The 1,153,433-nt window shown below is 44.6% G+C and overlaps 2 protein-coding genes and 1 pseudogene across 6 annotated transcripts in view; 2 read left to right on the forward strand and 1 right to left on the reverse strand.

The window, feature by feature from the left end:
• The first annotated feature begins 383,587 nt into the window (after positions 1-383,587).
• Positions 383,588-860,389, forward strand: CHRM3 (cholinergic receptor muscarinic 3). Of its 4 annotated transcripts, XM_084832244.1 has the most exons (7): positions 383,597-384,042; positions 488,731-488,935; positions 644,195-644,294; positions 730,187-730,452; positions 764,748-764,847; positions 816,927-817,018; positions 855,068-860,389. In XM_084832244.1, exon 7 carries the CDS (start codon positions 855,087-855,089, stop codon positions 856,854-856,856), a length of 1,770 nt encoding a protein of 589 aa, XP_084688370.1. In that variant the 5' UTR covers positions 383,597-384,042; positions 488,731-488,935; positions 644,195-644,294; positions 730,187-730,452; positions 764,748-764,847; positions 816,927-817,018; positions 855,068-855,086; the 3' UTR covers positions 856,857-860,389. The 4 variants fall into 4 exon arrangements, with proteins under 4 accessions (XP_084688362.1, XP_084688370.1, XP_084688386.1 ...); XM_084832236.1 differs by lacking the exon at positions 764,748-764,847 and having other exon boundaries at positions 383,588-384,042; XM_084832260.1 differs by lacking the exon at positions 488,731-488,935 and having other exon boundaries at positions 383,604-384,042.
• On the reverse strand, positions 578,906-579,419 carry LOC146359837 (NADH dehydrogenase [ubiquinone] 1 alpha subcomplex subunit 13 pseudogene; annotated as a pseudogene). Its single transcript, XR_014787388.1, has one exon. The product of XR_014787388.1 is annotated as an NADH dehydrogenase [ubiquinone] 1 alpha subcomplex subunit 13 pseudogene (transcript).
• A 48,440-nt stretch (positions 860,390-908,829) lies between the features above and the next one.
• FMN2 (formin 2) overlaps positions 908,830-1,153,433 on the forward strand; it is a 248,940-nt gene continuing 4,336 nt past the window's right edge. Inside the window, exons 1-15 of the mRNA XM_084819532.1 lie at positions 908,830-910,378; positions 915,444-915,602; positions 945,137-945,303; positions 989,892-991,498; positions 994,663-994,807; positions 1,019,289-1,019,376; positions 1,050,204-1,050,265; positions 1,063,345-1,063,436; positions 1,065,150-1,065,279; positions 1,068,431-1,068,577; positions 1,074,379-1,074,438; positions 1,076,422-1,076,542; positions 1,088,220-1,088,312; positions 1,106,986-1,107,037; positions 1,132,109-1,132,258. Of these exons, the coding sequence (XP_084675658.1) occupies positions 908,830-910,378; positions 915,444-915,602; positions 945,137-945,303; positions 989,892-991,498; positions 994,663-994,807; positions 1,019,289-1,019,376; positions 1,050,204-1,050,265; positions 1,063,345-1,063,436; positions 1,065,150-1,065,279; positions 1,068,431-1,068,577; positions 1,074,379-1,074,438; positions 1,076,422-1,076,542; positions 1,088,220-1,088,312; positions 1,106,986-1,107,037; positions 1,132,109-1,132,258 (4,622 nt within the window). The remainder of the gene's footprint in view (positions 910,379-915,443; positions 915,603-945,136; positions 945,304-989,891; positions 991,499-994,662; positions 994,808-1,019,288; positions 1,019,377-1,050,203; positions 1,050,266-1,063,344; positions 1,063,437-1,065,149; positions 1,065,280-1,068,430; positions 1,068,578-1,074,378; positions 1,074,439-1,076,421; positions 1,076,543-1,088,219; positions 1,088,313-1,106,985; positions 1,107,038-1,132,108; positions 1,132,259-1,153,433) is intronic.

Raw genomic sequence — 1,153,433 nt, forward strand, 5'->3', positions numbered from 1 at the left:
CTGGAAGTAGATATAGCGGATTAACAGCTTCATGTAGAAAAGCCCTCAATGATGATTATATGGATACAGATACAGGAATAGTGCTTAACAAGGATTTGAAAGGATAAACAAAAGGAATGTATGCCTGGACATCTTATTACCACTTAATCTGGGTTTTTCTTGGTTACAACTGGTGCTCAAAGTGGGATATGATGGTATGGGATGCCTACCTACATTTTTTCAGGCAGACCTATAACTGTCTCACTTTTTTCAGGCCTAACCATCCCTTAGGGAGGAGCCATGGCTCAGTGGTGGATAGGGATGTCGGAGACATCTGCAAAGGAGCCAGATGAGTTTGGATTTTCATGAATCTGACCCAAGGATTCTGCAGCAGACTGGCTTCCCCGCTGTTGGGTGGATTCCACAGACTTGCGGACCATTTTTCTAACTTTCTTGAATTTTGTGCATATTTTGTCATTGGGAAATACACAAAATGTAAAAACTCTGGCCAAAAATGTGCATTTCCCCCATAGGCTAAAGCATGAAAATGCACACTTCAGGCAAATTTGTGCATTTTTCACATGTGTAAATTTGCGCAAGTGTGAATTTGCACAAATTTGGGAACAGAAAGATCTGATTCCGCCGATGAGTAGAATGAAATGTGCCTGACATTCCGCAAAACACAGATGGAATGGATTGTACACAACCTGTACATGCCTTGTGGTAGAGCACCAGCATTGCATGCAGAGGGTCCCAGGTTCAATCCCCGCCATCTCCATGTAGGGCTGGAGCCCTGGGGGAATGCTGCCAGCCAGTGTCAACAGCACTGGGCTAGGTGGACCCAGGGCCTAGCTCGGTATAAGGCAGCTTCCTGTATTCCTCCCCCACTTTCCCTTTTCCCCACCCTTAAACCATCTTCAAAACCAGCCAAACTTCCTTTTGCCTCCCAGTTCAGTTACAGCTTGCCAGTTCTTTCTCTGAAAACTGTACTACCCTTCCAAACTTTGGGAAAGTATGAGCAATATCCAGATCTTGTTGGTGCCAGAGGGTGACTGAGCCATGCCCATGCCTTAATTCAGAATTTTGATTCAAGGAAAATAAATTGATATGGAAATTAAGTACAGGTGAAATGGAGTGTAACTGTTAATCTGCACAGTATTTCAATCATTAGTTAAAACATATCCCTATGTTTGATGGGGCTTTTTAAATGTTAAATAATTTAAATGTTATTAAAAACCATCTGTGATCATTGTTAAACTTTACCAGGCAAGAAAACATCTATGACCTTTTGGGGGGTCCCATTTCTTTGCAATTAAGTGTTAAGTATTCTGTTTTTAATAGATGTCACTTGCCATCAGTTTTGTGTTGCTATAAAAGAGCCATTTAACAAAACGGCTGAAAAAGTACTGGCATGGCATTCATCAGAAAGACTAAGCAGGCACGTTTTGTTATTTATTTTTAATAACATTCCCAAAGCACCTACAAAGGGCTTGGAGAATTATGTGAATGTCTGGCGTACACAGAGGAGGGATCCTCAAGGGTAGTGCTACGATCTATATTAATTAAAAGCAGGATTTGGAGGTAGAATGCTGCATTCCTTGTTATAAAACTGAACTCCAGATGAAATCACTTGTATTTTTATCTAGGACATTTCTACTGTCTTCACACTTTACATCAGGGGTCTCCAGTGTGGTGACCATGGGTACTGCTGTGCCTGCAAGCCAGGCTGAGACCTGCCAAGCTGTTTTCGCTACTTATACAAGCCTATGAAGCAAATCGTCATGGGGAGTGAACAAGCCCCCTCCCCCCAACAGGGTCCTTGGTGGGGGTGGACTTAACCCCCCTCCAGCGAATTTTCAGCAGAGGGCCTTTTTCTCACCCCCATGCAAATGAATGGAGAAATTGTTCCATTCAGTTGCATTGGGATGGGGAGAGAGAGAGAGAGAAAGAGGAACCAGAGAGAGGGAGAGGAACCAGAAGGGAGGGAGGGAGGGAGGGAGGGAAGAAAGAAGGAAAGAAAGAAAGAAAGAAAGAAAGAAAGAAAGAAAGAAAGAAAGAGAAGCCAGAGAGAGGGAGAGGAGCTGGAAGGAAGGAAAGAAGGAAGGAGGACCTAAAGAGAAAAAGGAAAGAAGGGAGAGCCAGAGAATGAGAGAGGAGCCAGAGAGCAAGAGAAAGGAAGGAAGGAAGGAAGGAAGGAAGGAAGGAGAGACAGAGAGATAAAAGGAAGGAAGAAAGGAAGGAAGGAAGGAAGGAAGGAAGGAAGGAAGGAGAGGAGTCAGAGAGAGAGAAGAAAAGGAAGAGGAGATAGAGAGAGAGAAAAGAGGAGCCAGATTGAGGAAGGAAGAAAAGGGAGTCAGACAGAAGGAAGGAGAAAGAAAGAAAGAAAGAAAGAAAGAAAGAAAGAAAGAAAGAGTAGGCAGAGAGAGAAAGAGAAGCCAGAGTGGGTAACACACACTAAGGATACACAGTCAAGCACACACGGGGGGTGGGGTAGTGCTAACATTTTTTGTGATTGAGAGTTATCATATTAGAAACAAGCTAATGAAGAGAATGCTGAATGGGCAAGTTAAACGAAACACCTCACTTTGCTTGGCTAATCAGAACCCTGTTAGGCCTGTATACAGCTATTTATACATCAGAAGAACCATGCTGGATTAGACCACCTAGTCCCACATTCTGTTCTGACAGCAGCTCACCAGATGTCTGTAGGAAGTCTACAAGCATGAGTGCAATTGCACCCCCTGCTCATGCTCCCCAGCAACTGGTATTCAGCTGCCTCTTATACTGGATATATATCGCGATCATGACAAGTAGCAATTGGTGGCTTTATTCTCCTTTATCTCATCGCCTTTGGGAGGCATGCAAGTTGGCAGCCATCACTCCCTCTTGTGGTAGTGAATTCCGTAGTTTAACTATGTGCTGTGTGAAGAAGTACTTCCTTTTGTCTGTCCTGAATCTCCCACCAATCAGCTTCATGGGATGACCTCAGGTTCTAGTATTATGGGAGAGAGAGAAAAATATTTCCCTATCCCCTTTCCACAACCTTGTGCAAGCAGAGGACTACCATCAGTGCAACAATCCTTGGTGGTATTGTCAGACAGCGTGTGGGTGGGGGTGATGGGGAAACTACTTGAAGTTCTGATGGGGCAAAGGTTGCTATGGGAGGGGGAGCAGATGGCCACTTATATTGCCCCAAAGGTGGAAACACATCACCCCCAAAAGAGGACAAAAGAGGACACCAATGTGAATAACATTTGTATAATTTAGTTTAGATGTCTAGAAATAGTTACAATTTAAACAGAAATACAAAACATCTCACCCTAGTGGGGAAGACTGACCAGGTGACCTGTGTCTCAGTCTGTTGTCCAGATATGATGGACAACCTCAAGGCCTCTGCTGCTCTCTTTTCTTGTGATTATTTATCTTTAAACCAGTCTTGTATTGGGCAATCCATCAAATAGATTCTCTATTTAATAGAGAATGCCTTCTAATAGAGGACTGCCCTCTGTACAGAAGGAGGCATGGCTACCCTGGAGGTGGGGGTTGAATGAACAACTGAAGGCACAAACACAGATTTCATCAGATGCCAACAAATAATAAGAAATCAAAAAGCAATGCAGCTACCCAGCACTCAGCATGAGCAGGTTTCCATATCTGTGAAATTCAGTATTCAAAACATACATTTTGACAAACGTGTGTGTGTGTATAAAATTGATGTGATATTTGCTCTCTTTAGCACACTCTCCTATATTTCCACAGCTTACTACCAAATCTATTAAAAAATCTACTACCAGTTGGAGCAGATTTGTAGACTTCCTTCTAGTCCATGTTTTAGCACCTTTCCGGTACTCCACAAATGACCAGGGCATCAATTTGGCTCCAACTGTGCGCATTCAATTTGTTCCTTGTTTGTGGTGATAATTATATCGCAGTTCAAGTTGAACATCGCCTCATCTTCTTGAGTGATGCCCATTCTCTTTATTTCAATAGCATCACTGCAGTTGCAAGCGCCTGGCTCATTTCCATCTTGGAAAACAAGAATAAAAGTGCCACACACAGCTAACCATATAATCCGAAATGAGAGAGGTAAAAACCTTTAGCAAAATGGACATGATGGAGCCATGTTCAGTACATGTTCAGCATCAATTCATAGCTATGCCTAGAGAAATCAAGTTTCAAACAGATGTTTCTTCTTGTGATAAGGATATTCTAGAAATAGTTGGCAAAGACGAATGGATTGGAATGGTCAGTCTAAAAAGGCAGCATCTATTGGTTTTCATGCTTCAAGTTTTAAGGGTGCATATAAGTTGCTCTGCAAACATATTGACTTCTTCAGGTGGACAGAACTTTTCCCCAGACATGTGCAAAGAACATGATCCCGGGATGGATGGCATGGATGCTCAACTGGGTCAGAGAGTCTGTCAGGCTCTCTACTCCCTGCACTCCTGGACCATGCCCACCGAGCCTCTGGCCTTGCTTGCCCCTGCTCGCACCCTCCCGGATGTTCCCCACACACACCAGGACCCGTCCCCGAGCACCCACCATTTTGCTGAGCGTATTTTTACAGGGAAAAGGAGGTAATTAAAAATGTGCATATTTAAATATGTGCAAAGTTGGGCTGGGAAAGGCTGATCTATGCAATATTAGAGGCCTAAATGGCCCATTTATGCCTCTAATATTGCATATATCAAGCTTTCCCAGCCTGAATTTTTCATGACCTCCTTTTTATCTGTAAAAATAACCTTGGGAAAATGGCAGGTGTTTGCGGATGGGATCCAGGGTGAGTGAGGGCAGCTTAGCAAGCTCATGGGGGCTCCAGCATGGGTCCAGTGGACCTCGAGTGGGGGCAGCGCTTCAGCGGGCACCTGCCGATACTGGACGGGGGTGGGTTTGTCTATTCCTACACCCCGGAAAGAAGTATGAATTCTGGCTACTTCTGTAGACAGGAGTTTCTTTTTTCCCAAAGAGATCCTAGAAGTTAGTCTCTAGGGCACTAGCCTATTAGACTCGGAGTGCTGAAACAGATGCTAATTTCAGCCCGAACCAATTAAAGCAAAAGTGCATAACCTATGGCCCATGGGCCACATGCAGACTGCAGATAAGGGTTGTGCAACCCCTGTCCTGCCCCACGCTGCCATTGCTGCTGAATCCCCCCCCCCCACCGCCAGCCCATCAGCTTCACTGTTTCTGCACTGCTAGTGGCACTGTGGAAGCAGCGATACCACTTGGGTTTGCTGGGAGGGGGATGAAGCTAAAGCCCCCTCCTCCCCTGGTGACCCCACAGCAACCAGCATCGCTGGTTCTGTGCTGCTCATAGTGGCACAAAAGCGGCAATGGTGGTCTGGGTCTTCAAGAGGAGGAGGCAGCTAAAACCCAGCAACCCCACAGTTCCTAGCATAGCTGCTTCTGCTCCACTAATGCAGGCACAAAAGCAGCAAAGGCCATAGGGCTTTCGCTTCCCTGTCCTCCATGATCCTTTCAGCAGCACCCCTCTCCCCCCAACCAATCATGTGTGCAAGTGCATACATGTGCATGTGTGCACGCCCCCCTGACCCCCTGCCAACACCTGATGCGCCCCTCGGGCCCAAAAGGTTTGTGCACCACTGAAGTAAGTGTTCACAAAGGTCCCATGGTTAGGTTAGGTGGAATGGGAATATTTTATTTGAAACTAACCATTGCTGAATATGCTGAAGTGGTTTCCATACAAAGGGACATGTAATTACTGGGAAACATTTCCATGGGCTTACAAACACTCTGTACATGCTCCTAGCAGCAGATATTCATGGAGGCAGCTTCATTTTACATAGGACTTGTGTTTTGTTTTATTTTGTTTTGTTTAAGAGGGGGGAAATGGATCAACAAAGGTCTGTCCGAACCATCATACCATCTTTTCAGGCTTTGTCAGTCTGTTGAAACAGCCGATTAGTATGTCTTCAAGTGCAATAGCTAAAGACAGGCAATAAAAAGCACTGCACCCAGTCTGACTGCTGTACCTCCACAACTGTCAGAAGAGATGTCAAGCCTGATACATGCAATTTAAAACATGCAAAAGGTAAGAGCTGCAGGTTTTTTTCGTAATGACCAAAGTTGATTTAAATGGCTTAAGGCCTAACTATACATAGCATTAATTGCATTGCTTGTAATTATGCCATTGGTCTGTGTGTCTGTCTGTCTGTCTTATTTATTCAGGGCACAATCCTTCGGCTGCTAGTCAGCAGCTAGATGGCCATAGTAGGTCAGTTCCTGGGAACTGACCTCGGAGCCAGCATTCCAAGGTCGGTTCAAGGAGAACCGGACTCCACCCCTTCCTGTGCCTCCTCGTAGGCAGCACAGATCGGCCCCACACTTGGAAGAACAGCACAGAGCGAGGGAAATGGGGCATTCCCAGGGGTAGGGCAGAGAGGTCTGAAGTACTGGTCTGACACATCCTATGTGTTGTCTGGCTGCGGCTTTCTGCGCTCCAGGGTCCTGCAGCTAGACAGCCAAAATTGTAGGGGTGCACGAAAGTCACTTACCTGGTCTCGCAGCTTGCTTCGCGGTGGGGGGGACGTGCTTCGCTGCTCCCCCCGAAGTTCAGGCCGGGGGGGGAGGCTTCCCTCCTCGCCCGGCCGAAATTCAGGCCGGGGGGGAGGCTTCCCGCCTCGCCTGGCCGAAATTCAGGCTGGGGAGGAGGCGCCTTGCCCAGCTGCGAAATAAAAAGTAAAAAAAAAAAAAGCCCCCATGATAGGCTACATGACGATTTACGTAGCCTATCACGGCTAGATCTGCAAAGTCAGCCGTGATAGGCTACGTTAATCGTCACGTAGCCTATCACGGGGGCGTGTGTTTTTTTTTTACTTTTATTGGAATGGCGGCAGCAGCAGCCGGTCGAAAGACCAGCTGCCGCCTCTGCCCCTGTCGAAGACCTGACGAACCGCCGCCGGGACCCGCCGCCGGGAGGGACATTTGTGAAAGGTAAGTCCCATCCCGGGGGGGGTGCAGGGTGTGGGGGGGTGCTGAGAATTTCTCCCCGAAACTACTTCGGGGGCCCGAATACGTTGGCACTCGGCCCCCCGAAGTTTCAGGGAGAAATTCTCCCCCATCCCTACAAAATTGGCTGTCTAGCCACGAAAGTGGGGCAGTGGGAACAGGGAGGAAATCCACTCCTCCTGCCCTGCACTGGATAGGTGGTCCCCACTCCCCCCCAGGCTTGGAGGTGACCATCGATCAGTGTAGGATTGCTCCCTTATTTATTATATTTTTAATCTGCCTCATAACAGAAGTTCTCTAGGCAGATTACATAAAGCTAAAAGAATAAAATACAATGCAAAAAACAAACAACAGCAGAGGAAAAGCAATCTAAAATATATAAACACAGCCATAAAATATTAAATATTTGAGAGAAACAAAAGGTCTTTGCCTGCTGCTGAAAATATAATCATGTTGGTTGCCGGCGGGTGAGCCCCTTTGGAGAGGGCACTCCATAAACAGGATACCACAACTGAGGAGGCCCTTTCTCTTGTATTCCCCCACTTAACTTCCTTTGGCAGAGCTACTGAGAGGAGAGCTTCTGAAGATGACCTTTAATTTCGGGCATCAAGGTGGGGCAATTTTATTGAACCTTCCCTCCCCCACCATGATCATGACAAAAGGTGCCCCTGCCCCCAGAATGGGAGCTTTTTTCCTTTGCTTAACTACAGCAAAGGGGAGGCAATTTTTATGATGATCATGGTAGAGAAGAGAAGGGCTAAACCTCAACTCCCCACATATTGCAGTCCTAATAAAACAATCTAGACCTTCCACACCTGTAATTAAATAACAAAAGTGATGCAATTGTGTGTTGTGATCTTTATGGGAAGTGCATTGAGGATAAAATCACTTGTTTTCACAGCGAACCTGATGCTAACATTATAGCAGATCAGGTTGAGGTACCTGACACCTGCCCGGTCCCGTGTGATCTATTTCCCTTACTATAGTACACTCTGATGAAGCCTGACAAGGATTTGCAGCTATGTGCCTGACCATCCTTGCCCTTCATGGCTAATTAAAGCTAGCCCAGGTGTGTGGGGGGGAGGATGACTGGGGAGGTTTAGAGTGTAGTAAACACATCCTTATGTTAGGGGGTGGTACCTGCTGCTCTTAAGGAAGGAGTAGTGTGACCAGTCCTTAAGAACCCCCCTTTGGACCCTATGGTTTTCGATAACTATGCCGAGTTGCTAATACTTCCTTTTGGGCTAAGGCTCTTGAGAAGGTGGCAGCAAGTCAGTTGCAGGCACTGTTGGAGGATACTAATTATCTAGACCCATTTCAATCTGAGCCTGGTTATGATACTGAATTGGCCTTGCTCACCCTGATGGATGACTGTTATTGATAGGGAGCCAGGGGAAGTGTGAGCCTAGTGAGCCCACTCAATCTCTCACCAGTATCTGAGACCATTGACCATGGGATCCTCCTGGGCCAGCTCGGCAGGTTGGGTGCTGGGGCACTCTAATTCAGCGGTTCCCCTACCTGCAGGGTCAATTTCAGAACATAATACCAGATGACTATTCTTTGACCCCTTGGCTTTTGAGCTGTGGGGTCCCGTAGGTACTATCTTGTCCCCAGTGTTATTTAACATCTATATGAAGTCTTTGGGAGTGGTCATTAGGGGTTTTTGGAGAGAGGTTTCATAGGTATGCTTATGACATGCAGCTCTGTCTCCCTGTATTGCATGGGTGCTGCTGTTGGTAACATCAAGACTGGATTACGGCAATGTGCTCTATGTGGGGCTGCCCTTAAAGCTGGTCCAGAAACTATAGCTAGTAGTGCAGAATGCTGCTCCATGCCAACACGTAACTCCTCTGCTGAAGGCTCTGCATTGTTGCTCATTTGCTACCAGGCCAGCTTTAATGCTCTGGTATTCGTCTACAAAGCCCTGAAAAACTTAGAACCAGGATACCTGAGGTCGTGCCTGCCTGAGGTCTTATCATCCTGCCTGATCACTGAGGTCTTCTGAAGAGGTGTGCCTGGTGGTCCCACATGGGTCAGAAATCTGCTTGAAAACCACCAGGAGTAGGGCTGGGCTGGCTGGCTGGCTCCCTCCCTATGGAATGCCCTTCCAACAGAGTTCAGGCATGCAATTACATTGTATTGTTCTTTTCAGACAAGCGCTTCCTCACTGATGATTAAATTACAGCCACTCTTTTATTGATGCATTTGTTTTTATTGTAATTTTTTGTATTTAACATGTACACCACTCTAAAATCTTTTGATGTGGAGTAGTTTATAAATAAAGACATGTCACATGTAGTTAGGCCCCTAGTAACATTACTGCCATGGGTGTGCTTCCTGCTTTGAGATATACAGTAGACTGACACAAAGATGGAGGTGTTTGTTTTTTAAACAAATTGCATGTACCGCACAGGGGAAAAAAAAACTGCTTTTGTTTGGGGCAAGAAGAAACAATCAGATGCTATTTTATTAGTTTTATTATGATGGGTACAGATAAAAACTCTGGAGTAGATCTATTTTCTATATATTTTAGGCCACTGCAATCTTACATACACTTACCTGGGGAAAAGTCTAATTGAACTCAATGGAGTCTACTTCTGAATAGATCACATGGAATTGCACTGTTATCTGTATAATGAGTAATTATTAATGCGTCATTCTCCATCATTCATTACAACAATGGGTAAGTGACAGTGCTTGTTTGGAGGATTGTTGTTTAACTTGTTCCTGTGATAATAGCTGCCTAATTTCATCCTGAGTGCCGGGAAATGGCATTTTCAGTTAAATGCATGCTGTGAATTGAGAAAAGAAATCACTTTGACAGAATAACATATATCACACTCGGAGTATATAGGAATAGCAGCCAAAGGGTAACAGCAATTAGGAAGAATGAAAATGTGTTTTTGCAGAATAAATGCTGTCACCCTTAACTTAACTTCCATGCATCCCACAGTCTTCATAGGTCCCCCAGTTCCTCTCTTTGCACTGTTCAGACTTCAGAGGATGACTTTTGGTGGCCTCCAAGCTACACTCATAGGATGGCATGGTCTATTCTATATTCTTAGTTTCTTGCCACTTTAGAGTAGAAAGATTTAGCACCTTCAGATCTGCTGCATAGAGCTTGTGCTTCGGTGCTGTTGGATTGATATGTATTTATTTGACTTTCTAGTGTGCCTGTCACATATGCTCAAAGGGGTGCCAACTTGGATTTGCAACATCATGAATCATGGTGTTACCCTAACACAGAATCACAGAACCTTCACTTCTGCCAAATTAGGAGGCTGTGCAAGGAAGGAAAGAGGGTCTGGTAGCTCCTGTAGATTGCAGTGTCCTATGAAGATGCTTCTTAAGGGAGAAGGTTCTGCCACCCATGAAAGAGGGGCACTGGAGTTGCTCTTATATCCTCTTACATAGCCCCAGGTACTGCAGTGTCCAATCACATCATCAATCTTCACAAGGGGCAGAGCTACATATGAAGTATGGTGTTGCATGCACAAGGATTCTATTGACTGAACACAAAGTAAAAAGCAGACTCGTTATGATGCAACTCTTCTGTTTTGTATGTTTGAGAAGGGAAACATGACAGCGAGGCTGCATCGTTTTATGATTTCTTGGGATACGAATTATCCCAACATCAGTTGCTGTATTTTAAGCTGTTAGAACTCCTCCAACACTTCCTATTTTTTATATTCCTTCACCAGGAGAGATTTCCTGCCAGTTCTGCCAGCTACCTGTCATGTTTCTTGAGGTCTTGAGACCCCTGCTTTAGTTTAGGCATTGAGTAGACATTGAGTGGGATCTGCAACAGAATGTTGCAGTGTAGAGTGCTCCTGTTCAGGGCTCCAGCTGCAGACTGGCCATGTGCCCTACTTTACAGCCCCTCCCTTTGAAGGGCTGTCCAGTCCAAGTACAGTTTAAAGATTAAGAACCATAAGAAGAGCGAGCAGGGAGGCCTTGAAGTTGCCCATCAGCAGCTAGCACCTGCTAGGGAAGCAGACACAGCAGGTACACAGGGCAGAGTCTTGCCCACTATGGTGAGATGCACTGTATTTCTATTGAAATAACAGTGTTGGTTAGTTAAATGTTGTACTTCCTAATAGCCAAAGGTGTCTGGGTAGTTCACAAAAATTAAAACTCAAAATACAATACTTTAATGATTACTGCAATAATAATTATTTCTAAACGTGTATCTGTACATATAAATTAGCTTATGCAAATTGTATGCAAATCACTGTCCTCTTTTGTACTGTCTTTTGGATGAAGCCTAGGTGGCCACCCTCTCCAGCCATACCCTTTCCCAGGATACTCCATCCCCCCTTCACACACAAATACACACTGTTTTCCATTTTTGTCCTGCACAGTCAGTCATCATTCTGTGTCCACTGAGCATGCTCAGTCATCATTGGGCTGTTTTGAGACCCCCCCCCACGTGCACCACTTTAAAAAAAAAATCCTTCTTCAAACCATTAGGTTCTCCTAAGCCTGCTGATACCTCCCGCATTTTTGGCTACATAAAGATACTTGGTTCACTCTTTGTATGTGTGTATGTGTGTGTGTGTGTGTGTAGACAGACAGACAGACTCTTCTATTCTGAGGTCCCTTAAGAGAATGGGAAGTTATTTCTCTTTACTGTGGCAAGCCTTTCTTTCTTGACATGGACTATAATCACTGGAACAGAATAAGTTTGATCAGCAAACTGAATAACAAAGGCCCTGAAAAATGCTCGTGATGAGCCATCTTTGCATTTGCTTATTTATGATCTTGGAAGGATGATCATTCAACTGTGGAATTGTAAAGGACTTTAACCAGGAATCTACATCCATTTAAAATTCTTAGATGGAGGCAGCACATCAGTCAAACTGCTTCACCACCAGCCTCTTTCTTCTGCCTCCCACTTATCCACCTTGATGGGGAAACATTTGAAAAAGCACCGAAGGGCACTGAAAAATCTTCATATGCTTGGGGGAGACACACAGAGATAAGTCAGGTGAAGTATGGATAAAAAGCATCAGCCAGTTTTGTCACTTTGCTGGACCCCAAAGAATAGGACTGGCATTTCAATAGCTCAGTCACTGACATAATATTCTTATCATTTCTGTGCCACTGTAAAAGTTGTCAATGAAATGTGGGAAGTTGCATGGGAAGACAGTCAAAACAGGCTGTTAGGATTGCTGACAGGAGATGTAGCAACCTCTGGCCCCTGGATCCTGAACCCATTAACCTGCAAAGCAAGTTGCACTGATATCCATGTGTTGTCAGTTCAATTAACTTATATCCAAGTAAACACATTTAGGATTGTAATGGTAACTTGATTTAGTCAGATTATCTAGTCTTAGGGCCTGTCCAAAGGGTTCAAATCAAGGATATCAGAGGTACTTATTGGTTTTGAAAAAGTGAAGCAGCTGACTGGCATGGGTCCAGGAAAAGGGGGTTAACAGAAGCCACTTAGATCAGGGACCTCCAGTCACTAGTACAGTGAAGAAGTTATTTGTTGGCAGAACAACTAATGCCAAGCTCTGTATTTTTCTAATACTGTGATTTCTGCTGCCTGTTTTGCTATATCGAGGAATTTGATTCTGCCACACTCAACTCTGGGTCCTAGAGAAAAAGTCTTGAAAAGGAGTGGGGAAAATGTGTATCATCAACAACATCTTGTTGCCTAGGCCAATACAAGGGTTGTCAGTTAATTTCCACATCCTGGTCACATCCTGTTCGATGTTTTAAGTGTTCACTGCAACTAGGAAGAGGGGAAATCTTTCTTTTGCTGCCCCTTATCTTTTCCCACACTGTGAAGGAAGCAGCTGGTCAGGAAGAATTTTGAGCAAGCAAACTGTAGAAAGTGAGAGTTGGTCAGACCCCTTCCTACTACTCTTCTGTTCCTGATAGAATCACCCAAGGTAGCTCAGTTAAAAAAAAAAAAAAAGCTAGGGAAAAGAAACAGAAAAGAAACTACATGCAATGTGTAGTCTGGCTCTATGAAGCTGGATTCTTGCATCCCTATCTAATGCTGCATACTTGGATAGGAAGGATGTGGTATTGTAATCCATGGCCTTGGAACAGGAGATGCAAAACATGTTAGTCTACACACTGCTTCTGGACTTCTAAACCTCCAGAATCCCAAAGCTGGTCAGGAGGTTTCAACACTAAATGGAACCCCAGTGTATACCACACATGCTCAGAAGCACTTCTTGAGTGCCAGGTCATGGATTTACATACTCCCCTTGATGTAACCCCCACCCAAAGGCTAACAAGGTAGAGTTGCCATGATTGACCAGTAATTCAGTCTGTTGGAGTGCAGATGACTACTGAACAGAGCAACGATTCGCTAAATTAAATTATTTGTTACACAGGTGACAAGAGTAAATATATGTGCATAGCAGCTCTGGATCAGCAATCTGAATGGAGAAAATAGCAAGAGGGGAAGAGTTAAATCTCCCATTCCCTAGGACCATGGGCCCTGATCCAAATCGGGGACTTGTGGCTACAGTTAGGGATGCTGGAGAAATTTGAGATGGACTAAAATGAGCTTGGATTTCCAAGAATCCGACTTGCAGAATCCACTGCGGAGTGACTCCCTCAAGCCGTGTGGAGTCTGTGGACTTCCGGATGTTTTTTTACTTTCCCCAAATTTACGCATATTTATTTGTGGGGGAAAATGCAAGTTTCTGCTGAGGACAAGTTGAATGGAATGGGGGACAACACGCTAAATGTTACGTGCTAAGGTAAATTATGTACATTGTTACATTGTTATGTACATTCTTACGTAATTATTTGCGTATTTTTCACATGACGAAAAAATTTGCATCTGTCTGTGAGCAGACGACAGAACAAAAGGCACCTGACAATCTGCAAAACACAGATGGAGCAGATTTTACACAGCCTGTACATCTCTAGCTGCAGGCACCTTTAAAATAAACAACCATGGGTGATTCAAGAATGGGTTGGCCACCGTCTCATCTAGTTACATCATGTTAGTCAACTGGCATCTTCAGCTACATTCTACTTTCTTTGCCATGCATAGAGAAAAAAGAACAAGGCAACCTGTCTGAACCTTCAGATGACTGTATCTAGTATGGGTACTTCAGTGCTGTCCCTGGAGTGCACACTTCTCACACACTTGCAGTGCACACTTCTCACATGCCTGCACTTTTAGCCCTCCTGATTTCCCTGGGAAAGATGAGCATGTGCTGAAGTGTCTCCCATTGGTTTGTATCCAATGTTACTCTGCCTTAAGTCCCATTCATTTAACGAATCTACCCTAAGTAGGACTAACATTGGATATAATCCAATGAAATCAATGGGTCTTTAATGTGTTTCATTTTGTACAGACCATGCCTCAGATGTGTTCTAGATGCAATGTTGTTATGTTCTTTAGAACAACTTTCATGGTCCAGCTATAGAAACTTATTACATCTGTTTTTAATTTATATATTTTAGGACTGTTTAAATCTTATAGAGAGAAAATGACTTTTTAGTGCAAAGAATAGCCGTGGGTATTTCCGTGGCCTCATTGTACTTGAAGTATCTGCAGTAATAAAGGAAATGACGGGAAAGCCATTGAAAATGTGCTTATCAGCTTCCTAATCCAAAATCCCTCATTTATCACATTACAAAGAGAATTAAACAGGCGGTTATAGCATTCATAAGACATCTGTTATGAGAAATCTGAACAATTTCCTTCTGCAGCTGACTTGGTTTAGCTGCCCAAACTATAATAATTACTAGAGATAGGCTTTTGAGAGAAAACTTTATATCTTCTCTTTCCCTGCACCCTCTCCAGCAGCGTTTACAGGCAGTTCTGATTACTATTTTGCTCATGACACAAACAGGGCTTTGCTTTGCTTTTGTCAGGTTGGATCCAGCAAAAGTCTCCCACCAGTGGAAGGTTATTTCAATCAGTGGAAGGCTTTTGACTCAGTGGAGATTCTCCACTGACTGAATGTGGGAGGAAGCTATCTTTGCTGATTCCCCCTTCCACAATACTCCCCCATGACCCCCCCAAACCTGCTCAGGAGGGCAGGGGGACCCTCTGGAACAGTGGAAGAGGTGGTGCTGGGGGGGGGGGCTACAGAGGCAGGAGGACTTGGCAAAATTCACCTCTCCCCCCCGCCACTTTCCATCAGCAGGAATATTCTGAGCAGAACTCTGCTCAGGGATGCTCCTGCCAGGAGAATAAAAACTCTGGATCCAAACCCAATATTTCTGTAGGTCAACTGAGATTTGATACCATTTCAATCATCTATTAAAGCTTGAATTTAAAAAATGTATGAAAATGTTTCTACGCTGTGATAAGTAATAAGGATTAGAACTGAGCTGAATTTTAGGCAAGACATGGTAGGGGAGATTAAAAGTGTGATCGTGTGCATGTCTGCCTATTGTACATGTACATCCTATTGCTCTCAAGGAGTCTTACTTCTGAGTAGACATGAATAAGATTGCACTTTAATGTCCTGCTTGTTGGTGTCCTGTCCCATAGGCATCTGGATGGCCACTGTGGGAACAGAATGCTGAACTGGTCTGATCCCGCTCAGCTCTTCTTCTGCTCTTACATCCCTAAGAGAGCCATCTGATGCATGTCTACTGAGACATGAGACCCATTGGTTTCACTGCTGTGTGCATAGGATTGCAGCTATGACTCTTACTAGGTGGTATGTCCCATTGAACACAATGGGGCTTCTTTCCAGGTAAACCTGAATAGGATTGCCCTGTAAAAAGCCAACCCTAAGAGATTCCCACTCAGTAGACAGAGGGATCTGATATCAGAGCCCTCTGTCTATCCTATGGCCTGCTGACAGGAGCCAGGGAGAGCAGGAAGAGGATGAAGGCAAAAATGCCTCTCCCATTCCTCCTTTCCTTTCCTTTCCTTTCCTTTCCTTTCCTTTCCTTTCCTTTCCTTTCCTTTTATAGCTAGACAAGTGTCTAGGCTCATCTAGCTCTTACATCATGGTGGACAGGATGAGGAATGGAGAGGCTTTAGGATTCTCTAGATCCTGGCCTGTCCTCCTCCCTCCCCTCCCCACCCACCAGGATGCCCCTATCTCTCTCTCTCTCTCTCTCTCTCTCTCTCTCTTTCTCTCTCTCTGACTTCTCTTAGGAGGTCTCAGTTGCAACCCCCTCTAAGAAGCTTTCTGCAGAGGCTGGAAGAGGGTGGAGGTGTGAAGATCCACGATCAGATCTCCTCCTCCACACTCATAGCTCTGTCTAGATCTGCACCACCCTATGGCTCCCCAAATGCTATCTGGGAAGCTATAGGATTGTTCTGTAAGGGCATAATCCTATGCATGTTTAGAGAGAAAAAAGTCCTACAACTTTTTTATACATCTGAGGCTGAAATCCTATGCACACTTACCTGGGAATAAGCTCCATTTAACAGAGTGGGGCTTGCTTCTCAATAAACATGTATAGGGACTGCACTATAAATGTCTATTTATGGGATTTTTTTCCATGTCTGATCCTGTATTCTATATTATATTGGGTGTTCTTCGTTCTGTTTTTTAAAGTGATGGTATTGTAATTAAAAATATATTTTTCAAGAGGTACTGCAAAACCATCTTGAATGTTTGAATTTCTGCATTTAGTGTCATGCTAGAGTTTGATTATGTGCCTGCCTGTCGCTGCAGGCTGAATTACTTGGTTTACTGAATTAGTGTAAGTTTCAGTTCTATTTTCTTAGACAAGGCAAATTAGATCAAGGCAAATCAAACCCCAGGCAAATGAAAGGCAGAGCCAATTAAGCCCAATTAAAAGAGCTCAAATGGTACAAATATGCATCTGAATATTCATAAAGACAATTGAATTATATTTATAGGGTAGTATCCATTGGCGGCATTTCCTTAGCAGAAAGGGCTTCATGTCGCCTAAGGTGAAGCCCACAATAGTTGACACACGCACGCCCCAACTGCAGCCCTGTGTGCTATATCACATTCTGTTCTGGGGGGCCTTCCAACAGCCCTCAGGAGCAGCTTTGGGGGCCATGGGCTACAGTGGGAATGGGGGGGATTGACAAAAACTGAGTGCCTTGCCTTGCACGACTGGAAGTGCTTTGCATTTTCAAAAACTGGAGCCATAGATTGCAAAGGGCATATTTATTTCAGGTCAGTCCTGCACATATACAAATATCGCTACATTGTGACTAGGATACTAGTCACTACTTCTGAATCTCCAAAAAGGAGAAGAAACCAGGACACCAATGTCCATAACATTTGCATATGCTAATTTGTATGTATAGATATAAATTTAGAAATAATTACTATAATTTAAATAGAAATGCAGTACATCTCACCACAGTGTGGAAGATTGGTGCCACGTGACCTGTGTGCCTTGCTCAGTCTGCTGTCCAGGTGCTGTTGATGGACAATTTCAGGTCCCACCTCTTCCTTCTGTTGGCTCTTTATCGTTAAACCAGACTTGAACGGAACAGCAGCCCTTCAAACAGAGGATGCCTCCAAAACAGAGGAGAGTCCTGTGACAGCCTGGCAAGGTCTGAATAGAGTTCTACTCACATTCACATGAACATGAGCAGAACTCTCACTGGGATCAGGCACCTCGCTTTATTGGGGGATGTAGGGGAGTGGAGACGTAGCGGGCAGGGCAAGCATGAGCGGCCCCATCCTAGTAAGCATGTTGTCTCAAATGCCTGGTGAGGGCTCATGCCATCTGGTCATATCACCTTGGAAAATGAAGCTCTTAAAGCCAGTTATGCCAGCCTGTACCCAGTTGCAGAAATCACCTATTTCCTTTGCTCATTGGAACCTTGCCCCATTTATTCCTGGAGCTAAAGCTGAGGTATCTAGCATTAGAATTGCTCTATACTTATCCCATATCTGTACTATTATCTCTCTAGTTTCATTACATTGCATTCTTTTTCTTTCCTGCATATTGGCACATATCCTTTCTGATAAGGGAATATCAACCCCTATCAGTTCGACTATCCAAGGTGGTGGGTATGGAAAACCACTGTATAATGCCTCCACTACTGATGTGTGATAGTTAGGGATGTAAGAAAAAATCATTTCAGTTCTTTTATTACTAGAATGTGTCCTGTTTACACCTCCAGAGTGCAAATGCAAGTGGAATCTGTGGTCAAAACTCAAACATGCCTGTGCTTGCAATGCTGCTCATTGGAGGGTGGGCAGTGGGGAATGTGTTTGAAAAATGCGTACATTAGGAAAATATGCATGAAAAAATGCATACTTTTTTAAAAGTGTGCACAAACAAACTTTAGCTAATGGGAGAAGTTTGTGGACTTTTGTGGACATCCGCATATGTACCCAGGTACACACACGAAAATACTTTGCCATGCTTACAAGGAAAAAAAAATGCCACTTGCAATCTGATGTGGACATGAGCTGGACTGAGCTTTGAGGTGGAACTTGGAGGACCTCATCAAGCTCAAGTTTTGCTGATTTCCACATCTCTAGGACAGGAACACATGACTTTTGGTGTTTGTAACCCATCTCTGGATGTCTGCTGCGGTGGAATCTTCCCTTTAAGTCAGGGTGTAGTGGATAACTACGTTCCAGGCTTCACATTAGTCTGAGAGGTACAGATCAGCTCAGTTCATATCTGAATCCACAAAAATATAATTGTTATCTTCCATAAATGGCATACTGAAGGGTTCTGTGATTAATTATGGCCACTACATTTACATGGTAGCAGGGGAGGCTGGAGGACCTGATTTCAGTGGGTTGGAGATTCTATTCTGGGTTTTACTTACAACCAGCCAGAGGTCTAAAAAACCTGTCTGAGGTGCCAGACTCTATACCCAAAATGGTCCAGCACTTTGGATAGCTCCTTTAGACTTCTGGCTGGTTGTAACTAAAACCCAGAATGGAAGTTCTGCCCCACCAAAATAGGATCCCCAGCCTCCCCTGCATGGTAGGCATACTTCTCTATGTCATTGAACTCACTCACAACCGAACAGAGGCCCTGCAGCCTGATGCAATGCAGATTCACTCCAAAGCAATTTCCAATGAATGTATTCCCAAGTAGGAAGCTGTCTTTTATCAAACAAACCATTCCTGTCTTGCTTATCATGGTCTAAACTGACTGTCAGCAACTTTCCAAAGTTTCAGACATGAGTCTTCCCCAGCCCTAACTGGAGATGCCAGGAACTGAACTCGGGACGGTCTACATGCAAAGCACGTTCTCCACCACTGAGCGGCAGCCCTTCCCCAAGATGTGCAGACAAGTGTACAGAATTGCAGCCATTGCCTACCATGGTCACTTAACCTTCCAGGCCAATCCTCATCTTGTAAAGGCTCATTTTTGCCATTTCAAAATTCACTAAAGGAATAAGTGCTCTCACTTCAAGGCTCCTTATTAATCATTGTAGTGTTTTCTTACTAAAATGGATAAATTTTTCCAGAAATTAATCCAAGGCTTTGTTAGCAAAGACCCAACTAGGGATGGATGGACTCACCTGTGCCTGGCTTTATCTGGTGCTCACCGAACTGCCAGCACTGCCTACCCCTGTCCGCAGTGTTGCCCGAGCTTCTAGGTGGCCCAGCAAGCACTTGATGAAACCGTGGGGCCATCTGCCCTCATAAGCAAGCTGCCATTTTGCGCAACAATGGCAGCTCAGACTCTTCTGGGAAGGTAATGTTCCATTCATGCCTGTAATGTTGTGTAAATGGCCCCTTTACGGCTGCCATTTCTGCAATGTTACCTTCCTGGAAGAGCCCGAGCCGCCAGAATGGTGGCTTGTTACAAGGGTGGTGTAGTGGCAAGAGTGTTGGACTGGGAGCCAGGAGATCCTAGTCCTCACTCGGCCATGGAAGCTCACTAGGTGACTTTGGGCCAGTCACAGACTCTCAGCCTAACCTACCTCACAGGGTTGTTGTTGTGAGGATAACATGGAGAGGAGGAGGGGGATAATGTAAGCCTCCTTGGGTTCCTTGCAAGAGGGGAAAAGGCAGGATATAAAATGCAATAAATAAATAAAAATAAAAGAGGGCCGATGGCTGCCGGGTGCTCACCGAGGTGCTGGGCTCTCAACAAGTGGGTACGTGAGTGCTCCATGGCTTGGTGAGTGGGGTCCAGGAGGGGGAGTGAGGGGGAGTCTGTCAGACTCCACACACACACACACACACACACACACACCGCAGGACTCGCACGACATCCCTAGATCCAATCTAAGGCCTCTAGTGAAAGATTACCGAAGTCTGCTCTGTAGCCATCTCTCAAATTGGAACCTTTTATTTCAAATGAGGTTGTTAGCTGAAAAACAGTAATTTACAGTTGTATTCATTAATGTTTAATACAGAGTAAGGCAGGAAAGACAGAATACTTAGTGTGATTTTGCTCCATTTTTGAATCCATGACTTCTAACAAGGAATTGACTATTATATTGTAATGGCTCAATTTTAGGAGCTAATTCCTGACATCATTTATGTGCGCAAAGATGCGAGCTGGTCTAAGATGTGATCTTGGCTATAGACCTAGCAAAACAGATTAGGTGCAGACTCTCGTCCAAAACAAATATTATTTTAAATCTGTATTTGGCAGCGGTTTCCCCCCATTTTTACTCTAGAGTAGGTGTAGGAACCCCCACTATTGATCAGGACCCTAGCATGGGACGGGGGGGGGGGGGTTCTTTTAAGATATGTATAAGCCTTCTCTAGGCCTACCCCAGAATAAAAATGCAAAAGGAGAAGGAGAAGAAGAAGAAGAGATGTAGCTCCTAGATAAAGCTTAAAGTAATGTCTGTTTGGGCTTTCACAGGGTTTCTGCAGAGGCAGAGTTTCTTGGACAGTAGGGGATTGCATTGCATTGCATTGCATTGCGGAAACAATTAGATGTACCATTTAGTTTTCACCACTTTGGTCTTTATATATAGCTGCAGCAGGTGGCTGGTGGCTATTCCTTTTGTTTGGGAGATGAATGGTCAGTGGGTGTCTCTTTATAGGGCTAAATGTTAGGTGGAGAGATAGTTTCTTGACACAGAGATCTCCTTTGAGTGTCTTGAATAGGGGATCCATCAAAGCTTGGGGAAGATAACCTTCCCCACCTCAGCTAAGCAGAGTGGATAGGTGTATGTCTATGTGTGTTTGTGTGTGGAAAAAAACAACAACCCACAGTTGTTTGGTAATAGAAAGAGAGGAGTGTGAGTGAGCTGAAGGCTGGAAGCATCTGGGGATGAAGGTATTTTTCTCTAGGAATTGGTTGGATGTGATGTAGCACAGTGGTGGGCAGAAGGTAAAACAGGACCTACTGGTAGACCTGTGAGTGATTTGTAGTAGATAAACAAGGGTTTCCAACTCCCGATGGTTTAGCAATAGTGCTAGGGATGTACAGCGGATTCCGGCGAATTCTAAAGCCCTAGCCAAAGCAGGGTGCTTTGGACTGTTTCTGGTGCTTCCTGATGCAAGTGGGCTTCCTTCTGCAGCGACAGGAACTGAAACAGGAGCTTACATGAGCCTTTGTTAGTTATTCATTTTCAGAAAGGCAGACAATAAAAAAAATATTTTTTTGATAACATATCAAAATAACATATTTTGATTTCTATCTCTAAATGCTGATGGGGGCAGGGGAGGAAAGGAGTTGGTTTGAGTGACTGACAGGTCCAGTTTCTAATAATAGGGCACATTTTACTAGGGGCTCTCCAACAACTGCTTTGGGGGAGGGCTAGAATGGGACTATAAGATGGCCATACTTCTAATGCCACTAGATTTCACTGTGAAAAGAGCCTTAAACTGGTTATCAATCATTACAACGCCCTACCCCCTGCACCTTATCCAATGTAACTTTGCCATTTTAATACAAATTGCCCCAAAATACATGTGTGTGTGGGGGGGAGAGGAAATGAATAACTAATCCCCCACACCCAAATCTGAGGACTCCTCTTCCACAAAAACCTTCTGAAACTTTGCAGTATTTAAAAAAAATATAAAAATCTTAGGGCCACTTCTATACTGTTTTCAGAAAAATGGACCAATATGGAGGGACAAGTGTGTCCTTTTTTAGATACTCTCAAAAAGTCAAGGCTGTTCTTGCATACAGATCTCTGCACCTATTCATCTGAAACCTGGCAGGCTTAATCCCCTCAGATCAAGGACAACTATCTGTGCAAATTTCATCCAATTCTGCCAAGAATTTTTTTAAAAAATGTTATCAGCAGTTCCTTTAAAAGAAAATCAAAATATAAAGATGTGTAGCACAAAAATGACTGCACCTATTTTTCTAACGTTTGGCAGACATAATCTGTTCTGAAGGAGCTTCTACATCTCCACACTTCATCCACTTCTTACAAATAAAAAAAGAAGTTACAGTCATTTTTGATTGCCCATGATAGGCAATGGAAGGCATGGAGCCATGGATTTCTGAATCTCAGCTCATGAGAAATGAGTACCCAAGTAGAAATGGACAGCGTCCAAACTGGTCCAAACAGAACTGGGCCATTTTCCAGAGCACCAAATTGTGGTCACTGTGCAGTGATGGGGATGGCCGTCACGGGGAAATCCTGTTCGCTTTTGGCTCGATGGATCCCCGTGGTCCCCCCAACTCAGTGACCATTTGCAAGCCGAGCAGTGGCCCAGTTCCTGAAACTTGGAAACTTCCCTGCTTCCCCCCCCCCATGAGTTGCAATCTGCACAAAACCGCGGGTATAAATATTTATGGAAATCACAATTTGCTGAAAATGATGGCTGTAAATAGCACAATTTGTGCAAAAGTGTGCTATTTATAGCCTCCATTTTGAACAAATCACAATTTCCATAAATATTTATACCCGCGGTTTTGTGCAAATCATGATTTGAACAAAAAAAATTAAAAGTGGAAAACTGTGAGCATGCCTGACTCGGCACGCGTTGAGTCAGACAAGCCCGAGGAGTTGCAAGCTGGATTCCAGGGGGCTGAGCAGGTGAAAACACGCCACAGTCTGCCCCCCAACCCTCCAACTGGATTCCTCTGACATCGCTAGTGCGCACTTCCTGTGACAACAAAAAGCCTTCTCCCCTCCTAAATTAGGCTGTTTAAATCAAGACAGCTCAAAAATAGATGTGTGCGTGAACTAGAGCTTTTTTGTACCACTACTGCAAGTGGCAACAGCATCAGCTGCGTGGGCAGCCCAGCCCCATACCTGGCATTGTTTCTGGACATTGCTCGGGCGGGGGGAGGGGGAAGGAGAGGGAAGCAAATCCCACCCAAAAATGGGGAAGAAAATTAGGAGAAAATTCTGCAAAGTGTTGTTTTTTTCTAGGGGGGTAAGAAAAGAAAAATCTCAGGAGCTTTCTGAGAAAAATGTCTTCTCAGAAATGTTGGCTCAGTTCTTCTAACTGCCATTCTTCAGGATTCCACATCTTCCCCAGGATCTTTCATCTGTTAAATTTCAGAGGGGTGATTGTGGATACATCCAGTGCCAGTGCTGATAATACCGCTTCATCCCTGCAAGCCCTGTAGTGGGTGTTGGGGGAGGGCAGTGTTGCACACAGGTCCAGGGAAGAGGTGGAGCTCGTGCTTTGCCAAAATCTGACCTCCAGATTCCTGAACGTTTTCTTCCCACATGAAAGAGGCTTCCATTTTTCCTGCCTCATTCTCAGGGCATTTTGTAATTTATTTTGAATATCTTTGGGAAGTGTTTCGGATATTACCTAATCACTGTGAGATGGCCGAGGGTATTGTGTGTATGTTTTTATATCCTGTGCACATATCTCCATTGCTCTGCAGGCTCCCTGCTCTTTCTGATCGAAAACCCCCTATGGATGGAATGACCTAATGATGTCTTCCCCTGGGCTTGAAGTGCAGGAAGCTGAGGAGGCTACAGGCTGCGAGAGAGTGCATTGTACCACGAAAGACAGAACACTCGTGCACACTCTTCAGTCACCTCGTAAACAAGGAAAGCACAAGAACCCTGAACCCGACCCATGAGAATTCCTCCAAAATTTATTTTCCTTTGAATTTCTTTTTGAAAGCAATTTATTTTCTACCAATTGAATGAGAATGGTAAAAAAAATGTGGAATAAATTTTCATCACAGCCCTAGTGTGAACAGATCTGTGTGCAAACTCCAGCTCTGGTACGTAAAATGAATTCCTGAGCGAAGAATGTGTTCAGAGCCACCTTGTTACATAACTATTGCCTGCCTTCTTGAGTCACTGCTGGCTCCTGTTGGTGGACCTTGGAGTTGTAGTGAAAAAACAAAATAGATCCTGTAAACCTAGTGTCTTCCCACTCCTGGTGTAGCAGATTTGTTGGTAGGTGTCCGCTATGCTGCTTGCCTATGTTTGAGTTGTACAGTTGTAAATCAAGCAAATATTGCAAAAATGCTAAGGGCGGTATCCAGCAGTGATATTCCACAAATTCAAATAGTGCTAGTGGAGCTCCACTTTCTCTTTCTGTTTCACAAGCAATTGCCCATTGCGCTTGTGCAATGGGTTGCACAAGCAGTCACGCAAGTGGTTGTACAACAGATTGCACAACAGATTGCTCAACTGGCTGCACAATGGGTTCAAGCAGTTGCATAACCAGTTGCACAATGGGAATGCACAACACGTTGTTCGACACAAATGTACAACACATTACACAATGGGAATGCACAACATGTTGCATAACACATTGCACAATGGGAATGTGCAACACATTGCACAGTGTGTTCCACAATGGGAATGCACAAAAGTTATGCAAAACCACTTGTGCAACCAAGCTTGTGCAAATGTAACTTTAGCTGGATTTTTCTCTTGCTCATAGTTCAGAACCTACTTTCCGCTAGCCCAACATCTTTTGCACTAACAGAATGACACAGTTGACTACTGTCCACAGTCTTCAGTGTTCTCTCCTCCAAAAGAACCCCAAACCAAGTTGCCCTGTCAAACCAAGTTGCCCTGGACCTTCTCACTGCTCATGGAAGTGGGGAGCATACAGCAATATATTATGTCAATTCCACCTTTCAGAAAATGTGTACTGGAGAGAGCATATGCATAGAGGACTTTTCTAAATAGAGGCAGTAACCATGGATCAAAATGCAAATGATCAGTATGATTGGCCATTGGAAATAATAAGCATCAACTTCCTTTAGAGCTAATTTTCAGACCACATGAGACATATCTTGTTAAGATGAAGTTTAGTTCTGATTTATACATTCTCTTTGGAGTTCCTTATTAAACTGTCACTCAGAGAGTACAGGAGTGGAAAACCCATTACTGATTTAATTAGGTCTGTGGTACATTCAGTCTAATAGTGGCAGTTGCCTGCATGTGGTCTAGCATATATATTGCAAGTGTAAAAATACTTGCTGAGTTGAATTGCAAGGATGTACGTAGAAGATGACAGAGAGACGTGGGGAGGGGAATGACTTTGTTCCTGATTCTGCAAGAGTTCTTTTGAAAATACAAGCAAAGCTCCAGGGGTCAGATTTGTGGGAAACAACAGAAAAGATTAACTTTTAAAGAGCTAGTTATTTCCCACCCCCCTTTCCCTCCAGTTTCTCTATTTGACTTGTTCAACAGAATTGTAAAGCACCAAATATAGCTATTCATTCTTGATGTGCATGTAATTCTTTTAATCTGCAAACTAGTTTACAATTTTTTTTGTGATCACAATAACTCTGTAAAAGAGGGTGTTGTCATTTCCATCCCACAGGTGGCAATCTGACTAATAAACAACAGAGGATAGATGTTCACCGTTATACCTCTGATATTCCTGAAGCACTGGGGTAGAGTAGACAGAATGCTAAACAAAATAAAACCCCATCATGAGTAAGGATATTAGAGAAATTGGAGAGGGCTAAAATGAGATCGAATTTCTAAGAATCCAACCTGCGGAATCTGCTGCGGAGTGACCCCCTCAGGCCACGCGGAGTCCATGGACTTTTGGATGATTTTTTTGCTTTCCCAAAATTTACACATACACACATATACATTCGTAGGAAAATATGTACGTTTCTGCTGAGGAAACATTGAACGGAATGGGGGACAATAAACTAAATCTTATGTACTAAGGTAAATTAGGTATATACTTACGTAAATACTTGCGTAATTATTTACGTATTTTTCTGCATGACAAAAAAAAGGTTCACAGCTGTCTGAGGGTGGATGATGGAACAAAAGGCACCTGAGTATCCGTGAAATACAGACAGAGCAGATTTTACATAGTCTGTACATTCCTAATCATGGGTTTCTTGTGTAATGTTTTGTAATGATATTTCAGTCACAGCTAGGGATGTACGAAAGGCACTTACCTTTCGCAGATTATGTTTATGGTTGGGGGGGAGGCGTTCCGTCCCTCCCCCCGGAATCCTTGCTGGGGGGGGGAAGAGCTCCGTTCCTCCCCCCCCTGGAATCCTGGCCGGCCGGCTGTGCTCCGCAGGGATTATGTGGAGCCGCCGGATGGCTCCGCCAGCAGCCGGACATCCGGCCGCTGGCTAGCAGGAATGCAAATAGCGGCGGCTGTAGCCGCTGCCGTTTGCATCCCTGCAGTCAGCCGTGATAGGCTACGTAAATGTTTACGTAGCCTATCACAGCTGACTTAAAAACAACAACAACAACGTGCGTACGCAAATGGCGGCGGCCATGGCCACCGCCATTTGCGTTCCTTATTTTGGCACGTCTTAGTCTACGTAAACATTTACGTAGACTAAGACGGCGAAAAGAAGGGGAACGCAAATAATGTAGCGGACGCTACTCTATTTGCATTCCCCTTATTTTCGCCATCTTAATCTACGTAAATGTTTACGTAGATTAAGACGTGCCAAAATAAGGAACGCAAATGGCAGCGGCCGTGGCCACCACCATTTGTGTAAGCGCGTGTTTGTTTGTTTTTTAAGTCAGACATGATAGGCTACGTAAACATTTTTTTTAAAAAAAAAAAACCTAGCCGTGATAGGCTACGTAAATCTATATGTAGCCTATCCCGTTGGTTTTTTTTAAAACTGGAAATGGCGGCAGTGGCAGCCGGTCGGAAGACCGACCGCCGCAGCCGCCACCGCCAGGAAGATCTGCCCAAGGTAAGTCTCGTCCCTGGGGGGGGTGGCGGGCCGTTCCACCACTGATTTCGGGGGGCCAAATGCGCTGGCATTCGGCCTCCCTGAGATCCGTGGTGGAATTTTCGTACATCCCTCGTCACAGCCCTTGAGGAAGGGAAGTCCATTCTGAAACACATTGGGCATAATGAAGAGTTTTTGAGGGCACCTGAGGATATCTTCTCTTCTGTTTTGGGACACTTAAGTGCCTTCCCATCTTGCTGTTTACTTGTGTACTGGACCATCATGTTAGTACAGAGGCTATGCGGTTGCGCCACTGCCTCCAGTAATAGGCAGCTCTCCCCAGCCCCAGCCCTGCCTTCACTATTCATTCTTCCTGTATAGGTGTCCCTGGAGTGGTCTCACAGAGTTCCTAGGATGCAGGGAGGTCTACACACTTATATTTCCCTGCCTCAGACATCTAGGCTAATGTGTGGATAGCATGGACAGGGATGGGGGAGCAGTGTGTCATTGATGTAGGGCCACAGGGATGGGAGTGGGAGCAGGTATATCTTCTCCATCTGGTGAAAGCCTTCTTTGTTAGGGTTCCCCACCCCCCAAGAATAACTGAGAGGCTGCCACCAATCAGGCGACATAGCCCAGTCTATCCAGCAGCTTGGGGAGTTTCTGAGTCCTGTTGCCAAGGTCCCCTCCCTTCAGCCCAGCCCTAGGGAAAAATAACTGTGCTTCGGACTTCCTTGCCCAAAGCTCCAAAACACAGGACCCAACCCTGTGAAAATCCTAAAAACACAAATAGTCATTTTGTAACTGAGCTGTCCTTTGTGTGGGGAAATGGATTAGTGAGTATTTCTTTTTAAAACAATGCAGCCAAATATATAAAAAGCAGTTTATTTGTGCGGAGGGGCAACAAACGGGGGGAGGGGGAAACAAGGGAAGGCAACAATTGCACTGTGAGGGGCCATGCGGGGGGGGGGCTACTGTACAATCCCCAGGTGTTCCTGGTTGTCCAGCAACAGGAGCCAGCCACTGTGAGGGCCTGTTACACAGAAGGAATGGGAGTCAGGGAAGTTAAAGCTCTTTAAACGGCTCAAGGACTCTGCAGGAGAAGGAGGAGGCAGGGCAGAAGCACAGGATAAAAGCCTGGATGCTAGAAGCTCAGGGCAGGGAGGAGAAAGACAAAGACCCAGGAGGAGTGGTTGGAAAAAGCAATGGAAAAGGAATAAATGTATAAAGGGAGGTAGTAGGAAGGGGGAAGGAGCAGCTGGCTCCTTAGAAGGACAAAGACTGGCTGCTAGGAAACATAGGAGAGACCTCCCAGTACAGTCAGGAACACCCAAGAACTAGCGGACAAGAAAAGACTTGCTCAAGTCCAGATCATCCTGACTACTTGTCTCTGTCTAGCATCATTGTGTAGACTTTCTCTCTAATCCTGCAGCTACTTACCTGTATTGCTCTATGGACATTCGCTTTAGCAATGCAGCTACTTACCTGCACTCTGGACCTTCATCGTGATCCTGTCAATACTAGAGATGTAAAATTTCTGGAAATCCTGAGGCTGAGGAAAATAGGTTTTGTTTTTCTGGGTTGTTTTTTTTTAAGAAAAAATGGGAATTCTGGAAAAAATAGAAAAATAACATGACTCATTAGCAATAAAAAATACTTTTAATACTTTAAAAAAAGATTTAAAGTCACTTTGTTGCTTTAGAACATCCTTCCCCAACCTGGTGCTCTCCAGATATTTTGGAGTTAAGTGCCCTCAGCCTCAGACAGCATGGCCAATGGTCTGGAATGCTGGGCATTGTAGTCCAAAACACCAGGTTGGGGAAGGCTGCTTTAGGAACATAAAGCAACCTTTCTGTTCCTGAGGTTATTTTATATCTGACTTAGTTTGCTCATAAAATTATAATTTAATTTTAAAACTTTTAAAAGTACACTTTGTAAATTTGTAATTATTGTCTGAATAATAATTTGTAATTATTGTCTGAAATGACTGCTATAGCATCAGAAACACAGGACTCTATAGAACAAAACCCAAGCTGACAAGAATGCACAATGGTGACTCTACTCGCATGTTGGGAAACGGAGCATAAATGTCTATCAGTAAAATATACTTTAGATCAATAATTTTAATAAGGAATGAAAGAACTAGCTAAACTGGGAATCTTACAGAGAGAATTTAAAAATATTTTCCCCCATTGCTTCATTATTTCCAGACACTTTACATATCTGTTCTTTCTATAAAAGCATTCTTATTGCGTAGTTTTTAGAAATCATTTTGGGTAGAGTAAAGGGTGGGAAGAATATATAAATACTTTGTCTTAAATTCTAAAAGAAAATATGTCATAATCCCAAGCTGGTCCGGGGGGGGGGGGGGGCTCAGTTTTCCCTCTAATTTTTCCAGTTTTTTTCCCAGGACTTCACATCTCTAGTCAATACTTATCTGTATTGCAGCATAGACATCCAGCCTGATCCTGCAAATACTTACGTCACTCTGAGGGTATTTATCCTGATCTTGCAGATGCTTACCTCACCCTAAGATCTTTCATCCTGGGTCCTGCAGCAACTTGCCAGTATTGCTGAAGATACTTTTTGCCTTATCCTGTGGCTATTTACTACAGTTCCAAGAAGTGAGGCTGACCCTGTAGCTGCTAACTTGAATGATCCTTGTGCTGTAACAAGGATTAATTAAGTCTATAGTTGCTGCATTTATGTGGTCATGTTGCTCATTTGAGATGAGAATAGGAGAAAATTATATGTTCCCCTTGGTGGGGTAGCACACCTTGTGACATACACCAACTTGGAATTCCAGATCAAATTGTCAACATAACTTAGATAGTTACATGCTACCTACTTGTCGGGATGGCGGAGAATTCCGCCACGGATTCCAGTGAGGCCGAATGCACTGGCATTTGGCCCCCCGGAATCCGTGGCGGAACGGCTTCCTGCCCCCCCACCCGCCCCACGGAACTCCCCAGGACGGCACTTACCAGGGGCGGATGTGGCGGATGCAGCAGCGACTTCGGCAGCGGGTGCGGCGGCACGGCGGCGGTGGTGGCAGAAGGTTAGTTCAACTCAGTTAAAGCTGGCCCTTTGGCAGAGACTGATTGTTGTTTTGTCCAATAATGTGAGAGCCTCCATGGCTGACGTCAGTGGTCTAGCCAGCAAATCATACAATTACTTAGTGGTGGGACCCCCCTTCCTAATGTCTCTAAACTTACATCTCAAAAGACCAAGTCAATTTGAACCAGTTAGCCCATTCCATACAACATCAAACAAATATTGTAATTTGCTGAATAATAAACTCCTTCCACTTTGCCCAGATGTACCAGCTTTAGACTGAAGACAGGCAGACAATATCTAATACTGCCCCCGTGCTAATGAGGCTTACCACTAGTAACCTAGTGGTTCTTGAAGCAATTGGAAATGAGCAGAAATGTTCATTCCTGGAAGGGCGCAGATCAATGGACTTCACAGAAAAGAGCTCTGCTGACCAGTCCCATCCCAGAAACAAGCAGCTTAAAACTGCCAATTTCCCATTGTGCAAGCACTGCGTCCTGTGAGAACAAAAGAACAGCAGAAGCTTAGTGGAATTAGTAGATACTGCTGGCCAAGGTATCTTAGAGTACTTAACAGCAGAAAGCAAAGATGTTTGTCTGCTTATGTTTTACACAGCAATTTGGGGTCTGTGAACATTTCTAAGGACATAAAGGCTTTAGAGCAGGGGTGGGAAACGTCTCTCAACCCAAGGGCCAAATTCCATTTCAAAGAAGCTCTCGGGGGGGGGGGGGATTCCAGTGGTGGGTGGAGCCAAAGGCAAAAGAGCGACGCCCAAACCAGCAGAAATACCAGCATATCTTAGATAATTCTCTTACTGCCAGTAAATAAGCCTTAGGAGAGGCATTTCAACCTCATAGAGTGGTGGGAAGTACTGTGCAAAAGCCAGGAAATTACCAGACAATCAGTGGACAGTCAGCAGTCAGGAGAAAGGGGATGGGGCCGGGGGAAAGGGAGTGTGGTCATCTGGGGAATCCCAGACCAGATTGGGACCCCAGGAAAGCTGGTCTGGATTTGTTCCCCACCCTGCTTTGGAGAAGAATCCTCTGGGAAATGGTAATCTGCAAGTTCCATTGACATGAATGGGAACTGTACTAGATCACAGCTGTGCTCTTGCACAGCTCCATTCATTTCAATGAGGGTTGCACAAAATGTCACACTGGATTATGCCCTTATCAAATACTTACCTTTTGCTGGGGGTACATAAAACAGCACTATTGCGCTTTAAAAAAAAATATGAGAACTATTCCCACTGAAGTTTAGCAACTAAGTATTACATTCAGAAAAAGAAGAAATATACTTCCCGAAGTCATTAACAAGTGTGAATTTCAACCCTTTACATTATCGTAGCTGCAGTATATTCTAATTCAGAATTTTCTGATGGCCTTCTGCCATAGTGGTAAGAACTTTGGCTTCCTGGGTTGCTAATTTTAATCTCCCCAGTTTGATGGTTTCTCCCTTTGGAGCTGTGACTGTTTAGCAGTGTTGTATTTTTATTGCGAGTGGAGAGGGGTAATAAAGAGACAGACGCAAGTGCTTGGATTGAAATTGGGCCACATTTATTGAAATATCTGCAAAGGGGAAAACCTAGGACAGGCACTGGACTGTGCCAGCTGCTAGCTGGCACTATAATGGGCGAAAACATACCCAGCCTGAGGAGTGGCGTGACAGCATCGCTGCCCCTCAGGACGACCCCTTATGGGGGAGGTAGACCTTCCCCTGCCCCCCCCTCCTGGGCCGCAAAGCTCCTGGGTGAGTGAGGTGAGTCGGTCTCACAGGCAACCCTTATCCCCCCGCCTAGCCGCAAAACCCGTTCCGGAGGCCTCAGGCATCACCTGTCACCATAACAGTGCTTCTGAATGTTCACCATCCCTAAGCTCATTCCCCCTTGCCTGTCCTAGCCACCACTGGGAGTGACAAGCCTATTGCTTGTCAAACTCCCCCCACCTGCGCTGAAGAACTTCCTGCAAGCCTCTTTGCAGATCCAACAAAAATATGTCGATCTGACAGATGCACACCATCCTGTCTATAAAGCTCCTTCTGTGTCCAGATGATGTCCTGGTGAGTGATGATCCCTTCACCATGCTTGCATAGCCCCAAGGTTACTTCCCAGTCCACTTTCTGATGGGCCCATTCCATGGCCTTCTGAGTCCAAACATTCCACACTTCATTCTTGTGAACACACAAGACCAAATTATAGTTATCCCCAGCTCACAGTGCTGGATAACTCAGAATTGGCCAAGGCCTGCAGAATGAGGTCCTTGCCTTCACACAGCCAGGTCATTCCCCCCTAGATGCAGCACCAAAACCTGCGGGGGGACGTGCACCTCATGTTGATGGAATAGAGTGGGGAGGGCACTCTCACTGCATACCACGTCTGCCAAGCCCCCGAACACGGGCACACTGGGACAGTTCAAACTGGGATCCACAGCTTGACCTAAGACCTCCAACCATCCCTGAACACCATGCTGTGACCACAAGAGCACACGCACAGCTTCACATCCATTCCATCTAAAGGAGATAAAGGAGAACAGTAAGTAACAGAAAAGGAGAGGCAATTCCCTGGCACCAAGGAAAAGCCCACACATAAGTCCTGAAAGCCTTGGAGCACTACCTGCCCACTGCCTTCACTTCATCCAGTGAAAAACCCAAAGACGCGGCTGTAGCAGCAGTAGGGATGGCGGAGAATTTCTCCACGAATCTTCAGGAGACCGAGCGCCGAGGCATTCGGCCCCCCGAAAGTGTTGGGGAAATTCTCCGCCGGCCCCCTGCCCCCCCCCAGGATGGGACTTACCTTCAGCGAATGTCCCTCTCGGCGGCGGGTCCCAGCGGTGGTTCAGCGGTGTTTCGGCGGGGGCAGGGGCAGTGGCCGGTCTCCCGACCGGCTGCCACTGCCACCATTACAAAATAAAAAAGTAAAAAAAACACAAAAAGCACATACCTGTGATAGGCTACGTGACGATTTACGTAGCCTATCATGGCTAGATTTCCCAAGTCAGCCGTGATAGGCTACGTAAATCATCACGTAGCCTATCACGGGTGACTTTGGAAAAAAAAAAAAGTGCATACGCAAATGGCAGCGGCCCATGGGCGCCGCCATTTACGTTCCTTATTTTGGCACGTCTAGTCTACGTAAAGATTTATGTAGACTACGGCGAAAATAAGGGCAACGCAAATAGCGTTCCCTTATTTTCGCCGTAGTCTACGTAAATCGTTACGTAGACTAGACGTGCCAAAATAAGGAACGCAAATGGCGGCGCCCATGGGCCACCGCCATTTGCGTACACGCTTTTTTTTTCCCCCAAAGTCACCCGTGATAGGCTACGTGACAATTAACGTAGCCTATCACGGCTGACTTTGGAAATCTAGCCGTGATAGGCTACATTAATCGTTATGTAGCCTATCATGTTTTTTTTTTATTTTTTCTTTCGCGGGCGGGGAGACGGGTTACTTCTCCCCAGCCTGAATTTCAGCTGGGCGAGGCGGGGCGCCTCCCCCCCCAGCCTGAATTTTGGCCGGGCGAGGCGGGACGCCTCCCCCCCTTGCCTGAACTTCGGGGGGAGAAGTGAAGTGCCTCCCCCCCACCGCGAAAAAAGCTGCGGGACAAGGTAAGTCCCTTTCGTACATCCCTAAGCAGCAGCCCCAATGCTGAAACAATGTGTCCTAAATCGGATTTCCTAGACTGAGAGTACTCAATGCCAGCTTTGTAACAGTCCAAAATTGATATAGTTAAATGGGGGGGGGACCCATCTGAGGAAAAGACTGGGCTATCTACTGTCCCCTATAGATGCAGAAAAGACTGGGCTATCTACCGTTAGGGGTGCACGAAAGTCACTTACCTGGTCTCGCAGCTTGCTTCGCGGTGGGGGGGAGGCGCTTCGCTGCTCCCCCCGAAGTTCAGGCCGAGGGGGGAGGCTTCCCTCCTCGCCTGGCCGAAATTCAGGCCAGGGAGGAGGCGCCTCGCCTCGCCCGGCCGCGAAATAAAAAGTTAAAAAAAAAACCCGCCCCCGTGATAGGCTACGTGACGATTTACGTAGCCTATCACGGCTAGATCTGCAAAGTCAGCCGTGATTGGCTATGTTAATCGTCACATAGCCTATCACGGGTGACTTAAAAAAAAAAAAAGCGCGTACGCAAATGGCGGCCCCCATAGGGAGCCGCCATTCGCGTTCCTTATTTGGTCGCTGTAGTCTACGTAAAGATTTACGTAGACTACAGCGAAAATAAGGGCAACGCAAATAGCGTTGCCCTTATTTTCGCCGTAGTCTACGTAATCTACGTAGTCTACGTTTAAGTCACCCGTGATAGGCTACGTGATGATTTACGTAGCCTATCACGGCTGACTTTGCAAATCTAGCCATGATAGGCTACGTAAATCGTCACGTAGCCTATCACGGGGGCGATTTTTTTTTTTACTTTTATTGGAATGGCGGCAGCGGGTTGAAAGACCGGCTGCCGCCCCCGCCCCTGTCGAAGACCTGCCGAACCGCCGCTGGGACCCGCCGCCGGGAGGGACATTCGTGAAAGGTAAGTCCCATCCGGGGGGGGGGCTGGGGGCAGGGGGGTGCAGAGAATTTCTCCCCGAAACTACTTCGGGGGGCCGAATATGTTGGCACTTGGCCCCCCGAAGTTTTGGGGAGAAATTCTCCCCCATCCCTACCGTCCCCTATAGATGCAGGAAAGCAGCTAACGCCCTGACGGGGCATAATTCCTCTATTAGCGTAGGGAGAAGAAACACCTCTGCCCCCCTAGCTAATTAGTCAGTTTTAAGTTTCCTGAACCAAATCCACACAATATTATATTGTGCTTGGGCGCCAAATATCTCAGGGCCCAATCAGTTGCATCATATGTGGATGCCCAGACCAGCTTGGAGATTCTGAGGGTCCCAAAGGAAACCATTAAGGCGGCCACATACAACAATGACGCCTCGGAAGTAGAGTTGCAAATTAATGGCCACAATCTCAGGAGTCATAAAGGATATGTGGGGAAAGGGGATGCCTGGAGTCAGTTGCAGGTGATGTCCCGGGCCCTGCCCTGGATGGCATGTCGCGCACAGAAGCCTGTATCCTAGAGGCCACCGGGAGTGACAAGCCTAATGCTTAGCCACACTCCCCCCTCCTGTGCTGAAGGACTTCTCGCAGGCCCTTAGCTGATCCAACACAGTTTGTCGTTGCCAAATCGGACAGGTCCTGACTATAAGGCTCCCCTCGCACCCTAATAATTTCCAGATGTGAGATGATCCCATCGCTATTCTGATATAGCCCAATGCCATCTCCTGGTTCACTTTCCGACAGGCTCTTTCCATGGCCCTCAAATTCCAAACATTCCTCCAATTAATTTGAGGAAGCAAGCAGAACTAATGATGGTTATCCCTGGCCAACTGTGCCGTATGACCTGGGAATTGGCCAAGGTACACAGGATGAGGTCCTGGCCTTTCACCAACAGGTCGTCCCTCCTAGATGCAGCTCCAGAACCTGCAGGGGGAACACACACCAAACCATGATGGAATGGCGTGGGAAGGAGGCGCTCTCACTGCATGCTGTGTCTGTCAAACCACTAACACCTGCACCCTGGAACAGCCTGCTCTGGGATCTGCAGCCTGACCTATAAGGCCCTCCAGGACCAGCCCAACACCATGCTGTGTCCAGACATGAGGACGCACACACACGTGGGTTCATGTCCATTCCATTAATCTAAAGGAAAAATAACAGTGAGGGAAGAAACAGTGAAGTCCCACACCCTAGGAAAGGAGACAAGACCATAACGATAAATTACTGAGAAGACTACAACTGCTGCAGCTAAATGTGAGAGCAAAAGCCCAGGGCTCCCTATCAACCTGGGTATGGGAGGCCCTTGTCCTGTGAGCTGTGAAGTGCATCATGGCTTACCCAATACTAAATACATGACACTCAACGAGAACCCCTTAGCACGGTCTCTAGAAGTGCCAGCAGTCTGGTATTAGACAAAACATTGGCACTGGCATTCTACCTGTCATTTATATGCCTCATGAGAAAAAAGATATTATGTGGGAGGCGGTGCAAATTCACTGCTACTACCCGATCCATAATGTTTGGATTGCAGGAGGACTGTGTTTTAATGACATGAACAGAGGCCTGCCCTTCATACACAAGGAAGTTAAGAATGGACATTAAGCCTTGAATCGGCCTGCATGGGCAATGCCACATATAAGAGAAGTTCAGATAACGGGATCTTGAGAGATCAGAGGGCCAACCCTTGGGCGTGGCACTACACACCCAATGATCCTATAAATCAACTAGGGATATATGAAAGTGCCCTTACCTGGCTCCGCCGGGTTCCGCTGGGGGGGGGAGGCACTCCTTCCCTCCCCCCAGAATCCTGGCCGGCCGGCTCCGCTCTGCGGGGATTCCACGGAGCTGCCGGCCGGCTCCACCAGCAGCCGGACATCCGGCCACTGGCTAGCAGGGACGCAAATGGTGGAGGTTGTAGCCGCCGCCGTTTGCGTCCCTGTAGTCAGCCATGATAGGCTACGTAAATCTTTACATAGCCTATCACCTCTGACTTAAAAAAAAAGAAAGCGCGTACGCAAATGGCGGCGGCTACGGCTGCCCCCATTTGCGTTCCTTATTTTGGGTCGTCTTAGTCTACGTAAATATTTACGTAGACTAAGATGGCGAAAATAAGGGGAACGCAAATAGTGTAGCGGACGCTATTTGCGTTCCCCCTTATTTTCGCCGTCTTAGTCTACGTAAATATTTACGTAGAATAAGACTGCCCAAAATAAGGAATGCAAATGGCAGCGGCCGTAGCTGCCACTATTTGCATACGCGCGTTGTTGTTGTTGTTTTTTAAGTCAGACGTGATAGGCTATGTAAAGATTTACGTAGCCTATCATGTCATTTTTTTTTTTTAAAACCTAGCCATGATAGGCTATGTAAATCTTTACGTAGCTTATCACGTCTTTTTTTTTTACAACACTGGAAATGGCGGCGGCGGCAGCCGGTCGGAAGACCAGCTGTCGCAGCCGCCGCCACCTGGAAGATCCGCCCCAGGTAAGTCTCATCCCAGGGGGGATCCGCGGGGGGGTGGCAGGCCGTTCCGCCACGGAGTTCGGGGGGCCGAATGCACTGGCATTCGGCCTCACTGAGATCCGTGGCGGAATTTTCTAGCATCCCTAAAATCAACCCCCAAACCCAGCCCACTAGAGGCATCACAGTACATCTGCAGCTTTACCTTGAAGATGAACTCGTGTTCCCAAAAAGGAAACTCTGGTAATCTTCTGAAAATTAAAACCCAACCAAAATCCTCTTCCGGCTGGGAGGGAGTGGCTAACTCTATGGTGTGGGAGCCTAACCCCACTTTCAGTATGACACAGCCTCCACCAAAGGCCAGCATGGGACAGAAGCTATAACGGTGAAATAAGGATTCATCCACTCCCTGAAGGGCACGAAGTGTGACATCAAGAGAGCCTCTGTATAGGTCAACCTGCCTTGCCCCCCAAGCATCCTGTAGGCATTATCACTCTGAAGGTGCCAACAGAGTAGGGATGTACGAATGCCTTACCTGGCTCCATTCAGGGGCATCTGCGGTGGGGAGGAGGTGCTCCGTTCCTCCCCCTGGAATCCTCCCAGGCTGGCTCCACTCCATAGCGACTTCATGGAGCCGCCGGCCGGGGCTGGCCGCAGACAGATTCTGGTTGCTGCTGGGCTGCTGCAGCTGCAAATGGTGGCCACTACGCTGGCCACCATTTGCGTCCCTGCCAAGCCATGATAGGCTACTTAAGTATTTATGTACCCTATCAAGGCAAAAGGCAGCCACGCAAATGGCAGCCGCTACGACGGCCGCCATTTGTGGCTGCAGCAGCCCGGCAGCGGCCAGAATAGGAGTTGGAGCCGCCGCCGCTGCATCCACCACCGCATCCACTGCCGCTGCTGTCGCCGCCTCCACCCCCAGGTAGGCTCCGTCCCAGGGGGATTACGCAGGGTGGTGAGGGGGATTGCCCCATTCCACCACGGACTTCGGGGGGAATTCTTCAACATCCCTACAACAGAGTAAGGACAAACAAGTCCACATACAGACTGAACAACAAGCATGCTGTATCCTTAAATATAATTTAACAATGTACCTACTGCAGATACATCTCTGATTTCAGAGAAAAGTGGGCCTGACACTAGCCCTGGAATGAAACCCAGAACCTTTCTAAAATGCGAGTTACAAAACACCATATCCTCCTACCATGGAACAACTACAAGGGTATATGAGGGGCTCGGTTCCAACTGGGAAGGGCCCTTTTGGGCAGGGCCATTACTCTGTTCCAGCCTTCCTGACCCTGTTATCAATACTAAGGCCTTGTTCCATTACTTTCCACTCACTGGATGGGGGAAGAGAACATCTACCCACTCCCCCCTTCGAAACCCCTTTGGTAGGTGGCAGTAGACAGCATCAGAGGATGGCGAGGGCCTGATCGGAGGGTTGCATGGGACCTGCTGCTCATTTTGCATGCCACAGGCAGCTTCAGGGCCAACCTTTTAAGGGTGGCTCCATTTTTCTTCTAGGGCCCTTTGGCCCAAGGTTTGCGTACAAGGGCCCCTAGGGGAGTGGGAGCAATATAGGGTCACAGTCATTTTGAGGCCCTTCTGACTCCTTTAGGGTGGCTGGGTGTGGACAGCTAGCCTGGAGGCTTGGTTTGCAGTCCCCCTGGGAGTGTCCACCCTTTTCGGGCCCTGTATCCCCAGCCGTTTTGAGGACTCTTCTGACTCCTTTGGGGTGGCTGGGGGCGGACAGCCACCCCAGAGGCTTGGGAAACCAACTCTTTCCCCCTGGCATTCCTTCGAAAGGAGGATCCCTTGCCAAATCTGGGGCTTCTAAGCCCAACTATGGGCTAGTTCCTTGCTCCAGCCTGGTTTGTTGGGGCTCTGGGGTCATATCCCAGGTAGTCCTCTGGTGAAGCCCCACTTTTCCTGGGGCTTGCAGACTTATTTGTGTATTTGTTAGTACACCATAGGTGTACGCTAATCTGATTGCCACTTGGGTTGCGGTGTGGATATTGAGTATCTGGCCTCTCTCGGGTGGTCTCTGGGATCCTTCTCCTTTTAGCTCTTTGCTAATTATAATTGACAACATGCCTCCTAAAAAGGGACAGGGGGGGCAGGAAAGGAAAGAGTAGTGCCCCCCGCAAAGAAGCCACAGGGTAAGTTTGATTCTTCTTCAGAGGACAAGGCAGGCCTGGATTTGGCTTCAATCCTAGCTTGCCTAGAGGCCATGGAAAAGGACAATGATGGAGCTTTGGATCCTGTGGAGCCAAGCCTGCCCAATCCGGCACCCCATTTTGGCCTTCTGGTGTCAGCAAAACATCACTGGAGGGTCATCTCCTCTGGCAGAACTTTTCACTGGCATATCTGAGGGTCCTCTGGAGCAGCATTTACGCTACTTCCTATGGCTTCTTCAGGTTCCCGATTTCAACCTTAATAATTATAGTCAATATATGCATCCGAAGCACTAAGGAAAAGGCCTTTACAAGTAGGGAAAAAATTCTCACTTTGACATTTATATAATCACCTGGGTGCCAAAGGTATGGTAGATTGCTAGCTTTAAGCTAGCAATGCTAGATTGTTAGCATTGCTAGCTAACTTACAAAGCTGACACACAGAGATACATGAGAAATATTGTGAAATTGAGCTGTATCCAATTTTAGTCTAAGTTAAGTCCCACTCATTTCAATGGATCTACTCTAAGCAGGATTAACATTTGTTACAACCAATTATTATGGTTTTAAAAGCTGTTTCAAACTATCTGAGCATTCATAAGTTTCCAACAGTGGTTAGAAAGGAGGCAGTAGAACTCAAATCTTGTTCATCAGTTACCTGTCTGCTTCCAGATTCAATTCAAAGTGCTGGTCTTGGGATCTGTGCAGGTTAGATAGTTTAAAGGCTTAGGTTTGTTTTTGTTTTATATATCCTCTGTTCCTCCTTTTGTCTCTGTAAAGCTCTTTTGATAATAAATAGGGATGTATGAAAGTCACTTACCTTTCCGCAGATTATGTTTATGGGGGGGGGAGGCGTTCCGTCCCTCCCCCCGGAATCCTCGATGGGGGGGAGGCGCTCTGTTCCTCCCCCCCCCGGAATCCTCGACCGGCCGGCTGTGCTCCATGGTGGCTCTGCGGAGCAGCTGGCCAGGCCCAGGCCAGAGCTGTCCGTAGCCAGATTTCCGGCCGCGGAGGGCTCTGGGTAAAAAACCCCAAAAACCCGCGTATGCAAATGGCGGTGGTTACGGCTGCCGCCATTTGCGTTCTTTATTTTTGGCCATCTTAGTCTACGTAAATATTTATGTAGACTATAATGGCGAAAATAAAGGGGAACACAAATAGCGCCCGCTACGTTATTTGCGTTCCTCTTTATTTTTGCCGTAATAGTCTACATAAATATTTACGTAGACTAAGACAGCCAAAAATAAGGAACAGAAATGGCGGCGTCCGTAGCCGCTGCCATTTGCGTATGCATTTTTTTTTTTTTAGCCTGCCGTGATAGGCTGACCAAGGCTGGATCTACACTTACCACCTTTTTTCGCTTCCAATGAGGTTTCACCACCCGCCTTTCACACTACGCAGTAGCCGCCTCGAATTGCAACTGGAATTTCCCACTTCCGTGCTCCCGCTTTCAATACCCTAATATCCTGGTATTTCCCCTTAATGTGCTTTAATTTTCCGCCTTCACTACCATATCTGGTCATAGTCCCCTCCCCCGCCTATCCGTATGCAGTGGTGTTTGTATTTCCCTCCTGTCTAATCACAGCTCTCAACGGCCCCATGTCTTCTTCTGGCTACTGATCACATAGCTTCCTCAGCAGCCCCCATTTCCTCAGGAACAAGCAAAGGGCTGGATGTGTGCATGCTTGTCTGATCTAGGAAGCTAAGCGGGGTCAGTGCTTGGATGGGAGACTGCCTGGGAATCAGGCTTCTTGCACTGAGCAGGGGGTTGTTGTATCCCTTCAAATGAGATTAAGTTTTACCCCCTCCTATCCCCTGCTCTGGATGTTTGTTTGTTTTTTTAAATTAAGGCGTTATCCTTGCAGAATTGGGGCTTCTCAGCAATGTTTTTTTTCCTAATTGAGGCATGATCTTTGAAGCTTCGAAGATCATCCCTCAATTAGAAAAAAAAAACATCGCGGAGAAGCCCGATTCTGTGAGGATAACGCCTTATTTTTTTTAAAAAAAACATCCTGAGTGGGATATAGGAGGGGGTAAAACTTAGTCTCATTTGAAGGGATACAACAACACCCAGCTTGGTGCAGGAAGCCTGATTCCCAGGCAGTCGCCCATCCAACTACTGACCGGGGCCGACCCCGCTTAGCATCCGAGATCAGACAAGCGCGCGCAGGAAAACAGCAGGAAAACAGCACAGCACTCAAGTGTGAACTGAGCTTTCACATTCGATGAAGCACTGCAATGGGGAAAATGGGTGAGTGTGAATAATCACGTTTTAATGTGAGAGCGTTTAACCTGAACCTGAATTCATTGCGATGGTGAGTGCAATGTAGATCGGCCCCAAGACTCCCTGGGAGAGGGTTTTCTTTCCCCACATGACTTAACCACTCCGCAATATGACCAGGCAATATGATTTGGGCCCTGGAAGGGGGGAGTTGCTGCACAAGAGAGCTCAAGTAGGATCCTGCTCCACCACAGCAGGGTACAACTGTAGTATAGTAGCAGTAGTGCATCTTCACAACTAAACGAGTCTTAAAAGGTAGGTATAGGTATGCACAAGTCAGTTGTCTCCTGCATTCCTGCTTCCCCTTGAAATATGCACAGCAAGCCACCGCCCACTAAATTAACTGATACAAAAGGGTGCAATCCTGTGCATGTTTAGGCAGGCTGGCCAGAGAATGCTGGAGTTATAGGAGTCTTTCTCTGTCTAAGCACGCATAGGATTGTGCGGTGCCCTAAGATAATTTACTGGGGAGAGTTAATATTTTGCTCTGATACCATTTCTGTCACCTTCAGGAATGCATGGCTGCATCAGTAAATGTCAGGCAGCACTAGCTAGAATGCAAAGGAGAAAATAATTTTCCTCTTGACTAACTATTCACATTTCATTTGCCAAATTCCTGAGTGAGTATACGACCAAGCTGTTCTCCCCACAGTTCATCATGCTGCCTCATATACTGTACTTGTTGAAATGGTCATTGTGAGAAAATTCCCATTTTCATTATTACATGTGATGTCAGAGAGGATAAACTGCCCATTGTGCATCTACAGACATGCAGCTCCCCTTCTTTGCATTTTCTTTGTAAAGTGTAGATTGGTCAAGCCCTCCTTCAGAGTTGCCTAAGTAACTTCCAGTGTTTTCTACAGAATCATCTGCCTAAATACTTTGCTGAGTGCAAAACAGAACATCTCTATTGTCATTACATTTTCTTTGTCCTACTGCGGCTTATCATAACCAGCTTTAGCACAATCCTTATCTTCTGCATGCACAGGATAGGATCACACTTCAATTGCACAGTGCCCTAGTGCAATACAGATAATCCAGTCTAGTCCAGTGTTTCCCATCTAGCTGGGGGCTGGTGCCTGCATCTTTCCGGGTAAATGTTGGAGTCACAACACTGTGTAGATACCCTCTTTGTAACAGTGGCATGACCCAGTTAATATCTCTTTCTGGCATCCCATCCTTCCCTTTGCCCAGTCAGCTAAGCATAGGTGCAACTGTATTTTCTGGGTAGCAGGGATTCTCCTGGGACTCTGTTCTATCAACAGAAGCACAGGCTATGGCCTAGTTAGCACAATTCTACAGTGGCTTGTTAACCACGCTATGTGTGCTGGCTACGTGGTGGGGGTATTAGTGTAATTACCCTCAGCAGCATGGCTTGTTATGTTGTTTAAACCCAACTGTGGGTAACAAGCCACCCAGAACTCTACAACAGTCCATAGTTTCTGGGTGGCTTCTTACCCAGGGCAACAAACTACCCTGGCCTGGTTCATACAACATGCAAGCCACGCTACCAAGGCTAATTATGCTAATCCGCCTGGCACATGTTGCAGGGAAAATGAGCCACCATGGCTTATTTCCCCAGGCACGATTGTGCAAACCAGGTGTCTGTCAGGAAATCCTTGTCCATCGCTACCTCCTTAGGATGGTGTCATAGTTAGGGATGTCAGAGAATTCCACCACGGATTCCAGTGAGGCCGGATTCTTTAGAATCCGGCCCTCCGGAATCCATGGCGGAATGGCCTCCCACCCCCCGCCCCCCTGCGAAATCCCCCTGCGACGGAACTTACCTGGGGCGGATGCGGCTCTGGCGGCGGCTCTGGTACTGGCTCTGGCAGCGGCTGGCCTCGCGGCCGGCCGCAGCTGGGCTGCTGCGGCCGCCATTTGCGTCCTTGCAGCCATGATAGGCTACGTAAGTATTTATGTAACCTATCACGGCAAAGAGCAGGGACACAAATAGCGGCCACTACGCCATTTGCATGGCTGCCTTTACCGTGATAGGTTATGTAAATACTTACGTAGCCTATCACGGCAAAGAGCAGGGGCGCAAATGGCATAGCGGCCGCCATTTGCGTCCCTGCTCTTTGCCGTGATAGGCTACTTACGTAGCCTGTCACGGCTGCTTGCAAGGACACAAATGGCTGCTGCTACGACAGCTGCCATTTGCAGCTGCAGCAGCCCGGCCGGGGCCGGAACTCTGGCTGCGGATGGCCCCAGATGGCGGCTCAGTGGAGCCGCTGCGGAGCAGAGCTGGCCAGGGAGGATTCCGCAGGGAGGGACGGAGCGCCTCCCCCCACCTCGGATGCCCCTATGCAGAGCCAAGTAAGGGATTCGTCCATTCCTAGTCATGGCCCATCTGCTGACAAAGAGAATGGGGATTATGGATGACAGAGCATTCCAATGCCTGCAGCTTTTTGTGAGATGAGCACAGCCCTCCTAGAACTGCAAATATGAGTGCTTGCCATTGCCACTTAGAAGAACAGTGGGACTTCACCCAGGCATTAATTGATAGGAATAGCATCAATTTCCGACTGGGGAAGCTGGGATTTGTAGTCCTGGTCCCCTCCCCAGTGGGAAAGGATGACCCACCACCACCATTGCTGTTTGTCTCTTCATCTGGTGCAGGTAAGATTGGTGGGCCTCTTGGGAAAGGGGAAAAGGATGCAGGCACTTGGAGCCCTTGTAGACATTTCGTGAGCACACTCTCGTGGGCCATGCACAAAAGATCCAACCCCTTTGGGGTGGGGATACTTGTGTGTCCCTAGTGGAGGCTGATGCTGCATGGGACATCCATTGTATCTGCTTAATTTTTAAAGGCACACGTCAGCCATCCTCATGCACGTGGGTTACTCCAGCGCCCAGTTTGGGAATTGCTGTGTTTGCCACTGGGCCCATCTGTGCAGTTAACAGTAAACAGTATGATGCACCAGCAGAACACTTGCACTGATGTAGTGTAGTGCTGCACACATAAAACATGACTGTTCCCTCAAAATTATGCTACTATGTCAAAAGGTGCAGCCCACAGACCACGTACAGAGATGATGAGGCACATTGGACTGCTAGCCCAGTAGCTAATCACAGTACAGCACTATGTATAGATAAGATACAACAGTAGAGCAGAGGTCCTTTTTGGCCCCAGGACCACATCCAGTGTCTCCTGGGGGAGTATGGATAAAACATGCACACCCATCCTTCCCCTCACAAATCTGTCCTCCCTGTCTGCTGAGGTCTAGGGAACTGTGAGGCAGTGGAGGTAAAAGCCTCACCCATACCACAGTGATCATCACCAAGATGGCTGTTTCTCTGCCACTACCGGCAGCAAGAAAACAGTGATATCTAGGGGTGAACGAAAGTCACTTACCTTTTCTCGCAGCTTTTTCGCGGTGGGGGGGAGCGCTTCGCTGCTCCCCCCGCGAAGTTCAGGCCGGGGGGGGAGGCTTCCCGCCTCGCCCGGCCGAAATTCAGGCCGGGGGGGAGGCTTCCCGCCTCGCCCGGCCGCGAACACGAAAGTAAAAAAAAAAAAAAAAAAAACCTCCCCTGATAGGCTACGTGACGATTCACGTAGCCTATCACGGCTAGATCTGCAAAGTCAGCCGTGATAGGCTACGTCAATCGTCACGTAGCCTATCACGGGTGACTTTAAAAAAAAAAAAGCGCGTACGCGAATGGCGGCCCCCATAGGGAGCCGCCATTCGCGTTCCTTATTTAGTTGCTGTAGTCTACGTCAATGTTTACATAGACTACGGCGAAAATAAGGGCAACGCAAATAGCGTTGCCCTTATTTTCGCCGTAGTCTATGTAAACATTGACGTAGACTACAGCGACCAAATAAGGAACGCGAATGGCGGCTCCCTATGGGGGCCGCCATTATCCGTACACACTTTTTTTTTTTTTAAAGTCACCCGTGATAGGCTACGTGACGATTCACGTAGCCTATCACAGCTGACTTTGCAAATCTTGCCGTGATAGGCTACGTGAATCGTCACGTAGCCTATCAGGGGACGTTTTTTTTTTTTCTTTCATTGCAATGGCGGGGGCGGCAGCCGGTCGAAAGACCGGCTGCCGCTCCCGCCCCGCTCGAACACCGGACAAACCGCCAGCCGGACCCGCCGCCGGAAGGGACATTCAGGGAAGGTAAGTCCCGTCCCGGGGGGGTGCGGGGGGGCGGAGGATTTCTCCCCGAAACTTGTTCGGGGGGCTGAACACGTTGGCGCTCGGCCCCCCGAAGTTTCGGGGAGAAATTCTCCGCCATCCCTAGTGATATCAGAAACCAGGAAACAGTGTTTTCCCCCACAGCTCTGCTGATAATCTGGGTGTGACGTAATAAAACTTGTTCATATCCTGATGCTACTGCACTACTTCTGACATTCCCGCCCGAGGTTCCACCTTTCCTCACCCCCCTCCTCAGAAACTGAGAACCAAATCCCTCAGGAAATGCCTGCTTTCTAGGGATGTTGGAGAAATCCGCTGCGGATTCAAATGAGGCTGGATGCTTTGGAATCCGGCCTCTGGAATCTGCACGGATCGGCCCCACTTACCTCCGCTCCAGGAGGATTCCACATGGAACAGCTCCGGCTGCTTGCTCCTGGACCCATCCCGTTCATCTCCGTGCCGATCACCATAAAAAAAAAAATGGCGATCAGCAGGATGTGCCCATAGACATATATGCAAACTAGAGCCTTGAATCTTGGGTATAAGTCTATGGACACATAGACTTATACGCAAGATTCATGGCTCTAGTTTGCATATAAGTTTATGGGCACATTCTGCCAATTGCCTTTTTTTTTTTTTTAAGGCAATCAGCGTGGGGGAGAATAGGACGGGTCCAGCAGGTAAGCAGCCGGGCAGCTCTGCAGAATCCTTGTGGAATGGAGCAGAGCTGCTCTGGAGGATTCCAGGGGAGGGGAAGAATGGATCTGCTCTCCCACCTGCGGGCAGATTCCCCACCGGAACGGATGGTGGGGAATCCTTACAGCCCTACTGCTTTCACATTGGGACAGCTGTACCCACTGTCCCACAAGCTTCAGACCTTACTGTCTCTGGGTTCCACAGAAACTCAATATACTCAATTGGTTCTCTTAACCCACTACAGGAGAAGTAAAAAGGAAATAGATATAATAAAGGTAGGGGTGTTGGAGAATTCCACCACGGACTACAGTGAGGTCAGATTCTTTAGAATCCGGCCCCCCAGAGTCCATGGCGGAACAGGGCAATCCCCACCACCACCCCACAGAATGCCCCCGAGACGGAGCCTACCTGGCTCCAGCGGTGGTGGCTCCAGCGGCGGCAGCGGCGGCAGTTCCGGGCCATCTTCCCTCCACTGCCGGGCTGCCGCCGCAAATGGCGGCCGCTACGCCAGCCACCATTTGCATCCCTGCCAAGCTGTGGTAGGCTACATAAGTATCTACGTAGCCTATCATGGTAAAAGGCAGGGACGCAAATGGCGTAGCGGCAAATGGCAGCCCGGCAGCGGCTGCCATTTGGCTGGGCAGGATTCTGGGGGGAGGGACGGATCACCTCCCCCCCACCGCAGATGCCTCTGAATGGAGCAAGGTAAGGGATTCATACATCCCTAAATAAAGGTAGCACAGGAGTTTCATTATGACAGGGCCTACCTGGGCATGGCCCCCAGATCTTTTGAGTTGTCCTAATTGCCTTTTAAAAATATTTTCCCATTGACTTGCATTGGAAAACAGAAACGGCCATAACTTTTTTAGTTTTTATGATAAATACATTAAATTTGGGGACCTGGCAGCCCCTATGGAGCTGACTGAAAATGCCACATTTCAGACAGTTAGATCCAGTGGAGTTTGTGCTAGCCGTGCATAAAATTTCCTTTTCTCAAAGACTAAAACAAAAAGTAAAGAACTGTCAAGCCATACAGGGGATTAGAGATCCTAATCAAAAGGTGTTTAATGTGACCATTAGGAGGTCACTATCCCTAATCAATGGTGTAGGGTTATTTTGAGGTGCAAAAAAACCTCTCTCCCCCTACTTTTCTGCTCTTCCATGCCCACTGTTGGGAGCTTGCTTGCAATGAAATTTTGAAGAGGGAGAAGAAAGGGAAGAAAGAGCTCCATGTGAAATACTGTTATTTCACAGTGATTTTACTACCCCAAATTGGAAACTTTGGCTTCTGCAGAAGTTTAGTAGCTTCAGTACAGCAAAGGATCCAATCAGCCTCCACAAACTTCTTTCTCCCCCTCCACTTTGATTTCTCCTAAATAGCTGTAGGACTCAAATTATTCCAAAAGGAGGGTTAGGGCTATGTGGTGTTATCATGATCAAAGAACTGCTCAGGCTTTTAAATAGGTTCTACAGTTTTAAAAAAGCTAGAAAAAACCCTCAGCCACCTCACCTCATGAAATTAATTTAAGTACATGTAATCCTTACAAATTCTCCACAGCCTCCCAAATTCCTTTGAAGTACTACCTCTCTGAAAGGAGCCACTTGGCTCTTTTTTCTCTACCCCCCGCCCCAACGCATTTTCAATCACCATTCTTCTTTTCTTCTTCCTCCGTCTATCCTGTTCTTTCTTTCTCTTCTTTATTCCTCCCAGGGCATATCTTGGGGAATTCTTAAAGAGAATTCTCTTTGGTGGGCAAGAGAAGTTCTGAACTGTATTGGACTTTATACAAACAGACAAGAGGGTTAGTTTTTCTCCTTCTCACTCAAGTCTTTGAGAAAAGTGGGTGAATTGTAAATAAATTCTAGAATTTCTAAATTTGCATGCATGTATATCCTTCATGCAGGTTTCTTGCCTGGGGAACACCTCTAATGACCTGTGCATTTTCATACAAACTTACCCAAAAACTATTTGGGAAGGGCTGAAGGGAAGGGAAAGCAAATCACTTCCTCCCCCAAATTGGAGAACTCCCCTTCCACATGAACTGCTGCACCTATATAGGGATGGGGGAGAAATCCTCCACAGACCCCAGTGAGGCCAGATTCAAAAGAATCTGCCCTCCCCCCGGAGTCCATGAAGGATCAGAAGACTTACCTCCACCTCTTGGAGGAATCCTCACTGGCCGGATCCTCCCGGCCGGCCGGCTCCGGAGCACCAGTGATACGGCTGCCATTGCCGTATCGCTGGCTGGGCGGATTGATTGTGGATGCAAATGGCATCCACTACACCATTTGAGGCTGTAAAGGTCTTAGTTTAAGACCTTAGTTAAACTAAGACCTTTATGGCTGCAAATGGAGTAGTGAACACCATTTGCATCTGCAGTCAATCTGCTCAGCCAACGATACGGCAATCAATGGAGGCTGTATCACTGGTGATCCAGAGCCAGCCAGCAGCTTTCAGGAATTGCAGAGCAGAGTTGGCCAGCTAGGATTCGGGGGGGGAGGGACGGATCACCTCCCCCCCTGAGGACACCCCCCCGAAACCTGGAGGTAAGCATTCCACCCATCCCTACACCTATCCTTCTGAAACTTTGCTGGTTTCTTACCTAGGGACAACTCTAGGCTGTCTGTAATTTTCAGAACAATGGTCCACAAGGAAAATAGAGAGCTAAGTATGTCCTCTTTTGGTGACCTCAAAATGTCAAGGCCACCCTTGCACAAAAATCCCTGTAGCTATCATTCTGAAATTTGGCAGACATGATCTCCTCTGATGGGGCAATAAATCCTGAAAATTTTATCCAATTCTTCCAAGTAATAAAGATGTTATTGGCAGTTCCCTTTGAAAGAAAATAAAAATATAAACCCTGCACCTATTTTTCTGACATTGGGCATGTATAATCCCCTCTTAGGGGGCTACTATGCCTGAAATTATCATCCATTTCTGACCAAGAGAAAAAAGTTACAGTTTTTCTCTAATTTCCCATGGTAGTCAGCAGGAAACATAAAGACTCGTTTTTCCAAACCTTGTGTCAAGGGCTCCTTGGAGGGCTCTCTCAGTCTAATCCAGTAGCCAAGTCCAGACGCAGACAAAGGGATTCTTTTCAAAGCTTTATTCTTCTTTTACAACTTACAACTCTACAGGTAGCAACTAGATCTGAGCAGCAGCATCCTGTCCCTAAGTTGGAACAGTTGGTCTCTGTTTGAAAAGCAATTACTGGCAGACCCCTGAATATAAGGACTAGGGAGAATCCCTCCCCTTTTCCCTTGGATCCTCTGGGCGCAACCGTTCTTTGAGCGCCAACCAGGCGCTACGCCTCCTTTCCGCGCTCTCCATTTGGCGCCGCTCTCTGCGTCTGCGCCGCGCATCCAACCAGTCTGCTATCGGTGCTGGGTCACTCCCTGGACTGCTTTCTAATCTAGGAATGTGGGTGGGAGGAAACTCTGTCAGCTGCGGTCCCTGGGAAAAAGGGGTGCGCTCCTCTCCCAGGAGTGACTGCTCTTCCTCCGAATCAGGACTACTCTGGGATTCTATGGGCTCAGTGTCCACCCTGACACCTTGACTCAGGTTTGGTGCTGAGCTGAAATGGTCCGACTATAAACTGGCCAGAGCAGAAGCAGGATGTTTTCCAAAACGCTGAATTGGGGTGTGAGTTGAAGTGGGATGTGGGGGTCAGTGCACACTTCGTATGTATGTATGTATGTATGTAATCTATTGGGAATTAGCGAATAAACACACAACTGTAAGTGGGTCAGGTTATACTAATACGATATTGTAACAATACGGAAAAACACCCACAATAACGTAGTGAGTGTTGGTAATCTATTTAGAATAGGGCTGTTGTTAGAACATTTTAATTATGCATATGAATACAATTGCACATATACTAGTAGATAACAGAAGCATCTGTATCACAGGTATATACAAATTATTATTATTATACAAATTATAACTATCACCGTTTCTACAACTGTGGCCCTTTTTTGTACATGTACTTGTAGATTACTTGTACGTAATCTATACTCACATGCAAGCACACCACATGCCCCCCACCGCACCCCCCCCACATATATATATATATATATATATATGTATATGTGTGTGTGTATGTGTGTGTGTGTGTGTGTGTGTATATATATATATGTATATATATATATATATATATATATATATGAGGTGCACTTAGACTCGGATATTTATATATATATATATATATATATATATATATGCAAATTTGTGTTATGGGCCTGTGCCCCAGATCTTTTAAGAACCTAGCAATGCCCCTGAGGTAGCGTAAGATAAAACAACACTTGGGAATTTCGATTTTTAAAAACAAACAAATAAAAATTTATTTAACACAAGAAGAGTTCTAAGTTATTATTAATCAGTGCTTGTTCCTAACTTCCCTACCTACTCTACCCTGCTAAAATCCCACACACAAACCCCACTTTGAAGAAGACATTGCTTCTTCAATCCATAAACCCTGTCTCACTGCCAATCGTCAGGTCATTCCTTATATAACCTCAGAATCCTCACACACATACAGGCCCCTCTCATTCAGTCTCTGGCGTACTATTAACCCTATCTTACCTGGGTTAAATTTAACAATATAAAAAACATACATAACAACATAACAAAACTGGCAGATGTTACACTGGGCTGCAGGTAAAAAGTGTGTGTGTGGAAGGGGGAGCTGCTGGCTTCATGGGCCACCCAGGGAGTGGACAAGTGTCACTCAGGTTTTGCACCCCTGCACTAGAGAATACACTTAATAGATTAAGGCGTGAGAGTAGAAGACCACACATCACTTCACACTAAGGGTGCTGGAGAAATCTGCTGCAGACTCAAATAAAGCCAGGTTCCCAAGAATCCCACCTGCAGGGTCCTCAGTGGACCAGCTCCCCTTACCTCTGCAGCTGCCAGAGTCTGAACAGGACAGTTTCCGGATTTAAAAGACAAGGTCCATTACTGGTGGCTGCCATTCATGGACCTTGGGAAAATCACAGCTCTAAATTGCATATTGTATGCCATTTGTGGCCGTAAAGCACTTACACCTATGTAACTTGCAGCCGTAACTTGCAGCCATAAAAGCAGCCACCACTCACACAGACCCTGCCTTTTTAAAACTAGAAAGGCAGCCCATGAAATCGGGCGCATGCATGCAGGACTCTGGGGGAATGTGGTGAGCCCAAGAAGCCCAGATTTCCCTGCGGGGGGGGGGGGGGCGCCCATCTCTACTTCAGTCTTCCCATTCTGGAATTGTGACTATAGAAGGGAGAAAAAAAAGGAAAACTGGTGATGGGGAATAATGATAAAGCAATTGTTCCAAGTACAAAGAGGATTTTCCTTTCATTTAATGTTATTTCAAGCTGGATATATTTAGGCCGCACTCCTGCACACACTTACCTGGGAATAAGCTCCAAATGAAGGGGAATTTACTTCTGAGTTGACCTATAGAGATTGTGCTGTTAATCTCTTCTCTCCTCCTTTTTGGAAGTGAGAAGAAACACACCCAGAGACTGCATGACATGCTCTTTTACTTTGAACAGAAATTTGATACGCAGAAATCAACAGGTGAAACTTTTCACATCATGGATAAACATTAGCTCTCTTCACACTTTTTCCTGAACCGATGAAGGCTAAAACTGGGCACATGGCGATGCATGCAAGCCCCACTCCTAATGTCCCCATGTGCATCAGCCCTGCCCCTTCTACATCATCTGCGCCAGACTCCCACATGCACCAGACTCAACATGGTCCATAGGGGAGCTCTATGCATGTTCACTTGAACAAGAGTAGAGGCTCCATGTGAGCAGGGTCCCTTCTTTATCAGGGTGCCCACGTGCATGGAGGGTTCTATTCACACTCAAGTGAAAATGGGTAGAGCTGCCCTACAGGCCTTGCTGCTCAACATGGCAAAATCAGGGATCCACATGGGGGTGGGGCAGTACACATAGGGACATTAGGGGTAGGGCCAGTGTGTATGGCTCTGTCCCTAGTTAGCCCTCACATGTTCAAGGGAAGACATGAAGAGGGCTATTGTCAGATTCTAATGTCTGTAGATCAAGCCACTCCTAAAGGCTTGATGTACAGAAACTAGAGCTGTGCACAAATGGCCTCTTAAAATTCTCCAGCCTATCTGAGGGCAGAGAAATTGGGGAGACAATTTCACTGAATTTCTCCTAGAGGAGAAGTTTGTCACAGATAGGGCTTACTACTGGCAGGGGTTGTAGCACAGGTTCTTTCTTTTTTCCTAACGGTTGGTTTATTGCACTGCTTCTGTAGGTGGCAACAGCATCAACTGCGTTGAGGATTCCATTTTTTTGAGGCAGAATTTTGAATTTCTTTTGGTGACATTTTTGAGCTGACCTAATTACCACAAGGTGGCTGAGGGTGCTGTGTGTGTTTTCTCTCTCTATTACACATGGTTCCATTGCTCTGCAGCCTCCTAGGTAGGTAGGGATGTCAGAGAAGTCCGCCACGGATCTCAGTGAGGCCGAATGCCAGTGCATTCGGCCCCCCAAACTCCGTGACGGAATGGCCTGCCACCCCCCCGCCCCCCGCGATCCCCCCGGGATGAGACTTACCTGGGGCAGATGTTCCGGACGGCGGCGGCTCCAGTGGCGGCTTCGGTGGAGGAGGCGGCAGCTGGCCTTCCGATTGGGTGCCGCTGCCACTGCCGCTGCCGCCATTTGCAGTCTTCCCCCCCCCTTCGTGATAGGCTACATAAAGACTTACGTAGCCTATCACGTCTGGGTTAAAAAAACAAAGGCGTACGCTATTTGCGTTCCCCCTTATTTTCGCCGTCGTAGTCTACGTAAATATTTACGTAGACTAAGACAACCAAAAATAGGGAATGCAGATGGCGACGGGCATAGCTGCCGCCATTTGCGTACGTGTTTTTTTTTTTAACCCAGACGTGATAGGCTACGTAAGTCTTTATGTAGCCTATCACGGCTGAATACAGGGACGCAAACAGTGGCAGCTACGGCTGCCGCCATTTGCGTCCCTGCTAGCCAGTGGCTGGATGTCCGGCTGCTGGCGGAGCCGGCTGGCCGACGGCTCCGCGGAATCCCTGCAGAGCGGAGCCGGCTGGCCAGGATTCCAGGGCGGAGGCGCAGAGTGCCTCCCCCCCCCAGCAAGGATTCCGGGGGGAGGGACGGAGCGCCTCCCCCCCCCAGCGGAACCTGGCAGAGCCAGGTAAGGGGGCTTTCGTACATCTCTACTCCTAGGCCACCTGTACTTTCTGAACTGAAAAAGCCCCATGGGAGGAATTGCCTCATGAGTCTCCCGCATCATGGCTTTAACTGAAGTGCAGGAAGCCGAGAAGGCTACAGGCTGCCACAGAGATTACTGTACAATGATGGACAGAACACTCATGTACACTCCTCAGCCACCTCACAAGTACGGTAAGAACCCTAAACCCAACCCATGACAATTTCTCCAAAATTTCTCCTCTGATTTTCTTTTTGAAAGCAATTCATTTTCTATCAAATTGAATGAGAATGGCCGGGAAAAAACGTGGGAGAAATCTTTGGCACAGCACTAACTGAAAGTAGTTGAAAAGTTGGCAACTCTCACCTTGGGCAGAAGATTAAAAGGCAGGAAAATGTCAGTTATTTAGCATATTATATATTTTCCTTCCATGGGAGGTTGCATTTGGATTTTCTGAAATTCTCAGCTACCAAAATGACTTAGGTCGTTTCTGTCACAATTCATTTTAGTGCGTGACAAGTATTCATATCAGCTGTAGTGTCTGATAGCCAACCGTTGTCCTCAGCTACACCCATGCAGTTACACTGAAATTAAAAGTCATTCTTTCTGAAAAAAGAAATATACTCACAATGTTCAACGTGAACAAATAGACTTTCTGTTCAACAGGAGTCAATAAGGCTCAATTTATACAACGAGTTGATAAGATAGTTGCCAAGTGATAGGCTTATCACAGTATAAGCTTACTTCCATTGAGAAATATTGTGTTCATTTGATAAGGAGGTGATAGCCGATCTGTTTCACATATCAAGCTAACAGATGATAATACAATAAATATCATAATACACCTAGACACATCAGAGGCACATCTATAGCTTTATCATCTAAGCTTACTAATATGTACAGGATGGAAAACCTATATAGGATATGACATCATTACAGTGGGGAAAGATGTCAAAGCCAGGGAGAATTTAAAACAACAACAACAAAAAACTTGGGTTCAGAAGACAGGCAAAAAGTGTTTGAATGTTCCAGATTAAAGAATGAGAAATCATCATTTAAAATTACATACTCAATACATTTATACTAATGATGGATCAATCTGTCAGTTTTGGTTTCTTTCTGTTTCTGTTTTTTCCAATCTTAATTTTGGCTCATCCTGAACACTGAGATTTTTTTTTAATTGCATGACAATTTGTACTCATTTTTGTGTGCATTGTTCTTAATACACTTTTAGATGCAATTTTGCCTAATGTACATATTACATGCAAGTAATTTTCCTAATATAATGCATTTTGATGTTATTTTCACAATATATGTATTTTTCTGTGCATTTCCCCCTAATATACACATATTTGTATGCCATTTTTGATTGGAGAACTCCAATGCAAAATTCAGAGAAGTGTGTGAATTTTGAAGAATGACTGAGTTTTGGTTCATGTATTGGTTCTAAAGTGTGAAATTAGGTAAGTTTGCATTGAAATGTAAACTGATCTGCTTTTGCTCCTATCCCTAATTTATATCCCACCTTTCTTCCATCATGGAACTGAAACAGCACACACATTGTTCCCTGCTGTCTCATCCAGGCATTGATTGGACTCAGACCTATATCATCTGCCTTCAGACCATTCCCATCTTCAAATCTGTTGTGCCTCTCATCTGGTTTTACTGTTTTATGATTATAGATTTTAATGCTGTTCAACCATTGTGCTGCTGTACTTTTGTCTTATTATAAGGTGCTGTTCTTGTTTAAATATTATAACTGTTCAATTTTTACTATTTTAGATATGTTGCTTTAAATACCTCAGCAGATATGTAACTGCCATAAATAAATAAAATATGGTCAGTTTACTAAGGACACAGTCCTATGCAGATAGACAGCCACCTCCAAACTTGGAGGCAACTGCCTATCCAATGCACAATGGGAAGAGTGCGGAGGGGATTGTCTCCTCCGTGCTCCAGCAGTCCTGCATTTGCAGCTAGATGGCCTATTTCGGCTGTCTAGCTGCAGGACATCGGAGTGTGGGGTGGGGAGGCCGGATGACACATAGAAAGCATCATACCAGCACTTATGAACTCCCCACCCCGCCCTCGGGAATGCCCCCTTTCCCCCTGCTCCGCGCTGCTCTTATGAACACGGAGTGGGGGGCAATCCGCACCACCTAGGAGATGGCAGGGGAGGGGTGGGGAGGCAGCTCTCCAGGAACCAACCTTGGAGCATGGGCTCCAAAGTCGGTTCCCAGGCACCGACCAATAATATGGCCGTCTAGCTGCTGTCTAGAGGCCATAGGTTTGTGCCCTAACATATCTATTAAAGAGAGACACGAGTGCAGGACAGCTGTTACACAGTAAGATAAAGCTGTAATCCTCCTATACATTTGAATGCCATTTTCTTGGTAGAAAGGTAGCGTACAAATCAAATAAATTAATAAATGTATACCTACCTCAGATTAAGTCCCATGGAACCCGGTGGGGTTTACTGCTCTGCAGACATGTGCTATAAAAAATGTGGAATGTGGAGAACAGCCTGACATTCAGCAACATGGTGGGCTACACTCAGGCAGTGATGAGAATCAGAGTATAGAATATGTGGGGCACTGATATTTGTCTTGTTAATACTGTAAGCCGCTCTGTGCTCCTTTTGGATGAAGAGTGGGGTACAAGAAGTGGAAGTAAAGAAAGAAGTAAATAAATAAGAGGGTTTATATCTCCATGTGTGAATGTTGGAGTATATGCTTAGGTGGACTGTGATGACGATCTCACCTGTCCTACTCCTTTTTAATTAAGATCCTCAATAAATGCAATTACAAAGTTCTTTACTTTTGATATGATATGGATATCTGCAGATCAGTACTGTTTGGGGAATGTGACCAGAATGTTACAGCAATTCTTAATTAGCACAAAGGGGAAACTGATGACCCTCACTTGAATGAAAAATACCTACACTTTAGAAGCCATGTCATTATTTCATGAAGTGTTGTTTCGTTATATCTGATCTCCTGTCTATTCATTTATTTAGTATGAACAGCTTTTCCAAATTGCCCCTGTAGACCTCACATTTTCCCCCTAATGGCAAACAATCCTATTTCTGTTACTTCTCATTATTTTGTTCCTTGCTTTTCATTTGCTTTAGTGCTGAATTTCCAAACTGTATTTCCTTATATGGTGTATAATACCATTAGTACTAAAATTAAACAATATGGGCGTTCAACAGAGAACTATACTGATCTGTTTAAGATAGGGGTGTGCAATGTGGTGCCCGTGGGTACCAAAGCACTTCTGTACACCTTTCTTGGTGCCCACCAAGGTGCCTTACTGCTCCCACCTTAAAAAAGAATTAACACATTTTCTTACTGGCAGCTGGGATTGCAGTAAAATAGTTTTCTGTTGGTGCTGAAAACTGTGCATTCAAAGGAGTTGTTTAGTGTGTCGAGGCTCATACCCCACCTCTGCCTTGTATGCAGCCCTTTGAGCAGGTTACTTGTCTGAGCAGGGGATTGGACTTGATGGTTTGCTCAGCAGGGACTTGATGGTCTTGTAAGCTCCTTCCAACCCTACTATTCTATGATTCTATGATCTCCCATAGCAGCCATTTTGTGGTGGTGCCCAGGATAGTTTATCAAATTGGCAAATGTGCCCATGGCCGAAATAGGTTGCCTACCCCTGGTTTAAGGTCTATAAAAATCAATTTTTCATTATTTGCATTGATTATTAAAAAAACAACAACAACACTAGCATTTTCTGACCTGTAATGGAGGTGGAAACAACAAAGCCTTTATAGGATAGCTGTTTCAGAGTAATCAGAACATGGTACTTATGTATCTCTTCTACAGCAGTCCTAGAATAATTCATTTGGGATACAGATTAGATTTTCTCGGCCTGGCATACCATATGGTAATTGGGTCCTCCTGAGTCTGCCTGCCAATTTTCAGACTTGGGGTGGGGTGGGGGGTCAGAGGGGTTCTGCTATACACTTTTTTTAAATAGGTGAAGGGTTGGTTGTCCTATGCACTTTTACATTTTGATTTTTTTAACAAAGGTAACTGCCAATAACCTTTTTATTTCTTGGCAGAAATTGATGAAATTTGCAGATACCATTCCCTTCAGAGGGAATCAAAACTGTCAAGTTTCAAATGAATAGATGCAGGGAGATTCAAGATGGCTCTAGTTAAGAAACCTCAAAAATATCTGAAGGATAGTTGCAGCATTTTTTTGTGGAAGGGGTGTGTTCAATTTGGGAGGTGGGGGGTGGGGAGGTAAGTTATTCACTTCCCCTTACTCTCTTTCATGAGCTTTATGGCATGTGGTATGAAAATGCCACATTTCATAGAGGTGTCCCTAGGCAAGAAATCTGGAAAATATCAGAAGGATAGGCTCAGGGGCTAAGGAGTTATGATGAATGAAAAACAGTTTAAGATGCTCTTTTTCTTTTTCTTTTGTCTTAAAGTATTTTGGCGCCAAAGTCACATAAAGTGCAATAGGACTGGGGTACATGATGGATGTGCAGCACAGAGTGCAGAGCCATAAGGACTTGAACATCCAGCTGTTTCCAAGCAAGCACCCAATCCTACACCCTCCCTGGTCCGACAGGTGCCACCAAACCTCTTTTAACTTTCCTGTTCCTGGGAGAGAGAACTAGCAAAAAGCACTGAACCCTGGATCAGTCCTGTGATATATTACTTCAACATCCCTCCCCAAAAGACCTCAACCCCAAATCTCACTGTCCCTTTCTATTGAAGCCTGAAACAGAGCCTCTGGGTGAACATTTTTCTTGCAAGAAGGCAAGGTCACCTGTTGCATTTCCACAAGTTAGACAACATTAAAGCAAAATACTCCGACTTAAAAAAGAAAAGGAAAGGAAAAAGGAAAGGAAAAGGAAAAGGGAAGTAAACAGTTCTGTTTACTGCAGACAGAAGCTCCATAAATAGTTTTTCACCTAACAAACAGAAATCAGAACATTTTGCCTAAGCTCTCCAGGGAGTGAAGTACTTCAAACATTTTTCTACCAACAGTATGGTTTAATATTCCACTTTGTTTCCACTAACTTTCCCCTAACTTACAAAGCAAGATACAGCTTTGTTTGAAGGAAACCATCAGTGACCCTCACATTTAGTACTTCAGCCAGCTCTAGTACTCAGGTAGATTATGTATTAGCAGTTATGTCACTATGATTTCAACTTCTCAATAGGAGGGGTGGAGAAAAGAGTCTTCATTTGGCTTTAAGGTTGCTGGTAAAAATCTTACCCCCTTTCCCCAAAAAACTTCTGTTATCAGTTCACAGACTTTATTTTAACCAAACCCCACTACAACACATCTTCCTCTGCTATTCTTGGTTTCTTAATCAACTTCACATTGCTCTTCCATTCATAAGAAAGCAGAATTTTCTGACAGATTTTTTTAAAGAGCTTTGTGAGGGCTGCAGAGTCTCACAGCCACAACCTCCAAATGGCTTAACACAGTTGCGTAAGCAAACTCACCTATTTCTAATAACAAAGGTACCTTTTAATAAGACATGAATCAGTCTCCTGTATAATAATCCTTTTTGCGTCGTATAAAGTGGCAATTTCATAATCAGTCTTTGATTTATTTACAATTCCCAGGAAAGAGCAACTTAATCCCTACATGAAAAAGGTCATTCTTAAAAGAACAGACCTTTTGAAACATCCCCTTTCTAGATTCACTCTTTGACCTCAAACTTTGGTGTTTGTGATCTAAGATTTCTGTTGACATTTTTAAAAACAAAACAAAACACCATTCTGTGAGCTTGAAATTGCCCCCCCCCCAGCATATCACATAAAAATTTTTTTACATCTGCTGTGGAATAAAATATCTAATTAATTCTTAAACCTGGGCTGTATGCATTTATGAAACATATTATTTGATTAGTATAAATCTGATGCCTCAGGTAGGGTTTGGCCTTACCCTTAGGATTTTGGAAACAGTTTTCATTCTCTGAGGGACATTTCACAGAAGACATTTTTTCTACAATTGTGTATAGAGTATAGAAAGATGTGTATCAATGTACACTCCCATCTGTGAAGAACGTGATTAATATGTTTTAATCCCAACACATATTAGGAATGCACTGCCAGTCACAACTGTCCTAAATGTGAACACATAGTAAAATAAATATGCATGCAGTCTTCGTTCATGCTTGTGTGCAAGGAAGCACTTGAGTGTCATCCCCCCCAACAGCACTCATTGTATATACACCAGTGTAGGTGAACTATGTGTGAAGCAGCCTGGAGGCATCAGAAGAGACAAAAGGGCACAGGAAGTTAACTTGCTGCTGAACAAAACAAAACCCAAAGCATCCTCAACAGTGCTGAATCTACACTTAGCATTTATACCGTTATCATACTGTTATCATAACTATTGGTACACATGACACCAATGGGCACCAATAGTTATGAAAACGGTATGATAACAGTATAACTGCTACGTGTAGATTCAGCCCAGGAGGTTTTCACATTGATCCTCAAGGTCCAATATGGTCAATCAAACATGGTTGGTGGCAACAAAGTAGCACAGGTAAGATTCCCCCCTTCTGCCCACTTTGCTTACACACATGCTTCCAGCAAAATAATTGAGGGGAATTGTAATTCTCTGTGACATATCGTAGAAAGATTGATACAGATTACCCATTTTTTTAAAAGAAGTATCACAGATAATGATCAGAAGACCTTGTTGTTGGCTTGCTCCTTTACGAGTGACTAGGAGAGCCGGTATACACCAGTTATAGATCAATGTTGTATATGGCACTGTTCCCTTCTACTGGTTTAACAACCTCCCATGAAGTGCAGCAGTTCCAGTTAGTAGCAAAAGCAATGGTAGCTCTTGACTGTGTACACACTCCTGAGAGGAGTTAACAATGCACAGTTGTTATAATTCCTGTCAAACATTTTTTTCTAATGAAAACACACTGTAACATCGTTTTTAAAACATATTTGCTGTTCTTCCCTGAAGAAGAGGCTCCAGGAGTACCAGAGAGACTATTACTACCTGAAGGCACATGAGGTCACCAAGGACTGCCGCACAATGGAGCATTATGCCTTTGCTGCTTATCCTGGCAATTCTGATGGCACAACTTGTTACGTCAGCGTACGACAGATAACGACAATGAAAAAAAAATGTAAAGAGAATCTGGAAACAAAAAGGCGTTTTCAAGTCTAAAACCAATCTCCTGAAAGGTTCTCTCTTTGTATTTATCTAATCCATAAGAAAATAAAGACAAGGAAATTTAAACCAGCTAGTGAAAGCTGCTCCCCATCCAGGTTTCCTGGTCAACTCTTGTAAACATGTCATTGTGTGCAGCACGCCCTGTGAGCTGAAGTGGTGATGAACATGCATCTTGAAAACAGGGCAACATGGACCATATTCAGAACCTGGGAGAGGCCTGGGACAGGTAGACACAGCTCTTAGGGCAAGAAAGAAAAGGCAAAGACCATGGTGCTGACAAATAGTTGGGCTGGCAGGGGGTGTCCAATGAACATTTGGTGTGTGTGCCTGATCAGGATGTGCACTTAATTTTCCCCCTTTGTTTACATTTTCTTATCATTTCATTTCTGGCAGCCTTGCTCATTTCAATTTCCATTTGTTATTCCTCAGTCATTTTGTTTCTTTTTCATTCCTGTTTCACTTGCTCTTTTTCTTTCTTTCTCATTGGTTTCATTGCACTGATAACACCCAGCCTGTTTTCTGATGCCTGTCCCTTTGGGGTTTTCCATACAAATGCAATGTAATTTTCAGGTTTTGTTGTACCACTCACCTAAGGCATCAGACCTGCCACGTTTCAGACAGATTGGACAAGGGGTCCCCATTTTACGAGCCATTGAAAAGGGGGCCGCATCCTCTAAACTTCCCATTGCTTTATGATTCAAATTGAATCCCTCATCCATGGGCATCCGCAGGAAGGGTCAAGGGGAGCAGTTGCACACCACCACCCTGGATGAGCCATACCCCCAGCTTTTTTTTTTTTTAAGCAGGTCTCTAGCCCTTGTAGAACCAGAAATATGAGGCAAGCTGCACAGCCGCTACTCTGCTTGTTTGTTTTGTAAGCACAAATAGCTTTCTCCTGCCTTTCAGAGTGCTTAGCCAATGAATGAAGCCATAACAACATTTGACACAGCCACTGTCTGGAGAAGGCATTTCCTGGTTCACTGTAAAGCCTTTGGAGGGGAAAGTGATTGCTGCCCAAAAAAACGAATTCATAAATCCAAGATTTTAGTGTAGCTTGGATTGGACAGTAGTGCACCTGCCCAAAAGGAGAATGTAGGAGCAAAGACAGGAATTCATGATATTTCTAGCTCAGGTCTTAATGTTATTTTTTTTTCTGAGTGCATAAGCATTTAAACAATTAACCTGATGATGCATGTGGATAAAATTAGGGCTGTGCACCGCCTCGTTATGAAGTCCGAATAACAAGGCGAAGTGGGCTGTTTCAGAGCGAAAGCCTTGTGATGTGAAGTGGTTCAGAGCAGTACCGAGGCACCCAGGGGCAAAGCGCCCCCACCCACAAAGCACCTCGTCTGCCTCCTATATTCAGAGCTCTACTGAATGCCTCAGCAATCCAGACAGACTGTCTCCAAAATGCATCAACTTCTCAATGCTCACATGGAGGGGCATGAGGAGGAGGAGGAGGAGGAAGGGGGAGGGCGAGCGGACATGGGAAGGTGGGGGAGGCAGGGAGGCGAGCGCAGAAGGAGGACAGAGTGTGCTTTGGCGAATAGGAACCCTCAGCCAGAACTGATGCTAGCAGTCTCCAGTCAGAGAGAGCATTGGAGGAAGGGGGTATATACTTTGGCGAAAGGCTGCGCTCAGACATTGCACAAGCTGTGTCTTTGGGAGAGAGGGCTGGTGTGGGTAGATGATAATTTGTGTATGTGGGCGCGTGTGCATTCTTGGGGTTGTTCCTTCAATTTATTCTGTTTTGATCACCATTAGGCTTTCCTCAGAATTTAAATTAAAAGGAAACAGCTTGGTTGTACTGGGAGCGTTCCCTTCTCTCGCTCCTTGATCATCCATCCCCATTGGGACAGTGTCTTTTGCAGCACCTTGTCCAGCCGCTTTCTCCTATATCTTTGTACCTCCAACTCTCTTGTTATTTGTATTCGATTAGATTCATCTCTTCTTTCCATATTTTTTCAAACTAACATAGCTTTTCCTTGCAAGTTGCTGCCACGCTCCCCCTCCCCCACCATTCCTGTGTTTGTTTGTTTATCTCGATTTTGGACTCCAGAAAAGGCTGCGTTTGTTGTGTAACGTCAAGCCTTGCTTCTGCTTTCTCCATTCTATTTTCTTGTTGTTTTTGTCAGCCAACTGTGTCTCTGTTAGATTTTTACAAACCCACTCTTATTTAGAATTTTAAAAACAAACATTGACATCTGGGCATCGACCCCCCCCCCCTTTAAGTCATATTCAAGCATTTAGTTTTTTCTTTCTTTCTAAATCCTTACAGAAAGACATATTATAGCAGCCTATGTGTATAGTGTTTGTCGCCCCACCCCCATGCTGAAGTGAACCATCTATGTCTTCCCTGTGTTGATCCTCCCAAAACGGAAATTAAAGGGTGTTCTTTTAAAAAAGGATTTGATTTGGCTGTTATCTAATCATCTGCGCTAACTCCCTGTATTTCCTGAAGTTATCCTGCCTTCTTTAAAAGAACATGAAATATAAAACAATAAATTAAAGACACCCGTCATTTGCTTAGGTAGTTCTGCTTTTCTTTAGCTCTTGTGTGTCTGTGTCTGTGTCTGTGTGCATTCCAGGTTGTAGTTCCACCAACACTATATATCCAAATTTCAAGGCAGTGTTGAAAAAGCATGAGACACATAGTATTTATATTAATTACCTTCTTATTCCAATAACAATCCACTGTGTGGCAAAGCAATTCAGCAGAATATGAGGCATCTTCAGGGTGTTGACAGGGGCAGAGGTGGTGAGAAGTTACAGCTCTTTGCTTTGGGAGTTTTCCTGGAAAAAATCAAATTTCACCCACGCCTTGCACACAAGCCAGTGGGCCGAAGTGCCTGGAATTTTGCAAATGGGATGCCCCCAAGCGGGGCTGGGAGGGGCCCAGGTTTCACACACATCAGTGGAAACAGGGAGAAGTTACAGCTCTTTGCTTTCTGAGTTTCTTTGGAAAACCTCAGATTTCACTAGAGCTTTGGGGGGTGCAATTAGGGATGGCGGAGAATTTCACCCCGAAACTTCGGGGGGCCGAGCGCCAACATGTTTGGCCCCCCCGAACAAGTTTCGGGGAGAAATCCTCCGCCCCCCCCTGGCCCCCGACCCCCCCCGGGACAGGACTTACCTTCCTTGAATGTCCCTCCCGGCGGCGGGTCCGGCTGGCGGTTTGTCCGGTGTTCGAGCGGGGCGGGAACGGCAGCCGGTCTTTCGACTGGCTGCCGCCCCCGCCATTGCAATCAAAGAAAAAAAAAAAAGTCCCCTGATAGGCTACGTGACGATTCACGTAGCCTATCACGGCTAGATTTGCAAAGTCAGCCGTGGTAGGCTACGTGAATCGTCACGTAGCCTATCACGGGTGACTTAAAAAAAAAAAAAGTGTGTACGGATAATGGCGGCCCCCATAGGGAGCCGCCATTCCCGTTCCTTATTTGGTGGCTGTAGTCTACGTAAATGTTTACGTAGACTACGGTGAAAATAAGGGCAATGCTATTTGCGTTGCCCTTATTTTCGCCGTAGTCTACGTAAACATTGACGTAGACTACAGCAACTAAATAAGGAACGCGAATGGCGGCTCCCTATGGGGGCCGCCATTATCCGTACACACTTTTTTTTTTTTTTAAAGTCACCCGTAATAGGCTATGTGACGATTCACATAGCCTATCACGGCTGACTTTCCAGATCTAGCCATGATAGGCTACGTGAATCGTCACGTAGCCTATCAGGGGACGTTTTTTTTGTTTTGTTTTTACTTTTGTGTTCGCGGCCGGGCGAGGCGGGAAGCCTCCTCCCCGGCCTGAATTTCGGCCGGGCGAGGCGGGAAGCCTCCCCCCCGGCCTGAATTTCGGCCGGGCGAGGCGGGAAGCCTCCCCCCCCCGGCCTGAACTTCACAGGGGGAGCAGCGAAGCGCTCCCCCCCACCGCGAACAAGCTGTGAGAAAAGGTAAGTGACTTTCATCCACCCCTAGGTGCAATGCCCCGGAGGTGGGCTGGGAGAGACCAAGGTGTCACGCACATGTGTGGAATCAGGGAGAAGTTACAGCTCTTTGCTTGGAGAGTTTCTTTGGAAAACCTCAGATTTTAACTCTGCCTAGCACAAAAACCACTGAGCCAAAGTGTCTGACATTTTGCAGGTGGCCTCCTCTCCAAGGGGGTGGAGAGGTCCCCAATTTTCATGCCTGTATCCTAAAAACTGGAAAAGTTATGACCATTTGTGTTTTCCCATGCAAGTCAATGGGAAAACGCCAAAACAACATGATCCAGATATCCAAATCTCGCTTCGGATTTGGATCCGAGTAGGATCAGAGGGGGTCCGAATCGGTCCAAGGAAGATCAGGATCACTTCGGATGATCCAAAGCGGCATCCACAGTGGATCAGGGGGTCTGTGCACAGTCCTAGATAAAATATATTTATATCCCACCTTTTCCCCAATGTTTTATTGTTGGCCTTGATGTTATTAGTGATGTGCTCCTAAAAACCATTTTTTGTGTCTCCCTCCTATTGTCAGCTTCCATCTCCTTTGCCCAAGTTTGTGCTCCCATTTGCCCTCCTCATTTGGGCAAGATTTCCATTTTCTGAAAGAAGCCTTCTTTTCTCTAATAGCTCCCTTGACAGTACTTGTTAACCATGCTAGTGACCTCTTGGACTTGGTGCTGCCTTTCCTAACCTGTGGTTAGTGGTGTACAGCTTGTACACCGACCGTTCCAGTGCGGAATCCGTGGGGGGGAGGCAATCTGTTCCTCCCCCCGGAATCCTCCGGAGCGGCTCCGCCCTGCTCGGATTCGGGGTGGGTGGGGCTTGCTTGGGGGTCACTTACCTTCCCTCCTGCCAGCCAGAGCCATTCACCTCCTCCCTGTCCCTGCCGATTGCCATGTCTTAAAAAAAAAAAAATGGTGATTGGGAGGATGTGCCCATAGACTTAGACGCAAATAGAGCCATGAATTTTCCCTCTAAGTCTATGTGTCCATAGGCTTATACGCAAGATTCATGGCTCTATTTTGCGTCTAAGTCTATGGGCACATCCTGCCGATCACCTTTTGTTTTTTTAAGACATGGTGATTGGAAGGGAGGAGGTGAACGAATCTGGCTGGCAAGAAGCAGCCGAGTGCTGTTTCGCCTCCAGTCCTCCTGGTAGGGATGTATGAAAAACCTACCTGGTTTCGCGCTGGGGCATCCACGGTGCGGGGGAGGCGCTCCATCCCTCCCCCTGGAATCCTCCCCAGCCAGCTCCGCTTTGTGGCAGGTCTGCAGAGCCGCCGGCCAGGGCCAGCTGCAACCAGAGTTCCGGCCACGGCTGGGCTGCTGCGGCCGCAAATGGCGGCCATCGTAGCGGCCATCATTTGTGTCCTTCCAGGCTGCCGTGATAGGCTACATAAGTATTTACGTAGCCTATCATGGTAAAGGCAGCCACGCATATGGCGTTGTGGCCACCATTTGCGTGGCTGCCTTCTGCGTTCCTGCTCTTTGCTGGAGTTCCGGCCACAGCTGGGCTGCTGTGGCTGCAAATGGCTGCCATCGTAGCAGCCACCATTTGCGTCCTTCCAGGCTGCCGTGATAAGCTACATAAGTATTTACGTAGCTGATCACGGTAAAGGCAGCCACGCATGTGGCATAGTGGCCACCATTTGCGTGGCTGCCTTTTGCGTCCCTGCTCTTTGCCGTGATAGGCTACGTAACCTACATCCCTGCTCTTTGCCATGATAAGCTAGGTAACCATGGACCTGCCGCAGAGCAGAGCCAGCTGGGGACGATTCCGGGGGGAGGGACGGAGCACCTCCCCCCCACTGTGGATGCCCCAGCCAGCATGATCAGCCTCCGCCGCCGCCGCCACCGCCACCTCCGCCTCTGCCCCAGGTAAGCTTTGTCCCGGGGGGATTCCGCGTGGTGGCGGGGGGTGGGAGGCCATTCCGCCACGGGTTTCGGGGGGCTGAATGCCAGTGCATTTGGCCTCACTGAAATTCGTGGTGGAATTCTCTGCCATCCCTACCTCCTGGAGTTGAGGTAAGTGGTCCCAATCCACTGTAGATTCCTGAGGCCAGATTCTTTTGAATTCTTTTGAGGCTCATTTGAATCCACAGCAGATTTCTCTAACATCCATACCTGTGGTATACATTCTAGCTGAGCTTCTAGTATTGTGATTCTGAGTAACCTCCAAGCATTTTGAAAGGATTTAACCTTCTTGACTTCCTATTTCAACTTCCTTTTTACCATTTCCCTTATTTTAGAGAATTTTCCACTTTTGATGTCAAATGTGACTGTGTTGGACACCATTCGCAATTCTCCACTTAAATATATATTAAATCTTATAGCACTGTGGTCACTATTTACAATTGATTCAATGACATTAGGTCCTGGCTCATACTAGGTCCTGGGTGGCACCACTTAGGATTAAATCCAGGGTCACCTTCCCTCTGGTTGGTTCCATGACCAACTGTTCTAGGCCAATTTTTTAAAGCATCAAGAAATTTAACCTCTTTGTCATGACTGGAACATGCATTTATCCAGTCAATGTGGGAGTAATCGAAGTCACCCATTACTACAACACTTCCTTGTTTGGATGCCTTCCTGATTTAATTTTCCATCTCCAGATCATCCTGCACATTCTTGTCTGGGGGACAACAGCAAGTTCCTAGTACTAAATTACTTTTGGAGCTCAGTATTGTCACCCACAGTGCTTTTGTGGAGGAGTCTGCCCCTTTTAAGTTTTCTAGCCTGCTTGACACCATGCCTTCTCTGGTGTACACTGTGATACTACCTCCAATTAGGGGTGTATGAAACATACTCACCGGTCCACTGGAGGCATCCGCGCGGGGGGGGAGGCAATCCGTCCCTCCCCCCGGAATCCTCCCCAGCCAGCTCTGCTCTGCGGCGAGTCTGCGGAGTCGCCGGCCAGGCCCATCCGCAGCTGGACTTGTGTCCGCTGCAGGGCTGCAGACGCAAATGGCGTCCAGCATTAACGACGCCATTTGCATCCCTGCGCTCTTCGGTGATAGACTACGTAAATATTTACGTAGCCTATCACGGCAAAGAGCAGGGATGCAAATGGCATCGGCTACGCCATTTGCGTCCCTGCACTTTGCTGTGATAGGCTACGTAAATATTTACGCAGCCTATCACCGAAAAGCGCAGGGACGCAAATGACGTCAGCTACGCCAGATGCCATTTGCATCCGCAGTCCGGGCAGCGGATGGACAGCAGTGGCCGGACCCAGCCGGACCAGCCAGCAGCAAGTAGGGTCCATCCTGGGGGGATTTCGGGGGGCTGGTGGGGGGGTAGTCTGTTCCGCCATGGACTCCTGGGGGCAGATTCTAAAGAATCCAGCCTCACTGGAGTCCGTGGAGGATTTCTCCGCCATCCCTACCTCTAATATGCCCTTTCCTGTCCTTCCTTTCATATCCAGAAATGACAATTTCCCACTGGTAATCTCCATTCCATCGAGTTTCCATTATGCCTGCTATATCTAAATTCTCCTTTAAAACCAGGCACTCCAACTCTCATGCTGATGTATGACTTGTGTGTGATGCTTAACTAGAATACTCTTCTGCATTAGTGCTGTCAAATATCCAGGGTTTTCTGCCACTCTGTGTAGGCTTCTAAATTTCATGGAATATGACTCTAAGCAAAAGGCATGTGCAGATCCACAAGGAAAATGCATAGGTGTGTTGTGGCAGGGCATGTTATGTATGTGAATTACAATCACACACCACTGTGCAGCTTTGCCCCCACCCTACCCCGGAAAAATTCCTGCCGACTCCCATGCCCCCATCCCTGGATGCATCAGTTTGCTAAGCGATGCAATAGAATGCAATGTCTCTTGTCAGTGTCACAAAACCCTCCTGTGAAAAAGTGCTTGAAAATATAAACAAGGAGTTTTCCATTTCTTCCTCATGTCTATATGTTCATTTGTTTCTTGTAGAAACCCAGTAGAGATGAATGCAGTACACTTGTTTGGTTTTCCGTTCATTTTAGAAATGAATGTGCACCTCACCTCTAAAGCTTGATTTATTTGAAATGAAATTTCTCTTCCTCAGATGAGGTAGCTGAGGATGGAAGAATTTTGTATATTGGAAATGCATACCAAAGCTCTGAATTAATTGCTCAGCAGGAAGGTTGTTTAGGTTACACACAGCATGCTCTGAATAAGCCATATCTGAGCACCAGCCCCTGTGTGTTGCCAAACAACCTAAACAGCTCAAAATTGCACACATGATCCATGGGAAGCTGTGGTAATGATACCACTGCTTTACATCCATTGAGCATGGTGATGTTACATTGTTGCACTGTACATGTTCTTCCTTCTTTTATATCCATAGGAAAATTTGCTTAGTTCCTTCTGAGGCTACCCTAGAAGATAATTCCCTGCTTTATAAATGGGTCGCCCGCTGAGAATTATCACTAGTGAGCTGGCTTGCATGACTGCCGATGTCTTTTCCGTTTGGGTATTTTCTTAATGCGGCATTTTTTAAAAATGCCTTTATCAGCATATCACCGATAATCCTTTTCATCCTATTCTTCCATCCATAATCCCTTGGAGGAGGGGAAGCAAGTAACCAGTTTCTCTGCCCTTTCAGGACATTTATTAATAGAGTCATGGTGGGCCTGGATAAGTTTTGCTTCTTAATCTATATCTAATCAATTTTTTTAAAAAAAAATGTGAAAGCCCAGTTGCATAACTCTAAAATGTCTTTCCCCTTAAATGTTATAATTGTTATTTATTTATTTATTTATTTATTGCATTTATATCCCGCCTTTTTTTCCCTCTTGCAAGGAGCCCAAGGCGGCTTACATCCTCCTCCTCTCCATTTTATCCTCACAACAACAACCCTGTGAGGTAGGTTGGGCTGAGAGTCTGTGACAGGCCCAAAGTCACCCAGTGAGCTTCCATGGCCGAGTGGGGACTAGAACCCAGATCTCCCGGCTCCCAGTCCAGTACTCTCACCACTGCACCACGCTAGCTCTCATTCTTATTCCCTTCTAAAAGAACTGGAGAAGGAACCTTCTGTAAAGATTCATTTTTAAAAATCATGGAGGTCTGTGAACATATTGCCATAACATTTTTTACATGACAATTATCCCACTTACATGGCACAAAGCCCCATTGAACTCAGTGAGACTTACTTCTGAGTCTATGGTTGTGCAGTAAAAGATGCTTGGGTAATGGATCCTGTTAAACAGAAAATTCTGAGCAGACCCTCCTTTTTAAAGTACACTGGCTTTCAATATTTATTATATTAGCTATATCTGAGCAGAAGGGTTCCAGCACTAGGTTTTGGTTTCCTCTAGTTATCTGGTTAGTGCTCCATCTGCAGTAACACCTTAAATCAACTGGTAAACTGGCACCAAAGCAGAGTGTAAAGGCCCTTTCATTAAACTGAGCTTTTAATTTGTCTTCAGCTGCGTGTTTTGGGTGCAATCCAAGATACAGTGGGATTTAAGCTCACTTATCTGTGAACTGGATACACTTCCTTTGATGTTACATTCAATTTATAATCCTGTGATCCAAAAGCTAGGATGTTTGTTTGAAAATCCACCTCCAAATCTCTGCTCTGCTATGAAGTTCAACAATGTATCTTTGCTCAGTGGGTATCTGCAGACAAATCAGTGACTTCCAACTTAACTTCTGCCACATCTTTCTGGAAATTGAGGAGGCAAGTTAAAACTTCTTTATTCTGCCAGGCATTTGGTGACATTTGCTGCTGGTTTTAGTGTGATCGTTCTGTTTTCCCTTTTGATTTTATTAGCTTTACTGGGATTTATGTGGGGTTGTGTTTCAGTTGCTGTGGATTGTTATCTTATTTGTCTGTTTAGCTGCTGACTAGTGGCCATAGGATTGCTCCTCTGAAGCTATGAAATCACTAGGGATGTATGAAATCACTTACCTGTTTCATAAGTGGTATCCACGGTGGGGGGGGAGGTGCTCCATCCCTCCCTCTGAAATCCTCCCCAGCCAGCTCTGTTCCACGGCAACTCTGCGGAGCAACTGGCCGTGTGCATCTGCAGCCGGGCATCTGGCTGCAGCAGGTCTGCAGCTGCAAATGGCAGCTGGTGTAGGGGCCGCCATTTGCATCCCTTTGCTGAGCCGTGATAGGCTACGTAAATATTTACATAGCCTATCACGGCAAAAGCGGGGACGCAAACGGCGGCCGCTACGCCATTTGCATCCCTGTCTTTTGCCGTGATAGGCTACATAAATATAGACGTAGCCTATCACAGCAAAAGAAAAGGCAGGGACACAAATGGCGTAGCAGCTGCCATTTGCGTTCCTGCCTTTTACCGTGATAGGCTATGTAAGTATTTACATAGCCTATCACGGCCTCCGCAGGGACACAAATGGCATCCCTGCATTAGCCGTGATAGGCTATCGTATTCATAAATACTTATGTAGCCTATCACGGCCACTCGAAGGAAGATGAATGGCGGCCACAGATGCGGCTGCCATTCACGGAGCACCAGACAGCCGACACCAGGTAGGCTCTGTTCTGGGCCCATTTCACGGGGTGGCAGGGGCGGTTGCTTCGTTCCGCCATGGATTCCGGGGGGCCAAATTCACTGGAATCCGTGGCTGAATTCTCCAACATCCCTAGAAATCACTGTGTGTATCTCAGGCATCCAGAATGTCTGGCTATAAAGAAAAGTTCTGGTGGGGGTGGAGATATCAGGGTCTAACTTCCAGGCTTAATACATGTAGTCACTGTTTATGGCCTTGATAACACAGAACATTTACAGTTGACTTACAAAATATGAAGAGCAAGAATTTCGGGGTGCTTTCACAGTTGTGCGTCCTACCACATGAATTGTAGCCGGATACATAAATCTAAGAATTCATAACTTCCAACAGTCACTTAAGCATGTTTTAGGACTTTTTAAACGCAGTGTTTTGGTTTGTTTGTTTGTTTGTTTGATTCATACCCCGACTTTCTACAAAGAAAATGGTGCTCAAGGCGGCTAACAGTCAAAGGAACCAAAGTTTTAAAATAAATTTGATTAAAACAATAATAAAACATATTCATTAAAAACACAGTTGCACAAGAAAAAAAAAATAAAAACAGCACCTAACCCAACAGACAAGTTTATGTGCCAAAGGCCTGCTTGAATAAACATGTCTTTGCCTGCAGGTGGAAGGACAGCAGAGGGGGAGCCAGCCTAGCCTTTCTCAGCAGGGAATGTATGTATACATTCTGGAACACTAAGCTAAATGCCTCTTAACACATGCGGAGCTCCTTTCCAAGAAAAGAGAACCAAGTTTGGTGTGTGTTTTTTAAAAGAACCTTGGTGCTTATGTGCTTTTGGCAGCAGGCTGAGAAAATACTAGGGATGTACGAAAGTTCCGCCACGGATCCCGGGGAGGCCAAATGCCAGCGCATTCGGCCTCCCCGAAATCGGTGGTGGAAAGGCCCCCCGCCCCCCATGCCGGGACGGGACTTACCTTAGGCGGATCTTCCTGGCAGCAGCGGCTCCGGCGGCGGCTCCGGTGGCAGCTCCGGCGGTGGTGGCTGCAGCGGCCGGTCTTCCGACCGGCTGCCGCCGCCATTTCCAGGTTAAAAAAAAAACAAAACGTGATAGGCTACGTAAAGATTTACATAGCCCATCACGGCTAGATTTAAAAAATAGCCCATGGGTGCCGCCATTTGCGTTCCTTATTTTGTCACGTCTTAGTCTACATAAACATTTATGTAGACTAAGATGGCGAAAATAAGGGGAATGCAAATAGCGTAGACGCTACGCTATTTGCGTTCCCCTTATTTTCGCTGTCTTAGTCTACATAAATGTTTACGTAGACTAAGACGTGCCAAAATAAGGAACGCAAATGGCGGCGCCCATGGGCGCCGCCATTTGCATACGCGCGTTTTTTGTTTTAAATCAGCCATGATAGGCTACGTAAATGTTTACGTAGCCTATCACGGCTGATTGCAGGGATGCAAATGGCAGCGGCTATGGCCGCTGCCATTTGCGTCCCTGCTAGCCAGCGGCCGGATGTCCGGCTGCTGGCGGAGCCGGCCGGCGGCTCCGCAGAATCCCTGCAGAGCGGAGCCGGCCGGCCAGGATTCCGGGGGGGAAGGAATGGAACGCCTCCCCCCCAGCATCAGCATAATCCGCGGAAAGGTAAGTACCTTTCGTACATCCCTAGAAAATACTTTAGTAGCTTATTAAAATATTATTTAGAAAATATTATTTAGTAGCTTTAGTAGACGGCCATGCTACGTTACTGTTAAGATAGAAAATTTGGTCATTTTTGTGTGTGTTTCATTATACATCTTTCTACAAAAGGAGTCTAAACAAATCCAATTGAGATGTTATACTTATTCTGGAGAATTCATTGTGCTGGATTGGGGAACATTATTTATTATCCCAGTGCAATGGATTTTCTATGAATCACATTTTCAATAGCTTCTAGGCCTTCACAGATGTGTGTTAGGTACAAACTAATTCACAACAAGAGGAAAGCAAATGCAACAGCTTAAAGATTTTGCTAGGTCTGAGGTTTAAATAATTTGTGTTGACATTCCCAGTGTACTCATACAGAATTTATTGGAATTGTTGGAGTACAATGCAGTTTTGACAAGGCTACTTATACTTTATAGAAAAGAAAGTTACACATATGTATTTAGAATACAGGAACTAAGGCTGCAATCATATACTCATTTACCTGGGAGTATATCCTACCTGTATCAGTTCAATCTAGGCATGTTTATTCAGTAATAAGATCTACTATGATCAATAAGGCTTACTCCCAGTTAAATATGCATAGGATTGCAGCCTTATAGTGGCTTCAGATGATGTACTGGGAGGGGCTTGTGCGGGGGGGGGGATCCTATTAAAAAGGGGGGAAGGGAGGGGACCCATGGGGGGCCTTACTAACCCTTTTATTTTTTGCTCCCCCCCACAAGCCCCCTCCCAGACCCTTCTTCACAGTCTCTTAAAGGAACAGGCATCTCATTTGGAACTAAGCCATTCACTTGCATTGACTTCCAGGGGTAATCAGGGGGCAGGGCATGCAGAAGTGTTGCAATCTGATTGGCCACTTCTGAGAGGGAATTTGTTGTGGATTCAAAGTAGAGTAGGCTGGGTGATAGGCTACGTGATACGTGACGATTAATGTGATACGTGACGATTAACGTAGACTTTGCAAATCTAGCCGTGATAGGCGACGTTAATCGTTATGTAGCCTATCACAGGGGCGTTTTTGTTTTTGTTTTACTTTTCTTGTAATGGCGGTGGCGGCAGCTGGTCGAAAGACCGGCTGCCGCCCCCGCCCCTGGCGAAGACCTGCTGAACCGCCGCCGGGACCCGCCGCCAGGAGGGACATTCGTGAAAGGTAAGTCCCATCCCGGGGGGGGGGGCGGGGGGGCAGAGAATTTCTCCCCGAACAACCTTCAGAGGACCGAATGCGTTGGCACTCGGCCCCCCGAAGTTTCGGGGAGAAATTCTCCCCCATCCCTACTTGGGAGTTGTTATTCAGTCGTTCAGTCATGTCTGACTCTTCGTGACCCCATGGACCATAGCATGCCAGGCCTTCCTGTCCTGCGCTCTCTCCCGGAGAGTGCTTAAGTTCATATTCATTGCATCGGTGATGCTATCTAGCCATCTCATCCTCTGCCGTCCCCTTCTCCTTTTGCCTTCAGTCTACTTGGGAGTAAGTACCATTTAAATTAGAGCTGGAAAATAATTTCTGGAAGGGCGGGGGTCAGAAACATCCAACATGAAATCTGGGAAGTGTCTTATTCATTCATTTCTCCTCCCAAACACATTGACCAAAGTCAATGTAGTGATGGATGAATTTGTCAGTTTTGGTTTATGTCAGTTTCTCATTTTTCCAATGTAAATTTCAGTTCACCAGGAACTTTGAAGGTTTTCTTAAGTTTGCATAAAAATTCCTAGGCAGTTTTGTGCACATGTCTCAGAATACATGCATCTTTGTAAGCAATTTTATTTATTTATTTACTTATTTATTGATTGATTTATTTATTACATTTATGTCCCGCCTTTCATCCTCCTTAAGGAATCCAAGGCGGTGTACATAATCCCCCTCTTCCTCCATTTTATCTTCACAACAACAACCCTGTGAGGTGGGTTGGGCTGAGAGTCTGTGACTGGCCCAAAGTCACCCAGTCAGTTTCCATGGCCAAGTGGGGACTAGAACCGGGATCTCCCAACTCCCAGTCCAACACTCTAGCCACTACACCCCACTGGCTCTCAATTTTACTAATATACACATTTCATGAAAGCAATTTTCCTAATATAACACATTTTTAATGTTATTTTCACAAATATATGCCTGTTATGCATTTTTTTAATGGGAGAACACTGAAAAATGTGGAGAAATGTAAAAGTCAAAGGATAACTGAGTTTCAGGTTGTGTACTGGTTCAAAACAGTGAAATTAGGTTAGACTGCATTAAAATATGAACCAAATTAATTTCTCTCCCATCCCTACCAGGAGGAATTTCATTTATTTATTAAGTACTTAGTGGATACTTTAAACTCCCTACAATTCCCATTGACAATTAGGGATATATGAAAGTTCTACCTGGCTCCGTGCCGGGCAATCTGTGTGGGGGGGGAGGCGCTCCGTCCCTCCCCCCGTAATCCTCCCCAACCTGCTCCACTCCGTGGCAGCTCTGCGCCATAGCCAGCTGGGGCCAGCCACAGCCGGAGCTGCCGGCCAGGGCCGGCCGCAGCCAGAGTTCCAGCTCCGGCTGGGCTGCTGCGTCCGCAAATGGTGGCTCTCATAGCGGCCGCCATTTGCGTCTTTGCAGTCAGCCGTGATAGGCTACATAAGTATTTATGTAGCCTATCACGGCAAAAGACAGCCACACAAATGGCGGCCGCTACACCATTTGCATGGCTGCCTTTACCATGATAGGCTACGTAAATACTTAATAAATACTTAAATACTTATGTAGCCTACCACGGCAAACAGCAGGGGTACAAATGGCTCAGTGGCCACCATTTGCGTCCCTGCTCTTTGCCGTAATAGGCTACATAAATACTTAGGTAGCCTATCACGGCTGACTGCAAGGACACAAATGGCAGCCACTACGATGGCCGCCATTTGCAGCCGCAGCAGCCGCAGCAGCCTGGCAGCGGCCGGCTGGGAGACCAGCTGCCGCCGCTGCCACATCCGCCACCAGGTAAGCTACGTCCCAGGGGGATTCCGTGGGGTGGCAGGGGGGAGCCATTCTGCCATGGATTCCAGGGGGCCAGATTCTAAAGAATCCGGCCTCACTGGAGTCCGTGGCGGAATTCTCTGACATCCCTATTGATAATGAAATGTTTTAGCAGAGGTGGAAAACTTAAAGAGATCAGTTTTTGCAAGCTGGCTTGGCTGCTTCATCCTTGGATCAGTCCTGCAACTTGTAAGTCTGGAAAAGCATGGGGAATGAGAACTTGGCATACGAGAGCTGGTGACAGCAGCAGAGGAGCTCACCTAGGGTGGGTCTCCCTGAGTTTTGGGGTGTTCTTTGAAAGTTCCTGTGCTTGTTCTGAGAATTCTCCAGAAACACTTGGAAAAATCCCCCCCCCCGTTACAAATGAAGAGCAACATGTTCCCCCATCGCTAACTGAAGTTAGCATAATGTACTCCTAAGAAATGATGCAATCAGGTCAGGCTGTATTAAACATTTCTCTTAGAGAATCTTGCACAATTACATATATATGTATATATTTATGTATGTATGTATGTATGTATATGTCTACTCAGAAGCAAGTCCCTCTGAGATCAATGAGACTTAGTCCCAAGTATATGTGTATAAAATTGCATCCTTAGGGAACAGAAGATTATTTTGCAATCATTGCCGTTCATAAATTAATTCACAAATACTCTCAAACATTCTGCCCAATGTCACACTATAATATGCTTTTTGTTGATGTTTTTTAAATGGTTTTAGGATCTCAGTATTAAAAATCTCAAAATGGTTCCCATTGCCATTTGTTCTCCAGAACCTCAGAACTGAGAGAGTTGGGAGTGTGGTGCGCTATTGGAGGAAGTGGAAGAGGAGGAAGAGGAAAAGGTGGTTTTTATTTTCAGTATGCCTCAGGTTTCTGTGGAGGGAGTCATGAAATATTTTTTGTACTCATTATGCTGAAAGGTTAGTGCAATGTCTTTCAAAGTTACTTCCCCCAAATAGGCAGCCATGCCCTTCGTTTGAAACTAAACTGTTCCTCATTAGCTTTGCCATGTTCATATTTTTCACAGCGAGCTCCTATACTGGGTTCTGTTGCAATCATTTTCTAATGGTTGCTATAAACCATTGTGCTAGCTGCCACATTAAGACCTAGAAGTTTTTAAGCTACCCTATCATTTTTATGATAGTGTATGATAGTAGGAAACATATCTTACTTCAATACAGTTCTTTCACGTTTTAAAAAAGACATCTCAGTATCAAAAGTCCAACAGAATAGACATTTTAGTTTCAAGTTCTTCCAAAAATAACTCTCTTCTTCTGCAAGGGATCACACCTCGTCATAAATTACCATGTAATATTTTATACACACATTTTCCCATGGATATTAGAGTTGGGTTGCCACCATTTTTATGGAAGTGCCTTTAGTATGTAACAAGATGCCAGTCAATGGATGAAGCTTTTCCCAACATGGAGAAATGGACAAATATCTGTTAAGCATCTACCTAGCATTAGGGATGGTGCGGGCACCCAATTCAATCTGGGAATCTGGCAGAACTGCCCCTGCCCCCACCTCCAAGCCCCGCTTGCTCAGCCCCTGCCCCTGCTCGCTCCTTGCCCATGCTCTGTGAATAGCCTGCACTCACTCCGGTGGCCTGATTGAGCTTCGTGGTCACCATTTTTGAGAAAACATGCACATTTGTGCTATCTCCATTTTATTTTTCAAAAAAAAAATGGTGACCACAGAGCTCAATGAGGCTGCTGGGGTGAGTGCAGGCTGCTCACCGACCATGGGAAGAGCTTGAGTGTGGTCCAGGGACCAGCGAGCAGGGGCAGGGGCTGGGTGGGCATCTGGAGAACCCGGACAAGGGTGAGTTCGCACATCCATACCTAGCATGCAACTGTTTCAGTTTGGTTTTGATAAGAATTTATCGAAATTCACAAAGTTCAGGACAAGAAGAATTTAAGATTTTTTTTTAAATGAAGAAGAAACAGAAAGTCAGGTTGCTTACCTGTAACTGGAGTTCTTCGAGTGGTCATCTGTGCATTTACACATATGGGCTCTGTGCCTGCATGGAGCCTCAATTCGGGAAACTTCTATGGCTGAGGAATTTTGGTGGGAAGCATTCCCACACCATCCCACTGCACATATTCACTAGGGGTGGACGAAAGTCACTTACCTGTCCTCGAAGCTTGTTCGCGGTGGGGGGGAGGCGCTTCGCTGCTCCCCCCGCGAAGTTCAGGCCGGGGGGGGGAGGCTTCCCGTCTCGCCCGGCTGAAATTCAGGCCGGGGAGGAGGCGCCTCGCCTCACCCGGCCGCGAACTCCAAAGTTTAAAAAAAAAAAACGCCCCCGTGATAGGCTACGTGACGATTAACGTAGCCTATCACGGCTAGATCTGCAAAGTCAGCCGTGATAGGCTACGTTAATCGTCACATAGCCTATCACAGGTGACTTAAAAAAAAAAAAAAGCGCGTACGCAAATGGCGGCCCCCATAGGGAGCCGCCATTCGTGTTCCTTATTTGGTCGCTGTAGTCTACGTAAATCTTTACGTAGACTACAGCGACCAAATAAGGAACGGGAATGGTGGCCCCCTATGGGGGCCACCATTGTCCGTACGCGCTTTTTTTTTTAAGTCACCCATGATAGGCTACGTGACGATTTACGTAGCCTATCACGGCTGACTTTGCAGATCTAGCCGTGATAGGCTACATTAATCATCACGTAGCCTATCACGGGGGCGTTTTTTTTTTGTTTTATTGGAATGGCGGGGGCAGCAGCTGGTCGAAAGACCAGCTGCTGCTCCCGCCCCGGACGAACACCCGCTGAACCGCCGGCCGGACACGCCGCCGGGAGGGACATTCGGCAAAGGTAAGTCCCGTCCCGGGGGGGGTGGGGGCAGGGGGGGGCGGAGAATTTCTCCCCAAAACTTGTTCGGGGGGCCGAACACGTTGGCGCTCGGCCCCCCGAAGTTTCAGGGAGAAATTCTCCGCCATCCCTAATATTCATCGGGTTCCTGCTCAAACCCTCAGTTCCAAGGAGACCACCAATTGTGGCCCCCCTGAGACCAAAAAACCCTGGTACCAACACCAAAAATGACATTTTTGATGCCGAAGCAGGGATGGTGGGTGGGTTGTGTGAATGCACAGAGGACCACTTGAAGAATGCCTGTTACAGGTAGGTAAGCAACCTGACTTTCTTCTTTGTGGTCTCTGTACATCACACATATGGGTGAATAACAAGCTTTCATACCAGGAGGTGGGTTGGTGTCATCACTGAAGAACCTTGGACAACATCATCTGGCCAAATGAGCAGTCTCTCCTGGCTCGAACATCTAGATGATAATGCTTAACAAAGGTGCAAGGGGTCAACCAGGTTGCAGCCTGACAGACATCTGCTATCGACAACTCTCTTTTGAACACCACCTGTCAAGGGTTCCTTGGCAGCCTCTCTCAGTCTAATCCAGTAGCCATGTCCAGACACAAAGGGATTCTTTTCAAAGCTTTATTCCTCTTTTACAACTTAACAACTTTCCTGTTAGCAACTAGATATGAGTAGCAGAGTACCTATGCCCTAAGTTGGACCCCATGGACCATAGCACGCCAGGCCTTCCTGTCCTCCGCTCTCTCCCGGAGCATGCTCAAGTTCATATTCATTGCATCGGTGATGCTATCTAGCCATCTCATCCTCTGCCGTCCCCTTCTCCTTTTGCCTTCAATCTTTCCCAGCATCAGGGTCTTTTCCAGGGAGTTTTCTCATCGCATTAGGTGGCCAAAATATTTGAGTTTCAGCTTCAGTATCTGTCCTTCCAATGAGCAGTCAGGGGTGATTTCCTTTAGGATGGACTGATTTGACCTCCTTGCAGTCCAGGGGACTCGTAAGAGTCTTCATAGGGATGTACGAAAGTCACTTACCTGTTCGCAGATTATGCTGATGCTGGGGGGGAGGCGCTCCATCCCTCCCCCCACCCCGAATCCTGGCCGGCCACCTCCGCTCCGCAGGGATTCTTGGCCGGCTCCGCAGGGATCTGGCCGCTGGCTAGCAGGGACACAAATTGCATCCCTGCAGTCAGCCATGATAGGCTACGTAAAGGTTTACGTAGCCTATCACGGTGAAAATAAGGGGAACACAAATAGCGTAGATGCTACGCTATTTGCATTCCCCTTATTTTAGCCATAGTCTACGTAAATGTTTATGTAGACTAAGATGTGCCAAAATAAGGAACGCAAATGGCGGCGCCCATGGGTGCCGACATTTGCGTACGCGCGTTTTTGTATTTTTGTTTTAATCAGCCGTGATAGGCTATGTAAACATTTACGTAGCCTATCACGGTGTTTTTTAAAATTTAGCCGTGATAGGCTACGTAAATCTTTATGTAGCCTATCACTTTTTTTGTTTTGGTTTTTTAAAAAAACTTGGAAATGGCAGCAGTGGCAGCCTCCAGAGCCGCCAGGAAGATTCGCCTAAGGTAAGTCCCGTCCTGGGGTGGGGTGGGGGGGTGGCAGACCATTTCGCCACCGATTTCAGGGGGCCGAATGCGCTGGCATTCAGTCTCCCCGAGATTCGTGGCGAAATTCTCTGACATCCCTACTTCTCCAGCACCACGGTTCGAAGGCATCAATTTTTCGGTGCTCAGCCTTCCTTATAGTCCAGCTCTCACAGCCATACATTACTACTGGGAAAACCATAGCTTTGATTAGACAGACCTTTGTCGGCAAGGTGATGTCTCTGCTTCTTACTATGCTGTCTAGGTTTGCCATAGCTTTCCTGCCAAGGAGCAAGCGTCTTTTAATTTCATGGCTACAGTCACTGTCTGCGGTGATCTTGGAGCCCAAGAAAGTAAAATCTGTCACTGCTTCCATTTCTCCCCCTTCTATATGCCAGGAAATGATGGAGCCAGATGCCATGATCTTCGTTTTTTTAATGTTGAGTTTCAAACCAGCTTTTGCACTCTCCTCTTTCACCCTCAACAAGAGGCTCTTTAGATCCTCTTCGCTTTCTGCCATTAGGGCAGTATGGTCCGCGTATCTGAGGTTGTTGATAATTCTCCCAGCAATCTTAATTCTGACCTCTGATTCATCCAACCCGGCATTTCTCATGATGTACTCTGCATATAAGTTAAATAAGCAGGGCAACAATATGCAGCCTTGTCGTACTCCTTTCCCAATTTTGAACCAATCGGTTGTTCCATGTCCGGTTCTTGCTGTTGCTTCTTGACCCTCATACAGGTTTCTCAGGAGACAGGTAAGGTGGTCTGGTACTCCCATCTCTTTAAGAATTTGCCACAGTTTGTTGTGATCCATACAATCAAAGGCTTTAGCGTAGTCAATGAAGCAGAAATAGACATTTTTCTGGAATTCTCTTGCTTTCTCCATGATCCAGTGAATGTTGGCGATTTGATCTCTAGTTCCTCTGCCTCTTCGAAACCCAGCTTGTACTTCCGGTAGTTCTCGGTTCACATACTGCTGAAGCTAGCTTGTTGGATTTTGAGCATCACCTTGCTGGCATGTGAAATGAGCGCAATTGTATGGTAGTTTGAACACTCTTTCGCATTGCCCTTCTTTCGAATTGGAATGTAAACTGATCTTTCCAGTCTTGTGGCCACTGTTGAGTGTTCCAAATTTGTTGGCATATTGAGTGCAGCACTTTAACAGCAGCATCTTTTAGGATTTTAAATAGCTCAGCTGGAATGCTGTCATCTCCGCTAGCTTTGTTGTTAGTAATGCTTCCTAAGGCCCACTTGACCTCACTCTCGAGGATGTCCGGCTTAAGTTCAGTGACTGCACTATCATGGATATCAGGGGCATTCAGATCTTTCCTGTATAGTTCTTCTGTGTATTCCTTCCATCTCTTCTTAATCTCATCTGCTTCTGTTAGGTCCCTCCCTTCTTTGTCTTTTATCATGCCCGTCTTTGCACAAAACATTCCCTTGATATCTCCAATTTTCTTGAAGCGATCTCTAGACTTTTCCATTCTATTGTTTTCCTTGATTTCTTTGCATTGTTCATTTAAGAAGGCCTTCTTGTCTCTCCTTGCTATTCTCTGGAACTCTGCATTTAGTTGGGTATATCTTCCCCTTTCTCCCTTGCTTTTCGCTTCCTTCTTTCCTCAGCTACTTGTAAAGCCTCCTCAGACAGCCACTTTGCTTTCTTGCATTTTTTTTTCCTTTGGGATGGATTGAGTTGCTGCCTCCTGAACAATGTTACGGACCTCCGTCCATAGTTCCTCAGGCACTCTGTCTATTAGGTCTAATCCCTTAAATCTATTCCTCACCTCCACTGTATATTCATAAGGGATATGATTTAGGTCATACCTGAATGGTTTAGTGGTTTTCCCTACGTTCTTCCAATTTCAGCCAAAATTTTGCAACAAGAAGCTCATGATCTGAGCCACAGTCAGCTCCAGGTCTTGTCTTTACTGACTGTATAGAGCTTCTCCATCTTTGGCTGCAAAGTACATAAGCAATCTGATTTCGATATTGGCCATAGGGATGTCAGAGAATTCTGCCACGGATCTCAGTGAGGCCGAATGCCAGTGCATTCGGCCCCCCAAAATCTGTGGCTGAATGGCCTGCCCCCCCGCCCCCCCCCCGCGGATCCCCCCGGGACGAGACTTACCTGGGGCGGATCTTCTGGGTGGTGGTGGCTCCGGCGGCGGCTCTGCCGCCGCCATTTCCAGGCTTGTGAAAAGAAAAAAATAAGACGTGATTGGCTACATAAAGATTTACGTAGCCTATGATGGCTAGGTTTTAAAAAGAAAGACGTGATAGGCTACGTAAAACTTTACGTAGCCTATCATGGTTGGGGGTGGTGTTTTTTGTTTTTTTAAAAAATGCGTACACAAATTGCGGCGGCGATGGCCGCTGCCATTTGTGTTCCTTCTTTTTACCGTCTTAATCTACGTAAATATTTACGTAGACTATGATGGTGAAAATCAAGGGGAATGCAAATAGCGTAGCGGGTGCTATTTGCATCCCCTTTTGATTCACCGTTTTAGCCTATGTAAAGATTTACGTAGGCTAAAACGGTGAATGAAAAGGTGATGCAAATAGCGCCCACTACGCTATTTGCATTCCCCTTTATTTTTGCCGTCATAGTCTATGTAAATATTTACGTAGATTAAGACGGCCAAAAATAAGGAACGCAAATGGTGGCAGCCGTAGCCTCCGCCATTTGCATACGCGGTGTTTTGTTTTTGTTTGTTTTTTACCCAGAGCCCTCCACGGCCGGAAATCCGGCTGCGGACGGCTCTGGCCTGGCTGGGCTGGGCCTGGCCAGTTGCTCCACGGAGCTGCCGCAGAGCACAGCCAGCTGTTCGAGGATTCCGGGGGGAGGAACGGAATGCCTCCCCCCCACACCATCAACATAATCCACGAAAGGTAAGTCACTTTCGTACATCCCTAATTGACCATCTGGTGATGTCCATATGTAGAGTCGCCTCTTGTGCTGTTGGAAAAGAGTGTTTGCTATGATCAGCATGTTCTCTTGGCAAAACTCTATTAGCCTATTCTCTATCAGCCTATATTTTTAACGCTATTTGCGTTGTCCTTATTTTCGCCGTAGTCTACATAAATCTTTACGTAGACTACAGTGACCAAATAAGGAACGCGCATGGCGGCTCCCTATGGGGGCCGCCATTAGCCGTATGCGCTTTTTTTTTTTTTTTTAAGTCACCCGTGATAGGCTACGTGACGATTAATGTAGCCTATCACGGCTGACTTTGCAAATCTAGCCATGATAGGCTACGTTAATCATTACGTAGCCTATCACAGGGGCGTTGTGTTTTTTTTACTTTGCTTGTAATGGCGGCGGCGGCAGCCGGTCGAAAGACCGGCTGCCGCCCCTGCCCCTGACGAAGACCCAACGAACCGCCGCCGGGACCCGCTGCCAGGAGGGACATTCGTGAAAGGTAAGTCCCATCCCGGGGGGGGGGCGGGGGGCGGGGGGGTGGAGAATTTCTCCCCGAACACCCTTCGGAGGACCGAATGCATTGGCGCTCGGCCCCCTGAAGTTTCAGGGAGAAATTCTCCCTCATCCCTAATTCCATGGGGTTTTCCTGGCAAGAATACTGGAGTGGGTTGCCATTTCCTTCTCCAGTGGACCACATTTTGTCAGAATTCTCTGCCATGATCTGTCCGTCTTGGGTGGCCCTGCACGGCATAGCTTATGGCTTCACTGAGTTACGCAAGCCCCTTCGCCACAACAAGGCAGTGATCCATGAAGGGGAAGGAATCTTTAGACATTGGCAATAGAGTATCTATGGCTAAGAAGGCGATTCCCACCCAAAGAGATTCACACTCAAGACACTGTTGGAGAGGATAATGCCACAATGGCACATTTATTGGGGTTTACAAAGATTCAAATTCACAAGCTAGTTTTGGGGGAATTAGCTGAACAACTGGACTTAACACTTAAGACTGACTGGGGATGCTTCAGCCTTCAACAAGTTATGCTTTGGTGGGGAAATTAGCTGCATTCTTGGTGAAGCTGAGCTCCAGGCCTAAAAGCAGTTTTCAAGACTGTGGGTTATGCGTCTTCCCAAGCCTTGAAGAACACACACACACATACACATACACACACACACACACACACAGAGAAAGAGAGAGAGAGAGAGAGAGAGAGAGAAAGGAAAGAGGGGGTGGAGGCTACAATTTCTACAAAGAACCTCTACGAGCAATATACCTTTCCTTGGGCTGCAGCCCTTTCTTGCAGACAGGAACTAGTGCACGTTGCAATCCCTGGTCTCAAGTGAAGAGTAGGGATGTCAGAGAATTCCGTGACGGATCTCGGTGAGGCCAGTGCATTCGGCCCCCCAAAATCCATCGCGGAACGAAGCCCCCGCCTCCCCCAACCCACAAAAGGCGAACGGAATGGAGCACTTACCTGCTCTCTTCCGCGCTGCTTTGCGAATGGCGGCCACCCTGCGGCCGCCATTCGCTTCCTCCTCTTCATAGCCATGATAGGCTACATAAATACTTACGTAGCCTATCACGGCTAACACAGGGACGCCATTTGCGGTAGTGGGATGTATGGGGGGGGAAACCCAGCATACGCAAATGGTGGCAGCTACCACCATTTGCGTATGCTGGGATTTTCCCCCCTGCCGTGATAGGCTACGTAAATATTTATGTAGCTTATCACAGCTCAATACAGGGACGCAAATGGCGGCGGCTACGACAGCCACCATTTGCATCCCTGCAGGGCTGCCCAGCGGCCGGATGTCTGGCTGTGGGCGGCCGGAGCCGGCTGGCAGCTCCATGGCTTGGCCGTGGAGCAGAGCTGGCCGGGCAGGATTCCTGGGGGGAGGACTGGATCATCTCCCCCCCGTTGAGGATTCCGGGGGGAGGGACGGAGCACCTCCCCCCCCCACGGATTGCCCAGCGCGGAGCCAGGTAGGTGTTTCGTATATCCCTAGTGAAGAGGAAGGAAAGCAGAGAGCCTTGACTAGGGGAGGCAAAGCACCCACTGTTGGCACCTTGCTCTGGCAAGCAAGGAGCTTAGTGATTTCAGTGATTTCAGCATGGAGCCTTTCGCCTGGGAGGAGAGACTCTGAGTGATTGCAGGGGCAGTGTGGCACCATGCCCCTGCAGGGCTGAGGCACCTAATGATTTCAGCAGCATGCCCCCCCCCCTCTGGGAAGAGGGGGACTCAGACTGCCCCAACCTGAGGCTTCTTATACAGTTCAGAGAAAGGCAGTGACATCACAACTCTGATGAGCCAGACACTGCTCCTAGGCACTGGTAATGGTGCTGCTTGCTATGGGAAAAAGACTGAGTTGGCCTCCCGTCTTGTATAACAAAAGAGGGTGCTTGAGGATGATGGCTGTACTTGCCAAAAACAGAAGTCTTACTTGCTATCTCTTATTCGCTTAACAAAAGATGACCTTGCATCTTAATGACTGTCTTAAAGACAGGTGTCAAGGCTGGAGTTCAACAATAGCATATTGCAGGTAGTGGACTGGGTAACTTACCAGATATCACTCTTGCTATTCAGCACGTTCATGTTTTGCTGAATTTTGACCCCCACCTTTGCCTTTGGGGAATGCATTTTAAGAAGTCCATTAGAAACTGAATTGCTTGATCTAGTCTTGCATGTTGCTCTCAACCCCATTCCTGTGCCTTTCTTCTACCTTTGCTGAGGCTGGGGGTGAAGACGCCTAGCTCTGTGGCTGTGTCTCAAAATGGAGTCAGTACTGTTCACTCAAAAGAGAGCTACTTCATAACATGGTCTACCACTGGATTCTCCATGCTGTGAGTCATAAGGTAAGTAAGTCTGGATGTCTCACTTTGCCTCTGTCCATGGACAGCATTGCTGGTGTTGACGGGAGTTGAAGATAATCAAGCCGAGCGCCAACGTGTTTGGCCCCCCGAACAAGTTTCGGGGAGAAATTCTCTGCATCCCCCCCGCCCCCCGCACCCCCCCCCCAGGACGGGACTTACCTTTGGCGAATGTCCCTCCCGGCGGCGGTCTGGCCGGCGGTTCGTCGGGTCTTTGTCAGGGGCGGGGGCGGCAGCCGATCTTTCGACCGGCTGCTGCCGCCGCCATTACAATAAAAGAAAAAAAAAATGCCCCCGTGATAGGCTACGTGACGATTAACGTAGCCTATCACGGCTAGATTTGCAAAGTCAGCCGTGATAGGCTACGTAAATCATCACTTAGCCTATCACGGGTGACTTAAAAAAAAAAAAAAAGCGCGTACACAAATGGTAGCCCCCATAGGGAGCCGCCATTCCCGTTCCTTATTTGGTCACTGTAGTCTACGTAAATGTTTACGTAGACTACAGCAACCAAATAAGGAACGTGAATGGCGGCTCCCTATGGGGGCCACCATTTGCTTACGCGCTTTTTTTTTTTTTTAAGTCACCCGTGATAGTCTACGTGGCGATTTACGTAGCCTATCACGGCTGACTTTGCAGATCTAGCCGTGATAGGCTACATTAATCATCACGTAGCCTATCACGGGGGCGTTTTTTTTTTTAAACTGTTTAGTTCGCGGCCGGGCGAGGTGAAGCGCCTCCTCCCCGGCCTGAATTTCGGCCGGGCGAGGCGGGAAGCCTCCCCCCCCGGCCTGAACTTCGCGGGGGGAGCAGCGAAGCGCCTCCCCCCCACCGCAGGAAATCTTCGAGGACAGGTAAGTGACTTTCGTCCACCCCTACAATGAACTCACTTCCAAAAAGGGGCCTTAACAGCCATACGTCCTCAGGTACCACATGATCACGCGATCACCTATAACTGAGACAAAGAAGAATAAAATAAAATGGATAACTGTAAAGACAGAGGTAGCTAGAAAAGAAAGAAGGGAAGGTAGGAAAAAACCAGAAATTTTGGAAATCCTCTCAGCACAGTCCAAAGACCAAGAAGCCCCTTCAGTCGAGTACTACCGCAATGGTGGCCAACGAAGAACTGAGGGTGTGAGTGGGAACCCGCTGAATATGCACAGGGGGGGGAAGGGTAGGGAAGTCAGAGAATTCCGCCACGGATCTTGGGGAGGCCGAATGCCAGTGCATTCGGCCCCCCGAAATCGGTGGTGGAACGGCCTGCCCCCCCGCCCCCCCCGGGATGAGACTTACCTGAGGCGGATCTTCCAGGCAGTGGCGGCTGTGGCGGCAGCTGCGGCGGCCGGTCTTCCGACCAGCTGCCGCCGCCGCCATTTCCAGTTTAAAAAAAAAAAAAAGACGTGATAAGCTACGTAAAGATTTACGTAGCCTATCACAGCTAGGTTTAAAAAAAAAAACGTGATAGGCTACGTAAATGTTTATGTAGCCTATCATGTCTGACTTTTTTTTAAAAAAAAATAACGCACGTACGCAAATGGCGGCAGCTATGGCCGCCGCCATTTGTGATCCTTATTTTCGCCGTCTTAGTCTACATAAATCTTGACGTAGACTAAGACGTGCCAAAATAAGGAATGCAAATGCAATTTGTGTACGCGCGTTGTTGTTGTTGTTGTTTTTTAAGTCAGACGTGATAGGCTATGTAAACATTTACGTAGCCTATCACGGCTGACTGCAGGGACGCAAACGGTGGCGGCCATGGCCGCAGCCATTTGCGTCCCTGCTAGCCAGCGGCCGGATGTCCGGCTGCTGGCGGAGCCGGCCAGCGGCTCCACAGAATCCCTGCGGAGCAGAACCGGCCGGCCAGGATCCCGGGGGGAGGGACGGAACACCTCTCCCCCACCATTAACATAATCCGCAAACAGGTAAGTGACTTTCGTACATCCCTAGAAGGGTTCCTGCCAGCTGTAGAAATTTCCCAAATCGAGGCTCTGCATAGGTGCTGAGCCTGAGCCCATATGTGTGATGCACGGAGACGACAAAGAAGAAACCTACAGATTTGTCCATCTAGGCCCAGGGCTTTGAATGCTTTGCTCCTACAAGTCTAGATTCAAATCCCTGTGTATTAGAATTGCCACATCTTTTTTCTGACATACTTCTCATCTTTAACAGCTGTATGGCAGGCAGTTACTTCATGGTCCTTTCCATGCTGGGAACAGCTGAATCAATTGAATTTTGCTGGTGGGGCAGTGTGAGAATTTCACTTCAGTTCATTTTTTATTTTAAAAAATTATCAAAATTCTCCAATATTCATTTCATTTAATTTATTATATTTCTATACTGCCCCCACAGCCAAAGCTCTCTGAGTGGTTCACAAAAATTAAAATACATTAAAATACATTATACGAAGTACAAAAATCATTTACATAAAAACAGGCAGATAGCGCACACACACACACACAGATAGCATATATCTAAAAACAATTTTTAAACAATCAGCCAAAGACAATTCAGGTTAAAAAAAACTCATTATATGCTGCCAAATGCCTGAGAGGGTAGTTTTAACCGGGCACTGAAAAGATAACAAGGTTGGAGCCAGGCAGGCCTTGTCAGGGAGCTCATTCCATAATTGGGGGACCACTACCAAGAAGGCCCTCTCCTTTGTTGCCACCCTCTGAGCCTCCCTCAGCTGAGGCACCTGGAGGAGGGCCTTAGATGCTGAATGTAATGTACAGGGCAGTATTTGGGGGAGAAAGACCTTGAGATTTTAAAAAAGTCAAATGTGCATAAAAGTGAAACTTATAGCTTCACCCAATCCTATTAAGAAGTAAGGTCACAATTAGGGTGCCAGGTCTGGAACACCCAAGGTCATTTCAGGGCCCAAGCCTGAGACCTAGGGATGGTCCCTGGTGATGTCACAGGGGTGGGCCCTGGTGATGTCATTAAGCATGATACATTGAGCATCACCCACAGTTGCTCAGAGCATGTAATTCCAATAGAAGTCCCATTGAATTTAATGGGCTCACTCCCATTAAAGTGTGTGTAGGACTGCAGTCTTCATCTGACTATTCATCCCTGGTATGTATAAAATAATAATGCAGAACCATCTGTCTCCAGCAGTGCCAACCACATGCCTGGATATTTCCTCCCCATTGTTTATTTATTATTTAATTTATATTCCACCTTTCCACCAAAAATGGTGCTCAAAATGGCCAATAATAAAATGCAGATTAAAAACAGAACACGAAATTGAAACAGAACATAAAAACAAATATATTAAAAACAATAAAAACACAGCAATAAAAAAATAAACAGCAACCAACCAATTAAAAACCCCTTCAGCAACAGACCAGCTTATATGCCAAACAACTGAATAAACATATTTGAGTGCCAGACGACATTCCTATTTCTCAAGTTCTATTGATGCGGGGCCTAACTAAACATCACATGCAAAGGTGTATGATGAAAAGCCCCTTTTTATTATGTTATCTAGTTTTTACAAGCTTGCAAAAGGAAATGGTATCTATCAAAAGACTATTGTCTCATATTATTCTGTATTTTAAAGGAGCTAGAGAACGATGGCATTTAAGCGGCAATCTTATCCACACTTACCTCGGAGTAAGTCCCGGTGACTCATTGGGGCTTAATTCTGAATACATATGTAAAGCGCAGCTTAGAAATCAGGCAAAAAAATTCTAGCACCTCCTCTTAGTCTGCCACTTAATTCTACCCAATAGCTCCACATAAGGAGTTTTTAAATTATTATTATTATTATTATTATTATTATTATTTGAGGCGGTGCTGCCCTGCCCATGAAGAAAGGGCTGTACCATGTGCTCCCCTGTCCTTCTCCCCAAAGTGATCTTGCCCACGCTTCCTGCTTCTTAGCTCACTTTACCTCACCTTCCCCTCCTCCACCTCCGCCTCCCACCAAGCAGCTCTCCCGGCTGGGCTGCAGCTGCTACCTCTCCTGCTTGCCCCAGAAGCTGATTCTGGAGGTCATCCATCATCTTTTCTTCGGCAGGGAAGCTGCACTCCACGCGCTCATGCAGCCACAGCTGCCGCTGCCCAGCATGTCATGGGATGAGCTCAGCTGATTTGATCAGTGACTGGGCAAGCAGGAGTAAGCTCCCTGAGCAAGTGAGGGAGTGGCTGGGTGGGCAGGTGCAATGGGCAGGCGGGTGGGCAGGTGGGTGGCAGTGGAGGCTCCAAGGGGGCAGAACAAAAGCAGGGCCAACAGCTGGCACACTCACTCCCTTCCTGGCTTACCGTCAGCCACTCAGAAAACAGTGTAAAAAAAGGAGAGGGGGAAAACGCAGCCAGCGGAGAGCTCTCGCTTGGAGATTCCCCCACCCCCTTGCTCCTGCCCACAGACTCAGAGTGAGGCCCAGAGACATCAGGTGAGGCCCAGAGACCTGGAAATCCTAGTCAAAATCCATCTCTCATCGGTGCAGCTGTGTATGTGGAAGGAGGTCATAATAGTGTTCAACGTTCCTCTTCTCTTTCTCCCTCCATCTTCCCTCTGCCAGCTGTCACAGTGCATGTGCATTGGGAATTATCTTCAGTGGAGACCTGTGCATGCCTTCCATTCATACATTGAGCCATGTTACTCCCCCACATGCCCCAAACTCATTGTCCAAGTAAGATACATACTGGGACACTGGGGGCATGGGGGAAAATGGAGGCTAGATACATGTAGGAGGCCAAGGGCCAGTACAGAAAGGGGAAGGAGGGATGAGGCCTCCATTGAAAGCTATGCTAATCCACATGCAGAACTACACCCATGTTGGGTGGACCACACCCTAACACAGGGGTGGGCAACTGTGGCCATCCAGATGTTTTGTCCTACAACTCCTTCTGCCCCAGCCAGCAGAGCCAAGGGTCAAATGCCCTCCCCTGGTCTAAAACGTTAGAAGTTTTCACTTTCTGAAATCTGTCCTCTCAGCATCTTGTATTGGTGGAGCTGAGGGAATATAGGACACAGACTATGGAATCAATCTCACATAAGAAAAAGCAGGAAAAGTGGTTATCTTAAGAGTTTGTTTCTTCCTTTATATTTTATGACACAATGAAATGTGAAGATAGATTTCAGTAATTCACTTGGACAATTGGTAATTATATTCCATGCTGTTTTATTGATTTGCCCAGACACTGACAGTTCAATATAGTGGAGGTATTCAACTGGCAGTCCATGAGTTAATGCCATTCACTGGCACAAAATTTCATCCATATTACTTATGTAATCTAAAAACAAATATGATAATTTCCACACTTGTTTCCGGGGGGGGGGGGGTTAATTACATGATTAGTTTGTTTTCCTGGAGGCTTTAATTTACATAAGAATTCTCCCTTCCTAAATTCAGTTTAGCTCTTTTTAGAAAATCATACTGAAAACTGCTAGCACACCGTTTATTCTTCATCAAACAGAACATCTCAAAATTATATGCAGGTACATCCAAAGAATACATAGTGATAATTGATTTTGGGTTTTGGAGTTTGATATTTGAATTTGTTTTTTAAAAAATCCTTCTTTGTTCAAATGTTGAATTTAAATGATTAAGATTTAGATTTGTAAGTTAGACTTTTATGAGTATTTTACCTTTTTTCTTTCTTTTCTTGCCCTGCAACCAAACCCCTCAAATATCCCTTTGTGGTTATTCCCTTTCTTCTGTATTCTGTTGCACTCATTTCTTTAAACCAGGGAGGACTATAACTCCCATAAGCCTCAGCCAGCATAGGCAATGGTCAGGGATGATGGGGTTTGTAGTTCAAGAACATCTGGGAGGGCACAGGATCTCCAGTTCTACTCTATACCCCCTTCTAGACTGCCTCAAATAAAGGGCACTGTTGTTCACACATTTTCCCCTGACCTGGAAGTAGGGATGGCAGAGAATTCCGCCACGGATCTCGGGGAGGCCGAATGCCAGTGCATTCGGCCCCCCGAAATCTGTGGTGGAACGGCCTGCTCCCCCTGCCCCCACCCCGCAGCTCCCCCCGGGACGAGACTTACCTGGGGCGGATCTCCTGGGTGGCAGTGACTCCGGCGGCAGCTTCCGCGGTGGCGGCTGGTCTTCCGACCAGCTGCCACCACCATTTGCAGTTGTTGTTTTTTTTACACACACGTGATAGGCTACGTAAGTTTTTATGTAGCCTAAAACGTCTGGGTAAAAAAAAAAAAAAAAGGCGTACGCAAATGGCGGCGGCTATGGCCGCCACCATTTGTGTTCCTTATTTTGGGTCGTCTTAGTCTACATAAATAATTATGTAGACTAAGATGGCGAAAACAAGGGGTATGCAAATAGCGTCCACTACGCTATTTGCATTCCCCTTATTTTCGGCGTCTTAGTCTAAGTAAATATTTACATAGATTAAGATGTCAAAAATAAGGAACGCAAATGGCGGCAGCCATAGCCGCCACCATTTGCGTACGCATTCCACCCTCCCCAGAGCCCTCTGCAGCCGGAAATCCGGCTGCGGACAGCTCTGGCCTGGCTGGGCCTGGCCGGCTGCTCCGCAGAGCTGCTGTGGAGCACAGCCGGCCATGGAGGATTCCAGGGGGGGGGAGGAATGGAGCGCCTCCCCCCATCCAGGATTCCGGGGGGAGGGACGGAACGCCTCCCCCCCCACCATAAACATAATTGGAACATAGGCCATATTCCTTTACCCCAGGCATATGGAGGCTGGTTGTGGCCATTTAGTTGTGGCCATTGAGAAAAGGAGCCCCATCCTCTGCATATTTATCCACTATAGTGGCACATCTTGTCTTTCCTCAACAAGCTCACATACAGTCAGGGACAGAAATATTGGAACAAGGATAACTGTTTTGGCAGTTGGCCTCTGTACACCACCACATTGAAGTTGAAAGGAAACACACCCAGATGGGAGCAAAGTCAGGACTTTCAGCTGTAATTCAAGGGGTTTGACAAAGTGGAGCACTAACCATTCAGGACAGCCAGTGGCAATCTCCCCCCCCCCCCAACATTGGTGGCTCATAAGTAATGGAACAAACCAACATCATTTCAAACTTAAGGATCACCTTGAATACCTGGATGAAAATCCTTTGCAGTCAATGACTGCCTGAAGTCTGGAACCCATGGACATGACCAAATGCTAAGTGTCCTCCCTCGAGATACTTTGCCAGGCCTTTACTGCAGCTGCCTTCAGCTGCTGCTTGTTTGTGGGTATTTCTGCCTTCAATCTTGTCTGCAGTAAGTGAAAAGCATGCTCTATCGGGTTGAGATCAGGTGACTGACTTGGCCATTGAAGAACATCCCACTTCTTTGCCTTCAGAAACTCTTGGGTAGCTTTTGCTGTATGTTTTGGGCCATGATCCATCTGCAATATGAAATGGCGTCCTATCAGTTTGGCAGCATTAGGCTGAATCTGAGCAGAAAGTATAGCCCTATACACTTCAGAATTCATCCTGCTGCTTTTCTCAGCAGTCAGGTCATCAAGAAACACCAGTGACCCGGTTCCATTGGCAGCCATACATGCCTATATCATAACACTGCCTCCACCATGTTTGACAGATGATGTGGTATGCTTTGGATCATGAGCTGTTCCTTTCCTTCTCCATACTTTTCCCTTCCCATCATTGTGGTAGAAGTTAATCTTGGTTTCATCAGTCCAAAGAATCTTATTCCAGAACTGGGCAGGCTTTTCCAGATGTTTGCTGGCAAAGGCTAATCTGGCCTTTCGGTTCTTGAGCATTACCAGTGGTTTGCACCTTTTTGTGAAGCCTCTGTATTTACATTCATAAAGCTATCTCTTGACTGTAGATGTTGACAATGACATGCCTACCTCCGTAAGAGCATTCTTGACCTGGCTAGATGTTGTGAAAGGGTTCCTCTTCACCATGAGCAGAATTCTGCGGTCATCCACTTTATTTGTCTTCTGTGGTCTTCCAGGCCTTTTGCTGTTGCTGAGCTTGCCAGTTAATTCCTTCTTTTTCAGGATGTTCCAAACTGTTGAACTGGCCACTCCCACTGCTTTTGCTATCTCTCTGATGGGTTTATTTTGTTTCCTCAGCCTAATGATGGCCTCCTTCATGGACACCTATTTGGACCTCATGTTGGGAGTTCCAGTGAACAGCTACCAAATGCAAATGTAACACTCAGAACCACCTCCAGGCCTTTTATCTGCTTGATTGGTCATGGGGTGCCCAGGAAACAGGTCACACCTGGCCATGCAGCTGCTTGTCAGCCATTCGTTCCATTACTTATGAGCCACCAATGATGGGTATGTGTGTATGCCACTGGCTGTACTTCCTGAATGGTTAGTGCCCCACTTTTGTCACACTCCTTGAATTACAGCTGAAAGTCCTGACTTGGCTCCCATCTGGGTGTGTTTCCTTTCAACTTCAATGTGGTGGTGTACAGAGGCCAACTGCCAAAACAGTTATCCTTGTTCCAATATTTCTGGCCCTGACTTGTGTTTCCAGCCTCATCACTAATTTGTGGGAGATGCTGAGGGATAGCAACTTGCCCAAGGCTACCCATTATTTAGCAGAGAGATACAGGAGAAATAACGAACTGCCACTCAACAGGCTTTCAGGTACATACATGACAAAGAAGAATATTTTATCATTTCTCTTAATTATGAGCTTCTCCATCACCTCTTCCACCTGGTATTTTTTTTATCTCTCATTCACTGTTTTTAATGTTATTCTAGTTGTCTAAGTTACAACCCCACCCCACTCCCAAACCCCAAATCAATGGGATTATATTGCTTGCTTCCTCCATAAATTTCTTAAAAGAGTACAGGAATTATCTATGAGATAGTATAGCATTATTGTGCACATCAGAAATGCCCACATGCATTCAATATTGTAACCTTTGAAATTATCCCTCATGTCTTAGCTGACAAAACATTTTCTCTGTTTTATTACAAGGGAAAAAACTCTTTTTATAGTTGACTACATAGTTTATGTTCAACAATACTCTGTCAATATTATTAGCACACAATTTATTTATTTTTTTAATCAAGAAATAAATATCTATAAATGGAACAAACTAGCTATGGCTGTGTCCTACCACCCCCCACCCCTGCACACGCATGCACACGCACACGCAGCTACAATATATGCTGATTACAGAGATGGGCAATATCAGATTGTACATGACATTTGCCTGAAAGAGCAATGTCTTTTTCATTTACTTATAACTGATACTTGTGAGGGTTGAGGAGAAACCACTGAAGTCTGCTTCTTGTGAACAATTTCAGCAGTGTTGAAAAAAAAACCCTCCTTTTTATCATATTTAAAGAATTCTTGTGAAAACGTTCACGTACAGAGCAATCCTATGGCATAATGTTGGAGCACTCTGGAAATCCAGAGCCCTGCCGGCCAGAGGAGGAATGACAGAGCTAGACAAGCCTCTGAGCCTAGCTAGCTTGCTTACCTGGCAATGGGTGGGGATGGGAATGGAGAGGCTTGTGGATCAAGCAAATCCATAAGCCTCTCCTCTCCGCTCCCTGGCACACCCCCATTCTACCCTCTCCATCTTCATCTGATGTTGCAACAGTCAGCAACCTCAGAAAAGGAGTAGCTGTGGAGCTTTTTGCAGTGGCGGCGGGGGGGGGGGATGACCCTGCTCGGATCGCCCCCCAAGGTTATAGCTTTTGCTGTGTCTTCAGGGATCCTATGGTCCCTGGAACAAGGGGTCATGGGATTGCTCTGCTATTCATTGAAATTGCCCTTGCTTGTCCAAAGTGACTTCACAATGCAGCTAAATTCAGCTGGCTATGTAGCATCACGATATCACCCCCATTAACTATATGATCCCTATTTGGATACAATCACCTTCACCTATGTGACTAATCCAGGAAGAAAAATAGAAACAGTAGCCAGGAGAAATCGTGCCAAAGTAGCTGCCAGGATGAAAAAAAAAAATGCTTAAAATGCATTTCAAATATGTACAAAAGCTTATTTCAACCCTATAAGGATGAAGAATGGTTTAAATTATTTTTTAAAAGTTGTCCTAAACATTCCATTCACAGATTAAGGTTTCACTATGTTAATTTGAAGAGCAGTTTACTGAATATTTTGCTAACAAGCATTTATGCCATTCACAGTAAAGCCACCATAAAGTATAACATTCATGGGATGAAATATATACCTTTTGACAATTTCAGTGGATGACATCTTCAGTGGATGAAATATAGCAGATCTTGCTTTAAAAAAAAATAATTGGTGGAACCAGGCACCTTAATACTGATGTTGCCAGTTAGTTTTAGGTGAATTTAAGTGCCTGTTCTCATGTCTTTCTATACGCAAAACTATTCTTAAGTATCCCCCCTTCTTTTGTATTCCAAATTTGACATCCAGTCTGTATGACTGACATACTTGTTAAATTGCTTCTGCCATTTTTACACATAGCCACCCAGTGTTGTATGAACGTGGGGGTGGGGGATGAGCATTAAAGCAGTAGCAGTCCTTTGAAACTGACTGTACCATGGCAGATAACCATCTTTTATTTGACTGTTAAGCAGGATTTTCTAGCTTTTGAAACCAAAAATGCAGGCTGTCTAAAGAGAGAATGCAACTAGAGTGGGCCAGGGAATGGAACCTGGTGGTTCATGGATACAGCATGAGTGAAATCTGGAGGGATATGGGCAGACCCTGGCAGGTCATGGGTAAAAACTAGCTGGACCTAGCAAGGAATGGGTGGAGACTAGTATGGATGGGTGTAAATTCCAAAAGATCTTTGATAAGCCACCTCTGATGTTTTACTGCCTTTTCAGACCCTGACACTGGTTACCCGCAAATACATGGTTCTGCTGATAAGTGGAGATGTCCATTTGGGAAATCAAAGGGGAAAAAAAATACGAAAGAGCCCTACTCATATTTATCTCAGAATTAAAATGAATCCAAATTTCCTTCCTTTTAGGTTTCTCTTTCATATTGATGTTAATTCAGATTTATTTTGCTTGACTTCTCATGGTTTGCCCTTTGCACTGCAAAGCTGACAGGTGGGAAATGGTGAATCATTATTTCAGAAGTTCACTGGGGGTGGGGGACACTCAGCTAGCTAGCTCTGAAAGTGATAACAAAGTCCCGGTGCGGGGATATGGGCTAGCAGGTTGGGGGCCGTTGAACACAAGGGGGCAGGGGTGGGGAAGTGCAATCAAATGCCCCTATGACACACTGAGTAAAAAAAAACACCCCACCACCCACCAAGCACCCTTGGTGCAACAGGGTCCTTGATCGGGGAGGGGGGAATGAACCTCCTCCATCCATTTTCCTGCATGCCCCCCTTCTTTCCTCAGTGCAAACCAATTGGGGAGAAAGTGCTGCATGCAGGAAAATGATGGAGGAGGGGAATTACCACCCCCACCAAGGACCCTTGGGGTAACAGGGGCTGTATTACAGCTAGGAATGTCTCCCTCCAGCTGTTCTGTGATGTTTAGCTCTTCTTTACCCCAGTGCGAACCATCTCCATTGACCTGCACAACACTAAGGAGAGACTGCAGCCCTGAATTGTCTGGTGAGGGAGAAAAGCCCAGTGCTGATAAGGACCCTTGGGGCAACAGTATCATTGGTGAGGGTGGGCTTCCCTCCCCCTCCCCCTCCCCCTCCCCCCAGCTGATTTTAGGACAACAACCTTTCTTTCTTCCCGTGAAAATCTATGTTGAAAGGTTTACTGAAACACAAACTCAAATCTGAAACACAGAAGAATTAACTAAATATGAATGAAAGCTTTACAGAAGAAAGTAAAGATAGAATCAGTTTTAGATCTGGACCCCGCTCCCCCAAACCTTTTTTTCATTGCACACCCCTACTGCTCAGATCATTAAAATAATTGATATTTGTCAAAAGTGTTCTTAAGTATCCCATTCATTATCAGCTCCTGACAGAGAATGCCTTCACATCACATCACAGCACTCTTCTTACAATGCATTTTATCCTTGACTCTGCAAGCCTGAATATAAACAATCATGTTGCTTAGGATATGTATAACTGCAGCTTTTCCTTCCAAGTATATGCAAGCAGGGTGCAGTAGCCTTTCCAAATATTCATCTGCATATGAAGAGTAAAAGGAGAGATTTATACACACCATGCTCTTTTCAGAGGGATGAGAGAGAGCGAGAGAGAGAGAGACTGTGGTATGGGAATGCTGGTGCAAATTGTAGTGTAAGAAATAGCTTCACAAATAATACAGCTCTATGCTTTACTATATTCCACACCATATGATTCTGAATACAATTTGAGGTACCTTTTTATATTATAGTCTCACTTCTTTGCAAAGTATCTCAGTCTGTCAGCTTGCAAATGGCACACACTCACTTCCACTCTGTTGTGGCTTGCCATGCCAAGTACATATTGCTTTCAGCTTGCTAATTTGGCTGCATTCTCGTGCCACTTCTCTGTGCTTAAGGGCATTTTGGGATAGAACCAACAAGTAGAAGAAAACTTCTTGGAATATAAAACATCTTTTGTCTTCCTTTATCCATTTCATCCTGGTATAGGTAAGAACAGCAATAATAAAGAGCAATCACCAGTATGACTTTGTACAAGTGGCCTGTTTTATCCACAATATTATTATGATATTCTGGGGATGCCAGCACAGTTTGCTGAGCATGGACTGTGGCAGCTTGCAAAGGCCAACCTTAAAAGAAAGGAAAACTTTACAAGCCACAGAATTATTACCCAGCTTGGATTGAAATCCAAATGGAGATGAAATCCTAGCTTCACTCCTGCCCATCCCCAACAGCTCTCACAATCCCCCAAAGCGCTCCTCCCCAGTCTCCCAAATACATGCCCCCCTCCATTTGTCTTGCAAGTGGTGGTGCCAACAGTAGCAGCAGTAGTGCATGGGGAGAGGAGAAGAGGTGATTTTCTCCTAGGGATGGGAGAACCACCCTGCACTCGCCCCATGTGCCAGACCCCGCCCCTTACCCACCCCTGTTTGGCTCCCTGGTTGAGCTGGGAGGTGGTCCGTGGGCACCTGGTGAGTGGCATACAACTGCCTGACTCCTCAGTGAGCTGCCATTTTGCATAAAAATGGTGGCTCATTGTTTTACATAAAAGATGTTTTACGTAAATGGCTTTATGGCTGCCATTTACGTAAAACACCTTTTACATAAAACAATGAGCTGCCACCTTTATTCAAAATGGCAGCTCACTGAGGAGTCAGGTGGCTGCACGCTGGGCACCTGAAGACTGCCCAACAGCTTGACCAGGGAGCCAAAGGTGCTGGGTAAGTAGCGGATGTCTGGGGACGGGCAGCTGAGCGGAGAGGGGGGAGTTTGCTGGACTCCACCTCCCACCTGGACTCCCTCAACATTCCTATTTTCTTCTCCTCTTTGTCACCCTGACATCTGTATAATAGTGTGTCAGGACACAAGCCCAGAGAACTATGGGAGATGTAGTTCTTTTGAGGGCTTCTGCAATTGCAGGATGTGAAAGAAAGGGGGACGTGTGCTTGGGAAGGTGGACGCTAGGGGAGAGGACTTTGGGGCACTGTGGGAATAGTGGCAGGGGGTGATGAGAGCATATTTCTTACCCCTTGAATTGGCTCAGAAAATGATCCAGGATTTTCTATTTCCCACCAGAAAATCTCAGATCATTTCTGTGTTAATCCAAGGCAAATGTGGCTGAAATCTCCCAGCTCTAATATTAATAATTTTGCACAGCCATAGGCTCTCACTTGCCAGAACTGGGCTTTCAGTCCATTATTCTGAATACCAATGTACAGAGTGGCCCAAAAGTAGGTATACAGTATAGTTTATTTGCATTTTATTACATTGTTTATTACATTTACATTTGTTTAACACTGTTTAATCTCGTAAGTGCTCAAAATGTATTCCGTCAAAGTTGCAACATTCCTCGAACCTGTCCAGAACACTGTGACACACAGTACGACACAAATTCCAGTCCGCATCAATGTCCATAAATGCTTCCAAGATGAACTCTTTTAATTCGTCCACTGTCCAGGAATTCCTCTCAAAAACCTCATTCTTTACTACGCCCCCCAAAAAGAAGTCCATTGGTGTTAAGTCAGGTGAACGTGGCGGCCATTCAATGCTGCCACATCGTCTGATCCAATGCTGTGGGAAGGTGTTGTCAAGATAGTCCCTTACTGCAAAAGCATAATGAGGAGGCTAGGGATGTCAGAGAAATTCTCTCGAAAGTGAAATGGGCCCGAAATCAACCACATTCGGTTCGCCGAACCCTATTCTGGGACGGGGCGCCCCAGTCTACCCGAACCTGAGCTCACGCAGCACTTTATTTTTTTTTATCTGCCGAAAGTTTTACAAAGGTATTTACGAAGGCAACTTCCCAAATTTGGACGAAAGATGGCGAAAGGGATTTCACGAAACTATTTAATAAACATGCAGTTTCCTTTCCTGCTACGATGCGGCTTTCTTTCGCTGGGAGGGATGGGGTCACGAAGTGCACGTAGCCTGCCTGCCCTGAGGCTGAGCTGCATAGCCTCATCTTTTGTTTTATTGTCTGTGTGAGGTCAGGTTCAGGTCAGGTGAGGTCAGGTGAGCGAGATCCCTCCAGGCCACCCCCCCACCCCACCAGGAAGATAACGTCATTCAGGGGAGGGAACTCATCGACCATTTATCCCGTGGATTCCCACCTTCAGTTCACATAGAACGGTGGTCGTGCAGCCTCACTTGCTCCAAGTTAGACTCCAGAGTCCAGAGACAGACTAGAACAGGCGCCGCTGCTGCTCCGTCCCAGCTGCTGCAAGGAGGGTGTTTCTTTCTCTGCATCCCCGCGTTCTACGGCACTGCAGTTCAACCTTCTTTCTTTTTTCTTTATTACAGTGAAGGTATGTTTACTTTACCTGAATGTGCCCCTATGCTTAGTGATTTTGGGGTGAGATGGAGGATCAGGGGGAACTGGGTGGGAAGGCATCCTTCAAGGACGCCATCCCCCATCCTCCTGGGCTTTCCAGGATTAATCCATGTGCCTGCCTATGTATTTCTGAGTGGGTTGGGGCAGGGGGGGACTGGCCTGGGGGGGGGGAAGCCATGCTCCAGGCGCTATTGCTATTGCTAGTCTGCAACAAGGCAAGGATTCCATCCCCCATCCTCCTGGGCTTTCCAGGATTAACCCATGTGCCTGCCTATGTATTTCTTTTAGGGATGGCGGAGAATTTCTCCCTGAAACTTTGGGGGGCCGAGTGCCAACGTGTTCGGCCCCCCGAACAAGTTTCGGGGAGAAATCCTCCGCAAACCCCCGCACCCCGCACCCCCCTCGGGACGGGACTTACCTTCGCTGAATGTCCCTCCCGGCGGCGGGTCCGGCCGGCGGTTCGGCGGGTGTTCGAGCGGGGCGGGAGCAGCAGCCGGTCTTTTGACCGGCTGCTGCCGCCGCCATTGCAATAAAAGAAAAAAAAAACGCCCCCTGATAGGCTACGTGATGATTAACGTAGCCTATCACGGCTAGATTTGCAAAGTCAGCCGTGATAGGCTACGTCAATCGTCACGTAGCCTATCACGGGTGACTTTAAAAAAAAAAAAAAAGCCCGTACGGATAATGGCAGCCCCCATAGGGAGCCGCCATTCCCGTTCCTTATTTGGTCACTGTAGTCTACATAAAGATTTACGTAGAATACAGCAACCAAATAAGGAACGCGAATGGCGGCTCCCTATGGGGGCCACCATTAGCGTACGCGCTTTTTTTTTTTTTTAAGTCACCCGTGATAGGCTACGTGACGATTGACGTAGCCTATCATGGCTGACTTTGCAGATCTAGCCGTGATAGGCTACGTTAATCATCACGTAGCCTATCAGGGGGCTTTTATTTTTTTTAAAACTTTCGTGTTCGCGGCCGGGCGAGGCGGGAAGCCTCCCCCCCCGGCCTGAATTTCGGCCGGGGCGAGGCGGGAAGCCTCCCCCCCGGCCTGAACTTTGCGGGGGGAGCAACAAAGCGCCTCCTCCCCACCGCGAACGTCCTTCGAGGACAGGTAAGGGACTTTCGTCCACCCCTAATTTCTTTCTGGGGTGGGGGGAGGGGGGGACTGGCCTGGGGGGGGGAAGCCATGCTCCAGGCGCCATTGCTATTGCTAGTCTGCAACAAGGCAAGGATTCCGTCCCCCATCCTCCTGTGCTTTCCAGGATTAACCCATGTGCCTGCCTATGTATTTCTTTCTGGGGCGGGGGGAGGGGGGGAGCTGGAAGGATTCCATCCCCCATCCTCCTGGGCTTTCCAGGATTAACCCATGTGGGGGGGAAGCCATGCTCCAGGCAGCAGCCATTGCCAGGGTGCAAGGCAAGGATTCCATCCCCCATCCTCCTGGGCTTTCCAGGATTAACCCATGTGCCTGCCTATGTATTTCTTTCTGGGGTGGGGGGAGGGGGGGACTGGCCTGGGGGGGGGAAGCCATGCTCCAGTCGCCATTGCTATTGCTAGTCTGCAACAAGGCAAGGATTCCATCCCGCATCCTCCTGGGCTTTCCAGGATTAACCCATGTGCCTGCCTATGTATTTCTTTCTGGGGCGGGGGGAGGGGGGGAGCTGGAAGGATTCCATCCCCCATCCTTCTGGGCATGGATGGACCACATCCTCCATCCTGGGCTTTTCAGCCTAGTCTGCTATACAATATGCCCCTATTTAGTTAGCATTGAATGGCTGGATTGGAGGGTAACTACTTCTACACTGTACTATATCTGCGATTGTAGGCTGTTCACATGATTTCAGCTTTGCCACATGCATTTATGTCTCCTCCTGCCTAGAGACATGAACATGGAGAAAAGAGGAACCCGTGGTCAATCTGGCACTCAAAAGAGGCGTGGACACCCGGCAAGAACATACACCACTGAGGTTGCATTTCAGCGGTATTTTAATAATGAGATGGAAGTGGAGGAAGCCCAAGGTGTGACCAGCAGTGACAGTGGCCCCAGCCCCAGTCCACCCCGCACCCATAAGCAGCGCACACCACCAATTTCCGCTACAGAAAGTGACACAAGCACAACCAGCCACAACTCCAGAGGAAGAGGAAGAAAGTTCTTGGATGGTGAGCGGAAGGGCAGTGTCTCCAAACCCAAAGCGGATGAAAATGTTCCCAAGGAGACTCTGCAGTGGCGGGATGAAAGTCAAAATATCTACCTCATTCCAAAGGATGAATCTGGTAAGACTCTGTCATCACAGAGTGCTTGTGAATATCTGGATACAAATAAATATCTTTGAATATTTGAATAGTCCCTACATTAGCCTTCTGCAACCTGCAGCCTTCCAGATGTTTTGGGCTACAACTCCCAGCATTATTGACCATTGGTCATGCCAGCTGGGCCTGATGGGAGTTGAAGTCCAAAACCTTTGGAGGGGACCATTTGGGGAAGGGATCTTCTTCTTCAACACAACAAAACATACACGACTGTTTTACATTCATTCATATTCATTGCTGTGAACATATTTCATATTAATTAAATGTTACATGGTGCTCTAGTACTAATGAAAACCCCAAGTCTTTAAAAGAACTGCAATACTTTCTCAAACGATACACCTTTTCGGTGGGAAAACACTTCAGTGTTTTGTGCTTGCTTTGTTTCCAAAGCCATTCATCATAGTTTGCTGTCTTGTTTGGGCTTGAGCTCTTTTAACTAGAGCTGCAATGTGAATTGATTAAGCAATTACATTTCTGAGGATGGTTTTTAAAATGTTGCAGAAATCTGAATCAGACACTTATTTAGTCTCTTTAGTCTGACCCCTGATATGGCTACTACAAAAAGAGGGCCTGACTAATCAGGCACTGCTCCCGGGGGACCACAAATGCACCCTGCACCCTGGAAAAAGGCAGTGGGATTTGCCAAGTATGTGCTCAGGTCAGGACCAGCCCTATCGTTAGGTAGCAGTGAGGTGTTGTGGCACAGAACTGGGGGTGCTCCTCAGACTGCCTTGTAGCTCCTCAGCCAGCTTGTTGTCCTCTGGTGTGGTGGAAGAGGCTCTCCAATTGTCACTGTTCAAGTAAGATTCAGCTATTGCCCTATGTAGGATGGAGGGGTGCCATTTTACCCTTTGCCTCAGGAAGCAAAACGCTTCGGGCCAGCCCTGTGGGTGATGAGTCCTACATAATGGTATAATAGAGCTGATGAAAGGAGTGGACCTTGCAAGGGAGCCAGATATCTCCTCCCCCATGCTTTTCAGACTTTCACCTGTGAGGACACGTTTAGATAACTCTCGTTGAGTTTCCAAGTCTGTACAGTACATTGTTTTTGCACCTCATGTGTTTTCTCAGTGGTCGCTAGTGCAGGAGTAGCTTACATCTGCACCTTGTGTCATGTTGATCGATTGCTATTCCTCCAAGCTATGTTTCATTGGTTGCTACAACTACACAGTTTTATTCTCTTGGCTATTACTCATGTGTAAAAGTCACATTTCTCATGAAACTCTGCCTCTATCTATTTTGAATCTTTACAGAGACGCCCACAACCGTCCTCCCTGCATCAGACAGCGGAAGTGGGACAGGTGAACCAGGTCCACAGCTGCCTGCTGATAATCACTTCGTGGGCAGCGGCTCATGTGATTTTGAAAAAAAGGCCGGAGGACTTAACGTCATCAGTGATCCGGACAGCGAAGATGATGAGGAGCTCTTCTGTATCAATGATGTCCCTGCTGAGACTGGCTCTGACTCTGTTCTCCACTTCCAGCCTTCTGGGTTCTGTGGGAGCAAACCCAAACCTCAGGAACAAACATCCCCTGCTAAGCACTGGTCAGCGCCATCAACAACACCGACAACAACACCATCCATGGATGAGCGGAAACGTGCAGCTCCTGATGCCACCTCATCTGGAACCGAAACCCCCATTCCCCAAAGAAGAAATGGTGGTGGCAGGGTGAGCTCCTATGTGTGGCGCTTCTTCAAATATGCAGAGAACAACCGCTATGTCGTGATGTGCGATATTTGTAGAAGCCGTGTGCAGCTAGGAAAAGAAGGGGGCTGTCCACGAGTGGGCACGTCTGCCATGAGGCGACACATGGAGGTGCATCATCTGCTTCTTGTGCCCAAAGATGGCAACAGGAAGCCACAACCATCCAAAAAGAACAGTACCACCTTTGCCTCATCTTCCAAAGACCTCACACAAAGTGGTCTGGGTGGGAAGGGCACCGAAGGCAGCTTCACTAAGAGGCAGATCTCACTGGAGAAATGCCTTGTGCTGACACAGAAATTACCCTCTGACAGCGCCCAGGCACGACTGTGGACCCACCTCCTGACAGTGGCCATTGCAGCACGTATGCTTCCCTTCTCCCTGGTGGAAGATGAAGAATTTTTGACCTTCATTAAGAGCATCTGCCCTTGGTGGGATGTCCCCTCTCGTCACTACATTAGTGGCGTAGCCATTCCAGCCCTGGTGTCTGCAATCAGACGGGTGCTCCAACAGGATTTGAAATGTGCATTTGGAGGAAGTGTACATTTAACGAGTGACACATGGACAAGTAACCAAACAAAGTCTTATCTGTGTGTCACCGCGCAATGGGTATCCATCAGTGCGAGCAGCCGACTGAGTCATAGAACAGCGACATTGTCCCCCACAATGCTCTCAGGGACACACACAGCGGAAAACATCAGCAGCAGCATCAGTGGTGTTGTTCAGTCCTGGTTGGCCCCCTTAAATCTAACAGTGGGCTGTGTAGCAACAGACAATGCCTCAAACTACCTAAAAGCAGCCCGCATTGCAAGGCTAAACCACGTTCCGTGTGTTGCGCACTGCTTGAACCTTGTGGTGCGTTCTGGATTGAGCAACGCCTCTCCTAAAATTGGCAAGCTACTTAAGGTGGCCCGATCCATTTGCACCCACTTCCGGCAGTCCTGCTCAGCAATGGAGGCAATCGGCACCATCCAACGTAGCCATGGCCTTCCAGAACACAAATTCATTTTGGATGTGTCCACACGCTGGAACAGCACATTGCATATGCTTCAGAGACTCTGTGAGCAGAGACCAGCTATAAATGACTACATCACTGAGAAACAATACCACTCCAAATTTTTTGTCACACCACATCAGTGGCTCTGGATGCAAGAACTGGTGGACATTTTAAAAATTTTCGATGAATGCACAGCGGTACTGAGTGCAGACTATGCCACACTGGGCCAAGTGCTACCTGTGCTGAGGATCATAGAGGGGGTGCTGAGAAAATGCCATTCTGAGATTTGTGAGCGCACCAGTGCTGGAGGCAGTCAATTATTCCCCAATCCTGCAGTTAGGCTTGCAGAATTCCTTCTGCAGAAGCTGGGCACCAACAAACACATCACTTCAATCAGGGGGGACATGAAATACGTTGCTGCTGCATTCCTTGAACCACGGTTCAGGGATAGCACAACAAGTGCGGAGCCTCCAAACGACAACCCTGACTTCCAAAGTGTAAAAAAATATTTGACTGAGAAAGTCATGGAGTGCTTCCAGAGAGATGGGCTGGATGAGAAGGAGCTGGGTGAGGCTAGTAGGACTACTACCTCCCCTGAAGACAATATCTGCAGCAGTAGCACCATCACCAGCAGGAGGGGCAATGATGATGCCACAGCAGCTGCACCACCAACACAACAAACAGAGTCAGACACAGGGGCATCTTGTCTCAAATTCAGCTTTTACTCCTCAATGGCAGTGGAGCTTGGTGTAAGTGGGAGCAGGCAGGGGGAATGTGCCAAAGCAGCCAGGAAAGCATCAGCCTATGATGTGGCTGTCCAGGAACTTGAAGGTTATTCAAGAGAGAGTTTCTCGGGAACACAGATCAGCCCAGAGAGTGATCCTCTCCTATACTGGGATACAAAACGTGGCATTTGGCCACATCTGACCAAAGTCGCCATTTGGCATCTATCTTGCCCTCCCTCGAGTGTGGCCTCTGAAAGGCTTTTCTCCACCACTGGCAACATTGTCACCGCCCACCGAAGCAGACTCATGCCACAACATGTCTCCACCCTCACCTTCATATGCTCCAACAGGGGATGGATTCCCAAGGAGCACCTCCCCCCCCCCACCAGCTGTCAGCAGCAGAGTAGAGCAGTCATCAAGTGACGAGGAGGACCCCTGGGATGATGACACTGCTGCTAATGTGAGCCAGAGTTCTGAGGGACAATGAGGCAGAATGATACAATTTGTGAGTGGTCACACTGAGGTGTCGCTCAGAACTTTGTCCAAACCTGCAGTCCCTGTCTGGCCTGGGCAGAGCCCAAAGCACTGGCGATATGTGGCGGAGCTTTATAATACCTCACATGCAGAATCCAGTTGCGCTACCCGACTGTGTGTGGCGGATTATGCAACAGCGTACATCCCTACTACACACACACACACACACACACACACACACAGTGATCTCTATGCATCCCAGTGTACTCCGCTATAGACTGTATATGTGTATCTTTACCCCTCTGAATGTTAGTATGATTCTGATTCCCCAAATGTATCTATAGTTCTATTTCTCTTGATGTTGATGTGTGCTTTTAATTCATTTAAAATTCTTTCATAAATCACGGAATTGCTTTCAAAGACCTTGTTGTGGTCTCTCCCTGGACTCCCTCAGCTTTTGGGTTTTGCTAAGCACCGAGAGCTCTATGTGAAAAGATCCCTCTGGTATGTGTCCAGTTTACATGTATGTGATATGCACCTACACGTAAAACAAAGCATACTTCATAGAATCGTAGAGCCACAGAATCATATGGTTGGAAGGGGCCTACAAAGCCATCGAGTCCAACCCCCTGCTCAATGCAGGTATCCAAGTCAGAGCATCCCTGGCAGATGGCTGTCCAGCCTCGTCTTGAATACATTCATTCATAACATCAGGGATGCGGACTGGCCATCTCCCTATGAGGGAAGCTTACAGCAGCTGTTCTGGTTTGGCTGGGATTCTGGGGAGGCATTCTTGTTGCGGTTAACAGTAAGCAAACACAGAGATCATTGTGTACAATGATCTAGATTTAAGAAATTATATCTGTGGACTTGAACCAAGGAATTGTTACCTATTTTTTAGAAAGAACTTTATATACAAACAGAACAGATCAAAACAAAACACAGAAACAATTCAACAATTCAACAATTCAAAAACAACGTTGGGCTGGCTGGCTGTGGCTGCAGGCCTCGGCTTGTAGTAGGAGGATGTCTTTCCCGCTCCAGGGCCTCCACCCTTCTTTGAAGGTCGTCACCTGTGTGTAGAAAGAAAGAGAAGAATAAAGCACAATGGTAATATGCATCTTGCAGGCAGAGTTGTTAGCTCAGGTCAGGTGCCATTCTGTAGTACTACTTACAGGTCCTCCTGAGCATCTGGACGTCTCTTATCAGACGCGTCAGGATCACAAGAGGAGGGGCTTCATCTGTGGAAGAAGGGTGGCCTTCCTCCACAGATGCTGCTCCTCTCGCTGCAGGCTCTTCCTCCTCCTCCTCTTCCTCCTCCTCCTCTTCCTCCTCCTCCTCCTCTGTCCTCTCCCTCTCCGCGGCCCTCAGTGCCTCCTCCACCAGCAAGGCACGATGCGCAGCTGTGGGATGTCACAGTAACAGAATGAATGCATTTATATATGTGGTGAGTGAACAAAACCACAGTCACTGATTGATCTGTCTATCACCATCCCCACTACCATAAGAACCACTGATTCTGTCCTCCCACCACAAGGTCTAATGATGAGGGGATAATTAGGGAGGCAGATTATACAGTACTGACAGTTTTGGTGTGATGGGGACTGTTGGACTTCTGTAAACATGCACAGGATTGCACTTCTAGTCACCCCACTTCTACATTTGCAATGCCATGTTATCTGTTCATTCTATTGATGCATTGCATAAATGCCACCTTTTTTCCTAGCGCAAGGAACCCAAGGCGGCTCACATTAGCCTCTTCCTCTCCATTAACGCTGACAACAACAACACTGAGGTAGTAGGCTGGGGCTTTCTGACTGGGCCAAAGTCACCCAGTGAGCTTCCATGGCTGAGTGGACTATACCCAGATCTCCAAGGTCTCAGATGAACACTTGCTCATGAGTTGACTTGAGTGCCAATGTCTTGGTAGAAAGGTGGGGTGGGTGGGGTGCAAAAATTCAGCAATCACTACATGAAGAAGGAAGACGACACTGAGAGGCTGGCCCTGTTGCTGCTGGGCTGGTGCCAGTCCCCCTGTGTGCACTGCAGAGACCGGCAGCAGCAGCATTTCCCTGGAAATGGACAGCATGTCAGTGTGTAATATGAGTTGTAGTAGCCAGGCCCGCATAATCCTATGCATGTGGTTGTACAGGGAAAAACAATGCAGTTCCCAGAATCCCTTCTTCAACCAGCCAAAGTGGCTGGAAGATGATGGGAGCTTTTTCTGTCCAAGTTCAGCAAGCATAGGATTGCAGGCTAAATGTCAGGATTTGTTTGTTTCTGCATGAGACCACAAAGAGATAGCTTTATTTTCGGTACACATCCTTGTCTTCATATTTAGTTGAGCTTGATGACGGGATGGGATAACTATAACTTACCAGGCATATACCTCTGCAAAAATGGGGGCCGGCCTGCTTGGACCCACACTCTGCAGATGTGCCAGTAGTAGGCGGGGGGGTTGGACACTGGTGCCCTCCGCTCGGCAGCAGCAATCCCCTCTCTGACGAAGGACTGCTTGAGTGCCTTCCATTTGGACCTCAGTTGTCCAACTGTGCGATGGTGGCCTGCTCGCTCCATCCTCCTCTTTATCTGGGCCCAATAAAGTTCATTGCGGCAGGAGGAGCTGCCAAACAGCACTGCCACTGCCTCGCTGTGCTTAATGTTGATGAGGAGGGCCTTGGTCTCCTCATGGTCCCACCTTCTGCCACGCACTGGTGCAGCCATTTTGCAATTTGCACACAAACACACACACCAAGACAGCCATGCGCACAACCACCACTTAACTACACACACACACAGATCAAACTGGACAAAAACACCACAATGCACAACTACACACACACACACAGACCAGACAAAACCACAACAATGAACAAACAACAGGGAATCCAATAATAAGCAAGAACCACCACTAACACACCACCAGCACCACACCACAGAACTCCACCCACAAATCCCCACGCAGACGCAAGCGCAAATGCAGACGACATTCAGAAGTTAGCAGGAAGTGGACGACAGATTTTGCGGAAGCGGAGCTGCAGCCCCGTTTTTTTTTTATTGTGAGGAGGTTAGGTTAACAAGACCAGTAAACGCGAGGATCATCAAGCACAAATACACAGAAATTAATAAAATCACAGTCCCAGAAATTAATAAAATCACAGTCCCTGTCCCTGTCCGAGAAAACAAGACAGCGGGGGAGCGCACAGAAGGCGGGAAACATATTTCGGGCAGCAACGACAAAAAATACGTAAATAATTACGAAAATAGTGGAAAAGTTCTGGCCAAGGCAATCCACAATGGCGAGAGTTCGGCGGAAGCAACGTGGGGATTCCCCCCTACAGAGGAAATCCATAAGCAATCACAACGTAATATTTACAATTACGTTGTAATTGTTAATCTTTACGTAGACTACAGTGAAAATAAGGGCAATGCAAATAGCGTTGTCCTTATTTTCGCCGTAGTCTACGTAAATCTTTACGTAGACTACAGGGGTCAAATGAGGAATGCAAATGGCGGCGCCCCATGGGCGCCGCCATTTGCGTACGCGTTTTTTTTTCCCAAAGTCACCCGTGATAGGCTACATCTACGATTTACATAGCCTTTCACGGCCACGGGATCTTTTTTTTATTTTTTCAAAGTCAGCCGTGATAGGCTACGTAACGATTTACGTAGCCTATCACGGCCACGTGGTCTTTTCTTTCTTTCTTTCTTTCTTTCTTTCTTTCTTTCTTTCTTTCTTTCTGTCGTAGTTCGCGGCAGGGGAGACGGGGCGCTTCTCCCCGGCCTGAATTTCAGCCGGGCGAGGCAGAAAGCCTCCTCCCTGGCCTGAATTTCGGCCAGGTGAGGCGGGAAGCCTCCCCCCCTCGCATGAACTTCAGGGGGAGAAGTGAAGCACCTCCCCCCCACTGCGAAAAAAGCTGCGAGACCAGGTAAGTGACTTTCGTACATCCCTGGAGGTGCCCCATCTTGTTGGAAGAGCAGTTCAGTGAAGTTAGCCCTGGTTCTGAGTTGTGGCACTACCACATCACGTAACTTGCTTAGGTAATTGTTACTATCCACAGCTGTATCAAAGAAAACCGGTCCTATAATACCCTCACTGGACAGTGCACCCCACACTGTGACGTCTGGCTGGTTCAGCTAAGATGTGATAGTGAAATGAGGATTTTCATCTGCCCAATACACACAGTTATGCCTGTTCACGTGGCCTGACAACTTGAAAGAAGCCTCATCTGACCAGATGATCTTATCAAGAAGGTCTGGTTCGTTAGAGATTTGGTTATGCATCATCTCACAGAATTGCAACCGACAGTCTGGGTTGTCCTCCAGAAGACCATGTAACAGTCTTGGACAGTATGGCTTCAATTTCAATTTACGCATTAAGCGTTGCAAGTAGGGATGTACAAAAGTCACTTACCATTTCATGGATCTGCTTCGCAGTGGGGGGGGAGGTGCTCTGTCCCTCCTCCCGGAGTCCTGCCCGGCCGGCTCTGCTTCGCAGGGATTCTGCAGAACCACCGGCCAGCTCTGCCAGTAGCCGGACATCCGGCTGCTGGGCAGCAGGGATGCAAATGGCGGCTGCCATAGCCGCCACCATTTGTGTCCCTGTATTTAACCGTGATAGGCTACATAAATATTTACGTAGTCTATCAAGTCTGGGTAGGGATGGCGGAGAATTTCTCCACGAATCTCCAGGAGGCCGAATGCCAACGCATTCGGCCCCCCGAAATTGGCGGTGAAATTCTCCGCCGGCCCCCTGCCCCCCCCGGGATGGAATTTACCTCGTGCGAATGTCCCTCTCGGCGGTTGGTCCCAGCGGCGGTTTGGCGGGGGCAGCGGTGGCGGCCGCTCTTCTGACCGGCTGCTGCCGCCGCCATTGCAAAATAAAAAAGGAAAGTAAAAAACAAACAAACACACACCCTCGATAGGCTATGTAACGACTTACGTAGCCTATCATGGCTAGATCTGCAAAGTCAGCTGTGATAGGCTACGTTAATCGTCACGTAGCCTATCACGGGTGACTTAAAAAAAAAAAAGCGCGTACGCAAATGTAGGGGTGCACGAAAGCCACTTACCTGGTCTCGCAGCTTGTTCGCGGGGGGGGGAGGTGCTTCGCTGCTCCCCCCGAAGTTCAAGCCGGGGGGGGAGGCTTCCCGCCTCGCCCGGCCGAAATTCAGGCCGGGGAGGAGGTGCCTCACCTCGCCCGGCCGCAAAATAAAAATTAAAAAAAAATGCCCCCGTGATAGGCTACGTGACGATTAACGTAGCCTATCACGGCTAGATCTGCAAAGTCAGCCATGATAGGCTACGTTAATCATCACATAGCCTATCACGGGTGACTTAAAAAAAAAAAAAAGCACGTACGTAAAAGGCGGCCCCCATAGGGAGCCGCCATTCGTGTTCCTTATTTGGTTGCTATAGTCTACATAAATCTTTACGTAGACTACGGCGAAAATAAGGGAAACGCAAATAGCGTTGCCCTTATTTTCGCCGTAGTCCACGTAAATCTTTTTACGTGAACAGCCGCCATTTGCGTATGCGGTTTTTTTTTTCAAAGTCACCCGTGATAAGCTACGTGACGATTTACGTAGCCTATCACGGCTGACTTTGGAAGTCTAGCCATGATAGGCTACGTAAATCGTTACGTAGCCTATCACGGGTGTGTGTGTGTTTTACTTTACTTTTTTTTTCACGGCCGGGTAGACGGGGCGCTCCTCCCCGGCCTGAATTTCGGCGGCGAGGGATGGGACGCCTCCCCCCCGGCCAGAATTTCGGGGGGAGGGACGGGGCGCCTCCCCCCCAAGGCAAAGCAAGCTACAAGACCAGGTAAGTCCCTTTTGTCCATCCCTACGTCTCGGTAAAAAAAAAAAACATACACAAATGGCGGCAGCTATGGCGGCTAGGGATGTCAGAGAATTTCGCCACGAATCTCGGGGAGGCCAAATGCCCGCGCATTCGGCCCCCCGAAATCAGTGGCAAAACGGTCTGCCACCCCCCCGCCCCCCTGCGGATCCCCCCCGGGACAGGACTTACCTTTGGCGAATCTCTCTGGCAGCGGCGGCAGCTCTGGCGGCGGTTCGGCAGCAGTTCGGTGGCGGCAGCAGCCGGTCTTCCAACCGGCTGCCGCCGCCGCCATTTCCAGTAAAAAAAAAACAAAACTGATAGGCTACGTAAAGATTTATGTAGCCTATCACGGCTAGATTTTCAAAAAATTCCGTGATAGGCTATGTAAATGTTTACGTAGCCTATCACGGCTGAGTGGGAAAAAAAAAACCACGCGTACGCAAATGGCAGCCCCCATGGGCGCTGCCATTTGCATTCCTTATTTTGTCACATGTAGTCAACGTAAACATTTACGTAGACTATGGTGAAAATAAGGGGAACGCAAATAGTGTAGCGTCTACGCTATTTGCGTTCCCCTTATTTTTGCCGTAGTGTACGTAAATGTTTATGTAGACTACACATGCCAAAATAAGGAACACAAATGGTGGCGCTAGGGCTGGACGAAAGTCACTTACCTTTTCTCGCAGCTTGTTCGCGGTGGGGGGGAGCGCTTCGCTGCTCCCCCCGCGAAGTTCAGGCCGGGGGGGGAGGCTTCCCGCCTCGCCCGGCCAAAATTCAGGCCGGGGGGGGAGGCTTCCTGCCTCGCCCGGCCGAAATTCAGGCCGGGGAGGAGGCTTCCCGCCTCGCCCGGCCGCGAACACGAAAGTAAAAAAAAAAAAACAACAACGTCCCCTGATAGGCTACGTGACGATTCATGTAGCCTATCACGGCTAGATCTGGAAAGTCAGCCATGATAGGCTACGTGAATCATCACGTAGCCTATCACGGGTGACTTTAAAAAAAAAGAGCGCGTACGCGAATGGCGGCCCCCATAGGGAGCCGCCATTCGCGGTCCTTATTTAGTTGCTGTAGTCTACGTCATTGTTTACGTAGACTACGGCGAAAATAAGGGCAACGTAGACTACAGCGACCAAATAAGGAAGGGGAATGGCGGCTCCCTATGGGGGCCGCCATTATCCGTACACACTTTTTTTTTTTTTAAGTCACCCGTGATAGGCTACGTGACGATTCACGTAGCCTATCATGGCTGACTTTGCAAATCTAGCCGTGATAGGCTACGTGAATCGTCACGTAGCCTATCAGGGGACTTTTTTTTTTTTTCTTTCATTGCAATGGTAGGGGTGGCAGCCGGTCGAAAGACCGGCTGCCGCTCCCGTCCCGCTCGAACACCGGACGAACCGCCAGCCGGACCCGCCGCCGGGAGGGACATTCAGCGAAGGTAAGTCCCGTCCCGGGGGGGCGGGGGGCGGGGGGGGTGGAGGATTTCTCCCCGAAACTTGTTCGAGGGGCCGAACACGTTGGCGCTCGCCCCCCCGAAGTTTCGGGGAGAAATTCTCCGCCATCCCTAGGTGGCGCCCATGGGCGCCGCCATTTGTGTACGCACGTTGTTGTTTTTTTTTCACTCAGCCCTGATAGGCTACGTAAACATTTATGTAGCCTATCACGGCTGACTGCAGCGACGCAAATGGTGGTGGCTACGGCCGCCGCCATTTGCATTCCCGGCCAGCTGGGATTCGTGGCGGGATGGACAGGGCGCCTTCCCCCCGGCCAGAATTTCGGGGGGAGGGAAATTTCGTCAAAAGCAAATTTCATCAAAGGTAAGTGACTTTCGTACATCCCTAAGTGGCCGCCATTGATGTTCCTTATTTTTCGCTGTTTTAGTCTGCATAAATATTTACGTAGAAATATTACGGCGAAAATAAAAGGGAACGCAAATAGCGTAGTGGGTGCTATTTGCGTTCCTTTTTGATTCGACATTGTAGCCTACGTAAATATTTACGTAGACTAAAATGGCGAAAAATAAGGTACACAAATGGCGGCCGCCGTAGCTGCCGCCATTTGCGTACGCCTTTTTTTTTTTAACCCAGACGTGATAGGCTATGTAAGTAGCCTATCACGTCTGGGTAAAAAGAAAAAAGAAAAAAAAAAAGACCAGACTGCAAATGGCGGTGGCAGCAGCCAGTCAGAAGACCAGCTGCCGCCTCCGCCGCCACTGAAGCCGCCGCTGGAACTGCTGCCATCCAGAACATCTGCCCCACGTAAATTTCGTCCCAGGGGGGATCTGCAGGGTGGCGGGGGTTGGCAGGCCATTCCGCCACGGATTTCAGGGTGGCCGAATGCCAGTGCAGCAGCCCGGCAGCAGCCGGAAGACGACCCAGAGCCGCCACCACAGCCAGAGCTGCCACCGGAGCCATCAGGTAGGCTCCGTCCCAGGGGGATTCAGCAGGATGGTGGGGGGGATTGCCATGTTCCACCACAGACTCCGGGGGGGGCAGATTCTAAAGAATCCAGCCTCACTGAAATCCGTGGCGGAATTCTCTGCCATCCCTAGTTGCAAGGAAGTTCTAGGTATGGATAGCTGCTTAGACGCACGTCGTGTGGACTTTTTCGGAGTATTCACGAATGTCAGAGTGACTCTCATCTCATTTTCCTCTGTCATAGATGTCCTAGAACGTCCAGATTTCAATGCATTAGCCACTGCACCTGTTGCTTCAAATTTATCTCTAAGATGATAAATTGTCAGATGTGTTGGTGGAGGAGTGTCAGATGCTTCTTGCCATGCTGTGCGCACCCGCTCGGCATTTTCAGTCTTCCAGTACTGCTTTAGAATCCACTTTCTTTGTTCCTGACTCAAGTTCGCTGCCTAGGGATGTACGAAAGTCACTTACCTCTTCGACGGGGTGATTCACGGTGGGGGGGAGGCGCTCCGTCCCTCTCCCCGAAATTCTGGCTGGGGGGGGAGGTGCACTGTCCCTCCCCCCCGAAATTCTGGCCGGCTCCACTCCACAGGGATTCTGGCTAGCAGGGACGCAAATGGCAGTCAGCCATGATAGGCTACGTAAATGTTTACGTAGCCTATCACGGCTGATTTAAAAAAAAAACACACGTGTACGCAAATGGCGGCGCTCATGGGCGCCGCATTTTTGTTCCTTATTTTGGCACGTCTTAGTCTATGTAAGCATTTACATAGACTAAGACGGTGAAAATAAGGGGAACGCAAATATCGTAGACGCTATGCTATTTGCGTTCCCCTTATTTTCGCCATCTTAGTCTACGTAAATGTTTATGTAGACTAAGACGTGCCAAAATAAGGAATGCAAATGGCGGCGCCCATGGGCATCGCCATTTGCGTATGCGCGTTTTTGTTTTTGTTTTCTTTTAAATCAGCCATGATAGGCTATGTAAACATTTATGTAGCCTATCACGGTGTTTTTTAAAAATCTAGCCGTGATAGGCTACGTAAATCTTTTTTTTTTAACTGGAAATGTTTTTTTTTTTTAACTGGAAATGGCGGCGGTGGCAGCCGGTCAGAAGACCGGCTGCCACAGCCACCGCTGCCGAACCACCGCCGAATCGCCACCGGAGCCGCTGCCGCCAGGAAGATCCACCCTAGGTCAGTCCCGGGGGGGGGCAGACCGTTCCACCACCGATTTTGGGGGGCCGAATGCGCTGGCATTCGGCCTCCCTGAGATTCGTGGCAGAATTCTCTGACATCCCTATCGCTGCCATCATTCACGATATCAGTAAAAAAAATAACTAAACAACTGTATACCTACTTACGGGCCTCACTCCCCTCACTGTCTACACTTAACTGATTTAACTGTCACTCCCTGTCACTCACGCTTCCCAACTGTCATTCTGACTCCACCCACACATCTTCTACTCACACATTCTCTCCCTCTCCCATCAACATACTAAACAACTATATACCTACTTTTGGGCCACCTAGTATGTTCTAATGCCTCTGGGAATGGAGGGGCAGAGTAAGGGCCAGCCTAAGACATTTGTCTGCCTCAGTCAGAGCAGCAAATGGTGCCCCTCCCTCCCTCAAGTCAAGGTGCATATTACCCAAGGCTGGCTGAATTATTTTGGCACATGAAACAGAAAATCCCACAAGCAGTTTTCCCCATCCCTAGCAGTAAAAATACAACAGCAACACATTAAACAACCATTTGCAGCCCTTTCATGACACCCCAAATCTGCTGCCTGAGGCAGCCGCTTCACTCTGCTTTAAGGTAGGGCTGGCCCTGGGCAGGGTGGTTTCCAGTGCAGATGTAGGAATGTTATTTCTTGTCCCTTCAAATGGAGCTCAGTTCCAAGTAGGGATGTACGAATCCCTTAGCTCGTTCTGGGTGGGGGCATCCACGGTGGGGCGGCGGCGCTCCGTCCCTCCCCCTGAAATCCTTCCCAGCTGGCTCCACTCCGCTCTGCTCCGCAGCAACCATTTGCGTCCTTGCAGAGGCCGTGATAGGCTACGTATATATTTATGTAGCCTATCACGGCAAAAGGCAGGAATGCAAATGGTAGCCGCTACGCCATTTGTGTCCCTGCCTTTTGCTGTGATAGGCTACGTCAATACTTACATAGCCTATCATGGCCTCCGCAAGGACGCAAATGACAGCCAGCATAGCGGCCGCCATTTGCGGCTGCAGCCCGGCAGCAGCCGGAAGACTACCCAGAGCCGCCACCACCGCCACAGCCAGAGCTGCCACCGGAGCCATCACCACCGCCAGGTAGGCTCCGTCCCGGGGGGATTCCGCAGGGTGGCAGGGGGGATTGCCATGTTCCACCACCGACTCTGGCGGGGGGGAGATTCTAAAGAATCCAGCCTCACTGGAGTCCGTGGCGGAATTCTCCAACATCTCTAGTTCCAAGTGCTCTGCCAATACCCTCCAATATCCCATGAACTTCTGGAATGAGTAGCAAAAGGTCAAATGAAATTAATAATACCACATTCCACCATTAAGGATTCTGAGATTATTAGGCATAACACAATTTTCTCCTTATGTATTCAGTACAACTTCACCCACAAGTCAGTCAGTGTCATGTTCAGCCAATCACTTCTTCTGTGGGTGACAGAAATGATGCTGATCAAATGATTTACAGAACTGTCAAGACTATAAAAAGACTGCAATGAATATGACACTAATATACAGTGCACTAACCTAGCCATGGATTTTTTGCCAAACTATAAAACAGTAAATTCACAACACAAGGACATAGAGACAAGCATGGGACCTTGTTTGATACTTAATGATGCAGTGAACACAATACTAATGATACTGCATGGACCATGACCAAAAAAAATGAATGGAAAAAAGACAGAGTTTATTGCTACAGATAAAGCTCCCCTGCTTCTTTTGCAAAGGCTCTAATTCTGCATTCTCCAGTGTAGCCCCTACTCATGATGATGATGATGATGATGATGATGATGATGATGATGATCAGTCAGCTGGGCATGCTGTAAAGCAAAGTGCTGGCCTCCAGAACTGCCTCTTCAGTTCCCCAGAGTTTCTGGTCTCTGTGTGGGCCTGTAATATGGAGGATTTCCTCTCCCCAGCACTGCCACCACCTATAGGGGAACTGCTCCTTCACTGGGCAATCCCACGTATGGGGTTTCTTATTTATTGTTGTTTATTCAGTCAGTCGCTTCCGACTCTTCGTGACTTCATGGACCAGCCCGCGCCAGAGCTTCCTGTCGGCCGTCGCCACCCCCAGCTCCCCCAAGGTCAAGTCCGTCACCTCCAGAATATAATCCATCCATTTGCCTTTGGTCAGCCCCTCTTCCTTTTGCCTTCCACTTTCCCTGGCATCAACATCTTCTCCAGGGTATCCTGTGTTCTCATTATGTAGCCAGAGTACTTCAGTTTTGTCTTTAATATAATTTCCTCAAGTGAGCAGTCTGGCTTTATTTCCTGGAGTATGGACTGGTTTGATCTTCTTGCAGTCCAAGGCACTCTCAGAATTTTCCTCCAGCACCACAGTTCAAAAGCATCTATCTTCCTTCGCTCAGCCTTCCGTATGGTCCAGATCTCACAGCCATAGGTTACTACGGGGAATACCATTGCTTTCACTATGCGGACCTTTGTTGTCAGTGTGATGTCTCTGCTCTTCACTATTTTGTCAAGATTTGTCATTGCTGTCCTCCCAAGAAGTAAACGTGTTCTGATTTCCTGGCTGCAGTCAGCGTCTGCAGTAATCTTTTCGCCTAGAAATACGAAGTCTGTCACTGCCTCCACGTCTTCTCCCTCTATTTGCCACAGTTATCAATCAAGCTGGTTGCACATGCTTATGTTTCAGGACCTAAGGAACTCTCTGCCACTGTAACTCAGAGTTCCACAAGCTGACCCTTTTCCGTTGCCACCACTTCTTTTAAAATACTTTAAAGCCTCCTAGTAGCTGGTATAAGAGGCTTAGGCATGAGATGGGCATCAACACTAGAGACAAGATGGATTATTAAGCAAGTAATTTATTAAAGGGCTATTTTGTACATAAGGGATTACTGATATTTACTTAGGGGTTTTCAAAAGACTGCTTAGTGACAATACCTTAGGACTCAAGAGACGTTGTTGCTGTTACAAGCCTCAAAGGACTTCTTTTACCCCAGACCAAATTCCCTAAACCTCCACCACAGCCAAATACCCTTACAACCATAGCCAGCTTCTGGGTAGTCTTCCAATGATACCAAAGCTCCTTCTGTTGCATCTTTGGTTACTGGGCAGGGATGTTGGAGAAATCCTCCACGGACCCCAATGGCCCCCCAAAGTCCGTGAAGGATCGGATACCCTATCTTGTCCTGCAGGGCGACGTCCTCGCCGGTGGATCCTCCCTGCTGCCGGCTCCGAAGCCCCAGCGATACGGCCGCCATGGCGGTATCGCTGGTTGCGCGGATTGACTGGGGATACCATTTGCAGCCGTAACGGCCTTAGTTTAAGGTAAATGCAGCTGTAAATGGCTGCATTTGCCTTAAACTAAGGTCTTTACGGCCGCAAATGGCGTCCTGGACGCCATTTGCGTCCGTGGTTTTCATTAACATGATAGGCTATGCAAATATTTGCGTAGCCTAACACGTAAAAGCAGGGATGTCACGGAGACTCACCCTGCCTACCCCAGCGATACTGCCATGGTGGCCATATCGCTGGGGCTTCGGAGCCGGCTGGCGGCTGCGCAGAATCACTGCGGAGCGGAGCCAGCCGACGAGGATTCTGGGGGGAGGAACAGATCGCCTCCCCCCCTGCGGACCCCCCCCTGCCCCAGAACGACAGGTAAGCATTCTGGCCATCCCTACTGCTTGGACAATTTATCTAGGGATGTCCACCATCAGGAAGTCTGGTCCTTTTGGGGCTCACTGTACTTCTGCAGTGGTCCCATCTTGGCTTGCATTTGTGAGTCAAGCCACACATTTTCTCCCAATTCTGGGGACTTTATATATATATATATATATATATATTTGCAGAAATAGACATTTGCACAAATTTGCAATTTACACAAATGTCTATTTCCACAAATAAAAAAAATATGGGAAATCCACCAGCTGGCCCAACTCACTGTGGACCTAGTCAGACCAGCTGGCAGAAGACAGAACAGAGTCCAGGGGGCAAGCTGACAAAAGCTTGTTGAGCTCTACCCTCACCCCCACGCCCACCTGGATTCCTCTTACATCCCTAAGTTTATCTGGGTTTTACTGCCTGCTTGTATAACCTTTAATGAGCTTCCGCCATGCACTGAAAACATGGTTGTTCAGGCAGGCATTTGGGTGGGTTAGGGTATTTTTTAGAAATGTGTTGTTTTTAATGTAGTATTTTATTCTTTTAAATTGACCTTGTTATACATCGCCCAGAGTGGCTGGGTGACCAGCCAGATGGGCGATTAATAAATTTAATAAATAAAATAAATAACCTTCCTCTGCCAAGATCTTAGGGCATCCTCTTGCCATAACAGCCACCTGTACCCTGTTCCTGATTTTCTCCAACCATGTAAGGTTATCCCACAGACAAACAATAGCTTAACATCCAGGCCTTAGCTATTCACTTTCTCCTCAACTTTCTCTTAGTCCTTCTAAAACACCACACAACAACCCATAGACTTTCTCCCTCCCTCAGGGATACGTCAACTGTCATAGCTTAACTGCCCTTTCCCAACTGCTCTTTTCTACCTAGCTCGAATCCCCAGCCAATCAGAATTCAATTTTCCTGCTCCAGGCCCCATCTAACAATACTCAAAGTGATTCTCTCTCCCGCTTCAGATTGTTGCTAAGCAACTACTACACAGGCCTTTGAAACAAGGCCTCAGGCCTACACAGACATACCTCATAGAGGCCACACACCAAGTAAACATTACATGACACCAACAGTTACATACAGGCATTTCTTCATACATGCTTAGTAAATAAAGGTGCTGGTAGGTCTGGAGGCCAGCTCTGCAGCAGGCCCAGCCATCTGTTAAAATGGAAAAGGAAAAGGGACCCTGCTCCCACCTCACTACCTGGTTAGCTGGGGAGTGGGTGGACTCTTTTCTTTTTTTTACCCCTTGTGGGGTGTGTAGGGGATTTCAGGATGAAAAGGGGTGAGGTAAAGGTTTTGCCTCCTCTCCCCAGAGTGCCATGGTCCAGATCCAAATTGGGGCACTTGTGATTACACTGGAGTAAACAAACCTATCATGCATAGCTTCCCTATGCATAATTAGAAGAACATTTAGTTTGGCCTTAAGTAATAGTGTTGTATCCAAGCCTGGCGCCACCCAGTTCTAAGAGTTCTAGACTCCAGTCATAGCCTAGTCTCACTCCTCTATGTTATCCCACCCGCAGTGTATGGGAGGCCACCCTTCTATTCCATAAGGGCCAGTGGTGTAGTGGACCCAGGGCTCACAGGGGCACTGATGTCATCTGCCACCCCCCTCAGACTTCCCTGTTCCCTCTGAGGTTAGCTGCATCTTCACATTACATCGTTCCTTGTTGTGATGCAAAGTATTTTGGGGGTCACTTGATCTTGAATGGGCAATTAAGACTAGGGATGGACGAACTCATTAGAGTCCGTGCTTGGTGGGCACTCCAGCAGCCGCTGCTGCCACCCTCTCGCACAAGCCAGGCTGCGTGAGCCCTGGAGGGCTCAGCAAGCTGTCCAGAAGCATACCGCAGCTGCGTGTTCCTCTATGCCAGCCACCGTCTTTTACAAAAGATGGGGCTCTTATTTTCATAGTTTTATTGTTGTGCACAACGGTGGCCAGAAAGGGCAATTTCCACAACATTTAAGAGGCCTCTAATGTTGTAGAACTGGATCTTTCTGGCCATCGTTGCTCACCACAATAAATATATGAAAATATAGAGCCCCATCTTGTGTAAAAGGGACTCTATATTTGTACTATATTTGCTCCCTAGTGAGGTTTGCCTGGTGCCTACATTGTATTCCTTTCGGGGCCAGGTGAAGACCTTTTTATTTTCCCAGGCATTTTAGCATTTTAGCTTTCTAAATTTTTATCTTTGCTGTTTTAAATCTGTATTTTAAACTCTTGCACTACTGCTAGGTTTTATTGTGGTTGTATTGTTATATTGTGGTTTTAATGTTCTATATATTTTAAATTGTTTTATTGTGTGTTGTTTGGTTTTAATTTTTGTGAACCGCCCAGAGAGCTTCGGCTATTGGGCGGTATAGAAATGAAATGAAATAAATAAAAATAAATAAATACTGGGAAGGGGGAGATTGTTCCTTTCTCCCCCCTATCCTGGGCCAGCTACATGGAAGCAGCAGCTTGATGAGAGGAGGAAGGTGAGAGGGGCTTCCCTCTTGCCTTCCTTCTCCCATCAAGCTGCTGCCTTTGCATAGCTGGGGGGGGGGCGGGGAGATTGGAATGATCCTTCCCCCCACTCCATTCCAGGTCCCATGAAGGCAGCAGCTTGACAGGAGGAGGAAGACAAGACGGGCTTTCCTCTCATCTCCCTCCTTCTGCCAAGCTGCTGCCTTTATGGGGACTGGGATGGGGGGGGTAGTTCCTGTGTCCCCCTCCCATCCCGGGCCAGCTACATGGGTGCAGCGGCTTGACAACAGGAGGGCAGCGAGAAGAGCTTCCCTCTTGTCTCCCTCCTCCCATCAAGCTACTACCTTTGCGTAGCTGGGATGAGGAGAGCTGGCCATCCTGGGTCAGCTACATGGGGCAGCAGCTGGATGACAGGAGGAAGGTTTCCCTCTTGTCTCCCTCCTGTCGTCAAGCTGCTGCCTTCACGGGAGCTGGGATGGAGGTGGGGGGAAGGATCATTCCAATCTCCCCCCCCCCCACACCGCCATCCCAGCTATGCAAAGGCAGCAGCTTGATGAGAGAGGAAGGCGAGAGGGAAGCCCCTCTCGCCTTCCTCCTCTCATCAAGCCGCTGCTCCCATGTAGCTGGCCCAGGATAGCGGGGAGAAAGGAACAATCTCTCAGGGAAGCACAGCAACTCCTTTTTCAAAAATTAAATCTTGTGCACAATGGCCAGCCGGAAAGTGCTGGCCATTGCACCCAAGATTTAATTTACAAAAATAGCAAGTCACCATTTGCGATTTGGCTATGGGAGCTTGCAGACGGGACTGGTAAGCCCCGGCAGCTCACGCAGCTCGACAGGCGGGGGTGGGGGTTCAGTGAGCGGAGTTGGGGGGGCCAAGCAGTCCATTGGACTCCACTCCCTGCACAGACACTTGCAATATCCCTAATTAAGACTCATTAGCTTTAGAAAAGACTTGCACTACCACAATGAATGCATGCATTTCAAAATTTACCACTAGACTACTGATAAAGGCCAACATGTTCCCTGGAGGATTCTTTAAAAGGCCATGACTTCCCAGTATTTACCTTTATTTCCCCAATGGTCATGGGTAAAGCTGCTGCACCATACACACACAGTGGCAGAACAGGGAACAGAATTTGGGCTCTTTGGTAATTTCATGCTTTATTTTAACACTGCTGTTTCATACTTAAAACACACACACACACACATCTTTATTCTGTCTCTCTCTTTTTCTCTCTTCCTTCTCTGATTTCTACCTGGAACAAAACCAGAATATAGCATACATCAAAGAGAAGATTTGAAAAGCCCTTGCTTGAAATGTTAATTACTTGCCCACTTAACATTGTGAGTTGTAAGGAGGAGAAAACAGACTCAGGGTTTGAATGGAAATATTGTTACATATGGTATTAGAAAGAAAATACTCTGTTCCACCATTTATGATGTTTACCCCCACCCTGGCTACTGATAAACCAAATTAGACAAGGATTTGGTTATTCTAGCACTATTGCCAACACATAACACTACACTTTGCACATAAACCATTAGCAGCTGTCACCTACAGTATTTACAGAGCCATGGGATTTTGAACTAACTACAAAGGAGCAATTGGCCCATAGCTGTGATCTTGCCAAGCTTACTGACCTCTTTCTCTCACAGTTTCTTGAGGAGTCAGGACCATGTTTTGTAGAACTTTCCTTTTCAGTTCTTACTTCTTAACATGTTGCCCTAATTCTCCTCTAATGTACCTTAACTACCACCTTCGAAGTTTATGTTGTAAAACAGGCTGTTGTCTAACAAGATCATGCCACAACAGCCTAGTTTGTCTCTAAGTTGCTACTAGGGTTGCAAAGCCCTTGCCAGGGACAGTCTACCATATTCTCAGTGGATACCAAGTGAGGCTATGGCAAGGCCCACCAATCCCTTTCCTCCACCAGTCCTTTCATTCACATTTAGATGGATGAATCTATCAATTTTGGTTTTGTTTAGTTTCTCATTTTTTCAATGTTGAGTTTGTTTCATCTCATTTCTGTTTTGTGGTGTTCATTTTAAAATCCCAATGACATTTTTATGCATTTTTGTGCACATTTATCCTAATATATGATTTTTTTGCAAGCAATTGTCCCTTATAAGATTAAGATATGGTTTTACACATTATTTCCAGTAATATACACATTTTTCTGTGCACTTTCCCCTAATATATGCATTTGTGGCATTTTTAATTTGAAAACTGCATCTCAAAATTTGGAAAACTGTAAATAGTGAAAAATAACTATATTTTTATTGGTTCAGGGAATGTGAATCTCATTAAAATGCAAACCAAATTAATTTCTCCCCCATCTCTACACTTATATGATGTGCTCTTGGGGGTGGCAATATCCAACTGTGTCATTCTACTATTGCAAATGCGATTGCGCAAGCAGAACTAGGTTTCGAACTATGCACAAGGGGAGAATCCAACTGGAATTATGTTTGTGCAAGCATGGTTGCACAACGGGTTGTGCAACTAGTTGTAACACTAATTGTGCAAGTGGTTGTTTAAGCAGTTGCAGCTGTGCAACCGCTTGCCCAACCGCTTGCACGAGCAGTTGCACGAGCAGTTGCACCAGCATAATGTACAAGTGCTTGCACAACAGAAAGGTTTGGTGGAGCTCCACTAGCACTATTTGAGTTCGTAGAATGACACTGTTGGATAAAATCCTGGGCAGGAAATGTTTTATCCGCAGTGCCTATGGGAATGAGGTGAGCAGGATGACTGATGGGCAAATATGGAAAGAGGAGCAGAGTTTGCAGCCCTTCGTTTTTTCTTGGTGAACTCAGAACTGGAACATTTAGAGTGCAATCCTATGTCCACTAGTCAGCAGCTAGACGGCCATAGGATAGGTCATTTCCCGGGAATCGACCTGGAAGCCCACACTCCAAGGTCTGTTCCCTGAGAACTGACCTCCACCCCCTCCCATGCTGCCTCATAGGGAGCGTGGATCAGCCCCGCACTCCACGCTCATAAGAGAAGCATGGAGCAGCAAAAACGGGGTGTTCCTGGGGGCAGGGCAGGGCACGGAGGGTGGACATGCCTTTCCAATGCTTCCTATGTGTCGTCCGGCATCCACCACCACCCCACTCTGACTTCCCACAGCTAGACAGCCAAAATTGGCTGTCTAGCCATGAATGTAGGTTGGCTGAAGTGTGGAGGGGAAGATCCCCTCTGTGCTGCTCTTGCCCTACATTGGATAGGCGGTTGCTTCCGAGTTCGGAGGCGGCCACCTATCCCGATAGGATTGCACCCTTAATGGTGTACACCTGACTGATCCAAATGTTCTGATATTATGGAATTACTTCTGGCTTTTTTTTAGTGATCCCTTGCTGAAAAGCATTCTTCCACAGCAATCTCAGCATTGGTTCAGTGACTGATCATTGTACATGAAGCTTGTTGTACAATAAAAGCTTTCTTACCTTCAGTGCTTCAGTGCAGTAAGATATATATATATATATATATATATATATATATAGTAAGGGGAAAGAATGTAGAGAACTTCACTAAATTACATCTAGTGAAGTGTAGGTCAATAAGTCTGAGAATCTTGTCAATAGTTTATAAGATATTATAAGTAAAAATGAGAATGCTAGAAGTTGCTAAATCATATTCTGGGTTGTTCTAAAGGTCAGTATTCTCTAGTATAGTGCACATGAAACACACTTTATAATCCCAGAGACATGAAGGTCCTTGTTTTTTAAGTCCTTTATTTGACTCTGTTTTAGGGGTTGATGGAAAATCCTCCTGGGTTGATGTTAACCATTATAATGTGGCCAACATAGGTATGTGAATTAACACCAAAGAAAGATATTTTTTCCCTAGTGTACCATACTTAATCAGAAAAAACATTCATCCTGAGCAGAGCAATCCTAGATTGTGTGTGTGTGTGAAGCAGTGGAAGCCCTGCCGGGTCATGTGGGCCAAGGCAGGTGTGTGTGTGTTGGGGGGGGATCCCACAAAGAGGCCCATAGGATCTCCATTTTACCCCCCCCCTTGAAATAAATGGGGAGGGATTAATTATGGCAGCTCCAGGCTGGCATGACTGATAGGGAACCAAAGGGCTTTGATCTAGTGGATCCAAGGCCACCTCCAACCTGCTCCAATTTGGGGCTCACCAGATCTATGCCCATGAATCTTCTGTGGTGCTACCAGGGGGCTTCTGCAATGGATGCCCCCCTCCCCACTGATGGAACTCTTTGCTGGCAGAGGGGCAGTCCTGGCCTGTCCCAACCACACTCAAACAGCTGTCAGAAGCAGTTAGGATTGTGCCTTCCCCTAAGCCAGAGTTCTGTATTTGCTTGCTTTCCAGCCCTCTCTGTCTTAAGAGAGAATGATAATATTACTCCATGATACAGCCATGGAATATAAATCTTCACCCACGGGAGCAATTCTCAAAGGGTGATGATGGGACATGGGAGGAGGGGTCCCTAGAGTTGCCACAGTTCAAATTCCCAAAATATATTTATATGCACACTGTGCAAATGTTATTTGACTATATTAGCATGGCACCAATGTAACATTTGTTGAAGCTGGATTATATGAACTAAATACTTCTATCTTTTCAAGCACAGGAAGCTCATTCATGCATTCTTAGACCCGCTACAAGTTGTCTTCTTGATTTTCAAATCAGGTGAAAGGAGTGTTCGCACTCTAACCACCCAACCTGAATCACTACTTGAGTTTTGTGTCATGTCGCTGATATTTCATTTTATATTTAAAGATACAATAGCTCCTTTTTCTCACTCTTTTTCTGCGGCATAGGGCAAGACAGGGCAAGTCATAAATACAGATAAAAAGATGTATTTTCAATTGGTGATGACATCAAACTTATCTTCCTTCCCGTTCCCCTCCTCCTAGACTAGTACTGGGCTCAGCAGGTGGGAGAGATAACAACTCTAGCAGATAATTAGCTGTAGGCTTTTGTAGTTTTTAGTCACAGATGGAATGGGGCTTTATCACCTTTTTGGTTTTGAAGTCCTGTTCCCACACTCACAACAGAACTCTATTCACACAACCATTTGTCCTGCTGTCCTTCCCCCATCCTGCTCACTTAATTTGCATAAACTCGAATTATGAGCATAAACTTGTCTTCTGCATAGATCAGCACAGGTTCAGAACAAAGATTATCCTACAGTGGATCAGTTCACTTTTGTGAACTCTTGACCAAAACACTGGTGTACATATCTGGCGAACACAGGGATGCCAGTGAAACTGACATAGTGAGGTCCTAAAAAAAACAGGTGAAAGGAGAATTTTTCCTTCATCATACATGTTCTTACCTTATGGTGATGTATGAAAAAAAATGTAGATTGTGCCACCCTTAATTCAGTCAATGGCAGCCACTGCTGAGAGTGGGATACTTATAACATGATAATAATATACAGTGTGCTAAGACCTCATAAGGAGTGAAGAGTTTGCTATGGGGAGGCCATTTTCAGCAGTATCCTTGAAGCAACCACAATATGTAGATGAGTTTCTATATTCAGAAATTCTGGGTTGATTTATTCCACCAAGCCACTTGTAGAATAAACCACAGTAACCATACGTATCTAAATAATCCAGGCATAGGCTTGTGGAATGATCTGGACCTAATTATATAAAATGACTCTTTCAAAATGTCACAGTTTTGCAGAAAAAGCTATGAAGAGGTTAATTCTAAATATAAATGATGATTGCAACTGCAGTAATTTAGTAGAGATTATTGAATCAGGGCTGAAATTGAAGATGGGTGAGGAAAAACACAGTTTGCCTGGTTAAAATTTAATTAAATTTAATACGAATGAAGAAGAGAGAGTGAGATTCCCCTTGTTAAATGTTTACCATCCAAGTCCAATCTATGTGCAGTCATAAATCCTTTGAAATTGATATACTGTTAATCAAGCCAGATAACTCATCCATCATTAATATGTTGTTTCCCTTCAACAGTGAAATATCGCTTATTTTCTGCTAGGGGGGAAATGAAATATATGTTTCTATCCAGTAGGAATCACCATGTGGTACAGAATCCAATAATTAAGAGTCTAACAGTAAGTATGTCAGGAAAATAAATATTTTTTTACTCTAAGACTTACTGACAATGTCAAGGAACAACCCTCAAATCACACCTGTCAAGCCACATATATTTAGAATATCTTACACTCCAATATATAACCCATGAGATAGGTAGCATCCCAGTCTTAAATATTTGTGGCAATGTGACACCCAGTGATGCTGTCATTACTTTTTTGTAACACTGCACTACTACAGCTGCCTTGAATTACTCCTCAAAGGACTTATGTGATAGTGTGGCACCATGTTGGCACTAAGCTGTTAGTCTTGCATGGATTTAAAGGAAGCAATGAGACTATTCTGAGGAATATTCCCCATGTGCACCATGTAATTCTGGAGTTTTCCTGATCCCAATCAAGTGGAGAACTTACACATGGTATTCTTCTGGACAAGCTATCCAAGGTGGTTGTGGGTGCTACTGCTCTTCAGAGGTTGATGCCGAGGGATTTCTGTTTGACTCCATGACATTTATGGTTTGGGGTCTCACAGGGTTCTTTCTGCTGTCCTCCATGCTGTTTAACATATTCATGAAACTGGTGAGTGAGTTCATCCAGGGATTTATAGTGCGGTGCCATCAGTATGCAGATGACACCTGACTCTACTCCCCGTTTTCATCCACCCAGGTATGACAGTGGAAGTGCTAAATCAGTGCGTGGTCGTGGTCATGGACTAGAGGAGAGTCAATAAGCTGATGCTCAGTCCAGACAAGATGACAATACTGTGAGTAGGTAGCTTCTCTGCCCAAGTGGGTCATGTTCAACCTGTTCGGGAGAGGGGTTGCACTTTCCCCAAAGAAGCAGGTTTGTAATTTGGGGTGCTCATCATAGATCCATCCCTGTCACTAGATGCAGAAGTGGCCTCTGTGGCTCCGCTCAGAGCATCTTATACCAGCTATGACTCTACATATTCAGGAATGACTGTCTTCAGTGATCCTTGTAACTTTGTACATTACTGTAAGAGCGCTAACTGGGAGTGGACATTACAAAAATATTTTTTTCCAATACTCTCATCTTCACTGGCTTCCAGTCCCTTTCCAGGCTTAATTCTAAGTGCTGGCTTTCACGTTTGAATCCCTTCATAGTCTGAGATAGGGATGTTAGAGAGTTCCGCCACGGATTTCAGTGGGGCCGAATGCATGGCCTCAGAATGAGGCCTGAGGATGTGGACAAGGTGTTTGGCCAAGTCCGATCGACCACTTGTGTGCTTGACCCTTGCCCTTCATGGCTTATTAAATCAAACAAGGAGGGGTTGTCCGGCTGGGTCCAGGAGGTTGTAAATTCCTCCTTGAGAGAGGGAGTGGTGCCTGCCGCTTTAAAAGAGGCGGTAATTAGACCACTCATGAAAAAGCCTAACCTGGACCCAGAGGATGTTAACAATTATAGGCCAGTGGCCAACATCCCCTTCCTGGGCAAGGTGCTTGAGCAGGTGGTTGTAGGACAGCTCCAGGCACTGTTGAATGAAACGGATTATCTAGATCCATTTCAATCGGGCTTCAGGCCTGGTTTTGGAACGGAAACTGCCTTGGTCGCCCTGTGGGATGACCTCTGCCGGGAGAGGGACAGGGGGAGTGTGACCCTGTTGATTCTCCTGGACCTCTCAGCGGCTTTCGATACCATCGACCATGGTATCCTTCTGGATAGGTTGTCTGGGTTAGGAGTTGGAGGCACTGCATTACAGTGGTTCCGCTCCTGCTTGGATGGCCGAATCCAGAAAGTGGTGCTGGGGGATTATTGCTCTGTGCCATGGCAATTGTGCCATGGGGTTCCACAGGGCTCTATTTTATCCCCCATGCTGTTTAACATCTACATGAAACCACTGGGGGAGGTTATCCGAAGGTGTGGGCTGAGGTGCCATCAATATGCAGATGACACCCAGCTCTACCTCTCTTTTTCATCAAAACCAGGTGAGGCAGTGGCTGTTCTGAATCAGTGCCTGAGCATGGTAATGGACTGGATGAGGGCCAATAAACTGAAACTCAATCCAGACAAGGCGGAGGTACTGTTAGTGGGTGGTTCGTCTGCCCAGCTAGGTGATATTCAACCTGTTCTGGAGGGGGTTGCACTCCCCCTAAAGGATCAGGTTCATAGTTTGGGGGTGCTCTTGGATCCAGAACTGTCACTTGAGGCACAGGTGAACTCAGTGGCATGGAGCACTTTTTATCAGCTTAGGCTGGTATACCAACTACGCCCTTATCTGGACAGAGATAACCTTGCTACAGTTATCCATGCTCTGATAACTTCTCGTCTGGATTACTGCAATGCGTTATACGTGGCGCTGCCTTTGAAAACGGTCCGGAAACTTCAGCTGGTCCAAAAAAGGGCAGCAAGATTGTTAACAGGGACTGGCCTGCGAGCTCATATTACGCCAGTACTTTTCCAGCTGCACTGGCTGCCAGTCCATTTCTGGGCCTGATTCAAAGTGCTGGTGTTAACATTCAAAGCTCTTAACGGCTTGGGGCCAGGTTACCTGAAGGATCACCTCCTCCCATATGTGCCTGCCTGGACCTTAAGATCATCATCAGCGGCCCTTCTCCGTGAGCCCCTGCCAAAGGAAGTGAGGCGGGTGGCTACTCGGAGGAGGGCTTTTTCTGTTGTGGCACCCCGGCTCTGGAATGAGCTCCCTAGTGAGGTTTGCCTGGCGTCTACATTGTATTCCTTTCGGCGCCAGGTGAAGACCTTTTTATTTTCCCAGGCATTTTAGCTTTCTAAAGTTTTATCTTTGCTGTTTTAAATCTGTATTTTAAACTCCTGCACTGCTGCTAGATTTTATTGTGGTTGTATTGTTATATTGTGGTTTTAATGTTCTATATATTTTAAATTGTTTTATTGTGTGTTTGGTTTTAATTTTTGTGAACCGCCCAGAGAACTTCGGCTATTGGGCAGTATAGAAATGAAATAAATAAATAAATAAATAAATTCGCCCCCCTGAAACCCATGGTGGAATGGCCTCCCACCCACCCTGCCACCCCACGGAATCCCCCTGGGATGAAGCTTACCTGGGGCGGATGTTCTGGTGGCAACGGCTCCAGTGGCAGCTCCAACGGTGGCAGCTGCAGCAGCTGGTCTCTCAGCTGGCTGCTGCGGCCACCATTTGCGTCCTGCCAGGCTGCCGTGATAGGCTACGTAAGTATTTACGTAGCCTATCATGGTAAAGGCAGCCAAGCAAATGTCACTTACCTTTTCGCAGCTTTGATCCGCGGTGGGGGGGAGGTGCTCCGTCCCTCCCCCTGGAATCCTCCCTGGCCGGCTCTGCGGATCCGCCAGCCAGGGCCGTCTGCAGCCGGAGTTCTGGCCATGGCCAGCTGCTGCAGCCGCCATTTGCGTCCTGCCAGGCTGCTGTGACAGGCTACGTAAGTTTTTACATAGCCTATCACGGCAAAGAGCAGGGGTGCAAACAGCGGCCGCTACGCCGTTTGCGCCACTGCTCTTTCCGTGATAGGCTACATAAGTATTTACGTAGCCTATCACGGTAAAGGCAGCTACGCAAATGGTGTAGCGGCCACCGTTTACGCCCGTGCTCTTTGCCGTGATAGGCTACGTAAAAACTTACGTAGCCTATCATGGCAGCCTGGCAGGACGCAAATGGCTGCTGCTACAGCAGCCGCCATTTGTGGCCGCAGCAGCTGGCCATGGCCAGAACTCTGGCTGCGGATGGCCCTGGCCGGCGGCACCACGGAGTCACCGCTGAGCAGAGCAGAGCCGGCCAGGGAGGATTCCAGGGGGAGGAACGGAGCGCCCCCCCCCACCGCAGATCAAAGATGCGAAAAGGTAAGTGACTTTCGTACATCCCTAGTCTGAGACCTCAGTACATGAATGATCGCCTCTTCCCACAGGTATCTACACGTACATTGAGATTATCATCTGTGGCCTTTCAAGTGTTCCCACCAAGTGAGGTACAGCAGGTGGCTATGAATGAAAGGGCCTTTTCAGTAGTGGCTCCATGTTTGTGAGATGCCCTCCCCAGAAAGGACCACCTGGTAACTCCCCCCCCCAAATCGTCTTATTTTTCCAGGCTATTTAAATTAAGCCATGGTTCTTAATAACATTTAGCTGTGTGGTTTCTATTCCTCTGCATCTGGCTTTTATTGATCTGTTTTAATCTTAATCCGTGTGTTTTATTTGCTGCATTTTATTGTATATTTAAAATTGTATTACTTTATTTTGCAAGCCACCCAGATTTTTTAAACAGGATTTCTAAGACGTCTCTTCACAGGAGTATAACATGAAAAGTTATGTAGATAAGTATGGGGTGGCAGAGGATCTCCAACAGCACCACACCAGAACCACTTGGGGGCAAGCCAAATGGGATGGCCCCACAAAAGCTCAGAAGCACGGGAAAGCCAGTGGGAAAGGGACATGGCTTCCCTGAAGATATAAGGCATTGCAGAAACAGCAAAAGCACATCTCTTCACATGTGCAAGCACCTCTAATGGTTTTTGAAAGCTGGTAAATGGAATAGACAATCACTTAGTCTTATGTATTATAGCACTATTCTCTTCCAATATAGATCCAGTGGTGCTGTGGCATTTGTGACCTCAATACAGATCAAAGGCTGCTGTGAACTACACAAATAGGGCAGGGAGGAGACAAGAAGAACAGAGAAGGAAGAGTCTACCACTCTGTCTTATACAGAATTCTATGAGGCCACCTCTTCTTATGGGACTACCTATTTCATGACTGTGATAATTTTGTTTTGGTTTCATATGGATTTTAATACTGTTGTAAGCTGCCTCAAAAACAGAGGCCAAGAGGCATCTTTTACTACCATTGGCTTGTCCACTAGCTGTCCACTAACTTTCCTCCCCTAGTCATCTGCAGGTTAGATTACTGCAATGTGCTCTTCTACATGGGCTGCCACTGAAGACAGTTCCAACACTAAATAATGCTCCAAAATGTAGCAGCTGGGATTTTAAGCTGAGCTAGTAGATTGCATCCCTCCAATTTTATGCCATCTACATTAATTACAAATTTGTTTCTGGACTCACATCATGGTGCTGATCTTGACCTTTGCTGCCCTAATGGCCTGGGACCAGAGTAAACTCAAGAACCTGCCCCAGCCCAGCAACCGATATCTGATGCCCTTCTTCAAGTCCACCCACCCTAACCCCTGGCCAACATCAGATGTCCTGTCTGATAAGGAATGAGTAAAAGGGCCTTCCCCTTCATGGATCACTGCCTTGTTGTGGCGAAGGGGCTTGCGTAACTCAGTGAAGCCATAAGCTATGCCGTGCAGGGCCACCCAAGATGGACAGGTCATGGCAGAGAGTTCTGACAAAATGTGGTCCACTGGAGAAGGAAATGGCAACCCACTCCAGTATTCTCGCCAAGAAAACCCCATGGAACGTATCACAAGGCTAAAAGAGATGATGCCGGAAGATGAGCCCCTCAGGTCGGAATGGGTCCAATATACTACTGGGGAAGAGCAGAGGGAATTTCCAAGTAGCGCCAGAAAGAGTGAAGCGGCTGGGCCAAAGCCAAAAGGACACTCAGCTGTGGATGTGTCTGGTGGTGAAAAGAAAGTCTGATGCTGTAAAGAACAATATTGTTTAGGAACCTGGAATGTAAGATCAATGAATGAAGGTAAGCTGGAGGTGGTCAAACATGAGATGGCAAGATTGAACATCGACATCTTGGGAATCAGCAAACTAAAATGGACAGGCATGGGTGAATTTAATTCAGCTGACCATCATATCTACTACTGTGGGCAAGAATCCCTTAGAAGAAATGGAGTAGCACTCGTAGTCAATAAAAGGGTGGGGAAAGCAGTACTGGGGTACAATCTTAAAAACGATAGAAGGATCTCAGTATGAATCCAAGTCAAACCATTCAACATCACAGTAATTCAAGTCTACGCCCCAACCACTGATGCTGAAGAAGCTGAGGTTGATTGGTTCTATGAAGACCTACAACACCTTCTAGAACTAACACCAAAACAAGATGTCCTCTTCATCATAGGGGATTGGAATGCTAAAGTAGGAAGTCAAGAGAAATCACCGGGATAACAGGCAAGCATGGCCTTGGTGTACAAAATGAAGCAGGACAAAAGCTAATAGAGTTTTGCCAAGAGAACACACTGATCATAGCAAACACTCTTTTCCAACAGCACAAGAGGCGACTCTACACATGGACATCACCAGATGGTCAATATCGAAATCAGATTGATTATGTAATTTGCAGCCAAAGATGGAGAAGCTCTATACAGTTTATTTATTTATTTTTATTATTAAATTTATTAATCGCCCATCTGGCTGGTCACCCAGCCACTCTGGGCGATGTACAGCGTATAATAAAACAGTTTAAAACAATAAAATTCTACAATAAAAACGTTTTCTAAAATACCCTAACCCACCCCAAATGCCTGCCTGAACAACGATGTTTTTAATGCACGACGGAAGCTCATTAAAGAGGGGGCATGGTGGAGTTCCCTAGGGAGGGAGTTCCACAGAGTGGGGGCCACCACAGAAAAGGCCCTCTCCCTCGTCCCCACCAGTCTAGCTGTCCTGGCTGATGGGACAGAGAGAAGGCCATCCGAGGGCCCGAGTCTGATCTTGTTAAGCAGCCTGTCTGATGTTGCTGGAGGCGCTCCTTAAGATAGGCTGGGCCGGAACCATATAGGGTTTTAAAGGTCAAAACCAACACCTTGAATTTGGCCCGGAAAACAACTGGTAACCAGTGCAACTCCTTCAGCACTGGAGTGATGTGATCTCGCCAGCGGCTGCCTTTAATCAGGCGAGCCGCCGCGTTCTGTACCAGCTGCAGCTTCCGAACTGTCTTCAGGGGTAACCCCACGTAGAGCGCATTACAGTAGTCTAAACGAGAGGAGACCAGGGCATGTACTACCGATGGGAGCAGATGGTCGGGAAGGAAGGGGCGCAGCCGCCGTATCAGATGGAGTTGATACAGCACTGTCCAGCTCACAGCTGACACCTGAGCCTCCATGGACAGCTGGGAGTCTAAAATGACCCCCAGGCTGCCGACCTAGTCTTTCAAGGGTAGCTGTACCCCATTCAACACCAGGTCAACATCCCCCAGCCTCCTCTTGTCTCCCACCAAAAGTACCTCGGTCTTGTCAGGGTTCAGCTTCAGCTTATTCCTCCCCATCCAGCCACTCACCGTCTCCAGACATTTGGACAGGGATTCTATGGCCAACCTTGCTGAAGATTTGAATGAGAGGTAGAGCTGCATGTCATCCGCATATCGATGACACCGCACCCCAAACCTCCTGATGATAGCCCCCAGCGGCTTCACATAGATGTTAAATAGCATCGGGGAGAGGATGGAACCCTGTGGCGCCCCACAAGTTAGTGGCCACAGGTCCGAAACCTCCTCTCCCAGTGCTACTCTGGTACCTGCCGGAGAGGAAGGACCGGAACCACTGCAATACAGTGTTTCCAATGCCCAACCCCTCCAGGCGGTCCAGGAGGATACCGTGGTCAACGGCATCAAAAGCCAATGAGAGGTCAAGGAGAACAAGGAAGGAGCATTCACCCCTATCCAGAGCCCTCCTCATATCTTCTACCAAGGCCGTTTCTGTCCCATGCCCAAGCCTGAAGCCCGACTGAAATGGTCTAGATAATCAGTTTCTTCCAAGTGTGCCTTCAACTGCATCGCCACCACCCGCTCAATCACCTTGCCCAAAAAAGGCAGATTTGAGACTGGGCGAAAGTTGTTCAGAACTTGAGGATCCAAGGAGGGCTTCTTTAAGAGCAGTCTTATCACTGCCTCCTTGAGGGCTGATGGCATCACTCCCTCCTCAAGGGAGGCATTCACCACCGCCCTGATCCCCTCACCCAGTCTCTCTCTGCAGCCCATAATGAGCCAAGATGGGCAAGGATCAAGTAAGCAGGTGGTCGGCCTTACAGATGAAAGCACCTTGTCCACTTCATCAGGAGGATGAAACTGGAACCGATCCCACAAAACCAGTTTGCCACAGGCCACCTCTTGCTCACTTACTGTATCCACAGCACACGGAGTAACACTCCTAATCTGATCAATTTTATCTGCAAAGTGCCTTGCCAAGGCCTCACAGGAGGCCTTAGAATGCTCCAGTGGTTCAGGAGCCACAGGACCGACCAGGCTCTGGACCACTTGGAACAGCCTCCTGGGACAGCACTCTGCAGACGCGATAGAGGCAGCATAATATTCCTTTTTTGCTGCCTTCACCGCCAAGTGATGAGCTAGAGATGTATCTTCAGCCTGTGTCTGATCATCCTTGGAGCGAGACTTCCGCCACCGGCGCTCTAGCCATCTCACCTCCTGTTTCAGAGCTCGTAACCGTGGATTGAACCATGGCGCAGTCCGAGCCCTGTTCAGGGGGAGGGGGCGTTTCAGAGCCACCCGATCTAATGCCCCAGTGATTGTGGCATTCCAGCCACCCACCAGGGTCTCGACTGAGTGGCCACTGGCGTGCCCCAGAGAATCCCCAAGTGCTTTCAGGAATCCATTTGGATCCATAGGACGCCTGGGGCAGACCATTTTAATGGGTCCTCCACCCCTGTGGAGGGGTTGTGGAACCGAGAAGTCCAACACCACCAGATAGTGATCTGACCATGACAAGGGGGTGGTGGATATACCTCCAACTTCCAGATCACTCCCTGCTTCACCAGAAACAAACACAAGGTCTAATACATGGCCGGCTACATGGGTGGGCCCAGTTAGAATATGATGCAGCTCCCAGGAAGCCATGGTCTCCATGAAGTCCCGAGGTGCTCCTGTGAGGATGGCCTCCGAATGTACATTGAAGTCCCCCAACACCAATAAGTTAGGGGACTGTACATGCACCTCAGTCAGGAAGTCAGTTGTGCAGCGGGGTGGACGGTACACAAGCAGAATCCCCAGACTGCCCTTCGGGCCCAACCTCCAGTACATGCACTCAGCAACCTTGGTCTCCCGGAGAGGGGGTCTGGTGAAGACCAAGGACTCTCGGTAGATAACAGCCACTCCCCCTCCCCGATCCCCAGCCCTCGGCTGCTGTGCATACGAAAATCTGGCTGGACACATGGCTGCAAGGGTTGGAGCAGTGGCCTCGGCCAGCCAGGTCTCCGTAATACATGCCAGGTCTGCACCCTCCAGGATCATGTCATGGATGAGGGAAGTTTTCTGGGTAACAGACCTGGCATTGCAGAGCAGCAAACAAAGGCCAGAAGATGGGGTCACGCCTCCCCCAGCCATCCTTTAGCTCTGGACAGGCCCGGAGCAGGAAACAGATACTACACATCTCTCCCTTGTTCCCCTTACCTGGCGTGGCCTGCCCCTAGCACTCCACCAGCACCTGCTGCCCAGCCTCGGTATGTTCTGGCCCCCAACAGTCCCCCCACTGCCTCCATCAGGTGGACATGCCCCCTCACTCCCGCCTATCAGGCAGGCTACCCACCCCTAAAAACACAACAAAATCTCCCATAAATTAAAAATACAAAACAAAGAAACAAAACAATTAAAAATCCCCTTAAAAATAATGCCAGGCAGGAGTCCACAGGGAAGGCCTGGTGTTGGTGGTGGCAGTGGCGGCAGCAGGCACACCTCTTCCCAATGGTGGCAGCTTCTCCTGCAGGCCCTGGCTCTCCCAGGCCACCTCAGCCAGCCAGCTTATGTAGCTTATGTAGCCCCTCCAGGAAGGGGCAGGTGGAAGCAGCACAGCTGGCTTGGTACCTGGGGGCCTGGTCCTGCAGGGACTGGCAGTCTGCCAGGCAGAAGTCCCCAGGGAAGGCCTGGTGTTGGTGGCAGCAGCAGCGGCGGCAGCAGGCCCGGTGGCAGCAGGCACACCTCTTCCCAGTGGTGGCAGCTTCTCCTCCAGGTCTTGGCTCTCCCAGGCCACCTCAGCCAGCCAGCTTATGTAGCCCCTACAGGAAGGGGCAGGTGGAAGCAGCACAGCTGGCTTGGTAGCTGGGGGGCTGATCCTGCAGGGACTGGTAGTCTGCCAGGCAGAAGTCCGCAGGGAAGGCCTGGTGTTGGTGGTGACGGCGGCGGCAGCAGCAGCAGGCCCAGCAGCAGCAGGCATGCCTCTTCCCCAATGGTGGCAGCTTCTCCTGCAGGCTCTATACAGGCCCTGGCTCTATACAGTCAGTAAAAACAAGACCTGGAGCTGACTGTGGCTCAGATCATGAGCTGCTTCTTGCAATATTTCAGCTTAAATTGAAGAACGTAGGGAAAACCACTAAACCATTCAGGTATGACCTAAATCATATCCCTTATGAATATACAGTGGAGGTGAGGAATAGATTTCAGGGATTAGACCTGATAGACAGAGTGCCTGAGGAACTATGGACGGAGGTCCATAACATTGTTCAGGAGACAGCAACTCAATCCATCCCAAAGAAAAAGAAATGCAAGAAAGCCAAGTGGCTGTCTGAGGAGGCTTTACAAGTAGCTGTGGAAAGAAGGGAAGCGAAAAGCAAAGGAGAAAGGGGAAGATATATCCAACTGAATGCAGAGTTCCAGAGAATAGCAAGGAGAGACAAGAAGGCCTTCTTAAATGAACAATGCAAAGAAATTGAGGAAAACAACAGAATGGGAAAGACTAGAGATCTTTTCAAGAAAATCGGAGATCTCAAGGGAACGTTTTGTGCAAAGACGGGCATGATAAAAGACAAAGAAGGCAGGGACCTAACAGAAGCAGATGAGATTAAGAAGAGGTGGAAAGAATACACAGAAGAACTATACAGGAAAGATCTGAATGTCCCTGATAGCCATGATAGTGTGGTCACTGAACTTGAGCTGGACATCCTCGAGAGTGAAGTCAAGTGGGCCTTAGGAAGCATTACTAACAACAAAGCTAGCGGAGATGACAGTATTCCAGCTGAGCTATTTAAAATCCTAAAAGATGATGCTGTTAAAGTGCTGCACTCAATATGCCAACAAATTTGAAACACTCAACAGTGGCCACAAGACTGGAAAAGGTCAGTTTACATTCCAATTCCAAAGAAGGGCAATGCCAAAGAGTGTTCAAACTACCATACAATTGCGCTCATTTCACATGCCAGCAAGGTGATGCTCAAAATCCTACAAGCTAGGCTTCAGCAGTATGTGAACCGAGAACTACTGGAAGTACAAGCTGGGTTCCGAAGAGGCAGAGGAACTAGAGATCAAATCGCCAACATTCGCTGGATCATGGAGAAAGCAAGAGAATTCCAGAAAAACGTCTATTTGTGCTTCATTGACTACGCTAAAGCCTTTGATTCTGTGGATCACAACAAACTGTGGCAAATTCTTAAGGAGATGGGAGTACCAGACCACCTTACCTGTCTCCTGAGAAACCTGTACGAGGGAGGGCCAAGAAGCAACAGTAAGAACCAGACATGGAACAACCGATTGGTTCAAAATTGGGAAAGGAGTACGACAAGGCTGCATATTGTCGCCCTGCTTATTTAACTTATATGCAGAGTACATCATGAGAAACGCCGGGTTGGATGAATCACAGGTCGGAATTAAGATTGCCGGGAGAATTATCAACAACCTCAGATACTCAGACGATACCACCCTAATGGCAGAAAGCGAAGAGGATCTAAAGAGCCTCTTGTTGAGGGTGAAAGTGGAGAGTGCAAAAGCTGGTTTGAAACTCAACATTAATAAAACTAAGACCATGGCATCTGGCCCCATCACTTCCTGGCATATAGAAGGGGAAGAAATAGAAGTAATGACAGATTTTATTTTCTTGGGCTCCAAGAACACCGCAGATGGTGACTGTAGCCATGAAATTAAAAGACGCTTGCTCCTTGGAGGAAAGCTATGGCAAACCTAGACAGAATAGTAAGAAGCAGAGACATCACCTTGCCGACAAAGTTTCGTATAATCAAAGCTATGATTTTCCCAGTAGTAATGTACGGCTGTGAGAGCTGGACTATAAGGAAGGCTGAGCACCGAAGAATTGATGCTTTTGAACTTTGGTGCTGGAGAAGACTCTTACGAGTCCCTTGGACTGCAAGGAGGTCAAATCAGTCCATCCTAAAGGAAATCAACCCTGAGTGCTCATTGGAAGGACAGATACTGAAGCTGAAGCTCCAATATTTTGGCCACCTAATGCGAAGAGAAAACTCCCTGGAAAAGACCCTGATGCTGGGAAGGACTGAAGGCAAAAGGAGAAGGGGACAGCAGAGGATGAGATGGCTAGATGCCGATGCAATGAATATGAACTTGAGCATAGTCGGGGAGAGAGCGGAGGACAGGAAGGCCTGGTGTGCTATGGTCCATGGGGTCACGAAGAGTCAGACATGACTTAACGACTGAACAAAAGGGGCCTTCTTTGCTGTGGCACCAAAAATCTGGAATCACCACACAAGAGAGGCCTGATAGATCCCACTGCTAGTTTGCCTTTGATAGGCAACAAAGACACATTTATTACAGTGGTCTTTTCAGATCTTGCCTTAACATAATACTTGCTGCTGTTTTATTTGTCTGCTAAAAGTTTTTACTTGAATTGTGTTGGGGATTTTTAAGATGAATTTGAATTTACATATGGTGCTTTATTGTTTTACTGTCACTGTTATTACTGTGAACCATCTTTGTTTTATAGAAAGATGCTTATGCCTGTCAGAAATAAATGTATAAATACAAGAAAAATTAAACAGTTGAATAAATAATACCTCAATCTTGTGTCAGATTCAAGTGAGAAGAAAAGTGTAGGGAAAGGATTTCCCTGTATTGTGATACACTTAATAATGTCTGTTACAATTAGTTGTGGCAGTCAAAGCCTCTACTTGTTTTATCACAATAGTCCTGGACAGTGGAGGCTGATTGCTCTGATTTCGGTGGGGTTGTGCATCTATTCTGAGTTTTAGTCAGAACCATCCAGACCTCTAAAGGAGCTATCCAAGGTGCTGATCCGATTTAGGGGGATGGGGCCCAGCACCTTGGATAGCTCCTTTAGAGGTCTGCCTGGTTCTGACAAAAACCCAGAATGAAATTACAGCCCCACTGAAATAGGATCCACCAGCCTCCACTGGTCCTAGATCAACAAGGAATCTGGGTAGGTCCATAGCTCAGTTTCTGTGAGTGAAATCTAATGTCATACCAGCAGACTTCCACTTGTGGAATGGGAATTTACCCTTCTCTCCATCCCATTGCAGCCCCTTCTAACTTTGGAAGCTTCTACACTTAATTCCTATATACTCAGATATCTGTGCCATCATATTTGATGTTCATTACCCCTCCAGTAAGCGTTGCTGTTTATGACTTAATTAGCCAGAAGTTTTCATAATAATTTTTGCTTTCTTTTCATAGAACTAAAATAACAAGATCTGGAACAAAACATCCCATAAATATGAATGCAAGTAAAGCACACCCACCTTGTTCTAAAGCAACAGAACAGAGCAAGAGAAAGAAAGCTACTTCTATCTAACTCACAGGAGGTTAAAAAAAATCTCTCCTCAGTACACTGCTCTTCTTTACAACCAAATCTATATTTGCACTCAGTAACAGCAGGATAAAAAGGAATGTATATAAATCAGATGCAGTTTTATATGTATCATGCACATAATATTTACTGATACTGTCTTCATCTCAGAATTTTTATCTCTGATGAAAATAATTTAGCTAAGGACTTGTGATAAATGGCTTTGCTGAGTACCATTTGTTTCAATTATATTTTTGAAAAAATAGGTCAAGCATTGATATATCCTACTGGAAAACCTGGGCTTATCACGTTCACGTTTGCAGAATTTCCTTCTCCAATACAAGAGCTCAGCTTAGTACTAAAAATGACCTTTGTTTTTGTTTTCCTTTCCTATCTCTACATCTAAATCCATACCCCTATTCGTGTATTCTTAAACACATGAGTGGGGGGCAGGGCTACCCCTAGTAGCCCCACCCCAATGTTGTATATGTCACATAATCCCTCCCCCTGATGTCTGCACATACAACATGAGCAACTTTAGGGTGGGGGCTTTGTACAGACAGCTGTACCTAAATCAGCTGCAAATACATGCACCCTGGATCAAATAATCAGCTATAGAACTGTTTAGCTGTTTGGCAGCAGGGGTGTTGAGAAAGAAGTAAATCCAGTAGGGATTAAATTTAACTCTCTGCACATCATTCTGCAACGCCCTCTGCATTATTGTCAATTTTCTTATTGGGGATATATCAGTATGTGTTATATCAATGTTATATATGTATAGATATGTAATCTTGTTAGATATGCTTATATCTGATACTGTATATGTTAACTTAAACAAACCACACACACACAACCCTTGTCATAGGACTGGCATGTCAGCACAATGTTTTTTCCCTCCAGGGTTTTGATGCACTGAATCAGCCACATGTAAACCTTGAACCTTTGAAGACTGATCCCCTGGAAGGTATCACAGCAAACGTGGTGTAAAACCCCAAACCAGAAATACGATCATGTCCTATGCAGGCATAACCTTGTTTTCAATATTTCTTTTACAAGAAAGAAAGAAAGAAAGAAAGAAAGAAAGAAAGAAAGAAAGAAAGGCCATTGGAGTTTCCAATATTCCAGGTAGACATTTGAAATAAATGTATATTCTAAAAAAAAATCCTCGAAAGCTTGCCAAAAGCACTTTTGTAGACTAATCTGTATGATGTTTCTCACATTGGCCTTTCATTAGAAAGTAAATATTATGATTCCAATAAGCTCCAGAATAGGGGACCTGAACGCTGTAGTCTGTTCTGTGTCTTCAGCCTGGGTGGGTGAAATGTACATCTCCACAGAAACCTTGTCATAAACGCCTTCATAGGAACCACCTGCAGAATGCGAAGCTAGGTTGGCTTCAGCGTTTCAGGAGGATCACATTTTTCAAAATATGAAGCACGTGTGGCCAGTGACTTGAGCCTAATATTATTGATACCATTTTGCAATGTAAAGGCTGTCGCTTGTTTCTAATCAGTAATAACTAATCACATGCACTAGGAAAGCAGTGTTTGGGAGGCCTCACTTCCTCCTGGCCCTCAGGTGCAAGAGTCAAGCTTGAAAATGAAATGTAGACTTGTGTCCCAAACATGTACACCAACATTCACTCCAATATCTCGGTCCCCAAGGCATATCACATTATAACATGTTTTGCACTTTCCCCCCATCCTTTGAAAAGAGGTTCATGGTTCAAGCAGGCATTTGAACATCAAAGGATTACAGGGTTTGTATCCCCAGAGAAGGAACCCTACACGCCTATGCCCTTCTTCAGACTGATGTCAATTGCATTTTAATCTGGCTGTGGCTGGTGTACACATCTACATCTAGGTGGCAGTATTAGCTAGATGTGTTCTCAGAAGCCCCTTCAAATGTTTGTCACCTACCGCTCCAAAAGTCTGAACAGGGTTGAGGTTAGAAGTCAGTGAGTGAAAGAGCAGAGTGATGAGAATACAGTATTTTTGTATATCACTCTGCTCTGTGATGATCCCGTGTAACCGTCTGCCGGCTCCACATCACCAGTGATACAGCTGGCTGCCATTGCCGTGCCGTATCGCTGGCTGAGTGAGTGAGGGCTAACTCCAGACGCAAATGGCATAGTGGACGCCTTTTGCGGCCGTAAAGCTGTTAGATTAACCTAAATGCAGCCATTTATGGCTGCCTTGGTTGGTTTTGGAATCTTCCCATCTGGATCTTCTCTCCAAATGGATGGCAGTAGGTTCTCGGCACATTAAAATGGAGTTCAGTAAAAATAGCAAAAGTTCTTGGGGGCAGGGGGATGTTTGCACATCCCTAGTAGTGAAGCAGTTTTCCGAGTTTAGATCCTAATTAATTGTGGCACCAAAAATGCTCCCTAAATTTCATTAATGATGGTACATCAGAATCTGTTCTCATGGCAGAGAAAAGACATTGAGAGCACAATCCTATACATGTCTACTCAAAAGTAAGTCCAGATGAGTTCAGTGGAGCTTATTCCCAGATAAGTGGGTAAAGCTTAATTAAAACTGTAGCTTAAATAGCTTCTTGCTTCAGAATATGAATATACATATCCATTCCAAGCTGACACACACAGCCTGGCATGGTTTAAAAAGAAGCCAGCTGTGTAGACCTGATTCATGTACGCGTTGCTACCTAGGAAGGAAGACTCAGCTAAGTCTCTAATCTTAAAGGATGACACTCATTAGCATATATCCCACCGCAAAATGCTGTGACAATGTGCCATGTAAGTAGCTTTTTTTTGCAGCACATGTTGGAGGCAATGTCAGTATTATAATAAATTCACAATGCTCATTGGGGGTTCTGAAGAACATGATTTGAGAGTTGTGCATGTATCATAATACTTAGGTTTGCTCCAACATGTGCTGCAAAATGAAGTATATAGGGATGGTTATTAAGCTGAATTGTGTTTATTCCATTGTATAGCTTTGAAAGTGTGTTTGCACATGCAGCCATTTCTGGTTGGGACTTTCTGTCCTCAAGCTCATCAGTAAACATTCAGCAAGAACAACTACCATAAATATGTTTATACAGCTTATCCTATATTATGTCTTTGGCACCTCCATTAATGATAATTTGAATGATGTACAAGTGAATGTGTTAAATGAATTGGACATTGTACTATGTTGTGTGGCAGCAGCATTTAAATGACTGCTTTGAAAGAAATCCCTGGGCTATCTCAGCTGACAGGTAGCTAATGCATCATTTTAGACAAGAGCCATGTTTGTATTAGCATATTAGACAAGATTCTGCACTACCAATGTGACCATTTTGTTTGCTTATGCTATAATAAATTTCTAGTTTGCCAGGGAGTGCACTGAATATCAGAATCACTTTAGGAGTCCATCTATTTGTCAGTGCAAAACAACCCTCAAATGGCTGTCCAATATCTCGGAAAGAGGAAGATCAGTGATCCAGATATTCATGGTTCAGAAACTTGAGTCAATATTTCCCAACCTACACTGACATTAAGTGTAAGAAAGGCATGGCACTGGTACCCACTTCAACTAATATACTGTTGCTGGTGTGAGAATAGAAATAGTGAAATAGGAAGACATACACAACACTTATTTCATTACCCTAAATCAAATTGTACGCTGATATGAACAATATTTTCATAGAATCATAGAGTCATAGAATAGTAGGGTTGGAAGGGGCCTACATGGCCATCGAGTCCAACCCCCTGCTCAATGCAGGAATCCAAGTCAGGATTCTCACTTTTAAAAAGTGAGAAATGATTGAGTAAATAGTATATACTCGCATCGATGAATACCATTATTGGGGGTGGAGGGATTGCCAATAGCCAGAGATCCACTTAACACTCATTGCTCAATTTCTTCCACACATTTTTGAATTTGTAACAAATCAATGTCCTTCTTTATTAGTCTATGCATAATTAAAAAAAATGTATCGCCTTCTTATGAAGGTGCCATATCGAAGTCTGTATGGCAACTCTTTGGGCAAAATCACTGAATCCTCCCCTCCTGTGCAAGCTGCTCCCACATGCAGAGTGTCCTCCCTACCTGCCAGCCTCCATCTTGAGTGCAGAAACCTGCAAACACTCAGTAAAGCTGCCTGCTTCCAAATGCACATTAGAACATGAAATAGACTGTGACCTTTGTCTTCTGTGTAAAAAGATCTTTGCTAACTAAGTACCAAAAAGAACAACAACAAAAGGCCCACCATGTTATGAAAGCACTAATATTGAGGGCATAATCTTTCACCAGGTTCAAATATCAAAATCAAAAATTTCTTTTCAATATAACACTCACATTTTAGGTTGTCACTTTACAGATGACTGCCTGAAGGAGTGAAGGGTCTTAAAACCCTGTTGTTTCCCCTTTGCTACTAAATGGAAAAGCAGTAATAGAGTAAAAGACTACTTGGTGCTGTAAAAGCCTTACACACATCTACCCGAAGCATCCTCTAAGCACCATAACATCTCCCTTTTCTGCATTCAGCTTCAATTTATTATCCCTCATCCAGCCCATAAATAACGGATTTATCTTGTGGACAACAATAGTCCTCAAGGGCAACCAAAGTAGATCCTGTACCAAAACCAGGTCTGAAATTAAACTGATTGATATGGATCCAGATATGCTGCATCATCCAAGGCTGCCTAGGGCTACTCCTCCACAGCCTGCTCAGTCTCTCTCTGCTCAAAAACAAGATGATGGGAAATGTGCCTGAAATTGTTCAAATCAGAGGTGAGCACCGACCACAGGATTCCACTCAAACCCCTATTGATAGCATAAACTAAACAGGCACATTGGCAGAGATAGTGTGGGAGGGTTAGTTACACAAAGAAGTCCCCATCCTTTTCAGTAGTAGGCCCCCAGTTATGGAATCGCATCCCCAAAGAGGTCCACCTGGCACCTACTTTTTAATATTTGCAGCACCTTTTTATTTTCTCACACCTTTTTATTCTTTAATACCTTTTTATTATCTCAGGCCTTTTAATCCTTTTAGACAGCAATCCTACGCCCATGAGACTGTGTCCTCCCCATTCCCCCCATAGCTGGTGCAGACAGAAAATGGAGAATGGAGTGCTGAGATGGGGAAAGGGGGGCATTTTCAGGGGTGGGGAGAGGAGGAGACCAGGGTGGCTGCCTTACACAGTTTCCTATGGCCACCCCAGCCTCCTTTTCTTCCTCTCTGAGGCAATGCTGCTGGATGGGCAAAATTGCCCATCTAGCAGAAATGCAGGGCGGCTGGCGTGCGCAGCAGTCGCAGCCACAATTTCCCTCCTGCCCTGCATTGGATACTCGGCAGCTTCTGAGTTTGGAGACTGCCAACTATCTGGATAGGATTGCACCCTCAATCCTCTATCTCGGCTGTTTTGCTGTGTTTAAGCAGATTTGTCTTTATACTTTTAGTTCCTCTCATGCATGTTTCTAGCCTCTGCTACTTTTCATTGGTTGTTTATTGTGCTGTTTCAGCTTTAAACATGGATTTTGGATGTCGTCCTTATTCTTATTGTATTTCGTCCTGAGAGCTTTTAGCTACTGGGCAACTAATACATTTTAGTAATGTATAAACTAACTAAAAATGGTATATTAATCCCCAAGTCTAAGATCCACTTATTGGTAGCTTTAGAACATCTTCAGTTCCTTCATCTGCCTGATCTTTTTGATGCTGAAGTCAGCTGGCACTTGTGGCCTGCACTCCATAACTTTATCATTATGGGAAGAAATATAAAATCCAGTGCTTTGAACTCTGACTTGGTTGAGATGGACTTCTGAAGGTTTCTCAAATGCAGCTGACCTGTTCTCTGGCTGAAAGCAAGATTGGCATGAAGCTACCCAGAGGATTCTGAGAAATTTGAACATGGATTTAAAAGGTTATCAGTGCCAGGATGATGACAATACATCATCCAGCAGTGGACAGTGTTGTCAAGGTCATTTCCCTAACACTGCTATTTCTCTAGGTCTTGGGAAAACTATATATTACATAGCTATCATATCAAACACCTTAGCACCTTCATTGTTAATGGGACATTTGGTCCAGTGTGCATTTGTGTCTTCAAAACGAAAGTGAGGTAAAGTTTGCTGCATTATTCTCATCACAGATCTATATGTTGTTCAGAATGCCTAGAAGAAGAAAAAAGGGGTAGAAAGCGTATTTAGCTTAAAAGAACTTGAAGGCTGTCAGCAAAATGGAAATACAGTGAATGCAGTAACAGCCACTGTAAATTATTAAAGAAAGCATGTGGTTAAAGCGCAGAGAGTAGAAGTAATGAGGCCAAAAAATGTGCAGCCAAGTTATTTTCTTGGGTTAACCACTAATCATGAAGAGCATGATATAGATAAGGAAGGTTCCACAACTATCTTCAGTTAAGGGCCACATCCTGTGAGGTCCATACATTTGCAAGACTAAGTATTCTTTCAGAGGTTAAGGATGTTAGGGCTGGTCAAAGGTCCCACTCCCCTTGATCAGACTTTTCTCCTGGATGCAGGTATGGGAGAAATGAGGTGACATCTCTGAGCATCCCCCCTAAAATGTCATTTGACTTTCAGGATGGTCTGTGTGTAATACTTACTGTTATTTATAAGGTGGCCTGCCATTTGTTTTCCTTTTTTAAGTGTGAAGCTGAATGCTTGGCTGTAGCCTGACTGCTGCACACTTTGAAATAGGGCCACTAATGTCCCTGGGAAGGATGCTATGTGTTGACTTAGCATCATTGCCAGGGGCATCATATGCAGGGACTGGGGAGAAATGCCCATGTGGCTTGACAGGGCAGCCATCTTTTTTTCCATACAAAGTCCCTGGCAAGAACATCACATCATCATGTAGTACTATTCCCAGAGACATTAGCATCCTTATTTCAAAATGCACAGCACCTGGGCTACTGTCCATCCCACTTTTTGCCTTTTTAAACTTAAAAATGTTGGGGGGAGGCCTCAGACTACCTCATAAATAATACTACACACATCTGAGTGACTACCTTGAGCACTTGCATCCAAGACGGGGCTTGGTTTGACATTGGTCCAAATCAATGAGAGTCCAAACCAGAGAGTCCACCCTCTCCTCTTGAACATCCCCCTCCCCCTCCTGATTATCAGGATAGTTTTCCCCCAACCCATAACCACTGATATTCAGCTGGGTGGAACGTTCATCTCATCCCTATGGAATGTAACAGAACTTTGTGAAATATCCTTAAACACAAGGGGTAGCATAACATCTGTGTGATCTGGCACATGCTGAAGATTTTGTGTGTGAAATTCCAGAGAAATACCCTTTTAAAACCAATTAAGCCAACCATTCATCTATATAAAGAAAGTATAGGGAAAGGCATTTTGACACAGAAGAAAAAAAGGAAGAAAAGGGAAGGCAACAAAATCACACAGAGACTTTTCAAATAAAAGCAAATAGTTAATCTAAGTAAATTAGCTATTTAAGTTTACTTGCTTGTGCAAAGTCTTGGGTTTCAGAGCATGTGCAGAGTTCTTTGCAGAAAATATGGTCTGTGACCTGAGATGGACATCTGATTCACATAGTCCAAAGGAGACAAGGAAGTCAAGATATACCCCATATATTGATAAGAATTAGATTCTGGCCTATCTGAGACAGAGCATGGTTTGGATCAATGTTAAACGAAGCTCTGTTTCTAATGTAAATGGTCAAGATACCCAGTCAAAAGTACTTAGAAGGATGGTTCCACCTTCCTAATGGATTTAGACTTCCATGGCAAAAGAGCTGGCCAGCTCAGGGCACTTGGCTATTGTAAAAAAGGGGCAAAGTGGATTGAATCTAAAAGTGGTAAAGGGGATTGGATCTAAAACCATTAAACCAAAGATATTGGTCCACAGAGGGGGCACCCAGCAGGGATCTGGAGTACCAGACACTCTAGATGGCACCGCTGGTCTCTATATTGAATTACAGGGGCTCATCAGAGCTGTATGCAGATATCTGGAAGAACAGTAAAGCAGGGATTAAAAATTGGTAGGTTTTAGTGGAGATAAAGGTGTATTGCGTAGTTTATTCGTTCATCTTGCCAAACTATTCTCAAGAGATTTGATCAGACTTGAGAAGAGGTATGTGTGTGCAGAATGTGTCTGTGATTTGCCCTGGTTTAACAAATACTGAATCAACATTTACGTTGCCCCCCCCCCCCAAATGCAGAAGTCAGACTGAACCTTCCTGGCAAAGATGCCTGCAGTTCCAGAAAATGTTTTGATTTTATTGGAATCTGATTATTACCTGCTTTATCCATACTAATTTCCTGATGTATCCATCATGGAATCTGGTTATTTCCTGATTTTGCTGACATCCCCAAAACTGAATCACATGCTTGACTTCAAGGGTCTGAGGGTTTGTATGAAGACTGTGTTGCTAAAAATGAACCACAACTCTGTGATGAGCAATACGGAGAACAGCTGGCTCATTTGCAGAGGATAACTGTGGGTGGGTAATATAAGAAATAAAAGACAAAGTGGGAAACACAAAGTAGGGTTCGAACTTATTTGATTTTGGAGCTTTTCCTAATATATCAGATTCCACATCCTAGAGATCTCCCACTGAACTGTCACTGGTGGTTAATAGCCCAAGTTACTGTCACAAAGCAATTGTGTTCAGGTCAGTACACAGGTGTATCACATAAATATGAGCTTTACTAGAATGCTAATCCTGCTGTCTGATATTTTGGAAGATTATAAAGATTAGATTACCAAAGGCTGCTTTTTTCACTGGCAAGATGTTCTTAGAAGGCTTTTTTTTTTTACAAGAAAAAGAAAACAAACAAGACCAGATTCTATTCTTATATTACACTAAAAAAGAAACACAAAGCAGATGTTTTAGGCCCTGAAAATATTAAAAACTAACATTCAATGTTCACATTATTCTCAGGTGTTCTCAATATAAAGTAAAAATCGATTATAATATTTGCTCAGGCTGGTGGCAACCTCTCGCTTCTGTTGCTCTTTAGAACAAAGGAGAAGGGGACTAGAAAACAATATGGGGTTCACTTCAGCTCCCTCACCTATTAAAAGAAAACATGAGGGAGTCCTGGTGGCCTGCCCCATGCTGCCAAAGCATGTACTGGCCATGCCTTCCATCAGCCACATGTTCAGCAGTTGTTGGTGGGGCCCTACGTGTGTGCCAGGATCCCCCATTGCATGAAAGAGCTCTACCCATGAACAGGAGCAGGGCTATACATCATGACCCCATGCTCCTCTCACTCATTCTTTCAATACATGACCAGCTTCGAGTACATGACCACCATCGCCACCACTACCGCACACCAAGAGTTTATTTAGATTACAAATATAGTTCTCTCAGTCGGGGAACTGGCTGAAGATTCAGCTTGTACAACCTTTTAGAGACAAAGTAGTGGAAGTGTTGAGTTCCCTCCAATGCCCACTTCTTCAATGAAGGTGTTTCTGAACTGCTCTTTCCTCATTATCTGCTCTGCTGCCAACTGACAGCGAATCAACTCAAGCAGCTCACATGGTGCAGTATTTCCTGGACTATACCAATCAGACTAGGGGGTGGGGGGAGTTGCATGTTTCAATGTTTCTTTGTAGAAAATGCTCCTGAGCATAGAAAGCAAGCATATCAGGGCAGGAGACTGTTGGCTACTATGCTCCATGGCACACTAGCTTTCTCTGCAGGCCTTTTTTTTTTTATGGGAGAGCAATAAAACATGTGATTTCCCAAAGACTGATGAGGTACTGTCCAGTATATATGACCCTACTGTATGTGTTTGTATGTCTTAACATCCACAAGCAATGGTCCCATAGATGTAGTCATGTGAGGAAAGTTAAGGCTGGGTGAGAGTTTTGTTCAGTTTGGTTTTGATAGGAATTTACAACAATTTGCCAAATTCGGGGGGAAATAACTTCAGATTTTTAAAAGAATGAATGTGAGAGAAACCAAAACTGATGGATCCATTCAGGTTCAGGGCTTTGCATGCTTAGCTCTTAAAAGTCTAGGTTTGAATCTCTGTGTCTTCAACCATGTTTTTGTGCTGAACTAGAGTTGCTGCTTGTTTTTTTCTGCCATGTGCATCTTTAAGAAACACATGGCAGGCAGGTACAACATGGTATTTTCCATGCTGGGAACAGCTGTACGTATTGGATTTGGTTGGTGCAGATGGGTGAGATTTTTGTTACAGTTTGTTTGTGATAATTTACCAGCATTTGCTGCAACTTTCTTCATATTTAGGAGACAAAGAGCTCGATGGCCTTGTAGGCCCCTTCCAACCCTACTATTCTATGATTCTATGATTTGAAAAGTGCGAACACCTGAGAAGGCGAAACTGACAGATATACCATCCCCAAGAAAGCAAGGTCCCAATTGGAGTGTCCACAAATACGGGTTCCACTTTCCAGCGACCAGTGATGCTTAAAAGTGAGACGGCCAAATGGGGGATTTCCTCCCAATACAAGTATGAGTATTAGAGGAGGGGTTTTGCCCAGGAAAGCAGCATGGCAAGAAAGGATGAAAGTCCTTCTCTCTGCCTACTGCAATCCTGATAATTATCAAACCCCACCACACCCTACCCCAACCCTAGTGATATGGTTTGCCTTGAGGGGGGCAGGTGGGGGGGGCCTCTGCATGTTAAATGCATTTAATGTCATGTCTACTGTGGCCCTGAGACAGCTGAAAAATGGGCCATGGCTGTAAGGGCTCCAGACAGCAGCCCAGACACTATTCTGACCTCTGGGGACCCATCAGATTTCACAGGGGAGAGGTTCCATCCTCCCTTTGTGATCCTTACGGAAGTTCTAAAACTGAGGGTGGAGAATCAGAGGGTGCATGTCCTCCACAGAGCCCAATTCCCTCTCCCCTGGAAATCAGAGCCCAATTCCTTCTCCCAGTTCCCTCTCCCCTTCAATCAGGGGGTGCACCTCTGCAATTAGGGTGCACAGAAGGTGCAATTTCTTCTCCCAATTCCCTCTCCCTTGTGATCAGAGCATGCACCCCTGCAATCAGGGTACACAGAGCCCAGTTCCCTCTCCCCTGCAGTCAGAGAGTGCACCTCCACAGAGCCAAATTCCTGCTCCCAGTTCCCTCTCCCCTGCAATCAGAGCCCAGTTCCTTCTCCCAATTTGCTCTCCCCTGTAGAGCGCGTGCCCCCACAGAGCCCAGTTCCCCCTCCCCTGGAAATCACTTCCCTGCCCCAGCAGTGAGGGTTAATGGCTTCTTGCGAAATAGTCTCTAGCAGCAGAAGAGAAATATGTGAATGAGCAGCCTGTACCTGCAGCCAGCTAGGCTCATGGACAGGGGAAGCGGCAGGAGGTCATCCTGTAATAATGGCACAGATAACCTGTGTAAGAAGGCCAGAACAAGGCCTCTCCTGGCTCCTACCTGGGCAACTGTAAAAACCTCCAGCCTCAAGAAAGGACAGAAAAGTTGGACAAAAGCAGCTCCTCCATTCCCCCTTAAGGACCATCTCAGAATTCACACAGACTTCAACAGGGGAACATTGCCAAATTCCCAAGTGCAAACAATGGATACTGCCCCCAAACAGATCCAATCTGTTTGGATCAGACAGCGAAGGGCTGGCTAGCAACTCCCCAATTTGCAACCCTCGGTGTCCACACACGAAGTGGGAATTTGCAAATAGCTACATGCTAAACTTCAAACTGAAGAGACCTGTGAAATGCAATGTCAGTGGAAAACTAGAGATTACAAATGCTTAAAGAGTTATGAGACTTGACATCCAACATTTGGCAAGCATTCCAGAGCAGCTCCAAATGCTTGTGAAGATAACAGGATTTGTTATGGTTATTATAAACAAATCAATAAGCTTAGGGTACAAATGAATGAAAAAAAAAATTAGCATTTTAATAGGCAGCTTAAAAGGAAACCCTTAATAGTAGAAGGCAATCCATCTATTGCTTTTTTAAAGAGTACTTGGATTCAAGTTATCTTGATTATTTACTTAAATGTAGTAATTTCTTTTAACAGAGTGCAAATAATAGGTCAGACCCGATCTTTCCTATATAAATTATGAACATTTGTGCTCTCATGGTATTATTATTATTATTATTATTATTATTATTATTATTATTATTACTACTACTACTATTATTACTATTACTATTATTTACATTTCTATACTGCCCCATAGCTGCTCTCTGGGCAGTTTACAGAAGTTAAAACAGCCTAGAGTTTCCATTCCTAATCAGCAACATAAAGATGTACTAGCTTCACTCTGTTGAAAGGGCAGTACTTTTGAAAAATCAGGCTATTAAAAGGTAGGCTTCTAACAAAATGAGGTGCTTTGAACATGAAGACCCACGGGATTTTTGGATATGCTAGGAGGGAAACGACAGAATACTTTTTTCTTTTTCTTATTCTCCATTTTGGTTCTAGGCACATTCTAGCAATTCAGCTTTCACCTGTCCACATTGTGTTTTCTAGCCTGTTAACTACAAAGATATGGGATGCCTTATACGTTGATTTTCTGCTCTATATAATGTATTTTAACTGATGTGTTTTAATTGATGTGGTTATGTTTTAATTGAGTTGCATTTTATCTGTATTTTATTATTGCGAGCCTCCTTGAGCACCATTTTTAGTGGGAAGGTGACATATAAAACAAACAAATACATAAATGCACCTGTGCAATACACACATGGTACCAGGGATCTGCTAGGGAATCTTTCCCCAATTTGATACCCTCTAGATGTGTTGGATTATAACTTCCATCATCCCCAGCCAGCCTATCCATTGCCTACGCACATCTGAAAGGCAACAGTTTGGGGGAAGGCTGTGCTAGGGACTCAAGGAGAGGGACAAAGCACTTCAGTCTTTGCCTCACTGTGGCAGCTAAATATGTTGGAAGACACATCTGTTGGCCTTCTCTCTGCTGTGCCATAGTAGCTTCAGAAGACCAGAAGGTGGTTTTGCAACTACTACCACCTCATCATGGAACAGGTGACACAAGGGACCAGTAGGTTTCCTGATCTTGTATAACCACTGATTCTGGCCTGGTTCTTCAGCTTGAGCAACTATTTGCTTAGGTGTAGACTGAACAGCTTTCAGACTGCCCATTCCTGCTTGACTGCCTGCAGATCTGAAATCCTGAGACGTACGTAATAAAATGCATGGTGTGTGTTTTTCTGACATGGAGATAAAGCTCCATGTCAGAAAAAATCAATTCCTCGCATGCTCTGATCTGCATTCATGATGTTTTCTGATCGGTTCAAAAGGAATAGAAATAGTGATGATAGAAATGGAGCTGTTGTGTAATTGTCTTCCACTTTTAGATTGCACTTAATCCTTCTTACAGGATAGTGAATCCATGAAAAATTCTCAGAGGGGCAGGGGCTGCGTGCATCAGTATTCAAATAATGCAAACAATCTCTGGTACAAGTATATCTTTTTGGAATCTTAAAGGTAAGACACCCTTGAAAACAATCTACAAGGATAAAAGCCTTATTTGCCAGAACTATATTACAGCAGTTTTTATCCAAACGAAAGCCACTTATTCAGGCAGCCTCAGCAAAATGCATTTCTTAACTAAAACAGGGATAAATTGACCTTGAAAGAATGTGGTGGGTGACACATGAAGAACAGATCAAGCAAATATTTGCTGAATGTTACACAGATATTTACACTCAAGCTCCATTTAAGCAATTACTTGAGAAGCTCTTCTGCTAAACAGGCAATTTATATGTGTCAGATGTAGCTGCCTCACCATCTTAAGAGCAATCCAATGTATGGTTTCTTTTTAAAAAAAGGGGGGGGGAGAGAGAGAGAGAGAGAGAGAGAGAGAGAGGAAATAGGTCTCCGGCTTATGTATTGTCATCCCATGGAGGAGGCTTCAATAGGTGTTGACATGGAATTTTATTGCTTGGACTCATTCGCTTTTGAGCTGTGTTGAGGAAAAGATAGTCCTTGGTCTGTAAGGATGTGCTGAATGTTTGTGACAAGCATGTATAATAGCAATGTGATCCCATGGTGAAAGCTTGTGAAACTGTAACTGGCAGATCCATTTTCAAATAAAATGAAGGAGCAGTTCTTGCAAACATCAGATGAACTTGTGTGTGGACCGTACTATGTTAGATTTTAAGTAGAGGCTTACATGACAGCATGCTCATCACTGGGGGCAGGGGGATACATTCCCAAAAATAGAAAACTAGCATGTCAGTAAGAAGGACAACCTAAGTCATAAAAACATAGATCCATACTGGATCAGACCAAAGGTCCACCTAGTCCACCATCTTGTTTTCCATGGTAGCCTAGCAGATGATTCTGGGAAGTCCACAAGTAGGGTGTGAGGACAATAGCCTCTCGCAAGATTGTGCTCCATGCTGCCTCTGATTCTAGAGGTAACATGTAGCCATTGGTAGCCTTCTCCTCCATGCATTTTCCAATCCCCTTTCAAAGTTGTCCAAATTGGTGGCCATCACTATGTCTTGTGGTAGTGAATTCCATAATTTAACTATGTGCTGTGTGAAGAAATCCTTCCTTTTATCTGTTTTGCAGCTTTATTGGGCAATCAATTGTAGTATTATAAGAGGGGGAGAAAAAGTTCTGTCTGTCCACTTTCTCTACACAATGCATAATTGTATATACCACTATCACTTCTTGCTGTGTGTTTTTTCAAAACTAAAAACTGCCCCCGCCGCCATTTGCAGTCTGTCTTTTTTTCTTTCTTTTTTCCCCATAGACGTGATAGGCTATGCAAAGACTTATGTAGCCTATCACGTCTGGGTAAAAAAACAACAACAACAACGCGTACGCAAATGGCAGTGGCTACGGCCACTGCCATTTGCTTTACTTATTTTTCACCATCTTAGTCTACGTAAATATTTACGTAGACTAAGACGAAGACAAGAAAGGGGAATGCAAATAGTGCCCAGTACACTATTTGCGTTCCCCTTTCTTGTCTTCGTCTTAGTCTACATAAATATTTACGTAGACTAAGACAGCGAAAAATAAGGAAAGCAAATGGCTGTAGTTGCCGCCATTTGCATATGCGTCTTTTTTTTTTTTTACCCAGAGCCCTCCGTGGCTGGAAATCCGGCTGCGGATGGCCCTGGCCTGGGCCTGGCCGGCTGCTACGTGGAGCCGCCGCAGAGCACAGCCAGCCATCAAGGATTCTGTAGGGGTGGACGAAAGTCACTTACCTTTTCTCGCAGCTTGTTCGCGGTGGGGGGGAGCGCTTCGCTGCTCCCCCCGCGAAGTTCAGGCCAGGGGGGGAGGCTTCCCGCCTCGCCCGGCCGAAATTCAGGCCGGGGGGGAGGCTTCCCGCCTCGCCCGGCCGAAATTCAGGCCGGGGAGGAGGCTTCCCGCCTCGTCCGGCCGTGAACACGAAAGTAAAAAAAACAACAAAAAACGTCCCCTGATAGGCTACGTGACGATTCACGTAGCCTATCATGGCTAGATCTGGAAAGTCAGCCGTGATAGGCTACGTGAATCGTCATGTAGCCTATCACGGGTGACTTTAAAAAAAAAAAAAGTGCGTACGCGAATGGCGGCCCCCATAGGGAGCCGCCATTCGCGTTCCTTATTTAGTTGCTGTAGTCTACGTAAATGTTTACGTAGACTACGGCGAAAATAAGGGCAACGCAAATAGTGTTGCCCTTATTTTCGCCGTAGTCTACGTAAACATTTACATAGACTACAGCGACCAAATAAGGAACGGGAATGGCGGCTCCCTATGGGGGCCGCCATTATCCGTACACACTTTTTTTTTTTAAAGCCACCCGTGATAGGCTACGTGACGATTCACGTAGCCTATCACGGCTGACTTTCCAGATCTAGCCATGATAGGCTACGTGAATCGTCACGTAGCCTATCAGGGGACGGTTTTTTTTTTTTCTTTGATTGCAATGGCGGGGGCGGCAGCCGGTTGAAAGACCGGCTGCCGCTCTCGCCCCGCTCGAACACCGGACGAACCGCCAGCCGGACCCGCCGCCGGGAGGGACATTCAGGGAAGGTAAGTCCCGTCCCGGGGGGGTGCGGGGGGCGGGGGGGTGCGGAGGATTTCTCCCTGAAACTTGTTCGGGGTGCCGAACACGTTGGCGCTCGGCCCCCCGAAGTTTCGGGGAGAAATTCTCCGCCATCCCTAGGATTCTGGCGGGGAGGACTGGATCACCTCCCCCCTGTCGAGGATTCTGGGGGGAGGGATGGAATGCCTCCCCCCCACCATGAACAGAATCCGCGGAAAGGTAAGTGACTTTCGTACATCCCCACCGAGGGCCCACTGCCGCTTCCATTCCATGAACGGCCAGCCCTGCCCGTTCCATTGCACAAGTGGAGCCCACTGCTCATGCAACGGAGATTGAGCACTTCCTGGGGCAAGCATAATGCCTCTAATATTGCATAGATCAAGCTTTCCCAGCCCGAATGTGCGCAGATTTAAATATGCACATTTTTAATTAGGTCCTTTTCTACATAAGAAAAACCAAAAATGGCAGGCATTCACAGATGGGACCCAGGGTGAGTGTGGATGGCTTGCCAAGTTCATGGGGGCACAAACATGGGTCCGGGCTCCAGCAGGGACAGCCCTTCAGTAGGCAGCCACTGATACCAGGTGGGGGTGAGTTCACCCATCCCTATGTACATATGTACATAAAAATTAGCACATGCAAATTTTATGCAAATAGGTGACCTCTTTTGGCCACTTTTTGGGTGATGTATGCCTACTGAAATAGGGTGTGGCCACCATGTGTTAGTATCTCATGTGATAAATGCTTACTTGGCCTAAGGATGTTTGTTGCTGTGTAATCCAGTTCTTTTTTTGTTCGACCAAGTTCCATGGCATGTATGACACAATTTGTGTTTGTGAGGTGAGTTGCGGGCTTTTCCCCAAACTTCAGGAACTTTTTTGGCACATTTTATTTGCAGCATCCATATTTGCACAAATTTGGCCATAATTTGCACAAATTGCTCAGAAATATGTGCGAATTGCTTGTGCAAAATTCAGAATCTGCCAAAAAAAAAAAGCACAAATGCCTGGAACTTCGATGAACTGGCCCAGCTTGCTGCAGACTGAGCCGGGTGCCGCAGCAGGAACTGGAATGAAGCGTGGCCCAGGAGGCCAAACCTAGGGAAACTCATCAAAGTCCACCCCACAAACAGATTTCTCCAACATCCCTAACTTGGCCATGCAGGACTGACGTTAATAAGATTGCCCCCATCTCTTGAAACAATGTGCACTGGATGTGATGATTTAAGATGGGATCCCTCACGTGCACAGTACCTCTTGCAAATGCAGTTCCCAGTCCTGCAAGAGACCTGCCTGCAGTCCTAAATGTGCATCACCCTTGGATTGGGGTAGCTGTGTCAGCCATGGGCTATGGGTAACCAAGGCAGAGACGAGTGACTGCAGGATCAGAGGTGGCACTGTTAGAGAGCCTTTTTAAATTGTCCATGTGCTTCTATGTAAATGGCTTCTAAACTTTGTATATTGTATTTTAATGTTTTCACTTCTGTACTGCCCCAGACAGCTTCAGCTATGGGGCAGTACAGATATGTTAATAATAATAATTAACGACAACAACAACAACAACAACAACAACAACAACAACAACAACAATAAAGACCCTGAGAGGTCCAGGGGATGACATCATGGGGAACCCCATTCTGCAGAGAAACGGTGCGTGATCCCTGCATGCCTTGTTTTGCTACAGAAATAGGGATGTCAGAGAATTCCGCATGAATTTTTAATGGGATCGAATTCTGACAAATCCAGTCCGCGGAATCCTTCTCGGAACTGGGTGGCCCAGTCAACCTTGACCAGAGCTCGCGCGGACCCCCTTTTTTTTGTCCGCCGAATGGCAGATTTTACAAAAATAATCACAAAAAGAAATCCATAAATCAGAAATGCAAGAAGAATGTGAATGGCTTTTTACAATATAGGCATTTTCCCTGTGACCCGAGCCTTTCTTTTGCTGGGGCTGAGTCACGAAGTCCACGGAAATCCTCCATCTTTTCTGTTTATTGTCTGTGGAGGTCCGGTCCGGTCCGGTCCAGTGAGGTCAGGTGAGATGAGGTCAGGACAGATCCGGTGAGGTCAGGTGAGGTCATGTGACCAGAAGTTATGTGGGGAATCCCCGCAAAGGGCTTTACCCTTTTTACGAAAATAAATAGGCATTTTCCCAATGACCCGAGGCGTACAGAGACCGATGGCGGGCGCGCGAAAAGCATTTTTCAGTGGTACTTATGGAATTATTTATGTAAGTTCGGGAAGCCAGAAAAAAATGGGGGAATCTGGGGCATGCAGATGGTGGAATGGGGCAGCCCTCGGCTCTGCGGAATCCTCGCAGAGCGGAGCCGCTCTGCGAGGATTCAAGGGGGGAGGAACGGATTGCCTCCCCCCGCCGGGAATTCCCCACTGGAATGGACAGTGGGGGATCCATACATCCCTATACAGAAACAGTGATTCTGCCAAGAAACAAGATGCCAGGAGCACATCCTTTGCTTCCCAGCAGAATCAGGCTGCACTGTCCGCACAGCCTGCCAAACAGGTGTTCCGCAGAATGTGGAGAGCCAGATTCTGCTGGGAACTAGGTACATGATCTCTGCACACCTTGTTTCCCAGCAGAATCAGAGCAATTCCAACAATGCAGCCATCTCTAGCAGTGGCAAGGTGCTCCCAGGCAGTCCAGAGTGGCCCAGACACCCCACCCCAAAGTTGCCCATCTCCTGCACGAATGTAACTCATTACAGCTCTGCATTTCATGTCCTAGAAATGAGTTATGTTTCAAAGGAGAGTCATTCATCCAGTTTGAGATGCAACGTTCTCACAGCCCTGTTCTTCAGCTTGGTCACAAAGAAGGTGTAAATTGTACCTCAGTAAGCTTTCTTTCGTCCTCCATTATTGACCACTCTTGAACAGAATAGAATTACTTTTTCAAAAGGATGTTTTATAAAATAAGTTGTCAGCTTCTGTATTCTTGAGATTTATGTATATATATAAAAAGTGGAACTATCCTTTCATACAGTGTGGCAGTCATTCGCACGCACATGTGTGCACGCATGCACGCACACACAGCTGTACAACTGTTGGATCCCCAAGTCATAGAATACTGAGTGATTATTATAACAGAATTTTCCAGCTCATTGATGATGACTCTTCATTGTTTTCCTTTTATCTTTAAGAAGAAAAATGGATATGCTATAAAGCTTTACTGGTGGAAGCATGGTAACCCAATGCCAAATGATTATTTTGAAAGCTGTAATGGTGATATGGTGACAATGCAGAAGCTGCAAATTGCAAGTAGCACCTTTATATTTTACTACTATGGTAGTTTTTATAACACGTAACAGCTGTCGCAGTGAATTGCCGGAAGGTCTGAGTTATGTAGTGAAGAACCACAAGCCACTAAAACATCAGATTTATTTTTTAATTATTCACAAGCAATATACACAATTCCCTGTGTGAATGCGTTGGTCACAAATGCAGAAGAAACCTTCTGGGTACACCGTAATTTTCCTCATGGGAGATTCTTGTACATGCCACTTCTGTGAGGAAAACAGCTACTTTGTATGAGGAAGTATGAATATTTTTGCATATGAAGGAGGATCTCTGGATCCCAGCCAGTGTTTAAAAATATGTGTAATTACAATTTTAGCTACAAAGGCTTTTTAAGATGACTTTCTGGAACTATTACGAAACACTGACAAAACTTTCAAGTTTATTTTCAAACTAGCCTTACGTTACTTAATCCTCTGCTCTCTACTACTCCATCCTCACTACTCAGTGGACTCCTCTGCTTTACGCATCTTCTCTGACCACTGACTTTGATGATGTACTCCTAAATGCATTGCAAGTGTTGTCTGGACAAATATCTATCAAATGTGCTTTAACTAGATACAGTGGAGGTTGAGTTTGATAGCCCTCAGTGTCCTTTACATTTATATTATCATCATCATCGTCACCATCACCATCACCATCACCATCACCATGATCATAAGAGGATCCATAAAAATCTTATTTTTCCAGGAAGCTTTGCTTCATTCTGAAGATTCATAGTCAGCCCTTAGCAGGCTCCAAGATAATTGTTTTCTCCTTTCCCCATTGTCATGACCCCTATCCTGGACAGCATCTCCAATTCTGAAGAGACTAGACAGATCAGAAGGACCACGAGGAAAGGTTAGGGAAGAGCTAGATCCAGACACAGGCCCTAACACCAGGTCTCAGCCAGAGCCTGTCAGCCAAGAGAACCCTAAACACAGCTCCCCAAAGACAGCAACTCCTGTGCCTGAGATTGCCAAGGAACTGACGGCACCTCCAGCACCCTTTCATGTGAACTGCTTTGTGCTGAGCTATTGCATTTTATCTGATGATGGCAGAGACATATTGTGGAACCACCTTGTTATGCTAGTGAAACATCCTGAGCTGGTTCATCATGATAGTGCAAAGCCATACGTTTGGATATTGCTCTAGTGAAAAAGCATTGTGGCAACTTATGGTAGAGGAGGTATAGCTCAGTGATATATGGTCCCGGCTTCAGTGCTTGACATATCCAGTTAAATCTCAGGAAGGTCCTGGGGAGTCTTTGCTGATCAGATGGCAGTACTCAGTAGATGGACCATTGGTCTGAAGCTTCATATGTTCCAAAGCATTGGGCCTAAAGAGAGATACATTTTTGATTCAGAAGATCAACACTGTATTCATAGAATAGTAGGATTGGAAGGGGCCTGTAAGAGTATCGAGTCCAACCCCCTCCTTCCACCTCCTTTTGAAAGGTTTTGGAAGGAGGATTTTCCACCTCTTTCCTGGATTGCACCCTTAGAGACTATATTGTTGATCAAAGTGGGGTCCTGTTGGCTTTTCTTAAGAACATTTTTAAAAAACTGAAGAAGGGCATGCACCTTGAATCTGTTATATCTGTTTCTCTGATTAAAGGTGCACTCTCCAGGGCCATTTTCAATCATCCATAATATAGTGGACAAGTTCACACCTTGTTCTGGCTTACAGCTTGTTGTTACTTCATTTTTCTGAAGGGTTATTATTCTGCCAACTTTGACTGAATCACATGTGTTTGACTTTTGCTGCTGCAATCAGCACATCTTTGCATCTTTTAAGATGCAAAGCTCCCAGAAGCAATGAAAATTCATTTGAGATAACGATCTGAGTTTTTAACCATAACTAAAACACACTTTTCTGTTTTAAACAGATCGTATCATCTACTGTAATGTAGTGCAGCTTTTAAACATATGTGCAACGTATCAGAAAGTTGCTAGCTCAGTCCCAGCTGACCCATGAATTCACTGCATTGCCTTAAGTTTGCCACAGTCCCTCAGCCTGAACCCTTAACCCCATCTGCAATATCTGGGCAATACTACTGGCCTATTTTACAGGGTTCTTTTAAATATTTGTTTCCTTTAAAATGACTTCTTTCTTCCTCGTACTGGCCATTCAAAAGTTACATTCTATTAATAATGAACAGAAACAAAAGTACTGATGCTAACTGTTATTAAATGACTTGCTACAACAAATGCAAATGCAGTATTCTGTCGCTGAATAAAAGCACTTGGTCCAGTTTTGTTCACTTGTTGCCCTTAGTTAGCTGATGGGATTTTATAAGGGAGGGGCAACCATTAACGTTTTCTCCTGCTTCAGTTTGACTGGTTTGGTCCAGATTAATGTGTTCCACTTAAATGAGGAAGGAAAATGAAAACAGTGCTGAATGACCATGTGCAATTTGCCAAGATGATGAACTGAACACTTGAGGATGTTCCCACTTGTCACCTTAAGCCAGACTGGGCACACACTGAAAAATATGGATGTACAGATATAGAGCTTTGCACTAATTGCACATGCAGTGGTCATGGCTGTCAGGTATGTTCAGTCAGTTCAGACAGACAACAAGAGGGTAGTCAGATCAGAAACAGGAACTGCCTGAAAAAGCTGGTATTGCATGTGATAATTTTATACAGATCTGTGTTGAATAAAGATAACTTGCTCTTAGAGGAGATTTACTGCCCAGGCTGTACAGTATCAATCCACCATAACTGGAAATCATTAACCCCAGAGAGCAATTAGTACTACTAGCTGATTCTCACTAGACACAACACAATTATATTGTAGTCCAGAAATGAGTGCACGTGTCACAACTACATTTCTGGTTCAATGCCTTGCTAGACACTTTGGATAATTTAGCATTTTAATTCTTTGCACACATACACGCACGCACACGTACCGTCACCAAACCAAACTTGTCAGATAAATATTCAGATAGCAAAAAATGATGCGATGACATAGAAGATGCTTGTTGAAATGACTAGCTGATGAACGCACATAATGTAAGTAGTAGAGGAAGGTTATTTGTGCCTTATGATTCCGATAGATTCTGTATTTAGATAATGGTGGAAAGATAATGGTCTGTGTCACTTAAATGCCTGCCTGCAGCAATGACATTTTTTCCCATCCTTTATAAGTTCACTAGAATATACCCTGCAGGGTGGGAAATGCCCTGGAGGGCCAGAAGATGAAGATGCTATGGACAACATGCATTATGCATATTCTATGGTGTTGCTTTTATAATCTTTACAATATAGTCAACCACAATACATTCGCTATTGGGCACTTAGTTTCAAGGCAATATTTTAGTGAGTAGTAGCTTTTCCACTAGAAATCAGCATTAAAACATCAAAGGAGAAAATTCTGATGACAATCTGGGGAGATGTGGTGAATAAGCAAAATGAAATGAATGCTCAAAGTTATAGTTGTCCCGCTGTTGCTTACACGTGTGCACGGGCACGTGTGCACACAGGCGCTCACACACACAATTTTGTGCCAAGATCATGCATTTTATTTATTAATTAGACATTTCACCCCATTTTTCTTTATAAATACATTCGAAGCTGCTTCTAAGAATACTCAAACATATTAAAAGAGTAAATACAACACTAAAGGGAATGAAATAATAAGACCAGGTTAAAACAAGATTAAAAGTAGGGACATCAAAACATTTACAGTGCATCTCTATCTGTGTCTAATCAGAAGTAAGCTCTGATTCAGGTATAGGATTGCAGTCTTAACCACATTAAAAGGTCAGCAAATTAAAAAGGTCTTAGCAGCAGGCCTGATACTTAAGAGAGAGGGTGGCAAAGGCATCTCTCTAGGGAGGGAGCTCAATAATCTGGACATGGATGTGTAGGGATGTACAGATGGTGTAAAATATGTTCCATCTGTGTGGCACAGGTTGTCAGGCACCTTTCATTCCATTGTCTGCCTATCAACGGAATTGGATTTTTAAAGTTTCAAATCAATGCAAATTCACATGCACACAAATGTGCAAATCCCCCCAAATGTGCAAATCCCCCCAAATGCGCATTTTCACACGTTAGCCTATGGGGGAAATACGCATTATTGGCTGGGTTTTTTATTTCTGTGTATTTTTCTAGGACAAAGTTTGCACAAAATTTCCAAAGGTTAGGAAACCAGTCCACAAGTCTGTGGAATCCTCCCAACAGGGGAAAAGCCATTCTGCTGTGGAATCTGTGGGGCAGATTCATAAAAAATCCAAACTTATTTGGTTCTGTTGCAGATTTCTCCGACATCCCTATGCTAATGTCTTGTGTCACAAACAACCATATCTCTGAAAGTGGTGGGAGGCATAGCAGGGCCTCCAGCAATGAATGTCATGAGTGGGCAGGGTCATATTTCTATGTTAAGAAACCCAGAGGCTTTGGTCAGGTCATATTTGTTGTAAATGTGCATCTATTTACTTGCTTGAATTATTTGTTCTGTTTCCAGTCTTCAAGCTGGAAACAAAGAACCTGGATTAAAAAACAAACCACTATTTATTTAAAAGATATTAACAACAGCTTTCCAAAAGCACAATGAAGCTCCTAATGGAGTATTAAAGCCAGTGTTCAGATTGGGGTTTGCAGGTTGGTGGGGGACCCTTAATGAATTCCACAAGCCCTAGTTCCTAACTCTTTGTTAGCCAAATCATGGCCCTACTATAGCCTTATAAAAAGAATAGCTAAGGTGGGGGTGGGGGCGCTTGGGTCATTATGTCTCCCTGTGGTTTGATCCCTGCTTAAATTCAGAATAGAAACAGCCAAAGGGCTAGTTTTCCTTGGCCATAAAAGTCACTTTAAATAGCTTCATCTGGTGACTCTTACCACAAGGCGAATCTTTGACCGCTGCAAACCCTGGCTTAGACTTTCAGCTTGTGAGTTCATCAGATACCAACTTTTCTCCATAGCAATGAATAAACACTTGAAATCTTACTCTTTTAAAACAATCCACTGCTCTGATTCTCAAGTTACTAAGGCCCAGATTGGGGGCATAGTGTGTGTGTGTGTGTGTGTGTGTGTGTGTGCACGCGGGGGGGGGGAGGAGTTCTCTTTTGCCCCCACTGCAGTCCCAATTGGAACTGGAATCCACCCACACCTGAGATTCACAATGGAAAAATGGTCCCACTGGCATCAATAGAAGTTTTTCTCCCATTGTGAATAGCAGTTGTGTGTGCAGAGGGTGTGGTGGCAGTGATTCCCATTGGAACCATGGCGGGGGCAATCTTACCTCCCTCACAGTATGGTCCTGATCTAGCGTTCTCGCTCGCTCTCGCTCTTGCTCTCTCTCTCTCTCTCACACACACACACAGTGTATTAAAGAAAAATCAAGGACACAAGGACAAACTATGTGTGATTTGTCATGTATTTGTCCTTGTGTCATCGATTTTTCTTTAATAAATATTTGCAATGGGAGGAAAATTTATATTGATGTCAATGGGACCATTCTTTCCATTGTGAATCTCAGGTGTGGGCCAATTCCAATTCCAATTGGGACCGCAATGGGGGTAGAGGAGAACACACATGCACATACAGTATGGTCCCAATCCAGGTCAGAGGGACCTGTGCCAGCTATTTATTAAAGAAAAAACAACTACACAAGGACAAACTAAACTATGCGACAAACCTCACGTCTAATTTGGCCCTGAATTCTGTGCCAGATAACTACATTTCTCTTTAGCAAGTGGTAATGCAGGAGACTCAAGGCCAAATCACTCGACTGTATGCTCATTATATCTGATGAGCAAGCAGTTCTTTCTCCTTCTTTCCATGCATCCATGGTAGATCCCCAATTGGGAAAGCAGGCAGTGTGACCCCAGCCCATTCATCTGTTTTTTGAGGTATTCAGATAGCTCCCGCAGGCATTTTTTTAATGAGGGTTTTGTTTTGATTACATGGCTCTTTTTTAATCAAACTCTCCTCTGCTGTTTTTATCTTAGATGTAATGTCTGTTTTAACTTTGGTGATTGTGTTTTTATAATGATGATATTGCTGCTTTCATTTTTGCTCCAAGCCAGCTTGAGAACAGTGCTTGAGAGCGGAGAGGGTACAACTACTTTAAATAGATAAATAACTGCAAGCAAAAGCAAAAATAACTGCATACCACCCTTAAACCCTTCCCCAGGTTACTTACGGTGCTGTGCATAACTGAGTCCTGTTTCCATTGTTGCCATTCTTCTACAATCTCACTGTCTCTTCCTGAGTGGCATCACTACGGATGTCAGAGAATTCCACCACAGATCTCAGTGAGGCCGAATGTCAGTGCATTCGGCCCCCCGAAATCGGTGGCGGAATGAAGCCCCCTGCCCCACCACCCCGCAAAAGGCGCGCGAAACAGAGCACTTACCTGGTGCTATTCAGTCACGCTGCTTTGCGAATGGCGGCCGCGTCTGTGGCTGCCATTCAGTTCCCCATTTAGGCCGTGATAGGCTACATAAATACTTACGTAGCCTATCACGGCTAATGCAGGGATGCCATTTGCGTCCCTGCAGAGGCCGTGATAGGCTAAGTAAATATTTACGTAGCCTATCACAGCAAAAAAAGGGAACACAAATGGCGGCCGTTGTAGCTGCCGCCATTTGCATTCCTGTATTTACGTATATATTTACGTAGCTTATCATGGTAAAAAAACAGGGACACAAATGGCATAGCGGCTGCCATTTGTGCCCCTGTCCTTTGCTGTGATAGGCTACATAAATATTTACGTAGCCTATCACGTCCAAAAACAGGAATGCAAATGGCGGCCGCCGTAGCCACCGCCATTTGCATCCACAGGCTCCACATGCCTGCGAATGCCCCCAGCCGGCGGCTCCGTGGAGTTGCCGTGGAGCGGAACTGGCCGGGTTAGGATTTCGGGGGGAGGTGCGGAGCGCCCCCCCCCCACGAATCACCCCTGCGAAAAGGTAAGTGACTTTCATACATCCCTAGGTATCACCCTCACTGGATACATTAGAGGAGCAGTTAGCACACTGAAACTGTAACATGGGGCACTTCCAGGCAGCTGGCTCCTAGCGCCAACAATCAAAAGGCACCTATTCTGTATTTTCTGGTAAGAAAGAAAAATGGAAGAAGCACTGGGGAAACAGAGGATGGTTACAAATGGAAGACGATGTCATCTGGACCCCTGAAAGTTCCGTAAATGAAGCATGGTGACTGCCTGCACACTAAAATCCTCATCTGGAAGCAGCCATGACCGTTGGAACTGAAATTAAGGAGAACAGGTTCCCAGGGTGGAGGTGTGGATTGTTTCAAGGTGAACGATTCCCATCTCACTCTAGACTCATCTTTCATTTTCAATAAAGTTTTTGTTGTAAGCCCAGTATGTGCTGCATCTTTTTATTTACAGCCTCACCCACTCTTTTATTTACCTTGAGGATGACTGAAACAAATCAATCTCACTACTTCCTCTTATTGCAACTAGGACAACTCTACCTTCCTTTTCCTTCAGTCTTTGAAATACCAGGTCCATCAGACCAGTTTTGGAATTAGCCTTGAGTACTGCATCTTCAAGAACCGTCGCCATAAGGACTAGGTTGGTCTTTATCTTGCTTGGAGCCAGAGATACTGGGGATGGAACTTACATGCATGCCCATGTCCCCCTCCCCACTTTATCCCTACACATGAGCAGGAGAATGCCTGCATAGGATTATAATGTGTAGGGGTGTCTCTAGAAAGTTTTGCACCCATCTTACAGTAGTAATATCTATCTACCCACTAACATATATTCCCTTTATTATTACAAATTAATTTGGAAGACATATTGCTTCAGCTAATTGGTCCCTGCAGCTCTACTCCAGTACTCCACAGAGATCACCAGAGAAGTCATGGAATCCACATGCCTTGCGCAGCCTACACAGGAATGGCCAACCCCTTTTAAAATATAGAATCTCCAGATGAAGGATCCTTTCCACATTTCTAGGTTAGTACAGAGCCCAAAGAGGCTTGACCATGGGATGTAGTGATGCTGGAGCTGAAAATGTAGGGCACTGGACAGTGTGTGAGTGCTGGGGGAACATTTATAAAGCATTTTCACCCTACATCAAGACATCTCAAAACTGTGTTCTCCTAGGTTTCTTTTAATAAGCTAGTAAAAACATTCATCTTATTAGCAAGTTTCCACACTTGCCCTCTCAAGCTTGCACTATCTACTTTTAATTCCAGAACCCGATCTACTTCTAAGAATCAAAGGTGGTTTTTGTTCCCTTTAAACTCAGTGAATGATATTTTAATGTTTTTTTAAAACTACAAAGTCTTTCATAAGAAATGCCTGTGTCCCTTCAACATAGTGTGACGATGCATAAGGGGACTAAAGCTGCAATTTGATGCCCACTTCTGTGGGAGTAAGCCCCACTGAATTCAATGAGGCTTACTTCTAAGCAGCTATGTGTTGCAAGTCATTTGAGGCTTAGGGACAACTGGATCCCTACTGCATTTGACAATGTGCAAAAACAGGAGTGGGAGTTTGGAAATAATAACCCTCCGTGATTGTCTATCCTTTTTTTAAAAAAAAAATCCCCTCTATTCTTGACACTGTTTATTAAATACTTGACTGTTCTAACCTATCCTTCCCTCACTCTTTTTTTTTTTACCTCTGCTTCTCTGATTCCCTCAGTGTTGTTTCTGATGTGCCTTCTTTAGTTCTCTCCAGCATTTACATCTCTTCTCATTTCTTGATAGTTAATTCTCCTTTCTTCCTGAGGCAGATAAAATACCTGGGCTTGAAGACAGAAATAGCTGTCTTCTACATAGGATGGCCTGTTATGCATAGCAAAAAAGAAGGAAACATCACACACACCCCAAAAAAGAGGACAAAGGAGGGCCCAGATTTGCATAAAATGTGCATAGACTAATGTATATGTATAGATGCAAATGTTGAAATAATTACTATAATTTAAATAGAAATACCATATTGTCAGGGTGGAAACTGAGCCCAGAGAGCCTCAGAGCAGTTCAGATTCTGAGGAGGAACAGCAATCCGTGGGAGAGGGGCCAGCTCATCCCTCACAGCCTCAGCACCTGGCAGAGATTCCTCCTGCCAGCATTCCTGAGATAGATAGTGACCCTGGTAGTGAGGGAGTGCAGGAGAGGGGCTTCTTAGATGCTCAATGCAGACGCAAAAAGCGACGAGCGATGGAGGGTGCGGAAAGGAGGCGTAGTGCCCATTTGGCGCGCAAGCAATGGTCGCCTCCCATGGACCCAAGGGAAAGAGGGAGGATCTCTCCCTAGCCCATAAGTTCTGGGTCTTCAAGTGACGCTTTTTCAAATGGGGATCAACTGCCTACTTGAAGCTTAGGCCACTCTGCTGTTCCTTGCTTTAGTCGCTGGTGATTAGCATCTGAAAGAGTCATTAAGTTGTAAAAGGATTAAAGCTTTGAAAAGAAATCTTTTCGTCTGTGTCTTGAGTTGGCTATTGGAATTTACTGGGAGAGGCCGCCAAGGCGCTCCTGACACGTATAGCTTATCATAATGGGAAGACTATGTGACATGTGTGCCTGCTCAGTCTGCTGTCCAGACTGTTGATCGGCAACTCCAAGGCCCCTGCTGTCTTGTCTTACAGTTCTTTATTTTGAAATGGGAATTGGATTGGACAGCCTTTCAAGTAGAGGACACCTTCAAAGAGAGGACTGCCTGCTGATACTTCTTCAAATAAAGGACTCTCCTCTGTAAAGTGGGAGACAGGGCTTCCCTATTTCAACTGAGTCAGACCAATGGTTCATCTAGCCCAGCACTGTTTACAGAAACTCTCTGTGCTTTCTAGTGGGGACCTTGTTGTTGTTGTTCAGTCGTTCAGTCGTGTCCGACTCTTCGTGACCCCATGGACCATAGCACGCCAGGCCTTCCTGTCCTGCGCTCTCTCCCGGAGCGTGCTCAAGTTCATATTCATTGCATCCGTGATGCTATCTAACCATCTCATCCTCTGCCGTCCCCTTCTCCTTTTGCCTTCAGTCTTTCCCAGCATCAGGGTCTTTTCCAGGGAGTTTTCTCTTCGCATTAGGTGGCCAAAATATTGGAGCTTCAGCTTCAGTATCTGTCCTTCCAATGAGCACTCAGGGTTAATTTCCTTTAGGATGGACTGATTTGACCTCCTTGCAGTCTCACTACAGCTCAGCCTCAGAAGATGTTCTTAGTCCAGGACTCATTATACCTGGAGAATGCCTATGAGCATTTACAAAGTGCCTTTCTCTTATTAATGTGTAACTATCTAAACAAGTCCAATACATCTGCTATCAGAGGAAAGTCTTCCAGGCCAGATGATCTCAGTTGTTGCTGGCTTCAACCTTGCATGTCACTTTTGACATTTTGATCAAATGTCAGCCTTAGGCTCAGACATGAAATCTGAATGCCGCCACTTCAGACTTCTGGCAGACCCACAGAATGCTTTTGGTGATATGTTGTCCAATCTGAGGCATATGGGCAAAGAAAGTAGCCACAAGACATGAACAGAGAGGTTATGTTTACATGCATTGTGTATATGTCACCAGTGTTAACATGGTGTGGTGGTTAGAGTGGACCAGAGAGAGATTAATTCAAATCCCCACTCAGCCACAAAGCTTATTGGGTGTCATTGGACTAGTTATAGTCTCTCTGTCTCTCAGCCTAGCCAACCTCACAGAACTCTTGTGGGGACAAAACTGGTGAAAGGAAGGCCATTTATGCTGCCCTAAAGTCCATGGAGAATAAGAAAGAATGTGATAAATAAAATATTTGTCACCCAATGTTTCAGGGTCCTTTCACTATTTCAATAATACTTTATAAAATGTGGCCCATGTTGACTGAGTAACCATCATATATAAAAGTGCATGAGGAAAGAAATAGACAAGAGGGAATATTCAGTGTTTATTGGCTGAAATTCATCTTCAAAACATAAAATCATTTGCCAATGAGAGCAATAAAGGTAGTAATTGACCTTGTGATAATGAATTACTTGCAGAGACTAATTGCTCTTAAAATCTATGAACTAGTAATCATCACTTCTGAAAACCTTTGAAAATGCAGCAGTTCTCTCAGGAAATAAAATAAAACTTATCTTTCTTACATCCAAACCCTGGGGAAATTGCCTGAAGTTGAACGTAATAATCACTTCAGCTTAAAGCAACCTGCTAAAAACATCCTGAGATATCTGTCAGTTTGCAAATAGTATACAGGTTAATCTTTTTATTTGCAACAGAACAATAACAACATCAAAAAAGCAAACATAGGGGGAAATCATATCATAAAACATATCAGTATACAGTAATTATTAACATCAGTCTCAATACAGAAAAAGGAAAAAAGAGAGGCTGTAACAAATGGGCCTCTGTGGGTAATGGCCCCCTCGAAAGGCCCTCTCTGCAGATCCTAATTAACAGGTTCCTGGCCAGAGAGGCATTCCCTTAGATAGCCAGGTCCTAAGCTGTTCAGGGCTTTGAAGATTCAAACAAGAGCTCCATGTAAACAGCCTCCTGAAATTCCCCACCCTCTGTGGGCAGAGAAATTGGGTGTACAATTTCACCAAATTTCTTCAGGGGGAGAAGAAATTCTCCCAAAACTATTTCTCCCAGGTAGGGCTCACCATTGGCAAGGGCTGTAGCACAGCTTCTTTCCGTTTTCCTAAGGGTTTTTATGTTTTTGCACCACCACTGCAAGTGGCAACAGCATCAGCTGTGTTGGCAGCCTGGCCCCATACCTGGCATCGTTCTGGGGCATTGTGGAGTGGGGGGGGGAGGCAAGCCCCACCCAAAAATTGGGGAAGAATATTTGGCGAAAATTATTCAAGGTGGCATTTTATTTCTAAGGGGGTGAGAAAAGAAAAATGTCAGGAGTTTTCTAAGAAAAATGTCTTCTCAGAAATGTTGGCTCAGCTCTAGGTGCCATTCTTCAGGATTCAGCATCTTCCCCAGGATCCGCCAAATGTTAAATTTCTGAGGGGTGCTAGTGGATACACCTCATCCCCAGTGCAAATGCTGATAATACTGCTCCTTCCCTGTAAGCCCTGTAGTGTGTGTGTGTGGGGGGGGGCAGTGTTGCACCCAGCTCCAGGGAAGAGAGGGAGTTAGTGTTGTGTCCAAATATGACCTCTAATTTCCTGAAAATTTTCTTCCCACATGAAAGAGGCTTCCATTTTCCCTGCCTTATTCTCAGGGCATGTTATTATTTATCTTGAATTTCTCTTGGAGGTGTTCTTGAAATTGCCTAATCACTGTGAGGTGGCCAAGGGTACTGTGAGTGTGGTTTTATTTCTAGTACACATTTGTCCATTGCTCTGCAGTCTCCCAGGCTCCCTGCTCTTTCTGATCTGAAAAAGCCCTACGGATGGAATTACCTCATGATGTCTTCCCCAGGGCTTTAATTGCAGTACAGGAAACTGAGGAGGCTACAGGCTGCCAAAAAGAGGATTGTACCATGAAAGACAGAACACTTGTGCACACCTTTCAGTCACCTCATAAACAAGGTAGGCACAAGAACCTTGAACTCAGTCCATGAGAATTTCTCTGACATTTCTTCTCCTTTGAATTTCTTTTCAAAAGCAATTTATTTTCTATCAGATTGATTGAGAATGGTATGTTCTGCAGAAATGTGGAAGAAATGTTCAGCACAGCACTCATTAAAACCAACACCTTGAATTGAACCTAGAAAGCAACTGGCAACCAGTGTAGGTCTTTCAGAGCAGATGTAATCTGCTCTCAATACCATGTACTGGTTAGCAAGCCAGCTGCCACATTTTTCAGCCACTGAAGCTTCCAGACACTCTTTAGGAATAGCCCCACATAAAGTGCATCGCAATAATCTGAACATGATGTTACCAGAGAATGGTAACTGTTGCCAAGTCAGACCTATTCAAGAAGGGCCACAGCTGGTGCACCAAGCATAATTGTGCTAACACACTCCTTGCAACCAATTCCACCTAAAGGGGCAGTGTGGGATAAGGAGCTACATACGTGCCTTAGGGGGGAGCACAACGTTTCCAGAACAGGATGACTGTCAGAAAATAACTTGTGTAGGCTTGGCAAGTCACATACTAACTATTAATAGATCTTCTCTCGTTTGCATATTTGGGTTTTTTTTACACAAAAATAAATAAAGAGAACAATGTGTGTGTGTGTGTGTGTGTAAGATATGGAAAAATACATTTTATTCTACCTTTCTCATAGAATGAAAACAGACAAGGTAATGTGGAGAGTCTGTAGCACATGGCCATATATGCTTAGCAGAAAGAATAATTTTATATCTTCCTGTCCAGTTAAACAATAGCCATCACTTAAAGAAAATCTCATAGTCCTAGACCTTTTTGCATTGATTACCCTTCGATTATTCATCCATGTGCCTCCAGCAGCAAAGTAGCTCTCAGTGTGCACTTATCAATGCATATCATATTGCAGCACTGTTCCATAACTAAATGCAATGCCAAAGGCTCATCATTTGGCATGGAAGATGGTTTGTATACTCTGCAAGGAGCTTCTGCTTTTTCTTCCTCCGAGGGCAGAACCAAATAAGTATTTGGTTGGTTGCTGAGTAGGCGAGCAACTTTGACATTCAATATTGCTTTCATTTATCTAGAAATAGGGATAAATAAATGTGACAATTAAGGTTTCTCACAGATTCTCAATTTCCAATTTTAAATTTGTTTCATTCCCTTTCTGCATCAGTTTATGATTTCCTTTTTTAAAGTCAGCACAAAAAGTCAAATGTATATCCATGTGCACTTCTCCTAATATACTCATTAATAACACACCACATTTTCTGCCTCCTGAACTGCATGGTGCTGGTGTGTGTGTGTGTGGGGGGGAGTGTTTCAAAGGGGAGATCCCACTAATAAGAAGGTCCTGCTTTCTAGATATCACATAGTGACATTCTGTTGATTGTGGAATGACCAGCAAAACCTCCTTTGGGGGCTTTAATGGGTGGGTGGGTGGGTGTATATAGGGGAAGACGTTCTGCTAAGCCCCCTAGTCCTGAGTTGTTTAGGGCTTTTCATGTTAATGATAGAACCCTGAACACGGCTCGGTAACTAATAGACAGCCAACGCAGTTCTTTTAACAAATGTATATGTTAAACAATATACATTTTTGCAATTGGTCATCCCTAATACAATGTATTTCTTGTACACATTTCCCTAATATACAAAGTTTTGTATGCATTTTTAATTGGAGAAGTGGATTGCAAAAAAGAGAAATCCTAATACTGAAGGATAACTACGTTTTGGTTTGCTTACTGGTTCAGGAAATGTGAATTAAGTAGGTGAAGCAAACAAATTTCTCCCCAATCTAGGAAAGAGAATAAATTAATTTCTGCTAGTAGTATCCAGTATAATTAATAATAATATGCAAAAGAAAAGAAAAAAAAAACCCAATGCCAGCTATTTATTAAAAAAGAAGAAAAGAATGACTGTGGGCAAACTTCATGAGAAGGCTGTCTAGGCTGGCCCAGGGAGAATCTAGATTCATTTTTTCCCCCCAGACATGAAATTCACTTGCTGATCTCAGGGTAGCTGCTATCACTCAGCCTCACTGACCTCACACAAGGTTTTGCGAGGATTAAAAAAAAAAAAAAGGCATACATGTCCTCCATGTTTCCCTGAGCTTATCTGAGGAAGAGTCTGTCACAAAGGTGATACATCAAACAATGGCTAAATGGAGAAGATGTGATTCGTCCCCTCTGACAAGTTTTAGGTCTAAGGTCAGGTGACTCATATGAAAGATCTGCCAGCAGAAATAAATCTGTGGTAGCATTTTGGGTATGCACATCAATATTTGATGTTGAATGGTAAATAAGCATGTGTGAATGTATGCAGCTAACAACACTGAAATGAAATCTATGTTATTGGAAATCATGAAAAAATAATAATTCCTTAGAAAATATTGTAGAATTTGTATTCAAAGAGGAATAAGAAATCCGCTTGTAAAAATGAACTAGGGAGGTGGATCCTTGTCTTCAGGAACTATAACCCAGGTTCTCTTTATCAGCATAAAAACAAAACTGAAGAGCACAGCAAAACAAATTATCTTGCCATGTTAAATGGCAATGCCATTTTACTTTAAATGGCTTTCTGGGGAGCTTTAGATATACAGAGATTCCGCAGATGGCTGGTTCAGAGGGAAAAGGAAATTTGCATATACCAGTTGGGTGAATGATATATCTGCCTTAAGAGTTCCTAATGGTGTGCTCCATTTATTTGTAAACATGCTATCAGGTAAAAAAAAAAAATGTATATTTTACCTTCATTATCTACAGGCTGGACTTTAACAAGGACATACCATTTACATTTCAAAACCAGAGACTGTGTCTAGGGGATGTTTTTAAAACAGTGCTAGGCAGTCCTCCTTGGATAAGAATGTATAAATCTTCCTGCAATTTAAATACCCAGCTATAAGAATTACCCCCAAATTTCTGCCATTTACAATTCAGATCTTTGACACAGTTATATATACAGTTAAATAGCGCCCGCTACACTATTCGCATTCCCCTTTATTTTTGCCATAATAGTCTACGTAAATAAAGTCTGCGAAAAATAAGGAATGCAAATGGTGGCGGCCGTAGCCGCCATTTGTGTACACGGGTTTTTTGTTGTTGTCCGCAGCTGGAAATCCGGCTGCAGAGCACAGCCAGCTGTCGAGGATTCCAGGGGGGGAGGAACGGATTGCCTCCCCCCCATCAAGACGGAACGCCTCCCCCCCCCATAAACATAATCCACGGAAAGGTAAGTGACTTTCGTACATCTGTACTCCAAGGATGGAGTTAGTGTTCTGCCAAAATTTGTCCTCCAGTTTCCTGAAAGTAGGGATGTACAAAAGGCACTTACCTTTCGCGGATTATGTTGATGGTGGGGGGGGGAGGCGCTCCCTTCCTCCCCCCCTGGAATCCTGGCTGGCCAGCTGTGCTCCACAGGGATTCTGCGGAGCTGCCGGCCGGCTCCACCAGCAGCCGGACATCCAGATACTGGCTAGCAGGGACACAAATGGCGGCGGCCATAGCCACTGCCGTTTGCGTCCCTGCAGTCAGCCGTGATAGGCTACATAAAAGTTTACGTAGCCTATCACGGCTGACTTAAAAACAACAACAAAAACAACGCGCGTACGCAAATGGCGGCGGCCATGGCCGCCGCCATTTGCGTTCCTTATTTTGGCACGTCTTAGTCTACGTCAAGATTTACGTAGACTAAGACAGCGAAAATAAGGGGAACGCAAATAGCGTAGCAAATAGCGTCCGCTACGCTATTTGCGTTAACCTTATTTTCGCTGTCTTACTCTACGTAAATCTTGACGTAGACTAAGACGTGTCAAAATAAGGAATGCAAATGGCGGCGGCCATGGCCGCCGCCATTTACGTACGTGTGTTGTTGCTGTTGTTTTTTAAGTCAGTCGTGATAGGCTACGTAAACATTTACGTAGCCTATCACAGTTTTTTTTTAAAAACTTAGCCGTGATAGGTTATGTAAATCTGTAAAATGTAAATCACATTTTGTTTTGTTTTGTTTTAACTGGAAATGGCGGCGGCGGCAGCTGAACTGCCGCCGAAACGCCACCAGAGCTGCCGCTGGAGCCGCTGCTGCCAGGCAGATCCGCCCCAGGTAAGTCTCGTCCCGGGGGGGCGGGGGGGCAGACCGTTCCACCACCAATTTCGGGGGGGCCGAATGCGCTGGCATTCGGCCTCCCTGAGATCCGTGGTGGAATTCTCTGACATCCCTACCTGAAAGTAGGGGTGCACAAAACCCACTTACCTGGTCTCGCAGCTTTTCGCGGTGGGGGGGAGGCGCTTCGCTGCTCTCCCCCCAAAGTTCAGGCCGGGGGGGAGGCTTCCCGCCTCGCCCGGCCGTAATTCAGGCCGGGGGGGGAGGCTTCCCGCCTCGCCCGGCCGAAATTCAGGCCAGGGAGGAGGCGCCTCGCCTCGCCCGGCCACGAAATTAAAAGTTAAAAAAAAAATGCCCCCGTGATAGGCTACATGACGATTAACGTAGCCTATCATGGCTAGATCTGCAAAGTCGATTAACGTAGCCTATCACGGCTAGATCTGCTAGATCTGCAAAGCGTTGCCCTTATTTTCGCCGTAGTCTACGTAATCTTTACGTAGACTACAGCGACCAAATAAGGAATGGGAATGGCAGCTCCCTATGGGGGCCGCCATTATCCGTACGAGCTTTTTTTTTTTTTTTTAAGTCACCCGTGATAGGCTACGTGACGATTTACGTAGCCTATCACAGCTGACTTTGCAAATCTAGCCATGATAGGCTACGTTAATCGTCACGTAGCCTATCACGGGGGCGTTTTTTTTTTTTTAGTTTTATTGGAATGGCGGCGGCGGCAGCCGGTTGAAAGATCGGCTGCCGCCCCCGCCCCTGACGAAGACCCGATGAACCACCGCCGGGACCCGCCACCGGGAGGGACATTTGGGAAAGGTAAGTCCCGTCCCGGGGGGGGGGGCGGGGGCGTGTGGAGAATTTCTCCCCGAAACTTGTTCGGGGGGCCGAACACGTTGGCGCTCGGCCCCCCGAAGTTTCGGGGAGAAATTCTCCGCCAACCCTACCTGAAAGTTTTCTCCCCCCATGAAAGAGGCTTCCATTGTTCTGCCTCCTTCAAGGATGTGTTATAATGTATTTTTGTGGTGTTTTTGAGTGTGCCTAATCACAGCTCGCCTCCCAGGCTGCCTGCACATCCTGGTCTGGAAAAGTCCTATGGGAGGAATTACCTCATGGTGCCTTAAACTGGGCTTTGATTGAAGTGTAGGAAGCTGAGGAAGCTACAGGCTGCCAGAGAGATGATTGTACAATGAAAAACAGGACCTTTGTGCTCACTCCTCGGCCACCTCCTGAGTAAGGTAAGCCCAAGAAACCCAAACCCAACCTATGAGAATTTCTCCAAAATTTCTTCACCAGTGAATTTCTTTTCAAAAGCAATTTCTCTTTTATCAAATTAAATGAGAATGGTCAAACAATGTGGGACAAGTTTTCAGCACAGCACTATCAAGGAATGGATGGAACTCTCTATGCCCGCTGGGAAGGAAACCGCACTATTGTGGGTCTTATTCACACACACTATGGTGAAAGGTAGAGAGAGGTCTAGTGTTTCACTCAGAGAGGGAGTGGTAACCTGTGGGTGTCCAGACATTGTTGGACTCCAACACCCATCAGCCCAAGCCAACAAAGCTAATGGTGAGGGATGTTGGCTGCTGCAGTCCAGCAACAGCAGGAGGGCTGCAAGTTGCCCACCACTGGTGCAGAAGAACAGAATGATTTGCACATAGGTACAGCCAAATGTTTGCTAGTTCTTAATTAGTCTTCCCATACTTTAAAAGTTACACCTTATTTATTTACATAGCTCGGTTATTCATAAGGACTTTACTTTCACTGCCTAAAGAGCATGTGGGTATCAGGATATCTTCCCAAATGCGAACTATTAATGACTACAGCTTTGTATATGCATGTCCAATAAGTTGTTTACCTGTATTGTGATGGATTGAGATTTTGTTTGTAAAGATACTGTAACCCTCAGCCTCAGGATAGGATATGCTAAGGGCAAACTAGATGTCAGCTTCTCTGCACCTGCTATTTGCATCAGAAGTAAAGCTCCCATTGATGTTATTTACGCTTTAACACACAATGACGAATTGCAAGAAAGGTATCATTACTTGTCTGATCCTAAAAATCTAGTAAGAAATAGCAGTGTGTGTGGGGGTTCCTATTCCAAATTTCATCTGCTTTCTTAGAATTAGGTAAAACAATTACAGATTTTGTATTTGTTTTACCAAAGTAGCTGAAATTTTCCTTTTCCTCCTTCCCTACTGTATCAAAAAGGGGGAAAGGGAAATCAACAACACTGTGCTGGTAATTACTTTATTTTCCTCAGGGTGCTTTCAGATTAATGATTTTATTATTTGCACTGATCTCCAGGAATGGAAATCAGGCCCTTGCCTTTCTGCTACAGTCTTCGGTTGGGGTGTACGAAAGTCACTTACCTTGCCCGAAATTTGATTTGCGGTGGGGGGGAGGCACCCCGTCCCTCCCCCCTGAAATTCTGTCCGTCTACACTATTTGCATTCCCCTTATTTATATAAATGTTTACGTAGACTAGACGTGCAAAAATAAGGAACGCAAATGGCGGCGCCATTTGCGTATGTGTGGTTTTTGTTTTGTTTTTTACTCAGCCGTGATAGGCTACGTAAATGTTTATGTAGGCTATGACTTTTTTTAGTTTTTTTTTTTCTACTGGAAATGGCGGCGGCGGCAGCCGGTCGGAAGACCAGCCGCCGCAGCCACCGCCACCAAACCACTGCCGGAGCCGCTGCCGCCAGGGACATTTGCACAAGGTAAGTCCCATTCTGGGAGGGCGGGGGGGGGCAGACCATTTAGCCACCGATTTCGGGGGGCCGAATGCCCTGGCATTCGGCCTCCCCGAGATTCGTGGCGAAATTCTCTGACATCCCTAGTCTTCGGGGGCTCTGCCAATTTCCTCATGAATTCTCACACATGACATCCAAATCCAATAGTGCTAAGATTTACAGATCTGAGGCACATTTGCCTGGGAATAAGCCCCATTGAACACAGTAGGAGTTGCTTCTGAGTAAACATGCATAGGATTGCATTGCACAGCCATCAGGATTAGTAATGGACCAGAATTTTGTTTCATTTCCTTTTTGGCTCAGATTTGTCTTGCTTGCACCTCCGAACACATATGCAAGCATATTTTTTCAGGAAAAGCTCACATGTTTCTAAATTTGCATTTATGCTTTTAAAAATGCACACACACACCCCCAAGCATTTTCTCACTTTAGTCCATGGGGAAAGTGAACATTTGGTTGGATGCTTTAAAAAAAATGCACATTTGTCCCATTCGAACTGCTCATTTTTCCTGTTCAAATGAAAAGAAAAACAGATTGCATTCAAACATGGGAGTGAATTAATCTGAGCTTCAAGGTGGAGTTCAGAAAATGTCAGTGATCTCAAACATCTCTGATTCTTCCATCCCTGTTCAGAATTCCTTGGAAATGTCACAAGGATTGTGAAGATTGTGACAGCATTCTTGAACCTGCTCCTTTGTTCTCTGGTTTGTCTCCTTCTCCATTTTGATTCCTTGCCAACTCTGCTATATGTCCCACCAGAATATTCTTCTTCGTAAAGAGTTATGCAAAGGATAATCCCTACATAGTTCAGCCTTCTATTTATCATCTGTCAGTATAGCACAGTCTGAACTGGGAACCAGATGTAATAAGTCTTTGGTTTTACCTTTCTCCCCACATTCTTCTAAAATGCTTTTGCATTATTTCTGACATATTCTGATATTTATTATTGCTTTACTTGTCTCACTCCTTCTGTTTGGAAACTTGCCAGTGGACAGCAATCATATGTTTGGCTGAAAATTTCATTATATGCAGGTAGAGAACACTAAAACATCCTTAACCAAGTAGCACTGTATAACTGTTGGTATAACAATCTCTCTCTTTTAAACATCAGTAATAGTGTACATTGGAAATACAGAGAGGAAAACATCCAAATGACCAACATTAAGTAAATAGAAAGAGCCTTCCTATATGTTGCCAGACGAACCAGCTAAATATCTTTTGCACCTGTGTGCTGCCTGAAGCTAGAAAAGAAAAGAGGAAACATATCCATTGCCTAGTTAACACTTGTGACAAGTTGACAGCTTTCTTTTAGATTTCACTTTGGGATCTCCATATTTCAGTGGTGTTTTTTTGCAGCAGCAGTACATTTCACCAGAGAGCTGACTTATGTATGCCCACAGATACACTCCAGAATTGCCTTCTGCCAGTGAAAATTTTCCTGTTAGACTATTAGGGGTGAACGAAAGTCACTTACCTTTTCTCGCAGCTTTTTCGCGGTGGGGGGGAGCGCTTCGCTGCTCCCCCCGCGAAGTTCAGGCCGGGGGGGGAGGCTTCCCGCCTCGCCCGGCCGAAATTCAGGCCAGGAGGGGAGGCTTCCCACCTCGCCCGGCCGAAATTCAGGCCGGGGAGGAGGCTTCCCGCCTCGCCCGGCCGCGAACACGAAAGTAAAAAAAAAAAAGTCCCCTGATAGGCTACGTGACGATTCACGTAGCCTATCACGGCTAGATCTGGAAAGTCAGCCGTGATAGGCTACGTGAATCGTCACGTAGCCTATCACGGGTGACTTTAAAAAAAAAAAAAGCGCATACGCGAATGGCGGCCCCCATAGGGAGCCGCCATTCGCGTTCCTTATTTAGTTGCTGTAGTCTACATCAATGTTTACGTAGACTACGGCGAAAATAAGGGCAACGCAAATAGCGTTGCCCTTATTTTCGCCGTAGTCTACGTAAACATTGACGTAGACTACAGCAACTAAATAAGGAATGCGAATGGCGGCTCCCTATGGGGGCCGCCATTATCCATACACACTTTTTTTTTTTTTTTAAAGTCACCCGTGATAGGCTACGTGACAATTCACGTAGCCTATCATGGCTGACTTTGCAAATCTTGCCGTGATAGGCTACGTGAATCGTCACGTAGCCTATCAGGGGACGTGTGTTTTTTTTTTCTTTCATTGCAATGGCGGGGGTGGCAGCCGGTCGAAAGACCGGCTGCCGCTCCCGCCCCGCTCGAACACCAGACGAACCGCCAGCCGGACCCGCCGCCGGGAGGGACATTCAGGGAAGGTAAGTCCCGTCCCGGGGGGGGGGCGGGGGGCGGGGGGGCGGAGGATTTCTCCCCGAAACCTGTTTGGGGGGCCGAACACATTGGCGCTCGGCCCCCCGAAGTTTCGGGAAGAAATTCTCCGCCATCCCTATAGACTATATAGTGGTTCTCAGACGTTTTCTGTCTATATATTATTTCTGAGCTTCAAAATGCTAGATGACACCTATACAATGAAATGTGTCATCTACATCTCAGCCATGCTTCCAAAATCATGAAATGCACTTTTAAAGAGAAAGTGATTTCAAATTGCCTTCCTGTGTCCAACAAAGCACACATGACACAATGCAGTGAAAAGTACACATAACAACCCCCCCGCCCCCGCCTTTCTTTTCTTTTTTACAAAAATCCAAATACTTCAGTTTGCTGAAAGGACTGTTGTATTTCTATGTCCCCTGAAACTCCAGTGCATCTTGTCAAGTTGTGGTTGATATCAGCTAGATATTGGTTTCAGAGGATACTTACATGGGATGAGATACAGACTAGCGCAATGGAGGTCTAGACAGAAAAAAGTCCTACAACTCCCAGCTTGGCTGGCTGGGGAATGCTGGGAGTTGTAGGACTTTTTTCTGTCTAAACCTGCATAGGATTGCACACTAATGCACTTCCACAAGAGATACTTCAATTGGTTTTGTATTTCCTACATCTTGCCAGTACAGCAATCCACTTTATACATGTCCAGAAGTTAGTATTTTTTTTTTGTAACTGTAGACATAACTTACCCACCATCCTATAGTGAAGGACAGACCATATCTCTATGAAGACCCCCCAAGCTATATTTCTCAATGACCAAAAAAAAAAAAAAGACGATTGGGAATCAATGATCTAGACTTATATAGTGCTGAAATTTTTGCCACACCTTTTGACTTAAAGAAGCACCTGATTCAGCTTACAAAAACAATGCATATGAAACACAAAATGCCGTATAAAAATAGGATCATCAATAAATGCCATACAAATAAAAACAGCGGTTAAATATAAAATAAAGGATGCCAACTGCAATTAAAATAAGAGAATAGGATGGACTTTGCCTGGCACCTAAAAGATAGCTGTGAAGGCACAAAGTAAACCTAAGAAGAGCATTCCAGAGTTTGAGTACTACCACAGAAAAGCCCTGTCTCCAGTAGCGGGGTGTATGGAGAAGGTCTTTGCATATGGTTTCAAAGTGTGGGCAGGTTCAAATGGTTCACATCGTTAAGATAACTTTTGCTGAATCCAATACACATAGGCCAAGTTCACATGGTCAATTTCCCAGATACAATCTGAATCTAGATGCACTGGATTGTGAGCATGTAGGCCCCATCTGAATGCTCCACACCTGAGAATGGTTTGGGGCCAACCTGGGAACGTGCCCCAGACATTTTTGAGCTGTGTGCCCTGGATCTTTTGAGCTGCCCTAATTGCCTCTTCTTTTTTTTACATTTTCCCATTTATTTGCATTGGAAAACAGAAATGGACATAACTTTTTTAGTTTGTATGATAAACACATGAAATTTGGCGACCTGGTAGCCCCCATAGTGTTGATTGAACACACCCAATTTCAGGCACTTAGGTAAAGTAGCTTTTGTGCTAGTGACAGCTAAATTTTGCTATTTTCAAGAAAATCTGTCAAAACAAAGAGCTATATTTTTGTGTGCTTCCACATACGTGCATGGAATTTGGGGATCTGGCAGCTCCTATGGAGCTGGCTGTACCTGCCAAATGTCAGGCAGTTAGGTCCAGTGGCTTTTGTGCTAGCCATGTGTAAAGTTTCCTTTTCTCAAAGACTAAAACAAAAAGTAAAAACTGTCAAGCCACACAGGGGATTAGAGATCCTAATCAGAAGGTATTTAAGGTGATCATTTGGAGGTCACTATCCCTAATCTCTGGTGTAGATTTTTTTTTTTTTGAGGTGCAAACCCCCCCCTCTCCCCTGACTTTTCTGCTCTTCCATGACCACTGTTGGGATCTTGCTTGCAATGAAATTTTGAAGCGGGAGAAGGAGAAGAAAGAGCTCTGTGTGAAATACTGCTTTTTTACACAGCATCCATCTGATTTTACTGCACCAAACTGGAACCTTTGGATTCTGCAGAAGTTTAGTAGCTTCAGTACAGCAAAGGATACAATCAGCCTCCACAAACTTCTTTCTCCTCTTCCACTTTAATTTCTCCTAAATAGCTATAGGACTCAAATTATTCCAAAGGGAGGGTTAGGACTATGTGGTGTCATGATTAAGAAACTGCTGGGACTTTCAAATAGGTTCTACAGTTTTAAAAAAGGGAGAAAAAAAACCCAGACACCTCACTTCATAAAGTTAATTTAAGTACATGCAATCCTTACAAGCCTCCTACATTCCTCTGAAGCACTGCTCTCTGAAAGGAGCCACTTGGCTTAGGGAATTCTCTCTACACCCCCCCACACACACACTTCCAATCTCCATTCTTATTTTCTTCTTCCATCCCCTATCCTGTCCTTTCTTTCTCTTCTTTATTCCCCCCTAGTAGGGGTGGACGAAAGTCACTTACCTGTCCTCGAAGCTTGTTCGCGGTGGGGGGGAGGTGCTTCGCTGCTCCCCCCGTGAAGTTCAGGCAGGGGGGGGAGGCTTCCCGCCTCGCCCGGCCAAAATTCAGGCCGGGGAGGAGGCTTCCCGCCTCGCCCGGCCGAAATTCAGGCCGGGGAGGAGGCACCTCGCCTCGCCCGGCCGTGAACTCAAAAGTTTTTCTTTAAAAAAAAAATGCCCCCGTGATAGGCTACGTGACGATTAACGTAGCCTATCACGGCTAGATCTGCAAAGTAAGCCATGATAGGCTACGTGACGATTTACGTAGCCTATCACGGCTGACTTTGCAGATCTAGCCGTGATAGGCTACGTTAATCGTCACGTAGCCTATCACGGGGGCATTCTTGTTTTTTTTTCTTTTATTGCAATGGCGGCGGCAGCAGCCAGTCGAAAGACCGGCTGCCGCTCCTGCCCCGGACGAACACCCCCCGAACCACCGGCCGGACCCGCCGCCCAGAGGGACATTCAGCAAAGGTAAGTCCTGTCCCGGGGTGTGTGTGGGGGGCGGGGGGAGGTGCGGAGAATTTCTCCCCGAAACTTGTTTGGGGGGCCGAACACATTGGCGCTCGGCCCCCCGAAGTTTCGGGGAGAAATTCTCCGCCATCCCTACACCCTAGGGATGTACGAAAGTGACTTACCTTTCACAGATTATTTTGATGGTGGTGGGGGGAGGCGTTCCATCCCTCCCCCCGGAATCCTGGCCAGGGGGGAGGCACTCCGTTCCTTCCCCCGGAATCCTCGAACGGCTGGCTGTGCTTCGCGGCAGCTCCGTGGAGCAGCTGGCCAGGCCCGGCCCGGCCAGAGCCGTCCGCAGCCGGATTTCTGGCCGCGGAGGGCTCTGGGTAAAAAAAAACCCCGCATACGCAAATGGCGGTGGCTATGGCCACCACCATTTGCATTCCTTCTTTTTGGCCATCTTAATCTATGTAAATATTTACGTAGACTATGATGGCGAAAATAAAGGGGAACGCAAATAGCGTAGCGGGCGCTATTTGCGTCCCTTTTTGATTCCCCCTTTTAGCCTACGTAAATCTTTTTACGTAAATCACTACATTGTTTGGCCATTTAGCACAGTGGGAGTCCAACATCACACGAGTGGACTTCTGCTCATGCAGTGGAACTTCCACTGGTGCAGCCGGACTTCCCCATACCCCCTGCAGCCCCTGCATTTGTCCCAAAGCTGGTGCAGAAGGTTCCCCAACTCTCTAGAGCAGATTTGGGGGACAAATAGGTGGCTCCAGGGGAGAAGGGAAACCCATTTCACTAGTAGTTTCCATCCCACTAGTGGATGACCACCACTGGATCCAACCTTGAGTTTCTATACAGTTCAGCATGGAAGTATTTCTAGTAGCTTCCCACAAGGATGTCGTGACATGGAAATCAACCTCTGGTGCAAAGAACCACATTTTGTAGAACTTAAGGTACTCACCGTACAGGAGGAAAATAACCCATTCAGGTTAATGAATGTCAAGTTGTTATTTCTCTGACTGGAAATAAACAGTGCTGACATGTTTAAGCAAAATGTCCTCAGCATTTGTCACTAAATCAGCATAGTGACAAAAGATAACTCTTCCCCCATATTTATAATACAGTGCTGTGACAGAGCTATTATTCCTCCTTACAGCTGAATGTTAGGAAATGTGTTGTGTTTATGGCCTAATTCTGTCATTGCATGTTGGTACGTTATTGGTCCCCTTCATGGATCACTGCCTTGTTGTGGCGAAGGGGCTTGCGTAACTCAGTGAAGCCATAAGCTATGCCGTGCAGAGCCACCCAAGACGGACAGGTCATGGCGGAGAGTTCTGACAAAATGTGGTCCACTGGAGAAGGAAATGGCAACCCACTCCAGTATTCTTGCCAAGAAAACGCCATGGAACGTATCACAAGGCTAAAAGAGATGATGCCGGAAGATGAGCCCCTCAGGTCGGAAGGTGTCCAATATACTACTGGGGAAGAGCAGAGGGAATTTCCAAGTAGCGCCAGAAAGAGTGAAGCGGCTGGGCCAAAGCCGAAAGGACACTCAGCTGTGGATGTGTCTGGTGGTGAAAAGAAAATCCAATGCTGTAAAGAACAATATTGTTTAGGAACCTGGAATGTAAGACCAATGAATCAAGGTAAGTTGGAGGTGGTCAAACATGAGATGGCAAGATTGAACATCAACATCTTGGGAATTAGCAAACTAAAATGGACAACCATGGGCAAATTTAATTCAGGTGATCATTATATCTACTACTGTGGGCAAGAATCCCTTAGAAGAAATGGAGTAGCACTCATAGTCAACAAAAGGGTGGGAAAAACAGTACTGGGGTACAATCTCAAAAATGATAGAATGATCTCAGTACGAATCCAAGGCAAACGATTCAACATCACAGTAATTCAAGTCTATGCCCCAGCCACTGATGCCGAAGAAGCTGAGGTTGATCGGTTCTATGAAGACCTACAACACCTTCTAGAACTAACACCAAAACAAGATGTCCTCTTCATCATAGGGGATTGGAATGCTAAAGTAGGAAGTCAAGAAATCACCGGGATAACAGGCAAGCATGGCCTTGGTGTACAAAATGAAGCAGGACAAAGGCTAATAGAGTTTTGCCAAGAGAACACGCTGATCATAGCAAACACTCTTTTCCAACAGCACAAGAGGCGACTCTGCACATCGACATCACCAGATGGTCAATATCGAAATCAGATTGATTATAGACATTGCAGCCGAAGATGGAGAAGCTCTTTACAGTCAGTAAAAACAAGAACTGGAGCTGACTGTGGCTCAGATCATGAGCTTCTTATTGCATAATTTCGGCTTAAATTGAAGAATATAGGGAAAACCACTAAACCATTCATGTATGACCTAAATCATATCCCTTATGAATATACAGTGGAGGTGACGAATAGATTTCAGGGATTATACCTGATAGACAGAGTCCCTGAGGAACTATGGACGGAGGTCCATAACATTGTTCAGGAGACAGCAACTCAATCCATCCCAAAGAAAAAGAAATGCAAGAAAGCCAAGTGGCTGTCTGATGAGGCTTTAGAAGTAGCTGAGGAAAGAAGGGAAGCAAAAAGTAGGGGTGCCAGATAATTCCGCTACGGATCTCAGTGAGGCTGAATGCCAGTGCATTCGGCCCCCCGAAATCTGTTGCGGAACGAAGCCCCTGCCCCCCCAACCCACGAAAGGTTGACGGGACAAAGTCCCCGCCGCCCCCAACCCACAAGGGGTGCGCGAAACGGAGCACTTACCTGCTCCCGTCTGCGCTGCTTTGCAAATGGCGGCCATCCTGCGGCCGCCATTCACTTCCTCCTCTTCATAGCCGTGATAGGCTACGTAAATACTTACATAGCCTATCACGGCTAACGCAGGGATGCCATTTGCATCCCTGCGGAGGCTGTGATAGGCTACGTAAGTATTTATGTAGCCTATCATGGCAGGGGGGGGAACCCAGTGTACGCAAATGGCGGTGGCTACCGCCATTTCCATATGCTGGGTTTTTCCCCCCCTGCCATGATAGGCTACGTAAGTATTTAAATATTAAATATTTACATAGCCTATCACAGCTCAATACAGGGACAGCAGCAGCTACGACAGCCACCATTTGCGTCCCTGCAGGGCTGCCCAGCGGCCGGATGTCCAGCTGCGGGTGGCCGGAGCCTAGCCGTGGAGCGGATCCAGCCAGGTAGGATTCCGGGGGGGGGGGACCGGATCACCTCTGCCCCCGTCGAGGATTCTGGGGGGAGGGACGGAGCACCTCCCCCGCACTGCAAATTGCCCGGCATGGAGCCAGGTAGGTGTTTCGTATATCCCTAGTGAAAAGCAAGGGAGAAAGGGGAAGATATATCCAACTGAATGCAGAGTTCCAGAGAATAGCAGGGAGAGACAAGAAGGCCTTCTTAAATGAACAATGCAAAGAAATTGAGGAAAACAACAATAGAAAGGGAAAGACTAGAGATCTCTTCAAGAAAATCAGAGATATCAAGGGAATGTTTGTGCAAATACATGCATGATAAAGGACAAAGAAGGCAGGGACCTAACAGAAGCAGATGAGATTAAGAAGAGATGGAAGGAATACACAGAAGAATTATACAGGAAAGATCTGAATGTCCCTGATAGCCATGATAGTGCGGTCACTGAACTTGAGCCGGACATCCTAGAGAGTGAAGTCAAGTGGGCCTTAGGAAGCATTACTAACAACAAAGCTAGCGGAGATGACAGTATTCCAGCTGAGCTATTTACAATCCTAAAAGATGATGCTGTTAAAGTGCTGCACTCAATATGCCAACAAATTTGGAACACTCAACAATGGCCACAAGACTGGAAAAAGTCCATTTACATTCCAATTCGAAAGAAGGGCAATGCCAAAGACTGTTCAAACTACCGTACAATTGTGCTCATTTCACATGCCAGCAAGGTGATGCTCAAAATGCTACAAGCTAGGCTTCAGCAGTATGTGAACCGAGAACTACCGGAAGTACAAGCTGGGTTTCGAAGAGGCAAAGGAACTAGAGGTCAAATCGCCAACATTCGCTGGATCATGGAGAAAGCAAGAGAATTCCAGAAAAACGTCTATTTTTGCTTCATTGACTACGCTAAAGCCTTTGATTCCGTGGATCACAACAAACTGTGGCAAATTCTTAAAGAGATGGGAGTACCACACCACCTTACCTGTCTCCTGAGAAACCTGTACAAGGGTCAAGAAGCAACAGTAAGAACCAGCCATGGAACAACCAATTGGTTCAAACTTGGGAGAGGAGTACGACAAGGCTGTATATTGTCGCCCTGCTTATTTAACTTATATGCAGAGTACATCATGAGAAACGCCGGGTTGGATGACTCACAGGTCGGAATTAAGATTGCTGGGAGAATTATCAACAACCTCATATACGCAGACGATACCACCCTAATGACAGAAAGCAAAGAGGATCTAAAGAGCCTCTTGTTGAGGGTGAAAGTGGAGAGTGCAAAGGTGGTTTGAAAGTCAACATAAAAAAACTAAGATCATGGCATCTGACCCCATCACGTCCTGGCATATAGAAGGGGAAGAAATGGAAGCAGTGACAGATTTTATTTTCTTGGGCTCCAAGATCACTGCAGACGGTGACTGTAGCCATGAAATTAAAAGACGCTTGCTCCTTGGCAGGAAAGCTATGGCAAACCTAGACAGCATAGTAAGAAGCAGAGATATTACCTTGCCAACAAAGGTTCATATAATCAAAGCTATGGTTTTCCCAGTAGCAACGTATGGCTGTGAGAGCTGGACTATAAGGAAGGCTGAGCGCCGAAGAATTGATGCTTTCGAACTGTGGTGCTGGAGAAGACTCTTATGAGTCCCCTGGACTGCAAGGAGGTCAGATCAGTCCATCCTAAAGGAAATCAACCCTGAGTGCTCATTGGAAGGACAGATACTGAAGCTGAAGCTCAAATATTTTGGCCACCTAATGCGAAGAGAAAACTCCCTAGAAAAGACCCTGATGCTGGGAAAGAAGGCAAAAGGAGAAGGGGACAGCAGAGGATGAGATGGCTAGATAGCATCACCGATGCAACGAATATGGACTTGAGCACACTCTGGGAGAAAGTGCAGGACAGGAAGGCCTGGCGTGCTATGGTCCATGGGGTCATGAAGAGTCGGACACGACTGAACAACTAAACAACAACAACAACAACAACAACATTATTGGTAATGGCATCAACAGAATGCTAATATACATGCAAAAAGCTGCTGCTCTGAGCATCCAAGGAATAGTGGAGGCAACTGAAAAATAGTGCAGCACATCTTGCCACAGCAATTGATGTGATTGTCTCCTCTAGGCAAAACAATTACAATTAGGTGATGTGAGAAATCCGCTCAGATGTTTCAGCAATTGCAGAGTGTATCTGACTGTTTCCCAAGCAAATGGAGAGCTGGCTGGCAGGAACAAATAACACCCATCTTGATACTCAGCATTGCTTGTAATCAGTTATCTAATGGTTAAAATGAAGGTCCCAGCTACTACAAAGGCCTAAATGATTGAGCACCCAGTTATTTCAGAGACCTAAAATCTTTCTCAAGGAAGCTGAGGCAGATTGTTTTGTAGGATGACATTCCATCCTCTTAAATCGGGGGAGAAAATGTTTAGTTTTCTGGAAGCCTGAAATTCAGTAGAGATGTTTGTGGATTAGACTAGAGATTGTCAGAAGTAATGTTCAAGCATAAAACCATTTCTCCAGAGCTGTCTAGACTGGGGCAGTGTCACACATTACAGAATAAGAAATCCGGTCTGCTACACAGTAAATACTCAACAGGCCACAGTTAATCTGGCTTTCTGGTGAGCGCTGCACCAAAATGCCACACCCCGAGTCCAGCTTGCTTGGCCTCGGGGTGGGCCGTTGTGGGCGGGTGGGGTGAGACGATGTGTGCAGCCATGATTAGCAGCCTGCGATGGTGCCACCAGAGGTGGGAGGGGGCGAAGAGCCATCTTAAGCTCTCTGCGCCCTCCCTAACACCTCTCTGACTCGTGGCTGTACAGCAGGTGCCATGCATTTCTGCAGCCGGAGGAACGTGGGCAGTGGCAACGGTGGCTTTTGAGAGGCGATCGATGATGGCCTTCCCTCCATTGCGCAGCAGTGGCTGCATCTGACAGGCAGCGGCGGTGGCCTCTCCTCGCCCAGACACTGCATGGTTGAGGGGTTTTGCCACCACCATGGCAGAAGGCAGCACACTTTCTCCTCCTCGGGCACTGGGCAGCCTGGATCGCAGGCCTCATGGCCCAGCCAGCCCTAGCGTCAGGCCCAGGCTTTCCCTCTAGGGGAGGCCATGGGGCCGCAGGGTCTCTGGTGTGGTAGTGATTCTGGGTGTCTAGGCCTGGGCTTCAGGGGCCAGCTGGCCCAAGGTTTGGAGGTGCCCTTGGTGCGGGTGGAGGCTTCTAAGGGGTTTCTCCCAGCCTGAGGGAAAGTTCCCTGCAGTAGCTCAGGGTGCAGGAGGCTATTGCCTTTTCTTGACTGAGCAGTCTTGAGTCCTGGGGCCCTGAGAGGGGTGACCAATTGTGATGTCTGTACTATATGTATGGGTGTGTGTGTGTGTGTGTGTGTGTGTATATATATATATATATATATATATATATATATATATATGTTTTGTTTTGCGGGGGGGGGGGTTATTCCCTAGCACTTAATACCTTGCCAGAGGGCACTCCTTAGCCCCCCAGGCACCAACTCCGGTGGCCCGAGCGTCCAGCCAAGATACCCCTCCCCAAAAGTACAGGGGGGCAAGAAGGGAAAGGGCAAAGCCCCTCGCCCTCCAGCAAAATGGCCTCAATGGAGACATGAGTCTTCATCAGAGGGGGAGGAGGACCCCGATTTGGCACTGATTCTGGCACGCGTGGAGGCCATGAAAAAAGACAAAGGGATTGCACCACCTATACCTAGGCCAACCACATCGGGTGGGTCTCAGCCTGAACAGACTAGATGGCAGACCCAGGGCACACTGCTGTTCTTCAGAGTGTTTAGATGCTCTTGAGGCACCTTCCAGCCCTGTCTCTGCACAGAGCCCTGCACCGGCGCCTCCTGCAGGTGAAGGACCAACACCGGCGTCTGGGCCAGCGACAGCCTTGCCTGCTGCGCCCCCGGAGGACCCCGCTGCATCTGTCCCAGTTTCAGGTCAGACAACTTTCTCTAACACCTTCCACTGGCCGGGGTGGGGCCCGATGGGGCCTTGGGGTGGCTCCCATGGACTCCGGCCCCACGATGGCCCTTTTCTCTGCCTGCCAGAGATCAAGCTGACAAGGGATGTTAGAGAATTCCGCCATGGATCTTGGTGAGGCCAAATGCCAGTGCATTCGGCCCCCCGAAATCCATGGCGGAACGAAGCCTCCCACCCCCCCCCATGAAAGGCACGCGAAATGGAGCACTTACCTGCTGCTGTCTGTGCTGACTTGCACATGGCGGCCGGATTAGTATTTCTCCGCAGAGCCGCCGTGGCGGAATTCTCCACCATCTCTAGCACAGGCCGTCATACAGGATCTGTGGCTTCAGTTCATGACTCCAGCTAGGCCAGGATTTGGCAACAGATCAGACAGTGGTCATATTTTGGCCAAACAGCAACCACTTCAACCATTCAGCCGAATGTGGGGCAGGCAGTTCAACACCGCTTGCTTTTCTGGGAGTACAGTTCTAGAGGCTCCTGTTCCCGAAACCTGTGCCACTTCCACCACGAATCTTCCATTTTTGGTGGACAGCACCCATGCACCACCTGTCCCAGAATCAATGGTTGGTGGGGTCACATGCGAGACAGACAAGGGGGTAGGAAATCCGGGGGTGGGCAACAACTTCCTCCCAAAGGGACCTAGCCCAGTTAGGATCGAGCCCCTTCCTTGCCTCCTGGGGCGATATCCACGGAGGGAAGATGCAGTTTACCTAGACCAAGGTTTTATGCATGGTTTTAGAATCTCTTTTAAGGGTGAGAGTAAAGCACTATTTTCTAAGAATCAGAACTCTGTTCTCAGTATGACCCAGCTAGTAAAAGCCAAAATTGACAAGGAAGTTGCCTCGGGGTGGGTTCTTAGCCCATTTACAGTGCCACCTATCCCTAACTTGCGGGTTTCTCCCTTGGGCATTGTTCCCAAAAAGGCAATGGGGGAATACAGGTTGATTGACAACCTCTCCTTCCCAAAAGGTGGTTCTGTAAATGACGAGATCCCAGAGCATTTGTGTTCAGTGCATATACTCCCTTTGATTCTGCAATATCTATGGTCTGGAATCTCAGGCATGGGGCACTGATGGGCAAGTGCGATATAAAGTCTGTGTTTCACATCTTGCTTGTCAATCCTTTGGATTAGGCCTTTTGGGGTTCTGTTCCAGGGAATGTTTGACCTGGACAGGGCCCTCCCCATGGGATGCTCCATCTGCTGCGCCATGTTTGAGAAGTTTAGCAACTTTTTGGAATGGGCAGTGACAGATAATATGGGGACCCCGAGTGTGGTCCAGTATCTGGATGATTTTTTGTTTGCTGGCCCTCACGATTCTACACAGTGTGCCGACTTAACGCTGGGTTTCGCCTCCATGGCAAATGAGCTAGGTGTCCCGCTGGCTCACGAGAAAACAGAGGGTCCATCTTCAGTTTTAATGTTTTGGGGGGATGGAGTTAGATACTATCAACCAATGTTGCAGGCTCCCAAATGACAAACTCTTGGTCCTAGGGGAAAAGATACACATAATAATGTGTTCCCACAAGGTCACAATGCGTGTAACATGCATGTTACACGCAATTTTGCATGTCGGGTAGTTGCCCCAGGTTGGGCGTTCCTAAGATGGCTCTGCTGTAGGGGTGGACGAAAGGCACTTACCTTTCGTCGAAGCTTGTTCGCGGTGGGGGGGAGGTGCTTCGCTGCTCCCCCCGCGAAGTTCAGGCTGGGGGGGGAGGCTTCCCGCCTCGCCCGGCCGAAATTCAGGCCGGGGAGGAGGCACCTCGCCTCGCCCGGCCGCGAACTCAAAAGTTTTTTTTTTAAAAAAAAATGCCCCCGTGATAGGCTACGTGACGATTAACGTAGTCTATCACGGCTAGATCTGCAAAGTCAGCCGTGATAGGCTATGTTAATCGTCACGTAGCCTATCACGGGTAACTTTAAAAAAAAAAAAAAAAGCGCGTACGCAAATGGCGGCCCCCATAGGGAGCCGCCATTCGCGTTCCTTATTTGGTCGCTGTAGTCTACGTAAATCTTTACGTAGACTACGGCGAAAATAAGGGCAATGCAAATAGCGTTGCCCTTATTTTCGCCGTAGTCTACGTAAATCTTTGATCTGCCTTTGACCGAGATAGGCCACGTAAAGATTTATGTGGCCTATCACAGCAAAGAGCAGGGATGCAAATGGCGTCCACTATGCCATTTGTGCCCCTGTTCTTTGCAGTAATAGGCTACGTAAATCTTTACGTAGCCTATCATGGGTGTGGCTGATATAGGGATGTCAGAGAATTCTGCCACAGATCTCGGTGAGGCAGAATGCCAGTGCCCAAAATCTGTGCTGGAATGGCCTGCCCCCCCGCCCCCCCCGCGGATCCCCCCCAGGACAAGACTTACCTTGTCCTGGGGCTGCTGCCACCACCCTTTGCAGTCTTGTCTTTTTTTTTTTTTACAGAGACATGATAGGCTATGTAAAGATTTACGTAGCCTATCATGGCTGGGTTAAAAAAAACGTGTATGCAAATGGCGGCGGCTACGGCCGCCGCCATTTGCGTTCCTTATTTTTGGCCATCTTAGTCTACGTAAATATTTACATAGACTATTACGGCGAAAATAAAGGGGAGCGCAAATAGTGTAGCGGGTGCTATTTGCGTCCCTTTTTGATTCGCCGTTTTAGCCTATGTAAATATTTACGTAGACTATTATGGCGAAAATAAAGGGGAACGCAAATAGCGTAGTGGGCGCTATTTGCGTCCCTTTTTCATTCACCGTTTTAGCCTACGTAAATATTTACGTAGGCTAAAACGCCGAATCAAAAAGGGATGCAAATAGCGCCCGCTACGCTATTTGCGTTCCCCTTTATTTTCACCGTAATAGTCTACGTAAATAATAGTTTACGTAGGCTAAGATGGCCAAAAATAAGGAATGCAAATGGTGCCGGCTGTAGCCGCCACCATTTGCGTATGCAGGGTTTTTTTGTTTTTGTTTTTACCCAGAGCCCTCCGCGTCCGGAAATCCAGCCACGGATGGCTCTGGCCTGGGCCTGGCCGGCTGCTCTGCGGAGCCACCGTGGAGCACAGCCGTCCGTCAAGGATTCCGGGAGGGAGGAACAGATTGCCTCCCCCTCCTGTCGAGGATCCCGGTGGGAGGGACAGAATGCCTCCCCCCCCACACCATGAACATAATCCACAGAAAGGTAAGTGACTTTCGTACATCCCTAGGCTGATAACACTCTTGATTTCAGGGTACGGCGAGCCATTCAGGGTTGGGCCAGGATGTCACCCCCAGTCGCAGATTCCAGGAGCGCCCTTTCTCCAGACATCCTCTTAGGACTCTGGGGATTGTAGCCATCCATATGCACTTCGCATTTTGAATCATCATTGTTTCATGCAGCCACCTTAATGGCTTTCTTTGGAGCTCTATGGATTTCCAAGCTGATCATGACATTGAAAAGTGATGTATCTGGCAGAGTTCTGCAATATTCTGACATCCGGGTCCACCACGATGTTGTTAGGATTTTGCTCCAGAAATCCAAAACTTATCAGGCAAGTAGGGGTGCCATGGTGTCACTTCTGCCAGCACGGGCTGAGGAACTGTGCCCCATCAGGGCAATGGCTGTTTTTCTGGATTTGAGGGGGCCATCGGAAGGTCCACTGTTTTGCCACTCTGATGGTTCTCCACTGACGAAATATCAATTTGGGGCTGTTACTAAGTCTGCACTGAGTACCCTTGTCTGGGTAAATTTCACTTTGGGACACATTCTTTCCAAACATGGGCCGCTTTAGGGATGGACGAAAGTCCCTTACCTGGTCCCGCAGCTTGCTTTGCGGTGGGGGAGAGGCGCTCCGTTCCTCCCCACCGAAATTCTGGCTGGGGGGCAGGCACCCCGTCCCTCCAGCCGAAATTCTGGCCGGGGGGGAGGCGCCCTGTCCCTCCGGCCGTGAATCCTTCTGGCCGGCCGGGACGCAAATGGCGGCGGCCATAGCCGCTGCCGTTTGCGTCCCTTCAGTCAGCCGTGTGATAGGCTATGTAAATCCTTACATAGCCTATCACAGCTGACTTTGGAAGAAAAAAAAAGCGTGTATGCAAATGGCGGCGCCCATGGGCACCGCCATTTGTGTTCCTTATTTGGGCACATGTAGTCTACATAAACATTTACGTAGACTACGGCGAAAATAAGGGCAACGCTATTTGCGTTGCCCTTATTTTCGCCGTAGTCTACATAAATATTTATGTAGACTATACGTGCCCAAATAAGGAACGCAAATGGCGGAGCCCATGTGCGCCGCCATTTGAGTACACGCTTTTTTTTTTCCCTCCAAAGTCAGCCGTGATAGGCTACGTAAGGATTTACGTAAAGTATCACAGTGTTTTTTGAAAATTTAGCCGTGATAGGCTACGTAAATCTTTACATAGCCTATCACGTTTGTTGTTGTTGTTGTTGTTTTACTGGGAAATGGCGGCGGTGGCAGCCGGTCGGAAGACCGGCCGCTGCCGAACCGCCGCCAAACTGCCGCCGGGAGCTGCCAGCACCAGGGACATTCGCCAAAGGTAAGTCCCATTCCGGGAGGGTGGCGGGGGGGTGGCAGAAAATTTCTCCACCAATTTCAGGGGGCCGAATGCATTGGCATTCAGCCTCCCAGAGATTCGTGGAGATATTCTCTGCCATCCCTACGGGCGTGGCTCCCCCCTGCCATCCCTTATACATGGCAGTGTGGGATTGGTCTGGTCATCCATTTGGGGGCCAAGTAGGAATTTTTGGTTACAGTAGGGATGGCGGAGAATTTCTCCACGAATCTTCGGGAGGCCGAGTGCTGAGGCATTCGGCCCCCCGAAAGTGTTGGGGAAATTCTCCGCCGGCCCCCCGCCCTCCCCGGGATGGGACTTACCTTCAGCGAATGTGCCTCTCGGCGGTGGGTCCCGGCGGCGTTTCGGCAGCGTTTCGGCGGGGGCGGTGGTGGCGGCCAGTCTCCCGACCAGCTGCCGCCGCCGCCATTACAAAATTAAACAGTAAACAAAAAACAAAAAACACACACCCATGATAGGCTACGTGATGATTTACGTAGCCTATCACGGCTAGATTTCCAAAGTCAGCCGCGATAGGCTACGTAAATCGTCACGCAGCCTATCATGGGTGACTTGGGGGGAAAAAAGCGCGTACGCAAATGGCGGTGGCCCATGGGCGCTGCCATTTGCGTTCCTTATTTTGGCACGTCTAGTCTACGTAAAGATTTACGTAGACTATGGCGAAAATAAGGGCAATGCAAATAGCGTTCCCTGATTTTCGCCGTAGTTTACGTAAATCTTTAGACGTGCCAAAATAAGGAACGCAAATGGTGGCACCCATGGGCCGCCGCCATTTGCGTACGCGCTTTTTTTTTCCCCAAAAGTCACCCGTGATAGGCTACGTGATGATTAACGTAGCCTATCACGGCTGACTTTGGAAATCTAGCCGTGATAGGCTACGTTAATCGTTACGTAGCCTATCACTTTTTTAAAAACTTTTTCTTTCACGGCCGGGGAGACGGGGCGCTTCTCCCCGGCCTGAATTTCTGCCGGGCGAGGCAGGACGCCTCCCCCCCCCTCACCTGAACTTCGGGGGGAGAAGCGAAGTGCCTCTCCCCCACAGCGAAAAAAGCTGCGGGACAAGGTAAGTCCCTTTCGTACATCCCTAGCTTACAGTCTTATTGGCCTGGGCTGTGTGTCTTTTCACCTACTTCATACTGTAAATGGGGTCGGTATGTCCTTAGGCAAATCTATTGTTTTAGGTTTAATTTACGGTCATATTTTGGTGCTGTTAGGATGGGCATTAGAGATGAGAATAGGGATGGTGAGCATTCAGAGGCATGGTTATTGTGACAGGTGACACCTGAGGCTTCCCACTCTGGGTTTCACAACCCATCGGGGGGATAAGGGTTACCTGGGAGGCCAACTCACCTCACCCACCCAGTGTTGTGCAGCCCCAGTGGGGGTAACAGGGGAAGGCCTACCTCCCCAAAAGGGGTAGCCCTGTGGGGTGGTGAGATGACATGCCACCACACAGGCTTTGAATGTTTTCACCCATTTCAGGGACAGCTAGTTGCTGCCCCAGTTTAGTTGCCCGTCCTATTTTTTCCTCTTTGCAGATTTATCAATAAATGTGGTCCAGTTTGAACCCAAGATCCTGGGTCTCTTTATTTCCCCATCTCAGCTCACAATGCTTACCCATTCAATTTTGGAACCAAAAGCCCGTGAAGGTAAATATTTTGCCCTAAATATTAACCCAGATTTGTGGCATTTTTTCTCCTATTGATGCTGCAGTGCCATTTTTTTCCTGGTTAGATCTTCTTTCTCCTTCCTTGAGTGATCTCAGCCAATCAGTAATCATGTAACAAATGTGATGTTGTCATAACACATCTCTAATGGCAAATTAAGCCAATTTAGGGTGGGGGCAATGCTTCCTGGACTGGGTGAATGGATAATCCTAGAAAATCAAGAATCATGTAGCGAACATAATGATGCCACTGATGATAAACAAAACCTGTTCAAGAAAATGCATCCTGAATAGCCAAACATCTTCATCTCCTTTTGTAACAATTCATGAGAAACTGCAGAAAGGGTGGAAATCTTTTGATTCTGTTAACATGTTTCCTCAAATTGCACCCCCTTTCAGCTCAGCTCTATACCTATATGATAGCTACTTTTGCTAACACCTGTTTTTTTATATTCATATAAAACATTGTTAAGCTCATTCCTTAAAAAAATGTTTTAAACATTCAGTACTAAAAGTTCAGAAATGAGAGCTTGTGCCTAATCTCTGAAATGAGAGAGTAGCTCCATAAAGGTCATCTCATAGTGAAAAAAGTCCATTAATATTTTCGTTCCAGGTTTGCCTTCCCTTTTTCAGGCTGATCTGTAGTTGATAAAGCCATCTTCTATTTGTGTCGAAGCTTCAGTTTTAGTACAGCTCATTTACTTTTCTATCACAGTTTTAGATGGTGCCCATTAACGAAGACATGTGTTGGTGCTTCCCTAGTAGCTTATCTGAGATAAGACAATCGTTTGACTACATTCAAAAGGTCAGCCATTAAAGGAGCACAGGATCTAGAACACTTGTATTTACTTTCAGATATGGTTAACGCTTGCGCCTTTGTGTTTGCATTGTTTGCTTCTCTGTCCTCTGAGTTCCATGTTTGGGAGAATTCCGGAAGCATCATCAGCTATTGTTCACCTAGACAGGAAGGGACTCTGCTTCTTATTATGAAAAGGCTGTTGCCTCTTCACAGTTGCATTTAGTAACACAGCCTTTAACTGTGGCTCATGTACTTTCACTGCATGATGCAAAATCAAGTGTATGTTGTTGATCTACTCTGAAATGTTGCCATCTGTTTTCCTTATGATAGAAAATGCCAGTATGTCTGCAAAGACTGAATAGGGAAAGGATATCAGTTTCCTTTTCTGAGGCTTTGCATGACAAGCATCGGCAGACTGAGCCAGAAGAAAGAGACAAGACACAATTGCTGGATTAAAGAAGGACCACATTTGTTGATCTGAATCAAAGGATCTGCAGGGGGTATGAATGTCTGGGATTTAACCAAACCCAGGGTCCTACAGGTGACTAGCCCAATGTCTCTTGCTTCACCCTGCCCAGTGAGAGGTGAGGGGCTGAAATTCCCACCCAGCCTCTAAGGCTGATCTCTGCAGGTGTGGAGAATGTCCTTTTGGCATCGTTCCCTCTTGATACCTCACACCTCCGAGTGAATTAGGCAGATTAGCCCAAAGGCCATCCGTACCCTTCCCCTCCACCACCCCCAGGTCCCACAGCCCTAGAGCAGCAAGCTTCAGGCATGGCCAGTCACCTTAAAGTGCCTCAGGGTGCTCACCTAATCATATCCCTATCCTGACCCAACCCAACATCCCAGCCAAATGTGACCAAACCAACTTGCCTAACCAGAAATTCCACTAACAACTTCCAAACAAGAAATAACTCCCCAAGATGTCCATGAAAAGCAGGTAAAACAACAACAACCCGCAATCCAGGGCAGTCAGTTGGTGAGCAAAACAATTCCTACTCGACTCAGCTCCTAAATAGGCAACCAGCAAATCCTACATAGAAACTGGGGTGGGTGGGAAACCGCTGAACGGAAAGAGGGCTGGCAAGGGGGCAGACCCACCTTAAATAAGGTGAGACCCCATCCACACCCTAAACATCAGTGTAATGTTCGTCCTGACTCTCTGTGTGACGTGGCCCCACCTCCCCCTCCTGCCAGTCATCAAAGATGGCCCTGCCCAGAGGGAATAAACATGTTTCCACCAAGGCATTCCTGAGACATGAAATGTTTACACCTGAAAATCAATTTCCACACTTACAGTTATTAAAGCAGAGAAACTGGTGGCAACCCTACTTCTTCCTAAAAGCCAAACAAGGTGGATAATTAAAATCAAACTTATCCAAATACTATTCTGATAACTGTGTGTGCATCTGCACAACTATAAGCTTGATTTTAAAACAGTTAAGTTGCTATGGTTTCCCTCAAGTAACCCAGAAAATTGTAGATTTGTAAGGTTGTTAAAGATTCTTGGCTGGAAGTTCTTAGTCCCATCGTAGAACTACAAGGTCCCTTGAAGGGAACCAGTGACAATTAAATTAGTTTAGATTTGAATTCAGTGGACGTCTGATGATCCTGAAAGGCCTACTAGATGCCACACCACATGTCCTGCAGTGACACTTTGGGATCTGAAAGAAACGGCGTGCAGATAGGCATCGTGGCTGCTGCTGTTTCATTAGTTTGGGGCTGGGCTCCAATTTCTGCTGCCCTGTCCCATTATTAGCTTTACTAAGAGAGCAATTGATTGGATCAGACAGTTGGACACTTTAATCCACTACAGACTTTAGTCAGTTGGTTAATTAACATAACTTTGGCAGTTCACTGCTGTGCTAGCACAGAAAATTAGAATCAAGCCAGCAGATTCTACTGCATTAATTGGAAACCTCTCATTTCACATATGATGATGAGGAACTTTGTTTATCAAACTGTCCTGCAACTCAGATCGTTTTGACTGTCTACGTTTATGGATGAAAGGCAATATAAAAATATCTAAATAAATAAATTGATGGGGGAAGGAAACAAAGAGGACCTAAGACAGTTTTGGAGGGGCATAGTAATTGCTGGACACTGAAACAAGCCTAGAGGATTTATGTGACCCTGAACCCACAGGAGTAAGAATTGGAATGACACGGGGGTGGGATGTCTCAGCCCTTTGATGTTCTAAGGATTTATGCAAGTTGGTGATGTCTTATCCAATTTGTGATTAATCTAGGAAAAAAATAATTTTTAGACTGTCCCATGGTAATCTGGTTTTCCCAGCTGAATTGCAAATTAGTTATCACTACATTCCGCACATCCATAGGTTGCTACTGAACTCCATCCAAAGCACATTCAAGGTGTATTTGAAGGTTCCTGCTCAAACAAAACATTTGAGAAATCTGAACGGATGCTGAAAGGAGTTTTGATAAGACTAGCAAAATTTCTTAGAAGTGTTTTGCACATCTCTAAAACAGATCTGTCTTTTTTTCAAAGCACTTTCAAAAAACTGAAATTCTGGGCAAGTGTGTCCTCTAGACAGCTGCTGACTCAGGTGTACTGTAAAGAAAGAAGCATCAACAAAACTGGAAATATCTTAAACAGGAAAATATATTTGGTTAAATTTTGACATTTGATTTTTGTGCAAGGCAGCAGTAATTTTAACTGAGCATTTTACTTCCTTCTACACTGTCTGTTTCAGGTCTTACAAGTGCTCAACATTTTGACTAATGCAAATATCTTCTTGGCAGATACATATTTGACACATGCAGCTGAAATCAAACATACCTATTTCTGGCTGTACCTGTCAACAACAACAATAAAGACTGGGCTGCTGCTGCAATGCTAAACACACTGTCTAGGGAGCCCTGCTGAACCCAATAGGGCTTCTCTCTGAGTAAAACATGCATTGGACTTTACCACATGAACAAGGGATTACTTGTAGTATGCAGTCTAGTGACAAAGAATTACATGAGAGATAGGTAGTTCTCAGCTGATTATATGTCAGGTGTATAAATTATATATATTTGCAAATATACATTCATGCACAATATAACTATACAGCACCATACAATAAATTCAGCTTTTCATTAGGTTATATGCAATGGAACTGCATAATGGTAAATACAGGGGTTCCTATGTTGATTTTACTCATCCCCTGTGTTGCTTGCATTGCCTCTGCTGAACCCATCTTCCCTCCTTGACCCACATGAGCAGGATCACAAAAAGGCTATCTGATTTTGACATAAGCATCTCTAGTGTTGCAGCAAGTGAGGGAGTTCAGTACAGTCATTCCAGCACACAACAGATCATTCATGGCACATGGCATGCCAAATGCCACACATCCAGGATCTGGCAATGGACATCGCAATGCATATAAATTCAAATGGCTTAAGTCAGCAGTTCTCAACCTGTGGGTCGCGACCCCTTTGGGGGTCGAACGACCCTTTCACAGGGGTCGCCTAAGACCATCGGAAAACACATATTTCCGATGGTCTTAGGAACCTAAGACCTAGAGTCTAGGTGGAGAAACGAAGCGCGAGAATGGCTGTGGATGTGGTCCTGAAGACCGTGCCGCCCGTGACGCGGCGCAAGAATGAGCAAACCGCACGCGCACGGAGACCTCGGGGTGGGGTGTTCATCGGGCCCGGGGCCTGGCGATGTTGAAGGTGCGGCAGACGCCCAAAGCAGAGCCGTCTGGCGCTCCAGCGGGCAGGCGGGCCTCTCCCAGGGAACCCATGGAGCCCCGTTCACTGGGAAGGGGCCTCGCAGAAGCCCCATCGAAAAGAATGGGAACACGACTCCCAAGCAGAAAGGCAATCAAGCCCACCCGAAAAGCACCGCAATGCACAGATGGGGCCGGGGAGGCTTATTCGAGGACCGCAGGAGGCGTGGGGATGTGTAGCGGTTGCTCAGCGGTGTGGGAAAGGCACTCTGCGCATGCTTGCTTCCCGTGGCCCAGTGTCGAATCCTGCCACAGCCACCCGCAGGGCTGTGTGGTGGCTCCTTAAAACCCTAAAGAAGCCTTCCCCATCCCAGGAGCTGCAGCCCAAGGGGGCAGGTTGGGGGAGGCGGCCAAAGCATGCCGGTGTGGTGGGTTTTCGACAGGATGCGGAGGTGGCGCTCTCTCCGCCAGGTCATGGTGTGCGGGAGTGCCCCCGCACATTGTAATGCAGGCCCCCACCACCAGGACTCAGCCACCCAGGGAGCGAATTAAGCCAAGGGCTGTAATGCTCGATAAGGCCCATTGCGGGGCGCACATCAACGCAGCGCTTTGTCGATCCGTCAAACGCGCCGTGGGGGGTGTATCAGCCCTGGCCCTGAGCGGGGCCCTCCCCGCGGTTGCAGTCATGGGGGTCCACCAAGCAAATGGACCTTCCTGCCTGACAGAGCAGCGGCGCCGCAGGAACAAGCGTCGGGCTCGGGGCCGTCGTGGTCCTTGCAGAAGGACTGTTTTCCCCCAGCTCACCCCTACGCCTGAACACCCGCCTGCCAAGCAGAAATGAACGGGGCCGCTTCCTCCCCATCCCTCCAAAGCATCCTTGCGTGGTTCATTTTGCCACCGGTTGAACATCTTGGCTTCAACATGGGGGGGGACCTTTCCTGGCCTGTGTGCCTGGCGGGGGATGCGAGGTATGCCTGGCAGACGCCACCCCCCATGACTGGCCAGACAAAAGGTTATGTTGTTTTTATTCTTCATTTAAAATTATCTTTAGGTTGCCTTTCAGGGTGGAACCCTCTCAAGGCAGCATACAAGATTTGTTTAAAAAGACATGCAAAACAGGTGCAATAAAAACCAATCAGAACATATTCAATAAAAAAAAATGGGAGTTTTTAAAAAAGGGAATTCTAAAGGCACAATTACAAATAATTCCAACAAGAAAAAATGGTGGAAGACAACAGAAGAAGCCAATGTGGCTTCACAAAAGCTTAGAGATGACCTGAGAACAACAACGGACACATACAGGAAGTGGAAGGAAGGCCAAGCTACAGAGGAAGAGTACAGGCAGGTGGCACAGAATTGCAGGGATGGGATCAGGAAGGCTGAAGCTGAGAACAAGCTGAGGTTAGTGGGGGATGCTAAAAGCAACAAAAAGGCTTTCATAGAGTCATAGGGTTGGAAAGGGCCTACAAGACTATCGAGTCCAACCCCCTGCTCAATGCAGGAAGCCTGATTCCCAGGCAGAATTCCATTTAAGTACTAACCAGGGCTGACCCTGTTCAGCTTACAAGATCAGACAAGATCAGGCACATCCAGTCCATGTTAAGAGCAGAGATGTGCATAGTAAAAGACAGAGGAAAGAAATGGTGGTTCAGCTATTAAATAAGGATGGCAAAATGATGACAGATGACAAAGAAAAGGCAGAAGTGCTCAATTCCTACTTTGGCTCATTCTTCTCACAAAAGAGGGTCTATGAGCCCCCTGGCAAAGGCGAAGTACAGGCTGAAGGGGCAGGATTGCAGCTTGAGATCGATAGGCATATGGTCAAGGATCATCTAACTACTTTGAATGAGTTCAAATCTCCAGGGCCAGATGAACTGCATCCTAGAGTCATAAAGGAACTGGCAGAAGAGCTCTCAGAACCGCTGTCTATTCTCTTTGCGAAATCATGGCAGACGGGGGAAGTGCCAGATGACTGGAGGAGGGCTAATGTTGTCCCTATCTTCAAAAAGGGCAAAAAGGAGGAACCTGGGAACTACAGACCAGTCAGTCTGACATCAGTCCCTGGGAAAATTCTGGAGCAGATTATTAAGCAATCAATCCGTAAGCACCTTGAAAACAACACAGTGATTACTTGACGCCAACATGGATTTGTCAAGAACAAATCCTGCCAGACTAATCTGATCTCTTCTTTTGATCAGGTAACCTCCCTTGTGGACTGTGGGAATGCTGTGGACATAATATACCTTGACTTCAGCAAAGCTTTCAACAAAGTGCCCCATGATATCCTGATTAGCAAACTTGCTAAAAGTGGGCTAGATGAAACAACGATCAGGTGGATCCACCGTTGCCTACAGTGAAAAAAGACACAAAGAGTGCTTAGAATCATAGAATAGTAGGGTTGGAAGGGGCCTATAAGACCATCAAGTCCAATCTCCTGCTCAATGCAGGAATCTAAGTCAAAGCTTATCAATGGGATCTTCTCAAACTGGGGAGAGGTAATGAGTGGGGTACTGCAGGGCTCAGTCCTGGGCCCAGTGCTCTTCAACATTTTTACTAATGACTTGGAAGAAGAGGTGCAGGGAATGCTGATCAAAGTTTGCAGATGACACAACATTGGGCGGGATAGCTAATGCCCTGGAAGACAGAAACAGAATTCAAAGTGATCTTGATAGGCTGGAGCGCTGGGCAGAAAACAACAGAATGACATTTAGATTTAATAGGGATAAATGTCCAGTTCTGCACCTCGGAAAATGAAACCAAATGCACAGGTACAGGGTGGGGGATACTTGGCTCAACAAGACTACAAGCGAGAAGGATCTTGGAATTGCTGTAGATCACAAGCTGAATATGAGCCAACAATGTGATGTGGCTGCAAAAAAGGCAAATGCTGTTTTGGGCTGCATTAATAGATGCATAGCTTCCAAATCAAGATTGCTGGGAGAATTATCAACAACCTCAGATACGCAGATACCACCCTAATGGCAGAAAGCGAAGAGGATCTAAAGAGCCTTTTGTTGAGGGTGAAAGAGGAGAGTTTGTAATTAGAAATTATTTGTAATTAGAAATAAATATTTCACAATATATAATTACATATTGTTTTTGTGATTAATCACTATGCTTTAATTATGTTCAATTTGTAACAATGAAAATACATCCTGCATATCAGATATTTACATTACGATTCATAACAGTAGCAAATTTAGTTATGAAGTAGCAACGAAAATAATTTTATGGTTGGGGGTCACCACAACATGAGGAACTGTATTAAAGGGTCGCGGCATTAGGAAGGTTGAGAACCACTGGCTTAAGTGTTTGCCTCTCCTTCCGTAACCCTGTAAGTCAATATATTAGCAAAACAGGCCAGCATTGAATCCAAGAGTTGGGCTCTGAGGACAATTATGTCAGAAGACTAAAGATGTGAATAGCCATAGATTGGGGTTTCTGTGTTGCTGTTGCCCTTTGCAAATACAGCTCTTCCTTTTGCTAGATGCTGGGCCAGAGTATCTGCGAAAACTAGTGGGAGTTCAAGCTTGAGAAAGACTTCTCTCCATAAAAAAGCAAGCACTTAGTAGCTGTAGTTTTACCATCAGCAGCTCAAAACATATCACATAGACCCCTGGATCTGTCAAGAAGGAAAAGGCTTGGAGAAGTTGACAACATCATCAAGTATGTTCTCTATACTTTTGTTTGACATTAGAGCTACTTGCAGTGAATTAGAATTAATTTAAGGTCTGTGGGCTACAACAGCAGCTCATTTGTATAAGTACGTGCGTATGTGTGTACTTCTGGCAAAATCAGATGTCAAGGGCAGATGATTGATTGCTTCATATCCCATTCATGCCCCCCCCCCAGCTGTTCAAATTTGGCTGCTACTGAGGTAACGTAAGCATGACTCTTCCTTTAGCAATATGTCTAGCGCTGTGGAATTCTACGCACTGGGTTCTCTTGCAAAACCACTGGGAATGAAGGATGTCTAGTAATTCTTGACAGCTGTGAGGTTTGCTGTTTGTTTGCTTTGGTGGCAGTTGCTGTGATTTAAATGGAAGACAACAGTCAATGGGACCAAGGAGAGTGATTTCTGTTAGGATTATGACAAAAAAAAAAACTTTGCCAAGTTCTCAATCTAAAGAGATTGAACATAAGACGCATGTAAGGCATTGCTCCCTGATTTGAATGTTGTATGTCAACACATTGTTTGAAGGAGGAAATTGAAGCATTCTCTTCAGTGTTCATAAATCCAAATTGGTTACTCATTCACCAATGTCACCCTTTTTTGTAATTTTACTGATGATTTTATTGGTTGTAAAAACTGCTCACCTGTTAAGAGAATCAGCACAGTGTGGACTGGAGCAGTACATGCTACCACAAAAGAGCCCATTAGTCTCAGTGTTTCATGCAAAAATGGGGAAGGGTTGGTGGACAAAATGTCACTTGTACATTTTCCTTGCTTGTTCATTTTTGTTAAAATAGCCAACAGGTAAGTGTGTGTGTGTTTGCAGGGAGGGTGTATTAATGTTTTGTTCTTGTGAGCTACCTTGGGAACCTGATTTTGTGGCTGAAAGGCAGTGTAAAATATTTCAAAAACTAAAAGTCCATAATAAAATTCTCATGAGACATGTCGTACTTAGGGACAAATTCCCTGCGAAGTACAGAATGTGCCATGTCAGTTGTAAAGGGTACACACATATATAATTTGCCACTTGCTCTTTTAGAATGCACAGAAGTGGTGACTAGGGGAGAATCGTCCCCATCCTTGTATTTGAAAGGGACAATTGGGGACCATGGACTTCTCACAGAGCAGTGGTTACCTACACTGTGACCAGAATGAAGAGGTCATCAAGCAATACAAGATGACTCAGAATATTTCAAGGACAGTTTTGTTTCTACTTTAGAAATCCTATTACAGAATTTTGCTCCTTGGATTGTTGATTTCAGAGCTCAGGATGGAAACACTGGAGGTACATCATGGAATGTCTTCCCCGCCCCCACCCCAAAGCTATACAGCCTGGGACATGTAGAAGCATGGGGTAGAAGAAACGGCTGTGAGCCCTAGAGGGCCACAATCATGTCCATTAAGTGGAAGGTTCACACCTAGAAAATGGTAGGGATAAACTAGACGTTCACTTGGGTTTCGCTTACCTCTCCATCCATACAGACTGAAGAAATCTCCTTGCCTAGTTTATTTTATTGTAAAGCTACAGGTTAAGGGCATGGAGTTTTTAAAATATTTGGCATGTCATACAATTATTTTCTCTTTATAAAGTGCTGTGTATGTGTGTGAATACACCTGTGCAATCATGAAGATCATTGGAGGAGGCCTTGCTGGTTGTACTGCAACCTTCAGATTGCCAACTTGCAGCAACACAGAAGTGGGCCTTCTTGGTGGTGGCACCCACCCTATGGACTGCTTTCCACCCTGGTACTCAGGAGGTGCCAACTCTGGTGTGCTTTAGGCACTAATTAAAGACCCATCTCTTTACCCAAACTTTCCCTGATTGATTCTGCTGCCCAATTTGCTTGCTAATTATGGCACTGTAATCACGTCATTTTAATGATTTTATAAATGTCCTATTTTAATGTATTTAATGCATTTTTGTGTAAGGCACTTAGAGACATTTCTTAAATATTGTAAGGGGTATATAAATCTATTAAATTGTGTGTGTGTGTGTGTGTGTGTGTCTTGTACATTCCCTGCTAAAATGGGAAAATCAGATCATTATCTGATTTTCTGAGCTGCATGTATGTATATAGGGTGCTTTCTAGTGATATATTATCAGCAGCTCTCAACATACACTGACACACACAACAGGATCACATGAGTAGTGTATATGTTGTGACACGCAGAGCAGAATAAATAATGCCACATAGCAACTGCATACACTTACTGGCCACCACATCTTATACTAACTCTTACTCTTGGAGGTGATGCACATATGCTATTCATGGTTCCCATTCAGGTAACTATGTGGATGGGAGTTGGTTAGTTTTCAAACAGGAACAAAATAGGCCTGCTCAAAACCATAACCCCTGAAAGTTTTGCAGTTAGTTTATGCATAAACACTTGATTCACATCTACCTCTCCTTCACTGCTGTTTCACAGATCAGCCCTGAAGATGTTTGGTGAAGTAAAAAGGACAAATAAGCCGGATATCTAGGATATCGGAACAGAGAGCACTATGCTTATCACTGTGAACAGAGTTACTTGACTGGAGACAATATAATGCTGAAGAGACTCAGATACTTCCAGACTTGTTATTACTTTAATGATGCTGGGATTTGTTTATTTTCTGGTTATACTTTTATCAGTTCACTTTTCTAATTTGGAGGCAAACAGATATAAAAGTCAGTTGCACCTTATAAATTTTATCTGTATTTCAGTGGTACATGAAAAGAGCTCTCATATTGCCTTTTAATTGTGTGCATGATATTAATATAAAAGATCCCATCATTTGTAACTGAAAGCACAGTGAAATTCAGCTCAAATGAGAAAAGCCACGCAGAAAGCACCTGACTAACACCTGATAAATTAGAAAATCAATGCTGAACTGTGCAGATTCTGGAAACACATTAGAAGTACAGGAAGATAAGCACAGCACTTACTTCCTGAGATGATGCACGTTGGGGCTGCCTGTGGCAGATGTGACTGTTGCTGTGTGTGTGTGTGTGTTCTTATATTGAAGGTCTGTTGAGCAGATGGCCCGTCTTATCTCCATACCCTTCTTTAATTGGACATTCTTGACTACGTAGTCAGATTCTAGAAATGAAGTTTAGAACTTGAATGCTGCAACAGGAAGTGAGTTCTATTAGTGTGATAATCTCTGGATTATTTTCTGAAAAATACAGTGGAAGCAAAGGTTTAATTAAAGATAAAGACATGTACTTACTTGTTAACTTATATTAAACATCTCCATCCTACCTTTCTATTACAAGAATATTCAAGGTGGCTATCAAACCTATAAAATCCAGGAATGAAACATGTCACACAATTAAAACACAGTGACTTTGACCAAAGACACTCAGGGCGCAATCTTATGGGATGTGCCCTTGGTAAGCATATGCCTCCGAACTCATAGCCTTGTGCCTCCCACTCTGCATTTTAGCTAGACTGGCAATTTCACCTGTCTAGCAGAGGCTTCAGAGAGGAAGATGAGGGAAGGATGCTGGGGTGGCCATAGGGTGTCTCATATGGTTGCTGCCCTAATCTCCTCCCCTCCCTGCCCCTGGGAACTCCCCCTTTTCCCTGTATTCACACTCTGTTTTCCAAGCACAGAGAGGTAGCTGGTGTGGTTCTCTCTGGGCCAGCTACAAGGGGGTGGGGTAAGGAGGGAATGCTGTTCCCTGGCTCCAAGGTTGGAGCCCTATTTCCAACCTCATAGCCAGGAAACAAAACAATCTTATGTCACCCAGATGCTGTCGAGGTAGCATAGGAGTGTTTTCCCCATTTTTAAGAAGTCACAGAACAGCATCAAAAACAAGCAGATGCGGAATAATAGCAGACTGAGAAAGTTAGTACTTCTCCAAAAGCCTGCTTAAATACAAAGTTTTTACCACAAAAGAGAGGGAGTCAAGTGAATTTCTTTTCTCTCTCCCCTGCCCGACCCCCATCTCTCTCTCCTCTGGACAGGTCCACCTGAATGCTATGCTAATCCTTCTGCAAAACCAGAAAGACATAGCCATTTATGAGATCAAGGAAACCAGCACAGCAGTACCTATACTGCAATTTAACATAGAATGTGCATTGCTGTCTAAAAATGAACTAGACCTACATAGATATATAAATCAATAATTTTGAATGGAGTAAGTGAGTTTAATATTTAATTTCCTGAACTCAGTTTCAAGTTATTATTTTACTTATGTATTTATTTAAAACATTTATATCCCACCCTATATCATTAAGATCTCAGAGCGGCATACAGATAAAATCAATGTAAACAGTATAAAACAATAAATAATGTAAACACCTAAAAACATATTAAACTATTAAACACGCTAAAACCAGTTAAAATCTAAAACAGTTAGATTGTGCAAACAGTGTGCTAGGGAATGCATTTAGCCCTCAAATGCTTTGGTAAAAAGCCACATTTTTACTTGGCACCGAAACGAGACCAATGTCTGTGCCAATCGGGCCTCCAAGTGGAGGACATTCCACAACCGGGGTGCCACAGCAGAGAAGGCTCTCTCCACATCCCACCATAGCGTATGTCTCGTACTGGTGGGATGCAGAGGACGGCCCCTCCAACTAGAGGTGTACGAAACCCCACTTATCTGGCTCCGCCGGGTTCCGCTGTGGGGGGAGGCACTCCATCCCTCCCCCCGGAATCCTGGCTGGCCGGCTCCGCTCTGCAGCCAAGCTGCAGAGCTGCCAGCCGGCTCCGGCCGCCCACAGCCGGACATCCGGCTGCTGGGCAGCCCTGCAGGGACGCAAATGGCGGCTGTCGTAGCCGCCGTCATTTGCATCCCTTTCTTTCACCGTGATAGGCTACGTAAAAATTTACATAGCCTATCATGGCTGGGGGGGGGAAAAACCAGCATACGCAAATGGCGGTAGCCATTTGCATATGCTGGGTTCCCCCCCCCCGCCGTGATAGGCTACATAAATACTTACGTAGCCTATCATGGCCTCCATATATGGTGTCCCTGCATTAGCCGTGATAGGCTTCGTAAGTATTTATGTAGCCTATCACAGCTGAAGAGGAGCAAGCGAATGGCGGCCACAGGACGGCTGCCATTTGCACAGCAGCGCGGACGGGAGCAGGTAAGTGCTCCATTTCGCGAGCCTTTCATGGGGTGGGGGCAGCAGGCACTTCGTCCCACGCGCCTTTCATATGTTGGGGGGGCGGGGGCATCGTTCCACGATGGTTTTCAGGGGGCTGAATGCACTGGCATTCGGCCTCACCGAGATCTGTTGCGGAATTCTCTGACATCCCTACCTCCAACAGATCTCAGTTCTCAGGCAGGCATATGTATATATAGAGAGAGGCGCTCCCTCAAATATCAAGGCCCCAAGCCACTTAGGGCTTTAAATGTCATCACCAAAACCTTGAACTCCAGCTGGAAGCGTATTGACAGACAGTGCAATTCCTTTAAAACCAGTGTTATATGGTTTTTATGGGGTGTTCCGGTCAGCAGTCTAGCTGCTGCATTTTGCACTAGCTGCAACTTCCAAGTCGTCTTCAAGGGCAGCCCCACATAAAATGCATTGCAGTAGTCTAATCGGGAAGTTACCAGTGCATGCACTACTGTGGCTAGGTTATCCCTATCCAGGAAAGGCCATAGCTGGCGGATCAGCCAAAACTGGCCCCAAGTACTCCGGGCTACGGAGTCCACCTGGGGCTCCAGTGACAGGGATGGATCTAGGAGTACTCCCAAGCTACGCACCTGCTCCTTCAGGGGGAGTGCAACCCCATCCAGGACAAGCTGTCTTGTCAGGATTCAGCTTCAATTTATTGGCCCTCATCTAGCCCATTACAGCCTTCAGGCACTGGTCCAGCACCTTCACCACCCCAGCTGACTCCGACGACAAGGAGAAATAGAGCTGAGTATCATCAGCGTACTGGTGACACCCCACCCCAGAACTCCTAATGACCTCTCCCAACGGCTTCATATAGATGTTGAACAGCATGCGGGATAGAATAGAACCCTGTGGCACCCCACAACTTAAAAGCCATGGGGTAGAACAGGAATCCCCCAATATCACTCTCTGGAATCGGCCCTGCAGGTAGAAGCAAAACCACTGTAGCACAGTACCCCAACTCCCATCCTGCAGAGCCGATCCAGTAAGACACCATGATCAATGGTGTCAAAAGCCGCTGAGAGATCCTGGAAGATCAACAGGGTGGCACTTCCCCTGTCTTTCTCCTGGAGTAGGTCATCAGCAAGAGCAACCAAGGCCATTTCAGTGCCGTACGCTGGCCTGAAACCAGACTGAAATGGGTCCAAATAATCTGTGTCCTCCAAGAACACCTGAAGCTGCCCAGCCACCACACGCTCAAGCACCTTGCCCCAAAAGGGGATACTGGCAATAGGGCGATAGTTCTCACACACTTCTGGGTCCAGGGAGGGTCTCTTCAGGAGACTGCACATTACAGCCTCTTTCAAGGCAGCAGGAACCACCCCCTGCCCTGACAGAGCGAAGCACTTACCACTCCCTGGACCCACCCAGCCAATCCACCCCTGTTAGATCATATAAACCAAGATGGGCAAGGGTCAAGCTTACAGGTGGTGGGCCAGACTGATTCAAGTGTCTTGTCCACATCATCAGGCTGCAAAAACTGAAACTGATCCCAGGAAACACAACCAGATGGAACACTGGACACCTCCCCAGAGTCTGCAATAACGGTGCTGTCAAGTTCTGAGCAAATATGAGTGACTTTCTCCTCGAAGTGCCTAGCAAACTTATCACAGCAGATGGCTGAGGGTTCCAATCCCAGTTTCTCTGAGCCTGAGCAAGATCCCAACAGGCCCTTCGCTACTCGGAACAATTCTGCTGGGTGACATTTCGAGGATGAAATAATAGATGCATAGTAAGATTTTTTTTTTGCCATCTTCACTGCCGCATAACAGGCACAACCAAGAGTCTTTGCTAATCATCGCTCATTCGCTCCAAGACCTGCGCCACCTGCACTCTAGCCATCATCCGGCCTGTTTCATTGCCCGTAGATTTTCTGTAAACCGAGGTAAATTACAGGCTCCACCGCACCAGAGAGGGCGCTTGGGAGTAACTGTATCAATGGTCCTTCCCATCTCACCATTCCATAGTGAGAACAGAGCCTTGCCCGAATCACCAGCCCTATCAGCCGGAAAATCCCCCAGAGCATTCAGGAATCCATAGGATTCCATAAGTCTCTGGGGGCAGACCATCTTAATTGGTCCCCCACCCCTGCAGGGAGGATCTGCTACTGCCAATCCAAACTTCACAAGGAAATTATCTGACCATGACAACGGGGTTGTTGAAACACCCCCCAAAACCAGATCATCCCTCATCCACCCAACAGCAAAAACCAGGTCTAAGGCATGTCCTGCCACATGTGTTGGGTCAGTGATGCACTGAGACAGCCCCATAGTTGTCATGGTTGCCATGAAGTCCTGAGCAGGCCCTGTCAGGATAGCCTCAGCGTGGATGTTGAAGTCCCCCAGAACCACCGTCCTAGGGTTCTCCAACACCACCTCCAAGACCATCTCAGCCAGCTCAGGCAGGGAGACTGCTGGGCAGCAGTGTGGGCGGTACACCGGCAGCATACATGTTCTGCCTCTTTTGACCAACACAACGTACAGGCCCTCAAAACTGGTGCTAGAATGGATGGGTTTCCTCGTGAGGGAGATTGAATCCTTATGGATGACAGCAATTCCTCCCCCCCCCCCAACCCTCCAATCTAGGTTGGTGCTGCACTAAGTACCCTGGTGGACAAAGCTGAGACAGCATCTGGATCAAAATAAATGGAGCAAAGAATAAAAGGAATCTGGTGGTCGGAGTCTACTACCGGCCACCCAATCAAGGAGAAGATGAGGATGAAACTTTCCAAAAGCAAATAGTCAATGTTTCAAGGAACCATGATATAGTAGTTATGGGGACTTCAATTTCCCCGATATTTGTTGGGAGACAAATTCTGCAAAACATGGCCCCTCCAGGAAATTCCTGACTTGTGTGTCAGATAACTTCCTCCTACAGAAAGTAGAGGAAGGAACTAGAGGATTGGCTATCCTTGACATGATCCTAACCAACAGAGATGACTTAGTGGATAAAGTAGCAGTTACAGGAACTCTGGGGGAAAGCGACCATGTTGTACTTGAGTTCTTGGTTCTAAGGGAAGCAAAAGCCGAGTGTAGTCAAACGCGTACCCTGGGTTTTAGGAAAGCTGATTTTAATAAACTCAGAACAATGATCAGTAAGGTCCCATGGCAAGCGACTAGGGGTGCACGAAAGTCACTTACCTGGTCTCGCAGCTTGCTTCGCGGTGGGGGGAGGAGCTTTGCTGCTCCCCCCGAAGTTCAGGCCGGGGCGGGAGGCTTCCCTCCTCGCCCAGCCGAAATTCAGGCTGGGGGGGAGGCTTCCTGCCTCGTCCGGCCGAAATTCAGGCCGGGGAGGAGGCGCCTCGCCTCGCCCAGCCGCGAAATAAGTTAAAAAAAAAAACGACCCCATGATAGGCTACGTGACGATTTACGTAGCCTATCACGGCTAGATCTGCAAAGTCAGCCGTGATAGGCTACGTTAATCGTCACATAGCCTATCACGGGTGACTTAAAAAAAAAAAAGCGCGTACGGCTAATGGCGGCCCCCATAGGGAGCCGCCATTCGCGTTCCTTATTTGGTCGCTGTAGTCTACGTAAATCTTTACGTAGACTACGGCGAAAATAAGGGCAACGCAAATAGCGTTGCCCTTATTTTCGCCGTAGTCTACGTAATCTTTACGTAGACTACAGCGACCAAATAAGGAACGCGAATGGCGGCTCCCTATGGGGGCCGCCATTAGCCGTATGCGCTTTTTTTTTTTTTAAGTCACCCGTGATAGGCTACGTGACGATTAACGTAGCCTATCACGGCTGACTTTGCAGATCTACCCGTGATAGGCTACGTTAATCGTCATGTAGCCTATCACGGGGGCGTTTTTTTTTTTTTTTCCTTTTCTTGGAATGGCGGCGGCGGCAGCCGGTCGAAAGACCGGCTGCCGCCCCTGCCCCTGTCGAAGCCCTGCCGAACCGCCGCTGTGACCCACCACCGAGAGTGACATTCAGGAAAGGTAAGTCCCATCCCGGGGGGGGGTGGGGGGTGGAGAATTTCTCCCCGAAACTACTTCGGGGGGCCAAATACATTGGCACTCGGCCCCTGAAGTTTTGGCGAGAAATTCTCCCCCATCCCTACAAGTGACTCTAACGAGAAAAGGAGTCCAAGATGGGTGGGAGCTTTTAAAAAAAGAAATTCTCAAGGCACAATTACAAAAAATTCCAACAAGAAGAAAAGGTGGAAGATAACAGAAGAAGCCAATGTGGCTTCACAAAAAGCTTGGAGATGACCTGAAAACAAAAAAGCATACATATAGGAAGTGGAAAGAAGGCCAAACAACAAAGGAAGAGTACAGGCAGGTTGCACAGAATTGCAGGGATGGCATCAGGAAGGCTAAAGCTGAGAACGAGCTGAGGTTAGCGAGGGATGCTAAAAGCAACAAAAAGGCTTTCTTCAGCTACGTGCAAAGTAAAAGACAGAGGAAAGAAATGGTGGTTCAGCTATTAAATAAGGATGGCAAAATGATAACAGAGGACAAAGAAAAGGCAGAGGTGCTCAATTCCTACTTTGGCTCAGTCTTCTCCCAAAAGAGGGTCTATGACCCCCCTGGCAAAGGCGAAGTACAGGCTGAAGGGGCAGGATTGCAGCTTGAGATCGATAAGCATATGGTCAAGGACAGAACACCTAATTACTTTGAATGAGTTCAAATCTCCAGGGCCAGATGAACTGCATCCTAGAGTAATAAAGGAACTGGTAGAAGAACCCTCAGAACACTGTCTATTCCCTTTGAGAAATCATGGAGGACAGGTGAAGTGCCAGATGACTGGAGGAGGCCTAATGTTGTCCCTATCTTCAAAAAGGGTAAAAAGTAGGGATGTCAGAGAATTTCTCTACGAATCTTGGGGAGGCCGAATGCCAACGCATTCAGCCCCCGAAATTGTTGGTGAAATTCTCCGCCCCCCACCCCACCCGGGATGGGACTTACCTCCCTCGAATGTCCCTCTCGGCGGCGGGTCCCGGTGGGAGTTTGGCAGCGGTTCGTCGGGGGTGGGGGCGGCGGCTGGTCTTCCGACCGGCTGCCGCCGCCGCCACCATTACAAAATAAAGTAAAAAAAACAAAACAAAACACCTGTGATAGGCTACGTAACGATTTACGTAGCCTATCACGGCTAGATTCCTAAAGTCAGCTGTGATAGGCTACGTAAATCGTTACGTACCCTATCACGGGTGACTTTGGAAAAAAAAAAAAGCGCGTACGCAAATAGCGTTGCCCTTATTTTCGCTGTAGTCTACGTAAATCTTTACGTAGACTACCGGGACCAAATAAGGAACACAAATGGCGGCACCCATGGGCACCGCCATTTGCGTACGTGCTTTTTTTTTTTTTCAAAGTCACCCGTGATAGGCTACGTAATGATTTACGTAGCCTATCACGGCTGACTTTGGGAATCTAGCCATGATAGGCTACGTAAATCGTTACGTAGCCTATCACGGGTGGTTTTTTTTTTCACTTTTGTATTTCGCAGCCGGGGAGACGGGGCGCTTCTCCCCGGCCTGAATTTCGGCCGGGCGAGGTGGGGCGCCTCCCCCCCCAGCCTGAACTTCGGGGGGAGAACCGAAGCGCCACCCCCCCCACCCGCGAAGCAAGCTGCGGGACCAGGTGAGTGCCTTTCGTACATCCCTAGTAAAAAGGAGGAACCTGGGAACTACAGACCAGTCAGTCTGACATCAATCCCTGGGAAAATTCTGCAGCAGATGATAAAGCAATCCATCTGGAAGCACCTTGAAAACAATGCAGTGATTACCTGAAGCCAACATGGATTTGTGAAGAACAAATCCTGACAGATGAATCTGATCTCATTTTTTGATCAAGCAACCTCCCTTGAGGACTGTGGGAATGCTGTGGACATAATATACCTCAACTTCAGCAAAGTTTCGACAAAGTGCCCCATGATATCCTGATATTAGCTCAAAGTGGGCTAGATAAAACAACGATCCAGTGATCCACAGGTAGCTACAGAATCGGACTCAAAGAGTGCTTATCAATGGGATTTTCTCAAACTGGGGAGAGGTAACCAGCATGGTACCGCAGGGCTCAGTCCTGGGCCCAGTGCTCTTCAACATTTTTATTAATGACTTGGAGGAGGAGGTGCAGGGAATGCTGATCACATTTGCAGATGACACAACATTGGGCGGGATAGCTAATACTTTGGAAGACAGAAACAAAATTCAAAGTGATCTTGATAGACTAGAGCGCTGGGCAGAAAACAACAGAATGACATTTAATAGGGATAAATGCCAAGTTCTGCACCTAGGAAAAAGAAACCAAATGCCCAGTTACACAATGCAAGATACGTGGCTCAACAACACTACAAACGAGGAGGATGCTGGAATTGTTGTAGATCACAAGCTGAATATGAACCAACAATAAGATGTGGCTGCAAAAAAAGGCAAATGCTATTTTGGGCTGCATTAATAGTAGGGGTGTATGAAACCCTGCTTACCTGGCTCCGCCAGGTTCCACAGGTGGGGGGGGTGATCTGTTCCTCCCCCCGGAATCATCGACGGCGGGGGAGGCGATCCATCCCCCGCCCCGGAATCCTGCCTGGCCAGCTCCGCTCTGCAGCCAGGCCACGGAGCCGCTGGCCAGGCCAACCCGCAGCGGGGCCTCCAGCCGCTGCTGGGCTGCTGCGGATGCAAATGGCGTCCTGAGTAGGGGACGCCATTTGTGTCCCTATGGTAGCCTGTGATAGGCTATGTAAATATTTACAAAGCCTATCACGGCTAAAGCGAATTCACTGGAATTAGGGCCCCCCTGGGATCCATGGCGGAATTCTGTAACATCCCTAATTAATAGAAGCATAGCTTCCAAATCCTGGGAAGTACTAGTTCCCCTGTACTCAGCACTGGTTAAGCCTCATCTGGAGTACTGTGTCCAGTTCTGGGCACCACACTTTAAGAAGGATGCAGACAAAAGAGGGTTCAGAGGCAGGCAACAAAGATGATCAGGGGACTGGAAACAAAGCCCTATGAAGAGAGACTGAAAGAACTGGGCATGTTTAGCTTTGAGAAGAGGAGACTAGGGGTGTGCAAAATACCCCATTCCGGCCAGCAGTCTGCAGTGGGGGGGAGGCAATCCGTCCCTCCCTCCCAGAATCCTCTCCGGCTGCAGAGCTGCTGGCTGGGGCCAGCTGCAGCCGGATTTCCGGCTGCTGCTGGGCTGCAGCTGCAAATGTGGCCGCCATTTGTGTCCCTGACTTTTGCCATGATAGGCTATGTAGATACTTACATAGCCTACCACAGCTTGGCAGGGATGCAAATGGTGGCTGCTACAACAGCTGCCATTTGTGGCTGTAGCAGCCCAGCAGCGGCCAGAAGACGTCCCAGACCTGCTGCCGGAGCCATCGCTGCCGCTGCCAGGTAGGTCCATTCCAGGAGGGATTTCGGGGGGTGGCGGGGGGGTAGTCCATTCCTCCACGGACTCCGGGGGGTGGGATTCTTTAGAATCCGGCCCCCCAGAATCCGTGGCGGAACGGCCTCCTGCCCCCCGCTCCCTGCGGAATCCCCTTGGGATGGCACTTACCTGGGGCGGATTCGGCGGCGGATTCGGCGGCAGCGGCTGGTCTCCTGGCCGGCCACAGCAGGGCTGCTGTCGCCACCATTGCTGTCCTTGACCATGACAGGCTACGTAAAAATTTATGTAGCCTATCACGGCTAACATAAAAACAACAACAACAACACACAGTGTACGCAAATGGCAGCGGCTACGGCGGCCGCCATTTGCTTGGCCTATTTTATTTATTTATTTATTTATTTATTTATTTATTTATTTATTTATTTCTATACCGCCCAATAGCCGAAGCTCTCTATTTTTCGCTGACTTATCTTACGTAAATATTTACGTAAGATAAAATGGCAAAAAAAAGGGGAATGCAAATAGCGTAGTGGATGCTATTTGCGTTCCTTTATTTTTCGCCATTCTAGCCTACGTAAATATTTACGTAGGCCAGAACGGCGAAAAATAAAGGAACGCAAATAGCGTCCACTACGCTATTTGGGTTCCCCTTTTTTTTCTCTGTTTTGCCTTACGTAAATATTTATATAAGATAAGTAAGCGAAAAATAGGCCACGCAAATGGTGGCCACTGTAGCTGCCACCTTTTGCGTATGCTGCGTTGTTTTGCTCTTTTGACGTTAGCCGTGATAGGCTACGTAAATTCTTACGTAGCCTATCACGGCTGTCTAGGTGGAAGCAAATGTCGGCCGCTACTGCGGCTGCCACTTGCATCCGCACCAGGCCATCCGCTGCCAGAAATCCAGCTGCGGACAGCCCTGGCCGGCTGCTCAGTGGCCTGGCCGTAGAGCGGAGCTGGCCGTCGAGGATTCCGGGGGGGAGGATCAGATCGCCTCCCCCCCGTTGAGGATTCCATGAGGAGGGACAGAACAAAGGCAAACCCTCCCCCCTCAAGCACACCAAACTTATACAATTGCATCAGGCTGTCATCCAGGCTGTGGCTAGCCTCTCACCCTAGCCAATTGCCCCTACCCCTCAGCTCTCACCTAAGAGTTGGTTGGCATTCAGCCTCTCCAACTATCCCATTCTCTCACCCTCCGATAGCCCACTCACCCAAAACATGCACACTCACACAGTTGCTCGAGAAAGGAAGTGGTGCCCTCGCCACTCGCCGAAGGAGCAACCCAAAGGAGCGTGCCCCCTTTGGTGGCAACCCCACCGGTGGCAGGCCTGCCACCTCAGCCAGCCAGCTTATATAGCTCCTTCCAAGAAGGGACAGTGGAGGTGGTCAGCTACAGCTGGTTCAATACCCAGGGGCCTGGTCCTGGAGGGAATGGGTGTCTGCCCGGCAGAAGTCCACATTAGGTCTTCCTGGGCAGAAGTCCACAGACGAGAGCAGTGCTGACAATAATGGTGGCGGTGGTGGCCTTGTAATTAAAATCATTACAGTCACAGACAAAAGAATCAATGTAACTGTGCCCAGTTAATTAAAACTGAACCATCCACAATTTAAAAAGAAGCACAGAGCAAGTGACACAATACACTGTCTTATTTTTTATTGGAACACACTAGTGTTTAAAACTTCATCTTGCAGGATACAGGAAGCTTTCACCAATATGGCTTGCACCCAGCAGTATTTGCAGACTTTTTGTTGCCAGACAGAAAGAATGAGTCAAAGCAGACAATTAAACCATGATTGTAAGATTTCAAGTTATACAGTAGCTCAAAAATATATGTGTATGCTTAGAAATATGAAAACTAGTAGTAAGGCATGTCTCTGTCTCCAGTACCAGTCAGGCCTCACAGGGTCTTTGGAAGTCAAAAAAGGAAGAAAATCAGAGAACAATCATTATTATACTGGCAGACCATTTAATTTTACTAGAAACGATTTCAATGTTTTAACTCAGATTTCTCAGTGGTAGCTGCTGGGTGTGCTTTGTGCCCATTAGAACCAAATTGTAGCCCGCAAAGTTGGGGAGAGTTTTGAAGATATTTATTTGATGTCACCCACATATTCAGTCTCCATCATCATTGTTTTTATTATAACCCATCACCCCTTAGAGAGCAATATTATTCTCTCAATGGAGCGTCCAAAGATTGGCTCTTGCCAACAGGGTGGGAGTCAACAGGTGTGGCTTACAGTATTTTTCCTTTGTGCATGTGGACACACACAAAAATGCAATGTTTACACACACACTTGAAAAGGTTACACACCCACTTGAGCGCAGCTAAATGTTTTCTAAGGATAGGTGTGTGAGGTCAAGAGCCAGAAGGGCTTAGGATCCCTCAGAGCCTCAACCACTCCTTCCCTGTCCACTGACAGCCCCAGAGGGAGCCACTGTGAAAACCTCAGCAGTGGGTGGGTGGGGACAAAATGAGGGCTCCAGTGTCAGGAATGGTTTTCCAACACAATCCTACAGACCCCAGGACACGGTGCCCAATTCAGTATTCAGTGTAAATCTAGAGATGTACGAAAGTCACTTACCTTTTGGAATGGTGACATTCGCGATGGGGAGGAGGCGCTCTGTCCCTCTCCCTGAAATTCTGGCTGGGGGGGGAGGCGCTCCGTCCCTCCCCCCTGAAATTCTGGCCGGCCGGCTGGCTCCGCTCCACAGGAATTCTGCAGAGATGCCGGCCAGCTCCGCCAGCAGCCGGACATCCGGCCGCTGGCTAGCAGGGACACAAATGGCCATAGCCACCGCCGTTTGCATCCCTGCAGTCAGCTGTGATAGGCTACATAAATGTTTACGTAGCCTATCATGGCTGATTTAAAAGAAAACAAATGTGCGTATGCAAATGGCGGCGCCCATGGGCGCCGCCATTTGCGTTCCTTATTTTGGCACATCTTGGTAGACTAAGACAGCGAAAATAAGGGGAATACCATCTTAGTCTACGTAAATGTTTACATAGACTAAGACGTGCCAAAATAAGGAACGCAAATGGCGGCGCCCATGGGCACCGCCATTTGCATATGCGCGGGGTTTTTTTTCTTTTAAATCAGCCGTGATAGGCTACGTAAACATTTATGTAGCCTATCACGGTGTTTTTTAAAAACCTAGCCGTGATAGGCTACATAAATCTTTACGTAGCCTATCACTTTTTTTGTTTTGTTTTTAACTGGAAATGGCGGCGGCGGCAGCCGGTCAGAAGACCGGCCGCCGAACCGCCGCCGAACCGCCGCCGGAGCCGCCGCCGCCGCCAGGAAGATCTGCCCAAGGTAAGTCCCATCCCGGGGGGGGCAGACTGTTCCGCCACTGATTTCGGGGGGCCGAATACGCTGGCATTCAGCCTCCCTGAGATTCGTGGCAAAATTCTCTGACATCCCTATGTAAATCAAACCCTTAATAGCAACACTTGTCCTACAGCACAGGACACCTGGATCAAGGAGGACAAGAGCTCCCTTTCAATATGTAAAACTCTTCCTTAGACTAGATGTTTACAGGTGCAGGGAGGGAGAAAGGGAGAGGGTCAAATCCAGCATTGTGCTTGCAAACACCCACTAGTACAATGGGACTTTCTCCTCCCCGCTGCAGCCCTGCAGCCCACCTGAAAATCTGCTCCAGAGGATTTTTCAGCCCTCCAGTGCAGATTTTGAGGGGGTGACGGGGGAAGGAGAATCATACCCCTCCTGCTTCCACGTACAGAACTGCTTCTGGAACAACGCCACTGGATACAACCCAGAGACTGAATGGGGAAGAGTGGTCTCCCCTGTAAGGAGCAGCCAGAGCCTTCAGCTAAAAAGAGCTCCGTTAAAACTATCAACAGTGTGGTTCTTGGTGTTCTTCTCTATTTCTTACACCTAGGGATGTACAAGAATTTCATTTCAGATTGCAGATAATTTGCACTTGCCCGATTCACAATCCCGAACATTAATTAATCTTTTCGGGGAGAAAGTTTACAAATTCTTGAAGTTGTGATCATCCTTGAAAAATGTGTATTTTGAGAAATATGCACTTTAAAATACACATTAAAAAAAAGAAATTACACATTTCACACTTCAGTCAATGAGGGAAAAGTGCACACTTTTTAAAAAATGCACACATAAATGTGCACTTCTCCTGTCAAACTGAAAAGAAAATCAGGTTGTGAATAAAAAGGGAGTGAAATGAACCAAGCTATGAAGTGGAGTTCGGAGAATCTCAGCAAACTGGAGCAGCCCTGATTCTCCCATCACTACCTGTGCCTAAGAGACAACATCTGTGCCTGTGTGTATATATATATATATATATATATATATATATATATATATATATATATAACTGGATGTGCTACTGGTGGCCATTTATTTGTTCTGGAGTGCTATATCATCCGCATCACATTGCCTACATATTGGTTGATCATAACTAGGAATGTTGGAGAATTCCGCCATGGACCCCCCAGAGACCGTGGTGGAATGGACTACCCCCCCGCCACCCCCCGAAATCCCCAGAACGGACCTACCTGGCGGCGGCTCCAGCAGCAGCGGCTCCGGCAGCAACTCCAGCGGAGGATCCAGATTGTCTTCCGGGCTGCTGCAGCCGCAAATGGCTGCCGTCATAGCGGCCGCCATTTGCGTCCCCATTTTAGCCGTGATAGGCTACGTAAATATTTACGTAGCCTATCACGGCTAAACACAGGGAGGGACGCAAATGGCATAGCGGCCACCATTTGTGTCCCTGCTTTAGCTGTGATAGGCTACGTAAATATTTATGTAGCCTATCACGGCCTAGTGTAGGGACACAAATGGCGTCCCCTACTCAGGACGCCATTTGCGTCCGCAGCAGCCCGGCAGCAGATGGAGGCCCCACTGCGGATTGGCCCAGCTGGTGGCTCCGCAGACTGGCCGCGGAGCGGAGCCGGCCAGGCAGGTTTCCGGGGGGGAGGACTGGATCCCCCCCGCAGAACCCAGCAGAGCCAGGTAAGTGGGGTTTCATACGCCCCTAATCATAACCATATGTAATTTTATTATCTGATTATTTTCTTTAATTCACTTCTTCATGTTGGTAATGAAAAGTCTGGAGACATAGCTGCTAAGTCAAGATCAACTAAGGATTAGAGGTTTTAACTGAACATGAATAGTACTTCATTCTATTGTTCTATTGTACTTCAGTAGATTGTATTGTACTTCATTCTATTTGACTGTGCAAGTTGATACCTGTCTCCTCAAAAGTAAGCCCCATTGAGTTGAATGGGACTTACTCCCAGGAAAGTGTACATAAGATTGCAACCTAAGGCAGCTACCCTTAGCTGCTTGAGATGGCAGACCCACAGATGTTGTCATGCTGTGTGTGTGTGTGTGCGTGTGTGTTGTCGTGTGTATACACACACACATGCACACACATACATATATATGCATACACACACAGAGAGAGATTTTAACATGTGAAACGTTGCCATGTAAAACACCAGCTTCAGCCACAAATGAGAGTATGGTACAATACCACTTATAAGCTGAGCCAGAACCAATCAGGAACAGGTGAAACCTCAGTGGGGGATCATGGATTACCAGCCAGCACCTGTGTTCAGCAGCCAACCAAGCTGCATTAAGAAACATCATGACTAGTTTCATCATCTCATCCTTTACAGTGGTATCAGGCTTCAGCTCATCAATAAACATTGCCTCTTTAATCTTTCTCCTTTGGAGGCTCTGTTCAACTGCTAGCACAGAGATCTCCACTAGAGCTGCTCTGCCAGCATGTTTCTCCCTCATGTGAAGGGACCAAGGTCTAGCACATTTTTCACTATGCTGAATATCTGCCAAGTGCTCCTTATATCTTTTTAGAAGAGGCCTTCCAGTTTCACCAATGTAAAAGGAATCACATTCCAAACTCTCCACTGCATACAGTACACTCCCCCTTACTGTACACACAGAGAGGGTATTCCCATTTCTTGTCACACAGCCGAGACTTCACAAGATGTTGTTTCAGTATTATCAGGCCAGTACAAACAACATTACGGCCATCAAGGATGTTATGGCATTCAAGGATCTTTTGGGCTTCCCATACAAATCTGTCAGTCACAAATGGGATTTTCAAAATAGGCTGTCCTCTGGTATGCCTCATGCTCCTAACAGCTGGAACTGGTAACCTATAGCCATTATCCTCAGCCAGTTTTACTGCCTTTTGTTTTGATTCCTCAGCATAAGTAATTGTGGACACTAGGGATGTACGGACTGTGTAAAATCCGCTCTGTCTGTGTTTCATGGATTAATGTCAGGTGCCTTTTGTTCCATCGTCCACCCACAGATGGATGAGAATAATCTTTTTCATCATGCAGAAAAATACACAAATAATTATGTAAGTATTTATGTAAGTATTTACATAATTTACCTTAATACGTAATATTTAGCATATTGTCCCCCATTCCATTCAACGTTTCTTCAGCAGAAACTTGCATATTTACTACGAATTTATATCTGTAAATTTTGGGAAATTAAAAAAATCATCCAAAAGTGCACAGACTCCATGCAGCCTGAGGGGGTCGCGCCACAGTGGATTCCACAGGTTGGATTCTTAGAAATCCAAGCTCATTTTAGTCCATTTCAAATTTCTCCAGCATCCCTACTAGACACCCCAACAGCTTTCTGAACCACATTCTTTCTGAACTACCTGCCTTCCCAGTAGCACAGGGTGTGTGGAGTTGCAATTCAATAATATATCCCTTTTCACAGGTTTCCTATACCACCTTGTTTCAAAGTGCCCATTACAGATCTTTAATTCAACATCCAAGAACCAAAGCCAACCATCTACAGTTGTCTGCTCCAGTGTTAATTTTATACTATCCACCCCATTCATTGCATCAAGCTCTTTATCCACTGCTATCGCTGTACATGTTATCTTTATAATATCATATGTATCAGTGATACAGGAGGATGTCACGATTAATACAGCATCTTTCAACTGAATTTATATATGAAATGGCCAATAATGGTACCAATCAATTTCCCATTGCTAAGCCAAATTTCTGTGAAAAATATTCACTAGTAGAGATGTCACGAGTGTCTGTGCAGGACATGGAGTCTGACAGACACCCCCTGCTTGGCCCCCCAGACTCAGCTGGCTGAGCCCCCGCCTGCCAAGCTGCACAAGCTGCACAACTGTCCCTCCTGCCAGCAACGTCAGCCAAGTTGCAAATGGCAACTTGGTATTTTTCGTAAATGAATTCTTGCACACAATGCCTGGCACTTTCCAGCTGGCCATTGTGCACAAGATTTAATTATTTAAAAAACTGTTGCTGTGGGCATATGGCTCAGCAGGGGGGAGCAATCCTTTCTCCCCCTCCCACCTACCTCCCGTGAAGGCAGCGTCTGACAGAAGGAGGGAGGTGAGAGGGAAGCTCTTGCCACCCTCCTCCCATCAAGCCACTGCCTCCACATAGCTGGCTCAGGATGGGAAGGAGAGAAAGGAACGATCCTTCCCCCACTCTCAGCTAACCATAGACAAAAAGATAGAGCCCCTTTTATGCAAAATAGGGCTCTAGTTGTGCACAGTGGTGGCTGGAAAGTGCCAGTTCTACAACATTAGAGGCTCTTAATGTTGTGGAAATGGCCCTTTCTGGCCACCATTGTGCTCAATAATAAATCTACAAAAAAATAGAGCCTCATCTTGCATAAAAGACGGTGGCTCGCATAAGTAGTGGGCAGCTGCGGCTCGCTCTTGGATAGCTCTCTAAGCCCTCCAGGGGTTTGCACAGCCTGGCTCATGCAGGCAGCAGCAGTGGCTACTCAAGCACCCACCAAGCATGGACTCTAATGAGTTCGTCCATCCTTATTCACCAGTAAAGTGAAAGATACTACATGCAGCTACCAGTCCATCAATGTCCTCAGTACTGAAGCCCTAACAATTAATCAAACAGTATTTTTCTTTTAAAAGTTTTATCAAAGTGGACCTTGTGCCTTCATTATCCACATTGGTGTACAGTGCTTCAACATCAAGGGTCTCCATATGCATTGTGTCCACAAACTTCATCCAATGTAACTCATCTAATAGTTGCTTAGCTTTTTGCAAATGAGCTGAGACACAATTTAACAGAGGGGTTAACACAGTTGTAATCAGCCAACTAACTCAGTCAGCTGTCCCATTGCAGCCAGAGATAATAAGTCTTACTTTAAATGTCTTCACATCTGTGCTGTTTATCATGCATTCCTCAGTCTTATGTGTTTTTTTAACGGGAAGTAGAAAACCTGGCAACAAGGATTGTTATTGTTCAACAATTGCTGTAAATTGTTATTAACCTTCCACCTTTCATAAGTGCTTTTCCAAACCATCCTTAGATTTCTCTCACTCCCTTCAGTCACCAGTGCAAGAGTATATGTCCTGCAGACAGATAGATGTAACAAAGCTTTTTCTTTGGGGCTGTTCACATGTCACGCTAACCCATGGTAGGTAGCAAGCTATGCTGGGTATGTGGTTATGCAAACCACCTACTGTGCTCCCATCAGACAATCAGGCAAACAAGATACACAAGGGTTGTTTATTTCACCTCCCTCACACCTCCCCCTCCTGTAGTCCTCCCACGCAGCCGGGCAGGTATCCCAACTTCCTTTGCAGCAGGAATAGAGATCGCTTGAGAGGAGCAGAGTGATGGCAGCATTTTTGGCCGCTCTTGCTGAGCAGCTCCATAGGTGATCTCCGTAACCCACACTGGCGTGACAGACAACACATTAACCCACCATAGGTAAAATAACCCTTACTGCAGAGCATGGGTTCTGAGGGTGGCTTAATCATGGTTGGGAAAAATGCCCCCCACATGACATGCTAGGCCATCATGGGCAGCTCAGGATACTTACCCACCATGGCTTAGCCTTTTGTCTGAACCCAGCCTTGCTCTAGCTCTTGACTCATTCTAACAAAATCTCCTCCATTATCACTCACAGATATTCTTAAGGTGGCCTTGTCTTAGACTGCTTTTAATTGCCTCAGTGCAATTCTTTGTTCTTTTAACAAATTATCTCTCTGTCTCTGACACATTTTCTCAACATCAAATAATGTGTTCATTTCGTCAGCTACCACAATCATGAGATGATCAATATCTTGAGAGACTCAGGCTGTCATAGTTTGCACTTTCTGAAAAGGACAGCACTTTTCCAGGTGTTTTTGAGAACAGTCCTCCTCAAGAGGCACAACCTCCCTCCATTTCAGCTGATTAGCCAGGCAACATATCCCCACGTGCAGCTCCATTCAGGTGGGCTCATTCGTTTTTAATCTTGGAGCAAATGATTGTCTTAAATCAAGTAAGTGCCTGATATTATCTTTCACCACTGCATCTCCAATTACTGTACACTTTGCTTCCCCCACCTTTTTCTTCCCGTTGTACATTACAGCCTGTTCCAAAGATTTGCTCAGTCTTATGACTCATTGTCCTGTGGGTCAATGCAAGCCAGGTCTTCAAGTGGTTCATGATCTTATTCCACACTCTTTTCCGCACCTGCTGCCTGAAGGTGATCTTTGGGTTCCTTAATAGCATCTATCCTCTTACTTCGAAGACAAGTACCCATATCGCTTTTTCTTATTAAGCTCACAGTTCAACAGGCTACGCGGCACGGTATGAACCTGGTGGTTAATCTATTTGTTCTTATTGAACAAATGCTTGGTCTGCTGATCAATAAACTGTGGTATAATCCTTTCTTGATGATACTGTAACAGGAACTTGTACAAACATTCCATCTTTGCAAGTTGTTCAAAGTTGTTCAAACACAAAACTCTGAATCAACCGATACGTCGGTGATGTGATGCACATGATACAGCTCTCCAAAACAAAGTGAATGACCACCAGGAGCGCATCCAGTTTATACAGATTTTAAATTTATAGATTTTAACATTTTTTAATTTTAAAACTTACATATTGTGTGTGTGTGTGTGCGCGTAAACAGATTTTAACACATGCAACGTTTTGGAATAAAATGCCAGCTTCAGTCACAGAGAAGAGTATGCTACAATACCATTCAAGCTGAGCCAGATCCAGTCAGGAACAGGTGAAGCCTCAGTGAGGGAACATGGATTAACAATCAGTAGGGATTAACAATCAGTAGGGATGGCGCAGGTGCCCAATTGGGTCCGGGTAGGGATGGTGCAGGCGCCCGTTTCAGTCTGCAAAATCACTGGACCACTGGTGCCCACACTCCCCGAGCTGTGCCCCTGAGCCCTCCCTCCCTGCTCGCTGGTCCCCAGGCTGCCCCCGGACCACCCTCCCACACTCAGGATCTAGCCCACTACTTACCCTGACCTGTCCACCTCCATGCCAATCGCCATGTTTTTTGAAAAAAAAATGGTGATCGGCAGTATGTGCTCACAGACATATACGCAAAATAGTGCAGTGAATCTTGCATATAAGTCGATGTGCCCATAGATCATTCCAGTCTCCCCCTCCCAATCCAGGTCAGCTATGTGGCGGCAGGAGTTTGACAAGAGGAGGAAGGCAAGAGGAGCTTCCCTCTCGCCTTCCTCATCCTGTCAAGCTGCTGCCCCTGTGTAGCTGCCCTGGGATGGGAGGGGGAGACTGGAATGATCCGCTCTGCTCCTCTCATCCCAGCTACGCAAAAGCAGTGGCTTGACAGGAGGAGGAAGGCGAGAGGGAAGTTCTTCTCACCTTCCTCATTCTGTCAAGCCACTTCCCAGGGATGGGAGAGGGAGACAGGAGCAATGCTTCCCCCACCCCAGTACAAATATAAGCTCCTTTTACACAACATGGAGCTCTATATTTTTGTAGATTTAATGTTGTGCAAAACATGGACAGAAAGGGCCAGTTCTACAACATTAGAAGCTTCTTAATGTTGTGGAAATGGCCCTTTCCAGCCACCATTGTGTGCAACAATAAATCTATGAAAATAGAGCCCCATCTTGAATAAAAGATGGTGGCGCATTTAGAGGAGTGGACAGCTGCGGCACACTCCTGGGCAGGTCGCAGAGCTCTTCAGAGGCTTATGCAGCTTGGCTCATGCGGGTGGGCAGCAGCAATGGCTGCTCGAGTGACCACCGAGCTCGGACTGCAATGAGTTCATCCGTCCCTAGGTCCAGGAGTCTGGCAGATTCCCCCCCCCCATGTCCCTGAGCTGCGCCCACCAAACCCCTGCTGCCACTAGAGTCCCCCTGTGCTTGCCGAGCCGCCTGCACTCACTCTGGACCCCGCCATGAGTGCCATTTTGCAAAAGAGAATGGCAATCGCAAATATGCGTCTGTCTAATCTTACAGAAAATTGCACCATGAATGGCTGATACACATGGGATTACAGGCGTAAATAGCCCACCAGAGCTAAAGAAATAACTGGAAGATTTATTCTCGTTAGAAATGTACTAAGATTTTGGTTCTCCGGTGCCATCTGGGCCTCTCAGTGCTCATGAGAAGCACAGAATGGAGTTGGGGGAACTGACATAAACGTTTGAGTCCCCAGAACCTCAGTCTTGTGACAAAGATACTAGTTGAAGAGCCTCTCTCCCTGACATCTTTAAATGTTGAGTTTTAAAACCTAATTTCAAGTTTTAGTTGGCATCTGATTCAGATTGGTACCATTGTGCTCGGGGGGGATCTTCTCCTCACCAATTTTTATCCCAAAATTCCACACACACCCATGGAAGGTTAAAGGGGGGGGGAATCCTCCATTGGAGTTAATGGAGATTTTTTTAAAAAAAAAACCATAGGGGGTGGAATTTTGAGACAAAAGTGAATGAGGTAGGTTTAACCCACCCGCCCAGAGTGCCATGGTCCCTATCTGAATTGGGGCCACACATGCTTACATGAAGGTAAATTGAACTTCCATGCATAGTTCCACTATGCCTGATTAGACAAATATTTAGTTTGGCCCTTAGATGATGGTGCTCAGTTCCTTTATTTTGAACACTGTACATGTAGAGGGATCTTTGTGATAACCATGAACAACCCATGAAGAGAACCCATAGTTTGTTGCTGAGTTGTGAATTATGGGTTCTTTGTGGTTAACAAATCACGATTTATTTTCACGGCTAGGTTCGGATAACACAACAACCCACATTTCAACAACAACCCATGGCTCAATGACAACCCACACTCAAGCCACTGCCATACTCAACCTTTAGTGTGGGTTATCGTGTTGTGTGTACCCAGTCAATGACTTACCCAACGCATCCCAAGTGACCAGAATTGAGCCAGCATTTGAAATCACATTTTTCCACATCCATGTCCAACTCCCCAACCACATTGTGACCTGCTGGAAAATACTGATGACATTCATTAGCGTCGGAACAAAGGCAGAAAAATCAACTAGTATTAACACCCCCCAAAAAGAACCTGTTTCCTAATAATCCCATACACACTCCGTGCAAAAATGATATCTATTAATGTAATCAAGAGAAGAAAGAGTGCTCAAAAGATAGGCTTTCCTCACTCTCCTATACAAATCACAGAAGTGTGAAGTTTTAACTCAAATTTGTGTTCTTACCAAAGTTTGTAATTATCTGCTTCAGAATACAAAGTTGTTCAGCTCATAATGCACCGACTTTATGAGTAGGGTGAGAACTCTTGGAAAACAGGTTAACTTTTTCTGAACACTCACTGAGAAAGCTTGTAAAAACTGATCCAATTTAAAAATGAGCTGAGGATATCTGTCGCATCACAAACTCAGGTGAAGTTTTGATGAGCCCGCCTATGTAAAATGGACTCACACTAATGAAAACCTTCTATGCAATTGTTGCAGTTCAGATAAAATGTATCATCAGTTTTACTAGAGAAAATTTACTAGGGGAAGTTATATTATTTGAGACAAACATTAGCCTCTGTTTGGTCAAACAAACAAGTGTGAGTTAGCTAACTGGCTGATCCTTAGGCAAGGAAATTGAATTGAATAATCGTCATTAACAATTGCTACGCAATTAGATAAATATTTATTCATTGGGAAGCACATTCTGTGTTTGTAGACGTGAATAATTTTTGTGTGCATAATAAAGGTCATGCAATTGCATTAATTCTGGGTTTTTCACTAAAGTATATCTTGAAGGGGTTACTGTACATTGTTATGATGCATACAGTCTGTCACTTAAAGATTTAAGACTTTATTCAAGAAGCTAAAATTTTCCTCTATGGTGTCTTGGGGAGGGTATCTTACATTTTTAATAGGATGTAGCATTTTGCAACTTTAGTAAACTGTCTGCCCCATGAACCCATTTTGGGGCTAAAAGGCAGCATCTTAAATAAATAAATATTTGTGCATTGCAACTAAATAAATAAACTTTCCCCACATAATTCTTGAATTCCATTTTCACTTCCACTGCCCTGTTTTCTTTACATGCTTAAATGGCATTGTTGTTGTTTTTAGAAGTGGCTTTTATTTTTATTTTGGAGATGGTATCTACATGGCTGATTGTCCTGGTGTAGCATAGGGAATAACTAGTTGCATGGGGGAGAACTGTGATCCATATCACCCACAGTTCTTTAAAAAATTAACAGCAACTATGGGAGTTGGCACTGAATCGGACTGGAATCATGGCATGGTGGGAGGAGTTTTAACCCTTTCCACCTTCCATTTTGATGTTTCCCACCATGCCATGCCATTCCAATTAAAATCTCCTCTCCCCACACTCCCGACCCCATCCCACCACCACCCCACACACTCTAAGCAGCTATTTGTCATTCATGCAAGTTTGCAAGGGCAGTTTTGGGGGTTATTTTAACTGGGAAAATGATGGGATACAGGGTTAAAAAAAAAAAAACCTCCTCCCCCAGTGCCATGGTCCTAATCCAGTTTAGGGCACTTTGGGCTGCAATTTATCCTTTTAAAATATGTGGAAGATCCTAATCATGGATATTCCTCATCCCATATAATTTAGCCCATAGAAACCATAACTTGTCTGCCTGAATTCCGATGAAACATGACCTTTATGGGGATACATTGTAATCTTACTATTTGTCTGTGAAAGTCAAAGCTTTCACACAACCAGTCACCATAATACAAATAGAATTACCTTAGATGTGTCTCACAGACAGTACAGCTTTCTTAAACTCAGATATACTCATGGCATACAGAAATGCCAATTATGGAGTTCCTACGCAACAAACAAGGGAAGGGAATTATATAGAGTCAAATGTCCCTAGAAACTAGATTAATAGCCTCTGAGTTTGGGATCACTTCATTCTCAGGCACCAGTGATGGATAACTGCCTCCTATAGCAGTTCCGGTTTTCTTATACTTCAGTGGTCTTATGAAAGACTAGCTAGAAATCTTGACTAGACCTGTCTTGAACCAAGGCCCTTATTAAGCCTGCTTGTTGCTGCCCTTCCTTTGGATTCCATCTACCTGCCTATTTTACCCCCCTAGACTTGCTTGCTACTTTGCTTGCCTTGCCATAGGCTACATAACGATTTACGTAGCCTATCACGGCTAGATTTCCAAAGTCAGTCGTGATAGGCTATGTAAATCGTCACGTAGCCTATCACAGGTGACTTTGAAAAAAAAAAAAAAAAGGTCGTATGCAAATGGCGGCTCCCATGGGGACCGCCATTTGCGTTCCTTATTTTGGCACGTCTAGTCTACATAAAGATTTACGTAGACTACGGCAAAAATAAGGGCAACGCAAATAGCGTTCCCTTATTTTCGCCGTAGTCTACGTAAATCTTTACGTAGACTACAGGGACCAAATAAGGAACGCAAATGGCGGTGCCCATGGGCCGCCGCCATTTGCGTACGCGCTTTTTTTTTTCCCAAAGTCACCCATGATAGGCTACGTGACGATTTACGTAGCCTATCATGGCTGACTTTGGAAATCTAGCGTGATAGGCTACGTAAATCGTTACGTAGCCTATCAGGGGTGTGTTGTTGTTTTTTTACTAAACTTTTTTTTTTTGCAATGGCGGTGGCGGCAGCCGGTCAGGAGACCGGCCGCCGCCCCCGCCCCCAATGAAACGCTGCCGAACCGCCGCTGGGACCCGCCGCCAAGAGGGACATTCGCCGAAGGTAGGTCCCATCCCGGGGGGGGCGGGGGCCAGCAGAGAATTTCCCCAACACTTTCGGGGGGCCGAATGCGTTAGCACTCGGCCTCCCGAAGATTCGTGGAGAAATTCTCCACCAACCCTACCTCCGGAATCCTCGACAGGGGGGAGGCGCTCCTGTCAACCCCCCCGGAATCCTGCACGGCCAGCTCCACTCTGCAGCAATTCCGCGGAGCCACCAGCCGGCTCCGCCCGCGGCCGGACATCCGGCTGCTGGGCAGCAGGGATGCAAATGTAGTGAGCCGTGATAGGCTACTTAAGTATTTACGTAGCCTATAACAGCAGGCTTTTAAAAAAAAAGCTTACAGAAATGGCGGCAGCTACGGCGGCCACCATTTGCATTCTGTATTTTCCGCCGTTTTATTTCGCCGTTCTATTACGGCGAAATAAAGGGGAATGCAAATGACGTAGTGGGTGCCATTTGCGTTCCCCTCTTTTTGGCCGTAATTGCCTACGTAAATATTTATTTAGGCTAAAACGGCGAAAAATACAGAACGCAAATGGCGGCCTGCCATGATAGGCTACGTAAATACTTATGTAGCCTATCACAGCCTCCTCAGGGACGCAAAAGGCATCCCTGCGTTAGCCGTGATAGTTTACGTATGTATTTATGTAGCCTACCATGGCCGTGAAGAAGAAGCGAATGGCAGCCGCAGGGCGGCTGCCATTCGCAAGTCGACGCCGACGGGAAAAGGTAAGTGCTCTGTTTCGCGCGACTTTCATGTGTTGGGGGGGCAGGGGCTTCATCCCGCCCGACTTTTGTGGGTTGGGGGAGGCGGGGGCTTTGTTCCACAATGGATTTCGGGGGGCCTCACCGAGATCCATCGCGGAATTCTCTGACATCCCTACCTTGCTGTTGCTTTGGTTGCTGGGCCCAAGTGACCATCTTTGACCTCAACTTCAGTCAGTGTTATATAATTTAGAAGGTATCTCAGAGGTATAGTTAGCTCTTTCCTCCATCCACCCACATTGGCTCTCCCGCCTAGGGTTGGCAGAGAATTTCTCCCCGAAACTTCGGGGGGCCGAGCGCCAACGTGTTCGGCCCCCCGAAGAAGTTTCGGGGAGAAATTCTCCGCACTCCCCCCACCCCCTGCACACACCCCTGGGACGGGACTTACCTTTCCCGAATGTCCCTCCCGGCGGCGGGTCCTGGCGGCGGTTCGTCGGGTCTTCGTCAGGGGCGGGGGCGGGAGCCAATCTTTCGACCGGCTGCCGCCGCCGCCATTCCAATAAAACTAAAAAAAAAAACCACCCCCGTGATAGGCTACGTGACGATTAACGTAGCCTATCATGGCTAGATCTGCAAAGTCAGCCATGATAGGCTACGTAAATCGTCACGTAGCCTATCACGGGTGACTGTGGGGAAAAAAAAAAGCGCGTACGGCTAAATGCAGCCCCCATAGGGAGCCGCCATTCCCGTTCCTTATTTGGTCGCTGTAGTCTACGTAAAGATTACGTAGACTACAGCGACCAAATAAGGAATGCGAATGGCGGCTCCCTATGGGGGCTGCCATTTGCGTACGCGCTTTTTTTTTTTTAAGTCACCCGTGATAGGCTACGTGATGAATTACGTAGCCTATCATGGCTGACTTTGCAGATCTAGCCGTGATAGGCTACGTTAATCGTCACGTAGCCTATCACGGGGGTGTTTGTTTTTTTTTACATTTTATTTTGCGGCCGGGCGAGGCGGGAAGCCTCCCCCCTGGCCTGAATTTCAGCCGGGCGAGGCGGGAAGCCTCCCCCCCAGCCTGAACTTCGGGGGGAGAGCAGCGAAGCGCCTCCCCCCCACCGCGAAAAGCTGCGAGACCAGGTAAGTGGCTTTCGTGCACCCCTACTCCCGCCTGTCCACTCCACCCCTTTTTTTTCCTTCCTCCACCTTCCTCCCACTCTGTCCATCTCCATGCTCATCTCTCCATCTCCCCCTGCTAGACTTATTTCTCTTTCCCTCACCTTGCCTCCTGCCAGCTGATCAGTGTCATCTGGAAGCTTGTGTTGTGAAGAGCATCCTTTCTAAAGCCCTCAGAACTTCAGAAAAGCCCCTTTCCAGCTTGCAGCACTGGAAACTCCAGCTTGCAGTATTTCCTCCCCCAGCAGCAGCAGCCATCTCTGCAGGGAGAGAAGGACCTTTGCACTTGCAGGGGCCCCGGCTGACAACCAGCATGCCCTGCTCTTGCAAAGCACTCTCCCTGCTCAGGAAGCAAAGTGGCAGCAGCCACAACATTGGGGGGGGGGACACACCAGTGGGGTGTTTGGAAGCCACCAGTGGCCCACAGGCCTTGCAGTAAAGAACACTGACCTAATGGGAAAACCATAACTAGTAGTTCTGAATCTTGGGCAGCCCTCAGCTGCAGCACCCAAGAGATTATTCTCCAGTGTTTTCTGTGGCAGCCAGCATGCTACATCCATCTTATCTGTAGCACACGATTATACTCTGGAAACTTTTTAAAGGAAAACAATGCATTAAACCAGGGGTCTCCATTCTTTGGGGGTCAGTGGGCACATCTGGAATTTGAGAAAGTGTCATGGTTGCTGTCACAAATGGCTGACATGGGGAATGCCCATTCACAAAAAAACAATTCTATGAAACTGAAACAACAAAGAGTCTTGTGGCACCTTAAAGACTGACAAATTTATCCTGGTATAAGCTTTTGTGGACTATAGTCCAGTTCATTGGATACATGGGGTAATATGGAGAGCGTCAGCTTTTTATACAGTACATATAGGCGTGTGCACGCACGTGTGTGTGTTTGTATGTATGTATGTGTGTTGGGGAGAATAGTAAACAGTGACACCAGAAGGAAATTAAATGCAGAATGTGCTGGTGGTGACAATCACATTATCAACAGTGGTCATTTATGGTTCAGTTGTTGCTGATAACAAACATCCCAGCACTAGGTAAGCCAGTTCGCACATGTAGTATGATAAAAATCCATTATCCTCAGTCTCTGGCTCTAATCTCCCTTTGAAGTTCCTTTGCTCCATAATGACTACTTTAAGGTTGGTGACAGATTGTCCTGGGAGGCCAAAGTGTTCTCCCACTGGTTTCTGAATATTGCCATTTCTGATGTCGGATTTGTGTCCATTTCTTCTTTTCTTTAGGAGGCGCTCCGTCCCTCCCCCCCCGGATCCTGCCCAGCCGGCTCCGCTCCACGGGGATTCTGCAGAGCCGCCGGCCGGCTCCACCCGCAGCTGGACATCTGGCCGCTGGGCAGCAGGGATGCAAATGGCGGCGGCCGTAGCTGCTGCCGTTTGCGTCCCTGTACTTAACTGTGATAGGCTACGTAAATATTTACGTAGCCTATCATGGCAAAGTAAAAAAAAAAAACTCGTACGCAAATGGCGGCGGCTATGGCCGCCGCCATTTGCATTCACTATTTTTAGCCGTTCTAGCCTATGTAAATATTTACGTAGGCTAGAATGGCTAAAAATAGCAAACGCAAATGGCAGCTGCCGTAGCCATCGCCATTTGCGTTCACTGCGCCCAGCAGCAGCCGCCCCTGCCGCCGCCCCTACCGCACCTGCCACCCCCGCCCCCGGCGCCGGAGCCACCCCTGTCGCCCCTGGCACTGCACCTGCCGTCGCTGCCCGTTCCGCCGCACCTTCCGCCACCGCCTGCTGCCGCCACACCTCCTGCCTCCACCCCCGCTGCCCCCCCACCACCCCCGCTGCCACCCCCACTGCTGCACCTGCCACCCCCGCTGCTGCCTCTTCTGCCGCTGCCGCCCCTTCCACCACCCCGCCCCCGCCCCACCTGCCGCCCCCACCGTCGCCGCCCCCGCTGCCACACCTTCTGCCGCTGCACCTTCCGCCAGCGCCGCGCCGCCAACGTGCCACCGCCGAAACCGTCACATCCGCCACAGGTAAGCTTCGTCCCGGGGGTTCCGCGGGATGGGCGGGGGGGGGCAGGAGGCCATTCCGCCATGGATTCTGGGGGGCTGAATGCCAGTGCATTAGGCCTCACTGGAATCTGGCGGAATTCTCCGCCATCCCTAGCTGTGTGTTTGCTACTGAGTAGCTATTTTAGATGGGAGCTATCTATATTATAGGGTGGCCATGTGTCCTCTTTTATAGAAGGCAGTTATCTATTTGACAAGGTGTCCTGTCTAATTTGGGCTTAAAGGTTAACCACAAGAAAACAGGCAGGATTTAAATGTAATCATAAATAAATAAATAAAATAAACTGTTTCCCATTAACAGCACCTGGGTGGCAGGCAGCCACGCAGACCATCTGGTCACAGCCTTCCACACTATGGTGAGATGTAATGTATTCCAATTATAATAATTATTTCTAAATGTGTATCTATACATATACATTAGCATATGAAAATTTTATGCAAATCTGTGCCCTGTTTTGTTCTCTTTTTTGTGAGTGATTCATTTCTTCTTTTTTGGTGATTCATAAATGGCCACAGTAAAGCAAATACAGGCCTACACCCAAGGCCTTTGAGAGAGAACTGTCAATTAGGGATGGTGTGGGAGTCTAAGCAGGGGGTGGCATCCAACAGGATCCCCCCACCCCCAGCCACCTGGACCCTGCTTGCTGGGCTGTGGGGGGCTCACTTGCCAGCTCAGCAACCGGCAGGAAGCGCTTTATGCCTGTAATCTTACGCCTGTAAACTTGAGTCATTGTCCCTTTAAGGCAGCCATAGATGCAACTTTAGATATGCGGAAGTAATCAAGACCTGCAGTTGTGCACACAACTGCAGCTTGGTAAGGGGACGGACAGCCTCTCAGCACTTCTCGGGCAGCCACCAAGCTGTCCTTTAGCTCCTGCAGCACAGCTCATGTGAGCGGGCAGTGACAGCGGCTTGGCGATCACCTAAAGGGACCGGATGGAGGTGAGTCCGCCCATCCCTAATGTCAATGTTCAGGATGCATGGCTGTTTTCTCTCAATCAATCCTGAATCTACATGGTAAAGAGAAACTTTACCGGCTGAATATCTCTACTCTTATTCAGCAATGTAGCTCCCACGTACTGAAGGGTAGGTAGACTCATTATGAGAACAGAATCAGGAAAAAAGGGACATTACAGCTAAGCACTTTCCCCCTCTTCCTCATGCTACTTTCCTCTTATTTCCTTTTCATTTATGCCCCTTTTTCTGCTAATATAGTTATACAATTAATAGCCAGAGGGGATTATTTAGTTTGAATGGCTCTATCCATACCTATCTCCTTAGTATAAAATATTTGACTTTCATATAGATCATTGATCTGTAAATTTTGATGTAGCTCCAAAACTGAAAATAACATCTACTTATTCATTGTGTAAGTGGTAGCCAAAGGACAGTTTCACAAATGGCAGCAAGAATGGTATTTTATGTTTGACACAGCTGCAATATGAGAATTATTTAAAATTGAGGTGATAGCCTTATTTCTCAGGGCTATGTGTTCAAATGATTTATTGGATGAACATTCTCCTGCTCCTGTGAACAGATGGGACTTAAAATATTTACAAAGTGCATCCTAGGCCCCAATCACTATTTTAGCCATAAAGAAACACAGAATTCTAACGGAGTTGTCAGCAAATTCTAAATCAGAGTAGGGACTCCAGATAACGTATGGGGGGTGGGGGCAGCTTCCCATAAATACATAGGATCTCAGATTGTCCAGACCACAATGAATCCCGACGATGCCCCTGATAGGCCTGCATGACCTCATATCATTGCTACATCTTCACCACCTATGCTGGTTCACCACAGTGTTGCATGACTCATTAGAAGGGGCAGTCCTCCCATGGAGGGCCAATAAGCTGAGGGTGACACCTGACAAGATGGATACATTGTGGACATCTGTTCAATCTGCATTTCATGGATTGTCGGGTGCCATTCATTCCATCATCTGCTTAATGATGGAACTGGATTTTTTCCAGTTTCCTGAATTCGCACAAATCCCCTCCCCCAAATGAGTAAATCCCCCCCAGTGCATAATTTTATGCTTTAGACTAGGGGGAAAATGCACAGTTTCAACCAGTGGTTTTTATTTTAATATATTTTTACGACTAAATTTGTGTAAAATTCCAGAAAGTTTTTTTTAAAAAAACAGTCCACATGTCCAGGAAATCCATGCAACTCGGAAAAAAACAGTGCACTGCAAAATCGGGGACGGGGGTCAGATTCATAGAAATCCAAACTCATTTCATTCCATTGTGTATTCCTCTGACATCCCTAACTGTGGATAGGTGGTTCCCAAGTATGGAATTAGGGAAGTTGCCTGTTCTCCCTGTTTGAATATTTTTTTTAGTCAATGCTCTATTATTTTACAGGGTTTTATAGTTTGTACCCCACTTTGAGAGTATTTTATAATAAAAAATGGGCAAGAAATTCCTTAAATAAATAAATGTGTAAATTACCACACAATAGGGTCTATGGGCTTGAACTGGTCCAGGTATTTTTGGGTAGCCAGAGGACATCTGGGGGAATTAAAGTGGCTTCCCACAGATTATTTCCAGAGTAGATTAGGGACACCTCATCTGCCCACACCTATGAAATAACCAGGTTTGGTGGTCACCCCCATGCCAGAAAATGATGATGAATGTATTTCAAAGTGTGTGAAAACGGTAACTGTCCATGGAGGCACAAATGGCCTGCACAGCAAAGGGAGCTTTTCCCCAGCTTCGGTAGATATACCAGCTATAGCATGAGCAGTCTGGGATAGCCTGGCCACAGTGATCCATGCACTGGTAACTCCAAGATTGAACTACTGTCTGCAATACACTTCACATGAGGTGCCTAAATTTGGCCTGGAAGCTTCAGCTACCGCAAAACACCATGGCTACACTGCAGTGTGGGACAGCCCACCAGGAACATATTACACCAGTTCCGAAAGAATTGCACTGCCTGCCGATAAGCTACCAAGCCAAATTCAAGGTGCTTATGCTGACATGTGAAGCCCTAAATGGCTTAGAACCCAATTACCTGATGGAGCGCCTTCACCCTTATGTGCCTGCCCAGATATTAAGACCGAGTGGGAATGTCCTCTTGATGGTGCCTGGAGTTGGATGAGCATCCCCCAAGCTACGCACGTGCAACCACATCCGGATGTTAACATATGAATGTTCATATGCTGATTTGACGTATGCTGTTTTTTGACATCATAATGCAGATACCCAAAATACGAACCCAGATTTAACAGTCTCTTGTAAAGGCAGTCACAGTACCTTTAGGAATAGAAACCTTGATCCATAATATTTAATGCATTGTGAAATGCAACTGGATGCTTATTTTCTACTTCAGAAGAGACTGAATAAGGGTGCAATCCTATGCATGTTTAGACAGAGAAAAGGCCTACAACTCCCAGCATTCCCCAGCCAACCAATCCCCAGGTTGCCCCTTTAGGGTGCAATCCTATGCATGTTTAGACAGAGAAAAGGCCTACAGCCCCCAGCATTCCCCTGGCTAGGGAATGCTGGGAATTGTAGGCCTTTTCTCTGTCTAAACATGCATAGGATTGCGCCCTTAGTAACTTTTTATTCAAGTGATTAGCGGAGCAAATCTATTGCCATGAAATCAACATAAACATTCAACCCTGACATTGTGAGACTTTATTCTTGCAATTTATTCTCACAATTATTCTTTATTCTCACAGTTATTCATTGTGAGACAATTTTGTAATTCTTAATGTGCATATCTTTATACTTGTTTTCAAGGTTGTCATTTTTAATCTTGATTTGATATATTTTTCCCACTTTTCCAAGTAAATGTCCAAGGCAGCTAACATTAAAATACAATCATAAAAACCCCATAAAGATAAAAACTACAGTCAAGTACAAGACAACTACAGAATAGTTATAAAAACAGTAGCAAGAAAACTCAATTAAGAAAGGAAAAGGAAAATAAAGTATTTTTACCTGGCATCTACAGGAGACCAGCAGCATAGGCACTAGGCACACCTTCTTGGGGACGATTGTTCTGAGCTCACATTGCCCCATCTGAGAAGGCTTTGTCTCCATTAAACCTCAGAAGATGGGGGTACCCAGAGCAGAGCCTCTGATGAAGATGTTACAGTGAAATGTGATGAATATTGACTTGCCTGGTGACACCCCTGGTGTTCAATGGGGCGTGCTCTCAGATCAGTGTGTGTAGTAGCCTCCCCAAAGCTGGTGCTCTCCATATGTTTTCAACTATAAGTCCCATCATCCCTGACCATTGGGTATGCTGGCTGGGACTGACAGGGGCTATACTCAAAAACTTATAGAGGGCACCACATTTGGGAAGGCTAGTGCAGATGAATGCAGCCTTGGTAAAAGGGCAGGTTCTTCTGGGATAAGGCAGTCATTCAGATACCTTTATCCCTGGCTCCTTACAGATGTACCTTATAAATTGTGTTTGTGGCCATGAAGCCTCCCATAAACACCATATGCGGGAGGCGAAAGAACCATAGAGAGTGTGTGTGAGACTACTTGGTTACAATCCAATTCTAGTAAGTTCCACTGTGTTCTGTGGTGCTTCCTCCTGTGTAACTGTGCACAGGATTGTGACCTTCGCCCACCTTCCCCTTTCTCCAGGAAGGAAAACAAGGATAAGCTATCCACCACCCCACATTCATCAGAAAGTCATTACCACTTGCAACTATCTTTGCAAAGAAGCCATTTCTTGTTTGCTCTGGCAGGAGTCATCTTGAAAGCAGCAGTGGTTGCAGCTAGAGCTGCCCCTCATTACAAATGGGGAGTGGCATTTGTTGGGTGCATGAAATTAAACTACCCCCTCCAAAAAGACCGGGAAGATATTTCTCTGAAATTTCAATGATGGTGGAGATAGCAGCTGTTTACCTTATTTAACCTAATGGGTTAAAAAGCCTGTCAGCAACATGCGTCTCTCTCTGCAGCTCGCTGCTGGCTGCATAAATGCCATGGGAGTGATGCCATATCATGTTGCATCATGTTGCTTGCAAGTCATTCTGGGAAGTGTGGCCAGTGGTGAGCAGTGCAGGGCTTTTTGTTTTCAGTTAAAAAAAAAAAAAAAAGCAAGGAAAACATGGAAAACCCTCAGCCACCTCATAAGGTTAAGCTGCAGTTCCTCCTCTTTTCCTTCCCAGAGTGCACAGCAATCCTAGTGAGTGGCCCCAGTTCATCCACCGCAGAATGAACGAGGGAGCCATTCCGCAAATTGTCTTGAGCCGGCCCTATTGCTAGTCCTTTGGTCTGATTCCACAGGGCTCTTCATATTTATTTATTTATTTATTTATTTATTGCATTTATACCCCGCCTTTCTCCCTCTCGCAAGGAACTCAAGGCGGCTTACATTATCCTCCTCCTCACCGTTGTATCCTCACAACAACAACCCTGTGAGGTAGGTTGGGCTGAGAGTCTGTGACTGGCCCAAAGTCACCCAGTGAGCTTCCATGGCCAAGTGGGGACTAGAACCCGGATCTCCCGGCTCCCAGTCCGTCACTCTCACCACTACACTACACTGGCTCTCTTGTTCTAACTGTTCTAACTTCCAAGTAAACATGCACAGCATGAGGCTGTGAGCATTCCTTGCAGAGTGGAAAAGGTATCTAACAGCCAAAATACTGGCTGTAGTACTCTAGAAAGATATATATTATATGCATGCAAAAAAAGAATGTTTGCATATGCATTAAAAAGAGCTAAGTAATCATAACTTGCTAGCTACAGAAACTCCTCCTCAGCATTTAATAACTATTTAGCTGCTTATAGACCTGGAGTTATCTCAAAGAGTGTCCTTCACCTTAAGTACCTTCTTTATTCACTTACAGAGTATCCGCACCTCTCACAATTGCTGCTTCATTGTGACAGGAACCAAGAAAAGGGAATACAATGAACTTAAACTGGCCTTGGCAAGCCAGTGCTCCTGGCTTCCCCAGGAATGTTGCCAAGATTCTTAGTTGCCAGAGTCCTCTTTCACTCCCACATCTTAACACTGCCTGAAGTGTCTCGATATACTAGGGAAGGTGAGGCTCACATTATATGGTTTTCTGTGAGGCTTTGCATCTGAGCAGAAGAAAGTGGCAACTTTTTCCCTTCTGGTCATTTTTTAGTTTGAAATTGCCCACCCCAAGCTGACTTTTCACCCACAGGATGAAAAGTAGGGAGGGGTGAATCTGTCAATTTTGATTTCTCTCAGTTTCTCATTTTCCCAGTCTTTAACTTTGAACTTGGAGAATTTATCCAGTCTTCAGTTCAGTTCATCCAAAACTTTGAGGTTTTTAAAAAAATGCATGCACAAGCATTTTTGTGCACATTTCTCCAAATATACGTATTTTTGTATACATTTTTGCCTAACATACACATATTAGCAAGCAGTTTTCCTAATATAATGCAGAACTTGTTTGTTTTTAAAATGTTCTAATTGTTTTAACATGGTGTTGTATTCTTTTATCTTTGCTGTTCACCATACTGAAATCTTTTGATGTGGAGCAGCATATAAATATTGTAAATAAATAAATTTTGAATGTTATTCCCCCCAATATATATATAGACTTTTGTATGAATTTTATTGCAAAGTTCAGAGAAGTGGAAATTTCAAAGGATAATTGAGTTTCAGTTCACATATTGGTTTGAAAATGTTAAATTAAATTTGCATTAAAGTGTGAACTGGACAATTTTATCCCCCGGCCATAGTGAAAAGACTGGAGAATCTCATACCTTTTCTCTCCAAGAGCAAAAAAGCAGGGTAATGTTAAGCTGGAAAAAGACTGAATGAAAAAGGTTAAGCAGCCTCTCTGCACATTTCCTCATCTCAGAGAGTCACAGCTACTTGACCGTACAAGTAAAACAGTCAAGGAAAAAATAACAGAATTTCATATATGTCACTTAAGCCACAGGTCAGTTCACACATTTTTTAAAAAGTTCTTCAACAAAACACACCCAATTATTTCCGGGTATGCAGTCATATAGATAAAATAATGGGGAAATACCACACATGCAGTTTCCTGGTGGTGACTTCTGGGATGGCAGCAGCATATTTTTCATCCAATAGAATCATGGGAGTGTTCTCTGGAAAGCTTTGACTACACTAGGACACATACTACATTCTCCATATAAAAACAGCTTATGTGGAGAGAAGCTTTTTGAAATGTCTGAAGTGTCTGGCCCTGAGAAAGGAGTGCCCCAATTAGGGATGGGTGAACTCACCATGGACAAGGTCACGTGCCACTCGCCACCCCCACCCACCACCCCTGCTCCGCACGTGGGGTGAGGCACTGTGTGGTCCATGAGTGCCCAGCAAGTGATATGCGGCTGCCTGATCCCCCACCGAGTTTCCATTTTGCATAAAAATGGTGGTTCAATCTTTTTTGTAAAAGCCAATTTTATGCAAATGGTGGCTGTAAAGTGGCCATTAATGTGAGCTTACAGACATAAATGGCCATTTATGCCTGTAATCTTCCATAAATGGGCACTTTGCAGCCACAATTTGTATAAAATCAGCCTTTAAGAAAACAGTCAAGCTGCCATTTTGCTGACCAGTGGGGGATCAGGGATCCCTGCACTTGCCCGACATGGTGCGTACCCAGTTGGGCAAGCATGGGGAATTGCAGACTGGCATCCAGTGGGCTGAGCCAGTCACCAAGCCTCGATCCTCAGCCAGACACCTGTGACATCCCTAGCCCCAATGAGTAGAAAGTCTTCACTCCTTCTTTCATATTCACTCATTTCTTTCTTCTCTCCAATCTTCCCACAGGCCATTTTTGGAACTAGCCCAAAATTCCCAGAACAGCTTGAATTTAGGATAAGGAGGGAGGGAAAGCTTGAGGCAGGAACATGTGGGGCAAGATGAACACAGAAGCCTCCATCCTCTCCTTTGTACGGGACTCAACCTCACTGTCCTCTCTGTCCGTCTATCTCCTTCCCATAGACTGGAATATTTAAGCATAAACAGTGAGAGGTGGTGGGGTCAGAGCGGGAGCAGTGATGTCTCCCAATGGGACAGCTTTGGAATGCTTGGTTCACACAAAGCTGCAGCTCATTGACAGAGCACCTGCTTTGCATGTAGAAGGTCCCAGGTTTGATCCCCAGAATCTCCAGGTAGGGCAGGAAAACCTTCTGCCTGAAACCCTGGAGAGCTGCTGCCAGTCAGTGTCGATGATACTGGGCTAGATGGACCAATGGTCTGACCCAGTAGAAGTTGCTATGTTCCTATGGTGCTATGTTCCTAATGTTACCTTGACATAGTTTGCCAGAAAAAAGGACTTCCAACTTGTTGTTGTTGTTGTTCAGTCGTTCAGTCGTGTCCGACTCTTCGTGACCCCATGGACCATAGCACGCCAGGCCTTCCTGTCCTGCGCTCTCTCCCGGAGCGTGCTCAAGTTCATATTCATTGCATCGGTGATGCTATCTAGCCATCTCATCCTCTGCCGTCCCCTTCTCCTTTTGCCTTCAGTCTTTCCCAGCATCAGGGTCTTTTCCAGGGAGTTTTCTCTTCGCATTAGGTGGCCACTTCCAACTAGTGGCTTACAAAGAAAAATTAATTGGTGTGGCACAGTATGACCTCTGCCAATAGTATTTTGCACCACCCATCTCTAGTGTATGTATACAGAGAGAAGCGAAGCTAAAAATCCAATAAGACATTGCATCAGGCTGGATGGTTTAGGAATGTATGATAAATTTGTTTCAGTTCCGTTCTGATCAGGATTTACTCCAGTTCACACCTACTGAACTGAACACAGACAGACTCAAACGTAATCTGTGTTCAAAGTTCGTACATTTCTGAGCTTGCTGTGTGAAATGCGGACCAAAAAATATGTGTTTGACAACATGTGTATTTTTTAAAAATGCACATGAAAAACACATACTTTCGAAAAATGCTTACAAACAAGCCTTAATTAATGGAAGAAGAATGCATATATTCCAGAGATGCACACAATTGATGCGTACATTTAGAAAAATACACATGAAAATACACATGACTTTTCATACAAAAACCCCCACAAAACAAAGATCACAATATGGTACAGACACGAGATGGAACGACCTTCAAGGTGGAATTTGGAGAACTTGGATATGTTCGAGTTTTGCTTGTATGCACATCCCTTAGTCTGGCTACCCAGTATGGAATGGGCCTCAAGGACAAGGTGGTGTATATATGTTCATTCTTCCTCCCAGCCAAATTTTTCCTCACAACAACCCTGTGAGGTAGAGTAGGCTTGGGAACAGTGCCTGGCCCAAGGTCATCCAGTGAGCTTCATGGCTGCATGGGGATTTGAACTTGGGTCTTCTCAGTCCTACTCCCACGAAACCACACGGGCTCTCTAGGAAGTACCTTTAACACCAGCAGTTTCCCACATTTCCTTAATGTGGAAGATTGCCTGTAATTATAACAGATATGGGTAGAGATCTGCTCCTGAATGTTTTTGAATGAGGCCAGCTTTTTTCTGCCAACAATAATCCTTCCTGATGACTATATGTTATCTAAAACCAATCAGACTATAAACTTCCACAACAAAACCAGCTGGCTTGGCAGCACTTATTCTTGTTCCAGGCACGGTCTTGTTCCTGAAATAGGAAATTGCTCCAGTGACCTGAGGCATGAACATTGCATGTAATAAACAGGGTAGGATATAGGAGAGGCTCCTTGACTCAACCAGAATATTCCTGAAATCTGGAGACATGTGTGGCTCTGCTCCTTTTTACCGCCTGAGACTCCTTGGAAAGGGCATAGCTCAGTGGCAGAGCACCTGTATTGCATGCAGAATGTCCCAGGTTCAACTCCTTCCACTGCAGGGAGGGTTGGGAAGACTCCTGACCCAGGAGAGACTCTGACAGTCAGTGCAGACAAGACTGATCTAGATGGGCCAAAGGTTGCACTCGGTATAAGGCAGTTTCCAATCTTTCTAAGTAGCAATGAAATCAGTTGAGTTCTGTGAATGAAGAGCCTGGGGCCTGAGAAGCTTTGAGAATATGCCTGCTCATATCAGTCTGTGAGATTCCTTTCATTGCTCGGGAAGTCCTATTATATTCCATCTGATGCCAAGAATACACAAAGGCATGCTCAGAAGTGGCTCCTTGTCTGGGTCAGATCAGGCAGGCAATAGAGGTGACATGAGAATTTGAAGACAGCACAGTTTGACCAGGCCGTCACCTTGATTCTGGTCACATCCCAAGACTCCTCTGGTTTCCACCTTGTCCCCTCCCTCAAGGGAAAAAAACCTCACACTTATGGGGAAGAGAAACTGGGTAGAAGCTGGAATAGGGTTCCAAAGAAGAAAGGAGAAGCCCAGTGGGTTCCCCTCCTTCAAACAAGTGATTTTGTCACCAGGGACCACAAACTTATACTATAAACCCCATAATCCCTAGTAGGAAATTATGCTGGCAGCATTATTTACAGCAAATGAAGGTCTGTTGGATTGTATATATTAATGTGAAATGCTGTTTCATATGTCTCGATGATTCCCTCCCCCCCACCTCCCGCCACCCCAATCCTTTCTTTTTCTAATCCTTTGAAATGAAAGTTTATATCCTGGATACAGAAATCAATACAAATCTGACTTTGAAAACCACCTCTCCTTTGAACTAACCATTCAAACTAATGAATTGGTAAAGTGAATCAATAGGAATTGCATATTCCCATTCTGTCGCAGTCCCAGGCAGGGGGCTATAATATTCAGACAGTTCAAAAATACTCACAAGTGATATGCTCAGCTCTGGAATGGATGATTTAATGGGTCTGAATCCTCTGCCCAGAGATTGATGGCTCGCATTGACATGCACTCCCAAACATGGTGGATTGCCCTTGGTAATCAACCCCCCCATGTGAAGCACCAGTGTGGACTTGACTTCCTAATGAAGAAAAGGACTTCTTGCAACTCTGAGGAAGGTTTTTAACTAGACTTGTGGCTGAATTTACTTCACCTCATGGCATTGGAGACAAATCTGGAGGATCCTACTCAGGTGAAAAGCATCTTTAGGTCTTTTGAGGGAAGTTGGAAGACTGTCAGTAATATTATGTAAGTTTCTTAGGTGGGATTCACATGGCTCTAGAAATGTTACACAAATTTGCCTCATATAAATCTGGAGGAGACTGCTCAAGAAAAACAAACTCATTTTAAAAACATCAAGAACTAGGAGATTTGGAGCATTTCTACACAAGGCTTTTATTGCATACTCATGATTGGTCACGCCCTTTACATGACCTTGTCAACCTCCAGGGTACATCCAGCAGGTTTTGAACTTTTTCCCACATTTAAAAAGATCAGAGATAATGCACCAGTTAAATGTAAATCCACTTTAATCGTTGTGTGTAATTGTGCAGTTTCACTATAAGCACAGCCTGGGAAGAAGCTAAATGTAGTGAATGCAGAGGAACAGGAAAACTCCCCCCCCCCCAGCATGTCTGCCTGTTGACCTGGACTGGCAGGAGTGTTTTATTGGCCAAGCTAGGAGAGGCTCAAAGTGACCATGGAGATGGTGGGGGGAGGAAGAAGAACACGCCCCTCCCATGTAAAGAGATGACAGCAACTTTCGGAAGCACTGCACCACTTCACACACACTCTCACACATAGAGATACATACTTGGATCTGTTGGAAGACCCACTGATTCATGGCTTGCTTTCTTGCTCTCCACCCCACAGGCTATGGAGAACTCCATGTAAGGAGCCAATCTTTAATCCCACATAGAATTCAGAAGCAGAAGCCCTGGTAAATTGCAGAATGAAAAGCCTGGTGTGGGGAAGCCCTCACTCTTATGTGGACCTACCTCATGTACCTTATGTGGATCTACCCCTTCATGGATCACTGCCTTGTTGTGGCGAAGGGGCTTGCGTAACTCAGTGAAGCCATAAGCTATGCCATGCAGGGCCACCCAAGACGGACAGGTCATGGCAGAGAGTTCTGACAAAATGTGGTCCACTGGAGAAGGAAATGGCAACCCACTCCAGTATTCTTGCCAAGAAAACCCCATGGAATGTATCACAAGGCTAAAAGATATGATGCCGGAAGATGAGCCCCTCAGGTCGGAAGGTGTCCAATATACTACTGGGGAAGAGCAGAGGGCATTTCCAAGTAGCCCCAGAAAGAGTGAAGTGGCTGGGCCAAAGCCGAAAGGACACTCAGCTGTGGATGTGTCTGGTGGTGAAAAGAACATCTGAAGCTGTAAAGAACAATATTGTTTAGGAACCTGGAATGTAAGATCAATGAATCAAGGTAAGCTGGAGGTGGTCAAACATGAGATGGCAAGATTGAACATCGACATCTTGGGAATCAGCGAACTAAAATGGACAAGCATGGGTGAATTTAATTCAGGTGACCATCATAACTACTACTGTGGGCAAGAATCCCTTAGAAGAAATGGAGTAGCACTCATAGTCAACAAAAGGGTGGGAAAAGCAGTACTGGGGTACAATCTCAAAAACGATAGAATGATCTCAGTACAAATCCAAGGCAAACCATTCAACATCACAGTAATTCAAGTCTATGCCCCAACCACTGATGCTGAAGAAGCTGAGGTTGATCGGTTCTATGAAGACCTACAACACCTTCTAGAACTAACACCAAAAAAAGACGTCCTCTTCATCATAGGGGATTGGAATGCTAAAGTAGGAAGTCAAGAAATCACTGGGATAACAGGCAGGCATGGCCTTGGTGTACAAAATGAAGCAGGACAAAAGCTAATAGAGTTTTGCCAAGAGAACACGCTGATCATAGCAAACACTCTTTTCCAACAGCACAAGAGACGACTCTACACATGGAAATCACCAGATGGTCAATATCGAAATCAGATTGATTATGTCCTTTGCAGCCAGAGATGGAGAAGCTCCATACAGTCAGTCAAAACAAGACCTGGAGCTGACTGTGGCTCAGATCATGAGCTTCTTGTTGCAAAATTTCGGCTTAAATTGAAGAACGTAGGGAAAACCACTAAACCATTCAGGTATGACCTAAATCATATCCCTTATGAATATACAGTGGAGGTGAGGAATAGATTTCAGGGATTAGACCTGATAGACAGAGTGCCTGAGGAACTATGGACGGAGGTCCATAACATTGTTCAGGAGGCAGCAACGAAATCCATCCCAAAGAAAAAGAAATGCAAGAAAGCCAAGTGGCTGTCTGATGAGGCTTTACAAGTAGCTGAGGAAAGAAGGGAAGTGAAAAGCAAGGGAGAAAGGGGAAGATATATCCAACTGAATGCAGAGTTCCAGAGAATAGCAAGGAGAGACAAGAAGGCCTTCTTAAATGAACAATGCAAAGAAATGGAGGAAAACAACAGAATGGGAAAGACTGGAGATCTCTTCAAGAAAATTTGGGATCTCAAGGGAACGTTTTGTGCAAAGACGGGCATGATAAAGGACAAAGAAGGCGTCCCTAACAGAAGCAGATGAGATTAAGAAGAGGTGGCAAGAATACACAGAAGAACTATACAGGAAAGATCTGAATGTCCTTGATAGCCATGATAGTGCGGTCACTGAACTTGAGCCGGACATCCTTGAGAGTGAAGTCAAGTGGGCCTTAGGAAGCATTAGTAACAACAAAGCTAGCGGAGATGACAGTATTCCAGCTGAGCTATTTAAAATCCTAAAAGATGATGCTGTTAAAGTGCTGCATTCAATATGCCAACAAATTTGGAACACTCAACAATGGCCGCAAGACTGGAAAAGGTCAGTTTACATTCCAATTCCAAAGAAGGGCAACGCCAAAGAGTGTTCAAACTACCGCACAATTGCGCTTATTTCACATGCCAGCAAGGTGGTGCTCAAAATCCTACAAGCTAGGCTTCAGCAGTATGCGAATCGAGAACTACCGGAAGTACAAGCTGGGTTTCGCAGAGGCAGAGGAACTAGAGATCAAATCGCCAACATTCGCTGCATCATGGAGAAAGCAAGAGAATTCCAGAAAAACGTCTATTTCTGCTTCATTGACTACACTAAAGCCTTTGATTGTGTGGATCACAACAAACTGTGGCAAATTCTTAAAGTGATGGGAGTACCAGACCACCTTACCTGTCTCCTGAGAAACCTGTACGAGGGTCAAGAAGCAACAGTAAGAACCAGACATGGAACAACCAAGTGGTTCAAAATTGGGAAAGAGTACGACAAGGCTGCATATTGTCACCCTGCTTATTTAACTTATATGCAGAGTACATCATGAGAAATGCCGGGTTGGATGAATAAGAGATCGGAATTAAGATTGCCGGGAGAATTATCAACAACCTCCGATATGCAGACGATACCACCCTCATGGCAGAAAGCGAAGAGGATCTCAAGAGCCTCTTGTTGAGTGTGAAAGAGGAGAGTGCAAAAGCTGGTTTGAAACTCAACATTAAAAAAACTCAGATCATGGCATCTGGCCCTATCACTTCCTGGCATATAGAAGGGGAAGAAATGGAAGCAGTGACAGATTTTACTTTCTTGGGCTCCAAGATCACCGCAGACGGTGACCGTAGCCATGAAATTAAAAGACGCTTGCTCCTTGGGAGGAAAGCTATGGCAAACCTAGACAGCATAGTAAGAAGCAGAGACATCACCTTGCCAACAAAGGTCCGTCTAATCAAAGCTATGGTTTTCCCAGTAGTAATGTATGGCTGTGAGAGCTGGACTATAAGGAAGGCTGAGCGCCGAAGAATTGATGCTTTCGAACTGTGGTGCTGGAGAAGACTCTTACGAGTGCCCTGGACTGCAAGGAGGTCAAATCAGTCCATCCTAAAGGAAATCAACCCTGAGTGTTCATTGGAAGGACAGATACTGAAGTTGAAGCTCAAATATTTTGGCCACCTAATGTGAAGAGAAAACTCTCTGGAAAAGACCCTGATGCTGGGAAAGATTGAAGGCAAAAGGAGAAGGGGATGGCAGAGGATGAGACGGCTCGATAGCATCACTGATGCAATGAATATGAGCTTGAGCACACTTGGAGAGGGTGGAGGACAGGAAGGCCTGGCGTGCTATGGTCCATGGGGTTTCAAAGAGTCGGACACGACTTAATGACTGAACAACAACAAGTTTCCTTTCGAAAGCCTTGGCAAACATGATGGTGCCAAATGGAATTTTCTTCATGCATTCTTCCATCTTCCTTTTCTGGCATTACTGACTTTTATCTAGTACCAATGAAAATGGAGAGCTAGAGCACAGATTTTTCTGTCCATGGAGATGCCACCAACAGCATTCCGTGGCATGTTCTTCCCAGGACTTTTTTCTTTGAAGATCGTATTCTGCTGTTACATGGAAAGTCTTTACTCCCCCGTCTGTGGCTGCACTGAATTGGAGCAGAAGTGTGGACGCACAACAAGATGGCAGCCATCCACAGAGTAAGGCTCTCTATGCATGTTGGCAGGATAAGTCAACATGGTTATGCCATTTTCAGTCATATTCCTGTGGACAACATAATGCATCAGAAGAAGAACTGATGGGTAAGTATCTTACCAGAAATCTTACTGTTGTACTTTTATTTTTTCAGTGCTATTTCTTTTTTGTCAGACAGAAAAATTAAGTAGATACCTAACACAGATATTTTAGTACGCTGAGAAAGGTTATTGTACATGAGTTCTATTACCAAGTAGAATGCTCCTTTCAATCTTCTTCTCTCCAATACTATTTTCTTTTAGTTTCAGTAGTTCTGTTATAAAGCTTGCCCTCACATGTGCTGTTATATTTGGGAGTCTGACAAATTTACAGTCTCTGATTATTTTTTATTTTATTTCCAGAGGGTATAACTTCATCATAAAGTCCCAAGTTGATAGTTGTGTGTGTGTGTTTACCTCTAAGTGTTCAAGCAAACTCTCCATTAAATTTAGTAGAGTTAAAAACAAGCACTCTCTAGAAACTTGGTATAAGTTGCTTTAAATGACTACTCCAGGGAGCAACAAAACCAGTCACCCCACAAGATGTCAGTCCCAGAAATAAAGTAATTTGAGGCATATGTTTTAGAGAGGCAGTTTCCTTTTTGCTTTGGGGGAACATTGTTTAAAATTGATTTTTAATAGATTCTTAATTAAACAGGGTGTGTGTTTTTTAAGACAACAGGATACTATGTTTTTCTCATTGAACCATCTATATAGGTGAGCTTGTGGGGTGTTGTGGGTGGGACATTATAGCTGTAAAACATGAAAATTGCAGGTTAAATCACACACACACACACCAGATATAGATATAGACATAATAGCAACAAAATATCCTGGAGAGATTCCCCAATTTAAAGTAACATGGGACTCAAAGACAACTGGATAGGATTCCCAAGAAGAGAGATGTATCTTGACTAGGCCTAGTATACCTCTTACGTCAGTTCAATCCTGAAAAGTTGAATATGTGTGCAACTAGACGATTCTTTGGAAGTGTCTCCCTCAGCTTCATACAGGACTAAGTAGGCTGTGAAATTTGTACTTTCGGGTTGAAGGGGTTTTCCCCGTGCCCCTGATGCTTTTAATTTAAAATACATTGACAAGATCACAGCAAAACTAAAGTTTAATCAAAACCAATTTGGTTAAAACCAATTGAAAACTCTGTATCAGCACCGTTTATTAGTATATTAATGATCTGGATTTTCCTATTTTTAGTAAATACTTGGGAAAACCTCAGGGGAAATGGCATTCTATCCAAAATTAAATTTCCCTTCCCCATGCCCCCAGAGATTATCTACTGACCAAGGAAGATACTGCATCAGGCCATTGGTACCCCATCATTTCTTTTGTTAAAATAGCTCTAATTTGCTTCACATCATTTTTGACACAACTCCCAAGAATTAAGGCTGTAATGGGACTTACATCTACACAGACACCCACTGTAGGCCTGTGGTGTAAATGAGCCACAAAGGCTGTGGTTGCTACAGTATTATATAGTTCAAATTAAGTAGTAAGAACATGATGATTTGAAAATTTTATTGCAATTGCCACATGCTCAAATTCAGTACAGTGCTAATAACATAGAGAGAGAGAGTGGAAAGAGTCAATCTCATTCACAGTCATTTTCAAATGTTTTTGACTAGTCACTTACAGTCTTACAGATTTTATTAACTACTTCAAGGTAACCTCAATGTGACCCTAGCCTGGTGGGTGCTTTTTTTTTCTTTTCACTGCCGCTTTGCCATGGTTCTGAAAATAGCTGGCACGCTTTCACACACTGTGGTTTTTGGCAATTGCAACACTGTGGCATATAGGGATTTTAGCCATAGCAAAAAATATCTGTCCCATCTGAACATTTCCAGAAGGCTTCATGGAGCATTAATGATACTGGAACATGGAACCCTGGGATAAAAAGAACTTTGCTTATTCATCTGGACAGATTAAACGCTTTTTCTACACATACATTTCAGCAGAGCTGTGTCTGAGTCCCTGTGTTAACATTCATTTTGAGATGTGCTAATTATTCTCTCTTGCTTTGAAAATATCTGCATTCAGCCAGTTTTGTTGCTCACATGTCTGCTCCATTCACATATAAAGCAGAGACTGGTAGTCTAATTTCGACATCAAGAGTAGCATATAGTTGAGGAGGGAAACTGAATTCTCCCCTCCCCACGCTTATTCTTCATGGTCCATCACTCCAGGCATGACACTTCCATGGTCTATCACTCCAGCCCTCCCTCCCTCCCTCCCTTCCTTCCTTCCTTCCTTCCTCATTCATTCATTCATTCATTGGAAATATTTTCATACTGTCCTTCAGCTGATAGGCCCTCAAGGTAGTGTACAATACAAAGTTTAAAACAATTTAACAGCAACCTTTTTTTTAAGCAACAATACATAAGAATGGAGCCAATCATTATGATACCAGAAGACAGCCAAACTGGGAAAAATGTGTCTGGGCCCATGGACTACTGGGAGGGAAGCCAGGAGAGTGGGAAGAGGTTGTCTCCCCTCATCTGTGAATTCCTTTCAATGTTAAAATTAGGGATGTGTGAGAAATCCACTACCTCCTTTTATTTATCCTGAATCTCTCTCCATTCTGTTTCATGGGATGACCCTGCATTCTAATATTACAAGTCAGAGAGAAATGTCTCCCTATCCACATTCTCCACACCATACATAATTTAGTACATCTTTAATTTGACCTTTAAAGCTTCAAAATCTAGGAAATGCTTCATCTATGCCCATCTGACACCGTTTTATTTGTGCACATATTTAGTTATTTATTATTAAAAATCCTTATATACTATTTAATATAATAAAATCTCTAAGCAGTTTACATATAAATATCAAAAATCATTTTAAATGCATTAATAAAACAATTTCAAGTTCATTAACAATAAAAGCAATATCAGGAACAGCAAGACAGAGCAGCATATGATTAATTACAATTAAGTAATTATAAGCCAGAGAAAACCTGGGTGAGCAAGTGTGTTTTTAGGAAGGGTTTAAAACATACCATATTTTATGCCTCCCAAACTGCACAATGGATGGTTTTCCAGAGGGTGGGTGACACCACCGAGAATGCCTACCTTCGAGATATTTCGTGGTGACATTAGGGATGTATGAAAGTCCCTTACCTGAACCCGAAAGTTGATTCGCAGTGGGGGGGAGGCGCCCCGTCCCTCCCCCCTGAAATTCTGGCTGGGGGGGAGGCGCCCCGTCCCTCCCCCCGAAATTCTGGCCGGGGGGGAGGCGCCCCGTCCATACCGCCGCGAATCCTGTCCTGCCAGGATGCAAATGGCGGTGGCCGTAGCCGCCGCTGTTTGCGTCCCTGCAGTCAGCCGTGATAGGCTATGTAAATGTTTACGTAGCCTATCACGGCTGAGTGAAAAAAAAAAACCCCGCGTACGCAAATGGCGGTGCCCATGGGCGCCGCCATTTGCGTTCCTTATTTTGGCACGTGTAGTCTATGTAAACATTTACGTAGACTACGGTGAAAATAAGGGGAATGCTACATGTGTAAACTACACGTGCCAAAATAAGGAACGCAAATGGCGGCGCCCATGGGTGCCGCCATTTGCGTACACATGTGTGTGTTGTTGTTTTTTTCACTCAGCCGTGATAGGCTACGTAAACATTTACGTAGCCTATCACGGTGTTTTTTAAAAATCTAGCCGTTGATAGGCTACGTAAATCTTTACGTAGCCTATCACTTTTTTTTTTAACTTGGAAATGGCGGCTGTGGCAGCCGGTCGGAAGACCGGCCGCCAAACCGCCGCCGAACCGCCACTGGAGCCACCGCCTCCAGGGACATTCGCACAAGGTAAGTCCCGTCCCGGGGGTGGGGGGGCAGACCGTTTCTCCACCAATTTCGGGGGGCCGAATGTGCTGGCATTCGGCTTCCCCGAGATTCGTGGAGAAATTCTCTGACATCCCTACATTCTATTCATCACAGAACAATCAGCAAGGCCTCCTCTGAAGCTCTGAATGGTTGGCTAGGTATATATAGGGGAAGGCAGTCTATTAGGTATTCATTTATTTGAAGATAAAACTGGAATATACTGGTTAACTCCTATCCCATCCTTTAAAGGAATCAAACATGTATTTCAGCATCATTATTTGGGAAGCCCTAAATTGAATTCCTAGACCCATGATAGTGTATATAGGGCATTCTGATGTAATGAAAATGGCCACAAATATAAATGGCTACATGGCCGCCAAGAGGTGAAGTCTGTTGCTGCTGCTGCCACTGTCAAATATGAGGCAAAATAAAATAAAAAATGTTAAAAAGAAAAGAAGACCCACAGTTACACGTCAAGATTTTGCTCCCCACACCCCATCCTCATCTGAGTCCTATGCCATGACAACTGTAACCGTATTCAGGCATTCAGAGAAGGTTAAAATCAACATGTGAGGTGAAGGAACACTCCAGCCCTGGTTAGGACAAATGCATGAGGAGAAGGAGTGCCCCAGCCCTGCCCCTCTCCCTTTTTGTGTTTGTCACCCTCAACTCATGGAAGGTGACAGTCAGAAGAGCAAAGTCTCCTGTATCCATAGAGGCTCTCCACCTGAGAGAGAATGCAAATTTTCCAGCATTCTGGCTCACATGGAAAGCCTCTATGGATACAGGAGTCTCTCCTCTTCAGACACTTTCCATGAATTGAGGGCAACAGACACAATGAGGGACAGGGGCAGGGTTGGAGCACTCCTTCTTCTCATGTGTTTGCCCTAACCAGGTTCAGAACGCCTGAATAGGGTCTGTATCTGCTGAAATTCTACTTTCTAGCGAACTATTAAGGTACAGGAGCTTAGTTCTGTATTATATATGGTCACCCCATTCATCAGCTTAGGAATAAGGGAAGATATACAACAGCATTCCCTAACCTGATTCCCTCCAGATGTTTTGGACTACAGCTCCCAGAATTCATGACCCTTGGCTTCGCTGGCTGGGGCTGCTAGGAGTTGAAGTCCAAAACGCCTGGTGGGTAGCAGGTTGGGGATGGCTGACCTATGACATATTCTCTGTCAGGTGGCTAAAGCATAACTGTGAGAGAACTGGGCATATGCAAAGACATTTTTTAGACTTATATGCTATTGCATGTGCCCAGTTTCCCCCTTCAAGTTAAGGGCAGAATTTCAGAGGGTGGGGGATTTCTACAGATATATGTTGCCCCTATCGCAGCACTTTGGTATGCCCCCAGAATACTTCCATGGGCTTTTTACTTTTCGTTCCTCTCTAGTCAAGCATAATCTCTAATGTCAGACAGTCTGCTGGCAATTTATACACCTATTTTCTGAATCATACATGCAGTGAGGATTAATTTCCTCAAAAATGTGAAGATATAATTCTGCTCTTGAGGCAACTGTATATTCAAATCACACAGAAGGAGCTGGCATATTCTTAAGCAATATCGAAGAGGGATTGTTATATAAAAAGAGCTAAAATGTCTTCAAAGCTTCTTCACAGCTGGGAAGCTCAACAGAGTAATCCTGAAGGTTCTCCCAACCTAATGAAATATGGGGAAAAGAAATTGTTTGAAAGAAGAACTGCGGCGGTGATGGCTGCTCTAAACAGAAGAGCAGCTGAGTTTAAGTTAAGGCTAGGCCAAAATGTCAAGACTTTTGGAGTGGGCAAATTCTTGCAATTTTCAGCTGGGCTACAGGCATATTTTTAAAGAGAAAGGTGACCAAGGGGTTTAGTTTTTCCTTTTTATGGTGTTGAAGCTTATGCAAAGCTTCGACACCAGTTCAAGTGGCAATGCCATTCCCTTGGGGCATTCTGTCCTAAATGAAGAAGGGAACACCACCAGGCTGCTGCGAGGAGACTACTATCATCTGAAGCGGGAGCACAGCTTTTGTTGCTGTGAAAGCAAAACAAAAACAAAATGGGCTGCTATTTGGCACTATAAAAGGCAGGCATGTGTGTGGGGGAATGTGGGAAGGGGGGGTGACATAGACTGCAGCAGGAGAAAAAGTGTTAAAGCCCCCCTGTCTCCCATGCTAGCAGATCAGGTCCCCTGCAGTTACATTCAGGTAAAAAGGACCAGAAGTTCTTCCTACAACTTTTAAGTAATGTCTGCTTTGGCATTTTTCATTTTTCCATTAATTTCATTCCATCCGATTTCTGCAACAGTTTGTGTTGTGTGTGTTTTTAAGGCGCACGCAAAAATCTCCTAACATTTCTCCCAGTATATGCATTTTTGTATGCAATTTTGCCTACTATACGCATTTTGTCATTTTATGCAACTTACCTGAATATACTGCATTTTTGTACATTATTTTCACTAAATACATTCATTTTTGTGCACAGCTTTCGCTAATATAAGCATTTCTGTACACATTCCTTTGATCAGAAAAATGCTGATGTCACAGTCTATCTCAGCCTGTCAGCCATTATCTTCCATGTTGTGAGTTTCATGGCAGCGATTTACTTATATTTAGTGGGGTGGGGGGGGGGATAGAGCAGGCTAGTCTTTAGTTTATGGATGAAGACTGTAATGTGGAAATTCAATAACCTAAGTGAAACTCTCTGTAACATGTGTTGTTGTTTTTCCTTCTACATTATGGATGAGAATGTCAGCAGTAATCCTGAGAAAGGTCAAATAATATTGTATTGGGTAGGATCTTTTTCAATAAATGAGCAAATAACAGCAACTACAATTTCTACAAGGCCATTAATAGTTCATCACAAGCCAATGCCAGAGCCTCCCTTTTTACAAAGTATCCAATTTGTGTGTGTGTTTCAAAGAAATGTGTGTGTTTCAAAATGTCTCAGAATCCCAGTCTATAACCTATTATTATCTTATGGCTTACATGCAACTGACTCAGAAAACATCAGTGACAATTTTTATTATTTTAAGATATACGGTATTGGCTAATAGAGGAGAACTAGCATGAATCTATCTAAAAGGAAAAGGAAAAGAATAGCAGGGTGCCATTACATTGTTTCCCATTTATGGACTTCTGTGAGACATTGCCCTTATTTTCGCCGTAGTCTACGTAAACATTGACGTAGACTACAGCAACTAAATAAGGAACGCGAATGGCGGCTCCCTATGGGGGCCGCCATTCGCGTACGCACTTTTTTTTTTTTTTTTAAAGTCACCCATGATAGGCTACGTGACGATTCACGTAGCCTATCACGGCTGACTTTCCAGATCTAGCCGTGATAGGCTACGTGAATCGTCACGTAGCCTATCAGGGGACTTTTTTTGTTTTTTGTTTTACTTTCGTGTTCGCGGCCGGGCGAGGCGGGAAGCCTCCTCCCCGGCCTGAATTTCGGCCGGGCGAGGCGGGAAGCCTCCCCCCCCGGCCTGAATTTCGGCCGGGCGAGGCGGGAAGCCTCCCCCCCCCGGCCTGAACTTCGCGGGGGGAGCAGCGAAGCGCTCCCCCCCACCGCGAAAAAGCTGCGAGAAAAGGTAAGTGACTTTCGTTCACCCCTAAGCCTATCACACAAAGGAACAGGGACACAAATACACCATTTACATCCCTATTCCTTCGCGTGATAGACTACATAAAGATTTACATAGCCTATCATGTCAAAGAGCAGGGACACAAATGACATATTTGCGTCCCTATTCCTTCACGTGATAGGCTACATAAAGGTTTACGTAGCCTATCATGTCAAAGAGTAGGGATGCAAATGGCGTATTTGAGTCCCTGTTCCTTCGCACGATAGGGTACGTAAAGATTTACGTAGCCTATCATGTCAAAGAGCAGGAATGCAAATGGTGTCCACTATGCCAGACGCCATTTGCATCCACAGTTTGTCTGTCCAGCCAGCAATACAGCTATGGCAGCCGTATCTCTGGGGCTTCGGAGAGGGCAGCAGGCTGGATCTGCCGATGAGGACTTCGCAAGGGAGGCGGAGGGAGGCGATCCGATCCTCCACGGACTTCAGGGGGCCAGATTCAATGGAATCCAGCCTCATTGGGGTCAGTGGAGGATTTCTCCAACATCCCTAGCTCTGGAGAAGACTTAATGAGGTGACTTGTTCCATGGGGCTTTGTCAGAACAGGAAAATACAGGTAGTTGGGAAGGCTGTGGAATGATGGAGAGAGATGTAATAGAAATAATTAGGGATGTATGAAAGCCACTTACCTTTTTGACGAGGCGATTCGCAGTGGGGGGGAAGTGCTCCTCACCTCCCCCTGAAATCCCTCTCCGGCTGGCTCTGCTCCATGGAGATTCCGTGGAGCCGCCAACTGGGGCCACCTGCAGCTGGAAATCTGGCTGCTGGGCAACTTCCTTCTGGAAGAAAAAAAAAAACAGCGTACGCAAATGGCGGCAGCTACGGCAGCCACCATTTGTGTTCCCTATTTTTTGCCGATTTATCTTACGTAAATATTTACATAGGCTAGAACAGCAAAAAAATAAAGGAACGCAAATACTGTCCACTACGCTATTTGTTTTCCCCTTTTTTTCGCCGTTTTATCTTACGTAAATATTTACATAAGATAAATCAGCAAGAAATAAGGAACGCAAATGGCGGCCGCCGTAGCTGCCACCATTTGCGTACGCCGTTGTTGTTTTTTTATTGGCTTGCCATGATAGGCGACATAAATACTTACATAGCCTATCACGGCAAAGACCAAGATGACAATGGCGGCCGCGGCAGCTGGTCAAAAGACCAGCTGCCACCACCGCCACCGCCGGACCTGCCGCCGGACCCGCCGCCATCTGGAACATCCGCCCCAGGTAAGCCTCGTCCCGGAGGGAATCCGCGGGGGGGCAGGCCATTCCGCCACGGATTTTGGGGGGCCGAATGCCAGTGCATTTGGCCTCACTGAAATCTGTGGTGGAATTCTCCGCCATGCCTAGAAATAATTTAAAATAATAATAATAATAGAACCCTTGGCCACCACTCAACGATAAGGTAAGTTCAAAATACAACCTAAAAAACTTCTGAAGTGCCCTGAAAATCAGGCAGAAAAACAGACACTTCTTTCATGGGGGAACAGTTCTGGAGGACACTCTTTGGTGCAGCACTAAGTGCAGTGATGAATGCAGGTGAAAAGCCCTGCTGAAATTCTATGAAGCCATATACTAGAGCTCTACCCCGCATTTTCACCATTGTTCCTCTCTCTGCCTCTAGTCTAAGGATCACGTAGGGCCAAAGCGCCCATTATTATTATTATTATTCTAGACTAAGTGCAGAGGCCCTGATCTGGATCAGGGCCTTAGCATGGGGGCTAGGGGTTCCCTAAACCTTCCCCCACCCCACTGTGATTCACTGTGGATTAGGCCCACTGTGTCTGCAATATATATTGCTAAATAGTGATCCATTTGCCTCTTTGGCAATATAAATTACACATGCAGGCTCCTGGATTGAGACCACAGCATGGGGAAAAGGATTAAAGAGCTCCAGCCTAGGGTCCAGATCTGGATCATGGCCCAGGTGCATACTCTTCAGTAAAAAAAAGAGTAACGTGTGCTTTGAGTAGAAGCAGCAGGGTGTTTTGTTAGCCCCGGTTTTATGGTGTTCCCTCCTTGGTTAAGACTACAAATATGCTGGTCTTTAGAAAAGTGGTCAAATCCTTTCTATTTAGGAGTTTGAAGACTGAGAATGTGTTCTCTGAGTTTTGATGAATAATGCATTTTTAAAGGTTTCGGAATAATCTGAAATGCTGATATTTTACAGTAGCAATTGTAAATGACTTGAGTCTTATATAAAATTGTATATAATGAAATTATATGTGTATACACACACATGCATACATATATATGTGTGTGTGTACATGTGTATATGTATGTACACACACACACACACACACACCATCCCTTATGAACAAATGTGACCTGGAATCATGAATGAAGAACTTTTCATGCAGCAATGTGGAGCCCTCCAGGACCTACATATAAAATAAAACCTTCTGAATTTCTATTTCTACTCCAGAATTCATGTTTTCATTTGCATGGGATTTTTTACTATTTGGCTTACAGCTGCGCTTAAGTGATGGGTGGTGGTGGTGGTGGTTTTCAGAGAAGAATAAAAAGAGGGAAGTTGTGACAAGTTGGTCAAGATGAGAGATGGACAGAGGGCCCTCTAAGCCCTGGAAAATTGCCACATGCAAACACATCAATTCTTTACTTGCCTTGTGACAACCACAGCATGCACATACACAAAAGGGAAGATTGTGAAATAAAGACAAGGGAAAGAGTAATAAATCTATTAAAAAACAACAACATGAATACATGTCGTCTAGTAAATAGACAGCAAACATGGAGACTCACAAAATTACAGATGCTTCTTCTTTGAGTCAAATCCCATATGGAAAGCTTGCTTATCCAAGGTACATATGCTCACTTGTTAAAGTAATGCAAGGAAAATACATGTTAGAAAATCAGCATGGTTAGTTCTAGGCACGTTATTGTTTCCTGCTTAAAAATGCATTTCTCCTGTTTGTGCTGGAACAACAATAGGAGCTGAAGAACCTAGTGCTGGGTGGCAAGTCTGCTAGTTTCCCCTGGGACATTGTTGGCTGCTGCTATATAGCAAGGAATAGACTGATGAAGTCTGTCTTCTTTTGGTTTCTTTCCTGTAATTTGGATCACATGTAACTTCAGGTACACATAGGTAATCTAAGCCCAGTATGATCTAATCAAGTGAAACTAGCATGAAGATTCTGACTTTGTTATCAATGGCAAATGCTTGACTCCTAATGTGTATAAACATTGTTTTTGGTGGTAGCATCCCTTTGTTATTTTGTAAAGCTGTGACATCACTGGCATAGTTGCCCAATGCACTATGAATCACCCACTGCTTGAGAAGAAGGCCAGCTCTCTGGTGAGAAACAAGATGCCATTTTTCCACCTGAGCACATCAGAATCTGGCCTAACCACACACACACACAAAAAGTCAAATGCAGGTAGAATAAACTAGCCATTTACTCAAGAAGTCTGTGAATTGGTCGTTGTTCTTTTTTAATCTAGAGAAAGTAAAAAATGCAGGTTATAGATACTATGCCCACTGGAGCTAAAAGAGGTCTTGCCCTCAATGTCAACAACAAAGGTATTACATATGTATGGCATCTATCTCCTGACAGTAGTCCTCAAATATGGTGCTCAAAAACATCAAGTTCTCATGCCATTCAATTAGCCTCTCTAAATGATATGTGGATCTCCTTTTTTCTTGTCAAAGGAAAAGTACACAATCAGGGTGGTGTCATTTCCTATTCTGAGATTATTTTATTTCCATAAATCAGCGGTGGGGAACCTTTTTACCATTGAGGGCCATATTTCCTTGGAGGTAATTGGTTAGGAGGACCCACATGCTGGCAGTGGATGGGGCCAGAACCACCCCACACACGCTTTCTTTCCCTCATTCTCTCTTAAGATCATCGCCACCCCCACATACACTGAGGAACTGTAAGTTTCACAGTAAGTCAAGGTGGTGATGGTCTTAACTCTCTTTCACATATGCCATATATACACATACACCAGTGGAGGCTGGTGGCTCTGACATCAGTGGAGCAGTGAATCCGCTCTAGCTTTCAGTCAGAACCAGTCAGAACTCTAAAGGAGTTATCCAAGGTGTGGAGTACCCCACTGACATCAGAGCCTCCACCCTCCACTGACATACATAGGCATCCATCCATTCACACACACACCTCAACTGACTTGAAGAGGGGGCTCCCAATGCTTTCCTCCCATGCCTTTCTTGCCAGACAAGGGCATGGGGAGCTTCAGGGGCCACGGCTTCAAGGTGCCATTAAGCAGTGGCTCCGAATTGTGCACAGTTTCCCCGCCTTTCACCCTTCCACTGGGAAAAGCAAGGGAGAAGCTTCAGGAACTGGCACTTCAAGACATAAGCACCTTGTGGCAGCAACTCTGAATGGAGCATGTGTCCCCAACCCATTGCCTTCCATCCCAGAAAAGCCAGAGGGAGGAGTTTTGAGATCCTGGAGGGGCCTTGAGGCAGCAGCTTCTGACAGAGCTCACTTACCCTGCCTCTAGTCCCTCAGGAACAGTGAGGGGGGAGCATTGGAGGTCACCAGAGGCAGCAGTGGGTGGCCAGCCAGGGGAAGCAAGGAGAAGAGCAGAAAGCAAGGAGGGGCCATGGCCAAGGAGGAGTTGGCTGGGTCAAGGAAAAGAGGCTTCAGGCTGGATGGGGATGAGTGTACTGTGGGCAGTATCCAGCCTAGGGATCAGTGGTTGCCTGCCATAAAACCACACCCATTTCACTTCTACACAATGTTTTGTATTGGAATATTATACCGAGTCAGCTGCTCCCATAACAGTTTTGCTTTTACATGTCCTCCTTTATGTTGCCTTTGGGAGAACCAGCAGAAGAATGTTTCAGCAGAGAGAGGTAATTTATTCCAGGAATTCTGGTGAATAGGTGCTTATGATAAAAAATATGATTATCATAATTATAGTTTTGTACTAGCAATGCCATACAATGCTGCCAGTTATTTAGTCTGGCCATATATATTTTCTTAGCTGTAAGCACTGTGTTTACATTCACCCTGTGCCACACCTTTCAATCAATGTGCCAGTTTTTACATTATTCTTTCTCTCCTTCTTTTTCCACTTGAAGGAAGATACAATAACGGATGCCCTTGCACAGGATGATCACATGCCAGAGGAGGCTTGGAATCACAAATGTTTAGCAGCAAACAGATTTGCTGATCCCTTCAAGTGCCTGGAGATTCATCTGCTGGATTTCAGAGCTTCTTGCCATGGGAGGCTAGTATGAAAAATGAGATAATAAACCCTGGAAACAGCTAACCTGCATGTTGCAACAAAGCAATGAAAATGAAATAACCAATGAAATATGCAGCACATAAGCTCTCTAAAGTGAAATACATCACTTCCGGGAATTCATAAGCAATGTTTGAATTATTGTTCATGAGCAAAATACTTCTACTAGTCTGGAATTTGCTAGGCAGTGTGATGATGTAAAAACACAGTAAATTGGCCTCTTTATAGATAGCCATTGTCAGCAACTATGTCATCACTTAGCAAAAGCTTTCTCACCTTGTTCACATCCTTCTAGATGCAGTCAGTAGCACTTTTTCTTAAGTATCTACCTCTTTCCTTATTTATTTGAATTCTGTCCTACCTTTTGATCAGGAAGAATCCACAAGGCAGTTGACATGAAATAATACAAAACCATAACTGTGGGGCTGCTTCTGCCCCCTCTGACACATGGCATTACTTTCAGATAGGACTGCAGGGATTTCTACTATGTAAGGGGGGAAAGAGAGGGAGAGGCCAGGTGCAGCTTACTGGATCTCAAGTGAGCTGTTGAATAATCTACCAACAATTCCTTGAAGTTGACAAACTTTCATAGCCTTTTGGCATCTTCCCCCTCAACTTGTGGAAGTCCCTCATGACATTTTCCCCATGGTTATTAACACCTTGACATGGCTGGCCATACCTTTTGTCAAACAAATTGCACATTAATGGCCCAGAATGATGGGTAGATGTTTCTTTAATGGGTGTTAATGGTTGGGAGACCTGCCGAGATTATCTCTGGAATGTTTGGAATGTGGAAGCCATGAGAGCCTAGGGAAGGTAACAGATCCCCACCTCCCATTAGCTAAGGGGAGGGGCTAAGCTATGTGTGGGCAAAGAAACCGCAGTTTTTGAATGAAAGACACAGAATGAAGGTAGAGAGCGGAGAGAGCTCTGAGCTAAAGGTTGGAGCACCTTGGGGGGGCAGGGTGCCTCTCTGTGGGGGTTTGATTTGAGGCAGTGGGTCTGCCCCCTAGCCAGCATTAGGGATGTACAGATTGTGTAAAACCCGTCCCATCAGTGTTTCACAGATTGTCAGGCACCTTCCATTGTTTTCCACCTGTCAATGGAATCAGATTTTGTTTTAGTTTCCAAATTTGCACAGATGCGAATTTGTGCAAATTTCCATGTGCAAAAATGCACAAATTACCCCCAAATGTGTATTTTCACTGTATAGCCTGTGGGGAAAATGCACTTTCTGGCTTTTTAAAAAATGTATTTTTCTATGATGAAATTTGCGCAAAATTCCCAATGGTTAGAAAAACGGTCCACAAGTCTGTGGAATCTGCCCAACAGGTCGGTTGCTGGTCTGCTGCAGAATCTGCAGGTCGAATTCATAAAAATCCTAGCGCATTATTCATCTCTGTTGTGGGTTTCTCCGACATTCCTAGCCAGCATGCTCTTGCTACTTGCATCCACCTAGGCTCTACTTATTTGTAACTATAACCAAAACATTACAAAACATGCAATAAGTCTTCAATAAGATCCTTCCAACATAGTAAGCCAAATCCCAATTAGTCCTACTGTTGGGATTTCTCACTGTTTGTGGAAGCACCTAACAACCTCATTCCTGAGGTTTCCTCATTCCTCGTTTCCTCATTCACAAGACCGTTTAAATGTTTCGGTGGGGGGGGGGTAAATGTCTGGGAAGGGGATGTCTTACTATTAGAGATGGTTACCAGGTGGTCTGTCTGTCTGTCTGTCTTTCTTTCTTTCTTTCTTTCTTTCTTTCAATGAAGGTCCTGTAACAGCGTTGAGAAGACATTTGGCCCAGCACTACTTTTCATATGTTCAAAATATGTAGAGCACATGTGTGTAGGGTAGAGGGCAAGATTGTGGCAGAAGACCCTTCCCCCTACCTTGATTCATTCAGTAGACTGTGGGTACAGTACCTACCTACATGCATGTGGAGATGGCATACAGTATCTTGAAAGCATCTAGGCTGGGGATGGCTCTTCCCATCCTGATCACATTTATCACCTTATGCATGTTCTTTCTACACCCTTGGTGTGAAATGAGAAAATGTCACTGAAGTTAGGTTAACTTTTCATCATGGTTATATGGATTGCTCTTTGTTACATTTTTAACCTACACCTGCTCCTCCAAGTAATTCAGGGTAGCATACATAGGGTGCCTTATTTTATCATGTGAGGTAGGTTAGGCAGAGAGGTAGTTACTTGCCCAAGGTCATCCAGTAAGCTTCATAGCTATGAAAGGATTTCAGTTTTCTCCGTGTAGCAAATAGGGCCAGCCCTACCATTAGGGAGTATGAAGTCACTGCCTCAGGTGGTAGATCTGGGGGGAGGGGAGCAGCAGTGGAGGCCTTGTCTGTTCCTCCTGAGACCCCCAGCAGTCCCACTCCAGTGAAGGACAGAGCTGTATGTGCTATATAACTTATATTTTTCTCTCATGGACCAACTGTGACAAATATTCTTCATTGCCACTTCCAATACTTTTGTCCACCCAAGTAGGGATGTTGTGGAACTCCGGGAAGAGGGTGGGGTCTGGTGGAAATCCTCCTGCTCAGTCCCCTGGACACCAGTCTGTGGACCCCTGTGCTTGCCCGATTTGGCATGCACTGAGTCGGGCAAGCCCGGGGATCCCCGCTTACCCGTGAGCTGCCTTTTTGCAGAAAACCACAGGTAAGCTTTTATGTAAATGGTCTTTTTGTGCAAAATGGCAGCTGTAAAGAGTGCCATTTTTGTAAAATTGCAGGTGCCAATGGTCTAAATGAACCTCCAAACAACCAAACTAGAATAAATTTATTTTTTTCTGGATATGAAGTTAAATATAGAGCACAAATTTTAAGTCCCACCAATTTCAACAAGAAAATTGGGGACATGCTTAACTCTCCAACCATTGAAATCAATGAGATTTAGAAGTGCTTCACTTTGATATAACAACAACAACAACAACAACAACATAATAATAATAATAATAATAATAATAATAATAATATAGGAATGAATGGTAAATTCTCCCAATGGATGGATGCAAACAGTGGGGTCCCACAGGGATCTGTAATAGGACCAGTGCTTTTCAACTTGTTCATAAATGATCTGGAAGTAGGAGTGCACAGTGAGGTGAGCAAGTTTGCTGATAACACCAAATTATTTTAGAGATGTCAGAGAATTCCGCCACGTATCTCGGTAAGGCTGAATGCCAGTGCATCCGGCCCCCTGAAATCCATGGCGGAATGAAGCCCCTGCCCCTCCGCCCCACGAAAGGTGCGTGAAACGGAGCACATACCTGCTCCCGTCCACGCTGACTTGCGAATGGTGGCCGCAGTGCAGCCGCCATTCGCTTCCTCATCATAGCTGTGATAGGCTACGTAAATAATTACTTAGCCTATCATGGCTAATGCAGGGATGCCATTTGTGTCCCTGTGGAGGGCGTGATTAGGGATGGCGGAGAATTTCTCCCCGAAACTTCGGGGGGCCGAGCGCCAACGTGTTCGGCCCCCCGAACAAGTTTCGGGGAGAAATCCTCCGAACCCCCCCGCCCCCCGCCCCCCCCCCAGGACGGGACTTACCTTCACCGAATGTCCCTCCCGGTGGCGGGTCCGGCCGGAGGTTCGGCGGGTGTTCAAGCAGGGCGGGAGCGGCAGCCGGTCTTTCGACCGGCTGCCGCCGCCGCCATTGCAATCAAAGAAAAAAAAAACACCCCCTGATAGGCTACGTGACGATTCACGTAGCCTATCACGGCTAGATTTGCAAAGTCAGCCGTGATAGGCTACGTCAATCGTCACGTAGCCTATCACAGGTGACTTTAAAAAAAAAAAAAAAGCGCGTACGGATAATGGCGGCCCCCATAGGGAGCCACCATTCCCATTCCTTATTTAATCGCTGTAGTCTACGTAAATGTTTACGTTGACTACAGCGATTAAATAAGAAACGCGAATGACGGCTCCCTATGGGGGCCGCCATTAGCGTACGCGCTTTTTCTTTTTTTTAAAGTCACCTGTGATAGGCTACGTGACGATTGACGTAGCCTATCACGGCTGACTTTGCAGATCTAGCTGTGATAGGCTACGTGAATCGTCACGTAGCCTATCAGGGGGCGTTTGTTTTTTTTTAAACTTTCGCGTTCGCGGCCGGGCAAGGCGGGAAGCCTCCTCCCCGGCCTGAATTTCGGCCGGGGTGAGGCGGGAAGCCTCCCACCCAGCCTGAATTTTGGCCGGGGCGAGGCGGGAAGCCTCCCCCCCCCGGCCTGAACTTTGCAGGGGGACCAGCGAAGCGCCTCCCCCCCACCGCGAACGTCCTTCGATGACAGGTAAGGGACTTTCGTCCACCCCTAGCCGTGATAGGCTACATAAGTATTTATGTAGCCTATCACGGCAAGCTAAAAAAAAAAAACAGCATACGCAAATGGCGGCGGCTATGGCGTCCCCCATTTGTGTTCCCTTTTTGTTGTTGTTTTAGCCTACGTAAATATTTATGTAATCTATTACGGCAAAAAAAAGGGGAACGCAAATGCTGTAGTGGGCGCTATTTGCATTCCTTTTTTTTCATCGTAATAGCTTACATAAATATTTGCATAGGCTAAAAGAGCGAAAAAATGGGAACACAAATGGCGGCCGCTGTAGCCCGTAGCTGCCGACATTTGAGTACACTGTGCTTTTTTTCCTGCAGGCTGCCCAGCAGCTGGATGTCCAGCTGCGGGCGGCCCCAGCCAACAGCTCTGCAGAATCTCTGCAGAGCAGAGCTGGCCAGATTAGGATTTTGGGGGGAGGTGCGGTGGAGCGCCTCCCCCCTACCGCGAATCACCCCATTGAAAAGGTAAGTGACTTTCGTACATCCCTAAATTATTTAGGGTGGTTAAAACAAAAAGAGACCGTGAAGTAGGGATGTACGAAAGTGACTTACCTTTCTACGAAATTGATTCGTAGATCAGGCGCCCATGGGGCCCATGGGCGCCGCCATTTGCATATGCGCGTTTGTTTGTTTTTTTACTCAGTCGTGATAGGCTACGTAAACATTTACATAGCCTATCATGGTGTTTTTTAAAATTTAGCTGTGATAGGCTACGTAAATCTTTACGTAGCCTATCACGTTTTGTGTGTGTGTGTGTGTGTGTGTTTTTAAACTTGGTAATAGTGGCAGCCAGTCGGAAGACCGGCCGCCGCAGCCGCCGCCGGAGCCTCCGCCACCAGGAAGATTCACCGAAGGTAAATCCCATCCCGGGGGGTGCGGGGGGGCAGACCGTTTCGCCACCGATTTCAGGGGGCCGAATGCGCTGGCATTCGGCCTCCCCGAGATTCGTGGCAAAATTCTCTGACATCCCTACTGTGAAGAGCTACAAGAGGATCACTGCAAACCAGGTGAATGGGCATCAAAACAACAAAGGCAATGTAAGCAAATATACATGTTGATACATGGTGATACAAAGTGAAACACGTTGGGGCAAAAATCCCAACTTCACATATATGCTGTTGGGACCTGAGCTAGTGGTGAATGAAGAAGAAAGAGATCTTGAGTTTGTGGCTGCTGTGAAAAAGGCAAATTCAATGTTAGGCAAATTCAATGTAATTAGAAAGGGAACTGAAAATAAAACTACCAATATCATCCTCTGCTGGTACAAATCTATGGCGCGACCACACTTGGAATACTGTGTGCAGTTCTGGTCACCACACCTAAAAGAGGATATTGTAAAACTGGAAAAAGTGCAGAAAAGGGCAACTAAAATGATCAAGTTGCTGAAGCAACTCCCCTATGAGGAGAGGTTACAACATCTCTGGGACTGTTTAACTTAGAGAAAAAGCCAGAGAGGGGAGACATGATCGAGGTGTACAAAATTATGTATGGTGTGGTGAGAAAGAGGATAGGGAGACATTTTCCCCCATCTCTCATAATATGAATACAAGGTTCTCCCAGGAAGCTGATTTGTGGGCGATTCAAGACAGATAAAAGGAAGTACTTCTTCATACAACTCGTAGTCAAACTATGGAATTCGCTCCCACAAGATGTTGTAATGGTCACCAACTGAATGGCTTTAAAAAGAGATTAGACAAATTCATGGCAGATAAGGCTATCAATAGCTACTAGTCCTGATGGCTATATGGCATGCTACTTCCAGTATCAGAGGAATTATGCCTTTGTAGGACACCACTTGCTGGGGAAGATGAGCAGGACGGTGCTATTGCATCCATGTGCTACTTGTGGATTTTCCACAGGCAGCTGTTTGACCACTGTGTGAAGAGAATGCTGGACTAGATGGACCTTTGATCTGATGCAGCATAGCTCTCCTTATGTTCTTAGGTTTGGAAAATCTGCTATATTTTTTAACAAACAACTTGTTGTGCTTGAAAACATCTGGTGTGTGCTGTTGTTTCCTATATACAACAGTCTTTCACTCCCCAGTTATAGTCCTGGAAATTCCTTCCCATCTCTTCTTATGGCTGCAACACAACAACCTGTCTTTGTACATATGGATGATGATGTACATATTGTCCAATGTCTGTCTATTCCCCATTTCCCAGTGGAAGCCTGGCTGATCTCTAGACTTCGGACTGAAAATCGACAGGTTTCACACAGCCACCTGAACACACATTTTCTCAACTGATTTTTGTGTTTTAATAAGCTCCATTTACGAAAAGTGACAACTGGCCTGACCAAGGCTGTTCTGTCAAATAAAACTAGCAAAGGATTAAGCTGAAAATATATTGAAAATGCATAACTCATGGTCTTCTGAGTTAGCAGCCTGAAAAGTTCAAATTGGTTTTTGCCTGGGTTTTGAACTGTAACAATGACGCCTTCGGGGATCCACATTCACTTTTTCCCCTTGAAGATTGGGGCAATAGGGTCACATCACTTTAGAAGATGCTTTAAACTTTATTTATGTCTACTTTGTGGGTCTTTTGTCACTGAAGCACTTTGGCTGTACTATTTAATTCTTCAATGCTGCTGTTAGATTTTACAGTCTTGCCACAGGGTAATGTAAGTTCAGTTTTCAAATTACTCCTATCTTGCATTTTTTTGTGGGGAAATACTTTCATGTTGGAAGAGAACATTTCATATGACCAATCTACACAGTGTTTCGATCATCCAGTTTCTGGAATATGTGGGTGGAGAGGAACCCCATATGCATAGTTTAGTCCTTATTGATGAATAATGTATTAAAACATATGCTTCATAAAGTTTACATAGCTAGATGATCATTGTAAATAGTATATTCAGTCCAGTGAATATTTTAAAGACTAATTAAAGCAGAGAAGAAATATAAAAGGAAAATAACATTGCAAAGTTGCTCAAGTTTAATTACAAAAAGGATTGCAGGCCTAATTCAAAATGATCCCAACTCAAGTAAGTAAAGCTGGATTGGATTCAAACTGAGCCCAAATTAACTTGCTTAAACATGAGAATGAGGCTCCACCACCTCCCCACTGTCTACGGTTTCCAGTGCCCCAAGCAATCCCTGCCACCACCTCTCCTTTCTCAAATGTATCCTTGTAAAGCAGGACAGTGGTGGGGTACGTGGCAGAAGTCTAGTAGCAATGTTAAGGACTGGATAGGGATGTTGAAGAAATCCTCCACAGACCCCAATGAGGTCCATGGAGGATCGGATCTCCTACCTTGTCTTCCAGCACGAAGTCCTTGCTGGCAGATCCTCCCTGCCACCGGCTCTGAAGACCCGGTGATACGGCCACCATGGTTGTATCACTGGACTGCAGACGCAAATGGTGTCCGCAACGCCATTTGAGTCCCTGCTCTTTAAGGTGATAGGCTATGTAAAGATTTACGTAGCCTATCACAGTAAAGTGCAGGACACAAATGGTGTCCGCTACACCAGGCAACATTTGCGGACGAAGACCGGCCATGGCTGGAGCGGAGCCAGCCAGGGTGGATTCCAGGGGGAGGACCGGATTGCCTCCCACCCTGCAGACCCCCCAGCAGACCCAGGTAAGTGGGGTTCATAGACCTCTAGGTCTGGATGATCCCGTCAGCATGCGCATGGGAACTTACATTTGACACCAGGAAGCATGGAAAATGTATTTCTAGATAATTCCCAGCCTCCATGGTTGCTCCTGTGCATGCTAACCAAACTCTCAGCCTTAAACCAGAGGCTTCTGATATTATGAGGCTTTGCCATTACTGTTCCTCTTCAGTAGGGTAAGTTTGGGGAAGGGGGAGGACTAGAAATGACAAAGGGGGGTCAGTGTCACGTTCCCTTGGCCCCCTCCTTCCTCATGTACACACAAGAAGAGAGGCAGAGTCTCATGTCTTTAATTCACTGTCAGCAGGTTCATTACAGATGCAAATCTTCGAAGACTCTCCAGCTACAAAGGAATGGCAACAGAGGATCCAAATGGGAGCTACGATGTTGCCAGCAGTTTGAAACAAGACTTGCTGGGTAGAATAACTTAGGGAGGGATGCCCCTCCCTTCCAGTGATTAGGGGTGCACGAAAGTCACTTACCTGGTCTCGCAGCTTGCTTCGCGGTAGGGGGGGAAGCGCTTCGCTGCTCCCCCTGAAGTTCAGGCCAGGGGGGGAGGCTTCCTGCCTCGCCCGGCCGAAATTCAGGCCGGGGAGGAGGCGCCTCACCTCGCCTGGCCGCGAAATAAAAAGTTAAAAAAAAAAACGCCCCCGTGATAAGCTACGTGACGATTTACGTGGCCTATCACGGCTAGATCTGCAAAGTCAGCCGTGATAGGCTACGTTAATCATCACGTAGCCTATCACGGGTGACTTAAAAAAAAAAAAAGCGCGTACGCAAATGGCGGCCCCCATAGGGAGCCGCCATTCGCGTTCCTTATTTGGTTGCTGTAGTCTACGTAAACGTTACATAGACTACAGCAACCAAATAAGGAACGCGAATGGCGGCTCCCCATGGGGGCCGCCATTAGCCGTACACGCTTTTTTTTTTAAGTCACCCATGATAGGCTACGTGACGATTTACGTAGCCTATCACGGCTGACTTTGCAGATCTAGCCGTGATAGGCTACGTAAATTGTCACGTAGCCTATCACGGGGGCGTTTTGTTTGTTTTTACTTTTCTTGGAATGGTGGCGGCGGCAACCGGTTGAAAGACCAGCTGCCGCCCCTGCCCCTGTCGAAGCCCTGCCGAACCGCCGCTGTGACCCGCCACCGGGAGCGACATTCGGGAAAGGTAAGTCCCATCCCGGGGGGGGGCAGGGGGCGGAGAATTTCTCCCTGAAACTACTTCGGGAGGCTGAATACGTTGGCACTCGGCCCCCCGAAGTTTCGGGGAGAAATTCTCCCCTATCCCTACCAGTGATGCTCCCTACGTTGACCGTCTCACATCGCCAACTGGGTCAACCATCTCAGCTCCGCCTCTAACTTTTCCTTCTTAGCTCTGTGCCACAGTCTAGCATCCCTGAGGTCACACCCCGCACTCTCCTCCTCCTCCTCCTCCTCCTGGGTTCTCAAGGAGGAGAGAAAGGGGGGAGCTTCAGGCCCAGCCATCTGGGTGCTAGCATCCTGAGAAGCATGCCTATCCATATCTGAACTCGCTCGGAAAGATGCCTCCCCCAGTTCTGGGTCTTCCCCTTCTGAATCTGAACTGCTATCTCCATACGCTCAGAATCAGTCCTGACAGTCAGAGGTAGTTGCTGAATAGAGCCCCAGCACCAGAATGGCCTAGTTTTCTGGACTAAGAATTTTGTATGGTCAACTGTCAGAATTATAAAGACTTTAAGAGCTGGCTGAGTGTGGTAGCCATTAAGACCCTTGTCATTGCCCCCTGGCCCAGAAGCTCCATTAGTAGAGGAATTCATGTTCATTATTGTGGACCTGGATTAGAGACAACAGACTATTCCTCCTCACTGCTGCTGTCACTATGATTCTGCCGAGGAGTAATTATAAGGATGAGGTGGGTGTAATGATTAGGCTGGTAAGATCTAGCTAAATTGAATCATGGAAATCGGGCCTATGCCACAGGCTATGGGGCAAATAGCACAAGCCTAAATTATAAAGCATGACATCTGCTAAGTGTTACAGTGATACTTCCATAATTTGTACAGCTGGATAACTCTAATGGAAAAAATATTTAGTGGACATATGTGACTCTTTAAGTTGAATCTTCAAAGAGAAAATTTTGAATGTATTATGACTGTGCATTACACTTTCCCAGTATTTCTATTAACAAAGTTGCACCAGGTTTGTTGTTCAGTCATTAAGTCGTGTCTGACTCTTCGTGATCCCATGGACCATAGCACACCAGGCCTTCCTTTCCTCTGCTCTCTCCTGGAGTGTGCTCAAGTTCATATTCATTGCATCGGTGATGCTATCTAGCCATCTCATCCTCTGCTGTACCCTCCTCCTTTTGCCTTCACTCTTTCCCAGCATCAGGATCTTTTCCAAGGAGTTTTCTCTTCGCGTTAGGTGGCCAAAATATTTCAGCTTCACCTTCAGTATCTGTCCTTCCAATGAGCACTCAGGGTTGATTTCCTTTAGGATGGACTGATTTGACCTCCTTGCAGTCCAGGGGTCTCATAAGAGTCTTCTCCAGCACCACAATTCGAAAGCATCAATTCTTCGGCGCTCAGCCTTCCTTATAGTCCAGCTCTCACAGCCATACGTTACTACTGGGAAAACCATAGCTTTGATTAGACGGACCTTTGTCGACAAGGTGATGTCTCTGCTTCTTACTATGCTGTCTAGGTTTGCCATAGCTTTCCTCCCAAGGAGCAAGTGTCTTTTAATTTCATGGCTACAGTCACCGTCTGCGGTAGGGATGTACGAACGTCACTTACCTGTTCGCAGATTATGTTGATGGTGGGGGGGAGGCGTTCCGTCCCTCCCCCCGGAATCCTGGCTGGCCGGCTCCGCTCCGCAGGGATTCTGCAGAGCCGCCGGCCAGCTCCGCCAGCAGCCGGACATCCGGCCGCTGGCTAGCAGGAACGCAAATGGCAGCAGCCGTAGCCACCGCCGTTTGTGTCCCTGCAGTCAGCCGTGATAGGCTATGTAAATGTTTATGTAGCCTATCATGTCTGACTTAAAAAAAAACAACAACGCGCGTACACAAATGGCGGCGGCCACGGCCGCCGCCATTTGCGTTCCTTATTTTGGCATGTCTTAGTCTATGTCAAGATTTACGTAGACTAAGACGGAGAAAATAAGGGGAACGCAAATAGCGTGGCAGACTTAAAATGGACAATTAAATTTGCCCATGCTTGTCCATTTTAGTTCGCTGATTCCCAAGATGTCAATGTTCAATCATGCCATCTCATGTTTGACCACCTCCAGCTTACCTTGATTCATTGATCTTACATTCCAGGTTCCTAAACAATATTGTTCTTTACAGCATCGGATTTTCTTTTCACCACCAGACACATCCACAGCTGAGTGTCCTTGGGCATAAATCCCATTGAATGTAAATGGCCTATATATTTTCTTCAAGCAGGATTTGCTGCACTGGACACCCTGGAAATACATCAAGAGCTAGTGGTTTTTATATTTAATTTCCATCTAGTTAGCATATTATTGTCCAAAGCCTGGGTGTTGACGATTCTATTACCCCAGTGCAGCTTCCAGGGCTATCTCGCATAACGTTCAGGAGGGTCCCCAATCCACCAGAGCATAGGGCAGAAAAGGCTACAAGGGTAGGGATGGCGGAGAATTTCTCCACGAATCTTCGGGAGGCCGAGCGCTGAGGTATTCGGCCCCCCGAAAGTGTTGGGGAAATTCTCCGCCGGCCCCCCGCCCCCCCCAGGATGGGACTTAACGTAGCTGAATGTCCCTCTCGGCGGCGGGTCCCGGTGGCGGTTCAGCGGCGGTCGGCGGCAGTTCGACGGGGGCGGGGGCCGGTCTCCCGACCGGCTGCCGCCGCCACCATTACAAAATAAAAAAGTAAAAAAACACACACACACACCCATGATAGGCTACGTGACGATTTACGTAGCCTATCACGGCTAGATTTCCAAAGTCAGCCGTGATAGGCTACGTAAATCGTCACGTAGCCTATCACGGGTGACTTTGGGGGAAAAAAAAAAAGCACGTACGCAAATGGCGGTGACCCATGGGCGCCGCCATTTGCATTCCTTATTTTGGCACGTTTAGTCTACGTAAAGATTTACACAGACTACGGTGAAAATAAGGGCAACGCAAATAGCATTCCCTTATTTTCGCCGTAGTCTACGTAAATCTTTACGTAGACTAGACGTGCCAAAATAAGGAACGCAAATGGTGGCACCCATGGGCCGCCGCCATTTGAGTACGCGCTTTTTTTTTTCCCCAAAGCCACCCGTGATAGGCTACGTGATGATTAACGTAGCCTATCATGGCTGACTTTGGAAATCTAGCCGTGATAGGCTACGTTAATTGTTACGTAGCCTATCATGGGGTTTTGTTTTGTTTTTCACTTTTTCTTTCACGGCCGGGGAGACGGGGTGCTTCTCCCCGGCCTGAATTTCGGCCGGGCGAAGCAGGGCGCCTCCCCCCCCTCGCCTGAACTTCGGGGGGAGAAGCGAAGCACCTCCCCCCCACCGCGAAGCAAGCTGCGGGACAAGGTAAGTCCCTTTCGTACATCCCTATACAGGGGGAAGGGAGAATCAGCAAAATTAATAAATTCTACCCCCTTCCACCAACAGAAGATGCAAGCCAGTTGAAACAATCGTTACTCTCAAATGTAGTCAGCCTGTGATATATTATTATACATTAAATCATTCATGTATAAGAGCTAATGTTTTTATGCTTCTTTTTACTTATTGTTTCTGGTGCTTTCACATTTTATTCTTCCTATTATATTTGCAGACATACCTCTGCAATCAGAAGGGCTAGCAAGTTGCTTTAAAAATGAAAGCTGAGTTTCCTGGAACTCTAACCCTATGGGGCCAGCCCTCCCCTTTGCCATGCTTACCCTTGCAAGAAAGGAAGATGGTGGGGCAACCTCTTAGCAGGTGAAGCCTCACATCTAAGGCCTTGAGTAGAAAGTCCTGGAGACTTATTAGGCATGTTTGAATACTGAAATATCTGTTTTAGGGCAGAGAGTTGAAAGAAAAAGACCCATATGGTTTCTTCAATTCTATGGTTTAAAAGTACTTCAAATGTTGAATGCAGCCAACTCTATGGCATAGATTGAGTTTTTCAAATAGTTGCCCTATCTTATGTGTACATAATTAAGCATCATATCCATTACTCACAAGTGAAAGTTGAGCCTGTTCTGGGCATGTAACTGACTTACACTTCAGGCAGCTCTTGCGTAACTAACTACTGATGGAGCACAAAGACTGCAATGGGAATGCAATTGTTTTTTTTACAAATGTCACTGTCCATACCTGAATTATTTTGAGGGAATGCAATAATCCCTTAGTTTAAGTTTAACCCTGAGCTGAAGTCACGTAGTATAAATCAGTAAAGGGTTCCCCCACCCCATTTGAATCTAAATTATCTCAGTGTTTGCTCTGCTTTTTGGTGCAAGGCCAATTCTAGTTTCCTGACTCTAAAGTCCAGGAAGGTAGGAAGAGGAATCGTACTCATCAGTGTGACCTTGATGCTTTGGAGGGATCCACTGAGATTAGGGATGGACGAATGTCCCTTACCTGGTCCCGCAGCTTGCTTCGCAGTTGGGGGGGAGGCACTCTGTCCCTCCCCGCTGAAATTCTGGCTGGGGGGGAGGTGCCCCGTCCCTCCAGCTGAAATTCTGGCCAGGGGGGAGGCGCCCTGTCCCTCCGGCCGCGAATCTCGTCTCCTGCTGGGACGCAAATGGCGGCGGCCGTAGCCACCGCTGTTTGCGTCCCTTCAGTCAGCCGTGATAGGCTACGTAAATCCTTACGTAGCCTATCACGGCTGACTTTGGGGGGGGGGGGAAAGCGCGTGCACAAATGGCGGCACCCATGGGCGCCGCCATTTGCATTCCTTATTTGGGCACGTGTAGTCTACGTAAACATTTACGTTGCCCTTATTTTCTATTTGCTATTTGCATTGCCCTTATTTTCGCCGTAGTCTATGTAAATGTTTACGTAGACTACTACGTAAATGTTTATGTAGACTACTCATGCCCAAATAAGGAACGCAAATGGTGGCGCCCATGGGCGCCGCCATTTGCATATGCGCTTTTTTCCCCCCCCCAAAGTCAGCCGTGATAGGCTACGTAAGGATTTACGTAGCCTATCACGGTGTTTTTTGGAAATCTAGCCGTGAAACATACAACACGTTTGTTGTTGTTGTTTTTTACTTGGAAATGGCGGTGGTGGCAGCCGGTCAGAAGACTGGCTGCCGCCGCCAAACCGCCGCCGAACTGCCGCCGGGAGCTGCCAGTGCCAGGGACATTCGACAAAGGTAAGTCCCATCCCGGGGGGTCGGGGGGGCGGACTGTTTTTCCACCAATTTCGGGGGGCCGAATGCGTTGGCATTCGGCCTCCCAGAGATTCATGGAGAAATTCTCCAACATCCCTATGAGGAATTTGATCACCCTTCTGGATGCTTTTGTCTTCTGGATTTTCTAATTGTAGGAGCTAACTGTGTGAATCAGACTCTGTTGGATTCATCAGGATTCTTCATTAATAAACTTTGATTTACTGTAAACAATTTTGTGTAAATATTTTTTTAAACTTCTTCATATTATATGTGACCTCATTTCAGGTATGTATACATGCATGTTACTGGAGTTTTTGCATTTTCTTAAGATTGTAAAACTTCTAACATTTTCTGGCGTTCTCTCACTCTAGCATTTGGGTAAGCAGCTGCCTTCTAAGCTTGACTTTACTTTCAAAGGGAATCAATATTTCAGATTTACTTATCTAATTGGCTAGTTTGCAGTACAACAAAGCTTCTATTTCAAAACTTTACATTCCTTGATAACTTATTCAAATGAGCAAGATGCCAGCTGCAGCAAGTATTAGCAAACTCTTTTTTTCCCCTTCAGGATTTAGCAGTTTGTGTGACAAATTTACATTTCTGTACAGGAAAAAGGTCAATTATTTTGCTTTCTGAATTTCTGTATAAGCTTTTTAAGGATTCAGTGAACTGAAGAAACACCAGTATGGCTTAAAGAAGCAGAAGCAATTGCAAAATGTCTTGCCATCTCAGAATAGGCTACTAAAGAAGAGAATCTGAAAACATGCTTGAGGTTCACACCTCAAACTGGAAATATTTTTTTTTAAATGCACTAAATTGAATGCAATTGTAAGAGGTGCCCATTACTAAAACAAATTGTATCTGAATTAAAATTAGATAAGCCAATTTAAAAATGAGTTTGGATTAGGATAATATTGAACATCATTCCACCTGATTCTGAATAGCTGAACAAGATTTACAGCATAACCCTATACATGACTACTCAAAAGTACAACCCACGTAGTTCAATGGGGTTTACTCCCAGGTAAATGAATAGAGGATTGCAGCCATAAAATGTTTTATCATACCTAAAAAAGTCTGTCATAAAAAGTCCACTAATTAACTTAATCTCTTCCTTTTTGAACAAGTTTCTAATCAATGGGACTTTTGCTTTGTATCAAGATTAATCTAATCTTGTTGAGTTAAAGAAATCACAATTTTCATTTACAGAAAAAAATGAAGAGGGTTTTACATTTTTATTTAATTTTTACCTTTTTATCTTAAAGTTATTTAAAATTTCCTCCATTTAGTTATTTTTAAACTCCTTTTTCAAACACACATTTATGGAAGAATAAGGACCATTTACAAAGATAGTTTCTCCTACACATGAGTAGCTATGGCTGGCTGGACTGGCAGCTGAATTTCTTTTCAACACTGGTGATTGGACATTTCCACTGCACCTGAGGGCAGCAGGCTATGTTAGGGCAGGTGGCGGGGGGTGGGGGCAGACAGGCTATATGGAATAGCCAGCTCTGTCCTCCAGCATCTTGCCCCCAGATCTGCCACCTGAGGCATCTCCTGCATTCGGCCAAATGGCGTGGCCAGTCCTGATGCTGCTCACATGTAGATGGAGCTGGCTGGGTGAGCTGCACACTTTATTTATTGATGGCCTGTTATTAACCTCACCTTTATCAGTGGAATGAATTACTTCCAAGTGGGGGTCACTTCAAAAGTTATGAGAAGTTACGGGCAACACATATTCAGAAGACGTCATGGTGACTTCCACAAGCCAGGCACACTTGGGATTCTGTTTGTTCACATATGCATTGTGTCTCCTGTGAGTACATTTCTTCCCATTATACTGTTCAGACACATTACAGGTCTTTCATGAGCTGTAATATACACCAGAAGTGGACATTTCAGATCGTGAATTGGCTCCAAGTATGTTTAGGGTCGCATTATAAAAGTCAATTCAGACATGCTACACTGAGTTGGTACCAGCGGAGGATGGTGGCTCTGATGTCATTGGGATGGTGAATTCACTCCAGGTTTTAGTCAGAACCAGGCAGAACTCTAAAGGAGCTATCCAAGGTGCAACAGTTTTCACAGGGGCGCGCACGCTGCTGTTTGGAACCAAGGGCTTATGGTGGGGCAGTTCTTGCATGAGGGATGCATCACCTTATTTGCGTACATTTTAATTGTCCTTGCTGTATTTCTAGGAGACTCATGTCCCCATGAGGATGTGGGACTGTAAGTGAACCCTGCCTAGAGAAGCCCCTAGCCTAGGACTGGTTTGAACCAATGTGGACAGTGCCTTCCCACTTACTTCCATGTGGGAACAGCAGGAAAGCCGACGTATAGGCCAGAGCCTGAATCCTTATACATGTGAGGTCTTGTTCAGGACCATGTTCAGGACCAGCTATGTTGTTAGTTACCTTTATTTGGAGGGGGGTCATGGCAATTAGATCCAGCTAAATCCTGTCTACTTTGGCCTGAGCTTCCCAGAAGTCCTATTTAAAGAAGCAGATAAAGGTTGCTGGCGGGCTGCTAAACAGCTGCTTTACCACTTTGTTCCTTGTTTTCTCACTTCAGACTGTTTAGATGCTGACACGTGCAGTTTGACTTTTATTTTAAATCTCATTTTATTCTCCTGAGGAGAGATCGTCACCTGGTCTATTCTGAGCTGTTGTGGACTCCATGCAGATGTACAGCCTGTCGTCGGCACTTCAGTCCAGCGAAGAGGGCTAGATCTGGTCTTCTATATAGTACTCATGATAGTAGCGCAGGATCACACAGTGTGCAGCACGTGATACCGATTATGCAGCACATATTCCGCCTTCTCTTTTGTGGAGGCAGGGATGGTGCAAATACCATTTCTCAGGCTTGTAGTGCAGGCTTTGGTGCCGGCCTGGCTAGAAAGGCCTGTGAAACCTGCCCGAATTCTTGTAAGTAATTCAGAACTTCTGCTTCCAAATCAGCAGGGGGAGAATCTGGGATACATGCAGATAGCGTGCTTCCAGACAGAGGGCTCCCCTAGCACAACCAATCCAAAGTCATTGTGCAGCTATTCCATCTTTTGTTCCTTAATTGATTTTTTGTGGAAAGCAAAAAAAGAAAAATGGAAGAAACGAGAAAGCATTGGAGGACTACAAATAGAAGGCAGCATTGTCTGGACCACCGTGAAATTCTATGAATGATTGCATGATAAAACATCTTATCTGGAAGCACCTATCATTCCATATACCATGGTTACTGGAAAAAAATCTGATGCCAAACCACAAGTGACATTAACATTAAAAAACATTCAAATAGAAGCCCAAATACCAATGACTGACCATTATCAGGGTTACGGTCCTCTGTTGTGGTCCCAATGAAAATCGCTTCCCATCAATAAATAAAGTGTGCAGCTCAGCCAGCTTCTCTGAAGCTGCTCTATGCATTGGGAGAAGTCAATGGAGGGTTTTCTCCCAATATAAAATTATTGTTATTGTTAACTTTTCTATATTGCCTTATCTGCTAAAAAGCCAGCAAGGTGGTGTACACCAAGGCAGTGTTCTTTTACAATGTTTTAATTTTTTTAATTATGGGCTTTTATTCTTTTATCTTGTTGTTCACTGCTCTGAAATCTTTGATGTGGAGTGGTAAAGAAATATTGTAAATAAATTTAAAAAACAGTAAACCCTGGTAACAATAAAAACCAGAACATTAAAATGGTAAAAACATTGAAAACATTTAAGAATATTAAAAACTTCCCCCACCCCACCAACTGTGAACCTGATAATTATCATCCCACCCCAGGGGCTGCTGTCGCATTTACAAACAAACATGCACTTTATATGTTGAATATCTAGGGATGGACAGATTCCCTACCTTCCAGGTGATCCGTTCTTCCCCCGCCGGCCAGCTCCAAAGTGCCAGAGATACAGCTGCCATGCCGTATCACTGGCTGAAGGGGACTTGACTTGACTGACTGCGGATGCAAATGGCATCCAGGATGCCATTTGCATCTGCAGTCAGTCCCCTTCAGCCAGCAATACGGCATGGCGGCCGTATCTCTGGCAAACCAGAGCCGGAGGAGCCGGCTGAAGAGTATTCTGCAGGGAGGCGGAGTGTTCCATTCCACCATGGACTCCGGGGGGGGGCGTATTCTTTAGAATCCAGCCTCATTGGAGTTAGGGATGTCAGAGAATTTCACCACGAATCTCGGGGAGGCCGAATGCCAGCGCATTCGGCCCCCCGAAATTGGTGGCGAAACGGTCTGCCACTCCCCCCCCCCAGGGCAGGACTTACTTTGTGTGAATGTCCCTGGCGGCGGCTATGGCCATTTACGTAGCCTATCACAGCTGACTGCAGGGATGCAAACGGTGGCGGCTATGGCCGCCGCCATTTGCAGTCCCGGCAGAACAGGATTCGCAGCGGGAGGGACGGGGCGCCTCCCTCCTGGCCAGAATTTTGTGGGGGACAGGGCGCCTCCCTCCCGGCCAGAATTCCGGGGGGGAGGGATGGGGTGCCTCCCCCCCAGCCAGAATTTTGGGGGGAGGGACGGAGCGCCTCCCCCCCACCGCAAATTAACTTTCGTCAAAGGTAAGGGACTTTCGTACATCCCTAATTGGAGTCCGTGGTGGAATTCTCTATGAATATCACACATCTAGTTTGGCTCTAGAAACTAACATTTTAACCTCTCTTTCCTTCAAAGCATCAGACATAACTATGTCTCATAATGTCAGTCAGCACACCACCATGGAGCAAGAAAAGACTCAGTTCCAGTTCTTCAGACGTTCAACATGCAGTAATATTTTGCAGGTGGAGCCCAAGACCAGATTTTGAAAGTGTGTGCCCCTGAAATAATGTGAACAATGTCTTGTGTGAGTAAGTGAATCATGCACATATTCATCCATGGCTCACACCATCCACAAGGTGTTAGGGAGAGATGGAGTAAACATTCAAAGCAGGGCTGCCCAAATGGCCATGACCACCACGGCTAGGGATGGGGGAGAAATGTGTTAAGTTCACATTTTAATGTGAACACATTTTAATGTGACTTAAACTAATCTCACACTTATTAACCAATACGGGAACCAAAACTCACTTATACTTCAAAAGGTGCGCTTCTCTTAATTTTGCCATGCCGTTTTCCAGTCAAATAATGTGTACCATAATGTGTATATGTTGGGGGAGATGCACACAAAAATGCATGTATTAGTGAAAATAATGTTCAAAGGTGCATTATGTTAGGAAAATTGCTTGCAAAAAATGTGTATATTAGACAAAATTGCATTAAATGCATGCATTAGGGGGAAATATGCACAAAAATATGTATGAATTTTATGCTTTTTTATTTTTAAACTTTAGACATACTGATTTTAAGCCTGGAAAAATTAGAAACTGAAGAAATCAAAATGTGTTACTAAGGAGGTTGGAATGGCTGAAGAGACATAACAAGTAAGCAATAAAACATTAAACATGGACTGATCACTTTGCACCTTGACGATGCCAGGATTGGGGGTGGGGATACTATTTAGTAGATGGATGATACCCTCCTTATTTTAGCAAAACTAACAAATTTATTCCTGTCCTATATTTCATGCTACTCTCACCCTGCATTTTGCAATCAAAGTCTTGGCAAATTCCCAATTTCCCATGGTATAATAGGAAGTTCTTTCTAAAAATGACTAAACCCTGGGATGGTGCCAAAATGAATAAGAGATTAATTTTATTGAGGCCTCTAATGAAGATTTGGGCCAGTGCATGTGACAAGTAAATGATGGCATGAGAAAAATACAGTCATTTGCAAAAGGTTATATAACTTCCCATTCAGCATGACACATGGTGCCAGCAAACTGACAGCCAGGATATTTTTTCAGTGATATTGGCAGATGATATGCATCTAATTACACAAAAGCATTGAGACCCATTTATTGATTTGGCACCAAAAATGTTTGCCTACTTGCAAGATGAATTAAAGCCAAGATGTACGAAATGGCCAGTGAGCGTTGACGGAAGTTCTTAGAGCCTGAAAAGCTCTGGTTACTTACAAACATTTCACAGTTGATGTTAGAATTACTTCTTGATCTTGCCTCAGTCAATTCTGCCAATGTCTAGAACACAGCCAACAATGGGAATAAGTGTTTACCCTGCCAGGATTCAGCTATGACTCTCTGAAGTGCCTTAAAAAACACAAAGTGGATGAATGGTGCAGTGAATTTGCAGGTGAAATAAGCATTAAAAATGCTTGTACTGTTAATATGAGCTGGTTATTTTGAATACATGTAGTAAAGGGCTGCAAGCAGCAAACTGACCTTTTAATGGCATCAGAACTATCCACTTGGCTCTTGACTGGTTAATGAGAAACACGTGTGTGATTTTACTGGCTATCCTGACTTCAAACCCTGATTTGGCTGGCGAAGTACCTAGAATGCTGCAGGCTTTCTGGGAAGTCAAATATAGGGGCTGCAGAAGTAAACCTCGGGGGAATGTTGGTAGCCAGCAGGAGATGGCAGCCTTATCACTTGGCTCCTGCTCTGCAAGCTACCATACTAATCTAGCCCCTCTTTTCAACCCCAGCCATCCAAATACTGCAGCCAGTGCAGAATTTGGTAGTTAGGATTCTGGTGGGGTGACAGCATGCTGCACCTTTGCTCAGATGATGGGACTGGCTGCCAATATAGTACCGGGCCAGGTTCAGAGTGATGTTATTGACATATAGAGCCCTAAACAACTTGGGACCAGGCTATGTAAGGGAACGCCTTCTCCCAAATCAACCTGCTCGTTCACTGATATCTTCAGATCAGGGCCTCCTGGTTCTCCCCTTGCCTGAACAGGTACATTGGGTGGCGACGAGAGGGAAGGCCTTTTCAGTTGTGGCACCCCCTTTTGGAATTTTCTCCCCACCACACTGCAATGTGACAATGTTCCATCCTTGACAGCATTTAGGCAGTGGTTGAAAACTTATCTGTATACCCAGGCATTTGCTGATTTTAATACATAGTCGCGAAGTTTTCTTTTTCTTTTTAATCTGTCTGTTTTTGTTTAATTGTGGTTTCAATGCATTTTGTACACCACCCTGTGATTTGATAATGAAGGGTGACATCTAAACATTTTAAATAATAGACAAACCCTGGCATGAACCTACTTCAACATCCAAGGATTTCATCACTGCTCAGAGACCCAGTTTGCATAATCAAAGGCGGTTAGACAAGCCACCATGGCTTGTTTAATCCCCAGTAAGTGTGGAGCATGATTAGCATAATTACCCACCTGGGCATGGCTTGGCATGTCATCTGAACCTGGGCAGCATGGCTTGTTTGGGGGGCATAGCAGCAGTTCTCAAATAACCCAACAATAGGCCATGGGTTATTTGAGGGCTGTTGCGCCCTCAAAACTAGGGATGATGGAGGCGTCTGCCCGGGGGTGGAACTCACCAAGCTTTCATCAGCTTGGCCCCACAGACTTTGGCTCATTTCCCCACGAGCTGGCCCAACTCAGTCTGCATCAAGCTGACACAGCTCGTGGATTTTTCCAGTTTTTTAAAAAAGTACGTAAATAGAAATGTGTGCAAATTGCAGCTGTAATTTGCCTAATTTGCACAAATTGCAGCCATGATTTGCACAAATTCTGTAACTTGTGGTCAAACTTTGTGTAAATTACACAAATAGCAGCCACCCTGCAATTTGCACACATTTCTCTTTACATAATTTTTTTTAGGGATGGACGAAAGTCCCTTACCTGTTCTCGAAGCTTGCTTCGCGGTGGGGGGGAGGCGCTTCGGTTCTCCCCCCGAAGCTCAGGCGAGGGGGTGGGGAAGCGCCCCGCCTTGCCCGGCCAAAATTCAGGCTGGGGGGGAGGCGCCCCATCCCTCGCCGGCGAAATTCAGGCCGGGTAGAAGCGCCCCGTCTACCCGGCCACGAAAAAAAAAGTAAAACACACACACACCCGTGATAGGCTACGTAACGATTTACGTAGCCTATCACGGCTAGATTTCCAAAATCAGCTGTGATAGGCTATGTAAATTGTCACATAGCCTATCACGGGTGACTTTGGGGAAAAAAAAAAAGCACATACGCAAATGGCGGCTCCCATGGGGACTGCCATTTGCGTTCCTTATTTTGACACATCTAGTCTACGTAAAGATTTACGTAGACTACGGCGAAAATAAGGGCAACGCAAATAGCGTTCCCTTATTTTCACCATAGTCTATGTAAATCTTTACGTAGACTTGTTGTTGTTCAGTCGTTCAGTCGTGTCCGACTCTTTGTGACCCCATGGACCATAGCACGCCAGGCCTTCCTGTCCTGCGCTCTCTCCCGGAGCGTGCTCAAGTTCATATTCATTGCATCGGTGATGCTATCTAGCCATCTCATCCTCTGCCGTCCCCTTCTCCTTTTGCCTTCAGTCTTTCCCAGCATCAGGGTCTTTTCCAGAGAGTTTTCTCTTCGCATTAGGTGGAAAAAATATTGGAGCTTCAGCTTCAGTATCTGTCCTTCCAATGAGCACTCAGGGTTGATTTCCTTTAGGATGGACTGATCTGACCTCCTTGCAGTCCAGGGGACTCGTAAGAGTCTTCTCCAGCACCACAGTTCGAAAGCATCAATTCTTCAGCGCTCAGCCTTCCTTATAGTCCAGCTCTCACAGCCATACATTACTACTGGGAAAACCATAGCTTTGATTAGACGGACCTTTGTCGGCAAGGCGATGTCTCTGCTTCTTACTATGCTGTCTTGGTTTGCCATAGCTTTCCTCCCAAGGAGCAAGCATCTTTTAATTTCATGGCTACAGTCATCGTCTGTGGTGATCTTGGAGCCCAAAAAAGTAAAATCTGTCACTGCTTCCATTTCTTCCCCTTCTATATGCCAGGAAGTGATAGGGCCAGATGCCATGAGCTTCATTTTTTTAATGTTGAGTTTCAAACCAGCTTTTGCACTCTCCACTTTCACCCTCAACAAGAGGCTCTTTAGATCCTCTTCACTTTCTGCCATTAGGGTGGTATCATCTGCATATCGGAGGTTATTGATAATTCTCCCAGCAATCTTAATTCTGACCTCTGATTCATCCAACCCGGCATTTCTCATGATGTACTCTGCATATAAGTTAAATAAGCAGGGTGACAATATGCAGCCTTGTCGTACTCCTTTCCCAATTTTGAACCACTCGATTGTTGCATGTCTGGTTCTTACTGTTGCTTCTTGACCCTCGTACAGGTTTCTCAGGAGACAGGTAAGGTGGTCTGGTACTCCCATCACTTTCAGAATTTGCCACAGTTTGTTGTGATCCACACAATCAAAGGCTTTAGCGTAGTCAATGAAGCAGAAATAGACGTTTTTCTGGAATTCTCTTGCTTTCCCCATGATGCAGCGAATGTTGGCGATTTGATCTCTAGTTCCTCTGCCTCTTTGAAACCCAGCTTGTACTTCTGGTAGTTCTCGATTCGCATACTGCTGAAGCCTAGCTTGTAGGATTTTGAGCATCACCTTGCTGGCATGTGAAATGAGCGCAATTGTGCGGTAGTTTGAACACTCTTTGGCATTGCCCTTCTTTGGAATTGGAATGTAAACTGACCTTTTCCAGTCTTGCAGCCATTAGTGAGTGTTCCAAATTTGTTGGCATATTGAGTGCAGCACTTTAACAGCATCATCTTTTAGGATTTTGAATAGCTCAGCTGGAATACTGTCATCTCCACTAGCTTTGTTGTTACTAATGCTTCCTAAGGCCCACTTGACTTTACTCTCTAGGATGTCCGGCTCAAGTTCAGTGACCGCACTCTCATGGCTATCAGGGACATTCAGATCTTTCCTGTATAGTTCTTCTGTGTATTCTTTCCACCTCTTCTTAATCTCATCTGCATCTGTGAGGTCCCTGCCTTCTTTGTCCTTTATCATGCCCGTCTTTGCACAAAACGTTCCCTTGAGATCTCCGATTTTCTTGAAGAGATCTTTAGTCTTTCCCATTCTGTTGTTTTCCTCGATTTCTTTGCATTGTTCATTTAAGAAGGCTTTCTTGTCTCTCCTTGCTATTCTCTGGAACTCTGCATTCAGTTGGCTATATCTTCCCCTTTCTCCCTTGCTTTTCGCTGCCCTTCTTTCCTCAGCTACTTGTAAAGCCTCATCAGACAGCCACTTGGCTTTCTTGCATTTCTTTTTCTTTGGGATGGATTTTGTTGCTGCCTCCTGAACAATGTTACGGACCTCCGTCCATAGTTCCTCAGGCACTCTGTCTATCAGGTCTAATCCCTGAAATCTATTCCTCACCTCCACTGTATATTCATCAGGAATATGATTTAGGTCATACCTGAATGGTTTAGTGGTTTTCCCTACGTTCTTCAATTTAAGCCGAAATTTTGCAACAAGAAGCTCATGATCTGAGCCATAGTCAGCTCCAGGTCTTGTTTTGACTGACTGTATAGAGCTTCTCCATCTTTGGCTGCAAAGGACATAATCAATCTGATTTCGATATTGACCATCTGGTGATGTCCATGTGTAGAGTCATCTCTTGTGCTGTTGGAAAAGTGTGTTTGCTATGATCAGCGTGTTCTCTTGGCAAAACTCCATTAGCTTTTGTCCTGCTTCATTTTGTACACCAAGGCCATGCCTGCCTGTTATCCCGGTGATTTCTTGACTTCCTACTTTAGCATTCCAATCCCCTATGATGAAGAGGACATCTTTTTTTGGTGTTAGTTCTAGAAGGTGTTGTAGGTCTTCATAGAACCGATCAACCTCAGCTTCTTCGGCCTCAGTGGTTGGGGCATAGACTTGAATTACTGTGATGTTGAATGGTTTGCCTTGGATTTGTACTGAGATCATGCTATCGTTTTTGAGATTGTACCCCACTACTGCTTTTCCCACCCTTTTGTTGACTATGAGTGCTACTCCATTTCTTCTAAGGGATTCTTGCCCACAATAGTAGATATGATGGTCACCTGAATTAAATTCGCCCATGCCTGTCCATTTTAGTTCACTGATTCCCAAGATGTCGATGTTCAATCTTGCCATCTCATGTTTGACCACCTCCAGCTTACCTTGATTCATTGATCTCACATTCCAGGTTCCTAAACAATATTGTTCTTTACAGCATCAGATTTTCTTTTCACCACCAGACACATCCACAGCTGAGTGTCCTTTCAGCTTTGGCCCAGCCGCTTCACTCTTTCTGGCGCTACTTGGAAATACCCTCTGCTCTTCCCCAGTAGTATATTGGACACCTTCCGACCTGAGGGGCTCATCTTCCGGCATCATATCTTTTAGCCTTGTGATACGTTCCATGGGGTTTTCTTGGCAGGAATACTGGAGTGGGTTGCCATTTCCTTCTCCAGTGGACCACATTTTGTCAGAACTCTGCCATGACCTGTCCGTCTTGGGTGGCCCTGCACGGCATAGCTTATGGCTTCACTGAGTTACGCAAGCCCCTTCGCCACAACAAGGCAGTAATCCATGAAGGGGTTATGTAGACTAGACGTGCCAAAATAAGGAATGCAAATGGCGGCGCCCATGGGCCGCCGCCATTTGCGTACGTGCTTTTTTTTCAAAGTCACCCATGATAGGCTACGTTTACGTAGCCTATCATGGCTGACTTTGGAAATCTAGCTGTGGTAGGCTACATAAATCGTTACGTAGCCTATCACAGGTGTGTGTGTTTTTTTACTTTACTTTTTTTTTTTGCAATGGCGGCGGCGGCAGCAGCCGGTTGGGAGACCATCCGCTGCCCCTGCCCCCGACGAAACGCCGACGAAACACCGCCAGGACCCGGGGGGGCGCGGGGCCAGCGGAGAATTTCCCCACCAATTTCGGGGGGCCGAATGCATTGGCATTCGGCCTCCCGAAGATTCGGGGATAAATTCTCCACCATCCCTAATTTTTTAAAAAATCAGAAAAAGTTCCCAGGTTTCTGGAAAAGCCCTGCGGCTCAACCCACAAATGCAAGCTGGGTTGGGTGCTCACTGGGAGTCCATCCAGCCCCAAAACATCCAGCTATGGACATTCCTACCTCAAGTAAGCCATGCTGCCCAGGTTTGGATGACACAACATGCCACACCCAAGAGAGTAAACAGGCTAAACGCACTCCACCTGTACCTAGGGCTGCACGAAACCCACTTACCTGGTCTCGCAGCTTTTTGCGGTGGGGGGGAGGCACTTCGCTGCTCTCCCCCCGAAGTTCAGGCCGGGGGGAGGAGGCTTCCTGCCTCGCCCGGCTGAAATTCAGGCCGGGGAGGAGGCGCCTCGCCTCGCCCGGCCGCGAAATTAAAAGTTAAAAAAAACCCCGCCCCCGTGATAGGCTACGTGACGATTAAAGTAGCCTATCACGGCTAGATCTGCAAAGTCAGCCGTGATAGGCTACGTAAATCGTCACGTAGCCTATCACGGGTGACTTAAAAAAAAAAAAAGCGCGTACGCAAATGGCGGCCCCCATAGGGAGCCGCCATTCACGTTCCTTATTTGGTCCCTGTAGTCTACGTAAATCTTTACGTAGACTACGGCGAAATTAAGGGCAACGCAAATAGCGTTGCCCTTATTTTCGCCGTAGTCTATGTAAATCTTTACGTAGACTACAGTGACCAAATAAGGAATGCGAATGGCGGCTCCCTATGGGGGCCGCCATTATCCGTACGTGCTTTTTTTTTTTTTAACATCACCGGTGATAGGCTACGTGACAATTTACGTAGCCTATCACGGCTGACTTTGCAAATCTAGCCGTGATAGGCTACGTTAATCGTCACGTAGCCCATCACGGGGGTGTGGGGTTTTTTTACTTTTATTGGAATGGCAGCGGCGGCAGCTGGTCGAAAGATCGGCTGCCGCCCCCGCCCCTGACGAAGACCCGACGAACTGCCGCCGGGACCCGCCGCCGGGAGGGACATTCAGGAAAGGTAAGTCCTGTCCCGGGGGTGCGGAGAATTTCTCTCCAAAACTTGTTCGGGGGGCCGAACACGTTGGCGCTCGGCCCCCCGAAGTTTCGGGGAGAAATTCTCCGCCAACCCTACCTGTACCGAGGATTAAAGAAGCCATGGTGGTTTGTTTAACACCTGCTGATCATGAGAACTGGCCCTTAGTGTTGAAGCACTCATGGTACAGTACAGACACCCCTGTCTGCAATGTCCTTGTCAATGTGGTAGACCCACTAACTCACCTGAGCCCCAGAAGGCCCTGCAGGTGGATGTTCCACGGCTCCCTTGTAATTGGATTGGACGTTTCTTGGATACATGTCCATGTCTTATTGGAGCAGCCATATATAGCAGCAACCCCCCCCCATCTTTTATGAGTGCCCAGCAATGATGCCTGGCCGGCCCTTGAAGAGGCACCAGCAGTTCATTCTGCTGCTCCTGAAGACTGACATTCACAAATTCTCACGGTACTTTGGCAAGGTCAATTCTGTCCATGCTGACATCTAATGATCCCCTCACCTTTCCTTCACAATCTGTAAATACACTGATGGAATTTAATGCTGTGTCCTCCAAAAGGAAACTGACCCCCCAAAGGCAGCTCTGAACATCTCCCTGTCCAGGTAAGGCAGGATGACAGATACAGCACCTGGGGTCCTCCTCCCCATGGCACTGAAGTAAGAAAAAGGAATAAATGGATGATTCCCATACATGGAGAGAAAGCTGCTCACATCTTATAACTTTTCTCCCTGGACATCAGTAATTTCATGATGGATGTAACTTCATCCAGTGATTCACAATATCAGCTCTCTATGCAAATTCCTATTCCTGAAAGAACTTAACAATCAAAAGCTTGTAGGGGGGCAAGCTATTTGGGTTCTGAGCAAATGAGGAGAAAAGTAGCAACTACCAGCCTTGCAAAAATATGTGCTCATCCCTTTGAAGATTAAGTGGAATGTAAATTACTGAGTAGCACTTAAGGAAACTTTCTACTCATTAAAGTGCTTCTTGACTCGTCTTCTAAGGCAATTGCAAGAAACTAAGAGTGCAATCCCTGGTGGTGTGTGCATGTTGGGGGAGAGCAAAGTGGAAGGTCCTTTGCCACTTCCAAACTCCCACCGGTTCATGCCAGCCAGGGCAGGAGGTAGAGAGGGTTAATTTACCTTGGCTGGGTGGTGGGTCTTTAGTTTTAATTGCCCTCTCCACTGAAACTAAGACAGTGAGTAACTTTACCAGCTTCGGGTTGGCATGGCTGAGGGGCCAGATCCTGCAACCTGTAAGGAGATTGCAGGGATTTGGATCCAGCGAATCCAAAGATGCTTCTGGCCCACCCCAGAATGCCCATTTGCAGATCTATGGCCAGCAAGAGCACTGCCAAAGGTCAATCTGTGTGGCAGATTTTTCTGCAGGCATCTGGAGTGGGCACTCCCCCCTCCTCTGTGCCAGTTAGGGATGGGCGAAAGTCACTTACCTGGTCCTGCAGCTTGCTTCGTGGTGGGGGGGAGGCGCTCTGTTCCTCCCCCCGAAATTCTGGGCAGGCGGGAGGCGCCCCGTCCTTCCCTGCCGAAATTCTGGCCGGGGGGGAGGCACCTCGTCCCTCTGGCCGTGAATCCTCTTCTCCTGCCAGGTCGCAAATGGTGGCGGCCATAGCCACCACCGTTTGCGTCCCTGCAGTCAGCAGTGATAGGCTACGTAAATGTTTACGTAGCCTATCACGGCTGACTTTGGAAAAAAAAAAAGCCCATGGGCACCGCCATTTGCATTCGTTATTTGGGCACATGTAGTCTACGTAGACATTTACGTAGACTACGGTGAAAATAAGGGCAACGCAAATAGCGTTGCCCTTATTTTCACCGTAGTCTACGTAAATGTTTACATAGACTACACGTGCCCAAATAAGGAATGCAAATGGTGGCGCTCATGAGCGCCGCCATTTGCATACACGATTTTTCCCCCCCCCCAAAGTCAGCCGTGATAGGCTACGTAAAGATTTACGTAGCCTATCACGGTGTTTTTTGAAAATCTAGCTGTGATAGGCTATGTAAATCTTTACGTAGCTTATCACGTTTGTTGTTTTTTGGGGGGGGTTACACTTGGAAATGGCGGCGGCGGTGGCCGGTCAGAAGACCGGCCGCCGCCACCGCGCCGCTGCTGCACCGCCACTGGGAGCCGCCGCCACCAGGGACATTTGACCAAGGTAAGTCCCATCCTGGGGGGTGGCGGGGGGGAGTGGTGGACCGTTTCTCCACCAATTTCGGGGGGCTGAATGCATTGGCATTCAGATGCAGCACTGCACTGCAGACAACCCTTACACTGGCACTAGGGATGTTGGAGAATTTCTCCACGAATCTCCGGGGGGCTGAATGCATTGGCATTCAGCCTCCCGGAGATTCGTGGAGAAATTCTCCAACATCCCTAGTGCCAGTGTAAGGGTTGTCTGCAGTGCAGTGCACCATCTGAATCCCCACAACCCAGTCGATCTGAGGGTTAGGATTGCTCTGACCACAGTGAAAACTCATGACAGTACCAGGCCTGCTTTCCTTTCCTGAATCCTATTGGCTAACAGCTGGCTTTTATCCTGAACTAATTGTCTGTGTTTATTTGAAGGTTGTACCTACACTATCAATTGAAATGTGGCTTAACAGGCATTCCTTCTCCCTGGGAAACCCCAGGAAATTGAAGGGGGAGCAGAAAAAGGAGTGTAGGGATCTCCGACTCCAACAGAAACTTTTTAGCACTCTTGCAAAACTACAATTCCCAGGATTGTTTGAGGAAGCCATAAAATTTACAATTAGTATAAAACAGATGTAAGATTGTGGTGCAGACATACCCTAAGTAAAGTACGCCACCTTTACTAAAGGGCTGCTTCAGACATGGACAATGAAAACTACCTGTATGAGAAAATATAACCTGTGTGGAGAGGCATCAATACTTTAAAACAAACAAACAAAAACCCAAGTGGAATACAGCTTACAGTGACCTCTACAGTGTTTTTAATAGGGCTTCTATCAGAATATAATATATATTATGTCAGAAGATGGACTACATGGTAGGTTGCATATCTGCCAACACTAATGCTTTCCTAGTTCCATTATGGTAACTTACAAGAGTCATATTGATCCATTGTTGGTTCCAGGTCTGAAGAACTTGCTTCCATTTCTGTTACAGGTTTAGTGGATGGGAGAGTGGATTAATCTGATTTACCAGTAGCTATATCTGCTAGCAATAACTCAGCACTGTCTAGTTGACAGGTATGTTAGTGTGAGTGAATGAATGTTATTAAGTAGCTCCTAGGAAATGTAGTTTTCCCAAGAGCTACTGCAATCTCAGAAGCTCTTGGGGAAACTGCATTTCCCAGAGCTATTTGTGGCCTTGCGGCAGTGTGTCAGCTGCCAGAGAAGGGAGAGAGAGAGGCCTCCCTAAGTGGTGTTAGAGGGAAAGAGCAATTGTGGGAGGAAGTATCTCAGCTTATTTCTGATTCATTCTGATATAAGCTAACTGCTTCTTTTTGTTGAAATAAAAGCTCAAGAGCTTTTACATGTGAAAAGTACTGTAAAGAAGTGGCATACATATAAAACTTGTTGTTGTTCTGTAATGTTTACTTTGTGTGGTCTCTGAGAGGCTATAATGTATCTGGGTAGGCCTGAGGCCTTACTTTGCTACTGTCATAGGTCTGTGTAGATTTGCATGGTGATGTTCTAAACAGGAAGAGAGAGAATCGCCTGAAATATTTATAGATGGGGCCTGGATTAGGTAAATTCGATTTTGATTGGCTGGGGATTCTAGCAAGGTGAAAGAGAGGATGAAAATGACAGTTAAAGGGTTGACAGCTGACAGTTAAGGAATCAGTCTGTTGGTAGTCAGAGAGGGAAACAGTCTGCTGGTTGGTGGCTGGTGTTATAGAAGGTCTAAGAGAAAGCTGAGGAGAAAATGAATAGTTAATGCCTGAATATTAAGCTATTCCTTCCCTGTGGGGTAACCATACATGGCTGGTGAAGATCAGGAGTAGGGAGCAAATGGCTGTATTTTGCCAGTACAGCCTCTTGTGCCAGGAGGCTGCCATAAGATCTTGCCAGAAGAAGGTTATATAAACAGGCATTAAAAACCCAGATAAACAGTCCAAGCATCCAGAAATAAAACAGGAGGAGCTTTGGGAGTCAGAAGAAGACTATACCCAAGAGCTGGACCTGGTTGTGAGTGTAATTGGATGTGGTGGAGGTTTAGGGAATTTGGCCTAAGGTAGGAGATATCATTAAGAGGCTTGTAGCAGCAACAGTGTCTCATGAGTCCTTAAGTAAGGAGTTTTTTTTAAACCCCAAAGTAAATATTAGTATTCCCTTATGTACAAAATATCCCTTTAATAAATTAACTTTTTGAATAGTTCATCTCGTCTCTAGTGTTGGTGCCCATCTCACACCTAAAACTAGGAGGTCTTAAAGTATTCTCACAGAACTGTTGGCAGCAGAAAAGGGTCAGCTTGTGGGACTCTGAGTTATATTGGCAGAGAGTTCCCTAAGCATTTATAAAATACAGTCATAGAATCATAGAATCATAGAATCATAGAATAGTAGGGTTGGAAGGGGCCTACAAGGCCATCGAGTCCAACCCCCTGCTCAATGCAGGAATCCAAGTCAGAGCATCCCTGACAAATGGCTGTCCAGCCTCGTCTTGAAGGCCTCCAGTGTGGGAGAGCCCACCACCTCCCCAGGTAATTGGTTCCATTGTCGCATTGCTCTTACAGTCAGGAAGTTTTTCCTGATGTTCAGCCGGAATCTGGCTTCCTAGAAACCCCATAGGTGAGATTGCCCAGTGAAAGAGCAGTTTCCTCATAGGTGGTGGTAGTGCTGGAGAGAAAATCCACTATATCTATTTATGTGTCGATGCAGCTAAGTGGAAGGGGCTCACTATCTTTTGTGCCAACAGCTGAGTTGTTGGATGCTGATGGTTTCTTCTCTGGGAAGGGAGGAGCTGAGGAATACCAGCAGATCAAAGGTAATGACCTCATTGCTGCTCTCTCTGCCTGCTGCACTGGTCAACCTGAGAGGGGAGCAGCACCCTTGAAAAAGAAGGAACAATGCTATGGCATCCCACTTTGTAGCACATGAGCAGTAGATGAGTGGAAGAAACTGCAAAGCCCATGAAATCTACCAGGACATACCCAAATGCAGATTACATCTTGCAGGGATAGGCACTGCAGAGCATAGCAACATTCTGCTCTCTATTGGTATGTCGGATATTCCACTTTTTTTCCATTCTTTCAGCAAGGAAAAAGCAATTAAGTTATGTGGGTGGTAATCAAACCAAGTTTCTTTGTTTATTCAAACATGTGCTGCTACTCTATGTTCATACTTAATTACCTAGCAGTTAGATTTGCTAATGGTTTGTGTATTTGTGTCTGTATGGGTTAATTGTGTCACACACACACACACACACACACACACGTGCGCACACACAATTTTCATAAAATATCATTTCATAATTTGGAGGAGCTGGAGGGAATGAATATATACATCTGGACAAAAAGGAAGAAAATGTAATGGATACTAGGCTGTGGCACCTGTTAAATTAAATCAGTATCAGGTGTGCTGCAAAAGAATTGTAAGATTCAAATTATGTCGAAATCCTTCTTTGTAAGCTTCATATTAGTGATGGAGTGGGGGTTGTGAACATTGTAACACACTAATGAACATGCAGGCAGTTTTTTCTTTATGTACAAGTGTACCAACATATATAATTTCATACCTTTTAACCAAGCGAATCAAGAATCTAACTGCAGAGGGTTACCTAACCAGACTAATCCACATGCTGGTGGCCAACACAGCATTATGACGAGTGAATTCAAATGCCAGTGAAAGCCCTTCTGGTTCACCTGAACTGGCTCTAGGACATGACCTAGCATTCTGGACTATATGCCTATCATCCTGGACTATATGCCTGTTCACAATGTGACATTATTTGCTTGATATCAAGCTCCTCCATGGTTTTCCAGATACATGGTGTATCGGCCCCAGGCCTGTAACCAAGTCACCTGTGGTTTTAGATGAGCCTAGAGTTCCATAATGCTTTGCTTATGTTCATTATTGGTTGCTTTTTCCTTGCTAGTGGGCCTCTGAGCATGTGAGATGATCCAAAGGTCAATAGTGTGGCCTCAGCACATTCCATGCTAACGAAGGCTAGTATCCTATCACGGCCTAGGATGTGCCTGAGAAGTGAGGCTATGTTTATGCTGAGTTACCGGTGGCTGTGCTGGGAAAGTTCTGATTGTTTTCCTTCTGAACAAGCACTGTTAGTTAGGGATGGCGGAGAAATCCGCCATGGACTCCAATGAGGCTGGATTCTTTAAAATCTGGCCCCCCGGAGTCCGTGGCAGAATGGACTGCTCTTCCCACCACCCCGCGAAGTCTGGTAGGGATGGACCTACCTGGCGCTGGCCAGCCAGGTCCATCCGCTGCCGGCCGGGTCCATTCGCTGCTGGCCGCAGCCATCCACTGCTGGGCTGCGGATGCAAATGGCGTCCGGCATAGCAGACGCCATTTGCGTCCCTGCCCTTGGCTGTGATAGACTATGTAAATATTTACATAGCCTATCGCAGCAAAGAGCAGGAATGCAAATGGCATAGCGGACGCCATTTGCATCCCTGCTCTTTTCGTTATTGGCTATGTATATACATAGCCTATCACGGCCAAGGGCAGGGACGCAAATGGCGTCCACTACGCCGATCACCATTTGCATGGCAGCGGCCGGAAGTCTGGCTTCGGACAGGCCCGGCCAGCAGCTCCATGGACTCGCCGCAGAATGGAGCCAGCCAAGAAGGATTCCAGGGGGAGGGAGGGATCGCCTCCCCCCCAGCAGATGCCCCGGACCAGACGGGTGAGGGGGGTTCGTACACCCCTATTGTTAGTCTATGCTGGGAATAAACACTAACGCTTGCTTCTGTCATGCTGCCTCACTGCTGACATGTATGGTATAAGACCCATTTTACCCCATGGCTCTGGGTTCAGAGAAGCTGTCTGATCCAACCATTGGGTGCGCCTGTGTGCTGATTGTACTCAATAAAGTACTCCTTGTAAGTAAACCTAGATCTGATTTATCATTATCTTGGCACCTCTAAATTAAGAGTTTGAAGCCCACTGCAGGAGCAATACACATGGAAAGTTATCCAACTTGCTGTTGTTTGTTCCTTTATACAGTAACTGCCCAGAGAGCTTCAGCTGTGGGGTGGTATAGAAATTTAATACATACATACATACATACATAAGGTTCCAAATAGCTCTCAAATCTGTACTCATACCATCCCTGCTAAAAATGGAATCTTACTATACACATTTTCTTACTTTTACCAAAAAAAAAAAACTTATTGAGAAGGTTATTCTGAAACTTCAGGCTTATCTGAGAGCCATGAACATTTAGAACCCTTGCCAGTTTGAGTTTTGCCTTTGGCATGGTGCTGATTAGGGATGGACAGACTCACCTCTGTCCACTTGACCAGGCGCTTGCCGAGCCACCGACATCCATCCTCCCTGGTTCGGCTCCCTGGACAAGCCGCTGCATGGCTTGCAAAAAAATGGCAGCCTCAATTTTTCTATAAATGTAATGTTGAATAAACGGTGCTGTGAAGGGGCCATTTATGTAACATTACAGATGTAAATAGGCCATTTATGCCTGTAATGTTGTGTAAATAGCCCCTTTATGACTGCCATTTATGTAACAAAATATTCATGAATATTCCATGAATGCCATTCATGGAATTACATTTACATAAAAACCGGAGCCTTCATTTTTTTTCAAAATGGCAGCTTGCTGAGGGATCGGGTGGCTGCTGGGTGCTCGTGGACCACACAGCAGCTTGGCAAGTAGGGTCCGGTAAACATGGCACCTTGGCAAACAGGGTCCAGGATGCTGGGGGGGGGGAGTCTGCCGGACTTCACTCCCCTTTTGGACTCCTGCAACATCCCTAGTGCTAATATTCTGCCATAATTCCGATTCAGGGCAAGGAGCGATGTTGATCCTCCTAGATGTTTTGGAAAAAAATCAGTAAATCATGTGCTAATGATGATAAGGCTGAGAAAGCTGTTGGGTCTGTGGTACCACTGTGGAATGGTAATGAGGTCCAGAATTATGAGGTAATGAGGTCCCAAAGTGGGCAATTGTTCATCACTGCAGCTGGACTTCCTCTATGGAGTCTCTACAGATTCCATTCTGTACCCCTCCTAATCAAAGTGTAGATGAGGTTTTGGCCAAGACGTTCCAGGGATTTGGAATTAGTGACAGCAGAAATATGATAGCATCCAACTGTATCTTTCCTCCTTTCCATCCAACCCATATTAAATAGTTAATACGAATAATAGTTTATATGAAACATTGTGATGAAGCAGACTAAAAGCTGTGCTCGTCCTCCCAAATTGAGTTACATCCTAGGCAATTTAAAGACCTATGCCAGATAAACTGAGAAAAACAGATTGCACTGTTTGTAGCCACAGGGAAAAAAATAATAGTTGTGCTCTCAAAACTTTGCAGCCATAAATGCAAGAGAACAGATCTCTCTTCTGAATGACTCAGTGAGGTTTTAGACTTTAAATATAGACATTTTGAATGTCCAGCTTGATAGGCATAATATCAAATGAAGTATCTCTTGCAAAAATAGGGCAGAAGAGCTACATTTTGTTCTTACCGGTTATCCTATTACTTATCTAATGAGCCCTCAGCTGTTCAGGTCTCTCTAGTCCTCTGTAGGAATAGATGAGCCACCCCACGTGTACACCATGTGCCAGACCACTGCCGCTTACCTGCCCCTGTTCGCAGGGGTGTAGTGGGGGTGGGGTCTCACAAAGACGAAGACTCAGGACTTTTTTCAGAGCCAAGTCTCAGCCAGATCTGTCCCACTCCCAGCCTACCGCTGTGGGCCAAGCTCTTCCAGCTGTCTCCTCCCCTTCCCTGCCGCCGAGTGCTCAGTGCCCTTTCAGGGATGGGACTGGGAGGTGACTTGCACCACCGCTGGCTCTCCCTTCTTCCTTCCCTCCCTTCTTGCTGCCGAGCAGCCCTGCCAGGAGGGCCCCGCTCTTCATGCCATGCAGCGCTGCCTTTTGCTCTTCACATCGCTGGGTTTTAGGGGCCATCGCTGCACCTCAGAAGGGAAGAGAAATGCCTGTGCAGCAGGTAAGGGGCGCTTTTATTTTTTGGCACCAACAAGCCCTGTCCTGGACCTGAGGTAGTTCTTCACCTCAGGGCTTTGCGTGTGTTGGGCAGGAAATCCTCGGAGGAGGCTTATCGCCTGTCATAATTTCTGCCTCTTTTCCCTCAGACCTCTTTCTCTCCCTGCTAGAAGCGGCGCTTTGCCTGTGACAGAGACATCCAAGGCTAACCCTCACACATAAGAGAGGATAACGCTAGTCTTTCAAAGCCAGGCTCAATGAATCTAGGGGTGCACGAAAGTCACTTACCTGTCCTCGAAGCTGTTCGCGGTGGGGGGGAGGTGCTTCGCTGCTCCCCCCGCGAAGTTCAGGCTGGGGGGGAGGCTTCCCACCTCGCCTGGCCGAAATTCAGGCCGGGGGGGAGGCTTCCCGCCTCGCCCGGCCGAAATTCAGGCCGGAGAGGAGGCGCCTCGCCTCGCCCGGCCGCGAACTAAAAAGTTAAAAAAAAAAACGTGCCCTTGATAGGCTACGTTACGATTAACGTAGCCTATCACGGCTAGATCTGCAAAGTCAGCCGTGATAGGCTACGTAAATCGTCATGTAGCCTATCACGGGCAGGTTTTTTTTTTTCTTTTATTGGAATGGCGGCGGCGGCAGCCGGTCGAAAGACTGGCTGCTGCTCCCGCCCCGGACGAAGACCCAATGAACCGCCGGCTGGACCCACCGCCGGGAGGGACATTCGCCAAAGGTAAGTCCCGTCCCGGGGGGGAGCGGGGGGCGGGGGGGCGGAGAATTTCTCCCTGAAACTTATTCGGGGGGCCGAACACGTTGGCGCTCGGCCCCCCAAAGTTTCGGGGAGAAATTCTCTGCCATCCCTAAATGAATCCCAAATTGAGAGGGGGAAACGTTTTATTGGCAGAGGAGCAAGCCCACCCTCCCTTAAAAATGGTTTTGTACAGACCTTCTCTGGAGGCATGAGGTGATGTCAGGAAGAAAAACAAGTTTGGGGGAGCAATGTAAGAGAGAAAAGCTTTAACCCCTCCTACATGGAATATTAATATAGGCGACTGAATGCTGAGGGAGTGAATGGGGTAGTGGGAAATATTGTGCGTGGGGGGAGCACCCACTACCCCTTGCTGCCCCTTGTATGAATTATCTTGTCACCTTCTCCCTAAAGATAATGCTTGCAGAGCTGACCTCACAGGGTAGTGAGGGGTAGCCGCTCCCTCAAATATTTCCCATTACCCCATTCACTCTTTCAGCTTCCAGTCACCTATATGAAAATTCATTATAGAAGGGATTAAAGCCTAATAACGGTCTTTGCCACCCCTTTAAACTGTTTATTCACCAATAATATACATCATGTCCCTTTTCCTCGACTACAGGGAGTGCAAGCGGCATCAGTTTTTGCTGCATTGTCTAGTGATGAGGCTTAATTAGAACCAGAGCTCAGTTGGCACCTCTTTCTAATACCAGCAGTTGGTTTTGGAACGTATGAAATAAGAACAGATGGAAGTGTAGGGATGTACGAAAGTCACCTTTTCGAAGGATGACATTCGTGGGGGGGGAGGCGCTCCATCCCTCCCCCCAAAATTCTCTCCAGCCTGCTCCACTCCATGGAGATTCCATGGAGCCTCCAGCCGGGGCCACCCGCAGCCGGACATCTGGCTGCTGGGCAGCCTGCAGGGATGCAAATGGCAGCTGCCATAGCCACCGCCATTTGCGTCCCTGTATTTTGCCTAGGGATGTACGAAAGTCACTTACCTTGTCCCGCAGCTTTTTTCGCGGTGGGGGGGAGGCGCTTCGCTTCTCCCCCCGAAGTTCATGCGAGGGGGGGGTGTCTTCCCGCCTCGCCCGGCCGAAATTCAGGCCGGGGAGAAGCGCCCTGTCTCCCCGGCCGCGAACTTCAAAAGAAAAGTAAAAAAAAAAAAAAAAGCCCCATGATAGGCTACGTAACGATTTATGTAGCCTATCACGGCTAGATCTGCAACGTCAGCCATGATAGGCTACGTTATTCGTCACGTAGCCTATCACAGGTGACTTAAAAAAAAAAAAAAGCACGTACGCTAATGGCGGCCCCCATAGGGAGCCGCCATTCGCATTCCTTATTTGGTCCCTGTAGTCTACGTAAAGATTTACATAGACTACGGTGAAAATAAGGGCAACGCAAATAGCGTTCCCTTATTTTCGCCGTAGTCTACGTAAATCTTTACGTAGACTACAGCGACCAAATAAGGAACGCGAATGGCGGCTCCCTATGGGGGCCGCCATTTGCGTACGCGCTTTTTTTTTTCTTCAAAGTCACCCGTGATAGGCTACGTGACGATTAATGTAGCCTATCACGGCTGACTTTGCAAATCTAGCCGTGATAGGCTACGTTAATCGTTACGTAGCCTATCACAGGGGCGGTTGTTTTTTTTACTTTTCTTGTAATGGCGGCGGCGGCAGCCGGTCAAAAGACTGGCTGCCGCCCCCGCCCCTGACGAAGACCTGCCGAACCTCCGCCAGGACCCGCCGCCGGGAGCAACATTCGTAAAAGGTAAGTCCCATCCTGGGGGGGGGGACGGGGGGGCGGCGGGGGAGAATTTCTCCCCAAACCTTCGGAGGACCGAATGCGTTGGCACTCGGCCCCCCAAAGTTTCGGGGAGAAATTCTCCCCCATCCCTAATTTTGCCGTAAATATTTACGTAGCCTATCACGGCAAAAAGAGGGGAAAAAACAGCGGACGCAAATGGCGGCGGCTACAGCGGCTGCCATTTGTGTTCCCTTTTTTTGCTGTTTTAGCCTATGTAAATGTTTACGTAGGCAAAAACGGCGAAAAAAAGGGAATGCAAATGGTGGTCGCCGAAGCAGCCGCCATTTGCGTTCCCTTAGTTTTGCCGTGATAGGCTACGTAAATACTTACGTAGCCTATCGCAGCTTCCGCAGGGACACAAATGGCATCCCTGCATTAGCCGTGATAGGCTACGTAAGCATTTACATAGCCTATCATGGCTATATGGAAGAAGCGAATGGCGGCCACAGACACGGCCGCCATTTGCAAGTCAGCGCGGACGGCAGCAGGTAGGTGCTCCATTCCGGGCCCATTTCACGGGGTGGGGGGCTTCGTTCCGCCATGGATTTCAGGGGGCCAAATGCACTGGCATTCGGCCTCACCAAGATCCGTGGCGGAATTCTCTGACATTCCTATGAAAGTGGCCCTGAGGAGACAAAGCTGAATTTCTTGTGTGCTCATGAGGTGCCATTTCCAAAGTAATACTCAAAGCTCATGACTGAATCTCTTAATAGGATCATGTGGGCATACATGTGGAAATGTTGCATTGGAGTTTAATAATCCATACAGCTTTATCCCTGAATTGTACACAACAGAAATCTATGATTCTGTTCACAGATATATGTAGGGATGGCAGAGAATTCCGCCACAGATTCCAGTGAGGCCGGATTCTTTAGAATCCTGCCCCCTGGAATCTGTGGTGGAATGGCCTCCTGCCCCCCCACCCCCCCACGGAATCCCCCCAGGACGGAACTTACCTGGGGCGGATGCGGCAGATTCGGTGGCGGCTCTGGCGGCTGGTCTCCTGGCCATTGGCGTCCTTGCAGCTGTGATAGGCTACGTAAGTATTTACGTAGCCTATCACAGCTAACCCCCCCAAAAAAACCAGCGTACGCAAATGGTGGCGGCTATGGCAGCTGCCATTTGCGTTCCCTATTTTTCTCCATTCTAACCTACGTAAATATTTATGTAGGTTATTCTGGCAAAAAAAAGGGGAACTCAAATAGCGTAGTGGGCACTATTTCCATTCCTTTTTTTCCCGCCGTAATAGCGTACGTAAATATTTACATAGGCTAGAATGGTGGGAAAAAAAGGAACGCAAATAGCGCCGACTACGCTATTTGCGTTCCCCTTTTTTTCACCGTAAGAGCCTACGTAAATATTTACATAAGCTAGAAAGGCAAAAAATAGGGAATGCAAATGGCGGCCGCCGTAGCCATCACCATTTGCGTACACCTTTTGGGGCGTAGCCCCCCCCCCACTGTGAAAAATTCCGCGAAAAGGTAAGTGGCTTTCGTACATCCCTAGATATATGTGGGAAATGGGAGATTACATTCCACATGTAATGTTTCCACATGGGTGTGCTTTAAAAAGTTTGTCTATGAGCTTCAATTCTGACACTTTGCAGTCAATGAAAGCCAGCAGTCTCAGTCCCATGAGCTCCAAATGTTCAGAAATTAAATTTATTGTACCACATGAAACACATAACCTGACTCTGCCATATTTTATGGAAACTCTGATGCCCATCACAGATTCAACTCAAAGAGATTAGATGAATCTGTCCCAAAAGAATCTTTTATGAAAAGTTATTTTGTCTGTGGAGCAGCTGAATATAACTTGCTAACAGGGTGGTTAATGTTCTCATTGCAAAACTCTTCCACAGTAAATCCAGCTTTCCCACATCCAGTGGAAATTATGCAAAATTGACCAAACTATGGGATTACTGTTTCAATTATCGCTATATGCCTTTCATGGTTCCCTTTAGTATGCTGGCGAGAGATATAATGACAGAGCTTAGGGGAGGCTAATGGGTAATGTTGGGGGGCTAAGGGAGTGTGCAAAGGGGCTGTTTAAATGAGAAGGGATCTGTCCATGAGGCTGAGTTGAGAGGATGAAGCTTCCATAGAGTATCACATTTTGAAAACCGAAAATGTTTGTGAGTGGGTGAAAAAGATTTTAACACCCCTGCATTTTTTCTCAGATGTCCAATTGAAATGCCACTGGCTTACTCTCAGCTGCACTGTTTTTGGATCCCAGTTGAAGGCTGTATATCTTACAAGGTTGTGTAATCTTAGAAGGGGCGTGGCTGTGACTGTCATAAAGGGACCCTGCACTTCTGAATTTGCCACTACACTACTGCCTGTTCGGCTCCCTGGACAAGCCACTGAGCAGTCTGTGGGCTCCCAGCAAGTGGAACGTGGCCACCTGACCCCTCAGCGAGCCTCCATTTTGAGTAAAAAATGGTGGTTTGCTGTTTTACCTAAAAGGCCTTTTACACAAATGGCAGCCGTAAAGCGGCCATTTACGCACGATTATAGGTGTGAATAGGTGCGACCAGGCTGCATCAAGATGCATTTGCATCACAGTGCAGACAATGGGAGGCAGAGCCACTGGGATATATAAGGGCTGGTCTACCCCTTCATTGGGGTGACCAATGGTGACCATTGAACCTCTGCTCTGCGCCCACCCACCCTGTTGGGCCAGTGTAGGCTTCAGCTGGTCACTTCAGAGCCAGGTAGAAATTTTTTACCTGCCCTCTGACCAGCTTTTGGGGACAGGTGTTGTTGTTGTTGTTTTGCCTTCCCTGCACTGATCCTGTTCGGGGAGATACAAGGAATTGGCTGTCATGGCACTGGTGTTAATTAGGCTGGTTACAATGGTAAGGTAGTGTGAAAGACAGATCTGCAGGAAATATTTGGTGAACACCTTTGTGATGAAAGGGGGCTCTTCTAGGGGTGTACAAACCTCACTTACCATTCTGCTCCAGGATCCACTGGGGAGGCAATCCGTCCCTCCCCCTGGAATCCTCCCCAGCTGGTTCCACTCTACGGCGAGTCCACGGAGCCACCGGCCAGGGCCGCCCGCAGCCGGACTTGCGTCCACTGCCGGGCTACGGCCGCAAATGGCATCTGGCATAGGAGAAGCCATTTGCGTCCCTGCCCTTTGCCATGATTGGCTACATAAATATTTACGTAGCCTATCATGGCAAAAAGCAGGGACGCAAACGGTGTCCGCTACACCATTTGCATCCCTGCTCTTTGCCGTGATAGGCTATGTAAATATTTATGTAGCCATAGCCAATCATGGCCAAGGGCAGGGATGCAAATGGTGTCCGCTACGCCAGACACCATTTTGTTCCTCAGCCCAGCAGCAGTTGGCTGTGGAATGAAGATGACAGACCCAGACCAGCCGCCACCAGGTAGGGTCTGTCCCGGGGGGAATTTGGGGGGTGGCGGGGGGTAGTCCGTTCCACCACGGGCTCTGGGGAGATGGATTCTAAAGAATCTGGCCTCACTGGAGTCTGTGGCAGATTTCTCCACTATCCCTAGGTTCCTCAGACTTATCCTCTTGTTTGTGGGGCCCAGGGATGAAGAAAAGGACAACCTTTAAGACCTGCCCAGAGCATGCACTTAAAGGGTGCAATATTTGTGTGTTTCTGAATTTTGTGATGCAATTCACAAATAAAAAATGTCTATAATAGGGAAGTGCACACAAAAATGTGTATATTAGGAGAAACATGCACGGAAATATACACCAAATGTTTTGCAGGCTTTAAATTTTTTTTGCAAAGTGATGTGGAACTGGGACAGAACAAGCTGAATGTTAGAATAATGAGAAGCTGAATGGGATTCAGTCTGATGGATTCGTCCATCCCTACTACTGTCTGTGTCTCTTGCCCATGTGACCATCCCCATATCCACCCAGAGCCAGTGTGGCGTAGTGGCTAGAGTGTTGGACTGGGAGCTGGGAGATCTGGGTTCTAGTCCCCACTTGGCCATGGAAGTTCACTGGGTGACTTTGAGCCAGTCACAGACCCTCAGCCCAACTTACCTCACAGGGTTGTTGTTGTGATGATAAAATGGAGAGGAGGAGGATTATGTATGCTGCCTTGGGTTCCTTAAGGAAGAAAAAAGGCAGGATATAAATATTATAAATATAATAAATAAATAAACATCCATGTCAGATCCAGACTTCTAGGCAGCCTGTCACAACCTAAGCCCAGGATGCAGTCCACATGATTTGCTGTTCTTCAAATACTGGTGACAATAATGTGGTAGGAGACATGTCATGGGAGCTCTCTTACAGATGGCATGTGCAGCGGGCTGGGCCTAATTAAAGTAAACAAACAAACAAACAAGATTCCAGAGACCTAGTATGAAGTCTTCTGAGAATGATTCAGATCTAGTGTGGTAGAAACACTGGCCCGTATTTAAAAGCTCAGGATGGCTGCATAGCGAAGCTATCACAGAACCAGTTTACCATATGCCCCAAATAGAAGATCTATCTTCCATTTTGAATAGAGCCATTAACTAGCATTTCTGTGAGTCAAAACTGGTCTATAAGAAGTTACTGAAGCTAAGCCACAAGAATCGACCAAAATGATCACCCAAAACTGGTGACCACTCCACCAGGTACACTGTGACCCGGTTTGCACAACATGCCGGGCTCATCAGGGTTGTTTAACCCCTGATGAGCCATGGTGCACGCCAGGCAACATTTTGAATATACAACCCCCAATCAAGGTTATGTGAAGGTTCTTTAGCTCTCAAATAACTCATGGTGGCCAGGCTTGTATGACACAGCAACCTCCTGACATGGCAACCTTCTGAAAATTCTAAATGTCACCTGACACACACCATGGCTCATCAAGGGTTAAACAACCCCCACTGAGCCTAGCATGTCATGCAAATCTGGCCAGTGTCTCTGAGCATAGAGTACAAAGATATGCATCCTCCAAGGAGAGTCCCTTCAGTACAAACCTATAATGATTCACCTGGTAGAGCTTCTTAAATAGGGGTGAGGAACATATGATCTCCAGATATTGCTGGACTATAACTCCCATCAGCCCTAGCCATCATGTCCCTTCCTTGTTCTTAAAGAAAGGATACTGGCCCCAATGTAACTGAAGTTAGGTTTCCTGTGAGTAAGGTCCATTGAATACAATAAAATGTACTCCTGAATAAACATACATCAGATTGAAAGTGATGGAACTTGTGCTAGTTGGTTAGTCATATAATCATAGAATCATAAAATAGTAGGGTTGGAAGGGGCCTACAAGACCATCGAGTCCAACCCCCTGCTCAATGCAGGAATCCAAGTCAGAGCATCCCCGACAGATGGCTGTCCAGCCTCGTTTGGAATGCCTCCAGTGTCGGAGAGCCCACCACTTCCCTAGGTCATTGGTTCCATTGTCGTATTGCTCTAACAGTCAGGAAGTTTTTCCTGATGTTTAGCTGGAATCTGGCTTCCTGTAACTTAAGCCCATTATTCCATGTCCTGCATTCTGGGATGATTGAGATACTGGCTTTCCTCTCTGTGACAACCTTTCAAGTACATGTAGAGCACTATCTTATCTCCCCTCAGTCTTCTCTTCTCAAGGCTAAACATGCACAGTTCTTTCAGTCTCTCTTCATAGGGCTTTGTTTCCAGTCCCCTGATCATCTTTGTTGCCCTCCTCTCAACCCTCTCCAGCTTGTCTGCATCTTTCTTGAAGTGTGGTGCCCAGAACTGGACACAGTACTCCAGATGAGGCCCAACCAGTGCTGAGTAGAGGGGGACTAGTACTTCCCAGGATTTGGAAGCTATGCTTCTATTGTTGTTGTTGTTCAGTCGTTCAGTGACCCTTCAGTGACCCAACCATTCAGTGGTTGGCAGACGCGGCATGCGTTTGGAGCACCTCCTAGAAGGTAATGGGCTGCTAACCCAACTTATATCATTGCCAGCTTCGGAGGGTGTGGTTAGCAGAATTTGCCTCACCGGTTGCAGACCGGGGGCAATGGGTTGGAACAATCACAGGCCCCTCAGTCCACCTTCATGGTGGACAGGCCAGGAGAAGCTCAGAACACCAACTTGGTGTGCCAGTGTTTGAAGCCAGGGTGGCGTCACCTCGAGGGTGGCAAAAGCTGAAGTCTTCCAGTTTTAGCTGTACCCAGCAGCTAATTCCTGTTGTTAATTTTCTCCCCTGACCTTAGAATTGGATATTTATAAGCCCGTGTGTTACTCAGAAAATAAAAGTCAATCAGCTTCTTTTAAAAAACTTAGAGGTTTGCTGCGCTATGCTTCAGCATTAAGTAGCAGAATGGTTAACAAACATTTAGAGTGCTACACGCAGGTCCTAATATTCATTTTGTGTTTCATTGTGCGGCTTCTAACTTACCTCGTGTTGCTCCTTCTGGTGACTTTTGAATGGACACTAGGGATGTACGAAAGTCACTTACCTTTTCGCAGCTTGGATTCACGGTGGGAGGGAGGCGCTCCGTCCCTCCCCCCGGAATCCTCCCTGGGCTGGCTCTGCTCCGTGGTGGCTCCACAGAGCCACCGGCCAGGGCTGTCCACAGCCGGACATACGGCTGCTGGGCAGCCTTCCAGAAAAAAAAAACCCACGTACACAAAAAACCACATATTTGCATTCCCTTTTTTTCACTGTTTTAGCCTACATAAATATTTCCGTAAGCTATTACGGTGAAAAAAAGGGGAACGCAAATAGCGTAGTGGGCGCCATTTGCGTTCCTTTTTTTCCCGCCGTTTTAGCCTACGTAAATATTTACATAGGCTAAAACAGTGAAAAAAAGGGAATGCAAATGGCGGCCATTTGAGTACGTGGGGTTTTTTTTCCAGAAGGCTGCCCAGCAGCTGAATGTCATTGTCAAGGGCTCCTTGGAGGGCTCTCAGTCTAATCCAGTAGCCAAGTCCAGACACAGGCAAAGGGATTCTTTTCAAAGCTTTATTCTTCTTTTACAACTTAACAGCTCTACAGGTAGCAACTAGATCTGAGCAGCAGCATCCCTATGCCCTAAGTTAGAACAGTTGGTCCCCGTCTGAAAAGCAATTACTGGCAGACCCCTGAATATAAGGACTAGGGAGAATCCCTCCCCTTTTCCCTTGGATCCTCTGGGCGCAACCGTTGTTTGAGCGCCAACCGGGCGCTACGCCTCCTTTCCACGCTCTCCATTTGGCGCCGCTCTCTGCGTCTGCGCTACGCATCCAACTAGTCTGCTATCGGTGCTGGGTCACTCCCTGGACTGCTTTCTAATCTAGGAATGTGGGTGGGAGGAAACTCTGTCAGCTGCGGGCCCTGGGAAAAAGGGGCGCGCTCCTCTCCCAGGAGCGACTGCTCTTCCTCCGAATCAGAACTACTCTCGGATTCTATGGGCTCAGTGTCCACCCTGACATCATCCCCGCTCCCATGAGGCCCCCCCTCCTGCTCCTCCCCTGGGGCCACGGGCTTGTGGGGGTACAGCTGGTGGAAGCGCCGCAGCAGCAACAGAGCATGCACATTTTCTGCGGGTTCCCAGGATCTCTCATCAGGCCTGTACCCCTTCCAGTCAACCAGATATTGCAAGCGGCCACGAGAAAGGCGGGAGTCCAGAATCTCCGCGATCTCAAACTCCTCCCCCCCCTCCACCAGCACTGGCGGTGGGGGGGAGCCGACTGAGCGATGAGGATCACCAGAAACCAGGGGGGACAGCAAGGACCGGTGAAAAACAGGATGGATCTTCATGGAGGGGGGGAGAGCCAGGCAAAAAGCAACAGGGTTAATCTGGGCCGTAACCTGGAAAGGCCCCATGTGGCGAGGTGCAAGCTTCCGTGCGGGCGAGTGAGAGGGGAGTTATTGGGCGGACAACCAAACCCAGTCCCCCTGTTGCAGAGACGGACCCGGCTAGCGCCGCCGGTCTGCCGAGGCCTTGTAGGCTGTCTTGGCTTGCTCGAGGGAGTCCCGTAAGAGGTGGTGTACCACTCGCAACTCCTCTAAAAAGTCCTGGGCTGCTGGCACCGAAGAGGGAGCTAGGGTGGACGGGAAGGCCTTGGGGTGGTAACCAAAATTGGCAAAAAATGGAGTTTGGCGGGTGGAAGCATGGCAGGCATTGTTATAAGCAAATTCTGCAAGAGGCAGCAAGGAAACCCAGTCATCTTGCTGGTAATTGACATAACAGCGCAGATATTGTTCCAGAGTAGCATTGGTGCGCTCGGTCTGACCGTCTGTCTGTGGATGGTGGGCGAAGGAAAGACGGAGTGTCACATGGAGCAACGCCAGTAGCTCCCTCCAGAAATGGGCAGTGATTTGGGGCCCCTATCAGAAATGAGGCCCTCGGGCCATCCGTGGAGGCAGAAAACATGCGTCACGAACAGCTCCGCCGTCTCCCTGGCTGTGGGGAACTCCGAGCAGGGGATGAAATGGGCCATCTTAGAAAACAAATCCACCACCACCAGAATAGTGGTCTTACCGTGTGAGCGAGGCAAGTCAGTGATGAAGTCAAGGGAGAGCAGCTTCCAAGGTCCTGAGGGGGTAGGCAGTGGGTGAAGCAAGCCTGTGGGCTTGCCTGAGGGGGCCTTCGCTCGCTGGCAGGTTGGGCAGGAGGCGACATAGGACTTGACATCCTGACACACACGAGGCCACCAAAAATCCCTAGTCACTCCATGCAGGGTCTTGGCAACGCCAAAATGCCCCGCTGTGGGGGAGTCGTGGCACTGATGGAGGACCCTCTCGCGGAGGGGTCTAAAAGGCACATAGACCCAGCCGGAATGGTAAAGCAGGCCACCTCACAAGGAAAAGGGGGTAGAGTGGGGGGGGCAGAGGCTAGCCCCAATTCCTGCACCTTTGTGCGAACAAAATCATCCTGAGCCTGTGCAGAGTGAAGGAGCTCTTCCCAAGAGTGAGGCACCGCAGCTGCCGCCAGGCCTTGGGGGGGAAGCCGGTCGGTCTCCTTCTTGTCAAACACATGCCGAAAAGCTGCATACTTCTCTGGGAAGATGACGGTAGCTGAAGGACTGCCAGAAGCAGAGAAGGAGGGGGGGGAAAGGGTGAAAGCCTGGGCAGGGACTGGTGCCTCCTCCATGAGGCAATGCTCCCGGCAGTAGGGAGATGCAAACTCCATTTGCCGAAAACCCCAAGAAATCTGAGGGTTGTGCTTAGAGAGCCAGGAAAAACCTAGCACATTTGGGTATAAGGGAACCTTGGCTAAGTGAAATTGAATCTGCTCAACATGTGACTGGGCGCATAGAGTGATTGGAACTGTAATACGGGTCACCTCGCCCGAAGAGAGAGGACGCCCATCAATGGTCTGCACTGCGAAGGGGGCAGGAAGGGGCAGGGTAGGAATCCCGTGTAAGAGGGCGAAAGTCTCATCCATGAAACTGGTCGTAGCCCCCGAGTCCACTAAAGCTAGTGCCTCCACCCCACCCCGCTGTGGGGAGAGGAGGTGAACATGCAACCAAAGATGGGAGGGTGGGGGGGTTGGGGAAGGCACCCAGCCGGTGGGGAGCTGACCCCCACACTGGAGGCCCCCAACAAGCTTGGGGGGCAGTCTAGTCAAGCCTGGGGACAAGGAGGAAGAGGAGGAGGAGGCAGCAGAGCCGTGGATTGAACTGGGCAGGTCTTGGCGAAATGTCCCAGACTTCCACATCGAAAACATCGGCGCTCAACTCGCCGGCGCTGAAGCTCCTCTGGCGGCAGTGAGGCTCGGGTAGCCCCCAGCTGCATCGGGGTCTCCTCCACCCCCAGCACCGGAGCGGGGGGTGGGGAAGGAGGCAGGAAACATGGGGGAATGGGAGGAGGGAAATCCCGGTTCCCGGTGCCCTGCTGGGTCTGGAGGCACACCTCCAGTCGACTATCTATCTGAAGGCAGGTCTGGATGAGCTCCTCCAAAGTAGGCGGGCAGGGCGTGCGTGCCAACTCATCTATAGCGATAGCGGAGAATTTCTCCCCGAAACTTCGGGGGGCCGAGCGCCAACGTGTTCGGCCCCCTGAACAGGTTTTGGGGAGAAATTCTCCGCACCCCCCCGCCCCCTGCACCCCCCCCCCGGGACGGGACTTACCTTTGGCGAATGTCCCTCCCAGCGGTGGGTCCGGCCGGCGGTTCGTCGGGTCTTCGTCCGGGGCGGGAGCGGCAACCGGTCTTTCGACCGGCTGCCGACACCGCCATTCCAATAAAAGAAAAAAAAACGCCCCCGTGATAGGCTACGTGACGATTAACGTAGCCTATCACGGCTAGATTTGCAAAGTCAGCCGTGATAGGCTACGTAAATCGTCACGTAGCCTATCACGGGTGACTTAAATAAAAAAAAAAGCGCGTACGGATAATGGCGGACCCCATAGGGAGCCGCCATTCCCGTTCCTTATTTGGTCACTGTAGTCTACATAAAGATTACGTAGACTACGGCGAAAATAAGGGCAACGCTATTTGCGTTGCCCTTATTTTCGCCGTAGTCTACGTAAAGATTTACGTAGACTACAGCGACCAAATAAGGAACGCGAATGGCGGCTCCCTATGGGGGCCGCCATTTGTGTACGCGCTTTTTTTTTTTTTAAGTCACCCGTGATAGGCTACATGACGATTTACGTAGCCTATCATGGCTGACTTTGCAGATCTAGCCATGATAGGCTACGTTAATTGTCACGTAGCCTATCACAGGGGCGTTTTTCTTTTTAACTTTTAATTCTGCGGCCGGGCGAGGTGAGGCGCCTCCTCCCCGGCCTGAATTTCGGCCGGGCGAGGCGGGAAGCCTCCCCCCCAGCCTGAATTTCGGCCGGGCGAGGCAGGAAGCCTCCCCCCCCAGCCTGAACTACGTGGGGGGAGCAGCGAAGCGCCTCCCCCCCACCGTGAAAAGCTGCGAGACCAGGTAAGTGACTTTCGTACACCTCTACTCATCTAAGATCTCGTCGTTCAAACCATCCAAAAACTGAGCCACTAGCGCGGCATCATTCCATTGTAAATCCTGCATCAGCAAGCGAAAGGTTGTCACGCAGCTGGAAACTGAGTCCTTGCCCTGCCGGAGGCAGCGAATCTCCCGAGAAGCCGTCTGCGTGCGCAGGGGGTCACCGAAAAAACGTGCCATGGCTGTCATGAAACCTTGATAGTCCCCGAGCAGGGGGTCATTAGAGAGAAGAAGTCCCGAAGCCCATTTAGCGGCCATGCCCGACAGTAGATTAACAACAAAACCCACACGAACCTGTTCCGTCTGGAAATCCCCAGGTCTAAGACGCATGTACAGCTCTGACTGGGCCCTGAAAATCTGAAAAAGTTCTCTGTCACCAGAAAACGTCTCTGGCAACGCCACCGGGCACTTGCGGCGGGAGGGAATCGGAGGTGGGGGGGGGGTTGAAACGTTGCCTGTAGATTCTGCACGGCAGCCGTCAGTTGAGCCATCTGATCACGGAGCATCTGGTTTTCTTGCGCTAGAGCTTGCACCGTTGGGTTCCCAGCACCCTCCATAAGGCAGTAGGAGAAAAGAGGGAGAGAGGAGAGAAAACAAAAAGAGGAACGGGGCCCAAGCTGTCAAGGGCTCCTTGGAGGGCTCTCAGTCTAATCCAGTAGCCAAGTCCAGACACAGGCAAAGGGATTCTTTTCAAAGCTTTATTCTTCTTTTACAACTTAACAGCTCTACAGGTAGCAACTAGATCTGAGCAGCAGCATCCCTATGCCCTAAGTTAGAACAGTTGGTCCCCGTCTGAAAAGCAATTACTGGCAGACCCCTGAATATAAGGACTAGGGAGAATCCCTCCCCTTTTCCCTTGGATCCTCTGGGCGCAACCGTTGTTTGAGCGCCAACCGGGCGCTATGCCTCCTTTCCATGCTCTCCATTTGGCGCCGCTCTCTGCGTCTGCGCTACGCATCCAACTAGTCTGCTATCGGTGCTGGGTCACTCCCTGGACTGCTTTCTAATCTAGGAATGTGGGTGGGAGGAAACTCTGTCAGCTGCGGGCCCTGGGAAAAAGGGGCGCGCTCCTCTCCCAGGAGCGACTGCTCTTCCTCCGAATCAGAACTACTCTGGGATTCTATGGGCTCAGTGTCCACCCTGACAGTCGTCATTTCTCCCCCCTATGCACCCACAATCCAAATCTCTCTCGTCAGCACCACCTTCGTAGCCAGTCATTCCCCCGGAGCATTTTTCTTTCCCTTTCTATCCCTTTTCTAACTACTGGAAGGATGGGTGAGAAATCTGGGCCCCAAAGTTCTTGAGTTTCCTTCTCAAAGCTTCAAAGTCTGATGGGATTTCTTTGTAGCTCCTCTTGGCGGTATCATTTGTTCCCACATGGATGAGAAGAAAGGGATACCTGTCCGTGGGTTTTATGAGTGCAGGCAACCCTTCAGTCAAGTCTCTAATCCATCCTCCCGGGAGACAGCATACCTGGCGAGTCCACAGATCTTCATGACATACTTGGGTTTCGATCCCACTCCCACTACTACTACTTTTCTCTTCTTGTAGCTGTAGGCCTTGGTTTCATCGCCTCTGCTTGGCTGACCTTCAGCCTCTTGCTTGCTCTCATGCAGGTTCCCCTGTAATTTTTCCTCTGCAGGCTGTCCTACATTCTCATCCTCAAGTACCTGGAAACGGTTCCCTGGTTCCACTGCCTCCACTGGTGCCGAGTGTCTTCTGGTTCTTCTGCTCCTAACTGTCACCCTTTTCCAATGAGTATCCTCTACTTTATTTTTCCTCACCTCTTCTGCCTCAGCTTGCTGTTGCTCTTCTAGCTTCTGTTCTTCACTTTGCTGCTGTAGTTCCACTGTTCTGTCCAAGAACTCTTCATGTTCTCTTATTCCCTTGAGGGTTGACACTCGCCGCTCCAGTCCTCTTACTTTTTCTTCCAGCAGTGTGATCAACTTGCACTTGTTGCACGTGTTCTCAGGCAAGAAAACAAATATGGCACACACCTTGCAGGTCACCACCACTGGAGAGTCTTGTCCTTCCATAGTCTCTTCTCCCTTTTGTGTCTAGCTTCCTGGTTGTTCTAGAGTAGCCTGTGTCTGGTCCTCTACTCACTGTGAGTCATTCCCAATATAACCTGGATCAGGGCCAGAATATGTAAATATTTCAAGAGAGAACATTCAGGACATAATTGAGAGAACCAATATAGTGTTGTGGTTAGTGCTGGACTGGGATCTGGGAGATCTGGGTTCTAGTCCCCACTCAGCCATAAACCTGAGTTAGTGACTTTGGGCCAGTCACTAACTGTCATCCTAACTTATCTCATATGGCTGTTCTGAGGATAAAATGAAGAGGAGGAGAACTATGTAAGCTACCTTGGGTTCCTTGCAAGAGGAAAAGGGTGGGATAGACATGTGATAATGATAATGATAACGGCATCTAAATACACTAATGAAATTAGATCTTAGCATACTCAAAAATTACCCATATGGAAGTTAGCTCAAGTCAACAGATAAAGTGGCAGGAAAATTTTAGGCAGCCTATGAACCAAGAATCTAATGCCTTCAAATACTGAACCTCTCTCTCTCTCTCTCTCTCTCTCTCTCTCTCTCTCTCTCAAAATCAGTATTTGCTCATTTGAGTGGAGTTGCAGTTCCAAAAAGGTGAGGCACAATATAAACCCAGCGAGGCTGTGTTTGTAGTATCAGCTCCACTCCCTACAGACTGTTTATCTCCCATAGCTTTACTTTCACACCACATCATTTGTATGCTTTTGGAAGGGAAAATATTTTTCTCTCTCTTACCCTAGTTAATTCTCTTCTGTGAATCAGCACATCACTCACTGTGAGACCCAGGTTTCTTTTCCTCAGAGGTAATAAAGAGATGTCACCAAAACAATAATTTCTATCTGTGAGGTTTGGCACTGAATTCAGCATGTGGAATTATTTACCAATGATTTTATTCAATATATTTTCCATTAAAGCTATATAAAAGAGCATGATACAAAAAGCAGGCATGGGGGCAAATCTTTTAAAGTTTTCACAGATGATTGCAGGCTGTGCCCTCATGGCACTGCTGTCCGGTAATCTGGGCAGTTACCTGCAGAGATACAACTTAATAGAAAGTATATGTCAGAGTTAGTTGTACCAGTAGTATTCTATACCTAGTTGTTGCTTTTACCTTCCTAGGGGGTATCTACACAAGGCTTTTACTTTGGTTCTACTCCACCCCCAAGTCGATTGTGTCAGATGATGCATGTAGTTAGCATGGCATTTCTTGCCCTAAGTTTGGTGTTTGTCATACACTTTTTGTGACTTTTTTCCATCACAGTGGCTTCAGTGCAATTTCGCACTGTGTGTGACCTCAGCTGGCTTCGCTGCAGGCTTGTGGAAGAAGGGATGGACGAAAGTCCCTTACCTGGTCCCACAACTTTTTTCGGGGGGGGGGGAGGTGCTCCGGTTCTCCCCCCGAAATTCTTGGCGGGTGGGGAGGCGCCCCCTATCACGGCTAGATTTTCGAAGTCAGCCGTGATAGGCTACGTAAATCTTTACGTAGCCTATCACGGCTGACTTGGAAAAAAAAAAAGCACGTACGCAAATGGCGGCGCCCATGGGCGCCGCCATTTGTGTTCCTTATTTGGACACGGGTAGTCTATGTAAAGATTTACGTAGACTACAGCGAAAATAAGGGCAACACTACCCGTGCCCAAATAAGGAACGCAAATGGTGGCGCCCATGGGCGCCGCCGTTTGCATACGTGCTTTTTTTTTTTTTTTTCAAAGTCAGCTGTGATAGGCTAATTTACGTAGCCTATCACGGCTGACTTTGAAAATCTAGCCGTGATAGGCTACGTAAATCTTTACATAGCCTATAGGGATGGCGGAGAATTTCTCCACGAATCTTCGGGAGGCCGAGCGCCAAGGCATTCGGCCCCCCGAAAGTGTTGGGGAAATTCTCCACCAGCCCCCCGCCCCCCCTGGATGGGACTTACCATGGCCAAATGTCCCTCTTGGGGGCGGATCCCGGCGGCGGTGGTTTGGTGGTGGTTCGGCAGGGGCGGGGGCGGCGGCGGGTCTCCCGACCGGCTGCTGCCACTGCCATTACAAAATAAAAAAGTAAAAAAACAAAACAAAACACACACCCATGATAGGCTATGTGACAATTTACATAGCCTATCACGGCTAGATTTCCAAAGTCAGCCGTGATAGGCTACGTAAATCGTCATGTAGCCTATCACGTTTTTTTTTTCACTTCTTCTTTCGCGGCCGGGGAGATGGGGCGCTTCTCCCTGGCCTGAATTTCGGCCAGGTGAGGTGGGGCGCCTCCCCCCCTCGCCTGAACTTCGGGGGGAGAAGCGAAGTGCCTCCCCCCCACCGCAAATCACTCCTGCGAAAAGGTAAGTGACTTTCGTACATCCCTAGTAGCCTATCACATTTGTTTTTTTTTACACTTTACTTTGAAATGGCGGCGGCGGCAGCCGGTCGGAAGACCGGCCACCGCAGCCGCTGCAACGCCGCCAAACTGCCGCTGGGACCCGCCGCCGCGAGGGACATTCGCGCGAGGTAAGTCCCATCCCGGGGGAGCGGGGGGGTGTTGGAGAATTTCCCCACCAATTTCGGGGGGCCAAATGCGTTGGCAATCGGCCTCCCAGAGATTCGTGGAGAAATTCTCCGACATCCCTATGTGGAAGTGGCACTGACTGGCAGAAGGGAAAGTTCCATGGGGTGAGCACATGGGGAGAGCAGAGGGCTAAATGTCTACCCAGAAGTAACTCATTGCCCTCAATTCCACTTTGCCTACAGGAGCAGAGGGGTCGAGAGAATTTGTCAGCCCGTTTTCTTAAGACTGCTCAATCGCTTTCTCTCCCTTTAAATATTCATTAATTGGGTGATGGGTAATCATGCTTATTCAGAAGTAGGGATGGGCAAATTGAGTCTTACTTCTCCTGGGCTCAGGGGCACTGCCACAGCAGTGTCTGTCGTTATTATCATTATTAGTACTGCTGCCGCTGCCACCTCTGCTTCCCCTGCCCCCTACTCCTGTTTCTGCTGGAAAGGCCCCTCCTCCTCACCCGGCCCCCGCACACAATCAGGAAAATCACACACACAACAGGGGAAACTGGCTAGTATGTCTGGATAAAGAAGGTTATTGCACTCTGTTGAAGGGTGAAACACCATGGTTGTGAATGAAGGAACCAGGGACGCTAGTAGTTCTGAATGAAGAAGGTTAATGTGGTCTGTTAAAGAGGCAAAATGCTGCCATTGAGAGGTTGTAAATGAAGGAACCGGGGATGTGATTGTGAATGACTTAATCAGAGGCTAGTATTTATGAATGAAAAAGGCTAACTAATGCAGTCAGGTGAAGGGGAACAAAAAGTGGGAAAGGAAGCCTACCTCCAAAAGTGCCCTGGGCATGTTTACTTGAAAGTAAATTTCACTCCCCCTGTAAGCAGTTAGTCTTCAAGAGTCTCTGTGAAGCTCCTGTGCAGTCTCAAGAAGGGGATTTATAAGGTTTGGCTGGATCCCCCATCTTTCCCAGCTTCCCTGAGCAGGGAAACGTTGACAGGGATAGGGAACAGCTCTCTCATTTGCTGAACAGTAAGGTAAGGTAAGATGTCCCCAACCAGTCGTGTCTGACTCTAGGGTGCGGTGCTCATCCCCGTTTCTAAGCCGAAGAACCAGCGCTGTCCGAAGACACTTCCGTGGTCATGTGGCCGGCATGACTGAACACCAAGGTGCACGGAACACTGTTACCTTTCCCACTGAGGTGGTACCTATTTATCTACTTGCAATTTCTTGCTTTCGAATTGCTAGGTTGGCAGGAGCTGGGACTGAAGACGGGAGCTCACTCCGTCACGCGGCACTCGGGTCTCGAACTGCTGTCCTGCCGACCTTCCGGTCTGCAGTTCAGCATCTTAACCACACAGGGTTGATGCCATTTTTCACAATGAAATCAGCATTAGCCCGTGAGTGGCACATGAAGCAAGAAAAGCCGGGGTTTAGGTAGTGCGTACTCAGCTTTTCTTGTTTGTGTGCCACTGGCAGACCAAAGCCAGTTTCAGGGAAAAGCAGGGAAAAGCTGAAAATGCTTCTCTGTGCGTTTCCTCCGTGAAGATTGGCTCCAGGTTCCTCTTTGATTACTTTTTCTAGAATAAGCATTCTATGCTTCCCTTAGAGCATTATTCTAGACTGTATTTTCCACGGAAAATATAAACTAAATATGGCATAGGAATCTCAGTTCTAAAAGTGACCTCTATCTCTTTTCAAGATCTCCAAATCTTTTATTTCAAGGAGATTTGTGCTACAATCCCCTGATGGAAAGGCATCAAGAATGAATCTGTAATTAATGTTACACTCATCTTCAAGAGAGAAGAGTCACCAATTCTGCAAATGCCAGAATAGAGGAAAGTATAACAGTGAATTGTAGCTAAGATTATAATTAAACAAAAGTAATAACATGCAGGAAAGTTTAAAACAATCTAACCATTTTAAAGCACTTTAGAACTGCTTATTATAACATATTTCAAACTAATGAGACAGCTCCCTTTCCTTCATAAGTTTTATTAAAAGACTTCAGTAAACAACAATGGAAATGCTCTTAGACACATCACTGGAAAACTTTGAGGAGTGTAACTAGATGTTTCCTTATAGCAATGGAAAAGCTAAACACAAGATCAATCATTTCTAGGAATGGACAAAATCAGTCAACCTTAATTTCACCCTGGTTCCCATTTTTTTCACTTTTAAGATCATTCCATCTCACTTCCACATCAGATTTATTTTTTTTAATTCATCTGCATGAAAATTTGTACACATTTTTGTGAACATTTTAAACAATACTGAATTTTTGTACACGTTGTTAAAATATTTCTGTATGCACTTTTGCACATTTAAAGCATTTTTTCAACAAATAAAGCATTTTTATGCACACATTTAAAATGTATACATTTTTGTGTGCATTTTTGGAGGCAAGTGCGCATTTGGTAAGTTCACACTAAAATGAGAACGCAATGAATTTCTCACATATCCCTAATCATTTTCCTCTAGGAAGATTACATGATTGTTTTAATTGTTCTGGTCTGGAGTCTTACTCTTTTTCAGCAACTGTTTCCTTAAAAATAATTGCAATTGCAGTGCAGTGCAGTTAGAAATTTCATGGAAGCTTGGTATAATTAACATTATTTTCCTTGCTTGCCAATTCTTTCCTCCTAGTACCTGCATGGCCAGCAAATCCTGCTCATGACCCATCATCCCTACAGGAAGCCAATCAGGAGATGTGGCTAAAAACACAAAGCACTAGGGACCAATTGCTTCAGTAGGAGAAGTACCGGATTCACCTGTCAAGGAAGGAATCATCTAACTAGTGATTGGGCTTCATCCACATTGCAGTAGGTTCTGTCTACAACAGCATGTTGGATAACAGAAGCACATGGATCAATACAATTAGGAAGAAAGATAGAAAAGCACCAACAGATTTCTGAGGTTCCATTTACAAAAGCAGGTTGTAAGAGAGCATAATAAGAATATAAGAATGTAAGAATAATAGAATATAAAATAAAGAGATAACAGTCGATGTAAAAACTTTTGAGGAAGGATATATGAAAGATCCAAAGAGCAGTACTGAGAATAATGCACTACTAGATTTAAAGATGTGTTGTCCTCTTAGCTCTTCCCAGAGATGGCAATAAAATATTTTCTGTACAATGAGATATGTACTCTAATCCTGCATGTAGTTAAGTGTCCTGAACAAGCAACAGTTTGCAAAATTACCATTTGGTCCATTAGAAAACACTAAACATTAGAAAACACCAGTATGATTCACAGTCACTAGCCATATCTGTGTCTTGAACAGAGAACTGATGAGCCATAGCCCAGCATGATGTATGTTAGCTAGCTAGACTGTATTTTTAATGGGGAACTGACAAACAACAGTCCTACACAATGAGAGATAGCTAATGGAATCTCTCCTTTGAATGGGAAACTGATGACCCATAGCAAATATTGAAGTTTGTTGTTCTGAACATGCAGTTTGACAATGCGGAAATATACCTGGGGAGAAATTAGAAGACTGTATCAAGACGCTGAACTGCAGACTGGAAGGTCGGCAGGTCAGCAGTTCGAGACCTGAGTGCTGCATGACGGAGTGAGCTCCCGTCTTCAGTCCCAGCTTCTGCCAACCTAGCAGTTCGAAAGCAAGAAATTGCAAGTAGATAAATAGGTACTGCCTCAGCGGGAAAGGTAACAGCGTTCCGTGCACCTCGGAGTTCAGTCATGCCGGCCACATGACCACGGAAGCGTCTTCGGACAGCGCTGGTTCTTCGGCTTAGAAACGGGGATGAGCACCGCACCATAGAGTCGGACACGACTGGTTGGGGACACCCTTACCTTTACTTTTTACTTTTTTATTATTGCCAGTGATGCAGTGGAGCCAGGGCTCACAGGGTTGCATCACTGGCACTTTGTATTATTATTATTAGCAGGGGAACTGACTTCATCTGCTATCCCGCTCAGGCTGCTGATGAAGATGAAAACTGCTAGAACTGGTTTGTTGATATGGATCAACACAGCAGCTTGAATTTTTAGACTCTCCTGGGGGTTTGGCTAAGGAGACTGTCATGATCAGTGCCTGCACTTCACAATTTGGTATTAGTACCCCACTAAGTATTACTTTAAATGCTCCAAGGCTGAGTCCTTAAACTAAAAAAAGAAAAGAAAATGGTTCTGAGCCCAAACCCTGGCAAAAAAATGACCCTGGTTGGGTTCTTTTAACCCAGCCAGGACCATCACAAGTAACTCAAGAGATCAATTGGGATAGCAATACTTTTAGGGAAACCAGGAAGCAGTGAAGAACCCAAGAGAGCACCTTCACATACAGTTTGCCATTGCTAAAGATCCTGGGTGCACCTCTCCAGTTAGGCGGTGCACTTGCTCGGGGAGGCCAATATCTTGGGTCAGCCCCATATAGTTTTTCTGTCTTGCATTTGGTAAGTCCAGTATTAACAGGCTAGTATAAATATTACCCCAACTAACTGACTGAGTCTTCAATAAGTGTAACATTTTACATTGCTGGCTATAAATTACTCAGTCCTACTGTCCTTGAATTCTGTGATCAGTAACAGTTTCATTGTTGCTACCACTGCAATCAGGTTTGAGCTCAAATCATGCAAATAAAACTAAGTTATTTTACTTGGCGGTGGTGGTCTTTTTTCTCCACTTTCAATTCAGTTTGTTTTCTGCATCAGATTAGGTTGTATTTGCAGATACTCCTTGAAGAAGATCAGAACAAATTCATTTTCCTTTATGGCCCTAAATAAGATTGTTGAATTTCCTTCTTTTAAGAAAGAAAGAAAGAAAGAAAGAAAGAAAGAAAGCGTGGGTAGTGGTGGTGAATTATAAAGATCTTGGATTATAAAGATCAAATAATCCCACCCAGAAACATAGTACAAGCACAACAATTCTACAGATTTTTTTTTAATGAATTTGGAATGACAATGATATATGATGCAGGGTCATAACACATGCATCCCTTTGTTAGAGGTTGTTTTTTTTTTCTGATTTTAGCATGCAAATCCTCTTGATACCAAACAAGACAATGCCATTTACTATGACTTGACACCTGCAACAATATTAGTCATGGGAGCCAATCAAAGCTTCTCTGGCTCTCAAAAGGCTGTGCAAATGATCATCCAACTAAACCTACAGTCTTGTTAAGAGAAGCCAATTTTAAAAGGTATTTGTCTTATCAAGTGATATTGTCTTCAGGTCATCTTGGGTGAAATTACTTATACACAAAATAAAAAATAAAAACTCACCTTATACCAAGGCGAACAGATCAATTAGTTAAATATTTATTGTATGTGACTAACAGCTTTTACAAACAAAGCTAAAACATAAAGCATTAAACATAAGTCATATTAACATATTGCCTGCACGAGATAGCTTTCAAAGTGACTGAATGATTGTGTTTTGCTGCCTTCACAAACAAAGCTGATATGTAATACAAGGATCACAGCCTGACAGTAACCAGTAAAACTTCAGATAAATACTCTTAAGCTGCAAAGATGCCAAAATCTGCCCTGAGAACCCCTCCCTAGGGTTTCAGTAGAGAGGACAACACAATAAATAATGTGAGATATTCTCTACCTCTCCTGGGCCACACAAACACAGCTGTAGGCTTATGTCTGCATCTTCTTATCTACTATATCTTCTCTCCAATAACCATGGTTTGACAGTGTAATTCTGTAAATACATTTTCAATGAAGCAAAAGTAAGAGTTTGTAGGTTCTGGGCTGTTTCATGATCTCTTTCATAAACACAGTACCAGTGAGAAAAAATTAAAATGTAATGAACTTTTAAGTCCTGATTATTGTCCAGTCCATATATCCACTCTCTTAGCTTAATTCTGCCTCTGGGTGTAATAAAGATATCAGATGGTAAGTCTTTAAAGATCAGCAGCTCTTGCCATAGCTTGGCCCAACTTCCCTTCTTCATTTCTTGTCTCAAACAATGTTTGGGGAGTTGATCCTCAGGCATATCCAGAACTCCCTTATAATTCAAACAGGCTGCTGTCTGAGATCTAGCTTCTTGAGACAACAAACGTGTCTGTGCCTTAAGGAGGGGAGCTGGAGTTCCTGGGGTGAGTCAGGAAGATCATTTATCATGTACCAGTATTTTCTGTCTCCCCAGAAAAACAGATCATAGGCACGGCCACTGGTTGCAGTCCTGCCCAGGCTTCCAATCACCAAGCCTATGTAAACTCTCCAGCTCCAGCATAGACGTCATACTAGGGATGATTGTAAAATCCTCCCCTTCCCTTGAGGAACTTTGCTAGTTTTACTGAAGCTCATTTGGCTTCCTTCAAAATGCTTCCTACCTCATCCCCTACTGTTGTCTGGAGTGTCTGTTCTACATGACTCAAGCACTTTGCTCCACCATGCTCCGTCATTGAAGACTTTTAAGGAGGCCTTGAAAACATATTATTTTACCTTTGCATTCTTGTGGTATGACTATTATTGTTGCTGTTGCCGTTGCTGCTGTTGATATCACTGTTGCTACTTTTAACATCGTTGTTGGTTTTATTGTTGGCTTTTACTGTTAGAATCATAGAATCATAGGGTTGGAAGGGGCCTACAAGGCCACTGAATCCAACCTCCTGCTCAATGCAGGAAGCCTGATTGTTTTTATTGTTTTTATATTTTAATCACTTTTAATATTTTAATTGTTTTAATGTATTTTATTGTTGTAAGCTGCCTTGGGAGGGCTTTTGCCCTGAAAGGCGGCCAAGCAATATTTTAAATAAATAAATAAATTTATTCCCACCTCAGTCTGACACATGTGGATCCAAACTCAGATGTTTCCCCTGGAAAGGAACCCCCAAATTCTGTTTGAATAGGGATTGATTAATTTATCTATTTCTGACCCATGTCAGTTTTCCATGTATTCAGTTTTATGTCTGGTCCATCTGATTTCCACATTACTCTGTGAATCATTTAAAAAAGCACACACAAACATTTTCATTTATTTTTTGACACAATTATCCCTAAGATATGCATTTTTGTATGCTACTTTCCCTAGCATATCTACTTTCGGATGCAACTTTCCCTAATACACACGTTTTTGTTAACAACTTTCCTTCATATACAACATCTGTATGAAGCCACTGGGGGTAGGGAATTTGGAGCACAGCTCTGTCTCCCTATAACATCTGAATCAGGTGAGACTGTGCAAGCCCTGGATCAGTGCCTAGACTCAGTGATGGGCTGGATGAGGGCCAATAAACTGAAGCTGAATCCTGGCAAGAAGGAAACCCTGTAGGTGAATAGTTCCCAAATCCAGGAGATAGACTTATCGCCTGTTCTGGATGGGGTTACACTCCCTTTGAAAGATCAGGTTTATAGTCTTGGGATACTCCTAGATCCATCACTGTCATTGGAGGTCCAAGTAACTATGGTGGCTCAGAGTGCCTTTTACCACCTACAGCCTCACCTGGACAGGAGCAGCTTGGCCGCCCACAATGCTAGTAACCTCAAGACTGAATTACTGCAACGTGCTCTGTGTGGGGCTGCCCTTAAGGCTGGTCTGACAGCTGGAGCTAGTGCAGAATGCAGCAGCTGAACTGTTGTCAGGAGCTGTCCCTTTTCAGCATGTAACTCCATTGCTGAGGGAACTGCACTGAGTGACTGCCTATTCACCATGTTTAAGGTTTTGTTGTGAGTATATAAAGCCCTAAACAACTTGGGACCAGGATACCTGAGAGAGCTTTCTGCTTTATTTTATTTATTTATTTATTTATTTATTCCTTCCTTCCTTCCTTCCTTCCTTCATTACATTTCTATACCACCCAGTCACCAAACTCTCTGGGTGGTTTACAAGAATTAAAACCATAAAATACAAGATGATAAAATACAATATAAAAGTGTAAAACTCCAGTATAAAATAAAAATAACCTGCGCAGTCCCTGAGGTCATCAGTTTATGCACTTCTGGTTCTGCATGGACCTATGGCCCAGTTGGAATCCACCTGGAGTAGAGCCTTCAGTGTGGTGGCTCCCTCTCTATAGAACTCCCTAGATGTCAGACAGGCACCAACATTGTTTTGTTTCTGGTGCCTGCTGAAGATTTTTCATTTCAACAAGCCTTCCTCGACTGACCAGCCACAGTTTTGATTAGTACTCTGTTTTTATAACTGTTAGTTTTTGTTTATTTTGTTAATATTGTGCTTTATTCCTTTCATCTTTTATTGTTCTCCACTCTGGAATCTGTTTAGATGTGGAGTGGTATATAAATGAAATACATAAATACATATTTTTTTGTGCACAGTTATTGAACTGAGAACTGCATCTCAAAATTCAGAGAAGTGCGCAATCTGAAAGATAAATATGTTCCAATCAGCATTGCATTTTATTTATTTATTTATTTTAAAAATTTTAATACCACTCCTCAGCTAAAAGAACTTTAAAATCAAGAAATAAAAACAAAACAATCCCTGACCACAAGCTTACGATCTAAAAAGGCATGACACAGAAGGAAAGAGGGATGGGGGGGGGACAAGTGGTCTTTCAGGAGGTGAAATGGCCCTGCTTCCCATTTCATCTCCCTCTGCTGCAGCCTGCTGGAATGGCTGCTGGTGGTGACAGCTGAGTCCAGGGTATGCAAATTAAGTTGGTTCACTTAAAAATGTGGACAAAACAAAATTATCCCCCATCCCTAAGTTTGAATTGTACTTTATTTGTTTATTCTTTATTATTAACATTTATATACCACCTTATTTACTAAAAAGCTATCAAGGCAGTGTGCAATCTAAAACAATACAACCTTAAAACAATAAAAACAAGAACAGTAAAAACATTCCAATAACCCATTTTAAAAGGCTAAATTGAAGAGGTGTGTCTTCATGTCCTTTCTAAAGGCCAAGAGAGTGGGGGCGAATTGCAGTTCTTGAGGGAGCATATTCCATGGTTTGGGGGTAATGCAGGAGAAAGCCCTTTCACACGTGCCCAATAAACAGGACTCTGTGGGTAACAGTGCTCTCAAAAGGGTCTCTCCTGCAGATCCTAATACCTGGGCTGGTTCATAACAGGACAGGTTTTGGTTCAAGCTATATATTATCAGAAGATAAGCAGGTACCACCAACACATGTCTCCCCCACCCCCCAACACACATCTCTCTGGTAATGTAGCTGGAAAAAGTGTGATGTTATAAGTGTAATAATATTTCTTCATACACACTCATACACACACACCAAGCTACAGCTAATGAAGTGAACACAATGATATACATCTGGATTTTTCTCGATTACATGTTAAGGGAGAAAAACAGGTTGTTGGTTGTCATGGATCTCCTTGTAAAGTGTAGTTTGGGCCTGAAGCGAAGACGTAGTGGCAATCTGAGTTCTTACTGGGTGATAAAAACAATGTTGACGCTTGTTAAAAACAGTGTTAATGTCAAAGCAATAGACTAGCACCTTGTCCAGCTACAGCTAAAGAGGTTTCGTATTCTAGGCAATAGAAGTGCTACTAGTAAGCGATTTTACCACCACCACTACCACCACCATCCACACTGCCCTTGTACAAAACAGAAAACAAGATATTTATTCTAATGCATTCACATTGCATTTAAATTCTGTAGTTTCATTTTTTCTAGAATTTAGCATTCACTGTTACACCAAGCAGATACACAATCAAGCATTCAAAATACATTCCATTCCCAAAATAAACAATCACAACACCCAATACTGTCAGCTGGTAAAATAAAATAAAACCAGAACATCCCACCATATGGTACTCCATCTTGTTGTACACCTGGGGGCCTGGGCTTACAACTGTCTCAACATGCTTTTCTATTATCCTAACACAATGAGCTAATTAAGGGTTCATGGCTCAGATGCTGTGAACAGAGTTCTGCGAGTGCTAATACTTTGCCAGTAGATCTTTGTAAACAGAGCCCACTGACCAACTGAACCTAAGGGCACGTCTGCCCAGAGCTTTTGAAAGGGGTCCGAAATGCACTAAACATCCTTCCAGATACTTCGGCACAAGCAACAAGCTGCCATTACTGCAACAGATGTCTACATTTTCCTAGCAATTCACAATATAGAAGGGGGCCAGGCAAGTATCCATACTAGACATTCAGTCTGCATGACAGCTTTGCACTACTATGTCATGAGGAACGCATTGTTTTATGCATTTTTAAAATGAAATTTATTACCCGCTTCAGGCTTCATCTCTGCCGTACTCTTGCTCACGAGCACATCTGCAACCTGCCCATGTACATATGTTTATATATGTGTAGGTAGCACTTCACATAATTGGGAACCCTAACCAAGCAGGCTTCCCAACCATGTCCTACATGCTTCCATTTGAACACACATAGGTACATAAAAGTGCCTACAAATGTGTGTGCAGCATGGAGAGGACCTTGCCACCATCCTCTGAACAGGAAGGTGTTGTTCACACAGAGGCCAAGGCTAAAAAGTGCCACCAAAGGAAAAGTGAGGTCTGATAAACTTACAGACTCCCATGTTTCAGAGCCCTTTTTATTGAGAATTGGAGCACACACGTTTGTTGCCCAAGGATGTTCCATGATCCTTCTTTCCAGTGTAGCAATGGTAAGATTGCACAACATAGATCAATGACAAGGCAGTGTTGGCCTCCATGCCTTTCTCCATGTACATGGCTGCTGTGGAGGAGGATGTGACAATTCACAACTTGAGGCACCCATTCCAGACATTGGGTATTTTCTGCAGGAAGAAGAATCTGTCATTGTGGGGAGGCCATTTTGGTGGCATCCTTATTACAGCTGTAACGTGTGCTCCAGCCTTTCAAGCTCCTCTCAAATGGCAAAACAGAGCAGATGTGCCTCTTTCTCCTACCTCTCTACAAATAGCTGGACTAATGCCACTGCTGAAAATCTGAAGAGTGACTGAGAACATTTATTATTTAGCCACCAACTTAGAAACCTATTGAGCCAGAGCTGGAAAACAAACTCCTTTCCCGTATATTCTGTCAACTTGGTTTCTCATCACTGAATAGCCAAAAGGAAAATCTATCTAAATGAGAAAGAGAAATGGATTTTTACCCCTCTTGCTGCCTATATTATGAGAACTGTTTTGGGTTCTCAAGGCACATTCTCAGGGAAGTTATATTTAGACATAAATTACCCTCTCTTCAGGTTCCTAAGTGAATTTATTCTCTCTGGAAGTCCTCTTCATTTAATTTGTTCTTCTTGATTATCTTCATTAATCCGCAGGAAAACTGTTACATGACTCTTTCAAGCCTTTTAGTTTTGTACTTGAAGTAACTATGCTGATGCTTTGAGAAGGCAGAGTTTCTCAATTAATTTATCTACTACTACACATTCCCATTCAAAAGATTTACAGACCACCTTACCTGTCTCCTGAGAAACCTGTACGAGGGTCAAGAAGCAACAGTAAGAACCAGACATGGAACAACCGAGTGGTTCAAAATTGGGAAAGGAGTACGACAAGGCTGCATATTGTCACCCTGCTTATTTAACTTATATGCAGAGTACATCATGAGAAATGCCGGGTTGGATGAATCAGAGGTCGGAATTAAGATTGCCGGGAGAATTATCAACAACCTCCAATATGCAGACGATACCACCCTAATGGCAGAAAGCAAAGAGGATCTCAAGAGCCTCTTGTTGAGGGTGAAAGAGGAGAGTGCAAAAGCTGGTTTGAAACTCAACATTAAAAAAACTCAGATCATGGCATCTGGCCCCATCACTTCCTGGCATATAGAAGGGGAAGAAATGGAAGCAGTGACAGATTTTATTTTCTTGGGCTCCAAGATCACCGCAGACGGTGACTGTAGCCATGAAATTAAAAGACGCTTGCTCCTTGGGAGGAAAGCTATGGCAAACTTAGACAGCATAGTAAGAAGCAGAGACATCACCTTGTCGACAAAGGTCCGTCTAATCAAAGCTATGGTTTTCCCAGTAGTAATGTATGGCTGTGAGAGCTGGACTATAAGGAAGGCTGAGCGCTGAAGAATTGATGCTTTCGAACTGTGGTGCTGGAGAAGACTCTTACGAGTCCCCTGGACTGCAAGGAGGTCCAATCAGTCCATCCTAAAGGAAATCAACCCTGAGTGCTCATTGGAAGGACAGATACTGAAGGTGAAGCTCCAATATTTTGGCCACCGAATGCGAAGAGAAAACTCTCTGGAAAAGACCCTGATGCTGGGAAAGACTGAAGGCAAAAGGAGAAGGGGACAGCAGAGGATGAGAAGGCTAGATAGCATCACGGATGCAATGAATATGAACTTGAGCACACTCCGGGAGAGAGCGCAGGACAGGAAGACCTGGCGTGCTATGGTCCATGGGGTCACGAAGAGTCGGACACGACTGAACGACTGAACAACAACAAACACATTCCCATTCAAAAGATTTACCATCAGAGATGATAACGTAACAACTTTGCACATGTCCCCCCATTTTATCATGTGAATTCAGAATGCAAATGTTTGACTTTGGAATTACCATTCTGAGTCTGGATTTTTATCCCAGAATTTAAGTGCTATATATTGCAATCCTATACATATCTACTCAAATGTAAGCCCCATTGAACTCAATGGGCCTTACAAAACACATAGGATTGCACTCTCATTGTTATCTTCTGATCATTTTAATTTTGGCTGATGTTAAATATGAAATATCATAAGCTGTCAACTGTCAAATACTGTTAAAAACTATATACTACTGCATGTCATCTATCACACATCCAATATTAAATAGCATCTTAAGCTTTTTATGTAAGCTGCTGCTGCTGTTCTGTATGTCCTTCTTGCTGCTTTTGTTGTTTTTATTGTTCTTACTGATTTTTTGTTTTTGCTGTTGCTTTTGTCTATTTCTTGGTTGTGTTTTGAAATTGTCTTCTTGTAAGCTGTCTCAGAAACTATGGCTGAGAACTACAGTATAAATATTTTAAATAAATATTAGATACTATTGCATGCCAGCATCAGCAAATATTCAGAGAACCTCCAGTGAATACTTGATATCAAAATCTGCAGATGAGAACTTTCAGGATAAATAATGGAAGCATTTTTTTTCAAGGATGCTGTGAATACCCATGATTTTCTACTTCCAGTTCCAATGTGAAAACCACATATGCTGTTGCAGATAAGAATATCAAACAGGGGCACCTATAGGGTCAGGCAATACTGAGATTATTATTGTTGGATACATGAAAAAGTGACAACCGGATGTGCAAGTTGTTGATGCACTTAAGACAATTGCACATGCAGTATGCAAACATTGATTCAGTTCTGCATGATACTGCTTAGATAGGTTCTGTGCTTGTGAATGGAAAGGAGCGGGTGCAATTAAGTCAATTGTGAATTGTATCCATGCAACATAAATACAGGGTGGAAAGGATAGATTTCACACAAAAATATTTTGCACCAATAAGAGGAACATTCTATATCTATTTGCACTCAGATTTATACATATAAATCTGAGTGTTAATGTATATACAGAGAGAGACCAAGAGACAGCAGATATATGCACACACACACACAGAGAGAGAGAGAGAGAGAGAGAGAGAGAGAGCAATCCTATGCCCCCTAGACAGTGTCTGGTGGGCAGGATATTTTGGTTTCCTGGCTCTGAGCTCAGAGACAAGGTGTCAAGCTCAGAGTCAGGAAACTGCACTCCCCGCCGCTCCTCCTCCGCCTCGTAGCCAGCGCAGAGAGAACCGCGCCAGCTACCTCTCTGCAAACAGAAAACGGAGCATGGAGATGGGGTAAAGGAGCGTTCCCAGGGGCAAAGATGGGAGGAGATCAGGGCAGCAGCCATATGACAAATCCTATGGCCAGCCCAGCCTCCTTCCCTCCCTCTCTCTGAAGCCTCCGCTAGACAGGCGAAAATGCCCACAGCTGAAATGCAGAGTGGGAGGCCCAACACACCTATCGCTTTGCCGAGGATACTTGTAAGCCTCCGAGTTCGGAGGCTCACAAGTAGCCAGAGTGGATCATATAGGACTGCACCCTTACTGTGTTAAAAACTACTGCTCCTTTCCTACAAACACTCAGTTCTTTAGAATCAGATACACATAACAGAGCTGGTCTGAACTTAAAGGTCATTTCATTTATTATCTCCTCCTTACCCAGCACTCCAAGTGGATGAGCCCTTATCAAAAGAATCAAGTAATCTTTAACTCAAGATTCTTTCTAGAAGAGATGTTATCAACAATGTTGTGGGAGAATCACATCTTAATCAGCAAGTCTAATTCATAAATCTCACATTTGGGTTTGGATGAAGACTTAGGAGTAATTATAGATATCAAACTGAACACATGAACAATGTGATGGTGTGACACAAAAGGGCAAAGGTATTTTAGGTTGCATCAAATGAAATCATTTTGAAGACTTAGACGTAATAGAAGCATTCTGCCCAGCAATAATAAGATCTTATTGAGACTATAGTAATCAGAGTTCAAAGATGTTGACAGGATGGATAGGATGTCAAGAAGAGATCCAAGGAGCAAAAACTTTTCAGAAAGACTGTCATGGTCCCACTGGAGGGATCTTCCTCCTCTTCTGAGGAGCTAAAACTCCCTGAGACAGATGAAGACATGGAGCCACCTCTTTCAGGAAACATGGGGGGAGAAGACCACAGCTCTGACCCTGCCAGTGAGGAGCTCTGCTTCAGAGGCAGAGGCTGCGTGTCCACCCAGTCATCTTAAGAGGTGGATCAGTAAGGCTCCTTCAAGATGTAGAACCCAACCCAACAAAGAACTCTTCAGGAATAAGGATTGCAATATACAGCAGCTGAACTGTGGGTGGGGCTCAGGAGGACCTAGGAATATAACCCTGCATTTTCTGTCTGGACTTTGCTGAAAACAACACTGGTTTTCAGCTCCTTGTTGTATCCTGGCCTTAACTCATGTTTGGACTTCCATAGTATTCACCTTGCACTTGTGCCTTATGCTGTCTCTGGATTCTGATCATACTTGCCTGCTATCCTCTCTGGTTGGCCTTGGATACACCCTTGACTGATCTCTGGAAATTCCTTGTTTGATGGTGAAAACTCTGCTTCCCTCTTGGCCTGCTTTATTGACTCCTCCACTGCAATTAACTCTGTGTGTGTGTGTGTGTGTGTGTGTGTTTTCATAGAAAGGAGGTGAACAGGACAAAGACTAAAAGCAATTAAGTTTAGAGGAGCTGAAGCTGAAGTTAAATTTCTTGAAGCTGAAGCTGAAGCTGAAATTAAGAGCTGAAGTACAATTTCAGAAGTATTGCAAGCTATGGCCTTTCCAGGACTGTATCACTTCAGAAAATAAGTAGAACACTCTGGCATAGTATCCAAGCTGCTCTGCCTCCGCTAGTTCTGTTGTGCTCGCAGGACCCACTACTTGTGCAACAGGGCTTTGGTGCATCTAAAAATAACCCTGGAAATGCTTGTTTCCGGATTGGGACAGGTTAGCTGAGCTCCCTTCTGTGAGCTCTGCTGACCTGCTCCATCGCAGAAACAAGTGTCACTGTTTCCATTCATTTTGGGGTTATTTTTGGAAGTGCCAAAGCCTCATTGTGGGAGCGAAGGATCCCACGAGTGTACAAGAACCATGTTTGTATGTCTGTAATATTTTGTTTACAGCCTACTTATATAAACTAGGGTCTTCCCATCAAAAATGTGCTGAAAAGCTAGCTCATGCTTTTCTAGCCGAGCCTTCTCTTTGACATACTTTTCCACTCCAGGGAACACTTCAGCAGGAAATCCTCTTCCCGGTCCTGGACAACAGTACCAGGAGAGTTGTACAGTTCTGAATATGTAGCTTGGATTGAAAGGAAAGTATGCTGATATTTTTCAATTAAAATAATAATATGATGAAACAAGAATTGATTTTCACTGTACCTGCCAAAACCATGGGTAAAAGCAATGACTTAAATTCTAGGAACATAGAATCAGGTTAAACTTCGGAAAGAACTTCCTAAATAGGAGCAGTTGAACCAGGGCCGGCCTTCCCATTATGGAGAGAGAGGCAGCTACCTCAAGCAGCAGATGCTAGGAAGCAGCAGTGTGTAATGGCCCCAGGCCTGTAACCAGTAGTTTTAGAGGGACCTAGAGATCCATAATGCTTGGCTTAGGTTCATTATAAGTGCAATTTCCTTGCTAGTGGGTAGGGATGTTGGAGAATTCCGCCATGGACCCCAGTGAGGCTGGATTCCAATAATCCAGCCCCATTGGGGTCCGTGGCGGAACAGAGCACTCACCTCCGTGCCTCTCCAGAATCTGTCCAGGCCGGCTCCTCCATGTGGTGATCCTGCGGGGCTGGCCGCCAGCTCCACAGCGCTGGTGATACGGCCAGCCGCCATTGCTATGCCATGTCACTGTGCTAAGTCCGGACGCAAATATTGTCCACTACACCATTTGTGTCCCTGTTTTTTCACGTGATAGGCTACACAAATATCTATGTAAATATAATTTGCATAGCCTATCACGTGAAAACAGGGACGCAAATGGCATAGTGGACACCATTTGTGTCCGGACTTACACAGCGATACGGCATGGCAATGGCGGCCGGCTGTATCACCAGCAATGCAGAGGCTGCAGCTGGCTCCGCAGGATCACAGCGGAGCAGAGCCAGCCCGGATGGATTCCGGAGGGAGGGACAGATCGCCTCCCCCCCTGCAGACCCCCTCACCCACAATGGGGTAAGTGATCCGCCCACCCCTACTAGTGGGCCTCTGAGCATGTGAGATGAGTCAAAGGTCGATAGCACAGCCTCAGCACATTCCATGCTAATGAAAGCTAGTGTCCTATCAGGGCCTAGGATGTGCCTGAGAAGTGAGGCTATGTTTATGCCAAGTTACAGGTGCCTGTGCTGGGAAAGTCCTGATCGTTTTCCTTCTGAACAAGCACTGTTAGTCTATGCTGGGAATGAACGCTAATTAACACTTGCTTCTGTCATGCTGCCTCACCGCTGACATGTATGGTATAAAACCCATTTTACTCTGTGGCGCTGGGTTCAGAGAAGCTGTCTGATCCAATCATTGGGTGCGCCTGTGTGCTGTAAGTACTCAATAAAGTTTCCTTGTAAGCAAACCTGGATCTGGCTTATCATTATCTCAGCACCTCCAAACCTTATATAATAGCAACCCACGGCCGGGCATACACAGTGGCTGCCCCCTTTGCCATTCCTCCTGAGGAGAAGGCTATCAATGGCTGCTGCTCCTGATGGCTATATGCTTCCTATATATGCTATATGCTCACTGCTATCAGAGGCAGTGAGCCTATGTACACCAGTTGCTGCGGAACGTGGGTGGGAGGCTGTTGTTGTTGCACTCATGTCCTGCTTGTGGGTTTCCCACAGGCAGCTGGTTGGCCACTGCGTGAACAGAATGCTGGACTAGGTGGACCCTTGGCCTGATCCAGCATGGCTTCTCTTATGTTCTTATGGAACCTCCTGGGTATTTTCCCTCTGCTGGAGGACAATGCTGTTTGTGCCATGGGGCCTGCCTTGTATACCCTAAGCTAGCCTGCTGCTGTCAGGTGCACTGCAGGACACTGTTCCATTGCCAATGTGGAAGGAAGATTCAACTTCTAGTCCTGTTAGCTTCCCTTGATGGAATGGGAGGTGATGCCATCTTGTCCTTCACCTCAGGCAGCAAAATGTCTTGGGCTGGTCCTGAGTTGAGCATAGAATAATCTGCATAGTAGAATTCCCTTCCTTGGAAATGTTCATGGGAAGGTTGGTGGATCCAATTTTGGTGGGGCAGAGCCTCAGTTCTGGATTTTAGTTACAACCAGCCAAAAGTCTAAAAAAAGCTATCCAAGGTGCTGAACCCTATCCCCAAAATTGGATCCACCCGCCTCCCCTGGAAATGTTAAAGACAAGATTGGTCAAGCAGCAGTCAAGTTCACCTTAAGCACCCAATATTCTTTCTTAGAAGAGGAGCTTGGACTTTATGCTCACAAGGGATGGCAGAATCAGTGTGGCTCAAGCTCATCGAGGTTCTCTGAGGTCTGCCTCAACCCCATTCCCAAAGGCAAGCTTTTCATTGTTGTTCAGATGGTGAAAGTGCTCGTGTAGGTGCATGTTTTCCAAATGTGCACCTAAATGTGTACCCCCCCCCGCATTGACTAAAGCATAAATATGTGTATTTTTCAAAATGTGCCATTTTTAAAGTGCATATTTTTCTAACAAACAATGCATTTTGCAAATGCAATCTCAAACTCAGGAACATGCAGGCTTTGCCCAAACAATGCTGTTCATGTTTGGGGGTTCCTGCAGAATCTGGTGGCCATTATGTTTTATAGAATCATAGAACAGTAGGGTTGGAATGGGCCTATAAAACCATTGAATCCAACCCCCTGCTCAATGCAGGAATCCAAGTCAAAGCTTCCCTGACAGATGGCTGTCCAGCTTCATCTTGAAGGCCTGCAATGTGGGAGAGCCCACTACCTCCCTAGGTCATTGGTTCCATTGTCATATTGCTCTAACAGTCAGGAAGTTTTTCCTGATGTTCAGCTGGAATCTGGCTTCCTGTAACTTGAGCCCAGGATTCCGTGTCCTGCACTCTGGGATGATCGAGAGAAGAGATCCTGGCCTTCCTCTCTCTGACAACCTTTCAAGTACTTGAAGAGTGCTCATATCTCCCCTCAGTCTTCTCTTCTCAAGGCTAAACATGCACAGTTCTTTCAGTCTCTCTTCATAGGGCTTTGTTTCCAGTCCCCTGATCATCTTTGTTGCCCTCCTCTGAACCCTCTCCAGCTTGTCTGCATCCTTCTTCAAGTGTGGTGCCCAGAACTGGACACAGTACTCCAGATGAGGCCTAACCAGTGGTGAGTAGAGGGGAACTAGTACTTCCTGGGATTTGGAAACTATACTTCTATTAATGCAGCCCAAAATAGCATTTGCCTTTTTGCAGTCACATCACATTGTTGGCTCATATTCAGCTTGTGATCTACAACAATTCCAAAATTCTTCTCGCTTGTAGTATTTTTGAGTCAGGTATCCCCCATCCTATAACTGTGCATTTGCTTTCTTTTTCCTAGGTGCAGAACTTGGCATTTATCCCTATTAAATGTTTTCTGCCCAGCACTCCAGCCTATCAAGATCACTTTGAATTTTGTTTCTGTCTTCCAAGGTGTTAGCTATCCCACCGAATTTTGTGTAATCTGCAAATTTGATAAGTTTCATCCTGCATCTTGAAGCTACGCATCAGTACACTAGACAAGACTTTTACTGCTCTCACGCAGTCACACTTTATCTCCCCCTCCAACCACTAACCAGACACATATAGCTATTCCTTTGGTGTATATTCTTCCCTTGTGTTTTTCATAGAAATGTTGAGTATGACTGGATAGTAGGATTGTGCTAATAATAATAATATGCTGAGCTTACCTAGTTTCCTTAGATAGTTGGCTGCCTCAGACTAACCTGATCCATTGCCTCGGATCTGAAGCAGAACCTCACCTTGCCTCATTTCTGAAGATTCAGATGACTTCCCTATTGAATATAATGGAGAAATCAACAAATGCCTATAACATGTTTATGTCTTGGCAGAGCTGGATGAAATTTGCAGGCAGATCTGTATGTAGCCCCTTCTGAGGAGATGAAACCTGCAACATTTCAGAAAGAAATAGGTGCAGGGGGTTTGTGCTAGGTGCCTTTAAAGTTTGTGGGATATATCAACAAGGGCTTGATGTGCCCTTTGTTATGGTTTTGTGGGCAATTTGCATGCATGTTCACTGTAAAGGTACCCCAAGGTAAGAAAGGGAGATGCCAGAAGTATAGGGAGTTATGAACCCACAGTATTTCAGTCTGAAAAATACATTTTGTTTTCAGCTCCATTTGCATCAAGGTCACAAAGTTTCTGATATGGTCCTTCTGTGTCCCTCCCTGTGTACTATGATTGGAAGTAAAAAGGAGAGTCTTGTTAAAGTCACTCCCTGAGTTGAAACTAGCAAGCAACTGTCACAAAATGGCACCCTTATCCTCCATCTTCCCCCCTCCCCGGTGGTCATTTTCCATTTATGGAGAGCTTGGAGGCAGTTGTGGGAAGTTGAATGTATCCATTTGGCCAGAAGAAAAAGTAAAAACACCTTTCCAGATCTCCAGGGCTGTTCTGAAGCCTTGGGAACAGTCTTCTTCATTTCAGACAACTTCTGACCCAAGGGAATTTGCATTTCAAAGTGGACCAAATACCTGTAAAGAAGGACCATTTGCCTCAGATTCGTGTGTTATCTGAGGCTTTCCCACAGCCCTATGAGATACACAGTAACTTCAGTAACTTCCCTTAGGTTAACGATATGGACTAAAATATCCATTGTATCTTTTTAATATTTATAATGGTATGATTGTGGCATTTGTGATGCTGAGTTACTAACAGTGGGTTTGGGGCAAGCAGCTGTGCAGATTTAAGTCCCATTGATTTCAAAAGAATAGTTGCGTATATCCTTAATTCTTTCTCCCAGAGAATTCTATAGGATATACAAACATTTCATATTGGCTGGATCATGCCCTTTACTTTGAAAAGGTGGCTGATATTCTGGAACAGAAGAGTTATCTGAAACAGACATACTGACTTATTAAGCTACCTTTAAGAAACACAGCAAGCCTATTTGAACTAGGGGCCTACCTAGTTCAGTATTGCCCACACACTGACTGGCAGCTGCTCTCCCAAGATTTTATGCAGGAGTTTTTCTAGCCCTTCCGGGAGATGCCAGAAACTGGACCTGCACCCTTCTATATGCAAAGCAGGTGCTCTACCAGTGATCTGTTTCCGCTCCCTCAATGTAGGACCTAGGAAGTCTGTCATAGACTAACCCAATACAACTTTGCATAATTTCTATTTATCATCTAAGTAAGGTGGCAAGGCTCCACCAAAGCAAAACACCTGTTGCAGACAGCAGGCATAATCTCCTTAATGACAGATGGATGGGTTGCTTTTTATTGCAATTATCAAAATAGAGCATTTGAAACAAGGACTATTCATTTCTTTGTATAGGAGAGAAAGACAAACTTATTTTACATGCTATTCATAATAAGGTTCAATGAAGACGATGTGATTCACGAACATCTATCATTAAGACTTTTTAAATGACTATTTAAATATGATTTTGTATATAGCTTTGAATATTTATGAGTATATTTTATGGACTGTTTATGAGTTTTAATGTCATATGAATGGATTTTAATGATTATATTTATACTTAATATGTAAGTATATACATATTACTGTATTCATTCAATTCAATCATTCAATTACTTTGAATGAGTTCAAATCTCCAGGGCCAGATGAACTGCATCCTAGAGTAATAAAGGAACTGGCAGAAGAACTCTCAGAACCGCTGTCTATTCTCTTTGAGAAATCATGGAGGAACGGGTGAAGTGCCAGATGACTGGAGGAGGGCTAATGTTGTCCCTATCTTCAAAAAGGGTAAAAAGGAGGAACCTGGGAACTACAGACCAGTCAGTCTGACATCAATCCCTGGGAAAATTCTGGAGCAGATGATAAAGCAATCTATCTGTAAGCACCTTGAAAACAATGCAGTGATTACTCGAAGCTAGGGCTGTACGAAAATCACTTACCTGTTCGCAGATTATGCTGATGGGGGGGGGCATTCCGTCCCTCCCCCCGGAATCCTGGATGGGGGGGAGGTGCTCTGTCCCTCCCCCTGGAATCCTGGATGGGGGGGAGGCGCTCCGTTCCCCCCCCCCGGAATCCTCCTTGGCCGGCTGTGCTCTGTGGCGGCTCCGCAGAGCAGCCGGCCAGGCCCAGCCAGGCCAGAGCCGTCCGCAGCCGGATTTCCGGCCGCGGAGGGCTCTGGGAAAACAAAAACAAAAACAGCCTACACAAATGGCGGCAGCTACAGCTGCCTCCATTTGCATTCCTTATTTTTGACGTCTTAATCTACGTAAATATTTACGTAGAGTAAGATGGCGAAAATAAGGGGAACGCAAATAGCGTAGTGGACGCTATTTGCGTTCCCCTTATTTTTGCCGTCTTAGTTGACATAATTATTTATGTAAAGTAAGATGGCCCAAAATAAGGAATGCAAATGGCGGCGGCTGTAGCCGCCGCCATTTGCGTACGCCTTTTTTTTTTTTACCCAGACGTTTTAGGCTATGTAAAAACTTATGTAGCCTATCACGTGGGTGTAAAAAAAAACAAACGTGCAAATGGCGGCGGCGGCAGCCGGTCGGAAGACCACCCACCGCCGCCGCCGAAGCCTCTGCCGAAGCCACCGCCACCTGGATGATCCGCCCCAGGTAAGTCTCATCCCGGGGGGATCCGTGGGGGGGTGGCGGGGGGTGGCAGGCCATTCCGCCACAGATTTTGGGGGGCCAAATGCACTGGCATTCGGCTTCCCCGAGATCCGTGGCAGAATTCCCTGCCATCCCTACTCGAAGCCAACACGGATTTGTGAAGAACAAGTCCTGCCAGACTAATCTGATCTCATTTTTTGATCAAGTAACCTCCCTTGTGGACCGTGGGAATGCTGTAGACATCATATACCTCGACTTCAGCAAAGCTCTCAACAAAGTGCCCCATGATATCCTGATGAGCAAACTAGCTCAAAGAGGGCTACATGAAACAACGATCAGGTGGATCCACAGTTGGCTACAGAATCGGACTCAAAGAGTGCTTATCAATGGGACCTTCTCAAGCTGGGGAGAGGTAACAAGTGGGGTACCGCAGGGCTCAATCCTGGGCCCAGTGCTCTTTTTTATTTTTAAAAACATTTTTATTAATGACTTGGAGGAGGAGGTGCAGGGAATGCTGATCAAATTTGCAGATGACACAGAATTGGGCAGGATAGCTAATACTTTGGAAGACAGAAACAAAATTCAAAGTGATCTGGATAGACTGGAGCGCTGGGCAGAAAACAACCGAATGACATTTAACAGGGATAAATGCCAAGTTCTGCACCTAGGAAAAAGAAACCAAATGCATATTTACAAGATGGGGGATACGTGGCTCAACAGCACTACAAACAAGAAGGATCTTGGAATTGTTGTCGATTACAAGCTGAATATTAGCCAACAGTGTGATGTGGCTGCAAAAAAGGCAAATGCTATTTTGGGCTGCATTAATAGAAGCATAGCTTCAAAATCCCAGGAAGTACTAGTTCCCCTCTACTCACCACTGGTTAGGCCTCATCTGGAGTACTGTGTCCAGTTCTGGGCACCACACTTTAAGAAGGATGCAGACAAACTGGAGAGGGTTCAGAGGAGGGCAACAAAGATGATCAGGGGACTGGAAACAAAGCCCTATGAAGAGAGACTGAAAGAACTGTGCATGTTTAGCCTTGAGAAGAGAAGACTGAGGGGAGTTATGATAGCGCTCTTCAAGTACTTGAAAGGGTGTCACAGAGGGGAAGGCCAGGATCTCTTCTCGATCATCCCTAGGGATGTCAGAGAATTCTGCCACAGATCCGAAATCTGTGGCGGAACGAAGCCCTCCCGCCCCCCACCCCACGAAAGGTGCGCGAAACGGGACACCAACCTGCTGCCATTTGCGCTGACTTGGGAATGGTGGCCGCGCTGCGGCTGCCATTCGTTTCCTCATCGTAGCTGTGATAGGCTACATAAATAATTACGTAACCTATCACAGCTAATGCAGGGACGCTATGATGGCCACCATTTGCGTTCCCTTTTTTTCCCTGCTGTAATAGGCTATGTAAATATTTGTGTAGTATTTATGTAGCCTATCACGGCAAGCTAAAAAAAAAAACAGCGTACGCAAATGGCGGTGGCTACGGCGGCCGCCATTTGCGTTCCCTTTTTTTCGCTGTTTTAGCCTACGTAAATATTTATGTAAGCTATTACGGCGAAAAAAAGGGGAACGCAAGTAGCGTAGTGGGCGCTATTTGCGTTCCTTTTTTCTCACTGTAATAGCTTATGTAAATATTTACATAGGCTAAAACGGCGGGGGGGGGGGAAGGAACGCAAATGGTGCCCACTACGCTATTTGCTTTCCCCTTTTTTTCCCAGCCATAATAGCTTACATAAATATTTATGTAGGCTAAAACGGCGGGGGGGAAAAGGAACAGAAATAGCACCCACTACACTATTTGCATTCCCCTTTTTTTCGCCGTAATAGCTTACGTAAATATTTACGTAGGCTAAAACTAGGGATGTAAGAAAGTCACTTACCTGAACCCGAAAGTTGATTCGCGGTGGGGGGGAGGCGCTCTGTCCCTCCCCCCGAAATTCTGGCCGGGGGGGAGGCGCCCCGTCATTCCCACCACGAATCCTGTCGTGCCGGGGATGCAAATGGTGGCGGCCATAGCCACCACCATTTGCGTCCCTGCAGTCAGCCGTGATAGACTACGTAAATGTTTACGTAGCCTATCACGGCTGAGTGAAAAAAAAATGCGCGTACGCAAATGGCGGCGCTCATGGGCGCCGCCATTTGCGTTCCTTATTTTGGCATGTGTAGTCTACGTAAACATTTACATAGACTACGGCGAAAATAAGGGGAACGCTATTTGCGTTCCCCTTATTTTCGCCGTAGTCTACGTAAATGTTTACGTAGACTACACGTGCCAAAATAAGGAATGCAAATGGCAGCGCCCATGGGCGCCGCCATTTCCGTACGCACGGGTTGTTTGTTTTTTTCACTCAGCTGTGATAGGCTACGTAAACATTTATGTAGCCTATCACGGTGTTTTTTTAAAAATCTAGCCGTGATAGGCTACATAAATCTTTACGTAGCCTATCACGGCAAAAAAAAAAAAGGAACGCAAATGGCGGCGGCTACAGCAGCCGCCATTTGCGTCCCTGCAGGCTGCCCAGCGGCCGGATGTCCGGCTGTGGGTGGCCCCAGCTGGCGGCTCTGCGGAATCTCTGTGGAGCGGAGCCAGCCGGAGAGAATTTGGGGGGGAGGGACGGAGCACCTCCCCCCCACCGCAAATGTCACCCTTCTAAAAGGTAAGTGACTTTCGTACATCCCTAATCATCCCAGAGTGCAGGACATGGAATAATGGGCTCAAGTTACAGGAAGCCAGATTCCAGCTGAACATCAGGAAAACCTTCCTGACTGTTAGAGCAATACGACAATGGAACCAATTACCTAGGGAGGTGGTGGGCTCTCCCACACTGGAGGCTTTCAAGACGAGGCTGGACAGCCATCTGCCACGGATGGTCTGATTTGAATTCCTGCATGGAGCAGGGGGTTGGACTTGATGGCCTTGTAGGCCCCTTCCAACCCTACTATTCTATGATTCTATGTGTTAACAAACAAATTGATATGTGTATCTACTGATGGTGTTTTAACTTTTACTAGGAATAGAGGGGATACTGTAAAATAAATTAAGGGCACAATCCTATGCATGTTTAGACAGAAAAAAGTCCTACAGTTCCCTGTACAACCCAGCCAGCCATGCTGATTGGGGCATACTAGTTGTAGGACTGTTTTCTGTCTAAAGATACATAGGATTGTGCCCTAAGACTGGTATTTGTAGGGTAGATAGGGGTGTGGTATAGGTTGGACATATAGATATGTTGGTTGCTGCCTGCGTGGGAAGGTAATAAATATGAATTAGATTGCTATGTAGTTCTCCTGTTAATATTTGTGTGCAATGCTATATTTGTATATATAACACATATTTGATGTGGGCTGGTGATATGCATAATACATTTTTAAAAGATAAAATAGACCCATTGGTACTCAGTGCTAGTGCTAATGATGAGGCATACTGGTGTAGAGATCTGACAAATACAGGAATCTTTTTTCCCCTGAAGTCATATTGACTGGAATATTTTGGTCAATAATTAATTATATTCGATTTCAGAGCTATGATTGAAAAAAAAATGGATTCCCCTTACTCCAAAGGTTGAAAACATCAGCTGGAAAAAATCTATAAAGCATGGGAGAAAGAATCCTTAATATGCACTCTATTACAAAAATCTGCAAAACCGCATTGTGTGTGTGTTAAAATAAGAACGTGATTGCTCCAGTGCCTTGTGGTCTAAGTCTTTTGCTTGTTTGGTTTCAGGCAAAGTCCTGTCCAAACTAACCATGGGATTCTGTAGTACATTGCCACATAACCCCCTGCCCCAGCTGGCATCACTATCCATGGTTCTAAAATAATGTGCTCTGTTGATGACAGTCCTATGCCCAGTCCTTAAATGCTGCAACACCCCTTACAGGGATCCATTCTATGATGTCAAATAACTGATAACAGACCAACATTTGACAGATACTGCCTTTCTAAATGCAAATGGAAAATGTCTCTTTGCTTGGAAGGGGGGAACTGAACCTGGAGAGAGAGATGTGTAGGATTTTGATTCTGTTGTTCTAGGCAGCAGGTTCAGATTGTTTCTTTTGGTCATAAATCAGCACATGTAAAATATAAAGTACTAAAAATCCAATATACAAGGAATCAAAACCAAATAACTACAAAACAGTGTCATATGAACATAAAAATCCCAATGTAAAACTTGATAAAATGTTAAAATAATATTATTTAGGTATGGATGGACCCATCTCCACCTGGGGCATTGGGGAGCCTTCCTGCTTCCCCTGCTTGCTCACTGAGCAAGCTGCCCCTCCTCTGTGCACAAAGGACTCCAGCAGTCAAGCCCTTGTGGTTTATGCACACAAGGGCTTGACTGCCAGAGTCCTAGGTGCAGCGCACCAACCAGCATTCTGGGATGATTGAGAAGAGATCCTGGCCTTCCTCTCTGTGACAACCTTTCAAGTACTTGAAGAGAGCTATCATATTTCCCCTCAGTCTTCTCTTCTCAAGGCTAAACATGCCCAGTTCTTTCAGTCTCTCTTCACAGGGCTTTGTTTCCAGTCCCCTGATCATCTTTGCTTCCTGCATTGTTGAGCCATGCTGCAATAGGGATGTCAGAGAATTCCGCCACGGATCTTGGTGAGGCCAAATGCACTGGCATACCGAAATCCGTGAAATCCCCGAAATCCATGGTGGAACAAAGCCCCCCGCCCCCCCACCCCACGAAATGGGCCTGGAATGGAGCACCTACATGCTGCCGTCTGCACTGACTTGCGAATGGTGGCTGTGTCTGTCTATGTAAATATTTACATAGGCTAAAACTACGTAATATTTATGTAGGCTAAAACAGCGAAAAAATGGGAACGCAAATGGCAGCCGTTGTACCTGCCGCCATTTGCTTCCACTGTTTTTTTTGGGGGGTTGCCGTGATAGGCTACGTAAATATTTACGTAGCCTATCATGGCAAAGTACAGGGATGCAAATGGCAGCAGCTACGGCAGCTGCCATTTGCGTCCCTGCAGGCTGCCCAGCGGCTGGATGTCCGGCTGCGGGCAGCCCCGGCCGGTGGCTCTGCAGAATCTCCGCAGAGCGGAGCTGGCCAGAGAGAATTTCAGGGGGGGGGAGGGACGGAGCGCCTCCCGCCCACCATGAATGTCACCCTTCGAAAAGGTAAGTGACTTTCGTACATCCCTATGCTGCAATAATAATACAAGTCACCAGTGCACAGAAAGATAGTCCTGATTTGGATTCTGGCCAACCATGATAATTAATGTTCAGATTTTCATTTCATTCCTTACATTTCTATACTTCCCAATCTCTTCAGGTGGTTTACAAAGATTTAAAACCTTAAAAATACAATATTATGCATAATATAAAAACAGTTTAGCAACAAACATATAAACAGAACAGACATACATATCCAACAATACCCCATGACCTGCTGCTAGATACCTGGGAGTAGAGGAAAGTCTTAACCTGGAGCCAAAAAGGTAATATTGTTTGTTTGTTTATTATATTTCTATATTGCCCAATAGCAGAAGCTCTGGGGGCGGTTCATAACAATTAAAACCAAAAAATAGATCATAAAATACAATATAAAATGTCAAAGTCTAAAACCACAATAAAAAGTACAAACCAAAATAGTGGCAAATGCTGGTGCCAGGTGGATCTCGCTAGGGAGTTTATTCCCTCATTGGGGGGGGGGGAACCACAAAAAAGATGATTCATCTGGCTCCTGCTGCCTCAACTTTCACCCCCTCCTGACTTTTCTTTTTGACTCCCCCCACCTGAAGCTTCTCTGCAGCCCCCACAGTCAGTATCTTCCACACTTTTCTAAGAGCAAGCCAGAGGTGTGTTGATACCTTCATTCATTGGTCCTACCACATTACTTTCACCAGAGACATTGTTCTGTAGAGGTGTTGGTGATTCCCCAGCTGTGTAACTCCAAGGAACAGAAATCCTCCTCCAGGTTGACTGGGAACGCGAGCCTGCTGTGCTTGACCATGCCAGAAGCAAGCAGGGCAAAGCAAGACCTGAAGTGAACTGGGACACTCTGCAGGGAAGGCCACCTGTTTTCCTTACTATGTGCCAGGACCTCACCCTGCACTGTTTGCCTGCTGTGTGGTGGACTGTTTCTCCTGCTGCCTGGGGGTGGCTGGCTTAGCTGGCGAGAATCTCCCCTTGGTGGATTGAGAATGGGAGGCAGCTGTGCTTGACTCTGGGGGCAGGCCTTTCACTGTCAGGCCAGAAGCAGGGTGGCTATGCCCTGGCAGCAATGATGCCAAAAGGGGTCACCCCCCCCCCTTTGGGGAGCCCCTTGGAGGGACACAAGGGACACTCCCTAACATCTTGGCCAATTTGGTTGCTCAGAGTCTTTGGTGGGGGATTGGTTCCCTTCTTAGGGCCTGGGAGGGAGAATATGGGGCCAAGTGGGGAGACAATCAGCACAGTAGGGATGTCACGGGAGTCTGGTTGGAGCTTGAGCTTGGCCATTTCTTGCTGGCTCAACCCCCTGGATGCCAGTCTGCGGATGCCCACGCTTGCCCGACTTGACATGGACTGAGTCGGGCAAGCTCACAGTTGTCCGCTGCCTGCCAACCCCTTGCACTCTCGTTCCTTGCAAGGACAGAACCAGAGGTTGGCCGGTGGTGACGGGGACTCCTGCCGCTGCCACCTGCCAACCCCTCGTGTTCTCCTTCCTTGCAAGGAATTGCTTGCTGCCTGTCATTGTGTGTAAAAGTTTCCCTTCTCCCTGCTAGAGCACTGACTGAGAAGAAGGGAGACTTGTGCACAATGACCAACAGTGGGCAATTTCAGCGCCTGGTCACTTTGTGGGAAAGTCTCCTTTCTTCTCCCTGCTGGGGCGCCAACAGGGAAGAAGGGGGACTTTTCTGCACGATGACAAGCAGCAGCAGGAAGGGCAGCACCACGGCTCCTTCCTTCCCTCCCTTTGGTGCTGCCACTACTATCCTGCACTGGTCCTTGTATGGCCTCCATTTACGCAACATTAGATTTCCGGAAGTCCCAAGCTGCCATTCTTTTAAGCAAAATGGCAGCTCGCTAAGGGAATGGGTGGCTGCTGGGTGCTTGTGGACCCAGTGAGTGCCTGTGAGTGGAGGCGGCTTGGTGAGCAGAGTCCAGGAAGCCAAGCAGAGGGGAGTCCTCTGGACTCCACCCCCTTCTCAGACTCCCACAATGTTCCTATTCCTGCAAGGTGCTTGAACGTGTTGTGGGCAGCTAGCTCCAGCCACTCTTGGATGAGAGAGATTATCTGGACCATTCAGTCAGGGTTCAGGCCTGGTTTTGGCATGGAAATAGCCTTGGTTGCCCTGTATGATGACCTACATCAGGAGAGAGACAGGGGGAGTGTGGCCCTGTTGATCTTCCTGGATCTTTCAGCAGCTTTCAATGCCATCAGCCATGGTATCCTTCTGGGGTGACTGTCTGAGCTGGGAGGGGGGGCACTGCATTGCAGTGGTTCCACTCCTACTTGGATGGCCAACTCCAGGAGGTGGTGCTTGGGAGCATTGCTTGGCCCTGTGGATTCTTCAGCATGGGGTTCCTCAGGGTCCATTTTGCCCCCCATGCTATTCAACATGTACATGAAACCGCTGAATGGGGTCATCTGGAGTTTTGGACTGCATTGCCATAGTATGCTGATGACATGTGGCCCTACTTCTCCTTTTTGTCTTCATCAGGTGAGGCTGTGGATGTGCTAAATCAGTGCCTGGCTGTGACAATGAACTGGATGAGAGGGCTAATAAACAGAATCTCCTCCTCGCTGTCAGGGTTGCCTCTGAGCACATAGAGTGGCAGAGCAGCTCCGATTCTGAGGAAGAGCTGCTAAATGTGGGGGAGGAACTTTCCCAGCCTTCAGAGGCACAGCTGGATGCGGAGGGGGCCCCTTCACACATCCCTGTGGGTGATAGCGAAGAGGGGCAGATAGGGGCAGGAGACCCTGAACTCTTAGACACAAGGCGCAGACACAGACAAAAAAGGGAGTTGGCAGGGGCAGAGATTAGGTGATCTGCCCGATTAGCTCGGCGTCAACAGCTGCATCTAGAGGTGTCATGGGAGAGACGGAGATCTTCCCCTCTCACCCGTTAAGTTAAGATAGTTTGCCGCCTTTTTCTCCAGACGGTGGCCAACTTTCGTAGCCTCCCTTTAAACTCCTTGAAGGCTATTCCTTTGTAGTCTGTGAGTCACTAGCAATTTGCATCTGTATAACTCATTCAGATAAGTGGATTAAAGCCTTGGAAATAGAGCATCTTGTCTCTGTGTATTGATTTGGCTTTTGGAGTTCTCAGCTGAGCAAAAAGGGAATCCTGACACTCACTCCCCCAGCCCGGCTTTTGTGGCTAGACTAGCCGCAGGACCTCAGAGTGCAGGAAGTGGCAGCCAGACGACACATAGGATGTGTCGTAGCAGCATTTCCGACCTCCCCACCCCAGCCCGTCCCCGGGAAAACCCCATTTTCGTCGTTCCACACTGCTCTTACGAGTGCAGAGTATGGGGCCAATCCATACTGCCTATGAGGTGGTGCGGGGGGGGGGGAGGGGATCAATTCCTAGAAACAGACCTATCCTAGTCAGCCTAGCCACTGACTAGCGGCCATAGGATTGCACCCTCAATTGTTTTAAGTTTTGTATGTTAAACATTTTATACTATGTTTTATTATCTTGTATTTTACAGTTTGTCATTTTTGTGAACCACCCAGAGAGTTTCGACTATCAGGTGGTATAGAAATTAAATATAATAATAATAATAATAATAATAATAATAATAATAGATATTATTGTTATTATGTGAAAACCACAAATGATTAGTAGTTTCTACACACACCTAATCAGATCAGCTAATGAACTATCTAATCCCTAAAACTAGCAAAGATAGGGGATGGTGCAGTCTCACAAATAATGGTAATACAGATTTTATAGTAAAAATGAAATCAAAAGCTTTAAAAATATTTAAATATTTTTTAAGAATTGCAGACAGTTTGCTCTTATGCTGTATTCTAATGCCTTGTTGAAATGTCTTTTAAAATCAGTTAGGCATTGTACGTTTATAGATTATCCGATCACAGAAAAGCTTAATACAGCCCAAAGAACTGGACTCAAAAATCTCAATAACACCTTTAAATCAGTAAAGGCTGCAGTACTGGGTCATAAACATTGGCCAAATTGTTATTGCTCTCTGTTTGTCCATAACAAAGCACTCTAAGGAGTACCTACTAGACCAAATTCAATTTTGATCTAAACCTCTAATTCTCTATTGACCTCACACTCCCAGATTCAACGGAGAGCTTCTTTATGATTTCCTAAGAATGTATGTGACCCATTTTTAATTGTAATTTATAATTTTCTATTGTATTTTAATAAAGGTTTAGAGCAGAGAGTTTTAATCTAGTTCCATGTGTGATTTTCAGTGAGGTCTGATGGACGTTTTTTACTTTGTCACAATAGAAACATACTGAGATTGGAGAAGTAAGTTAGATAGCAACCCTATGCTCCCCAGTATCTGGAGAGGCCATCGAATTGTTCAGTTTCCTGACTCTGAGCTCAGAGCCAGGAAACTGTGCTCCCTGCCTTCTCCCTCGTAGCCAGTGCAGAGAGAACCATGCTTGCTGCTGCTACAAGCTTGCATGCACATAGGGGGTGAAAGGGGGCATTCCTGGGGGTGGGGAGGAGAATGGGGACATATCCTCAGCTGTCCCCAGCCTCCTTCCCTCCCCATCTCTGAAGCTTCTGCTAGACAGGCAAAATCACCTGTCTAGGTAAAATGCAGAGCAGTTCATAGGCCTCCGAGTTTGGGGGCTTACAAGTATCCAGGGTGGATCCAGTAGGATTGCATCCTTACACTGACGACGACAACAACAACAACAACTTATAGAGACCACTGTGTAGTAGTGGTCATAGTGCTTATTGGACTTAGACTGCGGAAATCTGCATCACAAATGTTGCAGAAGTACACAGTCTAAAGGATTATTGTATTCTGATCTGTACATTAGCCCAGGCAGATGTTTAATACTGAGTTAACAAATTTTTCCCCCCTCCCTACTTGGATGAGGATCAGAAGGAGGTGAAGGTATGGAGGTGTCCTGAGAGGGATTTCCCTGCACAGTAAAAGAAAATGAATGCATAGAACTGACAGAGTAGTTTGGCTGTAGCACAGCTCTCCATTTCTGCAGGCTGAAAATCTTTTCTATTCTGCTTTCGGGCAAGCGCAACTTTTTTTTAACATGACCATTCTTTTCAGATTAACAAATTGTTCCTGTGCTAGCAATGTTAGGTGAGTAATGCTGTCAGGCTCCTTTGAGATCATGACAACAATATCCACTATTTGGTGTACCGGTTTGGAGAACAGAGTTTTAACGTCCTTGGCAACTGAAATTCTTAGACCAATGGGAGTTCCTTTGCATTAGTTAGATTTATGGAGATTTGTGGTGGGTGGGGGGAAGAGTAGCACATTTTGATCAAGAAACATTGGGAACACAGTTTAAAAGGCTGCAAACATGTAGTGCAAACAAAGGGAAGTTCTCACTGAAATCTGCTTTACTCATTTTTGAATAAATACAGCAAGGGTTGGGTTGTAAGTGTCTTTAAGAATATATAAATTACCATGTAAGCAAAGAGAATTCATAATATTTAAAATGAATGGCATTTTTCCATAACAGCACTAGCAGAAAGAGGTTTGTTTTGCTGAGTACTTAAAAAAAAACTTCAATGATTGCATCACTCTTCAAGTACTTGAAAGGTTGTCACAGAGAAGAAGGCCAGGATCTCTTCTTGATCATCCCAGAGTGCAGGACACGGAATAATGGACTCAAGTTACAGGAAGCCAGATTCCGGCTGAACATCAGGAAAAACTTCCTGACTGTAAGAGCAATACGGCAATGGAACCAATTACCTGGGGAGGTGGTGGGCTCTCCCACACTGGAGGCCTTCAAGACGAGGCTGGACAGCCATTTGTCAGGGATGCTCTGACTTGGATTCCTGCATTGAGCAGAGGGTCGGACTCGATGGCCTTGTAGGCCCCTTCCAACCCTACTATTCTATGATTCTATGATTCTATTCTTTGTTTCTGACACTAAGAGTTTATGTATGTTTCATTGGTGAAGCAGCATTCTGAAGATTCTGAAGAATGGGTTAAAATTCCTGTGACCCACAAGTATTGATTGATTTGTATAGATCACCCCACCTGTCTACCAAAAATGGCACTCAAGGTATGTTACAATCACTAATAAACCTTGATTAAAATGTAGAATGATAGTTTTTTGAATTGCCTGGGAAATGAAGTACAGCATGTAACTAGTGACTGAAAATAACCCATCCCAGAATGACAAATGTTGTAGAGATCATCATCACAGATAAAGCATAATGCTTTGTTCAGACTGCCTGCCATCTGTCTTTCTGGTTTGACTACTAACTTGCCTTTTGACTGCCAGCACCCAACAGTAAGCCATCACCTCCTTACAACTGTGATTATCTTTCATTCCTTTTCTTTTTCTGACAAAAATGACTGCATTAAAAGGCTTTGGAGCAATCGATTTCAGGAAGCAAATTTAACTGCATTGTATGAGGTACACGGTGGCCTTATTCAGACTATCTTTACCAATCACACTTTGTTATATGTAGCTTCATGAGATTGCTTTGTTGATTGCGTTTAGAACTTCAGCAGCCAGGAAGTCTTCAGAAACCCATTTCTCTGTTGCACCCTATACCAAGCAGAGGAACTCAATCACATAGCCTTTGTCAAGCAGCTTCATTGCCATAGTTCATGGTCCATCAGCATTCCTTATTATAAAATCTTATTTTGAGTTATTTATTACTTGGCAATCCCTATCAGCTCAGAGTCTGAGCTTGACATAGGCCAGACATCTTTTCACTGTTTTGGTGGATGGTGGTTGCATAACAATTTTGATTTAGCCATTTTATTCATTATCAGAAGAGTAATAAAGAACATAAGTGCTTTTTCTTTTGAAGGTGTGAGGAAATTGTCAGGGGGGGAGGAATCGTTCTAAATCCTCAAACTACATTTTAAGATGCACTTGATAAAAAGAGAAGCTCTCATCTCAATATGTTCCACTTGGAAGAGAAATTATCTAAATCTCACATGCAACTCTTGGTCACTTTCCAAGTATATGGAATCACTCCTTGGCAGTTGTGCCCCTCCTCTGCTTCAATTACCCTACAGTTGATCTTACTTGAAGGCCTTTTTATTCTGGACTAATGCATTCCAAAGACGTCTAAACAATGATTTCCGTAAACTCACCGGTTCTGCCATTCATCTTGTATAAGATCTTTATTCTTTCTGTCTTTTCAGAGCTTCAAGGCCTACTGTAACACAACTGCAGTGCTTAACCTCATAGACTCAGAGATAAAACACATCAAAAGGCCATAAAGTCCAATCTTCTGCCACAGGCCATGCAAACATCAGTATTATCAGATCAACCCATACTACCAGACTTACAGCATGCAACAGGACACACGCTGATTAGGAAGGCAGTCCCCACCAAAATCAAAACTCACAAACAAACCACAAAAGGCAAACTTCACACGGTGCTGAAAAAACACTATATTTTATTTACAGATGTGTTCCAGTTTTCTATTTTTGCACCTAGTATGTTTTGAATATTCAACAGCCAATTTCAATTATGATTAATTAGATTAAATGCTTGCCAGAAACTAGTAAATGCATTCTCTGCAACTGTCCCTATTTATGGAGGACAGTCCCTATTTTCTGGTACCTGGGTAAGTGGCTGTTCATATTTTGCGGGGAAAACAGAGATAAATATTCTCCATTTACAGGCAGTATAACTGCATTGTTGGGGGCTGGATTGTGGCAGCAGACTCTGCCCCTCAGTTAGGGTCAGAACTGCCATTAGGCAGCCTAAGGCAGCTATCCCAGGACGCAGGTGTTGGGTATCAGGAAAGAGCAAACTGTGTTAGTTATTTACTTTGTTGTTTTTGTGTTTTACTGTCAGGAATAGGGAGAAGGGTCACCCACAGTCCTGGGCAATCTATGGGGCAAATCCATACAGCCAGCTCAAAAGGCAGTCCGAGGTCAGAAATATAGTGTTACCAGTCAAGCAGAGGAGGGGCAGTCCAGAAGCAAGGTTTAAGGCAAAGCCGAGATCAACCGTAGGTGAGCAGCCCATAACCAGAGCAGTCTAAGGTGCAACAGAGGTCAGCAGCACTCAGAAGATCAGTCAGAAGATGCAAGGCCAGGAAAACTAGATTACAAGAGACCTAGGAGCTGGAAGGAAGGTAGGTGCTATTCCAGCAATCCTCAACTGAGAGCTTATGCAGCCTAATCTCTCAGATCACACCCAGGTTCCAGCTGCAGGCAGTTAGTTCTGTCTCTGGAGCCTCCTACTCTTGGGGAGTCCCTTACTCTTGAGTAGTCCTTCACTCACAAGGAACCTGGTTGCTTTGGACCTTGAGGTGTGCACTTCACCTCCAGGTGGCTGCCTGCCCCTGCGCCTTCTAGCATAGCCGCTCTCTGGGGCTGGGATGTGGATCAACCTCCTCTTCCGACTCCACAGGAGATCCATCATCCAGGGGGGAGTTGGGTTCCCTATCTATATGTCCTGTTCCGCAGACTGGTCCGACATGGCTTCTTTCAAGATGCTGGATTGGCCAGAATAGTGCTGGTATCAGGGGTGGGGTGGGGGAGCTCTGACAAGTGTTAACACAACTATTTTCTGCAGCAAATGCAAAAGTGTGGAAATAAAATATGCACGTACACAGGCGCTTTAAGATATAAATACATACATATTTTATTTCAACACTTTACACATTTGCTGCAGAAAATGCTGGTGTTGCAGAGCAGTCATATAGAAGAGCTAAGTTGTGACTACAGTTTGGGCAGTAACAAATGCAGCAGAATGTGTTGCAAAGTGTGTTTTAAAAATTCAAGGGAAGGGTAGCTTTGGTATTTAGTAGCCATTGAACCTATATTGCTGTATATCTTAATACGAATGAACATACACACCTTAACCTTCACACAGAAGTTTTATATCCTGTAAATTTATATTCTGGAAATTAGTTGCACTCATGTTATAAATGACTCATCCCCCGCCCCCCCATTACGCATCCTGGTGTGCTATAGCATCCCACCACGCTTATAATAAAACTGGCTGGTTGTACTCAGAATAGATTTATGTTGTTTCATTACCTGTGCTCATTCCTTTCTCTCAAAATGCAACAAAAGTGTGCCAAAGGCATTGATACGATGTACTGCTTAATTGAATTAACTTCCTTGCACCTATATTGTCTGACTGCTGCATCTAACGTTCATTTTCAGTCAGGCAAGCTCTATATGTACAGGCCTCACAGTGCTGTTTTCCTAATGTCATCACAGCAGGGCTACCCAGAATGCTGTTATGCCAGCCGCATGATGCCAGCGATGTTGGACTGTTGGATGTTGGGGGTTGGACTCAATGGCCTTGTAGGCCCCTTCCAACCCTACTATTCTATGATTCTATGTGGGCTCACACACAACAGTTTGGCAGCAGGTGACCAGGGAAAGAAGGGAGAGATAACACAATGTAGCAGGCTAAAGAGACAACTGCATTTCCTTGCTTTTTGGTGTGTAACTTAGGGATCATGACTGAGTTTGGTAGTCAAAGCAATGTGGAAAGAATGCAACACAAAAAAAATCCTGAAACTGTACTTACTTTGAAATAATCATTTCTGAAAATGCATAAAAGCCTTTCAATTGTTTCAGTGTAATGATTGTTAAGAAACCATTGCTTCTCCTAAATCATATTATAAACAGAAGGGGGGGTATTAATTAATTAACTGGGATATTTTTGAGGTTGTTTTTCAGAACTAAAAAATTCTGTCAGAGTGACTTATAATAAAAAAGATCAGTAATAATACAATAAAACTTCTGATTATTAAAACCTCAAACAATTCAACAACAAACCATAATGGCTAAAAATATATGTCAAACATAAAACATCAAGTCACCAGTCCAAATTCCTTCAAAACAAGAAAAACAGTTAGACCAACCTCACATCAAAGGCAGATTGAAACAAAAATGTCTTTAGTGCCCACCTGAAGGAAAATGTAGAGGAGGCCAAACATATCTCTTTAGGAAAGGAGTTCCATAAATTCGGGTAGGGGGACTACTAAAAGACCCTGCTTCATCCTAGCCAACCTAATTGTTCCTACTGGAGGACCTTTGACCTGGGCCTCCATGGACAATCTCAAGGCCCAGTTGAGTTTGTATGGGTGCAAGTGGGCTCTCAAGTAAACCTGGTCCAATCCATCTAGGGATTTAAAGATCAAAACCAGCTGCAAATTGGACTCAGAAGTGAATAGGCACTGCAACTGATGCAACTGATATAATATTGGAGTGACATGCTCCCTGCATCTAGCCCCCTACAAGCAATTGAGCAGCTGCATTTTGCACCAGCTAAAGCTTCTAAACTATCTCCAAAGCCTGCCCCACATAGAGTGCATTTACAGTAGCCAAATCTGGATGTTACCTGGGCCTAACTGAGAGTTAGTCTGTCATCCTCAGATAGAGACACAGGTGGTGTATCAGCCTAAGCTGATAAAAAGCACTTCTAGTCACCACTGCCACTTGTGCTTCCACAGTCAGCATCAAGCCCACCCCCATCCAGCTGAGAACATGGTCCTCCAGAGGGAGAGCAGCCCCATCTAGAACATTATAATTGATGATAGGAGCCCAAGGCAATGTATGGGGGGGGGGACTCCCCTGTGTCTTAGTGCACTTTGCTGCCTCCTTTTCAGTCCCTGACCTTGCTGAGTTGAGCAACAAGGTCTGGAGAGGGGTTCTACTCACATTTTCTGGATGCAGGTAGATCTCTCCACATGATAGGAGAGCCCTTTATCAAGACCCCATCACAAGTTTATGTGCCCTGCTTGGGCTTAACATCTGAAGAGGGCTTCTACCTCTGCTTGTCTGGATTAGGTTTCACTTTGTTTGCCCTCCCAAAACTGCTTCCAGTCTAGACACGTGTTCAGATGTTCCACAACCCCCCTCAGAACAGTAGATTGAAATCAGAGGTAGCACTGTGTGTCATCATCTGTGTACAGGTGGCACCTCAGCCCAAACTTCTGGATGACTCCCACACAGGACTGGCACAAGCTCTCCCGTAGGCTGAGATGGGAGAACACAACTGTGCCGCCGCCACGGCATCACGCGCACACCCCTTGCCATCACCGCCACATTGCACAGGCCATCTCCTGGGACACCCGTCCCGCAGTGCCTGGCCCTGAGGAAGGACCGCCTTCTTTTGGCCTGGCCAGCTCTCAGAAGAGCCACACCAGCCCTTTTTTCTGGCCGATGCAGCTCTTCAGAGAGCCCACCCATCCTGTGTCTTGCCCTGCTCCAAGGTGCCCGGTGGCCTCTCTCTCCCGCTGCAGCAAATGCCACAGCAGGAGAGCAGCCAGCAGGGTTTTCCAGAGGATCCACTGTGTTGCTAGCCTTTGGAGCGAAGCAGCAGCTGGGGGGGGGCTTCTTGGGAGGGAGAGGCAAGCATGCAATTAACTGCTGCTCATGCTTTACTGCCTGAGGCAGTGGATTCACCCCACTTTAGGGGAAGGCCAGCCCTGCTCCCCCAAGCAGCTTCATGTAGATTTTGAACAGCACAGCCTGCTGTTTGTGCCTTCTCTCTTATGGAGACGGCGGGGTCATGTAAAGCGAACTTATCTCATATTGTGTCAAGCTATATTAATTAATTGTGTTTGCATTGATTTGCTTTAATAACAGAATATAAACAAGAGAAGCCGCACAGGAGAATATGTCAGCTCCACCTCTCCACTCTCACTAGTGATGTTAGTTTTATCTTTGGTTTTTTACAGATAGAAGGTGTACGGATAGAAGGTTTACAGTGCAGAAAGCAAAAAGTGCAAACTGTATAACTATAACATGCTTAAAACATAAAGTGGGTTATTTTGTAATATGAGCCGTTCTTATGCACCATCTACCACACGTGCAGTAATAATATAACTTGGGTTAGCATGACATGGCTGAGTAGAACAACGACTTTGAAATACTGTCATATTGAACCTACCTAGGATAAGGGTAACAAACATTAATATTCCTCCCCCTCCTCCCTCTTCTCTCTTCCTCTTCCTGCCCCCCCCCCCACTCAAGTATCTGCGTCTCCTTAGAAAGGCTCTTCTCACACTTCAAGAACAATGTGATGCCATGCTATGGTCCTGAGTTTTCCTGGGAAACAGGATGCCATGCCAGGCTTTTGGTTTTGTGTTCGTGTGAATTTTCCAGCCATGTGGAATATCATGAAAAGACCGATGTTTTACTAGGGAATGGTTAAAATATCACATAAACTTATGTACTTTGGCACTAAAGGGGTAAAATATCTTGAGAATACGACAATTATACAAAAATGCATGGTGCTCCTTTGTATCAGTGTGATTTGTAAATGGATTAGCTGAACGCCTTGTGACTTTTGGAACGATTGGCGACATTTTCAGATTAGATTCTGAATCTGAAGTGACAGAAGAACAGCGTTCATAGAATCTAGGAACATAGGAAGCTGCCTTATACCGAGTCAGACCATTGGCCTATCTAGCCCAGTATTTTCAACACTGAATGGCAGCGGCTCTTCAGGAGGGTGTTTATCCCCTCGCCCTACCTGGTGGTGCCCCAGATAGAACCTGGGACCTTCCACATACAAAACTTGTGCTCTACCACTGAGCTACAGCCCCTTTATATAAGCCTGACTGAAAACATGGTGAGGCATTAGTATGTTACTGAGTCTTATCCACTGAGCATGCTACACAAAAGCATGCTAGGGGGGTACTATAATGAAATAGTTTGCTGAACTTTGTAATGTTATTTGGCCCCAATGTCCTTTTAAACCTTCCAGCAAATGATTTTCCAGTTCCCAGATGTAGAGAACAAACATACTCTTGTCCATACCATGTCAACACTACAGTCTAATTTAGTCTCCAAGAAAACAGAAGGACACTTCTGATAAAATACCACTTGATTAACTCTGAAAGTAACAATACTTAGGTCTTTCTGTCAGGATCCTTAGCACTGATTAATTCTCACAGGAACCCCATGGGATGATAGCCTTGCTAGTGTTTCACTGTACAATAACAGCACAGGCAGAACTTTGGCAGTGGAAGTCAGAATCTGATTTTAAAGAGATTTGCCCAAGGCATGGGTCATTCAATATGGGTTTGGTTGTGTCTCTTGAGACCTGGGGCTCCTTCACACAGAGCTTTTATCCTGCTATTGAGATTACTCACTCACAGAAGTCTGCGGGTCCTTTTCATGATGTTGTTAACTCACAGGGCACATCCAGAGGTATTTCCTGTTTATTCCATCTCAAAAAGATCCAGAACTAATGAACTATCTTTTTAAATCGGAATGTTGCATGATTAAAACAGCCACTAGATGGTGCTGTTTCATTGAGTTCTATGGAATCTTGAAAATTTAAAGCTTCCCCCCCCCTCAGCAATCATGCAGTCACCATCTGGGAGCCCACTGTAAATATGGAAAGGCTCCACAATGGGACGACTGTGGGTTTTTTCTTTAATGTAAAGGCAGCCCTGGTTAGATGTCACCTGCTTTTCTTAAGCAATATCCAGGATCTTCCCTGGAAAATGTACTAGACATCTTTGGGGGACATGTGGAAATATCCCATCCATTTTGGAATGCCTAAGGTGAATCAAGCCAAAAAGATTATGGATTTTGTTCAAGTGCATTGAGGACACTGAAGGACGCTGAATCTGACCTTTCTTTCTAGGAATGGTTCCAGTGAAAATAAACTTGTCTGGCAGCCTCACACACTTTGAGTTGGCTCAGCTGAGTGGCTTGCAATGCTGTCAGGTAGGCACACCTGAGGATCAAGCATCCTCTAAACATCTATAACAACATTAGCAACACAGGTCAGTCACAGTCACAGTCACATACATACACGCTTTTACTTTTTAACTAGGGGTGTATGAAACCATGCTTACCTGGCTCCGGCGAGTTCCACTGGGGGGGGGAGGTGCTCTGCACCTCCCCCGGAATCCTGGCCAGCCGGCTGCGCTCCGCGGGGATTCTGCAGAGCCAGCAGCCGGCTCCGCCAGCAGCCGGACATCCAGCTGCTGGCTAGCAGAGACGCAAATGGTGGCGGCCATAGCCGCCACCGTTTGCATCCCTGAATTCAGCCATGATAGGCTACATAAAGACTTACGTAGCCTATCACATCTGGGTTAAAAAAAAAAATGTGTAGGCAAATGGCGGCGGCTATGGCTGCCGCCATTTGCGTTCCTTATTTTTGGCTGTCTTATTCTACGTAAATATTTACGTAGACTATTACGGTGAAAATAAAGGGGAATGCAAATAGCGTAGCGGGCGCTATTTGCGTTCCCCTTTATTTTCGCCGTAATAGTCTACGTAAATATTTACGTAGACTAAGACAGCCAAAAATAAGGAACGCAAATGGTGGCGGCTGTAGCCGCCGCCATTTGCGTATGTGGTTATTTTGTTTTTATTTTACCCAGAGTCCTCCGCGGCCGGAAATCCGGCTGCAGACGGCTCTGGCCTGGGCCTGGCCAGCTGCTCCACGGAGCCGCCGCGGAGCACAGCCGGCCATTCGAGGATTCCGGGGGGGAGGAATGGAACGCCTCCCCCCCACCATAAACATAATCCGGAGAAAGGCTTCGTACATCCCTAGGAGTTTGTGTGTGTAGTTCTAGCACTATTTAATTTTTTTTTTTATAAAAGTCATTCAGGGTGTCGAATCAATGAGCTGGCAAAAGTTATTTTGAAACACAACAGGGTTTCACCATCAGGAGGGCTAATTTTCACATTACCCCTGCCATGTCCTAAAAATATGAGAAATTTGTTTCAGTTTGGTTTTGATCAGGGTTTTTACCCAGTTTGCATCTCATGAACCAAACACAGAGTCAAATGCAATCTGCAGTCAACGTCTGTACATTTCCAAGCTTGCCATGTGATTTTCATACCAAAACAATTGTATTTGACAGCACATGTACATTTGAAAAATGCACATGAAATATGTGTACTTTTGAGAAATGCACCCAAGCATGCTTTAATCAATGGAAGAACAATGTGTACATTTAGAAGATGCACACATTGTGCAAATATTTAGAAAAATATGCACAAATGTTTGTGTGAAAATAAAATAACACAAAGTTCACAATCTGATTAGGGATGTACGGATTGTGTACCTTCCATGCCGCTTGACTTCCACGGTTTGCGGCCAGTGCTCCGTTCCACCATTCACAAGCCCCCGGAATTCTCCTCTTTTTTTTTCTGCTATGAAAATTACGAAGATAAATCCATACCAACAGCCGTAATTCCAGTCTGCATAACTTCCATTAGAATTGCTATTTTTCGTAAATATTTACATTTTTTTAATTGAAATCCTCCGTCTCAGTTTACTTTGAGCCAAAACACTTCCTCTTCCTAGGGGCTTACCAAAAGAAGGCTGTCTTAGGTGTGCCTGAGCGATAAACTCTTTGTTTAAAGCAACGCTGTTTTAAAGAAAGAAAAAGCCTTTTAAAATGACCATGCCAGTCCTGGAGCAGCATGGTCATTTTAAAAGGTTTTCTCTTTCTTTGGGTGGCAGAGCCCACCACTAGCAGAACTGCGTGCCCCACCTGGCACTCCAGAAACCCATATTTCCCACTTTCCTGCTGTGGCAAGAGTGCCTGGCACAGTTCCCTGGAGCACCACCCACCTGATGCCTCACTTTGAGGACACGTCAGAGCATGGCAATGGATAGCTAGACTCCCTGGGAAGCCCCACTGGCCACTCAGAAGAGAGAGCAACCAGCGCGGCTCTGCAGAGAGCCCAGCCCAAATGCCTCGCTGTAAGGGGTCCTTCCTCAGAACAAGGAATTGGCAGGGGGATGGCCCTGGAAATCGCTGGTGCTGCCACAGTATAGGTAATCTCCAGGGCCACCTCCCAATCAATGCCTCACTTTCAGGAAGGAACCTTCAGAGCGAGGCAGTCAGGGAGAGGCCTGTGGCATGTTGCAACCACCACTGCTGCTGCCCGGAGAAGAAGAAAGGGGGCAGTGGCGGTGGTAGCCAAGGAGGTGATCAAGGAGGTGATGGGAAGAGAGCAGGGCAGGGCAGGGACCAGCAACTGCTGCCACCACTGTCCTCAGGAAAAGGAGGAGGAGAAGAGGGGAGGGCCATCGCTGGCATGGCTGAGGGGGGCAGAATCAAGGGGAAGCGGGGAGGTGGTTGGCTGACTGCAGCCACTGCCATCAGGATGGCAGGTGCAGGGAGAGATAAGAGGGCAGCAGTGGGGAGAAAGGAGGAGGGTTGCCGGTTGCCACTGCCATCATCATCGTCGTCATTGTCATCATGGGGAAGGGGGTGGGCGGGTGGCCTGGTTGGGGAGAGGAGAGAAGAGAGGGCAACAGAGGAAGGAGGGAGGGAGCATGGCTGATGGCGATCACTGTTGCCATGGCTGGGGACTGGGGAGAGAAGAGAGGGCAGCAGCACAGCCTCCTACATCTGGTGGCACAAGGTCTTGTGCCAGGCTTAGGCAGGACATAATGGGGGGAAAATATTATGTTGTAGTCCCAAATTACACAAAAGCACAACCCCATTCCTAACTCTGATGCAAATCACCTACTTCATCAGGCATGCACTCTACACTAGAAACAGAGCCCTTCCTCTCCAGAAACACTTAGTGAGATAGATTGCTATGTTAACACACACACTGGCTGCAAAAATACCAAACATTTTTCTGGACTTTACAGAACCTTTATTTTTCCAGTGAAATTTAGAATGGATTAGGAACCTTAGGATTTCAGGATGTGAATTTTTTTCATGAACACACGTGCACGTTTACCCAAGCAGGGGTGGTGAAAGACCTCCTGCTGCCTGAGGTGGGAGAACATGCTGCTGCCCTATCCCCCCTCCTCAGCAACCACTGCAGCCACCATCACAACCACTGCCATCTTCCTATCCCCACTCCATGGCCACCACCACTATCCTCCTATTTTTTCCTCTCACAGGGGCAGCTCCTGTTGCCATCCTCCTTCCTTTCCCTTCCCCACTGCTGACATCCTCCTCTTCAATGCATCATTGTGAGGGGTCCTTCCTTATAGTGAGGCATCAGCAGGGAGGTGGCTCTGGAGATCACCTGGGCTGCCTCACAGGCCATCTTCAGGGCCACCTCCCCGCCAATGCCTCGCTACAAGGAAGAGCCCTTCACAGTGACGTGTTTTGGCTGGGCGGGTTCACTGGAGAGCCACACTGACTGTTTTTGGGGAAGCAGCTGCGGGGCTTCCCAGAGAGCCCACCTGCCCATGCCTAGCTCTCCAAGGAGTCTTCAGAGAGCTAGGCACTGGGAAGGTGGTGCTCCAAAGAGCTGTGCCAGGCACTCTCAGAGAGCAGCCATGCTTACTCCAGGCGTTACCTTGACACTCTGGAGAGCCATGCCAGCCCTCACCCTTGCTGTAGCAGGAGAGCAGTTTGGTTCAGCTTTCCAGAGCAGCCACCCACCCGCCTTTTGCTGTGCTCTGTGGTCCTCAGAGTAAGGCACAGGATGGGAGGCAGCAGTTGCTCCGGAAAGCCACATCAGCTTCTCTCCTGCTGCAACTGCCGCTCTGAGAAGTCTCCAGAGTAACATTGCCTCAGAATGAGACACAGGGCAGGGGAGCATGCAGCCCTCCAGCAGCTGCAGCAGTGGCAGGGTGGTGGTGGTGATCCACTGCCCTCCTGGATCTGCTGCCTTAAGCAGGGAATTCACCTGCTTCTTGGTGGGCTGGCCCTGCACCACAAATGGTGCACTTGAGGTATTTGCTAACAAACCGAACGGAACTGGTAACATAAATAGCTAAATCTATCTTTCTTAGGTCTAAAGTAACCAGCCATAAAATCAAGCTGTTACACATCGATTTCCAGTCCGAATTAGGAATGGAAAGACCTATCTCTATCCAGGGGGTGGGGGAGCTCAATGAGCTGCCTCCCCATCAGCTCATGCAGCCTGGATCTGCTCAGCGAGCCTCCCTGCTAGCCTCACCTGCCAAACCACCCCTCCTCTCCATGCCAAGGACATTTATACACACAAGGGCTTGACTGCTGAGTCCTTGCCATGGCCAGCCCCCAGTGCTCTTGCCCTGGCCTCCTCAGAAGCAGGCCAGGGTGAGAGTGCTGGGGTGCCATGGAGGCCCTTCCTCCCCACACAGGCTGTTGGAAGGAGGGAAGCCCTTGGCAGCCAGTGGAGGCAGGCCAGCCTCTGGCATGGCCAGCCCCCAGCGTTGTTGCCCTGGCCTCCTAGAGAGGAGGCCAGGGCGAGAGCACTGGGGTGCCGCAGCATTCCCAGCCACTTACCAAGCTCCAGGACGCTCAGCAGCTGGGTCCATCAGCACCCCAGGGCTCAGCGAATGGAGTCCAGGAGTGGGGGGAGTCCATTGGCCTGCACCCTGTTTTTGGACTCCTGCACCAGCCCTAGTCAGAATACATGAATCAGAACACATCAGTGGGTTATGAGAATCCTTTGGGTGGATTGCCCATTTGGCAAGTATACAGGGAGGTAAAGAGATTTAATACCAATCAGAAATGGAAAGCAACACATTACTGAAGAAAAGGCAGGCAGGTAGGCAGGCAGAGGCAGTAAGCTTATGTACAACAGTTGCTGGGGAACATGGGCGGGAAGGTGCTCTTGCACTCATGTCCGGATTGTGGATTCCTGGTTGACAGCTGGTTGGCCATTGTATGAACAGAATGCTGGACTAGATGGTAGGGATGGCGGAGAATTCCGCCACAGATCTCAGTGAGGCCAAATGCCAGTGCATTCGGCCCCCTGAAATCCATGGCGGAACGAAGCCCCCCCGCCCCACCACCTTGCGAAAGGCGCGCGAAATGGAGCACCTACCTGGTGCCGTTCACGCTGCTTTGCGAATGGCGGCCGCATCTGCGGCTCCCATTCACTTCACGATTTTTCCTGTGATAGGCTACATAAATATTTACGTAGCCTATCACGGCTAATGCAGGGACGTCATTTGCATCCCTGCGGAGGCCGTGATAGGCTACGTAAATATTTACGTAGCCTATCACGGGAAAAAAAAGGGAACGCAAATGGCCATTTGCGTCCCTGCGCAGCCCAGCAGCAGCCAGATGTCGCTGCGGGCAGCCCCGGCTGGCGGCTCTGCAGAGTTGCCGCAGAGCAGAGCTGGCCGGTGAGGATTTCAGGGGGAGGGATAGAGTGCCTCCCCCGCACTGCGGATATCACGAAACGAAACAGGTGAATCGTTTCATACATCCCTACTAGATGGACCCTTGGTCTGATCCAGCATGGCTCTTCTTATGTTCTTAAGGAAGGAAAATGTTGTGTTGGTAACCCTTCATCATAGGAATTTCTATGTACAGATGCTCAGTGTGATCCAGATATAATGGTTACACAAGTGATAGTAAAAGGTAATAATTTTACAGTGCAGTCCTATATATGTCTACACAGAGGGAAGCCCCACTGATGGAATTTACTCCTAGGTAGGTGTGTACAGGATTTTTGCTTTCATCGTTAAGATGGATAATACATAGTGGTGGGGGATTCTTTAATGCAGCAGTGGTTTCTTCATGGTATTATTGGAATAGGAGGCCTTGCAGTTTTCTCTGGTTATAGCAAGGTCTGGATTTTTTTTTTTAAGGACTCCATGTCCCATATTTACTATACGAATGGAGATTTACCTAAGGCAGCCTTCTCCAACCTGGTGTTTTCCAGAAATTTTGGACTTCAACTCTCATCAGCCCAAACCAGCAATAGTAGGGATTGTTGTCCAAAACATCTGGAGGGCACCAGGTTGGGGAAAGCTGATCTACAGTACTGTGATCTTTGGAATTCTAGATAATGAACACTACTTATTTTCTGGGAATGTGGAGGTGGGGAGAGACAATTAAAGCATTAAGGTTACTATTCAGCTCAGAGCTGAGCCTGCTTAAACTCATTAAATCAATGGGCTTAAATGAGTCTGAGTTGGATTGTAGCCTATCACTTAACTTCTGGACCAGAAGATAGGAATAATCTATTATGAGTTTTAAATGTTTTGGCCTTCGTAAGCTCTTGGACATTATGCAGAGGAGCATGATTTGCCTCAGGAGTATACCTGTACATGACACCTTATTTATCATTGTTAACTTCACTGATAGTTGCTTGGCTTCCTTACATTCTTTTAAACTATTAAAATTAATGACCAGACCAGACTACTGGGCAAGAACATTCTCACTCATGTGCTTTGGAGAAAAGTTTTGTAGCTTACATTCTGGAAAGTGAAAGGCGAAGGGGAAATATTATTTTGTGTCCTGTCTTTGTAACTGCTGAAAGGCAATTTCTGTGTGAGCCAAACAATTAAAAATGTTTTATTGTACCTGCCTCACTGTGATCACTCCCCTCCCCCCCCTATTGCAGGGCTCTTCTGTATTTTCAACTCTTGCTAGAAAGCCTTTGTCGTACTACACGATAAACTACATTAGGCATCCATTCTGCAGTTCCCAGACATTTTACGGCACATTGGACTTGCATAATGATGCATTAAGTCTATGTCTCTTGCAGGGTGACTAATGCAGAAGCATCCTGATGGGACAGAACATGCAGCAATCCCTTTCACATCATGCTCATATTACATGCTGATAAGGAAGCGCTCTACAGATTATTACTGCCTTGTGGTCACCAGGTGAATATAACATCTATTGTCTGCAGATTGTGTGTGTATGAAGAGACACACATTGCAAGAGGGAATGACTAAGAATGTTCATCCCATTTATATATTTATTTTTTCATTAATGCATGTGCTGGCACCAAAACCTTCATAGTTCATTGGCATTGTTTGCTTAGTTTTGCATGCTCCATTGCATGTTTTGCCCTGTATTTGGGTTTCTCCGGCACGCTTCATATCCTGTTACAAGCTGTCTGCAAGTTAGCCTAGCTGAGCTTAGATATAAGATGCATAATAGTCTCATCAAAATATTTAATTAATACTGAAATCCTAGGCATGTCTACTCTTAAGTAAGCTCCATTGAATTCAATGGGGCTTACTCCCAGATAAATGGCTATGCGATTGCAGCTTTATTTAGATGTCTAGACTTTCTAAAGTAAAACTTTGTCTAGTTTTTAAAATCACATACATATATGCCTTTTAATTGCCATTTGTAAACTACACAATCATCACTAAAATCTTGGACCTGATCCCAAGCATAGTTCTGGGATTTTAAGACACACGACACACGACTCACAAACCAAGCCTAAAGCCGTTGTGTCTGCTGCTGGCTGTGCTGCTCTGAGCAGATGCCACGTGAGCACCTATAGAGCCAAGGTTGGACCACTCGCAGAGCATCACTAGGTACATTGGCAAAGCCCCTTCCCCCTTCCTCTACTACTTTAGCGGCGTCCTGGGAACTGCTGCACACGGGACATCACATCACTGTGCAAGGATGACTCTGGAAAAGATTATTTGGCAACTGTGAACAACACATTTATTTTTTTTAAGAAAGTTTAGGTATTCAAGCATTCTGAAAGTGGTTGAAGTAAACACGTGAGGAGAGGGAGGACATTGATTTTCTACCATTTTCAATTGTGTGTAGAGCTTCCATGGTTGCAGGAGGCTCTCCTCTTCAAAAATCTGCCCTTTCACAGGACAATGGAAATGGGTGAGGATGGAGCAAGGCCGGGGTAGCATGTTCCCACTCCTCATGCATTTACTTTAACCACTTTCAGAATGCCTGATGTTGAACCGAAATCGTTGCAGTGGGAGAAAAAAACAAACACCTTTGAAACATTTGGCTTCTGTTGTCTTAATTTTCAACAACTTGACTGAAGCTTTCAGCACCCTGAGGAACCCCCTCTCATTTCACAACTACCTTAGTCCTTCCTCCTGGTTGATTATTTGTCCTATCCACATTTTTTCTTTCTTCCATGAAACAGCAGCATCTTCCTTCTCTTCAGCACAGCAGCCACCTGGAATCATGCTGATGCTGCTTAAGCACAGCAGTGTTGAAGTGTTGAGCAACAGTATAGAAAGATGTTCCTAGTGTCCCAAAGCCCTCAACGTTATGCATGCGGTGGAGAGAGTAAAGAAAGAGGCATTTTTCTTCTCATAATACTAGAACTGGGGTCATCCCATGAAGCTGATTGGTGGGAGATTCTGGACAGATAAAAAGAAATACTTCTTCACACAACATGTAGTTAAACTATGGGATTCGCAACTAGGGGTGGACGAAAGGCACTTACCTTTCGTCGAAGCTTGTTCGCGGTGGGGGGGAGGTGCTTCGTGGCTCCCCCCGCGAAGTTCAGGCCGAGGGGGAGACTTCCTGCCTCGCCTGGCCGAAATTCAGGCCGGGGAGGAGGCTTCCCGCCTCGGCCGGCCACGAACTCCATTGTTTTTTTTTTAAAAAAAACCCCACCCCCGTGATAGGCTACGTGATGATTAACGTAGCCTATCACGGCTAGATCTGCAAAGTCAGCCGTGATAAGCTACATTAATCGTCACGTAGCCTATCATGGGTGACTTTAAAAAAAAAAAGCGCGTACGCTAATGGCGGCCCCCATAGGGAGCCGCCATTCGCATTCTTTATTTAGTCGCTGTAGTCTACGTAAATGTTTATGTAGACTACGGCAAAAATAAGGGCAACGCAAATAGCGTTGCCCTTATTTTCGCCGTAGTCTACGTAAATCTTTATGTAGACTACAGCGACCAAATAAGGAACGGGAATGGCGGCTCCCTATGGGGGCCGCCATTAACCGTACGCGCTTTTTTTTTTTAAAGTCACCCGTGATAGGCTACGTGACGATTAACGTAGCCTATCACGGCTGACTTTGCAAATCTAGCCGTGATAGGCTACGTTAATCGTCACGTAGCCTATCACGGGGCGGTTTTTTTTTTCTTTTATTGGAATGGCGGCGGCGGCAGCTAGTCGAAAGACCGGCTGCCGCTCCCGCCCCGCTCGAACACCCGCCGAACCGCCGGCCGGACCCGCCGCTGGGAGGGACATTCGCCAAAGGTAAGTCCCGTCCCGGGGGGGGGGGTGCGGGAGGCGGGGGGTGCGGAGGATTTCTCCCCGAAACTTGTTCAGGGGGCCGAACACGTTGGCGCTCGGCCCCCCGAAGTTTCGGGGAGAAATTCTCCGCTATCCCTATTCGCAACCACAAGATGTAGTGATGGTCACCAGTTTGGAGAGCTTTAAAAGAGGGTTAGATACATTCATGGAGGATAAGGCTGTCAATGTCTACTAGTCATGATGGCTACATACCAGGGGGTGGGCAGACTTTAGGTGTGCTAAACATACTATGCATGTTTTTGTTTACTAGAACTGTGAGGTCCACAAGGAGCAAAATAGTGGCTTGGGTGGCAGTAAAGACATACATGTAGAATTTAGGAATAGGGTATCTCTGACCAAATGCTCAGCTCAGGAATTCATTTTAATACCAGAAATGAGCCTCTAGTCTTTTCACACACAATTCCACTCCCCATTTTCTTCTAAAAATGTCTCCATTTCAGCAGCCTAATCTAGCAACCCACCTTTTTGTTACTGCAGTTGTTAGCAATAGGGAGTCAAAGCCCCTGCCAATCTCCTGCAAATCACCTAGAGATCTACCATTACAACTTGCTCTACCGTCCGCCTGCCCTTGCAACTATGGCACCCACCTTTGGAATTCTGACTCCCCCTGCAGTGTGACAGGTGCCATCTCTGATAGTGTTTCAGCAGCTGTTAAAGCATAGAGGAAAACCAGGAATGGAATTGTGTGTGAAAGGGCTACAAGCTCATTTCTGGTACCAAAATGAATTCACTGGCAGTTAAAAACCTGTTCAACCAGGCCTTTTCTGTTTTTAATGCCTGAAGGTATATTCAGTGATGTTGTTCTGCTGATGGAAGCAGCTCCATCAGTTGAACTGGGAACAGGTGATTTCTCCTCCTCCTTGCACTCCCCATGCACCTCCAAAATCTACTCTGAAGTAGGGATGTCAGAGAATTCTGCCACGGATCTTGGTGAGGCTGAATGCCAGTGCATTTGCCCCCCCGAACTCCGTGGCAGAACGGCCTGCCCCCCTGCCCCCCCACGGATCCCCCCCAGGACAAGACTTACCTGGGGCGGATGTTCCGGACGGCGGTGGCTCCAGCGGTGGCTCCAGTGGCGGCGGCAGCGGCTGGTCTTCTGACTGGCTGCCGCCACCATTTGCATTCTGCCCCCCCCCATTCATGATAGGCTACGTAAAGACCTACGTAACCTATCACGTCTGGGTTTTTTAAAAAAAGTGTATGCAAATGGTGGCGGCTACGGTCGTCGCCATTTGCGTTCCTTATTTTTGGCCGTCTTAGTCTATGTAAATATTTACGTGGACTAAGACGGCGAAAATAAGGGGGAACACAAATAGCATAGTGGATGCTATTTGATTTCCCCCTTATTTTCGCCGTCTTAGTCTACGTAAATATTTACGTAGAGTAAGATGGTGAAAATAAAGGGGAACGCAAATAGCGTCTGCTACGCTATTTGCGTTCCCCTTTCTTGTCTTCGTCTTAGTCTACGTAAATATTTACGTAGACTAAGACGGCCAAAAATAAGGAACACAAATAGTGGCGGCCGTAGCCGCCGCCATTTGCGTACGCGTTTTTTTTTTTAACCCAGACGTGATAGGCTATGTAAGTCTTTACGTAGCCTATCACGGCTGAATTCAGGGATGCAAATGGTGGCGGCTATGGCCGCCGCCATTTGCATCCCTGCTAGCCAGCGGCCAGATGTCCGGCTGCTGGCAGAGCCAGCCGGCGGCTCTGCGGAATCCCTGCGGAGCGGAGCCCGCCGGCCAGGATTCCAGGGGGAGGTGCAGAGCGCCTCCCCCCCGGTGAGGATTCCAGGGGGAGGGACAGAGCGCCTCCCCCCCCCAGCGGAACCCGGCGGAGCCAGGTAAGCAGGGTTTCGTACATCCCTACTCTGAAGGACTGGAAAACCCTCTGGAACAGATTTTCAGGTGGCACAGAGGGCTGAAGGAGAAGAGATGGAAAAAGTATCATTGACTAGTGGATGCCCACTAGTGCAACGTTAGATTTAACTCCTAGCTTAGTAGGTTTTCTGAGACCTATGCTATGTGAGAGCTGGGAAGAAGGCTGCCACAGATGAAAGGAGTGGCTGCCAATGATTGTAGATTAATTGTGGAGAACCCCATGTGGAATGGAGATTTATTTATCCTTCTAGGGAGTGTTCCTTATATTGCTGTGTTATGCTTTATTCTCACCCCTGTTTAGTGCTCAGCTGTTGTCAGAGCCTGACTTTCTGATACACCTTTGGCAACCTGACATGGACAAAGATCTCCATGAAGCTCTTTATTGCAGCAGATCAAGTTAACACATATCACCACTTTAGAGATCATGGTTCTTAGCTTTACCCATTTCTAATCCCACTATAAAACATTTACAATCCCACCATAAAGCTACCAGCACATTGCTTTGTTCAAGAGAGAGTTCCAAGGCCAGGACTCACTCAGAGTCACAGGCAAGGTACAAGTCCAGTATTATAGTACAAATCAGGAAACTCACAGTATAGAATTCAAACAGATAAGAATCCAAGGTTCATGATTTATCCAGGCAAGAAAGCCCTATGGGCATTTAAAACAATGTTCCCACCTTGGATAGCTCCTTTAGCTAGATGGCTTTGTACCTTTGATAGTTCCTTTAGAGTTCTGACTGGTTCTAACTGAAACCCAGAGCAGATTCACTGCCCCACTGACATCGGAGCCACCAGCCTCCACTGCATATCCTGCTTGTGGGCTCCCCAAAGGCAACTTGTTGACCACTGTGGGAAACAGGATACTGGACTTGATAGGCCCTTGGTCTTTTCCTGCAGGACTTCTTATGTTAGCTTTAATGTGGCCTGGACATGGGCTAGAAACATCAGAAATATCAATGCCTAAGAGAGGCTGTCTGATGTATTTTATATCATCTTACTGATGTGTGAGAACTTGAATGGGATTTTCCCTCTTTTTACACTGATGACAGCAAGAACAATTCATTCCTGCAGATCCATTATATTTTCTTTGCCAAAGAATTCACAAAAACCAACAACATTCTTTCCTCCCAGTTCAAAAGCTGCCTTCCAATAGATTTGCATGTGCACACTCACACTCCACATAAATCTCTACTCTATCAGGCCACCTTAAGGAAGCAAAATCACTTTTTAGAGGGCAGCTTTCCAGGAAGTGAAGTGATGGTGGCTCATCTTACACCAGCTTACATTTTACATGAACAGTGCAATCCTATACATGTCTATTCAGAAGTAAGTCCCACTGAATTTAACAAGGCTTACTCAAAGATAAGCGGAGGTATAGGACTGCCATCTAAATAACTTTTGCAGGGAGTGGGATTTATTCTTACTCAGATTCCTGGGCAAGTTGATGAACGGGCAACTAGAACACAAACCATTTCAGTCTTAAGTATTTAGATTTCCACCGATTAACAGCTCTATTGCTAAAATACTAAGGTTGTGTGAATCAGCAGATGCCAAGGTTCTCCGAATTTCACCTTGAAGCTCATTCTGATTCTGCTTGCATGGGAATGACTACTGGTTTTCAGTCCCACAGAGACCAAGCTCATAAAGGCAATGATGGGGCACCCATGGAAGGCTGAGATGTTAGTGGGAAGTAGGAACCCCTGAGTCCTGCACAGTGGAATGCAGTTCAAAAACAGAATTTGGAATGGAGGGCACTGAAGCAATGTCTCCCTGAATAACCCAGGGAAAATAAGAAACAAAGATAGAGGCAACGGAACTGAGAGGAAGGAGGAAAGTTAGCTAAGTGTTGGACGCACCTGGTTCAAGATCCCACAAAACCTAGCACAATGCCCTTGGCTCTTTTCTTGGCCACTGGGAGGATAAACCACTGAGCTTAAAAACAAAACCTTTACAGTTACACTACTTGCTTTGCACTGAGAGGCACAGGCCCCTTGGGTCCTGACACCCAAGTAATACATAATGTCAGTGGCCCCAATGTTGTGGTCATGTGTACACTGCAAAGGTCTCCAGGGAGTCTCAGAAAGCTGGCAGCATTCCAGCAAGGTTCAGCAGCACCACTAAGATGGCTGTTGCCTAAAACCAACAAAGGAATACATAATGATGTTGTCTGATCTCAGAAGCTAAACAGGGTCAGCCCTGGTTAGTAGTTGGATGGGAGGCCACGTGGGAATCAGGCTTCCTGCACTGAGCAGGGGGTTGGACTCGATGGTCTTGTAGGCCCCTTCCAACCCTATGATTTTGTGATCATTGTTGCTTTCAGGATGTGAAACTCTATCTCAGTATACAAAGCAGCAGACCTGAGCATACAAGGCAGCAAGGTGATGTACGCAAAGAGAGCAAAACTCTGGTCCTGGAAACATAAATTTGGCCCAGAGCATATGAACTAAATGTCACAATTTAGTAGGTTTGGAGTTTTCTAATTTAAAACGATGCATTCTTTTAAAATAGCTTGAGCATCACCTATTATTAAACAATGCACCAGCCAGAAAGGCAATACATGATAAGGTTGCTTCAGGAATTATTGCAGAGCTCTTTTTTTTTTCTGAGACACATAGTAGAGGTTCATAATGGGTTATGATGAGCCTATTCTTTCTCCTGGTACCACAATTTAGAAAGGACCTGATCATGAACACAGGTAATCCCAGACATCACAGGACTTTTCCAGCTCATCTCTACCCATGTAGTCTTCAAACAAAATGGACAAAGTGTGATGCTGAATTTGTTGGTAGTAAATAATAACTATCCGAATACTTGCAGTGCAACATTTAACAAAAACAACATTCAAAGTAACATTACTTGGACAGTTCCTTAGCATACCACACTCTTTGCAGAACACATCCATAAGTAACTATATGGATATATTACCTTATAATTTATAACTATATACCTTATAACTATATTACCTTATAATTTGACTTTTATTATTAATTCTACAGCCACGAATAACCACTCATACTAGCCACTTTGATTTTGTTTTAGGTATAGAAGTGCCAACGCCAAAGAGTGTTCAAACTACCGCACAATTGCGCTCATTTCACATGCAAGCAAGGTGATGCTCAAAATCCTACAAGCTAGGCTTCAGCAGTATGCGAACCGAGAACTACTGGAAGTACAAGCTGGGTTTCGAAGAGGCAGAGGAACTAGAGATCAAATCGCCAACATTCGCTGCATCATGGAGAAAGCAAGAGAATTCCAGAAAAACGTCTATTTCTGCTTCATTGACTACGCTAAAGCCTTTGATTGTGTGGACCACAACAAACTGTGGCAAATTCTTAAAGAGATGGGAGTACCACACCACCTTACCTGTCTCCTGAGAAACCTGTACGAGGGTCAAGAAGCAACAGTAAGAACCAGACACGGAACAACCGACTGGTTCAAAATTGGGAAAGGAGTACGACAAGGCTGCATATTGTCACCCTGCTTATTTAACTTATATGCAGAGCTCATCATGAGAAATGCTGGGTTGGATGAATCAGAGGTCGGAATTAAGAATGCCGGGAGAATTATCAACAACCTCCGATATGCAGACGATACCACCCTAATGGCAGAAAGCGAAGAGGATCTAAAGAGCCTCTTGTTGAGGGTGAAAGAGGAGAGTGCAAAAGCTGGTTTGAAACTCAACATTAAAAAAACGAAGATCATGGCATCTGGCCCTATCACTTCCTGGCATATAGAAGGGGAAGAAATGGAAGCAGTGACAGATTTTACTTTCTTGGGCTCCAAGATCACTGCAGACGGTGACTGTAGCCATGAAATTAAAAGACGCTTGCTCCTTGGGAGGAAAGCTATGGCAAACCTAGACAGCATAGTAAGAAGCAGAGACATCACCTTGCCGACAAAGGTCCGTCTAATCAAAGCTATGGTTTTCCCAGTAGTAATGTATGGCTGTGAGAGCTGGACCATAAGGAAGGCTGAGCGCCGAAGAATTGATGCTTTTGAACTGTGGTGCTGGAGAAGACTCTTACGAGTCCCCTGGACTGCAAGGAGGTCCAATCAGTCAATCCTAAAGGAAATCAACCCTGAGTGCTCATTGGAAGGACAGATACTGAAGCTGAAGCTCAAATATTTTGGCCACCTAATGCGAAGAGAAAACTCTCTGGAAAAGACCCTGATGCTGGGAAAGACTGAAGGCAAAAGGAGAAGGGGACGGCAGAGGATAAGATGGCTAGATAGCATCACCGATGCAATGAATATGAACTTGAGCACGGTCCGGGAGAGAGTGCAGGACAGGAAGGCCTGGCGTGCTATGGTCCATGGGGTCACAAAGAGTCGGACACGACTGAACGACTGAACAACAACAATGTTTTTTTTTTCTTTAATCTCTTACTTATGAGTAGTTTGATAGTGCAATCATCTGCACATCTACTGGGAAGTAGTCCTATAGAGCTCAATGGGACTTACTCCCAGGTAAGTGTTTATAAAATTACAGCCTAACTTGCATTATTAAAACTACCTTTGTGAGTAACAGTTGCAGGAGGAGATCTCAAGTTTGTAAACTTCATCAGCAGATAAACTCTTTGGATAACAACACCATATGAATGCCAATGTTATGTGTTAAAACATTCAAGGTGATCTTTTATTGTCTATTAGCATATTCCTTTTGTAGATCAATACTGTGGCCTGATGCACCCGAATTGTGCACTGATGGACAAATAAATCTCATGCTGTTACATCTTAATGCTACAGCAGCTACAGAGTAAATGAAATAGAGTGTAGAATAAGAGAATAATCAGATTATCATCCCTAAATTGTTATGCATAATTGTTTTGTATTTTACAGCAGTTGACTTTCATTTACTTGTGTTACACAAATAATATACTATCCAGTTTATGGATAAAAACATTAGTCAGTTGATTGCTTAAAAGATAACTTATAATGAATCCATGTTGTTTTATTCCACAGAAAACTGTAGGATGTTAAAGAAAATGGTGTCATTCTTTCCTATAAATAGGGCTATTCTACCTGCAGTGAAAAAATAAGCCGTTCTTTATAAATATTCACCTCAGATGCCTATTTAATGTGAAAATAAATGTTGTAAAAAAACCCAAACATATATAAAAATAAGAACATAAAAAACATAAAACAGGAAAATGGTTTTTAAAGCAACTAAATATAACCACCCAAGGTAGGAGGGCGGAGCCCCAGGACACCCAGTTCCCAAGCGCTGTCTACTCAGTATGGTGGCATATCCCATTATACTTTTAAAAGGTGTCATAAGATGCATGAAAGCTGAAATTATAACAGCATAATACTTATTTCTGGGGTAGGGGGACATGTAGGGCAAATCTCTATCAGAGGAGCTCACTTGTCTTCTTTTCAATAAGATACTCTTAACATTTTTTTCCCATGCCTGCACTGCACAAGTTATTCCTTACTAGTTATGCCCCCCCCCCGCCCCGGGTAAATTTGACTTGGCAATGGCAACAGTTCTGCATGCCTTGGCTAGATCACGTTTAGACTATTGCAATACATTCTGCATGGGGCTACCCCTGAGGAGTGTCCGGATACTTCAATTGGAGTACAATGAGGCAGCTTGGCTGCTAACTGAACCTGCCCAAGTATTAAGTTCTGTAGGAGAAGCCTTTTTGAGGGCACCATTACCCACAGAGGCCTGTTTGTTGGGCACGGGTGAAAAGGCTTTTTCCCGACGTTGCCCCCCCATGGAATGTGCTCCCTCAAGGACTATGATAGGACACTCTCTTGGCCTTTAGAAAGGGTGTAAAGACTCATCTCATCAATTTGACCTTTCAAAACACATAGTTTTAAATTTGCAATATTGTTACTGTTTTCACGCTCTTATTTTACTTCTCTTAAGGTTTTATTGTTTTAAATTGTTGTACTGTGCCTTCATGGCTTTTTAGCAGATACCGCAGTATACAAATGTCAATAACTAATAATACCAACAGATGACCTTCCCAGGGCTCAGTTCAGAACTGGCTTGCCTAAAAAGGGGTTGTTTGGGGCTACATTGAGACTGGGCCTGAATAAGCTCATTTTGAGCTTTGGCTCATTCCAAACTTCAGGTCTTGTCAAACTCTTGCTATCTATCAGGCACAGGATGAGGCCTGGAGGCTTCCCCCCCCCCAACATCTTTGTGAGCCCCCACCTCCCTTGGGGGACATGTTGCAAGGTGTGAAGATATCTAGACTCACAACCCACAACACTACCTCCTTTCCTTTTCTGCAAAGACATACCTGGTAGTGACGATGTTACGTCATGACAAACTGCAGCCATGGCCTTAATTAGATCTTTGAATGCTGCAGCAACAGCATCCTGGGCATCAGGATCCTTAGAAATTGTAGGTTCTAAGGTTTTTGGATACCAGGATTCTTGGGAATGGTAGTTTCTCAAGACTCTTCAGCCCTTACTACAAACCTCAAAGCCCTCAGAACCCACAGTGGTGCTGCGGCTAACTACAAGCTAAGCCTGAACTTCAGAAAAGTTTGAGTTTAATCATATGTAGCACAATATTTTGTACTCGGGACTTCCCATTCCATTTTTAGGCTACATTGTTTGCTCCATCAGCCTGGATACAGCCCATCAACCATGTATTTGGCCTGCCAGGTGCTTGTCTACACTGCAGTCCTCGATGGACTACAAAAGCCCCCAGAAACAGGAAGCTTATTGAGTCTCTGTTGGGTCACAAGTTGTGCAGACGTCTGTTAGGATGTGAGAGTGCACACTTATTTATTATAACAATATTGGGAGTAGCAATTGGACTCTCTGGATATATGTCTGGGCATACAAAGTAATTTAGGACTTCAACACTCCCTGCCCCTGCATACTTACTTGGAAACAGATCTCAGTGAACACAGTGGGATTTGCTTCTGAGTAAACATGCACAGAACTGAGCTGCACACTGATTTGTCTCTTATATTTACACTCAGCTCCATTTGCAATATGCCATTTTATAGTTGATTATTACTGCATATTATCATCACATGTTATTTGGATTAAGGAAATCCTTTTACTGGTGCACAATCTGTAGCACAATGTGAAATTAAAAAACAGGTAAGGTGGTTTTAATATATAAACATCTTCTAGGACACCCTGCTACTGGCATGAAAGTCATCATTCTGCACCTACTACTTCAAAGGGAGACTCTACTGGGAAACTGATGAACTGGGATTTGTCATTTAGATTTTATTTGATTAGGACTCCATTGAGCTCAAGGTACTCCGGGACTTTATCAACCCAAGTGCTGATAACTTACTGCAAACAGCAGAACGTTAGCTGGGTGGATGGCAGAGTTCAAAACAGGGCTTGCTAAAGGAAAATATACAGAGAAATCCTATGCATACTTACTCAGAAGTAAGTTGCACTGAGGTACCCAACCTTACTCTCAGATAAGCATCTGTGGGGTTTCAGCCTAAAAAGAGCAAATAAATGTCTTCCATGAGATACCATGTCTTCCCTCCTTGGTGGATGCGACACCTGCCTTGCAGCAATCTCCTATAGCAATATGATTATGATCTCAGTTCTCTGAATACCTGAATCACCACACCTGTCCCACTCTATTAACAGTTGGTCTATAAGAAGCAGCTCATGTCTGCACACGAACTTTCACCTTATTTCTCCAGTTGGCTGGATGTTTAGTGGAGGCTTCCTGTTGTAGGGATGTCAGAGAATTCCGCCACGGATCTCGGTGAGGCTGAATGCCAGTGCATTTGGCCCCCCGAACTCCGTGGCGTAATGGCCTTCCACCCCCCCGTCACCCCGCGGATCCCCCCTGGGACAAGACTTACCTGTGGCGGATCTTCTGGGTGGCGGCGGCAGCGGCGGCTCCAGCGGCGGCGGCGGCACCTGGTCTTCCGACCGGCCGCCGCCACCACCATTTGCAGTCTTGTAAAAAAAAAAAAAAGATGTGATAGGCTACGTAAAGATTTACGTAGCCTATCATGGTTGGGTGGGTTTAAAAAAAAACCCCGCGTACGCAAATGGCGGCGGCCAGGGCCGCCACCATTTGCGTTCCTTATTTTTGCCGTCTTAATCTACGTAAATATTTACGTAGATTATGATGGTGAAAATAAAGGGGAACGTAAATAGCGTAGCAGGCGCTATTTGTGTCCATTTTTGATTCGCGGTTTTAGCCTACATAAATATTTACGTAGGCTAAAACAGTGAATCAAAAAGGGATGCAAATAGTGCCCGCTACGCTATTTGCATTCCCCTTTATTTTCGCCATCATAGTCTACGTAAATATTTACGTAGATTAAGACGGCAAAAATAAGGAATGGAAATGGCGGCGGCCGTAGCCGCCGCCATTTGCATACGCGGTTTTTTGTTTTTACCCAGAGCCCTCCACGGCCGGAAATCCGGCTGCAGACGGCTCTGGCCTGGCTGGGCCTGTCCGGCTGCTCCGCAGAGCTGCCGCGGAGCACAGCTGGCCGTGGAGGATTCCAGGGGGAGGAACGGAGCACCTCCCCGCCGGCGAGGATTCCGGGGGGAGGGGCGGAACGCCTCCCCCCCCATCAACATAATCCGCGAAAGGTAAGTGACTTTCATACATCCCTATCCTGTTTTCTTTCATATCTCAATTTAAAACCTGTCTCTTCTCCATGAAGCTTTTGATTTAATCTCATCTCACACAACTCCACCTTCAACGAAGGCTAAGTGATGAGCCTCCTGCACTTGCTTACATCCAGAAGCAGCAGGACCACCCAGAGTCCAGGGGAAGAGACTATACATCACCCCCGGCCCCAATTGTCTCTGCTGGAGCTCTAAGAACTGCACCAAAATAGAGGAGCGAGGGCATAGGAGAGATCAGTGGCTGCAGGTTGTAAGAAACGTCCTGGCTATTTTCTGTATCTGACTCTTTGGGGGGAAGTGGTTATTAGATGTTTGTTTGTTAATGCCTCAGTGCATTGGAAAGGTCTTTGGTTTATGCATTACTGCTTAATATAAATTGATAATTGATGCCTATTTTGTAATTCAGAATGTTAGCATTAATGAAATGAAGTAAGGCGTATGCATTACTGATTAATGTCAATTGATAATTTATACCTATTTTGTATTTCAAAATGTTGTGTTGGCATTAATGAAATGAATTGTTTGGGTTGTTGTTGTAATTATGCATGATTCCACTGGATGTATTGATATGCATTGTTGTTTCTGTATTGCTGTTCTTGTGTTCTGAGCCACTTTGGGCCCATTGTGTGGGAAAGTGGCATGTAAATTAAAAGTGGAGGTGGTGTTGCTGCTGCTACTGCTGATGCCCTGTCATTCTGCTTCTCCCTTCTCTGCCCTTTCTCTTCTTTGCCATCAGAGCAAGCCTGGCACCCTGCCTCTCTATCCAAACCCCTATCCAGTCTACCGGGAAGGATGCAGGAGGTAAGTTGCTAGTTCTCTGCTGCCTCATCCCTAATGACCAGAAATAAGATGCACAGCAAACGTGTAATCATCATGCTGCTGGAATCATCTGTCCATGTGCTTTCCTTTGCTCAGGTTCAATGCTGGCTCCAGGCTTCTGAGGGCCCTTGGGCAAGACACCCTCAATGGGCCCCCTCCCTCACCGAGTCTACCTTCTCACTGCTGTTGGCACCACCTGCTATTGTTCCTTGGCCTCTTTGTCATCACTTGCTTGCTTGACTGGCAGAGAGCCAGTGTGCAGGTAGGCAGTGGCATCCTCCTTCTCACCACCGCCGTTGTCTGGGCCAGAGCCAAGTGAACAAGCAGGTTACAATGGCGAAGAGGAGGAGCAGGTCCAGGGGCCCATTGTCAGTGGGCCCCTGCTAGAGTGTTGGGCCGACTGTGCCTGCCCTTGATGTCATCCCTGCCCAGACTCTGGCCCCAACAACCCCTCAAGTTGCATCAGGCTGCACGTTCACAGAAGCAACAGGTGCTAAAGTAAAGGGATCTTCATGGACTTTGTTTGGTTCCTCGGTCTCTCCAGTCACCAGCCCCCAGCCCTGATGATGTCTGCAGCTGCCTCTTCTGTGTCACCCGCTCCTGCAGTACTTTGCGATGGTGATTAGCTACCAGCTGTCTCCTGTAATGTTTTTATTATTATTTATTGTGCTGTGCATCCATCTAAGAATTGGCTACTGACGACAGCGAGGAGAAGCCTGGGCGCGGGAGAGGGCGCTGGGCAGCGCGGCGGGGCCGCCGGCCGGGGCCCCAAGGCACGCCTGGCCCGGGGCGGGGGGAGCCCCGCAGGCGGGGGCGCGCTGGGCAGCGCTAGCGGGCGCCCCTAGAATAAAGCCAGCCTAGGAAATCCACCAGGTGGGCGTGAGCGGCTCGCGTGAGGTCAGCGGCGGGCGGGCCAATGACTGGCGCGCTCGGGAGCTGCCTGCTCTTGGCGTGGAGCTGGTGGGGGCGGGGGAGCCCGAGCTGGATGCTGCTCGTCGAGCGGCGGCAGCGGCGGCTCGGACATTCCGGTAGTAGGCACGGAGCGAAGGCGGGAGTCGCCGGGCGGCCGCGGGTGCTGTGGGGACGTGACCGGGGGAGAGGCCGGTGGAAGGAGAGAGGAGGAGGACTGGGGTCTCTCGCGCGTTCCCTCCCTGGAGAAGGAGGCAAAGGGCGCGAGCAGGCGGCGCGGGAGCGAGGAGGAGCGTTTGCCTCCGGCGGCGCACAGGTGCAAACGGAGCCCGGCTGCGGGAGTCGCTCGGAGCCCGCTCGGGAAGCGAAGGACCCCCTGCCTGGAGCTGGCGCTCGCCTGAGGGGGATATAGGGGCTGCCTGGACCCTGCCGTCTGTGGGGAGCGTCGCCCTGCCTGCCTGGACGCGAGTGCGCGGAGCGTCCCGCCTCAGCCAGCCAGGTAAGGAAGAAGAGTCCCCTTCGGAGTCTTCCTCAGGGAGGCGCTCCGGGAGACCTCGCCGCGCGCGCCGCGCCCGCCTGCCCGCCTGCTCCTCGCGCTCCTGTTGGGCTGCCAAAGTTTCTGGCAAGAGTCACGCGAGGCGAGCGAGCGAGAGCGACGGTGCCAGAGGCGGCGGCCGCGGCAGTCGAAATCCAGGCTGGGATGGAGGGCCCCCCCCCCCCCGCGCGCCTCCTCAGAGATCGGAAAGCCGGGGGTGGCGGGACGCCCACTGAGCCGGGATGCCTGGTCAGAAAAGACGGTCCTCTTGAAAGGCTGGAAGCGGCGGAGGGAACGAGAGAGCCGCTTTACTCGGGCACCCCAGTCCGCTTGTAGTCCCCCCCCCCAACACACATAACTCCCCGCTTCCCTAGTGACATTTGAACTACCGGAGAGAGCAAGAAGCCCAACGGAGGGCGTCGTGTGTGTGTGTTTCACCCCCCACCCAGCGTATCTTGCTGGAGTAGGTGTGGTGGGGATCTCGAGAGCTCAGGGAAATCGGCGATCTGGGTAGAATATGGCTCGACTTCTTTGGTGTAGTGCTTTGTGGTTGGGGCGGGGGGGGAGCGCGCAGGGTGTCCGAGGTTATCTGTGCACTCCTTCTGTTAACGCTGGTGCTAAGGCTACAGCGGAAACGGCAATCCCCGCACAGTCACTTCTTCTAGAGCAGTCTCCTGGGTGTGCTCCAGAGGCTGTGCTAATACTGAGTAGCGCCTCTCTAGATTGCAGCCTTTGTATCATTCCGAGGGCTACTGGCTTCCCAAGGAACGCAAATCCAATATGTGCCCCAATTATTTTGGCAGGAACAACATTTTATTAGTTCAGTTCTTACTTAACCATTGTTCTCCCTGGGACAGAGTGAAACAATTTAGAATAACTACCACCTTTATATTTCATGCTCATAGTTGCTAATACTGATTAGAATCCACCATTTATTCCATAAGCATTGCTTCCCCCACTCCCCCAATTGTGACCGACAAGATGATGTTAAGGGGCGACTAATCTGCCAAAAGTGATGGCTGTGTGCTTGGGAAAGTAGGAAACTCTCTTTCAAATCCACCTGGTGTGATTTTAATGTATTTCAGGGATCAGATAATCTGTGTGGCACATTTGTACAAACAAAAGTGTCTTACCTGAGCAGTACCCTCCCTGTATCTTTATATGTAGTAGGTAGTGATTACTGAAACATCTGGAAGGAAAGGAGAGAATAGTTCTCTATTTACTGTGAATGACAAACAGAGGCAGAATGGATTTGTTTGTGGACTTGAATAGATTATGTACGTTTTCAGACTTGCACTATGTACAGTGTAAATTTAAATTGCAAGCTGGATGGCAAAGTGCCTAAGAGACTTAACAATGAATAGGGAAGTCCCTAGTTGAAATCTCTCCTTTGCTATTCTCCCTCTCAGCCTCTGCCCATATATATATATATATTACCTTTCAGGGTTGCTGTAAAGATTATGTATGAGAAGAACTCTGAATATATGGAATATCATTTTAGATATTCATATGTTTGTATCAGTACTTAGCATTAAGAAAGTGCTTTCACATGGTGCTTTTGTATGTGGCTCACATACATGATCTTCTTGTAAACCTTAGAAGAACCCTGTAAGGTAATCAGTGTTATTGCGGAAGTCCAGTACTGGTGGTAGCAATTATGACGGCTAGCAGACTTGTCTTTCTGTTTGCCATTTGCACCTTCCTAAACTCATACTGCTTCACCTTTCCTAGTTGCTTGCCCAATATGATTTAATGCAAAAGTCCTTCTCCTGTTAACAGACTCCCACCCCAAGTGTCACAATGTATGTCCATGCAGATTCACACTAAAAGATTTTTGTGAACAGTGTGTAGTACACAAACTGTACTTTTCTGCTGCAAATAGCCTTTTTCAAGACACTGAGTAAGTTACTTCTAAAAATCTGTACTTACAGCATTTAGTTCTGATTACATAAATCTGCATCAAAAATCTCCAAATAAGTTCATATATACAGGGATCTTGCCATGTTAACTTGTTTATCCATCCAAATATTCCTTGTGGGCAAGAATTACTTTGATCTCATTTTCAGTTTCCCCCTTCCTCTCACCATTAAAAGACATCCGAACTATCCAAGGATAAAGAATTCTCAGACACAACACTTAGCAAAAATTGTCTGTGTGAGTGTGTTTAAATAAACAGCTTGGCTGCTGCAGTCTATGGGTACTTTAGTTGTGTGTGTGTGTGTGTGTTACATAGCATTGCTTATGACCCAAAGTGGCACTTCACAGTGTTCATCAGCTTGAAACATCAAAGTGACTGAATAATGTGCTGCAGTTTGATTTTGTTTGCATCTGGATATTTAATTGAACAGTGTGTTTGGTTTCCTTAAAATCTTTTGGAATAAAACTGGAGCATGAGATGTTATTGATACTTATGGCCAGCTCTGTTACTTTGAAAAAAAATGTGTCCTAAGCGCTTAGGCATACTAGCTATTCATGGTAGCAAGTCATAGTGTCTAAGTGATACCTCTGGATTTTCGTATGCCTTGCCTGACCCTCTCCTATGTTTTATCCCCTTAAAAAGGATAAGAGTAATTACAAATTGTGTAATGGAAGGGTTCATTGCTTCAGGGTTCTGTTCATATGTTGTGCATGTGGAAATATTCTTTTGGTCTACTGATTTGAATTAATAATCATTCCAAATACTTGTCTTGTCCAGTTGGGATAGCTTTATATCCATGTCAATTGCAATACTCCTTGAATTTTGAGAGATTTTAACATTTATTTACCTGTGCCAGTCTCTAAAAACTGTAGTTCTGTATTAATTTATCACATAAGATATATCTCTAGGAGACCTTACTTCTATTTCTTTGTTTTATGTTTTTCGTATTTATGACTTGAGTTTATCTTTTGGCACAGTAACTATGTGGGGAAAAAAGTGTGACAGCTAACGGAGTTCAGAATTGTATTCTTTCATTTGGCATTGGTTTGCTATTCCAGTCTAATTCTTTATTAATGAGACTAGGAAGGATATCAATCTTATTAGATCTTGTAAGGGTGTGCAACTAGAGACCCTTACAAGGAGGATAAAAACAAGCAAGATATATGTGTTTTTTAAGGTCTTGTTGAATGACAATACTTTCATTCATAATTACTGTGTTGTTTCAAAGCACAATATTTTTTTATTTTCCTAAATTTTAATAATACTAAACAAGTTAAATGTCCCTCTTTCATCCTTTTGTAAATGAATACATTTTGAAGACTGTTTCCAAATGCTATTGATGCAAAGAAAACAACATTTTGCCACTAATCCTGTTACTTTAATCCCATTTTTTGAAAAAAAAAAAAAGCAATCAATAGAGATATCCAAACCAGAGTTTCTAAAACATATATTGAATTGTTGCACCTGAATTTCTTGTGATCAATACAGTTTGCATATAGATGGCTTATATCATAGCATTCTCCTATATTTCCCCCCAGTTGTATGATTCAGACTAGCACGTTGGCTAGCTGATGGGAAGATTTCTTCCAATATAGCGTGTATCCCACCACTGGATCCCATGCAAGCTCAGTATTTTCATGGAACTCATGAAAAGGGATCTCAAAACAAGTCTGAGAATGTGAGCAGCCCTAGGTCAAATTAAGTGGAATTCATGGGGATAGGGAGCAAAGGAAAAATATATATTGTGAATTGTGGCTAACAAGCAGTCTGCTTCCACAAATGTGGATGATATAAGCAAAGCTCCCTAGTAGGAGTCAATAGATCAGTCTATTTTCAGTCCCCAGTCACTTTTGCATGTGGTCACTCATAAGTGCATTCTGCCCTGTTTTCACATGAATCTGTGATTTAAAAAAAAATACAAGAAAATTTTCATTTAAAAACATCTTTAAATACATATTTTAACACATTTTATCTCAAAATACATGTTTTAATACTTATTTTGAGCTGAGAACTGTGTCGTAACATTCAGAGAAGTGAAAAATCCAAAGGATAGCAAAGTTTTAATCTGCACATTAGTCCAGGAAACACAGACTGGGTTAGTTTGTATTGCAATTCATAAAGATAGAACTCCTCAACCATCCTTACTCCGTAGTACTTGCTGCTCAAGGCATCCAAGTCTGCCCAAGCATTGAAAAGCAGTAATATGTATAGACTGACCTAGTTTGCACTGTAATGTTGCATAATTATGACTTCAGTTCTGTGCACGTATGTAAGGGACTCAGTGAACTCAGTGGAACTTAACTTCTGAGTCAACAAGTACAGGATTGTGCTGTACAGAAGTAATCCGGAAGTTCTGAACTACAGTGCAATATGTTTACAAGATTCCTTCTCAATCCTACAAAATGACATGCATGCCCATGTTCTTGTTGAGTACCCATGTAGGCATTTCACATTGACTTTATTTCCCACCCATGTGCAAAGTCAAGGTGGAAGTAGTGAGGTTGGTATATTGCATGTGAAACAAACTGAGCATCGTTACTGGTAAAAACATCCTTTCTGATGTTACATGGTACATTGCATGCCCTCATGTAACTTTTATAAGAAAGTATAGGATACTGAGGAATGTAGAGTAAGGTGTACATAATTACATCTGATCAGCATGATATGTCTCAGATCTTGTAATCATGATAATAAAATTGATAGTACTCTGTGTTCCAATGCTAGTATTTCTATACTGTTTCTTAAAGCATTTGATTCCTGATCTGTTTAATTCTAGCTAATCTTGTTCAATAAATAATGATAACAAATGTATTAACACTGTTCCACAAGATAAAATATAAATAAGTCATCAAACTGATTAATATTACCATTTCTGGTTTTGCTTTGATGCAGTGAACAACTTTTAAACATTTTAACAACAGTGGTTCAACATCTTTTAATTTTGCCCAAGTATAGAAGAGTTGCCAGGATGTACTGATTTCTGATTTGGAGGTGAAAGGAGGAAAATTACTTGACCATAGAGCAGAACAAAACTGACTTTTTTCCATGTCAAAGCTAGAGATATATGAAACTTCCCTGTGACCTTCACTAGTCTTAACTGAGACTTCTTCACCTTTCCTAGAAATTCTTCAGAAATTTTGCCTGGGGTGAAAACACTACAAATTTAAGGCACAATCCTATGCGTTGTGAGACAGAAAAACATCCTACAACTCCCAGCATTCCCCAACCAACATAGCTGACCAGGGAATGCTGGGAATTGTAGGACATGCATAGGGTTGCACCTTAATTTCATTTTTACTTGAAATTACAGTGGCAGTGGCTGTCCAAACTGACCCAAAAATGGTTGTATGAATAAGTCTGCACTTGGCTTCTAAAGAGAATTAGAAATGCCAGTATTTGCATATGTAAATATACTGGTCACATCAGTCCCAGATATTTTGTTTATTTAAATTTATATTCTGCCTTTTGGTGACATTTTCAAAGTGGTGAACCAAATCAGTATTGCATAAAGCAATTTCACCAAATCAGATTATAATAAACATTTTTTTATGAAAAATCATAATGATCTGATAGAAAATGGAAGACTGAGGCTGAATCTACACATAGCAGTTATACCATTATCATAACTATTGGTACACAACACCTGTGGGCACCAGTAGTTATGATAACGGTATGACAATAGTATAACTGCTATGTGTAGATTCAGCCTGGCTTCTCCCTCTACCGATGGACATTGATATTGTCATGTGACCATAGCAGGAGTGTCAAACATTGCTATCAGCATACCTAATTACATTAACACATGAATGTACTTGCAGCATTGGTGTGGCATCCATACTGATATTGTACTGTAACATCAGTTTATATCCTACATACCTGTAATAACAAAGGTTCTGGCTGCAAGGTTAATCTTCTGCATATAGAGAGACTTTGTTTTTTTTAAAGAGATTGTGGGTGTAACTACTGTACCAATAGAGTGTGTGTGTGTGGTAATAAATTCCTGTGCATTCTAGCCTAGTGTTCATATTGCCACCACTATGCCACTAATGCAGTGAACTGCCTGAGCCCTACCAAAAGGAGTTTTTATGTCTAAGTGCTTATGGCTGTGTCTGTCCTTGGTATGAAGTTATACAAAGCAGTCAGTTTCCACAGCAGATTGCAGAGAGAGAAAGCACATTCTGTTTGGCTCTAACTCTACTTCCTTAAAATGAATGGGCAAGAAGATTTATTTTGCATCAGGTGCAAAATGCCCAAGGCAGGCAAGACTTAAGGCTGTTCAATGTGTTCTTTAACACACTACTATGCATATAGTCAGTTCAGGAAAAACAGTAAAATTATATATTTTTTCTGCTCTTGCTTTTCTTAGATGTTCCTACTAAACATTTTGAGGATGCTAATATTAGCTCTTGCAAGTAATGGAGAGAAACAATGTCTGAAAAACTGGTTGCAAGGTAATTTAATCAACATAGCTGAGTAGGGTTCACTTGCAAGAGTGGCTCTAGAGATTCAGGAGATGAAGGGACAGTCCAATAACCTTTAAAAGCAAATGGTTGTTAGGTTTTTATTTCCATTGTTAGAGGAAGAGAGGCAAGTGCTTCTGTAACTAGGAGAAGGAAAGGTAATATGTTTAAACCGAGCTCATCTTTCTACTTGGAGCTGCCATTTTAAATTTCCCACAGTGACCTGGACATTATGGGCTAATTTGCACTACATAATGCTACATTAGGGGCATTTTGGGAAATTTAAAATGGCAACTTCAAATCATCTGGCACTAGCGGTCACAGTGCTACTGCCGGATACTTCTGCCAGGTAAGACTTGCACAAGTTTCCTAGCCTGATTTCAGGTCATTTTCACTTCCTACTGCAGTCCCATACAACATAACCCACACTGGGGGGGGGGGACCCACTGGAGATGCTTTTCAGATGGTGCAGGAGGGTGAGGGGGAAGAAAAAGATCAGTTATGTGAGCTGCCTTTCACTTGTTCAACCATTGCATATGATTGGGTTTGGACTGTTAGAGGGGGGAAACAACGCAGTATGGATTGTTTCCCCCACTGCTGCATGTGCTGGTTGTGTAACCGGCATTTCCCTAATTATCCATGCTGTGTTGTGGGTTGCCTTGCCTCGTCATCTGAATCTAGCACATCGCATGGCAGGGTTGACTTCTTACTCACCACCCATGGCTTGCAGTAGGGGTTGTGAGGTGAGTGAGAAGCCACCCTTCAGTGCTGCATACCAGGTTTGGATGACACAGCCCACAACATGGCATGGATAATTAGGGAAATGCTGGTTGTGCCACCAGCATCCTCAGGGGTGGGGAAAACAGTCCATACTGCATTGTTTCCCCTGCTGATTGTCCAAACTCAGCCTATGACTCTTTAAATCAGTGTAGATTTACCGGAGAGCCAGTGTAGTGTAGTGGTGAGAGTGACGGACTGGGAGCCGGGAGATCAGGGTTCTAGTCCCCACTTGGCCATGGAAGCTCACTGGGTGACTTTGGGCCAGTCACAGACTCTCAGCCCAACCTACCTCACAGGGTTGTTGTTGTGAGGATACAACGGTGAGGAGGAGGATAATGTAAGCCGCCTTGAGTTCCTTGCGAGAGGGAGAAAGGCGGGGTATAAATGCAAAAATAAATAAATAAATAAAATAAAGTAGTGCTATCAGGTCCCCTGATAGCGTACGGCTAATGGCGGCCCCCATAGGGAGCCGCCATTTGCGTTCCTTATTTGGTCGCTGTAGTCTATGTAAAGATTACGTAGACTACGGCGAAAATAAGGGCAACGCTATTTGCGTTGCCCTTATTTTCGCCGTAGTCTACGTAGAGATTTACGTAGACTACAGCGACCAAATAAGGAACGCGAATGGCAGCTCCCTATGGGGGCCGCCATTTGCGTATGTACGCGCTTTTCTTTTTTTTTGGAAATAGCCCACTACGCTATTTGCGTTCCCCTTGTTTTCGCCGTAATAGCCTACATACATATTTACGTAGGCTAAAACGGCTAAAAATAGGGAAAGCAAATGGTGGCTGCCATAGCCGCCGCCATTTGCATAAGCCTTTTTTGGGGGGGGGTTGCCGTGATAGGCTACGTAAATACTTACATAGCCTATCACGGCCTCTGCAGGGACGCAAAAGGCGTCCCTGCATTAGCCGTGATAGGCTATGTAAGTATTTACGTAGCTTATCATGGCTGTGATGAAGAAGCGAATGGCGGCCGCAGGGTGGCCGCCATTCGCAAGTCAGTGTGGACGGCAGCAGGTAAGTGCTCTGTTTCGCGCACCTTTCATGGGGCGGGGGGGCAGGGGGGATTCGTTCTGCCATGGATTTCGTTCCACCATGGAATGCACTGGCATTCGGCCTCACCGAGATCCGTGGCAGAATTCTCTGACATCCCTACTTAGGATATGCGGCCCTGGTGAAAGGAAGGTCTTTTTCTATTGTGGGAGGGTGGGCTGCCTGAAGTGCCTTGTGGTTAGGTATATACCGAAATTGTGTTTCAGTTTGCAAATAATCTGAACTTGCCCTCTTCGCAATCCCATTGAAAACAGGAGCACATTTTTTAGAAAATGTTTGCACATTCCTGAATACGTGATTGCATTTGAAAATTTGAAAATGGGTTGTTTTTAATGCACGCTTTGAAATACCTTTAAAAAAATATTTTCACATTTTATGCAGGGGGGGAAGTGTGCACCTTTAAAAAATGTGCAAAGAAATACGCACATTTCCCATTCAAAAATGTGCACTTTTCCAATTTGAACAAACCAAAAAACACATTGCAAATGAAAATGAGAGTCAAGGCCAATCTACATTACAACTTCAAACTGGTTTCAAACCTGTTTTTAGCAATTACAGCTACCAAATACAGGAATTCTGGGAATTGTAGCTCTAGGAAGAGGGGCCGCTTGGGCAGGGGACAGGGGTCTCTAGCAAAGAATTCTCAGTACCCTCATGAAACTGCAGGATCCTTTTAGATAAACTGGTTTGAAACCAGTTTAAAGTTGTAATGTAGATTGCCCCTGTCAAAATGAGCTTCAGAGTGAAGTTTGGAGAATTTTGGCAAGCTCGAACATTCCTTGTTCTCCCATCCCTGCTTGTGGTTGTCCTACCTTTTCTTTGTGGGATAGATTTGGGATTAGAGATAGGTAAGAAGTTCATTTGAGTTTGTTTTTTTTAGAAGAACTTAACCAAAATCTGCATTTTTTTCATAAATATTAGTTTCATAAATTTCATGAATTTGAGATTTTAAAAAAGCAATCCAGAAGAAAATGAAACAAATTTGTCTATCTAGACAGAGGGCTTTGAGTTTTTAGCTTTTAGCTCTGAGTTTGAATTCCTGTGTATTCGGTCATGTTTGTGGTGAATTAGGGTTGCCACCTCTTTTTTTCTGTCAAACTCCTCATCTTTAAGAATGACATGGCAGGCAAGTACAACATGGCTCTCCATGCTGGAAATACATGTTGAATTTGGCTGCTGAAGATAGGTGAGAATTTTGTTCGGTTTGTTTTTTAGAAGAACCTACCAACGTTTGCAAATTTCTTCATAAATGGGATGGAAAGTTGAGATTTAAAAAATTGAAACATGGAAGGAAATGAAACTGACAAATTTGCCCACCCCTAATTCATATCCCAGTTATTCCATCTGGAAAAAGTGGGACTCTGTTTGAGTAGTGATACAGTATGCTTGGTTGGAGGCTTCTGCTAAAGGTTGTTCAATTTTGTTAGTCATCTTCCCTCTTTTGCTGGTAGTTTGATGTAGGTAGGGATGTCAGAGAATTTTGACACGGACTGCAGTGAGGCCCCCTCGGATTCTGTGGCGGAACGGCCTCCCCCACCTCACGGAATCCCCCTGGGACAGAACGTCCTGAGGCTCTGGTGGCGGTGCTGGCTCCGGATGGTGTCCTGGCTGCTTACGAGCTGCTGCAGCCGCAAATGGCAGCCATCGTAGCAGCTGCCATTTGCGTCCTTGTACTAAGCCATGATTGGTTACGTAAATACTTACGTAGCCTATCACGGCAAAGAGCAGGGATGCAAATGGCGGCCGCTATGCCATTTGCATCCTTGGAGTAAGCCATGATACTATGTAAGTATTTACGTAGGCTGTCACGGCAAAAGGCAGCCACGCAAATGGCATAGCGGCCGCCATTTGCATGGCTGCCTTTTGCCGTGATAGGCTACGTCAATACTTACGTAGCCTATCATGGCTTACTGCAAGGATGCAAATGGCGGCCACTACAACGGCCACCATTGGCGGCCACAGCAGCCCAGCAGCGGCCGGCAGCTCCGCAGAGCCGCCGCGGAGCAGAGCCAGCCAGGGAGGATTCTGGGGGGAGGGACGGAGTGCCTCCCCCCCACCGCAGATTGACCAGCATGGAGCCAGGTAGGGATTTCGTACATCTCTAGATATAGGTGAGGCATCTTGTTTTTAGGTTTGTTAATATGAATGTCATAATGTGGGTATAATGTTGATATTATTGGTGTTGGATGTTTTTAACTGACTTATTGTTAGTTTTATGATCATTAACATTTTTGATAAATTTTGAATGAACTATAATTGTTGAACTGTCAATGTTGTATTGTAGTGTATTATAATTTGTATTATGGCTATTGCATTTAAATTGTCTGTTCTACAAACTGCTTTGAGCACAATGTATTTGTGGAAATCTAGTGTATAAATGAAAAGACTATGACAGCATAGCATGCAGCAGAGGGCTCCAAAGAAGACCTTCTCCTTCAGGCAAATGATGCTGGCAGCATAATTTCCCTCCAGGAATCTTGGGGCTGAACTACAGATTCCACAATTCCCAGTGGGAAATGATACTCCCATCTTCTTTGAAGTCCTCCATCACCTGCTATCCTGTTCCCCTTTCCCATGGTGAGGTTTCCCTCTTGGGATTGGAGGAAGGGGCTAGGTTTTCCTCTTTGGGGGTAGCAGCTGACAGAGGGCTTGAGGGGTGTGATAGAACTGAGTTGGTGGGCTGTTCTTGCCTCAGTTCTACTTGCAAGAATTCAGTTCTGCTTGCAAGAATTCAAGCTGCTCATGGTAGGCTGTTACTGCCTCAATTCTACTTGCAAGAATTCAAGCAAGAGTGGACCATAGAAATCTACCTTATACCTGGGCCCTTATATCTACATGGGGCTTTTACTCCAGGGCGGGTGCGAGTCGAGGTCCCTCGTAATAGATGACACAGTCGCGACTTCACAGCCATCCATGGTTTTCCCTTGGAAAAAGTGGAGTTCCAAGGAGTCATTTTACCGCAATTTTGGGGGGTTGCTGGAGATTCCCCCGTGGTTGTGGGCTGTCTGTTCCTTCCCCGAACTGACTTCGCATCTTACAGTGGTCGTGTTGTAGATGTGTGTGGTGCCTGTGTCACTCTGTGATGTCCCTTTGCTCCCCCATCCCTTTGCAGCTGTACATTTACAGAGGCACAGAGGAGCGTTTTCATTTATTTAATCACACTTTCGCACATTTTTGCAGCTTCATATCTTGGACTCAGTACCCAAGGGCTGGGGAGGGTCTTGGGAGAGGAACAACATCGCTCCGGGCACCATTTCGGAGTGATGGCTAGGCACGTAGCACTCACGTTTGTGAGTGTGAACCATTGCGAGAGCCTCAGGCTGGGGAACTGACAAACTGATGGTGCGGAAATGAAGGAGCACTGCACAATACACCCAATTTTTACCTAAAACAGGGTCAGAAAGACACAGCAGAGCCCCTCAAATATAAAACAGCCTCTGAAGTGTCGCACCCCCACACTCAAGGGACTGCACAGCTGAGCATTTCAGTATAATGGCAAAAAAAGAGGACACAGCAAGTCTCTTAGGAAAGCACGCAGTACATCGTGAGTGTATTGCAGGGCATGGTGATTCGAAGCTGCATTGTTGCGCATTGCGACGGGGGTGGGTCAGAGAGGTGCCATATAGATGGGGCCCTGGTCAGAGTATTTGTCCCTCTAGTCTGGTATTGTGTTCCCTGCCGGGCAACAGCTCACTAGGGTCTCAGGTAGAGGTCTTTCCCATTTGCTTACTACCTGATCTTTTTAAACTGCTGATGCTACAGATTTTGAGCTAGGACCCTCTGCATACAAACCATGTGTGTTACTATTAAGCTGTGGTCCCTCTCATATGAAGTGCTTACATAGTTGAGTACCCCTGCTTTGAATTCTTGCCTTGCGCCTAAGGGCAAAAATGTATGAAAAAGCCTACTACATGGTAGTGCAATATGGAGTAATCCCACTGCCAGCTTACTGAAGTAGTATACACCTTTAGAAAGTGCTGTTAGGGTTTTTTTGTTTTTGTTTTTTGGGGGTCTAGATTTTGATGACTGAAGTGCTCCATGTGGAGTAAAGGAATGGAGATGCATGCTATGTAGGATTTTCATTTTATTGAATAATTTGTTTTAGAGTTTGTTATATGAAAATATGTTCTGTTTTTATGTTTTAATTCTTTTTAATTAATAAAATCTTCCCTTTATGAGGAAGTACATAGCATATTTGCAGTTTTTAAGAACTCTGTGCATTTGCAAACATGCCCTTGGGGACAGGCTGAAAGGTTTAGTCATGGTTTTGGATGTGTAATGTTCTCTGGCTGTTCTAGAAGCACACACAATTGTGGACATCTTTCTGCTGTTGCATGCCATTTCTTGGCCTCCTTAATAAGCATGTGGTGTATTGTGATTAGCAGCAAAGGCATTGTAGCACATCCTGGATTTGTCAGTAGCAAACTTCCAAGATTGACCTCGTGTAACAAGATCTCCAGTAATGTTTTTCATTTACACCTACTTCCAGTCTTAAAGCACAATTCTGTGTATATTTAGTCATATATGCTCTAGTGGGGCTTACTCCTACATAAGCATGCTTTGGATTACAGTTACCTTAGAGATTACAGAAGTCTCATTTAATTTTTCTTGGTGTTCTTAGAAATTTTTCTGATTTTCAGGTGAAACACCTGAATCCCCATTTCCCCTTAGTTGAAATTTTGATGGCAACTCTAGAAGTATTAAACTCCCCACCACCACCACCAAGGTGGGGGGGAAGGGGATTGGGAAGAGGAAGAACGGGGGGATTGCCAGAAATGTGAAGTTCAGCTGCCCAAGTGCCCTGGCTATTCCCATATTGCAGATATCCCTGTGGTATATTTGCATTCTTGGATGTGGATTGGGCTTGCTATTAAAAGCGGTTGTTTTTCAGTAGGAATGTCTACAAATAGAGGTCTTAAATGCACCCTTTGAGTCTCCCTTGCTGTCTGTGGTATGTGTGAATATTAGCATAGGAGATGATGCAGAAAAGAAGTCAAATTCATGTTGTCACCAGTGTAAATTTTACGTTCATGTTGTGCATCTGCTTAAGCCCCTGTGAAGATGGACTAAAAAATATGGAGACTGTCTAAAGCTATTCCACTGTCACTGGTCCCCATGAACTAGAATCTCTATTCCATAGTTTCCTTCCTGTCATGCATCAAACATTCATCCCATACATAGGTTGAAGTACTCCCCAGCCCCTTAGTAAGCCTCCCTGCCAGGATCCAAGAGGAAATCTTCCTTATTCACAGATACTGTCCTACCTGTCTAGGCTGTGGGAAGTTGTTGATCATATATTTAACATATTTAATACTGTCAAAAGTGCTATGCAAGCCCATCAGGGAGAGCTATCTTCACATGACTGGCAGATTCTCTTCTTCCCCCATCAGTTGCCCTCCCTGATCCCAGTGGATAATATGAAACCCATTCACTTATTATTTTGTTTTCCATCATCAACTTGGGGGAGAACCCTTGTGTTCTATATATAAGTTTGCTTTTGTCTCCGTAAGCTTGTCTAGCATCAGGTTATTTAGCTGGAAGCCTGCTTTATTTCTTGTGATGCCTTGCGATGCCACAAAGTAACAACCCATAGGTTTGGGGGCTCCCTTCACCCAAGGCAGAATTTAAGAAAGAACAAGTGTGACAAGCAGACTACCTTACAAGGCTGGCAGATGCCTTCCCTCCCAGTCTCTTTTACACTCAGCATCTCCTTTTGTGACAAAGGCACCTGTTGGTTATTGTCTGTGATATAATTAGTGATGCGTAACTAAATGGTTCCCTACTCCCCAGTGTTGCCTCATTTTGTGATCCTGTTATTTACATCTCATATTTTTTAGACAGCTGGTTATTGAAATCTATGGTTATTTTTGTGCTGGGCTGGGTAATGTTTTGAATGGTTCTATTAACTGTACTTTTGGCTCTAGCTCTCTGATTATTTTGCTGTTATAATTGGTATATTATGTTGTAATTTAATGTATTGTAGTATGTTTATACATGCCTAGAGAAGGCAGTGCCCTGTAAGGTAGCATAACAATTCCTTAATAGTAATAATAATATTTATTGCTACTGGTGGCTGTGTAAATTCTTCCACTGTGCCTCATGCGGCAATTCCAGGCCCAGATTCTTATCTAGTGCTATACTGCTGTTTTAAAACAGTTCATCTGTGTATTACTTCTCCTTTCTAGGAAGTCTAGATTCCCTCATTTGTAAAGGATGTTTCCTATAAATAGAATACAATATTTCACAATTGGTTCTGGATCAGGATTTGTGGAAGTATCGCACAAAGTGTAAAGTAAGTCTGTATGTGTGGGCCTCATTGTCCTTCACATCTCTTATTTATGGAAGACTTCTTCTTTTCCTTTCTTTTTCTATAAACTAAAAAAACTGACCTTCGTGTTTACTAATTTACTATTTCTGTCTGGGTGGACAGAACTAGTTAGTCCATCCCAGAACCATTTGCATTGATGATTTACCATGGGTGGGTGTTCTGGAACGTATAGAACTGATGCAGGATCTTCCCACAGTAACAGCCTTAACATATAATTACCACTACTGTGAATATGGAAAGCCTTTTGTGACAGAAAAATATCCTCATGATAGATAGATAGAATAATTAAAAAAAGAACTTTGCTTCAATAACTGTTCAGCATCTTGAAATAAGATCTGAATTTTTTCATAGCTTTTTCCTGAATAAAGTAACGTGTGTTTTTTGTCACTTCACCCTGCCCTATCCTTGAGCCGTGTAATTCCCTTAAAGCCATTTACACATATTAGACCCCTTTCCTGCTGCTAAAGGGTGGTATTCAGTTAAGATTTCAAAATCTACTTAGTCTTTTTTGTTACAGCACGAACTAAGAATTCCTGTTTGGGTGCATATGTCATACTGTTTGTACAATTCTCTGTTAGTAGCAGTAGCCTATCTTAATCATTATTATAGTCTGCCCTACCCTATCCTAAAAGCTGATGCCAAGAATACTATTGGAAATAAGTGTCTGCGGCATTTATATAGGACATAGAACAAGTAGAAGTTGCCAAATAGCACTCAGGCTGTTTAGATTTTTTTATTACAAGTAAAAGAAGAAAAAGCAGTGTTATAGTATGAAGTTAGTTATTTGGAAATATTTCCCACTCCCTGGGTGCAGAGGGTTTTTCTTTTTGCCAATCTTTGGGGTCACAGTAGATAGCTTAATGAAAATGTAAACTCAGTGTGCAGTCACAGTGAAAAAAAAAGAAACTTCCATTTTAGGGATTATTTGGGAAAGGGATAGTAAATAAGATGACTAGTATCATAATGCTTTTATATAATTCTGTGGTGTGCCTGCATTTGGATACTTCATATAGTTTTCTTTTTTCCACCTCAAAAAATACCATAGCAGTGGGAAAGATGCAGAGAAGAGCAACTATGAGAAAAGGCTAAAGAGTCTGGGGCTTTTTAAGTCATGGGCAGTGAGGAGGGAGCAACACAAGAATTTATCCGATGTATTTCTATCCTGACTTTCCACCAAAAATACTTGATGTGACTTACAACAATAATGGCATTGGTATATGAATATATAATTTAATGACAAAACAGTAAGAGATAAAAAAGCAGGCAACCATAAGTTTAGATAAAATATAGGGGAATTAAAATTTAGCCAAGCTATTATTTGCTTGGGGTTAACAAGACCTGACTCTACACATGGACATCACCAGATGGTCAATATCGAAATCAGATTGATTATGTCCTTTGCAGCCAAAGATGGAGAGGCTCTATACAGTCAGTAAAAACAAGACCTAGAGCTGACTCTGGCTCAGATCATGAACTGCTTCTTGCAAACTTTCGGCTTAAATTGATTGAAGAACGTAGGGAAAACCACTAAACCATTCAGGTATGACCTAAATCATATCCCTTATGAATATACAGTGGAGGTGAGGAATAGATTTAAGGGATTAGACCTCATAGAGTGCCTGAGGAACTATGGATGGAGGTTCATAACATGGTTCAGGAGGCAGCAACTCAATCCATCCCAAAGAAAAAGAAATGCAAGAAAGCCAAGTGGCTGTCGGATGAGGCTTTACAAGTAGCTGAGGAAAGAAGGGAGTTGGAAGGTTGGGAGTTGGAGGCACTGCACTACAGTGGTTCCGCTCCTACTTGGATGGCCGATTCCAGAAGGTGGTGCTGGGGGATTATTGCTCTGTGCCATGGCAATTGTGCCATGGGGTTCCACAGGGCTCTATTTTATCCCCCATGCTGTTTAACATCTACATGAAACTGCTGGGGGAGGTTATCTGGAGGTGTGGGCTGAGGTGCCATCAATATGCGGATGACACCCAGCTCTAACTCTCTTTCTCATCAAAACCAGGTGAGGCAGTGGCTGTTCTGAACCAGTGCCTGGGCACGGTAATGGACTGGATGAGGGCTAATAAACTGAAACTCAATCCAGACAAGATGGCGGTACTGTTAGTGGGTGGTTCGTCTGCCCGGCTAGGTGATATTCAACCTGTTCTGGAGGGGGTTGCACTCCCCCTAAAGGATCAGGTTCGTAGTTTGGGGGTGCTCTTGGATCCAGAACTGTCACTTGAGGCACAGGTGAACTCAGTGGCACGGAGCACTTTTTATCAGCTTAGGCTGGTATACCAACTGCGCCCTTATCTGGATAGAGATAGCCTAGCTACAGTTATCCATGCTCTGATAACTTCTCGTCTGGATTACTGCAATGCGTTATTCGTGGGACTGCCTTTGAAAACGGTCCGGAAACTTCAGCTGGTCCAAAATAGGGCAGCAAGATTGTTAACAGGGACTGGCCTGCGAGCTCATATTACACCAGTACTTTTCCAGCTGCACTGGCTGCCAGTCCATTTCCGGGCCCGATTCAAAGTGCTGGTGTTAACATTCAAAGCCCTTAACGGCTTGGGGCCAGGTTACCTGAAGGATCGCCTCCTCCCATATGTGCCTGCCCGGACCTTAAGATCATCATCAGCGGCCCTTCTCCGTGAGCCCCTGCCAAAGGAAGTGAGGCGGGTGGCTACTAGGAGGAGGGCTTTTTCTGTTGTGGCACCCCGGCTGTGGAATGAGCTCCCTAGTGAGGTTCGCCTGGCGCCTACATTGTACTCCTTTCAGTGCCAGGTGAAGACCTTTTTATTTTCCCAGGCATTTTAGCTTTCTAAATTTTTATCTTTGCTGTTTTAAATCTGTATTTTAAACTCCTGTACTGCTGCTAGGTTTTATTGTGGTTGTATTGTTATATTGTGGTTTTAATGTTCTATATATTTTAAATTGTTTTATTGTGTGTTGTTTGGTTTTAATTTTTGTGAACCGCCCAGAGAGCTTCGGCTATTGGGCGGTATAGAAATGAAATAAATAATAATAATAATAAAATAATAATAAAGAAGGGAAGCGAAAAGCAAGGGAGAAAGGGGAAGATCTATCCAACTGAATGCAGAGTTCCAGAGAATAGCAAGGAGAGACAAGAAGGCCTTCTTAAATGAACAATGCAAAGTAATTGAGGAAAACAATAGAATGGGAAAGACTAGAGATCTTTTCAAGAACATTGGAGATATCAAGGGAATGTTTTGTGCAAAGACGGGCATGATAAAGGACCAAGAAGGCAGGGACCTAACAGAAGCAGATGAGATTAAGAAGAGGTGGAAAGAATACACAGAAGAACTATACAGGAAAGATCCTAATGTCCCTGATAGCCATGATAGTGTGGTCACTGAACTTGAGCCAGACGTCCTAGAGAATGAAGTGAAGTGGACCTTAGGAAGCATTATTAACAACAGAGCTAGCGGAGATGACAGTATTCCAGCTGAGCTATTTAAAATCCTAAAAGATGATGCTGTGAAAGTGCTGCACTCAATATGCCAACAAATTTGGAACACTCAACAGTGGCCACAAGACTGGAAAGATCAGTTTACATTCCAATTCCAAAGAAGGGCAATGCCAAAGAGTGTTCAAACTACCGTACAATTGCGCTCATTTCACATGCCAGCAAGGTTATGCTAGGGGTGGACGAAAGTCACTTACCTGTCCTCGAAGGACATTTGCGGTGGGGGGGAGGCGCTTCGCTGGTCCCCCCGCGAAGTTCAGGCCGGGGGGGGAGGCTTCCCGCCTCGGCCCGGCCGAAATTCAGGCCAGGGGATAGGCTTCCCGCCTCGGCCCGGCCGAAATTCAGGCCGGGGAGGAGGCTTCCCACCTCGCCCGGCCGCGAATGCGAAAGTTTAAAAAAAAACAAAAAACGCCCCCTGATAGGCTACGTGACGATTCATGTAGCCTATCACGGCTAGATCTGCAAAGTCAGCCGTGATAGGCTACATCAATCGTCACGTAGCCTATCACGGGTGACTTAAAAAAAAAAAAAAGCGCGTATGCTAATGGCGGCCCCCATAAGGAGCCGCCATTTGCATTCCTTATTTAGTTGCTGTAGTCTACGTAAATGTTTACGTAGACTACAGCGACCAAATAAGGAACGGGAATGGTGGCTCCCTATGGGGGCCGCCATTATCCGTACACACTTTTTTTTTTTTTAAGTCACCCGTGATAGGCTACGTGACGATTGACGTAGCGTATCACGGCTGACTTTGCAAATCTAGCCGTGATAGGCTACGTGAATCGTCATATAGCCTATCAGGGGGCGTTTTTTTTTTTTCTTTCATTGCAATGGCGGCGGCAGCAGCCGGTCGAAAGACCGGCTGCCGCTCCCGCCCCGCTTGAACACCCGCCGAACCGCCGGCCGGACCCGCCACCGGGAGGGACATTCGGTGAAGGTAAGTCCCGTCCCGGGGGAGGGTGCGGGGTGCGGGGGGGTTCGGAGGATTTCTCCCCGAAACTTGTTCGGGGGGCCGAACACGTTGGCGCTCGGCCCCCCGAAGTTTCGGGGAGAAATTCTCCGCCAACCCTAGGTTATGCTCAAAATCCTACAAGCTAGGCTTCAGCAACATGTGAACCGAGAACTACCGGAAGTACAAGCTGGGTTTCGAAGAGGCAGAGGAACTAGAGATCAAATCGCCAGCATTCGCTGGATCATGGAGAAAGCAAGAGAATTCCAGAAAATATGTATATTTCTGTTCATTGACTACGCTAAAGCCTTTGATTGTGTGGACCACAAAAACTGTGGCAAATTCTTAAAGAGATGGGAGTACCAGACCACCTTACCTGTCTCCTGAGAAACCTGTACGAGGGTCAAGAAGCAACAATAAGAACCAGACATGGAACAACCGATTGGTTCAAAATTGGGAGAGGAGTACGACAAGGCTGCATATTGTCGTCCTGCTTATTTAATTTATATGCAGAGTACATCATGAGAAATGCCAGGTTGGATGAATCACAGGTCGGAATTAAGATTGCCGGGAGAATTATCAACAACCTCAGATATGCAGACGATACCACCCTAATGGCAGAAAGTGAAGAGGATCTAAAGAGCCTCTTGTTGAGGGTGGAAGAGGAGAGTGCAAAAGCTGGTTTGAAACTCAACATTAAAAAAACAAAGATCATGGCATCTGGCCCCACCACTTCCTGGCATATAGAAGGGGAAGAAATGGAAGCAGTGACAGATTTTATTTTCTTGGGCTCCAAGATTACCGCAGACGGTGACTGTAGCCATGAAATTAAAAGACGCTTGCTTCTTGGGGGGGAAAGCTATGGCATAGTAAGAAGCAGAGACATCACCTTGCTGACAAAGGTTCATATAATCAAAGCTATGGTTTTTCCAGTAGCAACGTATGGCTGTGTGAGCTGGACTATAAGGAAGGCTGAGCGCCGAAGAATTGATGCTTTCGAACTGTGGTGCTGGAGAAGACTCTTACGAGTCCCCTGGACTGCAAGGAGGTCAAATCAGTCAATCCTAAAGGAAATCAACCCTGACTGCTTATTGGAAGGACAGATATTGAAGCTGAAGCTCAAATATTTTGGCCACCTAATGCGAAGAGAAAACTCCCTGGAAGAGACCCTGATGATGGGAAAGATTGAAGACAACAGGAGAAGGGGGCGGCAGTGGATGAGATGGCTAGATAGCATCACCGATGCAATTAATATGAACTTGAGCACACTCTGGGAGAGAGAGAGTGGAGGACAGGAAGGCCTGGTGTGCTATGGTCCATGGGGTCACGAAGAGTCGGACACGACTTAACGACTGAACAACAATACTTTTAAGAATGGAGAACAGGACAATGTACAGTTCTGGCACTCACTGGATAAAGTTATATTGACTGAGACGTAAACTGATGTCCAAGAAAACAAAAACAAAAAAATCAACTGACCTTAATTAGTATTTTGTAGAACACCACATTTTTAAAACAATTAGGAAATGTTCAGTTTATTTATTGATCCAGGCAATAGTGGCCACAATATATTACATCAGTTAATATATACAGGAATACAATTAAAAAAGATCAATTAACTTACAGGAGTAAAATCCAAAAACATAGATTAAGTATCTCTATTAATGCACAAAAATCAAATTCCTCTACATTTCTCTGATTAGGTAATATTTTAAATTAGAAAATATGATTCATGTATTCTAATTAATACTTCTTTGAAAACATATCCATGGGTTTTAAGTATTTCTAAATTAGTTACCTAAACATGGACATCTCTATTAGGTCCTTTTGTACTGAATTTTTAAAATGTTTTTCTTCTGTTATCTTTTAGCCTTTTTGTCCTATAATCCTATTCCTGATTCAATTTGCATATTAGGGATGGATCCAGACCTAGTCATACTTGGAGTAAGCCAAAGTAAGCATGCCTCAACCTCTTATTGTAGAGTATTTGGAATATGCTTTACTTCAGAAATGTACATCATGATTATACAGATGTATTTTTACTTTCTCAGTATCCATTTTCTGTCATCACCTAGTAGTTGTTCTTTCATCACAGTTCCAAGATGACAGAAACTAATTTGAGTTGTCAGTTAATCTCACTTGTATGTGTGTGGCTCAAAATGCTGTATTAGAAAGGAAATATAAATAACTTTGTTCCATATGACACAAGTAGATTCAGGTTTAGTGTCCAGACATAAATTTTTACTTATTATCTGCCAAAGTTACTTTACATCTAGGTGTTCTGTCCTGGTGATCTGCATATCATGATTTTATATCTGACAACAACAAAAATGACTCTTCTATTTTAGACATTTAGCTTCACTTTTAAATTCATAGGGCTTAATTCATCTTACTGTGTATACAATGTCCATGTCCAATGGAGTCCCAGTCCCACAGGGCTAATACATCTCTCTTTTTCCCCATTTCCACCACCATGAGTAAGAGTACAAGAATGGCATGACAGCTGAATGAGGATATGGGAGGCATACATGGACCTCCCATTGGTTGCAGTATTCCCTTTCACTGTGTGTATGTGCGCTATGCACCCGCGTTGGTGGTGGGGTTGGGGAAAATAGAATTCAAATTCTTCCTAGTCAAACATCTCCACAAGTGCTGTGCCCACAACTCAATTAGTTTGAGTCCATCGTCTTCAGAGTATTTTCCAGAATACTATTTGCGGGGGGGAGGGGTGGGGATATCCACCAGAAAGGTAACTAAAATGGGATGCAGACTGGAATATATAACTGCTCCAGTACTGTGGTAAGCCTGTCTCCTAAATTAGTGCTGTCTGTCCCAGCTGAGCCTCTCACTTTTAAATATTTATATCCCAACTAGATAAAACTTGCATGCATGTTTTCAGATCTGTATGGCACTTTGTTAAAAAAAAATAAATACAAAATAATTCTAAGCTTTTCACCGAATGCATCATTGGATCTAAATATTTGGTAGCTTCCGTTTCTGCATCCTTCCTGTGTTTGTTTCTGTCATTCCAATTTCAGTTTGTTATGATTTATAATTTGCCCTGTTCATAAGCATTCTTGTCAAGTAAAGCCCTTTATTAAAAATGCAACTATTATAAACATTATCAACCGGTAGATGATAAATTTACTAGAACCAGCCCTTAAAAATATTTTGCTAAAATGAATCCCTGCTGCCTGGTTTACAGCTGGTAAATGTTTGCTCAAATAAGGATATATTGCATCAGGTACTCAAACTTCAGTGAAGTTCAAGAGATGAACCAAGAAGTTAATTTAATAATATGGCAACTTAATATTTTTATACAACACAACTGGAGAGCCTATGTTTTGGAGTACAGAAAGTGATTTCTGCTAATCCGAACTGGTGTGTTTCTTTCAATGACAGGATGCCTTTACTGAAACTCAAGTTTAAAATTAGTTACTATAATGAAATAACTTTTATTTTCTTGACTCTGCAGTGACTTTTTACATACTCAGCTTTCTGCACACATTTAAATAAATAAGTCTGACTAGATTTTAATGACTAGAGAAAATACAGGTTGGAACTTGGCTCAAAGTGCCAGGCTGTTCAGTCTACCTTGTACAATGATAAATAGCAAAACTACTCATTCCAGTTCAACATATTTGTTCTTGAAATTACTTTGTTTTGGTCAATGCAGTTCTGGTTTCCTGTAATTATAAAGGGAAGCTTGTGTAAATAAATACTCAGAGTTGCAGATGGATAAGATAGCCTGTGCCTTCTCAGCTTTGATTTGTAGCTACTTTTTTCTAATGTGCAATTTTAGCATACATTGGCCTTTTAAAATGGACTGTCTGCAGTATCATGCTTGAGAACTTTATAGATCCTATGAAAGCATAATTTGACATAAGAAACAATATAAATAAAGAAGACTAGACATATTTGTTTAGGAAATGGTTTAAAGCAATCCTTTGGCAAATATTGGACCTAGTGATGTGTGAAATGTGTCCATATATTTAACTTCTCTGCTTGCTCGCATCATATATTTGAAACACTTTTCTATTTAAGTAGATATGATTTTTCAAAAAGCAGATCTGAATCATGGTTGCATGTTGCATATATACAGCTGACTTAGTTGTGCAACAGCCTGCATAAAATTGAGCTCCCCCTCTCTCCCAGATCTTATGAGAATATTTACAAAATGCTTCTTGTTCCAAACACTTGTGTGCAACTTTAGGAGTGGGAAACTGCTAAATATTTGTGGCATCCCTAATTGGGGAGAGTAAGAAAACCGTTTTCCTTCCTCTAAGAGGTAAGGAAGTATGTTTCCCCAGTTCTTTACTGCTTCAGAGAATTAAGGAGACATCTTCTAATTTATGACTCGACATCAACATAACCCTTCCAGCCAGAGCTTCTAGTTCTAGAATAAGCAACTTTATTTTTAAACAAGGGTACTTTGTATAAGGGGTCATATATGGCCTTAAAGGGAAACTTTGTTACATGTTTTAAACATCATTACTCTTTATATATAATTACAATTTGAAAAAGCAACCCATGGAAAAGTAGCAATGAGTTAATCCCATGTAACATTTCCCCCTCCCCACATGCAAAAGAGAACTTGAGAATAAAGAAAATGTGAACAGCCAAATCCTGTCCTGCTGATTACAGGAAGTGCTGTAAATGCCAGAGCCTTATGGGCACAGAATTATCTGCTCAGAAGTCCATGCTTAACATATGGCTTTCATGGGAGGGGCAGGGGGCAGAGAGTCATACAATGTCAGGGTCGGGGTTCATGGTGTAGTTCCAATGCCTGTTGTATGCATGGCCCCTACGTCCCCTTCATATGTATAAATGCATGAAGGGAGCTTAGTTTATTCTGATAATGCTGAAATTAACTGCCATGATGCCTGTTGAGGTATTTTCTTTCTCTAATCCATTAAGGCTCTCAGTCAGCCTTGCACAAAACAGCCTAGCCCTGGCTCCTAGATAACTTGAAGACAGCTTTTGCCAATCTTCTGCTTCCTTCCAAATATGACACCTCAGGTGAACATAAAGCCCAGGGCAAATGGGCTTGTGTGCATAGCAGTGCTTGTGACAATGACTTATTTGTCTCAGTGCTCAACAACTGTGCATCTAGTCAGAAAAATATAGCAACATAACATGGATTCCCCCTTCTTCTGTATTTGTAGCCTTCCAGAACGTGTTGCCCTACAGATGTTTTGAACTACGAGTCCCATATTTTCTGGTCATTGGCTAAGCTGGTTGGGGCTAGGGATGGACGAAAGGGACTTACCTCATCCCGCAGCTTGCTTCGCTGTGGGGGGGAGGCGCTTCGCTTCTCCCCCCGAAGTTCAGGCGAGGGGGGGAGGTGCCCCATCCCTCACCGCCGAAATTCAGGCTGGGTAGGAGTGCCCCATCTACCCGGCTGCGAAAAAAAGTAAAAAACAAAAACAAAACACACACACCCGTGATAGGCTACGTAACGATTTACGTAGCCTATCACGGCTAGTTTTCCAAAGTCAGCTGTATAGGCTATGTAAATCGTCACGTAGCCTATCACAGGTGACTTTGAAAAAAAAAAAGCGCGTACGCAAATGGCGGCTCCCATGGGGACCGCCATTTGCGTTCCTTATTTTGGCACGTCTAGTCTACGTAAGGATTTACGTAGACTACAGTGAAAATAAGGGCAACGCAAATAGCGTTCCCTTATTTTCGCCATAGTCTACGTAAATCTTTATGTAGACTAGACGTGCCAAAATAAGGAACGCAAATGGCGGCGCCCCATGGGCGCCACCATTTGCATATGCCCTTTTTTTTTTTCCTCACAGTCAGCCGTGATAGGCTACGTGACGATTTACGTAGCCTATCATGGCTGACTTTGGAAATCTAGCCGTGATAGGCTACGTAAATCGTTACGTAGCCTATCACGGGTGTGTGGTGTTTTTTTTTTTACTTTACTTTTTTTTTTTTGCAATGGTGGCGGTGGCAGCCGGTCGGGAGACCGGCCGCCGCCCCTGCAGAAACGCCGCCGAACCACCGCCGGGACCCACCGCCGAGAGGGACATTCGCCGAAGGTAAGTCCCATCCCGGGGGGGGGCGGGGGCCGGCGGAGAATTTCCCCAACACTTTCGGGAGGCCGAATGCGTCGGCACTCGGCCTCCCGAAGATTCATGGAGGAATTCTCCGCCAACCCTACCTGGGGCTGATTGAAGTCAAAAACATCTGGAGGACACCAGGCTGGGGAAGGCTGGCCAAAAGGTTAATGTGCTGCTCTGCTGGGTGATGTAGCTGGCTGTTGGGGGTGCAGTTGTTCAATATTAAATGTGAGCTCCTAGCACAAACCTGTATCTGTACATACTGCAGTGCCTGATGGTGATACTCCTTTCCCCTGGGTTAAGGCTCTCTGATAAAGCCTCCATTCTGAGGGTTGGTTTGACTTTGGCATCCTGGTTTGTGATCTTTTGCTTCTTTGTCTGAAGATTCCATTGGAAAGGCAGTTTCCAAAGCCATTTCTAAATTGAACTCTGCCATGGCTAAGAGACAGGGTTGAATAGCTAGATCCCACACCAGTTGGTCTCGCAGCAATTCCTCTAGCACAGTCCCAAATGAAGAAGTGGATGCAAGGTGCTATTCCCTGTTTTCTCTAAAGGGGGAACACAACCACTCTAGCAATCTGCTTGGCAGATTTAGAGTCAAGCTCTGGCTGCCCTGAATGACGGAGCAGAAAACAAAGTTGCACCGCTCTTTATTACTGACACTTCCCCCTCTCCCTGTCTCTCCCTACTTGTCTCTTCCTTCCTGGGTCTCAGTGCTTGCGATGGCTACCCAGAATGGGCAGGGCAGAAGGTGCTGAATGCCAACAGCTGAATTGTTGCAGAGTTCCCAGACTGTAAGAGGCACAACTGGACTGTGCTAGCTGTCCAGTAATGGCTGCAGGAGTTTGACTGGACTCCTCACAGAGTGCACTGACCCAGCGATGCTGTGACTTAAGAAAAAGAAATATTTATCTTGGTTGCCAGATATTGTGCTCTGAATATTTGGTTGCCAAATATTGTACACCTAGCTTACAAAGAAGATGCAAAGCACAAACCAGACACAGACTTCTGCTAGGAATTCATATTTAATGTTGAACAATGCCTGCTGCATCTCTTGCTGAGCAGGAGATTTAACTCTTGACCTACACTAGATGTGTAACAAGCTGTTGCTGTATATGAGTTCGTGAGGATACTACCCTGCAACTATGAAGCCAGAGACAGTACTACAGGTATTCTAGAGTTCTCTGCCGTTTTCTTGTTTATAGTACATGGCAGCTGTATAAATCTTTCTCTTATGTTCCCTTAAGGGTTTTCCTCTTCTGGACTTCTTTAATATAGAGAACATTTGTTAAAAAGAAGCAAAGCTTGAACAACAGGTTAGTTTTCTGTATGAGCAGGTATTCCAGCATCTCTTCAGTCAGCCTTAATTACTTATATATATATCTGATACATAGTATCCTACATATATATATATTGGGTAGGTTGTCTGGGTTAGGAGTTGGAGGCACTGCACTACAGTGGTTTCGCTCCTACTTGGATGGCCGATTCCAAAAGGTGGTGCTGGGGGATTATTGCTCTGTGCCATGGCAATTGTGCCATGGGGTTCCACAGGGCTCTATTTTATCCCCCATGCTGTTTAACATCTACATAAAACCGCTGGCAGAGGTTATCCGGTGATGTGGGCTGAGGTGCCATCAATATGCAGATGACACCCAGCTCTACGTCTCTTTCTCATCAAAACCAGGTGAGGCAGTGGCTGTTCTGAATCAGTGCCTGAGCATGGTAATGGACTGGATGAGGGCTAATAAACTGAAACTCAATCCAGACAAGACGGAGGTACTGTTAGTGGGTGGTTCGTCTGCCCGGCTAGGTGATATTCAACCTGTTCTGGAGGGGGTTGCACTCCCCCTAAAGGATCAGGTTCGTAGTTTGGGGGTGCTCTTGGATCCAGAACTGTCACTTGAGGCACAGGTGAACTCAGTGGCACGGAGCACTTTTTATCAGCTTAGGCTGGTATACCAACTACACCCTTATCTGGACAGAGATAGCCTAGCTACAGTTATCCATGCTCTGATAACTTCTCATCTGGATTACTGCAATGCGTTATACGTGGGACTGCCTTTGAAAACGGTCCAGAAACTTCAGCTGGTCCAAAATAGGGCAGCAAGATTGTTAACAGGGACTGGCCTGCGAGCTCATATTACGCCAGTACTTTTCCAGCTGCACTGGCTGCCAGTCCATTTCCGGGCCTGATTCAAAGTGCTGGTGTTAACATTCAAAGCCCTTAACGGCTTGGGGCCAGGTTACCTGAAGGATCGCCTCCTCCCATATGTGCCTGCCCGGACCTTAAGATCATCATCAGCGGCCCTTCTCCGTGAGCCCCTGCCAAAGGAAGTGAGGCGGGTGGCTACTAGGAGGAGGGCTTTTTCTGTTGTGGCACCCCGGCTGTGGAATGAGCTCCCTAGTGAGGTTCGCCTGGCGCCTACATTGTATTCCTTTCGGCGCCAGGTGAAGACCTTTTTATTTTCCCAGGCATTTTAGCATTTTAGCTTTCTAAATTTTTATCTTTGCTGTTTTAAATCTGTATTTTAAACTCCTGCACTGCTGCTAGGTTTTATTGTGGTTGTATTGTTATATTGTGGTTTTAATGTTCTATATATTTTAAATTGTTTTATTGTGTGTTGTTTGGTTTTAATTTTTGTGAACCGCCCAGAGAGCTTCGGCTATTGGGCGGTATAGAAATGAAATGAATGAATGAATAAATAAATAAATAAATATATCCTGCCTATATATTCCTATATATCTACTCAGAAGTAAGTTCCATTGATGTCAGTGAAGCTTTATACACATTTTGGTCCCCTGAACGCTCTCATGTCCAAATGGCAAACTCCTTCACCGCAATTCAATAATATATGTCTATACTGATATACATTCTTAGATTCAAGAGATAAATAACTGTACTTAGACTGCAATCCTTTAACCACTTACTTGGAACTAAGCTTCACTGATGTCTATGGAACTTCTGTTTTGAAGATAAAGAACCATGAGAAGTGAATGTGGGGGCACCTTGAGGTTGTCGGTCAACTGTTAGCACCTGAACAGCAGACTGAGCAGGCACACACAGCTACCTGGTCACAGTGTTCCCCACCATCATGAGAATATTGCATTTCTATTTATGTTATGGTAATTATTTTTAAATCTGCAAATATATAAATTAGCGTGCACAAACATATGGTAGTCTGTATTCTCTTCAGTCTTCTATTTTGGCAATCCATAAGTGGCTATCTTAGAAAGTAGTGGGGTGTGTCTCCGGAGATCTGATGGGGGGCAGTGTAGGAGTGCTGTGCTCTTTGCCTCCACTTACATTTGATGTTTGCCTCCCCCAACTTGTATACTTATAAATAAACCCAAATATCACACAAGTGCCATAGGTCTCCAGTGATTCCTTCTTTCAAAAGAAGCCAAGCTTAGGATAGCACTGGGCCGAGAACTGTTTGCTACTCAGGGAAGTGGGGAGCGTGTAATAGGCATTGCCTTTTCCCTTGAAAGGCAGGCCATGACCTCTGGGGTCCTGAATGGATTGAGATTCTGCTCTCTGCAGGTTTTAGTAACTGCATTTATAATATTATAAGCACTGTAATTAGGGATGTGTGAATTCATCACTATCTGGGTTCTCTGGGTGCTCACCCAGCTCCTGCCCCCGCTTGCCTGTCTCTGGACCACAGTTGAGCCCCTCCCATGCTCAGCAAGCAGCTTGTACTCACCTTGGCAGCCTTGTTGAACTCCGCAGTCGCCATTTTTTTAAAAAATAAAATGGTGATCGCAAAAATGTGCATATTTGCATATACACTAAAATGCGCATTTTATTTATTTATTTCATTTCTATACCACCCGATAGGTGAAGCTCTCTGGGCAGTTAACAAAAATTAACACCAAAGAGCACACAATAAAACAATAAAAAATATATAAAACATTAAAACCACAGTAAACAATACAACCAGAATAAAACCAGAATAAAACCTAGCAGCAGCGCAGTAATTTAAAATACAGATTTAAAACAGCAAAGCTAAGAGTCTAAAGAGCTAAAATGCTAAAATGCCTGGGAAAATAAAAAGGTCTTCACCTGGCACCAGAAAGAATACAATGTAGGTGCCAGGTGAACCTCACTAGGGTAGGGAGCTCATTCCACAGCCAGGGTGCCACAGCAGAAAAAGCCCCCCTCCTAGTAGCCACCTGCCTCACTTCCTTTGACAGGGGCTCACGGAGATGCTCTTAAGATCCAGGCAGGCACATATGGAAGGAGGCGATCCTTCAGATAATCGAGCCCCAAGCTGTTATGGGCTTTGAATGTTAATACTAGCACTTTGAATCGGGCCTGGAAATGGACTGGCAGCCAGTGCAGCTAGAAAAGTACTGCATAATATGAGCTTACTGGCCAGTCCCTGTTAACAGTCTTGCTGCCCTATTTTGGACCAGCTGAAGTTTCTGGACTGTTTTCAAAGGCAGCCCCATGTATAACGCATTGCAGTAATCCAGACGAGAAGTTATCAGAGCATGGATAACTGTAGCTAGGCTATCTCTGTCCAGGTAAGGGTGTAGTTGGTATACCAGCCTAAGCTGATAAAAAGTGCTCCATGCCACTGAGTTCACCTGTGCCTCAAGGGGCAGTTCTGGATCCAAGAGCACCCCCAAACTACGAACCTGATCCTTTAGGGGGAGTGCAACCCCCTCCAGAACAGGTTGAATATCACCTAGCCGGGCAGATGAACCACCCACTAACAGTACCTCCGTCTTGTCTGGATTGAGTTTCAGTTTATTGGCCCTCATCCAGTCCATTACCGTGCCCAGGCCCTGATTCAGAACAGCCACTGCCTCACCTGGTTTTGATGAGAAAGAGAAGCAGAGCTGGGTGTCATCTGCATATTGATGGCACCTCAGCCCACACCTCCAGATAACCTCCCTCAGTGGTTTCATGTAGAAGTTAAACAGCATGGGGGATAAAATAGAGCCCTGTGGAACCCCATGGCACAATTGCCATGGCACAGAGCAATAATCCCCCAGCACCACCTTCTGGAGTCGGCCATCCAAGTAGGAGCGGAACCACTGCAGTGCAGTGCCTCCAAGTCCCAATGCAGACAACCTATCTAGAAGGATACCATGGTTGATAGAATCGAAAGCCACTGAGTGGTCCAGGAGAAACAGGGTCGCACTCCCCCTGACCCTATTCCTCAGCTCAACAATTTTTGTTGCACTGAGCATGGGCAGGGGACGAGTGGGGGCAGGGGTTCGGCAAGCGGGGCTCGGGGTTGCGGGCAAAGGGGTTTCTGCCAGATTCCTGGATGTAATTGGGCACCCACACCATCCCCAACTGTAGTATTTTGAGACTAAATTGCTATGCAATTTTAAAATGCAAGTGCAATCTAGGAATCTTGCTATTTGAAGTAATACCCCAAGCAGTGGACATGAACAACTAGTAACAATGGTAGGAAAGTTTGTTAGCAAAGGTATGATCCTACAGTGATGTGGGACGGGTTAAAATAGAATAAAGGATCTAATCTTTGTACAGCACTTTAAAAAACTAAGCACTTCACGCCTTGCCCACAGGCTCAGAATTTTTTAAAAGACCTTCTCTCCACTATGCACATTCCATGTTCTAACACTGGTCAGTAAATTACACTGAACTAGCGCTGAAGCAATGTCTACTTTGGATAGTAAAACGAGTCTGCTTATTGATGCCAACTAATCCTTTGCTTCTGCTTATTGGCAATTCTGATGCTTTCACAATATGTATGGCAGCAAGAAGGAACGTATTCCATGTTCCTTTTTGCATAGGTAAAATGTCATTCCGTCTCTATGCTCAATGCCTTTTGTGCTTAAATTTTACAAAAAGTCAGGTTGTGCTTAAAGTATGAACAATTCCTCTGTATTTAAAATTACTTCTGAGTTGATTGGTATGAATGAAAGGCTTTTGTTAAAACATCCCCATAGCATAATAGGATTAATTATGTGATGACATACACATCTACTTCAAACCTTTCAGTCAGCCTCTGTTTGGAAATTTTTAACTTTTTCTCAAAGCGCTAAGTGGATGTTCTGCAGAAGTGTGTTATGGTATTAAGAGTATAAAACATCCCAAAAGGATCCTACCCCACCCCACAAATCAAGGGATAGTTGACCATTGTTCTAAATAAAAATAAAACATTGGAAGTAGTGTGGCTGAGCAGTTAAAAGCATTGAAGGGAGAGGTGTTTTTTTTTTTTTTCTAATTTTCCCTTTTTCATAGGCAGAATTGTAGCATGTGGGATGAATGGCAGACCTTTATGCTACCTCTGAGTTTGGAAAAGGAATCTGTACAGTCAGATTCTACGAATGCTGTAATGTTTGAATGGTCCTGATTATAGGTCCACTGGCACCATCAAGTTTTTCTGAGTTGCTGGATAGCAGGGTAGTTGCAGGAATACCTACGGTTTTTTTATTGAAATGTTTTCCTGTTCAATAAAGATACTAGCTTTGTGCAGATGACTAAAAGTAAATTAAAAATGTTGCAAGGTTTATTCAGCAACCTAAATATAGGGAATTGGTGGCCAGCTAGCTAATAGAAAATTGTTGCCTGAGGCTTGCAATGCCAGTATGCTATTGGGCAGTATAGAAATGAAAAAATAAATAAAATGATGTGGTTGCATGACTTGATCAGTAGGTTCAGAGACAAAAATGGTCCAATCAAATATTCTGTAACCATGTAAAATTGAACTCATTTCTTAAGGGCGTGATCCTATGCATGTTTAGACAGAAAAAGACTCATACAACTCCCAGCATGGCTGGTTGGGGAATGCTGGGAGTAGTAGAACTTTTTTCCTGTCTAAACATGCATAGGATTTGCACACTACAGTTAGCTAGCTTTCCTACTGGAGGTAGGAATCGTTTGTCCCCGGTGCTATGGAAAGGGTGCCTGGGAGGAGTTCAGGGGTTCCCATCAGTGAAGGTAGGTGTTTGATAACATGGTAGCTTTTTGTAGGCAAAGTTCATTGGGTTCTGTTTTTTTCTTTAATTGTGGAATTTCAAGGCATATATCACACTGTCGAAGTTTTCCTCCTCCCCCTGCCAGTATGTAATGTGATCTCCTGTACACATACCTACCTTTTGTACCTCCCCCCTGCGACTTCTTCTCCACCTGTCCACTACCATTTTCCTCCCCCACTTCTGTCTCCCTTGGGCATGTGTGCAGGTGATTCAATTTACCTGTGCAGACACCTTTTTTAAAAAAAATAAGGAAGAAGAATTGTGCAAGACTGTTACAGTGGACATTTGCAAATGTTCATTTTCAAGAGGAGGTAACTCCAGAAGTGCGCAACTATTGTGCCAGCAAAATTAAAATAAGAGAACAACACCCATATTTGTGCTAGGCCAATGGGAAATGAAATGACACAAAGTGGAGTGAAATTGTGCTACACGGACATGCCCATTCAGAAACATCACAGTAAATGTCACAACCACACCCCCACAGAAAGCTGCTATCTTTGAAAACAAGCTAGCTTTGAAAACAGGGATCACTCCAGTGGTTCTTTGCATACCCAAAAAAATGAATGGATTTTTTTCACTGTAAAAAAATACAGGTGAAGCAGGGGGAAATCACAGTGTGGCTGGAGGACCATCACAACATCACATGGGCAGCTTGCAAAATTGTGCAAGTGCAGCAAGGAGATAGCACATTAAAATCCTCATCCGATCAAGTCCTACACCAGTTAAAAAATATCAGTAAATAAGAGTGTAGCTGAGTCTAGTAGGAATGAAGAAATAGAAGATGAGAAGGTGACACAGAGCTGGACCTATCCAGGATAACACATACTGGGTAGAGCTGCTCCTTTTTACTTTTTTGGTGCTGCAGCGCTGTCAAGTATATAATGGCAACAAACAAACTGAAGAAGAAAATATCCAGCAGGTGTATGGTCCATTATTTCTAGGTCAAGCCCTGTTAAAGAGACTTCTCTTTTCTTACAGTGATTAAAGGCTATTGTGACCAGTCACGTATCGTACCAGGGTATTTGCACAGTAACAAAAGGTGCAAGCGCATCGAGTCCTTATGATTTTGTGGTTAAGGAGGTTAAAGTCTATGACTCTTTTCCTTTTTTGTATCCATGGAACCTACTCCCTGAGATGAAATGCAAAACAAGTAATACACTTGGCACGGCTGAGAAGAAAATCAAGAGAAAGTGAACTGCTAAGAGCAAAGTTAGTTGATCTGTATAAAGATAACCAGCCTTCCTGGCTGTTATCCAATTTAGAGACAAGGTACCCAGCTAAGAGTTAAACTTGGTTGACTGGCTCCCCCACTGACTTTTGTTTTTATTGCAACACCAGGTGCATTGGAAACAAAAGAGACCAGTACTCAAAATTTGTTCATACCTTATTTATAGAAGAAACGATATTGGGACAGAAATTAGACATCAGAGGGCATATAATAAACATTAACTGGGCCATTTTTATTAGAAAAGTGCTGTAGAAGGTGTCACTTTGGAATCTTAGGGATGGACGAAGGTCCCTTACCTTATCCCGCAGCTTGCTTCGCTAGCGCTCCGTCCCTTCCCCCGAAATTCTGGGCGGGGTGGGAGGCGCCGCATCCCTCCCCGCCGAAATTCTGGCCAGGGGGGGAGGCACCCCGTCCCTCCGGCCGAAATTCTGGCTGGGGGGGAGGCGCCCTGTCCCTCCGGCCGCGAATCTCGTCTTCTGCTGGGACGCAAATGGCGGCGGCCGTAGCCGCCACCGTTTGCATCCCTGCAGTCAGCCATGATAGGCTACGTAAATCCTTACGTAGCCTATCACGGCTGACTTTGGGGGGGGGAAGCGCGTACGCAAATGGCGGCGCCCGTGGGCGCCGCAATTTGCGTTCCTTATTTGGGCACGTGTAGTCTACGTAAACATTTACGTAGACTACGGCGAAAATAAGGGCAACGCTATTTGCGTTGCCCTTATTTTCGCCGTAGTCTACGTAAATGTTTACGTAGACTACACGTGCCCAAATAAGGAACGCAAATGGCGGCGCCCATGGGCGCCGCCATTTGCGTACGCGCTTCCCCCCCCCCAAAGTCAGCTGTGATAGGCTACGTAAGGATTTACGTAGCCTATCACGGTGTTTTTTGAAAATCTAGCCGTGATAGGCTACGTAAATCTTTACGTAGCCTATCATGTTTGTTGTTGTTGTTTTACTGGGAAATGGTGGCGGCGGCAGCTGCCGGTCGGAAGACCGGCCGCCGCCGCTGCCACACCGCCGCTGGGAGCCGCCAGTGCCAGGGACATTCGCGCAAGGTAAGTCCCATCCCGGGGGGGTGGCGGGGGGGTGGCAGACTGTTTCTCCACCAATTTCAGGGGGCCAAATGCGTTGGTGTTCGGCCTCCTGGAGATTCGTGGAGAAATTCTCCGACATCCCTACTTTGGATACTAGAAATTCTGACAGCATTGATTTTTTGTGGAGCACTTTACTCTCGGAGGGGTGTGATGTATTTTTTATATGTAGACATGCTTATGAGTAGAAGTTGGCAACCATTAAGTACAGCTTTACTGTTCGGTTGCTACGTATGAATGAAGCATAACAGAAAGTGTTTTATAGTTTGAGCTTTGCCTAACAAGCTTAAAATGAAGTAAATGTAACCAGTTTAATTTAGTTTTTGGAAACTCTTCAGGTCTCCTTTGCTGAAGCTATTCCCTGTTTTTTGGTCATATTTATATTAGACCTGCTGTTCCTGTGGCAAATTCATTTACACTTTTTGTGAATCATTGTTCTCCTCTCAACAATTATAAACTTTGGGGGTCATTTTGCCTCTCTTATTAGCCCCATTTCAGATACAACTTCGGGACAGAGTGAAAATGCATGGAAAAGGGTGGCATTGTGCTGGCAGGCTCAACCCTGAATGTACTGAAATGAACACCTTTAGTAAACCTCTATGCATACAACTGAGCTTGCACAGTGTACCTGATGGTGCAGAGAGGTTCCTCAGAAACAAGGCAACCCTGGAGCTCAGACAGTATTATCAGCCCCCAGAAAAAAACCACTGAACAGGTGACAGTGGGTGAATAAACTCAATGGAGGTAGGTTTGCTAATCCTCCAGTAACACACTGCAAGACCAAAGGGATGAGGACTCCTTCACAACCTTACTGCAGTATGACTACATTGTTACTGATAGTGTCAAGCTGGAATGGGGAACTCACAGCCCAAGCAGGGGGAACAGAACACTTTGAACACATGGATCTGGCTGGATTTGTGCTTTCATAGTGTGCATTGCTGCAGAGCATGGTGTCCCCCTTCCAATCCCAGCAGGGAGAGCATAACCCTTTGAAAGCATGGGTCAGTGGGATCTGCTCTTTAAAAAAATGTTCCTCTCCAGCAGGGTGGCGGTAGCCCCTCTATGCCCTCGCAGAGAGTGCAGAGAGCTTTACAGGGTGTCTCCACAAGTGATTGACTGCAAGTTTGCTGCATTTGGAGGTCATTCGGGGCACATGATGTTGTGGCCATCTTGCAGCCACTCTGGAGTTTCGCGCCAAAAAACTGGTTCTTCTGAGACTACTTTTTTAGTCCAATTGTTTTCCTTAATTCAGCTTGTCTGCACTTTTGTTGTAGTGTGCACCACCCTCTGCATTTACTGTGGCATGATAGCCCTGCCCAGGGGTGTGACTTTCACCTCACTGACCAGGTCAAGAGGTGTTTCCCAATGTTTTCCTTGCCTATGTTGCCCCACTGTTTCCACTATTTCAGGGCTGGCCATCAGAGTTCTGCACTACCTCATGGCATTTATTTCACCTTGCCTACCACTAAACTCTGGTGGCCATCCCTGCAACCCAATCCCCACCCCCATCTCACTATGTCACTATCATGCATTTGTCCAGCAATACCTATACTCCCATCTCACTATGTCACTATGCCACTATTGAGATAGGGGGTATAGGTATTGCTCGACAAATGCATGATAGTGACGCAGTGACATTCAAAACCCCTTTGTAGGTGTGATTTGTTTAACTCCTTCCTTTCAGGATGGATGATTTCTCCCATCTCACTATGCCTCTATCACAGAATTGCTCTATCATGCAATTGCTCTGTTATGAAATTGCACAATAGAGCAATTGCGCGATAGTGGCATACTGAGATGGAAGAAATTACCCATCCTGAAAGGAAGGAGTTAAACAAATCACACTTACTAAGGGGGTTTGAATGTCATTGGGTCGCTATCACACATTTGTCCAGCAATACCTATATCCCCTATCGCACTGTCTGTGCCACTGTCATGCATTAGCGCTAATACGCGGTAGTGGCATATCGAGATAGCGAGATAGGGGCTGTAGGTGTTGCTTGACGAATGCATGATAGTGACAGAGTGAGAGCGGTTTTAGAGGGGAAGACATTTTTAAAAATTGGTGGAATCAGGCATAGCTTAGGGAAGGAGGGGTCTCCTCAGAAGTAATGCCCATTGTGGTCAATGGGGCTTGTTCCCTAAATATTTATGCTGCATGTCTTTACTGTTTGCTTTGTTGAAAGGAAGTAATTAATGGGGGGGGGAGAAAGAGAATGGTTTTTGGCAAAACCATAGCACAGGAGGAGACCTCCCAGGATTTTATTATTTTTAACAAAGGATCTGCAGCTGTGTTTCTTTACTGTTTGCTTGTTGGTATAAGGAAGTAATGCTAAGCTTCGATCCATCGCATTACAGGAGTATCAGGGGAAGGAGAAAGGAGAGCCTGAATGGTGGGGGCGGCTGTCTTATTGGTTGAGCAGCCCCTGCCTGTTTGATGATGCTTACTCCAATCCCCCCACCCCACCCGGAAGTATGTTCTGTGAAGTGACTTATACTGGTGCGGTGTACTCACTTGTGGACCAAAGTGAACCAAAGCCAATTCCTTGAAAAAATCCAGGTAATTCTCTATTTGCTTCTCCTTCTGTTGTCATGGATAAACCCCCAGGGCACATCTGCGCTCTCAAAGCCTGTTCTTGCACAAGTGATGGAGGAGGAGAGAGAAAAGGGGATTGCAGAAAGGGAGAAAGGGACTGGCTCTGCCTACGTTTGGGTCTGGCACCACCCACCACCATATGCGGCTTCCAACTGACTTTTCCCATGGCTAACCAGCATTTCATAAAGTAAAGGATCTCCACCTCTGCTCTTAAGGGACTCCCTGCCATAAATGGAGGCAAGAAAATGGATCCAGTGTAGGGGTAATCATCTTGTAGAGACTGAATAGCATGACAGCGAGGTTCTTTTACTTACTGGCTGGGTGAAGTGGTTCTATGCCTCTTGATTTTGCTGTGCTGATGTTCAGATTTCAGGTCATTTTTTATTGTATTGAACAGTTGGCTTTTATGTGCACCACCCTGCACAAACCTCTTGGGATGAAAGTACAGTTTATATTTGTTTAAATAAAAACTCAACCCCAGATTTTCTTGGATGAAGCTGATTATTTGAATCCTTTCCAATTTGGGTACCAGCCCAGCTTTGGGACAGAAACAGCCTTGGAGTGCATCCTTGTTGGTTCTTCTGGACCTCTCAGCAGTATTCAATACCTTGGTGTCCTTCTGGGATGTTTTGCTATCATGGAACTTGAGGGCACTGTTTTAGACTGGTCCTGGTCCTGTCTGGCTCCCAGAAGATGGTGCTGGGGGACTATTGCTTGGCCTTGTGGCCGATGGTATTCCTCAGGACTATATTTTGTCCCCTGTGCTTTTTAGCATCTACATGAAGCCACTGAGGGAGTTCATCTAGTCTTGGGTTTGTTGATTATTCTGATGATACCCAGCCCTCTCTCTCTTTTTCAACTGATGCCGAAGAGGCTGTTGAAGTCCTGAACCATTGTCTGAATGCAGTGATGGATTTTATTTGGGCTAACAAGTCGAGGTTCATGCCAGACAAGGCAGAAGTACTATTGGTCATTACACAAGCTACTCTGGGATTGGGGGTACAACCTTTTCTAGATGTGGTTGTGCTTCCTCTGAAGGATCATGTACACAGTTTGGGGATGTTTCTTGACCAGACATTGCTCCTGGAAAGTCTGGTGGTTGCTATGGCCAAGAGTGCCTAAGCCCAGCTTTGGCTGGTGTGCCAGTTGCATCCATTCCTGAAGAAGGCAGATCTGGCCACTGGGATTCATGCCTTAATCACCTCCTGTTTAGACTACTGCAATGTGGTCTACATGGGGCTGCCCTTGAAGAATGTTCAGAAACTGCAGCTAGTATAAAATGTGGAGGCCAGATTGCTTTCTGGTGTGCAGTTTGCTGACCATATTACACAAGTCCTGAACTAATTGCACTGCATTCCAATTTGTTTCCAGGAACAATTCAAGGTGCTGGACTTACCTACAAAAGTTTGGGGGCAGGATATCTAAAAGACTGCCCCATCCCATATGAACCTACTTGTAGTTTTAAGATTTGTTTTGCAGCCCATCTTACATGTCCCATCATCAACAGAAATCATTGGTAGAAACAAGGGATGGGTGAAAATTTTGTTTCATCCAATTTTTATGTGCATTCACAAAATGTATACCTGCCAAACCAAAGAGCAAGCTAGAACAGAGGTGCACATCAAAATGTACACCAAAGTTCCTGCAAAGTTCCCACATGAAAGTTCTTCAGTCAGGTCATTGTTGACTATTTTCTCATAGTCTTTTGCTTACCAGATTGAAAGTGCAATCCTATTCATGTTTAGACAGAAAAAAAGTCCTACAACTCCCAGCTGGCTAGGGAATGCTACTAGTTGTAGGATGTTTTTCTGTTTAAATATGCATAGCATTGCATCCTAAATTATTTAAGTCTGTAGTAAATCCCATTGGATACAGTTGGACTTACTTTTGAGCACACATGCACACGCGCACATGCACACACACACATACACACACATAATATAAATATACTTTGAAATACTACCGAATTACTTCTAACTTCAGTCGTAATTCCAATGAAATGCTGCGTTCTTGGAAACATGCTTGACTAATGTTGTTATGAAAAATACTGTTTCCTAGACTGAAAGTTGAAATTATAGTAATAATTTGTACTTCTCATTTGAGCCATTCACTGGATGGTAAAAGAAAAATATCTTATTTGATTTATACTGAAATAATTACTTTGCCTGATATTCCTAGTTTTATGCCCATCCAATATATGAAAGAATTAAAAACTGGGTACAAATGGGCCAAGTTCTGAAATTTGGAATTTATTGCATTGCAAGTTCAGAACATTTTGTTTTATGGCCTTTTGTTTTATGGACTTTTCTACCTATGTTTTTTCCTGGGTGAGTTATTAATTTGGTTAAAAAGGTCACCCCTCTTTATGCTCTCTGCCAGAACTAGGTACTCAGTTGAGTTTTTTAAAATGGATTTACCCAGTTTGCGCCTCCTGAGCCTTTCAGCAAGTCAAGACAGAGTTGAATTCTTAAATCTGTGTTTTTGCAATCTTTCCACCTTGAGAAACTGCACACATGGGGAAATGTGTCCATTAATGCATACATTATGACAAATATGCACAAAAAATATAAATATCCATATGCATTTTAGAAAGATACATTGTGAGCTTGTTCAGAAATGGGACAGAATGCACTTGACCTCAAAAGACTGACAATCTTGGCAAGACTGAGATTGACAGACGTGTCCATTCCTAGTAGGGGTGTACGAAATACTCACCCCGTTTTGTTTTGTGGCGTCCGCTGGGGGGGAGGTGATCCATCCTTCCACCCAGAATCCTGGCCAGCCGGCTCCGAAGCCCCAGCAATACGGCCACCATGGCCATATCGCTGGCTGGACTGATGTACTGCGGATGCAAATGGCGTCTGGTTTAGCAGATGCCATTTGCGTCCCCGCTCTTTAACATGATAGGCTACGTAAATCTTTATGTAGCCTATTGTGCGAAGGAACAGGGATGCAAATACACCATTTGCGTCCCTGTTTTTTCATGCAATAAGCTACATAAAGATTTATGTAGCCTATCACGTCAAAGAGCAGGGACGCAAATGGCGTAGCGGACACCATCTGCGTCTGCAGCACGTCAATCCAGCCAGCGATACAGCAATGGCGGCCGTATCTCTGGGGCTTCGGAGCCGGCAGCAGGCAGGATCCAGCTGGCGAGGACTTCACGAGGAGGTGGAGGTAGGAGATCCAATCCTCCACGGACTTCGGGGGGCCAGATTCAATAGAATCCGGCCTCATTGGGGTCCATGGAGGATTTCTCTGACATCCCTAATTCCTAGCCAGGACATAATGCTCATTAGACCAAAGAATGGCAAAGATGAAGACTGGAAGGGCAAGCAGTTTTGATACATACAGTAGTACTAATAACCTTACTGAACATGAATACTGAACGACTGAACAACAACAACAACAATGGCAATTCTAGCTAACAAATCTGTCTCTGGCAGTCTAAAAGTTTGTCTGTTGTAAATACAAAAATTGGTAGATTTATTCCAGGGTTCATTCATACCTTATCATTTTAGAGCACGTTTTATCTCTTATATTCAACAATACTATGTATGATGACATAAATTATATTCCTGATTTACATGTAAGATAAATGGTTACTTTACATAGTACAGAGATAAATAGGTATGCTGCAGTTATATTTTTGGTAATATGAAATCCATAAATATCTGTCCTTTGCTGCAGTTAATAGTAATGAAAAGGACAAAGTGGCTCTTGCATGTTACACTGTGGGGACACATACTATACAGGTATGTTTCCACTACATCTGAAATGTGTGAAGTGTTCCAAATTTGCCCGCAGCAGATATGGGACACAAATCCAGTTTTCTATGTGTATTGTTAGTAGAGCTGTACATAAATGGCCTCTACCCTATTTGTGAACAGAGAAAAGGGGGAGGGGTCATTTCACTAAAATTCTCTAGGGGGAGGAGAAATTCTCCAATTTCAAAGTGTTGGGGCTCACTATTAGCAGTGTGGCAGTTGTACAACTTTTCTTTTTTTCCTAAATTGCCCCCTCTTTTTGTTTTTTGCCACTGCAAGTGGTAGCAGCATCAACTGTATTGGCAGCCTGGCCTCCATTTTGCATCTTCCACAAAGCCCCAGACCTAGCGCTGTTCCAAGGTATTGTGTGTGTGTGTGTGTGTGTGTCGGGAGGGGGGGATGGCAAATTCAACAAAAAGTGGTGGAGAATATTTAGAGACAATTTTGTGGTGGCCTTTTTCTAGGGAAGTGAGAAAAAGAAAATCTCAGAAAAGTCTCAGAAAAAGGTTTTTGGAGAAATTTTGGCTTGGTCCTAATTTAGCTACACTCAATTCAAGCCTGAATTCAGGGGTGCCAACTTTTCAATCTTGAGGCTCTTCTACCTTGAATAATGGTGTAAATAAGGAAGTTTGGGCAGGTGGACATTTTCTAGCCTTTGAAAACTGTGATATCACAAGTCCCATGTGTCAAATTTCCTACATCTGTACAATGTATAAAAACCAACCTGCTCCCTTTGTACACAAATGTCTTGTGTTATGTGGGGCTGGTGCTTGGTAACACACATCCAAGGTGGGGCTATTTCTCTACAGCCACTGCAGGTCTGGAAAAACAGCAACAAGTTTGGTAAGGCGCAAACTTCTTGCATTGCTGTTCCACTAGTAGTAACTGCTGATACCATCTGCCTAATGAACCTTCCAAGAATCAAAGAACATCCTGTTCAAGGAAAGAGTACAAATGAGACTACAGTGAAAACTTTAGAATTAAGATGTTTTAATTGTGGCCCAATTTTACTATGTTAACCACTTTGAGAACATTTTGAAAGATGATATATAAATATTCTAAATAAAAATTATTAGCGCTACTGAAATCTTAATGATGAAACTCCAGTGATCCCTGAATTAAGTTGACTTCATGAGAATTGTGGTTATGGAGTTGTCTACTACTCTTAAGGTACCATTTCTGCAAATGATGGCAGTGAAACTGAATGTCAGAATCTTGGTTATGGTGTCATGTCCTAGATCTCGGAGGCCTCAGGCTGTGCTGGCAACTTGTATGACAGAATTGGTATAAGGCTAATCAATGGTCCAACATTTTTGCCTGGTATTGGTAGCCAAGCCAAACATTGTCATCACCCTAACCCTCCACTGGCCTCTGAGAGTGGTGTTCCTGATCTGACGGGACTGTGTGCCTTTACTCTAGAGTAAAAAAAAAAAAAAGATGATGAAGAAGAAAAAAGACAAGTTTTAGCTATGTGCCACACAATTAGCGTAATGTGTAGTTTGGCTCAAGGTCTGACGGGACTGATCTTGTTTGAGTAAATGTAGCTATTAGTTTACTTTTCAGAAATGATAAAATATTACTTTTCCCTAAAGATCATGTAATAAAGCATAAGTATTGTGTTAAGTACATGCAGTACAGTTGTTGAAGTGTAGAACAAATAATTTCCCCTTAACTTGCCCAGCATATTATTACTGAGTCCATTATAATAAGGAACTATGAATTATCTCTGGAAAGTCTGATCATACTAATTAAGGTTAGGCAAGTCATTAGGTTAATAAATCAGTTGCTTGGCACCCCACCTATAAAATAGTATTTGTAGGCACCCTTTTTATGGCATAACATTTCAGAGTAAAGCCTCCCATGTGTAGACTAGCAGGATGGTCAATGTAGTATCATTTGCCTCTTCCCTTTCTGCCTTTATCCACTCTGCCTGGAATGCCCTGGCTTCCTGGAATGTCCAGTCCAGATTGGCAGTCCCAGAGGCATGTTCAGACTACTGGCTGATCCAGCATCAATATATAAGCTCCATCTTGTGTTTAAACAAATTCCATTATTCAGTGTAAATACTTACAAAAAGAAAAGGGAAAGTTGTCAGTGGGAAAGTTAAGCAACCGAGTTTTAATAAAAGTAGCTAGATATACCAACTATTTCCATAAAGCTAAGTTATTTAAAGGACATGAGCTGTTCTGAAAGTGGGCAGCTATTGGGAACAATGTTGTACTTCTAAACTCCCACCCTGTAGGATAGCCTCCTCTTGTCAGACTGCAACTCCCATCATTCCCAGCCAGCCTGACCAGTTAAATTCCAACACATCTGGAAGGCAGGGGACAGGCTGCCTTCATGTTTCTGTGTCCCTTACTGTGAGAAAAACAATTAATTAGAAAAACAATGTTGCTCAATTTACAACATCTTATTTTAACACATTAATTGTTGAATAAACCTTCATAAATTTGCATACGGATATAAATCAATACTTCTGATGAAAAAGGAATATTTATCTTTTAGAATATGCCTTTTGAGACATGCATGCTTAATCTTAGAGGTGTGTGTGTGCGCGCATGAGAGAGAGAAGCAGAAATGCCTCTTCTAAGGTGGTACCTGCAACCTTCAGCTTTTGTAAGCTCTTGCAAAAAAAAGTATGACTTTTTAAAAACTTTTGTTGTTGTTGTTCAGTCATTAAGTCATGTCCAACTCTTCGTGACCCCATGGACCATAGCATGCCAGGCCTTCCTGTCCTCCGCTCTCTCCTGGAGTGTGCTCAAGACTTAGGGATGTTGGAGAATTTCTCCACGAATCTCTGGGAGGCTGAATGTCAACGCATTCGGCCCCCCGAAATTGGTGGGGAAATTCTCCACCCCCTCCACCCCCCCCAGGATGGGACTTACCTCGTGCGAATGTCCCTCTCGGCGGCGGGCCCCGGCGGCGGTGGCGGCCGGTCTTCTGACCAGCTGCTGCCGCCGCCATTTCAAAGTAAAAAAAAAACAAAAACGTGATAGGCTACGTAAAGATTTACGTAGCCTATCACGGCTACATTTTCAAAGTCAGCCGTGATAGGCTACGTAAATCTTTACATAGCCTATCACGGCTGACTTTGGGAAAAAAAAAAAGCGCGTATGCAAATGGCGGCGCCCATGGGCGCCGCCATTTGCTTGCCTTATTTGGGAACATTTATTCCTTATTTGAGAGTGTTGCCCTTGTTTTCGCCGTAGTCTACGTAAATCTTTACGTAGACTACCCGTGCCGAAATAAGGAATGCAAATGCCGGCGCCCATGGGCGCTGCCATTTGCGTACGCGCTTTTTTTTTTTCAAAGTCAGCCGTGATAGGCTACGTAAAGATTTACGTAGCCTATCATGGCTGACTTTGAAAATCTAGCCGTGATAGGCTATGTAAATCTTTACGTAGCCTATCACTTTTTTTTTTTTTTAACTTTACCTTTTTCTTTCGTGGCCGGAGAGGTGGGGCGCTCCCCTCCGGCCAGAATTTCGGCGGGGAGGGATGGGGCGCCTCCCCCCCGGCCAGAATTTCGCCGAGGAGGGATGGGGCGCCTTCCCACCCGCCAAGAATTTCGGGGGGAGACACGGAGCACCTCCCCCCCACCGAAAAAAGCTGCGGGACCAGGTAAGGGACTTTCGTCCATCCCTAGCTCAACTTCATTTTTAAAAACTGCTGCCTGGTTAATTGAGGGCACCTTTTTTTTTAGTCAATTAAGGGCGCAATGCTATTCAGATACTCCGAACTCGGAGGTGACCGCCTATCCAATGCAGGGCAGGAGAAACACTGAGGGGATCGTTTCCTCCGTGCTTCTCCTGCCCTGTATTTTCGGCTACAGAGCCGATTGTGGCTGTCTAGCCATGGGAGGGCTAAGCGGGGGAGGTGGCTGCTGTGTGATACATTGGATGTGTCGTACAGACATTTCCGCCCTCCCCGCCCCATAACACCCCCCGGAACACCCTTTTCCGGCCGCTCCGTGCTCCTCTTGAAAGTGTGGAGGATGGGGCTGTTCTGCACTGCCTCCAAGGCAACGCAGAAGTGGGGGGAGGTTAGTTACCCGGAAACTGACCTCAGAGTGTGGGCTCCGAGGTCTGTTCTTGGAAAACCAGATATCCTATGGCCATCAAGCCACTGTCTAGAAGCAATAGGATTGCTCCTAAAAGACTTCTAGGCTGCAATTGTATTCCAATTGAATTCAATGGGACTTACATTTCAGTATACTGTGTGCTTTCTGGTACCAGGTGAAGACCTTTTTATTCTCCCAGGAATTATTATCTTTTTGCTCTGTTGTTTTAAATCTGTTGTTGTATGTTAAATCTCTGCATTGCTGCTAGGTTTTATTGTGGTTTGTATTTTTGTATTGTAATGTTAAGCTTCTACATTTTATATTGTATTTTATTATTTTAATTGTTGTGAACTGCCCAGAGAGCATCGGCTATTGGGTGGTATAGAAATGTAATGAATAAATGTTAATGTATTAAACAGTAAACATGCATCCCAAGTTACAGAGCTTAATCCACTCACTTCAGTACTCGACTCCAACATGGATTTGTTAAGAACAAATCCTGCCAGATGAATCTGATCTAATTTTTTTCATCAGGTAACCTCCCCTGTGGCCTGTGGGAATGCTGTGGACATAATATACCTCGACTTCAGCAAAGCTTTCGACAAATTGCCCCATGATATCCTGATTAGCAAACTAGCTAAAAATGGGCTAGATGAAACAACTATCAGGTGGATCCACAGTTGGCTACAGAATCGGACTCAAAGAGTGCTTATCAATGGGATCTTCTCAAACTGGGGAGAGGTAATGAATGGGGTACCGCAGGGCTCAGTCCTGGGCCCAGTGCTCTTCAACATTTTTATTAATGATGACTTGGAGGAGGAGGTGCAGGGAATGCTGATCAAATTTGCAGATGGCACAACATTGGGTGGGATAGCTAATACCTTGGAAGATAGGAACAAAATTCAAAGTGATCTTGATAGGCTAGAGTGCTGGGCAGAAACACAGAATGGCATTTAGTAGGGATAAATGTTCTGCACCTAGGAAAAAGAAACCAAATGCACAGTTACAAGATGGGGAATACTTAGCTCAAATATACTACAAGCGAGAAGGATCTTGGAATTGTTGTAGATCACAAGCTGAATATGAGCCAACAATGTGATGTGGCTGCAAAAAAGGCAAATGCTATTTTGGGCTGGATTAACAGAAGCATAGCTTCCAAATCCTGGGAAGTACTAATCCCCCTCTACTCAGCACTGGTTAGGCCTCATCTGGAGTACTGTGTCCAGTTCTGGGCACCACACTTTAAGAAGGATGTAGACAAGCTGGAGAGGGTTCAGAGGAGGGCAACAAAGATGATCAGGGGACTGGAAACAAAGCCCTGTGAAGAGAGACTGAAAGAACTGGGGATGTTTAGCTTTGAGAAGAGAAGACGGAGGGGAGATACAATAGCGCTCTTCAAGTACTTGAAAGGCTGTTACAGAGAGGAAGGCCAGGATCTCTTCTCAGTCATCCCAGAATGCAGGACATGGAATAATGGGCTCAAGTTACAGGAAGTCAGATTCTGGCTGAACATCAGGAAAAACCTCCTGACTGTTAGAGCAATACGACAATGGAAGCAATTACCTAGGGACATAGTGGGTTCTCCCACACTGGGGGGCATTCAAAATGAAGCTGGACAGCCATCTGTCAGGGATGCTTTGACTTAGATTCCTGCATTGAGCAGGGGGTTGGACTTGACTGTCTTATAGGCCCCTTCCAACCCCACTAGTCTATGATTCTATGATTGTTGTTGTTGTTCAGTTGTTAAGTCGTGTCTGACTCTTCGTGACCCCATGGACCATAGCACGCCAGGCCTTCCTGTCCTCCACTCTCTCCCGGAGTGTGCTCAAGTTCATATTAATTGCATCGGTGATGCTATCTAGCCATTTCATCCTCTGCCGTCCTCTTCTCCTTTTGCCTTCAATCTTTCCCAGCATCAGGGTCTTTTCCGGTGAGTTTTCTCTTAGCGCTTGTTGTTGTTTATTCGGTCAGTTGCTTCCGACTCTTCGTGACTTCATGGACCAGACCATGCCAGAGCTTCCTGTCGGCTGTCGCCACCCCCAGCTCCCCCAAGGTCGAGTCCATCAACTCCAGAATATCATCCAACCATCTTGCCCTTGCTCGACCCCTCTTCCTTTTGTCTTCCACTTTCCCTAGCATTAGGATCTTCTCCAGGGTATCCTGTCTTCTCATTATGTGGCCAAAGTACTTCAGTTTTGCCTTTAATATCATTCCCTCAAGTGAGCAGTCTGGCTTTATTTCCTGGAGTATGGACTGGTTTGATCTTCTTGAAGTCTAAGGCACTCTCAGAATTTTCCTCCAGCACCACAGTTCAAAAGCATCTATCTTCCTTCACTCAGCCTTCCTTATGGTCCAGCTCTCACAGCCATAGGTTACTATGGGGAAGACCATTGCTTTAACTATGCGGACCTTTGTTGTCAGTGTGATGTCTCTGCTTTTCACTATTTTATCAAGATTTGTCATTGCTCTCCTCCCAAGAAGTAAATGTCTTCTGATTTCCTGGCTGCAGTCAGCGTCTGCAGTAATCTTTGCGCCTAGAAAGACAAAGTCTGTCACTGCCTCCATGTTTTCTCCCTCTATTTGCCAGTTATCAATCAAGCTAGTTGCCATAATCTTGGCTTTTTTGAGGTTTAACTGCAACCCAGCTTTTTCCCTTTCTTCTTTCACCTTCGTCATGAGGTTCCTCAGCTCCTCCTCGCTTTCAGCCATCAAAGTGGTATCATCTGCATATCTCTTCGCATTAGGTAGCCAAAATATTTGAGCTTCAGTTTCAGTATCTGTCCTTCCAATGAGCAGTCAGGGTTGATTTCCTTTAGGATTGACTGATTTGACCTCCTTGTAGTCTAGGGGACTCATAAGAGTCTTCTCCAGCACCACAGTTCAAAAGCATCAATTCTTCGGCGCTCAGCCTTTTTTATAGTCCAGCTCTCACAGCCATACATTACTACTGGGAAAACCATAGCTTTGATTAGACGGACCTTTGTCGGCAAGGTGATGTCTCTGCTTCTTACTATGCTGTCTAGGTTTGCCATAGCTTTCCTCCCAAGGAGCAAGTGTCTTTTAATTTCATGGCTACAGTCACCGTCTGCGGTGATCTTGGAGCCCAAGAAAATAAAATGTGTCACTGCTTCCATTTCTTCCCCTTCTATATGCCAGGAAGTGGTGGGGCCAGATGCCATGATCTTCGTTTTTTTAATGTTGAGTTTCAAACCAGCTTTTGCACTCTCCACTTTCACCATCAACAAGAACCTCTTTAGATCCTCTTCCCTTTCTGCCATTAGGGTGGTATCGTCTGCATATCTGAGGTTGTTGATAATTCTCCCGGCAATCTCAATTCCGACCTGTGATTCATCCAACCCGGCATTCCTCATGATGTACTCTGCATATAAGTTAAATAAGCAGGGCAACAATATGCAGCCTTGTCGTACTCCTTTCCCAATTTTGAACCAATCGGTTGTTCCATGTCTGGTTCTTACTGTTGCTTCTTGACCCTCGTACAGGTTTCTCAGGAGACAGGTAAGGTGGTCTGGTACTCCCATCACTTTCAGAATTTGCCACAGTTTGTTGTGATCGACACAATCAAAGGCTTTAGCGTAGTCAATGAAGCAGAAATAGACGTTTTTCTGGAATTCTCTTGCTTTCTCCATGATGCAGCGAATGTTGGCGATTTGATCTCTAGTTCCTCTGCCATGATTCTATGATACCCTAAATCTAAATTTTAAATGGTAGAGCTTACATAGGATCGCTTTGTTTTCCTAAGTACCTATACACTAATGTCTCAACATTAGTGCTGTGCCTAATTTTTGTGAGGTTCAAGTTGTGCTGCAAAGGTTGCCACTTCATAGATGAGAAGATCTTTATGAAAAACCTCTCAGTCTTCTGCATTCTTGATCATGTCTTTTTGCAGTTATTATTCCCCTGATTTGCTGGTGGTGACTGGGATGGGGCATGCAAATATGCATTGCATTGAAACTAATGCAGCCAAAGGAATAACATTTGAATGTGGATGTAGTTCTTGCGCACCACATTTAGGGATATTGGAGAATTCTGCCACGGACCCCAATGAGGCCAGATTCCAAGAATCCGGCCCTCTGGGGCCCATGGTGGAATGGAGCACTTGCCTCTGCCTCCCCCGGAATCCAGCCGGGTCGGCTCCCTCCACGTGTCAATCCTGCGGAACCGGCTGCTGGGTCTGCAACGCTGGCGATACGGCCGGCTGCCAGTGCCATGCCATATCGCTTCACTGGGCTAACTCTGGATGCAAATGGCATCCACTACACCATTTGTGGCCATAAAGCTGTTAGGTTAGCTTTTACAGCTAACCATTTACAGCTGCATTTAGGTTAATCTACCAGCTTTACGGCTGCAAATGGCGCAATGGACTCCATTTGTGTCTGGAGTTAGTTAGCCCAGCGAAGCGATACGGCACGGCAATGGCGGCTGGCCATATCACCAGTGATGCGGACCCAGCGGCTGGCTCCGCAGGATCACCGCAGAGTGGAGCCGGCCTGGATGGATTCGGTGGCTAGCCGTATCACCTCCCCCCTGTAGATCCCCCCTGGACCAGAAAGGTGGGAGATCCATACACCCCTAACCACATTACGTTTAATGAGGCTTTGAATGTATGAGGGAGGATTGGTCTGGTTATCTCAGCAACGGAGATGCATTAGCTCTTCCCCTGAAACTTGCTGCATTATGAACATGTTTGCACCCTTCCATTGAGGAGTGCTTAGCTTACACTATTGCCACTGCAGTAGAGGTTGTTCGTTAGCACTATATCAATTGCATAAGCGGAGCAGTCCCATTAGATGCTGCCCCTAATCAGTACCTTAGATATTGAAACAGACTCAATTATGTTTTTGAAACAAAACACTGAGATAGATCCAAAGAATGACAGGCAGAGTTCTGCTAACACAACAGGGCTTTCCTGTCTTCTTCCTACTACTGTCCTTGTACCTATTGAGAAGCCACTCCTAAGTCTAGGGAGCATACACAGGATATAGTTAAACTATGGAATTCACTTCCACAAGATGTAGTGATGGCTACTGATTTGGATGGCTTTAAAAGGGGGATAGACAAATTCCTGGAGGAGAAGGCTATCAGTGGCTACTAGTCCTGATGGCTATATGCTAGCCTACCTCCAGTATCAGAGGCAATATGCCTTTGTGCACTAGTTGCTAGGGAACATGGATGGGAGGGTGCTGTTCCACTCAGTGGGTTTCCTGTCGACAGCTGGTTGGCCACTGTGTGAAGAGAATGCTGGATTAGATGGACCCTTGGCTGATCCAGCATGGCTCTTGTGTTCTTATGACCTTCCAGAACAGTGTGTAGCACAGGCCAGGGGACTATTATGTGTGCATGAGGGTGAGGGGGCAGGGCGGGGCAGAATCTTGAATAGCCTTCTGCTTGTACAAGCAGCGCTTCGGAGTCAAGCCATAATTTGTGTAGTGTCTTTTTGTGTAAATTGCACCATTAGCACATATGGCCATCACAAACCAAAGGTTAAAATAGAAATGTAATTTAAAGATGGGGGAATGTCTTGGGGCTTATCCAAAATATACATGCCCCAAAGCTGTCAAAGTATTTGTTTTTTGGAGTGCTCTAGCACTGCTCATACAGTGTCTTTTGCATGGTACCTAGGACAGACTAATCCAATCAAGTCTGAAGCCTCTTCCTACAATCCCATCTTAAGATAGTGATCAAGGCAGCTTCCTCCACCCCACTTGCTTAACATATAGATTGATGAAGAGTTCTGGAAAACTCTAAAGCTTGCTCGCTGTTTTGGTTGGTCGTAAGAAAAGTATTGCCCTACTATAGATTTTGGAATTTTTCTTCTGGACCAACATGACCGTGTCTTGTTTTTGCAGTCTTCACAAGAGATTTCAAACTTGTTGCTTCCAGCAGCTGCCAGTAACAAGGTGCTCAGTACCCTGCCCTCCACACAAGCCTTCTGATTGTTTCCCTTCTCCTAATTAAAAGCTAACAAAAGAAGCTGGAAAACGAAGCTGACAGTGAACAGCAGCTGCCAGTTACAGTAGGTTTTAAAAGGCACAAAAACCTCCAAACCATAAGGCATGTGCAGGGATCTAAACATTTTAGTACATGGGTAATGTTAACTACTGTAACATACTCTGAGGGGCTGCCCTTGAAGGCAGTTGAGAAACTTACAAATAAGTTAAAAAAAAATCCAGACGCTTGGCCCTTTTAAATGAGCTGTTAAGACCTTTTGTTTTCAGACAAGCAGAGGCCTTTTATGATTTGATATTGTTTATTTCTAGGTTGTTGTTTTAATCTGGCCCTGTTTATAATGTTTTATTGTTACTTTTGTGATTGTATGGGCTTTTTATTTTAATTTTCAACCCACTTTGAGAACAATTGTTGAAAAGCAGGCTATAAATTCCCAAATAAACTTGGGGCTCAGCAGCTTTTTGGAGATAGAGAAAAAGGCTGATTCTTCCCTAACAGTATTACGTCATAACCCAACTTGTGGGATAATGGGAAGCATTATTTTTCCATCAATAGCAAGTAACCAAGTGACTGCAGGAAAAACATAACTATGTCTGTATCTTCCTATAGTGGCTCGCTGGACTACAGGGCCAATTCCCACCCCTGCCCCCTGCAAACAAGCTAGCACAAACCCAGTTATCTGGAAAGGCCCTGAGACTTCAGTGTTTCACAGAATGGTTTGACCTTTTTTCCTTCATCTCTGGTTAACTTGATTATATGATGATAACTTTAAGAGTTAAATAAAACATTGCATCTTTCCAAGTATACAAATACTACATTAACTTTTATTTTTCATCTCCAAAAATCTTAACCTCAGTGGTTTAGGCTGTATTTAATTTGACAATCTGATTGTATAAGTGGGACACTATCCTCCTGTAGCTATGGCAGGAGCAGAAGTCAAGTTAGATTTGGGCTGCTGGCCCATTGCTGAAAATGATGTATGGTAAACAGTTGCACAGTCTAACACCCTTTCTGGTGCAGGATGGGATGTCATTGCTTGTTGATCCATAATCCTGATCTATATTCCCATCCTCCTAATCTAATGATTTGTAGGCTAGATGTTGTGAGAATCCATTTAAGTGAACTACATTTGCATAAACATTTGTTTTTAAGGTTGTAATCCTAAATTTACTTGCTCCATTGAATATGGTGGGACTTACTTCTGAATAAACATGGATAGTATTGCACTGTAAATATCACTTCAAGGAAAAGTGTAATTTAAAATAGTTTAGATAAGTAATGTGGAAATAATATTGAATTGTTTTTAGTAGAAACAAAACCACATAACTGGGTGTCTGCTAGTTCCTATTGGATTTTAACGCAAGGGTTCTGTTTGTTATAACAGTTCGTTACCATAGTAGTACAAACTGAAAGGTAGCAATGATGAGTTGGGGCAATATATTACATTAAATAAACTTGTCTTGTTAGCACTGCATGCAAGGCTTTGTTTACATTATGGTAAGCTGTTTTCTGCTGTATTATAATTCTGCTATACAAATAAATTAAGAGAACTTGTGACAGCTTGATTTACTTTCTCCTCAAAAACTGAAAGGCATGCGTGCATGTGTGTGTGTGTGTGTGTGTGTGTGTGTGTGTATATATATATATATATATGCATCTTTGCTTGTAGGTAGGTGGATTTTTTTTTTGCTTTTTAAAATTTGTTGTGTGGGCATCATTAGTCCTATCATCTGAAAAAGAAAACAGATGAAAGGCTGTCTTATCTGTTCTTTGCCATACTGAAAGGAAGAACAAATATCAAGAATTATATTTAGAATCCAAAGGTATAGCAAACAGTGCTGAATCACCTTTGGAAAAAAAAGGAGGATGTATTCATAGGAGATATGTTTCCATTGCATCAAATCTTTCTTTTTTTGAAGCTTATGCCCTGTTATGGTATCCCATAACTGGACTGTATTGGTAAGGAATTTGCCTCAGTTGAAGGGGTATGGTATTAGATGAATTCAATTCATCCCTTCCAGACCTATATCTATTGAAGAAATTGGTCATTTAAATAAAATAATCTTTAAAATGTAGCCAGTTTCTTAACTTCTAAAAATGTGATCCCCAAATGCTTCAGCCTGATGTCGAAAGGAAAGTGCTCCAACCCCTGACAGTGCAACCCTATGCACGCATAATCAGAAGCAAATCCCACTGAATCTCCAGGCAAGTGTATATGGGACTCCAGCCTTAAACCTTTTAGGTAGCAATCCTATAGAGATTTACCTGAAATACATTCCATTGAACTTAATTGGACTTAACTTCTGAGCAGACATGTATAGTATGATTTCCACCAATTTCTCTGCAAGAGATATTAGGCTAACATGTATGTAAATTCCTGGACTGCCATATATCTCATTAAAATCGGTATTACATTAACAACCTTTAAACCTGCAGGTTTGAAGGAGGCTGATTCACACTTGAGTTCTTCCAGAATAGGGTGGGGGAGCGGGGGTGCCATGCAGTCCTGGTAACTTGTAATTTTTTTAATTTGTCAAGTACCTATAGAACATCAGCCATTGTTGCCTCAGTTTGATATGTGTCCAATATCTGATGGAAGGAATTATTCTAGCTTGTCTGCAGATTTCCCTATCGTCCTTCAGTAATCCATTCACTTTGTTGTCTAAAGGTCCAACAATCTCCCTGGTTTGCTTCTTGCTTCCAATTGGTGCTGGAAGCTGGATGTTTCGAGAGCTCCCAGGCAAAGGACCCTTTGGTAGGCCCCTCTTACATCAATGGCTCCATCAGGTTTACCTGATGGTGGTGATGGTGGTGGCGGCCGCATTCCAAAGGCAGCTGGGTGCTCCCATTTTAATTTTCCACAGTGCCCCAGAACGCTTTACCTAGTGTTGCTCCAGAGCACTGAGGGAAATAAAATGGTGGCTCTCAGACCCAGTCATCAGGCTTGGGACAAATATTGGTGCTGGCGGCCCATGCTGTGGCACTGGCTTCCCTAGGGTGCCAGGTACCAAGAACTGGTCTGCTTCTGATGCGTTCCAAAGAATGTGTTTACATTGTTTTGTGTTTTAATGTTTTTAGCAATATGCTCCAAAAAAGGTCTTCTTTTTGATTGACTTATCATTAACTCACATTTGTTTTGCCCCTAGGAAGTAGGGTAAAGTTTGTTGGATGCTAAAACCTTTTAATCAGAAATGTTTCTTTTCCAAAAACAAGCTCTAATTCTTTAAATGGAAGTTGTAATATCACAAATTAAAGCTGTTCCTCGTTTTTGTTTTTGTTTTAAATCTTAGGTGTGGTGAACCAGTTTTCTAGGTAGGGCAACACTCCCCCTGGCCACACCTTGGCTACAGCACTGATCTCATATCATGTCCTAGGCGCCACTCAAGATTAAGTCTAGGGTTGCCTTTCATTAAGCTCCATGACTAACTCTTCCAAGGCCAGTAATTCATTACGTTTAGAAACTGTCTCTTTGCTGCTCTACCCAAATGTGCATTTATCCAGAGGCATGCTTTTACTCTTATGTTTTACTTATTATGTAAGAGTCAAGTATGCCGCCAATTCTAACGTGTTTGATTTAAAATACCTACTGCAGCTTTCAACAACAAGGACCCCAAGGCAGATTACAACCATTTTAAAAGGCAATATACAACGAAACCAACATACAATAAAATATAGTTACTAACAGAGCTAAAAGAAACGGGTTAATTTAATTTAGTTAATTTAAATAAAATTATTGAATTAGATAAATTTGCACAGTACAAATGTCAATGTAACCTTGCTGAAGCTGCTTCCATGTCAACATCTGCAAGGGTGGGGGGAATACTTCTCTCAGTCCAGGCAGCAGCAGAAGAAACTCCACACAAAGAAGGAGGCCTATGGTCTGGGATGTAGTGTTTTGACAGGGTTACATAAAGTAAAGCTTTGAATTTGTGTGAATACAAACAATATCTGATCAATCCCCATGCCCCATATTTCAGTTCAGCAACTTCTGGGTACTGGGGGGGAAATACTTCTCAGATATTTATGCAGCACATAAAATTTACATGGCATACTTTGTTTTATTTACTCAATGTAAGTCAAACATGTTAAATCAGATGTTCATTGATCTAGGGCAGTGATTTTTTCTCAGAAAACCAGTATCATAGGTTCTAAGCCACGGTAATGTGCCCCACCAAATAGTTTGGGAAGGGCCATTATAACATCTTCAGTAAAGGCCAGTAGTACAGTTTTATGTCTGGGCAGCAGGTAGGTGGCTCCATCCATTCCCCTTAGAATGGAGTAGTAAACAGCAACAATTTACATTCCCTTCTTACCAGGTTTACAGTCCAACTTTATACATGTCTACTCAAAAGTAAGTCCCACTGAGTTCAATAGGGTTTACTACTCAGGCATTAGAGAATAGGATTTCAGCCTTTGGTGGAATGCAGCCCAATTTCCTTCACAAGGCTGCAATCTTATGCAGTATTCCATTCACTTGGAAGTCAGCCCCACTGAGTCACGTGGAGCTTATTTCTGAGTAGACATGTCTAGGATTGCACTAAGACTGCAATTGTATGCACATTCACTTGGGATTAAGTCCCACTATTCTTAGCATAGGATCAGATTGCACTGGATTTAGCCATTACATTCATTGCTGCATGGACAGCATTTTAGTTGCTGGTTTATTTAGAAGATAGAGCAGAAGGGATATCATCAAGATCTGCAACCGGTTACCAAATCTAAGGAAAGCTAGATTCTTCTAGTGTTTCCTTAGCAGTTAAAGTTTCCATCATGTGAATCTTGGACCAAGGAAGATGAGAAGTAGAACAGGGGTTCTTGCATTTTTACAAGTAGAGTTGATGTGTATCTCTTCTTGATGTGTGTCTCTCTTCCATACCCTCCCGCTGCTCCAACCCATCTTTGAGCGGTGGGAGCTGGCAGAGACAGGTGCACCCAGTCTGACCAGGGACTGGGATTGGGGCTATAAATCCCAGAATCCCTAGCAGGAAGCTGATGCAACCCATATCTCCCCAGTGGAAATCACATCCCCAGTTTCCTGCTAGGGATTCTGTAATTTATAATCCCAGTCGCTGGTGGAAAGACAGGATCTGGGAGTGCCATCTGCCTGTCCCATTTTCAGGCTCTTGAGGCTGTGGAAGCAGAGGGAGGGGCTTTTCAAATGTTCAGCTGGAATTGAAATGCCATGACATCTTCTGGGGTAAACATGAGGGTGATCACCCATGCCTACAATGAAGACACCTGTAATGTGGTGTAGTGTGCTAGTGTGGTGTAGTGGCTAGAGTGCTGGACTGGGAGTCGGGAGATCCGGGTTCTAGTCCCCACTCAGCCATGGAAGCTCACTGGGTGGCTTTGGGCCAGTCACAGACTCTCAGCCCCACCTACCTCACAGGGTTGTTGTTGTGAGGATAAAATGGAGGAGGAGGAGGATTATGTATGCCACGTTGAGTTCCTTGGAGGAAAAAAGGCGGGATATAAATGTAATAAATAAATAAATAAATAAATAAAATGTTTTTCAGCCTAAAATCCTCTTGCCGTAGTGTGAATAAATAACCCCACAAACACACTTGCCTTTAAATGTCTCCCATTCTCTGTTTTCTTTTGTCAGGAATATACAAGCCACAATCCCCATAAATTAAGGCCAGAGCAGAAGCATGTAGACCATACAAAATATGATGGCTTGGAAGATGTAGTAATTGTGAATGTAGATGATTTAGATAGTGAAGTACACTTTTCAAAGCATCATCTGGTCTTGTATGGATTTCTCAAAACAATTGCTTTACATCAGACCTAATGTGGAATAATCCATTCTTTCATAAGTTAGTTTGACACATTTCATAACAGACTTATGAATTATGAAGGTGTTGTATTGTAAAAATTCCAAAACACAGAGACAACAAATACTTGAAGCTTCTTTATTAAAGGCACTCACTAACCTGAAATTATAACCAGCCCAGTCACTCTGCAGTCACCTTAACTCTTTCCTCCACTTTCTCTTCCTCCCAAGTCCTTTTCTTGCTGCTAACTACAACTCCCAACATGCAATTCACCTACTAAAATACCATATATCCCCCTTGTCTAAAACCAGTATCTTTACCCCACCCACCCAACTAACTAATATATAAAAGGCTAAATATCTCTCTGTACACAGCATACTACAAGTTATTCAATTAACAATGTTGTTAACCCCAGCTGATAATGAGAACATTACATAACATTGTCTTTATCCCATGCAAGTGGTTGTGTGCTCCATTGAGAACACTGATCAGGGAGGAGTCCTGGTTGGCTGTTTTGTGCAAGTCGCCAGGTGCCTGGCATTCCATATCTGGCCATGTGGAGCTGAGTCATAATGAGTAAAAGCCATCTGACAATTTATAGTATACTGTCCTACCCTGTCAAGTACCTTCAGGGATAACTTTTCAGAGGGGTAGCCATGTTAGTCTGTTACAGCAAAAAGTCTTGTGGCACCTTAAAGACTAATAAATTTATTCTGGCATAAGCTGTCATGGACACTGCATCTGATGAAGTGGACGGTGTCCATGGAAGCTTATGCCAGAATAGATTTGTTAGTCTTTAAGGTGCCCCAAGTAGGAATGGACGGACTCACCTCTGTGCGTCCTCGCTGGGCACTTGCCAAACCACCACTGATGCCTGCCACATGAGCCACTGGACAGTCTGGTGAGCGCCTTGCAGCAGCCTGTCATATAATGTTGTGTAAATGGCCCCTTTATGGCTGCCATTTATGCAACATTACATTTCCGGAAACCCCTAAGCCACCATTTTTATGCAAAATGGCAACTCGCTAAGGGGATGGGCAGCCACCGGGCACTTGTGGACTGTGTGGTACTGGTGCTTAGTGAATAGGCCTGGTAAGTGCATGGTGACTCGGTGAGCAGGGTCCAGAAGGCTGAGTGGGGGGAACTCCGCTGGACTCCACCCCACTTTCAGACTCCCACAACATCCCTAGCCACAAGACACTTGGTTGTTTTTGAGGAATAGTTTTCCTTTTCGAAGGATGCCTGGTTTCCTCACCTGTACAAGTGAACCATATTGTATTTATGGTTCCTTGGCTCCATAATAGTGATCCGTATGCCTCTTAAACTTTTGTTGCTTCTGTTGTATTGTTTGTCTCACATCTGATATGGGTGAACCCCTTCGCATGTGTGCCACTCGCTGCTTACCTGACCCTGTTCAGAGTGCTAGGTGTGCTGCCGGGCAGTCCATGGATGCCCAGTGAGCAGCACGCAGCGCCTCTTCTCCCTGCAAGCCACCATTTTGCATAAAAATCGCAGGTAAACTACTCACATAAATCATGATTTTCACAAAATGGCATCTGTAAATAGTGCCATTTTTGTAAAATTACAGGTGTAATGGTCTAATTTAGACCATTTACGCCTGTAATTTTGTGTAACTGGTGCTATTTATGGCTGCCATTTTGTAGAAATTGCAATTTACATAAGTAGTTTACCTGTGATTTTTACACAAAATGGTGCTCACGGGCAAGCGCGGGGATCTGTGGACTGGCATCCAGGGGGCCAAGCTGCTGAGAAATTGCCAAGCTCAAGCCCCAGCCAGATATCTTCTGACATCGCTACATCTGACTGTAGAAAAGTATCCAGTATAGGCATTTGTTGTTCAGCACTATTTAGCTCTGTGTAGGGGTGTACGAAACCCCACTTACCTGGCTCTGCCGGGTTCCACAGGTGGGGGGAGGCGATCCGTTCCTCCCCCCGGAATCCTCGACGGGGAGGCAATCTGTTCCTCCCCCCCCCCAGAATGCTGCACTGCTAGCTCTGCACCACAGCCAGGCCAACCTGCAGCAGGGCCTCCAGCCGCTGCCGGGCTGCTGTGGACGCAAATGGCGTCCTGTGTAGGGGACGCCATTTGTGTCCCTACGCCGGCCTGTGATCGGCTATGTAAATATTTACGTAGCCTATTATGGCTAAAGCAGGGACGTAAATGGCATCCCCTACACCATTTGCATTCCCGCTTTAGCCATGATAGGCTACGTAAATATTTACGTAGCCTATCTCGGCAAAAAAAAAAAAAAAGGACACAAATGGCAGCGGCTACGGCGGCCGCCATTTGCGTTCCCTTTTTTTCCCGTGATAGGCTACGTAAATATTTACGTAGCCTATCACAGCTAAAGCGGGGATGCAAATGGCGTCCCTTATGCCATTTGCATTCCCGCTTTAGCTGTGATAGGTTACGTAAATATTTACGTAGCCTATCATGGCAAAAAAAAAAAAGGAATGCAATTGGCAACGGCTACAGCAGCCGCCATTTGCGTTCCCGTTTTTAGCTGTGATAGGCTACGTAAATATTTACGTAGCCTATCACAGCCTCCGCAGGGATGCATATGGTGTCCCTGTGTTAGCCATGATAGGCTACGTAAGTATTTACATAGCCTATCACGGCCATTTGAAAGACACAAATGGCAGCTGCAGACGCGGCTGCCATTCGAGGAGCACCGGAACAGCTGACAAAGTTAGGCTCCGTTCCGGGCCCATTTTGCAGGGGGGGGGCCTTCGTTCCACCATGGATTTTTGGGGGCCGAATGTGCTGGCATTTGGCCTCACCGAGATCCGTGGCGGAATTCTCCGATATGCCTAGCTTTGTGCGCATCTCTTCCATGTAATAATTCAGTTGGTGACCTTTGTGTATGGCACGCTGTGTAAACTTGTAAAAAATCTCTGATGATGGTCTTCCATGTCAGCTATTTGAAGACTTTCCTTTACACTCCTGTTAAAATGCACTCTCTCTCCATTTACTTGCACATAGTAAACTAATGAGCATCTTTGTTTGATGGTAGCTTCAACCTGTGTATCCATTCCAGCCGTGGCCACTTGTACAAATCATGTAGGCATTCTTTGGTTCGTACAATCCCTTGATATGCATTATGGGCCTATTGTATCAATTGTGCTTGTATCTCTGGCAGGACAAGATCATATAGGGACAATTTCTTGCATGTCTTAAAGAAAGGCAACAGGGTTTGATCCACATTATGCATGTTGTATAGTCATTTCACCGTGAAGTAATCCCACATCTTGAATTGTATGAGAGGACAAGCAAGCGGGTTTAAATTGCTCTTTGTAAATGGCTGTCAGAGCAGATGTGATGGAAGCAATCATGTCTGTGTCCTCATCTTGCTCTCTTTCTGGGGGTGGTAAAGGTAGCCGGGATAAACAGTCTGCAGTAACATACCACCTCATCCTCATTCCTGCCCTCCCCAAACCTTTTATTGTAAGCAAAGTTGTCAGTGGGTTGTTATCCGTTTATAAGGTGAATGTAAAACCCCATAGGTACATGTGCCATTTCTCCATAGCCCATACATGTGCAAGTGTTTCCTTTTCATTGAATATGATCTTTCTTGTAATGATCTGCTCCTTGTAATGTTCTGGATGAAGATACAACCATCCTCTCAGACTTGTCCCATGGATGTAAGTACAGCCCCATGGCCATTATCAGAGGCATCAGTAGTCAAAATGGTAGGTAATGTAATGGTAGGTTAAATTAGGTAGGCTAAATAATGGTAGGTTAAATAAGGACAGTGCTGGCTATGTACAGTCAATCATTTCATTGTCTCAAACCCGGTTTTAGTGCAGATGTCCACATCCAGGTTGTCGATCCAAAAAGCCACAGATATAGTAGTTCTTCTTAGGGATGGACTGACTCACTCAAGCCTGGTTTCACCAGGCGCTTGCTACACCACTTCCGCTCACTGTGCAAGCGAGCTCCTGGACAGTTTGGTGAGCACTGTGGGGCCACCCGTCCTCAGCGAGCCACCATTTTGTGCAAAATGGTGTCTTGGGGTTTTATGGAAAAGTAATATTGTGTAAATGGTGCCTTTATGGCCGCCATTTCCGTAATATTACTTTTCCATAAAACCCCACCTGCCAACAAGCGGTTGGCGCCACAGGTGGCACAAGACTCCTGTCCCTACTGCCTCTCAACCCCTCACAGTCACCTTCCTTAGAGGCAGACCGTGAGGGATTGAGAGGTGGTTGAGGCAGGAGTCACCCACCAACCATTCATTTTCTCCTCGCAAGGAGGAGACAACGAGCGGTTGGCGGGAGGCACAGGACTCCTGCCTCTGCCACTTCTCAACCCCTCATGGTCTCCTTGTGAGGAAGGAGACCACGAGGGGTTGACAGGCAGCAGGGGCAGGAGTCCCGTCAGTGCCCGCCAATCGCTTGTACTCTTCTTGCAAGGAGGAGAGAACGAGGGGTTGGCGGGTGCAGATGGGGACTCCAGCAGCTACCATTTTGAGAAAAATGGCAGTTTGGGGTTTGATGGAAAAGTAATGTTGCATAAATGGCCATTTTATGCAACATTACATTTCTGTAAAAGCCCGAGCTGCCGGGATGGGCGGCTGCTGAGTGCTCATGGAGTGCGCGAGCACTCAGCAAATAGATCTGATAAGTGGCATCAGCTCAGCGAGTGGGGTCTGGGGTGGGGGGAGAGTCCACCAGACTTCACCCCCCTCTCAGACTCCTGAAATATTCCTAGTTCTACTACAGATGCATGATCTAGTGCAAACTTTGCAAACAAAGATGTACGCCTAAGAAGGAGCACAGTATTTATATATCTTTAGGTGATGGGACTTCAGTAGCTGGTGCCCTGACATGGTCTCAGTCAGGTTTCATGCCATCCAAAGTTATTCCCAAGGAAAGGTAACTTTGTCTGAACACATATTTGGAAAGGTTCAACTTTAGTCCTGCATCTGTTATGCTCTCTAAAACAGCATACAGGCATTTGTCATTCGCTGCTTGGGTCTGTCCAAACACAATGATGTCATCCAGATAGCACCGAACTCCTGACTGATTCTTAAGAATCACAGACATCCTTTGAAAGGCACTGGTGGCTGATGCTAAAGCTAAACCATATGGGATACACTTAAAGCAAAATAAGCCATCATGGGTGATGAATGCCATGAGGTCTCTACTGTCCTCATGTAATAAGTCTTGATGATAAGCACTTCGTAAGTCAAGGGTGGAGAATAATGTGGTTCCCTGCAGTTCAGTAAAGACATATTCTATGCGAGAGGGTAGATGGCTGTTGACTACTACTTGGTTCCCTGAAGTCCACACAAAAATTGATATTTTTTGTCTTCATCTGTATCACAACAATTGGGACTCAGAAGAATCGATAGCCCCAGTGATTTCATTCTGCACTATTTTTTAGGTGCCTGTGTTACAGCCCCTCTCAACAAATGGGAACCAGCGTAATTTCTGTTGTACTGGCCTCATGTTGTGTCTAAGTTTAACTCTGTGAATTAATCCCTTTGCACAACCTAATGCTCCATCTGTGTTGTGAGTAATTATAGCTGCAAGTGATGCATGCACTGTAGTATTGCGGGGTGGTATTGAGGTGATATAGCCCCAATATGCAATGCAACAAAAACAGCAGTCTACCTCTGATACAACATAAAATTCAGCTGACACATAGTTTCAAATGCTCCACTTGCCATTACACAATAAGAACTGGAACTGGATTTCTTGAATAACTTATGAGACACAGTTTGGGCTCTGTAAGCAGTGAGCTATTATAGTACTGCATGCAAATATACCCAGGCAGTATGGAGACTACAGAGCCTATATTGAACATCAGTTCAATGTCCTTGGAATTCCTTTCTGCACAGACACTGTAAGAAAAATAGGCATGTCATTCTATCCACTATAAAAACCTCATCAAGGTCTTCCACAGTAACTTCTGGTACAGCAACCTCATTTATAGTTTGTTGAAACTGGGCACTAGCAAAATATCCTTTCTGCACTGAGCCACCTTTGTGGGGCATTTAGCATAATATACTGTATGTTGTGTTGATCTAAAATGGTAGCATAGTATCAGTTCATATTTGGGGGGTTCCAGACAACTCCCAGTACTGCTGGCTCCAGGTTTTTGAGGGCCCTGGGGCAACACACCCTCAATGGGCCCTCTCCCTCAGCAAGTCTACCTTCTCCCTGTCATTGTCACCAGCTGCTATTGCTCCTCATTCTCTTTCTCATAATTACTACCACTTGCTTGCTTGATATGTGGAAAGCAGGTAGGCAGTGGTATCAGCTGCTGTTCCTTCTTAAGTTGTCCACTGTTTGAGCCTGAGTGAGAGGCAGGTGAACTAGCAGGTTGCAGTGTTGAAGAGGAGAAACTCCAGAGGGATCTTGTCAGTAGGCCCCTGCTGGGGTGTGGACCTTGGCAGGTGTGCAACTATGCCTGCCTTTGACACTGAACCTGACTCACAGCATGCAATTCACCTACTAAAATTTATTTATGTATTAAATTTATTAATCGCCCATCTAGCTGGTCACCCAGCCACTCTGGGAGATGTAAAACAAAACAGTTAAAACAATAAAATTCTACATTAAAAACATATTTATTTTATTTTATTTATTTCATTTCTATACAGCCCAATAGCTGAAGCTCTCTGGGCGGTTCACAAAAATTAAAACCAAACAACACACAATAAAACAATTTAAAATATATAGAACATTAAAACCACAATATAACAATACAACCACAATAAAACCTAGCAGCAGTGCAGGAGTTTAAAATACAGATTTAAAACAGCAAAGCTAAAAATTTAGAAAGCTAAAATGCTAAAATGCTAAAAACATCATAAAAAATACCCTAACCCACCCCGAATGCCTGCCTGAACAACCACGTTTTTAATGTGCAGTGGAAGCTCATTAAAGAGGGGGCATGGTGGAGTTCCCTAGGGAGGGAGTTCCACAGAGTGGGGGCCACCACAGAGAAGGCACTCTCCCTCGTCCCCACCAGTCTAGCTGTCCTGGCTGATGGGACAGAGAGAAGGCCATCCGAGGTTGATCTTGTTAAGCAGCCTGTCTGGTGTTGCTGGAGATGCTCCTTAAGATAGGCTGGGCCGGAACCATATAGGGTTTTAAAGGTCAAAACCAACACCTTGAATTTGGCCTGGAAAACAACTGGTAACCAGTGGAACTCCTTCAGCACTGGAGTGATGTGATCTCGCAGGCGGCTGCCTGTAATTAGGCGAGCCGCCGCATACTGTACCAACTGCACCTTCCGAACTGTCTTCAAGGGTAACCCCATGTAGAGCGTATTACAGTAGTCTAAACGAGAGGAGACCAGGGCATGTACTACCGATGGGAGCAGATGGTCGGGAAGGTAGGGGTGCAGCCGCCGTATCAGATGGAGTTGGTACAGCACTGTCCAGCTCACAGTTGACACCTGACCCTCCATGGACAGCTGGGAGTCTAAAATGACCCCCAGGCTGCAGACCTGGTCTTTCAAGGGTAGCCGTATCCCATTCAACATCAGGTCAACATCTCCCAACCTCCTCTTGCCTCCCACCAAAAGTACCTCGGTCTTGTCAGGGTTCAGCTTATTCCTCCCCACCCAGCCACTCACCGTCTCCAGACATTTGGACAGGGATTCTATGGCCAACCTTGGTGAAGATTTGAACGAGAGGTAGAGCTGTGTGTCATCCGCATATTGGTGACACCGCATCCCAAACCTCCTTATGATAGCCCCCAGCGGCTTCACATAGATGTTAAATAGCATCGGGGAGAGGATGGAACCCTGTGGCACCCCACAATTGAGTGACCACGGGTCCGAAACCTCTTCTCCCAGTGCTACCCTCTGGTACCTGCTGGAGAGGAAGGACCGGAACCACCGCAGTATGATGTCTCTAATGCCCAACCCCTCCAGGCGGTCCAAAATACCACAGATGGCATATTCTCATTTTTTTTTAAAGAGCTGTTTGTTACCAAAATAACACAGGAGTACAGATTTGCAATACTATTCTGTTGTTGTTCAAAGAAGACTTGACGCTAAAATCACTGATGAAATGTGGTGTGTGAACTCACTCTGAACTCAAACTCGCTCAGCATAGATTTTCAACCTTCATATTTAATCGTGGAGTATTTTGTAGGTTCTTAATGTTTCCCATCTCCAGCAAAGGAGATCGTTAGTTTGTCGTGGTGCTGGAGCCTGAGCACCTCAGTGACGTCATGAACTAAACCGTGAAGGGACACTCAAGACAGGAAGGTCATGGCAGAGAGGTCAGACTAAATACGATCCCTGGGGAAGGAAATGGCAACCCACCCCAGTATTCTTGCCATGGAAACTAAATGGATCATATAGGGATGTATGAAAGTTCCGCCACGGATCTCGGGGAGGCCGAATGCCAGTGCATTCGGCTCCCCGAAATCGGTGGCGGAACGGCCCGCCACCCCCCTGGGACGGGACTTACCTGGGGCGGATCTTCCTGGCGGTGGCAGCTCCGGCAGCGGCTCCGGCGGCAGTGCAGCAGCGGCGGCCGGTCTTCCAACTGGCTGCCGCCGCCGCCATTTCCAGGTTTTAAAAAAAGCAAAAACAAAAAAACGTGATAGGCTACGTAAAGATTTACGTAGCCTATCATGGTGTTGTTTAAAAATCTAGCTGTGATAGGCTACGTAAATCTTTACGTAGGCTATCACGTTTTTTTTTTGTTTGTTTTTTACTGGAAATGGCGGCGGCGGCAGATGGTCGGAAGACCGGCCGCCGCAGCCGCCGCCACTGCACTTCCGCCGCACTGCCGCTGCACCGCCGCCGATGGACTCGACCTTGAGGGACCTTGGCGATGGCTGACAGGAAGCTCTGGCGTGGGCTGGTCCATGAAGTCACGAAGAGTCGGAAGTGACTGGCCGAATAAACAACAACAAATGTTTCCCATATCACTATTGAAATTACCATTTGCTATGGCAAAGGAGACACAGACAGAGGCTGTGCCATTGAAAGGAGACGTGAATAGAGGAGTACAGGATTTTTTTAAAAGGAATCAGCTTTGCTGCACTTTGGTCCATGCAGGGCTCCACAAGCAGCTTCTCTGAACCTGTAAAAATCGCTTCACAGAACATACTTCCTCGTATGGGTTGGGGTTGGAGTGAACAGTATCTGACTGGCAGGGGCTACTCAATAAGAGAAGCTTCCCCCCTCTCCCCCCTTTCTCCTTTCCCCTGAAACTCCAGATGCACCTGCACTTCAGGAGCAAGCCTGATTGAGCACAATGGGAGTTACTTCTGAGTAGACACACATATGCTTGTGCCGGGAAAAGAGGGGGTGACACAGGGATGGGAACCCCCCCCCCCTTTCTAACTGCAGGATCTCTATAACAAAGGTGTGAAGTAGTTACTTCCTAATGCAATAAACCAAGCCATGGAGAATTGCAGCTTGGGTAAAGCTCTTTACAGACTTCAGGGAATCAGTGCTTTAAAGTCTGTATTCAATTCAGGGGGATCTCTGTAAATTCTGATGTGGGCATTCAGAGGGCAAGCCTCATTCAGCACAATAGGAGTTACTTCTGAGGAGACACTACTGGGTTTATTATGGGAAAGAGAGCAGTAAACACAAAGATGGGAAACTAGCTCCCACAAAGCTGCGCAAGATCTCTATAACAAAGGGTTGACGTAGTTACAGTACTTCATAAGACAATAAACCAAAGAATTCGAGCCTTGAGATTGCGCATTGCAGGGAATTGGGCTTTAAACGGTGCCATTTCAACTGAGGGGAATCTCTGTAAGTTCTGATGTGGACATTCAGGGAAGAAGCCTCATTGGCCACAATGGGAGTTACTTCTGAGTAGACACTAGTTGGTTTGTGCAGGGACCAGAAACACACAGGAAACATCCCTTGACTGGGGTCACAGTGAAAAGCACATCCCTGGGCAGGACTAGGATACCCGAGGTAAATTTGGGGGTTGGGGCACACAGCAATTATACTGGGCAGAATCCAACTTAAGGAATCAGATTCTAACTAAAGAATCAGACTTTAAGCAGTCTCAGGAAATCCAGTTCTTCCCTGATGAGCTCTGAGGTGGCTGCTGGATGGCCACGCCGTCATCTATCCCAAACGACCTCAACACGTAGCCAGCTCGGAGTAAATCGCTGATGGAAACACCCCCAGACATAGACTGCCATGTAAAAATTATGATTTTGCTTAGGTTTGTTGTTGTTTATTTGGTCAGTCGCTTCTGACTCTAGGTGACTTCATGGACAAGCCCATGCCAGAGCTTCCTGTCGGCCGTCACCACCCCCAGCTCCCCCAACAAGGTCGAGTCCGTCACCTACAGAATATCATCCATCCACCTTGCCCTTGGTCGGCCCCTCTTCCTTTTGCCTTCCACTTTCCCTAGCAGCAGCATCTTCTCTAGGGATGGACGAAAGTCCCTTACCTGTCCTCGAAGGTTGCTTCGCAGTGGGGGGGAGGCGCTTCGCTTCTCCCCCCGAAGTTCATGCGAGGGGGGGGAGGCGCCCCATCCCTCGCCGGCGAAATTCAGGCTGGGTAGAAGCGCCCCGTCTACCCGGCCGTGAAAACAAACAAACAAACAAACCACCCCCGTGATAGGCTACGTGACGATTTACGTAGCCTATCATGGCTGATTTTGGAGATCTAGCCGTGATAGGCTACGTTAATCGTTACCTAGCCTATCACGGGGTTTTGGTGTTTTTTTTTACTTTCCTTGTAATGGCGGCTGCCGCCCCCACCCCTGACGAAGACCCGACGAACCGCCGCTGGGACCCGCCGCCGGGAGGGACATTCGTGAAAGGTAAGTCCCATCCCAGGGGGGGGCGGGGGGGCGGAGAATTTCACCGCCGATTTCGGGGGGCCGAATGCGTTGGCACTTGGCCCCCCGAAGTTTCGGGGAGAAATTCTCCCCCATCCCTAATTCTCCAGGGTATCCTGTCTTCTCATTATGTGGCCAAAGTACTTCAGTTTTGCCTTTGATATCATTCCCTCAAGTGAGCAGTCTGGCTTTATTTCCTGGACTATGGACTGGTTTGATCTTCTTGCAGTCCAAGGCACTCTCAGAATTTTCCTCCAGCATCACAGTTCAAAAGCATCTATCTTCCTTCACTCAGCCTTCCTTATGGTCCAGCTCTCGCAGCCATAGGTTACTATGGGGAAGACCATTGCTTTAACTATGCGGACCTTTGTTGTCAGTGTGATGTCTCTGCTCTTCACTATTTTATCAAGATTTGTCATTGCTCTCCTCCCAAGAAGTAAACGTTTTCTGATTTCCTGGCTGCAGTCAGCATCTGCAGTAATCTTTGCACCTAGAAAGACAAAGTCTGTCACTGCCTCCACATTTTCTCCCTCTATTTGCCAGTTATCAATCAAGCTGGTTGCCATAATCTTGGCTTTTTTGAGGTTTAACTGCAACCCAGCTTTTGCCCTTTATTCTTTCACCTTCGTCATGAGGTTCCTCAGCTCCTCCTTGCTTTCAGACATCAAAGTGGTCTCATCTGCATATCTGAGATTGTTAATGTTTCTTCCAGCAATTTTAACTCCAGCCTTGGCTTCATCAAGCCCAGCACGTCACATGATGTGTTCTGCGTACAGGTTGAATAGGTAGAGTGAGAGTATACAACCCTGCCGTACTCCTTTCCCAATCTTAAACCAGTCCGTTGTTTCGTGGTCTGTTCTTACCGTTGCTACTTGGTCGTTATACAGATTCCTCAGGAGGCAGACAAGATGACTTGGTATCCCCATACCACCAAGAACTTGCCACAATTTGTTATGATCCACACAGTCAAAGGCTTTAGAATAGACAATAAAACAGAAATAGATGTTTTTTCTGAAACTCCCTGGCTTTCTCTATTATCCAGAGGATATTGGCAATTTGGTCTCTAGTTCCTCTGCCTTTTCTAAACCCAGCTTGTACATCTGGCAATTCTCATTCCATGATTGCTGTAGTCTACCTTGAAAGATCTTGAGCATTATTACCTTACTGGCATGTGAAATCAGTACCACTGTTCGACAGTTTGAACATTCTTTGGTGCTCCCTGTTTTTGGTATGGGGATCTAGGTTGATTTTTTTCCAATCTGGTGGCCATTCTTGTGTTTTCCAAATTTGCTGGCATATGGCATGCATCACCTTGACTGACATCATCATCTTTCAAGATTTTAAACAGTTCTGCTGGGATACCGTCATCTCCTGCTGTGTTGTTATTAGCAATGCTTCTTAAGGCCCATTCAACCTCACTGTTCAGGATGTCTGGCTCTAGCTCTCTGACCACACTGTCAAATCTATCCCCGATATTATTATCCTTCCTATACAGATCTTCTGTATATTCTTGCCACCTTTTCTTGATCTCTTCTGCTTCTGTTAGGTCCTTGCCATCTTTGTTTTTGATCATACCCATTTTTGCCTGGAATTTACCTCCAATGTTTCTAATTTTCTGGAAGAGGTCTCTTGTCCTTCCTATTCTATTATCTTCTTCCGCTTCCGCGCATTGCTTGTTTAAAAATAATTCCTTATCTCTTCTGGCCAACCTCTGGAATTTTGCATTTAATTGGGCATATCTCCCCCTTTCACTGTTGCCTTTTGCTTTCCTTCTTTCTTGGACTACTTCCAGTGTCTCAGCAGACAGCCATCTTGCCTTCTTGGTTTTCTTTTTCTTTGGAACGTTTTTTGTTGCCACCTCCTGAACAATGTTGCGAACTTCTGTCCATAGTTCTTCCAGGACCCTATCTACTAAATCTAGTCCCTTAAATCTATTCTTCACCTCCACTGCATATTCATGAGGAATATTCATGAGCTCATACCTAACTGATCTGTGGGTCTTCCCTATTCTCTTTAGTCTGATTCTAAATTGTGAAATAAGAAGTTCGTGATCTGAAGTACAATCAGCTCCAGGTCTTGTTTTTACCGACTGCATAGATGTCCGCCACCTTTGGCTACAAAGGATGTAGTCAATCTTATTTTGGTGTCGACGGTCTGGTGAAGTCCATGTATAAAGTCGTCTCTTAGGTTGTCGGAAGAGAGTGTTTTGCATGCACAGTGAGTTGTCTTGGCAAAATTCTATCAGCCTATGTCCTGCTTCATTTTGTTCTCCCAGACCATGCTTGCCTGTAATTCCAGGTCTCATTTGACTATCCACCTTAGCATTCCAGACTCCTGTAATGAAAATAACATCTTTTTTTGGCATACTATCCAGTAGGTGCTGCAGATCCTCATAGAACTGATCTACTTCTGCTTCTTCAGCATCTGTGGTTGGGGCGTATATTTGGATCACTGTGATGTGAAATGGCTTACCCTGAATTCCAATTGAGATAATTCTGTCATTTTTTGGATTGTATCCAAGCACTGCTTTAGCCACTTTATTATTCATTATGAAGGCTACTCCATTTCTTCTGTGGTCCTCTTGTCCACAGTAGTAGATGTGGTGGTCATTTGATGTGAAGTGGCCCATTCCAGTCCATTTCAGTTCACTGACACCCAAAATGTCTATATTTAATCTTGACATCTCCCCAATAACCACATCCAATTTGCCTGGCTCATAGATCTTACATTCCAGGTTCCTATGGTGTGTTGATCTTTAGAACATCGGATTCGCCATTCACCACGAACACCATCGGCCGCTAGCCGTCCTTTACGACTTTGAGCTAGCTGCGTCATCACATCTGGGGCTAGTTGAACTTCTCCTCTGTTCCTCCCCAGTAGCATTTTGACCATCTTCCGACCTGGGAGTCCCATCTTCCGATGGTATACCAACATATCTCTGGTTGTACTGATCCATTTAGTTTCCATGGGAAGAATACTGGGGTGGGTTGCCGTTTCCTTCCCGAGGGATTGTATTTAGTGTGACCTCTCTGCCATGACCTTCCCGTCTTGGGTGTCTCTTCACGGTTTAGCTCATGACGTTATTGAGGCTCCAGCACCACGACAAGGTAACGATCTCCTTTGCTGAATTTTGCTTAGGAGTGTGGTGGAACTACACTTAGCAATGGGAAATTCAGCCACCACCACAATTCTAACTAAAAGGAAAAGGTTAAAACCAACATGTGTGGGCTCAGAAACCATTGCAGTTAACACACTGGTAATGAGTGCCACTGGTGCAGTATAGGTCTTGCATGATCTGCCCACTTCACCTACATCATCACTTGGGTGGCCACATTCTGCTGTATTCTTGGGCGGTTGTATTCAGAATAGAGGCAGAGCATTTTAGAGAAGCTCAACTGAAACTATTACACACAATCACTGCTTTCTGGCACTTTTAAGCCAATATTTAAGGCAATATTTCCAAGCATTGGAGGCGGGGGGGGGGGGGTCAGGTTTTGCTCAAACCTCTAGCACTACAGTGAATATATGGATGTACTCCCTTTGCATTCTTTCAGTCAGACTTTCTATAAATATTTAAATGCTGGTCATATGAAGCAACTGTGCAGTATATCTTGTAGAGTTTCGTGGCTCATTGCTTTTAAGAACCTCATTACACAAGCTAATTTTGTCTCAGCTGATTAAGCCATGGAGTTTTAAAAATCTCTATAGATTTTTTTAAAGTACTGAGAAAACAAAACCATGCTAAATCTGAAGGTAATAGGCACAGCTCCCCAAGACAAAGGATAATTTAACAAGACTATAATAGCAATTCTTATTTTGTCCTTGCTCTAGAGTTAGTACTTGATTCTACATCAGACAAGCATCAGCCATTGGCTGTATATTACCAGGGCTAGAGACATTCCCTTATGCAGAGCAGGGGTGCTGCCCAAACTTTTTTTTGTATCAAATCTAGGATGTAGATGGTGGGGCAAGGCATTGCTAGGAGTCCAGGCTTCCTCTCTTACCCATTCCTTTCTCTTTTGTAGGTAGAGCAGTGCTAGTGCAGAGTTGTGGTAAGGACCAAGGCAAACCTACTTTCAAGTTCTCAACTAAAACTATCTTGCACCCACCCTCCCTCCCCCAACACTTATCAACTATCACTTAACAAACACACACCCCAACTTAACCCACACACCAATGAAAGGATTATTTATGTTGGAGCTTGGCACTTATGTCTGCCTAAGCTATTTTACAACACAGTATCAAATGGATGTATGAAGTACAGCAACCTTCCATAACCTGGTGTCCTCCAGATGTTTTTGATTACAACTCCCAAGCCTGCTCACAAACCATTTCAATTTGGGGCTGATAAACCAGGATCTGAAATCACAGTCTGATGATGGCTTGGAAACCACAGTTTGAATTTACTGTGGTTTGCTGCTACGTCTGATTTTTTTTTTCATAGAACATTAACAATCCACAATTGGGGCAATTGCTCCACGTCAAGAAGTTGCTACATCATGGAAATAGGAGTGAATCTATGCAACTTAGCCCTCAGCAGATGGGAAACAAAAACAGATAAGTTATTTTTAATAATTACCAATTCAACCAATTTACCTGGAACAGATGTTAAGCTAACAGGCCTGTAATTTCCTGGATCCCCTGCATCCCTTTTTTTGAAAATTGGTGTTACATTGGCCATCCTCCAGTCCTCTGGTATAGAGGCTGCTCTTAGGGATATACCGCATATTTTCGTTGGAAGATCAGCGATTTCATATTTGAGTTGAGAATTCTAGAATGGATACCATCTGGGCCCAGTGATTTATTTGCTTTCAGTTTATCAATAAGGTTAATTATTTATTAAGGATGAAATAAATATCATCTTTGGTCACCAATATTTGCCTCAGTTCCTCAGACCCCCTTCCTGAAAACATCAGTTCAGGCACAGGTATCTGTCCTCTATCTTCTGCATGGATGGATGAAAGGAATTCATTCAGCTTCTCTGCAGTCTCCTTGTCCTCCTTCAGTACTCCTCAAACTCCATTGTCATCCAATGGTCCAACTGCCTCTCTAGCTGGTTTTCTGTGTCTGATATATTTTAAAAACTTTATTGGTAGCCTTGATGTTGTTAGCAATATGCTTTTCAAAATTATTTTTTTGCATCTCTTACTGTCTGCTTGCATCACCTTCGTGCAAGCTTGTGCTGGCTTTTGTTAATGGCCATTACCACGTTCAGTAGTTCAGAGTTCTGTCTTGCACAAGAGTTTTGCTGAGGCCTGGAAGTTGGGATTTAGATGTTCCTGATTATCAAAGATGTTCCTGATTATCTAAAGTAAACTTTTACACCGATGAATCACAGGTCGGAATTAGGATTGCTGGGAGAATTATCAACAACCTCAGATACGCAGATGATACCACCCTAATGGCAGAAAGTGAAGAGGATCTAAAGAGCCTCTTGTTGAGGGTGGAAGAGGAGAATACAAAAGCTGGTTTGAAACTCAACATTAAAAAAACTAAGATCATGGCATCTGGCCCCATCACTTCCTGGCATATAGAAGGGGAAGAAATGGAAGCAGTGACAGATTTTATTTTCTTGGGCTCCAAGATCACCGCAGATGGTGACTGTAGCCATGAAATTAAAAGACGCTTGCTCCTTGGGAGGAAAGCTATGGCACACCTAGACAGCATAGTAAGAAGCCGAGACATCACCTTGCCGGCAAAGGTCCATCTAATCAAAGCTATGGTTTTCCCAGTAGTAATGTATGGCTGTGAGAGCTGGACTATAATTTATTTATTTATTATTAAATTTATTAATCGCCCATCTGGCTGGTTACCCAGCCACTCTGGGCGATGTACAACATACCATAAAACAATTTAAAACAATAAAATTCTACCATAAAAAGGACTATAAGGAAGGCTGAGCGCCGAAGAATTGATGCTTTCGAACTGTGGTGCTGGAGAAGACTCTTACGAGTCCCCTGGACTGCAAGGAGGTCAAATCAGTCAATCCTAAAGGAAATCAACCCTGAGTGCTCAGAAGGACAGATACTGAAGCTGAAGCTCAAATATTTTGGCCACCTAATGCGAAGAGAAAACTCTCTGGAAAAGACCCTGATGCTGGGAAGGACTGAAGGCAAAAGGAGAAGGGAACGGCAGAGGATGAGATGGCTAGATAGCATCACCCATGCAATGAATATGAACTTGAGTACACTCCGGGAGAGAGCGGAGGACAGGAAGGCCTTGCGTGCTATAGTCCATGGGGTCCCGAAGAGTCGGACACGACTGAACGACTGAACAACAACAACAACAAAACTTTTACACCACCACCACCACCCCGATTGTTTTGGTCTACAACTTCTATCATACCTCACCATTGGCTATGTTGGCTAGGGCTGATTGGAGTTGTAGGACAAAACATTGGAGGGCCACATGTTGCCTGCACCTGCCATGGAAACAACTCATATACACCAAATTTATCAGGTATTTATTTTATTTTATTTATAAATTTTGCTTTGTGTTAAAAAAAGGTAATGAAGGAATCAGGTCCAAATTAAAGTTATGAAGGCTTAATAGGAGGGAAGGGCCTAAGTAGTATGCTCTACGTCCCCCCCCCCCAAGTATAAAGCCATCAAACAAATTATCTAAATTTAATCAATATATTCAAATCACAGAAGTCTTGCCTTGACAGTACAAGCCTCTTGAGGATAAGTTTGTTGCAGCCCTTATTTTGGTAGGGCATTGGGGGAGCACTGAGGAACTATATTGTCTCCCCATCTCTTCGTGGGAGAATGCTCCAACCTGCATCTTCTACAGTGTGATATCCAAGGTCCTGACATGCCCTGCCTTGTCCTGACATGGTCCCCCTGCCCTGCTTTGCTTTACTTGATGTGACATTGTTACCTAATCTGATTTGGGCCAACAAATCTGCTTCTGCTGCAGTCTGCTTCCTCTGAATCTTGAGCTAGGACAAGACAATACAGGACATACATGTCTAATTAAAAAAGCTATCAAATTTTCCACAAAGGCAAGGAGGTGAATAAAGTTGTTTCACTTAATTAACTTAGGGCACAATCCTATGCTTGTTAAACAGAAAAAAGTCCTACAATTCCCAACCATCCCCAGCCAGCATGTCTGGCTGGGGTATGCTGAGAGTTGTAGGACTTTTTTTCTGTCTAAACATGAGTAGGATTCATCCTTAGTTAGTAATTGATCCCACAATTCCAAAGGATAATAATTTGGAATGTTTATCACAAATTTTTATTAGTCAGGAAAACAAATGCAGAATGACTTTCTAATATAGAAAGGAAAAGGTGTTGACAGTTACCTTGAAAAAAATAAAAAAAAGAGCTTGAAGGGGGATTCAGATTGGAGAACATGACCATGCAGGCAGAAGAAGCTACAGTGGATCCAGTGTTTCAGATGGGATTGCATTAGGCTGGTTCAGAAATACATAAGAAGAGCCATACTGGATCAGACCAAGGGTCTGTCTAGTCCAGCATTCTGATCACATAGTGGCCAACCAGCCGCTGACTGGGAACCCACAAGCAGGACACGAGTACTTCAGCACCCTCCTGCTTATGTTCCCCAGTAACTGTTGCACATAGACATACCACCTCTGGTTCTGGAAGTAGCATATAGCCATCAAGACTTGTAGGCATTGATAGCCCGCTCCTCCATGAACATCCCAGAGACATCCTTATGAAGCAATTTGACAATGGTTTAAGGAATAAAATTTAACAGAAGGCACTGTAAACCTAATTTGATTATTGGTCAATCCTTAATTCAGATTGTCTCAGTTATCACTTGAAACTTTTAAGGAAATAGCATGTTAAGGGAGGATAGCAACAACAACAAAAATATTATTGATGGGGTTTCCTTTTTTAAGTTGATTTTCCACCCCAAAGATGGAAGTAATCTATGAATTTGTGATGAAGGATATTTATTTTGGAAACAAATTAATGTTGTGAAAGAGAATAGTTAAATCAGACACTATTTAAAGTTCACACTTGCCTACTTCGAATGTATACTTAGTTCTAATTTTGTATGATATATGTGCTCTGGGTTTCATGCCTGTTATCAGCATCTGACAAGTTGGGGCAAAAACTGTAAAGAGAATGCTGGGCCAGGTGACCACAACCCCCACTTCTTTATCCCCAGTGCCTCTGGGCCCTGCCCATCCCTCATGTATAAAGCAGGGCAGGGCCTAGAGGCACTGGGGATATGGAACAGGATGGTGGTAGCGGCTGTAGCTGCATCATCCAGCAGTTCCTCTTTACAGTGCTGGGCTGAAAGATTATCAAGTGACTGGAGATGCGCTGCTTTCAGCACTTTTGCCTGTCTCTCTTCTGCTGGCCGCCACCATCACCACCACCACCATCCTTATCCTCCCCGCTGTAATATTTGGTGGGGAGCATCAGGGAGGATCTTTGGGGCCGCCCCACCATGGGCACCTTGCCCAGGGCCCTTTCGAATCTGGTGTCAGCCCTGCTGGGTCTGTACGTCTGCGTATATGAACATTCTGGCGTGGATAAGCTTAAATACGATACAACCTACCTGTTCTGTTTTGTTTTGCTTTATTAATAAAGGGAAAGTGGTGTTTCTCATGTCAGCTTTATTCATTTTGACATTTAAAAGCTAAATACTTTTGTAAAAAAAAGCATGTCTTTTGCATTGCAACTGAAGTCTGAAGACATCCTCTTCAGTTGTAAAGAAATCACACTTCTGACCTTTTTTCTTTTCTTTTTTCTTTGTTCTTGCTGTAGCAGTATGGGAAGACCTCCTTAGGCTGAACAATTCACCCCTTTTACTGTGCACGCACAAATGCCCTTTGTGTTCAGCCCTTTGTTTATGTTGCCTTTTCCACAGCAACAGAGCAAAGAACTTTCCAAATAGTAGAAAAATACAATTGAAAAACCACAGATTATGTTAGCAGATGTTTCCGAAGGCGGATGTAATACCTTTTAATAATACCTTTTGCATATGCACCACAATAAGAAGCATTAAATCTTTAGTTAAAGCTTAAGTAATTTTGGAAAACAATGGATTTTAAGTGGGGAATGCCTTTAACAGGTAACCTTGATTAAAAAGAAGAGCCAGAAAGGTTTCAGGAGCACAGTCCTTTTTTTAAGTGTATACACAATACTTAAGTATGACATTTTCAAGCTAGAAGAATGTGTATTGATTAGCTCTGATTCTTGTGTTACATGTGGTTGTTCTCTTTTTTACACAGTAGAGCAACCTTCCCCAACCTGGTGCCCTCCAGATGTGTTGAACTACTACTGCCAGCATGCCCCAGCCAGGTTGGGAAGACTGTAGTGGAGGTTTAGGCAACCGTCCCCCTTTACCATACAGAAAATATAATGGATGACTGGGCTTTCCAAGCTAGGGTCTGCTTTTAGGATTCTGCCACCACCAGTGTGTGCGTGTGTGCGTAACAAGACTCATTATCTTCACGGGGGATGCGCTCTGTGTGTGTGTGTGTACAACAAGACTCATTATCTTATGTGTGTGTGTGTACAACAAGACTTATTATCTCAGTGTGTGTGTGTGTGTGTACAACAAGACTCATTATCTTCATGGGCGATGCAATCGCCTTTCTGCTGCTACCAAACCAGTGATCTTCACTATTTTGAATTTACAAGCCTAAGTCACTTTTACAAGCAGGAGCTATTGAGGCCTCTTGGGGAATGTGCCCGGCCATAGGGGATGTCGTTGGGGTGGAGAATCAAGAGACAGGTCCCCTGACTCCCCACCTCGAAAGCTCTTCTGGTAGCCTGGATCACACCAGCCAGCCTACCACTAAAGCAAAGAAGGCAAAGCTAGAGAGCCCCTGCTGAGACTGAGCAGCTACTGCAGAGAACGAGAGAGAGAGAGAGAGAGAGAGAGAGAGAGAGAATTAATGAATGAGACATTTGGAGAGTCCCACTTGAAGGGACTGAGAGCCACCACTTGACCTCAGGCCTTGCAGCAAAAGAACACTGTACTAAACCATTACTAGAACAAGTGTTCTTTTTGCTTTGAAGGGCTGCTTCCCATATTACTTTTTCAAACACATGTTGTGCCTTTAAATGGTATGCGTGTCTTAAAACAATGGCCTTAAAATGAACATCTGTTCTGAAGAAATGATAGTCGGAAGTGCCAAGAAGACCAGTATCCAGGGAGTCAAACCAAACCTGAACCCCCCAAAACAGAATGAACCGTTATTTTTTCCTGAATGGAACAGAACCTGAACCATTATCTGAAAGTCTCTGGTGAACCTGAATCAGAACAGAACTGGGGGTGGAGGGGTGGACATTCAGGTTGCCAGTTCAGAATAGGGGTTCAGTCAAACAACAAAACACCTGACATACATATACCTATACATAATCAGCTCCACCAGAACCAGAATGACATTATCTGCGTGAATTTATATATTTTGGATGTTACAGGTCTCTATAGTTTGCCCTCTGTAAGGGCGGGGCCTGTGAAGCATTAGATGGGGATTGGAATGTAGGCCTATTTCCCCATTGTGCCATACAAGTTACGACACGGAAGGCATAAGCATACAACATGTGAGCATCTATCTATACAGGAGATAGAAGAGAGGTGGCATATGACATAGTTGGTGTTTAGCAGATGGTCTTTACATGTGAAGTACAATGAGAACAAATATGTAAATACAAAATGAAGTAGGAATATGTTTGAAATAGGGATTGATCTCGAATCCAAAATTGGGTGACAAAACAGGAAATAATAAGATTACAGAAAGACAGGAAAAGCAGAGAGAAGGATCAAACAGGGCCCATTCAAACAAATAGGTAAATTTTGATGGGGGTGGGGTGACAAACCTAAGGCTTTGCAGTGAACCTACTAGAGGAAGGAAAGTAGGAGGACACCATTACTGTGCACTTCAGAGTACCTGCTGCAATATGTCTATCTGTATATATCTTTAAGAAAGCAATCCTATGGCCCCTAGACAGAGTCTAAAGGGCCATAGGATATTTTGGATTCCTGGATCTGAGGTTGAAGACACTGCTCCGACCTGGGACCCAGGTGTCCAAGCTCTCTGCCCCCCCCCCCCACAGCTGGCATGGAGAGAACTCTCTGAGGTCGCAAAGGTGACCTTGCAGGGAAGGGAAAGGGAGCATGTCAATGGGCAGGGAAGGGAGAGGATGGCTTACACTGTATCTCCAGCCTCCTTCCTTCCCCCTCCCCTATGCCTCGGCTAGATGGGCAAAAACACCTGTCTTACTAAATGCAGAGTGGGGGACCGCAGAGGTGAAGATCACTTCTACCACTTCTCCTGCTTTGTATTGGATGGCCATAAGCCACTGCGTTCGGAGGCTTACCCCCATCCCCATAGGATTGCACCCTAAGAAGCCTGCAAGTGTTCATTTCTCTTTTCTTTCTGGAGGCCTGGGCAGGGTTTCTCTTCTGTTCTCTTTGTGTAGGCCTTGGAGCTGAGGCAGTCTGGTGTGTGGCTCCTTAAGAGTGAATCTCCCCTCATCTATATAACAATAAAAATGTTCTTGGTTCTGGGTCTGAAGTGTATTGCCTGGAGAGCATGGGTGGACTGCAAGTTGAGCAGGTAAGCTCACCCCTACATTAACCACGCCTAAGGGCTATTATACCTCCCACATGCTCTATTGCTAAACCAGCCTCTGTAAGAGGAAGGTGTACTGTTAATGCATGTTTGGGAATAAAATAAGCATTCTTTTAAGTACAACAAATTATTTTTTGTTTTTTCCATGTTTCACAATACTTTTGCTGACTCTTAGTTACAAGAGTTTTAGAACTATTAGCTTGTTCTACCACATGGTTCAAATGATAACTATAAATCATGTATCTTGTATTTATTTTTTAAGGTGAACTGGAACTGAACCAATTACTGAACATTTATTGGCCTGAGCCATAACCAAATTGGAATAACTTCAGTTGCAGCTGAAACTGAGCCAGAACTGAACCAAAAGTTTTAATGGTTTGGGTCCTGTTTAACATTGGCCTCTTCTTCATCTGCCTTCTTTCTCTATTGGCTCTGTAGTCTCTGTTGGCTTCTTTGAACTTCTGACACTCTTCACTCCTTGGGACTTCATCACACGGAGCTTTTATACTGTGATTGAGATTGCTTGACCCTCCTGCACTAAATGCCCTTTGTTCCGTTTTTAAATAGATAGCAGATAATGGGCTATCAAATTACCCCGTTGTGTTCTGCTTGAGTTTCCTCTGTGAAAAGAGTTAAAATGGCAAGAAGAAGAGCGAGATCAATGAAAGATAATGGAAGACTCAGCTACGGGGAGAAGGGGAGGGGGAAGGAAGCACATGTAAAGGGAGTCAGTGGTGATTCTGCATTTAAAACGGAAGCAGAAAGCCCCATTTTAAATGCAGGATTTTAGGTTGGTGTAGAAATGCCCTTGTTGTAGTTATCATTTTCTTTGCTTCTTCTTCCACCCCTGTGTGAATCTTTCTCTCTTCTCCCCCAAACCTGTTATTTAGTACCCTTATCCATTCTCGGTTTCAGCTACCACTAGAGATATAACATTTCCAGAAATTTTGAAGCCATGGTGTGTGTGTGTGTGTGTGTGTTCTGGTGGGGTTCAGGGGGAAAAAAAGGAAATTGGGGAGAAAACTGGAAAAAGAAGCAATATGTATGTTTTTAGTGTTCTTTACAGATTTAAAGTCGTTTTGTTGCTTTAGGATAGCCTTCCCCAAACTGGTACCTCCCAGATGTTTTGGACTTCAGCTCTCATCAGCCCCAGGCAGCATGGCCAATGGTCAGGAGTGTTAGATGTTGTAGTCTAAAACATCAGGTTGGGGAAGGCTGCTTTAGGAACATAAATTATATTGTGTATAGCTTGCTTTGCTCATAAAATTGTCATTAAAATTAAACACTTTTTAAAAGTAAACTCAGTAAATTTGTAATTTTTATTTGAATGAACTATAATTTTAAATTTGATATATCAAACATGATAATGTTATGAGCAAAACAAGCTATACATAATACATTTTAGATTCCTATTTTACGTCTGACCAGGGGGAACTTCAGCAAGTAGTCCCTGGAAACATCTGAATCATCCTAGAAGCCAGAAGAAGCAGGAAGAACTGGAGGCAGAGGAAGACTGATGTACAGCATCTGTTCCTGTTTGAAATGAAGTTTTGGGAAATTCCTAAACTTGTTCTGGTTTCTGGGGTGGAGTTTAGGGAAATCTGGTCTGAAGGAAGAGCTATGGAGATATTATTTAGCTGGGGGAAACTCTTTCACCTATTCAGAATGGTAAGCAATTATATTTAATTTAAGAAGCAATCTCTACCTATTATTTGAAGAGGCACATTTTATTCACTTTTGTAAATAATTTCTGTTAATGAACATCTTATTTTTTGTTCATTCTTAGTGTTTGTCTCGAGTGGTGGTGTCAATGCTAGTTCTTTTAAGATGTGTTTTAAGATATCTTTTATTGTTGGATTTAAAAAAATGTTTTTAATTCAAAGTTGTTTTTAGTTATATGTTTGTATATATTGTCCATATGTTTTATGTAAATGTTTTTTAAACTTTGTATATTGTATTTTAATGTTTTCACTTTTGTAAACTGGGCAGAGAGCTTCAGCTATGGGGCAGTATAGAAATATTAATGATGATGATGATGATGCAATCGCTATGCCATAGGAATTAGGCTATTGAGTACCTTTTAGATAGAGAGGGTTTGTTCTTGTGGCAGCTGAGGCAGCATTCCCTAGTGGTGGGATCTAATTGAGAACTTTATTAAAAACTGTGGCAGTGAGTTCTGTACACCCAAGCCTCAAAGTTCATTTTAAAGAAAAGAAATGTAGGTGAGATAAAACAAATGCTGCTCAATTGCATCTGGTGGCAGTGGCAAGAAAACCTACAGTGTTTGTCTCATATGTGGGTTTTTAGATTAGAACTAAACTGACTGACTGCTACAGCGTCTAACCAGAGCAAGCCCAGAATGACAGGACACTACAGAACAAAACCCAAACTGTCAATAATGCACATTTTCTTCCATATTATGTTATGCTGACTCTATTCACATGTTGGGAAACTAAGCATGACTTGGAGCATCCCTAAATGTCTTTCAGTAAAAGATACATTAGGTCAATAATTTTAATAAGTAAGGTCAATAATTTTAATAAGTAATGGAATAAATAACTATGCTGCGAATCTTACAGAGAGGTTAAAAAACATTTGCCCCCATGGCTTCATTATTTCCAGATATTTTACAACTGTAGTCATTCTATAAAAGTTTCTTATTACAAAGATTTAAAAAATCATTTATGGGGAGTAAAGACTGGGTAACAATATATAAAAACTTTGTCCTAAATATTTTATTCATCATTCTAGAAGAAAATATTTCACAATCCAAAAGTGTTCAATTTTTCCAACTTTTCAGAAAACCAAAAACGGTCCTTGGAAAAAAAACAGGAAAAAAACGTACTTTTAAAATGAATTTTCCAGGGTTTTTCTGGCCCTTCACATCTTTAATTACCACTATTTAGGTTAAGTCCCAAATCTCTTTTTTGATCCCTGACTGCTCACCCTCTGCCTAATCCTGCTTCTGTAGCAGCCTCGCTGATGTTTCCTTCTGGATCACCTGTTTTTGCAAATAAATATGTTATACTTTGCTTTTTATTATTTATTTATTTATTGCATTTCTGTCCCGCCTTTTTTCCTCCAAGGAACTCAAGGCAGCGTACATAATCCACCTCGTCTCCATTTTATCCTCACAACAACAACCCTGTGAGGTGGGTTGGGCTGAGAGTCTGTGACTGGCCCAAAGTCACCCAGTGAGCTTCCATGGCCAAGTGGGGACTAGAACCCAGATCTCCCAGCTCCCAGTCCAACACTCTCACCACTATACCACACTGGCTCTCTTTTTCAATATGGTAATGGTCTGCAAGAAACAGATTTGGAACTGGATCTCCTCTTGACATCTCAAATGGAACATGTGGTTATTTGCCTCCAAAACTCCTATTGCTGTTACTGATCGTGTAGTTTACCACCTTAAAGGCATGTGATTGTGGGGCAATCTTTAACTTCTTCTTTTCTCCCACCAAATTCAGACTTCATTTTCTGACTACTTTTCATAATTTCCTGTCTACTTTTCATAACTTCTACTACCCACTCCTTGTTGCTTCCTCTGCTAAGGGCTGGGGAATGCTTTTTCTTTCTGTCTAAGGATCCCCTTCATGGATCACTGCCTTGTTGTGGCGAAGGGGCTTGCGTAACTCAGTGAAGCCATAAGCTATGCCGTGCAGGGCCACCCAAGACGGACAGGTCATAGCAGAGAGTTCTGACAAAATGTGGTGCACTGGAGAAGGAAATGGCAACCCACTCCAGTATTCTTGCCAAGAAAACCCCATGGAACGTATCACAAGGCTAAAAGATATGACACCGGAAGATGAGCCCCTCAGGTCAGAAGGTGTCCAATATACTACTGGGGAAGAGCAGAGGGTATTTCCAAGTAGCACCAGAAAGAGTGAAGCGGCTGGGCCAAAGCCGAAAGGACACTCAGCTGTGGATGTGTCTGGTGGTGAAAAGAAAATCCGATGCTGTAAAGAACAATATTGTTTAGGAACCTGGAATGTAAGATCAATGAATCAAGGTAAGCTGGAGGTGGTCAAACATGAGATGGCAAGATTGAACATCGACATCTTGGGAATCAGCGAACTAAAATGGACAGGCATGGGCGAATTTAATTCAGGTGACCATCATATCTACAATTGTGGCCAAGAATCCCTTAGAAGAAATGGAGCAGCACTCATAGTCAACAAAAGGGTGGGAAAAGCAGTACTGGGGTACAATCTTAAAAATGATAGAATGATCTCAGAACGAATCCAAGGCAAACCATTCAACATCACAGTAATTCAAGTCTATGCCCCAACCACTGATGCTGAAGAAGCTGAGGTTGATCGGTTCTATGAAGACCTACAACACCTTCTAGAACTAACACCAAAAAAAGATGTCCTCTTCATCATAGGGGACTGGAATGCTAAAGTAGGAAGTCAAGAAATCACCGGGATAACAGGCAGGCATGGCCTTGGTGTACAAAATGAAGCAGGACAAAAGCTAATAGAGTTTTGCCAAGAGAACACACTGATCATAGCAAACACTCTTTTCCAACAGCACAAGAGACGACTCTACACATGGACATCACCAGATGGTCAATATCGAAATCAGATTGATTATGTCCTTTGCAGCCAAAGATGGAGAAGCTCCATACAGTCAGTAAAAACAAGACCTGGAGCTGACTGTGGCTCAGATCATGAGCTGCTTCTTGCAAAATTATGGCTTAAATTGAAGAACGTAGGGAAAACCACTAAACCATTCAGGTATGACCTAAATCATATCCCTGATGAATATACAGTGGAGGTGAGGAATAGATTTCAGGGATTAGACCTGATAGACAGAGTGCCTGAGGAACTATGGACAGAGGTCCGTAACATTGTTCAGGAGGCAGCAACGAAATCCATCCCAAAGAAAAAGAAATGCAAGAAAGCCAAGTGGCTGTCTGAGGAGGCTTTACAAGTAGCTGAGGAAAGAAGGGAAGCAAAAAGCAAGGGAGAACGGGGAAGATATATCCAACTGAATGCAGAGTTCCAGAGAATAGCAAGGAGAGACAAGAAGGCCTTCTTAAATGAACAATGCAAAGAAATTGAGGAAAACAACAGAATGGGAAAGACTAGAGATCTCTTCAATAAAATTGGAGATCTCAAGGGAACGTTTTGTGCAAAGACAGGCATGATAAAAGACGGGCATGTGTAAAGACGGGCATGATAAAGGACCAAGAAGGCAGGGACCTCACAGAAGCAGATGAGATTAAGAAGAGGTGGAAAGAATACACAGAAGAACTATACAGGAAAGATCTGAATGTCCTTGATAGCCATGATAGTAATGTCCTTGATAGCTATGATAGTGCGGTCACTGAACTTGAGCCGGACATCCTCAAGACTGAAGTCAAGTGGGCCTTAGGAAGCATTAGTAACAACAAAGCTAGCGGAGATGACAGTATTCCAGCTGAGCTATTTAAAATCCTAAAAGATGATGCTGTTAAAGTGCTGCATTCAATATGCCAACAAATTTGGAACACTCAACAATGGCCGCAAGACTGGAAAAGGTCAGTTTACATTCCAGTTCCAAAGAAGGGCAACACCAAGGAGTGTTCAAACTACCGCACAATTGTGCTCATTTCACATGCCAGCAAGGTGATGCTCAAAATCTTACCAGCTAGGCTTCAGCAATATGCGAACCGAGAACTACCGGAAATACAAGCTGGGTTTCGAAGAGGCAGAGGAACTAGAGATCAAATCGCCAACATTCGCTGGATGGAGAAAGCAAGAGAATTCCAGAAAAATGTCTATTTCTGCTTCATTGACTACGCTAAAGCCTTTGATTGTGTGGATCACAACAAACTGTGGCAAATTCTTAAAGTGATGGGAGTACCAGACCACCCTACCTGTCTCCTGAGAAACCTGTATGAGGGTCAAGAAGCAACAGTAAGAACCAGACGTGGAACAACCGAGTGGTTCAAAATTGGGAAAGGAGTACGACAAGGCTGCATATTGTCACCCTGCTTATTTAACTTATATGCAGAGTACATCATGAGAAATGCCGGGTTGAATGAATCAGAGGTCGGAATTAAGATTGCTGGGAGAATTATCAACAACCTCCGATATGCAGACGATACCACCCTAATGGCAGAAAGCGAAGAGGATCTAAATCATCTAAAGAGCCTCTTGTTGAGGGTGAAAGAGGAGAGTGCAAAAGCTGGTTTGAAACTCAACATTAAAAAAACGAAGATCATGGCATCTGGCCCTATCACTTCCTGGCATATAGAAGGGGAAGAAATGGAAGCAGTGACAGAGTTTACTTTCTTGGGCTCCAAGATCACCGCAGACGGTGACTGTAGCCATGAAATTAAAAGACGCTTGCTCCTTGGGAGGAAAGCTATGGCAAACCTAGACAGCATAGTAAGAAGCAGAGACATCACCTTGCCGACCAAGGTCCGTCTAATCAAAGCTATGGTTTTCCCAGTAGTAATGTATGGCTGTGAGAGCTGGACTATAAGGAAGGCTGAGCGCCGAAGAATTGATGCTTTCGAATTGTGGTGCTGGAGAAGACTCTTACGAGTCCCCTGGACTGCAAGGAGGTCAAATCAGTCAATCCTAAAGGAAATCAACCCTGACTGCTTGTTGGAAGGACAGATACTGAAGCTGAAGCTCAAATATTTTGGCCACCTAATGCGAAGAGAAAACTCTCTGGAAAAGACCCTGATGGTGGGAAAGGCTGAAGGCAAAAGGAGAAGGGGACGGCAGAGGATGAGATGTCTAGATAGCATCACTGATGCAATGAATATGAACTTGAGCACGCTCCGGGAGAGTGCGCAGGACAGGAAGGCCTGGCGTGCTATGGTCCATGGGGTCACGAAGAGTCGGACATGACTGAACGACAACAACAAGGATGCATAGAATTATACTCTAAATTTCTTGTACAGTCTACTCAGAAATCCCCCTTGCAAGGCTTACCTCTTGAAATATTTCTCCTGTTTTGTCATTTAACTTATATCAAATCTTGCATTGGTTCTATATTGTCTGCAGCATTGTTCACATCTTTTCTTATTTTCCCTTATTCACTTTGTTGTGATTTCATACTTAAAATACTTTGCTAAGTCAGGTTTTCTGTTCTTGTCTTCGTGCAGTCGTGTCCAATCTTTTATCATTCTTTTCTTTATTCAGTTAAAAATTGTAAGCACTCTGTTCAAGATCTCTCCTCTTTGAAATAAAGCATTACTACTGATGCTAGTAGTAATTTCTGGTTATAGTCATGTCGTAGATAAAGATGGACTTGAGATACAGTTTTGTCCATGAGTGGAGAATATGCACCCCATGCAGCTGTGTTCATTGTTTCCATATCACTTCTTGGCTTTAAAACCCATTGGTTGGATCTTCTTCAACAGTTATTTTCCAAAGAGAAGAAGCAGAGTGTTTGGCATGTGCATGTTGCCTTGATATGTCTTCTCTCCTCCCTAAGGAATGTGCCTCTGGTCTCTTGTTTCTCAAAGTAATCCTAGTTTCTAGTCATCAAAGGAATAGAGCTTTCCTCTGGGCAGAAGGTATGGCCATGGGCATATGTAATGTCTTTCTCCCTGTCCTGGGACTTGAAATCAATCCTGTATACATCTCTCTACCAGAGAGAATTTTTCAAGACAGACTGAATATATTGGCAAGAAGTTAATCTGGTTATATAATTACTGTGTTTACTAGAATAGTTACATAATGTTTAGGTTGCATAAAAGTAAGATCTGATTCATTTTATTGATTAAAATGCCTCTAGCAAGTTTCAGACTAAAAGTAGATTGTCACATGTGTATAGTCTTGATTTGGGATGGAGTCTTGAGCAGGTGTTAGAAGGAGCTTGTATTTACATATACTTGACAAATTATGTTCAGTATCTTGCAAAGCTTTTAAAATAAACACGTCGAGGACTTACATTTCATCTATAACGTTTTACACCACTAGTCACTCATATACATTTTAAATCAACCTGTTGCTCAGTCTTTCTGTCAGTACTGGTACAGCAGTGCCTGGTGATTGTTTATATTTTTATATTCTCCACTTTAATAAGTTCGACATTTTACTATAGGAATAACGTGCTCAGTTTTTTAAATGCAGCTTGATTTTAGAGTTGCAAAAAGTCACTTAAAATTGTACTATTTTTTCATGTATTTTTACCCTACTGTTTAGATCTTACAGTGTGATCGCACAATAAAATCAAAAGTTACTTTACAATCCAATGATCGCATTACAAAAGATACAATAACATTTCAAAATTACATTTAAAACTGAGAAATAGACAGAGAAATGGAGAAATTTAATGATAACCTATAGTCCCCAAACTGTCTTCTATCTGAGAAAGAAAGGCTAAGAACAGAGTGTTCAAAAATATATATTTTAAGTTAAATGTTTTGGCTTCTGCCCTCATCACTAGCACACTAATGAGGGTGGAAGCGGAAACATTTAGCTTAAAAAATATTTTTGAATACTCTGTTGTTAGTCTTTCTATCTTTCTTATACATTGTACCTTAAGACTGACTGCATCCACAGTGGATCCAGATCCTTCCTAGGGGGATCTCCACGACAACAGGATGAGCAGTGAATGGAGGATTACTGAATTTGTCAGGGAATCTGCTTTGGTCCACTCAGGGCTCCACAAACGGGTGCATGGAACCATTCTAAGTTGCTTCACAGGAACATACTTCCAGGGGGGTGGGGGATTTGGAGTGAACATCATCAGACTAGCAGGGGTTGCGAGAGGCTTCCCCCACATCCAATGCGAAAGGCTCCCTCCCCATCCTTCCAGCTGACAAAGCAAATATTGAATGCCTTCTCCCTCCCCTGAAGCTCCTGTTATGCAAATGATTGAAGCTTCGCAATAACTACTTCCCTACAGCTGACAAACATTTTAAAAATGCAGCTTCTCCCCACCCCCCCACCCCCAGGCTCCTGTTGCAAAGAATAGAAGCTGTGAATTAATTACTTCCGGAAAGCAAGGAAGCAAACGTCAAAGACACACAGGTTCGACATCGCTTTAAGGGCATTTTGGGAACAAGCCTCATTGACCACAGTGGGAATTACTTCTGAGTAGACACACATAAGTTTGTGCTGGGAAAGACAGGGATGGGAAACACCCTTGACCGGCTAGCATACCCAAAGTAAATGCAGGGTTGAGGCACACAACAACTATAGCGTGGAGAACCTGACTTAAGGAAAAGAATCAGACTTTATGTAATTTCAGGAAACCTGTTTTTTCCATGAAAAGCTCCAGGCTGTGGGATGGCCACAACATCATGTGCCCTGAATGGCCTCCAAATGTAGCCACCTCGCAGCAAATCACCCATGGACACACGCACACACACCTTGTTGGTTTGCTGTTGTGCTGCTTTACCCCAGCCTCTCTGTCTCCCCCCCGCCCCCCACACCTCTCTATGTATATATGACTCCCCTTCAGGGGAAGGGGAGAGAGAGAGATTTGAAAAATGCACCTGAATTCCCAAAAAATCGATTTCAGTGAAGTATGCATAAAATTATACATAAAATACCAACCATCAGTACAATATTTAAACTGCAGTAAAAATAAACATCATCATTGCAACACAATTTGAGAGGCATAAACAGAACTATTCAACCAACCAAAATACAATCATTCTAATGCCTGGACAAATAGAAACATTTTAATCTGGTGCCAAAATGAGTACAATGTCAGTGCCACTCTCCCTACCCCTGGATGGGAACTGTAGAGCCAGGACATTACCACAGAAAAACACCTCTCTTTTGTAGATGTATGCACCTCTCCTAAAGATGTAACCTGGAGAAAGGCCTCATCTGATAATCACAGGCAGGCTGCTGTGGAAAAGACACTCCTTCGGGTATTTGAATCCCAAGACATTTAGGGCTTCACTGGTCAGTCCCATACCTTGAATTACACTCAGTAGCAAATAGGCAGCCAGTATAATTATTTCAGAATTAGTGTCACCTGGCTCTACCTAGATCAGGGTTGAGCAACTTGTGGGCCTCCAGATGTTAGACTGCAACTCCCATCATCTCTCACCATTGGCTGTGCTTGCTAGGGCTTATGGAACTTGCAGTCCCTTGTTCTCCCATCCCTAATAATGGGCACTTTTCAAAATCTAAAAACTATTGTTAGCATGACCACAAAATGGCTGCTGTGGGAGCTAAGGACTAGTAATTTGACGGAGAATCTGAGTACAAGGCAAAGGTTAGGTTTGAGCCCCTAATACCAAACCACCCATTTGACCCCATAAAGCACAACAAAGTACTTATTTCACTGAAAGAAGACTGAGAATGCCAAACCACATATTTGGCCCCACAAAGCACAATAAACAACTACTTCATGGAAAGAAAGCTGGTGGTGCTCACAGAAACCCACAGAAACCCAACCTCTCTTAAAAAAGAAAAATGCACGCCCCCTCAAAAAACTCCATAAGCAGCATACCAACCCAAAAAATCCACAGATAAAACATACAAAACAGGTGTTTTTATTATTTATTTATTTATTTATTTATTTATTTCATTTCTATACCGCCCAATAGCCGAAGCTCTCTGGGCGGTTCACAAAAATTAAAACCAAACAACACACAATAAAACAATTTAAAATATATAGAACATTAAAACCACAATATAACAATACAACCACAATAAAACCTAGCAGCAGTACAGGAGTTTAAAATACAGATTTAAAACAGAAAAGATAAAAATTTAGAAAGCTAAAATGCCTGGGAAAATAAAAAGGTCTTCACCTGGCGCCTAAAGGAGTACAATGTAGGCGCCAGGCAAACCTCACTAGGGAGCTCATTCCAGAGCCGGGGTGCCACAACAGAAAAAGCCCTCCTCCTAGTAGCCACCCGCCTCACTTCCTTTGGCAGGGGCTCACGGAGAAGGGCCGCTGATGATGATCTTAAGGTCCGGGCAGGCACATATGGGAGGAGGCGATCCTTCAGGTAACCTGGCCCCAAGCCGTTAAGGGCTTTGAATGTTAACACCAGCACTTTGAATCAGGCCCAGAAATGGACTGGCAGCCAGTGCAGCTGGAAAAGTACTGGCGTAATATGAGCTCGCAGGCCAGTCCCTGTTAACAATCTTGCTGCCCTATTTTGGACCAGCTGAAGTTTCCGGACCGTTTTCAAAGGCAGTCCCATGTATAACGCATTGCAGTAATCCAGACGAGAAGTTATCAGAGCATGGATAACTGTAGCTAGGCTATCTCTATCCAGATAAGGGCGTAGTTGGTATACCAGCCTAAGCTGATAAAAAGTGCTCCGTGCCACTGAGTTCACCTGTGCCTCAAGTGACAGTTCTGGATCCAAGAGCACCCCCAAACTACGAACCTGATCCTTTAGGGGGAGTGCAACCCCCTCCAGAACAGGTTGAATATCACCTAGCCGGGCAGACGAACCACCCACTAACAGTACCTCCGTCTTGTCTGGATTGAGTTTCAGTTTATTAGCCCTCATCCAGTCCATTACCATGCCCAGGCACTGGTTCAGAACAGCCACTGCCTCACCTGGTTTTGATGAGAAAGAGAGGTAGAGCTGGGTGTCATCCGCATATTGATGGCACCTCAGCCCACACCTCCGGATAACCTCCCCCAGCGGTTTCATGTAGATGTTAAACAGCATGGGGGATAAAATAGAGCCCTGTGGAACCCCATGGCACAATTGCCATGGCACAGAGCAATAATCCCCCAGCACCACCTTCTGGAATCGGCCATCCAAGTAGGAGCGGAACCACTGTAGTGCAGTGCCTCCAACTCCCAACCCAGACAACCTATCCAGAAGGATACCATGGTCGATGGTATCGAAAGCCGCTGAGAGGTCCAGGAGAATCAACAAGGTCGCACTCCCCCTGTCCCTCTCCCGGCAGAGGTCATCCCACAGGGCGACCAAGGCAGTTTCCGTTCCAAAACCAGGCCTGAAGCCCGATTGAAATGGATCTAGATAATCTGTTTCATTCAAGAGTGCCGGGAGCTGTCCTACAACCACCCGTTCAAGCACCTTGCCCAGGAAGGGGATGTTGGCCACTGGCCTATAATTGTTAACATCCTCTGGGTCCAGGTTAGGCTTTTTCAGGAGTGGTCTAATTACTGCCTCTTTTAAAGCAGCAGGCACCACTCCCTCTCTCAAGGAGGAATTTACAACCTCCTGGACCCAGCCGGACAACCCCTCCTTGTTTGATTTAATAAGCCATGAAGGGCAAGGGTCAAGCACACAAGTGGTCAATTGGACTTGGCCAAGCACCTTGTCCGCATCCTCAGGCCTCAGTAACTGAAACTCATCCAATAAAACTGGACCAGACGGTGCTCTGAACACCTCTACCAATGGAACTGCATTAATGATGGTGTCCAATTCATGACGAATCTGAGCGACTTTATCCTCAAAGTGCCGCACAAACTTGTCACAGCGTGCTACCGAGGGTTCCACCATCTCTCTCCCTGGCCCAGAATGTAACAGGCCGCGAACCACTCGGAAAAGCTCCGCTGGACGACACTGAGAAGATGCAATGCTGGTAGAAAAGAACTGCCTCTTTGCCACCCTCACCACCACAGAGTAGGCTCGATAGTGGGCTCTTACCTGTGTTCGATCAGACTCAGCACAAGTTTTCCTCCACCTGTGTTCTAGCCGTCTCCCCTCTTGCTTCATTGCCCTCAGCTCAGGTGTATACCAAGGAGCTGGCCGGGCTCTGCTCAGAGGGAGAGGGCGCTTGGGCGCGATCGTGTCAACTGCCCGAGTCATCTCTGCATTCCACAGAGCGACCTGGGCTTCGACAGGAGCACCAGCCATACCAGCAGGAAAATCCCCCAGAGCCCTCTGGAATCCATTGGAATCCATTAATCTCCGGGGGCGGACCATTTTAATGGGTCCCCCACCCTTGCAGAGGGGGAAGGCCTCCAGAAGTCTAAACCTCAGCAGGAAGTGATCTGACCATGACAAAGGGACAGATGTTAATTCCTCCACTTTCAGATCACCATCCACCTGCCCAGTCGAGAAAACCAGATCAAGCGTGTGTCCTTTTATATGCGTTGGGCCAATGACATGTTGGGACAGCCCCATGGTTGTCATGGTGACCATGAAGTCCTGAGCCACCCCGGATACAGCGGCCTCGGCATGGAAGTTGAGATCCCCCAGGACCATCATCCTGGGGGTCCTCAACACCAAGTCCAAGACCACCTCCGTCAGCTCAGGCAGGGAGTCTGATGAGCAGCGGGGTGGGCGGTACACCAACAGAATCCCTCATCTGTCCCGGGTACCCAACACAAGGTACAAACACTCAAGATCTGCACTCGAATGAGCAGGAAGCCTGGAGAGGGAGATTGAATTCCTATAGACCACGGCAACCCCCCTCCCCGACCCTCAAGTCGGTGTTGGTGCTGCACCGAGTACCCAGGAGGGCACAGCTGGGAGAGAGTGACCCCTCCCAGTTCCCCCACCCAGGTCTCAGTAATACATGCCAGGTCAGCCCCCTCATCCACAATCAAATCATGGATGAGGGAGGTCTTATGTTGGGCCGACCTGGCATTCAGCAGCAGCAGCACCACCAGACCTGAGGGCAGACTGGTAAGGCTGCCAGGAACCATCAGGTTGGGGGAAGAACCAGAAGAGGGGACAGCTGTAAGGTGTCTAGCCCCTCTTCTCCTTTAAAACACACACAACAACACAGGCAACGCACCCAACACAAAACACAGGAAAAACACCATACCCCACCTCCCCCCCCAAACAGGCAAACATACACACCACATGCACCAACTCCTAGGGATGTCAGAGAATTCCGCCACGGATCTCGGTGAGGCCAAATGCCAGTATATTAGGCCCCCCGAACTCCGTGGCGGAACGGCCTGCCACCCCCCTACCCCCCTGTGGATCCTCCCCGGGACGAGAATCACCTGGGGCGGATCTTCCAGGCGGCTCCGGCGGCAGCAGCGGCCGGTCTTCCGACCGGCTGCCGCTGCCATTTACAGGCTTGTGTAAAAAAAAAAAAAAAAAAAAAAAAGATGTGATAGGCTACATAAAGATTTACGTAGCTTATCATGGGTGGGTGGGTTTAAAAAAAAACAAACCCGCGTACGCAAATGGCGGCAGCTATGGCCGCCACCATTTGCGTTCCTTTTTACCGTCTTAATCTACGTAAATATTTATGTAGACTATGACGGTGAAAATAAAGGGGAACCCAAATCGCGTAGCAGGTGCTATTTGCGTCCCCTTTTGATTCGCTGTTTTAGCTTACGTAAAGATTTACGTAGGCTAAAACAGTGAATCAAAAAGGGACGCAAATAACAGTTCTTGGGTGGCTTGCTTTCCAGCTACCCAAGAACCCCCCCCACACACACACACACACAGCAGACAATTTTTTTCTTCTTCTTTCAAAATCAGTAGAGAAACAGTACTCGTTGGATGTCAAGGAGTCACCACATTGGGAACCCCAAGTTTAAAACAATACATACTTCTAATAGAGTAAAAACCATCTAGCCAGGGTATCAATTAGAAACTATATTTTCCATTCCTTATGTCTTCCAGTGAAAATGGACTTGATTATACCTTCACCCTGCTGCCTAGGGATGTCAAAGAATTTTGCCACGAATCTCAGGGAGGCCGAATGCCAGCGCATTCGGCCCCCCAAAATTGGTGGCGAAACGGTCTGCCCCCCCCCCGGGACAGGACTTACCTTGTGCTTACCTTGTCCCTGGCGGCGGCTCCGGCGGTGGCTCGGTGGTGGCAGCCGGTCTTCCAACCGGCTGCCGCCGTTGCCATTTGCAAGTTAAAAAAAAAAGAACGTGATAGGCTACGTAAAGATTTACGTAGCCTATCACGGCTAGATTTAAAAAAAAACACCGTGATAGGCTACGTAAATGTTTATGTAGCCTATCATGGCTGAGTGAAAAAAACAAACAAACCACGCATACGCAAATGGCGCCCATGGGCGCCGCCATTTGCGTACGCGCGGTTGTTGTTTTTTTCCCACTCAGCCGTGCTAGGCTACGTAAACATTTACGTAGCCTATCACGGCTGACTGCAGGGACACAAACGGCGGTGGCTACAGCCGCCGTCATTTGTGTCCTGGCAGGACAGGATTCGCGGCGGGAGGGACGGGGCGCCTCCCCCCCGGCCAGAATTTCAGGGGGGAGGGACGGGGCGCCTCCCCCCCACTGTGGATCAAGTTTTGGTTCAGGTAAGGGACTTTCGTACATCCCTACTGTTGCCACACCCCCGTACGTTGCATGGACGACAGCATGAACGCGCTTGTTGTCCCTGCACACCTGGCATGCTGGCTCCACTTTCAACCCTTCCATGCGAGGACAACTCATCCAAATATGCAAATCTGCATAAAATACAATCTGCGTAGGCCCAAATCATGAGGTCAACCCCAAAACAAAAGGTAAATAGGCACACAATTTTAGACTACATGTATTGGATTCTACACACATACATCATATTCATTTGTGATGATCGTGCAGGCAGCTAGCTCACGTTAGGTGAGGGGGAAGGGCAGGAATGCTTGCATTCTGGTTTGTGAGACTGGACAGATCAGGAGAAAGCATCCTCCATTATGGCCCGGTGTCACTCTCTCAAATTGTGTAATTATTTGTTTTTATGAAGCTTAAAATTCTAACAAACACACATTTGGAAACCTTTTTGGGGTGGGTATTTTGCACTCAGAGGATGCTTTTTAACTTTATTTCTGGAAATACACTGGCAGTTCACTTAGGGCACGTAATCTGGGAATTTGAATTATTGAGCTAGGACATTGTATCCTTTTGCCTTATTTTATAATATGAGTGTTTGCTACTGAGTCTTACTGCTCCTTGAATTACCATAACTTTTGAAAATATGAGAAACTTATAATTACCCTGGTTTTCTAATCCAATTACTTTGAATCATAAAAGATCTTAAAGTTACTTTTAAAAAATTGACAGGCAAAAGAACAAAAAGGGGAGTGTAATTAGCTGTGCTACTTAGAAATTATCTCCATATCCTGGAAAGAGTTATTTTTCTATAAAATCCATCGCAAATTGTCCAAAAAAAGTTGACAGTTCTTTTATAAAATGTAACAGAAAACATGTGGGTTTTAAAGAAGCTAAATGTAAAGATCTTAACTTAGGTAAAACAAGAAAACCTTGTGAAAAGGGAAGTATGGCTGAGGTTTTTGGGAGAAGCCTAAGAATTGTAGAAACAACAACAACAATACAATAAAATGTAAAACACAACAAGAATTTGACTTTTTATAAAAATAATCAGTAATTTTCACAATATAGTCCTGGATTCTGCATGGACACAACTCTCCCTGCCCTTTTGGAGAGACAAAATTAGTGATGAGATAACTGAGACTGAATCAGGCCACTGAATTTGGATGGGGGATTCCGTATTTTCTCCCCCATATTTTAAAAAACAATGAAGACAGACAGACACAATCCAAAATTGGGCTGATGTGAAGGTCTCTAAGCCCCATCACATTCCTGATGATATAATCAGAAGCATGCTGGAACCTTAGATACCTTGCTGACTCCAGAATGACTATTTTGTTTTGTTTTGTTTTGTTTAAAATATTAATGTTGGACATCTAGTGGAATTCTCTCTCTTTTTTTCTTTTTTCTTTTTTTTAAGGATTGCGTCTGAATTGGATGCGAGGTAGGAAGATCTGCTCATTTCCTAAAAAGAACAAATGTATATTTATATAGAATATTTAAGCTGAAGCTAATAACTTGGGCACTGTGTAGCCTTTAAACATCAAAACATGTGAATGTGAAATTCAGAAGATGTTATTGTTCTATGGGAAGGCAGATAACAGGACTTCTGTTTCTTTGTCTCAGCTCATAGAGATACATTGCAACAACCTTGCTAAAAGTAAGTAGGCTGATTCTAACCAATGCATAGAAAGGAAACCACCTGGGGACTCCATGTAAGCCACTTTGAAATCCACATGAAAAAAGCAGGATGCAAATGTAAGAAATAGCACGGATACAATTATTTATTAATACATGTGTTTTCCAAGGGTGTGCTCAAACTTGGGGAGTGCTGTCAGTTTGGACAAATCCCAAAGCAAAGAGGGCTACTTTGGATTGATTTTGGGCTTGTCTAAGGTGAACCAGGTGTCCTCCCAGGGAAGTAGCCCAAACCAAAGTGGCCCCTTCCAAAAGCATTGGGATTGGGAACCATTCAGAGGGACACAAAGAGTTGGTTTGCATGATCACTGGAGGCCACCATGGCTTATGTAAGCCAGGGTGGGTTGCAGTACATGCTGGGGGCCATTGTGAATATTCAAGTTGCAGCACATATTCAAGCTGTCACCGCAGCTTAGCATGACATGCGAACCCAGCAGAGTGTGTTGTTGCCATGGTTAACAAACCACTCACAACCCCAAAATAGCCCATGGATTGTGAGTGGTTTGTTAACCACAGCGACAACCCACCCTCCCCGCCAGCATGTGCTACAATTCACCATGGCTTATTTAAGCCACAGTGGGCTGCGGTGATGGTGCGAATCAGGGCCACTGGCACAAATAATGGCCTAGTTCTCCCAATCGCAGGGTGGTTAACAAGCCATTTGCATGTGCTGCTTTGCATAATTATACTTGTTGATGTGACTTCTCATATCACCGTCGAACATGGCAAGGGTGGCTTGTTGGGGTAGGTAACAAATCACCCAGCACACCCATGGGCTGTTGTAGGATTGTGGAAATTGATAAGTTTCCCGCATAGTTTTCCATAGGAGGAATACACCAGGGAGGGAGAGGATAAGAGTGTGGCCAAATATGCCTGTCCAAGAATTTGCATACATGCAATAGCAAAATTAGCTGGAGAATGGATGGGCATTCAGGGACACGCCTGACCCTATCTTGCTGTTCTCTGCTCACCCAATCATTAAATACTGTTAAGAATTGTTCTGTGAAATGTACGCAGTGGGAGGAGAAGGGGTCAACAGAGTTCCTCAGGAAAACAGCAGCAGATAAGCACAGCTAAGAATGTTCACAGTCCAGTTCCATACATGTTAGTGAGAAGTAAGTCTCACTGAGTTCACTGGGGCTTACTCCCAGGTCAGTGGGTGTAGGATTGCTGCCTCAGCCACACAAACCTTGCCCATGGCATTATGCCCCAAATAATGGAAATGTTATTATCCAGTGAAATTTAATTTTTAGACATTTGTATTTTAAGTCACCTTTTAAATCCAGTGTGCAAAAGAATATAAATGTGTTCAGTTTTTATTTGTTTAGATAATTTTAAAAGGTTAAGCCAAAGAACAGCATTTTTGTATCTACAATTCTCCAAATATTATATTTATTTTTTATTACTCTTTTGCTGAAGAGCTCAGTGTATTGTAAATAGGAATTTCTACTTCGTGTCCTCACAGCAGGTAGATTAGGCTAACAGATTGAGATAAGCGATGTATATATATAACTCCATGGAGATTTTACAGTTATGATCAGCTCCTTTCAGTCCCTTCTTCTCCCTTCCTTGTAACAATTCACAACAGCAGTAATTGTGTAGTGAAAAATTGTCTGCCACCATTACTGATAATGAATTATGTTATCCTCCAATATTTCACAGATGAAAATAGAGATATGCTTGTAATACCCCTGTTCTCATACTAAAGATGTGCCTGGTTTTCAAATCCTCCACCCCAGCCCCCGACACCCCATTCACATGGCTGAAGGCTCAAATGCAGTGTTGTGATCCTCCAGGTGTTTTGGCCTGCAACTCCCATCATCCCTCACCATTAGCTATGCTGGTTAGGACTGATCTGGATGGAGGGGCACATGTTTCCACATTGCATCTCCTTTATTAATTTACTTCTAAGTAAAAAGGCACAAGACTGGGATGTGAAAGTAAGCGGTAGGAAAATAACCCAATGGTGATAGTAGACAGAGTGTTTGACAAGGGGCTTTTCTACACCAGCCTAAAATCCTGCATTTAAAATGGCGCTTTCTGCTTCCAATGCAAGATCACAACTGACTCCCTTTACACATGCTCCCTTTCTCCCCTCCTTCTCCCCGTATCTCAGTCTTCCATTATCTTTCATTGATCTCGCTCCTCTTCTTCCCGCTTTAACTCTTTTGATGGAGGAAACTAAAGCAGAACACAACGGGGTAATTCGATAGCTCACTATGTGCGATCTATTTAAAACCGGAACAAAGGGCATTTAGTGCAGGCGGGTCACGGCAGGGTGACTGCGTCATGTAAAGAGCCCGCAAACTTCCATGAAGGAGCAATCTCAATCACAGGATAAAAGTCCGGTGTGGAGGAGCCCAAGGACTTGCAGGCCAGGCTCTTAAAAGAGATCACTACTCAGTCTGACTCAGGTCATCTCTGCTCATCCTCAGCACTTGTTTAGGGGCCTATGGACCCAGAATCTCTTAAGTACCTACCTAGCAATGTCCCTGGGGAGAAGGACATTCCTTTCCGCAAAAAACCTTAAAGACAACACTTGCACAAAAATTCATGCACCTCTCTGTCTCAAATTTGTCAGGCTTTATCCTGCCAGAAGGGCCAACTATACCTGCAAATTTAGGTGTACATTCTGCCAATAATAATGATAATGATAATAATGGTTCTGGGCAGTTCCTTTTATTAAAAACTCAGAATGTAAAGGTTCTTTGCACAAAAATATCTGGACATATTTGTCTGCAGCTTGGCAGGCTTCATCCATCCATGAAGGGCTACTATACCAACAAATGTCATCCAATTCTGTAAAAAAAAAAAGTTTTTTTTAAGCCATTTGTTCATTTCCCCATGTAAGTTAATGGGGAGATATACAAAGCCTCAGATTTTGTGAAACAAGAGCCACAGTATATTTTCCCCCAGCCAACTGAATCCAGGTTCTTTGCTCATTCATTTGTAATGCCAAAGGCTAAACAGCAAACTGAATGCTGATTCATTGAATTGTCTTATCTCTCCCTCCATGGTTCAAGCAGGAAGCACTTTACAAAAGCACTGTGTATATACATTTATTAAATATACATTCACCCATATTTCTTAAAATAATAAATTTTACAAGACAGTTGGCCATAGCTTCTTGGGCACCCAAAGCAACTAAAATGTAAAGCTGCTGCACACCTGGTCCTCTGACCTGGTGATTTGGAAGAGATGCACCTCTCAGGTGTATCTTGCATGTATCATTCATACATCTGAAGAGTGGTTGCACTAGAATGTGTATGCAAAATGTGCATGCAATTCCATCTTAAAGGCCTCCCTCCTGCCACAAAAATAGAGGGGAGCCATTGGTCTAATGAATCTTTCATAGCCCCTCTTCACTATTTTATCTTCCTTTACTTTAGACAGGTATATTTTCCTCTACCTTCCTTTTGTAGAGTAGAAAGAATACATTTCAGTTCCCATTAAGGAATCACTTGCTTAAGATTCTACCTAGGATGAGAATGGGAGTGGGGTTGGGGCTTTTATGTTCCTTCCCCTGCTCCACATACCACAAGGACAATCTAGTTAGTATACTTGGAAAACCTACCTTCATTCGAATAAAGGTCTAGCTTCTCTTTTGTGGTCTCAGGGTGATCCTGCATTCAACTAAATGTACACCCTCCATAGTGGGTGGAGTAGAGATGGCAGACGTCGCACAACTCCTGATGTGTCCGAGCAGGTTCTCAAAAGATGGATAATAATAGACAGAATTTGGGCCCTCGTTGCACAGGATTTATTGGAAAGGTGTGGCATCCAAACATTCTAAGACATGCACAAGATTATTCTTGCTTCAAAAAGTTGGTATTTTGGCATTTGAAAGGGTTTGAAAAAGAACTTTTAAATTTTTAATAGATATTTTGAAGGCCAGTGCTAGGTTTTTCACTATTAATCCTGTTTGGAAATCAAGAGCAATAAAATGTGAATGAATTATCTGCTCATTGTGGGAGATAAGGGCAATATTCATCATACAAGATTCTATTTTAATTCCCTCTTTAGGGCGCATAAGGGAATTCTAAGTAGTCGAATGATCTTCCCACAGCCATCTGTGATCAGCAAACATAGTCATTTCATGAGAACAATAAACATGCGGAAAGACTGCTGAAATCAAAAAAGGGAAAATAGGTTTTTGCATGATCTTTGGATCACATTTGTCAGACAGGCTTTTTAATGTGAATTAATAATAATAATAAAAATAGGTAATGGGTGTTTACAATTTCCTGCTCTTTCAGACTCCCAAATGGCACAGTCTAGATTTCTCTCAAAATAACTGTACAAGTATGCAGATATCATTTTAAAACATTGGAATCTAAGTAGAATAATTTTAATACTGTGGAAGTTGCATTCCATAATAATAGTAACTGAAAGTTCAAGGAAACTGCAGTACTTCTAGCTTCTAAACTAGGGTGGGCAACACGTGGCCCTCTAGATGTTTTGACCTACAACTCCCAGCTCTAGCCAGCAAAGTCAGTGGTGAAGGGTGATGGGAGCTGTAGGCCAAAACAAAGTAGTGTATTAATTGTTACAGCCACTTACAGTGCTGCAAAATTTGTAGTTCCAAGATTCAAATATATTGATGATAGTATTGGTACTGCATTTGTCTGGATTGCTAAACCATACCTGCAAACATTCCACAGATGAAGATAGAAACATATTCTTGTAGCATCTTAATTCAGGGGTGCTGAACCTCAGGCCTGAAAGTACACTCTAGTCCTCCAGAGGTCCCAATCTGCCTTCCACAGTTCTCCAGAAGGCCACACCCTCTTTCCATGGCCCCACCCCCTTTCCCCCACCACCGGTCATTTGGTGGTTCCCAGCTTTTGTGCAGTTTTTTCCCCATTCTAAAAGGTTGGAATGCCTCTCCTAAGAGTTGGAATGCCTCTCCTAAGAGTTGGAATGCCTCCCCATTCTAAAAGGTTGGAATGCCTCTCCTAAGGTTTAGTCACTGGCAGTAAGAGCTTTAGGGCGCAGTCCTGTGGGATGCACCCTGACTACTTGTAAGACTCTGAACTTGGAGGCTTATGAGTATCCTATGCAAAGTGAGAGGCATCTCACGGCTCCCACTCTGCATTTTAGCTAGATGGGCAATTTCACCTGACCAGTGGAAGCTTTGGGGAGAGGAAGGCAAGGAGGCTGAGAATACTTTGTATTCCCATGTTCCCAGTCTCCTCCCCTCCCCGGCCCCAGGAACACCCCCTTTCCCCTCCTATGAACTCACGTTTGCAAGCTCATAACAGCAGCCAGTGCAGTTCTCTCCGCACTAGCTGTGAGGCGGTGGGGGAGGGGGGGCTGGAGGGTTGGTTTCCTGGTTCTGAGCTCAGAGCCCTGGCTGTCTCTGAGCTTGTATCCAGGAAACCAAAATAACCTACTTCCCCCAGATGCTGTCTAGGGGACGTAGCATTGCTCCCTTGAGCTAAAATATGCTGATATTGGGGTGGGGGTGGGGTGGAGGTGGCCCTGCCCATTGCCTTCAGCTCTGCCCTCCACTGGAATGCAGCTCCTGAAAGCTTCTCTGGAATGGAATTCAGCTCTTGGGCTGAAAGAGGTTCTGCACTCCTGCCCTAATTCCAATACCTGGAATCATGGTCCCAGCCTCTCCTCCATGTGTGTGTGTGATAGAAGCACACAAGGCTAAAATCCTAAACATACTTACTAGGAACTAAGTCCCACTGACCACAGGAGTACTTACTTATGAGTGAACATTTATAGGATTGTGCCGTAAGGCACTGTGCAGTGTCCAGCACTGCTCTGTTTGCTTATTTTGTATGCAATGTACACAAAAATGCATACATTAGGAGAAATATGCATATATTTTAGTACACATTTCGCCAGATGCATGGAGTTTTGTATGCATGTCTCCTAATGTGTGCATTTTGTGTGATATTTTCCCTAATGTACCTAGTTTGGTATGCATTTTTAATTGCAGATCTGCATCGCAACATTTGGAGGAGTGAGGGATAATTGGTTTCAGTTGGTATAGTACTTTGAGAAGTGTGAATTAGTTTGGGTCATATTAAAAAGCAAACCAAAGTATTTCTCTGTTGTCTCTACTAACATGTAATGTATGTAGATCATTAGGCCTTCACTCAGTCATGCTCATTGCAATCTGACATCATTACTCAGATTTGCAAATTCTAAAATAATTTCATTCATTTAGGCTGTAATACAGTGGCACCTGGGAGGATGTTTCAGGGGCCATAGGATTGTTTGGAATACCCATCTGACAAGTATGCCTTCAGAAGGGGAGATCTGACTGCTGAACCCCACTCCTGGCCCCATGGAAATGTCTGCATCACTTAGTTCCCCAGTGTCAGAGCTCCAACAATTGCAGGGGTGAAAAGGGACTGGATTAGGGGCATGGCATGGGCAGATCACAGAGGCTTTGGATCCACAGAATCCAAAGCGCTCCCTGAAACATGGGGGAAAATGTACATCAGCCCTGAAGGAAGGAAGGGAAGAGAAGAGAACACTGCTATTCCCTTATTTCCATCCTGCCAGCATGAACCCAGCAGAGGTTTGGATGCTGTGGCGACTCCAGTGTCAGAGAGTTAGGGATGTCAGAGAATTCCACCACGGATCTCGGTGAGGCCAAATGCCAGTGTATTCAGCCCCCCAAACTCCGTGGCGGAACGGCCTGCCACCCCCCCACCCCCACCCCCGCAGATCCCCCCCGGGACAAGACTTACCTGGGGCGGATCTTCCAGGCAGTGGCGGCTCCGCCGGCGGCTTCGGCGGTGGCGGCGGCTGGTCTTCTGACCAGCTGCCGCCGCCGCCATTTCCAGGCTTGTTAAAAAAAAAAAAATGACGTGATAGGCTACATAAAGATTTACGTAGCCTATCATGGCTGGGTTAAAAAACACACACACACACAACATGATAGGCTACGTAAATCTTTACGTAGCCTATCATGGCTGGGTGGGTTTAAAAAAAAATGCATACGCAAATGGCAGCTACGGCCGCTGCCATTTGCGTTCCTTATTTTTGACCGTCTTAGTCTACGTAAATATTTACGTAGACTATGACAACAAAAAAAAAGGGGAACGTCAATAGCGCTTTACATAGATTCAAAAAGATTTACATAGGCTAAAACGGTGAATCAAAAAGGGACGCAAATAGTGCCCGCTACGCTATTTGCGTTCCCCTTTATTTTCACCGTCATAGTCTACGTAAATATTTACATAGACTAAGACGGCCAAAAATAAGGAATGCAATTGGCGGCAGCCGTAGCCACCGCCATTTGCGTACGCGTTTCCCCCCCATCCAAGCTAGGGATGTACGAAAATGACTTACCTTTCGCAGATTATGTTGATGGTGGGGGGGAGGTGTTCTGTTCCTCCCCCCAGAATCCTCGAACGGCCGGCTGTGCTCCGCAGCAGCTCTGTGGAGCAGCCAGCCAGGCCTGGCCAGGCCAGAGCCATCCGCAGCCGGATTTCCGGCTGCGGAGGGCTCTGGGTAAAAACAAAAACCGCGTACGCAAATGGTGGCGGCTACGGCCGCCTCCATTTGCGTTTGCATCCCTTCTTGATTCCCCGTTTTAAACCTAAAATGGTGAATCAAAAGGGGACGCAAATAGCGCCCGCTAAACTATTTGCGTTCCCCTTTCTTTTCGCCGTCATAGTCTACATAAATATTTACATCGATTAAGATGGTAAAAAGAAGGAACGCAAATGGCGGTGGCCGTAGCCGCCGCCATTTGCGTACGTAGTGGTGTTTTTTTTTTAACCCACCCAACAATGCTACGTAAAGATTTACGTAGCTTATCACGTCTTTTTTTTTTTTTTAACCTAGCCATGATAGGCTACGTAAATCTTTATGTAGCCTATCACGTCTTTTTTTTTTTTTTTACACAAGCCTGGAAATGGCGGCGGCGGCGGCCGGTCAGAAGACCGGCCGCCGCCACCGCCCGGAAGATCCGCCCCAGGTGAGTCCCGTCCTGGGGGGATCCGCGGGGGGACGGGGGTGGCAGGCCATTCCGCCACAGATTTCGGGGGGCCGAATGCACTGGCATTCGGCCTCACTGAGATCCGTGGCGGAATTCTCTGACATCCCTACCCAGAGCCCTCCGCGGCCGGAAATCCAGCTGTGGACGGCTCTGGGCTGGGCTGGGCCTGGCTGGCTGCTCCGCAGAGCTGCCGCAGAGCACAGCCGGCCATCGAGGATTCTGGGGGTGAGGAATGGATCATCTCCCCCCCGTCCAGGATTCCGAGGGGAGGGACGGAACGCCTCCCCCCCACCATCAACATAATCCGTGAAAGGTAAGTCACTTTCGTACATCTCTAGTCAGAGAGCTCTACATAGGGTGCCACAGTTAGTCGGTCCAAAAATGACATTTGGTTTGCTGGAACAGTCTGATGTTAAGAAAATGTTTGGTTCTCTGTATATCTGCTAGACAGTAATATGGAGAGAGAAAAGAATATGAGGTGGAGTGCGGGGGGTAGATATTACACTGGCAGGTTTCAATCTTTTCTTTCATGTCAATAAGAGCATCTCTAAGTGTAGGGATGAGACATGAACATCTTCAGTTTTTGTAGGACATCACATTTTAGCATGAAGTAAATTTTAGGGTATCATCTGAAGAATGATGTCCTAATCCTAATCCAATTTGATGAAGATGCTTCCCACTTTGCATTCAGGGACCCATATACATATTCCACAGAACTGCTACTCAGAATTATCAGATAAGATGGCAATAGTTAAAGCTAAATTGTATACCAGAAGAATACTTCAAAATGTGGGATCAGGTTGATAATGGGAAATACTGAGTAGACTTCAGATAGATATGGGTTTGTTTAACCAATATCCCCCAATAATCATGGTTACTAATAAAGACAGTAAAAACTGGCCAACATTGACATTTATTGCTATGAAACAGAAATTCATATATGGTACCCAGTCCAAATGTCTTTGTTTCCTTTTTTGTAGGTGTACCAGTAACAAAAGCAATGATTAAAAGAAAACATCCTCTTCTATGGCCCCAATAAGTCCGTTGTTTGTTTCTTCATCACCAATTTTAAACATTTGGAGGGTCTCTTGCAAAATCTGTATTCCTGACTTTCTTGGTGACATTCTGCAGTTCTTCAGCAAGAAATGGTCATTCCACATTTATTTGGCTTTTTTGTCTATGATGGTAAGTTGTTTTATTAAACTATTGGTGATGTGGGGCCAGGTTTTCTGTCTTAGTATACAGTTTCTGTGAATGTTGCAGAGGAAACCAAAGAGGTTGCTGTCTCTTCTGTTTGAGCATAAGAAACCAAAACATTGTTTTGACACAACTAGGCTATCTGTTAAGCAAACTTTCTCAACTTACTCCAAAATACAAGTATAATAGGATTTATTAAGACAAAGTCCACTGATTTGGATACCTTAGGACAAGTAAAAGATTATACTGGGCTTGCTCATTTATGTAGGGTTGAATGACATATAGATATCTTTTTCATAAGCACATTTTTGGACATGTATATCTGGCAAGCATGTTGCCTAAGAAAATATGACCGGAATGAGAATGCCTATGGTTGCAAAGATGAGTGAGAACTTTTTCTGGATGGCAAAGTAATGCAGTATCTTTATGGTGACAAATTCAGTAGCTGCTAGGGTGCTAGGGCCCTCCTATCCATCCCACCAGTGTAAGACCAGGGATGTAAGAAACTCACTTACCTTTGCTCCATCCCTCCTCGCAGAATCCTCAATGGTGGGGGGGAGGCGATCCAGTCCTCCCCCCCAGAATCATCGACGGCTGGCTCTGCTCTGTGGCCAGACTGCGGAGCAGCCAGCCAGGGCCATCCGCAGCTGGATTTCTGGCTGCGGACGGCCTGGTGAGGACACAAAGGGCAGCCGCTGTAGCGGCCGCCATTTGCATCCAGCTAGACAGCCGTGATAAGCTACATAAGAATTTACGTAGCATATCATGGCTAACGTAAAAAACAACAACAACAACATGCAACATATGCAAATGGCAGCGGCTACAGCGGCTGCCATTTGCGTGGCCTATTTTTCGCCAACTTATCTTATAATGTAAGATAAAACGGTGAAAAAAAAGGGGAACGCAAATAGCGTAGTGGACACTATTTGCGTTCCTTTATTTTTCGCCATTTTATCTTACGTAAATATTTATGTAAGATAAGTCAGCGAAAAATAGGCCATGTAAATGGCGGCCGCCGTAGCCGCCGCCATTTGCGTATGCTGCGTGTGTTTTGTTTTTGTTTTTTTATGTTAGCCATGATAGGCTATGTAAATTCTTACATAGTCTATCATGGTGCGAGGATGGCAATGGCGGTGGCAGGAGGATGGCAATGGCACCAGCCAGGAGACCAGCTGCTGCCGCAGCCGCCAAATCCGCCACCACCACCACCGCTGAATCCGCCCCAGGTAAGTGCTGTCCCGGGGGGATTTCGTGGGGGGCAGGAGGCCGTGGCGGAATCACTGGAATCCGTGGCGGAATTGTCCACCATCCCTATGTGAGACATACACTATGGTGGGACGTGGGAGAGGGCCTTCTCTGTTGTGGCACCCCAGTTGTGGAATTCCCTCCCCTTGGAGGCCCGATTGGCATGTACATTGGTTTCATTTCAGCACCAAGTAAAACATGCTTTTTACTAAAACCTTTGAGGGCTAAGTGCATTCTCTAAAGCATCACACTGTTTTAACTGTTTTATTATTTTAGTTTTTAATTGGTATTAGCTTGTTTAATGGTTTAATCTGTTTTTAGATGTTTAAATTATTTATTATTTTATACTGTTTAAACTGATTTTATCTGTATGCCGCTCTGAGATCTTAATGATATAGGGCGGGATACAAATGTTTTGAATAATAAATAAATAAATTCACATATTACATTAAGCTTACACTTACTGGAAAAATATTGTTAATTTATGAGAAGACATTTCAGCTGTACTTTCCTGGAAAGTGAGCAGTCACTTTTCATATGTGACATAGGCTCTCTTCACACCTGAGTTTTTTAGCAGGATCGTTCTTCTTTCATCACTGGTTTTCATGGGAGCTTTAAATGACCCCGCTGTTCTCCTGCTGCTAACTCACAACATTCCTGCCCTCTTCCCATGTTATCTGAGAACAGGGACAACCCAGCATTTTCTGTGCTTGTGATTAAAATCGTCATTTCCCCTTGGTGTATTTTCCCTTTAGTAGTTTGTCCCACTTTGTGTGGGCATGTGCTAGGGGGTGTTGCTGGGTGGTGTTGAATAACATTGTCATGACAACAAATTGGTGGGGGGGGCAGGTCACTGACTGGGCTTCCAGTGACCATTTCTGCCTCTCTCCTATTGCATTACGGGCTCCGAGATCCCCTTGAACACAGCAATGCTTACTTCTGAGTAAATCCATTGGCTGTAAGGCTTTCCTTTCCTGGGAGTAAGTGCAATTGAAATCTGCATGGCTTGCTTCTGAGTAGGCATGCATAGGAATGCATTGTAAGTCTACTTAGAGTAGCAGTCTTAAGGTCTCCCATCCCCTTCAATGCATTTACTTTGAACCTCCCCCCCCCATTGACTCTACTGACTGCTTCTTCTCCCTTTTGCTCACCAGATTGATGGCCTTTTGTCCTCCCAGGGTGGATTGGGGAGTCTCCCTTCTCAGCCACACAGGAGAAAGGCTTGACAGTTAGGAGTTCAATGGGCATTAAAAGTGCCTTTTATCCTCCCCTGAATAAATTCGTCATGCAGACCTTGGAATTGTCATTTTTAATAGTTTCCTTTTGGGATGTGGAGTTGTTTTAGATAAGACAGTAATGCTGAGGTGGTTTTCCATAGTACTCCCCCCCACCTAGCCAGCCACTATCTCTTCTCCTAGCCTACCTTGCAGCGTTATTGGGAAGCCAGAATAAGGGGGAAGAACAACAACTGCATGGGGTGGGGGATGCAAGCCAGGTCTAATGAAGAAGGGGTCCCCCAAGAAGCGTTCGCCGGGGCAGGGGGTGACTGCTAGGGATGGCTTGGTGTATTGACTGTATAGAAGTCCGTTCGTGGATTTCTTACTTCTGTAGCTGGGAATCCAGACATCAGTATACCCTTCAAACTCAGTAGTGCAAGCAATATACTGCATTTAATTCCATCACACACAGGCATATCTAGCAGAGAAGGACTAGCAGCTAGGGATGTACGAATTGTGTACCTTCGGTGCCGCTTGACTTCTGCAGTTTGCGACCAGTGCTCCGTTCCGCCATTCACAAGCCCCCGGAATTCTCCTCTTTTTTTTCCGCTCTGAAAATTACGAAGATAAATCCGTACCAACAACCTTCATTCGGCCCAGCCATCTCCGTGAGTCTGCATAACTTCCATAAGAATCACTATTTTTCGTAAATATTCATGTATTGTTTCCCCTGCCCTGACATGCAGTAATTACTTTCAGCCAAAACACTTCCTTTTCCTTGTAGAGGCTTCCCAAAAGAAGGCTGTGTTAAGTGTGCCTGAGCGAGAAACTCTTTGTCTAAAGCAACACTGTTTTAAAGAAAGAAAAAGCCTTTTAAAATGACCATGCCAGTCCTGGAGCCCTGCATGAGGTATTATTCTCCCTGCTAAGCTTTATATTTCCACATCTAGCATTGTTGTTGATGTTGTGAGGCTAAAATGGAGATGAGAACCAACTCTGTGTATGTCTACTCAGAAGTAAGTCTTATTGAGTTCAATGCGACTTACTCCTACACATGTCAGCACCCCACTTGCCTCCAGCTCAGTTTTGTATTTCCACATCCAGCTCATTATCAAACCTCCTGTTAGTTATCTCAGAAGACCCGTGGGTGAATGGGGGGGAGGGGGTTTCCAGGGAAACAGCTGGATTGGGGGAGAAGCTCTCCCCAACACACACACACACACACACATATAATGGAAGAATATAGTTTTTCATATTTCCTGGTATGTTTATTCCTCATTTTGTCCATTCCCTGAGCATGTGCAGAATGTGCTTTTTATTCAAAGAAAGAGAAGCTTGCTAATCTTTCCCCTCATGCTGCATTTGTACAAGTGTAACTGCTTCAGAAAGAACTTTCCATTATACTGTCTCTTTTTCATGAGTTTCATAACAACAGTGTGGTATAGTGGTTAGACAACCAGTGTAGCCTAGCAGTTGGACTGGGACTTGGGAGACGGGGGGTTCTAGTCCCCACTTGGCTATGGAAGCTCACTGGTTGATTTTGGGCCGGTCTGAACCACACACATTGTTTATGTGTTCTTTCTGAAAATAGAAGGTGTGGTGATGGTGCAAGTGTGTGTTGCTTCTTGTTATTTATTCATTCATTTTTTATTTAGCTCTTCTTGTATCCCGCCCTTCATAAAAAAAAATCCCAGGGTGGGTAACAACAATATTTAAAATAGCCAACAATAAAATAGAAAAAACATTCCCTAATAAAACCAATAAATAAGCAGCAGGAAAATAATCACGATGTCAGCCCAAACTGAAAAACTTAAACTTGATCATATGGTGAAACAATTGCACGGAAGCCAAATATTTCTCTCCTATTTGTTTGCTTGTTTATAATACTTTTGTACTACTTATTTTTTAATCCCTAAGTGGTTCACATTAAAATATTTATCTAATAGAAACAGCATACCTTACAGCCATCCCCATGGATACGTGAAATCATGTGTACAATGGCCATTTGAGATGGTGTCATCTTCAGGCAGTTGCACAATTTAAGCTATCAGATTACCTTCACAATCTCACAAAGAAGCAGAGGAGAAACTTCACGTATGATAGTATCATTCCTGTCACCACACATCATTGTTCAAACACATAGGTGAACTTGCATGTGTAAATGTGTCACATGGACATGGGAATGAAGAGACCTTTTCCAGAGGTATACAATGCGCATAGCAGATTTATGCACTGAAGTTCAACTAAGTGGGAAGAAGTTATTTAAAGTGGGAAGAAATAGCTGAGAAAACCATTGAAGTCAAATGATACAGAATTTATTTTTAACCCACCCTCACACACACTACAAAAGAGAAAAACAGCTTGGTTTGTATACCTACTAGGCATGGTGGAGAAATTCATTCAGTTTGCATTTTTAAATGGACTTAACAAATTTGCACTACTTGAACCCATACATGAATGGGCATGCCGTTAAGTCTTGATATCTGCACTTTTTGGAAGTTTGCAATCAAAGTTCACACATCAAAAATGCATACATAAATTAGGGATGTATGAAAGTCACTTACCTTTTCGCGGATTCTGTTCATGGGGGGGGAGGCGTTCCATCCCTCCCCCCGGAATCTTCGGTGGGGGGGAGGCAATCCGGTCCTCCCCCCCGGAATCCTCGATGGCCGGTTGTGCTCTGCGGCGGCTCCGCGGAGCAGCCAGCGAGGCCCAGGCCAGGGCCGTCCGCAGCCGGATTTTTGGCCGCAGAGGGCTCTGGGTAAAAAAAAACAACAACCGCGTACGCAAATGTCGGCAGCTATGGCCACCGCCATTTGCGTTCCTTATTTTTTGCCATCTTAGTGTACGTCAATATTTACGTAGACTAAGACGAAGAAAAGAAAGGGGGATGCAAATAGCGTAGTGGGCGCTATTTGCGTTCTCCTTTCTTTTCTTCGTCCTAGTCGATGTAAATGTTGACATAGACTAAGACGGCGAAAAATAAGGAACGCAAATGGCGGTGGCCATAGCCGCCGCCATTTGAGTACACTTTTTTTTTTTTTAACCCAGATGTGATAGGCTATGTAAGTCTTTATGTAGCCTATCATGTCTATGGGAAAAAGAAAAAAAAAAGACCAGACTGCAAATGGCGGCGGCGGCAGCCGGTCGGAAGACCAGCCGCCGCCGCCGAAGCCACTGCTGGATCCGCCGCCATCCGGAACATCCGCCCCAGGTAAGTCTCGTCCCGGGGGGGATCTGCAGGGGGGTGGCAGGCCGTTCCGCAATGGATTTCGGGGGGCTGAATACTCTGGCATTCGGCCTCACCGAGATCCATCGCGGAATTCTCTGACATCCCTAACATAAATGTGTATAGTACAGAAAAGTTTGCACAAAATGTAAATATAGAGAAATATACAAAATAATGCTTCATATTAGGAAAAATCATCTGCATAAATGCATACAAAATGCATATCATTTTGAAAATGCATACAAATGTTCATATGGACTTTAAAAATGCAGACTGATGCAGAAAAAGGATGGAACAAACTGTAGGAGTTAATTTTTAATGGCGGTTTTATTTCACAGCCAGGATGCTTTACTCAGGCCCTACTTTAGATGAGTCCCTACAAACCTCACCCTACAGGATAAGCCCTTATTTCTGGTTTTCTGCCCACCTTCTTGAATTGAACAGCACAGTCACTTTATAAATAAAGTCCACAAAGACTTGGTTTGCACTTAAAAACAATTCCTGGTTGGTTAACCCAGGAATTCTCAGAGCCAAGCGGAAGCAAGTGAGTGCACTGCCCCCTGCATGCTTCTCACTTCCACTTTCAATCAGCAACCCAGGGACTCCTCATTCCTTGGTTGTTATCGTGATGTGGGAACCCAGAACCCCGGGTTGTTTAGAGGTTAAATAACGCAGAGTTAACCTCAACAGTCTCCCATGGTTTGTTGCTGGGTTCACTTTGTGTTGTTTAACCCCTAAACAACCTGGTATTCCATGTTTGGATAGCATAGTAACTACCCAGGCAGGAATGCTGTTCTTAGGTTGTTGATTGAAAGCAGAAGCAATAAGCACGCAGGAGGCGGCTCGCTTGCTCACTGCCATTCAGCCTCAACAATTCCTGGGTTAAAAAAAATTACCCGTTACAGCCTTCAGCTAGCACAGGTGATTCCCTGCTGGCCTGGGAGTGACCCCTCTCCTTCATATTTTGCATTGCTTTAAATATCCCATTCAATGTATCAAGCTTGATAATGGTGTACCCTGAAATCTGATTGGCTTCTGTACTTGTGATATTTCAGCCTCTTTCTGTCTACCCATGCCTCCCACCTATAGGGATGTACGAAAATCACTTACTTGTTCGCGGATTATGCTGATGGTGGGGGGGAGGCGCTCTGTCCCTCCCCCCAGAATCCTGGACGGGGGGGAGGCGCTCCGTTCCTCCCCCCCTGAATCCTCCCCCCCCCGGAATCCTCCTTGGCCGGCTGTGCTCCGCGGCAGCTCCGCGGAGCAGCCAGCCAGGCCCAGCCAGGCCAGAGCCGTCCGCAGCTGGATTTCCGGCCGCGGAGGGCTCTGGGAAAAACAACAACAACCGCGTACGCAAATGGCGGCAGCTACAGGCGCCGCCATTTGCGTTCCTTATTTTTGACATCTTAATCTACGTAAATATTTACGTAGATTAAGACGGCAAAAATAAGTGGAACGCAAATAGCGTAGTGGACGCTATTTGCGTTCCCCTTATTTTCACCGTCTTAGTCTATGTAATTATTTACGTAGACTAAGACGGCCCAAAATAAGGAATGCAAATGGCGGTGGCCATAGCCGCCGCCATTTGCATACGCCTTTTTTTTTTTTACTAGGAGTGCTCGAAAGTCACTTACCTCGTCTCGCAGCTTGCTTCGCGGTGGGGGGGAGGCACTTCGCTTCTCCCCCCGAAATTCAGGGCGGGGGGGAGGTGCGTCACCTCGCCCGGCCGAAATTCAGGCCGGGGGGGAGGCACCTCGCCTCGCCCGGCCGAAATTCAGGCCGGGGAGGAGGTGCATCGCCTCACCCGGCCGCGAAATAAAAAGTTAAAAAAAAAACGCCCCCGTGATAGGCTACGTGACGATTAACATAGCCTATCACGGCTGACTTTGCAGATCTAGCCGTGATAGGCTACGTTAATCATCACATAGCCTATCACGGGGGCATTTTTTTTTTAACTTTTTATTTCGCAGCCAGGCGAGGCGAGGCGCCTCCTCCCCAGCCTGAATTTCGGCCGGGCGAGGCAGGAAGCCTCCCCCCCGGCCTGAATTTCGGCCGGGCGAGGCGGGAAGCCTCCCCCCCCGGCCTGAACTTCGGGGGGAGCAGTGAAGCGCCTCCCCCCCACCACGAACAAGCTGCGAGACCAGATAAGTGGCTTTTGTGCACCCCTAGTTCTCCTTTTTTTTCACCGTAATAGCCTACATAAATATTTATGTAGGATAAAATGGCAAAAAATAGGGAACGCAAATGGCGGCTGCAGTAGCCGCCGCCATTTGCGTACACGGGGGGGGTTGGCTTGCCGTGATAGGCTACGTAAATACGTAGCCTATCATGGCAAAGAGCAGGATGACAATGGCGGCTGCGGCAGCCGGTCGAAAGACCAGCCACCGCTGCCCCCGGAGCTGGAGCCACTGCTGGAGCCGCCACCACCGGAAAATCCGCCCCAGGTAAGCTTCGTCCTGGGGCTATTCCGCGAGGTGGCAGGGGGGTGGGAGGCCATTCCGCCATGGGTTTCAGGGGGCCAAATGCCAGTGCATTTGGCCTCACTGAAATCTGTGGTGGAATTCTCCGCCATCCCTAATAGGAGGGGATCACAAGGAACAGTCTTGGAAACCAAGTGAACCCCAATGAATCCCAGGTTGATCTTACAGCTGCACTCAGAACATGCAGGGTGCCCAAAAAAAGAAAGCACAAGCTGTCAGCATTTCCTTTTGCCCTGCTGAGAACTCCAATAGCCAAATCAACACTCAGACAAGAGGCTGCATTTCCAAGGCTTTAGTTCCGTTACCCTAATGAGATATACAGATCCAGATTGCTAGAGACTCACAGACTACAAAGGAAAAGCCTTCAAGGAGTTCAAAGGGGAGTTACGAAAGTTGGTCTCCGTTTGGGAAAAAAGCAGCAAACTATCTTAACTTAAGGGGTGGGAGGGGAAGATCTCCCCCTCTCCCGTCACACCTCTAGGCGCAGCTGTTGATGCCGAGCCAATTGGGCAGAGCGCCTAAGCTCAGCCCCTGCAATTTCCCGCTTGTGCCTGTGTCTGCGCCTTGTGTCTAAGAGTTCAGGTTGTCCTTCCCTCACCTCCCCCTGTTTGCTATCACAGGGATGTGTGAAGGGAGGGCCTCTCCATCCACCTGTGCCTCTGAAGCCTGGGAAAGTTCCTCCCCCCATGTGTTGCAGCTCTTCCTCAGAATCTGAACTGTTCTGACGCTCTATATGCTCAGAGGCAACCCTGACACAAGATCAGATTGCCCATCCTTAATTCAGGTAATGTGCTAGTATGGACTAGGCACTGATAATGAAATATAATATTAAAAAGTCCTCAACCACTTATCCCATTCTTGATATGATGGTTGCATCTCTGCCAACTAGAAGTAACATGCAACTCCAAGTATCTTTCCCCCAACTTTTCTTTTAATGTAAAGCAGCCTCTGGAGACTGCAAGTTTGAATGGTGAAATGGTGTTTTGGTGGGTAAAAAGAGATTTCTTAATAGTTTTCCCTCCAGCTAATTTATGCTCAATACTTTACTGTTGCCTCTAGCCCCAAAGCTGCATATCATGTCTTGTTTGGCCTCTTGCATAATGTACTGGATTTTTTTTCTCAATAAAACAAAACGGGCTTTAAAAAAACAGGGTGTTGATGCAAACTGAAAAAATAAAGTTGGAAGTTGTTTTTAGGATCATATTTATAGTTTATTACTATGTTTTAAAATAGTATGAACTAACATTTTACTATAAGATAGTATCTGTACTGCAAGATAACTATCTTGAATAATAAATAGATGGAAGATGAAGTTCTAACTACACAAAGCATAATGTTTCAACTGAATTGTCTTTCATTTTTGTTGCAGGGTTTAGTAATCACTGTTGTTCTATTAGAGGATTTAAAACTAGGGTTTCAACAAATGGAGAATGTTTGTTTATTTGTTTATTTATATACTGCCCAAGAGCCATTTGCATTCATCGGATTCTTAGTTGGGATAGCTATATGCTACCTCCAGTTTCAGAGACAGTATACCTCTGCATATCAGTTGCTGGGGAACATGAGTGGGAAGATGCTATTGCCTTCTTGTCTTGCTTTTGGGCTTCCCACAGGCAGCTGTTTGGGCACTGTGTGAACAGAATGCTGGACTAGATGGAACCTTGGTCTGATCCAGCGTGGCTCTTTTCACATTCTTATGTTCTTAGGTGAGGAAAGTTAATCAGTGATCGTGTTGCCAACTTTTATTGCACATTCATAGAATCATAGAATAGTAGGGTTGGAAGGGGCCTACAAGGCCATCGAGTCCAACCCCCTGCTCAATGCAGGAATCCAAGTAAGAGCATCCCTGACGGATGGCTGTCCAGCCTCATCTTGAATGCCTCCAGTGTGGAAGAGCCCATCACCTCCCTAGGTAATTGGTTCCATTGTCGTATTGCTCTAACAGTCAGGAAGTTTTTGACTTGCTGTTAGGATACCATAAGACTAATCCTCAATCTTAAACCCCTTTTTTCCTTGTTATCTTGTTATTGGAAAGTTGTCACTGCTTGGTGCTTTTCTAAATGGTCAATTCCTTTGCTGCAACATTTCTGGCACTACTCTTTTGATGTAAACTTGAAAAATCTAACATTGTAAATGCTCCCATAACAGGAAAATTCATTTCATTTTGGGAAGTATCTTTGTTGTAATTGAGGTTTTTAATTTCTGGGGAGCTGAAAAGGAAACATGGAGATCACTGACCTCTGGGCTTTAAAATTTCTTGCTAGTGTAAATGATAATATTTGAAGTTGTCTGACTTTTCAAAAAAATCTTGAAATACGAAAGGTGTTCCAAAATAATGCAGCAAAGTTGCTATATGTCTGAAATGTGTGTGTGTGTGTGTTGTGTATACACACACACACACACATAGCCAGATGTCCTTCTGTGACAGCTGAAATGTTTTGTAAGGCTTGTTTTCAAGTATCCATTTCCTCATGGGCTAGTAATCATAACCGTATTCAAGATAAGCATCCATCAAGTCAAGTAGCCATATTCTGCTAAGGCAGTCTTACACTTAATTAATCTTGTTTGTATTGTGAGTTCCATGCCATATATAGTATACAATTTTTCATTGTTTGGAAGCTTCTGTCATTTAACTGCCCAGCATTGAGGTCACAGCTTTTATGAGTTTTAATCCCCATCTTAATTGTGTAAATGTAATTATTCTCATAATTATTACAGATTAAAATTGCTTCTTGGCAGTACATCCCACAGTATCAAATTTTATTTATCTTTTCTTCGTGGAGAAATTGAGTGCCATGTCTAGCTGCTCCCTGAACCAGGGCTCTTCCAGTACCTGAAAACAAGGAATGGGTAGCCTTGCTATTTCCCAGTTCATTTTTTTTTATTTTTTTGCACATTTTAAATCTGATAAGTCTGCACTGCAGTTGGTACAACAAATAGTGTTCAGCCTCTATACATAGGGAGAAAAAAGTTTGTAAAATTTTCAAAATAGTATGGACACTGAAGAGAAGAACATGTTGCATGTAACCATTCATGTCATGGGCACAAGCCAGCAAGTATCAAATACTCCTTCATTTACTCTTAAGGATTGCAGTGGAAGCGCTAGTAAGAAAATGTGTGTTATATTTTTCTATAATGTGATTTGAGTGCTAGAAAAATGAAAATTTCCGAGGAAATTCCACACTTCCCAACATAACTAGCACACTAACTGGGAGAAAATAGTTTGCTTCCCTAGCAAAAACTGGGTATACCTGCTCAGCTATGAAGCTCATGAAATGGCCTTGGTCCAGCTTCTGTCTCTCATCATAATCTTACTCACAGAGTTATGAGGATAAAATGAGGGTGGAAGAATTCATTTACGCCCACCTAAAACAACGGGGGGGCTGAACATGTAATATATAAAATAATGCACTAGTTTCTGTGTATTTCCTGTGCAATAAGCAACTATTTGGAAAAACAGTTACACCAAGTATATTCCTAAGAAAATGGGTCTTGTTTATTTTTTTTTTAAGTATACCATTCTGTTTTCTCCTTATTTTGCATTGTAGTCCAGGATGCTGCCTCTAATACTTATTTGGGCAGCCAAACAGAAATAAGTTGCTGAGTTTCACAGCCAGTATTCCCTTCGATGTCCCAAATAGCACTGGTGATAACTTATATGTGGGCCAGCTGGCTCCTTTTCCCAAGCAGTTTCTCTCTTTCCTGTGTGCCATGACATGAATCCTTAAATTTCTTTTCCCAGACTATTTTTTCCAAATTGGCAACCATGTAAATCACTTAGCTTTCATATGTAGCATTGTTCATTTTTTAAAAAAAAAATTACATGCCACCTTTTATCAGTTATTTCAAAGCCATTTACAAGAATTAAAATAAGAAGTAAGATGACAAATATTATGAAACTTCTAGCTTCTTCAGTCGCTACATTATCCTGTAAATGGGATAGAATTCACTATATGGTTAAACTTGCAAGTATGAGGTAGAAATAAGAAGAAGCTAGTGTGAGTATTACTGCTGTATATACTGTACATCCAAGTCTGACTCAGCACTCCTATTAGAATGTGTTATATGCTCAATTTACAGACACCCTGAGCATGGCCAGTACAGTTCTGGCTGAGAAAGTTCATCAGTACTGTTAATTAATCAGCTGATTGACCAGTTTAGTGAAGTGTGGCACTCCAGTGCCCACAGGAAGAGATAATGCTGTACCACCTTTCTTTACTGGCGAGCAGAGCAGGGTATAAGTCCAGGAAACACATTTCATTCCTCTGTTGGGAAGCAAGAGAATGAATAGCACGGAAGTTCGCCTTGCCAGGATCTATTTTGTGCTGCTCTTAATTGCGTTATCAGATTTGTATGTAAACCTGATACCTTTTTGTAAAACCAGTTTTCTCTTGTTGTGCAGGTTATACAATATTTTTAAACTTTTTATTTTGAATATGATAGGTAAATGGACCAATTGACCTTCCCCTGCACAAACTGCGTAACTTACACACAAGCCAGACACTCTCCTTTGTGCCCATTTCAATGAAATGATTTCAGATACTGTCTTCTCCACTGAAGCTTTAAGCACAGTTGTTTACATGTTTACAATATTTTCTTTTTGCAGTAACAAGCGGTGTTAACAGATAACAAAAGGAAAGTTTAGCTCATAAAAGTAGCCAAAAGGATCAGAACTGAAAGCATGATTTACATCTGAGACTTCAGATAGATTGAGTGTAAACTAGAGACTGATCAAGCCATGTAAAACTAAAGACATTGAATAATTTCAGTTCATTGAGGTACAAAACATAATGCTTAGTTTACCTTTTATGGTGATAATTCAGCAAGTAACACAGATATTGCTTAACTAAGCTGCTACTTTTTCTTCCTCTTCCTCCTTTCAAGTTTCCAGCTTCTTTCCAGGTTCCTAACCCCAAGCAATGTATGCAGTGGGCATTTTTTGCACAGATTTGGGTGTCCTACATAGTCAAGAGGAGGAGGGGGTGGCTAAAGTAAGGGTTTAAAACAGAAGCTGAGTCATTCTTGCACTTTTAAATCCAAATGCTCTTAGATAAATCCAACATGCATTAGCAAGAAGTTGCCAGGAGCAACTTGGTCATTTGTGAAATATTTCTTGAGGACAGATTCTGTCACAATATAATTTAGTGCTGAAGCATTGTTGTTGTTGTTCAGTCATTCAGTCGTGTCCGACTCTTCGTGACCCCATGGACCATAGCAAGCCAGGCCTTCCTGTCCTGCGCTCTCTCCCGGAGCGTGTTCAAGTCCATATTCATTGCATCGGTGAAGCCATCAAGCCATCTCATCCTCTGTCGTCCCCTTCTCCTTTTGCCTTCAGTCTTTCCCATCATCAGGGTCTTTTCCAGAGAGTTTTCTCTTTGCATTAGGTGGCCAAAATATTTGAGCTTCAGCTTCAGTATCTGTCCTTCCAATGAGCACTCAGGGTTGATTTCCTTTAGGATTGACTGATTTGACCTCCTTGCAGTCCAGGGGACTCGTAAGAGTCTTCTCCAGCACCACAGTTCGAAAGCATCAATTCTTCGGCGCTCAGCCTTCCTTATAGTCCAGCTCTCATAGCCAGACGTTACTACTGAGAAAACCATAGCTTTGATTAGACGGACCTTTGTTGGCAAGGTGATGTCTCTGCTTCTTACTATGCGGTCTAGGTTTGCTGTAGCTTTCCTCCCAAGGAGCAAGCGTCTTTTAATTTCATGGCTACACTCACTGTCTGCAGTGATCTTGGAGCCCAAGAAAATAAAATCTGTCACTGCTTCCATTTCTTCCCCTTCTATATGCCAGGAAGTGATGGGGCCAGATGCCATGATCTTCGTTTTTTTTATGTTGAGTTTCAAACCAGCTTTTGCACTCTCCTCTTTCACCCTCAACAAGAGGCTCTTGAGATCCTCTTCACTTTCTGCCATTAGGGTGGTATCGTCTGCATATCGGAGGTTGTTGATAATTCTCCCGGCAATCTTAATTCCGACCTGTGATTCATCCAACCCGACATTTCTCATGATGTACTCTGCATATAAGTTAAATAAGCAGGGTGACAATATGCAGCCTTGTCGTACTCCTTTCCCAATTTTGAACAACTCGGTTGTTCCATGTCTGGTTCTTACTGTTGCTTCTTGACCCTCATACAGGTTTCTCAGGAGACAGGTAAGGTGGTCTGGTACTCCCATCACTTTAAGAATTTGCCAGAGTTTGTTGTGATCCACACAATCAAAGGCTTTAGCGTAGTCAGTGAAGCAGAAATAGACATTTTTCTGGAATTCTCTTGCTTTCTCCATCCAGCGAATGTTGGCAATTTGATCTCTAGTTTCTCTGCCTCTTCGAAACCCAGCTTGTACTTCCGGTAGTTCTCGGTTCGTATACTGCTGAAGCCTAGCTTGTAGGATTTTGAGCACCACCTTGCTGGCATTTGAAATGAGCGCAATTGTGCGGTAGTTTGAACACTGTTTGGCGTTGCCCTTCTTTGGAGTTGGAATGTAAACTGACCTTTTCCAGTCTTGTGGCCACTGTTGAGTGTTCCAAATTTGTTGGCATATTGCGTGCAGCACTTTAACAGCATCATCTTTTAGGATTTTAAATAGCTCAGCTGGAATACTGTCATCTCCGCTAGCTTTGTTGTTAGTAATGCTTCCTAAGGCCCACTTGACTTCACTCTCGAGTATGTCCGGCTCAAGTTCAGTGACCGCACTATCATGGCTATCAGGGACATTCAGATCTTTCCTGTATAGTTCTTCTGTGTATTTTCCACCTCTTCTTAATCTCATCTGCTTCTGTGAGGTCCCTGCCTTCTTTGTCCTTTAGCATGCCTGTCTTTGCACAAAACGTTCCCTTGAGATCTCCGATTTTCTTGAAGAGATCTCTAGTCTTTCCCATTCTGTTGTTTTCCTCGATTTCTTTGCATTGTTCATTTAAGAAGGCCTTCTTGTCTCTCCTTGCTATTCTCTGGAACTCTGCATTCAGTTGGCTATATCTTCCCCGTTCTCCCTTGCTTTTCGCTTCCCTTCTTTCGTGAGCTACTTGTAAAGCCTCCTCAGACAGCCACTTGGCTTTCTTGCATTTCTTTTTCTTTGGGATGGATTTCGTTGCTGCCTCCTGAACAATGTTACGGACCTCCGTCCATAGTTCCTCAGGCACTCTGTCTATCAGGTCTAATGCCTGAAATCTATTCCTCACCTCCACTGTGTATTCATAAGGGATATGATTTAGGTCATACCTGAATGTTTTAGTGGTTTTCCCTACATTCTTCAATTTAAGCCATAATTTTGCAACAAGAAGCTCATGATCTGAGTCACAGTCAGCTCCAGGTCTTGTTTTTACTGACTGTATGGAGCTTCTCCATCTTTGGCTGCAAAGGACATAATCAATCTGATTTCGATATTGACCATCTGGTGATGTCCATGTGTAGAGTCGTCTCTTGTGCTGTTGGAAAAGAGTGTTTGCTATGATCAGTGTGTTCTCTTGGCAAAACTCTATTAGCCTTTGTCCTGCTTCATTTTGTACACCAAGGCCATGCTTGCCTGTTATCCTGGTGATTTCTTGACTTCCTACTTTAGCATTCCAATCCCCTATGATGAAGAGGACATCTTGTTTTGGTGTTAGTTCTAGAAGGTGTTGTAGGTCTTCATAGAACCAATCAACCGCAGCTTCTTGGGCCTCAGTGGTTGGGACATAGACTTGAATTACTGTGATGTTGAATGGTTTGCCTTGGATTCGTACTGAGATCATTCTATCATTTTTGAGATTGTACCCCACTACTACTTTTCCCACCCTTTTGTTGACTATGAGTGCTACTCCATTTCTTCTAAGGGATTCTTGCCCACAGTAGTAGATATGATGGTCACCTGAATTAAATTCACCCATGCCTGTCCATTTTAGTTCGCTGATTCCCAAGATGTCGATGTTCAATCTTGCCATCTCATGTTTGACCACCTCCAGCTTACCTTGATTCATTGATCTGACATTCCAGGTTCCTAAACAATATTGTTCTTTACAGCATCGGATTTTCTTTTCACCACCAGACACATCCACAGCTGAGTGTCCCTTCAGCTTTGGCCCAGCCACTTCACTCTTTCTGGCGCTACTTGGAAATACCCTCTGCTATTCCCCAGTAGTATAACAGTCTCCATTCACCAAGAAAATATCCTTTTCTGCTCTGGCAGATGTATTGTGGAAATTAATACCTCCTCAGCTAGGTAGTAGGAGACATTGATATGTTTTTATCTTGCATGTAGAGATGTAGTGATTAGAGTTTTGGACTAGGGGTCCCATCTATATGAGCCTTTTACTCCAGGGCAGCTGCAAGTCAAGGTCCCTCGGGACTAGGGATGGACGAAAGGTACTTACCTTGTCCCGCAGCTTGCTTCGCGGTGGGGGGAGGCGTTTCGGTTCTCCCCCCGAAGTTCAGGCGAGGGGAGGAGGCGCCCCGCCTCGCCCAGCCGAAATTCAGGCTGGGGGGGGAGGCATCCCATCCCTCGCCAGCGAAATTCAGGCCTGGGAGGAGCGCCCCGTCTCCCCGGCCGCGAAAAAAAAAGTAAAACACACACACGTGATAGGCTACGTAACGATTTGCGTAGCCTATCATGGCTAGATTTCCAAAGTCAGCCATGATACGCTACATAAATCGTCACGTAGCCTATCACGGGTGACTTTGGGGGAAAAAAAAAAAGCGCGTACGCGTGCCCTTATTTTCGCCGTAGTCTACGTAAATCTTTACGTAGACTACCCCTGTCCAAATAAGGAACGCATTTGTCCAAATAATGTGTAGACTACCCCTGTCCAAAGAAGGAACGCAAATGGCGGTGCCCATGGGGCGCCGCCATTTGCATACGCGCTTTTTTTCCCCCCAAAGTCACCCGTGATAGGCTACGTGACGATTTACGTAGACTATCATGGCTGACTTTGGAAATCTAGCCGTGATAGGCTACGTAAATTGTCACGTAGCCTATCACGGGTGTGTGTTGTTGTTTTTTACTGTACTTTTTTATTTTGTAATGGTGGTGGTGGCAGCCGGTCGGGAGACCGGCCGCCGCCCCCGCCAAAAAGCTGCCGAAACGCCGCTGGGACCTGCCACCGAGAGGGACATTTGCCAAAGGTAAGTCCCATCCCGGGGGGACGGGGGGCCGGCGGAGAATTTCCCCAACACTTTCGGGGGGCTGAATGCGTCGGCACTCGGCCTCCCAAAGATTCGTGGAGAAATTCTCCGCCATCCCTGCTCGGTAGAGATGACGCAGTCACCACTTCACAGCCATCTGTGGTTTTCTCCCGGAAAATGCGGATTTCCAAGGAGGCCTTTTGCTGCAATGTTTTTCGTTTGCTGTGGGTTTCCCCGCAGTTGCGAGCCATCTGTACTTTCCCCAAACCAACTTCTCATTTTGCAGTGGGCGTGTTGTGGGTGTGCGCAGTGCTTGTGTCACTCTGTGATGCCCCTTTACTCCCCCCATCCCTTCGCAGCTGTGCAGTTACAGAGGCACAGAGAGGTGTTTTCGCTTATTTAATCACACTTTCGCACATTTTTCCAGCTTCGTATCTTCGCAGTAGTTGCTTTTGGACTCAGTGCCCAAGGGCTGGGGGGAGCGTCTTGGGGAAGGACAAACTTTGTTCTGGCCACCACTTTGGAGCAATGGGTAGGCACGTACCTCTCATGCCTTGGGTGAGTGTGAACCATCACAAGAGTCTCAGGCTGGGGAACTGCCAAACAGATGGCATGGAATGAAGGAGCACAGAACACCCACTTCTAACCTAATGAGGGATGGAATACCACAACAGAACCCCTAAAAGCAAAGCAGCCACTGAAGTGTCACACTGCCATGCTCACGGGACTGCACAGCTGCACATTAAAGTATAATGGCAAAAAAAGAGGGCACAGCAGCAGAGTCTATTAGGGAAGCCTGCAGTAAATCGCGAGTGTATCGCAGCGGAAGCTAATTTGAAGCTGAAATGCTGCATAGTTGCGATGGAGTGAAGGGTGAAAGTGGTGCTATGTAGATGGGGCCTAGGAATGGGGAAGTCCAAGTTCAAATCCTTAGCCATGAAGCTCTCTGGGTGACCTCTGAGCCTAATCTAACTCACAGGTTTATTGTTGTTGTTGTTCAGTCGTTCAGTCGTGTCCGACTCTTCGTGACCCCATGGACCATAGCACGCCAGGCCTTCCTGTCCTGCGCTCTTTCCCGGAGCGTGCTCAAGTTCATATTCATTGCATCCGTGATGCTATCTAGCCATCTCATCCTCTGCCGTCCCCTTCTCCTTTTGCCTTCAGTCTTTCCCAGCATCAGGGTCTTTTCCAGGGAGTTTTCTCTTCGCATCAGGTGGCCAAAATATTGGAGCTTCAGCTTCATTATCTGTCCTTCCATTGAGCACTCAGGGTTGATTTCCTTTAGGATGGACTGATTTGACCTCCTTGCAGTCCAGGGCACTCGTAAGAGTCTTCTCCAGCACCACAGTTCGAAAGCATCAATTCTTCGGCGCTCAGCCTTCCTTATAGTCCAGCTCTCACAGCCATACATTACTACTGGGAAAACCATAGCTTTGATTAGACGGACCTTTGTCGGCAAGGTGATGTCTCTGCTTCTTACTATGCTGTCTAGGTTTGCCATAGCTTTCCTCCCAAGGAGCAAGCGTCTTTTAATTTCATGGCTACAGTCACCATCTGCGGTGATCTTGGAGCCCAAGAAAGTAAAATCTGTCACTGCTTCCATTTCTTCCCCTTCTATATGCCAGGAAGTGATAGGGCCAGATGACATGATCTTAGTTTTTTTAATGTTGAGTTTCAAACCAGCTTTTGCACTCTCCTCTTTCACCCTCAACAAGAGGCTCTTGAGATCCTCTTCGCTTTCTGCCATTAGGGTGGTATCGTCTGCATATCGGAGGTTGTTGATAATTCTCCCGGCAATCTTAATTCCGACCTCTGATTCATCCAACCCGGCATTTCTCATGATGTACTCTGCATATAAGTTAAATAAGCAGGGCGACAATATACAGCCTTGTCGTACTCCTTTCCCAATTTTGAACCAATCGGTTGTTCCATCTCTGGTTCTTACTGTTGCTTCTTGACCCTCGTACAGGTTTCTCAGGAGACAGGTAAGGTGGTCTGGTACTCCCATCACTTTAAGAATTTGCCAGAGTTTGTTGTGATCCACACAATCAAAGGCTTTAGCATAGTCAATGAAGCAGAAATAGACGTTTTTCTGGAATTCTCTTGCTTTCTCCATGATGCAGCGAATGTTGGCGATTTGATCTCTAGTTCCTCTGCCTCTTCGAAACCCAGCTTGTACTTCCGGTAGTTCTCGGTTCGCATACTGCTGAAGCCTAGCTTGTAGGATTTTGAGCATCACCTTGCTGGCATGTGAAATGAGTGCAATTGTGCGGTAGTTTGAACACTCTTTGGCGTTGCCCTTCTTTGGAATTGGAATGTAAACTGACCTTTTCCAGTCTTGTGGCCACTGTTGAGTGTTCCAAATTTGTTGGCATATTGAATGCAGCACTTTAACAGCATCATCTTTTAGGATTTTAAATAGCTCGGCTGGAATACTGTCATCTCCGCTAGCTTTGTTGTTAGTAATGCTTCCTAAGGCCCACTTGACTTCACTCTCTAGGATGTCCGGCTCAAGTTCAGTGACCGCACTATCATGGCTATCAGGGACATTCAGATCTTTCCTGTATAGTTCTTCTGTGTATTCTTGCCACCTCTTCTTAATCTCATCTGCTTCTGTTAGGTCCCTGCCTTCTTTGTCTTTTATCATGCCCGTCTTTGCACAAAACGTTCCCTTGAGATCTCCGATTTTCTTGAAGAGATCTCTAGTCTTTCCCATTCTGTTGTTTTCCTCGATTTCTTTGCATTGTTCATTTAAGAAGGCCTTCTTGTCTCTCCTTGCTATTCTCTGGAACTCTGCATTCAGTTGGGTATATCTTCCCCTTTCTCCCTTGCTTTTCGCTTCCCTTCTTTCGTGAGCTACTTGTAAAGCCTCATCAGACAGCCACTTGGCTTTCTTGCATTTCTTTTTCTTTGGGACGGATTTCGTTGCTGCCTCCTGAACAATGTTACGGACCTCCATCCATAGTTCCTCAGGCACTCTGTCTATCAGGTCTAATCCCTGAAATCTATTCCTCACCTCCACTGTATATTCATCAGGGATATGATTTAGGTCATACCTGAACGGTTTAGTGGTTTTCCCGACGTTCTTCAATTTAAGCCGAAATTTTGCAAGAAGCAGCTCATGATCTGAGCCACAGTCAGCTCCAGGTCTTGTTTTTACTGACTGTATGGAGCTTCTCCATCTTTGGCTGCAAAGGACATAATCAATCTGATTTCGATATTGACCATCTGGTGACGTCCATGTGTAGAGTCGCCTCTTGTGCTGTTGGAAAAGAGTGTTTGCTATGATCAGCATGTTCTCTTGGCAAAACTCTATTAGCCTTTGTCCTGCTTCATTTTGTACACCAAGGCCATGCTTGCCTGTTATCCCGGTGATTTCTTGACTTCCTACTTTAGCATTCCAATCCCCTATGATGAAGAGGACATCTTTTTTTGGTGTTAGTTCTAGAAGGTGTTGTAGGTCTTCATAGAACCGATCAACCTCAGCTTCTTCGGCCTCAGTGGTTGGGGCATAGACTTGAATTACTGTGATGTTGAATGGTTTGCCTTGGATTCGTACTGAGATCATTCTATCATTTTTGAGATTGTACCCCAGTACTGCTTTTCCCACCCTTTTGTTGACTATGAGTGCTACTCCATTTCTTCTAAGGGATTCTTGCCCACAATAGTAGATATGATGGTCACCTGAATTAAATTCGCCCATGCCTGTCCATTTTAGTTCGCTGATTCCCAAGATGTCGATGTTCAATCTTGCCATCTCATGTTTGACCACCTCCAGCTTACCTTGATTCATTGATCTGACATTCCAGGTTCCTAAACAATATTGTTCTTTACAGCATTGGATTTTCTTTTCACCGCCAGACACATCCACAGCTGAGTGTCCTTTCGGGTTTGGCCCAGCCGCTTCACTCTTTCTGGCGCTACTTGGAAATACCCTCTGCTCTTCCCCAGTAGCATATTGGACACCTTCCGACCTGAGGGGCTCATCTTCCGGCGTCATATCTTTTAGCCTTGTGATATGTTCCATGGGGTTTTCTTGGCAAGAATACTGGAGTGGGTTGCCATTTCCTTCTCCAGTGGACCACATTTTGTCAGAACTCTCTGCCATGACCTGTCCATCTTGGGTGGCCCTGCACGGCATAGCTTATGGCTTCACTGAGTTACTCAAGCCCCTTCGCCACAACAAGGCAGTGATCCATGAAGGGGCACAGGTTTATAGTATGGATAAAAATAGGGGAGAACCATATGCACCACCTTGAGCTCCTTAAAGGAAAGGCGACATATACATGTAATCAGTAATATAGTTTCATTCAGAAAGACTTCAGAAAGTATTGTTTCATTTTCTTTGACTTTTTCATATGATTCTCTGGAATTTTATTTACAAAATAGTATCATTTTATAAATCTTGCTCTAGCTTTCTGCATTGCTGTTCTTTCTCTTTATACCCTTATCTTCCCTACTGCCCAGGTAGAATTCTGGTGTCGGAGTCATGACTTGTTCCATATCTGTAGCTTCAGAGTATCATAGATGAGATCTTGCCTCTTAGATTCGGTAGCAATAGCAATGAGGCCATAGGTAGACTATCCTCTTCATTATTGCAAGAGTCCTAAAACTGATGTATCTTTGAAAATATAACGTTCTCTGTTCTCAGCTGCACACAGAGTTGTTGCAGATGTTATAGGTAAGCCAGGTTGGTTCTTTGGAAGTTTTGGGATTGTTGTTTTTTTTGCAGAAGAAAAACAAAAAAATATGAAGAGCAGATGAATACCCCTAAACATACAATAGACTTTGGCAAGCTTCATTTACTCACAGCTCCCTAGCTTGGGCCTCTTGAGTGTTTAGGGAAATGTGTCTGCCTTTCACACTTTGTATGTGTAATGAGAAACTGCGGTTGAACACCTGTGTAACCAGGCTGCTACATAAACTGCAAAGCAGCTGTCAGAAGAAGGTGTGTGGTTAAAATTCTTGTTCAAAAATCTCTAGTCTTCTCCAAAGAGGTGAGAGAATCTGCAGATGAATATTGAATTGTTTAGAGAGAAAGCCATTTGGTGTCTATTTTTATACCCAGAATGAAGTAAAGTATTTGTCACTTTGGTGATTTTCTATATAAGTATTTTAACATTGGGCATAAAACACAGCATAATGTCTTTGGAAGGTGTGCCTGCTCTGAATAAACCCCTGTGGAAATTGAAATTGCTAAAGTCAGTTCCATGGCATTTTACTTTCCCCTGCTTCAGTCAGAAAGATTATTTACCGCAGGGGATTGTGAATATGGCTCTAGCTTTTATGTTTAACTAGGGATGTCAGAGAATTCCGCCACAGATCTCGGTGAGGCCAAATGCCAGTGCATTCGGCCCCCCAAAATCTGTGGCGGAATGGCCTGCCACCCCCCCGCCACCCCCGCGGATCCCCCCCGGGACGAGACTTACCTGGGGTGGATCTTCCGGGCGGCTGCCGCCGCCGCCGCCATTTCCAGGCTTGCGAAAAAAAAAAAAAAGACATGATAGGGTACATAAAGATTTACGTAGCCTATCATGGCTAGTTTAAAAAAAAAGGAAAAAAAAAGACGTGATAGGCTATGTAAATCTTTACATAGCCTATCATGGTTGGGGGTGGGTTTAAAAAAAACAACAACCACGTATGCAAATGGCGGCGGCTATGGCCGCCGCCATTTGCGTTCCTTCTTTTTACCATCTTAATCTACGTAAATATTTACATAGACTATGACGGTGAAAATCAAGGGGAACGCAAATAGTGAAACAGGCGCTATTTGCGTCCGCTTTTAATTCGCCGTTTTAGCCTACGTAAAGATTTACGTAGGCTAAAACGGTGAATGAAAAAGGGACGCAAATAGCGCTCACTACGCTATTTGCATTCCCCTTGATTTTCGCCATCATAGTCTACGTAAATATTTACGTAGATTAAGACAGCCAAAAAGAAGGAACGCAAATGGCGGCGGCCGTAGCCGCTGCCGTTTGCGTACGCGGTTGTTTTTGTTGTTGTTGTTGTTTTACCCAGAGCCCTCCATGGCTGGAAATCCGGCTGCAGATGGCTCTGGCATGGCCTGGCCTGGCCGGGTCAGGCCTGGCCGGCTGCTCCGCGGAGCTGCCGTGGATAGGGATGGTGGAGAATTTCTCCACAAATCTTCAGGAGGCCGAATGCCAACGCATTCGGCCCCCCGAAATTGGTGGGGAAATTCTCCGCCGGCCCCCCGCCCCCCCTGGGATGGGACTTACCGTGGCTGAATGTCCCTCTGGGCGGCGGGTCCCAGCGGCGGTTCGGTGGCGTTTCATCGGGGGCAGGGGCGGCGGCCGGTCTCCCGACCGGCTGCCGCTGCTGCCATTGCAAAAAAAAAAAGTTAAGTAAAAAACAACAACACACACCCGTGATAGGCTACGTAACGATTTACATAGCCTATCACGGCTAGATTTCCAAAGTCAGCCGTGATAGGCTACGTAAATCGTCACGTAGCCTATCATGGGTGACTTTGAAAAAAAAAAGCGCGTACGCAAATAGCGGCGGCCCATGGGTGCTGCTATTTGCATTCCTTATTTTGGCACGTCTAGTCTACGGAAACATGTACGTAGACTACGGCAAAAATAAGGGAATGCTATTAGCGTTGCCCTTATTTTCGCTGTAGTCTACGTAAATCCTTACGTAGACTAGACGTGTCAAAATAAGGAACGCAAATGGCGGTCCCCATGGGAGCCGCCATTTGCGTACGCGTTTTTTTTTTCAAAGTCACCCGTGATAGGCTACATGACGATTTACATATTCTATCATGGCTGACTTTGGAAATCTAGCCGTGATAGGCTATGTAAATCGTCACGTAGCCTATCACGGGTGTGTGTGTCTGTAGGTTTTTTTTTTACTTTTTTTTTCGCAGCCGGGTAGACGGGGCGCTCCTACCCAGCCTGAATTTTGCCGGCGAGGGATGGGGCGCCTCCCCCCCGGCCTGAATTTTGGGGGGAGAACCGAAGCGCCTCCCCCCCCACCACAAAGCAAGCTTCGAGAACAGGTAAAGGACTTTCATCCATCCCTAGCCGTGGAGCACAGCCGGCCATTTGAGGATTCCGGGGGGAGGAACGGAGCGCCTCCCCCCAGGCCAGGATTCTGGGGGGAGGGATGGAACACCTCCCCCCCCACCATCAACATAATCCACAAAAGGTAAGTCACTTTCGTACAGCCCTATGTTTAACCAGAGGTCCACACATTTTATATTTTATTTTAATAAAATAGCCAACCATTATTTGTGGTAGCTACCAAACCTTTCCTTTCCCAAGACTTGTCGGTAGGGATGTCAGAGAATTTCTCCACGAATCTCGGGGAGGCTGAATGCCAGCGCATTCGGCCCCCCGAAATTGGTGGAGAAATGGTCTGCCCCCCCGCCCCCCCTCGGGATGGGACTTACCTTGCTCGAATGTCCCTGGCGGCGGCGGCTCCGGCGGCGGTTCGGCGGCAGTGGCGGCCGGTCTTCCAACCGGCTGCCGCCGCTGCCATTTCCAAGTAAAACAAACAAACAAACAAACGTGATAGGCTACGTAAAGATTTATCACAGCTAGATTTTTAAAAAAACACCGTGATAGGTTACGTAAACATTTACGTAGCCTATCACGGCTGACTGCAGGGACGCAAACGGCGGCGGCTACGGCCACCGCCATTTGCGTCCCAGCAGGGGACGAGGTTTTGCGGCCGGAGGGACGGGGCGCCTCCCCCCCGGCCAGAATTTCGGCGGGGAGGGACAGGGCGCCTCCCCCCTGGCCAGAATTTTGGGGGGAGGGACAGAGCGCCTCCCCCCCACCACGAAGCAAGCGTCGGGATCAGGTAAGGGACTTTCGTCCATCCCTACTTGTCGGTAGCCAGAAGAACTGGGGGAGGGAGAGGGTCATCCCCTGAAGGGTGCTGAGAAGGCAAAAAGTTTATCTTGCCTCTTCTCCCTTCCCTGGTGCCTATGGGGAAGCTAGAGAACAGGGAAATTGCAAGAGGGATTTGCACCAGGGTTTGCCCTCCCTATAGCCCTACAATAGGTTAAGACTGTATTTGCTGTGCATAGACCTCACATTGCTTTTTCTCTCTGCAAAGCTAATGCACAGGGACCCATCTTTCCCCGCACATTCTCTGAAATTCACAGACAACTTGGGGGAGGACTACTTGCCATTGGTAAACTGACAAGGGGATTTGTGGAGCCCAGCTATAAATCATTTTATGCTTCAGAAAAAGGCTTTTACCAGTTCATGCTGATTCTACTGTAGTTGATTTCATTGTAGCATTTAATTCCTCATACTGATTAGGCAGCTATCAATTAAGCCTGCTTTCATGTGCAGTCTACATTTTCACACAGATAGTATATTTACATTTGCATAAGGTTTGCACTGTTGCTGTTTTCTCCTTTCTGTTCTCCTTTCCATTCCCCCTCGGGTATGGAAAGATGAATGAGATATTTAAGGCAATTATACCCAGAATCAACGTAATAGTTATATGCTCTTATATTCAGATTTGGATTACAAAGTTAATGGTTTCACTCATGAAGCTGACTGACACAGTCTCCTTAGGCAACAAATTGTTGAGAAGACACCTTCCTGTAATCTCTGTTTCTGCCATGAAAAATAATGAACTTGATTTAACTTCCTTGTTTCATATATGAAAATACCTAATGATGACACTGTGCCATTATGCGGTTTTCAAATTTGGACAGAATTTTTTTTAAAAAAAACACACAGTGTCCATCTGTACAAGCTCTGATACTGTAAGGCAGTGTTTCTTAGACTTTTTACCTTGAGCCCAATCCAAACACTTTAGGTAGGATCCAACTGTGCCCCAGAGCTAGCATGAAAGATGTTGTGCTAGCATAAACCACTGCTTGTGCAAAGTAACTAGCGCATGCTAGGACAATGGGAAAATGTGATTTGCTGCTGCATTTCAGTGGCACAACTGCATTTCAGTTTATGCAAGCACATCATTACCGCTGGGGAACAGTTTTATCCTTTACTTTCTGGATCTACACATCACCGACAACCAATGCCAGCCAACTAGTTTTCATTGTGCAGAGGAGTGTGGGGGGGGGGCAGGGTTAAGCTTGTTGATATCTTCATAGACAACTGTGTTCACGCTGCTGCTCTGCATTAGAATCTGTGGATAAGGGCATTGATTACTTAAATACAGGTGCTGCCCCTTCACTTCACCACAATTATCTTCATGCTTGAACCTGGCACTAATCTTGTACAGGGTTTTGGTCCCCAGGTCCCTTCCACACTTATGAGTCTATTAAATGATACCTTGGTTTTGAGGGAGAACTGAATTTGCAGCTAGCTTTTGTAATTTATGATTTGCCCACTTTCTAAATATCTTGCCTACTCTCACAAAATAAAACTTCTACCTTCAAATGCTGTAGCTGAATTCATAAAGTAATTAATGAAGAACTAATTCTATGCAATTTCTGTGATAGTAGAATAAACAGTTGGATTTAACAATTGAATTGCAAGAAGAATTATATTAATACTCTAGAAATCAGCTGAAAATCTAAGAATAGGATAATGTTTAGAAGCTGTTTTCAGAGTTAGCATTTTTTATTATAGGAGAGACCAGCTGACTATATTTTATCAATATGGTCAGTATATATGGTTACATATTTTATTGTATTTATGCTAATATATTTTACACAGTGCTTTGTACTGAACATTTTCCCTGTGTCTTTTCTACTATAATTTCTGGTAACTTCCTTTCTTTCCTTAAGATTTTAGAAATGTTTCTTTAGTCTATGAAATTATGTAATGTTATGTATTATGTAATCTGAATGTATCAAGATATGCTTGATAAACATTTAGGGCTTGATCTAATCAAGCAGTTGTGTGACGTTTCTGCACATGGAAGAATCACATACAGTTCTCCCGTTTTTTTCATCCCCTACCAACTAGGGATGGAAGAAAGTCCCTTACCTGTTCTCGAAGCTTGCTTCGCGGTGGGGGGGAGGCGCTTCGGAGGCCCATGGGGCGCCGCCATTTGCGTTCCTTAGTTTGGCACATCTAGTCTACGTAAAGATTTACGTAGACTATGGCGAAAATAAGGGTAACGCAAATAGCATAGGCGCTACGCTCTTTGCGTTCCCCTTATTTTCGCCATCTTAGTCTTAGTCTTTTTCTTCAAGAAAATCAGAGATCTGAAGGGAACATTTTCTGCAAAGACGGGCATGATAAAGGACCAAGAAGGCAGGGACCTAACAGATGCAGATGAGATTAAGAAGAGGTGGAAAGAATACACAGAAGAACTATACAGGAAAGATCTGAATGTCCCTGATAGCCATGATAGTGCGGTCACTGAACTTGAGCCGGACATCCTCGAGAGTGAAGTCAAGTGGGCCTTAGGAAGCATTACTAACAACAAAGCTAGCGGAGATGACAGTATTCCAGCTGAGCTATTTAAAATCCTAAAAGATGATGCCGTTAAAGTGCTGCACTCAATATGCCAACAAATTTGGAACACTCAACAGTGGCCACAAGACTGGAAAAGGTCAGTTTACATTCCAATTCCAAAGAAGGGCAATGCCAAAGAGTGTTCAAACTACTGCACAATTGCGCTCATTTCACATGCCAGCAAGGCGATGCGCAAAATCCTACAAGCTAGGCTTCAGCAGTATGCGAACCGAGAACTACCGGAAGTACAAGCTGGGTTTCGAAGAGGCTTCGAACTTGAGATCAAATCGCCAACATTCGCTGCATCATGGAGAAAGCAAGAGAATTCCAGAAAAGCATCTATTTCTGCTTCATTGACTATGCTAAAGCCTTTGATTGCATGGATCACAACAAACTGTGGCAAATTCTTAAAGTGATGGGAGTACCAGACCACCTTACCTGTCTCCTAAGAAACCTGTACGAGGGTCAAGAAGCAACAGTAAGAACCAGACATGGAACAACCGATTGGTTCAAAATTGGGAAAGGAGTACGACAAGGCTGCATATTGTCGCCGTGCTTATTTAACTTATATGCAGAGTACATCATGAGAAACGCCAGGTTGGATGAATCAGAGGTCGGAATTAAGATTGCCTGGAGAATTATCAACAACCTCCGATATGCAGACAATACCACCCTAATGGCAGAAAGCGAAGAGGATCTCAAGAGCCTCTTGTTGAGGGTGAAAGTGGAGAGTGCAAAAGCTGGTTTGAAAGTCAACATTAAAAAAAAGAAGATCATGGCATCTGGCCCCATCACTTCCTGGCATATAGAAAGGGAAGAAATGGAAGCAGTGACAGATTTTATTTTCTTGGGTTCCAAGATCACCGCAGATAGTGACTGTAGCCATGAAATTAAAAGACGCTTGCTCCTTGGGAGGAAAGCTATGGCAAACCTAGTCAGATAGTAAGAAGCAGAGACATCACCTTGCCGACAAAGGTCCATCTAATCCAAGCTATGGTTTTCCCAGTAGTAATGTATGGCTGTGAGAGCTGGACTATAAGGAAGGCTGAGCGCCGAAGAATTGATGCTTTCGAACTGTGGTGCTGGAGAAGATTCTTATGAGTCCTCTGGACTGCAAGGAGGTGAAATCAGTCACTCCTAAAGGAAATCAACCCTGAGTGCTCATTGGAAGGACAGATACTGAAACTGAAGCTCAAATATTTTGGCTACCTAATGTGAAGAGAAAACTCTCTGGAAACGACCCTGATGCTGGGAAAGACTGAAGGCAAAAGGAGAAGGGGACAGCAGAGGATGAGATGGCTAGATAGCATCACCGATGCAATGAATATGGACTTGAGCATGCTCCGGGAGAGAGTGCAGGACAGGAAGGCCTGGCATGCTATGGTCCAAGGGGGTCACAAAGAGTCGGACACGACTGATCGACTGAGCAACAACAAGACCATTCCCACCATTCAATTTCAAGATTGTGATCATTTAGACACCATGGCTTCAACATCTAGTAAGATTCCCACCCCACACCCCCAGTCCTGCTTTTGTATCATTTTGTCTGATTATAAGATCTGGAGAACTTTTGATTTAACTAATAAAGATATGACACTAATATGGATTTTGGAAATCCTTAAATTCTTGATGGCAGTTGCAATAGGAGAAACCTATTTCATATTGAGAGTATTATGCTTTGGGGCTGGATAATCATGTTTCAAGCTGTCCCTCCACAAGCAAAATGGCTCATGATTTGTGTGTGATTTAAGTGTTTTTACTGTATCCTTTAAAAAAATATAAAAAGTTAAGTTGCTCTCAAAATTCAAGAATCCTGTGAAGAAAGGGCTTTAAGTACCCCATATGTTATAAAATTACAGGAGTTGGGAATACTTTTTTCATGCCTGTTTCAGATGTCCTGGTAGGTGCAAAATCCACACTCTTACCAGCCTAGAGAAAAACAAAATCAAAGATGAATGTCTTACAGCAGGGGTCTCCAACCCTTTTGGGCCAGTGGCCACATTTGAAATTGTGGGTGATCTTACAAAAAGGTTACCATGAAGTGTTGTTCATTCACAAAAAGGCTCTATGGTAGGCATGGCTAATGACAAAACACCCATTTCCCAGAAGGCAAACTGGTGATGCTAAAATAAAAGTAACTTTCCCAAGAGCCTTAAGTACAAGGCAGAGCAGGGCTCTAAGCTCCAAAATACAAAACCACTCTTTTGAACCCACAGGTCTCTTTTTTGTTGTTATTGCTCCACAACCCATTTCACAGAGGCAAACTGATAAGACTTAAGAGTCAAGGCAGAGGTGGGGTCTGAGCCCAAATACAAAATCACATATTTGCCTCCACAAAGCACAACAAAATGCCAGTTTCACAGAAGGCAAACTGGTGAGAAACGCGTAGAGACACAGGCATACAGGCAAAATACCCACCCACACCAGAGATGCCAGGCAAAGCACAAGCACCACACACACGCACACATGCATGTACATGCGCGCACACACGCACACACCCCAGGCAAAACACAACACACCTCACTAACCCCCCCCAAACCTAAGCAAAATGCATATCATACGCACACTCAGGCACAAACAAACCAGCTAACACACACACATAGAACCACAGACACCCCCGCCTTGCTCACCCCAGCTTTTCTTTCAAAATGAAGCACTGGGGTGAAGCCACCCACCATTTTTCTTTTCCAAGAATGCTTCTGGGATGGTGTTGGGACCAGAGGGATTCTTGAAAATAAAGATGGTACTGGAGTCTAGAGCTTTGCTTTATAGCATGCCCCCCAACTTCTTAACAAAATTAATTTTAAAAATCTTTCAAAAAATATATCAGGAGGGTCAAGGAGCCTGGTGGGTGCCAAAGGAGGTGTCTGCCAAAACCATCATGGGGATCCCAGACTTACATACTGAGGGTGCTTCTAGTGAGCCTTTTGTTCTGCAATCTTCCTGCCTAATTCATGGAATTTTATCAGAGATGCAGATGATGTTGTCTTCGGTTTGTATTTTGAAGGTGACACACTCCTGCATTTTTCCTCCATTTTTTCTAGGGATGGCGGAGAATTTCTCCCCGAAACTTCGGGGGGCCGAGCGCCAACGTGTTCGGCCCCCCGAACAAGTTTCGGGGAGAAATCCTCCCCCGCCCCCCGCCCCCCCCAGGACGGGACTTACCTTCCCTGAATGTCCCTCCCGGCGGCGGGTCCGGCTGGCGGTTTGTCCGGTGTTCGAGCGGGGCGGGAGCGGCAGCCGGTCTTTCGACCGGCTGCCGCCCCCGCCATTGCAATGAAAGAAAAAAAAAACAAACGTCCCCTGATAGGCTACGTGACGATTCACGTAGCCTATCACGGCAAGATTTGCAAAGTCAGCCGTGATAGGCTACGTGAATCGTCACGTAGCCTATCACGGGTGACTTTAAAAAAAAAAAGCGCGTACGCGAATGGCGGCCCCCGTAGGGAGCCGCCATTCCTCTTCCTTATTTGGTCGCTGTAGTCTACGTAAAGATTTACGTAGACTACTGCGAAAATAAGGGCAATGCTATTTGCGTTGCCCTTATTTTCGCCGTAGTCTACGTAAACATTGACGTAGACTACAGCAACTAAATAAGGAACGCGAATGGCGGCTCCCTATGGGGGCCGCCATTCGCGTACACGCTTTTTTTTTTTTTTTAAGTCACCCGTGATAGGCTACGTGATGATTCATGTAGCCTATCATGGCTGACTTTCCAGATCTAGCCGTGATAGGCTACGTGAATCGTCATGTAGCCTATCAGGGGACGTTTTTTTTTTTTTTTTTACTTTCGTGTTCGCAGCCGGGCGAGGCGGGAAGCCTCCTCCCCGGCCTGAATTTCGGCCGGGTGAGGCGGGAAGCTTACCCCCCGGCCTGAACTTCCCGGGGGGAGCAGCGAAGCGCTCCCCCCCACCGCGAAAAAGCTGCGAGAAAAGGTAAGTGACTTTCGTTCACCCCTAATTTTTTCCATCTTTTTCTCTTACCAGAAAAGAATCTGTTAAGGTGAAAAACATGTAATAGGTGCACAATGCTTTTAGTAACACTAGGTAGCACGAGGAGCCTGCCTTCTGGAGATATCCTGACTAGGGATGTACAAAAGCCACTTACCATTTCACGGATCTGCTTCGCAGTGGGGGGGGAGGTGCTCCATCCCTCCCCTCGGAATCCTCGACGGGCGGGGAGGCGTTCCGTCCCTCCCACCGGAATCCTGCCCGGCCGGCTCCACTCCGCGGGGATTCCGTGGAGCCACTGGCCGGCTCTGCCCGCAGCTGGACATCCAGCTGCTGGGCAGCAGGGACGCAAATGGCGGCAGCCATAGCCGCCTCCGTTTGCATCCCTGTACTTAACCATGATAGGCTACGTAAATACGTAGCCTATGACGGCAAAGTAAAAAAAACCGCGTATGCAAATGGTGGCAGCTACGGCGGCCACCATTTCCGTTTGCTATTTTTAGCCGTTCTAGCCTATGTAAATATTTACATAGCTAAAAAATAGCGAAAGCATTTGTGTATGCTGCGCCCAGCCAGGAGACCAGCTGCCGCCACCTTCCGCTGCCGCAACTGCCACCCCCGCCGCCGCACCTTCTGCTGCCACACCTGCCGCCTCCGCCGCCACCCCCGCCGCCACTGCACCCACCGCTGCCGCACCTGCCGCCGCCGCCCCCGCCGCCCCCGCCGCCCCCGCCATAATAATAGCGTTGCCCTTATTTTCGCCGTAGTCTACGTAAATCTTTACGTAGACTACCCACGCCCAAATAAGGAACGCAAATGGCGGCGCCCATGGGCGCCGCCATTTGCATACACGCTTTTTTTTCTTTTTTTTTAAAGTCAGCCGTGATAGGCTACGTAAAGATTTACGTAGCCTATCACGGCTGACTTTGAAAATCTAGCCGTGATAGGCTATGTAAATCTTTACGTAGCCTATCACTTTTTTTTTTTTTTACTTTACTTTTTTCTTTCATGGCCGGAGAGGCGGGGCGCTCCCCCCCGGCCAGAATTTCGGTAGCGAGGGATGGGGCGCCTCCCCCCCGGCCTGAATTTTGGCGGGGAGGGACAGGGCGCCTCCCCACCCACCAAGAATTTCGGGGGGAGAAACGGAGTGCCTCCCCCACCACCGAAAAAAGCTGTGGGACCAGGTAAGGGACTTTCGTCCATCCCTAGCAGAAATAGACTTTTTCTGGAATTCTCTTGCTTTCTCCATGATGCAGCGAATGTTGGCGATTTGATATCTAGTTCCTCTGCCTCTTCAAAACCCAGCTTGTACTTCCGGTAGTTCTCGGTTCACATACTGCTGAAGCCTAGCTTGTAGGATATAGGGGTATACGAAACCCCGCTTACCTGGCTCCGCCGAGTTCCACAGGTGGGGGAAGGCGATCTGTTCCTCCCCCCGGAATCCTTGACGGTGGGGGAGGCGATCTGTTCCTCCCCCCCGGAATCCTGCCCAGCTGGCAGCAGGTTGGTGCTCCATTCTGGGCCCATTTCGCAGGGTGTGGGGGCTTTATTCCGCCACGGATTTCAGGAATTCTCTGCGATGCCTAGTGGGATATCTTTTTGCATTCATCAATCATCACAGATGACAGATTACAAGTAAGGTAAAATAACACAATAGTTTTTTTATAGGTTAGTGCAGCCTAAATCATCCAAGGTTACTGAGGTTATCAGTAGTTTATAGGAAGTGCATGATGGTTGATAATTGCTGATACTTTATAGTCATAAATGAAGTTATCCTGGCATTTATTATGATATACCGTGCCAGGAACAAAATGTTTCTGTTATGCAATTACTTGGCTTAAATCCTTTCTTCTTCCTTTTTTCCCCTTTTGCTTCTGAACATTTGCACATCTTGATAGGTGATTTTGAGCACTAACCTGTGTGGTCAATTACAAAATAATTAAATAAATAAAAATAAACATTACATCATTAGCCAGCTGCTAATTGCTCTGGCATGTAAAGGAAACAAGAAATTTATGTCAGACATTTCTGCCATTTCTTGCCTCCTTCTCTAGGATTGCCTGGTTCTTTCTGCAGAAAGAACTGATCAGTTGTTGCTGTTTATTAGTTCATCAGGCTTTTTGGTACATTCCATCCTCGGCAAACACTGCAAAGAAATTGCTTCTTTATTAATAAGCACATCCCATCTGATTCTCAGGATTTCATGCAAGTTATAATACAGATACATACATTTTTAATTAAAATTTAATTTAATTAAAAAGCCATTTTAAAAAATAAAAGGTGGCATCTCTGTCAATAAACTATTATAGTCTCTTCATTCCCTTATTCAAAGAAATTAATGTGATGAATATTGTCTATAGCAACTGTAATAATATTCATTTAACTGCCAGAATGTCCTTGTTGTTGTTCAAAGTTGTAACAAGTCAAAATTGCCGCTATGTTTTAGTGGTTGCAGTAAACTATAGCAACATATGACATTGTCTGAAGACATATTGTATAGCAGCTAGGGTTGGCGGAGAATTTCTCCCCGAAACTTCGGGGGGCCGAGCGCCAACGTGTTCGGCCCCCCCGAACAAGTTTCGCGGAGAAATCCTCCAAACCCCCCCCGCCCCGCGCACCCCCCCCCCGGGATGGGACTTACCTTCACTGAATGTCCCTCCCGGTGGCTGGTCCGGCCGGCGGTTCGGCGGGTGTTCGAGCGAGGCGGGAGCGGCAGCCGGTCTTTCGACCGGCTGCCGCCGCCGCCATTGCAATAAAATTAAAAAAAAAACTGCCCCCTGATAGGCTACGTGACGATTCACGTAGCCTATCACGGCTAGATTTGCAAAGTCAGCCATGATAGGCTACGTGAATCGTCACGTAGCCTATCACGGGTGACTTAAAAAAAAAAACACGTACGCTAATGGCGGCCCCCATAGGGAGCCACCATTCGCGTTCCTTATTTAGTCGCTGTAGTCTACGTAAATGTTTACGTAGACTACAGCGAAAATAAGGGCAACGCAAATAGCGTTGCCCTTATTTTTGCAGTAGTCTACGTAAATCTTTACGTAGACTACAGCGACCAAATAAGGAAGGGGAATGGCGGCTCCCTATGGGGGCCGCCATTATCCGTACACACTTTTTTTTTTTTTTAAAGTCACCCGTGATAGGCTACGTGACGATTCACGTAGCCTATCACGGCTGACTTTGCAAATCTAGCCGTGATAGGCTACGTGAATCGTCACGTAGCCTATCAGGGGGCGGTTTTTGTTTTTTTTTTAACTTTCGCGTTCGCGGCCGGGCGAGGCGGGAAGCCTCCCCCCCGGCCTGAATTTCGGCCGGGGTGAGGCGGGAAGCCTCCCCCCCCGGCCTGAACTTCACGGGGGGACCAGCGAAGCACCTCCCCCCCACCGCGAACGTCCTTCGAGGACAGGTAAGTGACTTTCGTCCACCCCTAATAGCAGCAGCTTTGCTGAATATAAGCAATTCTGGGTCTGCCCAATGCCTAGATGGGAGAGCTATCTATATTGCCTTGAGCTCCATGGAAAAAAGTTTGAATATAAATGTAATACACAAACATATTATTGTGGGCCTTCATGCTGAGGGCCTTCATGCTAAGCCCTGATGCCCATAATACCAAACTTAGTGCTCTCCACTGGTCTGTCTGTGAGCCAGATAACGGAAGTAGGCATGGATACCAGTGGATGTCATCACCCAGCTTTGGGTTTTTATTATTAAAGATAGGTTTTAGCAAGAAGGAAGGAAGATTAAGCCTTTGCTTGTTTTTCTTCATTTTCTGACCTCCTTTATGATACTCTTTCACAAATATAAGTCATTATCACCTCATTCACAATTTTTGTGAACTGCCCAGAGAGCTTCGGCTATTGGGCGGTATAGAAATGAAATAAAAATAAATAAATAAATAAATAAATTCAGCTCCTAGAACAAGGACAATTGACCTGGCACTTTGGCAGATGATGACATCAGTCCTGCTCTGAAAAAGTCCCAAAGCTGTGCTCCCCTGTGTTCCCCCCCCCCACACACACACACTTCGCCACTGAGTTTGGCCCAGATGGGACAGTTCCTGTCTTACCATGGAACTGCATATTGTGGAGGTGCCAGGAGGGGAGGAGAATCCATCCAGTTGCCACTGCCACCACTGCGGCATTTCCTGTGGCCAGCTTGAGGCGAGAACAATGAACCAGTCTGGGCTGCTATTGGCCAACTGCAGGAAAAGAAGTGAGGGGCAGACTGGTGGGAAGATTCTCTTCCTCTGGGCCCACTCAGGCACATAAAAACCAGCCTGAGCTGCAGCACCAGCATTACTGTTGCAGACTTCCTCATCCACCTACACTAAAGTGAATGGATTGTTTCTTACATCTAGGGATGTATGTCACTCACTAGTTAACAGGGCTGGGAAGGAATTTACCTGCACATACAATTGGCTCTGGTATGCAGGGTTTTCTTCTCTGTAGCAAGACTACATTGTGTATATGTTAATGCAGCTATAGCCAAGGTAAAATGTTTATTATATTTCTTTTGCCACAGCTTTGAGGCATAGAGGGCATTGGGTTGGCTCCATTTGTTGGGGGGAGTGGGATTGAGCTTCCCAGTCCTAGGGATGTACGAAAGTCCCTTACCTGAACCCGAAAGTTGATTCGCGGTGGGGGGGAGGCACCCCATCCCTCCCCCCCGAAATTCTGGCCGGGGGGAGGCACCCCGTCCCTCCCACCACGAATCCCGGCCGGCCGGGATACAAATGGCAGCGGCCGTAGCCGCTGCCGTTTGTGTCCCTGCATTCAGCCGTGATAGGCTACGTAAATGTTTACGTAGCCTATCACGGCTGAGTGAAAAAAAAAACCCGCACGTACACAAATGGCGGCGCCCATGGGCGCCGCCATTTGCGTTCCTTATTTTGGCACGTGTAGTCTACATAAACATTTATGTAGACTACGGCGAAAATAAGGGGAACGCTATTTGCGTTCCCCTTATTTTCGTTGTAGTCTACGTAAATGTTTACGTAGACTACACATGCCAAAATAAGGAACACAAATGGCGGCGCTCATGGGCGCTGCCATTTGCATACGCGTGGTTTGTTTGTTTTTTTTCACTCAGCTGTGATAGGCTACGTAAACATTTACGTAGCTTGTCATTGTGTTTTTTAAAAATCTAGCCGTGGTAGGCTACGTAAATCTTTACGTAGCTTAACATGTTTTTTGTTTTTGTTTTTTTTACTTGGAAATGGCGGCGGCAGCAGCCGGTCGGAAGACCGGCCGCCGCAGCCGCCACAGCCGAACCGCCGCCGAACCGCCGACAAACCGCTGCCGGAGCCGCTGCCTCCGCCAGGGACATTTGCACAAGGTAAGTCCCATCCTGGGGGGGGGGCGGGGGGACAGACCATTTCGCCACCAATTTCGGGGGGCCGAATGCGCTGGCATTCGGCCTCCCCAAGATTCGTGGCAAAATTCTTGACATCCCTACCCAGTCCCCCCAGTGTGAATCTCTTTAAGCATTGCGAGAAGTGTGGCTTCAATGCCCTGCCCATTATGGCAGGCTACTTGGCTTGCCACACCTGGGACACAGAAGGGGCTCTCATAAGCGGTTTGCACTACTGGGAGCTCTGACATCTGAACTCCCCTCCACGCACCTGGCACATGGGCTGGGATGAGGTCATCAGCCATCAGACGGGCTGCCCAGTGGTTGGCTCCATGCCCTGTGCCCCCACGAGAAAAAATCCTATTCACGCTGTAACCAATAAAGCTATTGTCAGTTTGTTGTCCCACATCAGCATCTGTGGGTTTTTGACACCTTCCTCCCCGCTTTCTGCCATGTCCTGCTAGGTGCTGCCAAAACAAATGTATATACACATGCACATATAGCAAAGAGTCCCTGCTTACTGCCAACATACTTATGATGTTATAATTATGGGTGGCGGATGAGTGAAGTTTGTGAACGTTCAATGTCTACAACCCTCAAAGGGTTGGTAAGTTGTGGCAGCTCACTATGAAGAGGTCAGTTTGTCATCTTCATACTACTCTTTGATGTAGACATGATGAACAAAATGGAGCCCCATTAGTGTGGTCCTGTGCTCCATGTCTCAGCTCAGATTATTGTGTCACATGGCAGTATGGGTGGGCTATACATTTTTAAACACATTATCCCACTTTGCAAACAATCCTTGAACAATTTGCATAATCCAGTGACAATGCAGTGCAATGGGGGCAGTGCTGTGGCTTCCCTGGCACAGTTCAGCTTTGGTTGAAGAAGTCCCCAGCAAGTTGGTCTGAGGGAACATGTATGGAGGGAATATGCCATTTGTGGTCTGAATTTATTTATTTATAAATAAAAATCCTGGGGTGTTGTATTTCATATTTATGTTTAATGCAATGCCAGTTTTGTGTGAAAAAGTATTTTGTGTATCTCGACAGCTGAGGAAAAAATAATTTCAAAGTTATAGAGGTAGTAATACACCAGCATCCCCTAACCGTGTGCCATCTGACTACAATGCCTATCATCCCCAGCCAGCATGCCGACTCAATGGGGATGGTGGAAGTGGTAGTCCACCACATCTGGAGGATGCCAGGTTGGGGAAGGCTGTTGTATGCCATTAACCCTACACTTTAAGTTCGTTACATTTTATTCTGTGTGAGAGACGTGCTGGGTTTAATTGCAGAACAAAGTCTAGTACTCAAGCCACTGGGTCACACTGGATCTCAATCTTATATTACTCTTTGAATAAATTGTTTTCAAATGGCTAAATTTGTATCCAAAGAAGCTTTTCCCCCTCTCTCAGAACCTGATATCATGCAATGCACCTGAGTGGTGGGAGATTCAGGGTGGACGAGAAGAAGCACTTCTTTACACATAGTTACTATGCAGTTCGCTTCTGCAAGAAGTAATGATGGCCATCCACTTGGATGGCTTTAAAAGTGGATTAAACAAATTAATGGAGGATGAGGCTATCTATGTCTAGCAGTCATGGTGACTGTATGCAACCTCCAGGTTTAGAGACAGTGTGCCTCTGAATACCAGTTGCTGGAGAACAACAGCTATTGCCCTTACGGCCTTGTTGTGAGCTTGCCAGAGTCATCTGATTGGCCAGTGTGAGAAACAGGATGCTGGTTTGATCCAGAGAAACAGACAAGGCTTTGGTCTGATCCAGCAGGGCTCTTCTAAATGCTGATTAATCCAGTATCTTCTATTAAGTATCTTCTCAGGTGGATTAATCAGCATAGCTATACGTGTGCAGAAGGATTGGTACCTCTTGATTCACTTGTGCAGTCCCTTCGTTGAATTATGTGCTGTTCTTTAGTTTGGCTTTTTATTGACTGCATTAGCCTTTGCCTCCTACTTTCGTTTCTTCTTTTCCTTATCAGCATATGTGCATTGCATTTTAGAATCTCTTTTTGCATACTGAATGTATTTTGGCTTATCAAAAAGTGGAGAGCCATATGCCCCAAGACATCGAATGGTTGGTAAAATGTCCTTAAATGTAAAAAAGCTTATCCTGGAAGACTCATATTGAAGGTTATCAATTCATTAAAGGACTTTTTAACCTGTTTTAGCTGTCGTGGTTTTTAACAACTGAATTAGGTAAAAATAAGTATTGCAATGTCTCTTAATTAACTGGAAGAAATTATTTATTCTTCAATTTATTACCTTAATTCAAACATGTATTTAGCCCATTTGCACCAGTGCAGTGTTCTTTAAAACAAAAACATACATTTCTTTCAGTGAAAATGTTATTGTTTCACAAGTTGCATGGATGTGATACACATTTTAATGAAAGTTTTAAAAATATGTCTGCATAAGTGACTTCTCTAGCCCTGGGTGAGCGTGGTGATATGTATTAAAAATGCAAAAGCTTGATCTAGCCGGAACAGGGCTTCATAATCAGCATGTGGAAAAGGGGATGATCTATGCATGGAAACCAGTAGCACCTGCAGCACTGATTTAGCTCTGCAGAGAAGTATAGTATAAGGCTGCACATGTCCTATGCTTCCAGAGCCCCTCCTTGGTTTAGATATCATCTTCCCCTCCCACAACATGTGATTAGGGTTAAGGAAGGTGGAGTTCTGCAGTTGCACCATCTAATAAGCAGCTCTCTACTCAAGATTCTTCGGGTGTTTTGTTCAAAAGGAATTCTCCTACTCAAGGGGACAGCTATCTTATCTCAATAAATGTTTAGCGGTATAGATCACAGTCCCACTGAAAATACAGCAGCAGTTCCTAGGGGCCAAAAATGAAAACTCATTCAGTATTATCTTTTAAGAAAGCTCAAATTTCGCTGAGTTTCACAATTCTAACACTATCAAAATCGTAAGTAGAACTAAAAAGAGTGTGTGTGTGTGTGTGTGTGAGAGAGAGAGAGAGAGAGAGAGAGAGAGCGCCTGCATTCAGGTTGGAAAAGAAGGGATGGAGAAATCTGCCTGAAGCACAATTCATGGGAATGGAAAATACCGTTTTCTTTTCCTGATGGGATGCAAATGATTTCTTTCTCAGTCTGTATTGTTTATATGCTGGGTGATTCCTATTTGCCTCTGTCCACACTTCAGTTGTTCCTGCTTATTGCCCCTACATTCAGTTCCTCAAAACAAGCCAGTAGCTTCCCTTTATCTTCTTCTTACATGGGGAAAACACAAGGAAGGAAAGGTATTCTAGCTCTACCTTATGTTCACATTGAGAGAGAGAAATGTTTACTGTCCCCTTACTCTCCCCGTTGTAAGATAAGTGTTAGATATAAATAAGGATTGGTGAGGAATTCATTCCGTCAAGGTTTTTCTATAAATTTACCAAATTTGTACCTCCTGAGTCAATATGCAAGCTAAGACAGATTTTTATGCCAAAGGGTAGTATCCAATGGTGGCGTAAGCCTAGCACTAATGACATTATGCTAGTGTAAACCACAGGTAGTAGAATATCATTAGCTCTTGCTAATACAAAGGGGAAAAGTGGTGATTTGCCCCTAAAATTTAGTGCCAGCACCAAATTTCAACAGCAAATTGTTGCTTTTTCCCTTTCCAAGTTTCCACTAGAAAGTGCTAATGACATTGCACTAGCATTCATTTGTGCTAGTGCAATAGATGTTTAGTACTAGCACTGCGCCACCACTGGATACCACACAACCTCTGCACTTTTCTGAGCTTGCAGTTTGTTGGGGTGGTGGTGGCAAAAATGCACATTAGTGGAAAGTACACACAAAATGCATGCACTAGAGAAAAGTGTACACAAAACTATGTTACTTCAATGGAAAAATGCTTATATTTGAAAAAATGTGCATATAAACGTGCATGTTTGTGGAAAATGTGCCCCGAAATATCCATCCCTAAATTTTAAAAAGTGCAATTATCAATATAGCAGCATGTTAGTATGTTATTGAATACAATTTCATGCTCCTTCAGTTTAACAGGAATTCTGAGGAGGTTTTGTGCCTCTTGAGAACTTCACGTGGCTGTAAGGAAAAGAGACATACATATTGATCACATATAATTCATGGAGGCAGCAATCCTATGGCTGCTAGTCAGCAGCTAGACGGCCATAGGATACGTTGGTTTGCATGAACCAACCTTCCCCCCATCCTGCACTGCCTTGCAGGCAGCTCGGAACGGCCCCATGTGCCACGGTCAGAAGAGGAGCTCAGAATGGTGAAAATGGGGTGTTCTGGGTGGCATTCGGGGGCGGGGAAGGCAGAAATGCCAGTATGACACATCATATGTGTCGTCCAGCAGCTGCTTCCCCTCCCCTGCTCCACCTTTCCACGGCTAAACATCTGAAATCGGCTGTCTAGCCACAAGTGCAAGGTGGCTGAAGTGCGAAGGGGACAATCCCCTCCGTGCTTCTCCTGCCCTGTAGTGGATAGGTGGTCGCCTAATAGTTCAGAGACGGCTGCCTATCCCCATAGGATTGCGCCCTTAATTACTTTAGAACATATTTTATTTTAGAGCAGGTTGTTAAGTAGCAAATATACTAAAGCTGTAAGCATTAATGAATCAAAAGCTATAAGGAGCAGATGACACATGCTCTTCAGGTGATACTTAAGATAATTTTTAAAAGGAATATATAAAACAGTTAAAAGGCCAGGCAGTCTGCAAACAAGATAAATTTGTTAAGACCATATGTTAAAATGGGAAGAGGTAAGAATAAACTAAGGATCTTCATGGATTAGTTCAAAAACACCTTGACAACAAATAGACCTGATATAATTAGGTGAACACATCCTCTGTAAAAGCTCTAACTGTTCTTGCTTAGGGGCAATGAATATGAGCGAACAATGTGATGTGGCTGCAAAAAAGGCAAATGCTATTTTGGGCTGCATCAAGACCTGGAGCTGACTGTGGCTCAGATCATGAGCTTTTTGTTGCAAAATTTCGGCTTAAATTGAAGAACGTAGGGAAAACCACTAAACCATTCAGGTATGACCTAAATCATATCCCTTATGAATATACAGTGGAGGTGAAGAATAGATTTCAGGGATTAGACCTGATAGACAGAGTGCCTGAGGAACTATGGACGGAGGTCCGTAACATTGTTCAGGAGGCAGCAACGAAATCCATCCCAAAGAAAAAGAAATGCAAGAAAGCCAAGTGGCTGTCTGATGAGGCTTTACAAGTAGCTCACGAAAGAAGGGAAGCGAAAAGCAAGGGAGAAAGGGGAAGATATATCCAACTGAATGTAGAGTTCCAGAGAATAGCAAGGAGAGACAAGAAGGCCTTCTTAAATGAACAATGCAAAGAAATCAAGGAAAACAACAGAATGGGAAAGACTAGAGATCTCTTCAAGAAAATCGGAGATCTCAAGGGAACGTTTTGTGTAAAGACGGGCATGATAAAGGACAAAGAAGGCAGGGACCTAACAGATGCAGATGAGATTAAGAAGAGGTGGAAAGAATACACAGAAGAACTATACAGGAAAGATCTGAATGTCCCTGATAGCCATGATAGTGTGGTCACTGAACTTGAGCCGGACATCCTAGAGAGTGAAGTCAAGTGGGCGTTAGGAAGCATTACTAACAACAAAGCTAGCGGAGCTGACAGTATTCCAGCTGAGCTATTTAAAATCCTAAAAGATGATGCTGTTAAAGTGCTGCATTCAATATGCCAACAAATTTGGAACACTCAACAATGGCCGCAAGACTGGAAAAGGTCAGTTTACATTCCAATTCCAAAGAAGGGCAACGCCAAACAGTGTTCAAACTACAGCACAATTGCGCTCATTTCACATGCCAGCAAGGTGATGCTCAAAATCCTACAAGCCTTGCTTCAGCAGTATGCGAACCGAGAACTACCGGAAGTACAAGCTGGGTTTCGAAGAGGCAGAGGAACTAGAGATCAAATCGCCAACATTCGCTGGATCATGGCGAAAGTAAGAGAATTCCAGAAAAACGTCTATTTCTGCTTCATTGACTATGCTAAAGCCTTTGATTGTGTGGATCACAACAAACTGTAGCAAATTCTTAAAGTGATGGGAGTACCAGACCACCTTACCTGTCTCCTGAGAAACCTATACGAGGGTCAAGAAGCAACAGTAAGAACCAGACATGGAACAACCAAGTGGTTCAGAATTGGGAAAGGAGTACGACAAGGCTGCATATTGTCACCCTGCTTATTTAACTTATATGCAGAGTACATCATGAGAAATGCCTGGTTGGATGAATCAGAGGTCGGAATTAAGATTGCCTGGAGAATTATCAACAACCTCCGATATGCAGACGATACCACCCTAATGGCAGAAAGCGAAGAGGATCTAAAGAGCCTCTTGTTGAGGGTGAAAGAGGAGAGTGCAAAAGCTGGTTTGAAACTCAACATTAAAAAAACGAAGATCATGGCATCTGGCCCTATCACTTCCTGGCATATAGAAGGGGAAGAAATGGAAGCAGTGACAGATTTTACTTTCTTGGGCTCCAAGATCACTGCAGACGGTGACTGTAGCCATGAAATTAAAAGACACTTGCTCCTTGGGAGGAAAGCTATGGCAAACCTAGACAGCATAGTAAGAAGCAGAGACATCACCTTGCCGACAAAGGTCCGTCTAATCAAAGCTATGGTTTTCCCAGTAGTAATGTATGGCTGTGAGAGCTGGACTATAAGGAAGGCTGAGCGCCGAAGAATTGATGCTTTTGAACTGTGGTGCTGGAGAAGACTCTTACGAGTCCCCTGGACTGCAAGGAGGTCAAATCAGTCCATCCTAAAGGAAATCAACCCTGAGTGCTCATTGGAAGGACAGATACTGAAGCTGAAGCTCAAATATTTTGGCCACCTAATGCGAAGAGAAAACTCCCTGGAAAAGACCCTGATGCTGGGAAGGACTGAATGCAAAAGGAGGAGGGGACGGCAGAGGATGAGATGGCTAGATAGCATCACCGATGCAATGAATATGAACTTGAGCACACTCCGGGAGAGAGCGCAGGACAGAAAGGCCTGGTGTGCTATGGTCCATGGGGTCACAAAGAGTCGGACACGACTGAACGACTGAACAAAAACTACAACAAGTTTCCAAATCCTGTGAAGTACTAGTTCCCCTCTACTCAGCACTGGTTAGGCCTCATCTGGAGTACTGTGTCCAGTTCTGGGCACCACACTTTAAGAAGGATGCAGACAAGGTGGAGAGGGTTCAGAGGAGGGCAACAAAGATGATCAGGGGACTGGAAACAAAGCCCTGTGAGTAGAGGCTGAAAGAACTGGGCATGTTTAGCCTTGAGAAGAGAAGACTGAGGGGAGATATGATAGTGCTCTTCAAGTACTTGAAAGGCTGTTACAGAGAGGAAGGCCAAGAGCTCTTCTCAATCATCCCAAAATGCAGGACACGGAATAATGGGCTCAAGTTACAGGAAGCCAGATTCTGTCTGAATATCAGAAAGAACTTCCTGGCTGTTAGAGCAATACGACAATGGAACCAATTACCTAGGGAGGTAGTGGGCTCTCCCACACTGGAGGCATTCAAGACGAGGCTGGACAGCCATCTGTCAGGGATGCTCTGACCTGGATTCCTGAATTGAGCAGGGGGTTGGACTCGATGGTCTTGTAGTCCCCTTCCAACCCTACTATTCTATGATCCTATGAAGCGGAAATAACATTGTTTCACTGGGCAGCCTTCATTGGCAGTCAGAGGAAGGTCTTACTTCCCAGCCTCCTCCCATCGTTTAATAGCTTTAACAAGATGATATTATTAGATTCTGAGTGTTTTAAAACACTATTGTATTTAAATAAAATATGAAACCCAATATGGCTTTTGGTTCTTGATACTTTGAAGTCAATGGGTTAAACTTTCTGTTTTGTCCTAATACAAGGTAAATCACCTAGAAATCACTTTTAATTGATTTTCATGTATTGTTTTGATTGCTTCTATTTTAAGCTATTAGGAAAGGATTTTATTTTGAAAGTGGGGAATAAATGAATAAGATAAATAAATATAGCACATTAAATTAGAAATCGTTATAAATCTTTTATAAAATGAAATCCTGAGCTCTGTTCTCTTTTGTATGCTAGTTAAGTTCATGTATTTGGACCTTATGGTCATTTTTTGTTTTTTGTTTTGTTTCTTTTTGGCTTCCAGCAGCTAGATAATGACTTGCTTTGATGATCTAGTCCTGGGTTGGCAGAGAGTCTTTATGTGTTGTGTTGGCATGGGACGGATGAATGATACCTATTCTGTTTCACTACAGCTGCAGGACTGGCAAACATATGGAAGGCAGTAGTAAGCCTAATGAAGCTCTTCAAACGACCCATGCTTTGCCAGTGTTCTGCTGTAGAACTTGTCTGTGTGCCAGCAAGATGAAAAATTATGCAGATTTGCAGAAGGCATTCCAAGAATTAAATGTGTTATATCATGCAGATTTGTGGTCGGATTGAAAACTCACTGGAACCAAACGTATCTCCTCTAATGCTGATGGTCATTACTCGAGACCTGGGAGAGGCCTTAGCTCAGTGGTACAGCACATCCTTTGAGAAGGTTCCTGGTTTATTCCCCAGCATCCACAGGTACACCTAGGAAAGAATCCTGCCTAGACAGCTGCTCCAGTCAGTGTTGGCAATACTGGGCTAGATGGACCAATGGCCTGACTCAGCATAAGGCTCAGGATAAGCAGTATAAGGCGGCTTCCTATGCTCCTGTGTACTTGAGCAACTACCAAAGCCTAGTTTCCATGTCTTTGTTTTCCCCAAGATCATCCTGTGCCACAGGATCCACATCATCCACATCATCCTGTGCCTCACTGTTCCTCATTCCAGAGGAATTCCAGGGGAATATGGTCTGCTGAAAGGGCTGCATGTTGAGCATTACACTTCATATGGGATTTCTGAGGCTTTCCCTTCAAACACAGAGCTCTATATTACTCAACAAACTTTTCTACTGAAGAAATTCAATAGAACTTGAGCAGTGTCTGACACAGTATAAGATGTTATCGCCCAAGTGCAACAACTGCAAGAAGCCCTGTTGTGCTTAGGCCTAATGTTAACCTTTCAACAACCTGAAGCAAAAAAAGAGAGGTTAAATTGCTATGAAAAAATTATCCTAGAAGTAATCCAGTCCTTCAGACAAAAACAAACATCCGTTTCAGATCTTTGGTGTTCTGTCTTGATTATTTGATCCTCTGCTTCAGTGATCTCTTTTACTTAAAAAAACAGTAATCTTCTGGAATAACTATCTGCTGAAAATTTAGTAGGATTTTTGAGTAGGAAACTCTAGTGTTGCTTTGTAATTGTTCCTGAAGCGTAGACACCTAATAGAACAGTGCTAATCAATGGAATGAAGTTATTTCTGGATATAAAATTCTACAGAAATGTCAGAGAAGTTTTACATATGCTGACAGCTCAATCATTGGAGAATTCTGAATTTGAGTCCTTCAAAAAAAAAAGATAGTAGTCAGAATTATCATGGAGTGTAAGGATTCAAGATGCAGACAGTGTCCCCCCCCCCCCGACCCTGTAAGGCTATCCAAGTGTGAGAATCTATTGATGCTCTTGTCTTGGTTGTTATAGTAGGATGTAACTGTTGGTGCATTTGTATTGTAGATTCTATGTATTTTTTGGCAGTAGCATTCAGAAGCACCATGGATTTCAGTCTTATTGTCCTAGGAACCCACATGTTCAAATGTTTGCAAACAAAAATATAAAAGGAGAGCATACTTGTAGGTATAGTGTGGCAAAATATCAAATAGATCTAGCATGAAAATAAAACAATGTGTTTGGAAAATGTTTCTCTGTATACCTTGTTATATTTTCCCATTTACAAAAGTGAAACTGGGCAGAATGAAGACATAGGGACTGACCTTTTAAAAGTAGAAATTTGCTCTCTGTAAATTAAAAAAACTGTTGAAGCAGAAACTTGAGAAGCACTGTAAAAACAGGGGGAATAGGAAGTCAGTCTGTTCTGTGATCTGTGAAAGGTATTTCTTTATGTTTCATAATGTGGATTAGAATAAAGAGTTTAAGGTGGTAAATCAATTCCAGTAGGTGGAGCTAGCAATCAGGGGAAAATAATTTTATATCTCTGCAGAATATTTGGAAAAAAACAAGCTGTAGTGTAAGTACTAAGGTATTTGCTATAATGCCAAGGTTGGGTTTTGTTTTGAAGGATTCAATTTAGTATTTATTTAAAAGTTAAGATAATGTTTTAGAAATGTGAGCATTATAATATACTCAAAGCCTGTACTAAGAATATGAAAAGCAGAACATGGAGCCACAGTAGAATTTCTCTCTCATTCTCTGACTGTATATAATAATAGACACAACTGATAGATCTTCCTACCCTTTTATAGATGTATTTGCAAGAAAATGTAATATGACTGTTTAGTGGTATGCTGTCTGGAACTAGACAGTATATTGATGTTGGGTGCTGGTTGGCCATTTCTTTAATATCCCAGAATGGGTGGTTAATATCGCTCCATGGAAACTAATTGCCAGGTGATAGTCTCCTGATACTTGAAGTGTTTTCAAGGAGATGACATCTCTACCAGGCTAAGAAGAGGGGGAAGGCAGAGATGTGTATGTGAAAGAGAGAGAGGGACAGCATAAAGAAATTGTAGTCTGAAAGAGGCAAAAGACCCAGAGAGAATGAGCTGTGAGTGATTGAAGTCAACTTGGAGGTGGACAGCCTCTCTTTGATCTTTTAAAGGGGTGCCTGCTGTTTGCCACCACTTATGCTTTACTTATATATTTGTAAAATAAATTAATTTAAAAAATGCCATATGGTTCCAAAGGAAGCAAAACCCAAGTAGAACAACCCCTGGAATTTATCCCTGCTTGGGGACATACGAAGGGTGCAACAATATAATCCCTACAACGATCAGTACATAAATCTGAATAATTGGGGCTTCTCAAGAAGACTGGTAGTAGGACTAGGGATGGGTGAGAATTTAATTTGATTTGTTTTTTGATAAGAATTTAACAGAATTTGCAAAATTCTCCATATTCAGGACAAAAAGAACTTGAGATTAAAATAATTCAAATTCGGGAGAAACTGAAACTGACAGATTCATCCATTCTGGCAGAGGGCTTTGTGCGTGTTTCTCTTAAAAGTCTGGGTTTCAATCTTTGTGTATTCAGCCATTTTAGTGCTTAATGTTAGTTGCTACCTCATTTTTTTCTGACAGGCTCATCTTTAAGAGCTATAAGGCAGGCAGGTTGGTGCAGATAGGTGAGAATTTCATTTCAGTTTGTTTCAGTTACCAAAATTTGCAAAGTTCTTCATATTTGAGAGAGAAGGAATTTGAGATTTAAAAAATTCAAATGTGGGATAAAGTGAAATTGTCATACCTTAGCTATGACTTAGGGCCGATCTAAATGTTTGGGTAACTAGGCACAGTGGAGCTATGCATCATGATTTTCTTTATCTTTGTGTAAGCATGCACAGCCCTTATTCAGATTGGACCTAGGCGCTCCAGGAGAGGGGTACTAAACCTTCCCCCATCTGTTTTTCCTCTCAAATTCCCTTCCCCCTCTTTTTTCGTGATGCATTTCCTCTGTTTGGCAGTGGATATGAGGCCACCCAAGTTGTTGCCTAATTTAATTTGATGGTTAGTTTTGGATCTTTGTATTTTTGTCTTGATGCTCCTTTTAGTCTGATAATTGTGTTCAAGTGATTGCTATTGTTTTTATGTCTGTTTTTATACTTCGCAAGCAATCCACTTTGAGTAACTCCTTTTTTGGAGGCGAAAAGTGGAGTATGATTTATATATGTATGTGTGTGTGTATCTATATCTATCTATCTATCTACACATACATACACACACACACACACACACACACATATATATATATATATATATATACATATACACACACACACACACAAACAAGCAAACAAACCATTCACAATAAACATTGAGCACTAGATACCTGAACAAAGCTTGTTTACTCAATGTGCCTTAGTACAGTTTTCTCCAAACTTTTGCTACCTGAGGGTCAAGTTATTTTTTCTTAAACTGTATTTGATCAGCTCCCAGAAAAAAATAGGCAAGTATCCTTCTTGCAGCTTTGAAGTATCCAGCTAATATTACCTCATGTCATGCTATGCTCCTCTTTTTTCAGTCAGTCGGGGTTCAGGGAGGAGACTGCTTTCTTGGGAACAGTGATGTTTCTAAGAATCCCTATGCCTATCAGCAGTACCCCAGTGCATTCTTACTTCCATCCTCAGGATAATGCCGCTACTACCCATATATTGGGAGCGTGGGGTCCATTTTGTACTGGATTTCCCCCTCATGAGAGGCACAGCATTGTGGATCCATCCAACATAGTGGCTTGATTTTTTAAAGGCTTATTCTGGCCCTTCTCATAGCATTCTAGTGTGTACTGATATACAGTTTGGGAATCACTGCATTACTTATGCTTCTGCAAAAGTTTAGAATCAGGATGCAAATAATGCGATTTTTATAAGTAAGAGCATTTCATACTAGTGACGGTATTTTAGTGGGAAAAAGATAGGAGGAAAGTATTTAGAATTTATCCTACTTTGTAGCTTTATCCTACTTTTGGGGTGTGAATGTTTTCATGTACAGTTTACAAAATGTGTTCCAAAGTTTATAAAAAGAATAATTCCAATGAAGGTGTGATGGGAACGTTGGTAGAAGGAACACTTTCAGGTGGGGTACGAGTACATTCAGGGGTTTATTTATATACCTGTGTGCAAAATACCATTTTTCTTTCAGGAAAAGGTGACCTGGATATAGGTGAAATGTGGAAGAGTCCATGGTGACATCATCCACTTGACAACTGACTATTTACCCTCCAGTTTAAATTATATCTCTCCAACATATATAGCAATTGGAGGACAGAAGGAGCATTGCCAGTTGAATAATTTTCAAAAGCAATTTTACATCTCGGCTAAGGGAGACAAGATCTATATTGTTAAAAGGTTTGATTAAGCATTTTGGAAGGAGAGGAATTGGATTTATAATTAGGCTTTGCAATTGCAACATTGTAATATCCACCTGAAGCTAAGTACATTATTTCTATTATAGCACATTAAATGGAAAAATGAGTACATTTATTCAAAGATTATAGATAAGACATGGTTTATTCTTTTATTGTTTTTAATAATGTTATCTGGATATGGGAAACTGTTTATTTAGGGCTACATGTGAAGCCTGCAAAATGCAGCTGATGTTTATAACTGCACCAAATTCTCTATTGCTTTTGGAGTATTATTAGCTCTTAAAGATCTGAGCGGGCAGTCTTCCGTTTTGCTAATCTGCATTCTTCCTCGAACCATCCCCTGCACATTTTTTTAACTACCTTTGGGGGCTTTGATTGTATAAGAAAAGGTCTTAGGGCAAAGACAAGCCCCTCATAGGAAGTTATTGTGTCACTTTGAGGAGCAATCAACTCCTCTGTGCTAGCTATAAGGACTGGAGTTGAAAGGACTGTTAACATTTTGTCCTACAAACATGCATTCCATCTGAGATGTTTGTACCTTGAATGACAGGTTGCTGAGATTTGCAAAAGAAAACTGGTGTGTGTGAGAGTGTGTGTTCGAGGGGTCTTGATCGTTTCTCTCCAGTAGTTTCTCCCCCCCACACACACACACCCCAAATTGCAAATATGTGCATGTTTATCTTTTATTATTTAAGATCATCGAGATACAATATGTCCTCTTGTCTTTGCTGGAGATCTCACAATCAAGCAATTAATAATTACAGAATTACGTCTAACAGTGTAAGCTGTTCAGTAGTGGAGCATATTGCCTCAGGAGATGGTGGGTTCTCCTTCGCTGGAGGTATTTAAGGAGAGGCTGGATTTAAGCAGAGTCTGCACTGAGCACAGCATTGGACTAGATGATCTCCGAGGTCCCTTCTAACTCCATGATTTCGTATTATTCTAAGAGCCTTTTTGGTCTGTACCAAAGTGTATGCCAGGCCAGGATGGGCAGAGTCAAAATGGTACTTCACTGAGAAGCTGCCACCTGTAGTTCAAAGGTACATCACACAGGGGAGCTGTACACAGATCCAGCAGTTCTTGACTCCCACCATGCTTTATAACATAAGCAAAGTTCATAAAATATATAATACACAGTAAAAACATTTCACATTACTAAACATAATTTCATACAATAAGTTATTGTATGATAACTTATTCAGAGCAGGATAAAAAATTCAGAATAAAACAAGTACATAGAACTTTAACTCGGTCTAAAAGCTTTGCAAAATAAAAAGGTCTTAGTTAGCACCTCACCTGAAACTTAAGCAACAAGGAGCCAACTGAGCCTCTCTCAAAACCATGATCAGTAATCATGGTGTGCAATGTCACAAATTGTGCTTGCTTACAAGCAGTGAACACACATGGGTCAACGCACAGGAGGAAATCTCTAGGAATATAGTAAGGAATAGGATCAGCAGCTTCATAAAGCAAGGGATAGGACAACATGAGGCATCTTTGCTAGTCCCAGGTACTCCATCCTCCCCATCCAGATTTGGGCTAGCAACAGAGTGGTACATGGAGGGTAAGTTGTAAACAAGTACAATTTGCGGAATTGCACAACATAATTACTGATCACAGCACATGTCTGTTAAGGCATCAGCCAAAGCTTCCAATTTCCTGGTTTTGTGGAGCTTGATCCAATATGAGATAACCTTAACTCCAGTTTTAAACCAGCATGCTTTTCTGTCATTGAATAGAGAGGAATTTAATTATTTAATTATTTATGTATTGCATTTATATCCTGCCTTTTTTCCTCTTGCAAGGAATGCAAGGCGGCTTACATTATCCCCCTCCTCTCCGTTTTATCCTCACAACAACAACCCTGTGAGGTAGGTTGGGCTGAGAGTCTGTGACTGGCCCAAAGTCACCTAGTGAGCTTCCATGGCCAAGTGGGGACTAGAACCTGGATCTCTGGCTCCCAGTCCGTCACTCTCACCACTACACTACATTTAAGTAAAGAAAACAAATTTTAGCAAAGTTCAACCATAGTAGCGTTAGTTAAAACAGCTCCATCCATTGTGCAGTGAATCAAACTCAATAGAATTAGGGCAGAGCTACATGTTACATCTCCTTCATTATACTTTTTTGATTTTTTAAAAATATAAAGTCAGTCTTGGGCTGCAATTCAGAGCAGAAGATTGACAGCGGAACTGGGGGAGGACTTAATCCTTTCCGTTCACAGGGTTGGATCTGCCTTCCGTAAGAGGAAGAGCTCCACCTCATGCAGAAGGTGGAGCTCTTGCAGAAGGTTCCTCCACCTCATTCTGTGGGATCCCCCTCCAACCACACCACAGCTTGCTCCATTCAGCAGGATCTGCTGACTCTCTGTGAAGCATTTTCAGGGAGCTGGAGGGGCTACTGTGGGAAGGGAGGGACAAGGAAATTCACTTTTGTCAGTGCAGTTGATTCAATGTAAATCCAGCCCCATGCTGTTTAAATTGATCCTGAAGGTGCTTCTGCAGCTGTGATGGAAAAGATATGGGTAAAAGTAGCTAAGGCAGGATTTTCAGTGTGAAATGGCATCAGGGAAAGGTTTAAGAAATCTCTCTTGTCCCATGTCAGTCTTCTGCTTCAAACTGCAGCGTCAGAAGCTGCATTGTGCAAAGCATGTAGTTCTGCCTATTCCACAGGTGTACCCCCATCTCTCCCTTTCTGAACTCTGTCTGTCAGAGAATTCTCATCTTGTGTAGTGCTGTGGAAGCAAGCTGTAGCCTGATTTTGTCATCCTTCCACACAGGTTATGACACTTGCATGTAGGGTGTGTGGAGGGAGGTAGAGATTCCAGTGAAACTTGTACTAAGTAGGTGGCCTCGGGTATGTATTTTGGATGCTCATAACGCTTGCCTCAAACAAAGGGGGACTTCTCTGGCTTGGATTAAAATTTGAGCCAATGAAGAATTCCCATCTAGCCCACTCCCACACCCTGCAATGTCAGTAGCTCTTTGGGAAAACTACACTTCCAGGTCGGGTAAGGCCAGACCAAATTTAGGTTGGTTTTTGGAACCAAGCCAGTTCCCTGATTAATTGGGAAATGACTTCACTAATGCAAGCCATAAAAGCTTATCCGCCTCTGTTAGGGGCAAAGTTTTGGATTCCTGATGGATTGTATATTGGTTTGTTTTGAATATTTGTCAGTTCCTTTTCCACTAAAAGTATCTCAAACAACAGACAATTAAACTAAAAAATAACAATAGTAAATTAAAAAAGTGAAAAATCAGCAACTAAAACCACAAGCAAAAGACTAAAACAGCAAGACAGTAGACAGCAGCATTGACATATTCATGTAGAGCAGCTGGAGCAAAATTCAGTTAAAGGCTTTGGTTAATAAAAGAAGAGAACTTACTCTGACACGTAAATGATAATAATAAATTCAGTGTTATGTAAGCAGATCTCTGCTCGCACAATGGGTGTTTCCCTTTCCCCTCCTTCACCCTGGAGCCCCCCCCCACACCCCAAATATGATGTGGAGGGTCTCCCTACCCTCCAGAGCAGATCGGGGAGGGGGGCCATGCCTGGGGCTGCAGGCAGGAGGAGGAATTTGATCTGCTGATGGAAGAACACAGTCAGATACAACCCAACATAGGCACCTCCCAAATACGTCTGGGTCATATTCCTCTGTGACAAACCCAGACTGGAAGCTGATGATACCCAACCTCATTTCCTTTTAACATTCAAGCCAGGAGAGGTGCTGAACAGGTGCCTGGAATTGATTATGGGTCTAGATATGGGTCTATAATATAAGCAAAGTTCATAAAATATATAATGCACAGTAAAAACAGTTCACATTACTAAACTCAATTCATAAAATTAAAAACTGTTCTTGTATTTCTTATTACAAGAAATTGTTGTGAATCACTCAGAGCTTTGACTATGGGGCGATACAGAAATGAAATCATCATCATCAGTATAAGCCAGTAGTGTCTGGAATTGTGCATCCAACATACTCAAGTACCTCTACAGATTTAGCACACACACACACACACACACACACACACTTGGGTTTTAGAAGGGGAGAATTATTATTAGGAGGAGGAATCTGATGCTCCATGGGAGCAAACAAGCCATCCCCTCTGCTAATCTGGTACCCTGGGGTGACAACATGCTTTCAAAGCAATAGCAATTGATAAAGCATAAGTAGGGTTTTGATGGGACATCAAGGCTGGGTGTATCATCTGCTTGTACAAGTTTATTATTTCACTTAAGTAAATTATTACATAGAAATGCATTTTCTCCTATTCTTATTCTTTCCCCTCTGCCATTTCAGAGTAATGCAAGCTTTGCTATACCAGCAGTGCCTTTATCAGTTAGCCTTATAACTGATAAAGACAAATAGAAAATCCAATGAGCAGTGATGGACAAGTAATCTAGTGTCTGATAGCTTCTACATGTGACCCTAGTAAAATAATCTTCCTTGTTCTCTTGTCTGAGTGCAAAGCCAACCTTTGTAAATCAGTGTATACTTAGAGAATTTTAGAAGATGGAAAAGGATATCAAGGAATGATGGGTGGTATAGCGCAGTTCTGACAGCTTAGGGTCAAAGCACACCTTAGTTCAATGATGTAGCTAGCAGCAATGTCTTTTTTTCTAAGTGTAGGGGTCCTGATCCAGATCAGGACCCTAGTATGTTTGGGGGGGGGCTTTAGCCCTTCTTCCCAGTACTGCAGTCTTGATCCAGATTGGGGGACCTGTGTCTGCAGTATATGTTGCCAGGTAATGATCCATTTCTTGTAATGAATCACTGTTTCACAATATGAATTGCAGGTGTGCACACACGTGCGCACGCACACACTCTGGATCTAGATTAGGAATGCAGCAGGGGAAAGGGTTAAAGCCCCCTAGCGTGGGCTAGGGTCCCAATCCAAGTCAGGGCCCTACACTTGCATAGAGTCTCTACGTCTTTAATGTAACATGTGCTTTAGGTCTTACAGTATGCACAAAAGGACAGGTGACAAGAACTGATTCTTAATTGGAGAGGGATTGTCTTTGAATTGAATAATTTTATTTCTATACATGGATTGTGTTAACTGACTACAGTTGCCACAAATATTCGGGATTTGCAGTTTCCAAATTGCTTGAACCTGCCACACATTGAGGACACTGACAAAAAACAGAAAAGTGAATAGTGCATTTCTGCTCTTTGTCAAAGCATCTTGGATATCTAGACGTTTCAAGAATTCCAATATATTTATACTGTTTATATTGTTTAGAGGTGTGTTTTAAACAGGCAACATGATCCAGCTTTAAACTAGTGGGCATTTGTGAAAATGCTTTTGTATCTGAACATGTACACACTAATAATTATGTTCTGCACAGAAATTGAAACTATTGCACAAAGATATGTGTATATTAGCATGCTGGGAGACAGAAAGAGAGAGGTTTTGCACATTTCTGTTGCTGTTTCTCTTCCTTACTGAGGTTTGTTTACAGACTGATTAGACTGAATTCCTGTACTTAATACACGGTTAAACTGAAAGTCAGCTTCAGAAGTTCCTGCTGATTGAAAACATCCAGATGTATATATTTTACCATTAAAAAGTTGTTACAATATAGTTTATGCATTTGTAGATTCCCTGGTACCCAGTAAACAAACAATATACTAATTCTACTAAATCTTTCAGAATCTGCACTATTTAAAATAAATGTAGCTGAGGCTCTGTTTTTCACTGTTGCTAATGGCTTGTGTGTTGTGTTGCAGGAAACTACTATTGATTCAGACCACAATACCATAGTAATCTCTGTGATATGAAGGTTAAATTCATGGTGAATCAAGAAGTCAAAGGGTGTTCTTACATTACATGAGGCTCAAATCAACTTTCAGTGTCTCTTACTATATATAAAATAAGTCTGCTTGTTGTTTATGAAGAAGGGGATCTAATCTGGGTAGGCATTGGTAGATGGAAAGCACATCATTGTTTTAGCGACCCCCAGATGTGCTTCCTGTTGCTTGGGGTTAATCAAAAATGAAAAAGGAATATGTTCTTCACTCCTTAAGCAATCACCAGGTCCACAAAACCTAGAACCAGTAGGGAAAGGAGTTGGATCTCTCATTGTCATAATAATTCTGGGACCCTACAGTTGCTAAATTGGTATCTCGCCTATTTTCTAAGAGAAAGCACTGTTAAGTCCTTGAGTAGGTAGGGAAGATAACAGAGAATTTGAAGGCTGGTTTGTCCTTTATCACTTTTCTGGCTTGGTGACTGGGTTATGAATGAAGGTAAGGATGGGTTATTTTTTCCCCTTGCTCAGAAAGACCCTCAAAACAGGAAGTTCTGTAATGCACTGGATGTCTTGCTGGATAGAATGCACTATACCATTGGGGAAAACACCATGATAACTTCATTCCTCAGTACCTCACACTTCATTCCTCATTACTTCATCAAGGAATTCACATAATATATGCATCTATTTTCTTATTTTGTAATTTCAATTAATCTTGGTCACTGCTAATTTTACAGATGTGAGTACTGATCCAGAATGATAACTATTTTTATCTAGCTCTTCATTCTGACAAACAGCTACAGAGAATCTATACGTAAAAATCTGTGGTCCAGAAAATTTGTGCTCTTATGAGGTTTGAAAAGAGATGCTTGGGCTAAATTGTATTTAAACAGTGTTCATGCCTTAAAACTTCCTTCCCCGTGGAAAACATTTGACTCAGTTCCCAATCCTTTATGGGCACAATCCTATGCATGTTTAGACAGAAAAAGTTCCTACAACTCCCAGCATTCCCCAGTCAACATGGCTGATGGGTGAATGCTGGGAATTGTAGAACTTTTTCTGTGTAAACATGCATAGGATTGAGCCCTAGGTTACTTTCCTTAGAACAAAGTTTAGTTAGCATCACAATGTCAGTTTTTAAGATTTATATCAATTCTTTGGATTTATATTCTGTCTATTCAAAAAGTTTTGACTGAATTACAGAATATTGGTACCCATTATTTGATACCTTACCTATACCTACACAATCCATTTCCATGCATGGATGCATGGGAACAAGATCCAAGATGGGGAAGCTCAGTAGTCCCATACCAGACTTTGATTGGATGCATAGAATGCCAGGCATGCTGCCTCCCATAGTGAGATCCAGTAGTCCCATTTCTCAGATAACCTGTCTGTACTGTACAGTATTGTGTGCTTTGCAGAGTTTCAGTTCTTATTTTAATTACCCTTTAGTGTTGTTGGATAAGAGTTTAGCTTTTTATATACATACTATAACCCTGAAAGGCTTTCTCTGTTCTGGGCTTTTAAAAATGGGTGCCATTTAACTATGCTATGAGAGGGGTCCCTAAACTTTTTAGGTTGGTGGGCACATTTGAAATGTTGAGTGTGTATTGTGGGCACTCTCACAAAAAGGCAATGGGGGGGGCTTGCTCATTCATAAAACGGCTGCCATGGTGAGCATGATAGTCACAAAATACTCTTTTTCCAGAAGAAATGTAACTTTTCCAAGTACAAGACGGAGGTGGGGTCTGAGCTCCAAAATACAAAGCTACTCTTTTGAACTTTTGAATTTTTAAATATGGAGGGCAGCACTTTGCTTTGCAACATGGCAACCTCCCTGTAAAAAAAAAAAAAAATTATACTCAGGAGAAGCAGGGAGACAAGTCTGCAGGTACACTGGTGTCAGTGGGCACCACATTGGGGACCCCAGGGATAGAACTATATTCCAATATGAGAATTGTCATCATTCTTACATCAGATCCACACTTAAAGGTTAAAGTTGATTGTCATCTGCTTTACTTGGGTTTTAGTACAGAGCATTAGGAGATTAAGTATTCATATAAATTTTTGTGAGCTTTTTCAACAGTGATAAAAATGACAATTAAGTTATGGTTTCAAATTCTAAATTGAACCTAGATTTATTTTAAAATAAATTTGGTGAAATAATTTTGGGGGTGGAATTAGAGTGGAAATTTTATGCTGACATCTATTACATTATCTAAAATTTAGACCAGATAAGTAGGCCTTGAACCACTCTACTGTGAAGCCTTGTATGGAGGGAGATACCTAAGGAATGGCAGAACTTAGTTTTCCCTCATCTCTTTTCAGTGTGCACCTCCTATTCTTCATAACAACCTTGGACACCTAATGTCCATTTACACATGCCAATGGGAACCTGCCTGTATGATGGAATATTCCTAGAGGAATAATGGACACTGCACCCTTAGAATCATAGAATCATAGAATAGTAGGGTTGGAAGGGGCCTACAAGGCCAGGGAGTCCAACCCCCTGCTTAATGCAGGAATCCAAGTCAGAGCATCCGTGACAGATGGCTGTTCGGCCTCATCTTGAATGCTTCCCATCTGGGAGAGCCCACTACCTCCCTAGGTAATTGGTTCCATTGTCGTATTGCTCTAACAGTCAGGAAGTTTCTCCTGATGTTCAGCCGAAATCTGGCTTCCTGTAACTTGAGCCCATTATTCCGTGGCCTGCACTCTGGGATGATCGAAATGAGATCCTGGCTTTCCTCTCTGTGACAACCTTTTAAGTACTTGAAGAGCGCTATCCTATCTCCCCTCAGTGTTCTTTTCTCAAGGCTAAACATGCCCAGTTCTTTCAGTCTCTCTTCATAGGGCTTTGTTTCCAGTCCCCTGATCATCTTTGTTGCCCTCCTCTGAACCCTCTCCAGTTTGTCTGCATCCTTCTTAAAGTGTGGTGCCCAGAACTGGACACAGTACTCCAGATGAGGCCTAACCAGTGCTGAGTAGAGGGGAACTAGTACTTCCTGGGATTTGGAAGTTATGCTTCTATTAATGCAGCCCAAAATAGCATTGGCATTTTTTGCAGCCACATCACATTGTTGGCTCATATTCAGCTTGTGATTGACAACAATTCCAAGATCTTTCTCACTTGTAGTGTCGTTGAGTCACGTATCCCCCATCTTGTAACTGTGCATTTGGTTCTTTTTCCTATGTGCAGAACTTGGTATTTATCCCTATTAAATGTCATTCTGTTGTTTTCTGCCCAGCGCTCCAGTCTATCACTATCACTTTGAATTTTGTTTCTGTCTTCCAAAGTATTAGCTATCCTGCCCAATTTTGTGTCATCTGCAAATTTGATCAGCATTCCCTGCACCTCATCCTCCAAGTCATTAATAAAAATGTTGAAGAGCACTGGGCCCAGGACTGAGCCCTGTGGTACCCCACTCGTTACCTCTCCCCAGTTTGAGAAGGTCCCATTGATAAGCACTCTTTGAGTCCGATTCTGTAGACAACTGTGGATCCACCGGATCGTTGTTTCATGTAGCCCACTTTGAGCTACTTTGCTCATCAGGATATCATGGGGCACTTTATCAAAAGCTTTGCTGAAGTCGAGGTATATGATGTCTACAGCATTGCCACGGTCCACAAGGGAGGTTACCTGATCAAAAAATGAGATCAAATTCATCTGGCAGGCTTTGTTCTTGACAAATACATGTTGGCTTCGAGTAATCACTGCATTGTTTTCAAGGTGCTTCCAGATGGATTGCTTTATCGTCTGCTCCAGAATTTTCCCAGGGATTGATGTCAGACTGACTGGTCTGTAGTTTCCAGGTTCCTCCTTTTTACCCTTTTTGAAGATGGGGACAACATTAGCCCTCCTCCAGTCATCTGGCGCTTCACCCATCCTCCATGATTGCTCAAAGAGAATAGACAGTGGTTCTGAGAGTTCTTCTGCCAGTTCCTTTATTACTCTAGGATGTAGTTCATCTGGCCCTGGAGATTTGAACTCATTCAAAGTAATTAGATGTTTCTTGACTATATGCCTATCAATCTCAAGCTGAAATCCTGCCCCTTCAGCCTGTACTTCGCCTTTGCCGGGAGGGGGGTGTCATAAACCCTCTTTCAGGAGAAGACTGAGCCAAAGTAGGAATTGAGCACTTCTGCCTTTTCTTTGTCATCTGTTATCATTTTGCCATCCTGATTTAATAGTTGAACCACCATTTCTTTCCTCTGTCTTTTACTATGTACGTATCTGAAGAAAGCCTTTTTGTTGCTTTTAGCATCACTCGCTAACCTCAACTCGTTCTCAGCTTTAGCCTTCCTGATGCCATCCCTACAATTCTGTGCTACCTGCCTTTACTCTTCCTTTGTAGTTTGGCCTTCCTTGAACTTCCTATATGTGTCCTTTTTTGTTTTCAGGTCATCTCTAAGCTTTTTGTGAAGCCACATTGGCTTCTTCTGTTGTCTACCGCCTTTTTTCTCTTGTCAGAATTATTTGTAATTGTACCTTGAGAATTCCCTTTTTTAAAAACTCCCACCCATCTTGGACTCCTTTTCTCATTAGAGTCGCTTGCCATGGGACCTTACTTATGATTGTTCTGAGTTTATTCAAATTGGCTTTCCTCAAATCCAGGGAACGGGTTTGACTACACTCGGCTTTTGCTTCCTTTAGAACCAAGAACTCAAGTATAACATGCTCACTTTCCCCCAGAGTTCCTGTAACTGCTACTTTATCCACTAAGTCATAGGGATGTTAGAGAATTCCGCCACGGATCCCAGCGAGGCCGAATTCCAGTGAATATGGCCCCCTGGAATCCGTGGTGGAACGGAGCAACCTGCCCCACCACCCCATGAAAGCCCCGCAAAACGGAGCCTACCTGGCGGCGGTAGCTCCGGCGGCGGCAGCTCCAGCTGCGGCTCCAGCTGCTGTCGGGCTGTGGCCGCAAATGGCGGCCACTACGCCAGCCACCATTTGCATCCCTGGCAAGCCGTGATAGGCTATGTAAGTATCTACATAGCCTATCGCGGCTCAGGGCAGGGACGCAAATGGCGTAGCCGCCACCATTTGCATCCATGTCTTTAGCCGTGGTAGGCTACGTATATATTTATGTAGCCTATCACGGCAAAAGACGGTTGCAAATGGTGTAGCATCTGCCATTTGCGCCCCTGTCTTTTGCCGTGATAGGCTACGTAAATATATACATAGCCTATCACAGCAATAGGAAGGAACACAAATGGCGGCTGCCGTAGCCACCGCTGTCATAGGCTACGTATATATTTACGTAGCCTATCACAGCTAAAGACACGGACACAAATGGCGGCAGCTACGGTGGCCACCATTTGCATCCCTGTGTAGCCCAGCGGCCGAATGTTTGGCTGTGGGCGGCTCCAGCCAGCAGCTCCGCGGAGTCACTGCGGAGCGGAGCTGGCCAGGGAGGATTCCGGGGGGAGGGACAGAGCAGCTCCCCCCCTCCAGCAGACACCGCCACCGGAACAAGGTAAGGGATTCCTACATCCCTACTATGTCATCTCTGTTGGTTAGGATCAGGTCAAGGATAGCCGATCCTCTAGTTCCTTCTTCCACTTTCTATAGGAGGAAGTTATCAGCAATACAAGTCAGGAATTTCTTGGAGGGACCATGTTTTGCAGAATTTGTCTCCCAACAAATATCAGGGAAATTGAAGTCCCCCATTACTACTACATCATGCTTCCTTGAAACATTGGCAATTTGTTTTTCAAAAGTTTCATCCTCATCTTCTCCTTCATTGGGTGGCCGGTAGTAGACTCCGACCACCAGATTCCTTTTATTCTTTGCTCCATTTATTTTAACCCAGATGCTCTCGATGGGGCTACCAAGTTCATCCTCCTGTATGAGGATGAGCTTGGTGCATAGATATGAGGGTGCAGAGATATGTTGTTTTAACATATAGTGCAATTCCACCTCCCTTTCTGTTCCTCCTGTTCTTTTTGAGCAAGTTATATCCTTCAATTGCTGTACCAGTCATGGGAGTCATCCCACCAGGTTTCAGTTACACCTATCAAGTCATAATTTCCCTCTTGGATTAAGAGTTCAAGTTCGTTCTGTTTGATTCCCGTACTCTGGGCATTAGTATATAGACATCGAAAACCATGTTCTTTTTACTCTGGCTTTCTTTCTACATATTTTTGAAGCCTATTATTCGTCGCCTTTAGAGCTGTTCTCTCCATTGTGGTGCATGAGCCTTCATCTGTTGTTACCCCTAACTTTACATCTCCCTCCCCTGTAGGATTCAGTTTAAAGCCCTCCTGATGAAGTTCTTCATGCTGTGGCCAAACAGATACTGCCTAGCCCTTGTGAGGTGCAACCTATCCCTTGTCAACAGTCCATCTTCCAGGAAGTATAGCCCGTGGTCCCAGAATCCATATCTCTCGTGTCGGCACCACCTTCATAGCCAGTCATTCACCCGGAGTATTTTTCTTTCCCTTTCTATCCCTATTCTAACTACTAGAAGGATGGATGAGAAAACTGTCTGGGCCCCAAAGTTCTTGAGTTTCCTTCCCAAAGCTTCAAAGTCTGACATGATTTCTTCATAGCTCTGCTTGGCGGTATCATTTGCTCCCACATGGATGAGAAAAAGGGGTACCTGTCAGTGGGCTTTATGGGTGTAGGCAACCCTTCAATCACATCTGTAATCCATCCTCCTGGGAGACGGCATACCTGGTGAGTCCACGGGTCTTCATGACATACTTGGGTTTCAATCCCACGCAACAAAGAGTCTCCCACTACTACTACTCTTCTCTTCTTCTTCTTGAAGGCCTGGGTTTCATCGCCTGTGCTTGACTGACCTTCAGCCTCTTGCTCACTCTCATGCAGGGTCCCCTGTAATTCTTCCTCTGCAGGCTGTCCTCCAGTCTCATCCTCAAGTACCTGGAATCGGTTCCATAGCTCCACTGCTTCCAGTGGTGCAGAGTGTCTTCTAGTTCTTCTGCTCCTAACTGTCACTCTTTTCCAAGGAGTCTCCTCTACTTCATTTTCTGTCGCCTCAGCATTGTCCTCTTCTTCCTCAGCTTGCTGCTGCTCTTCTGGCTTCTGTACTTCATTTTGCTGCTGTCGTTTCACTGTTCTAAGAACTCTTTGTCTTCTCTTATTCCCCAGAGGGTCGACACTCACTGCTCCAGTCCTCTTACTTTTTCTTCCAACAGTGTCATCAACTTGCACTTATTGCACATGTAGGCCATGGTGATCTCAGGCAAGAAAGCAAACATTGCACAGACCTTGCAGGGCACCACCACTAGAGAGTAGGAGTGTACGAAACCCCTCTTACCTGGCTCTGCTGCGGTCTGCAGGTGGGGGGTGGTGATCCGTTCTTCCCCCCTGGAATCCTGCCCAGCCGGCTCTGCTCCGCAGCCAGTCCGCGGAGCCGCCAGCCAGTCCAATCCACAGCAGGGCCTCCACCTGCTGCTGGGCTGCTGTGGACACAAATGGCGTCCTGCGTAGGGAATGCCATTTGCGTCCCTACGCTAGCCCGTGATAGGCTACATAAATATCACCATAAATATACGCTTGCCCGTGATAGGCTGCGTATATATTTAAGTAGGCTATCACGGCTAAAGCAGGGACGCAAATGGCATAGGGGGCGCCATTTGTGTCCCTGCTTTAGCCGTGATAGGCTACATAAATATATACGTAGACTATCATGGGCAAGCGTAGGGACGCAAATGGCACCATAAATATACGCTTGCCCGTGATAGGCTACGTATATATTTACGTAGCCTATCACATCTAAAGCAGGGACACAAATGGCGTCCCCTACACCATTTGCGTCCCTGCTTTAGATGTGATAGGCTATGTAAATATATACGTAGCCTATCACGGGCAAGTGTAGGGATGCAAATGGCGGCCGCTACGACGGCTGCCATTTGCGGCCACAGCAGCCTGGCAGCAGCCGGAGCCACCGCTTCATCCACCGCCGCCAGATCCACCGCCGCATCCGCCACCAGGTAGGTCTGTCCTAGGGGGATTCTGCAGTGTGGCGGGGGCGGGGCGGGGGGGATTCTAATTTCTTTAGAATCCGGCCTCACTGGAGTCCATGGCGGAATTCTCTGACATCCCTACTAGAGAGACTTTTTCTTCCATAGTTTCTATTTCATTTATGTTTCTAGCTTTCTGATTGTACTGTGATTAGGGAAGTTAGGGAAATCCATTGCGAATTCAGATGAGGCCAGATTCTTTGGAATCTGGCCTCAGGAATCTGCAGCGGATTGGCACCACTTACCTCTGCTCCAGGAGGATTTGCGGTGGAACGGCACTCAGGTGCTTCTTCCACTGGAGCCGTTCGTCTCCTCCGTGCCAATCACTATTTCTTAAAAAAAAAATGGCGATCAGCAGGATGTGCCCATGGACTTATACACAAAATAGAGCCATGAATCTTGCATATAAGCCTATGGACACATAGACTTATATGCAAGATTCATGGATGTATTTGCATATAAGTCCATGGGCACATCCTGCCTATCGCCATGTTTTTTTTGTTTTTTTTAAGAAATGGCAATCAGCACAGAGGAGGCGAATGGCCCTGGCCAGCAAAGTAAGCGGCCACTCCGAAGAATTCCGGGGGGGGGGGAGGAATGGATCACCTCCTCCCCCCATGGATTCCTCATCAGAACGGACGTTGGGGAATCCGTACACCCCTAACTGTGATAGCTAGGGATGTACGGACTGTGTAAAACCCACCCGTCTGTGTTTTGCAGATTGTCAGGTGCCTTTCGTTCCATCATCCACCCACAGATGGATGCGAATTTTTTTTTTTGTCATGCGGAAAAATACAGAAATAATTATGTAAATATTTACTTAAGTATTTACATAATTTACCCCAGTACATAACATTTAGTGTATTGTCCCCTATTCCATTCTACATTTCCTCAGCAGAAACTTGCAGCAGCCCACTCACTGTTTTGCTTTTGTCTCCTTTTCCACTGCAACTCCCCTGCCAAACTCCTGTTTGCTCTCCCTGTTTGCTTGCTCTGATCGCTCACTCTCTGGGAGCTTGCTTGCTTGCTTTTATAGACCCTAGACCATCTGGAGCAGTTTCCTCTGCTCTGCTCTGCTCTGCTCAGCTAGGAGACAGGAAACCGGTCTGCAGATAGTGGGTTCAGGCTGTAGATAGAGGGTTGCATGGTTAAATGTCCCTCACCTAAAAAAAAAAAAAACACACCTTCCTGTCCATGGATAATCAGCATGGCTCAGAGAAGCATTCTAGTCCAGGCTTGTATTTGATGTGCTAGCATTCAACATGCAGAGTGTTGCTATTTTGTTTTAAACATGAGTGAGCATTCAGAAATATACTCCCCTGTCCAAGATTCTCTACTAGTACACTACACTGAGGAATGTACCACATGCATTATTGAATTGTATTTTTTGTAATTGAATCATTGTTAATGTTTTATTATCTGTCCAAGTAACTATAACAGGGGGCAGGTTTTTGGATCTTCAGTATAAAGCCTCATCCACACAACAGCTGTGTACACTATGTTGTAATAGCCATCTAGGGCAGTGGGAAGGAAGCCAGATGTGCTGATTGGCAAACTAGTAGGGTTAGAGCAAAGGGGCAAACATAAACTGAAGCAGCCTCCTCATATGTAGGAAACAGGACCTCCAACTCAGATACGCTTCTTGCCTTTACCCTTTTAGAGCAGAGTATCCACCCGTCAGGACATATGGCAATTCTAAATAGGGATTGGACAAACATTTGATGGAGAGTGGTTTCACAGTGCAGCCATACCCTGTTTGATTGACAGCATCCATCTTGAGGATCCCATCCATCTTGATTCTGCTTGCACCTACCCTGCGCTTCTCTTCTTGCTAAGCTGTCTCCCAAGGAGAAAAAAAGCTCACCTGAGAAAATGGGTAGCAGACAGAAGAAGGTTCTGGCACTTATAGGAGAAAACCATTGGGACCAGCCCTATCATCTCCAGTGGAAAGCCCAATTTCCCACTATAGGAGACAGCCATTGTGCCTAGGGATGGTGGAGAATTCCGCCATGGATCTCAGTGAGGCCGAATGCACTGCCATGCGGCCCCCCGAAATCCATGGCGGAACGAAGCCCCCACCCTGCAAAAGGCGCGCGAAACAGAGCACCTACCTGGTGCCGTTTGTGGTGCTTTGTGAATGGCGGCCGCATCTGTGGCTGCCGTTCGCTTCACGATTTTTCCTGTGATAGGCTACGTAAATACTTACGTAGCCTATCACGGGGGAAAAAAGGGAACGCAAATGGTGGCTGCCGTAGCCGCCATTTGTGTTCCCTTTTTTTCGCCGTGATAGGCTATGTAAATATTTACGTAGCCTATCACAGCAAAAAAAGGGAATGCAAATGGCCATTTGCGTCCCTGCACAGCCCAGCAGCAGCTGGATGTCGCTGCGGGCAGCCCCGGCCAGTGGCTCCGCAGAGTTGCCGCGGAGCGGAGCTGGCCGGCGAGGATTTCAGGAGGGACAGAGCGCCTCCCCCCCACTGCGGATGTCATGAAATGAAACAGGTGAGTCATTTCGTACATCCCTAATTGTGCCTCTCCCATTATCATTGCTGGAGCCCTTCTAAATGTGCACCTAGGGCTATTTGGACAAAGAGTCACAAATGGCCATTTCCCATGTTTCTCCTTACTGTTGGGGATAGAACCAAGTAATGACTATATTCTCAAAAGTGAACACACCCACGCACCAGCCATTATTGCTCCTTTGTCCCAGCTGTATCATGAAATTTGCCTTGCACTTACTAAGAATAATCTAATTACATCTTCATACCTCCTGCCCTCCATCTTAAGACTGTTATAAACTGAAAATTTCAGTGCAAAAACATCATGTCTAATTGCCACCCCCTGCCCTTTCTTAGATGTTGTTTTGTTCCTCATCCAGCTTGATGATGAGTTCTGGAGAACTGAAAAGCATCTTCACAACTTTGTGACATGTTGGTTCCAATAAAGGAAAAGCTGCTTTTCCACTCTGGAATGCTTTTGGAGGGGAGGTAAACAGAAACATATATTCAAGCCAGGGTAAAAGAAATGTCATGGTCATTGAGAACCTTGTTTGCGAACTTCTTTCTGAAATGTTTGTTTTCTAAAATTATGTTTAGGGCTTGTAAATATATGCTGACCCCTGCGTTATATGTTAAATAGATAAACATAATGGTCATTGTATACACAACACTGACACAAACAGCTGAACTGTTAAAACAATAAGCATGGAATTTTCAGGTCACTATTTGTTTTATGAATATATTTTCTTCTGTTTCCCAAAGAACATGGTTGAGCAAGTCATGGAGTAGTGATTTTAGAAGAGTTATGTTTATACTTGGCTTATTTCTGTTGCTTTTGTTTCTGTGCTTAATTTCTTAGAAAATACTGTTGAATGTTCCAGTTATGGTATTTTGTTCTTTTAAAATATACATCTAAGTCAGTTTCTGCCATTAAAGCCCAAGGAACATTTGGCTAACGCATTTCCTTTCTGTATCAAGTCCCAAGAGAGTATAATAAAGTTGCTCCATGTGACTGGCAGTGGCACTACATCCCAGATCTTGCCCAGTAGCTTCATTGTTCAGTTTCACAAGCCAACAAATATTTAAAGCATACTATAGTATCAGTTTCCTGCTGGGGATTCTGGTACTGGTAGCCCCATTTCCATCCTGATGCTCCGTGATGCAGCTGCCACTGTCTCCCCAGTGCTTCTCCAAGAACCCTTCAGACAGGGAATGAGAGAAGTGATGGTGGATGCTTTGTAAGTGCCTTCCAAGCTTTTTATGAACATTCAAACTGAACACCTGCAAAAAGCTTGAGCCTTAGTTTGAATGCTTATAAAGGCCCACCCAAACTATTTCGAGGTGAGCAACAGGCTTAACTAGTGCCCAGTTAAGCCATATCCTAGGAGAGTTGCTATGACCATGGTAACATATTGCATTGAAGAATGAAAATGCCACTGAAGGTGATTGGCCATTGAAAATATATGGAATTATATGGAATTCACTGTCACGTGATGTAGTGCTGGCTATCACCTTGGATAGATTTAAAAGGGAATTCAACCAATTCATGCGAGATAAGGCTATCCATGGCTACTAGTCATGCTATCTCCAGTATCAGAGGCAATATGCCTCTGTATAGCAATTGCTGGTATATACGAGCAGAAGTATGTTATTGCACTGCTGGTTGACTTCCTGTAGGCAAATGATTTGCCACTATGAGAAGAGAATGCTGGACTAGAAAGGGCTTTGGTCTGATCCAGCATGGCTCTTCTTATGTTTTTAATAGGCATGTTCTTAAATGTGTTAGTTTTCTTTCCTTTGTGGGGGATGTTAAGATGTCTTACATTTATGTCTGCACATCCAACAGAGAGTGGAGGGAATGTCCCCACCCCATCTTACTCTTGTTCCCAGGTTCAGGAATGGCTCCTCACCTCACCAGTCTATAGGACTGTGGCTTAGCCTCTGTAGCACTACAAGATGTGGGTTTGGGCTGGCAGTACAACATGGGAAGCAAGGTTTTTAATCCCCTCACTAAACTGTACTGCTCAAGTAGGAAACTGCTCCCACAAGAATCTAAGAAGAGCTCTACTTGATCAGACTTAGAGTCAAACTACACATTACACTAATTGTGTTGTGTGTTGCTCAGGGTTATCTTTTTATTTACTCTAGTGTAAGTGTGCAGAGCCCAGATTCAGATGAGGACCACCACACATTGGGAGAAGAGGATTAGACTTTCCCCCCTTACCTCCATTCCCCCCTTAAATTTCCCCCTCCCACCATCGGGGTAGGGGCATTAATAAAAAAAGTCTCGATTTATGTCAAAGGCGCCTTTTTTTTCTTTTGTTAACCCCTCCACGGCAGTGGGATGGGGGGAAGGTTTAATCCTCTCCTAAAATGTGATGGTACTGATCCAAATTGGGGCCACATGTGCTTCTACTACAGTAATAGTGTACTATTTAGTCGTGTAAATAGGAGGTCAGGCAGGCACCAGCATTGTGTTGCTTTCAGCACCTCCTGAAGACCTTGTTATTTTGAGAGGCCTTCCTTCAGCGACCAGCTGCGATTTATTAAATTCAGAATTTGTTTCTTTTAAATTATTGTAATTCTTTTAACATGGTGTTTTATTATTTTATCTTGTTGTTCAGCACTCTGAAATCTTTTGATGTGGAGCGGTATATAAATATCATAAAAAAATAAAAAAATAAAAAGATAATCCTGAGTTACACACTACATGATTAGTTTAATGTGTAGTTTGACTCTTAAAGGTTTGGCTTGTTCAACCCTCCATTTCTCACAGTGTCAGCCAGATGTTTCTGGCAAGCCCACAAGCAGGGTATGAAACCCATCTCAGCAAACAGTATTCAGTACCATACTGCTCCTGAATCTGGGGGTCCCTTGTAGACTCCATGATAACTAATAGCCATTGAAAGATCCATCCTCCATGAATCTGTCCAGTCTCCTTTTGGAATAATCTAATCTAGTGGCCAGTATTACATCTTGGGGCACAGAATTCCATTATTTATTTATTTGTTACATTTATACCCCACCTTTCCATTAAAAATGTCTAAGATTGCTATTATGTGTTTTGTGAAGAAGTGCTTTCTTTTATCTCTCCTAAAGCTAATAGTGCTCATCAGTTTCTTTGGATAACCATGTCTTCCCAACACCACCACAACTTTCTTTCCAACACTTGCTTTAGGGGAGAAATGAGGCTGTGAGTCCCAGATGAGCCCTTCTGGGTGCCCAACATACTTATGTGTTGATGGCATGGGCTGTAGCTTGCACCCTCAGAGGGAGTGAAGGTGAGCAAATCAGGTAACCCAGCCCCTCCTTCTTGGTCCTCACCCCCTGCCACCAAGTGGATATCTTTATTTCCTGGCTGCCTCTACTAAACAGCCCTTTAACATCTGGAGCTTAATTACTGGCCCAGCCAACTCTCTGTACTGGATAGTGTGGCATGGCAGTTAGGCATGGGGTAAACAAACTTTGCTTTTACTTAAATATTTAGTAAGGCAACATTAAACAGCTTTTGATAAAATACTTTTAGAGAAAAAAAAAACCAGTTTGAATAGTTAACCATAAGAGGAAGTAAAAACTAAGTAGAGATAAACACATCCTCTAAACCTATTCTAAAATGTTTCTCTAACCTAGCCAATACCTCTCAATCCTCCAGGATGGCAGCCCTCCATCCTGGCTTCTTACTGCAAATGCTAACTTCAGTTCTGGCATACTCTAAACCCTGTTCAGGGGTTCATGATAGGGCTAAAGTAAACACGTTATCGTAATGTTACAATAATATTACGCCAGTACTTTTTCAGCTGCACTGGCTGCCAGTCCATTTCTGGGCCCGGGTCAAAGTGCTGGTATTAACATTTAAAGCCCTTTAACGGCTTGGGGCCAGGTTATCTGAAGGATCACCTCCTCCCATATGTGCCTGCCCAGACCTTAAGATCATCCTCAGCGGCCTTTCTCCATGAGCCCCTGCCAAAGGAAGTGAGGCGGGTGGCTACTAGGAGGGGGGCTTTCTCTGCTGTGCACCCCAGCTGTGGAATGAGCTCCCTAGTGAGGTTTGCCTGGCACCTACATTGTATTCCTTTCAGCGCCGGGTGAAGACCTTTTTATTTTCCCAGGCATTTTAGCTTTCTAGACTTTTAGCTTTGCTGTTTTAAATCTGTATTTTAGATTCCTGCACTGCTGCTAGGTTTTATTGTGGTTGTATTGTTATATTGTGGTTTTAATGTTCTATATATTTTAAATTGTTTTATTGTGTGCCGTTTGGTTTTAATTTTTGTGAACCACCCAGAGAGCTTCGGCTATTGGATGGTATAGAAATGAAAATAAATAAATAAATAAATAAAGCCTATTATTACCCCCCCCCAGGTATTTACACATACAGTGTAAATGTCTGGAGGGAGGAGGCTTATGTGCATGTAGCTGTACACATGTAGGCATCTACATGAGCCAGAACCCCATGTTATCATGATTTCCCTCACAAAAAGTGCCCCCCCACAAAAGTGGTAGTAACCAAAGCTCTACCCCAGTTTTCCATTATGCGCTACCCACTCCAATTCTTCCCACCGTGGAACACCAGCCACCTAACCCTGTCCTGCATCCTGCTCACCTTAACATACTGAGAGTACATAACTTGTCCTAGAGCACTTACTAAGGCTGCAAATCCTACGCACACCTATCTAGGGTTATGCTCCATTGTAAACATACATAGAATGCTGCTACAAATCTTCAACTGTGACATGACAATGAGCTACCAGTAATAAAACCTAGTAGTAAATAAAATCAGTCATAAAACCAGTAGTAAAATCTAGGGATGGGGAGAAAATTGTTTGGGTTGCATATTAATAAGAAGCCACACGACTAAATGACTGAACAACAACAACCTAATTCATACTTCGTGAACTAATACATGAATTGGCTCACAATTATCCTTTAGTCTTTGCACTTCTCAAAATTTTGTTATGCAGTTCCAATCAGAAAATGTATACAAAAATGCATACATCAGGGAAAATTGCATACAAAAAGGCACACATGAGGGAAAATTGCTTGCAACAATGCATATATTAGGGGAAACTGCATAATTTTGGAGAAATTCATATAAAAATGTTTATGGACTTCCTTGTGGAAATTTTATCAAAGAATTTGCAAACTGATATGGAAACAGGATTGAACAAATTTATACTTCAAAAAATTTCAAAGTTGTAGAAAGTAGAATGGATAGATTCATCCATCCTAAGTAAATTTCCTCCTTTATTAAATTGCATTTTACTTTTTATAACAACATTAGAAGATTCCAAGTACCCCTCTCCAAATTTGACAGTGCAATTCCAAACATGTCTACTCAGAAGTAAATCTGAGCCGGACAGCGCTGTACCAACTCCATCTGATGGGGCAGCTGCGCCCCTACCTTCCCGACCATCTGATCCCATCAGTAGTACATTTTTTATTTATTTATTATTAAATTTATTAATCACCCATCTGGCTGGTCACCCAGCCACTCTGGGCGATGTACAACATACAATAAAAACAGTTTAAAACAATAAAATTCTACAATAAAAACATTTTCTAAAATACCCTAACCCACCCCAAATGCCTGCCTGAACAACAGCGTTTTTAATACACGACGGAAGCTCATTAAAGAGGGGGCATGGCGGAGTTCCCTAGGGAGGGAGTTCCACAGAGTGGGGGTCACCACAGAAAAGGCCCTCTCCCTCTTCCCCACCAGTCTAGCTGTCCTGGCTGATGGGACAGAGAGAAGGCCATCCGAGGCTGATCTTGTTAAGCGGCCTGTCTGGTGCTGCTGGAGGCGCTCCTTAAGATAGGCTGGGCCGGAACCATATAGGGTTTTAAAGGTCAAAACCAACACCTTGAATTTGGCCCGGAAAACAACTGGTAACCAGTGCAACTCCTTCAGCACTGGAGTGATGTGATCTCGCCGGCGGCTGCCTTTAATCAGGCGAGCCGCTGCGTTCTGTACCAGCTGCAGTTTCCGAACCGTCTTCAAGGGTAACCCCACGTAGAGCGCATTACAGTAGTCTAAACGAGAGGAGACCAGGGCATGTACTACCGATGGGAGCAGATGGTCGGGAAGGAAGGGGCGCAGCCGCCGTATCAGATGGAGTTGATACAGTGCTGTCTGGCTCACAGCTGACACCTGAGCCTCCATGGACAGCTGGGAGTCCAAAATGACCCTAGGGATGGGGGAGAATTTCTCCCCGAAACTTCGGGGGGCCGAGCGCCAATGCATTCGGTCCTCCGAAGGTTGTTCGGGGAGAACCTCTCTGCCTCCCCGCCCCCCGCCCCTCCCGGGATGGGACTTAGCTTCCACGAATGTCCCTCCTGGCGGCGGGTCCTGGCGGCGGTTCGGCAGGTCTTCGTCAGGGGCGGGGGCGGCAGCCAGTCTTTCAACCGGCTGCCGCCGCCGCCATTACTAGCAAAGTAAAAAAAAAAAAAAAACACCCCTGTGATAGGCTACGTAACGATTAATGTAGCCTATCACGGCTAGATTTGCAAAGTCAGCCGTGATAGGCTATGTTAATCGTCATGTAGCCTATCACGGGGGTGTTTTTTTAAAAACTTTTTATTTCGCGGCCAGGCGAGGCGCCTCCTCCCCGCCTGAATTTCGGCCGGGTGAGGCAGGAAGCCTCCCCCCCAGCCTGAATTTCGGCTGGGCGAGGAGTAGGGGTGGACGAAAGTCCCTTACCTGTCCTCGAAGGATGTTCGCGTGGGGGGGAGGCGCTTTGTTGCACCCCCCGCGAAATTCAGGCCGGGGGGGAGGCTTCCCGCCTCGCCCCAGCCGAAATTCAGGCCGGGGGGGAGGCTTCCCGCCTCGCCCGGCCGAAATTCAGGCCGGGGAGGAGGCTTCCCTCCTCGCCCGGCCGCGAACGTGAAAGTTTTTTTTAAAAAAAGAACGCCCCCTGATAGGCTACATGACGATTAACGTAGCCTATCATGGCTAGATCTGCAAAGTCAGCCGTGATAGGCTACGTCAATCGTCACGTAGCCTATCACGGGCGACTTAAAAAAAAAAAAAGTGTTTACGCTAATGGCGGCCCCCATAGGGAGCTGCCATTCCCGTTCCTTATTTGGTCGCTGTAGTCTACGTAAATCTTTACGTAGACTACAGCGACCAAATAAGGAACGGGAATGGCGGCTCCCTATGGGGGCCGCCATTATCCGTACACACTTTTTTTTTTTTTTTAAAGTCGCCCGTGATAGGCTACGTGACGATTGACGTAGCCTATCATGGCTGACTTTGCAGATCTAGCCATGATAGGCTACGTTAATCGTCACGTAGCCTATCAGGGGGCGTTTTTTTTTTCTTTTATTGCAATGGCGGCAGCGGCAGCCGGTCGAAAGACCAGCTGCCGCTCCTGCCTCGCTCGAACACCCACCGAACCACCGGCCGGACCCGCCGCCGGGAGGGACATTCGGGAAAGGTAAGTCCCGTCCCGGGGGGGGTGCGGGGGCGGGGGGGTGTGGAGGATTTCTCCCCGAAACTTGTTCGGGGGGCCGAACACATTGGCGCTTGGCCCCCCGAAGTTTCAGGGAGAAAATCTTTGCCATCCCTAGCGAGGAGGGAAGCCTCCCCCCCCGGCCTGAACTTCGGGGGGAGCAGCGAAGCGCCTCCCCACCACCACGAAGCAAGCTGCGAGACCAGGTAAGTGACTTTCGTGCACCCCTAAATGACCCCCAGGCTGCGGACCTGGTCTTTCAAGGGTAGCCGTACCCCATTCATACATGCCCTGGTCTCCTCTCATTTAGACTACTGTAATGTGCTCTACGTGGGGTTACCCTTGAAGATGGTTCAGAAGCTGCAGCTGGTACAGAACGCAGTGGCTCACCTGATTAAAGGCAGCTGCCATTGAGATCACATCACTCCACTGCTGAAGGAGTTGCACTGGTTACCAGTTGTTTTCCGGGCCAAATTCAAGGTGTTGGTTTTGACCTTTAAAACCCTATATGGTTCCAGCCCAGCCTATCTTAAGGAGTGTTTCCAGCAACACCAGACAGGCCACTTAACAAGATCAGCCTTGGATAGCCTTCTCTCTGTCCCATTAGCCAATACAGCTAGACTGGTGGGGACAAGGGAGAGGGCCTTCTCTGTGGTGGCCCCCACTCTGCAGAACTCCCTCCCTAGGGAACTCCGCCATGCCCCTTCTTTAATGAGCTTCTGGCACGCATTAAAAACATGGTTGATCAGGCAGGCATTTGGGGTGGGTTAGGGTATTTTTAGAAATATGTTTTTACTTTAGAATTTTATTGTTATAAACTGTTTTATTATACACTTTGTACATTGCCCAGAGTGGCTGGGTGACCAGCCAGATGGGCGATTAATAAATTCAATAAATAAATAAATAAATAAATAAATCCCACTGAGTTCATTGGGACTTACCCAGGTTAGTAGATACAGGATTGCAGCCCGAATTTATGTTGGAGTGAAGTGTTTCAAAGTGATTTGTAATAGGGCCAACCTTTTATGTATGCTTTTCTGTGGAAAATATTTAAGAAAAGCTGTTTCCCTATGCTGGAATGCTTTTGAGAGAAGATGATAGTAAAGTCTTACTTATTCAAGCAACTATAATAAAAATTGCTTTCTTAGATGTTTGTCCTTTTAAAATGCTTATCATTTATACAATTCCAGATAGTAAGCGTGTAACAGAAAATCTTTAAACATATACATTCCATGAGTTTCTGTTCGTTCCTTGATACAGACTGAAAGCTGAGAGAAAAGGCCAGACAATGAATCTGATGCAATGCCAAAAAGGGGTCCTAGACCCTATGCATTTGTGTGGAATCCAGGCTTTTGGTGGGAGCAACTTCACTCATCATATTGGCTGAGGCCTGTGCTCTAGGGGTGTATGAACCCCACTCATCATTCCGCCTGGGGGTCCGCAGGGGGGGAGGCAATCCGCTCCTCCCCCCAGAATCCTCCCTGGCCGGCTCCGCTCCACAGTGAGTCCGCAGAGCCGCCAGCCGGGCCCGTCTGCAGCCAGACTTCCATCCGCTGCCAGTCTGCGTCCACAAATGGCGTCTGGCGTAGCGGACGCTATTTGCATCCCTGCTCTGTTGGTGATAGGCTACATAAATATTTATGTAGCCTGTCACAGCAAAGAGCAGGGATGCTCTTTGCCATCAGTAGGGATGGCAGAGAAATCTGCCACGGACTCCAGTGAGTCAAGAGTAGTTGTACATGGCCTGAATTTGGATCAGGACCAGTGTGTTCCAAGAAGGGAGAACTAAATCTTCTCCCCACCATCTTTGCTTCTCAAAAGTCCACTCCTCACCTGCATGGGCATCAAAAAAGAGAAAAAGCTCCCATAGGTTTCAAAGAGTAAAAGAGTTTTTTAAAAGGCTTAGCTACACACAATGGATTTAACATACCATGTGGTGAAGTATCTTCACCACTGAATAATCACAATGAACATGCATTTAGCTGACGTTATGAAGGACAGGTATCCAGACTGATAAATGTAGTTTCCTCTCTGAAGAGAGCCTTGGTACCTCTTATTTACAGGGTCAAACCACATGGTATGTTAATCCATTGTGTGTAGCTAAGCCTTTTTTAAAACGCTTTTACTCTTTGGAACCAATGGGAGCTTTTTCTCTTTTTTGCCCATGCCCATGCAGGTGAGGAGTGGACTTTTGAGAAGCAAAGAGGGTGGGGAGAAGATTTAATCCTCCCTTCTTGGTACACACTGGTCCTGATCCAAATTCGGGCCATGTACAACTACTCTTGAGTAAAAGAAAATAAAAGATGTAACATGTAGCTTGACCCTTGGATATGGGTCTCTGGGGGCCAACTGAAAATCCAGGAAGGTAGATGGAAAGGATCAGGAGTGAGGTCTGGTTTTGAGAAGGAAGGGAGGAACATGACAGGAGAATGTTATGGCTAAAATGTGCGTTTAAGCAAATTGAGGAGATGGAGTAGAGAACAGTGCTCATAGTTATGCATGGAACTTCAGTGGGGGTGGATTTTTTTGGAAGGGATTATGGAGGAGAGGAGATTCAACTTGTTGGATTGTGATGCAGCAAACTGGGGCTTTGGGGAAAGAGATGGAGTTAAGGAAGCCTAGAGAATACCCAGCTCTATACCAGGGGGAAGCCATCTCCACAATTAGTCAACTTTGAAGCACCCTCTCATTTAATTTTGGGGCAGAAGTTCTTTGCATGTGTGCAATACGAAGGAGATTCTTTGCAGGCATACACCATGAGGATGTGAAGTTCTTATGATGTATGTTTGCAAAGGATGATTATGTCCTACTTCTTTGTCAAAGCAGCAGGCAGGGATTCAGTGAGGAGCTCAGTGAATGGTAGGAGGCTAAACTGATAATGGGTGTAAAAAGATTATAACATTACAAACAGACTTTTCTCAGATCCCGCCTGAATGGATCTTCACAAGGAGCTTAGATTCACTGTTCTGTCTGTGTTCAGCAGTATCTCATTTAATGAGTTTTTGTGCTTTTAGATTTTGTACCTATTCAAAAATCTTCAGCTTGAGAAGAAAAAATGGGTAGAACCCTTTAATGATGTTGTCCCTGTAGGAGTATTGCTCTAGTTTCAGAGAACATAAGGAAAGCAGTTTTTAGATATATCTTATGCCTTTAATTTGGAGATCACAAGATGCTTTCAAGTAATATTATTCTTTAAATTTCTTTCACCTTTCTTTTGAGTCTCCCATCTTGTTTTAGTCACAGTTGATTCTTCATTGTGTCCCATTTATTGTAGCAGCTTCCTTTTTATTATGCATACGAACATATAATAGAAGCTGTCTATTATCTCTCATTACGTGAGACTTTTTACATGCGATCGTTTCTTTCTACCAATGTAAATGACTCCATAGTAGCTGAAATGCCTTCTTTCAAACTCCCATTCCCAATTCATGACTGTAACCTTATTTGGTACCCTTTTATTCTTGTGTGAATCAGTGTGACTATATTCATTAAACAGTATTCTAATAGTAGCTCTAGAACAGTCTGTCCCCAGTCCCCCATTTAAAAGGAACAAACTTGCAAAAAAGAAATGCAAGCAGACAATACAGTTGTAAAATTTCGAAGTGGGGGGAGGAGAAATGTTAATTGTGTGCTTCATGAGTTAAGTAATACATGTGGCCATCTAAAGCCTCCCCCACAAGAAGACCAATAGGTCCAGGGTCTAAAATTACATAGCTGCAACACTGAGATTGTATATGTTGCTTTGGAATTACTGTGAACTTCACTGGCATAGCCAACATTGGCCCGGTTTGCATGACACGAGGGTGGGTAATAAGCCACAGTGGCTTGTTAACCATCCCCACATTTGCCAGTCACACATTGGCTCATTTCCCTAATTACCCTTGCTGGTTGTCATGACATGCAAACCTGGCAAGGGTGGGTGGCTGGGATAGTTAACAAACCAGCCAGCAACCCTACAACAGAGCATGGCTTATAAACCACCCTTGCATCATGTGAACCTAGTCACTGTGTCCTTCCCCCACCTCCCTGGCTCTTGCTGGCAGGGCATAGCATAGCTGGTTGGCTCCAATCTCATAAGTACATAAAAGAGCCATGCTGGATCAGACAAAGGGTCCATCTTGTCTAGCATTCTGTTCACACAATGGCCAAACAGCTGCCTGTGGGAAACTCACAAGTACTATATGAGTGCAATAGCACTAGTGATGTGTGACACTACCCAGAGTGAGTTCGTAATTTTCTTGGAAAATAACGAACTCACCCATGTAGGTTGAACAAGAGTTCTCCCTCAAAGTGAACTCTTGTTCTGTATAAACGAGCTTTCTCACATGTCAAAGTGCATCTTGGGAGCTGTAGTTTGGAATCATGTCATGCTTTCTCGGAGACAGAATTGTGGTATCTGCAGTGATGATGGGGGAAGCTGCTATGGAGATGGCAAGATGACTAAAAATAGATGGGGAGGGGAGGATTCCTGCTGAATTCTCTTCCTTCTCATGGAGCCAGAGAGGTGGTGTTGGCAAAAAAGGAAGTAGCACCACATTAGGGTTAATCCAGTTAATTTAGTGGATGCCCAGAAATGGCCCTCTGGTTGTTGGGACACTCTGCATAAGATTGTGCTCTAAAGCTTGTATTTTTCTTTTTGTTATTTTTTTTTCTTTTTGTGACCTGCTGTACTAAAGCTGAATGAAATTTAGTGTTCACCGTGCAATATTTATTCAGTGTCGCAAAGTGATCCAGTGACTGGCCGGTTCTTCCTCCGTTTTCATTGAGAAAGTATTTTGTGTTAAGGAATATATTTTCAGTATATTGCAGGAAGGATCCGCAGGTGACTAAATTATAGCTGATGTTTTGTAAACAAATACACGTATTAGACAAACTGTATATGACACAGTGCCAAATGTAACAACTGAGACATATCAGCCTTGGCAAGACTGTCATTTGGAGGAGCCAGCAGAATATCAATGCTTGCAGAGTGAAACTTTTACCAAATAAAAGCCAGGGTCTGCAGGAACTGTCAGGCTGTTTTACTTTGTAATTAGGACTTGTTTGAAAGATTTTGGTAAACCTTTTAAAAATGATTCATTAACATGCTGATCGGCCCAGTGAATGTAAGGCAGATGCTTAACAAAAACTGCACACATTTACAGCCAAATAATATTAGCAGAGACAGGAAAGAAAGGAATGGTAACACAGAACTAAATAGAGTATGGTTGGAGAGTGATATACATGTATTCAGTGAGGAGGCTATTGCCATGAAGTCATTTTACCTCTGGGTAGTAAGTTTAGGTGGCTGCCATGAGTGCCATTGAATCCATATACTCAGAAAAGTACTGGCTGCTTCAAATAAATCTGTGTGTAGATTGCATATGTGTGGCAAGCTTTTAATCAAAGTGTCCTGCCATGAAGAGAACCTCTAGTGAAGATGGATGTGACATTAGTATTTTGATTGATTGATTGATTGATTGATTGATTGCATTTCTATCCCGCCTTTTTTCCCTTGCAAGGAACCCAAGGCAGCTTACATTATCCCCCTCCTCTCCATTTTATTCTCACAACAACAACCCTGTGAGGTGGGTTGGGCTGAGAGTCTGTGACTGGCCCAAAGTCACCCAGTGAGCTTCCATGGCCGAGTGGGGACTAGAACCCGGATCTCCCGGCTCCTCGTCCAACACTCTTGCCACTACACCACACTGGCTCTCATTTTGAACGTGCATCCCCTCACTTGTTTTCAGGACAGTAGAAACTACTTCCACCAAACTCCCCTAGTATTACAACACTACCACAAACCTCACTATCAACACTACCACAAATTACCTAAATGTAGTTTTTGCAGTGGCATGGTTAGCTTATCTGCATTAGTGAGCACTCCAGCCTGCAAAAAATTCAGAGGATATAAATATTTCCTTAGAATAAAGTATACATTCAGATTAATTAATCTGACATAATGCTAATATCCATTAAAGAAAAGCCTAGGCTACCATCCTATGCCTAGTTACTGAGGAGTAAGCCCTTTTGAACTCAGTAGAATTTACTTCTGAGTAGTCTTGCCTATGATCGTACTGTTATTGTGCTGGACCATGGTTGCAGGGATTTATATTCATACGGATCCATCTCTGTCAGAACAGCCCCTTACAGATAATACACCAACTCTTGGAATAGCATTAAAATAGGATTTTTGAATGAAATGAAAATAATTTTTATTAGAAAAACAAAAATTCTGAAGTGTGGGGGTTCTACAATAAGCACAATATGGGAAAGTTTCCCCATCCTAATATAATGGAGGGCCCAGTTGACAAAATGAAATTCACTCAAAGCAATAGTGGCATCATCACGAAACACTTGATTTTTAATTCATAATTTTAAAAAAACCTTTGAGAATCCATTTAAGGCCCTGCAGAAATCCCACACATCATTTATTCACGCAAGGCTTCATAACATTTAAATAGGCCTAAAATTACACTTGGTGTTCCATGGACTTGCCACCTAATGTAAAATGTGTTTTCTGCCTATTCTGTCTATTTGCATCAGTGCCATTTGCTTTGCTTGTAACATTCACTTGAATAGCTGAATGTCTGTGATGACAATTCAAATGTTTATTGCTGCTAGATGAACAAAAGAGGCCACTATTTAAGGGGCTTACAAGGCTCCTTCATTTAGTTTTTTTTTTTATTGAAGCTGAAACTATTTGTACCTTAGCTTGGCTGATCCATGCATATCAGATGTCTCCACTTGAAACAGATGTAATGTTCTCTCCATCACAGAGATGTTGCAAGTATAAAGTGATGCAGTTGAAACTTGAAATAAACATGTTAATGAGAAATGAATATGAATTGGATACAATCTTGCATATTCTTATGGAATTACACAGACTATTCGTATCAATGAGATGTGCATGTGTGGTCTTTGGAACAATGAGAAAATGTCCTTTATATAGTTAAGGCCTTATCAGTACAATAGCTGTAAGTAGTGTTGTATCTGCCTTTTGATGGTCCTATATCTCCTTTTTCCATCCTCATTCTTTCAGTGGTCTGGTTTGAATGATCGAACAGCCCACTGTGGCGCCACGTGTGGTGTGTGCCAGTGTGTGCTGATGGCCATTTTGAATATTCAACACCTGGGCGTGGCTTGTCATGTCGTGTGAACCTGGGCAGCAGGGTTGTGTGAAGGTTAAACAACTCTTGCATAACCCAACCACAGACCATGGGTTATGCGATGGTTGTTTAACCCTCACACAACCCCCGCCGCCCAGCTTTGCATAACTTGACAAGCTGTGGCTGGGTGTTGAATAGTCAGTAGCTCCTGGCATGCGCTGTAGCCCACCATGTCTAGTGAGTTGTTTTGATCATGCAAACCAGGTCATTGTCCTTTTGAATTTTGTATCTTTGTGTGTGCCTTGCCTTAATTGACTAATTTGATTTGATATAACAGTGGATCTGTTGTATCAAATTGCATTGGAGACCCCACCTTCTTGCAAGTGAGTCCCCAATGTAGCTGGGTGTAGGCTTTCTGTCCCCTCTGTGACATCACTTGGCCTGAAGCAAGTGTTATGTCCCCTCTGGCTACAATTGGCTTAGCTGCTCTGATGCCATGGAGAGGGCTTTCAAGGCAGCTGACTGCTTTTTGGTAAATGAGGGAGCTGTTGAATTCCGAGAATGATGGCCAGCAGCCCATAATATTTAAAGGCAGGATTAAAAATTAAAATGTAATATTTTAAAGAAATAACTTATATTCTGTTTAGCACTTTAAATGCAAGAATGTGGAATTATGGGAAATTGACAGAATTTGTACAGCTCAGGCAAAGTATTATCAGCCTTGAGGGAGCAAGGAATCGGGTGCTTTTGCAATTTAACATGCCTTTTGATCTATGTGCGTGCATGCGTGCATCTCTTTTTGAAAATTAATTCTCACTAATATGCTACAGTCTAGGCTATAAAAAGTTTAATTAGAAACATGTTACATGGTTTAACCACACCATGTTAAAGCATACCTGCTGAAATGTATAAGTGGTTTATGCAGAGAGCAAAATTATTATAATTTTTGTATATATCTTTCCAGAGACAAACTGGGTACAGAGAAGCATTTCTGCAATTGTACTTGATTTTGTGTTACTGAACAAAACAGCAGCATATAGCTTAAACTGAGTGGTTGATGTGTACTTTCGGTACAAGTACAAGAGAGCATTCGTATATCCCGGTCATGACATAGGTAATATAGGGACTGCATTGAAAAATAATGACAAGCCATAGTTTGGTGTTATGTGAAGGGTCAGCTTCAGGCTTGTGCATTCCCATTTCCTTTCACACACTGTGATTTCTTAAATGACTTCTGGTTTCTCAGAAAACTGTGGTTTGCCATTGCGTACAAACACAGGAAATTATGGTTTGCTCAAACCATAGCTTGCCTGAAAACCAGGACCCAAAACAGAATGTTTTCTTGTAGCTGGGCCAATAATACATATCTGTCCTTGGATAAGTAATGTCATTTTGATTAGTAGAGAGTAACTTTAATTTAGGGTTGGTGCAAAGTTCTGCTTCAGGGGACTCTGGGATTGAGCCCCATATTATGATTTTATAGCCAGTGCTGTATGTTTCACTAGATCCATGGTGGGCTCATCATGAAAGCCCCCGTAGCCATAACCCTAAGGAAAATCTATAGTCACTACCCACATTATTCAAGTAAGTAGCACTTGGTGTTTTTTTTCTCCCCATCCCAAGTTTTTCTACACTGGGGTTTCCAAATGAATTGTAATAAAAATAGTCAAATTTTTGGAAGACATCTGGTGTGTGCATGCTGTTCTCACATATACAGTAAGTTCAGTCCCTGTCAGGCTCGGAAAGACTTTTGTCTTAAACCTTGAGAGCCACTGTAGTCAATACTGAGCTGGATTGACTTGGTATAAGGCAGCTGCCTATGTTCCTGTGTTTTATGTGGAAAATTGACTTGCCTGTTGTTGTTGTTTTTTATTTATTTATTTATTTATTTATTTATTAAATTTCTTAATCGCCCATCTGGCCAGTCACCTGGCCACTCTGGGCAGTGTACAATGTTACAATTTAAAACAGTAAAATTATACATTAAAACATTATTTAAAAATACCCTAAACCACCCCAAATGCCTGCCCGAATAACAATGTTTTCAGTGCATGGTGGAAGCTCATTAAAGAGGGGGCATGGCGGAGTTCCCCAGGGAAGGAGTTCCACTGAGTGGGGGCCGCCACAGAGAAGGCCCTCAGATCAGCTGCTTAAAAACTTTCAAAACAGAACTGGCTGCATTCAACATGTACCTCATTCACACATTGGCTAAGATAGCATCCTTAGAGACAATACAGGCATTAATGATGTAGGAAGCAGCTATGGCTTTTGTTTTTGTTTTTTGTTTGTTTTTTAACTCCTTTGAACCTGCAGTTCACCCCCCCCCGCCTCCTTCGACACTAGGGTCCTGATCTGGATTGGGGCCCTGCACTTACACTAAAGTAGCTTCTAGCTATGACTTTAAAAATCTGCTTTGGTTCTTACAGTGCAATCCTATATGTGTCTCCTCCGAAGAGACTCTCATTGAGTTCAATGGGACTTACTCCCAGTTAAGTGAGTAAAGGACTGCACCCTCAGTAAGTAAAATTAATATTACCATCTGGCTGTTTAGCCTATTCCTTCTAACATGAAGCATGCACACTGTTGTTGTTTTTTTTATCTACGGAAGAGTCATTATCTGAGTCTTTGGAATGATATATCTCATAATTCTCATGCTAACTAGGGCAATCCAAAATTTGACTAACAGGGAAGGATTTGGTTCTAATAATTCTAGTGTCTCATTCCTGTTCACTCTGAAATTAATTTTGTTGGCTACAGGGAGGATCTCTGAATATGTACTTCCACTTATTAAGAATATTTTAACAAGATCCCATATAAAAATCCTAATTTGGTAACTTGGGCTTGTCCTTGTATAGAACATATCAATGCTTGAAGGCCAAGTCATTTAGCTGATGATCTTGCCAAATATGACTGTTTGAATTATTCTAGGAATTTTACTTGGCCCATTTATAAGTAAGCTAGTATGAATAGGCAACTTTGTACATTTATAATCTGAAATTTGAACAGGGTTTAAAATATCTTCACACTTCAGCTATGCAAGTCTTTACTGAAAACTTTTCTGGTCTCTATGAATATTGGCCATATTCATAGCACAAATGAAAGCAAACTACATCAGTCTATTTTGTTGTTTACTTTTTTGTTAATAGCATAATAAAACTTCCTTTTATTGAGCATTTGAGCCAATCATATTATAGAAAGCCATCAGTTGCAATTAATAACTTTGATATTCTACTTGGGCAATAATTGAATAACTGGGTTGCAAATTTGATTAGAATCAGCCTTCCAGGGACTGTAGAATGAACGTGATTTACTCAGCAGGCCTCATGGTGTTCCGGAAGGTGAGATTAAATTAAGCCAATAATGACCTTGCTTGTCACCATACATCGTTTATGTTTCTTGGCCACATGCACATGGGGAAGAACCACATGTGGATTCGCTCACATTCCACCATATTTGCTCACGAGACGAGACCAATTTTAAAGCAACTTGCCTTTCAGCAGTGGAACTTCAGAGAAACCTTTAAATGTGAAATGTGGATTTTCCCCCATGTGTGGATATAGATTTGTTAGATCATTTGCATTGTTAATTAAAGTTATGTACATATTTTCTGTTATACATATTGGTGCCTGAAGTAGAAGTACATTGGAAAGATGGAGATATGGGATTGGGTGGAGGGGATATGTCAGGTAAAGGGAAGACAGGTTAAAACACTGAAGGCTGTCCCACCTTCCAGACCATGTTCCTGATGAGGCAACCTGGAAGTAGTGTTGGCTGCCTAGTGAGCCTGCAAGCTGCAACTACTCTGTGTTTTGCTCAGTCTGCGAGAGCAACAATAACAATAAAAACATGAAACTATGGATAAGGATGCAGTCCTGCAATGAATTACTGAGACCTGGTTGGGAAGGGCAGGTTTATGATATGGCCAGCTTGGTTGTCTGTACAGTACCAGGGTAGGGCAATTAGGGAAGGGATGGTTTGCAGTGATTCATTAAAATGGGCTCTCTGTTACTAGGTGTCCAGTTAGGGAGATAACCTCACTGAATGCTTTTATTGTAATGCTGGACTCTAGAAACAGAATTCTGCTAGTGTGTGAATCACCATGCTGCCTGTGATGCAGGTTTCCTGAAATGTTTTGAACTGAAACATTTTCTAGATGTTTTTCCACAGCACTAAATCATTTCAGATTTAATTCAGCATTTTTATTTGGTTTACATTTAGTAAACAAAACTAAAACAGGTATCCCATGTTAAAAAAAAAAAAAATGCTGTAAAAATATCTCAGACATTTTTTCCAGTAGTTGAACTAAAATTGTTGATTGAGACAAAATGTATATAAATACACCACAATTAGCATGATTTTAAATATTATATTCAGACAAAATCAAAACATTACTTGAAGGTTATTTGTATTGGAATGCTTGGAAATATATCAAGACATGACAGCTCAACAGCATAAATTTCCCTTACATTATTTACATTTTAAGAAGAAAAGTGAAGGCATTGAACACTGTTAACATACTAACATTAGTATGCTCAAAGAACCTTAATAATATATGTGCTCTGTGGGGATAACTTGGTCACCTGGTGATGATGGTGGGGGAACAGTACAGCGTTAACTGGTGTTCTGTCCATTCTAATTCCTCTATTTGACTGGTATGGCATCTATTCATTATGTCACTCATTAATTTTATGAAACAAAATCTTTTTAAATCTGGGGAAGGGGAAAATGGCCATGGAATATTTAGCAATAGAAACATTTTCAGAAACATTTCATATCCCTATTTGTGAAGTAACTCCTTTTCTTATCTGACATAGGTGCTCTCAAATTTAGTTTTGAGGGCTTCCAGTCTCTTCGGTGTTGCTGTATTTCAACATCTATGCTGAGTGTTACAACCTCCTTTTAACTGTCAGATCACTATCAGCAGAAAGTGGATATCAGTGTGACGTCTGTTTCCTGCAGGATTGGTTCAGTTAGAAGGCTGATATTTCTCCAGACTCACTTGGGGGGAATTCTTAGCCAATATCACTGATGCCTTAGTTATGCCAGAGAGCTTTGGCTATTGGGCGGTATGTAATAAATTAAATGAAATGGACAGGGAATTGACTCAGGCACGTGACACAATATCCCAAACACTGCAGAGCTCATACATCACCCTACTGTTCCATGGGACTGTAGAAAATTAAGAAGCCAGGATAATGTCTTGAGTGGAAGTAGCAGATGACCTGAGATGAGACAAGCTGAACTCTTAGAGTCCATTTGAAGGCCTATACTATAGTCCTGGTGGTAGTGAAGAATTACATCTTAGCCTCAATTGCAGTCCAATCCATTGGAGATTTTCTGAGTGGATAGAGGCTGACTGTGTTAAGGACAACTGCATGATAAAATCAAAGACCTGAGTTCTTGTGACATGTTTCCTGTATCTGCTCTGAGTCAAAATACATCTTATGTTTACTATGTAGTGTGCAGATCCCCCTCTATTTTTATTTACTCCAAAGTAAGTGTGTGGGCGCCTGATCTGGGCTAGAATAATTGCACATGGAGATGGGAGATTTAATCCTTCCTTCCCCAGCCACTGCTCCCCTGTCCCAAACAGTTGAAAAAGAGAAAAACATCCATTGGTGATAGGCAAATCTGCCAATTTCAGTTTCTCTCAGTTCCTCATTTTTCCAATATGAAATTTGATTTGTTTCAAACATTAGAACTGGCCCAATCTTGAAAACTCACAAGAAAATTTTGTATGAAAATGTGTACACATTTTTATGTGCATTTCTCCTAATACATGCATTTGCTATGCAATTTTTTTTACAAGCAGCTTTCCTTATACAATGCATGTGTATGTTATTTTCACTAATGCACTCAGTTTTGTATGCACTTTCCCCTAATATACACATTTTTGTGTGCATTTTCAATTGGAAAGCGTCACTGCCAAATTCAGAGAAGTGTGAATTTCAAAGAATAACCAAGTTTCAGTTTGCATATTGATTCAGAAGTGCAAAATTTTGTACATTTAAATTAAGAACTGAATAAATTTATCCCCCATCCCTAGTGAACATAGCTTTGTGGAGATCAACTGGATAAAAACAAAACATAGAAAAATAAAAACAGCTATGTTTGGAGTGGAGTCTACTATGGACAGCCATGCCAAAGAGAGGATGTGGATTATGCTTTCCTGAAACTAGCAGGGCTTCCTGATAAATTCCTCTTTCAGATGGTAGATGAAGGAACAAGGAGATCTGCTCTCGTTGGCTTGATCCTAACCAGTAGGGAAGAGTTTATTAATGAGGTTTACGTAGTGGGAACTTTGAGGGAAAGTGGTGATGTAATGCTGGTATTCTTGATCTGGGGTATATTTAGCCTGGAGCAAAGAAGACTGAGAAGAGAAGATGAGATATCATGGGCTTAAGTTACAGAAGGGTAGGTTTTGGTTGAACATTAACATAAACATCTTAATGATAAGACCAGCTCGACAATGGAACCAATTACTTGGTGGTAGGGGTGGGTGGCAGGTTCTCAAGCAAAGGCAGGACAGCCATCTGTTGGGGATGCTTTAATTCTGGATCCCCAACATGAAGCAAAGTGTTAGACTAGATGGCCTCTTTTATACCAGAAGGCCATTGGAAAGTAATTGTAATCTAGGCCTTTTCTGATTTTACTGGGGAAGTAAATGGCTGCTATAGATTTTATCATCATGATAATACTGCTTCTGTTTTTAATATATGACACTTTATTGATTTGACTTATGTAATATGTTTTGTAAGTGGCTGTGTGGGCTTTTAAAGCCATGTTTGGAGGGATATTCATTTCAAAAAGAAATAAATCTAAACTCCTTAAAAAATGTCTCCATGTTCCTGTGAGAAATGCGTCTGAGAACACTGTATTATAGTGGTAGAAGGAGAGCTTTTGCTTATCTAGAACTGGTATATAAAATAACAGATAAATGATAAGGGTGCAGAAAGAAAAGTCATACAATGTTTCATTTCAGAAGAGGTGACTGAAAACTTGGGATAGCATTAATCTGTGTCAAATTAAACATATTGACTTGCTTATGACTAATTAAAAGGATGCCCTTTTTAGGCATTAAACTTACTTAATTTCATTTGTTTGGATCCTGAGAAACATATATGGAAGTAAGTTCACATAAGGGGACTTTCCCATCCCCCTCCTCACATCCATACCCTCAAGGTGACCTTCCTGAATGACATGGAATGGGGTGATGAGGGGAGAATTGTCCATTGTTGGGTGGAAGGACCCTCTGTGTACACTGTTTTGGGGACACAGAGGGTTGCAAAGTGAGTAGGGGACAGGAAAGCCATCTTCCATGAGCTTACTTCTGCTTGTGGTCTTAGGATCCAAGCCATAGACTTTATATTATCCCTCATGATGGGAACAACATAGGGACAACCAGTTCAAAGAAACTGGTAAATTATAAAGACTGGAGTTGCCACCACATTTTGCCGGAAGCATCCTAGTCAAATGTACCATCTGTGGTAATAGTGAGACAGCGTCTATATTTGAATTTTTCAGAAAAGAGGGTTACATAACTCCAGAACTTTTTGCTATTTATTCTAGGTACCTTTAAGGAGCTGATGATTGTTTGTTCTTTCCTACAGAATAATACTGCCATGTATTATTCATTTTCTCTCTTAGAATTCTTACAAAACAAAAGGAAACAAAGCAAAGTAAAGGAGTTAATGGAATGTAAATCTTATTGTTAAGTTTCTCTTTGTTTTCTTCCTGCTTACTCAGGATTTATGGAAAAATGAATGTTGCTAGTACCAAAATATATTTTTCTTCATATTTTGGTTCAGTTTAGTTGGCTATAATTGCTTTGATATTAATTTTCATTGTTTCTGAAATATGCAAATTAAAGTCTATTTTATCCTTGTGCTCATTAGTAACTTCTGTATGCAATGCTCATTGTTCCTTTGTTCATCTAATGATTATTTCGGTTGAGAAGCTATCCATACAAAGGATAGATTTTATATAGCACATAGAATATACTTCCATGGCATATTTTTAGGAGGGGGGGGAAAGGTTACAGATCTTAGACTATAATCCACAAATCATTTTAGTTTAAAGACAGAATTTAGGAAAGAAAACTAATTCTCACAAACTGAGAATTAATTTGTGAGAAAACTAATTCTCACAAATTATTCATCTGACACATTTATTGACCCACACTAAATTTCTGCCTCCATTATCTGCTTCATTCTTGAAGGTATGCTTATCAGTACCTAGTTTTAGCACAGTCTTGACAGATATGCTTAGTATACAAACCCCAGGCTAAGAGAATATTGTATATAGGGGATGAATGAATCAGTCTGTTTCTGGTCCATGTCTTTTTCACATGTATTCAATTATAAGTCCATTCTGTCCATTTTCTGCAGCATTCTGCAACTTTCCTTTAAAAGGAAACACACACAAATTCACATTTATTTTTTCTACATAATTACCCCTAATATACACATTTTTATATGCAATGTTCTCTAATATATACATTGTATATGCAATATTTGAGCCAAAAACTCCATCACAAATTGGGAAGTGCATAATCCAATGAGTAATTGTGTTCCAATCTGCATATTAGTGAGACTTTTTTACAATGTGATAATTAGGTTAGTTTGCTTTAAAATATGGGGACCAAATGAAATTCTCCCACATCCCTAGTGGTATGCTGTGGGATTTCATTTCATAGAAACATAGAATAGTAGGGTTGGAAGGGGCCTATAAGACCATCGAGTCCAATCCCCAAAGGCTCCATGAGATCAGAAAAACAACTATAAGGTCAAATATAAGGATTTCCCAAATCAATTAGCTTTATGAAATATGTGGATAATAGTTTAATTTACTTAAATTCAGGGGCTTGTAATGCTTGCCTCTCGTTTTGAATTCTTGGAAATTCAATGAGAATTCTTGGAAAACACACTCACTGAGAGAGCTTGGAAATACTTAGCTAATTCTAAATTGAGCTTAGGGGATGCCTTGAATCCCTATGGCAAAACTCAAAAATATGCTTTTTAGAAAGTGTATTGAGGGAAACTAAAACAAATTTTGGGATTTAAAAAGAAGAATAAGGAAATTTCATTCTCTCACTAATACACTATTCCAGCTTTGAAGACGAAGGCCAAAAAGTCAAGCCACATGTGTTGGGGGCTCCATCCTTATAAGGGAAAGGGATTCTTTGAGTCAATTCATTTCATTTCATTTCATTTCTATACCGCCCAATAGCCGAAGCTCTCTGGGCGGTTCACACAAACCCTGCTGCCGCTCACACGTAAAACTGGCAACCAAATTTAGCGTTGTCGAGCACGCTGTGCGGGTGCAGGTAAAAGAGCTTGTCGAGCGTGGGGGGCACCCAGCGTGTGGTGTGGAACAGAGACTCACCGACCTGCCAGCCGGGGATGTCCTTCATGATCTTGGCCTCCTCGTCGAGATTTTGACGCAAGATGCATAGCATCCTGCGGTCATCCTCAGCCATAAGAAGGGGAAAGATGGCCACTCGCGTCTCCAGGTCCTCGATGTTCAGGCGCCGCCTCTCTCGGTTCCATGTCACAAGGGAATAATAGCCATAGACGAGGGTCCCAATTCCAATGGCGAACAGGCTATAGCCCAAGAGCCCCCGCCGGGGCAAGTTCCTCTTGTAGTCAATGGGCCCGTATCCGCCCGGCGGCGGCATGTCCTGCTTCACCTTCCCGGCTCCGGCCGCCATCTTGGCAATGCATCAATGCAGCCAGTCAAGCATTTAGTTTTCCCTAGGGATGGGGAAACATGTCATTCAGTTCACATTTCAATAAGAACTTAATAACTTTGCACTTCCCAAATCAATATACAAGCTGGAACGCAATTATCTTTCAGCATTTGCACTTCTCAAAATGTTGTGATGCTTTTCTCTGAATAAAAATGCTTACAAAAGTACATATTGTAGGGAAAGGTCCCTACAAACATGCATATTAGTGGGAAAATGTACAAACCAAATCAAAAAAGGAAATTGCTTGAGAAATTGCAGACAAAAATGTGCATATTAGGACAAATGTACACAAAAATGCATGGGATTTTTTTTAAGTCACAAGCTAATGCAGAAACAGGACAGAATGAATTTAAGATGAAAAAATTAGAGACTGAGAGAAACTGAAATTGACAGATTGGTCCATCCTACTTTCCCAATCCACAGGAGTTTAAATTAAAATGTAGATAACCCAACAGCAAGCCTCTACAAGATAGTTGGATAATCACAATCTGTTCTTGTCTCCAAGAGATGCTTTCATACTTGATAGTCAGGATCAACTGAGTCTGATCAAAGAAAAAGTGACAGATTCAAACCATCTAACAACCATTCTATCTCCAGCTAGTTGTCTAGATGCCATCATCTCTAAGCTTAGTGCAAATACAAGAGACAATGTGAAAAATCATTACCAATGGTCACAGTTTGGCTAACACAAGAGAAATCAAGCAGGTTTATGTGTCAAATGCAGGTATATTTCTCGTAAGGTATAAACCTTACAAGAATGCATAATTGCCAGGAGTTGCTCATGCAGGACAGTGAGTTTGTCCTTAGGAAGCTGGCAACATTGCTTAAGGGTATCCAACTCAATCCCTCATCCGATAGGGAAGCAAAGGCCTGCATCAAATTGGTGCATTAAGTGGAGTCTTTGGGCCCAGCAAACAAGAAGTAATAATAACTATATAATGGACCACACTCTGCACACCTGACTTGTCTCTCACAGTCCATTCCAGAAACGTGCAGAACCTCTCAAACATGGCGCAAGAGATGGAACACCCCCTAGGGAGGGCCCTGTCCAAGTACAACCTGCCTTGGAAACAGAACCCCAAAAGGTTGAAATCCAGTGGGCTGATGGGCAAAATATTGCATTTCCCCATCAGGGCACCTTGACCGAAAGCCTGGACCATAGAAACAGCTGCATCAAAAGAGGTGTAGCGCACTGAGCACAGATGATTGGGGATTTCGTCATTAACCAACACACCTTTGGGGAAGGAGAGGTTATGAATTAACCTGAACTCCCCAGAGGATTTCTTCGGTACGATACCCAGGGGGGAAACCCGCAAGTTGGGTATCAGGGCGGTGGTGGAAAAAGGGTCAATAACCCTGCCCGCTAGCACTTCCCTGTCAATTTTGTCCTGTACCAACCGTTGCATGGCAAGGACGGATTTCTGGTTTCTAAGGAATTGCGACTTACCCTGACTCTGGAAAGGAATCCTAAAACTGTGCATGAAGCCCCGCTCGAGGTAGATGGCATCCTCCTTGTGTGGGTAGCACCACAACACAACAGCCCTCGAAGGGGCCCAATCTTAACTGGGCTGGTTCTCTTTTGGGAGGGGGCTGTTGCCCGCCACCAGATTTCCTACTTCCCTGTCCATCCCATGTGGGGCCCCACCAGCCCCTGGCTCTAGGGCAAGAGGTACAGGGGTGCCGCCCACCACAGACAGAACACTCATGGCGGAACCGATACAGATTCCGAGAACAGGAACCCTTGGAGCTGTATTCCCAGCACAGCCAGTGGTGTTGAGCCACTGGCCCCGCAAGTGGCCGGGAGGCCGATGCAGGTGTTTGTTTGGCCAAGATGTGACCAGTGTCAGATCTGTCACCAAAACCTGGCCTAGAAGGAGTCATAAATTGGAGCCAGAGGTCCTGCTCCTTCAGATCCCATCACATGGATGGGTCAGTGGTGGCCCTTTGGCGGAAGGCCTCGTCATAGGCCAGCCAAGCCCCGCCCTCATACTCAGTGTATGCCCTATAAATGATATCAGTGTATTTGGTGAGGATCCACCCCTGTTCCGGGAACCTTTGCTGCACGATTCCAGCGTAAATAAAAAAATCTGGCAGCCAGTTTGCCCAGGTGCATGCCACCTTTCCCCCCCTGCTTTGCTCTGGCTATTTATCCCTAGATTTTTTCCTTGTCAGTGTATTCTGGTTCACGAAATAACAAGGAAAAAATGTCAATAAATTCCCCCCAGATAATCTTCTCCCTAGTGGCCAGAGTCAGGTGGAAGCCTGTTGGTGAAGAAGTAGCCCCAGTGGGCATTGCGCCCCTCTCCAAATTAGCATAAGCATCCGCCGTTAATAGCTGAGGCGAGGGCAATGGATCCTGGGTAGGTCCTGCAGGTCTCTGCCACACGTGTGCGCAAGTGACAGTAGGTATCGGGAGTTGCTGACAGGTTGCCCCCAATGGAGCTGCGGATGGCACAGGTGCTGGGCTAGAAAGGGGGGAAAGGTATTCCCTGATCCAACCTGAGGTGAGGTGGGGGGGGGACACGCACTCACGGCTGTAGGGGGACCCACAGCAGGAGGTGTTGCTGCGGCTGGTGCCAAGGACACAGCCACATCGGGCAGGGTAGGTGTAGGAGTCTCCTGAAGAGGCCCTGGGTCCCCTGTGTTCGTGATGTGCTGCCCTGCAGGAGGTAGGGGGAAAGGCCAACCCTAGGCAGTGAGCCAAGGAAGCCATCCCCAAGGCCCTAAAGGTCCCCAGCCTGGCCAGGTGCGGCAGTTGTCTCACCTGTGGGATGAGGTGCAGCAGTTGTCTCACCTGTGTCTAGGGATGGCGGAGAATTCTGCCACGCATTTCAGTGAGGCCGAATGCACTGGCATTCAGCCCCCCAAAACCTGTGGCGGAATGGCCTCCCACCCCGGAATCCCCCCTGGAACGAAACTTACCTGGCGTGGTGGAGGCTCCGGCAGCAGCAGCTGGTCTTTCTGCAAATGGCGGCCACTACAGCCATGGCCGGGCTGCTGCGGACGCAAATGGCAGCTGTGATAGGCTACGTAAGTATTTACATAGCCTATCATGGTAAAGGCAGCCACGCAAATGGCGGCCACTACTTACTTACATAAATACTTACATAGCCTATCATGAAAAGAGCAGCGGTGCAAACGACATAGTGGCTGCCGTTTGCATCCCTGCTCTTTGTCATGATAGGCTACATAACTACTTATGTAGCCTATCACGGCAGCCTGGCGGGACGCAAATGGCGTCCGCAGCAGCCCAGCCGCGGCGAGAACTCCGGCTGCGGACGGCCATGGAGCGGAGCCAGCCAGGGAGGATTCCGGGGGGAGGGACAGAGCGCCTCCCCCCCACACTGTGAATCACACCTGCGAAAAGGTAAGTGACTATCGTACATCCCTACCTGTGTCCGGGGCAGCAGAACCATGTTTCCTCCACTGCCGCTGCCTGTGATGCTGCCGAAGTTTGTACTTCTTCAGGCCAATGATCCACACCAGGGTGGGCTAAAGCAGGGGTGGAAGACACTCAGTGGCATCTAAACGTGCTGAAATGGAGAGTAACAGTAAGCGCTGGGTCTGTTTCCTTCTTCTTTTGGGCTTCAAAGCACAGGTCTTGCTTGGACCAGCAGGGGTGGGAGGAACAATCCCAGTGCCTGTTCTATGGCCTCTAGGCGTGCCAGGATCATAGGCAAATCTGGGCCCGCCTCTTCTTCGGAAGAAGAATCGAACGTATGCTGTGTCCTCTTTGCAGGGGGCCGTGGGGCCCTACCCTTTCCCTTCTTGCCACCTTGTCCTTTTTTTGGAGGCATGGTGCCAATCGATAAGGAAAGCCTAAAGGAAAGGCCGGGGGGGGCGCTGGGGCAAGGACAAATACACAAAAATGCTAGCCAGCTGTGCCTGAACAAATTAGTGAACATTTGCGGTGAAATAACTGACTGGGCCAGACCACCAATAGTTTCAGCAAAGCAGCCACTGCATATGCCAGAGCTGTTGGGCCTAGATGCCAGTGATGGAGGGGGGAATGGTGTCAAAGGTCCCAACCCAGTAGCCCACCCCCACCCTAAAGGAGCCCCCTGGCTGGGGGAGACAGGGCCCAGGAACCTTACGGCCCCCAAAGGGACCACCCCCAGGGTTGTGTCCCTTTCACCAAACCTTGGGCCAATGGCCCTGAAGAATGCTGCCTGTGCTGGCCACAACAAAATGCCTAGAAGGATTGGGGCCGCCAGAAGAAACACGTGATTGGCCCCGAGGCTGCTGGTGGCACAGGAAGGAGCAGCCACCCCGTATAGGAGCAGCGACTCCACTGCAGCACCAGCCAGAGCCTGCTGCCACGTCCGCCATGACTGCATGGGCCGCACAGGCCATCAAACAAAGTGGGCCTAGCTGCGTCCCCACAGCTGCTGCCACCACCTCTGTCGCTCCTCCTCACGGGGGATGAGGCATGCTATTGCTGCCGCTGCAGAAAAGGAGAACGCGCAGCCGATCGGCCCCCTGGCGAGCTCACTGTCGCCGCCTCACCTCACCTCGTCGGGCCGGTGGAGCGCATGCCAACCATTCCTTAGCCGTGTGAGCGAGAGACTGCTTTGGGAGGGGCACGGGGCATAAAGAGGCTTCGCTGGCCCCTCCCCTTTAGAGTGGCACCATGGGGAATGCCCAATGGCAACTCATGACATCTCCTCACCCCCCGCCTGCAACAGTGCCCCCACGGCCAGGCAAGCCGGACGTGGGGGTAGGGCATTTCTGGAACTGCTTCATTCTAGGGAGAAAAAGTTAGCTTTAACGTTCTGTTGTTTATTTCCATTTTCCTTTGTGTTGATTTATCAAAACATAAAGTGGAAGTTATTGCTGTGACCAGGGAGTTGGAGAGGGCTTTCCCTATGGGAAAGATGTTTTCAAATAAAAATGGATATGTCAAAGTGCATCAAAGAAGCTTAAAAAAAAGTTTTAGAAGTGGTATGGTGCTTTCTCAAAATACTCTTATGTTTTTAGATACACATCATAACTGTGGTCCTGCTGTTTTCCTGCAATTGCATTGGAACAGAAAATACTACTGAGGAAGAATATACAGTCAGGGCCAGAAATATTGGAACAAGGATAACTGTTTTGGCAGTTGGCCTCTGTACAACCACCACATTGAAGTTGAAAGGAAACACATCCAGATGGGAGCGAAGTCAGGACTTTCAGCTGTAATTCAAGGGGTTTGACAAAAGTGGAGCACTAACCATTCAGGAAGTATAGCTAGTGGCATACATACACACACACCCATTGTTGGTGGCTCATAAGTAACGGAACAAACCAACATCATTTCAAACTGAAGGATCTCCTTGAATACCTGGATGAAAATCCTTTGCAGTCAATGACTGCCTGAAGTCTGGAACCCATGGATGTGACCAAATGCTGAATTTCCTCCCTTGAGATGCTTTGCCAGGCCTTTACAGCAGCTGCCTTCAGCTGCTGCTTGTTTGTGGGTCTTTCTGCCTTCAGTCTTGCCTTCAGTAAGTGAAAAGCATGCTCTATTGGGTTGAGATCAGGTGACTGACTTGGCCATTGAAGAACATCCCACTTCTTTGCCTGGAGAAACTCTTGGGTAGCTTTTGCTGTATGTTTTGGGTCTTATCCATCTGCAATATGAAGCGGCGTCCTATCAGTGTGGCAGCATTCGGCTGAATCTGAGCAGAACGTATAGCCCTATACACTTCAGAATTCATCCTGCTGCTTTTCTCAGCAGTCAGGTCATCAATAAACACCAGTGACCCGGTTCCATTGGCCGCCATACATGCCGATGCCATAACACTGCCTCCACCATGTTTGACAGATGATGTGGTATGCTTTGGAACATCAGCTGTTCCTTTCCTTCTCCATACTTTTCTCTTCCATCATTCTGGTACAAGTTAATCTTGGTTTCATCAGTCCAAAGAATCTTATTCCAGAACTGGGCAGGCTTTTTTAGGTGTTTGCTGGCAAAGGCTCATCTGGCCTTTCGGTTCTTGAGTGTTACCAGTGGTTTGCGCCTTGTTGTGAAGCCTCTGTATTTACATTCATAAAGCCATCTCTTCACTGTAGATGTTGACAATGACATGCCTACCTCCTCAACAGCATTCTTGACCTGGCTAGATGTTGTGTTCCTCTTCCCCATGAGCAGCATTCTGCGGTCATCCACTTTAGTTGTCTTCCGTGGTCTTTCAAGCTTTTTGCTGTTGCTGAGCTTGCCAGTTAATTCCTTCTTTTTCAGGATGTTCCACACTGTTGTGTTGGCCACTCCCACTGTTTTTGCTATCTCTCTGATGGGTTTATGTTGTTTCCTCAGCCTAATGATGGCCTCCTTCACTCGCATGGACACCTCTTTGGACCTCATGTTGGGAGTTCCAGTGAACAGCTACCAAATGCAAATGTAACACTCAGAACCAGCTCCAGGCCTTTTCTCTGTTTGATTGGTCATGGGGTATCCAGGAAACAGGCCACACCTGGCCATGCAGCTGCTTGTCAGCCATTCATTCCATTAGTTACGAGCCACCAACGATGGGGGGGGGTGTATGCTACTGGCTGTACTTCCTGAATGGTTCGTGCCCCACTTTTGTCAAACCCCTTGAATTACAGCTGGAAGTCCTGCCTTCTCTCCCATCTGGTTGTGTTTCCTTTCAACTTCGATGTGGTGGTGTACAGAGGCCAACTGCCAAAACAGTTATCCTTGTTCCAATATTTCTGGCCCTGACTGTATGTATTGTTTTGCAAAAAGAAAATCCGATAGCATATGTGTACAATAATGCAACTACTTTGTGAGCTGAAAAGGAATTGTATTAATTGGCTGTCCTTCACTCCCATAAAAGGACCACACTGCGAGAAGTGGCCTCGTGTCTTTGGGACAAGCAACTCAATTTGCTTTAATTTATTTAACATAATATAGTTATCTCTGAAGAACATGCTTACCACATGTTGAAGTGTAATATCTTTCAAAGAAGTCCTATTTGCAAGGGAATGCAAAATTACGTTCTGCTCACTGAAAGTTCATAATTATGTGAAACTCAGATTCATTTACAATATATAACTTGCCTTTATTAATGACTTTTTATGTGGGTGCAAGTGTAGAATTCATTATTTCCCAACTGCATTCTCCAGAGGGCACTCCTGTAGCTACCACACTGCAGGATCTTCTTGTGAATGGCACCCCTATAATGTATCAACACTGCTAATCATTAATGTATTGCATATGTTTGAATATATTGTACCTGTGGTAAATGAGAATGATTCAAACAATTTGTGAAGAAATGAACATTGTGTTCACATAGGTTTAGTGTGTGTTTTGTATAGGGTTCTAAAGGCATAGAGATAGATTTATAGATTTTGCCACAGTTGAGTCGTGAGTTCCAAAACCTGTATTAATAACAGAAGAAGCAAGGAAAAAAGTGTGAGTCGCTTGCATGTCATTTCTTTCTAATGTATGAACCAGTTCAAAGGCTCAGAGAAACATTTGAATCTGTTCCAGTACACACCCTTGGTTTGAATAAGTGTTTGCTAAGTAAAGGTTGACATTTTTAAGCAAGTTGCCTTGAGAAAGCTAAGGAAGGGGTGAGTGCTGTATGAAACCTAAGTGAGTGAAAATATTCAATATATGTTGTGATGAAAGAAACCTTGAAAGGAATGTAAAGTGTGTCTGCTGATGACTATTGTGACACGCAACTTAACAATGCAAGTTTTGTTGCAATATTAAATCTAAAGCATATTATCATTGGAATGGCATGAGAAACCAGATGGGAGTAGACTCTTTTGATAGACTTTGCTCCTCTTTCATTAATAAAATATTGAGTCTTGGGGCCAAACTACATGTTCTGCTAATCACCTAGGTGTGGCTGGGTCTGTTATTTACTTTATTCCAGTGTCACTGCATGCAGTCCAGCTTCAGATTGAGACCAACATGCTTCTGGGAAATCTAAGGTTTGATTCTCAGGGAGGAAGGATTAAATCTTCTTGACCACCATCCATTTCCCCCCTGATATTACACTCACACACACACCCGAGGGGATGGAGAGGAAAAAAAATTCTAAAAGTCTTTAGACTCTTCCGCACACCCCATGGGGGGGGGGGATGGGGCGGGAGGATAGGTGGGGGGTGCTTTAATCCTTCCCTCCTCAGGCCTATTCTATATTGGCAGAGCCATCTGCCTAAGTGCAGCCAATTCAAGGTGCTAGTGTTGCTTACTTATAAAGCCTTAAATGACCTGGATGTACTGCACATAGGGATGTACAAAACACTACCTGGTTCCACACTGGGGCATCCCCGGAATCCACTCCGGCCATTTCCGCTCCGCGGCAGGTCCACGGAGCTGCCCGCCGGGACCAGCCGCAGCTGGAGTTCCAGCCACGGCTGGGCTGCTGCAGCTGCAAATGGCAGCCGCCATTTGCGTCCTTCCAGGCTGCTGTGATAGGCTACGTAACTATTTACGTAGCCTATCACGGTAAAGGTAGGGGTGGACAAAAGTCACTTACCTGTCCTTGAAGCTTGTTCGCGGTGGGGGGGAGGCGCTTCGCTGCTTCCCCCGCGAAGTTCAGGCCGGGGGGGGAGGCTTCCCGCCTCGCCCGGCCGAAATTAAGGCCGGGGGGGAGGCTTCCCGCCTCGCCTGGCCGAAATTCAGGCCGGGGAGGAGGCGCCTCGCCTCGCCCGGCCACGAACTCAAAAGTTTTTTTAAAAAAACAAAAACGCCCCCGTGACTTTAAAAAAAAAAAAAAAGCGCGTACGGATAATGGCGGCCCCCATAGGGAGCCGCCATTCCCGTTCCTTATTTGGTCGCTGTAGTCTACGTAAAGATTTACGTAGACTACAGTGACCAAATAAGGAACACGAATGGCGGCTCCCTATGGGGGCCGCCATTTGCGTACGCGCTTTTTTTAAAAAAAGTCACCCGTGATAGGCTACATGACAATTAACGTAGCCTATCACGGCTGACTTTGCAGATCTAGCCATGATAGGCTACGTTAATTGTCACGTAGCCTATCACGGGGGCGTTTTTGTTTTTTTTCCTTTTATTGCAATGGCAGCGGCAGCAGCCTGTCGAAAGACCAGCTGCCACTCCCGCCCCGGACGAGCACCCGCCGAACCGCCGGCCGGACCCGCCGCCGGGAGGGACATTCGGCAAAGGTAAGTCCCGTCCCGGGGGCGGTGTGGGGGGCGGGGGGGCGGAGAATTTCTCCCCGAAACGTGTTCGGGGGGCTGAACACGTTGGCACTCGGCCCCCCAAAGTTTCGGGGAGAAATTCTCTGCCATCCCTAGGTAAAGGCAGCTATGTAAACAGCGGCCGCTAGGCCATTTGCGTGGCTACCTTTACCGTGATAGGCTACGTAAATACTTACGTAGCCTATCACAGCAGCCTGGAAGGACGCAAATGGCAGCCGCTATGACGGCCGCCATTTGTGGCCGCAGCAGCCAGCCGAGACACCAGCGGCCGCCGGAGCCGCCGCTGGAGCTGTTGCCACCAGAACATCCGCCCCAGGTAAGCTTCGTCCCGGGGGGATTCCGCGGGGTGGCGGGGGGTGGGAGGCCATTCCACCATGGGTTTCGGGGGGCCGAATGCCCGTGCATTCAGCCTCACTGAAATCTGTGGTGGAATTCTCCGCAATCCCTAACTGCACATCTCTTCCTGTATGATCTCTCCTTCTCATTAAGACCGTAGGAGGTGGCCTTGATTGACAGTTGGTTTCTACCAGACAAATGAACTTGAAGCTGACTTATGGTGCAAGGCCATCCTTATTGCAAATAGTTTTTCTCCCCTTTGGAAACCTGCCAAAATCTGTCTTTATTCATTGTTAGGAGACAATGTGATTTAATTTTTTTCACACAGTTTTGAAGAGTTAATTAAAACTTAATTGCAGCATTTTCTTCAAATAATGCCTTGAAATTGCGGTTTAACTGTTATGGATGAATATAGCTTTTGAGTTTATAAATACAGAAAAGGCGATTTTTTTTCCTAATGTGAAATAGCTCTCTTCTGATTTATTGCACAGGTGTAGGTGACTCCATGTCCTCCAGATGTTTTAGGCTACAATCCCCATAATCCCTGGCCATTGGCCATTCTTTCTGGTGCAGATGTGAATTGTAGTCCAAAACATCTGGAGAGCACCAGCTTGCCTACCCCCAATATAATAGAGTATGAGATCTCTGTCTACTTCAAGAACATAAAATGTGAGGGTGAAGAAAGAATCAAACCTTAGATTTCCCAGAAGCTAGAAACAGGTTTACATCTCAACACTCTAGGTAGGCAGCAGGGTTGATAAAAATCAATTATTATTATTATTTAATCAGATATTTAAAATTTAAATTGGATTTTTTAATTTATTATTATTATTATTATATTTATATCCCACCTTTTCCCCAATACTGGGACTCAAGGCGGCCTTACAACGTTAAAACTGCTACAATTAAAACCTATCAATAGAAATATAAATACAACTGTATAAAAGTTAAAAATATAATTAAATCATCAATATTAAAATTGTAAAGATATTAAAACATCAAAAGACAACCAGAACAACAAAAATGGTATCCATACGTCACATTTTCCTAGGTCCAGTCTAGTTATCCCCAAAGGCCTGCTGGAACAAAAAAGTTTTTGCATGCCTGCGAAAACTTATCAAGGAGGGTGCCACTCTCGCCTCCCTGGGAAGGGAGTTCCAGAGCCTTGGGGCAGCCACCGAGAAGGCCCTCTCCCGCGTTCCCACCAGGTGTGCCTGTGATGATGGCAGGATGGCGAGAAGGGTTTCCCCTGAAGATCTCAGGGCACGAGTAGGCTCATAAGGGAGAATATGGTCTTTCAGATTTAAATCAGATTTTGACATTTTCTTTAAAAAAATAGTAAAAAAAAAAGAGAGCCTAGGTCAAAGATATCATCCCGCATACTAATTATACAACTTTTAATTATATTCTATGAATGTGTTAACAGCAGTTTATGGAGATGGGAGATAACCTGATCAGTCCTATTCTGCACTGCGGGTGGTGTACAGAACTGCATGCGTTCTCTCTCGCCCTCTCACTCTCGCCCTCTCTCTCTCTCTCTCTCTTGGCCTTGCCTCTCTAGCTGCAAAGACAGAGAAGGTCAATGAATAGAGAATTTGGGGAGATAAAGTAGATCTGAACAAGGAGGAGGAGTCTGGATATAAATGCAAATTATAGGGGAGGGGAATAGAAAGAGAAACCATTATAGGGATGGCGGAGAATTTCTCCACGAATCTCTGGGAGGCCGAATGCCAACGCATTCGGCCTCCCAAAATTGGTGGTGAAATTCTCCGCCAGCCCCCCGCCCCCCCCCCCGGGATGGGACTTACCTCGTGCAAATGTCCCTCTCGGCGGCGTTTCGGCGGGGGGGGGGGGCGGCAGCGGCCGGTCTTCTGACCGGCTGCTGCCGCCGCCATTGCAAAATAAAAAAGGAAAGTTAAAAAAAAACAACCACACCCGTGATAGGCTACGTAACAATTTACGTAGCCTATCACAGCTAGATTTCCAAAGTCAGCCGTGATAGGCTATGTAAATCGTCACGTAGCCTATCACGGGTGACGTTGAAGAAAAAAAAAAGTGCGTACGCAAATGGCGGCGCCCATGGGGCGCCACCATTTGCGTTCCTTAGTTTGCGTTCCTTAGTTTGGCATGTCTAGTCTACCTAAAGATTTACGTAGACTACGGTGAAAATAAGGGCAACGCAAATAGCATACATTTGCGTACATGCTTTTTTTTTTTTTCAAAGTCACCCGTGATAGGCTAACGTAAATCGTTACGTAGCCTATCACGGGTGTGTGTGTGTGTGTTTTTACTTTCCTTTTTTTTCGCGGCCGGGTAGACGGGGCGCTCCTCCCCGGCCTGAATTTCGGCGGCGAGGGATGGGGCGCCTCCCCCCCAGCCTGAATTTTGGCCGGGCGAGGCGGGGCGCCTCCCCCCCTTCGCCTGAACTTCGGGGGGAGAAGCGAAGCGCCTCCCCCCCCACCGCGAAGCAAGCTGCGGGACCAGGTAAGTCCCTTTCTTCCATCCCTAGAAACCAAAAGTGAACAGAAAAATTTCATGCAGGCTTGACCCCTGAGGAAACTTATGCATGTATCCCCTATGAGTGACTATCTTCAAATGATACCTACATCTCTAAATATGTATTAAAGTTATATTAAACAGTAATGTACTTCTACTAAAAATGATGATTAAATAGACTCTTCCTCACTGGTGATTTAAACTGTGATTTAAGTAATTAAAATTGAGTCCTTCAGAGAAGTGATTTAAATCAATTTGATTAAAATCAAATCAACTCTGGTAGGCAGGTACACATGTAGAGTTCTTCAGATATAGTAAATGCAGCAGGAGAGAGGAGCTAGTGCTATGGTTAGGGAGAGGAACCCTGAGAATGTGAGAGAAGGATGGAGTGAATGTAGGGCTGAATGAAAAGGCATGCTTGGTTAAGAAAAAATATGGGGAAATGTTTGGCAAGGCACACAGAGAAATTAAAGAACATGGCTCCTGACTGGGGAAAGAGTGAAGGGGACCAAGGAGACAGATGTTTTAGAAAGAAAAGATTGTCTGAACTATAAAGAAAGGTAGCAAAACATGCAAGAATAATAGTGCATAAAATAAATGGAATGGGAAGTTCGGAGGTTGCAATATGTTGCCGTGGATGGGTGTTTTTTTTTCCATAGCTTTTCACATTTAACATAGTGGGGTTGTTCAAATGATCACATTGGGAAAAGAAGCCATCATGGTTTCTCCCTCCACCCCCACATGTACTATGCATGCGACTGTCATTTGCCTAAATACCCGCAATGCAGCATGGGTTGGCATGTCATCTGAACTTGGTGCACGGTGGAGGTGACTTCATACCCACCCTACAACCCACGACTTGCAGTAGGGGTTGTAGGGTGTGTATGAAGCCACAGACACACACACTGTGCCAGGTTCAGACAACACACCAACCCGCGCCACATTGTAGGGAACTCTGCAAATGATGGTTGCATGCATGGGTGCAAGGGGAGAAGCCATGATGGCTTCTTTTACAGACATCATCATTCGAACCTAGTCACTGTGCGTAATGTAAAGCTTTTATATTTTAATAGCAGAGGGATCTAATGCAATGATCAATGCAGGTATGCGATCTTCCCACCTGTTACATTCCCATTATATTCTTGGTCTGGTAGGAGCACCACTGTTTCTGAATGGAACCGGGATTGCTCCTAACTCTCAGATCTCAGTGTCAGTCCCATAATTGCTTCAGTTACATACACAATAGGCAGAGGAACAAGAACTGTTGTTATACTACAATTTTCAAGAATATGTAATTTAAAGTTTGCCTGGAAACATCAGAGATTAACACCACCACCATGACTGAAAGGATTATGACATCATCATTCAGCTCCTCTAGTTAGGGATGTACGAGAGTCACTTACCTTTTCAATGAGGTGATTCGCGGTGGAGGGGACGTGCTTCGCATCTCCCCCTGAAATCCTTCTCCGGCTGGCTCCGCTCCGCAGAGCTTCCGCAGAGTCCCCAGCTGGGGCCACCCACAGCCGGAAATCCAGCCTCTGGGCAGCCTTCCTTCCGGAAGAAAAAAAACAAACCCACATACGCAAATGGCGGCAGCTATGGTGGCCGCCATTTGCTTTCCCTTTTTTCGCAGTTTTAGCCTACGTAAATATTTATGTAAGGTATTACGGTGAGAAAAAAAAGGAACGCAAATAGCGCCCACTATGCTATTTGCGTTGCCCTTTTTTTCGCAGTAATAGCTTATGTAAATATTTACGTAGGCTAAAACTGTGAAAAAAAGGGAATGCAAATGGCGGCTGTAGCCGCCGCCATTTGCGTGCGCGGGTTTTGTTTTGTTTTTTTCCTTGGCTTGCTGTGATAGGCTACGTAAATACTTACGTAGCCTATCATGGCAAAGGGCAGATGGCAATGGCGGCTGCAGCAGCCGGTCGAAAGACCAGCCACCGCCGCTGCCTGGAACATTTGCCCCAGGTAAGCCTCATCCCGGGGGGAATCCGGGGGCGGGGGGCAGGCCGTTCCACCACAGATTTTGGGGGGCTGAATGCCAGTGCATTTGGCCTCACTGAAATCCGTGGGGGAATTCTCTGTCATCCCTACCTCTAGTTATTGCTGAACACAAGATTTGGCTTGGACCCCAATTTGGTGCTTCAGAAAATGGCCTCATTTGGCTTGGACCAATTCAGAGGCTGTTCACTCTGACATGGGTACTGAACCGGAGTTGAGATTTTGAAATCTGAAGCTTAGTGCCTCCCGAAGACTATCACAAGAAATCAAAAAACAACTATGACTTCTTTCTTTTCATCAGACTTAGATGACATTTGCAGGCGTAGTAAAGGCATTATGTTTGCCACATTTCAGACAAATTTGTGCTGTGTGCCTGTATCTTTTGATTTTATTTTTTTTAAGGGAACTGCCAGTGATGTTTTTATTTCTTGGCAGAATTGGATGAAATTTGCGGAGATAGTTGCCCATTCTGAAGGAAACAAGCCTTCCATGTTTCAGATGAATAGGAGCAAAGAGTTGTGGAGCCTTTACATTTTGAGGGTAATGTAACACTTATACCCCTATGTTCTTTGAAGACCAGTGTTCTGAAAATGACAGACAGAGGCAGCACTAAGAAAGAAACCTGAAAAGTTTCAGAAGGATAGGTGCAATGGCTTAAATTGAAGGAGAGTCCTCAAATTTGGGGGGGAGGTGAGTGATTTGGTTTCGTTTCCCCTTCCCTCCCCCCATGGCTTTTTGGCAATTTGTATGAAAATGGCACACGTCATAGAGGTGTCTCCAGGCAAGAAACATGCAAAGTTTCAGAAGGAGAGGTGTAGGGGCTAGTAGTTATGATGATTGAAAACCTATTTGATGCTTAAAAAAAAAAAAGTGAAGTGTGGTGGCATTGGAAAGGGAGATTTTTCACCGCAGGAAAAAGCCTGAGAGGATGATTGATTTCATAATTAAGCAGGAAAGGAAAGAAGTTTGAAATCATGAACAGACAGAACTTGAAACCACACCACCCCCAAGTGCAGTCCCCCCACCTCCATCATCAGTGTTTACAGAGAAACAAAATCAAAATATGCTGTTTTTAGAGACAGACTGGTTTGCCTTTCTGCAGCCCAAATTGTGCAGGGTCCAGCTTCGGTTCTGCTTGCTTTGGAGGGAAGGTGATGACAATAATAAAGACAATAGTCCTTAATAATACATACAGTTGAAAAAAAGTAAAGTTAATGTACAAAAATAAACACAATTAAAATGATTTAATGTTAAAAAGTGCAAATACTAAACACATTGATTCCAAAAGTTGTGTCACAATATATAAAATAAAAAACACAACTGCAAAATGAATATAAAAGGATACATATGACAATTTATGTCCTTTTTATTTATAATTGCTAATTGCCAGCACACCTAGAATGTGTGTGTATATCCATATACAGTATCTGCCAAAGATACTGTATATGGATATACATTCATCCCTCCAATGAAAGAATTTGTAATTAGAGCTCAGGCCACAGTAGTGGTGAGTACAGGTAGCCTTTTTAAAACACAATTATTTTGTTGAGACTCTGGGAGTGCAATTTTTGATTTCTTATGTTTTTGCTTTGTAATTTTGCATAGGCCACTGACGAAGACAAAAAGTTGAAATGCATTTGGCCCATTTGTAGTTTTTAAAGGTTTTTATTATATTTTTACATATTATGTGTAATTTTTAGGGCTGTGCACCACTTCAGCCCGACGAGGCCTGAGTCGAAGCAGGCTGCTTCAGGTCACTTTGTGCCCTGTCCGAGGTAAAGCAGAGGGGGCATGAAGCGACCCGGAGCGGGTCAGGGGATCTTCAAAGCACTCAGTGTACTTCGAGCTTTGGCCCCCTGGCCCAGCCCCCCCGGCATGTCCAGGTCCTTACCTGAGCCGCGTTCTCCGCCGCTGTGGCCACTGCCACCTTCTCCATGCTGTTGCTGCCTTCTCCACCGCAGTGCCGCCGCCACCCTCGCCACTGCCACTGCCCTCACCGCTGCTGCCTCCATCCTCACTGTCACCACCGCCGCTATCGCCTCCTCCAGGAAGTTCCAGGAGGTCGCCATTTTAAAAATGGTGACTCCCTGCTGTAAGAGTCACCACATGCTTCTAGGCCTCAGCAGGAAGTGCCAGTGAGGACAGCGGTGGAGAAGGCGGCAAGGACAGCGGCGGAGGTGGCGGCAAGGATGGCGGCAGTGACAGATGGCGATGGTGGCAGCGAGGACAGCAATGGCGGTGGAGAAGGCAGTGTTGGAGGTGGTGAGGACGATGACAGCAGAGGTGGTGGCGGTGGTGGCAAGGTAAGGAGGTTTGCATGGGGGTGTTGGGGCCCCCCCGAAAAGAGGTTCGACATCCGAATCCTGCTTCGGGTTCGGGGCCAAGTCTGGTTGGGGGGGATCTAATCTGCCCGAGCCAAATTGGGCCCGTCTCGGAAGCCACAAACCAGCTTCCAAGTCGGATCGGGGAGTCCCCGCACAGCCCTAGTAATTTTATATTAGTATAACATTTTAACATCACAGTTTTTATGTTTTTATTTTAGATAATGTGACACATGTGTTTTGGATGCTTTCGAGGGAAGCCTGCTTCACCTCATAGTCCAAAGGGGCCCAATTTTGGCTAAATCTGATGCACATCCCTATTGAAAACATCTACAACTATTAAACTGGGTTTTCACTCTCTCTTCTCTCTCTCTCTCTCTCCTGGCCTTTTTGATAGCTCTGTCATTATCTGTTGGGTCACAAATTCCTATCAAGAGGCCTTTAACTTAAGATGAGAAAATTGCAGTCTTTTAGGTAGCAAAAAGATGGGATTCCTCCAACTAGACTTATTGAGCTGGACCCTCCCTGTATATCTCATGCTTTTTTTGATCAATCTCTTTGTAGGCCACAAAATTCTTGTTTTGACACTGCAGGCTTTTTTGAGGACAGGAAGCTAGCAGTTCTTATTTGGATGGAAAATGGGGACCACTGAGGAACCCTCCCTTTCCCCATTCCCATGTCTAGTGACCCTGTGGGTGGACTGGTAGAGAACAGAAGGCATGGAACAACATCTAGAGATTGCTGGATCTGAGTAAAAGGAGAGGCAATGAATGGTGTGTAGTCTGATGTTGCTTTGGCGATCTTGATAGTGCCCCTTCTGGTAGACACAAGGAAACCCCCTGGGTGAAAAGGTGAAAAGGAGTCAAGCAGGTGGGCTGTATATGAACTGTGGGGAGAGGATGAGTGCACTGACAGTCCTTTTACCTGCTGGCTCAATCCTGGCAGTGGGGTGGGGTGCAATCCTGATTTTAGATTACTTCAGTAGGGGCCAGTGGAAGTTCTGATTTTCTGTCTGACTGTGGATTGGGTTAAGGCTAATAAATTGAAACTCAATCTAGACAAGCCAAGTGCTTAGTGTAGGTAGCTCACAGGTTCAGAATACTGGAGTTTCCCCTGTTTTAGACAGGGTTGCCTGCCTCCTGAAGGGAGGGACATGTGCACAGTTTGGGGATGCTCCTTGATCTATAATTATTATTAGAGGTGCAAGTAACTCTTGTGAATAGGAGCACCTTTTACTAGTTTTGGCTGATTTGCCAAGTACATCCTTATTTGGACCATGAGAACTGGCTTCAGCTATCCATGCTCTAGCAAACTCAAGACTAGATTACTGCTATGCACTCTGTGTTGGGCTACCTTTGAAAATGGTTCAGAAGCTTCAGTTAGTACAAAATGTGGTTGCAAGTGTGCTGACTGGAATAGGTAGGTAAGCACGTATTATACCAGTATTAAAGCAATTAGAAGCTTCACAACTTTGAAACTTCGAAGATCATGCCTGAATTAGAAAAAAAAACCATGGTGAAGAAGCCCCGATTCTGCGAGGATAATGCCTTAATTTTTTAAAAAAACATCCGGAGTGGGGGATAGGAGGGGGTAAAACTTAATCTCATTTGAAGGAATAGAACAACCCCCTGCTCAGTGCAGGAAGCCTGATTCCCAGGTGGTCGCCCATCCAACTACTGACTGGAGCTGACCCCACTTAGCTTCCGAGATCAGACAAGCACGTGCACATCCAGCCCTTTGCTTGTTGCTGAGGAAATGGGGGCTGCTGAGGAAGCTATGCGATCAGTAGCCAGAAGAAGACATGGGGCTGTCGAGAGCTGTGATTGGACAGGAGGGAAATACAAACACCCCTGTATATGGACAGGCGGGGGAGGGGACTACAACCGGATACAGTAACGAAGGTGGAAAATCAGAGCACATTAAGGGGAAATATTGGGATATTAGGGTATTGAAAGCAGGAGCACGGAAGTGGGAAATTCCGGTTCCAGTTTGAGGCGGGTACTGCATAGGGATGTACGAAAGTCACTTACCTGTTCGCGGATTATGCTGATGCTGGGGGGGAGGTGCTCCGTCCCTCCCCCTCAAATTCTGGCCGGGGGGGAGGCACTCCGTCCTTCCCCCCCGGAATCCTGGCCGGCCAGCTCCGCTCCACAGGGATTCTGCGGAGCTGCCGGCCAGCTCCGCCAGCGGCCGGACATCCAGCCGCTGGCTAGCAGGGACACAAATGGCGGCGGCCGTAGCCACCACCATTTGCGTCCCTGCTGTCAGCCGTGATAGGCTACGTAAACGTTTATGTAGCCTATCACGGCTGAGTAAAAAAAAACACGCGCATACGCAAATGGTGGCGCCCATGGGCGCCGCCATTTGCGTTCCTTATTTTGGCACGTCTTAGTCTATGTAAACATTTACGTAGATTACGGAGAAAATAAGGGGAACGCAAATAGCGTAGTGCCAAAATAAGGAATAAAGACATGCCAAAATAAGGAACGCAAATGGCGGCGCCCATGGGCGCCGCCATTTGCGTACACGCGTGGGTTTTTTTTTTTTTAATTAGCCGTGATGGGCTACGTAAACATTAACATAGCCTATCACAGTGTTTTTCAAAATTTAGCTGTGATAGGCTACGTAAATCTTTATGTAGCCTATCACTTTTTTTTTTTTTTAAACTTGGAAATGGCGGCGGCAGCAGCCGGTCGGAAGACTGGCCGCCGCCACCGCGCCGCCGCCAGAGCTGCCGCCGCCGCCAGGAAGATCTGCCCCAGGTAAGTCCCGTCCCGGGGGGTGGCGGGGTGGCGGCGTGCCGTTCCGCCACCGATTTCGGGGGGCCGAATGTGCTGGCATTCGGCCTCCCCGAGATCCGTGGCGGAACTTTTGTACATCCCTAGTACTGCATACTGTGAAAGGCGGGCGGTGAAACCTCATTGGAAGCGAAAAAAGGCGATAAGTGTAGATCCAGCCACTATCATTTAGATGCCAGGCAAAGACCTTTTTATTCCCCAACACCTTTTAAAGTCAGTTTTATTAGTGTTTTTACTGCTAGAAGCTCTGTGCTTATATTTAATGTGGGTTACATGAATGTTTATTGTATTTGCGTGTTATAATTTGTAAGGCCTAGCAGATAGGGCAGTTCCTGGTCTGAATCTGCATTGAAGAATTGTGCCTTTACTGGGTGAAGCATATTCCTAGCCATCACGATTAGTTTGACAGTGATGTTATAGGAGAAGCCCAAAGCTAGAAAATCAGAAATTCTGAACCAGTGAGTTATAGTTAACCCCCCTCTAAGTCAAAATGCCTGCCAAGAGCCTCATCTATCTTGCCTGGATTCAGCTTTAACTAGCTCATCTGTATCAAGTTCCTAACCATAGCGAGACAGTAAAGTGCAAAGCAGCTATGCAAGCTGCTCTGGGAACCTGTTGGTTGAAGAACAGGATGAATAGGTAGATAGTTAGGTAGATGGGTAGATACTGAGACACAGAAATAAAGGACTGATTCACCTTTAATGGGATGTTTTCAGTGTGCTGATCCTGGACTTTCTGAAAAATAAGAAATAAAAATGTATTTCTGTCTATAGCCAATCACGCTATAATAATAATAAGGAAAGTATCAAATGAGCTATTTCTGTTTACATATGCTTTGAACCAGATCTGGAGACCTTAAAGGAGTCAGAAATGTGTATCCAAAGACTGAAATAATCAGTTCTAATGAACTCCAGTTCATACACACTTAATTTATAATAGAATAAAGACAGTGCTGGGCTGGGAGCCAGAGTTCCCATTTTCAAAACTAGTGTTTGGCTGTTATACTCAAGCAGCAGCAGTATTAGTCCAGTTCAATAGAGGCTCTGTAAAGTTTAGCTCACACCTTCTTAAAATGCTACAACTTTTGCATCCTCATCCTATGCAGAGCTAGGCATGCCTACACCTATTGAATTCAGTATGTTTTAACTGCACCAAAATTTACATGTGGGTTTGACTAAACTAACAAGCGTCTTCTAAATATAAATGGATACTGCTGTTTCTTCAGATGAACATGTGCTACTTAAAATTAAAAAGTAAGTGAAGAAGTGATGAGAGAGAAATTCTGAACCAACTACTTTGGAATAATCCTCCACCCCCACAAAGATCACTCAGTGAAGCCAAAAATGTAAAAAGGCAGACTGTTCTATTGCCAGTCCAGTAACATGTCATTTTAAAGTATCACAGAAGACCCTTCACCTTTCCGAAGATTCTTAACCCTGATTCTTGTTTCTCAACCAAATGTCAGATTGGACCAGTGTGATTCAATTAATTGCCAGGAGAACTATGTTTTGAGGTCCATTAGATCGCATAATGCTAATGGCAATGCTGTATAGTGCTACGTTCTCAGGTATTTTAAATTTGTTTTTGAATATGAAACTAATTAGCAACAGGGATAGGGAGGGCATTCACAAATTCTTGCATCTTGATTCTGGTTGCTCGAACCTCTGCCTTCCACCATCTGCTGCTCTGTCCCCATACGACAAGAAACAAGCCCACCTTTGGGGGAGGCAAGAGCAGGGTAGCAGGTAGCAAAGGCCTACATCAAAGAATTCCTCCAGCTCTTTAATATGTGAAGCTACTGTCAACATCCCCATGATTACTGCCAGAAAATGACACTGTCTTGGATTTTTTTGGCTTAGATTATGGAGACCTTCGCTCTAAATCCATCTCCAGCTATGAAGCTCACAGTGTGACCTTATGCAAGTTATTGTTTCTTAGTCTGTCCTAGCTTGCAGGCTGCGATGGTGTTCTGAGTTCTGTGGATGTAAAGTGGTTTGGAAACAAATGCTATTAATGTAGAAATAATGTCAGTTTGCAGGCAAGAGTTTGGTTTTCTTGTGCTAAGGTGATTGCAGGTCTCATTGGAATGCCCTGTTTCAGGAAAATGAAGCTCTTGTTAACATAACAGTAAGATCTTACCCTTCAGGATCGTACTGTTATGTTAACAAACCCTGTAGGAAGATGTATCACAAAAGCATAATCTACCAAAGTTGCTTGTAGACCTCAATTTATACAGTATATACTTTTCAGCATATAAAACCCCAGCAGCAACAGATCTTGGTCTTGCAACAACAGCATCAAGGTACTGCAGCCTGCTCCCCATCCCAGTCTCACAACACAAGCACCAAAAAAGTGGGGAAAACATTCTAGGAACATACTCTGGTTCCTAGAGCAGGAACTTCATCCCCAGAGCATCCCATGAAATAGGCAGGAACTTTCAATCACTGCCTCTTGGGAAACTCAAAGAATAAGGTTCATCCTGTATGGCCAGAACCATTTTCTCCCATCTCCTCCCTATTTTTCAGAGGTGGCAGATGCTGGGTGTGGGAAACCAGACAGAGCTTTAGGGTCTGCCAACAGCTTTTGGGTTGCACTTTTTGCACCCCTGCTTTATGGTGATGCTGTTGACCCTAACTGTTGATCACCGAGGGAAGCATAGTTGTTGTTGTTCAGTCGTTCAGTCGTGTCCGACTCTTCGTGACCCCATGGACCATAGCACGCCAGGCCTTCCTGTCCTGCGCTCTCTCCCGGAGTGTGCTCAGGTTCATATTCATTGCATCGGTGATGCTATCTAGCCATCTCATCCTCTGCCATCCCCTTCTCCTTTTGCCTTCAGTCTTTCCCAGCATCAGGGTCTTTTCCAGAGAGTTTTCTCTTCACATTAAATGCAAAGCTTCACAAAAGCTTCAACACTAAATGCAATTTAGGTACATATGTTATTGGCTAGTTCTTATTGCTTCTCCCAGCTGATTGAACCTGGGGGGAAATGGAGGACAGACAATGAAGGAGAATGACTGACCAAATGTTAAGGGAACATAAACCCTGTATGATATGCAGCTGAACTTTGCAAGTGCAGTTTTGGCAAGGGAAGTGCTTGCAGCTCCACCCTCTCCATAAATTTATTACAAAATGAAAGGATTAACATTACGAAATGAAAAATAACATAAGAAAAGCCCTAGCAAATCAGGCCAGGGGTCCAGATCCATCTAGTCAAGCATCCAATTTTTCAGAATGGCCTGCTAGATGCTTCTGGGAAGCCCAGAAGTGGGGCTTGAGGGTAGTAACCCTCCTCACCCCCACCCCCACCGCTGTTGTCCCTCAGCAAGTGGTATTCAGAGGCAGTTCCAGGTAGTGATTGTGGCCAATTTGTCCACATGAATTTGTCTAATACACTTTTAAAACCATCTATGCCGTTGGCTATTGCTGCAGTTTATGGCAGTAAAAGACATACATTATGTGTTTTCTGAAGAAGTAGTTTCTTTTGTCTGTCCTGATTACTGCTGGCCTCATACAGTACCATTTTGCTGAGTGACTGCAGATTCTAGTAGGGAAAAATATTTATGCTTATTTTTTGGAACCTTTATAATTTCCCCACTAAGTAATTTTACTTGTAATCTATACAGCCTTTCCTCATAGAGAAGGGGAGTTACTGCACCTTAATAATTTTGGTTGCACTTTTCTGCATCTTTTCTAGCTCTGTGATATCTTATTCAGATAGGCCTCAGTGATCAGAATTGTATACAGAATTCATAACACAATGAGTGAATTACAAATTTTGACAGGGTCAGTTTGCCCCCAGTGCTCGCTATGTTCCATCCTGTTTCCACATTAATCTATGAATTTTAAAAACAGACAAAAATCACATTTAAATACTTATTTACATACTATTTTAAAATATTTTCTCTCAAAATCCACATCTCTGAATGTATTTTCTCTTAAAATATGCATATTTACACATCCTTTTATTTTTTGAGCTGAGAACTCTATCAGAGTATTCAGGAAATGCAAAAGGATAAGTCAGGGAAAGTTTCTGTCGTCTGTCAGTGTATCTTTACTAAGAGTGATGTGTGTGTTTTTCCTTTCTAGAGAAAAAACTACAAGGAAATTAACAGGGCATCAGATTATTCATCTGGCAGAAATTAAGCAATGAAGAGAAATTACAGGATAGCCTAGTGCAACAAATACACGTTAAAAGACTTTAACAATTGAAACATCCTCTGCATTTTACATAATGTTTATTTGTTGAACTAAATATCTTGCAAAATCTTTCACTTTTATTTTAAAAGTTGGTATTCTTGTGGGTGAATTCAATAGGAAAGGAAGTACAACTTCATATGAAGAAATATCTAAACTGTGTACATGGATAGTCTTCTCTGAATGGCCTGAGCTTGAAAAATTTTGATGCAGGAATGAGCAATCATTGCTCTCTTTTGCTTTATATTAGAACACATTATACAGTAGTGTCATGGCAATGGAAAGAGATCTTGGGTGCAAGCATTCTTTATGCCATGTGTAGAGGCATATGTGCATAGTACTGTACAACAATAGCTCCATCTGCATACCACTCCTGTGTAAAGCAGACACTGTGATAACAGGTGGTAACAAATTTTTCCCACGTGTGTCTTTAAATGGGTGAGAGCACTACAGGAATGTGCAAAGTTGTCCTAAAGATAGGTCCAATGATCCTTTAGGAATGGTCAATATCTTACAGATGGATTGTTTGCTAAGAATTGTACTGGCTGGCTTTTCATCAGCTCATATCCCATCCTGCAAGGCAGTCAGGAATGGATCAAACTTTTCTTAGCAGGATTGTGTGCTCTGAGCTGTTGGCCTGCAAGTATACCATGCTATATGATAGATACTGTGCCCTGGATTCTCTTCTTTAACTGGGAATTATTTTAGTAAAGGGGAGGCAGTGAGAAATGATTGAAGATCACCTATTACATTTTATTTCATTTCATTTATTACATTTCTCTATTGTCCTGAAGCTCTCTGGGAGGTTTACAAAAATTAAAAACCTTAAAAATAAGCATACATAGTATAAAAACCATTTACATACAAACATATAAACAGTGAGCACACACAGAGGCACACATGCTAAACAATTTAAACAATCAACAATACAAAAAATTCAGGACCTGATTGAAACTCACCATATGCTGCCAAATGCCTGAGAAAACCTTAACTTGGTGCTGAAAAGATAACAATGTTGGCACCAGGCAGGCCTTATGGAGGAGATAATTCTATAATTGGGCAGGCCACCCCTGGGAAGGCCCTCTCCCTTGTTGCCACCTTCCAAGCCTCCTTCAGAGGACACACCTGGAGGAGGGCTTTAGATGATGAACATAGTGTACAAGTAGGTTCATGCCAGGAGATGCACTCCATCTGGCATTGTGGCCCCAAGCTGTGTAAGGTTTTATAAGTCAAAACCAGCACCTTCATTCAGGCTTGGGAACATACAGGCAGCCAGGGCAAGCAGGCCAGATTCTGTGTTATATGTTCGGATCTTCTTATCCCTGTTATCAGTCGGCTACCACATTTTGCCCAAACTGCAGCTTCTGAACCATTTTATGTCTACTAAAGTCAGAGCAGTATTTTCTCAAGATCCCTCTGGCATCTGTGCAGCTGTGTAACACTAAGAACAAGCAGAGTTCTTCATGACGGCAATTTTAAAATGTATATTTTAAATATACTCAATGATCTTATAGGCCCCTTCCAACCCTACTATTCTATGATTATATATATATATATATATATATGTACACACACACACAGACACAGAGAGAGAGAGAGAGAGAATCTCTCTCTCTCTCTCTCTCTCTGTACGCTGCCTTGGGAGGGCTTCTGCCCTGAAAGGCAGCCACAAAATGTTTTAAATAAATAAATAAAATAGAATCTGATTGTACTGTCCATGTGCACATTGAGGGGCACTCTCAGTTGCTGGCCCACAGTTGTGGAACTCCCTTCCTTTAGAGATCATTCAAAGTCAGAGCATGTATACTTTCTGGATGGGCTATCTTTGAGTGGTCAGGATTAATCAGTTGTGTGTGTTTTATAATGCATTTTAGTTTAAACTCTTCAGATGGGATGGAAAATTGAGGTAGATAAATACATCCATACCTGCATGTGGTAAGCTGGGAGGTAGAGAACTATTTGGGTTCCTTCTTCCTTGAAGGGATTGTTTAAGGCTGTTTTATATGACCTTTTTGAGTGTCAGTAGAAATTTCAGGATTATGGGCAAGATTTGCATTAACTCAGCCCTTGAAACCATTTCCTCTTAGAAGTGACACACCTTGAGAACTACCATGCATTCTAGTTTACCAGGATGTTGTATCCTGTAAATACGTCTTTCCTAAAATAAATAGCCAAGAAGAAACTTGGCAAAGCTTGGTTCACTGACTAATTGATTTTTTTATACTCCTGGCTACCTTTGATTGTAGGGTGCGAATCTTTGCTCTTGCTGAATTTCTTCATGGATTCTTTTACTAGGAACTTTCATGAAACAATAACTTAGAAACCTTTGTAAATATTTTTTCCCCTACCTTTAAACCTGGTGGCTTCAGATCAAATATCTCTGTCCCCCAGTCACCTTTGATATTGTCCTTTTTGCTTGTTCAAAGACTATATCTCACTGTTTTATATATAGCCTCATTGGGGATGATTTCCAGGGTTTGTGATCTTGTTTGGTTTGGGGGGCTAGATTAGGTCTATTTGTTGAGCCCTAGGGACCACACTGGAAATACATCATGAGGTGCCACACTTGAGTCCTAAAAACTATGATACCATATCCTCCCATAACATGCAGATACATGCTGCATATATATGCTGGTATTTTATTTGGGCAGGAAGGGGTAAGCATATTTACTGCATGCTATTTTACCTTCCCAAATAATTTTCTAGTGTCCTTGATGCCAAATTTACTTTCCAGAAAGCTGTTCAGTAAAACAGAACAGAGCAAAATGTAACTGTGGTGCCAGCCAAGACAGCTCTATTAACCTGACTGGCTGAATCCGAATGTAATTAGATAAAATTGCTGGACCCAGCTTCTATATGTCCTTTGATCCTTCTAAACAAAACAGAATTTAACAGTACAATCCTATACATGTCTACTTTGAGTGAGTCCCATTAAATTCCATGGGGCTTTCTCCCTAAATTGCAGCCCAGCAGCCTAATCCTATGCATTCTTTCTCAGAAGTAACCACCATTCAGTTCAATAAGACTTTCTCAAAAGTAAGTCTGTTTAGGATTGCATCCTAAGTTGTCTAGATCAGCCTTCCACAACCTGACTAGGCTGGCTGGAAATGATGGGAGTTGTACTCCATCCGGACTGGAGGCCACCAGGTTGAGGAAGGCTTGGCTAGAGTAATCTTATTTACAATAGCCAAGTATAAAACAGTAAAATTACACATTAAAATATTGTATTTCTAAAAATGCCCTAACCCACCCCAAATGCCTGCCTGAACAACCAAGTTTTCAATGCATGGTGGAAGCTCATTAAAGAGGGGGCATGGCAGAGTTCCCTAGAGAGGGAGTTCCACAGAGTGGGGTCCATCACAGAAAAGGCCCTCTCCCTCATCCTCACCAGCCTAGCTGTCCTGGCTGATGGGACAGAGAGAAGGTCATCTGAGGCTGATCTTGTTGAGTGGCCTGTCTGGTGTTGCTGGAGGTGCTCCTTGAGATAGCCTGGGCCAGAACCATATAGGGTTTTAAAGGTCAAAACCAACACCATGAATTTGTCCCGGAAAATAGGGTTGGCGGAGAATTTCTCCACAAATCTTCGGGAGGCCGAGTGCCGACGCATTCAGCCCCCCGTAAGTGTTGGGGAAATTCTCCGCCGGCCCCCTGCCCCCCCCAGGATGGGACTTACCTTCGGCGAATGTCCCTCTCGGCGGCGGGTCCCGGCGGCGGTTCGGCAGCGGTTCGGCAGGGGCGGCGGCCGGTCTCCCGACAGGCTGCCGCTGCCGCCATTGCAAAAAAAAAAAGTAAAAAAACCCCCCACACACCCGTGATAGGCTACGTAACGATTTACATAGCCTATCACGGCTAGATTTCCAAAGTCAGCTGTGATAGGCTACGTAAATCGTCACGTAGCCTATCACGGGTGACTTTGAAAAAAAATAAAAGTGCGTATGCAAATGGCGGCTCCCATGGGGACCGCCATTTGCGTTCCTTATTTTGGCACGTCTAGTCTACGTAAAGATTTATGTAGACTACGGCGAAAATAAGGGAACGCTATTTGCGTTGCCCTTATTTTCGCCGTAGTCTACGTAAATCTTTACGTAGACTAGACGTGCCAAACTAAGGAATGCAAATGGAACTTCAGGGGGAGAACCAAAGCGCCTCCCCCCCACCGCGAAGCAAGCTGCGGGACAAGGTAAGTCCCTTTTGTCCATCCCTACCGGAAAACAACTGGTAGCCAGTGCAACTCCTTCAGCACCGGAGTGATATGATCATGCCAGTGGCTGCCTTTAATCACCGCCACGTGATTAAAGCCGCCGCATTCTACACCAGCTGCACCTTCCAAACCATCTTCAAGGGTAACCCCACATAGAGCGCATTACAGTAGTCTAGACGAGAGGAGACCAGGGCATGTACTACCAATGGGATCAGATGGTCGGGAAGGTAGGGGCACAGCCACTGTATCAGATGGTGTTTGTACAGCGCAGATATATATTTATAACTGTGCCATGCTTACCAGTTCCATATATTGAGCTATATGTTTATTTTGAACATGGCAGAAACCAGTTCTAATCTGAAACAGAAAGGTGAAGAGAAAGGCAGTGGATTAGATCTAGACTAAGTTAGTCATAGTTTTGTCCCATTCATATCAGTGGGACAAGTAATGACTAACTTAAACTCTCCCAATTTCAATGGGAATTTAGCCTGGATCTAACCCAGTATATGACCCTCATGATTCTGATGGGAAACAAGCTGAAAACAGTATGTTACAAAGCCAGCTTCTGTGTCTTTCCTTCCCCATCCCATTCCCCAGACCTCTTCAATAACCACTGATACCTAATGCTTGACCACCTGCTTTTGAAACTTGGAGCAAGAAAGGAGTTTCAAATGCAGTTTCTAATGTAGCAGAAGAAGCTCTTTGGGGCAGGATTAAGTTAGAAATAAAAATACATGTGTGCAAGGCATTACTTGCATCTAAGGAAGCTTTCTGGATTGCAACCTTGATAAGTGGAATCTAATGAAAGTAAGAATTAAAAATAGACTATGCAGATACCGAGGTCTGTTTTCAGTTACTCGTTGTAAACCATATCCATGGAATGGAATGTTCCTTGGCTATGGTATGTGATGCTTTCAAGTTACCAGTGTCTGCGCTCAACTAGGTTGAGATCCATTGACCTCTCCCACACCAGTGCTATGTATGGTATCAGCAACCTCTTCAGTAAGAAATGGTTAGAGCTGAAATTCAGAAGCTTTGCATGAACTGAATGTATCTGTGAGTGACAACTGAGTAGAAATATTCACCATATTTGGAAATGGAGCGTAACTCAAAAGAAAGCTGTACCGTATAAAGATTGTCGTCTCTCTTTATGCTTCGTGTCTCTGTACCAACAAACTTATTTCAAATGCTGGCACCAAGAGAGTAACAATTCCTTAAGCCACATAAACTGATGTTTTCTACTGAGTGAAATTACAAAAATAAAGTATTGGTTTATGTTTCATCTTCCTGATTAGTCATGCATTTTATTGTACTTTTCTTTTTAACACAGGGGAGTTAGGACTTTGTCCAGCCAGAATTAATAGGCAATGTAAAAATGGTCAAAGAACTATAAAATAGGAAATGTAAAAGTTTAGTGTTTAGAATTATGTTCTTCATTTCATTTATCGTAACAATCACATTTTTAATCACCCCAAATTCTTTACTTTCTAACAAGTAGCTGATTTATTTTATCTGTCTGACTGGTTTTCCTATGGTGTAGGCATGGAATTGACACCACTATTAGAGATAAACTTTCAAAATGAACAGAATGTAATAGTTTGCAAAAGGGGATAAAATGATATTCTTTAAATAATAGGTTAAGATTGTTTAAAGGTTCTTAAATTAAATATGCTTTGTTCTTCTTCATGGTCTCTTTTCATCACACATATGTGCTCTACGCTACATGGGGCCCTGTTTAGAAAACATCCATAGCTAAGGAATTTTTTGTGGGAACCCCAACCTCCCAGTGTGGATGTCCCTAGCACGTTTCCACTTATTTCCTCAGTTCTCTTTCGACTGCCATTGTGGTAGGCTCGTAGGGAACTCAGGATATTTATTGACTTGAATTGACTAAGTAGTAGACTCAGGATATTGACTTGAATACAGTGGTGTCCTTCTGCCAGTGGGGAATGGAAACCACTGGCAGAAAGGATTTCCATTCCCCCCTCCAACACCTCCCCCCCCCAAATCTGCTCTGGGGGGGATCATCTGAAGCAAATTTGGGGTGAATGGCAGGCTGCAGGGGGAAAAGGAGGACAGGGAAGGCCCATTGTGCGAGTGAAGTCAGCTTGTGTGATGCTGGATTTAAGCCATTAAAGGGACACAGGATTGTCCCTATAGCTAAACAAGTACCCCTCCCCAAGTTCCGTCATTATGAGCTTCAAAATTGTATTATAAAAATGACACCTATCAAGGCAATCATTTGAAACTTGGCATCCATGATTTACGTGATGAGGTCTATGTGCCAAATTACATTCCAGATAAGACAGTGGTGTGATGGGGCCTTTAACTGAGCATTAAAAGAAAGAATACATTTTAGATATGTAGACAGTTGAAACAACTGAAGCAGGAGAATTTACAGATTGATTTCTAAAATAATTATTTTGCACTCACCTCCTACAGAATTGCACATCAATATTTTCACTAATAAAGTGTGATAAACTGAAATGCTGGGAGTTGTAGGACTTCTTTCTGTCTAAACATGCACAAGATTGTGTCCTAAGTGTTCTTGGGATTGCAGCCTGAATTTGTCCAAGGGCTTCCTCTGCCTCTCTTTCATCCCTCTGCAGAGAAGAATTTCTTCTTCCAAGCACCTCTTGTTCCCTCTCTTTCTTCAAAATCCAGTCAGTCTTCTTCACTGGATTCCTTTTATGCCAGTCAGAGGCAAACTTTAAAAACTGTTCTTCATTGATTGATAATAGAGGGAAAGTGAGAATTAAGGTCAGTTTTTCCCCATTTTCCTTCTGAGGTTCCCAATGAAGAACAATCTATTTTGCCAGTGGATATCCATTTCACAGTCACATAAAATATGTTTAGATGGAGGGTTGTCTCACAGCATAGTTACCAAAAGTAATGAATATAGTTAGGCACACTTAAGTTACATTTATCTTTGAAAGAAATTTTCTGGATTTGCAGCAGGAAGCAGCAGCATTCACTCCAGTTCATTCAGTGTTCCTCTTCAGTCAGTTCCCTAGACCGGGGACCAAATTCATTTCTCCTTGCTGCTGGTGGAGTTACAATTAACATCATAGCAATTTCACCATATCAGCAGACATCAATAGGATGCATGCCTGGCACCAGAGTTAGAAAGAGAGAGATCATTAACTGCAAGGAAATGATTTGTTCTATGAACATGGATAAGACAGTAATTCTAATGCCTTTGAAGGGGAATAAAAACAAATGCTAGGGCTAAAATGAAATCATCGAAGACTGAGAATACTGCATCTTCCACAACTGAGTGGCTGGTCTCTTATATAATAGACATTATTTTCCAAGTAACATGCCAATCTTCCTTCTTCTGCCCATTCCACAAAACTGCATTGTATCATGATAAAATGTATGGCTCCAATCTCATAAGCACAATATAAAAATACAGTAGTTCAATTTTTGTTAGAAGTATAACATATTGGAGTTGTTTCAGGCAATACTATGAAATGCACAAATAAAAATAATCAAGTGACATTGAAATTGCCCTTTAGGGTCATTTTTTAGGGTGATATCCCCATATCTTCTTTGTCATTGTATGTTCAATTGATCAGGCATGGGTGCCTGCTTTTAAAATGCTGATGCTTTTACAAATTAAAAATGACATTATGTTGTTGTTGTTCAGTCGTTCAGTCGTGTCCGACTCTTCGTGACCCCATGGACCATAGCACGCCAGGCCTTCCTGTCCTGCGCTCTCTCCCGGAGCGTGCTCAAGTTCATATTCATTGCATCCGTGATGCTATCTAGCCATCTCATCCTCTGCCGTCCCCTTCTCCTTTTGCCTTCAGTCTTTCCCAGCATCAGGGTCTTTTCCAGGGAGTTTTCTCTTCGCATTAGGTGGCCAAAATATTGGAGCTTCAGCTTCATTATCTGTCCTTCCAATGAGCACTCAGGGTTGATTTCCTTTAGGATGGACTGATTGGACCTCCTTGCAGTCCAGGGGACTCGTAAGAGTCTTCTCCAGCACCACAGTTCGAAAGCATCAATTCTTCAGCGCTCAGCCTTCCTTATAGTCCAGCTCTCACAGCCATACATTACTACTGGGAAATCCATAGCTTTGATTAGGCGGACCTTTGTCGGCAAGGTGATGTCTCTGCTTCTTACTATGCTGCCTAGGTTTGCCATAGCTTTCCTCCCAAGGAGCAAGCGTCTTTTAATTTCATGGCTACAGTCACCGTCTGTGGTGATCTTGGAGCCCAAGAAAGTAAAATCTGTCACTGCTTCCATTTCTTCCCCTTCTATATTCCAGGAAGTGATGGGGCCAGATGCCATGATCTTAGTTTTTTTAATATTGAGTTTCAAACCAGCTTTTAAACTCTCCTCTTTCACCCTCAACAAGAGGCTCTTGAGATCCTCTTCGCTTTCTGCCATGAGGGTGGTATCGTCTGCATATCGGAGGTTATTGATAATTCTCCCAGCAATCTTAATTCCGACCTCTGATTCATCCAACCCGGCATTTCTCATGATGTACTCTGCATATAAGTTAAATAAGCAGGGTGACAATATGCAGCCTTGTCGTACTCCTTTCCCAATTTTGAACCAATCGGTTGTTCCATGTCTGGTTCTTACTGTTGCTTCTCGACCCTCGTACAGGTTTCTCAGGAGACAGGTAAGGTGGTCTGGTACTCCCATCACTTTAAGAATTTGCCACAGTTTGTTGTGATCCACACAATCAAAGGCTTTAGCGTAGTCAATGAAGCAGAAATAGACGTTTTTCTGGAATTCTCTTGCTTTCTCTATGATGCAGCGAATGTTGGCGATTTGATCTCTAGTTCCTCTGCCTCTTCGAAACCCAGCTTGTACTTCCGGTAGTTCTCGGTTCGCATACTGCTGAAGCCTAGCTTGTAGGATTTTGAGCATCACCTTGCTGGCATGTGAAATGAGCGCAATTGTGCGGTAGTTTGAACACTCTTTGGCGTTGCCCTTCTTTGGAATTGGAATGTAAACTGACCTTTTCCAGTCTTGTGGCCACTGTTGAGTGTTCCAGATTTGTTGGCATAATGACATTATGGCTGGCTTATTATTAAGCAGTATGGCCGTGTCTCATATTTACAATCATAAGTTTGTAAATAACAATCCAATTTGGACATTCCATGCATCAAATTATAGAAAATGAGTTGGCTAACAAAGATGAATAGACATGAAAGAGCTGCATAGGATGATATAAACATCACAGCAGTCAAAAGCAGTGTTTTCTGCCATAATTTTTGAGTTTTGATGCTTCAGCCTTTGTAGCACTTCTCCCATCAAAGACAGCATTCCACTGCTACTATATGTTTGGTAGCACAGCTCCCTACCTTAATTTTGACGTATAGTATATCCAAATCCATATTCAGAGCTGCTATAGTTTTCCTGAAGTAACCTAACTCATGACATGTAGTGATGTGTAAATTGAAAATTACCTTGAAGGCTTTGGGGGTTTTTTAAGGTGGCACCCACCCACATCTTCTTTGTTGCCGATTGATCTGGCATGGATGCCTTCTTTTTAACATGCCAGTGTCAGTAACTCTGTTTTCTAAAACACTGTCTCGATGCTGGCTGGTCTATTTATTAGATCCAAGCTTACTAGATAGAGCTGTGTAACAGATTCAGATGGTAATGAGTTTCCATACAGAAGCCCCATAACTTCAAAAAGCTGGACAATCTTGGCTCAAAACAAGTATGGAAATCAGTACCCCAGCGCTAAGCTCCTTTCAAATTCGAGTCTTGCTATATTTTTCATGGTATTCCTATCATATTTTTATGTTATCGTTGTTATGATATGCACAGGAATTTCTGAAAGGTTCCAGTATTTCTTGTATTATTTCCCCCCTCTTGCACATTCAATTGCTTTTATAGATAAATAAACAGGTAAGAGATATTGGTCCAGTCCAAAACTCCGTGGGTGTGAAGCTCCCACTGATTTATTTGTCTTCTGTGATAGAATCATAGAATAGTAGGGTTGGAAGGGGCCTACAAGACCATCGGGTCCAACCCCCTGCTCAATGCAGGAATCCAAGTCAGAGCATCTCTGACAGATGGCTGTCCAGCCTCATCTTGAATGCCTCCAGTGTGGGAGAGCCCACCACCTCCCTAGTTATCGGTTCCATTGTCGTATTGCTCTAACAGTCAGGAAGTTTTTCCTGATGTTCAGCCAGAATTTGGCTTCCTGTAACTTGAGCCCATTATTCCGTAGGGGTGGACGGAAGTCACTTACCTGTCGTCGAAGCTTGTTCGCTGTGGGGGGGAGGTGCTTCGCTGCTCCCCCCATGAAGTTCAGGCCGGTGGGGGGAGGCTTCCCGCCTCGCCCCGGCCGAAATTCGGGCCGGGGGGAGGCTTCCCGCCTCGCCCTGGCCGAAATTCAGGCCGGGGAGGAGGCTTCCCGCCTCGCCTGGCCGCGAACTCAAAAGTTTTTGTTTTTTTTAAAAAAACGCCCCTGTGATAGGCTACGTGATGATTAACGTAGCCTATCACAGCTAGATCTGCAAAGTCAGCCGTGATAGGCTACGTTAATCGTCACGTAGCCTATCACGGGTGACTTAAAAAAAAAAAAAGCACGTACGCTAATGGTGGCCCCCATAGGGAGCCGCCATTCGCATTCCTTATTTGGTCGCTGTAGTCTACGTAAATCTTTACGTAGACTACAGCGACCAAATAAGGAACGGGAATGGCGGCTCCCTATGGGGGCCGCCATTATCCGTACGCGCTTTTTTTTTTTAAAGTCACCCGTGATAGGCTACGTGATGATTGACATAGCCTATCACTGCTGACTTTGCAAATCTAGCCGTGATAGGCTACGTTAATCGTCACGTAGCCTATCACGGGGGAGTTTTTTTTTTCTTTTCTTTTCTTGGAATGGCGGCTGCGGCAGCCGGTCAAAAGACCGGCTGCCGCTCCCGCCCCGCACGAACACCCGCCGAACCGCCGGCCGGACCCGCCGCCGGGAGGGACATTTGGCAAAGGTAAGTCCCGTCCCGGCGGGGGGTGCGGGGGGCGGGGGGGTGCGGAGGATTTCTCCCGAAACTTGTTCGGGGGGCCGAACACGTTGGCACTCGGCCCCCTGAAGTTTCGGGGAGAAATTCTCCGCCAACCCTATTATTCCGTGTCCTACATTCTGGGATGATTGAGAAGAGATGCTGGCCTTCCTCTCTGTGGCAACCTTTCAAGTACTTGAAGAGTGCTATCATATCTCCCCTCCGTCTTCTCTTCTCAAGGCTAAACAAGCCCAGTTCTTTCAGTCTCTCTTCATAGGGCTTTGTTTCCAGTCCCCTGATCATCTTTGTTGCCCTCCTCTCAACCCTCTCCAGCTTGTCTGCATCCTTCCTAAAATGCGGTGTCCAGAACAGGACACAGTACTCCAGATGAGGCTTAACCAGTGGTGAGTAGAGAGGAACTAGTACTTCCCAGGATTTGGAAGCTGTGCTTCTATTAATGCAGCTCAAAATAGCATTGGCATTTTTTGCAGCGACATTACATTGTTGGCTCATATTCAGCTTGTGATCTACAACAAATACAAAATCCTTCTCACTTGTAGTGCGGTTGAGCCACGTATCCCCCATCTTGTAACTGTGCATTTGGTTTCTTTTTCCTAGGTGCAGAACTTGGCATTTATCCCTATTAAATGTCATTCTGTTGTTTTCAGCCCAGCACTCCAGCCTTTCAAGATCACTTTGAATTTGTTTCTGTCTTCCAAAATATTAGCTATCCCGCCCAATTTTGTGTCATCTGCAAATTTGATCAGCATTCCCTGCACCTCCTCCTCCAAGTCATTAATAAAAATGTTGAAGAGCACTGGGCCCAGGACTGAGCCCTGCGGTACCCCACTCGTTACCTCTCCCCAGTTTGAGAAGGTCCCATTGATCAGCACTCTTTGAGTCTGATTCTGTAGCCAACAGTGGATCCACCGGATCGTTGTTTCACCTAGCCCACTTTGAGCTAGTTTGCTCATCAGGATATCATGGGGCGCTTTGTTGAAAGCTTTGCTGAAGTCAAGGTATATTATGTCCACAGCATTGCCACAGTCCACAAGGGAGGTTATCTGATCAAAAAATGAGATCAGATTGGTCTGGCAGGATTTGTTCTGGACAAATCCATGTTGGCTTTGAGTCATCACTGCATAGTTTTCAAGGTGCTTACAGATGGATTGCTTTATCATCTGCTCCAGAATTTTCCCAGGGATTGATGTCAGACTGGCTGGTCTGTAGTTCTCAAGTTCCTCCTTTTTATCCTTTTTGAAGATAGGGACAGCATGAGCCCTCTTCCAGTCATCTGGCATTTCCCCCGTCCTCCATGATTTCGCAAGAGAATAGACAGCGGTTCTGAGAGTTCTTCTGCCAGTTCCTTTATTACTCTAGGTGCAGTTCCGCAGGGGGGGGACAGGGGGGCAGGAGGAATCTACAAAATCCGGCCTCACTGGAATCCATGGCGGAATTCTCCGCCATCCCTAATCGATCTCAAACTGCAATCCTGCCCCTTCAGCCTGTACTTCGCCTTTGCCAGCGGAGTCATAGACTCTCTTTTGAGAGAAGACTGAGCCGAAGTAGGAATTGAGCACCTCTGGATTTTCTTTGTCATCTGTTATCATTTTGCCATCCTTATTTAATAGCTGAACAACCATTTCTTTCCTCTGCCTTTTACTATGCACGTAGCTGAAGAAAGCCTTTTTGTTGTTTTTAGCATCCCTCGCTAATCTCAGCTCGTTCTCAGCTTTAGCCTTCCTGATGCCATCCCTGCAATTCTGTGCTACCTGCCTGTACTCTTCCTTTGTTACTTGGTCTTCTTTCCACTTCCTATATGTGTCCTTTTTTTGTTTTCAGGTCATCTCTAAGCTTTTTGTGAAGTCACATTGGCTTCTTCTGTTGTCTTCCTCCTTTTTTTCTTGTTGGAATTGTTTGTAATTGTGCCTTGAGAATTTCCTTTTTTAAAAGCTTCCACCCATCTTGGACTCCTTTTCTCGTTAGAGTCGCGTGCCATGGGATCTTACTTATCATTGTTCTGAATTTATTAAAATCAGCTTTCCTAAAATCCAGGGTACAGGTTTGGCTACACTCGGCTTTTGCTTCCCTTAGAACCATGAACTCAAATATAACATGGTTGCTTTCCCCCAAAGTTCCTGTAACTGCTACTTTACCCACTAAGTCATTTCTGTTGGTTAGGATCAAGTCAAGGACAGCCGATCCTCTAGTTCCTACCTCTACTTTCTGTAGGAGGAAGTTATCCGCCACACAAGTCAGGAATTTCCTGGAGGGGCCATGTTTTGCAGAATTTGTCTCCCAACAAATTTCAGGGAAACTGAAGTCCCCCATTACTACTACATCATGCTTCCTTGAAACATTGGCTATTTGCTTTTCAAAAGTTTCATCCTCGTCTTCTCCTTGATTGGGTGGCCGGTAGTAGACTCCAACCACCATGGACCTTTTATTCTTTGCTGCATTTATTTTAACCCAGATGCCCTCGATGGGGCTACCAAGCTCATCCTCCTGTATTTCTGTGCAGAGATATGTATTTTTCACATATAGTGCAACCCCACCTCCCTTTCTGTTCCTCCTGTTCTTTTTGAACAAATTATATCCATCATTTGCTGTATTCCAGTTAGGGTTGGCGGAGAATTTCTCCCCGAAACTTCGGGGGGCTGAGCGCCAACGTGTTCGGCCCCCCGAACACGTTTTGGGGAGAAATTCTCCACACACACCCGCCCCCACCCCCCCCCCCAGGATGGGACTTACCTTTCCCGAATGTCCCTCCCGGTGGCGGGTCCTGGTGGCGGTTCGTCAGGTCTTCGTCAGGGGCGGGGGCGGCAGCCGATCTTTTGACCGGCTGCCGCCGCCGCCATTCCAATAAAACTAAAAAAAAAAAAAATGCCCCCGTGATAGGCTACGTGACAATTAACGTAGCCTATCACGGCTAGATTTGCAAAGTCAGCTGTGATAGGCTACGTAAATCGTCACGTAGCCTATCACGGGTGACTTAAAAAAAAAAAAAGCGCATACGGATAATGGCGGCCCCCATAGGGAGCCGCCATTCCCGTTCCTTATTTGGTCGCTGTAGTCTATGTAAAGATTACGTAGACTACAGCGAAAATAAGGGCAACGCTATTTGTGTTGCCCTTATTTTCGCCGTAGTCTACGTAAAGATTTCTCATCCTCAAATTCTCGTCATTCTCATCCCCAAGTACCTGGAAATAGTTCCCTAGTTCCACTGCCTCCACTGGTGCTGAGTGTCTTCTTGTTCTTCTGCTCCTAACTGTCACCCTTTTCCAAGGAGTATCCTCTACGTCATTTTTCCTCACCTCAGCAGTTTCCCGTTCTGCCTCAACTTGCTGTTGCTCTTCTAGCTTCTGTTCTTTGCTTTGCTGCTGTAGTTCCACTGTTCTATCCAAGAACTCTTCATGTTCTCTTATTCCCTGGAGGGTCGACACTTGCCACTCCAGTCCTCTTACTTTTTTCTTCCGGCAGTGATCAACTTGCACTTGTTGCAGGTGTAGGCCATGTAGTTCTCAGGCAAGAAAACAAATATGGCACATACCTTGCAGGTCACCACCACTGGAGAGTCTTGTCCTTCCATAGTCTCTTTTCCCTTTTTGTGTCTAACTTTCTGGTTGTTCTACAGTAGCCTGTGCCTGGTCCTCTACTCACTGCAGGTTAAAAACAGAGTCCCACTGGTATGGAAGTGTGTGTAACAAGACAAATAATTTTTAAAAAAAATGTTAGGGGCCTCCCCCTTTACCTCCCCTGCCGAACTCCCCTGGCCAACTCCTGTTTGCTCCCCCTGTTCCCTTGCTCTGATTGCTCACTCTCTGGGAGCTTGCTTGCTTCTGTAGTCCCTGGACCAGCTGGAGCAGCTTCCTCTGCTCTGCTCTGCTCTGCTCTGCTCTGCTCAGCTGGGAGGCAGGAAACAGGAATATGTATCCCCTGCTCACATTGTCAGGGTGGAAACTGAGCCGATAGAACCCCAGAGCAGTTCTGATTATGAGGAGGATCAGCAATCCATGGGAGAGGAGCCAGCTCATCCCTCACAGGCACAGCAGCTGGCAGAGATTTCTCCTGCCAGCATTCCTGAGATAGATAGTGACCCTGGCAGTGAGCAAGTGTGGGAGGGGGGCTTGCTAGATGCTTGACGCAGACGCAGGGAGCGACGAGCAAGGGGCACGGAAAGGAGGCATAGCACCCATTTGGCATGCAAGCAATGGCCACGTCCCATGGACCCAAGGGAAAGAGGGAGGATCTCCCCCTAGCCCATTAGTTCAGGGTCTTCAAGTGACTCTCCTTCAAACAGGTATCAACTGCTTACTCGGCGCATAGTCCACTCTGCTGTTCCTTGCTTAGTTGCTGGTGATTAGCATCTGAAAGAGTCATTAAGTTGTAAAAGGATTAAAGCCTTGAAAAGAATCCTTTCATCTGTGTCTTGAGTTGGCTATTGGAGTGTACTGAAAGAGGCCGCTAGGGCGCTCCTGACACACATAGAGTTTCATGTCGATATTAGGGATGTACGAAAGTCACTTACCTTTTTGAAGGGTGACATTTGTGGTTGGGGGGAGTCGCTCTGTCCCTCCCCCCCGAATCCTGGCCGGCCAGCTCCACTCCGCAGGAATTCTGCGGAGCCGCTGGCCAGCTCCGCCAGTGGCCAGACATCCAGTCGCTGGCTAGCAGGGACGCAAATGGCGGCGGCCGTAGCTGCCACCATTTGCGTTCCTGCAGTCATCCGTGATAGGCTACCTAAATGTTTACGTAGCCTATCACGGCTGATTTAAAAGAAAAAAACACGCGTATGCAAATGGCGCCTGTGGGTGCCGCCATTTGCGTTCCTTATTTTGGCACGTCTTAGTCTACGTAAACATTTTGTCTACGTATTTTGGCACGTCTTAGTCTACGTAAGACGGCGAAAATAAGGGGAACGCAAATAGCGTAGTGTCTACGCTATTTGCGTTCCCCTTATTTTCGCCGTCTTAGTCTATGTAAATGTTTACGTAGACTAAGACGCGCCAAAATAAGGAACGCAAATGGCGGCGCCCACGGGTGCCGCCATTTGCATACACGCGTGGTTTTTTTTCCTTTTAAATCAGCTGTGATAGGCTACGTAAACATTTACGTAGCCTGTCACGGTGTTTTTTAAAAATCTAGCCGTGATAGGCTACGTAAATCTTTACGTAGCCTATCACTTTTTTTGTTTTTTTGTTTTTTTGTTTTTTAACTGGAAATGGCGGCGGCGGCAGCTGGTCGGAAGACTGGCCGCCGCAGCCGCCGCTGCCAAAACGCCACTGGACCTGCCGCCCCGGAGCTGCTGCCGCCGCCAGGAAGATCCACCCAAGGTAAGTCCCGTCCCGGGGAGTGGGGGGGGTGGCAGACCATTCCACCACCAATTTCGGGGGGCCAAATGCGTTGGCATTCAGCCTCCTCAAGATCCATGGCAGAATTCTCTGACATCCCTAGTCGATATTACAACAACTCTGGGCCAACTACTAGGGATGGACGAAAGTCCCTTACCTGTCCTCGAAGCTTGCTTCGCGGTGGGGGGGAGGTGCTTCGCTTCTCCACCCGAAGTTCATGCGAGGGGGGGGAGGCGCCCCACCTCGCCCGGCCAAAATTCAGGCCGGGTAGAAGCGCCGCGTCTACACAGCCGCGAAAAAAACAAAACAAAAACCACCCCCGTGATAGGCTACATAACGATTAACGTAGCCTATCACGGCTGACTTTGGAGATCTAGCCGTGATAGGCTACGTTAATCATTATGTAGCCTATCACGGGGGTTTTGTTTTTGTTTTACTGCACTTGTAATGGCGGCGGTGGCAGCCGGTCGAAAGACCGGCTGCCGCCCCCGCCCCTGACGAAGACCCGACGAACCGCCGCCGGGACCCGCTGCCAGGAGGGACATTCGTGAAAGGTAAGTCCTATCCCTGGGGGGGGGCGGAGGGGCGGAGAATTTCACCACCGATTTCGGGGGGCCGAATGCGTTGGCATTTGGCCTCACCGAGATTCGTGGAGAAATTCTCAGAAATTCTCCGCCATCCCTACCAACTACAGCCACTAGATTGGAGCAAATGAATGTGCATTTTATATTTGGATACTACCATTTACAAAGATGTGGACCCAGGCCTACACAGGTCAGTAGACCTGTGGATTGATTAAGACAAGTCCTTCTCACCATCTTCTAGGCTGTCTTGTATGAGCTTCCCACAGGTGGCTGACAAAGGGCTGGGTCTAAAAGATTTGATGGTCTGAGGACTGTAATACTTTTCAGCAGTGCTGCATGTTTTGTTTTGAATGGGTTGAAAATATTGTGGGTAGAAGAAAGGAATTTTATAAACGCAGCCATTTGGTGGAAGAAGTTTGGCTGATAATTGAGGTAAGGTAAAAAAAAAGTTTGGAAATATTTGTGAAAGATTAATGCTTCCCCTTCTTCAATTGCTTTTGACCTGTTGAGTTTCTTGTTTTGAAGCTCAGCTTCTATATTGCACTCAAGGAGCTCAGATGGCATGTTCTTTAGAATACCACAGTTGTTTGCAGAACTTTATTTCTTCTCTGAGAAAGCAGGTTTAAAACAACTTTCTAAAAGAAAAAAATCATTTCCCTAAGAGCCTTAAGGTAAGAAGTTATAGAGCCAATGCTGTCAGAACTGTTTGCACCTCTCTTTTCTTTTTTGTTGCACCAGAGGGAACAGGTAAAATATGACTACTAAACACTTCTCAGACATTCCTAGCCAGCCCAGATATGTGGTTTTAATATTTAATATCAGGACATTGCTACAGTTATTTTCTGAGTTCATCCAGGGGACTGTTTAAGCTTTACATATACATTACTCTATCAACAGCTTTCTCTTTACCCGCAAGAGAATAGTATTTGATTTGTAATATGATCCTTTCTTGCCTTGCCTTGCCTTTACTTTACTTTACTTTTTAAAGCTTTGGATAAAGCCCTTTCAGAATCTGAAAATACTAAGTAGGATACTGTGAAGACAAACTCAATATTGCAAAAATATACAAATTCCAAAAGTACGGGTATAAAATTTAGAGAGAGAAAAGCTTCATTTAGTGCAGGGGTGTGGTACCTCAGACCTGGTCCAAATCCAGCCATCCCAGGGTCCCAATCTGGCCTTCCAGGATTCCTCAGATAGCCATGCCCCCTTCCTTTTCCTTCAGCCACCAATTGTTTGATGGTTTCCTGGCTTTTGTGAAGCTTTCTCTCCATTCTGATAGGTTGAAATGCCTCTCCAAAGGCTTAGTTACAGGCATTAAGAACTTTAAGCTACAATATGCTGGTAATTTTGGCCCCACCGTTTTTGCATTTGCCCCTGCCCCTTTGCCTTCAGCAAACCACCAAAATGTGGCCCCCAAGACTGAATTTGGCCCTGAGGCTGAAAGAGGTTGCTCAGTCCTGATTAAGTAATAATTGGCTTTCTCCCAGCACTTGGTCAAGAATGTAAAACAGTATACTGAGAAATCCTGTCTTGTCTATAAAATGCTGGTTGTGCTTAACAATTTTCTCTGGTTATAAAGTTTAGATTGATTAAACATAATTTCCTACCGAGCTATTAGCTACTGAGCCACATACAAGGTTATGTTATTGTCATACAAAGCCCTAAATAACTTGGGACCAGGACCATGTCTTCATGACAAGGAGAAGGGAGGAATGGCTTACCTACATTTTTCTAGGAGCAGCTTTTGGTCCAGGCAGGGCTCCACGAGGGTGTGCATTGCACCATTCTAAGTCACTTCACATAACTTACTTCTGGGGGGGGGGGGTTGGAGTGAACATCATCTGAGTGGCAGGTGCTGCTCAACCAATAAGAGAGGCTTCCTCCCCACTCCAGGTTCTTCCCTCCCCCTTTCTCCATAATGAAGGTGTGAATTAGTTACTTCCGTTGTGAGCATTTAGGAGACAAGCCTTGTTAGCAGCCTCCTTTCTGACCCAATGGTGCGCTGGATCGCTGTAATGAAGGTGGGAACTAGTTACTTCCCTTGTGTACATTTAGGGGAGAAGCCTCATTAGCAGACTCCTTTTTGGCCACTAGGTCACTGTAAGGGAGGTGCGAACTAGTTACTTCCCTTGTGCGCATTTAGCGGAGAAGCCTCATTGAGCACAATGGGAGTTACTTTTGAGGAGACACTAATTGATCTGTGCTGGGAAACACAAAACACCCCTTGACTGAAACGCACATCACTGGACAGGGCTAGCATACCTGAGGTAAATGCGGGGCTTGGGGCACACAACAACTACACTGCGGAGAACCCAACTTAAGGAAAAGAATAGGACTTTAAGCAGTCTCAGGAAATCCAGTTTTTCCCTGATAAGCTCTGGGGTGGCTGCTGGATGGCCACGATGTCGTGTATTCCTAATGACCTCAACACACAGCCAGCTCAGACTAAATTACTGGTGGAGACAGCCCCCAGGATTTCAAGCAGACCACCTTCCCTTATATATACCCAGACAACATTTAAGATAATCAGAGGAGGCCTTGCTTGTCATTCCAAAACAAAAGGAACGTTGCCGTGAAGAACTCTGATGGTGGACCTTCCCTGTAGCAGCACCCACCCTCTGGAAAACCTTTCCCTGTGCAGTCTGAGAGGTTGAAAATGTGGCATCTTTCAAACACCTTCTAAAAATGCACCTTTTCACCAGGCTTTCCCTGGGCTGTAACTGCTGTTGAGTTTTACATTGGTTTTACATGCTACTTTTAAACTTTAAAGTTTTCTATTATATTTTATCATGTTGTATTTTATTGTTTTAATTGTTGTGAAATGCCCAGGGAGCCTCTGCTGTTGGGCAGTATAGAAATGTAACACACAAACAAACAAACAAATAAATAGATCTTAATATTGACTATCAGACCAAAGTAATCTTAGGTAAATAAACAAGGTCTAAATGGAGAAAAGTGGAGAGGATATTAATGAATGTATTAACCTGCACAGTTAGGTATATTTACATCCTAGCTATAGTTAAACCTAGTCTACAGTACATTTTTGATTATAGCAGCTACGAATTATATTAGTAATTTTCTTTTCAGCAATGTAGAAGCTTGCAGAGTTAAACTAATGGCATTCCACAACCGGGGTGCCACCAGTATGTGCAAACCAAAAATCTAGGTCCATCAACTTTGGTTTGGAAGCCAGAAATAAAGCATCAGGCCAACATGCTTCCACCCTCCCATCCTCGCTCCAGACATCAGCTTCGGCTCTTCGGTCCTGGTTGTTGTTTTTTTCAAATGTCGGGCTCCTATTACATCTAAAATGGTAAACTTTGGATTAACATTGGTTTACTACAGAATCTTATACTACAATTTGTACCTGGTTCAAGATCCTGGCCAGTAAACTGACATTAAACCAGAGATCTCAATTTCAGATGTAATAGAGACTTCTGGTTTAAAATAAATTGACAAGGATTGAAGCCCAGAAGCAGATGGGGAGGGGGAGGGGGAGGGGGAGGGAGGGGCAAGGGAGCAGTGTGTGGGCTTCAAGCTTATTCCCAGGTTTCTAAAGCACAGTTTAATAAGTTGGGATAATTTCATCCAAAAAGGCCCATTATGACTTTATATTGACCAGATGTATTACATCACAATCATGTATGTTGTTGTTCTTGGTTGTTGTTGTTTTAAAATGTAATATATAATGATAAACCTGCTGCTCTTGCTAAGTATTATCTATTAGCACTATTCCAATGAAGCTGTTCACCTTTGTTCTATGCAAAGAATATGGAATGAGCAAGCCAGGTATCATTAGGATCCCACTCCCAACTTATTTATTTTCTCCTTGGTACATTCCTTTTTACCTTGTGTCTTTATAAAATGGTCTAACTTCTGAGGCTGACCACAAAACTGTTTACTTTTAAGCAAGTGAGTGGCATACTCATTTCAGTACACTTTATGTACCCACTCTTGTGGGAACAAATTCTCCTACTGCTCTTAAAGTCATTAATTTACCTCATTGGCCCCCTGTTACTGTAACTGAGATAAAGAACCTTATTGTATCCCTAATTCTGGGCAAGGCCCCAAGAGAAAACATCAGGCCCCCAGAAATATACAAGCATTTTCCCAACTAGTGGGCTCCAATATTAGCCAAAGTGTTCACTCAAATTAACAGTGTAAGTATGTATATTCGCAGTTGGTTGGAAAAAGTATTGTTGTCCCAATATACAAGGAGGATGATAAGCAGGAGCCTAACAATTATCAACCAATAAGTCTTTTGGACATTGTCTCTAAGCTATATTTAGCTTAGTTTAACTTAGTCTAAGTTTTATTAAATAAGCTGGAGGGTTGGGAGTCTTCTAACCACACTATGTATTCAGAACAGGCCAGTTTCAGGAAAGGCCAAAGTACTATTGATCATTGCTTGACTCCTTATTTTTTAACCCAACAAGGCGTTGCAGGACCTACCAGACATTTCTACGGTGCCTTTGTTGACTTAGCTGCAGCCTTTGACTTAATTGATAGGGAGCAGTTGTGGTATAAATTGGCCAGTGCTAATATTTATAAATGCTTCTCGTTTTTGATTGAGGAACTCAATTCCAGCACAACTGCCAGGGGATTTCTGGTTCATTAACTGAACCTATCCCCACCAAGAGAGGGGTAAAACAAGGGTGTCTTTTGGCTCCACTACTTTTTAATTTATATTTGAATTATATAGTTTTAGAATTATCTGGGCCAGTTTTTCCTCCTGCAATTGGGTCAAAAAGAGTTTCTGTTCTCCTATATGCTGATGACATGATCTTATTATCACTTACTCATATAGTTTTAAGTAGGCTGATGTCTAAGCTCAGTGAATAATGTAGTAAAGAAATGTTGAATATTAATTATGCTAAAACCAAGGAGATGGTATTCGGAAAGAGACATTCTCACATCTGATGGTCTATTAATTGCCATCAGATTAATCAGTGCTGGGAATTTAAATATCTTGGCATTCATTTTACAGAAAATCTTTCCTGGAAAACTCATGTAGAAGCAACTAAAGTAATGGTCTTAAGAACTATTAGAGCCATTCTTAGATTTTAAATCTTAAACTGTACCACAGGGGGCAGTTTAGTTAATCCAGCTCTGACATTTTTTCAGAGTCAGGTAATTGCCCAAATTGTATATGGGGCTGCAGTTTGGGGTTGGGATAACTCTCTAGCAGTCAAATTGGCCCTTCAAAATTGATTTCTTAGAAAACGTTTAATTTTGCCTCCTGGCACTCCTGCTGTCTTGGTTCGGGCAGAGTTTGGTCTTCCCTCCATTAGAGCTCATATGCACTGTGCCTTGATTAATTATTGAAGAATTTAGGGATGGTGGAGAATTTCTCCACGAATCTTTGGGAGGCTGAGTGCCGACGCATTCGGCCCCCCGAAAGTGTTGGGGAAATTCTCCGCTGGCCCCCTGCCCCCCTCCCGGGATGGGACTTACCTTCGGTGAATGTCCCTCTCGGCGGCGGGTCCCGGCGGCAGTTCGGCGGTGTTTTGGCGGGGGCGGCAGCCGGTCTCCTGACCGGCTGCCACCGCCGCCATTACAAAATAAAAAATTACAGTAAAAATAAAACACACACACCCGTGATAGGCTACGTGATGATTTACGTAGCTTATCACGGCTAGATTTCCAAAGTCAGCAATGATAGGCTACGTAAATCGTCACGTAGCCTATCACGGGTGACTTTGGGGGGGGGGAACGCGTATGCAAATGGCGGCGCCCCATGGGCGCCGCCATTTGCGTTCCTTATTTTGGCACATCTAGTCTACGTAAAGATTTACATAGACTACGGCGAAAATAAGGGCAACGCAAATAGCAAATGCCCCATGGGGCGCCGCCATTTGCGTACGCGCTTTTTTTTTTCCACAGTCACCCGTGATAGGCTATGTGACGATTTACGTAGCCTATCATGGCTGACTTTGAAAATCTAGCCGTGATAGGCTACGCAAATCGTTACGTAGCCTATCACGTGTGTGTGTGTGTGTGTTTTTACTTTTTTGTCGCAGCCGGGGAGACGGGGCGCTCCTCCCCAGCCTGAATTTCAGAGAGGCGGGGCACCTCCCCCCCTCGCCTGAACTTCAGGGGGAGAACTGAAGCGCTTCCCCCCCACTGCGAAGCAAGCTGCGGGACAAGGTAAGTCCCTTTCGTCCATCCCTAGAAGAATTTTAAAAGAATCCTCTGTCAGAGTTTTGCCTAAATTTTATTATGAACAGTTGCTGAACTATAAATTCTGGAGCTCAAGATATTATACTTTGCTTCAATCTTGTTTTACCTCAGTTGATGTATTTTCTATTCTGAACTAAAAAGAGAGGCTTCATGAATGTATTTTTGTCACAGTGTTTTTGCAGACAGGCAAGTGATTAATAATTTGAAATTTTTAAAATGGTACAGGCTGTACAAATATGATCGCCAAAGAGCCGCCTATTTGACAAAGTTTACATTTACAAAACTTAAGCTTTTATGGTTGTTTGTTTTCAGACTATGCCAACAACAGCTATGAATGATGGCAGATATTTTCAAATTCTTATGGCTCAACATTTATGTATTTGTGATGCCCCAGATATTAAAGATCTACTGCATTATTTGCTGTCCTGCCCTTTATATTCTGAACCAAGGTCTAAATTTCTGGGTCTTATTAAGTCTTACCTGTACTATAATACTGTTCCAGAGAAGGTTTTTTTTAAATATTTTGTCTGATATAGATTCCGCTGTAACTCACAAGGTCTCTCTGTGTGCTTTGGCAGCTTCGAGAATTCGTGTAAAATTTACACAATGCATTGTCTTTGACAATGCAGTTGACTGTTCTGGGGATGCCTTGTTTTAATCATCTTCTGGCTGTCTTAACTCTCAGATTATAATTATACATTTAAATATAGAAGCAGTTTAATCTAAATGAATGTGAATGAATTTTAAATGATGTATTGTGAAACTATTTTAGTTTTATCCATTTTAGATTTTGATTTCATGCTGTATTTGCCCTAATTTGTTTCAGCTGCTTTGTATATGTGAATGGCCTATGGCCCGCAATTAAATGATTGATTGGTTTACTTTTAATAAGTATTTTTCTGCAAGGTAACACAGCAAAATCCACAAATATGAAAAGGTTATTGACAGAAGGAACTTTTTGATCCTCAAAAAGAAATTGCAAGAATTTATTTATTTACCAGTTGGTTACCCACAAATACAGTTCACGGAGAAAAATTAGATCTAATGAAAGGTTTACCTTAACTAACTGCTGTTATTGAAACATTCAAAGTGTTACATCTTTTATCTTTACAAAACTTCCTTAAATACAATGTTCTTGGTGTAAACTCCAGGGCAGCCACTGTAACATCCTTGTTTTGGTCCATCGACAATGTGCATCTTGAGGCTTGGCAAGGAGCGCACATGACTCATGTCTACGTAAATCCCTTCATGATTTGTTTAGAGGCTGTATGTTACTGGCATATCATTATACTTTGGCCTGCACCTCTGTTTATAACGGTGTGCAGAGACTTTTAAATGTTATTTTGCTACATCGATCAGCTGGAGACTTCCTTTCTGAGCAATAACTAAACTCTGACTGGGTTATTTTTAACTGTCACTTAATCCCTTCATAATGGTTTACAGGCTGTATGTTGCTGTTGTTATTGTTATTATTGTTGTTGTTGTTTATTACATTTCTATACCACCCCATTGCTGAAGCTCTCTGGGAGGTTTACAAAAGTTAAAACATTAAATTATGTGCCATATGTTACTGGAACATCATTGTACTTTGCCCTGCACCTCTGTTTATAAAAGTGTACAGAGAGTTTTTTGTGTTCATATTTCATTTTGCTCCAATTTGCAATTAATTATGTTTATCTAATTATACTTGACTTCTTGATATTAAAAACTAAACGTTGTAGTACATTGTTATAGAAGATAGCCTAATTCTTTTAAAAATGTTTTATGGACATAAATAAACACTTGACTTTGAATTATAGTGAAAACGGTTATTTGTGAAGTCTGCATCTTAAGAGCTTCCAATGAAGTGTGATGCATGAGAATTGATCAGTGGTGCCTAGGGATGTACGAAAGGCACTTACCTTTCATGGATTATGCTGATGGTGGAGGGGGAGGTGCTCCGTCCCTCCCCCCAGAATCCTGGACAGGGGGGAGGTGCTCCGTTCCTCCCCCCCCCCGGAATCCTGTAGGGATGTACGAAAGGTACTTACCTTTCACAAATTATTTTTATGGTTGGGGGGGAGGCGTTCCGTCCCTCCCCCTGGAATCCTCGCCGGGGGGGGAGGCGCTCCATTCTCCCCCCCCCCGGAATCCTGGCCAGCCGGCTCTGCCAGCAGCCGGACATCCAGCCGCTGGCTAGCAGGGACGCAAATAGTGGCGGCCATAGCCGCCGCCGTTTGCGTTCCTGCAGTCAGCTGTGATAGGCTACGTAAATGTTTACGTAGCCTATCACGGCTGACTTAAAAAACAACAACAACACGCGTATGCAAATGGAGGCGGCCATGGCCGCTGCCATTTGCGTTCCTTATTTTAGCACGTCTTAGTCTACGTCCAGATTTACGTAGACTAAGACAGCAAAAATAAGGGGAATGCAAATAGTGTAGCGTTTGCTACGCTATTTACGTTCCCCTTATTTTCGCCGTCTTAGTCTATGTAAATCTTGACGCAGACTAAGACATGCCAAAATAAGGAATGCAAATGGCGGCGGCCGTGGCCACCGCCATTTGCGTACGCGCGTTGTTGTTGTTGTTGTTTTAAGTTAGCCGTGATAGGCTACATAAACATTTACGTAGCCTGTCATGTTTTTTTTAAAAAACATAGCCGTGATAGGCTACGTAAATCTTTACGTAGCCTATCACGTTGTTGTTGGTTTTTTTAACTGGAAATGGCGGTGGCGGCAGCCGGTCGGAAGACCGGCCGCCGCAGCTGCTGCCGCCGAACCGCCACCGGAGCCGCCGCCGCCAGGAAGATCCACCCCAGGTAAGTCTCATCCCGGGGGGGGCGGGGGGGCAGATCGTTCCGCCACCAATTTCAGGTGGCCGAATGCGCTGGCGTTCGGCCTCCCCGAGATCCGTGGCGGAATTCTCTGACATCCCTAGGTGCCCCAGGTCTTTTTATTATCACATAGTTTTTACTTTGTTTGGGTACAAATACAGTTCTCTCCACTTCATAATAATATGCTAAGGTATATGTAGGATTATCTATATCTCAAACCGCAGACTTTTTAACACTGGATAATTAGAGTATTAGCATCTTATAGTAAGTGGCTATCACACACAATAATAATAATACTTTGGTGTAGCACTTTCAAATATTCAAAATGCTTCATATGAATTTTCTAGTTGTAATCAGATTCTTTGAGAGCTTCTGTAGGCTGTAAATTGTTTTACTTGTAATATCCTCAGACCTAGAGCAATAAGACTCCAGAAATGTTTCTTTGCTGGAGGCTAAAGATGATTTTCCACAAGGATTAATGCAGTTTTCTAATGTATTCAATATATTTTTCCTTTTAAACCATACTAATGCACTAGAAAACATTTTTTGTGATTTTAAAAAAATGGGACAATTGTATCTATGAGGCAACTTGGATTTCTAATTTCTCTCATTTTTAATTGTTAATGTGATAAAATTCATTTTTGAAAGAGCAAAACAATTATGAAGATAATTTAATTTCAAAAATAAAAATGTTATTGTGTTAATTCATGACTAATTGATTAATGAATTGTTGGGTAGATTGTGTATTTCTCTTCTAAGTAACATTTCATTATTTGAATTCTTGAGTTTTTAAAGCATTTCACTAGTATATATTTTTCAGGTTTTCAATTGTGCTAAGAATATCTTATCTAAATTAGCTGGCTTGCAAATTAAACCCATTACCACATACTTTGTTATTGTTTTTATCAATGTGCTTTTCATTGACCAGTGGCATCTGAAAGTTTAATAAATGCATAAAGAGGACTGTAGCCCATGACAGCTTACACCACAGTAACTTTGATTTTTAACATACCACAGGACATTCTTTTGGTTTTTCTACAAGGCTATCCTCTTGTAATTTGGCCCTTAATTGGGACAAGTTATTATATTGGGTAAGACAGATATCGATCCTCTCAATGTTTTAAACTCATTGCCTTTTTATAAATGGGTTCTAGAACCATGCAGCTAGTTTTGCACACACAAGGGGACTCTGGACCTAGGATTCGTGAACAGCAAGCTCCCATGCCAAATAGCAAACCTCTTTTGAAACCAAGGGGACTTGTTAAAGGAGTTTGCGATATGGCATGGGAGAGTCTGCTGTTCAAAGGGGGTGCAGGGGTGGAAATGCCACTCTGCTCTCAGTGGGCATGTAGCACTTTGGATTTCAACTTTTATAAAGGCATCCTATGAAACTGCTCCACTGCGAAATATAGTGTAAAGGGATTTGTTGTTGTTGTTTATTCGGTCAGTCACTTCCGACTCTTTGTGACTTCATGGACCAGCCCATGCCAGAGCTTCCTGTCAGCTGTCACCACCCCCAGCTCCCCCAGGGTCGAGTCCGTCACCTCCAGAATATCATCCATCCATTTTGCCCTTGGTCAGCCCCTCTTCCTTTTGCCTTCCACTTTCCCTAGCATCAGCATCTTCTCCAGGGTATCCTATCTTCTCATGATTAGGGTTGGCGGAGAATTTCTCCCTGAAACTTCAGGGGGCCGAGCACCAACGTGTTCGGCCCCCCGAAGAAGTTTCGGGGAGAAATTCTCTGCACCCCCCCACCCCCTGCCCCCCCCGGGATGGGATTTACCTTTCCCGAATGTCCCTCCCGGTGGTGGGTCCCGGCGGCGGTTCGTTGGGTCTTCGTCAGGGGTGGGGGCGGCAGCCAATCTTTCGACCAGCTGCCGCCGCCGCCATTCCAATAAAAGTAAAAAAAAACAAAAAACGCCCCCGTGATAGGCTACGTGACGATTAACGTAGCCTATCACGGCTAGATTTGCAAAGTCAGCCGTGATAGGCTACGTCAATCGTCACGTAGCCTATTACGGGTGACTTTAAAAAAAAAAAGCGCGTACGGCTAATGGCGGCCCCCATAGGGAGCCGCCATTCCCGTTCCTTATTTGGTCGCTGTAGTCTACGTAAAGATTACGTAGACTACAGCGACCAAATAAGGAACACGAATGGCGGCTCCCTATGGGGGCCGCCATTCGCGTACGCGCTTTTTTTTTTTTTAAAGTCACCCGTGATAGGCTACGTGATGATTTACGTAGCCTATCACGGCTGACTTTGCAGATCTAGCCGTGATAGGCTATGTTAATCGTCATGTAGACTATCACGGGGGCGTTTGTTTGTTTTTTACTTTTTATTTTGCGGCCGGACGAGGTGAGGCGCGTCCTCCCCGGCCTGAATTTCGGCCGGGCGAGGCAGGAAGCCTCCCCCCCGGCCTGAATTTCGGCCGGGCGAGGAGGGAAGCCTCCCCCCCCCAGCCTGAACTTCAGGGGGAGAGCAGCGAAGTGCCTCCCCCCCACCGCAAAAAGCTGCGAGACCAGGTAAGTGGCTTTCGTGCACTCCTACTCATGATGTGGCCAAAGTACTTCAGTTTTGCCTTTAATATCATTCCCTCAAGTGAGCAGTCTGGCTTTATTTCCTGAAGGATGGACTGGTTTGATCTTCTTGCAGTCCAAGGCACTCTCAGAATTTTTCTCCAACACCACAGTTCAAAAGCATCTATCTTCCTTCGCTCAGCCTTCCTTATGGTCCAGCTCTCGCAGCCATAGGTTACTACGGGGAATACCGTTGCTTTAACTATGCGGACCTTTGTTGTCAGTGTGATGTCTCTGCTTTTCACTATTTTATCAAGATTTGTCATTGCTCTCCTCCCAAGAAGTAAACGTGTTCTGATTTCCTGGCTGCAGTCAGCATCTGCAGTAATCTTTGCACCTAGAAAGACAAAGTCTGTCACTGCCTCCACATTTTCTCCCTCTATTTGCCACTTATCAATCAAGCTGGTTGCCATAATCTTGGGGTTTTTGAGGTTGAACTGCAACCCAGCTTTTGCACTTTCTTCTTTCACCTTCGTCATAAGGTTTCTCAGCTCCTCCTCGCTTTCAGCCATCAAAGTGGTATCATCTGCATATCTGAGATTGTTAATGTTTCTTCCAGCGATTTTAACTCCAGCCTTGGCTTCATCAAGCCCAGCACGTCGCATGATGTGTTCTGCGTACAGGTTGAATAGGTAGGGTGAGAGTATACAACCCTGCCGTACTCCTTTCCCAATCTTAAACCAGTCCGTTGTTCCATGGTCTGTTCTTACCGTTGCTACTTGGCCGTTATACAGATTCTTCAGGAGGCAGACAAGATGACTTGGTATCCCCATACCACCAAGAACTTGCCACAATTTGTGATGATCCACACAGTCGAAGGCTTTAGAATAGTCAATAAAACAGAAATAGATGTTTTTCTGAAACTCCCTGGCTTTCTCCATTATCCAGCGGATATTGGCAATTTGGTCACTAGTTCCTCTGCCTTTTCTAAACCCAGCTTGTACATCTGGCAGTTCTCGTTCCATGAATTACTGGAGTCTACCTTGCAACATCTTGAGCATTACCTTACTGCATTTGAAATAAGTGCCACTGTTCGATAGTTTGAACATTCTTTGGTGCTTCCCTTTTTTGGTATGGGGATATAAGTTGATTTTTTCCAATCTGGTGACCATTCTTGTGTTTTCCAAATTTGCTGGCATATGGCATGCCTCACCTTGACAGCTTCATCTTGCAAGATTTTAAACAGTTCAGCTGGGATACCGTCGTCTCCTGCTGCCTTGTTATTAGCAATGCTTCTTAAGGCCCATTCAACCTCACTCTTCAGGATGTCTGGCTCTAGCTCACTGAACACACCATCAAACCTATCCCTGATATTATTATCCTTCCTATACAGATCTTCCGTATATTTTTGCCACCTTTTCTTGATCTCTGCTTCTGTTAGGTCCTTGCCATCTTTGTTTTTGATTATACCCATTTTTGCCTGGAATTTACCTCCGATGTTTCTAATTTTCTGGAAGAGGTCTCTTGTCCTTCCTATTCTATTATCTTCTTCCGCTTCTGTGCATTGCTTGTTTAAAAATAATTCCTTATCTCTTCTGGCTAACCTCTGGAATTTTGCATTTAATTGGGCATATCTCCCCCTTTCATTGTTACCTTTTACTTTCCTTCTTTCTTGGGCTGCTTCCAGTGTCTCAGCAGACAGCCATCTTGCCTTCTTGGTTTTCTTCTTCTTTGGGATGTTTTTTGTTGCCGCCTCCTGAACAATGTTGCGAACTTCTGTCCATAGTTCTTCCGGGACCCTATCTACTAAATCTAGTCCCTGAAATCTATTCTTCACCTCCACTGCAGATTCATTAGCAATATTAGTGAGCTCATATCTAACTGCTCTGTGGGTCTTCCCTATTGTCTTTAGTCTGATTCTAAATTGTGCAATAAGAAGTTCGTGATCTGAACTACAATCAGCTCCAGGTCTTGTTTTTACCGACTGCATAGATGTCCACCACCTTTGGCTACAAAGGATGTAGTCAATCTGATTTCGGTGTTGACCATCTGGAGAAGTCCATGTATAAAGTCTTCTCTTAGGTTGTCGGAAGAGAGTGTTTTGCATGCACAGTGAGTTGTCTTGGCAAAATTCTATCAGCCTATGTCCCGCTTCATTTTGTTCTCCCAGACCATGCTTGCCTGTAATTCCAGGTGTCGTTTGACTATCCACCTTAGCATTCTAGTCCCCTGTAATGAAAGTAACATCTCTTTTTGGCGTACTATCCAGTAGGTGCTGCAGATCCTCTTAGAACTGATCTACTTCTGCTTCTTCAGCATCTGTGGTTGTGGCGTATATTTGGATCACTGTGATGTTAAATGGCTTACCCTGAATTCTAATTGAGATAATTCTATCGTTTTTTGGATTGTATCCAAGCACTGCTTTAGCTGCTTTATTATTCATTATGAAGGCTACTCCATTTCTTCTGTGGTCCTCTTGTCCACAGTAGTAGCTCTGGTGGTCATCTGATGTGAAGTGGCCCATTACAGTCCATTTCAGTTCGCTGACACCCAAAATGTCTATATTTAATCTTGACATCTCCCCAATAACCACGTCCAATTTGCCCTGGCTCATAGATCTTACATTCCAGGTTCCTATGGTGTGTTGATCTTTAGAACATCGGATACGTCGTTCACCACCAGCACCATCGGCTGCTAGCCGTCCTTTCGGCTTTGAGCTAGCTGCGTCATCACATCTCGGGCTAGTTGAACTTATCCTCTGTTCCTCCCCAGTTTCATTTTGACCATCTTCCGACCTGGGAGTCCCATCTTCCGATGGTATACCGAGATATCTCTGGTTGTACTGATCCATTTAGTTTTCATGGCAAGAATACTTGGGTGGGTTGCCGTTTCCTTCCCGAGGGATCGTATTTAGTCTGACCTCTCTGCCATGACCTTCCCATCTTGGGTGTCCCTTCATGGTTTAGCTCATGGTGCTCAAGCTCCAGCACCGCGACAAGGTAACGATCTCCTTTGCTGGAGTAAAGGGATAATAAGTATTATTTATTACAGGTATATCATGCCTTTCCTCTAAAGGAGCTTAGGTTGCCATACATGGTTCTACCCCATATTATCCTCACAACAACCATTTAAGGTAGATCAGGTTGAAATATAATTACTGGCTCAAGATCACCCAGTGTGTTTCATAGCCAAGTGGAGATTGAATCTGGGTGTCACCAGTCCTAGGCCTAAACATGATAACCGCTACAGATGCTGGCTCTCAGTACTGGGGAATGTGGCATTATTCCTGCCAAGAGTGAACTCAGATAGTTGAATGCTGAGAGGATTGGAACTGGAAGTCCGAACAGAAACACTTCTATTAGGAGGTGAGGTGTACACCAACATTTTCTTATAGGTCCCATTTGTGTTTTCCTATTACAGACCTAGCGTACTCCCAACTGGACAGCACAGCGCTCATCCATCCAAATCGCTGACCCAGGCTAATGACTAATGTTCTCCAAGAATACAGTATAAGCCTGATGTTCAGACTTTCAGTCATTACACATTCTGACAGTGTTTCAAGAAAGGGAAGCTCTTGCTATTTGCATTCCAACCTCTCTCATGGATTTAATTTGTTGATCAGTCTTCAGCCAGTCTTCACTCTGTTCTATGTGTAGGACTTCCTCTTCCTTCCCAGCTGTTTAAATTATTGTGCACACGCATATGCACACACTGCAACAGTGAGTTTCTTACTTGTCAGTAATGATTTGTTCTCATTTATTTTTAGACTGTAATTCTGAAAAACCAAACTCAGTGTGCTGGATCCAGATTTGCCCTAAGTGGATTTGCACAGCAGGAAGGCGGCAATTGGTGGTTTTCACCAATTCTTCTTGCTACAGCCTCCTATGCCCCCTAAAAATCTACGCCAGAGAGTTGGGAGACCTACCAAAAGAGTATAGGAAATGGCACTGGGGGCTGTAGGGGGAAGGGGGGTGGAATCCGCAAAAATAACTGCCCCACCCTACAGTAGGAAGCCTCCATTGTATCCCACTTCCCTCTGCAGAGTCTCCTATTCATGAAGGGGCATGTCTGGATCTACTCCACTGTGTACTATTGCATGCATGCTCTGCGTGTGGGCTTTCCATAGGAATTTGGTTAGTCACTGTGGGAACAGAATGCTGTCCTAGGCAGGCCTTTGGTCTGATCCAGCACAGCTGCTCTTGTGTTCTTCTGTAATTTTATTTCCATACCTGCCGTTACCATTATATGATTAGCAAAGTGAGGCTAATATATTTCCTTTCCATATACTTAATGTACAAGTCTGCTATGTGGTTTATGTTATTAACTGCATCCTCTATAAGTGTTAAATGGTACAGGGGACAGTGAGCACACTATTTTACACATTTTTACTTTTTGTTCAGTATCATTTACTGTAATTATAAGCTTTTGGGGTTTTGTATACATTATATATGATTATTCTGTCCTCATCGTCTATTCCTGTCTTCTGCAGCATAGTGAACTATTTGTTCCAGCCAAGGCTGTCAAAGGCTTTTTCTAGGTCAGCATAAGTGTTCTTCCAATTTCTAATCTTCTGTCTATATTTGGCTTGCAAGAATGGCTTTCTCTTTAAGTATTTTGTTCTTAATACCAAAATTGTTCTGAGTAACAAATTGACCTTCAATTAATTGTTCACTTACTTTCATTCCAATCATGGTTTAAATTATTTTTCTAGCATTTTTGAAGCATGGTTTAATAATGTGTGTATTATTCTGAGCTGTTTGCATTTGTCTGTATTTTCCTATTATATATATAATTATATATATATAATTTATCTGCTTAAAATCAATTAGTATGGAGTGACAATGAGATCGCAAAGCAGCAATATGGAAGGCCACTGGAAATCAGAAATTCCAAGACCTACAAAAATTATTGTACATAGAAAGATTTCAGCTTTTTGGAAGAGCTGGGTTTAGACATGGAAGCGACAAGGCTCCTCACAGTTATGTTAACCCTTTTCATTGAATTGCAACTTGGAACATTATGACATTAAAATATTTGAGATTAGAAAAAAGATCAACAGGGAATGAACATACAAATATTGATATTCTAGGATTGAATGAAGTGAGGTGCAAAAAATAGTTGTTCTTTATGACATTTCTATACACTCACTAGCTGAAGCTCCAATTGGGCTTTTGATTTCATATCAGATTGCAAGGGTTTTTTTTCTTTCCACATGAAAATCTGTGCATATTTTCATGTGTACTTTTCAAAATGTACGCATGAGTTGTCCGCATCTTTGAAATGTATGCATTGTTCTCCCACTGATTAAAGCATAATTATGAGCATTTTTCAAAAGTATGCATTTTTTCAAATGTACACATGTTGTCGAACACTTTGTGTGTCCATATATCACATTGCAAGCTTGGAAATGTATGGACTTCGAAGGTGCAAACTGGTAAATCCTGATCAAAGCTGAACTGAAATGAATTTTTCATATATCCTTACCCAGAACTCTGCTCTTCTCAGCCACCAGCTCTCTTCCAGCTGCACAACACCAAATGGTGTTGTGGACCTTAGTGGACCTTAGTGTCCACTAAGGGTGAAATCCTATGGCCGCTAGTCAGCGGCTAGATGGCCATGGGTAGGGATGGCGGAGAATTTCTCCCCGAAACTTCGGGGGGCCGAGCGCCAACGTGTTCGACCCCCCGAACAAGTTTCGGGGAGAAATCCTCTGCCCCTCCCGCTCCCCGCACCCCCCCTGGGACAGGACTTACCTTCGCTGAATGTCCCTCCCGGCGGCGGGTCCAGCCGGCGGTTCGTCGGGTGTTCGTGCGGGGCGGGAGTGGCAGCTGGTCTTTCGACCGGCTGCCGCCGCCGCCATTCTAATAAAAGAAAAAACAAAGAAATGCCCCCTGATAGGCTACGTGACGATTAACGTAGCCTATCACGGCTAGATTTGCAAAGTCAGCCATGATAGGCTACGTAAATCGTCACGTAGCCTATCACGGGTGACTTTAAAAAAAAAAGCCTGTACGGATAATGGCGGCCCCCATAGGGAGCCGCCATTCCCATTCCTTATTTGGTTGCCGTAGTCTACGTAAATCTTTATGTAGACTACAGCGACCAAATAAGGAATGCGAATGGCGGCTCCCTATGGGGGCCGCCATTAGCGTACGCGCTTTTTTTTTTTTAAGTCACCCGTGATAGGCTATGTGACGATTGACGTAGCCTATCACGGCTGACTTTGCAGATCTAGCCGTGATAGGCTACGTTAATCGTCACGTAGCCTATCAGGGGGTGTGTGTTTTTTTTTTTAACTTTCGAGTTCGCGGCCAGGCGAGGCGGGAAGCCTCCCCCCCGGCCTGAATTTTGGCCGGGGCGAGGCAGGAAGCCTCCCCCCCGGCCTGAATTTCGGCTGGGGCGAGGCGGGAAGCCTCCCCCCCCGGCCTGAACTTTGCGGGGGGAGCAGCAAAGCGCCCCCCCCCACCGCAAACAACCTTCGAGGACAGGTAAGGGACTTTCGTCCACCCCTAGCCATGGAATAGGTCGGTTCCTGGGAAGCAACCTTGGACTGTGCTCTGAGATCAGTTGCCTGAGAACCAACCTCCACCCCCTTCCGTGCTGCCTTGTAGGCAGCGCAGAGTGGCCCCACACTCAGAAGAGGAGTGTGGAGCTGCAAAAACGGGGCGTTCCTGGGGGCACGCTGGGGCAGGAAGGGCGGAAGTGCCATTCCAACACTTCTTATATGTCAGCTGGCATGCCCCCCTCCACTTTGCCTTCCCGTGTCTAGACAGCCAAAATCAGCTGTCTACCTGCAAATACAGGGCGGCTGAAGTAGGGAGGGGATGATCCCCTCTGCGCTGCTCCTTCCCTGCATTGGATAGGCAGTTGCCTCCAAGCTCGGAGGCGGCCACCTATCCCGATAGGATTGCACCCTAAACTGTCTAAGGGCATAATCCCAGCCAGCATGGCTGGCTAGGGAATGCTAAGAGTTGTGCAAGTTTTTTCTGTCTAAACGTGCATAGGATTCCACCCTAACTGACCTTTTCTGTAAAATCGTGGCCAGAACTCCTGACCAATCATGTTCTTTATGGGCCTTCTAGGTACCAATCCAATTTGTTGACCCCATTGACCAATCCAAATTGTACTTTACTATCCACCTACCTGGTACCTGTATAAACCAATGCTGCTTGTCCCAAAACACATTTTCAGACTGTCAGCTTGAAGCTTTCCTTCCATAGCAACCACAAGCAAGGAACCACTACTGTTTTATGCCTAAGACACACTGGCAAACCCAGACTTTTGGCCTACTCAGTTACATTATATTCTCACTTAGAGGTCACTCAGAGAATATAAACATCACAAAATATAAACCAACAGAATAAAATACAGCATATCTTCACATATGGTTACACTGGAAGCACAACCATAGTAGTAATTCAGATATATATAAATATATAACTAGGACTGTGCATGGACCCCTGATCCAACTCAGAAGCCTCTTCGGGGCTTCCAAAGTGGGTCCAATTCAGCTTGGGCTAATTTGAGCCCCCCCCCCCCGACCTGCCTCAGCCTATGAAGCAGAAGTGGGATTTGGACATCCAAACCCTGCTTCATCCCCCCAACATGCTGCCCAGGCCCTTACCTGGACCCTTGTTCTGTGGGAGGGGGGTGCCGCCGCCATGGCAGCTGCCACTGCGGTTGGTGCCATCAGGGAAGCTGCTGCTGGAGAAAACGCTGCTGGGGAAAACATTGCCTGTCACAGCCCACCAACCACCAACAGGCACAAGGGCAGGATCACCCTCCAACTGCGCTCTCTCCCTTCCTTGGAAGGAGGGGAGGGCACCCAGTTGGAGGCCAATTTCTGCCTCTGCTCAAGCCTTTACAGGTTCTTTGCTTGTGAGGAACCCGTGAAGGCTTGAGTCAGGTGGCGGAGGCAGGAGTCACCCTCCAACTGCGCTCTCTCCCTTCCTTGGAAGGAGGGGGGGTGCCCGGTTGGAGGATAACTCCTGCTAATGAGAGTGGGTCGCCACCACTGTTTCCACTAGCTCCTAGGCCCTCTGGACACACGCCAGCAACCGTCTTCTTCCGGGAAATGGGGAGAGCCATTTTCCCGGTTTTTGCACCATGGCTGTGCCCATGAGTAGCAGATCCATGATTTTTCTGGTTCAGTCTGTGGAGGCAGATGTGCTCTGTGATATGTTGGTGGTTTCGTGGATTTGCTCTGCAAAAATCATATGAAACCAACAGGATCCCCACCAAGGATCCATATTTTTGTGCCACGGCTGCACTCATAAGTGGCGGATCCATGATTTTTCTGGTTCAGATCATGGAGGCAGATGTGCTGGATGGTGGTTTTGTGGGTCTCCCCTTTAAAAATCATATGAAATCGAGATGATCTCTTTTTGATTTTAAGAATCCTCGTTTTACCCAGTCCCCATAGTAAATGCTTTCTTTTCAGCTTTGTTCTGCCAAAGGAGAGTGGGAAGGGTTAAGGCTTCCTCTGCTATGCTTGGCAGAGACTGGGGCAGTTGCCCTCAGTGGCTAGGACTGGAGCAGAGAGGAAATGCCATGGAGCTTCCCTCTCAGCTCCTGTCGCATCCTGCTGGTGCTGCTGCTGACACCACCACCATCATTGCACACAGTGGCAGCTTGTCAGGGCAGTGGGAGGCTGCTCAATTAGCAGGCAGCTCGCACACCCCAATGGATCGCCTTGCACCCCCCCCCCGAGGTGTGTGCACCCCACTTTGGAGACCACTGCTCTGGCCAAATAATGTTCTGACAGTCCTCTCCTCTCCAGAAACACCACCTCTCTCACAATGAGCAAATGGAGGCTGACTCACAGCAAAGCTCCCTCCCTGCTCCTCCTCCTCCCTCTCCTCTCCCCTTCCATCGCCTCTCCCAGTGGCCATATCTCTCTCAAATTGATACATTTGCACCTCCATGTCCTCTCACCTTCCTTCTCCCTCCTCCTGCTCCTGCCCCTCCATGTGATCTTTCAGAAGTTGATACATTTTGGAGACAGCCTGTCTAGGCTGCTCAGAAGGCATAAGGAGAGCTCCAAATATATGAGGTGGATGAGGAGCTTCATGGAGGAGCAGCTTCGCCTCGGGTTGCCTCGGTGCTGGTCTGATCCGCTTCATATCATGATGAGGCACCTCCGAATCAGCCTGCTTTGCCTCATTATTCAGGCTTTGTACCGAGCCAGCGCACAGCCCTATAAATAACTATGGACTGTTATGAGGAAACAGAAATATATAAGCACATAGAGAAACTGATTGATACAATTAAAGTAAAAGATAACTTGATCATAGAGAATTTCAGTGTTTGTGAAATTGGGGGAGGAGGCAGAATTATCTGGATGAAAAGATTGCAGAAAGCTGGAAAGAGTATTTAGAGAAGATATTCTCAAAGAAGATCTTTCAGATGATGTAACGAAAACAGAAAAGAGGTAGAAAATTAGAGAAGAGGACTGTGCATTCTTAGGTTGGAATTTAACAGAGTTAGATGAACCACTAAGAACTAATTCAGCAGGCAAAGCTATCCAAACTGACCTTTTGAAACAAGCAAAATATGACTTCAAAACATATCTATAAACAAACAGTGCTTGAAATAGTTCAGAGCAGTCATGCTAATGCCCCTGATCTCTGCTAGGGATGTCAGAGAAATCCGCCACGAACCCCAGTGAGGCCGGATTCAATATAATCCAGCCTCTGGCATCCGTGGAGGAAAGGATCCCTTACCTCCACCTCCCCGCAGAATCCTCCCCAGCCAGATCCTCCCCTCTGGCGGCTCCAGAGCACCAACGATACGACCGCCATTGCTGTGCCGTATCGCTGGCTGGGGCTGACTCTGGACTAGGGATGTCAGAGAATTCCGCCATGGATCTCGGTGAGGCCGAATGCCAGTGCATTCGGCCCCCCAAACTCCATGGCGGAACGGCCTGCCACCCCCCCGCCACCCCTGTGGATCCCCCCTGGGATGAGACTTACCTGGGGCGGATCTTCCGGGCGGCGGTGGCTCCGGCGGCGGCAGCTGGTCTTCCAACCGGCTGCCGCCACCGCCATTTGCAGTCTTGTAAAAAAAGAAAAAAGACGTGATAGGCTACATAAAGGTTTATGTAGCCTATCATGGCTGGGTTTTTTAAAAAAAAAGATGTGATAGGCTACGTAAAGATTTACATAGCCTATCATGGCTGGGTTTAAAAAAAACAAAACAAAACCGCATACGCAAATGGCGGCGGCTACAGCCACTGCCATTTGCGTTTCTTATTTTTGGCCGTCTTAGTCTACGTAAATATTTACGTAGACTATGACGGCGAAAATAAAGGGGAACGCAAATAGTGTAGTGGGCACTATTTGCATCCCTTTTTGATTTTCCATTTTAGCCTATGTAAATATTTACATACACTATGACGGCGAAAATAAAGGGGAACGCAAATAGCGTAGCGGGCGCTATTTGCATCCCTTTTTGATTCACTGTTTTATCAATTCCAAATTATGCATTCCTGTTCCTTATATTTAATACATAATACATAATTATGTATTATGTATTCCTGTTCCTTATATTTAATATTAACTCTACTGCTTGCTCTCTCTCTCTCTCTCTCTCTCTCTCTCCTCTTGCAAAACAAAAGCTTCTTATAATTAGGGGTGTACGAAACCCGGGCTCCGCCAGGTTCCACAGGTGGGGGGAGGTGATCCGTTCCTCCCCCCCCCCGAATCCTGCCTGGCCGGCTCCGCTCTGTGGCCAGGCCACAGAGCCACCGGCCAGGCCAACCCACAGCAGCGCCTCCAGCCACTGCTGGGCTGCTGCGGCCGCAAATGGCATCCTGCGTAGGGGACACCATTTGTGTCCCTACGCAAGCTCGTGATAGGCTACGTAAATATTTACGTAGCCTATCACGGCTAAAGCAGGGATGCAAATGGCATCCCCTACGCCATTTGTGTTCCCGCTTTAGCCGTGATAGGCTACGTAAATATTTACATAGCCTATCACGGCCAAAACAGGAACACAAATGGCATAGGGGACGCCATTTGCATCCCTGCTTTAGCTGTGATAGGCTACGTAAATATATACGTAGCCTATCACGGGCCAGCGTAGGGACGCAAATGCCGTCCCCTATGCAGGATGCCATTTGCGGCCGCAGCAGCCCGGCTGCAGCCAGAGCTGCTGCCGGAGCCGCAGTCAGGTAGGCTCCATTTTGCGGGTCTTTCGCGGGGTGGTGGGGCGGGGGGCTCCATTCCGCCATGGATTCTGGGGGGCTGAATTTACTGGAATTCGGCCCCCCAGGATCCATGGCGGAATTCTCTAACATCCCTACTTATAATATGTTTGACTTGTAATGTACAATTAGAAAGTAGTTGCATTCAATCAAGAAGAGAGATGATGTTTCCTTAACTCACAGGAAGAATGATAGCCTTGTTTTATCATTCAAGGCTAGTATGATGGAAATTAGCAATGTAATGTAAAGAGATTTGACCATTTTCTACCACAAGAGAGGAGGAGCTGGTGGTTATTATTTCATTTTGTCAATATCCATCAGTAAATCTCCTGTGGAAGATTGTTGTCCCATAAATTCAGTGATAACTTTGCTGTCTGCCCCACATAGCTACAGTGTTAAGAACCGTTGATTGCTTGGCCAGAGACATGAGAATGAAGCAGCAAGCCAGCCAATGTGCTGGGCACATCTGTGTGATTAAAGTAGTCATACTTCTGTGAAAAGGTTGGGGCTATGGAAAATCTGTGCCAGCAATATCGTCTAATATATGTGGAAATGATTACACTTCTTCTTATTTTCTTTTAAACACACATAAGAAATGGAAGGTGGCAGCCAGTTGGTATCCCTTCTGTTGCTTCTCATTAACTCAGTGCATTGTTTCTGCCAGTTTTGTTTTAAAATGTGCAAATTTCTTCATGTTTAAGATGGAATGTCTTTGTGGGGGGGGGGTTGTTTTTTGTTTTAAATCAAATATGAATAAAACTAAAATGGTGAGATTCATCCAACTAGGTCCAGGGCTTTGAGTGCCTAGCTCTTAAAAGTGTGGGTTTGAATACCTCTGTATTTAACCACATTTGAACATCTTTAGTACATTCAGTTATTCTCCCATCATATGGTATCAATTTTGATCCTACCTTCCTATATATAACAACAGAAACATGCCTCATTCCCCTCTCAGTGGTAACAGTAACTGCCATTCCATCAGTATACAATAGTTACAATGTATCTCTCCTCAACCTCAAATAAAACACATACATTTTCTCTTTTACTATTAACCTCTTCAGTTCTTCAGCCCTCCAAGTTATGTGGAGGTGTAGATGTTTGTTTGTTTTTAAATCCAGTGTGACACAGAGGTGTCTGCCTGACACTTAGTTTTTCAAAAACTATTGCATACTTTCATTATTATTTATTTATTATTACATTTATATCCCACCTTTTTTCCTCTTGCAAGGAACCCAAAGTGGATTACATGGTCCTCTACTCCCGATTTTATCCTCACAACTGGAGGTAAGTTAGGCTGACAGTCAGTGACAAGCCCAAAGTCACCCAGTGAGCTTCATGGCCCAGATCTTCCAAATCCCAGCCCAACACTCTAACCACATTGAAACAAAACATAACAGTTAAGATTTTACCTCACAAAAAAGTCAGTTTCTTCACACAGTCATGTTAGAGTTAGTTGTGGTGTTGTACTGAGTCCTAATAAATTGCTATTACTTTATATGTGACTTGAAATCTAAAGAGAGTTGGGGACTGACCATTTCTCTTTAGATTTTCTCAGCCCCAATTGTATGTTGCATATATTCATCATTTCCTTTTTGTTTTCAGCCTTCATGCAAATACAATTCCAGCTTTATGTCCAAACGGGAGGGCTCACAGAATTTGTAGTACCTGATGCAACTCCCTTTGATGTTACCAACTGGACCATGTAAGTACACCAAGTTTTATGTATGCACAAGTGGGGCCCTGCAACAAAATATAGTGGTGTGCTTCTGCTCAGGATTCCCTGTTGCAGAAGAGAAGGCAAAATAAAACTGACTCAACATACTGCAAACCTCAAACTCCATGAGCTCTAAACTCTCAGACAGCCTCATCCAGCTGTTTCATGTCAATGTCAGAAAGCAAGGGAGACGAGATCCCTTTGGGACCCTGCAGGAAAGTTCCCATGGGGAAGATCAGCTGTCTCCTATAGTGATGTCACTGAACTGTGTAATTCCCTGGTTTGGAATATGAACCTTGGTGAGTCATAATACTTGTCTCCAATTTGAGGTGATTATTATGTCCAAAGAGTTCTTCTCCAGCTTAGATTGTAAGCAAAATTATAGAACACTTCCTTCTTGCTCACTCACCTGCTGTGAAGTAGAAGGCAGCAACAGTGAGGGAAGGCTGTCTCCATCCCTGTTGTCTTGAACAATGTTATATAATTTTTCCCATGTCATCTGACATCCTTTGTAATTTACCAAGCCCAATTCCAAGTCAGGTGTGTGTGTTTTGTTTGTATTCTCTCAGTACCTTCTGAAACCACTCTGCAAAGTAGGAACAGAGCCACTGCAACATGGTTCCCTTTACTCTCTGTCCAGAGCCCAAGCAGTCCTGAAGCATCCAAAAGTCAATGGTAACAAAAGCCACTGAGAGGTTTAGAAGAATGATCAAGGCTCTGAAACTTCACAGTGCTGCTAAGCAAATAGAGCTTTTCAGCCAAAAGTGACAGGAAATTCAAATTCCATAATTCTTCTTGTGGCTAAATGTGCCCCCATGTGGTGACACAAGTATTTTCAGGCCCTGATTATGGCCAGTGTCTGAATGATCAGTACATAGTTTACCATGTGAAAAAATAAGCATGTCTGTCCTACCCTTCTGGTGAAAGCAGAGGTTCTATACAGTACTTTATTAGGAAAAAAGGGGGTAGTTTTGGAAATAAGCCAAAGTGATCAGGTGAGGGTGCTTTCGGATGAGTCTTTTACTGTGCAATTGACCTGTATCATTCACAGAATTTTCCAGTCATCATCCTCTACTTCTAACCATCCTGTGTTTTCTTTCACTTCTTCTGTCTTTTTTCTTTCCACCAAAATATCCTTAAGGAGGAAAAGATGGAATAGCTACACAGTGTCTTTTGCTTGGTAGTGTCAGGAGCCGTCTGTCTGGAACCATCATGTGTGTGTACCTAATGCCTTTGACATAATTAAAGGCTATTCCAGAATAATACAGATGAAGAAAGGGTTGAAATCTTATGAATAATCTGTACTGATATTCATCTCAGTACATCTGTATTGGTTGGTTGATTGATTGCTTCGTGGAGACTTCTGTTCTAACACCACTGACATCACCATATGGGACAAGTATAATAACAAAAACACAGAACAGTCAAGGATCTAAGTGCACCCATGCAACTTGGAGAAAATGCCGTTCTTTATTTTTAATGTGCCCTTAAATTGCTCTTACAGAGTATGAGAACACTGGAAAAAATCTTGTTGAGCATACTGTTTTGAAATTCCAGTAACTGGAAATAAATTAACAAAAGCATTAGAGCAAAACCACACATGAAACACATTTTGTCGGCACATGAGCTAAACCTTGTGCTTTCGACACCAGTACTAAGCTGCTCAAACGACTCTTGGAATGAGGCTTTACCCCCTGCTTCCACATACTGGAACTAGGCCACAGAAGCTTGCATTGAGAAGCACAGCTGGCATCCCTAAATTACTGCTGTTTTAGGCTACAGCTAAAAGTTGAACATCTATCTGCCACACCATTTGGATTATTTTTCCGTTCTGGTTTTAGTAGTAAAGTCATTGTCTGTGTTCTCAAGCCCTCATATCTATTAAGGTACATGGACAGATGTGTACACATACCCCTGTTAATTAAGAAAATGTGTATAGTTTTTTCTTAAACCCTCCCTTTTCTCTCCCTGCCACCCCGGTTAGATAGGCAAATGCCTCCCCCTACACATCAGTGTCAAAAAATATTTTTATGCTGTTTTGCTACAATCGAAGTGAAGGTGACAGTTTCTGATTTAACCTCTTCTTGTTAGCAATGATTAGTTTTTTTTTCTGACTCCACATATTTGCAATCCTCAAATTGCAGGGGAAGAAATACAACAAACTGAATAGTGCATAATGCACTTGTTGGAATCTAAACAGGCTGAAGGTTTTTCTCAAGGAGAACCTGCTTTCATAGGTACCTCATTTTGAAGTTTCTTCTTTACATTTTAATAGGGAAGGCAGAGAATTCCGCCATGGATCATGGTGAGGCTGAATGCCAGTGCATTCGGCCCCCCGAACTCCGTGGCGGAACGGCCTGCCCCCCCCCGCGGATCCCCCCTGGGACGAGACTCACCTGGGGCAGATCTTCCGGGTGGCAGCGGCTCCGGCGGCGGCGGCTGGACTTCTGACTGGCTGCCGCTGCCACCATTTCCACTCTGGTAAAACAAAAAGAAAGAAAGAAAAAGAAAGAAAGATGTGATAGGCTATGTAAAGATTTACATAGCCTATCATGACTAGGTTTAAAAAAAAAACATGACGTGATAGGCTACGTAAATCTTTACGTAGCCTATCATGGCTGGGTGGGTTAAAAAACAAAACAAAACCGCATACGCAAATGGTGGTGGCTACGGCCTCCGCCATTTGCATTCCTTATTTTTGCCCTCTTAATCTACGTAAATATTTACGTAGACTATGACGGCGAAAATCAAGGGGAACGAAAATAGCGTAGCAGGCGCTATTTGCGTCCCTTTTTGATTCCCCGTTTTAGCCTACATAAATCTTTACATAGGCTAAAATGGGGAATCAAAAAGGGATGCAAATAACACCCGCTATGCTATTTGCGTTCCCCTTGATTTTCGCCGTCGTAGTCTACGTAAATATTTACGTAGATTAAGAGGGCAAAAATAAGGAAAGCAAATGGCGGCGGCCGTAGCCACCGCCATTTGCGTACACGGTTTTTGTGTGTTTTTTTACCCAGAACCCTCTGTGGCCGGAAATCCGGCTGTGGACGGCTCTGACCTGGCCGGGCCTGGCCGGCTGCTCTGCAGAGCTGCTGCGGAGCACAGCCGGCCTCGGAGGATTCCGGGGGGGAGGAACGGAGCGCCTCCCCCCCGGCAAGGATTTCAGGGGGTGGGACATAACGTCCCCCCACACCATCAACATAATCCGCGAACAGGTAAGTGACTTTCGTACATCTCTACATTTTAAATTCTAGCCACTGGGGGGCCCCACTAGGATTGAGAATACAGCACATGGGGAAAAAAGTTAACCCGTTCCTCCCATACCACAGCCCAAATGAAAATCCCCTCCCTCCCTGGCCCAAGCTACAGTTTGGATGGGAAGCACCAGTGAGAGCTTTCCTCCTTAGCCAAATAGCAACTTGGGGATGTGAACAATTTTTATCAATACAAGAGGGAAAAAAGAGTTAAACCTCCTCCCTGCATAAAGATGGGCTGAAATCCCAACCCCCTCATAGCAACCATTTGTTCCCCCATGAAAGTGGGTTGTTTTCATTGGTGTGGGTGAATTTCCCCAAGTATTTCAGCAGGGGTGTTGGTTGCCTAACTTTACAGGATGAGGAAGGTCTTTTTTCACTTTAAAAAAAGCCTCATTGTGACCCCTCATGCAGCAATTGTGAAGGCTTTCCCATCTTTAGCTTCCAGGTCAATGCATGTTCCCTTTGCATTCTGGTTCATAAAGCCCTGATGGAGGCTGTGGAGCAGAAAGACATATTATGGTGGCTATATAAGAGGAAGAAAACCATCAGGAACTTCATCTTCTAAAGTGAAGTAAGCAACACCCCCTCCCCTGGAAAACCTCAGAGAACTTCATCTGCCCCCCCCCCATATTTTAGAGGTGGTATTTTTCACAAACACCTGCAGAAATTGCTGAATAAAGCTGGACTGAAATTATTGGCCCAGAACTACCCTGAACGCTGTGATCTGGATCTTAAATTTAAAGTAAAAAAAGTTACACAAAACTTCAAGCGACACTTTTAGAATCAGGTTTGGCCCATAGGTTCTTGTTGTCTGGGTGGTAGGGGACAGAGCAAGCCTCTCCAGAATCCCCAGCTCCTTACAAATTCCAGGAGTGGAGCAGATGACAGTATCCAAGTCAGGAGATCAGAGCTGCTTTTGCCACAGCTCTTCCTACAGCCAGCTGGTTTGACAGCAGTTAGAATCTGCAAAGGAGCTTGATGGTGTTGCTCCACTCCATTGGCTGTATCAGTGGTGGTTCTGGTGTGACAGTTCTTTATAGGAAAGTCTGAGATAGGTATTGGACAAATTCCAGCAGACACTGGTAAATGTTAGCAATATTTATCAATGTTAAGAGAATTACAATTTTTTATGAACATTAACCACAAAGCTGAACATACTCTCCTATCCCTGCAACCTCTAATAACCCTTTAACTATTGTAAGAGTTTACTTTCTAGCTTTCCTTGTCATAGAAGATCTGTATCTTATTCTTTAAGACATCTGATGATCTGTGTCTTTCTCTGTCTCGTTCTTTAGCTGCAGAACCCCCATCTACCTGCTCCTCGCAGCCATTTTGTCCCACGTCATTCTCACCACATCCCATTCTTCACTTTCCGCAGTCCTCTCCAAAACTAGTTCCTTCCCAGTTCTACTGGCCACCTCAGCTCCTTCCTCACCTGATCCAGCTTAACTTTCCTCCCTCCTTCCAGCTGCCTCTTAAGTGTCCCACCTGGCCATACTCCTCCTTCCCAACATTCCATTATTGAAGTACTTGCCACACTGACTGTCTTGGCCTTGGTGGTGTGACAAACACAAGCCCTTCCCAGGAGAGCGCTAAAAGCTTTGCAAATACTTTGTGTTGCCGGGTGTATGTGTCCTGCCTGGATTAAGCTGGCATTGTAGACAAGCAATCCACGAAGGGGTAGCAGATGGGAAATACAGAGCAGAAAGGACAGGGATACTCCTGAATTTCTCCTCTATTGAATGTATCTACAGAATCTGCTGTTCTAACCAGCCTTTCCCCACGCTTGAAACTGAACCAAACGTGGCAGCTTTTTGCCCATTTTCTGATTATATTTTGTGGAGTTCCTGATGAGGATATGCATTTGACTATGTACATATGCTTACCAGGTGTGGGTTGTTGTTTTACTGTGTCAATACATTGCTGATCAGCAGTCTACCATTCCACTGTTACGCAGGTTTTTGTTTATTAGCCCAGAATAGTCTGTTGAAGGGATCAGTGGTTAAGAGTTTTCTGGCTTATGACATACTTATTGAAAATGCATGTTTCCTTTGACCAAGCAGACCAGTCAGTCAGCCACACACACAGTGTTTCCCTCCCAAAGTTGTTGGGTTCTTTGTGGTGGTGTTTGGTGTGTGACAGTCTGTGTTAGTTGTCATGCTCTTTCACTGCCTCCTCTGTGGTGCAATGGAACATCACTGTGCTATAACAGTCTACCACAATTCAAAGCATGCTCCAGCAGCCTCACCAATTCTATGACACACACTGACAAGACTGCAGTTGCCCCAGATGGCCTGGATGGTATACAACAAAACGATAGCATGTTTAATTATACATATGCGTGTGCTCACATACATGTGCACATACAATTAAACAGCACAAAATCGCAATTCTACCTGTAATACTAATTTCATGTAATACTAATTTAATGTAATGCAAAAATTTAATGTAATGCAAAAGAGCACTTAGGACAAATTCAATATGTACTATGTGCGTCAAAACATAAGCTTTTTATTACTTTGCATCAGTAAATCCACATCATACGCTGTGGACAAAATATTGATATAGCTGACTTGCACTTTAATATTTAAAGTACTGTGTCAAAAAGTCTCATTTGCTTCAATGAATTTAATATATAATTATTATACAACCAGTATTACATTCCAGTACAAATGATTTAAAATTCTGCCAATTCTTTAGAATTTTTTTTTATTATTTCTAAAGGTAGCATTTTATACTGGATGTTGAGATACTTAACTGGCAATGCAGTATAACTTCCTCTGTCTTTATATAACATTATGTCGAATTTATTGTAAGTCTCCCAGAGAACTTTCATTATCGAGTGGCAGAAGTTTGTAGGTGACGACAACAGAAAAAGAAGGGCATAAAATTGCCTCTTTCTTACCACAGATTCACTATAATTGACATTTGCTCATCTTGTTTGGGGCATTGTCTCTTCAGTGCCACCTGGCAAAAGCAACAAACATTTTCAGCCAAGTTACACTTGAATATATGAATTACACTTTTATATTACTCCTCATGCAATTTCTAGTTCTCTTATTGGCCTTCATAATTATCAAAGTTTCATCTTTAGGCGAGTTCATCATGTTCAGAATCCAAAGCTGATGAAATGTATCTTTCTTCTGGGTTTCAGCTATTGTTTGTATTTGCATGTTACCAATATGTGATTTTCATCCACTGGGACAGTGTTATGTGAATTAAATTGAAGTAGTCAAAAATATTGTGTTCCTGATTTACTAAAGAACTTCATGTTTAATTCACAGAAATGCTACTGAACATCACTTTTAATCTTGGTTACTTGACTATTGGGGCGGGGAAAATAAAACATAAAAAGTACAGCATAATTCTTATACAATAACACATTTTGTACATACAAAAAACAAAACATAATAACTGTAGGAAATGTGATCCTAAACTAGAACTGTATGTAAGTGGCCTCTTGAAATTCTTCACCATATTTGTGAGCAGAGAAATTGTGGGAATCAATTCACTTAATTTCACTTCAGGAGCAGGAGAAAGTATCAGACAGTTTCTCAGAGGTGGGGCTCGGCCTTCATAGTGACAGTAGCACAGCTCCTTTCCCTTTTTTCCTAAGGTGTTTGGGTTTTGTTATTCGTCTTTTGTTTTTGTTTTGCAGTATCAGCAGCAGCAACTCAGTTGGCAGCAGTGCCACCATTTTTCATACCCTGGACCTGGCATTATTCTAAGGCACTGTGGAAGGAAAATGGCAGCTGCCACAAAATGTTGTGGAGAATATTCAAAGAAAATTATGCAAAATGTTTTTTTTTTAAAGAGAGAAAAGAAAAATCTCAGGAATTTTCTCAGAAAAAAATATTTCTGAGAAATTCCAGGTCAGCCCTATCCTAAACACATTGGGCAGTATCCAAGCCTGCCTGTGCACCAGCAGGACCCACCACTAGAGCAATGAGAAGCTAGTGGTTCTAAAAGCAAACCTAAAATGAGTGAAAATACTCATTTCAAGAATGAGCAGGTCAGTGGAACTTGCAGGAGGAAGTTCTGTGGACCTGTCCTGATGAGGAAACGAGGATTTCTGTTTGTTTCCAGGGTTGCTTTTGAACCACAAACTTTCTGTTGCGCAAGTAGTTGGTCTCGCTGACATAACAGAACTAGCAGGAGCACAGCAGCAGTATTGGATACTGCCCATTTATTTGTAAGTATGTTCTACCAATGTGAATGTCATTTTTTTCACATAATGGCTGATTGTCATGTTATAACTTGCATTTGGGAGGTTGCTGGATGTTGAAAGCATCCATATGGCCGTTTCTCCACATGGAGTCCATAATATTTGCATGCTACTTATCACATGAAACACTCCAGGACAAGGTCTCCATGCCAGTGCTAGACACTGCTAGGAATGTGTGGGCCTTAGTGAGTTCAGCATTGTAACTTAAAAGAATATGCTTCAAACCTTGCATCAGTAAATCTTAGGGAAAGGAAATTTCCAGTACTCATCTTGAAATACACATTCATATTATTGTTTTAAAAATCAACTGACTGTTATTTAAAGTTATATTTATTATATGCATATTGTTGAACTAGAAATATAGAAATGTCATAACATAATATGTTTCATTTCTTGCTTTTGATGCATCATGTATGGTTCACAAATTTTCAAGCACATCAGCTCTAATTGCATGAAATAACAGAAAAGAAGAATTATTTTGACATCTCAGACTCCTTCAGCTGCACTTTCTGGAATGCTTGAAAATCAAAGACCCGACCTATGTGATTTTTTTTTTTTAGTCTTTGGCTTTTTTCTAAACAAACTTGATATAGCTATACAGTCAGGGCCAGAAATATTGGAACAAGGATAACTGTTTTGGCAGTTGGCCTCCGTACACCACCACATTGAAGTTGAAAGGAAACATACCCAGATGGGAGCGAAGTCAGGACTTCCAGCTGTAATTCAAGGGGTTTGACAAAAGTGGAGCACTAACCATTCAGGAAGTACAGCCAGTGGCATACACACACACAGACACACACACACACACACCCATCGTTGGTGGCTAATAAGTAATGGAACAAACCAACATCATTTCAAACTGAAGGATCACCTTGAATACCTGGATGAAAATACTTTGCAGTCAATGACTGCCTGAAGTCTGGAACCCATGGACATAGGACATGACGCAATGCTGAGTGTCCTCCCTCGAGATGCTTTGCCAGGCCATTACTGCAGCTGCCTTCAGCTGCTGCTTGTTTGTGGGTCTTTCTGCCTTCAGTCTTGCCTTCAGTAAGTGAAAAGCATGCTCTATTGGGTTGAGATCAGGTGACTGACTTGGCCATTGAAGAACATCCCATTTTTTTGCCTTCAGAAACTCTTGGGTAGCTTTTGCTGTATGTTTTGGGTCATTATCCATTTGCAATATGAAGTGGCATCCCATCAGTTTGGTAGCATTCGGCTGAGTCTGAGCAGAAAGTATAGCCCTATACACTTCAGAATTCGTCCTGCTGCTTTTCTCAGTGACCCAGTTTCATTGGCAGCCATACATGTCCATGCCATAACACTGCTCCACCATGTTTGACAGATGATGTGGTGTGCTTTGGATCATGAGCTGTTCCTTTCCTTCTCCATACTTTTCTCTTCCCATCATTCTGGTACAAGTTAATCGTGGTTTCATCAGTCCAAAGAATCTTATTCCAGAACTGGGCAGGCTTATTTAGGTGTTTGCTGGCAAAGGCTAATCTGGCCTTTCAGTTCTTGAGCGTTACCAGTGGTTTCACCTTTTTGTGAAGCCTCTGTATTTACATTCATAAAGCCATCTCTTGACTCTAGATGTTGACAATGACATGCCTACCTCCTCAAGAGCATTCTTGACCTGGCTAGACGTTGTGAAAGGGTTCCTCTTCACCATGAGCAGCATTCTACGGTCATCCACTTTAGTTGTCTTCCATGGTCTGCCAGGCCTTTTGCTGTTGCTGAGCTAGGGATGGCGGAGAATTTCTCCCCGAAACTTCGGGGGGCCGAGCGCCAACGTGTTCGGCCCCCCGAACAAGTTTCGTGGAGAAATTCTCCGCACCCCCCCCCGCACCCCCCCCCGGGACGGGACTTACCTTTGCCGAATGTCCCTCCCGGCGGCGGGTCCGGACGGCGGTTCAACGGGTGTTCGTCCGGGGCGGGAGCGGCAGCCGGTCTTTCGACCGGCTGTCGCCACCGCCATTCCAATCAAAGAAAAAAAAAAAAAACGCCCCCGTGATAGGCTATGTGACGATTAACGTAGCCTATCACGGCTAGATCTGCAAAGTCAGACATGATAGGCTACGTTAATCGTCACGTAGCCTATCACGGGTGACTTTAAAAAAAAAAAGCGTGTAAGGATAATGGCGGCCCCCATAGGGAGCCGCCATTCCCGTTCTTTATTTGGTCGCTGTAGTCTACGTAAAGATTTACGTACACTACGGCAACCAAATAAGGAACGTGAATGGCGGCTCCCTATGGGGGCCGCCATTTGCGTACGCACTTTTTTTTTTTTTTAAGTCACCCGTGATAGGCTACGTGACGATTAACGTAGCCTATCACGGCTGACTTTGCAGATCTAGCCATGATAGGCTACGTTAATCGTCACGTAGCCTATCACGGGGGCGTTTATTTTTTTTAAAAAAAACTGAGTTCGCGGCCGGGCGAGGCGAGGCGCCTCCTCCCCGGCCTGAATTTCGGCCGCGTGAGGCGGGAAGCCTCTCCCCCGGCCTGAATTTCGGCCGGGCGAGGCAGGAAGCCTCCCCCCCGGCCTGAACTTCGCGGGGGGAGCAGCGAAGCGCCTCCCCCCCACCGTGAAAAACTTCGAGGACAGGTAAGTGAGTTTCGTCCACCCCTATGCTGAGCTTGCCAGTTAATTCCTTCTTTTTCAGGATGTTCCAAACTGTTGTATTGGCCACTCCCAGTTGTATTTTGCTATCTCTCTGATGGGTTTATGTTGTTTCCTCCGCCTAATGATGGCCTCCTTCACTCACATGGACACCTCTTTGTACCTCATGTTGGGAGTTCCAGTGAACAGCTACCAAATGCAAATGTAACACTCAGAACCACCTCCAGGCCTTTTATCTGCTTGATTGGTCATGGGGTACCCAGGAAACAGGCCACACCTGGCCATGCAGCTGCTTGTCAGCCATTCATTCCATTACCTATGAGCCACCAATGATGGGTGTGTTCATGCCACTGGCTGTACTTCCTGAGTGGTTAGTGCCCCACTTTTGTCAAACCCCTTGAATTACAGCTGAAAGTCCTGACTTCGCTCCCATCTGGGTGTGTTTCCTTTCAACTTCAGTGTTGTGGTGTACAGAGGCCAACTGCCAAAACAGTTATCGTTGTTCCAATATTTCTGGCCCTGACTGTAGATACACACACACACATACACCTATATCTATATCTGTCTATATCTCAGTCATTTATATCAATAGAAAGATCTGTTGTGGAGTTCTTTGTATATGAATTTATTACTCAAAGCAATCATAGAATAATTAGAACACTAAACTGGATGGTTTTGCACATAGAACAGCTAGAAGTCAGATTTTTTTTTTGGAAATGTATGACGGTGTTCATATTAATTTATTCAAAATATCTTTCACATTTATTTTTATTTGCACAAGTTTTGCCTAAAGGAAAAAAAGTAAAATTTAATTTTATTTATTACAGAACAGTGGATATTGATGGAAGTGTTTGTAAATACATTATTTAAAAGTACAGCATTTTTTTTTGTATTACAACATGATACAAACTGCAACATTTTACATACTTAAAACATTGTAGTGTTCACTCTCTTTCTCTTCCACAGCCTGCCAGGCAGAATGGAAGTCCAGATTAATACATTTCTATGGGTGGTATTCAATGGTGTCATTCTGCAAACTCAAATAGTACTAGCAAAGCTCTGCTGAGAGCATTTATACATGACTTTTATTGCATGCTCACGATTGGCCACTCACAGAAGTTTACGGATCCTTTACACGACATTGCCAACCTCCACAGCATCTCCTGTGCTTTTTGAGCTTACTCCCACTTTTAAAAAGATCAAAGATAAGATGAAATAAAATTTAACCTGACATATCAACAGCCACTAGATAGCGCGGTTTCATTGAACACTATAAAGTAATGCCGAGAAAGGAAGTTTTCATTCCCAATCATGTACTCACAGTCTAATGAGCCCATCCTGATCCTGCAAAGAAAACAGAAGCAAAAGCTGCAGCAAGGCTGCGGGATTTTTCCTTAATGTAGAGATGCCCTGAATCTTTCCTTTGTGCAAGCGGTTGCAGATTATGCTTATGAAACTGGTTGCACAACAGGTTACACAAGTGGAATTTGCAGCTGGTTGCCCAAAAGTTATTCTCAGTTAGTTGCACAATGGACTGCACAAGAATAATGCGCAACCACGTTTGCGCAAATGTAACTTTAGCTAGTTTTTTCTCTTATGCATAGTTCAGAACCTGGTTTCTAGTAGTTCAACATCATCTGCGGCAGTGGGAGAGGACACTTAGAAGTCATCATGCCAAGGTTGACTATCATTCCAAAGGCTGACCTGGTCACTGACACTGACTATTCAAAGTAAGAACCAAATCCTCCATAATTTTCTGAAATGAAGGACCCTCCAGCAGCCTCCAAAGGAAAACTATCTTAAGTGGTTCACCACAACATCTAACAGCATTTTGGGTCCCAGAAACCTGTTTCTTTTTTCAGGTAATGATCTTGCCATGATAAAGGAAATTCTCCCAGCATGTGTAACACCTCTTCCTAGGCCAGTGCCAATATTACATCAAAGAGATGACCTGCTAAATGGCTTGGATCTCTTAGGATGGGTGATGCTCTTTCCATTTGTAGGATTACTGCTGGATATGTTATACACAGAACTGTCTTTGAAAGTGGAGAACTTCACCTAAGAGTACTTGCCTACCCAGGGAGTTAACAGAAGGCGGGCTGATGTACCTGCCACCTGAAAAATATCCCATGCCATCTCATAGATAGCACCTATTCTTATTTCTTTTGCTTGTCCTCTGTTTGGAGAGAAAAAGGATGCCTGTTTGAATCTTATGTTCTGCTTTCTGCTGTTCCTTGGCTTTCACTGAAGGCTTCCTATTCATGCACTGACCCAAACGAATCCAGTTTAATTTGCATTGAAGGCAAGCCAGGTGACAGCAAAAATTCCAGAACTGAGCTTTTCACAACTATTTTCAAAGGCAACATTTTAGGAAACTTTCCATAGAGGCAATTTCATTCATAATGTAAATTACCTAAATTCAAATATGACTGTAGAGTAAACCTCCCAAGGGCAAAATACTTCACATTGAAATGCAATTTCCAGTTATTGGAAATACATTTGGCATCCTATCTAATTGTTTGTTTTCACTGAGTACACAGAACTAAGTATGATAAACCCATTGCATTTTTATTCCTTCAAAATAATCTCATTTGACTTTGCCTGTCAAATGTACGCTGAGAAGCGTGGCCCTGGCAGTTTCTCTTCCTTAAGTTTTACAAGTGTAAAACCTTTAAAGTATCAATAAATGACCTCCTTTACTCTATTTTCATGGATGTGAAAAGTTTAAGATAAGATGGCAGGAACTGTAAGGAAAGACAAGACTCATGGGAAGAGGAATGGAAGCAAACCAGAGCTGCTAAAATTGTTGATGGGGGAAGATGAATAGTTCAGAATTGAGTAAGAGAGAGAAATTACTAAGGGGTAACAAGAATGGCTCAGAGCAGGATATTGTGAGCGTTTGAGTAGGGGCGCTCACAAAAGGGAGCAGGTCCAAAGTGAGCACAGCACTACTTGCAATCCACTTTGAGTTTGAGGCAGATTTTGCTAACCTCAATTGGGTGAAGTGCTCCGTCTTCCCTTGCCTCTAGCCCCAAGAGGCGGTAGTGTAGATTTCGAGGTGCCCATGGGTGCATATTTTCCCAGCAGGGATAAGGCAGAAATCATATGAGCAGGATGAAAGTGAGCACCGCCCTGCTGGAAGCCTGCCTTGAGCAGGATTCTCCTTACCTTAAGCCACCTTTATCTTTCCTTGCCTCTTCCTACAAGAGGCAGTGGTTGGTGGTCTGAGGGCCCAAGTAGCACATCTGTTCCAATGAGAAGAAGATGGAGATGAGACTGGACTGCATGCTAAACCCTTCATACTTACTATGGGAAACCTCAGTTTTCATCTGTGGGTTAGTGGAAATTGGAGCTCCTGCATGGTGAACGGCTTACAGGATTAGGGTTTATCAAGCAGAGAAGCTTCCACATAGTTGAATTTAACACCACCCTAATTACTTGTTCTAACTTCTTGTATGAATTGGCCCACAAAACAAATAGTAAAATTGTGCCTTTTCTTTTTAAATGAGATTTGTTTAAATAATATTTTGATCAGACTGTCAATGTGGCATTTAAGATAAGCTCGTATTAATAATATAATATGCTATCTTCACTTGAAGTTTAGTATGCAAGCAAAGTGATTTTTCATTCCCCCCCCCCCCCGAGAATATGGTTTTGAGTGTCTGAAGAGTTGTTGGTCTGTCATCCAGATGGGATTCTTCTAAATGAACAATTAAACTAGGAGTTTTTGTATGTCTCTTCCTAACCTTTCAGAAAAGATTAATGTTCCCCTATTACATGGTGAATATGCTAATAGTATCTCACCATGTTTAGAACTAATGCTGCAATCCTATGCATGTATACTAAAAGAAAACCCCATTGAGTTCAGGTGAACTTTCTCCCAGGTTGAGAAATACAATTGGAGCCTAAGTGATATTTTTAAAAATTAAAATAAAAATCTCATACCCACCACTGAATCTTATGTATAGCTAAAGCAGAATTAAAGCTGCTTAAATATATTTTCTATTCATAGTAATTTTTGAATTTTAAGAGATATATAAAAGGATTGACTAAGAGAAGCATAAGATGAAAAAATACATTTTCAATGTATGCTTCAAGGCTTTTTGTAAATCTTTATACTGCTCAATTGTGTATCATAAAATGCTTCTTTCCATTACAAAAATCTTCACTGTTTTCTTTTGTTTTCTTGTTTTTAAGTTTATCTTTCAAAAAATGCCCTTGTGGGCAAGATACAAGGTTGGCTATTTTGTATATTTAAATGTAAAGCATGATACAGTAGGAAGTGCATGTTGGTTCTAGTACATCAATAACATATATCACTTGTCTTTCATTATTTACTGATAACAGATCATGATTCGTTTTAATTGGGTAACATATTTTTCCACATTTTTTTTTTCTGTTTCTCTAGTGTATTATAATTTCACAAAATATGTGAGGTTCATTTTCTTTATGGATTGCGCTGGGCATTTGAAGGGCATTTTTGGTTCAAAAGATACAATGGGCTGCATTCACATATCATGCTGATCCATGGTTTAGTGTGACATGCACAAACAGGAACGAGCAGCAATGTCTGTGCAGGAGGAGAGGGGAGGTAGAACATGTGAGACTGAGGCTTTCTTCAGCTCTTTTCTGATCTTGCACATCATGCTAAACCATGTTTTAGCATCGTGTGCAAACATGGCTGTTGACATTATAGGAGTAAGTTCACTTGGTTTACATACAGCTCGCTTTGTCTGCATGCATTTCTGAGGGAAATTTAATCCTACCAAGGAATATGGTAGCCATCCAGTGTTGTTCTCTCTCGGGAAAACAATCCCTGAACAACTTACATATTTGGAACCCAGCATAGAGATGCACCTGTGCCTACAGCTGTGTCCAAAAATGCTCATAGGAGGTCTCATGACTCATGGCAGTCGTGCTTTTAATGTTGCACTGTTGTGACACATTAGGGGAGGAAGGCGATTGCTGATGCAGGGACCAGAGACACGGCATTGCCAGTTCTGTACAATCCTTTGAAATCAGTTGGACTAATTGCAAGTGGATTGTTTTAGAACTGCAGCTTTCATCTTCTTCTAGGTTTATATAGTTGTGAGGATAGACAAAGACTGAAAGTAGTCTACTGTATTATTATGGGAACAATTTATAGTGATGTTACACTTTGCTCTCCCAAATGCACCTACCAGCAACAAACTGAACTTGACCAGTCAGGAAAGATGGTTGACTAGCTCTTAGCAGGACTCACATACTAGCAGCTTGCAGCAGAAACGGCATAGGAAAAGAATACTTTATTCTGTTATTAGGAAGAAACATGGGGAGGTAAAGTTGGCTGGTTTTAGAACAATAAACCAATTAGAAAAAAGCACTCTGCACATCTGTGTGGGCCTTCACTGTTTATATGTGAATACACTTGGCACGCTGTGTTTAGATGAGATGTTAAAGCTGCAGTCCTATGCATATTTCCCTGGGAGTAAGCCTCACTGAACATAGTGGGACTTTCAAGTAAGTATGCAGAGGACCAGGTTGTTAGTCACTTAAGTTTAGAGTAGGCTTTCCCCCCACAGCCTACAAAATGATAAAACATCCCTCTTAAGGACAATTTTTAGCAGGAGTCTCTCTTTTTTTTTCTTATAGGAATTTAGGAAGGAGGCTGGTACTGTGCTTAGTGGGCATCTTCATAGAATTTTATGAGGATTACATCCCCCCTCCCAGACTCCCAAAACAGGCAAGGCACCTTTGGGCAACTTTAACAGAGACCATATTGGTCCAATGATAGGTGCTTCCTCTTCCAACCTGATAAAAAACACTCTCCGAAATTTCTGGCATGTTTCATTCTGTGATGTTATATTTCTATGTAGTGCGTTTGGTTCCAAGCCACCTGAATGAATCCGATATTCTCCAGTAATTTACATTCCAGCAATAGCCTGCTTTTATGTTCTATGTGTAAGGGAAGTGTTTGGGCAATCTTGTTTCTGTTTCTTGAAATCATAATTAGTTTTACCCTAAAGGCCCTATGAGAGAACAAAACGGTGGCTTTTGAAGCTGTTCTTGTTAATAGTGGGGAAATTATTTTTATGCAACACACTCAATGTTTGTGACCTGTGTTTTGCCCCTTATCAGTAGCAGCATTTTAATACAGACTGCAAAGAAATTTTGTTAAAAGAACTGTCACCAAAGGAAAGAAGGAAATGATTCAAGCCACAACATGTAAAATTCACAGATTTCTCTGTGTGATTCATTCCATTCAGTTCTCTATCACATTAACAGCACAACCATCAACATACTTGGAGCTAGTTTTAGAACATTTTCTGCTAAAAGCTGAGGAGGAAAAGGAAAGGAGTAAGTACAAGTCATAGGCTTGGTATTGCTTAATTGGATGCAAAAAATAAGGCAGAATAATACCATTCTAATCTACCCAAAAGCTAGGGATGGCAGAGAATTTCTCCCCGAATCTTCGGGAGGCCGAGCGCCGACGCATTTGGCCCCCCGAAGTTGGTTGGGAAATTCTCCGCCGGCCCCCCGCCCCCCCGGGACAGGACTTACCTTCAGCGAATGCCCCTCTGGGCGGCGGGTCCCGGCAGCGGTTCAGCGGCGTTTCGTCGCGGGTGGGGGTGGCGGCCGGTCTCCCGACCGGCTGCCGCCGCCGCCATTACAAAAAAAAAAAACTAAAGTAAAAACAAACACCCGTGATAGGCTTCGTAACGATTTACGTAGCCTATCACAGCTAGATTTCCAAAGTCAGCTGTGATAGGCTACGTAAATCGTCACGTAGCCTATCACGGGTGACTTTAGGAAAAAAAAAAAGCACGTACGCAAATGGCGGCGGCCCATGGGCGCCGCCATTTGCGTTCCTTATTTTGGCACGTCTAGTCTACGTAAAGAGTTACGTAGACTACAGCGAAAATAAGGGCACACCTTTTTTTTTCCCCTAAAGTCACCCGTGATAGGCTACGTGACGATTTACGTAGCCTATCATGGCTGACTTTGGAAATCTAGCCGTGATAGGCTACGTAAATTGTCACGTAGCCTATCATGGGGTCATTTTTTTTTTTTTTTACTTTTTGTTTTGCGGCCGGGGAGATGGGGCGCTTCTCCCCAGCCTGAATTTCAGCCGGGCGAGGCGGGAAGCCTCCCCCCCAGCCTGAATTTCGGCTGGGCAAGGCAGGAAGCCTCCCCCCCTCGCCTGAACTTCGGGGGGAAAAGCGAAGCGCCTCCCCCACACCGCGAAGCCAAGCTGCGAAAAGGTAAGTGACTTTCGTACATCCCTACCAAAAGCTTTCCTGAATGCTAAGAAACTGAAGGTTAAAATAATTTGAAAAAATACATCAGCAGACTGACATGGGTATTATATATCCCCTGATATTCATAGTAGGGTGTTGGACATTAGGTAGCAATTTGAATGTTTATATATTTTAAAAGAAACATATTGAAGAGTTTTCTGTGCCTGTAGAGGCTAGTCACCACACTGGTGGGTATCTAAGCCAAAGCTGTTTCTTGCTATGGAATGAGATCAAAATACTCTGGTCTATTCAGAATCCATGCAGATTACTGTGGTTTTATTCTGAAAAATGGCAATAAAAAGCAGATCCCTACTAAAATCTTTCCTACATGGAAGAATGACCTACAGCCAATCCTAAAGCTATGATGCTTCAAGCAGTCTTTAGAAAAGAGGCATGTCCAGAAAATATGCTACCCTATAAATGCTATTCACTAGCAGCATTATTAAAGATACTATACCTACTTAAACATTGCCCAGCTATGATAATACAAAACCACAAGTCGTTTTTCCTGCAATATTTGTACTGTATGTGACAGATTTATCCAAGGCTTGGCCTTGTCACTCTGTTTGACTGGTGATGCAGGTTTGAGGATTTGGGTTTGGGAGGGGGCATAGTTCTGGTAGAGCGCCTGCTTTGCATGCAGAAGTTCCCAGGTTCGATTCCCAGCATCTCCAGGTAGAGCAGGAAAAACTCTTGCCTTAAACCCTGGAGACCCACTGCTAGTCAGTGTTGACAGTACTGGACTAGGTGGACTAATGGTCTGGCTCTGTATAAAACAGCTTCCTATGAGGTTACTCGGTATAAGTCTTTCAGATGTCAGTCTGAGGGACAGGAGCAAATGTTATATTGTTGGGTTTCTGTAAATAGCAGATCCCGTGGTATGCTCTGGTGGCCGATAAAATAATGTAGGTAAGAAGAGCAAGCAGCTGCATTATAGCTCTGGTAGTGAAAAAGAACTTGTATGACTGCATAGAGGCTCAAGGTAATGGCAGAATGGAGATTATTATAGAATATCCTGGTTGAATTTATCTAAATACTAGATCCTTCCTGGGGATCCAGATGAAGAAGGTGTAATCTGTGTACCTCATGTATAAAAGGGTAATTCCTGGATTTGTCTGGAAGATTTCTAATTCACCTTTCAGGAAACGCTGCCCTCACTAGGCAGTTTACAAAAAGTTAAAACGCACATCATCGTCACCATCACTGTAATACCCCATCAAGCCCACTAACATATAAGTAGCAGCAATAAAATATTTGAAAACCACAGCACATTAAAATTAGCCAAACACAGAGGGTTGGATCCAACTGGGGCCTTATGCATATGACCAGCCCACCAGACCCCAGTCTGTTCATGGCTGCGATGTAGCACTTCTGGGGCAAGCTCTGAAACGAGTGCAAAAGCTTGTTTCTGGAAGAGGCACAACCTGCCCCTTACAAAAATGATTGTTTTCACTCGTTTCAGGGCTTGCCCCTGTAAACACTACACATAGGGGCCTCACACAGACTGGTGCCAGCAGGGTTGGGCGTGCGTGGACTGGGGCCAGCAGGGCTGGCCATGTGTGCAGGGCCCCAAATGATCCAATGCCTCCAGGGGCTATAAAGGAAAGCAGGGGCAACGTGATTTCCCTGAACCACAAGTTGGTATGCTGCACCACCTTCCTTGTCACTACACTTCGGAATGGAGGGAACTCCCAGGTAGATTTACCCCTGGGCTCAAGGAGTAGGAACCAAACTGGCTCTCCTTGTACCTTGAGTCCAGAACAATAAAAGATTAGTAGCACCAACCACCAATTACACTGAATTCAGCACTGACCCAAATAGAAACAGTAGCACAAATCTTAAGAGATAGATAATTTATTTACAAGTGAGGGGGAAAGGGTGTGAAGAGGATACAATCACTTGTGAAACTACAAAAAGATCTACAATGCATCAAACAGTTGGCAACCCATGTACAGACAAAATAAAAGCACACTAACTGGCCTATACTACTCACTGGTCGTAAGCCAGTGTCATAAGCTGCACCAAACCTGAACGTCCTCCTTCAGACAGGATGAGAATAAGGACCTTGGGCAAAAAGCCCTCCCCAGATTTATACTGTATACAGGCCTGACTCTGGTGCTCTACCCCCTCCCCTCTAGAAAGGAGGGTCGAAGGAAGGGGTGGCGTGATTCACACCAGCCCAGCCATGAGCACTCTTCCTTCACCTCAGGCTTGAGTAGTTTATGATCTTGCAGCTAACTTTCCTGGATACAGCAGAGCCATATACTTTTGAGATAGAACAGACTCACCACTCCAGGTGTCACAAAGTCTCGGTGCCAGCATCCTCCTCTGTTGCACCTCTCACCAACCAGCAATTTCTAACCCATACAATAAAACATGAATATCCCAGCAGAATAAAAGAGCATGGAGTCATTCTGGTGCTTTACAGGGATGTCTTGAAGACTAGCAGCAATGAGACCATGTGTATTTCCCTAGAAAGGAAGTTCCAAAGAGTTAGTTTATGAGGAGGCATTGCTCGAGTTCATCCATGAATATGTTACTATACTCTAGGGGCAGGGCACATGCAGATAAACTATGGAACACAAGGTGTAGTAATGACCAACAAACCTGGATGACTTTAAATGGTCTCACACATGGTCTCATTGCTGTTAGTCTTGAAGACATCCCTGTAAAGAACCAGAATGACTCCATGCTCTTTTATTCTGCTGGGATAGTCATGTTTTAGAGGGGATTAGAGAAATTCATGGAGGATAAGGCTATCATTGGCTATATATTACTTCAGTAGCATAGGCAGTATTCTCATTACCTGTTGTGGGAGGGTGCTGTTGCATTCAAGTCTTGCTTGCGAGCTTCCCAAAGGCATCTGATTGGCCATAGTTCAAACACAATGCTGGATTAGATAGGCCTTTGGTCTGACCCAGCATGTCTGCTCTTATATTCTTAATCTGAAGATATGCTTCATCCTACTGAGAGCAACTACTTATGAATGAATGGATAAATCACACTGTTTGTCCAGAAGTTCCCAAGGCAACATACAATCTACATTTAAATTCATAAAAACAGTAAAATACAGTAAAACTAACAGTTAACCCTCTACACTCCCCTGTGGCTCTATCTTGAAGGAAGAGGTCAGTAGTCACGGATAATCTGCATTTCATGGAAGCTTGTCCATCATTCATATTTTCAATGAGGAACTCAAAGAAACTTCTGAAGGATCCTGGGGTTCCCATCCCAAGTATGCCCATGGGGAGAAGGAAGGAGAAAGCAGACTAGATAGAAAAGGGGAAAGGACAGATCTAAACAGACATAGTAAAGTTAATCATTGAAAAAAAAATTAATTAAATAGAAGTGAGTCCCATGTTTGGTTTAAAGGTGGGTCCTAGCTCTGAAAAGGTGTGTCATAAACAGGAATGATAAGACAGTAGGGGGTGGGAAAACACAATAAACAGGATCCTTTCATTTAATGTGTTGTTTGTCACACAACAAACAGCATAGAAGAAATCAACCAGTTCTGACAGAGCAGATATTTATTTGTTATCTTCATTCTGCCTTACCTCTTTCATTCTGCTATCCTCTACCTTGGCCAGTAGCAATAAAGTCAAATGGAGGTTACAGGCTTGAAAAGCTTGTATGTTGCTGTGGAGAGGAAAATGTGTATTGTTACATTGCCCAGACTTCCTACCAGTCATAGAGCAAACATGCAGTGTCCCCAATGTATCCTTTAAGACTGGGTTTATGGGAAGATAATGATCCAAAAGGATGCCTGAGATTTTGGTGTTGGAGGGAAGGATAAGATTAGTGGCTCCCCTCCCCCATGACTAAGGAACAACTGTTTTCATAGCCTAAAGCAATTTCACATCAGGACTCAAAGCTTGAAAACATTTCTATAATATTGATCCAGACTGTAACTAACCCTGGAAGCATTAACACATCTACTAAGGGAACATCGGTGTCTCCCACCCAATCTCATCTAGGAGGTAATCGCATGTACACTGAAATTAAAGCAGTGTGTTTTAATGTTTTTACAACATTTTGTAAAGTCTATAACAATGGGAGCCATGAATAAGCCTTATATTTGTTGCTAGATTCTTTTGCGGGTGTAAGGAGGGGGAAATAAAGAGATGAGACCCAAGTATTTGGAATAAAATCTGGGCCACATTTATTGAAATTCTTTGATCTGTGAAGAGGAAACTAAGCAGGCACCTTTTCAAAGCCAGAGTAGCCTGGCGTAGTATTGGGCGAGACATTCACCCCCAATTTTGGGTCGAGAGGCCTTCCCCTGTCACCTCCCCTCGAACCACAAAACTCATAGTGGATTAGAAGAGTTGGCCTCAGAGGTAATCCCTATCTCCCAACTAGGGCCACAAAACCCTTAGCTGGAAGCCTCAGGCTTTACCAGTCACCTGAAACAGTGCCTCTGAATGCTCACCGATAGGGATGTCAGAGAATTCTGCGACAGATCTCGGTGAGGCCAAATGCCAGTGCAATCTGTAAGGTGTAATCTCCGGCAGCGGCTTCGGTGGCAGCAGTGGCTGGTCTTCTGACCGGCTGCCGCCGCCGCCATTTGCAGTTGTTCTTTTTTTTTACACACATGTGATAGGCTACGTAAGTTTTTACGTAGCCTAAAACGTCTGGGTTAAAAAAAAAAAAAAGCATATGCAAATGATGGCGGCTATGGCCGCCGCCATTTGCGTTCCTTATTTTGGGCCGTCTTAGTCTATGTAAATAATTACGTAGACTATGACAGCGAAAATAAGGGGAACGTAAATAGCATCCACTACGCTATTTGTGTTCCCCCTATTTTTGCTGTCTTAGTCTACATAAATATTTATGTAGATTAAGATGTCAAAAATAAGGAACGCAAATGGCAGCGGCCATAGCCGCCGCCATTTGCGTAAGTGGGGTTTTGTGTTTTTTTCCCCAGAGCCCTCCGCGGCCGGAAATCCGGCTGTGGATGGCTCTGGCCTGGCTGGGCCTGGCTGGCTGCTCCGCGGAACTGCCGCGGAGCACAGCCAGCCACAGAGGAGGTGCATTTGGCCTCACTGAGATCCATGGCGGAATTCTCTGACATCCCTATCTCTGGGCAGTTTAAGATTAAAAACCTTAAAATATAATATTGTACATAGTATAAAAACCGTTACATACAAATATATAAACTAGGGATGTACGAAAGTCACTTACCTTTTCATGGATGTGATTCGTAGGTGGGGGAGGCGCTCCATCCCTCCCCCCGGAATCCTGCCTGGCCGGCTCGGCTCCGCGGCGGCTCCGCAGAGCAGCCGGCCAGGGCCGTCCGCAGCCAGAGTTCTGGCCGTGGACGGGCTGCTGCGGACGCAAATGGCGGCCACCGTAGTGGCCACCATTTGTGTCCAGCCAGGCTGCTGTGATAGGTTGTGTAAGTATTTACATAGCCTATCCCGGCAGACAAAAAAAAAAACAGTGTACGCAAATGGCAGTGGCTACTGGCTACGGCGGCTGCCATTTGCGTTCCCTATTTTTCGCCGTTTTATCTTACGTAAATATTTACATAGGCTATTACGGCGAAAAAAAGGGGGGAACGCAAATAGCGCCCACTACGCTATTTGCGTTCCCCTTTTTTTTCACCATAATAGCCTATGTCAATATTTACGTAGGATAAAACTGCGAAAAATAGGGAACGCAAATGGCGGCCGCAGTAGCCGCTGCCATTTGCGTATGCGTTGTTGTTGTTTTTTTGCTTGCCGTGATAGGCTATGTAAATACTTTGGTAGCCTATCACGGCCTCCGCAGGGACACAAAAGGTGTCCCCTGCATTAGCCGTGATAGGCTACATAAGTATTTACATAGCCTATCACGGCTATAATCAGGAAGTGAATGGCAGCCACAGGGCGGCCACCATTCGCAAGTCAGCATGGATAACAGCAAGTTAGTGCTCCATTTCACGCACCTTTCGTGGGTTGGGGGCTCCATTCCGCACGCCTTTCGTGATTTGGGGGGCGGGGGCTTCGTTCCGCCATGGATTTCGGGAAGCACTGGCATTCGGCCTCACTGAGATCCGTGGCAGAATTCTCCGCCATCCCTAATATAAACACAAAGAGCACGTACACACACACACACACACACACACACCCCTAAACAACTTTAACAATCAAAAATAAGAAATCCAGGACCCAAATTAAAACATTATCAAATTAAAACATTATGCTGACAAATGCCTAAGAGTAGAGGAAGGTCTTAACTTGGTGTTGAAAAACTGGCACGAAGCAGGCCTCACTGGGGAGATCATTCCAGAATTGGAGGGCCACCACCAAGAAGGCCCTCTCCCTTCTTGCCAATTTCCAAGCATCCCTTGGAGGAGCCCCTGAAATGATGAGTGTAGTATATGGGTAAGTTCATGCCAGGAGAGGTGGTCCGTCAGGTGTTGTGTGCTCCTGAGCTGTGTAAAGCTTTATAGGTCAAAACCAGCACCTTGAATCAGACTCAGAAATGTACAGGTAGCCAGTGCAAGCAGGAGAGAATCAGTGTTACGTGCTCGGACCTTGTTGTCCCTGTTATCAATCTGGCTGCCACATTTTACACTAGCTGCAGCTTCTGAACTACCTTCAAAGGCAGCTCCATGTAGAGCACATGGCAGTAATCTAATTTAGAGGTTACCAGAGCATAGACGATTGAAGCCAGATTATCCCAGTACAGATAGTGGCATAGCCGGGCCACCAACTGAAGTTGGTAGAAGGCACTCCATGCCACTGAGGCCACCTGAGCCTCAAGTGACAAAGATGGTTCCAGGAAAACCCTCAAGCTATGAACCTGTGCCTTCAAGGGGAGTGCAACCCTATCCAAAACAGGTTGAGCACCCTCTCAACACTCAAGAGAAAGAAAACTTAAGATTGTAAATATTCTCTAAGTTCAGGACAAATCAAACTTAATATTGGAAAAATGAGAAACTGAGAGAAACCAGAGCTGACAGATTTGTCCATCCCTAGTTTGCACTCCTATGCAATGAGTGGGACCTCTGGAATACGCAGATGCCTTCCTGCTGCCCAGTCCCGAATAGGGATGGCGGAGAATTTCTCCCCGAATCTTCGGGAGGCCGAGCGCCGAGGCATTCGGCCCCCCGAAAGTGTTGGGGAAATTCTCTGCCGGCCCCCCGCCCCCCCCGGGATGGGACTTACCTTCAGCGAATGTCCCTCTCGGCGGCGGGTCCTGGTGGCAGTTCGGCAACGTTTCGTGGGGGGCGCGGGCGGCGGCCGGTCTCCCGACTGGCTGCCGCCGCTGCCATTACAAAATAAAAAAGTAAGTAAAAAAACAACAACACACACCCGTGATAGGCTTAGGGATGTACGAAAGGGACTTACCTTGTCCCGCAGCTTTTTTCGCGATGGGGGGGAGGCGCTTCGCTTCTCCCTCCAAAGTTAATGTGAGGGGGGGGTGTCTCTCTGCCTCGCCTGGCCGTAATTCAGGCCGGGCGGGAGGCACCCCATCCCTCACCGGCGAAAGTCAGGCCAGGTAGAAGCGCCCCGTCTACCTGGCTGTGAAAAAAAAAAAACACCCCTGTGATAGGCTACGTAACGATTAACGTAGCCTATCATGGCTAGATTTGCAAAGTCAGCCATGATAGGCTACGTTAATCATCACGTAGCCTATCACAGGTGACTTTGAAAAAAAAAAAAGCGCGTACACAAATGGCGGCCCCCATAGGGAGCCGCCATTTGCGTTCCTTATTTGGTCCCTGTAGTCTACGTAAAGATTTATGTAGACTACGGCGAAAATAAGGGCAATGCAAATAGCCGATTTCGGGGGGGCGAATGCGTTGGCACTCGGCCCCCCCGAAGTTTCGGGGAGAAATTCTCCCCCATCCCTAGATAGGCTACGTGACGATTTACGTAGCCTATCACAGCTGACTTTGGAAATCTAGCCGTGATAGGCTACGTTAATCATTACGTAGCCTATCACGGGGTTTTGTGTTTGTTTGTTTGTTTTTTACTTTTTCTTTCACGGCCAGGGAGACGGGGCGCCTCCCCCCCGGCCTGAATTTCAGCCGGGCGAGGCGGGACGCCTCCCCCCCCTCACCTGAACTTCGGGGGGAGAAGTGAAGCGCCTCCCCCCCACCGCGAATCACCCCTGCGAAAAGGTTAAGTGACTTTCGTACATCCCTATTCCCGAACCCAGTCAAACCATCCAAACCACACCCCTGATTGGACATCCAAGGCCCTGGAGAGGGAAAGGCTCATGTTAAGGCAGAACCACCACCAGTAAACACACTAACACTCAGCAGCATCTGTTAGGGTTAGGGACCTACACCCGGAATGTGCACATAGACCTCCTCCTTTGCACTCAGCACTTTTGTCCTCACCATCCTTGTGGTAAGCCCACTAGAATCCTGGACACCCTCTTTTGATCCTAGGGAAAACCCCTCCCCTAAACTAAGGTTTTAAAAACAAATTATTTCCAGTAAAAGTTCAGTTTGTACTATGCCCTCAAGAGAATTAATCTCAGATAGCCAGCATCCCCCCTCCATCCTCTCGTATACTTCCTTTCTTTCTCCTGGTGTTTTTATTACTTCGTAGTTCAAAAATGTTTTAGGTGTTTTCATTAGTACTCCATTAGCAGTATCCAATAGGGGTGGCAGTAACTCCTTTGAAATGTGTCATATCCTTTATCTACTTCATAATAGTTCTAGATAACTGCGTATTTTCTTGATTTGGGAAAAAGCTGCTCCATTTGTTTCTATTTCTCCTTCCCATTATTACTTTGTGCCAAATGTACCTCAGTTAGAAGAAAATTACTAATGCTGGCCTAATGTAGTTCATGTGAAATTAAGGCATAAATATTTGGCAGTTGTGTTGTATGGTTGTTGTGTTTTAATTACATTTATGCTTTAGAAGTTCCCCAGTTTGTACATATAATTTCTAGAGATTTCCTAGAAGGCCTACTTAACTGTTTCTGAACGTCAAAGAATGAATAACGTAACATTGTTATTAACCTGATGTTGTGGAATTGTTATATACATACTTGTTGCTCTGTAGGTGTTGATAATTATAAATTACATTCAGGCAGGCTGCACTCCTATGCCAACTTACCCGGGGGTAAGGCTTTTTAGCCTAATGGGATTTTCATCTGAAGAGAATCTATAGGATTGCACTGTTAAATGAAATATAATATTCCGATTTTTATTGCAATGCCAGTTATTATTTTTATCAAGACCTTTGCTGGGTACTACTGGGTACATGATCTTTACATTTTGACCTTTTACTCCCTTAAGTCTAGAAGAGCGCGATATAGTTATTTCGTCTGCTTTTCATCCCTGAAAGTCAGTTTCACAGCCCATTTGTGAATAAGGTGAAACAGTGACTGATTCCTGGTAAATTCATGGCTGATCATAGTCTGAATCTCTCAGGCGAAGCAATCTTATTTTATCTGCCTAGATTTTAAGCATGTTCCATTTGGAAGAAAGTTCAATAGCTGGATAAGGGTAAAAACAAAATCCATATATTTATATATGAAACTTGCTCTTGACAGCATTGGCAGCAACATCATGCACTGTACACACGAGTCCTGTGACAGATTATAGGTTGTGTTTATAACATTGTGAGCTTCCAGTGGATGGAGTTCAGCTTGCTTTTTTGCCTCCCATTTTCTGCAAAATTAAATCATGGGGGGAAAGGGAGATTCATTTAAGGGAATATGTTACATGTCACATGCACATCACAAATTTGTTTTTGTTGTAACACAAGAGATCTTAAGGGAGCAATCCTATGGCCGCTAGTCAGCGGCTTGACAGCCATAGGATATCTGGTTTTCCAGATACCAGATACTGACCTCGGAGCCTGCACTTCAAGGTTGGTTCCCGGAGAACTGACCTTCCCCCACTTTTCCCCCCAGAAAAGCCCTGTGCTCTGTGCTCTCAAGAGGAGCACAGAGCAGCCAAAACAGGGCGTTCCGGGGGGCATTCCAGGGCGGGGAGGGCGGAAATGCTTGTACAACACATCCAAAGTGTCGTACAGCAGCCTCCTCCCCTGCTCTGCCCTCCTTAGCTAGACAACCACAATCGGCTGTCTAGCCGAAAATGCAGGGCAGGAGAAGCATGGAGGGAACAATGCTTCTCCTGCACTGTGTTGGATAGGCAGTCACCTCTGAGTATGGAGGCGGCCACCTACCTGCATAGGATTGTGCCCTAAAATACCTTTTTGTGGTGCATAACAAAAATAATTATGAGGCAAGTCATATTGTAGGCAGATCGGGAAAATTTGCTCAGATAAATCTCAGGTGGATGGATAGCCCACAATTGAGGGCAGATTAATTTTGTGGTCTGACAAGTGGTATAGTTAGAAAAGTAGAATTTGTCAGATTAAGCATGCATATGCATAACACTAGGGCTGCTGTTGTAATCCATAATCAGCTATTCTGGCATTGGATTCAGGTGTTTACTTCCTTTCAGACTTTTTTCTTCATTTCCACTGGATCTCTCTGAACACCAGAAAGCAGAAGAGGGCCAAGTTTAGGGTAAAAGCCCATCTTAACATGTTTTGCCCTGAATATTAACTTGCTTTAATTGTGACTTGTTCATTTGTAACTGAAGAAGGTGAACTTGAGCATTCAAATTATGGTTTTGAATTATCTGTTACTGTGTGGATGCTATCAAAAAAGCAGATCAATATTGATTACATTATCTATTCTTTTTGAAGGTTTTGTAGAGGCCCAAGCTTTCCTGTTTGTAGTACAGACTCCCCTTGCCCCCGCAGTGATTTTGAGTGTTAAGAGTTTTCCGTTTTACCTCTTGGGCATCTTGAATAAAAATGTGAACACATCTTCCAGAGTATATCTTTCAGCCACAACTCTCCCACATCTTCAAAACTCAAAACAGGAACATATGCCCCATACATTCTCTGGAGACCTTTTATAATCCACCTTTCCCTTTAACTTTACCGTTAAACCTTTTACAAACTTCACTTACACATCCCCAGAATGCATTCTTATTGATCACACATTCACATGCTCAAACTGAAACTGCAGAAAAAGAGAGACCATTCACAAAAGTATAACTTCAGTTGAATAAAGAAGTTAAGCTAACCTGTAAGCCTCCAAAAAATTTTCCTTCCGAATAAGGCAAAAACCCAACATAGTACTAAAAACTCATATTGTAAGTAGGAGACACTGTATATATTATGTGGTAGGGATGTACGAAAGTCACTTACCTTTTCGCAGATTGATTCGTGGGGGGGAGGCACTCCGTCCCTCCCCCCGGAATCCTTGATGAGGGGGAGGCGATACGGTCCTCCCCCCCGGAATCCTGCCCAGCCAGCTCCACTCCGCGGCAGCTCCACAGAGCAGCCGACCAGGGCCACCCGCAGCCGGAGTTCCGGCCACGGACTGGCTGCTGCAGATGCAAATGTAGGGATGTCAGAGAATTCCGCCACAGATCTCAGGGAGGCCAAATGCCAGCGCATTTGGCCCCCCGAAATCGGTGGCAGAACGGTTTACCACCACCCCGCCCCCCCTGGGACGGGACGTACCTTCAGCGGATCTTCCTGGCGGTGGTGGCGGCGGCCGGTCTTCCGACCAGCAGCCACCACTGCCATTTCCAGTTAAAAAAAACAAAAAAACGTGATAGGCTACGTAAAGATTTACGTAGCCTATCACAGCTAGATTTTTAAAAAGCACCGTGATAGGCTACGTAAATGTTTACGTAGCCTATCACGGCTGATTTAAAAGAAAAAAAATGCGCATACGCAAATGGCGGCGCTCATGGGCGCCGCCATTTGCGTTCCTTATTTTGGCACGTCTTAGTCTATGTAAACGTTTACATAGACTAAGATGGTGAAAATAAGGGGAACGCAAATAGTATAGTGGGCGCTATTTGCGTTCCTTTTTTTCCCTGCTGTTTTAGCCTACGTAAATATAAAATATTAACTTCACTTACACATCCCCAGAATGCATTCTTATTGATCACACATGCACATGCTCAAACTGAAACTGCAGAAAAGAGAGAGCATTCACGAAAGTATAACTTTAGTTATAGAAGTTAAGCTAACCTGTAAGCCTCCAAAAATTTTCCTTCCAAATAAGGCAAAAACCCAACATAGTACTAAAAACTCATATTGTAAGTAGGAAACACTGTATATATTATGTGGTAGGGATGTACGGAAGTCACTTACCTTTTCGCACATTGATTCGTGGGGGGGAGGCACTCTGTCCCTCCCCCCGGAATCCTCGACGGGTGGGAGGCGATACGGTCCTCCCCCCCCCCGAATCCTGCCCAGCCGGCTCCGCTCCACGGCAGCTCCACAGAGCAGCCGACCAGGGCCATCTGCAGCCGGAGTTCCGGCCGCGGACTGGCTGCTGCAGACGCAAATGTAGGAATGTCAGAGAATTCCGCCACGGATCTTGGGGAGGCCGAATGCCAGCACATTCGCCCCCCCGAAATTGGTGGTGGAACAGTCTGCCCCCCCCACCCCCCCGGGCCACGACTTACCTTCGACGGATCTTCCTGGCAGCGGTGGCTCCGGCGGCGGTGCGGCGGCGGTGGCAGCGGCCGGTCTTCCAACCGGCTGCCGCCGCCGCCATTTCAAGTTAAAAAAAACAAAAAAACGTGATAGGCTATGTAGAGATTTATGTAGCCTATCACGGCTAGATTTTTAAAAAACACCGTGATAGGCTACGTAAATGTTTACGTAGTCTATCATGGCTGATTTAAAAGAAAAAAAAATGCGCATACGCAAATGGCGGCGCCCATGGGCGCCGCCATTTGCGTTCCTTATTTTGGCACGTCTTATTCTACATAAACATTTACGTAGACTAAGACAGCGAAAATAAGGGGAACGCAAATAGTATTTACGTAGCCTATCACAGCAGGCAAAACAAAAAACAAAAAAAAAAGTGTACACAAATGGCGGCGGCTCTAGCGGCCGCCGTTTTCGTTCCCTATTTTTCGTCATTTTATCCTACATAAATATTTACGTAGGCTATTACGGCGAAAAAAAGGGGAATACAAATAGCATAGTGGGCGCTATTTGCGTTCCTTTTTTTTCCTGCCGTTTTAGCCTACATAAATATTTATGTAAGCTATTACGGCAAAAAAAAAAGGAACGCAAATAGCGTCCACTACGCTATTTGCGTTCCCCTTTTTTTTCACCGTAACAGCCTACGTAAATATTTACATAGGATAAAATGTCAAAAAAAGGGGAACACAAATGGCGGCCGCCATAGCTGCCGCCATTTACGCACGCTGTTTGTTTTTTTTGCTTGCCATGATAGGCTACGTAAATACTTACGCAGCCTATCATGGCAAACAGCAGATGCAAATGGCGGCCGCAGCAGCCGGTCAAAAGACCAGCTGCCGCCACTGGAACATCCGCCCCAGGTAAGCTTCGTCCCGGGGGGAATCCGTGGGGGGGCAGGGGGTGGGTGGCCATTCCGCCACGGATTTTGGGGGGCCAAATGCCAGTGCATTCGGCCTCACTGAAATCTGTGGCGGAATTCTCCACCATCCCTATTATGTGGGGAAAATGTTCCTCCATAGCTCCAAGGATACCAGTGAAATCTAAAATCACAAAAACAAGATCATTTCTTCATTTCTGTAGCCCATGTGTATTGGAGTTTAAATTTAACCCTTTAAAAAAGAAGAGTTGTGTTGCGTCCCACCGCAAAAAACAGTCTAACACATGAAATCCAGAAATCCATGATTAATATAACAGAGGGGGCGGGGAATCATTATAAACCATAATCAGCACAATAATACAAATACAAATAAATACCACTAAAACATAATCTAAAAACAATACAATATGAAAAGTGTTCATCCACAAATACACAAACTCTACCCCCACTCACAGCCTAGAATTAACATCACAAAAGCAACCCACAACAATTGGGCCATAACTAATGACCAAATGCCTGGGAAAATAAGTAACTTCCTGGCACCAAAAACATGATAGTGTCAGCACCAGATGAGCTTCCTTGGGGAAAGCATTCCATAACATGGGGCCATCACAAAAAAGGTGCATTCCCGAACTGACTCCCCTGAGCTTCTCTTGGAAGGGGCACACAGAGAAGTGCCTTTGAACTTGACCTCAGGAACTGGGTAGGTTCATATGGACAGAAGCAGTCCTTGAGGTATTGTAGTCCCAAGTAGGGATGGCGGAGAATTCCGCCACAGGCTCCAATGAGGCCAGATTCTTAGAATCCGCCCCCCCCCCCCGGAGTCTGTGGCGGAACGGACTGCTCCCCCCCCGGAAGCCCAGTTGGGACGGACCCTACCTGGTGCCGTCTGTCCGCTGCTGTCCGTCCTGCCCATCCCGTCCGCTGCCACCTGTCTGTGGACACAAATGGCGTCTGGTGTAGCGGACACCATTTGCGTCCCTGCCTTTGGCTGTGATAGGCTACATAAATCTTTACATAGCGTATCACAACAAAGAGCAGGGATGCAAATAGCATCTGCTGTGCCATTTGCGTCCCTGCCTTTGGCCGTGGATTCCAGGGGGAGGACCAGATCGCCTCCCCCTGCCTGCGGACCCCCCCCCCACAGACCCCAGGTAAGGGGATCCGTACATCTCTAGTCCCAAGCCATGTAGGGCTTTATAAGTTAAAGTCAGCACTTTGAATTTGGCCCAGAAGCAAATTGGCAACCAGTGCAGTTCACATCACCTAGTCCCAACCTGGCTGCCAGCATCTGTACTAGCTTCAGTTTCCAAACTGTCTTCAAAGGCAGCCCAATGTATAACACTTCACAGTAATTTAACGTAGAGGTTACCAGAACATAGACTGCTTATGCTAGATTAGCTCCATCCAGATAAGGTCACAACTGGGCTACCAACCCACGCTGGTAGAAGGCACTCTCTGCCACAGAGGCCACCTGAGCCTCAAGTGACAATGATGGCTCCAGGAGAACCCCAAGCTCTGCACCTGTTCCTTCAGGGGGAGTGTGACCCCAATTCAGAGCTGTTCATCAATCTAGTAAAATTATAAATAGGGATGTACGAAAGTTCCGCCATGGATCTCGGGGAGGCCGAATGCCAGCGCATTCAGCCCCCCGAAATCGGTGGCAGAATGGCCCACCACCACCCTGCCACCCACCGGGATGGGACTTACCTTGGGCAGATCTTCCTGGCGGCAGCGGCTCCGGCGGCGGTGGCGGTGGCGGCTGCAGCGGCCGCTCTTCCGACCGACTGCCGCCACCGCCATTTCCAGGTTAAAAAAAAAAAAGGCTAGATTTTAAAAAAACACTGTGATAGGCTACGTAAATGTTTACATAGTCTATCACGGCTGACTTTAAAAAAAAACTAAAAACGCTGACTTAAAAAAAATGGCCGCCGCCATTTGCGTTCCTTATTTTGGCACATCTTAGTCTACGTAAACATTTACGTTGACTAAGATGGCGAAAATAAAGGGAATGCAAATAGCATAGCATCTACGCTATTTGCGTTCCCCTTATTTTCGCCATCTTAGTCTACGTAAATGTTTACGTAGACTAACATGTGCCAAAATAAGGAATGCAAATGGCGGCGGCCATGGCTGCTGCCATTTGCGTATGCGCGTTTTTTTTTTTTTTTAAATCAGCCGTGATAGGCTACGTAAACATTTACGTAGCCTATCACGGCTGACTGCAGGGACGCAAATGGCGGCAGCTACGGCCGCCGCCATTTGCGTCCCTGCTAGCCAGCGGCCGGATGTCCGGCTGCTGGTGGAGCCAGCCAGCAGCTCCGCAGAATCGCCGGCCAGGATTCCGGGGGGGGGGGAGGAACGGAGCACCTCCCCCCCTGGCGAGGATTCCGGGGGAAGGAACAGAACGCCTCCCCCCCCACCATCAGCATAATCCCCAAAAGGTAAGTGATTTTCATACATCCCTAGAAATAACACCAATAATATCCTATGACTTAGATATTGCATACAGGAAGATGGCAGGTACTTTCACATATTTCTCGCCACTTTGCAAGCCACAAATGCAATGCTTAGGAGAACTAGTGCGTACCCTGCTGAGGAACCTGCCTCTGCCCCTCACCATACTGCCAGCAAAGAAGACTCTGGGGTCTTCTTTGGTTTCTGTTGCACTGAGTGTGCTCAAAGCAGCGAAGAAGGAATCCCGAGTCCTGGATGTTTTGAAACATCTTGAAACACGAAGGCAGCCAACACCACAAATACAGTTGGAGCAGGCAGAATTGTGGAGGCAGATGGCTCCTGACTACCTTTGTTATTTAATGATAGCAACGTGCAGGAGGATAGGAAGGAGGGTGCAGTACTTGGGGAGAGTCAAGGCAGCAGTTAAGATGGCACCCACTGTGCCTCATAGTGGCAGTTGCCACTGTACATTTGTGGCATAATAAGTACCATCTCCCATGGAATGACTGGGTTCTAGTCCTCACTCAACCATGAGGCTCACTGGGTGACTTTGCACCAGTCACTGACACTGACTCTCAGTCTCACCTAACTTACCTCACAGGGTTGTTGTGAGGATACAATCAGGAGGAAGAGGACCACGTAATCCACCCTGGGTTTCTTGCAAGAGGGAAAAGCTGGGATATAAATGTAATCATAAATAAATAATAATGAAAGTATGCAGTAATTTTTGAAAAACTAAGTGTTAAGGCAGACACCTCTGGATTTAAAGACAAACATCTACACCTCCACATAACTTGAAACTGCTCTCATTAACAACAACAACAACAAAAGGTGGAAACACAGGAGCAAGGGGAGGGAATTTTTCTGTCGCAAGTTTTTATTTGCTGCTGTTTGATCTTTGTTGTCCCATTTCTCTGAAGTGTGAGTAGCTTGTACCAGAAAATCACCCTGAAAATTCTCCATACTGAATGACACAGTGATAGGACAAAGCATCTTGGTTTTTATTAGAAATAGAATTTTAGAAAGTGAATAAATATAGAGCTTCTAGAGAACCTTTATAATCCTTGCTTACATACAATGAGCAATGGGCTAGATAAAAATCTTGCTACAATCCTCTGTGCTCAAAGGTAAATGTGATTCACCATTCAACTTACTCTTGAATGTGTGCTCATTTTTTAGCTCTGCTCATCTTGGACCATTACCACAATCTGATTAATTTAAATCTGGCTATTTTTGAAATGTTTAATGCTTAGGCTACTTATATGCTTTTATATACGTCATTTTTGTACCTGAAATAATTCTTCCTGTTGACTGATTTTTTCTTACAATGTCCACAATTCTGTTTCACCAGTTAATCTTTATATTTACTATCCTTTGCTTACAGCTTTTTCAAAAGTGATAAGCTTATCTTTAGTGTTGATGCATTTGAATTAATGAAATATAATTTTTATTTTCATATGATGTAAATAATTGTTCTGCCCTGAACTGTGACTTTTTTTTTACAACCTCTAAAATGTCCAGGCAATAAAGGAAATTTCATAGTGAGAAATATTTTGCTGAAGTATAGATAAAGGACCATCAGTGTGCACTTCATTTTAAAAAATTGCTTTGGGGCACCACTTTCAACTAAAAAGAATGCTGTCAAACAAAATAGGTTATTGAATTTTCTATTGTCTTTTAATAACCCATTATTATGAAGAAAAGTTTGTCCCAAGATTGGATTTAATAACTACAACCCAGTTCCAGGTTATTAACAAATTTACAAGAGTACTTCTATTCCCAGGTGTTCAGAAAAAATATATATTTTTCCTTATTGCTTTTTGAAACTGGAAACCCAATATTACTTTTCCTTCTTTGATATCTTCTCCCTTTTTCACTTCTTACATTTTTTTTTCTAAATAGGACTTTGTTCAAGAAAATCGTGATTTTTTTTTGCCTTTGTCTTCCTATGGAAATGTCTAACTTTACAGAGAAAGAGTAACTATGAAATAAAAAGTGGAGCTGAAATCATGCAAAAACTTGAAATGGCACAAGATCTGAAATCTGCCAAAACTGAAGCTGCAGATATCCCTATTTCACAAGCCAAATTTGATTATGAAAGTAAGCTGTTACTTTAAAAACGCTTTCATGAATCTAGGTCAACCAACAAAATCCAAAGATCTACTAGAGGAAGTCTCATGCAGTGGTGCTTTCCATCCTCCTTACCACTTCAGCTTCTTGATACAAAATCTCTCCTGAAGGTTGCGGGACAAATGGTCTTCATTATAGGCCAGGGGTGGGAAACTTCTTTCAGCCAAAGGGATGAATTAGATTTTGGAGAAGCTCTTGGGGGCTGCATTCCAGTGGTTGGTGGAGCCGAAAGCAAAAGTGCCAGGCCAAAAAACCAAACAAACTCCATATTGTAGCTTAAAGCTCTTACTCCTAAGCCTTAGGAGAAGCATTCCAACCTTCTAGAATTGGGGGAAAACTGCACAAAATCCAGGAAACTACCAAATGATCAGTCAGTGGTCAGAGGAAAGTTGGTGGGGCCAGATGAAGGGGCATGGGCATCTGGGGAACCACAAGAGGACAAGATTGGGACCCCAGGAGGGCCAGATTTGGCCCTGGGTCCAAGGTTCCCCAGCCATGTTCTAGACTCTACAGTATGGCATGGTGGCTGCAGCTGGGGGAGACAGATGAATGTTGGAGATTTCTCCTGCTTGGATGAGCAGAAGAGACTTATGCATATGGTAGGGTGTCTCTATATTCAAGCCAATGTCTTTATTCCTGACTTGTCAGTGGATGTATCAGATGATTGAAGTCCAATTCACTCACGTAAAGAGTGGCCTCGTTAATAGCCACCCAAAACATAATTGCACACTGTGCATGGTGCGCTAGTTGCTTCACATGAAAAGCTTGTCATGCTCAACAGCTGTCATGTCATTGTATTTCAAGTGAGTACCATATTGCTGCTTATGTGAAATGGGAGTTAGATTTTTTTGCCTAAATGAATGCCCACTCAGCAGAATATGTCTCTTTCCCAATGCAATTTCATAAGTAACGTTATAAGAACATAACAAGAGCCATGCTGGATCAGACCAAGGATCCATCTAGTCTAGCATTCTGTTCACACACTGGCTGACTGGGAACCCAGAAGCAGGGCATGAGCACAACAGCACCCTCCCACCCATGTTCCCTAGCAACTGGTGTACAAAGGCTAGGGGTGTACAAAACACTTACCTAATTCCGCTGGGGCCATCCGCGGGGGGGGGGGGGGCGCTCCGTCCGTCCCCCCCGGAATCCTCCCCGGCTAGCTCCGGTCTGCGGCGACTCCGTGGAGCTGCCAGCCAGGGCTGGCCGCAGCCGGAATTCCGGCTGTTGCGGCCGCAAATGGCAGCTGCTATGCTGGCCTCCATTTGCGTGGCTGCCAACCATGATAGGCTACATAAGTAATTACGTAGCCTATCACGAAAAAGGCAGCCATGCACTGCATCCGCTTCCGCATCTGGAGCCACCACCAGAGCCACATCCACCGCCAGGTAAGCTCCGTCCTGGGGATATTCTGCAGGGTGGCAGGGGGAGGCCGTTCCGCCACGCATTCTGGGGGGCCAGATTCTAAAGAATCCAGCCTCACTGGAGTCCATGCGGAATTCTCTGACATTCCTAACAAAGGCTCACTGCCTCTGGTTCTGCAGGTAGCACTTAGCCATCAGGACTAGTAGCCATCAATAGCCTTCTCCTCCATGTATTTGTCCAACCCCCTTTTAAAGCCATCCAAATTGGTGGCCATCACTACATCCTGTGGTAGTGAGTTCCATTGTTTAACCATGCACTGTGTGAAAAAGTCTGCAGATGAACTGCATCCTAGAGTAATAAAGGAACTGGCAGAAGAACTCTCAGAACTGCTGTCTATTCTCTTTGAGAAATCATGGAGGACGGGGGAAGTGCCAGATGACTGGAGGAGGACTAACGTTGTCCCTATCTTCAAAAAGGGTAAAAAGGAGGAACCTGGGAACTACAGACCAGTCAGTCTGACATCAATCCCTGGGAAAATTCTGGAGCAGGTGATAAAGGAATCCATCTGGAAGCACCTTGACAACAATGCCGTGACTGCTCGAAGCCAACATGGATTTGTCAAAAACAAGTCCTGCCAGACAAATCTGATCTCATTTTTTGATCAAGTAACCTCCCTTGTAGACCGTGGGAATGCTGTAAACATCATATACCTCGACTTCAGCAAAGCTTTCTACAAAGTGCCCCATGATATCCTGATGAGCAAACTAGCTCAAAGTGGGCTAGATGAAACAACGATCCGGTGGATCCACAGTTGGCTCCAGAATCGGACTCAAAGAGTGCTTATCAATGGGACCTTCTCAAACTGGGGAGAGGTAACGAGTGGGGTACCACAGGGCTCAGTCCTGGGCCCAGTGCTCTTCAACATTTTTATTAATGACTTGGAGGATGAGGTGCAGGGAATGCTGATCAAATTTGCAGATGACACAAAATTGGGCAGGATAGCTAATACTTTGGAAGACAGAAACAAAATTCAAAGTGATCTGGATAGACTGGAGCACTGGGCAGAAAACAACAGAATGACATTTAATAGGGATAAATGCCAAGTTCTGCACCTAGGAAAAAGAAACCAAATGCACAGTTACAAGATGGGGGATACATGGCTCAACCACACTACAAGCGAGAAGGATCTTGGAATTGTTGTAGATCACAAGCTGAATATGAGCCAACAATGTGATGTGGCTGCAAAAAAGGCAAATGCTATTTTGGGCTGCATTCATAGAAGCATCGCTTCCAAATCCCGGGAAGTACTAGTTCCCCTCTACTCAGCACTGGTAAGGCCTCATCTGGAGTACTGTGTCCAGTTCTGGGCACCACACTTGAAGAAGGATGCAGACAAACTGGAGAGGGTTCAGAGGAGGGCAACAAAGATGATCAGGGGAATGGAAACAAAGCCCTATGAAGAGAGACTGAAAGAACTAGGCATGTTTAGCCTTGAGAAGAGAAGACTGAGGGGACATATGATAGCACTCTTCAAGTACTTGAAAGGTTGTCACAGAGAAGAAGGCCAGGATCTCTTCTTGATCATCCCAGAGTGCAGGACACGGAATAATGGGCTCAAGTTACAGGAAGCCAGATTCCGGCTGAACGTCAGGAAAAACTTCCTGACTGTAAGAGCAATACGACAATGGAACCAATTACCTGGGGAGGTGGTGGGCTCTCCCACACTGGATGCCTTCAAGATGAGGCTGGACAGCCATTTGTCAGGGATGCTCTGACTTGGATTCCTGCATTGAGCAGGGGGTTGGACTCAATGGCCTTGTAGGCCCCTTCCAACCCTACTATTCTATGATTCTATGAAGTCCTTCCTTTTATCTGTCTGGAATCTCCCACCAATCAGCTTCATAGGATGACCCCAGGTTGTACTATTTTGAGAGAGGGAGAAAAACGTCTATCTACATTCTCCACACCATTCATACTTTTGTAGACCTGTATCATGTCTCCCATTACCCTCTTTTTTTCCATGATAAATTATCTCAGCAGTTGTAACCTTTCTCATAGGGGAGATGCTCCAGCCCGTTGATCATTTTAGTTGCCCTTTTCTGCACTTTTTCCAGCTCTACAGTCCCTTCTTTAAGTGTGGTGACCAGAACTGAACACAATATTCCAAGTGTGTCCTCACCATAGATTTATATAGAAGCAGTATGATATTGGCAGTTTTATTCTCAGTTCCTTTTCTAATTATGCCTAACATGGAGTTTGCCTATTTTACAGCGGCCACACACTGGGTTGCCATCTTCATTGAGCTGTCCACCACATCCCCAAGATCCCTTTCCCGGCCACTCACCGCTAGCTCAGATCCCATTGGGTATCCTTGAAGTTGGGATTTTTTGCCCCAACGTGCATCACTTTACACTTGCTTACATAGAACCCAATTTGCCATTTAGATGCCCATTCTCCCAGTCTGGAGAGATCCTTTTGGAGCTCTTCACAATCCTTTTTTGTTTTAACCACCCTAAATAAATTTTAGGCCACTTCACTGCTCACTGGCTTGATAATCTTTCTACGTTGCATCCTAAGTGCAGGAGACTTTTCCATGCTCTCTTATCATACATAATGTGCTTGGACCAATCTGACCCTAACAGCTGTAAGTATTCAGGACCCTGAACTTAGATACCCATTTTCCCTCTTCCTCTCCAGGACAGCACTGCTCCCGCCACTCCTACACTTGAAATGTGATGAGTGGAGGATTCAGCAACAATCAGGGTGGCGTGCAACTGGCTTCATTGTACTCTTTCAGCCATGGCATCTTGGAGAGCTTCCAGACTATCTGATCAGCGAGCCAGTGTTGCTTATCATAGCTTGAGTTCCAAAGCAATACTGGCTCACTGATCGGGTAGTCCAGAAATATAGTTTAAGGATCTGTTAAGGACTGGCCATTTGGGGTGTAGTTTCAGTGGCTGAAATCATATTATTTGTTGTCTTGCAAAATGTCCTTTTGTTTTTTGAAGCTTTAGTGAATTAGGTATTTACAGAGCTATCCCTTTACTTTGTAAAGTAGTTTTCATTTAAGCTTTAATGATCCAAAACATTAGTCCCAGCATTTGGATTTTGAGTTCTTATCCAAGCCATTCTTAGCTTTTTATTTTTTTTTTATTTATTTCATTTCTATACCGCCCAACAGCCGAAGCTCTCTGGGCGGTTCACAAAAATTAAAACCAAACAACACACAATAAAACAATTTAAAATATATAGAACATTAAAACCACAATATAACAATACAATCACAATAAAACCTAGCAGCAGTACAGGAGTTTAAAATACAGATTTAAAACAGCAAAGATAAAAATTTAGAAAGCTAAAATGCTAAAATGCCTGGGGAAATAAAAAGGTCTTCACCTGGCGCCGAAAGGAATACAATGTAGGTGCCAGGCGAACCTCACTAGGGAGCTCATTTCAGAGCCGGGGTGCCACAACAGAAAAAGCCCTCCTCCGAGTAGCCACCTGCCTCACTTCCTTTGGCAGGGGCTCATGGAGAAGGGCCGCTGATTATGATCTTAAGGTCCAGGCAGGCACATATGGGAGGAGGTGATCCTTCAGGTAACCTGGCCCCAAGCCGTTAAGGGCTTTAAATGTTAACACCAGCACTTTGAATCGGGCCCGGAAATGGACTGGCAGCCAGTGCAGCTGGAAAAGTACTGGCGTAATATGAGCTCACAGGCCAGTCCCTGTTAACAATCTTGCTGCCCTATTTTGGACCAGCTGAAGTTTCCGGACCGTTTTCAAAGGCAGTCCCACGTATAATGCATTGCAGTAATCCAGACGAGAAGTTATCAGAGCATGGATAACTGTAGCTAGGCTATCTCTGTCCAGATAAGGGCGTAGTTGGTATACCAGCCTAAGTTGATAAAAAGTGCTCCGTGCCACTGAGTTCACCTGTGCCTCAAGTGACAGTTCTGGATCCAAGAGCACCCCCAAACTACGAACCTGATCCTTTAGGGGGAGTGCAACCCCCTCCAGAACAGGTTGAATATCACCTAGCCGGGCAGACGAACCACCCACTAACAGTACCTCCATCTTGTCTGGATTGAGTTTCAGTTTATTAGCCCTCATCCAGTCCATTACCGTGCCCAGGCACTGGTTCAGAACAGCCACTGCCTCACCTGGTTTTGATGAGAAAGAGAGGTAGAGCTGGGTGTCATCCGCATATTGATGGCACCTCAGCCCACACCTCCGGATAACCTCCCCCAGCGGTTTCATGTAGATGTTAAACAGCATGGGGGATAAAATAGAGCCCTGTGGAACCCCATGGCACAATTGCCATGGCACAGAGCAATAATCCTCCAGCACCACCTTCTGGAATCGGCCATCCAAGTAGGAGTGGAACCACTGTAGTGCAGTGCCTCTAACTCCCAACCCAGACAACCTATCCAGAAGGATACCATGGTTGATGGTATCAAAAGCCGCTGAGAGGTCCAGGAGAATCAACAGGGTCGCACTCCCCCTGTCCCTCTCCCGGCAGAGGTCATCCCACAGGGCGACCAAGGCAGTTTCCGTTACAAAACCAGGCCTGAAGTCCGATTGAAATGGATCTAGATAATCCATTTCATTCAACAGTGCTTGGAGCTGTCCTACAACCACCCGCTCAAGCACCTTGCCCAGGAAGGGGATGTTGGCCACTGGCCTATAATTGTTAACATCCTCTGGGTCCAGGTTAGGCTTTTTCATGAGTGGTCTAATTACTGCCTCTTTTAAAGCGGCAGGCACCACTCCCTCTCTCAAGGAGGAATTTACAACCTCCTGGACCCAGCCAGACAACCCCTCCTTGTTTGATTTAATAAGCCATGAAGGGCAAGGGTCAAGCACACAAGTGGTCGATCGGACTTGACCAAGCACCTTGTCCGCATCCTCAGGCCTCAGTAACTGAAACTCATCCAATAAAACTGGACCAGACGGTGCTCTGAAGGCCTTTACAAATGGAACTGCATTAATGGTGGTGTCCAATTCATGAGGAATCTGAGCGACTTTATCCTCAAAGTGCTGCGCAAACTTGTCACAGCGTGCTACCGAGGGTTCCACCGTCTCTCTCCCTGGCCCAGAATGTAACAGGCCGCGAACCACTCGGAAAAGCTCCGCTGGACGACACTGAGAAGATGCAATGCTGGTGGAAAAGAACTGCCTCTTTGCCACCCTCACCGCCACAGAGTAGGCTCGATAATGGGCTCTTACCTGTGTTCAGTCAGACTCAGCACGAGTTTTCCTCCACCTGCGTTCTAGCCGTCTCCCCTCTTGCTTCATTGCCCTCAGCTCAGGTGTATACTAGGAATGTACGAAAGGGACTTACCTTGTCCCGCAGCTTTTTTTGTGGTGGGGGGGAGGCTTCGCTTCTCCCCCCGAAGTTCATGCGAGGGGGGGGAGGCTTCCCGCCTCGCCCGGCCGAAATTCAGGCCGGGCAGGAGGCGCCCCATCCCTCGCCGGCGAAGGTCAGGCCAGGTATAAGCGCCCCGTCTACCCGGCCACGAAAAAAAAACAAAACCCACCCCCGTGATAGGCTACGTAACGATTAATGTAGCCTATCACGGCTGACTTTGCAAATCTAGCCGTGATAGGCCACGTTAATCGTTATGTAGCCTATCACGGGGGTGGTGTTTTTTTTTAACTTTCGTTGTAATGGCGGCGGCCGCCGCCCCTGATGAAGACCCGACGAACCGCCGCCGGGACCCACCGCCGGGAGGGACATTCGTGAAAGGTAAGTCCCATCCCAGGGGGTTGGCGGAGAATTTCACCGCCGATTTCGGGGGGCTGAATGCGTTGGCACTCGGCCCCCCGAAGTTTCGGGGAGAAATTCTCCCCCATCCCTAGTGTATACCAAGGAGCTGGCTGGGCTCTGCTCAGAGGGAGAGGGCGCTTGGACGTGGTCGTGTCAACCGCCTGAGTCATCTCTGCATTCCACAGAGCGACCTGGGCTTCAACAGGAGCACCAGCCATACCAGCAGGAAAATCCCCCAAAGCCCTCTGGAATCCATCAGAATCCATTAATCTCTGGGGGCGGACCATTTTAATAGGTCCCCCACCCTTGCAGAGGGGAAAGGCTGCCATGAGTCTAAACCTCAGCAGGAAGTGATCTGTCCATGACAAAGGGACAGATGTTAATTCCTCCACTTTCAGATCACCACCCTCCTGCCCAGTTGAGAAAACAAGATCAAGCGTGTGTCCTTTTATATGCGTTGGGCCGATAATATGTTGGGACAGCCCCATGGTTGTCATGGCGGCCATGAAGATACAGCGGCCTTGGCATGGAAGTTGAGATCCCCCAGGACCATCATCCTAGGGGTCCTCAACACCAAGTCCAAGACCACCTCCATCAGCTCAGGCAGGGAGTCTGATGAGCAGCGGGGTGGGCGGTACACCAACAGAATCCCTAATCTGTCCCGGATACCCAACACAAGGTACAAACACTCAAGATCTGCACTCGAATGAGCAGGAAGCCTGGAGAGGGAGATTGAATTCCTATAGACCATGGCAACCCCCCCTCCCTGACCCTCAAGTCGGTGTTGGTGCTGGGAGAGAGTGACCCCTCCCAGTTCCCCCACCCAGGTCTCAGTAATACATACCAGGTCAGCCTCCTCATCCACAATCAAATCATGGATGAGGGAGATTTTATTTTGGGCTGACCTGGCATTCAGCAGCAGCACCACCAGACCCAAAGGCAGACTGGTAAGGCTGCCAGGAATCATCAGGTTGGGGGAAGAACCAGAAGAGGGGACAGCTGTAAGGTGTCTAGCCCCTCTTCTCCTCAGCTGGCCTGTTAATCCCCCAACGCCATACCTCCCCCTGCCTGTGACCACAGTTATAGTGGCACCTCCCCAACCCCCTGAGTTGCCCAATAGTCCTCCCATGCACATATTAAAATGTTAAAGTATAAAATGTTCAGTGGTATAAAATAATATAAAAGATAAAAGAGAACAGCAGCTAAGAAGGAGCAGATAAAGTCCACGTTTGCCCCTTTCTCCCTCGTCTTTAAAGCTGCTGCCCTCTGCTGCTGCTATTTGCTGCTGGTATCTGTGGCTGCTGGTGTCTCTGGAGAGGCAGGTGGGTGGGTCTTCGGGTCCTGTTCTACGCGACTCCAAGTGCAACGCTAAGTGCGCACTTAGCGTCACACTTGGAGCGATGCCAAGGCGCTGCCTCTGGCAGCCCTGCCTTAAGCACCTGTTGGCGGGGGCAGAAGCAGGCTCAGGATCCACCTGGTGCAGCTGCTGGCTGGTCCTCCTTCCCCCAGGCTCCTTCTTTTTGGAATGTTGTTAATCCTCCAGTGACTTGGTTCACCCTGGAAGCTTGACTTGCATGTATGACATCTGTGGGAAAAAGAATTATCTTCATTTTTCATTCAGTAAAGCTCTCCATGCCAAGTCAACTTGTCATTGGCACCTTTCTTTAAAAGGAAGATTAACATCTTAATATCCCTAGATATTCAAGAGTATATTTTCACTGGATTTCTTGGCATGAACCGTGGACATTTTTTTTTCTTTATGCCTACCATTTTATTCCCCTAGGAAGTAACAGGTCAGTTATTTACAAAAATAATAACTTGATTTACAAAAATAATAACTTCTATATTTATCGAGGTGTGGGTGGGCATATGGCAGAGGAGATGATGGTTAGCAAATGATACTTTCATGTTGTTTCTAGCAAATTGTTTTAACTTGTATTCTAAGGATGAAGACATGTTGTATTTTTTGAAGAGCGCCAAACTATTCGGAAGAATAACAGATTTAAACCTTAATTTGTTTTTCTAGTTCTTTGCTTTGTAAGATCTAGTTTTGTACTCAATTTTAATGAGAGTTGATTCTTTTCTTTTTTGCACATTTTGTCACACCTGTTTGCAGCTGTTGTTTACCTAATCAGTTTTTGTTTCAGCGCTTTCTTTTCTTGAATGGATTTCTTCACTGATTGATCCTCACCAGTCAGAGAGCATGTAATGCATATAATGATGTCCAACAATCACCAATTTGCCTATGTGATGACATAACTGAAGGCAAATGAAACCCTGTCATTGCCCTCACTCTGAATGATGGAGGGGAAAAAGAAAACACACCCCCTTTGCCCAGGCTGATGCTCTTGGTCCTCCTGCCACAGTGCGCTGGCTGGCAGCCTCATTGCTGTCAGAACCACACTGCTAGACCCAATCCAGCTCTACTCTTATCCTCTCATGCATAGTTACACACAGTGATTTTGGAAAGAATGGGATGTGTATCAAAACATGCATCAATTTAATAGTAATGCTTTGTGTACACTGGGTTGCAGCTGAATATTAGTTTAAGGATTATGCATTTTTCAGATCCCTTCTCAATCAGTAATTTGACTAACATGTAAAGATGGTTGAGGAATTCGATCATTGCAAATTCCAGTACAAACTGATGTGATCTGACCCTCCGCAATGAACGTGTGGATTGGAATGTAGTTATCCACTGGCCTTTGCACTTCTGAACTTTCCAATGAAGTTCTTGGCAACACTCCACCCCTTTAAAACTCTTCTCCTTTCTATTCGTATTTTAAAAATGTAATTCTTCAGAATTCTCTGTGCTGCTGTAGCATCTCCTCTGATTTTTTTTTCTTAAATCAACTACAAATGCAACTACCTCCAACAGCAAAGCTACCCCTGTCCTCTTGATATGGGAATGGAATATCATGTTTGATCAGGGTTAGGGATGTACAAAAGTCACTTACCTTTCTGTGGATTATGTTGATGGCGGGGGGAGGCATTCCGTCTCTCCCCCCAGAATCCTCACTGGCGGGGAGGTGATCTGTGCCTCCCCCCCCCGGAATCCTCCACGGCCGGCTGTGCTCTGCGGCAGCTCCACGGAGCAGCCGGCCAGGCCCAGCCAGGCCAGAGCCGTCCGCAGCCGGATTTCCGGCCACGGAGGGCTCTGGGGAAAAACAAAAACCTCACGTATGCAAATGGCGGCGGCTACGGCCACCGCCATTTGCGTTCCTTATTTTTGGCCGTCTTAATCTACATAAATATTTACATAGGCTATGATAGCGAAAATAAAGGGGAACACAAATAGCGTAGCGGGTGCTATTTGCATCCCTTTTTGATTCACTGCTTTAAATATTTACGTAGACTAAAATGGCAAATCAAAAAGGGATGCAAAATAGTGCCCGCTACGCTATTTGCATTTCCCTTTATTATCACTGTCATAGTCTACGTAAATATTTAGGTAGACTAAGACAGCCAAAAATAAGGAATGCAAATGGCGGCGGCCGTAGCTGCCGCCATTTGCATACACGTTTTTTTTGTTTTTTTTTAAACCCAGCCATGATAGGCTACATAAATCTTTACGTTGCCTATCACGTTGTTTTGGGGGGTGTTACAAGACTGCAAATGGCAGCGGCGGCAGCCAGTCGGAAGACCGGCTGCCGCAGCCACCGCCACCGCCGCCACTCGGAAGATCCGCCCCAGGTAAGTCACGTCCTGGGGGGGATCTGTGGGGGGGCGGGGGGGTGGCAGGCCGTTCTGCCATGGAGTTCGGGGGGCTGAATGCACTGGCATTAGGCCTCACTGAGATCCGTGGCGGAATTCTCTGACATCCCTAATCAGGGTTAGCACAATTTTAGCTGGAGTTTTTAGCTCCAGCTGCCCTGCCGTCTACCTCTTCTTTGATGAAAGTTCTGGGCCCACATAGGGCCTGTGCACCTCTTTGGCCCCAGGCCCGACCCCTGAGTCAAAGCGGGCTGCTTCGGGTCACTTTGAGACCCTTTGAGGCAAAACGGAAGGGGCATGAAGTGACCCGGAGTGGGTTGGGGGCTCTCCGAAGTGCTTGGTGCACTAAGGAGCTTCGGCACGCCTAGCCCAGCTGCGCCGGCGCCTCCAGGCCCTTACTTGAGCTGCCCACCTCCTCCACCTCTACTGCCATCATCGCTGCCACCGCCACCTCCACTGCTGTCATCACTGCCGCCACCTTCTCCTCTGCCGCCGCCGTCATTGCTGCCACCAGCTCCTGAGGCCTGGATGCGTGCCAATTCTTATTGCAGGGAGTCGCCATTTTTAAAATGGCAACTTCCAGGAACTTCCAGGAGGTTGTTATTTTAAAAATGGCGAGTCCTTGCAGTAAGAGTCAGTACGCATCCAGGCCTCAGGAGCTGGCGGCAGCGATCACGGCAGCAGTGGTGAAGGCAGAGAAGGTGGAGGCAAGGAGAAGGCAGCAGCAGAGGTGGCAGCAGCAACATCTAGGGGTGGACGAAAGTCACTTATCTGTCGTCGAAGGCCGTTCGCGGTGGGGGGGAGGCGCTTCGCTGGTCCCCCCGCGAAGTTCAGGCCGGGGGGGAGGCTTCCCGCCTCGCCCGGCCGAAATTCAGGGCGGGGGGAAGGCTTCCCGCCTTGCCCGGCCGAAATTCAGGCCGGGGAGGAGGCGCCTCGCCACGCCCGGCCGCGAATGCGAAAGTAAAAAAAAAAAAAAAAAAGCCCCCTGATAGGCTACATGACGATTCACGTAGCCTATCACAGCTAGATCTGCAAAGTCAGCCGTGATAGGCTACGTGAATCGTCATGTAGCCTATCACGGGTGACTTAAAAAAAAAAAAAAGCGTGTACGCGAATGGCGGCCCCCATAGGGAGCCGCCATTCGCGTTCCTTATTTAGTCGCTATAGTCTACATAAATGTTTACGTAGACTACGGCGAAAATAAGGGCAACGCAAATAGCATTGCCCTTATTTTCGCCGTAGTCTACGTAAACATTTACGTAGACTACAGCGACCAAATAAGGAACGGGAATGGCGGCTCCCTATGGGGGCCGCCATTATCCGTACACTTTTTTTTTTTAAAGTCACCCGTGATAGGCTACGTGACGATTCACGTAGCCTATCACGGCTGACTTTGCAAATCTAGCCGTGATAGGCTACGTGAATCGTCACGTAGCCTATCAGGGGGCGTGTTGTTTTTTTTTTCCTTTCATTGCAATGGCGGCGGTGGCAGCCGGTCGAAAGACCAGCTGCCGCTCCCGCCTCGCTCGAACACCCACCAAACCGCCGGCCGGATCAGCCATCGGGAGGGACATTCGGTGAAGGTAAGTCCCGTCCCGGGGGGAGTGCGGGGGGCGGGGGGGGCGGAGGATTTCTCCCCGAAACTTGTTCGGGGGGCCGAACATGTTGGCGCTCGGCCCGCCGAAGTTTCGGGGAGAAATTCTCCACCATCCCTAGCGACATCAGGAGGAGAAGGCAGCAGCATCAGGAGGAGAAGGCGGCAACAGAGGAGGAGAAGGAGGCAACGGAGGAGGAGGCAGTGGCAAGGTAAGGAGCATGGTGGTTGCATGGGAGCATCGGGGGGGACCCGAAGTGGGGTTCGGATTCAGAATCCCAGTTTGGGGTCAGATCGAGGGGCCCAAATCTGCCCGAGCCAAATCGAGTCCGCCTCTGAAGCCATGAAGCAGCTTCTGAGTCGGATTGGGGGGTCCCTGCACAGCCCTACTAGAGACATTCTGGGCAAGGGAAAGGAGGAGGTGGGGCAACTGGAACTCTGCTGCTTTCCAGATACTCAAGGTAAATGATATTTTTAAAAATTAAATGTTTAAAAAGAAATTCCATAAATAAATAAATAAATCTGATAGACCAAGGAGATCTGAAGATGCTGACCTCTGCCGTGATATATATCAATTATTCTTATTGTGAGTGGAGGGGGGTAATAAAGAGATCGATGCAAGGGCTTGGATTGAAATTGGGCCACATTTATTGAAATATCTGCAAAGGGGAAAACCTAGGATGGGCACTGGACTGTGCCAGCTGCTAGCTGGCACTATAATGGGTGAAAACATACCCAGCCTGAGGAGTGGCGTGACAGCATTGCCGCCCCTCAGGACGACCCCTTATGGGGGTGGTAGACCTTCCCCTGTCCCCCCCTCCCAGGCCTCAAAGCTCCTGGGTGAGTGAGGTGAGTCGGTCTCACAGGCAACCCTTATCCCCCCCCCAAGCCGCAAAACCCATTCGGGAGGCCTCAGGCATCACCTGTCACCATAACAGTGCCTCTGAATGTTCACCATCCCTAAGCTCATTCCCCCTTGCCCATCCTAGCCACCACTGGGACTGACAAGCCTATTGCTTGTCAAACTCACCCCACCTGCGCTGAAGAACTTCCTGCAGGCCCCTTTGCAGATCTGACAAAAATATGTCGATCCCAGCATCAGACAGGTGCACGACATCCTGTCTGTAAAGCTCCTTCCTTGTCTAGTTGATGTCCTGGTGAGTGATGATCCCATCACCATGCTTGTATAGCCCCAAGGCTATTTCCCAGTCCACTTTCTGACAAGCCCTTTCCATGGCGTTCTGGGTCAGAACATTCCGCACTTCATTCTTGTGAACACACAAGACCAAACTATAATTATCCCTGGTTCACTGTGCTGGATAACTCGGACTTGGCAAAGCCTGCAGAATGAGGTCCTTGCCTTCACACAGCCAGGTCATTCCCCCCTAGGTGCAGCACCAAAACCTGCGGGGTGGACATGCACCTCATGTTGATGGAGTAGGGTGGGGAGGGCACTCTCACTGCATGCCGCGTCTGCCAAGCCACCGAACACGGGCACACTGGGACAGTCCAAGCTGGGACTATAGTTTGACCTAAGACTTCCGACCATCCCCAAACACCAAGCTGTGACCACATGAGCACACACACAGCTTCACATCCATTCCATCGATCTAAAGGAGATAAAGGAGAACAGTAAGTAACAGAAAAGGAGAGGCTATTCCCTGGCATAGGGATGTCAGAGAATTCCGCCATGGATCTCAGTGAGGCTGAATGCCAGTGCATTCAGCCCCCCGAAATCTGTGGTGGAAGGAAGCCCCCTGACTCCCCCCCCCCAAAATGGGCCCAGAACGGAGCACCTACCCGCTGCTGTCCACGCTGCATTGTGAATGGTGGCCGCATCTGCGGCCACCATTCGCTTCTTCCATATAGCCGTGATAGGCTACGTAAATACTTATGTAGCCTATCACAGCTAACGCAGGGACGCCATTTGCATCCCTGCAGAAGCCGTGATAGGCCACGTAAGTATTTACATAGCCTATCTTGGCAACAAAAAGGAATGCAAATGGCGGCGGCTATGGCAGCCGCCATTTGCGTTCCCTTTTTTTTTGCCGTGATAGCCTATGTAAATATTTACGTAGGCTATTACGGCAAAAAAAGAGAGAACGCAAATGGTGTAGTGGCCGCCATTTGTGTTGCCTTTTTGTTGTTGTTGCTGTGATAGGCTACATAAATATTTACGTAGCCTATCACGGCAAAATACAGGGACACAAATGGCGGCGGCTACGGCAGCTGCCATTTGCATCCCTGCAGGCTGCCCAGTAGCCGGATGTCCGGCTGCGGGCGACCCTGGCCGGCGGCTCTGCAGAATCTCCGTGGAACAGAGCCGGCCGGGGAGAATTTCGGGGGGAGGGACGGAGTGCCTCACCCCCACCGCGAATGTCACCCTTTGAAAAGGTAAGTGACTTTCATACATCCCTACCCTGGCATCAAGGAAAAGCCCACATGTAAGGCCTTGGAGTGCCACCTATCTCCACCTTCACTTGATTCAGTGAAAAAACCCAAAGATGCGAAATTCAAGCCGGGGAGAAGTGCCCCGTCTCCCCGGCCGCGAAACAAAAAGTAAAAAAAAAAAGACTCCGTGATAGGCTACATGACGATTTACGTAGCCTATCATGGCTAGATTTCTAAAGTCAGCCATGATAGGCTACGTAAATCGTCACGTAGCCTATCACGGGTGACTTTGAAAAAAAAAAAGTGCGTATGCAAATGGTGGCGGCCCATGGGCGCTGCCATTTGTGTTCCTTATTTTGGCACGTCTAGTCTACGTAAAGATTACGTAGACTACGGCGAAAATAAGGGCAACGCAAATAGTGTTCCCTTATTTTCGCCGTAGTCTACATAAATCTTTACGTAGACTAGACGTGCCAAACTAAGGAACGCAAATGGCGGTGCCCATGGGCCGCCACCATTTGCGTACGCGCTTTTTTTTTTTCCAAAGTCACCCGTGATAGGCTACATGACGATTAACGTAGCCTATCACGGCTGACTTTGGAAATCTAGCCGTGATAGGCTACGTAAATCGTTACATAGCCTATCACGGGTGTTTGAGTTTTTTTACTTTATTTTTTTTTTTTTTGCAATGGCGCCGGCAGCAGCTGGTCGGGAGACCGGCCGCCGCCCCCGCCTGCAACAAAACACCACCGAACTGCCGCCAAACCGCTGCCGGGACCCGCTGCCCAGAGGGACATTCGCTGAAGGTAAGTACCGTCCCGGGGGGGCGGGGGGCCAGCGGAGAATTTCCCAACCAACTTCGGGGGACCGAATGCATCGGCGCTCGGCCTCCCGAAGATTCGGGGAGAAATTCTCCGCCATCCCTACCTAAATCGGATTTCCTAGACTGAGAGTACTCAATGCCAGCTTAGTAACAGTCCAAAATTGATATAGTTAAATGGGGGGACCCATCTGAGGAAAAAGACTGGGCTATCTAGCATCCCCTTTAGATGCAGGAAAGCAGCTAATGCCCTGACAGGACATAATTCCTCTATTAACGTAGGGAGAAGGAACATCTCTGCGCCCCTAATTAGTCAGTTTTAAGTTTCCTGAACCAAATCCGGACAATATCATATTGAGCTTGGGCATCAAGTATCTCAGGACCCAATCAGTTGCATCACATCTGGATGCCCAGACCAGCTTGGAGATTCTGAGGATCCCAAAGGAAGCCATTAAGGCGGACACTAGGGATGGCGGAGAATTTCTCCCCGAAACTTCGGGGGGCCGAGCGCCAACGTGTTCAGCCCCCCGAACAAGTTTCGGGGATAAATCCTCCGCCCCCCCCGCCCCCCCCCCGGGATGGGACTTACCTTCCCTGAATGTCCCTCCCGGCGGCGGGTCCGGCTGGCGGTTCATCCGGTGTTCGAGCGGGGCGGGAGCGGCAACCGGTCTTTCGACTGGCTGCCGCCCCCGCCATTGCAATGAAAGAAAAAAAAAAAAAGTCCCCTGATAGGGTACGTGACGATTCACGTAGCCTATCACGGCAAGATTTGCAAAGTCAGCCGTGATAGGCTACGTGAATCGTCACGTAGCCTATCACGGGTGACTTAAAAAAAAAAAAAGAAAGTGTGTACGGATAATGGCGGCCCCCATAGGGAGCCGCCATTCCCGTTCCTTATTTGGTCGCTGTAGTCTACGTCAATGTTTACATAGACTACGGCGAAAATAAGGGCAACGCTATTTGCGTTGCCCTTATTTTCGCTGTAGTCTACGTAAACATTGACGTAGACTACAGCAACTAAATAAGGAACGCGAATGGTGGCTCCCTATGGGGGCCGCCATTCACGTACGCGCTTTTTTTTTTTTTTAAAGTCACCCATGATAGGCTACGTGACGATTCACGTAGCCTATCACGGCTGACTTTCCAGATCTAGCCATGATAGGCTACGTGAATCGTCACGTAGCCTATCAGGGGACTTTTTTTTTTTTTTTTTTTACTTTCGTGTTCGCGGCCGGGCGAGGCGGGAAGCCTCCTCCCCGGCCTGAATTTCGGCCGGGCGAGGCGGGAAGCCTCCCCCCTCGGCCTGAACTTCGCGGGGGGAGCAGCTAAGCGCTCCCCCCCACCGCGAAAAAGCTGCGAGAAAAGGTAAGTGACTTTCGTTCACCCCTAGCGGCCACATAAAACAATGATGCCTTGGAAGTAAAGGTGCAAATTAATGGCCACAATCTCAGGAGTCATAAAGGATATCTGGGGAAAGGGGATGCCTGGAGTCCGCAGCTGCAGGTGATGTCCCGGGCCCTGTCCTGGATGGCATGTCGCGCACAGAAGCCTGTATCCTAGAGGCCACCTGGAGTGACAAGCCTAATGCTTAGCCACACTCCCCACTCCTGTGCTGAAGGACTTCTCGCAGGCCCTTAGCTGATCCAACACAGTTTGTCTTTGCCAAATCGGACAGGTCCTGACTATAAGGCTCCCCCTGCATCCTAATAATTTCCAGATGTGAGGTGATCCCATCGCTATTCTGATATAGCCCAATGTCATCTCCTGATTCACTTTCCAACAGGCTCTTTCCGTGGCCTTCAAATTCCAAACATTCCTCCAATTAATTCGAGGAAGCAAGCAGGACCAATGATGGTTATCTCTGGCCATCTGTGCCATATGACCTCGGAATCGGCCAAGGCACACAGGATGAGGTCCTGGCCTTTAACACTAACAGGTTTTTCCCCCTAGATGCAGCTCCAGAACCTGCGGGGGGAACACACACCAAACCATGATGGAATGGCGTGGGAAGGAGGCACTCTCACTGCATGCTGCATCTGTCAAACCACAAACACCTGCACACTGGAACAGCCCGCTTTGGGATAGGGATGTACGAAAGTCACTTACCTTTTACAAAATTTGATTTGTGGGGGGGGGAGGCGCTCCATCCCTCCCCCCGAAATTCTGGCCGGGGGGAAGGTATCCCGTCCCTCCCCCCCAAAATTCCGGCTGGGGGGGAGGCGCCCCGTCCCTCCTGCCGCGAATCCTGGCCGGCTGGGTCTGCAAATGGTGGCGGCCATAGCCGCCACCGTTTGCGTCCCTGCAGTCAGCCATGATAGGGTACGTAAATGTTTACGTAACCTATCACGGCTGAGTTTAAAAAAAAACCACGTGTACACAAATGGCAGCGCCCATGGGCGCCGCCATTTGCATTCCTTATTTTGGCACGTCTAGTCTACGTAAACATTTACGTAGACTACGGCAAAAATAAGAGGAACGCAAATAGCATAGCATCTACACTATTTGCGTTCCCCTTATTTTCGCCGTAGTCTACGTAAATGTTTACGTAGACTCGACGTGCCAAAATAAAGAACGCAAATGGCGGTGCCCATGGGTTTTGTTTTTGTTTTTTTAACTCAGCCGTGATAGGCTACGTAAACATTTAAGTAGCCTATCACGGTATTTCTTTAAAATCTAGCTGTGATAGGCTACATAAATCTTTACGTAGCCTATCACATTGTTGTTGTTCTTTTTTTAAAACTTGGAAATGGCGGCGGCGGCAGCCAGTCGGAAGACCGGCCGCTGCAGCCACTGCCGCCGAACCGCCACCGAACCGCCGCCAGGGAGATTCGCCTAAGGTAAGTCCTGGCGGGGCGGGGGGGGCAGACCGTTTCACCACCGATTTCGGGGGGCCGAATGTGCTGGCATTCGGCCTTCCCGAGATTCGTGGCGAAATTCTCTGACATCCCTACTTTGGGATCTGCAGCCTGACCTATAAGCCCTCTGACCAGCCCAACACCATGCTGTGTCTAGACATGAGGACGCACACACACGTGGGTTCACGTCCATTCCATTGATCCAAAGGAAAAATAACAGTAAGGACAAGAAAGAGATGCTGATCAGTGAAGTCCCACACCCTAGGAATAGAGCCAAGACCATAACTGAGGGGCGCGGAGAGAAAAAAGGCCTTTCCGACCCTTCCCCAGTAGCACCATGGAGTTCCGCCAATGGCAGCCTGGCACGTCTGCTCACCCCACCCGCCCGCAACGCCGCCCCCCCCCCCACAGCCAGGCAAGCCAGACGTGGGGGTAGGGCATTTTTCATTCTTACTCTTATTATATGGTTGGATCCAGAGATCCACCCATGGAAGTGTACAGAAATGAAGCTGAATTTCTCATTCGCTCCTTTCCCTGCCAGCCCCCGGAGGCCTGCAAAAATGCTGTCACCAGGATCAGGGATCCTGATGAGTGGTGTGGGCTGGGGCGGGGGGGGAGGGGCTGAGAAGGAAGGAGGAGATAATGGAAAATCAGGCAAAAGCATCTTCTGGGAATGGAGCAGGTGCCTACACCCAATGTTCTGCCCTTCCCCCTCAGCCCCCAGTGTCACATCCCACCCCACTCAGCAGGGTCCTCCAACACTCAGGGGAGCTTGTGTGTGTGTGTGCACACTCTAGGGTTGTTGGAGAGAGGAAGGGGCCAGAATGCCAGTTTCCGCCCATCCCCTTTTATGGGTGTATCTGTGGATTCTATTACTACTACTAGCATTTATTTGTTTGTTTGTTTCTATTTATACTGTCCAATAGTTGAAGCTCTCTTATTATCTCTACTACTCTACCTCTAATTATATTACCATTACTATTATCTTCATCATCTTCTAGGAATGACCTATTTTTTTTCAATATTTACGGCAAAAAAATATTATAAATTTGTGTGAAATTCAGATTAATGCAAATGATGGATATGTATATGGAGTGTATGATTAATAATCTTAGTGGGTACATTTGTGATAAATATTAAATCTTTTGTGAGTCAGAGAAAGAGAGGCCTAAATGATACTATATATGTATCTAAAAAGAAATGAGCCTTTACAAATCCTGAAAAGCTCCTGAAGTTGCTTAAACTGTTCAAACTAGATTAGATTGTCAGAGGCTTTGGCACTCCCTACAACTTCTTTACTCTAGCATTGCACTACAATTGTCCTCCTTTTTTTAACAACAGTAATAGCATTAATAAGTGTTTCCTGTTTGTGGATTGTGGCTCAAAGCAATTCTTCTTACTTCTTGTTCTGCAGTATTTGCAGTTGGGGTCATGCGCACACTATCTGCACACTGTTGCCAGATTAGATGAAGTAAGCTGATTTTTATCAAGCCACTGGGTAATTCTGACCATTTCATCTGACAATTTTAGTACTGTACTGTGGCAGCTGACCTGTGTAAGTGAAGAATTACTGTAGCATCAGTATCCTGAAAAATGTCTTTGAATGTGAGTGTTCTTTCAACATGTGTCCATTAAAGGTAAGAAAAATATCCATAGTGTTTGTGTTTTAATTAAACAAAAACACAGTCAGATTATATACCAAGGTCTGATGGTCTTTTAACATTTTATTTTGCTAGATTATCCTGAAACAAAGAGGCCATTAAAAGCAGTGGGTGTTACAGGGTGCTGTTTCTGATAGACAAACGCTGTTGCTGTTTAGTACCCTTCCCATTGACTATTAGGAAAAGTGCGAGATTCTGCCACAGATTTATTTTGATAACGCAGTAGCATTGCTATCCAAACATTAAATGTTTATGTTGAAAGACACTTAATATGAATGCTACATGCATTCAGTTTTGCTTTACAACTGCAACCTTTTAAAAATATCATTGAAACCGGGCACTGTGTTTCCCTTAGGATAGTTAGTGTTGGATTAGGAGCAGATAATCCTCCGTACAAATCAATAAGCCTGAGAGGGATTTCAGCGGTTTGTTATTAACCAGAAATGTTGCCTTTGTCCATTTTTCTTTTTTATCTTGAGTTTTTCTTATTCACTTCTCCTTGTCACAAAACGGTTTCACGTTCCCTTAAAGAGAAGCTCTGCTTTGTTGAAATGGTGTTCTTATTGGACAACTGATTCTGTTTATCTGGCATGATAACATAGAAGAGATAGAAGGATCTCTTTCAGTCATCCTCTGGCTGCATATTTACAGGCACAAAAGAGGGAATGTCTGTGTGCATATTCGAGTATATGTATGCAAAGTTTTGTACTCTCAAATATCTTGCTTGCTTTTAAAGAAAATGGCAAAAATAATTCATTTTTTAAACCATGTTTTACACAGTACTTGCAAATATTGTGAAGGGGAATGCTGCCCCACATATTATAGCTAGTCCCTGTCGTAGTTTTATATGATTTATCAGAGTACCCAGAAAATATAGCTGCTGCATGTGTTTGGTTTCTTGGGTATCTTTAGTAGAAGAAACATTTTGCACCATACTTCCGGTTGGATACAGACTTAGTCATAATTAAAGTGGTCCCATTGAAATCATTGGTTTCAATAGGTCTGCTCTAAGTATAACTATGTCTGGATCCAACCTTTCAAATGTAACATTGCAGAATACACTCTTGTACTTATACATGGATTTCTCCATATGGGCAAAAGCACTTGTTGGATATTTACTTTTTTGTGATATGAGCTTAGAAGGTCTAACACTCAGAGGATAGTAACAGGAAATTCAAATCTGTTATTATGCCAAAATGTATTAACATTTTATTTTAAAAAATGATTTTATTTGTTTGCTTTATCAAATGTAATAATAACTCTCAATTCCATTTCATGGTTTTTTTAAGGGCTGACCCAAAGGTTTGTTGGTTGTTTGCCACTTGGAGTTAATAGATTCAACAGATACACTACATTGATTTGGAAAAGATGGTTTAACAATTAGGTGTGCATTAGGTCAGTGGCAAGTAAATATACCCACATGCCTTTATTGTAGCATTTCTGGACTGTATGGGTTACAAGGATGGCTCGAAATGCCTTTGCTTCCTGTGTGCAGGTTTATTCCACAGTAAAAGGAAAAAAGCTTGTCTGCCTTTTTATGTAAGCTAACTCCACAGTTTAAAAATCAAAATATACACACCCACTCAAATGTGCAAATAAACGTTATTTTAATTTCCTAACATATTTGTTTTGTTCATTTTTAAAATATATACAACTCGAATTTCCAAAATGTGAGCAATCAAGCTTTACAACCTTACTTTGTACATTGTTATAATGCAGTATTAGTCATACTGGAGCGGGATCTCTCTGAAATAATACAATTCAATAAAGCAGTTTAATTAAGACAACATGCTTGTGGGACTGGATGTGATTAAAGTATCATTTTCATCCTGTGGAATTATTGTCTTTTTTTAATATCCATAAACAACATACCCAGACTGAATATTACTGGTCAAGACAGACCATATGGTTCTTAGCTGGCATAATTCAAAAAGCTATTCCATTGAATCCTTTCTAGTTACAGGCTATGGTTGGGGCTAACTAGCTGGCTTCTCTGATACCATCATTGTCCTGCTGTTGATCCCCAGTGGTCTTATTAGGTTCGTTCTGAGTTATTCCCAGTGTTTATTCAAAGTAAAGATATTCCTCATAGCTACCTTCCCAAACAAAAGCATGCATACCATATTGGTATGATGATGTGCTTTTTTTAATATTTTTTTTTTATTTATCTTTATAAACACTACCAGAATTACCAACAACCTACTCAGTACTTAAATTCTCATCCATACAATATTTTAGTTAGGACACCATAATAACAGAAAGAGAAGAAAGAAAGGGGGGGGGGACCTCCAACGTCTCCCAACCTCCAATGGTATTCTATTTTTAAAAAACTAGACAGACTCGACCTAGGGGGAGCTGGGGGTGGCGACGGCCGACAGGAAGCTCTGGCATGGGCTGGTCCATGAAGTCACAAAGAGTCGGAAGCGACTGACTGAATAAACAACAACAATTTAGTAAAACAATCTTTTATATAAACGCAACAGTTCTACACTTCATTCCCAAAAGCCTGAATATTAGTAATAATCATCATCATCATCAAAAAGAGAGAATATAGTATTGTATAATAATAAAACCTAAGATAAATCTTCAACAGTCAATAATATTTTATACTAGATATTTTGTCTATTTTAAAATATAAAATAGAAGAAGATACATAAAGAGAAAAAAATAAAAAGAATACATAAAGATAAACATATATATATATATATATATATATATATAGTCATTTCTTCTGAGTTAGCCTAGATCATGAAAACGACACACAAGCAGTTAATAGTACTTGTTTAGAAATTCCATTTCATGGAATTGTGACAGCATTCTCACACATTTTAACATTCAACCAAGCCTCCGCCATTTCATGATTTGTAAACTTCTTCATCTGGTTTTCAGACACAATACAAAGTGTAGCAGGATATTTTAAGTAATATTGTAAGTTCATTTGTTTTGCCAGATTCTTTGCTTTGATAAATTGCCTTCTTTTATTCACCACTTCTTTGATGTAATCTGGGAACAGCATAATTTTATCCTGTTTCCAGGAAAGGCTTCCAGCTTGTTTCGCCAAATTCAGGATATAACACTTTGTGGAGACTTTTGCAAATTGAACTACAATTGTATAATCATTCCCTTTAGGTTTTGGCACACGAAATGCCTGCTCAATATCAAGAGAATAATCAGAGGATATAGAAAGTATCTCATGCAAAAGTTTATCCACAAAAGTAGACAATTTCACATAATTAGACAAGCTTTTAATCCCCACTATACGTACGTTGGCTCTCTTCATATAGGCCTCCAATTGAGAGATTCTGTCAGATATATTTTTACAAATAACTTGTGTCATAGTTTCATTTCTTGCCACTCGGTCTTCAAGCTCATTAATTTTGGACTCCATTTTTTTCTGTGACACATTAATTAAATCCACGGCTCTCTGCATATCAGTGATGGAATTCTGAATTAAGTCCAGCCTTTGAAGTAGTCCTGAAAATTGCGAAGATAGGGTTTTCATCATTGTAAATAATTCTGCTAAATCTTCTGTTTTCTGCACCTTTGACACAGGAGTTGTGGGAGGTGTTGAAGCAAGCCCTTTTCGCCTTTTTGGTTCAGCCATAGTTTTCTCCAATAAATCTTACAGGTCCTCAGATGATCTCAAATATTGTTCAAGGTTCTTAAATCATCTCTCATAGGTTGCTGATTTTTCTTGCCGGATATATTGTTATGGAACACGCCAGTCCTGTTTTCTCCTATAAGACAGGACTCTCATTACAGCTTTTCGTGTTGGTACAGCCCTGGGGGAAACCCTGGCATCCAGCTCCTCCACTATTGCATGGGGGTTACCTTACTCCAGGCAAAAATCCAGAGCTATTTTCATTCCCCCTCTTTCGTTTCTAGGGGGGAGATGAAAAGGTTTTTCAACCTTTTAAAAAGCTGTTTGAGAAAGCTCCCACGGAGAATCTGTGGAAGCTGCCAGGGCTACATCGGTCCCAAACTAGAAGTCTGGTATGATGACATGTGTTGAAGGTTAGGGGTGGACGAAAGGCACTTACCTTTCGTCGAAGCTTGTTCGCGGCCGAAATTCAGGCCAGGGGGGAGGCTTCCCGCCTCGCCCGGCCGAAATTCAGGCCGGGGAGGAGGCGCCTCGCCTCACCCAGCCGCGAACTCCATTGTTTTTTTTAAAAAAAAAACGCCCCTGTGATAGGCTACGTGACGATTAACGTAGCCTATCACGGCTAGATCTGCAAAGTCAGCCGTGATAGGCTACGTTAATCGTCACGTAGCCTATCACGGATGACTTTAAAAAAAAAAAAAAAGCGCGTACGCTAATGGCGGCCCCCATAGGGAGCCGCCATTCGCGTTCCTTATTTAGTCGCTGTAGTCTACGTAAATGTTTACGTAGACTACGGCGAAAATAAGGGCAATGCAAATAGCGTTGCCCTTATTTTCGCCATAGTCTACGTAAATCTTTACGTAGACTACAGCAACCAAATGAGGAACGGGAATGGCGGCTCCCTATGGGGGCCGCCATTATCCGTACGCACTTTTTTTTTTTTAAAGTCACCCGTGATAGGCTACGTGACGATTAACGGCTGACTTTGCAAATCTAGCCGTGATAGGCTACGTTAATCGTCACGTAGCCTATCACAGGGGCGTTTTTTTTCTTTTATTGGAATGGCAGCGGCAGCAGCCGGTCGAAAGACCGGCTGCCGCTCCCGCCCCGCTCGAACACCCGCCGAACTGCCGGCCGGACCCGCCGCCGGGAGGGACATTCGGCAAAGGTAAGTCCCGTCCTGGGGGGGTGCGGGGGGCGGGGGGTGCAGAGGATTTCTCCCCAAAACTTGTTCGGGGGGCTGAACACGTTGGCGCTCGGCCCCCCAAAGTTTCGGGGAGAAATTCTCCGCCATCCCTATTGAAGGTTCTTACTAAACCATTTAGGGAGTATCCTGGCATGTACTGATGGTTAGGATTTTATAATACTTCATTCTGGGTGGAAAAAACGGCAACTAAAATTATCAAGGGGCTGGGGCAACTCCCGATGAGGAAAGGTTAGGAAACATCTAGGTCTGTTTGGGGGCGGGTAGTTGTGGAAGGGAAGTATGGGGAGAAAGTGGATAGGGAGATGGTTTTTTCCCTCTGTCAGAATACTAGAACCGCAGAACCGCCGGCCGGACCCGCCACCGGGAGGGACATTCAGTGAAGGTAAGTCCCGTCCCGGGGGGGGTGCGGGGGGCAGGGGGGGTTCGGAGGATTTCTCCCCGAAACGTGTTCGGGGGGCCGAACACGTAGGCGCTCGGCCCCCCGAAGTTTCGGGGAGAAATTCTCCGCCATCCCTACTAGAACCCAGGGTTATTGCATGAAGCTGAATGGTGGGAGATTCAGGACAGATAAAAGACATACTTCTTCATATGGCACATAGTTACATTATGGAATTTCCTACTAAGATGTAGTGATAGCCACTAATTTGGAAGGCTTTAAAAGAGGATTAGACAAATTCATGGATGATAAGGCTATCAGTGGCTATTAGTCCTGATGGCTATCTGCTACATCCAGTATCAGAAGCAATATACTGTTGTATATACCAGTTGCTGGGAAACATGAGTCGGAGGTACTGTTAAACGCATGTCCCACTTGTGGGCCTCCCACAGGTTGGCCACTGTGTGAGCAGAATGCTAGACTAGATAAGTGTTTGGTGTAATTCAGCATGGCTCGTCTTATGTTCTTCTTCTAGGCTTATCCAAAACATTGCTGCATGTGAGTTTTTTGTGTGAACCTAGTCCTATTATCCAAAGCTGTGCATATTTAGCAGTTCCACAAACACATAATGTGTTGGTTACAGAGTTCATAATCTTCAATATTTCAAGTTCATTTAAACCTTGTGGTTGTGAAGGAAAGTTTGGAAGTGTTTTGGGCAAAGCTTGTAAAATATTTGAAGCTGGAATAGAGGCAGCTAAACCGTACCCTGCATAGCACTTTCCCACCTTTCCATGATTAGCCAAATTATGCAAAATAAATTATATGTACATTTACTTAATTTGAATAAACATTTTGTTTTCTTTTAGCTCAGAGTACACCCATTTATAATTCAATGAATTTTTCAAACAAGTAACAAAATGTCCTTATCTTCAAATTCTCCTGTACTGTATACATGTTTTCCAGTTGGGGAACAGGCAGAGTGACAGTGACTTGCTCAACCCCACCCACTGCCTGATATAGCTGGGATTTTAATTTCATTTTCTTAAACAGGATTTATGTAGATTGTGTTGCACAGAACTGATATTACTGCACCCACATTACCAGGGTAATATTCATGCCAAGAGCAGGATATTCTAAGTATTGAACAAGCCAAGAACTCAAGTTATAGATTTTCTGTATCTGTGCATTCTTTGTTCTGTTTCATTTTACTTTTTTGAAGTGGTGTTTTTTCTTGGCTTTGTCTTATGGTTCTTATATTTCATTGCTTGTAAATATCAAAATATGGCGCTTTAAAAATATGCTGCTCTGACTAAATGCTAGGAAACCCTTCCCCATATTTCTTGTTTTTATGGAAGATTTCCTGCCAAGCCTTTTTGGGGGCGGTGGGACAGGACTGGGGTAGGGTCAAAGGATCACAGATTTCCACATTTTAGTTACCTTTTGTTAAAGCATAGACAACAGGTTCCAATGGAGGCTGCCTCAGAATGGCTTCTGGGTTATCAGCATTATGCAGTGCATTACATAATGTCATTTCAATGAAATGGGTAAAAGTTACAGAAAAGGAAGTCAGGTTGACTCTGAAGCAACAGTTGAAGGGAGCTCTTATTTACCAGTTTAATTCGGGTAGTTCTGTGCACTCTGATGCATTGTGATTTCAGTGTGTTCACAAATGTTCTTTTAAATTTGGGCAATATGTGAATGTTTCAGTGGTAACTGGAACAGTGGAAAATATTATTTGTATTATTTTAGTGGGGAAAGAAATGTGTTACTATGGAGATGTTCCTAAATATCTATACTGTGGTCATCTAATTTATTTAACAGATATACACAATTGTTCTGTTGCATATGTACAGGTGACAGTAGAATGCTCTGGTTTACTCTGCAGGTCAGTGTGGTGTTCAGCAGTAAAAAGGAAAACCAGTTAGGGCTGGTTCAAATGTTCAGGTTTTGCTGTGGTATAGCCTTCATGTTAATATACACTGCCTCAGATTACAAGTGGATGGTAGCTTACTTGGACCAGGTCTAGTGTGGTATAAAATCACATGAGAGGACTGCACCATATCAAGAACTAAGCTTTTACATTCTCATTAGGTTTGATCAATTTGAACTTTTCATGTACTACATTGAACATGTGGAGGAAGGCAAACTGGATCACATGTGCCATCCTCTCTAGTGTTTTTCTTAAAATTGTTCATAATTATGATGTATGCCCACATTAAGTTACACATGTGGAGTCATTCCACTACCCTTCCACATCATTTGTGTAAAGTGTGAAAAATGCTACTCTTTGTTTTAGACAATGACATACAGAATATTCCCTAAACCATGCTTTGGAAGATCAGGAATGAACAATAGCAAGCCTCAGGCTCACAGACTCCCTCCTCCCCTTCCCCACACGTGTTTAGAGGAGATTAGAAGTGTCCACTTCAAGATGGCGACAAAGCATAGTTTGCCATTGTTTCTCAATGTGACAAATTATCATTTTCTGAACTCCCAGTTTACCTGCAAACCAGGATCAAACCATGCCATGGGATCTTTGTGAGGTTTTCTTGATTTGGAGGATTGTCTGAATGAGGCCAATATCTTTCTCCATTCCTACAATGCTTTCAAGTTAGAATGCACTTTATAATATTTCATAATGATTTAAATAATTCTCTAGCCCTGTATCTTGGTTTCCATCTCAGTGAGCTGTGTGAACCAGGAAATATCACCTCTGCCAAGAACTCTTTAGGTGGCTTTGGGGAAGCCAATATTTCTCACCCTTGGTGTCAGGGTGGAAACTGAGCCCAGAGCCCCAGAGCAGTTCTGATTCTGAAGATTCCTGCAGTTCTCCTTCAAACGGGGACCAACTGCCTTACCTGGAGCTTAGGCTACCCTGCTATCTATCCCCAGTGCAGTTCCTTGCTTAGTCGCTAGTGATTAGTATCTGTAAGAGTCATAAAGAAATAAAACCTTGGAATCCTCGTCGTCTGTGTCCTCCTGAGTTGGCTATTGGAGGGGACTGCAAGAGGCAGCTAAGGCGCTCCTGACACTCGAGTCTTCATCTGAAAGGTAAGAGGCCTTTTCATACACTCTGTCCTAGAATTCCCTCACTACATGTTCTTATTAGAACTTTTGAAGAGAGTGCATATCTCTTCATGCAATTGGTATCCCTGCAAAGCACACTTCAGTTCCTTACAGAAATATATTAACCTAGCCCTGTCAGTTTGAAAAACCTACTGTTAATGTAGATTATTGTTTAATTTTATGGTAATTAGGAATGCTGCCCATCTAAAAATTAAAATTCTGCCCATCTAAACTTCTCCCTGGACTTCGGGGTTCCAACTTGCTTGATCTGCTTTCCAGATATGAAATGATATATTAGTAATCTGCCATTCTTCCAGTTTTGATCTCTAGAGTTTTGTTGGCATTATATGCACAGTTTGCTGCCATTTTCAGTTCACCTTTGTTTTCTTGCTGGGCCACTGATGTGTTCTAGTGTATACACACACAGCAACTTGGATTGATTTAAATCTATGATTAAATGAGGCTTCGCATTCATATTCCTTCATTTATTTTCTAAACCATTGTAAAAATCTGACAGCTCAACCATGTTAATTTACTACTAGAGTATTATTTGCACTGTTTCATTGTTACTACCAGGCCTTTCACCTCTTTGTTGCACTGCATATATTTTGCATGCTTTCCTTTTTACTTTGAACCACCCAGAGAGCTTCGGCTACTGGACAGTATAGAAATGAAATGAAATGAAATGGAATGAATGAATGAATGAATGAATGAATGCAATAAAATACTTACAGATGGAATTATCATAGATCCCACTGTGGACATTGACCCTGAGAAATGAGTGAAGTGCTACACACAGCTCTAAACTTTAGGGATTTCTGCTGCCATCTTGCCTATAAGCCCCTTGCCTGGTGGATTGTAGGGATGGCAGAGAATTTCTCCCCGAAACTTCAGGGGGCCGAGTGCCAACGTGTTCGGCCCCCCGAACAAGTTTAGGGGAGAAATTCTCTGCACCCCCCCCGGGACAGGACTTACCTTTGCCGAATGTCCCTCCCGGCGGCGGGTCCGGCCGGCGGTTCGGCTGGTGTTCGTGCGGGGCGGGAGCGGCAGCCAGTCTTTCGACCAGCTGCCACCGCCGCCATTGCAATAAAAGAAAAAAAAAAACGCCCCCGTGATAGGCTACGTGACGATTAACGTAGCCTATCACGGCTGACTTTGCAGATCTAGCCATGATAGGCTACGTTAATCGTCACGTAGCCTATCACGGGGGCGTTTAAAAAAAAAAAAAAAAACTTTGGAGTTCGCAGCCGGGTGAGGCGGGAAGCCTCCTCCCCGGCCTGAATTTCGGCTGGGCGAGGTGGGAAGCCTCCCCCCCGGCCTGAATTTCGGCTGGGCGAGGCAGGAAGCCTCCCCCCCTGGCCTGAACTTCGCGGGGGGAGCAGCGAAGCGCCTCCCCCCCACCGCGAACAAGCTTCGAGGACAGGTAAGTGACTTTCATCCACCCCTAGTGGATTGCTGGAAAATCCACAGCTTTTAGGCCAAGGTAGGGATGTTAGAGAAATCCACAAATTTTGTCATATTTAATATGCAAAATTTTAAAAATGATGCCCAAAAAATGTGCAATTGCCCCATAAGCTAAAGTATGACAATGCATGGGGGGGTTGCACATTTTTGCACATGCGAATTGTGCAAATTTGGAAACAAAAAAATCCGATTCCGTTGATGATGGAAGATGATGGAATGAAAGGCACTTGACAATCGGTGAAACAGAGATGGAATGGATTTTACACAATCCGTACATCCCTAGGCCAGGGGTGTTCAACTTGTGGCCTACAACTCCAAATGTTTTGGCCTGCAATTTCCATCATCGCCCTCCATTAGCTATGTTGGTGAGGGCTAATAGGAGTTGTAGGTAGGAGTGCTCGAAAGTCACTTACCTCGTCTCGCAGCTTGCTTCTCGGTGGGGGGGAGGCGCTTCGCTTCTCCCCCTGAAATTCAGGCCGGGGGGGAGGCGCCTCGCCTCGCCCGGCCGAAATTCAGGCTGGGGAGGAGGCGCCTCACCTCGCCCGGCCACGAAATAAAAAGTAAAACAAAAACAAAAACGCCCCCGTGATAGGCTATGTGACAATTTACGTAGCCTATCACGGCTAGATCTGCAAAGTCAGCCGTGATAGGCTACATTAATCGTCACGTAGCCTATCACGGGTGACTAAAAAAACAAACAAACGCATACGCAAATGGCGGCCCCCATAGGGAGCCGCCATTCACGTTCCTTATTTGGTCGCTGTAGTCTACGTAAATCTTTACGTAGACTACGGCGAAAATAAGGGTAATGCAAATAGCGTTGCCCTTATTTTCGCCGTAGTCTACGTAATCTTACGTAGCCTATCATGTAAAATTTACATAGCCTATCACGGCTGACTTTGCAAATCTAGCCATGATAGGCTACGTTAATCGTCACGTAGCTTATCACGGGGGCATTGTTTTTTTTTTACTTTTCTTGGAATGGTGGCGGCGGCAGCCGGTCAAAAGACCGGCTGCCGCCCCTGCCCCTGTCGAAGCCCTGCCGAACTGCCGCTGTGACCCGCCACCAGGAGCGACATTCGGGAAAGGTAAGTCCCATCCCGGGGGGGGTGCAGGGTGCGGGGGGGTGCGGAGAATTTCTCCCCGAAACTACTTCGGGGGGCCGAATACGTTGGCACTCGGCCCCCCGAAGTTTCGGCGAGAAATTCTCTGACACCCCTAGTTGTAGGCCAAAACTCTGAAGGGCTACCAGTTCCCCACTCCTGCCCTAGGCTATTATTCTGGGAACCGGGAAATTTTCCAGCCACCAAACCTGGGACATGCAGCTGGCATAGCAAGGTTCATTGGAAATAAACCATAGGGAAACAAAAAAGGAAAGTTGTAAGGAAACAACTTCCAGTATTTCAGAATTAAAAAGTTTATGTAAAGAAGACAAGGTAAAAATAGTAAGAGGGATGTAAGCAGAGTACAGAATAGAGTAAACATAAATGTAACACCTAGCTAGTCCTGAACTTGAACAAGCTAAAAGGTTTTACACTTACATAGTAGAAAGGCAATGAAGAAGACAACAAAGAAGACTGGTAAAAATCTCCTCACCTATATCTAAGGTGGCTGGAGGGTGGATGTGGAATCCCAACCAATGGGAAGGTGGCCTTGCCCAACATGAGGAAGGTCACATATGCATAGGGATGTACGAAAGTCACTTAACTTTTCGAAGGGTGACATTCGCAGTGGGGCGGAGGCACTCCATCCCTCCCCCCGGAATTCTCTCCAGCCGGCTCCACTCCGCAGCGATTCCACAGAGCCACTGGCCGGGGCAGCCCACAGCCAGACATCTGGCCGCTGGGCAGCCTGCAGGGATAAAAATGGCGGCAGCCGTAGCCGCCATTTGTGTCCTTGTATTTTGCCATGATAGGCTACGTAAATATTTACATAGCCTATTACGGCAAAAGAGAAGGGCGCAAATGGCAGCCACTATGCCATTTGCGCCCCTCTCTTTTGCCATAATAGCCTACATAAATATTTACATAGGCTACCACAGCCAAAAAAAAAAGGGAATGCAAATGGCGGCCACCGTAGCCGCCGCCATTTGCGTTCCCTTTTTTTTGGTGTGATAGGCTATGTAAATACTTACGCAGCCTATCACGGCTTCCGCAGGGGTGCAAATGGCGTCCCTGTGTTAGCCATGATAGGCTACGTAAGTATTTACGTAGCCTATGCCTATCACACCTATAGTGAAGAAGCGAATGGCGCGGCCACCATTCGCAAAGCAGCGCAAACGGCAGCAGGTAGGTGTCCCGTTTTGTGCACCTTTCATGGGGTGGGGGGGCTTCATTCTGCCATGGATTTCAGGGGGCCGAATCTAACCGAGATCTGTGGCGGAATTCTCTGGCAACCCTACGATATGCAGGAAAACCTTTGAAGATGGGTGCTTCGGGCAATTATCACTTTTCCAAGGTTGGGGAAAAGGTGAGAAGTGAGGCTATTTCCTGCTAGACAGTTGTTTTTAGCATCCAAGCCTCGCCCTTTGGATTCCAAATGAAATGTGCTGTCTCAGTCTTGAAGAAATGGAATACTTGGTCTAGGTAACTTTTAAAGCAGCCTCCCCAACCTGGTGCCCTCTAGATGTGTTGAACTAGGACTCCCATCATCCTCAGCCAGCATGGGCTTGGGAGGAGGCTGTTTTAAATGAACAGGCAGTGTGCCTGCAGGTCCACATGACAGAAACATCTGTATTCCCATATAGCATCAGTCTTAGATCAGCAACCATGACAGTTTGTGAAGTTAAGTATATAAGGATCTGTGTACTGGACAATTTTGTCTCCTCTTCTTCTTCCCAGTGTTGCTCCTCTCTGCTTCGCTCTGCCTTGGCTGAGCCCCACCCTCACAAAAAAGAAAGTGAAGAAAAATGAAATGCCCATGACTCTAAGGTCAAAGTAAGGTCTGATAGTTACTGGGCGGATTAAAGCAGTTTATTTTCATCTGGTGAAAATGATTATTTTTACAGTAAATATCTTCATATTACATCTGATGCTTTAGCTAATATTATAGAAATAAGGCAAGTCAGGCAACTTGCATTCTGTGTTTAGCCGATTATTCCCAGGACTACTTCTACTCCTATTTAGTAAGTGTTTTGCAGTTAACCTTTTATTTGGACTGCCTTTCACTGGTTGGCAAAGAGGAGGAAAGGGGAGCATGTTAACATGGAGTTTTGTATGTCAGAAAGATAACAGGTGAAATTACTGTCAAGCTTTTGTGAGGGAGTGAGGTGATAATCTGAATAACCATGCACAGCCTGTTGGATCTTAATATCTGCCCGCACTAGAAATATATGGATCTATTAAACACCAGATATGCAGCCACTTGATGCTGTTGGGGATGTGATTTGTGATGCTGTCAGAAGCTATGTTGGTGTTGGGTTGCACTACCCTGTTCCTTTTTAAATAGACACCTTCTGTCATGGAGAAAGTCACATCATATCAGTACAATAGACTTGGCTATAAAGAGATGCCAGATTGATGGTCTGTGTACAAGTGCTATACAATATCATACAAACACCTTTACAGAGAAGTGCTAGGAATAGGGAGAGGTGAGTGCCTTCCCACTTCCTTATGTGGCATTATGTAGGCTTTTCAAGCCTCTGAGATCTGTGGATTTGTGCCAGCCAATGTTAACACGAAAGGCTGATGTAGGAGGTTCAGTGGTGGGTGATGGGGTAGCGTTAGCTGACTCTGCAGCTCTTGCTGGGGCTAGGGTGTCAAAGCATCTACTCTGGATCAGTAGGATTAGGATGTAAGGGCTGTAAACAATCAGGCATTGCAACTGAATGTCTTGGGTGACCAAACTGTGGAACATGTATCACGAGAGGCACTGGAAGCAGTGGTTTGTGGCACAACTGGATGGAACCAGGAAGCTTCATTCACCTGACTGTCACCTAGATTAAAGCAATTTCTCTTCTTTGTCTCTCATGGTACACCCTTCCCTGTCCCCTGGCTCACTCCAGTGAAAGTAAAACCACATCCAAGCACCAAGAGTGAGGGAGGGAGATGAATGTGCACTGTACTGTACATTACCGTAGTGCCATGCCATCTCAGAATTGTATACTTTACTTGTAGCTCAGTTGCCAGAAATATTGGCCTGTACTCAGTCATTTGTCAGAAGAGCTCTAACAATTTAACTGAACTTGTTTGCATAATTAAAGATCACAATAGTTTTATGGGATTACATAAATACACTCTTTTGATCTGAAAGAGGTTCTGTCATGTCCTCAATAAAGTAATCCAAGATCCCCCCGCCACTGACCCCATATGATTGCACAGATAGTATTTCACATTCTGAAAACATTTAATTAACTTTGCAAGAGTATGTCAGATATGAAAACACTCGATCATTTATTATTGTTGTTTGTTTTCCTTGGCTGCAATCATACTGTTGTTTAAGATGAAAGAAGAGGTAGAATTACATGCCTTTCCATGATTAACTAGTAGTTTCAAAATTACAAAATGACCCTCCTTTATTCAAGGCTGTTTATCTTTTCTGTACTAACTACAAATAAAGAAACAGAATCAAGCTAGGATATATAAACTCAACATAACCAACAGACATGCTTAGAAAGAGAACCGCTGAAGTGGGTACAAGGAAAAATAAAGCAAATTAAATTAGTCTTAGGATCTTTTCTTTTTTGAAGGAAAAAAAACACAAGGCTGGTCTTCACTTTCCTGCTACCTGAAGCAAATGTTGGATCCAACCTCCCCCACTCCCCTCAGGCTGCCTACTGACAGAACTCACCTTTTCCTCCAATTACTTCCCACTGAGAGGGTTTGGGGACAAACATGTGTACCTATAATAATTGACTGTGTAGCTGTCCAAATTTTGTGCTCCCTCCCGCCACCTCTGCTCACCATCCGAAAGAAGGCCTGCACTTCAGTTCATCATAAGGTCAATTGGTTACCCTCTCTTATACAAATATAATATGAGAAAACTTTGAATGGCAATTTGGATGGACATTCCCCACATTCAAAAAGTGTTGGCCCATTTTAGGTCTGGCCCAAAGCCCTTTGAGTTTGGGTCTGACTTAGAGTGGGATTAACCCCCTGCCACTACCTAGTCCTTCCCTGCCAGTTTCACTTCCAAAACAAAACAAACCTTTATCTTTGCAAAGGTGAAAGGGGTAGGAGTAGCCAGTGGTGAGAAGTAGTGATGTTCTCCAAACACAGGAAAGGCCTTGTGAGGAATATTTTTGAAAATGTAGTTCATGAGCATGCCAAGCACTGTCATTTCCTAGTAGATGGGATTTCTAATAGTCGCTACATCCTGCACTGAGAGGGTCCAACAGGAAAGGGTGGCCTCCCCATGTGGGTTTCTGTGGCATGCTTAAGCCTGCCACCACCCTGAGTCTTTTCAAGCAGTCAAGAGGAACACTAAAAATGTCCAAATGGATTTTGAGGTGAGCACTTGCTACTTCGTTTAGGTTTGAAAGGGAACAGTTTGAAAGTGTTTTTCTGGATATCAGCTGACTCACTTCCTTGATTCATAGGAAATCATGTTTCTGTTCATTTCAAGCAGTGGGTAGGAAATAGTTTCCAAATAACTAATAAATCATAGTGAAGATTTATTGTTCTCTCCCCAGTCAAGCTACAGAAGAATGGATAACATTGCTACAAGCTATCTCTGGGTTCCAGCTTATCACATTAAGATCTGGCCCCCTTTCATGAAGAAGTTGGCCATTGGCATTGTAGATCATTTATCTTCCCTCCACCTATGATAATTAACTTTGGGTGCATAGAATACCATCTGATGTTAGTGGACCCTCTTGGCAGGTGTTTTCAAATCTCACTGTGTACTGCTTTGAGGGAGGGGGGCTAATAGACACTGCGCTCTTGAGGCAAAATCAGAATAATGTACAACTTCCCCTTCCCCAGTTCTTTTACCTTAGCTGCAGACAAACTCATGCAGTTTCAAAAGGCCTTAAGCTGTTGCTTATTCTTAATGAGATAAACTGATTTTTCTCTGCAGTTCAAAGCTCGTACTTGCTTAATTGTGGGTATAATGTACAGCGTTTTCAATCACTGAAACAGCTGTCTTCTAATTTTCTGCTGAGTGATAGGCAGAAATTCTATGCACCTTAACCTACCGTGGTTAATTGCTTCAGTGGTGATCGTTTGACATTTCCTTTTCTAGGCTGACTTAATAAATACTGTCATTTCCTCCTTTTTGCAGAACAGCAGCCCTTTCTAAATATATATCTAAAAAATTCAACAGTACAACAAAATTAGACAACTGTCATTAAGGTATAATGCCACATGAGCTGAAACTAATTTATTTTAAGTAAAAATAAATTTATTTCTCAATATCCTGGAGTACATTGAAATTCTTATTCACTTCAGTAGATGTGGGACATTAACTGTGTTTGGCTCATTTTTATTTCTGAAATAATGAACAAAGAAGTATATATAGCACCTTCATAAAATAAAATTCCAGAAACCCATTCCATACCAATTAAGCTGTTGAAATCATGTACTCATTTTGACCTTTTTTGGTATCATTTAATGTTTTAAAGGTTTTCAGTTAATTTTTAAGGGTTTTTGTGCTTTTCCTCAATACTTATAATAGGCTTTGAACTAAGTATATAGAGCATTGAAAGGTATGTGCTTTTAAAATTAAATTATTTTAATCTTTGGCTCCATCTGTATGGATCAGTGAGTGTCAAAACAACATACATTGCTAAATGAAATCAAGAGGCAAACACAAGACACTAGGATTTTAAAAGGCCACCACTTTATTGAGGAACATGAGTGTTGGGCATCTAAGTTAACATGGCCGGTGTGGAGAGGGGTCCATCTCACCCAGCTTTTCCTTTCCGTTCCCAACCAAGACTATCCAGGTGGATCTTTCCCAGACTAGCCAGCTTCATCATTCATTCTTAAGCATAGCCTGCAAATTATATCCCTGATGCCACCCCTTCTCTTAGATGATAGAGGGGCATGAGACAGGTTCTCCTTGGAGCTAACCCTGGTCATTCTCAGGCCTCACTTGCAGAGACAGCAGTAAGGCTTGTGAGCTTCCTGCTATGCCCCATCCCCGTACGAGATTATCTTCCTCCTGAGTATCCTGACACCTTACTGTCTTTCCTATTTTATTTGGATTGCCCTGATGGTGAGAGCCAACCAGTAATTTCTTTTTTCTATCTTTTTATTCAAGCAATACTAGCATTGGAATTCTTAGCTGGCAATGCTGTGGGTCCAGAGTTTGCTTCCACCAGTGCTAGCATCCCCTGAGCAGAGTTCCACTCAAAATTATCCTGCTGTCAGAAAGGGGGAAGAGGTGATGGTCAATTTCCTCCTGCCCATCTGCTGAGCACCACTTCCCACACTGCTCTAGAGCAGCAGTCCCCAACCTTTTTAGCACCAGGGACCGGTTTCGTGGAAGACCATTTTTCCACAGACCAGGGGGATGGTTTCGGGATGATTCAAGCGCATTACATTTATTGTGCACTTTATTTATATTATTATTACATTGTAATATATAATGAAATAATTATACAACTCACCATAATGCAGCATCAGTGGGAGCCCTGAGCTTGCTTTCCTGCAACTAGACGGTCCCATCTGGGGGTGATGGGAGACAGTGACACCCGAAGTGTGTTGCTTATGACCAGTCTACTCCGTAATCTCGTTTTGGTTGCTGTCACTGCAGAAAACCCTGCTTCACAAAGATAGGATGTTGGGAATGGAAGCAGGCTTTTCAGTGCATTTGTGGAAATCTCAGGATATTCCCCTTGACTTTAATCCAGAACGTATGAAGATTTTGTCTCAAACATACTTTTAAGGCCACTGTCATTTGCGATCTCAAGCAGTTGATCCTCTTCTAGCATGGACAAGTCGATTCACCTGGCCTATTCACTAATGGGTCGCGGATCCATTCCTTCCCAATTCGGGGGTCTTTTGTGGTTGGGAAGTAATGCTCAAACTCTTTTGAAAGCTGAGATATGTGATCATGCACCAGCTGGGAGAAAGAAGGCCCTAGCTCAGTCTCTTTCAAAATCTCTGCTAATGTTTGAAACATGTCAAAAGTCCCAATGTTAACTTGTTGCCCCCATACTTCCAGTTTGGCTTTGAATGCAGCCACTTTATCTGCCAACTTGAACACAGTTGTCATTCTCCCCTGAAGTTACAGATTGAGTTCGTTGAGCAGGTTGAATATGTCTAGGGATGTGCGAAAATCACTTACCTTTTCGAAGGGGTGATTCGCAGTGGGGGGGAGGCGCTCCGCACCTCCCCCCAAAATCCTAACCCAGCCAGCTCTGCTCAGCAGCAACTCCGCGGAGCCACCACCCGGGTGCATTCGCAGGCATGCGGAGCCTGCGGACGCAAATGGCGGCGGCTACAGCAGCTGCCATTTGCGTTCCTGTTTTTTTGCCAGGATAGGCTGCGTAAATATTTACATAGCCTATCACAGCCTCCGCAGGGACGCAAATGGCATCCCTGCATTAGTATTTACGGAGCCTTTAAGTATTTACATAGCCTATCATGGCAAAAATGGGGAAGCGAATGGTGGCCGCAGACGCGGCCGCCATTCGTAAAGCAGCGCGAATGGCACCAGGTAAGTGCTCCGTTTTGCGCACCTTTCGCAGGGTGGTGGGGCGGGGTGGGCTTCGTTCCGCCACTGAGATCCATGGCAGAATCCTCTGACATCCCTAAATATGTCACACAAGTAAGCAAGTTTTGAGACCCATTCTTTGTCACTGAAATGTGCTGCCAGTGGTGACTGCTTTTCTAAAAGAAATCTCTGGAGCAGCTCTCGTAACTCAGAAATGCTGGCCAGTGATCTACCTTTAGAAAGCCATCTCCTGTGTATAAGAGAAGACGTATGTGCTCTGCGTCCATCTCCTCACAGAGCTGCGCGAACAGACGTGAGTTAAGGGCATGTGCTTTAATGTGGTTGATAATTTTAATCACATCCTGCAAAACGTTAAGTTCAGGTGACATTTTTCGGCTACCCAGCATTTCTCTATGGATGACACAGTGTGTAGACTCACATTCAGAAGCGACCTCCTTGACTCGAGTAGTGAAACCAGAAAGCCGTCCAGTCATGACAGCCGCTCCGTCCGTCCATATCCCGACACAAAATGACCAATTCAGTTTTCCTGATAGGTAATCATTCAAAGACTTGAATAGTTCTGCAGCTGTGGTGTTGGCTGGCAACAAAAATGCACGTAACATATCCTTATGCACATCCTCCTGAAAAATATATTGCACAAAAACAAGCATTGTTGCCTCGTTGTCAAGATTGGTAGACTTGTCAACCTGGATTGCGTACCACGGTGACTGATTAATCCTCTCTAACAATTGTGCCTCAATATCCTCTGCTATTTCATCAATTCGTCTAGTTATGGTGCTAGCCTAAAGAGTAACATGTGCCACCTTTCAAACTGCAGCCTCTCCTAAAACTTCACGGCAAATGTCCTTAGCAGCAGGCAGGATCAACTCTTCACCAATAGTAAAGGGCCTCTTAGCTTTAGCAATGCTGTTAGCTACTAAGAATGATGCTCTCAGCGTAGACACATTTGATGAAGTGGTGGCCTTCAATAATTGCTTCTGTTCTTCGTGTTCACGTTTTTTTCTTTTGAAAAACTCCAAAGTCTTGTCTTTTAATGCAGGGTGCTTGGTCTCCATATGGCGAAGCAGTTTTGAAGGTTTCATGGCTTCGTTGGATAGCCGGTCACCACTTATTATACAAAGTGTTGCAATGAACCCATAATTTAAGTAGGACTGTTGATATTTTCTTTTAAATGCAGCTTTCTTTTTATTGGGAGTCTTAGAGTCTTCTGCTGTCTCATCATTGGGTCTTTCCCCCTTTTCAAAGAAGCTCTCCAGCGACGTTTGTTTTTTACTCATTTTGGCTAGGGTTAGCTTGTGGGCTTACCAAAACTGTGACTGAGACAAGTGTGCAGTGCAGGAAAGAGGCGCAGATGGAAGTGGTAAATAAAATAATGGGCGGGCCACGTGCAGACTAAAATAAGTGTTGGATTCTGACTTCTCATAAGGAGCGCACAACCTAGATCCCTTGCACACGATGTTTACAGTAGGGTTCGCACTCCTATGAGAATCTAATGCTGCCACTGTGACAGGAGGCGGAGCTCAGGTGGTAATGCGAGCGATGGGTAAATACAGCTGTAAATACGGATGAAGCTTTGCTCACTCGCCCACCACTCACCTCCTGCTGTACGGCCCGGTTCCTAACAGGCCACGGACTGGTACTGGTCTGTGGCCCGGGGATTGGGGAGCCCTGTTCTAGAGAGTCCACCAGTCATATGGTGTAGTTGGGGGGGAGGATAGGGAGATGCAGGGACAGGGCAGAATCGATGAAAATTGCCTCGTTCGCTGTTACACCAACAGGATTGCTTTGATGGATTGGAAGCCTTCCATCCACAGAACATAAGAACATAAGAAGAGCCATGCTGGATCAGACCAAGGGTCCATCTAGTCCAGCATTCTGTTCACACAGTGGCCAACTAGCTGTTGACTGGGAACTCACAAGCAGGACACAAGTGCATCAGCACCCTCCTACCTATGTCCCCCAGCAACTGATACACATAGACATACTGCCTCTGATACAGGAGGTAGCACATAACAGTCAGAACTAGTAGCCATTGATAGCTTTCTCCTCCATGAATTTGTCTAACCCTTTTAAAGCCATCCAAACTGGTGGCCAGCACTCTGTCTTCTGGTGGCTAATTCCATAACTATGCACTGTACTTCCCTTTATCTGTCCTGATTCTCCCACCTATTCCTTCCTCTTTTTAATTCTTCCCTTAGGCCAAAGTTTCTTAATGCTTTTGATGTTGTGAATTCACTAAGAGGTAATTAAATGTGACTCTTTGGAATGCACTGTCATAGGGTGAGTATTTTACCAGATGCTTCTCTAGATAAAATGTGTCATGTATTGTATAACTTGATAAACCCACCATGTCCAACACCCCAGCACTATGTATTGCTGCTGGTGTAAAATAATGAATGGAAAAAATTTGCCATACCTAACTTCAAGCCCTTGCTCAGGAAGACATGGGTGATAGTCAACATTATACAGGTGGAAGGAGGCTCATGCAAAATAAGTTTCCCTTCCTCTCCTTGCCCTTGTAGCTTCCTGTACCCCTGAAAAGACTCTCTAGAGGACTGTGGAGACCTAATGAACATTGTGGGCTGTCTGTTACAAGGCTGCAGTGGGAGAGGTGAATGGATTAATAAATTGAGTTTCTTGTGCATACAGTGCAAGATTCCTCCACCTTATTTCTAGGGATGGCAGAGAATTTCTCCCCGAAACTTTGGGGGGCTGAGCGCCAACGTGTTTGGCCCCCCGAACAAGTTTCGGGGAGAAATTCTCCACACACACCCCGCCCCCCCCCCCCGGGATGGGACTTACCTTTCCTGAATGTCCCTCCCGGCGGCGGGTCCGGCCAGCGGTTCGTCGGGTCTTTGTCCGGGGCGGGAGCGGCAGCCGGTCTTTTGACCGGCTGCCGCTGCCACCATTCCAATAAAAGGGAAAAAAAACGCCCCCGTGATAGGCTACGTGACAATTAACGTAGCCTATCACGGCTAGATTTGCAAAGTCAGCCGTGATAGGCTACATAAATCATCACATAGCCTATCACGGGTGACTTTAAAAAAAAAAAAAAGCGCGTACGGATAATGGCGGCCCCCATAGGGAGCCGCCATTCCCGTTCCTTATTTGGTCGCTGTAGTCTACGTAAAGATTACGTAGACTACGGCGAAAATAAGGGCAACGCTATTTGTGTTGCCCTTATTTTCGCCGTAGTCTACGTAAAGATTTACGTAGACTACAGCGACCACATAAGGAACGCAAATGGCGGCTCCCTATGGGGGCCGCCATTTGCGTACACGCTTTTTTTTTTAAGTCACCCGTGATAGGCTACGTGACGATTTGCTTAGCCTATCACGGCTGACTTTGCAAATCTAGCCGTGATAGGCTACGTTAATCGTCACGTAGCCTATCACGGGGGCATGGGTTCTTTTAAACTTTTAATTTCGCGGCCGGGCGAGGTGAGGCGCCTCCTCCCCGGCCTGAATTTCAGCTGGGCGAGGCGGGAAGCCTCCCCCCCGGCCTGAATTTCGGACGGGCGAGGCGGGAAGCCTCTCCCCGGCCTGAACTTCGCGGGGAGAGCAGCGAAGCGCCTCCCCCCCACCGCGAAAAGCTGTGAGACCAGGTAAGTGACTTTCGTGCACCCCTACTTATTTCAGGCAATTTCACGTCCAATTAAGATACATTCCACAATGTTTGGTAAGTTCCCCCAAGCCTCTAGAAAAGATTTTCAGGCAATACAGGGGGCCTGGGAAGGGTGATTGCTTATTCAACACTGGATATCACCACATGTCTCTGGGTGAGAAATAATATAATATTGGTTACCCAGAAAACCTCCCTCATCCATGACATGATCCTGGATGAGGGTGCAGACCTGGCATGTATTACAGAGACCTGGCTGGCCGAGGCTGCTGCTCCAACCCTTGCAGCCATGTGTCTAGCTGGATTTTCGTATGCACAGCAGCCGAGGGCTGGGGATCGGGGAGGGGGAGTGGCTGTTATCTACCGAGAGTCCTTGGTCTTCACCAGACCCCCTCGCTGAGAGACCAAGGTTGCTGAGTGCATGTACTGGAGGTTGGGCCCGAAGGGCAGTCTGGGGATTCTGCTTGTGTACCGTCCACCCCGCTGCACGACTGACTCCCTGGCCGAGGTGCTTGAGGTGGTCTCTGATGTGCGTGTGCAGTCCCCTAACTTATTGGTGTTGGGGGACTTCAACGTACATTCGGAGGCCATCCTCACAGGAGCACCTTGGGACTTCATGGAGACCATGGCCTCCTGGGAGCTGCACCATATTCTAACTAGGGATGGGGGAGAATTTCTCCCCGAAACTTCAGGGGGCCGAGTGCCAACGCATTCGGTCCTCCGAAGGTTCGGGGAGAAATTCTCCCCCGCCACCCCCCGGGATGGGACTTACCTTTTACAAATGTTGCTCCCAGCAGCGGGTCCCGGCAGCGGTTCGGCAGGTCTTCGTCAGGGGCGGGTGCGGCAGCTGGTCTTTTGACCGGCTGCCACCACCGCCATTACAAGAAAAGTAAAAAAACCCCAAACAAACGCCCCTGTGATAGGCTACGTGACAATTAACGTAGCCTATCACGGCTAGATTTGCAAAGTCAGCCGTGATAGGCTACATAAATCATCACATAGCCTATCACGGGTGACTTTAAAAAAAAAAAAAAGCCCGTACGGATAATGGCAGCCCCCATAGGGAGCCGCCATTCCCGTTCCTTATTTGGTCGCTGTAGTCTACGTAAAGATTACGTAGACTACGGCGAAAATAAGGGCAACGCTATTTGTGTTGCCCTTATTTTCGCCGTAGTCTACGTAAAGATTTACGTAGACTACAGCGACCACATAAGGAACGCAAATGGCGGCTCCCTATGGGGGCCGCCATTTGCGTACACGCTTTTTTTTTTTTTAAGTCACCCGTGATAGGCTACGTGACGATTTGCTTAGCCTATCACGGCTGACTTTGCAGATCTAGCCATGATAGGCTACGTTAATCGTCACGTAGCCTATCACGGGGGCATGGGTTCTTTTAAACTTTTAATTTCGCGGCCGGGCGAGGTGAGGCGCCTCCTCCCCGGCCTGAATTTCAGCTGGGCGAGGCGGGAAGCCTCCCCCCCGGCCTGAATTTCGGACGGGCGAGGCGGGAAGCCTCTCCCCGGCCTGAACTTCGCGGGGAGAGCAGCGAAGCGCCTCCCCCCCACCGCGAAAAGCTGTGAGACCAGGTAAGTGACTTTCGTGCACCCCTACTTATTTCAGGCAATTTCACGTCCAATTAAGATACATTCCAACATTGTAGCCTATCACGGCTGACTTTGCAGATCTAGCTGTGATAGGCTACTTAAATCGTTACGTAGCCTATCACGGGGCTTTTTTTTTTTTTTACTTTTCTTTTGAAGTTCGCGGCCGGGGAGACGGGGCGCTTCTCCCCAGCCTGAATTTCGGCCAGGCGAGGCGGGAAGCCTCCCCCCCGGCCTGAATTTCGGCCGGGCGAGGTGGGAAGACACCCCCCCCTCGCATGAACTTCGGGGAGAGAAGCGAAGCACCTCCCCCCCACCGCGAAAAAAGCTGCGGGACAAGGTAAGTCCCTTTCGTACATCCCTAAAACTGGGCCCACCCATGTAGCCAGACCTTGTGTGTGTTTCTGGAGAAGTGGGGAGTGATCTGGAAGTCAGGGGTATATCCACCACCCCCTTGTCATGGTCAGATCACTATCTGGTGACATTGGACTTCTCGGTTCCACAACCCCTCCGCAGGGGTGGAGGACCCATTAAAATGGTCCGCCCCAGGCATCTTATGGATCCAAATGGATTCCTGAACGTGCTTGGGGATTCTCTGGGGCATGCCAACGGCCACTCGGTCGAGACCCTGGTGGGTGGCTGGAATGCTGCAATCACTGGGGCATTAGATCGGGTGGCTCCAAAACGCCCTCTCCCCCTGAACAGGGCTTGGACTGCACCATGGTTCAATCCACGGTTACGAGCTCTGAAACAGGAGGTGAGACGGCTAGAGTGCCGGTGGCGGAAGTCTCGCTCCAAAGACGATCAGACACGGGCCAGAGCTGTATCTTCAGCCTATCACGTGGCGGTGAAGGCAGCAAAAAAGGAATATTATGCTGCCTCCATCGTGTCTGCAGAGTGCTGTCCCAGGAGGCTGTTCCAAGTGGTCCGGAGCCTGGTCGGTCCTGTGGCTCCGGAACCACTGGAACATTCTAAGACCTCCTGTGAGGCCTTGGCAAGGCACTTTGCAGATAAAATTGATCAGATTAGGTGTGTTACTCTGCACGCTGTGGATACAGTTAGTGAGCAAGAGGCGGCCTGTGGCAAACCGGTTTTGTGGGGTCGGTTCCAGCTTCTTCCTCCTGATGAAGTGGACAAGGTGCTTTCATCTGTAAGGCCAACCATCTGCTTACTTGATCCTTGCCCATCTTGGCTCATTATGGGCTGCAGAGAGAGACTGGGTGAGGGGATCAGGGCGGTGGTGAACGCCTCCCTTGAGGAGGGAGTGATGCCATCAGCCCTCAAGGAGGCAGTGATAAGACCGCTCTTAAAGAAGCCCTCCTTGGATCCTCAAGTTCTGAACAACTTTCGTCCAGTCTCAAATCTGCCATTTTGGGGCAAGGTAATTGAGCAGGTGGTGGCGGTGCAGTTGAAGGCACACTTGGAAGTAACTGATTATCTAGGCCCATTTCAGTCGGGCTTCAGGCTTGGGCATGGGACAGAAACGGCCTTGGTCGCCTTGGTAGATGATATGAGGAGGGCTCTGGATAGGGGTGAATGCTCCTTCCTTGTTCTCCTCGACCTCTCAGCGGCTTTTGATACCGTTGACCACAGTATCCTCCTGGACCGCCTGGAGGGGTTGGGCATTGGAGACACCATATTGCGGTGGTTCCGGTCCTTCCTCTCTGGCAGGTACCAGAGGGTAGCACTGGCAGAGGAGGTTTTGGACCCGTGGCCGCTCACTTGTGGGGTGCCACAGGGTTCCATCCTCTCCCCGATGCTATTTTACATCTATATGAAGCCGCTGGGGGCTATCATCAGGAGGTTTGGGGTGCAGTGTCATCAATATGCAGATGACACGCAGCTCTACCTCTCATTCAAATCTTCACCAAGGTTGACCGTAGAATCCCTGTCCAAATGTCTGGAGACGGTGAGTGGCTGGATGGGGAGGAATAAGCTGAAGCTGAACCCTGACAAGACTGAGGTACTTTTGGTGGGAGACAAGAGGAGGCTAGGGGATGTTGACCTGGTGTTGAATGGGGTACGGCTACCCTTGAAAGACCAGGTCCGCAGCCTGGGGGTCATTTTGGACTCCCAGCTGTCCATGGAGGCTCAGGTGTCAGCTGTGAGCTGGACAGCGCTGTATCAACTCCATCTGATACGGCGGCTGCGCCCCTTCCTTCTCGACCATCTGCTCCCATCGGTAGCAGATGCCCTGGTCTCCTCTCGTTTAGACTACTGTAATGCGCTCTATGTGGGGTTACCCTTGAAGATGGTTCGGAAGCTGCAGCTGGTACAGAACGCGGCGGCTCGCCTGATTAAAGGCAGCCGCCGGCGAGATCACATCACTCCAGTGCTGAAGGAGTTGCACTGGTTACCAGTTGTTTTCCGGGCCAAATTCAAGGTGTTGGTTTTGACCTTTAAAACCCTATATGGTTCCGGCCCAGCCTATCTTAAGGAGCGCCTCCAACAGCACCAGACAGGCCGCTTAACAAGATCAGCCTCGGATGGCCTTCTCTCTGTCCCATCAGCCAGGACAGCTAGACTGGTGGGGACGAGGGAGAGGGCCTTTTCTGTGGTTGTCCCCACTCTGTGGAACTCCCTCTCTAGGAAACTCCGTCATGCCCCCTCTTTAATGAGCTTCCGTCGTGCATTAAAATCGTGGTTGTTCAGGCAGGCATTTGGGGTGGGTTAGGGTATTTTAGAAAATGTTTTTATTGTAGAATTTTATTGTTTTAAACTGTTTTATTGTATGTTGTACATCGCCCAGAGTGGCTGGGTGACCAGCCAGATGGGCGATTAATAAATTTAATAATAAATAAATAATAAATATATCTCTTACATGGGTATTGTGAGAATGAATGAAATTATCATCAAACAGTATGTAGATTGAAATGTTACATATATGATGTTACATATATGAATTTTTCATCCATTCCATCCAGATTCTTATGCAGATTTGCCAAATTCACACCTGCAGAACCAATGAGCAAACCGGAACAGAGCTGTGCACCAAAAGTTACACTTTCCCAGATTTAGCACTACAGTTCTCCACTCAAAACAATGTGCACAAAAATGCACACATAGGAGAAAGTGTGCACAAAAATCCATATGCCATGTGGACGGAACTGCGCACAAAAATGTGCAGAATAGTGAAAGTAATGTGATTGTATTATTACAGGGGAAATAGCTTATAAAAAGTGTGCTTTAGCAAAAAGTGATCACAAAAATGCATACATATTTTGTTCAGGTGTGCACAAAAATGCATATGTTAAGAGAAGTACACATGAAAATATTCGTGTGGACTTATAAAAATCAAATTCATACACTGATGCAGAACTGGACTGAACCAAACTTAAGGTCGGAAAAATTAAAAACTGAACAAAACTGAAATTGACAGATTCGCCCATCCCTATATGCAATCTGAAATTGTATTTCCAAGTAGAAGAAAAGCAAAAAATGTTTTCCAAACCTTGTGATCAACTCCACCTGAGCCACCTTTGTTGAAATGTATACAGGGATCTGTTTTCAGTAAGATCTAATTTCCTGACAAATGTATACTTTATTATCTCCATTGTTCTTGTGTCACAGTTATCCATAAAAGCCTTCATAAAAGTGTGTCATGTGAAAAGTGTTTTTACATTCCCCATTTCAAAATGGCTGAATGTATCATATACTAGAAGTTGCTCTCCTGTCTGCTGAAAAATTGCTGCAACATGTCAGTAAGGATTAATAATGGAAATGCTAGAGACCTTTGCCAATGGTACAATCATTGTGAATGTTAATGTATATGAGAGGAGAGAGTGATATTGCGTATATTTATCTTTCTTCCTGTTAGAAGCCATTGTTCTGCTAAGGAAATGTGCCAAACAGAAATGAAATCCTAGTATTGTGAAGAGGGATAATTCAGAACATAATATATAGTTCCACCCTGGAAATGTGTGTATGCCTACTAGTATATATTTATGCACCCAAGTTTCCTTGATTATTTTTCCAAGATGATATGGCTGATTATATCCCAATTTTCTTTCTAGAACATCTAGTGCCGGTAAACCCTGTGCTCTATTATTTTACCAAAGTGTTAGTGTAATATTATGGATGTTTTTGCTTTCACATATCCATTAAGGTGTAAAGAAATCATTGGGGGTGAGGGTGAAGAATGGTGAATATCTATACATGACAGTCCATATTAACGTGTATTAAATTAGGAGTATTGGATATGATTACTCTGATTGATGGTAAAGAGCCTTTAAAAAAGAAGTAAATCCAAGAGAATGAGATCCATCATCCAACATGGTGCTAGTGTGACTGGACTTCCACTTTCATCCCCCCCTGCATCCCCATGCATCCCTCAGATCTACTCTGGAGGGTCACCCAACCCTCCAGATAAATTTTAAGGAGCATATGGTGGGCTCTGGAGGGAGGGTGCCTATTCTACTGGCAGACAGGAACCTGTGGTATAATCCAGAGAAGCTTACTTATAAATGATCTGATTTAACAGAAAATAGATAATGTTTACAAAAGAATTGTATCATCAGCAAAATCAGTTGTTCTATCATCATTAACAGTAACAGCTAAAAAGTACGTAAAGTGGTCACTTTGTCAAGCAAAACAGATCTTTTCTGGAAAGTGTTCAGTTTTACCTTATTTCGTGACTAAAATCCAAGAGGAAGTTCATATCATTACTAAAAACTCTAACTCAAGATTTGTAGAATCTTTTTTTTTTAAACCCAGGGTTAACTCTTCTAGATGACCAAGAAGGAACAATTTAACATGTTCCGTTTAATCTGCAGATAGCAATTTGTACCTTGATACAAGTGGAGCTTAATTCTTGGAATGTGCTAGGAAGACTGATAATTGCCTGCAGGTGGTATAAATGTCTCCTCACTTGATTTAGTGGTTTCATTGGGAAGCTTGTGTTTCTAAGTCTCTTACAAAAACAAAAATGAGGGGTAAATCAGAGCTTAGTCCTTTGAGTCTCAGATCATATGGTCTAGCAAACTCCCTATGAGAAATGTGTTTTTTTTTTCTATTTCAAGACTAGAAGCAGCTGTGAGTATAATAAATAACACTAGCATCACTGTAAAGGTAGAGGTGAGTTCAGAGCCTTATACTTTAGAGCACAGTACACATGCTTTAATCAGTGAGCTGTGAATTTGGGAGGACTCACAGCTCATTGATCAGAGCACCTGCACTGCTTGAGGAAGGTCTCAAGTTCAGTCCATAACATCTCCATTTAAAAAGATCTTAGGTCCTTTTCTTCATGAGGCTCTTATTGTGCGATTGTCATTTCCTACTTGTGGTTGTTTACAGGTTCTTTAGGCAACATTTGCACCCTCCAGTTTCACTTCTGTGTTTAACCAGCACTTTAGGTGAGATTTTTTAGAGCAGGGAAAATGTGGCATTTAATTGTGGAAGTGAAAGAAGGCACAATTTCCTCTTGTATATTTGCACTATTCTGCTATACCACAGTACCACCCAGAGGTTATGTAGTGGAAGAGCAGGAAAGGAAATACTCCTCATGTAGTGCTTGGTCTTAATTCTGTGGCAAAACCAAACATAGATACAGCAGATTAACAGCCTCATGTAGAAAAGCTCTAGGAAGCAGGGCTGAGAAAGGCATATGTCTGAGCCCTTGGACAGCCTCCTCTAGTTGAGATAGACAATCCTAACTTAGCTGGACAAAGAGTCTGAATTAGTATAAGGCAGTTTCGTTATGTCCATATATTTGTTGTTTCTGAGAAATTAAATTTCTTAATCTAGAAACTGGGAACTGAATATCATGGTACTATTTTGAGATGTATAAAGAAACCAGTTTTTGACACTCATGATTCCAGTATTTCCAAATTTGGGTTCAGACTTTGTCTGGGAACAGCAACTCAAAGAACTGGTTCACATGATGAAACTTCCCATGGTTTGTAACCATGGGTTGTTTGGGAACAAGCACAAGCGAGTTCCTGCGCTGGCTCCTGCCCGCTCGCCAGCTTCCGCTGTGCTTAACAACCCAGGGATGCTACATCCATGTTGTCCATGACATTTGAACCTGGAACTCTGAGTTGTTGTGGGAGAAACTACTTTGGGTAACAACTGGGTCAAGAGTCTTAGAATCAGACGTGGGGGAAAGGGGAACGGCAAGTCCTAGCAATTCGAATGAAAATGTTGTTAGAGATGGACAAATCTTCCTATTGTGCTTTCTCTCCTATTTTTTTTTTATCTCAAGTTCTTTCCTTCCTGTTTATTAAAAAAAATGCAAATTTTGGTCTTATAAAAAAAAAATGAACGAAATGAAATTATCACCCATCTGCACCTGCTGAATTCAGTAGCTACATGTTATCCTGTGTGCCTTGCAGCTGTGAAAGATGAAGACCCTGTCAGAAAAAAAACCAAATTCAGCAAACATGGTTGAATATATAGGAATTCAAAAAACTAAGGGCTCAAAGCCCTCTGCCTGGATCAGTCAATTTTGCCCTGTCCCACAATTCATTTTTTTTTTTTTAATCTCAAGTTCTTTCTGCCCTGTTTATGAAGACATTTTTGAATTTTGGAAAGTTCTTATTTTTAAAAAATGAATTCCTAAAAGTTGTTTGTTAAAACAAGGCAGCATAATATTGATTTTCCAGGGTTTCAACTGGTTTTGAAAGATTCAAGTGATTTCAATATTCTGCTAGACTGAGCCAGTTGAGAAGGTATCTGAACCACTCTGGGCTTTCGTGTCTCTGGATATCCAAATGATTTTACAATTAAAGCTGGCTTGAACTTTTTTAAAAAAGTACCATTTAAATTGCTTTTTCTCATTTCTCTATTTTTCTCATTCCTGAAACAATCCCTTTTCTTTGTGTTCTTTTCTCTAGATCCTCCACATGATCCATGGCTTGGAAGAAAATGTCTGGGACCATTGCCAGTTGCTCCAATCTCCTGCTTCTTGCACTCATTTGAACTTCTCTAAATTTGTGCCATGTTCTGCAGTACATCTCTATGGTATACAATGTGTCATGAGGTGTTCTTGACTTGGATAAATTGCCACACGTCCCTTGCCGTCAAAGAGAAGTACAGAGGCCTGTGGTGGGTACAGCAGGCTTGATCAACTGAATACAGCACCCTGGTCTTATTCTCAAAGGTAGGATTATTGAACGCAACTGAAAACAATGGAAATATATTTGTTAAAAACTGCCACTTTTCTCACATTTTAAGACAGTTTGCAACTGTATGTGCAACAAACATGGTAATATAGAGATGAATTGCTGTCAGAGATAGGCATTTCTGGAACTGTTCCTAGAAATTACTGAAGAATGGGTGGCAGGAAAATGTATAGATATGCCTTTTTAGATATATCTAAAAATACATCTTTAAAATCATCACCATAACTTCATTTTATGCTAACCTTTGCTAGTGGACAGAGGAAGGAAAACAGCGAGGATATATATTTTAGCAAACAGCAAAAGTAAAGTATTCCCGCGTATTGAAATGCATGTACTGTGGAGCAGGTGAAGAGTAGAGTTGGAAGGATTATTAATGTTATACACCCCCAAAATGAAGAGTTGCCAGAGCTAGAATTGTGAAGCTTTTCAATAAATATGGAGCATTGTTCACCCTACTGCAGAATTGTCTTTAAATGTGCTTCCCTTGGAATGTCATATCATGGACCAATTATGAATGATCCTCCTGTCTAATGACACTTGTACTCATTTATACTGCATAATTTTCCAGACTGGTGTTTGTATATTGTTACTTCCCAATGAGAACTATAGCATACATGAGTGTGTACTGGACCATTTGTAGTCAAATATATTCTGTAGGCTTTCAAACCATACAACCTTCAAGATCTCTTGATTATTTTATTTATTTATTTAAAGTATTTTTATACTCCCTTTCATTATCTACATTCCAGGGTTCACAATGATACAAAAACTCAACAAAACAATACAATATAATAAAACAACAGAATAAAAGTAGCAGATAAAATAGATCAAGTGGAAGTGCTCAGAACAAAAATAAAATGCAATTATACCTGTACATATTCAAGCTTAATAGATTGTCCTTTGGTTGGTCCAAGAACAAAGGAAGTCAGGGAATAGACTGTGTTAACTGTCTGGATTACAATTAATTTTGATCTTCCAAAGGAGGGGTTGCCATGGCTTAGAACTGGTCTCTTTGCAACATGGCCAGGGCAGATGTCTAGACTCTGTCAGCTCCTGTCTTTCTCTTGTTGTTGTTCAGTCGTTCAGTCGTGTCCGACTCTTCGTGACCCCATGGACCATAACATGCCAGGCCTTCCTGTCCTGCGCTCTCTCCCGGAGTGTGCTCAAGTTCATATTCATTGCATCCGTGATGCTATCTAGCCATCTCATCCTCTGCCGTCCCCTTCTCCTTTTGCCTTCAATCTTTCCCAGCATCAGGGTCTTTTCCAGAGAGTTTTCTCTTCGCATTAGGTGGCCAAAATATTTGAGCTTCAGCTTCAGTATCTGTCCCTCCAATGAGCACTCAGGGTTGATTTCCTTTAGGATTGACTGATTTGACCTCCTTGCAGTCCAGGAGACTCGTAAGAGTCTTCTCCAGCACCACAGTTCGAAAGCATCAATTCTTCGGCGCTCAGCCTTCCTTATAGTCCAGCTCTCACAGCCATACATTACTACTGGGAAAACCATAGGTTTGACGGACCTTTGTCAGCAAGGTGATGTCTCTGCTTCTTACTATGCTGTCTAGGTTTGCCATAGCTTTCCTCCAAGGAGCAAGCGTCTTTTAATTTCATGGCTACAGTCACCGTCTGCGGTGATCTTGGAGCCCAAGAAAGTAAAGTCTGTCACTGCTTCCATTTCTTCCCCTTCTATATGCCAGGAAGTGATGGGGCCAGATGCCACGATCTTCGTTTTTTTAAAGTTGACTTTCAAACCAGCTTTTGCACTCTCCACTTTCACCCTCAACAAGAGGCTCTTTAGATCCTCTTCGCTTTCTGCCATTATCGTCTGCATATCGGAGGTTGTTGATAATTCTCCCGGCAATCTTAATTCCAGCCTGTGATTCATCCAACCCAGCATTTCTCATGATGTACTCTGCATATAAGTTAAATAAGCAGGGTGACAATATGCAGCCTTGTCGTACTCTTTCCCAATTTTGAACCAATCGGTTGTTTCATGTCTGGTTCTTACTGTTGCTTTTTGACCCTAGTACAGGTTTCTCAGGAGACAGGTAAGGTGGTCTGGTACTCCCATCACTTTAAGAATTTGCCACAGTTTGTTGTGATCCACACAATCAAAGGCTTTAGCGTAGTCAATGAAGCAGAAATAGATGTTTTTCTGGAATTCTCTTGCTTTCTCCATGATCCAGAGAAAGTTGGCAATTTGATCTCTAGTTCCTCTGCCTCTTCGAAACCCAGCTTGTACTTCCAGTAGTTCTCGGTTCGCATACTCCTGAAGCCTAGCTTGTAGGATTTTGAGCATCACCTTGCTGGCATGTGAAATGAGCGCAATTGTGCGGTAGTTTGAACACTCTTTGGCATTGCCCTTCTTTGGAATTGGAATGTAAACTGACCTTTTCCAGTCTTGTGGCCATTGTTGAGTGTTCCAGATTTGTTGGCATATTGAATGCAGCACTTTAACAGCATCATCTTTTAGGATTTTAAATAGTTCAGCTGGAAGACTGTCATCTCCGCTAGCTTTACTGTTACTAATGCTTCCTAAGGCCCACTTGACTTCACTCTCTAGGATGTCCGGCTCAAGTTCAGTGACCGCACTATCATGGCTATCAGGGACATTCAGATCTTTCCTGTATAGTTCTTCTGTGTATTCTTGCCACCTCTTCTTAATCTCATCTGCTTCTGTTAGGTCCCTGCCTTCTTTGTCCTTTATCATGCCCGTCTTTGCACAAAACGTTCCCTTGAGATCTCCGGTTTTCTTAAAGAAATCTCTAGTCTTTCCCATTCTGTTGTTTTCCTCGATTTCTTTGCATTGTTCATTTAAGAAGGACTTCTTGTCTCTTCTTGCTATTCTCTGGAAATCTGCATTCAGTTGGATATATCTTCCCCTTTCTCCCTTGCTTTTCGCTTCCCTTCTTTCCTCAGCTACTTGTAAAGCCTCCTCAGACAGCCACTTGGCTTTCTTGCATTTCTTTTTCTTTGGGATGGATTGAGTTGCTGTTTCCTGAACAATGTTACGGACCTCCGTCCATAGTTCCTCAGGCACTCTGTCTATCAGGTCTAATCCCTGAAATCTATTCCTCACCTCCACTGTATATTCATCAGGGATATGATTTAGGTCATACCTGAATGGTTTAGTGGTTTTCCCTACATTCTTCAATTTCAGCCAAAATTTTGCAACAAGAAGCTCATGATCTGAGCCACAGTCAGCTCCATGGCTTGTTTTTACTGACTGTATCGAGCTTCTCCATCTTTGGCTGCAAAGGACATAATCAATCTGATTTCGATATTGACCATCTGGTGATGTCCATATGTAGAGTCGCCTCTTGAGCTGTTGGAAAAGAGTGTTTGCTATGATCAGCGTGTTCTCTTGGCAAAACTCTATTAGCCTTTGTCCTGCTTCATTTTGTACACCAAGGCCATGCTTGCCTGTTATCCCGGTGATTTCTTGACTTCTACTTTAGCATTCCTATCCCCGATGATGAAGAGGACATCTTTTTTTGGTGTTAGTTCTAGAAGTTGTTGTAGGTCTTCATAGAACCGATCAACCTCAGCTTCTTCGGCCTCAGTGGTTGGGGCTGGGGCATAGACTTGAATTACTGTGATGCTGAATGGTTTGCCTTGGATTCATACTGAGATCATTCTATCGTTTTTAAGATTGTACCCCAGTACTGCTTTTCCCACCCTTTTGTTGACTATGAGTGCTACTCCATTTCTTCTAAGGATTCTTGCCCACAGTAGTAGATATGATGGTCACCTGAATTAAATTCGCCCATGCCTGTCCATTTGAGTTCGCTGATTCCCAAGATGTCAATGTTCAGTCTTGCCATCTCATGTTTGACCACCTCCAGCTTACCTTGATTCATTGATCTTACATTCCAGGTTCCTAGACAATATTGTTCTTTACAGCATCGGATTTTCTTTTCACCACCAGACACATCCACAGCTGAGTGTCCTTTCGGCTTTGGCCCAGCCGCTTCACTCTTTCTGGCACTACTTGGAAATACCCTCTGCTCTTCCCCAGTAGTATATTGGACACCTTCCGACCTGAGGGGCTCATCTTCCAGCATCATATCTTTTAGCCTTGTGATACGTTCCATGGGGTTTTCTTGGCAAGAATACCGGAGTGGGTTGCCATTTCCTTCTCTAGTGGACCACATTTTGTCAGAACTCTCTGCCATGACCTGTCCGTCTTGGGTGGCCCTGCATGGCATAGCTTATGGCTTCACTGAGTTACGCAAGCCCCTTTGCCACAACAAGGCAGCGATCCATGAGGGGGGTCTTTCTCTTACTCCCATTCTATTCCTTATGCCTGGGGGAGTTTCTCCATCTCTTTTCAAGATCCCTCTTCAAGTCCTTATTGTGACTCACCATGGCATTTTTTAATTGCCTCTTTACTGTTACGCTCTTATAGAGAGTCGCCACTTCTCATGTGGATGGTATCGGAATTGAAGAACTATTTCTGATATCTGGGTTGGGATATTTAACCTCCAGAAATAGCTTATTTAACCTCCAGAAATAGTGGTTAGGCCACATTTTTATTCTGTTGTCAATTGGCTCATCCACAGAATATGCCCCTGGCCTTTCATTTAGGAGTCTAGGTCTGTAGTAGAGACAGAAAGAGGAACCATGCCAACATAAGCCTGGGTGAATCAAGTGCCAAGAGAAGAGGGGAAAACACTGCCCCAAACAATTAGATCCTTTCTAAGCCATATCCAGTTGGTAGAGAACCAACTAACTTTCAGAGCAATTGATCAAACCAAAGGTCCATCTAGTCCAGCATTCTGTTTGCAACAGTGATAAACTAGATGCCTCTGGACAGCATTCCAGCAGCACATGATGGCAACAATCTTCCCCTGCTGTTTGTGTCCATTATATGGTAGTCAGAGATTTACTGCTGTGGACTTGGAAGTTCTATTTAGCTATCATGCCTAATTGAGAGGCAGTGTACTGATTAGAGTGTCAGTCTAGGATTGAGGAGACGTGGGGCAATATCCAATGCTGCTGCTATGCCTTTGCTCATTCAGTTGCACCTACGGGACCCACCACTAGCATTACAGGAACTAGCGCTTCCAAAAGCAAACCCGATTAGCAGAGCTCCCTTCTGCAAACTGCACTCATCACCAGTCCTGTTCCAGAAACTAGAGTGTCCACTTGTTTCCAGTTGCTTTAAGACCACTAGCTCCTTGTGCCAGTGGCAGGTCCTGCTGGCACATGGGTTATGTTGGATACTTCCCTTGGATTCAACTACTCATAACCATGGCATTACTTTTATTAAACTGTTCCACAGGATTATTGTGAGGATAAAACGGGTAGGAGAACCTTGGAGGAAGGGCAGGATAAAAATGTTACTATGTGCATTAATAAATACCACTTGATAGACATACCTTCTAATCTTTTTCTGAAAACCTTATGAGTGCTATGTGGGAGACCATCACTTAGGATATCAACCCTGTCCTCTCCTCCCTCAAAGAATGGCCACCACCATCTTCTCCTTACCATAGTTGATCTGCACCATTTCTTGTTCAGTATTTGAGTGATTATTTGATCTTACAGCACCAGTCCATTCTTGGGAGTAATTACAGTGGAACAAATACAACAAAGCTTTGCTTTTGTTAAAAAAGGAAAAGAAAAGAAGTTATATGGAGTAAGTGTTCTCCATAATGGACAATATTTGAACAAATGGATGAAATGGTCCTCATGTTGATGTAGTAAAGGCAGCTCATCAGAGCATTTATTTGTTGATTAGATAGATAGATGTGTGTGTGTGAGCGCGCACATGCATGCATGCGTGTGTTTATAAATCACCACATTTGACATTTCAGAACATTACCCTCAGTGTGGTACTATTACAAGTAAATGTTCACATGCCTTATGGTGGCTTCCCATATTACTTAAGACAGAGGCTAATGGACTAATCATGGGGGCTCCCCCAGGTTTGAATTTTCCCTTGGAGGGGCCCCTATACACTATAGTGGGCTGGCTCACCCCTAGCTGAGGACCACCAGGGGGTGGGTCCCCGACCCGACTCTTGGGTTTTACCCCTGCGGGGGTCCCCACCACCACCATATAAACTAAAGTTGCTCCATTGGCTGTTCTATTAGCTGGGGGGGGGGGGAACAAACCTGCAGAGGTGAAATCTAAAGGAGAAGAGCTTTAATCTGGAGTAAAATTCCACAGGATCTAATGCTTGCCTCTCCTCTTCAGGCATGTATTACCAAGCCCGTGAAGCTCATTTGCAGTCCTGAAGCCAGTGAACTTTGCCAGTATCTCTAGTCCTGAAGGGATGATATGTCCTGATTTCAGACCAATGAGCAAGCACAGTTTTTTCCCTGTATTAGGATTCTCCATGAATGGAATATGTCACAGATGAAATAGCCCTGAGAATGTTAATAATCAGCTATTAATTGTACCATAATGTTTTGGGATAAAACTCACATGGTTGGAAGTCTGAGTTGGAGATTAAAATATTAGGCAATGAGACCTTGGTTCAGTTTGCTTATAAAATACTTAATGTCTGAATTTGTCAAAAATATTGATACTGGGAAAGATTTCCTCTCATCAGGATGACAGATTGAGAGCAGTTTACTAAACTTATTCCTAGTAAATCCTGAGTCATCCAGTGAAGCTGAATGATATAAGATTCAGGAGAGATAAAATAAATTACTTCTTCACACAGTGTATTGTTAAACTATGGAGTTTCCCATTACAAAATGTTGGATGGCTTTAAAATTAGACAAATTCATAGAGATTAAGGCTATCAATGGCTTCTAGTCATGATGTCTATTTATTATTCTGAGTTTCAGGGCCAGTATGCTTCTGTATGCCAGACACAGACAGGATATTCATGTCCTGTTATGGGCCTCCTATAGGCCCATAACAGGATTGTTGTGAACTTCCCTGAGAGCCTCAGCTATTGGGCAGTATTGAAATGAAATCAATAACTAGTACAAATCCCGTGTCACCACAGGGGCTAATAGTCTGAGAATTATTGGATAAAAATGTGTTTGCCCGTTGCCCTTGAGACTGGAACAACTTCACACTTCTAAAATAAATGTACTACAAATACACTGGCAAAGGTGAAAACAAAAAAGATGTTCTTTTTGAAAAGATCATTTACCGTTTCTTGAAGTTTGTAGTCGAAAACGCATGATGTAGACTTTCTCTCTCTTCTTCCTCTGTCATCCTTTCAGCTCTTTCTCCTCAGCTTCTCTTCCCTCCTCCTATAACTATCACCAAATGACATTTCTTCAGCCTGTCCCAACATTCTGTGCCTGTCCTTTTATTGGCCCAGCCAGCACTCTAAGAGTTCACAGGAGTAAGCATTATTACACATGCAGACACACATGTGTCACATGTTACTTTACATGCACAGTGTGAGGCATATGCCTTGACCTCCTCTTTGCCTCATCCCTGTCCCTTCTCCTTTCCCAAGCTGCCCAAAGCTCAAGCTTTGAAGTTTTTTGAAGGTTAAATGTTCTGCACATCTACACTGCTCAAGCTTCCATATAAAACAAAAATGAGAAAAATCAGTCTGGTAGATCTCTAGTTATAAGCCTTACATTATTGTATTCTTTCTCAATAATAATAATAATAATAATAATAATAATAATAATAATGGCATCTGGTTGGCCACTATGTGAACAGAATGGTGGACTAGATAAGACTTGGGTCTGATCTAGCACAGCTCTTCTTATGTTCTTATTCTTTGGAATACCATGTTTTGATTCCTCCTTATTTTGTTTGTATCAGAGTGAATTTTGGTTGTATCCAGAGTGTTCGCTAAATGTGAACATAGGAAGCTGCCTTATTCTGAATCAGACCATTTATCCATCTAGCCCAACTGTCAACAGCTCTGCAAGGTCTCAAGCTGAGGTCTTTCCCAGCCCTACTCCCCAAATCTTTTCAATAGGAGAGGCCAGGGATTGAACTTGGAATTATCTGCATGTAAAGCTCTATCACTGATCTATGGGTCATCCCCTAGTCATTTAAATAATTGGATATGTAGTATCATGCTTCAGCACTAGGGATTTAGATTAGATGACCTTCACATCCGTTTCAGGACTTCATTTGACATGATGCAGGTGTCTTTGTTTTGTCTTCATTTCATTTTTATCTTATTTTGTAACGCCTGGTACTACTTGGTAGATTCTGTAGGCATTGTTCAATATAAAACAAACTAGCAGTTAAATTAATGACCATGTGGTTTTTCCTCCTTATTTATGCATACTGTTGTTGTTATGGATTTGGAAACAGATGTTAACTGATTTCTCTGAAGCCAAAAAAGCAGTGGTTGTGAACAATTGTGTTAGAAAGTGGCCTGGGCTTCCAAGCTCATGCCTTTAATCACTGGATCATTATTTCCTCTTGGGCAATCACAAATGTTGTAGTTGTCTGGAAGGGTCAATAAAGTCTGAAAAATAAACAGTACATGGTGTGGTCAAAAGTAACTGTGCAGAGAGTTTTGGCATTACCTATTTCTCTGGCCAGATAATTACTATTCTCTGTTGATCATACCTCTGTTTTTTACTTTGGGCCAATCATTAATAATCTCTGTCAGCTTCTTCAATTTCTCTCTGACACTGAACTATTCCATGAGTTATGCTTTGCATGTTACTTGTTAATTTCCAGCAGCAAGATTCCTCTGTGATCCAGTTAGCAGTCCTTCTGAGCTTCAAGATGATTGCAGGGCATTGCTTGTCAAAACTTTTATTTCCCCAGTTTGTATACTGAAGTTCTATCAGACTGATAGGTCAGATGCCTGTCTCATTGATTTCAGCTGGAGCAAAGAAGTAACATGCTTAATTCACCTGTTAATCAAGGGGCTTTAAAAGTGGTTAACTTTGCCTGGATTGTACCCTTCAGTTGCAATCATTTAGATGAGATGTGATGTGAATTCCTCTGATATTTATGATTAGGCTAAGGAGAATGTGTCACATGCTAGTTACAGAATTGATTTTTGGAAGCAGTTCTATATTTGAGTTCATTAACACGGGCCTAGGCATTAGTATTAAGGACAAGAGAAGGGTTGTTGCTTTACAGGCAAATAGGGCTGACAAATCTCCTGTTTAAAGCCCTGAAAAACTACTGCCAGTCAACGTAGACAATCCTTGACTGACTTGGCAGAAGACACCTTCCTATGTTGATTCTTTCCACGCTGACTGCTACTTTGACACTTTAAGCCAAGCTTAGTGCAAGAAGACAAAATGGGGTTATATTATTGAGAGAACTTAGTTTTGTCCACCTTAGAGAATCGACTGTTATGATTCGTTCTTGATTTTGCAGTAGTAAGGCACAATTCTGTATATTTACTTGGATTTAAGGTAGTATTTAGTCCTGAACATTTACATTTACAAGTTGACTGGTTTATGATGACTCTGAACATCTTTTTCTTAAATTTAGCTGCAAAGCTAGATAGTGAACAGCTTTAAAATGTTTATATAGTTAAATTGATCACCACATGTAAATTAAAGCTGGGCATTATTTTTCCTTTCTGAAATTTGTGTCCCTACTAGAAATGTTTAGTTTTGTAACCTTCAGTAGACGAGATATCCTAGCAGATGCTGGTGCTCTGAAGATAGCTCAAATGCACCAGTCTTTTATCTTTTTTAAACTTCTTTTTAATCCCTTTCCTCTCTCTCAAAACAGAAAATGGCATAAGAAACATGCAGGGAAACCCTCTTTGTTATTTGTGGCTGCATGTGGCTAAGATCCCAACTGGCAATTTGTACATAACTGAAAATAACTCTATTCAGTCCGATCTACAAAATTGTGTAAAGTTTTAAAGTAACTCAGTTAATAATACCCAATTATTTTGTGCCTTTCTTTGCATCAGCATCCAAAGCATTTGCCCTATGCTTACAACTCATGACTATTTTTGCAAATCATTCCTCTGTGTCTATCCTATGAAATTTGATCAGAATAAATCCCTTAGAAGGCAGAAGGGAAAAGAGAAGAACAAATATGAAGCAGCAAAAGTCGGCTTTGCTATCTGGTCTGAACAATGCTGAATTTCTTTGCCCGAGAGGGAGTTTATTTTAATGCGTTTGGCCTGGAGTTCCTTGCAACTGTGGTGGGATGGAGATGAAAAAAATAATAATACTTGCAGGATAATTTTCCATTACCCTAATTGTGAAAATATTAAATTGGTTGTTATGGAATGGCTCTGGAATGAAAAATGTTGTGAGCTGAAAGCTAGGGACCGATATCTGTTCATTCCTGCCTGTGAATGTCATTAAGATCTCTGGTGAGGCAAACAGACTGGCAAACATGTCTTCAGTCACTGCAGACTGGCAGCTGTGGGAGAACAAGATTATGAAGGGTCACAGACATTGTTATACAGTACACATTAGTTTTAACTGATTGAACCCCATGACAAATGTATTGTTTTTGTACTGCTTGGCAGTCTTAAACTCTTCAGGATACTATGAGACATGCTAATTGCAGTGTTAAGAGATCTCTTGCTGGTAACATTTAGTAGTTTCAGGTCATATTGTGTTGTCAATGAAAGGATTAAGGAAGCATGAATGAGCACACTGAGATATTTTGCAATTACTTAAAGAAAAGAACTGGTATGTATTCAAGCTATGTATTTTCCTTCTGTAAGATATTGCTTTCAAAACATGCTCTTTGGATACACGTAATTTCATAATGTGCTCACGCAGATGCTACGCTTTCAAAGCTGAATGCTCCGTTACTGCAATAAGAAAAAGAACATTTTCTGTAAATGGCCACCTTTTGCAGTGATTCTCAAAGTATGTATTGGAGAATTGCTAGTTAGCCCCCAGAGGGGCTGAAGTATGCCTTGAAAAATTAAGCCACTATGCTGAATCCAACCATCAGAGTGAGATTTCAAATATCATTAATTTCCCTACTCTCTCTGCCGATATATGGGTGGTGAAATATGTTATTCAAAGCAAGTAAGGATGCCCTGGAGTTCCATGACATCCTGTACTACAACTGACAGGTAAAGCAAAAGTCTGTGGACTCATGAAGCAAGATGAAATTTGCAAAAACTAAACTCTGTGCCCTTTGGGGCAGGTATTGAGTTGGTGAGGCATCTTCTAGTCTGGGGATCCTCAATGCAATGCCCACAGGTGCCATGGTGCTGGTGGCTATCTCCAGTGGCATCCACAAAGGGGTTCCCAATGTGGTGCCCACAGGTACTTGAAATATTTTAAAGCATTTTAACTATGTTTTTCCATTTTTTAAATATATGTACATGGATATATATGAACTGCATATAACTTTCTAGCAATTATACATGGGTTTCAACAAAAGCAAACCAAATATCCAAATAAACTGGCCCAATAAACTAGGGATGTCGGAGAATTTCTCCACGAATCTACGGGAGGCCGAATGCCAACGCATTCGGCCCCCCGAAATTGGTGGAGAAATGGTCCGCCCCCCCCCGGCCCCCCCAGGATGGGACTTACCTCGTGCGAATGTCCCTCGCAGCGGCGGGTCCCGGTGGCGGTGCGGCGGCGGTGGCCAGTCTTCCGATACGAAAGTCACTTACCTTTTCGAAGGGTGACATTCGCGGTGGGGGGGAAGGGGCTCCGTCCCTCCCCCTGAAATTCTCTCTGGCCAGCTCCGCTCTGCAGAGATTCTGCAGAGCCACTGGCCGGGGCCACCCGCAGCCAGACATCCGGCCGCTGGGCAGCCTGCACAGGGACGCAAATGGTGGCTGCCGTAGCCGCCGCCATTTGCGTCCCTGTATTTTGCCCTGATAGGCTACATAAATATTTACCTAGCCTATCACGGCAAAAAAAAAAGGAACGCAAATGGTGGCCACTACGCCATTTGCACCCCTCTCTTTTGTTGTAATAGGCTACGTAAATATTTACATAGCCCATCACATGGCAAAAAAAAGGGAATGTAAATGGCGGCCGCCATAGCCGCCACCATTTGCGTTCCCTTAGTTTTGCCGTGATAGGCTACGTAAATACTTAGCCTATCACGGCTATATGGAAGAAGCGAATGGCAGCCGCAGACGTGGCCGCCATTTGCAATGCAGCACGGACGGCAGCAGGTAGGTGCTCTGTTCCAGGCCCATTTCCCGGGGGGGGGGCGGGAGGCTTCGTTCCGCCATGGATTTCGGGGGGGCCAAATGCACTGGCATTCGGCCTCACCGAGATCCATGGCAGAATTCTCTGACATCCCTATATATATATATGCCACCCATTCAAATATTAAAACCGTTGTAAGTCCCTCAGTCCATTGCATAATAGGAGATGAGTGTTTACTCTTCCAGTGTTGTAATATCAGTCTTTTAGTTGCCAAATGGGCACAGAGAATCCACTTAAGTGACCATTTATTAATTTCTATGAAACAGTTAAATAATTTTAAAGGATGTCTACATCAGTGAATATTAAAGACTGTCCCAGTACAAAATTTATCTGTGTAATAATTTATCTTCCCACAAAAAGAACATTGCCAAACATATGTTTAAAAGAAGCATTAGCTGCATTGCACTGCCAGCAATTCGCTGAATGAGACAATTCCTTATTAAAGAGATGCTGCAATGTCCAATAGACATGAAACAAAAGATCCATAGACGTGACAGGTAGATGCCAAAGTGGTGATTCACCAATTAGGGATTTTGTGGTGGTGCCCACAACAGTTTCTAAAATTCCCAAATATGCCCACGGGTCCAAAAAGGTTGGGGACCCCTGTTCTAGTCCATATGTAAATTACGAAGGTGGTGCCAACGAGAGAGATTTGGATTCTGGGACCACGAGCTATACTTCCTGGAAGATGGGCTGTTGGCAAGGGATGGGTTGCACCTCACAAAGGATGGGAAGAATGTGTTTGGCCACAGCATGAAGAACTTCATCAGGAGGGCTTTAAACTGAATCCTACAGGGAAGGGAGATGTAAAGTTGGGGGTAACAATGGACGTAGGCGCATGCACTGCAGTGGAGAGAACAGCTCTGATAGTGCCCAATAATAGTCTTCAGTTCAGACACATGTAGGAAGAAAGCCAGACTATGACGCACATGGTCTTCAATGTCTATATACTAATGCCCAGAGTACGGGAAACAAACAGAACCAACTTGAACTCTTAATACAGGAGGTAAATTATGACTTGATAGGTATAACTGAGACTTGGTGGGATGACTCTCATGACTGGAATACAGCAATTGAAGGATATAACTTGTTCAAAAGGACAGGAGGAACAGAAAGGGAGGTGGGGTTGCACTGTATGTGAAAAATACATATCTCTGGACAGAAATACAGGAGGATGAGCTTGGTAGCCCCATCAAGAGCATCTGGATCAAAATAAATGGAAGCAAAGAATAAAAGGAACCTGGTGGTCAGAGTCTACTACCGGCCACCCAATCAAGGAGAAGACAAGGATGAAACTTTTGAAAAGCAAATAGCCAATGTTTTAAGGAAGCATGATGTAGTAGTAATGGGGGATTTCAATTTGCCCAATATTTGTTGGGAGACAAATTCTGCAAAACCTGGCCCCTCCAAGAAATTCCTGACTTGTGTGGCGGATAACTTCCTCCTACAGAAAGTAGAGGAAGGAACTAGAGGATCGGCTATCCTTGACTTGATCCTAACCAACAGAGACAACTTAGTGGATAAAGTAGCAGTTACAGGAACTCTGGGGGAAAGCGACCATGTTGTACTTGAGTTCTTGGTTCTAAGGGAAGCAAAAGCCGAGTGTAGTCAAACGCGTACCCTGGATTTTAGGAAAGCTGATTTTAATAAACTTAGAACAATGATCAGTAAGGTCCCATGGAAAGTGACGCTAAAGAGAAAAGGAGTACAAGATGGGTGGGAGCTTTTAAAAAAGGATTTTTTTAAAAAAAATTAAAAAATAAATTTTTAAACGGGTGTTTCTGAGTGCAGGGAGTAGGATAGCAATTCAGGTTCTGAAGGAGAACCACCAGACGTGGGAGAGGTTTTTTTCCCAGGCTAATCCAGATTAGGGATGGTGGACAATTCTGCCACGGATTTCAGTGAGGCCGAATGCACTGGCATTCAGCCCGGCAAAACCCGTGGTGGAACGGCCTCCCACCCCCCACCCCCCCACAGAATCCCCTCGGGACGAAGCTTACCTGGGGCGGATGTTCCGGCGGCGGCTCTGGCAGCGGCAGCTGGTCTCTTGGCCGGCTGCTACGGATTCAAATGATGGCTGCCGTAGCGGCCACCATTTGCGTCTGGCCAGGCTGCCGTGATAGGCTACGTAAGTATTTACGTAGCCTATCGCAGCAAAGGCAGCCACGCAAATGGTGGCCACCGCGCCATTTGCGTAGGTGCCTTTGCCATGATAGGCTACGTAAATACTTACGTAGCCTATCACAGCAAGCTAAAAAAAACTACAACAGTGTACGCAAATGGCGGCTATGGCGGCCACCATTTGCGTTCCCTTTTTGTTGTTGTTGCTGTTTTAGCCTATGTAAATATTTACATACGCCATTATGGCAAAAAAAGGGAACGCAAATAATGTAGTGGGCGCTATTTGCGTTCCCCTTTTTTTTGCTGTAATAGCTTATGTAAATATTTACATAGGCTAGAACAGCGAAAAATAAAGGAATGCAAATAGTGCCCATTATGCTATTTACGTTCCCCTTTATTTCGCCGTTTTATCTTACGTAAATATTTACGTAAGATAAATCGGCAAAAAATAGGGAACACAAATGGCGGCAGCTGTAGCCGCCGCCATTTGCATACGCTGGGTTTGCGGGGGGTAGCCGTGCTAGGCTACGTAAATTCTTACATAGCCTATCATGGCTGCAAGGACGGCAATGGCCGGGGCAGCAGCCCAGCCGTGGCCGGCCAGGAGACCAGCCACCGCCGGAACCGCCGCTGCCGCCACCGAATCCGCCGCATCCACCCCAGGTAAGTGCCGTCCCGGGGGATTCTGCGGGGGGGCAGGGGCAGGAGGCCATTTCCTCCTCAAAAGCCAAGGATTCCGTGGGATTTCTGCGAAAGATTTTCACTGGAATCTGTGGCGGAATTCTCCGCCATCCCTAATGTTGTCCCTATCTTCAAAAAGGGTAAAAAGGAGGAACCTGGGAACTACAGACCAGTCAGTCTGACATCAATCCCTGGGAAAATTCTGGAGCAGATGATAAAGCAATCCATCTGGAAGGACCTTGAAAACAATGCCATGATTACTCAAAGCCAACATGGATTAGTCAAAAACAAGTCCTGCCAGATTAATCTGATCTCATTTTTTGATCAAGTAACCTCCCTTGTGGACCGTGGGAATGCTGTAGACATCATATACCTTGACTTCAGCAAAGCTTTCGACAAGATGCCCCATGATATCCTGATGAGCAAACTAGCTCAAAGAGGGCTACATGAAACAACGATCCGGTGGATCCACAGTTGGCTACAGAATCGGACTCAAAGAGTGCTGATCAGTGGGATCTTCTCAAACTGGGGAGTGGTAACGAGTGGGGTACTGCAGAGCTCAGTCCTGGGCCCAGTGCTCTTCAACATTTTTATTAATGACTTGGAGGAGGAGGTACAGGGAATGCTGATCAAATTTGCAGATGACACAAAATTGGGTGGGATAGCTAATACTTTGGAAGACAGAAACAAAATTCAAAGTGATCTGGATAGACTGGAGCGCTGGGCAGAAAACAACAGAATGAATTTTAAAGGGATAAATGCCAAGTTCTGCACCTAGGAAAAAGAAACCAAATGCACAGTTACAAGATGGGGGATACGTGGCTCAACGACACTACAAGCGAGAAGGATCTTGGAATTCTTGTTGATCACAAGCTGAATATGAGCCAACCATGTGAAGTGGCTGCAAAAAAGTCCAATGCTATTTTGGGCTGCATTAATAGAAGCATAGCTTCCAAATCCCCGGAAGTACTAGTTCCCGTCTACTCAGCACTGGTTAGGCCTCATCTGGAGTACTGTGTCCAGTTCTAGGCACTGCACTTTAAGAAGGATGCAGACAAACTGGAGAGGGTTCAGAGAAGGGCAACAAAAATGATCAGGGGACTGGAAACAAAGCCCTATGAAGAGAGACTGAAAGAACTGGGCATGTTTAGCCTTGAGAAGAGAAGACTGAGGGGAGATACGATAGCACTCTTCAAGTACTTGAAAGGTTGTCACAGAGAGGAAGGCCAGGATCTCTTCTCGATCATCCCAGAGTACAGGACACGGAATAATGGGCTCAAGTTACAGGAAGCCAGATTCCGGCTGAACATCAAGAAAAACCTCCTGACTGTAAGAGCAATACGACAATGGAACCAATTACCTAGGGAGGTGGTGGGCTGTCCCACACTGGAGGCGTTCAAGACGAGGCTGGACAGCCATCTGTCAGGGATGCTCTGACTTGGATTCCTGCATTGAGCAGGGGGTTGGACTCGATGGCCTTGTAGGCCCCTTCCAACCCTAATATTCTATGATTCTATGATTCTACAAACAAGACTAATTATACTATAAGCCCTACCCTCAATAAGCTTCAGTTTATAGGCACTGAGATTTTTGTTTGTTTGGATGGTATTATTAGGGAGACATCACACAGTGAATAAGGGCGTAATCCTATCCAGATATCCAAAGCAGGGCAGGAGAAGCACGGAGGGAATCGTTCCTTCCATGCATCTCCTGCCCTACATTTTCGGCTAGACAGCTGATTGCAGCTGTCTAGCCACAGGAGGGCTGCGTGGGGGAGGAGGCTGTTGTATGACACATGGGATGTGTCATACAGGCATTTCCGCCCTCTCCGACCTAGAATGCCCCCAGACATGCCCCTTTTCGGCCACTCCGCACTCCTCTTGTGAGCACGGAGGACGGGGCTGTAGGCAGCATGGAGATGGGGGAAGGTTGGTTCTCCAGTTCCTGGAAAACAACAAGACAGCCACTGTCTAGCAGCCATAGGATTGCTCCTTAAGTTGGAAGAGAGAGATACCTGCACAGGAGGTGGCCGAAGTGCTACTCTGAATGCTAGCGAAATATGACAGGGGCATAGCGCTGCCTCATCTCCAAGAGAAACGGGGGGGGGGGAAGTAGACATCTTAATTGAAGTTCTCACCTCTGTAGATTTACCCTCACACTCACCTTTTATCTATAGTGAGCATATCCTGGTATTTTCCTTTTTTTGTCCTTATTTCACAATTGTTTTGCAGAGCTTTGGTCACTGGTGTCACAACAGAAACATGATATTAGATGTGGTTTCTCAATATGACAATATTTTTATAAAATCACATGAATGAGCAGTGTAATTACATCAGTGGCTGTAATTTACACATCTCCAAAGTAGTTTCTAATCTACAGTGGAACCTTGATGGAATCACTTTGTAACTCAGTTATGTCAGTATTCTTTTCTTCTTAGTTTTGCATTTATTTCTGTGGTAATATAATTGTAGCATTAGCCTGCAATTGTATACCCATTTACCTGGAAGTAAGTCCCTTTGAACTCAGTAGGGCTTACTTCTGAGCTGTGATGGATGGATCAGTCTATTTCTAGTCCATGTCAGTTTTACATGTGCTCATGTGCCTGCCAGTCTGCATTTTTTAGAAACTGCATAGAAATTTGCATTACTGTTGAATGCATTATTTCATGAGATATTCCTCTTGGCATGTGTTTTGTCCTAAAATATGGAATTTTGTACATACTTTAACCTAAAATAATCATTTTAGATACATTTTGGTATGTTTTTTGAGCAGATAACTGTACTGCAAAATTCAGACAAGTGCGAACATCAAAAATAATTGTCCAGGAAGTGAAAATCTGGTTGGTTCACTTAAAAATGTGAACTGAATGACGTTCTTGACCAACCCTACTTCTGAATAGACATGTGTAGAATTGAGCTGTCATTTCCTTATTCTAGCTGTTCTTCTGCTTTCCCCATGAATTGTCTCCTGACCTGATTATTCTAACAAAATAGCATATCCGTGATTTTCAGTATGCCAGCAATGGAAAGTTAATGATAGAGATTTTTAGAGTCCATTTTACAAATCTCATGCATGGAGCTGGATGATTTACAGTGATTTCTTTATTCATTCCATGAAACATGTGCAGTGAAATATTTTTCTAATAGATTTCTAGATTTTATCTCTCTGCAGTAATCTTCTATAATTATAGTTTTGCAACGTAAGCCTCAACTACTGCTGTATATTGGCAAAACTCTGCCCACTTGTTTAACACAAAAATTCCCTTTATTGATAATTAACATATTTCTTTTGACTAATAACTGGAATAACCACCACCGGGTGATTCCAATTATGGAAAAGAAATTTCATTGTACATATTTATTATCTATGTGGGCAAATGGGATGGAAATCTGTATCCAAGCAATGATTTTCCCTGTTTATTCCTACTGATTTTCCTTCCCACATCTTATATTGTACACCAAAGGAAGCAGGTGCTGTCACTGAATAATGTGGCTTCTGTCGTTACTGTAGAAAGCTTCTGTGCTTGATTATCATGAAATGTAAACCTCTTCTAAATAGCTTAAAGTAAAAATTCATCAGCTTTTGAAAGATTGCTTATACTAAAAAAAAACCTCACACATTTCATTCTCATTTGCATCTAATTAACTCTTGAACTTGAGTAAATCCTTGATTTAGAGTAATATCCAAAGCAGAAAGAGAGGCAGTAATTTCTTGTGGTGAATGATTCATATTATTTCCCCAAAGTTTTTGAGTTTCTGCATGTGATCTTTTGCCCTCTCAAGAAGGCATAAAATAAACCTTTTTTGAAGAAGAGCTCATGTAGTTGTGTAATCATCAGCCCAGTTCATCACCACTCTTGCGAGTTCCAGTTATGGGAGAGAGAGAGAGAGAGAGAGAGAGACTATAGCTTTATTCAGTAGCTAGATCTTACTTACACTCACACACAAAGACAAAACACAAGGATGAGCATACTAGCTCTATCATCTTATCCATGTTCAGACTGAATGTCTAAAGTGGGGACCATCCACAGATACAAAAGGCTCCCCAATTCAGAAATTTGCCCTGAACACAAGGAGCATGATGAGAACAGCAATAGGATGGTGGGGGTGGTGGAACTAGCATGTTCATTCTTGCTCTACCTCCTCATATGTTAGTACAAGTAAGATTTAGAATGCCTGAACAAGGGTTATCTAGTCCTAGAATTTATTTTCATAGTAATCCATGAGAGAATCCTTCTGTTCTCTGTACTAACTATTGTTTATTCAGATTTCTTTAGTGACAGAGTAGACCCACCTAATCTGCATTTAAAATTACTTGAAACTATTATACTATCCAGCTAATGTCTGGGCTAGAAGCTGCAGGCCGCCCCAACTGATGTCCTTCTGGAATCTAGGCTGGAGTTTTGATACCTGGACCAACATTGCTAACTTGCAAACTATGGATCTGACCTCAGGTAGCTTCATTCATCTCTTGCTTTGTGCTATCCAACTACTACTGCATGGTCAATGTGCTTCATTTCTTTCCTATATAATATTTTCTTAATTCTTTGTCATTTCAATGAAGTGCCTTATGTTTTTGAGTATCCCTTGTCTGCCTCTCTCTGTCTGCCCGTCTGATTATTTTATCCCATCCTTTCTACAAGATGCTTAGGGTGGCATACATGATCTGCCCTCTCTTCACAACAATCTGTGAAGTAAATTAGGCAGAGAGACATTGACTGGACCAAGGTCACCCGGTAGGGATTTGAACCCAGTTCTCCTTGGTCTGCAACACTAACCACTGCACCAAACAACTCTGCTTTACTTCCAAGTCTGACTTTACTTCTACCTTACTCCCTGTCCCTGTTTTACCTTTTCTGTTCCCCATTGATCCCATCCACCCCTTTCCACTTGCTTGGACTACTTTCATAGAATCAAAGAACTTCAGCATGTCTAACTGCAATTCCATTTATCATTTCAACAAGATTCTTCTGCCTGCCTGTCTTCTCTTTCTTACTACCTGACTTCCAAGGGTCAACCTTATAAGGACTTACATTTCTTCTGAAAGTTCCTGTTCCTGTAGGGAGGCACCAGATCCACTCATGATGTAACAGTTCAAGGACTATCAGAGACAATTTTTTCCCTAGAACTAATTTAATATCTCCGCCCAATTGAGAAGGCATATGTGATATTGTAAATGGCAACACCTCAAGCTGTGTTAGCATCTACAACCAGTGAATGAACACTGTTGGAACTTATGATTGGAAATGCTTTTGATAATATGTTTTCCTATCTCAGTACATGGAGCATATAAACTTGACTAAAGATCTTTGACTATTGGGCAGTATATAAATGTAATAAATAAATAAATAAATAAAAATCTGGATCCAGCCTAGAATGTTTAGCTGGATTTTAGCCACTTACCCATTTAGCCAAGTTCATGGGTTTGCCCTTATATTACCCTCTTGCCTTTTCCTCACATATAGAGTCAACTTCCAGAGCATCTAGCGTTCCAAGGATTCTTAGGGTGACATCTTCCATTTGTTTCATTTGATCTCTTTCCACTGCTGACTAGAGTAAAACATAACGTATTAAATGCTGTATACTGTTTAAATTTACAGCAGATGTACATACCCTGGCTATGATACAATCATATAGCGAGGGAAAAATGCTCTCAAAATTACAGTTATATTTATCCTGACACATAGCATAGATAGGTCAAAGATGCGCCTATTCTCAGTGGTTGATTTTCCACTTGCTGTTTTAACAATGAGCCTAGTCATGTTTTCCTGCCTTCGTGTGTCTTCATTCTGATTTTTCTTCAATATAGTAATCTCAAATTCTCCTCTAGAGGTTTGTCAGGCATCCTCCTCTGTTGTTGTTGTTTTAAAAAAGAAACCTATAGTAATGAAAAGTGTTCATAGTACAGAAAACAATTTGCAATGCCTACCATCTCTCCCTTTATTTGCTTTGTGTTGATTTTTTTTATCCTTTGTTATTGAAATGGAGATAAATGCAGGGAAGTCCCCCAAGCTCTGCTGGTAGCCACTGCAGAAAGCACAGCAGCCTGCACCTCCAAGGTCATAACAACAACCTTGGAAGGCCTCAGAGAGGTCAAGAAGAGGGCGAGATGATGGGCAGTGAGGGGAGAAGAGAGGAGGGGCCAGGATCCACAGGATCCTACAGTCTCTTCGTTGCCATCCCCATCCACAACAAGGTAGATCAGAGGTTCTTTGGACAAGGCAATAAACACATCAGGCTTTGTTGCTTTTCACTGGATTTTATTCAAGGGGAGAGGTAAGGTGACGACAAGGGAAAAGGGAAAACGAAGCAGAACACCTATTACAGCAGCAAAGTGAAGACCAGAAGCTTGAAGAGCAACAGCAAGCTGAGGCAGACGTGGGAAATGCTGAGGTGAGGAAAAATGCAGTAGAGGATACTCCTTGGAAAAGGGTGACAGTTAGGAGAAGAAGAACTAGAAGACACTCTGCACCAGTGGAAGCAGTGGAGCTGTGGAACCAATTCCAGTACTTGCGGATGAGACTGGAGGACAGCCTGCAGAGGAAGAATCACAGGGGAATCTACATGAGAGTGAGCAAGAGGCTGAAGGTCAGTCAAGCACAGGCAATGAAACCCAGGCCTTCAAGAAGAAGAAGAGAAGAGTAGTAGTAGTGGGAGACTCCTTGTTGCATGGGATCGAGACCCAAGTATGTCGCGAAGACCTGTGGACTCGCCAGGTATGTTGTCTCCCGGGAGGACAGATTAGAGATGTGACTGAATGGTTGCCTGCACTCATAAAGCCCACTGACAGGTATCCCTTTCTTCTCATCTATGTGGGAACAAATGATACCGCCAAGCAGAGCTACGAAGAAATCATGTCAGACTTTGAAGCTTTGGGAAGGAAACTCAAGAACTTTGGGGCCCAGATAGTTTTCTCATCCATCCTTCCAGTAGTTAGAAGAGGGATAGAAAGGGAAAGAAAAGTACTCCAGGTGAATGACTGGCTACGAAGGTGGTGCCAGCGCAAGAGATTTGGATTCTGGGACCACAGGCTATACTTCCTGGAAGATGGGCTGTTGGCAAGGGATGGGTTGCACCTCACAAAGGCTGGGAAGAATGTGTTTGGCCACAGGATAAAGAACTTCATCAGAAGGGCTTTAAACTGAATCCTATGCGGAAGGGAGATGTAAAGACTTTAGGAAAGCTGATTTTAACAAACTCAGAACAATGATTAGTAAGGTCCCATGGCAAGCGACTCTAATGAGAAAAGGATAGGGATGGGGGAGAATTTCTCCCCGAAACTTAGGGATGGCGGAGAATTTCTCCCCGAAACTTCGGGGGGCCGAGCGCCAACGTGTTCGGCCCCCCGAACAAGTTTCGGGGAGAAATCCTCCGCACCCCCCCCGCACCCCGCACCCCCCCGGGACGGGACTTACCTTCCATGAATGTCCCTCCCGGCGGCGGGTCCGGCTGGCGGTTCGTCTGGTGTACGAGCAGGGCGGGAGCGGCAGCCGGTCTTTCGACCGGCTGCCACCCCCGCCATTGCAATGAAAGAAAAAAAAAACCGTCCCCTGATAGGCTACGTGATGATTAACGTAGCCTATCACGGCTAGATTTGCAAAGTCAGCCGTGATAGGCTACGTGAATCGTCATGTAGCCTATCACGGGTGACTTTAAAAAAAAAAAGTGTGTACGGATAATGGCGGCCCCCATAGGGAGCCGCCATTCCCTTTCCTTATTTGGTCGCTGTAGTCTACGTAAATGTTTACGTAGACTACGGCGAAAATAAGGGCAACGCTATTTGCGTTGCCCTTATTTTCGCCATAGTCTACGTAAACATTGACGTAGACTACAGCAACTAAATAAGGAACGCGAATGGTGGCTCCCTATGGGGGCCGCCATTCGCGTACGCACTTTTTTTTTTTAAAGTCACCCGTGATAGGCTACGTGACGATTCACGTAGCCTATCACGGCTGACTTTCCAGATCTAGCCATGATAGGCTACGTGAATCGTCACGTAGCCTATCAGGGGACGGTTTTTTGTGTTTTTTTACTTTCGTGTTCGCGGCCGGGCGAGGCGGGAAGCCTTCCCCCCCGGCCTGAACTTCGCGGGGGGAGCGGCGAAGCGCTCCCCCCCACCGCGAACAAGCTGCGAGAAAAGGTAAGTGACTTTCGTCCACCCCTACCGAAACTTCGGGGGGCCGAGTGCCAACGTATTCGGCCCCCCGAAGTAGTTTCGGGGAGAAATTCTCCTCACCCCCCCCGCCCCCACACACACACCCCCCCCCGGGATGGGACTTACCTTTCCCAAATGTCCCTCCCGGCAGCGGGTCCCGGCGGCGGTTCAGCAGGTCTTCGACAGGGGCAGAGGCGGCAGCCGGTCTTTCGACCGGCTGCCACCACTACCATTCCAATAAAAGTAAAATAAAAAAAACGCCCCCGTGATAGGCTACGTGACGATTAACGTAGCCTATCACGGCTAGATTTGCAAAGTCAGCCGTGATAGGCTACGTAAATCATCACGTAGCCTATCACGGGTGACTTAAAAAGAAAAAAAAAAGCGCATACGGCTAATGGCGGCCCCCATAGGGAGCTGCCATTCGCGTTCCTTATTTGGTCGCTGTAGTCTACATAAAGATTACGTAGACTACGGCGAAAATAAGGGCAATGCTATTTGCGTTGTCCTTATTTTCGCCATAGTCTACGTAAAGATTTACGTAGACTACAGCGACCAAATAAGGAATGCGAATGGCGGCTCCCTATGGGGGCCGCCATTTGCGTACGCGCTTTTTTTTTTAAGTCACCCGTGATAGGCTACGTGACGATTAACGTAGCCTATCATGGCTGACTTTGCAGAACTAGGCGTGATAGGCTACGTGACAATTAACGTAGCCTATCACGGGGGCGTTTTTTTTTTTTTAACTTTTTATTTCGCGGCCGGGCAAGGCGAGGCGCCTCCTCCCCGGCCTGAATTTCGGCCAGGCGAGGCGGGAAGCCTCCCCCCCAGCCTGAATTTCGGCCGGGCGAGGAGGGAAGCCTCTCCCCCCCCCGGCCTGAACTTCGCGGGGAGAGAAGCGAAGCGCCTCCCCCCCACCGCGAAGCAAGCTGCGAGACCAGGTAAGTGGCTTTCGTGCACCCCTAGAAAAGGAGTCCAAGATGGGTGGCAGCTTTTAAAAAAGGAAATTCTCAAGGCACAATTACAAACAATTCCAACAAGAAGAAAAGGTGGAAGACAACAGAAGAAGCCAATGTGGCTTCACAAAAAGCTTAGAGATGACCTGAAAACAAAAAAGGACACATATAGGAAGTGGAAAGAAGGCCAAACAACAAAGGAAGAGTACAGGCAGGTAGCACAGAATTGCAGGGATGGCATCAGGAAGGCTAAAGCTGAGAACGAGCTGAGGTTAGCGAGGGATGCTAAAAGCAACAAAAAGGCTTTCTTCAGCTATGTGCATAGTAAAAGACAGAGGAAAGAAATGGTGGTTCAGCTATTAAATAAGGATGGCAAAACGATAACAGATGACAAAGAAAAGGCAGAGGTGCTCAATTCCTACTTTGGCTCAGTCTTCTCCCAAAAGAGGGTCTATGACCCCACTGGCAAAGGCGAAGTACAGGCTGAAGGGGCAGGATTGCAGCTTGAGAATGATAGGCATATGTTCAGGGAACACCTAATTACTTTGAATGTGTTCAAATCTCCAGGGCCAGATGAACTGCATCCTAGAGTCATAAAGGAACTGGCAGAAGAACTCTCAGAACCGCTGTCTCTGATCTGTATCTTCGAGCAATCATGGAGGACGGGTGAAGTGCCAGATGACTGGAGGAGGGTTCATGTTGTCCCTATCTTCAAAAAGAGCAAAAAGGAGGAATATGGGAACTACAGACCAGTCAGTCTGACATCAATCCCAGGGAAAATTCTGGAGCAGATGATAAAGCAATCCATCTGGAAGCACCTTGAAAACAATGCAGTGATTATTCGAAGCCAACATGGATGTGTCAAAAACAAAGCCTGCCAGATGAAGCTGATCTCATTTTTTGATCAAGTCACCTCCCTTGTGGACTGTGGGAATGCTGTAGACATCATATACCTCGACTTCAGCAAAGCTTATGACAAGGTGCCCCATGATATCTTGATAAGCAAACTAGCTCAAAGTGGGCTAGATGTAACAACGATCCGGTGGATCCACAGTTGGCTACAGAATCAGACTCAAAGAGTGCTTATCAATGGGACCTTCTCAAACTGGGGAGAGGTAACGAGAGGGGTACCGCAGGGCTCAGTCCTGGGCCCAGTGCTCTTCAACATTTTTATTAATGACTTGGAGGAGGAGGTGCAGGGAATGCTGATCAAATTTGCAGATGACACAACATTGGGTGGGATAGCTAATATTTTGGAAGACACAAACAAAATTCAAAGTGATCTTGATAGGCTGGAGCGCTGGGCAGAAAACAACAAATGACAATTAATAGGGATAAATGCCATGTTCTGCACCTAGGAAAAAGAAACCAAATGCACAGTTACAAGATGGGGGATACGTGGCTCAACAACACTACAAGCAAGAAGGATCTTGGAATTGTTGTCGATCACAAGCTGAATATGAGCCAACAATGTGATGTGGCTGCAAAAAAAGCCAATGCTATTTTGGGCTGCATTAATAGAAGCATAGCTTCCAAATCCCGGGAAGTACTAGTTCCCGTCTACTCAGCACTGGTTAGGCCTCATCTGAAGTACTGTGTCCAGTTCTGGGCACCGCACTTTAAGAAGGATGCAGACAAACTGGAGAGGGTTCAGAGGAGGGCAACAAAGATGATCAGGGGACTGGAAACAAAGCCCTATGAAGAGAGACTGAAAGAACTGGGCATGTTTAGCCTTGAGAAGAGAAGACTGAGGGGAGATAGGATAGCGCTCTTCAAGTACTGAAAAGTTGTCACAGAGAGGAAGGCCAGCATCTCTTCTCGATCATCCCACAGTGCAGGACACGGAATAATGGGCTCAAGTTACAGGATGTCAGAGTCCGGCTGAACATCAGGAAAAACTTTCTGACTGTTAGAGCAATACAACAATGGAACCAATTGCCTAGGGAGGTAGTGGGCTCTCCCACACTGGAGGAATTCAAGACAAGGCTGGACAGCCATCTGTCAGGGATGCTCTGACTTGGATTCCGGCTTTGAGCAGGGGGTTGGACTTGATGTCCTTGTAGGCCCCTTCCAACCCTACTATTCTATGATTCTATGCCCTGTCAGTCACTAGGAACCCCGATACAGTGACAGACATGCTCCAGGACCAGTCAGATGTGGTGCATGTTGCAATCCTTGCTCATGGAGAGGTTCATCATTATGAGCTCTTTGGGGCTTTTTATACTGTCTAACTCATGCCTATGTGACTAACTTTTCTTCATCTACACCTGTGAATTGGCAAACTATCTAGTACATTCATACTTTCAAGTTTATGTACATTATTCATGAGTGATTTGCTATCACTTCCCATAACTGGTATCTCTGATTAAGTTATCTGCCCACTGGCTATGCTGGCCATAACATCCTCCCTAAATTCTCTCACAAGAATGTTCAGGCACAGGGGTCTTACAGAGGGGAGATTCAGGCATGACGATTCAACATGTGGGAAAACACCACTGTGCCCTCCTTGGGATCACAATAATCTTCTGGAATGTATCCTACTACAGATGGGTTCAGAGGAATGGGAAGTGAAATCACCTCCATCTTCCACCCACCCTGCCTGGCTCTTGCTAGTAGGGCATAGGATAGACAGAGGTCTCCAGTCTATAGGATTGCTCTCTAAGATAACTTGGAAAATGAAGTTAAATGCAAGTACCAACAATGTGGGGATATAGCAATAAGGGGAAAAGTTGAAAGGTGGTGACAGATCATAGATATGTATATAGTGGGAACATAATAAAAGACACATAAGAGAGTTGCTTTGGAGTTTTAATTTGGAGGGTTTTTTTGGAGTTTTAATAGTTAGAATTGTAACAGTTAACATATACTGACTATTTCATAGTACAGGTTGACTGTTTTCCCATGTTTTCCCATTAGGCTTTTGCCCTGTGTGTATCCAGTTGTAGAAGGTACGGTCATATAGCCAGCTGAATATTGTTACTTAGTTCATTATTTCTCTAGTATTCAGTGGCGCATAATACAAGCTTGTAGTGTCAGACTCAAATAGATGGAAGTGCCAACCTCCCCACTCAGGTCGTACAAATAACTTTTTATGAGAATAATGTAAACTCCACTTGAATTCTGTGCCAAACCAAAAATTTCACCACAATTAGACATGAAATGGGGAAACACAAAACAAAATGCGATCACTTCTTAAATAGTATGGATATGATAACAGAAAATGCTGTTCTGCATATAAATCTGCCTTCTGTTCTCAGAGCCCCACGGGGAAAAATACTGGTCCAAAAGCCCAGTGAGCCAAAGAGATATATCTGCACCCCAGAAACTCACTAGATACAAAGTTCCAAAATTTGCATGGAATATGGTAAGAGAACTGAAGCCCACACTGGCAAATCCCATAAGAATCAATGTCTTTGGATTGATGGCAAGAACTTATGAATAAGAATATATGGGAAAGCATAATCTATATAGTTTTACTTGAAATTCAACCAGTGTAATGTGACTATGACCCAGTTCACACATAACAGCTACAGTTGGTGGCAAATCATTGGTTATTTAACCAATCATTTGCAGGGACGGTTTGCAGCAACAGCCTAAGAATACCCCATTGGTAGATTGTTAGCGGGAGGCCCAAACCCAGACACTTCAGGTTATTTATGGGTTAACTCACAAATGGAAGGTGTGCACCTTCAGATGTCATGCTAACAACCTACAAATGGGATGTTCATAGGTTGTTGCTGCAAACCAGAAGCAGCTCGCACATGTCATACATGCCTGCAAATGATGGGTTAATTAACCCAGGATTTGCCGCCAAATTCCACCGTTACATTACATGCAAACGTCCCCTATGTTTTCTATTATCAAATATTTATTTGTTGATTAGCTAAAGATTGATTTATTGTGCTAGCATCTCAGATGTTGTTGTTCAGTCGTTAAGTTGTGTCCGACTCTTCGTGACCCCATGGACCATAGCATGCCAGGCCTTCCTGTCCTGCTGCGCTCTCTCCCGGGGTGTGCTCAAGTCCATATTCATTGCATCAGTGATGCTATCTAGCCATCTCATCCTCTGCTGTCCCCTTCTCCTTTTGCCTTCAATCTTTCCCAGCATCAGGGTCTTTTCCAGAAAGTTTTCTCTTCGCATTAGGTGGCCAAAATATTTGAGCTTCAGCTTCAGTATCTGTCCTTCCAACGAGCAGTCAGGGTTGATTTCCTTTAGCATTGACTGATTTGAGACCTCCTTGCAGTCCGGGGGACTCATAAGAGTCTTCTCCAGCACCACAGTTTGAAAGCATCAATTCTTCGGTGCTCAGCCTTCCTTATAGTCCAGCTCTCACAGCGATACGTTGCTACTGGGAAAACCATAGCTTTGATTATACGGACCTTTGTCGGCAAGGTGATGTCTCTGCTTCTTACTATGCTGTCTAGGTTTGCCATAGCTTTCCTCCCAAGGAGCAAGCGTCTTTTAATTTCATGGCTACAGTCACCATCTGCAGTGATCTTGGAGCCCAAGAAAATAAAATCTGTCACTGCTTCCATTTCTTCCCCTTCTATATGCCAGGAAGTGATGGGGCCAGATGCCATGATCTTCGTTTTTTTAATGTTGACTTTCAAACCAGCTTTTGCACTCTCCACTTTCACCCTCAACAAGAGGCTCTTTAGATCCTCTTCGCTTTCTGCCATTAGGGTGCTATTGTCTGCATATCTGAGGTTGTTGATAATTCTCCCGGCAATCTAAATTCCGACCTGTGATTCATCCAACCCGGCGTTTCTCATGATGTACTCTGCATATAAATTAAATAAGCAGAGCGACAATATGCAGCCTTGTCGTACTCCTTTCCCAATTTTGAACCAATCAGTTGTTCCATGTCTGGTTCTTACTGTTGCTTCTTGACCCTCGTACAGGTTTCTCAGGAGACAGGTAAGGTGGTCTTGTACTCCCATCACTTTAAGAATTTGCCACAGTTTGTTGTGATCCACACAATCAAAGACTTTAGTGTAGTCAATGAAGCAGAAATAGACGTTTTTCTGGAATTCTCTTGCTTTCTCCACGATCCAGCAAATGTTGGCGATTTGATCTCTAGTTCCTCTGCCTCTTCGAAACCCAGCTTGTACTTCCGGTAGTTCTCGGTTTACATACTGCTGAAGCCTAGCTTGTAGGATTTGGAGCATAACCTTGCTGGTATGTAAATGAGCGTAATTGTACGGTAGTTTGAACACTCTTTGGCATTGCCCTTCTTTGGAATTGGAATGTAAACTGACCTTTTCCAGTCTTGTGGCCACTGTTGAGTGTTCCAAATTTGTTGGCATATTGAGTGCAGCACTTTAACAGCATCATCTTTTAGGATTTTAAATAGCTCAGCTGGAATACTGTCATCTCCACTAGCTTTGTTGTTAGTAATGCTTCCTAAGGCCCACTTGACTTCACTCTCGAGGATGTCCGGCTCAAGTTCAGTGACCGCACTATCATGGCTATCAGGGACATTCAGATCTTTCCTGTATAGTTCTTCTGTGTATTCTTGCCACCTCTTCTTAATCTCATCTGCTTCTGTTAGGTCCCTGCCTTCTTTGTCCTTTATCATACCCGTCTTTGCACACAACGTTCCCTTGAGCTCTCCAGTTTTCTTGAAGAGATCTCTAGTCTTTCCCATTCTGTTGTTTTCCTCGATTTCTTTGCATTGTTCATTTAAGAAGGCCTTCTTGTCTCTCCTTGCTATTCTCTGGAACTCTGCATTCAGTTGGATATATCTTCCCCTTTCTCCCTTGCTTTTCGCTTCCCTTCTTTCCTCAGCTACTTGTAAAGCCTCCTCAGACAGCCACTTGGCTTTCTTGCATTTCTTTTTCTTTGGGATGGATTGAGTTGCTGTTTCCTGAACAATGTTGCGGACCTCCGTCCATAGTTCCTCAGGCACTCTGTCTATCAGGTCTAATCCCTGAAATCTATTCCTCACCTCCACTGTATATTCATCAGGGATATGATTTAGGTCATACCTGAATGGTTTAGTGGTTTTCCCTACGTTCTTCAATTTAAGCCGAATCAATTTAGTTTAAGCATCTCAGATATAGGATATTAATTATACGAAGATTTTTTAAAATGAACTTGAAAATTTTATCATGCTTATTAAGTATCATATAAACTCAGTGCTTCACGTTAGTGACACTCAGAGATGCATTAATGGTATGCAGTCAGTAATGGAACTTGTAGAAGTTCTGCTAGTTTTTCTTAAAAACTGTACCAAAAGGGTGCCTCATAAACAAGAACATTTTGTAGTTCGGCACTTGAACAGCCTGGCTGAATATAAACCTGAGTTCTAGTTCTCAAAACAAAGAGGAATGCTTCCCATTTAATTTGCTAGTTTGGAGGCTAGAAGATGAAGTATTTGACAAGGCTGGCAGAGTAGCTGATCTACTGAAGGAAGCAGTGACTGCAGTACTGGCAGGTCAGATCCAGGTGTTTGGTGTACCTTGGCTCTCTGAATATTCTCTCCTGCCTTCTGTAGGGAGGGGCTAGCCAGTTTGGAAGATAGCCAGTTTGGTAGATTGGCAGAGGAGTACTGTGTGTCCCATTAATCTTGTTTTTTCTGCACTCACTTTCCACAATAAGCCTTTTCCTCTTCCTCTGCTCGCATTGTGTGTTCCCTAAGCAATCATTTCCTGCATCTGATATACACAGAGAACAGGGCACTACCACACCACGTACGAAGGGAAACATTTAGTTTAGGAATAGCAAAAATGCTTTACCCATTTTAAATGGTATCTGGAGTTCAAATAGTGATGGTTATTAAAAATAAATAAATAACAGTAACATAACATCTGTACCACAGTGAAGGATTTTGGAGAATATACGAATTATACTGAATGTTCCCATAATGTTCCTTTGTGCAATTTTGGTGTCAGATATTTCTACTCTTATCAAGTGAGTCAAACCAGAGAACATGTATGTGTTACATCCACTATGGAGATGCTGCTGAAATGGCTTCCATATAACAAGTGATAACTGCCCGAACTGTAATGTATAGAACCACTTACTGACTGGGTTCGTATGATCATGACGAGGGAAATAAGCCACGGTGGCTTATTTACTTCACCATGATCATGCAAACAGGCTCATTGTGTGATTTTCTGTCACTGTATTGTGTGTTTCTATTCCCCTGTCAGCTGTGGGAAAAAGAAAAGTGGGATATTACATGTCGGGGAAACACAAACAATAATGGAGACAGAAAGGACCAACTGTCCTAGTTCTCCCCTAAGACAGGGCATCCTATTCCATATTAAAAGATTGCCTGAGAGATGCCTACCCCAACTCCTCTGTAAAACCTCCAAGGTTTTTTTCAGCTTCGTTAGGCAGTCTGTTACTCTCCTGAACAAGTCTTAAAGATGTTCTTTATCATGTTAAGCCCTTAAAAGGGTTTAACATTATCTCTTAAAAGTTGTTTCCTCAGTTGTGCTCCTTCTCTTAAATAAACTGCATTCCTATTAAAAAAAATATAGAAGTAAATTTAGCCTGTGGATATTTCTTTGAAACCACCACTGCCAGTTTGGAGGAATAAAGGATATTCTTAGCAGTTTTTATTGTCTATTTGTGTCCTCTCTTTCAATAGCCATTCACATTTTGGAATATTTCACAAAAATTTGTTTTCCTAGAATTGGATTTATGTTTTGAAACCTGAAATTCTAGCATGGAGCATCTTCCAGAAGCATCTAGCTAGTTCGGGCATATTTTTGTTTTGCTGTTTCACAAGTATTTTTCCCAAATTAAATTTCATGAGAATATTGGAGATAGTTTCAATATGAGATTCTTTCCCTCCCACCCACACAGATCCACATGAGGAGCCCCTGGCAGCTGGGTACAGCAGTACTCCCAGCCATAACCAATAACATGTGGGAAAGCAGTTACCTTCAGTCTCCCACCAAAGATGCCACCCTCACTTCTGACACCATTACGACAACCATACACCACCTGCACTGGCTCACGAGGCATCTTCCAACAGACAACTGAGGTGGAACATAGGCAGCTGCCTCATGCCAGACTATTTGATCACCAGGCCCAACATGATCTATTCTGACTGCCAGTGGCTCTCCAGCACCTCAGGCAGGCATCTTTCCCATCACCTATCACCTCTTAATGGAGATACCAGGGATTGAACTTCAGACCTTTGGCATGAAAGGCATGCGTCAAAGGCTGAGCTGGGATCCAATGCTGGGACCCAAAGGCTGTGTTAGGAGGAAAGGGATTGTTTTCAGATATCACACTACACTACTTCAGGCAAGAAATGTAAGGAAGAGAGCTATGCAACTTAAGAACCTAACATACCAATACAGTTGGTACAATTGAAGGTATCAGTGTGTGTGCCCTGCAAAGATCAGTCGGGTTGTTTATTGTCATACAGTCTTTAAATTAGCAATTTGCAGACATGTCCTAGGATTAAGCTGGCTGTTTTAACTTCTCAGTCTAGAGGCAGCATTTTGTATCCTGATCCCAGGTTAGAGGTGGACAAGAGATCTTTAATTATATAACAGAGAGAAAGAAATGTGTTTTATGGCACTTGAGAGACTAACGTTTTAGGACCTTGTAACTGCAAAATGCCATTTTATCATAAAATGCTATTATGCCATTTGTAATTTTGTTTAAAGGTTCAAAAATATTTCCATCTAATACACTTAGATGGGCCGCGGTGGCTTAGTGGTTAAGACGCTGAACTGCAGACTGGAAGGTCGGCAGGTCAGCAGTTCGAGACCCGAGTGCTGCGTGATGGAGTGAGCTCCCGTCACAAGTCCCAGCTTCTGCCAACCTAGCAGTTCGAAAGCAAGAAATTGCAAGTAGATAAATAGGTACCGCCTCGGCGGGAAAGGTATCAGCATTCCGTGCACCTTGGTGTTCAGTCATGCCGGCCACATGACCACGGAAGCGTCTTCGGACAGCGCTGGCTTTTCGGCTTAGGAACGGGGATGAGTATCGCACCCTAGAGTTGGACACGACTGGTTGGGGACACCTTTACCTTTTTAACACACTTAATTCCTTTGTTGGAGTTGACAGAAGGGGCACATCAACAGCAGCTTATTCTATAGGAAGGTGGGGTTTCTGGAGGAAAAGAAGCAGCAGTCAATTTGTACCTCTCTTTGCAAGGCTTTGGGGTTATATTGCCTGAAGTCTCATGAGATCTGAAGTTTGCCTTACTCGCTCACATTATTTGGAAATGAAAGGTAGAAAGTGAACATATAAAGACCCAGTTCCTGCTTTCACCAATCACCAGTCAGAGGGAGGAAGTTCAATCAACCTATCTGCTTCTGTGAGGGAGTACACTGGGCTCTGGTGAATTGTTCCACAATGATGTTTGTGCAACATTTGCATTAATAAGATTGTCACAAGGAGTCCAGCTTGTGGTGATTATATTTACATAAAGCATATTCATTCAGGCCTTCCCACAACATTTGACTCTTTTTAAGAACACAGCAACATAGTATTGATGCTGGCAATAAAGCATGGCTTGAATAATAGAAATACAGGACGCTGCTTTATACCAAGTCAGACGGACTGGTCCATCTAACTTAGGGATGCTGAAGAAATCTGCTGTGGACTCCAACGAGGCCAGATTCCCAAGAATCTGACCTGCAGAGTCTGCAGCTCCCCTTACCTGCATATCCTCCAGATTTCGCATGGGGTGGCTCTCCGGCTTTATAGAAGGTGAGATAAGTCATGGGAAAATTATGGCTGTAATTGGTGTATTTTATGCCACTTGTGGCTGTAAAGCACTTACTTCTACCTAAATTGCAGCCATTACAGTAGAGATGTACGAAAGTCACTTACCTTTTCGCAGCTTGGCTTCGCGGTGGGGGGGAGGCGCTTCGCTTTCCCCCCCGAAGTTCAGGCGAAGGGGGGGAGGCTTCCCGCCTCGCCCGGCCGAAATTCAGGCCGGGGAGAAGCGCCCCGTCTCCCCGGCCGCGAAACAAAAAGTAAAAAAAAAAAAAGACCCCGTGATAGGCTATGTGACGATTTACGTAGCCTATCACGGCTAGATTTCCAAAGTCAGCCGTGATAGCCTATGTAAACCATAACGTAGCCTATCACAGGTGACTTTGAAAAAAAAAAAGCGCGTACGCAAATGGCGGCCCATGGGCTGCCGCCATTTGCATACGCGCTTTTTTTTTTCAAAGTCACCCGTGATAGGCTACGTGAAGATTTACGTAGCCTATCACGGCTGACTTTGGAAATCTAGCTGTGATAGGCTACGTAAATCGTTACGTAGCCTATCAAGGGTGTGTTGTTTTTTTACTTTAGTTTTTTTTTTTTTTGCAATGGCAGCAGCAGCAGCCGGTCAGGAGACCAGCCGCCGCCCCCGCCCGTGCCGAACCACCGCCAAACTGCCGCCGGGACCCGCCGCCGGGACGGACATTCGCCAAAGGTAAGTCCCGTCCCGGGGGGGGGGCGGAGAATTTCACCGCCGATTTCGGGGGGCCAAATGCGTTGGCGCTCGGCCCCCCAAAGATTCGGGGAGAAATTCTCTGCCATCCCTACATTACAGCAGACACAGCAGGGCTCTGGAGAAATCTCTGGGGCCCCAAGAGGCCCAGGTTCCCCCACGGCAGACCTCCCCCACCACTGAGTGGATGTTCGCCTATCCCTAATGTAACTCAGTATTGTCTCCACTGACTGGCAGTGGCTGTCCAGGGTTTAAGACAGGAGTCTTTCCCAGCCCTACCTGGGAATGAATCTGGAACCTTTTGCATGAAAAATATGTGAATGAGTGAATTTTTAATAAAATGTGGGATATTATGGTGATTTCTGTATTATCATTCATTAAAATGACTTTCACTTACAGTGACCTCTTGGGGGAACTAGGATTCTGGTTCCAAATCTAAACTCCAAATCTGAATCTTCAGAGTAATCAGTAGTGGTAAAAATTGATACTAAATGGGGGGGGGGAGGATTCCCCCAGCTCTATAACCAAACAAAGGTGCTGTCAAGTCTATTTTTACTGTGTCTTTGGGGTTAATAATGGCCTTGAACCTAGATTGAAATGATAATAAATTTTATGCCTTGCTGAAAGTTTGATACTGCCAACGTTCTTGATAGATAGGTGCAATCAGCAATTCGTCCAAAGTCACTTGGACACTGTGTACTCTAATGAGGACAAAATCTTGTAATTCAATCTTTACATCCACCATCAAAGGCGATGCCAGTGGCTATTAACTTTAGTCTTGTTTGTCCAATTCATCTTTCACCACATTGTAAACAGTAGTCAGTACCATATAAGGTCTTAAACATATAAAGGAACTCATGAATTGGTTCATGACACAAGTATCTTTGGGTTATATGTATAACACAGTAGAAAATGAAACTACTATCTGATATTGGACTGGTTGTTTTAATAACTAGCACAAAATGCGGGTACTGTGTCCTATCCTCCCACCAGCCATGTTTAGGTTATTTTTCACAGTTATTTCTTGTTCAAAGAACTGAATTCTACAAAGTCCATTTGACTATCTTAATAAACCAATATTTGAAGATATGTCTTGGCATTTCCATTACATCACTTTAGAGATGGCATTGGTTTGTTTGCTGAATTGGCAATTATGTATTTGTCAACCCCAGAGAAACTTTGAAAGTCCTACTGATGGTATCATTTGCTATTCTTGGCCATGCTTTGAGAACAAAAGAGAGCAAGGAAGACATGATCTATGATGCTTTAAAATAAACACTCTTTTCCTGACCCCACCCAATAAAATCATACAATTAAAACCCAGTGTCTCCTTACCCAAGAGTTCCTGATCAGTTAAAATACAAATAAATCCATGTCTACATTTAGAAACTGCATCAAACACAAGTGAACTTTTGAATGTCAATTTAATTACAAAATAATAGAGGCCAATGTCACTTCAGAGGTTTATTTTCACATTTTATAAACAGCTTCGTCATGATATTTAAAGTCTCGCCATAAGCTTTTTCCCTAAATCATGAAAAAATCCTACAATGACAGATACGTGGGAATCTGATTACTAGTGATAACTTAGAAAGTAAGACCCATTTTTATACACATTGGGTAGAAACTGAATCTCATAAATACAATTTAATTTATGAAGTAGTTTAAATCTTGGAATCTGCATTATAACAGGATCCCAGTGTTTTACATAATACCTTGTGTGAGTATCTTGTACCAGTATATTTCACAGTCATACGTTACACAGCTCTCAAGTTCACAGTGCTCTTCCTCAGATTTCCTTCCTGACCTGAAGAAATATAGTCTGCAATTTGAAAATTTCCCTTGATTCCCTTGACTCATAGAGCAACCACTCTTTTATTTAGAATACACTGATAAAATAATAAGGGTCTAGTCACTTCAGAGATTTATTTTCACATTTTATAAAGTTCTCCATATTGTTGTTTAAGGTCTAAGCCCCACAGAAACCACTCCTACATTTACTGCAAGAGGGACAGAATTTAGTCTTTTAAACCTTCCAGAGGTTTTTCCTATCTATTATATTGATCACCCCCTGATAATTGCCTCCATGGAGGAGAATTATGGGCCCCATTTTACATATGTAAGGAGAGGGCGGATATCATGATCCTGCTTGTGAATAACTTTCCACATTCAACAGGAGATATTCTGTTTGTGGCTTATTACAATGCTCATAGAATATGCAGGAACTCAACTACTTCTGGCAAAAGCTATTTTAAGTATAATTTTCATGCTACAGCTATCGCTCTTTGGGAATTGTAGATTTATTTTATACCTTGTTCTTTCTAAGAATTATTACACAGAAATCAACTCAGTGAAACATGACTCTTGGATAAAGGAGAATTTTATTGCAAGTATAAATATTAGTTAGTAGCTCCAGGCTCAGAAATACGAATTTCAGTTACTCATAATGCTTGTCCCAATCTGAAATGAACATTACAGTCCCAAGACTTCTTCTCTGGCTGAGATATTCACTCATCTCCTATCTCTTATGCCTTCCTCCTACCCAGCCTGCCCTTGTTGTTGACCTAATAGCTGCAGCATGAGGAAAGGGAGGTCGCTTCTCTTCACTAGCTCTCACTGTCTTTCTGTCTCTGTCTCACACACTCACAAACCCTCCTCTGAAACCTAACATGCTGTTATGGCTGTGAGGCAGCCCCCAGGAGAGACAACTGTCTACCTCTGGTAAAATTACATTTCCCAGTGCTCCTTGCTTACAGCTGTAGCAGCATGGTAGGTGCTAGAGGAGGGTGAGAGGGAACTCCCTCCCTCCCAATTCCACCAACACAGCAATAGCAATCAAGTTAAGTGGGGAGGTGGGAGAGATTGAGGGTTCGCTGCAGTGGGATTGTGGGAGAAACTGTACCCTGCCATGCTCCTGATGACTTCTTTAGGGGCACAGTGGGGCTTGATTTGGCTCAGAATTGGGATTGGAATGCACTGAGCTATTTTGTGAGCTTGAAGGTATATATTTTGGTTTTTCAAGTCGAACTACAAGCCTAATGTTGGGGTGATTTTTGAAAAAATCTGTCTTGGCTCTTGATAACTTAATAAAAAACACTGATGTAATATAAAGTAGGGCTGTGCACCGATTCAGCCTGAAGCCCGTGCTCTGAATCAAAGCAGGGCACTTTGGACTGCTTTGGCTGCCTCCAAAGCAAAGTGGAGGGGGTATGAAGAAGCCCGAAGTGAAGGGGATCACTCCAAAATGCTTCAGAGCACTTCAGAGTGATCCAAAACCCTGGCTGCCATGCTGCCACCACCCAGCCCCTTACCTGAGTCCTCTGGACGAGTGCCGGCAGCAGTCGTGTTCTTCTGGAGGGGGGGTAGGCATTTTTTAAATAACTCCCTGTATTTCTGGAAAAACAGGGAGTTACCATTTTAAAAATGCCTCCCCACCAGAACAACAGGACGGCTGCCAGTGCGCGTCCAGAGTAGGGGTGAACGAAAGTCACTTACCTTTTCTCGCAGCTTTTTCGCGGTGGGGGGGAGCGCTTCGCTGCTCCCCCCGCAAAGTTCAGGCCGGGGGGGGGAGGCTTCCCGCCTCGCCCGGCCGAAATTCAGGCCGGGGGGGGAGGCTTCCCGCCTCGCCCGGCCGAAATTCAGGCCGGGGAGGAGGCTTCCCGCCTCGCCCGGCCGCGAACATGAAAGTAAAAAAAAAAAACATCCCCTGATAGGCTACGTGACGATTCACGTAGCCTATCACGGCTAGATCTGGAAAGTCAGCCGTGATAGGCTACGTGAATCGTCACGTAGCCTATCACGGGTGACTTAAAAAAAAAAAAAAAGCGCGTACGCGAATGGCGGCCCCCATAGGGAGCCGCCATTCGCGTTCCTTATTTAGTTGCTGTAGTCTACGTCAATGTTTACGTAGACTACGGCTAAAATAAGGGCAACGCAAATAGCGTTGCCCTTATTTTCACCGTAGTCTATGTAAACATTGACGTAGACTACAGCGACCAAATAAGGAACGCGAATGGCGGCTCCCTATGGGGGCCGCCATTATCCGTACACATTTTTTTTTTTTTAAAGTCACCCGTGATAGGCTACGTGACGATTCACGTAGCCTATCACGGCTGACTTTGCAAATCTTGCCGTGATAGGCTACGTGAATCGTCACGTAGCCTATCAGGGGACTTTTTTTTTTTTTCTTTCATTGCAATGGCGGGGGCGGCAGCCAGTCGAAAGACCGGCTGCCGCTCCCGCCCCGCTCGAACACCGGACGAACCGCCAGCCGGACCCGCCGCCGGGAGGGACATTCAGGGAAGGTAAGTCCCGTACCGGGGGGGGGCGGGGGGCGGGGGGGCGGAGGATTTCTCCCCGAAACTTGTTTGGGGGGCCGAACACGTTGGCGCTCGGCCCCCCGAAGTTTCGGGGAGAAATTCTCCGCCATCCCGAGTCCAGAGGGCTTAGAGCTGGCAGCGGCAGCAGCTTACCCGGCAGCACTGGCAGCGGTGGCTCCCCCGGTGCCAGCACCAGCTCCCCCAGCAGTGGCTTCCCCGGCAGGGCCAGCAATGGCAGCAGCGGCTTCCCCAGCAGCCACGTCGGCGACTCCCTCAGTGGCGGCAGCCCCCCCCCGAGAACAAGGTAAGGAGCTGGGAGCTGGGTGGTGTGTTGGGGGGGCGAAGCGGGATTCTGATGTCCAAATCCTGCTTTGGCTTCATAGGCCAAAGCAAGTCAGGGACCCCCGAATCAGCCAGAGCCAAATCAGGCCCGCCACAAAGCAGCATCTGAGTCAGATCGGGGGAGTCCGTGCACAGCCCTAATATAAAGCATCCGTTTTAATGGTGGAAAGTCAACTGATTTGAGTTTGGAATTACAATGTGATCTGAAGATGTTAAATGGAGGATGAATTAAGCTTTCAGACTGTCAAGAAAAGGCATATATAGACAATACACCATTGAGTTTGCTTTTCATGTTGTTCTATTGCATAGCTATCCCATACCAAATGATCTGAAAACATTAGCAGCTTATTTATAAGTCCTGTAGGATCAACACTGAATCTTTGTCTTCACCAGAGAATAAAACTTGAACAATTTATATGAACAGCTGTAAAGCAATTTCAGAAGAATGGTTAAAAGTGGTAGTATAAATAGGATACTTGAAGGAATCTCAAGTTTCTTCAAAAGACTTCAAACTAAGCCAGTTCAAAGATTTTGGTTCTTTCAGAAACAGGAGGTAACCAGCCCTGGCTTTTACTTTGGTAAATAAAATGCATAACTGAGAAGTTGTTCTGAATATCAGAAAAGTGCCTTGGGCAGACTATGGCACCAGTGGGCACCATTGACCACTGAATATCACATCAACTATTTGAGAGGAGGACCAGAATTTCCAGGTCATAACATATGACTTCCAGGCAGGCTTGAATCCTGAAACTGCATTACCACTGCAAATGGAATGGAAGGAACTGAAGGAAGGAATGACCTAGCCATTGGGAACTGGGGTGGTAAGGATATTTTGCATTGTACAGCTGCAGGACTATGGATGGCCTCCAGCTGAGGGATGATTAAATCTCTGACAGCATTCGTTTGTGTAGATGTTTATGGACCAGATTGTCCAAAGAGGTCACTGCTTCATGTTGTTGTTTATTCATTCAGTCGGTTTTGACTCTTCGTGACTTCATGGACCAGCCCACGCCAGAGCTTCCTGTCAGCCGTTGCCACCCCCAGCTCCCCCAAGGTCGAGTCCGTCACCTCCAGAATATCATCCATCCATCTTGCCCTTGGTTGGCCCCTCTTTCTTTTGCCCTCCAATTTCCCTAGCATCAGCATCTTCTCCAGGGCATCCTGTCCTCTCATTATGTGGTCAAAGTACTTCAGTTTTGCCTTTAAAATCATTCCCTCAAGTGAGCAGTCTGGCTTTATTTCCTGGAGGATGGACTGGTTTGAACTTTGATCTTCTTGCAGTCCAAGGCACTCTCAGAATTTTCCTCCAGCACCACAGTTCAAAAGCATCTATCTTCCTTTGCTCAGCCTTCCTTATGGTCCAGCTCTCGCAGCCATAGGTTACTATGGGGAATACCATTGCTTTAACTATGCGGACCTTTGTTGTCAGTGTGATGTCTCTGCTCTTCACTATTTTATCAAGATTCATCATTGCTCTCCTCCCAAGAAGTAAACATCTTCTGATTTCCTGGCTACAGTCAGCGTCTGCAGTAATCTTTGCGCCTAGAAATACAAAGTCTGTCACTGCCTCCAGGTTTTCTCCCTCTATTTGCCAGTTATCAATCAAGCTGATTGCCATAATCTTGGTTTTTTTGAGGTTTAACTGCAACCCAGCTTTTGCACTTTCTTCTTTCACCTTCGTCATGAGGTTCCTCAGCTCCTCCTCGCTTTCAGCCACGAAAGTCGTATCATCTGCATATCTGAGATTGTTAGTGTTTCTTCCAGCGATTTTAACTCCAGCCTTGGATTCATCAAGCCCAGCACGTCGCATGTTGTGTTCTGCGTACAGGTTGAATAGGTAGGGTGAGAGTATACAACCCTGCTGTACTCCTTTCCCAATCTTAAACCAGTCCGTTGTTCCGTGGTCTGTTCTTACCGTTGCTACTTGGTAGTTATACAGATTCCTCAGGAGGCAGACAAGATGACTTGGTATCCCCATACCACCAAGAACTTGCCACAATTTGTTATGATCCACACAGTCAAAGGCTTTAGAGTAGGGGTGTCAGAGAATTTCTCGCCGAAACTTCGGGGGGCCGAGTGCCAATGTATTCGGCCCCCCGAAGTAGTTTCGGGGAGAAATTCTCCCCACCCACCCCGCTCCCTGCCCCACCCCCGGGATGGGACTTACCTTTCCCGAATGTTGCTCCCGGTAGCGGGTCGCAGCAACAGTTCGGCAGGGCTTCGACAGGGGCGGGGGCAGCAGCCGGTCTTTTGACCGGCTGCTGCCGCCACCATTCCAAGAAAAGTAAAAAAAAAATGCCCCCGTGATAGGCTACGTGACGATTAACATAGCCTATCACGGCTAGATTTGCAAAGTCAGCCGTGATAGGCTACGTAAATCGTCACGTAGTCTATCATGGGTGACTTTAAAAAAAAAAAAAAGCACATACGGCTAATGGCGGCCCCCATAGGGAGCCGCCATTCGCATTCCTTATTTGGTCGCTGTAGTCTATGTAAAGATTACGTAGACTACGGCGAAAATAAGGGCAATGCTATTTGCGTTGCCCTTATTTTCGCCGTAGTCTACGTAAATCTTTACGTAGACTACAGCGACCAAATAAGGAACGCGAATGGCAGCTCCCTATGGGATCCGTCATTTGCGTACGCACTTTTATTTTTATTTTTTTAAGTCACCTGTGATAGGCTATGTGACGATTAACGTAGCCTATCACGGCTAGATTTGCAAAGTCAGCCGTGATAGGCTACGTAAATCGTCACGTAGTCTATCATGGGTGACTTTAAAAAAAAAAAAAGCACATACGGCTAATGGCGGCCCCCATAGGGAGCCGCCATTCGCGTTCCTTATTTGGTCGCTGTAGTCTATGTAAAGATTACGTAGACTACGGCGAAAATAAGGGCAATGCTATTTGCGTTGCCCTTATTTTCGCCGTAGTCTACGTAAATCTTTACGTAGACTACAGCGACCAAATAAGGAACGCGAATGGCAGCTCCCTATGGGATCCGTCATTTGCGTACGCGCTTTTATTTTATTTTTTTTAAGTCACCCGTGATAGGCTCTGTGACGATTAACGTAGCGTATCACGGCTGACTTTGCAGATCTAGCCGTGATAGGCTACGTAAATCGTTACGTAGCCTATCACGGGGCGTTGTGTTTTTTTTTTACTTTTCTGTTGAAGTTCGCTGCCGGGGAGACGGGGCGCTTCTCCCTGGCCTGAATTTCGGCCGGGGGCGAGGCGGGAAGCCTCCCCCCCGGCCTGAATTTCAGCCGGGCGATGCTGGAAGACACCCCCCACTCGCATGAACTTCGGGGGGAGAAGCGAAGCGCCTCCCCGCCACCGTGAAAAAAGCTGCGGGACAAGGTAAGTCCCTTTCGTACATCCCTACTTTAGAGTAGTCAATAAAACAGAAACAGATGTTTTTCTGAAACTCCCTGGGTTTCTCCAGTATCCAGCGGATATTGGCAATTTGGGCTCTAGTTCCTCTGCCTTTTCTAAACCCAGCTTGTACATCTGGCAATTCTTGTTCCATGAATTGCTGGAGTGTACCTTGCAGGATCTTGAGCATCACCTTACTGGCATGTGAAATAAGTGCCACTGTTCGATAGTTTGAACATTCTTTAGTGTTTCCCTTTTTTGGTATGGGAATATAAGTTGATTTTTTCCAGTCTGGTGGCCATTCTTGTGTTTTCTAAATTTGCTGGCATATGGCATGCATCACCTTGACAGCATCATCTTTCAAGATTTTAAACAGTTCTGCTGGGATACTGTCATCTCCTGCTGCCTTGTTATTAGCAATGCTTCTTAAGGCCCATTCAACCTCACTCTTCAGGATGTCTGGCTCTAACTCACTGACCACACCCTCAAATCTATCCCCGATATTATTACCCTTCCTATACAGATCTTCTGTATATTCTTGCCACCTTTTCTTGATCTCTTCTGCTTCTCTTAGGTCCTTGCCATCTTTGTTTTTGATCGTACCCATTTTTGCCTGGAATTTACCTCCGATGTTTCTAATTTTCTGGAAGAGGTCTCTTGTCCTTCCTATTCTATTATCTTCTTCCACTTCTGCGCATTGCTTGTTTAAAAATAATTCCTTATCTCTTTTGGCTAACCTCTGGAATTTTGCATTTAATTGGGCATATCTCCCCCTATCACTGTTGCCTTTTGCTTTCCTTCTTTCTTGGGCTGCTTCCAGTGTCTCAGCAAACAGCCATCTTGCCTTCTTGGCTTTCTTTTTCTTTGGGATGTTTTTTCTTGCCGCCTCCTGAACAATGTTGCAAACTTCTGTCCATAGTTCTTCCAGGACCCTATCTACTAAATCTAGTCCCTTAAATTTATTCTTCACCTCCACTGCAGATTCATTAGGAATATTTGTGAGCTCATATCTAACTGATCTGTGGGTCTTCCCTATTCTCTTTAGTCTGATTCTAAATTGTGCAATAAGAAGTTCGTGATCTGAACTACAATCAGCTCCAGGTCTTGTTTTTACCAACTGCATAGATGTCCTCCACCTTTGGCTTCAAAGGGTGTAGTCAATCTGATTTCGGTGTTGACCATCTGGTGAAGTCCATGTATAAAGTCATCTCTTAGGTTGTTGGAAGAGAGTGTTTGTTATGCACAGTGAGTTGTCTTGGCAAAATTCTATCAGCCTATGTCCTGCTTCATTTTGTTCTCCCAGACCATGCTTGCCTGTAATTCCAGGTGTCGTTTGACTACCCACCTTAGCATTCCAGTCTCCTGTAATGAAAATAACATCTCTTTTTGGCGTATTATCCACTAGGTGCTTCAGATCCCCATAGAACTGATCTACTTCTTCTTCTTCAGCATCTGTGGTTGGGGTGTATATTTGGATCACTGTGATGTGAAATGGCTTACCCTGAATTCAAATTGAGATCATTCTATCATTTTTTGGATTGTATCCAAATTGTATCTAAGTGCTTTAGTCACTTTATTATTAATTATGAAGCCTACTCCATTTCTTCTGTGGTCCTCTTGTCCACAGTAGTAGATCTGGTGGTCGTCTGATGTGAAGTGGTCCATTCCAGTCCATTTGAGTTCACTGACACCCAAAATGTCTATATTTAATCTTGACATCTCCCCAATAACCACGTCCAATTTGCCCTGGCTCATAGATCTTACATTCCAGGTTCCTATGGTGTGTTGATCTTTAGAACATCAGATTCGTCGTTCACCACCAGCACCGTCGGCCGCTAGCCGTCCTTTACGACTTTGAGCTAGCTGCGTCATCACATCTGGGGCTAGTTGAACTTATCCTCTGTTCCTCCCCAGTAGCATTTTGACCATCTTCCGACCTGGGAGTCCCATCTTCCGAAGGTATACATATATCTGGTTGTACTGATCCATTTAGTTTTCATGGCAAGAATACTGGGGTGGGCTGCCGTTTCCTTCCCCAGGGATTGTATTTAGTCTGACCTCTCTGCCATGACCTTCCTGTCTTGGGTGTCCGTTCATGGTTTAGCTCATGGCGTCATTGAGGTGCTCAAGCTCCAGCACCACGACAAGGTAACGATCTCCTTTCCTGGAGATTTCACAGATATCAATCGGCTATTTAAACCCACTTCTGCTGCTTCTGTCCTCAGTAGAGTATTAAAGAGATATTCTCTCATGTCATTATTTCGGACAATTTAGTTATTTGAGAAATATCAACATTTCCCCAGTTCCTTCAAGTTTTTCTACCCATAACTTGCTTTCTACACCTTTGATAATCTTTCATTTTGTTCCATCCTTGCAAATTTGCAGCTTGGAATATTGGAGTTTAATGAACAACTTCTGTCTATAAAAAGCAGTTCAGTGAAAAACTATCAAATATCTATCCTCATACTACTGACCTAATTCCTAGTGTCCATTTAAAAATATCCCCAAATCAGCAATGCTGTGTTGAGTAAAGCCAAGGATTAGCAGAGATGAAGAGTCGAATTGTAAGGATATGGATACATGGCTGCAGTTATTTGGGGAAATCTGTATGGTGCCTTTTGCACAATGCCTGGCTCCAGCTAAAGCTTTTAATTCCCCATTTGTATTAGCACCAGACTCTCACACAGAAAATGACATGATATAAAAAAGACTTTTCAAATAAAACTATTCCAGATATTCTTGTGTGAAATGTTTGGGAAATGTCTGTTACGGGCTGCTCATCATTTAATGAGCTAGACACAAGGTGGAGCAAAATGTGAAAAGAAGGGTATATATGTATATAAAAATGAATTGCAATTTGATCACAGTGCTTCGTAGGTCCAGTTCATGCGGTACATAGTTTTGTTGCAATGAGCAGTCCCAGTCAGCTGACACTCAGATGGATAGGCATACTGCCAGTATTTGAGAAAATCTTTGTCTCGGGTTATTTGCAGCTCCATCCTGATCAGAAAATTCTGGTGGCTATTCCAAAAATCCACCATGCTTTTAATGAATCTGATGATGTGACATGCATACATGGATTTGCATTATGAACTCTCACAACGTCTGCATTCTCATTAAATCTCCACTTTTGTGTGTCACACCATCTGTATCCGCAAAAGGCATGTATGTGAGCCAGAATATTTATATTATCACATTTTAACCCTTGTAACATCAATGCTCATTGCATCAGTTTTCATTATGGCAAGCAAAATGTCTGCACACACCCAAGAATGGTCATTTAATCCAGCCCTCCCCCACCTGGTGCCCACTAGATGTTTTGATTACAACTCCCAGTATTCTTGACCATTGGCCATGCTTGCTCTGGTTGATGGGAGTTGAAGTCCAAAACATCTGGAGGGCACCATGTTTGGGATGGCTGATTTTATCTATTTTAAAGCTATGAAACACATGATGCATTGAGACCATAAGTGAAATACATATGCACAGCAGCATGCAAGGCCCTTTATGTGAAGTGGAAAATCAAAGAAAATAGCACCTGTCCATTTTGCACACACCAAGAAGTTGATAAGCATAATACGTAAGACCAACAATCATGGGTTTAGTCAGCAGCAGTTCTCACGAGAGCAGCAGCTATGATAATGAAAATTGCTACTGATCGTATGCATGCATGCCTATTTTACCAATTACATTTGTCCACATAAGCAAATACCTAGGGGGCAATCATGATCATAAATTGTATATTTGGGGAACGAGATTATAGCCAACCATATTTGTTGAACAAATCTCAGTAATCAGAAAACTGTTCTTTTGTGTAAATATACAGAGAAGTGTACACATAAGATCTGTTTGGTAAATGAAGGTGTTTGAGAGATGGGGTGGTGGGAGAGATGCAAGCAAAGGAAACGTAGAAACATTCCCTTAGTCTTCTGTGTATTGTAATGTAATTTGTCTTCATTTTTCACTGCAGTTGCCAACAGCATAAGAACATTTGGGAATCCCTTCCTACAGCAAGCATTAAAATGGGAGGGGGGAGTGTAAGCTTTTAAATATAGTTGCACAAATCTGTATATTGTAATGTGGACAAATCTGCTGTGGTCCTCAACAACTTTTATGCTCACTGAAGTGGGATCAGGTTATTTTCCTACAGGAGGTATTCATCCTTGGCAAAGGTCTCAGGGATTTAATGGAAAATTAACTGAAGGGGCAGAGTTTAAAGCAAGAGGAATATATCTCAGGCTGTGACATAGTTTTAAGAATCTCATTGCATGGACCCTAACAGTTTTATAGCATTGTGAGAAACTGTGAAATGCCCCCCACCCACCCATCAAATCACATCTCCTAGAAGATGACTCCAATTCTATACAGATACCAATCAAAGGGTTGAAATGGAGAATTATTTAAGCTACAGAGTGAAAAGCAGGATGATAGTGTTAAAATCAAATGGTAACAGCTGTGTTACTTTCTAAATCTATTCCTGTCCTAGCTTTCATCTGATGGAAGACTGGCCATCTTTGAAAAGAAATAGGTCAAATATGAGGGGAAAACCCTTTGAAGCCTCCTTTGTGAATTTGTTTTGAAGCCAAAGTTAAATGAAACCTGCTCTTTATCTTTGTCTATTATTTTTAAAATCAAAATATTTAGGTTTAAGACTGCGGTGTTAATAAAAAGATTTATAATTCATTGAGATTCTTGAGTATCATGAGGTAGATTCTCTCTGTGCAAATCTTTGGTGTTTTCCATTTACATGGGGCTATAAACTTATATTCTGTAATTCTGATATTGTAATAAACCAGAAAAACATTTCGAACCCAAATGTGGAGCAGGCTTTCCTAGGCAGACTGAGCAATTTCTGGTAGGGAAGCATGAGTCCCTATTAGCTCACCCTAAAAATTAATTAAGCTTTTAGCATTCCAGTGATATTCTTGAAAACTTTAAGTTGTTTCCCATGCTATCCCCCCCACACACACATACTTTTCCCAAGGCAAAAAAAGAGACTTCTTTGGGGGAAGAGAAGGAAGTAGGGATGGGGGAGAATTTCTCCCCGAAACTTCGGGGGGCCGAGTGCCAACTTCGAGTGCCAACCCTATGGGGGCCGCCATTTGCGTACGTGCTTTTTTTTTTTTCAAAGTCACCCGTGATAGGCTACGTGACGATTAATGTAGCCTATCATGGCTGACTTTGCAAATCTAGCCGTGATAGGCCACGTTAATCATTACGTAGCCTATCACGGGGGTGTTGTTGTTGTTGTTTTTTCGCGGCCGGGTAGACGGGGCGCTTCTACCCAGCCTGACTTTCGCCGGCGAGGGATGGGGCGCCTCCCGCCCGGCCTGAATTTCGGCCGGGCGAGGGGGGAAGCCTCCCCCCCTCGCATGAACTTCGGGGGAGAAGCGAAGCGCCTCCCCCCCCCCACGAAAAAAGCTGCGGGACAAGGTAAGTCCCTTTCGTACATCCCTAGAAGGAAATAACAGATGGCAGAGGGCTCCCTTATAGACAGGAAAAGCCCTGTGGCTTTAGCTGCAAATGAAAGCATCATTTCCTATACCATCATGTAGCTTTTAGGTCTCATGACTAAGGATGGATGAATCAATCTGTATCCGGTCTCTAATGATTTCACATTTATTCATTCATCGAGTTCATATTGTTTTGACATATATTCATCCATAAGTTCATTCCATCCAATTTCATGAGATTTTTTTTAAAAACCCACATGAAAATTTGCATGCATTTTTGTATGTAACTTTCCCTAATATACACATATTTACACAGAACTTTCCTTAATATATAAATTTTTGTTTGCAATTTTTGAGCTAAGTATTGCAGCGCAACATTCAGAGAACTATGCAATCCAAAGGAAAACTGTATTCCAGCCCACATATTAGTCCAGGAAGTGTGACTTAGGTTGCTTTGCTTAAAAATGCCGACGGACTGTACATAATTGTCCCCCATCCTTACTCATCACTCCCAAGCAGGAAATCATGCTCTTGAGTTTCATTTCCAGCTAAGGAAAGGTCTCAGAAGACGTTCATGTCTGGAAGGGATCCACCAATTGCTAGCCCTTCCTCAGGTACTTGGAGCTTTTCTACAGGAGGCTATTCGTCTGCTGTATCTACTTACAGTTTCATTGGAGAATTAAGATCCAAGCAGTACACAAAGAGCATTTGCTTTCCTGCTTTTCCACTCCATAGCCTCTAGGTGGCACTGTGGTATAGCAGAAGAATATTGCAAATACACAAATGAAAAAGCATTTTCTTTTGCTTTACAAATAAATATCGCATTTTCCCTGCTCTAAAAAATCTAGCCGAAAGTGCTCTTTAGACACAGAAGCCAAAATAGGAGGGTCATGATGTTGTCTAAAAAACCCATAACAACTGCAAGTGGAGAATGACAAGCTCACGATAAATGCCTCATGTAAAAAACTCTTGTTGCTGTTGTTTGCGGTTGGGGGTGGGGTGCTAGAATGGAGGGTGGTAGCTGCGAAGATGAAGAGTGAGCCCCATTTGAACTCAGGCTTGACTTGAAGTGGGGCCAAATACTTAAAGGAGGGAGAGTTCATGTTATAAAGACACTCTGCCTGTCTCTTCCTCACCTCTGCTGATTTTGTTGAACAGGCAGCTTTTGTGATAGGCTCCTTCCCTAGACCTCCCCAAAACATGTTGGCCTTGGGCCTGGACCCACTCTGGGTTCTGCCACTAGGTCTCACCCTAGTATTAGATATTTTAATTTTATTTCAATAGTTGGCAATTCTATTTCCAGCTTTGTTCTGGCCTTTATCTTTATCTTGTTCTGGCCTTTATCTTGAACTTATTCAGTGCTTTGCTTACTTTGTTGTGCTTAGACCTAATGCGGAGCCTTTGCTTGAGTATGTATGCTCCCCTAGTTTCCTTTCCTTCAGCTTCTAAAGTGGATATGTTTTATCAATGCAAAGTGCTATGTAATGTTATATAATATACTAATTCAGTGCCTGTACTGAAACCTTCATTCATCTTCTTCTGATCTTTTCTCTTCGGACTTTCCTTTCAATTTTCACTGGTGTTTCATTTATGTAATTCTAAAATTTACACAGGTTATATTTTAGCTGTGTAAATATATGTTTTGTGAAATGTTTGAGACTTGTTTAATACATTGTTCATGTATTGTATTGCTCCTTTCCTTTTCCTTGAATGTATCTGGTTCTAGGCCTAGAATGAGAACGAGTGTGGCAAACCAAATGTGATTGTAAAACTTTTCTTAAGAGTTCCCACAAATGGCATTGTTAAAACACAACAAAGCGTTATGTTTAGAATTGCCCAGTTTACACATGTAACTTTTGAGTATCGTGTATATAGAACCCAGGAATCAAGTATGCTGCTTGAATTGCTATATTATGCTGTCATATTTCCAGCATCTTCTAACCTTTAGGCAGCAAGATTCACCATCATTATTCTTGAAAATGTCTGAATCTTTATTATTGGATTACAAAAGGATTGATGGCTCAAATTCCTTGACATTTCATTACAAATAATTGGATTTTTGATCACAGTATATTGAAGTGTAACACTAGGTATTTTGCGTAGATCTCATGAAATGACAAGTAAAATGAAGCAACAATACAGATAATGGCCACAATTTGTGGAGTTCTGCCGCACACAGTAAAGCTCCACTAAACAAGGGCTACCATAATGTCTCCAATATTACGGAATGCTCCACAGGGACATTTCTCAGCGCTGAAAAGGATTTGAGTAATCCTTGTTCATGCAGAATTCTTTGTGTGCACTAGAGCCCCTGCTTGTCCACCACAGCCATTGGATGGGGCGACAGTTTCTTGTCCTCAACTATGTATTTATGCCTGCACCTCAGGGAGTGCCTCCTCCCCTATGTCCCAGTCTACCACCTAAGGTCCTCTGAGGCCTGAGGATGATTTGCTGCGACTGCCTAATATGCGATTGGCAGCCACATACCAGAGGGCCTTTTCTTTTGCTGCCCTAAGTTGTGGAATGACCTGCTGGTTGAAATGTGTTTGCTGACCTCGTTGAATCTTTTTAAGCAGGAATTAAAGACTCTATTATTCCGGCAGGCCTTCCCTTTTTAGAATTCTTATTTCTTTTAGCTGATTGTTATATACTGTTTTTATTCTGTTTTGTTTTTATTATTGATTTTCTTGTTTAATTTGGTTTTATTTTGTATAACTTTAACTACCACCTAGAGTATTTTGTATATAGGCAGAATATAAATTGAATAAATAATAATAATTAATAATAATTAATTGCCATTTCAGGCAAGCAGTGTTTCTTCCTTCTGTCTCTCCAGTATTTCTTGACAGTGGAGAAGCAGACTGATCATTAAATATAAGACTTACTTGTTACAAAATTTGCCATATAAGCAAGCAAGCCCTTTTCAGTTGTATTCGATTGTTCAGAGTTTGTCTGTAAGAAGCAAAACAGTGAATTCTTTTCTACCCAGTATGTTGCAGGGATTTTAACTTTAAAAGACTAGCAGCCCAATTCTGCCTTCTTGTGCTTCTGCTCAGCCAAGCCTAGGATCAAGCAGTAAGTATCTGAGACTGGCAAGAAAAATGCCAGTCTTGGATATCTACTGCTCCTTCAGACATAGAACATTCCACAGGGAGCAATTGCATTAGATGGTGTAAAAAGATGATATAGTTTTCTTAATACTGTCCCCTTACTCCTATGTGGTGCAAGAAACTGAAGCCCTTGAACAACAGCACTGGTGTAGGCAGTCTCCTCTTGGATAGGAAGGCTCTGTAGATGCAGCATTGCTGTGGTGACAATGCTGTTTAGCCATCAGTTTCTCAGTGGACCTTGCCAAGAAAAGGCAGTTATTGTGGTAAAGGGTTAATCTCACAACATGCTTTTGGCCTATTCTAGTCTTACATTCCCACCCTCCATATACTGTATGTGTAAGTGAAAGTATTAGTTTGTTATATTTTGCTTAGCAGTTTTGCTTTGCTCCTTACCTGATGCTCTTACATCCTCCTTGCAATTTTTAATTAGCTTCTGTGATGATGAAGTAGCTTGGAACGTACAGATAAATTGAGACAGTTTGCTGACTCATCCTTGAAGCCAGACTGGACAAATCTTATTAGTTCTGACTAAGGAATATTAAAAAGAGCCTACAAGTTTCTTTGAAGCAAAGGACAGAGAAATTCTGCATCGTGGTAGATCTGGTAAAACTCATTTTTGGGGTGTGGGGGTAGGAGGCAGAGGATGATGTTATATTTATTTGTGTTGGAAATAAAGTTAGTTGCTAAGGAAAACTCCAAGGAAACGATAAATTTGTTAGGCTAAAGATTCTTCTTTTTTAGATATCAGAAGTCTCTGTACTGTTGTCCACAAATTGTGTGGGGCCATATTATTTTCAGAGATGCAGAAGAAGTAATGAAAAATTGAAAATAGAACTTACTCCAACTTTCAGAAATACTTTCTTCAAAGATATGAGAGTGGGGGGCTTAAATCAAAAGCATGGTATTTTAAAGTTTTCCTTTTGAAAATTGTATTTTACATTGACCTTATAGATACTTGTCTTTGTGTGCTACAAGTGTCCATCCATGTATTTATACAGAAATATAAAGCAGCCCTCTTATATTCTAGGGCTAAATACTTTTCCAGGAAAAGCTTTATCCAGTTGGTTGGATATATTGTTGTTGTTCAGTCGTTAAGTCATGTCCGACTCTTCGTGACCCCATGGACCGTAGAACGCCAGGCCTTCCTGTCCTCCGCTCTCTCCCGGACTGTGCTCAAGTTCATATTCATTGCATCGGTGATGCTATCTAGCCATCTCATCCTCTGCTGTCCCCTTCTCCTTTTGCCTTCAATCTTTCCCAGCATCAGGGTCTTTTCCAGAGAGTTTTCTCTTCACATTAAGTGGCCAAAATATTTCAGCTTCAGCTTCAGTATCTGTCCTTCCAATGAGCAGTCAGGGTTGATTTCCTTTAGGATGGACTGATTGGACCTCCTTGCAATCCAGGGTACTCGTAGGAGTCTTCTCCAGCACCACAGTTCTAAGGCATCAATTCTTTGGCACTCAGCCTTCCTTATAGTCCAGCTCTCACAGCCATACGTTGCTACTGGGAAAACCATAGCTTTGATTATATGAATCTTTGTCGGCAAGGTGATGTCTCTGCTTCTTACTATGCTGTCTAGGTTTGCCATAGCTTTCTTCCCAAGGAGCAAGCGTCTTTTAATTTCTTGGCTGCAGTCACCATCTGCGGTGATCTTGGAGCCCAAGAAAATAAAATCTGTCACTGCTTCCATTTCTTCCCTTTCTATATGCCAGGAAGTGATGGGGCCAGATGCCATGATCTTAGTTATTTTAATGTTGACTTTCAAACCAGCTTTTGCACTCTCCACTTTCACCCTCAACAAGAGGCTCTTTAGATCCTCTTCGCTTTCTGCCATTAGGGTGGTATCGTCTGCGTATCTGAGGTTGTTGATAATTCTCCTGGCAATCTTAATTCTGACCTGTGATTCATCCAACCCGGCGTTTCTCATGATGTATTCTGCATATAAATTAAATAAGCAGGGCGACAATATGCAGCCTTGTCATACTCCTTTCCCAATGTTGAACCAATCGGTTGTTCCATGTCCGGTTCTTACTGTTGCTTCTTGACCCTCGTACAGGTTTCTCAGGAGACAGGTAAGGTGGTCTGGTACTCCCATATAGTTTGCCCCAAATTGCTTACCTCTGAATTTTGAAACAGTGGATTTAATATATATAATTGCTTATTCTTTGTCAGCACCATCACAGCATTTTACAGAGTAACTTGTGCAAAAGAGAGATCCTTTTTGACCCAAGGAACATGGAAGCTAATTAAGATGGGGCAAAGAAATACAAAGAGGGGAGGGCAGGAAAAAGCAAGACTAACAAGGAATTAATGGGAGAGCAGGTGCAGTTACATGTATGTCAGCACTGGGGATGGGGAATAAGGACTTACAGTCTATAGCTGTCAAATATATTTTTTAACATAGACAGAAGTATATGCTATATGAAGATCCATACCTAGATCTCTTAACTTTAAAAAAAACTGAAATGCAGCCACCTGCGGTTGGGGATTGCAGGCTATGAATATGTTTGTAGCTGTAATCCAATTTACAGCCCCTCGTGACTGTATTTCAGGTGTGCATGTTTTAAAGTTGGGGACCTTTATGGTGTCCCCCCCCGGTCCGCCCCGGGAGGCTAATGGATCCCGATGGATTCCAGAGGGCTCTGCGGGATTTTCCTGCTGATATACCTGGTGCTCCTGTCGAAGCCCAGGTTGCCCTATGGAATGCAGAGATGACTTGAGCAGTTGACATGATTGCTCCCAAGTACCCTCTCCCTCTGAGCAGAGCCCAGCTAGCTCTTTGGTATACACGTGAGCTGAGGGCAATGAAGCAAGAGGGGAGACGGCTAGAAAGCAGGTGGAGGAAACTGTTGCTGAGTCTGGTCAAACACAGATAAGAGCTCACTCACTATCGAGCCTACTCTGTGGCGGTGAGGGTGGCAAAGAGACAGTTTTTTTCCACCAGCATTGCATCTTCTCAGTGTCATCCAGTGGAGATTTTCCGAGTGGTTCGTGACCTGTTACATTCTGGGCCAGGGCAGGGAGAGAGATGGTGGAACCCTCGGTGGCAAGTTGTAATGAGTTTGCAAGGCACTTTGAAGATAAAGTTGCCCAGATTCATTATGAATTGGACACCACGATTAATGCAGTTCCATTGGTAGAGGCGTTCAGAGCGCTGTCTGGTCCAGTTGTATTGGATGAGTTTCAGTTACCGAGGCCTGAGGATGCAGACAAGGTGCTTGGCCAAGTCCGATGGACCACTTGTGTGCTTGACCCTTGCCCTTCATGGCTTCTTAAATCAAACAAGGAGGGGATGTCCTGCTGGGTCCAGGAGGTTGTAAATTCCTCCTTGAGAGAGGGAGTGGTGCCTGCCACTTTAAAAGAGGCGGTAATTAGACCACTTGTGAAAAAGCCTAACCTGGACCAGGAGGATGTTAACAATTATAGGCCAGTGGCCAACATCCCCTTCCTGGGCAAGGTGCTTGAGCGGGTGGTTACAGGACAGCTCCAGGTACTCTTGAATGAAACAGATTATCTAGATCCATTGCAATCGGGCTTCAGGCCTGGTTTTGGAATGGAAACTGCCTTGGTCGCCGTGTGGGATGACCTCTGCTGGGAGAGGAACAGGGGGAGTGCGACCCTGTTGATTCTCCTGGACCTCTCAGCAGCTTTTGATACCATCGACCATGGTATCCTTCTGGATAGGTTTTCTGGGTTGGGACTTGGAGGCATTGCACTGCAGTGGTTCTGCTCCTACTTGGATGGCCGATTCCAGAAGGTGGTACTGGGGGATTATTGCTCTGTGCCATGACAATTATGCCATGGGGTTCCACGGGGCTCTATTTTATCCCCCATGCTGTTTAACATCTACATGAAACCACTGGGGGAGGCTATCCGGAGGTGTGGGCTGAGGTGCCATCAATATGCAGATGACACCCAGCTCTGCTTCTCTTTCTCATCAAACCCAGGTGAGGCAGTGGCTGTTCTGAATCAGTGCCTGGGCACGGTAATGGAGTGGATGAGGGCCAATAAACTGAAACTCAATCCAGACAAAACAGAGGTACTGTTAGTGGGTGGTTCGTCTGCCCGGCTAGGTGATATTCAACCTCTTCTGGAGGGGGTTGCACTCCCCCTAAAGGATCACGTTCATAGTTTGGGGGTGCTCTTGGATCCAGAACTGTCACTTGAGGCACAGGTGAACTCAGTGGCACAGAGCGCTTTTTATCAGCTTAGGCTGATATACCAACTACGCCCTTATCTGGACAGAGATATCCTAGCTACAGTTATCCATGCTCTGATAACTTCTCTTCTGGATTACTGCAATGCATTATATGTGGGGCTGCCTTTGAAAACGGTCCGGAAACTTCAGCGGGTCCAAAATAGGGCAGCAAGATTGTTAACAGGGACCGGCCAGTGAGCTCATATTACGCCAGTACTTTTTCAGCTGCACTGGCTGCCAGTCCATTTCCGGGCCCGATTCAAAGTGCTGGTGGTATTAACATTTAAAGCCCTTAACGGCTTGGGGCCAGGTTATCTGAAGGATCGCCTCGTCCTATATGTGCCTGCCCGGACCTTAAGATCATCTTCAGCAGCCCTTCTCCGTGAGCCCCTGCCAAAGGAAGTGAGGCGGGTGGCTACTAGGAGGGCGGCTTTTTCTGCTGTGGCACCCCAGATGTGGAATGAGCTCCCTAGTGAGGTTCGCCTGGCACCTACATTGTATTCCTTTTGGCGCCAGGTGAAGACCTTTTTATTTTCCTAGGCATTTTAGTATTTTATCTTTCTAGACTTTTAGCTTTGCTGTTTTAAATCTGTATTTTAAACTCCTTCACTGCTGCTAGGTTTTATTGTGATTGTATTGTTATATTGTGGTTTTAATGTTCTATATATTTTAAATTGTTTTATTGTGTGCCGTTTCGTTTTAATTTTTGTGAACCGCCCAGAGAGCTTCAGCTATTGGGCGGTATAGAAATGAAAATAAATAAATAAATAAATAAATAAATAAAAGTTGGGAGGTCCAGTCACATATCTCTCCACAGAATGTGACGTTTGGCCCCCTGTTTTTGTTTGCATGTCCAACAGCTCTGTGGTGGTTTGGACTAAAAAATACAAATATTATATCAATGATCCAGCTTCTAAAATTTTCCTTACTTTTAATTTCAGAGATAAATCATCCACATAGCACAGTTCTTTTAATACTTCTTGTTTAAATTTTGTGGTCCTGGCCAAGCATAAGTTGATAACCATTTGCAATGCAAGGGCTGCTATGAGCAACTTCTGTTCCCAGTGTGTCCTTCTGTTGAGACAGGCAGGTATGGTGCAAGGTATGAAATAATTATAACCCAAAAGGGAAACTCTGTAATGTGGTATTATGAAAAGAATGCTGAAAGACTGAAAGCATCTCCTGCTGCACTATGGGTGCAATGCAAAAAGACACCAAAAACACACCCATTTTTCAAACATTCTCCAGTATTTTAGTGGGTCAAATTTGGAATAGGGTGATGTCTATAGAGTCATCATGATGTTTATCTCATTTCGGGAGTTGCTTCTGTAGAGTCATAATGTTGTCTACCCCATTTCTCATTTTATATCTGTGGCCATACAGTAGATAAAGGCCAAAGCATCACAGGAATCCAAACTGCACATCATTTGCACAAACCATGGTGTAACAATTAATGGGCTGGATCCAGACTTTGTGTTCCATGAACAGAAAGGTTCCTTTTGTCCACAAAAGGCATTTGTGGATATAAGGGCGACTTTTACTAATGCCTCCCCCTAAAGCTTCTTGCATCCTCCAGAAATCTGCACCTAAGAGTCCTTCAGCCCTAAGAAGATTTTCAAAGGGTGCAAGTGGCTCTGGAGGGATGGACCTTTCCCCTTTCCACCCCAGGAGTGTCCCCTGAATGGAACTCTGCTCAGGGGATGCCCCCACTGGAAGAAATAAAATCCACCCCAATATTCTGATAGATTATTCTATCACTCTTTTATGATTTAAATCTTCTTTTCAAAAGCAAATTACATCATAGGGTCAAAGCTATGATGCAATCATCCCCTTGCAAAGGTGGGAGGAGTATGGTGGACTTTCAAGTACATATATGTGTGTGGAGTGGTGAAAACTGCTTCACTTAGGGATGGAGATGCTTACTGTTCTACAAGGTGGACAAGGTAGTGTTTGTTCCTTTATTTTTCTTCTTTTCTTGAATTTTCAAAAGCCAAGCCACTGCTCCAAGTAGAAGATTGGTTGAGACTGGCAGCCTGGCTGCCCTTTGAACATAGAGCTGAGAGGAAGTGGGTAGGAAAGTTTGCTGTGTGATTTACATAGTGTCATTCCGAAGGCCAGACTAAATGGAGACTTTTAGTTTAATGATTCCAATTGAGATTTTTTCCTTTTTTCAAAAAATTCCCCACACACAGGGTAGGGGGTGGGTGGAATTTCGGGGGGGGGGGAAGTGGGAGGGAAGCTTAAACCCTCTTTTACCATAGTGCCATGGTCCTGATCTGAATTGAGGCCAGTTGTGCTTGCAGGACAGTTGGGAAAACAATCATGCATAGCTCCACTATGCGTGATAAGGAGAATGTTTATTTGGCCCCAAGGCCCCTGGAAACAATGCTATCTAACCTTATAGAATAATTTGCTTCCCACTTCCCCTCAGCCAACCAGCTGCTTAGTGTGGCAGTTTGGCTTTTTAGACTTGGAAGTTCAGGGGAAAAGAAGCAAAGAAAACCACCCTCATGACCTCACCCCCCCCCCCCACACACACACTGAATACTTGCCTTCCCTAAACTTTGGGGAAATCCACACAAACTAATGACAAAAAGCTGGGCAGAATAACTTGGCCTAGCCCTAGGATATATATTAAAAGCACCCCTTTGCTCTTGGCATGCTATACTAACTGTTCAACAGATGCAACTGCACACCTTCCCCCAATTACCACCCTTGCCAGTCACACATTTCTAGGGATGTACGAAACACCTACCTGGTTCCATGCTGGGGCATCCACAGTGGGGGGGAGGTGCTCTGTCCCTCCCCCTGGAATCCTCTCCGGCCAGCTCCGCTCCACGGCAGGTCTGCGGAGCTGCTGGCCGGGACCAGCCGCAGCCGGAGTTCCAGCTGCGGCTGGGCTGATGCAGCCGCAAATGGCGGCCGTCGTAGTGGCCGCAATTTGCGTCCTTCCAGGCTGCCATGATAGGCTACGTAACTATTTACGTAGCCTATAGGGATGTCAGAGAATTCCACCATTTGCGTACGCTGGGTTCCCCCCCCCCCCACCGTGATAGGCTACATAAGTATTTACGTAGCCTATAACAGCTCAATACAGAGATGCAAATGGCGGCGGCTACGACAGCCACCATTGATCCCTGCAGGGCTGCCCAGCGGCCGGATGTCCGGCTGCAGGTGGCCGGAGCCAGCTGGCGGCTCCACGGCTTGGCTGCAGAGCGGAGCCGGCCGGGCAGGATTCCGGGGGGGAGGACCAGATCGCCTCCCCCCCATCGAGGATTCCGGGAGCCAGGTGCGGAGCCAGGTAGGTGGTTTTCTTTGCTTCCGGCGCGGAGCCAGGTAGGTGTTTCGTACATCCCTAGTAGCCTATCATGTAAAGGCAGTTATGGAAACGGCGGCCGCTAGGCCATTTGCGTGGCTACCTTTACCGTAGCCACGCAAATACTTACGTAGCCTATCACGGCAGCTTGGAAGGACGCAAATGGCGGCCGCTTCAACAGCCACCATTTGTGGCTGCAGCAGCCAGCCGAGACACCAGCTGCCGCCAGAGCCGCCGGCGGAGCCGTCACCACCAGAACATCTGCCCCAGGTAAGCTTCGTCCCGAGGGGATTCTGCGGGGTGGCGGGGGGTGGGAGGCCGTTCCACCACAGGTTTCAGGGGGCTGAATGCCAGTGCATTCGGCCTCACTGAAATCCGTGGCAGAATTCTCCACCATCCCTACTCATTTCCCACTGAACTCTGTTTCTGTAACAATCCACCCACCCAATTTTCTTTACCCAGCCCAGGTTGTTGCTAACACTTGTTCTTCTGCTTGCTTACCAGTAAAATTTTTGCACTGAAAAAATATGTATTTATTACAAGAGTGGCCACAGTAGGAAGTTTTTTTTCAGGAGGGCTTGGAATGGAGGGTTAACTTTTGAAAGGTATTTTGCCTAAACACCATTTGCTAAACAGCTTGCTTGAAAGCAGCTAAGGATCTCTGAGGAAGAAAGCATTCATGTTTTCCACTCTGTTTCTGCAGCCAGCCAATGGCAAGAAAATAGATGATGCAGTGTGACACACTGGCAGTCCTGAACTACCACAAAATGCTCCAGTAGTAGAGCAGCCAGGCATTTACAAGGAGACGGGGGTAACAAACCAATAATCATGGTTTGTTTGATTGTCTGTAAGCAGGATCCTGGTTTCTTAAATCATGATTAAAGCACACTAGGGCTTAGTTTTACGTCCAAATGCAACTACTGGCAGTATTCAGAAAGATAATGGTCTGGATCATACATCACAATAAGCCAGGGTTCCAGAGAATCCTGCCTTAGTATTTATGAGCAAGTGTGTTGGTGCATGGTGCCCAGTCGCCTCAATGGACCCTCCATTTGTGGTTTGCTTATTGTGACATCTTAACTGGGAATTTGGGCTTGGCTCTTCCCAAATAAGCCAGAGTCATAAGCCATGGGTTATTGTTGGCTTATGACTTTGGCCTCTTTGGGGAGAGACAAGACGGAGTTCCCAGTAGAAAGAGGCATCTGTAGTTTGTTTAGCTGCTTCTGCTTGCACAAGGATTGAAGCAGAGAAGCTATTGGACAGCATGCTCATAAACAATAACCCAGGATTCCCCTGAAACCTTGGGGTAGTATCCAATTGGACACTAGTGCTAACATAAATTATGTTATGCTAGCATAAGGAACCTATAGCACAATACCAATAATGTTAGATGATGCAAAGGTTTTCTGGGGCATCCCGTCACACCAGCTAATACTAATAGAGTTGCTCTAGAGGTCTCTTATGCTAGCACAACATAATTTATGTTAGCACTAGTGTCCAATTGGATACTGTCCAGAACAAATGATAATGTGTAAAGTGTTCCATTATCTCTAAGCCTCAGCTTCCCATCTGAAATATCAGATTATTCAGCTGTTATAAGGATATATGAGAAAGTGAATAATGTACAGCCTTCTCCAACCTGGTGCCCTCCAGATGTTTTAGACTTCAATTCCCATCAGTCCCAGCCAGCATGGCCAATGGTCAGGAATGCTGGAGTTCATCTGGAGGACACCAGGTTGGAGAAGGCTGTTCTAAAGCATTATATAAATGCCAGATATCTCTCTAGTTGTCATCCCAGGCACCCATATGAAAGGGGTGGAAGGAGAGAGGGGAGCCATACAACAAAAAAAGGAAGTGAATGGAGTGGGAGCAGAAGGCGGGGGGATGGGGTGTTTGGAAGGGGAGGGGCAAATTTCATTTTTGTCCCCTTACAGGCCCCATTTATTGTTATATCATTATGACTGTTGTGTTTGCTCTCACAGCAAACCAGTTTAGAGGTGTGTAAATGAGGGAGAGTGATAATAATTTGCCCATCTTGCACATTATATTTATTTACTTAAATATGTCTAGCCTGCCTTTCAGGGCAGAACTTGGATGTGTGACTCGGATGGCATTGCATGCTTGAACCCAGTTCTCCCAAATCCAAGGCGTGTGTGTGTGTGTGTGTGTGCGCGCGCACGCGCGCGCATAATTTCTAAAATGTTTTATTTGTCCTATCACTAATAACTCTCAAAGCAACATACAATAAAAACGGAAATAAAATCCAAATCCATATAAATAAAAACAAAAGTAGTCTAAATCTCTATACATGGAACAGCAATAATCTTTTCAATAATTCCGTTTTTTATATAATTAACCAGAAATGCCGAATTATGTTAAGATGATTACATTCAATTGATTAAAATGGGCAATGGGCAATTGTAATTTGTCTAAAATGAACGATGACGAATGACAACCACAGGACACTATCCTCCCAGTACAAGAATCCCAAGGAATGGGGAGCCTCTCAGATACTTATCAAACTAATTAATGTGTCCTGCTGCTTTTCGTGGAATTTCCTGCCAGGCTACATTATCAATACATTTTTCATGCAGTAATTTCTTTTCCTGCTCCTCATTCATCCTTCAAAAAATGGCTCTGTTTTTCTTTGTCAGTCAAAACAATTATATTTGTCTGTATGGACAAAAGATTGATGATGATTGAAGCTGAATTGTATTTTCCACCAGGAAAATACAAGCCACAGCACATTTCCTCACAAGGGTAAAACTGCAATTGAAGAATTTTATTCACTTTCAGATTATCTGTCTGTCCCACAGATGCACTTTTGTAAAATCAATATAGCCAAATGTCAAAATTGAAGGATATTTTCATGTGCCACTATTGCCTCACCCAGATCAATATTCTTAGCATGTAAAGAACTCACTGTTTAAGAAAGTATTTTCCCCTTTCTTTTCTTATTCTCCCTTTCTATGTCATAATATTCCTATAACCTGTTTGTTTGTTTGTTTGTTTGTTTTAAAAAAATTACGTTATTATCAATCTGACATACCCTGCTCCCAGCTCTGAGCAGTGACAAATCTTGCCAGACCAAAAAGACTGCAAACATGAAAGAGGGCCAGAATGGAGCCATATAAAACCCACAATACCTTTACCACTCCTAGGTCCTTGCTCTTGCTTTGAGCTACAGGCCCTTGAGCCCTTAGGGCCCCTTGGGCAGCAAATATATCTTCCATGGTACCGTGTGAGATTCTGCAGTTGCACTCTGGTCCCTCCTTTGCCTCATCCTCTTCTTATCTTGTTTTCTACCTGTAGCATTGTTTGTCTACTTGATTTTAGGGATGGGGGAGAAATTTGTTTGGTTGGCATTTTAATGTGGCCATACCTGATTTCACACTTTTGAATCAATGTGCCAATCAAAACTCAGTAAAACTTCAAAATGTGTAACTCCTCTGAATTTTGCTTTTGTTTCAATCAAAAATGCATACAAATATGAATATATTAGGAAAACGTGCACACAAAAAGCATATATTAGTGAAAATAACATTAAAATGTGTTATACCGCTCCACTAGTTTTATCCACTGTCTATTACTTATTGTGTATGCTAACATACAATATTAGTGGAATAGGCATTTGTACTGCTAATTTTGTGTTTATGTAAATCAAGGGTGGGCAACTTTGGGATGTCCAGGGGGCTTCTTCCCCCCTCCCGCCAAGAACCACCATCCCCACAGTCTCCCTGGTGAACTGGAAATGACTTATTTCAAACTTTTTTTAAAGGAAAAATTTGCATCAACTTGTTGTTGTTGTTTATTTGTTCAGTCGCTTCCGACTCTTCATGACTTCATGGCCCAGCCCACACCAAAGCTTCCTGTCAGCTGTCACCACCCCCAGCTCCCCCAAGGTCGAGTCCGTCACCTCCAGAATATGTCTATAACACTACAGAGTGCCAAAAAAATCAAAACCAAATTTGACCTTTTTGGCAGTCCATAGTGCTACAAATGCCATTTTGTCCACACACAAAATCAGGGATGCCAGGCTGGTGGAGGCCACTTGCAGCCCATGTGTTGTTCATTCCTGATGTAAATACTCACTGTTAGGAGAAATGCTTACAAAACTGCATACAAATTTTCATGCAAACTTTTTTTAAAAAAATTCTGAAATATTAAAAAAAAACACCAAACTTAAGATTGCTAAAATGAGAAACTGAGAGAAACAGAAATTGACAGATCCACCTATCCCTGCTTGATTTCAGTGGGGAAATTGGAATAAGTGGTGACATAACCTTCAGAGATGTTATTCACTGTGCCCATGCTATCAGACTTCTGACTCAGGAAAATAGCTACCCGTCCTGATGGCTACGTGCTACCTCCAGTACCAGGGGCAATGAGCCTATGTACACGAGTTGCTGAGGAACGTGGGTGGGAGGGTGCTGTTGCGCTCATGCCCTGCTTGTGGGTTCCCAGTCGACAGCTGGTTGGCCACTGTGTGAACAGAATGCTGGACTAGATGGACCCTTGGTCTGATCCAGCAGGGCTCTTCTTATGTCCTTATGTTCATTCCCAGATGTAAGGGATTCCAGGTTTTCAACACTATTTTATAGAGTTCTCACAGAATGATACAGACACTCACATCTGCAAAGTTCAGAAAAACAATGATTCTATTCAAAGTATAGCATTCTACAACAGAGAGGATTGGAGCCCCAAAGTATACATTTGCATGTTCAAAATGTATATCACAGTTGACAGAAGTTAGTTCAATAAGAAGTAAATCCCATATTAAGTAGGAGTTAATCCCAGGTAAATGTTTATTGCATCCTGGATCCTGTCTGCCTTTAGTAGTATTCCTTATAAATTATATAATTTGTTATGGCAAAATATTAATCTACGGCCATATGCCACACTAGAAACTAATGGATCAAGGATTTTATAAAATCAGTATAGAAACTAACTTTCCATAGGTCACACCTAATGTGTACTTCTTTAAATTTATTAATCTATCAACAAATTATTGTTTTTTAATCTTTCTGGCTAAAAGAAAAGACACTGCCTTCTCAAAGTTACAGAACATCAGATATGTAAATGTACATTACTTTATATTAGATATAATAATTAAACGAAATAATCAATGAAACTTTAAAACTTAATAGCAACATTTTATTTGTTTTCTGAGGTTCTTTTGCACTTCCAAACAAATTTCTTGAAGGTATTCTCCCATATTACAGTATTCATGTAACACAATCATTCCTTGAGAACTGAAAAATATTAAACTCCTTGCATTTATTAGGACCTCAGTCCCAGGGATTGCCTCCCAATAGGCAGAAGGCTCCAAGATCATAGCCCTCTGTCTATTGTATGCCCTGCTAGCAGGAACCAGGCAGAACAGAGGGACCAACATGAAAACGCCTCCCTTTCCTCCTTTTCTTTCCATGTACAGCCTAATGGGTCTCTCAACTCACCTAGCAGACTTACATCTTGGTGGGCAGGTCACAGTTACAACCTCATAAGAGAAGCTTTTTGTGGTGGATGGGAAGATGGATGGGGAAGATCCATGATCAGATCTCCTCCTCTACCCTCATGGCTCTGTCTACAGGAACAGAGGGGGAGATCTGCAACATCCTATGGCACCCTGGATGCTTTCTAGGAGCCATAGGATTGTTTGGCCCATCATCCTGTTTATATGCTGCTTTTTGATCAAATGGTCCACAAAGCGGCTAATAGTAGATAAATAAAACATTGATAATAATGAAAAACAACAGTTATGATCATCAGCGACAAACAATCATAAATGATAACAAACCCACAGGGTGAGTCATGCGAAGAGTTGTCATAGGATACGAAGGCTTAGCACTTGTTGGTCTTGTGCTGGATGCTGACAGGCTATGTAGGGAGATTTCATCCATCATACAGCAGCTGTCATTTCCACTACATGTGAACTCATCCTTAGGGTAAAAAGCAGATTAAATGCCATCAGCTGGTGCTGTGTTTTGTTTTGTTTTAAAACAAGTATTTCTTGGGCAATCAGTATGATATAGCAGAGAAACATGGCTATGGATTGATGAAATCCTTAGAGTAAATGCCCAAAGTGGTTCATGTAAAGAATATCTCAGTGAATAGCCTTTCAATCTCCTGTCTCCACCCACTCTCTCTCCCCTCCTATTCTGTTGGAAATTTAGCAAAACAGTCCATTTTTTCATCCATGTATATTACGAGCTGAAGGTTTGTGTTTGCAAATGCAACATTCCGACAGATCAGTTCATTGTTACTGGCAGGAGAGACTGGAGCTGTATGTGATGAAGGCAGGAATTTTTTTTTTTCCATTTTAGCCATCATTAAATACACACAAGGCATGCTTAAGTTAGTCTCCCAGAATACACCATTGCTGGAGGCATCAAAGCTGACATTAGTATTCTCTGTAAGATGGATTATTCTTTGTAGCTGTTATATTTACTGGAAGGCCATTACATAGATGTCTCAGCTGTCATATTCAATTTTGCACATAACCTTTATGTAAATGAGGGTAGAATCAATATTTTTTACTATGATCATGGATAGGAATGCATAAGTCAAAGTGGGCAAGAAATATAATCTTTGAGACAGAGATATTGCAAGGGAAATGGGTCTTCCTTTTATTTTAGCATCAGTCTGCCGTGCGTGTTCCCAGTGTAATTACGATTTGTCATAGTCCTGCTCATTAGCTTGCCAGACTTGAAGAAAGCTGTCATACCTGTTTGAACACTAATGGCAACAGAAGGACAATGGTGCCCATACATACTTTGAGAATTGGTTGGCACTTTCCCCTTTGTTTTAAGCTATTGATTTTCTCCCTCAGTAGCTGAAATATTATTGATGTGAATAGCAATGATGGATGTATTCTTTAAGCGCAAATGTAAGACAGTTGAGGTCCAGAGATTTGCATTCACATCATTATAACTCTGTTTGTGTTTGTCTATAGTGCATACACTTGCTGCAGGTTTTTACATCTCTTAACATATGCTAGTACTAGTTGAAGCTTGGTCTTAAATCTGCTTCTTTATGTTCAGTGGCCTACTGTGGAGAAAGAGATACACTGCCACTACACCACTGCAATGGCCAACAAATCCTATACTCACTCAGTCCACAGAGGAGGGGGGAACACAGACTGGAGAAACAATGATCACACTCCCAGCATCCATAGCAACCATGCCAGTGCTTGCCAATCACGGGCTGTTGCAGCGATGACACCTCCATGCAACACAGACATGGAGGGAGTGAATGCACTGGAGGGAAGGAAGAAATGGCCACAGAACATAGTGCCCAAATAGCTCTCTTGGCAGACCTGTGCAGAGGACACAGAGCCCTTCTCAGGACAAGAGTTCAAAACCTTCTGAGACAGGAAAAGAGTTTTGTCAAGCAGGGAATGGGAGGGACCAGGACTGGCAAGAAGGGAAGCCACAGCCCTATACTGAGAGCAACCACCTCCAGTAGTGCACTGCATAGGGTGTGGTACTGGACTGTGAAGCAGAAGATGTGGGTTCAAGCCTCATCAATGTGAAATGCACAGAAATGGCCCAACTTACTGTTTGCATGTATGGCCAACAACAGTGTTGGGAGCAAAGCTGAAGGAGCAACCAAGACTTGAACCCACACTCCAAACACCATTCCTATCCACTCAGCCAGAGCAGTAGATACATCATGGGGCATTTGTTTTACCCAGACACCAGACACCAGCCTCAAGACCCAATTATATTTGCTAGGTTCATATGATCTGCAGGAAGAGCCCTAGCCTGGTAGAACCATCTTCTAAGCCTCATATGAGAAAATGCCTTATGTTTGAGTTGTGTAAATGAAAGAGTGCATGAAATGATGTTAAAAGAAGAAACAACACCTTCTCCCTATTTGCTCACCTTCAGGTACTCAAAATCTAATCATTTTACCATTAGAGTATGTTTGGCAAACATTACAGACGGTGAAGTTTTTGGTGCCATGTAGGCAGGGCACAAAATGAACAGAGACTACATCTGACATTTCAATTCCCCCCCGCCCTGTTTTTCTGGCTTTAAAGGACAGATCAAAGAATAGGAAAATTAATTGGAAATAAGTACATTTGCTGCAGTGGAATTAACAGCTGAGCTGAAATATCTGGGACTCTCAGTACAAGCTCAATAATCTTTGTGTGCAGACTTAGAACATTAGATTAACAGCCCCTCAAAATTTCCAAATGAAAAATCAAATAATGTATATTAGTGATTTTTTAAAAATTCCTTGTAGATAGCATTTCAACCTTGAGAAAATGTCCTGGATTTAAATGTCTAGATTTCCTAGATGTTTAAACACACACACATACACATGCACACACACACACACCTGTTTTCTGCACAAAATATCAGAGCTGAACATGATTGAAAAAGCTGTAATTTAATAAGGTTTAGCAAGCTTTTTAATGGCAGAAAGCAAAGAGGATCTAAAGAGCCTCTTGTTGAGGGTGAAAGAGGAGAGTGCAAAAGCTGGTTTGAAACTCAACATTAAAAAAACGAAGATCATGGCATCTGGCCACATCACTTCCTGGCATATAGAAGGGGAAGAAATGGAAGCAGTGACACATTTTATTTTCTTGGGCTCCAAGATCACCGCAGACGGTGACTGTAGCCATGAAATTAAAAGACGCTTGCTCCTTGGGAGGAAAGCTATGGCAAACCTAGACAGCATAGTAAGAAGCAGAGACATCACCTTGCTGACAAAGGTCCGTATAATCAAAGGTATGGTTTTCCCAGTAGTAATGTATGGCTGTGAGAGCTGGACTATAAGGAAGGCTGAGCGCCAAAGAACTGATGCTTTCGAACTGTGGTGCTGGAGAAGACTCTCACGAGTCCCCTGGACTGCAAGGATGTCAAATCAGTCAATCCTAAAGGAAATCAACCCTGAGTGCTCATTGGAAGGAGAGATACTGAAGCTGAAGCTGAAATATTTTGGCCACCTAATGCGAAGAGAAAACTCTCTGGAAAAGACCCTGATGCTGGGAAAGACTGAAGGCAAAAGGAGAAGGGGACAGCAGAGGATGAGATGGCTAGATAGCATCACCGATGCAATGAATATGGACTTGAGCACATTCCGGGAGAGAGCGCAGGACAGGAAGGCCTGGCGTGCTATGGTCCATGGGGTCACGAAGAGTCGGACACGACGGAACAACTGAACAGCAGCAGCAAGCTTTTTCATCTGTCTAACCATCACTTGCTACCCCAAGAACATGGATGAGCAGAGGATTCACTCCCATCGCTGCTACCTCCCCACAACATGGAGGGTGATGTATCATTCTGCCCTCTATTCCAAGATAGATTTACAGCACAATCCTTTGTATGTCAACTCAGAAATAAATCACACTGAATTCAAGGGGACTTACTCCTGGATAAGTGTGCATATAATTGCAACCTTAGGGCCACTTGATATGATCAACATACATGCAGTGCACAACTGACATCTTGAACAAAGCCTTCTGTGATTATCCTAATGCATTGAAACTTGAAAAGGCTTTTATAAGCAGAGTTGCTACCCAAAATATGCTGGAGCTGGACTACTTAATTCTTTAAGTTAAGTTCCTTAAGTTAGGAGCATTAGGGAGAAAAAAAGCATGTTGTGACCTCTCTTAGCCTAAGCTAAGTTCTCCTAGATTTTACAAAGCAGGGAAGGGTGAACTAGATGCGTTCATGGCCACCTTCATGGATATTTACCAAAACATCTTGTTTGGCCTTTAGTTGCTTAACCAAATGTCTTCAGGACTAACAAACACAGAAAATGGTTGCAAAGAAAATGAGAGTATAGTTTGTTTTTATGAGTGATATTACTTTGTGATAACAATTCTGACTGATGTCCATGAAGAAAATGGACCTCTGAGGCATGTATCATTTATCATCAATACCTCTGAGGCATGTATCATTTATGTGCAGTGTTGTACAGTAAAATAAACCCATGTAGCAGTATTGCATTGCTCATGGTAAACACTTCATTTAGATATTTTGCAAGCAATTTGTATGGATTGCATCTCTCCAATGAACTCTTCTCATTTATGTATTCTGTTAACTATGGACACAATACAGCCAAAGGTAAGTACCTTTAGTACCCTTTGCAGATTTTTGATCCAATTGCAGAGTGGGAGACTGGGTGAAATCTAGTGGTGGATTGCTGCTAGAGGAAAGTGTTTCCATGTGTGAAGGCAATTTTTGCTGGTTCTTTCTTATCCCCATGCCCCCACCCCCAGGCTGCTCCTGGGAATTTGGGGACCATTTGGAATCATATGGGACATGGCACAGAGCACAGCAGTACATAGGGGAGGTTAGTGAAAATAAGATGCCTGCCTTGCATAAGCATAAATGCTCTCTGCTAGTGCAAAGCCACTGTTGGATACAACCCCATTTCTCCAACATCTGCATGTTGCAAATCACATTTGTATTAGGGCCTATACAGAACCCTCAGTGCATATATACATGAACCGCTTAACTTTTGTTTAATTGGGCTCTTAGACCCTAAAAATAACCTGTCTGTGCATGTCAGTTGCTTAAAAATATACTAGCTTAATTTTATTATTTGTCTTTTTATTCCCCACATGCCCATCTCAATACTGAATGGTCATGGTTTGTTGAAAATATTATATATGGGGATGACCAACCCCACCACCACTTCATTTTTTATGTTTGTTTTTCCTTTCAATTAGAAACGTAAAAGCCCATGCAGTGCAGATCAATTTTCACTGTGTGCCACAGGCATAATAACGGAATATGAAAAAACACAGTTTTTGTTCAAGTATTTTTATAATGACTAAACAATGCCTTTCATGAGAAAAGTAAGTAATTTAAGGCCTCTTAAAATAAATTGCATAAAGGTAAGACTACAAAGGCAAATTTTCAGAGTTCAGTCTCTTACAAAGCTTTCTTTAAAGAAACCAACCAGTAGAAATGCTGCCAAGTTTTGTTAAGTCTTCGTGAGCTGTTTGGGGCCAAGGATCTTTCTTTTTCCTTGTGAATACTTCTATGCAGGAAGTGTCACTTCACAGAGAAAGAAGAAAAATCTTTCAGGAACAACTGTCATGGCTTGTCTGTTTCCAGAATCCTAATTTCTCATACATTTAACACAGTAGAGATTTTACCTTGAGAATAATCATGTTTCCTTTTCATTTCCTAATTTTAGTGGTGCAGTTTCAGACACCACTGAATTATAGGCAACTGGGGGTGGGGGTTGTTACTTTCTGTAACATTTTTGTTTCCTAGCTTATATTCTTTTATAAAGGAAAACCTTCCTCAAAATGATTCATCCCCAATTCCCCATCATAAAGTTCTTGGATTAACATGCTGTTATGTTTCTCTAGTTCTGGCCTATGATGCACATGCACCATGCATTATATCTATCGAAATAGCTTTCTTTAACCGATGTAGCAAATAACCATGTTTTTCAAAACTGAAGCTGTAAACTAATGTGGAAGATGTGTTCATAGGGTGAACTTTTCTTAAGAAATAACTAAGGCTGGTCATGTCAGCCTATAATTCAGAGTGGGAATATTTCTGGCTCGGGGTGATGGAAGTTTTAATAAATGCATGCGAGAAGTTGTGGGTAGTATGTGGATGGTGGAGAGTGCCTCTATTATTGTGATCACAGGCAGGATGAGATATGGCACTGGGGAGCTAACAAGCCAGTTCGAGAGAAGAAGGATCAGACATCTGATGCCTGATCAGCCTTCTAGTTTTCCCCATAATCTGGTGGATTCTAGTATCTATATCAGTTTTCCCTTGGGTCTTATGATGCTGCTGCTAAATCCTAGGTTGGTCTAGACTTCACTCATCCATTATTTAATTGTAGATGGGTGTGGGGGGCAATCCGGTGTGTATAGTTGAGAGCTGAGTGGGCAAACAAGAGGGGGTTAGAGTCAAACTACAGATTACGCTAATCACGTAGTATGTGGCTGAGCCCTGTGTTTTGTTTACCTTAGTGTTTCTTTGCATGGTCCTGATTCAGATTGGGACCAGCAGTCTCCAGGATGGGAGTATAAAACCTGCCCCCACCCATTTCTCCCCGAAATTCCAAACACACACCCATGTATGGAGGTTAAAGAAAGAAAATATTATTATTATTATTATTATTATTAAATTTATTAATCGCCCATCTGGCTGGTCACCCAGCCACTCTGGGTGATGTACAACATACAATAAAACAGTTTAAAACAATAAAATTCTACAATAAAAACATTTTCTAAAATACCCTAACCCACCCCAAATGCCTGCCTGAACAACCACGTTTTTAATGCACGACGGAAGCTCATTAAAGAGGGGGCATGGCTGAGTTCCCTAGGGAGGGAGTTCCACAGAGTGGGGGCCACCACAGAAAAGGCCTTCTCCCTGGTCCCCACCAGTCTAGCTGTCCTGGCTGATGGGACAGAGAAGGCCATCCGAGGCTGATCTTGTTAAGCGGCCTGTCTGGTGCTGCTGGAGGCGCTCCTTAAGATAGGCTGGGCCAGAAAATATAGGGTTTTAAAGGTCAAAACCAACACCTTGAATTTGGCCCGGAAAACAACTGGTAACCAGTGCAACTCCTTCAGCACTGGAGTGATGTGATCTCGCCGGCGGCTGCCTTTAATCAGGCGAGCCGCCGCGTTCTGTACCAGCTGCAGTTTCCGAACTGTCTTCAAGGGTAACCCCACGTAGAGCGCATTACAGTAGTCTAAACGAGAGGAGACCAGGGCATGTACTACCGATGGGAGCAGATGGTCGAGAAGGAAGGGGCGCAGCCGCCGTATCAGATGGAGTTGATACAGCGCTGTCCGGCTCACAGCTGACACCTGAGCCTCCATGGACAGCTGGGAGTCCAAAATGACCCCCAGGCTGCGGACCTGGTCTTTCAAGGGTAACCGTACCCCATTCAACACCAGGTCAACATCCCCCAACCTCCTCTTGTCTCCCACCAAAAGTACCTCGGTCTTGTCAGGGTTCAGCTTCAGCTTATTCCTCCCCATCCAGCCACTCACGGTCTCCAGACATTTGGACAGGGATTCTACGGCCAGCCTTGGTGAAGATTTGAAGAGATTGAGAGGTAGAGCTGCGTGTCATCCCCATATTGATGACACCGCACCCCAAACCTCCTGATGATAGCCCCCAGCGGCTTCACATAGATGTTAAATAGCATCGGGGAGAGGATGGAACCCTGTGGCACCCCACAAGTAAGTGGCCACGGGTCCGAAACCTCCTCTCCCAGTGCTACCCTCTGGTACCTGCCGGAGAGGAAGGACTGGAACCACCGCAATACGGTGTCTCCAATGCCCAACCCCTCCAGGCGGTCCAGGAGGATACCGTGGTCAATGGTATCAAAAGCCGCTGAGAGGTCGAGGAGAACAAGGAAGGAGCATTCACCCCTATCCAGAGCCCTCCTCATATCATCTACCAAGGTGACCAAGGCCGTTTCTGTCCCATGCCCAAGCCTGAAGCCCGACTGAAATGGGCCTAGATAATCAGTTTCTTCCAAGTGTGCCTTCAACTGCACCGCCATCACCCGCTCAATCACCTTGCCCAAAAATGGCAGATTTGAGACTGGGCGAAAGTTGTTCAGAACCTGAGGATCCAAGGAGGGCTTCTTTAAGAGCAGTCTTATCACTGCCTCCTTGAGGGCTGATGGCATCACTCCCTCCTCAAGGGAGGCATTCACCACCGCCCTGATCCCCTCACCCAGTCTCTCTCTGCAGCCCATAATGAGCCAAGATGGGCAAGGATCAAATAAGCAGGTGGTCGGCCGTACAGATGAAAGCACCTTGTCCACTTCATCAGGAGGAAGAAGCTGGAACCGATCCCACAAAACCAGTTTTCCACAGGCCGCCTCTTGCTCACTAACTGTATCCACAGCGTGCAGAGTAACACACCTAATCTGATCAATTTTATCTGCAAAGTGCCTTGCCAAGGCCTCACAGGAGGCCTTAGAATGCTCCAGTGGTTCCGGAGCCACAGGACCGACCAGGCTCCGGACCACTTGGAACAGCCTCCTGGGACAGCACTCTGCAGACGCAATAGAGGCAGCATAATATTCCTTTTTTGCTGCCTTCACCGCCACGTGATAGGCTGAAGATACAGCTCTAGCCCGTGTCTGATAGTCTTTGGAGCGAGACTTCCGCCACCGGCGCTCTAGCCATCTCACTTCCTGTTTCAGAGCTCGTAACCGTGGATTGAACCATGGTGCAGTCCGAGCCTTGTTCAGGGGGAGAGGGCGTTTCGGAGCCACCTGATCTAATGCCCCAGTGATTGCGGCATTCCAGCCACCCACCAGGGTCTCGACCGAGTGGCCGTTGGCGTGTCCCAGAGAATCCCCAAGTACGTTCAGGAATCCATTTGGATCCATAAGACGCCTGGGGCGGACCATTTTAATGGGTCCTCCACCCCTGCGGAGGGGTTGTGGAACCGAGAAGTCCAACGTCACCAGATAGTGATCTGACCATGACAAGGGGGTGGTGGATATACCCCCGACTTCCAGATCACTCCCCACTTCTCCAGATACAAACACAAGGTCTAGTGCATGACCGGCTACATGGGTGGGCCCAGTTAGAATATGGTGCAGCTCCCAGGAGGCCATGGTCTCCATGAAGTCCCGAGGTGCTCCTGTGAGGATGGCCTCCGAATGTACGTTGAAGTCCCCCAACACCAGTAAGTTAGGGGACTGTACATGCACATCAGAGACCACCTCAAGCACCTCGGCCAGGGAGTCAGTCGTGCAGCGGGGTGGACGGTACACAAGCAGAATCCCCAGACTGCCCTTCGGGCCCAACCTCCAGTACATGCACTCAGCAACCTTGGTCTCCCGGAGAGGGGGTCTGGTGAAGACCAAGGACTCTCGGTAGATAACAGTCACTCCACCTCCCCGATCCCCAGCCCCCGGCTGCTATGCATACGAAAATCCAGCTGGACACATGGCTGCAAAGGTTGGAGCAGCAGCCTCGGCCAGCCAGGTCTCCGTAATACATGCCAGGTCTGCACCCTCATCCAGGATCATGTCATGGATGAGGGAGGTTTTCTGGGTAAGAGACCTGGCATTGCAGAGCAGCAAACGAAGGCCAGAAGATGGGGTCACGCCTCCCCCAACCATCCTTTGGCTCTGGACAGGCCCGGAGCAGGGGACAGATATTACAGATCTCTCACTTGTTCCCCTTACCTGGCATGACCTGCCCCTAGCGCTCCGCCAGTGCCTGCCGCCCAGCCTCTGTATGTTCTGGCCCCCAACACTCCCCCCACTGCCTCCATCAGGTGGACACATGCCCCCTCGCTCCCGCCTATCAGGCAGGCTGCCCACCCCGAAAAACACAACAAAATCCCCCAGAAAAACAAAACAACAACAAAAAACAATTAAAAATCCCCTTAAAAATAATGCCAGGCAGAAGTCCACAGGGAAGGCCTGGTGGTGGTGGTGGTGGTGGTGGTGGTGGTGGCGGCGGCGGCGGCGGCGGCGGCGGCGGCGGCGGCAGCAGCAGCAGCAGCAGCAGCAGCAGCAGCAGCAGCAGCAGGCCTCTTCCCCGGTGGTGGTGGTAGCTTCTCCTGAAGGCCCTGGCTCTCCCAGGCCACCTCAGCCAGCCAGCTTATGTAGCCCCTCCAGGGAGGGGCAGGTGGAGCAGCACAGCTGGCTCGGTACCTGGGGGCCTGGTCCTGCAGGGACTGGCAGTCTGCCAGGCAGAAGTCTACAGGGAAGGCCTGGTGGTGGTGGTGGTGGTGGTGGTGGTGGCAGTGGCGGCGGCAGCAGCAGCAGCAGGCCCAGCAGCAGCAGCAGCAGGCCCAGCAGTGGCAGGCCCAGCACCTTGTCTCAATATAGTCTCAACTGGAGTCAATTGAGGCTTTTTTTAGCACACATCCTCTGTGGAACTATGTTTTTAGAAAGCCAATTGGGGCCTTATTAAAAAACAACAACAACAGATAGTTCCACAGGGAGGTTGAAATTTCAGGGGGGAAAAGGGTGTGGGGAAAGTTTAATCCTCTCTTCTTGGAGTGTGCTGGTCACAATCTGAATTGGGACCATATATAGTTACACTAAGATAAAACAAAACAGAAGCCTAAACTACATGCCATGCAAATAGCATAACGTGTAATGGGACTCTTAGTCTCACCCAGCTGTGCTGATCTGGGTACCTGATATTGCATCAGCATAGACAAGAGTTGGGGAGAGGCTGCTGTGATTTATAGGGATTCCATCTCCCCCATCCAGGCTTTCTGTCCACCTGAGTGCCAACTTCGAGTATTTGTATCTGGTTTGGGGATTGTGCTGATGTACTACTCATCCTACTCCCCAGCAATCTTCTTGCCTGAACTGACAGAGATGGTCTGGGACTTGGTGTTGAGGAGTTCCAGAACGACTGAGCTAGGGCAGGGCTCGCCAACCTTTATGGACCCGTGGGCTCATTTGGGAATAGGGATGTACGAAAGTCACTTACCTTTTCGCGGATTGTGTTCGCGGTGGGGGGGAGGCGCTCCGTTCCTCCCCCCGGAATCCTCGATGGGGGGGGAGGCGATCTGGTCCTCCCCCATGGAATCCTGCCCAGCTGGCTCTGCTCCACAGCCGGCCAGGCCCATCCACAGCCAGAGTTCTGGCCGCGGATGGACTGCTGCGGACACAAATGGCGGCCGCCATAGCGGCCACCATTAGCATCCAGCCAGGCAGCCGTGATAGGCTACGTAAGTATTTACGTAGCCTATCACGGCTGGGCAAAAAAACAGCGTACGCAAATGGCGGCAGCTACGGCGGCCGCCATTTGCGTTCCCTATTTTTTGCCATTTTAGTCTACGTAAATATTTACGTAGACTAAAACGGTGAAAAATAAGGAATGCAAATGGCGGCCGCCGTAGCCGCCGCCATTTGCGTACGGCGTTTTGTTTTTTTTTACCCAGATGTGATAGGCTACGTAAAGCCTGTAATTTCCCAGATCACCCCTGGATCTCTTTTTAAAAATGAGCATTGCATTGGCATTAGCCATTGGCCAGTACTCTGATACAGAGGCTGAATTTAGGGACATATTACTAGAGATATGTCAGAGAATTCTGCGATGGATCTCGGTGAGGCTGAATGCCAGTGCATTCGGCCCCCCGAAATCTGTCGCAGAACAAAGCCCCCGCCCCCCAACCCACGAAAGGTGCGCGGGACGAAGTCCCCGCTGCCCCCAACCCACAAAAGGTGCATGAAACGGAGCACTTACCTGCTCCTGTCCACGCCATGCTGCTTTGCGAATGGCGGCCGTCCTGCGGCCGCCATTCGCTTCCTCCTCTTCATAGCCGTGATAGGCTACGTAAATACTTACATAGCCTATCACTGCTAACGCAGAGACACCATTTGCGTCCCTGCGGAGGCCTTGATAGGCTACATAAGTATTTACATTAGGGGTGGACGAAAGTCACTTACCTGTCCTCGAAGCTTGTTCGCGGTGGGGGGGAGGCACTTCGCTTCTCCCCACCGCGAATTTCAGGCCGGGGAGGAGGCACCTCGCCTCACCCGGCCGCGAACTCAAAAGTTTTTTTTTTTAAAAAAAACGCCCCTGTGATAGGCTACGTGATGATTAACGTAGCCGCCACCATTTGCGTACGCTGGGTTTTTCACCCCCTGCCGTGATAGGCTACCTAAATTAGGGATGGCGGAGAATTTCTCCCCGAACCTTCAGAGGGCCGAGCGCCAACATGTTCGGCCCCCCGAACAACTTTCGGGGAGAAATTCTCCGCACGCCCCAGCCCCCCGCACCCCCCCCGGGACGGGACTTACCTTTGCCGAATGTCCCTCCCGGCGGCGGGTCTGGCCGGCGGTTCGGCGGGTGTTCGTTCGGGGCGGGAGCGGCAGCCGGTCTTTTGACCGGCTGCTGCCGCCGCCATTGCAATAAAAGAAAAAAAAACAAAAACGTCCCCGTGATAGGCTACGTGACGATTAACGTAGCCTATCAAAGCTAGATCTGCAAAGTCAGCCGTGATAGGCTACGTTAATCGTCACGTAGCCTATCACGGGTGACTTAAAAAAAAAAAAAAGCGCGTACGCAAATGGCGGCCCTCATAGGGAGCCGCCATTCGCGTTCCTTATTTGGTCGCTGTAGTCTACGTAAATCTTTATGTAGACTACAGCGAAAATAAGGGCAACGCAAATAGCATTGCCCTTATTTTCGCTGTAGTCTACGTAAATCTTTACGTAGACTACAGCAACCAAATAAGGAACAGGAATGGCGGCTCCCTATGGGGGCCGCCATTATCCGTACGCGCTTTTTTTTTTAAAGTCACCCGTGATAGTCTATGTGACGATTTACGTAGCCTATCACGGCTGACTTTGCAGATCTAGCTTTGATAGGCTACGTTAATCGTCACGTAGCCTATCACGGGGACGTTTTTTTTTTTTCTTTTATTGCAATGGCGGCGGCAGCAGCCGGTCAAAAGACCGGCTGCCGCTCCCGCCCCGAACGAACACCCGCCGAACCGCCGGCCAGACCCGCCGCCGGGAGGGACATTCGGCAAAGGTAAGTCCCGTCCCGGGGGGGGGTGCGGGGGGCTGGGGCGTGCGGAGAATTTCTCCCCGAAAGTTGTTCGGGGGGCCGAACATGTTGGCGCTCGGCCCTCTGAAGGTTCGGGGAGAAATTCTCCGCCATCCCTAATTTACGTAGCCTATCACGGCAGGGGGGGAAAAACCCAGTGTACGCAAATGGTGGCGGCTACCGCCATTTGCGTACACTGGGGTTTTTCCCCCTGCCGTGATAGGCTATGTAAATATTTACATAGCCTATCACGGCTCAATACAGGGACGCAAATGGCGGCGGCTACGACAGCCGCCATTTGCGTCCCTGCAGGGCTGCCCAGCAACCAGATGTCCAGCTGCAGGCGGCTGGAGCCAGCCGGCGGCTCTGCAGCTTGGCCGCAGAGCACAGCCAGCTGGGCAGGATTCTGGGGGGGAGGACCGGATCGCCTCCCCCCCCGTTGAGGATTCCGGGAGGAGGGACGGAGCACCTCCCCCCCACCACGGATTGCCCGGCACGGAGCCAGGAAGGTGTTTCGTACATCCCTACATATTACATATTTTTGTTAGAAGACCAGCAATTTCACATTCGAATTCTTTAAGAAGTCTAGGGTGGATACTATCTGGGCCTGGTTATTTATTGGCTTTCAATTTTCAATCACGTCAAGAACTTCATCTTTCATTACCACTATTTGCCTCAGTTCCTCAAACGCCATTCCTGAAAACATCAGTTCAGGCACAGGTATCTTCCCAGTGATATGCTTTTTTCTCAACATGCTTTTTTGCATCTCTTATTGTCTGCTTGCATTTCCTTTGTACAAGTTTGTGTTCCTTTTTGTTATTTGGGCAAGATTTCCATTTCCTAAAGGAAGCTTTATTTTCTCTAATATCTTCCTTGACATTGCTCATTACCCATGCTGGTGACCTCTTGGACTTGGAGCTACCTTTCTTAATCTGTGGTATACATTCTAGTTGATCTTCTATTATTGTGGTTTTGCATAACCACCAAATATTTTGAAGATATTTAACCCTCTTCACTTCCGTTTTCAACTTCAACTTTACAGTTCCCCCATTTTAGAGAGCTTTCCTCTTTTGAAGTCAAATGTTACTGTGTAAGACTTCCTTGGCAATTTTCCGTGTGTGTGTGTGTGTGTATAATCTGATAGATCTGTGGTCACTGTTCCCAATTGGCTTGACAACACACACATCTCGTACTAGGTGGCAACACTTAGGATTAAATCCAGGTTTCCTCTTCCCTGGTCAGTTCCATGACCAACTGCTCTAGGGCATAGTCATTTAGGACCTCAAGAAATGTAACCTCTTTGCCATGTCAAGAACTTGCATTTTGTCAGTCAAAGATGGAAGTTAACCATTATTGCAATTAGGGATGGCGGAGAATTTCTCCCCGAAACTTCGGGGGGCCGAGCGCCAACGTGTTCGGCCCCCCGAACAAGTTTCGGGGAGAAATCCTCCGCACCCCCCCCCCCGCACCCCGCACCCCCCCCCGGGACGGGACTTACCTTTTGCGAATGTCCCTCCCGGTGGCTGGTTCGGCGGTGTTCGAGCGAGGTGGGAGCGGCAGCCGGTCTTTCGACCGGCTGCCGCCGCCGCCATTGTAATGAAAGAAAAAAAAAACGCCCCCTGATAGGCTACGTGACGATTCACGTAGCCTATCACGGCTAGATTTGCAAAGTCAGCCGTGATAGGCTACATGAATCGTCACGTAGCCTATAACGGGTGACTTTAAAAAAAAAGAAAAAAAAAGAGTGTACGGATAATGGCGGCCCCCATAGGGAGCCGCCATTCCCGTTCCTTATTTGGTGGCTGTAGTCTACGTAAATGTTTACGTAGACTACGGCGAAAATAAGGGCAACGCTATTTGCGTTGCCCTTATTTTCGCCGTAGTCTACGTAAACATTTACGTAGACTCCAGCGACTAAATAAGGAACGTGAATGGCGGCTCCCTATGGGGGCCGCCATTCGCGTACGCGCTTTTTTTTTTTTTTAAAGTCACCCGTGATAGGCTACGTGACGATTCATGTAGCCTATCACGGCTGACTTTGCAGATCTAGCCGTGATAGGCTACGTGAATTGTCACGTAGCCTATCAGGGGGCGTTGTTTTTTTGTTTTTTTTTACTTTCGCGTTCGCGGCCGGGTGAGGCGAGGCGCCTCCTCCCCGGCCTGAATTTCGGCCGGGAGAGGCGGGAAGCCTCCCCCCTGGCCTGAATTTCGGCCGGGCGAGGCGGGAAGCCTCCCCCCCCGGCCTGAACTTCGCGGGGGGAGCAGCGAAGCGCCTCCCCCCCACCGCGAACGGCCTTCGATGACAGGTAAGTGACTTTCGTCCACCCCTAATTGCAATGCTTCCTCATTTGGAGGTCTCCCAAATTTCAGTATCACTTTGAGTGTTCTGGTCTGGGGAATGATAGCATGTCATAGAAAGAATCATAGTATAGTAGGGTTGGAAGGGGCCTATACGACCGTCAAGTCCAACCCCCTGCTCAATGCAGGAATCCAAGTTAGCGCATCCCTGACAGATGGCTGTTCATCTTCAATGCTTTCAGTGTGGGAGAGCTCACCACCTCCCTAGGTAATTGGTTCCATTGTTGTAATGCTCTAACAGTCAGGAAGTTCAGCCAGAATCTAATTTCCTGTCACTTGAGCCCATTATTCCGTGTTCTGCAGTCTGGGATGTTCGAGATGAGATCCTGGCCTTCCTCTCTGTGACAACCCTTCAAGTACTTGAAGAGTGCTATCATCTCCGCTCAGTCTTCTCTTCTCAAGACTAAACATGCCTAGGGATGTACGAAAGTCACTTACCTTTTCGTAGGGGTGCTTCGCAGTGGGGGGGAGGTGCTTCGCTTCTCCCCCCGAAGTTCAGGCGAGGGGGGGGAGGCATCCCGCCTCGCCCGGCCGAAATTCAGGCCAGGGGGGGAGGCGCCCTGCCTCGCCCGGCCGAAATTCAGGCCGGGGAGAAGCGCCCCGTCTCCCTGGCCGTGAAACTAGTAAAAAAAAACAAAAACCTCATGATAGGCTACGTAACGATTAACGTAGCCTATCATGACTAGATTTCCAAAGTCAGCCGTGATAGGCTACATTAATCGTTACGAAGCCTATCATGGCTGACTTGGGGGGGGGGGAAAGCGCATATGCAAATGGCGGCGCCCTAGGGGCGCCGCCATTTGTGTACGCACTTTTTTTTTTTTCAAAGTCACCCGTGATAGGCTACGTAACGATTTATGTAGCTTATCATGGCTGACTTTGGAAATCTAGCTGTGATAGGCTACGTTAATCGTTACGTAGCCTATCACGGGGTTTTGGGGTTTTTTTACACTTTACTTTGTAATGGCGGTGGCGGCAGCCGGTCGGAAGACCAGCTGCCGCCCCCGCCCCCGACAAAAGGCCGACGAACCACCGCCAGGACCCGCCACCAAGAGGGACATTCGCCAAAGGTAAGTCCCATCCCGGAGGGGGGGCGGGGGGCGGAGAATTTCACCGCCGATTTCGGGGGGGCGAATGCGCTGGCGCTCGGCCCCCCGAAGATTCGGGGAGAAATTCTCCACCATCCCTAAACATGCCTAGTCTCTCCTCATAGGGTTTTGTTTCCAGTCCCCTGATCATCTTTGTTGTCCTCCTCTGAACCTTTTCCAGTTTGTCTGCACTCTTCTTAAAGTGTGGTGCCGAGAACTAGACACAGTACTTCAAATGAGGCCTAACCAGTGCTGAGTAGAGGGGAACTAGTACTTCACATGATTTGAAAGCTATACTTCTATTAATGCAGCCCAGAATAACGTTTGCCATTTTTGCAGCCACATCACATTGTTGGCTCATATTCAGCTTGTGATCTACAACAATTCCAAGATGCTTCTTGCTTTTAGTGCTGTTGAGCCCATCTTGTAACTGTGCATTCGGATTCTTTTTCCTAGGTGTAGATCTTGGCACTTATCCCTATTAAATGTCATTCTGTTGTTTTCAGCCCAGCGCCCCAGCCTATCAAGATCACTTTGAATTTTGTTTCTGTCTTCCAGAGTATTCGCTGTCCCAGCCAATGTTGTGTTATCTGCAAATTTGATCAGCATTCCCTGCACCTCCTCCTCCAAGTCATTAATAAAAATGTTGAAGAGCACTAGGCCCAGGACTGAGCCCTGCAATATCCTCCTAGTTACCTCTCCCCAGTTTGAGAAGATCCCATTGATAAGCACTCTTTGAGTCCAGTTCTGTAGCCAACTGTGGATCCACCGGACCGTTGTTTCATCTAGCCCACTTTGAGCTAGTTTGCTCATCACGATACGGGCACTCTGTCGAAAGCTTTGCTGAAGTTGAGATATATTATGTCCACAGCATTCCCACAGTCCACACGGGAGGTTGCCTGATCAAAAAATGAGATCAGGTTAGTCTGGCAGGATTTGTTCTTGACAAATCTATGTTGGCTTCGAATAATCACTGCATTGTTTTCAAGGTGCTTCCAGATGGATTGCTTTATCATCTGCTCCAGAATTTTCCCAGGGATTGATCTCAGACTGAATGGTCTGTGGTTCCCACATTCCTCCTTTTTGCTAGGGATGTACGAAAATCACTTACCTTTCAGGGATTATGCTGATGGTGTGGGGGGAGGCATTCTGTCCCTCCCCCCGGAATCCTTGCAGGGGGGGAGGCGCTCCATTCCTCCCCACCCCGGAATCCTGGCTGGCCAGCTGTGCTCCGCAGCAATTCTGTGGAGCCGCCAGCCAGCTCCGCCAGCAGCCGAACATCCAGCCGCTGGCTAGCAGGGGACGCAAATAGCGGCGGCCATAGCCGCCGCTGTTTGCGTCCCTGCAGTCAGCCGTGGTAGGCTACGTAAATGTTTACATAGCCTATCACGGCTAGGGATGGCGGAGAATTTCTCCACGAATCTTCAGGAGGCCGAGCGCCAAGGCATTCAGCCCCCTGAAAATGTTGGGGAAATTCTCTGCCGGCCCTCCACACCCCCCCCGGGATGGGACTTACCGTGGCCGAATGTCCCTATCGACGGCGGGTCCCGGCGGCAGTTCGGCGGGGGCGGGGGCCGGTCTCCCGACCGGCTGCCGCCACCATTACAAAATAAAAAAGTAAAAACAAAACACACACACCCGTGATAGGCTACGTGACGATTTACGTAGCCTATCACGGCTAGATTTCCAAAGTCAGCCATGATAGGCTACGTAAATCATCACGTAGCCTATCATGGATGACTTTGGGGGGGGGGGAAGCGCGTACACAAATGGCGGCGGCCCATGGGCGCCGCCATTTGCGTTCCTTATTTTGTCACGTCTAGTCTACGTAAAGATTTACGTAGACTACAGCGAAAATAAGGGAATGCTATTTGTGTTGCCCTTATTTTCACCATAGTATATGTAAATCTTTACGTAGACTAGACATGCCAAAATAAGGAACGGAAATGGTGGTGCCCATGGGCCACCGCCATTTGCGTACGCACTTTTTTTTTTTTTCCAAAGTCACCCGTGATAGGCTACTAGGGGTGCACGAAAGTCACTTACCTGGTCTCACAGCTTGCTTCGCGGTGGAGGGGAGGCACTTCGCTGCTCCCCCCAAAGTTCAGGCTGGGGGGGAGGCTTCCCTCCTCGCCCAGCCGAAATTCAGGCCGGGGGGGAGGCTTCCCGCCTCGCCCAGCCGAAATTCAGGCCGGGGAGATGCGCCCCGTCTCCCCGGCCGCGAACTTCAAAAAAAACAAAACGCCCCTGTGATAGGCTACGTAACGATTAACGTAGCCTATCACGGCTAGATCTGCAAAGTCAGCCGTGATAGGCTACGTTAATCATCACGTAGCCTATCACGGGTGAATTTGAAAAAAAAAAGCACGTACGCAAATGGCGGCCCCCATAGGGAGCCGCCATTCGCGTTCCGTATTTGGTCCCTGTAGTCTACGTAAAGATTACATAGACTATGGCGAAAATAAGGGCAACGCTATTTCGTTGCCCTTATTTTCGCTGTAGTCTACGTAAAGATTTATGTAGACTACAGCGACCAAATAAGGAACGCGAATGGTGGCTCCCTATGGGGGCCGCCATTCGTACGCGCTTTTTTTTTTTTTTAAGTCACGTGCAGTAAGCCACGGCGGATGGTCCCTGTAGTCTACGTAAAGATTACGTAGACTACGGTGAAAATAAGGGCAATGCTATTTGCGTTGCCCTTATTTTCACCGTAGTCTACGTAAATCTTTACGTAGACTACAGCGACCAAATAAGGAACGCGAATGGCAGTTCCCTATGGGGCCGTCATTTGCGTATGCGCTTTTTTTTTTTTTTTAAGTCATGTGCAGTAAGCCACGGCGGATGCGGTGGCTTACTGCAAGGACACAAATGGCAGCTACTACGACGGCCGCCATTTGCGGCTGCAGCAGCCTGGCAGCGGCTGGAACTCCGGCTGCAGCCAGCCCTGGCTGGCCCCAGGTGGCGGCTCCGCAGAGCCGCCGTGGAGCAGGGCAGAGCCAGCCAGGGAGGATTCCGGGGGGAGGGACAGAGCGCCTCCCCCCACCATGGATGCACCGGAATGGAGCCTGTTAGGGGTTTCGTACATCCCTGTCTGAAAGCACTTAAATCACCACAAGTACCATAATAAAATGGAGTTTGCTTCTGCTGTCCTCATCATCTGCTGCTCTCTGGGTGGTCATTTGTGGGGGGGCTGGGCTGCAGTGACCTGGACTTTAGACCCAGGGTCTGGTCCTAGCTGCACCAGTGCACTGATATAATGCTAATGCTTAATCAGACTGCAAGAAGTTGGCACTTAGATTTCTCTTTATCATGTAATATTTTCAACCCTTTGTCTTCCATCTTATTCGTAACATCCAGAAAGAGAGATGTCTGGATCTGTGCCTGTACACATTCAAAATAGTGTGTTCTTTTTGTATAAAGAGAACAAAATGTAACCCGGGGGTTTTGAAGAGAGAAGTAAAATTAATTTTATCATAATGAAGTGTATGTTATTAATTCCAACTCTGATGGGGTTTTTATTTCAATAATCCTTTTTGTCTCCTGTTTTTTCTCTTTATTTACATACCAAAGTATGAAGGACTTTCTGCTTCATTTTAATAGTGTTTTTTTTTTAAAGAATAACTATAAAATGAAGATGTTATTTAACCTGTTCAGAAACTTGCAAACAGTGGAAACATAATCTGTTATGGTATGCATGCCTCATGATCTTAATATAAGAAAGTATAAAAATAAAATAAGGATTGATGATGTCAGTTCTGTACAAAATTATTATTTGAGGTTTTTCATCTCTGCTAATAGGGTTTAAAAAAAATACATCCATGAACTGTCTTTCCAAACACCTGGATATTTCTGTCTGAATATTGGAGCAGGGGAATAGGCAAATGTATTTCTTAGGGCATAATTCAACGAAAACATAACAGTTTCAATTTGATGAGGACATAGTTGCATCTCAGTGGAACTGAAAAGTAATTAACTTTGGTATGTTAACTTGATAGGGTGGAAATGCATGTTTTTGATTTACAGGAGTATGTTACATGATAGAAATTCATCTTAATCTTAAATCCAAAAAAGAAAATATTTGTAAGGACAAAGGCAAAAACTATCTCAATGTTAATATCTTTTGGGGGTGGGGTGGGATGGTAGTGCTGGTTAAAGGATCTTGACTACAAGCTTTGATAATAAAATAAGATTGTAAAAGCTTTGCGGATTTTGTTATTGAGCCCTTATGTATCAGAAGTACAGCAATAATGTGAGGAATTAGTAGAAAATAAGGTTGGGCAAAAAATAAAAACCACGGAAAGTGTTTAAGCAAACACAGTCCATTTGCCATTAAGCAATGCTACATTTTGACAACAGAAATCGCAATGTGTACTGTGGGGAGGGACTTGTTTTGGGCTAGAGAAGCCATCTCCTCCATGATTTATGGGACCATTTATAGACTCAAATCTCTTCACACAGCATACCCAGATGAAGGGGGGAAATCAGCACATTTCCTGCAGGGTGGGGGAGAGGGGAATGTGCAAGCTCCACATACAAGGACACCTTGTACATCTCATCATACAAGTTCTTTTCAAACATTGCACTGGCCATGCCTAACTTGCTCATGCTTCCTTTCCCTGCACCTTCAAACTGCCCTCAGTCCTTAGCGTGCATGTTGACACTGTGTGGTAATATGTCATGTAGCAGGAAAGGGACTAAAAGCAGATCATCTTAATGGATGCTTAGCCCTCCCAACTTTGGGGACTATGGCATGGTCTCTAAACCCAAGAAGAAAGACAAGGGCAACAGTAAATTAGGTAGATGAAAACCTCCCGTTTTGTTTAAAGATTTATAGTGTGAATGTTAAAATTTGGCAATCCTCTAACCCATTTGTCAGACAGCCTGCTCTAGATGTTTGTAGGTAGGCACAAAGTAACCCCATCTTGACTCAGAATCCCTGAGCAGTTTCAAGCACTATCCTCCCAGTTACAACTTCAAAGAAGGCAGTAGAAAGGAACCCAAAACATACTACTGCCGGCTGGGAAGTTCAACTGATTCCCAAGTGGCTTCTAAGCCAGATTTTCTGTTCAAATCTTCAGGACTGGACTGAGCTGCAGAAGTCCTCTCATTTCTGGAGTATATGACATATTGCTTCTCCAACTTCACTGTGAGCCTGTGGTCCACCAGATATTATGACTATCCCTATCATTAGGCAGATTTGTGACCCTTCTATGCCCACTTTACCCATATATCTTCCCAATCTTTTGCAAGGGCCTGGGAGTGGGACATAATATATGCTAAAGACACATCTGGCCTGATAGTTTTGATTTATTTATTTATTTCATGTTTATCCTCTCTTTCTTATGGAACTCAAGATAGCAAACCTAGGCAGTCTCTGTTTATTGCTGTGACATGCATCTCCCAAGTGCCTATTGCTTTGCTACTGAAGGCTTTGAGTCAGGGATGTACGAAAGTGACTTACCTTTTCACGGATTCTGTTCATGGGGGGGAGGCGTTCCGTCCCTCCCCCCGGAATCCTCCACGGGGGGGAGGCGATCCGGTCCTCCCCCCCAGAATCCTTGATGGCTGGCTGTGCTCCGTGGCAGCTCCACGGAGCAGCCAGCCAGGCCCAGGCCAGGGCCAGGGCCGTCCGCAGCCGGATTTCCAGCCGCGGAGGGCTCTGGGTAACAACAACAAAAAAAAAACGTGTACGCAAATGGCGGCGGCTATGGCTGCCACCATTTGCGTTCCTTATTTTCCGCCGTCTTAGTCTATGTCAATATTTATGTAGACTAAGACAAAGAAAAGAAAGGGCAATGCAAATAGCGTAGTGGGTACGTGTTTTGCGTACTTTTTTTTTTTAACCCAGATGTGATAGGTTACGTAAGTCTTTACATAGCCTATCACATCTATTGGGGGAGGGGAGACACAGACTGCATATGGCAGCGGCGGCAGCTGTTCGGAAGACCAGTTGCTGTTAATTCTTAATTTTTAAGAAATTAAAAATTTCTGCAATTCTCTTGCTTTCTCCATGATGCAGCGAATGTTGGCGATTTGATCTCTAGTTCCTCTGCCTTTTCGAAACCCAGAAAAGCAAGAGTTGTGCAGGATACATCACCACAAATACTTAAGGTGAGTTTAGGCAAATCTTTACCCATTTTCTGAAGTCATTTTTTTACTATGATTATCCTGCCTGTTCTGTTCTAGTATGACATGCTATTAATTATATCTTAGTCTGCATAAAAATAAATGTAGCAAGAACAAATCATAGGTAATAGTACAAGCCATAAAAAGTTAGCAGGCATGCTGTACTCATCTCTTGTACAGTGTCATTATTGTTCACAAAGACACGGAAGTTTCACTGCTTTTCCTTTTTTACCCCCAGTTGACTTCTAAATTCTTCACAATTATAACTTTACAAGGTACTAGTGCAATTGGCATATAGTCTCATGGACATACATTGCTCGTAAAGAAAGGCATAATGATAACAGGATTGGGAATCCTTACTTCTTTATCACTTTTGCATGCTACTCTTCCTCAAAGGGCTCTTGTCATCTTACATGTTTTCCCTCCATTTTATCCTCACGACAGTTCTGTGAGATTGGCTAAACTAAGAGATTATGACTGGTCCAATGTCACATAGTATAATTCACGATGAGCCGGAATTTGTATCTGACTTTCCTAATCTATGTTCAACACTATTCACTAAACCACTGCCACTATGGTTAACATTTCCTAAAAGGCTCAGTTCTGGACTTGGAATTTTTGATATTCTTATCATTTGACAAATTATTGTAAATGTGTTTTTGTCTTATAAGCCACCAAGAGAGCTTTGGTTAATGGGTGGCATAGAAATGTAACACATACATGCATATATAGATACATACAATAAAAACTGTCTTTCTTTTAGAAATATGGGAAGGCATTTGACAATAGCCTTTTTTTTTGTTTAAGACACACTTTCTTACCTTTTCAAACACTTAGAAAGTTCAGGGGCTATGGGTAAAGAACTCCCAGTAGACATATGTATAGTTCCTGCTATTTGCGTTGCCCTTATTTTCGCTGTAGTCTACGTAAATCTTTACGTAGACTAGATGTGCCAAACTAAGGAACGCAAATGGCGGCGCCCCATGGGCGCCACCATTTGCGTACGCGCTTTTCTTTTCTTTTTCCAAAGTCTTTGGAAATCTAGCCGTGATAGGCTACGTAAATCGTTATGTAGCCTATCACGGGTGTGTTTTGTTTTGTTTTTTACTTCCTTTTTTATTTTGCAATGGTGGCGGTGGCAGCCAGTCAGAAGACCGGCCGCCCCCGCCGAAACGCCGCCGAAACGCCGCCAGGACCTGCCGCCGAGAGGGACATTCGCACGAGGTAAGTCCCATCCCGGGGGGGCGGGGGGTCGGCGGAGAATTTCACCACCAATTTCAGGGGGCCGAATGCATTGGCATTCGGCCTCCCGGAGATTCATGGAGAAATTCTCTGCCATCCCTACATCTTGCAAGATTTTAAACAGTTCAGCTGGGATTCCATCGTCTCCTGCTGCCTTGTTATTAGCAATGCTTCTTAAGGCCCATTCAACCTCACTCTTCAGGATGTCTGGCTCTAACTCACTGACCACACCCTCAAATCTATCCCCGATATTATTATCCTTCCTATACAGATCTTCCATATATTCTTGCCACCTTTTCTTGATCTCTTCTGCTTCTCTTAGGTCCTTGCCATCTTTATTTATTTATTTAATTTCTATACCGCCCAATAGCCAAAGCTCTCTGCTTTGTTTTTGATCATATCCATTTTTGCCTGGAATTTACCTCCGATGTTTCTAATTTTCTGGAAGAGGTCTCTTGTCCTTCCTGTTCTATTATCTTCTTCCACTTCTGCACATTGCTTGTTTAAAAATAATTCCTTATCTCTTCTGGCTAACCTCTGGAATTTTGCATTTAATTGGGCATATCTCCCCCTTTCACTGTTGCCTTTTGCTTTCCTTCTTTCTTGGGCTACTTCCAGGATCTCAGCAGACAGCCATCTTGCCTTCTTGGTTTTCTTTTTCTTTGAAACGTTTTTTGTTGCCGCCTCCTGAACAATGTTGCAAACTTCTGTCCATAGTTCTTCCGGGACCCTATCTACTAAATCTAGTCCCTTAAATCTATTCACCTCCACTGCATATTCATTAGCAATATTAGTGAGCTCATATCTAACTGATCTGTGGGTCTTCCCTATTCTCTTTAGTCTGATTCTAAATTGTGCAATAAGAAGTTCATGATCTGAACTACAGTCAGCTCCAGGTCTTGTTTTTACCGACTGTATAGATGATCGGAATAGTGGAATTTATGACATGAAGGAGTGGAAATGCTAATGTTCATCCTATGGTTGTACCTTTTAGAAAACCAGCAGCAGCCTATGTGATTACAGGACCTAAATGTTAAACCTTTCAGTGGCTACTGCAGGGCTCCTCACCATCAGACTAGGATGTCTATCATCTTGTGAAGGTATCCTAGTATTGTAGCTCAGCACAGCCATCAGTGCAAAGGAGGTGGGGAAAATTTGCAAAGTCAGCCGTGATAGGCTACGTAAATCGTCACGTAGCCTATCACGGGTGACTTAAAAAAAAAAAAAAGCGCGTACGGATAATGGCGGCCCCCATAGGGAGCCGCCATTCCCATTCCTTATTTGGTCGCTGTAGTCTACGTAAAGATTACGTAGACTACGGTGAAAATAAGGGCAACGCTATTTGCATTGCCCTTATTTTCGCCGTAGTCTACGTAAAGATTTACGTAGACTACAGCGACCACATAAGGAACGCGAATGGCGGCTCCCTATGGGGGCCGCCATTTGCGTACGCACTTTTTTTTTTTTTAAGTCACCCGTGATAGGCTACGTGACGATTAACGTAGCCTATCATGGCTGACTTTGCAGATCTAGCCGTGATAGGCTACGTTAATCGTCACGTAGCCTATCACGGGGGCGTTTTTGTTTTTTTTTAACTTTTTAGTTCGCGGCCGGGCGAGGCAAGGCGCCTCCTCCCCGGCCTGAATTTCAGCCGGGCGAGGCGGGAAACCTCCCCCCCGGCCTGAATTTCGGCCGGGCGAGGCGGGAAGCCTCCCCCCCCGGCCTGAACAGCAGCGAAGCGCCTCCCCCCCTGAGCAGCGAAGCGCCTCTCCCCCACCGTGAAAAGCTTCGAGGACAGGTAAGTGACTTTCGTCCACCCCTAAGCTGAAGGCAGCTGCAGTAAAGGCCTGGCAAAGCATCTCGAGGGAGGAAACTCAGCATGTGGTCATGTCCATGGGTTCCAGACTTCAGGCAGTCATTGACTGCAAAGGATTTTTTTTCATCCAGGTATTCAAGGCGATCCTTAAGTTTGAAATGATGTTGGTTTGTTCCATTACTTATGAGCCACCAACGATGGGGTGTGTGTGTGTATGCCACTGGCTGTACTTCCTGAATGGTTAGTGCCCCACTTTTGTCAAACCCCTTGAATTACAGCTAAGTCCTGACTTTGCTCCCATCTGGGTGTGTTTCCTTTCAACTTCAATGTGGTGGTGTACAGAGGCCAAATGCCATAACAGTTATCCTTGTTCCAATATTTCTGGCCCTGACTGTATGTGGGGGGTTTGAAAATGTTAAAACAATTATATTACAAATATCATTGCCATCTTACCTTCTGTGCAGCTATTGTATTTGTGTTTTTATATTTGAAAATACTGAACAATTTTTGAAGAGATGTAACCAGTAATGTAATAGTTTATGGACTTGACAAGCCAACATGGGTTCTCTTGAAATGAATATCACACCACATAACTCTGTGTGTGTGTGTGTGTGTGTGTGTGCGTGTGTGCACCCAATTAGTTAACAAAAAAGTTACTAAAGGGAAATGAATGTGTTTTCCAATATATATACATATACGTGTACTTTCTTATATAAATACACACCAGGAAACCACACTGCTCTCCAGACGTTATGACTATAACACTTTTGTTTGTAATATTCATGTAGAGAAAAAAAACCTGGCAGCTGATCTGTTCAGTTTTAAGCATTCTAGTTACATTTACTTTAACGTAATTAAACAGTCCTACAGCTCCATTGGATATGATGGATTTCCCCTCCGGGAGGAGGAATAAGAGACTGGAAACTTCCCCCCACCCCCTTGCAACTGCCGTGGAAAGCATATGCCAGCTGCATTCTGACATTGCAACAATGATCTTGGATGACCTTGTAGAGGTCATCAAGAGAACATTCTAGGGGAGGGAGGAGGAAAGGAGGCCAGGATCTGCAGGATCCAATGGCCTCTCCATCAACATCCTGACTCACAACAAAGTAGGCCAGCTAGACAGGCTCCGAGGCCCATCTAACTAAAACCTTTATTTTTAAAGAGGGCAGGATCCATCCTCCTGCCACTCTGCCTGACTTTTGCTGGCAGGGTATAGGATAGACAGAGGGCTCTGATCTTGGAGCCCTCTGTCTGTCAATGGAGCAATCCATAGGGTTGCTCTCTTAAACTGGCTTAATTCAAGCACTGCTTCAAAACTGGAGTTTGGTTCATGCTCTTCCCTGTGTGCACTTTTCAATTTTCATGCATTCTTTAATACAACACTAATTAGTTCCAGTTTGAAGCATAACTGAAAGTAAAATCCACAGTCAATTAAGGAGACAAAAGATAACAAATTACTGAGTTTCTCAGTTTTTCCCCCTTCATTTTCTGTAGGAGCAGTGCAGAATCTAGTGCAAAAAAAAAAAAACAGAAGACATTGAAAATACAATACACTTTACACTTTAACTGTGCCTTACTGTATAACATCAGACATGAGATATAACCAGGTATAAGCATGTGTAATGCTATTATATCAGATTTTTATGAGGGGAAGTATAAACAACATTTGGCCTGAAGCCTTCATTAGAACTAGTTGAATATAAACTATGGCTCATGAATTCCAAGTCTTATCAGGCAGAGAGTTGACCTCAAAATCCTATATTAGCCTTGTGTGTGTAAATATCTTCTGCTTGTGAATAGGGGATGTCTGTAGATAAAGGGTACAGCTAATGGATATTATGGATTATGATATATGCTCAATTTTGAATACCTTGTAGTAGAAAAATCTATTAAAATCAATGTACTGTGCACAGTTCCCTCAGGATAATCTTTAGAGTATGGCAGCAACTGACGTAAACAACCAAGATAAGGAGATGAATTAACTATGAAAGAGAGAGTAACCATTATGTGGTCACATGGAATGGAACTTGAGAGTCCACAAAGAGAAGTAGCAGTCCTATGAAGAGTACAGGAACCCCACAGTTCTGAGCCAAATCCACATGTTACAACATGTGTTTATATTGCAAGTTGTTCTTCTACTATACTGTTAGGTGATCTGTGATTCCTTTCTTGCCTGTCAATTTCAGCCTTCAAAGAACCTTAACGTTGAAGCCTCTTTTTTGCCTAAATGCTTCAGTACAATTTTTAAGCAAGGAGACTTAATCAGATCAGAATTTTTTTTAAATGGCTTGTTAAACAGATTTGGACAAACTATGTAAGACATCTTCTCTGACTTAACAGAGCTGAATAAATGCACAGGCTTTTTCATGTTTCCTTTTGTACCTCTTTAGACTATATGCAGGGGTTTTTCAGCTAGTTCACATTGTACCCTAGGCATTGCTACTTGACACATAGCAGGAACAAGCCTCAGATGTGTGTACATCTGCACTCTGCACAATATTTTCAGTTAGCAAGTCAACACAACATGTACAGTACATGCTTTGCATATAAAAGATTCCAGGTTCAGTTCCTGGCATATTCAAGTAGAACTGGGAAAGACTCCTGTCCAAAATCCTAAAGATACATTACTTATCAGTGCAGGCAATACTGAGCTAGGTGGACTGATGATGTGTATTGGTATAAGGCAGCTTCTTATGTTCCCAAGATTCAGTCCACCATTGCAGAAATTGTGCCTGTGAAAGATTTTCAGATACTTTGGATGTCATCATGTATCATTACGGTTACTCACTCCTTGAAAACTTTTATATAATATGGTTTGATTGTTTTGTATCTTTTGTAATTTTATTGTTTGTAAAATACTGGGTTGAATTGCAAACCTGTGAGTGGGATAAAAGTAGCCATGTTCTATTGTAGCAGCTCTCATGCTTCTGCTTGTGCAAGAGGTTGTACAAGATACATTCTACATGCAGAAATGCACCTTTGTATCCAAACCACTGTTATTACAAATGCATCTCACATGGTGCATGTTTATATTAAACAAAGTTTGATTTGCAGGGGTTTATATAACTTATGTTTTTGTTCTTTGTGCATTAGAATTTCCATTATATAGCATGCTTTGATTTATAATTTGATATTTGAGTGTTTCCACCTTGATGTGTAGCTCCATGGTTCTAGCAGTTACATTGGTGGGACACTTGCTTCTTTCTCTCTTTTGTTGTCATCTTGAAAATTTAATATGAACCAACACTTAAAGCACACGCATTTGTGAGGTAAGCCCTGCTGCTGTGACCCATCTGGTGCAAAAAAAAAGGGGGGGGATAAACAGATTTTGCAAGCGGAGATGGGTTAAAGAAGACGCAGACAGCAAGCTTGGGTTGAAAATTGGGCCACATTTATTGAAATACCTGCAAAGAGGTAACTAGGACGGGCATCTAACTGTGTCAGCGGCTAGCTGGCACTTCTTGGGCGAAAACACACCCAGCCTGAGGGGTGGCGGTGATCTCGCCATCCCTCCGGACTGCCCCTTCTGGGGGAGGTAGACCTTCCGGTGTCACCCCCGACCCGGTGCCGCACAACACCTGGGTGAGTGAGTAGGGTTGGTCTCCCAGGCAACCCTTATCCCCCCGCTGAGCTGCACAACCCGTTGGGGGGCCTCAGGCATCACCTGTCACCATAAGGTGCCTCTGCATGCGCACCATCCCTACTTTCCTGTTTTTGCCCGTCTTAGCTGCCAACTGGAATGTGACCGATGATATAGACCATATTCCCTTACAGGACACACTTGTCCCGCAAAACAGTGTGACGTAGGCAAAAAAGACTCACAGTAATAGGCCAATCAAACTGTGAGCCAAAAAATTCCTACATGGCTCCCAAAGGGCAATCGGTAAGAAACCCACACTGCTTAGGGGAGGGTGGGAGGGAGCTGCGTCGAGCCAGAGAGCTGAGGTTGGGAAGGGGACTGAGTTTAAGGCAATTCAGCCTGTCCCTCCTTGCATGGTGGTGCCACTGGGGTGCACCAATCAGAGGCCCCTATGTCTTGTCACCCCACCGCCCACAATGCCCCCCCCTTTCAGCCAGAGAAGCTGGCACCGGGGTTAGGGCATATATGTATAGTGTGTACTTAAGCAAGTATCTATGTATATTCTTAGGTACTGGTTCGCTCAAAACAGGTACAGTACAGAACATAGTTACTAATACAATACTCTAATCAAACTAACTCTTAGTTAGATTAAATGCATTATAATTTCTGTTCTTTTTACGTATCCGTCTTTATATTGCTCTCTCTGAAGGACATGCCACCAATATTCTTGTCAATGGATACTGTCCATGATCCAGAGGGGAGAGAGAGAGAGAGAGAGAGAGTGTATGTGTATGTGCATGAGGCAATAAGTTGCTTCTCTACATACAGATGCAAAAGCCCACTCCTAAGCAATTGTGGGACAATGGGTGAAGAGGGTCACAATTAGCTATGTAACACAGCTTATGCACATGCAGCATGTGGTTGCTTTTCTTCGCAAAAGATGCCTGCATGAGGAAAACACCTGCACTCTATTAATAAATTTCTTTCAGCAGAATGAGTTCTCTGGACTGTGTAACCACTGATTTCAAATCCGAGGAGTATATTCACTTACCTAGAAGTACTTGGTCATGTGATGTAACTTCTGCTGAAGCCTGAAGGTCTTAAATTGAAGAAACATGTAATGTCTTACTTTATTTTTCTGTGATGGACACTGTACCTTTAATTTTGGGTGGGGCAGTGTTGTTAATGGTAACCAGACAGACATATGTTTCATTCCTGGTTTGAGGACAACAACAATAGTACAAAAGGAGATTTTACTGAGTAATGAATCCACAAACAACTTTAATGAAAGAGGATGTCTCATTAATTTTTGATATCCAGCAAGAATTTTTACACTTAAACTGAGCAGTTCACCAATTTTGCATTTAGTACAGTATATCTCTCATCATCTGAATTTGCTAGTCCATCCAAGGCTTTTGCAAAAGTAACCATATTTGGAAAAGATAGTTCTGAAGACTGAATGGAGTGAGAGTGAAAGGTATATAAATGTCATCTTTCATTTCTCACAAGTCACAGTCTTCCATAGAGAGGACAAGCTCACTGAGACAGCTCTCTCCTGCCTTGTGCTTTACATATTCAGTACTGTTGCTGCAACATGTTTCAGTATAAAAAAGTATGGTCTATTCTTTAAAAGGTTTAGAAAGAGACTGATTGTAAACACTTTAAGCTGTGATTGTAGACTTCAAGTTGTGTTTAAATCACCATCTTTTTTTCTTTTAGGTTTATTGGGGAGGGTACGGTTGGAAATCTATTGTTATTTCCTAATACAATTAATACTTTTTAAAACCTACACAAGGAGATATTCTGAAAACTGAACCAACATCGAAAGAGTTGATAACACCATGTAAAAAATTGGTCCACTAGCTCCAAACTATGTGAGGAAAGAGCTATTTTAAAAAACCTTTAAGAATGCAGAGGGAAAGGTGTGTCGTTTTTAAAATGCCTGCACGTGTGTATTTTAAGGTGGTTTTATTTGCCACCATCAAGGATGTGTTTGCAAACTGTGTGACATGAATGATGAGCCACTTGATGGTAACAGATTCATCTCAGCTGGCCTGGAAGTAGGACAAGAGACTGATGCCAGCCAAGAACCAGAGATGTATGGAATGTAAAAGTCTAGAGGTATTTGCATGGGATCCCCCATGAAACAATACAAAGAGCTGCAATTCCTGTACCTGTTCCAAAATTGAAGTGACCCACTCTTTTATAATATACAATCATTTTATTTCCTACTCTTGGTCAAAACTAGAGGGGACTCTGGAAGCAGGACTGTTTCAGTTAAATTTGACCAGCCAATCTTATACCATCAACGGCAATTTCTCAATTTCTTGTTGGCTGAGTAGTAGCTCTTGATCTTTGCACTGCTATTTCAGTGAAAGGAGAGAAAAGGTCATGAATGCCATTGATTTTCTCTGTCAGGTGCAGAAGTGTGGAGCTTAAGAATCTGCTTTTACAGATAAGAATCTGCAGTGGGCTCTGCTAGAGGATTCTGATCTGAGAAAGTACGGAAGATGAGTGTGCTAAAAGGACATATGAGCAGGAGGGAATGGAACATGTTTTTAACCAATTTCCTTGAGAAATTGTTTAGTTCCTTCTTTTGTTTCATTCAAATCTGCATTAACAGTCCTGTGTTCCTCCTGAGTTGATTTAAATTCTCAGTGACAGTCTGATTGCGAGACATTTCTATTATACGTGAGCTCTTCGAAGTAGTATTTTCAAAACAAGGAAGTAGTACCCATCAGTAGAAAGCCTGACAGAAGAGGAACTGATTGCTAAATGACTGCATTGTCCAAATCCTTCTTAATTTAAAGCCATATATCTATTCTATTGCAAAACAATGTACAATATCAAACCCTTATGTTTACCATAATGTGCCTTAGACATGGGCTATTGGTGTCCAGTATCTACTCTTGTTTCTAGGATTGTTATTCATCTTCAGTTCTATCCAGGGTTCTGTGAGCGGAGTTCCTCCCGTAGAATGGGGCACACTCTAGCCCCGGCTCCCATTCTCCCAAGGTCCTCCAATCTGCTCAGGACAGCATAAGAGGTGGCATGAAGGATTGAAGGGTGAATCAGCAAGAGTTGCCTCCACCTTCTCCATTCCATTCACAGAAGGCTGGATCCGTGGCCCTTTCACAAATAGGACTCCTTCCAGTCATAGAAAGGCAGCTTTAGGTCTAACTCCATGTCTCTGAAAATATGTAATCTCTGTAAAATATTTCCACAGCAATTGCAACAAACAACTAAGGAAGAAGAGATGGTGAGGGACAAAACACTTAAATATGGGAAAGAATTATGCAGTGTCTATGTAAAATATTTACTTGTGTTTTAAAACACTAAACAGAAGTGTAGCTTTCTCTTGGTGTCTATGTGGTATTACTTTGACAGACAACAGAAGTGACAGAATGCTAACCAACCACCAAATGAATTTTCTTACCAGTAGGATGTTTTAATTATCCTTCAGTCTTGGCAGTTTGGGACTCAGATTTAGAAGAGAATGATTTTTAAACAGTATGGTGAGTGTGGTCCACCAGGATGCCCTGGTTTCTGAGCAAGACCAACACTTAATGGCAGCGACACTCCATTTATCTGAATGAGGTTAGCCCACCCTGCTGTCGCCATTGGATACTGTTGAACGTTCATTAGTGCACACACTAAGGCTCCCTCAAATGCAGACACAGAATTCTACATTGCAGAATGTCAAACACAGAAGAGAATGAGGCAACCATTGCAGGTGCAGAGATTTCTGTGCACATTGGGAGTACAAAAGAGGTTTGGCGGATGCTCAAAGTGTGTGTTTTGAAAGCTATACTTCTGAAAGGGTAAACCTATAAAATGGGCCTGCAGAATCCATAGACTGTAACTTATTTTCTACTGATATCTATGGAAGCAAGAGCATGAATTTGTATATGAAGATACTGCAGGGATCTACTCTGCTTAACAATTGTGGTTTATATTCGGTTTTTAATATCTGTCATGGTATTACATGAAAGAGTGCTTACAGGCGCCATGAAATGAAAAGTGAGTTGTTAGCAAAAAGTGGGTTTTCAAGGAGAAATGCATTCACCTGTTTCTCAGGATGCAGTGGTGATTCTCCCATAAAGGATAGCCATAACTTTTAATATTCCTTTCTGCTTGCTCTGTTCTCTTAAGGTCACCGAAGTCTGAAACTGAACCTGATACTTTCTGCTGACACTTTAAAGTTGTTTCCTCTGTTTCATTAATGAAGCTCTTTTTGTTCCTTCTGTCTGAAACAATTTACCTCCACCCTTGGCACTGAAAGATGCTACCTCCTCTGTGCAAAAATGCATGATAAAGGGCAGATGAAAGGAAGGGAATATATAAGCGTCATCAAAAGGCTCTTCCTTGAGGTATTTGAGTTTTGCTATTTCACAGCTGCAGTGGCAGAATGTTTTTTTCTAGGGATACTCATTAGTGTAATGTTAATGTTTATATAAATGTGTTATAATGGTGTTTTATTATTTGTAAGTACAAGTGAAACCTGCTGCACAATGCTGCAGTGTATCTCCATCCTTAAGATGAGCACTCTGGTTCAGAGCTCTAGATAGCCCGGAACAGGAGTTGTGTAGTGCTGTTCAGGGCTCTCAGCTGGGGAGGGGGAGTTTCAGGAGTGGAGAAGGAATAACAGATACCATTTTTCTCCCCACCAAGGCATTCCTCTGCTGCCAGAGCATTGAGCATTTTATAGCTATTTAATCTGGAGAGTAAGAAAAGGAAAAAGTTGTCCTTAATGTTTTCCTTCCTTCTGAAACATCATTGTATAGTGCAGGGGGGAGATCTTTAACATCATGGTATGCATCCTCTCCCCCTTCATAGATCACTGCCTTGTTGTGGTGAAGGGGCTTGCGTAACTCAGTGAAGCCATAAGCTATGCCATGCAGGGCCACCCAAGACGGACAGGTCATGGCAGAGAGTTCTGCAAAATGTGGTCCACTGGAGAAGTAAATGGCAACCCACTCCAGTATTCTTGCCAAGAAAACCCCATGGAACGTATCACAAGGCTAAAAGATATGACGCTGGAAGATGAGCCCCTCAGGTCGGAAGGTGTCCAATATACTAGTGGGGAAGAGCAGAGGGTATTTCCAAGTAGCACCAGAAAGAGTGAAGTGGCTGGGCCAAAGCCGAAAGGACACTCAGCTGCGGCTATGTCCGGTGGTGAAAAGAAAATCAGATGCTGTAAAGAACAATATTGTTTAGGAACTTGGAATGTCAGATCAATGAATCAAGGTAAGCTGGAGGTGGTCAAACATGAGATGGCAAGATTGAACATCGACATCTAGGGAATCAGCGAACTAAAATGAACAAGCATGGGCGAATTTAATTCAGGTGACCATCATATCTACTACTGTGGGCAAGAATCCCTTAGAAGAAATGGAGTAGCACTCATAATCAATAAAAGGGTGGGAAAAGCAGTCCTGGGGTACAATCTCAAAAATGATAGAATGATCTCAGTACGAATCCAAGGCAAACCATTCAACATCACAGTAATTCAAGTCTATGCCCCAACCACTGAGGCCAAAGAAGCTGAGGTTGATTGGTTCTATGAAGACCTACAACACCTTCTAGAACTAACACCAAAAAAAGATGTCCTTTTCATCATAGGGGATTGGAATGCCAAAGTAGGAAGTCAAGAAGTCACCGGGATAACAGGCAAGCATGGCCTTGGTGTACAAAATGGAGCAGGACAAAGGCTAATAGAGTTTTGCCAAAAGAACACGCTGATCATAGCAAACACTTTTTTCCAACAGCACAAGAGCTTTTCCAACTACACATGGACATCACCAGATGGTCAATATCAAAATCAGATTGACTTTGTACTTTGCAGCCAAAGATGGAAAAGCTCTATACAGTCAGTAAAAACAAGACCTGGAGCCGACTGTGGCTCAGATTATGAGTTTCTTGTTGCAAAATTTCGGCTTAAATTGAAGAACGTAGGGAAAACCACTAAACCATACAGGTATGACCTAAATCATATCCCTGATGAATACACAGTAGAGGTGATGAATAGATTTAAGGGATTGATTAGACCTGATAGACAGAGTGTGTGAGGAACTATGGACAGAGGTCCGTAACATTGTTCAGGAGGCAGCAACGAAATCCATCCTGAAGAAAAAGAAATGCAAGAAAGCAAAGTCGCTGTCTGATGAGGCTTTACAGGTAGTTGAGGAAAGAAGGGAATCGAAAAGCAAGGGAGAAAGGGGAAGATATATTCAACTGAATGAAGAGTTCCAGAGAATAGCAAGGAGAGACAAGAAGGCCTTCTTAAATGAACAATGCAAAGAAATTGAGGAAAACAACAGAATGGGAAAGACTAGAGATCTCTTCAAGAAAATCGGAGATATCAAGGGAACGTTTTGTGCAAAGACGGGCATGATAAAGGACAAAGAAGGCAGGGACCTAACAGAAGCAGATGAGATTAAGAAGAGGTGGAAAGAATACACAGAAGAAGTATACAGGAAAGATCTGAATGTCCCTGATAGCCATGATAGTGCGGTCACTGAACATGAGCTGGACATCCTAGTAGGGATGTACAAAAATCACTTACCTGTTCGTGGATTATGTTTATGGTGGGGGGGAGGCGTTACGTCCCTCCACCCAGAATCCTGGACTGCGGGGGAGGCGCTACGTCCCTCCACCCGGAATCCTGGACTGCGGGGGAGGCGCTCCGTTCCTCCCCCCCCCCCAGGAATCCTCCTTGGCCGGCTGTGCTCTGCAGCAGCTCCGTGGAGCAGCCGGCCAGGCCCAGCCAGGCCAGAGACGTCCACAGCCAGATTTCCAGCCACGGAGGGCTCTGGGGAAAACACACACACACGTATGCAAATTGCGGTGGCTACAGCCGCCGCCATTTGCGTTCCTTATTTTTGATGTCTTAATCTACGTAAATATTTACATAGACTAAGATGGCGAAAATAAGGGGAACTAGGGATGTACGAAAGTCACTTACCTGTTTGCGGATTATGCTGATGCTGGGGGGGAGGCGCTCTGTCCCTCCCCCCGAAATTCTGGCCAGGGGGAGGCGCTCCGTCCCTCCCCCCCCCCCCCCGAATCCTGGCCAGACGGCTCCGCTCCGCAGGGATTCTGCGGAGCCGTCCGCTGGCTAGCAGGGACGCAAATAGCGGCGGCCATAGCCACCGCCGTTTGCGTCCCTGGAGTCAGCCGTGATAGGCTACGTAAATGTTTACATAGCCTAACACGGCTGATTAAAAACAACAACAACAACAACGCACATATGCAAATGGCGGCGCCCATGGGCTCTGCCATTTGCATTCCTTATTTTGGCATGTCTTAGTCTACGTAAATATTTACGTAGACAACGGTGAAAATAAGGGGAACGCAAATAGCGTAGACACTCCGCTATTTGCATTCCCCTTATTTTTGCCGTAGTCTACATAAATGTTTACGTAGACTAAGACGTGCCAAAATAAGGAACACAAATGGCGGCACCCATGGGCGCTGCCATTAGCGTACGCACGTTTGTTTGTTTGTTTTTTACCCAGATGTTTTAGGCTACATAAAAACTTATGTAGCCTATCACGTCGGTATAAAAAAAAACAAAAAAAAAAAACCCCGCAAATGGCGGCGGCGGCAGCCGGTTGGAAGACCAGCCACCGGAGCCGCCACCGCCGCCCGGAAGATCTGCCCCAGGTAAGTCTCATCCCGGGGGGATCCGCGGGGGGCAGAGGGGTGGCAGGCCGTTCCACCACAGGTTTCGGGAGGCCGAATGCAGTGGCATTTGGCCTCCCCGAGGTCCGTGGCGGAATTCTCTGCCATCCCTACATCCTAGAGAGTGAAGTCAAGTGGGCCTTAGGAAGCATGACTAACAACAAAGCTAGCGGAGATGACAGTATTCCAGCTGAGCTATTTAAAATCCTAACAGATGATGCTGTTAAAGTGCTGCACTCAATATGCCAACACATTTGGAACATTCAACAGTGGCCACAAGACTGGAAAAGGTCAGTTTACATTCCAATTCCAAAGAAGGGCAATGCCAAAGAGTGTTCAGACTACCGTACGATTGCGATCCTTTCACATGCCAGCACGGTGATGCTCAAAATCCTACAAGCTAGGCTTCAGCAGTATGTGAACCGAGAACTACCGGAAGTACAAGCTGGGTTTCAAAGAGGCAGGAGAACTAGAGATCAAATTGCCAACATTTGCTGGACCATGGAGAAAGCAAGAGAATTCCAGAAAAGCATCTATTTCTGCTTCATTGATTACGCTAAAGCCTTTAACTGTGTGGATCACAACAAACTGTGGCAAATTCTTAAACAGATGGGAGTACCAGACCACCTTACCTGTCTCCTGAGAAACCTGTACGAGGGTCAAGAAGCAACAGCAAGAACCGGACGTGGAACAACCGATTGGTTCAAAATTGGGAAAGGAGTACGACAAGGCTGTATATTGTCGCCATGCTTATTTAACTTATACGCAGAGTACATCATGAGAAACGCCGGGTTGGATGAATCACAGGTCGGAATTAAGATTGCCGGGAGAATTATCAACAACCTCAGATACGCAGACGATACCACCCTAATGGCAGAAAGTGAAGAGGATCTAAAGAGGATCTTGTGAAAGTGGAGAGTGCAAAAGCTGGTTTGAAACTCAACATTAAAAAAACGAAGATCATGGCATTTGGCCCCATCACTTCCTGGCATATAGAAGGGGAAGAAATGGAAGCAGTGACAGATTTTATTTTCTTGGGCTCCAAGATCACCGCAGACGGTGACTGTAGCCAAGAAATTAAAAGACGCTTGCTCCTTGGGAGGAAAGCTATGGCAAACCTAGACAGCATAGTAAGAAGCAGAGACATCACCTTGCCGACAAAGGTCCGTATAATCAAAGCTATGGTTTTCCCAGTAGTAATGTATGGCTGTGAGAGAGCTGGACTATAAGGAAGGCTGAGTGCCGAAGAATCGATGCTTTCGAACTGTGGTGCTGGAGAAGACTCATACGAGTCCCCTGGACTGCAAGGAGGTCAAATCAGTCAATCCTAAAGGAAATCAACCCTGAGTGCTCATTGGAAGGACAGATACTGAAACTGAAACTCAAATATTTGGCCACCTAATGCGAAGAGAAAACTACCTGGAAAACACACTGACATTGGGAAAGATCAAAGGCAAAAGGAGAAGGGGACGGCAGAGGATGAGATGGCTAGATAGCATCACCAATGCAATGAATATGAACTTGAGCACACTCCGGGAGAGAGTGGAGGACAGGAAGGCCTGGCGTGGTATGGTCCATGGGGTCACAAAAAGTCGGACACGACTTAATGACTGAACAACAACAACATGCATCCTCTCAAATCTTACTCCCCACTCCCCTGATACTTAGTATAAACCTTGCTACTAGAAAGAGAGCCTTTTCTGCTGTGGCACCCCGGCTGTGGAATGAGCTCCCTAAAGAGGTTTGCCTGGCATCTACATTGTAGTCCTTCTGGCGCCAGGTGAAGACCTTTTTATTCTCCCAGTATTTTGGCATTTTAGCTTCCTAGTCTTTTAGCTTTGGTGTTTTAAATCTGTATTTTAAATCTCTGCATTGCTTCTAAGTTTTATTCTAGTTGTACTGCTATACTGTGGTTTTAAGCTTTCATATTTTATATTGTTTTATGCTGCGCTTTATGGTTTTAATTTTTGTGAACTGCCCAGAGAGCTTTGGCTATTGGGTGGTATAGAAATGAAATAAATACATAAATAATCTATACTGAGCGAATCCCCCAGGTATGTAGACACCACTAACATATTTTAGGGTGAGCCTGTTTTGCTTCCAAATTGACAGGTACTCAGCAACTGGGAATGATTTGAGAGAGGTGACAATTCTGAGTATATGATCTCCATCCCCATTTTCTTCTATATCGTCCAGTAATTTTCTCAGGAGTAGCAAATACTGAGCATTGCTGACACTGAGGAATGTTCAAATGCATCTGAAAGCTTAAGGAACAGTGGTACCTGTTAGTGGTACCTGAACTCATAAAAGGAACAGTGCTCTTATTTTCAGTTTGGGAATCCTAAGCACAGGAATGTCTGCTGAAATTTTCAAAGGATGGTAATCTTAAAATCAGCACTATGAGGGGGGAGGGGGAGCTAAATTCCTACTTTTTATAGAATGTACATGTATATACATAGGATTGGATCCAGACTTGCTCTCAGTGGGTTTCTGCTGGTGCTGGAAGAAGGGCATGGGGCAATGATTTTAACTGATGTTCCTTCCCCCTTTTTTCTGCAGTCCCCAGTGCCACCTTCAACACTGTTCCAGCAGATTGCGGGACCCTCCAGGATAGCATGGGAGGTGGGGAAGCAGGGAGAAGGGGGAATTAGAGATAATTGCCACACAATCCCCTTCCTCCAGCAGCAAGCCTCTACTGGATCTTGGTACGCTCTACAAATAGAAGATGCACTTCTGTGTACGGAGGGGCAAGTCTGCATCGAATCTACAGTACACACACTACTATCCTTACTCAGAAGTAAATCTCACTATGTTCAGTGGTGTTCAATCCCTGGTAAGTCTGTTTAGGATTGCAGTCTTAGACACAGTTTATAAACATCATTGGGCACAAGTACATAGGATTGGGCAGTTATTGTTCTAATGTAAATCTAGAGTTGCCACTGTTTGAATGGAACTGTCTGGATATAATTGAGTTGATTACATTTAGAACTGGGCACCAATTTTCTATAAAATCATAATTACGATTGGTATTAGCTGTGGCATTTAACCAATATGAGATCCTATGCCTAGTTAATATTTCTCATATCTAGTCATACAATCCTTGGATAGTAGTAGGATTATTTTTCCATGATGCTACATTTTAGAAATTGGCCACTGTTAAAAGGACAACCAGCTACCTTTTAATTTGTATTATTGCTTCCTTGTCCATAGCACCCAAGAAGATTGCTGTATAATCTAAGTGCAATATACCCAGTAAACTTCTTAATGTGTGTAAGTATCCTTGTCTTAGCACATCCCCACCAACAGTGAATATATGAGCCTGGTTAGCCACATATTTTCCAGTAATACTTTGTGAATTGCTGGTTCATAAATGAAGTTTACTACCTTAATTCCAATGTAAAAACAAGCTCCCTAATATTCAAGAATGTGGATTCAAGCCATTTAAGGTGCAATCCTATGCATGTTTAGACAGAAAAAAGTCCTACAACACCCAGCATGGCCCAACTATGCATAGGATTGGACCCTTATAAGTTCATATTCTGTCCCATGCCTCTTGTTTTACATCAATCTGTAGAGAACTACTCCATTAAAAAACAAACCATAAAATGGATCATTCTCCCAAGACTAGGAGCCCTAAACTTTATATAGCACATTCTCTTCAGTAGTGCTATACTGACAATATGATGTATTATAGAGTAGGAAGGGACCATGGAGATCATCTAATCCAACCCCATTTGACGTGTGTGTGCATGTGTGTGTGTGTGTGTGTGTGTTACTGAATTATTTCATATATGTATCCAAGTAAAACCTTTTTGTACCTTTTACTATTCAGATTATTCTGTTTTCTTTCCTTGATGTATGCTTGTGAATTTATATACTCTGTTATTCTAAACTGTATCCTCATAAATAGCTCAACTGATGGTGTTATTTAGTTAATAATGTAACAAAAAAATCTAAAATGCGGTATATTTTAAAAGATTACCAAAATTTCAAGGTGTGGGTCTACACATCCCTATATCAAAGAAGCAATTTAAAGAACGTAACCTTAAGCAACAAGCAGCTCAGGGGTTTTCTAACCTGTTCCCACTATAGCAGCTGGATATGCTCTTAAACATGTTACTTTGTCATTTATACAAGAACTGAAGGAGCATTAAAAAAATTATGTTCAGTAGGAGATAATTGGGTTAGACCCAGACTTATGCTCAACAGTGCTGAGGAAAGGGGTGGGGCAGCAATTTTCCCGCTTCCCCCTGTAGACCCCAGCACAATCTCCCACATTGTTCCAGAGGGTTCGGTGACCCTATGGAACAGTGTGGGAGGTGGCACTGGGTGCTGCAGGGGAAGGGGGAATCAGAGAGAATAACCACCCCACCCCCTTCCTCCAGTGCAAAGATTTCACTGGGTCCCTTCCCTTTGTGAAGGCACACATCTGGATCCAACTCATCAAGTTTAGTGATGAGCACACTTACCCACACTACCTCAGAAAGTAACAAATTCATCTATACTCTCAGATAACAGTTGTTTAATTTGAGAACTCATTCTATGTAAACGGGTTTTTGTGCGTATGCTACACTGAACTGCATTTTAGGAGCAGTAGTTTGGAATTGCATAATGTGTCATGACATCAAGCATCACAATGTTATGTCCTGATTGGTTGTTTTCATGTGGCCTGTCGGATAATCAAGTCTAATTCTTTTATTTATCAGAAAGGAAACAGGTGGAGGTTGCCAGCTGGCATTACTGTTGCCACACCCTCCATGAGTTTATTATTTTTGTCACACACACCCCATCCCAGGAACATATTTTGTTCTGGAAAGTTTAGTTAAGTAACTGCATCTACCGAAGTCCTGCGCTCCACCATGCCAGCCTGCTGCACCAGCCTGCACCATACCACAGAGATCTTCTCCTACTCGGATTCCCTTTCTAGTATTCCTCTCACACAGAGACTCAGGCAAACTAATCACAAAATTTGGCTTCATCATTAATCAAGTTTGAATGCCAGCACCATTCTCACCATTAGCTGCATTGCTCCCTTTTCAACAGAAATTCCATTACAACATGAAACAGAAAAGTTTCATGCATGAGTGGAGAAATTTAAGAAGAGAGAGAAAAACAACAAATAGGTTCCCAAGGAAATGAGTTTTATTTTTCAGTTATTGGAGTGCTAATACAGAATGATACTCTGGCTTCTAATGGCTTGTGGTCTAAGCTGTAATTCCTATACAGATCTTAATAACAATAAAATGTCCATAAAAAATAAAGAGCAATGTTTGTACAGTTAATGCCTCCTTGTAGACTAAAGGATCAAAGTTTTTGTAGAAAGTTACTCTTTTTTCATTCAATTTCAGGCATTACCTTTAAAAAACAACAACCCACAGGAGCTATTTCATCCACTTATAGGTATCAATACTGTTGTTATGACGTCCTTATCCTATCACTTCTAGCTATCCCAAATAGTTTGCAGTGTGCTTGTTCTGCAGTGGCTGTAAGCCAAGAGGAAAGAAACTAAAGAGTTATTGCTACTTTAAGCTAATGGAAATTCTCGGCTAGCCTGAGCAGTATTACTGTGGCTCTTACATCCAAGAAGCCTTGTTTGGTCCCAGCAGAGACAGATTCCTTACATATTCTCTCTCCTTTCAGTGCTGAATGTTCAGATAGTTGTAAAGAGCTATCAGATTGCCTTCTTGTTTTTTCTCTCTCTTGTGCATGTGTTTAAAACCAATCTAAATCTATTTAGTCCTTTTAACTTTACATAGGCAATTCCTTCCAGTGAATTCCTCATTATGTTTTCTTTTATCTGCATTCCCTCTCCTCCTGCTGACTTCTGGATATGGAGATACTTTGCAAGCTATATTTCAGTTTCCCAGAGCGTTAGAAAAAACATTTTTGCATCTTGGTATATTGATGTCTACTTCTTATACTGAGTGCTGGTCAGCCCAAGAATTAGAGAGACAATAAACGCAGGATGGGCCCCTGCCCTAGATTTCCTTCTGTACTGCTTGGATTTCATGTCTCCTTTTAATGGGCAACGTCTGCTACCAGGGGATAGCAAAGAGGGAGAGAAAAATGCTTGATCAGAAAGCACAGCCCAAGTCTGCCTTGGTCAGGAGGGACCACAGGAAAGGTACAAAGTGTTTGAGCTCCTCAGTTTCAGGGAAAGGGCTGGAGAGACAAGATGCCCCAGAGCTCACGCAACAGTGAGAGATCATCCTATGATTTAATTGGCAGAAATGATGTTTCAAAAACAGAGCAGTTCATAGCATGTCATATTGAACAGATCAATCCAAAACTCAAATTATGAAGTGGACTTCAGGACTTGAGCCAGGAGCCTTAAGGCTTGATGCTGGGACCTAGCCTACTGAGCTCCTTATGACGGTGTGTGGTCAGACCTCAGTGTAAGAAAGGAATCGTGGTGTGCAAATCAGCCCCTGCAATAGGTCACAGAGCCAGTGTGGTGTAGTGGCTGGAGTGTTGGACTGGGAGCTGGGAGATCCGGGTTCTAGTCCCCACTCAGCCATGGAAGCTCAATGGGTGACTTTGGGCCAGTCACAGACTCTCAGCCCAACCCAGGGTTGTTGTTGTGAGGCTAAAATGGAGAGGAGGAGGATAATGTAAGCCGCCTTGGGTTCCTTGCAAGAGGAAAAAAGGTGGGATATAAATGCAATAAATAAATAAATAAATAAGGCCTCTCGATTGGCCAGGCATTGTGTAGACACTAGAAGCCTCAAAATTCACCTAGTTAACAGAGTGGTACCATCCTCATACTGCACTTTCAGCTCAACTAGAATCCCAAGTTCTAGGATCTAATTTTAGGCACCTTTCAGTCTTCGTTTGTTTATTTATACAACTCTTTGTTTATTTATAAAAAATACTTATCATGGCACAACCATCCCTGACCTTGCTTCATTCTTCAATTTGTTTTACAAATTCCATCCCACCTTACACCAATGTGATATACCTTACAGCTTTCCTTATTTCACTTTAGAATACATGGCTGTGTACAAAAAAAGCGGGGGGGAGGCAGTTTTCCAAATCAGAATAGTTCATCCAAGAATAATGGGAGACAACAAACAGGCACATGTAGCAAAATAATAATAATAATAATAATAATAATATTTAAGATGTACATTCTATCTGCGTCAAGAAGCTCAAAGTGGTGCTCCTGATTTGGGAGTATCACCATAAATTTAAAGCCTTTGGTTATCCCTGATTGTGAAACAAGCCTTAATGAACTCTTGACAGGAAAGGAGGCTTTCACCACACTTCTAATCATAAGCTATACATAAAAAAAAAAATTTCATTAATAAATTTCAACAAGGTCACTCCAATAGCACTTGGCCACACAATGGTACTTTAAAATATGTGGCTTTGCAATTAAAAATGGATAAAACACAAAGACTAATGTCTTGTAAATTTACAGGCGTGGTGATAAATAGCACTGGTTTTCTTAAGGATCTGTTCACTTGTTGCTTTTTCTGCTATTATTACAAGTTTATCATGATTGTTAAGTTCATCCCATAATGAAGTCACATTTTAACATCTCTTCATGTCTAGAATCCCAAGATTTTTGTGCTTTCCCCATTATTGTCACATGATGGTTTGATCTTTTAAAGTAGTCACTGATTTTGGCTTGTTTTTCTGGCAAGTTCTCAGTCACCAGGTACTTAAAGTAAATTGTGAACTTACATGAAATATTACGGTTCATTTATGATTGTACCAGCAACTACTATACCAGGGTTTGACAACCTAGTGCCCTCCAAAAGCGTAAGGCCTGGTTGGGGCTTATGGGAGTTGTAATCCAAAAATCTGGAAGGCACCCAGTTGCTGTACTATACTGCTGGGCTTAAGAAAAATCAGTTAGGAGGAGGAAGATCAGTACAAAAAGTCCCTTGTATATTCCTAACCACCAAGCTCTCCAATTAGCAATGCATTGCAAGGATTTCTTCACATCTTGAAAACAGTATTTTGATCTTTATATTAATCTCTACAATTGCATCAGATTTCTGTAATATTTAGTTGATCGAATTAACTTTTAAAAGCACCCTTTAAAAAAACCCTATATGTTTGTGTTCTGCATACAAAAAAAATTACATATATTGTAAGTGTCACTTAATTAGCTAGTCTTTCTACATGTATGACAGTAGAGATCCAATATAACCTACATAAGCTAATGCTCATGTATTTGGGGGACAACTTGCAATTGTATGTTTACTGCACCACCTAGTGGATACTTTACAGTATTAATGTAATTTTAAAGTGAATAATTGGAAGCTTTGATATAACAAAATCTTAGAAACTAACTGTTTTGAATCAACTTCAATCCATTTTCAGTACTTTTAAATATGTGTGTGTTTAACGCGTGCATGCACTCGCATATTCACATGCATATGTATGTATGTATATATTTCTGGCTCATTTCTAAAATTAGTATGGCTAGCTGGTTATTGGGCAGATAGAGCTATCAGCTTGATTGACAAACATTAAGTAAAAACTGAATTCACAATTAGATGTTTGGCTCTGAAACAAGCCAAAGTATCCTGCATGTAGCATAACAATGGGACCTGCCCAAATAGCATCACAGAAAAGTGAGCATAGATGGCTTGTGGTCCAAATATTATAAAAAAGTTAATTATACATAACTAAAGTACACATATTAGCCATGACCCTTCTGCTCCTGGTAATTTGCACAAGCAAATTGTCATACATCCCTGTACTGATAGGGATATACGATAGTTTTATTTCTGTTTGCAAATCATGAAAATATGTCCTTTTCGCAACTGCAAGCAAGAATGCAATTCTCAGGAAATTTTCTCAATTCCTGAACCTGAATTCATGTTCAAAAGTGTGCATATGCAGAAGTGCACATTTGGGGGGGGCAGATATGGGGGGGATTTGCGTATGTGTGCACATGCACAAATCTCCCCAAATCCCACATTTTATGCTTTAGCGTATGTGGGGAAATAAGCATTTTTGATCAGGAAAAATGTGCATTTTTTCTTGATTGGAAAAAAAAAGACACTTGTGTTCAGGAACATAAATGATGTGGAACGAGGTTTGAGGAAGAATGTGGAGAACTTCAATGACCTTGAACGTGTTCTCCCCTCTATGCTGACCATGTGGTCCATAAATTCTAGTTTCAAAATCACAGGAAGTGATAGTTCCACTCTATTCTGCACTGGTCAGACCTCACTTCGAATACTGTGTCCAGTCCTGGACACCACTCATTAAGAAGGATTCATATATATTGGAACGAGTTCAGAGAAAGGCAACAGAGGTTATCATGGGACTAGAAACTAAGTCCTACAAGGAAAGATTGAAGTACCTGGGTATGTTTAGCCTTGAGAAGACTGAGGGGGGATATGATAGTATTATTCAAGTACCTAAAGGGTTGTCACACAGAAGAGGGCTACAACCTGTTCTCTATCATCCAAGACTGTAGGACATGAAATAATGGACTTAAGTTAAAGGAAGGAAGATTTCAGATGAAAACCACGAATAACTTCCTAATGGTCAGAGCAGTCAGACCATAGAACCAACTGCCTAGGGAGGTAGCGGGCTCTGCCACTGGAAGTATTCGAGCAGAGACTATAAGGATTGCTTTAAACTGGATACCTGGACTGAGCAGGGGGTTGAACGCAATAGCCTCAATGGTCCCTTCAAACTCCTATGTTCCTGTTACTTTTGTTAAAATGAAGGGGATTACATGACCATAATTTATATGGTCATAGATTTCTCTTGCGTATTGGGGCTATGAGAAAATTTATGACACACAAAATCAGAAGTGCATTAGAAGTAAGGCTGTGCACCACTTTGGCCCGAGGCCTGAAGCCCAAGTCAAAGCAGGCCGCTTCGGGCCACTTTGGGCCCCTCCCAAGGCAAAGCGGAGGGGGGCACGAAGTGACACGAAGTGGGTCAGGAGCTGTCTGAATTGCTTCGGTGCACATTGGAGCTTCGGCGACCCAGCCCTGCCAGCACCTCCAGCTCCTTACCTGACCTGCCCATCACCGTCATCATCGCTGCCACTGCTGCTGCCTCTGCCATCACCTCCATCACCGCCCCAGCCGCCGCCGTCATCACAAACACTGCCACCGGTGCCGCCACCTCCGGTGCCACCGCTGCCACTATTGCTGCCACCAGCTCCTGAGACATGGGTGCGTGCTGGCGCTTGTTGCAGGTGACTGCCTGTAACAAGAGCCAGCGTGCGTTCAGGGCTCAGGAGTTGGCAGCAGCGATGATGGCGGCAGCGATAGCAGTGGAGGAGGAGGAGGAGGAAGAGCAGGTGGCGGAGGAGGAGGCGGCCCATGTAAGGAGCCGGTGGGTTGCACAGGGACATCAGGGGGGGTCTGAAGCAGGATTCAGACATCCAAATCCTGAGGGTTCCAGGGCGGGTCGAGGGCCCCCCAGATCAGCCTGAGCCGAATCGGTCCTGCCTCGGAAGCCATGAAGCAGCTTCCAAGTCAGATCGGGGGGTCCATGCCCAGCCCGAATTAGAAGGCTGTGCTCCTGCAACTGTGCTCACCCTGCTTCAGTAGAGATTAGAAGTTGTCAGAAACTTACTGTTTTCAGGATGGAGCTGAGTGGGGCTGAAGTCTGAGTGTGAAAATTTTCTAGATAAATACATCAGATATGGGGGCTGCATTCTGGTAGCACTTGATCTCCAGCAGAACCACATGTACAGTCAGGGCCAGAAACATTGGAACAAGGATAACTGTTTTGGCAGTTGGCCTCTGTACACCACCACATTGAAGTTGAAAGGAAACACACCCAGATGGGAGCAAAGTCAGGACTTTCAGCTGTAATTCAAGGGGTTTGACAAAAGTGGGGCACTAACCATTCAGGAAGTACAGCCAGTGGCATACAAACACACACCCCATTGTTGGTGGCTCATGAGTAATGGAACAAACCAACATCATTTCAAACTTAAGGATCGCCTTGAATACCTGGATGAAAATCCTTGCAGTCAATGACTGCCTGAAGCCTGGAACCCATGGACATGACGCAATGCTGAGTGTCCTCCTTCGAGATGCTTTGCCAGGCCTTTACTGCAGCTGCTTTCAGCTGCTGCTTGTTTGTGGGTCTTTCTGCCTTCAGTCTTGTCTTCAGTAAGTGAAAAGCAAGCTCTATTGGCTTGAGATCAGGTGACTGACTTGGCCATTGAAGAACATCCCACTTCTTGGCCTTGAGAAACTCTTGGGTAGCTTTTGCTGTATGTTTTGGGTCATTATCCATCTGCAATATGAAGCGGCGTCCTATCAGTTTGGCAGCATTCAGCTGAATCTGAGCAGAAAGTATAGCCCTATACACTTCAGAATTCATCCTGCTGCTTTTCTCAGCAGTCAGGTCATCAATAAACACCAGTGACCCGGTTCCATTGGCAGCCATACATGCCCATGCCATAACACTGCCTCCACCATGTTTGACAGATGATGTGGTATGCTTTGGATCATGAGCTGTTCCTTTCCTTCTCCATACTTTTCTCTTCCCATCGTTCTGGTACAAGTTAATCTTGGTTTCATCAGTCCAAAGAAACTTATTCCAGAACTGGGCAGGCTTTTTTAGGTGTTTGCTGGCAAAGGCTAATCTGGCCTGTCTGTTCTTGAGCATTACCAGTGGTTTGCGCCTTGTTGTGAAGCCTCTGTATTTACATTCATAAAGCCATCTCTTGACTGTAGATGTTGACAATGACATGCCTACCTCCTCAAGAGCGTTCTTGACCTGGCTAGACGTTGTGAAAGGGTTCCTCTTCCCCATGAGCAGCATTCTGCAGTCATCCACTTTAGTTGTCTTCCGTGGGCTGCCAGGCCTTTTGCTGTTGCTGAGCTTGCCAGTTAATTCCTTCTTTTTCAGGATGTTCCAAACTGTTGTGTTGGCCACTCCCAATGTTTTTGCAATGTCTCTGGTGGGTTTATGTTGTTTCCTTAGCCTAATGATGGCTTCCTTCACTCGCATGGACACCTCTTTGGACCTCATTTTGGGAGTTCCAGTGAACAGCTACCAAATGCAAATGTAATACTCAGAACCACCTCCACGCCTTTTATCTGCTTGATTGGTCATGGGGTACCCAGGAAACAGGCCACACCTGGCCATGCAGCCGCTTGTCAGCCATTTGTTCCATTACTTATGAGCCACCAACGATGGGGGGGGGTGTATGCCACTGGCTGTCCTTCCTGAATGCTTAGTGCTCCACTTTTGTCAAACCCCTTGAATTACAGCTGAAAGTCCTGACTTCGCTCCCATCTGGGTGTGTTTCCTTTCAACTTCAATGTGGTGGTGTACAGAGGCCAACTGCCAAAACAGTTATCCTTGTTCCAATATTTCTGGCCCTGACTGTAGACACTTGTTTCTCTGTACAGATTGCTGTTGCTGAATCTGAGCCAGTATAGTAATTTGATAATGAAGTGTGGTATATAAATATAATAAATGAATGAATTGATTGATTAATTAATTAATTGGCAGGGTATTGGACTTGGACTGAGGAAACCAACTCAGCTGTGAAATTCACTGGATGATCTCTCAGCCCAGCCCACAGCACTGAGGATAAAATGCTGGCGGGGAGCAGGGGGGAGTGCACGCTCACTATCCTACACTGCTTGGAGTAAAGCTGAGATACAATTATGAAGTAAAAAAAAAAGACTATATTTTGTTGGTGTATGGTTGTGGAAACCCTTGAGTTACATTAGTAGTCCTCATTGTGCAGAATGCTTTGTGTAAATTAGGAAGAACTTTGTGGCTGTGAAAGCATTCCTTCCCTTTCAAAAACAGATGTTCCTTGCCTGCTTTGCACTACATTCTCTGGGAGCCATCTGACACTCTCTTGGAATGGGAGCTTTGCCTTTCCTTTGTGCCATATGTCCCTTTGGCATCCCCATATAACAACAAACTGGCCTAATCGCCCACAAAGCACCTAAAACTCATTTGTAGGTCCTGGTTTCCAATTAAAAAGAATAAAAAAGCAGTTTTGGAAAAGAAATATTTTGGTGATCGAAGAGTCTATGACTGATTCTAAAACTATCACAAATATTGATAGCTATTAATTAGCATAATTCAGGAAAAATATTATACATATAATTCAAAGTTGGGAATTAGTTGGTCATCTCTTTTTGACTGCCTTCCCACTGACTGATTCTCATGAAACACACTTCATTGGATAACTCTTGACATGCAGGTTCCACAAATAACAATGGTTTTCACTATAATTCAAAGTCAGGAGTTTATTTATGCCCATAAAGCTTCTTCTTTGTTTAAGAATTAGGCTATCTTCTATAACAATGTACTATAATGTTTTGTTTTTAATATAAAAAATGTCAAGTATAATTAAACAAACATAATTAATTGCAGATTGGAGCAAAATGAAATATGAACCCTGTATGCCTTTATAAACACAGATGCAGGCCAACATATAACAACTGATTGATTGATTGACTGAGAAATAAATAAATAAATGTAACAGTCAAAGTTTAGTTATTGCTCAGAAAGGAAGTCTCTTGCTGTTAAATTTAACAAAATAACATTTAAAAGTCTCTGTACATCTTTAGTTAAGTTAAACCTTTCATTAGCTTTGATTGTTCTCCATGAACTGTGTTTGCAGGGAACCAACTTATATAAATTGCTTTATAGAAGTCTTGACTTTCATCTATACCAAGCCTGCACAACTTGTGCCCCATCAACCCAAACATAGCAGGCCTCAAACCATGTATTATGGTCTGCCAGTTGCTTGATAATCCCATTGACAAAGGTAGAGAGCAGGAACAGGAAGTTTGCCAAATCCCTAGCTATGGGCTATGTTTGGCTTGGTGTGTCACAACAAGTGATTCAGTCCTAATCTGTACCATGTCGGCTCAGTTCAGCTCTGTTTAAAGAAGGAGTGCTGATAGGCAATAGTGCAGTTAGGTAATTTTAAACTATTGACTTATTGCTTTTACTGCTGCCCCCACCCCTTTAAGATGGGGTGTGTATTACCCAGTGGAGGCTGGTGGCTCTGATGTCAGTGGGGTACTACATCCGCTCCAGGTCTCGGTCAAAACCAGTGAGAACTCTAAAGGAGCTACCCAATGTGCGGATAACTCCTTTAGAGTTCTGACTGGTTCTGACTGAAACCCAGAGCGGATGCACTGCCCCACTGACATCAGAGCCACCAGCCTCCACTGTAAGCCAGCTCTGCTGTGTTTGAGGATGCATCTGCTCATTCTGCTGAGTGGGCTCCTGACCTGATGGCAGCTGAGAGGGGGAAGGAGTCAGTGACCGAACGTTTCTGCATGTAGAGCAGCGTGGGTGGGATGACTTGGGGAGGATGCAAAAGATGATTGGATTGGGCCTTATCCATATTGTAATCATGATCTGCAAGAGTCAATGATGCCTAGGAGGAGAACCTAGCATATTCTCTCCAATATGCAACGAACAACTTTTCCGATAATGTCACAGTTCATTTTAGGACAAGTTGCTAAAGCAAAAACCAAAGTGACACAGCCAAATTCATTTCTGGAAGGCCTCAATGAAATACGTTTCAATCATTTAGGAGTGGCTGCAAAGCAGCTCAAAACATTATGAGGCGAATGAGTCACAGAGCTTCTGGAATATAAAATGTGATGTGCTACTGCAGTTTGGTACAAGAAGTGCCAATATCTTTTTAATCCATATGCTTAACTTGATGGTGGGTTATAGCTTAGATTTATTATTAATAGCACATATTTGAAAGACGTAGGTAGCAGTATCTTGCACTTCATAAATTTTGAGTAAAATTGATATAGTAATGCCAAAACACTAATGAACAAATACTTATCTTGAGTTGCCTAACTTATAAGCAATAATGTTTGAGTCCACTCTTTCTTAAGTTTTACATGCAAAATTAATGTAAGATATTATTTTTAACATTCAGTTTGCCAGAAGATATATGCAGTACATTATAGTTATGGATTGATTTGTCAAGTCATTCATACAGATATAATATCAAACCTAAACTAAATATTGGTTTCAGAGTTCATTCTTTATTTGCTTCTTGCAGCAGATAATGTTTGGAGCATGTTATTTGTGCCGGAAAGCAACACAAATTGGAGGCTTAGATCCCACGTTTTCACTCCATGAAATGAGCTTTCATTTCATGTGGAACTCCCCTTCTGTGAATGTCAGCTCTTTCCATTCATGCAGCATAAACTTAGGATCCAAACCAGAAAGATTGAGAATGCTTGGTAGATTAGGGGTGTACTAAGTTTTTCACACACACAAAAATATCTGTGGATCATAGAATCATAGAGTTGGAAGGGACCTTGCAACTCCTTGGTCATTGCGGGCTCTGCAGTGTAGGATGCAGCTGCAACATCCCTGACAGATGAGCATAGGAACATAAGAGCCATTTTGTTCACACAGTGGCCAGCCACTTTCCTGTGGGAAACCTACAGGTAGGATATGAATGCAAGAGCACCCTCCCACCCGTGTTCTCCCGCAACTGGCGTACATAGGCACACTGCCTCTAATACTGGAGGCAAGATATAGCCATCAGGACTAGTAGCCACTGATAGCCTTCTCCTCCATGAATTTGGCTAATCCTCTTTTAAAGTCATTCAAATTGGTGACTGTGACATTCCTACCCTGGATTCTACCTTCTCCAGCTTCCACCTGATAAAACTGAGAAGAAAACCCACTCAGGACATCTGCCTCCACTTGGTCAGTTGTCCTCACTGACACTCAAAGCTTCAGCCCCTTTACTCTCTGGGTCAAAGACACTCAATACAAATAATTGGTTCCCTCTACCCAATACAGGAGAAGTAACAAGGAAATAGATTTTCTAATGGTAGCAGAATAAGACAAACCAACACATGGGATTTTGTATTAAAAACAAACAAAATGTATTAAACACAAAAAGATTTATATATACTTTTATTAATAAATCTACTCTACCCCTTCTGAATCCTGGTTCTAAAACCCCACTAACTAGGTGTAGCTTCTTCACTCCCTAAGGCTAAGTCAGCTCTCTCCTTTTATAATCTCAAAATACACACACACACACACAAGCGCCTCCCACCTTTCATTCACTCTCAGATGTTTTTTTAACCCTGACTTACACTTAAATTAGGGTTATACTTAATGCAAGTACATACATTAATATAACACACATCTGTTACAGTGACTGTCACTAAACTTCGTGGAAGTGAATTCCGTAGTATAATTATGCACTGTTTAAAGAAGTACTTGGTTTTATCTCCCATCACTCAGATTCATGGAATGACCCCAGGTTCTGGAACCCAACCTCTACTTAAACACCTCCACTGAAGGTGGATATAAACTAGAATGTGCACTTGGAAAAAAATCAATAAATGGGTGACCCCATTTATTTCGTTTTCCTCCTGTTATTGCCTCATTCATGCAATTTCTCTTTCGTTACTGTTTCCTTCATTTTTTCATTTTTACATTCATTACAGTGGAAACTTAGCCTGTCTTCTAATGGCTGTAACTTTGGTGCTTCCCATCCAAATGGCTGAAATTTTAAGGTGGTGGACTACTCACCTGTAACATTAGACCTGCATGATTCAGATAGATTGGACAATAAAAAGGAAGTTACATCATTTATGCTTCTCATTGTTTAATGCGTAAGATTTTATAATCATATAAAGTATCAATTTGTATCAACTTGCTAAGCACTGCAAATGCCCCTGGTCAGGTTCAGGAATGCTATTCATGAGAAATGAATGAAAATAAAAGAAATGAAAGGGAGAAACAAAATGAATCAATTTTCATTCATTTCTTACATTCCTTTCTATATTTTCATTCATTCCTCATAGTAACAAATAGGGGTGTATTCGTTCACACTCAAATCTTTAGTGGGGCTGTTAGCACAAGTACATGCAATATGACTGGCTATGAATGTGTCTGGCTGCACCCAGAGGAAGGTGAGAAGCCTGGCCTTGCAGCTATTCAGAGCGCTCCCTCTCTCTGCCCTTTAAAAAAAAGTTTCAAGTTGGGGTGCTAATCTTTGAAAGACAAAGTGTTGGCACCTTACCAGAGTCAATGGAGAAAGTCCAGGCAGGTCAAGAGATACACGTAAGTAAGTGAGGCAGCTAACTAGGAGCCTCTTCACTGCTACTCACAATGGAAAGGCACTGCAAACACACTGGGCAGGACAGGCAGTTTGAATTTCTCATGCACAACACGCAGCCACTTTCAGGTCACCTCCTGCTATAATGCGCATGTGTCACAAGGCTCTCCCTTCCTTCTGTCTTATGGACCGCTACATTTTTGTTTTCTTTCTTTTTAAGTCTTCCTGTCGTGTGTGTGTGTGTGTGTGTGAGAGAGAGAGGGAGAGAGAGAGAGAGAGAGAGAGAGAGAGAGAGAGAGAAAGAGAGTTGGGGTAGGGAGAGGGTGCAGCTGTAACAATTAGTTGACTGCCCAGCAACTGATACAACAGTCCTAAAATAAAACAGGCACTTCTCATGAAGTTATTAAGTATTGTTCCTCTTTTCTGTGTCCTTCATATCTTCTAAAAAGTGTTTTAGCTTGTATATTGAGGGCTCATGGCCTGTAGAAAAGCTTGCATCACCCAATTGTGTACACACTAGCTCTCTGTGTTAGTGTTCCTCTGTCTGCAGTGAAGATGGCTACATTCGATTTTGAACATTTTGATGTACTCTTAGGTTTGCTTCCTTTCTTCCCACTTATTCCACTTCAGATTCTAACATTCTTAGAACAGGGATGTTTCCCCTGATGCAACGTTTTAAGGCTCTACAGCGCCAACAGCATGCACAAGAAAGAATCCATCTCCAAATAGGTAACAGGCCACGTATACAGCCCAGTCACTCAGAATAGGTGAAGGAAAGAAAGGGAGGGTTCAAACTGGAATAAAGAGGTAAATATATTCCAAACATGACAATGAGATATTTCTCAATGATGCTCACTTGTTACTGGAACAAGTAAGTGTGACCATTTTTCTTCAGTTCTAGAGCCATATGATATAAAGAGAAACTCAAGAGAATATTATCTTGCCAGTTTTAACACAGCATACAGGTTATCATTGCAATTTATTTATAATACTTTCCCTAGCTCGCAGTTTTGAATCCTGCAATGTTTCAGCTACTTCATTTAGATAACTATGCAGACAAAGCAGAAATATAAGCTTGCCAATTATCTTGGTTGTACAGGGAGATCAGATTTTGAATACTAAGTCTGTAGTTACCATTTTTTTGTCCTTTGGGTTTCTATCCAAAAGTGTCTGCACAATAGACTCCCGCTTTGGGGGAAAAGTATCCTAGAGCCTTTTGAGGGCAACATAAAAATAGGGTGTGTCTATTTATAAGGGAAGGAAGGGCTGTGGCTTCACAAAGGGAAGGTCACCTCCACACAGAAGATGTATGAAAGGAGAAGAAATGGTAAAATATAAGGTGATGTAAGAGCATCTCCTACACAACACACTTTAAATGTCACCAAAGATGGGTAATCATGCATTTGTTGTTGCAAGTCCATCACTACAATAGCTACAAATCTTCTAATCTTTTTTCACCTCCAGGTCCTTGAGAGATCTACATGCAATTTTCCTTTACTATATCTTCCTTCCTTTGGCTTTAACTTTTAAAAAAATCTATTTTAATTTATATAACTGATGTGGGGATTTCGTTGTTGGCATGAGCATCTGATGCTGCCTTATCCTGAATTCGACCATTGGTCCATCTAGCCCAGTACTGCAAACCCAGAGAGTCCTTTCTAAGCTCTGCGATCTAATCTTTTTAACCAGAAATGCCAGGAATTGAACCTAGAACTTTCTACTTGCAAAACATGTGCTCTACCACTGACTAGGTGTTGTGGTGGATAACTTGATGAAATCACTGACCCAGTGTGCAGCTGCTGTGAAAAAGGCAAAATCCATGTTGGGCATCATTAGGAAAAGAATCAAAAATAAAACTGCCAATATCATATTCTTAGTGATCAGGGAAATCCCACATAGCTGATAAAACATTCCTATCTCATTCTTACATTTCCAGCATGACTGAGTATATGTATCAATAATTCAAACAATATTTAGGGGTTATATACCACTTATCTTATATTACAATTTCCATTTAAATGAGTAATCAGTGAACAATTATTGCCAAGTCCATACATTTTTTCAAGTCTCAAACTGTGTGGAATTACTCAAATATTATGCCTAACAAATCTTCAAGCAATTTACCTATTCAGTTTCACAATGATATTGTGGCAATAGTTTATACATTTTTTTAGACACCATGTTGTTTGTTATCTTCTGCTATTTCCCCCATTTTTGTTAACTCTCTCTCAGCTGAAACTGTTCCTCTACCCAATAACTATCTTACATTAACTTATTATCTCCACAGTTAGGCAATACCTTTATTAGGACCAACTAAGCTGCCACAAAAGATTGTGCAAGCTTCCAAGTTCTTCAGAACTCTTCATCAGGCTAGGTGGTACAAAAGGCAGGGAATGGGGCAAGAAATGAAGTTCAATGATTAGGCCAGACCTTGGGACCATGAGGTCGGCAGTATAGGCTGTTTCAAAATGGTAACTGCAGAGTGAATGAGTCATTGATAGGTGTTGCAGGTATCAGATAACAAAAAAGCAATGGCTAACCCCCGTTTCGGAAAACATAAAGGTGAGTTGCAACTCAGATCCATTTCTTGCCCTGGCCAAGGCACCTGTGTCAAGTTGTCAGGTCACCATGTGCTTGCACTAAATTGTAAGCTTGTATGTAATATTAAAGGGGCACAGAAGTGCCCTTTAGTTAAAGCAAGTCACAAACAAAAAGGTTCCACCATTATAAGCCTCAAAATTCTACTGCTTATAAAAATGACACCTTACAAACCAATAACCTGAAACTTGGCATCCATTACCCATCCAATGAGGTCTACAATTGTGCAAAATTTCAAAGTGATCCAATACAAATTGCCACAGGTACAGCAAGTGAAAAAGTGATGAAAATTGACACATTTGTACTTTTTACTCCAAACTATGGCTTGGTGTATCATACATTTCTTTCAAATTTTGGTGAATAAATGTTAGACAGCTAAAAAGTGTCCTGAATAATGACATACACCAAGGAAAAGATTATATTTTTGTTTGGAAAGTAGGGACTTTGGAATTCTTGCAGATGAGAGTATTGGTGACTGCTTCTCAAGCCATATGGCAATATACTTTTCAGTTGTTGAACAGATGAGAGTGGACTCATCAAAACATTCCAGAACCATGGTGTGATCCTCATTGTCCTGAAGAATTGTGTACTAATTGTCAAAAGACAACAACTAGTCATGTATCAACAACCATCAAATCATCTAGCGGCGGCGCTACTATAAAAGTGGGGACTACATTGCAATGTGATGGAATTGTGCCTGAAGAAGATATGATATTTTATGTGGGGACTATTGTGCTACGAAAGGACTCAGCCGTATTTGTGTCATTGCAACATCAATTTGTGTCAACTCAGTTAAAGTCAGACTTATCTGCCATCAAGGTATCCAGATTTTTTCCTAAATGTGCTCTGTATTTAAGGATGGTAACTGAGATTTGGCAACAATGGAATCAAGAAATCATTAACATGAAAAGTAAATACAGGTCACGACAAAGAAGTGTTGGAGATGTACTGGGAATAACTGCTGCGGGGATGGGGTGGGAAGTAATAAATAGTATAGACATTGCTAATAAATTGTTTTATATTAGAAATAGAATGCACAAAATAACAGGAGAAATAGGAAAGGTATATACTGAAAATACAGAGGGATGTGTTTCGTTAGGACAATTATTGGCATGTTGGGTGAAAGTCGAAAAGTCTGTAGCACAGTATATTTTAGGAAAACAATCAAAAACTCTTAAAATATGTCAATTGCTATTCAGTTTCTCATACGAGGTTGCTTTGTTAAATAGTTCTTAATACATGTTATCCATACACCAACGGTATCGGGCTGATGTTACACATATATTTCATTCAGAAATATAAAACAGTATGATTGGTTCATATGTTGTAACTGGCCTGAAATGTGTAGGATGCATAGTTTTTATAGGTTTGCAGTGGAAAATACCATTGTTTGGAGTAAATAGGAACTGCTTTTGTCTGACAAACACCTTGCAAGAGTATAATTACAAAGATGGGTAAGAAGGAATGCAATTTCACTGTAATTCAGAAAGAAAGAAATCCCTGCACTTGTGCATAAATTGATAGAGATTGTATAGGGGGAAAACTACACATTATACAGTCTCAATGCAGAAAACATGGATGCAGGGGGAAAAAATCATATACATGGGTTTCATTTAGAAAAAGAACTTAACATTTTAAATAGATATCTGATGATTAAAAAATCAGAACATTAAATATATCACAGAAAATAAAGGTTTGAGTATTCTGTTCTGATCATTAATAAAGAAAAAATAATAAAGAAAGAAGAGGCATTAATAGACAAGTTAGCCATCGTTTTTAGTGAGAAATTGTAACCAGTTAGAGTTCAAAAGGAGAAGAAATGTGAAATCTGGCTTTGCACCCCATCATGGTTTTAATGATACGGGAAAGAGACAAGTTAATAGTTATGATTAGCCTGTAGGTTTACACCAAAAGAACTACCAAGTTACATAAGCTTATTGAAAATGTAAACAATGACCATGTGAAATAAATTTTGATATTCAGTAGAATGTTAAAAAAATGCAACTTGAGTACAGTGTTTCGAAATCAGATATAGGATGGGATAGCTCAGTGAACCAAAGCTTAATAGACCTGCTAAAAGATTGGTCCCAAGAACCTAGTTAGAGCTGGAGTGAATTCTGGGGAGTGCTTATTTGGATAGGGAAGTCATCTTTTAACTTTGAAAAAGAGAGAGGTTCGTGGGGAAAAGCTAATGCACCTTTTTAGATGTTTCCAAACACCGGGTACAGTGACAGTGATGCTCAAGGAGAAGTTGGAGATTTTTAAGTTTCTCTGGATTTAGCTGAGACATCAGTAATGATGTTTGTAAGAGGGAAGCACTTAGTTAGATTTAGAGTAAGTGGCTTAAAGAAGGTAGACCATTTTATAATAACCAATCAGTAAGCTTAAAGCATAATGGTTACCAAGTTTGGTATTAGACATAGGGCTGGCATAGGACTTAAGGGTATAAAAGGAAGTTTTATCTGATGGAAGGAAGTTTTATCTGCCTTCTATTCAGACTCTAAGAATACTTATTTTTCTTGGAGATAAGTGGGGGACAGAACCTCTGCATGCAGATTTGTTGTAAGTCTTAACTCTTTTCTTTCTTTTTCTGATTTAAGAATGAAAGGTGTGTGGGAATGTTACTTTTTCATAACAAAAACATTCTATTAATTTTAATCTGTTGTCTGTGTGTGTGTGTAAATCAGTACATCTTAGCGTCAAGGCAGTCACTTCTACTAGCCTGCACCAAATGTTAGTAGACAATAAATGGGTACCTATCATAAATTCTAAACTGAAGGTTTGAAAAAAAAAAAAAATCCTTAGTAAATTCAAATTTCCCTACAGAAGAAGGCTGCTATTGGGACCTAAGAAAAATCAGTTATAAGGAAGAAGATCAGTACAAGATGTTCCTTGTATATTTCTAGCCACCAAACTCAGCGATTAGCAGTGCAATACAAGGATTTTTTAGCACCCTGAAAACAATATTTTGATCTTTATATTAATCCTCATAATTCCATCAGATTTGTTTAATATTGAGTTAACTTTAAAAGCACCCTTTAAAAACCCTTTATTTTATGTTTGTGTCCTACATATGAATATTTTACATTATATTTGTGAGGGAGTATCGTTTAATTAGCTAACCTTTCTCAGCATCTTGGCCAGGGCATCTGAGTTGGACCTGGCCTTTATGTTTTCAGAAATAGAGGTCAGCCATTGCTTCTTTGTTCCAGAATGTTAGGTATTATTTGATACCTGCAACACCTATCCATGACTCATCCTGTCTGCAATCACTATTTTGAAACTCAAAAGCTTGCACAATCATTTGTGGCATTTGGATTTGGTCTTAATACAGTTATTGCCCAAATGAAGATTTCAGATTTTATTAGTCATGGACTAGTACAGCTAGCTTTGTTTTTAAAATCTGCAGACACTCAACTAATGGTGTAACTACACATTACTTTAAAGACATTGCCAGCAGCGACAGGTTTTTTCCTCAAAATTAAGTGCTGGGGACCTCATCCGGTTCAAGCCCCTAGCACTGGGGAGTGGGGAGAGGGGCTTTAACCCTTTGCACTGTGCTTTGCACTGCACTGTGATCCCAATCAAAATCTGGGCCCTCACATCTGCAATTTACATGGACAAACACAGACTCTCAGCCCAACCTACCTCACAGGGTTGTTGTTGTGAAGATAAAATGGAGAGGAGGAGGATAATGTAAGCCGATGTGGGTTCCTTGCAAGAGGAAAAAAGGTGGGATATAAATGCAATAAATAAATAAATAAACAAACAAACCCACTGAAACAATTGGATTACTTTTTGGCAATGTAAATTGCAGGCACAGGGGCCCCAATCTGGATCGGAACCATGGTGGGGGCAAAGGGTTAAACCCCCTAACACTCCACCCCCCATGATAGGGTCCCAATCCAGGTCTGGTCCCTTGCACTTACGTTTGAATAAAAAAGGAAAAAAGACATAGCTTCTAACTGTGCCTTTTAAATGAAGTGTAGTTGCCCTAATAGTAACTGATCTTGTGGTGGCAGCAAAGAATTAACAAATTCTAATTTACTTTCTTCTTCTCTTTCTTCCCTGACCCCCTTGCAGAATATGTCAGAACGTCACAATGGTCCTGTCTAGCAACAATACAGTCTCCTCCTTGGTTCCAAATGTGAGCTCCTTCTGGATTCAAGATGCATCGTCATTCACTAGCAGCCATGGCCTCTCCCAAACGAATGAGAGCTTCTCCTTCACCACTGTGGAAATGACCAACAGGTCAAAAGGTCCTCCTGATCCTCTGGGTGGGCACACTGTCTGGCAAGTTGTCTTGATCGCTTTCCTCACTGGCATCCTGGCCCTTGTGACCATCATAGGAAACATCTTGGTGATTGTGGCATTTAAAGTCAACAAACAACTGAAAACTGTTAACAATTACTTCTTGCTGAGTCTTGCTTGTGCAGATCTGATAATTGGCATTATTTCCATGAACCTTTTCACCACATATATAATCATGGACCGCTGGGCTTTGGGAAACTTGGCCTGTGACCTGTGGCTCTCCATTGACTATGTAGCCAGCAACGCTTCTGTCATGAATCTGCTGGTCATAAGTTTTGACAGATATTTTTCCATCACTAGGCCACTTACCTACAGAGCTAAACGAACAACCAGAAGGGCTGGGGTGATGATTGGCTTAGCTTGGGTCATCTCATTTATCCTCTGGGCCCCTGCTATTCTGTTCTGGCAGTATTTTGTTGGGGAGCGAACTGTTGGTGAAGGTGAATGTTACATCCAGTTCCTAAGTGAACCGATCATCACTTTCGGCACTGCCATAGCTGCCTTTTATCTGCCAGTCACCATTATGAGTATTTTGTACTGGAGGATATACAAGGAGACAGAGAAGCGTACCAAAGAGTTAGCAGGACTCCAGGCCTCTGGCAGTGAAGCTGAGGCAGCACGCTTTGTCAACCAGACAGGCAGCTCTAGAAGCTGCAGCAGCTATGAGCTGCAGCAGCAGAACAGACACTCCAACAGAAGAAAATACGGAGGCTGTCACTTCTGGATGACATCAAAGAGCTGGAAACCGAGCGCAGATCAGATTGATCAGGATCACAGCAGTAGTGACAGCTGGAACAACAATGATGGGAATGCGTCTCTGGAGAACTCTGCCTCTTCTGATGAAGATGACATTGCCTCTGAGACCAGAGCCATCTATTCCATTGTACTGAAGCTTCCAGGGCATAGCACGATCCTCAACTCTACAAAACTGCCTTCATCAGACGACCTGCCTGGGTCAGAGGATGAACTGCAGAAGTTGGACACAGAGTCAAAGGAGAGGAAGCCTAAAAGGCTTCATCCACAAAAGAGTATGGAGGATGGAAGCTTACAGAAGTGCTTTCCCAAGCTTCCAATTCAACCAGGATCAGCAACAAACACAGGAAAGGCTTCTGATTGCATTTCAGCAGGGTCAAAGCCATCTGCTGCCCTACCTTTGTCATTCAAGGAAGCCACCCTGGCCAAGAAATTTGCCTTGAAGACAAGAAGTCAGATCACCAAGCGGAAACGAATGTCACTCATCAAAGAAAAGAAAGCTGCACAGACACTCAGTGCAATTTTGTTTGCCTTCATTATCACATGGACCCCATACAACATCATGGTCCTGGTAAACACTTTTTGTGATAAATGTATCCCCAAAACCTTTTGGAACCTGGGATACTGGCTTTGCTACATCAATAGCACAGTGAACCCTATGTGCTATGCACTATGTAATAAAACATTCCGAACGACTTTCAAGATGTTACTGCTGTGTCAGTGTGACAAACGTAAACGACGTAAACAACAGTATCAGCAGAGACAGTCAGTCATTTTTCATAAGCGGATTCCCCGGGAAGCTTCATAGAATAGCATTTTTTAACAATAGAAATATTAAGGGAATTGCAAAAATGGGAGGGAGGGTGGTTGCTGGAGCCAACTACAAACAGTATGTCTTCAAGATGTGAAAGGAGCAGCCTGGTGTATTTATCCTTTTAATACTGTTTAATGTAACTGTTTAAGCCACATTAAGCAAAAACAACTAATTATAAAGTTTTTATTAAGACATCTGAAGGTTTTCCTACAAAATTCCAAGAAGCTGCACATGAAAGCTGTTAGTGATCCACCCAGTTGTCCAATTATAAATCCATTCTGGGATCTCAGGTGAGCACATGTAGGCTAGCCCATTCCCAACAGTTTTCCAATAGGTTACAACAGAAGTCACAAACTAGACAAATCTATCAAAACAAAATGTGTATGTGTGTGTGTCCTGCACACTGTATAGGTTGCCCCAAACATCTTAGAGCTTCCTATTCTCTCCTGTTTGGGGTATAATGTCAGCTCATTGGTCCAAGTTATTAAAGAACCTGTTCAGGAAAACCCCATGCACTCAGAACCTGCCAACTGTTTACCAGGAGAGATGGCCTGTCTTTCTAGGCAGTATTTATTGTGTTTGTGAGATGTGAGTAGCGTAAGGGGCTTTGAAAATATTTATATTTTATTTATTCTGAAAATTTGGCTTCTCCTTAATGTGGCAAAACCCACAAAATAAACATGTACAGCAGTGAAAACTACCAGAAGGGCACATACCATATCCACACATTCTTACAGTGGAATTGGGTACTGTGTATATTTTTCATATAGAGATGTATCTTGAGGCGCTCACAATCTCTCTACTGAAGATGTGAGGCCACACACAGATGACAGATTCCTTATTAGTATTTAACAGAGAATGTGGTATAGTGGGAATTGCGGTCTCTACAGGCTGCTCTTCTGCAAAGGTGAATGTCACAGACAGGTTTTCAGCCTGGTTCTCAGATTTGGATTGTGCCAATACAATAGGGTAGTGCCCAGTGTTGCTTTGATGTTGGAACATGATTCCGTGCAGATTAGGAACTCCCACCCGTTCTGTCGAGGGATCAAGGGGGAGTTTTGAGGGCAGCACCAGCAAGAAGTCAGGTATGTGTTCATTCTAACACATTTGTTCAAGGGTATGGAGAGGACAAAGATTCTCTGGAATAAGCATATCACTTCTCTCCAGCTGGCTATGTCAGGCAGGCTCCTAATCAGATTGTACTAGAAGATTCTCAGAACCAGTATGCGTCTATATTTTCTGCACATTTAGAAAGCATTTTTAGCTATGGGGAAATAATTATGTATTTTTTAACAAAACTGGCCTGGCACTTTCTAAAATGCTTGTCAATTTTGAAAGCTTCTGTTGTTATTCGTGTTGTTGTTGCAACTGATAGTGGAAATTTCAAGTTTGTGCAGTACAATGTCCCAAATTAATGTAAGTTGTTTGCTATTTCAAATAGCTAAGCACCTTCTCAGAAAGACAAAAAAGGGCTTTAATATTTATAGTTGAGATGTGAGCAGTGATTCCTGGTATTTACAATGCAGTCAGTACCTGAGATCTTGGACACAACCCACCATGCTCCTATGCAATTCCCGATCACTCAGTGATGCTTGCACAGGAGATGTTCAAAGTGGATTGTGCGCGCCTATACTGTACTTTATAAAAAGTCAGAACTTCCCTGAGGAAAGGACTGTACTTTAAAGCATTGTTGCAGATCAGATTTATTTACATTTTGAAAAGTAATTTTGTATATTATGCTTTCAACTGACCAAGCTTTTTCTGGGGATTTTTTTTCTCTCTTTTTCTTTTGACCTGACACTCAGATCTGACAAAACAAAATAAAATGCAACTTCCTTTATGAAAAGTGGAATCAATGTTGTGAACACAGAACTGGTATAAAAGCTGCTTTTGTATTCAGTGTGAGATGGTGTTTACAGATGATTTTGACAACAGTGGAAGTATATTAAATTAGTGTCTGTGTATCTGAGCTATTTAATTTTGTGTTACGTTACTATGAAGAAATATTTATACATAAATGCCACCGAAATGTTTTATTTAAATGTTGATAAATATTGCTCTTTGGTCTTCAACTGTAATGTCCTTTAAAAGCAAATCATAAAGGTGTTCTTGAGAAATGAACACAACTTTCAGGTCTACACATCACTGATTGTATCCACTGAAAAGAGTTTAGGTGGGCAACGTACCTTTCAATGCCCTCTGCTAACAGACAGGTCTCATTATGAAGGTGATTGAGGGAAAGAGGCCATCACATAACTAGGCAGGGATGGGAATGGTATAGATGCAGTTGCCATGTGCACCAGCAGATGACTAATGGGGAAATGGGTCAGGACTACCACATCTTTTTTCTAGCAGTGTCTTTAACAGCTGTATGACAAGCATACATTCAACAATGAAAGCTTTTTCCAGCAAAGAGAAGCAGTGCTAGGAAAGGCAGCAGCTATAGTGATTTTTTGCCTGTCACACTATGTAGGCACAGGATACCTTCTGTGGGTGCGGGGGGGTGACAAACGTATGCTAAAGGGGGGGGCTTTATTTTTTCCCCAAGCAGCCAAGTGTTTAAATCTTCTGGCATGCATACGATGCAGTGACACATAACAGTAGAAACCAGGTACACAGGCTTGTAAAATAGGCCACCTTGCACACCATTGTGTAGAAAGGTGGATATAAATTTAAATAATATAAAAATAAATAAAAGATGACATGGACATTCTGCTGTAAGCTTGAGTGACTATCAAAACTGCATTTCAAATAATACATGCATCCGAAACTGAATGACAGATCTGCTTTTATTTTGTTTCCTTTTTTTTTTTTAAACCACGAAGACATTTAGGAGACCATCGCATCTAAGGTTTTCAGAACTTTGTTCATCTAAAAGGCCAACTACACATTTGACACAAACGTATGTAACTGAACCATGAAGCCATTAAAAAGGAAAAGAAAAAGTAGTAGTAAAAAGCAGCTTTGGGGAGGGAGAATTCAGAGCAGAGCATGTGTGTGTGAGGGGAGACGGGGTGCTTAAACCCTGCCCACTGAATCTATGCTACAAAACACCCCCCTACGCAATACCTCCCTTGCAGGATCCCTAAACTTGTGTGCAGCTTGGGCATCAATCAAAAGAAGAATGGATTTTGATCCACATAGGACAGTGGCACAGTTTAAAGCCCCTAAAGACTGGACACAGAAAAAGCAAACACTCCACCATGAGTTGGAGTAGAACCATGAGTTTTTAACAGGTGGGTGGGCACACAGCCACTGCTTGAGAGGACAGACCCAAGGGCTTTTCCTCTTGGCCCTATCAATGCAAAACATCAGTCGGGACCGGATGTGCTCGCAGCTCCTTTGGGAGATCTGACTTGCACATTGCAAACCAGAATTCGTAAGAACTGAAAGACACTTCATTGCTCAAGGTCACCTTACAACTAATGTTTGAACATTTATATATATACATAAACATATATTGCCATATTATTATCTTTTGCTATTTAGGCTGAATGCAATTCCCTCTAATAAATATGAGGAAGCCAGACTACAGCAAGGATGCTGTCTTGCATATTGTTGATTTCATGATGAGATATTTTTTAAAATCAAAATTTAGCATTTTTGCAAAAGCAACTTGTCACCACTGTTTACACAAAAGAAGCAAACATGCAGGGATTATTTTCAGAAAAAATAAATACATCTGATGTTTGGCGTGTGATGACGTTTGCAAATGTCATTTATAATTGTAGTGCAACTATAAAATATTCAGAAGCTTTTTGATGGAACAATACAATGCTACAGAAAGGGTTGTGGTTAATTTTATTTTTCGTGCGTATGTGTATGCGCACACACATGTAAGAATCAAACAGCCCAATCTATAGATAGTCCAGGTAGGCTTAGTTTCACTATTACTCCCTCATCAGGAAGGACCCACAGTCCCATGTCAGGCATACAGTTCCAAGAGTGCCTTAGCAACAGGATCCAGCTCAGAAAAAAAGTTGCTGTCACAGAAGTAACTTGTGATCTGCATCCTGACGCTCATGCAGTTTTGAAGTGTTCTTTTGAACAATGTATAGTATAAACGGGACATCCTATGATGGGTCCCCGGTCATTCCTTCGTTCCAGGCCTTCCCTGCACTCTGTCATCTATTGTAGCGATAGTGCTGGTCCAATATGACTCGAACAGTTCATAAGAGGGACTTGTGCAAAACCCACACTGATACCTGGATGACATCCACTTGCAAGAGCAGCCCAAAGAGCCCTAGCATGTCTGGTGCTGGTATTGTGTGTCCGAGTGCCAGGACGCACATACGCACAGGAATATACCGCACACAAATTCCCATCCACACGGGTGTGGGGGCGTGTTACACAGTTGGAGGGATGCATTTTCAACTGTGGACTGAAGAGGCGTTCTGAAGATCACTGTATACAATGCCAGCTATGTGTTCACCTCTCTTTGATTACACAGGGATTCCCGCACTTCCACAGCAGCCCCTGAGCCAGAGGGTGCCTTCAGAAATGACGTGCATTGGTTGGGGCTGAGCAGCTTGGCTGCCTCCACTGTCAGAACCACAGGAAAGACAGCACAACTCTTCTTGTGGCTTTTCTAACGAGAATGTGCTCAGGCTTAGCCAGCTCCCTGAGAGAATGCAGGCTCTGTCTGATTGCCCAGAAATATGATGGTGCATTCATTGCAGTTACACAACACACTGCGTGCACCACAGATTCTAAAACAGAGCTTCAGATCAGGCTGCTGCTATTCTATTCTTTTATTTCCAGAAACAAAATTAGAAGTTATTTCTCTGTGTTTGCTTTAGCTGTTCTAAATAACAAGAAACAGAGTGTGAAATAGGTAACAAAGTTTATGGCAGGCTTACAAAACATGTCCAGCCAGCTGCTTGACAAATCTTTCACTCTTTCTCTATCGCCCTTCAGAAGTTGTCCTCCAGACATTCAAACAGGGGGAGCAAGCCCACACATGCTAGCTGCACCCCACTTCCTCATCCCTGCCTCCACTGGCTCTTTCCCAGCCTTCATGCTTTGGGGCCACAGATCTGAAGGGGGGGGGATTCTTTATGCATTCAACTGAATACACTTGGAATCCTCCACACAAGGAAGAACTCCAATTGCGCAGCGTTGATGATCTTGAGGAAGATTTTAAGTGTATGCAGCTGAACATGTGGAGGATTCTCCTTCACTTCTTTGGCTTCAACATGCAGCTATCGAAGGTAGAGTCCGTAGGGAGAGGAACATGAGGGCAGGACTAATACCCACAGCCCCCCCCCATGTAATGACTGAACACATCAGAGGAAAACTTCTGAATGAGGCTCTCTCTCTCTCTCTCTCTCTCTCTCACTAACGTATCTGCATTCTTAGGCAGCAAGCCCAATCAGATGTGTGTCAAGTAGGGATGTACGAAAGTCACTTACCTTTTCGCAGGGGTGATTCACGGTGGGGGGGAGGCGCTTCGCTTCTCCCCCCAAAGTTCAGGCGAGGGGGGGAGGCGCCCCGCCTCGCCCGGCCGAAATTCAGGCCAGGGAGAAGCGCCCCATCTCCCCGGCCGTGAAAGAAAAAGTGAAAAAAAAAAAACGTGATAGGCTATGTAACGATTAACGTAGCCTATCATGGCTAGATTTCCAAAGTCAGCCGTGATAGGCTACGTTAATCGTCACGTAGCCTATCACGGGTGACTTTGGAAAAAAAAAAAAAGAATGTACGCAAATGGCGGGGGCCCATGGGCGCCGCCATTTGCGTTCCTTATTTTGGCACGTCTAGTCTACGTAAAGATTTACGTAGACTACGGCGAAAATAAGGGCACACTATTTGCGTTGCCCTTATTTTCGCCGTAGTCTACGTAAATCTTTACGTAGACTAGACGTGCCAAAATAAGGAACGCAAATGGCGGCGCCCATGGGCCGCCACCATTTGCGTACGCGCTTTTTTTTTCCAAAGTCACCTGTGATAGGCTACGTGATGATTTACGTAGCCTATCACGGCTGACTTTGGAAATCTAGCCGTGATAGGCTACGTAAATCGTCACGTAGCCTATCACGGGTGTGTGTTTTTTGTTTTTTGATTACTTTATTTTGTAATAGCGGCGGCGGCATCCGGTCAGGAGACCGGCTGCCGCCCCCGCTCCCGCCAAACCGCCTCCAAACCGCTGCCGGGACCCGCCGCCGAGAGGGACGTTCGGCCACGGTAAGTCCCATCCTGGGGGGGGCGGGGGGCCGGCGGAGAATTTCCCCAACACTTTCGGGGGGCCGAATGCCTCGGCGCTCGGCCTCCCGAAGATTCGTGGAGAAATTCTCCACCATCCCTAGTGTCAAGCCTTTTGGTGGCCACTTGTGCATTTTGGAAGGAGCCCATTCAGTTTGCAGGCTGGTTTTATGATAGTAGTCTCATTTTGCTGTGCTTGTCTGTTTTAAGAAGCACTCACTATAGAAGGAAGACAGAGTCACACATTACATAGGAGGGCTTTTTTCAATACATGGCAACTTTAGTTGTCAGCCTGGAATGAATGAGGTGGTAGTGGTGGTAAAGCAGTCCAATCCCAATTTAGAACACCACTACAAATGTTTCCAAAATTGACTTGGCGGTAGCATCATAAATTGGGATTTGTGCTTTCCAGATCAAGCCTTACATGTACAAAAGGGTGCTGTACAGTTGAAGGAGAGAAAAACATCCTAAGTGTGATGTCATTTGCTGGAGTTTATTGTACCTCCAGCAGTATGTCCTTGTCCTGAGAAGGTCTACATACATCACTTGAGTGACAAATCCCTTCAAAATGCCCTCAAGGCCTTCATTTTCCACAACCGCTGATGAGTTTTGTCACAGGAGCGGAACCTCCTTACACTGTCCCTGAAAGTGTCACCTAATACCCTCTGATGTTCTTAACTTCTCCAGGTCATACAGTGTAGTCTGAAGGGAATAAATCTTGCCTGAGAGCCAGTACTATTCAGTCAAACCAGATGACTCAGCTACTGCAGCTAGACCAAGAATCTGATCTACTTTCAAGCTTAGTTTAATGTCTTAATGTATAACTTAGCCTAAAGACACAAGAGGATTTAGGTCTACAACTTGTTACAAATTATAGCTATTTTTTCAGCTCCTCAAAATGTGAAACTGTCCAGATGCTTAAGCAGTATGAGTTAGCTTAAGAACTAGAGAAGGCTATTTTTAAGAGCTAACTCTTGATGTATATTTAGTTTCAAAGTTAGACCACCTGTATATTTAGTTTCAAAGTCTGCCTTTCAAACTTACAGACCTTTAAACCTGTATTGGAGTTATTAATATTTTATTAATCCTTCAGTTGCTTTAACATTTTATTATTTATTAATAATTTAATATGCTGGGTTTTTAAAACAAATAGACAAAAATCTACCTACATTTATCGTTGATTTAGATGTCCATCCTATATACTATGTACATCTGTCCTCAGCTGATAGGTTGGCAGTTGGACAGAGGTGTTACATGGCCTGGGAGAAAGCGGGCATAGATATGGAAAGAGAGGCTGCTTAGTTAGGTCAACTGAGCTTTTCGGATCCTTCTGTAGTCTTAGGAACTGCCCAACTACCTGCAGCTACCTTCTTAAAAGGCCTTTTGAGATTTCATGAACAGCTCTCTGTGAGCAATGCTTCCCATCCAGGGCTTGGACAAAAATATGGTGCATTTCAAGGGTCTTCTGAAAATATGAAAATCACAAGGAAAAACAGAAGTGCTTTTTTTGACATCAGTGAAAACAAAATGGAATGCTTAATTTCAGCTCAGCTACATACTGTATACTTGGCTTTTAGGTACCATTTTTAATTTTATCTGGATTGCATTCATTAGGATTAAACGGCATGCAAAGATGCAGGTGACTGTGAGCTCTTAAGGCTACCTCCCAGTTCTTGTGCAGGGTAGTGAATTTATAGGGGTATTAGGGTGAAGAAGAAAAACATGTAAGGGAAGAATGAGATACATTAGCTGTCCTGTATGATTTTGGACCCTGAACTCTGAGATAAAGTAGTTCTGTAGGAAGGAAGCCTGTGAAAGGTTTAGCCAACAAAATTAGAACACAACCTTAATAGTTTCCCGAATACAAACATTAGTGGATATTCACCTACTGCAATCATCATTATTCAACTTTCTATCCTAGTTCCACAAGACATTCCCCCACTGCCTCTTGCTTCAGTAAATTTGAAGCAAATCATGCATAACTTTATCACATAAAATCATCATCAGTGATTTCTATCTTTTCAGTTGTCATACAGCGCATATTCCTTGTGAATGCATCTCCATATGTCACCAGGTAATAATTCATCATGTCAGGAGAATGGCAAACTCACACACTCAAAAAGTAATGTGTGAATTGGTCCTTAACATTCTGGCACTCTGCTATTATTGCTAGATGAGGAATTAAGAAAAGTCATCAGCACAGAACATTAAAATAATAACATTAAAATTCTGGGTTCTAAGTGCCTAATTGGCACTGAAGAAAGTGACTCTCCAAATAAGGAAAAAAGCAATCTGGCAAGAGAATCCTTATCAGGTGGTGTGTGTGTGTGTGTGTGTGTGTGTGTGTGTTTTAAATTCCACCCTGAAATCTGATATGGTGGCACCTTTCCTTGTTGGATTTTAACAGCAGAAGTTCTATTGTAAGTGTACAAGCTGCCTTTGCCCTGTATAACCTTGATAACAGCTGCATTAATGGAAGCTGAGTTTTCTTTAGTTGCTGTTCATACTCCTGCTTGCTTGATAAGATAAAATGAATACTGATCTAAAATAAAAATTATATCTGTTCGTACTAGGCAATGTGTACCAAGCAACTGATGATGTAAGGTTTATATAACTGCAATGTGTTGCTTGAATGTTTCAAATGGATTTCCGGATGCTCTTTTTACTTCTGTAAATCTGAGTTCACTGGAAAACTAGTTCTGCAATATGAACAGTAGCTTTTTAAAATTAGTACAACAGAATGTGCAAGATTTGGAAAAACTGATGAGGAAATTTAAAATATTAACACCATGATGCACAGCTAGCAAAGTTGACACAAGCGATCCACATGCTATTGCCTTGCAACATCAATCATTCAGAGAATCAGTATGGGTGTAGCACCAACATATTGCACTGTTCCCTCTTATTCTATTACCAGTACCCCACCTTAGTCTGGTAACTGACTCAAGGGTGCTCAGGAGTTATTAGCTCAAATAGTCTCCAGGTACTCATAACCCCTCACTCCATTTCTGAATCTATTGTAATGGTGCCAAACTGATAGGAAATATACCAGCAGATCTCTTTCCTGGACTGGGCTGTAAGATTAATTTGTCAATGTGTCAGTTCATCCGTTATTGGAAATCATGATTAATTAATACAAGAACAAGCTTCAGCAAGTCTCAGACTTCACACTTCTCTACTCCCCCACAAAGAGATCGAAAGTTTCCACTTTCATTTTTAAACTAATCACAGTTCCTTGAGACATCCATACTTGGGAAACTATGCTTTGTCTAAGCTACAGTTAGTAAGAACAAGCCAGGGTCAAATCTTGGTTTCAAATTCTGGCTTATTCTCAAACCATAGTTCAAACCATAGGGGACTTTTTCAGTTTTGACTTCTCAAGGAACTGTGATGAGTTTAAAATCAAATACTTTTCCTTGCAGTGACAAAGAGGACAAGAAGGATGCAAGCCCAAGGAATGCTGTTTCTTGTTCTTGTAGTGGGAAACCATGGTTGCCACTTGCATCTGAAGAACTGAGCCACTATTTGATGAAAATCTCCTAAATAAAAATTCCTGCTGGAATCATGTGGCAATATTCACAACAAAAGTGCATGCTTTCTAAAATGTCTGTTGAATGTAATTTTGACCGTTACACAATTCATTGCCATATGAATAACACAAAGTGCAAATTTGCATGATTCACCCACTGGCTTAAAGATGCAGGTGCTGGATGCAGTGTAAGAGTTTCAAACGCCCCCCCCCCCCACCGCACTCCATCCCCCAAAGTCTTTCAGTTAATGTGTTTAAAAAAATAGGGCTTGGACGTTCCCACCTTCATATAAAAGTATGTGGAACTGGTTGCCTGGCAAGTGAAATCTGTAGGACAAATACATAGGAAGCTTGTTCAAAAACCCAAATGGCCTGTCCTTATTGTTCTATGTGTTTTTCTCATTTCTTAACAGCCACTATGCTAGATGTGCCTGTCATCTACACACAACCTGTCACCACACACAGCCCCACTCCTTGCTAGCCCTGAGAATAGGCTGAGTGCTGGGCGTCTGGGGAAGAGCGCGTTGCTGAATGTGCCTAGATCAGTGTGGGAAGGCCATTGATTGTGAATTGCATAGCTGCATTGGGCAACTCTTGGCCACAACAGCATCTTCCTAGTGCAGTGGGTCATTAACAGGGGAGGGGGGGTTAGAACGGAAGCTGCTCTATATCCTGTTCTCCACAAATACAGGATGCAGGACTGTGGCTAAAACATGCAGACAGCAAAATCTGAATGTACTGAATCTAGTCCTATATTGCTCATTCTTTCCAACTATTTTTAACTGAGAGTTTAAATTATGAAGGGGTCTGTTTAAATCTCTCTCTTAACATTTACATCTCCACACACTGGTTGTTGCATTTCTTAATTTCTATCCTTCTGGGCAAGTCAAGCAACCAACATAATCCCCTTGGAGCTGACTTAGAACGTCTTGCTCATAGAGCTATTGGCTACCTTGAGTGTGTTTTGAGTTTGTGCCCTCATCTTCATAGCCACTCTGGTCCTACTCTGCTGCTCTCTTACACAACATACCAAATTTGCCTCTCTGTGTGTATACTCCACAGGGAGCTGAACCAGTTCTCTGCTGAGTATGCCTGCATTTTCATGCACACTAGTTGATCACATTCACATTTTACATGGTTAGGTGTACACCTAACACATGCTATGTGAAGGGACATGTAGTCTGCTTCTTTGGGGAATCAGAGAAAAGGGAACCCTGAAAAGAGACTAAAGAAGAAATAAGGATGAGGTTGGGAGGGCATACAGCAGGGAGACAGGGATCAGCCTCTTCTCTTGTAAATGGCTACATGAGAGTTGTGATAGGAGTAATTCAGGGTTTGCTTCAAACACGTAGTTGCCCTACAAATATCTGAAGTGTTAAGAATCCTTCCAACCAATATGAGCACAATTACAATATACTGTTCCTGGTAGCCACTATTTCCAGGTATGCATTTTACATACATACATGACAAAACAATTTCTGAAGATGCTTTACTGAACAGTGTACCCCAGTTAACTGGTGGGCTAATGGGCTAATTTATGCAAGTCTTTCTGCCATTCCACATTCAAACCTCCAAATAATATTTGTGGATATGCTGGCAAGATTGGTTGAATTAGGCAGTGTTTATATAATGTGAATAAATATCATTTTAAAAACACAAGTTTCATGAAAAGTTAATCCTTGAATCCTGTTCTGTGCCCTCAGGGATTCCCATGTGGTACTCAAATGCAGTATAACAGACTAAACTTCACTTGTACTATTTAAAGTATCTGGATGTATCAGATTAAACAATGACAAAATTGTAAATTTTATGTGATTGAAATTGTATGTATATTTTTCAAGTCTTCAGGATAGTTGAAGTTTTAACTTATTTGAATTTTTAAGTTGCAATCTCTTCATATTTTGAAATTTTGTACACCTTGTAAAGTTAAATAGTGTCACTTGTAACTTATTTTTGTTGCCACATACTGACACATGCTCATTTCTATATGAAGTGTATTGTTTATTAATTGCTTCTGAGGCAGCAATAAAAACATGAAATTGTTCTCATGTTCCTGTTAACATCAATGTGTATGTGTGTGGTGGGGGGAGCTTTTTGTACTAAAGTCATTTTTTTTTAGAACAAAATATTTCGAAGCGCCCATCTCAGCTAAATTAGGAGAAAGCTAGACTAGTTCTCATAAAAGTTGTCACAGAAGCTTTGCTGTAGACTTGCAACAGGAATCTGGGGCTCATGCAACTTAAAGTCTTGTTTTGAAATCCAGTAATTTGGCGGGGGTGGGGGGAGCTGCTGTTCCTACATGCTCATGAAGCCCCATGTGGGCTTCAGAGCACAAATGGCACTCCAAAATGGAGGCATCCTATGAAGCACACATTAGGGCGCAAGCCTATCGAGATAGGCGGCTGCCTCCGAACTCGGCTGTCTAGTCACAGGAGCACAGAGCGGGGAAGGAGGCTGCTGTGTGACGCATTGGATGTATCGTACACACAGCTACGCTCTCCTCGCCCCAGAACGCCCAGCCCCGCCCCTTTTCCACCCCTCCACGCTCCTCTTGCAAGCGCGGAGGACAGGGCTGTTCCACGCTGCCTCCGAGGTAGCACGGAAGTGGGAGGAGGTCGGTATTCCGGGAACCGACCTCGGAGCGCAGGCTGGAAAATGGCATATCCTATGCCCATCTAGCCACTCTCTAGTGGCCATAGGATTATGTCAGGGTTCCTTTAGCCCCCACTTTATTTCTAAGCCCAAACATACACAGACAAGAGGCTTCAGTCAACTGCTTTTAATCCATTACTTCACAGGGTCATATAGATGCAAATTTTCAGTGACTCTCAGTCTACAAAGGAATGCCTTCAGGGGATTTAAAAGGAAGTTATGAGAGTTGCCTGCCATTTGAAGAGGGAGGTGGTCTGACTAGCCTAACTTAAAGGGGGGAGGTCCCTCTCTTCTCGTGAGGCCTCTCCCTTGGAGCAACCACCTGTCCTTTGTTGGCACTGGCTGCTCTGGAGAAGAACCTCTCCAGCCAGGCAATGGCTGGCTCTGAGACAGGACCTCCTTAGAGCCAAGCATTTGTACCTGGGTGGCTCTTCAGAGTGCCCTCCCACCCTCTGGGTCATTCCAAGATGGTTCTTAGACTGAGCCAGAAGGCAGGGTGCTCCTCCAGAGAATAAGTGGTGGAAAGCCCTGCCTGCTGCAGCATTTGCACCTTGCTCCTGGCAGCGGCAGGGAGGCGACGCAATGAGGCAGGGATTTACCCTGCCTCATTGGAGGGCCAGTCCTACAATGGGGTATGGCTGGATGTTCATTTCATGCCTTTCAAACAAGCTTTGCCTATTGGGCGGTATAGAAAGGTAGGAAATAAATAAAATAAACAAACTGTTTCAGTGCTCCATGGTGGTGGTGGTGAATCTGCGTGGGTGTTTTGAAGGGCAACCACTTCACTCTCCTGGGTGCAGCAATCGGGAAAAAGAAGCTCCATGCACTCCAGGAGAATACCAGAACCGCTTGGTAATGGGGAGTGCCCCCCCCCGCAAGGGCCCCTCTTGCTCCTTTTCAGGAAGTGAGCATTTCCACCCTACCACGGTTTTCTGTCCCGCTGTGCAATCTCATTACTGCTCCATTCGCTGTAAAGAGGCTGGAGCCCCGATGATGCCTCATAAGGGGGCAAAGAACAATCCCCTGCTGATGACCTTCTTGCCCTCCACCAGGTGGTTTTGAGGCTGCAGCCCCTTTAAATCCCCGTGCAATCCTACTGAGCAAAATTATACCATTAGATTGCATATGGAGATAATGCAGAAGAGCCCACAAAGGAGTCTGTTGCAGGCAAAAGAACTTGCTGCTGAAGACTCTTAGTCCAAGTTGTTAACTGGGGGGAGGGGGCGGGCACAGGGAGAGGTATGTTTTCCCTGTTCACTGATAAGCCACAAATTCCACTTCTTTGAAGTGAGCCCATGAAGCTAGGGATGGACGGAAGTCCTTTACCTGGTCCCGCAGCTTGCTTCGCGGTGGGGGGAGGCACTCCGTCCCTCCCCGCCGAAATTCTGGGCGGGGGAGAGGCGCCCCGTCACTCCCCACCGAAATTCTGGCCGGGGGGGAGGCGCCCCATCCCTCCCCGCCGAAATTCTGGCCGGGGGGGAGCGCCCCGTCTCCCCGGCTGCGAATCCCGTCTCCTGCCAGGACGCAAATGGCGGCAGCCGTAGACGCCGCCATTTGCGTCCCTGCAGTCAGCCGTGATAGGCTACGTAAATCCTTACGTAGCCTATCATGGCTGATTTTTTTGGGGGGGAGCACGTACGCAAATGGCGCCCACGGGCGCCGCCATTTGCGTTCCTTATTTGGGCATGTGTAGTCTACGTGAACATTTACGTAGACAACGGCGAAAATAAGGGCAACGCTATTTGCGTTGCCCTTATTTTCACCGTAGTCTACGTAAACGTTTACGAAGACTACACATGCCCAAATAAGGAACGCCCATGGGCGCCACCATTTGCATACGTGCTTCCCCCCCCAAAGTCAGCCGTGATAGGCTATGTAAGGATTTACGTAGCCTATCATGGTGTTTTTTGAAAATCTAGCCGTGATAGGCTACGTAAATCTTTACGTAGCCTATCACGTTTGTTGTTGTTGTTGTTTTTCACCTTGGAAATGGCGGCGGCAGCAGCCGGTCAGAAGACCGGCCGTCGCCGCCGCTGAACCGCCACCGGGAGCTGCCAGCACTAGGGACATTCGACAAAGATAAGTCCCATCCCGGGGGGGGCAGGGGGGCGGACCGTTTCTCCACCAATTTCGGGGGACCGAATGCATTGGCATTCGGCCTCCCGGAGATTCGTGGAGAAATTCTCCGACATCCCTATGAAGCTCATATCTAGGCACAAGCCCAGTGAGGTCTACTAGTATCTCTATGATGGAGGACTCTACAATACGTCTCACTCACTTCAGTAGGGATGTACGAAAGGGATTTACCTTGTCCCGCAGCTTTTTTCGCGGTGGGGGGGAGGCGCTTTGCTTCTCTCTCCGAAGTTCATGCGAGGGGGGGGTGTCTTCCCGCCTCGCCCGGCCGAAATTCAGGCCAGGGGGGAGGCTTCCTGCCTCGCCCAGCTGAAATTCAGGCCGGGGAGAAGTGCCCTGTCTCCCCGGCCGCGAACTTCAAAAGAAAAGTAAAAAAAAAAAAAAAGCCCCGTGATAGGCTACGTAACGATTTACGTAGCCTATCACGGCTAGATCTGCAAAGTCAGCCGTGATAGGCTACGTTAATCGTCACGTAGCCTATCACGGGTGACTTTAAAAAAAAAAAAAGCGCGTATGCAAATGGTGGCCCCCATAAGGAGACGCCATTCGCGTTCCTTATTTGGTCCCTGTAGTCTACGTAAAGATTTACGTAGACTACGGCGAAAATAAGGGCAATGCTATTTGAGGGCAACGCTAAAGGGGCAACACTAAAGACCAGCTGCCGCCCCCGCCCCTGACGAAGACCTGCTGAACCGCCGCCGGGACCCGCCGCCAGGAGCGACATTCGTAAAAGGTAAGTCCCATCCCGGGGGGAGGGGCGGGGGGTGGCGGGGGGGTGGCGGAGAATCTCTCCCCGAACCTTCGGAGGACCGAATGCGTTGGCACTCGGCCCCCCGAAGTTTCAGGGAGAAATTCTCCCCCATCCCTACCCTTCAGACAATGCAGTGAGAAGAAATATTATGCTGAACCAGAAAAAAAGGTCTTCAGAATAATAAAAGAAGTTGTTGTTTATTCGGTCAGTCGCTTCCAACTCTTCGTGACTTCATGGACCAGCCCACGCCAGAGATTCCTGTCGGCTGTTGCCACCCCCAGCTCCCCCAAGGTCGAGTCCGTCACCTCCAGAATATCATCCATCCATCTTGCCCTTGGTTGGCCCCTCTCCCTTTTGCCTTCCACTTTCCCTAGAAGCAGCATCTTCTCCAGGGTATCTTGTCTTCTCATTATGTGGCCAAAGCACTTCAGTTTTGCCTTTCATATCATTCCCTCCAGTGAGCAGTCTGGCTTTATTTCCTGGAGTATGGAGTTGTAGGGGTGTACGAAACCCCACTTACCTGACTCCGCCGGGTTCTGCTGGGGGGAGAGGTGCTCCATCCCTCCCCCCGGAATCCTGGCCGGCCGGCTTCGCTCCACAGGGATTCCGTGGAGCCCCCAGCCGGCTCCGCCAGCAGCCGGATATCCGGCTGCTGGCTAGCAGGGACGCAAATGGCGGCGGCCATAGCCGCCACCATTTACTTCCCTGAATTCAGCCGTGATAGGCTACGTAAAGACTTACGTAGCCTATCACGTCTGGGTTAAGAAAATTAAAAAAAAAGTGTAAGCAAATGACGGTGGCTACGGCCGCCGCCATTTGCGTTCCTTATTTTTGGCCGTATTAGTCTACAAAAATATTTACGTAGACTAAGACGAAGACAAGAAAGGGGAACGCAAATAGCGTAGCAGACGCTATTTGCGTTCCCCTTTATTTTCACTGTCTTACTCTACGTAAATATTTACGTAGACCAAGAGGGCGAAAATAAGGGGGAACGCAAATAGCGTCTGCTACGCTATTTGCGTTCCCCCTTATTTTCGCCCTCTTAGTCTACGTAAATATTTATGTAGACTAAGAAGGCCAAAAATAAGGAATGCTAATGGCGGCGGCCGTAGCCGCCGTCATTTGCGTAAGCTTTTTTTTTTTAACCCAGATGTGATAGGCTACGTAAGTCTTTACATAGCCTATCACGAATGAGGGGGGGGGAAACAGACTGCAAATGGTGGCGGCGGCCCGTCAGAAGACCAGCTGCTGCCGAAGCTGCCGCCGAAGCCGCCGCCGAAGCCGCCGCTTGAGCCGCCGCCGTCCAGAACATCCGCCCAAGGTAAGTCTCGTCCCAGGGGGATCCGCGGGGGCCGGGAGGGTGGCAGGCCATTCCGCCACAGATTTCGGGGGGCCGAATGCACTGGCATTCGGCCTCACCGAGATCCGTGGCAGAATTCTCTGACATCCCTAATGGACTGGTTTGATCTTCTTGCAGTCCAAGGCACTCGCAGAATTTTCCTCCAGCACCACAGTTCAAAAGCATCTATCTTCCTTCGCTCAGCCTTCCTTATGGTCCAGCTCTCGCAGCCATAGGTTACTACGGGGAAGACCATTGCTTTAACTCTGCGGACCTTTGTTGTCAGTGTGATGGCTCTGCTCTTCACTATTTTATCAAGATTTGTTATTGTCCTCCCAAGAAGTAAACGTCTTCTGATTTCCTGGCTGCAGTCAGCATCTGCAGTAACCTTTGTGCCTAGAAATACAATGTCTGTCACTGCCTCCACGTTTTTTCCCTCTATTTGCCAGTTATCAATCAAGATGATTGCCATAATCTTGGTTTTTTTGAGGTTTAACTGCAACCCAGCTTTTGCAATTTCTTCTTTCACCTTCGTCAGAAGGTTCCTCAGCTCCTCCTCGCTGGTATCATCTGTATATCCGAGATTGTTAATGTTTCTTCCAGTGATTTTAACTCCAGCCTTGGATTCATCAAGCCCAGCATGTTGCATCATGTGTTCTGTGTACAGGATGAATAGGTAGGGTGAGAGTATACAACCCTTCCATACTCCTTTCCCAATCTTAAACCAGTCCATTTTTCCATGGTCTGTTCTTACCGTTGCTACTTGGTCATTATACAGATTCCTCAGGAGACAGACAAGATGAATTGGTATCCCCATACCACCAAGAACTTGCCACAATTTGTTATGATCCACACAGTCAAATGCTTTAGAATAGTCAATAAAACAGAAATAGATGTTTTTCTGAAACTCCCTGGCTTTCTCCATTATCCAGCGGATATTGGCAATTTGGTCCCTAGTTCCTCTGCCTTTTCTAAACCCAGCTTGTACATCTGGCAATTCTCGTTCCATGAATTGCTGGAGCCTACCTTGCAAGATCTTGAGCATTACCTTACTGGCATATGAAATCAGAGCCACTGTTCGATAGTTTGAACATTCTTTGGTGCTTCCCTTTTTTGGTATGGGGATATAAGTTGATCTTTTCCAATCTGGTGGCCATTCTTGTGTTTTCCAAATTTGCTGGCATATGGCATGCATCACCTTGACAACATCATCTTGCAAGATTTTAATCAGTTCAGCTGGGATACTGTCATCTCCTGCTGCCTTTTTATTAGCAATGCTTCTCTTAAGGCCCATTCAACCTCACTCTTCAGGATGTCTGGCTCTAGCTCACTGACCACACCCTCAAATCTATCCCCGATATTATTATTCTTCCTATACAGATCTTCCGTATATTCTTGCCACCTTTTCTTGATCTCTTCTGCTTCTCTTAGGTCCTTGCCATCTTTGTTTTTGATCATACCCATTTTTGCCTGGAATTTACCTCCAATGTTTCTAATTTTCTGGAAGAGGTCTCTCATCCTTCCTATTCTATTATCTTCTTCCGCTTCCACGCATTGCTTGTTTAAAAATAATTCCTTATCTCTTCTAGCAAACCTCTGGAATTTTGCATTTAATTGGGCATATCTCCCTCTATCACTGTTGCCTTTTGCTTTCCTTCTTTCTTGGGCTGCTTCCAGTGTCTCAGCAGACAGCCATCTTGCCTTCTTGGTTTTCTTTTTCTTTGGGATGTTTTTTCTTGCCGCCTCCTGAACAACGTTGCGAACCTCTGTCCATAGTTCTTCCGGGACAGATCTACTAAATCTAGTCCCTTAAATCTATTCTTCACCTCCACTGCAGATTCATTAGGAATATTAGCAAGCTCATATCTGACTGATTTGTGGGTCTTCCCTATTCTCTTTAGTCTGATTCTAAATTGTGCAATAAGAAGTTCGTGATCTGAACTACAATCAGCTCCAGGTCTTGTTTTTACCGACTACATAGATGTCCGCCACCTTTGGCTACAAAGGATGTAGTCAATCTGATTTTGGTGTCGACCCTCTGGTGAAGTCCATGTATAAAGTCGTCTCTTAGGTTGTTGGAAAAGAGTGTTTGTTATGCACAGTGAGTTGTCTTGGCAAAATTCTATCAGCCTATGTCCTGCTTCATTTTGTTCTCCCAGACCATGCTTGCCTGTAATTCCAGGTGTCGTTTGACTACCCACCTTTGCATTCCAGTCTCCTGTAATGAAAATAACATCTTTGTTTGGTGTATTGTCCAGTAGGTGCTGCAGATCCTCATAGAACTGATCTACTTCTGCTTCTTCAGCATCTGTGGGTGGGGCGTATATTTGGATCACTGTGATGTGAAATGGCTTACCCTGAATTCAAATTGAGATCATTCTGTCATTTTTTGGATTGTATCCAAGCACTGCTTTAGCCACTTTATTATTCATTACGAAGGCTACTCCATTTCTTCTGTGGTCCTCTTGTCCACAGTAGTAGATGTGGTGGTCATTTGATGTGAAATGGCCCATTCCAGGCCATTTCAGTTCACTGACACCCAAAATGTCTATATTTAATCTTGACATCTCCCCAGTAACCACATCCAATTTGCCCTGGCTCATAGATCTTACATTCCAGGTTCCTATGGTGTGTTGATCGTTAGAACATCGGATTCGTCGTTCACCACCAGCACCATTGGCTGCTAGCCGTCCTTTCGGCTTTGAGCTAGCTGCGTCATCACATCTGGGGCTAGTTGAACTGATCCTCTGTTCCTCCCCAGTAGCATTTTGACCATCTTCTGACCTGGGAGTCCCATCTTCCGATGGTATACCGACATATCTCTGGTTGTACTGATCCATTTAGTTTCCATGGCAAGAATACTGGGGTGGGTTGCCATTTCCTTCCCCAGGGATCATATTTAGTCTGACCTCTCTGCCATGAACTTCCCATCTTGGGTGACCCTTCACGGTTTAGCTCATGACGTCATTGAGGTGCTCAAGCTCCAGCACCACGACAAGGTAACCATCTCCTTTGCTGGAGAATAAAAGAAGTACAAGCTATGTAAACGGCAGAAATGCAATATGGATGGCTTTCCCCTACACAGAAATGTAGTAATGGGGTAAATCTGCACTTACCGATTTTCTGTCAGAGAAGTTGGTAATACTACCTCAAAAACATAAGCAGTCAGAACCTATTACATTTCAGAAAATGCTATAATAGGGACTAGGTTGACAAAATGAAGAATGAACATAATAAAAATAATTATGCACAAAACGGGCTCATTAGCTGTGCCTAAACTGTTTTTTGAATTAACCTTTCTGCCTTGTTTCTCTGGCATCACAGATTTTACATTATCATGGATTCGATAGAAACCTTCAAGACAAGTTGTGGGGATCACTGTTGCTTCCAAGTCTGCATTATATGAACTCCTTGTGGTTCATCCTAGGTAATGTCAGGATTCCCTTGACCTCCCCTTTCCTCAAGCACTCACAAACACACAAAAGAGAGGCTTCAGTCTCACGCCTTTAATTCATTATTCTCGGGTTCATTACAGATGCAAATCCTCAAAGACTCTCCGGCTTCAAGGGAATGCCTCCAGGGGATTCAAATGGGATCACCGAAAGTTGCCCACACTTTGAAAGGGCAGCTGTCTGACTAGGCTAACTGAGGGAGGGAGGTCCCACCCCTCGCCTGCTGCTCCCCTGCATAGCCTCTCACGCATCGCTAACCGGTTCGAACGTCTAAGCTCCACCCCGACGTTTCCCTCTTAGCTCTGCGTCTCCGCCTGGCGTCTCTTAGGTCACAGACCTCAAGCCCCTCCTCCTGCTGCTCGCTGCTTCTCACAGAGGGGGGTAAGGATAAAGCTTCATGCCCGGCCATCTGGGAGTTGGTAACCTGAGAAGCACACCTACCCATATCTGAAGTGGCCTGTGAAAAAACCTCCCCCACTTCTGGCTGCTCCTCTTCTGAATCTGAGCTGCTATCTCCCTGCACTCAAAATCAATCCTGACAGGTGAGGTGGAAGTCAGTAGGCTGAGGAGGGAACTGATAAACTGCAAGAGTTAGAGGGGAGGGTGAGTTACAGAGAGGGGTCTGGTTCAGGACAAAAGGAGTCACTGCTGCCACAACTCAGCATGACAGAAGTCCTAGTCAGGTGTTTGATATCTGTGGGTACTGAGCACACACAGGCCAGCAGCAATGCACCGGGCTAGGACCACACCATGATGCCACCACATATGCTAGCCATACACCCAGGTTGTTTGTGACCAGCATCAGCAGAAGGGGGCCACTTCTACATGCACAGAGTTTCCTCTATGGGGATAGGGACCCTGATTCGACATCAACCTTTCAGTTGCCATATAGGAAACTCTATACAGAGAGATGCAGTCCTCTCCAGACTGACCCTGATTATTGGCACATGGAGCATAAGGGGCGGGGATGCCCATGCATTCTCACTAGCCTCTTCATGGGTCCCATCCCTATTGATACTGAACACCTGCTAAATTTATAAAAGGAAGGTGGGGCTGCAGGGTTTATTTAGAGCAGGGGTGGGCAACGTTGGGGTTTTCAACCCCTCAGAACATAAGAAGAGCCATGCTGGATCAGACCAAGGCTCAATCTAGTCCAGCCTTCTGTTCACACAGTGGCCAACCAGCGGTAGACAAGGGACCCACAAGCAGGACATGAGTGCAACAGCATGCTCCCACCCATGTTCCCCTGCAACTGGTGTACATAGGCACACTGCCTCTGATACTGGAGGTAGCACATAACCATCAGGACTAGTAGCAGCCATTGATAGCCTTCTCCTCCAGGAATATGTCTAACCCCCTCTCCTACTGCTGCCACATCACTGAATTTAGCAACAACAAAAAATTAGCGATTTGCTGCCAGATTTCAGCAACAAAACGCTATAGACAGTTGAAAAGGAAAAAATTAACAAACCATTGATTTTTTGGCTGCTGCCATAAATTTCAGCAGCGCAACATCATCTGGAGACACGCTGGAGACAGAGGGGACCACATGTAGCCCACACACCTTGCGTTGCTCACCCTTGGTCTAGGGGCAACGTGTCGAGTTGCATGGTCTCTCCTTTGAAAAACAAACACTGTTTTGACATCAACCATTATCATACATATACTTTGACATGAAGTGGAGTGGGTGCTTTTTTGAATATTGCTAATCATGGCTAACAAAGTTCTAAATACTACTAACCTTTCTAACGCTTCTATTGTCAAGGTGTGTTTAATTGGTGTTACTTACATTGTCCGGTGTATTACTAATGTTTGTGGTGAACAGTTCCTTGATGGTCCTTGATGTTATCTATAATTCTAATATTTTATACCTTTATACTCTTTTTCTTAATCATTAATATTATAAATAGGGATATTATGCTTTGTATTTTCTCTATTTCTCATAAATTTTAAAATATTTTTAAAGGAAAACAGTTCTTGCAGACTGGATGTCTAGTTTAACAATGATGCTAATGTCTGAAATAACCAAAATGAAAAGTTAAAAGCAACAGTGTATCTGGTGATGAGGTGAAAAAATAAATATAAACAGACAAAAAACAGCAACAGACAGAAAAAGGAAATGAAGAAAGTTATGAAACTATACTGTTCTTTTGCTTTCTGCAACAGGATTGAAGAGATCTAAAATGTTAAATGTGACTTCTTCAATTCTAAATGGCTTGCTTAACATCTGGCAGGTAGCGTGGTCCTGCATTTTTTTAAAGTATTTTTCATACAAAAATGTAACAAGCCCTGCATTTTCAGTATCTCCCCCTGCCCCCTGCCTCATTAAACCACCAAGCAAACTATGATTCAACACACATAAAGGGAAAGAAGGAAAAAACGGGGGGGGGGGAGGTGAGGTGAACCATATACTTAAAACACAGGAATGTAAGTTGAAGAGAACTCCAAGAATTCTAACCACATGTCAGAATGTATTGCTAAAATCTCATTTCTTAAACACCACACACTCCTTGACAGCCAGATCTTTGAGTTCTCTGCCCAAAGCTTCAGTAAATGGGAGGTTCACTGATTTCCAAAGCTGTATAATTCTTTTAGCTACCAGAATTTGAAGTGCATGTAAATGGTGCTGTAGTGAACTCTAAAAACACTTTTCTGGCCCTTGGTGTTACTAACAACAGGAAGAGAGATTTGTTCTTGCATCATACCAGAGAAGTTTATGGTGTATTTGACACACTCCCAGATACAGGTGATGAAAGTTATTTCCAAACAGCCTTAAAATGCTCTACACTGAATTTGAAATATGTATGTTTAAACAAGCAAAGCAGCAAACTACAGAAACAACAGATGAATTCCTGGCGAGGCTAAGGTGGCAATTCTATACAGTTACCTGTGAGTAATTCTGAGTAAGCGTGCACAGGATTGCACCGTATGTTGAAGGACTGTGTATTTGGATGGAGGTGAATCAAATTGACCCCCCCCCCCCATTTCACCCCATTCCCAGGCAGAAAAGTGGAAGGAGGCATTTTCATTATTTTTCAACGGGATACATTTGAGGGGAGTAAATTTTTCCCTGGCATTGTTGTGCTCCTCTTGGTTGTTGCTAGGGGTTTATGTGGGATGTTTTCTGTTTTGTTTTGTTTTTTTGCAGAATGCCCTAGATATAGCATCATTTCAGGGCATTCTGAGGAAAATGGCATTTTTCCTAAAAATAGCCATTTTTGTGGTGGCTGCCATTTCAACCCAGGATGTCCTGTTATGACACTATATTCAGGACATTCTGGGGAAAATGGTAGCCCCCACAATTGCTTAGATACAAAATCAATATGCTACACAGATTCAAAAAGGGAATAAAAACTAATAGGTGGATGACACCCCCCTCTCCATCCTAATCCAAGGCAAAAACAGCTGTGGGCCTCTAGTCCGCTCTGCATATATTCTTATTTAGAGAGTTCAGTATATCTGATACTTATGCCTTACAGTAATAAACTATGGACACCAGATGGCAGCATGAGAACATCAGCGATACTCCAATAATGCACTTTGGAATAAAAGCACATCAAAGGATTATGCTGCCACGGCTATATTTTAATTTGGCCACTAGATGGTGGCAGCTGAACGTAGTGATTACTTTCAGATTTTCATTCTACTGAACATATTTCTAAAAGAATGCATAACAAACTCTGGAGAAAGGAAAATAATGTGAATCATAGGTGAATAAATAAGGGCAGAGAGCATAACACAACTCAGCCCCCTGTTTATATTCTTTGCCATCCCCATTTACAGACATAAGATTTTTCCAAGAACAAAAAAGAGAGCAGCTTCACAATAGTTATGGTTTCCAACTCAAACACCAGTTCTTTTCAATTTATCAAGGACTGTATATTAATTTTCTATACTAGAAAGACACAAATTAACAGCTGTGTGCAGAGTTCTTAAGGACACAATCCCCTGGGGATGTCCGTCTGCATTCCGAATGCAGAGGCTATCGGGCATCCGACATAGGTTGGGAGGAGCTTGGATGCAATCGTCACTTCTCCGCTCCTCCCGCCCTGCATTTGCACTAGATGGGCGATTTCGCCTGTCTGCCTGGGGCTCTGCGGAAAGGGAGGGAAGGAGGACGTGGCTGGACTTGGCAGCTGCTCATAGAGGCAGCTGCGCGGTTCTCTCTGTGCTGGCTGCAAGGGAGCAGGGGAGGGGAGCTTGGACTCCTGGGTCCAAGGTCAGAGCGCCATGTCCAGCCTCAAATCCAGGAATCCAAAATATTCTGTCTAGGGGCCAAAGAATTGCTCTCTAATTGTGATAGAAATAGTGTAAATTACTAACTTAAATCCCATTGATTTCTCTACATATAACTAAGCCTAGATCCAACCAACTGTGTTGTATTGTAAACCTGTCATAGGCTATCTCTTCTTTTATTTCAGGGTTAGTTGAGCTGAAGGTTAGTGAAAGCAAATTTCTTCATACTATTCACTTGAAATAGATTTGCCACATACTAAACCACTTCTATCTGTAAGCAAACGCTGTGCATTTTCTGTCACAATATTAAACCATTCCAGAGTCAGCACTGTCATTTTTTACCTTGCCAGCCATATTGCTATTTTCTTTCTTCCATCAATGATCTTAGAAGTCCCAAACAGTATAAACTGACATCAACGATACAAATATTACATTGTTAGACCTGTTTTCCTAAGTAAGCAGGGCCTGAAAGGGGGCTGGGTAGTTGTAGGACTCTGGGGCCCACACCCAAACATGAAACCCCCAGTAACTTTGAAACTATGAAAGATACCTTTCATAACAAGAAAAACAATTATGCAAGCAGAATCAATAAACTCGCAGTATAGACCTGCATACATAGAATGGAAAACTGGTTATAATTAGAAATAGTAATGAGAGTGATTTTTTTCTCTTTTTCCTCCTTTGGGTTTCTTAATAGGGATTTCTCTACACGTTCTGTAGGAAAACTGTGTACAATAAATGTGGATAATCAAGGCATGCATAGAAAAATAGACCCTTGTGTATGTTATAGGTATGTTATAATTTCACTACACAGCTATCAGGATATCCCTTCCATACTGGAAAAAAAGTGCAAAACCTAGGGATGTTGGAGAATTCCGCCACGGACTCCCGGAGTCCGTGGCGGAACAGGGCAATCGCGACCACCACCCAGCAGACTCCCCCCGGGACGGAGCCTACCTGGCGGCGAATGCGGCGGTGGCAGATGCGGCGGCAGCAGTTCCTCTTCCGGCCGCTGCCAGGCTGCTGCAGCCACCATTTGTGTCCCTGTTTTTTGCCATGATAGGCTACGTAAATACTCACGTAGCCTATCATGGCTTGGCAGGGACGCAAATGGGACTTGGCAGGGACGCAAACCATTTGTGGCCGCAGCAGCCCGGCAGCAGGCGGAATCCTGCTGCAGCCGGTCACAGATGGTGGCTCCGCAGAGTCGGCCAGGGAGGATTCCGGGGGGAGGGATGGAGTGCCTCCCCCGCACCGTGGATGCCCCTGAACTAGGGATGGCAGAGAATTCCGCCACGGATCTCAGTGAGGCCGAATGCCAGTGCATTCGGCCCCCCGAAATCTGTGGCGGAACGGCCTGCCACCCCCGCCCCCCCACAGATCCCCCCCCCCGGGACGGGACTTACCTCGGCGGATCTTCCGGGCAGCGGCGGCTCCGGCTGGTCTTCCAATTGGCTGCCGCCGCCGCCATTTGTAGTCTTGTCGGGGGGGGGTTACAAGACATGATAGGCTACGTAAAGACTTACGTAGCCTATCACGTCTGGCTTAAAAAAAAAAAACGCGTACACAAATGGCGGCGGCTACAGCCGCCGCCATTTGCTTTCCTTATTTTTGGCCGTCTTAGTCTACGTAAATATTTACGTAGACTAAGACGGCCAAAAATAAGGAATGCAAATGGTGGCGGCCGTAGCCACCACCATTTGCATACGTGCGGGTTTTTTGTTTTTGTTTTAAGCCAGACGTGATAGGCTATGTAAGTCTTTACATAGCCTATCACGGCTGACTACAGGGACGCAAACGGCGGCGGCTACGGCCGCCGCCATTTGCATCCCTGCTAGCCAGCGGCTGGGTGTCCGGCTGCTGGCGGAGCCGGCTGGCGGGTCCGGGGAATCCCCGCAGAGTGGAGCCAGCCGGCCAGGATTCCAGGGGGAGGGACGGAGCGCCTCCCCCCCCAGCGGAACCCGGCGGAGCCAGGTAAGTGGAGTTTCGTACATCCCCACCCTGAACAGAGCCAGGTAAGGGATTCGTACATCCCTAGCAAAACCCACTGGACTATTTCTAATTCTAACATCATTTTACTACACAGTTATCACAATGTCCATTCCATTTAGGAGAAAAAGTTAGAGAGCTTTTCTACATGAGGCACTGATTGTGCATTTGTGATTCATCACGCATGTAGGGATGTCAGAGAATTCCTCCAAGGACTCCAGTGAGGCCGGATTCTTTAGAATCTGGCCACCCAGAATCCATGCGGAACGGCCTCCCGCCACCCACCACCCTGTGGAATCCCCCCGGGACGGAGCTTAACTGGGGCGGATGTGGTAGTGGCGGTGGCGGCTGGTCTCCTGGCCTGCTGCTGCCAGGCTGCTGCGGTCGCAAATGGCAGCCATCGTAGCGGCCGCCATTTGCGTGCTTGCAGGCAGCCATGATAGGCTACGTATTTATGTAGCCTATCACGGCAAAGAGCAGGGACGCAAATGGCATAGCGGCCGCCATTTTTGTCTCTGTTTTAGCCGTGATAGGCTACGTAAATATTTACGTAGCCTATCACAGGCTACCACAGGGACACAAATGGCGTCCCCTATGCAGGACACCATCTGCATCCGCACCAGCCCGGCAGCGCCTGGAGGCCCTGCTGTGGATTGGCCTGGCCAGTGGCTCCGTGGCATGGCCACGGAGCTGAGTCGGCCAGGCAAGTTTCCGGGGGGAGGACCGGATCGCCTCCCCCCGTCGAGGATTCCGGGGGGAGGAATGGATCGCCTCCCCCTCCGCCAGCGGATGCCCCGACCGGAACCAGGTAAGGGATTCGTACATCCTACGCATGGTAGCTTGTGGGTAGCTTTACACAATGTCATTATCTTCCAGGGCCTCTCCAGTTCTTTGGAACCATTATTTGGGGCGGCGGGGTTCCTAACAAGAAAAGTCTGGTATATCTGTGAATGGTGGTATGAAACCCTGGTGTATTTGCACAATTCTGCTATAATACAGCACCACCTAGTGGTTGTGTCATGGAACATATAGAAAGGTGGAGAAAGTAAATATCCCGGAAAAAAAACATGTGTAAAGGAGCCAATCTTAATCTGGAAGCAAAAGCCTCAGTAAAGTGGTAGGTTTAAGCCTCATGTAGAAGAGCCCATAATGTGAAAGGACTTTCAGTCATTAAAAAAAAGAGACTTCTCTGAGCTTCTGATGAATTTTCAGAAACGCAATTTAGAATCTGCTTGGGATTCCAGATCCCTGGTTCTGCTTCAGTAAGCTTACCTTTGCAGTATTTGCTCCTGTATGATGACATAGTTGTGCCACATCAGCATCAGTGGCTTCTGTACCCTATTGTCCGTCCACCTGCTGGCCTGGCTTTGGCAGGCAGGGAGGCTCGAAGCTGTCCGCAAGAACCTGACAGAGGTAGGGTGGGGTTTGCAAAAGGGTTGCCCAGGCTGAAGCATCAATGCTGGAGGGTTGAACAGTGATGCCCTGTTTAGACAGGAGCCTTGCTGAAAGGCTAAAAGCCCTTGTCTGTCAAGAGATCTGGGGAGAGGGTTTTAGTCACACCTTCCCCTTTTAAGATGATGCAAAAGATGAAGAGCCTAGGAATATCTTATCTTCATGGCCCAAAGCCTTCTCTGTTTGGATCCATCATTGTCTGGGCTGTTGGAGGCCCTCTGCACATGGACTCTTCCTCAATTGGAACTTTGGATTGCTAAAGACTTGCCATGAAAAGTACTGTAAGGCTTTTCATAAACTTGAACTATTGTTTGCTGTGGATTGTGTGTCTTTGTTTGTCGTCAGTTCAGTGTACCAGCAGGCTGGGTATTATCTACGACTGTTGGAATTTCCTCTGCCCGTACTCATGCAGCATGGAGTTACCGAAAGTGGTGGCACAGAACTCCTTGCATGTGTAGGTTTACTCTTCCCTTGGTCTTGATAGGCCTCGACCATGTAGCCTAGAGTTATCAACAAAAGATTCAAAGTTAGACTCACTCTCTATAGATGTGGTTTTGTTTAGGCCTTTCAAGAATTTACCCCTTGACTGCCTGAGAGATTATTCCAAGAATCGTTCCTATTCCTTGTCCGGGGTTTGGAACCCCATGTATGGATTGCCTTGGTTAGATACGCCAAGAATCCCGAGTCCTTTCCCTTGTGTTCAGAGCCGTAAAGATGGCAATGAAGAAACCATGTTGATGAAGACCTCAGTGTTTAGCTTTGGACCATTCTGGAATTACATAGAGCCTATAGCTACTGACCATCTGCTATATGATTTCTGAAGAGTGTAGACATTAAACTTTTGCTGTGGGATTTCCTGCAATAAAGAAATCTCACTGATTGAGGTGTCCAGTGTCAGAATGCCTGAGCATGCGTGCTGGGGGGTTTGAGAAACCTGACAACAGTTCTAACAAAGGAGACAGGCCTGTGCTTTATACTTTAATGTTTGAACAAATGGAGATGAAAGAAGTACAATAAACCCCATAATGTGATACTATTTGGCCTGTGGAATCATTAATAAAGCTACTGACTCATGAAAGGAAAATAATGCATTTCAGCTCTCAGTTCTTGAGTACCTATTTAAAAAAGCATGTATAAATTAAACATAAATGTGTTTATAAACTTATAAACATATAAGTCATATTATGTTAATCTTGCATATTAACCATGCAAATTATGTTAATCTTGCATATTAAACATGCAAAGTACAAAAGAACAAGGTACAAATCTAATTTTCTTGTTTTCATAAGCAACATTTAGAACAAAACTGAGCTTTGATATTTAATAGTTTCCCCCCTTTGACTGCAAGTAGAGTTCATGGAAACTGTATGTGTTATATTAAAGTATGATTAAAAATTTACTCCAACAACAGGCACAAAGGACCTACTGCGACCTTGCTTGTTGGCGTTGTCTAATAAATATATTACAAAGTAAATTAGAGAGCAATCCTATGCCCCTTAGATAGCGTCGGGGGGGACACACACATAGGATTGTTCAGTTTCTGGGATCCAAGGTTGGAACCAAGGCTCTGACCTCAGAGCCCAGGAACCGCGCTCCCCTCCCCCACCACCTTGTAGCTGGTGTGATTCTCTCCAGGCTGGTTATGTCTCCATGCTTAAAACAGAGTGCAGAGACAGGGAAAAGGGGGCAGTCCTGCGGGTGGGGAGGAGACCATGGAAGCTGTTTTATGCTGCCTCCTCTCGGGCCTCCAGGCTCCTTCCCTCCCCCTCCTTGAAGCTGTGACTAGACAGGCAAAATCGCCCGTCTAGCCAAAATGCAGGGCAGCTGGAGCACAGAGGGGAGGAGAGGATCCCCTTTGGGTTCCAGCTGCCCTGCACAGGATAGTCACCAGCCTCCAATTTCGGAGGCTGGCAACTATCCCGATAGGTTTGCGCCCTTAGAGGAAATCTTCCATTTTCAGTCAATATTATTGCAAATATCCTGAGTATAATAAAAGCATATCCCACAATACATGTCTTCAGTTAACTGCAAGCAGAAGACCAATTATTAGTTTTCCTGCTCAACTGGGTAAGCCCATCAGACTAAGAGAAAAACATTGTTTGTGAACACAAAGATTAAAGACAGTAGCCATCATTTAGTCATTCATGTAAATACCTGACAGTTTTGTTGAGTATTCCATGTAACTATATACATTCATATATACAAAAATCCCTTTGTAGTAGTGGCTATTTAGCAGGTACAGTTTCACTGCTAAATTAGGGCCAAACTAGATGCAATCTGGAAAACCCCTGAACTGATCTTCTGGCATCTTTAGTCTTCTTCAAACAGTATATTTACAGTTTACGTGAACACACAAGCCAGGAGCAGGGCTGGACTTCATAGCTCCTTCACGATGTCACAGACATCCTACAGCCCATCCCCCTGATGTCCGTGCATACAGCATGAAAATCTGCAGAGAAAAGGGCCCCACTTGTACAATTGTACACATGGCGGTCTCCACACTACCAGACCCCAACAGCACAAGGTTCCAGGTCGCATAGAGGGCTCCACATGAACAGCTGTACACACAGGAAGGCCTCCTCTCTGCAGACATTCATGCTGTCAGGGAGAGGGGCTACATGACGTGTGATGTTAGAGGCAGAGCTACTTCGCATGTTCCTGGACCAGTTCATGTATTTACCTGAACTGTGAGTATAACACCTAAAGAGGGGTTTTTTCTTTGTTTAAAAGCCATTGTCAGGGCGGGGAGAATTAATTTGGATCGGGGACAGGGCATAGTGGGTTAACACTTTCTCCTGAGCAGATTCCCTGACTTAAATCTCTCTCACACACACCGCAGAGCTATTATTAGCCACAGTAGCAGAATGACCTGGTGCAATACCTGTCTTTTTTCCTGTTTGTGACCAATAAGGAACGAGACAGCAGGACATACAGGGCCACAACCTCTGATCCAAATCAGGTTCCTACCCACAGCTGCTTCTACAAAAACTTGTGCTTATTAATAAGCACAGGAGGTGGAGCAAATAAAGTTCATTCCATTTATGCCAAATATGAGTTTACAAGCAACACCTTCTTGATTGTAATGGATGGACCAATATGCACTGGCAGTGGCTAAGGCTGTGATCCCAAACAGCCCCTGCATATCCTAGTTGGTCTTCGCCCCAGCCCTGACCCACAGGCTGCCGTGATCACTGCTGCAGCCCCATCACCTGCTAGAGCCAGCAGCACGCACAAGTACCAAAGCTGAGAACACAGGAAACTGCCTGGTTAGTATACTTGCAAACATGATCACAAACTCTTTTGCTTACTCGTTTTTTTTCTGACTAGATATGAAGAAAGTTGATTAACACAGTTGATAATTCATAAGCACAAAGCTATTAAAATGGAATATAGACATTATTCATAAAATGGAATATAGACATCATTCATAAGAGGCCTAAGATGTTGCTGTTTAAATAAGCCATGATTGAGAAAAAATGTTAAAAAAGAGATTAACTACTGCAATCATTTTAACAACCAGGAAATATGTCACAGAAAAGACAGCCATTAAAGCAGGAATGAAATCTTGTTGGCAATATGGTGAAAATTATAGGGGGGAAGAATTACCCACACGGAGAGGATGATTGACATCCTTTTGAATACCAGAATTTTGCCTGGATGAGCCATGATTTCTCAAGAGCCCAGTGGTTAGTGTACCATGTCTGTATCTGCATATTGCACCCTTTTGCACAGATGGTAGGACTTTCTCTAGAGACCCAGGAGAAATGTTACACCCTACTCTCCTAACCAATCTCTTAACCTTTTCAGAGCTGGCCATCTGGTTCCATCTGGCCTGGGCAAGAAGTCCCACCCCTTGTGTCAGTTACATCCAGTGCCACTGGAAGCACACTTCAGGGGAGGTGGACAGTATTTCCCCTGGTTTCACCATAGCCCCAGAAGGACAGGGGCAGGAATGCCAGAGAACTGGGAGAGGCTTTAACATCAGACCATCCCAAGCATTGTTCTTAGCCATCCGCTGCCAGTGGAGGCTGGTGGCCAATCTGACTGCTGGGGTGCAGCTCAGGTCAGTGGAAGCAGAGCCAAGGGGGTCAGTGGAGGAGAAGCAGTCTTTGAATTCCCAACAGCCAGCAACCCACCCCACAGAAAGGGAAAACTGACACATATGAATACGCAAAGGACAGGTTGGGGAAATTGAATGGCCACACAAAAGCGCTCCTTTAGGCCCACAGTCTCCTGTTTCAGCAAAGCTCCCATTCCACTGAGAATTCCCCAGCCCAGCGGTGCATCTCATTAATTTTAGACCTTAATGGTCTTATTCCATTCACCCCACTCAACTCACCCCACTCAACTCCACTAATCCTTGCTGTACAATTGTTTGCCAACCCTGATTTAAAAAAAATAATACTCTGACCATGGGTAGTTTTGCATTTTAAACTCACTTAAATTATATCACCATTACGACTGCAGGAATAAAATGGAGTTTGCATCTGCTGCCTTGATACTGAACACATTTTGGAATAAGCACCATTTTCTTCTAGAAAAAGATATGTTTAAAATTATATCTATATCGATATAAATAATTGCCTATTTAAATACTTATTTAAAATAATACGTATTTAAAATACTTATTTAAAATTGCCTATTACAATACTTCCGTATTGTTTTTTTTATCATGTACACCACCTTATGAAAGTTGTCGCTCCAGGAGCCTTTTTGGCTGAGGAATGGGATAAAGATATTCTAATGTAACTTAGTAAATAGTTTAAAATAAATATTTTTAAAAAATAAAAAATAAAGATCAGCACCTATAATCATGTACATGCCCAAGCAGCTGCTCCCAGATTAAAAAAAAATAAAAAATGTTTTATAGTCTGATGCCGAAGCAGCCAGCATCAAACTTGATGGGCCGCAGGATGCCCATTTCAGCATGTGCTTAACTATCCCATTAAGAATGTTGAAAATATATGCATGTTACTTTAGCTTAATCATGGCCTATTCCCACCCCCACCCCCACCCTCACTTGCTCACATCAGCCTTCTCTGGTTTAAGGTATCTGTGGCAAATGGGGTAATTGTTTATAAATAGTGCAAACCTATACATGTCAACGTGGAAACAAGTCCTATTGAGTTCAATGGGACATATTCTCAGGCAAGCAAGTGTATGCTTGCAGCCTCAATTGTAAAATCAATCACTACCACCACCAAAATGAAAGGAAGGAAGGATAATGTGGAATACATTAAGAGTACATGTGATTCCATCCTAAATTAAAAATAGATTTTATGTAATAAATGGAGACATCAGCCATAGGCACCCATCCCAAATTCTGTCTTCACACCAGAAGACACACCAGCAAGAGAAGATCAAAGAGAATACATACTCACCTCATATTACAGGTGAAACACAAATATCACATCCAGCCAGTCGGTCCCCCTCCCCCAAATTCTGTCTTTACACACCAACAGCAAAAGATCAACAGGGTATACAATCACCACAGAATACAGTTCACTAAACTACATACCACATCAAACGTACCAGTTAAAAACATTAAGGGAGGAACTCTATGCATGTTTAGACAGAGAAAAGGCCTACAACTCCCAGTTGGCTGGGGAATGCTGGGAGTTGTAGGCCTTTTCTCTGTCTAAACTTGCATAGGACTGTGCCCTTAGTCAAGTTGCCCAGCTTTTTTTTTTTTAATGCAGGGGCGGGTGGGGGTGGGGGGAGAATGTACAAGCATCACATGCCTAAAACTACCACTGATTTTAACTTCCAACCAGAACAGATTGTAAGGCTGTGATCCTATACACACTTACCTGGAAGTAAGCCCCATTGAACTCTGTGAGACTTACTTCTGAGTAGACATGTATAGGATTGCATTGTAAGAAAAGCAGCAGCAGAAAAAGAATGAAAGTAAATGTGTTATAAATATGGTTTGGGGAGATGCTTGAATCTGAGGTTAGGTGAGGCGGTGTCCGTGTCTGGCGCAACAAGGACGACACGCAAACAATACTTTATACAAGATTATTATCATCTGGTTGCTAGCCACTGCTCTCCTCTCTCTAAGCTCAAGAAGAAAAGGGAGTCCACCTTCTCCTCTTCCTCCTCACTGACTTGCCAGTGAACCATGCATGCGGGAGATTTAAACAATAATTTCCAACATCGATTCAAACTGGGGCTGTCCGGTCATGCACCCAGACTCCTCCTCTTTGTCACACTATTACTCCCTCTGTGTGTGTGTGTGTGGGGGGGTGATTTTAGATTTCAGTCTAAATATGAGATCCAGCGAATTCAATCATTCCACAGCCCAGCTTTATGCCGTATTCTAAAGGGACCTGGCCCTTTTAAGCAGGAGAAAGGAAGACAAGAAAAGGGCATGGTTAAAAGCCTGAAACTCCAATCTCATCCAAGGCAGCTAAACGCTGGAGAAACAGCAGTGAGCAAGGGGGAGGATAAGGGGACAATCAGACACCTGGTGCACTGCTACTGTCCACCACCAAGAGACAAATAAATGCTAAATATTTTATTCTTATATTAATTTGTTGTAAGCCACATCGGAAATAATTTGATCCGAAGGTGGGATATAAAAGCAAACAAAATAACCAAACATGGCGTAGCATTTTGTCTAGGTCCCCCCACCAAAAGAGAGAAGATGGGTGGCCACTAAGGAGAGGGCCTTTTCAGTGGTGGCACCCCAGTTTTGGAAAGCCCTCCCCAGAGAGGTTCACCTGGCACCTATGCTGTAGTCTTTTCATCACCATGAGAAGACTCTGCTATTCTCCCAAGCTTTTTAAACTTTCAGATTTTTTTTTTTTTAGTGTTAGCGCATTTTAAGATCCTTGCACTACTGTTGGTTCTTAGTTTGTTTTTACTCTAGTTTTATTCTGTTCTAAATGTTTTAATGTTTTGTGTTTTTTTACGCTACTGTATTTTATGGTTTTAAGTTTTGCTTTGTGAACTGCCCAGAGCGCTTTAGCTATTGGGCTGTATAGATATGTAAAAAAATAAAACTTCTGTCAGTGTCCCAATTAGAAACAGGGTTGCAGACTATGACTTAAGCTAATCTTGGCTAGAACTAACATGGGTGCAAACACAACAGTGCACCATAATTAGCTCTGAAAATGGAAAGGAAGTGGGAACATGCATTTGCAAGGGCAAGAGGAGCCTGTGGGGTGCTCCCAATTACTTTACCATGTTTAGGAAAGCACTGCAGCAGGACCGTTATGTTTGCACTGCTTTGTGAGCCAAAGCAAAGAAAAGCAGGGTGGAATAGAAACTCTGGAGGGCAATCTCATACGATATGCACATATCCAGCTGCCACTGCTTGCACATAGTTTTTCTTAATTTTGATGGGGCAAAACTTCTGCATAAAACTTGATAATGGAGAATGGATTTTGAATGAACTCATACAACTCTCTTGATGAGGGCTGGACTCTATGGTCTTATAGGCCCCTTCCAACCTTACTATTCTATGAATCCAATTAATGAGCATTAACACTTTCTTTGTATGATGTCATATTCTGATGGACTTGGCTGCAGCAGAGACACAATACAACAGTTCTAAAAGTCTGCTTTCCAACTGTTACATAAATCAATCCTTTGTCAAAGTGGAAATGTTCCACAACTAATTTCCTAATGTGCTTTGGACTCTGGCATTTTAAAAAACAAAAGTGCTCTAAGAGATGGTTATAACCTTGTGCCATGATGTAAATACCATGTAAATTATGCACAGTTTTTCAGGTCTATTCCTCCCTCTGGCAAGGAGAGATTATAATTATATTCTTTCCTTTCTTTTGTTCGTTACCCCTTTCCATAAGCACAGAAAAAAGAAGGGAGACAATGTAACTGCCTTAGGGTGCTTCCAGACAGAGGACTCCAAGTGTTAACAAACAAAAGGCAAACAAAAGCTCTTCCATCTTTTCTTCCTTAACCAATTTTTTCTGGTAAGAAGACAGAGAGACGGGGTTGGAAAATACGGGAGGGCTACACATTGAAAACGAAGACATCTAGACCTCCTGTAAAACTCCATGAATGATGCAATGCAAATGCCCAATAAAAGCCTCCTCTCAAAGCATCCTTCAATTCCCACTATGGCAGTAACAAAGCTGGTGGCTTTCTAGGATACATTGTGGGTAGAAATGTATTTTCTTACACCCATCCTAGGCCCTGTTCTCATGTGCAGCAACCTTTGGTGCTTCAGAACATGAGAAGAGCCTTGCTGGATCAGACCAAAGGCCTATCTAGCCCAGCATCCTGTTTCCCACAATAGCCAACCAGATGCCTATGGGAAGCCAACAGCTAGGATATGAGTGCAATAGCACCCTCCAGCTCGTGTTCCCCACCAAATGATAATGAGAGACATACTGGCTCTGATATTAGCCATCATGACTAGTAGCCATTCATAGTCTTATTCTCCTTGAATTTGTCTAGTACCTTTTAAATGTCATTCAAGTTGGCGGCTGTTACTTGCTTGAGTCCTTTATTCCTCTGTTCCTTGCGGATGTTCCAGACAAGAGCTATTGCACTATGGGGCTCTTCTTCATATAGGCCTAAGAGTACATACACTGTTAGCTGAACAAAGCCACACAGAAAAACTCATAGAATCATAGAATAGTAGGGTTGGAAGGGGCCTACAAGGCCATCAAGTCCAACCCCCTGCTGAATGCAGGAATCCAAGTGAGAGCATCCCTGACAAATGGCTGTCCAGCCTCGTCTTGAAGGCTTCCAGTGTGGGAGAGTCCACCACCTCCCTAGGTAATTGGTTCCATTATCGTATTGCTCTACAGTCAGGAAGTTTTTCCTGATGTTCAGCCAGAATCTGGCTTCCTGTAACTTGAGCCCATTATTCCGTGTCCTGCATTCTGGGATGATCAAGAAGAGATCCTGGCCTTCTTCTCCATGACAAACTTTCAAGTACTTGAAGAGTGCTATCATATCTCCCCTCAGTCTTCTCTTCTCAAGGCTAAACATGCCCAGTTCTTTCAGTCTCTCTTCATAGGGCTTTGTTTCCAGTCCCCTGATCATCTTTGTTGCCCTCCACTGAACCCTCTCGTTTGTCTGCATCCTTCTTAAAGTTTGGTGCCCAGAACTGGACACAGTACTCCAGATGAGGCCTAACCAGTGTTGAGTAGAGGGAAACGAGTACTTCCCAGGATTTGGAAGCTATGCTTCTATTAATGCAGCCTAAAATAGCATTTGCCTTTTTTGCAGCCACATCACATTGTTGGCTCAGCTTGTGATCGACAACAATTCCAAGATCCTTCTCGCTTGTAGTGTGGTTGAGCCACGTATTCCCCATCTTGTAACTGTGTATTTGGTTTCTTTTTCCTAGGTGCAGAACTTGGCATTTATCCCTATTAAATGTCATTTTGTTGTTTTCTGCCCAGTGCTCCAGTCTATCCAGATCACTTTGAATTTTGTTTCTGTCTTCCAAAGTATTAGCTATCCCGCCCAATTTTGTGTCATCTGCAAATCTGATCAGCATTCCCTGCACCTCCTCCTCCAAGTCATTCATAAAAATGTTGAAGAGCACTGGGCCCAGGACTGAGCCCTGCGGTACCCCACTCGTTACCTCTCCCCAGTTTGAGAAGGTCCCATTGATAAGCACTCTTTGAGTCCGATTCTGTAGCCAACTGTGGATCCACCGGATCATTGTTTCATCTAGCCCACTTTGAACTAGTTTGCTTATCAGGATATCATGGGGCACTTTGTCGAAAGCTTTGCTGAAGTCGAGGTATATGATGTTTACAGCATTCCCACGGTCTACAAGGGAGGTTACTTGATCAAAAAATGAGATCAGATTTGTCTGGCAGGACTTGTTTTTGACAAATCCATGTTGGCTTCGAGTAATCACGGCATTGTTGTCAAGGTGCTTCCAGATGGATTGCTTTATCATCTGCTCCAGAATTTTCCCAGGGATTGATGTCAGACTGACTGGTCTGTAGTTCCCAGGTTTCTCCTTTTTACCCTTTTTGATTTCAGGGATTAGACCTGATAGACAGAGTGCCTGAGGAACTATGGACGGAGGTCCGTAACATTGTTCAGGAGGCAGCAACTCAATCCATCCCAAAGAAAAAGAAATGCAAGAAAGCCAAGTGGCTGTCTGATGAGGCTTTACAAGTAGCTGAGGAAAGAAGGGAAGCGAAAAGCAAGGGAGAAAGGGGAAAATATATCCAACTGAATGCAGAGTTCCAGAGAATAGCAAGGAGAGACAAGAAGGCCTTCTTAAATGAATAATGCAAAGAAATCGAGGAAAACAACAGAATGGGAAAGACTAGAGATCTCTTCAAGAAAATTGGAGATCTCAAGGGAACGTTTTGTGCAAAGACGGGCATGATAAAGGACAAAGAAGGCAGGGACCTAACAGATGCAGATGAGATTAAGAAGAGGTGGAAAGAATTCACAGAAGAACTATACAGGAAAGATCTGAATGTCCCTGATAGCCATGATAGTGCGGTCACTGAACTTGAGCCGGACATACTCGAGAGTGAAGTCAAGTGGGCCTTAGGAAGCATTACTAACAACAAAGCTAGCGGAGATGACAGTATTCCAGCTGAGCTATTTAAAATCCTAAAAGATGATGCTGTTAAAGTGCTGCATTCAATATGCCAACAAATTTGGCACACTCAACAACGGCAGCAAGACTGGAAAAGGTCAGTTTACATTCCAATTCCAAAGAAGGGCAACGCCAAAGAGTGTTCAAACTACCGCACAATTGCGCTCATTTCACATGCCAGCAAGGTGATGCTCAAAATCCTGCAATCTAGGCTTCAGCAGTATGCGAACCGAGAACTATCGGAAGTACAGGCTGGGTTTCGAAGAGGCAGAGGAACTAGAGATCAAATCGCCAACTTTCGCTGGATCATGGCGAAAGCAAGAGAATTCCAGAAAAACGTCTATTTCTGCTTCATTGACTACGCTAAAGCCTTTGATTGTGTGGATCACGACAAACTGTGGCAAATTCTTAAAATGATGGGAGAACCAGACCACCTTACCTGTCTCCCGAGAAACCTGTACGAGGGTCAAGAAGCAACAGTAAGAACCAGACATGGAACAACCGAGTGGTTCAAAATTGGGAAAGGAGTACGACAAGGCTGCATATTGTCACCCTGCTTATTTAACTTATATGCAGAGTACATCATGAGAAATGCCGGGTTGGATGAATCACAGGTCGGAATTAAGATTGCTGGGAGAATTATCAACAACCTCTGATATGCAGACGATACCACCCTAATGGCAGAAAGCGAAGAGGATCTAAAGAGCCTCTTGTTGAGGGTGAAAGAGGAGCGTGCAAAAGCTGGTTTGAAACTCAACATTAAAAAAACGAAGATCATGGCATCTGGCCCTATCACTTCCTGGCATATAGAAGGGGAAGAAATAGAAGCAGTGACAGATTTTACTTTCTTGGGCTCCAAGATCACCGCAGACGGTGACTGTAGCCATGAAATTAAAAGACACTTGCTCCTTGGGAGGAAAGCTATGGCAAACCTAGACAGCATAGTAAGAAGCAGAGACATCACCTTGCCGACAAAGGTCCGTCTAATCAAAGCTATGGTTTTCCCAGTAGTAATGTATGGCTGTGAGAGCTGGACTATAAGGAAGGCTGAGCGCAGAAGAATTGATGCTTTCAAACTGTGGTGCTGGAGAAGACTCTTACGAGTCCCCTGGACTGCAAGGAGGTCTCAAATCAGTCCATCCTAAAGGAAATCAACCCTGAGTGCTCATTGGAAGGACAGATATTGAAGCTGACGCTGAAATATTTTGGCCACCTAATGCGAAGAGAAAACTCTCTGGAAAAGACCCTGATGCTGGGAAAGACTGAAGGCAAAAGGAGAAGGGGACGGCAGAGGATGAGATGGCTAGATAGCATCACCGATGCAATGAATATGAACTTGAGCACGCTCCGGGAGAGAGCGCAGGACAGGAAGGCCTGGCGTGCTATAGTCCATGGAGTCACGAAGAGTCGGACACGACTGAACCACTGAACAACAACAACCCTTTTTGACGATAGGGACAACGTTAGCCCTCCTCCAGTCATCTGGCACTTCCCCCGTCCTCCATGATTTCTCAAAGAGAATAGACAGCAGTTCTGAGAGTTCTTCTGCCAGTTCCTTTATGACTCTAGGATGCAGTTCATCTGGCCCTGGAGATTTGAACTCATTCAATGTAATGAGGTGTTCCTTGACCATATGCCTATCGATCTCAAGCTGTAATCCTGCCCCTTCAGCCTGTACTTCGCCTTTGCCAGGGGGGTCATAGAGCCTCTTTCAGGAGGAGACTGAGCCAAAGTAGGAATTGAGCACCTCAGCCTTTTCTTTGTGATCTGTTATCGTTTTGCCATTCTTATTTAATAGCTGAACCACCATTTCTTTCCTCTGCCTTTTACTATGCACGTAGCTGAAGAAAGCCTTTTTGTTGTTTTTAGCATCCCTTGCTAACCTCAGCTCATTCTCAGCTTTAGCCTTCCTGACGCCATCCCTGCAATTCTGTGCTATCTGCCTGTACTCTTCCTTTGTTACTTGGCCTTCTTTCCACTTCCTATATGTGTGCTTTTTTTGTTTGTTTTCAGGTCATCCCTAAGCTTTTTGTGAAGCCACATTGGCTTCTTCTGTTGTCTTCCACCTTTTCTTCTTGTTGGAATTGTTTGTGATTGTGCCTTGAGAATTTCCTTTCTAAAAAGCTGCCACCCATCTTGGACTCCTTTTCTCATTAGCGTCGCTTGCCATGGGACCTTACTGATCATTGTTCTGAGTTTATTAAAATCAGCTTTCCTAAAATCCAGGGTACGCGTTTGACTACACTCGGCTTTTGCTTCCCTTAGAACCAAGAACTCAAGTACAACATGGTCGCTTTCCCCCAGAGTTCCTGTATCTGCTACTTTATCCACTAAGTCATCTCTGTTGGTTAGGATCAAGTCAAGGATAGCCGATCCTCTAGTTCCTTCCTCTACTTTCTGTAGGAGGAAGTTATCCGCCCTAGGGATGTACGAAAGTCACTTACCTGGTCCCGCAGCTTGCTTCGCGGTGGGGGGGAGGTGCTTCGGTTCTCCCTGCGAAGTTCAGGCCGGGGGGGAGGTGCCCTGCCTCGCCCGGCCGAAATTCAGGCCAGGGGGGAGGCGCCCCGTCTCCCCAGCCACGAAATAAAAAAGTGAATTAAAAAAAAAACACCCATGATAGGCTACATAACAATTTACATAGCCTATCACGGCTAGATTTCCAAAGTCAGCCGTGATAGGCTACGTAAATCGTTACGTAGCCTATCACGGGTGACTTTGGGGAAAAAAAAAAGCGCGTACGCTATTTGCGTTGCCCTTATTTTCACCGTAGTCTACATAAATCTTTAAGTAGACTACCCGGGCCCAAATAAGGAACACAAATGGCGGCGCCCATGGGCGCCACCATTTGCATACACGCTTTTTTTTTTTCAAAGTCATCCGTGATAGGCTACGTAACGATTTACGTAGCCTATCACGACTGACTTTGGAAATCTAGCCATGATATAGGCTACATAAATCGCTACGTAGCCTATCACAGGTGTGTGTTTTTTTTAAAATTCACTTTGTAATGGCGGCGGCGGCAGCTGGTCGGAAGACCGGCCACTACTGAACAGCCGCCGAACCGCCGCCAGGACCCACCGCCGAGAGGGACATTCGAGGGAGGTAAGTCCCATCCCGGGGGGGGCGGAGAATTTCGCCGCCAATTTCGGGGGGCCGAATGCGTTGGCATTCGGCCTCCCCAAGATTCGTGGAGAAATTCTCCGCCATCCCTATCCTCCACACAAGTCAGGAATTTCCTGGAGGGGCCATGTTTTGCAGAATTTGTCTCCCAACAAATATCGGGGAAATTGAAGTCCCCCATTACTACTACATCATGCTTCCTTAAAACATTGGCTATTTGCTTTTCAAAAGTTTCATCCTCGTCTTCTCCTTGATTGGGTGGCCGGTAGTAGACTCTGACCACCAGGTTCCTTTTATTCTTTGCTCCATTTATTTCAACCCAGATGCTCTCGATGGGGCTACCAAGCTCCTCCTCCTCTATTTCTGTGCAGAGATATGTATTTTTCACATACAGTCCAACCCCACCTCCCTTTCTGTTCCTCCTGTTCTTTTTGAACAAGTTATATCCTTCAAGTTATACTGGAAGGATGGATGAGAAAACTATCTGGGCCCCAAAGTTCTTGAGTTTCCTTCCCAAAGCTTCAAAGTCTGACGTGATCTCTTCATAGGGATGGCGGAGAATTTCTCCCCGAAACTTCGGGGAGCCGAGCGCCAACGTGTTCGGCCCCCCGAACAAGTTTCGGGGAGAAATCCTCCGCACCCCCCCCGCACCCCGCACCACCCCCGGGACGGGACTTACCTTCACCGAATGTCCCTCCTGGTGGCTGGCCCGGCCGGCGGTTCAGCGGGTGTTCGAGTGAGGCGGGAGCGGCAGCCGGTCTTTCGACCGGCTGCTGCCGCCGCCATTGCAATGAAAGAAAGAAAAAAAAAAACGCCCCCTGATAGGCTACGTCACGATTCACGTAGCCTATCACGGCTAGATTTGCAAAGTCAGCTGTGATAGGCTACGTGAATCGTCACGTAGCCTATCACGGGTGACTTAAAAAAAAAAAAAAAAAAAAGAGTGTACGGATAATGGCGGCCCCCATAGGGAGCCGCCATTCCCGTTCCTTATTTGGTCGCTGTAGTCTACGTAAATGTTTACGTAGACTACGGCGAAAATAAGGGCAACGCTATTTGCGTTGCCCTCATTTTCGCCGTAGTCTACGTAAACATTTACGTAGACTACGGCGACTAAATAAGGAACGCGAATGGCGGCTCCCTATGGGGGCCGCCATTCGCGTACGCGCTTTTTTTTTTTTAAGTCACCCGTAATAGGCTACGTGACGATTGACGTAGCCTATCACGGCTGACTTTGCAGATCTAGCCGTGATAGGCTACGTGAATCGTCACGTAGCCTATCAGGGGGCTTTTTTTTGTTTTTTTTTTACTTTCGCGTTCGCGGCCGGGCGAGGCGAGGCGCCTCCTCCCCGGCCTGAATTTCGGCCGGGCGAGGCGGGAAGCCTCCCCCCCCGGCCTGAATTTCGGCCGGGAGAGGCGGGAAGCCTCCCCCCCCAGCCTGAACTTTGCAGGGGGAGCAGCGAAGCGCCTCCCCCCCACCGCGAACGGCCTTCGACGACAGGTAAGTGACTTTCGTCCACCCCTATTCTTCATAGCTCCGCTTGGCAGTATCATTTGTTCCCACATGGATGAGAAGAAAGGGATACCTGTCAGTGGGCTTTATGAGTGCAGGCAACCTTTCAGTCACGTCTCTAATCCGTCCTCCCGGGAGACAACATACCTGGCGAGTCCATGGGTCTTCGCGACATACTTGGGTCTCCATCCCACACAGCAAGGAGTCTCCCACTACTACCACTCTTCTCTTCTTCTTCTTGTAGGCCTCGGTTTCATCGCCTCTGTTTGACTGACCTTCAGCCTCTTGCTCACTCTCATGCAGGTTCCCCTGTGATTCTTCCTCTGCAGGCTGTCCTCCAGTCTCATCCGCAAGTACCTGGAATCGGTTCCACAGCTCCACTGCTTCCACTGGTGCAGAGTAGCGTCTAGTTCTTCTTCTCCTGTCACCCTTTTCCAAGGAGTATCCTCTACTCCATTTTTCTTCACCTCAGCATTTCCCACTGCCTCATCTTGCTGTTGCTCTTCAAGCTTCTGGTCTTCCCTTTGCTGCTGTAGTTCCCCCATTCTGTCCAAGAACTCTTCTTGTTCTCTTATTCCCCGGAGGGTCGACAGTCGCCGCTCCAGTCCACTTACTTTTTCTTCCAGCAGCGTGATCAACTTGCACTTGTTGCGGGTGTAGGCCATGTTGTTCTCAGGCAAGAAAACAAACATTGCACACACCTTGCAGGTCACCACCACTGGAGAGTCTTGTCCTTCCATAGCCTCTTTTCCCTTTTTGTGTCTAGCTTTGTGATTGTTCTAGACTAGCCTGTGCCTGCTCCTCTACTCAGTAGAGGTTAAAAGCAGAGTCCCACTGGTGTGGAAGTGTGTGTTACAAGACAAATAAATGGAAAAAAGTTAGTTAAAAAAATAAAAAATAAAAATAAATAAAAAATGTTAGGGGCCTCCCCCTTGACCTCCCCTGGCCAACTCCTGTTTGCTCCCCCGTTCCTTCGCTCTGTTCGCTCGCTCTCTGGGAGCTTGCCTGCTTCTGTAGTCCCTGGACCAGCTGGAGCAGCTTGCTCTGCTCTGCTCTGCTCAGCTGGGAGGCGGGAAACAGACTGAAGGTTCCCGCCCAGTCAGCTGCTGGGAGTACTCAGGCCACACCCCTCCAATTCAGTTGGAGCTCTCAGAAGCACCTGGTGAGCTCACAGCCAATCAGAAGGATAAAGGGCAGCCCCCTGGGCTTCCTGCAGCCCACTTACCTCTTAGTCTCTGTCTCCTTTGTCTCTTCAACCACTGCAACTCCCCTGGCCAACTCCTGTTTGCTCCCCCTGTTCACTCGCTCTCTGGGAGCTTGCCTGCTTCTGTAGTCCCTGGACCAGCTGGAGCAGCTTGCTCTGCTCTGCTCAGCTGGGAGGCGGTAAACAGACATTAAACTAGCACTTAATAGCCAACTGATGTCATGCGTCTTGTGGATGACAAGGATAATTAAGTCTAACTTACCATTCTGACAAAGAAGTTCCTGAGTTTAGAGCACTGTGCCTCACAGAGTTAAATTCACATTCACTGTTTGTATCCAGAAATCAGCAAGTAAAACTTTTCACAAAATGGAGTTCACATACTTCCCAACTGCTGCATATAAAAGGGACAATTCCAGGAACAGATTCAAAATTGACAGTCCTAACTTCAGGAAACTGTTGGAAATATCAAATAAAAGAGGAGGCAAGGAGGGAAGGGAGATCTAGGGGCTACATTATGTAGGGTTACAGTTGCCTTTTCCCCATCTGGCAGAGCATTTATGCTTGTAATATAACAAATATAGTAAAATAGCAAATATAGTAAAAAAAAAATACAAATATAATAAAATTACTATTTCTCAGCACAAGCAGAGTGCCTTTCCAGGACCAAATCTGACCTAGCTCCACATACCGACAGTGAAGGATGGGTTAGATTCCAGAGTAGATGGCATGGCTCCCATGCGGAAATGAATCCCAGCAGCTTTTTAAGTGTAGCTCCTTCCCCTGTTATCACCATCTGGTCCAACCAGAGTACATCCCCTTTCCTATTGTATAAAGATCCACTCTACACTTTCCTCCCATCTCTCTTCTACCTATTCTTCAGCAAAAACCAAACAAAAACCATTTCTTTTTAACAACTTTCCTCCCTTACCACAGAAAGCTCATACCTAGTCCACCCCCAATTATACTTTGTGCTTGGTCACTAGAGGTAAGTCCTGGGACCTGAGAGGTAACAATTACAGGAAAATGAATCTGTCTGGGTGTGAGCCTAAACCCACTTAATCTCCTTTTTTCAAACAGAGCCCCCTCTCCCTTTCGGGCATTCAGTTGGAACCTGTCTATTTACTGCCACACAGAAGCCAACCCCACTCCACTCACTCCCCCCCCCCGACTCACTTTTTTCATCAAACAGCTGTCCTTTTTCACTACTTTCCTCCCAAAGTACCTAAGTTCTGCTTAAAACAGATGTTCAGAGAGAAACAGCCTTATTGGGTCAGTCAGATGATAGAGACTGAAGGAAGCTCCAGGGTCAGGCCACCACTACTACCAGAAGTGTGCACACAGCCTAAAGAGGCAACTTTGTCTCCTCCTGTTCACCTGCTTCCCTTTGCAAAGCCAGTCATGGTTCGATCCTGTGCATGGAGGGAGAGAGAGTCCTACAACTCCCAGCATTCCCCAGAGACCCATGCTAGCTGCTGGGAATTGTAGGACTTTTGTCTGTCTAAACATGCACAGGATTATACCCTCAAAGAGCTAACTTGGTGAGGATGGGCATAAATGTTGGCTGCTCCAACAGGTTCTCTTTCACTCTGCTAATTCAAATTGTAGGATCTGCCCCACCTTGTTTGAGAAACTATGCTTTAGGAATGCAACACAAAGAAATTAAATAGGGAAAACATTTTCTAGAAGAGCAGAGAAAGAGATTGGGTGAGGTTGCAAAGAGATCCAGCCCTTTATATATATTTTTTTGTAAATCATCAGCTGGTAGCAGGGTCATGGTGGAAAATGGTAACATCCTACAGAATTTTTAGTGTCATTTGCACTAAAGATTTCCACTGTACCTTTCCTTCAGATTCTGAGAGGAACAAGGACTCCTTGTTTTAAGGACTTAAACGTATTAAGTTTTAATAATTAAGTTTTATTATATACAGCACAATCTTATACTTGTCTACTCATAAGTAAGTCACATTGAGTTCACTGGGGCTTGCTCCCAGGTAATTTAGGACAGGATTGCAGCCTTAGGCACTAATCCTATACCCATTTACCTCTGAGTAAGCCCTAGTGAATGCAATGAAACTTACTTCTGAGTAGACATGCATCGGATTGCACCTTCCATTTTCTACAAGTCCTGCCAACTTTTTTTTCTTGTCCTACTCTGTCTTTGCTAGCACCCTTGACTCTGAGAAATGTAGCAAGTGAAGCTTTTCCTGCCATAGGGACAAAGTGTGGGGAAAGCGTCACCTGCTTAATTCATGCACATCAGGCTGCTGGTAAAAAAATACACAGGAGTGAGCCAAGTTAAAGTTGCCAACCATATCCACTACTGGCATCCTCTAAAGCAGTAAAGACAAAAACTGTGTTCCTGTCAAAAAAATTGTTTTACAGGTTCCTTTCAGCAATCCTCCAATTTCCCCCCAACATCTGAGTTTCCCACTATGGTGCCACTGGGCACCTTCCTTGGCACTCACCAGGCTCCTTGCCCCATTTATTTATTTTAGTTTTTTAACTTATTGGTTAAAAACAAACAAACGGAGAGGCTGGCACACTGCAATGCGATGCACTGACCTCCAGCACTATCTGTATTTCCAAGAATACCTCAGGGGCCCACATGGATCCCAGCAGCATTCTTGGAAAATTAAAATGGCAGGCAGCGACAGCCCAGTGCTTTGTTTTGAAGCGCACACAGATATCCAGAAAAAAGAAAGAGGTACGCTGGGATGGTACTGGTGGGGAGCATATTATGGGCGTGGGGCTAGAGGGGTGGCAGGGAACTAGGGGGGTGTTTTCCTTGTGCTCTTTGCGGGGGGAGCTGGTTTGTTTTTTGTGTGTGTTTTGTCTGGTTTTATGTATGTTTGTGGGTGAGTGTTTTGCCTGTGTGTGTTCCTTTGAGTACCACCAGTTTGCCTTCTGTTGAAATTGGTATTTTGTTGTGTTTTGTGGCAGCAAACATATGATTTAGCATTTGGGGTTCAGACTCTGCCTTGTACTCAATTTCTTAGGCAACTTAGGGCATAAGCCTATGCATGTTTAGAGACAGAAAAGCCCTACAACTTCCAACATTGGGAGCTGTAGGACTTTTTTTTCTGTCTAAGCACACATAGGATTGTGCCCTTACTTTTCTTTTAGCCTTACCAGTTTTCATTCTGGGAAATGGGTGTTTTGTAACGGGCCTTGCCCACTATAGCAGCTGCTTTGTGAGAAGGCCCACAATGCTTTCTCAAAATTCCAAATGTGCCCATCAGCTAAAAAAGGTTGGGCCCTACAATATGTTATCTGTAAGCTTCTCATCTGGTTCCAGGGCAGCTCAGGGATTCAATATGTAGCAAAGGAGTTCTTGGTGTTGTTTTGGATACTCCCTAATGATTTTCCACGCTCTGGGGAAAGAATTGCTCTGCTCAGCCTTGGCTTTCTTCCAGGAAATGCTAGATCACCTGCTACAGGTGAAGGCAACGAAAATGCCCAGGCCCTTTCCTGTTCCTGAATGTGCTGAGAAAACATCAGTCAATCAATCTAAAGTAATGGTGGTGGTGAGAAGAAAGATGTGGAGGGTATCATTTGACTTTCCACCATTGTGTCTAGAAGTGAATGTATATGCATATGTGTGTGTTTGAGAAACTCCAGGGAAAATGTAAGTTTGGCTCTGTTTTTATGCTGTTTCTCTGCATTTTTGAAAGCTGATTAGAATTTTGTGATGAAGGTTAAAATTAGAGGATTACAGAGAGCGGTCTTGTTTCTGTACCAAACATATATTCTGCTTTCAGGCGCATACGCGCATGTGCGTGTGTGTATATATATATATTTGGCTGCATATATTAAATTAGTATGAGGTTCTTCACTAAAATCAACAACAACCTTGAAAGTAGGTGTCTTTAATGTTATTCTTTAAACTTTACAACATGACAAGATCTTCTCTCATCCCACTTGTTATTCTGATCATTTTTACTTAGAAGTAAGTTCCATTGATTTCCCTGGGAAATACTCTCAAGTAAGCATTAAAATTACAGCTATCACTAGCTTCTGCATACAGTAGCCAATATAACAATGTCTGTGCACAGTGGTGTGATGCTGAAATAATCTATGATGACCTGAAAATGTCAGGCTGCACCTTGCAATTTACAACCTATGTTGCAGTCTTTATATCTTTGGAGACCATGTATTTGCTGCACATTACAGGATGGGTGCCTACAGCTGTTCCTGTGGAAAGCCCAGACCCATATTTTAACCAAGTAACAAAAAGAGGGGAAAGTTAAGGCTAACTATAGTGTTCAAAGCATTGAGCTAAAGAACCTCCATTTTAATGAATTCAAGCAAGTAGTGGTGAAAGTTACTTCGTACTCTGTCTGGGAGACTTGTTAACAGTTTGCTTTAAATTTTCCAGTGGAGGGATGCCTTTTCAAAGTGTACATGCTTAAGGCAGCTATTTGTAAAGAAAGTGATGCAGGTTATTTGATGTGGTGGTTCTCAAGCCAGCTTGGTTGGTTATACGCCCGAGTTTCATTATAACATGACATTTGCATGGAGGATGCTCAACCTGTTCTGGATGGGGTTGCGTTCCCCCTGAAGGAGCAGGTCCATAGTTTGGGGAATCCTCCTGAAGCTGTCATTGTTACTTGAGGCTCAGCTGGCCTCAGTGGCAGGAGGTGACTTCTACTGGCCCAGCTACTCCCCCATCTGTGCATGGATAACCTGGCTTCAGTAGTCTGTGTTCTGGAACCTCCAAATTACATTACTGCAATGCACAGGCTGCTTTTGAAGAGGATTCGGATGCTGCAACTTGTGTAAAATGCAGCGGTCAGATTGATAATGGGGACCAGAAGGTCTGAACGTATAACACCAATACTGGCCTTCTTGCACTGGGTGCCTGTACATTTCTGAGTCCGATTCAAGATGCTGGTTTTGACATGGCTTGGGATCACAATACCTGACAGAGTGTCTCTCCCAGTACAAACCTACGCATATGCTACGGTTAGCTTCTGAGCGCCTCATCCAAGGGAGGCTCAGAGGGTGGCAACAAGGGAGAGGGCCTTCTTGGTGGTAGACCCCTGACTGCGAAATGATTTCTCCACTGTGGTCCAGTTGGCACCAACATTGTCATCTTTTTGGTGGCAGGTTAAGATTGTCCTGTACTCCCAGGCATTTGACACCATATGATGGAATTGTAAGTTCAGTTTTATTAGGTGCTGGTATCTCATTGTAACTGTTCTTAGCTGTTTCAGGGCACAATTCTATCCAAATGCCCATCAGTCTTGGAACTCAGAGGCTGATGGGCATCCTATGCAGGCAGGAGGAGTGCAGAGGCGATTATCATCTCCACGCTCCTCTCACCCTGCATTTTCACTAGACGGGCAATTTTGCCCATCTAGCTGGGGTTCTGCGGAACGGGAGGGAAGGAGGCTGGGATGGCTGGAGGATCTTTGGTAAGCCAGCCGCCCCAGTCTTGTCCCCACCCACAGAACCACCCTCTTTCCCTCCTCTCTGAGCTCACATTTACGAGCTCGGAGAGGCAAACAACATGGTTCTCTCCATGCTGGCTACAAGGGGGCGGGGAGTTGGAGTCCTGTGCCCGAATTCAGAGCACTGTCTCCGACCTCAGATCCAAGAATCTGAAAAATCCTATAGTCCCTCCCTGATGCTGTCTAGGGGCCATAGGATTGCTCTCTAAATTGTTTTACATTTCTGTTTGTTAAAAGGTTTTATATTATGTTTTGTGATTTTTGTGAACTGCCCAGAGAGCTCTGGCTATTGGGCAGTAAGAAATTAAATGAATAATAATAAAATAATGTATCCAAATAATTAGAGCGTGCAACTAGATAACCCATTTCTGCACACCATGATAGATGTCAAATAATTGTGGTTTTACTTCACAACATATGGAGACTTTTGGGGTACAGATGCTTTTCACCCTCCATTTTATACAGAAAGGCACATAATGATCTGGAGGGTGCACATCTGGAGGGTGCCAGGTTGGGGGAAGCTGCATTAAGCTCTGCTTAGGCACTGATAAATCAAGTCTTAGGTCCAGACCATGTAATGATGCTAAAGCTTCAGGTCATAAACCAGACCACAAATTAAATGTTGCAGGGGTAGGGGTGGGTGGGACAGATGCTGCTGCTCTTCACTGCCCTGTGCTGACTTCAGGGAAATTTTAAGAGCTAGATTAACTTCAGAATACTGTCATTGCAATTCAGTGGGGCTGCTCTTGAAAAGGCGTTTGTAAAACAGCTTTGGTCTGGACACTCCAATGCGGAATTCTCTTCATGATCTTTAAGAGGGATAATTTATGAAATTATAATGTAAATACTTAAAAGCTTCAGTACTTAATATAAAAAGTCTGTGTACAATGGCATATCAGGGCTTTGTATAATCCTTATTACAGCCCCACTGTATGCATGTTTACTCAGCAGCACCCCCCTTGAGTCCAATAGGTATTATGCCCAAGTAATTGTGGACATCAGCTTGTAAGCAAGCCATGCTCAACTCAGTGGGACATTCCTCTCAGTAAACACACCATTATATTTGGGTTAAAAAAAAAAATCATCTTTCTTGTATGCCCCTAATTGTCTGGGGGCTTTCTCATAATCACATATCTAGTATGTATAAGTTACTGTCAAGAGTCAGGATGATGGAACAGATGGAGTTTGGGTTTGACTTACAATGGCAGGCCTCACACTCTTCTTCTGTTTTACATAAATTAATTTAAGACATTGTAATCCCATGATCGTAAGGCAGTAAGGCTGGTGTATATCTGTGCATTTTGCAGTAAGGATTAATGTGCACAAACACTACCAGAAATAGCAATAACTATACTAAAGAAGCCATACAGTATGTTAAAAGTTTTTAAAAAAAAAACATGTAGAAGTGGCATGAGGCAGAGCTTACTTTAAACTTACATTTTCCTGGTGCTGGTTGGTATCATTTACTTTTTCTTTTTTTTTTTAAAGAGGAAACAATGAATGTGTACTGAATATTGATGAACGTTATCCCTTTGAGGATTACTATTATTTGTACACCCTTGGAATACAAATGGCTTATTTCTGAATGGTCATTTACACCAATATACTGAATGATCTGTAAAAACATTAACCTTTAACAGTTACTGCACGGAATAGTTCTGGATATGTATGTTGCTGTTTATATAATTAAAGAAATATAACTGTGTGTGTGAATTTAAAAAAATAGAATTGTGTATCTGAATTTTAAAAATACTATGTACATTATTCTAGTGTATATGTACAACTGATATAATATATGTTTTAGTAAAATATGAATGATTAAAGCAACATAATATTTATGTTTTCAAGGATTAAGGACTGCTAGTTTCTTCTGTGAATATCCAGAAAGTTATTATGGAACTTGAAATTTAATTTCCCCCTTTCTCTTTTTCTCTCACCCCCGAACACACGATTCCAGGAACTTAAACTTCTGAAGTCCTGAAATTTAAGACATGTAATGACAAACTGATCTTCCCAGAGCTCACAATGGAGGGGATTCAGACAATGGATAAAAAACTTCCTGTTGTCAAGGAATTATTATTCACATCTACCAAAGAGAGCCGGGAGTGTAGCAGCCTCGGTCTGAAAAGGCAACAGTGCCACAAGCTACGATTGGAAGGAGCTGTCTGCGTCTCTCAGTGCCCTACTGAGCATGTCCCAGAGGAGCCCTGTGCTAGCAGTACATTATGCAAAAAGGCAGCTCGAGCAGCTGGGAGAGAGTCAGAGCAAGCCTTTGCTCCACTTGCATCACCACCGCTTCAAAACAAACCTGGATTACTCGGGAGGTCTTTGCTGCCAGGCCAGCCAAATGAAGCCGAACGGCATGGCTTGATTCCTGACGTTGCCCGACTGCTGAACAACATGGGGAACCAAGATGGGAAGCTGAAGAGGAATGCAGGTGATGTACATGAAGGAGGTGAGGATGCTTCTGGGCCCAGGGATGCAGAAGGCACAAAGAAGGGAGCAGGGAGCAAAAAGGGACTGGGGAGGCATGGCAAAGGGAGTGAATCTGGCAAAAAGAAGGGCAAGTCAGAGTCCAGAGCATCTGTGTTTTCCAATCTCAGGATCAGGAAAAATCTCTCCAAGGCTAAAGATGGAAACAGCAGCTCGAGAGAGGATGTTTTAGACAGCCAGGCCTCGCAGACAGGGGAGCTAGATAGCGCTCATTCGATTGTCACCAAAACTCCTGATATAAGCATTTCTGCAGATGAAGGAGGTCTCTCAGACACAGATGTGGAGCATTTTGAAAATACAAATGAAACTCGCCCAGCCGCTGTTGAGCCACAGGATGGACAAAGGACCAGCTCCGGCTCGGATACGGATATCTACAGTTTCCATTCAGCCACAGAACAAGAGGATTTGCTTTCCGATATCCAGCAGGCTATTAGACTGCAACTGCAGCAGCAGCAGCAGGGGGCAATTAACATTGGAACTGAGCAGCATGGCACCAAAACAATGGACTTACACATGGCTAATTCTCAAGCAACCCCCTTAGATTTTGAAAGGTTTCTTTCACTGAGCAGCGACAAAGACAGCAGTCCAGATACCGAACTGCCTGTCTCGGCTAAATCGGAAATTACCGAATACATCCCTGCCAGTGATACCGACAGTGGAGCGAAAGAAGTGACAAATGGAATAGGGTATCCGTGCAGCAGTGTGTTTGATATGCAAGAAGAACAGGGGCAGTTGCCAGAGGAGCAGGGACAACCTGCTGGTGAATTAAAAGATGTATTCACCTTAAAGGCTGCAGTGACAGAAAATGGGACTCTGCTAGGCAGTTCTGTGTTTAATTTCCCATCCCCAGCTGGAGATTCAGAGACTGAAGTAATAGCTGTTGAATTTGCGGATTCAGAAACAGAGGAGGATATTGCAGATGCAGGCCATGATCAGGGTGCTGGAGCCAAAGAAAGGAAATGGGGTATGTCAGCCAGCAGAGAGGCAATGGATGATGGGTCTTCTGCTGAAGTGAAAAATGATACTCTTTCCTCAGAGGATGTCTTAAGCAGTCCTGTGCATAGTTCCAAATGTTTTAAGCCCTATCCTCTCATCAACACATGCTACATCAAAACCACCACTAGGCAGCTGAGTTCTCCAAGCCACTCACCTTGCCTATCCCCCTCTCAGAGCCCGCTCTTTAAACGGAGACGTGAGTCCTCGCGGCGGAAAGAGAGTGCACCAACCAAGAAGCAGAGGTCGGCCAGTTTGGCTGGCTCATACAGCCGATCAGCAGACTGGACAGATGAGATTTCGGGCCATAGAGGGGAAATAGCTCAAAAGTCAGGCTCTGCAGATTTCTTGGAGTACGGACGGAGTAGAGATGGTTTTGAAGGAGAAAGAGTGCCTTTGAATCACTTGAGAAAGTCCTCAGGGATGTCAGCTTCAACTGATGCCTTCCCCAGTGTTTTTAGAGGTGAGTGGCATCTGCCTGAAAGTAAGTGTTTAGGATAGGGTAATAATATGCCCTTTGTATTTTACTTATATTCAAATTGAGATCCCAAATTCTGCAAATACCTATTCGTGTGAGTTTTGGGATTTCAGTGGAAATAAATGTATGGGTATGTCTATAGTATTTGTTTACAGCTTTCCTCACTGGGGCATATTCAAAGTACTCATTAGGCAACTGATGTAGTATGCTGTAAATGACAAACAAGTTATAGGTACAAAGTCCAGCAGGGACACTTTGTGAAGTTTGTGTGTGTGTCTATTGTATCCATAGAACATACTGCTAAGTATGACCATTAATTTTTTGTATTGACTATTTGAGATGTAAAGTGCTTTACAATCTTGATGGGGATTTATTTCACCTTCACAATTATCACATGGGTCAGTACAGTCTCATTTTAAAAAGAGAAACTGAGAAACCTGCCCGCTGGGTCCCCCAAAGAACCCCCTGCAAGCTTACCTGATGGCAGGGTGGCAGTACTGATGTGCCGGCCCTGCGTTGTTTTGGTTTATCAAACTATTTGAAAGGCCTGATGCTTAGGCACTGTGCCAGGCACCTGTGCCAGCTGTCCTCTCCTTTTCCTAAAACACCTCTGGAGCCCATGCCAATGTAGCGTCCCCTTGTGCTGCTACGTCAGCGCCCAGAGGACCTTGGGCAGAGGCATCTGGGAGAAAGGAGAGGGTAGCTGCTATAGCAACTGGGCCCAGCATTTCAATTAGTGCTGGGCTCAGCTTTAAAATTCATTTACAGGATGGCTGGTGGCAGGCGACAGGGACAGTTTGTGGCATTGACACCCCCACCCCTTTTAAAGCTGGGCCAACACTGGGTGGAGAAATGCCAGGCCCAGCAGCTAAGTGGCTGCCCTCTCTTATCCCCCCAGTGATTCTGCCTAGGGCCTGCTGGGTCCCAGCATAGCATTGCAAATTGCAATGCTCGCTTCATGGGGGTGGGACCCAAAGACATTTGGAGAAAAGGAGAAGGCTGCTACAATACCTGGCCCAACACTTTTATGTTCAGAACTGGGCCTTAATTTTTTTCCCAAAGTGTTGCCAGTGTCAGCTGTAGTGGGCCCTCTAGGGCCCCATCACAGGCCCAACCATGCCACATACCAACACTGAGGCTGCTGGTTTGGGGTTTAAATAGCATGGATTTCCCAGACCAATGCTTTCTAGCAGGCATATGCGATAGGCAACATATGGCCCAAAAGCTGCAACTGGCCCACCAGAGTTTTTCCCCTGGTCTGGACTGTCCATTGCTATTGCATCATGGAAACAATTTTCTTGTGAGCTGGTCATTCCGTGAGGGGGAAGGTTTTCTGTTGGGCCAGTTGCTCTCTACCTTGTCACTAAGGTACGTTGACTCCTGTGTCTCATGAGGACAAATTGGAGGATATACTGCAGAATTCATGCAACAGAAATCAACTTCAGATGGCATATTCAAAGTTTTGTTTATTCATGGGAGCAGGTTTTGTTGAAAGTGCTAGCTTTATAAGGAACACTGGGTTGGATCCAGATTTCACTTAGTTGTGACTAACTTTTCACATTGATTTCAATGGAACCTAAGTGCAACTAGTTTGCTCTGGAACCAGCCCATTGTATATGGATGAAAAGGATCTTGAGCACACAAACAAAATACATTTGATCTAAACGGTGGCTTATAAATAAAGCATCACTTTAGATGATAGTAATGGTCTAGATTATATTTAGTGCTTTGGTTATGGAACCTGCAGTATGTGACTGAAGCAGGTATAATATGCTGAAGATTTGATTCTTGTGGGGGTTACTTTGTAAGTGTTCTATAAAGCCCACAATGGGTTATTTAATCCACGGTGAGGCTGTAGCACGTGCGGGGGCACATTTTGAGTATGTAGTCCCCCGCTTGGAGGTTGTCGTGTCATGTAAACCCAGTGAGCGTGGGTTAAACAGCACCTACATAATGCATGGTCTGTTTTAGGGTAACCCACAACAAGCTGTGGTATGTCATCCAAACCCAGTTTGAATGTCTTCTTACCATTCTGGCTAAACTTTTAAATATCAGACAATTGATTTGGTAGTTTTTGTTTTTGACCCCTTATTCCTGAGTTTCTATAGAAATGCTGAGGAAGCATATACTCCTGTGAGATGGGATGATGAAGACTTTTTATTGTCTGATTTTCTCTTTTTCTTTCTCTAGTTAGTTTTCAAATATGATTTCTGCAAATAAATAAATACATTGTTTGAATTGGATGCTTGCTTTGTTGAGTAGTTGTGAAAATTAATGGAGGTTTGGTTGTTGAAGGGAAGAAAATTTGAAGTACTGCATATAAAATGCCTCCAGTGGTTTCTTCGGTTTTGAAATATTAAGCTGAAGCATTCATTTCAAAGTATTATTGCAATAGTAATATAATATATATTATTAAATGCAAAGTATTTTATTGCTCTAGTTGATTTTTTAATTGAATACTATATTAGGATTTTTTAATTATATTTTTATACTGCCCTGGTATCATAAAATGGTATCATAAAAGACAGCTTTGGCTATTGGGCGGTATAGAAATAAATAAATAAATAAATAAAAATGAAGGGCGGTATTAAACTATTTTAAATAAATGGGAAATGGAATTCACTTACTGTAAAATAGTCACATTAAAATCACAAGCGTGAAGGTTTGAGGCATAGAGAGGCGAGGGTGGAGGTAACTCTTGGAGGCCTGGAGTTTTTGTTGGGAGGGGGTATCCCTGAGAGTAGTTTCATTTCTCCCCTTAAGTTTCATTTCTTCAGGTCTGAAGCAGTACTTCCAGATTTGAGGGAGGAGGGTTTATAAAGAGAGGGGGAGAGCCAGTAAGAGCAGAGTTGGGGAAACCAGAGCCTGAAGAGGAAGCAGAAAGAAGCAGCCTGAAGAAGTTGAAGTACAGCTAGGGTAAAGGAACTTGTATTTTGCAACTTTTATTTTCTCTTAATGCCTTTTGTATCACTCAGCTCTATTGTGTAAATACCTTTAGTTGTAATTTGCTCGCTTTAATTTACCAGTAATCTGTTGTGGTTAAACCCTGTCTAGAGTATCAATCACCCTGTGCCTAAACCCCACATTATTGGAAAGGGGAAGGTAAAAGAAGGAAGGTGGGACTCTGAAGGAGTTGCTCAGGGGATCCAGGCATGCCGCATAAGGGGAACCCTGACAACAAGTACTGCTCCAGAATCTATGAGAATCTGTTGAAAATAAACGTACACTGTTATAATTCAGTCAGGTTGCACAACAGAGCACATGGATCTGGGGTAATAAGACTTAAGTTATCATATCAGTTCTAAGTAATACTCATACAGTTTTTACTTTGTTAGACTGGATCTCATACTGCAGATTCACAGCTTAGAAGTCTGGAAGGAAACCTGGTTTTAATATGAACTACTGTATGCCAGAAATTCCTGTAGTATGTTATGAGAGAAGTGCTAGTGATCTGCAATAAATTAATGGAATAAATGAAATTATCCACACAGGAGGCTGCCTGCTGAATCTCTGCATAATTAATTTGCTATGGCCTTATTTCCTTCCAATCAGCCACTACAGAGGGCAGCCATTCTATGTTATTTGGGGGTGGGTGGGTTCTGCATTGACTGCCACTGGATGATCCAGGTGGTCCTGATGCAGACAAACAGGAGAATGTCCAGGGCAGGTATTTCTCAGCTGCAAGGATTAAGTGTGCCCCTAAGTTTTAATTCAGGAAAAAATGTGCCTCAACTCTCAGAAGTTTGAAAACCATTCACTTAGGGCACAAGTGCCTTTTTAGAGAGGAAAAAGTACTACATAGCAGGCTGGAGAATGCTGGGAGTTGTAGGACTTTTTTTTCTCTAAGCATGCATAAGATGGCGCTCTTATTCAATCTCCCACCCTCTATATAAAAAGAACGAAATGGAAATGATCAGCAAACTTACTCAAACTTAATCCTGGCAGGTGTGTCTGCCTGCCTGTGGGCATTAGCTAAACTCCTTTCTCACATCAAAATCCTTTGATCTTCTGAATTGTGCCTCTAACCATTATGCACTGCATTTTAAAAAAAGCTCTTTCTGGTTCTTGCTAGCTTTTGTTATGATAAAACTTTAGAACTCTTATATAAAAAGCACAGGGCAATTTTAATGAATGCTTCACTTTCAATATATTAACATACTTCCATTTTCCACAAGACTTTGTTTTCCTGTTTTACTCCAGTCACTGATTTATTGTAATTGTGAAAGAAGCAGGTTTTCCTTTGCAGCAGTAGCTCTGCTCCCTGCAAGTAACTAGTTGTCACCTTTTTTTGTATGGCTGTGGTAGCAGCCCTTGAAATTCAGAGGCTGATTATAGCTTTCCGTTTATGTAATACCCTTGAAATGACAGACCAGAGCAATAGCAGTTGTTGGAAACAAGTTGGTGTGTTTGCCTCTGCACATTCAGAAAAGTGAACTACAGAATGCAAAAGAAAGATCTCAGCTTTCAGTCACTGTTGGCGGAAACTAGCTATATGCTTAAAATAGGAGAAAATGGTTATCAGTGTGTTAGAAATACAGAACCACAAATATTCTTTAATATTTCCTGCTTGGTACATTTTATAAATAGTGGTGGTTGCAATATCCTATCTAGTAGAAGTTTGCAATCCTGCATAGACTTTTTTTTTAAAAGGTTACTGAAAAGTTGATGCTGATGAGATAGGACTGCAGAGTATTAGGAAGCTGGGAAGATGCCTTATAGCAGGCCTGAATATTTGTCTATCTAGCCCAGTATTTTCTACTCACTGCAGATCTCTGGGGTCTCCAGCAGAGCATCCTTCTCATCACTTGCTACCTCATAATTTTAATGGGAGATGACTGGGATTGAACCAGGGACCCTTTGCATGCAAAGCATGTGCTCTACCACTGAGCTTTGATTCCTCTCTATCACACTAAGAGACACAAAACTTCTAAGCCCAGAGGACTTGAACTTAAGCTGGCTTAGGCCAGGCATGGTCAACTTGGTAGCCTAGTAGCCCTGTTTGGACTGCTGTAACATGCTCTACATAAGTCTGCTTTTGAAAAATGTTCAGATGCTTCAGATGTTCCAGAAAACTATAGCCAGGCTCTTTACCGGGACCAGTTACAGGCAGCATGTGACTTCCTTGTTTCAACAGCTTCTAGGGCTACTGGTCTGTTTAAAGGCACAATTCAAAGTGCTGGTTCCTTCTCTGTTGTCTTACTGCTGGCAAGTAAAGACATTTTTATTCAGACAGGCCTTTGGCATTTAAGCTAAGTTGCTGCTGAAGAGGGTTCTAGCTGTTTATTTTTATTAAAGTGTTTTAAAATCTGTATTGATGTTTTCATTGTATTTCTGTTATTATTGCAATTTAACTGTTATTAGCCTTGAATCCCGGGCGGGGGTGGGGTGAAAGGTGGCATATAAATTTAATAAATAAATGGGCCATATATGTGGATTTCTAGTGGTGTGGTGTAAGTCAGGGATCATACCTGATGGGCAGCTACAGAGGATCAGCTTGCCACAATAAGTGGCGTTATTGGCTGCCACATAGCTACTCACTTACAGGGCTGGCTCTACCATTAGGCAGAGTGATACAGCAAACTCAGGTCTCAGATGCTTCATGCTTGGGTCAGGAAGCAATGGCAAAGTGTTGGATGACAGAAATGTGTGAGCCATGCAGTCTGGCCTTCATCCCTATAGCAACCTGCTGACCTGAGGTGTAGTGGAGGACTGGCCTTGCTCAGTTTCATAAACCAGACCTTATTTTCCAAGTAAATTCTTGTGGTCCAGCAGGTCAGATCTGCATATCCAATTAGATTTCCCTGTGGTCAACTTGGAAAATGCCACATAATTGCAACATCTTTTTCTACCACTTAGCAATAGGAATCTTGAACCTTTGTGGCCTGGTGGATATCAGGCCATGTGTTAAAGATGCTTTTATAAGAGGGTGACAACACTCCAGCTTGAGTGGGTTGCAGTTGTAAGGCAATTGCTTCCCATTTGCTGCGTACGAATTGTGATTTCACATTGTATGCCTGTAGCAGTTCCCTGTGCATAGATAGTGAACATCTCCACAGATTCAGTTGCTATATACAAGCATTTCTGTTAAATTCATCTATTCCATGCGGCTTTTACCAATATCTTGGTGACAGCAGGCAGTGAACATATAGCTGGCCTAATTTACAGTGCCCTATAGTTGGGCTTTTTGCCCTGTCATTTTTACAGTAGTCCACATGTTCTGGTTAAGGATTTTCTAACACATGACATAAATGGTAATGAGCAGCTGTAATTGCAACGTTTTCATACATAATCTATTGCAGTAAACCTCATAAGGAACATTCAAATGAGATATAAAGACTGTGGACTCAAAAAAGCACCAAGATATTATAAAAAGCTCTTGGATATTTTAGGAAGGAAATGCACAATGCTGCTGTACTAAAATAATCTCTTCTGTTTTGGCATACTGTGGCTCTGAAGCATGCATTTGTGTGTATGAAGCTGCCCTTTCACTTTACTGGGAAAGTGTGTACCTGGGAAATGTGGAATACTTCTTTCTTCTTTGTGACTAAATTCTATTCCACAATGGTAACATATAAATGTTGGAATTGGGAAGCAGATGGGATGGAGAATCATGTCGGACAACACATGGGTGGGAATATGTATGTGAAGACTATGGCTGTGGAGTACATATATTGTGAAGATTTCTGTACCCACTTTTTAATCTCTACTATACCTTGACAAGGAATTGATCATGTATTTAATTGTCAGGATCCCCATCCTGACCAGCAGCATGGGCTCCAACCAAAAACAGGCTGGCCTGATCCGCTGGACCAGTGGCTTAAGAGGCAGAGCTTTCCTTTCACCTGGCGCTTTCCATGGTGCTGCAGCTAATGGCCTGACTTGCTTCATGTTAACACACACACACACACACACACACACACATAGTCAGTGCTTTTTTCCTGGAAAAAAAAGGTGCTGGAACTCTTGGATTATGCTTCCTCAGGAGTAGATAGACATTAAATTTTATTTTATTTTATTTATTTCATTTCTATGCCGCCCAATAGCCGAAGCTCTCTGGGTGGTTCACAAAAATTAAAACCAAATGACACATAATAAAACAATTTAAAATATATAGAACATTAAAACCGCAATGGTAATGAAGACCATTAAAGTAGTGGACAAACACTATATACAGTCAGGGCCAGAAATATTAGAACAAAGATAACAAAAACAACTGTTTTGGCAGTTGGCTTCTGCACACCACCACATTGAAGTTGAAAGGAAACACACCCAGATGGGAGCGAAATCAGGACTTTCAGCTGTAATTCAAGGGGTTTGACAAAAGCGGGGCACTAACCATTCAGGAAGTACAGCCAGGGGCATACACAAACCCCCATCGTTGGTGGCTTATAAGTAATGGAACGAATGGCTGACAAGCAGCTGCATGGCCAGGTGTGGCCTGTTTCCTGGGTACCCCATGACCAATCAAACAGATAAAAGGCCAGGAGGTGGTTCTGAGTGTTACATGTGCATTTAGTAGCTGTTCACTGGAACTCCCAACATGAGGTCCAAAGAGGTGTCCATGCGAGTGAAGGAGGCCATCATTAGGCTGAGGAAACAAAACAAAATAAACCCATCAGAGAGATTGCAAAAACAGTGGGAATAGCCCATACAACAGTTTGGAACATCCTGAAAAAGAAGGAATTCACTGGCAAACACAGCAACAGCAAAAGGCCAGGCAGACCACGGAAGACAACTAAAGTGGATGACCGCAGAATGCTGCTCATGGTGAAGAGGAACCCTTTCACAACATCTAGCCAGGTCAAGAACGCTCTTGCAGAGGTAGGCATGTCATTGTCAACATCTACAGTCAAGAGATGGCTTTATGAATGTAAACAAACACAGAGGCTTCACAACAAGGCACAAACCACTGGTAACACTCAAGAACTGAAAGACCAGATTAGCCTTTGCTAGCAAAACACCTAAAAAAGCCTGCCCAGTTCTGGAATAAGTTTCTTTGGACTGATGAAACCAAGATTACCTTGTACCAGAACGATGGGAAGAGAAAAGTATGGAGAAGGAAAGGAACAGCTTATGATCCAAGGCATACCACATCATCTGTCAAACATGGTGGAGGCAGTGTTATGGCATGGGCATGTATGGCTGCCAATGGAACCAGGTCACTGGTGTTTATTGATGACCTGACTGCTGAGAAAAGCAGCAGGATGAATTCTGAAGTGTGTAGGGCTATACTTTCTGCTCAGATTCAGCTGAATGCTGCCAGACTGATAGGATGCCGCTTCATATTGCAGATGGATAATGACCCAAAACATACAGCCAAAGCTACCCAAGAGTTTCTGGAGGCAAAGAAGTGAGATGTTCTTCAATGGCCAAGTCAGTCACCTGATCTCAACCCAATAGAGCAAGCTTTTCATTCTGAAGACAAGACTGAAGGCAGAGAAACCCACAAACAAACAGCAGCTGAAGGCAGCTGCAGTCAAGGCCTGGCAAAGCATCTCAAGGGAGGAAACTCAGCATTTGGTCATGCCCATGGGTTCCAGACTTCAGGCAGTCACTGACTGCAAAGGATTTTTTTTCATCCAGGTATTCAAGGTGATCCTTCAGTTTGAAATGATGTTGGTTTGTTCCATTACTTATGAGCCACCAACGATGGGTGTGTATGTATGCCACTGGCTGTACTTCCTGAATGGTTAGTGCCCCACTTTTGTCAAACCCCTTGAATTACAGCTGAAAGTCCTGACTTTGCTCCCATCTGGGTGTGTTACCTTTCAGCTTCAATGTGGTGGTCTACAGAGGCCAACTGCCAAAACAGTTATCCTTGTTCCAATATTTCTGGCCCTGACTCTGTGTGTGTGTGTGTGTGTGTGTGTGTGTGTGAGAGAGAGAGAGAGAGAGAGAGAGAGATGAAGAAAAGGTGCCGGAACTCAGTCCCGGTGAGTTCCACCAGAAAAAAGCACTGTATATAGTATGTATGTATGTATAAAAACACTGATAGGCAAATGGACATGCTGTTGCCTAGTGTCCTGACAAATTAGTCTTGATTCCATTTGATGACCTGCCACTTTAGTGGAACCATAGGGTTCATTCAGTTTAGCAAGAGAGTTGGTTAGATGCCCCTCATGTTTTCTCGTGGCAGATCAATACAAAATTAACTATATATAAAAACAGATGAGTGACTCTGATGAAATTCCCTCCACCTACCACCTGCATTTATTTTCTTTGGTAATGAAAAAGTTTCTTGCTAATTAAAGGAAATGCAAGGTGGCAGGTGGTTTTTAATAAGAATCAGAGCCTTCTGTTTGGAAGTCTATTTAAACCTTGGCATAAGAGAGCATGTTGGAATATGTCATTAAATGAGAAGAAATGTTTGGAAGCCATAGTTCCTTTAAGTGGACAGAAATTGACCATTAACAATTGCATATAATATAATGAACCCAGTTCATACCTGGTTTTATTTTTACATAAAATAAGAACATTATTATTGCAAATACAGATGAATTGAAGCATCTCCTAAATTCAAGTTATCCAAAATTTATAATCAATGTTAACATGATGAAAAGGTCCCCCAATACAGTAAGCAGACCTCCAGATCTCTATTACAGACTGGAACTATGCAGATTATTGTAGTAATTGTATACTCAGTTAAAATTAAAACGTCCCAAGCTTATTTTTCTACTTGCCAAGGTACATAACAACAGGTTTATGCACTTTAGAATCAATTTCATTGCTAAGATCTGATAGATTACAGCTATGACCATATTCCAGAACACTCTAACTCTGTCACATGTGTGTGATTTAAAAAGTCATCTATGCCAACTGCACAGCATCAGCATTAGCATTTACCATAATGTGCGTTATATCAGATTAAGTTTACAGGGTGATAAATGCCACTGCTCCAAATATTCCATGCTACTGAAAGCTGAAACCCTCTGAGACAGGGATGGTCAACTTTTTGCCCTCCAGATGTTTTTGCCTACAACTTCCATCATCCCTCACCACTGGCTATGCTGGATAGAGGTGAAGGGAGCTATAGGCCAAAACATCTGGAGGGCTACAGTTTGCCCACCCCTGCTCTATCAAATAAGAAATGTTAGATCTCATGTGGAATTCCTCTTGCAGTCTAGGGATGGACGAAAGTCCCTTACCAGTCCTCGAAGCTTGCTTCGCGGTGGGGGGGAGGCGCTTCGCTTCTCCCCCCGAAGTTCATGCGAGGTGGGGGAGGCGCCCCGCCTCACCCGGCTGAAATTCAGGCCGGGCGGGAGGCGCCCCGTCTACCCGGCCGCGAAAAAAACAAACAAACCACCCCCGTGATAGGCTACGTAACGTAGCGTTGCCCTTATTTTCGCCATAGTCTACGTAAATCTTTATGTAGACTACAGAGACCAAATAAGAAACGCAACTGGCGGCTCCCTATGGGGGCCGCCATTTGCGTACGCACTTTTTTTTTCTTTTCAAAGTCACCCGTGATAGGCTACGTGACGATTAACGTAGCCTATCACAGCTGACTTTGGAGATCTAGCCGTGATAGGCTACGTTAATCGTTACGTAGCCTATCATGGGGTTGTTGTTGTTTTTTTACTGCACTTGTAATGGCGGCAGCAGCCGGTCGAAAGCCCGGCTGCCGCCCCCGCCCCCGCCCCTGACAAAGACCCGACGAACCGCCGCCGGGACCCGCCGCCGGGAGGGGACATTCGTGAAAGGTAAGTCCCATCCGGGGGGGTGGAGAATTTCACCGCCGATTTCGGGGGGCCGAATGCGTTGGCAGTTGGCCCCCCGAAGTTTCGGGGAGAAATTCTCCCCCATCCCTATGCAAATCATGATTCCTTTTACAATCTTAAACAAACGTACTAGAGGGTAAGCGCCACTGAACACAATGGGACAGTTCTGAGTAAACATGCATAGGATTGTACTATTAGTCATATAATGACTAATATGGATTTGTGGCATTCAGTTTAGTTCCCCAGTAATCTATTATACAAATTTGATATTTTTTTCACTTAATGCCATTTTTTTCCATTTTCTTCTGTTTGCATCACTTCTCCAGAAATACACCCACAGCAGTGCCTTCCAGAGTTAACTCTCTCCTCTCTTGTCTGTGTCTCTCTAAAAACCTGCAGTTTCTTGTCACTCAGAGAGTGAGACCTCTCAGATCATCCCCCACCCTAAGCTGGGTAGTAGGAGGAAAAAGGATGAGTCGCCTTTCCATATAGCTTATGTTCCAGACTTCCAGTGCCATTCAAAACACCCAGTCCTGGAACATTTACTAGCCATCCGGAACATTTACCTGTAATTTCCCTACCAAGGGATTTAGCTGCAAGCTTGGCCACTGACCATTAAGGAACATTAATGTTAATCCTCTTTTGCCCACACCCTTCATAAGGATTGGGAATCTTATAGCAATTACAATACCAAAACATTCTTCAACATCTAGAGAAACATTTTAAAATCCATTTGTTTTACATTCACCTGTAAAAAAAGTCTCTGTGTGTGTGTAAGAGAGAGAGAGAGAGAGAAGGCATTATATGCATGAGGCCTCCATGCAATTAGGTATGTAGGAAGCCCCAGGTCGCATCTTAAGAACATAAGGTGAGCCATGCTGGATCAGACGAAGGATCCATCTAATCGAGCATTCTGTTGATGCAGTGGCCAACCAGCTGTTGACCAGGAACCCACAAGTAGGGCATGAGCACAACAGCACCCTCCCACCCATGTTCCCAAGCAACTGGTGTACATAGGCTCACTGCCTCTGATACTGGAGGTACCATATGGTATTGGAGGTACCATAGCCATCAACACTAGTAGCCATTGATAGCCTTTTCCTCCAGGAATTTGTCCAGACCCCCTTTTAAAGCCATCTAAATTGGTGGCCATCACTACATTATGGGGTAGCGAATTCCATAGTTTAACTCTGTGCTGCGTGAAATTTTAGGGATGGACGAAAGTCCCTTACCTGGTCCCTCAGCAGTTTTCGGTGGGGGGGGAGGCGCTCTGGTTCTCCCCCCGAAATTCTTGGCGAGTGGGGAGGCACCCCGCCCCTCCCGGCCGAAATTCAGGCCGGGGGGGAGGCGCCCCATCCCTCCCCACCGAAATTCTGGCCGGAAGGGAACACCCCGCCTCTCCGGCCGCGAAAGAAAAAACTAAAGTAAAAAAAAAAAACGTGATAGGCTACGTAACGATTTACGTAGCCTATCACGGCTAGATTTTCAGTCAGCCATGATAGGCTACGTAAATCTTTACGTAGCCTATCACAGCTGACTTTGGGAAAAAACAAAAAAAGCGCGTCCGCAAATTTGCGTTCCTTATTTGCGTTGCCCTTATTTATTGCGTTGCTATTTGCTTTGCCCTTATTTTCGCCGTAGTCTACGTAAATCTTTACATAGACTACCCGTACCCAAATAAGGAATGCAAAAGGTGGCGCCCATCGGCGCCGCCATTTGCAGATGTGCTTCCCCCCCCAAAGTCAGCCGTGATAGGCTACATAAAGATTTATGTAGCCTATCACGGCTGACTTTGAAAATCTAGCCTTGATAGGCCACGTAAATCGTTACGTAGCCTATCACTTTTTTTTTTTTTTTTTACTTTACTGGGAAATGGCGGTGGCGGCAGCCGGTCGGAAGACAGCCGCCGCTGCCGCCGCACTGCCACTGAACCGCCGCCAGGACCTGCCGCCGAGAGGGACATTCGCATGAGGTAAGTCCCATCCCGGGGGGGCAGGGGGGGCGGGGAATTTCCCCACCAATTTCAGGGGGCCAAATGCGTTGGCATTCGGCCTCCTGGAGATTCGTGGATAAATTCTCCAACATCCCTAGTGAAGAAGTACTTTTATCTGTCCTGAATCTCCCACCACCAATCAGCTTCATAGGATGATCCCAGGTTCTAGTATTTTGAGAGAGGGAGAAAACTGTCTCCCTATCCATATTCTCCACATTGTGCATAATTCTGTAGGTCTCTATCATGTCTCCCCTTACCCTCCTTTTTTCCAAGCTAAACAATCCCAGCTGTTATAACCTTCTCTCATAGGGGAGATGCTCCAGCCCCTTGATCATTTTAGTTGCCCTTTTTCCAGCTCTACTACAATATCTTTTTTAGGTGTGGTGACCAGAACTGTACACAGTATTCCAAGTGTGGTCACTCCATAGATTTGTATAGGGGCAGACGGGCAGTATGATATTGGCAGTTTTATTCTCAATTCCTTTTCTAATTATGCCTAACATGGAGTTTGCCTATTTTTAGGGGTGGACAAAAGTCACTTACCTGTCCTCGAAGCTTGTTCGCGGTGGGGGGGAGGCGCTTCGCTGCTCCCCCCGCGAAGTTCAGGCCGGGGGGGGGAGGCTTCCCGCCTCGCCCGGCCGAAATTCAGGCCGGGGGGGAGGCTTCCCGCCTCGCCCGGCCGCAAACTCCAAATTTTTTTTTAAACGCCCCCGTGATAGGCTACGTGACGATTAACGTAGCCTATCATGGTTAGATCTGCAAAGTCAGCCATGATAGGCTACGTTAATCGTCACATAGCCTATCACGGGTGACTTTAAAAAAAAAAAAGCGCGTACGCAAATGGCGGCCCCCATAGGGAGCCGCCATTCGCGTTCCTTATTTGGTCGCTGTAGTCTACGTAAGATTTATGTAGACCACGGCGAAAATAAGGGCAACGAAAATAGCGTTGCCCTTATTTTCGCCGTATTCTACGTAAATCTTTACGTAGACTACAGCGACCAAATAAGGAACGGGAATGGCGGCTTCCTATGGGGGCCGCCATTATCCGTACGCGCTTTTTTTTTTTTTTAAAGCCACCCATGATAGGCTACGTGACGATTTACGTAGCCTATCACGGCTGACTTTGCAGATCTAGCCGTGATAGGCTACGTTAATCGTCACGTAGCCTATCACGGGGGCGTTTTTTTTTTTCTTTTATTGCAATGGCGGGAGCGGCAGCCAGTCGAAAGACCGGCTGCTGCTCCTGCCCCAGACGAACACCCGCCGAACCGCTAGCCAGACCCGCCGCCGGGAGGGACATTCGGCAAAGGTAAGTCCCGTCCCGGGGGGGTGCGGGGGGCGGGGGGGCGGAGAATTTCTCCCCGAAACTTGTTCGGGGGGCCGAACACGTTGGCGCTCGGCCCCCCGAAGTTTTGGGGAGAAATTCTCCGCCATCCCTACCTATTTTACAGCGGCCACACACTGGGTTGACATCTTAATTGAGCTGTCCACCACAACCGCAAGATCTCTTTCCTGGTCAGCCACCGCTAGCTCAGATCCCATCAGTCTATATTTGAACTTGGGATTTTACATTTCATCTTCCTTGAAATGTATGGCAGAGGAAGGAGTGCTGACTCCTTCAACACATGGGACTCCTGTTCCCAGTAACACAAGAACTAGGGTTATGTAACAAAAAGGGCTAAAGAATTAAAAAAAATAAACATACAGCATGTTCCAAAATGATGGACCGGATTTCAAAGCAGTATATTTCACGATGGCAACATGTTAAAATTACACCAAAACTTACAAATGGTTTAATGAGTTATCAAGTTTTACTAACCATTTTATAAATGCTCTATGTGTAGGGATGTACGAAAGTCACTTCCCTTTTTGAAGGGTGACATTCGCGGTAGGGGGGAGGCGCTCCATCCCTCCCCCTGAAATTATGGCCAGGGGGGGAGGCGCTTCGTCCCCCCCCCCAAAATTCTGGCCGGGGGGGAGGCCCTCCGTCCCTCCCCCCCCCAAATCCTGGCCGGCCGGCTCCGCAAATGGCGGCGGCTGTAGCCACCACCGTTTGCGTCCCTATAGTCAGCCGTGATAGGCTACATAAATGTTTATGTAGCCTATCACGGCTGATTTAAAAGAGAAAAAAAATGCACGTACGCAAATGGCGGCGCCCATGGGCGCCGCCATTTGCGTTCCTTATTTTGGCACGTCTTAGTCTACGTAAACATTTACGTAGACTAAGACGGCGAAAATAAGGAACGCAAATAGCATAGCGCCTACGCTATTTGCGTTCCCCTTATTTTCGCCGTCTTAGTCTACGTAAATGTTTACGTAGACTAAGACGTGCCAAAATAAGAAACGCAAATGGCGGTGCCCATGGGCGCCGCCATTTGTGTACGTGCGGGGTTTTTTTTCCCTTTTAAATCAGCCGTGATAGGCTACGTAAACATTTATGTAGCCTATCACGGTGTGTTTTAAAAATCTAGCCGTGATAGGCTACATAAATCTTTATGTAGCCTATCACGGTTTTTGGTTTTTTGTTTTTACTGGAAATGGTGGCGGCAGTGGCGGGTCAGAAGACCGGCCGCCGCAGATGCCGCCGCTGCCGAACTGCTACCGCCTCCAGGAAGATTCGCCAAAGGTAAGTCCCATCCTGGGGGGGGTGGGGGGAGGCAGACCGTTCCACCACTGATTTCGGGGGGCCGAATGCATTGGCATTCGGCCTCCCTGAGATTCGTGGCGAAATTCTCTGACATCCCTATCTATGTGCCCTCCACGGACAATATCGAGACAATAGTTGAATTCGTCTCAAATGCCTCTTGAAGTGTCTTCTTCCACTGAAGTCACCGCTGCCGTGATTCTGCTTTTGAGGTCTTCCAGATTAGCCACTAATGGTGGCACAAAAACACCTTCTTTGATGTATCCCCACAAGAAAAATTCGCAAGGTGTAATGTCTGGAGATCTTGGGGGCCAAGAGTGTAGCGCCAAGTCTTGGGGTCCCGTGTGGCCTATCCACCGTTGAGGCAGTGTGTCATTTAGAAAACGTCGAACTTGCAGGTGCCAATGTGGCGGTGCTCCGTCTTGCTGAAAAATGAAGTTATCGGAATCTTCATTAAGTTGTGGAAAGAGCCAGTTCTGCAGCATTTCAAGATACGTTTGCCCTGTAACTGTGTTTCCCTCGAAAAAGAAAGGGCCATAAACTTTTTTTGAGAAACGGCACAAAACACGTTCACTTCCATTTTCCTCTGAAGTGCGTGGTCGCCCTGTGCTCTTCCCCTTACATAAACAGCCTGTTTCCTCAAATTGTCGGTACCAATGACGAATGCTCTTTGGCATTGGCGGATCAATGCCAAAATGCTGTTGAAACGCACACTGCACCACATTTGTGGATTCAGTCTTGCTGAACTGCAGAACGCAAAACACCTTGTGTTGCAGGGTCGCCATCTTGCGAATGACTGAGGCTAGGGGCTGTTTGTGTGCTGAGAGAGGCATCTAGCAGTAATCATTTGAAACTCTATGCCCCACCCTTTCAGGTGGTAAGAGTTTCATTCATGGGTGGTTTGTGCTTGCAGTGATATAGCGATTTCAAATCAGGTCCATCTTTTTGAAACACTCTGTATATGAAAATTTAGCAAAGCTCTACTGCAGATAGGCCATTTCAGTTTATTATAACATATAGTACATGTGGAGGCTTTTGAACAAAAGTGATGGTCAGCTTAATCAGACGACGATGATTTGTAAATACTGCTTGAATTACCTCCAGTGGAGGCTGGTGGCTCCAGTTTTGGAGGGGTGAGAGTTCCATTCTGGGTTTTAGTTAGAACGAGCCAGAACTCTAAAGGGCTATCCAAGGTGCTAAATCCATTTGGGGATATGGTTCAGTACCTTGGATAGCTCCTTTAGGGCTCTGGCTGGTTCAAACTAAAACCCAAAATGGGATTAGTGCTCCTCCAAAACTGGAGCCACCAGTCTGCACTGGTTACCTTTCTATTCTTTTTTATATTCAGAGCTATTGATGAGGCCAAGGTTCAATGTTTGTATTCCGTTTGTCTCTTGTGATAAATGCCCTCTGTTCTGGGGCAAAGCAGTGTCACCAACCACAATACATAAAAAGACAAAGTGGCAAGTCGATTGCTGCTATTTATATCTCTTAGCAATCAGACTGTAAAATCTGCTGTCAAGCTTTTGCTTCCCAAGCTTCCTCTGGCAACCCCTTCTGTTTGGTTCCCCTTCCCGTGGCAACATTTTTGTTGCTAACTCGCTACCCAGTTGCTTTGACTATCATAGGACACTGTTTGAAAGCTTGATGCAGTTATTATTTTGGGGCTTGAACAATATCTATCTATTGAATCAAATAATACTGCTGGGGGACTAGGCAAGTGCAGCAGTAAGGAATTATAGGGAAATTCTTCAGTAGATAGTGCTTTTTGCTGTAGTTAAAACAGATTGTAATTGCTTTTTGTCTTGTCCCTCAAAGGACTGTGATGTACAAGGGGGCTGATTCTAACAAGGCATTTTGCAGTTGGGTATGGGTACAGAAATGAACTTGAGCACGCTCCGGGAGAGAGCGGAGGACAGGAAGGCCTGGTGTGCCATGGTGTCTATGGGGTCACGACTTAACGACTGAAATCAGACATGACTTAACGACTGAACAACAACAATGGGTACAGAAACAAAATTAATGTGTGTCTCCTCAGTTACGAAAAGGCAGACACACAACATGCAGTTTTTCCCTCTAAAATTCACACATGCTGACCATGAAAATGTTGCCCCTCCACCACTTGTATTTCAAAGAGAAAAGTGATGCTTTTCACAACATATGTGATACAGACAGAAGTGTAGCAGAGGCTGAACTGAGCATATCTGCTGGTTCTTCACTGGAAGAAAGCAGATGGTCCAATAGGGCCAGCCCATCCATCAAACAGATGGTGCAGTTGTCCCTTAAGTGGGTGCTGAGCAACTACCTTCTGAATGTGACTGTGGCTGCTGCAGCTGCTAACTTTAATGGGGAGGGGCAAAATAACCATAAGACCTGCTAAATCTAGTCACTTGTGGAGGTCCTGGCAGGCAACGCTGGTCCTTCAGGTAAAGGATCAGGGGACTCCAGGTCAGGGGACTCTATTCAAGTTTCTCAGTAGCTCACATTTAAAATAAGAAATGAATAAAGTCATTAATTGGTTTGAGTGGTATCAAGCTGGCATTCTTTGGAAACTTTTATATAAATGCTGCCATTCTTAGGGGATTGGCAAAAAATCAAAAATGTTCCATCTCAGCCAAGCTACCAAAATTGCAAACAGAGCTGAACAGAGGAATTCCAATTTACTTGTTTTAAGAATAAACTTTTGTACTGTTTGAGATGGCCAAAATTTGTGTGTGAATTTTGAATGCAAGCATGCATGTTTTTCCCCCCACTCTCAAAACTGAATCTCCAGTTTGCTGTGTACGACACATCCAGCTTCTATTTTAACTTCATTCAGATTCTGTTTTTCTGCTTGGATAAACAGCATTGTATAGGCTTGTTGCCGAACAGTAACAAAAGCTTGTTTTTAGGCTTTTGCAAAGTGTTTTCCCCCTCAATACTGAATTATCAGTCACAATCATTTCCAAAAAGACAAAATCTGATGAAAGTACTTTTTGGTCACAAGGCTTGATTTTCAAATATTTTAGGAAAGATTTACTCAATTCTTTCTAACTGAGAGAAATTATACGCATATACCCCTTAGCCTTGGGGATATCTACAAGTTCAGAACCATTGGGGTATTCTCAATTTACACAGCAAAATTGTGTTGATGATGGTGCTGTAGGAGGATTTTGATTTCCCCTGGTTACATAACCAGGCTGTGTGCAATATTGCCACTCTATTGGAAATAACCCTAAGGAAGGATCTGCCCTCAGCAAAGGTTCAAACTCTTAATCTCTTAAAAAAAACACATTGAAATTAGAGTGAGAACTAGACCAATAAAATGTAAAGCAGCTGAGGATTACGCGAAGCCCTCTGAAAGCAGAAAAGTATAACAAAGTGAGTTCTCTAATCCCTGACTATTCTGTATTATATGATTCAAACTGTAGTGCAGCCAGAATCTACCTTACTGTGATCATGCATTTCTTAAACATGTAGCCTGCAGGTACATGTTGAGGAATGGAAGTATAGACTAAAATTAGCTTACTTCAATGCTTCCTATAAAAAGTTGAAATGGGTTGACCCAGTGGCTCTTAATTTTTTATATACACGATGTTCCTTTGCTTTCTTTTCATCTCCAAGTTGCCATCCCCTTTCCCTGTGCCTTCATGTGGATGCTGTGGCTGTTGGGCATGTTGGGCATTGAGCCGTTTATTAAGCAATATAAAAAGTCAGTCTTCTAGCCCCTGTTGGTATTGTGTCTAATGTTTGCCTTCTTCTAGGGATATATGAGAATGTCATTAATGTTTGTGAATCATGCGAATATGTCCCATTTGCAAACCCAAACATAAGCAACAGCACTTTTTTCAAGGAATGTTTACAAAATTCCTGATTTTATTAGCATGTTTGAAAAAATGCATTTTTTAATGTGCACTTGAAATGCACATTTTTTTTAAAAAATACATATTTTCACATTTTAGTCAATGAAGGAAAACTGTGCACTTTTGAAACATATGCATAGAAATGTGCTCTTTTCTCTTCCAAAATACACACTTTTCCCATTCGAATGAGATGAAACAGGCTGAAAACAAAAATGGAAGCAAGCCAAAATGAGCTTCAAAGTGAATTTGGAGAATTTACATGAGCTCAAAAATCACTGGTTTTCCTATCCCTAGTTCTTCCTGCCCCTACTCAACATTCATTGTCATCTCCCTTTTTTCCAGAAAACCTATACCCTAGAGAGAGGCATTAGTTCCATGGTATAGCATGTGCTTTGTAGGCATACAGTCACAAATTCAATGTCTGTGACATTTAATTAAAGGAATTTCGGTAGCAAATGCTCTCTCAAAGCACTGAAGAACCTCTGTCATGTGTGTACCCAGTTATGGGCCAGATGGACCACTGGTTATAAGTTAGGACCTTTATAGCAACATCTTTCAATTGCTTTTGGGTATTTCAGTCTCTATGTCCTGTGGTCTACTGTGCCCCCTTCCAGAAGTCTGTGTTACTATTCAGTTTAAAAAAAGAAAAACTCATACATGACCATATACATCATTCAGTGATGTTGAGCTGAAGTTGTAAACTGCCTTTCTTTTATTTTACATATGTATGTATGTATGTATTACATTTATACCACACCTTTCTTCCATTGTGGAACTCAAGGTGGCTACTGGCTACCCCTCTAAGCACAGACCAGACCCAGACCTGCTTACCTGCAGCAAGGTGGCTGCCTCCTGTGCCTTCAGACTATGACCTGGAACCACTAACTGAGAAGTTCTACTCTGGTTCTCATGTAATGACAACCCATTGGTTAAACAATCCATAGGTTGTTGTCTGCAAGCAGAAAAGAGCAAGCACGCTGCCTCCTGCATGCCTGCCACTTCCACTTTTACTCCACAATCACACTGACTTCTTTGTAGATTGTGGAGCACAATATCTGAGCCAAACAGTTAACCCACAACAAACCATGGATTAACTGCTGGTTAACGGCTAAACAACCTATCGGTCCAGGTTGAGGCGTCACACTCCACAACCTATGAAGGAGTCGATCATGGGTTGTCAAGTGGAAGTGGTGGGTGTGCTACAGGCAGCATGCCGACTTTTCCCCTCTTGTCCCTAACAGGATGTGGTTTCATGTCTGCCTCTCTGCAGAAGGAGGCTGGGGGGGGGGGGCCCACAGGAAAGATCATAGGATTCCGCCCCACTCTTCTCCCTTCCCCAAGGAACGCCCCCTTCTCCCCATGTCCACGTTCCACGAGTGCAGAGAAGCAGCCAGCACAGTTGTCTCTGCACTGGCTACGAGGGGGAGGGGAGCACGGTTTCCTGGCTCTGACCTTGGGGTCTTGTCCATGACCTCAGAGCCAGGAAACCGAAAAATCCTATGTCCTCCAGATGCTGTCCAGGGAACATAGGATTGCTCCCTTATATGTTTGTTAAAGTAGAATTAACACTGTAGCTCCTATTTTTCCTAGCAGTAGGGAGTTCTGTAATTCAGTTTTCCACAAGATAATTTTATTTTGATAACTAATTCCTCTTTTTAAATTGTTAAATTCCTTGACACAGTGATTTCCTTGTAGCACGGAGTTCATAATTTAGCATTGATTGATTGATTGATTGATTGATTGCATTTATACCCCACCTTTTTTCCTCTTGCAAGGAACCCAAGGCGGCTTACATTATCCTCCTCCTCTCCATTTTATCCTCATAACAACAACCCTGGGTTGGGCTGAGAGTCTGTGACTGGCCCAAAGTCACCAGTGAGCTTCCATGGCTGAGTGGGGACTAGAACCTGGATCTCCCAGCTCCTACTCCAACACTCTTGCCACTACACCACACTGGCTCTCCAGTGTGGAGAGCCAGTTACAGATATTAACCTTGGAGGTATCATGACAATATTTCCTGGGACAGCTGGTGCTGGTCAAACCCTATTATAATGTGGATTTTGTCTGAAAAACACTGCAGTTTTGCACTTTTCTCAGGAACATGAATAGGGTGTATTTTACTAATGACTAGATCAAAATATTTAGGGTGGATAGATAACAGTATAACAACAACACAGTGATTTTCTTGAGGCAAGGAGTTCCATAATTTACGTTTCCTCAAGTTAACTACAGACATTGACTCTGGAGGTATCATTACAATATTTCCTGGAGCGTGGAGGGTGTTCAAATCCTACAGTATTGTGGGTACTGTCTGGAAAACACTTAATTTCTGGACTTTTCTCAAGAATAGGAATAGACTAGTTTCTTTTTTTATTTGGCCTTTATTTTCAATAAAATTCTCCTTCCTGGGGTGGGGGGTGGGCATGGAATATGAGGTAGTCTGTCTGAGATTGTCTGTCTTAGGTAGAGTAGATTGGGCCTATCCACTTTACACAACATTCTCTCACATCTCCCTGGTAACCAGCCATAGTTATTCCCATTCTGTATCCCCTTGGCCAACACAAACTGGGCATTTGTGAAACAGACCTTATGAGTTCTGTTGTGGCAACTTACACAGTGCCAACAAAGAGGAAATGTATCACCAAAATAAGGACAAAAGAGGACACCAGTTTGCGTAGTATTTACATGTATAGGTGCAATTTTAGAAATGTAAGACATCTTACCATAGGGGGGAAGACTGTGACTGGGTGACCTATGTGCCTGCTCAGTGTGCTGTCCAGAGCTAACTGTTGATGGGCTACTTCAAGGGCCCTGCTCACCCCTCCTTATGGTTCTTTGATTTTGAACCAGACTTAGAGCAGGCAGCCCATGAAATAGAGGACTTCTTCAATAGGGGACTGTTTTCTTTCTCTGTCCAGAACAGAGAACAGACCTTTATAAGGTAGGACACCTGGCCATCCTATCTGTGGGTCAAAAAATAATATTTTTCAGAAAAACTGAATATTGTTGGCCATCCCTACTTACCTCTGAATGTGTAGTGCACTGTGAAAGTGAGTCAAGGCCTAGCCCTTTTGAGGGTTACACTTAAGAGTGAGCATGTTCATGGTATGATTTACATGGTAATTCCTGTCATCTCTTGGTGACTGGAATAGTGGGAAAGGCTGAAGTTAATCAACATAGAATGAGTCGCCACAAATTATTGCTGCTTATGCTCGGGCAGATACTCCCTAATGACAGTCAAGCTGCGAGATGATAGAAGTAATAATCTGAAACAAGTCCTTACATCGACTGCGCCCTCCCTATGGGATGCTCCATCTCTTGCGCCATGTTTGAAACATTTAGTACCTTTCTGGAATGGGCCATACGGGATAAGACGGGCTGCAGCAATGTGGTCCATTATTCGGATGACTTCCTGTTTGCTGGACCCGGGGACGGCAGTCAATGCTCTGACCTGATTAGGGCATTCATATCCCTTTCCTCAGATTTAGGTGTCCCTTTGGCACACGAGAAGACAGAGGGCCCAGCTGTTACTTTGACGTTCTTAGGGATCGAGCTCGATACCCTCGCACAATGTTCTCGTCTCCCTCATGATAAATTGCTGGTACTTAAAAATAAGCTCCAGTCCATCTTGCACCTTTGTAAAGTCTCCCTTAGAGCCCTCCAGGAAGTTGTTGGCCATTTGAACTTCGCTTGTAGGGTGGTGGCCCCCGGCCATGCATTCCTGCGACGGCTCTGCTGGGCAATGCGGGGTCTTCAACTCCCACATCATTGCACCAGAGTCACCTCCGCTATGCGCATGGACCTGCGGGTATGGCTTAAATTCCTGAGGGACTTTAATGGCATCTCCTTTTGGAGGCGCGAGTTACTTCTACGAGCCGACATGCAGATCCATTCGGACGCAGCTGGCACCTTTGGTTTTGGGCTAATTTGGCAAGACCGGTGGTGCCTGGGCCAGTGGCCGGAGACCTGGGCTTCCGGCTGTATCTGTCGGGACCTCACCTTCCTGGAATTCTTCCCCATTTACGTGGCTGTACATATTTGAGCAAACTTGATGGCCAACTCTGTTGCCCTGTTTTGGTGTGACAACTTGGCTGTAGTGCACGTCATTAATACATTATCCTCCAGAAACCAAAGGGTCATGGAGTTAGTTAGAGCATTTACCCTCCAATGCCTACACCACAACATATGGTTCCGTGCCCGCCATGTGCTGGGTCTGGGGAACCCTGTAGCCGATGCTTTGTCACGAAACCAGATCGACAGGTTCCGTGCGTTGGCTCTGTGGGCACGTCCGCTGCCAGAACCCATGCCAGACAAACTGTGGGAGATTGGTGCTCTCAAGTCGAACATGCTATCCTGAACTTTATAGCCCCCAGCACTAGAGCTGCCTACGAGAGAGCAAGTAGGGAGTTTTGCGCCTTCAGGTGCGGACTTCAGTTGCAGGATGTGTGGCCCTTACTTGTGGACCACTTGTTACAGTTCTGTGTACATCTACATAACAAGGGACTGTCTGCTAGGACCATTTCGGGGGAGGCTCGCCTCTTTGGCCTTCTGGGCCAAAGTGCGAGGGGTGGAGGACTCCACCTCAGATTTCTGAATTAGGAGGGCTGTGCAAGGCTGGGCACGGATGTCTCCCGCCCCGCCAGATTCCAGGCATCCTTTGTCACCAGTTATTCTTGTAGGGCTTCGGGCATTGTGGCCCTCCATTTGCTCTTCTCCATATGAAGACTCCCTCTTTCACGCTGCAGCTTTAACGGCCTTTTTTGGGGCCCTCAGGATTTCAGAACTGGTCTAGGCGTCCAAATCCGACACCACCGGGAGGGCCTTGAGGTACTCCGATATCCAGATCCATCCTAGCCTGATTCACCTCCATATTCAACGATCAGTCACTAAGTTACCCTTGACCACACTGGGTCTGGGGCATTATCGTTTCGGGACTCACTCATTCCGTATTGGGGCGGCCTCTATGGCAGCTGCCATAGGTTTTTCATCCAAGCAAGTGAAGGCGGTAGGGAGATGGCGCTCCAGGGCCTTCCGCTCTTACATTTGCAAGTTGCCGGATGCTTCATGATGATTCTCTTCGCCTTCCCCAAAGTTTTATTTAGATGGGATTCGACCGACGCCAGTAAGGGTACTCATTTGTGGGCACAGTATGGTTTTTTGGGCTGCCCGCAGAGCTTCTACGTCGGCCTTCGGATCCCGGCTGCAGTTTCCCCAACAGGTGGTGATACAATGGCTCGGCCGACGGGGTATGCGATGGGACGGTCTTCTCCCCACACTCTTTCAACGAGGCTTGGTCAGTTTCCCTCCACAGGTCCTGGTGTTACACCTAGGAGGGAACGACCTGGGCTACAAGCCTGGAAAGGGCTTGATCGAGCAGGCATTGGCAGATCTGCGGACGATCAGACATCGCTGGCCGGGGGTGACCATATTATGGTCCTCAATGCTTCCGAGAATCATGTGGAGGGCGCAGAGCAATGCAGCCATGGAACGGGCCCGGCGCAAGGTGAACAGAGAACTGGCACGTGGGTTGTCAGATCATGGTGACGGTTGCATCAACCACCAAGGAATCCATTGGACTAGGAGGGAGCTTTACAGGCAGGACGGCATCCACCTGTCAGACATAGGGAACGACTTATTTTTGGCTGATCTGCAAAGGGGCCTGCGGGAAGTTCTTCTGCGCAGGTGGGGGGAGTTTCACAAGCAATAGGCTTGTGACTCCTGTGGTGGCTAGGACGGGCAAAACAGGAAAGGGAGTAGGGATGGTGTGCATGCAGAGGCACCTTATGGTGACAGGTGACGCCTGAGGCCCCCTGAACGGGTTGTGCGGCTCGGCGGGGGGATAAGGGTTGCCTGGGAGACCAACCCTACTCACTCACCCAGGTGTTGTGCAGCACCGGGTTGGGGGTGATACCAGAAGGTCTACCTCCCCCAGAAGGGGCAGTCCGGAGGGATGGCGAGATCACCGCCACCCCTCAGGCTGGGTGTGTTTTCGCCCAAGAAGTGTCAGATAGCCGCTGACACAGTTAGATGCCCGTCCTAGTTACCCCTTTGCAAATATTTCAATAAAATGTGGCCCAATTTTCAACCCAAGCTTGTTGTCTGCATCTTCTTTGACCCATCTCCGCTCGCAATGAGTCGCCACAAATTATTGCTGCTTATGCTCGGGCAGATACTCCCTAATGAGAGTCAAGCTGCGAGATGATAGAAGTAATAATCTGAAACAAGTCATTAAATGAACAGTTTGGCAATGTGATTTCTCTAAAGCAGTCCAAATGCTACTCTCTTGATTATTTTAGAACCATGGGAGCTGGTCTCATGTTGGTGCAGGGAAATTAAAGCAATCACTTTCAACCAAAGTGTTTTATCTTAAGGACTTGTGAGTAGGCTCTAGCTTTCCTGTAAAAACAAATGTAAATTCGTCTGGTGTTCCTTGTATGTAAACTCAGGGTGCCTGTACACAAAGCATTTATTGTGCAATCACTCTGCTTCGTTCACATAATTTACTGGGGTGAGGGTGTGTCCAGATGTCATCATCTTCCATTTGTAACTCTCCCGTGTTTTCACACTGCTTCTTCCATCTCTTTTTCTTACCACAGAAAATCCATTAAAGAGGGAAAGATGGATTAAATGCATGGTGTCTTTTGCTTGGTAGCAGTAGGGGCCCCCTGCCAGAAAGCACCCCCAATTACTTTTATTCACATAAAACTCTATAAAGTCTGAAACCAAGGATGTGTGAAACTCTCCCAGAGATTTCCACAAGTATTTCCACTTTGCCAAAAAGTGCCACTTCAAGTTTGGAACACTTACCCCTAATAATAGATATGCAGTTTTCAACAGGATGGTATTTTTTAAACTGTTTAACATGTTTGTTCAGATCTCTGCATTACTGTGTACTGTTCTCCATTTAACATACAGACCTGAATTAATAATATCCATACATGTATTATAATACATATTATATGCTATCATTATAAATGAGTTTACCGATGTTATCAGCAAAATATTTTTTTGGTTGGGGAAAAGATTACTAATCTCTAGCACAGTTTACTGGATTGAAACAATGGGAATTGCACCAAAGTGTGAGTTACTTGTGGCAGGTTTTGATTATGTACCTTGAATTTAGGGATATCCAATAAATTTGTTCGGTTCACTTTTGATCAGGATTTACCCAGTTTGCACCTCCCAAATTGACACGTAGACTCGAATGCAATCTGCAGTTGAAGTCCTTACATTTCCAAGATTCCCATGTGATTTGCAGACAAAAAAAATGTGTTCGACATCGTGTGTATATATTTGAAAAATGCATAGTTTTGAAAAAATGCACATGTAAAAGCAATCAGTGGGAGAAGAATGTGTACATTACAAAGATGTGCACAACTGATGCATGCATTTAGAAAACTATGATGAGAAATACACACAAATTTTCTTGCAAAAAGAAAAAAAACAAAGCTCACAATCTGATACGGATACGAGATGGAAAAAGCATTTGAGGTAGAATTTGGAGAACTTTGAGGAGCTTGAATTTTGCTTGCATTCACATCCTTATTTTAATTGTAGTTTTGTAAGGAAGGGTAGTAAGAATTTCTTCAAAGAGGTTGTTAGCCTTTGTCTCAAGTTGCTTGGACAAAAACATAACAATTGCATTTGTTTATGTTGGTAATATAGGTAGGAAAACATCACAAGAAATCTCTGGGAGTTGATTGAGCTGAGCATTACTGTGCATGTTTAATTGCGTTACACATTATGGTGGTAGCCTGAATTCGGATTCAACTTTGCTTAAATAAAATAATTGCCTGCTGCATGTTCTTTAGGTAATGAGGCATTTTAAGGAATTAGCAGATGAAAAGGCTAGAAGAAAATACAGTTACCTTCTATGTAATTCCATCTCTGATCCAATATCCCTTTTCAATAGAGTTGGGCAAGCTTGCATTCACTTGCCTTTCAGTTTTTTCTGTGGGAAAAATGGAAATAATTCAGTTTATTTTCTGAGACGATCTGAAGCTTGGAAAATAACCTCCCCTGCCTATGAGCTTCCATGCCCCAAATATTCTTTTCCCCTTCATTTTAAGGCCTTATTGCGGCAGGAGGAGCTGTGATGGTATGTATGGGAGAGACCCTTCTGCCATGCTGCTACCAGCAGCAACGGTGTGCACCAGGATACCTCCCTTTTTCCCTCCCAGGCAGAAAAGGCCTTGTTGAAGGGGAGGACATGGGGGCTTGCAGGGAGGGTCTTTCAGAGTCCAGGAATTGGTGAGGGCTAGCAGGGCAGGTAGTTAGGAAGCCAGTAATTCCAGGGCTTTCAAAGCACATCTCCTGTTTGGGGCAAAAGAAGCCCCAAAACCTAGCTTCCAAGCCTGCCTTCGATTAACTTTGCTGGCATCCCACCTGTCTCAAGTGTGCTTTCTCAAGCGTGCTCAGTGTGCTTTCTGAGACTTGATGTTGTTTACTCAAAACTTAATTTTGTTAAATGAAAAATTGATATTTTAGACTTCTTAATGGCAAGTATAATACTTTTATTATATTCTTTGTAGTTTCTTCCTCTGTTTGTATTTTCTGCTTGAATATTCTAGTGAGATTTAAATAGACAGATAAAAAACATTATTTTCTGCTGAGTCAATAATAGTGCTGGATCTGTCATAGACCCCTATAAAAAATAGATGTACAGGGAACCTTAATGTTTGTATGTGTTTAAAACCCATGTAGAAACACATTTAGGGTGGCAGCCCTACGTCCCCTAGACAGCGGCTGCGGGACATAGGATTTTTTGGATTCCTGGCTCTGCACCCAAAGTTGGGGCTCAGAGCCAGGAAATCACCCTTCCTGCCCCCTCCCCTTTGTAGCCAGTGCACAGAAAACTGTGCCAGCTGCCTGCCTCTCTGTGCTCGATAAATGGAGCGCAGAGATGGGAGAAAGGAAGTGTTCCTGAGGACAGGGAGGGGAAGAGATCGGGTGGCTGGCTTACACCTTTTTCTATAACGGCCGTAGCCTCCTTCCCTCCCCCTCTCCGAGGCCTCCGTTAGACAGGCAAAATTGCCCGTCTAGTTGTAATACAACATGGGAGGTGCAAGGCGCCTCCCTCTCTCCATAGGATACTTGTAAGTATCCATGTTCAGGGGCTTACGAGTACCTAGGGTGTAATCCCACAGGATTGCATGAATTCTGTAGCTGCCATTTTTGAAGAATGCTGACACACAAATGGGAATATGCAATAATTCATGAACAAATATGTATAGAAAGCTCGTTGGTAGCAAAATGTAAGGATTTTTAGTCTAGATGAGTATTAGAACTATTACTAGTTACTGTTACCACCTGTATTGTCTAGTGGATAGAATGCTGGACTAGGAGCTAGAAGACCAGGGTTCAAATTTCTGCTCAGCTATGAAGCTCACCAGATGCACTTTGGCCAGTTACCATCTATTAGCTTAATCTACCTCAACATGATTGTTGTGAGGATAACAAAAGGGGGAACATGTACAGCATCCTGGAATAAAAATGAAATCAATAAATATTTAATAAAGTTGAATCAGTAATTACATTCAAATAACAGCAGACATTTTTTACAGATAAATACAAGTACATTTTTGAACTTGGGTTTGTTATTGAAGATGTATTGTGACAGCTTTTCACATTTGCATAAAGTACAACAAATCAGAGAACCTCTTGCATTTTTTTTCACATTACTGTGTGGTATATATTACACCCACACATGTTCAGCAATTCTTCTGCATAAGGCACTTAGGTAGCTTCAAAAACACTGGGAAAGGCTGCAGTAAAGCAGGTGTGAGCAGAAGGCAAATATTCAGATGTTACAGACAATACTTCCAGAAGGTAGGGATGTACGAAAGTCACTTACCTTTTCGAAGGGTGACATTTGCGGTGGGGTGGAGGCGCTCTGTCCCTCCCCCCGAAATTCTCTCCGGCCAGCTCCACTCCATGGCAATTCCTTGGAGCCGCCGTCCGGGGCCGCCCGCAGCCGGACATGTGGCTGCTGGGCAGCCTGCAGGGACACAAATGGCGGCTGCTGTAGCTGCTGCCATTTGCGTCCCTGTATTTTGCCGTGATAGGCTACGTAAATACTTACGCAGCCTATCACGGCTTTCGCAGGGACACAAATGGCGTCCCTACGTTAGCCGTGATAGGCTACATAAGTATTTACGTAGCCTATCACGGCTATAGTGAAGAAGCGAATAGCAGCTGCAGCCGCAGCCACCATTCGCAAAGCAACGCGAATGGCAGCAGGTAGGTGTCCCGTTTTGCGCGCCTTTCGCGGGGGGGTGGGGGGGCTTCATTCCGCCATGGATTTCGGGGGGCCGAATGCACTGGCATTTGGCCTCACTGAGATCCATAGTGGAATTCTCTGACATCCCTACCAGAAGGCCCTGCCAGTGCTGAAGTCAAAATATCTGGAAGTCTACTTTTTGGCCACTCCTGCAGTAAGATATCTCTCCTAATGCTACTTTGTTTTATATACAGAAATGTTTAAAGCTAATTTAAATATCCTGTTTTGTTCATATTTTCATTGGATCACAGCTGTTTAATATAAAAGGAGATATTGGTCCATAAGTTCACAGTTGGGAAATATACCTTTATTAGGACCAATGTTATAAAATATCACAAAATAGTGAGCAAGCTGATGCATATGCATCTATTTTTGCATACATATTACTCTGGACTCATTGAGCTTTTGTTCCATAAGAGGTGTTTATATTAGATTTTGCTTTTATTATTTCTTATCAAGTCAGTAATTCTAAAAGACACATGACCAATCACTGTCCAAAATAGTTAGATCCTTAATAATCCTTTGTATTATTTGTAACCCTTCTTAGCTCCTACATACCAAGGAGTAATTCAGTGTTTTTGGCTGAATAATTTAAAATACTTTTATAATGCCATTTTCCCCTCACATCCATCTTTTCCCAGGTGATTAACGTAATATTAAAATGCATGGATTCTAATATTACTGAGGCCCACTTCTGTTTTCCTTTCTATGTCAGTAATTGTTATAGCCTCTTCTTTCATATCTTTTATCAGAGGATTGTAACTTTCTGTACCATGCCCAACCTCATGCCCTCCAGGTGTGTTGGACTACAACTCCCACTATTCCCCAGCCAGTCATGCTGGCTGGGGGATACTGGGAGTTGTAGTCCAACGCACCTGGAATGCACCAGAATGGGGAAGGCTGTTCTACGCAGTAATTACTTCATTTTTTGGAAACATGGATGGAACCTTTGTCAAAGTTAAACTCCAAGCATATTAAACGGATGAGATCTCATTTATTCTAGTGTTTATTGCCATTGAAAACATTGAAATAAATTAGTGAGCTGTGAGCAATGAGCTCCTGTGTCCAGACTTTCCATTTTTAGATCTATTGATTTCTCCCCTTATATGCCACTAGCCAAGCTGTTTTTAATTATGGCAATATTACAAAGACCTCATTTGTATGTGTGCAAGCATAAACTGGAGTCTCTCCATTTCTTTTCCTTCAAACAGTAGCAGAATAATCCATCTCACAAAATTTGGGGAGTAGATTATTCATAAGAATTCAGGGACCTGAAATATAATCAGTACTTCCAAAATACAATCAGTACTTACAAGAATCTATATATCAGGTTCCCTGTAGGGATGCTTGAGGATTTTCTTCCTCCACATTTTTAAGTGAACCAGCCTGATTCACATATCCTGAATTAATATGCAGATCAGAACCCCAAAAATAGAAAAATGCATACTTTAAAATAAAATGCATACCAAGTGCTTGTTTTCAGATACAATGCATACAAAATTGTGTATTTTCAGATAAAATGCATTCAGCATTCGTATTTTAGGATAAATACATACAGAAATGCTATTTTCAGTATTTAAATGACAATTTTCATGTGCATTTTTAATTTTAAAAATTTGCAGATTCATGAGGAAATGGGATGGAATGCCTCTTGCCAAAATAAAAAGTCTTTTACAGCTCGTCTAAAAGCCACCACTGAAGGAGCCAAGTGGAGGTCCTTTGAGACCTTCATTTTCCTGTGTTGCTGTCTCCCCTTATGTAACCCTCCCACCCCCAGTCACACGCTCAGCTTTTCCAGCCTGGCAACCATTCCAAGTGCGGCCCATCGCACTCGCCCAATGTCTCCCTTGCCTTGCTGCATTTGACAGCAGAAGCGGCCAGCCTGTCCCAGCAGCTACAGCACTTGCTCCCTGCAGTGCTTGGCTATGTTGCTGCTGCTCAGCCTTTGCTGCTGGCCCCTTTGTTTCACCTGCCTCCTCCTGTGGCTCTGGCCAGCTACTCAGCCGCCTGTGGGACCTCGGGGCGCAGCTGTTGACGTCGAGCCAATCGGGCTGAGCGTCAGAGCTCAGCTCCCTCAACCTCTCATTTGTGCCTGTGCCTCGCGTCTAAAAGCTCAAGTTGTCCCTCCCTTTCCATTCCAGGGTCACTGTCACTCCCAGGAATGTGAGCGGGGGGGGGCTCCCCCTCCAGCTGCACTTTTGAAACCTGAAAGAGTTCCTCTCCCACAGATTGTATCTCCTCCTCAGAATCAGAGCTGCTTTGGGACTCTATGGGCTCAGATCCAACCCTGACAGCCTGCTCCCAAGAGAAAGCCACTGCAGGGTGAAAAGATGTCCTTGTCCCTCTCCTCCTCTCTCAGGACCCAGGATCTGGGTTGCCATTGTTTGCCCCCTTCATGTCCAGAGCCCAGCATGCTGCAGAGGGTCTCTCCTGAAGCACATGAGAGTCTGGGTGGGGAAAATAAACTTTCAGACATAGCTTAATTTGACTTAAATTCAGTTTCTGTTCATAGAAATTACAGTCAAATCAGAAATCAAGACGTTATTAATCCTTCTTCAGCTCTTTGCCATTTCTGTTTTTAAAGGGACAGCATCCTTTCTCACCTTCCATCTTATCTCAGAATAGTGTTCTCTCTCTCTGTCTCTCTCTCTCTCTCCTGCAAGATTGTAAAGGGATTTATTTGTTAAAACAAATAAAATCAATCAGTGAAGCTGGTCAGGTTCAAGCAGGGATGTATGAAAGTCACTTACTTTTCCGCGGATTATGTTGATGGTGTGGGGGGAGGCGTTCCATCCCTCCCCCCGGAATCCTCGACGGGGGGGAGGCGATCCGTTCCTCCCCCCCGGAATCCTCCATGGCCAGCTGTGCTCCGTGGCAGCTCTGCAGAGCAGCCGGCCAGGCCCAGCCCAGGCCAGAGCCGTCCGGAGCTGGATTTCCGGCCGCGGAGGGCTCGGGGGGGGGGGGAACCACATACGCAAATGGCGGCGGCTACGGCCGCCTCCATTTGCATTCCTTATTTTTGGCCATCTTAATCTACATAAATATTTACGTAGACTATGACTGCAAAAATAAAGGGAAATGCAAATAGCGTAGCGGGCGCTATTTGCATCCCTTTTTGATTCACCGTTTTAGCCTACGTAAATATGTACGTAGGCAGGAAACCCCAACAGGAAGAGGAGTTCAAAAGGTGGGTGGAATGCTGATCAGATGACACAAAATTGAGTGGAATAGCTAATACCTTAGAAGTCATCAACAACATTCAAAATGATCTGGAGAGGTTAGAAGACTGGGCAGAAAATAACAGAATGAAATTTAACCGAAACAAGTCTGAAGTTCTTCTTCAGAGAAATCAAATATAAAGGCATAAGACGGGATACTTGGCTTGACAATACTATATGTGAAAAGGATTTTGGAGTTGGAGTTGATCACAAGCAGAATAGGAATCAGCAGTATGGTGTGGCTGCAAAGTAGGCAAATGCAATTTTAGGTTGCATCAATAGAAGTATAGTTCCAAAATCACAGGAAGTGATAGTTCCACTCTACTCTGTGCTGGTCAGACCTCACCCCAAATACTGTGTCCAGTTCTGGACACCTCACTTTAAGAAGTATTTCAGATAAATTGGAATGAGTTCAGGGAAGGGCAGCTAAGGGAGCAATCCTATGGCCACTAGACAGCGGATAGATGGCCATAGGATATCTTGTTTTCCAGCAACCAACCTTGGAGCCTGTGCTCCAGTGTTGGTTCCCAGACAACTGACTTCCCCCCACTTCCACGCTGCCTCCAAGGCAGTACATAACAGCCCTGTCGTCCACACTTGCAAGAGGAGCATGGAGTGGCTGAAAAGGGGCGTTCTGGGGCGGGGAGGGCAGAAATGCCTGTACAACACATCCAATGTATTGTACAGCAGCCTCCTCCCCTGCTCAGCCCTCCCCTGGCTAGACAGCTGCAATTGGCTGTCTAGCCGAAAATGCAGGGCAGGAGAAGCACGGAGGGAACGATCCTCTCCATGTTTCTCCTGCCCTGCATTGGATAGGCAGTTGCCTATCTGGATAGGATTGCACCCTAAGGCGATTAGGGGACTAGAAACTAAATCCTACGAGGAAAGATTGAAGGAACTGGGTATGTTTAGCATTGAGAAGAGATGGCTGAGGAGGCATATGATAATAATTTTCAAGTACCTAAAGGATTGTCACACAGAAGAGGGCTGCAGCTTGTTCTCTATCATCCAAGACTGTAGAGCACGAAATAACAGGCTTAAGTTACAGGAGGGTATATTTTGAACATCAGGAAAAACATCAGAGCAGACAATGGAACCAATTGCCTAGGGAAGTGGTGGGTTCTCCGTTGCTGGAGGTATTCAAGCAAAGACTGGACAGCCATTGGTCAGGGATGCTTAAACTAGATTCCTAGACTGAGCAGGGGGTTGGACTCAATGGCCTAAATGTGAAGCACCATGGATAGATCCTTTAGAGTTCTGACTGGTTCTGAGTGAAACCTGGAGCAGATTCACCACCCCACTGACATCGGAGCCACCTGCCTCCAGCAGATGGAGATACAAAAGCGGAACCTATGGTCATCTAAATCTCTGCGTGTATTGTTCTCTTGGGGCTTACTCTTGAATCTACGTTTTGACTCTTGGATTTGGTAGGCCTGAACCCATGTAGTGTAGGGGAACCAGCGAAGAATTAAAGGTTGGACTAAATCTCTGCATATGTAGATTTACTTAGGTCTTTTTCTAAAACCCTTGTCTTTGATTGCCTGGGATGGTTTATGCCAGGAATCGTTTGATCCCCTTGTGCTGTATTCTGAACCATAGGGATTGCAACAGGGAAACCAAGTTATATTGATCTCTCACACGGTTATAGCTATTAACTTTTGACTGTTCTTTGAATTAAATAATGAGCCTATAGTTAATTGCCATCAGCTCTGTGATTTCTAGAGAGTTATAACCATTAAGCTTTTGCCATGAGAGCTAAGAAGCTCATCTATGAAACCTGATTTGCTACCAATAAAAGTTATCACTGTTTCTTGTGTTTTGTGTTAGCTTGCCAGGATTTGTTTATGCCAAAAGATGGGCACAGGACAGGGGCTCAATCTGTTGTGAATTATATATTTTTTTAAAGAGAACCTTATTTTTGCCACATGGATGGATGTTCTGTTAAAATGCTTTTTTTCTGAAGCATTAGATTAAATGTTCTACTAGTCACTTTTGTGTGCTTCATGGATGGTAATTGTTTAACATTAACTCATTAACTCATTTTTGCAGGTCGAACTCTGCTGGAAAAGCTGTCCAGCCAGCAGGAGAATGCTCCACAAGAAGAAGCCGAGAAGCTTTGTTCTTGGATCATTGCCATGGGTCTTCTGCTCCCCTTCAGTGATTGCTTCCGAGAGCCATGTAGTCAGAGCGCACAACAAAGTGCACCAACTTTTGATGTAAGCCACAATTGAATTGTTAGTATTTATGCAGGATTTTTGTGATGATTCTCATATTCATACCCATGATGACTTCACTCTGTATGGTAAGGTGCCAGTAGAATGTGGGATAAGGCCTTTTCTGTTGTGGTGCCTTTGGAATTTTCCCCAGGCCAGCTTGCCTAGCACCGTTCCTGTTTTCTTTTTGGCACCAAGTGAAGACTGTTCTTATTCACCCCCACATTTCAGGATGTTTAGCAGATTGCAACCTTATTCTGTAATATTGTTTAAATGTTTATTAAATGTTGTATCACATTTTATTTATCTCCCCACCACACACCCAACACTTTATAAACCACTTAGGAAGATTGTATATCTGATAAATGGCATACAAATGCTTAAAAAAATCAGTGTGCCAACAAAAGCCATCACAGATCAAAGACCACAGACCTAACTTTTGTTATCACATCACCTCACATTATTTTTCAGTTGTGTCAATTCACACATTCAACTGCAAATCATCCAAGTCTCCTTCAGACATTAATTTAGGTAAAATGAAGTGCATACAGCTGTATTCATGGGTACTGGTTATGTACTTCATAATAAATGTGTATAAATCTGGGCAAAGCCTGCCCCACGGTGCTGCTCCCATCCCCATGCAGAATCATTCTACCTGCATAAATGTCTGAAGAGGGTTTATGTGTTTAGTAATCAGATGATGTATGTAACCTAGTTCATAGTCTGTCTAGAATATTTGTTGTTCAGTCGTTCAGTCGTGTCCGACTCTTCGTGACCCCATGGACCATAGCACGCCAGGCCTTCCTGTCTTGCGCTCTCTCCCGGAGCGTGCTCAAGTTCATATTCATTGCATCCGTGATGCTATCTAGCCATCTCATCCTCTGCCGTCCCCTTCTCCTTTTGCCTTCAGTCTTTCCCAGCATCAGGGTCTTTTCCAAATCACTATTAGAACGTTTGAGTTAAGTTGTGTGCATCTGTGCCATAAAATAAAGTACTTCAGAGAGGCTATAAGTATCCTTCTTTTGAAAGGTATCCTTAACATAACTAGATAGTTCACTGGCCCCGTCCATCTCACACTCTGTCAGAACGATGGCATCCAAGTTGGCAGAAATACGAGCAACTTTATCTGCAAAATGTCTAGCAAACTGCTCACAGTTAGCCTTTGAGGGTTTGAGCTGTTGTATCCTAGTCTAGAGCCTAGTCTGATCCAACAGGGCTACTAATTATGGGCTTAGCATCATCCTGGTCTTCTCTGCACTATGAACCACATGCCACTATTGGGAAAGAAACACTAGTTCAAGAAACGCCAACACTTCTAAGTTAAGGCTCCAAAGCTCCCAAACCTTGGAGTCGGCACTACTAATACATGTGCTCTTATTGCACTTTGGGTTGCAGAATAATTACAATACTTTAAGAATTTTCCTAAGCTTCTTAGCACATTACCTCCATTACATTATACCATTATGGTTGTAATGAGGTGCAAGGATGAGAAGGCTAAGCTTTTCATCCTTTACACAGTGAAACTTCATCTAGCAAAGGCTCACAGCCACAACGTCTGTGCTTTTGTTTTAATGAATAGGGATGTATGAGAATTTCATTTTGGTTGCAAAACATGCGAGTATGCCCTGTTCAAAGCCCCAAAAGAGATTGTGAATGTGAGCATGTATCTGCTGAAAGTGTTTATAAATTGCTGTAATTAGCGCAAATTTCTCCTTTAGACTTAATCAGCCCCACTTTACACTATGGAGGAAAGTTGTGCAAATTGGGGGGAATTTGCAGAAATTGTCATTTGATTGCTGCTTGATTTGTGCTATTTTCCCATTTGTGCAGAGCAAGCAGCAATCACAAGTGTGAGTAGCAATTGAGCAGGAGACATACAGCGAGCCGAAGTTTGGAAAATCCTGGTGATTTTGAACATCACTCATTCACGTATCTTTATTAATGAATGCATTAGTCACTTCTTATAAAACAGTGGTTTCTTTCTAAGCATGCAAAACATGTGAAGGTAACAAAGCCTTTTCTGTGGCATCACCCCTATTATGGAATTTTCCTATGAAAGGAGTTGATTATGCATCCTTGATGACATTTAGGCAGTCAGTGAAAATATGTTTATTCCACCTGTCCTCTAATGGATTTAATTGGTGGCTGAAGATTTTAACTCTGCTCTTCTTGGATTTAATACTGTTTTAATACCGTTGTTGTTTTTGTGGTATTTTGTTTTGTAAATTGCTTTGAGAGGGACCCTGTTAGGGCCAAAAGGCAGTACAGAAATGGTTTTTGAAATTAAATATATAAATAAATAAGGTAGTCGTGAGGGAAATGTGCAAGTGTGATTTACAGCACACAGCTCTGTTTCCCATGATTTGTCAAACATTTCATTTTCTGTCATAACCTTTTGAGATGTACATTACCCATAGTAAGACTACCATAACTCCCCACATTTTTATTTTCTAGCTTTTCTTTTGGCCAGTAGTTTGCTTGGTTCAGGAAAGTTTCATGTTATGTCTTACAATAGTGTTCTTTATTTCACCCAAGGTTCCTAAGAATCCTGTTGGTACTTAGTATAAGGAATGTGAGCTTTGCAAGTGGTGAAATGCAAAATCAAATCATAACTTAGAGTAGGCAAGACATGAGAAAAGTTGCATGTCAAGACTAGAACAGAACCCCAAAAGATTTAAATCTAATATATATATAAAGTATAAAAGATTTTAGCAGTTTGCGTTTGAACACACATTTAGGAATATTGCCCAAACGAATGCATACAATTTGACGACAACCACATAATTGTATATACTGTGTTTTGAAAAAGCATGTAACAATGTGGTGGGCATTAACATTGGCACCGCAATCAGATATTCTGGCTTGCCTGTTTAGGGATTAGGTTGCTACTGTTGTTGGCTCTGCTTTCAGCAGGGGTTCTGAGGTAGATAATTATAGGAGAATGAGAAACACGCTGAATATGAAATTGTGAGCGAGAGTGGCAGAGATATCTAGAGCAAGATAAGGAGTCTAAGGCTACAATTTTATACAGGCACATGGGAGTAAGGCCTCCATGGGGCTTATGTCTGGATTGTACTGTGTATCTGGTATTCTAGTATTATAGAGCTACAGCTGCTGATACTGCATAACTCATTGAAGTCCATTGCAAAGCTTCATTGACTTTACACCTTGGATTGTTAATAGATAGATTCTGATTGTTCCCTCTAACAGTGACATTTTCCACCGGGAATGATGGGAGTTGTAGTTCAACCCCCATGATCCTGGGTAGAAGAGCATGCTGCAGCACCAGTATGCTGTCAACGTAATTTTCAGTTTTCAAAGAAGCAGTGGGGAAGAAGGGGAAACCCAATGAGACTTTTCCGTCCAAGAAGCAGCCAATACTGCCTGCTACGCAGCCCAATTCCACTTGCAGAAATCAAGTACCCCTACTGATGAGGACAATAATGAAACTGGAACCCCAGGTCTCATGATTCCCAAAGTTTGTGGATAACTTAGATTGAAGACATGTCTGGGAAATTTATATTAGCAGATTGCTTATCATTCCCCACCCCCACTTCTACATTCAGTCAGTGTCTTGTAAAATACATGCAGCTCCTTGGCCATCCAGGAACTGGCTCTAAGCCAAGTCATCAGTTTCCCACAGCTCTCTAAGCTCCACACTCATCTTATCTTTAGCACAGTTATTTGTTTTCCTGCAGTACATATGCTGGAGAATGATCAATAACTGAGCGGTTCACATTTTTTAGCATAAAGGAAGCAACTGGAGGGGTGGAACCAAAGGGAAATAGTATTATTTTTCTCATATCGTACACCTCATAATTTCTATCCAGTGTTTTTTCTCTTCCCCCCCTCTGTTAATCCAATACTGCTGACTAACGCTCCTTGTAACATCCTTCTAACCAGTCTGAGCAGGTCTGATGAATTGATTTTAGTCCTATTTCTATCACATGTACATCTATTAACCGTTTCAGGGCAGCTTTCTTTGTCTTTGGGCCTTCTCAAAGCTATGTATCTTGTAGCTTTGTGCACCTGCACTGCATTGAGTTGTAATGGCTATGCTGCTAACTGCCGTAAGATTTCAATAGCTCCTTATTTATTCATAAGATGAGTCTGTCTACGTCAGTAATGAAACAAACAAGATAATGGCACTCCCCGAATTCAGCTTGGAGGTCATGTACGTTTGTTCCTAGCAGTAAGTACCATGTTGTTTTAACTGTTAACTAGGCAGGAGATTAATGTTTATCTATAGCTAGGTAGGTAGGAAGCAACTGTTTTGCAAGCCAGCATGGAGAGAAACTGGGAAGGAAACTAAATCTCTTTGGGTAAATGTAATGGAAGGGAAGACAAGACAGTAGCCGTACTGATTAGAAACTGACAGAATATCCCCAGATTCTGCCCACAAGTAGCTTGCCTTGCCCAAATAGCTCTGCAATTTAAAAGAAGCAGCCAGAATTGCCATGTAAGGGAATATATATGCATGGACCCTCATTTGGTCAATAGCGATATAAACCAAGGCAACTGGTTTGTGAAGCTAACATGCTTTGAAAATGGGGGCGGGAATCATCTTTTATTCTGGGAACTTTCAGTGTTGAACAGATTTTGGTTATCAAAGCACTTGTCATTTGGGACTGTAAGGCAGACTTATGCGGAGCAGAAAATGTAAATCTGTATTTAGCATATCAAATGAAAGCACAGAGAGGCAGACAAGATATAACCATTCTTCAGACAAGCTATTTTGCTAATAGGTGCTAATACAGAACAATTTCAATAAGTATTGCTATGTAAAGAACTGATAACTTCATTTCTTCTAGATCTTTAGCAGCCATGCATATTCTATTTTGTTTTAAAAGTTTAGTGACTGTGTCTGATTTATTAATGGAATAACCTCTTATATTCAGATGGATGTAAATACTTCTCATTTTAGAAAACAAGACAAAAAGAAATGGGGATTCACTGATCCTAGTTCCAAAAGGAATTCTGAATGTCTCATTTGTCAGAACTCCAGAAAAATGTGTATATAATCCTGCAATTTAAATTTAACTTTGACCTTGCTTGGATGTCATTAACATTCAAGCAATGTCATTAACATTGTCCTTTACAACTGAATAACAAATAGAATTACTATATCTCACTGTAATTGAAGTGTTTTCTTTTTGCACCAAACACTATTTTTTCATGACTGAGAATGTGATTAGTTTAGAAATTACAATGTGGGTCAATGGTTTGTTTCACCCATCATGTAACATGGTGATTAACAATATCTTTGACTTCCTTACAACAATTATTTTTGTTTAATGCAGCCCACTATGGGCTGCATTCCCATCCCACTATACCTTAGAAACAAAATTATCTAAAACAGCCTTTTTTCTGTTGACAGGACTAATATATTTATAGAGTTAAAATGCTGTACAATCCATGTCTCATTACTCCTTAAGCAATTCTTCGAGGCGTTATTCCCTTTTTATACATGTGGAACTGAGGCTGAGGTAGAGACTGGCACAGGGCTATTCAGTTAGTCCATGACTAACTGGGCATTTTTTAAACAATCCAATAATTAGAAGTTTTGTAGCAGTGAATTGTTAAATATTATTTGGGTCTTGAAAATATTTAATATCTACATTTTATTTTTATTTTGTAAATAACTACAGCAAGATCAGCTTTACACTTGGGCTGCAGTCAGCCAACCCACACATTCATCTGATTACATTGAAGGAAGATTTCCAAGGAGAATTCCATCAGTGTGGCCACCACCAAAACCTCCAGATGAAGAACAGAGAGTGAAACATACAGAAAAAGGTAAGGCCTTGGGGTCCTAATAAGATGTACTATTTAGACTGGAATTATTGAAGGCACTATTGAAAACTGAACTTTTATTTAAAGCTGAGGTTGAGTCTTGGTAGCAGTTTGACAACTTTTCATTAGAGATTTTTGTTTAAAATATTTCTAACACTCCTATCCAAATTCTTGAGGTAACTTATAAAATTAAAAGCTACCATTAAGCAACCCCACTCCCTCCCCATTATAGGTATGAGATCAAAGCATTTGCAGTCGTTGCATTCACAGCCCATCAAGAACTGACAATTCAAGGCCCATGGTCTTTACGCTGCTTTTGGAGGGTTAGGCAGATGCATAAATTTTTCGTAAGAGGAACCACCGAAAAGAACCTGCTGCTTTTATTAGTGTGAAGTAAGGATGGTAATGATTGATATTGGGAATATTTATCAGAGAGGGGGGTATCAGCATGAGAAACTCATGCTCAGTTTCTTCATTAGAATACTGAATTCTAAAAGTGAAGTTGCATAATTCCCTATTCCAGTGAATACCTTATTTTTGTTGTTGTTGTTGTTGTTCAGTCGTTCAGTCGTGTCCGACTCTTCGTGACCCCATGGACCATAGCACGCCAGGCCTTCCTGTCCTGCGCTCTCTCCCGGAGCGTGCTCAAGTTCATATTCATTGCATCCGTGATGCCATCTAGCCATCTCATCCTCTGCCGTCCCCTTCTCCTTTTGCCTTCAGTCTTTCCCAGCATCAGGGTCTTTTCCAGGGAGTTTTCTCTTCGCATTAGGTGGCCAAAATATTGGAGCTTCAGCTTCATTATCTGTCCTTCCAATGAGCACTCAGGGTTGATTTCCTTTAGGATGGACTGATTTGACCTCCTTGCAGTCCAGGGGACTCGTAAGAGTCTTCTCCAGCACCACAGTTCGAAAGCATCAATTCTTCGGCGCTCAGCCTTCCTTATAGTCCAGCTCTCACAGCCATACATTACTACTGGGAAAACCATAGCTTTGATTAGACGGACCTTTGTCGGCAAGGTGATGTCTCTGCTTCTTACTATGCTGTCTAGGTTGACCATAGCTTTCCTCGCAAGGAGCAAGCGTCTTTTAATTTCATGGCTACAGTCACCGTCTGCGGTGATCTTGGAACCCAAGAAAGTAAAATCTGTCACTGCTTCCATTTCTTCCCCTTCCATATGCCAGGAAGTGATGGGGCCAGATGCCATGATCTTCGTTTTTTTAATGTTGAGTTTCAAACCAGCTTTTGCACTCTCTTCTTTCACCCTCAACAAGAGGCTCTTTAGATCCTCTTCGCTTTCTGCCATTAGGGTGGTATCGTCTGCATATCGGAGGTTGTTGATAATTCTCCCGGCAATCTTAATTCCGACCTCTGATTCATCCAACCCGGCATTTCTCATGATGTACTCTGCATATAAGTTAAATAAGCAGGGTGACAATATGCAGCCTTGTCGTACTCCTTTCCCAATTTTGAACCAATCGGTTGTTCCATGTCTGGTTCTTACTGTTGCTTCTTGACCCTCGTACAGGTTTCTCAGGAGACAGGTAAGGTGGTCTGGTACTCCCATCACTTTAAGAATTTGCCACAGTTTGTTGTGATCCACACAATCAAAGGCTTTAGCGTAGTCAATGAAGCAGAAATAGACGTTTTTCTGGAATTCTCTTGCTTTCTCCATGATGCAGCGAATGTTGGCGATTTGATCTCTAGTTCCTCTGCCTCTTCGAAACCCAGCTTGTACTTCCGGTAATTCTCGGTTCGCATACTGCTGAAGCCTAGCTTGTAGGATTTTGAGCATCACCTTGCTGGCATGTGAAATGAGCGCAATTGTGCGGTAGTTTGAACACTCTTTGGCGTTGCCCTTCTTTGGAATTGGAATGTAAACTGACCTTTTCCAGTCTTGTGGCCACTGTTGAGTGTTCCAGATTTGTTGGCATATTGAATGCAGCACTTTAACAGCATCATCTTTTAGGATTTTAAATAGCTCGGCTGGAATACTGTCATCTCCGCTAGCTTTGTTGTTACTAATGCTTCCTAAGGCCCACTTGACTTCACTCTCTAGGATGTCCGGCTCAAGTTCAATGACCGCACTATCATGGCTATCAGGGACATTCAGCTCTTTCCTGTATAGTTCTTCTGTGTATTCTTGCCACCTCTTCTTAATCTCATCTGCTTCTGTTAGGTCCCTGCCTTCTTTGTCCTTTATCATGCCCGTCTTTGCACAAAACGTTCCCTTGAGATCTCCAATTTTCTTGAAGAGATCTCTAGTCTTTCCCATTCTGTTGTTTTCCTCGATTTCTTTGCATTGTTCATTTAAGAAGGCCTTCTTGTCTCTCCTTGCTATTCTCTGGAACTCATTTTACCTTAATATATTTAATAGGAAAGGGAGATTGCAGGAGGATGGCGTCAAAGAGGCAGACAGCAAAAGCTGATATTAAACTAACCACAACTTTAATAAAGGAACAAAACACCGTATACTAGCTATTAGACTGATGTGGAGGGAGTAATTCCAACTTTCCAATTGAGATGCCTGCGGAAACTGGCATCTTCAGCCAGCCAAAAAATGTTCTTGTGGCACAACTCAGTTCATTCTTAAACTGCATTTCATAAACTATCCATTCTCCTTTGTGGGGAAAGGTTGGTGTTAGTTTTCCCATTGCAGCCACCTGCGACTCCCATTGGTTGTACTCTGCTTTCATTAATGTAAACAGAAGTCCCACCTGTGAGTATATACTAGGTTTCCCAAATATGGCAACTGTGGCACCATGTTGCAGTGCTTGTGACGAGGCTCTTGTACCCTTTTCCCTTTGTAACCCATTAAAAACTAATTTTACAGGGTGGCTGGACATACTGCAAAATGAAGTGCTGTCCAAGACTCCAGCCATCCACAATCTTAATTTTCCCAGATTGCCTTTGAGCCCCTGTGGCTTGACACTGAGCTTTGCATCATGTCTTAAACTCCCTGTAAACATTTAAAAAACAAAAACAAACCCCTTCCCACCAGTGCATTGTAAGCTAATGAGGGATGCAGCAGGAAGCAGAGAAATTGTGTGTGGGGGTGAAAGTGGGGTGGCAGCATGAGGGAGAAGAAAGAGATTGGGGGTGAGTTGGCAGGCAGTAGGGAAATTAGTGGATTGAAAGCTAACTGAACAGGAATTGATTTGGGGGTAATTTTTCTATTGAATTGGGGGGAACATATAAATTTTAAAGGAATTTATTTAGAAGTGATTTGGGAAAAATAATTGGCCTTCTCTGAATTGGGTGTTGTGTTGGAGCAGAACATTGTGGGTTCAGAGGAGTGGTTTTGTGTTTCAGACCCCACCTAGGGATGTACGAAAGTCACTTACCTTTTCGAAGGGTGACATTCGTGGTGGGGGGGAGGCGCTCCAGCCCTCCCCCTGAAATTCTGGCCGGGGGGGAGAGGTGCTCCGTCCCTCCCCCCCGAAATTCTGGCCGGCCAGCTCTGCTCCGCAGGGATTCTGCGGAGCTGCCGGCCGGCTCCATCAGCGGCCGGACATCCGGCCGCTGGCTAGCAGGGATGCAAATGGCGGCGGCCGTAGCCACCGCCGTTTGCGTCCGTGTAGTCAGCCATGATAGGCTACGTAAATGTTTATGTAGCCTATCACGGCTGATTTTTAAAAAGTGCATATGCGAATGGCTGCGCCCATGGGCGCCGCCATTTGTGTTCCTTATTTTGGCATGTCTTAGTCTACGTAAACATTTACGTAGACTAAGAAGGTGAAAATAAGGGGAACGCAAATGTTTATGTAGACTAAGACATGCCAAAATAAGGAACGCAAATGGCGGCGCCCATGGGCGCCGCCATTTGCATACATGCGTTGTTGTTGTTTTTAATGAGCCATGATAGGCTACATAAATGTTTACGTAGCCTATCACGGTGTTTTTTAAAATTTAGCCTTGATAGGCTACGTAAATCTTTACGTAGCCTATCACTTTTTTCGTTTTTGTTTCAACTTGGAAATGGCGGCGGCGGTAGCCGGTCGGAAGACTGGCAACCGCCGAACCGCAACCGCAGCCACTGCCGCCAGGAAGATCCGCCCCAGGTAAGTCCCGTCCCGGGGAGGGCGGGGGGCCGTTCCGCCACCGATTTTGGGGGGCCGAATGCACTGGCATTCGGCCTCCCCAAGATCCGTGGCGGAACTTTCATACATCCCTACCCAGATGTGATGACGCAGCTAGCTCAAAGCCGAAAGGACGGCTAGCAGCCGATGGTGCTGGTGGTGAACGACGAATCCGATGTTCTAAAGATCAACACACCATAGGAACCTGGAATGTAAGATCTATGAGCCACGGAAAATTGGATGTGGTTATTGGGGAGATGTCAAGATTAAATATAGACATTTTGGGTGTCAGTGAATGGAAATGGACGGGAATGGGCTACTTCACATCAAATGACCACCAGATCTACTACTGTGGACAAGAGGACCACAGAAGAAATGGGGTAGCCTTCATAATGAATAATAAAATGGCTAAAGCAGTGCTTGGATACAATCCAAAAAATGACAGAATGATCTCAATTCGAATTCAGGGTAAGCCATTTCACATCACAGTGATCCAAATATATGCCCCACCCACAAATGCTGAAGAAGCAGAAGTAGATCAGTTCTATGAGGATCTGCAGCACCTACTGAATAGTACACCAAACAAAGATGTTATTTTCATTACAGGAGACTGGAATGCTAAGGTGGGTAGTCAAATGACACCTGGAATTACAGGCAAGCATGGTCTGGGAGAACAAAATGAAGCAGGACATAGGCTGATAGAATTTTGCCAAGACAACTCACTGTGCATAACAAACACTCTCTTCCAACAAAGACGACTTTATACATGGACTTCACCTGACGGTCGACACCAAAATCAGATTGACTACATCCTTTGTAGCCAAAGGTGGCGGACATCTATGCAGTCGGTAAAAACAAGACCTGGAGCTGATTGTAGTTCCGATCATGAACTTCTTATTGTACAATTTAGAATCAGACTAAAGAGAATAGGGAAGACCCACAGATCAGTTAGATATGAGCTCACTAATATTGCTAATGAATCTGCAGTGGAGGTGAAGAATAGATTTAAGGGACTAGATTTAGTAGATAGGGTCCCGGAAGAACTATGGACAGAAGTTTGCAACATTGTTCAGGAGGCGGCAACAAAAAACGTCCCAAAGAAAAAGAAAACCAAGAAGGCAAGATGGCTGTCTGCTGAGACACTGGAAGCAGCACAAGAAAGAAGGAAAGCAAAAGGCAACAGTGATCGGGGGAGATATGCCCATTAAATGCAAAATTCCAGAGGTTAGCCAGAAGAGATAAGGAATTATTTTTAAACAAGCAATGCGCGGAAGTGGAAGAAGATAATAGAATAGGAAGGACAAGAGACCTCTTCCAGAAAATTAGAAACATTGGAGGTAAATTCCAGGCAAAAATGGGTATGATCAAAAACAAAGATGGCAAGGACCTAACAGAAGCAGAAGAGATCAAGAAAAGGTGGCAAGGATATATGGAAAATCTGTATAGGAAGGATAACAATATCGGGGATAGATTTGAGGGTGTGGTCAGTGAGCTAGAGCCAGACATCCTGAAGAGTGAGGTTGAATGGGCCTTAAGAGAAGCACTGCTAATAACAAGGCAGCAGGAGATGATGGTATCCCTGCTGAACTGATTAAAATCTTGCAAGATGATGCTTTCAAGGTGATGCATGCCATATGCCAGCAAATTTGGAAAACACAAGAATGGCCACCAGATTGGAAAAGATCAACTTATATCCCCATACCAAAAAAGGGAAGCACCAAAGAATGTTCAAACTATCGAACAGTGGCACTTATTTCACATGCCAGTAAGGTAATGCTCAAGATCTTGCAAGATAGACTCCAGCAATTCATGGAACGAGAATTGCCAGATGTACAAGCTGGGTTTAGAAAAGGCAGAGGAACTAGGGACCAAATTGCCAATATCCGCTGGATAATGGAGAAAGCCAGGGAGTTTCAGAAAAACATCTATTTCTGTTTTATTGACTATTCTAAAGCCTTTGACTGTGTAGATCATAACAAATTGTGGCAAGTTCTTGGTGGTATGGGGATACCAAGTCATCTTGTCTGCCTCCTGAGGAATCTGTATAACGAACAAGTAGCAACAGTAAGAACAGACCACGGAACAATGGACTGGTTTAAGATTGGGAAAGGAGTACGGCAGGAATGTATACTCTCACCCTACCTATTCAACCTGTATGCAGAACACATCATGCAACGTACTGGGCTTGATGAAGCCAAGGCTGGAGTTAAAATCGCTGGAAGAAACATTAACAATCTCCGAGATGCAGAGATACCACTTTGATGGCTGAAAGCGAGGCGGAGCTGAGGAACCTCATGACGAACGTGAAAGAAGAAAGTGCAAAAGCTGGGTTGCAGTTAAACCTCAAAAAAACCAAGATTATGGCAACCAGCTTGATTGATCACTGGCAAATAGAGGGAGAAAACGTGGAGGCAGTGACAGACTTTGTCGTTCTAGGCGCAAAGATTACTGCAGATGCTGACTGCAGCCAGGAAATCAGAAGACGTTTACTTCTTGGGAGGAGAGCAATGACAAATCTTGACAAAATAGTGAAGAGCAGAGCCATCACACTGACAACAAAGGTCCGCAGAGTTAAAGCAATGGTCTTCCCCGTAGTAACCTATGGCTGCGAGAGCTGGACCATAAGGAAGGCTGAGTGAAGGAAGATAGATGCTTTTGAACTGTGGTGCTGGAGGAAAATTCTGTGAGTGCCTTGGACTGCAAGAAGATCAAACCAGTCCATCCTCCAGGAAATCAAGCCGGACTGCTCACTTGAGGGAATGATATTAAAGGCAAAACTGAAGTACTTTGGCCACATCATGAGAAGACAGGATACCCTGGAGAAGATGCTGCTGCTAGGGCAAGTGGAAGGCAAAAGGAAGAGGGGCCGACCAAGGGCAAGATGGATGGATGATATTCTGGAGGTGACGGACTTGACCTTAGGGGAGCTGGGGGTGGCGACGGCCGACAGGAAGCTCTGGCGTGAGCTGGTCCATGAAGTCACGAAGAGTCGGAAGCGACTGACCAAATAAATAACAACAGTTATCTTAAACTACTGTTTCTTTCTTCTGCCAGACCCAAAGTATGTACAAGGTACACTTGCACCTACATTTTACCACTAAGTTACTCCAGAATTATAACTGGATGTTCCATACCATAAGCCTATAAGGTCTCTGTTTCAGCAGTAGCAATTTGGTGTTAAATCAGTAAAAATACTGTAATCACAAACATTTATGTGCAAGGCATTAAACACAAGAGGGAGCTTATGGCCAAAAGTAGATAGTGTGTCTACATACAAGATAAACTTCTATCAGCTGTGAATTTTTTCTCCTCCACTTCAAGTCACTGACAGCTATTGTGATGTCACAGTTGACAAAAGGGACTACTGAACAGGAAAGAGTGTAGGGAAAATTTGACAGAGATGACGAAGGGCAAAAATATTGTGAACAGAGTACAGAGGGTGAGGTGCCTGCATCAGGTGACAGAGTGGGAGGAGTGGCAAATTGCAAAAACATGCACAAATTTGGGGGGAGTGTTTAATCCAATATGCACACATTTTGTCAGGTGGGAGTATCCAACAGAGTAGAGAGAAATACGCTAATGAGATTTTAGAAGGACTTAGGAGAAACTGCTGGACTGAGAAGTGACAATAAACCAGAGAGAAACAACAAAGCCACCAGGTTAAACTTTGGCTGGGGAGTCTGGGGTGGGGGGTGGCAGCAGGAGATGACACTTTACCTATGCCCAGAAACTCTGGGCTGCAAGGCCATTTATGAGAATAAATCCTCATAAATTGCTTTGCCTCTCCCTTGTTGCTTCAGAGCAACTGGTATTAAAATGAGTTTAAAAACCCATATATCACACGCTAGGAAAAAAACTTTTTTCCATACCATAGACATGATCAGACTCTGTGTTATGATAGGAACTAGTTAGACTAAATTTAATGCTTATATATTACAGTTACTAACAAAGAAGAATGTGTAGTGGAAAGAATAGGTAGTGGAATGAAGTCAACAGAGTTGGAGGTCTTCATGTCTACAGCCTTTGCCTGACAGAGGAGAGGCCTCCATTTTGCAAGCTATTGGAGCAGGTGGTGTCAGTATCAGGGAAGTCATGTTGAGGAGTAGGTCCAGGCCGCAGAAGCCATCAGCTATCTGGTGCCCAGGATCTCTGGGAGGGTGGTTGGATGAAATGTAGCTGGTGTTGTAGCTGGACAGTACTTACAACTATGGAGGAGAGGAAAGTGATGAGTGAAGGTGGCATTGATTGGGATGGAAACTTCTCGCAAAGCAAGATATTTCTCTCCCCACGTTCTTCATAGTTGCTGAAAAACTTGGGGGATGGGAGGACTGGATGTTTGTGCTGGGTATGTGGGTCATCAGAAATGAAAGGTTGGTTTCTACTGGCCACCTGTGAGTGGCTTTCTGGTCCCCAACCCAGCCATCCTTGAAATTAGCTACCCTAGGCTACAGGGTACTTACATTTCTTAGCAGAAGCATACTAATTGTGAATAGGTAGCTTAGCTTTTATGGGAGGTACTACAGTATTTGGCAGAGAGTGGCCAGAGGAAATGACATACTCCAGTTCTTCATTAAAGAACAAAGAAATAGTTGCCCATTTATCCAGAAGTCCAGATAGGTTATATGGAACCTATATTGTTACTCAAGTGCGTAAATGTCACTAAACTGCAGTCTCAGTTTAGTAATAACAGCAATAAAAATCTGTTCCTTTTTCTTTTTCTGTTTTAATTAAAAAAATATTTTTTAAAAAAACCTATATAAATAGAGCTTCATAATTTAGGAACAAATGCAAGAATAAGAAATGTATTATTTTAACAACGTTGCCTAAGAAAATATTCAACATCTTGTTTTACAAACCTATTTCAGTAAAACATAATGGGTTTAGATCCAAATGGCTTGAACCCTTCCATGAACACAAGGGCCTTTGATACAGCAGAGGCTTCTGCTCATGGGAGGGGGGAGGGGGGCTATGTTTGCCAATTCCCCTTGTAGTCAGCTGTCAGGAGCGCCCTTGCTGCCTTCTGAAATCCTGAAGTAGCCAGAACCAACACGCAGATGATAGGGCTCTTTTCCAAGGCTTTATTTCCATTCAACCTAATGACGCTCACAGATGCTAATTGCATGAGCCTAATGAGGGAAACTTAAGAGAGCTGCCTACTAGGGGTTTCTAGCCTTAGTGAATCAGTTGATCTCCATTTGGAGGGTAAAGGCAGGAAGCCTCTGAACTTAAGGGCTAGAAGGCGAAAGTCCACCCCTTTCCTGTGGGGCATCGAGGTGCGGCTGTTGACGTTGTGCCAAGCGGGCTGAGCGCCTTCTCTCGGTGCCCTCCATCTCCCACTTGTCCCTGCGCCGGTGCCTCATGTCCCGAAGCTCCAGTTGTCCCCCCCGCCGCCTGCCAGGGTTGCTACCACTCTCAGGAATGTGATCAAGGAGGGGCGGTCCCTCCAGCGGTGCCTCTGAACAGTGCACAGGTTCCTCTCCCACAGTTCCTATCTCTTCCTCAGAATCAGAACTGCTCTGGGGCTCTATGGGCTCCGATCCAACCCTGACATCAGCCCCCTATGACACCTCCCACACCATTCCTGAGGGTCCCTGAAGCTTTCAGATTTGGGATGGCACAGGGGGCTGCAGAGGGAGAGAGAATCAATGAAAATCACCTATCCCCATTACTAGGCACTGAACTCTGCTCACAGGAGCTTTAGATCCAATCTAGGTTCCTTCCTTCCTTCCTTCCTTCCTTCCTTCCTTCCTTCCTTCCTTCCTTATTTATTTATTACATTTATATCCCGCCTTTTTTCCTTCTTAAGAAACCCAAGGCGGCGTACATAGTCCTCCTCCTCCTCCATTTTATCCTCATAACAACAACCCTGTGAGGTAGGTTGGGCTGAGAGTCTGTGACTGGCCCAATGTCACCCAGTGAGCTTCCATGGCTGAGTGGAGACTAGAACCCGGATCTCCTGGCTCCCAGTCCAACACTCTCGCCACTACACCACACTGGCTATTTATTATCAGTCGTTTGGGTTGACTGTATGGTATTCTTTCTTTAGATCTCTGTCGTACAAATACTTTTAAAAATTGCTTCTTTAAACAAACAAACAAACAAAAAGCCATATAAAAAACTGATTAGAAATCAGAGCCAGTCAGTTTTTCATAATTAAGATTAGACTACACTAACTCTTCCATTATGCACTACTGCAATCAAAGCATTCAAACATAAGCACTGTTCTGGAATTGCTTTGAAAGGGAATCTGGAGGGTTGATTTTGTGGCTGAATTAGTATAGTGTTATTGGGGGAATGATGCTCTGAAAGCTTATTCTTTGTTCATTGATGGCAGCTGAAAATATTGTTGACAGTACTAAATATGTAATCATCTTAATATCATTAGCTTTCTAGGGATATGTGTGGGCAGTGACATTGAAAGAACAAAACAGACTAATACTTTGCTTTTGTTGAAAGATCATCCTAAGAGGCTGAAGCAAGATGTATCTTGTTAACTATTAGCTAATTCACATATGGACATAGAAGAAAGGTCTGCCGGTTTTCAGGCCCTGGACTGAATTCAGGGCCAAAGAACCTATATTTCTGGTGCAACAAGCCCTTTTCAGATGTTCTAAACATGTGTAGAATGAATGCATAGAATAAGAATTTAGTTCAGATCTGCCTGTGTTGCACCACCACCCCACATTTGTGAATTGATTATTTCTTTTGCACAAAGTCTGTGTGCATACAAATTGTGTGTGTGGTGTGCTCTTTTGGTGCAATATGGGACTCTGCAAAATGCAGGGTACCAGATTAAGTGTTCAACTTGTACTATATAAGCTCTTTGGACCAAGTAATAATCAATATACAAAGAGCAGGGTGTACTGCTGCAGTCCCAATCTTTCTTCCATGTTTTCTTTCTGCACACTTTTAGAATACCTGGAAAACCATTCATCATAGTGATGGTGGCAGTTTCAGATGAATGTCCTTGCACATTTATAAGAACATAAGAAGAGCCATGCTGGATCAGACCAAGGGTCCATCTAGTTCAGCAATCTGTTCTGTTCACACAGTGGCCAACCACTTGCCCACATGAAACCTGGAAGCAGGACATGAGTGCAACAGCACCCCGGCAACTGGTGTACATAGGCTCAGTGCCTCTGATACTGGAAGTAGCATAGAGGCATCAGTAGCCATCGATAGCCTTCTCCTCCAGGAATTTGTCTAGCCCCCTTTTAAAGCCGTCTAAATTGGTGGCCATCACTACATGGATCCCACACACACGTTGAAGAACTTTACACATTTAAATTGGTACGTGCAATGCCAGCTCCAGGTTTTTGAGGGCCCTTGGGCAACCTCCCTTCCCCTCGCTCAGCAAGTCTACCTTCTCACTGCCATTGTCACCAGCTGCTATTGCTCCTCCTCCTCTTTCTCATCATTGCTACCACCTGTTTCCTTGACAGGCAGAGCCAGTGAAAAACTAGACAATAGCATCTACTGCTCCTCCTACTCACCCCCACTGTTGTCTGGGCCAGAGCAAGAGGCAGGTGAACAAGCGTGTTGCAATGGTGAAGACAAGGAGCAAGTCTGGGAGGCTCTTTTCAGTGGGACCTTGCTGGGGTGTGGGCCCTTGGCAGGTGCACAACCATGCCTACCTTTGATGCTGTCCTTGGGTATGCATGTGGGTCCCTTTTCAGGTATGTCTAATACATGGATGGTGAGGAAAAGTGGCATAAAAGTGCAACCCTGTTCTTCCCATGAGCATTTAACCTCTGCAGTTAAACTTGTATTGCTCTCTTTGCCTCCTCACTTAGAAGTAAAGGTAGATAACACTTGTCTGTCTGAACTTTATGAAAGATAGGGCTTGAGGTGGGTTTACCCCTTCATGTTTTAGAAAGATTTCTAACTATGTTGTTTGAAGTCACTCTAGTTCTTTCATGGTGAATCTTTTTTTAAAATATTGACCAGCGAAGCTGCCTTATAGTGAGTTGGACTACTGGTCTGTTGTATAGTCTGTGTACAATATTGTATTCTTTGATAGGCAGAAGTCTTTCCCTGTCCTGTTACTTGAGATCCTTTCTTTAAAAAAAAAAAAATCTGAATCAAACCAAGGATCTTCTTGTTGCAAAGCATGCACTGCACCAGTGAGGTATGTCCCCGTCCCTCTCTGTTGTGGCCATTTTAAAATGTTCCATGTCGCACCTCTAACCACATGGAGAGACAGCCATCTGTAGCCTTCAGCCATGTTATCGCACACTTGCAGCCCAATCAGGGCAGCAGGGTGGTGTGGAAATGCTTGGCTCACCAGATGAGATAGAAACTACAGCTGCCAAGCTGGCCACACAGTTAGAACTGCCATGCAGACATTTTAAAGAAATGACCGCTTGTTAAGTCACTGTGTTATTCCACCCAGAGACAGATACAAACAGAGAAATATACATCCCAAACTCAGTAAAATTGTGTGGCTTGGGTATACAGTTTTTACTTTGAGCTACAGTTGAAAATAAACTGTATTATTTTCATTTGAAAACTAGTAGTTTTCAAGTTCTTTATTTTAAGAAACTTTGCTACATGTAACAATAACAAACAACTCTGAATTTTACTTTCCAATCCAGAATGGGAAGCTGCTGCTGTTACAACAGAGACAGAACGCGCAGAGGATGTTCGGCAGGTACAGGTAAGATCTTGGTAGGAGAATACTTACTATTTTTAAATCTGCGCACTCTCAGCCCATGGACAATATTTATTTTATTTCGGAAAGCAGATGAAAAAATAATATTAATTTGTATCTGCACATCCCTCATAGTTTTCTCAGCTCTAGATTATTGAACACAGCCAAATGTATGAACTGAAAACATTGTGTTTGACTTTGAGGAGAAATAAACTGATATAAAAGTGGTGTTGAACTGGCAAGGCTTATTTATCTGTGCAGGTCATTACTTGATGCTGCAGTCATCAAGTAATGAACATGCTTGTGCAAACTAGTCTATACTCAGGCTGAAATGACACATGTTAAATGTATTGTCATTTTTTAAAGTAGCAGTCATGGGGAAGAGAGCCCAGTCAGAATTGTGACTGTGGCATGCAAGGAGGGTGACTGACCCTCCCCCCACACACACACCCCACATACAAACACACTTGCAGTCTTAATTAAACTCACCCCCTGAAGCTGGTATTTTCTGTGGGAGTTAAGCTGCTGTCGGTGCCAACAGTAACTATCCTCTTGAGGCCAATAGCAGGTTGGCAAAAACTTAGCTGAACTGCAGTTGTGGGGGAAAGAGTTAATCTCTCTCTCCATTCACCTCCATCCTGATCATGATCAAGTCCCTCCGCAGCTGCTATTGAAACAAAGCATAACATTAAAATTAATCATGTATTTAATATAATGTATAGTTTGGCTTTCAGTGTGTCTTCCAGAATGGGTTAATAGCTGGATCCTTAAGGCACTGAAGGGGCTTGACCTGTGAAGATTTGTAGGGTAGTGGGTACATTGTATTCCTGTTCCTTATATGCATTTTAAAATCCACATTTGTGTTATTCACTAGTAGAACTTCATACCGCTCATCATTTTGTGGTCAGTACTTATCTAAAGTTAAAAATTTCTTTGCCACATGACTTATCTTCTCTACCTAGGCACCTGTTGGCTGAATTGTTGTAAGTGCATTTTTTTTCCATTTACTTTGTAGATTTATTTTCTTTCTAGTTTCATCTGTCTTTTAAAAGGTCTAAAGTGAAGTGAAGTAGTGACATGTTTTATTTATTATCATTATATTATTATTATTATTATTATTATTATTATTATTATTTGTGGTAGTGATAGTGGTATTTGTAGCCGACCCTTCCTCCAGGGAAATCAGGGATGGTTGTTCTGTATTTTCTTTTGAGGTTCAGGTCCCACTCAGACCACCATGTGGGCACTTGGAGGTAATGGAAAAATCTGTGTCTGACAGCTCTTGGCTAGTATCAAGCTGGTTGTGCGCACCATCCACCATGCACAGCATTCAGCTTTCAGTGTTCATAGGAAGCACTGTCTTCAGTGCTTCCCAAAGTGTGCAGAAAACCAAGTCTTATACATGGTAGTGGGTGTATGTAATAAAGATTTGAGGCCATCACATATAGGTTTTCAAGCACTTCTTCTATGGCCACTTTCACCAGATGATTGTGTGGATGATAGGCCTTCACATGCACACATCCCATTTACCAGATAAATTCTGACATTAATTTTCACTGAAAATCTGCACTATGCCTTTTTGTCAACACTTTTTTTCCCAGAGACAGAAAACAAACATTCAGATATCAAATAGTGAAAACATATAATGAGCAGTGTCTGAAACAAAGCAAGGCAAAGTGGTGATGTAACTTTAATACAGATAATATTTTAATCTCAAATTTTCAGTAGAGGAAAAAGCATCTCTAGATGAGGTTTTTAAGGTGCCATCTCCCTGCCTCATTTACAGAATTGTATGGTGGGTATAAATGACGTTGTCTTCTACTCATAACCCTCCTGTGTAGGAATTATAGGTACTAAATTAAGGCTTCTTATGGAAGGCCTCTCATTCATCTTTTCAGCTAATGCAGGACTCAGAAATGTGTTACAGGTGTTAATACCTTTACCTAACTACTTAAATAAAGTGATCTTTCAGTCTAATTGGTGATGATGTAGGACAAAGTACTATGCAACAGAAAAAAATTGGAGAAACCTATTGTGGAATTGTATAAATGTTATGCTCCCTGATGTTTTACCATGACCTAGTGAACAGGAAGATTTAAATTTTTGATATCTCTTTTCATATCTTCCAACTGGGAAGAAATAGTCCAAATCCCAGAGATAATACTATTCAGACATCTAGTTGCTTCCTTTTAACTCGTTCTTATTCTTATCTTTATTTAGACTTTCAATTGCAATTTGGATGCCTTCTTGCATGAACTTGCTCTTTGGACAGAGAGACATTCTAGAAGTGGGAAGTCAGGATTAGAAAGTTGAAACTGACAGGAGTCGGGAGCCTCCTATTTTGGGTAGCATGTTCCTGCCTTGGTTAGGAAGCAGCTGCAGGCAGTGCTGTCTCCTCAGGCCTGCCTGCTTTACCTTACCATCTTTATTATTTCTTAATTCTACTTTTCATTTTCTCTCATCTTTATCTCTTTAGTGTCAGCTAGGGGAGCAGATTTCCCACTAGCAGCACAGGCTAGGAGGAAGGAGTGCTCTCCCTCCCCCAGAAACCATACTCAGGAGTAACACTGACTCTTTTCTCCAGGGAGGGGAATGTTAAACAGAGACAATTCATTGGTCCTTTGTGCGTTTTATGGATCCCCTCTCTCCTTTTCATGGGGTCTCAATCGTACTAAGGGCATGATGCCTTTCCCACATTTTCTCCCACAACAGCAGCTGTCATATTACTACCACTGCTGAGGTTGTAATGCAGTGACTATCCCACCCTGCCAAGCCAGGAGGGGAGAGTGAGTTCTGGGTCTTCTGCAGGACTTTACAGGCTCCAGCAGTACCCATCTACCTGGCCAATCATGATTGGATGAAGGTGGTTCCCAGCAATTACCCAGTTCTCCATCCTGACTATAGCCCTATTCATACATCCTGGAGCTGAGAAAAATAAACATGTCAGGATGGGGGAATGGACTAGCCCCACCACCCTCTGTCATCATTTCCATCACCCTCTACACATGGACCCAGGGAGAATTTCTGAAGAGGAAAGTCTCCTGTATCCATGGAGAGCCTCCACTGGTACAGAAGGCTCTTCCATTTAGAAAGTTGCCTTCCAAATGTAGAGGGCAAAGGAAATGATGACAGAGGGGGGCAGAGCTAGCGTGCGCGCACACACACACACACACACACACTTTTCTTAGTTTTAGATTGCCTGAGTAGGGCTTATGCCTACTGGCAATGTGAAGCGTTTGCCAATGGGATCACATGAGATCACGTGACTGTCCAACCCCAACCAAGGTACAGCTGTTCTCCCAGCAGATGTGAGCATGGAAGAGCATACTTCCTCTCCTTCCCTCTACTTAGGGAGGAAAATGAGATAATTCCCTTTGCACTGTACCTTTTCCTTCAATCTTAAAAAGAGGCACAGGGGGGAGCAATCACTCCTCTTCCTCTTGACCAGCTGTTTTGGTCAAGAGATTGTAGCAATAATCTGCTGCAATCCCCTCCTTGGTGGGCGTGTGTGTGTGTTCCCATTTGGTATCAATGGATCCTTCCCTTCCAAGGCTAATAGCTTTGGGGGGATTTGGAAGAAAAGGGTTAACCCTCTTCCCTGTGCTGTAATCCTGATGATCCCCCACCCTGGGGCTCTTAACAGTAACACAAACAAATACAAGTGACATGTTTAGTGTCATGTCTTGCTTGGCCCTAAACTAGCTCTTAGTCTCTGTATATTCTGTTACATCCTATTTCTTTAACTTATGAGTTTGGGGAAAACAATTTACTCTGGAAGTTTATCAGAAGTCCATGATCAGAGAGCACATAGTATTCTTTTATTGGTTTTGATTTGCCTTATCCATATGGTAGAGGTTAGTTAACAGCATGCTATTTTCTGATCTTGATTAGTCTCACAATAACCTTGTTAAGTTTCAATCGGAAATAGAGACTGTGGCTTGGCCAGGGCCATGTGCTGACAGTAAGTAGCTTTGGACATTGAAACAAATGGGAGGAGAGAAAGTGAAAGTGAATTATATTGTCTCTTCTTTGCTTATTTTGGATATCTGCAGATGAGATAGTGCATCTCCTTCTCCTTACATGGAAAGATTTATGAGCGCACCTTTGAACATTTGAAGAACATAGCATAAGAAGAAATGCTGTTCACTTGTGCTCTCTCTATCCTGTTAGTTTGTCTGATGGTGCTCTGAGTCCATAGCTTACTTGGAATCTGAACCCAAGATTTCCAGCTCAATTGACTAGGTATGCTACACTCTCCAGCACACAAACCATTTTTTGTTTTGTCTTTATATCTCTCTGCCTCATTTTTTGTTATAGAAGTAGTCTAATATGCTATTTTTTTTCAGGGGTGAGCCCCATCCCGGTCAAATTAATCTGCGAGTATTTGGTTCTTGCTGTATTCCAGTTTCAGAAACTGGGCCATAATTATTGAGTTCTTAAACATCTCTTTGGTCATAGATATGAATTTCCTTCAGAAACTCAATACTTGTCATCAAGAAACACTTAGAAGTCTCTTGTGCCATAAAGTTTTCAAATAAGACGATCGGGTTGCTGATTGTTCAACTCAAATTATAGGCCCTGTTGGAACCAAGCATAACTCCTATGAATTTGGCAGGTCTCAGATGCCGAAGACAGATTTATCCTGTAAGATGTATTGTTGTATTTTCCAAGAATATGAAAAGAAAAATGTTGACTTCAGAAATCTCTTGCGTGCAATACTTTTTGGAACATGATGAGAAAAGCTTTCTGCTACATCCCTATGTTTAGATTAGAACCCTGATGGCAAGGCCTGACTTATTTTTAATTTTTGTGAAGCACCTAGTAATTTTAGACACTATACAAGTAATCATCATATACAAGTAACCATCGTATTTTGGCTGCAATTCTGTTCACAACAGGGCATGGAAAAAATCCAACTGATTTTGATAGAAAATGTGTGGGAGAATCAGGAAGCTAGACTCTGAACTGCATTTTAAGAGCACCTCTAAAATATGTTATTTTACTAGTTGTCATGAAAGCATAAACTATCTCTTCCACTTGTTGCTCTTTAAAAATGTAATGCATTAGTGTGAGGCAATTCTGCATTGCCTGCAACATCTTAGACATATGAATGTATTAATTTTTATTAACTTAAAATATAGGGGCCCCCATCTCACTAAAGTTTGGAGTAAACTGTACCTTTGGAGGCAAATAGCAACATGGTATGAGGCAAGATTTTCAGCATAAAAATGTGGTGGGGGCCAAGGTGGATTGGAAACATTTTCTAGAACAAGATCCTGTGGTTGCTCTTTCTTCAGAATAAAAATGGTCAGTTTAATAACACTGTTTTAAAAGCATGAATAAGGCTGTGTGTAATTTGGCCCTAAGACCCATTGAAATAAATGGAATATAAGATAATCAGTGGGAGTTAAATGCATCTGACAGCCCAGTCCTAGGCATATTAAGTAATAATCCTTACTTCTCAGCATTAATTTCATCACCATCATTATCTTCCTGGTTACAAAGACAATAGTGAACCTGGGATCATAGAATGGTAGGGTTGGAAGGGGCCTACAAGGCCATCGAGTCTACAAGGCCAACTAGGATCAAATACTAACTTCCCAATCCAATGAAACTGCATTGGGAGGGCGTGGCGTTCAGAGCTGACAAAAGAAAGCACCCCTTCATACAACACACAAACTATGGAATTCATTTCCACAAGATGTGATGATAGCCACTAACCTTGAAAAGACCACCCGTTTAAAAAGGGGGTGCATTCATGGAGGTAGATAACTGTATCAATTGCTTCAAATCATGATGGCTATATGCTTCCTCCAGGATCAGAGGCAGTATACCAGTTGCTGGGGAAAAACAGCAGGAAAGGACTATTGACCTCATGTCCTGCTTGTGGGCATCTGAGTGGCCACTGTGAGAAACAGGATGCTGGATTAGATAATTTTTATGAACCTCCCAGAGAGCTTTGGCTATGGGGCGCTATAGAAATAGAATATATGAATGAAAGGTATAAATAGGCCTTTGGTATGATCCAGCATCCCCTTCATGGATCACTGCCTTGTTGTGGCGAAGGGGCTTGTGTAACTCAGTGAAGCCATAAGCTATGCCTTGCAGGGCCACCCAAGACGGACAGGTCATGGCAGAGAGTTCTGACAAAATGTGGTCCACTGGAGAAGGAAATGGCAACCCACTCCAGTATTCTTGCCAAGAAAACCCCATGGAACGTCTCACAAGGCTAAAAGATATGATGCCAGAAGATGAGCCCCTCAGGTCGGAAGGTGTCCAATATACTACTGGGGAAGAGCAGAGGGTATTTCCAAGTGGCGCCAGAAAGAGTGAAGCGGCTGGGCCAAAGCCAAAAGGACACTCAGCTGTGGATGTGTCTGGTGGTGAAAAGAAAGTCCGATGCTGTAAAGAGCAATATTGTTTAGCAACCTGGAATGTCAGATCAATGAATCAAGGTAAGCTGGAGGTGGTCAAACATGAGATGGCAAGATTGAACATCGACATCTTGGGAATCAGTGAACTAAAATGGACAAGCATGGGCGAATTTAATTCAGGTGACCATCATATCTACTACTGTGGGCAAGAATCCCTTAGAAGAAATGGAGTAGCACTCATAGTCAATAAAAGGGTGGGAAAAACAGTCCTGGGGTACAATCTCAAAAATGACAGAATGATCTCAGTACAAATCCAAGGCAAACCATTCAACATCACAGTAATTCAAGTCTATGCCCCAACCACTGAGGCCCAAGAAGCTGAGGTTGATCGGTTCTATGAAGACCTACAACACCTTCTAGAACTAACACCAAAACAAGATGTCCTCTTCATCATCGGGGATTGGAATGCTAAAGCAGGAAGTCAAGAAATCACCGGGATAACAGGCAAGCATGGCCTTGGTGTACAAAATGAAGCAGGACAAAGGCTAATAGAGTTTTGCCAAGAGAACACGCTGATCATAGCAAACACTCTTTTCCAACAGCACAAGAGGCGACTCTACACATGGACATCACCAGATGGTCAATATCGAAATCAGATTGATTATGTCCTTTGCAGCCAAAGATGGAGAAGCTCTATACAGTCAGTAAAAACAAGACCTGGAGCTAACTGTGGCTCAGATCATGAGCTGCTTCTTGCAAAATTTCGGCTTAAATTGAAGAACGTAGGGAAAACTACTAAAGTATGGTTTTAGATTCAGGTATGACCTAAATCATATCCTTTATGAATATATAGTGGAGGTGAGGAATAGATTTAAGGGATTAGACCTGATAGACAGAGTGCCTGAGGAACTATGGATGGAGGTCCGTAACATTGTTCAGGAGGCAGCAACTCAATCCATCCCAAAGAAAAAGAAATGCAAGAAAGCCAAGTGACTGTCTGATGAGGCTTTACAAGTAGCTGAGGAAAGAAGGGAAGCAAAAAGCAAAGGAGAAAGGGGAAGATATATCCAGCTGAATGCAGAGTTCCAGAGAATAGCAAGGAGAGACAAGAAGGCCTTCTTAAATGAACAATGCAAAGAAATCGAGGAAAACAATAGAATGGGAAAGACTAGAGATCTTTTCAAGAAAATTGGAGATCTCAAGGGAACATTTTGTGCAAAGACGGGCATGATAAAGGACAATGAAGGCAGGGACCTAACAGAAGCAGATGAGATTAAGAAGAGGTGGAAAGAATACACAGAAGAAGTATACAGGAAAGATCTGAATGTCCCTGATAGCCGTGATAGTGCGGTCACTGAACTTGAGCCAGACATCCTAGAGAGTGAAGTCAAGTGGGCCTTAGGAAGCATTACTAACAACAAAGCTAATGGAGATGACAGTATTCCAGCTGAGCTATTCAAAATCCTAAAAGATGATGCTGTTAAAGTGCTGCACTCAATATGCCAATACATTTGGAACACTCAGCAGTGGCCACAAAACTGGAAAAGGTCAGTTTACATTCCAATTCCAAAGAAGGGCAATGCCGAAGAGTGTTCAAACTACCGTAGAATTGCGCTCATTTCACATGCCATTAAGGTTATGCTCAAAATCCTACAAGCTAGGCTTCAGCAGTATGTGAACCGAGAACTACCGGAACTACAAACTGAGTTTCGAAGAGGCAGAGGAACTAGAGATCAAATTGCCAACATTCACTGGATCATGGAGAAAGCAAGAGAATTCCAGAAAAGAATCTATTTCTGCTTCATTGACTATGCTAAAGCCTTTGATTATGTGGATCACAACAAACTGTGGCAAGTTCTGAAAGAGATGGGAGTACCAGACCACCTTACCTGTCTCCTGAGAAATCTGTACGAGGGTCAAGAAGCAACAGTAAGAACCAGACATGGAACAACTGATTGGTTCAAAATTGGGAAAGGAGTATGACAAGGCTGCATATTGTTGCCCTGCTTATTTAACTTATATGCAGAGTACATCATGAGAAACTCTGGTTTCAGATGAATCACAGGTCGGAATTGAGATTGCCGGGAGAATTATCAACAACCTCCGATACGCAGACGATACCACCCTAATGGCAGAAAGCGAAGAGGATCTAAAGAGCGTCTTGTTGAGGGTGAAAGTGGAGAGTGCAAAAGCTGGTTTGAAAGTCAACATTAAAAAAAACGAAGATCGTGGCATCTGGCCCCATCACTTCCTGGCATATAGAAGGGGAAGAAATGGAAGCAGTGACAGATTTTATTTTCTTGGGCTCCAAGATCACCGCAGACGGTGACTGTAGCCATGAAATTAAAAGACGCTTGGTCCTTGGGAGGAAAGCGATGGCAAACCTAGACAGCATAGTAAGAAGCAGAGACATCACCTTGCTGACAAAGGTCCGTCTAATCAAAGCTATGGTTTTCCCAGTAGTAACGTATGGCTGTGAGAGCTGGACTATAAGGAAGGCTGAGCGCCGAAGTCCCCTGGACTGCAAGGAGGTCAAATCAGTCAATCCTAAAGGAAATCGACTCTGACTGCTCATTGGAAGGACAGATGCTGAAGCTGAAGCTCAAATATTTTGGCCACCTAATACGAAGAGAAAACTCCCTGGAAAAGACCCTGTTGCTGGGAAAGATTGAAGGCAAAAGGAGAAGGGGATGGCAGAGGATGAGATGGCTAGATAGCATCACTGATGCAATGAATATGAACTTGAGCACAGTCCGGGAGAGAGCACAGGACAGGAAGGCCTGGTGTGCTATGGTCCATGGGGTCACGAAGAGTCAGACGCGACTTAACGACTGAACAACAACAATGATCCAGCATGTGCAGATGTAAGGCAACATATATTCAGTTCAGGCAATAATTTACAAATACATCTACTATAGCAGCATGCAGCCACTGAAAGTGTGATGGAGTGAATTTTGGGAAGTTCCTCACTGGAGCTGCTGAAAAATGTGTGGGAAGTCAGAGGAAGAAGATCATAACTGTGGGAATAAAGGGGGAGAAGAGGCTGTAATAACTACATATAAGTGTCTCATGTCAACAGGGTGTTTGGCAGCTATTTATGCATTGCCAAAAAAAACGAAATGCATCACTACCAACAAAGACACCAAAGTGCATAATATTTGTGTATGCTAATGCTGACGTATAGATGCAAATTTAGAAATAATTATAATTTAAATGGAAATACAGTGCATCTCACCATAGTGAAGTAGACTGACCATGTGACCTGTGTGCTTGCTCAGTCTGGTATCTGTTGATGGGCAACTTCAAGGCCCCACTCTCCATTCTTAGGGTTCTTTAATCTTACAACCAGACTTGGACTGGACAGCCTAACAAATAGAGGACACCTTCAAATAGAGAACTGTCCTCTATGATGTAGGACACCTGTCAACCCTAGAAGGGTTTATCTGCATAATAGTAGGAGACTTCATAAGCCAAACAGGAAATGGAGAAGGGAAAGATTCTGGAACTGGTGAGAAGCCAAAGCATTGGTCAGTGTAAAGGTACTTGTTCACTTGGGCATTTCATGGTAATCATTTGGCAGCATCATGTGGAAAGTAAGGCTTTCTACTTTGAGTGTCCTTGTGAAAAACCTTCAGACTTATTTATAGAGCTGTTAGGAACCCTTAAACAAAAAGCACTCTGCATATTTAAATGTTATGTAATTTATAACTAATAATCATTTAAATTTACCCATAAGAATCCTGTGTTTCCCCTATTGATTCCTAGGACAATCTTTTTTCTTAAAATTAAAAGAAATCAATCAGCTAACCTGAACTAAAGCTGCAACAAAACATAACCTTAAAGCATCTTAAAAGAGAATGATCTGTAGAGGCCCTGCTCAGGCACTAGATGGCAGCTGCAGATTTCAAAATGAGTTTTGCAAATTCAGCTTTCAGGTTTTACAGTGTTTGCTCCCTGTAAAACGTGATATTTTCTGTGGGATTAAATATTTATCTCAGCCAGACATTGGTGGCTTTCTGGATTAGTGCTATTCTGTATTTGGTACATCATCATCATTGGTACCTTTTCTTCTTAAAGTCTTCTATCCATGACATTCCCCTTATGTTTGTTGCTATTTCTGGAATATAGAAGGTGGTAATGTGTCAAACCGTCTTCCAGAGTACCTGCCCCAGTATGCATACTTATTTATTTATTTAAATTTACCAAAAACGTTTTTTTTACTGTGCCCTTTTTCAATGAGCCCAAGCTAACAACATGTTAACAGTTTCTAAAAGTTTGACAACAACAATAAATAAAATATAGCATCCATATATATACCAGTAAAACAGCAGGGAGAAAAGAGGGGGGAAATACAGTAATAAAAATAATTTAATTACAGCCATTAAAACCACTTCAGAAAGGGAATAACCATTTATGTCTGTAAAACCTTTCTAAAAAAGAAGGTTTTGACCATCCTATGGAAGGCTGTTAGAGAAGAACAGAAACAAATCTCCCTCAAGAGCAGAGTTCCAGAGCCTGGGCACAGCCACTGAAAAGGCTCTCTCCCTGGTTCCATCTAGGCATATTTCTGGGGACACTGGAATCCTAGGAGGACCTCTGATGATAATCTCAATAGGTAGATAGATTCCTATGGGGAAGACATTCCTTCAGACAGTGGAGGTTGGTGGCTCCAAATCAGTGGGGTGCTGAATCTGCTCTCGGTTTCAGTCAAAACCAGTCAGAACACCTTGGATAGTTCCTTCAGAGTTCTAACTGGTTCTGACTGAAACTCAGAGCAGATTCGCCACCCCAGTGACATCAGAGCCACCAGCCTCCACTGCCTTCAGATACCTTATTCCCAAATAATGTTTGTAGAAGGGTGTTTATATTCTTGTAGAAGAAATGTGATCCACTAGTTGTGTGGCACACACATTTCTCTGGAACATAGTCTCTCTGCAATGGAAAAGTAAAATCCCCAGAGTGTCATGACATGATTTGTGACAGTGTGTATAACCCATGCATGTGAAGCATTTATATGCTGGTGCAGCAAGTTTGTGTAGGAAAGTGGAGAAGTAAAATCTGCAGCGTATCTCATTGCTAATGACTAGAGCTCCATCTACATGGAAACGTAATGAGAAGGTTTTTCCGGTTATTTCTGGATTTTCATGAAATCACTTTGGTCCTTCAGGGGCACACAAAGCAAGAAAAGTAGAGTATACATTACCTAAAAACCCACTTTCACAGGTCACACAGCACTTGAAACCCCCATACTTTGCAGTTGGGTGGGCAGAGTAGAACTGATTGTCATAAGCCCCATAGGTGCTGCTCAGCGAATGAGAGAGGCTTGTTCCCTGCCCCTGCCCACCCTCCCATGCTCAGGGAAGTTTACTGGAAGCACTGCATTAAGCCTCTGTAGTTTACCCCACACCTCTCCCCTCTCATCCACCATTGAGATATTGTGAAAGATTAAAAGATACTGTGCTATTGTGAATGGGAAAAACAGGCTACATAATCTGTGAAGCAGCTACTGCGCTATTGTGAAAGCTTGAAGCAGAGGTACTGCACTCTTCTGAATGGGATACAGTAATAAAAATAATTTAATTACAGCCATTTATGTCTGTATTGTGAATGGGGAAAGCAGCTCCTGTGCTGTTGTGAATGCCTGAAACAATACTGTTTCAATACCTGAATGAGGGAAAGAGGCTAGATACTGCGAATGGGAAAGCAGCCCTACTGTGAATGCGGAGAAAGAGAGAATGGGGGGAGGGGTAGCCACCACCCCTTGACTAGGTCACTGCCAGGTCACAGAAATAGGCACGCCCAGGATTTAATGCGGAGGAATGGGGCACACTGCAACGGAACCACGCAAGAGCTGCATTTAAGGAAAAAAGACGCACTAAAAGGACTTCCTGAAAATGCACCTTTTCCAGGGGGAAGCTGCAGGGTTGCTGCAGATTGGTGACAGCATCATTTATCATGAATGATCCGATGTGCTGTCTCTCCGTGCTGGGTGCTTTTTTCTTGACCATGATGGACATGAGCCCATGAAATGAATAGGGATGTCAGAGAATTCCGCCATGGATCTCGGTGAGGCCGAATGCCAGTGCATTTGGCCCCCCGAAATCTATGATGGAACGAAGCCCCCTTCCCCCCCACCCTGCAAAATGGGCCCAGAACGGAGCACCTACCTGCTGCTGTCCATGCTGATTTGCGAATGGCGGCCACGTCTGCGGCCACCATTCGCTTCTTCCATGTAGCCGTGATAGGCTACGTAAATACTTACGTAGCCTATCACGGCTAACGCAGGGACGCCATTTGCATCCCTGTGGAAGCCATGATAGTCTACGTAAGTATTTATGTAGCCTATCATGGCAAAACTAAGGGAACGCAAATGGCGGCGGCTACGGCGGCCGCCATTTGCGTTTGCTATTTGTTTGTTTTTTTGCCGTGATAGGCAACGTAAATATTTATGTAGCCTATCACTGCAAAATACAGGGACTCAAATGGCGGCAGCTACAGCAGCTGCCATTTGCGTCCCCGCAGGCTGCCCAGCGGCCAGATGTCCAGCTGCGGGCAGCCCTGGCCAGCGGCTCCGCAGAATCTCCGCAGAGCGGAGCTAGCCGGAGAGAATTTCGGGGGGAGGGATGGAGCACCTTCCCCCACCGTGAATGTCACCCTTCGAAAAGGTAAGTGACTTTCGTACATCCCTAGAAATGAACTACAGACTTTTTAGGGATGTCAGAGAATTCTGCCACAGACTCCAGCGGAACTGCCTCCCCCACCCCACCACCCTGCGGCTCCAGCAGGTCTCCCGGCCGCTGCTGGGCTGCTGTGGCCACAAATGGCGGCCATTGTAGCGGCCGTCATTTGCATCCTTGCAGTAAGCCGTAAATACTTACGTAGCCTATCACGGCAAAGAGCAGGGGCGCAAGTGGCAGCCATTACGCCATTTGCGTCCTTGCAGTAAACCGTAATAGGCTACGTAAGTATTTGTGCCCCTGCCCTTTGCCGTGATAGGCTACGTAAGTATTTACGTAGCCTATCACAGCTTACTGCAAGGACGCAGATGGCGGCCGCTACGAGGGCTACCATTTGCGGCCGCAGCAGCCTGGCAGCAGCCGGAATTACGGCTGCAGCCGGCCCTGGCCAGCGGCTCTGCAGAGCTGCCGTGGAGCAGAGCCAGCCAGGGAGGATTCTGGGGGGAGGGACAGAGCGCTTCCCCCCCTACCGTGGATTGACCGGCACGGAGCCAGGCAGGGATTTCATACATCCCTAAGACTTTTCTATATTTTCTTTCACACATACCTTAGAATCAGAGAGGCGGCATATTTTCAAGTTAAATTAACTCCTACTTTCGGAAACAATACCCACTGTTCACATGCGATGAACTTGAAATAATTTATAGCAGAACCAGTAATTTCTAAATTCTTAATCAACTCAAGCCGGTGACCTGATATCAAATGCAGTCAGTCCAAGGATCATATCAGCTCTTATTCAAACAAATAAAGTATGATAGCCTCATATTGATCCGTATACAACAATATATAGATGAAAAACATTTTCCAGCTATTTTGTACTTTAGAAGCTGCCACCCCACCTTATGCTTTTTTCAGAAAAAAAGTCCCATGTCCTTAATGTGACACAGCAATAGTTTGTACAAACATTGTGGATTTGAATGCATTTTGTCTTATATCTGTACAAGACTAGAGCAGTCTAAAACAAAACTTTTTAAAGAATGACAAACAAAGAATATTTTGGTTCTAGAATAATAGATTTTGAAAGGTCTGGAAGGTCATTTAGTCCATCAGCTTGAATTTAAGTAAGATCTGGATTCTCCAGGGACTCATTATGATGACCCTGGTTATTGTTTGCTCTGATTGAGAAAATCTCCCTGATTATTCAGGGGCTCTTTTTTTTCTACTTCTGTCTTCTGTTACCCTTGGATTAATCTTTTAACTATGTAAATAATTCCAAGGTTGAAGTGGGGAAGAAGGTTTTTATTTCAGGTATAAATGTTTACTTTAACATATTCTTAGATGTTGAGCATGCAAGTAAGACCCAGTGCTTGACCCTGTCCAAGCGCAAGGACTGCCAAAATAGAAATTAATTTCTTCCACAAACCTTGCCCGTTTTAACATGCATTATTTTATTGAAAATGTTTGTCTATTGATAACCTAAAATAAAAGTCAATGAAGATGTGAGCCCACAGAAGCATTTGTTTAGGGAAGTACTTTTAGTTAATCACATTTCACTGGTTAAAAAGATGAATATAAATTATGTGAACTATCAAATAAAAGGATCTTGGCATAGTAATGTAAATCAAGTGTTGTAAATCAAGAGGTATTTGGAATGGTTGTTTTGAAAGCTGGAATTTCTTTGGAATACCAATCTGATTTTTGCCAACATAATTTCCATTTTCAGTAAGACATTCATAAAAAGTGTTCAACTAAGGGTGGGGGGTGTAGATATATTTGTGTTATCAAAAATCCATAAAATATTATTTCAAAGTATATACATTACTGGATGGGAAAACATTTCAGAACATGTCTTTGACAAGAAAATTCACCTATTCCAGTAAGATTTCTTGTTATATAATTTGTAACATGAGATTGTTGCCATACAAGAAAAAGAAGGACTGTATTTTCAAAACTTAATTTTCAGTGCATAAAAAATATTGGGATTAAGTTGCCTAGAAGGGTTGTTACAGAATCATGGCTTGGGTATTTGAAGAAGCGGGTAAAAATCCATCAGTGATTGCTGAGTTGACATTTTATTGTACTTTATTTCATTGTTACTCATATTTAAAATGTGTTCCTCCTATTAGGTGAAATCAAGATAGATAGCCACAGTAAACTGACTGAAAATGAACGTTGCATTTCTAGTGGTTGTATCTTGATTTCACCAGGTATGTTACTTTTTTTAACTGTTTCTCAGATTTTAAATAGCCTGTTTTTTACAGTTGCTTTTCAGAGGCAGCAGCTTATGGCGTTTATGTGCACGTGACGGTGGCCTCCTGGAGGCTACTCTCAGTTGCCCATTGCAGGATGAGCGGCTGCTTTTCACGCAGCCATGTGTACAGTCCTGCTTTTGGATATTTCTGGGATGAATTACTGAGCTGCTAATGTTTGCAGATACTACATTTGTTGTTGTTCAGTCGTTAAGTTGTGTCCGACTCTTCGTGACCCCATGGACCATAGCACGCCAGGCCTTCCTGTCCTGTGCTCTCTCCCGGACTGTGCTCAAGTTCATATTCATTGTATCAGTGATGCTAGCTAGCCATCTCATCCTCTGCCATCCCCTTCTCCTTTTGCCTTCAGTCTTTCCAGCATCAGGGTCTTTTCCAGGGAGTTTTCTCTTCGCATTAGGTGGCCAAAATATTTCAGCTTCAGCTTCAGTATCTGTTCTTCCATTGAGCACTCAGGGTTGATTTCCTTTAGGATTGACTGATTTGACTTTCATGCAGTCCAGGGGACTCGTAAGAGTCTTCTGCAGCACCACAGTTCAAAAGCATCAATTCTTCGGTGCTCAGCCTTCCTTATAGTCCAGCTCTCACAGCCATACGTTGCTACTGGGAAAACCATAGCTTTGATTATACGAATCTTTGTTGGCAAGGTGATGTCTCTGCTTCTTACTATGCTGTCTAGGTTTGCCATAGCTTTCCTCCCAAGGAGCAAGCGTCTTTTAATTTCATGGCTACAGTCACCGTCTGCGGTGATCTTGGAGCCCAAGAAAATAAAATCTGTCACTGCTTCCATTTCTTCCCCTTCTATATGCCAGGAAGTGATGGGGCCAGATGCCACCATGATCTTAGTTTTTTTAATGTTGACTTTCAAACCAGCTTTTGCACTCTCCACTTTCATCCTCAACAAAAGGCTCTTTAGATCCTCTTTGCTTTCTGCCATTAGGGTGGTATCGTCTGCATATCGGAGGTTGTTGATAATTCTCCTGGCAATCTTAATTCTGACCTGTGATTCATCCAACCTGGAGTTTCTCATGATGTACTCTGCATATAAATTAAATAAGCAGGGTGACAATATACAGCCTTGTCATACTCCTTTCCCAATTTTGAACCACTCGGTTGTTCCTTGTCCGGTTCTTACTGTTGCTTCTTGACGCTCGTACAGGTTTCTCAGGAGACAGGTAAGGTGGTCTGGTACTCCCATCTCTTTAAGAATTTGCCAGAGTTTATTGTGATCCACACAATCAAAGGCTTTAGCATAGTTAATGAAGCAGAAATAGACATTTTTCTGGAATTCTCTTGCTTTCTCTTGCTTTCTCCAGTTGGCGATTTGATCTCTAGTTCCTCTGCCTCTTTGGAACCCAGCTTGTACTTCCAGTAGTTCTCGGTTCACATACTGCTGAAGCCTAGCTTGTAGGATTTTGAGCATAACCTTGCTAACATGTGAAATGAGCACAATTTTATGGTAGTTTGAACACTTTTTGGCATTGCCCTTCTTTCGAATTGCAATGTAAACTGACCTTTTCCAGTCTTGTGGCCACTGTTGAGTGTTCCACATAGGTTGGCATCTTGAGTGCAGCACTTTAACAGCATCATCTTTTAGGATTTTAAATAGCTCAGCTGGAATACTGTCATCTCTGCTAGCTTTGTTGTTAGTAATGCTTCCTAAGGCCCACTTTCCTTCACTGTCTAGGATGTCCGGCTCAAGTTCAATGAGTGCACTATCATGGCTATCAGGGACATTCAGATCTTTCCTGTATAGTTCTTCTGTGTGTTCTTTCTACCTCTTCTTAATCTCATCTGTTTTTGTTAGGTCCCTGCCTTCTTTGTCCTTTATCATGCCCATCTTTGCACAAAACTCTGATTTTCTTGAAGAGATCTCTAGTCTTTCCCATTCTATTGTTTTCCTCGATTTCTTTGCATTGTTCATTTAAGAAGGCCTTCTTGTCTCTCCTTGCAATTCCCTGGAACTCTGCATTCAGTTGGATGCATCTTCCCCTTTCTCCCTTGCTTTTCGCTTCCCTTCTTTCCTCAGCTACTTGTAAAGCCTCATCAGACAGCCACTTTGCTTTCTTGCATTTCTTTTTCTTTGGGATTGATTGAGTTGCTGCCTCCTGAACAGTGTTACAGACCTCCATTGATAGTTCCTCAGGCACTCTATCAGGTCTAATCCCTTAAATCTATTCCTCACCTCCACTGTATATTCATAAGGGATATGATTTAGGTCATACCTGAATGGTTTAGTGGTTTTCCCTACGTTCTTCAGTTTAAGCCGAAATTTTGCAAGAAGCAGCTCATGATCTGAGCCACAATCAGCCCCAGGTCTTGTTTTTACTGACTGTATAGAGCTTTTCCATCTTTGGCTGCAAAGGACATAATCAATCTGATTTCGATATTGACATCTGATGATGTCCATGTGTAGAGTCGCCTCTTGTGCTGCTGGAAAAGAGTGTTTGCTATGATCAGCGTGTTCTCTTGGCAAAACTCTATTAGCCTTTGTCCTGCTTCATTTTGTACACCAAGGCCATGCTTGCCTGTTATCCCGGTGATTTCTTGACTTCCTACTTTAGCATTCCAATCCCCTATGATGAAGAGGACATCTTGTTTTCTTGTTTTGGTGTTAGTTCTAGAAGGTGTTGTAGGTCTTCATAGAACCGATCAACCTCAGCTTCTTGGGCCTCAGTGGTTGGGGCATAGACTTGAATTACTGTGATGTTGAATGGTTTGCCTTGGATTCGTACTGAGATCATTCTATCGTTTTTGAGATTGTACCTCAGTACTTCTTTTCCCACCCTTTTGTTGACTACGGGTGCTACTCCATTTCTTCTGAGGGATTCTTGCCCACAGTAGTAGATATGATGGTCACCTGAATTACCCATGCTTGTCCATTTTAGTGATGTCGATGTTCAGTCTTGCCATCTAATGTTTGAACACCTCCAGCTTACCTTGATTCATTGATCTTACATTCCGGGTTCCTAAACAATATTGTTCTTTACAGCATCGGACTTTCTTTTCACCACCAGATGCGTCCACAGCTGAGTGTCCTTTCAGCTTTGGCCCAGCCGCTTCACTCTTTCTGGCGCTACTTGGAAATTCCCTCTGCTCTTCCCCAGTAGTATATTGGACACCTTCCGACCTGAGGGGCTCATCTTCTGGCGTCATCTCTTTTAGCCTTGTGATACGTTCCATGGGGTTCACTTGGCAAGAATACTGGAGTGGGTTGCCATTTCCTTCTCCAATGGACCACATTTTGTCAGAACTCTCCGCCATGACCTGTCCATCTTGGGTGCCCCTGCACGGCATAGCTTATGGCTTCACTGAGTTACGCAAGCCCCTTCGCCACAACAAGGCAGTGATCCATGAAGGGGAGATACTATATTATTTGGCTACAATTGTCTCTTTTAATCAATTCAGTTTATTTACTTATTCTGAAGTAAGAATAGCCTTAGGGTATAATCCTATGTAGATAGGCAGTTGCCTCTGAATTCAGAAGCAACCGCCTATGCAATGCAGGGCAGGAGAAGCACGGAGGGGGTCGTTCCCTCCGTGCTTCTCATGCCCTGCATTTTTGGCTAGACAGCCGATTGCAGCTGTCTAGCTGTGGGAAGGCTGAGCGGGGGAGGAAGCTGCTGTACAACGCATTGGATGTGTCGTACAGGCATTTCCGTCTTCCCCGCCCCAGAACGCCCCTTTTCGGACGCTCCGCATTCCTCTTGTGAGCGCAGAGGACGGGGCTGTTCCACGCTGCCTCTGAGGCAGCTCAGAAGTGGGGGAAGGTCAGTTCTCCAGGAACCAACCTTGGAGTGTGGTCTCTGAGGTCGGTTCCCAGAAAACCAGATATCCTGTGGCTGTCTAGCCACTGACTAGCAGCCATAGGATTGCTCCCTCCAAGACTCAATCTCCTTTTTGCTTGCTAGGCTTGCCTGATACAGAACACCTAGTGACATGGTCTTTTGTTTAAAAATTTCAGTGGGACTGGCAATCTTGCTTTCAGTTAAGGAATAGAAATAATACATTCTGAATACTTATTAATTATAATGAAGTTCCAAGAAAAATTGCTTGTTGTTTTTACAAATGTTTATTTTCTACCTCTTTTGTCCAATTCATGTTAATTATCTACATGGGAATCTCTAAATATTGCATTTAAATCACTTAGAATAAATTACCAAGGACAATCCCGTGTGAGAACTGGAGGATTTGATAAAGGAAATGAAGGAGATCAAATACAAAAATATGGGAAAGACCTCCATTTTCTTTTTGATAGAAACACAAATACATATTTGAGATAAGTAATTGAAGAAAATAGGACACTGAAATTTGCAGGTACATATTCATTTGTTTAAAAGGGACAAATGCCAACAATATGACCTTTGGGTGAGCCTCCAGTGTCAGAATACAATCAGTGATCATTTCCTACTATTCCATGCAATCCCTGTGGGAGTTGGTAAATACTTTGAACATCTTATCTCAGTAATACCTTAACACTGACATTATCAATAGGAAGAGGGTTTGGGGGAGTAAAGAGCTGAGAAACAGAAGCATACATCTGAGAGTTGATACCATGAACATCTACAGAGGGCTGGATATTGGAACTGGGGAGTTTTGTACCCATTTCCATAGTCTGAGTGAAATACTTGGACATATAAAATTAGCTTGAAGATGGCCAAAATTACTTCAGCCTTCCCAGATGCCTCTATCTGCATATCTCTAGCCTCCTCTGCATACCTGACTATATAATCCAATGCACTTAGAGTCCTCTTCATCTAGAATGAAGGGTCCAATATACACTCAGAAGGTTGCAAGGTGCCTGAAGTCCTTAGACAGTTCCGAGCATGGGTAGTGCATCTAGGCTGGACATCATGGGAACTATTACATTAGGAAGGGACTGATTCATGCTAGGCACGATATGGGATACAAGAAGGTGTCTAAGCCCATTTGCATTCCTTATGACCTCTCAAACAGCCAAATTATAATTTAATTACAAATCAGAGGGAGGAGGGGTTCCCACCTCTATTTACTGTATTTCTTCCATATATTCAAATTTTTGGAAGAGGTGGGTACTTGAAATATTATAAGAAAATGATATAGTAATTGGGTCAAAATATTTTGTTTCAGTGCCAAACATATGATACTTGTCAGTACCATATCCCATGCAGGATAAACATAAACATCTCTGACTAGTAAGGATGGCTTTTCATTTGACTTGCACATGCCTGAAGGGAACCAGGTTGGGGAAGGCTGATCTTAGGTTAGGGCTGACCATAAGCCCAGTTACATAGCATCTTGTTTTCTGCATTAGGAAAAAGCAAGTACAAAAAACCCTGAGTTCAGTGCTTGGTGTTCCCCCACGATGGTGAGGCTTAATAGATAACTGATTTTTCATGCTGATTTCCCAGCCACCCTGCACAGCTGGTATTTAGAAAACTACAGTGGTTAGCAACTGTTTGCCATGTCGGATTGGAAACTACTGATGCTGCAAAATTGGACTTTGCCATCTGTATACAACTTTGGTTGGATCCAAGACCTTTTTATTGCCCTAAATGGCAGCTATTCATGTTTGTACATTTGGCAGTGCAGAGTAACGAGGTGGATTTTATTTAATTTTTCCAGAGCCAGTCTTTTCTATCACTGCTTGGTATTTGCCCATGCAAGAAGGTGGTGTCTAGGTGAATTTGCATCACTGCAAAATCTGTAGTTATCACTGAAAACCTGTAGTTAAGAACGTAAGAAGAGCCATGTGGATCAGACCAAAGGCCTGAAAAGTAGTTGACAAGTAGAAAGGGTTCTGTCTCCATGGTAACAAAGAATGTGCTGTCTGTGTTGCACCAGCATAAACATAGTTAATTATACATAATTTAAGTACAGCCACCATGTTGTATAGAATAGCTATTTATAAACCTTTAGCAAATCTTCATTCTTTCTGTCTTATTGTATAAAATCAAGGAGCATGTACATAGCAGAGAACCTCACCTTTTTCGCACGAGTGATACATTTGTACTGTCTTAAATGACAAGCTAGCCTACCCATCCCCAAAATCAAAATGTGGTAATGTGCTGCTTTTCAAAACAGAAGTAACTTAGGTTAACTGTTTGATTACATAAGTAGATATAGAATATTATTACTCTTAGAGACTTTGATATCTGCAAGGGGACCTGAAAGATCAACATCTAATTTTAACCAGACAAAAGAGACTGTCTCCAATTAGAAATGCCATCTTTTATGTGTCTTATTATTTAATAATAATTTCTTTTATGTTGAAATTGGTTAGTATGGGTATTATAAAATTAAAGGATGTGGCCAATCCAGTGTTTTCCTCTTTGGCTGAACTCAGAGGAAAAAATTCCATCTTTCCACAAATGAGATTTTTAGATACTGTAAACTGAATTAATCTTTTTAGGGACATTCTAGAACTTATCTCAAAAGCAAGCCAATTTTTGTGTAGAAGGTCATTGTCTTGTTTTTCTTGAAGCAGTCCTTTCATCTCCTCAGTGGACAGATAGATTCAGAAAAATTAAAAGAGGCAAGATGTTCTCTCTGGGAAAATAAAATCCTGGAAAAGATTTAGGGGTAAAAGTAAGGTTTTCCAACCTATAACCCAGTAAATAATTAGTTTCTGAAACAAATTCTACTAAAGCTCTGTTGAGCATGTTTAAAAATATTTATTTGAAGATTATATGTGTTCAGTTTGCACTGGTTCAGTTTTCCAGCCCCTGGCTTTTTAATATCCTAAAGCCGTCTCCCCAGCCTGGCACCCTCCATGTTGTGGAGACCGTGCTATCTGGGAATTATGACCGTGCTGGTTGGAGATTATGAGAGTTGCAGTCCCAACACATCTGGGGGGCACTAGGTGGGCAAGACTGTCCTAAAGAGTCAATTAATAGACTTCTTACAGTTGGGTCAAATCATTAACTTCAGCAGGACTCCAGTGACGGTGGTTGTGAAGTCCTTTGTAAGACATCCACTAATATTGCATGTTTAATCATAAAACTATGGAACATAACAACACTTTGTCATGAACGTACCCATGGTTGTGGTCCTGCCTACATCAAAACTTCTTTGGTTTCCCGTTCAGCACTTTAATTCCAAATTGAAGCTATGTCAGAAGTTCCCTGAAAAAGACAGTGCCTTATGAAGGAACATTCATGTCTACGTTTTGCCTTTTAATTTTGTGGGCAGGAGGGCTTCTCCTGGCTTGCTTTTGTCTCTGTCTTACATGCACACAGGCAAAGACCCTTCATGGTGGCTCATCTTAGTGTTTAGGTGGCTTTGGGACTGGGTGACTCAAATGAGCATTAAAAAACCAGTGATTGAAGGCACATAGCTTTGAAGTTTCTGGCACACAGTAATCATATGACCAATATCACAAAGTCTATCCTTGAATTTCTGTACCACATACCCTTTTAGGGCCAGGTTTATCTTGGAAGTAGTATTTTTAGTATACAAGCAATGGGATAAGGAACTTTTGAATTCCAGGAGTATAGACATGTGCATCACCTCCATCACTCTATTGTTCTTTTATTTTTTTTTTCTTTCTGTTTCCCTGGAAGTTTAGGGAATTATTGTCATCTAAAATATTTTCATACCATTCACTTAAGAAACAATGGTGCATGCTAACCTGTGTTTTTCTTAACCTGGAAGATTAGTTTGACCTTTTGCATTTAACGTGGAGAGCCCCTTCATTAATGTTGATTGTTTACCATTTTTACATTAATTTGAAGTGTCAGCCTATAAACATTAGAGTCTTTGGAAACAGCCTTGTTTGTGAAACAAATTCCTACAAGTTTGTGGTTTTATAATCATTTTCTGGTTATGAATTCCAGAAGAGTAATCATGTTAGTCTACAGCAACAAAAAGTGCTGTGGTGTCGGTCCCGGCTCCTGTCAAGTTCGGAATAACGGGGAGACAGAGATGAAGGAAGAGAAAGGAAAATGCAGTAACATGGAACTGCAAAAGCGGGGTCTTCTAGTTGCTCATACCAACCAGCAAGCTAGCCTGACCTTGAAGGATTTATAGAGATCATGGGGTGTCATGAACTAGCAAGCCCCTCCTCTGTGAGTGGAAGGGAAAACTAGCAAAATAGTGTGCCCTGCTCCTTTTTGCCCTTCCCTTCCTGTGGCCTTTTCTGCTGCCACCAGGTGGGAATCTTTTTTCTCTCTGTCTGCCTGCACTAAACAAGCCTCAAAATCCTCTAGGTCTCAGGTATCTACTTTAGACAGTGCGGGGACTGGCCATTAGGTTAGGTCTAGCTAATGTAGCTAGATTATTATGTCCCTATGTTATGCAGGTTCCTTATCTAAACAATATCTTATTGTCTTATTGTCATTGTTGTTTTCCAGTTGTTTTCCGGGCCAAATTCAAGGGGTTGGTTTTGACCTTTAAAACCCTACATGGTTCCTGCCCAGCCTATCTTAAAGAGCGCCTCCAGCAACACCAGACAGGCCACTTAACAAGATCAGCCTTGAATGGTCATCTCGCTGTCCCATCAGCCAGGACAGCTGCACTGGTGGGGAAGAGGGAGAGGGCCTTCTCTGTGGTGGCCCCCACTCTGTGGAACTCCCTCCCTAGGGAACTCCTCCATGCCCCCTCTTTAATGAGCTTCCACCAAGCATTAAAAACGTGGTTGTTCCAGCAGGCATTTGGGGTGGGTTAGGGTATTTTTAGAAATATGGTGTTTTTACAGCAGAATTTTATTGTTTTAAACTGTTCTATTATGTGCTCTGTACATCGCCCAGAATGGCTGGGTGACCAGCCAGTTGTGCGAATAAATAAATAAATAAATAAATATTGGCCCAACTTTTTCAATTAGTGCTTTAGTTCCAGCAGCTATAATCTCTTCTTTCCTCAAGGATTTTTGGCCTTCTTTCTCTCTTTCCTTCTTTCTGACTCCCTGCTGCCTTTGATTTTAATTTTTCTTAAAGTAAATTTACCTCCCCAACTCCAACCAATCAAGAGAGTAGTTTCTTGTTCAGTTCAGCAAACTAAGTTTCTGTTTCCTGACTAAAGACTGCCTTCCCCACCTCTTTCTCTCATTCTGACCTTTTGTTGAACTTTATAATCTGTAGTTTAGTGGAAAAAAAACTACTAACCTTTAGGGGAAACGTACTACCACACACACACACGAACATACAAGGTTTAAACTCGTAATATCCTAAAATCAAATTAATACAAAAATGGAGGGCAGTTCTGTTCCTTCACAGCGGGTAAGAGGCTTCCCTTGCTAATCTAACTGGTCTGCCTGAAGTTAACTCCTTTGGTCAGGTAGATGTGGGTGATGGTAGTGATAGTGCAGGTTAAATCCTTGCTGACATTCCTCAGGACCCAGGTTCAGGACTCTCTGCATGGAAACACTCTCTGCTCTGTAGAAGAATTGGGAATAACTGCCACTAACCTACCACACTATAAAGTACAGAAAAGGCTTTGTGTGATCAAAGTAACATGTGAACCAGACATTGCTAGTTATTTTCCCATGAGTTTCAGTAGAAAATGCCCCAGTTCTCAGTGAAGTTGGCTATTGCCAAAATAAATCGGATGTTTTTTGTTGTACATGTAAAGGAATAGATGTATCTTTTTGCAGCCTTGATGTAGGATGTACATTGTACATTGATTAGCATTAGTGTTGGCTGACATTCTTATTTTCTTTTTTTGTGTCCATATAACAAACTGAACACAAATGTCTGGTTATTTTTCTCTAAAACAAAACAAAACCCCCATTATTTTAATTGGAAACTTAATGAATGAAAAACTGGCACAATATGCTGTAATTGGAGAAATAAACTAAGTTATCCTTTAGTCTCTTTCCATCATACTGTTTAGAGCCTTGGATGGTTGCTCTTTGGCTATTTTCAAACATCACAATTCAAAGTGGCTCCAGTGGTAAACACAGGCTTATTTTGGCATTTTTGTAGCCTGTCATTTGCTCCAGGATGAGTGATCTCCAGCAACTAATACATGGATGTTAATCAATCAAAATAAGCTCTGCTTTTATGGTAGGAGCAACAGATGGGTCTTCTCCAATCCTCTTTGGAACATAGATATTGCATGTCTATGTAATGCTGCTACATTGTAAACTTGGTGAAACCCAGTCTTCCTAAAGACCAAAACAAAATGCATTTTCTCCCTGGCCGTGATCACACTATGAGTGACTCCATTTGCTTCCTAGTAAAGTGAATCCACAGGCTCTTTTTTAAAAAATTGTTTCTGGCTCTTATTGTTACAAAGGGAACAAAAATGGTAAATGTGACACTTACGTTAAGGTTATGAAAAAAGAGGATGTCTGGAAGCACTACCAATAGGCTGCAACACATGCATGCACACACTCCAAATCCTCAAGAAGACAAGGCTAAGTTCAGCTTTTTGAAGTGTACTTTTGTGTTGTTGTACCCAACGGTGTCTGCCTATCTGCTCATGTTACAGAGTGAAAGTGAATAAGTGTTTAATCTGTGAAGTAGCCCTCACTGAGTATGTAATAGCACTTAGATCTTTATAATACACTTAGAGCACAATCCTGTGCATGTTTAGACAGAAAAAAGCCCTACAATTCCCAGCATGCCCCAGGCAGCATGGATGGCTGGAGGGACGCTGGGAGTTGTAGGACTTTTTTCTGTCTAAACAGGCATAGGATTGCGCTGCTAAGTATACACAAGGTGCTGACCAATTGATACGCTGCTATCTTTAATCTCTTTGTACATTTTCTCTATATATGCTGTCAAATGCCACATTCTCTTTCTGTCTGTTGACTTATCTTTCCTTTTTGGTAGGAGGATGTTGCAATGAAATCAGAAGAGAGGACAAGTGAAATTCAGCGGCTTGAACAGACCATACAAGATCTGAAAACAAAAATTGCTGAGTTAGAAAAACAATTTCCAGCAGCAGAAGTACTGGTTTCCAGTAGAAATCAATGGAATGAGAGTAGGTGGCCAACTTGTGAAAGACTCCCTAATGCAGTTCTTCAAGAACATGAGTCACTTGCCCTACCTAAAACGATAACTGCAAAATCTGTGCAGACTTCGCCAACAGGTGATTATTTAACGCACACGATGCCTTCAGCCAACATACTGCCACAAGCACCCCCCCACTTGAAAGGGGATCCAAGTCAAGGGCCAACTCAGCCGTTGCCAACACTTGAGCCACAACCCACCTTTTGCTCTGAAATATCCTTAGTTCTATCACCAAAACGGATTTCTGTACAAGTGGATGCTGCCCAAGAAAAACTAACTCTGTCACAGCCTTCAGGACCGGATTCTAATTTGTCATCTTCTTTGTTTCAAGAGGAATCAGTATCATCAGCTCCCCACCGAGATCTAAGTACTGAGGCTATGACCTACAGTGAACATTCCCCTTCCTTATCCTCTTGCCCCATTTCTGGCTTTCCCACTGGACTGTATGGCACAGGAATGACTGCTTCCCTGCCTGGAGCAGGAGGCCTGTTTTTAACTTCATCCTCAGCTAGTTCAGGTGTACTGCCTCTGCCATCCCTGCACGCCTCAGGGCATTCCCTGTGTTCGCCTGGCACAATGCCATCTCCTCCCCCACCATTGCCTTGTGAAGGGGTACCTCCTCCACCACCTCTACCTGGAATGGATGTGCCACCACCTACCCTTTCTTTGTCTTTTGCAAGCATCCCTCCTCCACCTCCTTTGCCAGGAGCTCGAATGCCTACAGATATCCCACCACCTTTTCCAAGAATGGGAGTGCCACCTGCTCCACCTTTGCCAGGGGCAGCTATTCCTCCACCACCTGTGCCTGGCATGGGCATTCCACCCCCTTCCCCGCCTCTTCCTGGAAAGGAAATGCCACCCCCTCCCCCACCTCTGCCAGGCATGGGGATACCACCCTCTCCTCCACCTCTGCCAGGCATGGGGGTTCCACCCCCTCCCCCACCTCTGCCAGGCATGGGGATACCACCCTCTCCTCCACCTCTGCCAGGCATGGGGGTACCACCCCCTCCCCCACCTCTGCCAGGCATGGGGGTACCACCCCCTCCCCCACCTCTGCCAGGCATGGGGGTTCCACCCCCTCCCCCACCTCTGCCAGGCATGGGGGTACCACCCCCTCCTCCACCTCTGCCAGGGATGGGGGTACCACCCCCTCCCCCACCTCTGCCAGGCATGAGGGTACCACCCCCTCCCCCACCTTTGCCTGGCGCAGGTGCTCCCCCTCCTCCCCCACCTTTGCCTGGTATGGATGTGCCACCTCCTCTACCTGTTAGCCTTCCACAAGTTTCTGGGTTTCTTCCCCCTCCCTTGCCAAGTGGTTTATTTGTAATGGGGATGAACCAGGACAAAGGGAGCCGGAAACATGCAATAGAACCTTCTCGACCAATGAAGCCTCTTTACTGGACAAGAATTCAACTTCATAATAAAAGGTAACACCCCTGTTAGAAATGTTGGTTTGAAGTTTTTGAAATTGGATCATGATATACACATCGCATTAGAACTGAAAAATATTAGTAAATCAAATCACTGTACTTTGTTCTTTCTACACTATTATAAACTAGGATCCATGTTTACAGAGCTCAGTTTCGTGTTGGTTTTTATGCATTTGTGAGAGAATGTTAGGAAGAAGTGTTTTTTTCTCCCCTGTACATGTGTTTAAAGGTAAATATTATCAGGTGGCATAGTCCATGTTCTGCTTGGTAGTGAATACTCATATTTCTTAGGGCAGCAATGTGTGTTATGTTCCTTTCTGAATCATATGTGTTACTATAACCATTTATATTTTCAATTATTTCATGCACATTGTTCTTTCTCAAGGAGCTTTCCAAGATGGTCTCTTGAGCTTCACACACATGTGGCAGCACCACCAAATTCCCTCATTGCGATCTTCATGTGGCTTGCCTGTGACCATAGTCGCATGGAGATAACCTCTTGTGAACTGAAGTCTGTATGCGCATGGTTACACAGGATTGCAGCAATTTCCTGTGATTCGGGCAAGTCTACAAACGTATCCTCAAGTTGTCAAGAAGTGATCCAATATGATTAGGAGAGTAGTTTTAGTTTATACTGGGTCATGGGCTTGAGCAACCTGGACAAAAATCACATAGTGGGAATTCAGTGTTACTGTCACATGCCTAAACCAGCCCTGCAGTTCTCACATTAAGGGAACCTTTGAGTTGCTTCTCACAGCACTTTCAAACATACTCTTGCCTGTCAGGAAGGAGGCTGACAGAAGGACTGAGATGGGGAGAAGACGTTATGCGCACAGCAGAGGTGTCTAAGATAAAGCAGAGGGATAATCTTGAGGCTCCAAAGCCTAGTATGGGGAAGGAAGGGGCTCTCTTTTCAATTGTAACACATGTGTGTCAGTTCAGGAGCCAGGCTTAATTTCTAAAATAAGAGATGCCAGGTGCCAAGCCTTCATGAAAGCCATACACCCTGATGTTCATCTTCTGCCTTGGAATTCCACATGGGTGTGAGCAGGTTGTTTTGTGGAAAATATGCTCTGCACATGCCCAGAAATGTATTAATATTCCATAAGCTCTCTCCAGGACTGGATCCTGGCTGGCACTGAAACAAGTTCTGTGTCCTAATGATTCCAGACATTACATGTTGTGGGATTGACACCAATGAAAATTAAGGAAAGCTAGATGGAACCAATGGAATGAAAAGCATCTGTCAGAAGAAAAAAAGAGTGCTATTATTTGGTAGTTCAGGTGTCATCTTAGTCATTTTGGGTAAAAACATGCATCCATATAGTTAGGTAGAGCAAAATATGTATAGATGTTTGCAAAAGCCCCTGTCCTGAACTGTTAGACTTGCTCCATAATATCATTTTATCAAATTGCATTATACAGATGGAGATCTCTGGCTGAAAGAGTGACTTTCTTAAGACCACTTGAGGAGGGAGATTTCTGATGTTCTCTTACCATGGCAGAAGCCCACACATCCTCTTTCAGTTGAGTTTCAACATCTTAATGGGATTTGCAGGAAGTACATATTTCACACATGACCCTGCATGTGCGGAGTTTGCTGTCACTTCTGATGTTGTAGCTGCATGCCCCAAAGCCACCTACAGTGAGTCAAAGGAAGAGGTAGGATTTAAACCCAGCCAGGAGCAAAGGTCATTCACAGCCCACCCATCTGTAAAATGTAAGTTTGCAAGACTTAACTATCCCACCCATTAAGTAAGTGGAATTTGAACTCACTTTGTAAAGCCTGACTCTACATTAAGGACAGGGTGACTCTGTGTTTAAACTAGTTGAGGCCATAAGATTGAAACCAATTAACATAATAACCCACTTAGAAGGTATTTGAACTGGAACATGCTTTTCTATGGGCAGGGCAGGATCTTTCTAGATCCTCACTTCAACCTGAAATTTCTGTTAAGCCAAATCAGGAGGCAGTGCACAAGAAGTGCAGCGGCTCAAACCTGCCTGGAAACCATGCCCTTAGGTGTAGACGGTCTGCTCTCACATCTGTCACATGTCCGTTTGCTCAAAGTGGAGGGCAGTGCATGTACTCAGAGAAGACACACTCTTTATTATTAGTTACACATGTTCCTTCCTTTCATATTGAAAACAGTTTCTAGGGATGAGCCCTGTCAAGAAAGACACGAAGAGAAATATTTAGGAATATTAAAAAGTGGCTGTACAAGGGAACTTCTAGTCTGTAATGTGGCTGGAGAAGATTTCAATGCATTGTCATCTCTGTGTGTGGCTGTGGGGGTGGAGTTGTTTTCACAATGTTTCATGGGGCCTTTTTAGAGCACAGAAAGCTAAACTAAGGTTCTGTCTGTGACTTTTTCCCCCTGCTTGTGTCCACTACTGTGCGCCTCACTCCCTTTCCCAATTTCTCTTACCTTCTGACAGACTCCCCCGTACACAGTCAGTCTCTCTCTCTCTTTCTCCCCCCTCTCTCTCTCTCGTGGGGAAGATAAGAGCTGGTTAGCTCAGACTATGCTGCTGCTAGCGGCTTCTTATTACAAGAATTCTCGTCATGAGAATTCTAAGGAATCAAAAGGCACAATACAATCTCTCCTCTCAGTGTGGATCTGTTTCAAACATAAATCAAAGATAGCATGAGCTGTACACTGATTCATGATGTCTGTGACAAAATTTACAATTCTTTGCAATAGTTCTGGTTATCTGTCCTGTGTAAACCTTATGCCCTATTTTGTAGAAGCACTTTCTTTTCATTCCTGAGTTTACATTTTCAGCTTACTCAAATATAATGTTAACTTGAAAATAATTATTTTCCAGACCATGTTATCTTTCTTTACTACTGCCGTAGTAGTTGTGGTTGGAAGCCTTTAGATATTAATGCATAATGCATACATTATAGCATATGTACCTATATATTTAACTATAAACACAGAATCCTGAAAAGTAGTGTTTATGTTGTGCAGAAAATTTACACCATAGTTACTTTAATATGTGTCAAATAGGAATGTTAATGTTTAAGTTAATTTTTAACTAGAAAAAATGAATGCTGCTTTTGCTAGCAAATTGATATTCGTCATCTGTCTTCATTCCACCATTTTGTGACTATTTAGTCTGATATTGTCCTACATAGGTCTTTTGCTTAACTTTAGAGATTCTAGTGCTTCACTTGTGTGGGAAAAAATTGAAGAGCCTTCCATAGATTACCATGAATTTGAAGAACTGTTTTCTAAAACAGCTGTTAAAGAGCGGAAGAAACCCATTTCAGACACCATCACAAAGACAAAGAGCAAACAAGTGAGTAACCTCTTGCAGTCTTTCTTTGGCAGACAAACCATTTGCTGGAAAATGTTGACCAAGTCTACTGGAAGCGAGGAATCGGGTTCAGTAGATCTATCTGTGGGTATTTCATAGTTAGTGGATATTGAAGTGAAGATAAGATAAATTTGGCACAAGAAAGTAGAGGCAGAGGGTCATGAGGATGTTGTGCCAACTTAGGTATTTTTATTTTGGCAGCAGCATCAAATTTCAGTGGCAAATTGCCACTTTTCCCCATTGCCCTAGGAAGCACTAGTTGAATTGTGCAAGTGTTGATTTATAGTAGTGCAATGTCATTAGCGCTGCGGCATAATTGGATGCTACCCTTTGTGTGCATTTCTTTCTTCCTTACACTGACCATCTGAGTCCTAGAAAGACTCCAGGGCAGCCTTCCCCAAGTTGGTGCCTGCCAGATTATTGGACTACAAACCATTATGTGAATGTGTTTTTATACTTTATTTAATGTATTTTAATTGTTTTTCATTTGTGTGAACCACCCGGATTGCTTCGGCTATGGGAAGGAATAGAAATATAATAATTGAATGAATGAACCCCCAAACATCCCAGCTGCTGGGCATTCTGGCTGGGGATGATGAGAGTGGTAGTCCAAAACATCTGGGCACCAGCTTGGGGAAGGCTGCTCTAGGGTTTTTATCAGATTAGCATTGCCTGTGGCTTTTGCAAATTGGTGTAATAATCTGAACAAAATGCTATGATTGTCATTCTTTGCCAAACAGGGATTTAGTAGTCTGAGAATCAAGGTGCTGAGTACTATATTGAAATAAAGTCCGATTAATATAGCATCTTGTTGAATTATACTCTTGGTGCCTTTCCAACTAGAGTTAGAATTATGAACTCAAGATAATACGTTATCTTTTTTTCATTTCAGCATTTCTCATTGCACAAATATGCTTTTTTTAAACTGTAGAAAAGCAAAAAATAAGAATCAGAATATAGTATTTCAAAACAAAGGGGGGTTAGATAGAATTCCATCTATTATGAGCATCCATGTCTCCATCAAATAAACATTTGACATTGTTTAGAACATCTGCATACCTTGCAAAAATATCAGCTTATGCAGAAGTCAGTATTGCTCTTCAGATTTTCTTCAGTACACCATACTGAATAGCTTTATGGTTAGGGGAAGCATCATTCAAATTGTTGTTGTCTTCCACTGAAAACATCGCCAGACTATTTATGATAGGGTCATTCTATATTAAAATAAATGGGTGTGTCTGCTCTGTGAAATTGACTTTTATTAATATATCATGAGATTTAGCAACACAAACCTCTGCAAACAATAAAATGATGACTACTGAGTTGGGTTTGGCAAACAGTGGTTAAATAGGCAGGCAGTAGTTGCGGTTAAACATTAGTGGCTGTGGTTTTTAATGTCTGGCAGTGTTTGTTTTTCTTTGCAACGGTAAGCACTTTATATTATTATTTTTTAAATTGGAGCTGGATACCCCTCAAGGTCTCTAAAAGTACATGTTTTTCTGAAAATAAACTTATTTAGAATAGAATTCAGCTCAATAATATGAAAATATGGAGCTGCCTTACAGAACATTGGCTCATCTAGCCCAATTAAATGGCTGTGTGCCTGTAGACTGTCAATTTTCTGCAGTATCAAAGAAAGCTCTGCGTCTGCATTCCATTATGCACACTAGAACCCACTAGAATAGCACAAACCCCTTCCAATTGTTTACACCTCCCCTCCCCTCCCCCCCCCCCCGCCAAGAGATTGCAGCCTTCATCAGCATTGCAGTATAGAACTTGTGTATAGACAGGCCTTTTGTTGCTAGTAGAGACAGCTTGAACTCTAACCATAGAGTGTGTGTTTTTTGTAGCCAATTGTTGACAATACAAGAGCCCTGCTTGTTTAATCAGAGCCATTGTCTACAGAAGCCTTGAAAGTAGGGGGAAACTTTTGCTAGTCTTCCAGTGTCCCTTTTCCTCCACTTGTTCTATTGCCTATCAGTTTCCTTAATGCATCCTCCCAGCCCATGACTTTGGGATCTTCCATGCCTTTATTAAACCAATCCATTAGAAAATAATTTACACAAAGCAGAATCAAAGCACTGTAACCCAATTTAAGGAAGCTTGCATATGTTGCATGATTATTTTGAGTACAGAACTTGTATTCCTTCACTGACACTGCAGGGAATCAGTAATCTATAGTCATGTAGGGTTTTGTCTGTGCACCACAGCCACTTGATCGGGGTCAGTGTATTTTAAATTTGTATGGCATTCCTCAGCATTGTGACATAGCTGAGCGAGATCACTGTAATCATTGCTTGTAGCCAACTTACTATAGTCAGTGATACCTGATAGTATTTATTTCCCCAGTTTTCTAGAACATCAGACAAGTATGATAAGTGTAGAGATAGCAAAGCAGTTAATGGAAGTAAGAAATTTGACATAAAATTGCTTCCTTAGAATGCATAGAAGGAAAAAATACGCTTTAAATAATTGCTGTTGAGAAGACAAAGACTTTTAAAGAGTTTCTTTCTACTTTTTCTTAGTAAACTGATACATAATTTGAAATAGTTGTGGCCTCTATTATTTAAGTGGATTTCAGAAGAGGAATATTTAAGCTGGGTATCTTTTGAAACTAGGGGTGGGTGAGAAATTCTTTTGCTTCACATTACAATACAAGCTTACTAAATTTGCACTTCTTGAACCTAAACATGAACTGGAACACAGTTTGCAGCCCAAATCCACACATTTCCGAAGTTTATGATGCAGATCACACACAAAAATTGTATAAAAAATGGAACATTTTTTAAAGTGTGCACGATCATGGATGTATTTGCAAAAATGCACACGAGAATGCTTTATTAATTGGGTTGAAAATGTTCACATTTGTAAAAATGTGTACAGTTGGAGGACATGGGTACTAAAAAGGGAATTTTTTAAAAAAAATCGTACAGGCTTTTGTGTGGACTGAAAACAATAATTCACAATTCAATATGGAATCAGAGCAGAATGAATTTAGCATTAGAAAAATGTGAATCTGAGCAAAATTGAGCATGACAGATTTTCCCATCCCTATTTTAAACTGTGCATAAAGGAGGAATGGTGAGAGATCATGCACAGAAAAATTAATCTGAAGGAGATAACTGCCATGTTGACATGGCTGAAGGATATAACAAATGATATATTAAAACATATTTATTTAAAAAAAAACAAATAGCAATCATGAGTGTTAAATATAATGGTTAAGGATCCATGTTGACTACAAGAAATGAAAAAACTCATTTTATTGATTAAACATTGCATAGGCACTATATTGAATACTTCCAGTTTGGTGAGTATATAGTTTGCTTGACTTTTAGCCTTCTAATGGAGCCTATTATCTGAAAATCAAGGCAACTTCTCTTTCAATCATCTAATAAAGTAGATACAAGGATTATCTGTTTTATTATTGGCTAATTAATAGATTCCAGGATTTGTGCTCTCCAGTGAGCAACTTGGTTAAACACTGAGGGACACAACAGAAACATTATAATGAGAGCTGAGAGGGATACGGTTAAATCCCACAATTTAGTCACATATAATAATTGCATATTACTTTCATTAACACTGCTGACATTGAGACTATGACTGGTAAACATGCTGCACTTGTTCTGTTCTGAAAATATGCGGAAAACAAGCAAGCATGATTTATGAAAATAATGAGACTGCAACAAGTGAGAAATAGGGCATTCTTTTTAACTCTGTTATGCCCTAAACATTTTTTGCATCACATTAAAGAGATAATTTATTCTAGTCCAGCTCTCCAACCTAACATAAGATAGACAGATGCCTCCCCAAACATCTTGAAAATCTTAATTAATTTTGTTAACTGGCAGCCTCTGAATTCAGTGCATATTACTCTCTGATATTACCGGCTGAACATCACGAAAAACTTCCTGACTGTTAGAGCAATACGACAATAGAACCAATTGCCTACAGAGGTGGTGGGCTCTCCCACACTGGAGGCATTCAAGATGCAGCTGGACAGCCACTTGCCAGGGATGCTTTGACTTGGATTCCTGCACTGAGCAGGGGGTTGGACTCGATGGTCTTGTAGACCCCTTCGAACCCTAATATTCTATGATTCTCATTTATGTATTAGGGCTGGAATTCAACAAAGCCTGTGTGTGTACATAAAGAATTATTACATTGCATGTACTGATTTTCTTTTCTGCCAGCAGCTTCTTGAGCTGTATTGGATACCCATTGTAAAAGTTCCCCCAGTCTTCAGTAGCAACTGTTGGGGTTGGATGACAGGCTGCATTAGAGTATAAATGTGAGCCTTCAAAAACCCAGTGCAGTCCTTGGGGTTCCAGCCAATCTTTGTATCCTGCTCTCCTTCTGAGACAGTTAAGATCATCTCATTTTATCTTTGCAGCCATCCTGTCAAGTCAGTAAGACTGGGAACATGTGCTAGGCCACCTGGTGAGCTTCATGGCCAAGCAGGGATTTGGGTTTGTAGAGGTCCACTTGCAGAGACAATGAATGCAGCACCTTCTGCAAGTTCATGCCTGTTCCTCACTGGCACAGAGCAATTAATGCTCATCAGATATTAGTAAGAATAATAATCAATTATAGAAATCATGAACAGCACTGAATATGACATTCCTGTTAATGTAACTTTAAATGTAATGTTATTGTAATGTTATTTTGCATTGTTGACTCAGCTCATTTTGTTGTTCAGTATATACTCAACATTTTTTAAAAAAATACCAAAATGTTGCTGCTTAGTATCTTATGCCCGTGCACTTGGTTCTTTTCCCCTGGTACAGCTGGTATTCTGCATGAACTTTTTGTGGATTTCATTTTGTTTCTCTTTACCCAGCTATTGTTAATCAGGACAATTTCCTCAGTTTTTATCTTCTAAGAATAGAAGATATTTCGCCTATATTTGCCACTTTTGCCTAAGGTTGAATTAATGTTCACAAGAGGAATATGAATTAACATTAACATAAAAGCAGAGGCTATGATCCTGCATATAGTTACTTGTATATACGTTCCATTGAAACCAGTGAGGTTCAATACTGGTATGACATCCCAAGTCTCGTGTGCAATTTAAGCCGGGGTGGGCAGACTTCAGGTTTGCAGGATCTACTTTGTTCTTTACTAGAATCCCATGATCTACCAACTAGAGCCTTGTGTGAAACACATGCACTTAGAATGAAAGCATTCTGAACCCAGGAAACTGTTTTGAGTGTCAGAATTGAATGGAGTTCACAGTCCTTCCACACAAAAGTCCACCCCTTGTAACCCATTTGAACTAACGTGTGGAAGTGGAGTAATTTTGATGGTGCCATTGTTAAACAGTTGAGAGTCAGAAATCCTTGTTAATCTAGTGCAGACATCTACCAGTCGATCCACATCTACCTTCTGCCCACCATTGATATAAGCAGTCCTAACTGAAGAGAGCAGATTAATTCAGCAATAATGTAATGGCCTCATAGTGTTGTGTGTGTATATATTCTTTAAAACTGCAACATCATTTTAATAGTTTGGCAAAAACGATTCTGTGAGTGTTGTTTATAAAATGGCTTATCACAGTGACCTTACCTCCTCCTTCCATCCCAATCCTGGATAACATTGTAAGAAGAAGATTTATAAATTGGCCACGGTTTGCCAAGCTGAACATGTTATGTTCTCAATTTGTATCTAGAGGGAAGCCTAATTAATTTTTAAAGTCAACTGTTTTTATCCCTCATAAATAACTTGAGGATAGCTTTCTTAGGAACACAACTGTTACTGAAAGACTGGATCTTGAAGACCTAAGTTATTTGCTGTTTGGGGAATATTATCTAACATTATTAATGCTGTTTACAACAATGCACCAATTGCCAGAAATTCTGTCAGCATGGAATCACTTTGTTTTCTTCTATTTGGAAACTTCGCCATAATTTTGGAAGAGTCTGAATAGAAATTTGGCATCCAAAATCTATAGTACTTTGTAGGTAGTTCAGAGAGTAAAAACTGACCACATGGTTTCTGTTTTAAAGTGAGATGCATGGCAGTTCTAACTGAGTGGGGAGCAAGTTCACTGTAGAGACTCCGAACATTTGGAGAAACCAAGCCTGACTTTGTCCCCCTCTCTAGGGAGTATGGTGGTAATGCCTAGCTTAGCAGCGCAAAGACAAAGCATAGACTACCCATATGATTAGAGATGTAACATGAGATGAGTAGTCGGTGACCAGTAGTTTCAGCATTGGGGAGACAATGGGTTCCTGCAGCACCTAAACACCAATGGCTGTAAAAGGAAAGTAACAGACTCCTAGCAGGAATTGTCTCTGAATGACTGCCTGGCCTATATGAACCTGCCCAGGCCTTAAGATTGGCCTCAGAGGCCCTGCTTGCGTGCCCGCTACTGAGATCTATTTGGTTGGTGGGCACAAGAGATACGGCCTTTTCTGTGGTGGGCCCATCCTTGTTGAATATCCTACCACTGGATGTGCATGTCGTTGCCTTCCTGATTGTTTTAAAAAGGGGTTTTAAAGATCTGGATGCTCCAGTCTGCTTTTAAAAGAATGGATGCCCACTTTTATTTGATAATTTTACTGTTATTTTAAATGTTTTATGATGATCTTTTAGTAAGTTGTATTTTATATCTTACTGTTTTAAAATTTTATTTTGTAAACCATCTTGATGAGGCTTTGCCTTGAAAAGTGTTATAAATATGTTTTAAATAATACATAGTAACAACAATAATAATTGTTGGTGGCTGCCTTGAGAGGGTTCTACCCTCAAAGGAAGCCTCAAAAATCATTTTAAATAATTAAGGGTGCAATCCTATGCATGTTTAGACAAAGCTGGCTGGGGAATGCTGGGAGTTGTAGGCCTTTTCTCTGTCTAAATATACATAGGATTGCGCCCTAAGTGTCCAGAGCCACCCCAGTGCAGATAATCCACTAGGGCAACAAGGCAATTTGAGTTCTGGAATCAAGTTAGAAGCTGGCTTGTAGTGGATACAAATGGTCAGTTCCACCCAGCAGAATCTGGAGTTAGGCCTGCAGCCACATTCCTGAGCACTTTCCCAAAGTATGGAATGTCTGGAACTAACCAATAGTTATTCAGTGGCATCCAGTGAACAATTCTTCAGAGCCAATTACCTTCATATTTCAGGAATTAAATGTTGTATCAACTCAGATGACTTTGTTGTAGGGATGTACGAAAGTCACTTACCTTTTCGCGGAATTGATTCGCGGTGGGGGGGCGCTCTGTCCCTCCCCCTAGAATCCTCAAGGGGGGGGAGGCGATCCGGTCGTCCCCCCTGGAATCCTGCCCAGCCAGCTCCGCTCCGCGGCGGCTTCGCGGAGCAGCTGGCCAGGGCCGTCCGCAGCCAGATTTCTGGCCGCGGACGGGCTGCTGTGGACACAAATGGTGGCCGCCCTAGTGGCCACCATTTGCGTCCAGCCAGGCTGCCATGATAGGCTACGTAAGTATTTATGTAGCCTATCATGGCTGGGGAAAAAAACACACAAAAAAAACAGCGTACACAAATAGCGGTGTCTACGGCGGCCGCCATTTGCGTTCCCTATTTTTTGCCTTTTTATCTTACGTAAATATTTATGTAGGCTATTACGGCGGAAAAAAAGGGGGAACGCAAATAGTGTAGAGGGTGCTATTTGCGTTCCTTTTTGTTTTGCCGTAATAGCGTACGTAAATATTTACGTAAGCTAAAACAGCGGGGGAAAAGGAACACAAATGGCACCCACTACGCTATTTGCGTTCCCCTTTTTTTTCACCATAATAGCCTACGTAAATATTTATGTAGGCTAAAACGGCAAAAAATAGGGAACGCAAATGGTGGCCGCCATAGCCGCCGCCATTTGTGTATGCTTTTTTGGGGGGGCTTGGCTTGCCGTGATAGGCTATGTAAATAGTTACGTAGCCTATCACGGCAAAAACCAGGATGCAAATGGCAGCCGCAGCAGCCAGTCAAAAGACCAGCCGCCGCTGCCGTCCGGAACATCCACCCCAGGTAAGCTTCATCCCAGGGGGAATCCGCGGGGGGGCGGGGGGGCAGGCCATTCCACCACGGATTTTGGGGGGCCGAATGCCAGTGCATTCAGCCTCACTGAAATCCGTGGTGGAATTCTCCGCCATCCCTACTTTGTTGTAGCCAAAATACCATTAGGATGATCCTCGCTATTTTACCCTTCTGCCCTTTTTACATGTGCATAAGCTACTGCTTGAGCTCCCACATCTGTAGCTGGTTATTTATCTGTGGTTGCAGCCTAACAGCTTGGGTGTGCAAAAGAGTGCACACATGGTATAGCTGCCCATTCTATTAGCTATGCTATTTGCATAGTGAAGGAGCCCCACGTGTATGCAGAACACTCCCCAAATCATCAAAGACAATCAGATAGTTCCTTAGCATGCAGGACTCTGGATCAGTTCCATTGGGAATATTGCAACCTTGTCTGAAAGTTACAGGAAGGGGGTAGTGTAGCATTTAGGATGCAGTCCTATCAGATAGGTGGCTGCCTCCGAACTTGGAGGTAACTGCCTATCCAATGCAGGGCAGGAGCAGTGTGGAGGGGATCTTCTCTGCACTTCAGCCGCCCTGCATTCGCAGCTAGACAGCCAACTTTGGCTGTCTAGCCACAGGAAGTCAGAGCAGGGCAGGCAGAGGCCAGAGAACACATAGGAAACATCGGAAAGGCACTTCCGCCCGCCCTGCCCCCAGGAACACCCCGTTTTCACTGTTCTTACGAGCGCGGAGCCAATCCACGCTGCCAGAAGGCAGTGCAGGCGGGGGTGGAGGTTGGCTCTCAGAGAACTGACCTCGGTGTGCAGGCTTCGAGGTCAGTTCCTGGGAACCGACCTATCCTACAGCCATCTAGCCACTGTCTAGCAGCCATAGGATTGCTCCCTCCATTCGTTAATGCATGGGTATAGCTAGCCTTGGGATCTCTATAGCTTACAACAATGTGGTTTCTCCTTCTGCTCCTCCCCTTCCCGGTCTCTCTTTGCCTTCCTCCATTGCTGAGAGCATATGTGTAGCTCTCTCTCTCCTGCCAGTATTATAGAATGCAAAGAAATGGACTGAACAAACTCTGTCTGAAACTTATACGCTGTACCTGCATCTTTGTATGCAAGAAACTGTGAGTAAACCATTTTACTTTTCTTCACTGAAAAAGAGTGTGGTGTCCTTTTTTTTTTTTTACTAAGATTGTCTTCTGTAGATGTGGGACTGGTAAATGGTCATTCTGCCTTTTGCCTTCCTCTGCAATGGAGGAAGGCAAAGAGAGAGCGGGAAGGGGAGGAGCAGAAGGAGAAACCACATTGTAAGCTATAGAGATCCCAAGGCTAGCTTTGCTAACTGCCTTTTTAAAAGGAAGCAGCAGCACCAAATCCATTTCATCAGGTTCAGTCCATAGACCCTCCCAATGTAATGACTTCTGAAAAGATCTTCCCACTGAACGTGCTGCATGTGGCACTGTAGACATTTAAATGCTTCCTACTCTTTGCATTATCCAACTGTGTGGGTCTTATTTATACTAGAGCTGGCATATCCACCATAGCAGCAGTGCTGTGGGTGATACCGTGTGTATTAGGAAGTGACTGTAGCTCAGTTATACCTGGGGTAAGGAGCATATAAATGTGCTGCTTATTCCTGGAAGCCCAACCACAGGAAAGAGCTTTTCAGCAGCTCATGGGGAGGCAGTAATGTCTAACTGTCCCTGTGTGTGCGCATCAGAGCCCCACAGAGTTCTGGCTTCATGCATCTTGTTGCTTGTGTGCTGCTTTTTCAGGCACAGTGGAGCCTTAGGTCAGGCTTTTAAAAACTCAACTTTAACGTGCCATTTCTCTTTCTTTATACATCTATGACCCTATTCTGTTACAGAATAAAAGGCTGCTAATTCCATAAAATGATACGCTAAATTTAGTTTTTTCCATGAAGAAAGAAACTCCATAGCCCTTTGCTGCAGTTAAAGACCAGATAATTTAAACATCCCTTCGCTTGCTTTTGGCACTTTTTAAAAGCTGAGGATTCTATGATTGTTTCTAATCAGAGAGAAACGTTGAAACCTATTGTTCTGTCTCCTGTTGAAGAACGTGTTGCTTATTTTTACTTATTTCTGTGTATGTGAATCTAAACAATCTAAGAAATTTTTCATCCAGTGTCATACAAAGGAGCATTAGCTAGAACAGCTATTTATTAATAGGGGATTAGTTCTTTAAAACAACACATGTAATGACATTTGTTTCACCCAGCCGGTTGAATCCCTGCTCTTGTAATGATAAAAACAAAATGAAAGGTTACTTACAGTTTGAAGACCTCAGTTTACAAAACAGAATATCAGGCTGAATTGGAGGTGGGATGGGCTGGAGAGAGGTGGAGGGGAGAGAGAGTGGGAAACTCATTTTGGGAGTGTTACCTTCAGTTTTCTTAACACAGTTATGGTTCTAACACAGAACAGACTTAGGCAACATTAGTTATGCTGTACAAGTAATGAATGAAAAAATATTCATTATTATGTAACGTAGGGAAGTTGTGACATACCTAGTTCAGTTGCATAGAGCAGCAATGCAGTCTTTGCAGCGGGAGGGAGCAAGAATGCTATTTTTAAATAACCAAGTATTTTATCCTCCATTTTGCAGGTGAAAATAGGAACATGCTTATAATACTCCTATGTCCATACCAAGCAAGGAACACTCCTCAAGCTCTTCCCTCCCAATTAGTATAGAAAGCTCCACTATATCTGCTTTTTGCTTTATTTATTTACTCTGTATCAGCATGACCTGCCCTGCTTTAAAAACCATGAAGGTGTTTCTTCTTTTGTTAAAGATTTGCTAGAAAAACAAATTGTCCTACCGTTTGTTATCAGCCATTCAAATACGAGCCTCGCCAGGCTTGGCTGTATGTCACCTTAAATATCTGTGAGTCAAGAGCTGTCAACGCCTCCTCCCCCACCAGTCTCAGAGATTTCTCTATATACCTGGGGGAATTGAGCTAACAAAACTTCAGGCACCCTCAAAAGTTGAAAAATAGGGGTAAAATGACAACAGTGACTTACCTGGTTCAGGAGCCAGAATGTAGGACATATTGGGGCATATGAGATCCTTTCTGAAGTTACTGCTACCGGCCTGTAGGCTCCTTAAGAACATAAGAAGAGCCCCGCTGGATCAGACCAAAGGTCCATGTTGTCCAGCATTCTGTTCACATGGTGGTGAACCAGCTGCCCACAGGAAACCCACAAGCAGGACATGACTGCAACAGCACCCTGCCGCCCATGTTCCCCAGCAACTGGTGTACATAGGCATACAGCTTCTGATACTGGAGGTAGCATATAGCCATCAGGACTAGTAGCCACCGGAATACACACAAGCATCTTTGTGGGTGCTTGTGTGTATACCAGGGCTGGGGAACTTGGGGCCCTCCCAGATATTTTTGAATTACAATTCCCCTTATCCCTGATATTGGCTATGCTGGCTAGGGATAATGGGAGTTGGAATCCAAGAACATGTGAAGGGCCAAATGCCCCCCATCCCTGGAGAGAGAGAGAAAGAGAAGGGATGTTGACAGTCACTTAAAATGTAATTGTTAGCATTTGATTGTGTGCATAGAAGCTTTTGCTAAAGAACAAGGCTATATCAGAAATTCCTTTTTCAGCCAGAATTTATGCAATTCGCATCTCCTGGACCCGAATGCAGGCTTAAATGCAATCTATGGTCAAAGCCCATACATTTCCAAGCTTGCAATCTGATTTGCAGAACAAAGAAAAAGTGGTTGACAAATACATACTTTTGAAAAATCCAAACAAACACACTTTAATCAATGAGAGAAGAATGTGTATATTTCACAAATGAGCACAATTGATGTGTACATTTGGGAAAATGTGCACAAAAATATGCATCAGTTTTCATGTGAAACAAAAAAACAAAGATTGCAATCCGAAACAGGCGCAAGTCGGAAAAAGCTTTGAGATGGATTCGGAGAACTTCAAGCTTGAGTTATGCTGTTTCACACATCCCTAGTAAAGAGGCTTTCTTGGAGCTTATCTGGATAAGATCTGAAGGTACATATAGGGCTGAGTCCAGCACAATCCTCCCCTGCTGGATGGAAGGGCCTCTTCTATCAGTGGGTTCTTTTGATCCAATGGATCTTTTCCACAGGGGAGGAGGTGATCTTTGATTATTTCTCTCACCCCACCCCCACAGTCCCCTGAAAAGCTGTTCTAAACTGTTGGGGTAACCTCCTGAACAGTGGGGGAGTTAGCACTGTGGGCTGCAGAGAGAGGGAGAATTGGGGAAATCACTCCCCCCCCACACTTTTCCACCCATAGGAGCTTTTTGGGTGGAGCTCCATTTGGGATGCTCCCACCAGTGGAATAAAATTCTGGATTCAACCCATTGGGCATTTACCCAATTCATCTGGGTAAATTCATCTCTCTCCGGCTCGTTCACACGCACGCACGCACACACAGAGAGTCTGAAGGGTGCAGCCCCGAGATGAATGTGTCACCTCACCTGAGCCCTATATGTTCCTTGCATGTAGAACGCTCATGTTTTGAAGTAGAAGTGTGGTCATGACCCCCAGTGTCACGTCCCCAGCCATGTCCTGCTCTGACATCTGAATATTGAACATGTGGTTGGAAAGACGTTTAAGAAGTTTAAGAATACATCAAGTCCAGGCTGAGTTATAGACAGCAAGTGCACTTTAAGCAAGAATGTGGCCAATAAGCAGCAAAGCAAATTAGAGGTGGACTGCAGGTGTTTGCATCTATGTGTACCTAACTTGACAAACAGCACAAGAGACGACTCTACATATGGACATCACCAGATGGTCAATATCGAAATCAGATTGATTATGTCCTTTGCAGCCAAAGATGGAGAAGCTCTATACAGTCAGTAAAAACAAGACCTGGGGCTGACTGTGGCTCAGATCATGAGCTTCTTGTTGCAAAATTTCAGCTTAAATTGAAGAACGTAGGGAAAACCACTAAACCATTCAGGTATGACCTAAATCATATCCTTTATGAATATACAGTGGAGGTGAGGAATACATTTCAGGGATTAGACCTGATAGACAGAGTGCCTGAGGAACTATGGACGGAGGTCTGTAACATTGTTCAGGAGGAAGCAACGAAATCCATCCCAAAGAAAAAGAAATGCAAGAAAGCCAAGTGACTGTCTGATTAGGCTTTACAAGTAGCTGAAGAAAGAAGGGAAGTGAAAAGCAAGGAAGAAAGGGGAAGATATATCCAACAATGCAGAGTTCCAGAGAATAGCAAGGAGAGACAAGAACAAAAAGGCCTTCTTAAATGAACAATGCAAAGAAATCGAGGAAAACAACAGAATGGGAAAGACTAGAGATCTCTTCAAGAAAATTGGAGGTCTCAAGGGAACGTTTTGTGCAAAGACAGGCATGATAAAGGACAAAGAAGGCAGGGACCTAACAGAAGCAGATGAGATTAAGAAGAGGTGGCAAGAATACACAGAAGAACTATACAGGAAAGATCTGAATGTCCCTGATAGCCATGATAGTGCGGTCACTGAACTTGAGCCAGACATCATCGAGAGTGAAGTCAAATGGGCCTTAGGAAGCATTAGTAACAACAAAGCTAGCAGAGATGACAGTATTCCAGCTGAGCTATTTAAGATCCTAAAAGATGATGCTGTTAAAGTGCTGCTCTCAATATGCCAACAAATCTGGAACACTCAACAGTGGCCACAAGACTGGAAAAGGTCAGTTTACATTCCAATTCGAAAGAAGGGCAATGCGAAAGAGTGTTCAAACTACCGCACAATTGCGCTCATTTCACATGCCAGCAAGGTGATGCTCAAAATCCTACAAGCTAGGCTTCAGCAGTATGCGAACCGAGAACTAGCAGAAGTACAAGCTGGGTTTCGAAGAGGCAGAGGAACTAGAGATCAAATCGCCAACGTTCGCTGGATCATGGAGAAAGCAAGAGAATTCCAGAAAAATGTCTATTTCTGCTTCATTGACTACGCTAAAGCCTTTGATTGTGTGGATCACAACAAACTGTGGCAAATTCTTAAAGTGATGGAAGTACCAGACCACCTTACCTGTCTCCTGAGAAACCTGTACGAGGGTCAAGAAGCAACAGTAAGAACCAGACATGGAACAACCAATTGGTTCAAAATTGGGAAAGGAGTATGACAAGGCTGTATATTGTCACCCTGCTTATTTAACTTATATGCAGAGTACATCATGAGAAACGCCGGGCTGGATGAATCACAGGCCGGAATTAAGATTGCCGGGAGAATTATCAACAACCTCCGATATGCAGACGATAGCACTCTAATGGCAGAAAGCGAAGAGGATCTAAAGAGCCTCTTGTTGAGGGTGAAAGTGGAGAGTGCAAAAGCTGGTTTGAAACTCAACATTAAAAAAACGAAGATCATGGCATCTGCCCCATCACTTCCTGGCATATAGAAGGGGAAGAAATGGAAGCAGTGACAGATTTTACTTTCTTGGGCTCCAAGATCACCACAGACAGTGACTGTAGCCATGAAATTAAAAGACGCTTGCTCCTTGGGAGGAAAGCTATAGCAAACCTAGACAGCGTAGTAAGAAGCAGAGACATCACCTTGCCGACAAAGGTCCGTCTAATCAAAGCTATGGTTTTCCAATAGTAACATATGGCTGTGAGAGCTGGACTATAAGGAAGGCTGAGCGCCGAAGAATTGATGCTTTCGAACTGTGGTGCTGGAGAAGACTCTTATGAGTCCCTTGGACTTCAAGGAGGTCAAATCAGTCCATCCTAAAGGAAATCAACCCTGAGTGCTCATTGGAAGGACAGATACTGAAGCTGAAGCTCAAATATTTTGGCCACCTAATGCAAAGAGAAAACTCTCTGGAAAAGACCCTGATGCTGGGAAAGACTGAAGGCAAAAGGAGAAGGGGACAACAGAGGATGCGATGGATAGATAGCATCACCGATGCAATGAATATGAACTTGAGCACAGTCCGGGAGAGAGCGCAGGACAGGAAGGCCTGGCGTGCTATGGTCCATGGGGTCACGAAGAGTCGGACATGACTGAATGACTGAACAACAACTTGACAAATGGGAGTTTAGCCCCAATCGGCGGCCGCATGTGCCTGCCCTGCACCATGGCTCATTGCGGCTTAAATTACCATGGGGTCTGGCTAGGTGTTTGTGCTCTCAATTATTTTTAGTGCTGTATTTCTGTTGATAGGAATTCCAGTGATAGGTCTACACTGGTCTTTCTCCTAGAAAAATGGCTGATTTCTAGGGGTGAAAAACACCAACTCCAAATAACAACCATCATCACCCAGCCAATGACACCCTCCATGCTCATTTAAAGGTGGGGGGGGCCCTTTTGCACCTTACTAGCAGTTTATGTTAATTTTTGCAACCAGTGCTAATCTGAATGGCAAGCACATGGCATTTCTATTTTACATTGTCTTAGAATCATAGATTCACAGGGTTGGAAGGGGCCTACAAAACCATCAAGTCCAACCCCCTGCTCAATGCAGGAAGCCTGATTCCCAGGCAGTCTCCCATCCAGGTACTAACCAGGGTTGACCCTGCCTAGCTTCCGAGATCCTGGGACCACTTTTGAATATAACATTGTTGTTAAACTCTGGGAGTGCCATCTCAGAGAAGAGCCCACAGATTGCTAAGCAATGTCTACTTAGCCTGGTTTTACAAGCTTAAGTATCGACATTTACATTTGTCATTTAGTAATGAATATAGTACTGTTGAGTTGCAAACTTCTGACTCATTTATAAAAAAAATAGCGTCAACTAGTAATTTGGCTAGTTGTAATGAATAACAACCTTGAGACATTGTCTGTTAATTTCAACATTTAAATCTGTTCCAGAAAGTAGAACTTTTCGCAAAACAAATTCTGCATGAGGTAGATATTATTTTGGGGAAAAGGGATGCTCATTTTTTGTTGTTGTTGCTCTAAGCATTTAATTATCTAACATCTGCATTGCATTACCTTTCACTAAATATCTGACTCTTTTTGCTTGTGTTATCTATACAGGAACAAATTTGGCATGTCGTTTGTTTACTGATCAACAATAAGGGCCACTCAACAGTTAGAAACTTGGTCATAGATGTTAGCCTGCTGATAATATCTTTAGCTTCCTTTATATTTTCAAAAGTTGTTTTAAAATGCAGTTCCAAATTCTAAACTAAAAAAGGAGATCTGTATTGTGTCTGAGATGGTTTGATCTTGTAGAGATTTGATTAGCAAACTTTTGTAGTTTCTCCGTTTAATGGCGTCACTAGTCTGTAGCCCGTAGGCTTATATGGCTGCAGTTAATGGGTTTATTTTATTTCTAATTGTGGGAACTGCTTTAGGCCTTTATGCTAATATTCATATTTTGTGAATTAGACATGTATTGTTGCAGCCACCGTGCTGGAGGAAATGTGATACTATAGTATTCATTCAGCATGTTGTTTCTTTCAATAAACATTTAACTTTGCATTTGCTGGTGACCAAATGGAGGCAATTACAATGAGTTCCCTATTAATCGGTTTTATGTACCTTTGTAGGCAACAAACTACATACAGTTTTATTTACATGGTTTCATAATTGATCCCTTCCTACCCTGTACACCCTCCACACCTCCCATAATATATGAGTAAGTAAATACACAAACAGATTCCTTCTAACTAATGCTTTGTTACCTTCTCTGAGGCTTATCTTAAAACTTATTGAGTTAGTATCCTATCTTCATATAGTCAAGTGATCCCAGTATATCACTATTCTAGGAACATAGGAAGTTGTATTATAACAGATCAGACTATTTGTCAATCATTCTAGCCCATTACTCTGATCTTTTCTACACAAGGTATTTATTGTATGCTCGTCATTCCCTACTCACAGTTGTTTACAGGTGATTTAGATGTCGTCATGACCCTCCAGTTTCACTTCTGTATCTAACCAGCACTTTTGGCAAGTTTTTTTTAGAGCAGGGAAAATGCAGCATTTAATTGTGAACGTGAAAGAAAGTACAGTTTCCTTTAGTGTATTTGCGCTATTCCGCTATACCACAGTGCCACCTAGAGGTTATGTAGCAGAAAAGCAGGAAAGTAAACACTGGTTGTGTAGTTCTCAATTCTATGACAAAACCAAAAGTAGATACAGCAGATTAGCAGCCAGTTAACAGCCTCATGTAGAAAAGCTCTCTAAGTAGTAGCGACTGTCCAGGGTCTTAGGCAGAGCTCTTTCTCATCACCTGCTCCCTTATCCTTTTAAGACATCTTACAATTTAACTGGAGAGGCTAGGGAATCTTCTGCATGCCAGGTGTGTGCTCAGCCACTGGGCTACCCACCCCCATATTAACTAATGCAAGTTCTCTGTTAACTAAGACATGGTTAGAACTTTCACTTGAGGTGTAAAACCATGCTTTAGGTTAGTCTGTGTTTCTTTAACTAGTTTCTCTAGACTGGATGGTCCCAGGTAGGTCTTACCAAGCACATACTCCTACAGTCCACTGTATGATTCTGATAAATTTCCTCACAAATTGACTGTCTCACCTCCATTTTCTCCATCTCTGCCTTTTCCCGTCAGACACCCCAGCTTCATTCAACCTCCTCTTCAACTCTCACAGACTCCTTCTCCTTCAACACAAGGTGCATGTCAAGGCTGCTAGCCTCACTTCACAGTGTATGAGCCAGCGTGCATGTCCACTGTTGTAGCCAGATGCAAATCCAAAATACTGAATCCACCAGAAACTTAACTTTCAGATATTGGCGTGACTGTATGTGCTTGCCTACAGGTGTCGGTGCACCCCAGCATGCAAGAGTTTTTGCAATCAAATGCTAGCAACCCCTAGGATGGATGTACTTTCTCTCTCTCCGTCTCGTCTTCTATGAACATCACAAGCAATATAATGGACTCCAGATGCAACCTAACACTCATTCACTTAACACAGCTATTGAACTCTTAATGGAAAAAGTCATTGTTACACTGCTGGTTACAACTTCTTTTGGAACTTGTTTAGTCATGGTTGGATACACCCTTTAAATGTTTGAAATGTCATGTCTGGGAATTCTTTTCCTATAAGTGGGTGAGCTTCTTTATTGCTCAGCATCTTTCAACTTCTGGGCTCTACACAATGATTTTTTTTGGTTATATATTCACAATTCATTGTTTAGTGGCAACTCACAAACAATACTTTAACAACAACTAGGATTCTAATTTAGCATTTTTCTCTTGAATGAGATTGAAGTTAAGGGGCTTTTCCACGTACCTGACCTTAGTAGCTATTCACAGTTATCTGCTTATTTTTCCTCTGATTTTTTAAAATTAGATTGATCTTAAGAAACGTATTATGAAACTATAGCATTGCATTGAGAAGTATGCCTCTTCAAACAAATAGAATAGGTCCATAACCCAAATAAAAGATGCAATAACTCCTTGCTTGGAGAAATCAGTCTCTTTAAGGCAGAACTAAACATTGCCTCAGCAAATGTTTCCAAACCTACATTTTCCAACAAAAAGTGAATGCAAGAGTAGGAGGGAGGAGTGGTGAGCAGGAAGAGGGAATGCTTAACACACCCTATGCTTGAAATTGCATCTATTTCTATAGAAAAGTGTTTTTATCTTGCCTTTCCATTAGAGGATTCTCAAAGTGGCGCTAACACAATACATTAAGACATATCACTATATCATTGTGTAAATACCATATATATATATATATATATATATATATATATATATGAAATAACTATATCTGATTGTATAAATACAATATGATTCCAATAAAAATAATTTTTAAAAGATCATAACCTCCCCTGCTGACCATTCCCCCTACCCCACCCCGTCAAGCTTCTCTTGTTTTAGAGCAGGTGGGAGAGAGTTAAAAATTATCAGGGGAAGATGTTTGTAAGAGAAGACTCGGCAGGTGCAGGGACGGTAAGCCATTCCTTTAGCACTTGCCTATCCTTCCCTGCAAAAGCCTGTAATCCCTCCCACCCCCACACTAGCATTAGGAAGCAAGCATGAGGTTGGGAGCCCATGTTTGCCTCACAATCTGTGTAGGCCAACCCTTAATTCCTTCGAAACCAATGAATTCTAAGCGACTGTTAAATACTGAATTTCAGTGAGAGTTTGGGCCAAATGAGATGTGATGTTAACAGTGTGAATGCAATTAACATGCACTTTAAAAAAAAGTGTAACTAGCAGCCATGGAGATGCCTGAGCAGCATCAGGATTTCAGAGAACAGACTTTAGCACTGACCCTGCCATGGTTCCCATGAAAATTCATTCCTCCAATGCTGCTATTTGCATCAGGAGAGAAACTTTCATTGGAGGCACCAATGGAGGCTTTCCTCCTAATGCAGATATTAGCTTGCTCAGGTGGGGGGCAGGAAAATAGCAGGGGGGGAGCTAAATTCTCCCTCCCCACTCCTAGCACTCCTGCTGATGAGGATGCCTCACCATGGCTGCTATTTACATGTTTAAAAAGGAGTCTGTGACTGGATCTCCTGCATGTTTGTTTGTTTGTTTGTTTGTTTTAAAAGCAAATGCATCCATGGAAATCACAATTTGGATTCGGACCATGGTATGAGGCCTTCTTTCCAGCCTGTTTTCATGGTTGAAATTGCTCCACCTTCCCAGTGTTACCAGTTATTCCATGGGGCAAATCATGAAGATGTATATGGGATCCCTGTGTTTTGCCCCATGGAGCAAATAGCAGTGCTGTGTGTGAGAGAGAAATTTCAATCAGGAAAAGGGGTACAGGGAAAGGTTAACCCTGCTTCTCCCTGCAGCACAATCGCTATTCATATCCCCCCTTCCTAAGGATGCAATTGTTGTTTTTGAAAAAGAGAGAGAAATCTAGTCATGGATCTCCCACTACCTAATTTAGGCTGCAATCCAATACCCACTTACCTGGGAGTAAGCCCCACTGTAGTAAATTGGACTTATTTCTGAATAGACATGTATAGGATTGCGCTGTTAGTTATGCCTTGAGACCTGCCTAACCTTCCACTTCAATCTCGTATTGTATTGGCTGTTTCCCGCCTCCCAGCTGAGCAGAGCAGAGCAGAGGAAGCTGCTCCAGCTGTTCCAGGGACTACAGAAGCAAGCAAGCTCCCAGAGAGTGAGTGACCAGAACAAGGGAACAACGGGAGCAAACAGGAGTTGGCCAGGGGAGGTCAAGGGGGAGGCCCCTAACATTTTTTTAAATTTATTTTTCTTGTAACATACTCTTCTATACCAGTGGGACTCTGCTTTTAACCTGCAGTGAGTAGAGGACCAGGCACAGGCAAGTCTAGAACAATCAGAAAGCTAGTCACAAAAAGGGGAAAGAGGCTATAGAAGGACAAGACTCTTCAGTGATGGTGACCTGCTAGGTGTGTGCAATGTTTGTTTTCTTGCCTGAGAACTACATGGCTTACACCTGCAACAAATACAAGTTCATTATGCTGTTGGAAGAAAAAGTAAGAGGACTGGAGCGGCGACTGTCGACCCTCCTGGGAATAAGAGATCACGAAGAGTTCTTAGACAGAATGGTGAAACTAAAGCAGCAAAGTGAAGACCAGAAGCTTGAAGAGCAACAGCAAGCTGAGGCAGAAGTGGGAAATGCTGAGGTGAGGAAAAATGCAGTAGAGGATACTCCTTGGAAAAGGATGACAGGAGAAGAAGAACTAGATGCCACTTTGCACCAGTGGAAGCAGTGGAGCTGTGGAACTGATTCCGTGTACTTGAGGATGAGACTGGAGGACAGCCTGCAGAGGAAGAGTCACAGGGGAACCTGCATGAGAGTGAGCAAGAGGCTGAAGGTCAGTCAAGCAGAGGCAATGAAACCCAGGCCTACAACAAGAAGAAGAGAAGCATAGTAGCAGTGGGAGACTCCTTGCTGCATGGGATCAAGACCCAAGTATGTTGCGAAGACCCGTGGACTCGCCAGGTATGTTGTCTCACGGGAGGACGGATTAGAGATGTGACTGAAAGGGAGCCTGCACTCATAAAGCCCACTGACAGGTATCCATCCATGTGGGAACAAATGATACCGCCAAGTGGAGCTACGAAGAAATCACGTCAGACTTTGAAGCTTTGGGAAGAAAACTCAAGAGGTTTGGGGCCCAGATAGTTTTCTCATCCATCCATCCAGTAGTTAGAAGAGGGATAGAAAGGGAAAGAAAAATACTCCAGGTGAATGACTGGCTACGAAGGTGGTGCCAACGCGAGAGATTTGGATTCTGGGATCACAGGCTATACTTCCTGGAAAATGGACTGTTGGCAAGGGATAGGTTGCACCTCACAAAGGCTGGGAAGAATGTGTTTAGCCACAGCACGAAGAACTTCACCAGGAGGGCTTTAAACTGAATCCTACGGAGAAGGGAGATGTAAAGTTGGGGGTAACAATGGACGAAGGCTCATGCACCACAACGGAGAGAACAGCTCTAATAGCACCCAAGATTAGTCTTCAGAAACGTGTAGGAAGAAAGACAGCCTATGAAGCACATGGTCTTCGATGTCTATATACTAATGAGTTCATATCCCCAGGACCAGATGAACTGCCCCCTAGAGTAATAAAGGAACTGACAGAAGAACTCTCAGAACCGCTGTCTATTCTCTTTGAGAAATCATGGAGGAAGGGTGGTGCCAGATGATTGGTGGAGGGCTAATGTTGTCCCTATCTTCAAAAAGGGTAAAAAGGAGGAACCTGGGAACTACAGACCAGTCAGTCTGACATCAATCCATGGGAAAATTCTGGAGCAGATGATAAAGCAATCCATCTGTAAGCACCTTGAAAACAATGCAGTGATTACTTGAAGCCAACATGGATTTGTCAAGAACAAATCCTGCCAGATGAATCTGATCTCAGTTTTTCATCAGTTAACCTCCCTTGTGGACTGTGGGAATGCTGTAGACATAATATACCTCAGCTTCAGCAAAACTTTGGACAAAGTGCCCCATGATACCCTGTTGAGCAAACCAGCTCAAAGTGGGCTAGATGAAACAACGATCCAGTGGATCCACAGTTGGCTACAGAATCGGACTCGAAGAGTGCTTATCAATGGGATCTTCTCAAATTGGGGAGAGGTAATGAGCAGGGTGCTGCAGGACTCAGTCCTGGGCCCAGTGCTCTTCAACATTTTTATTAATGACTTGGAGGAGGAGGTGCAGGGAATGCTAATCAAATTTGCAGATGACACAAAATTGGGTGGGATACCTAATACTTTGGAAGACACAAACAAAATTCAAAGGGATCTTGATAGACTGGAGTGCTGCTGGGCAGAAAACAACAGACTGAAATTCAATAGGGATAAATGCCAAGTTCTGCACCTAGGAAAAAGAAACCAAATGCAGAGTTACACGATGGGGGATACGTGGCTCAACAACACTACAAGCGAGAAGGATCTTGGAATTGTTGTCGATCACAAGCTGAATATGAGCCAACAATGTGATGTGGCTGCAAAAAAGGCCAATGCTATTTTGGGCTGCATTAATAGAAGCATAACTTCCAAATCCCGGGAAGTACTAGTCCCCCTCTACTCAGCACTGGTTAGGCCTCATCTGGAGTACTGTGTCCAGTTCTGGGCACCACATTTTAAGAAGGATGTAGACAAACTGGAGAGGGTTCAGAGGAGGGCAACAAAGATGATCAGGGGACTGGAAACAAAGCCCTGTGAAGAGAGACTGAAAGAACTGGGCATGTTTAGCCTTGAGAAGAGAAGACGGAGGGGAGATATGACAGCACTCTTCAAGTACTTGAAAGTAAGGATGGACGAAAGTCCCTTACCTGGTCCCGCAGCTTGCTTCGCGGTGGGGGGGAGGCGCTCCGTTTCTCCCCTGGAAGTTCTTGGTGGGGGGGAGGCGCCCCGCCCCTCCCGGCCGAAATTCAGGCCAGGGGGGAGGCGCCCCATTCCTTGCCGCCGAAATTCAGGCCGGGAGGGAGCACCCCGTCTCCCCAGCCGCGAAATAAAAAAATAAATTGGGGAAAAAAAACGTGATAGGCTACGTAACGATTTACGCAGCCTATCACGTTTTTGTTTTTGTTTTTAACTTTACGGGGAAATGGCGGCGGCAGCAGGTGGTCGGAAGACTGGTCGCCACCGCTGCCGAAACGCCGCCGGGACCTGCCGCCAAGAGGGACATTCACATGAGGTAAGTCCCATCCTGGGGGGGGGGCGGGGGTGTCGGAGAATTTCCCCAACAATTTCAGGGGGCCGAATGCGTTGGCATTCGGCCTCCCGGAGATTCGTGGAGAAATTCTCCGCCATCCCTACTTGAAAGGTTGTCACAGAGAGGAAGGCCAGGATCTCTTCTTGATCATCCCAGAATGCAGGACACGGAATAATGGGCTCAAGTTACAGGAAGCCAGATTCCGGCTGAACATCAGGAAAAACCTCCTGACTGTTAGAGCAATACAACGATGGAACCAATTACCTGGGGAGGTAGTGGGCTCTCCCACACTGGAGGTGTTCAAGATGAGGCTGGACAGCCATCTGTCACGAATGCTCTGACTTGGATTCCTGCATTGAGCAGGGGGTTGGACTTGATGGCCTTGTAGGCCCCTTCCAACCCTACTATTCTATGATTCTACAATTCTATGGCTTGTTTATTTCTGAGTTATTGCCCAGGATATTATTAATATGTGTTCTTTTTAGACAATATATTTTAACTTACATAAAATAGTTTTATTTAGCACTATGTCTTATGTGTGGCAAATAGCAAAATCCAGCCAAAATTGAAGTAGCGCTGCGTCCCATTGACTTCAAACAAATGCGTAACACATGTCTTTCCTATTAAGAACAATTGGATCTAACACTGCATAACTTTGGTGGTTGATATGTGCCCAGAGAATCTTTCTGATACTTATTAAATTAAGTCAACATTAGATTCTGACACGTATTTTTTAATGCATGTAAGTTAAATAACCTTAATCTACCTTGATTTTCTCCCCAGATTACTTTTGGGGTTGTCTATTTCAAAATGGGAATAGGGGGAGCTGAACTAATTCCAGTCCTGTAGAAGTCCTGAAACCCACTTCTACAATGTGATCATATATGCTTTCTAAAATAGCATATTTACATCTTTGTGTTTTCCTTATATTGATGAGAAAACATCCCAATATGTACATAGTTATTTTGTCTTTTAAAGAGCACTGTAGGATAAAGCAACCATAGAAATATTCTCACAGTTTTAGGTTGATCTAATCTGGAAATAGCTGTGTGGTTTTGAAAGCAAAATCAAGTATGTAATATGACAGCCTATTTTACAGAGGCTCTAATGTGGATGAAAAGTTGAAGAAAAAAATCGGCATGATGCTGGATTTGGGGTGGTGGCATTTGTATATACAAAGTCTGAAAAGGTGTTGACCATAATTTGAATTGAATCCATAACAGTGATTTAACCAAATTGTTTAGGTTTTTTAACAAGTGAAATCTAATTTGTGTTTTTTGTGTTTCTGATTTGTCACATTAAAAAGGGTTTTGCAAGACCTAGCAGCTTATTGGGAGGTAAATTTTATTTATTTGTCTTTGCCAGGTTGTCAAGCTATTAAGCAACAAAAGATCACAAGCAGTTGGGATATTAATGTCCAGCCTTCATTTAGATATGAAAGACATACAGCACGGTAAGTGGCAAACTTTTATTACATAGATTTTGTTCAATAAGATGGTTTTATCTTTTTCTGTTAAAAATCCTTGCCAGCCTTCTTTGTTAATGACATCCCTGCTGGATGTCTATCTCTGTCAATAACATAGTGTAGAAAAGCCAATTGATTATCTACCTGTAGCCTTTTTTCTTGAAATCTAGGTCTTCAGGAGTAATCTGTTGGGAATGTTTCCTATATGGATCCCAATGAAAGGAATAGGAGCTGCATTTCATTTGGCTTGAGCAGGAGATGTTCCCATAACACTGAGTCCTCTCATCTCCGGCCTGTTTAAAATAAAGCATTGTACTGTCAAGAAGTATCACTGACACTTGGTGTCCTTAACTGATTACCATCTTCCTTTTTAAAAATCAAATTCTCATTTGCCTTATAAAATATATCTGGTTTTGTGATAGATGTGTGCTGAAGACTTGGTGACAGCATAAACGTGGAAGTTTCATATTAGCAGGCGTTTTGGGGGGTGTCTGTAATTCCTCCCTCCCCATCGACATTAAAGGGTGGCTTTGCAAAAAGGTGAAAAGTGAAGCTATATTTATCCTTGCAGTGTTCTTCATGCCTCCTAAGGCCTTATAATAGATTTAAAGCAGATGGAAGGGGTCTGTATAGTGCCAGCTTACCTATTAAATAAATATGGTTTGAAGTACAGTGCAGACTTCATAAATCATGAAAACATCTTTCCGACTTTTCTAGCCTACCTCTTTTAATTGGGAATTCCGTTTGCTATTTTGTGGAATAGATCACACACAGGGCAAGTGGTGGTGCGCGCCGCCAATTTGTGAGTAACTTTTAATCGCAATTTAAGCTTTTATTAAGTTGTTTTCGTGGTGACTGAACTTCCTCGAGCTGAAGCGTCCAGGCTGGTAGTCACAGATGGAGGCGCCACTACTGGCGCCAAGCAGTACTTGGCATTTCTAAAGCCGGCAGATGTAGTTCAGTTAAGTCATGGAGTGAAATCTGAAAACAATGATATGGTCCTTTCCTTCAGTCAAATATTCAGCTTGGTTTGAGTTAATAATGAGAACCTTATGAACAAAGGAGTCCGCCTAACATCTGTGTCTGTGGTGAAGCCAACACAAGTTGATTGAAAAGCTGCTTGCTTAACATGCAACGCTAACAATAATACGGCATGAATGTCAGTCGTTGAAGGGGTCAAGCAATACTATGCTTACCCTTTTATCCTATTAGGATTAAGGGGAAGTAATTGTTCTGCCCTACAAAGTCTGTTGCAGTATTTTTATATTTCCCTTCATTTGGGCTTAGCACTCAGTGCTTGTTCTTGATGGAGGGCATGTATTTGTGAGGAACTAACATTTTTCTAAACCTGCAATAATATGAGGGATTTGACAAGCCCTGTTAGAGTGAGTAGAGTTTGTAACGAACATAGAAAGGTATGTCGATAGTAGACTACAAACTCAATCCCAGGCAGACATGCCTGTCTTACCATACATCTCTGCACACTCTAAATATGCTACTATTTTCCATTCGCTCTGAAGGCCTTAATTAGAGATGTCTGTCACCAGGAAATCTCTTTTGTTGTTGCCTTAATGGAGTTCCTCGGCATGCCTGACTTGGCTCACCTTTGTGGGCCGAGCCACTTTTTTTTTCTGAAATCTGAAAATTTCCTGAATTTTTTTTTTATTTGTGCCAATAGAGATTTGTGCAAATTACAGGTGCGATTTGTGCAAACTGCGGCTTACATTTACACAAATCTCTATTTGTGTGTATAAAAATAATACGGAAAATCCACTAGCTGGCCCGACTTGCTGCAGACTGAGTCAGGCCAGCTGGCAGAAGACGAGCCAAAGTCCAGGGGGCCAAGCCAATGAAAGTTCGTCAAGCTCCACCCCACAGCCAGATTCCTCTGACATGTGACATCCCTGCCCTTAATCAAGCATAGAGAAATTTACCATGCATCTTCTCAGTGCTAAAGATGCTGGGGATTGAACCTGGGACCTCTTGCATGCGAAGCAGGTGCTCGGCTACTGGGCCACAGTTCCCTTTCCCCCGATCATTGATTGTCTGGTGGTTTCCCAGCTTTTGCATGCTTCCCCCCCCCCATTCTAAAATGTTGAAATGCCTCTCCTAAGTGTTTGTAATCGGCATTTTAGCTTTAAGCTAAAATATGCTGGTATTTTATGGGGTTTGTGCCCGCTTCGCCTTTGGCTCGACCCACCACTGGAATGCGGCCCCCGAGAGCATCTCTGAAATGGAATTCAGCAGCCCTCAGACTGGAAGAGGTTCTGTGCCCCTGCTTTAAGGGCAAACAAGGAACTAAAGGGTTAGCTACACAAAGGCTTTTTCTACCTGACGGTTTCAGCCTACCACTTTACTGAGGCTTCTGCTTCTGTATTATTTGCAGGATTAAGACTGGCTCCTTTACACGTGATTTTTTCTCCAGGGTTTTTCTTTCTCTGCCTTTCTATATGTTTCATTACACAAGCACTAGGTGGCCCTGTGGTATAGCAGAATTGTGCAATTGCACTGGGCTTTATCCTGCCATTCACAAATATTACTAGACTTCCCTCAATAGAAAAAAAAAAAAAATCTTGCTAAAATGGTTCCAAAGCACGGGAGATGTCCTGGAGGATGACGATGTTGTGTAAAGGAAACTACCATAAGTGAGGAATCATGAGTGCACAATAAATGCCTCATGTAGAAAGGCTCAGAAGAGCCTCAGAAGGCAACATTGCACATAGAAGCTCCAACTGTCCACCTCTGTTCACTGAGTCTGCTAAAATGAGATTTATCCTCTGCTAAATATTGGCCTTGATCAGTGAGCAGTCCAGAGGTGGCACTGAAGGGTTTAGTATCCTTCGAATGGCAAAGCACTGGAGACTTGTAGTATCTTTATAAAACTACAAGCAAAGCCTGCATGCAGACTCTTCAAGACAGGCAGCGCACCTGATCCTGTATCAAACTCCCAGGGAGCCACTGTTGCTGCCTCAGGGCTTCACTCAAACTTTAGCTAGCTTCAGTCTAAAGCTCTCAGTTCTCCTCCTGCCTATCCAACCCTCAATTCAAACTGCAAAACTGACTCCAGACTGTCCTCATCTCTCTCTCCCTCCCCCCCCCCCTCTCTCATTCTTTCAGGAAAATATATCCCCAGTTGTTAAAGAACATGTGTGGTTTTATTAGATTCGGAACTGGAGGAAGGTGGAGCATTTAACCCTCTCAGGAGGTCTGATGCTCTCTGACTCCTTTCTCCATGTCAATACAGGATTTTGGCAGGCAACCTTTCATGCTTGATTTGTCCTGGTTAGCCAAGTCTCCTTTAGCTCACCTTCTCAGGCACAATGGAACTTTTTGAGCCAAGTACCTGTGAGCAGACACAGAAAATGGCAGTAGGATTTTGCTCTTTGGCAAGGTTCCTTCTAGCTCTGTGATTCCATATGACTCAGAAGACTGTGTCATCTATTACACGATACTAGGCTAACTGCTTCTACATGTGGTAGGGATAGAGATGTTGTAAATAGATACATTTAAGCAAGCCATATGGGTTTCTTTCTTTGAATTGGTTTCAAGAAGGCAGTTTCCCAAAACCTATCTTTTGGCTTTAAATGATTTTTTTAAAACTTTGGAAACAGGTTTTTCCCCATAACCAGACACATTTGCTGAATTCATATCTTTTAGTAGTACTTCGACAAGGTTTTGTTGTTGTTGTTGTTATTGCTAACAGATTTCCTATTCTGTCCAAGAATAGTGGAAAATACTCTCCCTGTTAATTGCCACAACAACAAGTAGCAGTAGTAGTTATCTGGTATTTCTTTAGTTTCAGTTATGCTTACTGGCATTTATATATTCCTCGCTAATCTGGTTCATGTGTGACACCAAACCATGGCTTGGTATTACATGAGCAAGCCTCCAGCATGGCTTACCTTTCTGGTTTGAAAGGTAAGCGGAAACCATAGTTCATCATGTCAAAGGCAAATGATGGCATGCACTGAACAGTAATAACTGAACAAGATGCCATTTGCACAGGGATCTAGCACAGGAAGAGAAACTCAGAAGACTGCAGTGGAGGTTTTGCTGGCTGTGACCAGTGGCTGGATGGGGGGTGGGGTGGGGGTTAAAGTAAAATAGACGAATCCTGGCCACCCCAGGTAAGGTAAGTTCACCCCAACTGAAATTGCTTATAAATTTGTCCTACCCTCTGAAAGCAGCCAACACCCCCTCCCCCCATTTTTACAGGAGAATTAATGGTCCCATGAAAATGGGGGATTTCAGCCCACTACTAAGCTAAACAGGAGAATAGCAGTGTGTGGCTCCTGTAGGTTTGACTTCTCTCTAAACACGCATAGGATTGCACCCTTAATTAGTTAACAGGAAGCTCTTGAACAGGAAATTTATGTATCCCAAGTTGACGAAATCATCTTTAAATTTAAACTACACTTATAAAAGAATCTTCTCAGTTTCTGAACAGTCCCAATTCCCCAGTAACAATTTCAAGGTTCAGTGGTTTTCCAGAAAATGTCTTAATTTCTTAAACAGTAATTTCATCACCTCAAGATAGCTTAGTAGCTTCTGCAAAAGCAACTAGAAGACTATTTCTTTAGCAGAAGGTTATATCTTGTCTACTTGATGCAACTTCCAAAAACGTTGATTATAGCAAACAATAAACCTTGTGTACTTTACAGAAATCTTTAGCATCTAGCAAGTCTTTTAACAAGCAAACGAGACTTTTCTGGAATTGGGTCATTCTGAAGTCAGATGTTTATAGGGCTTTAATATCAGATATCATATGAATATATGCCAAAGGCAGTCCAATCCACTCATATAATAATGAACTGTGATTCTGAGTGGAAATAACATTTGAAAACAGTGGCTTAATTAGCTTTGTAGTTCTTGCTCATACCCTTTACCCAGTAAAAATGTTAATTTGTAATTTAAGCCGGAGTACAATTTGTTTGTTTGTTTGTTTGTTTGTTTCATTTCTATACTGCCCAATAGCCGAAGTTCTCTGAGCGGTTCACAAAAATTAAAACCAAAGAGCACACAATAAAACAATATAAAATATATAAAACATTAAAACCACAGTATAACAATACAACCAGAATAAAACCTAGCAGTGCAGGGATTTAAAATACAGATTTAAAACAGCAAAGCTAAAAGTCTAGAAAGTTAAAATGCCTGGGAAAATAAAAAGGTCTTCACCTGGTGCCAGACAGTGTAGGTGCCAGGCGAACCTCACTAGGGAGATCATTCCACAGCCAGGGTGCCACAGCAGAGAAAGCCCTCCTCCTAGTAGCCACCCGCTTCACTTCCTTTGGCAGGGGCTCATGGAGGAGGGCCACTGGGGATGATCTTAAGGTCTGGACAGGCACATATGGGAGGAGGCGATCCTTCAGATAACCTGGCCCCAGCCGTTAAGGGCTTCCAATGTAGGGATGGTGGAGAAATCCGCTGCAGACTCCAATGAGGCCGGATTCTAAAGAATCCCCTGGAGTCCATGGCGGAACGGACTACCCCCCCGCAACCCCCCAAAATCCCCCCCCCAGACAGACCCTACCTGCCGCCAGCTGGTCCGGTCTGTCCACTGCCATCCGCTGTTCCGGTCTGTGGCCGCAAATGGCTTCCAGAGTAGCGGACGCCATTTGCATCCCTGCTTTAGCCATGATAGGCTACGTAAATTTTTGTGTAGCCTATCACGGCTAAAGCAGGGATACAAATGGCATCCGCTGTGCCAGACGCCATTTGCGGCCACAGCCCAGCAGCAGATGGAAGTCCGGATGCGGACGAGTCCGCGGAGCGGAGCCGGCTGGGGAGGATTCCAGGGGGAGGGACGGATCGCCTCCCCGCCCCCGTGGACTCCCCCCAGAACCTGGAGGTAAGTATTTCATACATCCATATTTGAAGGTTAATACCAGCACTTTGAATCGGGTTCGGAAATGGACTGGCAGCCAGTGCAACTGGAAAAGTACTGGCGTAATATGACCTCACTGGCCAGTCCCTGTTAACAATCTTGCTGCCTTATTTTGGACCAGCTGACATTTCCAGACCGTTTTCAAAGGCAGCCCCATGAATAATGCATTGCAGTAATCCAGACAAGTTATCAGAGCATGGATAACTGTACCTAGGCTATCTCTGTCCAGATAAAGGTGTAGTTGGTATAGCAGCCTAAGCCTACAATATATCTGTGATTACTATAAATGTGTAAAAAGTATATACATCAAAGATTATTTTAAGCCCTGAGTAGCTGCATACTGAACATAAGAAGACCCATGCTGAATCAGACCAAAGGCTAGGGATGTACGAAAATCACTTACCTTTCGGGGATTATGCTAATGGTGCGGGGGGAGGTGTTCCATCCCTCCCCCTGGAATCCTCACCGGGGGGGGAGGCGCTCCGTTCCTCCCCCCCCCCGGAATCCTGGCCAGCTGGCTGTACTCCGCAGCGATTCTGCAGAGCCGCCGGCCGGCTCCGCCAGCAGCCGGACATCCGGCCGCTGGCTAGCAAGGACACAAATGGCAGCGGCTGTAGCCACCACCGTTTGCATCCCTGCAGTCAGCCGTGATAGGCTACGTAAATCTTTACGTAGCCTATCACGGCTGATTAAAAAAAAAACACACGCGTACGCAAATGGCGGCGGCCATGGCCGCTGCCATTTGCGTTCCTTATTTTGGCACATCTTAGTCTACGTAAACATTTACATAGACTAAGACAGTGAAAATAAGGGGAACGCAAATAGCGTAGCGCAAATTTGCGTTCCCCTTATTTTCGCCGTCTTAGTCTACGTAAATGTTTACGTAGACTAAGACGTACCAAAATAAGGGATGCAAATGGCGGCGGCCATGGCCGCCGCCATTTGCATACGCGCGTTGTTGTTGTTGTTTTAAGTCAGCCGTGATAGGCTACGTAAAGATTTACATAGCCTATCATGGTGTTTTTTTAAAATCTAGCCGTGATAGGCTACGTAAATCTTTACGTAGCCTATCATTTTTTTTGTTTGTTTGTTTTTTAAACCTGGAAATGGCGGCAGCAGCAGCTGGTTGGAAGACTGGCAGCCGCTGCCACCGCCAGGAAGATCCGCCCCAGGTAAGTCCCGTCCCTGGGGGGTGGCGGGCCATTCCGCCACCAATTTCGGGGGGCCAAATGCGCTGGCATTCGGCCTCCCTGAGATCCGTGGCGGAACTTTCGTACATCCCTACCAAAGGCCTGTCTAGCCCACCATTCTATTCACACAGTGGTCAATGAGTTGCCTGTAGGAAGCCCAGAAGTAGGATATGAATGCAATAGCACCCTTCCACCCATGTTCCATAGCAAGTGGTATGCGCAGGCATACTGCCTCCGATATATAGCCACCTTGACTAGTAGCCATTGACTAGTAGCCTTATCCTCCATGACTTTGCCTAATCCCCTCTTAAATCGGTCCATGTTGGTGGCCGTCATTACAAATAGTGGTATTAAATTCCATAGTTTAACTATAGCCTATGCAAAGAACTACTTCGTTTTATCTGTCCTGAATCTCCCACCATTCAGCTTCATGAGATGACCCCCCAAAACCTTCGCCCTGTCCATTTTCTCCACACCCTGCATAATTTATATACTTCCATCATATCTCTCCTTCCTTGCCTTTTTTCCTAAGCTAAAGAACCCTGAACATAGTAACCTCTCCTCATAGGGGAGTTGCTCCAGCCCCTTGATCATTTTGTTGCCCTTTTCTTTTTCTAGAGAGGGAGCTCTTTTTACCTGTCATGTTGAAGGACAGGGAGGCTGGGCTGGCACTAGACACCACTGGACTCCTGGCATACTGCTGCCAAAGGCCCCTTCCATGGGGAAGACCTGCCCCAGGCCCTCTCCCACCTGCCCATCACCGAAACCCCCCATCTACCTGCCTGCCTGCCACCCTTGACAGCCCAGAATACCCACCCACTGCAATCTCTCATCTGCCCACTTACCCAGCCACCACAGCTGAAGCACCCACCCACCCGCCTGCCACCGCTGCCACACCCAAATGCGTGCCTGCCTGACGCAACCCCTTGTTCACTGCCACAGCCCCTTGTCCACCTGCCACTCACCTCAGCCTTCCCACCTGCAGACCCTCAACCATCCATCCTCACCACTGCCAAAACCCACTGCCCACCAAACCAGGTTTTTTTTTTACCTGGTGGGGTACAGTGGCTCCTCCTGCTGCTCTGACCTGAACCAGATGTTGCCTTTGTGTTTGGGGGAACTTTAGCCAAAGAGGGCGCAGAGATGTCGTTTTGTCCCCCAAAGGCAGCATCTGATTGGTTCTGATTGCTGCTACTCAAAAACTAAGTGTTAAACTATTCTTTTGAAATGGGGAGACACAGGGCCAGCTGGACGGGCGAGGGAGAGGATGAGCATGGCAGGGGCTGTGACCTTCTCAAGCCCCTGGGCCCTTGGCAGCTGTCCGACCATGCTGATCCCTCACACCAAGCCTGCAGGGAGGGACCAAATAGAATCCTCTTCAGGATGCAGTTGTGCTTACAAATTGGGTTCACTAGATGGCAGTGTTGTAGCTTAAGGTTGGCCCCAGGAGCCAACTGGTTGTGCTGGGTGGCTTTTTTGGAGCAGACTTGAGAGGGAAATAAGTAGGATGTCATAAGTAGGCAGTCTGGCCTTTGGCCATTGCTGTTGTTGACTTCCTTGTCTGCCCTCTCTAATTTTGTGCTATGGACTGGTTGGCTGACAAGCCTGGGAAGGGATTTTAATGACATTCACAATTGTCTCAGTGATGTGTGTGGGCGGGGAGGTTGCTTTCCTTAGAGCAATATTATTAATTTGTCATTTTTAACTGCATTGCTCCATCTCCATGCTTCTGTCGCAAATTTTCATTTTAGGCACTGGAGGCATTGGGCTGGATCTATAGCAGGGGTAAGCAGCAGTTGGGCTCCCTGCTCCCCCCCCCCCGAGGGGATTCCCACTGTATTTTAGGGTATCACTTCAAGCCCCAGGCCAGCTTGGGGGTTGGTCACCTGCCACACACCCAGGTTGCACAATGGGCCCATGTTATCATTTTGTGCAGTGGTCGCTTGAGATTCCTGACACGCCCCATCAGTGTTATCCCAGATTGTGGGCTGGGCTGGGCTGGGCTGGGCTGGGCTGGTGGTTTGGCCAGCAGTCAGGGTGCACCATGACTAAGTCCTTGCCCTCTGCCATACCAAACTCCAATCTGTAACAGAAGTTGTGGCCATTTGTAACCTGCTTCAGCCTGTACATAATTATTGTTTCCACATACCACCTCCACTCCATGCTACTAGTGTAATCCTGTAATCTTGGGTAAAAGAAGACCCACCACTTGAAACACACTTTTCCTGCAAGAATTCTCTTGACTTAGACAAGATTGAATAAAAATGGTTGTTCATTATCGTGAAAGTATTTGTTAAGGGGTAGACAAGGGTAGACGTCTCCAGCAAAGGAGATAATTACCTTGTCGTGGTGCTGGAGCTTGAGCACCTCAGTGACATCATGAGCTAAACCGTGAAGGGACACCCAAGACGGGAAGGTCATGGCAGAGAGGTCAGACTAAATACGATCCCTGGGGAAGGAAACGGCAATCCACCCCAGTATTCTTGCCATGAAAACTAAATGGATCAGTACAACCAGAGATATGTCGGTATACCATTGGAAGATGGGACTCCCAGGTCAGAAGATGGTCAAAATGCTACTGGGGGGGAACAGAGGATCAGTTCAACTAGCCCCAGATGTGATGACGCAGTTAGCTCAAAGCCGAAAGGACGGCTAGCAGCCGATGGTGCTGGTGGTGAACGACGAATCCGATGTTCTAAAGATCAACACACCATAGGAACCTGGAATGTAAGATCTATGAGCCAGGGCAAATTGGATGTGGTTATTGGGGAGATGTCGAGTTTAAATATAGACATTTTGGGTGTCAGTGAACTGAAATGGACTGGAATGGGCCACTTCACATCAAATGACCACCACATCTACTACTGTGGACAAGAGGACCACAGAAGAAATGGAGTAGTCTTCATAATGAATAATAAAGTGGCTAAAGCAGTGCTTGGATACAATCCAAAAAATGACAGAATGATCTCAATTCAAATTCAGGGTAAGCCATTTAACATCACAGTGATCCAAATATACGCCCCACCCACAGATGCTGAAGAAGCAGAAGTAGATCAGTTCTGTGAGGATCTGCAGCACCTACTGGATAGTACGCCAAACAAAGATGTTATTTTCATTACAGGAGACTGGAATGCTAAGGTGGGTAGTTAAATGGCACCTGGAATTACAGGCAAGCATAGTCTGGGAGAACAAAATGAAGCAGGACATAGGCTGATAGAATTTTGCCAAGACAACTCACTGTGCATAACAAACACTCTCTTCCAACAACCTAAAAGACAACTTTATACATGGACTTCACCAGACGGTCAACACCGAAATCAGATTGACTACATCCTTTGTAGCCAAAGGTTGTGGACATCTATGCAGTTGGTAAAACAAGACCTGGAGCTGATTGTAGTTCAGATCACGAACTTCTTATTGCACAATTTAGAATCAGACTAAAGAGAATAGGGAAGACCCACAGATCAGTTAGGTATGAGCTCATGAATATTCCTAATGAATCTGCAGTGGAGGTGAAGGATAGATTTAAGGGACTAGATTTAGTAGATAGGGTCCCAGATGAACTATGGACAGAAGTTTGCAACATTGTTCAGGAGGTGCCAACAAAAAACGTCCCAAAGAAAAAGAAAATCAAGAAGGCAAGATGGCTGTCTGCTGAGACACTGGAAGCAGTCCAAGAAAGAAGGAAAGCAAAAGGCAACAGTGATAGAGGGAGATATGCCCAATTAAATGCAAAATTCCAGAGGTTAGCCAGAAGAGATAAGGAATTATTTTTAAACAAGCAATGCGCAGAAGCGGAAGAAGATAATAGAATAGGAAGGGCAAGAGACCTCTTCCAGAAAATTAGAAACATTGGAGGTAAATTCCAGGCAAAAATGGGTATGATCAAAAACAAAGATGGCAAGGACCTAACGGAAGCAGAAGAGGTCAAGAAAAGGTGGCAAGAATATACGGAAGTTCTGTATAGGAAGGATAATAATATTGGGGATAGATTTGACGGTGTGGTCAGTGAGCTAGAGCCAGACATCCTGATAGGGATGTCAGAGAATTCCACGATGGATCTCGGTGAGGCCGAATGCCAGTGCATTCGGCCCCCCGAAATCCATCGCGGAACAAAGCCCCTGCACCCCACCCCACGGAAGGCACGCGGGACGAAGTCCCCGCCACCCCCACCCCACGAAAGGCGCGCGAAATGGAGCACTTACCTGCTCCCGTCTGCGCTGCTTTGCGAATGGCGGCCGTCCTGGCCACTATTCGCTTCCTCCTCTTCAAGCCGTGATAGGCTACGTAAATACTTACGTAGCCTATCACAGCTAATGTAGGGATGCCATTTGCATCCCTGTGGAGGCCGTGATAGGCTACGTAAGTATTTACATAGCCTATCACGGTGGGGGGGGGAACCCAGCGTATGCAAATGGCAGTGGCTACCGCCATTTGCATACGCTGGGGGTTTTTCCCCCCTGCCGTGATCGGCTACGTAAGTATTTACGTAGCCTATCATGGCAGGGGGGAAAAATCTTGCAAGATGATGCTGTCAAGGTGATGCATGCCATATGCCAGCAAATTTGGAAAACACAAGAATGGCCAACAGACTGGAAAAAATCAACTTATATCCCCATACCAAAAAAAGGGAAGCACCAAAGAATGTTCAAACTATCGAACAGTGGCACTGATTTCACATGCCAGTAAGGTAATGCTCAAGATTGCAAGGTAGACTCCAGCCATTCATGGAACGACAATTGCCAGATGTACAAGCTGGGTTTAGAAAAGGCAGAGGAACTAGAGACCAAATTGCCAATATCCACTGGATAATGGAGAAAGCCAGAGAGTTTCAGAAAAACATCTATTTCTGTTTTATTGACTATTCTAAAGCCTTTGACTGTGTGGATCATCACAAATTGTGGCAAGTTCTTGGTGGTATGGGGATACCAAGTCATCTTGTCTGCCTCCTGAGGAATCTGTATAACAACCAAGTAGCAACGGTAAGAACAGACCACGGAACAACGGACTGGTTTAAGATTGGGAAAGGAGAACAGCAGGGTTGTATACTCTCACCCTACCTATTCAACCTGTTCGCAGAACACATCATGCGACATGCTGGGCTTGATGAAGCCAAGGCTGGAGTTAAAATTGCTGGAAGAAACATTAACGATCTCGGATATACAGATGATACCAGCGAGGAGGAGCTGAGGAACCTTCTGACGAAGGTGAAAAAAGAAAGTGCAAAAGCTGGGTTGCAGTTAAACCTCAAAAAAACCAAGATTATGGCAACCAGCTTGACTGATAACTGGCAAATAGAGGGAGAAAATGTGGAGGCAGTGACAGACTTTGTCTTCCTAGGCGCAAAGATTACTGCAGACACTGACTGCAGCCAGGAAATCAGAAGATGTTTACTTCTTGGGAGGAGAGCAATGACAAATCTTGATAAAATAGTGAAGAGCAGAGCCATCACACTGACAACAAAGGTCCACATAGTTAAAGCAATGGTATTCCCCGTAGTAACCTATGGCTGTGAGAGCTGGATCATAAGGAAGGCTGAGCGAAGGAAGATAGATGCTTTTGAACTGTGGTGCTGAGGAAAATTCTGAGAGTGCCTTGGACTGCAAGAAGATCAAACCAGTCCATCTTCCAGGAAATCAAGCCAGACTGCTCACTTGAGGGAATCATACTAAAGGCAAAACTGAAGTACTTTGGCCACATAATGAGAAGACAGGATACCCTGGAGAAGATGCTGCTGCTAGGGAAAGTGGAAGGCAAAAGGGAGAGGGGCCAACCAAGGGCAAGATGGATGGAAGATATTCTGGAGGTGACGGACTCGACCTTGGGGGAGCTGGGGGTGGCAACGGCCGACAGGAAGCTCTGGCGTGGGCTGGTCCATGAAGTCACGAAGAGTTGAAAGCGACTGACCGAATAAACAACAACAACAAGACATCTTTGGACTGGCAGTGGTGGGAATCTTCAATCACTGGAAGTCAAGAATAAGAACCAAGTGATGAACTGATCATCATGAATTAAGGCTTTCATTATTGAGTGGCATTGTTGTGGTAACCTTTTAAAGGAGCCACACATGATTATAGCCCTTTCCCCACTAAGTAAATAAATAAAATAAAAATGAATATCACACTCGTTCCCCCCACCAAAATTGGACACTGTGTCCTCTCCCATATGGAAATGGATGTCAGTCCCAAATTATCATGTATAAATAAGAATAAATGTTTAGAAACATATTACTAAATACCTTGTTAACTTATATGTAATATCCTCCACTTCAGAAAGTTTTCTGTGATTGTTTCAACTATTCATGCTATGACAAGATCAAGGTTGTAACAGCATGAATACTAGTTGAAACAATAGTTTTAAAATGACCACAGCACAGTCATTTTAAAAGGTTTTTTCTTTCTTAAAACAGCGTTGCTTTAAACAAATAGTTTATCACTCAGACACACCTAGGACAGGTGTGGGAAGCCTCTAATAAGAGGAAGTAAACCGTGACAGCCCCTTCATGGATCACTGCCTTGTTGTGGCGAAGGGGCTTGCGTAAGTCAGTGAAGCCATAAGCTGTGCCATGCAGCGCCACCCAAGACGGACAGGTCATGGCGGAGAGTTCTGACAAAATGTGGTCCACTGGAGAAGGAAATGGCAACCCACTCCAGTATTCTTGCCAAGAAAACCCCATGGAACGTCTCACAAGGCTAAAAGATATGACGCCGGAAGATGAGCCCCTCAGGTCGGAAGGTGTCCAGTATACTACTGGGGAAGAGCAGAGGGAATTTCCAAGTAGCGCCAGAAAGAGTGAAGCGGCTGGGCCAAAGCCGAAAGGACACTCAGCTGTGGATGTGTCTGGTGGTGAAAAGAAAATCCAATGCTGTAAAGAACAATATTGTTTAGGAACCTGGAATGTCAGATCAATGAATCAAGGTAAGCTGGAGGTGGTCAAACATGAGATGGCAAGACTGAACATCGACATCTTGGGAATCAGCAAACTAAAATGGACAGGCATGGGCGAATTTAATTCAGGTGACCATCATATCTACTACCGTGGGCAAGAATCCCTTAGAAGAAATGTAGTAGCACTCATAGTGAACAAAAGGGTGGGAAAAGCAGTACTGGGGTATGCCATGGCCGCCGCCATTTGCGTTCTTTATTTTGGCATTTCTTAGTCTACGTCAAGATTTACGTAGCCTATCACGGCTGACTGCAGTCTACGTCAAGATACGGACGCTACGCTATTTGCGTTCCCCTTATTTTCGCCGTCTTAGTCTACGTCAAATCTTGACGTAGATTAAGACGTGCCAAAATAAGGAACGCAAATGGCGGCGGCCGTGGCCGCTACCATTTGCGTACGCGTGGTTTTGGGGTTTTTTTTAAGTCAGACGTGATAGGCTACGTAAACATTTACGTAGCCTATCATGGGTTTTTTTAAAAAAAAACCTAGCCGTGATAGGCTACGTAAATCTTTACGTAGCCTATCACATCTTTTTTTTTTTTTTTAACTGGAAATGGCGGCGGCAGCTGCCACCCGGAAGATCCGCCCCAGGTAAGTCTCGTCCCAGGGGGGCAGGCCATTCCGCCACCGATTTCGAGGGGCCGAATGCACTGGCATTCGGCCTCCCTGAGATCCGTGGCGGAATTCTCTGACATCCCTAGGTGGAACTCACTCACATAAGTAGCAGCCAGTTTTTAACCTTGGTCCCTGATCTTATGGTTAGCAGTTTTGACCTCCTGGGGGTCCTCATAGACCTGGCACATCTCTGTTATAAAGCCATTGAAATGTGAGAGGAGCAGACGGGGCTATAACAGGTATGGAGTTACCCATTTGGCAGCAGACCCCATCAGTAGAGTGATCAGGAATCCCACCCTGGTCCAGTCATCTGGAAAGTCCTCGGGACACATTTCCATATAAAGTACACATTGAGCCAGGAAGGCAAACCACATTTTTCAGCAGCTCCTACAGGGCACTTCCACCTAGGAGGTGCAGATGCAAACAGTTGCATAGGCAGTGGTTCAGCCAGATGGAACACGTTGATATCAACCATCAGCTGGCCCACCTAGTTCTTTAAGAAAATGGTTTCTTGAACTAAAGCCTCCATTTCCACAGTGGGCTGGAAACACGCTGTCTTGCTATGGCTGGATCAGATTCAGCATTAGGTTAAACTAAGGGGCAATCTTAAAGCAAATCAATAATCAGGTAATAGTCAAAGGCACACTTTTACTAGGCAAGAGGGAGAGTTCCAAAAGAGAGGTGTGAAGAGCAGCCAAGGTCCGAACACAGACAAGCAGTCAGATACAATACAAAGTGCAAGAAGCAGAGTCCAGCAGGATTCCATGGTCAGTAGCACAAAGGTCCAATCACAGAGCAAGATCAGAGGTACAAAGCACTGGAGCTGGTCAAAGACATTGTTTCCAGCAATGGGTAGACTGATGCTGCAGGCTTATATGGCCAGAGCTTCCTGAGCCCCACCTAAGGCTCAGCTGCAGCTCATTACAAGCCTTGCTCCTGAGGCCTTTTGAGGTGATGGCACTCTCGAGGGCTAGGTTGTTGCCCAGCCTCTGCCCCATTGGTGGAACTGGTCTCCTCCTGTGAGGATGAAAGCATGGTCATCTCCCCTGAGGGCCTAAGCTCCCCCAGGTCTCCTTAGTGTTTGCTGTCTATGGGAGCTCTAGCTCTTCCTCAGGGGAAGGTTCCTCCAGTGGGGGCATGACACCATCATATGAAAAGGGAAGAAGTCGTATTCCTAAATATTTCTCATGCCCCCAAACTTGATCTACTTCTGTATAGTAATAATCCAGTAGAGTCTCATTTGTGATTATGAACAAATTAAACAAGGAAACCTAGACAAGCTCAAACAGCCAAACAATTTATTTTGAGGCTTTTTCACATGCCATGATGAGTGTTTTCAAGTACCTGCAGTACATTTTATCATTAGAAACAGATCCCACTTTTCTGTTTTGCTCATTCAACACGATGTACAATTTGGATAATTTAAACTATAGGAAATCGAAGTCTTCTCAGGTAATACTCTGGACTAGAGAGTGGAAGCAGTGGAATTCTTCATAAAGTAATAAATTTACCACCCTTGATGTGCTGTAAATTACTAGTGAGATTAATTTCTAACAACACCGCCTTATAAAATCAGTCGACATTTGATAGCGATTATATTGCTTAATCTTGGGTTAAAATGCATTGCTTTGATGCTCTTAATATAGAACTTATGAAGAAGGATGTGTCACGTGGTACACTTCCTCTCACTTTGGTATTCATGCAGCCCTGTTGGAAGACTTAAGAAGAAATTAAAGTGCAAGATAGGAGAGATATGCTTAGCGGTATTACCATGTAACTGAATTAAAATAATGTTGGGTGCAAGTGGGTATAAGATTTCAGTCTAAGTTATTTTAATCCACTGGCTTTAACATGGTACAAAACTTCTGTACTTCCCAGTGATGTCATTTGGCAATGGCCTCCTGTGTTGTTTAATAACATTAAAAACATGCATACAGCCCTGTTGGCTGCTTACAGACTTGCAAGGGCCATCCCTTTGGTATATTATATTTTTGTAGGAATTAGTTCCATCCCTTCTGTTTTCTTTGTATAAAGCTATTTCTTTTGCCCTGTCATGAAAAACGAAAATACATTAAAAGGTGACCACAAAAGTGGAGCAGCAACTGCTGCCTCCCTGGCAGGTCAAGATGCCTAGTACCAAAGCCAATCAAATTATTTTGGTATCTGAGGCAGAAAATTGCACAAACAGCTTTTCCCCAACCTGGCGGTAAAAATACAACAATATGAAATTGCATCACTAGCAATTTGCTGCCCTTTTATGACACCAAAATTGTTACGGCCTCCCTAGTAAACCTGGTCCTGGAAAAGATACGCTTATATAACAGTTTGAAAACACAGGTGCGTATGTATGTATCATATTGGAAACATAGTTGACTGTGTGTGTATAGCGATGACGTATCATTACCTGCTAAATGGTCAAGAGTCCAGATATAGACTCAAGTGTCTGTGCTTTTTCCTACTGCCTCCCCATTAAAGACCTTGCAAAATTGTCTTCTGCTCACAGAAATATGCACAAGAAAGGTATACAGCTGCTTATATATTAATGTGGCTATTGGTGAAATTCATAAATAACTTCAAGTTAGCATATATGTACTTACGCTTCTTACTTTTAACCTGAATGGATCTTTGGGAATTATACCAGTGACTTCATGAGTTATACCAATGGCATAGGTTTGGCTAAATGAGTGTCAGTTATTCGTACATCCTGATCCTGCTCTCTATTCCTACTTGACTTTAAAATAAAAGCCCCATTACTAGCGCCATCATCATTATGATGGCAAAAAGCCTTATTCTCTCTTACATCATTGAAGTGATAACAATTCTATACATCAAAACCACATTAGATAGTCTTTCTCAGGTCTCAGCGTAAAACATATTTTATCTCCAGTTTTAAGTTGTAGGCGCTTCAGGCACTTGAAAGTTCTTCCCTCCCACCTCACTTCGTTTCACCTGGAGTCAACTTTGTGCACCATACATTAATTCAGGGGAGGGAGAGATTGTTCAGGCGTATATGGGATCTACTTTGTTTTAAGTTTCATTTTGTTTATGTTTTGTTTTGTACTAGAACCCTGAGATCCAACAACTGGAGCCTAGTCCAAAATGCATACTTAGAATTAAAGAATTCTGAGCCCAGGAATTTGCTTTGAGTACCAGAACTGAATGGAACTGTCAGACTTTGTGCACAAAAATCCACTTCTGGTCATCCCAAGGTTTCTTCATGTCAGTGGTATAATTTAAAGGGTGAAGGAAGAGCCATTTTGTTGCTGCTGCTGTTAAATGGTGGGAATCAGAAATTCTTGCCGGTCTACTTCAAATCACCCAGAGATCTACCAGTACATCCTGATCTATCTTCTGCCCACCCCTGAATTAATTGATAGTTTTTTGCAAGGAGATGGGACTTAGATTTAAAAAACACTTAAGCTGCACACTTACTAGGGAATAAGCGCCACTGAACACACAGTGGCCCGGTTCGCATGATCATGGAGGGGAAATAAGCCGTGGTGGATCCCACCACCCCACCACACACATGCCAGGGAGATTTGTGTAATTACCTTCAGAAGCACAACTTGTCGTGTGGTGTGAACCCGGCCAGGGTGGGTTGTTGCTGTGGGTAACAAGTAGGGATATTGGAGGAATCTGTCTGCAGGGTGAAGTTCGCTGAGCTTTCAGCAGCTCACTTACCTGCAAGGTGGCCCAACTGTATCGAGTCAGACCAAATCATGGATTTGGGGGGAGGGGTCCCATAAAATCACCATTTACACACATTACAGCTGCATTTGCATAATTTATGGAAATATTGGCTGTAATTTGCACAAATTGTGGCTGTAATATGCTTATTTTGAGCAAATTGCATGTGCAGTTTGCTGAGATTGCAGCCACAATTTGTGCAAAATTAAGCATATTACGGCTGCGATTTGTGCAAATTATGACCAACATTTGCATAAATTATGCAAAATGCAGCTGCATTGTGTAAATGGCAATTTGGGGGGGGACTCCTGAGAAAGATCACAGATTCCTGGGAAAGGCCCACATCTCCGCTCTCAATTTCAAGCTGAGCCAGGGGCTCCAGGGGAATGTGGCGAGCCCAGAAAGGGCCAGATTTCCCCACCGTGGCCATTCCTAGTAAAACGCCACTCAGAACCCCAGGGGTTCTTGTAGAGTTCTGAGCGGCCACAACAAGAAGACACCATGTCCAGGTTCACATGACACAACAACCTGCGCTGCTCAGGGTTATTATGCCAATGTGACCAGCATGTGTGAATATATTGGCCCCAGAGCGTAGCCAAGTCATTTGTAGTGTTAGAGGGGCCTAGAGATTCATAATGCTTGCTTAAGTTCATTATAGTTGCAATTCCCTTGCTCATAGGTCTCTGAGCATGTTGAGATGAGTCAAAAGGCCGATATCAAGATCTGCCTGGGAAGTAGGGATGGACAGAACACTTACCTTCTGTTCCGTTCCATTTCTGCAATGGGGGGGAGGCACTCCGTCCCCCTCCCTGAAATCCTCGACGGGGGCGGAGGCGATCCGGTCCTCCCCCCTGGAATCCTGCCTGGCCGGCTCCGCTCCATGGCCAAGCCGTGGACCCAACAGCCAGCTTCGGCTGCCCGCAGCCAGACATCCAGCCACTGGGCAGCCCTGCAGGGACACAAATGGCAGCTGTTGTAGCCGCCATCATTTGTGTCCCTGTATTTAGCCGTGATAGGCTTCGTAAGTATTTACGTAGCCTATCACGGCAGGGGGAAAGAAAACCCAGCGTACACAAATGGCGGCTACCGCCATTTGCGTACACTGGGTTTTTTCCCCCTGCCGTGATAGGCTACGTAAGTATTTACGTAGCCTGTTACGGCTATGAAGAGAGGAGGAAGCGAATGGCGGCCGCAGGACGGCCGCCATTCGCAAGGCAGCGCAGATGGGAGCAGGTAAGTGCTCCGTTTCGCACGCCTTTTTGGGTTGGGGGCGGCGGGGACTTCGTCCCGCGTGCCTTTCATGGGTTGGGGGGGCGGGGGCTTTGTTCCGTGACAGATTTTGGGGGGCCGAATGCACTGGCATTCGGCCTCACCAAGATCCGTCACAGAATTCTCTGACATCCCTACTGGGAAGCAAAGTTTGTTTATCATAGGTAGCTGTGCTTGAGAACCAAACACTTCTAGCCTATGCTGGGAATGAACGCTAGGGGTGCTTGCTAGGGTCATGGTGCCTTATTGCTAACATATATGGTATAAAACCCATTTGACCCAATGGCACATGGTTCAGAGAAGCTGTGTGATCCAACCATTGGGTATGCCTGTGTGCTGTAAGTTACCCAATAAAGTCTCCTTGTAAGTAAACCTATGGATCTGATTTATCACTATTTTGGCACCTCTAACCTAAGAGTTCAACGCCCACGGCCGGGGCAACACAGTGGGATGGTGACTTATTTCTCCCTCTGTGATCACGTGAACCTGGTTACTGGGAATTACACCTGAGGAAATATGCATGGGATTGCACTATTAGTGTCTTAATAAAGCAGGCTGAGTGAGTTATGAAGGTTATTTTAGGAGGTATCTTACCAGAAATATTGTGTATTTTTAGTAGCAGCTCCTAGAGGTCCTCCAACTTTTGAGTGGGGTGCACATGGCAGTTTGGATTCTGACCATGGTTTTGACAAGAGAAACCAAAGAAAATACAAAAATATTAAATGGGATCCATCAGGTGACACAGTCAAAGCAATCCACTTCTGTTTGATATAATCATATTCAAGACTGTAAACTGCCGAAAACTTTTAAAAGAGATTTATTCTTACATCCCCTTACTTTAATTAACTTTGTAGTCTTTTCAGTGACTACCAGACCCCAAAGCTTCTTTATCCAAGGAGTTGCATCTGGAAAGTTTTGATTAGTCCTCTCACTTTGGCAGCTCTTCCCTGCCACCAATAAGTACTGAATCAAAATTGTGCTGAGATGAAATTGTTCTGGCTTGAAAAGATATTAAATATTCTTTGGCTTTCCCTGACAATATGTTAGTATGCTAAGTCTCATATAGCCCACTGAGGGGCAGATTTGGTAGAATGGAGATCATCTGGATACTTTGCTTTTAAAAAGGTATATACCAGACCCTCCTATTTTCTTCACCCATGTTTTTTATCACTTGCGAAACTGAAATAAATCTTATCTAAATAATTAAGATAAGCACTGAAGGGCTCTGTATGGTCATATCAACAAACTTCTCAAAAATAGAACTGCAATATAATCTCTCTAGATTAAACAGTCTACAATGGTAATCATGTTTGCATTTAAACATTTTATTCTGAAAGGATTACAGCGCAGGGCTCTCTTTTTTTCTCTTTTCCCCAGACAAGGAGGCGACACACTGACTCAAACAAAATGTATTTGTTCTCTAAGAATTTAACTTGCACAAATTTTATAAACAAACTGTATAGGTGTATGAAGTTTTGGCTGATTTAATCAGTAACTTATGTCTTTGAATTTATATAAGCTTGTTTACTCAAGATGCCTGCATTGGAAATGTTTATACTAAAAATACCTCTTATTTTATAGCATTTTATTTAAAACCTATATCAGTGTAACATTATTGCTATGGACTAGAACACCATGGGCATGACATAGTACCCCCTGAAGCTCTTCTGTCCCCCTCATGCATATGCTGTCCAGCATGGAGGGTTCTTTCCCTTGGAAGGCCTCCCCCTTGAGAGAGGGCTGTGCCAAACAATGGGCACAGGACATGAACTTGATCTTGCAGCATAGCATCCCTCATTGCTCCCCGCCCCCCAAAAGCCTCAAATTACCACAGAAGACTAGATGTCAGTGCTTAAAGCTGCTGCTGCTCCTTCTTTTCATTTCTATATTGCCTAATAGATAGTTGAAGTTGTCTGGGCAGTTCACAAAAATATACATCATTATACAAGATAATAAAAACATAATACAAACTCTCTTAAGATACAAAAATGTAAAAATTAAGATGGAATCCTATGCATGTTTAGACAGAAAAAAGGCCTACAATTCCCAGCATGCCCCCGGCCAGCCTTTTTTTCTGTTTAGACATGCATAGGATTGTGCCCTTAAACAGCTAAAGCATTTACAATAAGATGCCCCCATCATATGCCATCAGATGCCTGGGAGTAGAGGACAGTTTTAACCTGGCACCAAAAAGATGACAGTGTTGCTGCCAGGCAGGCCTCAGTGGGGAGGTCTTTCATAATCAGGAAGCCACTACTGAGAAGGCCCTCTCCCCTGTTGCCACCTTCAGAGCCTCTCCTGAAGGAGGCACTTCGAAGAAGGCCTCAGATGTTGATCGTGGTGTCCAGTTTTACTTTTTTTACTATGACAGCTAGTATTTTAATGTGTGGTTGATTTGTATTATATTGACCTTTTTCTGCTGTATTTTTAATTTTTTTAGCAACTTTGTGGAGCTAATGTTTAAAAAAGCAGGATAATTAAAAATAAATAAATAATGGAATACTAGTTTCGATACTATAGTGCAGCCTTCTCCAACCTGGTGCCCTGAAGATGCTTTGGACTATAATTCCCAGCATTCCTGATCATTGGCCCTGCTGGCTGGGACTTATGGGAGCTGAAGTCCAAATCATCTGGAGGGCACCAGATGGAGGAAGGCTGCTATAATGGATTAAATGTACCTTTATTACCAGAAGTCCTTAACAACTTAAGATTTAGTCTCAAGTAAGTATTTCCCCCCCACCCCATTGTTAGTGATGTCCCAGAAACATCTCCAATGTTGCTTTATATTTAGGGAAGAACAGCAGAAATTGCACACACCCTTGAATATTCATCCCATCTTTGGGTTGGAGAATTCATGTGTGGTTGAGCATCTCCCTTGTATGAATGTAGTTAATTTTATAATAATTCTGCAAACTGTAGTAGTATCCCACTTCTATGAAAAAATTAGCCAACATGTATCAAAAATGTCATTTAAGTCAGGTATCTTTTATTGTTGCACATACTGAAAATTGTACCTAACTCATTCTTAGGTAATTGTAAGATTACCTAACTCATTCTTAGGTAATCATAAGAAATTTGACAATTTAGAATAGAAATTATGCATATTTGTTGCATGCCAAAGTTATTTTTTTTAAGAGTGGGGAGGAAACCCCAGGGCAGAGACCTAAAAGAATGCAAACACATTGTGTAACGTCTGCCCTCAAAGAACAGACTAGTTTTTAATACCATTCCGTAATTGTATTCTTCATCATCATCAATTTGTTTGTATGCTGGTTTTCCATGGTAAACATGCTCAAAGTGGCTCATTAGAACATTAGAAAAGTTTACACAGGGCAGGCCCTATCATGAAGCATACTGAGGTGAGGGCCACCTCAATGCTGTCTGTTATTTTTGGAAGAATGATCCACAAAGAACATAGGGAGATAAGCATGTCTTTTGGGGGGATGCCTTCAAAATGTAAAGTCTGCTTTTGTACAGAACATCCTGCTTCTATTCATTTGAAACTTGGCAGGTCTTATTGCCTCTGAAGCAGCAACTATCCCTGCATATTTTGTCCAATTTTGCCAAGAAATAAAAAAGTTACTGCTAGTTACTTTTTTTTTTAAGTTACCCTTTAAAAAAAATCAAGATATGAAGCACAAAAACCACTGCACCTATTTTTTTCTAAAATTTGGCAGGAGTGAGCTAAAGGAGGCTACTATGCTTGCAAATTTCATGCACCTCTTCCAAACAACAAAAGTTACAGCATTTTTAAAAAATTCCCTATGATAGTCAGTGGGAGACTTGAAGCCTTGGAATTCTGAATCTTGGCTTGGATTCAGTACCCAAGTTGAAGTGGTTCAGTCCAAGCCAAATTAGTTCATTTTTCAAAGCACCGAATCAGGATCCAAGTCTAATCTTGTGGTTAGTGAATACCTCTACAATCCCTTAATAACTCATGCTAAGGTCTAACAACAGAAACACAAAAACATTATCTAAATAACAGCAAAACAAATAGAATATAGAACGTCTTACCAAAACCTAATATTGCTCCTTCCATCAACCCCTGAGCAAGACCAGCACTCTCCCAAGCCAGTTACAGTGGACTAGACAGAGAAGTAGCTAGCCAGATGCTACTGCCAGACAGCTTTCCGACACCTTCAGCAGCTGAAAGCCCATGTAGCTGGACTTGGTCAGGTCACAATCTTCACAGGCGAAGTGAATGGGCCTGGTGGAGTTTTTGCTGGTTCACAGCTTAGGGGGTCTCTCAGCCTTTGTAGCCGGAGGTGGTCAGAGCCCTGCCCTCACAGAACAGGTGGAAAAGACCAGTCTTGCAGGATTCACAGCTAGATGGTCTATTTAAGAGCATACGTATCTCTTTTCCTCCCTTTGAATATCTGGGAAACCATGTATTTGTCTAATAAATCTGGATCTCTTTATTCTGAATACAGTATTTTGTTAACTCATGATTTGAGGTCTCCATCAAACCACTGGTGCCTTTTAAATTGGCTGCCCTTGCCCATCGGAAATGTTACTTAAATCCTTTTGACAGGTTTCAAGATGTCATCTGTACAATGGATTCTATCTTTTACATCACTGAAATGAGCAGCAGGCCTTTGTTCGTAAGGAAGGAAGAAGTCACAGCCATAATATCTTTTAACTGGAGACAGAAAATAGCAACTAGGGACTATATCATACAATCTCTCCCCACCCCCTCTCTGAGGTGTTGTGGCTTTACTGTGATAGGCACTTTTTACTTTCATTGATGAACTGCTTTGGTCTGCTTATACCCACTCAAGTTGCTCACAATAATGTTTTGTATTGGGACTATGCTATGGCACATTATGCCATTGATCCAAGCATTGGGGTTGAAATAATTTACTAAAGAATCATTTTGAGCAATATCAGAAACTCTTCTGTATTGGTTTCTTTTCATTTCATTTTCCTTGGTACGATTGCCCTTTAGTGCTTGGAGCTTTTAACAAACTGATAAATATTATAAAGCACATATCTCATCTTTTTACATTTTTCATTTCTACCCATTTAGAGTCAACACACTTTAGTGGATAGCTGTAGGAGAAAAAGGATAGGGTTCTGCATCACCTGCTCACTCAGTTTTTTTGCCTTTGGAAATATGCTTACATCCTTCAGTGTGCCTAGATCTTCAGTTAGGAGTCTGCAAGGCTAGATTACTATACTGTGGTCTACAAGGGCCTACTCTTGGGGCCGATCTGCAGTGCATCTGCCATTGCAATGAATTCAGTGTCCTGTCAGGTTAAACGCTCTCGCATTAAAACGTGATTATCCACACTCACCCATTTTCCCCATTGCGGCACTTCATCAAATGCACAAGCTTGGTTCACACTCGAGCGCTGTGCTGTTTTCCTGCTCTTAAAGATGGAGGCTGTCATTGGAGGATCAGAAACTCTTCCTGTTTCTGGTGATTCCACGCCCACCACACTCACAGCTCTCAACGGCCCCATGTCATCTTCCGGCTACTGATCACATAGCTTCCTCAGCACTCAATGTTTCCTCAGCAACAAGCAAAGGGCTGGATGTGTGCGCGCTTGTCTGATCTCAGAAGCTAAGCAGGGTCGGCCCCAGTCAGTAGTTGGATGGGTGACCGCCTGGGAATCAGGCTTCCTGCATTGAGCAGGAGGTTGTTCTGTCCCTTCAAATGAGACTAAATTTTACCCCTTCCTATCCCCCGCTTTGATTTTTTTTTTAATTAAGGCATTATCTTCAAAGAATCGTGGCTTCGCTGCGATTTTTTTTTCTAATTCAGGCATGATCTTCGAAGATTTGAAAATTCAAAGATTTGAAGCTTCACATCTTCAAATCTTCGAAGATCATGCCTGAATTAGAAAAAAAAAATCACGGTGAAGCCATGATTCTTCAAAGATAATGCCTTAATTTTTTTTTTTAAATCCAAAGTGGGGGATAGGAGGGGGTAAAAGTCTCATTTGAAGGGATAGAACAACCCCCTGCTCAATGCAGGAAGCCTGATTCCCAGGTGGTCGCCCATCCAACTACTGACCGGGGCCGACCCTGCTTAACTTCCGAGATCAGACAAGTGCGTGCACATCCAGCCCTTTGTTTGTTGCTGAAGAAACATTGAGTGCTGAGGAAGCTATGCGATCAGTAGCCGGAAGACGACATGGGGCCGTCAAGAGATGTGAATGGAAAGGAGGGAAATACAAACACCACCATATATGGACAGGCAGGGGAGGGGACTATGACCAGATGCGGTAGCGAAGGCGAAAAATCAGAGCACATTAAGGAGAAATACCAGGATATCAGGGTATTGAAAGCGGGAGCATGGAAGTGGGAAATTCTGGTTCCAATTCAAGGCAAGTACTGCATAGTGTGAAAGACGGGCGGTGAAACCTCATTGGAAGCGAAAAAACCCGTAAGTGGAGATCAGCCCTTGATTACTAGGAAGCTGCTGCTAGTGCAAAAGGTGACAACTCGATCACTCTGAATTACACTTTCTGTTAATACTCCAGGGTTTTTGTTGGTTCTCTACAGTCCCTTCTGACTTAATATGAGGCACTGCCCCTCTCTGTTGTTCAGTCGTTAAGTCATGTCCGACTCTTCGTGACCCCATGGACCATAGCATGCCAGGCCTTCCTGTCCTCCGCTCCTTCCCGGAGTGTACTCAAGTTCACACTGCCCCTCTCACTGAGTCCTAAATGGATTGGGCCCTTAATATCTAAGTGACTGCTATCACAGTATCAAAGTCTGGCTGAGAATGCCACCCTCCCACCCCAAGTATTTAGTACCATTTAGTACAGAATGGCCTTGTAATGGCTGCAATTAAGTCAATATTAAAATGAGAGGGGTTGAAAGTTTTATTCTGGTAATTTGGTGAGAGCTTTGGTATATTTTATGTAGTTCTAAATGTATGTATTTGGTTTCAGATTTTTTTTTTTTTAAGCTAATCTGACCTTCAGGAAGGAAGGGAGTAAAAATATAAATAAATAAGTTATAACCAGGTAACATTTAAAATGTTCTGTGCAGATGGGTAGATTAGAGAAGGAAAGGAGTAAAAAGTTTGAAAGAAAACAAACAAAAATGTTTTAAAGAAAACTGAAAGAAATAACTTGATTGTCTTAGGAAATTAGTACATTCCCAAATGAATGAATGTTCTTTTCATCTGCTAAAATTCTTTCCTTCAGTCTCTGCATACATGCTGGACCCTGCTTAGTGCAATCAGGATCAACGTTTCTTTATTTATATATTCTTTTATTATATTGTAACTAAAATTATGTTTCAGACCTGTAGGGGGAAAATGTGATGAGTCCCAGACACTGTATTTTATCACTGAATGCTTCACAGCAATGAGAAACAAATGAGCATGAATTATATTGTCTCTAATCTTGAGGTGTATACACAGAATCATTTAGCAACACTGAAGGGTACTGACTTACAGAAGATCAAGTAATCTGATGTCAGCATTCTGTCAGGGATTGCCTGTAAAAAATGCTAGCTAGATTTTATTCTGGGGCCTAATCTACCTGGAGACATCTTCCGATGCTGATGCAGTTTTAAAACACATATTCCTGAATTCATATTTACTCCTCCCATGGCACACATAGTCAATTAATGCAGTGTACACTTAATATAAATCCAATTTTCGTGAGGCAAATGTAATCTTAAACTGCAGTAATTTCACTATGTAGGTGGAGTCTCACAACATCAACAAGTTTCCTTCTTCATCATCCATTAAGCTTATGTGCAACTTTGATGGAGCGAAGGAGTGATTTTGTTTAAAGAAGTCATCCCTAAAGTAACATGCTGATTTTCCCAGGAGTAAGCCTCACTGAAGACAATGTGATTTACTTCTGAGCAGACATATATATGCGTGCGTGTGTGTGTGTGTGTGTGTGTGCACACACGCATTTTCAGCAAGTTATTCCTTGAGGAAAGGGGAAACAAAGGACAAAGGAAAGAATTAGGAAGGCTTCAAAAGACATTCCAAACTACTACTACTACTACTACTTTTGGAAGGCAGGGGGAGGGGAAGCAGCATTGCATTCACTCTTCAGTTCACTGGGCAAAGCAGAGGGAGACAAGCCATGGGGGGGGGGCGTGCAAGGGAGGCGGAAAAACCATTCAAGGTTGATGGGACCTCTCCTCCTCAAAGCTGCTGCTGTTTTGCCAAGGCTGCCCATGCTGAGCAGAGCAATGAGCAGCTTTCCTCACTCAGCATTTGGAGCAATGTGAGATAAGTGTATTATTCACAGATTCACACCTCTGCAGGTATTTGTGCATTAGCAAATACTATTTTTTAAAAAGCCCAATCTTGGTCAGTGGAGCCTGGAGCCGAGAGGAATGGGTTAACTCCTTTCCTCCATAAGAGGAGTTAATCCATTCCTGTAGGGTCCATCTTTCTGTTCCTCCTCACCACACCACTCCCCAGCTGGACACCCCACTGAAGCCATTCCTCCTCTCCCCCAGAGCAGTACTGCAAGTTTAGGACACCCTGATTCCCAAAATTCAGGGAAATCACACTTAAGGGAGGCTGAAGAGTTGTTGGACTTGTGCTTGGATGCAATAACGGACTGGATGAGGACCAATAAATTGAAATTGAATCCTGACAAGACAAGAGACACTGTGGGTAGATAGTTCTCAAGTCTGGGAAATTGGTGTCAATCCTCTTGGACAGGGTTGCATTCCCCTTGAAAGAGCAGTTGCACAGTTTGGGAATAGTCCTAGATCCAGCTTTGTTGCTAGAAGCCCAGGTGGCTTAGGTGGCACAGAGTGCCTTCAACAAACTTTTGCTGTTTCACTAGTTGTAACCATTTCAGGACAGGGTGTCAGGAGCGCCCTACCTGCCTCTTGCAGTCCCCAACCAATAGCCAACTCAGGACACAGACGACAAGGAATTCTTTCCGAGACTTTATTCCTTTATTACTTTATGACTCTTTCAGGTACTAATCACTAGCGACAAAGCAAGGAACAGCACTGGGGAAAGATAGCAGAGTAGCCTAAGCTTCAGGTAAGGCAGTTCGTCCCCGTTTGAAGGAGAACCACGGGAAGACCCTGAACTTATGGGCTAGGGAGAGATCCTCCCTCTTTCCCTTGGGTCCTTGGGATGTGAACGTTGTTTGCGCACCAAGCAAGCGCTACGCCTCCTTTCTGCACCCTCCATCTGCTGTCGCTCCCTGCGTCTGTGCCAAGCGTCCAGCAAGCCCCCCTCCAGTGCTCTCTCACTGCCAGGGTCACTTATCTATCCCAGGAATGCTGGCAGGAGGAATCTCTACCAGCTGCTGTGCTTGTGAGAGATGAGCGAGCTCCTCTCCCACGGATTGCTGTTCCTCCTCAAAATCAGAACTGCTCTGGGGCTCTATTGGCTCAGTTTCCACCCTGACACAGGGATAGTGTGGCCACAGTGATCCATGGTCTGTAACTTCCCAGTTAGAATACTGCAGTGAGCTATGCCTGGGACACCCTTGAAATTAAGTCAAAAGTGCAGAATATGTTTCAATTGGTGCAGAATATGGCTGCCAGAATTTTGATTGGTAGAGCCAAGGTTTATGCATATCATGCCATTTTAGAAGAACTCCACTGGCTACCTTTTTGCTTCCTGGACCAGTTCAAGATGCTAGTACATACCGTTGAAGCCCTACATGGCTTGAGAGCCAGATACCTGAAGGAGTGCCTCTTCCCATATCAACCAGCCTATGTTGATAAAAGTCAGTTGCTTTTATCAAAGGTATGATAGGGATGTACAAATCAGTCTACATCTGGTCCGTGTCAGTTTCACATGTATTCATTCATGTCTGTTCCATCCAATTTCTGCATCATTCTGCAATGTTTGTTTAAAAACTGCACAAAAATTTGCATTTATTTTCATGTGCATCTTTTCCTATCTGGTACCCGTTTTTTTGGCACAAGGACAGGCTAAAACATTTTTGTTCATTCAGGCATTTAACATGTATGTTTTAATTATTAAGGGTTTATTTGTTACTTTATTATTGCATTTGTTTTGTGATAATTGATTGTGCACAGTTCTGAAATTCTAAACAGAATGAAGGGCAATTTTTAAATGTTTAAAATTAGCAAATAAATAAAGCCATTCCAGTATAATAGCACACCCTGAAATCCAACTGAAATGAACATAGAAAATCTGCCTCGTATAGGAAAGCCTGCAGTCTGAGTAGCTACAAACATGATCAACTATGCTCAAAGACCATAAATTTGGGGGAAGGCAGTAGCTCCTTCCCCAATAGCCAAAATAAGTGAGGCTTTCTTTAACAAAGATGAACCACCACTTCTGCAGTTACCCTCACAAAGACTGCCTGTTAGGGCATGATGTAACCAGCTAAGATGGGTGTGGATCAAGCACCTATATGCACACACTTTCCAATCTCAATTTAAACATTTTTCCTCATTTGCAATCATGGCATACTAAAAACAAAATTTACCTTGTTTTTTAAAAGATTTTTTGGAAAGTAAGCAGTGTGACAAACTTTCAAAATACTTCTCTCTTGCATTGCATCCAGTTAGCATAAAGATGAATTCCTTCTATCTTTGCTATTGTTGAATGATCCTAAATTTCCGTCCCAATGTCCTTTTTAATAATTATTATATTTTCCCCCTCCTTCTGAATTGAATGGAAATGGCTGTTTGTGTAATGGTGAGCTAACTTTTTCCTCTTCCACAAAAATAATAGTCATGGATATCTGTACCATAACATAAATATTGCTTCAAGACCAGGAAAGCATCTTTTTATATCTGCACTAAATCTTTGGCTTTAGAGAAAAAAAGATTTAACCTTTGTCAGGCATCTTGAAGGTCACCGGTTGATCTATGGATTGATCAGTTTAAGAGTGAAACCCAACCAGTGACAGGTCTCCTGTGTGTCTGTGTATTTGTTGTGTGTCTATGTGTTTGGCTGTAATAGACATGCGATTTTCTATAATGCTTTTAGTTGGACCATGAAACTCTGATGTAAAGCTTATCTCTGATCTTTGACTTTTGCTTTACTCATGGGATCCTATGTATGTCTTACAGGGGAAAGGGGACATGAATTTCTTAACATTTGACACCTGGCTCCACCAGGTTCCTTGTCCACAGTCTTAGACGCAGCACTTTTCCAAGGCATTAATAAACTTTAAGCCGTTAAGCTGAATGACCAGTGGGTCATAAAAAAACTATTGTGCTTAGTCTTTTCTTCACTGATGGATTATGATCTTGACATGTAATCCTTTTTCACCTTTGTCTGTCTTTTTCACAGCTGTTGTGAACTTGGACAACTCTGTGGTTGACTTAGAGACTCTTCAAGCCCTTTATGAGAATGTGAGTAACAAGGCTAAAATACACATGTACTAATTGTGTGTTCCAGACATTTGCTTTGCCTGAAAAGAGCGTCAGAAGCAATAATCTGTGACTATGAACTTGCTGTTGATTTCTTGTAAACAAAAGTCAAAACACTATTTTTAACATTTTAAACAGAAATTTAAAATGTTACCAATCAGGATCAGGGAAATTGGGTAACCCTTTGAAGACAGGACACTACAAATTAGTAGATTTAACAGAGTACTCCTCCAGGATCTGAGAAGGGAGAAGCCATGATGGATAAATGACAAAATCCACAGCCCGCTGGGCCCAGTGCAGCAAGGTAGAATGGAGAGTGTTTTCCCCCTTCAGGGACCTTTAAAAAGAACAAAACTCCCCATCCCATTGCTCTCAATGGGAGGAAAATAAACTATGATGATTCCAGGGCTAGTGTGTTAGAACAAGAGGACTTTGGATCCTGTTGTCTAGAGCCACCCTGACATGCTCCTGGAATGCCCCATTTTTGCCATGTCTGCCATTGATGCTCTACCACTGGCAGAGGAGCAATGGCGGCAGAGCAATGGCAGAAGACCTTTCCACTGCAGTTGGGAGGAAGCTTGTGATGGTGGATCATCCTCTACTCTGACACAAGGAGATCCACAAAATCCTATGGCCCATGGAATGCCCACCCAGGGTTCATAGGGCTGCCCTCTAAGACAAGTTATTTACATAATGGAAAAGCATAGTGAAGAAATCTGTGCATGCTCGTCAGAGGACTTACATTGGATCTGTGTGTTGTGTGTTTTTAAATAGGAAACTAGTGATTTTATTATGGAATGGCTAATTTATATTGTTAATTGTTCTTACACATTAATTCACTGTAAGGCCAGGGATTCTATTGTGTATTTAAACACTACGGTTTCCCACGTATCTTATCTGTAATCAGATAGGAGTATATTGAAAATAATTATTTTAAAATCCCTTTTGTCCCTGTATTTACATGTTCTCATATAACTGAATTGCCATATTCTACATTATTTCTCCTCCACATATCTATTGACCTGATTTCACATTAAAACTATAAAGCTGTTGGTTCATAAATGACATTGTTGCTACCTAAAGGTTAAAGAAAAACTAAGTAATGTGCAATGCAAACATAATTATGCTTTAAAAGGCGTTGTGAACCGATCAGGTTTTTTTCTAAGTGATGGGGAAATTAGCAGGAGAAGAAGAGAAAGTCATGCGTTGCAGCTGCTGTGAATTTTCAGTTGAAGATAAATCCCTGTATGCAGTCAATGCATTAGCTATATATGTGGCTTGTATCCAGTGGTGTCTGTCTGCCAGTGGAATGGAAACTGCTAGTGGAATGGATTTCTCAGCTTAATAAGGTGAGATATGAGCCTTTTGCCTGCGTATGTAGCCCCTTCATGATACAAGCAAAGAAATGTGATGGGCCTGATCCCTCAGGCACACAGTGGCATTCTGACACAGGACACCCCAAATCAGTGAGATTCTTTCATTGTAGCAAATCCCATGGTAAAAGCTTAATGGTTACACTCTCCAGAAATCATATAGTTGATGGTAATTAGCTATAGGCTCCATGTAATTCTAGAACAGTCAAAAGCTAATAATTATAACTGTGTCAGAGATCCATACAACTTGTTTTCCTCATTGCAATCTCTACAGCTTAGAATAGAGGGTAAGAGGCTTGAAAGATTCCTGGCATAATTTATCCTATGCAATCCAAGACAAGAGTTTCCAATATAGGGCAAGGGGCTTGAATGGTTCCTGGCATAAACCATCTCAAGAAATCAAAGACAAGGTTTCTAGAAAAAGACTTAAACAAATCCACACATGCAGAGGTTTAGTCTAGCCTTGAAATCTTTGTTGGAAATTTTGTTCTACATGAGTCAAGGCCTATCACATCCAAGAGTAAGTCCAGAGTAACCCCACACATTCAGAGATTTTTATGACCGTAACTTCTGCTTGGCATTTCCATCCTACATACAGTAGGTCCAGGCATAGAAAAGTCTAAGAGTCAGGATCGGTCTAAGCCAGCAGGGCTCTGGGCTCATCAGTGCTGAAGATACATAATCCATAGCAAACAAGAATTCAAGGTCTATGAAAAGTATAGCAATACTTTTCGTGGCAGGTTCTTAACAATACAAAGTTCAAAGAGACGAGAGTCCAAACTGGATGGAGAGTCCAAATGAAAAATGCCTCAAGAGGCTCAGACAGTGCTAAGTCCAAACAGAGAAGATTTGGGGCATTGGAGACGAGAATGTTCCTAACAAAGGCTCCCAGCCTGGGCATCTACTTAAAAGCAAAGGTGTGGCTGCAATAGCCCTCCTCCTATTAGAAAAACTAACTGACAAAGGATTTTAGCCCATCAACAAGGCCCCTGCCCAGACAGGGTGTCTCCATCCTACCTTCCTTCAACTTGTGTGACACCTCTGAAAAACCCCAGCCTCTTCTGTTAGGTTCTCATAGAGAAGTTGCCAGCCTCCTTCCCTGCATGGTTGAAGCTAGCAGCTGGATGGGAGTAATTTAACTCCTGCCTGCTTTCCTCTGAGAACACTGACAGAGATAAGCTCACACTGATTCCGACATTCTACAGGCTGAATAGGCTTAAACCTTTCCAGACCACGTCTGATCAGATTCTGGCTATACACTATAAGGCCTACTGCAGCACTGGAGCTAAGCAACAACAACAAACCACAAAGTCTTCAGTTAACCAAAGATTCAGTTAATCATGGTTTAAATCATGCTTAATAGCCTGTCTTATTCCAGAGCTGGTAAACAGTTTCCTGAACAGTTTTGGATGAAACAGGCATCTATGGTTAATTAGAGGCATCCTGGTTTAAATATGGATTGTGTACAGGGGGCTGTGCAAGCAAGGAAAATGCTTTTTGATATCTTGGCTTATCTGAATTATGGTTGTCTGAACTAGCTTGTTTATTGCTACTGTCTCCCAGCAGTGATTTGCATGAGTATAGTGATATATGGTTCATCCATAACTGTGGTTATGTTGGATTGTATTCTCTCCTCCTCCAAATGGCTATACCCTCCAAAATGCTCAGGAAGGACTATGAAGGAATCAGCAGATGGCTGAATCAGCCATACTCATAAGCCATTCTGTGTGTACGCACAAGACACAATGCTATAATGTCTATTGGCCAATTCTGCTTTGAAACAGTTACTTAAAATATTTTTAAATTGCTTTTCCCACATGACTGCCATATGTTCAAATAACATTGCAAATGTGAATTGGGAGAATAGCACATGATGGAGGCGATTGGGTGTGACTGGGAAGTAGCATACACAAACCAAGGCAAAAGGTAGCAGCAAATACAAGTGTTCTTGCTCTTAACTCAGGTCTTTTTTCATGTAAATATATTGATATTTCTCCTGAACATTTAAAACTAACTTCAGATAAAGTCCATCATTATTATATGTATATTGTAGTGGGTGCTGCGGTAACTGAAAGAGCATGGGTGACATCAGCCCAGAATAGTAGCCCAGTGTTCTTATGCTGAGATTGCTAGTGAGGGTGTTGAGAGTGAGGCTCAGTTTGAGCCTCACTGACTTCAAATGTTGCAGTAGACATTATTACCACCACTACTCCACCCAGTCTGGGCTCTTCCTGCCAATGGTTGCTTTGTCTCACACACACACACACACACACACACACACACACACGGGTCAGTTCAGTTCAATTGCTGCCTCTCAAAGTTCCTCCCACTCAGCCTTCAGCTGCATGCAGAATCCTCATTCTCATTGACCTGCATGCAACCACATACGTATTACACTTTTGCCCCAGCAGGGCATCATCTCAACATACCAAGTCAGCCTTTAAACTGGGTAGCATGTCACTTTTACCTTTTCCTATCCCTTTGGTGATAATCTGCTTTATTTTTGTCACAGAGAGTTAGGGATGCAACAGGCTAAATTGCAGAAACTGCGTATAGTCTGAAAGCCGGTGTCTTGTTTCACACAGATCCCCATCCTGACATTCTGCCTTCCTAGGGGCAAAACTGCATCATCCTTATCAGTGGTTAACCACTGAAATGCAGTGTGGTGTAGTGGTTAGAGTGTTGGACTAGGACTGGGGAGATCTGATTTCGATATTGATCATCTGGTGATGTCCATGTGTAGAGTCGCCTCTTGTGCTGTTGGAAAAGAGTGTTTGAGATCAGCATGTTCTCTTGGCAAAACTCTATTAGCCTTTGTCTATCCCAGTGATTTCTTGACTTCCTACTTTAGCATTCCAATCCCCTATGATGAAGAGGACATCTTGTTTTGGTGTTAGTTCTAGAAGGTGTTGTAGGTCTTCATAGAACTGATCAACCTCAGCTTCTTTGGCCTCAGTGGTTGGGGCATAGACTTGAATTACTGTGATGTTGAATGGTATGCCTTGGATTTGTACTGAGATCATTCTGTTGTTTTTGAGATTGTACCCCAGGACTGCTTTCCCCACCCTTTTATTGACTATGAGTGCTACTCCATTTCTTCTAAGGGATTCTTGCCCACAGTAGTAGATATAATGGTCAACTGAATTAAATTCGCCCATGCTTGTCCATTTTAGTTCGCTTGATTCCCAAGATGTCGATGTTCAATCTTGCCATCTCATGTTTGACCACCTCCAGCTTACCTTGATTCATTGATCTTACATTCCAGGTTCCTAAACAATATTGTTCTTTACAGTATCGGATTTTCTTTTCACCACCAGTAGGGATGGCGGAGAATTTCTCCCCGAATCTTCGGGAGGCCGAGCGCTGACGCATTTGGCCCCCCGAAGTTGGTTGGGAAATTCTCCGCCGGCCCCCCGCCCCCCCCGGGACGAGACTTACCTTCGGCGAATGTCCCTCTCGGCGGCGGTTCAGCGGCGGCTCGGCGCGGGCGGGGGTGGCGGCTGGTCTCCCGACGGGCTGCCACCGCCGCCACCATTGTAAAAAAAAAAAACTAAAGTAAAAAAAAAAAACACACCCGTGATAGGCTACGTAACGATTTACGTAGCCTATCACGGCTAGATTTCCAAAGTCAGCCGTGATAGGCTATGTAATTTGTCACGTAGCCTATCACGGCTGAGTTTGGAAAAAAAAAAAGCGCGTACACAAATGGCGGCGCCCATGGGGCGCCGCCATTTACATTCCTTATTTTGGCACGTCTAGTCTACGTAAAGATTTACGTAGACTACAGCGAAAATAAGGGAACACTATTTGCGTTGCCCTTATTTTCACCGTAGTCTACGTAAATCTTTACGTAGACTAGACGTGCCAAAATAAGGAACGCAAATGGCGGCGCCCCATGGGTGCCGCCATTTGCATACGTGCTTTTTTTTTCCCCAGAGTCACCCGTGATAGGCTACGTGACGATTTACGTAGCCTATCACGGTTGACTTTGGAAATCTAGCCGTGATAGGCTACGTAAATCGTCACGTAGCCTATCACGGGGTCTTTTGTTGTTGTTTTTTTTACTTTTTGTTTCGCAGCCGGGGAGATGGGGTGCCTCCGCCCCCCCGGCCTGAATTTCGGCCGGGCGAGGTGGGACGCCTCCCCCCCCTCGCCTGAACTTCGGGGGGAGAAGCGAAGCGCCTCCCCCTCACCGCGAAGTCAAGCTGCGAAAAGGTAAGTGACTTTCGTACATCCCTAACCACCAGACACATCCACAGCTGAGTGTCCTTTCGGCTTTGGCCCAGCCGCTTCACTCTTTCTGGCGCTACTTGGAAATTCCCTCTGCTCTTCCCCAGTAGTATATTGGACACCTTCCAACCTGAGGGGCTCATCTTCTGGCGTCATATCTTTTTGCCTTGTGATACATTCTATGGGGTTTTCTTGGCAAGAATACTGGAGTGAGTTGCCATTTTCTTCTCCAGTGGACCACATTTTGTCAGAACTCTCCGCCATGACCTGTCCGTCTTGGGTGGCCCTGCACAGCATAGCTTATGGCTTCACTGAGTTACGCAAGCCCCTTCGCCACAACAAGGCAGTGATCCATGAAGGGGAGTCTTTTCCTCTCCCCCATTAATCCCAGATTTCCTTTACCCTATGCTGTTCCTAACTCCCTACCCTAAAGTACAGTGTACAAAGACTAACAATAGTTTATGTTCTAAAAGGGCTAGGGGAAAGTTTGCATGAAGTTTAGTAATGTAGAGAGCAATCCCATGCCAACCAGGCATTGTCGGGGGGGGGGGCATGGGATAGGGCTCTGAGCCAGGAAACTGCTTTCCCTTCCCCCTCCCCCTTGTAGCCAGTACTGATAGCCCTGGGCCAGCAACCTCTCCGTGCTCAGAAAGCAGACAGCGGAGATGGGGAAAAAGGGGTTCCTGGGGGCAGGGAAGGGAGGAGACTGGGGTGCCTGTGTTACGCCACTTCCTATGGCCACCCAGCCTGTTTCCCTCCCCCTTCAAGGCACTGCTGCTGAAAGGTGAAATCACCTGTCTAGCAAAAATGCAGGGTAGCTGGAGTGTGGAACCAGCACTCTCCTCCCACCCTGCATTGGATACTTGGTAATTTCCAAACTTGGAAGATGCCAACTATCAGGTGAAAATACTCAATATACAAACAACCATATAATCAAGAATGTATATCATATACACAACATGGCTGTTGATGAAAACTCCAGATTGCACTATCATTTCCATTCTTCTTTAGAATAATACACCAAGTATCTTTATTTTGTTTGTCTGTTATGGATGGCAGCCAGGCTTTATCCTCTCAATTCCTGTGTTCTGAAATCTTCCAAAATTAGGTGGCAAAAATGCTCCAATTCAATTAAATGCCAAGGCTGTGCTCTTCCAGGGGAATAATATCCCCAAAGTATTCAAAGCAAGAGAGAGACGAGAGGCCATCAAGGTTGAAAGAAGAGATCTGTAGCTTTTCCCCAGACACTCTGTCTGTGTCCCTCCGAATCTCCAAACCAGTAATGAAGGTTTGTGAGGGTTCAGATTCATTTCTGTCTGCTTCAGAGGACCCTTGCTTCAATTGGACATCTCTCAAATCTTTCCAAATCAGCCCAATTCTGTATTGGATTTGGCTGAATCTGCTGCACCACTCGAATTGATATCTCTGCTGAAAAAAATGAACCCAGTTAAAACATTGAACTGCAGCTGATGCCATGTCACCTATACTGTGTATTATCAATATGGAAGCTTAAATACTCTTTCCCTTAGGTCGACTCTCCCATGTGGAGTGTAAAGGTGATCGAATTGAAATATTCCTGTTCCCCTTTTGTCTTTGACTCACATGTTTCCCTGCAGGACAAGACAAGTTATTTTATTTTTTAGGTGAATCTTCCTATTTTACTTCCTATTTTAAAATTCTTTATTAACTTACATGACCTTTTCTGTTACTTTTCACACACTGCATTAATTGTTAGACCTGAAAATTATTTTTACTACACAGTTAAAACATTGTGGTGCTAGCTCTCAGACGTTCTATTTGATCTCTGAAACATATGGGAGCATTTGTTTTATGATCTTTCTTCAAAATGTAATCACTTTTTTTGCTGATTGCATATGTTTGGCATTGCGCTTTTCCTTCGAGATGTGAAAGAAGTTTGGTCAGCCTCCAAGTCTAAACACACCCTAATTTCAAAAGCCACAATCCTGAGGGCTCAATTCCTGTTTACTAAGGAATTAAAGTCTTGTTAAACTGCATAGTTACTAAATACATCTTGACCATTTTTTGTTTTCCAGCAACAAAAAACATATATGCTTATTGGTTTGTGTTATTTTAGGACAGTGAAAATATTATTGGCACAATAATACCATGAGTATTTCTCTCTTTTATTCCTCAGTTTGTATCGTTTTTATATAGTTTCTGAAGATGTTATTATAATAATATTTAATCAAAGAGGCTGTAATAAATCATTGCAGTATCTATTCATTTATTTTGTTATCTAATATAATTATTTTACAAACAAAATTAATTTAAAAATTATGTACATAAATAAAGGCTATGGACAAAATAACAGTTTGATTAAGAACCACAACAGGATAGCTGAGGATTTTAAGATAATACAGGATAATTACCTGAAAGGTGGATTAACAACAGAAAAAGTTACCTTACTGAAGTAAGGCTGCAACACTAAACTATAGGTAAGCTCTACTGAACACACTATAGCTTCTGAATAAATATACATAGGATTGTTTTGCATGACTACAATCCTAACAGTACAAGGAGGTAAATCAGTAGGGTTTAGTTCCAGAGATAGGGTAGTATCCAATAGGGCTGTGTGCATGCGGCCAGCCCCGGTGGTCCCAGTCTGAACTCAGCCACAATATAGTGCTTCTGGGGACAAGCCCAAGGCATGTGAAAATGCTGGTTTCTGGAAGGGGCAGGCCCCTATTTTATACTAAAAAAAAAAAAAGAGGAAAAAATCCAAAAGCACCACTGAGTATGGACTGTAATAGTTATTTATTTGTTGTGCAGATCTCTAAAATACTCATGGACTATATAAGAATTATTTATTTGTTGTGCAGATCACTAAAATGCTTAATGCGTTTCAAGGCATAGTCTTGAAACTTGAAGACAAAACATGTCAAGCATTTTAGTGATCTGCAGAAAAAATAAATAATTCTTATATAGTCCAGGAATATTTTAGAGATCTATACAACAAATAAATAACTATTACAGTCCATACTCAGTGGCCCTTTTGAATTTTTCCCAATTGGATATTACCCATAGTTAGAATTGGCCTCTAAATTGTAGATACATAATTTCCATTTTTATTCTGTAAGTAAGAGAATGTAGGCAAACATTTTAATTATATATATTTTAAAATCCCTTATCAATGATTGAATATCCAGCACACTTTAATCTACTCATCTTCGATTCTTACTTCCTGTTGTTCATGGTGCAGCCAGGGAATCTACCTGTTCAAACGAAAAGTGTCTGTAAAGTAGGGGTGCACGAAAGCCACTTACCTGGTCTCGCAGCTTTTCGCGGTGGGGGGGAGGCGCTTCGCTGCTCTCCCCCCGAAGTTCAGGCTGGGGGGGGAGGCTTCCCGCCTCGCCCGGCCGAAATTCAGGCCGGGGGGGAGGCTTCCCGCCTCGCCCGGCCGAAATTCAGGCCGGGGAGGAGGCGCCTCGCCCGGCCGCGAAATAAAAAGTTTAAAAAAAAAAACGCCCCCGTGATAGGCTACGTGACGATTAACGTAGCCTATCATGGCTAGATCTGCAAAGTCAGCCGTGATAGGCTACGTAAATCGTCACGTAGCCTATCACGGGTGACTTTTTTAAAAAGAAGCGCGTACGCAAATGGCGGCCCTCATAGGGAGCCGCCATTCGCGTTCCTTATTTGGTCGCTGTAGTCTACATAAATCTTTACGTTGACTACGGCGAAAATAAGGGCAACACAAATAGCATTGCCCTTATTTTCGCCATAGTCTACGTAATCTTTACGTAGACTACAGCGACCAAATAAGGAACGTGAATGGCGGCTCCCTATGGGGGCCTCCATTAACCGTACGCGCTTTTTTTTTTTTTTAAGTCACCCGTGATAGGCTACGTGACGATTTACGTAGCCTATCACAGCTGACTTTGCAAATCTAGCCATGATAGGCTACGTTAATCGTCAAGTAGCCTATCACGGGGGTGTGGGGTTTTTTTTAGTTTTATTGGAATGGCGGCGGCGGCAGCCGGTCGAAAGATCGGCTGCTGCCCCCGCCCCTGACGAAGACCCGACAAACCGCCGCTGGGACCTGCCGCCGGGAGGGACATTCGGGAAAGGTAAGTCCCGTCCCGGGGGGGTGCGGGGGTGGGGGGGCGGAGAATTTCTCCCTGAAACTTCTTCGGGGGGCCGAACACGTTGGCGCTCGGCCCCCCGAAGTTTCGGGGAGAAATTCTCTGCCAACCCTACTGTAAAGTCACAAATGTAAACTTGTTCTCTAGCCAGTAAGAAACGTAGTTTGCCAAAATGAATTGATGTTCATGTTTATAATAAATTTTCAAAAATGTATGCCGTTTACAAGATCAAGCAACTGCAACGTCTTGTGTGCCCCTCCTCCCTGGAGGAACCCAAGGAGGCTCTGTGGACCAGGTGCCCTCCAGATTAGGCCTGTGGAACGGAAGTTCCACATCCCTGATCTAAAATAATCTCCAGGTTTGTTAATCTAACTCCCTATTTCTATTTATTTCATTTTATTTAAAACATTTGTATCCCGCCCTTTATCATTAAGATGTCAGGGCGGCATACAGATAGGATCAGTTTAAACGGTACAGAACAATAAATAATTTAAACAGCTAAAAGCATATTAATAGCTGTGTTATTTTTATTATATGCATTTCTTTTGTTATTGTTGATATTTTTACTCTTTTATATTTTTGTTATATGTCACCCTGTCAGAAGACTATGAATCCATACAATAATAAATAAATTTATCTTTTTAGTAGAACAAGCTTTGAAATGTTCAATAGAACTCTTGGTCTAAGATATTTTGCTGCTTGAGGTGGAGCGAATGCATGCCCACACCCATCCAAATCAAGGCACCTGGTACCCAAAGTCAGTCAAGTTATTTTGGCGCTTTAGGCAGAAAATCCCACAAGCATCCCTGCTCCCTGGCAGTAAAACTACGTTAATAATAATTAAGGGCATAAACTAATTTTGGGAAAGAGGGCAGCTTACGTTATTTCCAATTTATTTCCTTCACTGAAATTGTGGTCAGTAAATGATGAGGATTTTATTTGACAAAAAGAGAATTCCTGAATTTGCTTCATCAACCAACCACAAATATGGATGTGCTATGATGATTAATAATACATTTATCTATCTGTATATGTGAAGAACAATATATTTATGAGCAGCCAAGGATTTACAGTGTGAGAGTTCTGAAGACTGCCTTCCAAGAGAATCCCACCCAAAATGTTTTGCTTTCCTACTTGAGATATATTTGATGGAGAACTGTAAAGGAATAAAATCTTGCATTCTTTTTGTGGTGCTCTGTTACAATTAGCTTGTACCCATTGGCTTTCCCTTTAAGTTATTTCAATGTATTCTTTCAAAGACGTGTCAAGTCTAATCAGGAGTTAATGAAATTTTATGTGAAGCATCTGCCGTATGTTCCCTTTGAGGGGAATAGAAAAGCCCCTTTTAATTTCCTACTATAGTGTGCGAATGTGGCTCACAGTTTTGTTTTTGTTTTTTTAAAAAAGAAACAAATATTTCCAAAATTAGCTTTGGAGGCCAAAGAGTGTACCACACATTCTGCTTGTATTGCATGGAAGAGGTAAGAGAAACAGAGGACTGAGTCCCTGGATCTATTCAATCAAATGTGAAAGTGTGTTTGCTCACTGCATAGCAGGGCAGCAGAATTGCATCTGCTCACCTCACTGACTGACCTGCCTTGCTGGTTTCATAGAATGCCTAAATGGTAGCTACGTATGTGCATATGATAATAAGCCATCATCCTTACCTCTTGTATGCCACTGCAAACTTTCCAGTGTGTATGAATGGTGCTTCAAAGGAATATTATGTAGCTTTGGAAAGTTACATAAGTTTCTTTCTAAAGTAACTCGCCTGCCATTCAGCTTCAGTGGATGACCCCGGGTTCTAGTATTTTCAAAAGGGAGGGGTCCTTCCCTACCCACTTTCTCTACACCATGCATCATTTTATAAACTTCTATGATTTCGTTCCCGCACTCACCATTTTTCTTAACTGAAAAGCCCCAGATTTCGGCAATGAAGCAAGTGCTTGCCAGGATTTATCAGCTAAGAGCCAGTTTAAATATGTTGATGGACACACTGTGTAGTTTTCCATGGAGTTTTGCTTCTTCAGGATGCATGTGATGGATCCTTTGTTTGAAGCAGACCCTGAATAATAAAAGATTCTCAAGTAGATGCAGAACAGACATTGGGGGTGGGGGTGGGGGAGCATCATTGAAAGTTCATGTGCATGAGTGTTTTACTTGAATAATTTCTCAAAGAGCTAGAAAATGCAATAATTTTTGCAAGGACCAGAACAGAGTTGATGTTGACTTTACAACTCCCAAATAGAGGCTGTAAAAAGTGTTTTATTTTGCTGGTGCTCCACTAATGGGCGTAACATGTGAACACCTCTTACTATGTGTGTCAGCTCAAATGCATGCAACATCTTTGTGCCAGCAATACATATTTTGACAGTGCACCAGCATAATTTCTCTAGGCCACTTGGTCCAAACTTGTATCACATATCCTCCCCACCACCACCCACCAGCCCCCAGAACTTGTCTGTTTTGAAAAACGGATGGATTAATTGATACATCTTGACTTCTTTGAGTCCCTTTGTTTACGCTCCTTACATTTCTAATGGTCCTTCTGCTGTTACAACACTTTGACCTGCAAAATAACTGTTGTTATTTCCTTTGAACAGAATACTGTTGAAAAATGGTACCTCCTAATAGAACGTTACTCAGATATTAGAAGAAGATGAGATTTAAACTGTATTGGTTTTATCTTAAGTGAAACACATCTTTATGAAAACATGTAATTGTTTGGCATCTTATCATATAGGGTTCATCTCCTGCAGTTTCTCAAACCATTGATAAATAACCTGTCTCCCCACACGAATACAAATCTTGACTCAAATAGCAATACATGGTGTTGAAACCTTTGATTCAGGTCGTCATGCCTTCCTTTATTAAATGTGTTTTGGTTATCAAATTGCATTCAGGTGCAAGCATCTGACTATTGAAAAAGAAATAGTGCTTAGGAGGGTCATTTGATCCTGGAAAGTATATGAAGTATATTAACAACTAAAAAGAGTTGGTGTGTAGATCATGTATTGTCTTAATGCTTGCTTGAATGAACAGATATATTGCAGTTTTTAATACTCATAACATTATATGGAGTGGTATTTGGAGATGTTTAGTTCTGGATCAAACATTTTTACATGTCACATTATTCCATGAATTAGGTTTGTCACAAACAGAAGCCAAAAACATTGCGTGTATGCACATGGATACACACATGAAATTGTTTGAATGAAGGAATCATAACTGAATTTTAATTGACTAGCTTTTCAACAAGTATTATTTAACTTCTTATATATTTATTTACAATATTTGTATACCGTTTTCCAACCATAATGGTTTCTTTGTATTTGTGGGTGTTTCTTTTTTAAAGAGAGCACAATCGGATGAACTGGAAAAGATAGAAAAACATGGCAAGTCAAGTAAAGAAAAAGAGAATGCCAAATCTTTGGACAAACCTGAACAGTAAGGACACTAAATTGATTGCAGGGAATCAAACCATTAATGTTTGTTTGTTTGTTTGTTTGTTTGTTTGTTTCAGTTATGGTTAAGATTCAGCTACATCTGAAGTTCTGCTTCAGGCTAGTAAACGTTCAGTAATCAGTTCAGCACACATACCAACTTATTCAGTTCCGGTTTGTATGAGGAAATTTAAATATATAGCACATTATTTATAATGATCATTTGCACAGCAATAGTGTCCTTCTCCCCTCCTTTCCTTCCTCCAGTAGACCAACTGCAGACTGTTAGGTTTGTTCTCCTCCACCATCAAGAGTTGTGTTCACACTCATTCATTTGAATGGGCCTGTTTGATCCTTATCTCTGCTTTTCCGTCATTCTGTAATCTTGTTATTTCCTGTTTTCCTGCTCAATTTTGGGTTCACATATTAATCTTTCAAACATATTGCTACTTCATTTTAGCATGTGTGTGTGTTCTCATTGTACTGGACATGTAAAGACCATTTGATAGACACCAGATATGTCCTATGTCACCTATCTTGTATTATTGCATCACCTCATGTATGTGTTGTATGTTTATCCCTTTCGTGTTGTATATTTATTCCTTCCATGTTGTAACTTGTATGTTAACCAAATGCCTGTCACAAATGGAAAACAGGCCTCCACTGCAATCCCTACCAGGGCCCAGTCTCTGGCAAAGGCAAAGTATAGAAGCCTGTACAAATCCAAAATACGTAAATCCTCCCAGTTAGTAATTTTATTTTACATATGTGCTCATTCTAATTTTGATTCTGGTTCTGGTGGAGCCACTGAGTGTACCTCAGAGGTGTTTGGTTCTTTGGTTGAGCCCTTATTATGACCATAGGCCTGGCATCAGGCATCTGCATTTGATCAGGCCCAAGCACTCCAGATGGCCCATCATCGCCGGTCAACAGTCCCATCTCCTGTTTCCTTCCCTCTCCTTACCTTGAGGCAAGCAGATGCTAGCAGCAGCAAAAAAAAAAAAACCCACCCAGTCTTGCCGGCAAGCGCTGCTGCTGCTGTGCCTGCCATTTAAATTCCCCCAGAATGTCTCAGGGTCTCCAATGGAACGTCACTCTAGAGCAATGCTTCATTGGGGCCCCAGATGCGTTGTGGGGAAATTAAAATGGAAGGGCCAGAAATGGTGATTGCTGGAGAGGCTGGCTTTTTCCCCTGTTGCTAGTGGCTGCTTGCTTCAACTTCAAGGTTGGAAGTGCCGGCAGCCACACCTTCACTGCTTGATGGGAGGGCTTTGCTGGCGCCGCTGTTCTGTTGCTGCTGCCACTGCCCACAAGCAGCAGCTCATCTGCTGTCACTGGCTCTTCTGATGCTGTCACCCACAGGGAGAGGACTCTGCCACCCATGAGGGGCTTCACTGCTGGTGAGCCCGCTTCCCAGGGAGGCTTCCAAGGGCCCCACCAAGCCTGTCACCAGTCCTGCCTGAATCAGTAACCTGATTTTTTTCCCTGGTTCTGTTAAGTTTCAGGTTCAACAGAGACTTTCAGTTAGTGGTTCAGGCTCCAGTCTGATTCAGGAAAAAATTAAGTTTTTTTCTGGGTTTTAGTTCAGGTTCAATTTAGTGTTGGTTGATTGGGCATTGTATTGGGCTATAATACTGAGATCTCCCTTGTGGAATAACAATGTGCCAGTAAAGTTCCTATGATAAATGGAAATAATATTTTTCATTAACTTCTGCAGGTTTCTTTATGAGCTGTCCCTAATTCCCAACTTCTCGGAACGAGTCTTTTGTATCCTGTTCCAATCAACATTTTCCGAAAGCATTTCTTCTATCCATAGTAAACTTGAATTGTTGCAGAAACTGTGTGAGGTAGGTTCTGGGCCATCTGATTTGAGAGCTAGATTTGCTGATATTTAATCTTTCTTATTCATCGATACTCATATTTCAAAAGTTTTATTTACTTTAAGCGCTCATTAAATGTGAAGGATAGCAGTCCTGCTGAATGGAACATTTTATGATTGTGCTTCAAGATCAAAGCCAATCTTAAGATTTGGCTTTCAGTGCTGAAATATAACATCACAAGTCTGTATCCAGTGCACATCAACCTCTAGGGAATAATGTACCTTTTTTCTGTGCCAAAATAAAATCTCTCTTTTGTAATGGACACTGTCTTCCCCTTAGCATTTTCTAAACAAACACTATTTAGTTTTTCTCTTACGTGTGCCTTAATTTTTGGAAATAAACTTCCTGGCATAATTTCTAATAATGATCAGATCACAGTACTTTGGTGACATTGGCATGGGTTATGCAACAATGGCAAAACACTGTCAACCCTAACTATAATAAGAAACTATGTCTTAAAAATTCTTCTTCACATTTAACAAGTAACAGCTGCAAAAAAATCTGTTGAAAAGGTTGTTCTAAAATTATTGTCAATTAATGTGCACAACTGCTTCTTCATCACATGCTGCTTGCATTCCAAACTCTCACCTTTAAAGTGAGACCTTCACTTCACAGTTATATTTCTATGGGCTAAAAATCTAGGCTGCACTGACTGTTTGCCCTAAACATTTTCAGGATGAAAGGCGTGCCTTTGATGTGGTTGAAATATTCCCCACCGCAAAACTAAAGGGTGTCTCCTCCCATATTTACCTACCTGGACCCTAATGACCTCATCTGAGCCCCTTCTCCAGGTGTCCCTGCCAAATGTGGTGAGGTTGGTGGCTATAAGAGGGAAGGCCTTTTCAGTGGTGGCACCATATCTGCGGAATGCCCTCCCCAGAGAGGCTTACCTGGTGCCTACATTATGATTTTCCTGACACTTGGTGAAGACCGTCCTATTTCCCCAGGCATTTTAGGAAATGTTTTTAGTGCTTTTGCATATTTGCACTGTTTTAGCCCTGTTGCTGATTTTATTTTTGCGTTTATCATGTTTTGCTGCTATTTTTCTAACTTACTTTATTGTTACTTTGTATTTTATCATTTTAATTTCTACACGATTCAGGGGACTTTAGTTATTTAGTTAAACTTTAGTGGTTTAAAAATGTCGTTACATAGACAAGCAAAGAAACCCTATTATCTTTGGGGGGCTTTTTCATGCTTGTTTGCCGCCCAGTCTGTTGCTGCTCTGGTGCCCTTTCCCCCCTGACTAGGGGTTCTTTGTTCACTACATGAGCCCAGCCAATCAGGCATCAGTTAATGAACATGATACTGTCATAGTACAACATAACCAATTAGATTTGACTGTGCTGCAATGTCACTGAGGGAAGGTGAAGCCCTTGCATTGCTCCGTCTTACAGATGGGGGCAGGGGGCCACTTCTCATGAAACCTCCCCCACTGCAAAAAGTGTTCCCCTTTCAGCAGTTTTTCACTGGGCATCGATCACTGTGTGGGAACACCCTCAGAATGTTGTTGGGGGGATGTTTCCCTAGTGATGAGTCAATTAGGTCAATGCTCCCTCCCATTGCACTTCCAGTGCAGGGTGGCAAGACAGGGATCCGTGAGCTGTTTGCCTTGGCATCAGTGGTACATCCCCTCTTCCTACCAACATGTCCCTACCAACACACACATACACACACACAATGGGCAAACACTTTAACTCTCTTTTTCTGTGCCCTGTGAAGGATCATCAAAAAGAGGGGGCATTATTCACAGGGGTGAAGTGGTTCCCCAAAGTACCCCCTATTTTGGTTTAGTCCTATACATAGATCTCTGACTTAATGTGAAACAATTAATGTCTTCTTATTTCTTTGCCTGCTGTGCTGTGGAGAGAGAAAGAGAGAGTGGATTGGTTCATCCTCTTTCACCCTCCCTACTTCTCTTAATGGATTAGCAAACAATCTTCATCTGTTACAGCACCAATGAAGTCATGTAGGCCTTTCGCAAGAGCTCACATTTTGTTTGTTTGCCATGTACTTTGTAACAGCAAGAATCCTGTGCCTGAAAGGTAGGTTAGGATCTGTGGCCTGTCCCAGTAAGAATGGTGCATTGGTTCTACATCTGACGTAAATGGAAGTATAATTTCCGAAATATAATTTGGATGGTTTTATTCATTGTGCCAGGTCCCTCCTTCCCTGAGGAAAAGCTTGGGCTGACTGTAGACTCAGCCCAGGCCAGCATGCAGAAGCCTATGAGGTGGTCTTCCTTTGTGCCAGGCATTAGAGTGCCAGGGATTTTCTCCGTAGCTGACTCATTCCCCCACAATTGCTTCTGGCCTAGGTTCAGCACTTGCTATACTCTGTGTTAGCAGTTGGAAGAGGGCTGGCTTGCTAGTGGAGAGAGAGAGAGCTCTTTCCAACACTTCCTGCCTCTCTTCTTCAGTGGTGGTTTTTCATCAAGAATGGGGATCATTGCAGTGCTTATCGTAATAGGCTCTGGTGCCCAATCCATCATTCAAGAATTGCTCAACACTTAAGAACGGTATATAAATATTTTAAATGAATACATAATAAGAGTGATGACAGAGAGAGTTGAGCACCCTGTAGCAGCATTTGATGAGATGTCTTATAATTTGTACCTTAGGACTCAAAAACCCAGAGATTTTTTTGCAACAAGTTAAGTTATGGCTCATAAGATTTGCCCGTATTCCCCTAGTGGATGTCAGAAAACCCTTCTACTATGGTGTAGGTGGATCTTGAACAAGAGTAACCTTACAGATGCAAAATGATTAATAAGCCCCAAGATCACAGCACTGATATTCCTGTGCCAGTGAAAGGAGATATAGTGGGATAGGGGGGAGGTTGAATATTGGAAACAATTATGTAGGGACCTTTGAACATTTTAGTAGTTATTTAAGTTGTGACACACGTGAGCAACAGTTAGGATTCACCATTATTACTTAGCTATACAATTGAAGTTTTATTATTTTATAACACTCTCAGATAATCCTAGCATGAACATAATATTTAAAAATAAATTGCATCAAATTGTTCTGACAGTTGCTAGCTGTGTATACTATGTCTCAAATTAAATATTTCTGAAGTGTTGACTGGGATGCTACCCTGTGTCTTGTTTTCTCAGACATTGAAAAGTGGCTCAGGAGTTATGCGGGTTTTAGGATTGGTCCTTGCTTTTGGAAATTACATGAATGGTGGAAACAGGACAAGAGGACAGGCGGATGGCTTTGGCTTAGACATACTTCCCAAACTGAAAGATGTCAAGAGTAGTGTAAGTTTTGCTGCTTTTTTTGGAGTTGCAAAGTTTAACAGTGTATTCTTTAGCTCCTGGTGCCCCACGCTTACTTTATTAGTAAAATAAATCGTTGATCACATCTGTTAGAGATATATTACTTAAGGCTTGATAACCAACAGTTGTTTCAGAGGCTCCAGTTTTAGAGTGTAGAATCAGCAATACTTTCTTTGTACAAACAGAGATTCCCCTGGCTGTTAGCTTCACACCTATGTTCCTACTGCATTTCGGCTCTCCTTCACCGATCCTTATAACTGAGATAATGATGATTGCACTCATTTACATGGTCAGAAGAATGCTGATAGACCCATCATTTTTTCTAATGAACAAGAATTAAATCAAAAGTCTGGATAACCCAAGTTCTCTTTTTCACATAAGCAACCAACTCCTAAACAGATAGGAACAACTTAAGGAGTAACTGGAACATCTCTCAGGATAACATTAAATGAACAAGCTCTTAATAGCTTACAAAATTGACTGCACTTTCCAAAGCACAGAAAGCATTTAGAAATGGAATGGTCTTAAGGATACAAGTATATGCCACATGCACTATTGGGGGAAAGTAGATGAGGTTGAACTGGTTAGCAACACTTTACCAATTGAAAAATAAAAACCTGTAACCTGTGGATTGTGAGGTTCACTTTTCTAGAGAGCTCCCCATCTTGATCACTGACAAGCCCCATCCTCATACTGATGTCAGTTACTGAAATAATTCCAGTCTTTTAGCATTGTGTCAGTCCAATGCCAAGTTATAAAGGACGAGGAATAAACATTGAAGCAATGCTTTTCTTTATCGTTGGCCTTGAAGAATGGTTCCATGGTCATCCCATTTCTACTTATTATGGCCACTTCGAATAATACATTAATCATGTTTGAAGTGACCAAAGACAATAAAACAAGCATTAGGTGTTAACTTTCCCCCTTAATACTATAAATGAGACTCTAAAAGGAAAAGAGTGGAAAGAACTCTCCTAATGGTGCCTTTTGAAGTACCTTAGAAGCATTCAGCAGCTCCCTCTTCTCATGCTCCATCCAGCAGTGACTGATGGAAGTCGCTGAGGCACATCATTAGCTTGTAGCAGGTGTTATTACTGTTCCATATGCAGAAGCTGTGCATGCAGCATCCTAGCAAAAGAATATCTCTTTAACAGAAATTGCTAGGAATGGTAGCAAACTTAATAAATGGGGTTCAGCCATGGGCCTTTGAGTGTCTATCCTCTGCAGATCCATTTCAGATTAGACAACAGACTCTGAGGTCTTGTCCAAACTGAAATGGGTCTGGATCAGGCCCTGGGTATCCTCCAGTCCCCAGGTTGGGGCAATCCTATCATCACTGTAGACCAAAGCCTGGAGGCCAATGCTATGACCTCTCTGCTTTACTTATCAGAGGTGGTGAGGACAACAGGGTCTATGTGCATTGGCTCCCTGTTGAAATGTGATGTCCACTGTACAGTTGTGAGTCAGGCCCAGGGATAGGAAGGGCAGATGCAATCCCTTTTCCCCACTGCACATATACAGTCACTTGTGAATGGGGGTTATGTATTTGGGTCAACATGGCTAGGAACATCATCTGGTGTGATGGCCACTATTAAGCTTAAGCACCTAGATGAGTCAAGCTGAAACTGTCAAACAAATTGCACAAATGAATAAATATTGTAGAGAAGACCAAAGCACCCTTCTTGAAACTTCAGAACATGCTGTCTTTACTTATATAACTGCAATCCTCCTTTTTCATATAACAAGGCTGTGCAGAAACTCTTTTGTTTTGTAATTTCCACATTTGAAGATTTTTCCAAATTGAATCTGTATTATACTTTGAATGTTGTGTGGGGTTTCCTTTGTTAGTAAATTGTGGGATTCCAAATTAATGGTGACATTTTTTTTTCTTTTTAAGAACTTAAGAATTTTAAGAACATAAGAATTGTCATGTTCAATCAGATCAAAGATCCATCTAGCCCGGCATTCTGTCTCCAACAGTGACTGGAAAAACAAACAGGAAGGCACCATCACATTGAAAGGAAGGGAAGAAACCTCCAGTGCACAAGAAGGAGGTTTATTTAGGCCTTGTACCTACTACCAATCCGTTCATTGGGTGACCTGCACCCACATTGTAACATTTATTTCCTATTGATAATTGGAAATTGCACAATTGTTGTTGTGCAATTTCATTGTTGTTTCGAGAGGCCTTCCCTGAATGACCAGCTGTGGTTTATTAAGTTCAGAATCTGAATCGGTTCTTTTAAAATGTTTTAATTGTCTTAATTATGGGATTTTGTTACTTTATCTTGTTGTTCACTGCTCCAAAATCTTTGATGTAGAGTAGTGTTTAAATATTGTAAATAAAATAAATAATAAGTTATTTTTAAAAATCCAGTGATTTTAAATAGAAGCAGAACTAGTTCAGAAATCTTCAATGTAACGATTAATTGAATTATATTAGGGCTGTGCACAGACCCCCTGCTGCGCTTCAGATGTCGCTTCGGATACTCCTTAGCAACCCCTATCTGCCTCGGACCAATTTGGACCCCCTCCACTTCGACTCAGATCTGAATCTGAAGCAAAATTCGGATATCTGGATCACCCCTTTTTTGGCGTTTTCCCATTGACTTGCATGGGAAAACACAAATGGTCATAACTTTTTCAGTTTTCAAGATACAGACATGAAATTTGGAGACTTCTCAGCCCCCTTGGAAGGGACTCCAATTTTCAGACAGTTTGGCCCACTGGCATGTGTGCTAGGCACATGTGAAATTTGACGTTTTCCACCAAAATTCAGAGCAAAGAGCTATGACTTCTCTTTGCTTCCACAGATGTGATTGAAATCTTGGCCCCTCCCAGCCCCCCTCAAGGGCACCCCATTCGCCAAAGTCCAGGCAGTTTGGCCCACTGGCTTGCGTACTAGGTGCAGGTGAAATTTGATGTTCCCAGAAACTCAGACCAAACCCAGAAGGAATAGTGTGTTGAAGGGGAGGTTGCTATCCCTGCTGCAGGTTTCTTTGAAGTGCAAAGCAACCCTTATTCAGTCTCAGAAGAATCATTGGCACAGCAGCATCTCTATGGCTAAATACATACATTACCTGGCAGGGGGGCTGGAAGAGGTTCTTTTTTATCTGCTTTTGTTTATTTCTAGCACACACTAAAGAACATTTTGAATGTATGTTATATTTTAATGTGGGGCGGAGGGGTTGGCCACACCACTTCTGCCAAATTTCAAACAGGTTTTAATTAAATCCTGATTCTAGGTAACTGAAGGAATTGATACTGTAGCAAGTGCACATAATTATCCAGTTTATGCAGTTGGTGATCTCTGATGACCTCAGGCTCTCAGCGGTCTTCTAACAGAGGCAGGAAGACACAGAAACTCTGCCAGGCAGGACCTGTGGTAGTTCTACAGCTACTACATGCCAACAAGCACCTCTATCAGGAAGAGCTGCCCAGGCAACGGCCATGGACCTTGGGAATGGTTACACTGGTTTTCTAAATGAAGGATCTAGAAAAGAAAGAAAGATAAAAAGAAAGGGGAATGAATGGACCAAAGTGCAATGCCTTGTCCACTAGGGCATGTTATGTAGGGAAGAGCAGCCTGGGGCCAGAAAAGTGGATACAAACAGAGTCAAGCCCACCAAGAGGGCATATTCCTTTCAAGGGATGACCGTGAGGGGTGACTCCGGCTCTTCTGCCCTGGGGCTAGCAGCACAACAAATGAAAGACAGATACAGAAAGAAAAGTCCCAACAGGCCAGGGGGTGGGCAGAAGGGAGTAAAAGTGCATCACTCATCACTCACCTCTGCCCTGCCAACACCCCAAACATGCCTCATATTGGGCTGGCTTGTTTTTTCACACAGTGGAGTTTTATTCGAATAAGAAGTTAATTAATATAAATACTATGTCTGTAGTGCTTTCGCCACTTTCTTGCGATGTGGAACAAAGCAGCAAAAGCACGCACACGCACACACGTGCATGCACACAGAAGACCAAAAGAAAAGCAGAACTACCTAAGCAAATAAAAGGGTTTTTTTATGTATTGTTTTATATTTAATTTTCTTTTAGGGAAGGCAAGTAAAGTTCAAGAAATACAGGAGGACAGCCGAGGTAATAAGCCAAGAGCAAGCAAAGAACAGAAAAAAACACCCCTTCTTTAGTTTATGTTTTGGGAGGATCAACACAGAAAAGAAACAGATGGTTCATTTCAAAACAGGGCAGGTGGGGAGCCAAACACTTAAATGCATAGGCTGCTATGATATGCCTTTATTTAAGAATTTAGAAAGAAAGAAAGAAAGAAAGAAAGAAAGAAAGAAAGAAAGAAAGAAAGAAACAACTAAATGGTTGAATATTAATTAAAAAGCAGGGGTGGGTGGAGGAACATATCCAGAAGTCAATGTTTGTTTTTAAAAATCAAAAAAAGACTGGGTTCTTAAAAATCAATACAAGACAGACTTGAATGAAAAAATGACAAGGACTACAGTGAGCAGCAGTGAGGGCTGAACTTAAAAAACAAACACAGCCTTTTCCAGAATCCCCAAATGAGCAACCTAACCAATGAGCAATGGAAAAGCGGGGGGGGGGGTTGTTCCTTCTCAAGGAGCAAAGGAACAATCCCACAACAAGCTAGCTGTTTGCTTTTAAAAATCTAGGAAAGGCTGATAGCAATGGAGAACTAACGAAGGAATCTAAGAAGGAACTGCAATGACAGCATGCATGCACACACCAGATCTAACCATACACCAGCCCTCTCCCAAAGAAACAGCTCGCACACAAAAGAGCAGCCTTTCACTGAACTACCCTTCTCCTCCACCACTCTTTCTGACTGGAGACTGTTGGTGTAGGTACAGCCTGAGAGTTCCCATTCACCAAAGCACACTCCTTCCTCCTCCTCCACTCGCCTCCCCCTGCCTCTCATGTCCGCTCACCTTTCCCCTCCCTCCTCCTCCTGCCCCTTCACTTGAGCTTTCAGAAGTTGATATATTTTGGAGACAGCCTGCCTGGACTGCTCAGAAGTAGCTCAAAATATACGAGGTGGAGGAGGCGCTTCGTGGAGGAGGCACTTTGCCTTGGGGCACCTTGGTTCTGCTTTGTATCATGAGGAGGCTGCTCTGAATCAGCCCGCTTCACCTCGTTATTTGGGCTTCGTAACAAGGCAATGCACAGCCCTAAATTATATACTGCATCAGTCCAATCTCCCCATCCCCACTTATCCCTCTGCCATTACTTCATCTAAAAATACTACATAAAATAAATATAGGAGGAATAAAAAAAGAAAGTAAGGTAAAACCAGAGAAAGGCCTGCCGTCATGTTATGCAAGACACTGAAGAGGACCGATGTGATTCAAGATCTACTTGAGTTTCTTGCTCACTCTGCGTCAGCCTTCCTCAACGTGGTGCCCTCCAGATGTATTGGGCTACAACTTCCATCATTCTCAGCTAGCATGATGGGCATTGCAATCCAACACAACTGGAGGGTTCCAGATTGGGAAGGCTGCTCTACATAGTTACTATGTGTTCATATGTGGGGCATTTAAAATTCCCCTTAATTCACTGCACAGATGCATTCACAGTTGATGTCTATTTCCTTTCAGTTGTTCTTTTACATGCAATTTCAGCTCTTGTTTCTCTGTCAGCATAGCAGCTCAGAGTTTAAATTCCCTCTTCTGTTCCAAGTTTCCTTTGCCTTCTAGTGTAACGGTTCACTGATTGCATAAAAAATAAAAATGGAAACAGCTCTAGCTAAGATCTGATATATTTTATGCATATAAACATTATTTAATTTTGCTTCTACACAGGACAACAGCAGAAGTCTTCTGTCATATATTGTCTCGTATTATTTACGAAATTTTGATGAGGTGAATATAAACTCATTTTTTTCTTTTTTGTAAAAATTAGGTGGTTCATTTGATTGTGTCATTTAAAGTAAATTCCTTGTCCTCTGTTTGTTTGAGAGTGACAGTGTGATTTCAGCCATAGTTTGGTTTGACCAATATCTGCTAGTGGCATGAATGTGCTTTTGGAGTGAAATAAGCCAGATGAAAAGACAGTTAACAAAAACCTATTGGATGGATAGATTCAGGCTTACCCCTCAACAGCAGCAATATTTATCAAAGCAAGCCATTCAAGAGTTATTGAATTGTCATTTAACTGAATGTCATTTTATTTATTTATGACATTTATATTCTGCCCCCAAACTAGTGTTCTTTGGCCAACATACAATAAAAATGTCAAAACACAATCCAACAATAAGAATTCAAACACAGCATACAATTGAGCAAGAGAAAATAAATCAATAAAAGAAATTTATAAGCAGCAGATCTTAACAACTTTGAAAAGCCATTAAATCCTCTCTCTTTTTTAAGTCTGAGATAATTCTTTAAAAGTATTTAACTGCTGCTGAAAAGAATAGAGGGTGGATGCCAAGCAAGCTTCTCTTGGGAGGCAGTCCATAACCCAGGTGCTACCACTAAGAAGGTCCTCTCTTTGGTAGCTACCCGCCACACCTCACTGTGCAGGGACAACAAGAGAAGGCCATCCAAAGATGATCTCAGGGTCGTGGTGGGGTTGGGGAGGAGGTGATCTTTCAAGGAACCTGGCCTCAAGCTGTTTAGGACTTTAAAGTTGGATCAGTGAATAATCCAAAACTGCAAATCTGATCCTTTAGCCCTCTCCAGAACAGCCCTCTTCAGAACAGGTTGAATACCACTCAGCTGGGCAGATGAACTACCAACAGTACCTCCTTCTTGTCTGGACTGAGTCTCAACTTATTGGCCCTCATCCACTGCCTCTCCTGGATTTGATGGAAACGAGAGATAGAGCTGGGTGTCAGCAGCCTGTTGGTGACACCTCAGCTCAGATCTTCAGATGACCTCATCCAGTGCTTTCATGTAGATGTTAAATAGCTTGGGGGATACAATGGAACCCAGTGGGACCTCAGTGCACAATTGCCAAGGGATCAAGCAGTAACCCCCTAACACTACTTTCTGGAATAGGCTATCAGGAGTAACTTACAGCAAAATAGTATCCCCAATATCCAACTCAGACAGCCTATCCAGAAGGATACGCTGTTCAGTGGTACTGAAAGCCTCTGAGAGGTCTAAGGGAATAAACAGGACCCCACTCTTTTTCTTTCAACAACCTTTCTTTTAACAGAGGTCACCCCACAGGGTGACCAAGGCAATTTCAGTTCCAAAACTGAAACCTGATTGAAACTTATCTAGAAACCCATTTGCAACAACTAGCAGTATCCTCAGTCACAACCATGCATGTGAATTTCATATACGAGAAGTGGAAAGGGGCAACAACTCTCCTATTCCCCTGGCAGGTCCATATTTATGACAAAGTTGCGATGCTAGAAGAGGCCTCCTTCTGATAGGAAAGTTTTACATTATTTTGCAGAGGTGAGCCTAAAAGAAATTCTAGATCATAGCAATAGTGATCTTGATGATCACATGTTGAGCAATTGGGTTCATATGCTAGTGTATCAGGATGTATTTCCAGGCCTCCTGCTGCTGAGGGGCTAGAGGAATACACCTCTCCCACGCTTCTCAAGGTTCAGCCCCATAACTGTATTTTACTGCCATTTTGAATTTAGTGCAAAGGTTGGCTGATCTGGCTCTTCTTTTCCACTGGCACGCAATGAGCCATCAATAAGTGATACTGCCTGGCCCACTTGTTCGTTGGGTTCTCATAGCCTGGACTAACTAGGCTGTTGTTATCCTATGTCGATGCTACATTTGCTTTTAATGCACAGGTGATAAGGAAGTACTGTTCTTAACTCAGTCATGTCTTTAATTTTCTGTTTTTATACTGAGCACATCTCTTTTATGTTTTGTCAGGACGCTGGAAAAGAGCAATGCATCTTCCCTCTCCCTGAGCCACAAGACGTTTTTCAAGCTTCTCAGTTAAAATTTGAAGAATTTCATAAGGATCTTCGCAAACTTAAAAAAGACTTGCGAGGTACGAAGTTTTGCAGTGTTTGCAGCCACTTTGCATTTGAGATACACACAGAGAGAAGTCTTGTAGATGTGTCTGATGTGTGCTAGCAGTTACACACAACTACAAGACTTCTCTCTGTGTCTGTGTGAGCAACCTAAAAGATATGACACCCATAAAGCCAAATGGATGTCAAAGACATTAATAAAGACCATCAAGAGAATGTCACTATGATGAGATGATTACGGATGTCAGCTTTTGTAGAGGAGAAAGCAGTTGTACAATTGGACTTCGACTGCATTTCAAATCATGTTTGTAGCTTTAAGAATATAATTCATGAGGCTTATTTGGAGACCGTGAGTGGGCCAGGGGGAAATTGATAGGGATTTGAAATGTATCAATTATAAAATCTGCCAAAATATTAATAAATGTATTATTAACTTTTCTAACAGAAAGTGTGGCACAATATCTAAGAATACCAAATTTGAAATTGATGGAGATTCAATCCTATGCCCCTAGACAATATCTGAGGGGCCATAGGATAGCTTGGATTCCCAGATCCAAGTCTAGAGACAGCACTCTGACCTTGGAGCTGGGAATCGGAGCTCTGATCCCCTCCCCCTAACAGCCAGTGCAGAAAGAACCATGCCAGCTGCCTCTCCAAGGTCAGGAATGCAGCCTCAGAAAACGGGGAAAGGGTGCATTTTGGTGAGCAGGCAGGGAAGGAGACTGGAGAGGCCTGGCTATGAGCTAGACCAAGGCCTCTCCAGCCTCCTTCCCCTTCCCTCCGAGACACCCCAGCTAGATGGGCAAAAAAGCCCATCTAGCGAAAATGCAGGGTGGGATGATAGGGAGGCAAAGATCACCTCCACCGCTCCTCTCACCCTGCATAGGGTTGGAATCTGGAGAGTTAAAATTTGAGTTTGGAGGCTTATGGTTATCACAATAAGATTGCACCCTAAGACTCTAAATAAGAATGTTCCTTGAATAAACCTCAAGGGCAACTTAGGCTGCAATCCTATACACATTTACCTGAAAGTAAGTTCCATCCAACTCCATGGAACTGACTGCTGAGTGGATGTGTGCAGAATGGTGTTGTTAGTCTAGTTCTCCAAAGCAGCGGAATGCTCTTAAACCATGACAGGTGTTCATCTAGTTTCTATTTTGACTCCAGTGAAGAGGATTCTGCAAAATTCTTGGGAATCCTAGAAGCAGGGGTAGAGTAGTGGTGAAGAATGGAAAGTTTCCAGTTAAGATCTCACCGCTGCCACAAATGCACTTGGTGGCCTTGTGCAAGACGCTGTGGTTTCAACCTAGATCTACCTCCCGCCCCGCAATATGGGGCTGATCATACTGGCCTATTTAAAAGGCTGTTGTTGGTTTGCCTATTCTGCACTGATGTTGGGGGAGGAGGTTACATTATCTGGGGGAAAGACTTTGTTTTCTTAATTTGGTCACATTCCCTATAGTTGGCAGGTATGTGCAGGAAATGCTGGTAAGGCTAGGTGAGTGCCCTGAGGCACCTTCCTGGTGGCTGGCAGTTCCTGAAGCTTCCTGCCCAGGGCTGTGGAACCTGTGGGCAAGGTATGGATTGCCTTTGGGGCTAATGCATCGCACCCACTCAGAGCTGTGGGCAGTGGAGGCCAGTGGCTCCGACGTCAGTGAGGTGGTGAATCTGCTCCGGGTTTCAGTCAGAGAGGAGCTATCCAAGGTGCTTCTGCACCGACATCAGAGCCACCCGCCTCCACTGCTCATCTCCCTCTGCACTGCAGCAGCCTGCTAGGGTGGGCGGCTGATGGTGGTGACAACTCGGGGAGGAGCCTTTCAGCATTGCTGGAGGGATGGCCACTAGGGTTCAAGCCATGACCGGCATTTTGCCTCTTCATTATGCTCACAATGGTCTACGGTGTGGTATTTGTCCACAACATATACAGTGAGTTGCTAGGAGTACACACTGCTAAACTGTTGGTTATTTCCTGTGGCATTCCTACCTATAATGAGGCTCTTCAGAAAGTTGTAGCAACAGAGTGGAGCCTCCTGATTATAACAACTGCTAGCATGCACTGCTTCATCGGACTGTCTCAGGGTATTAGCAATCTGTGGGAAACCATGCAAACTTAAAACTATTTTAATAATGTTGAATGTTTTCTTTATGGCGCATGATCAGGATGATAAGCTTGGGTGCACAAGTGCTTAAAAGGGAACATTTTGTTGGTTTTCCTTAGAGGGAAGGATTGTTTTTATGTATTTGTTTTCAAACAGTGACTGCGGAGGTTCCCTTTGTCTGTTTGTTTGTTTGTCGATTGTTTTATGAGCGGTATGCACTGGAGTTTGCTCATGTTGCAGAGAACAAACTTCAGAGGTATGAAATAAAAAAGATGTCATTTTAGACTTTTTAAAGAGATATTGGGGCCTAGTTTAGAGCAGGAATTTCATTTGCAGTTTAAGCAACTATTTATATAACATTTCCCTGATCATCCTGCTCAGCTGCCATCAATTTCTGCTTCCCTTGTTTTAAAGCATTTTGTGGCTGGACATTAATCTGTTATGTGCCAGACATTCTAATAAACAAAGGACCCGAGACAGCCAGGAGTTTTATTAATATATCTAGTGGTTTGGCTCCATCAATTGCCCCTCAATTTCACAGCTCTCTAGGATTCTCAGTTCAGCCTTTCTCAGTTCGGTGACATATAGTTTGTTAAGCAACCTGATCTGCTTTTGATCTTTCCTGGCCGTCAGCAGACCTCCTTGATGCAGTCATGTTGAGTAATAATTTTCAGTAACTCTGTCATTCCATACTCAAAATTTTAGCACTTACCACAAGACTTAAATCAACTTGCTGTGGTAAAGAGAATTGGGTAGCTAGGTCCATTGAAACAATGCAGGGAGAGTTTAAGTTTAAACACTTTGTAGCAGCTTCTGCACTGTCCCCCCACCTGCCCACCCCAATCTTAGAACTTCTTGAGCATATTGCTGTAATGTGTACATTTTCGAAAGAGATTTCAGTTAAGTGCTTAACACTCCAGTACTGTGTGTGTCTGGTCAGAAGCCCTATTGAGTTCAATGGGGCATATACCCCTGTAAGTGGATTTCGGATTGCAGCCTTAGTCCAGCTGCATTCAGTGGCTCCAGAAGTTCAGTCCTGCCCAGGGCCAGCCCTACCATGAGGCAGAGTGAAGCAGCCTCAGGCAGCAGATGTGAGGAGGTGGTAGCCAGGGTATTGCAGGAGAGACCCAGGAGAGACCCATGTGCCATGCAGCCTGCCATGTACCTGCTACGCTAGCCTGCCGACTTTCGATGCAGTGAAGGAAGGATGCTGTTCCATCATCAGTGTTGAAGACAGTTTCATCAGCCAGTCCAATTGGCTGTTGTACATGGAATGGAAAGTGTTGCCATCTTGTCCTGCAGCTCAGGCAGCAAAATGTCTTGGACCATACCTGGTCCTGCCTTTTAAATCCATCTTTAGGCACTTTGGAAGATCTACCTTTGCAAATTATTTCTCAGCTCAGTCGCTATCTCTTCTTGTAACCCTTTAAGAACGGTTATATAACTCTGTGTTGAAAATTATGATGTTTGCAAGTAAAATATGAGAGGGGGGGGAGAGAGAGAGAGAGAGAGAGAGAGAGAGAAGTCTCACTGTCTCTACTGCTAGCACTGAAGGGTATTACTGGGTTGGATAGGAGTGGGGCCAGTGGAAGGTGGCCATCTGGGGAAGCCTGGAGGGCTGGATTGGGGCCCCAGGAGGGCCGGATTTGGCCTCTGGACTTCAAAGGGCAAAGGGGCATCAGAAGCCCAGGAAAGTGGGTGAGGTGAAGGCAAGTGGCTGAGCTGTCTGCACCAGGCAGCTCTAAGTACACCTACTCCAGCTAAGGAAGACCGGTTATGGGCCCTGCAAAGGGAGATTGCTTGCCAACTGAGGTGCCTAGCAAGGCACACAACCCCCCCAGATGGTCATGCAGAAAGAGAGCTTTCACGTAGACACCTGGAGAAAGGGGCAGAATAGGTACCCCATCCCTGTGAAGGTAGCAAGGGGACAGGGAAGGCTTCTGAAAGAGAGGAAGAAAGACGTACAACCTTGGGAGTGAGTGTCTTTGTTTTGAGAATGGAGAATGCTGGTCACTTCAATGTCAAACTTCCCTCCCCAGTCCTGGTAACAAGTACAGAAACTATACCTTGAACATAAATTGCCACAAGAAATTATTGAAATAGAGTAAGGAATGTAGGCAATGCTTCACAGATAAGTTTTCTGATTGTCATTTATTGCACACCTACATAAAGTCTTAGTTGACACTTTCAAAACGTGGTATAAAGTGGGAGGAAACTCCAAACTATAAGACAAAAATGAAACATATTACAGGGTATAGTACAAATCAAAGACTTATCTAAATAATTTTAAGTATTACTTACCTGACCTATATATATCAAGACGGTAATTCTATTGGGCTAAATCCAACGTTATGCGAACAGACATCTGCTTGTGCCATGGGAGTTTCCCTTCCCCTCTTTCCCCCTGCATCCCTTGTATGTATGCCAAATCTGCTCTGGAAGGTCCCCCAACCCACTGGAGAAGATTTGGGGGTGGGGGAGCTACAGTGGGGAGGAGGATTTGATCCATCAGCAGCATCTGTTCTCCTGGAGGAAGGACACTGTTGGATACAACCCAGTGCATTCCTGTCCTGATGATTAGCCTAATCAGTTAGCATAAGTAAGGGCTTCTCTACACCAGGCTTTTATCTTGGGATTGAGATGGGTTACTCATGGAAGTTTGCAGGTCCTTTACATGACATCGTCAACCTCCAGGGCCTTGCCAATGACCATTTCTGCAGCTTTATTTGTAATGGGGAAAATGCACTACTTTAAAATGGTGGGTTGAATCACTGTGTGTAATTACAGGGTTGCACTATAACTGCAGCTATACCACAGTGCCATCTAAGTGGTTGTATAATGAAGCATAGAACTTGCAGAGAAAGGAAATACCCAGGAAAAAGGGGGAAGCACATTTAAATGGCCAATCTTCATCCCTCAAAGAATCCGGAAGCGGAAGCCTCAGTAAAGTTGTGGCATAAAAAGCCTGGTGTAGAGAAGCCCTAAGAACAGATTATGACTAAAGTGTGACAAGATTGTAGCCGTAGTTCAACAAGTGAAACTCTCAAGTGCAACAGAGCTACAGAGAGCATAACATTGCAAGATACACATTTCCTGAGTGTGCATGGAAGTTTCCCACAGCCCACAGGAGGATGCCAGGCTCTTTTAGATCAGAGGACATGCCCTGCATTCTAGAAACATGAAGTGAGCCACAATCTAACATGCTTGCAGGGCTGTCCATGTTGCTAAATGACGACTTGCAGAGACAACACTATAATGACAACGCACCATGACAGTCATGTGAATTGGTCCAATGAATCTGGTTTGCAGTTAAAAATTAAAGAACAGCTAACCAATGATGCATTGGTGTCCCTAGATTGTGTAGGCAGAGATTCTTCTATAAAGGAATGTTAGCTTTCTTTCTCTGTGTTTCCTACTACCTTCGTGACTGTTATGTACATACAGAAATCTAGGCAGTAAATTCAGGATCAGTTGGGGAAGAGGATGAAGTGTCTAAAAAGACACTGGAAGTAATCCTCCCAAATTAAACACTTAAACATTCTTAACTTTCTCTGACAGTGGGGTTTTTTTGGTAGGTATAACCTGCATGTCTATATGGCTTTCACATATCTTAATGCACTTTTTACAGTTGTTCTGAGTACATTGCTTTCTTACAGATGTATCATGTTTATTCTGTTGTAAATGGCTGCAGTTCTATAATAACTGGGGGGAGCGTGTGTGTTTTCAGGGAGGGAATTATCAGAGCTGAGAGGCAGACTTAAGGAATACAAACCAGTCTTACTGGATCTGATCAGTTGCATTTTGGCTGACCCAGAACAAACCCAGGTCAGCAGCCCCTACAGAAGTTGATGCAGCAGAACTGTTGTCAGGATCCCTCCTGCTGTTTGAATGTCCTGCTGAGTCCATGTCATTTTGACATGGGCTGCAAAGTTCACATGTGAAAGTACTGTAAAGCTATCATCTTGAAGGCTGATGCAGTCCACATATATTGCTTATTTGGGTGTAGTTCAGTTTAGGTTATTGGGACTACTCAAGTAATCAGCAGTTCGCATGATTGCCGCTTAAAAGCCTCTCAGGTTTGCCAGGTAGAACACTGTTGTAGCTAGCCAATATCAGTGCTGCACCCACATACTTCAGTAGCCTGCACAAACATTGCTGAAAGGGTTAATTGACTGAAACATATGCTGCATGCAGACTCCTAAACCTAAACCATATGTAAAATAAAGCCAGGATTTCAGTGCGTTTGTGAGTCATGTTTTACTATCCTTAAAACTCCAAACAAGGAGCTGTCTGTAGAAGCTTTTGAAGCCCCAACAGTCCTTAGCATAAGTCCTAACAATACCGAAAAAATAAATAAAAGAAAATTGAGAAGTCTTTCTCTTCTAATGGAAAAGTGTGCCATTCAGATAAACCTGGCTTCATTTCCTTGCATTAAATTCTGGATTCCCTTTCAAGTACCGACTTCAAGCATTTCTATATATGATGCTGGGGAAGTGAGATCAGATCGTGTCTTTCATTGAAGGAACATTTAAAAATCCATGTTCCTAATATATTTCTGAAAATGGTTGGTAGAACTTTCAAAGAACACCAAAGGAGAGGAGTTCAAACATTTTCTGGAAGGTACCTAAAATTTGCATAAACAAATGTTGACATGGCATGATCACTGACAGATTTTGAAGTATGGTATTATCACTACGACCACCCCACATTTCAGAGAGAAAATTTGCATTTTCTAAGGTTATACTGAATTTCACAAAAATCACACTTGTCAAAATTTGACCCCAAAATTCTTTCCATTGACAGCTATTTGTTCAGTTCTAGTCTTTTGATTGATTCACAGATAGTGCAATCCAATGTATGTTTACTCAGAAGTAAGTCCAATTAAGTTCAAGGGGGCTTACTCCCTAGTAAGTGGGTCTAGGATAGTAATCAAGCTGCCATAATTAATGCCTTCCATTGCTTGCTTTGCTTTCCCATTGGATGAATGCAGATTTTCAGAGTCCAGTATTTTTTAAAAAAACTGGATTGTAAAAAACAAAACACACAATTATAATCAAAGCTGGGGTCCAGATAGATCTGTGTGTGTGTGCAAAGTGCTTCCATGCATGCATGTTGTGGGAGTGAGGGCAGGGAGCAGAGGATGCTGGTTGATTTTCTCTTCTCATGGTAATCACTCACACTTCATGGGGTCGGGGGGGCTGTCATAGGAGGGCTGAAAAACCCTATGTTTGTGCATAGAGCATATAACATGACTGTTTTGAATATTAGGTAATCTGCTAGGAGCTAAAAGCTGAGAGCAACCAAAACATATATGGTGGCTTCTTGAAATAACTGAGATCTTGAAATTTACATTTTCATGTAAAATCCTAGGGACTGATCCTTTTTGAGACATCCAGGGCTTTCTTGAACATGACAATTCCTCATCTTCATTAGATATGGTGTATCCTTTTCTTACCATGTATATCCAGTGTTGTGTGGCTTTTTTCTGTTTTCCCGTGCTGTCATAGCTACAATAAAATAAGCACATAAAGCATATTGGTTTTGCCCGAAGAGACAGCAGAAGTCAGAGACCACATAGGCTATCAAAACAAGTTTATATTGTATTGTACCGCAGCTCCTGCACTTGCTGTGAAATTGACCTACCATCACATTTGTTTAGGCACTGAGCCTATAAACACTTAAATGTATTTTTAGCTTTGTAACCATGAATGGCCTCATTGAGGTCAATAGAATTCACATGGTAGTGTTGTTAAGCATGTTTACAAGCATGTGTGATCTGAGCCTTAGTAAATTACTGCAGCTGAGTAGTCGATGCCACAAAGTTTAGAAACATAGTTTGCACTGCTTGATTTGCATATGTGTATATGTTTTAAAAGCCTATCCCTGTGAGACAGATGTAGCCTTTGTTTTTAAAGCTTCTTACCAAGCAGTAAATGCTGGTTTACTTCCTAAAAGTTGTCAGCTATTAACATTGGCTGCAGTCCTGCCCACACTCACTAAACCTAGGCCCCACTGATTCCAATGGACTGCAGCCATTTTGTTTTAATAACTACTACAGTAGTAGGTATACTACTGAAATATTACATTTTCAGAAACATGTTCTTGTTGATTTTGTGTTTGTGGAGAAGCAATATTAAACAAATACAAACAAATAAGGAGCTGCTATAAATGTTTTTGAAAATAACTTAGAAAAGAATCCTATGGTTCCTGGGACGGAGTCCCCAGGGGCCATAAGATATGGTGGATTCCCACACGCAGACCTGAGACTATGGACAGAGTTATGACCTTGGGGGATTGGAATCCCTACTTGGATTTTCCACACCCTGCCCAGGCGCCATGGAAAGCTAAGAAGCAGCTCCTCTTCCGAGGACAGTGTCACAACTTCAGAAGATGACAGGAGGGAAGAAAGGGGGCATACTGGTGGGTGGGAAGGGGAGGGGAGAAGATGTGGATTCGCTAGATCCACAAGCCCCTCTGTTCCCATCCCTACCTGTGCTGTGGCAAGGTAAGCAAGCTAGACAGGCTCAGAGGCCCATCCAGCACAAAATGCGAAAATGGAAGATGGAGAAGCTGTAAAAGTTTCTGTCATTCCTCTCACTCTGCCTGGCTCTTGCTGGTAAGACTTAGGCTAGATGAAGGGCTCTGAGATTGGATCCATCCATCTATGGAGCGGCAATCCTGTAGAATTGTGCTGTTAATTGGGTTTATCATTTTTAAAAAGTTAAACTGAGTTTTTGCTAACAAATGCAACTACTATGCAGCCTGATAAAAACTAGTTATTACCTGCATTGAAGTTTTATCCTAACCATCTTTCCATCAAATCTTCTTTTATGAGAACATCTTAAATCATAAAGATTTGTTGCATTTGAATAATGCTACCAAGTTTCAGAACCATGGGTGAAATGGTTCTCAACACTCAATAATCCTAATGCTCACTTTTCTTGGATTTTGCGTTCTTCTTTCATTGTTCAACATTTTATTTGAAATTTAAAATTCATTATAACTGAATTCTGTTATTTTGGTGAGCTGATGAATATATGTGTCAGTTCACTATCCCAGGATGAAAATGGGCTCTTAAGCTTGACCCTTGCCCTTCATGGCTTATGACATCTAATTGGGAGGGGATGTCCAGCTGGGTTCAGAAGGTTGTAAATACTTCCTTAAGAGAGCAGTCGTACCTGCCTCCTTAAAGGAGGTAGTAATTAGGCCACTCCTGAAAAACCCTAACCTGGACCTGGATGATGTTAAACAGCTATAAGCCAGCAGCCAGCATCCCCTTCCAAGGGCTTGAGTGGGTGGTTGCTGGTCAACTCCAAGCACTCTTGAATAAAACAGATTATCTAGACCCATTTCAATAGGCTTTAGGCCTGGTTTTGGAGTGGAAACTGCCTTGGTCACCCTGTAGGATGACATTTGCTGGGAGAGGGACAAGGGGAGTGTGACTCTCTTGATTCTCTTGGATCTCTCTGCAGCTTTCGATACCATCAACCATAGTATCATTCTGGATAGGTTGTCTGGGTTGGGAGTTGGAGGCACTGCATTCCAGTGGTTCTGCTCCTACCTGCATAGTCAATTCCAGAAGGTGGTGCCGGGGGATTGTTGCTCTGTGCCTTGGCAGCTATGCTATGGGGTTCCACATGGCTCTACTGTGCTCAACATCTACATGAAACCAGTGAGGGAGATTTTAGGGTTATCTGAGGTGTGGGGTGAGGTGTCATGGATATGCAGATGACACCCAGCTCTGTCCTTCCATTTCATCAAATCCAGGCAGTGGCTGTTCCGAGTCAGTGCCTAGGCATGGTAATGGACTGGATGGGGTCCAATAAGCTGAGACTCAATCTGGACAAGACTGTTAGTAGGTGGTTCGTCTGCCCATCGAAATGATGTTCAACCTGTTCTAGAGAGGTTTGCACTCTCCCTAAAGGATCAAGTTTGTAGTTTGGGGATGTTCTTGGATTCAGCATTGTCTCTAGAGGCACAGGTGAACTCAATGGCATGGAGCACCTTTTATCATCTTAGGCTGATATACCAATTACATCCTTATGTGGACAGAGATAGCCTAGCTACAGTTATCCATGCTCTGGTAACCTCTCATCTGGATTACTGCAATGTGTTATATGTGGGGCTACCTTTGAAAATGGTCCAGAAACTGCAGCTCGTCTAAAATAGGGCAGAGAGAATGTTAATTGGGAGTGGCCAATGTGATTATATTATGCCAGTACTTTTCCATCTGCACTGGCCGCTAGTCCTTTTCCAGCCCTGATTCAAAGTGCTGGTATTAACATTCAAAGCGCTAAATGACTTGGAGCCAGGTTATCTGAAGGATCATCTCCTCCTATATGCACCTGCCTGGACCCTAAGATCAGCTTCAGCAGTCTTTCTCTGGGAGCCCCGGCCAAAAGAAGTGAGGCGGGTGGGTACTAAGAAGAGGGCTTTTTCTGTTGTGGCGTTCCAGTTGTGGAATGAGCTTCCCAGAGAGGCTCTCCTGGCACCTGCATTGTGCTCTTTGGGGCACCAGGTGAAGACCTTTTTTCCAGGCATTTTAGTCTTTTAGTTTCTGTTGCTTTAAATATGTTCCAGCATTTTAAAGTTTTGCATTGCTGCTAGTTTTTATTTTGGTTTTATTTTATACTGCAGTTTTAAACTTTTAAACTTTTATATTGTATTTTATCATGTTGTATTTTATGGTTTGAAGTGTTGTGAACTGCCCAGAGAGCTTTGGCTATCAGGTGGTATAAAAATGCAATAAATAATAGTTTTTCCAAATAAGATTTTAAATACAATGATCTGCATTATCTGCAGCACAGCAAACCCTTCCACATTTGAAAAGTCTTGCATACCTTTCTTTTGCTGGCCTCCAAAGCAGTCAAGGTCAGTTACAGTATGCAAGGCAGAAAAGAAACGTGCATCATGCCATGTGTAGAGTGTAACCCGCACCTCTAGTCTTCCCACAGGGAGCCTACTCGATGTTTTATTTTTGAGAGAGAGAGATTTGCTTTAGGCCGAAGTTACATTTAAGAGAACTGGGACATCTTTTTTGCACATTAAAGTAATGCTCTCAGGCCAACATAGTTAAATAAGTGTTTCTGACTGGACACTTGATTCTAATCCATATGCAGCTGTTGTGGCACGCAAGGCGGCTTGCATCCGCATTGGTAAGTGCCATCCTCTATGAGGCAAGCAGGGTAATGTTATCCTGCAAGGTGATATGTTTCAGTGGCATGTTATTACTCCATTTCTGGAATATAAATTGAAATTACATGGAGGAGATGTGGGTGCGTCAGTCTGACCTAGCTGTGTATCCCACCCTATCCATGTCCTATCCTTGATGGTTTCTATTCATGTCAGTGAATGGTGAGGATTTCTATTCATGTCGGTGATGATTTCTATTCCTGTTGGTGGTACGAACTGTGCCAAGGCAGAGCCAATACTAGTTGAATTCAACTTGTGTGCTAGTGCTGGCAAAATAGTCCTTTTCCCAGTGCCAAAAGCCTTCCCAAAAGTTCATAGAATCAGATTGTAAATATGAATACTGGGGAAGACAATTGTTTATAATGAATATCCTTCTAATTCAGCATGTTGCTTCAATTTTCAGCATGTGAGACAGAAGCGGGCAAGGTTTGCCAGCTTTCATTAGAAGAGCACATCCAGCCTTTTAAAGACAACATGGAGAAATTCATTAGTCAAGGTAAATAATGATGTGTCATTTAACCATTTCTAGCTTTATCAAAAGGGGGTTATAGAAACAATGCTTAGACACTGTATAGATAAACAGTAAAGAGTCTGTTATTTTGGAACAATAGAAACCTATAGATTAGCTTACTCAAATGGTCTCTCATTTCAAAACAGCTCTACCTGTTCTGTGTTACGTTTCTGAATGATGGAAGATGCAATTATTGGCTTTTAAGTATAGTTTTCTGATGAGTTCATGTTCTGTATAGGAAACCATTTCCTAACATTTGTTTCTTGACAATTTCATAAAACTGGAAGCTGGAGCTGTGCTTTGACTTGTCTCCAAAGACATGGTGATATTTTTCAAAGTACCAAAAAATATGATGTGTGCAGAACTTCTGGTTTATTTCACTTGCAAATTGCCTTTGAAAAACCACATGTTTTGGAAGCAAAACCTAAAGAATTCTGTAAAATGCTTGGGTCACACTCACAGAAAGTGCCACAAAAATGGACTTCTAGTCCATGGCTCATATCTCACCTCCATTTCAGATTTTTTCAGTTTTTCCAGCCAACTGCCAGACAAGTCAGCACAGTTTTCCTGCAGCAGTGAATGCGATCTTTACTGCACTTTCCACCCACCCTTCTATCTATATATACGCACACACTTACACACACGCATACATGCATACATGCATACTCTCTAATTATTTTTAAAAGGTACATCTTCTGTTTGGGGATCAAGGGAGAAATAATGTCGGGCCTCTTCAGCGATAGCATTTCATCAAATACAAAACAGATATGCCAGCACTGTTCTCTCAATCCAGGCTCAGGTAAGAACTTTGGGGGCTTGTAAAAGCCTGCCTCAAATGAGAGGTGAGGTTTTAAAGCCCATTAATTATTATCCACTGCTAAACAAGATGGAGAAGAATTCATGGCTTCCCCCAATGCATCCATGCCAGTCCCCACTGTTTGCCCCCCGCCAAAAAAAACACACCCTCCTTGCCTTTACTTACCTGTCAAGCATCAGTGGGTTCAGCAGCAGCAGTAGGAAGAAGAGGAGGGGCAGGAGATTTCTCTATTACCTTTCCTCCTCTTCCCTCCCTCTCCATGGTTGTGACTTGCTGGTTTTCTCCTTCCTTTCTTTCCTGCCTCACCCTCGAGCCACCTTGACGAGGGCAGAGACACTTCAGTGAACCCTTAGATAAACTAGCTGTCTCATGGTCTTCTGGGTTTCATTCCCTAGCAGACCCAGTGACCTGGTTTGCACAACACGACAGTTCACTGTGGCTTAACTTAGTCGTGGGGGCTGTCGCATTGTGCCGGGTGACTGCATCCATGGGTGCCCGGCTTGCCATGGTTTGTCATGTCATGCAAACCCAGGCAGAAGGGGTTGTTTAAGGGTTAGACAACCCTCAGATAACCCTAAAACAAACCATAGCTTATTTGATGAGCCATGGCAAGCTGGATGCCCATAGGTGCCATGCAGAAACGGAGCCTGCATGTGCCTGGCATGTGCAGACCAAGTCAGTGTGTCAGAGGTAGGGATGTTAGAGAATTCTGCCACGACTCCAGTGAGGCCAGATTCTAAAGAATCCGGCCCCTCGGAGTCCATGGCGGAATGGACCACCCACCTCCGTCACTCCACAAAGTTGCCCCAGAATGGATCCTACCTGCCACTGGCTGGGTCCGGTCCATCCGCTGGCGTCCTGCGGACGTCCCTTCTTTCTGCCGTGATAGGCTACGTAAATATTTACGTAGCCTATCATGGCAAAGAGCAGGGATGCAAATGGCGTAGTGGACGCCATTTGCATCCCTGTTCTTTGCAGTAATAGGCTACATTTATTTATTTATTTATTTCTATACCGCCCAATAGCCAAAGCTCTCTGGGCGGTTCACAAAAATTAAATCCAAACAACGCACAATAAAACAATTTAAAATATACAGAACATTAAAACCACAATATAACAATACAACCACAATAAAACCTAGCAGCAGCGCAGGAGTTTAAAGTACAGATTTAAAACAGCAAAGATAAAAATTTAGAAAGCTAAAATGCTAAAATGCCTGGGAAAATAAAAAGGTCTTCACCTGGCGCCGAAAGGAATACAATGTAGGCGCCAGGCGAACCTCACTAGGGAGCTCATTCCACAGCCGGGGTGCCACAGCAGAAAAAGCCCTCCTCCTAGTAGCCACCCGCCTCACTTCCTTTGGCAGGGGCTCACGGAGAAGGGCCACTGATGATGATCTTAAGGTCCGGGCAGGCACATATGGGAGGAGGCGATCCTTCAGGTAACCTGGCCCCAAGCCGTTAAGGGCTTTGAATGTTAACACCAGCACTTTGAATTGGGCCCGGAAATGGACTGGCAGCCAGTGCAGCTGGAAAAGTACTGGCGTAATATGAGCTCGCAGGCCAGTCCCTGTTAACAATCTTGCTGCCCTATTTTGGACCAGCTGAAGTTTCTGGACCATTTTCAAAGGCAGCCCCATGTATCACGCATTGCAATAATCCAGACGAGAAGTTATCAGAGATGGATAACTGTAGCTAGGCTATCTCTGTCCAGATAAGGGCGTAGTTGGTATACCAGCCTAAGCTGATAAAAAGTGCTCCGTGCCACTGAGTTCACCTGTGCCTCAAGTGACAGTTCTGGATCCAAGAGCACCCCCAAACTACGAACCTGATCCTTTAGGGGGAGTGCAACCCCCTCCAGAACAGGTTGAATATCACCTAGCCGGGCAGATGAACCACCCACTAACGGTACCTCCGTCTTGTCTGGATTGAGTTTCAGTTTATTGGCCCTCATCCAGTCCATTACCGTGCCCAGGCACTGATTCAGAACAGTCACTGCTCACCTGGTTTTGATGTAAAAGAGAGGTAGAGCTGGGTGTCATCTGCATATTGATGGCACTTCAGCCCACACCTCCGGATAACCTCCCCCAGCGGTTTCATGTAGATGTTAAACAGCATGGGGGATAAAATAGAGCCCTGTGGAACCCCATGGCACAATTGCCATGGCACAGAGCAGTGATCCCCCAGCACTACCTTCTGGAATCGGCCATCCAAGTAGGAGCGGAACCACTGTAGTGCAGTGCCTCCTACTCCCAACCCAGACAACCTATCCAGAAGGATACCATGGTCGATGGTATCGAAAGCCGCTGAGAGGTCCAGGAGAATCAACAGGGTCGCACTCCCCCTGTCCCTCTCCTGGCAGAGGTCATCCCACAGGGCGACCAAGGCAGTTTCCGTTCCAAAACCAGGCCTGAAGCCCGATTGCAATGGATCTAGATAATCCGTTTCATTCAAGAGTGCCTGGAGCTGTCCTACAACCACCCGCTCAAGCACCTTGCCCGGGAAGGGGATGTTGGCCACTGGCCTATAATTGTTAACATCCTCTGGGTCCAGGTTAGGCTTTTTCAGGAGTGGTCTAATTACTGCCTCTTTTAAAGTGGCAGGCACCACTCCCTCTCTCAAGGAGGAATTTACAACCTCCTGGACCCAGCCGGACAACCCCTCCTTGTTTGATTTAATAAGCCATGAAGGGCAAGGGTCAAGCACACAAGTGGTCGATCGGACTTGGCCAAGCACCTTGTCCGCATCCTCAGGCCTCAGTAACTGAAACTCATCCAATAAAACTGGACCAGACGGTGCTCTGAATGCCTCTACCAATGGAACTGCATTAATGGTGGTGTCCAATTCATGACGAATCTGAGCAACTTTATCCTCAAAGTGCCGTGCAAACTCGTCATAGCGTGCTACCGAGGGTTCCACCATCTCTCTCCCTGGCCCAGAATGTAACAGGCTGTGAACCACTCGGAAAAGCTCTGCTGGACGACACTGAGAAGATGCAATGCTGGTGGAAAAGAACTGTCTCTTTGCCACCCTCACCACCACAGAGTAGGCTCGATAGTGGGCTCTTACCTGTGTTCGGTCAGACTCAGCACGAGTTTTCCTCCACCTGCGTTCTAGCCGTCTCCCCTCTTGCTTCATTGCCCTCAGCTCAGGTGTATACCAAGGAGCTGGCCGGGCTCTGCTCAGAGGGAGAGGGCGCTTGGGCACGATCGTGTCAACCGCCCGAGTCATCTCTGCATTCCACAGAGCGACCTGGGCTTCGACAGTTGCACCAGCCATACCAGCAGGAAAATCCCCCAGAGCCCTCTGGAATCCATCAGAATCCATTAATCTCTGGGGGTGGACCATTTTAATAGGTCCCCCACCCTTGCAGAGGGGAAAGGCCGCCAGGAGTCTAAACCTCAGCAGGAAGTGATGTGACCATGACAAAGGGACAGATGTTAATTCCTCCACTTTCAGATCACCATCCTCCTGCCCAGTCGAGAAAACCAAATCAAGCGTATGTTGTTTTGTATGCGTTGGGCCGATGACATGTTGGGACAGCCCCATGGTTGTCATGGCGGCCATGAAGTCCTGAGCCACCCCGGATACAGCGGCCTCGGCATGGAAGTTGAGATCCCCCAGGACCATCATCCTAGGGGTCCTCAACACCAAGTCCGAGACCACCTCCGTCAGCTCAGGCAGGGAGTCTGATGGGCAGCACGGTGGCCGGTACACCAACAGAATCCCCAATCTGTCCCGGGTACCCAACACAAGGTACAAACACTCACGATCTGCGCTCGAATGAGCAGGAAGCCTGGAGAGTAGGGATGGCGGAGAATTTCTCCCCGAAACTTCGGGGGGCCGAACGCCAACGTGTTCGGCCCCCCGAACAAGTTTCGGGCAGAAATTCTCCACACACACCCTGCACCCCGCACCCCCCCGGGACGGGACTTACCTTTGCCGAATGTCCCTCCCGGCAGCGGGTCCGGCCGGTGGTTCGGCGGGTGTTCGTCCTGGGCGGGGGCGGCAGCTGATCTTTCGACCGGCTGCCACCGCTGCCATTGCAATTAAAGAAAAAAAAAACACCCCCGTGATAGGCTACATGACGATTAACGTAGCCTATCACGGCTAGATTTCCAAAGTCAGCCGTGATAGGCTATGTCAATCGTCATGTAGCCTATCACGGGTGACTTTAAAAAAAAAAAAATGCACGTACGGATAATGGCGGCCCCCATAGGGAGCCGCCATTCCTGTTCCTTATTTGGTTGCTGTAGTCTACGTAAAGATTTATGTAGACTACAGCAACCAAATAAGGAACGCGAATGGCGGCTCCCTATGGGGGCCGTCATTAGCGTACACGCTTTTTTTTTTAAAGTCACCCGTGATAGGCTACGTGACAATTGACGTAGCCTATCACGGCTGACTTTGCAGATCTAGCCGTGATAGGCTACGTTAATCGTCACGTAGCCTATCACGGGGGCGTGTTTGTTTGTTTTTTAAACTTCCGAGTTCGCGGCCGGGCGAGGCGGGAAGCCTCCTCCCCGGCCTGAATTTCGGCCGGGCGAGGCGGGAAGCCTCCCCCCCCGGCCTGAATTTCGGCCGGGCGAGGCGGGAAGCCTCCCCCCCCGGCCTGAACTTCGCGGGGGGAGCAGCGAAGCGCCTCCCCCCCACCGCGAACAAGCTTCGAGGACAGGTAAGTCACTTTCGTCCTCCCCTACTGGAGAGGGAGATTGAATTCCTATAGACCACGGCAACCCCCCTTCCCCGACCCTCATGTCAGTGTTGGTGCTGGGAGAGAGTGACCCCTCCCAGTTCCCCCACCCAGGTCTCAGTAATACATACCAGGTCAGCCTCCTCATCCACAATCAAATCATGGATGAGGGAGATTTTATTTTGGGCCAACCTGGAATTCAGCAGCAGCACCACCAGACCCGAGGGCAGACTGGTTAGGCTGCCAGTAACCATCAAGTTGGGGGAAGAACCAGAAGAGGGGACAGCTGTAAGGTATCTAGCCCCTCTCCTCCTCAGCTGGCCCGTTAATCCCCCAGCGCTATACCTCCCCCTGCCTGTGACCACAGTTATGGTGGCACCTCCCCCACCCCCTGAGTTGCCCAATAGTCCTCCCAGGCACATATTAAAATGTTAGGATATAAAATGCACAACAGTTTAAAAAATATAAAAGATAAAAGAGATAAAAGAGAACAGCAGCTAAGAAGGAGCAGATAAAGTCCACGTTTGCCCCTTTCCCCTTGTCTTTAAAGCTGCTGCCCTCTGCTGCCGCTATTTGCTGCTGGTATTGTGGCTGCTGGTGTCTCTGGAGAAGCAGGTGGGTAGGTCTTCAGGTCCTACGCGACTCCAAGTGCGACGCTAAGTACGTAAATAAATCTTTACGTAGCCTATCACAGCAAAGAGCAGGGACGTAAATAGTGTCCACTACGCCGGACGCCATTTGCTACCCAGCGGCCAGAAATCCGCCAGCAGCCAGAGCCGGCTGGCAGCTCCGCAGACTTGCCATGGAGTGGAGCCAACCGGCAAGGATTCTAGGGGGCAGGGGAGGGACAGATCGTCTCCCCACCCTGTGGACCCCCCACGGACTCCAGGTAAGGGGGTTTCGTACATCCCTAGTCAGAGGAACAAGAAGGGAAAATGAAAGATTAGGAAAACCTTCTCACTATGCACTGCTGCATTCACTCCCACCACTTGAGAAGTTTTTGGAGATGTTAGGGATGGTTGGTGGCATTTTTTTGAGCTGACTGAGGTCTTTGAGTTCTGGGGAAAAGAAGTTAGATAATTTCTGAGTTAATTCAAGGAGAAACATGCTAGAAAGTCAGTGAAGGGATAAAGTGAAAAATCATGCAGTGTATACATATGGACAATACATACACCAATAAACAACAAGGAGATACAGAAGCTGTGATCATAGATCAGGATTTCCTTGACTCTAGACCAGCCTCGAGCCACAATGTACTCTTAAGTACAGACCTGCATGTTGTTACCTTGATCCCAACCTATGTTTGCCAAGATAATGTGAATGCATGTGCACATGGACAGACAGGAGAATCCTTACAGAGGAGAATCAGAGGTAGGCATGCTTAATACTACTTGCAATCTCTGATTCTTCCCTACCAATGCCCCTTTGGCTGTTTTTCTCAGATGGTATTACTACTTCAGAGCTTGGTGGTGGGAGAAAAATTATTACATATTACCTCAGGGCCATTTGAGAGGTGAAGGGTTATGCACCCCTTTCGTATGCACTGATTCTCCTCTGCGAGTGCCCCCCTCCTGCATTTGCCTTACAAGAAAAATATGGGTTTGGGCACCCATGTTCTTCCTTGTAGATGTTAGGACTAAGTTTAGAATACAGGAGATGGATGGGAAAATATTCTTTAGTTAAGTTCCAAAGTTAAAGTAATGTTATGTACTTCACAATATAAAACCCTTTGTTTTTATTTGGCTGGACTGAATTCAGACTTGAAAGAGTTCATGGAGGATTTCCCTTTCCTGCTTAGTATGTGACAGGCTTTTGATCTCAATATTTTTTCTAAGGGCTTCTGTTGTTTACGTAGGCGTAATCGATGAGTTGTTTCAGCTAGGCTGCACACACAAAGATAATTTAGGGGGGAAAGGAGGGTAACTTTTGGCACATTTTGAGGATTTGTCTGTTTATATAGGATGTGTTCTGGGAAAAGTAAAATGAATTTCAAAACATTTTCTGAAGTTTAATGTCTTGAAATTAACATGGTCTGAGTAAATGATTGTTCAGTACACAATTCCTAGATTAAATGTTCCTTTCCTAGTTTTTAGTCAATCTGTTACTTGCTTTTCTGAACTTTTCCTTGTAAATGCATCCCCTGATTTAATCTAGCCTATCTTGTAGCATCTCTTCTTTACGTAGACTACAGCGACCAAATAAGGAACGGGAATGGCGGCTTCCTATGGGGGCCGCCATTATCCGTACGCGCTTTTTTTTTTTTTTAAAGTCACCCGTGATAGGCTACGTGACGATTTACGTAGCCTATCACGGCTGACTTTGCAGATCTAGACGTGATAGGCTACGTTAATCGTCACGTAGCCTATCACGGGGGCATTTTTTTTTTCTTTTATTGCAATGGCGGCGGCAGCAGCCGGTCAAAAGACCGGCTGCCACTCCCGCCCTGGACGAACACCCGCCGAACCGCCGGCCGGACCCGCCGCCGGGAGGGACATTCGGCAAAGGTAAGTCCCGTCCCAGGGGGGGTGCGGGGGGCGGGGGTGTGTGGAGAATTTCTTCCCGAAACTTGTTCGGGGGGCCGAACACACCCCCGAAGTTTCGTGGAGAAATTCTCCGCCATCCCTAACTGAAACTCATCCAGAAAAACAGGACAAGGCTTTGCTCTGGATACCTCACCAGATTCACCTGCTATAACACTGGAGTCTAAGTCCCGGCAGATGCAAGAGATCTTATCCTGGAAGTGCCTAGCAAATGCATTACAGTGGGCCTCAGAGAAGTCTACAGTGTCCTTAGGGCCGGCATGTAATACCCCCCAGACAACTCGGAACAGCTCCGCTGGGCAGCAGACAGAAGAGTCAAAGAGGCAGCAAGATTCTTTTTTTTGTCACCCTCACTGCCCCTGAATATACTTTACTCTAGGCACATACCAGCATTTGACTGCATCCACTAGGAGTGCTTCTCCATCTGTACTCAAGTTGTCCCCTATTTTGTAGGGGTGTATGGATTCCCCACTGTCTGTTCCGGTGGGGAATCCGTGGGGAGGGGAGGCGATCCGTTCCTCCCCCCTGGAATCCTCCAGAGCGGTTCCGCTCCTCTCGGATTCTGGGGGGGGGGAAACTGGCCTGGGGGCCCTATCTTCCCTCCTGCCAGCCAGACCCATTCGCCTCCTCACTGTCCCTGCTGATTGCCATGTCTCTAAAAAAAAAAAAGGGGGCGATCGGGAGGATGTGCCCATAGACTTATACACAAATAGAGTCATGAATCTTGCATCTAAGTCTATGTGTCCATAGGCTTATACGCAAGATTCACCGCTCTATTTTGCATATAAGTCTATGGGCACATCCTGCAGATCGCATGTGCCCATAGACATGTACGCAAAATAGAGTGGTGAATCTTGTCCCGCTGGCCCAACACAAGGTACAAATGCTCCAGATCAGTAGTCACATGGACAGGGAGCCTGCAGAGGGAGATGGAACTCCTATAGACCACAGCAACCTCCCCCCGCCCAGCCCTCAGGTCTTCCCTGATGCTGAACCAAGCACCCGGTGGGCAGAGCTGGGAGAGACTAACTCCTCCCTGCTCACCCACCCAGGTCTCAGTTATGCATGCCAGATCAGCCGCCTCATCCACTATTAAATCATAGATGATGGAGGTCTTACTCTGAACCAATCTGGCATTTAACAGCAGCATCCGGAGACCCGAGGGCAGACTGACAGGGCAACCACCATGCCTGCAAATGGGGGAAGGACCAGAACACAGCACAGCCATTAATTGTCTGGACCATGTTCCCCTAACCTGGCTAGCCCTCCTCCCAACGCCATATCTCCCTTGTCCTGTAACCAAATAATTAGGGCCCGCTCAAGTACTCCGACTTGGCCATAGGTCCTCTCTCCCAGGCACATAACAGGATAACATACTAGGAGTAGAACCAATGCTGTCTAGCTAATAAATTGGCAATATTTTGATACCCCTATTTAAGGAACAGTATCAATTTAAATGTGGAAGAGTGAATTATACTATAGGAAGAAAAGCTACAATGTATGTTGTCCTTATTGCAAGATTTAAACTAATTTAATTGTGTTAATAGCTATTTAGATGTGGTATGTGACTTTTTAATTTATATTTTAATTGCTTTTTGAATGAACATTATGAGATGTATGGTATATGAGTAGATGTTACCTTGTAAGCATCCTTTCATAAATCAAAATCAAAAACAGTTCTATGCAGCTGTAAGAGCCATGTCAAATATCAATAATTCTACCCATTCTGTCCTCAAATCCAAAGGAAATCATCAACTGAATCAGACTAAATAACTTAGAGGCTCAAGGAGCATCTCAGAAAGAAATAAGAAAAGAAGTAGGAAGAAAGGATTATATTAATAAACATCCTACTACTGGAAAGGATATTAAGCAGTACTATTGAAGAGAGGATGACAACCTTAAAGACTAGATTAATGCTCAACCACCATTCAGCCATCACTGCCAGAGAATGTTCATAGGGATGTCAGAGAAATCCGCTGCAGATTCAAATGAGGCCGGATTCTTTGGAATCCAGCCTCAGGAATCCGCAGTGGATCGGGACCACTTCCCTCTGCTCCAGGAGGACTGGAGGCGGAATGGCACTCAGCTGCTTCTTCCAACCAGAGCAGTTCGCCTCCTCCCTGTCCCTGCCAATTGCCTTTAAAAAAACCTGTCTTTAAAAAAAAAAATGGCAGTCGAGGGGGATGTGCCCATAGGCTTATACGCAAATAGAGTCATGAATCTTGCGTATAAGTCTATGCATCAATAGGGTGATACGCAAGATTCACCGCTCTATTTTACGTATAAAAGTCTATGGGCACATGCGATCAGCAGGATGTGCCCATAGACTTATATGCAAAATAGAGCGGTGAATCTTGCGTATAAGCCTATGGACACATAGACTTAGACGCAAGATTCATGACTCTATTTGCGTATAAGTCTATGGGCACATCCGCCCCCAATTGCCATTAAAAAAAAAAAAAGACAGTTTTTTTTTTTAAAGGCAATCGGCAGGGACAGGGAGGAGGCGAACAGGTCTGGCTGGCAGGAGGGAAGGTAAGCGCCCCCAAGCCAGTTTACACCCCCCCCCAGAGTCTGTGTGGAGCAGAACCGCTCTGGAGGATTCCAGGGGGGAGGAATGGATCACCTCCCCCCCCATGAATTCCCCACTGGAACAGATGGTGGGGAATCCATACACCCCAAAATGTGCATTACTGGCATGTAGGTACTGCTGGAAACTGGGGTAGTACATATGGTAAGTCAAGCCTTTTCCATGGAGCACAATAGTTTGGGAAGGGCATTTTGATGGCCTCCATGTAGGGATGTATGAAAGTCACTTACCTTTCAAGATGTGATTCGCAGTGGGGGGGAGGCGCTCTGCCCCTCCCCCCAGAATCCTTGACGGGGGGGAGTCAATCCGGTCCTCCCCCCCAGAATCCTGCCCAGCCAGCTCCGCTCCGCAGTGGCTCCGTGGAGCAGCCGGCCAGGGCCGTCTGCAGCCGGAGTTCCAGCCGCGGACAGGCTTCTGTTGACGCAAATGGCGGCTGTCATAGCAGCCACCATTTGCATCCAGCCAGGCTGCCATGATAGGCTACGTCAGTATTTTATCCTACGTAAATATTTACGTAGGCTATTACGGCGAAAAAAAAGGAACGCAAATAGCGTAGTGGGTGCCATTTGCATTCCTTTTTCCCCCCGCCATTTTAGCCTACGTAAATATTTACGTAAGCTATTATGGCGAAAAAAAGGAATGCAAATAGCGCCCACTACGCTATTTGCGTTCCCCTTTTTTTTCGCCGTAATAGCTTATGTAAATATTTACGTAGGCTAAAACAGCAAAAAAAAAAGGGAACGCAAATGGCGGCCCCCGTAGCCGCCGCCATTTGCGTACGCTGTTTTTGTTTTGTTTTGTTTTTGGTTGTCATGATAGGCTACGTAAATACTTACGTAGCCTATCACGGCAAACAGGAGACACAAATGGCGACCGCAACAGCCAGTCGAAAGACGAGCCGCCGCCGCCGCTGCCGGAACGTCCGCCCCAGGTAAGCTTCATCCCGGGGGGGAATCCACGGGGGGGTGGGGGGTGGGAGGCCATTCCACCACGGGTTTCGGGGAGCCAAATGCCAGTGCATTCGGCCTCACTGAAATCCGTGGTGGAATTCTCCACCATCCCTACCTCCATGTGAGTGCTGTAATGGCCGTATCTATTCTTAACCCATACTGAGAATCCAAAGCTATTCTCATCTCTGTAGCAGGCTTGTGTAAAGAATACACTGCTCACCCTGGTCAATAAAATTGTGAATTAAAATCCCATCTGAAAAGCAATGCTGCAGTGCTCTGGGATTTACCATTTTATATTAAAACTATGTGGCAATCTGAGGATTCCGGCATCATAGCCTCATTGGCTTTACCCAATGAGAAAGGTGCAGAAAAGTCAACTAAAATGACCAAGGGGCTAGAGCAGCTCAATAGATGGGATGGTTTAGCTTGGAACAAAGGAAGGTAAGGGGAGACATAACAGAGGTGTGCAACATTATATATGGTGTGGAGAATATGGACAGGGAAATATAGATGTTAGTGCCATGGCATCTGGCATATCCTGGCTTGAATAATTGCCTGCATTTGCTTCTGTTGACCAATGACACCGATAGAACAGGGAGTAAAGAATATATGCCTGACCTCCAAAGCTTCCATCCTGAACCCTGCAGCACCTGACACAGTATCTGAGTGCAAGTTAATAATATGCATGATGTATAATTGCTGCTCATATTCCACTTTCAACCCTATTTTTTGCTAGCATTTTTCATGGGAAAAATATTGGCAAAGTTCTCCTACTAGGAATTTGCTATATTGCCTACATTTTTTGGCTCCCACTTCAATGAAAAATTAAATTCTCAAATCTATAGTACTATGGTTGCAATGACTCATGGTGAAGGCTCTGATTTTGACAGATAAATAAAACTGGCAACACATGAAAGTGATTCTTAAGTAGAGTTATAACAAATTAGACAAATATCTTTTTAACACTCTGAATGAACAAGAAGGAGGGAAATATCTACAAACACACATACAAAAAGATATGAAGTGTAGACAAGCAGATGAAAAGATTATTGGTGCCTTCCATCTGAGATTTCTCAAATGCAATTCTGTATTCAATTATGCTTAGAAGTTATGATAGTCCCTTAAGAGTAGGGATGGCATGAGTGCCCGATTCAGTCCAGGAATCCGGCGGAACCACTCCTGTATGCACCCCTGAGCCCCACTCACCAAGCCCCTGCCCCTGCTCATCCCCTGCTCGTCCTCTGCTCATGCTTGGCGAATGGCCTACACTCACCCCAGTGGCCTTGTTGAGCTTTGTGCTCGCCATTTTTTAGAAATAAAATGGCGATCACAAAAATGCGCATATTTGCACACATGTGAAAATGCACATTTTGCGAATGCACATATTCGTGTATGCGAAAATGCCCATTTTGCAAATGTGCATATTTGTGTATGCGCAAAAATGCGCATTTTCCAAAAACACATTTTCACACACACACTAATTTGTGTCTTCAGAAAACTGCACATTTTGCACACGAGAATATGCGCATTCACAAAAATGGGCAGTTTCGCACTTACAAAAACATGCACATTTTTGCAATCGCCATTCTTTTCCCCAAAAATGGCAACCACGGAGCTCGACGAGGCCACTGGGGTGAGTGCAGGCTGGTTACTGAGCATGGGAGGGGCTCAAGTGCAGTCTGGGGTCTGGCGAGCAGGGGCAGGGGCTGGGCGGGCATCCAGAGAACCTGGATGGGGGTGAGTTTGCACATCCCTACTTAAGAGTGAACAGGAGATCAGAAGGGACCATATTTGTTTGCCTCTACAGTCATTTGAATCTGATTCAGCAGAAATAGCTTAAATTACTGAAAAGGCTTCAAGCTAGATGGTGGCCTGAAACAGTAATCGTACTTGTTAATCATTCGATCAAGACTGCATCTGAGGACAATGCTTAAAAAAAAAAAAAAAGTTCTTTGGACACAGAGTTTCAGATAGCTTTTCAGTCCTAATCTAATGGCCACAGCAGAATTATTTATAGAATGTGAACCAGATAACCCTGCAATTCTAAAATCACAGGCTCCCTGAATCTGATATGAGAAGTCAAAGATCTCAAGTGTTTCACTGGTCCCAAGGGTACCTCACACAGACAGTTTACCCAGAAACCTCTAGTCTTCTGAAACTGAGGAAGTAGAATTTCCCTTATCAGAGGCAATAGACACACCAGCCCTCTTCAGGTGTTAACTGTAAGCATGGAAGGAGACTTCCCTGTGTTGGCAGTGGGGGGGGGGGTTGGCAAGGGCAGCATAAGCAGGTCCAGCTGACCGGGCTTACATGTGACCGGGGAGCTTGGCTTATTAGGGTTGCCAATCACATGGGGCGATATAACTACATTTGGCTGAATGTGGGTACGGGGCCTTTAGCAGACCTTCCCTGCCAACACAGAGAGTTCAGGAGGTTAACCCCTCTTCAGCAAATGCCTGAAGAAGTCTACAGTGCAAACAAGATGCAGCGGAGGCCTCGTAAAGAGGCTGAAATGTGCTTGATCTTGATCTTTTAAGAGCCTCAGTAGCACAAGGGCAGGAGTGGAGCAAAGAAGGGTTTTTTTGCAGTTTGCTAGTACTTCAGGTATCTATTGGTATCAGAGCATTGCTGGGGCAATGATGCTGTTACTCTCTCGACTGTCTAAACCAGGGTGGGCAAAACGCTTTTTATGTTTTGGCCTGCAACTTCCGTGATACCTCACCATTGGCTGTGTTTGCTAGGTCTGATGGGAGTTGTAGGCCAAAACATCTGGAGGACTGCAAGTTGCCCACCTCTAATCTAAGCCTTGACTGCTTGTAAACTTGCTTTGTCTTCTCGTGATCTCAGAATTTGCCTTTATCTGCCATCATCTGGACCTTGGCTTCAAGCTACTTCAGTTCAGCCATGATCCTTACCTTGACTTCTGCTGTTGTTTTAGTTCCTATGTGGGCTTTACTTCTTTCCTGTCTGTCACCCATTCTGGTACAACAAACCCATTTACTTCAAGCTTGATGCCTCCCTGCTATCTAGTCATCAAATGGAAGAGAGCAGAAGATTTGTGGACATGCTAAATTGCAGTTTCTCCTCATGAAGACAGAGTCTCCTGTTCACCACAAGTATGGCAGTTATATGCACCAGCCTTCTATACCAGGGTTGGGAAATCTGTGGCTCTCAGATGTTGTAATCCAACCCACATCATCCCCAGCCAGCATGACCAGTGGTTAGGAATGATGGGAGTTATAGTCCAACAACATCCAGAGGACCACAGTTTCCCCACCCTTCCTCTATACCTTTATATATAAAAAGTATCAAATTCTGTTTCATTATAAAACTGAAATTTTCATTCTTCAACTTTTTTTTTTCCAAACTTTATCAAGGGAATAAAGAATACATCAACATTTTCAGAACACTTCTCAGCAAGTCTGTGTGTCTACTGAACACACAGAACAACCCATTCTGTAGTAATTTCAATAACCTAATTAAAAACATTAATAAATTGAATATATGGTCCAATCATCAGCAGAAGCTGAAGTACTTTATGCTATTGGTGGTTTGGTTTCCATAGTGTTGCTTTCTACATGTTTTAGGAAAGGAAGCCATAGTGTTTATTCTCTTTCTCATGAAATTTGATGTGTCAGTTTTTCCATTTCTAATACCACCCACACCCAGCATCTTCTAGTGTTAAGTTCTTATGCTGGACCTTTCTCATCCTCTCTTGCCCCTTGTACTTCCATACCACCAAATCTGCCCAAAGGGTCCCTCAACCCTCCAAAGCAGATTGGGGGCATGGGGCAGGGGCGCAGGGGGAGGGTGGATCTGCTGTTCTGGCAGTTATCATTCTATCATTGGACAAACACAGCTGGATTGCACTCAACATATTTTAGTGGGGAGAGAATTCATCCATTCAGTAAGAGTCATCAGTTGGTGATTATCAACTTATGACAGATAGGACTCATGCATGTACATTCCCTATGTGCTGAGTAATTAGGAATAATGAGAAATAAAGTAATGTCTGTGCATGGCTACTGACTCTGAAATATAACTGACTACTTTCTCCATTTCCTAAATGGAATTCTGACATGAGACATTCTGATTGTGTAACTGAAATGATGTTTATAACATATTTTGTTAAAAGTCAATGGGCATAAATATCTGAAAGGGTACTTATTTTTGTTGGTGCACTTTGAATCGAAAGCCTTCAAACTTAGAACACATTTAAATGTTACTTACATTCACCATGGAGACCTGCACTTCCGTAGCATGTTGGACAGCCTCCAGTTATATCATTTAGTAGAAGTGATTGGAAGTCTCTTGCCTAGGGATGGGAGCAATATTCATTTGGTTCACATGTTAATATGAACCAACCTAATTTGCACTTCCTGGCTAATATGTGCAATCCGGAATGCAATTATACTTCAGCTTTCGCACTTCTTCGAATTTTGCGATGTAGTTCTCTAGTTTCAAAAAAATGTCCAGAATGCATACACCAGGGGAGGAAAAGGCAGAGAAAAGTGCTTGCAAAAACTGTTTATTTAAGGAGAAATTGCGTACAAAAATGCAATGCTAATTTTCATGCAGACTTTTAAAAAAACTTTCACAAACTTTTGTGGGAACAGGACTGGATGAATTTATGCTTGAAAAAATGCTTTGTAGAAAATGAAACGGATTTCTCTGTCCCCACTACTGTCCATCATGTGGAAAATTCCTAACCTATACCAGTTGCCCCAATTGCCATGGATTGCAGGCAGAGAATCTCGCAACATGGTGGACAGGAGTCATGTTATGACTTCCACTAAACAGTATAGTTGGCTTGAGGTGGGGGCAGGTGGCAAGAGGAACAAACTGCAGGGGTGCTGATGAAAGCATGATGTCTAATCAGGCTTTTATTTTGTGATGTGTTCTACACAAGGGTATGGAGTTGTCAACTTTTTGCATGTCTTTTTGCCCGCACATTGAGGGGTTTCTTGTATTCTCTACTTCCCATTTTTAACGTCACTGCTTGACCCAAATATATACTATCTAGAAGGTTTATGATGCCGGAGGAGGTTCAGCTGGCAGCCTCATTGTGTTCTACCTCTTCCTTATCACCAGGAGGCCTACTTTTGGAAAGGCCTATAAACATCTACCCTCCCTTTATGGAATGAATTGGGGTAGAAATCTTTTCTAATAGAGAACATTTAATGTCTTGGTCTGTTCTGCCTGGATCAGGTTTTTATGGTGTAATATTTTAGTACTTTCAGAAAATAAACTGAGCTACATCTGTCCCAATTTTTTTTATGGTTACAGACTGGATGTGTAAGTTTGTATAAACCACCTAAATAAGCATGATGGTAAAAGTGTGCTGCCAGTTGAAGTGATCCAGTCAGAACAGAGTGATTCTGGCAGTGAACAAGTGATGTTCACTGATGCCTTTGTTTATAGTGCAGATGCATTTTCTAACCCACCATCCTACACTAGTAAATCACTAAGCAATCCTAGACTTTTAACAATGCATTTAAGCTACTTGCAAACAGCTGTGTTAAATGCCTATGGAATATATTGTTTTGTGGTAAATGTTATCATTTGTATTTGTGGAATATTTAAAATAAAATAAAAATTGTGGCTGTGTTTCATAGAAAGAGATACGCAATGTTTCCCCCCAGCTTGGATCCAATCACAATTTGCTTTAATTTTAAGTTGCAGAGTTGGAATACAATACAATACAATAAAATGGTTGTGAAAATCCTTCTATGTTTCACCTACTCTCACATCCAAGCCTGAGAACTATGTTTATGGAACTTGTATTCATTGAGTATAGCATGGGCCAGCACTCAGTTGTGTTTGCCAATGCAATCAAATATGGTGTCTCCATAGATAAAATTGTTGAACTAGTTAAGAAGGCAAATGCCTCTTACAAGCCTGCATTTGAAGAAAATGTGTGGAATCAAACGTCCGGGTTGACCTCAAATTTGACCCTTATGTCTGTGGGTTGCCCATGCTGGTCTGTCCTTTTATTCCATTCCTCTTGAATTCTTGGTACAAAAAGCGCCCAGGTTTCTTTTTATCTGACAATGTCCATTTCTGGTTTTTAAAGGTGGATACAATTTGTTGTAAATTTCTCTTTTCAAAGAGTTTCACCTAATGGTGAAATTCTGAGATTGAAACATAGTTTTTGAATGAGGAAAAATACTATACAATGAAAATAATCCCAAATCCCTAAAAGCACATGGACAAAACCTATGGGAAGCCTTTTTGGGAAAGGGTATAGGTCTCTTCAAGAAAAAAAAAAACCTGCTTTAAAAAGCACGCTATATAAAACAAAATGTTCAAGCTACATAAATTTCTGATGGCAGGCACAAAGGTTGCTCTACCTCATAACTGCGTCTGTCTTTATGTAGATATCTTAGTGAAGGGCCTGGTATGCTTTTTCCCTAGTGGTCATTCCTAACAGCACAGCATGATGTGAAATTGAAAATTCCACTTTTGGTGAAATTTCTGGATCGGTGGCAATTTAGTTCTCTGGTGAATTTATGGGACTAATAATACACTGATAATGGTAATGAATCAGTGTTCACATTTCATAATGGTTAGTTTATTATAAGCACTTTGATTCAGTTTATCCAGGCACTTTCTTTGTGAAGTGAAGTGCCAATGAGAACTTCACTCACATCTACCCATCCTCAAAATACTATACATATATATATGAATATGAGAGAGATGGGGGAGAAATGAGAAAAAAATCAATGTGCAAAGGAACTCCTAGAATAGCTGATAAGAATCCTTTGCCATGAGGATATTCTTCACATCTACTTTGGTGATTTGCACAACCTGCTTTTTCAGTCAAGGTGTTCACTAACTGTGGATTCAGTTGTTTTTGGCACTGAGAACTTTTCATCTGCATTAAACCTCTTCTTGAAGTGACTTCTGTGTATTTCATCATTCCAGGTCAAGCCAAGTGCGCAATTTCAGAGTTTACCTCTAAACTGACATAGAGCTTTTCTTTTATAAAATATGTACAAAAAAATTTACTGCTTAAGAAAATCATGAAAACACTCCACATTGTATCTCACCTTGTTCTCTATTTATTCAGCTAAAATTGACCATGAATTGGAAGAGATATCCCTGGCAGAGACACATAAAAGGTGAGATGAGCAAGCTTTATATGAAATGTTTCAATCAATATTCTAATAAGCTTCAAGTTTTCTAGGTGGAGAAAGAAATAAAGTCTTACAGGACAAATTATTGCCTCAATATCACCATTTATTGGACATTTCTGGGTATTCAAAGCTCTCAGACAGTATATGATTAAAGCTAGAAAGTTCAGGCTCTTCCTCAAATTAACACAGCGCCACGAACAGGATTAAAATAAACCAGTTAGGCTGTTGCATAAAATCATGTGTCTTTTTCTCCAGACTAAAAACAGATGCACATTACTCTTGTTCTGTATTTTGAGCTCCCCACTATATACAAAGGAAAAGAAAAAAAGAGATGCTATTAAAGTATTAATAATGTGGGTAATGAAACATTGCTTTAATGTGTCAAATTAACTTTGCAATGAAGCCAATGCACACTATATGATTCAATATTGATGGATGCATTCACGAGGTCTGTCTTTAAAGATCTTTTATTCATTCTTGCACAACTTCTGGTTTCTTTTTTTCTCCCTCCTCTCTGTAATTTCCTTAACATTGTGGCTTACTTTATTAATTGGTTTTAATACCAGTGGAAAACATTTTTTTTCTTAAAATTCAGATTTTCCAAGTGACACAGACATCTGCCAGTTTTTTAATTGTAGTTTGCAGAATTGCTTCTAATATTCTAGTAAACATAATTGGTCATGCCTTTAAACCACTTAGACATATTTTAAAATACAGATAGCAGTATACAAATGTAAGAAAGAAAGAAAAATGGAAACACTGGTATTTCTCTTACACATTTGAATGAGAAATTAAGAATGCCTTGTTAAGTTCAATGGCTTTGAATTGATTCAGGTCATAGCTGTCCTTTCCATAAAATGTTACATATTCATTGCCAGAGTAATACCTGATTCTGCCTTGACTGTCTTTCTCAAAACAATGTGAATATAAATGAGAAGAAAAGGATGTGTCTCCCCACTCCTGAATGTTGATTTCTGTAGCACTGCAAATTATTAGAAAAACGTATATTAAGACATGGTAGCTCTTAAGACCTAGAAAACTATGCAGTGTTGGGAAACATTGGCCATGTAAAACCTGAGCAACCTTGAATATTATTCTTAATGGAAAGGCAGGTATAAGTAAAATAAATAAGTCCTTGACTAACTACAGTCTCATTTCTGTTTAGGAGCGAAGAGAATTGTGAAAAGAGCACTAGGAAATCAGCATCTAATCCATTTCCAATTAGTTTCTAGTTTTCTGTTACTACAAACTAGAAACTAATTGGAAATGGATTAGATGCTGATGTAGAAGAGTGGAATGAAGTTATCTATAAGTATATAATTATAACCTTTATGCATAATGGAAATAGATTTTAAGAACACCCTACTAAAGGAAATATGAACATTAGAGTTCTTATCCACTGTTAGTCTAATTAACTCCCATTCATTTCAATGGGTGTATTCTAAGTAGGACTAACATTGGATATAGCCCTATGGCAATTCAGTTTTTGTTCTTGTTAAAAGTAGTGCATAAATACTTACGTATTCCTTAAAACTTCTGTATATGAATCATTGAGTCAGCTCAGTTGTTTTCAGGGGATGCTTGTCAGTTTTGGTCTCTGGTCATCTTTGCATTTTATTTAAGGAATCATATTTTTAAAAGAAAGAAAAAAGAATACCATGACAACGTAAAAACTATTTTTTAAAAGGTGACGTAAGTTTTTATAGGTAAGAACCTACCAAGGGTTGTAGAGTAAAACTGCAAGTACATTGTGACATACACTTACCTAAAGAGGATAATCTAAGTCTCTAGCTTGTCTTGTATGGATAAGCTTTTTGGCATCTTTAACATTTAATATTAGTGACAAGGCTTCACTAGACAGTAGGAAAACACTGTGCTCTGTCTTTTTTTCTTTACATATCACTAAAAATGCTGAAAAGTGTATAGCTGTAGCTTAAAAATTGCTTATATTGTAACAGTAAACTAGGTGCTTTTTCCTGCTGTGGGGCATGTATAGTATGAAGGTTTTATTTAGAATTCACCTAACAAAATGTTTCAGTGTCAAACACACTTTTTGGGCACAGGGTGAAAGGAGAGCTGAAGAAAACTAAATAAATAAGGGATTAGTTACATTCTGTTAATCATGGATAAAATAGCAGTGCATTGGGTGAATAGACAAGTGAGTTACTGCTACTTGCAGTGATGGATTAGCTGGAGCACAATTAATGTGATTAATGTGGTTGGATTTTTCTTTTTGAAGTGACGATGTGCCACACAGTGTGTATCTCATGACTGCATGTCTTGGTATTATATGGAAATATTGATTCACTATTTGATATGGAAAATATATTGGTAAAAAATGGTGCCTCTCTGTGACACTGTCTGAACAAAAAGAAGTTACAAAAATATTAAATAGTTGAAGAATTCTTAAAATGAATTATGATTTGAGACCAATGCTTCTAGAAAAGTCCAATTGCTTAGCAGATGAGCTGAAATGGAAAGTAAATCTTTCACACATAATGAAGACAAAGGAAAATGGTATGTCTGACCTAGACATTCCATAAAGTGTCTGGCTGTTCATTTGTCAGAAGTGAGATGTTTAATAGTTTCTGAAAGGTTGTATACTTTCTTATTTATTTATCATATTTAGTGACTTAAAGAGTGTCAATGTGTGAAGTGTTTATTCAAGAAATGGATTTCTGGCACATGGGCAAAAAGAAAAGTGAAATGTTTAGCTCACAATAAGAGCATATTCTAAGATCTCTGGGTAAGTATCCTGAGTTGAGAAGAAAGCACACAGGTCTGTGTTTATCTAGCTTACACAGGCAGACAGGGAAGGCTCCAGGCTGGTATTAAAGTTGAAGTGATACGGAATGTCTTCTCCAAACCCCAAACAATTACATCACTCCTGAACAATATTGATAAAGTGCAATAGAAAAAGACCTGGCACTTTCCAGTTCAAACCCTCATTGCTAACTGCTTGAGAATCTGTGAAATACTTGACACAGTAAAGTAGAAAAAACTGTTTCAGAGAGGGACTCAAATGGCTGTCAGGCATTATAGTCAGAATTTTCATTTTAGACAGGCCAAGATCTTAGTCAAAGGTCTCTCTTGAGCCCATACTACCAGAGAGATTATTTTAAAACTTGAAGATGGCAGGAATCTGAGAACATCTGCGCATAAAATGTATGTTCTACCATTGAATTACGTTCCCACCACATGAAACCTGTTGTGCATAGGAATCACCCACTTCAGCATCTTAAGCTTGATATAGAGAGAAGAAAAAGTCAGATCCCATTTTTCTCCTTTTGGGGAAGACAAAAAAGATTTAAAATGCATCTTTCTTCCTTTATAATCTCATTAAGGGCAGCTTTGGCTTTCAGCTTCTGAATCTAGCCACTTACTACCAGAACGTTCCTTTCTATTAGAGGAGACTGAAAGGCCTCAAAAATTCAACAAGCTGCTCAAACACCTCAATAACTTTCTTGTTAGATGCTGAAGCAGTCAGTTAATATAGTCCTAAAACCAACTTGATTTGTTCAATAAATGTAACTATTAACTAAAAGAACAGTCAGTTTATTGTTATCCATTACTTTTGCTTATGCAGGACCCAGATTTCTTTGAGTCAATGATAGGCAGTCACTACAAAATTCTCACCTAAAACAGTGAGCAGGTTTCTGTTAGCCTGTGGATTAAGTGGTAGCTGGCGTGAGAAGCAACTTTATAAATTACTTCTTGATTTAATTATTTTTCAAATTAAAACTATTTGATTCCCCCCCCCTTGGTGAAACAATAAACATTTTACATCCAGTACACAATGTGTTCAAGGGATGCGGTGGAGTAGAGAAATGTTATTTAGTATGTTCAAAGTTCAGTAAAGAAACAAAAAGGCTGTTCTTGAATACTGGGTCTTTCTCAAAAGAGAAATGCTGGGAAATGCATGTTTGTATAATAATGATTGATAAAAGCAAGGAGAGAATGATTTATCTTAGCCATTCATTTGAACTGGAATTGACACTTGCCTGGTAACACGAATTTATAGGCTTGGGACCAATGTCGTGTGAGCAGATGTCCACTTGCACAACCATGACTTTCCCATCCTTTCCTTGCCTCCCCCTGCAGTCTCCCCATATACCCCCCAAATCTGCTCCAGGTGGTCCCCCAATCCTCTGGAGCAGATTTGGAGTCTGTAGGGGTGGAGGGAAAATCCATTCTGCCATCAGTCTCCCTTCCACTGGTGGAACAACACCACTGGATACAACCTGTACATTCTAAAGAACTGTTGGATGAATTGAGCAATTGCGTCCAAGTCCAGTGGTTCATATGATGTGGTACAGTGGTGTTCCTGGGGATGCTAAGACCCAGTTTATCCTTGGAGTTTGAATTCTTCACTGTCATTTTCTCATGCACTAACTTCCTTTCAGAAACTGAAATTAGAAAATAACATATTGTTTCCATTTAAATACAAATAGGTCAATACCTATGAGCAGGTAGAATACATTATCCTGTTAACTTTATTACACTTGGATTATGAATGTGGGCTGTGTAAAAAACCGTGGTGGTGGTGGGGTGTGTGTGTGTGTGTGTGTGTGTGTGTGTAAAACCTAGTTTTAAACAAAAATGACTATTTTTGTGAACATTTCAGTGCAAAGAGAACATGGGGAAGAGGCTGCCAGTGTTGATTCCCATCCACTTCCAGCACTGCTTCCACCTACTGACTTCTGCTTTTTGGTGTAACTGCTAACCCATAATTATGGTGCCATGTAATGATGTGTGAACAGCTATGTTTAGTGCATGGAGAGTGTGCATATGTCTTGTTTCACCACATATTGGAAAAATCTGGAAGTCAACATGTTTTTTCCCATAATAATAAACACAGGTATTTGGAACCAATTACCTGGGGAGGTGGTGGGCTCTCCCACACTGGAGGCCTTCAAGACGAGGCTGGACAGCCATTTGTCAGGGATGCTCTGACTTGGATTCCTGCATTGAGCAGAGGGTTGGACTCGATGGCCTTGTAGGCCCCTTCCAACCCTACTACTACTATTCTATGATTCTAGGTATAGTTTTGAGACCATGCCAGAAATCTCTAAATACAAGTGGAATTTCTTGTGCAGCACCAAGCTCAACAGGAGGGACAGGGAGCGGGGAGCCTTAGTCTATAGGCATTCCATCTCCCTGGTCAGATACCCCATCTAACAGCAGGCCAGTTTAGAGTGTTCGTAGCTACTAGTGTTGTACACCAGAGACATGATTGGAATTCTGTTGATGTACCACCCACCCACCCTGCTACCTAACAGTCTCCCTACCTGAGCTGACTGAGGTGGTCTTGAGTGTAACTGGAACATCAGGGGATGCTGAACCCAGTAATCAAATTAGACACATTCACACCATGAGAAAAAGGATTGGAGGCTACTACAATTTTGTAAAAGGACCTCCGAAAATAGACTGAGGTTTAAAGATACCTTTCCTTGGGTCCATTGTCCTGTTCCTGTAGCTGACGATTGCGGTTCGGTGAAACTCCTGGGTCTCATTGGCAACAGGAAAAATATGTCACTTTAAAATGAGGCTTTTGCAGCCTGTAGCAAGGCATGGACCTAAGCAGCCATACTGGGTTTAGTCTGGGTAAAAATGATGAGCAGATGAGAGACAGAAACAAAGTGTCCTGCACCCTCCAAGGTTATTCAGTTTGGGATTGTCCAAGGGTAGTGGAGACTCCTGGGTTTGTCTCTCCCCATGAGAGATTCGTTGGAGCTCTTGCAAGAACATGGGGAGCCATGAGTCCAAAGCTTCCAGTGGTGAGATGGCCTAAGTAAGCCATGGTTGTAACTGATCCGAAAAAAAGCACACTGACTGCACAAAAGTCAGCAATTTTATACAATTTAAACAAAGACTTTTGACATCATTACTGGTATGACAAAACACAAAAGTTGCAGGATAATTAATCCTCAATTACGGAGAATTGCAATTCCTGTTGAAAACAATGAAACTGATCGCTGTATTCCCAGAGCCATAATTGAAACACAAAAGAGGGGGCCTGTGGCAAATGGGGGCTCAGTCCCACAGAGCAACTTCTCAAACATGCAATTATTGTGAAACCTTTTCAGCCAATTCAGTTTCTCTTCCTTACACCTCAAGGGTATTTCCTTCTAATCAGGAGGGGTAAATTACTTTAGGACTGGTTACTTGCATATTTGATTAATTTCTTCTCTTTTTCTGTTTGAGGCTTTCTGAATATATGCAGCTTTGATTGATATGATAATGCCAAGTTTCGCATTGTGTACATGACCCAAAGCTGCTGAGCGATCTCCTTTGCTTCCTTAAAGGCACCATGTGCTCTGAGCGGTCTCCTTTGCTTCCTTAAAGGCACTTAAGTGTTCTGGCGGCCTCTCCCAGTAGATCCCAAAAGCCAACTCAAGACACAGACAAAAGGATTTCTTTTCAAAGCTTAGTCCTTTTACAACTTAATGACTCTTTCATTAAAAGAGTAATTTCGTGAGTCATCGCGAAAATGTCTGTTTCCTGCCTCCCAGCTGAGCAGAGCAGAGCAGAGCAAGCTGCTCCAGCTGGTCCAGGGACTACAGAAGCAGGCAAGCTCCCAGAGAGCAAGCGAACAGAGCGAGTGAACAGGGAGAGCAAACAGGAGTTGGCCAGGGGAGTTCGGCAGGGGAGGTCAAGGGGAGGCCCCTAACATTTTTTTTATTTTTTTTTCATTTTTTTATTTTTTATTTTAACTAACTTTTTTCCATTTATTTGTCTTGTAACACACACTTTCACACCAGTGGGACTCTGCTTTTAACCGCTACTGAGTAGAGGAGCAGGCACAGGCTAGTCTAGAACAATCACAAAGCTAGACACAAAAAGGGAAAAGAGGCTATGGAAGGACAAGACTCTCCAGTGGTGGTGACCTGCAAGGTGTGTGCAATGTTTGTTTTCTTGCCTGAGAACAACATGGCCTACACCTGCAACAAGTGCAAGTTGATCACACTGCTGGAGGAAAAAGTAAGTGGACTGGAGCGGCGACTGTCGACCCTCCGGGGAATAAGAGAACACGAAGAGTTCTTGGACAGAATGGGGGAACTACAGCAGCAAAGGGCAGTCCAGAAGCTTGAAGAGCAACAGCAAGATGAGTAGGGGTGGACGAAAGTCACTTACCTTTTCTCGCAGCTTGTTCGTGGTGGGGGGGAGCGCTTCGCTGCTCCCCCCGCGAAGTTCAGGCCGGGGGGGGAGGCTTCCCGCCTCGCCCGGCCGAAATTCAGGCCGGGGAGGAGGCTTCCCGCCTCGCCCGGCCGAAATTCAGGCCGGGAAGGAGGCTTGCCGCCTCGCCCGGTCGCGAACGCGAAGGTAAAAAAAAAAAAAAAAAGCCCCCTGATAGGCTACGTGACGATTCACGTAGCCTATCACGGCTAGATCTGCAAAGTCAGCCGTGATAGGCTACATCAATCGTCACGTAGCCTATCACGGGTGACTTAAAAAAATAATAAAAAAGCGTACGCGAATGGCGGCCCCCATAGGGAGCCGCCATTCACGTTCCTTATTTAGTTGCTGTAGTCTACGTAAACATTTACGTAGACTACAGCGACCAAATAAGGAACGGGAATGGCAGCTCCCTATGGGGGCTGCCATTATCCGTACACACTTTTTTTTTTTTAAGTCACCCGTGATAGGCTACGTGACGATTCACGTAGCCTATCACGGCTGACTTTGCAAATCTAGCCATGATAGGCTACGTGAATCGTCACATAGCCTATCAGGGGACGGTTTGTTTTTTTTTCTTTTATTGCAATGGCGGCGGCGGCAGCCGGTCGAAAGACCGGCTCCCGCCCCGCTCGAACACCGGACGAACCGCCAGCCGGACCCGCCGCCGGGAGGGACATTCAGGGAAGGTAAGTCCCGTCCCGGGGGGGGGCGGGGGTGTGTGTGGAGGATTTCTCCCCGAAACTTGTTCGGGGGGCCGAACACGTTGGCGCTCGGCCCCCCGAAGTTTCGGGGAGAAATTCTCCGCCATCCCTAAAGATGAGGCAGTGGGAAATGCTGAGGTGAAGAAAAATGGAATAGAGGATACTCCTTGGAAAAGGGTGACAGTTAGGAGAAGAAGAACTAGATGCCACTCTGCACCAGTGGAAGCAGTGGAGTTGTGGAACCGATTCCAGGTGCTTGCGGATGAGACTGGAGGACAGCCTGCAGAGGAAGAATCACAGGGGAATCTGCATGAGAGTGAGCAAGAGGCTAAAGGTCAGTCAAACAGAGGCGATGAAACCCAGGCCTACAAGAAGAAGAAGAGAAGAATGGTAGTAGTGGGAGACTCCTTGCTGCGTGGGATCGAGACCCAAGTATGTCGCGAAGACCCATGGACTCGCCAGGTATGTTGTCTCCCGGGAGGACAGATTAGAGACGTGACTGAAAGGTTGCCTGCACTCATAAAGCCCACTGACAGGTATCCCTTTCTTCTCATCCATGTGGGAACAAATGATACCGCCAAGCGGAGCTACAAAGAGATCACGTCAGACTTTGAAGCTTTGGGAAGGAAACTCAAGAACTTTGGGGCCCAGATAGTTTTCTCATCCATCCTTCCAGTAGTTAGAAGAGGGACAGAAAGGGAACAAAAAATACTCCGGGTGAATGACTGGCTACGAAGGTGGTGCCGACGAGAGAGATTTGGATTCTGTGACCACGGGCTATACTTCCTGGAAGATGGGCTGTTGGCTAGGGATGGGTTGCACCTCACAAAGGCTGGGAAGAATGTGTTTGGCCACAGCATGAAGAACTTCATCAGCAGGGCTTTAAACTGAATCCTACAGGGAAGGGAGATGTAATGTTGGGGGTAACAATGGACATAGGCACATGCACTGCAATGGAGAGAACAGCTCTGATAACGCCCAATAATAGTCTTCAGACACATGTAGGAAGAAAGCCAGACTATGAAGCACATGGTCTTCGATGTCTATATACTAATGCCCAGAGTATGGGAAACAAACAGAACGAACTTGAACTCTTAATACAAGAGGGAAATTATGACCTGATAGGTATAACTGAGACTTGGTGGGATGACTCTCATGACTGGAATACAGCAATTGAAGGATATAACTTGTTCAAAAAGAACAGGAGGAACAGAAAGGGAGGTGGGGTTGCACTGTATGTGAAAAATACATATCTCTGCACAGAAATACAGGAGGAGGAGCTTGGTAGCCCCATCGAGAGCATCTGGGTTGAAATAAATGGAGCAAAGAATAAAAGGAACCTGGTGGTCGGAGTCTACTACCGGCCACCCAATCAAGGAGAAGACAAGGATGAAACTTTTGAAAAGCAAATAGTCAATGTTTTAAGGAAGCATGATGTAGTAGTAATGGGGGACTTCAATTTCCCTGATATTTGTTGGGAGACAAATTCTGAAAAACATGGCCCCTCCAGGAAATTCCTGACTTGTGTGGCGGATAACTTCCTCCTACAGAAAGTAGAGGAAGGAACTAGAGGATCGGCTATCCTTGACTTGATCCTAACCAACAGAGATGACTTAGTGGATAAAGTAGCAGTTACAGGAACTCTGGGGGAAAGCGACCATGTTGTACTTGAGTTCTTGGTTCTAAGGGAAGCAAAAGCCGAGTGTAGTCAAACGCGTCACCTGGATTTTAGGAAAGCTGATTTTCATAAACTCAGAACAATGATCAGTAAGGTCCCATGGCAAGCGATGCTAGCGAGAAAAGGAGTCCAAGATGGGTGGGAGCTTTTAAAAAAGGAAATTCTCAAGGCACAATCACAAGCAATTCCAACAAGAAGAAAAGGTGGAAGACAACAGAAGAAGTCAATGTGGCTTCACAAAAAGCTTAGGGATGACCTGAAGACAAAAAGGACACATATAGGAAGTGGAAAGAAGGCCAAGTAACAAAGGAAAAGTACAGGCAGATAGCACAGAATTGCAGGGATGGCATCAGGAAGGCTAAAGCTGAGAATGAGCTGAGGTTAGCAAGGGATGTTAAAAACAACAAAAAGGCTTTCTTCAGCTACGTGCATAGTAAAAGGCAGAGGAAAGAAATGGTGGTTCAGCTATTAAATAAGGATGGCAAAACGATAATAGATGACAAAGAAAAGGCAGAGGTGCTCAATTCCTACTTTGGCTCAGTCTTCTCCCAAAAGAGGGTCTATGACCCCCATGGCAAAGGCGAAGTACAGGCTGAAGGGGCAGGATTGCAGCTTGAGATCGACAGGCATATGGTCAAGGAACACCTCATTACTTTGAATGAGTTCAAATCTCCGGGGCCAGATGAACTGCATCCTAGAGTCATAAAGGAACTGGCAGAAGAACTCTCAGAACCGCTGTCTATTCTCTTTGAGAAATCATGGAGGACGGGGGAAGTGCCAGATGACTGGAGGAGGGCTAACGTTGTCCCTATCGTCAAAAAGGGTAAAAAGGAGGAACCTGGGAACTACAGACCAGTCAGTCTGACATCAATCCCTGGGAAAATTCTGGAGCAGATCATAAAGCAATCCATCTGGAAGCACCTTGACAACAATGCCATGATTACTCGAAGCCAACATGGATTTGTCAAAAACAAGTCCTGCCAGACAAATCTGATCTCATTTTTTGATCAAGTAACCTCCCTTGTAGACCGTGGGAATGCTGTAGACATCATATACCTCGACTTCAGCAAAGCTTTCGACAAAGTGCCCCATGATATCCTGATGAGCAAACTAGCTCAAAGTGGGCTAGATGAAACAACGATCCGGTGGATCCACAGTTGGCTCCAGAATCGGACTCAAAGAGTGCTTATCAATGGGAACTTCTCAAACTGGGGAGAGGTAACGAGTGGGGTACCGCAGGGCTGAGTCCTGGGCCCGGTGCTCTTCAACATTTTTATTAATGACTTGGAGGAGGAGGTGCAGGGAATGCTGATCAAATTTGCAGATGACACAAAATTGGGAGAGATAGCTAATACTTCGGAAGACAGAAACAAAATTCAGAGTGATCTGGATAGACTGGAGTGCTGGGCAGAAAACAACAGAATGACATTTAATAGGGATAAATGCCAAGTTCTGCACCTAGGAAAAAGAAACCAAATGCACAGTTACAAGATGGGGGATACGTGGCTCAACCACACTACAAGCGAGAAGGATCTTGGAATTGTTGTCGATCACAAGCTGAATATGAGCCAACAATGTGATGTGGCTGCAAAAAAGGCCAATGCTATTTTGGCCTGCATTCATAGAAGCATAGCTTCCAAATCCTGGGAAGTACTAGTTCCCCTCTACTCAGCACTGGTTAGGCCTCATCTGGAGTACTGTGTCCAATTCTGGGCACCACACTTTAAGAAGGATGCAGACAAACTGGAGAGGGTTCAGAGGAGGGCAACAAAGATGATCAGGGGACTGGAAACAAAGCCCTATGAAGAGAGACTGAAAGAACTGGGCATGTTTAGCCTTGAGAAGAGAAGACTGAGGGGAGATATGATAGCACTCTTCAAGTACTTGAAAGGTTGTCACAGAGAAGAAAGCCAGGATCTCTTCTTGATCATCCCAGAGTGCAGGCCACGGAATAATGGGCTCAAGTTACAGGAAGCCAGATTCCGGCTGAACATCAGGAAAAACGTCCTGACTGTAAGAGCAATACGACAATGGAACCAATTACCTGGGGAGGTGGTGGGCTCTCCCACACTGGAGGCCTTCAAGACAAGGCTGGACAGCCATTTGTCAGGGATGCTCTGACTTGGATTCCTGCATTGAGCAGGGGGTTGGACTCGATGGCCTTGTAGGCCCCTTCCAACCCTACTATTCTATGATTCTATGATTCAGATGCTGATCACCAGCAACTAAAGCAAGGAACAGCAGGGTGGCCTAAGCTTCAAGTGGTCAGTTGATCCCCGTTTGAAAGACATTCACTTGAAGACACAGAACTTATGGGCTGGGGAGAGATCCTCCCTCTTTCCCTTGGGTCCATGGGAGGCGGCTGTTGCTTGCGTGCCAAACTGGCGCTACGCCTCCTTTCCATGCCCTCCATTGCTCGTCACTCTTTGCATCTGCGTCGAGCATCTAAGAAGCCCCCCTCCCACACTCCCTCACTGCCAGGGTCGCTACCTATCTTAGGAATGCTGGCAGGAGGAATCTCTGCCAGGTGCTGAGCCTGTGAGGGATGAGCTGGTCCCTCTCCCACAGATAGCTGTTCCTCCTCAGAATCCAAACTGCTCTGAGGCTCTCTGGGCTCAGTTTCCACCCTGACATCATGCGTGTGGCTGCCAGTATCAGCCAAGTGGTCTGCTAACGTTCTACTATTTCATTTTTTGTGGTTTTCTCCTTTAAGTATTGTATTTTATTGTGGTTGTTTCATTGTAAGCCACCTTGAGACCCTTCAAGGTTAAAGGCAGCATAATTTCTATAAATAAATAACATGTTTTGCTAATGTTAATATAGCATTCTTAAACAACACTAACCTAGGCCAAATCTACACCTAGTGTCATTTCGATACAATCCCATCATGGTGATGCTATATCCCTCTTGTGCACTTATGCCTCATGGCACACATAATGACATCTGTTGTAGTATTTTGGATAATAGAGAACAAAAAGTGGGAAATAACTAGGGATGTATGGACTGTGTAAAATCCACTCCGTCTGTATTTCGCGGATTGTCAGGTGCCTTTTGTTCCGTCATCCGCGCACAGACAGATGCAATTTTTTTTTCCGTCATGCGGAAAAATATGGAAATAATTACATAAATATTTACGTAAGTATTTACATAATTTACCTCAGTATGTAACATTTAGTGTATTTTCCCCTATTCCATTCTACATTTCCTCAGCAGAAACTTACGTATTTTTCTATGGATTTATATGCATAAATTTCGGGAAAGTAAAAAAATAATCCAAAAGTCCATGGACTCTGCACAGCCTGAGGGGGTTGCTCTGCAGCGGATTCCGCAGGTCGGATTCTTAGAAATCCAAGCTAATTTTAATCCGTCTCGAATTTCTCCAGCATCCCTAGAAATAATGCTAGAAAAGCAGAATACGGAATGTGTAATGTGCCCCAACAGTTATCAGTGCACTTCAGTACCGATAAAAAACACTAGTGTAGATCTAGCCTCAGTTTAGGACCTACAGAGGCCTCTTACAACACTGTCGCCCTCGATTCCGTAAGAAATTTTGTTTGTTTGTTTATGCATATCATTTCTATACTGCTTAATATCCTAAACTCCCTTAGGCAGTTTACATTAAAATTACATAAGATATAATATAAAAACCAAAAAATAATAATCTCTGCTTCCAGGGACGGCAAAAAATATATCTGCATATTGGAAATGTTGTGTCCAGATGTATAATATAATGTGAAAAGTAATGTTTGAAATCCCAGACTTTTGGAGGTTCTGAAAATTGTCTATGGAAATTATAGTTCTCAGTCCAGAGTTGAATGGTTATGTTATAAAACTTTTGATCATGAAATCAAATAGTGACATTGAAAGTCATGTCTTCAAATCTTTTTGTTTTAACATAAGTTTGTTATGTAGTTTTACGATGTAGCCAGTGTACACCTGCTGCTCTTGCTGGACTCTTCCACTTTAGGGGAAATGGCATACTTGAAAGCTCCTCTTTGTGGGGATATCTCTCTGCACAAAGAAAACTGACATGATGTAGGCCATACATCCTCAGAAACTTCCTCATTTTCATACTAGTTTTATACGTGGAAGTATTTGTTTTTATGCAAAGGCATTTTTAGTCATATTTATTGCAAATACATCTTCATGCATGTATTTATTTTACAATATTTAAAACCTTAATGTGGGGGATCTGAACTGCTTGGAAATCCTCGTAGCAAATATTTAGCCTCTGCCCTCCATAAACAAAACAGCAGTGTGAACAGCCAATGAGTTGTTTTTTAAGCAGGATTGAAAAGTCGTGCTAGCTGGAGCAAAACTGCTGACCTTTGCTGCCTCTGTTAATCCCCGTCAGCGCTGCCTCCCCCACCTTCTGCACTGGTGATGGAAGTATAGGTACAACAGTACTCTTTCCTCAGGCACCCTTGAGATAAGCATCTCTAAGAGCTTTACAAACAATATACTAACCTCACAAAAATCGCTCTTCATTAGAAAGTGTTCCCAATTTACTGATAAGGAAGTTGAAGTGCAAAAGCATTGTGACCTCATCAAAGTGACATTGTAATTAACAAACACATGACTACAACTGTGGATTTAGGGTTGATAGTTTTGTCCTCTAATTACAGCACTTCCACTGAGCACCAAGTCACAACATACACTCCAGCAGTTCCCATTATCTGGTAAATCTGGTACTCCGTAAATCATTGACAGTACCTTCTCCCTCATTTTGCCTTTTGAAGATTTTTAGCTTAAATTTTGATATAATGGCTCATACTCCATAATTTTTCATCACAGGTTTTTCCATTACAACTACCATGATATCATTTTCTCACAAGAAATGTGGGATTAATGAAAGATTACCAAAGCAGTCTTTTTTGTTTCAATTACAGTTCAATTATTGGGAAAAATTACAGTTCAATTATTGGGGGAGGAAAGGGGGCCCTCTGTTGTTGTTTTAATGCACTTTCAATTTTGTCTATTTTCCATTTATTGGATTGCATCCAATAGTGTCCATCTGCCTGTGAATGGATTCCCTCACACCCTGTAGAGTCCTGAACCCCAACATCTGCTCCAGAGAATTGAGGGATCCTCAGAAACAGATTTTGAGTGCTCGAGGCTTTAGGGAGGAGGAGGGAAAAGGAAAGTCCAATAGGACTTTCTGTTTGAAGTATGCAAACAGACTTCAACTTGCATGAGCTGAAGTCTGTTTGTATAATATTAGAAGTGTGCAAAAGCCCCTTAAAAGCACACGTGCATGTGTGTGTGTGTGTGTGTGTGCGTGTGTGTTTAGGGGCGGGGGGAGTCCTGTACCTATTAAGGGTTATTTATATCCTGCTTTCAGGACATAAAGAAGCACCCAAAACTACTTACAAAAAATACAATAAACAATTTTACCATTAGAATCCAAAGTCCAAATAAAAAATAAAATTAAAACCAAGAGCAAGAGATGCAATCACCTAAACAGGAGGAGAAAAAAAAATCTTAGTCCAAAGCAAAAGCCAGATAAAATAAAAAAGGAAGTCTTTGCAACTCACCTGATGCTCAAAAGAGGGGAAGCCAGCCAAACCTCCCTAGTGTGGGAGTTTCACCAGCTGGGCATTTCAGCTGAGAAGTGCCAGCCAACTGCACCCTGGAAAGCAACGGAGTCAGTGTGAAGCAAAACTCCTGGGCAGGCAGGCAGGTTCGGGGGCGGGGGGGAGCAAGTCCTTCAAATATCCTGGCCCTAAACCATTTAGGATTTTTTAAAGGTCATAGCTAGCACTTTGAATTGCACCGTCTGTAGTTGTATTCTGAAAAAGCAAATTCCAGCAATCATCCTGGTCTTTGTATTTCGCACCATCTGAAGGTTCCAAATGCTTTTCAAAGGCATCCCCGCATAGAGCACATTGCAGTAATGGCCCCAGCTCTCCCATGGTGCATGCCACCCCCCCTTGCCACCTCCCCATTGCTGCCCTCATTGCCACACATCCCCCCATCACCGCATCCCATCCCTCATCCCATTGTCATCACATGGGCTCCCTGAAGAGCCATGTTGGCTGCTCTGGTTGGCACAACTTCTCAGACAGCCAGCCATGGCCAGGCCTAAATGTCTGGCTCTGAGGGGGTCCTTCCCCAAAGCCAGGCATTCTGGGAGGGGTGTGGTACAGACAAACTCCTCCCACAGATGCCTGGCTCTGAGGAATGACCCCCTCAGAGCTAGACATTTGGGCATGTCTGGCTCTCTGAAGAGCCATGCTGGCCACTTTTGCTGGCTAACATGGTACTGCAGAGAGCCTGGCCGCCCTCTGGCACACTCTGAGATTCTCAGAGGGTGGGTGGCTGCACCAGAGAGCCCCACCAGCTCCACTCTGGCAAATGTTACAGTGGAAGAGTGGCTGGCAGACCTCTCCAGATAGGGGTGGACGAAAGTCCCTTACCTGTCCTCGAAGGTTGTTCGCGGTGGGGGGGAGGCGCTTCGCTGCTCCCCCCGCGAAGTTCAGGCCGGGGGGGGAGGCTTCCCGCCTCGCCCTGGCCGAAATTCAGGCCGGGGGGGAGGCTTCCCGCCTCGCCCGGCCGCGAACTCAAAAGTTTAAAAAAAAAACAAAACCGCCCCCTTATAGGCTACGTGACGATTAACGTAGCCTATCACGGCTAGATCTGCAAAGTCAGCCGTGATAGGCTATGTCAATCATCACGTAGCCTATCACGGGTGACTTTAAAAAAAAAAGCGCGTACGCGAATGGCGGCCCCCATAGGGAGCCGCCATTCGCGTTCCTTATTTGGTCGCTGTAGTCTACGTAAAGATTTACGTAGACTACGGCGACCAAATAAGGAACGGGAATGGCGGCTCCCTATGGGGGCCGCCATTATCCGTACGTGCTTTTTTTTTTTTTAAGTCATCCATGATAGGCTACGTGACGATTGACGTAGCCTATCACGGCTGACTTTGCAAATCTAGCCGTGATAGGCTACGTTAATCGTCACGTAGCCTATCAGGGGGCGTTTGTTTGTTTTTTTCTTTTATTGGAATGGCGGCGGCGGCAGCCGATCGAAAGACCAGCTGCTGCTCCCGCCCCGCATGAGCACCCGACGAACCGCCGGCCGGACCCGCCGCCGGGAGGGACATTCGGCGAAGGTAAGTCCCGTCCCGGGGGGGGGTGCGGAGGATTTCTCCCCGAAACTTGTTCGGGGGGCCAAACACGTTGGCGCTCGGCCCCCCGAAGTTTCGGGGAGAAATTCTCCGCCATCCCTATCTCCAGAGCACCCTGCAGTGGCGGGTGCTCTTGGCGAGTGATGGGGGGAACACACATGATGTGAGATTCACTCCACCTCATGGGAGGGCTGCCCCTGAATGGCACTACAGTCCTTGATCTCGCCCACAGGTTACAGGTCAGGGAAGCACCTGAACATGTGGAGCAAAGGAACCTTGCAGTCCCTGGGCTTCTCTGACCAAATTTGGTGACGGTCCCCAGTCTGACTGAGCTAAAGCTTAGGAAGAATCCCTTTTATATACTCTCTGTCAGAGCTGGCTCAAAACATTTTGCTGTCTGAGGCAAATGGCAACAGGATATCCCCCTCCCACCCCCATTCATACACAACTCTGTCCTCCAACATCTGGCCACTTCTCCCTGCCCCTCAGGCCGCAAATAAGCCCTATTGCCAGCCCTTGTGACTGGTAGCAGCCCACTCTAGCCCAACTCAGCTCCTTCCAAAGCCACAAGCTTAGCTGGTAGACAAAAAGGTCAACATTGAACATGGAAATTTCCAGATGAAAATCAAAACTCTCAAAACTTCAGCTTAGTAATAGACACCTACAGTGACTCTTCCATCTAAAAATATTCCTCAGTTATTTGAAATGACACTACTGATTCTAGCTCATGCTAATAATATGCAGATCATGAGTTGCAATGTTGTTTGTAATTATGTAGAATACTTCAGCTATAAAACTCGTAATTTAACATGCTGCTAATTTCAAAATTTTATAGAAATAAAATAGTACATCATTCCCCTCTCCAAATACAAGGTTCTGGTCTTTGCCCTCCATATATATCTGAATCATCTCGTTACTATAAAGGCGTGGGAGACAACATGCCAGACCTTGCTTTGACGCATCTATTTTCTTTTTTAAAAAAATAAATGAATGCTGTAGGGACGGTTTAACTACCATATATGGGAAACTTTCTCAGAACAAATGGAGGTGATTACTTTAAATGCAGCTTGCCTGTGTTTACTTGATAAACAACTTAATTGTTCAGGAACCCTGCTTTTAAGCCTACTTGTATTGCAAACCATATTCTCCATATTTGCATATGAGTAATATTTGTATATTATTTTTGACCATGTGCCCGTGTTTGATATTTTGCATTTTACAAACAAGTCCACTGCTATAGAAGCGACCTGGCTGAGGACTTGATTATAACTTGGAGCTGTTTAGATAAAGGAATTCTGCTAGCAGTTAAATGTCTGTGTGTGTCTCTGAACCAGCTTTCTGTTGGTTCCCAGCAAGATTAGCAGTGATCTGTGCAAAAGCCTGCCTTGTTCCCTTTGATCCCATAATATTCTTAATAAAAGCTTTCACATCTCTGGTAAACGTTAATACTATTTATCAAACTCATCAAGCATTTATTTTTGGGAATTTCAATCTAGTCTGGCTTCCTAATTGTTGAAAAGATTTCAGATGGAGAGTTACGGTTTATTGTTATCTTACATTTAAACATAGTGCCTAGAAGGGCTGCTTTGAACATGATGCTTTTAATCTCATGCACCCTTGGGTAAACTCGGTGTTGTTCTGTGGATATATCGCCTCATTCCTAGGGCACCTCCAGACTTTATATGGCAAATACAATTGTATGCACAACAAAAATGTGAAGTCTAGACAGCATAAGCCTTTTTTAGGTATTTGTAGCTCACACAGTTCTCATTGCCTTAGGGGGTGAATGGGCCCATTCTAGCTGGCCCTACCCTGCCCCTGCCCCCCCCCCACAATTGGCCACACATCAGCCAGAAAGGTCTGAAGATGGAAACCTGTTCTACATGGGTGGGCTCCCCACACAATTTAGAACACTGCATGATCAGTGTTCTGAATTACCCAATGGGCTTCATGTATAGAGCAGGCATCCTGCTTTAGACCTTGCTCTCCCCCCCCTACCCCGCAGTGTGTGGAAGGTCATGGGGCCGAGCAGTGGGTACATGGTAGAGGGGATAGGGCTAGCGAGCACAGCCATATTCTCCTCCCTCATTGCATGCGCTTGAATGCCTGAAGAGAGATATAGACACAGCTTTAAACAGCGAGGTGTGCAAGTCTGGGAATCAGTATTGGCACCCCTTTGCTTATGCATGGTTTCTGAGCAGAGTTGAGTCTGCTCAGAATGTCTGCCGGTGAGTTTGTGCAGGCTGTCAGGCTCCACAGAACTATCTGTAGCTCAAAAACATACCACATACCTGCCAAGAGAAGCTGGCCAGTGAAGAGTCTCACATAAACGGAGGCTTCCTGTTTCTCATGTAGAGGCCAAAAGAACCAAAATAATCCTCAGATATATCAGCGACATTCTTGTTGACAAAAATGCATGAATAGTTCAGCATATTGATCAACAGTAAAATGGATGCCCAGCCCCTTCACTTTGATTTAATGGCAAAAAATCATAATATTATTCTGCAGAGACCTGAAGCAGACTGTGCAGGGCATCTCCTTGGAAGGAGGGGTGGTATTTTGGTCTTCATTCTGAATCTTTCTGGCCTTTTAACTGTTACAGACCCTTGTCTTTTTCCCTTCTTCTCTTCTCCAGCACCACAGTTCAAAAGCATCAGTTCTTCGGCGCTCAGCCTTCCTTATAGTCCAGCTCTCACAGCCATACATTGCTACTGGGAAAACCATAGCTTTGATTATACGAACCTTTGTCAGCAAGGTGTTGTCTCTGCTTCTTACTATGCTGTCTAGGTTTGCCATAGCTTTCTTCCCAAGGAGCAAGCGTCTTTTAATTTCATGGCTACAGTCACCATCTGTGGTGATCTTGGAGCCCAAGAAAATAAAATCTGTCACTGCTTCCATTTCTTCCCCTACTATATGCCAGAAAGTGATGGGGCCAGATGCCATGATCTGAGTTTTTTTAATGTTGAGTTTCAAACCAGCTTTTGCACTCTCCACTTTCACCCTCAACAAGAGGCTCTTTAGATCCTCTTTGCTTTCTGCCATTAAGGTGGTATCATCTCCGTATCTGAGGTTGTTGATAATTCTCCCGGCAATCTTAATTCTGACCTGTGATTCATCCAATCCAGCATTTCTCATGATGTACTCCGCATATAAATTAAATAAGCAGGGTGACAATATACAGCCTTGTCGTACTCCTTTCCCAATTTTGAACCAATCGGTTGTTCCATGTCTGGTTCTTACTGTTGCTTCTTGACCTTCGTACAGGTTTCTCAGGAGACAGGTAAGGTGGTCTGGTACTCCCATCTCTTTCAGAATTTGCCATAGTTTGTTGTGATCCACACAATCAAAGGCTTTAGCATAGTCAATGAAGCAGAAATAGACATTTTTCTGGAATGCTCTTGCTTTCTCCATGATCCAGCGAATGTTGGCCATTTGATCTCTAGTTCCTCTGCCTCTTCAAAACCCAGCTTGTACTTCCAGTAGTTCTCGGTTCACATGCTGCTGAAGCCTAGCTTGTAGGATTTTGAGCATAACCTGGCTGGCATGTGGAACGAGCGCAATTGTACGGTAGTTTGAACATTCTTTGGCATTGGCCTTCTTTGGAATTGGAATTTAAACTGACCTTTTCCAGTCTTGTGGCCACTGTTGAGTGTTCCAAATTTGTTGGCATCTTGAGTGCAGCACTTTAACAACATCATCTTTTAGGATCTTAAATAGCTCAGCTGGAATACTGTCATCTCCCCTAGCTTTGTTGTTAGTAATGCTTCCTAAGGCCCACTTGACTTCATTCTCTAAGATGTCCAGCTCAAGTTCAGTGACCGCACTATCATGGCTATCAGGGACATTCAGATCTTTCCTGTATAGTTCTTCTGTGTATTCTTTCCACCTCTTCTTAATCTCATCTGCTTCTGTTAGGTCCCTGCCTTCTTTGTCCTTTATCATGCCCGTCTTTGCACAAAACGTTCCCTTGAGATCTCCGATTTTCTTGAAGAGATCTCTAGTCTTTCCCATTCTATTGTTTTCCTCGATTTCTTTGCATTGTTCATTTAAGAAGGCCTTCTTGTCTCTCCTTGCTATTCTCTGGAAATCTGCATTCAGTTGGGTATAGCTTCCCCTTTCTCCTTGCTTTTCGCTTCCCTTCTTTCCTCAGCTACTTGTAAAGCCTCATCAGACAGCCACTTGGTTTTCTTGCATTTCTTTTTCTTTGGGATGGATTGAGTTGCTGCCTCCTGAACAATGTTACGGACCTCCGTCCATAGTTCCTCAGGCACTCTGTCTATCAGGTCTAATCCCTGAAATCTATTCCTCACCTCCACTGTATATTCATAAGGGATATGATTTAGGTCATACCTGAATGGTTTAGTGGTTTCCCCTACATTCTTCAATTTAAGACAAAATTTTGCAAGAAGCAGCTCATGATCTGAGCCACAGTCAGCTCCAGGTCTTGTTTTTACTGACTGTATAGAGCTTCTCCATCTTTGGCTGCAAAGGACATAATCAATCTGATTTTGATATTGACCATCTGGTGATGTCCATGTGTAGAGTCACCTCTTGTGCTGTTGGAAAAGAGTGTTTGCTATGATCAGCATGTTCTCTTGGCAAAACTCTATGAGCCTTTGTCCTGCTTCATTTTGTACACCAAGGCCATGCTTGCCTGTTATCCCGGTCATTTCTTGACTTCCTACTTTAGCATTCCAATCCCCGATGATGAAGAGGACATCTTGTTTTGGTGTTAGTTCTAGAAGGTGTTGTAGGTCTTCATAGAACCAATCAATCTCAGCTTCTTCGGCCTCAGTGGTTGGGGCATAGACTTGAATTACTGTGATGTTGAATGGTTTGCCTTGGATTCGTACTGAGATCATTCTATCATTTTTGAGATTGTACCCCAGTACTGCTTTTCCCACCCTTTTGTTGACTATGAGTGCTACTCCATTTCTTCTAAGGGATTCTTGCCCACAGTAGTAGATATGATGGTCACCTGAATTAAATTCGCCCATGCCTGTCCATTTTAGTTTGCTGATTCCCAAGATGTCGATGTTCAATCTTGCCATCTCATGTTTGACCACCTCCAGCTTACCTTGATTCATTGATCTTACATTCCAGGTTCCTAAACAATATTGTTCTTTACAGCATCGGACTTTCTTTTCACCACCAGACACATCCACAGCTGAGTGTCCTTTTGGCTTTGGCCCAGCCGCTTCACTCTTTCTGGCGCTACTTGAAAATTCCCTCTGCTCTTCCCCAGTAGTGTATTGACACCTTCCGACCTGAGGGGCTCATCTTCCAGCATCATATCTTTTAGCCTTGTGATACGTTCCATGGGGTTTTCTTGCCAAGAATACTGGAGTGGGTTGCCATTTCCTTCTCCAGTGGACCACATTTTGTCAGAATTCTCCACCATGACCTGTCCGTCTTGGGTGGCCCTGCACGGCATAGCTTATGGCTTCACTAAGTTATGCAAGCCCCTTCGCCACAACAAGGCAGTGATCCATGAAGGGGTGTTTCATGATAGTAGTTAGCTATCTTGAGGGATGCAAAGTCAGGGTTTAAATATTTTAATAAATATAATTTTCATCATATAATAAATAATATATATAATTTTCAGAGTGCTTTATGTGGTGGAAATATCCTCTGAAATGAACATGGTTATATGTGAAGTATCATTATATGAGTAGCTACTGTTAGGAAAACATATATTTCTGTTCTGATATTGGATTTGTTTCAAAGTGTATACAGAGAAATATACATGAATTCGGCAAGGGTACATATTTGCTTGGTTTCCCCTACAAATCCTCCCTTCTTCAACTCAACAATTGTTCAAGTATGTGAAGTTCTATAGTCCTTTTAAAAAATATAATCATTTGTATGCCACCTGTTAGGACTGAGTCTTCATGAAACAGTTCACATAATAAAACATTACAAATATATGGTATAATTTTAAAATCCAGGTCAATAAAATAGCTACACAACAGCAGCATCCAATTAATACAAATTTAAAATGCAGACCAGTTAAAATAAAATAATCCAACAGCAGGCTTATGTTCCTGCTATCACTGAAAATCCCCTTTCCCCAGTTGGGAAGATTGCTTTGGATTTCCCACAGTCCAGCACTGCTGTGGTGAGAGTGATGGACTGGGAGCCGGGAGAGCTGGGTTCTAGTCCCCACTTGGCCATGGAAGCTCATTGGGTGACTTTGGGCCAGTCACAGACTCTCAGCCCAACCTACCTCACAGGGTTGTTGTTGTGAGGATAAACGGAGAGGAGGAGGATAATGTAAGCCACCTTGAGTTCCTTGCAAAAGGGAAAAAGGCAGGATATAAATTCAATAAATAAATAAATAAACAAACAAACAAACTCTCACACTGAAGAACATAAACACATTTTGGGGACTGGAAAGATTCATCAATATTTGATTGTCTTCCATGCTGACAAATCCCTGCAGTAAAGGTGTGCCAAATTTCCTTCATTCTCCATGAAAGTGGGGAGTGGGATATTCAGTAACTTTTGGGGAGCGGGCAAAATTCTGTGTATTTTCATGAGGTGGTCTTAAATGAAATATGAAGTGACTGAAGGTTGTTGTTTTTTTCCACACAGCACCCCGCCATGTTCCTGGGTACTGAATGCCCCTATACTGCATCATGACATAGCATCATCTCCAGGGGCATTCTGCCCCAGGAACACTGCTCTTGAAGTGCTGGCAAGGCTCTTTATTTTGTAAAAAGAAAGGGGGAAGGAAAGGAGGGAAAGCCCTCAACCCCTTCATATTTAAGGTAAGACCATCACTCCTCCAAAACTACTTAGAATTTCTCCTTCCCCCTGAAGATTGATTCAGCCCTGCATTCTAGGGGTGAACGAAAGTCACTTACCTTTTCTTGCAGCTTTTTCGCGGTGGGGGGGAGCGCTTCGCTGATCCCCCCGTGAAGTTCAGGCTGGGGGGGGAGGCTTCCCGCCTCGCCCGGCCGAAATTCAGGCCGGGGGGGGAGGCTTCCCGCCTCGCCCGGCCGAAATTCAGGCCGGGGAGGAGGCTTCCCACCTCACCCGGCCGCAAACACGAAAGTAAAAAAAAAAAAAAAGTCCCCTGATAGGCTACGTGACGATTCACGTAGCCTATCACGGCTAGATCTGGAAAGTCAGCCGTGATAGGCTACGTGAATCGTCACGTAGCCTATCACGGGTGACTTTAAAAAAAAAAAAAAGCGTGTACGCGAATGGCGGCCCCCATAGGGAGCCGCCATTCGCGTTCCTTATTTAGTTGCTGTAGTCTACGTCAATGTTTACGTAGACTACGGCGAAAATAAGGGCAACGCAAATAGCGTTGCCCTTATTTTCGCCGTAGTCTATGTAAACATTGACGTAGACTACAGCGACCAAATAAGGAACGCGAATGGCGGCTCCCTATGGGGGCCGCCATTATCCGTACACACTTTTTTTTTTTTTTTTAAGTCACCCGTGATAGGCTACGTGACGATTCACGTAGCCTATCACGGCTGACTTTGCAAATCTTGCCGTGATAGGCTACGTGAATCGTCACGTAGCCTATCAGGGGACTTTTTTTTTTTTTTCTTTCATTGCAATGGCGGGGGCGGCAGCCGGTCGAAAGACCAGCTGCCGCTCCCGCCCCGCTCGAACACCGGACGAACCGCCAGCCGGACCCGCCGCCGGGAGGGACATTCAGGGAAGGTAAGTCCCGTCCCGGGGGGGGGCGGGGGGCTGGGGGGCGGAGGATTTCTCCCCGAAACTTGTTCGGGGGGCCGAACACGTTGGCGCTCGGCCCCCTGAAGTTTCGGGGAGAAATTCTCCGCCATCCCTATACCCTGTGTGAATGCAATGCCCATCTAGCTACAAAGGAAAGAGCAAGCAAAGAGACTTATTGCTCTTTCACAGAAATTTTTTCTAAAACGATGACTGTTGCACTGTTGTTGTTTTTAAGTGTACAGTTTCCTGCCTATCATTGAACTTAATAGTATGTGACAGTTCGTCTCCATTTCATAGCAGGGACATAATAGTGTATTTAAATTTGCTCAAGAACCACAATAGCCAGTATGGTATGTTTTCAAAAAAAGATTGAGATGTAATTAAACAGTAATATGTGAACGGTTGTGCTAGTCTAGTTTTCTTGGGTTTGAAGAATTAATATTTGGCTGGAAAAATGAAGGAACCTTTGCCCTGACAATGGAATGTGTATGGTAAATGCCAGACCTTAAGTTCCTAAGGAAATCTAATATAGATTATGAGAATGAAAGAATCAGGGCTATATTTGTAATAGGTATCAGTCTACTTACCAAAAGTATCAGTTATATGACAGATAGAGAAAGAATGTTCCTTACTGTTTCTAATAAAATAGTTGCTGTCTTTGTTTTCTTTGACAGCTTTTTGGAGACTGCAGCATATTTCTGTATGAAACCAAAAATGGGTGAGAAGGAGGTGTCCCTAAATGCTTTCTTCAGTATTTGGCATGAATTCAGTTCTGATTTTAAAGAGTTCTGGAAGAAGGAAAATAAGCTTATTTTGCAAGAAAGGTGGGTATCTTCCTTTTCTATGGTTTTGAAATGATTAGAAATGCTATGGTAAATACCACAAGGATATATAAAAATCAGCCTATCTCTAAATTTGTCTTGGTATAGAATTGTTTATACACCATGATCACTACAATGGATTATAAATTCTTAACTCCTTGTAGTTAAGTGATTGGCTACAAAGTCTTCACAGATTCTCCTGTTTACTACTCAAGACTCCAATACTTCCTTCCATGCAATAGAGACAATCTTCTGTTACTTCCTGCATTCTGAGGCTCTCTAGCTCCACTTTTGTCACCGTCATTTTTTCTTGCATTTGGGTAACTAGAGCTGTTGCAAAATGCTACAGTCCATTTTCTTGATGTGACATGGAACTAAGAATTAAACCAGTCCTACAGCAGTTACAGTTGCTGTCAGGTAGCTTCTGGGCTTTATGGAAGATGCTGGCTTCACCTTTTAATGCCCTGAGACCTACATGAGATGATGGTCTTTCTCCAGACTCACTTACCAAGATTGGTAGAAGAAGCCCTAGCTGAGCACCTGTTCTTAACAGAAATAAGGTGTGGTTGAGTGGACCAGCAGCAGGGCATTTTCAGCAGTAGCTTTGTGGAATTTTAGGCTGAAATACAGTGATGTTATGGCTGAGGTTTTAGTACTGTTATTTATGATTATGTGGTTTATCATATTGTTACATTTTACTTCCATGAACTATTATAATCTGAATTGGAGAATGCATGACATAAATCTTTAAATAAAAACAAATAAAATGGCTGGAAATAAAAACAATGAAGAGTGCTGTAGCACCTTAAAGACATTATTTATTATGGCATCAGCTTTTGCAGACTAGAGTCTACTTCCAGAAGTGGTCTCTAGTCCACAAAAGCTTATGCCATAATAAATGTGTTAGTCTTTAAAGTGGTACAGGATGCATCCTTTTTTTATTGCAACAGACTACTCCCTCTGAAAGTGTTTACCCTGAAGTTAAGACTCCAAGAAGCCACTCTCTATACTTGGAACATGCTATGGGGAGTTCCTTTCAACTGCAGTGGCCTGAATCACTCTCAGATATCATTGAACTGTGATTCCTAATCTACTTCCCTGTCCTGTCCACTACTCCAATATTCACCCTCAATCCTCAGTTGTTGCCAGGCCCAGATCAGGTTTGTATATTGGATAATGCTTATTGAATCTGAGTCATTTTGCATCAGTTTGTTTAGTACTGCCTGCTTTATTAGAGTTATCTGAAGTGACTGAAATTATGAACCCCTGGGTAATTACAGATTGTTCAAGTGTAAAAATAGAAACCACAACCCCAATGTAATACTAAACTATCACGGCTTACAGCTGTCCCACTGTCCATGCACTCATTGTTAAGCCTAGGAAGTAAGTCAGTGTCTATCCATACTAGTAACTAATTAGTGCTAGGTAATCTAAAATGCTGTTTAAATAATCAAGAAGAACAGGAAAGAGGTGATGAAATCTAGCTCCTAAGCGTGCATGCTTGGACTTACCTGTCCAATCAAGCCTTGGTCTTGCAGCCAAGCTTCTTTTCTGTAGAAAGAAAAGAGGGAATGGGTCTTCCAGTGTGACTACTACTGTTCAATTATGTTTGCTTGTTTTACTACCAAATGCTGCAGCCCTTCTGTTGCTACTTCTGGACATCATGGGGGTTGGTCAAGCATGGAAGTAAGCGAAGTTCCAACTTTGCTGCCTGAATGTGTCAGCACCAACCACTCATGGACAGCACTCTAAGTGACTTGCAGCAGCTGCCTTCAGGAAGCAACTCCGTTCATATCCTTAGCAAAATAAATGACTGAAGGTGTGTAGGTGTGTGCGTGTGTACGCATAATAGGGATGGCGGAGAATTTCTCCACGAATCTCCGGGAGGCCGAATGCCAATGCATTCGGTCCCCTGAAATTGGTGGTGAAATTCTCCGCCGGCCCCCCGCCCCTCCCCCAGGATGGGACTTACCTCATGCAAATGTCCCTCTCGGCGGCGGGTCCCAGCGGCGGTTCGGCGGGAGCAGCGGCGGCGGCCGGTGTTCTGACCGGCTGTCGCCACCACCATTGCAAAATAAAAAAGGAAAGTTAAAAAAAAAAAACAACACACCCGTGATAGGCTACGTAATGATTTACGTAGCCTGTCACGGCTAGATTTCCAAAGTCAGCCGTGATAGGCTACGTAAATCGTCACGTAGCCTATCATGGGTGACTATGAAAAAAAAAAAAAAGCGCGTACGCAATTGGCGGTGCCCATGGGGCGCCGCCATTTGCGTTCCTTAGTTTGGCACGTCTAGGCTACGTAAAGATTTACGTAGACTACGGCGAAAATAAGGGCAATGCAAATAGCGTTCCCTTATTTTCGCCGTAGTCTACGTAAATCTTTACGTAGACTAGACGTGCCAAACTAAGGAACGCAAATGGCGGCGCCCTATGGGTGCCGCCAATTGCATACGCACTTTTTTTTTTCCAAAGTCACCTGTGATAGGCTACGTGATGATTTACGTAGCCTATCACGGCTGACTTTGGAAATCTAGCCGTGATAGGCTACGTAAATCGTTACGTAGCCTATCACGGGTGTGTGTTGTTGTTGTTTTACTTACTTTTTTTTTTCACGGCCGGGTAGACGGGGCGCTCCTCCCCGGCCTGAATTTCAGCGGCGAGGGATGGGGCGCCTCCCCCCGCTCGCCTGAACTTCGGGGGGAGAACTGAAGCACCTCCCCCCCACCGCGAAGCAAGCTGTGGGACCAGGTAAGTCCCTTTCGTCCATCCCTAACGCATAATAAGTTCTCAGGCCTTGGCTCTTGTGCTGCAACCCTGAATTTTATAAATGATTGACAGCTCTTTTTTATTTTATTTATTTAGTGGTATTTATGAATCACTTATAATGAAGAATTTCTTAGTGATATATAAACAATATATAATAAAACCATCGTAAAATACAATACAGAAACTTAAAAGTAACAGTAACATGACACAGAGCAAGAACTAAGTCACCTTTCTGGGAAAGCTTATCGAAACAAGTATGTTTTCAGTAGGCACTGAAAAACCCCAAAGTTTGGTGCCTGCCTAATTTGTACTGGCGGGGGGGGGGAGTTCCAATGAATGGATACTGTGACACTAAGGGCCCTACTGGGAACCATCATAGACAGTTCCTACTCTCGAAGATGTTCCTTCATAGCACTCTGGCAAAATATGGTTTCCATATTTATTGATTATGCTTTTTTGAATTTGGAAAGTATGATGTTGTCTCCTCATAGAATAAATTCTCATCTCTCAAAGTTTTGGAGAGCTTTGATTATGTGTGATTTCAGTCATCTTCCATCTCACATTTATAGAAATTTTCTGTTATCAGCTAGAAGGCTGTTAAAGGAAAGAGAAGAGCTAAACCCATTTAGATTAGAAATCAAGACACACCTAATTATAACAATTGGTTGGTAATAAAAGTGGTTAGCCAAGGAGTTTTTGGAATTATCTACCCATGACATCGTGTGAGCAACTGAAGTACAAGGAGTCCATCCAATGCAGTGATTTAGTTTTATATTGTTATTCTTATTGATATAATTAGACTCACTCTGACAGTGTACTTCTTCTTGTCTGTAGCTGTCCCATTATGTCAATATTTCTTTATGAATCAGTTCTCAAATCTGTGAAGTCTTCCAGTTTCTCCCCAGTAATGCAATGCAAAGCATTAATAGCATTAGTTTTGACCACAACCAAATCTTGAGGCTTTACTTCATTGCATCAGTGCTGTGACATCTTTCCACATTCAGGGAGAATGTCAATCCAGTTTTTAGCAGGGCTTGGGCACTTTCCCATTGACATCAGCATGTCTAAATGTTGCACCTGCTATCTATATTTTACTTTGTTCTGAAACCTTTGACCTTTCTCTCTTTTCCAGAATTTTATTTTGAATGCAAACTTCTAAAAACAAAACAAAAAAAACAATTCAATGTGGTATGTGCTGAATCTTTGAGTAACCAGATATTGCTTTCTTGAACAATGGGTTACATTCCAGTCATTCATAATACATGAGGGTATCCAAGGATTTACTTAGCACAACACTGACAGCTATGGAGTGTGACTGCACTCTGTTCTTTTAGTAGCCATCATTATTCTTCACTGAGGAGATTTCAGGCTAAGGGAGAGCAACTTATCCTTCCAAGCTAATAGCAGGAATCTTAATTGCTCATTCCAAGGTTTTCTAACCCTTCATCCTCCTTCTACCATTTCTCTTTTGTTTTAGGTGGGGTGTGAATTGAAATGGATGGAAGGGTTTCTTCCTGAAATGAGCAGCCTGTCTTAAGTTCCCATGAAGGGTGGCATAGGCAAAGAGGCACCTGCATATCCCCTCCCATCTTCCTTTTTAGTGGGACAAGCTCAGGTGCTTTGATTTTCTTGGTGACTATCATCTCTACTTGAGCTTTCAAGAGGAAAAAACAGGCTGACGTTTTGACTAAAATGCCAAAGAGCCATGAAGTATCTTGGAAAGGTAATAGGGCAGGAATGCAGGCCATTGCTTAAGAACCTAAGCATCAGCTTTCAGAGAATTTACTAGGAAGAAGTCTTCTGTTCTGTCACCATGACTACAGTGCACAGCTGACTTCTGAAGGCTTCTGACTGGGAATTCAGGGCATATTTTTATTTAATTTATTAAATAAATTAATTTATTTAATATAATGTTCTCAATCCAATTTGGATTTCAGGGTGGTGTACAATATAAGCAGACTGAGATTTGAGCAGATTAAAATGCCTGGACAAACATACATGTTTTTGCCTGGCACCAGAAATGTTGGCATGAGAGTAGGTATCAGGGTCCAAAGCCATTAGGGCTATAAAAGTAAGTAGAGCAGGCCCTATGGTGGCATTCAGAGCATTGTCTAGTCTGCTCCTATGGAATCAGTTCCTGCCACTGTGACTTGAGGATGTAGACAAGATGATTAGAGGGGTTCAAATGATGATCTGTGACCTTGACCCTTTACCATCTTGGTTCAGTATGGCTTGGCAGGCCCAAGAGGTGATGACTGCCTCCATGGGAGAGGGAGTGGTCTCAGCTACCTTGAAGGAGTTGTTGGTTGTGTAGTCTCTCCTTTAAAAACCCTCTCTGGAGACAGATGGTCATAACAATTATTGCCCAGTTGCTAATATCCCATTTTTTAGCAAAGTTCTCAAGCGGGTGGTGGCAGTTCAGTTCCAGGTATTAATGGATGAAACAGATTATCTAGACCCATTTCAATAGAGCCCCAAGCTGTTTAAGGCTTTAAATTGAATTACCAGCACCTTGAATTGGGCCCAGAAGCAATGTGAACCACCCAGAGAGCTTCGGCTATTGGGCAGTATAGAAATGAAATGAAATGAAATGAAATGAATAAATAAATAAATAAATAAATAAGCAGGCAGGCCATACCAATCAAAATTCTGGCAGCCTAGCTGAAACTTTGGAGTTATCTTCAGGGGCAGCCCCATGTATAACACATTGCAGTAATCCAGCTCAGATGTTATCAGAGCGTGGATCACTTTGGCCAGGCTATCCCTGACTAGAAATGTAGACAGCTGGTTAACCAGTCAAAGCCGGTAAAAGGCACTCCATGCCACCAAGGTCACCTGGGCCTCTAGTCACAATGCTAGATCTTGGAATATCCCCAAACTGCAAACCTGGTCTCAGGGAAGGGGCAACCCTGTTCAGAAAAGGTTGAACACCAGTTTCCTAGACCTGACAACCATTTACCAAAAGTGCATCCATCTTGTCAGGATTCCATTTCAGTTTATTGACCCTCATCTAGCCCATTACCAAGTCTAGGCACTGTTCAGCATCTCCATAGCCTCACCTAACTCAGATGACAAGGTGAAGCAGAGCTAGGGGTGGACGAAAGTCCCTTACCTGTCGTCGAAGGACGTTCGCGGTGGGGGGGAGGCGCTTCGCTGCTCCCCCCGCGAAGTTCAGGCCAGGGGGGAGGCTTCCCGCCTCGCCCCGGCCGAAATTCAGGCCGGGGGGGAGGCTTCCCGCCTCGCCCCGGCCGAAATTCAGGCCGGGGAGGAGGCTTCCCGCCTCGCCCGGCCGCAAACGCGAAAGTTTTTTAAAAAGAACAAAAACGCCCCCTGATAGGCTACGTGACGATTCACGTAGCCTATCACGGCTAGATCTGCAAAGTCAGCCGTGATAGGCTACGTCAATCGTCACGTAGCCTATCACGGGTGACTTTAAAAAAAAAGCGCATATGCTAATGGCGGCCCCCATGGGGAGCCGCCATTCACGTTCCTTATTTGGTCGCTGTAGTCTACGTAAACATTTACGTAGACTACAGCGACTAAATAAGGAACGCGAATGGCGGCTCCCCATGGGGCCCGCCATTAGCGTACGCGCTTTTTTTTTTTTTTTAAGTCACCCGTGATAGGCTACGTGACGATTGACGTAGCCTATCATGGCTGACCTTGCAGATCTAGCCGTGATAGGCTACGTGAATCGTCACGTAGCCTATCAGGGGGCGTTTGTTTGTTTTTTTAAACTTTCGCATTCGCGGCCGGGCGAGGCGGGAAGCCTCCTCCCCGGCCTGAATTTCGGCCGGGGCGAGGCGGGAAGCCTCCCCCCCCGGCCTGAACTTAGCGGGGGGAGCAGCGAAGCGCCTCCCCCCCACCGCGAACGTCCTTCAACGACAGGTAAGGGACTTTCGTCCACCCCTATAGCTTTCCTCCCAAGGAGCAAGCGTCTTTTAATTTCATGGCTACAGTCACCGTCTGCGGTGATCTTGGAGTCCAAGAAAATAAAATCTGACACTGCTTCCATTTCTTCCTCTTCTATATGCCAGGAAGTGATGGGGCCAGATGCCATGATCTTAGTTTTGTTAATGTTGAGTTTCAGACCAGCTTTTGCACTCTCCACTTTCACCCTCAACAAGAGGTTCTTTAGAACCTCTTTGCTTTCTGCCATTAGGGTGGTATCGTCTGCGTATCTGAGGTTATTGATAATTCTCCCGGCAATCTTAATTCCGACCTGTGATTCATCCAACCCGGCCTTTCTCATGATGTACTCTGCATATAAATTAAATAAGCAGGGCGACAATATACAGCCTTATCGTACTCCTTTCCCAATTTTGAACCAATCGGTTGTTCCATGTCCGGTTCTTACTGTTGCTTCTTGTCCCTCGTACAGGTTTCTCAGGAGACAGGTAAGGTGGTCTGGTACTCCCATCTCTTTAAGAATTTGCCACAGTTTGTTGTGATCCACACAATCAAAGGCTTTAGCATAGTCAATGAAGCAGAAATAGACGTTTTTCTGGAATGCTCTTGCTTTCTCCATGATCCAGCGAATGTTGGCGACTTGATCTCTAGTTCCTCTGCCTCTATGAAACCCAGCTTGTACTTCCGGTAGTTCTCGGTTCACATGCTGCTGAAGCCTAGCTTGTAGGATTTTGAGCATCACCTTGCTGGCATGTGAAATGAGCGCAATTGTACGGTAGGTTGAACACTCTTTGGCATTGCCCTTCTTTGGAATTGGAATGTAAACTGACCTTTTCCAGTCTTGTGGCCATTGTTGAGTGTTCCAAATTTGTTGGCATCTTGAGTGCAGAACTCTAACAGCATCATCTTTTAGGATCTTGAATAGCTCAGCTGGAATACTGTCATCTCCGCTAGCTTTGTTGTTAGTAATGCTTCCTAAGGCCCACTTGACTTCACTCTCTAGGTTGTCCGACTCAAGTTCAGTGACCACTAGGGATGTCAGAGAATTCCGCCACGGATCTCGGTGAGGCCAAATGCCAGTGCATTCGGCCCCCCGAACTCCATAGCGGAACGGCCTGCCACCCCCCCGCGGATCCCCCCTGGGACGAGACTTACCTGGGGTGGATCTTCCGGGCGGCGGCAGCTCCAACGGCGGCGGCGGCGGCGGCTGGTCTTCCGACCGGCTGCCACCACCGCCATTTCCAGTCTTGTTAAAAAAAAAAAAAGACGTGATAGGCTACGTAAAGATTTACGTAGCCTATCATGGCTGGGTGGGTTTAAACAAAAAAACACCCGCGTACGCAAATGGCGGCGGCTACGTCTGCCGCCATTTGTGTTCCTTATTTTTGGCCGTCTTAGTCTACTTAAATATTTATGTAGACTATGACGGTGAAAATAAAGGGGAATGCAAATAGCTTAGTGGGCTCTATTTGCGTCCCTTTTTGATTCACGTAAAGGTTTACGTACGCTAAAACGGTGAATCAAAAAGGGACGCAAATAGCGCCCGCTACGCTATTTGCGTTCCCCTTTATTTTCGCCATCATAGTCTACGTAAATATTTATGTAGATTCAGATGGCCAAAAATAAGGAACGCAAATGGCACCGGCCATAGCCACCGCCATTTGCGTACGCGGTTTTTTGTTTTTGTTTTTCCCAGAGCCCTCCACGGCCGGAAATCTGGCTGCGGACAGCTCTGGGCCTGGCTGGGCCTGGCCAGCTGCTCCGCAGAGCTGCTGCAGAGCACAGCCGGCCATCGAGGATTCGGGGGTGGGAGGAACGGAGCACCTCCCCCCCGTCCAGGATTCCAGGGGGAGGGATGGAACGCCTCCCCCACACCATTAACATAATCCGCAAAAGGTAAGTCACTTTCGTACATCCCTAGTGACTGCACTATCATGGCTATCAGGGACATTAAGAACTTTCCTGTATAGTTCTTCTGTTTATTCTTTCCACCTCTTCTTAATCTCATCTGCTTCTGTTAGGTCCCTGCCTTCTTTGTCCTTTATCATGCCCGTCTTTGCACAAAACGTTCCCTTGAGATCTCTGATTTTCTTGAAGAGATCTCTAGTCTTTCCCATTTTATTGTTTTCTTTGATTTCTTTGCATTGTTCATTTAAGAAGACCTTCTTGTCTCTCCTTGCTATACTCTGGAAATCTGCATTCAGTTGCATATATCTTCCCCTTTCTCCTTGCTTTTCGCTTCCCTTCTTTCCCCAGCTACTTGTAAAGCCTCATCAGACAGCCACTTGGCTTTCTTGCATTTCTTTTTCTTTGGGATGGATTGAGTTGCTGCCTCCTGAACAAAGTTATGCACCTCTGTCCATAGTTCCTCAGGCACTCTGTCTATCAGGTCTAATCCCTTAAATCTATTCCTCACCTCCACTGTATATTCATAAGGGATATGATTTAGGTCATACCTGTATGGTTTAGTGGTTTTCCCTACGTTCTTCAATTTAAGACGAAATTTTGCGATAAGAAGCTCATGATCTGAGCCACAGTCAGCTCCTGGTCTTGTTTTTACTGACTATATAGAGCTTCCCCATCTTTGGCTGCAAAGGACATAATCAATCTGATTTCGATATTGACCATCTGGTGATGTCCATGTGTAGAGTCACCTCTTGTGCTGTTGGAAAAGAGTGTTTGCTATGATCAGCGTGTTCTCTTGGCAAAACTCTATTAGCCTTTGTCCTACTTCATTTTGTACACCAAGGCCATTCTTTCCTGTTATCCTGGTGATTTCTTAACTTCCTACTTTAGCATTCCAATCCCCGATGATGAAGAGGACATCTTTTTTTGGTGTTAGTTCTAGAAGGTGTTGTAGGTCTTCATAGAACCGATCAACCTCAGCTTCTTGGGCTTCAGTGGTTGGGGCATAGACTTGAATTACTGTGATGTTGAATGGTTTGCCTTGGATTCGTACTGAGATCATTCTATCGTTTTTGAGATTGTACCCCAGTACTGCTTTTCCCACCCTTTTGTTGACTATGAGTGCTACTCCATTTCTTCTAAGGGATTCTTGCCCACAGTAGTAGATATGATGGTCACCTGAATTAAATTCACCCATGCTTGTCCATTTTAGTTTGCTGATTCCCAAGATGTCAATGTTCAATCTTGCCATCTCATGTTTGACCACCTCCAGCTTACCTTGATTCATTGATCTTACATTCCAGGTTCCTCAGCAAGAAGCAGTCACTAAAGCCAACAGTATCAACAAAACGTTTTGCAGCACCTTAAAAACTAGCACATTTATTATCGCATAAGCTTTCACCATCTACTTCCACCTCATCAGGTCCAAGATGTGTTATCCTTAGTTGGCTGCTGTATATATATACGAGTGTGTGTGTGAGGGAGAGAGAGAGAAATGTAAAAGGTTGGGTTGAATGGTAATGAAATGCAAAAAAAAAAAAAAGTACAGCATGATTCAGTTTGAGTATAAATGTATGTAAAATAAGATATTGACTATTCACAATAAAAACAATTGGCGATGGCATAATCATTTTAGCATTGCTAAGTAAATTAACCCTTGTAGTTTGATAGGAAATCATTGTCTCTATTCAGACCCAAACAAATAGAATCAAACATTGTTTTTAGTTGTAATCGAGCTATTTTGTGGTGGAGTCTCCTTGGGGGTAACACTTCATGTATCTGTTGAAATACACTCTAGTCCTAGGGATGTCAGAGAATTCTGCCATGAAATCGGTGGCAGAATGGTCTGCCACCCCCCCTGCCCCCTCCCCAGGACGGGACTTACCTTTGGCAGATCTTCCTGGTGGCGGCGGCTGCGGCAACTCCAACGGTGGTTCGGCGGCGGCCGTTTTTCTGACCGGCTGCCACCGCTGCCGCCATTTCCAGTTAAAAAAAAAAACGTGATAGGCTACGTAAAGATTTACGTAGCCTAACATGGCTAGATTTTTAAAAAACACTGTGATAGGCTACGTAAATGTTTACGTAGCCTATCACGGCTGATTTAAAAGAAAAAAACGCATGTACGCATTTGCGTTCCTTCTTTTGGCACGTCTTAGTGTACGTAAGCATTTACGTAGACTAAGACGGCGAAAATAAGGGGAACTCTAATAGCGTAGACACTACGCTATTTGCGTTCCCCTTATTTTCGCCGTCTTAGTCTATGTAAATGTTTACGTAGACTAAGACGTGCCAAAATAAGGAACGCAAATGGTGGCGTCCATGGGCGCCGCCATTTGCATACATGCGTTTTGTTTTGTTTTTTAATCAGCCGTGATAGGCTACGTAAACATTTACATAGCCTATCACGGCTGACTGCAGGGACGCAAACGGCGGCGGCTACGGCCGCCGCCATTTGCGTCCCTGCTAGCCAGCGGCCGGATGTCCGGCCGCTGGCGGAGCTGGACAGTGGCTCTGCAGAATCCCTGTGGAGTGGAGCCGGCTGGCCATGATTCGGGGGGGGAGGGACGGAGCACCTCCCCACCACCACGAATGTCACCCTTCAAAAAGGTAAGTGACTTTCGTACATCCCTATCTAGTCCATGAAAGCTTATGCCATAATACATTTGATAGTCTTTAATGTGCTATAAGACACTTGGTTGTTTTGCTGCAACAGACTACTACAGCTCTGAAAGTTAAGACTCATAGAGAATCCTTCTGACTGTGAGAGAAATCTGAAAAACTAGTAAAGAGAGGCATCTTTGAAGACTGTGTTGCTCCACATTTGTCTTATATTTGCCTTAAGTGGTGAATGGCCATGAGCAGGGAAAATGCCCTCAGGTCTGCCTTGATAGCCCCATTTGCACCATATGGAACAAGGGTTGGGCCAGAATGCTTTTGTGATGCTCTCTGCAAGGTTGCTTTCCCATTCATTGAACTTCATAGAGGGGTTCCCCTTCCCTGGCTGCAGTCCCTTGACTTACAGCAGGAGCCCCAATTACATAGAAATCAGCTTTTGCAAGCATTTCTAGCTGGAAAAGAAAAGTAACAGATTCATCTGGGGATCCTTACACTTGTTAAATTAATGGTGGCAGGCTTGTATACCCCCTCACCCTAATACTATTTTAGTATGTGGCAACTTAACAATAAGTGAAAATAATAAAATTCCACTTTACAAAGTTTATCATGAACACAAGCTAAAGTAAAATTATCTGAATTCTTGATATTGTGTTTCTCAATTTAGTTTGATTCTTTCAATCTAGCAGCCACTTCCCATACTTTCAAAAACCCATAATGAATCGTGGACTTGCTTGGCTATAAAAGTTGCCAATTCCTGCAAGAATAGCAGTTAAGCTGGCACCTGGTGTGTCATGTTGTACATCCAGATGAAAGGAGAGATTCCTGGCCAATACGTCTCCACAGCTCATTGATCTCCCTCTGAAGAAAGACTGGTATGTCTCCCTACAGATTACTCAGCAGGATGATTTAAAGCTTGCTGTTGAACGATTTAAAGTCTGGCATTGTGTAGCTATGTATTGCATAGGAAGGAGGATGCCGGTGAGCTGTCACTGCTACTTCCAAAGAAGGGCATTAAATCTTGTAGCACGAGACATGTCCTCTCAAAGTAAATTAAGGGATCTTTTGTTAGCCCTCGGAATAGAAGCTGGCGAATTTGACTTGAGAATGAGATACCTGGAGACATGGGAATTATCATTATTTGTTTGCGTTGGGGACAGAAGGGCTGGAAGGTTAGGAGGGTGGAACATTTCCACCGTATATTTTTAGTTTTACCAACAAAATCCGAGTGGCTAAACTTCCTCAGTCTTACAGCTGCTGATGGGAAATACTCACATGGCTCAAAAGTTACATCCCTCACCACCACTGTCACTGGTACTGGTGGATCTTTCTGCCTCACCCATTTGTCTTCCTTCTACATTTACTTTTGCTTTTCTCCAAACACCCCTGCATCCCCTCAACCTTCCTTCTCAGGCCTGATTACTAATAGTTGCCATCCTTTCTTCATTCTACTCTGTTGCTAGAGAAAGAGACCCCCCTACCCTGAGGACCCACAGAGAATGTACTGATGCCACCATACTTTCCTCCTAAATTGAGGCACATATAACGTGTGACATGGGAGATACATGATCAGATCTCCCAAATCTCCCGTAAAACATATTAAAAGAGTCTTGTGGCACCTTAAAGATGAATGCATTTTTATGGCATAAACTTTCATGGACTACGGTCCATTTCATCAGATGCAGGTTTTTTAAAATCACACTGCAGGTTTTTAAAAATCACACATCAGCTCACCATTTCAAGGAAGTCTGTGTTATCACCCAATAACTGTTTTGTGAATGGCCACTGTTAAGGTAATTATCACAGTCTGTACTTTCTGTATTTCAATTCTTTTGACCACACTTTTTACAATTCTGCCCCACACACACACACACACGTGTGTGTGTGTGTGTGTGTGTACAGACAGACAGATGAAACATTTCATGCATCTGAAGAAGTGGACAGTAGTCCGCAGAAGCTCATGCCAAAATAAATCTGTTCACCTTTACGGTGTCAAAAGAGTATTTGTTGTTTTTGTGGCAATAGCTGTGCTTCCCCAGAATTGAATTGGAGCAGTGGTGCTGAGGGAGGGAATGTTTAATCCCCCCAGTGTCATTTTCCTAGCCTAAATAAATCCTTCCCTCCCAGGCTGATGCTTTTAAGTGAAAGTGTGAAAATCAAAACCTTGGAAGATCTGATCAGGGTTCCCCAACATAATGTGTAATGTGGCCCTACACCTCTTCCTTGTCTAGCTGTGTAGTTGTGTGAGGAGAAACAGAAGGGCCAAGGGCAACTTTATCTTGAAGTGTTGGGGAACTCACACACGAATAGCTCAAGGACCACATGCAGATCTGCTTGATCACCTCCACAGAAGATGCTGAAGGTTTTTAGCCTTTGAAAGAAGTGATTGTGAAAGAGGTTTGCTGAGATACCAGTATGCTTATATTTAGCTTGCACTTAAGTGATTTAGAGCCTTGTGTGGCGCAGAGTGGTAGGCAGTAGTATTGCAGCTGAAACTCTCCCCACAACCTGAGTTCGATCTCAGCGGAAGCCGGGTCCCAGGTAGCCGGCTCAGGTCGACTCAGCCTTCCATCCTTCTGAGGTCGGTAAAATGAGTACCCAGCTTGCTGGGGGAAAGGTAGTCACGACTGGGGAAGGCAATGGCAAACCACCCTGCTATAGTCTGCCATGAAAACTCCAGCAAAAATGGCATCCCTCTAGGAGTCAGTAATGACTCGGTGCTTGCACCGGAGGATCCTTTCCTTTCCTTAAGTGATTTGGGGGCCAAGCTACAGAGCTAACTTTGTGGCATCAGGGTCAGTGAAGGACGTATTCTCCATGTATGACAATTACCATTTCCTAGTTAAGACCCCCCCCCCCGCCTCCCAAAAGGGTGAAGGATTGAGCAGACTTCCCTACCCTGGTGGCTTCCAAGTGTGTAGGACTACATGCTGGCTGGGGATGACGGGAATTGTCATTCAACATACCTAGAGGGCACCGGCTTGGGGAGAGTTGGGTGATGTCATAGAAGGCAACCCCTGAGGTTACTACCATGGCCCTTATTAGTGCATAAAGTTCGATCCTTTGGGTGTAAAAGTGGATGCAAGTAACATGGCTTCTGGGTTTAGAAATTTAAAAGCACCTCTTCAAAACCCATTGAAAAATGTGAGACTCCCTGTTACCATAAATCCAGAGAAATCAATGAAGAATGTTTTAAACTTTCAATTTTTAAAGCAAACAGAAACCATGCTGTGTTTTAAAATTGCAGTGGTTGGATTCCCTTTTTCTTCCAGAAAGTACTGAATAAGCAGATAAATTTGGTGTTAGGCTTCTGGATGTATGTTTTTAAAAAGAGTAATGCTAGCTACTCCATAGATTATTGTTGGAAGGCTTGTCATGACCGCTTTAACTACCAGGCACATGAACATCCCAGCCTTGTCAGTCTGTTTAAATTAGGCCTGTACTACTAGACTCAAGCAAAGTGTAAAGGTATCTGCACCAAGCCTACTTGGAGCCAGTAGGAAATGAATCCGTCTACCAGAGCTACTTCTTTAGACAAAATTATTAATGCTTAGTGGCAGGGAAGTGGCTCCCTTTCCCACTGGGTTGAAGGATGGGAGAAATTCTCTCATGATAAGCCTGTGATCAGGCTAGTGTTTGGTATAGAAGGTAGATAAAATGATAGTGCAGACGTCTGGTTTCTTTTCCCTGCATCTATCTTACTCATCTTGCGAACTGTTCTCAGACTTAATCACGGTGAACATTTTGTATACATTTGCCTGACAACAAATAAGAGGGATAGAGAGGTAAAAGCGCTGGGGGGGACACACACACAACTTAATTGTGATGGAAACAAGGAACAGTTTCCTTTGTTTAGATTAACCCTCTGTTATCTATACACATTTCAGTCAAGGTCAGAATTTGAAAATGTTTGGGATGGTATACCGTAGTATGCCCAGCTAAAAACTTTTTTTTAAATCGTTGATAAGTGATAGACATGGGATATGTGGGTAGGTATATATGCGTATGTGGCTGGCAGGAGGTGGTATTCATATCATTCTATAATTACTCCATCTGAATTTTAGGAGACAAGTGTAGGGAATGCCCAGTTACCTCAAGGGTGCAACCAGCCTGCACCACTCCCACTTCTGCCTGACACTGCCTCTCGATTACACCCTAGCTCCTGAGCGAGAGGAACTTCAGGAGTTGTGAGTTCATTTTCAGCCTGGGAGGGGGCAGCGACCAGCTAACTCCCCAGTCAGTGCTGAGTGAATTCAGCTGGTTTTGCCCCAGCTCCCCTTGGTCAAAGGGTATATAGCATGAAAGTGAGATCTGGCATGCAGGAAAAAGATCCTTTAGTTGTTAAAGGCATACAGTCAAACCCCCAGTTTCAAATGTAAAAGCTTTATCAATATTAGGGGTTCAGATACAAGGCGGGAGATGAAAAAAAAAGGTAGCATTAAAAAAAAATCCAAAGTGGCTTAATTTCTAAATAACTTGCACTGCACAGTCTTAAAGATGTTTTATTCCCAAACCTTTCTCCACCATGCATGTTATATTTGATTATCAACAATTTTTTTCATTGGAGTGAGATTATTTTAAATTATAGAATGGACTTCTAAATCAACACAAGACTGAATTTTAGAGCCACATCACATTCTGAGAAGTGGTAACAAGCTGATGACTTACAGTTCCATTTCTTGGACTTACAGGTAGCTTGCCAAGGGGAAACATTAATGCCACCCCTGCATCAAAATGCACAAATAAATTCCAGTGCTTCTGAAACTTAACACATCTTGCCATGGGCGGCTCTGGCCTCTCCTACCCATTCCCTCTGTGGTCCTGCTTCTTTACTGACCAGCACATGTGGAGTCTTGCTCACCACAGCAGTGGGAGCAAGATGTTGTGAGGTTCTACACACCTTTCTACACCTTCGAATTTTTTTATTTATTATTGTTTATATACTATTTTTTTTCTCTGTCTAGGTTCCCAAGATGGTTCGCAATATAATACTAAACCCAACTCTCAAATAAAAGCAGTACAGACAATAATAAACATAAGAATGTGAGAAAGGCCCTGCTGGATCAGACCAAAGGCCTGTCTAGTCCAGTATCTCATTTCCCACGGTCACCACCCAGCTGCCCACTGGAAGTCCACAAATAGGACGCAAGGGCAGCAATCGTCTTCCGGTGTTATTTCCCAGCACCTGGTATTCAGAAGCCTGCTACGTCTGATCCAGCGGGTAGCACATAGCCATCATGACTATCACCATTGATATCCTTATCCTCCATAGATTTTATTTTACTTCTATCATGTCCCCCTCACTTTTTTTTCCTACACAAAATAGTCCCAAATACTGTAACCCTTCCTCATAGGGGAGTTGCTGCAGTCCTGTGGTTGTTTTGGTTGCTCTTTTCTGCACCATTTCCAGCTCTAAAATATCCTTGTTGAGTTATGGCAGCCAGAACCGTATGCAGCCAGAATTGTACACAGTATTCTGAGAGTGATCGCACCATAGATTTGTTTAATGGCATTATTATGATATTAGCAGTTTTATTTTTGAACACTTTCCTAATGATCCCGAACATGAGTCACCTTTTCCACAGCCACACACTGAGTCAACACTTCCATTGAGCTGTCCACAATAGCTCCAAGATCCCTTTCCTGATCAGTCACTGCCAGATTAGAACCCATCAGCATATATCTGACATTAGGATTTTTTTTTTGCCCCAATAGGCATTACTTTACACTTGCTTACATTGAACTGAATGTGTCATTTTAATGCCGAATCTCCCAGTTTGGAGAAGTCCTTTTGGAGCTCTTCACAATGCCTTTTTGTTTTTACCACCCTAAATAATTTGCTGTCATCCACAAACATGGACACCTCACTACTCACCCTTAACTCCACATCACTTTTGAACAAGTTAAAAAGCATTGGTCCCAATACAGAACCTTGGAGGACCTGACTTCTTACATCCTTCCATTGCAAGATCTGTCCATTTCATTAACTGAACCCCTCTTCCTCACACCAACAGCACATCCACACATTGAGACCCCCCCAATTCTGTCTGTCTAGCTGGCCCTCCATGTGGAACAGGTAGCATTTCATTAAAAGCTACCTAGGAAGTCTTGGACGTCCTACATACCAACCTATTGAGCTTCCATGATTACCACTACTACTACATTTCCCACATCATTGGTGCTGATGTGCACCATGACCTGTAACTCCTCCCCAGCACTATCTACCAGCCTATTTAGATGCTGTGTGATGTCCACTCCCTTCAAAACTGGCAGGCACACTACATGCCCATCACAAACCAAGCTCTCTATGTTTCTAAAGGTGGAATTTCCCACTACCAGGAGCCCTTCTGCCCCCAGGAGGCATGTCCTTGGCGTTGGAGGATTCAGTTAGTCCCCCCGAAGTACCGGTCCTTTTAAAGAGAAGATTTGCCTCTTCCTTCCCTGAGACCCTCATTCTCTGTGACAGCAGAAGAGCTGTCACTCTGGGAGTGGGACATCACTATCATATCCCCGATGGACTCATGCACAACACATCTGCCTCTCTCAGCTTCTCTAGGTCAGCAATCTTGGGTTCAAGTGAGTGAAGTTGGTTCCTAAGGGCCAGGAGCACCCTTGATGGCTTTCTACCTTCATAACTGTTTTTTTATTTAGTGGATTTGTTTACATGGAAATCTGTGGTTTATAAGATTAAAAAGGATTTACTGTCCAGGTTTACTGTCCAGGTCTCCTCGCCCTGCTGCTAAACTCACCCAGGTGCTTAACTTGCCTGTCTGCTTAGCTGTCTCTCTTGACACCTTGTCATGGGGGCTGAGATGATTTGTCAGCTGGGTTCCTCTTGTGCTCATTTATCTAGGCTCCCTCACAACCCTGCCCTACTTTTGTAGCTCTGGCCAGTTTTCCCCAACTGCTATTGTAGCCAACTAGATTAGGAAGGCCTTATTTAAAAAACAAGGGTGTGTGACTGAACTACTGGGTTGCACCACACTCCAGTAGAAGCAAATGCAATCAAAATGGTATCACAAACCTATTTGAGTTCCTTTTTGCATTTCTTCCACGGACCTCGTATTTGGCAGTAAATAAATCTTTGTCTCTGGTAGGAAGAGAGGTGCACACAATAAAAAAACCAGCTTTTAATTAAAATTTTCATTAATTTGTTATTTGTGCCCTTTCAGTTTTTCAGGGTGGGGTGACCCTTATAACACAGACAGCTTTTATTCAGATGGCCCATTTTACCAACACTGTCTGGTCTTTAGGGAAATTGGAGAAATAACTTCTCTTGCTACATTTTTGGTATTTTCTTTGTGTATGTGTTGGACTGGGCTGTAGATTTTTCCATCTAGTCTCAGACAGTTTCCAGGAGTGCTAGCATCCAGCCATGCTGTCTCCTGAAATGCTCTGTTCTTTCCCTACAACTGTTAACAAATTGCTTACATAGCTGATGAAATGAGCTTCTAAGTCAAAACAATCATGTGGGAAGAATGGTAAGACTGCCAAAGCAAAGGAGTCCTCCTTTGTTATGAGAACTTTTAAACTTTCTGAAGTAGAAAAGGTGGTAAGGATGCTGTGGAGAGATTATCATAATAAATATCCTCACTCAGGAATTGTCAACCTGTTTCCCATGGATGGCATAAAACATCCCATAGGCTCTTTTTAAAAAAATCTTTTGAGTTCTTGGCTTAATTTTTTTTAAATACCACACAATTTTCTAGTCTTCATGGTTGTAGAAAAGGTAAGTTTGAAAATGTGAGGGCAAACAAGCAAATAATTTGGAAACAAGGAGAATTGGTATAAAGTAGCCTACATTTAATTATAACTTTCAGCTCTGTCTAGATAGTTTAAGGCTCAACAAAATGTACATATATAAGAAGTTTTTTTTTAAGCGCTCAGCTGAATCTAGATTTAGTCATACTTAGAATAGACCCATTGAAGTAAATGGAACTTAAGTCACTCTTGACTACAGTCCCATCGATTTCAATAGAACTTCTCTAAGTATGACTAAATCTGGATCCAAACTAGTGTCTACAATTCTATAAGAAGTGCAGCATATCCACCATAGGATAAGCTTGGTTCATGAGAACATGTAGAAGATTGTATTTTTGTATACTCCCCACTTCTCTGAGTGGCAAGAAGAAGCACATTTTGGGTCTGGCTTTTTTTGCGTGACACAACAGTGCCTTCCCAAACATTGGCTCCCGTCTCCCATCAAGATGACATCCATCATCCATCCTGAATTATTAATAAGCAATTTCCCTAACAAAGGAATAGTTGAGCAGTTGGAACAGTATTACTTGCATATATCTAAACTATGGAAATTATCCCTGGCCCTGCAATTCATTAAGTATCCCTGATGCAGTGCATTCAGCAGTGGTCTTCTGGACAGCTATTATCCCTGTTTCACAGAGACTTCCAATACTGTTAATCTAAGCCAAAGAACGATTGAGCAGTTATTTCTCTCTTTCTTTTGTTTTATGGGAGGCCAGTGTTGAGTTTATTAGAAACACAGTTAGTGGGTTTCTATTCTCCCAATTTGATTTTTGAAATATTGTATTACAGTGTTGTATTACTAGTGTACAGGAGGAGGATGCACTACTGGTTTCAGAAGGTCACTCAAAGTAATTCCTAAATGTTTTAACATTAGGAACTGAAGCCAAATCACTTGTGACTATTACTTCCTTTTTCCTACACTAATTGTGATCTCTCCCTTTTTCAGCACTCCTCTCAATTTTTCATTCATTTTTATCTAAACCTTGAGTTTTGTGTGGCATTGCATTCAGTGGGTAAATTCATCATATCTAGAATCATGATTAAGTAGTGACACAGTATCTGGATGCATTGGCCTACATGCTTGCATCTCTTAACTTTCAGTAACATAATCTCTCCATGTGCTACATCTTAACGTAATCACCTTTTGATATTTGGGTGTATAAACTTATGTGATCTTATTAGTTCTTCATTAACAGAAGTAACAATGAAACATTTTTTTTCAGATACCATTTTTCCCCATAATGTTTATAATTTAAAATTACAAATGGCAATATGAAAACAAAATCACAGAGATTCAGAACAGGCCTACTTAGGACCAATCTGTAGGTCATTCTGGGTAGATCACCAGGCTGCTGGCTGAAACCATTGTTATGTAGTGCTAAACATTAGTACTTATTTAGTGCCAGCTCCAGAGGGCGGCAGGGTTGGGCACTGGCAAGGGCCTCAAAACCAGCAGAGGGCTCACCATCCTAACAGTGCCGTCATTTCCAATTTGCATGGAGTTTTCAAGAAGATCAGATACAGTAAGGGAATTATCTCCCAGTTTAGGGTTGGCAATTGAAGGTACCAGGGCCAAGGGCCCTCAAAATACGGCTCCAGTCCAGGTTATCTGAAAGATCGTATCCTCCCTTATGAACCTGCCCATGTCCTGTGATCTTCAGTGGAGGGCCTTCTCTCAGTCCCACCACTGTCACAGGCAAGTTTGGTGGGAACCTGGGAGAGGGCCTTCTTGGTGGCTGCCCCACAGCTGTGGAATACCCTTCCCAGGGAGGCTGGGATGACTCCCTCGTTGATGTGTTTCCGGAGGCAGGCTAAAACATTCTTGTTCCAGCAGGCCTTTGGGACATAGTTGGAACCTGGGGGTAAGCTGCTAAAATGCTGTTTTAAAATGCTGCTTTAATGTTTTAATATGATTTTAATTGTATTGGTGTTTAATTATATTTTAACTTTTGTATATTTTCATATGTTTTAATTGTTTATATTTTACTGTTTGTAAGCCACCTTGTGTCCCAGTACTGGGAAAAAGGTGGGGTATAAATAATAATAATAATAATAATAATAATAATAATAATAATATCACCTAGCCTGAGCTTACTACTGAGCATTATTCTGCTGTTCAGGATAAGATTACTGTTATGATCATCCATGGGTTGTAGTTCTGATTTTATTTTATTTGTAAAATATTTTCACATTAAGGGTTATACCTAATCTTAGTTTA

Source organism: Heloderma suspectum, chromosome 1, assembly GCF_057233095.1.
Source record: "Heloderma suspectum isolate Gila_16-S chromosome 1, 16-S_ref, whole genome shotgun sequence".
NCBI lineage: Eukaryota > Metazoa > Chordata > Lepidosauria > Squamata > Helodermatidae > Heloderma > Heloderma suspectum.

What these genes read in the sequence shown, in the direction of transcription:
- CHRM3 (XM_084832236.1), top strand. Translation starts at nt 855,087, where the DNA reads ATGGTCCTGTCTAGCAACAATACAGTCTCCTCCTTGGTTCCAAATGTG.